Source organism: Pelodiscus sinensis, chromosome 9 (assembly GCF_052426305.1).
Source record: "Pelodiscus sinensis isolate ZL-2025 chromosome 9, ASM5242630v1, whole genome shotgun sequence".
NCBI lineage: Eukaryota > Metazoa > Chordata > Testudines > Trionychidae > Pelodiscus > Pelodiscus sinensis.
Window position 1 is genome coordinate 23,257,041 of NC_143060.1, and position 1,153,433 is coordinate 24,410,473.

At 41.3% G+C, this 1,153,433-nt stretch overlaps 3 protein-coding genes, 3 long non-coding RNA genes and 1 pseudogene across 8 annotated transcripts; all 7 read right to left on the reverse strand.

The window, feature by feature from the left end:
• Positions 1-24,174: 24,174 nt before the first annotated feature.
• On the reverse strand, positions 24,175-54,768 carry PTGER3 (prostaglandin E receptor 3). Its single transcript, XM_075936234.2, has 2 exons — positions 53,608-54,768; positions 24,175-31,328 (listed from the first exon to the last, which is right to left on the reverse strand). The coding sequence occupies exons 1-2, from the start codon at positions 54,457-54,459 to the stop codon at positions 31,041-31,043; spliced, it is 1,140 nt and encodes a 379-aa protein (XP_075792349.2). The 5' UTR covers positions 54,460-54,768; the 3' UTR covers positions 24,175-31,040.
• Positions 54,769-69,807: 15,039 nt separating this feature from the next.
• ZRANB2 (zinc finger RANBP2-type containing 2) lies at positions 69,808-87,608 on the reverse strand. Of its 2 annotated transcripts, none has more exons than XM_075936235.2 (10): positions 87,147-87,608; positions 85,564-85,616; positions 84,782-84,890; positions 83,251-83,333; positions 80,820-80,896; positions 78,894-79,031; positions 77,919-78,091; positions 75,174-75,260; positions 72,243-72,407; positions 69,808-71,725 (listed from the first exon to the last, which is right to left on the reverse strand). In XM_075936235.2, exons 1-10 carry the CDS (start codon positions 87,200-87,202, stop codon positions 71,662-71,664), a joined length of 1,005 nt encoding a protein of 334 aa, XP_075792350.1. In that variant the 5' UTR covers positions 87,203-87,608; the 3' UTR covers positions 69,808-71,661. The 2 variants fall into 2 exon arrangements, with proteins under 2 accessions (XP_075792350.1, XP_075792351.1); XM_075936236.2 differs by lacking the exon at positions 87,147-87,608 and adding an exon at positions 86,743-86,917.
• Positions 87,609-134,044: 46,436 nt separating this feature from the next.
• On the reverse strand, positions 134,045-137,131 carry LOC142830563 (uncharacterized). The gene is made up of 2 exons (XR_012905918.2): positions 135,281-137,131; positions 134,045-135,016 (listed from the first exon to the last, which is right to left on the reverse strand). It is a non-coding gene; the product is annotated as an uncharacterized LOC142830563 (long non-coding RNA).
• A 71,276-nt stretch (positions 137,132-208,407) lies between these two features.
• NEGR1 (neuronal growth regulator 1) lies at positions 208,408-900,929 on the reverse strand. Of its 2 annotated transcripts, XM_006121060.5 has the most exons (9): positions 900,741-900,929; positions 899,604-900,096; positions 586,293-586,525; positions 456,972-457,097; positions 419,514-419,645; positions 371,572-371,692; positions 343,026-343,177; positions 288,461-288,502; positions 208,408-209,465 (listed from the first exon to the last, which is right to left on the reverse strand). In XM_006121060.5, the coding sequence occupies exons 2-9, from the start codon at positions 899,777-899,779 to the stop codon at positions 209,341-209,343; spliced, it is 1,107 nt and encodes a 368-aa protein (XP_006121122.1). In that variant the 5' UTR covers positions 899,780-900,096; positions 900,741-900,929; the 3' UTR covers positions 208,408-209,340. The 2 variants fall into 2 exon arrangements, with proteins under 2 accessions (XP_006121122.1, XP_006121123.1); XM_006121061.5 differs by lacking the exon at positions 288,461-288,502 and having other exon boundaries at positions 900,741-900,928.
• LOC149523918 (uncharacterized) lies at positions 676,981-678,294 on the reverse strand (annotated as a pseudogene).
• Positions 900,930-993,093: 92,164 nt separating the features above from the next.
• On the reverse strand, positions 993,094-1,003,009 carry LOC149523919 (uncharacterized). Its single transcript, XR_016350255.1, has 2 exons — positions 998,729-1,003,009; positions 993,094-995,115 (listed from the first exon to the last, which is right to left on the reverse strand). It is a non-coding gene; the product is annotated as an uncharacterized LOC149523919 (long non-coding RNA).
• Positions 1,003,010-1,005,336: 2,327 nt separating this feature from the next.
• LOC106731868 (uncharacterized) lies at positions 1,005,337-1,026,965 on the reverse strand. Its single transcript, XR_012905920.2, has 3 exons — positions 1,026,867-1,026,965; positions 1,015,276-1,015,338; positions 1,005,337-1,010,457 (listed from the first exon to the last, which is right to left on the reverse strand). It is a non-coding gene; the product is annotated as an uncharacterized LOC106731868 (long non-coding RNA).
• Between the last annotated feature and the right edge of the window lie 126,468 nt (positions 1,026,966-1,153,433).

Genomic DNA, 1,153,433 nt, shown 5'->3' on the forward strand with positions numbered 1-1,153,433 from the left:
CTGGTTTTATGGATGTATAAATCCTGTAGTTTTGCCTAGTGCAGTGGTCTCCAAACTTTTTAACCATATGATCACTTTTTCAATTTAAAGTGCGATGGAAGATCTACCTCAAATCCAAAATACCTCTTGCCTTGCTTTCTTCCTGCCCCTTCATTGGGAGCCTGCCCCTGCTCCACCCCTTCTCTGAGGCCTCACCCTGCTCACTTCATTTCCCTTCCTCCCCCATCCTCACTCACTTTCACCAGGCTGGGTTAGAGGATTAAGGTGCAGGGTGGGAACTGGTGTCCAGGAGGGGTTTAAGGGTGCAAGCTCTGGGAAAGAGTTTGGGTGCAGGGGGACTCGTGCCTGGGGCAGGAGGATGGCTGCAGGAAGAGGTTCATGGCTGGGACAGGGGTTAAGGAAGCAGGCTTTGGCAGGACACTGTTTAACTCAGATGGCTTCCGAGTGGTGGAGCAGTGGGGTTAAAGGCAGGCTTACTCCTGCCCTGTCCCTGCACTACTCCTCAAAGCAGCTGGCATGTACAGCAATGGCTCCATGGTGCCATGTGCCACCCCTCATTTACAGGCACTGAACCCACAGCTTCTACTGTCCATGATTCCCCATTATTGATCAATGGGAGCTGCAGGAGTGGTGTCTGCAGGAAGGACAGCATGTGGAGACCCCCTGCTCTGCCTTTCTCAGGGGCTGCAGGGACATGCCAGCTATTTCCAGGAGCAGCAATTACCATAGGGATAATGACTCCAGCTATGACAGATTCGGCAAGTTAGAACTCACTACTCAAAGTATTAAATTTAAGCATAAGAGAAATGAAAAACATGAACTGCACATGTAACCCACACACCATGGCTACGTCTACATTGGCATGATCTTGCGCAAATACTCTTTAATGCAAGAGTTCTTGCGTTAAAGTATTTGTGCAAGAGAGCATCTACACTGGCATGTGCCTCTGCGCAAGAGATGTGCTTTTGCGCAAGAGCATCTGTGCCAGTGTAGACACTCTCTTGCGCAAGAAAGCTCCAATGGCCATTTTAGCCATTGGGCTTTCTTGCACAAGAAATTCATGTTGCCTGTCTACACTGGTCTCTTGCGCAAGAATAGTTGTGCAAGAGGGCTTATTCCTGAGCAGGAGGGAGCATCATAGTTCTTGTGCAAGAAGCACTGATTTCATACATTAGAATGTTGGTGTTCTTGCGCAAGACCTCTCCACCAGTGTAGACAGGCAGCATGTTTTTGCGCAAAAGCGGCCGCTTTGGCACAAGATCACGCCAATGTGGACACAGCCCATGTGTGGTTCACTGTCCCATACAGTGGCACCTAGGCCACAGCAACAGCTAAGATCAAGAGACCTCTACAGCATGGGCTAGGAGGCAGCTGGCTTTTAGCTTAGATGGTAGAGGCTCCTCTACTAAGCTCCAGAGGTCCTAGATTCAAATCTGCCAGGTGGCAGTTACACACAGACCAGTCACAAACCAAAAATAACCCACTTTGCAAGCAGTAAAAAGTAGTAACAATAACTTGACATCTATGTGTTGGGTTGGAAGATGAGAGTGAAGCACAGTGTGTGTTTGTGAGAATGACAGACACACATAGTGTGAGAGGGAGATAGGGTACAGATATGGGGGCAGGAGGGACACCATAACATTATGCCCTCCTCTTTTGCTTCCCACACCCTGTACAGGAAGGGTGTGGAAGGGTGTGCAGAGGGCAGGAGCAGCATCACAGCGGGTGGAAGGGCAACTGAAGAACCAGTGCTTGATAGCTTCCTGGCCAAACTAGTAAAAATCACCTGTCAGAGGCTCCAAGATCTACCAGTAGGTCCCGATCTACTGGTTAGTAACCACTGACCTAGTGTCTTCTGGCTCAGCAGCCAAGGGCTGGACCAGGAGTGGCCATTGAAAAGTCAAAAAGCATTTACGTAGGAAGATGGAAGCGTGAAGGTGGCAAACACTCCTAGTTTGCAAAAGGGACCCTCATGGAGGCTGTATTGGAGGGCAGAAGTTTTATTGTGGGTGGGATGAAAAGAAATGGGTGCCATCTCTCCTGCTGTGCATGATTCTTGCTCTCCCTCTCTGAACATCTAAGACTGGCACTGGCGGGTATGGGGATAATGTTGTCTGCATCTGTTATAGATAAACATCATGTAAAAATTTTATTGCACTAATGGCTAGGGATAGAACTAAGCTAAGTTACTTATTACTTGTCTCCGTAGCTGTGAACAAAATATTGTGCACACCTTTTCTCTGTTATGCAAACAAGACATGGACTTTCGTCCTGGGGATTTTGAGCGATGATATAAGCATTTGATGCTTAAAATGCAGTGGAAATGTAAAGTATTTATCCTCTGTTGTCATAACCAGAAATAGAGGCTTTCACCTCTCCTTCACTCACTTTCTCCCGTTCTAAGCAAATGAGTGACAACAAAAGATGCTGCAAGTGTAAATTATTTGGGCTGCCATAGGACCACTTTTATTGTTACGGAATTGTACCAAATTCCCCCGGAGCACCACTAACCATGCCAGCACTATGGGTACATCTAGACTACACGCCTTTTTCAAAAGAGGCTTTTTCGAAAATATCTTTTAAAAAAACCCTCTTTCGAAAAAGTGCATCTAGATTGCACTACGTGGATCGATTTTTCGATCTGCTTTTTCAAAAAAGAGCGTCCAGACTGCCTGGATGCTGTGTTGACAAAGGCCAACTGGAAGCACTTGTGCAGGGCATGGAGGCAGCCTTTACTTCCGAGTCCTGCTGCATGCTCTTTGCAGAGACGCGTGCTTTAAGGGATCCTCTTGAACAGCCACTGCTCTGCTCCTGCAGCTGGCTTGCATACCTCCTAGAGCAGTGGTTCCCAAACTTTTTGGCATCACGCTCCCTTTTTGATTTTTGAGAAATTCTCTCTCTCTCTCTCTCTCACTCTCACACTCACACTCACACTTACACACACACACACACACACACACACACACACACACACACACACACACACCAGCAACAAAACTTGTTGAACACCAAAAAAAAAAAGGAACTGACCGGGGCCAAAAAACAAAAATAGCAAGGGGATTGACGGGGGGAGGGAGGCCTCCCCCCACCCGGAATTCCTTCATGCCGGGCATGCCCCCCAGTTTAGGAACCCATGTCCTAGAGGGACAGCAAAGACTCTGCAGTACTTGCTCTTAGTGCCTTGCTTTGTGGGACACCACAGCATTTTTTTCCTGGTTGGTTTTTGTGCTTTGAATTGTTTTTTCGCCATGGAGCCGGAGCTGCCCCTGTGCGGGCAATGGCCCCATACCATAGTGCTTCAAGTGCTGCTGCAACTCCATGAGACCTTCATGCTGTTCATGCCTGGTATGGATTCTGAACCCAGCCTGGAGCCCCTTGTTCGAGATGCAGCAACACTGTTCTTGCCACTGAACTTCTTCCACGAGAGGTGATTTTGGAAGCTGGAGACAAGTTCAGACTGGTGGGACTGGCTGGTAATGGAGCAGTGGGACGACAAGACTTGGCTCTGAAACTTCACAATGCAGCAGTCCACCTTCCAGGAGCTATGTTCCTGGCTCATCCCTACCATGCAACGACAGGACACCCACCTGCGCCCTGCCATCCCGCTGGAGAAGAGAGTGGCGCTTGCCCTGTGGAAGCTGGCCACCCCTGACAGCTACCGGTCAGTGGGACACCAGTTTGGCATGGGGAGATCTACTATTGGTGCCATGTTGATGGAGGTAAGTCCCTTGGGGGGGAGGGCAGTCCATGAGGGGTAGGAGGACTGTAACAGGAAAGGGGAGGGAATGGAGGGGAGGTGGTGGAGGGCTCCTGGCCTCACTCCACCTTACTGCTGGGAGTGGCCGCCAGAGGGGAGGGGGGAATCCTGGGGTCTTGGGGGGAGGGAGAGGGGGAACCTCCCAAGGACTCAGGCAACCCCTCTAACTTCCAATTCTGTGTGTTTGTATATGTCTATTCTGCAGGTGGTGAGGGCCATCAGCTCGGAGCTGCTGAACAGGATTGTCCACCTTGGAGACCTAGACACCATCATGGCCAATTTTGCTGGGCTGGGATTCCCAAATTGTGGAGGAGTGCTCGATGGAACTCACATTCCCATCCATGCACAGCCCCATTGAGCAGCCCAGTATATCAACAGAAAAGAGTACTTCTCCATGGTGCTGCAGGTCCCAGTTGACCACCGTGGACTATTCGTGGACATTTGTGTGAGATGATCGGGCCGGGCACATGGTGCTTGGATCTTCCGCAATTTGTACCTTTACCAAAGGCTGCAGGCTGGAACCTTCTTCCTCCAGCGAAACTTTGCTGTTAGGGATGTGGAGATGCCAGTCTGCATTGTGGCCAATGAGGCATACCCCCTCATGCCCTGGCTTATGAAGCCATACACTGGGCATCTGAACCCGAGCAGGGAACTGTTTAACGCGCAAGTGACACGGGCGCGTTTGCAGGTGGAATGCACCTTTGGCTGGCTGAAGGGAAGGTTTAGGTGCCTGTTCACTTGCCTCGACATGAGGGAATTCAATATCCCAGAGGTGGTGGTTGCATGTTGCGTGCTCCACAACCTGGTGGAGAGCTAAGGGGAGGCCTTCCTCCCAGGCTGGGGGACAAGGGCTGAAGTGGAGGGGAGGCGGTTCGCACAGCCTCAGACAGCTGTCATTCGCCAACCCATCAGGTGTTATTAACTGTTGAAAAAGGCATAATTCCTCATAAAATGAGGTTTACCGCTGTCAACAAAACTGCTGCGTTCTTTCAATGTACTGTCAAAAGAACGCAGTAGTAGTGTAGATGCGAGTGAAGTTTTTTCGAAAAAAGCCAACTTTTTTCGAAAAAACAGTATAGTCTAGACACACCCTATGATTGTTGCAAGCATGTTTTAAAAGTGTTGAAAGTTCACTCTAAAGAGCAGAGCATACAATATTGTACACATTGCTTGCTGTCTTTTATATGCATCAAGTATAAAAATCATTGGGTTTGGAAGGAACCACTAGGCATTAATTTAGTCACTGATCCTGCAGCTTTTACTCATGTGAGTAGTCCTCTCTACTAAATGAGGATTTTTCATGTGAGTAAGAGTAGAAATAGAAAAACTGAGTCTCTAGTAAGTCACTTTACATCACTCCATGCAAATTAAATCGATTGCTACCCAATCTGACTTCTTCAAGTAATGAGGATAATTGCATTCTTCTGATAATGCAAATGGTCCTGGGTTTAACATACCACAGAATCCTAACAAGTGCAGTAACATAGATACTAACCAAACAAAAATAACCCATTAGGAGTGCAGTGCAAACTATTATAAATGTTTACCAGAAAAGGGCCATTCAAATTATGAAGTCTTATCTAGACTCAGTCAATAAAAACTAAATAAGCTTACAATGTATTCTGATGTTGTTCTCCTTTTCTTGAACTGCCATTAGTAAATGACCACCCACTGATAATGATAATGGTTAAATGGATACAAACATCAGGATATAAAATATAATATGTATGATAAATTACCACTTATAGAACTTTTTATTTTACACACACACACACACACACATATTGTATGTTAGTTATTCATATTAACTATGTGTTTTCATTTATCAATATCCTTTTAAAATGGAAAATACAGATCTATGATTGAATGTCTATAATACTATAGTATTGCAAAGTAATTTTCCCTTGTAAAATGAAGGGATTTAAGACCATTTTTGTAAATTACCATACATACACACAGGATAGGCAACATAAATTTATAAACATCTGTGCCACATGTGTAGCAATAGTTGTTATAGCCCTGACTGACTTTCCATTGCAGATCATCACCGGTCTGTTGTAACAGGCTCCAATCTTTGGAATCAACATGGTAGTAGTGACTGATCACTGTTCCAACTCTCTGGGTCTCTCCAGCACATTCCCAGATGAAGACTCCTTGTCTGCACCCTTCTTGGGCAGAGAGACATTAAAGTCCAGCCTTCTAGACCTTAGAACCAGTGTCTGATTGTGTTCGAAGCCCTCTGTGAATGTCCCCAAATGCGCACTCCACCCCATTTTGTCAACCTGGGGGTTTGATCCAAATTATTCAGGAATTCCAGACCCCCTCCTTCCTCCTGCTGTCTGTGACACCTTTTCTATATTCAACCTTCCCTTAGGAGCTTCCATGAGACAGCCTCCAAGTAGGATTGCTCACAGAGTTGTTAAATGTAATACCTCTGCCTTTAGCAATCCACTGGGTCTGGCAGGGTAGAATTGTTCAGAGTTGATGCCCCTTGATGGAACTGTTTCAGTTTCCCAGGGTAAGTGCCTAATCTAAAATTAAAAATTAGATCAACTCGGCTTCATCTGCACTGACAATCTTTTTTCATGATTTGATTTTGTCATTTTTTCATGATTTGATTTTCTCATCTTTAAAATTAGATCATGTTGGCTTTGTCTACACTGGCAACTGAGTGACAAAGCTTTTGCCATTCACAGGTGCTTAACCCTCCCCAGCAACAAAAGATTTGTAGCCACATATACTATTGTAAACACAAAGCAAACACTGCTCATAGGGGATGAATATTTGTGTTGGCATAATTGCCCTCAAACAGTATTTACACTGCCTGATTTTTAGCAATATGGTTGTGCTGACACAGCTGGGTAAAAGCTATATAGTATAGACATACTATTATCAATGTCAATTAGGGTGGTGAAAAATTTCTCATCTTGAGCACCATTAGATTGACATTTCCCTCAGTGTAGATACATTTTTCTGTGGACCTAGCATCTACCTCTTGTAGAGGTGGATTTAACTACATCATTGGAAAAACCTAAAATCATGACTGGAATGGAAAAAGTGAACAAAAAAGATTCTTTTATTCATTTTCATAACACAAAAACTAGGGATCACCAAATGAAATTAATAGGCAGCAGATTTAAAGCAAGCAAAAGGAAGTACTAAATTCATGGAGGATGAGCAGGAGTGGTGTTCCAAGCCCTTGTTTGTCAGAAGCTGGGAATGGGTGACAGGGGATAGATCACTGGATTACGTGTCCTGTTCATTCCCTCTGGGGCACGTGGCATTGGCCACTGTTGTAAGACAGGACACTGGGCTAGATGGACCTCTGGTCTCACCCAGTAGGGCATAAGTGTGCCACTGTAGTGGCTGTCATATAGATCATGCATGTAGTCCAATTGCTGTTACAAAATATAAGTTCTAATGTATATTAGTTACAGTAATAAATGCTAATAATAAAACAAAGGGGAACCCATAAATTATCACAGACATGCTACTTAAACTGTTACAGTGATATCTATCTATGCTTCTATATATGCTATGAATATGCAATGTATGGGTTAGTTTGCATCAAAATTGCTACTAATGTAGGGCCTAGATTCCTTGCTCTTCCAAAACTCGCAATTGCTTTAGTGTGAGGTTTGGGTTAGAAGAAGTACATAGTGGGTTCTACATAAGGATTTGGCATTAAACATGCAATTACATAAATATCACACACACAGCGAACGTTGGTACATGTATCACACATAAAGTTGGCTAGAAATTTTCGTCAGGACCCATGCAAGATGCAAGCCATCAAATATTGGTCAATTCCCCAGTCGGGGTGTGACCTGCAAGATTTCCTAGAGTTTTTGCTAATTTTTAAACAATTATTTATCCCAATTTTCTAAAACAAATGTGAGCCTCTTACCATCCCATTGGTGCCTGAGGCCCTGCATGCATTCAGTCAGCTGAAACTTGCCTGAATACTGCACTCCCATTGTCAAGTCTACATTGTGGAAGCTAGTTTCTCCAATTCAGTGATCAGGGGAGTCCTCTTCCAGTGACTTGAGCCCAAATAAGTATTATGCCTCTATACTTATTACTCAAGGAAGCAGACCCCTGCAGAGTTAAACTACGAAATACCAGACAAGGAACTCATGGCAATAAAGTCCACCTTTGTAACACGGCAGCCCCACCTGGAGGGGGCACTCTCTTAAACCCAAGGCAGCTGCAGTGAGCCTTTTATTTATTTTCATTATTTGATTTCCTCCTCGTATATTACCCATGAACCAAATGGGTAATATATGAGATATGGAGATATGTCTTATCTTGGGGTATGTCTACACTACCACCCTAGTTCGAACTAGGGTGGTTAATGTAGGCAACCGAAGTTGCAAATGAAGCCTGGGATTTGAATTTCCCGGGCTTCATTTACAGCTTGCTGGGAGCCGCCATTTTTAAATCCCGGCTAGTTCGGACTCCGTGCCCGCGGCTACACGCGGCACGGACTAGGTAGTTCGGATTAGGCTTCCTGTTCCACAAGGTGTACCAGTAGTTCGGAATAGGAAGCCTAATCCGAACAACCTAGTCCGTGTCGCGTGTAGCCGCGGGCACGGAGTCCGAACTAGCCGGGATTTAAAAATGGTGGCGCCCGGCAAGCTGCAAATGAAACCCGGGAAATTCAAATCCCGGGCTTCATTTGCAACTTCGGTTGCCTACATTAACCATCCTAGTTCGAACTAGGGTGGTAGTGTAGACATACCCTTGGAGATATGGTACCACCCACCAGATCCCAGCCAAGAAACTATCTTTCTTCTCTAGTTCATAACTTTATCAATGCAGCCCTACATCAGGATATACTCTCATTGATATGCTCTGCATATGCCTTGGGAATTCCACCTAATGAACAAGACATTAGCCACAAGAAACTGTATGACTCCCTGGAAGGAATCATATATATAAAGGACAGCCTCTGAGTTTTCCCAGCTTGCACAAGAGTTGTAGTCATTCAAGTATACAATGACTTTCTCCTAACAGGCATTTTAAAACTCAGTGATTAACTTCCTTTTATTTTATTTATGTATTTATTTATTATGAGGTACATCTAGGGGCAGCCTTAGATGCGCCTCATAATACAAAATGCAGGACAATGTAGCACTTTAAAGACTAACAAGATGGTTTATTAGATGATGAACTTTCGTGGGCCAGACCCACTTCCTCAGATCAAATAGTGGAAGAAAATAGTCACAACCATATATACCAAAGGATACAATTTAAAAAAATGAACACATATGAAAAGGACAAATCACATTTGATATGTGTTCATTTTTTTAAATTGTATCCTTTGGTATATATGGTTGTGACTATTTTCTTCCACTATTTGATCTGAGGAAGTGGGTCTGGCCCACGAAAGCTCATCATCTAATAAACCATCTTGTTAGTCTTTAAAGTGCTACATTGTCCTGCATTTTGCTTCAGCTACCCCAGACTAACACGGCTACATTTCTATCACTATTCCTCATAATACAGTTATTCATTGACTCCTGTGATGTTTGTACCTACACTAAGACGTCGCTCCTGAAGAATCTGGATGCTCCTGTATCAACTCTGGGGAGCTATCACAGTAGACTTTATTGTAGAATTTCCAGAGTCCAACACATTTTGATGGTAGTGGATGACTTTACCAAAATGGTTCACTTTGTCCCCTGCACAGGCCTCCTCTCTGAGAAAACATTGAAGCTGTGGATTAGTCACATAGTCTATCTCCATGACCTTCCAAAGAGGATTATCGCCAATTAGAGGGACCCAGTTCATAGCCTAGATCTAATACAAGGCCATGTGCTTGTTGAGGATTCTCACATATTTTTCCTCTCCTTATCAACTGCAACCCAGTGGCCAGATAGAAAGGGCCAACCAGACACTCAAGCTGTATCTTCAATGTTAAGTGAGTCATCACCAGGATGACTGGGGCTTGCTCCTCCTGCATGTGGAGTTAACATATAACGACATGGAACCGGTGGTGTTCATGCCCTCCCCCACCTCCTTTTAAAACTAGCTATGGTTTCCTGGTACGCAGCCCTGATCTGTCTCATGACTTCATTCTAAACGTTAGTCAGATCACCCACGTTCCAGTTGTGACACTGATGTATAAACAAGCCCTGAGGGCATGTTGACACCACATTTTAAATCTAGTTCTGTGGGATCTGTACTTGCAAACTCTATTTCCAAGCCTGTGCTTGAGAGCCTACACTGAATTATAAATGGGGGTTGGCTGGACCCAAGTTAACACATCCATATTGCACTACACAAATTGTCCAATGCAGATTTATAGCTGGGACTGAATATACACTGCAAAATGACAGGGCTTAGCTCCAATTAGAACAGGACTCTGGGTGAGATCCACCCCCTTCTCTGGGGGCATCCTAGGACTCTGATCCAAGTCACATACAGAAAACCCTCGCCATTCACAGTATATGCATTCCCATATCCACTGTGAATGGCAATATTTGTGAACACTAGGAGCCACAGCTCCTGGCTCCTACTATGAGCTCCCCACAACTCCTGAACTCACTGGCTGTGTCTAGACTGGCAAGTTTTTCCGCAAAATCAGGTGATTTTGCGGAAAAACTTGCCAGCTGTCTATGCTGACCACTTGAATTTCTGCAAGAACACTGACGATCTCATGTAAGATCATCAGTGTTTTTGTGGAAATACTGTGCTGCTCCCGTTCGGGCAAAAGTCCTCTTGCACAAATCATTTGCGCAAGAGGGCCAGTGTAAACAGCACAGTACTGTTTTCCACAAAAAAGCCCCGATCGCGAAAATGGCGATCGGGGCTTTTTTGCGGAAAACTGTGTCTAGATTGGCCACGGACGCTTTTCTGCAAAAAGTGCTTTTGCGGCAAAGCATCCTGCCAATCTACAGGCGATTTTCCGGTAATGCTTTTAACGGAAAACTTTTTCATTAAAAGCATTTCCGGAAAATCATGCCAGTGTAGACGTAGCCACTGTGTGAGGTGGTAGCCATAGAGAACTCACCACAGCTGCTAGGAGCCAAGGAGAACTCACCATAACTGCCAAGAACCACAGGGAACTCATCACAGCTTCCAGGAGATGTGGGGAATTCATTGGAGCTGCCAGGAGTTTCAGTAAATTCCCCAATGGCTCCCGGCACCTACCCCCTTAGGCCACAGAAGATCTGGGAATATGCAGAACTGCAAATAGTGATTCCATGAATCCTGAGGGTCTTCTGAACATCTGTATTTAGCAGAAGAGATGGATGAGGCTTTTTTCAAACAAATAACAAAATCATCTGAAGCACAGGATTTGGTGGTGATGGGGGAATTCACCACCAGATGAAGAAGGGAAAAGCTCCAGGAAAAGATGGAATAACATCAGAAATGCTTTCTGCAGGAGGCGAAAAAACTTTGGAAGGCCCTCGCTTTAAGATTCAGTCAATATCTCGAAGAAGGAAAAATACCATCAAGCTGGAAGGAGTCGAATACCATCTTGCTGTACAGGAAGGGTGATAGAGAAAAAAAAATCTTAAGAATTACTGCCCTATATGCCTACTCTCTCATATTTACAAGCTCTTTACAAAGGTGATAACAAACCAACTTTCGCAGAGCTTGGATGAACAACAGCCGAGAGAGCAGGCAGGGTTTCGAAGAAATTTCAGCACCATTGACCATATATTTATTCTTAGCCAGCTCCTAGAAAGAGCAAGGGAATACAAACTTCTGCTTTGCATTGCTTTTGTTGATTATGAAAAGGCCTTCCATAGCGTCGAGTTCATTGTAATCTTAAAAGTGCTCGTAGAGCAGGGCATTAACACACAATACATCAATTTGTTTAAGGAAGCAAATACTGGATATACAACAGATATTACTCTCCTTGAAACTCCCCTTTGTATCCCAATCGAGAAAGGCGTGAAGCAAGAAGATACGATTTCACCTAAACTGTTCACCGCATGCCTTGAAATGGTTATGAACTAGATCAACTGGAGGACTGGTCAACATAAACGGAGAATGATTATCTCATCTCAGATTCGTGGACGACATAGTATTAATTGCTGAAAGCACCAACCAATTGCAGAGCATGCTACGAAGACTTGACAAGAAAAGCAGCCAGGTCAGTCTGAAAATGAATCACTGCAAAACAAAATACATGCGATCAGATGTCTTACAAAAAGCCTGAATAACAATAACAGGAGAAGAAATTGAAGAAGTTGAACAGTATATATATTTGGGCCAAGAAGTTAATATGCGCCAAGACCTAAACAGAATGCTCGCGAAGGATTCAGGCAGGATGGTGTGCACTCAGTTCCATCAAGGACGTCCTCAAAGGAAAAATCAATAAGACCACACGTAAAACTATCTTTAATTCAACAGTGCTGCCAGCCATGTTGTATGGCAGTGAAACGTGGGCACTGACAAAGACAGAAGAGCAGCGACTATTGGTAGCTGAAAGGGCAATGGAGGGAGCTATGTTGGGAATTTCCCTTCTGTATCGTATTCCAAATGAAATGATCAGAGAACACAGCGGCGTGAAAGATATTATCGTGGAAAGCAGACATAACAAAATGCGATGGGTAAGCCACACAGCACGGCTCACAGACAACGGGTGGACCGCAATTATTGCTGAGTGGTACCCACGAGAACAGAAAAGACCACCCGGTCAGCCTCCAAGAAGATGGGAAGATGACATTGTTAAACATTTTGGACGAACGGGGAGAAGAAAGGCAAGAGTACGAGAAGAATGGTGGACATGTTGTGATTGGCGCAATCTTAACATTAGCTGAAGACTGATCGATCCAGGTGATCCAGGTGGGGGAATTCAACTATCCAGACATATATTGGGCAACTAACACAGCAGGGCACAGATTATCCAATACATTTTTGGATTGCACTGGAGACATTTTCTTTTTTAATTTAAGAAGGTTGAGGAAGCTACTGACGGGGAAGCTGTTCTAGATTTGATTATAACAAATAGGGAGGAACTGGTTGAAAATTTGAAAGTGGAAGGCAGCTTGGGTGAAAGTGATCATGAAATCATAGAGTTCATGATTCTAAGGAATGGCAAAAGAGAGAGCAGCAAAATAAAGACAATGGATTTCAGGAAGCCAGATTTTAGTAAACTCAGTGAGCTGTTAAGTAAGGTCCCATGAGAGGCAAGACTAAGAGGAAAAACAACTGAAGAAAGTTGGCAACTTTTCAGAGACATTATTAAGGGCCCCAAAGCAAACTATTCCACTGTGTAGGAAAGATAGAAAGTATGGCAAGAGACCACTTTGGCTTAACCGAAAGATCTTTCATGATCTAAAAATCTAAAAAGAGTCCTATAAAAAGTAGAAACTTGGTCAAATTGCAAAGGATGAATATAGCCAAATATCACAAGTATAAGAGGCAAGATTAGAAAGGCAAAGGCACAAAACGAGCTCAGTCTAGCTAGAGACATAAAGGGTAACGAGAAGGCATTCTACAAATATATTAGAAGCAAGAGGAAGACCAAGGACAGGGTAGGCCCATTTCTCAGTGAAGAGGGAGAAACAATAACAGGAAACCTGGAAATGGCAGAGGTGCTTAATGACTTCTTTGTTCGGTTTTTGTCAAGAAGATTGATGGTGACAGGATGCCTAACACAGTGAGGGGTAGTGGAAGTGGGGGAGGTTTAGAAGTTATAATAAAAAAAGAACAAGTCAAAAATTACTTGGGAAAGTTAGATATCTACAAGTCAGAAGGGCCTGATGAAATGCATCCTAGGACACTCAAGAAGGTGAGAGGAGGTATCTGAGCCTTTAGCTATCATCTTTGAAAAATCATGGAAGTTGGGAGGCATACCAGAGGACTGGAAAAGGGCAAATATAGTGCCTATCTATAGAAAGGGAAATAAGAACAACCCAAGGAACTACAGACTAGTCAATTTAACTTCTGTGCCAGGAAAGATAATGGAGCAAGTAATTAAGGAATTCATCTGCACACATCAGGAAGACAATAAGGTGACAGGTAACAGCCAGCATGGATTTGTGAAGAACAAATCATGGCAAACCAATCTAATAACTTTCTTTGATAAGATAACAAATCTTGTGAATAAGGGAGAAGCAGTGGATGTGTTATGCCTAGACTTCAGTAAAACATTTGATACGGTCTCACATGACCTTATCAATAAACTAGGGAAATACAACCTAGATGGGGCTATTGTAAGGTGGATGCATAACTGGCTATATAACCATTCTCAGAGAGTAGTTATTAATGGCTCAGAATCATGCTGAAAAGGCATAACAAGTGGGGTTCCACAGGCCTCTGTTTTGGGACCGGCTCTATTCAATATCTTCATCAACAATTTAGATACTGGCATAGAGAGTACGCTCATTAAGTTTGTAATTGATACCAAGCTGGGAGGGGTTGTAAGTGCTTTGGAGGATAGAATCAGAATTCAAAATGATCTGGACAAATCAGAGAAATTCTCTGAGGAAACTAGGATGAAATTTTATAAAGACTAATGCAAAGTACTCCGCTGAGGAAGGAACAATCAGTTTCACACATACAGAATGGGAAGCCACTATCTAGGAAGGAGTACTGCAGAGAGGAATCTAGGGGTCATAGAGGACCATAAGCTAAATATGAGACAACAGTGTGACACTGTTGAGAAAAAACCAACATGATTCTGGGATGACTTAATAGGAGTTTTGTGATCAAGATGAGAAGTAATTCTTCCCCTCTGCTTTGCACTGATTAGGTCTCAACTGTAGTATTGTGCCCAGTTCTGGGCACTGCATTTCAAGAAAGATGTGGAGAAATTGGAGATGATTTATACTGTAGGTACATGTGAGTGGTTCATGTAGAATCTGATCCACATGTTTTGTTTGCATATCCAAAATTTCTTCTGGTATGAGAGTTAGGATGTGAACAACAGCAAGATCAGGGCTCAACCTGGCAGCACATAAAGATGCAGTGAAATCTACAAATTAGGTTCCTGCAGCCATACAGCAACAGCACTATTCAGACACCGGTACTATAATGAATAGGTGGGTGGAACATCTCTTCATGTTTATAAAAATAGAATAAAGTTGTAAACATAAAACTTTGCATTCTACAATCCAGTAGGCATTCAAATGTTACTAATTTTATTGGCTGTTGAAAAGGTCATAATATAGTTTTAATGGCTAAGGTTTTAATTTAATAGGATCATGCTTCACTTTACATACTAGAAAAGTGCTGTAGAGACATCTTTTAAGTCACACAACATAGAGGGGCCTTGTAAGTATCCCACTAGAATTAATAATATTCTGGCAAGCTAATGTGTAAGTGAAAATTTCCACTTCTTTCTTTTGTCTCAATCTAAGTAATTACAATGCACTCTTCATGAGGATATTTTATCACCATTTCACTCTATTTTTAGGTACTCATAGCAATGTTTCTTTTAAAAAATCACCATTTTTTCTCCAATATATTTATTCTAACTGCTGTGTAATAGAATTTATTTACTTTTTGTAAGATTAAAAAAGCATCTAGTCAAAAATTAGATCTAGAATAATAACTGTTTAAAATCCCCCTTAATATATGAGGGTATGTCTACACTACAAAGTTAGTTCGAACTAACGGACGTTAGTTCGAACTAACTTTAATAGGTGCTACACTAGCGCTCCGCTAGTTCGAATTTGAATCGAACTAGGGGAGCGCTTAGTTCGAACTAGGTAAACCTCATTTTACGAGGACTAACGCCTAGTTCGAACTAGCTAGTTCGAACTAAGGGCTGTGTAGCCCTTTAGTTCGAACTAGTGGGAGGCTAGCCCTTCCCAGGTTCCCCCTGGTGGCCTCTCTGGGCACAACCAGGAAAACTCTTCTCCTCTCCCCCAGCCCCGGGCCCTTAAAGGGGTAGACTCTGGCCAGACGGCACTTGAGACAGCCAGCCCTGCCAGGAGTCTCTGCCCCGAAGCAGTGGCCCCACCATGAGCCAGGCAGCCAGTGGGAGTGACATGTCCCCTGCCCAGTCCCCCAGCACCCAGGGGCCAGCCAGGGGCCGTAGACGGCGCGCGGCCTCCTGGACTAGTGCGGAGGTCATGGACCTCATTGAGGTTTGGGGGCAGGCCCCCAACGTCCATGATCTCCGCACTAGGAGGAGGAATGCGGCCGTCTATGGCCGCATAGCAGCCGCCATGGCCACCAGGGGACACAGGCGCACCCAGGAGCAGGTGCGCATTAAAATTAAAAAGCTGCGCCAGGCGTACGCCAGGGCCACCAGGGGTGGCGCCACAGCAGGGGCTGCCACCTGCCCCTACTTCTCTGCCCTCAACCGACTCTTGGGGGGCAGGGCGGTCCGTGCCAGCCTGGGGGACAGCGAGCCGGGACTGGAGGGCCCTGACCCGGGCACACCGGAGGGGCCACCGCAGGATGTCCCAGCACCGGAGTCGGCAGGGTCGTCCAGGGAGACCGTACCGGGTAAGTAGTTTGAATTAAGTAGTTCGGGGGGGGAGGTGGGAGGGAGACCAGGGACCGCGCGCGTGGGCCATGCCTTCCACGGATCACGCAGACACCTGTACACGTGCGAGCACGTGCCATGCCACCCTTGGGCAGGTGGCTCCAGCTGCGTGACACCCAGGGGCCATTGCCCAATAGGCACATGCTTGTGCAAAGAGACGTGACATGCTCCCGACCCCGGGGCAGGACCCAGCAGGATGATTTCCCTTCACATGTCCCCTCTACACGGAGGCAGGGGACATCTCCCCTTTCCCCCCACCGCCCCGGCCACACTATACATGGCACAGGGACATGGGTGCGGTCTTGGGGCAGCTTCCAGTCCCGGGGAGAGCCAGACATCCTGACCATGGCCTCTGTACAAGCACAGCGGCTGTGACGGTGCAGGACATGGTCACCCTCACGTTGCGGAGTTGGGGAGGGGGCTGGGCATCATCCTCTGCGTCCCCAGGGAGAACTGACCCCTTCTCTTCTTTCTCTACAGCTGCACCAGCTGCTCGTGCAGGGCGCACCACCCCGCCTGGGACATGCTCCCGCACCCGCGGCCTGCTCCGGACTGCCAGCACGGAGCAGGAGTACCGGGACCAGCACCTTGGGGCCCTGCGAGCGGTGCACCGCACACTGCAGGCCTGGATGCGGGAAGACCTGCAGGTCCGCCACGAGCTGCTGTCTGAGGTCCGAGGGCTGAGCACCAACCTGCAGCTCCTGCTGCAGAGCATGGTGCCCCGTGCTGATCCTGCACCAGCTGTCCCCCCAACTGCTGTCCCTCCTCCCACTCCTGCTCCCCCTCCCACCTCTCCCTCCTCAACCCCCACAACCTCTTCCTCAATGTCCACACCCCCCACCTCAACCTCCGCACCCTCCACCCCATCGCCCCGGGGACGCCGAGGCCCCCTCCCTCGCTGTACTGGGAGGCGGTCGGCCCGGCGAGACCCCCACCCCTGATCCTTCAGTTTCCCCACCCCCTCCTTTCCCTTGCTTCCCCCTTTCAGCTCCCTCCTCCCAGTTTTCCCCCTCCCCTCTCCCAGCCTCTCTCTTCCCCTCTCCCACCTCCTTTTCCCAGTTTCCCCGAGTTTTGTTAAATAAACAGAGTTTCTATTTTTGAACACATGTGTCCTTTATTTTGTACATCAATAAGAAGGGGGGCTAGGGAAGGGTAAGTGGAAGGAGGTGAGGGAGGAATGGGGCACGAGCCCCCGATGGGGAGGACTGGGCTGGCTCTGCGGGTTCTGGGGGTGGAAGCTCTCCTGCAGCCCCCCGATTGTCCCCTCTCCCCAGATGGCAGCCTGCGGCAAGTGCAGCCGGGCTGATGGCCGAGTGGTGTGATGTGCCCAGTGTGGGTACTTCGGGCACTCCAAGCCAGGACTGGTTTGTAAGCGGGGCACCCCTGAGAACTGTCTGTCCGGGGTGGGGGTCGGGACCCTTTAAGCACAGCCCTCGGCTAGCCTGAGACAGCATCTCCACGCTCTAAGTCCTCCTCTGATGCCCTGCCAGCACTGCTTCCGGCCATCCTTAAGCCCTGTTCAGAGTCCACTCAATGTGGACTTGCTAGTTCGAATTAGCAAAACGCTAGTTCGAACTAGTTTTTAGTTCTAGATGCGTTAGTTCGAACTAGCTTAGTTCGAATTAACTAATTCGAACTAAGTTAGTTCGAACTAGCGCTGTAGTGTAGACGTACCCTGAGTGAAGTTATTTCCCAAAGCCCACTGAAGGCAAGGGAATTTTTCCCACTGACATTGGAACTGGATCCCATGAATGGTGCCAGAATGGCAACCCAGGAACATGAAGTCCTGAAGCCACAAGTAAGTGAGAGCACAGGCAATGTGCCTCAGACTTGCTGTGGGGATTGAAGCTTGTAGGTGGATGAAAAATTTGGCAAGATGAAATATTTAATATTTCAATAAATAAAGGCTTGCTTGTGCTTTTTGAGTAGAGTAAAATTCACCCAGATGACCAGACCAAGGTCAATCCACCTTCAAAGTAAGGCTTACAGGGGATTTAAATAGAGCTTGTCAGAAAAAGTTAATTGAAACAGTTTTTCACTGAAAAGTGCCAAACTGTTTTATTAAACTGTTTTGTTACAATACAAGCAGGAGATGCTTTAAGCTGGAAAGACGTTTCAATCAGGACTAAATAACAGCTGTCCTTAATGAATTTAAAAAAATAAAATTAAGAAATACAGTACTTCAACTCTTCTATTAAGTCGTATTACAGTAGATCAGTTGTAACAAGGCATAATCATGAAATAATTTTAAAATAATATGACATTCAAAATGCTGTCCAGGGACTGCAATTACTCTTGCACAAGAGCACAAGCAGAAAGGGGGAAGGGTACTGTGACCGCTCTCTGCAACTGAATAGGGTTGGGCCAAAGAGAGTGAGAATGACTCTGTAGCTCAGTGACTTAGGCATTTGTGTGGGAGCTGGAAGATCCAAGTTTCAGTTCTTGCACCAATACCAGTTTAGTTATTTATAGAAAGCAGAAGAACTTCAACAGGAAAGGCTGAGATCCGCATTCCCAAAAATCACAGACTTGGAAGGAACCTCGAGAGGTCATCAAGTTCATTTAATCAAGTACAGGTCATGAGTTGTACTCACGGCAGGACCATGCACTGTCTATCATCCCTGACAAGTGTTTGTCTAACCTGCTCTTGAAAATCTCCAATTATAAAGATCTCACAACCTCCCTAGGCAAGTTATTCCAGTCCTTAACTGCCCTGACAGGAAGTTTTTCCTAATATTCAATCTAAACCCCGCTTGCTGCAATTTGAGTCCATCACTACTTCTTCTATTAGAGGTTAAGGACAATAATTTTTTCCCTCGTCCTTGTAACAATCGTTTAGGTACTTGAAAGCTCTTACCATGAAGATTAGATTCGCCATATCTGGGGTTGGGAAGGAATTTTCCTCCAGGGTAGATTGGAAGAGGCCCTGGAGGTTTTTCGCCTTCCTTTGTACCATGGGGTACAGATCACAGCTGGAGGGTTCTCTGCATCTTGGGGTCTTCAAAGTATTTGAAGGCTTCAATATCTGAGATATAGGTGAAAGGATTATTCTAGGAGGGGGTGGGTGAGATTCTGTGGCCTGCACTGTGCAGGGGGTCAGACTAGATGATCATAATGGTCCCTTCTGACCTTAAAGTCTATAAGTCTATGAGTAAGATTAAACAAGCCCAATTCTTTCAATTGTCCCTCACTGATCATGATTTCTAGATCTTTAATAATTTTTGTTGCTCTTCTCTGGATATTTTTCAATTTGCCCACATCTTTCCTGAAATGTGACACCCCAGAAGAGGATATTTTCAAAAGTGTCACAGTGTTGACTCATATTTAGCTTGGGGTCCACTATGATGGACCAACTGGCTAGTTCTGGGGACTAACTGGCTAAGTAGCAGTTCTGCAGAAAAGGACCTGGGGATTATAGTGGATGAGAAGCTGGATATGAGTCAACAATGTGCCCTTGTACTCAAGAGGGCTAATGGCATATTAGGGGCATTAGCAGGAGCATTGCCAGCAGATCCAGAGAAGTGATTATTCGGCTCTGGTGAGGCCACATCTGGAGTATTGTGTTCAGTTCTGGACCCCAGCACTATAGAAAGGATGTGGAGGCATTAGAGGGTCCAGCAGAGGGCAACCAAAATTATTAGGGGGCTGGAGCACACGATCTATGAGGAGATTTTGTTGTGTTTAGTCTGCAGAAGAGAAGAGTGAGAGGGGATTTGATAGCAGCCTTCAGCTTCCTGAAGGGAGGTTCCAAAGAGGATGGAGAACGGCTATTCACAGTAGTGATGGATGGCAGAACAAGGAGCAATGGTCTCAAGTTGTGGTGAGAGAAGTCCAGGTTGGATATTAGGAAAATATCGTGGAATGAGGAGTACAGCTAGTTCGGATTAGGAAGCCTAATCCGAACTAGCTACTCTGTGCCGCGTGTAGCCGCGCGGCACGGGGTTCGAACTGCCGGCATTTAAAAATGGCGCTGGCCGGCTTCATGCAAATGAAGCCCGGGAAATTCAAATCCCGGGCTTCATTTGCAAGTGCGGTATGCCTACATTACCCTCCTAGTTCAAATTAGGAGGGTAGTGTAGACATACCCTAGGAGAGTGGTGAAGCACTGGAATGGGTTACCTAGGAAGTGAAGTCTCCATCCCTAGCGGTGTTTAAGTCTCGGCTTGACAAAGCCCTGGCCGGGTTGATTTAGTTGAGATTGGTCTTGCCTTGGGCAGAGGGGCTGGACTTGATGACCTCCTGAGGTCTCTTCCAGCTCTATGATCTCTAGATCCTTTTCTGCATTACTCCTTCCTAGGCAGTGATTTCCCATTTTGTGTGTGTATAACTGATTGTTCCCTCCTAAGTGGAGTATTTTCCATTTGTACTTATTACATTACATTCTATTTACCTCCAACCTTTCCTTGAGATTGTCCATATCATTTTGAATTGTAACCCTATCCTCCAAAACACTTGCAACCTTTCCCATCTTGGTGTCATCTGCTCTCTATGTCTTTATCTAAATCATTGATGAAGCTATTAAACAGATCAGATATTAAATTGATCTCTTGTAGAACCCTTGTTCCACTTGTTATGCCAGGGGTGGGCAAATTCCAGCCCATGGGCCAGATCCGGTCTGCAGGTTTAATTCCCAGGGGGCCCTCACCTATGTCTGATGCCTGCGGAAACGCATGAGAATATATCACAGCTCTTGATGGCTGCAGATCGTTGTTTGCGGCCAATGTGAGTGGCAGAAAGTGGTGTCCCTGTCTGCGCCACTTCCTGCTGCTTGTGTTGGCTACAAATGGCGACATGCAGCCAACAAGAGCTGTGATCATCCAATATCTGCAGAAGCGCAAGTAAACATAGTGGTGCCTAATCCAGGTAGGCTGCCTTTTTTTTTTTATTGCCCACCCCTGTGTTATGCCTTTCCAGCATGATTCTGAACTCATGATAATTGTTCTCTGGTAACAGTTATCCAACCAGGTATGTACCCACCTTATAGTAGCTCCATCTAGATTGTATTTCCATAGTTCGTTATAGAAAAAGTCATGTGAAACTATAGCAAATGTTTTACTAAGCCCAGATATACCACATCTATTGCTTCCCCCTTCTCCACAAGGCTTGCAGTCCTGTGAAAGAAAACTATTGGGTTGGTATGACCTGATTTGTTCTTTACAAATCCATGCTGGCAAAATATCTCAGGGTACGTCTACACTACAACGTTAATTCGAACTAAGCTAATTCGAACTAACGGATCCAGACTAAAAAACTAGTTCGAATTAGCGTTTTGCTAATTCAAACTAGCATGTCCACATTAAGTGGACCCTGAACCGGGGTTAAGGATGGCCGGAAGCAGTGCCGGCAGGGCATCAGAGGAGGACTTAGAGCGTGGAGCTGCTGTCTCAGGCTAGCCGAGGGCTGTGCTTAAAGAGTCCCGACCCCCACCCCGGACAGACAGTTCTCAGGGGTTCCCCGCTTGCAAAGCAGTCCTGGCTTGGAGTGCCCTGAGTACCCACACTGGGCACATCACAGCACTCGGCCATCAGACCAACTGCACTTGCCACAGGCTGCCATCTGGGGAGAGGGGGCAATTGGGGGGCTGCAGGAGAGCTTCCATCCCCAGAAGCCCGCAGAGTCAGCCCAGTCCTCCCCATCGGGGGCTCGTGCCCCATTCCTCCCTCACCTCCTTCCACTTACCCTTCCCTAGCCCCTCTTCTTGATGTACAAAATAAAGATAACGTGTCTTCCAAAATGGAATCTGTCTTTCATTGAACAAAATTGGGGGAGACTGGGAAAAGGAGGTGGGAGAGGGGAAGAGAGAGGCTGGGAGAGGAGAGGGCAACTAAAATGATCAGGAGTTGGGAACAGGTCCCATATGAAGAGAGGCTAAAGAGACTGGGACTTTTCAGCTTAGAAAAGAGGAGACGGAGGGGGGACAGGATAGAGGTCTCTAAAAGCAGGAGTGGGGTGGAGAGGGTGCATACAGAAAAGTTCTTCATTAGTTCCCATAAAGAAGGACTAGAGGACACCAAAGGAAAGGAATGGGTAGCAGGCTTCAAAGTAGTAACAGAAAGTTGTTCTTCACAAAGCAAAGAGTCAACCTGTGGAACTCCTTGCTGCAGGAGGCTGTGAAGGCTAGAACTGGAACAGAGTTTAAAGGGAAGTGAGATCAAGTCATGGAGGTTGGGTCCATGGAGTGGTATTAGCCAGGGGGTAGGAGTGGTGTCCCTGCCCAAGGTTTGTAGAAGGCTGGAGAGGGATGGCACGAGACAAATGGCTTGGTCACTGTCTTCGGTCCATCCCCTCCAGTGTCCCTAGGGTAGGCCGCTGTCGGCAGACAGGCTACTGGGCTAGATGGACCTTTGGTCTGACCCAGTACGGCCATTGTAAGCTCAGGGCTCAGGGTTGGGGGTCTCAGTGACCCCCTTGATTCTCTTGCACACCTGCTCCTGGGTGGCCAGGCTGGCAGCTCTCCTGCCCAAGCCGGCCGCTTTCCTGTGCCTAGTGCGGAGATCGTGGACAAGGTCCATGATGTCCGCACTAGCCCAGGTGGGTGCCCGCCTCTTGCGGTCCCGGGCAAGCTCCCGGGAGCCGCCAGCCTGGTCCCGGGAAGAGGGGGAGGGCTGGGGGGCATCGGGTGGGTGGCTCGATCCGTGCCAGGTGCAGGGTCTGCTGGCTGGGTGCTGGCAGGCTTGCACCTGGCATGGGCACCGTAGCCAGCCCGTGCCCCTTTAAGGGGTCCGGGGCCGGGAGGGGGGCAGTAGAGTTTCCCTGGTGTTGGCCAGAGTGGCCACCAGGGAAACCTGGGGAGGGCTAGCCTCCCACTAGTTCGAATTAAGGGGCTACACACCCCTTAATTCGAACTAGCTAGTTCGAACTAGGCTTAATCCTCGTGGAATGAGGATTACCTAGTTCGAACTAAGCGCTCCGTTAGTTCGAATTAAGTTCGAACTAACGGAGCGCTAGTGTAGCGCCTATGAAAGTTAGTTCGAACTAACTTTGTAGTGTAGACATACCCTCATAGTCTAGTGGTTATGCACGTCCCTTTCTTACTTGATAATAGATCAAGATCAGCAATGGCACATGTCAAATCATACCAGCAGTAATCAGGTAGGTAAGATATCTGAAGGCAGATAGTTGCACAGACATTTCCACTTGCAACTCTTACCCAAATGTCACGCTATGGAAAAAAACCCTGAAAAACAGAGGTAATGCTGTGTGTGTGTGTGTGTGTGTGTGTGTGTGTGTGTGTGTGTGTGTGTGAATTTTTTCTACCTGCCAGCTGCTTTAAGAGTTTGTCACAAAGTACAAAGATTGCTGTCTTATATAAGTGAAAGTCTTAGATACACCACTCATCTATTATTCACAAGCCATGCCTTTGTGGGCTACAGACTCTGATCTGCTGGTGCTCCTCTTACCTCTATCAAGGAAATGCAGGTGCAGAGTGAAACCAATATCATGGGATGTTGGCCCATAGTAGGATAACAGTTTCTTCAGCATTGTTAATAAAAATACATATGATGAGCCATTCTCCAGGCAATTACCAGTGTCACCATACCTATCTAAATATTATGCAGTGATCCCAAAAAGTGGTGAGGTGAACAACTGAGTTATTTTCAACATCAAACACGATATATAAATGATAATAATCAGGTATCTTGTTTTATGAAGATATACAAATGTGCTACTAACCTGTTGATAAAGTACTATTCTGCAAGTGATGGCACTGATTTCAGTGGGCGTGAAGTACTACTTGGGGTGCATAAGAATGACAGAACCTGGATCACAAAAAAGGGCCAGCTTCTGTGCTTAGACCCTCTGCAGTCAGTCCTAATGAAGTCAGCACAGACCTTGGCTCAAGATGTTTAAAAATTTAGCAGCAGATAGTGTTCATGTAGAAGCCAATTGTCGAAGGTTACTTGAAATTGTTATATCAAAATGTTGCAGGCAAAAATTGGCATCAAGAAATAAAGACCAGTTATTCTGCTGAACTTTAAACATTTATTTTGTGTTGACAAATACAATATATATCTATTCAGTATATCAATAATTGTGTTTTGAATGCCAACAAAACTACATCAAAAGAATTCTACCATACACCATACTTTTTACAATATCTCTGACAGAAATACATAATTTTATCAAAATGGATCTTTGAAATACTACTATAGTGGAATGTATGTACATTTAGAATAATACAGAGGACATTTGCAAAAAAGTTAGCAAAAATATCGTTTCCACAGAACCAGATAAAAGGGGCTACGTCTACACTGCAACGCTATTTCGGGATACCAGCGTATCCTGAAATTGCTATCCCATGTCTTAACAACAAGCCCGTTATTTCAGGCTCACTAGTCCAATGTCCCTGTAAACCTCATTCCATGAAAAATAAGGGACATTTCAGAATAGTGGGTTATTCTGAAATTTGGTGCTGTGTAGACAGTGCCAAATTATGAAATAAGCTATTTTGAAATAAGATCTGTAAATTGTGTAGCTCAAATTGCATATCTTACTTCGAACTATTTTACAGTGTAGACATAGCCAGGGAGAACAAAACAAATCTATACAGTTTTGATCAAGATCTTTGAAAGTGCGTTTGCTGCCAGTCATGTCATCTTGATTATGCCTACCAAAAAGTACATAAATTCTTTTGTGATTAACAAATAAGCTGCAAATCATCTCTCCCATTTTCTTGTTTTATAAAATGATCGTTTTCATATTACTGCACCCTAATACAGATATGATCCATTTTGTTCAAATTAAAAAATAAATAAGAAAACCGCTTTAATAACAAGAGTGCAAAACAGATGAGATTATTCTCAGTACTCTAAAGCCCATTTCTGGTTCCCTTCAACAATTAGTTTAAATTATTTTTACATTTCAGCTGTTCTTATATTGACATTTGCATATCTGATGGTTAGACCATATGGAAAACTAAAGTTTCCTCGGTGGCCTCTACAGTAGATGTGGTGATAATAGGACAGAAAGTGCTTACTCTGATTTTCTGCACCCTTGCTACACTAATGAGGGACCTAGAGAAAATAGGATCCTATTGTAACATGCTGTTGCTCAACTATTGATTGACAGAAAAGTCCAGAAGAGCACAATTCATTGAAATAATTGAGGTCACTTTGACACACTTTACCAGGGTCAGATTTCTGAAAAGCTGCTAATGTATATAAACTGAATAAGGCTAATCTCTTGAACAGAAAAACAGGCTTTTTACATTACATTCTTTTGGCATGAAGTGGTGCAAAGCACTTCTGCAAAGAAAGAAAGGGATCATTTGGTTTTTATACAGCATCTTTCTCGCTCTGCTTACCATAATGAACTAGACACAAGTAGGGCAGACACTGTGTAGGCACATGTGGTCTTTGTACTCAACTTTGTACTGAACTATACACTGTTCGACAGTGGAGCTTGTTTTATCCAGATTGTAAATGTTGGCCAGTCCGCCGTAGTTCTAGGTTATTGTATTCTGTTCTATTACCTTGAAGACACTAAATGATAAATTCTGATTTCAATTACACTGGTGTAAACCTTCTGTAGCTGAAGAGTGTGTTTCAGATTTTCAGAGGATCAGCCAAATTCCACTCTTTCTTGCACCAGTGCAAACCTACTGAGCTGTGCATATTCAACCATAATTAAGCTCTCCATCTTCTATAACAGATTAGACAGATGTGCACAATTGATGTTCCTAATATGCCTTGAAGAATGCTTTAAAAAGGTGTGTCTTTGGTTCTGTTTTAGATATGACACTAAATTATTAAGACAGAGCTCTTAGTAGATCACATTATTCTAAGTACTGTAGTGTCCTAAGAGCAGCTTTCATTTGTAAATGACCTATTTATATAACTATTCCTGCATCAGCCTTCTTTTCCATGCTTGGCACGGTAATATGAATATAACATAACTTTTGCAAGAAGGACATCACAGAAATGGATTAAAATGGAAACATCCCAGGCAAACCCCATGGATACCAAGAGAGAGACTTACTAACTGGAAAAATGCTTTAGATGTTACAACATGTGTCCTCTGCTCTGTTACGGGGGCACATTACAGATCTTGAGTTATTGAGTCTCATTTTGCAGGCTTTGCACATCTTTTCCATATTCAGTTTTTTTTCCTTAGTCCTTACCTTTAGAGATATGCGCACTGGTGAACAGCTGTTCCTAAGAGATTATGAATGAAAGCAGGAAAGTCACAGTGAGCTACAGAAGGCCACAGAACATTTGATGGAGTTGTACTTCCTACAACTGTATGTGATGAGGATTTAGGAACTATCCAATGTAGGGCGAGAATAAGGTGCCTAAAAATGGGCTTCATGGAAGCTAGTACACTTAGCAGGGAGTTGCATAAACTAGCTAATAGGAAATTGTGAAGACAAGGTTGTGGCCCTAAGTCCCAGATCTCAAACGGTATATCTATATTGCAAAGCTAATTCGAAATAACAGCTGTTATTTTGAATTAACTTTAATAGCGTCTATACATGCAAACTGCTATTTTGAATTTAATTCAAAATAGCAGAGCCCTTTATTCGAATTTGGTAAATCTCATTCTACGAGAAGTAATGCCAAATTTGAAATAGCTATTTCGAATTAAGTGCTGTGTAGACACTTAATTCGAAATAGAGGGCCTCTAGCCCTCCCCAGGGAGCCCTGGTAGCCACTCTGGGCACAAGCAAGAAAACTTGCTCTCCTCTCCTCCAGCCCCAGAGCCATTAAAGGGGTAGACCCTGGCCACAGTGCCTGTGCCAGCTCCAAGCCTGCCAGCCCAGAGCCAGCAGTGGCCACCGGGGCCCCTGACCCAGTGGCCCCAAAACATGAGCTAGCAAGCCACTGGCAGCCAGCCCTCCACCGCTCCCCAGGAGCAGTCTGCCAGCTCCCAGGAACCTGCCAGGAGCTGGAGAAGGTGGGCGTCTTCCTGGTCCAGGGTGGAGATCATGGACCTTATTCAGGTTTGGGGGGAATGCCCCCAACGTCCATGATCTCCGCGGCCGTCTATGGCAGGATAGCTGCCAGCCTGGCCACCAAAGGCCACATGTGAACCCAGGAGCAGGTTTGCATGAAAGTCAAGTTGGTCCAGCGAGACCCCCAACCCTGAGCTTCCCCTCTCCCTTCTTCCCCTTGCTTCCCCCTTCTAGCTACCTCCTCCCAGGTTTCCCCCTCCCCATTCCCACCATCTCTCTTCCTCTCTTCCACCTCCTTTTCACAGTCTCCCCAGAGGTTCATTCCCCCCCCCCCCCGTTTTGTTCAATAAATCCAGTTTTATTTCTGAACATACAAGTCTTTTATTTGACATCAGGAAGGGGGGTCTAGGGAGGGGTAAGTGGAAGGACATGAGGGAGGAATGGGGTACGAGCCCCCAGTGGGGAGGACCGGGGAGGCTCTGAGGGCTCCTCGGGGTGTACGCCCTCCCGCAGGGCCTCCTGGATCCTGATAGCCCTCCGATAGACACCCTGAATGGCAGCCTGCAGCAAGTGCAGCTGGGCTGATGGCAACGACCCCACGAGATGCACTGGTGTGCCATGGGGCAGCTCTGGCTCCATGTGGCCAAATGCTGTGGTGTCCCAAGTGCGGGCACTCAGGGCACTCCAAGACAGGACTGCTTTGCTGTCCCTCATCGAGTTAGACAAGCAAGTGGGGAACCCTGAGAACTGTCTGTCCGGGGTGGGGGTAGGGTCCCTTTAAGCAGGGAGCTCAGTTAGCCTCAGGCAGCAGCCCCACACACTAAGTCCTAACCTGATGCCCTGCTGGCACTGGTTCCGGCAAGCCTTAACTTCGGTTCAGGGTCCACTCAGTGTGGACGTGCTATTTCGAAATAGCAAAAAGCTATTTCGAAATAGTTTGTGTGTATAGATGCATTATTTCAAATTAGCTTAAGTCAAATTAACTATTTCAAATTACGTTGACTCAAATTAACGCTGTAGTGTAGACATACCCAAAGATATATGAGCACCTTACTGGCAAGAGAGAGATGTCTTCCTTCACATAGGGCTCAAGCTATGAACTCTCTCCTGGGGTTAGATTAGTCCTTTCTTGCAAAAATGCACATGAGAAAGAAGTAGTGGTGCCCACATTATACCGAGTGGGTAGAGTAGTCCCCCAGGCTCCCGTACAATAGTGATTTTCAAACTTTTTTTCTCATGACCCAGTTGAAGAAAAGTGTTGATGCCTGCGACCCAAGATAATTTGACTAAATGTGGGCTCTGGGTTGGGGCTAGAATGAGAGCTTTGATGTATAGGAGGGAGCTTCAGCTTTGAGGGGATCATGGCTGGGGCAGGAGGGACTTATCTTGAGAAGCTCCCAGCCAATGGTGCAGCTAGAGTGTTAAGGCGGGCTTCCTGCCTCTCCTGGTACTGCAGACCATGCTGCATCCCAGAAGCAGCTAGCAATAGACTCCCAGTGGGAGAATGGGAGTGCAGAGCTTATGCTAAGGACAGGAGCACTGCATGGAGCCCTGTCTGCTTCCCGCCCCCACCCCCCAAACCCCCAAGGAGCTGGGCCTGCTGCTGGCCACTTCTGGAGTGCAGCACTGTCTGCAGTGCCAGGACAGGCAGGAAGCCTGTCTTAGCACCCCTACTAATCTCACCCTGCAGCAACAAGACCCAGTGCCTGACATTCCACCACCCATAGTTTGAAAGCCACTGCCCTACAGCATTAACTTCAAACTGCCATCTTGAGTTAAAAGATGAGTTTCCTTATGTTCACTGCTAGTTTAAACCAAGTTAGTTAACCTGAGTTACATTTCTCTTTTCAGTGTAGACCTACTCTTAGTGGCTGATCCTAGGGCCATTTGCTTTAGTGGGCTTTGGGTGAGGCCTTGATTTCTTCTCTTATTCAGTCAGATGTGGGACAAATAAGAATGTTTATTTTTGTGCCACTGTGAAACTGAACAAGACGACAAATGGGTTTAAAGTAAAAACAGTGGATTACAAAAGGTCAAAGTGCACTGTTTCTTGAATTATCATTGAGATGTCAAGTCCCAATTCACATTAAAAGTGATCACCTCTGAGGCTTTGGCATACAATGGTATCTGCCAGGCTAACTCCAGTTACTTTTCTTTTTTGTCTGTCATGATGGCGAAGATTAAAGAGCTTAGACACAAGAGCATGAAAAGTGATTAGCCAAAAGCTTTCTGGCTGCCACCTAGGATTTTCATATTTCATGCAATTTCAATGTGTACATACAGTCACAGGAAGATTAGTTGTCATGAATACTATTCTTACCTACAGGAGTATTTACAATAGCACAAGTCTAATACTGCCCATTAACAGACCACAAACTAGTATGATATCAAAAATTAGGCTTGAACTTCAGCTATTTTTTTCCATTCTATTGTGGATTTAAATCTATTATGGATTTAATAAATGCATTGCTATTAAATATAATAATGCCATGGTAAAGATCTTATTAGCCAAATGGCTTTTCATACTGTAATATATGAACACAGTTATTTGCCAATCCAATATACAAACATCCTTTAACTACAGTAGAAATTCCATGGCTGAATTTAGATATAAGAAAATATATCCCTACTAACTTCAAAAGGCTTGCATTTTGTGTGACAGTTCTGTATTTGGTGTGTACATTCTTGCAATTTCATTGCAATTTAATCCAAAAAGGAGGCCATTAAATGGGACAAGTTAGAGAGTAAAGGGCAGTGAAAAACTGAAGGAAAAAAAAGCAAGTTAGTAAAATATGTCCAAACACTTCAGCAGAAATATGAGTCCTTACACGCCAACTTGAAAATTACCCAAGGAAAGATCTGACTAATGAGACCCTCCAATGAAATCTTTGCTGTCAGTGGAGCTTGGCTATAAATAAATAAATAAATAAAATATATCCCAAGACTGTCATGTTTCTGAAAGTTATCTTTTAGGACAAATCTATTATTTCTTGGCTGACATTTCATATTGGAAGTGACCCATCCCTTAGACTTCTTGAATAATGAAGTGTTGCTGTATATGAGGTATATGTGCCCCCTCCCAATGATATCTGAAAGGTCTTTCTGTTCCCAGAACCATGGCTTTCACACATAAAGCTTCTCTTTGAACATGTTGGGTGACTTTTTTTGCTATATAAATCTTAGTAGTTAATTAATAGGAAAGGGGTATCTATTGTGAATAGTGAAGAGACTACCTTCCCTCGTAATGTGAAACAATGCTTCCTGGGTGTTTCACAGGTATTACTTGTAAAAGGAAAAGTGCAAAGTTTATCTTACAAAAGACGATAGGGTGTCATTTGTTCTGTTCTCCAAAGCCCCTTCTCCTATGCAGCAGGGAGTTTATTTTGACATGCACTAAAATTCACCATTACCATGGTAAGCTAAAGAGACTCCTGCTGCTTTTCAATACTTGAAATTGAACCCCATTATTATACACAATGACACTGGCAATTCTTCCAACAAATTATTTAAATCTAAAGAAAGATATGGACTCCTATAATTTTCCCTCAAGCCTTCTGCATTTCCCTCCAAAAAGGAGATGGGAATGACATCTGGATGTAGCAGATCACAAAGATATCAGAATTTCAGGTAGCTCTTAATAATAGATTATACTCCATTGTTTATGTATTGTTGGCACACCAGATACATAATTATCCAGCATTCTAAGTTCATTCAAAAGTACTACTATGCTGCATTACTTATGGGGAAACACGAGTATGCCACAGATGACCAAGTTCACAGTAAGGCTTAGGACTACTTGTCACCTATTAAACCATCTTGTTAGTCTTTAAAGTGCTACATAGTCCTGTTTTTTGTTTCAGCTACACCAGACTAACATGGCTACATTTCTATCACTTGTCAAAAGTAGTTTGCATGCAAGGCGTATCAATATTCTTTCATGCTTCTGTCTGTCTGATTTCATCTGTTAGTGTGATAGAGCGCCCTTTCCATCCATTATTAGAACAACCTGAGACAGCATTTGCTACCTGACAAAACTTTCGGAGGAGGATTTTTCTTAACAGTAGATAAACCCAGGGGTCCAAAATCTGGTTTAGTGAGGCCAAGCGGACAGCCGTCAAGAAGAAATTGCATTCTTTCTGCAGTTCTGTACTTTGGACTGTCTTGTAAGATGTCTTGCAGTGTTCAACTGATGTGTGACTGAAGATCATTTTCAACATCATAATCTAAGAAAAGGTAAGAAAAATGTATATCATTAAAAGTAAAACACATCCATACTTCTACAGGCAGAAATGTCTGGAGGGGCCCATCAAATTAGAATCTTTTAATCCCCTCCTGCTACTTCTTTCAGATCAAATTATGATAATGGAACATTTTTTAAAAATGCCTCCCCCACCAGTAAACTTCATTCAAAGAGGCCTTACATATCATTTTGTGTGTGTGTAGAACATGGGGGGCAATAAGGTGGAGGCAGTTCACCAGGATTAGTGCCTGGTGGTCTGCTCGAACTTTATTTATCTGAATATCCATACGTATGGCTGTTTGCAGCTCCCGTTGGCTATGGATCACCATTCCTGGCCAATGGGAGCTGTGGGAAGCAGTGCAGATCAAGACACTACCTCCCACAGCTCTTGTGGGACGGGAACAGTGATCCACAGCCAACACAAACTGCAAGCTGCTATACCTGCAGATGTGCTGGTAAATAAAGTACCAGCTGGCTGCCAAGGGTTAACCCTGGCAAACCGTGTCTAGCCTGTGGACCACTTATTACCTACCTTTGGTGTAGAGGGCGTGCTTCAAGTTACAGCAGTAATGGGGGTGGGAAGGAAATCAAGATTTTACTCTCCATCACATCCACTGGTTTGATTTAATATATCTGGCACTGATATCAGCCAGAAACCTGTTACTGCTTATCTCTGGGACATGGCAGAAAGCTAGATAAGGTTGTACTGGTGACAGATGGACTGATCTAGACTAGGAAGTTGCAGAGCTTGGGAAATCAATTTAAAAGAGCTCATTACACCATCTTCAAAAAAGGGAAGAAGGATGCTCCAGGGAACTATAGGCCGGTCAGTCTTACCTCGGTTCCTGCAAAAATCATGAAAGGGATCCTTAAGGAATATATTTTGAGGCACTTGGAAGAGAGGAAAGTGATTAGAAATAGTCAGCATGGATTCACAAAGCAAAAGTCGTGTCTGACCAATCTGATTAGCTTCTATGATGAGGTAACTGGCTCTGTGGACATGGGAAAGTCAGTGGCTGTGATATACCTTGACTTTAGCAAGGCTTTTGATACAGTCTCCCACAATATTCTTGCCAGCAAGTTAAGGGAATATGGATTAGATAAATGGACGGTAAGATGGATTGAAAGATGTCTAGAAGGCCGGGCCAAGCAGGTAGTGATCAACAGCTCGATGTCAGGATGGCGGTCAGTTTCTAGCGGAGTGGCCCAAGGTTTGGTTCTAGGACCGGTTTTGTTCAATATCTTTATTAATGACCTGGATGAGGGGATGGATTGCACCCTCAACAAGTTTGCAGATGGCACTAAGCTAGGGGGAGAGGTAGATATGCTTGAGGGCAAAGATAGGGTCCAGAGTGACTTAGACAAATTAGAGGATTGGGCCACAAGAAATCTGATGATGTTGAACAAGGATAAATGCAGAGTCCTGCACTTGGGATGGAAGAATTCCAACCATTGTTACAGGCTGGGGACCAACCAGCTAAGTAGTAGTTCTGCAGAAAAGGACCTGGGGGTTACAGTGGATGAGAAGCTGGATATGAGTCAACAGTGTGCCCTGTAGCCAAGAAGGCTAATGGCATATTAAGTTGCATTAAGAAGAGCATTGCCAGCAGATCCAGAGATGTCATTATCCCCCTTTATTCAGCTCTGGTGAGGCCACATCTGGAGTATTGTGTTCAGTTCTGGACCCCTCACTACAAAAAGGATGTGGACACATTGGAGAGAGTCCAGAGGAGGGCAACCAAAATGATCAGGGGGCAGGAGCATACGACCTATGAGGAGATGCTGAGGGAGTTGGGTCTGTTTAGTCTGCAGAAGCGAAGAGTGAGGGGGGATTTGATATCAGTGTTCAACTTCCTGAAGGGAGGTTCCAAAGAGGATGGAGAAAGGCTGTTCTCAGTAGTGACAGATGGCAGAACAAGGAGCAATGGTCTCAAGTTGTGGTGGGAGAGGTCCAGGTTGGATATTAGGAAAAACTATTTCACTAGGAGAGTGATGAAGCACTGGATTGGGTTACCTAGGGAAGAAGTGGAGTCTCCATTCCTAGATGTGTTTAAGTCTCGGCTTGACAAAGCCCTGGCTGGGTTGATTTAGTTGAGATTGGTCCTGCCTAGGGCAGGGGGCTGGACTTGATGACCTTCTGGGGTCTTTTCCAGCTCTATTGTTCTATGATTCTATGATCTCCACCCTTACCTGTGTTGCTATATCTAACTAGATAATTCATATTGAGAGAAGAAACTTTAATTTAATATACAAACTATATAAACTAATTAATATAATAGAATGAATAAGGTACAAAGTATGGTAAGTGTGGCCATTTGACCTCCTAAGTATTATAGTTGGTATGGCTGATAAAAGATAGGCAAACTGTAAAATCATGGACATGTAAACATAATTCATGCAAGTGTTTCTATGGCCAATATATCCCATACATTACAGTAGCAACCCCCCCAAAATGGGGCCAGAGTGGCCATGCCTTTGGCTACTATAACACATCCTGAAAGTTTTTCTTGATTATTTACCACTATCTACCCCATGTAAAATAGTCACTAGTTTGTAGAAGGCAGACTAGCACAAAAAAAAAAAAAATCTGTACTCTAGGGCAGTCCTCATGCTGTCAAACTAGCAACATCATCATAGAGATGTGTCAGTAATTTCCTTAGTCCTTGGGGGCATGAGAAAAAAATCCATGCATTATTTAATATTGCTTATTGAGATGTTTGGCACAGAAAGATATTTGAACTCAGCAAATCAATTCTCCCTGTTGGTTTATGCATTGCCACAAAGCTTGTGGCTTTTAAAGACTTATCAACTGAACACTAATATAATAATTCAATCAATCAAAATAATACTTAGCACTTCACCAGCCCTTTGCATCTAAGAATCTCGAAGTGTTTTATAGACATTAATGAAATGTATATAGGAGCATCATTAACTCCATGTTACACAGAGGGAAATGAAGACAAATAAGTATTTACCTCCTTTGCCCAACTTTACACAGGAGAGGTATAGCTGGAAAGAGAATCCATCTTGCCAGTCCTTAGATAAATTGTGGTTTTGTGGATTAAGCAATGTCTATTGTTTTCCTGGGATATATTCACTAAATTACCAGAAAAAAGATGAGATGAGCACTGTGTTGTGATATGTTCATATCCTAATTAGTGCTGTCAAGCAATTAAAAAGTTTATTGTGCAATTAATCACACTGTTAAACTATAATAGAATACACTGAAATATTTTGGATGTTTTCTACTTTTTCAAATATATTAATCTCAATTAGAATACTGAATAAAAAGTCACTTTATTTTTGATTTACAAATATTTGCTCTGTAAAGTACAAAAGAAATAGTACTCAGTTCCCCCATTACAAGTACTTTAGTGCAATTTCTTTAGCATGAAAGTTGAACTTACAAATGTTGATTTTTAACTTCATTCAAAAATAAAACAATTTACAACTTTAGACCCAACAAGTCCGCTCAGTTCTACTTGCTCAGCCAATTGCTCAGACAAGTTTGTTTACATTCACAGGAAATAATGCTGCCCATTTCTTGTTTATAGTGTCACCTGAGAGTGAGATGAGGCATTCACATGGCACTGTTGTAGTGGGCATCTCATTCACATGCCAGATGTGCTTAGTATTTATATGTCCCTTCATGCATCAAACATCATTGCAGAGAACATACGTCCATGCTGATGACAGATTCTGTCTACAGTGTAGACCTATTCATATTTATTTTTATCATCTGAGTCAGATGCGACCAACAGAAGGTTGATTTTCTTTTTTTGGTGATTGGGTTCTCTGGTTTTCACCTCAGGATTGCTCTTATTCATAGACTCATAGACCATTATGATCATCTAGTCTGACCCCCTGCACAGGGCAGGCCACAGAATCTCACCCACCCCTCCTAGAATAATCCTTTCACCTATATCTCAGATATTGAAGCCTTCAAATACTTTGAAGACCCCAAGATGCAGAGAATCCTCCAGCTATGATCTGTACCCCATGCTACAGAGGAAGGCAAAAAACCTCCAGGGCCTCTGCCAATCTACCCTGGAGGAAAATTCCTTCCTGACCCTAAATATGGCAATCAGCTAAACCCTGAGCATGTGGGCAAGACTCACCAGCCAGACACCCAGAAAGTTCTCTATAGTAACTCCTAACTCCTATTAAAAAAGTATCAACTCTTTTAATACTTCTGAAACTATACTTCACAACTCCTCCCTCTAAGATTTTAGAAGAGAAGACATTGACAGATTTGTAAACCTTTAGTTGAGTGCTCGAGTTATAGAAGTCTCACATTGGTACCGTCTTTCTGTTTTGTCAAATCTGCTATGAAAATGCTCTGAAAATGAACATGTGCTGGGTTATCATCTGAGACTGCCAGAACATGAAATATATGGTAGAATGTGGGTAAAACAGAGCAAGAGGCATACAATTCTCTCCCAAGGAGTTCAGTCACAAATTTAATTGATGCATTATATTTTAAACAAACAAGCCTCAGCAATGAAATATGTTCTCTGGAATGGTGGCCAAAGCATGAAGGAGCATATGAATATTTAGCATAGGTGACACAAATACCCTGCAATGCCAGCTACAAAAGTGCCATGCAAACACCTGCTCTCACTTTCAGGTGGCATTGTAAATAATAAGCTGGTAGCAATATTGTCATGCCTCTCCCATGTTTTATGAAAATGTGCATGTTAATATGAATATGAATAACTTCAGGGGCAGATGACACCGCGGGGCCCCCCTTTGCCACAGCGCATGCGCTGTGACGCCATGCGCATGCGCGGTGGCGCCACGGTGCATGCGCGGGGCTTTTTTGAGTGCGGGGTCCGGGGCGGCCGCCCCGTTCGACCTGCCCTATATTCGCCCCTTCATAACTTGATACTTTAGATAAAATGCCTCATGTAACATATGAAGTTAAAATCTGCTTAAAGTATATATCCTATTTTTCATTCTTGTAACGGAAATTAGAAATATGAAGTACAGATTTGTTTATAATTACTGGTGCTCTGGAAAACTATTGGAGAAGTGATCAAGCCAATGATCCAGGAATTAGGGATGTTTGAGTGTAAACAATTGTTTAACCAATAAGCAGATACATAACTTGTTTCTCTAAGCCATTACCTGAAGAAGTAGGACTGATTGGCTGTAAGCTTTGCATTGTTTCTGAGTGCAGTTACAGAACAAAAAAGTACGTGTGTAAATTGCACCTTCAGAATAAAGAGACTGCACTGCAGTACCTGTATGAGATTAACTGAAAAATACTATTTCTTCATTTTTACAGTGCAAGGATTTGTAATAAGATAAAGTGAGGACTGTACACTTTGTACTCTGTATTGTAACTAAAATCAATATACTTGAAAATATAGAAAAATATTTAATACATTTCAATTGAAATTCTATTTTTAACAGTATGATTAAAACTGCAATTAATGGTCTGAGTAAATTGCATAGTTAACTGAGATTAATCAACAGACCTAGTCCTAATACACTTTATATAATTCTGAGAATTAGGAGGAACATTTTGAAGGATGTCAAGTACGTGTTTATTTTGCCATGGTTTAGTTGGTATCTGCTTTCTGATTTTTTCCTTGAGCTTTCTATATAAAGCATACCTGTTTTTATATTTAGTACTATTTCAGAAACAATTATAACTTCATTATAACTAAGGTCTAGTAGGGTCATAATTACAAACTGTTTTCTAGGGGCTAGAAATACAAAACATCTTTCTGGATATAAATTTGGCATATACATTTCTGGGTTGCAGTTGCTTAATGGAGCAATGCCTATGCCCCAATATTTATTTGTAATTAAAAACTAAGATACATGCTACTTTAACACAGACACACAGTGATAGACAATCTTTGCTATGAAAAACTGCACTCCAAATAGGTCAGACTGGCAGAGGGAGAAGAGGTGGCAGAGACAGGGTGATGATGTAAGTTTCTTAGGGCAGGGATTGTCTTTTTGTTACGTATTTTTATGGTACTTAGTTCAGAGAGTTTGTAGTCCCCTAGGAACTACTGCACATGAAAAATTAATCAAGTGTATGTAGCAACTTGCCAGAAATGTCTCAGGAGATTGGGGCAAAGGCAAGAATCGAATCCAGGTTTTCTGACTCGCAGGCTGTTGCCCAGTATGGGGAATATTGAAATATGTATTTGAGTTCCAAATGGAGCTCTGATCTTTATGCATGGCTATCCCTGTGCAAAACACAGCATCAACTTCTTCCATGGCATCATCCCTGTCCTGGAATTTACAGAGGATCAACTGTGTATCTAGTGAACAAAATGGAGGCAGGAGTAGAAACCAGAAAGGGGACATAATTCACCCCTCTGAAAAGCCCTGCAGGGAAACTGCCAAATATGTTGTATATTGGGTTGTAGATATAGATCTTGTTGTTATGGTAACTGAGTAGGTCACTGGGGTCAGCCCATCTAGTCTGGGCTTGTTCTGGTGAGTTCTGTGCTATGCAATAAAATGGACACTTGCACCTACTCCAGCTCTCTGCCTTTCCACTGATTTCTTCCTATGCTGTGAAACTCCCCACGACATAACAAAAACGTACTGCAACGTCAGGCTACATTCCAGTTTGTATACCTCTTTCCCTATCTTTGAACTATGGCGTTCCCCATTAGAAGAGTCCCAGCCTAGGGATAAGGAACTCAGAACAGCACTGTTCCATTGGAGCCATGCTGCCTGGGAGTTGGACCTAGTGCAGAGGTATGATGCCTATTCAGAGATGGATCCTGAACAAACACCAACATCTCAGAATTTCACAGTTGCTCCCCCGCCCATCTCTATAATGTGCCAAACACTTGCCCTGAACAGTCCTTATCTTTGGGGAAGTTTGAACCTTAATATTGCAACTCATGTTCAGGGGTGTCAGATAAGAAATATTTCACAAATTACTGCAGATATGAAATTTCCCCAGAGTCAATGCCCAGTGTCTCTCACAAGGGGAAGCAGACATAGCTTGACTTCAAGGGGAACAGGACCCAGTCCAACATAGCAAGGAAAAAAGTGTAAGCCAGTATCAGAGAGAATTCTATATTCCTTGAGTTTTTTCCACTCTCAAGATGATGAAATCAAATTAGATAAGATTTAACAGCCAATTTAATAACTGAAATCTAGGGTCCAGTTCTATAAACTGGGATGTCCTCATTTGTCCCCTTGATTTCTGTAAGATTTATGCATGTGTAGAATGAGGACTGCATTCCTGATACAAACATCAACTCTCCCTTCTATGTGCACACAAGATCCTAAATAGGCACAAACTTCAAGGAGGAAATATACCTCTTAAGCTAACTTTTTTCTGTGGTTATCATAAATACTGATTCCTGTTTTTGCTAATCTTGTATTTATTTTATTCTCGGGCTATTGAATAATAGTAATTGAGATAAATCAACAGCAGAATAAAGGCACTCTGAGTCAACTCAACAAAATATAGATGAGAGGAAGTCATTCTCTAGTTATACAGAAACAGAGGTGTAATTGGAATTAAAAATTTCCATAATAATTTTATCAAAACATGGCTCCAGACTACAGACTCCACTCTGTATTAACAAGGTGGTTTCAAGTCTGTCTGAATTAGTCAGAAATGATCTTATATTCTGTTGCTTGATCTATTAAAAATACAGCCACTTTTCCCAATCAGACTAAAATACAATCAAAATACGACCGTGTGTAAATTTTAGAATTGTGAAATGCCCTCGCTGTAACACTAGCACCAAAAGAAGCTGCAGAAATGAAGCTTCAGCTTAAAGAACATAATAATGTACTAAATGATTTCCAAGAAAAGCTGGTGAATTCTTTGCTGTGAACCAATGGAACATATCCTATTTAGACCTCACTTCCCTGCCAGTTTGAAGCAGCATCATTCATCCCCAAATTCCCAGAACTGCCCCAGCATATGCTTGATGTTATATGGTACAGCTACAGTGCTATCTAAATCTGGCCAAGCTTGGTACCCAATGCCACAGGGAAAGACTGCTAATTTTTGGAGCGAGAGTGGAGAGAGTGCTGCAGGGATGTATCAGTGGCCAGGTAAGGGAATAAACCAAAAGGGGGTATGGGACTCACACCTGCTACTATTAAAGAAATGACTGAGCAGGTAGAGGCCTTCCTTGCCTTCTTAGACTATCCTCTTACTCAAGGGCTGACATTTTAGGGAAATAGTGGACACAGAGGGACAACTGTTTGTATTTTGTTAACTCATTGCAGTTGTGTGCTTTTGGGGTTCATGTACAACTGGTTTAAGAAGCTGCTATTACCAGGACAACGTGTCCTTATTAGATCTTTAAACCACACACTTTTGCATTTCCAGGGGCCAGTGGATTGTCCTGCTGCAATGAGATGTTTAGCCACTTCAGAAAGCATTGCCATCTGCCCTAGAAACTACATTCCTATGGGCCTGATACAGGTTGGATTTCCCTGAATCTGGCACCCTTAGGAGTTTGCCGGACTGGAGTGGGGTGGTGGTGGTGGGGGGGGGGGGCGGAAGGGGGAAGGGTGTCTATTCTATCCTTTTGCTGATGGGATTCCAAGTTCTCCAGGGGTCTGTCAGCAGACCTAGCGGAGCTCCCCTGCCACAGCTCTAATGCCCTGGCACCACCAAGAGTCCACTGTTCCAGGACTGCTGTGGCTCTGCAGCCCCAGGGCCACTGGGGCTGCCATGGGTCTTGGGCACTAGGGCCGCCACAGCTCCAGGATGCTGGAGCTGCTGCGGCTCTGGGGCCGTTGGGGCTCCACTTGCCAAGGCTGCCAGGAGTGCTGGGCTCCGTTGTCCCAGAGCTGCCACATTTTCCCAGATCCAGGGCCCATTGCATCAGGGCTGCTGATGCTCCATTCCCTGGGGCTGCCATGGCTGCCGGGACTCTGCTGCCCTGAGATACCAGTGCTCCATTACCGCAGGGCTGACGCAACTCTGCTACTCTGAGGCTACCGGGGCTGCTGCAGCTCCGCTGTCCTAGGGTTGCTATGGCCAGCCTCGTGGCCACCCAGCTCTCTGGTCCCAGGGTTTTCTGGACCAGCAACATCCACGGTCCAGTCAGACCAGAGAGTCTCGGATAAGAGAGGCTCAACCTGTACTAGACTGAGACCACAGGGTTCAACCAGGCTAGAGGTAGGAGACAAGATGTTCATATTGGCCCTTGACAGCATGAGTGGCATGGCTGGCCATCCCCATGCCAATCAGCTTGGGGGGGGTCTTCCAAGTAGAGCTATTGCCCAAGAGCAGAGCAAACAAGGTACTGCCTTGGGGTCAGATAGTTGCAATGATAATTAACTTTATATAATTCACAGGCTTAATTCTGCCCAAGTAACACAGGTGTGGTTCCTGAGGTGTTTGATGGGAGCAGTACCTGTGTAACTGAATGCAGAAATGAGCTCAAAGGATTTACCGGTGAAGGGAGCTCACCAGCCAGGTGTGAGAGGAATGTACGGAATGAAGCACTTTTCCAGAGTGCATGGCTGCTTCCCCTCCTCCCACCCACTCCCAAAATGGCACTTTTGAGTGCCTGTAAGAAATTGTAAGTTACTTTTACCACTGGTGGGTGAGCAATTGATGGAGCGACTTCGTAGATCCTCTACTATCTCTATGAAGGCTCACTGAAGCCCCTGTGTCAGGGGGCAGGACAAAGAAGTGGGAAGGGCTGGAGGATATCCTACTACATACTGCGAAGCGGCCATGTAAGAGTTGGTGAAGGCTACTCCATGGACGCAGGTCTCCCCTCCTCCTGCTCTCTTCCCATCTTCCCCTGCCTAAAGACTGCACTGATGCCATCCTCTTTTCCCTATGCCCCAATGTTCCTCTGAAGAGCATGGACATGGTTTTGCTTAAAGAAGCCTTGCAAATGATTTAAAGTTACAGTTCTGGAGGATGGCTGGCTAAAAATAGTTAAGTGGCGCCTCCAGAAGCTAGGAATGCTCTCCGGTAGTTCTGTTTTCAGTGATCTGCAATCACATAAATCTTCAGAAGCTCCAGAAACATTAGAGTTAGCACAAATTTCAAGTTAAAAAAAATAGAATAAATGCTCTTTTAAATTGCCTTATTTTATAAACTTGCTAGGATCTTTGAGCTTTCATATATACAACGTGTGTGAGTGGCTATTTAAAATTAGACTGGCCTGATCATCAGTAAATGTATAATACAGAATACATAATCTTTCACTGCCAGGAAGATATATTTGACAACAGAAGTTTTTATTATCTCTAACATCCATGATTCTATGTGAATTACCCCATCATTTTATGTAGTTTACTATTTAATAAAACAGGGTGATTAATTTACATTATTATACAAATTATGGGCCAGATTCCCTATTTATACAAATCTCTCTGGTTCCAATTCACACAAGTTGAGGATCTAGCCCTGTAACTTTTACAGTCTCCAGTTAAATTAATATAATAGGCTGGCACAGAGGACTCATAGAATTATAATCTTATATGTTATTTAAAGTGAAATTTCAAAGAAAGCAATTTAACAGCCCATGTAACAGTGGAGCGTTAAGTAAAATAAACAAAACAGCAATTGGTACAAGAAAGTTGGCTGTTTATAACTACTGTATTTTATCTGCCTATTAATATTGCAATTTCATTAATTCTGACAACAGAACGAGATTAAAAGAATAGTAAGGGATATCGTATTCCAAAGTTCCTGAAATACAGCCTATTAACTGATCCTTAAGAAAATAATCTGAATGCTAGAAATGTTAAATACTTTTGGTTTCCATTTGCTGTAAAGTACACACAGAGATATATTTGCATCTAACAATTATTGTTTATACTAGAAGATTTACCCGGGGTTGCTTGGGTCCATAACTCAATTAATTTTTGTTTTTTGGAAAATAAAATGAAAATGTATATGTTTCATTTATATCATTGTTCTGGGGTGGGGCTGTGGATGAGGGGTTCAATATGCAGCCTTAGGGAGAGAGGACAACGTCAGCCTTCTTTCACTGCAGCAGCATGTGAGATGTGCCTCCCCATGGCTGCTGCGGCATCAGAGAGCATAACCAGGGGAAGCATGCATGTCTCCCAGCTGGAGCAGGTCCAGGTTTGTCTGCCCCCTGCACTCCCCAGCCAGAGTGACAATGCAGGAAACTGTGCACTTTCCCCTTGCTCCCTATGCTTCAGTCCCCCCCCCCCCTCCAAGCCCCGCTCCTCCCTAAAGGACACCTAGGGAGGTGGGAGGCTCTAGGGTGGGAAGTCCCAGTCCCACCTCTAGCTAGCCCCTTTCATCTGCCTGATGATTCTGTCTCTTCTGAATGGTTTTCTGAGAAGCAAACCCATTTCCAGGCATACCCCATTTCCCTGACACAACCAAACCCTTGCCTTGCTTTAAGTTTTGATAAGAGGAAGCTGTATACTGAATTTGGTGGTCTTTTGGTGGTCCTTGGTACTCTTATATTTAAGAGAAGTTCTTGAACAAATGGACAGACTCTCTCAAATATATAGTAGATTACTATAATGAGTCAGTTAAAAAGGGGACCCCATTGTGCTAGACTCTGATGATGTTCAGTCTAAACTATAGAGAAGTAATAAGTGGCTTTAAATAAAGAGTAGGAGAGCTGATGGGAAGGAATGGCAGGAAGAGGTTCACAGAGGTAAGGTTATGTGCAGGGCCCTACCAAATTCACAGCCAGGAAAAAACACATTATGGACTATGCAATGTTATCTCCCTCTGTAAAATCTAGTCTTTTAAAAGTGCTTTAACTGTATACTATACTGATCTCTTGAAGGAGACCAGTGTTTCTCAAACTGGGGACCCAAAAGGTCCTTGCTTTGCCTTGCTGCAGGAGGGTAGCAAGATTATTTTAGGGGAAATTGCAGCATTGCCAATAGGGATGTCAATGTGTAGTCGATATGCAATAAACCTGGGATTGTTTAATCTTATCAACTACATGCAGGAATGAGTTGTGTCTGATTTATTGTTGCTAGGAAAATGCACAATTAACACTCTACACTCAGAAATTTCTGAAATTGGGTGTGTTAGTTTTGTGTATAACCTGTTGCTGGAGTCAGACTGTGTGGAAAAGTAGTGAGTGCAGTGGCTTTGCAAAGTGCTATCTGCAGGTTGGGAGAAGTTGAGCCACAGGAGCAGAAAGCAGTCTCCTATCTATAACTGTGAAGCTTGTGCAACAGGTTAATGATAATGTTAATCTTCCAACAGGAAAGCTTTACTATTGTTAATTACAGAAAGGGAAAACTTTCTTAATTTAGTTGTATGCTTGGAATGTTTCATTTCAGCCAAACTGTTTTATAGTGTCTCAATTAGTATGATTTTCTCTTCTTTAAATGTAATGATGAGGAGTCACTTATATTTTGCTATTTTCAGTTTGTATTTTTCTTGTAACAAGATTTTTAAAATCTACATATACACTTAACAGAATGCTTGGTTAATTGTTTAGCAGACCAGTTAACTAAATGATTGCAGCAGAAGTGGGTTTCCAATGGGATATTTCTACAAACAATGAAGGGAAGATATTGCAATGCTTTTGATTCCTGAGACTGTATAGATTTTGCTGAGTAAAGACTGAAATTCAGGTAAACTCAATATTAGCTTTCAGGAACTCCAAGTTACATCTCACTGTTTTTCTGTGGGGACTGTCCTGTTTATATTTAATTTGTTTACTTTATGTATAACTGAAGATGTTTGTGGAATATAAAAAGTAGTGATGTTATGTTGTAGAAATAAGCTATGTTTATTGTTATAAAGTTGGTATTTAATAATTAAATTTCAATCCTTTTGGGGTTTTTTGGATTTTAATGTGAGAAGGTGGACCCTGTACAATCCTTAGTGAAAATCCTTAGTGTCTGAATTCTGGGTCACCAGGTGATTCTCCATGAAAGATGGGGGTTTTTAGGCAGTAGAGAAGAACAGTGAATTAACCTCTAGCCCATTCAATGTTACAATAGTGTGTCTGATGGACAACTTACTGATTGTAGTGTTCAGTAATTTAGTTTTATTTTGAAATACTTCTGCCTATGATTATATCCAGTTTTATTATAGCCGTCAGCCTCTACTGCTGCCTAATTTTAAGAAATAATAAAACAACACCACTTCCCCTATATCTTCCGCTTCGCACCTGTCCAAGCCTTCCCTAAGGTTTGAGCACAGTCATCTGCTTGACAATTCCTCTGCAATTCGTAGGGGCTCAGGGCAGGGCAAGGGTCTTCTGCAATCAGAAAGTTGCCATCCTTACCCAGTTACCAAGCACCCAAAAGGGGTTTTTACTGAGTTAATAATACAGGTTTTCAAAACTTATCAAGAGTAGCAGTTTACTGAAGAAGAAACACTAAGCTGCAGAATACAAATCTCATTTTACCAAAGTCTATACAGTGTAAACAAATGATTCTGGGAATAGTTGACTTAAGTTGGAAAATGTTTAGAAAATATTCTGAATAGTTGTTTTAAAGCAATAGATAAAAACTAAGAGCTTTCAATGCAAGCTCTTCCTTTTGGCCAATGTTTATGCAGGATGTCAGACTAGATAATGATAAGAAAATCCCTTCTGGCCTGAAAAAAAATCTTTGTATCTTTGAGTTAGCCGTAAAGGTTTAATGACTTTGTTTTCTGAAGAACTGTACTCTCTAATTATAAGTGTAATCATGGTACATTAATTCACTCCAGCAAATACATTTGGTTCATAAATAGTTTAGCATTATGAGTAATCATTAAAGAACAGTTCTTAACTTTTTTTTAATTAAGTCATCTATGCTAAGAGAAGAGAGAGAATTAAAAGGCTATTCTGCCTTTGGTGCACATAGAAGAAACTCCAGGGGAGTGAATCACAAATATCCAGGGGGAAAATATACTTTAGATATGGGGTTATTTGGGCTTGATTCTGATGCTTTTTGCTGGTTTTACATTGATACGCTACTGACTACAAAAGAGTTACTTATAATTTGTTCTGAGAGAAGTAAGATCAGAATCAGGCCCTTTATTTCTAGTGTACAGTATGCTAATCTTCTTAATTATTCATTTTAATGATTACAAAAAAATAAATTGTTCAATAATGTCTGCTCTGATCTTTGGGATTATGAAACCAAGATAGATAGATGTTGGCAAAGGGGCTATACACTGGAGGGAAGGTTTACAGGACTGGGCTCCTGGAAAATTCATGGAAAGTTTTGAAATGATGTCATTTCATAAAGAAACAAACACAACTCATTGATTCACTGAGTATTAGCCAAGTCACATACAGACAGGCAGAACAAATAAGATAAAACAAATTCAAAGGGCTGGTGCCCAGTACATTTCAGCAGGCCCTGTGCCTTTGATTTGTAAAGATTAGTTGGTTGCCAGGTCAGCATTCAGTGCTTATCTTTTTATATCAAAATGTTAGAGGACCTCTCCCTTCTTTCTACAGCTCCCTGAATATTTTCTCATAAAATCAGCATTTAAAAGCCTCAGATGATCTGACTTCTGTTACAGGCATGACCCAGGTGGTGGTGCAAAGGGTGCAAAAGCACCCTCCATAGTCCCCCAAATAAGCATGCTCCAGCCGGCCAGGGGAAGGTAGGAGCAGCACGCTGCACAAGCCTCCCTCCCCCATACTCTGACCAGGCAGGAGAAGGCGGGGGCTGATTTCCCTGCTTACTTGAGGAACCATAGGGGTGCATTCAGACCCTTGCGGTCTATATTTACAAAAAAAGCACCCTCCCACAGAAATTCCTAAGTACAGGCCTGTGCTATCCCATTAAATTCTTTCCTCATTGCTAGTTGCCTCTTTTTCTCTTGGCATAGATGAATTAAGTAAAGTGGAGGGCACCTTTGGGCTATGTCTAGACTGCAGGCTTCTTTTGGAAGAAGCTTCTCCGGAAAAGACCTTCTGAAAAAACTTCTTCTGAAAGAAAGCGTCCACATAGCAAAAGCGCATTGAAACAGTGATCTGCTTTTTCGAAAGAGCATCCACACTGAATGCTTGCTTTCTCGCATTTAAGCTGTGATTACTATGGACAGAGTGGCTGTCAGGGCATCTGTGCTTTTTCCTCTTTTTTCAAAAAAACTCCCTCTTCCCTGTCCACATATACCTTTTTCCAAAAGAGCTCTTTCGGAAAAAGCCTTCTTCCTCATAGAAAGAGGTTTACCAATGTCAGAAAAAACCCCTCTGTTCTTTCGATTTTTTGTCAAAAGAATGCAATTGCAGTGTGGACGTAAGTGAAGTTTTTTTGGAAAAACTGCCATTTTTTCTGAAAAAATCTGTAATGTAGACATAGCCTTGCAGTACAAGTCAAACAGTTTTGTCTTTCTGCTTTTAATCTACAAAAATGTTATTTCAAATTAATCCGCAGGATCCATTGTTATACTAGTAAAAGTCGGGTATGTGTGTGTCTAAAAAAAGAGAAAAATCCATTTTGCTTAAAAATGTATAGCTTGGTGAAACTGTTGCATATATTACAGAGTCATGCGATCCTCCTACCTTTTAAAGAGACGATTGTGTGTTCTACTGCATTTGGAAAACACCTAGCACATTTTAGAGATTATCTACATAATAAGAGTAAAAGCAAAATTTTACAAACAAAATGGAAGTAGTTTGAAATAGTGAACAATGAAGATTGCTAGTGAACAATGAAGATGTCATTAAATACAGTCTTTGGCTTAGATTCCCAGTCTTTAATGACAGATAATGCCCACATTTCATAAAACTGAGCTGTTTTGGTCTTTTATAGCTTTAATATTATACTAGCAAAAGTAATAAACCAGCAAGAAAAATAAGCAACTAAAGTATACACAATAGGAAGGAAAAATCTGGTATCTGGGTGACCAGTAGAGATTCTGGCTATATAAACACTCATTAGGAGCCAGATACTAGAAACACTTATGCACATGACTAAATTTGCAGTTTATGGCCCCACAACTGGTCAGGTTAAGAATCAACAAGTTTACTGACCCTCAAATAATTAAGACCAAGGACAAATATTTTCCATACTAGAAGTGAAATCCTGGACTATTGAAGTCAATGGCAAAAATTCCCCTTCTTGACTTCAAAGGGCCAGGAATTCAAGCTGGTTAATAAGCCTGCTGTATGTATCCTAGCCTGTTTCATGGCAGCAAAAATGACAGCCACCTTGAATGTCCTTAAGGGAGAAGTTTTTGTAGCTGTTTCTAAAGCATTTGTATCTTAAATTTTAACTAGAAAAAGCGTTTTCAAATAGGCTTTGAGAACAGCTGCAGGAACTCCTGCTATTGAAGGAGCAATAGTGAGTATGTCCCTGTAGGAAAATGAATGAAGCCAAAGCCAGGAGGCTCCTGCATATCTGTTCTGCCTTCAGGCCCCATACGCCTTGTGCAGTGGAACCACATCTGCAGTGGGAGGACATGGCTGAATGGGCTTCCTAATGGAAATACTCAACAAGGAAACAGTTACAGCAGGTGATAGTGCTCCTTTTTTTTATTCTAGCAATTGTGGTTCAGCTCTAATTCATTGTCATGTTCTAATGTGTAGGAGCGCTGGAACAGTTTTTATATTGGGGTTGCTGTGAGCCATTGAACCAAACTGTAAACCCTGAGTACCTGTATATATAAAATGGAAAACACTTCAAGTCAGAGGGTGCTGCAGTACCCTCAAATCCCTACTTCCAGCATCTCTGCTAATGTGCTGCATTAAATCTTGTGAATGTGAAGATCCCTTCGTGCAGACTACAGCATTGACTCTTCCATTGCTGCTGAGAGGTAAGGTAAGATAGTTGTGTTTGGCATGCATTAGAAAAAATGATTTGTGCAGAGCAGGATAATTGGCATGCATAGCAAATATTGGGGTAATTATGTATTTAATTTTAAATATAACATTTAGGGTTTTGTAAAGTACCTTGAGAACCTATTTTATTATGTAGTGCCCCCTCTCCACCTGGTTACCTTCTTTAATGTCAATCTACTTACAGGTTGAGATGGACAGGTCTGGGTTCTTCTGGATCCTGCCCCCTCACTCAGCAAGGTGTATCCTCTCTATTTTTCCCCTATGAATTTATTTGGCAGTGCCTCCACCCCCCTCACTCCTTCCTGGCAGGGTCACCAGGGCAGCTTGGGAGGAAAATTCTAAACACAGGGTAATCCCCACTTACTTGCCAGATAGCTGGAGACTTCCAAGAAATAACACAAACACATACAATATATTCAACACAATAATTATGTTAAACAGGAGACAAATATAACATAACAGGGTAAAACACTATTTGTAGGTTCACCGGTGCCCACGCTGCTAATACCTGTGACTTGCCCCAGTAACGTGACTTGATGTTGCAAATGTAAGATTAGTGTCCCATTGGTATGTGTACTTTGTTGGGGACCTTGATGACCTATGACCACGAAATTCTTCTCTGCAGTGGTTTAGCAGTGTGGCTCACTTGGTTCAGTACAGCCCAAAGGACTCACAAGCAGGATAAGGTGGTAAATCCCTCCACAGGTATAATATGCAGCAGGTTATAAAATCCCCAAACCCTTACTCCCTGGCTTGAGGACACAGTTCAGGAGTAGGGGGTCCCCAAAACAAATTCCCTGACTAACTAAAAGATGGTGCACTCATAAACTCCATGAATGATCCTCAGGTTCAGAGATGACTCTGGACTACTTAGTCACTACAGAGAGCTGATCTCTGCTAGCAAGGATCCTCTTCAGGCAGGAATCAGGCTGCTTTGGTCCCAGGACTTCCCCTCAACACAAAGGGGTGCAGGGCTCAAGGTGAAGATTACACAACTGTACTAAAATCCAAACTGTAGTCTCCTAGCCCAGCATCCAGTCACACACACAGCAGGCAGCAGCCCTGAACTAGCAGACAGAGCAGAGCTGACAATGTGGTGACTGGTCTCATCTAGGGAGCTGGAGGGCTAACTCAGCCTGGCTGGGGAAGTTTCCCAGCAAACTCTACAAACTGGGAATCAGGAGTGGAGACAGGAAAAGCCCAGCTGAAGGATCTTACTTTCGGGGCCCTAGAGGCCAGTTCTTAGGAGGAACCCTGCATGCAGGCCTGGGGCTTACTAGCTCCCCACACAACCAGCCCTGCCCTTGCCTTGGCTGGCTCCAGACCCACTCCAAATAAATGGCTTCTCCCCTCTCTTGAACTCCCTGGGAGGGGCATCTCACTCCCTATTGGTTGCCGAGCAGACTCTGAATTTGCCTTGGCTCCCCCTCCCTACAAGGGACAGTGTGTGTCTTCCTGAACTGCCAGCAGACAGAGCCCCAGGAATCCAGGTAATCTCCTTGGGGGTTACAATTATTATTCATATTAGGACAAAACCTGCATTCCTCAGTGAGGTCCTGTACCAGAAAAAAAAACCCCACTCAATGTTAATTCCCACTGACTTCAATGCGATTTAGGCAAATGCTTAATTTAAATATGTACTTTGGAGCATTCCTGAATAGGGATCCTTTAGGTCCTCAATACAAAGCTCCATGACATCAATGTGGATTATTCCATACGCTTTAATAAGCTTTGGATAATGCCATACATTTTTACTTAGTTTCCCAGGCAAACTCTCAAATGATGGAAGTGTTCTTATGCAAAGGACGAGTAAGGATATTAGGGTTTGTTCCATTGTGTATAGAAAAGCACAATGCGATGTCATCTCACACGAGACCTCTGGGAGATGATACTGCAAGAAAACCAGCTTAGTGCTGAATACTAAAGTATGAGTCTCTGAGACTATCATTTAGATAGAATCTTTCATCCCAGGATCCCAAAGCACTTTGCAGACATTAAATAACGATGTTCATGTGATTGTTTACCAATGTCATTCCCAAACATCTTTACAAAATTATGTAAAGAGGATGGCCAATTAAATAAGGAAGAGATAATGGGCTAGACTGGCCGCTATGTTCTTCCACGAGAAGGGGAAGCAGATAGTTGCACTGCCCCAGGACCAAAGCAGAAGTGAAACTATGAGAGTCCCACTCTGACCACTGGGTCCCCTTTGGAAGGCGTATTCCATTACCTAGGCACATTTTATTTGTCTCTTTGCTGTCAGCTGTGCTGGCCTGCAAAGTTGAGAGGTGCAGCCAAGTCTCTGTCCCCTCCCTGCCCACCTGCAGTGGGAGGAGTAGTAATTCATCATCACCCATGATGCAGGGAGTCTATGTCTACAAAGCAGAACAGTTTCCAAAAAAGTGGACGCTTTCTTTCCACTTCCCTATATTCTTCATTGTATGAGGAATAAGGGATGTTCCGAAAGAGCAGGATTTTCCAAAATGTGGCCCCATATAGATGGGCCAAATTTCGGAAAAGCCTCTGAAAAAAAGCAGTTTGCAATTCCCGTATCTTTTTCTGATATAACACTGCAGTCTAGACATAGCTAGAGAGAATATGTTTCCTTATTCCTTTGCATGGCCATATAGATGCTAACTTCTGAATAAGGATGTAAAATCCCCTTTAAAATGTAAATTAGTTAACCGGATCACTGCATCATTGCTACTTCTGAATGAGTCCACTGGGAACGATACATGGCACCACATATCTATCTTTACTGAAAATGCACCTCGTGGACATAAGTTGAGGCAGAGCTGGATAGAGCACTCTACCTTTCTGGGGTCAACTGACCCATCTGCTCCAACTGACCCATTCTGCTCCTATGTAGCTTTTATGGGAGCTAATTCATCATAGTAGATATGTTAATTGTCAACAGCTGGTATCAAAGGCTGAATACACGATGGGGAAGAAGGAATGTTCAAAAAAGCAATTTTTCCTTGGTTTGCAATATTGTTTCTGATCTCTGTATTGGTAATATTCAGAAGTTGGGAGGAGGTGGTTATAAAATGTTCCTGGAATGCTATTAATTTACAAAAATAAGATCATTGAGCAGAACTAGCTCTTTTCTAATGCTCTCTTACATTATACACTCCAGTAGCACCACTAGCCTTCTTCCCATGGTAGATGCACTAATCAATGCTATGGGCCAAATCCTCAACCCTAGGACATGAGCCATGTGTAGGGAAGATCTGCGGAGTCCCAGTTGGGGGGGAGCCATGGAAGAGCAGTGGAGTCACTTTGGGCCAGATGCTGGAACTAGGGATGCTGCTGCACCCAGGGCCTTCCTTAGGATTTATGGTGCCCTATGCAATACCTATTAAATAGGTGCCCTTATGCCTTATGGCAGCCTAGCAGGGATACACATTTTTAGAGATGTGATTTTATAATCTTCTGCAACACACTGATATATTTTTAAAGCAAATTTTAAAGTAAGGTCCTGTAAACTAAGGCTTTGTTGAAATTTCTAAGTTTAAAGTGCAGCTGTAACAGTGTTTTAATGTGGCAGTCTGGTCATGGCACCAGCACTGGGCTCTTCCAAGGATCTAGGTAAACCATCTCCATGATGGGAGTAACTAACAGCACTGGGAGTCTGTTTACACTGGCACTTTATAGCGCTGTAATTTGCTGAACTCAGGGTATGTGTGTTTTTTCACACCCCTAAGTGAAAAAGTTACAACATAGTAAATTTTAGTAGCAGTGTCAGACAAGCCCTAACACAGTATATTCAGAAACTGACTGTATATACCTGTGAAATGACTTCACTACCACTTGAATGGCTCTTTCATAGACTCATGTTCTGATAATAGGTCTGCCAAGGCTTTTTCACTTTTAAGTTAACTAGAGCCTTTCTAGGGAAAGATTCACCAAGCTTCATCAGTCACAGAACAGGGATAGGAAGAGGAAGGTGGGAAGACTTAGTGGTGCCCCAAATTTTGAGGTGCCCTACTCAGCTGCATAATCTGTATGAGTAAGGACAGCCTTGCCTGTACCACTTAGTTCAAAGTGGTTTCTATTAAATACCGGGTTTACAGTGTGGTCCAATGGCTCTCAGCACCCTCACTATAAAAAGAGTTTCTGCATCTCTGCTGTGGGTAGTCCAAGCTAGTAGTAGCTAGATATCCCCCTTCCTTTCAGAAACATATGAACATGTATACACATCAGAACATATGTAGTAGGTCCATGCTCTGGATGCTTTAGCATCATTAAAAATTCTTCATAGTGTACTGATCTACTACAGACACCCCACTTGCTCTCCTTGGGCCAGTCCTGATATGCTTGGACTCTTTGCTAACACCCGTCTTTTGGATGAGGGTTTGAATTTTCTAATCCCCCATCAATCTCTCTCACTTTTCCTTCCTTTCACTCACTCTTATCTGTCTACCAAATTCATTGCTGTCTTGTGTGTCTAATCTCATCTAAGACCCATATTCTCCATTCATTTTCCCAGTTTTACTTTCTTTCTTTGCAAATCTCTCATTTCCCTAAACATCCCTCCCTCTCTTGCCTCAAATATTATTCTACCATCCCCTCTTGAATGTTCCCCAAATGCCCATATCACAGAAATAAGACTGGAAAGTCCCTTGATGGGTCATTTAGCCCAGTCCCGTACACTGAAGTAGGACGATGTAGAGATCATTGGTGACATATATTTGTCTAAACTGTTCTTAAAAACCTCCCATGATTAACATTCCATAACCATTCTGGGCAATTTGGTTCAAAGCTTAACAGGATTTAGAAAGTTTTTGCTAATGTATAAGCTAAATCTTCCTATTGCAATTTAAAGCCTATAACTTCTTGTGCTGTACTCAGTGGGAGAGAACAATTTATCACTCCTCTTCATAACAGCCTTTTATGTACTTGAAGACTGTTATGTTACCAACTCCCCTTTGATCTTCTCTTCTTCAGACTAAACCAACCCAGAGTTTTCAATCTTTCTTTACAGGTTATGTTTTTTAAACCTCTAAACATATTTGCTGCTCTCCTCTGGACCTGCTCCAGTTTCTGCATATTTTTCCTGATGTGTGATGGACACAATACTCCACCTGAAGCCTTATCAGCTCCTCCTCAAGGTACATCTAATCCTCTTTACCCTCCTCTCAAAGGACACACTTGCCTCATATCTCCCCCATGGGCCTTGTTCTCCTCCCTATACAAATCATCCCCAGATCTACTAGCTTTTCCTCAATGAATATGTTCTTGTATATGTCCACTTCCCATTCTCAGGACCCTTCCCAAGGGTTCCTCCCATGCCACCTCTTCCTGTCCCCAGGATCCCTCACTGAGTCCCCTTGTACTTGTATCCTCCTACTCAATTCCCTTCAACAAGGTGTGTCTCTCACTTGCTATCTCCCCTCTATAGCAGGCTAAAAGTTTGAGGACAAAAAGATGATTTAGGGAGTTATATGTGATAGGTTTGCTCTGCTCCCCTCCTCTATTATAACCCTCAAGCCCATTTTTTGTGAAAGAATGCTTTGGAGTTAGCAACATCACACAGCAAATTAAAAGTTAACCTACCAAGAGTGGTGACCAACAAGCAACGAGAACACACATGATCCCCAACAGCTGGATGAGTGTTTCCATGGTGATTCTCCCCCACTGTTTGCTGGCCTGAGAAGCTGAAGGTTTGGTTCTGCACCGAGATATTAAGGCTTTGATGGTGGCCAAGTTACACGCCATGGTGACGATCAGAGAGAAAAGTCCCAAAAAGGCAAAGGCGGAGGCGAAGAAGGTGTTGCCCTTGACATGGTTGTCCCCGGTGCTGATGAAACACCAGGTGCCTGGCCACTGCAGAGTATACTGCCCTATGCCAGCGATGGGCAGGAGAGCAAAGGCAAACACAGCCAGCCAGACGCTGAGCAAGACGGTCTTGGTCACCCTGCTTTTCATGTGGCTGGCGTACCAGTGCGGCGCTCGGATGGCCAGGGTCCTTTCGATGGCCATGGCGCTGGCTATGAAGAGGGGGCAGAGGCCGAAGACAGTCATGCATAAGCCAAAGAAAGAGCACAGGTTGCCCGAGGAATCCACCGCCGGCCAGTGCCTGTTGGCCAGGTACACCGCGATGACCACGGGGCTGGTGAGGAGCTGGCCGGTGAGGTCAGTCAGCGCCAGGGAGCCGATGCACAGCAGGAAGGACTTTTTCCGCGCGTTCTCCTTCTTCTGGCAGGCTCTGTACACCAGCAGCATGGCCAGGGCATTGCCCACCAGCCCCGTCAGCATCATGCTCAAGGGGAACGCCACCGAGACCGAGCCGCAGCCGTCCGCTGGCCGCGCCGTGCTGTTGCTGGCCCCCTGCGGGGCGCTGGAGCCGTCCCACATGCCGGGCGCGCTGCTGTTGAAGCTGCCTCCACACAGCCGGGGGGGCGTCATGCCGCCGGCCGGGCGCAGCAGCGGAGCCGCAGCAACAGCCCAGCCGGTGCCCAGCCCATGGCTGGGAGCTCAGTGGGCAGCAGGGACCAGGCGCCGCGCTATAAGGCAGAGGAGGCGGAGTCCCGGGGCTTCATTCACCAGTTGAGGGTGGGTGCAGGGGGCTCCGCGGCCCCTGAGAGGCTGGCAAGCGGGGCGGCTCGCGCCCAGCAAACCGGAGCGGGGGAGCAAGGGGAGGGGGCGTGTTTCCACTGGCTGGGCCCTGCGCGCGAGCCGCCAGGTGCCGCTCTGCCAGAGACTCGCAGCCGAGCCCCGCCCGCGTCCGCTGTGCAGGTAACAGCGGGAACAGACCGCCGGGGGCGGGGGCGGCGGGAGCGAAAGAGGGACACGGAGCAAAGTTGCTACAGCCCGTTCTGCGCCTGGTCGCGCGCGTGTGTGTGAGAGAGACTGTAACGTGTGTGTGTGTGTGTGTGTGTGTGTGTGTGTGTGTGTGAGAGACTGTAACCTGTGTGTGTGTGTGTGAGAGAGAGACTGTAACCTGTGTGTGAGAGAGAGACTGTAACCTGTGTGTGTGTGTGTGTGTGAGAGAGAGAGAGACTGTAACCTGTGTGTGTGTGTGTGTGAGAGACTGTAACCTGTGTGTGTGTGTGTGTGTGTGAGAGAGAGAGACTGTAACCTGTGTGTGTGTGTGACTGTGACTGTAACCTGTGTGTGTGTGAGAGAGACTGTAACCTGTGTCTGTGTGTGTGTGTGTGTGTGTGTGAGAGACTGTAACCTGTGTGTGTGTGAGAGAGACTGTAACCTGTGTGTGTGTGTGTGTGTGTGAGAGAGAGACTGTAACCTGTGTGTGTGTGAGAGAGAGAGAGACTGTAACCTGTGTGTGTGTGTGTGTGAGAGACTGTAACCTGTGTGTGTGTGTGTGTGTGTGAGAGAGAGAGACTGTAACCTGTGTGTGTGTGTGACTGTGACTGTAACCTGTGTGTGTGTGAGAGAGACTGTAACCTGTGTCTGTGTGTGTGTGTGTGTGTGAGAGAGACTGTAACCTGTGTGTGTGTGAGAGAGACTGTAACCTGTGTGTGTGTGTGTGTGTGTGAGAGAGAGACTGTAACCTGTGTGTGTGTGAGAGAGAGAGAGACTGTAACCTGTGTGTGTGTGTGTGTGAGAGAGAGAGAGACTGTAACCTGTGTGTGTGTGTGAGAGAGACTGTAACCTGTGTGTGTGTGACTCTGTAACCTCATTGTGTGTGACTATAATCTGTGTGTGTGTGTGACTCTAACCTCATTGTGCGTGACTATAATCTGTGTGTGTGTGTGTGTGACTCTGTAACCTCACTGTGTGTGTGTGTGTGTGTGACTGTGACTCTGTAACCTCATTGTGCGTGACTATAATCTGTGTGTGTGTGTGTGTGTGTGAGAGAGAGAGACTATAACCTGTGTGTGTGTGACTCTATAACCTCATTGTGCGTGACTATAATCTGTGTGTATGTTTGTGTGTGTGTGACTCTATAACCTCATTGTGCGTGACTATAACCCAGTGGCATAGGCGTGTACAGCACATTTCATTAAGGTGTGCACCCAAATAATTTTTTAAAAATGCACTTCCCCCATTAGCCACACCCCTGACCCCTGTTAACCACGCCCCTAGCCCCCATTAGCCATGCCCCTGGAGGTAACCCTCTCTGGGCAAGATGGCCACATGACCAAAAGTAAAAAGTGTTATGTGACCCCCAACCCAAGGATTTATCCCACCATCCTCCTAATAATAGGGATTAGTATGGCCCCCACCAACCCCTCTACCCCATGCAACTATCCTGAAATTGCATTAATCCAATGTGTGTGACATTAATGAGGGGGTGGAGAGGCTGGGGGGGGGGGGGGAGGGAGTGTTCCCTCTAAGAGTTTCTTCCCATGAGCAGAATGAATTTTGTGTTCATAGACTCATAGACTTTAAGGTCAGAAGGGACCATTATGATCATCTAGTCTGACCCCCTGCACAGTGCAGGCCACAGAATCTCGCCCACCCCTCTTAGAATAATCCTCTCACCTATGTCTCAGATATTGAAGCCTTCAAATACTTTGAAGGCCCCAACATGCAGAGAGTCCTTCAGCTGTGATCTGTGCCCAATGCTACAGAGGAAGGCGAAAAACCTCCAGGGCCTCTGCCAATCTACCCTGGAGGAAAATTCCTTCCTGACCCCAAATATGGCGATCAGCTAAACCCTGAGCATGTGGGCAAGACTCACCAGCCAGACACCCAGAAAGTTCCCTATAGCAACTCCTATCATCCCTCCATTGACCTATTTCCAACTGATAATGAATGGTCAATTAGTTACCAAGATCATGTTATTTCATCCCACCATCCCCTTATCATAGAATCATAGAACTGGAAGAGACCTCAGAAGGTCGTCAAGTCCAGCCCCCCGCTCTAGGCAGGACCAATCCCATCTAAATCAACCCGGCCAGGGCTTTGTCAAACCGAGACTTAAACACCTCTAGGGATGGAGACTCCACTACTTCCCTAGGTAACCCATTCCAATGCTTCACTACCCTCCTAGTAAAATAGTTTTTCCAATATGACAGGAGTATGGCTCCCGGGCATGGCTTGCTCATGACTGCTTCAGTCCCGTTGATGGGCCTCAGCCTCTTTCCTTCCACTCCCCCACTTTGCAATGGGGCTGTAGACTCTGGGGGAATAGGAGTGGAGGCAGGCAGAGGTGCCTCCCTGCAGCAGATGTAGACATGTCTCTGTATTAATCATTCTCTCATTGAAGTTTTTAGCTTTGTAATGAGTCCTTTTACATGGAAACTTTGTATTACGTCTTGGTAGAATAGTCCCTAGGACAAGTGAGGCAGAGACTGTCCCTGTGGGGTGAATGAGGTAGGAATGGATAAGGTGGAAGGTGAATCATAGAATCATAGGACTGGAAGGGACCTCAAGAGGTCATCGAGTCCAGCCCTCCGCCCTCAAGGCAGGACCAAGCTCCGTCTACACCATCCCTGACAGATGTCTATCTAACCTGTTCTTAAATATCTCCAGAGAGGGAGATTCCACCACCTCCCTTGGCAATTTATTCCAATATTTGACCACCGTGACAGTTAGGAATTTTTTCCTAATGTCCAATCTAAACCTCCCCTGCTGCACTTTAAGCCCATTACTCCGTGTCCTGTCCTCAGAAACCAAGAGGAACAAATTTTCGCCTTCCTCCTTGTGACACCCTTTTAGATATTTGAAAATCACTATCATGTCCCCCCTTAATCTTCTTTTTTCCAAACTAAACAAGCCCAGTTCATGAAGCCTGGCTTCATAGGTCATGTTCTCTAAACCTTTAATCATTCTTGTCGCTCTTCTCTGTACCCTTTCCAATTTCTCCACATCTTTCTTGAAATGTGGCGCCCAGAACTGGACACAGTACTCCAGCTGAGGCCTAACTAGTGCAGAGTAGAGCGGCAGAATGACTTCACGAGTTTTGCTTACAACACACCTGTTGATACAACCTAGAATCATATTTGCTTTTTTTGCAACAGCATCACACTGTTGACTCATATTCAACTTGTGGTCCACTATGACCCCTAGATCCCTTTCTGCCATGCTCCTTCCTAGACAGTCGCTTCCCATCTTGTATGTATGGAACTGATTGTTCCTTCCTAAGTGGAGCACTTTGCATTTCTCTTTATTAAACCTCATCCTGTTTACCTCTGACCATTTCTCTAACTTGCTAAGGTCATTTTGAATTATGTCCCTATCGTCCAAAGAAGTTGCAACCCCACCCAGTTTGGTATCATCTGCAAACTTAATAAGCGTACTCTCTATCCCAATATCTACGTCATTGATGAAGATAGTGAACAGTACGGGTCCCAAAACAGACCCTTGAGGAACTCCACTTGTTATCCCTTTCCAGCAGGATTTAGAACCGTTAACAACAACTCTCTGACTAAGGTTATCCAGCCAATTATGCACCCACCTTATCGTGGCCCTATCTAAGTTATATTTGCCTAGTTTATCAATAAGAATATCATGTGAGACCGTATCAAATGCCTTACTAAAGTCTAGGAATATGACATCCACCGCTTCTCCCTTATCCACAAGGCTTGTTATCCTATCAAAGAAAGCTATCAGATTAGTTTGGCATGACTTGTTCTTCACAAACCCATGCTGGCTATTCCCTATCACTTTATTACCTTCCAAGTGTTTGCATATGATTTCCTTAATTACCTGCTCCATTATCTTCCTGGGACAGACGTTAAACTGACCGGTCTGTAGTTTCCTGGGTTGTTCTTATTCCCCTTTTTATAGATGGGCACAATATTTGCCCTTTTCCAGTCTTCTGGAATCTCCCGTCTGCCATGATTTTTCAAAGATCATAGCTAAAGGCTCAGATACCTCCTCTATCAGCTCCTTGAGTATCCTGGGATGCATTTCCTCAGGACCTGGTGACTTGCTGACATCTAACTTTCCTAAGTGATTTTTAACTTGTTCTTTGTGTATCCTATCTTCTAAACTTACCCTCTCTCTGCTTGTATTCACTACGTTAGGCACACCTCCAGACTTCTCGGTGAAGACCGAAACAAAGAAGTCATTGAACATCTCTGCCATTTCCAAGTTTCCTGTTACTGCTTCTCCCTCCTCACTAAGCAGTGGGCCTACCCTGTCCTTGGTCTTCCTCTTGCTTTTAATGTATTTATAAAAGGTCTTCTTGTTTCCCTTTATGCCTGTAGCTAGTTTGATCTCATTTTGTGCCTTTGCCTTTCTAATCTTGCCCCTGCATTCCCGTGTTGCTTGCCTATATTCACCCTTTGTTATTTGTCCTAGTTTCCATTTTTTATATGACTCCTTTTTTATTTTGAGATCATGCAAGATCTCCTTGTTAAGCCAAGCTGGTCTTTTGCCATATTTTCTATCTTTCCTACACAGCGGAATTGTTTGCTTTTGGGCCCTTAACAACGTCCCTTTGAAATACTTCCAACTCTCCTCAGTTGTTTTTCCCTTCAGTCTTGCTTCCCATGGGACCTTACCTACAAGTTCTCTGAGCTTATCAAAATCTGCCTTCCTGAAATCCATTACCTCAATTGTGTTGGTCTCCCTTCTACCTTTCCTTAAGATCATGAACTCTATTATTGCATGATCACTGTCCCCTATACTGTCTTCCACTTTCAAGTTCTCAACTAGTTCCTCCCTATTTGTTAAAACCAAATCCAGAACAGCTTCTCCTCTGGTAGCTTTTTCAACCTTCTGAAACAGAAAGTTGTCTCCAATGCAGTCCAGAAACTTATTGGATAGCCTGTGCCCCACTGTGTTAGTTTCCCAACATATGTCTGGATAGTTGAAGTCCCCCATCACCACCAAATCTTGGGCTTTGGATAGTTTTGTTAATTGTTTAAAAAAGGCCTCATCCACCTCTTCCACCTGGCTAGGTGGCCTATAGTAGACTCCTAGCATGATATCACCCTCGTTTTTTACCCCTTTTAGCTTAACCCAGAGACTCTCTACACAGCTATCTCCTACGTTCATCTCCACTTCAGTCCAAGTGTGTACATTTTTAATATACAAGGCAACCCCTCCTCCCTTTTTTCCCTGTCTGTCCTTCCTGAGCAAGCCGTACCCTTCCATACCAACATTCCAATCGTGCGTCCCTCTGGGCAGTTGCAAAAGTTGGAGAGGGGATGGAAGGCAGATCCAAGATCAATGAGCCCTGGGAAGTAGGCCCATTGAAAGGAGACTGGACCTGTGGATGCTTTGCGGGTCAGCAGCAAGGGCCTGCTTTGGGAAACCCCCTCTTTGGAGGTAAATGTGGCAGCATTGAGACACCGCCCAGAAGCAGGTGCCACAGACACTAACTGCAGATTCATGGAACGGCTCTCATAGATCTTGCACATGCATAAGATGATAGATCTGCAGGGGGAGGGAGGAGCAGTGGCGTAGTGAGGGGGCCAAAGGGGTCAGTTGCCTCAGGAGAAAAATAACATAAAATGTAGCTAAAAATAGATGTCACACGTTTTTAAAAGGAATACCATATCTCTTGCCTTTTGTCTATTTTTGTCTCTTTAGGCCCCCAGTTAAAATTTTCAAAAGCACTCGAGTGACTAAAGTCATTTTTGAAAATTGGACTTGGAAATCTAAGCTCAGATTTTCAAAGGTAATTAAGCTCCTAAAGAGACAGTTGCCAACTCAGATCTTCAAAGATACCTATCTGATCTTCACACACCTTTGAAAAACTGGTCGTAAGTGTCCTAGTCAGTTCTGAACGTGAGATGTAGGAGCCCAGTCCCAATTCCTTCAGGCTTTTTTTTTTATTTGAACATTTATCTACACTAATTCCCCTCCTCTTTCACTATCCAATAAATGCATGGATCAAAATTATAGGTGCTTTGTGAATATGCTGACTTGAGAGTGGAAAGATTTCATATTGTCATGTATGATTCCTGGTAACCCATCTCAAATATGAAAAACTAGGTTGATACCTGTTCATATCAGGAGCTGTTGAATTCAGTTCACCATTTGCAGTAGCTCATTAGGATGTTTAGTGGAAAAGATATTGCTTTTTTTATTATTATTTATACTGTGGGCAAAGCATGGGCTCACAAGAATTCCAACATTGTTTTAGCATGAGTTTCAAAACATTTGGGCTATGTCTACACTCACGGCTTCTTGCATGAGTAATATGCAAATGAGGCTAAGCATGGAATATTGCTGAGCCTCATTTGCATACCTAATGAGCCACCATTTTTTTCAGAAGAGGCTCTTGCACACTGCTCCTTCTTGCACATGAAAAACCCTCTTGTGCAATGCCATTACACCTATTACTTGACAGGAAGAATGGCATTGTGTGACCGTATAACCTCAGTGTGTGTGTCTGTGTGTGTGCGTGCGCATGCATGTGCATGTCACTGTACCCCCTCCGACTGTCACAGCAAATCACCAAGGTGCCTTTTATTTGTAGGGGAGGGAGGGAGAAGAGAGGGAAAGTACCTAGACAGAAATGTACAGGGCTATTGGTGCCAGCTGGCTGGAAAATGTCACGTTCAGCCACCATTCAACCAGCTACTGTTTTACGCTGAATCGAGGCTGACGAACCTTGCTTCTACAGGGCCACCGACCCACAGAAAAAGGCACTCACGGGTCACACACAAGTGAAAAGCAAGGTCTGATCCAAACCTATGCCGCTCTTTTGGGTTTCGGATTAGACGCTGTGATGTGTGGTTCTCCCCGTAAATCTGCCCTCCCATCCCCTGGTGCTGGCACGTGGCTACGATTGGATCCACCTCCCATTGTCAGTGTATTTCTGGGGGCCTCAGAGTTGAGCACAGACTTCCCAGGTCCAGAAAAATAGGCACTCCCCCATTCTTCCCTGCTCCGACCCCCTGGCTGATGCTCCTTCCTGGGTATGGGGCTTTCCCCACTCCACCCACCTAGCACACCTTCCAGGGACCTGGGTCGAGGTGCTGGGGTTTGTAGGCCCCGTTCTGCTGTCATGGAGCAAGCCCCACACACAGCTCCCAGGCTATGTCTAGACTGCAGGCTTCTTTCAGAAGAAGCTTTTCTGGAAGAGATCTTCTGGGAAAACTTGTTTCGAAAGAGAGCATCCACACAGCAAAAGCACATAGAAAACGTGATCTGCTTTTTCCAAAGATAGCATCCACATTGATTGGAAACTATCTCACATTTAAGTTGCGATTATTATGGATAGAGTGGCTGCCAGGGCACCTGTGCTTTTTCCAGGAGGCCTCTTCTTTTGAAAAAAACAAACCCTCTTCCCCATCCACACATGCCTTTTTCTGAAAGAGTTCTTTCAGAAAAAGGCTTCTTCCTCATAGAAAGAGGTTTACCACTGTCGGAAAAACCCCTGTGTTCTTTTGATTTTTTGTCAAAAAAACCCAAATTGCAATGTGGATGTAAGTGTAGACATACCTCCTGGTAGAGCGCCAGATCAGCAGAATGGGACAAGCCTCCAACCCCAGTCCTTGACCTGAGCGCTGATGGGCGAAGAAAACCTCCCACACTGTTCTGTGGGCCAGATGAAATTATATTCTAGCTCAGTGTTTCTCAACCTTTTTTTTTAATAAAGGACCCCTTCTTCAAAACAAAAAAAACCCTCAGTCTGCCCGCTCTAACATAATGTCCCTCTCCTCCCCTCCTGCAGAGCCAGGCACTCCTAGTCCCCCCGATCTAACCCAGTGCCCTTCCCCTCCCCAGAGCCAGGCACCAGATATATGGTAACCCTACCTTTGAAGTGCTTGCTCCCACCGCCTGGTCCTGCCTTGGTGGTTTGTTTACAGCCTCCCTAAGGGTGTACCTGGCGGCCATAGCGGCCTTCCATGTCGGGGGGGGGGGGGGAGTGGCCAAGGTCTATCTTTGTCAATCCCTTGGTTAAAAGGTTTCTAAAGGGAGTCGACAGGATGATGCCATATGAGAGGCCTCCGGTACCGGCTTGGGACCTTAACCTGGTCCTGACTGCCCTTATGAAGCCCCCGTTCGAGCCCCTGGCTTCATGCTCTTTGATACAGCTGTCCTATAAGGTAGCTTTCCTCGTGGCCATTACCTCGGCCAGGCGGGAGTCAGAGCTTAGGGCTCTCACCTCAGAACCACCTTACACGGTGTTTTTTAAAGATAAGGTGAGGTTGCATCCACACCCGGGGTTTCTTCCCAAGGTGGTCTCACACTTCCACATGTCCCAAGATATTTACCTGCCAGTGTTTTACCCCAAGCCACACGCGTCGCCCAGGGAACAGGCTCTGCACTGCCTGGACGTTAGGAGGGCGTTGGCTTTTTATATAGATAGGACATGAGAGTTTCGTAAGTCAACTCAATTGTTTATTTCAGTGGCGGAAAGGATGTGTGGTCAGCCAGTCTCGGCGCAGCGTATATCCTCGTGGATTACTTCCTGCATTCGACTGTGCTACGAGGGCACGGGTAGACCACCGCCGCGCATAACAGCACATTCCACTAGAGCCCAGGCAACGTCGGCGGTGTTCCTGGCCTGTGTGCCGATCTTGGAGATCTGCAGGGCAGCAACCTGGTCATTGGTGCACACCTTTGCAGAGCATTATGCAATCACGCAGCTGGCCAGGGAGGATGCTGCCGTCACCTTCCAACCCCGCCTCCGGAGGGGGGACACGGCTAGGGACTCACCTAATCAGAATGGACATGAGCAAGCACTCGAAGAAGAGGTTACTTACCTCATAACTGTAGTTCTTCGAGATGTGTTGCTCATGTCTATTCTGCATCCCACCCACCTCCCCGTGTCGGAAGGAGCCGGCAAGAAGGAACTGAGGGGTGGGAGGGCCAGCAGGGGTATATATGCACCGGTATACCAGCGCCACTCCAGGGGGCTCCCTGCTGGCCCTATGGATACTGCTAAGGGAAAAAAGCTCCGGAATCCGTGCACGTGGTGCACGTACACCTAATCAGAATGGACATGAGCAAGCACTCGAACTGCCCTGGGTCTCACCAGAGCCGCCACAGCCATATACTTTTCCCACCAATGTTAGGGCACGTGTGCAGAGCAGCTGTTAACGTCTGGGCGCACGGCTCCAAACATTCAGTTTGACAGGCACATGCCACCATCCCCTCCCTGATTCCTTTTGCAGGGCAAAATCTCAATTTTTTTTTGCCAAATTTCACTTGTGTTAACATACCCCCCAGAATTCTCTCATGTACCCCTAAGGGAATGCGTACTACCAGTTGAGAAACACTGCTTTAGCTAAATGATTTAAAAAGATATATTAAAGATATATGTAGTGGGGAGAGGGGAGAGGGTAGAGCTGCTCCCAGCTGGCAGTTAACTGTTAGTAAGGATCACCCAACTACCCATTAACATCCCTAATCCAAATCATTAGGCCAGGGGTAGGAACCATTTTTTGATGCACAGAAAAGGAGCGCACACAAGAAAGAAGCAAAAAACAAACTTCTCACTGATGTGGTCCCCCCAACTGAGGAGAAAGACCCCCCCCACACACACACATTCCCCTCATGCACCAGTGCCTAGGGGGGCCCAGGCTAGTAGCTTCTGTGCGCTCCAACCCTGGGGAGGTCTGCAGAGGGGGTTGCTGGAGTGCCATCTAAGGCTCTCTAATGCTAGGTGGAGAGCCCTGAGCCTCAGGGTCTGGATCCAGGCAAGCTGGGGGCCACATCCAGCTCCTGGGTCTTAGGCTTCACACCCCTACATTAGGCAGCTTTGAACATCTCAGCCAAATTGCACACACATCACTGCACACATGAGAGTATCTAACTTATATGGTCCTGATCACCACCACTCCCTCCATTTGTGTGAGATAAGAGCCTAACTACCTTTGAAGAACTGGGCATAATTTCTATTGACACCCATAGGAATTAGGAGCCTCAATGTATGTGATTTGGGTCTTGTCCTCAGGCAATCTTCTCTTGTACAGATAGGATATTGTGGATGAGAGAAACTAAATGACTAGCTCAAAGACACAGGGGCTACGTCTAGACTGGCATGATTTTCCGGAAATGCTTTTAACGGAAAAGTTTTCCGTTAAAAGCATTTTCGGAACAGAGCGTCTAGATTGGCACGGACCCTTTTCTGCAAAAGCACTTTTTGCGGAAAAGCGTCCATGGCCAATCTAGACGCGCTTTTCCGCAAAAAAGCCACGATCGCCATTTTCGCGATCAGGGCTTTTTGCAGAAAACAAATCTCAGCTGTCTACACTGGCCCTTTTGTGCAAAAGTATTGCACAAAAGGGACTTTTGCCCGAATGGGAGCAGCATAGTATTTCCGCAAAAAGCACTGATTTCTTACAGTAGGAAGTCAGTGCTTTTGCGGAAATTCAAGCAGCCAGTGTAGACAGCTGGCAAGTTTTTCCGGAAAAGCGGCTGATTTTCCCAGAAAAACTGGCCAGTCTAGACACAGCCAGGAAGTTTGTGGTATAGCAGGGTCTTGAACCTAGGTTCCCCACAGGATAGCTTGCGTTCTAATTACTGAACTACCTGTCCTGTTGTATTAATGTCATTTTACAAGTGAGAAAACAGTTCAGAGAAGTTTGGGAACTGGCCTAAGAGTGCAAACATGTCTGCTACAGCAATAAGATTACTGACAGAATTGAAATTCACTTGATTTTTTTCATTGTTGTCACTGAGGTATGTACAAAAGATAGAAAACAGCCTAAATGGAGAGCATTAAATTAGCTCAACCACCTACCAGTCAATCCCCAGGGTTCTTAGAATCATCCTCAGAATGAAAGTGGTAGGGGTTTGGTCATCAACACTTAGTTCTGCTACTTGGCCAAACTTTTAGGTATAGAGTATTCCATGATACCATTCTGTTGAATGTTTGTTTGCACAGTGATACTGCAAATCCTACTGCCCTGTGAAAATACAGCAGCAATTGTGCATGAGCTAATAGAAGCCTAAGGTGGGAAAATGCACATGACTGTACCATAATTCAGATTCTAAGATAGGAGTGACTGTTCTGATCCGCCTACTGCCAAGTCTGACCTGCTTCATGACCTAGGCCATAATGACCCCCCTTTTCCTTTCTGAAGTTCTCACTCCCTGCCAGCTTTGTTTCTACTGGGTTCAAATGTTGATTGCTTTTTTATTTTACCTTGTTGCCAAATAAATACAGGGAAATGCATTTATCTGAAACAATAGCACCATCCAGTGACATATTGTGTTAATTACTCAGTCTTACTCACTCATACAGTATTTCATATCTTCAGGTACCAGCTGATATTCAGCTGGAAGCAAAATTATTTCCATAAGAAATATACTAAATGTTAATTTTTCATACATGTTATTTGTGCTTAATAGATTTATATGCATATGGATATTGAGCTCTACCACAATTTTTAATGGAATGGCTATTTTATGCACATTAACCAATCTAACAAGTATAGTTAGAATATCAAGTTTCCTGGGGGTTTTATCTTTACACACAAATGTCTACTGTATCTGAAATAGAGGTGTTTTCAACTTTAGCTGTCCTGGCATTGGCCTGGATGGAAGAAAAAGGGCTGCTGTTTGAATTGGTAATACAATAGGGATTATTTTGCTAAACCAATCACTCTGTGCAGTTTGAGTACAAGGGCTTATTTACACTTGGAAATTTACTGAAATAAGGATGTCCATCTGGGAGCTTATACTGAAATATCACAAATTTTAATAGTGGTGGGGATTTGACTCAACGGTTCTAAATCAAAATGTGAGCCAGATTTCCATATTTATTAAACTCTGGTACATGTGGTTCATTATAAAATACTAGGTAGTAAATGTCCTGAGCTTTTCTTAGGTGACCTTAACGTTCACAAAAAAAAAGCACTGGAGACTGGAACCAAAGAGATTGCAGTGCTCTGTGTAAATGTCCTCAGCTATATTACTTTTGCCTCAACCTTCCTTTGGATGGATCACCTGTATTTTGCCTCCTTACCTATTTAGTTCTTTGCCATTGTACTGAGACTGTCAGTAAGCTTGGTTATCAACATGGCAGTTTTCAAATGAGGATGCTTGCTCCTTAGCAACTGGACTGCCTTTTCCCAAGAGCTCTTTCAGAAAAGACATTCTTCCTTGTAGAATGAGGTTTACTAATGTCAGGAAAACCTGTTTTGATTTTTTTCCTCAAAAGAACGCAATAGCAGTGTGGATGTAAGTGAAGTTTTTTCAGAAAAACAGCCATTTAAAAAAAAAACCCCACCAGTCCCCCCCCCCCCTGCAGTCTAGATGCACCCTCTTATAAGACAACAAATCAACCAGAAATGTCAGTTACTTCCACTTTCCCTGACTTGGGCTAGATTCATATGGTTATTGAAAGGCACAAAAACCTGTGCCCTAGTGCCAGTCCCTGAGATACTTTGCTTTCACCCTCTCTTGCAAGGGCTCTTTTCTCCCAGACTTCCAACAATTTTCCTCACGCCACACCAGCTATTTTGCTGTTCTCAGTTACTCTTGTGATGTCCGATTAAAAAAAAAGGGAACATTACAAAGAAATAGAAAATACTGGATGTGTGAATACATCCAAGTTGCAAGATGATACATCCCAGCCCATCCTCTTCAGCTGAGCAACAATGCAATAGGGATGCCTGAGTCAGACCTCACATTTAATTTTGTTGTGAATCACCTATTGTTAACATGTTAAAAATATACCTGAGAGAACACATTCTCCCCTCTCTCTCATTAGCACTCTACTAGAAAAGCAATAGAACGAGTCACTCTCTTGTTCTCAAGAATAAGGTCTTGCACCAATTCTGAAGACCCAAAATGAGAAAATGATTGCAAGTTTGCTTAGGACTGCTAGGCAATTCAGCTGATCTTTAAAAAAAAGTTACTTTTAATCTGTTACATTCATGGTCTGCATTTTCCATTTCCACTCAATTTGGATAATGAAACTAGGGTATGTCTACACTAGCTCGTTAATTCAAGTTAGGTAGGCAAATCAGGCAACCGGAGTTGCAAACGAAGCCCGGGATTTAAATATCCCGGGCTTTATTTGCATGTTCCCGTCTGGTCGCCATTTTGAAATTTCACTAGCCTGAAGTAACTGCCACACGGCTACATGCGGCAGTGAAATGGTAATTCAAACGAAGGGCTTAGTTCGAATTAACTGTTGCACCTCATGGCTACACTTCGGGCCACTAAACTTCAGGCTAGTGAAATTTCAAAATGGCGACCAGATGGGAACATGCAAATAAAGCCTGGGATATTTAAATCCCGGGCTTCATTTGCAACTCCAGTTGCCTGATTTGCCTACCTAGCTCGAATTAATGAGCTAGTGTAGACATACCGCTAGAGTGGTGTTTTTAATTCATTTTTATTTTATAGTGTTGAAGGACATGGAAACACATAATAAAGCTGAAAAACATTTCAATAGGCTTTGTAACTTATTCCTAAGCAAACCAGTTTCTCTTTAACTGGGCTCATAAGTTTACCGAGTTTAAACAAGCTCTGTAGAAACTCCATTTACTCTCTAGCTCAGTGATGGGCTACATGTGGCCCGAAAGCCACGTGGCCCATTGGGGTTCTGTATGTGGCCACAAGACACTTCGTTTACCGTTGCCCCTGCAGCAGGCTGCCAAATTCTGCAGCTTTTCATCTGCAGAGTTTTTATTTCTTACTGGTATTACAAAAGTGAGATGTACTTAAAGCAAGGGCATGTGACGTGAAGTATGTGCCAATCGCACACGATTGAGAGCTGCGTGTTCCCTTGCATTTCCTCTGCACCTGAAGTTCTACTACAGTTTAATCAGGACTGAAAATTCTAGGTACGTAAGATGAGTTAGCAAAATTACCTTATCTTTAGGAGACTATATTGGATACGATAATCTTGTGGCCCACTTAGATGAAGGAGGGCCACTCATGCAGCCCACTCACTAGCTTAGATAGCCTCTCACAGCTCTAGCTGGTATCAGTAATCTACTACATATTTGAGAGAATGTGACTGTGTTCAAGAACTCGTCCTAAACAGTAAGAACTAGGATCACCAAATTTGTATGCAGTTTCCTCTTATAGCTTAAAACAAGGTAAGAATTTGGTAAGGGTTTGGGTTATGCCAGGAATGTGAAATGTGCCTAGAATGGGATTGTTTCTCATACAATGGAAAGGGAGGGCTCTGCTATATAATGACCACAGAAGGGCAGCGAGGGATATGGGATGGAAAGCAGGAAAAATTTACACTGTATAATAACCACAGTGGGGAAAGAAGGGACCATGGATAGGACCAGGACAGACATAACTCCACTGGGGCCGTAGAGTTGGAGAAAGAGACCACTATCTACCTGAGAGAGTTTATCCGTGTGTCTGTCCCCCAATTAGGGGACATGCACCCCACTCCCGGCTGTGTCCACTGGAGCTGCAGCAGTCATGGAGAGATGATTCTCACCTGGCCCCAAGCTGTTGCAGTGAGAGTGTGCTGGGATCTCTCTGCCCACAGCAACCTGCATGTAGAATCCTTCATCCCCAGCCCCCCCCCCAAAGCAACGATTTAAATTAAGACAAAGAAAATGTATTTGAGTTAAGGACCAGAGCAACGCAGGGTACATCTTCTAGTCCATCATAAAAATCTTTATGTAAGAAGGGTACAATACTAAGCAGCAGGCCACGGGACAATATTTTATTAGAGTTAAATTACAACAGTAGGCTAAAGAGATTGATCTCTCCCTCTTCCCCCCACAAAACAAGCCAAGATTAATTTTGATCTTTGTATCTATGTTTTATACAAAGTGGGTCTGATTCTGACCTACTGCCCAATTTTAATTTTTGATGCAGTTAGTCAGTAAAAATGGATATTGCTTGTATTTTATGAAGCATGCTGTGATCAGAACAACTGCTTTTGCCTTTAAGTTGCTAGTTCTCTCCCTTCAAAGATATCTTAGACAGAATAAAAAAGCTTTGCATTTCAGAAAGTTTAAAAGTGAACCAGCAAATAGATTTATTCTACATGTCTCAACAGAAACACTCATTGTGTAATTGACTCACAGCCTTTATTTACACTTGTCTACAGAATCATTTATTCATGAAATGACTTAGTACATTTTATCCAAGCTAAATGAAACCATAATTTTCCTCAGAGTTGTCTGTAGCCTATCATTTGCTAAATTAAAAGTTTTATCTAAGTACAGCAACAATTTTAATACAAAGCACAAGAAAAAATGAAGATAACATATAGCTTCTAATAGATCTTATTTTTACAATTTAGTATGTAGACTTTCATGAAGTCAGATGCACAGTTAAAAGAAACTAACTGTTCTTGTGCCATCTAAGCTACATTTAGCAAGGAAATCAGATATAAAAGAAAGTGATAAAGAAGAAGTTGCAGGGCAATTTTTTTCTGCAAAAAGATTATCAAAATATTTCTACAACAAAAACATTTTGCTGTCAGATCAGTCCAAAAGAAACTTATAAAATCATTTTAAAAAAAAGCAGAATGTATTTTTGCTCCGTTTGTGTTCTTGAAGTTCATTTTACAAAAGCAACTATCAAAGATGTTGAAAGTTTCACTACTCAAATAATTAGATATATTGCTTCTTTGTTTTAAAAAACATATCATTTTTCCTTAACATACTTACCTTGTGATGCCACTGAAGATAACTGTTAACACAAATCTTTCTTAACCAAACGGAGCTCAAGGGTAACCAGGTTTTAGTGTGATATTGCTAGTAAATCAAATTTTATGTAGCATTTTAAGCCATAAATTTAAAGAAGTTGAAGGGGACAGCTATGATCTTTGATCACATTTATTTAGAAGCACAGATTTATCTGTATTTCAGGAGAACTTCCTATGCAGCTTATCTACCAAATGTAAAATTTAATGTGGGAAAAAAATAGCTTTCTACAGCCCAAATTAATCTTTCATTGCCAGCTTGAGGAGACTAACACTAACTCCCAAGAAACTATTTCATAAACTCTTTCATCACTTCAAAAGTAGCTACAAAATGTTCATTTCAGCATTATAAGTCCATAAAAAACTATCCCCTTTCTAAGAGAGATCACAGACTTACATATATATATATATGAAAATTAAATTGCACCCAGCAACCTACTAGAGAAAGCTGGCTTTTCCTTGGCTGACAGAGGATCAAATAGGCTACATCTCCATAGACACAGACATCTTTGAGACAGACATCAGCTACAGAGAGAAGAGATTAATGATCCAAAAAGTCTTCAGTATGGGAGAGGGGAAGTCTCACATCCCATACCCAATATTAGGTTCTGTAATGGGTGAGTAAGGGGCATCAGATTCAGATGTCTACACTAAATGTGAGTAAGGGAACTGTTTACAGTCAGGCCCCCAGTTTTTCTGCATTTAGTCATTACCATAGATCCTAGCAAAGGTGCATCAAAGAAGCTCAGGAGCTGTTATGTGCAGAGAGCCCTCTTTTGGAGGATGGGACTCCACACATCAGCCTGTCTCCATTCACAGCTCAGTGAGGGATAAATAATTTAATTGGTAGGTGCCCTTCGAACTAAAAAAACCTCCCAATCCCCCTCACAATAGTACTAAAACTAGTGGGCCTCATTAAACATTGTTTAACAATACAATAATGAAATGTACACACCTACTCTAGGGAATTTATGGCTTAAAATGCTACTGTACTTTTTGTTTAATGAATTAACAAAGCTGCAGTTTCCCAGAAAGCAAGGACAAACATGCACTTCTACTAGCAGATTTAGCACTTCTGACCAAATAAGACAACAAGTTCTTAAAAATATTCCTCATGCACTGGACTAGATTTTTTTTTTAATGTGAACTTTAATACATTATTTCTTTTTAGAACTTGTACGGGAACCAGAATGGGAAGATCCAGATGATGACCCGCGGTGTCTGTAAGATACAAACAGAGAAAGTATGCAAAAAAATAAGTTCCACTTAATGTTGTCCCTCACATCCACAATAGAAGACTAATTTATCTGACAGGGGTAGTAAGTAAACTGTATATATGCATAATCTAAAACCGGTTTATGCTCACTAATGTTACACTCTTTAGTATTAAATTTGCCACATTTCATATTAAATTTACAATTCCTTGATGTCACAGTATTCATTTATTTAAGTTAATCAAGTAGTAGAATACATTAGCCCTTTTAAACACTGAAACAATGGAAATCCGGGTATTTGTTTATGGAACAGGAGATTTTGCAAAGAAAGATTTGAGGGTTTTAAAACATCACTTTTTAAAAAGCAGCATTGTAATTAGGAGGAGGAAGGCTCAAAAAACTATTTTTAAACACCAAATGAGTAACTAATAAAATTAAATCCTTTCCCAGTTCATTTCATTTCTTTTGCAAGTATATTAGACACATTTTAAATACACCCATTCTTATTCTACATAAACCCAAACCTTTCTGGTGACCGTGATCTCGATCGTCTTTTTTTGCGATCACCGGATGAAGAAGATCTAGAGCGACTCCGCTTCTTGCCTCTCTCAGGGGAAGATGATGAACGAGAGCTTGAGTAAGATCTTTTTCTTGGGGATGAAGACCCCCTGACGGACCTGGAGCTGGATCTTTATTGATTAAGAAATAAATCTGATTTAATTTGTGTACGATATAAAGACGATAGCAAAAGTCTACTACAGAGTTCAGATCCAAGAACATTCAATAAAAGATTTGCCACAACATCTTACAAATTCATTTTAATACTTACTTCTTAGTTAATAGACAGTAAGAACTTCTACCTCAACAATGAAAATACTTATTTTGAAGATAATGCTTTGGAAATATGGTATTGTGTACCAGTGGTTTGGGAGCCATTTTTCATTGTTATCCAGAATTATGGTTTTGTTAAACGTACTGCAGGAGACTGGGATGAGAGATGGCCTACTAGAAGATCATATTCGTGCTAAGTAATAGAGTCCACAAAGTGAGAGATTTAATACAAGCTATTTCAAATTGTGTTTCACTTTACTGTTAGTGTATATATTCCATTATGTATCATAAAACCAATGTTATTTCAAAAATAAACCACCTAACATTTACTAAAATTGGAAGAAACCTCAAAAAATGGCCATTCTCCCACCCAAATTTGCAAGATTCTGCTGAACTGAAACTATTTTAATAAACTAAAAATGTTAGAAGACAAAATGCTACGCAAAATGTTTTACTGTGTTTTACAAAGAAACAGCTACTTTCTCATGAAATAAATCATTTGCTGAAGCCGACAGACAAGGTGATAGAAAAAGAATTTAGGCTCTCCTGGCTTCAAGCCCAATGTTAAATTTACCAGAACAAGAGGATTTAGTGACAGTACTTTCTTTTTTAATCAAACATGCATATTTTTCCACAGAAAAGTTTCACAATCTTCACTGTAAATAATAAAGTACAGTAGACTCCTGATAATCCGGAACCTATGGGACCTAGGTGGTACTGGATTATCAAATATGTCGGAGTATCAGGAGATACTATAAGATAGTTATGTATATACTGTATACAGTATATACTGTATATAAAATGTTTTTAACCCTTTTTATTGTACATACTGTATAAAGTGTACTGTAAGGTTTTAGTTTTTTAAACCCTTTTTTACCCTTTTTGCTCAGTTCAGCTGTTGCCGCTGTTACCTTGTGACTCATTTTTTGCAGAAACTCACTCGCTAGGCTACTGCCATTTTGATGCCGGACTATCAGGAGTGCCGGACTATTGGATGCTGGACTATTGGAGTTTTACTGTACTCCAAAATATTAAGCAATTTAACCGACAGGAAGGTCTGAAATGCAGTTTTAAACCAATGCTGTATACTAAAAATAACTTGTCCTGAACATGTTGTTTTAGTATCAATGGGGTGTCAAATAATAATTTGCTTTCTATTTTAACACTTAGTTATATTTGCCTTAGGAATTAGTCTAAATTTTTAGTCTAGTGAGAATTGCAACTGGCATAAAATTAATAGGCACACTGGGCAAATGTAGGGTAGAATGAGGGAGCAATCCTTCTCTCAGAGCAGCTAAAGAACTGTTTCATAAGATACATCCACACTGCACACCACTTGCCGCAGCATATAGGTTACATGTAGCTACATGCCACAATGAAAAGCAGGATGCAGCCACACTGCAGTATGTAGCTACATGTGGCAATGAAATGGGGGAGGCAGTGTGAGCCTTTCCAGCTCCTTGTTTTTGGGAGTCTTTCCCCTACCTCAGGGAACTACTAGTGTCCCTGCAGGGGAAAAAAGCTCTAGCAGCAGAGCCTGTCCCTTCTACCGAAGTTTTTCTTTGCAGCAGGTAAAGGCCCTAGTAGTGGGACACTACATTGCGAAAAACAACAATGGGTGCTTGGGTGTATAGAGAGCCATGTAGAGTACATACCACGAATGTCAAGTATATATTTATCCAAGCGCTCACTATTTACATTATTTATACTGTGATCAAAGAGGTGGGGAGGTGCCATAAGGAGTATGCAATGTAGATAAATTAGTAGAGGCTGCATGGACCACTTCCACAATTTTCTCTTCTGAAGATAATGGAATCCCTTTTTGTACACCACCCCTTAAAAGAGGACACTAAAGAAGTTTGGACCACTCAAGGGATGCAAGACTATTTTTACATGCCCAGTCCACACTTGTTTCACACCATAAGAATCCACTCCATGCACAGAAAAAAAAAAAAAAAAAAAAAAAGAGGCAGATTTGCATTCTACTGTAAAAACTTCTGTCAACAGGAAGCCTCAGTGAACTTATCACAGGGGTGACTTGCTAACTTTGGCTCCCATGCACAGTTCAATAATTGCTATACAATAACACCAGCTAAATCAGACTCTAATAATTATATCTAGAAGATCTGGACCAAGTCTTGCTTGCCTTGACCATATGTGAGCAGTGGGTTACTCACATGAGTAACTGATCAGTGATTTCCCATATTTACAATAATGTTTCAACAGTTGTGTCTAATAGGATTTCAAATACAGAACCCTAACCACACAAGAGTATAGCACATCTAATATTTCATATTTAATTGCCAGAAGAAACAGTAAATAAAGTTGCAAGAATCATTTAAAGCAAAAATATGCATTCGGATTCTCTTGCTCTGAAGTATTGCAGATGTGATATTATCCACTTGCCTAGCTTTAGACCAGACTTTTAAAAAATTCCTCAGAAGAAAGCAAACATGCATTTTCAAGAATAATTATTTCATTTAATAGTGGTAACTCCTTGGAACAACTGACTTAGTCTGAAAATGAGTTGTCAAAATTGGTTGTTTTCTCTTAAAAACAAGACACGCAAGCAATCAGTTCTGCTACCCTTTTAGAATTTCTCTCTGCAATGCTACCTAATTCACCTTGATTTCGACCCACGAGATCTAGAATGTTCTCTGGAAGTGGAACGAGATCTTGATCTGGAACTGGAAGAGCTTCTTGAACGGGACCTGAAACAACATGGAGGATTTTTTCCCGATACTTGCCCAGCCTCATGAGACATGATGATTGAAAATTACATCTAGAATTTTGCACAATCCATAAGACATATGAGCATCTGAAATACTCATTTGTAATATTTGTAACTCTTCAAAAATTAATATTCATTTTCTTTCATAATCTATTTTTAACAGTATACAGATGCAGCTATTTATCATACTTGGGCCTAGATTCATGAAAGACATAAATAATTCTGTTAATCTGGAAAAAAAACTTTATCTACTTTCAAATATTGATGGATAATTCTAGTCAAAGTTTCCAATGAGTAAAGTAGTGGCATAAAGAAGTTAAGGTTTTTATTAATGTCATCCACTTAAGAGACTGAACGTTTGCAGTAGAACTATTAGTTAAACTGTGGAAGCAGACAAAGTAAGTAGGATATCCGTTTATTTGGTAAAGTTAATAAAATGATTGCTCACCCATTAACTATTTCATGAATCCAACCCAAATCTTGTAATTTGAACCTTAATGGGACACCATCAGCTTGTATTTTTAAACTGTGTAAAATTAGGAATCCTAGTGTGTGACACAGTACTCCAAATACACCATCATGAACATTTCTTAATTTTTTTAAAAAGTATCATGATTGGTTATTCATCTGTTGATATTGATAAGGTTCTTTTCAGCAAGTATGAGATTGATTATAGGCAATGTCACAGTTTCCACTGTATAAAAAGGCAAAATGCACACACACAAGAAAATTATTTTTGGTAACTTACAGAACTCTTCGGCAATATTTGTAGCTTTATAATGTTTTAAAATTAATATAATTTTCAAACTGATGGTGTCTCCTTAAAATACAAGCTACAAGAGTGCAGTATTACAAATCTTGTGTAACTGCAATTATTTTGAAGAGAAGACATGGCAAACCAAATTTCAATAATCTTTTCAGGTTCCATTTGGTAAATTCATTCTGTAAATCCCAATCAATATTATTATTGTCTCTCTATTTCATCATATTATTCAGAACAAGAATAGTCTGTACTTTTACTTCTAGCCAAATAAGTTATGTTTAAAAAAAAAAAAAAAAAAAAAACTTTCAAGGAGAACTCAAAACTCTTTCAACACACATTTATGTTTAATGAAATGAAGACTCAGCTCATTGTTGCAAATACATTTTGAAGTTCCTGTGACTAGATTACACCCAAGTCTGAGAGATCTTAATTCTATTTTCATTCCAGTAGTTCCCATGCAGAAGGTGCAGTTCACACAGGAGGATAGAATTTCTGTCTAACACAACTCACACTCTAAAATGAAGGATGGGGGAAGAAAGATGTAACACACTATCAAAGTGAGTTTTTGATAAACAAATTGGCATGTGCCAATCAGTTCTGCCAATAGTATTTGGTTAGCTTCTTGTAGACACTATGGCCTAATGGATTTGAAGGAAAGGGCAGTGATCTATGGATCCTTTCATGGAGGGTATTCTGTAGAGAAGAAATTGTATGCAATTTAAAGAGGAATTTAGTAGAGGGTTCCCAGAAGTCAGGCCAGGATGATGCATTTAACATGTGAATTTTAAATGAAATGTGCAGGGGCAATGTGGTGTCATGCTGGCCAAGTAGAAACATATACAAATTTTAACAAAAATGAACAAGAAAAAGCCGATTTTCACATATTTGAAATCTTGGTCACTTCAGCAAAGTGTGATTCACTTACCGTAAGGTCTAGTAAAACAATAGCTTATATTTTAAAAAGAGAAGCAGTTTCAGTGTAAAAAAATATGTTTATCTCCAAGAACTTGAGATCATCCCAACATATGTTTCTGCAAGTACAAGTTCTCCTAAATGAAGATGTTATTCAGCAGGTTTCAGCTTGGGTAATGTATTATGGTCGTATTATAAACTTCTCCATACAATAGCTAAATCTTAGCTATACTATTACTAATTATATATCTATGTGTTAGTAATAAGGAACTTCATAAGTTGCTTGAGAGAGATGTCTTGTAAGCTGCTGGTTGGTTCACTACTGATCAGAGTCAGCTTTTTCTGTGCAAATTTTATCTGGCCTCACTAAGACCCATCTAATCCCTGCACACTCTTAAAATCAGTTCCATAAATCTTCCTTGCCTGATACTCTAATCATCTTAATCCCTCTGTTGACTTCCCCTTTTATACTACATAAAACAAGTTTCTTATCTTCACTTTCAAGGCATTTTCCAATTCTGGAATACTAGACTTCTATTTTATCTGCTCTTATTGCATTATTTCCTTCTTTACCACCCCGCCTCCCCTTTGCAAACAAGTTTGTCAGCTTTTCTTCCAACAGTTTGCATTATTTCAAAAAAATCATGCATGTAACATTAAATGTGACAACTCATTAGCAAGCTAAAAGGAGCACAATTCGTTTTGAAAGTATGTTATAAAAAAGAAAACTAAGCCCCACTGAAACATTATCTCGCTGAAATCGAAGTGACAAACTAAAAGAAGTTTTCACTTTCAAAACTGTGGCACTATAAAAAGCCATCATAAAAATGTAATCTATGTAAACTGTATATATAAAATTGTTACATTAACTGAAACTATAAGTCAATCAAGGAAAAAAAAGTAAATAAAGAAGTTAGATACTGACATTTTGCCTGGCGTTACCCTTGACCTGTACCCGTTTACCTTGACCTAGACCTTGAGCTTGAGTGGGAGGATGAGCGTGATGAAGATTGTGAGTGGGAAGATCGAGATTTAGAGCGACTGCGCCTGTTGGGTTTCTTTTTCTTATTAGCATCTTCTTCCTCACTGGCATCAAGATTATACTTTGAGAGATCAGCATCCTCTTCATCCTCATCCTGAAAAAAAGTAGACTATTAGCTAGGCTTAGAGACTTTAATATGAAGAAAATATGCAGAACGCAGGACTGCATTTTAGACAATTTTCATTTGGAATAGTAGTTTTACTAGCTCTTGTTTATTTGGAGCTTACTGCCAATCTTCTAAAAAAAATTTTTTTTTAAGTTCTCTTTTATTAAGATATCCAAAAAAACTCAAAACAAAACCCAACCCTTAAACATTGAGTGCAGCTTATTGAAAATCAAATAGCCACATAAAGATTTCAGAAAGAGCACATAATAGGACTGAAATAGTGATCTTCAAAATCAGGCATAATGACTAAATAATTAAAAAGTTAGGTAGCTAATTATAATGCCAGCATATGTATTATAGTTTAGGGAGTGTCTTAAAAATGAGACACTACTTTATTTGGGGCAAACGTCTAGCAGAAGTATCAAGCCCAGAGATAGTGTATTCCATTACTAAATTTAGATTCCAAGTCTGCGAATTCCTCACATACTTCACTTTATACGCTGTAAGAAGTCCCACTGATTTTGTTGGTCAGTGTATAAAAGTAAGCATGTGCACAAATCTTTGCAGGATCGTGGCTTAAAAGGAACAACTAATATTTAACAATGATTGTGTATTAAAAACAAAACTGCAGTTCAGGAGGATATTTATTTCTATTTTATACCTAAAAATAAAGCCAGCATTATTTAACAGAGGACATCAATTCTAATATAGTTCTGCTAAGAATTAAGGTCAATTTCACTTAGGAAGAGCATAGACTGTGAACAGTAACAAAGAACAAGAATTATTTTACCTCATCTAATTTATACTTGGAAAGATCTTCATCCTCATCCTCCTCTTCTTCCCCTTCAGATTCCTTATCTTCTACTTCCTTCAGGATAGATGCAGGCCCAACTGGCTTCCCTCGATATTTTTTCTTTTTGCGACCAAACTAATTGCATTCCATAAAAATGTGAGTTATATTCACATCGTTTTCATCCATTCCACCACAAGTAATACTAATCATAGTATATTAAATAAGCAGTCTCCTACAAGCTAATATGAAAAGACTATAATGAATTAAAACTTTTGAAAGACTTATGGGGAAAAAATGAAGCACAATAAAGACTATTTTAACTACAAATTTAAAAAATATTGCTGTGTGTGAAGACAGAGAAGGCAAATTTCTAATAAGAAATCTTAGTTGAATGACCTGGAAAAAAGTACTTGGCAATTATATTGTATGTCCAGATTCTGATAAAATTTATCAAATCTGGATGTACTCAAAGAGCATGTGCTTTATAAGACTGCTTTATAAAAGACTTCAGTATATTTTGGAAGCAATATGAGCACCATAAAGAAAACAGCATAAGAAATCTAAAGCAGATCTTGTAAGCAGATAAACAACTGAAACATGAAACTCTGTAAGTCCCACCAATTTAAATTTTAACTAATATTTGGAAGTTTACGTCCTTCCCTCCCCCCACAACTGCAGATTCAGCTCCAATTATACGTCACATACGAATTAACAAGAGATGTAATTACAAAGATTTACACAGCTTGCTTCTCTCACCCTGAGCCTAATAGCTGAGGCTTGGTCTGTGCTTAAAACATAGGCTGACATAGTTGCATCATCACATACAGTAATGATGTGAAAAATTTCATACATAGTGGGATGGGATGTAGTTAGGTCAGCCTATACTAGTTGCAACTAGGTCAACCCTTCAACCCCACTATAAATGCAGCTAGCTCAATGGAATAATTCTTCTGTTACCCTACCACCTAAAGAAGTGGATTTACTACAGCAACAGAAACCCCCCTTCCATTGCTGCAGGAAGTGTCTACAGGCAGTCCCCGAGTTACGCGGATCCGACTTAAGTCCGATCCGTACTTATGAATGGGGCTTTTCTCGCCCCAGAGGATGTGGGTGGCGGGACCGCCCAGACGTGCCGCGGTCCCGCCGCCCATGTCCTCCGGGGTGAGAAAAGCAGCTCCACGTCTCCCTGGTCTGCTGGGGGGGGGGGGGGGGGAGGGGGCGCATCTCCCTGGTCTGCTGGGGGGGGGGGGGCGCAACTAGTCCCCTCCTCCCCCCAGCAGACCAGGCTTTTCTCACGGACGCCTGTGGTAGAGCAGCTGGGGCGCTACTGGACCAACCCGGCAGCATCCCAGCTGCTCTGCTCCAGGCGTCCTGAGTCAGCTGCTGCTGGTCAGTTGCTCTGCCCCGGGCTTCTTGGAATCAGCCGCTGATCAGTTTCAGCAGCAGCTGACTTGGGGACACCTGGGGTAGAGCAGCTGGGGTGCTGCCGGGTTGGTCCCCGCAGCGCTGAGGTGCGGCGCTGCAGGGACCTAACCGGTAGCGCCCCAGCTTCTCTGTTCCAAGCGTCCAGATTCAGACGCTGTTGAAACTGATCAGCGGCTGATTCCAGGAAGCCCGGGGCAGAGAAACTCTGCCTCGGGCTTCCTATAGTCAGCCGCTGGTCAGTTTCAGCAGCAGCTGAATCTGGACGCCAGTTTCGACTTAAGTACAAATTCAACTTAAGAACAAACCTACAGTCCCTATCTTGTACGTAACCCGGGGACTGCCTGTACATGACTATAGTATAGCTGCAGCTGTGTCCATTGATGTGCTTGTAGGGTAGACATATCCTGTGTTAGTGTCTCAAGCCAGGCTTCCCTGCCAAATATGTGCTCTTAACACAAATCTATATTTCTCTGATGTGATAATTATACATAATCTTACCTCATCATATTCCCCATCTGATTCTTCACGTTCTATATACTCAACATTCTCTCGTTCATTAAAACCTCCTCCATATCCTGCAAATTGTAAAATAATAATGAACTATAATCTCTTATAATATGTACATGCAATTACATTAAGTACAAAGTCTTTAGTAAATACTTCTGTTATATTACATTTTATTAAAATGAACGGACGATGTATCTAGATCAGTGGTACTCAAAAAAGTGACCCCAGGTAGTCCATGACTCGAGCTCAGTCCCGTTCTCCCCGTAGCAGGGAGCCCATACTGATGCGCCAACCTCACCCGCCATCCCAGGTGGAGCTGGAGTGCCAGAGGAGTGAAGTGTCTCAGTTGGGGACCACATCAATGAGAGTTAGGGATTTTTTGAGTTTTTTTTAATTTTTTTTATTTTTTCGCTTCTCACGTGTGGTCCCCAAATGATTTTTCTATGGATCAGTGGACTGTGACCCAAACAAAAGATTCCCCATCCCTGTCATAAATAAAGAAAACATGGAGACTTTTTGTGTTAGACATAAATTACACTTAATTTAAAATGAAGTTTGATAAACTAACATGAAAAAGTTAAAGCAGTTAATCTTTTTAACAATTTAAATTAATATTTTCTTCCTTACTGGTTAAATTACACCACTCTCCCTGGCTGCAACACTAGAAAAATGGCTCGGGTGTAATTACGTAATTAATGGCGACTTTCCATTTGCAACTGGTGGTCCACGGAAAGGTTTGCATTGAGCCAGGTAAGCCATGGGCCAAAGTTTGAGAACCACTGTTCTAGATGTATAAAATATCATAAAATATATATCAAATATTATGCAATCTGAAAGCAAACCGATATTAAACCGTTCTCACATAAGCATATAAAAATAGTTTGTACGAATCTAATTGAGAAGCTGAGGTAACCTTTGCTAAATGAAAAAATACATCCCACTGCAACTGTTTTGTAATTACAGACCAGATTATGGCTCCTTTGAGACACTGTAGTGCTGAAAAGAAACCATAATCAGGCTGCAAATGCCCAGCAGAGAATCCCCCTTGTGTAGGAGAATATCCTGCAGAAATGGTCAGGGCAGAGAGGAACTCTGCTCCACCACTGCCATAAAGTGAGGACTTAAGGTTATTTGTGTGTTTATCACATTGCATTTGAAATGATAGTTTATAAACATATTAAAATTGTTTCTTCAATGTTATATACACAAATATCAAAACAAACTTAAATCTTCAGTTAAAAACAGTCTCTTCCTTCTTCATTGCTCGTGCTATTTCCAAAATAACTTTTCTTCCCACCTGCTACTCATTTGAAGTCATAGCAGGTATTTTGACACAACAAATGTCACTAACATAGCCCCACAAAAGAGAAAATGATGACTATAAAGCAGAAATAATTAGCACAAAAAGATGAATGTCTAAAACAGAGAGCCTTTCATTCAAGTATCCTCAGTTAATAAAAAAAAAGGACATTGGCAAGCCATCCTTCTCTTTCCAAACCAGGAAAGTAATCAAAATGATTTATATAGTGAATAATACAAGCACGTACTTTGTGCAACTGTTTAGAATGCCTAACATATTTCACCATTTCTGAATATCTGCAGGCAGCTCAGAACTTCTTGTTTTAATCTTCAACTTTAATTTCAGATATAATTTACAGTTGTTTGTAAGTAACAAAACTGTGTCTTGGTACATGTACTTTAGAATTATACGACTTGGCAACATGACAGCTAGTTTATTTTTTAAGAATAAATAGAAAAAATAGAAAACTGATAAATTGTACTTTTCTGCTATGATGAATCAATTGTTCTGTGTTTCTAATTTTACAAGTATCAGAATACTAAAACAGATTAATTCCCTGACAAGATAACACTCATTGGGCTCATCTACATCACAACCACTCAATCAGTTCCAGCATAGTTGCAACCATGACCTAGTTATAATATGGTTTCATTTTGTAATTTGGTGGAACTTTATTATATCCAAAACATGACCAAGCCTATTGTTTAATTTTGAAATAGTTATAGCCCATTCTACACTACAAACGGGAATTGTATTGTAACCTACTACTAACATATAAATTTAATGTAGATGGACGCTATGGCTACATACCAAAAATTCGAAATTAATATTTCCTGGATTTAAACATAATCTGTTGGGAATTTGTTTTAAAGTACTGTATCTTCATAAAAACTAAAAAGATGTTTAAACTGACCACTCCATGAAGATTTCCTGAAATGAACCACTCTCACACTTGCAATTTATATATTAATAAGTCTATATACTGTACATACAAAGATTTACAGGGTAGGACATGCAAGAGAAAGACTAGGTAGAATTGCTATGTTTATTAAAAATGACCACTTGATTTAAGTTAAGTTAGTTTCTTCTTAAAATTTATTTAAAAATGTAAATTCATCTTACCTGTTCTTTCCTCCAGTTTTGCATACTTTGGAGTATTACACATATTACACTCTGATCTCCTGGCCCAGTTCACATTGCCACAGCTTTGGAAGGAGGGGAAAGAAAGTAAGTGTAAAGATGCAACATTTTATTTCAAGTTAAAGAGCCCAGAAATTAGGAAATATTTCCAGAAAATAATTAGATCAATTTATATTGGTTAGCAGTAATTTGACTTTACTACTAATCTAACAGGTAATTGTAACATAAATAGGGTCCACTCTTGCAATATTTATTTGTAGGGCCCACAAATCTGCAGATATCTGTGCCTCATTTTTACGGATACAAATTTTGTACATAGAATGCTGCAAATTTGCGTTTATATGCTTTATATCTGCGGGTATCCACAGCTGCAAATTATTTTGCAGATGTGGATATGAATTTTGTATCTGTGCAGGGCTCTACTTATTTGCACACAACTCTCAGAGAAGTCTATAGGAATTTTGTCAGAATAAGGATCACAGGCATGAGTCAAGTAGTCAGTCCAAAGAGCCCCAAAAGAATTACTGCTATGATCAAGTTTAAAATGCACATATATGCACAGACCTAGACCAAATCATAATATGGTAGTAAGACAGTACATATTTGGGCATAAGAGGAGTTTTCACTACACTACAAAGAAGTCATGTTTTGTAACTTTTTTCCTAGGGTTTGACTGTATTGGAGAATGGTACCTAGCTTATTTAAAAAAGGCAGTAGAGGTTGAAGAAAAAAAGAGGATGATTGGAAAACAGTGGGAAAAAGTCAAGAATTAAATAGGAGAGCACTGGTGCAATCTGTAGGAACAGTGGTATAAGTGCCAGTTATAAAGTTGAAATCTGACAAATGTGAACTAGGATTCATTAGCATTTTCTAGAGATAGGAAACATTTCTAGTAAGTACAGGTTTTATAGACTGGAAATTGTATGCGGATTAACAAAGAGTGAATAGATAAATCAAAAGGGTATCAGGAAATACTAAGTTCTTCATAAAATCAAGGTATCAGGAAAAAAAAATCTGTTCCCATAATTGTTTCAAACAAGTATACTTTTACAAAGTTTGTGGAAAAATACAGTTTCTCTGTACTTTGACTTCATTGTTGTTTTGGGAAGTTTTGGAAGATGTGAAAGAAAGGCACTCTCATTCTTCTACCTATTTCTTTTTTTTAGAAAAATCCACACATATAGCAGCCTGTGAAATGAAATAACTGACAAGAAGTTTTTCAGTCAGATGAGGAACATCTAATCCTGTACTTTAATCAAAAGGCCATCTTGTCTGTCTAAAGTCATACTGAGTAAATATTTATTAAAAAAAACTGAAAATGAAAATTAACCTATTACGTGAAAACATACAAAACCCATTTTAAATACCACTAAAAAAAAAAAAGAGGTCCAAATTAATCTTGACTACCCAATAAAAGCCACACTGATTCTGAGTCAAACAACCAAAATCCATGAATTTTTAATCAATTAAAAATTTCTTCAGCAGAAATATTTAACTTTTAACACCAACATACGTTTTACATTGCCAGTCATTAGCACTGAACAGGCCACGGCTCTTTTCAGCAAGGGTCTTCCCTATTTCAGTCCCTCCAGCTTTCATCATTTTGGCTTCAGTTGTTTTTTCTGAAAATAGATTGAAGAAAATAACTGTCAAGAAGTTTCTTATAGGGATGTAATAGTATAGTCAATTAACCAATTAACCAATAAGCAAAAGCTTATAGGTTAATTCTACAGACTACACACATTTCCTCTCCCTTGGCCAGTAAATTTTTTAGCAGGCTGTCCAACAGCCTGGCTCAGTCCTGGCTTGTGCTGAGTCCAGGACCTACCCCAGCTGCGACTCTGCATTTAAAGTGTATAAGGAACCAGGTGGGCAGGCAGCCTGGCTCAGTTCTGGCTCACGCCAGATTCGGGAACTCAGGCAACCCACCCAAAGAGGTGCCACCCCGCACTGTTGCCTCTACAGAGCAGCAGCATGGGGCAGCAGGCAGCCAGTCTGCAAGGGGAGCTGTTTTTTAAACTGGCTCCTGCCTGGCACCCCACGCTGCTGCCTTTGATACAGAAGCAGCAGTATGGAGTGGCAGGGGGCTCCTCAAGAGTGGGGCCAAGGTGCACTGGCTGCTGGCCCATCGCTGGATAGAATTCATAAGGTTAAGAGATTATTCAAATAACCAATATTTAACATTCCTAGTTTCTTATAGACTGAACATTTTGGTTTTTGGGGAGGGAGGGGAGGGAAAGGGAGAGGGAGGCGAGGATTAGAAAGAAAGGGAAATCTAAACTGGAAAATAGGTACCTCGACCACATCTGTTACAGCTCGTTCTTCTAGCAAAGTTAACATTTCCACACCTAAAAAAAAAAGATATATATATATATATATTTTTTTTCTTATGAAGGGTAATTAGCACTTTTTTAAACATGAAAAGAATAACAACGGTAATTAATATTTGGAAAATGTTTTAAAGATAAAAAATCCCACGAAGTTGTCTTTGTTTTACAAAACAAATCATGAAATTTTCCCAGCTTGAATGATGTTAGTGTTGATAGCTCAGGGTATGTCTCCACTATGGGGGTAGAGTGACGCTATGTTGATTGATTCACTAGGGGTCGATTTAGTGGGTCAAGTGAAGATCCATTAAATCAACCTCTGATCACTCTCTTTTCTGATTCTGGAACTGTATTCCACCAGAACAAGATGAGTAAGGAGGGTTGACAGGAGTTTTTTTTTTTTGTCAACCAAACATGGTGTGGACTTGGCAGTAAGTAAATCTAAGTTAGCATAACTGAAATTAAGGTATTAACATAACTCAAATTGTGTAGCTTAGGTCTACTTGTCCCCATAGTATAAACCTGTACTTAATTTTTGTAAGCTAAAATAAAACTGGTGGGGTTTGATTAACAAGGTAACCATGTAATTGCCAAAAATCTTAATGGTTACACATGCAAGTTTTACACCACAGAATCTGCACTGAAGCCTTCCTGGGAGCGGGGCTAGGCAAAGTTTCACCAATAACATTAACAGATAAGCATCAGCTTATTGGTTAAACTCAAAAAGTCCTTTGAGTTTCTTAGGAATGTTAAAAACAGACTTTGTTTTCTAAACTCAGAAATAAATTTGTAACATGATGGTTTGTTTTTCTTTTGTTGTACAAATACACATTTTAGACCAAGAGAAAGCAAACAAAAAGGGCACTGGCCACCTGTTATTTTTGTCAGGATTCTCCTTTTTCACAATAAAAACAGCACAAACGCCATCAATAACTGTAAATATTTGCCAACTTTTGCCAGGTGTTGTTTAAACAAACTTCTCTGGCTAAATATTTAACTTCCCTTATTAAATGTTTCCCCAAACATATGAAAAGCTAACTGAACAATTCCAAATAAGGCTGAAGGACTGTTGGGTTTCACCGCACAGAAGTAACCCCATAGCCACGCCATTTTCCAGATTATGGTCCAGAGAGTGCAAACCCCGCACCGACAGATCCCTGGCTACAGCGACGGGACATCCTGGGTCCACCCACGCGAAACACGCTGCGGGATCACGACCCAGCCACCTTCTTGGCCGCCTGCAGCGCAGAGCTGCCAGCGTGTCACGGCCCCGAGCGGCCCCAGAGGGAGCGAAGCGAAGGGAGTGGAAAGGTGCTGACGGAAAGGGCGTTTCTCCTAGCTCCGGCTCCGGCCCGCGTGAGGGCTCCCGCGAGAGGAGAAGGGGCCACGGGGCAGGGACCGGCCGCACCAGCCTTCCGCCCCCGGGGGCCTAGGGCCTTGACGAAGCAACAGCCCCGCACGCAGCGCCTGTAGGAACCGAACTCGAGCGACGCCGAGCTCCCCTCAGCCCCCGAGCTCCGCCCGCCCGGGCCGCCCCCGGCGCCCGCTCACTTCTTGTCCGGGCAGATCCAGTCCCCGTCGCTGACTCGGAAATTCTTCGTCGACATCTTGCTCCGCCAACTCCGGCGCCCAGCGGCTCGGCAGGTGAGGGCCGGGGTCCTGTGTCTGACGGGGCTGCCCGGCGGCGCCTGTTTCCCGCCGCCAGCCACCCGAGTCTGCGAGCGCGCCGGGCCCGCCCTGCCTGAGGGAAGGCGGCGCCCGGGTTGCAATCAGGCATTGCAATAGACACCCTGGACGGGTGGGAAGGGGAGGCGGCACGGAGAGTTCCCCCTAGGGGTCGGAGGACCTCATGGGCGAGGGGTTGAGAGGAGAATGCGGGGAGGGGTGAAAAGGGAGAGCGAGAGGCAGGGTGACCGTTGAGAACCTGGGACACCCCAGCCACGCGCCGGAGGGCCCCCAGGGCTGTCGCCCATAGCAACAACCCTGTGGGGCGGGGGAGGAGGGACTCTGGAGGCAGCCCCCGCCCGCAGATACTGGAGCGCTGCTGCCCTCCCCGCCGGGAACTGGCCTCTCCGCTCCCGTGCCCCGCCCCGCACATTGCGCCGCCCCGCAGCCCTTTGGTGCCGGAAACGGGCATGTGGCCCCTTTGCCAGCTGATCCAGGCAGCAAAAGCGACGGGCGCAGATGCCTCCTTTTGGGGGCGAAGCTCGGGACAGGGCTCAACAAAGGGACCTACGGCCACCCTGGGGAGAGGCCGCGCGAGGGAAAGGGGCTGGGAGCGGGCTGGGGCTGGGTGCCCTGGGATCCCAGCACTGCCGACAGGGCGGGAACTAGACTGGCTCTGGCTGCACCAACAGAGACTTTCATACACGTGTGTGCTCTTGCCACCACCGCCAAAGTGTATGGGGACTGGGCAGGCCGTAGGGAAAATGGCGCCCTGGGCAAACTTGTATTTTGGCACCCTTGTGGGCATGGTGCTCCCCATTTCCCCCTCACCCAGTGCCGGACTTAGCCGTACTTGCGCCCTGGGCAGCGGGTGCGTGGTGCATGTGCGGCTCTGTCCCCAGGCGCGTGGTGCCACTTACCTCTTCAATCGGGTGCCCCCCATAGGTTGGTGCCCCGGGCAGCTGCCCGGCTAGCCCCCCGCCTTAGTCCGTCCCTGCCCTGACCTCCATTGGTTTCCCAACCATGGCACCTGAAAAGTAAGGAGGTGCTTGGGATGTGCAATTTAATGAGAAAAGGAACCAATTATTGACTTGCACACGTGCGCCTTAAAAAGACCAGTCCCTTCCCAGTCCCACTCACCTCCTGTTTCTGTCCCTTGCCCTTGCTCCCAGTTTCACCCTTTTCCCCACAAACACAAGCTTGAAGAGTTCCCCAATTTTACTACCCCCGTATTTGTCTTTTTTAAATTATTTCATCCTCTCCCACTTCTTTTCCCTCCCTATTGTTCACACAACTTTCTACCACATTTTAAAACTGCAGCTGCCTTGTCCACACTAGCCTATAGAGAATACGCATGCTAGCTGTAGTATAAGTTATAGACTAAAAATAGGGGTAATGAATGTGTACACCTAGAATAATAAAGATGAATGTCTGTAGTGTGTGTCCTTATTACTATGTATAAAATGTAGGGTTTATTAAGATTACTGCCAGTGTCCTGGATATGATTGATCACCACATGCAGAACATAATCACTTAAGCCATTCCAACTGTATAACATTACAGCATTGGGTACTTTCTCTTGTATAATTGTGCAGTAGGATTTATACTTATATTAATTGCATTAGAAAAGGTTGGTTACATTAAATAAAGGAAATAATTTGTTTTGGAAAAGAACTGCTTGGGTATCAATCCTTTAAGCAGAGGGTTGTACCCAGTGTTCCCTGTAAGCTGGGTGCTTGTGCGGCAGCTCAGGAGAAATTCAGATGCCAGCCAGCTGATTAGCAGAGTGCCCACACCTGGGTTTTGTATTTCTCTTGGTGGTGTATGATTTTCCATGCCTCAGTGCACATAAGAATTATTCTGCACCTGGATGAAATAAATCCGCACATATATGGAAAAGATTAGAGGACAGATGTATATAAATGCATTGAAAACCCGTGTTTGCCATACAGTGTGGTAACCTTTATTATTTGAAGTACACATGATATGATGTGATGCAGTGATAATGAACTTTCTTAATATGAAAACCTTTATTTATGAACATGCCTGCCTTGCAAAAACACAATTTTAAAGCATTGCCAGGCAGACCAGCGGCCTTTGGGAAACCTAAATACCAATAATAGACCAACAACAGCAAAACAGTATTAAAGAAGGTGCTTTTTTGTGTCCCCTGGCACCTCAGGCTCCTTTGCCTTTCTTATATATTGAACAGGCAGTTGGTGCTACTGCATGTTCCAGGGAAGGTCTGCAAGGGGTATATTTGCTCTGTCCAGTTAGTGTGTTAAATAGCACCTGGGACACCTAATCTGGAATTGTTCAATTGTTCCTGGTTTGGGGCACTTGGTACCATGGAGCAGACTCAGGATGTAAGAAACCTGCACTCTTATGGCCATTGCACAAGCAGCTTCTCAAATAGGTCTTTCTAATGTACGCTTACTCCCTCAATCAATGTTCTTGCCACAGAAGCTTTGTTGACAGTCTTTCCTGCAATTCCGCCCGCACACTCTGCAGCCTGTCTGTGTCTTTCCACTTGCAGTGAGTTCTCTACCCTTTGGTAGTGCACCTGTTTGTGGGCCCTGTGAAATGCTTCCACTTGGACTGGTCTATGTAATTCCAGGCTCCTGTGGGAGTGTGCCTGAGCTTCCAAGGTACTGAGGCCTACAGAAAAGGGAGGACCTGAAAATAGACCTGATGAAAATCTGGAGGCGCTGAAGCACTCTCTGCATCCCTTGTTCCTGCACCTGTGTGTCCAGATGAATTACTGTCCTGCTACAGCCTCCGATGCAGCCTCCTTTGATTCAATCTACCTATGGACTGCATGCAAACACACACAATAAGGCAGACTCTAAAAAAACTACATAGCCATCTTCCCAGCACATTTCTGGACTGCATACAAACCCTTAGCCGTATTTTGCTTTCATTGCCTGTGGACTACATTTCATCCACCTCTCCCCCCCACCAGTCCATTGTACCATTTACTGGTGGCTTGTTACACTGTGGCATGGCTAGTTTATACCAAGCTATGCACTAAAAGGGAAGGCAATATAAGGGTCTTACTTGTGACACCTGAGCACATCCATGTAGGAATGTGTGACTATCAATTGAACATTTAAATGCTTGTTTAATTTGTTTGTGCTTCCTGGGATCCATTTTGAATTCCACATGGTGGGGTGGAGCTGAGGATGCTGACATACATTCTGCCATTAGCAGATAAATACCCCTACCTGCAGCTTGTATTAAAATTGTGTGGGTTCAAAAAGCAGAAAAAATCCCTTCTCTTTGTATATTAGCAATAAGAAACATGGAGCCAAACACTAGAATCCAGGGCTACTTCTGCCTCTTCTGCTTTTGCTACTGTTTCTGCAGCAGGCTGCACCTCTTGGGGAGAGGTCATGAAACAGCTCTTTTGAGTAGACCCAGGACATCCTGGAGATGTTCCTGTAGTAAAATCTCCTTGAACATTTGTGTGAACACCAGAGTCACCTTGCTAACCTGATCTGGCATCTGCTGGCTCCCCTCTGGTCTGATACTAGATGCTGGGGTCATAAGGACACTATCACAGATGACCAATTCTGCTACATTCTTCTTCTGATAAGCATAGTCATTTCAAATACACTCATTGAAGTGGAGAGTTTTGTTTTTCTTGCGTCAGACATTTATCAAAATCTGACTGATCCCACAACCAGGTAGCCCTGCATTTGGCAAAGGACTTGTGGCTGGTGGCCATTGCAAACAAATGAGAAGGTTCACTGTGTTTGCAGCATAGTGCTCACAATAAAATGGAAGGGATAAACACTGATTAGCTGTACTTTCACAAGGAGGATGACTTCTGTTGTCTGGGAGCCAGTTGGCTAATCTTGTTAGACTCTCAGGACCTGATTCTGAGGAACACTGGCTTAAGTTGTGTCCACACTATGAAATAATAGAGTTTGGACACATGCCCCAGTATGATTTGCCTTGAACACACCCCTCTGATCAGCTCCTGGGATCTGGGCTTAGAGTTCTTGCTGGCTAGAGCTGGACAGAATTGTGTGTTGGTAGAAGTAGGGTTTGGGTCAAGCCTGACTCTGACCCAGGCTTACACTGCAGTGTAGACATACCCTGTGACTTCCCATCATGTACACTCTACTGATGGGAAACTTACCACGGAACCCAGCTGCATACAATGCCAAACTCATGGCAGTAGGAATGGAAACATGCATCATGAAAGGATTGCCCTTTACCTTCCAATGAAATAAAAGAAAACTATTTGACAAATACTCAACGATGTTTAGTACGGAACACCATCTGACAGTGTTTTATTATTGCAAATTATTATTGCAATGTTATACCACTTAAAATCACCCGAGCATTTCAAATGAAACATATTGAAGACTGGTCCCTCCCTGTGGAATATTACAGTAATGTAGGGCCTGATGCTGCAACCAATTCCTACCCAATTTAGTGCTTATTTCCATGAATAGGAGCACTGCAGCCATTATATGGCGCAGGTTTTAGTAGGATTGAGCCCTTGGTACTGGATTGACAGACAAATGAGGATAAAATGTGCAAAGGGACACTTTTTACAGAAATATGATTATGGGGTCCCTCAGCTCTGGCATATACATTTCTAAGCAGTTCCATTTCATTATTTTTAATTGAAGTGCAAATTCTCATTTTTGGTAGGCAATAATGCTTTATATTCCTTGTATGTCTACTGCTTCAAATCATACTTTTTCATTTGTTTAGCAACTTCTTGGTAGGCTGTATAGCACTAGTTTAGTAGACTGAATTCCTGCAATTTGCAATGTGCAGTCAGACATGTGCACCCATGTGGAGTCCAGTGAAGTCAGTGGGGCTACATGCAGGCACTGATGTCTGTTCACATATAAATTGCAGCGTTGGAGTTTGATGGAATACAGGCCTTGGGCAAGTAACCTCCAGCCAAAGGATTCCATCCTTTAAAGTAAAGTAGTCAATTCTGGCATTCTAAGGGTACGTCTACACTGCAACACTGTTTTGAAATAACTAGTGCTATTCCAAAATTACTTGTTCCAAATATATAAATATATTCCAAAAGTCCGCGTCTACGCAGCAGGCAGTTATTTCGAAATAGTATCTAAATACTGTCAAGCTGGGCGACTTTTACTCTAACTCCTGTAACCCTCCTTATATGAAGAATAAGGGAAGTCGGAGGAAAAATGCTGTATTTTGAAATAAGTGCTGTGTAGATGCTTCCTATTTCGAAATAAGATATGCAAGTGACGGAGCTAAATTTGTGTAGCTTATTTTGAGTTAAGCCCTGCAGTGTAGCTGCACCCTTGAATGAAAATGATTGAAATTGCAATGTAGAGTTTAAAAAGTCTATTTATTTAACTTTTCTCCTTCGAACAACAAGTAAACTTCAAGCTGCAGGGGCCTCTCTGATAGCTTTGACATAGTGCAAGATGGGGTACCACATTAGAATGGCGCTTGGTGATATGGCAGGTTGAGCAGCAAATTTCAAATTAGTTATGAGTTGAATATTATTATTCTCAGTTTTGTGACTTTGGGTAGACAACAAAAATATATTTAACATGTAAAAATAGTAATTCTCTTGTGCTATTTATTCAGATTAATGTAGAGAAACTGCTGTCAGTGAGAAAGTACAGGAGCTTTTTATATTATCATTGCACAAAATGTGGAAATCCATTCTTAGCTGGATTTATTTATGACAGTTTCTCTTCTCTCCAATCAATGAACTTCATTTGATATAATTCCTCATACAGCAGCTTCACTACAAATTGAAGTTACTGGAACAGAACTGTTCTTAATCTTTGTAAGTAAAATAAATTAAAAAAATCATTAATTTGTAATGTAGATTGAAAAACATTAAATATGGCCTTATTCAGCTACTGTAGTAAGAATGAACAGACATGGATCAGATGTTTTTCCTGTGTGATGGCACGAACTAGATTCCCCCTAAGAATATGTAGAATAATGTTTTGATTACAAATAAGGTTGTGCATTATTATAAATATTAATAGATTGTTGTAGAATAAATGCCAGAATGCATGTTTGGCGGATAGATATATTTCAGCAATGAAGAATGGCGCTTGGTTTGCAGTATTCAAGCCTGTTCATATTTGTACATGGTCAGATATATGTCTGTCTACTTTGTGCGCACCCTACTGGACATGCACATGTGAATTGAGTATTGACTAGCAATGTACACATGCACATTACTCAGTTTGTTTTTGTTCAGCTCATATAGTATGCATACTACAGCATGTGCCTAAAACATATGCTTGCATCGTGAAAAATATGATTCCTTGCAGTAAAGACTGGAACATAATTACATAGTCCTGAAAGGCTTGTATTTACAGTAGGACTTGCCTTAGAGACCAACTCTGAGAAGAGACCTATCACAATCTGCTCCTTGTAGAAGCCATGAAACACCATTGCTCTCAGGTGTGAAAACCTTTGAAGAGAAGTGGCCTTACAAGCGACCATTTTTGCTAACTCCTATGAGTGATTGCTCTTGGCAGGTTTTATCGTAAATAGTTCAGTGGGACACGGGAAGCATTCATCCTAGTGTCTTTCCTCAGTTTTGCATACAGTGGAAGAGAAAGCAATGGAAAGCAGAAAACAGATTTGCTCAAACCTCCCCTCCAATGAAAGAGACAAGGAAATATATTTTACTGGACAAACTTCTGTTGGGGTACATCTACACTAGCCCCTTTGATGGATCTAGGGAGGCTAATGAGGGCGACCGGAATTGCAAATCAAGCCCGGGATTTAAATATCCCGCGCTTGATTTGCATGTTCCCAACCAGTCGTCATTTTAAAATTGACTAGCCCGAAGTAACTGCCCGCGTCTACATGCGGCAGTGAAACGGGATTACGATTTAAAGTCCCTAATTCGAATTAGCTGGTAAACCTCATTGCAGGAGGAATACCAGTTAATTCAAGTTAGGGCTTTAAATCGGAATCCCGTTTCACTGCCACATGTAGACGTGGGCAGTTACTTCGGGCTAGTCAATTTCTAAAATGGCGACTAGCCAGGAACATGCAAATCAAGCGTGGGATATTTAAATCCCGGGCTTGATTTGCAATTCTGGTCGCCCTCATTGCCGTCGCTAGATCAATCTAGGGGGCTAGTGTAGACGTACCCTTGGAGAGAGAGAGAGACAAGCTTTCAAGACCAGACATTCCAACTCTTGCAAATTGTCTGTCAGAGTCATGATTTCTGAGTAAAATTAACCCTTTTGATTTTACTGATGGGGGGGGGGGGGGGGGGAAGGGAGAAGAGGGATACCAGCCATGTGAACTCATTCCTCCCCTAGTGCCTCAGGTCCTGTGCCTCAGGTCCTGCCTCTCCCCACTCCTACTCTGTTTCTTTCCCTCCCTGTCCCTGCTCTACCTCTCCTCTCCTCTTTCCTGCCTTTGCTCTGCCCCTGTCCCTCTTCTTCACTCAAAAAGCCTGGCTCGGGACATTTGCATGATTACATTTCAAACAAAGCATGTAGATGGTATCATGGGCACAATCCACTTCTTCAGATGAATGGAGTTTGTGCTATTTATCTGAAAACTGGAAACTGTAGAGAGGGGATGGGGCCAATCTCATGTTTTTTTTTTGGTGGGGGGAGAGGGAAAATCCATGACTTTTGTTTTCTTGAAGTTGGTAATACTGCGAGCCAGGGATGGGAGAGTGGCTAGCAGCATCTTCCCATCTATTGGATGGTTAAGGGCTACCACCCTGGGCTCTGCGCTTTGTGTGTGTGTGTGTGTGTGTTGGGGGGGGGCACAGAACCCACAGCAGCCCAGGCAACTAGCTGGAGTCCTGGTGCTGCCAGTAGGAGTTGGGCCCTCCCCTCCTCTCACCAGTGGCAGGAAGTGGAGTGACCCGGTCCCAGCCATATAGCTTGGGAGGAAGGGACTTGCAGGAAGGGGTGAAACCAACCCCTGTATTCACCGGCAGTGGGAAGCAGAATGATGCAGCTGGGAGCTGGCAGAGTGGAGCAGGCTGGGGCTGGGTCATTTCGCTTCCTGCTGCCAATGAATATGGGAGAAGCGGGGGGCCGTCCCCATGTTAGTCCCTTGGCCACATTGCTCAGGGGAGGAGTCTTGAAAGAAGAGGTAGAGGGGGATGTAGATGGAGCAGAGGCAGGAAGATACGGAGAGGGGGCAGAGCAGGGCAGAGTTGTGGGGGTGGAGGAAGGAGTGGAGAGGGGATATTTTGGGGGCAGGAAGAGGCAGAGTATGGGGTGGAGTGGGACATTCTTTTAGGCCTCACAGCCTGCTAGAGAAGGCTCTCCCCTGGGTAGGGGTGGTTCAGGGAAGAGTCATGTGGCCAGTACCCCCCCTTTATGTCCCTCCCCGGTAGTCACCCATGCTACCAGTCACACAGAGCTCTTCTTTAGGTCTGGCAAAGGAACTCCCAGCTTCATGGCAAAATGCAAGGTGGAAAAGATTGCTTAGCAAAAGTAGTTAGTACATATTCTAAGAGACTATTATAGGTACAGTGGCCCATTAACTCCTCTTCACTCATGGAACAAAAATACAGGGTTAGTGGATTACAGATTAAACAAAAAACAGGACTATGTAGTACTTTAAAGGCTAACAAGATGGTTTATTAGGTTACAGATTGTTATACTAAACTATAAATCCCGTGTCTTTGGTCAGTCCATGAGTTTTAGTATCTAGAAGAATAATGAATTGAAACTGCCAGGCTGATCTTTTGAAAGTGTTGTGCAGGTTCCCTTTGGGGATGAGGACTAATAGGTCAGATATAGAGTGATCACTTTGTGAATCATGTTCATTTGCAGGTGAGCTGGTATTTTTGTCTTTTTTCATTTTCCTGTGTGAGTTAATTTGGGAGTACAGGGATTGTCTGCTCCCTTGAATGGTTCCTTACAAAATGCATTAACTATTTATGCTAAACATTCTAGTCCGTCATTTTGCAGTGATGCTGGAAATAACTTTCTCAGATCTGAAGAAGAGCTTTGTATAGTTCAGTAGCTTGGGCCAATAAAAGATCTTACCTCACCCACCCTATCTCTCTAATATCCTGGGACTGACATGGATACAACTCTTCTACATATCCCTAATGAATCTCAAGGTAAAATGATTTTTAAAAACTAATATTCTTCTCTTCAATGCTTAGCCACTCTGCTGTAACAATCACTTGTCATTTAGTCAGTCCCTGCACAATTATGAAGTCTTGACAGCCTGTTAGTCCAACATCGGAATAGACTTGATGAACCCATGCAATAGGGGGACTTCCACTGGGCCATCTTCACAACACTTTCAACCTGCATAACACTTTCAAAAGATCAGCCTCTCAGTTGGTGGAATTTTATCCCAGATGTTACAAGACATGCAGATAGTAGTGTTTGCTGGAACATCTTGTGGCATCCTTGCAGCATGTCCAGGAAGCATTGTGCCTGCGGACAATGGCCTCAGTCAGGGGTGGATATAGGGCAGGGCGAGCGGGGCGACCGCCCCGGGCCCCGCGCTTCAAGAAGCCCTGCACATGCGCTGTGGCAAAAGGGGGCCCCGCGAAATTGTGCTGCCCTATGTCCTGTGAAATGGTCATCTGCCCCTGGCCTCAGTAGTCTGTAGACAGAATGACTATAAACATCTGCATTACAGAGGAAGTCATCTCACCTTGTGACCAATGTGCCACATTGAAATTCTGTGTGGAAACCTTCCAGCTTTGTCCAGTCTGCATGGTATAGTGTCATAAGAACATAAGAATGGCCATACAGGGTCAGACCAAAGGTCTATCTATCCCAGTATCCAGTCTTCTCACAGTGGCCAATGCCAGATGTCCCAGAGGGAGTAAACACAACAGGGAATCATCAAGTAATCCCTCTCCTGTCACCAGCCTCTGACAGAAGTGACAACATTCCTGTCCATCCTTGCTAATAGCCATTAATGGACCTAACCTCCATGAATTTATCTAATTCTTTTTGAACCCTGTTAAAGTCCTGGTCTTCACAATCTCCTCTGGCAAGGAGTTCCACAGGCTGACTGTGTACTATGTGAAGAAAAACTTCCTTTTGCTTGTTTTAAAGCTGCTACCTATTTATTTCATTTGGTGACTCCTCGTTCTTATGTTATGGGAACAAGTAAATACATTTTCCTTATTACCTTTTTCCACACCAGTCATGACATTATAGACCTCTATCATAGCCCCCCTTAATCTCCTTTTTCTAAACTGAAAAGTCCCAGCCTTTTTAATCTCTCTTCATATGAAATCTGTTTTAAAAACCTAATAATTTTTGTTGCCCTTTCTTGAACCTTTTCCACTGTCAATTTTTTTTTAAATGAGACTACCACATTTGTATGCAGTATTCAAGATCTGGATGTACTGTGGTTTTATATAGAGGCAATAATATGTTCTCTGTCTTATTCTCTATCCCTTTTTAAATTATTCCTAACATTCTGTTTGCTTTTTTGTCTGGAACTGCACGTTGAGTGGATATTGTCAGAGAACTATACACAATGAATCCAGGATCTCTCTCTTGAGTAGTTATAGCTAAATTAGTTCCCATCATTTTGTATGTAAAGTTGGGATTATTTTTTTCCGATGTGCATTACTTTACATTTATCAACATTAAATTTTATTTGTCATTTTGTTACCCAATCACTAAGTTTTGTGAGATCTTATTGAAGCTCTTCCATGAGTTTTGTAAGATCTTTTTGAAGCTTGTCCATGTTTTGCAGTCATACAAAAGTATGGGAAGATACAGCTTGAATAAATAGATACAGCCTGAACTTGGTTGTTATACTAAGGTGACGTTGATTCTGTATCTGTTGTAAATGGCCCATGGCAGATGCCGCAATGCCAATTCAATGGAGAACTTCCATGTGTGAATTGGAGGGACTGGTAAGTACTGTACAGAATCCAGATAGAAAAAGCTGGAAACTGGTTTGATGGCTTCATTGTTTAAAGAGATTGGTGTTGCAGGTGGACACAATTCTAGATTTTGCAGTTTTGTTTTGGACCATGGAACACGGAGACCAATCTGAGTTGAGTCCTACTCCATATCCTGAAGTGCAGCAGGAAACCTGTCAGGGCTCTGTACTAAAAGAACAATGCCATCAATGTAGCAAAGGTCGGTGAGCAAGAGATCACTGATCTCAGTGCAGAGGAACCTGACAAATTGCTGCATTATGAAATCTGACATAAAGAGTGCAGGGGCCAGAACGCAACCCTTCTTGACACCAGATACAACTATAAAAGGCCCTGACTGACATCCAGTTCTTCAGACAAACACGGGCAGTGGTTTCATTATACAGCTCTCTAATCAAGTCTAGCAGAGTGATAGATTCACTTATACCCTTTAAGGTCTTCCATAACACAACAATACATTTACTGAATCAAACGCAGCCTTAATATCAACATTCATTACATGCAAGGCTTTCCTGAACTTGCAATGAATCTTTGACAACTAGCGAAGGGCCAAAATTACATCTAGTGTGGATGTGTTCCTTATGAACACTGACTATTGGGTATGACACTTCCGGTGTAGCAAAGGCTCCAGGGATGCCATCAAAACATGTGCAAACACCTTCCCCAGAATGGAGAGCAGGGTGATTGGCCTGTAGCTCTTAACATTCATTGCAGGGTCTCTTGCCCTTTTGGAATGAAATCACAATACTGTCCTTCCTTCCAGGTGGCTGGCAGGGTTTCAGTTCCCCACACCACATGAAAGATGACCAGAAGTGCTACATCAATAGCACATTTTAGCAGCTCTGATGGGATGCCATTAGCACTGGCTCTGCATCCACTTTTCAGTTTAGAGATGACACACTTTGCTTCATCCAATGTTAGTGTATCAATACAATGTGGCTCAGTTCTATGCAATAACTGAGGAGTACATGACCCAGAAGTGTGGCTCTCCCCAAACCCTGAGGCTACCTAATCTCTGACATAAATTAGAGCAGCTTCAGGGCTGTTCTATTTTAAACTGACTGACAATGGTCCCCAAGAATTGCCTCAATGGCCTTGGGCATAGGGATTGCAGAGTCCTCTCTCCTGGCATGGACCTCTGATACAGGTACTGGAACTGGTGGCAACTGGTGGTATAAGAGGTGCAGCATCCAGCCAGAGTTTCTCTTAGGCAGGGGAGTAATACTCCTTCCCTCCCTTCCTGAATAGTGAACTGGAGAGACCCAGACTTCTCTCCTTAGTCAAAGACAATTTTCTTGTATATATTTCATGTCTTTATTTATAGCCTTTTGACTATCCCAATAATATTTTATTCACTTTCACTAGCATGCTGTAGCCACATTTTGTAATACAAAAAATCACACTACCTCACTGTTTTGCAGCTGGCGTCTGGCTACAGGGCTGTTATTTACTGCCTTCCACTTCCCAGTACACAAGGCAATGTGACAGCATTATTATTAATAAAAGAGATAAAATAGCAAAAGATTGCTGGAGAAGGTGTGTTATGAATGGACCGTCTGCCACAAGAAATTCTGTTCAGTTATTAAATGGCCCAAGTAAGCAGGAAAAGGGCCAATCCTGCTTTCAATCAGGGCAGTCCACTGTGCTGGGCACTGGAGCAGGATTTGTGCAGGTTTCCCTGCTTTCCTGTGCTGATAGTTTTAAGGGCAAAGGGGAGACATGGATTGATGCGCCCACAGTTACCTGAATCTACTGCCTATTTCCCCCTGTAAAACAGCTACTGGACTGCAGTAGTGGCTGTGGAGTAGCTGCCCTGCTATCCAGTGGTTGTTCTGAGGGAATTATGCAACTGTTGCATTTGGACTACTGTGGTTTGGGCAGAAGTATGGGATTATGGGGGAGCCATCCATAAAAAAACAATACAATCTAGGCTCGGTGCAGAGTGGAGGATTTATGACAAACTAAGCAGCCAGAAAACTATGATGTTATTTAGGGAATAGCCAGTTTTAATGAGCTGCACTTCAGAGAGAGGCAGCATAGGCTGGAGAGTTTAAAACCTCTATTAACAAACACTTGTCTCAAGATGACATGAACTGATGGCTCTGAATAATCAATCTAAATTTAAAAGAGATGTCAGAGACTTTGATAGCACTATAATGGATAGAAACAAATCGTCTTTGGTCACTTTGTCAGCATAGATCTTTAGAACAAGGTAAATAAAAATAAGACATGGGAATAAGCAAAAGATTATAGTTGCTCACCAAAATGTTTAGAAAGATTTGCTCCTGCAGTGATATTATGCACTACATTATTCAGTACAGTAGGTGGCACTTTAATAACACACTTTTAGTTTATTATTCTGGGAAATTAATCTTAGCTCTTATCTTTTATTAAATATGGGGAAAATATTTTTAAAATATGCGTTGTCAAATCTATTTCAAAAAAGAGAAAATTGACTGGTCCCATGTGTGACTCTGCTGTTTTTGAAAGGTATAAGTACTTAAAACAGACACCTGATATAACCATTAGATTGGCAAGATGTATCAAAAGCATGCTATGTGTCCCTCCGTTACACTGTTTACAACTAAATAACATGCATTTTGCTCCAGGTACCCTTGCTTTGATTTCAGTGAAGGTAACAAACTTCGGAACATCTCTCCAAAATAATATGAGCAAAGCAATGGCAAACAATCGATATCTCAGCTGAATATTCAAATATAAAATGCTTATTCATATTTGCTTTCTACAGCAGGTGGCTTATTTAAACATTGAAGTTTGAGAGAGGCTAAATCAGGCCTTTCACTGGCAGAGTATGCTGAGAAAACCAAACGTTAGCCTTGTTGCCACTGGTTAAATTTTAAGGGTATGTCTAGACTACATGGCTCCATCGATGGAGCCATGTAGATGAGTTTACTAGACATAGAAAAATGAAGCGGCGATTTAAATAATCGCCGCTTCATTTACATCAAAATGACCACCGCGCTGTGCCGAATAGCTGTTTGGCGGCACTGCCGGGCAATCTGGACGCACCGCGGTCGACAAGGGAAGCCTTTGTCGACCACTCCGGTATGCCTCATGAAATGAGATTTACCAGAGCGATCGACAAAGGCTTCCCTTGTCGACCGCGGCGCGTCCAGACTGCCCCGCTGTGCCACCAAGCAGCTGATCGGCACAGCGCGGCAGCCATTTTGATGTAAATAAAGCAGCGATTATTTAAATTGCTGCTTCATTTTCCTATGTCTAGTAAACTCATTTACATGGCTCCGTCAATGGAGCCATGTAGTCTAGACATACCCTAAGGGACCTATCCTGTGAGGTATCTCCTGAGAGACAATTTAAAGCCAATTAAAGCTACTCCAGAAGTGATTAGCACCTTAAAGGACTGGACCCCAAATCCATGCTGTCTTGCACTGTCACTTGCACTTCCCTCTGTGAAATGGGCACTTGTCCCATTATCATTCCATGATGTATGTGACACTAATTTACAAAGGGTGTTCGGTCTTACACTTTTGCAACCCCATTAGTATCAGTGGGGTTGCAGCATGTAACCAAAACCAAAATTTGGACCCTGAGGCCTAATTCATGCCTATGTACTCAAAGGGATATTTGTGTACAAATAATAGCAGTAGCATATAATGGAATATAAAAATGTACTTTCAGAGATTAATAAATAGGACAAAAATGCATTGTTATTGAAGCTTTCCTGTAAATCTGGTATTCTGTCACATATAGGGCATTGATTTTCTGTCTGGAAACCAGTCCAGATCACACTGAAGACACGGGTGCCCGTCCATGTACTTTAAGAAGAACTAGATTGGACTTCCAAGTCATCAGGAAAGGCAGTGCCATGGAATCTCCTTAATATTGGAAGGATTACTGATGTTATTGTAGCATCAAGAGGCCTCAGGATTTGGAGGTCCATTGTGCTAGTTGATGTATGAACATACAGTCACTTCTCTGAAGAGTTTATGGATTTTATCCCATATTTGGCTCCTGGCAGGTGCAATGGTTTGTTTACCCCACCAGCTTCAGAATTAGGGCAGAAGAGTCCTCTCTGTAACTTACAGAAAAAAATTTGATCCCATTAAAATCAATGGCAAAACTTTCATTGACTTCATATTAGTCTACAATGTAACACTGTTGCAAAAAAAAAGCAAACATCATTCTGGGATGTATTAGCAGGAGTGTTGTAAGAAAGATACAAGAAGTAATTCTTCCACTCTGCACTAATTAGGCCTCAGCTGAAGTATTGTGTCCAGTTCTGGCACCACATTTCAGGAAAGATGTGGGCAAATTGGAGAAAGTTCAGAGAAGAGCAACAAAAATAATTAAAGATTTAGGAAACACAACCTATGAGGGAAGATTGAAATATATAGGCTTCTTTAGTCCTGAAAAGAGAAGACAGAGAGGAAACATGATACATTTTTAAGTACATGAAAGGTTGTTACAAGGAGGAGGAAGAAAATTGTTCTTCTGAACCTCTAAGGATAGGACAAGTAGCAATGGACTTAAACTGCAGAAAGGGACATTTAGGCTGGACATTAGGAAAAACTTCCTGTCAAAGGCTATGTCTAGACTACACTGATCTATTGGAAAAAGGTACGCAAATTGCGCTCCACAATTTGCATACTTTTTTCCAATTTTTTTTCGGAAGAGGCTTTTCTGAAATTTGGCCTGTCTACCCTGCGCCAAATTTCAGAAAAGCCTCCTCTTTCAGAAGAGCCCTTCTTCCTTACAGGGCTTCCAAAAGAGCATGTCTGCTCTTCCACAAAAAAAAAAGCAGAAGAGCAGATGTGTTCCCTGGATGTGGTGGAGTTTTTCTGGGATACCTCTGGTATCCCAGAAAAACCCCATAATGTAGACATAGCCAAAGTGTTTAGGAATAAATAGCCAAGGGAGGTTGTAGAGTCTCCATCACTGAAGATTTTTAAGAGCTGGTTAGACTAACATCTGTCAGGGATGATCTAGATAATATTTAGTCCTGTGATGAGTGCAGGGGCCTGTATTCTTGAGGTCTTTTCCTGGCATATGATTCTGTGATTCACTGGGGCCAGAATTTGACCCATAATTTCTAAACAGCCCTTCCAGGAATTAACAAGCTTCCCCATCCCTCGCTAAAATTTTGGAACTAATAGGATGTGTACCATTTTTTATTTCATGCTTTTACTATTGTCTTCTTTACTTATCATAGTATTTATATGCCGTCCATTTATACTAAGGTCTTTGAGACAGGATCCATGTTTTTATCATGTCATTAAAGCACTTTGTTGGTGTTCTACAAATGCATTATACTAACAACTTCAAATTGATGAATTATCAGTTCAGAGTGTTATGTGCTTCCATCAGATGACATCAGACTATCACAACATTTGTACTGATATAACTGAGCATACCTTAATTTACACTGGAAAACAGTCTTCCACTGTGCTGCTTTAAAACAAACAAACAAACAAAAAAAGACAGCAGCAGGGCTTGACAGATTTCTTGCTGAATCAAGTAACAGTATAGTAGTACCAAAATGAAAACAGGCGTATTCTGTAACTATTAAAATAAGGGTTATTTGTTTATGATTTGTTAAAGAAATAAGTGCCTTCTGTGACTGTAATGGAAAGCAGTTTTAAAAATGTATCATAACAATTTAACTGCATTGGTCTTGCAATGTTTGTTCCAATTTTCAAGTGTGACAGACATTCTGTAATAGAATTTCTCTAACAGATGCTTTGTGAGGATCACCTACATATCACTCAGTCTGACATGGTTTTGAGGGAAAGATATTCTTTAGCATGTGATCATTATAAAAGATTAGCAATTGAATGAGAGCTTATAATTATTATAAAAGAGTAGTTCAAGCTTCCTGCGAGCACATAAAACACAATTAAAATAGATACTGTAGTTAGTAGTGTAAACATTTTATTTTATCAACAATTTAGGGTGCAAATAATTTCCATGCAGACCGAGTATTCTCACATAAAATATCTTCATTTTTGTGGGGCAGATATTTTCAATGTCAAAAATGTATTTGATTTTGTCCTATTGATAACATATGTTGCTATTTTTCCTAAAATGTTGACTGGTAATTTGTTTAAACAGTATGTGAAACTGTCTTATCCATAGATGGAAAACCTTTTTTGTCCATTTCACAGACACCTTGGCACACAAGATTTACATGTTACACCTGAACTATATAACACTTCAAGAGAAAATGTGCATGGCACATGAAAACAGTGTATTTTCTGTCATTATGTTTCTATAGGACAATAACATCACATTCTCTAATGGAGCTCTCTGCTGCTTTGACTGACAACAGCCTCTCATCCAGTCTGTATGGCGATTCACATGCATCATTTTCCCCAGCAAATTTCACTTGTCAAACTGCTGTCTTAGCTGTAGTGTTCCTGCTCAAAAATAAATAAGGACACATGATGCACTCGTGCCTACCATTCTGCAGCAAAATCCAGGCATTTATTTGCTCACAATTTAGCTGACATTTACAATACAGATTAGGATTTGCTTTTACACCCACTGGAGACCTAGCTTGGCTTTTAAAATTATTCTTCCAAAGAAGATATCAAGCAAAATAACATATCAGCATACAAGAGAACTATCACATCTAACAAGGAAATAGCCTCCAAATCTGCAGGAGAGCAGTTAAAAAGACAAGAACTATCAACAAGAATTTATATACCTTCAAAACATTAAGCCAAATCGCCTTAAAATGGATGTGTTAGTTAATTTAATAATATCTTGTAGTTACTTATGTCTGACAAGAGCTTATATCAGCCAACCATATTCAGGGATGCAGAGGCTTAAAGTTTTTTAAAAAATTGGGGGGTTACATTACAATGTTTTTTATTATTATTTTAAATAAAGAATAGTTAGTTTGGAAAATCACCTTCTCTACCATAGGTCCCATCCCTGCATAGCGTTCACCAGCTTATGAACTACAGCACATGTACCTAATTAATGTTAATAGGGTGTAGGGACTGTCTTCTAGAGCTCACTTTTAGTTGGGCTTGATCCAGAATGATACTGTGCACTATTTAATTCTTGATGAATTGGCCCCTTTGTTTATATCCAAAGAGTGGACAAGTTAAAAGAAAGAATGACTAACAAGTATCTCTTGCACAAGAAAGGAATTTTGCCTGGTTTAACAGGTCAGCTAGCATGCCAGTTTCTATCAAATTAGAAGCTCAAGTACAAATCCAATCTTGTGGTCCCATGCCCCTCTAAAAGACACGTTTATTGGACAAATGGAAACACAGAATGAAGGGATAGATTTAAAATGCTTTTCTATTGCAATGATCACAGATATATTTGCTTTTTTTGGGCAGCATAGTTATTTTACAAAATGTGATGTTTTCCATTCTATTTTTGTATAAAAAACATGCAAAAATTCAAGTTCTGAGTTTCAAAGTTGCCATTTCCTTACAATGGGCTCTTTCAAAAGTGGCCCATCTTCAGACATGTTCACAACCCTTGCACAATTTTTAGCAAAACGGGCTCATTTTTTGTGTGTAATCAAATGCAAAATCCTCTCCACTCCATTTTCAGTAACATAGCCTTTCCTCAAATATTATGCACATCTCTACTCTAAAGGAATAAAGAGATATGAGATCCAGGGATCCAAGGCTGTATCATAAAATTCACACTCACACGCTTCCTTTCTGGGTTATAAAACACATTTAGAGTACGTCTACACAGCAGGGTTATTTCAGAATAAGTGATGTTATTCCGGAATAACAAAGAGCACGTCTGTTCTGAAATAATGGCGAGCTGGACGACTTCTTACTCCAACTCCTGTAATCCTCATTTCATGAGGAGTAAGGGAAGTCAAAGGAAGAGTGTTCTTCGTTCAACTTCCTGCTGTGTAGACATGCCCTTTTTGTGTAAAGGTCCTGTTTTTTATTATGTGACTAGGTTCTACAGCTATTCATTGTTAATAATACTATTACTACTACTACTAATAATAACAACTAATAATTACTTATTTTCTGACCCCCCCCCCCATATCTTTCAAGGAATGGACTGAGTGATTTTTCAGAGATGCAGTGAATGCCTCAGAAAAAAAAAGACTTGTCATTACCTGTAGTACCTTTTTTTTTAGCAAGTTGCAGATGTGCCATGAACTCTGCAAATCATTATATGGGAATACTTAGTCCCCTTTCCTTTTGGTGAGTTGGTGTCTGTAGCAAACACAAAAGACTTTTCTAGTATTCAAATCTGACAGTTTAGGTGAGCAGGTGGCAGCAATTCTAATGATGACATGTCTGAGATTTCAGAGAAACATGAGACCCAAGAGGTTGTCTGGAAGTAGCTGTTCTGTGCTCTCCTGTCACTGAAAGAACAATACAACTCACAATATGGAAATGGAACACATATACTGTAACCTGAGAAAGGCACTGTGATGAAGAGTAGCTGGGTGTTTTTTAAAAGTGAAAATAATTTTGTTTTCAACTGATAATATTCAAACAGCTTTTAATTACAAAGATCTGTGCAATGAAAAAAAAGGTTTTTTGTCTAACTAACCCAATGGATATAATTACAGAGATTCATGAAACAGTTACTTCAGGAATAAACTTTTCTGATTAAAAGTATTTAAAGTGCAATTTCAGCTAATTTAGAAAAAGAAAAGGTGAGACTTATAGAGATCTCATAACTCATGTTATAAAGCTAGGACCCAAAAGGAATTAGCATTTCAATTGCCAAGTTAATCATGACACAATTAGCCCTTTCCATGTTAGCCTTCCACTGCGCTTGTTATGTTACATGGTACCTCATCAATTAACATTCTGTAGAAACCAATGGAATGCTAGGTCATGTTATACTCGCTCAGCTACACCAGACTAACATGGCTACATTTCTATCTCTAGATAAGTTTGTCACCAAGGTATCAGACCACCTAGATCCAGGAAAAACTTAGATATTCAGTAGCACAGCTAAAGCCTTTTACTTAGATACATCACGAAGATTTAAGAAGTATTTAAACATTTTTGGTTACATCTACTTTCTCACTCAAGATTTCTCATTTGTCAATTCATCAGAACAAATTCTGCCCTAAATGGGCACATCTACACTACAGAGTTTTGTTGGAAAAACGGCTATTTCTCCGGACCCACCTAACCCCAACTCCAACAAGGTCCCTGGACCCAAGGTGGCACATGTAGCTGCCCCCCGTGCCACTCTGAGCCGCCCTCCCTCTCTAGTTTATGAGCCCCCCTCCTCTGCCCACCTTTTTTAATGCAAGATAAATACAGACTTCATTTTGTTGGCAACCAAACAGGTGTTTTTATTGAGAGATCAGGGAAGGGGTAAAGGGAGGGACTGTGCTGGGAAAGGGATGGGACAGCAAGCTAGAGGATCGTGTTGGGAAGGCTCTGGGGAGACTTACTGGGGTCCTTGAGAAAACCTCTCCCTCAGGGCCTCCCGGGTGTGCCCCCCAGCCTGATGGGCCTGGCGGATGACAGCTGTCTGCAGCTGCTCGAAGGCTCGCCCTTTGCAGCTGGCGTCTGCCCCCCACCCTGGGAGGAAGGCCTCACCCTTCCTCTCCACAATGTTGTGGAGGACACAACATGCTGCGACCACTTTGGGGATGTTGTGCCCCTCCTTGTCCAGGTCGGTCAGCAGGCACCTGAACTGCGCCTTGAGGCAGCCAAAGGCATACTCAACATGGATTCTGGCCTGGTTCAGACGGGCATTAAATTGGTCCCTGCTGGGATCTAGGTGTCTGGCATAAGACTTCATAAGCCACAGCATCAAGGGGTAAGCTGTGCCCCCCATGATGCACAATGGCATCTGCATGTCCCCAACTGCTAGTTCACAGCGGGGGAAGAGTGTGCCCGCCTCCAGCTTTCTGTATAAGCTAGAGTTCCGAAACAAGCGGGAATTGTGTGTCCTGTCCAACACCCGACAAAAATGTCTGTGAAGTGTCCCCGGTGGTCGACCAGGGCCTGCAGCACCACTGAAAAGTAGCCCTTTTGATTGATGTAATGGGCTGCTCGATGCTTCGGTGCGCTGATCAGTATGTGGCTCCCATCTATGGCTCCTACACAGTTCGGGTACTCCAGGGCAGCAAATGCAGCCATAGTCTGGTCCAGGTCTCCCAGCTAAATGACCCTCACCATCTGCATAAGGAGACAAACAAAAACACACACAAAACAGAGAATGAGAGAGGGAGTGCCTGAGCCCTTGGGAAGTATCCGCTCCCCTCTCCCCTCCCCTACCCCAAACACCCCTGGAGCCACCTTCCCAGCAACAGGGCTGTGTGAGTGCAGGAGGGCACAACCCCACAGGGATGGGGCTTCTTCCAAAAGAAGCCTGAAGTCTAGATGTAGCCAATGAAAATAATGCGATTACCTGGGACATATAGCAGAAGAGAATTCAGTCTGTTAATTCTAGAACTGGGGAAGAGCCAGTTGCTACTAACTGTATCAAATTTGTAACCTTCTCATTGAACTGACTAATCATTCTCTAACCAATCTTTTGGAATGGGTGTTCTTTTCTTTTTTTCTATTATGCCTGCTTTTATGTAAATTAAATGTCTTTCAATAAATAATACGTATTTCTTACATTTCCTCTACTAGAAACATAAACGAGGACAATATATTTCATCTACATCACAGTAAGAAAAAACACAGATTTCAAAGAAATGAAAACAATTCCTAAAAGGTTTGAGCCTAAAACTTTCTATACTGACTTTATCTATAAGGCTACAAATTCAGGCCAAAGTTTTGTCACATGCAAAACTAAGGAGGCACATAGCATTCCTGATTCTGACCTCATTCATGCTTGCATAAAATTAGGAGTAATTCCCATTGAAAGAAATTGAGTTATTGTGAAACCGCTGTGAGGTCAGAATCAGACCTCCCTACATTTTCAGGACAGTTCTGGTACCGCACCCAGGAGGCATTTACCAAAAAGTTGGCAGAAAACAGGTGGACGGCCACTTCTTCCTAGTATATTGAAGTTGGGGTGTACAAGTAACAAAGAGAACCACATCAAGGAGCTCTAGGAAGAGTAGTTAGTTTTCAGCACTTAATAGAATCCCTTGCCATTCTAATACAAGACACCCGCCATTCCCTACTGCAGACAGCAGCATAGTTGGCTGCTTTCACAGTTAACTTACTCTGCTTTTAAGTGCAGGGCACAGCACTACAGCCTCAGTGGAAACTTCCAATGACAGGGCAGAGAGGGGGGAGTCCGCCTGTTCTTCACTGCCTGCTGGGATATTCAGGAGGGCTCTCTGTGCCACTTCACAGAGGCTCAAGTAGGTAGCGTTGAGCACAAGCGCGGTGGATGCAGAGTCACAGTTATTCTCTCGCTGCCTCAGATGGCTTTTTAAATTTCAGCCAGGATGCAGAGCCATGCTGTACCTCCTCTTTATTGCTGGTTTGGCTCTGATTTTTACACATGCCGCTGAAAATGTAGTTCTTATATTTTTTATGAGACTCAATTGCTCTCCCATCACATACACAAAAATTCATTTTGACAGGGGTCTTATTTATGAAGCAACGTATGGCCACAAAGGAGAGGAATTCTTGTTCTTCATTTCTTCTCACTGTATAGTTGAAAAAAAAACCTTCTGAGTAAACTTTTCTGCTTTTCATTAAATTGTAATGATGAAAATCCTACAGAGTTCAAAGAGTGCAACCCCCCTTCATCCTAAACATGGGACACACAGTCTGACAGAAAAGCTGATTATGGCCCATTCCTGAAAGGTACCATTTGTTCTCATCTCTTATGGATGTCACTGAGGCCTGGTCTACAGTAGGGTGCTATTTCAAAATAACCCCCCTTATTCTGAAATGATAAGCAGAGTGTTCACACTATTGAGCCCATTATTTCAAATAAGGGGCTGGTTATTTATAAAATTGTATTCCTGCTTTCCTCACAGACTAATGCTGATTTTTAAAAATAGTTATTTTGCAATAGCAGTAGTGTGGATGCTCTGCTGCTGCTATTTCGAAATAACTACTCCTCAGAGTAATTCAAAATAATTACTTCCAGTGCTTTCTGGGGCTCTAATAGAGGTAGTGGGTCCACATTAACGGAGCGTGCCTCTGACTAATTTTGAGGCTTCCCCATAGTGGGGGACATGCTATTTTGATTCTGTTATTTCAGGCATTATTATTTCAAAATAATTTCCTCGTGTACATTTGCCCTGAGAGACCATGGTGGTCAGCACCAGATAGGTGAGGACTCAGTACCTCCCAGCATCAAGTTCATAGTATCAGGCTCGCTACACTAAGGGCAAGTTTTTCCAAAAGCCCTCTGAAACTTTTAGTTTTTCAGATGAACCAGGAACATTTTGAATTAATCTGGACCCATTCCTGCAGCACAAATTTACATCATCAAAGAATGTGGTCCTAAATTGCTATCATTCTCCTTTGTTCCACATGAAGCCAGCTGATGGTCATCACTTTCCACGTGGGTCAAACTCAACTCAAAGCAAAATTCTGGAGGTTGAGTTTGCAGATCTGGCTACAGGGAGTGAAATTAAAGAAACCGTCAATAGAGCTCAGTGAAGTGAAGCCACCACTCTTCAAGGTTAGATTCAGGTAGACCATATTGGAGCTGTCCAGTCTTGAATTGACCAAAGTGTGATCAGGTGGGCATTTGACCTGGATGACCACAGCTGCCTGGGCTATTGGAGATGAAAGATAGCTTTCTTGGCCATTGCTGCCATCTGCCTGTCCATGAGCAGTGGGGACTTTGAGACAGAGCAAGGAGCAGACACCCTACAGTGGAAGATCAGACATGATCATTGACCACTCCTGGGTCAAATGGCATTGCTTCCTGTTAGCTGATGTCCCATCTCTGCCAGAAACTGGAAGAGAAGGGAAACATTTCTGCTGGGGATGGCGAAAAGCTGATTATAATAAATCTATTGATGACATGTAACCTGTGCCACTGCAGGGTTTTTTAGATTGAGCCCTGGAAAACTCTGTAGCTGAGAGACTGTATGAACTAGTGCAATTAATTAAATTAAGCACTTTTAGAACTCCATGGGTGGAAGTGTGTTGGCTGCCCTCTTGACTATAGTGGAGATTATATAGGGGCACCTCCAAACTTAAAAACATGAGCTGGTACAGATTGAGCTATAGCTGGGGGTTGTAGCAGAGGGGGACCTGTAACACACACACAGTAGAGGGTTATTAAAACACTCTATATGCTTCAAGTACTCACAACCAGAGCTTCCTCAGGTAGCTATAGAGAGGCAATGCATGAGGGAAGGCAGAGTCCTCCCATACAGGCCATGGAACTGTTTCATGCCCATTACGTCATCTCTAAGATTAAAATATCCCTCTAAGTCCTGAGATGTCTCCACTGTAAAGGGAATCCAGGAAGAGTGAGGTACCTGCACCATTTATGCCCTACATACTGGTGCACTTGAGCAGCTCCCAAATCCTTCACCCCCAAAAAAGCAAAACTGTACCAGTGTCACTGACAGGCTATGGAAGTGGAGGCTAAATTTGTCCTTATGTGTATCTTACATCTTATTTATTATGATTCTTATTAATGATGGAAGCTTTATATAGGGCTATCCTGCACCATAGCCTTTCCTGCATCTTCCTTCAGGGGCCCTGAGACTGAAAAAGATAGCGTATTGTTCAACCAGTTCATTGCAACATTTTACAGTGTTATCTGGGATTAAGACAAAGATAGTCTGGAATGAGACTGTTTTTCAATTTTCTACGATAGCAGGGAAGTGCAGAGACGTGCAGGTGGGAGTTTGTCTTGGATATGATTTTTTTTTAAAGCCCAATTTTCCTGGCAAACTCACTTAGTGTCAATCATAAGCTTAAATAATGTAGAATTCACTTATAGCTGGTATCCCTTCAACTTAAGTGGTACCCAAAAGCCATTCTAAGCCTAAAGATACTGGGCTAATTTATGCAAATATATTTGCATTTAGAAAGATTTCTTTTTAAACTTACAACTGCCTACTTCTCTCTGAACTCTCCTGTCCACTCCTGCCATTTCCTTCAATTTTTTAAAAATCTGTATGTACCTGGATTTATCTTGCACTTCCCCTACTATTTCTAGAAACAGCTATTTCTATAGACATCATTACTGACAACCTTTGAACAATCTTCCTGCATGGGGCTAAGTCTCTCCTTTGCTCCCTTAGGCTAAGTATACCACAACCACAGGGTTCCACCTACCTCTATATGTCCATAGAGCCTAGGAACCTGAGATGCTATTGGCCCAGCCCCGCAGGCCACCAGAACAGATAATTGCTTATGCAAGGAAATGGTGACTGACAATTTCATCTTTAAGCTATTTATCAGTTTGCTCTCTGCATGGCAGGTGTCACAAGAACATGACAACTCTTGTCAGTGAAACAAAAGAGTCTTGTGACAGCATTTCAATTGAATTTTTTCACCCAGCACTCACCACATTAACACTATGCTACAGCAACTTCATTCATTATTCAAAAAAAAAAAATCCCACTGAAATCCTGATGAAGTATACGACATTTTTGTTTTTAGACCCTAAAAATGCACCTGAGCCCCATCTTCAGAATCTTTGAAATAATCTGCCTTGGTTAGTTAAAAATCATTTTATTTGTTGCAGACAAATAAACTAACCATGGGTCATTCTGTTAACACAGGTGAGTTATTTTTATGCTACAAGTGAGTTATAGAGCAGAAGGTTTTTTAATACAATGGAAAGTTAAAATGACACGTGCTTAAAAGGAAGAAGTCACAGTTGCTCTCTATATTTTCATTAGTTTTAATCTGTGGCAACACACACATGCTCTTGCCAACACAGTCTGCACTCTCCATGTACTGTGGTTACCCATGGTCACTTCATTCTTCTGCCTTCCTACTTTAAAAGTGCTCTACAATATGGCTTCTGTATAAAGATCACCCACAGATGTCCAGTTACTTTTGACCTTTATTTTATATTAAGAACAAGGAAGTATAAGGACTCCAGAGGGAGGGGGAACATAGTGCATATATTTCCTAGCCTCTGTAGCATGGTGTGTGACATATTTCCACCTCAAGTTGCATAAGAAACAAGTTTCAGAGGGGTAGTCATGTAAGTTTGTAAATGAATAAACTTAAAAAACAATGAAGAGTCTTGCAGCACCTTAGAGACTAACAAAAATTGTAGATGGTATCATGAGCTTTCGTGGGTACAACTCACTTTTTCAGATGAATGGAGTTAAGAGCTCCAGGGAACAAATAAATAGCAGAGAAAGAGAGAGGATGTGGAGGGAAAGAGAAAAAATATATTGTCAATTAGGGTATGTCTACACAGCAGGGCTAACGTCAGAATAAGGTATACAACTTCAGCTATGTCAATTGCATAGCTGAAGTTGAAATAGCTTAATTCAGCTTTTGACGCTGTCTACACAGCAGGAAGTCGAAGGAAGAACGCTCTTCCTTTGACTTCCCTTACTCCTTGTGAAATCAGGGTTTCACCATGAGTTGGAGTAAAAAGTCCTCCAGCTTGACATTATTTGGCAAGAAAGGCTTGTAGTGTAGATGTGCACTTTGTTATTCTGAAATAACACTGCTGTGTAGATGTACCCTTTGGGCGCGTCTACACAGTAGGGCTTAACTCGAAATAAGTTACTCAAATTGAACTATGTCAATTACGTAGCTTATTTCAAAATAGCTTATTTCAAGTTTTGATGCTGTCTACACAGCACTTATTTCGAAATAAAGCATAACACTAGTTATTTTGAAATAATGTGGCTGTCTAGACATAGCCTTAGAGTATCCATGGTAAATGAGGCTGATAGAGTGGATTGTAAGTACTCTAAGTAGCCGGTGCTTGGCTTTTTATGTCATTTGGGTGTGGAATGTAGCAGAACATCCAGTTAAGGTCTTGTTTCAACCTCTATTGCAGGTGTCAAACTTATAAATGGAATCAAGTTCTGTAGCTTCTCTCTCCAGCTGGTTTTTGAAATTGCCTTGTAATAATATTGTCACTTTTAGATCCATTAGTGAGTGCCTAGGCAAGTTAAAATGTTCCCCAACAGGAACATTTAAAATAGGAATATTTTTTCCTTCTCTTTCCCGCCCCCATCCCCTCTCTTTCCTTGCTATTTATTTGTCCCCTGGGCCCCTTTACTCCATTCATCTGAAGAAGTGGGTTGTGCCCACAAAAGCTCATTATATCATCTACATTTTTTCTTAGTCTCTAAGGTGCTGCAAGACTGTTGTTTTTTAAGTTTATATAGGAAACAAGGGATAAAAGAGAAACTGCATACTTTGCATATTCGTAGCATATATTAATAGCCTCAGAACATGGTATGTCATGGTTCCAGTGGTTGAATTGGAAAAAAAAAAGCAGTTTTGTTTTTTTTGAGGCTATGTCTATACTTGCAAAGTTTTTGCACTGACAGTTTCACTGGTGATAGTGAACCGGTAAAAAGAAAAGAGCTGGTTTGTGTACTCACTTATGGTTACAGGTGAGTATCTCCATTTGCAACACTTCCATACCAGATACAAACAGCACCTTGAGGGCAGCCCCCTTTCCTCAAACATTGCATTGCTGCAAGCTGGGGATCATTTGCTCCAGGGAGGAGGTATTGTCACTGGCTGGATGGTTAGTGAGCATTTGCCAAAAAAACCAGGAAGGGGAATTTCAAAGTTCCCAAGGCTTTACAAGGGAAGGGGTGGATATTTGTTTACCTAGTGTTAGAGCAGCAGAGCTGCTGGCTAGATTGGTCACCTGGACACTGTTCTATAGATCACAGAGGCTAAAAGTTCTGTAAACAGCAAGAACATATCTTCACTTGCACATTCCTGTATTTTCTTTGCTCCGTTTACAGGCATCTCCACAGGAAGAGGTAGTTTGGTCCTCCATAACATAAATTAAAAACTTTTCAAGAAGAAGATATTTTGTCACAATTGCTAATTTAAGAGAACACTGGGGTGAGATAGATTTTGTAAAATTGGGTTATTAGAGGCCAGTAGCTGCATATGAAAGCTCTTTAAAAAGCAGGCATCTTTCTATTAGCATGGTTTTTTATTTTCTATTTTCCAGTAGGCATGTTTGTCATCCACTGAAGTCAAGCATATGTATCTGAGAGCAAAGTCTGGCCAATTTGTATTTGTTTTCTATCTCTAGACTAATGTGTCTGTTGCTTCTATTGATCCCTTTGTCTTCTGCCTCAGTGCTGTTCTCTCTTGAGTTTTACTCTTTCCCACATACTTCAATCATTTCCTTTCTCAAGCTGTGTCTTTTCTTTTTTGTTTGTTTGTTTCTCCCTTATTTTCCAAACTATTGGCATACCCAGCACATTGACTTCCATGTAGTCAGATTTGCCCTGCAGCACTTACTGAGGTGGTAGCTTGTGAGTATAGGTCATGTGCTTCTGTAAGATTGAAGGAATGCAATGAAAGCCACATTAGAAAAATTGGATGGAGATACACTCATTTTCTCTTTCAGAACCCACTATGGATCCTGAGGCACATTATTTCTCCATCCCACACTCTGGTCATTCTGTTTCCTGATAATAAACATGTATCTTCACAATGTGATAATACTAGACATTTTCACAGAAGTCTTTCTTCTGAAACAGCATAAGCGGAGATTTAGTAGTTTAGGGCTTTTACCTTTACTCCTTGAACACCTAAGCCGCTCATTGAAGCCGATATGATACCAATGCCCTTTCAGAATTCCACATATTTTTGCATATGAGGGTGAGAGCTGGCTCTTTTTTTAAGGTAGCAAAGCACCATTTAACATATTGTGCGTATTCAAGCACTATGTTTAGTTTCCATTTTATTATCATACATCATCACTTACACTTGCTCACCTACTCCTTCTGCCATACAGTTAGCAGCAGCAAAAAGGGTTGGATTCAATATATCCAGTGTCCCTCTTGACAAACAACTAAACTATCTCATGTCTCACCCAGCATCTTGGGAAAGCTGCACATACTTTCCTTGCATACTCTGCACAGGCAGAATTTCCACACTTACAAGCACTCAGCATATGTGTACAAATGAGGGAAGCCTTATCATGAGAAAGGGATCAGATCCAGTCATAAATCTGGAAAACAAATGAACACAGACAGTGTATATTCAAAAAAGAATCAAGTATGCCCTTTTCTAATAACTTTGACAGTAATCTTTCTAAGACTATGTCGACAGTGGCAGTTGAGTGGCAAAACATTTGGCGTTCATATGTGCTAATTTCTCCCCCCTTTCCCAAAAGACAAAAATTTTGCTGTGGCAGGTGCTATTGTAAAAGTACGTTGTTGGCAGGAGCGCTTTCTCATTGACAACACAAGCTCCATCTGTTGGGGTGAAAGGATTTTGTCAGCAAAAATCCCAACAAACAGCGGCTACACTGACTGGCATTTTAGCAACACAGCTTCTCTGGGAGCCTGCTAACTAGTGGCAGCAGTATTCCCTTGTCACCAATAGAGGAAGTAAAGAGCTCTTTCCCCTTTGTCAGCTAGAGTTTGGGTTGTCAGGTCTAATAGTTGAAGCAATGGTGGTGAGAGGCCTGTACAAACAGGGTTTACCAACAATTATTTCTCCCACTTCTTTCTTCCTTTCCACTTTTTTAATCTTTAAGAAAAATATTTTCCCGTGGTTAATATTTTGTTTGTGTAATAATATCTGCCCACCATTTTTGGCCACTTAATATGATTTGATATTATCAATGGTGGGTCATGAGCCAGTCCCCTGGATCTGAACACACACTGCTCCCCCCAAAAGTTTTGGGGAATAGCTCTGACAGATTAGATAGCCAGGAGAGACCAGTATGCTCATTCAGTCTGAGCTACTGTGTAACATATGTCATAGAATTTCCTGTGATCCCTACATCAGATCTAACAACTTGTAGTTGAGCTGGAACATATCTTTTAGAATGACTTTCAGCCTTGATGTAAGCATTCCTCAAGAGACAGAAAACTTACCACATTTCCTGGCAATCTGGTCCAATGTCTAATATAGTCATTGTTAGAAAAATGCACCTTTTTTCAAACTTGAATTTTATTGATTTAAACTTTTAGCTATTGGAGTCTGTTCTTCACTGGATTCAAATGTGCCATCAAACTTGCACTCTGGATTCAAAAGGAAAACTTTGAATCTGGTTCATACTTGGCAGCCATGTCTCTTCTGCTTTAAGTGGGTATTTCCATGGAGAAAAGGCAATGTACGATAGTTAAAGATTAAAAAATGTTCCTTTTGATTACTATATATTCTTAATACCAGACCAGACCCACTGACTTCAGTGAATTTTCAGCAGACTCTGACAAAACAGAAATGACAAGATGTTATGGATTGGTTGTCTAGCATGGACAGAGAGCAAAGAACAAAACAGAAAATAGAAGAGAACTAAACATGTTGGATCAGGAAACACAATCTGGTGAATTCAGATTTTTGTGGTGGGTGCTGCAGGAGAATTGATACTGCTTTAAGTTGCCTGGTAACACCCCCAAGCATGAAAAGAACCTCCACACATATGGAAAAACATTCATATTTATTCACCACATATGGAGTCCTAGAATTTTTCAGGCCAGAGGCAGCATGGGTGGTAGCCGTGCAGAAAGGATTAGTAGAGAAAACACTAATTCAGGGGAAATGGGGTAGAGAAAAAGCAAATTTTGAATTTAAAAAATCAAAATAAAACTCTTGTAGTGCTCTCACTCTTCCTTCCTATCTGTTCCTTTCTTAGCTATTCTGCATCAACTTGCTCACTTCCCTCCTGTCTCTGTCCGCCCTTGCTCATTTCCTTTTCTCAGCTATTCCTAAATTCTTGCCTTTGTTTCCTCCCTCCAATTGTTTTAAATTATGAAAATGAGGTCCTCAAATCATTCCTCATTGGAATGGAATCTCAGTGCATTGATCTTTCCCTATAAAACAGAACACTGATTGCAACCATGCCAATCAGTTATGGCACCGAGATATTTTTGTTACTGCATTTTGTTCTGCTCAGTCTTAGAAGAGGAGAGGCAAAATGAAAAGCACACCTCTCAGATGTGCCTGAAGCTTTGCTATAGCTGATAACAAGGGATCCTATTTTTCTGCGATAAAACCCCCCAAATTCTCTGATTAAAAATAATTAAAAAATGTATGTTTTTCTGCAATTAAAATGTGTCGAACTTTAATTTCTCAGTGTATAAAGGTATCAGCTGAACACAATGTTTTATTTATATATTTACAATTTAAGTAAGTTTGAAGCCTACCAGTGCCAACTATTGTAATAAAATAAAATTAATAGAATGATCCAGTCACAGCCCATTATTTCTTTACTGTTGTCAATCACCCTGCTGCTTCCGCCTCAGGTTTTCATTTCTTTTCATTCAGTTTATGTTTAGCACTTTCCATATATTCTACAATTGTCTGCCTTCGAATGTACTTCATGGCCTTACTACACACAGTGCAGAGCAGCACATTACCATCAATGTGAAATTTGTCCTTGCCAAACTCAGTGACACGGTCTTTAGGGGGTGATTTTTAAAGTTTTTGTCAGCTTTTAATCCTGAAAATTACTCACGTCTGGTGGCTGAAGTGAAATCTGAGCCGTGTTAAAACATGACTCTCTATGCTGCTGAATATCCTCTATACACCATAAGCAGTTATTGGAGTACATTTAATTATGTAACTTTAAAGCACATTCAGAAATCAACCACAGGAGGGGGAAGTGGTGCACACTGAATAAGTGACAATGGTGTGTTCAGTAAACATGTAGTCAATAACTAATATATATGGGTTTCCTCACAAAATATAGAAACTAAAGATTGTCTGTAAAAATGCAAATGCTGAGTTTTTCCATGGCAAGTGTATGTCTAGGCTTCTTCCTTGAAGCCTCTGGCATTATGTACTCCAGGCATGACCTCAGGCATTATCAACATTCTTTGTCACTGCACAAACTGACAGAATCCTGGGGGAAATTACCTCTGGCAACACTATCCTGTCCATGTCTAACATAATTCAGCCGGAGCCATTCATGGAGAAAAAAAGGCACTGGATCAAAGCAAGGAAGAGAAAAAGAAGTGGGGGATATAGGGTGGAGTCACTGGGACTAGGATTTAGCCCACTCTATTGGTGTGCCCATGTTTTGTGCATTGGTGCACACAAGCCCTTACTCCTCATGGATACAGTTGGCTAATTTTAAATCAAGACTGAATGTTTTTAGGAATTATTTGGGGGAAGTTCTATGGCTGGTGTTATACAGGAGTCCAGACCACATGATCACAGGTCTTGGCCTGTTTAATTCCATCTGGTGTCTATGGGGAATCAACAGTCTTACTAGATCCCAGTTCCAAATATCGACTGTTGAACTTTCCATGCCTAGAGGAACTGGCATTATCTAGTATTATCTGGTACCCAGTGCATTATGCAAGCCAGAGTTGTGAGATTTGTGGCAGCTTCTGGCCTCAGGTATGGCTGCAAAGCCACTTCTAAAAGTGACTTAGTTTGATACATGAGGCATGGAGGAATCTCTGGGTAGTGTCAGGCTGACCTCTTTGGGGACTGAGCTGTGGGGCAAGGACTGAAGGCAACTTGGTCTGCTGCAACTCCTATCAGGGCAGATTTTTCTACCACCAGCATTCCTTTTCAGGGACTTTGGTGACAGAAGCCAGCATAACCTAGGGCTAGACAGAGCCCCTTGGCTATCAGAGCACTTTTCCAAGTTCTGCAGGAGGACTTTGTGTACTCTTGGTAGCAAACAAAATGATCATTTAGGGAGTTAATAAAGAAGGACCTATTAAGATGGTTATAAATGACTGCAATAGGTCTTGTTTTATGTCTATTATCGCTTACACACGTTAAAGTTGGACTTTATTTTTTACAACTTGGCAGTGCAAAGCAATGAATGCTGAGAACTCTGACCAGTAGGTGTCACACTTGTGCTATGAAAAGCGATTTGCAGAGATTGTCTACATTTCATTTTGAATGGATCATAAATAGTCACTATGAAATATACTGAGATGTAAAATAGCAGGTGCAGCAAATCTGTGGTGAGGATACATTTAATGGGTGAAGGATTCAATATTCCATCTACTGAGAAAACAACTGTATATAAAAATCCCATCTGTAGTTTTTGTGTATTATGGGCTTTTTTATATTTAAAAACCGAATTTATTTAAAAATACCAATAGCCTTGTTGTGGAAGATGCTTTTATACAATTAAGTGGCAAAATGGATTAAAGCCATTGACAAAAAATGTAAATATTTGAGTAATTTTGGGTTCCATCTGCATAAAATCAGAATGAGGTAACAAGCTCTTCATAGTTTTCCTGTTTCCAGTCCCTATTATAAAATTCCAACCAGTATATACATGGATTTTTTACAATGCTCCTGTTTTCCCCATTTTTCTTCCACAGGTGCCCCCTACATTTCCTCTGCTCAAGATCTTCCCTGGAGCTCATCAGTCAAGTGATATTGTACTGACGCCCATCACCACAGAATCTGAGCACCTGTTCAGCATCCATCATTACAGCTCTCTGTGCTAGCACAAGAACAACACATTGCATTTCATTTCCTCCATAAGCAGTTTGGCTTTACAGTGATCTTGTCTTTTCTTAACTAGGAATGCTGGGATTGGGGTTCTGCTTCAGTTTTATACTGTAGATTCGCAAAATTAGATTCAAGGTCTGATCCATCTTCCACTGAAGTCATTGGGCATCCCAGCAGTGCTGCTCAGATTGCCCCATTTCCCAGAAGTGAAGATCTCCATACTGCATTCATGTTTCTGTTAGCAGAGCTCTATAAAGGAACGTGATTTGATCATAAATAGGTGCCTACAGCCAAATTCATATCCTACCATCTGAAACAAGTGGATCTCAAGGCCAATATTTTGAGCCAAATTCATAGCTATCATAAGGAGGCACAACTCTATTGAAATCAGTGGTGAAGTTATCCCATTTATCGTAAATTCGAGATAGGTATGATATGAAATAAATTGGGAATAGACAACTATTAGTTGCAAAGCCAACAGGGAGCTATTTGGCTATAATGGTTGATAAATCCTTAGGTAAGCGTCTGCATTAATTTACATGGTAATTACTATAAAATTTGTAGCTTGCTTTTGTCATCTCTTTGTGACTGCTGGAAAAGGCATCAGATATTAGCTCATTTCTGTTGCAGAAACCTGATGATGATTCTCAGTTGTTCAAACTCCTAAAAAAATACCATTTGCAATCACAGCTTGTCAAGTGTTCACTTCTCTGTACAGCATAAGAAAATGTAGCCTGGAGTTACCCCCATAAGGCATCCAAGGACTGGCTAATGGCCATTAGGGAGCATTACGATGAGGACACTGGAAAATCTAATTCTGCTGAATTACCCTTCTGTCCTACTCTGGTGGAACCTCCATGTCCTCCTTGGCTGGCCTGCGCCTCTGAGATCAATGGGGAATAGTGTTGGATCAAAGACCCACTGTGAGCTGCCTCCCTCTGCTGCCAGATTCTGCACTTTCCTTTGTCCACAAAACAAAAGGGGTGATCAATAGAGACTTTATATGTGGCACTCAAAGCAACTCCATGCCAAGAAAGCACGTCCTTCTGTCCACTCAGAAGAGCATGGTGTGGTACAGGGGGAATCTTTCAAAAGCCCCGGGGTAATATAGGGAGTTTCACGAGGCATAAGAGAGCAGTCGACAAAGGCTTCCCCTGTTGACTGATCCACGTCTTGACTCGCGCACTGTGCCAACAATCAGCTGAGCCGGCATAGCGCAGCGGCCATGTTTATTTTAATGAAGCTGGGGATATTTAAATCCCGGCTTCTTTGACTATGTTGGGTAGCTTAGTTTACATGCCTCTGTCGGCAGAGGCATGTAGTCTAGACATACCCAAAATGGGGAACATTGTAGGAAATTTTCACACAGAAGCATACACTCTTTCTTGGGGGTATTTATGATTTAAGCACTACAGCTAGGGCTGGCAGGAAGCATGGGCCTAATAACCCCTCAGTAACATGATGTGACTCACCATGGTGCCGCCTCCTGCTGGACACTTGGGAATTAGCTCTTTTCAGCCCTGGAACGACCCCTTCTGGATTGAGTCTCACCTGCTTTATCTGTTTTCTATTAATGGCTCCACTGCTTTACATTAGGACCCATGTCCCCTTCCAGACCGTGGTGTCCTCCCACCTGGGTACTGACCTACTACAGTGCCCCCACACTCTGGGGTCCTCCACTTCAGGGAACTCCCAACTCCCCTATGCCCACCTTGCCTCAGTGACTCTACTGCTAATTGTCATGAAGCCACTGCCTCAGGGACAAACTACAATCTGAAATGGCCACTCATCATTGGCGAGGGGTGTGGTCCAGCTGCCATTTTCTATCCTGACTGCCTCCCTAGTACTCTCAGGCCCTGCAGCCTGAGAGTGAGATCAGGTCAGAGCTCCCCAGCTCTGTCTACCTTTCTCCAGCACTGTTCTGTCTCAGGAAGCCTCTAGCTTCCCTGACAGCCAGGTCCCTCCTGCTCCACAACTGGAGCAAGAATGAGTGCTTCCCTCCCCTCTAGGAGCCATTATTTAAACAGTCCTAGCTGCCCCTTAATTGTCTGCAGCCTCGCTTGTGGTTGCCTGCCACTCAACCTTCCTAAACTGGTTTTAACCCTTGTAGGGCCAATACTGGGCAAATGCCTCATCATACCCTCACACAGCCAGACACGCATGAAACAATCTTTGAAATGAAGAGGCAAAATCTGATGAGCTTTGCTGTTCTGATAATAAAAAGGGATCTGCCAGTGTTTGGAGGTTACACATGTAGCTCTTCGGATGGCCAGTGTTACAACTTTGGGGAAATGTATGCATCTGAATTTGGACTCTTCTTTCCCTGCTTAGCAATCAGTTTTGGGTTCTGATTGCCATCATACAAAGGCTTACAAAGTTTAACTCCAGGTTATCTCAATTTGAATATTTGGGGGTTCACATGTTCCTGTCAGTCAAGCTCCTTTCTCCATTTGGACAATTTTTGAGGTCTACCATTTGGACAGGAAGCTGAGGTTTAGCAAATATCCTCTAAGGTTACAACAATACCAACTGGACAACATGGAGGGTTCCTGGAAGTATGACTCCTTCCATCCTGTCACTCTCTGATCTAGCTTGTTACTTTAGTAAAACACTTAATTGCAGCCAATATAAGAAGTGACATCCAACACTATTTTCATGCCTGGAATTTCAGCAAAGCTGATGGACTGCCTCAGAATAATTAAGATATATTCTGTTATTTACTGAGAAGGAGGAGGGTTAGTGTTGTTTTAGTTTTATTCCTCATTAAAATGAGAGTAATCTGCATACCTTTTAATCCAGGATTAGCCCTTTTTAGTTTATATTCCCTGTAAACTGACTGTCAGTGCTTCAAAAACATTGAATGCTGATGGATTTCTATACAGCTGCCTGGGCATCTGTGGTAATAAAACGTGAATGTGCCTTAACAGTATTTGAAGACTTTCGCTTGGGGCTTTAAGACACCTCCCCCTGTTTTTCAGAAAACATTTGCATATTCTTCAATTGTAGCTTCAAAATTATGAAACTTCAAATCATTAATCACTGGGAGTCTATTTTAGATCTGGTTAGGCTTTCAATGCTGATTATGACACAAAATCCTCCCATTAAAATCATTTTTGTAACAAGCTTCGTTATTCACTGATGTCGGAAGATTCAGTTCTCAAAAATGGCACAGTAATAAGCAACAAGTGATTATTCTCAAAGAAGGCGAGTTTGTACAGTGCACGGGTGTGAGCTCAGAGGAATACAAAGAAAAGATACTTTGGTGTGCGTTCTAAGCATAGAAGCATATGATCCATTCCTGATTTTGTTTGAGGGGATACATGGAGGTCAGAGAGACTACATGTGTATGGCTAGAGATTAATTTTCACATCAGGCTAATATGGGCATGAGAAGCCATTTCTTTTTACATAGACGAGATAGAAGCTGTATATAAATCTTGTGGGAACACAGCACATAATCTTTTTTTCTCAACAAAGTAATCTTTTTTTTCCTGCCTAGTAAGGAGGGAGAAAAAAGTCTTGTAATCCAAGGTGAGTGAAGTGACAAATAATGTCTAGAGGTACAAAATCAACATGCTGACCCTGTACCGTGGCAGCAGGCAGTTCCGTACCTGTAGAACTATCACAGCCTAGCCAAGAAACAAATCAGAGACCTAAATGTCATTTCTGTAAAAGCACAATATATTCTAAAGTCAGTCTTCAGGGTCCTGCAGCTGCCAAGAACTTTCCATGAGTGACTATCTGTTGGCTCTCACAACACTGAAGCATCAATGAGATGAAGGGAAGCACAGCTCAACACCACAGGCAGCATTAGTATCGATATTTTATACAGTCACTGTTACTGTGAAGCCTACTTACCCAGTCATTAATTAAAGAGATAAATCTGTGAAAGATGAATTTCCCCTCCCACAGGAACTATAGAGGGATCTTTTTAAGAGAACACCTCACAAAAGGAAAATAATAAACTCCCAGTCCCTTTAAAGGTAAAGTGCAACTGAAAATTGACTTGATAAATGAACAAGTCAAATGGATGGATACATTTCTTGTACACCAAACCAAGATGTAGATCATGCTGCTCCTCCAAGATCTGTGGGCAGAGGAAAACTGGAATCATGGTTAAGTTGGCTACATGATCATTCTACTGGTTAGGCATGTGGGGGTGGTGGAGCTAGTGGTGGTGCAATGCTAGAGAGGAGATACACCTGCCTGCCCAGCAGAGTTTGCAAGGAAAAGTGAATACAGCCCCGGGGTTGTATTTTATTTTCTGGGGAACTTTTCCCAGAGTGAAGGTCTTCTCTTAATGGAGTGGGGAAGTAGCTCCAAGAGCAGCTGTGGCCAAGGGAAGTGACTGGTAGCTGCAGTGAAACCATGCTGCCAGGAATCTGAGGTGAAGGTACACAGAACTAGCTTGGAGAATAGATTCATCCAAAGCAGTGGCTTGTGGCCATGGAAGCTCATGATACCATTTACATGTTTTGTTAGTCTCTAAGGTGCTGCAAGACTATTTGTTTTTTTTTTTAAGTTTTTCTAGAATGGAGACAGTTGGTCTCCATGTAGATGGTTCTGATCTATTGCTAATCTCCCAGTAACTGCACAGATCCCAATATTGGAGGGCAGATCTTGACCCTAGTCAACATGTAGGGCAAACTCTGACTCCAATGGATCAATGTAGGGAACCCACTTTTATGGTAATTTCGTTCCTTTGAACACAACTGGCGGTTTTTTTCATCGGACGGAAAATGTAGTTCCAAAGTAGGAAGAAGCACATGATAATGATTAGAGCAGAGGAATAGCAGTCAGGAGACCTGAAGTCTATTCCTGACTGAGTCATGTGACCACTCAGTGCCTCATTTTCCATATATGTAAAATGGGGATAAGGTGTCTGACACATCTTTGCAAAAGGTTTTTGATATTCTCATATGAGGACAGTATATGAATGCAAGACATTAGTTAGGAAATTGTTTCATTAAACAGGAGAGCCCTTTTAGATGAGGAGGTGTTAAAAGAATACAACTGTGGATCAATAAAGCTTGTGTTCCACATTGTCAGTTGCGGTTATAATCACTAGACTTTTATTCAAAATGTTGTGAACTAACCTATGTATTCAGGCAGTGTATGGCTGATGGGGAGTTTGGGCTTTTCTGCTGAAATTTCACCCTCAGACTTAATGTGCCTTTATCTTCAACTTGTTTTTCTCACCAGGTGCAATAATGATGAATTCTGTTGCCATGTAAGGTGACCAGACAAGATACAACACACAGACCTTATGCAGCATTTTCCCGGGGATAATAATACTTAGCACTCAGCATTTTCAGCAGGAGATCTCAAAGTGATTTGCAGCGAGGGTTAATTTGAGCAGCTCCATTTTAACAGCAGGGCTACGTCTACACTGGTGGCTTCTTGCGCAAGAACTCTTTTGCAGAAGAGCTCTTGTGCAAAAAAATCTTCTACAAGAGCGTGTCCACCCTGCCATGTGCTTTTGCGCAAGAGATGTGCTTTTGCACAAGAGCATCCATGGCAGTGTGGATGCTCTCTTGCACAAGAAGGTTCTGATGGCCATTTTAACCATAGAGGCTTCTTGTGCAAGAAATTCATGTTGCCTGACTACACTGCCCTCTTGTGGAAGAGCTCTTGAGCAAGAGGGCTTATTCCACATGGGGAGAGGAATAACTCTTCTGGAAGAAGCACTGTTTTACAATGCTATACTGTAAATTTACTTGCGCAAGAACGCTTGTGCAGTGTAGACATCAGGCAAGTTTTTGCGCAAGAACAACTGTCCTTGTGCAAGAAGCTGCCAGTGTAGGCATAGCCCAGGGGTAAACGGGGCTCACAAGGTATATCTGCATTACACACCAAGCCTGGACTCTGACTCAGGTTTGAAGTCCTCTTCACAACTCCTACATAAATCAGTCTGACTCAAGTCAGCAAAACACCCAGGACCCATGTTTCTATGACCCTGCTAGGGGACGTGGGCAAGAGTCCAGATCCCCCTATGAGTTGGATCTAAGCTCTGTCATTTTGCAGGGTGGCTGCAGGTGAAGTGGCAGACCCAAGTCAGACGAGCTGAATAATACAGTGTGGACACATTAGCAGAGCTGTGATTCCAGGGTCCAGCAGTGATGTGTCTGATGTGAATGCTCAGGCATGGATTTGGAAACATGGGGTCCACATGTTCGGGCTTAAATGTGTGTGCAGATACTCCCAGAACCATTTGTTCAAGGTTGCATGGGAAATTAGTGTAAAGTGAGAACAGACACTTGAGAAAAAATTCTTCCGCCCACTGCAGTCTCATATACTGAAATACCAGTAAAATCCCCAGCCTAAATACGGTGTAAAGTAGACCTAGACTGTCAAATGAGTCCTCTCTTCTTCCCTTCTCACCAGGCCCAGCATAGGGGTTGGGTAGAAGGGAATGGACCTATAGCACACAGTACTATTGGCATTTTCAGTGGCGTTACTGCCCAGAGGGCAGCCAGGGAGGTTGCCAGGACTTAGGATGGTCTCCTGAGCTGCCTAAATTATGCCAAGGCTGCACCTGCCCTTGAAGGAGCCCAGAATAGGTGGGCCAAGATGAATTAAAGCCACAAGGCAGTGAGTTTGGCACTGTGCCGTCCTTAGGCACAGCACAGGATCTCAGCCCTCATCGCTTGACTCCCAGTCACTTGCTGTGAGGAAGCTACTAAAATACCCTCCGAACTCTCCCCTCATGCATCCTGTGCATGTGCAGTGATTTCAGCAGGACTGTGTGGGTGTAAATTAGGAGAAAATGGGGACTTCAGTTTTTAAAACTACCCGTGAGTACAGGCACTGTGGTGCTATGCCGAACCCCTGGGCAAGATGGGGAAAGGGAGGTAGTGTTGTGCTTCCAGAAGGAGCAGGACCTTGGGCAGAAGGGGCAGGGCCAGGGAAGTGAGTGTGCCATTCCAGCATCCTGACAGCCCTCAGTGCTGCCTGGAGACCGTGCAGTGCTCCGGCAGTGATTTAAAGGGCCTGGGGCTCCTGCAGTAGCAGTAGCAGTGACTGGGAACCCTGAGCCCTTTAGACTCACTGGGCCCCGAGCAGTTGCACCCTTTTCCCCTTCCTCCTCTCCCGTTGATGGGCCTGCATGATGCAATCCCATTTGGAAGGGCCCCATCCATCCAGAGCTCTGAAATTCTGTTGGAAGAGGCCTGGAGTCATCCTGAGGGACTCTGTGTCGACCCTGTCAAGTGACACCTGGTTAGCTGCAAACCGCTTGTAAATTCATCATCCAACTCCTTTTACAAGAACGCTATCAGAGAGCAGCTGTTTTTAATGTTTAATGAAAGATATTTATAAATTGCTGTAATAACATTGTTTACTGTTTGAATTACCTCTCTCAGCCTGGTTCATTAGCTGTCATTAGAAGCTTCTCACAACATGTATTCTGCATATAGAAATAGTATAATAATTCAGAGTCAATCCCAAATGAACTCCTCCTGCCCCCAGAAGGGTCTACAACGTATGAGGGGAACTGAAGACCTGATTAAAGCATAGTTGCCATTCTAAGAGTCTTATAGATTTTACTAGAGACTATAGAAAGTTTTTAAAAAAGAGAGGAATTCAATCAGGTTCTAAAAAGGTATGGTATTTAATAGAGAAGGGTCTCCTTTAAATTATTAAAACCCATGAAAGGATGTGGGAAGGATATAATTCTCTACTGATTTCTAGAGCACAGTGGTTCTCAACCACATCCTTACTGGGACAAACCAAGGATACCCCTCCTGTCTAGCCAGGATCTAGTTGACACCCCTATCCTTTTAGCAATATGGGAATGGCAAGGGGAGCATGCTTTTCAGGATGAGAACCCATGCCAGAGGATGGCTCATATAAATCTATCAGAAGCTTACCATTGATATTTTTGGCATCGTATGGTTGAAGTGGAGGAGTTTTTCATGATGTTTGAGCAAATAACTGAACTTAGCTCCTTTAGAATATCCTGGAGAGAAAGGACTGGGCAACAGGTCACCCTGAAAGAGGGAAGAGGACCTTGATCAACATCTAGCCAACAGAGATGTGTTGCCTAGAACAACCAGAAAAAGAAAGGGTCATTAGAGGATCAGAAAGAAGGAGTGAGCATGTTGGCCAGAGCATGAGCAGCAGGCTACAGGTAGCAGCCTGGGTGCTGGCTGTGGAAGGAATGTTGTATAAAGAGTACTGATTGGAAAAAGCCCAGGGAAACGGGGGCAGGAAGCTTAACCTGTGTAGGGCTGCAAGAAGAAGTCAGCTTAGAGCTGGGCTGAAAGAGAACAGCTTAGTATCTGTGTAGTCATTTGATGGGCCTGGGTGAGGAAGGGCAGATGCTTAGATGTGAGAGCAGTGACCAGCTCAGCTAGTGTTGCGGGAAAGAACAGCCTGAGCAGAAGACTAGGAGTAGGAGAAGCCTCAAACAACAGTGAGGTGGGTTATGGTGTAGTCTGTGACGCTTGTGAAAAAATACCTGTTCAGTGAGAGAACAATGGACAAACAGTGCAGCAGGGAGACAACATAGAGCGATGCTCCCAACATGATCATTAGGTGTCTCTTAGAGCATTAGAGGATGCAAGAGCAAGCCAATGAGATCAAAGGTCTATGTCTCTCAGAATAAGTTAGATTTAAAGATGCAACTTGCGTAGAGGCCCATGGAACCCTGAAAGGCTAGACTTGTATACTCTGTGAACCTAAGCATCTTGGATTTAAACCTTATGCACTGCTATAATAATATTTATTCAAAATATCTTGTATAACACATGTGCATGATGTGCATTAAAACTATGAATATATGCTGGAATTGTGACTAAAGTGTGTATCAACTGGTCATGTTAGGGGGATTTCATCAATAGGACTATCCTAAACAAGGGAATGTGTGTTTACCTCCGTTTCCATATAAGATGTAAATAGGCCCTTCAAGACAGCAGGGGGAAGATGGAAGGAGACCAAACAATTTGCATTTGAGCAAACACCAGCAGGGGAAGAAAGAAAGAATACAGAGCGTCTTTCCTCATCAGACTCAATGTCATCTTCCTCACAGCTAACCTTTGAGAGGTAACCTTCAAAAGAGTCCATTTCACAGGTTCACTGGACTATAAAGGAAAGAGGTAGAAAATCCTAAGTTATCTCTTTCACCTAAGAAGACAAATCAACCATCACTTTTGGGAACCTGGAAGAGTTCCTGACAGAAGGAGTGGGAATAGTCGCCATCTTGCTAGACTAGTATCATGGGCTCTGTCTTGATCAAAGACTGTACCTTACTACTTTTGTTTGTTTGATTAGGCCTAAATTTTAGTCTTCCTCAACCACCTGCCCTAGTTCAGCTAATGGTGGCAGAACAGTGCTTTTTAATGCTATATTCCTCCCATAGAATGGGGGCAACCACAAATCTTTGTATTAGCTATGAGCATCCTAGAAGCTTCAGCAACAAAGCATTGTGAGCACTCAAGGTTTCAGGGCAAGTGACAATACAACCTCTTTCTGATCTGGATTGGCATCTGAATCCCATAAAAACCTCCATCCAGATGGTGCTGTTTAGAAAAGCTATTTTCATTTTGCAACTAATTTCTGAGATATGTGCCTCTGGCATTTGCATCAGTTCTTGAATGTCAACCCTAGTAAAGACTAACAAAAATATATATGTTTCAGAAGGGAAGCTGCATTAGTCTGTAACTGAAAAAACTTTAAAAAACAGAATAGACCTGCAGCGCCTTAGAGACCAACAAAAAATGTAGATGGTATCATGAGCTTTCATGGGCACAACCCATTTCTTCAGATGGATCCATGAACCTATATATTTTGGTTAGTGTCTAAGGGCACCTCCACACTGCACCCGTAGCTTGAAATAAGCTATGCATTTTGAGCTATGCAAATTGCGTAGCTTATTTTGAGTTAATTTTGAAATAGTTTATGTCAAAATTTGGCGCAGTCTACACAGCACTTATTTAAAAATAAATCGCTATTCCAAAAAGTTCTTTACTCCTTTTGAAATGAAGTTTACAAGGACGTTGAAATAGCAAGCCTGTTACATTTCAAAATAATGGGTGTGCTCAAAAGACGAGGAATAGCTATTTCGGAATAACTCTGGTATCCCAAAACAATGCTGCAGACTACTCATTTTTAAAATTACAGATTAACAGGGATACCTCTCTAAAACCCTAGTAAAGAATCATCTCACACTTAAGAAGTGTGAGCTTGTTTACTGAAAACCTATCAAGGCTCAGCCTGTAAAATATAGCATTCAGAGAACCTTCAATGCTTGCTTCTTAGAATCAAAGAATCATAGAGCTGGAAGAGACCTCAGGAGGTCATCAAGTCCAGGACCAATCCCAACTAAATCAGCCCAGCCAGGGCTTTGTCAAGCTGAGACTTAAAAACCTCTAGGGATGGAGATTCCACCATTTCCCTAGGTAACCCATTCCAGTGCTTCACCACCCTCCTAGTAAAATAGTTTCCCCTAATATCTAACCTAGACCTCTCCCACTGTTACTTGAGACCATTGCTCCTTGTTCTGCCATCCATCACTACTGTGAACAGCCTCTCTCCATCCTCTTTGGAATCGCCCTTCGGGAAGTTGAACAAGTTGAACAAATCCCCCCTCACTCTTCTGCAGACTAAACAAACCCAAAGCCAACACAGGATATTGGCAAATATCTAAAAGGGACCGGTTGTCACATTCCTCACAAGGCAGTGGAATGAGCAGTGATGTTTCATTTACAGAATATTCTACCTCTTACTCAAAGGGATCCTAAAGCACTTCAGTAACTCTATACATAAAGCATGACAAAACTTCAGCCACTTTGAGGGCAGGATCCTAAGAAGCAAACGCGTATGGATCACAGATAAGTGATGCAAGGTCTGAAGGGAACAGGGGTCAATACAATGACCATGAAACATCAGTCCTAGCCAAGAATACCCTTACATGATCTTTGCATCAAGTATTTGTTATCCAAGATTTTTTATCAGTATGGGAAAGGCAGCAACCAACTGGAGAACAACACACAGAGGCTGTGTCCAGACTGGCCACTTTTTCCGGAAAAGCAACTGCTTTTCTGGAAAAACTTGCCAGCTGTCTACACTGGCCGCTTGAATTTCCGCAAAAGCACTGACAATCTCATGTAAGCTTGTCAATGCTTTTGCAGAAATACTATGCTGCTCCCGTTCGGGCAAAAGGCTTTTTCCTAAAACTTTCCTAAAAACTTTTGCGCAAAAGGGCCAGTGTAGACAGCAGAGATTTGTTTTCCGCAAAAAAGCCCTGATCGCGAAAATGGTGATCGGGGCTTTTTTGCGGAAAAGCGCATCTACATTGGCCATGGATGCTTTTCTGCAAAAAGTGCTTTTGCGGAAAAGCGTCCTGCCAATCTAGACACTCTTTTCCGAAAACGCTTTTAACGGAAAGCTTTTCCGTTAAAAGCATTTCCGGAAAATCATGCCAGTCTAGACGTAGCCAGAATGTGTCTAGACTACAGGGGTTTTTTGAAAAAAGTAGCCTTTTTTCGAAAAAATTATACCTGCATCTATACTACCACCATGTTCTGTCAACAGAACGTGGCGGTTTTGTCGATGGCAGTAAACCTCATTTTATTAGGAAGAACACTTTTTGACAGAGTTCTATCGAAAAAAGGTATGTGTGGACGCGGGGAAGAATTTATTTTGAAAATAAAGGCCTACAGGAAGAAGCCTTGGTGGACACTCCTGCCAGAGCTTTCAACTCTATTGTTCCTGCCTGTAGCCACCTTTAAAAGGCACAGGCACCCAGGAGTAGCATTGTGGCAGCAAGCCAGCTCCAACCAGGACCCTGACTACTCAGCTGTTCCTGGTAGGGCCACTCAGAGCCATATCCCAGGGATAAGCCCCCCAAGACCTCCCTGGCCCCTCCAGGGACACATCCCCGCAGCAAGCCAGGGGCACCAAATGCCGGCCACCCTCCTGGTCTGGGCCCGAGATCAAAGCCCTCTTTGAGCTCTGGTCTGAGGAGGAGTCTCTTCAAGCCCCACAGTCCAGGAGGAGGAACGTGGACATTTATGCCAGAATGGCTGGTGGCCTTGCTAAGAAAGGCCACCACCCCCGCACATTAGACCAGGTCAGAGCCAAGGTGAAGGAGCTGTGGCAGGGGTATGGGGTATGTTAGGGCCTGTGAGCTCAGCTCCCGCTCTGGGGAAACAGCACACTATTGTGCCTATTATGAGGACCTGGACCGGATTTTGGGGGCAGGGGAACCCCTGCCTCCCAAGAGGCTTGTGGAGTCTGGGTTGGAGACCCCTGTGCAGCAGCGGCCGCAACTCCAGGGTGAGACCCCAGAGGACCAGAAGCTCCAAGAGGAAGAGGAGGAAGAGGAAGACACCAGCAGGAGCATAGTGACCCTGACTGACAAGCCAGACACCAAGACGCAGGAGGCCTCCCAGACAACTTTGGACACCGGGAAGGGAACTTCAGGTGAGTGCTGTGAGGGTCCAACACACACAGGGCAAGGGAGGCGGGAGCAAAGTGGATGGTGCAGTGCTGTGACATGTCATGCTGATCACAGCCTGGATGGGGGCACACACATGGCCGACCTCAGGGAGGGCCATCTTACCCCTGCACTCGTATGGCTGGTAGGCACCACCTACTCCTGCAGACAGTGATGCCAGGTGCAGGCATGGGTTGGGGACGCTGGGATTGCCACACAGCTTCAGACCTCTCAGCAACCGGTGGGAACCCCAACTGTGGCCTGACATTTGTCTGTGCTGCTTGGCCATGGAGAGTGTGTGAGGGGGGGCAGAATGGTGGCCTGCACACCTTCTGGGCTCCAGGGAGGCCGTGGCTGCTGGCCAGGTGACACCATGCCTTATTGAGACCCACATGAGCATCCCCTGGCCCTAGGACAGGCACTGACTGCTGAGAAGGAGGGCAGGCCCTCTTAGGAAAAGTGTGAGCATGCATGACTGACTACATTTCCCTCTAGTCCTCCACAGCCGGACTAGCTGACCAGGAGGGGAGCACCACACCTGCCCCACCACCCAGACGGCTGCATGGAACCTGTTGGCACTGGTGCTCATATTTGGACCTGGTGCACCAGCAAATCTCAGTCCTGCAAGGGATGCAGGACAGATTTAACCAAAGGATTCAGGCAGAGGCAGAGTGGTGCAGGCACTTGTTAGACAAGTTAGTCCAGCAGCGCACTGATATTTGCACTGCTATCCGGGAGGCCCCGGTCCTGTGCCTGGTCCTACACCTCCTGCTCAGCCTGCCCCCTCTCACCCTCTGCTTCCCCCTCGCCCTCCGCCCCTCTTCACCTGCTGCCATCCCAGACCCAGGTACAGTCCCACCTCCTGCCCAGCCCCCTACTGTCCCAGCCGGCATGTGCGGCCGTCTCCGAGAAGGCCTCTGCAGCCAAAGTGTCAGGGGCTCTTCATACAGGTGGAATCCTCAGACCTGAGCCTCCCTCCCCCATTCCAGGTTGACATTCCCCTTCCCACGTGAAAGAGTCAGTAAGGGAAGCACTTTACTTTGTTAACAAACAATTTATTTTTCTGAACAGAAGAGTTTTATAGTTTTTGAAACAATCAACTGTGAAATAAACTGTAAACATTTTTTCACCACCACCTGTCTCTGTTCTCAGTGTGTGAAGAAAAGTACAATGTATCAATGTGGGGCTTGGAAGAGATGGGGAGGAAGGCACTGGGGCCATGAGGCAATCCCACTTTGGAAGTCCCTGGGGAAACTCATCGGCCTCCTTGGGAGAATTATTCCCTCAGGGCTTCCCGAATGTGCAATCCCAGCTGGTGGGCTTGCCAGATGGCAGCTGTCCAGGGCTGCTCAAAGTGCCTTCCCTCCACGTCAGCCCGTGTCCCCCACACTGAGAGGAAGGCCTCCCCTTTCCTCTCCACTAGGTTGCATGCTGCACCACTTCGGGGATGTTGTGTTCCCCCATGTCCAGCTTAGTGAGAAGGCATCTAAATCTGCCCTTCAGATGGCCAAAGGTACATTCCACCTGGAAGCGAGCCCGATTCAGGCGGGAGTTAAACAGTTCCCTGCTCGCATCCAGGTGTCCCGTGAATGGCTTCATGAGCCACAGCATAAGGGGGTATGCTGCGTCAGCCACGATGCATGTAGGCATCTGCACATCCCTGACTGCATAGTTTTGCTTCAGGAAGAATGTCCCAGCCTACAGCCTGCGATATAGGTATGAGTTCCGGAATATGCGGGCATCGTGTGCCCGGCCTGACCACCCAACACAAGTGTCTGTGAATTGTCTCTGCTGGTCAACCAGGGCCTGCAGCACCATCGAAAAGTAGCCCTTTCTATTAATATACTGTGCTGCTCGATGGGTGGTGCGCGGATCAGGATGTGAGTCCCATCAAGTGCTCCACCACAGTTCAGAAAACCCAGCCCTGCAAATCCGGCCAAGATGGTATCCAGGTCTCCGAGGCAGACAGTCCTGTGAAGCAGTTCTGAGTTGATGGCTGTCACCACCTGCAGAAAGGGACAAATACAAACACACATAAGAGGACATTAGAGGAGTTGCATGAGCTGATGAGAGGTGATTTCCCACCCCTTCCCTCCCAGACTCCAAGAGCCCCGCCCCCCTGCAATGCTCACACTACCGCAGGATGAGGCTAGGCAGGCTTCTACCACTCCCACTCCATCCCCCAACCCCCATTCCCTGTGCCTGCTCCTGACCACCCCCCTTATCAGTTTGCCCTCACCCCCATGGACTGTCCCCTGAGAGTGACTTACCTCCATCAAGACGGCCCCAACAGTAGACTTTCCCACGCCAAACTGATGTTCCACGGAGAGGTAGATGTCGGGGGTGGCCAGCTTCCACAGAACAATAACGATGCACTTCTCCAGGGTGATGGCAGACTGCAGGTGGGTGTCCTGGTGTTGCAGGGCAGAGGCAAGCCAGGCACAAAGCTCCTGGAAGGTGGACTTCCACATCCAGAAGTTTTGGGGCCACTGGGTCGTCGTCCTACTGCTCCATAACAAGCCGGTCCCATCAGCCTGAACTGATGTCCAGCCTCCAAACTCGCCTCTCCAGGAATAAGTTCGGGGCCAAGGGCAGTGGGGCTGCAGCCCGAGTGAGGGGAATCCAGCTCTGCCACAGATATCATGCAGCAGAACTTCCAGCATCACATAACTCAGGCTCCATGGCCAAAAACACAATGAAAAGCACAAAAACAAACCTGAAAATAAACTGCTGTGGTGTCCAAGGAAGCCAGGCAATCAAAGCAAGAACTGCAGCAGCTTTGCTTTTCCTCTAGGAGGTAGGCAAGCCAGAAGCAGGAGCAGAGCAACGGCTGTCCAGGGGGATCCCTTTAAGCACGTGTCTCTGCAAAGAGCATGCAGCAGCACCTGGAAATAAAGGCTGCCCCCGTACCCTGCGAGAAGCACTTCCAGGTGCCTTCTTTTTTCGAAAGAGCGTCCAGTAGTCTGGACACTCTTTTTCGAGAAAGCGGAGTGATTTTTCGATCCGCATAATTCAATCTAGATGTTCTTTTTCGACAGAGGCTTTTTTGAAAGATGCGTTCGAAAAAGCCTCTGTCGAAAAAGGCATGTAGTCTAGATGTACCCACAGTTTTGGGGGCCTCTGTGTGGTAAAAAAATCCAGAAAATACCCGAAACATGCAATGTCTGGTATTTCCTGGGTTTCCGGCTGGGTGCCAGACTGAAGCCTGGCGGCAGAGGGGGAAATAACTGGAAGGTGGGGCGCGGTCAGCACTGGTAGCCTCTAGTTGAGTCTGACATCTTGGGGAGGAGGAGAAGCCCTGTCTCTGAGCATGCTGTGGAGCTGCAGCTGGTAGCATTACCAGGTAGACCACCTCCCAAAAAACCAGACACACTTGATCATGGACTGGGGGGAGGGACTGGACGGGGTGGGGGGGAGATGGCCAGGAGGAAGGGAGGGTGGGAAGCAGAGCTGGTGGGGGTCAGGGGCTGCAGGGCTGTCTGGGAGAAAGGGGGGCCCGGAGGAAGGAGGTGCAGGAAGCAGAGCTTGCGGGGGGGACGGGGGGGTTGAGGAACGCCGGATTGGCCAGGAGGAAGACAGGGGATGAGAAGCAGCTCTAGGGGGGTGGGGACCAGCTGCACTGCCCCCAACCCCAGACCAGCCGCACTGACTCCGGGACCCCAGGACCCCAACCCCGGGCTGACCAGCCGCGCTGCCCCCGGGTTCCCCTGACCCCTCCCTGGACCAGCCGCACTGCCCCTGGGCCCCCCCGACCCTGGGCGGGACCAGCCACGGTGCCCCCGGGCCCGGACCTGGGCCCAGCCGCGCTACTCCTGAACTGACCCTATCAGCTGCGCTGCTCCAGATCCCCTGCCCGGGGCACACCCCCCACCTTCCTGCCCAGGATTTAAACTTACCTTGCTAGCCTGGGAGGCGGGGTGACGATGCTGCTCCCTGCCGCCTGTTTCCGTGGGGTCCTAAGACCCGCTGGTTTTGGCCGCGCATGCATGGCAAACCTGGCACAGCGTCCGTTCTCTAGCGCACCAGGGTGGCCCTTTGAAACATTAGGGTGTGCCTGGGCACACCCGGCACACCCCGTGCGAACGCCTATGGGCCAGATTTAAATCAATAATCCCAAGAGCATGATTGAGATCAGAATCTGTCCTTGTTTCTTCAGAGGAGACATTGAACTGACTGAGATGTATTGAAAGGTGTGTTAAAATTACAAGTGAACGCTGTACTTTATAAGGTATTTCCAGGTTGTGCTTGCAGGACAAGGGGTTCTGTAGGGAAGCAAGTGATCTGAACCTAAAGCAGTCAGCCTGCAAAAAGCCAGCTTAGAGCAAGGTGGGTTGAGTTATGTCTCTCTGCCTGTTATTTCTTTCTGGGTATTTACATTGAAATTAAAAACTCACAGCTGTCCCATTCCAGCTGATTTGAGCTTGCGGGTTTGGGCTGTGGGATGGTTTAATAGAAATGTAGACATCTGGGCTCAAGCTGGAGCACAGTTCTAGGACCTTGTGAGATGGGAGGGTTCCCTGATCCCAGGCTACAACCCAATACCAGCAAATCCCAAGTCAGTTGGCATGAGCCAGCCCCTGGTGTCTAACTGCAAAGTTGACATCACCTTTCTGGTTTTGGTTTTTATGTATTAGGGTTCTGGATTCTAAGAAATAAAATTCTTATATTCCGGTGTTCCAGAAAAAGTATTTTTTTATCTAGCTATTCTGTGTAAGTACTGTGACTATATCGCTGATATTAGTTTTTCTAATAGCAGTCTTAGGCCAGATCTGCACTAGACCTGGAAAGTTGGCTTACGGTACATAACTCCAGCTACGTATTCTACATAGCTGGAGTCGGGTTGCTTAAGCCGAGTTTGACATCGGCCTCACTGCTGGAGGCCGACAGGAGCAAATGTTCCCATCAGCTTCTCTTACTCCTCGTGAGGAGTACAGACACCATGCAGAGCTGCCCTCAGCATTCGATTTATGGATCTATACGAGACCCGCTAAATTGAATGCCAACATGTCAATCTCCAGAATGGTTAGTGAAGACGTGCCCTTAGTGTTTGATTCTGGAATCCCTTGCTGACGTTGGTAAAAACAACTTGTGGTAGTTTATGTCCTCACCAGTATTCATTCTCTCTCTCTCACTCTTTTTAAAAAAGACTTCCAAGCCTATGCATGAGGTATAGCTGGGTACATAATGACTGTCATTGTGTTTGTGTGCATTACAGCATTACCAGTTTCTGACACAACTAAAGCACTGTATCTGGGAACAACTTGAATATAAAAGACACTATATAAATCCAAATTCTATTAGACATTTCATGCTGTACATGTACATTGTACAGTACTCTCTAGCTCTTTATCTTGAAAAAAGAACAGCACATGAGACTTATAAAAATGTTTAGCTTACAATCAGCAAAGAATTATTATTCCAGGGCAGCACTAATACATTGTCATATACATGTCAAGGCAGCCAGATAAGATTTCCACTGTTTAAACTGAAGAGCTCTGCTCTGTTTTTTTTATATTCAAGCTAAAGTAGTACTCTTCAAAATTTGTATTTATAAATCCAGAGTGTGAATTTGTACAGAAGATAATGCTGGGCTATCTTTATATTTTCCCCTATTCATTCCAAACTACTCAAAGCTATTCTCCAATTATTTATTTAATTTATTTATTCTGAATGCCGGGTATTTTCCAGTATCCAAATCCAACGTTGCAGTGGATTCCAGTAAATCATCCTAGAAAGCTCTGCCTTTCTTATAAACTGTTCTGTGCACAACATCAATCATTTGACTGTTTCACAGGAATAAAAAAAAACTTTTCTAAATCTGTCTTGCTTTATCGTCCACCATTACATAAACAAGATGATTTATGGAACACAAAAAGGAAACAAAGGAGGAGGAGGAGGAGGAGGAGGAGGAGGAGATGTCTGATCTTTTTAGATTTTTTTTCTTTATTAGGGGAATTACACTATCCGTCCCCCAGCCCTCCTGTCCTGGAATTGCTCTTACACTGAGTCAGCCTCTCTGCCTTTTTTCATGACCTCTGCTCCTCATCCTTCATGCTGTGCCCTTAAGATGGATAAAATACCTGAATACCGCTTTGTGCTGGACTATATAGCATAGGGATCTAAATGACCCTCCTCAGCCTCCCTGGCAGTGTGCTGATTCATCTGCCTTGGAACCCTGGAGTCCACTTACTGCAACGGAGCTGAGTGGATGAACAGCACCATAGTGTGGCACTTTCCATTGCTTCTAACGTGCTGTGACTTCGCCATGGAAACCAGGATACCGAACATACACACATGCACAAATCAAAATGATTTGGTTGCCATGGTGATGCAAGACAAGTGATCTTTTTCACAGGTTCATTGGTGGCACAAAGTTGGGTAATCAAGTGTCATGGGGCTATAAGAACTTCTTAATAGGCTCCACTTCCAGTAGTCTGTAGTTACAAGTGAGCCAAAGGAAGCAAGACAAAAATCACTTTGGGCTAAATTGTGGCTCTAAGCTACTGCCCATAGGAGCAGAGTGAGAGAGCACAGCCCCTGATGACAGCTCATGTAGATGTTGCTCTTCAGGTAGCCACGTTGCTTCTAAGTTAGCTGAAGGTAGCAGCTGCTGCAGCCTTTAATGGATTGCAAAACATGTTATTCCTGTGCTGCCCAGCTCTGCTGGCTGGGGTTGAAATTGGAGGGCAGGGGAAGGAGGAAGGGGGGAGATGAGGCCTTACCGTTACTGAATGTCTCCTTCCATAGGATTTCTGCTATCCCAGGGGGAAAACTGAAATAGAATCTGAATCCAGCCCTGTAGCACAAGGAGAGGGAAAGCATTCTGGTATCTTCTAATCTCCATGCTATGCACACATGCAGGGTTAGGTACAGTCTAGCCACTAAACCCTGAACCGGTTCACCCAGCCACACCAGGAACTATGAGCCACCTTCGGTTCTCAGTTACAGCTACCCAACCTCATTGATTCAAAGCACAAAATTCAGATAGGATTTTAACCTTTTCCCTGCATACATTGGTATTCAACTGGTTTGAGTTAAAAAATATGCACATAATTTTTTCCAGGATATACCCTCTTAGTTATGCTATTAAATAATACAATTTGAAGATATTTCCTAATGAATGTGGGCATCATTTGGTATTGCAACCTAGCACATATGAAATACCAATTCCACATGGCTACACAACTGCAGCTATTCAAAACTTGAGCCTTGTCTAGCACAGAAAGCTTCTCTCTCTTTTTTGTCATTATTTTTTGCTATTGACACATTTTGAATCAACATGCAGTTGAAAAGCCATCACACCAAAACCTGTGTCTTTGAAAAAAAAAAAAAGAATAGAGAGACATTCCAAGCCACAAGCAGCGTCTTCCAGCAAAATGCATTTAGAAAATAGCCTTGGCTAAACAAAAACCTTGGCACTAACGTAATCGGCCTTGGTACATCATTCTCCCGGAGCAAACAGGGCTAGGGAAGAACAATTTGTCAAAGATACACATTTGTAATGTTCAAAGAAACAATTTTCCAGTACTGTGTTATCTCTTGCCTCTCCTTTTATATACCTATTGTTTACTGTAAGTTTTTGTTCAAGAGAAAAATTAGGTATACTCCAGAGTGCTTGGCTGTCTCCGTAATTTAGATGTGCCAGACTCCAATAATTTATTATTCTCCTGCTTGTTAGGAAGTATCTTCAAACAATAGTGTCTTGTAGGCTTACGAGAATATAATGAACCTGCTATCATCAGGCATAAGTACATGCATGTTCTTTAACACAAGGCGGTGGAATTCAGCAAAACGTGGCTACGCTAGAAGACAGAACAACTGTATCTCAGAACAAAAAACAGAAGTCTGGAAGAGATGAGAGGAGCTGAATTTTTTTACCTTTATATCATAATGGCTTTGAAATAAAGCCCAATATTTAGCTGGAAATACACTTAAAGGTATTTTTTTGGTCAAGCTTTGGTATCATTTCATCTATATGAGTTCCTAGGGCTAGAAGATTCAATAATTCCTCCTTGGAGTGCAGGTACAGGTACATAAAGGCTGGAACCCAAATCTCTGTTTAATAGATAGGCAGCATGGCACAGTTAACATGTCTTCAGATTGGGACTCAGGAGGCCTGGGTTCTTATTCCCAGTTTAGCAACTGACCTGCTGTATGATACAGGGTAGTTCTAGACTAGGAGGTAATGTCAAATGGAGGTATTTAACTCTAGCTAAGTGAATAGCATAGCTGGAGTTGAAGTACCTTAGTTCAACTTACCACAGTGTCCCCACTGTGGGGGTGAGGTTGATTGGAGAAACTCTCCTGTTGACTCCCCTTACTTTTCTCACTCTGGTGGAGTACGGGAATTGACAGGAATGTGATCAGTGGTTGATTTAGTTGGTCTTTACTAGACCCCTAAATTGATCCCTGCAAGATCGATCCCTGCAGTAGTAAGTGTAGAAAAGGCATTAGGGAAATCACTTACCCCTCTATGCTTCTGTCTATTCTGTCTGTTTAGTCTGCAATCACTTTGTGGCAAGGACTGTGTCTTTGTGTTTACATCAAGCTTAACATAAGAAAACCCCACCCTCAATTGAGGATTGTGATAAAAGATCTGGAGTCTGTTGATAATTTATATGAATGGAAAATTGATGAGGGATTAAAAAGAGTCCTGATGACTAGATACATCCAGAAAAAAAGGTCTGTGATATCTCTGCTTGACCTAGTTAGTTAAGCATTTTAAAGGTGGTCATTAATAATTCTCACTAAAGGACCTTTTTTATCTCTGTAAGCATTCTCCTGGAGACTGAAGGAAGGGAAAGATTGACCAGTCCTATTTTATCTTCAGAAAACTGGGTTGGAAAATGTGAGGCTTGTATTCAAGCCTTCGATCAAGGGGCAGGTCTGAAGGAGAATGAAAGAAGCTTTTGGACGAAGCCATGTGAGGTTGTCGGCAGAAGGAATTTCCTTTCTTAGTAGTGCAAGCCAGGAACTTTTGGTCCAAATGCTTTTCCAACAGAAAATGAAGTTTTAACAAATTTTTCCACAGAAACATTTTGATTTTGTAGAAAATTTGATTCGCTGTTGGGAAAAATTGAAATTAATTATTTAATTTCAGGTGAGTTTGACCTAAATTAGATCATTTCATTTTTTTTCAAAGTTTAGTTCAATAAAACACAAAATCTACACATTCCTTTAATTCCTGATCCATTAAGTAGACTGAGGGCATATGACTCTCATACTATAGTGCCCAGGAGGCAATGCACCTCAATGGGAAAATGCAGTTAATATTGAACTAACTAGAAAGAAAGTGCTGTGGGTCAGTTCTATAAACCCAAATGAACTATTAACATTTGAGAATGCTACAATATTCCATTTCAATCAAAAATATTTAAATGAACCATTTTAAATTTTCCGAATTTAAATGTTTGAGTCAGTTTGTCTCTGAAAAATTATGAAATTTCTAAATTTTGGCTCAATTTGGAAAGTAAAAAAATGCAGAACTATTGGAATTTCCTAACGTCCAGAAATTTTAAATTTTGATCATCTCTGCTTTCTAGATAGTATTATGAGGCTAAAACCATTAAAGATTGTGAGGATCTCAGTTTAAAACCATGGACACATCTATCTGTTTTAGTTACTTATAAAGCTTCCATTACCAAAATATCTGACTTACCTGGGCCTTATTGTGTTTTCATTTAAAATAGGCTGAGTTAGGAACAAAGCTGGATGGAAATGTTTAATAAAAATAAATAAAAGGAAAACACTGTCTTTCATTCTTTTGTGTCACTTTCCTCCACCCAAAATCCCAAATCACTTTTCTACCAGATCTAGTGAGAAGGCAGCCAGTGGAGTTAAACAGGTATACAGAAGATAAGGTTGCTCACCATCAGTGTCCTTGTTTCTACAAAATGAGGATGGAAATATCACAAGGAGAGGATTTCTGATAAGATTCCTGGTATTTTCATCTTCTGGTCAGAACAACCTCCTTGATGGTATATCAGGAAAGATTTTCTAGATTTGGACTGACCTACAAAGCACAGAGGTGTGCACAAATGAAAAAGAAAATGAAGGAAAGTTACGCAAACCATTGCAAACCTCTACAAATGAATCATTCCATTTCAGTCTGACTTGTCTTTTTGTGAAAGTTCTTAGTTCATATGAACCACATGACCCAGTCTTAGTAACAGTACCTTGTAGATCATTATGTTGTATGCTTTCTCCCTACAGGGTTGTCTTATAGCTGGTTCATTTCTAGCAGCTGCTAGTGAACCATGCCCTCTTCACCCATCTTCTGTTTCATGAAACTCTTGAGGGGTTTCTTCAGTCCTAGAAAAGGTCATGGTAAGGTGGCTCTTTTTCACTTGTAGTAGGATTCATGTTAGCCCATCCTCTATTTAATGTTCAGACCTGAGCCAGGGGTTCCATAAGAAAAACTGTGCAGAAAAATAAAGGACGTAGTGGGAAACTGTAAAAAGCAAATGTTTTTGATGGAGTGTCTCTGGAATATTCCCTGTGTGGTCACAGTCAAGCCCTCTCTGTAGTGGTATTGTAAGTCAATGTACCTGAATATAGCCAAATACTTAATACTAACTTCTCCACTTCCTGTCTAGCTGTCTTCCTAAACCAATCTATAAGCCTCTTATCATCATGGCTCTAAGTATATAACATTTATTATATACAAAGAAAAAACATTTATTTAGGGCCCAGTTTTGCTACTCTGACTCCCATGGGCTAGTGGCTCAATTAGGAAGTAGCCCCATTGGGCTATATTGTGCCAAACCCTCATGCGAATGCACTGTGTGAAGCAGTAAGGTGAGTTTTACAATTGTGCACCCCACATCAGGACCAGACAAAATTTCAGTCTCAACTCATTGGCACTTGCAGGAAATAGGTGGCTGTTCCCAATGCGTCTCTTCAGGCTTTCTGGCTCAGGAATGCAAACCAAGTTAAAGTTTATTTTATTGACTCAATACTTACCAAGCAGCCATTCAACTACAGCAACAAGATCAAAAAATTGTCCCTGTCTCAGCTCTATTACCATTCTAGAAGTGCAGAGCTTACATTATAAATGTACTTGGAGGAAGAAAGGATTAGGGGACCTTTAGATCAACACAAAACATGCACGAAAGAAGACAAAGTAATCTTAAGTACATGGTCAGGATTGTTGATCTTAATCTGCTATATAGGAACACAACCTAATAACAAATACTTAGAGACCTAGGCAGGTCACCCACTGGTGCATTGGTTGTGTCATCAGTTGCCTGCAATGCAGACTGTGATAGGAAGAGAGCTTGAGACAGGAGTCCTTGTATCAGAGGCTTGATATAAGGCAGGACCTGCTTACAGAATCTGGCAGGGATAGGTCTGATATTGCGGAAATACATATTCCTAAGAAGTGCTAGTCACAGAGTATGCATGCAAACACATCCCACTAGCAAGGATGGTACCACAGCATCCCGATAGCAAGGATGATACAAAAACATACTCCAAGAACATCAGAAACACTGATCCATCCTAAAAGATAAGATCAGGCGCAAGGCTGTTCCTAGAGGGGTGTGGGGCCTTGGACAACCCTCCCCAGACTTTTCCCTGCCCCTCTTCTTCCTGCCCCTGCTCCATCCTCATCCTGCCCCCAATCAACTCTTACTCAAACTCCCTCTCCTCTCTGCCCTCACTTGCCTCTTCCTGCCCCAATCTGCTCCCATTCCACTTCTTCCCCCTAACTCCCTCCCCTGAGTAACACTGGGAGCTGGTGGTGCAGAGCAGGCTGGCACTGGGTTGTTCTGCTTCCTACCATCACCAGTGAGAGTAGGGGTGGGCTGACCCCTGCTGCCTGCTCCAGGCCTTCCACTAATCTCCTGGGCTGCCTCTGGCCCTGAAGCACAGGGTTCCCCAAAGCACAGGGCAGTTGCCTTGACCTGTCCTATGAACAGGACGGCTCTGGTCAGAGTAACAATACATAATAGAAAATATTTAATTAAATCAACATGTACCAGGTGATGTCAGGGGGCCACAACTAACTATGCCAGAGGGCAGTACTAACTTGTTTATAGCAGGTATAAAGCTCTATTTTAGAGGAGCTATCTTTGACCTGCTGAGTGGCTAAGATAAAGTCCTGCCATTCTCTGAGCTGAATCTGGGTTTACATGTTTTAGTATCCTCGTAGAGTCTGCCCTAGAGGTGAAAGTAAGTACCAAGATTTACCAGTCTGCCATCAGAAAGCTGCTGTAATGGCAGCAAGAGTGATCAGAGGATGAACTCCTCCAGCACAGGATGGTGGCACAGAGCCAATGTAGTAACTCCTATATAGTGATTCCCCCCTCCAGCCCTACCCCATCTAGAGCAGTGCTGTAGCATGACCAGATAAAATGGGGCATGGCTGGAGTACTCTTCAATAGCATCTAAGACAGGGAGGAACATGGGTCTGATTTAGTAGAGTATTGGATGGAGGAAACTAACAGGGTGTAAAGCCATTTTTGGGTCTCCCTACCCCTGCATTGCCCTACCCTACATACCAGTAGCTCAGTGAGACTGTAGGTTCTGCCCTCTTATTTTATTTCTATTTCAGCTCTCTCTGGGTGGACTTTCTGTAGTTAAGAACTTCCCTCTGATAGATGGTGCAGGTCCTGTGGAAAGTCTATCCCACTATGATCCCTGAGCACATGCAAGACAATTAGGCCAGGTCTACATTAAAAGTTAACTTAAGATATGCAACTCCAGCTACATTAATTACACAGCTGGAGTCGATGTATCTTAAATTGTATTTTTATGCTGCCCACACAGTGGGAGGATGACAGGAATAAATGCTCCCATCGTCTTTCCTTAGTCTCCATGAGGAGCAGGATGACCAGTGCCAACAGGGGATCCCCTCAGTTGGAATTAGTGGGTCTTCACTAGATCTGCCAAATCAAACCCCGGAAGATCGACTGTGGCAGTGTCAATCTTCCATGTAGTATAGACATGGCCTTAGGGTCTTGAAGTCTTAAAAAGTGAATGAGTGTGAGGAGATGTGGCAAGACTTCCATTTTTATTTCATGAGTTTGTCCTTTGTTAAAGGTTCTGAGGGTGAAATGCTTCAGAATTCAAAATACTGAAGTCACCCTCCAAAATTTTATTCCCCCATTTGCTGCATTGACAATTTCTCTGTCTTTTTGGAACATGCATTTTACCAGTTTTTTGCCGTCCCAGCTCTCCCTCATATTGTACCCAAATTAAATCGTACTCAGGTCTCGAAGGAGGATAAAGTAGTTTGAAACAGCTCTGATTTTGAAAGAGAATGACATCCTGACAATGGGAGCAACATGCCACGAAAGAGGTACAAGGTTGGTAAGGTACAATAATATCTTCAATTAGACCAGCATCTAGTTTGTGAGAGCGACAAGTTTTCAAGCCACAAAAAGCCTTTTTTTCAGGTCTGGTGAATTGTCATCACCACCTTTTTAGACACCTTCATTTCTACCTTGTTTCTTAAATATCCTGGGACTCATATGACTACAGCTACACTGTATTCAAAAAGAAAGAGGTAAACAGGTAGGAAGACTGGGACAACTAAAAGGGAATCTTTTCTGCCTCTTGTAAGCCAGCGAGTCTGTCTTTGAAAAAAAGTGATTTTTTTCACTTGAGCTTTAGTCCTTAGGGTTTTGGAATCTTTAGAGTAATTGCTGATGGAATTTTCCATAGACTGGTGGCTGAAAAACACTGCTGGGCATAAATATCAAAACAATTTAGAATTTATTAATGCTGCATATTAAAATAATTCATGGGAGAAAGTGCTGGCTAGAGGCTGGACTCTTTAGATAAATGTCACATACTGAACATTTGCATTAATTTGCTGCACAGATTGTTTTGACATGTCACATCCTGAATAAAACGTAAGAACAGTGTCTCCTGTGGCATGTCAGAGCTATAGATGCACAGGCTGAACCTGGAATCCTTACAGCCTTGCTTTGCTCTTATGAGATTTTTGACTGGAAACTGCATGAGTTTATCTTTTAACACTACATTGTGCACGTTTCCATAATTTACATTTTAAACTTGGCAGAGGGAGAAGGAACAAAAAATATTATTACATTTTTCTTTTTTTAATTGCCAAACCATAGAATTTAAGGTCTCCTAACTTAAAGCACAATGAGCTGCTACATAATAGAAAGGAATTGCAAATAAAAGTGTGCATTCACACATAATAGAGAAAGCAGCACTAGGTGGGCATAAAGGCTGCATTCCCAAATATGGAAACATTCTGTGCAACAAGAAATGACCACATTTCTCAGTGTCAGCCTAACAGACTATCTCTTGCTGTCCTCTCATTTTGGTAAATTCAAGTTAATCTTGGTCTAAACTGTACAAATCTTTACCCCTGCGAATAGTTCTTACTAATGGCTTTAAGCCAACTATTGTGTATAGGATTTGTATCTCGTATCTCAGTGTCTTTTCTTCACTACACTTTATAGCAGTGAGGGACAACCAAGGCTAGTGAATGGGCTGCATGAGTTGCCCTCCATCTCAGTGGGCTGCAAGATTGTTGTAACCAGGACATCTCTCAAGATAGGGTAGCTTTGGTAACTGCGCTGTGTACCTAGAATATGTGGAGTGTGCCAACTGAACCATAGCAGCACTTTGATTGGACGCAGAGGAAACACACAACTCTTACCATATTGAGTGCAACCAGCACACACCTCACTTCATGTGCCCTTGCCTTAAGTGCGTGTCACTTTAGTAATATTGGTAGGAAAAAACCTATGTGGACAAAAACCAGCAGAATCTGGCAACCCAGTGCATGGGCAATGGCAAACAAAATGTCTCTTGGGCTACACATAGAACCCCAATGGGCCACATGTGGCCCTCGGGCTGCAGGTTACCCACCACTGCTCTATAGTATCTGTGAACTGCTGACTAACATAAGGCCCAATCCTGCAAACTCTTAAGCATGTGATTAACTTCACTACTATGGGACTACTATTTTCATATTGCAAATGACACAAAGTTGGGATGCATTATTACTAATATAGAAGAGGCCTGGAATACATACAAGAAGACAGGGATAACTTTGTAAACTAGAGTAATAGAAAGATAAAGATTGTACTTAAATATTTGCCGGAGAAAGGCTAAAGGTAATCAGTCATACAAGAGGAGTGCTCCTCTCACAAACTGTTAGAATAGCTTTTGTCTCATTTCCTGCATCAAAGCTACAGTTTGCTGTCACTGATTCCAGTTTAAATTCAGAGTAGCTCCACTAAAGTCAGGTATAATTTCAGAGTAAGTGTAGAATGTAGCACTCTGTTTATAAGACTGCACATTTCATAAAAGTTTCTTTCTCAAATTCCATTGACTAAAAAGGATGAGATCTGTAAATTTAGATAGTTCCCATAAAGCATTCAAAACCCCTGGATTGTGCTTCACACTTTTTGGACACCTTCATCTGTAGACAATGAGAGATATACATCGTGTTCCCATGGAACCTAATTCTTATATCAATTTATAGAACACAAACTTAAATTCACATTAGACAGGGAAGGAACCAAATGTCAGTGTTATTTAGTCTCCTCCTTGCAACTCAAGACTTTTCCCAAGTTTTCTCTCCAGTCCACTTCTAAACGATTCAAGTGATGGGGCTGGGAAGAAGGATGGTGGCAGTTCATCCATTTTAGAGCTGATGTAGTTTCTCTGAACTGCTCCTGTAACAGGGACTGTACACTCCATACTAGGAATTAGCTATGGAGCTAAGGAAATACAGCATTCAACATGTCACTCTGTGGGTGCATTGAAAGGAATGAAATCATTCATGAGGAAGCTTAAAACCATCTAAGAGACAAGCAGCAGGGTAGATTGCAAGGGGTTAATTAAGTGCACAGTGGAGGGCTCGTTACCCTCTCTCTTTTTGTGGCTAATGGCAATGGCAATTTCACACTCTAATTGGACAAGTTGGAAGTTCCAGGGAATTACAAGTGGATAAGGTGAAAATGTAAGTGATGATAATTGAAAGTTAATTATGTTCATCCTAGAAGTAGCCATCAGTGTTCTGAAATACATAAAAGGAGAACCTGGACAGCAGCATGCATCTTGACAGAACTGTTGGCAAGAGTCTGATAATTTTGGCTACTCTTTACAATCTCGGCAACCACTCTCTGTTAGATGGGTTATGTTTTCTCTCTTCATCTAAGAAAAAAAAACAAATGCTCATGATTTGATTGCAAGAAATCTTTTGGTTTGGGTTTGCTGTGTGTTTTTCTCATGATGGCTAAATGGAAACTCTCTATGTGGAGTAGCTACTGATTCAGGCTCACAGAGTGAAAGCAAAATCACCATGATTTACTGTTCCAAACTGTACATTTGATGAAAGCCATCATTAGACGAGCTAATGTGAATCCTTATTGCTTAAATAGGAAATATGAACACCTCCAAATGGGAATGGAGCACTTTGTTCTCCCGCATTACAAATGTTAAGTGATTCAATAAAACAGAGCACCATAACTGCATACATCTGTGTAGAATAGGTAGCTTTGTTTATATATCCTGTTTAATATCTACATTGCATTTGCAATGAGGCATTAAATAGAAAGAATGTGAATAGTGCACCTGAAAGCATCAATCCCTCTCTTCATTTATTCACTTCTATAACAGCAACTTTAAGGCCAGGCTCCGAGAGTGAATTGGATGAAAAGGAGGCAATGAGGGAAAAAAAAGACCAGTTAGTTACTTTCCCCTCCATCTGCTCTCTGCTGCCATACCCCAACTTCTCCTCATGATTTCAAAGTGTGGCTTTCCCTTTTCCTCTCTTCTCAGTCTCATCCTTGAACACTTCAGTTTCCATATTCCCCTTCATAGAATCATAGATTCATAGAATACTAGGACTGGAAGGGATCTTGAGAAGTCATCGAGTCCAGCCACCTGCCTTCATAGCAGGACCAAATACTGTCTAGACCATCCCTGATAGACATTTATCTAACCTACACTTAAATATCTCCAGAGATGGAGATTCCACAACCTCCCGGGGCAATTTATTCCATTGTTTGACTACTCTGACAGGAACTTTTTCCCAATGTCTAACCTAAACCTTCCTTGCTGCAGTATAAGCCCATTGCTTCTTGTTCTATCCCCAGAGGCCAAGATGAACAAGTTTTCTCCCTCCTCCTTATGACACCCTTTTAAATACTTGAAAACTGCTTCAATCCACGAGGAGTTACGGTAGTTCGGAATAGGAAGCCTAATCCGAACTACCTAGTTCGTGCCACGTGTAGCCGCGGGCACGGAGTCCGAACTAGCGGACATTTAAAAATGGCGGCGCCCGGCAATATGCAAATGAAGCCCGGGAAATTCAAATCCCGGGCTTCATTTGCAACTCCGGTTGCCTACATTAACCACCCTAGTTCAAACTAGGGTGGTAGTGTAGATATACCCTTGGGCCTTTGTTCTGCAATATGTGGGGGGTTCCACCGCACCAGTCCAGTCAGAAGAAACTCAGCTTACCTGATGAACCCAGAATAGCCCCAAAATGTGATGGACTGTCAGTAAACACAAACACCAATGAAATGTCCCACAGGTGTGGTAAAGCTCTCTTCTTTCAGAAGGCTTCTGCTAAGCTGTGGCCCCAGCTAGGCTCACTGGCTAATGTAAAATAATTGTCCCCTCTAAAGTGGATCACATCAGACCCTCCCTTCCTTTGGGGAGGAGTCCTTAAATAACAGTTGTCTGAGGAGTTCTAGCCTTCAGCTTGCCCTTGGTTCCAGGAGTTGAGAACTCAAAATCTAGTTTTCTCTCGGATCTGCTACCAACTATGCTGGGATTATCCCATTTATGTTCCACTCATCAAGTTTGACATCTCACAGGTGAGTCAGGGTGGGTCACGTGAATCCACATTAGTTTATTAACTCTGTGTTGCAGAGTGGGGTTTGTGTACATCATCACATGTTCACTAATCCCCATTCCCGGCCTCTACACTGGGCTTTTCTCAACTTCCAGTCTATCAATGTCCATGACATCTCCACCATCCTTCTTGACCATCTATATTCACTGGGCTTTTGAGTTACTGTTCTCGCCTGCTTTTTCTCCTATTCCTGATCATTCTTTCAGTGTTTCTTTCAGTGGATACATCTCCCACTCTCTGTGAGGCTTCCCCACAGTCCTTGATCTTTTGCTCTTCTCACAGCACATCCTGTTTTTACATGGTTTCATCATCTCACTTTGACCAATCTCTTTCTTCACTACTAAATTGGCTCATTGTAGCCATTGCTGTGTGTCGTCATCTCTCTGACAATTTCCTTCTGTGTGACTTGTCATCATCTTCAACTTATGACATGGACTCGGTTCAGCTACTGAGTATTCTAGCCAAAACTTCTCTTTATCTCTCCATTTCTATCACTGTTGACATCACCACCATCTTCTCCATGATGGAGGCCAGAGGTCTCTGAATTATTTTGACTCCTCCTTTTCTGTTACTCCACACTTTTCCAAATTCCCGCACTTTTCTCTCCCTAGACTCTTCCTCTGTGCCTGTAGAAAGGGAGATATCCTTCAGCTGAAACTGGGACTTTCATGGCTCCCTTCATGCCACTCTAATCCTGGTATAAAGGAGCTGAAGTGACGATAAAGATCTCATCCCATGTCTTCAGTAAACTGTATATGAATAGTTAATTAAGAGTATTGCATGAATAAAGGTAGTACAGTATATGAAAAGTAGAGCATAATACACAACTGGCCTCAATGTACACAGGAAAGCTGTTGCCAGAATTTTATTTAATATTGACTGCACTGATACCTGAAACATCCACAAATATTTGGTGGGAGGTTTTATCGGACTTTGGCAGGTCTCGATGTCAAGCCTAAAATGGTGCTTGACTCTAGCCCAGAGGCCCTGAGTCAGAAGGGCAGAATGCAAGAAGCTTTCACTCCTTGGTGATCTAAATGTAGGAACTAGGCACAGTTGCATCCCTAAGGCACATGCTGCTCTGGCCTAATGCCTTACTGTGGCTGGGCCAGATCAAAAGGGGTAAGGACATGAGCCCACCATCCATGCCAAGAAGGGAAGGGAGAAGCATGCAGCATCTGGTATGAAGTGGTTTGTGGATATGCTTCACTTGCACACCAGGAAATTTCAAGAGGCTTTGAGCACGATGCAGTTCACAGAGCTCCCAAAGTGGATCTTGGAGTCTGGGGCATGAACTAGCCCTAAATAGTTGGTTACTAATCACCAGGAATTGTGTCTGGGTTCCATGGGAACATTTCATAGCTCTCATTTAGGGGAGGTTGTGATTATGCTGAAGGTCTGGAGATAATGTGAATAAATATGTGGTTAAGATTTGTTTCTTTTAAAGGACAAGAGTCATAGTTTCAGAGGAAATCTGTAAGAGCAATTAAATTTCTTTTATTGTACTAGTTGAGGTTTTGTTCCTTCCAATTTCTGCTTACTTTATGTAGAATAGTAACTGTCCCCCCAAAAAACCCAAAAACAAACCTTGCAGATTTTGTTTTCCAAGTAATGCTGTAAAAGTGGTTTAATAGAATTCAGACAGAGAGGGTGTGGCAGCTTGCCAATGTTAAGCCTAAGTAAACGGCAATAGAAATTGAAATGATTGTTACTGGCTGAACTTGTGCCCCTGGATTAAACTAAAATCTTGCTGGCATCATGCTGGGAATATTGAAAGGAATTGTAATTCTGCTGGCTTGAACTAGCAATAGAACTAGCAGTTCCATTCATGTAATAAAGAGCAGAAGGGGATCTCCTTAAAAAATTATTAACAAATGAGTAGAAACTGCCTAACACCTCAATAGTAAATAAGATGAACAGTGAAATTGCTTGATATTGCGAAGAGTGAAATTGTGAAGGCTGCCGCTATGAAATTACTGCACCAGAATAATAGCAGCATTGTTCCAATTCCCTTCACTGTTCCTGTGGATTAACTGACTTTACATTATTTCCCAGTGATACATTCTGTATTATTTATTGGCGTAATCAGTAAGATTCTAATGCTATAAATAACTTTTCTCACACTATATGTGACTTTGTTTTATGGAGCCACATTAATGTACTAAATTAGATTTTATAGGAGATAGCTATTGCTACAGTTCTTTCAGAAAGCACACTTATAAAAGGACAGCTGCTTGGCTGACCTTGTGTCTGAACTTTGGTTCTCCACCTAGGAAAATACTTTTCTTGTCCATTTCCAGCTTCCATATAAAAGTAGCTAAACTGAGGCTAGGCCACAGGTGGATCTTTAGCAAGGTATTTTCTTTCCAAATGCTGCTTCTGTCAAGGACCTGGTTGGTGATGCCTAATCAGGCAAGTGGTTCCATCCTTCAGCTGAACAGTTTGCATGAGTGCTCACATGCAGTTGGGTACAATATGTGCACCTTCAGAAAAGCAAAAATGTGTGGACAATGTAGAGAGGACCATGTTTTGAGGGACCCATGCAGATTTCTCAATATGCCACCAGTCTGACTCCTTATAAGTCCAATATACCTGGGACTCTGATTTACTGGAGATGACCATCGGGCAACATTTTCCAAAGTTGGGTTTGATTTTCAGAAATGCTGAATATAAACATGTCATGTTTATTTCAACTCACAATATATGAAATACAGGCCACTGATTTAGTTGACTAAATAAGGCAATTAGGGTGCATCTACACAGCACCCAAAACTCAAAATAAGATACGCAATTTGTGCTATGCAAATTGCGTAGCTTATTTCAAGTCTATTTTGAAATAGCTTATTTTGACATTTGGTGCTATCTACACAGCTCCAAATTTCAAAATACAGCACCATTTCGAGCCATCGCTTACTCCTTGTACAATGAGGTTTACAGGGATGGCAAAATAGCATGTCTGCTATATTTCAAAATAGCATATGCATCCTAAAGATGTGGGGTAGCTATTTTGGGATACCTCTGGTATCCCAAAATAATGTTGCTATGTAGACATACCCTTAGAAAATATCTGCCATAGTCATAGTGACAGTGAGTAACTAAAGATGGTTAAAAGCAGCGAGGGGCAAGCCAGCCTAGTGAGTGGGCCATATGGGTACTCCTTCTTTATCTCAGTGGGCCACAAGATTGTTGTAGCCAAGATGGTCTCCTAAGATAGGGTAGTTTTGCTAACTGCGCTTGTGTATTTAGAGTCTGTGGGGTGTGTGATGGGGGTGATCACAGAAAACCCCTCAAATCGTTGAGTTGATCATCAAGCCATTAGGCTTCTGGGGCACTAGTAATGGCTCTCATTAGCACATTTAAAACTATAAACAGACCCACCCTCCATATTTTTAACTTCACGTACCAAAATGATACATGCACAAAACCTGGATATACAGATGTAGCCTAGATACAGATACACTAAACTTGATATGTTACACGACCTGCTTTGCATAGAGCTTTTTCAAGTTATGCTTATTGATACTCACAAGCAAATTTTTATAAAGCATGAGGTTGGGGGACCATCACAGGGTGTGCGGGTTGAACTGTAGCAGCACTTTGACAGGCTGCAGAGGGAGCATGCGGCTCTTGCAATGTTGTGTGCAATCAGCACCCACCCTGCTTCATTTGCCCTTGCTGTAAGTGCATGTTGCATTAGTAATACCAGTAGGAAAAAACTATGCGGATGAAAACCATGGGAAACTGGCAACCCAGTGCCTGGGCAATGGCAAACAAAATGTCTTGTGGGACACACATAGCATAGAACCCCAAAGTGCTTCATGCAGCCCTCAAGCAGCAGGTTGCCCATCACTGGTTCCAATTAATATTTATAGTTTAAGGTTGCAAATAATGAGGCTTAGCCTGCAAATTCTTACTCTCCCCCATTGAAATAGTCCCCACTGAATTCAGACTAAGGATCAGGCAGGGATGAAATCAGTAGAACCACTTGTGGGGGGATATTTGCAGGATCTTTCCCCTTGTTAGGTTCACCAGAAGCTAGGGAAACAGATGTGAGAAGGAAGTCTTGATGATAACAGATGCTTCCAACCTGCAGCAGATTTGAACGCCCTTCCTGTAGAATCCCGAATTATAATTAGCTTCAGAGGGGGTAGCCAAGTTACTCTGTAACAGGAAAAACTTATGAAATGGGAAGAAAATATCATTGAAAATACCATATGTACAATATATCTGTAAAGAAAGAAATATTAAGAGATGAACAAGCACTTCAGTGATTTCAATATTTAGTTGTTTACCTTCTGGCTGTCAGAAAGATATAGCTATCCCTTTTTGCCTTCTCCAGTAGCTATCTTCAGCGATATGAACCTTCTACCTTTGTTGAATGAGGAGAAGAAGGATGATTTTGAAGTCAACGCAGAGGTCTGGGAGACTAGAGGGTTTCTGTTCTGTGCCACAGATTTACTTTATGGGCATGAACAGGTCACAAATTTGCTGCACCTCAGTTGCTCCAGTTTGAAAATGGAACTAATACTTAGTTATTGTGCCTGCCAGGGAGTTGGGAAATTTAATTTATTAATGCTTGGAAAGAATTTTGAGATCCTAGGGCAGACGCAACTACAACAATGAATAGTTGTTATTGTGGTTTATCAGCCAAAATAATTTAATTTTCAAATGTGTTTTGTATGATTGGCTTCCGTCTGAGCATACAAGCACCCTTCAGGAGGCTCCCTTGTTCTCCAGAAGTTCAGCTTTCACTTTTTAAAGAAATATAAATCTCCAATAGTTATGGCTTGGGCTTCATACAGGTATAATGGTGTGAAAGTCAATGCTTGTGTTGTACAGCATGTTAAACTAGATAAACTAATGGTCTTTTTTTTTTTAATCTTAAAATATATGTGTCAATGAATGGCTGTGAGGAAAACCTAAAAACATGCGAGTAAAATGTAAATGATGTAGATATGTCTATGGATTTGTCTTCTTTAAATTTGTTAATTGATTACCAGCCACATTTGCACGGGCAAGAGTGGACATTCCCTATATATATCTCATTCAGGCTGCAAACTTTTATTTTTCTCCCTTGTTTGATCCCTAGGGCAAAGAACAAACACATGGGCTGCGTCTAGACTGGCATGATTTAGTGCAAATACTTTTAATGAAAACGTTTTTCCGTTAAAAGTATTTGCGCAAGAGAGCGTCTATACTGGCATGTGCCTTTGCGCAAAAGATGTACCCTACGCAGCCATGTAGTCTAGGTGAAATGAGTGGAAAATGTCCACATTAGCCCTTGCAAACATATTAATTACCTCAAGTCAATTCTCAATCAATTAACTTTAGGAACAAAATAGACATACCCCTTTGTCATCACTACATAGGTTACATGGGCTGCTGCTGGGTTTCAGCCCAGTCCCCAACCCTGTGCCTCACCCTCTGTACATAAAAACCTCTGACCTGGGTTTGTAGGTACTTTAAGCAAGGGCTAGTTTTCCTAGTGGGGGTGCAGGTTTAGAACCTACCTCTCATTTAACTTAGGCTGGAGTCTGTCCATTTCAGATGGAGGTGGAATAAGTCACCTAAGTGCTAATAATCTTCAAGGCCTTCCTATTTTTCCTGCAATTGACACACTCTTTGGGAAAGAATCCTAGAGCATCTCTTAGCACACTGGGGCTCTGTCTATGTTACAGAGGTTTTCCAGGATACCAGAGCTATCCTGGAAAAACTCTGCCATGTCCAGGGAACGTCTCTGCTCTTCCGCTTTTTTTTGCACGCTCTTTTGGAAGCGCTGTCTTCCTCCTCCCTCGAGGTAGAAGGACTCTTCTGAAAGAGAAGGCTTTTCTGAAATTTGGCCCAGTGTAGACGGGCCACATTTCGGAAAATCCTCTTCTGAAGAGCTCAATTTGCGTACCTTTTCCTGATAGATCCCTGTAATGTAGACATAGCCAGAGTCAGGTGAAATGTCCCCAGACACATATGGTTGATTTCAGTAACTTTGCCATGGGAACACTCACACCCAGGGCAGGCTAGTCTGGTTGCCAGTCACAATACCTCTGAGAAGTATGAGCTGCCCCATTTATCTCACCGAGGTGAGGCTCCTCTAAAAATCAACAACATATATATATTAATTCCTAACGTAAGGGGACAAAGGGCAGCAACAGATTAAGAACGGGGCTTTAGGGGCTGCAGGACCATGGGCTAAGATGGACCCGACAAAAAGATTTACAGGCCACCAAAAGTGCAGATCTTTTTGTGGGGCCCCCTTAGCCTGAGACTCTGGATTGCTGCTGCTAAAGCCCCTGCAATCTGGCCCTGAATTTTCACACTGCTGTTTTTCCTCCTGCTGCTACTGGGCTAAAGCTGTAAGCATCAGAAGCTCCATCCGTGGGCTTCTCTCGTCTTCAGGCTCCATCTCTGCAGCTCCCATTGGCTAGGAATCGCAGCCAATGGGAGTTGTGGTGGGCAGTGCCTGCAGGTAAGTACAGGGCAGCTGCACAGTCACTTTCCCTTTTCCCTGCTTTGGCCTGTGACACCAAAGGGAGCTACCCCAGGTATGTGCCCAGCCCACAACTTTCTACCCCAGCCCTAAGCTTCTTCCTGTACCCAAACTCTCATTCAGACTCAGCACTCCCACACCTCTGGCCTTGAGACCCCTCCTGCATCCTAACTTCCACACAGCCCCTGCAGCCCTACTTCTTGTCTTGAGCCCCCTCTGGCACTCCAAACCCCATGGCCCAAGCCTGGAACCTTTTCCTGCACCCTGAATGCATAATTTCCCGCGCCAACCCAGAGCCTGCAGCCACGGTAAGAGCCCATACTCCCTCCCCCACTCAAACTTCTAATTTTGGCCCAACCTAGGGTTCCCCACAGAATCTACCCTGGGCCCACAGAAGAGTAAATCTGGCCTTGAAAGAGGGACAATTTACCAAGAGTAATGGCTCATTTTGGTGGGTATCATTTGGGAAATATCACTTCTCTTCCAATCAAGGAGCTACGTCAAGGGTCCAAGCAAAGTCACCACACCCACTATCCAACTACACCACAATTTACTCTTCTGTTTTGAGGGAGCATGAAACTGAATGACATGCATGATACATACTTATTAAACTATCACCCACACCACCTTTCTTTTTCCCCTGGGAAGCGCAGCTGTGTTAACATTTTAAAAGGCTGTTCTACAGTGTGAGGGGGGAAAAGGCATTTTTTCATTCCGTTGTGAAGCTGTATAATATTGTGGTAGGCATGCTTGCCCTCTAGTGCTCTCCCAGTGTGCGTCAATCTATGAAAATACAGAGCACTTCAGAAAAAGAACTTGTCTGGAAAAGACAATGTCAGGCATTAGATGGTAGATGGGAATCATCAGTATCTTCAACCCTGCAGCATCTAAAGAGATATAATGATCCACGGACACTTCAAGCCTACACTTTATGCCTATTGTGTTGATAGTAAGGTTCTGGGCTACACCAGAATTACAAAAAGTTACTGCCATTACAATGTCTTAGGAAACCCAGTTGTCTAATAAAGACAAAAGGTTTTTTTTTTAAGTGCAAGCAGTAATGTTTGCTTCAAGCTCAGATTCCAAGAAAAACGAGCCCTCCTGGATAGGCAAGGGAAGCATAAGATATCTACAGATATTTCTTTTCAGGGAATAAAGCAGAAGCTCTGTACCATTAAGATCTGTGCTGTCAGCACCGTGCTGATGACAACCTTCACCACAGATAGTCACGGAAGTTCAGTGTGGGATTTATCACAGAAGAAAATCATTAGCTAACAAAACCCACATTTGTTCAAACGTGTCAAAACACCATAACTGGCCTCCTCAGATAGAGACAGTGGGAAAACATAACTGTCCATATAGGCTGTTTCTTACAAAGCCCTGCAAGGGAAATCTCATGGTCAGGAATAGTGTGTTAATGCCTCAGCCTGCTCAGGTCTACCCCAGTTAGCAGCTGCCTGACTGATAGTTATGGGCCCAATCAGTAGGTGTGACCTAACCCAGAGTCATGGCTACACTCTGAAGACATTGACCCAACCACCCCCACTCCCATGCAATCCTCCCCAGTTAGCAAGTCATATTTTTTCTGCAGGTGTGACAAAAATAACATCAAATGGGCTTTGGTCAGGACGCAGAGCTAGAAAGCCAGATATAACACATCTGCACTGCAGCTGGGAACAAGGCTCCCAGCCCAGACAGACAGACATGCACTAGTAGCTTTGAGCTAGCAAACTACAAATAGCAGCGTGGTGGTTGTGACACTGGCAGAGGCGCCGGCTGGCCACTCAATCTCAGATGCAGTGGGTCCAAGCTCCTGTGGCTCTCCTGAGCCTCCGAAGGAGCCTCAGCATGCTCATGTGCTCACGAGAAGTGTGTCCCAGGCTGGGACTCTCACTCCCAGCTAAAGGATAGACATGTTATCTTACATTCTCACGTTCTTATGGAAACACTACCACCAGCTTTTGTTATTGTTGTTTTTTGTCTAGAATCAGCATCAGCATGCTCAGGATCACGTTCCATTGCTGAGGGGTTCTGCAAACTACCATTAGTTCTGGCCATGAAGAGCTGGCCCGGCAAAGCTTGGGCACCATCTGGGGGCATCAGGTCCCACTGACTTTCTTGGAAAAAGATCAAAGAATGGTAGGGCCTGGATTTTGTATTCATCTCACCTGAAGTCTGGCTCCTGCCCTGGCAAGTACCCTCTGGACACCAATTGCTGAGAGGATGCAGAGCACAAAACCAAACCAAGACTCTAAGTGGAAAAGGGGCACAAAAAGCTTCAGCTCAAATGCCTGTTTGGATCACTATCTTCCCAAAGCAAGAGGCACATGATGGTCTCTGGCAGCTAAACTCTCCATTTTATTTTTAGAGGCATATTATTATCACTTAACGTCTAACTCACGATGAAGCAAAATCTGACATATGAATGCAAACTATTATATTTTACTTAGTATCTCGTTAACCTCCCCAGACCATCTGAACATATTCTCACAGCATATTCCCCCTTCTACTGCCTTTGTAAATATCCCTGGAGAGAGAATGACAGAAATATTTTACATGCATTAGTGAAGACTGTTACCAGAGGAGTATTTATTTAGTAAAGGAAAATATGACTTTAAAGGAGTTTTTTACATATTATTATTGCTACAGGTATTAACTATAGACATTTCTTGTCTCTATTTTAACAAACACAATTCTCAAGCTCAAAGTTAAGGTTTCTTCTCTTCTAAATGTAGAGGAAAAAAAGGATGCAAGCTTGTAGGATATTCTTAAATCTGCTGGAAATTTCCATTTTGTAAAGCAGCAGTTTATGCTTCATGTGTATTAATTAAGCAAAAACTGACTCCTAAGCTTATCTTTACAAAACTGGGACTATAAAAGTTCTTCCTTTTAATGTTTCTTTTAATTGGTCATTCATTGAAAACACAGGAACAGCATCCGAATCAATTAGCTGCCTCAGATATAAAGCTTATTATTCACTCTGCAAACATAAATTTTTTCACATGCAGCAATGAGGTACCTTAATAATGCAAGAGAGTGGGCAGGTATAAACAACCGAAATCAGTTCAGCATTGACACATTGTTTAGCATTTTATTGATATCTACAAAGTGAAATTGGAGCCACAGTGATCAGAATAGAAACCCTGTGATTAAAATTCAATTTGTTTTTTCTCACCGTTGTGAGGATGACTCTATTCAGCAGATGAGGGTGAATACTCCCTGGGAATAAAAAGAAGGTTAAATAAAGACATCATCTGATTCAGATCCAGAACTATACTTCATGTGAAGAGAAAGCCCAACATCACAAATTAACATAGTTAAAAAAGTAAAATAACTCTAGCAATTGGAAAGATGGTCTGTTTCAGCCAAGTATTTTTGTCATTGTTGCCTGAGACCATATATTTTTGTTCTTGTCTCATTCATTTGAAGACAGACTTATCATAATTTTTGGGAATCCTTTGGTATTATTGCTTGAGCTATTTTAAGATTCAATCCTTGGATCAATGCACTTCCCCAGTATTTAAGAGTAATGCACAGTCACATTAATGCGCAAGTGAATATAACGATACTTTCCTAGTTTTAGGCATCCTTGTTATCCTTTCGGATTGCTGATCTTTACTAGAGGGCCCTGTGCTGTTCATGCAAGGTAATTTGAACCACAAGAGGCAGAGGTCAGTCAGTTTCTTAAACAAAAGAGCTGAGCAAGCATGTTTTCAAAAGTGATGTGTCCAGTTATAACTACATAATTTCCATTAAATGCAACAGAAACCAAAGGGTTAACTCTGCATGCACTGCTTTCAAAATGGATCCCTGCCATTTTTGCTGCCAACTTCTAAATGCAGATCTGGGACTTGGCTCAGGTGAGGTTCTGAGCGCAATAGGTGGTCTCAGCTTCCATTGTCTTCAGTTGGGGGTGCTTAGGCCCTGATTCAACAAGGCAGTTAAACATGTTCTACACTACTGTTTAAAGACAGCTTAAGGCTAAAGTAGGCATGTGCTTGAATGGCTGGCTGAACTGGGGCCTTTGTGTTTTCCAGAGTAGGGATGTTAGATGCTTGTTGTAGTAGTTCAGGACAACCATACAGTAAATTCAGGATTCACTGGTGTGTCCTGACAGGTCTCCTGCTCCATCAGTGATGATAAAAGTTGGTCTGCGTGCATTTTTGTATGCTTCCTCAGCATATCATGCCTGCTCTGCACAGGTAGCTAGCATAATAGACTTCATGAGAGCCCACAAAGACCACAGACTCAAATAAGATACGAAGGCACCCGAGTCGGGTTCATTGGCAAATGAAGTACATTAATAGTTGTTGGTAGCCAGATGTCCACTGAGCCCCTATGCATTTGTACCCATGACAATGGATGCAGCTCAGTCAATAGTATGGATTTCTCTATAGCCTCTTAGGCTGGCCAAAGAATTAAGCTGAGGTACCCCAATATTTATAAACAAAAATGAACAATCTATGATACCCACTGTATGTATCGTCTTATGCACTAATGACATGTTTGGTTCCTCCTCTTCTATTTTCTTGCAAAGCACTCCTATTCACTACCCATTGTTATGCTTTTACTCTTGTTGTTTCAAACTTTTTTATCATTTACTCAGTTGGGTGTCCCTGTACTGTCCCGACGGAATGTATTTATATACTTCGTGGCTGTGTCTTCATTGGCATCCCTTTCCAGAAAAGGGATGCTAATGAGACACTTCGGAATTGCAAATCCGTGGGGGATTTAAATATCCCCCATGGTATTTGCATTTACATGGCTGTTGCCTTTTTCTGGCTCGGGGTTTTTGCCGGAGAAAAGCACCAGTTAGACGCAATTTTCCGGAAAATAGGCCCTTTTCCGGGAGATCCCTTTCAAGTAGGAATAAGGGATCTCTCGGAAAAGGGCTTATTTTCCGGAAAATCACGTCTACACTGGTGCTTTTCTCTGGCAAAAACCCCGAGCCGGAAAAAAGCGGCAGCCATGTAAATGCAAATGCCGCGGGGGATATTTAAATCCCCCGCGGATTTGCAATTCTGAAGTGTCTCATTAGCATCTCTTTTCCAGAAAGGGATGCCAATGTAGACACAGCCCATGTGCTTTTAGCAGTGCTAGTGCCGAGAGACACTGACTTGCAGGCAAACAGCTGCTTTTGACACGGCCTGTCTATTAGTCATAGTATAACTCTTCCTTACTTTGGTTCAAGCACCAGGCCCATGCTTCAGGGTCTTTTTTTATCCTACACTTGGCATTAGGTAGCTAAGTCAGTGGCCTAATTTTTAAAGGTGCTGAGCACCAACAGTTTCCATTGGTTGTGGGGGTGCTCAGGACTGCTGAGCATAAGGCTACGTCACTTCCATCTAGCAGCTGAAATATGGATTTGGAAGGCTAACAGTAGGCACCCAGGGACCCACATAACACCATCTATTCAGTAGAGCACTGGGTCCCTGGGTCCCTGGAGCAGCCCTATGTTCACCTCCTCCAAACACTACTGCAATGATATTGGCAAAGAATGTGCCTTGTGCAGCACCCTTTAAGTACTCATTGGTCAGCAGGATCACTGTGAAACGTGGGTGACAATGCTGAGTGTGGAATTACCATGCTGTGTGTGGATTTTCTGCTTTACAGACTGTGCCCAAAATATATTTAAATCAAGCCAACTTTCAGATATAAGGACACATACACTACAGAGAAGATCCAAGCTATTGCTGTCAATCTTCCAGGGGCCGAGAGGGGCATGCTGGTCAATGCCGGTAGTAATACTTCCCCAAGAAGTAAGGGAAGTCAAAGGCACAGTGTTCTCACTTCAACTTCCTGCAGTGTGGACAGCGCCAAAAGTTGAGTAAAGGTACTTCAACTTCAGTTACACGATTTATGTAGCTGTAATTGCATATCTTAAGTTGACCTTATCCTGTAATGTAGCCATACCCATAGAAAGTTATCCTTCACCTGAGAAGACAAAGAAAGACAGTGAGTTGGACTCTGTGGAATTTTTTACTTTTGTAACTCTTTCTACCTTTATTCTGACTATATGGCATCATTAAACCTATGCCTTTTATTAATCACATTGTTTTTTTTTTAAATATCAACCAACTCAGTGCTGTGTTTACAGGGAAATGTGTGTTCACATCACTTAAGTTAGTAAACTGCAATGCACTGACTCTTTAAAAGAGCAGAAAACGTGTATTCTCTATGGCTGTGTCTACACTGGCACCCTTTTCCGTAAAAGGGATGCTAATGAGACACTTCGGAATTGCAAATTCCGTGGGGGATTTAAATACCCCCCACAGCATTTGCATGAACATGGCTGCCGCTTTTTTCCGGCTCGGGGTTTTGCCGGAGAAGAGCGCCAGTCTAGACGGAATCTTGTGGAAAATAAGCCCTTTTCCGGAAGATCCCGTATTCTCATTTGAAAGTAGGAATAAGGGATCTTCCAGAAAAGGGCTTATTGTCTGCAAGATCCCGTCTAGACTGGCGCTTTTCTCCGGCAGAACCCCGAGCCGGAAAAAAGCGGCAGGCATGTTCATGCAAATGCCGTGGGGGATATTTAAATCCCCCACGGAATTTGCAATTCCGACTGGTCTCATTAGCATCCCTTTTATGGAAAGGGGTGCCAATGTAGACACAGCCTATATGTGTGCTGTGACACATTCAGTACACTGCAGAGAGAGACATCTCTGAGAAGCTTGGTATTCACTGACTGTTGCCTGGTAGGCAAGATTAAAGACTGATAGTGTCTCAGGGAGTCTGTTGGTGGAATTATAAGGACCTTGAGAGGTCATCTAGTTCAGTCCCCTGCCCTCATGGCAGGGCTAAGTATTAGACCATTCCTGACAGGTGAAGGCAGACTTGTGTGACAGGGAGCTGACAGTGTAATCTCCAGCAGTGCTCACTCTTGCTGAGGCAGAAAGGTAACACAATGGTTCTGGAACAACTTTTTTGGGTGGGGGTACTGAGTTGCACCCCTCTCCCTGCCTTGCCCTGTTTGTGCCCCTCATGTCCCCAGGCTGCGGCCTCAGCTGGGGCAGCTGTGATGCCTCACATATGAGGCCAATGGTTGGGGTCCTGAGGTCTGCAGCAGAGCCCAGGGGCTTGGCAACCAGATCCCAGCAGAGCCCCCTTGGCTGTGACCCTGGGGCTGACAGAACAGAGTCTGTGGGGCCAGCGGCTGGGAATCCCAGCCGAAGCTGGGCCAGTGGCCAGACCCCTGGGTGGCAGCTGGGCCTCTCAAGTGGGACAGCTCTACTTCCCACACTGATGTACAGTGGCTTGGCACTCTAAGATTCCTCAGCAGTTACAAACTCCCAATCACTTCTACTCCATAGTATAAGTTCCGCTCTGTAGGCTTTAGACTGCGGATGTGTGCATGGAACAAACACTATGGCTGAAAAGACCCACGAATTAAAGACACATGACTGCAGCATGAAATGCTCATATTACAGAATGGCAGTTTTTGGCTAGTGTGGTCACCTAGAGTTTCAATCTGCCAAGAACTCTGTGTTATATACACCCAGACCTGCTGGCCACAGCTTGAGCTCTGGACTCTATTGTTCTCACAGATTCTGTCCAACTCCAGTGGTAGGTAGCAGAAACAGCTCCTCCTAGCTTGCAGTCTACAAAGGGGTAAGGGCACTAGATCCTATAGAGAATCACAAGCCCATGGTCTAAGGATCAGCACAGACAGAGGGGAATGACATGTAGGCAGGAACTGGGCTGTGTGTGTGAAGCTATAGAAGTGATGGAAGACACTGTGTTAGCTGTGCCAAGAGCTAGGTGAATCTACCCACAAATTTGTCCACATGGAGCCCTGCAAAACAAGCAACACACCTCTGTCAGTCACATGAGTTAGCTCTTTCATATGGCTTGCATCAAGGAATTGCTAGCAGCAATTGCTAGGAGCAGGAGAAAACTACCTGGTATTTATTGTTTGTACCAGTGTTCACAAAATGTCCACTTTATTTGTTGGCAGGGCAGACTGGTGGGGATTCAATTCTTCTCCCCTCAACTGCGGTTTAAAGGTAGATCTGGGAATGATGTCAATGGTTCTGCATATCCTTTCAGTGTGCTTTGATGTCACTGTCTGAACCACTATGCTTCTAAGGGTAATATAACCAGAAACTGCCAAAGACTTTTTAAAAAAGGGAGGAAGATATAAGTTCCCAGCTGTGACATCCCCTTGCCAATATATCCCACTATGGCAACATCACTGTTGCATGTTAGGATATCTGTATGCTATCTCTAACTCTGTGGTAGGAAGGCAGACGGGATGGGCATTGGGGGAGTTCTAGGCAGAAAGTCTCCAGTAAGCACACAGGAGAGGGAGAAGGAAAGAGAGCGTTAGGGCTAAGGTGGCTCTTATTATATTATATTTTCTTGTTAGGTATTAAAATACTTATGGATCTTTACTAGTCAACTATCAGGAGCATTACTGTCTGGAAAACATGCTACATCTGAGCAATGAGGTGCCCGTGTTGAGAACCAAGTCACACTGTATGATTCTGGTTGTTTTATCTTTGGCTATAGTGTTTGCTTTTTAGTATCTACATACTGCATGTCTGGGCTATCCTCATTGGTATTGGCTGAGTTTTCACTAATTTCATTTTTACATAATGCAAATGTCTGTCTGCCCTGAGTGTTGACATCTAAGAGCAGCTTACATTCCATTAGGGCATAGCACGGAGCCTGGCAGAGAGCAACTCGAAAGGTGTTAGTCTACCTCTTTTCCCTCTGAAGTCAGAGTTAGGCCAATGTTGAGTATCTTTGAAACTCCCAGCCTCAGCATTAGATGAAAGCATGGGAATGTCATAAAATTAAACCCTAATACACTCAAGGTCTAGGCCACTGAATAGTTCAGTTTTAATTATTTCAAGTTTTTAGTGTACAGTGGAAGTTTTATCACCTCTTGGAAGGCAACTTTGATCAATATCCAAGATAACAGATCAGCCATACCACTCAAAGCTGTAATCTTGTCATACTTTGTACACACATGGGTGTGCCAAGCTACAACTTACATGGGGCCCAGCATCAAAAGGAAAATCAAATATTTTGCAGGAAATAATACTGATTTGCTTGGGGCTTAATTAAAAAACCTAGAGAGTTTTTCCATGAATGCTAATGGGCATTGGATCAAGCCATAGGGCCATACTCTACAACTCCCCCAACAGAATGTTGGGACTAATGATTATAAGGGTTATCATATGGAAAGGATGTAAAACTGAGGTTCTCTTGGTATCCTGGGCAAATTCCTATCTAAGTTTTTACAGTCTATCTGCCTAAATTCACTCTGCAGTGTTAATTTATCAACTTGGAGTCATTAAGAATGCAGCTGCTCCAAGTCTCCTGGGGCCTGCATCTCAGCATGCTACCACATTGCTAAATCGCCACCATCAGCTCCTGCTGCAATAGCATGCAATTGGTATAATTTCCTTCATCTCATGCTCTAAAGCATTATGTAGTGTTGCTGTGTGCTGTTAAATGACTGTCCTGTTTCACCCCAGAGGTAGCTACAGTTCAGTATCAGGTGAGGTTTTTCCTGTTCATGCAGATTTTGCTAATGTGGTTTTGGTCCTTTGGGATGAAAAGCACTATATAAAAAAGAGTTCTGTGAAAGCTTGACCATCTCACCAGCAGAACTTGGGCCAATAAAACATGTTACCTCACCTACCTTATCTCTCTGTATAAATATAAGGCATGATTATTGCTATTATCATCATTCTGCTATCATAGGGATATTTAAAGGGCAAGTTCATTTCTTGGCAGGAAAGACTAGGAAATATTAGCTGATGCTTTTTTTTTATTTTTTTCATCTTTCCATTAGACAATTGTAATTCATTATCTGCTAGGTTACTGCAGGGTACACTTCATCAGCTCAGTTTCATTTCAAATGCAGCTGCTCCAAGTCTCATGGGGTCTAGTCTTTCTCAGCATGCTACCCCTTCATTCTTAAATCTCCCCACTGGCTCCCAGCATTGGCATGATATTATGATTTGACTGATAAACCAGCAACCTAAGTGTAGCTGATTTTTCTGAACTTCTATCAACCTACATTTGTCTGCTCACTCATAGCTGCCACTGATGGCAATCTGGTTTGCCTCCTAGTAAAACTCTAATGCAATTTAGTTCTCATGAAATTGAGGGATGAGTAGCACTGGATGGAGTCAAATAGAATACAGGCACAAACTACTGTGCACGTTTCCCCACACAGCTCTGTCCATGCATCTTGATCCTCTTCAGCAATAGCTCTGCTGTTCCAGTTCACAGCCTGTCTGTCAAGGATGCCAAAACTGTATAGCAGCATTAGGATGTGTCCAAAAATCCACCACTAGCTTTTAAATTATCTAGTTTATTTCATTTTTTTCTCCTATCAAGTTTGCAGGCAGATGAGCAGATAAGATACCACAGGGCTTAAATATTACCCTTCTAGGCTCTTTGGATAGACAATGCATCATACTTTTGTTTACTCACTAACATTTGGTCTATATGAAAAAATGACGTAGTTGTCATAGATCTCAATGAAATAATGCTAACATCAATCTCCTTTTGCTTGGCATGGGAGCTATACTGGCTCATGATTTAGAGAGCACAAGTTGAGCTCTCTTTTGATTCAAGGAACTCTTTTTCACATCAAAAAAACCTTCCCTAGAAGCAGAGAGTTATAAAGGGTAGGAGTCTGCCACCCTCATGTGTGCTGCATTTTGCCTTACATTATGATCCTGTGTGGGTCCTCCCACATAGCTCAGTGGAGGAACAGGGCCTCCAGAGCAGTTCTACTGAAATCAACAGAAGAAGATATTAGTCACAGTAGCAGAATCTAGCCCTAGATTTGGAAATTTAATTTGCATGCTGCAATGCATTCAACCAATGTAGAGATTTCACTCCCCTCCACTGTCCAGTACCTCTAGCTGCTCTCTCTTCTGAACATTTGCTTTCAGAGAAATATGAAAAAAAGATGTGGGGAACACAATTGCATGAATGGGTTATACATGTATTTTTCTCTCTGTTTTTCGAAAAAGCAAGAGTTAGGAACAATACAGCCAAAATGTTTTATTTGGGCAATACAAATACAATCAAATCAAAAATATCACAGATTTTCATACATTAGTAAGAAGTTACTGTACACTTGAACAGTTTGCCATTTTTACAGCTAACAAAGCTTTACCTTTATTAAAATGTATTTTCCTCTCACATAAAATATACACTTTTCACTGACGTATTTTACATCATACACCTCTCTGGGATAAGAAACATTTCACAAACAATGCACACGAGGCCATCTTCTCTAAACCCATACACAGTATTACATAGAAGCGAGAAACACTGTAATATCCTACTAGGCTGAAGCCCTCAAATGTCATAGTCTGTTGCTACTAAAAATACTACATGCATCATAAAATGCTGTACATTGTTTAGAGTTTGGACTTGTAAGATTTGTTCATAGTTCCACACGGTACTTTATAGTAAGTGTTAAACATCACTCTGTACTAATGGCACACTGACCCATCGTGTCCATATGCGCAATTAAAAATAATGGCCCAAATATTAGAATAAATACAGTACTTTTGGCAGTATAACACCAAGGCTGATCATTTGATACTTTGTGTGTCTTGCAGACATGCAGTTGGCTGTAACCGTATGGCACGTTAAAGCTCAGGGACGAAATTCTGGTTGCACCAAAGTCAATGGGAGGCTTCCCATTGATTTCATGGGGCCAGAATTTCACCCTTGAAATGGTGTTATACTTCCCTTACAATTAGTACAGTATAGTACAATATAAAAGGAAGAAAAAGTTCCATGAAAATTCCAACCATGCTGCAATACAAAGATCACTAGCAGCAAGCATGTCCGTAATGTAAGGTTTTCATAAGACTTTCCCTGGGTACTATCAAGACATCAAAGACACCATTTTTATAAACAGTTTCATATTTCATTTAGAGAGCAGATGAAGGAAGGAAGTACAGTGATCCCTATAGGGTGTTGCTAGGATTTGGAAAGAATTAGTGACTCAATCAACGTAAGGTCAAAATACTTAAATAAAGCATTTCACAATCTTCTAGCCTTGGGAGAGAGTCTTCTGTTAACCAAAGTAATTTATCTAGCAAGTTATATAAAAAAAGTGATTTTCTTCCTATCCATTGTACAGTAGCAAAGTTACATGGAACATTACCGAGTGGCTTTGAAAATATTCTTCTGAACTTATCGATACCATTAATTTTTGTAGAGGCTTTTAATTATTTTTATTTTTGCAAATAGCAATGTCAGTCCGATTCATGAGACAGATGCAATATGTACTGTAGCATTGTCTATACACTATCCTTTATGTGCACCTGAAAGGAACAAGCTGCTTCCAAGGGCAATCCTGTGTGGTGTTGAACACTCACAACTCCCACAGGGAGATGAAGGTGCCAAGTAATTCACAGGGCCAGAACAATTGTTTGTGTGCCTGATGTTTACCATGAGCCTAGGATCCCATAAAAGTTAACCCAAGCTTGAAATTTCAAGGCTCCTTTCAGACCTCAGCTTCTCATTTTGCACAGGTTGTTACTATCCTGCTGTCAGGCTGGCTTTATATAGAAACATCCTACGCACCTCTCACTCTTCTCCAGGGAGAATATCCCAAGCAAAGATTTCAGCAGTTACCTTTGGAATAGGGGATTGTCTCTATTCAGAAAAGCATTCAATCCTCATAAATAAGGCATCCATTTAATTTATTTACTGTAAACCACTTTTTGAAACTATAATTCCCAACCATTTTTCTACCATCTTGAGATAATTTATTTAGAATTGAATAAAAAAGAGAAACATATACATATATATTTATATATAAGCATTATTTTCTAATTGTGACACAATGTACAATGTATGATCTAATTCTCGAATAAAATGCAGGCTCTGCAGGAAGGAATGTGAACATAATGTATAGCAATTTAATCATCTTCCTTTATATAAGTGATGTGTTTACTGTGTAATAATGGCTTTATCATCTCTGTGACTAATGGCTGCTCAGACAGAGGAAATGCAGTCTGCAGTAGTTTCATCTCTCTTATAGCTTCACATTGTGATGCTGCTATGCTGCTTTGAAATGAAATCCCTATTTTATTCTAATATCAACATAGTGACTTTGACAAAGTCACTATGTTGATTTTCAGGTAAAATATACGTGCATTAGAAGTAAGTCAGTAGTGCAGGAATGTTGTCTGAAAATGAACTGACCTAGTCACCACTTTAGCCAGTATACATAATCTGGTTCCATTCACTCCTATCCCTGATTGATGATATTTAAGTAAGATTTGATGCAGTCGAGTTCATATTAGTTATGGGAATATTTTTTATAACCATGCTATAGGCACCAGTGTATTATGATGAATTATTTTCCTTGGATTCACTTGGCCCACACTGTTATCAGTTAAAGTGAGCTAGAAAACAAACAAATACAATAGCTGATCTTTTGACAGATACTGAACATTAGATTCAAAGCAGAAAATGCCATCAGCTGTAGAGAGAAGGGTGTGACAGGTCTCATTCATGACAGCAAATCTGCTTCTGAAACTAGGTGAGAAGCACATTATATTGGAACACTGTCAAGAATGGTGCTCCTTGAGTGCAAGTTAGATTTGCTGTCTATAACCATCTTTTTGCAGGAAAGATACATGTACACATACAAGGGCAGAATTTGGCCTAGAGTCTATGAACCATGTATTTATTTAGACAGGAATAAAAATAAGTAAATTACTTCACACATTAGCAGAAATTGGTTAATATCTCCAATGCATGTTCTGGAGTTTTGAAATCATTACAAAAAAGTTTAGCATCATGATTAATGTTTCTTCTCTCTCACAATGAATTCCATCAGTTCAAATGTTTCTTATTTTAATTAAATTAAATCAAATTAAACTGCATTTTGGGCACCTTCCAAGGAGAGCGTCTCTTTCTTACAACCGTAGTTAAGACTAATTTGCTATTATTTGTGCCCCATATATATCATATAATATTTGTATCATTTTTTACATTTGGGCCTAGCAAATATATTTTATTTTTAATATGTGATGCCTGTCCCTATACTGATAATGTAGAAATGAAGAGTGTGTCTTTCCTGTAGCATATTTAATTGGATTAATAAAAGTAATTCATTCAGTAAGGCCAATTCTAGAAAACCCAAACTACATAAATAATTTGATTATCTTGTTCTTTGATCATCCATTTCAAGCACATAATTGCATCAAACACCTTTTTCTTAACTTTATTTTCGTACTGTTTTGTGATATTTTAATGTAAATATTAATGAAATATTTTCTTAATATTTTCTTCCTTCTAGAAATGAAAAAATAATCAATATTTACCATGGCTGTATCATGGGGATACTTAAGTAAATATATTGGAATTGATTCTGCTTTCATTTACATCTTTGTCCACCAGATTTAATCCATTTAAATCAGTGGAGTTATACCAGTGGGGTGATAGTAGAATCAGGAATATAGTGTTAATCTGCAGCAAATATTTTCAGTACATGTAAATTGGTTTATACTGGAGCTCTGCAGGATAACCCATCTGGGCATCACGAAAGTACTACCAGCAAAAAACGTTCTGCACAGCAATACAAACCTAGTCTCCCAAATCAAAGATGAAGACATAGTCTTTCATGATGAAAGTCCATATTGATACAAAACTAAATAAACCTGCTTCTTCACTGAAAGTCCAGAGTCTATGTACACTATATACAGATCTATAGAACAAAAGCTCTACTCATTGACTGGAATGGCAACACTTTCTGGCATGCCTTTATTATTTTGTGTTCCCTAATATCATAAAGTAAATTAGCAACGGTCTGCTCTTCTGTTCTTTTCAGTCTCAGGAGAAAGGATATTAGACTTTCATTAAATCCTGCTCCGTTTTGTTATTCTATTTGCTGTAATGAAATAAAAGTTGTTTTTTTCATTATGAATCATTATTCCTTATATATGTCAAATCTGGCAAGTTTCAAGAAAAAAACAAAAAACAAATAAAACTCCTTATGGAAGGAATGGTGTTATATCTGTTGAATAGCACTGGGGATATATCCCCCCCAGTGCTATTCAACAGATATATATAGTAATAACAGAAATACTGGCCTTTTGCAAGAGGAAAGTGTTTGAAAATATACAGTGCTACAGTGGATGGAAAAGCATCACATGTTCACATTATTTAAAAAGAAAAAAAATAACCCCAATTTCAAAGGCAGTTTTATATAAGCCCTCTGTTTGCAAAGCAAAGGGGTCAATCATACTGACGCTTTCCTGGTATTTATTGATTTTTTTTAGTCTCATTTCATAAACTACCCAGAAACAGAAATTTACTCTGATTCTTTAACCTGGGAGTCTCAACTGCATATGTGGCACAACTACAAAATCTAAAGACTTTTTCTTTCAGTATGCCTATAAATATCACTAAAAATGTGATCCTGTTAAATCTGAGTCCTGGAAAACACTGGTACTGTGTTTTGGTAAAAGTTGTAATGCACAATCCACACATCTTTTAGGAAATGAAATAATAGTAACCACTTGTTTTTCTGCATCCCTCTCCCCGTCCCTCGCCACACGTGAAAGCAGTAGAGCCACCCACAACAGTAGAATTACATACCACCTCTTCTTACATCTTTCATTATTCATAGAGAAATCATCACACTTCAGTACAGAAATAATTCTCCAGCATTAATTCGATTTACGTAAGTGAACTGTTATGCAAATGTTTACTTAACAGTGAGCAGTTGGCACAGAAGCTTTATGCTCTGAACTGATGAATAATACCAGGCTTTTCCTTCATGTTCCTTTATGCTTTTTTGACCTTATTTGCTCTTAAGAAGCTTTGCCATCAAAAGCTGTAATTCTGCTGAATGTTTTCCTGAATGCAAGAGGAATCCTACTGTGCAATACTTGCCAAATCTAATGGTCTGTGTTGCATGCAGATGTTACTAACTTGTGATTCCATTTTGCAGTCCAGCTAGTACCATTTTATAATTAAATAGCAAACTCATGCAATGTAAAGGTCAAATGCTTTAAGTATGCCAACATAAATGCTGGAACTTAACAGACTAAAGGCCAGTATATAATGAACTCTTCTGTTAGGTTAAAATGAAGACTTGTACTAATTATTAAAAAAATTACTACATACATTGCATGAAATGTACCCAAATGATGGAATTGGCACACATGACTTAGAAATATACAAAAGGATTATGGCAGATTGATGTTTAATTTAGCTTTATAATTAGGCAAGAAGTAATGTTGATTTTTATATCAATTGTCTTCATTTTTGACAAAGGGCCCTTACCACCTTACTAACAATAGAAAATACGACAATACAGCAGAAATCTAGCTTGTCAGAGAAGCTAAGAATTGTACTTTAGCAACTAAGGTAAGCTGCTTCACAGGAGACGCAGATGATAATCAGCAATCGTCCATCAGAGTTCAAATATTAATGTTCTGAAAAGAAATCTAGCTTAGAAACAAATTAGATATCCTTAGACCACCCACACTCCACATTAACTCATCACATTTCAGTGACCAGCAAACTGTATGGGTCACGAGGGAGTCCATTTCCAGGTTCAATAGCATTCCCAAGCATTGTGCACGTCTGCACATTTTAGTAGTTGTTTTTCCTCCTCAATGAAGCATTAATTTTTCTGTCTAGATGATTTGCATTTGGTTCATTTTTCTGACAAAGGGACACTAGAAAGCTAAGAAATTAAGCTTGACATACTCTGTAAGTGAAGCAAAAATTCATAACTAAGGGTAAGTACCCTTGAAATAGTGAGACGTGTCACTATTTGGGCATTAGCCAGAAAATTAATAAATTTGAGGAATTACATCAAAATCACATTTTCATTGTTCTGTTCAAATTCTTTAAGGATCTGGCTCATTAACTTTAAAAATAAAGGATGTAAACCAGCACACTTCCATTGCCTTCTACTGAAATCAATGGAGTAATACCAATTTACTCCATTTGAGCATCTGGGATAATATTTAACAACAACAACAAAGACTCTCAAATGGATCTTACACTGCTAATGCATCTTTTAGTTCTCTTTCAATGTAACAGGCTAGGATCTACTCAAAATAAGGCTTAAGAACAATAGGATTGTAATTTGTTAACTGTTGTGTAAATATCACACATCATAATATTTGGTACTATTAATTTACAATTTTGTTTGCCAGTGAAATTCTAAGAGACCAGAGTATCTCTGTGGAATGGCTTTAAGATTCCACTCTAGTTGACCCAAGATGGAGCAGCCATGAAGCAGCCCCATGACTGGTGATGGACCTGCATCTCAGATGTATTCCCACCCCACCAGTTTTGTAACACAAGGTTTATAGCCTTATTGTGGCCTGTTGTACATTTGCAGGATTAGGCTCTTGTTTTTTGTAATATTTTCCCAAATAAATATTACAGATTCGTGACACAAAATCAGCATAAAGCTATCCTGCAATCCAACATTCATATAATACAACTAGATACAATATTACAACTGAATATTGTTACACCAAGACTGTTTTACTTATTGCCAAGTTTCCTCGTTCATGGCTCAAAATAGCAGTGCTGAAGTTCATTCATAGTTTCTAAACATATCCTCTTAAAGACTCACCTGCATTACTTGTTTAAAAATTGCCTTTCTTTCCTAGCCTATTATTAGCTCAGATATGTATTGTCTGATCCTGATCTTATTGTTACATTACCTTTTTAATGCTAAGCTTTGTGGCACAGGTATTATTTATTGTCTTAATATGTCTTATCATCTGATAATGTACTAAGCCTTCTGCTCAGGATCACTAATGAAAATATATTTTTGGAATAAGGAACAGAGGCTCAGACCCAAGATTTTTTTCAGGGTAATGCTGTTTACTGCTCTTTAAAATCTTCATCATATGACTAGTAATATATAGTAATTAAAATATAAGCTAGGAGGATTAACAGAGCAAGTACTTTAGGGTATGTCTACACTAGCTCGGTAGTTCGAGCTAGGTAGGCAAATGAGGGTAACCGGAGTTGCAAATGAAGCCCGGGATTTAAATATTCCGGGCTTCATTTGCATCTTCCCGGGCGCCGCCATTTTTAAATCCCCCTTAGTCTGAACTCCGTGCCCGTGGCTACACGCGGCACAGAGTAGGTAGTTCGAATTAGGATCTCTAATTCGAACTACCGGTACACCTCGTTTCACGAGGTTCCATGAAGAGTACCGATAGTTCGAATTAGAGATCCTAATTCGAACTACCTACTCCGTGCCGCGTGAAGCTGCGGGCACTGAGTTCAGACTAAGGGGGATTTAAAAATGGCGGTGCCCGGGAAGATGCAAATGAAACCCGGAATATTTAAATCCCGGGCTTCATTTGCAACTCCGGTTGCCCTCATTTGCCTACCTAACTCGAACTACCGAGCTATTGTAGACGTACCCTTACAGACACTCTTTTCAGGAGATTATATTTCTGTCTCATCCTCCCCAAATCTTCCCAATTACTGCAGAGTTAGAAAAGGGGAAAAGGTTTTTTAAAGTCAAGCTTATATTAGACAAGAGGAATAATCACTATTGATAAGATACTAACAATCAATGTTAATGCAATACAAGTTAGAATCAAGGGGCCAATTCAATATATAAACCTCCCTGTTCTACAGTGTAGTGGCCTGTACAAAGCTATTAGCGTTTGCATCCTTGCAAGGGATTTTACAATATAGAAATAATATAAACCAGTGGCTGAAAGAAGTGCAAAACCCTAAAGTTTTTGTTTCAAGCAGAAGAGAGTTTGACAGTATGAAATTGGTATATTCTCAAATTGTCATGTTAGTACAAGTTAAGTTTTGTGGGCAGGTGCTGGATGGCAGTGGTGGCCTGTGCTGCATTAGGTCAAACTAGATGATCTAGTGGTCCCTTCTGGCTTTAAACTCTCTGACTCTCTGAATTTAATTGAACTTCCTGAATATGTAATGAAAAGCAATCCATCTCATTCCTCTTCATCTAATACTACTGTATAAACATTCAAGACAATCAGGCTACACTGCGTAATATAAAAATCAGTCCTAAAAATCTACCTTTTTTTGGCTGGCTAGAAAATGACAGTGGGGAAAGAAACATTGTTAGCGCTGCTGATTTTTTTTTCTTTTTACCCTGGGAGACAAAATGAAACTTAACCCCCGCCTTAACAGAGGAAAGCAGACGTAGTGTAGCCCAACCTTGTTTATGGCCCAGTTAGCCATACATTGGCCTAAATTCCAGCAATGATGAGTGGTCTCAACTCCAAAAAAAGACAATGTGATTTGTGGATACTCAGTTTCTCTGAAATCAAACCCATAGGGTGGAAACATACAAGATGCCTACCACCCTAAGAGAGATGACCGTTTCTACCTCTCGCCCTCAATTTTCAAACCGTAAATCTTAAGCTGGGAAAAATATTTCAAAACAAAAGACATTTTTTTAAGGCAATGACTGTATGCTGTGACTGTATGTTGTTTGTAGAGACACAATACATACCTATCTCATTGTTTTGGGCAACCAGAATTGTATGTCTTCGTAAAAAATAAAGATGCACTTTAATCTAGTACATGGCAGGAGAGATTCAATGGAAGTCTGATTATCTGCTCTGAGTTTTTGCAATCTTCATTAAAGAGTCATTCTGCTAATGGCAACCAATGCAGAAATGGTGCTTCTCTTACTACACAGATTAAATGATTTGTGTGTTTTGTCTTCACAAATCATCCATTGAGAACTCAAGAGCCCACAGACTTAGGTGACTGGCATTTTTATTTTGAAATATGCTCTCATTTTAGATGCTATAATAGCGAACCAGCACAGCAACATTTTTTACATTTTGACTAGAATCACCTGCTATAATAACAACAGAATTCATGAAAAGCAACCTCTGTACCTTTAAAGAATCTGGTAAGTTTATGCACAGTGGTTAGAACCCAACTATCAGTGGATTGGAGCATTCCCTCCAGAGCATTTTATGGACACATCTTTCCCTATTTGATCAAAAGGAAGGAAAACCTCCCATTGTAGCATTCTCCTCTCCTTTCCTTGATCACCAATGAAGCATCTTTGCTGTGCATCCTAGAGCTTTTGGGATGGATAGGGGAGAATCAGAGCCTGGACACCCTTGTTTCGCATGCTGATATCCTAGTCGATACTCTAACTCAGCTGAAGAGAAAGCTGTCTGGAGAAGCCTTCAGTTCAGCAAAGCTTCTTTTGATGAAAATAGAATCATAATGAGGCACTCTGTTGCTGACATATGTTGTTTAAATTCTAAAGTATCTTCTGAGTAACTGTCTGGGGATTCAGTCATTGATGGTCAGGCACTGTTGCCAGAGTGAGGGAGGGCCAGCCAGTCATCTAAGACAGCTCCAGATGCTGCGGCACTTAGGGCAGGCCCACACGCATGAATTTCTGGGGGGAGGGGTGCTTTTTTGTAAATGTGGACTGCAAGGGTGTGAATGCACCTCCATGGCCCCCAAGTAAGTGGGGAAATCAGCCCCAGCCTTCTCCCAGCTGGCCAGAGCAAGGGGGAGGGAGGCTCAGCCAGTGCGCCACTCTTGCCTTCCCTTGACTGGCCAGAGCATGCTTACTTGGTGGACCATGGGCGGTGCTTGCACATCCTTCACACACCCCTTGCATATGGGCCTATAGGGGTATCGCTCCTTGTAGATTCCCAGGATCTGTAGGGTTGGGAACTCTCATTCTCTGCCAGCTCTCTGGATCCCCAACCCTCTCCCACTTTAGAGGATGTCTACTAGTAATTTCCATGAGATGACTCTTGTGGCATTCTTGTCTCTCTCTGATTTAATCCATGTTGGACTTTACACTATTGTGGCTGGAGGCTGGATGATACCCAGCACTCATCGGAAGTTAAGAGCAGCCTTGCTCAATAGAGGACTGCAGAATGCTACCTTTAGTTATTGTTGGCAAAACTAACAAATGTTCAAATCATGTGTGTACCATTTTATTGCAAACATTGCTCTTGTCATGTGGTCTAATGACAGAAGAAAGCCAACTGGTATAAAAATATGCTCTGGCAACTAACTGTGTTAATTCTTACACCCACAGATAGGGCTGTAGTTGAAAGCCTAAGCATCTGCTGGAACATTTATGTACACTTTTCTGTTCCTTGTGTAATTTTTCATAAAAAACCCTCAAAATGGAAAATGTATATAAGTTTTTGGTAACAGCAGGGCAGCCAGCTGTAGCAATGTTCATTTTAAAAAGAATAAACCATTTACAATTGAGATTTCATGAGCCTTGTTTCCTATCTGGTGCACCACATTTAAGGTGAAAGTGATACCACTATCATGAAGATATTTTCATGCAAATCATTTTTTTTGTGTCAATGAGCAAGAGACACTGCTTCTTAAAAACACTGGTTCTTAAATTTGCATATATAAGATTATAGTCATTATATTATTCAGATCACCTTTTCATTATGTTGTGTTTTAGAAATGTGTTTATGGAAAAGTACTCACAGAATATATTAGCATTTGACCAGAATAGGGTCTTTAATTCAGCATACGTGCATTGACAATGGCGCATATATTATCCCTCCCACACAACCTTTACTGTCATTATAATCGCCTACATATACTAAGTTATTTTGTTTATGATTATGGATGAACACTAGTGAGAGAACTATGTGAAAAATAAAGCAACAATGCTAACAATTTGAAAATGTTCAAAATATGAGACATAAAAATGGCTTGACTTGCACATGATAGCCTCTAGCCAATGAGTTTATCTTAGAAAAATTAAAAATCCCATTCATAGAGACTGGGGGGCCTGTGGCAAAGGACACACATTCATCTACAATCCTGATATAGGATAATTTATTGGCTGAACATGGGCCATGTTCAGGGAGAGTGTAAAGCTGTCACACAGTCTGATCTGTAATATCCAGATCCAAGGGGTAGGCAGAACTTCAAAGAAAGGTTCACTGACTTGCTAGTGTGCTAGAATCCACAGGCAGTATCTCCCTACGCAGGGTTTCATCCTAAGAGACCATTTTTAAAGTCATAACTGTTAGGGACTTCTGAAATATGTAATCGCACTAATTTCTTTATTACATGACTAGGAAAATAAGCCTGACAGTACTTCCATAGCTCCCAACAGTAAGATATAGAAATGTTCAATAGTTTGTATTCTAGCTCATTTGAATAAATGATTCAAACTGAGAAATAAAAGGAAAATGCTTTCTTTTGTTGACAAAATACAATCCTTAATTGGCTACTCCTTATGTTGGAGAAAAAACAGCATTTCAAACTTATTTTTTCCTTATTCAGTGAAAAAGTCGAAAATCATATCCCGTTAATAAAATTCAATTAAGCTTTATGGGTATACAGCTGTTTCCATTGGCTTGTCAATTGTGCTGAATCAACCTAACAGCTGAGGTTTACTGGTTTACAACAGTTTGTTTTCTAATTATCACAAGGGAGGATTTTCCTAAACTCTAATTTCAGCAGACATTGGCTTAATTCATCAGAATTTTCTATTACTGTATTTCAGGTAAAGCATTAAGTTATTACTCACACCACACGGTATTGTCTAAATCCTTATATATTAGAAACAAGTGAAACAAAATTATACTTCATTGCAATGAAAATGGCAGAAACACTTTTTTTTCTCTAAAACATCCTGTGGGAGGCAGATACTGATTTGCACTCTCATCTCTGTTTGTGTATTTAATCACCCTATTGGATGCATTTATTAACTTTAATTCCTTAAAACACCATATTTACTCAGTGCATTTAATATGGTTTGTGCATTGAAACATGAAAATTGCACATTGGAACTAGTCATGTAGCTATATAATGTATAATTATACACATACCATCTGTGATGGCAAGCTTCATATTATAAAATGGAGAACTATGTGAAAAACTGCATTTATTATGCATGTTTGACCAACTCATCTGCACTGTGCTCGCCACTGGAGCTACTTCTAACATTCCAAACGTCTGAGCCATCTCAAACAATGGAACTTTAAAAAAACCCATCCAAAAACATCCTAGTGAATATTTTTTGCCTGTCTCCCCAAATCCAGAGTTGTCTTGTATCCACAGTTACACCAGTCTAAAGCCCTGCACCTACACTATTCACTCCTGTGCCGTGGTTAAGCTCTGATACCTTGCAATGCTGTAGGGGTAGAAATGGGAGTATTATATCACTGGAGAAAAGAGACTTTCAGCTCTCCAGTGATGTGCACACAGAAATTGCTTCTAGTCCTGAAAGTTCCTGTAGGCTTTAAAATGGCAACATTACTAAGTGTAGAAAAGCTATCTTAGGTAATCTTTTCAGGTTTCTAAAATGTATTATTTACAATTTCCTTTTTCCATGTCCTGTATTGTTTGGCTCATGAAGACCAATTCTGATCTCATTTAAATCAACAGAAATAAAAAACCTATGGCTCAGTTGAAATCAGTAGAGTTTCACTAGTATTACATTTCCATTAAGCATTTCTTGATTTATAGTAATGTAAAATTGATTGTTATGGGTTCCCTGGTTACTAAAAGACACTGACTGGCTTTTTAGACTGTGCATCATAGAAGTAATATAATGCAAATAATATTTTAAGAAAGGTCTCTGAAATATTTCTGTGATAGGTTTTCTATAGCATTTGTGGCATATTCAGAATGCACAAAAATGTAATACATTTTTTTGTAATGACCTATATAACTCACTTATGGATTCACCCCTTCTGTGAATCACTTTTACTGATTTTGAACTTTCTGATATCTTAATTAAGAGTTTCCAACTCTTCCAGTACTGTACAACTTGGAAAGGCAAACTGGTATGACTTTTCTAGATCTTGAGCCCATTAAAGACAACACAACAACTCCCATAAACATCAATGGACATTGGATCAGACCCTTACAGAGGTGTCACTTTTAGATTTATGGCTCAAAGAGTACAGAATATGTGAACATACTGAACCATACATTTGATATATTCAGTATTTTCCAGAAAAGTAGAGTTTTTGTTTCTGAATTTTCAGTATACAGACATGTCCAATTATATGCTCTGGTCTCAATTATGGTCAGTTGTATTTTCTCATTATTATCTAAATGGCTCCTTAGCTGGCAAGTCAGGATTTCTAAGTGCTCAATTCACAAAGTTCTCTTTCTATAACTGGAGCTGTAAAGCTTATTTTGCAACTAATGAGGGAAACAAAGCTTGTCCATCTCAGCTGGCAATTTTTAAAAATCTATAAGTAAACAGACTTACTTAGACACTTTTAATGTTTCTTCCCTACTGGTGTGACAATTTTTTTTCATTATGGAATTCTGCTTGGCATTTGGAAAAGTAGAGCATTCTTTAAAATCAAATGATTTATAGCAGCACTGAGAATGCTAAAGATGATCTATTGTTAGAGAGAGCTTTTAGAAGGGCTTCCTCCAGAGTTCCTTTCAATTAAAAACCCATGTAAAGACTATGAAATCTAGACTCCGCTAAGACACACATTCCATGTACACATTAGCTTCCTGGGAGGTAGACACACATACTGCACGGAAGAAAGGAAACAATTCATTATGGGCCAAATTTTGCCTTACCTGGCACATGAATGTAAAGGTCATGAAGCAAAGGACACTCGCTCGAGGGCAGAATTGGGTGGCCCAATATGCATTTAAGTACTTTTCTAGTGCCTCAGAGCTTGCGGTACTCTAGAAATCCTCTAGCTAGAAGGATATTAATTAGTATTAGGAAAAGCAAAACCCCTTTGTTTAATTGAACAGTTTCTTACAATAGTTTGCAGCCACCCAAAAGTACATCATTTGTGAAAGCGAATGTTGTGTGAAATGCCTTGTTCAGATTCATTCCAGAGGAAGGAGTATGAGTTCACAGGGTTAAGGGTGATAACAAAGTTGAAAAGGATTTAATAGAAGAGAGGGTTATGTAGAAAGCATTAATGTCATAACAAAAATATACAGCTAGCGATTTACCAGATATTGTTGAAAACATCTATATTTCTAAGCTGTAAAACCTGATTCTTTGAAAACTGAATGTGAACAAAACCCCCTGGAAATCTAGATATTATGTGAAGATAATTACAGAACAGATTGTAAGTTTCTATAGACCTGACATTCTTCTTTTCACACTTCATGGACAACTTAATGTTAGCTACAATGCTCTTGGAAGAAACTTCAGAATATAGATCTGACTTTCTGTGTAACAAAAAGGTCTTTTGTAAGCACTGGGACAAATTTTTAAAAAGGATATCTTCCTTTTGTGGGGCAATTTTTCCTCACTTTAATCGTGGTTGCAAATTTAAATGTTTGTACATATGAACATCTGATTGTGGATGCAAATCACAAGTACAATAATCTAAAACTCAAAATGTCTCTTGGAAGCAAAATGACTTTTAGAAAACTTATTACATTATTATTATTATTATTAGATATGATGCTGTAGAGCCTGGAGTTGCCAGTTAAACTCAGGGCCCCATTGTGTTAATTCTGTCCACACTGATACACTTGCCTGGAAGAACATACCATCTAGCTTTAATTTAATGTCTCACTATGTTTTTTCATTCATTACAATACTTATTTTTTATACTAGTTTTAAAAAGTCCACAGAATTCTTTAGAAACTGTGCTGGGTCATTCCCTCCTGTGCCCAGATCTCAGGGGCATGAGTTGGCTTACTGTATCCTTAGGGGAATAAAGTCATTTACTTCAGAAATTGCATCAAGATTTACTGGGGTTAAATGAAAACAGAGGCAATGTCAGGCCCCAAGGGATTTTTGCAAACTTCTGAAAGCAAGGGCTGATGAATAAGTATTAAGGCTATTGACTACCCTTGATCTTTGTGTAAGATTCCATAATATCAATAGCAATTCAGGTTATAGAATGAAGGTAGAAAATGGTCCTTAATCTTGATCTTAAAGACATCTATTGCTTCATATGTATGTTATTAGCTTAAACTATGTTAGCTGAAATACTATTCTGGAAAAGATTGTAACATGATGTGGCATTATTGGATAACGATAATTATTAAGGTCTTAAAATTAAGACACTACTCAAAATGCACACGAAGAAAATTACTAACAAGCGACTTTTTGTAATGATTAGCAATCCTAAGCCCGGACTTTGAGTGAAAATGTCTCTGAAACCCATTTTTAAAGAAGACAAAGAAAATATTGATGTTTTGAGATTGTGGCCTCCTTTAACTTTTATAAGGGATATAATAATTTTCACATACTGAATTAGCATATTGAAATAGAAAAACAAAGAATTGTTAAATGGTAAGATCAGCAGCTTTTCTAGGTACACTTAAATAATTTATAATTATGGATAGTGAATGAGGTAGCCTCAGTGAGGTTAGATGAGGCAATTTCCAGGCCAAGACCTTGCTGGTATATGTGTTGTTTTTGCCAATTCTCTTTTTATATAGAATTTCTGATTTGGTTAACATGATATTATTGGTGACAGGACAAAGGTAACAGGCTATGCTGTAATGTTTTAGAAAAAAGTATACAAACCTATAATAACAAAAAGCCCCTTTACTGGGAAAACCCAGGCACAGGATGACACAGAAGTAGAATAATAAAGTACAAAAACCATATAGGTGGGAAAAAAAACAACAAATGGTCCATGGGCGGTGCCCACGAAAGCTACTGATACCATCTTCATGTTTTGTTAGTCTGTAAAGTGCTACCAGACCATTCGTTGTTTTTTTCTGTAACAGACTAACTTGGCTACCCCCTGAACCTGTATAAATGGAAGAATTCACATGCATAATGTACTGGTTACCTAGAACAAATGCTTCATGGGTTTAATGATGACTGGAGAAAGGTTAATACAAATGTTATGAGGCAATGTATTAAAAGACACAAGCGAACAAAACCCTTATTGCAGAAACACTGGATCAGAAACTGAATGAATGGAATTGAGGGACCAGAATAAACATCAAAGACAGCAATGACCATTATGAAGTGTGACAGAACTTTCCAGTTCTCTGGATGCAGTAAATTTGGCTCCTTATCAATTCCATCTTATCTATTTATCTTCTACAATAAATATATGTTCAGACACAATATGACAATAATTCTACCTGAAGTTATATAAATAAAGGCAAAAACTGATTAAGCCTAAAATGGTTAGATTTGTGATTAAGTTTCCTACTTTATGTTCCAAACAATATAGACAACTATTTATTGCTATTTCAATGCTGACATCAAATATTCTCAAAATACTCATAGAAATAATAATGCACCCAGGTAATACAATAATATCACGGTCAGTTTTAGCAAAACTATTGGATAAGTAGGAGTTCCACACAAATATCCCATTCTGACCCAGGAAAAAGATCTAAACTTATAGCTCAATATGTCATTACCACTGCTTTCTTAGAGTATCTGAGTTTTAATGACAGATGCCTGCTCCTTCAGCTATATTTGTGCAGGCTAACATTAACATCCATTTTTCAGTATGAAAAGATAAACCTCATGAAACTGTTGCTGTTGAAATTTTATCGGAGCCCTTTTTATCCAGCTAACAGTTTGAGTCTGGAAGTGAGATTACCTAACGCACAGACACCTACCTAAAGCCACACACCCACTGTGAGCTAGAGAAAACACATAAATGCCATAAATAAAGACATTTTACTATACATTGCATGACATAGTTTTATTTTACTGAGTCGTGGCTTTCTATTGATGGCTACATTGGGCTTTTTGTCTTCACCAAATGTCTACCACAAAAGATAGCAATGGAATCTCCAATGAGACAGAATAAACCGCACTGGAAATGAGCTAAGGTTCTGAGGTGAAATCTTGGTTGTGTCAATGGGAATTTGGGGCCAGGATTTTTGTAAGAAAAGGAATTGTCAGTATTACAGAGGCTGCATTTTCATAAATGAGCTTTGAATAATTATCAGACTCATTCTAGGCAGATGACCAAACAAACTGGTTAAAGGTAGACACAGAAGATACGAGTAGAATGGTTTTAACTGCGAATTCTCTGGCCAAATCCTAGTTGGAAACCCAGATCTGCAGCAGCACTAGCTGCTTGAAAGGGGAGCAAGCTGCTCTTGTTTGCAGGGTCTGTCTTTAATATCAGTTTCAAATGAGAAAGTGTTTGTTAAATCTGAAGCTCAGCTCTCCTCTAGCTCATGGAAGAAAGAGGAAACTTAATGGTTAAAATCCTGGCAAAGCTCCATTGACTTCAGTAAGATCAGCATTTCAACCAACCGAGTGGCTGTTGTGAGGGAGAAGGGAATTCACCCTGCAAAGCAGAATATCTCTTGTAGGGCAGGAGGGATTTTTAAAAGGGGGGGATTCCTCCATTAGTACAAAATGGAAATTTATACCAGCTGAGGCACTGGCCACAGAATTCCAGCTTGTGCGGATTAGAAGTCCCACAGCAATTTAGAGGGTTTAGGTTTGTTGTTTCAAAGAATAAATTAAAATATTGAAGCTATTAAACTCTAAGAGCAGTCTTTTAAAATTCCAGTTGGCTAATCATTTTGCTTGCATATAAGGCATGCTGTACAGCTGAGCAAAATTAATATGGACAATCGTTTGATTTCCAGAAGCTCATTTTTAGAGCAGATCAGCTCTTCATTTTTATTCTGACTGAAGGGCTTCATATCTAACGGCATAGAAGCAGAAGAATATAATGTATTGTGTCTTTCACTGGGGCTGTCCCTTATCTTGAACAATTTTCTGAGTGCATGTCTGTTCCAAGTGATCACATCAAAAAAGCATAAGGCTCAAGGAGTTCAGAAGCTCAGTGAAAAGAGACTTGCACCGATATAGATGCAGCACTAAGATGTGTGCACTTCAGCCATGCACTTCAACAGAATGAGCTGAAAGATTTGTTCAGAAATAGGGAAACAGATCATGCTAGTGTGATTGTGTTTCCATGTATAGAATAATGTTGCCTGGATACCATGCTCTACAACCCATGAATCTCTTTGTGTCTTTCTGATTACACTGTAAATCTCACTCTCTCATCTGTCATAAAGATTGATTTTTCTTTTATTGTTTTGTCAGTATATGGTTTTATCTCTTCAATACCCCCTCCCCCACAATAATATATTTTGTTGAAAGTAAAAGTTATTAGGTCTACTGCATGTTATTGAATGACGATCTAAAAACAACTCAGACAAATTAACAAACACAGTCAAAAAATAATAGCCCATAAAGGGAGTTGAATGCAATGTACATGTGGGAGGACTACTCAGTGTTTATTACTTTTAGCACTCCCAAGCCATACTGTGCCACAGTTCCAACTCTGGCTGAGTCTAATACATAGGAGTCACCACTGATTTTGTGAAACTCAGAGAGGAAGAAGGGGGAAGAGCTCAGGGACAGAAGCTACAATCTTGTCCTTATTGATATTAAAGCATTTTTACCAAAGTGGCACTAGACTAGGAACAGAGGAGACATGAGTTTATTACAGTCACCTCTGGAGATCTCACATGGTTCTCTGTAAGGTTTCCTGATAGGCTGAAGCAGCAAGACATTATTTCCTTTGGAAATTATTTGAAGCTGTACTAATTTGCAGTGTAAAAGTCATATTATCTTATCTTCCGCAGGATGGTAATTACTTTGTGTCACCCTTGACTATTGGTTGATGACTTTTTTTTCTTTTCCCACATTATTACAGTGAGTTTTTATGTGTACATAAAGGAAATGTTTACTTTTATTGAACAGAAATTTTGAATGGTTATATAAAAATCTGTACGTTTGGGTCGTAGCATTTTTTCCTGTCCATTATCAGGACCTGCTGCACTAATGCTTGGCACCTTGTGAGATAATTTACACCCATGCAAAATGAGTGTGAGCTGCTACCAAATGAGAATTTCAAATTTACATTCTGTTTACGCTGACCTTTCACTCATTTTAGCTGGCTGTAAATGACTTTATGAAGTGTAAGACTGCATTTCAATGCACCACTTCAAAAATGTGCCAAGCTATAGGTTTGTAATAGGAATAATTACAGAGCATTGTCTCCATTGAAGAGTAAAAATCAACTCAAAACAATAGTGCTCATAATATTGTGTCAGTTATACAGGAGAAAAATGCATGCATAGTAGTTTATCAGCAATGTTGTTACAACCATCTTATAAACTGGCTATTGGCTATGATACCTTGTGAAGCATTCTCGGTTATGTATTAGGTGCTGTGTAGTCACTGGCTTTATTTGCTCTCTCAAGCTTGATGCTAACTTTTTAACTATTAGAATCCCAAGTATAACTCCTCTCACTTGTTAACTGCATCCCGAAATACGTAATGGTAACAATGGTTCTTATAGTGCACTTTTCATCTCTATCTCTCATACATCTTTACCAAGGCTGTGAGTATCTTTTCCTCCATTTTACTGATCACAACTTGGAGTCTAAAGGATCTGAAGTGACTTGCCCAAGGTAACAAAGAAAGTCAGAAATTGGAGATGAAAATAAAATCTGGGTCTATTAGAAATCTTATCCAGAACCTCTAGTCCCTTATCTAACTATGGGATTAATCTAACCCATGATATCACTGTGCTGCACAAAACGAGGCAGGAATATACTGTAGGTGCCTGCAGAGTTTTAATATTGTTTAAGAAAAAAGCCACGGTGTTAAAATAACATATTTTGGCACCCAAGCACCCCCGGGTTTGGCACCTTCTGCAAATGAAGACAGATACAAATATTTTAATGGCTTGTGTATTGTTCAAATAAATCAAAAGATTTTGCTATCCAGGCAGCATGGAATTATGTGATACATCTCAGAAAAGCAAGATAAAAAATGAGGGAAGGAGAAGATGTAACCAACACATTTTCCTTTTCATCTATCCAAAAGTGAACAAATTCCTTAACATCTCACATGTAGGTGGGAGCTACTTCAGTGCAGCACAATGCAGGCAATTAATAACATTAAAACGTAAAAATGTGAGACTTTTATAACATTTTACTTTGTATTAATGAATGATAATTGTGCAATAAAACCCTTCAGTAGGCACTTCAGAGAGGGATGGTCATCCCTTGTGTTTGTACAGCAATCAGAGCAATGATCCTGATTAGTTTTGGGGTCCAACTAGAATACAAATAATAAATAAGTATTACTAACAATGCACTATCCAAAAATACATGCCAGATTATCAATTGGTGTAAACAGGAATAGATTCAGTGATTTCAATGGAAATTATTTTGCTTTACATAGGACTACATATAGTGGTGATTCTTCAAAATGTACTAATTTTACCTAGGATAAATAGAGCCAGATACTGCAGTATACACAGTGCTCCCTTGCACATCCCATTAGTCTATTTACTATAAGAAATACTTTGAAAACTACAAGGGCTGACTGCAAATGTATAGTTGGCTAACTAGGCAACTGGCAAGTGTTTTGGTGTCTGTAAACTAAGCTGTGACAGACTCTAATCTCAGTTACACTGGTTTTAATTGTAGAGTTACTATTCTGACTTCCTTGGAGTTTCTCTGGATTTACAATAGTCCCCTCTCAGGGACATAATTATACCAAAGTAAGTCTGTACTGTAAATCTGACCTCTGTAGCCAACCCATTTGTATGAACATTTATAATAAACTCCTGTTTTTGCAGAAATATATATACCTACTCCATAGGCACTGAAGCCTGGGTACTAGAGTATGGCATATGCTAAATTATATCTCTTTTAGAGCCAGGGGAGCTGACAGCCTTGTAGGACCCTGGGCAAGATTGGGTATGTGTGTGCACAGCTCCAAACTCCTGGAAGGGGTGAGGCCTTGGTTGAAAGGAGTAAGGACAGTCCTCGGTGATGTTTCGACTGAGCCGCACTGCACCTTTAAGTCCCATCAGGAGTGCGCCATGGCACTCTGGCAGTGATTTAAAGGGCCTGGTGCTCTGGGTGATGCTGCTGCTACTGCAGCAATGGTGACCAGAAGTCTGGGCCCCTTTGAATCACTGTGCTCTGGGGCCCTTTGCCTGCTTAGAGCCCATTCCTATACACAGATACAACCAAATGCAACTTTAATCCTGTACATAACCCTATTGATTTCAAATATAGAAGTGGTATTAGCACTGTATATAGCATTAGTGAGACCACAACTGGAATAGTGTGTCCACTTCTGCTCTTCACACTTGAAAAAAGCTGTAAGAAATTGGAAAGGGTTCAGAAGGTAGCAACAAAAATGGACTGAAGTCTGGAAAACGTCCTTACAATGAGAGACTAAAGAAACTCAATATACTTAATTTTTCCAGGAGAAGGTTAAGAGGTGACTTTCTTACAGTCTGTAAGTAATTACATGGTGAAAAAATTTCTCATGGCTGAGGGCTCTTTAATTGAACAGACAGTGGCATAAGAGGAGCCAATTGCTAGGTGCTGAAGATAGATGAAAACTAGAAATAAGGCAACATTTTTAACTGTAAGGGTAGTTAGCCATTGGAACAACTTACCTAGGGATGTGGAGGATTCTCCATCACTTGAAATCTTCAAATGAAAGCCCCACCAGAACCTTGGGCATCTGGGAGGTCTCGATGTAATTTGATGATGTCAGTTATGCAGGAAGTAGACCTGAAGATAATGCTCCCTTCTGATCTTTAAATCTAGTAATCAATTACTCTACAAAGATATTCATAATAGCAACTGTTTCTAGGATATCCGTAAGTTGACTCCCATGTTGGACAAAGAAAGAGAAGGATAACAAGCAGAGGATGTATACTTCTCAGAGGTATAGCACGCATGCAACATCAATCCAAAAGATCATGATTATGACCACTATTTTAAAAAATCCCTCCTTTTTGACTTGAGAGTTTTCTGCAGCTAATTATGACATCCTTATATTAAATATTCAGGAACACTTATTTTTGAATACTTTTGGTTAATTCAGATTCTTTGAAATTTTAATATCTTGCTTTAATATTTAATGTCAGCCTTGACATGCATATAGAAATGTAAAATCCATTCTTTGAACAAAACAAATCACAGAGGTAGGTTGCACTAAAGAAGCTCCTTCTTTCAGTAGACATGTGCAGGTCTTTTGATGCTTTTTTTTTTCCTAGGGATGTTTAAAGGTGTAGGTCATAGCAATAATTTCAAGTAACCCCATTCTGTCTGCTCTGTAATGTATCTATGCTGCAGTTACAGGAATATATTGTAGTTTCATATCCTCAGGTATGCCAAATGATTTTCTCTCTCTAAACTAATCTCTTTTTCCTTAATTAACAAAGACTATGATCTTTTAAAAATGGGCATATTCTATTTTGGAAGTTCTGAATCATTCTCATCTATCAAGTTGTACCTGAACTGCATTTTTCAATTAGGTCTGACACTTCAGGAGATACTTAGGGTATATTCTTTAGGGCTACACAGAATATAAAAGACATATAGATCCAGACAGTAAATTAAATGGAAAAGTAAATTATCCAGAGTCTTTGTGGAGAAAGAGCAAACAAATTACTCTGGTTCCTTTTGTTTACTGAGCTGATGCCAAATGGGTTACTATTGTGAAACATAACCTAGTTAGCAAGCTGCAGAGAAAGCACGTAGGGAACCTGCTGAGAATAAAGTCTGCATTAATATTCACATGGCACCTAAAATTTGCCATTTGTATATTTGTATCTTTTCATTTATAACATTAATTACACAAAATAATTCTAGGTTTCAGTTAAAACAATCATAATATTATACACACATTATATCTTTTACAACAGGCTACCTTCAAATGAAAAACACTATGTACTCTTTTTTTTCAGTTTCAGTTGCCTAATTAATAGGAACAATAATTTATGAGCAGCATTCCCACTGAAATGAGTAATACAGGTTTTTTGTAATTTTCTAAGGATCTACCTTAAATTCTAATTCCATAAGAAGAACTTAGAAAAAAAAATCACAAATTGACTTTGCCTTGTACTTATCAGACATAGGTGAGCCTGTACTTAAATGAAAACTGAATGTACCTTGGGAAAAAGGGTTCTCTTGTTAAGAATACAGTATGAAACTGACATCAATTCTATAGAGGCTTTTGCATGCTGCCTTATTCAGAAAGCTAAAGGTGAACGAACCATATCGCTAGATGCTAAGTGTGAAGGTGGAAAAAAAATGTGTAAAAATGAAAATTAGTAGTAATATTATTATTAAAAGACTCTTTTGGCAGGATATTGTACTATAGTGAAGCTAACTTGGAAAAACAAGTTTCAGTTTTGCAGCTGCAATTTTGCATGTTCTAATATTGGTGCACCTTTATGGACACATTTTATGCACTAGATGAATGGCTTATTAGCTTTCACTGCCAATTAAGTGTTCATATTTCAAAAGAACAGATACTGCTATCCTTATCACAACGAGTATTAACTTACACATATATTCACACTGAGTTCTGCTGGACTCCCTTTGTGAGTAAGTATAAGTTGGCAGCCTGCATAATTAGAATGCAAGAAGAATATAGTTTGTTTACAATTAGTTGTGCCAGCAATAGAGGATGAGGTGGGTGGTATAGTTTACCCCCCTCAGTTGCGCATATACATACATATCCTTATGGTGGGTTTTCCCAAAGTGTGGGATATCCCCCTGCACAGAAATACAAAGAACTATCTAGGGACCAGTCACACTCCTCAATAGGTCTACTATTAAATCTGAGCTTTGATTTAAAAAAGTCTCTAGGTGTTATATTCACAAAAAAAACCCACCTTCATAATGTAAAGCAAGTGCATTTGATGCGCAGAACTCTGTCTGAGCTTGAAACAAGTTTTGAGGATTGAACTGCCATATTCATTTCAATGAGTATTATCTAACACACCACTGATGTTACTTTCAAAGTCAACATGGTTTGCTGTTTCACTGCTGATCAAACCATTTAAGAAAGAAGAGGAAGCATTAGATTCTGACTAACTTCACCAGTATTTCTCAACTACAGAGCGTATTTGTGGTAATGGGACATAAATGACTAGACAAGTTGTGTATGTGTGTGTAAGTTAAGAAGTGTTGTCCTGTAATAAACACATGGCGAGGCTACAGTGGAGCAAAGGAAGAAGGGGATCTCTTTGGAAAGTTAATTATATAGTCTAGGACAAGCATGCAATATTACTGTCTTGGGCCAAATATCACCCTTACCTGTGCACGAGCAATTTACCCTGAGTCCAAACTGAGAGCAGAATTTGTCCCTGGGGGAAATAAAATCTAAATGAAACTGGGTTCAGGTGGGTGTAGAATAATCTAGGGCTTCAAATGATCTCAAAAATGCCAAGAGTGTCATGACCTGATTATGGAAATTCATTAGCTTTTAACTCAGAGGTGCATAGTCAGAATTCTCTTTCACTGTAAATCTTTGCCTGCAAAGGAAAAGGAGAAGAGGTAGGATTGACATTGTGAAAGTTACACCTTGCTTGTTTGCTTTCCTATTTTCTCTAATTTAAAACAATCCCTCTAAATTATACGTATTTTGGAAAACAAAACCATAGTGAAGAGTGGAGAAAGTTTATTTAAAGATATTTAGAGATGGAACAACTAATTTACCCTTATTAAGAAGGTACTGCAGTATTTTACAATCATGATTCAAAACCACTACAGTTTTGTGGCTATTTTTATTTTTAATAGTACAGTACTATTATTATTTAGGACAACAAATAAATGTAGACCCTGGGGCAGCTTGTTTAAGTATAGCTGCATGTATTATTTACATACATGCCATCCAATCCTGGGCAAGGAAGAACTTTCCTCAAAACCAGAGAGCAGACACAAAATGAATAACACATTTACAAGTAACTGCAGTGCATGACTATTTGGAGCCCCAGGAGAGGCTGCCTGTGATGGGCCCAGAGTAGCCATGTGGTAGTCTGGTGTGCAAAAAATATTGCAAGAGTTCAAAAATTAGGAGACAAATCAAAGAAACCTCCCTGAAACTTACTTCCAGCTTGCAATGCTACATAAAATGTGTCTCTCAGGGAACTGCCTCAGTGCTTCACACAGGCATGGTTACACCACTGCAAGAAACATAATGTCCTGAAAAGAGCAGGAAACAATAGGAAAAACCTGGGATGGGGATGAGTAATGCTGCACTAGAGCCGGCCTTCGCAGTCCCTCTCACTAGCAGGCAACAGCATCTTTCCCTCACAGCATTCTGATTTGAAGGAGAAGGGGGATGCTAAGTTTCAGTCACTGGCTGGCCACCATATTGTGAGTGTTGGGTATTTTTCAGTGTCATTGTTTGCTCCCTTGTCACAGACTAAAGACAGGTTAAATCCAAACAAGCACTTTAAAAAAATTTCTTTGTGCAAACAAATTCTGCATGCTACTCTTACTAATAATGTGTGGATCTGATTGGAGTAGCCTCTTGGAAAAGAACAGGGCTCTTTGTGGGGCACGGTGCAATTCAAATGCAAGGAGGCGATCAGAACTGAGCTCTAAGACCCACTATCTGCAATCTCAAGAAGACTTCTCTCAACATCGAAAAGCAAATATGCTCATTTTACTCATTACAAATAGAAAGTAAAACAGATGAAATAAACAGGCTTTATATTTGTCATCATATTAACTCAAGTGTGAATTCCAGACAGAAAGCTGAATCTGGAATTATTTTGATAATTTATAGAGCAGTAAATGATTACAACACACAAGCGCAATTTCTCACTGACACAATATCTGGTTTTTGCATTAGATCGTGCGACCTTCCTTTCCCTTCACCTCCCTTAAGAGAAGTAAGTCCCTCTTTTACCTTTTAGACATCCAGCCCTTAGAATCTGTATGCCTGTCTATACTACCACTTTATTGCACTGTAACTTTCTCGCTTGGGTGTGAAAAAATACATCCCTCCCTTTGCGCAGCAAGTTACAGTGTTGTAAATCACCAGTGTAAACAGGCTCTTAGCACTGGTAATAGTACTCTCATCACAGTTAAATACTCTCCTCTTGGAGGTAGTTAAAGCATTGTGTGGCTGCACATTAAATTTACAAGTGTAGACAAAGCCTATTGCAAAAACAGTGAACACCAGAGAGTGCTAATTCTGTACAACAGAAATGGTCTTGAGAACAGTGCAAGGGCCCAGTCCTGTGTCTTTGTTTAAATTGGCTTTAAGCAGGGGCATCTCTCCTTAAGTATCCTAAGATGGTTTTCTCCAATTCTAATGCCAGGAGCACTAGTGCAGCTATTAACAGAACCTCTGGGCTGCTGTGCCCCTCTTCAGTTAAAGGCTGCAACTAGTGCTCTGTATAGTGAGAAGGCTAAAACACTTCTCTCATCTGTTTGCTGCCTGCATGATGGGACTGTGGTCACGCATTTCAGTTTAGGGCTTTCTGCATCTGTGGAATGTGGGAAGGGTTTTGCATCCAAAACTTTTCATTAGTCATATGGGCTGTGTGAATATTAAATATAAACTTGTGTCTTGAACAATTCAATTGGATTAATGGAAACTACTGATTACATGACCTATACAAATAGCCTAGCTCAACTACCTTTTGCAATTCTATTTGGGAACTGGTCCAGTATTGCAATACCACCTCCTCATGGTGGTACAATGTGTATATGTGAGAATCATATGTAGTAGCCCAATGTCTGTGAATCTGTAATGCTGAAATGCTGGCTGTTGCCTCTGGGTGGCGCTGTTGCCTGAAATGCTGGCTGTTCCCTCTAGGCAGCGCTGTTGCTGAAATGCTGGCTGTTCCCTCTGAGTGGCCCGTGCTGCATGGGGAGTGCGAGGCCCCAACGGCCGCTTGCGCTGCTTACTCCCCCGCGGCAGCCCAGCTGAGCAGCGCAGAAGTCAGTCTCCCGCCACGGCGGGAGGCAAAGAGGGGTGGGGTGGTGACATCAGCTGGGCCGCCACAGAGGAGCAAGCGGCACAAGTGACCTTTTGGGCTCCGTGGTCCCCATGCAGCATGGGGAGTGCGGAGCCCAAATGGCCATTTGGGCTCCACGGTCCCACGAGTGAGAGGCAGGAGGGGGAGGAGAAGAGAAAGAGAGAGATGGAGAGAGAGGCAGGAGGCAGAGGAGAGCTGAGAGAGAGAGAGAGGGGGAGGCAGTAGGAGGCAGAAAGAGACAGAGAGAGAGAGAGACAGAGCAAGAGACCGGAGGCTTAGGAGAGAAGACCGACGTGGAGGAGAGACCTGAAAATCCCGTCTTATGACGGGCTAATTGACTAGTGAATGAAAGAAAGAAGAAAGGTTTTCTCTTTTCAAATACACTGACTTAGTTTCCTCTTCTCACTGGTTATAACAGAGGTTATACCATTGCAGTGGGTATTTTCACAGAGATGAGCAAGAGTACAGTTACATATTTCATAGCAGTGCTGAAGTACTTTTTTTACATCATTCCCAGTTAGATAAGGAAACAAAAGAATTTTTAATTGCAATCCACTGAAAAATAAATATAGGATCAAAGATTTGAAAGGAAACTTCTGTATAATTCTTTTCTTGGTGTTAGGGAGGAAAATAAAGAAGGCAGGGAAAGTTAGCACTAAGACTCAGACTCTTTCTAGTATATTATATTGCTAATAATGGCACAATGGCTGAACATACCTGCCATTCATCTCTGGTGTTCTGGGCACAACCAAACCCTTACCTTTCTTCAAGTTATAAAAGGGAGCTATATACCAAATTTGGTGGTTATAGCTCTTACCGTGTAGGAGTTCTTAGACAGACAGACAGACTTTCTCAAATGTATAATAGATAGCTGGTTCATATCATTCTGTTACCACATACACATCTGTAACCAGATCTCATTCCTGTTTTTCAAACGTAGCCATTTTACCTTATTAACGGAATATGGTTAGTGTAGTGCTTGCAATATTCCCCTAAGAATGCACTATTCTAATCCTAGGAAATGCAGCAGTAGTCTATCAGTTTGTCTATCAGTGACAAAATTGGAATGTTGTTATGGGCAGCTACTGTATCATGGCTTAGTAGACCTGAGGGGTTGTCCGCTCTGTCCATATACACTATCTGGAGCTTTGGTCTTACATTTCTATAGTAAATCTCAGCAATAAACAACTTGTAGCTGCACTCACTCTTGCATGTGCCGGGAGCTATAAATGTAGTCTTCATGTGCCAGTCTGGCCTGCTGAATAGTAGGGAGGACTCATCTAAGATAGGGTAGTTGGAAGTATTGCATCCCGTCCTTTCTCTAGGCAACTTTGATTTCAGGTAGGGACTTCACCAATGGAAGCTGCAAAGGGTGTGCAGGAGTCAGCACATCCCTTGGGTCTGCCCTCTTCTTCTCCGCCTTCATTCATTATTCAGGCACTACCAGCCACTTGTGTGACTATGGAGGGAGGGTGCTTTTATCCGCTAAATTCAGCCTTTTGCTTCCAAGACAAATCTGAAAAATTGATAGGACGAGAGGAATAGACTACTAAAGAGACAAGAAATTGATGTTGAACTTGATGGGCCTGAACATTGAATCTTTAACCAAACCTGACTGGGTTATCTCAGCACAGATGCTTTGTAATCCCTAGAGGAGAACTACCCTTATCTAGTCAGGAATAAATCAGTACCTTTTTACCAGGTCTAAATTTTAAAAGGTAGAAACACAGAATGATAATACAGCATTTTACATTCAACTTGTTACCTTTGCTGCTTCAAGACACACACTTTTTTGGAGAGGGAAAAACCATGTAGGCATTTCATATAAATGCATCATGGGGTTTGATTTTCACTTAAAAGAATTAGAAAGATTTGTATTGTTTATCTGACTCAACTAAATTTTCCTCCCCGAGCTGTAAATATGAATGCTGATTGAGCTTTCAGAAAGAGGTATGGAGTTAAAATATTATCTTTTATGTTATTTATATTCATACTGCATGATGGAGATGTTTTATTACAAATTTGCCTTCAGTGTAGATGATTTACTTAGTGGACCAGTTCCAAAACATTTACAATATAGTCATTTTTGACATTGCAGTTTTCAGGGGTGTATTCTGAGCGCTTTATTGCAATGTGTTAAACAGTGTCTTGCATGCAAATATAATGTAAAAGGGTACATATTAAAAATTAATTTTAAAAGTTAATTACCCTGAGAAACTCAGCTTCCTAGAACAGTTGTGAGCTACATCAGATTTAACATCCGCTCCTTTCAAATTGAGATTCTTAGTAATGTTAGTCAAGAGGCACTGATGAGCACTTCTCCCTTCAAGATTTTTTTCTCAATAAGTTTGCAGATAAGATATTCAGTCCTTCTGAAATAAAAAGTTCAGCTAAGGGCTTTGACCTTATATTTGAGTACAGAATTAAGCACTCTGGGAAAGGTTAATGCAGAGATTGAGAGAGTTGAGAATTATATCTCAAAATACTTTAAAAATAATTTTAAAATGTTAAGATCACTGATTATATAGTTTTGCAAAAGGTATCTGTTTCTATGCTGTCATCTAATCTTTAGGGACTAGATCCAATGGAAAGACTTACATTGACATCTATGAAAAGAAGATTAGGCCTTACAAGCATGTGATACAGGAAAGCAACGAGAAGATTTTGCATTGGACAAACACACATATTTTTCTTTTGTAGTTGAATATGGAACCCATGGAAGGGATTAGTAGCACCAACTATACTAACTAGAGATCAAACAAAGTATAGGCAGGCAGCATACAAACTTCCCTACATAGCACTGCTAATATTTTTCAGTCCTAGCTTGGGCCCCAAACCTCTGTTATTTATTTGGTAGACAGTCATACTAAACTTCAAGAACAGCACATGGAGGAACTAGTGTATGATCAAACCCACATGTGCCTGGAATGGAATTGCTTCTCCTAAAACCATCCAGAACAGAGAGAATCACCAGGCAGGTGAAAGAGGTTGGCTGGGATGTTCCCACCCGCTGAGATTGCTCCCGCCCTGAGTCTCCCATCCTGCAAGCATCCTTTAAGGAGGGGGGCTGAAGCTCCCTCCCACAATTTGTAAGGGGATGTTGCTGGCTGTTTCCCTTCATCAGGGAGTGAGGAGAAAGTGCAGTTTGCTGCATTCCTCACTCTGGCTGGGGAGCACAGGGGGCAGATAAATCCGGACCTGCCCCAGCTGGGGGACATGCACCCCTCCCCTGTCTGTGCCCATTGGAGCTTCAAAAGCCATTGAAAGGAGCTTCTTACCTGTCCCCAAGTTGGCGTGGTGAGAGAGGGCTGGGATTATCCTCTCTTCCCAGAGTAGCTTGCACACTGAACCCCTCATCTCCTGCCCCTGCTCCAGAATAGTGATTTAAATGAAGCATGTACATTTTCATTTCATTTACATAGTGATTTAAATGAAGCATGTACATTTTCATTTTATTTTCCTAAAACCAAAAATATACATTTCTATGAAAAATATGCAGGCTTTTAAATAAATGTATTTTTACTAAATCAGGAAAAATCCCTACTGTTTTTATAGTAAGGAAGGGTAAACTGATCAGGATGAAATTATAAATGACACATCAAATTTTGAAAAAATGTTTAGTTGACTCTAATGTCTATTTCCCTATTAATTTCCATCTAGATTTGCCCTTCCTACTTCCTACAAGACCTGAAATGCCAAAATACTATGAGAAAAGTTGCTTAGTCTGAATGCAAATGTGAAGTATCAAAAATTGTGCCTGGTAATGCACATATAATAGATAAGTGGATGATTATAATAGATATATTGGATGATTATGCAAATCAACCCTTCGAACCTTTTGATGTTAAGCTATCCCCAATTTATTTTAATTCTAATCATTTCATAGGACACAGACCACATAAGAGTAATATGCACTTCTATAGCATTTTTCATCCCAGGACCTCAAAGGACTTTCCAGAGATTAAGGATTTGAGACTAAATGGTACCAGATACATACAGCTCTCACTGAATTTCACTGGAAATTGTGGGTTCACAGCACATCTTAGGAGCAGCTCCTATTTAATATAGTCTCATATCTGGGAGGGAAGTATTATTATAGCTTAGAATGCAATCCAAGAGTGTCCAAGCTCCCAGCCTTTTGATCTAGGCAGGAAAAATAGTCTTGTACCCCATTGTACTATCTCTTAACAACAACAGTTCAAACCACAGAAACTTAGTTTAGCAGCTTTGTAATCCAGCCAATGTGTAAAGCCCCCTATATGCCTTGAATAAATAACTGCTGCAGAGCAGCTTGCTACTTGTTGATGTGTAACAAAAACTATCCTGGGCATCACTTGCAAAGTTGGGTGCTGAACGTTAAAAATCTAAGTCTGCATGTAGGCCTCCGAACACATTGCCTGATGATCACAGGTGCTGAGCACTCAAACTTAATAGCACTCAGAATCTCAGAAAAAAATCAGAATATTTGTATTCTGGTGCCTAATCTTTGGACTTTGGTGGCCTTTATTTTTCTCTTCTAATAGTGGCACCTGACAGATATTAAACACATAGGCCAAACCTTCCTCACATGCATGGAACTCAATTAATTGAGATCAATCAGGACCTAATCTTGCTTCCATTAATATTAATGCCAAACTTGCATTTACTTCAATGGGAGCAAGCGTAGGCTCTGAGTGAGTCAAGTGAACCTGATTTGTCTTTCTATGTACATTGCAATCACTAGAATTGGTCAGAAAATAAGAGGAGGGGAGACTGTGAAAAATTCTAGTTCTAATTTTTTGCCAAAATTGTGTTGTCATGAACATTTTCCAATCTGCTTTAATCGCCACAAAACCTGAATACTTATAACACTGGCAGAACACAGAGTTACAGTTAAACAACACTATACGGATTAAAAAGCATCTCCAGGATTCTCCTGTTTTCATGTCTATAGAATGGTTTCATAAAATCTTAAAAATAATAATCAAGCTTTTTGCTCACCTGTGGTTTAAGCATGTGTCTGCTTGATTAACTGTGGCACAAGATACTATTTATGCAAATGTCTTAGAATAAAACTTCAGAAGAATGTGTCAAGTGTGCGGTGTAATTTTTTTTTATTATTTTAAATTATCCTGAACTCCACATGGCTGGCTTGCAAGCTTATTTTCCAGATCACTGAAAGCAATGAGAGAATTTTTGACAGACACCAGCTAAAGCAGCTTAAAATCAAAGGCATCACTTTCTAAAGGAGCATCTATAGAAGAGCCATTGACCACATTTTTCTTAGGTCACTGCTCAAGTGTGTTTTAGGCAGGATGTCAGGTCATAGAACTAGCATAATCCAGTTTGTTTTTCTACTCCTCCTGAGTACACAGGTAAAAAGACCCAATGGATTTATACACAGAGGTTAAAGGCAATTTAAACACATTCAAATGCAATTTATAGTCTTTAATTTTTAGCAAATTATCTCGATTTATAGGCAGAATATATTGGAAAACAAGCCCCATTGCTTTACTGTACGAAACTCATATAATCTCTTCCGTTTTGAAGCCATTTCCAGTTGCTGTGGGGAAGGGAATTTACAGTGGCTTATCCTAAAGTTAACTTTTTTCTAAATGTAAAAAGGTCAAAATTAATGAAGGTAATAGTGAATTCAAAGATCCACAGTGGAACATCCCAATGCTTTTAGCAAATCACTTGAAATGAGGGAGGAAAACCAGTCCTTTTAACATTTTAAAGCTTTTGTAGCCTAATGAACCATGCTACCTCCTGTAGTGTCTATCAAGTTGGAATTTTTACAAGAAACTGCCTCATTAGCATTAAGTGGAAGCAGACTGGCCAACTTTTACTGTAGCTTCCCGGAATGTTTTACCTCTCTCATTTGTATTTAGTTGATGAAGTATCACTACCTCAAGTGATACCTCAAAAATGTTAAGCATATCTAAATGACTAGTATCGTAGAAGTTAAATTAATCTTCCAGAAGAGAAAAAAAGAGTATTTTTATACTGGGGGAAAGAGGGACAAGCTAAAACCCCAAAACTGGAAAAGAGATGCTTTAACCCTTTCCACAACTGGAAATATACAAAAAGGCAAAATCAGTGTCAACTGAAGTCCTCACTTGAGAGTCACATTTAAGTAGCTGCCTTTAAGGTTAATGGAAGTTGTGCACTTACGACTGTAATGGATTTGTTAAGTGGAAAGCTTGTTATTGCACATATTTCACATTTTGTAATGTATAAATTGTGCTTTGCTGTTGGTTGGAAATTAATAAAGGAGATAGATGTTCATTAGGGGAAAACAGACTTCTTAGCCCTCTGGACACTAAATCTAATGTATATATCATTACAGGCATTTATTTAGCTGGCAGTCTGTAAAAAGGCAGTGATGGGATAATGAATATTCACATATTTAAAACATTTCTGAGGAAATTCATGTGGCCTTATTGGCATTAACTTTACAATATCATCTTCTTTCCTGTCTTTAAATTCCATGTTTTGCTGCAGAAATGTAATCTATTTTACTTCTGGAGGTTTCACTTTTATCAGCTTTCATAGTTCTCAAAGAAGGTGAATAAAAGAAATATGAATAGATGAACATCGATTGCAAGTAGATCGATGGCTTCTACATTATTTTTCACTTTTTTTTACATTGTTATTGTTCATCAAGATTAAGGGCCAAATTCTCTGGTTGGGTGGAGCTATGCTCAGAGCAAGATCAAAGCACTAGGTAACTTTGTCATCTTTGCATTCACCCAATCATGGAGATGTCTCCTGTCATGAATTAGAATGTTCGCTAGAGGTCATTCCATTAGCCAAGGTGTCAGAATGTTACTGTAGCAGGGATGGGGTAGTAGATAGCTTAAAAGTGTTCTACAATCACTCAGCAATTCCCCTTCCAGTTGGAATCCTCAAAGGCCTGGATCCAACACCTTTATGGTTTCTTTGTTTCAATGGAGAGATATAAAACAGCCGTAGGAGGGATGAGAATCTGTCCCCAAATTTTGTTTAAAATATAGGTTTACACATGGTCCTACTGAAACATGGGGGAGGTGAGCTACTAAGATATTTTAAATTCTAATATAGGGCATCTGTATTTTAGTTGTGATTCATTTCTGGTTTATAGGAAATATCAAATGAATCTAAATTTTATAGCAGAAGAAGAACTTCGCAAAGTGGAAAAGCCTTCACACTAGAAATTAGGCGTATGGTTAACAGAAAGTAAAAGTATTAGAGTAAAAACAAATGTGCATCTAGTAATTAGTGCTCAGCAGTTATGGTGACATAGGGAAATCTCATATGCCTAAACATATTAATTTTCAGCGATAGAGATGCAGTGATTGAATTGTTTGCAGACTTAACCCATTTTAAGTGCATTTAAAGTTTCAATTAACGTGTAATGAATGTGAAGTCCAGTCAAACTGAAGTATTCACTTCACAACTTCTATTCTCTGTGGGTGAATAAAAATTGTGACAAATTCTGACACAGCCAGAAAAGTAAAGATTGTACAGTAAAACCTGGGCTATCCAGCACTTAACTATTTGGAAAACTTTAGAAACCGGCAAATTTCCTAGGGGCTTGATGTGCCCCAGAGCTTTGATCCGGCCGGTGAAAGGCTGGGCGCAGCCTCACGGCACGTTGCTATGATCTGGCCAGCTGGCAGCTGGGCCGGGCAGCTGGCGGCCCCTGCAGTGCAGCTCCAAAAAGGGACCCTCGGATAACCAGAATTTTTAGATAACTGGAATGCCCTAATCCCCGAGCGTGCCGGATAAGACAGGTTTTACTGTACTAGCTTCTGTTCAGGTGATAAGTTCTGCAGTGCAAAGGGAGAAAACTGCATAAACTAAAAAGCTTGAGGATAGTTATGTAGCTTAGAGGTGGGAACCATTCCACAACTCTCTACCAACAATAATCCATCTATCTACCTCCAGCTAGGTGTCACAGTCTGAGGAAATTACAACCATCCTAGAGAAGGGGTTTTCAAACCTGGATCTTGGACCCACCAGGGAAAGCCCCTGGTGGGCCTGCAATGCTTTGTTTACTCTAAAGCTCCACAGCCATTTCCAGCCAAGGGGAACTGCAGGAAGTAGCATGCAATCCCTGATGGGTCTGCGACCCAAGTTTGAAAACCTCTGTCCTAGTGCTGTGCAGCCTCACAGAAGACTGAGAGAAACCAAGTCTCTGGTCTAAGACCCAATTTGTCAAATAATTAAAAATATTTCTCTTTGCAACATGAGCCATATCTATCCCCATCTCAGATGCTGGTGAGGTGTGGTTTGGGACATCCTATCATCGCTTCCTCGCAGCACTATTTTATTATGGGGGGGGGGGGCTGGAGGAGCAATCTTTGGACAATGTGCTCACTCCTGTTGTCAGAATTCAATCACATCAGACCAAACTTCCTTTCTACACATCTTCCCTAGCAGGCTCAATATTCATCAACAAAAGGAATGTCCACCTAATATAAGGACACCTGAGGATGCACAAAGCATGCTCAGTACATTTTCAACACTGTTGGTGTGGCATTCAGAGAAGATAGAATGGCTAAGTCAGCTGATTACATATTACCTCAGTTAACATCATGAGGCAGTTACCTGGCAGCATTGATGCAAGTGGAAATAATTTCTGGCCAGTACATGGCACTCATGTGAATGACACAAGGGGGTGGGGAAGGCATATAACCTCCCCATGTATCCCCCCCAAGCAACTCTACCCTACCTCCCAAACCAGGACTCCTGCATTCTCCTTATGTCCTCTTCATGATCCATGTCCATTCCACATTACCTGGGAGGGGGCCTCTGTTCTACATCTGCTGTGGCAGAAACTTTTGCTGACAGACCCCAGGCAGGGGTCACAGTGGGAGGCCAATGGGAGCAAATGTCCCTGTTGGCTTCACTTACTCCTTGTAAATGTGAGGAGTACAGATACCAGCGGGAACTGCCCTAAATCATACACCAGAAGATCAACCCCCAAAGAGTCGACCCACTGGTAAGTATAGATGTGCCTTCAGTGGTTTCACCTACTGGACCAGACTGCCCTATTTGCACTACTGCCAATAGAAAGCAGCTTTTATGAGGCATGTAGAGCTTCTTTCTGTCAATAGCCAAGCCAGCGCTTTTTGCTGCAAAGGCTTTTAGGAAATGTGGTATTGTATTTAACCCCATGCCTGGTTTTGAGAGTGTGAAAGTGGAGACTGTTGGTGTGGTACTATGCAAAACAATGCAAGTTAACTACTCAGTTCCCTAAGGGTTTCCAGATAAATTGTTTTCTAAAATGTAAATTCTGCTCTCACACATTCATGCACTGAAACAGCGTAAGCTGCATGTGTCCCTAAGGATTTTGGAGAGCCACTGTCAATGGTGGTACAATGCTGTGAATAAGTGAAGGCTTCCGGAAGCTGAGAAGTAAGGCCAGCTGGGACTTCTCCATGCAGTAAATATAGCCCTGCCTCATTTCTCTACTGCCAGATACCTCCCTTATCAGGCTTCTCTCCTAATATGACTATCCTTGCAACTGCCAGAAACTTCTGGAATGATTTGTATCCCCAGCTATTTTTTCTTGACCCAGTTCTTAGGCCAGCAATCAGAAGGAAATGATCAGTGAGTGAAGCTGAGCAAAGAGCCAGGAAGTGAATAGGAGATACTCTATCCCGGAAGGCTTAGGAGGTGAAAGAAATGTTACTGTGTTGGGGGAAGGACAGGGAGATAGTGCTAGCTGGAGGGGACTCCAACGAGTGGGAGAGAGAAGAAAAATTCAAAATGAGCATAGTGATACCTATACAAATCTTAACATATGCCCTTGCATTAATGTACCTTATGGCCATATTCATGGCATTTCCTTTAGTAAGTTTAGGGAATTCTGTAATATTTACTTGCAAATGTAAAAGTTTCAGTGACAACCACTAAACCTTTTGTCATTTTCTCAGTATAAATTGCTGAGAACAAGTTGACTTGTCTGCAATTCAGAAGATCAGTGTCAGAATAGAATTTCATCCTACCTTTTCACTTCCTCACATGTTAGTTTGTGCATGAGCTTTAAAATTGTTTAATATATTTTTAAAGAAAATGAACTTGTTTGTTTTTTAAGAAACAAAATCTTCCATGTCAGGTTGTGAAGTATGGATTATTTACCTCCAAACTGGAAGAGCAAGATCCAGTCTCAGAAGTAAATGCATATTTAGGCTTTAAGGCATATTGTTTTTCCAGGTAAATACATGTTTTGGTATACACATTCTTTAATATACAGTTATGTGGGATATTTTGGTAGGCATAATGTTTACCATTATTTTTTTAGAGTGCTAACTCTGAAAATGTGCAAAAGAGCAGATTTCATGTAATGTCTTCAATACTCCTGTATCTAAGAAACCACATATTTTCTAAATATATATAGAAAAGTTAAAAAAAGCTGTCTAGTTATGAAGAGTACATTTTCCTGCCAAGTTATAAACTCTTGAGAAATGGTGTTTGTATTAGAAATTCTGAGACATCCTTGAATTCAATATTAATAAAGAATCATGATGAGTAACACTGTAATTACAGCACCATTGCCCATATTTGTCATTAATGCAATGATAGTTAATAGACCTGAGCTATTGCACATTCAGGAACCTATGGAGTTACAAACTTTAGTCATTTAAGTGTGGGATGATAGTTTTAGGATAAAAAATGTTGCACTGCTTGGAGCAAATTCATTTATTTTCTATATTTTTATTTAGATAAATGTTATTTGGATAAATTATTTTTATTGGGATAAATATAATGTTTAAAATTTTAAAGGCAAGTGGTATCAACTGGATGAGCATAAAATATATTAAGAAAGAATCAGGTAGAAAGCAAATATATGTCACAGATTAAATGATCAATTTTGTAAAATGCTATCAATTTAATTTGCAACAGTCCGCACAATCTATGTTGAAAGAATGTCCCAATAAGTCCCAAACTGTACAATTATCAGGTTTCCATATGAAACAGATTAACCTAAAAAAGCAAATAATGTTATTTGACCAATATTGAGTAGGCCCCAATCCTGAAAAAACTGAGGAATGTGTTTAACTCTACACAGTGTGAGTAGTTTCATTGGGATTACTCAGCACAGTAAGTATGTGCAGGATTCGTTTCTGAATTTGCACACACAAACTATCACTTTTGAATATGCAGCGCAGGTAGATGTTTTGGTAACTAGTTTGCAGAAACAAATGTTGCACCTGCAAATGTAGGTTTTTGCATGCTACAATCTGTGTAACAAAAATTGTAAGTGCAAATTCAGAGGCTGGGTGGAAAATTTGGCCCATATTTTCCATTGTTTTTATCGGCAAGAATATTCTCATGATGCAAAAAAGTAAATACTTCATTTTTTCATATTTAATAAAAATGTTTCCATTCTCTATTCTGTTGCCAGAATCCTCACATTTCATGTGTCAGTACTCATGAAAACAATTAGCCTAAAAATTGAATTTTGTCCAGCTACCGTACAGAACCAATTCCTAATTCACATGAGAAGAGGCATCTAGTTATACATCTCCTTGATCTGTTTCTTTCTTCATAAACCTGTACTGACATATAATACTTTCTGCAGCACCATATTTCTATTGAATGGATTCTACAGCTTAGCACTTTAAAACTGCAATACAAGAGTGATCAGGATGTCAGGATAGTGTACAGTATGGTTCATACTGTTTTATACACTGTTTCCTCAACTACAGGTTGAACCTCTCTAGTCCATCACCCTAGAGACTGATTGGTGTCGAACCAGAGAATTTGATGAACCACGGGAGATCAATGTTGTCTACCAGCATCACCAACACTTCTACTGCTTACTGGGCTCTGAGAAAACATTTAGGGCAAACTAGAATTAAACAACAGCACAGAACACTGAGAGCCAGGACTGGTTGTTGTAAACAAACTTTATAGGGCTGTGGGAAACCTGGCCACACCCATGCTAAGTGGACATCTGACTAAAATCATGCTGGTGTCTGTATATTGCCAGACCAGAGAGTGCTGGACTAGAAAGGTTCAACCTGTAATAAAGTTTCATCATGTTATTCAAGGTTTTTAAAAATGCCATATTTATGAAAATAGAAACTGCTTAGCACACAAGTGTAAGAGAATAGTTGAAGTATTCTAATTTTTATGGAACACAAACAGCATGATTCAATAAATATTATTGCCATTTTATGGAGTCAGTGTATTATTTTATGCTCCTTATCCAAGCTTCATTTAGCAATTAGAACACATTTGCTGTGTATTTTGTTTATATATTAGTAAAGGGGCAGTTGATCAAGTGACTAAAGAAATTAATAAATTGAGTTTTTTAAAAAAATAGGATATTTGTAAAATGAACTTGAAAGTGCTGAATATGGATAGTACCCAGCTAGCTAGTTACAGAACTTAACACGGTAGTAAAAAATGATTGACTAGGAGTGTGATTCAGTGATACTAAAGGAGTGTCCAGATTAGCAATATGGTGTTCAGTAGAAATCTTCTTTTGATGCAAATGACTCCAACTTTTGATGGCAACAGTTTTTGTATTATTACTGTGGTTTATATATTGAAAAAGTGGCTGGATAATTTTATACTATAATTAAATGTCTTAAATAGAAATTCTTATCACCAGTGGCTCTTACTGTATCGGGCCCAATCCAATTTCATTGAAGTCAGTGTGTATCTTTGTACCAACAGCAGTGGGTAATGTACTGAACTCTGTATGGTCAACTTTCATAATACATCAAATTTTTAAAGGGACTTCATCTTAGCCACCACTTTTGCAGGTGTAACTTAGTGCTCATAATTAATTTACAGCATTATTGCACAATAAATTGGGAGCACAAAATTGTGTCAGCAAAATTAGAGGCTATTTTAAAACAACAAAAACAACAACAATAACTACTACTACTACTACTCTTTCATAGCCATAGAAATAAAATTTGCTATTTTAGGATCCAATTGTTTACTAAGGCATAATTCCTCTTGGACTCAATGCTATATGTAGTGATCGCAAGAGCCATTTGTGAAAGGTGAAATTAAATGTTCTGATAAAATATTGATACAATATTAGCAACTTATTAATGAAATTCTGTCAGTTAAGATGCAATGTGCCAGCATTTGAAGATGCACCAAAATATAGTTATTGGCACCACTTGTTTTTAAATACATTTGTACTAAATGTATGTCCAGTGCTTCCTATGTTATCAGCTATCTGAGATTTAAAAACATTCTGCAATGAAAGTATCATTGCCAAGTTAGCTGAGACACTACAACCCAAGTGCAAGAATACCATTCCATGGAGTATTGACCAGTAATAAAAAGGGACTGTCAATCTCTCACACATACAGCCTTTTAAATGTTCTGATGTAGAGCAATGAAATAAAAAAGTGCTACATTCACAAGAAGTCTCTTAAGAAAGTTGTGCTGTATTTTGTACTGGAAAAACTTGCTTTTCAAACAAAATTTACACTAGCAGGAAACAAATAAGGGAACTATACCTAAGCAAATCTTGGTTCATTTGTTAAAAAATACCATGTTGTCTAGTTGTGGGCAGAGTTTGGAGCAGTTCCATTCCCCTACTGGAGGTGGAAGAGAAGATATTATTTTTAAACCAAGAGCATCTTTGTCCTCAAATGGAGATACTGTACGCTCAAATTTACATTTTGTCATTTACCAAAACACATTCCAGAATTGTTGAAGAGGAAGAGAGTAGTATTTTATGAAGGCACACCCATGCTGAATTTACAGGGAGTGGGGGAAGCCAAACTGCATAATGCAGTCATATTACAAGGCTCATTCTTGAAACCTGAATATCATGCTAGAAGAAAATCGAGATATGTGTTATATTTTGAAGAAATGTTTTGAAGGCAATATTACTTGATTTTTTTTTAAATAAAAATGCTTTTGAATAAATGTGGATAGAATCTTATCGAAAGAGGGAATGGAATGCTTGTATTGCAGCCTTAAAGAATCACATTTTCACTGCAATATTTTTTTTTGTAAACTACAGTCTGCAACTCAGCAGACCATGACTGAATGGTTTTGAAAACTTGTAGATTACAAACATGAAATCACAATTAATATCCTCTAAAAGTAATTTCAGAGCTTTCACGTCTTAAAAAAAGGACAATGTGTACTGCTTCACAAGGTAATGCAGCTAATCAAAAAAAAGGAGTAGAATTAAAGTATTTACATAATGAGCAATTCTACAGAAGGCGATCATCCCCATGTAAGCACTGCTGATTATATCCCACGCTGCTTTTAACAAACTCTACCAGATTGGCTCCAGTCATCAGCACTTTCAGAGAATCCTTAAAAGCCTTTGATGGCTCTTTATATTTATTGTAGAATGATGTTCTTCAGGTAGAATATGCTAGTGAAAGAGGATAGTGTCAACACAAGGTACCAGCAGGAGAACAGAACTTCAGCTCCACCGGTAATCCCATACTGGGCTGTACTTGGAGCTGGAAAGAAAAGAATAAACATTAAGTAAATATTTCTGTTGCTCATCCCCAATTCTTTTATTTTATATTAATCATGAAATCTTTGCATTTTTCTTTCTGTCTCAGGCATGCTCAATATGAAACTAGAAGATAACTGGAAAATGTAGCTGGAAGACAGAAAGATGCTACAAAATAAAACGGATCATGTCTATTCTTTCATTTTACCTAGAACAATAAATAATTATAACCACCCACACTTTCAAATGTGGATGCCTAAAATTAGGCATTTGCATCCTCGTGTAGACATCTGAATCAATGACCTAGTATTCAGATATGCTGAAGTTGTGGAAGTCAATGGAAGTTGTGTTGCTCAGCACTGCTGAAGATCAGATCATTGAATCAGGTGCCTAAATTTACATTTACATACATAATGTTAGACATCAAAGTCTGAAATTTATTTCTCGCTCAGAGGACCTATGTTTATTTTCACTCTCTTTAAAAATGATTTTGTTTCACCTTTTCTTAATACTAATATATATTGTCATCCTCCATTTTAACATCTCAGTGAATATTATAGTTATAATGACTACATTCCAAATAGAATAAAAAAATACAATAGTATATTAAAAGGAACAACAATGGAAGAAATAAAAAAAGGTTTTGATACAGTCATGTTTTCTGATTGCTTTCTGGCTACTTTGTTTGGGAATTTAATACATGATTAGCATGAAAGAGAAAACTGGAAAGTGCCCATCTTCTTTTCACAAAATCATAAATATTAGAAATGAAAAAGAACTACAGGCAGTCCCCGGGTTACGTACAAGATAGGGACTGTAGGTTTGTTCTTAAGTTGAATTTGTATGTAAGTCGGAACTGGTACATATTGTAGGGGAAACACTAGCCAAACATTTCTCCAGAGCTCAGTTTTATTCTCCCACACCTCACTTCCCTCAGTCCTTTATTCTCAAGCTGAGGTGTCTGCTGAAAAAAGCCGCTCCACATCTCCCTGGTCTGCTGGGGGGGAGGCGCTAGCTTCGCGTCTCCCTGGTCTGCTGGGGGGAAGCAGCTAGCGCGGGGTTGCCTCACCCCATTTGTAAGTAGGGATCCGATGTAAGTCGGATCCATGTAACCCGGGGACTGCCTGTATTAAATCGTCCTGGACATCCCTGAGTCTGCAAGCATTTTTCCACTGTATATCCATATTATTTGTACAGTTCTAACTGATACAAAGAGATGGATCTTTTACTTTTCAGATAACACAATATCAAAATTAGTCATTGTACATTATTATTTTAATCCTGGTATAGCATAAAGAAAAATGAGCTCGTCGGAACAAATAATATGAAAACTATGTGATAGCAACCACTACAAAATCTGATTTAATAATCAGTATGGGTTGAATTCTGCCCTCAGATTTGCACCCACCATTGCTGCTGAAATCAATGGAAAATGCATGTGTAACTCTCTATGCAAAATCTGAGCCTTTCCATAAGTGTACAAATACTGACAGGTCTGTGTCTCATAGCTTCATCAGTGCCAAAGTGCAGACCAGATTTTTGTGATATGGGCTTTTACTAGTTTCTAATATAATACAGAGTATGATCTGGATTCTGAATTCTGAATGAAACCAAAGCTCCCAGTCAAGTCAAAGACAGTTTGAATGCATAAGCAGTAAGAGATTGAGCCTTTGGACATATCTGCAATTTGCAAAGCTGAAAAGGAAATTACAGTTTACTAAAAGACTTGTGTTACCTTACATCACATCTTGATACAGTCTCTAACCCAGGAAAACTTCCCTATTTAGGACAACCTTCAAGCATGTGGATTTTAAGTCAATGGATCTTAAGCACTTGAATAAAGTTAAGCTTGCTTAAATGATGTCCTGAATAAGGATGGATTAAAACACGTTCTTAGGTGTTTTCCAAAACCAGGACCATAATTTTTCTCTTATTACCATACGGCCACGGTATCTTATTTTTAATCAAAGCAATGCTAAATTATCCCTTGTTTCAATCAGATGGCATTTCTTTTAAAAGAGAGAAGCAATCTAAGTACGATATCTTGCATTTTGATGTCTACTACTAATTATTCTTTTAGATATGATTATATCCCAGAAATTCAAAATTTGAAGAAGATGACAAAAATGATGATGATGATGATGATGAAGAAGAAGAAGCAGTATTCTAGGATTGTGCTTGTAGCACTGAAGTAAATTTTCCTCCAGATGTCCACATGTAAATACTCATGTTGGTTTTTTTGTTTTTATAAGTACAATTTATTTGTAACTGAATTCAATAAAATTAAATAAACAAAAATGAGAAGCGATAGTAAAACTGAGAAAATGTCATATTATTAGGTAATACAAGATAGTTTTTTTCTTCTGAAGAATATTTGAAGGTAAGGGCCTTATTCTATGTATTAGACACTATGTGGTATTACAATTTGCTTTTATACAGTTCAAGGCTCTTTGAGTCCCCTGAAACTGAATCTTTACGTTGTCATGATTATTTGTTTTTTCCCCAAGATGTGCCCATTTTCACTGACTCAATCTGTCTTTTAGCTTAATTACTCCTTAGTGATGAAAAAGAAAAAGCCATTTTCATATAGGGGAAAATTAATAATTATTAGTTTACTCAAACATTTCCAGTGCTGTATGTGGGACAGACAGAAAACCTACATTTTTGGCTTTATGATCTTATCTATTTGTGGATTCTGAATGCTTTTGTTGCCTCAAGTCTCATGATATTTAATTAATATATGTGCATAAACACTATTCCTTGGTCTAGCAAAAGGATCTTGGCATCCCAAACCTGGGATTACTGGATAGTTATGAAAAAATAAAGAAAAGTTAATATACTCATTCATTTTTATTTTCTTATGTATTGTTATTTTTCACATCATTAGGAGTGTATATTTAATACTTAGTTTTGGGGAAAGTAATGGAGAATTTACAGTAATAATGTTACAAATCATGAAGTTTCTAAATAGGTTAATGAAAAACATATTGTATTGAATATTTCATTTGTTTAGTTACTGCCTATTTCCCCTCCATTTCCCTTTAATAGTCCTCCTTACATCCTAATATCTTAGGATCTCCTTACTCACAATGGGTAACACCTTACCTAACAACAGCCTCATTGATTACAACAGGCCTATCTGTAGTGCATACAACATATAGTGTACTATTCAACACGAGACGGACTTGCTGCCTCCTCTTTATCTTTAACACAGTCATCCTATACTAACCATTCCAATGCTTGGCAAGCTACAGTAAGTTTATCTGTAGATTTCTTGTGCGTCTACAAATGTATTGTCAATCTGCTCTTTGCCAGCTTCCTGTACCATTCTATAGATTGTTCTCTTCATTCCATTCACCTTGCTACTCGCACTCAGCATCTTGAAGGTAAATACTCCAAAGTATAAAAGGTCCTGCAGCTTAGCAGGCCTGGGATGGAAATTTCTATCACTGCTGTACCCAGCTTAGCATAACCTGGGACCCTACAAGCCCAAACAGCAGCTGGGCTTTATCAGCTTTAATCCATGCTTTGAGCTGGGAAACTACTGAGCAGTAAACAAGTTTGACCTCCATCTCAGCTCATGAAAGTAATAAGAATGGTGTTGAGCCAAGTACGTGCACTCCCAATAAACAACTGTAGTATAACTAGTTTAAGAAGTCCCGTGCACATTGAGTCTCTAAAGGGACCTAGACCTTGAAGGGTGCCCCGAATCCCCCTAGCTGGAGCCTACTGGCTGGGAGCGAGGTGACCGGAATGGGACTCCCTGCAGGACTGAAGGGGCGTAAGCATTTCCAAGTGCCTGTTACTTACTCTTTTATACATTGCTCTACCTATGCTTATTGGTGCATTACTTTGCAGTAGCTGTGTAACCATCTGGCAGTATTAAGCCTGTAATGGTGTGGTAAGAGTCATAAAAGCAACTATCTGTCTCTAATCGACACTGTCTTGAAGCAAATCCACAACCCTGTTGGGCCCTGTCCCTGTGAGCTAACACATGGGTCCTCCTCCACCAGGGGATACATGGGTCATGCCACTCCAACCAAGAAATGCCAAGAATTATTGAGAAAAATGGAAAGTGAATAATTACAAAATCTATTATTTCTTGGTGTCTTCCACTTCTGTCACTGACCCTGACAATAGGAACAACCCACCAAATGTTTTTTCCAGATCTGGTGAGTGTTTTTGTCACAGAGCGATCTGGAAAGTTTAGCCTGCCTTAGCATCTATAAGTTTTCCTATATGTACACAAATATTTTTTCTATTTATCTACCAACTTACATTTTAGACCAGTTAGTTTCTGTTATATTTGTTTTAATAGACTGTCTTGCAAATGCAGACATAGCAGAAAACTGATTTGTGTCTCATTACTACTATTGTTTCAGGTATTTTTATTCAGTACTATATCTTGCTAATTTTACTGAATGGCATGTCCTTGGAGATCTTAGACCTGCTAGATCTGGAACATGCTGCAGAGAGTTTTATAATATTCCCAGTAAAATTACTCTTTCACCTTGGTACTATTCTGATGTTAATGTTAATACCAGCATACAGTACTTGGTAAATGGTAAGAAAGTATTTACTGGCAACTGGGAAAACAAATTGCTAATGGAAACATAAGTAACAAAACAGAATAATCTTTTCAACAGAAAGAGAATGCAGAAACCCCTATTATTGTCCTATGTCTAACCCGATTTTCTCCTTCACAAAACATACTTGTAGATCTACACGTCTTCTTAGTATCTAAGACCCATTCATTTTCTGTTTGGTTACAGCCCTTTTGAGATATTGTTGAATTGTCTATACTAGGACAAACCTCCTTTAATTCTAAATTCTGTATTTTTTTCTCTTTTAAGTCTGTGAATTGATGCTAATGAGGAGCAACAGAGGCGTGTACATCATTAAGACGGTATCAGAGATATTATGTGTGGTTATTATAAACATCTGCAACTTAGATAAATGGGTCCAGCAGCTGGAATTATCAAATTCAACTAATGCAATATAACAATTTGATAGCTATACATAAACACGCCACAGAAATAACAAGTCTTATAATGACAGTGATCAATTGGATGGCATTGCCAGGCTATTTCAAATGCAGGAAACAAACTTTTTCTTGAAGTTTCTGAAATATGTAGTAAGTATTAATTTCTCTTCCAGCCATTCAGGCCCTGGTCAACGTCTATTTTTGTCATAGTTAATTTTGTAGCCCTAGGAGCTTATCAATAAACATCAACTTTTGGATGCTTACCTGAACAATGCCTTAAACATTTAAACTTACATGTATATCTAGTCAAGGTTTTTACCTGCTTAAAGCACAGGATTACATAAAATAACCTATAATTCTAAGATCTCAACTATTCAAACATCAGGAAAATAATCTTTGAATAAAAAAGGAGATGACACAAGGCACTACTGTACTTCTCTGCACCTTAATTAGAAATAACTTTCCACAGTATTTTAACTTTCTGGCATGCAGTAATATTGATAAATAGCGGTACTAATGAACATCTACAGTTAGATTATGTAGCTTCATGCTGGTCTAACCCTTAGCATAGGGTTCTGGCCAAAGAAATTCTGCCAAGAATATAGGCGGCAACAGAGACATGGCTACCTCTCCTCCTCTGCTGGGGTGGGGTGTGCTTTATGTGACTGAACAGCCTAAAATCATAGGCAGCACTGGCTGGCAAGAGGCATAGCTGAGATAGTGAAGGATTGCCATTTTTTGTTAGTGCATCTTCTTAGCAGCTTCCATGGCCAAGGACGTTCTGGCAGATCATAGAATCATAGAATCATAGAATAATAGGACTGGAAGGGACCTCGAGAGGTCATCGAGTCCTGCCCCCCGTCCTCAAGGCAGGACCAAGCTCCGTCTACACCATCCCTGACAGATGTCTATCTAACCTGTTCTTAAATATCTCTAGAGAGGGAGATTCCACCACCTCCCTTGGCAATTTATTCCAATATTTGACCACCCTGACAGTTAGGAATTTTTTCCTAATGTCCAATCTAAACCTCCCCTGCTGCACTTTAAGCCCATTACTCCTTGTCCTGTCCTCAGTAACCAAGAGGAACAAATTTTCTCCTTCCTCCTTGTGACACCCTTTTAGATATTTGAAAACCGCTATCATGTCCCCCCTTAATCTTCTTTTTTTCAAACTAAACAAGCCCAGTTCACGAAGCCTGGCTTCATAGGTCATGTTCTCTAAACCTTTAATCATTCTTGTCGCTCTTCTCTGTACCCTTTCCAATTTCTCCACATCTTTCTTGAAATGTGGCGCCCAGAACTGGACACAGTACTCCAGCTGAGGCCTAACTAGTGCAGAGTAGAGCGGCAGAATGACTTCATGAGTTTTGCTTACAACACACCTGTTGATACAACCTAGAATCATATTTGCTTTTTTTGCAACAGCATCACACTGTTGATTCATATTCAACTTGTGATCCACTATGACCCCTAGATCCCTTTCCGCCATGCTCCTTCCTAGACAGTCGCTTCCCATCTTGTATGTATGGAACTGATTGTTCCTTCCTAAGTGGAGCACTTTGCATTTCTCTTTATTAAACCTCATCCTGTTTACCTCTGACCATTTCTCTAACTTGCTAAGGTCATTTTGAATTATGTCCCTATCCTCCAAAGAAGTTGCAACCCCACCCAGTTTGGTATAATCTGCAAACTTAATAAGCGTACTCTTTATCCCAATATCTACATCATTGATGAAGATATTGAACAGTACGGGTCCCAAAACAGACCCTTGCGGAACTCCACTTGCTATCCCTTTCCAGCAGGAGTTAGCACCGTTAACAACAACTCTCTGACTACGGTTATCCAGCCAATTATGCACCCACCTTATCGTGGCCCTATCTAAGTAATATTTGCCTAGTTTATCAATAAGAATATCATGCGAGACCGTATCAAATGCCTTACTAAAGTCTAGGTATATGACATCCACCGCTTCTCCCTTATCCACAAGGCTCGTTATCCTATCAAAGAAAGCTATCAGATTAGTTTGGCATGTCTTGTTCTTCACAAACCCATGCTGGCTATTCCCTATCACTTTATTACCTTCCAAGTATTTGCATATGATTTCCTTAATTACCTGCTCCATTATCTTCCCTGGGACAGACGTTAAACTGACCGGTCTGTAGTTTCCTGGGTTGTTCTTATTCCCCTTTTTATAGATGGGCACAATATTTGCCCTTTTCCAGTCTTCTGGAATCTCCCCTGTCTGCCATGATTTTTCAAAAATCATAGCTAAAGGCTCAGATACCTCCTCTATCAGCTCCTTGAGTATCCTGGGATGCATTTCCTCAGGACCTGGTGACTTGCTGACATCTAACTTTCCTAAGTGATTTTTAACTTGTTCTTTGTGTATCCTATCTTCTAAACTTACCCTCTCTCTGCTTGAATTCACTACGTTAGGCACACCTCCAGACTTCTCGGTGAAGACCGAAACAAAGACGTCATTGAGCATCTCCGCCATTTCCAAGTTTCCTGTTACTGCTTCTCCCTCCTCACTAAGCAGTGGGCCTACCCTGTCCTTGGTCTTCCTTTTGCTTCTAATGTATTTATAAAAGGTCTTCTTGTTTCCCTTTATGCCTGTAGCTAGTTTAATCTCATTTTGTGCCTTTGCCTTTCCAATCTTGCCCCTGCATTCCCGTGTTGCTTGCCTATATTCATCCTTTGTTAGTTGTCCTAGTTTCCATTTTTTATGAGACTCCTTTTTTATTTTGAGATCGTGCAAGATCTCCTTGTTAAGCCAAGCTGGTCTTTTGCCATATTTTCTATCTTTCCTACACAGCGGAATTGTTTGCTTTTGGGCCCTTAACAACGTCCCTTTGAAATACTTCCAACTCTCCTCAGTTGTTTTTCCCTTCAGTCTTGCTTCCCATGGGACCTTACCTACAAGTTCTCTGAGCTTATCAAAATCTGCCTTCCTGAAATCCATTACCTCAATTGTGCTGGTCTCCCTTCTACCTTTCCTTAAGATCATGAACTCTATTATTTCATGATCACTGTCCCCTATACTGTCTTCCACTTTCAAGTTCTCAACTAGTTCCTCCCTATTTGTTAAAACCAAATCCAGAACAGCTTCTCCTCTGGTAGCTTTTCAACCTTCTGAAACAGAAAGTTGTCTCCAATGAAGTCCAGAAACTTATTGGATAGCCTGTGCCCCGCTGTGTTAGTTTCCCAACATATGTCTGGATAGTTGAAGTCCCCCATCACCACCAAATCTTGGGCTTTGGATAGTTTTGTTAATTGTTTAAAAAATAAACAATTTTATTTTTTTTAAAGGTAGTATCATTGCTTATCTGTCCTGGGGAAGTAATTTAGACATTTCTGCACCACTTTTGGTGAATCTAGCCCATAATCCTAAATGACAATCCATCACATTTCAAGATTTTCTTTTCATAAATCTGACAGATTTCACAGCAGTTGAATGCCAAAAGCACACACTGAAAATAAACTACACCATACTTAACATTCAATGGTCTTCCGTGAATGAGTACGTTTAAAAAAATCACTCCACTACAACAAACAATACAATTCCAGTCATCCTATGATTGTACCTGGACCCTGTGCTCTTTGATTTACCACTCATCTCAAAGCTGTTTTGGCATTTAAATTTAAGACCTGATTGTGCGGCCCTTTTGCTGAGCAGCACTTACTCATCCAAGCAGTCCCTGCTCAGAATCCAGCCTTTAAATTGTAGATTCTAATTAGTACCAATTTCTGCAGAAACTTTCTGTCAAGCATATAGGTTATTATCCACAATAGCCCCACTGAGCTAACCAGGGGACTGCACGGAGGGATACACCCAAAGAGTCATGAGAAACTGCTCCTCCACCTCTAGGCGTAACATAAGGCATTCTCCATTCCTATTCAACACCTACATGCAACCACAATTACAACTAGCAAGAAGACATGATTCATGTGCCAAGAACACACAGATAACATACAGAAGAAGAACAACTAGTTGATGCTGCATCCATGCAAGATGGAGTTTACACTGGTTGGTAAAGGGAACTGCTTGGAGGAGTTCCCAGCCATGGTGCACTCTCCTTGTGTTGAAGATACATATTCACTTTTGATTAAATCAGTCCATAATTTAGGAGTACGCTGCTTTCTTCCTTGACACTGAGCTCTCACACAGAGTCTGGGAGTTACACTTTCTAGTATATCTGTTTGGTTTGGTGATTCTATTCAATTCTGACAAATGATGACCTGGCTTCAGTAATTTATGCCTTCATCATCTCCTTGATGGATTATAGTAGCACTGCAATATAAGTAGGCATGAAATCATCAGTCCTTAGGAAAACTCCAGCTAGTGCAGAATGTAACAGCACATCTCTGCAGCAATACAGGCCTACACAAACACATTAAAACTAATCCTCCTCCCTCTACACCAGACACCCACAAAAAAGAGTCAAATTCAAGGTTTCAATCCTCATGTTCAAAGCACTCAATGGACTGGACCCAGAATACCTAGATCTCCTGTAGCTCTGGGACTAGGACTGTGGTCAACAGCTCTGCCCTTGAGGTACCACAGAGCTGTATACAGCAAGGATAAACCTCATTTGTACAGGAGACAGAGATTTCTTGGGAGCCACTCCAAAGCTCTGGAGGAAACTCTGCAACATTCCGGGGTGAGGAACCTTTCTTGGGTCGAGGGCCACACACAAGTGAGAAACAAAGAAAACCCCCAAACCCGCACTGATGTGGCCCTCAACTGAGAAGGATAAAGATACTCCCCACATTCCCCTCGCACACCAGAGCGTGGTGGGGGGGCAACATAGTAGATGTTCTGTGCTCCAGCTCTGCAGTGGGATGGGGTGGGGTCTGGAATGCTAGCACAGACTCCACAGTGCTGGGGGAGAGGGAGCCCTGAGCCTTGAAGGCAGGATCCAGGCAAGCTGGGGGATGCACCTGGTCCCCAGGCCTCAGGTTCCCCATCCATGCTCTACATGTTGTAAAACTGCCTCAAACATCTGGATTCTGCCATTCAGACCTACCCAGAAGAGCTTCCTCTAGCCAGGCAGCATGGCCCCTGCCACAGTGGCCTGGCCCAGGGCAGCAGCTGCCACCTGGACAGTATGGCCCCAGCCTGCCCCATAGAGCAGCCAGTAGCCAGGTTTCTCCCACCTCCTGTCCTGAGCTTTCCCCACCTCCCAACTCCATGCCCTGACTTCTGCATCCCCAATCATTGCCCTGACTCCTGCACTCCCACATCCCCATCACCCTGCCCTGAGTCCCACACATCCCCAATCTCCTACCTTGACTCCTGCACCTCCCCCCCCCCCCCCCCAGCCCTCTTCCCTGAAGGGTCCAACAATGCTGGGTAAATGTTTTCATCTAGTCTATACTTCTGGAGTGAAAAATAGGAGAAAAAAAATTACATGATGAATGCTAGTCTCATTGCTTATTGGAGTTCTAGAAGACACTTTTTCTTAGTGTATGCACAACATACCTCGGATGGCATGTGACCAAGATTCATCAACAAATTTGGTCCACTGGCTGGATCACTAACTTCCCGGCCCAGGTCGGGTCCTGACAGGGAGCACAACTCAGATGCTATGGTAATGAGGATGCTATGAGACTCTGAACAGATGAGAACAGAAGGGTCCCTTCATGAAAGTAAGCTCTGCACTTGGTAGTAACTGCACTTGGATTCACAGATTGAAAGCTCATTTGGGGCATCAGTCTTTTATTTGCTTGTAAAGCACCATTATTACCATATTTATTACCACAGTGCCTAATAACCAATGAAGATGATGTTAGGCCTGTACAAAAATAGAGTCTCTAATAATTTTTTAATCTAAATGGATAAGACAAACACGGAGTAGGGGAAAGGTAGAACACACCAGCAGACTGAATAATATGCTGGCAGCACACGGCATGTTAGTGCCAAGATTTTGTTTTGGTTTTAATGTAGAGCCCGTTAGGGAAATGCAAAATAGAAAGAATGGTAAAGGGAGAGATGACATTGAAATGAAGAGGACTGAGGCGTATAGGGTAGGGAAGAAGGGAAGAGCATGAGCGAAGTTGTGAGAGTGGGAGAGGGAGATGATTAGAGCAAACAGCTAATCAATATAGGGCAGAAAAAGTCCAGACAAAACTTCAAAAACATTTTCTGAATGTCCTGAAGTTCTTGCTTTAGCTGCTTCTATCACCTGGAGTCTCTGATTGGCTCCTCCTGCAGTCAGTCCCTCCTCCCACAATGCCACATAATGGGAAGGATGGGGAATGGACATACAACCTATGTCCTAGTCTTCCAGCGCGTGACTGAGTGGGCTCTTTCCCTGAACATTTCTGTGTCCAGAGAAGATGCTGGGGGGAGAGGAAGAAGGGAGCAGTGACCCCAGCTGGGCCCTCTTTCACTCTCTCCCTTCAGTGCAACTGTCCTTGCTTTGGCTGCTTATACCATGTACACCGGTGGTTCTACATAAATACTATACTGTATAGTAACATTGGTTCTTTCACTAAAAATCACTAAAAACTATAAGGCCTGAAACTCTAATACCTGAAAAAAGAGAAGAAATAACATAAATGGAGAATAAAGGAAGACTGAAGGGTTCACTACATTTAGTAGTCTGCTTCGTACTCCTGTCCTGAGAATCTGGAATCTAAGTACATTTTGAACAGCAATAATGAAATATTTCCCTAGTTTCCTTGTAAAGAAATCTGAGACACAGCTGCCACACTCTTGCCTATTTTCAATTCACATCAATCTAATTACATGGAGCACGACAGACATGAACAAAACATCACTTTTACTTCCTAAGTTTCAGTTAATAAAATAAATATATAAAAAGACAAAATTAAGTCCCAGTCTAGAAATCTTTACTTGCTCAAGAAGCCCTGTAATGGCTAGTAGTTTATTTGCATGCATAAAAACTGCAGGATTGAGCCCTCCCTGTAGGAATAATCTGAAATATTTCTTGGGCAGAAGTGAAAGAGGGTTCTCTTTTACCTTTCTGCCCTTGGATTACAATAGCAGTTTATAGTAAAAGTCAGTATGACAAATCAACCTTTAATTTATTACACAAGTCAAGCTACCAGGATCAAGTGTACTGTAGGTGGTATTTCATCTTATCATATTATAACTGTCTCCCCAGTGCAAAAGACATCTGAACGCTGTGGCTCTATAGACAAGTGGAAAATTATGTAAATCTGATTTCCTTGGTATGAACCAGCACTATCTTTTTAAAGCTTATTAAATCATATCCAGATTGTATAAATACAAAGACACTAGAACACTTGGAATAAAAAAAGAAGATTATATTTTTAGGTAAGTAACTGATAAAATTAATAGTTTCCAAAGCTGACAAATCACATCAATTCAATACTGAAAAAAACAAAACAAATAAACAAACTAACCTCCTCCCTCAGTTGCTAATTAGCAGCTCACTACTTATTTAATTGCTCATTCGTAAGAGACTAAAACAAGATATGGTTTCTATAACTCCTTTTATATCCAGGATATTCCCAAAGTGCTTTAGTGCAGTGACTGTGTAGGCAAACATGCAAGTAATATGTCCAGAAATAACATCTTAAACAAAACTTTGAAAACTAAGATGGCTACGTCTAGACTGGCATGATTTTCCGCAAAAGTTTTTAATGGAAAAGTTTTCTGTTAAAAGCATTTGCGGAAAAAGCATCTAGATTGGCACGGACGCTTTTCTGCAAAAGCACTTTTTGCGGAAAAGCGTCCGAGCCAATCTAGACATGCTTTTCTGCAAAAAAGCCCCGATTGCCATTTTCGCGATCGGGGCTTTTTTGCGCAAAACAAATCTGAGCTGTCTACACTGGCCCTTTTGCGCATAGTATTTCCGCAAGAAGCACTGATTTCTTACATGAGATCATCAGTGTTCTTGCGGAAATTCAAGTGGCCAGTTTAGACACAGCCAGATGTGTTTTACTGCAGCAGAGAAAAGCTGCACAAGTTTAGGTTCTTGAATTAATTTAGGGTTGATTGTAGCTTTGAGTTCTCATCTGGTAAAATGAGACTGAAACAGAACTGAATGAAAGGAAATGAAGGCTCAAAAGTAACCTACAGGATACAATATCAACAAATGTGACTTTTTATAGATATAACATACCTACGGACTTAAGATATCATTTCAACTAACTAGTTATGGTGCAGTTAATATGGCAGTTAAAACAAAGCATCACCTGAATTTACCTTATGATAAATATCTTCATTTGCCTAAAACATCTTTGAACATCGACATCATCTGCTGAAGTAGACTCAACTCTGGGAATGGGCCCATTTCATATCTTGCGTAACTATGATTTCAGAGGCCTCTCCCAAGAGATAAATCTATCTCAACGTCAGTTATTTGTTACAACTTCTGAAAACCCAACAGGAGAAAAACCTGAATGAATCCAGTTCACACTCAGGATTTCTTTTGCTGGCTTGACCCATGCTGCTGAGTATGACACAGTAGCTCACACTCACTGGGAGCCTCTACTTTGTCATAGGCCCGCAGTCTCCTGTTATGGCCCCAAGTGAGTGGTTTCAAGACAGCCATGAAAAACAATGATTCAGTGCCTTAACAGGGCAGTTTCTGATGGCAAGGCTTCTTTGGAGCTGAATTTTGTTATGTGTGGATGTGCACTACCAATAGAAATACAAGGCATGTGTGGATGTGCACTACCAATAGAAATACATGCTGCCAGCTGTGGGCATTCTGTTAATCAGCTGGGCAACATTTGAATCTCTCCTGGGTGTCTGCCCAAGCACACAGCTTACAGGGAACACTGCTCCCCACCCCCAAACATGCCAAATACCTTCTCTAGCACCACAGCTTTCCTTGCAAATAGGGAGCTGGGACGAATCTTTTTTCTTTAGGGTCTACAGACCAATGTTCCTGCTAAGGTGTGCACCTACACAGCCGCACACAAACATTTTTTCCCCCACCCACCTCCTCTGGAGAGTCACACAGAAGCATTTGTGCAGCAGGCAGCTGCTCTGGTGGGTGGGGCCGGCTGAGATGGTGTGGTGAGGAGAGCCGCTGGGGCAGGGAGCCAGGAGCAGCCGCAGCCATGTGGCAGTGGGGGGGCGGGGGAGGAGGAGAGATTGCTCCAGTGGCCGAGGCTGCCACGTGGCCGGGAGGTGGGGGGGACGGCAGGGCCTGTTCTGGAGGCTGGGTCCAGAAACTGGACCTACCGCATAGGGGGATGTCTACTATGGCAGCCAGGAACAGGACTCGCCACATGCTGGGGATGGGGGGGCGGGGGGAATGTCTGTTCTGGCAGCCAGCAACATGTGTGTGTTAATAAATTGAGCACCATGGTGGCACACATTCAAACCAGCGCACATGACCTCAATATTGGTGCACAAGCCAAAACTCACTCCGCTCATGGTTGGAAAATCTTAGCAGGAACACTGCTACAGACTGTTAACTAGGCAGATGTTTGACTCCCACATTCAGGGAGCAACAGAAAGACAAGAGCTATTCAGAGTCAAATAACAAGTTGCAATCTGATTCTTCCTGAGCAAACAAGTTGCTTTTATTGAAGAAAAAAAGTTAACAATTTTCACTGCAATAGTTGGTAATTTTGCACAAAATTGCAATTTTTCTTCACAAATCACTCTGATTGGAATGAGAATTGGAAATACTATTGAAATATAATTTTTAAGAAGGATCAAAAGTTAGAGAAGACAAACTTATTAATATATTACTCTTCCAATAATCAGTGAATCTCTCAGCAAATGCTTCTATTTCACTAAAACACCATGGGGCTTGCTGAATAAATCTGCTTGTGTTTGCAGTCTGGGTATAACCGTCAGGATAACGTATCCTCAGTGAAAATTTAGCTAGTAGAAACAGGATTGGAAATAATCAGGTGCCCAGCTGCTGGAGCATCCTGGAACAAGCATGATCTCTTGAGGAATGATGTATACTGAGTTATCTACTTGAATGTGCTACCATCTGGTAAGTATATTCTGCACCGGTGCATCCTCTCCTTGCCTTGACTTGTAGAAATCACCTGCTGTTTCAAGATCAGCTGTTATCTTTGAAACACATTTACAAGCAGTGGCCCATCCCTCAGTCTTGGTACCAAATAAATAGCACCAATTATAGTGACGCAGCAGAGACCGTCTTCTGCAGTGATTATTGTGGAGACACTTTCATTCTAGGCACATCGTAAAACCCAACTTTTTGAAAACAGCTGGAAGTTTCTCAGACTTATTCTAACCCCCAAGACGAGTTTTTTGGTAAAATTCCATGATAAAATTCTGTCCGAGTTGAGTATGGGAAAAAATACTTTTTTCTATGAATTAATGAAATATGTTAAAGATTTTTTGGGGGGAATGGAGTTTTGCTTTGCATACTTAATCTTAAAAATTCAAATGTGCTATGGACTTAATAGCCACTATTAAGGCCACTCATCTGGTATGAGAAATTGTTTTGAAAGAATAAGTGAAATATTTCCCCTCCCCAACATTATTTTCTTGGTAAGGGTGGGCAAGCAGGTTTTTGTGCTCAGGTTGGTAAATTTTGCATTACCATTTGTACAGCTGCCTTTAATATGTGAGGTAATTTAGTTTATAAATAGCATTTTAATTTTTGAAAATATTGTGGAATCAACAGGACATAAGAGTGTCCACTAAATGTTAAACAATGAACTAAGTTGCTAGATACAGATACATATATCTAGACCTTTGCTCAGGGAAATATTCAAAGGTGCATATAGGATTGGGCATGCAAGTAACTCCATGAATTTATTTGAATTTTGGATTATCTATCTATCTATCTATCTATCTATCTATCTATCTATCTATCTATCTATCTATCTATCTATCTATCTATCTATCTATCTATCTATCATCACCTTAATAAAAGCACTGAGTCCAGAAGTTCTGTCATGTCTCTATAGACAGATGGTGAGCATGGTACAAGAGGCTAAGAGTAGATTAAGCCTCCCCAAGCAGACAGCCCATTGCCTTTGGAATGTGCCACTGCTGCAAGGGTGTCTGTGCTATGGCCCCATCTGTGCTCCACCCTGAGGCCCTGCTCCCATTTGTCTTCTTCCGTTGAGGTCCCACCTTCACTACGCCTCTTCCAAGCTCTACTCTGCCCACATGGGGCCTCTGGGTAGGGGTGAGGAGGTGCATGTGAGTGGTGAGTGAGCAACTAGGTACATGGGAGGGAGTCTTGGGGGAAGCGTGAAAGAGGTGCAAATGGCTGGTGGAGTTCTGTGTGTGTGTGGGGGGGGGGGGACGGGACTGAAGAGGCAAAAGCAGCAGGAGGGAGCCTCAAGGGAGGGAGTGAAGAATTGCAAGGCATGGGGCTAGGGTTCCCGGGGGAAGACATGTGAGAGGTGGGTAGAGGGACCTTGGGGAAAGAGGGAGGGGTACATGGGGGAGGAGGCACAGTGGGGCTGGAAGTGGATTGTGGACAGGGATTTGGGGATAGAGTCCAAGCGGGGTTCGCCTCAAGACAGGACCATGTTTCAGTTTAGGCACATCCAGATTTCCCAAATGGAGGAGTCACATGTTGCCCATGGTGGTTAGGTATAGCTTTTGGCCTTAAAAGCATTATTTCTGTCTTTCTGTAGCCTCAGCACTGAAATGTGTCACATTCAGAATGGAATGGAAATGCAGGGACAGATAATCTGGTCTACTCTGCTCTGTTCGGTGGTTTTCCTGTGCAGTCCATGGACTTCCCTGGATATAGAGAGTCTACATTGGCTAGACTTGCAGCTAGCTCTCCTGACTGCACTCACAGACTTCTCTGCTAACACACCCTCTATCTTCTTCTGCTCCACGGGACTATGTCTCTCAGGGCATGTCTACACTACAGCACTAACTCGAACTAACTTAATTCGAATTACAGGAAGTCCCCGGGTTACATCAATCCGACTTACGTCAGATCCCTAGTTATGAACGGGGGAGGGGTGGGCGCAGCTAGTGCGGGGTGCCCGGAGGCCGCAGCCCGGCGCAGGGCCGGGTGTTTAACGGCGGAGGCAGATTCCCCTTTAAATCTCCCCGCCTGTCCCCCCTTCCCCAGGTCTCCCTCATACCACAATGCACCGGGCACACCGGACTCCCTCAGCGCCGCCTGAATGGAAATGCCGCAGCCGGGGCGCAGCTAGTGCGGGGTGCCTCCCCCACTGTCACCATCTCCGGCGGCATGGGGGACGCTTCCCCCCAGCAGATCAGGGAGACACGGAGCGGCTTTTCTCACCATGGAGGACGCTACTGGACCAACCTGGCAGCACCCCAGCTGCTCTGCACCAGGCGTCTCCGATTCAGCTGCTGCTGGTCAGTTTCAACAGCAGCTGAATCTGGATGCCTGGGACAGAGCATCTGGGGCGCTGCCGGGTTGGTCCCGCCACACTAGCTGCGCCGCAGCGGCGGCATTTCCATTCAGGCGGCGCTGAGGGAGCCCGGCACGCCCGGTGCATTGTGGGATTGGGCTGGGAGTCACGTTTGCGGGTGGAGGCGGAGGGATGGCGAGAAGAGAGCTGGTAAGACGGAGACCTGTGGGGGGGGCAGGCGGGGAGATTTAAAGGGGAATCCGCCTCCGCCGTTAAACACCCGGCCCTGCGCCGGGCTGTGGCCTCCAGGCTCTGAAGCGGCTGGTCAGGGCACACGGGGCACGCTTGGCCCTAGCCCCAGAGACTGGCCGCGGAGGGGGCGGGGGAAGGGGATGCGAAGCTCCGCGGGGGCCGCTTTAAAAAACTCCCCGCGCCGAGGCCGACTTACATCCAAATTCAACTTAGCATACCAGTTCCGACTTACATATAAATTCAACTTAAGAAAAAACCTATAGTCCTAATTTTGTACATAACCCGGGGACTACCTGCAATTAATTCGAACTAAGCTAATTTGAACTAGTGCATCTAGACCTAAAAACTAGTTCGAATTACCATTTTGCGAATTCGAACTAGCATGTCCACATTGAGTGGACCCTGAACCAAGGTTAAGGATGGCCGGAAGCAGTGCTGGCAGGGCATCAGATTAGGACTTAGAGTGTGGAGCTGCTGTCTCGGGATAGCCAAGGGCTGTGCTTAAAGCGACCCGACCCCCACCCCAGACAGACAGTTCTCAGGGGTTCCCCGCTTGCAAAGCAGTCCTGGCTTGGAGTGCCCTGAGTGCCCACACTCGGCACATCACAGCACTCGGCCATCAGCCCGGCTACACTTGCCACTGGCTGCCATCCGGGGGGGTCAATCGGGGGGCTGCAGGAGAGTTTCCACCCCAAGGAGCCCGCAGAGCCACCCCAGTCCTCCTCATCGGGGGCTCATACCCCATTCCTCCCTCACATCCTTCCACTTACCTGTCCCTAGCCTCCCTTCCTGATGTATAAAATAAAGGACACGTGTGGTCAAAAATAGAAACTCTCTTTATTTAACAAAACTGGGGGAGACTGGGAAAAGGAGGTGGGAGAGGGGAAGACAGAGGGTGGGAGAGGGGAGGGCAACTAAAATGATCAGGGGTTTGGAACAGGTCCCATATGAAGAGAGGCTAAAGAGACTGGGACTTTTCAGCTTACAAAAAAGGAGACTGAGGGGGGACATGATAGAGGTCTATAAAAGCATGAGTGGTGTGGAGAGGGTGCATAAAGAAAAGTTCTTCATTACTTCCCATAATAGAAGGACTAGAGGACACCAAAGGAAAGGAATGGGTAGCAGGCTTCAAACTAATAACAGAAAGTTCTTCTTCACAAATAGTCAACCTATGGAACTCCTTGCTGCAGGAGGCTGTGAAGGCTAGAACTAGAACAGAGTTTAAAGAGAAGTTAGATAAAGTCATTGAGGTTGGGTCCATGGAGTAGCATTAGCCAGGGGGTAGAAATGGTGTCCCTGGCCTCTGTTTGTGGAAGGCTGGAGATGGATGGCATGAGACAAATGGCTTGGTCATTGTCTTCGGTCCATCAACTCCAGGGTACCTAGTGTTGGCCGCTGTCGGCAGACAGGCTACTGGGCTAAATGGACCTTTGGTCTGACCCAGTACGGCCATTCTTATGTTCTTATGTTCTAAGCTCAGGGCTCAGGGTCAGGGGTCTCACTGGACCACCTTGATTTTCATGCAAACCTGCTCCTAGGTGGCCAGGCTGGCAGCTATCCTGCCCTAGACGGCCGATTTCCTGTGCCTAGTGCGGAGATCGTGGACGTTGGAGGCCTCCCCCCAAACCTGGATGAGGTCCACGATCTCCGCACTAGACCAGGTGGCGCCCGCCTCTTGCGGCCCCGGGCAGGCTCCTGGGAGCCGCCAGCCTGGTCCCGGGAAGAGGCGGAGGGCTGGGTGGCAGTGGGTGGTTGGCTCGTGCCGTGCCAGGTGCAGGGTCTGCTGGCTGGGTGCTGGCAAGCTTGCACCTGGCATGGGCACCGTAGCCAGACCGTGACCCTTTAAGGGCTCCGGGACCAGGAGGGGGGCAGTCAAGTTTCCCTGGTGGTGCCCAGAGTGGCCACCAGGGCAAGCTGGGGAAGGCTAGCCTCCCACTAGTTCAAATTAAGTGGCTACACAGCCCTTAATTCGAACTACTTAATTTGAACTAGGCGTTAGTCCTCGTAGAATGAGGTTTACCTAGTTCGAATTAAGCGCTCTACTAGTTCGAATTAAGTTTGAACTAGTGGTTTGTATGTGTAGCGCCTATCAAAGTTAATTTGAACTAACATTAGTTCGAATTAACTTTGTAGTGTAGACATACCCTTAGTTCTTTAAAATAAAGTTTAGAGTCTTCAAAAATAAGTTACCCACCAAAAGTACTAGAAAACCCCAAGAAATTGGCTCTGTCAACCCCTGCGCAAAGGGACAATTTTAATTTCCTGACTTTAGGGCATATTATATTGAATGGAACGGGTTTTTTTCTTGTAATATATTGCTAATTTCTCTGTTTCTGTGGTCTTTGTTGCCCAGAATCAATTGTCATCCATGAAATGAAAGATTATTATCCTTTATACTACTAATAAAAATACAACAACACATTACTCTTATATGAATTCTGAGGTTTGGGTGTAACACAGTAACTGAGAAAGCCACCTATCAGTCATTACCTGCAACATTTACCATAATATTAATGAACTGAGAAAAATCAAACTGCTACAGAAGTACAGTAAAGCAAACCAACATCTCCTTTTCTGCTTTGGAGAAGAGTCAAAATAAATAACTGTCTTGTCCATCAATAAAACTGTGCCATTTATAGTACTCTATAGGACTCTATTTTTTAAGTAGAAGAGCTCTCTCTCTCTCTCTCTCTCTCTCTCTCTCTCTCAGAAAACTGGAGTTCTGTCACATAGAACTGTTTTACAATATAAGCTCTTTGGGACTTGTCTTTTATTATATCTCTCTGGCGTGTCCAGGATGCATGATGCCTTTGGGAGCTAATGTAAGACAAATAATAAATTATATTAATAAGGACTTAGCCCTGTGGTGCTGATAAAAATGGTCTTCAAAAAACATAAAGGTGACTCAGATAGCTGTAGAAGTGTGATGCCAACTGACAATGTTAAAGTGTAGTGCTCATGTGCCCAAAACAGTTGGGATCCCTTAGCAGAACTATAAAAAAAATGGCAGAAATGCCCCCACTGGACAAAATCTGTCAGGAGAATTACTGACTCCAGCAGTGCAACAATTAAAAGACTGAAAATATACTGATTTTCATAACTGCTTAGGCTGTAACATTTCCCTTCTTCCCCCCAGCACATTTCTGAACTGGCTCCATGTTTAGAATTCAGTTTTCAGATGTATGGAAGTAGATGCTGCTATCATAAAGGAAGATGAATCTTTAACTAGCAGAAGATAAGGACAGCTTTTAGACTGAAATTAAGGGGTTTGAATATATCTTATGTTGTTGGAGGAATGTGATAGTGTTTTTCCAGTCAATGGAATTACCTACCAAAGACCAATGGATATAATTAGGTCATATAAAGGAAATTGTATCAATTTTAGTCATCGGGGATACTGTCTTTTATTATAGGTTTAAGAGAACAAAATTAGCTTTCATGATTCCTAGCGAGTGTAGTTATTATTGCCCAGGGACTTAACTATTGCTGAGATGTTCTATTCAACCATATCTGGCATGTAAGTCTCCATTTTATTGGACAAGTAAATCAGAACATTTTGTATGCTGAGTGGAATGACCTGCCTTGAGCTCTATACTATGTCTGATGTTTGTGTAGCAAGGAGGGACACAATTAATTGTGAATACACTTTTGATTAAGAGAGATTTACTGTACCATAAATTTGCATATATTGTCAATTTCCTACTGCCTTGAAATGTCAATAAGACTTAATATCTACAAGGCTATGAATCCTTCATGTGATAAGCTGAGCACCTTCAACTGCTGTTCATTTTAATGGGGACTGAGAATGCTTGATACCTCACAGGCCCCAACTCAATTATTTATTCACAACATTTTTATTTTATAGATGCTAAAATGTCTACATTATAGACTCTATCAACTTTCACTCCTAAAGTATTATGGCTGGAATCCAGCCTTAAAATAGAAATAGTAAATGACACAATATCTGCAATATTCCAGCAGTTCTATTTCTGTGAGTCTTCACTGGATTAAAATATGTAGGCTGTTGTACACCCTCATATATAACTCTTATCAAAACATTCTGCAATTTGTAAGTGCTTTCTGGTGAAAACTAAGGTAAAAATGGGGGCTTTATTTATGTGTTTCATCAGAAAAACAGACCTTGACATTTTACTGATGAATATTACAAACTAGTCAGTAAAGACTTTTCTACTTGATTTTGTCAGTTCAGAGAGGTTCCTGAACTGTTCATAACAAGTCACTCATCAGAGGGATGCAACAAAGCACCAGCCCCACTTCTGTTAACAAATCAGGTCAGAGTGCCTTTTCCTGATTTCTTCTTGTATCCCTTTTCTGTACTTTAATTTGTTCCTAAAGCAGACAAAGTTAGGTTATATATACCATTTTCTTAAAAAGCAGCACTCTTACTACACATTTTAGAAATGTGTATCTGTCTGTCTGTCCTTCGCTCATGATACCATCTACATGTTCTATAGTGATAGAGATGCAGCTGTGTTAGTCTGGTCTAGCTGAAACAAAAGACAGGACTATATAGCACTTTAAAGACTAACAAGATGGTTTATTAGGTGATGAGCTTTCGTGGGCCAGACCCACTTCCTCAGATCAATATGTGGAAGAAAATTGGCACAACCATAAATACCAAAGTGATGTAATCAAAAAAATGAACGCATTTGAAATTGACAAATCAAAATTTAGAACAGAGTGGGAGTGAGGGGGGAAGGTAGTGTCTGTGAGGAAATGACATAGGGGAAGTTTCTGACAGCATTATTGGACCTAACCATGCCTATTACAAGATCAAGAACACATATTCCTGTTTATCCAGAAATATAATTTATGCCATCATGTGCCTAAAGCGTCCGTCTGCTATGTACATTGGACAAAGTTCTCAGACACTTTGCCAAAGAATCAATGCTCATAAAACAGACATAAGACTCTCTAAGAGAGAGAAAGCTGTTGCTTGCCATTTCAGCCAGACTGACCATTCCCTCAATCACCTTAAAACATGCATATTGCTTCAAAGAGACTTTAACTCCAGTCTTCAACGAGAAGCTTCTGAATTGTCATTCATGCTTAACTTTGACACTTTATGTATGGGTCTAAACAAAGACTCTAATTATCTCACGCATTACAAAGATAGCTTCCCCAATTATCACCCCTAATGTCATTACCTCACAGACACTCAGGGTATGTCTACACTACCACTCTAGTTCAAACTAGGGTGATTAATGTAAGCAACCGGAGTTGCAAATGAAGCCTGGGATTTGAATTTCCCGGGCTTCATTTGCATATTGCTGGGTGCCGCCATTTTTAAATGTCCGCTAGTTCGGACTCCGTGCCCGCGGCTACACGCGGCTCGAAATAAGTTCGGATTAGGCTTCCTATTCTGAACTACCGTTACTGCTCATGGAATGAGGTGTACTGGTAGTTCGGAATAGGAAGCCTAATCCGAACTACCTAGTTCGAGCCGCGTGTAGCCGCGGGCACGGAGTCCGAACTAGCGGACATTTAAAAATGGCGGCGCCCAGCAATATGCAAATGAAGCCCGGGAAATTCAAATCCCAGGCTTCATTTGCAACTTCGGTTGCCTACATTAACCACCCTAGTTCGAACTAGGGTGGTAGTGTAGACATACCCTTACCTCCCCCCATCATCCTCCCTCTGTTCTAAAATTTGATTTGTCAATTTCACATGCGTTCATTTTTTTGATTGTATCACTTTGGTATATATGGTTGTGCCAATTTTCTTCCACATATTGATCTGAGGAAGTGGGTCTGGCCCACGAAAGCTCATCACCTAATAAACCATCTTGTTAGTCTTATAGGCTATGTCTAGACTGCAGGCTTCTTTCGAAAGAGGCTCTTTCGAAAGCATCTTTTGAAAGAGCCTCTTTCGAAAGATCGCGTCTAGACTGCAGGCGGATCTTTCGATAGAGGAAATCCGCTTTTTTGAAAGAGAGCACCCAGCGAGTCTGGATGCTCTCTTTCGAAGACGGCCTCTTTACATTGTAGAACGCCTTCTTTCGAAAGAGGAACTTTCGAAAGAAGGCATTCTTCCTCGTGAAACGAGGTTTACCGTCATCGAAAGAAAAGCCGCGTTCTTTCGAAATAATTTCGAAAGAACGCGGCTTGAGTCTGGACGCAGGGGAAGTTTTTTCGGGAAAAGGCTACTTTTCCCGAAAAAACCCCTGAGTCTGGACACGGCCATAGTGCTGCATTGTCTTGTCTTTTGTTTCACCTACATGTTTCGTTAGTCTATAAAGTGCACCAGACCATTTGTTTGCTGTTTTTTTCCCCTAAGAAAGATTACAAAATTTGGACTGCAGCTTCTTCTTATCATAACTTAAAGCAAAGTCAGGGTTTGGTTGTACCAGAATAATGGGATGAAAATTTGAATGTTTCTCATAAAATGGAAAGGAAGGAGTCTGGGAAGAGAGGCAATTAAACTGTAGAATCATCACAGGGGGGCAGCAAGGAGCCCAAGTTGGGACCAGGACAGCTATAATGCCATTGAACCAGCAGGGGGCAGGAGTGGAGAAAGGGACAGCTATCTGATATATATTTCAGAGAGTTTGTATTTATGTCTGTTGGTCGGTCTGTCTCCCACCAGTGGACGTGCACCTCCCCCCTTACTGTGGCCACTAGAGCTGAAGCAGCCATGGACAAGGAGTAAGGGAAGCTGATGGGAGCATTTGCTCCTGTCAACATCCTGCAATGGGAACAGTACCAAGCATAGCTTAAGATAAGCCGACTCTAGCTATATATTATACGTAGCTGTAGTTGCATACCGTAAGCCAAATTTCCAGTTCTAGTGTAGACCTGGTATCAGTCACTTGGATGCCATTAGTTATGGATTCAGGAACCTCCTGAGTTTTCTCCAGAAGATTCACATAAGTTAGTGTTGCCAACCCTTCTGGGCTAGCCAGGAGTCTACTGGAATCAGCATTGATCTTCCAGTGGCTCTTGAAAGCTTCTAAAAGTCCAGTTTATGGTTCATAGGGGTGAAGGCAGGTTCCCTACTTACCCTAGCTCTGTGCAGCTCCCAGAAGTGGCTGGCATGGCTGGCTATTAGGGTATGTCTACACTACAGAATTTTGTAGGAAAACAGCTGTTTTTCTGACAAAACCTGAGTTACATTCAATTGCATTCTTCTGAAAGTAAATCAAAAGAACAGAAGGGTTTTTCCAGTGTTCGTAATCCTCCTTCTACGAGGAAGAAGCCTTTTTCCAAAAGAGCTCTTTCGGAAAAAGGTGTGAGTGGACAGAGAAGAGGGAGTTCTTTCAAAAGAAGAGGAAAAGAGGAAAAAACGCAGGTTCCCTGGTGACCACTCTGTCCATAGTAATCACAGGTTAAATGCGAGATAACGTCCATTCAGTGTGGACTCTATCTTTCGAAAAAGCAGATCGCTTTATCAATGCGTTTTTGTGTGTGGACGCTCTCTTTTGGAAGACATTTTTTTGGAAGATCTCTTCTGAAAAAAGGTTCTTCTGAAAGAAGCCTGCAGTCTAGACATAGCCCCCACTCCAACACGTGACTATGCAGCTCCCATTAGTTGGGAAACATGGCGGCCACATCTAGGAGATGGCTAAATGTTGCTGATTCTTTCAGCATAGCACTTTTAAAACAGTCTTTATTGTGCATCCCCACCCCCTCCCCTCACCCAGCTAAAACTCTTATTCAGGCTTTCATCATCTCACACATTGATTACTGCAACCAACTTTTCTCTAGGTTTGAGAAATGCAGTCTTTCCCTGCGTATATCCATTTGGAATGCTGCTGCTAACATGATTTTCCTAAGCCATCACTTTGACCATATGACACCTCACTTTGTTTTCCTAAGTTTGTTCTCTCTTCTCTCTTGGCTTAAACATAAAATGCTTGTCGTCTTCACTTTCAAGGCTCTTGACAGCTTATCCCCAGCCTACCGATCATCTCTCCTTTCATACTGAGATGTCAACTCCTGATCGGCTCACAGAATCACAGAATACTAGAACTGGAAGGGTCCTTGAGAGGTCATCAAGTCCAGTCTCCTGCCATAATGGCAGGACCAAGCACCTTCTAGATCATTCTTGACAGATGTCCGTCTAACCAGCTCTTAAATATCTCCTATGATGGCGATCCCACAACCTCCCCGGGCAGTTTATTTCAGTGTTTAACCATCCTGACAGTTAGGAGGTTTTCCTAATGTCCAACCTAAACCTCCCTTGCTGCAATTTAAGCCCATTGCCTCTTGTTCTATCCTCAGAGGTTAAGGAAAATATTTTTTCTCCCTCCTCCTTGTAACATCCTTTTAGGTACTTGAATGCTCCTATCATGTCCCCATCAGTCTTCTCTTTTCCAAACTAAATTATTTCAGTCCTCATGATGCCAGCCTCCATTGCCCTCATATTATATTTTCAAATAAGCAGCTTTCTGCTTTCTCTCATGTTTGGGAGGAGCTCACGATCAACATCTGCAAAGTTACCTCATTATCTTCTTTCAAATACCCCTCTGAAACTTTCCTTTTCTGTGCTACCTAAAACAAATTTGACAATGATTAGATTGATCCTGGGTTGAAACTACTGTCTGTCAGGCTGACCAAAACCAAGTCAGGCTCTTTGCCTTACAATGCTTCTAAACACTCTGGTAATACAAATAATAACAATATATGGCTGTGTCTACACTGGGCCACTTATTCCGGAAAAGCAGACGCTTTTCCGGAATAACTTGCCAGCTGTCTACACTGGCCGCTTGCTTTTCCGGAAAAGCAATGATGATCTACTGTAAAATTGTCAGTGTTTTTCCGGAAAAACAATGCTGCTCCCGTTCGGGCAAAAGTCCTTTTCCGGAAAAACTATTCCGGAAAAGGGCCAGTGTAGACAGCACAGTAGTTTTTTCCACAAAAAAGCCCCAATTGCGAAAATGACGATCGGGGCTTTTTTCCGGAAAAGTTCATCTACATTGGCCACGGATGCTTTTCCGGAAAAGCTTCCTGCCAATGTAGACATGCTTTTTCCGGAAATACTTATAACGGAAAACTGTTCTGTTTTAAGCATTTCCGGAAAAGGGTGCCAGTGTAGACGTAGCCTATGGGTATGACTCTGAGTATCTGTAGCTCATGCACAGATTATAAGAAAGCAAAAAGTTATGTAACTTTTGGATTTCTAAAAGATTAAAGGTTATTATCTGGAAAGCAACCAAACCAGGTGACTAACAGTTATAGCATAAAAAGTGACATTTTTATCAATATGAACCACCTAACAGTTTTATACATCTTTGTCACAGCTCGCTTATCCCAGAAGGCGTTTCTCTCTCCTTTGTATCACAAAACTTAGCTAATGCTCATTGATTCTTGAATCTAGTAGCCATACAATATGATAGAACTATTTAAATTTACACTCCACAATGGGCTGTAGAAATTGCTTTTGTGTGCATGCATATTACACTGTACCACTAGTATACATTATCAGGCTTGAGTAATCTCATATAGTACATTAAAACAATGCCACAGATGAGTGTGAGCAGTTCCTTTCAGTTACAGTAGATGCAGATATGAATAAACTGAAGAATGAAAAGAATTTCGTTGCACTTGGGCTACCAACTTAAAAAGGAATCTTTGAAATTCAGTGGGTATACCCAATATTACTGGATATCAAGTAAAAGTCTGTCCTTTTCTTACTTTTCAGCTCCAAGCATCTCTCCCAGGAGTCATTTATAAAATGTAATGATCCCCTTGAGGAAGAAATTCCTTCTTGTATCAGTACCAAAACTGTTCTGTGACACCTCATTTGATAATCATTTGACTATCCTTCTGCAATCTGAGTGCATCTTTCACAAAGCCCCAGTGTGAACTTTTAGGAACATGTACAAGCTATCCTTTCACTCTTCTTCGATGGTTTTTCTACATCATCTTTACATTTTACAAGTCTATTAATTATGAAAATATATAAGTGTGCACTCAGCACACAGACAGAATTACATTTAATCCTCTCTCCTGGTAGGAAATAAAAGGAAACAAAGTCATATTGTATCACTGTCCCTAGTTAATACAAGAGATTAGGAAAACTACAATGCTGTCTCTGTTAACCAACCTTTTAAAACTCCAATCACTGCATTATCCATGTGTTGAAAATAATTATAATCTGTAATACTGACCCTCTACAGATCAAAATGCAGACTTCTTCAGAGTGTGTGAAAAAAATTATTCTGTTATATGGATTATATATGGAAGATGATAATAGGCAACACATGTTATTGCATTTAGGTTAATGATTTATTAAGGGGAGATGCCTTAAGAAACAGTTTATATGCAGAAAGTAAATCAAATTCAGGAGAAACCAACTCAAGGTCAGGCTTAGTGTTAAGCGATAAACGATGAAAAATTCTAGTCCGTCAAATATATATTTTCAATAAACGATTGTAAGATAATGGGTCTCAGAAGTCTCAGTTGAGTCCTACAGATAAAAATCTCTAAATATTGTTATACTTGAAGTTAGTTGAGGATTTATGACTTTGGAGGAACAGTTCGACAGTCTATAAAAAGACTGCATTAGAAAGCAATGACTTGAGACAGGAGAAGTAATCAACTTGGAGGGCATCACAACAAACTTACTAGTGTTTTCAGCAGAGAAAAGTTTGTCAAAAAGAGAAACTACAATCCGTGCCTTGAAGGCCAGAATAAGATTGTTCAGATAACAACCTTGAAAAAATGACACAAATCGGAATCAGTGAAACCATCAATTTGTTTAGTCTTATGCAAATACAGTCATTCTCCAGGCTATGCACCAAAGATGTGAATCTCACAATGATGGAAAACTCGCTATTCAATTTAAATACAAGGAGACAAGGTAGGAAGCTGAATGGAGATTTTGATTAAACAGAGACAAACTTTTTGGATAATGACAATATTTGACCAGAGATATTTTGGATTTTTTAAGTATGCCAAGAACCATTTCAAACTGACCATTCTATGATTATGCCCATATTTTCCTACAGCTATAAAAATTAACTACAAAGAATGTGATACGCCAATAAGTTTCAACAGTGCCCCTCTGTGACAAACCAGACAGTCTCCTTGACAAAGGATAAATGGACACATATCAGACATTAGAGATGGTAACACACATAAACTCGTAGGGGAACATTTTAACCTACCTGGATATTCAACAATGGTTTTAAAAGTAGCCATTCTTTTATAAAAGAATTTTACCACCCAATTACAGAGACAGACTGCTGAACTGGAATTCATTTACAAATTTGACACTGTCAACCCGGGCTTGAATGAAGATATTAACTGGTGAACAGACTACAAAGGCAATTTCCTCTGTCTTTGACATTCACATCAAAAGCTATGAATGGGACACATCCAGCCTACATAATTAGCTTCATTAACACAGGTCCTACAATTAACAGGTAACTGCTTTGGCTATTATATACCTTGGATTCTGATATTTCCACTCCAACTCGTCTGATAAACTGGGTTTTACCCAGGAAAGCTCATGATCCTATCTATTTTTTAATCTCTAAGGGTACGTCTAAACTACATGGCTCCGTCGACAGAGCCATGTAGATTTGTTTGTTTGGCAAAGTCAAATGAAGCTGCGATTTAAATGATTGCGGCTTCATTTAAATTTACATGGCTGCCGCGCTGAGCCGACAAACAGCTGATCGGCTGTTTGTCCGCTCAGCGCGCTAGTCTGGATGCTCCCCTGCCGACATCAAAGCCCTTTGTCGGCAGCCCCGGTAAACCTCATCCCACAAGGAATAACGGGGCTGCCGACAAAGGGCTTTGATGTCGGTAGGGGAGTGTCCAGACTAGCGCGCTGAGCGGACAAACAGCCGATCAGCTGTTTGTCGGCTCAGCACGGCAGCCAAGTAAATTTAAATGAAGCCGCGATCATTTAAATCGCGGCTTCATTTGACTTTGCCTATGTGTCTAATCTACATGCCTCTGACGACAGAGGCATGTAGTCTAGACACAGCCTAAGACACCATAGAAATACTTGTTGTTTACAAAGAAAGATGCCAACATCACACATTTACAACTCCAAACACTATGATGGAAAGTAAACTTTAGATTTTAACAGCATACAAACAAAGGTATCATTTGACAACCTCAAACATTACAATGTGAAGTTAACTGTTTGGATTTCAACAAAGGTATACTTTTCTAATAGATTATTTATAAAAGTACAGTATGGCCTTGTTATTATGTTTAATCAGAGTGTTGAAAGAAGCCATCCATAAAGTGATACTTGGTCTCATTTTACAGGACAGACAAAACTCTTAAGTAAATATTGACTCAAATTATATGGACATTATTCTGTTGGCATGACACAATCTGGAAGGAACAGGACCATAGAAGTTCTGCTCTAATGGCTTATACTGGAAATACTGGGTCAATGAAAGACACAATAGTCCAGAGAGTACTGAGAAAAACTGACCAACATTTGCAATTTTAGTCATAGCAGCCCAGCTGAACTTGGTCAGGCCTTGTTTACCCACTGCGCTTTGTGTGCTAGTTTTGCTAGTCCTTGCCTGCTGGGAGTGTAAGAAGCAGGACTGCATCTGACAAGGCAGGGAGGAAAGATCATTTGTACTCTCCTCTCCACTTGTGCACCATGCAAGCCAGATAAAATTCATATGCAGATAGCTTATTCTAAAGCACTAATTTTAACCTGTACATTTTAGGGCACCCCTGACTATTATATAGTTGCTGGATTCTAAGTTACATCTCTGATGTCCTGTTTTCTACCATGGGACTAATTGTGTTCTCATTGTACACCTGCAACTTGGTTGTAGTGGTATAATTCTGCTTAAAACATGCTCTGTATGTTTTCCAACTAGGAAACACTTTGCTCTGTCGAGGCAAATGCATTGGAAATCATTTCAAGAGAAAAGATAAAAAGGTAAAGGAAATAAAAAATATTACGAAAGTTGTCCATCAATTAATTCTACTTTGGTAGAATGAGATAAATGTTACTTTCATCTGTTCAGAGGAAACAATAGCTAAAAAGCTTTGGTGGTTTTAAAAAATGGTTTTGGTCACTCTCCAAAAGTGAGTGGTTGCAGAGAAAGTCAGATTGGAAACCACTAAATGTACTGTAAAAGGTCAGAAAGGTGGATGCTGACACATCTACTCATCTCCATTTCACACTAAACCACTGTGACCTGAAGAGGTTCAAAACTAATGTAAACTGAAATTAAGGCTTGACCTGGCATGTCTGGGGTTTCAATTTATCATGAGTGTTTAGAATCATTGCCCTGTATCTTGAGCTAGGGGTTATTTTTCTGGCTGACCAAGAGAGGTGAATGAATCTTGATGGCATGTGGGGAGGAGGAGAGATGTAAAATTGCTTGGAAAAGGGTCAGTGTAGTGGCTGACTCACCACTCAGGAATGAGGAGTTTAAAAGGGTCTGTTCATGCTTGGACACTCCCCCTCACACAGAACAGGCTAGGCAGCAATTCAGGTGGTAAATATACCATGTTACTGGCTATATCATCTGTGGACATTACCCTAGTCATTCTGCTGAGGGAGGGTGGAAAGGAATTTTTCCGTTACCCCACCATATTGTCCAAGTGCAATTTTGCTTTCTTCACAGCAGATTCTGGTGGGCTTTGTTCATGGATTACATAAAGGGTGGCAGGCTAGGGACATGAGAGATTAGTTGACTATCTGATAAGCTTATGCTTATTGGATAATAGACTAGTGACTCAACTAGTCTCTTTCCCCTCACCCTTGCTGTCTCTAGCAGCAAGGGGGGAGCAGGAGCTGGGAGCAGCTGGCTTAAAAGCCGGTTCCCCCCCAGTACCGTCTCCATGGAGGGAGGACAAGGGTGCAGCGAGGAACTGGCAGCATTTCGAAATGTAGCAATAGCAGAAGTGCTGCAGGAGAAGGAGACAAGTGGGGGACTCAAGCAGTCCTCCGCTGGCCCTGTGCTCCCTGTAATTCAAAGGCAGAGGTGCCCATATTGACTACTTGATCAGTTGATTAATCTAAATTTAACATCTTTATGGTAGGCCATATGTTGCAATCCATTATGTTAAATGTACATCAGACGATCAGTGCAGGTGTTCCATAAAAGAAAGCATACAGTAATGGATAAATGTCTTGGGGAAAGGTGAGAGGTGCTCATTAACTGAGTTAGCTGCCAGTAGTTGGGGACTGTCCTTACAAATTAATGGGGACTTATACAACTGAGGACATCTCCCCATGCACTTTTACCAGGGTCCAGCTGCTTTCCTTCACTTGGCTCCTGCTGGGAGTCTGAGACTTCCCTCCCTCTCCCCACCCACATGCAGGCTTCCCTCATTCTCTCTCCCCCAATGCAGCTCCTGCCAGGAACCTGGGGCTTCCCTCACTCCCTCTACACTCTCTCATATGGCTTCTGCCTGGGGCTTCCCTCCTTCCCTCCCTCCCACATGCAACTTCTGCTGGGGTCCTCAGGCTTTTATCCTGTCATACTGCCTCCCCCCGTGCTGATTCTCTCAAACCTTCCCTCCTCCTGTGCAGCTTGCAGTCCAGGGCTTCCCTGGTGCCCAAGAGGAGCTTCTGAGGCTGGGAAATCCTCTCTGCCCACAGTCTGGCAACAGGGATCCCTCACTAGCTGGCTGAGAGGAGAACATGGGGGAGGAGGCAGGGAGAAGCATTGTAGCAGCTGTGGGGAGAGGGCAGAGAGGAACCAGCAGTGCTGGTCAGTGCCTTCCTCAGGCATACAAATACACTCGGCTGTGTAGGGGCACCTGGAAATTTGGTGCCCCAAATTTTTAGGTGCTCCAGCCAGCAATGTATTTTGCATATGCCTTGATTCTCCTCCTATGATGGGTACAGCCATCATTATAGTTCACCTTAGCCCTCTTATGAAGAGGGATGGTTGGTAAGATCCCAGCAGTGGATCTCCTGGCAGGAAAGGGATATAAAAGGGAAGGGAGGTAGATGGTAAAAACACCCCAGTTAATTATTAGAGAAAACAAGAGGAGTTACTTACACTGTACTTTTTATCTTCCAGGTAGTCCCAGACATCTAATAATAAACTTGAGGGAGGCCTGATTAAACCCATATCAAATATCTCCTGTCCTTCTTTTGGCATATCCAGACAATAGCATCAGAGTATGTCAGGATAGCAATTCTTTTACTTTGTGTTAGCACTATCATTAACATTAAATACTTTAGCATAATTTACAGTATAGCCATTGGTACAATCTGCTAGACTAACAAATTCCATACAAATCCTTCATTTGTGGGAGATTAGGTAACCTAAGCTAAATTCTTTTGAATTTGCCACTGAACACTACACACAAATAAAAACAAACCTGGCTTTAGAGCTTTTAGAAAGGTATCACTCCTGAGATGATTACGCTAATATTCGGAGTTTTGGAGGAGATTGACTAGAAACATAAGCACATAACAATATTTTGCATTCTTCAGAGCATGATACAATTAATATCTCAATGTAAATATTTTTTTTCATTTTTTAAACAAAAGCAAATAGATAGATAGATTCATAACATTACCACTACATACTGTAAAAGCTGAATCTGATATTGATTTTAAAGTATCCTAAAATATCTATGTAGAAAAGTTATCATTAAGTTAAGATTTAAAATATCATGAAATACCTGAGGGATTTGGGGAGGAGTAATAAAAACATTTGACACAATCAAAATATGATAGCTACTGATTGCTCCATTACAAAGTACAGATTTGGGTATGTTTTGTCCTTTAGCTGTATGTAGAAAAATCTGAGAGTTCAGAAATACAATAGATATTGTCCATACAAATTCAAAATATTAAGCACCTCTGAAGATTGAGTTTTCAAATAATATGTGGGTGGGATGGGCAACATTTTCCCCATTTATCACTATTTATTCCTCGTGCCTGCCTTTGTCTGTCTTCTAGTTTTAATCCTCCTCCCATTTCACTCCACACACACTCCAAATGTCCAATTAAGAGGTCTTGAATCCATTCCTATTGTTTGACTAGGGTCAAACCATTACCAAAAATAAATTCTGAATGTAGCCTAAACCTATGTTTTTCTCTTACATTCACAGTGCAAAAGCTTTGAGGTGATCAGCTCTGTGCCCCCACCCAAGTGAGACAGATGTCACTGAGAGTGAGTGGTGAGACTAACATTGAGTATATTTATTTGAGCCCAATGGGTTAGCTGGATTGCTAGTGTTGTGCTTTGTGCTGCAAGAGCACATATGCTGCCATTTCAAGCTGTCTAGAACAACTAACACTGTGATCAGGTAAACAGAGCTTAATATGTAAAGAAACAGGAAAAAATATAACCAGACCCATGCTATACATGTCAGAGACCTGCTGTTTTTACTTTGTTTTCTGGTATTCATCAAGTCACCAAGCTTGTCCCTGAAATAACAGCCAATGATTTAGTTATTAATCATTAACTAAAGATTTTCTTCCATTTTTGGTGCCTCTTAGCTAGGACCAAGTTCTACAGTTTTTATCCAGATAAACTTAAGTCAGTGAAGGTGATATTCACAAGTTATGGGCAAAGAAAAGTCAATTGCCCTTTCATCATTTACATCATCTCTAAAATAGAACATATGCTAAGATGGTATTAACATAAAAAAATCACAACCGCAAACGCTGGAATGCAGGAGAATACAAAATTAAGCTGCCTTTAAAAACCTTGAAACTGGTATTGTGTCCACATCCACCTATACGGTCTCCAAGCTACAAAGGTTAATTGTTTAAAAATACAATATTTAATTTCTATTGATATTCTACATTATCTCTTTTTATACATACAAGCAAATGTATTTAAGAGCAAACCTAGTACTCTGTCTTCCTTATGGCAGATGAATTCAGCGTGGAATGATTATACAATTACCATGTCTACATTCAACCCCACACAGGACTCTTGGAGTTCATATTAATCCAATCTAACAACTCCCAAAATCTAACTAATTTTCCAAAACAGACAAGAATACTAGTCCTTGCAAAGGTTAACAATGTAAAGCCAATCTCAGCTTGTACAGTAAAATATTGAAGATTATTTTGGATAAGTCAAAATCCTTCATTTTTTTCAAATTTACAGATGAACAATTTGTGTAATATACCATGCACTTCGGGAAAATCATAGAGTGTCAAATGACCATGTGAGAAATTTCAGGCAGCTTAATTACATTTTGGTAAATTAGTTGGGGAAACCTCAAAAAAGGAAGAGGATGGTGTGTATGTTGCTGAAGTGCAGATGTTGTCACTTGTCTAATATGAATGATCCTCATTAAACAGTGGATACATGGAAACTATTCTGAGAGCTAGTCACAACAGCTAGAGAATGAGAACCCTTAATTTTGGCTTTCTTTGCTTCTGACGAGTTAAAAAAGAACACATTCTTTAAATGTTATTTCTATGCTCAATTTACTGGATTTACCAAAAAAAACCCCAAGTGTGTAATTGAGACAGTATATGACACACAATGAAAGAAACCTCATCAAGTCTACATACAATAGAATCATTAGGGCTCTCTCATTGAAATTCCAATGAGTTCTTTAGAAATATTACAAACTGCATCTAAGTATATGAGACATAGAACATAAGGGTGGTTTGATGATACCCTGAAGTGCATCTAATTGAATTGAGCCTTTATATACCTGGATGCATTTTACATGTATTGAAGCATAACAGATTAAAAGTAACTGTTCAAAGATCTCCTAGTGACCCATTAGCCACAGATCTTGAAAAAGGAATTGTTATGGTCTTCAATATCAGTGTATATACTATTTAAGAAATCTGAATCTCATTGATACCAAATTTAGTAATGACTCCAAAGAAGTGTCAATACATACTCTTAAGGACCCTTATTCAGTGGATTATTAAGCCATTGAATTCGTAATATATATTGCAATAGTTTTAAAGGAATCATGTTAAACTGTACTTGAATAGAAACATATTGCTTTTTCACAGTGGAAAAAGTATTGTACAAGCTTTATTTAAGTTATTTGTTTATGGACTTTAGTTACATTTTAAATCTTAACATAGTCACTTCTATTAAAAGTCAACAATTTACCAAAAATTATCACATTGTTGTTTTTAAGATACTCCAGTTATTATTTAGTCCAAATATGAAGACATATTATAGTGTCTCAGATATAGCGCTTGGTTAATGTTGACTTTTTGATGGAGATCATGATGTGTGCACACATTTTTATTATTCTATAATTATTATTTTTACAACTGCCAGGAACGTCATGAAAAAAATGAACACTGATGATTTTGAGAGACTTTTATCAGCCCTAGCAGGAACTGCTATAATTTAGATAATCACTGTAAATAATGGATTCCTCACCTGTGACTGTCTCTAATGTACTTTTATCTCAAGCAAATGGCTTTGGATATCATAAAATCTTAGAACAGAAGTGTTAAAACAATGTAGTTTCTTTTAATCTTTCAGATGTTGCAGACACCTTTTGTTAAAACAAAACATTTAAAATATCTCTCATATTCTATCTGTCATGGGGCATACCTGTAAAACAACTTCAAAACGCAGAGCATCATTGAGACATAGATAAATTTGATCATATTGAACAGGAGTATTTCTATTGAACAATAAAAAATGAATCATGATTATGCATTTAATAGAATAAATGAAGCAGTACTAGAAGACAGATGCTCTTGATGTCTAACAGGATAAAACACTGCAGTCCTCATATCACTTGAATTTAATTTCTACTGCCAAACAGTATTTCATAATCACTAGAAGTATTTATGAGGCAAATTACTGAGAAAGAATAGAATAAAATTGGGTTTTATAAAGCATCTTTCATATTCAAGGGACCTTAGAACTCCTTGCACAGATAGATGCACAAATGAAACAGCCATCATGCACTTCAGAATAGCAGACATAAAACTGCCTTTGATATTAGAACCTGTTTTTATGGAGAGGGGAAATATTGGCCATAGCCCTCTGGATAACCCCTAATTATACTGATAAGCACCATGTGATTCTTAAATTTAATCATGATAGCTGTCAAGGGAGCTCGGTTAAGTAGCTTTCCAAAGGAAGGTCCCTTTAACAATGCAACAACCTTATAATATTCAAATGCAGTGTTAGTACAGAGTCAGAGCCTTAGCACAGGAATGAGAGTAGAACCCATGAACTCAGAGATATTAGTGCTACTACATGTGATATGTTGACATAATGGACAGAACATTTCATGTAAATGAAATATGCTGTTTCCTTGAAGATGAAAAATACCGATTTCCACAAAACTTTTATCAGGAGGCGTATGAAAAGATGATCGCTGGGTGGCTAGAGTATTGGCTGCAAAGTGGGAGTGACCTGGGCATCTGAATCAGGCAGAGAAACAGGGATTTGAACCTGAGTATCATACACAGCACTAGGCCATAGACTGTGATGTACATTTACATTCTTTCTACTTATCTGTGACATGTTGATGATAAACACTTATTTAGTGAAGAACATAATTGTCCAACACATTTTTAGGGAGTCAAAACAAGTTTTATTTCTACGGGGGCCAGGATTTCACACTGACAATTTACAGTCTAGGGACCATTTAGGTGCCATCTGCTCAGAGTTTGTATATCACATGGCTCCAGTGGCTCACCCCCTGCTGTGGAGGAACTATTTATATCTCCCAAGATTGAGGACAAAACCCTGGGAGGCAGGGTGGGACATCAATCTGGTGCTATTGTGGTGCAGGCATGGGAGGAACAGAGTTTGCATTATCAGAGATCATTAATTTTGACTAGAGAGGCCATGTTTCTAGGTAAGGGAAGTTTGGATCAGCAGTGGGAGTACAGGGGGGAACTGGGGTACCAGTTTATCAGGAAGAGGGAGCAGGGGAAGGGCAATATTTTGGGGAGAACTTGTGAACAAAAAATAATATCTACCATATTTTGTTTCTTCCATTACTTTTTCCTGTACTGTCTACTGAGAATATAAGTCATTCAGGGGAGTCTCTTAGGCCTGGTCTACACTAGGACTTTAGTCTGAAATAACCCCCTCTCAGGTCGAATTTGTGTCCACACTACCAAGTCCGTTATTGCGGAATAAGCGGCTTTTGAATTTGAACACTGTAGTCCTGCTTTTCATGAAGAATAATGCTATTCCTGAACTTGTAAGTATGAAATAACGTTAGTGTGGATGCTCTGATGCCGCTAATTCATGCTAATTGGCCTCTAGGAGGCCTCCCGCAGCGCCACAGAGTGCTTCCTGGGGTTCCGAGTCCAAGGTAGCGCATCCACATTTATGGAGCCTGCTTCAGACTACATTCGATTCTTCCCCACAGTGAGGACACGGACTTTTAAATTTTTAAAATCAGGTGCCTAGAAGTTAAATTTAGGAAATTTAAAATAATCTCCTAGTGTAGACATGGCCTTACTTTGTAGGTGTACAATGCCTCGCTATAAGTAACCAACTTCTGATTATTATCCCTAAAATTATAATAAAGCTTCCTGTGCAAATCAGGTGACTCAGGACATCTGCTTGCCGCTTGATATGGACCTTGAGATGTACTCCCCTCATCTTCACTCTCTCACAGGACTACTGAAACACTCTACCCACCCCTTAGCACTTTAAAACACTCTCTTTAGTCCAGATACACAGAGTGACTTACAGACCCAAACACTACTTCAGTGTCTCACTCTCCTTGAATCAGGAAACCTCAGCCCCCCTTCCTGGAGCTGAGTTCAGTTCAGTCCATTTATTCCTTGCTGGAACCAGTCTACTTCCCTGCAGCTTCCCAGGATTCTGTTCTGCCTGAAACTTCCAGCCCTACCTAGCTGGAGTGTTACTGGCTATATCCTTTTCCCTTCTGCCTGGCTGGGAGTTGCTATTCCCCTGAGCTTGCCTCAGGCCCTTCCCTTTCTCTAGGACCTCTTTCTCTTCTGGAACAGCTACAAAAGACACCTCCCATCTGGCAGCTTTCTGGAGAATTGAGCCCTCATGTCCAGTTCTTTTTTTGCTGAGCTCTCTTCAGACTTTTAAAGAAATACTCAGAGGATCAGGATGAGGTGTGGGTAAGCTTAACCACCCGTAATGAGCCGACTAACCTATTACACTCATCAAGATAATAATCAAGTGTGAGCACAATACTCAATGGTGAAGAAACTAAGACTAGAGAGGAAATTTTAAGGGTTTTACAAGGAAGTTTAAAATGATGGTATAAAATAAAGCAAAAATGTAGGAGTAACATGAGAACAATTATTCAAACTGAAGGCATTTGAACATGTAATAATCTTCCAAGAGAAATAATGGCTGCACCCTCCCCTAAGATATTTAAAACAAGACTAGAAAAAACACTAGAAAATACATTGTTGCAAACAACCCTGAATTTGGCATTATATCTTATAGTTTTTCCCTTTTATCTCTGATTTCTATGGCTCTATAATACAAGTCTACAGGAACTGAATTCTCATAATTTGCCTAAAACTTCACTCTAGTAAGTTCCTTCAATAAAGTCTAGTAACAGTACCATTGGTCTATTCAACGTTCTATAGCTAGAAAAAACCCCTCAATCAACACCCCCATTCACATATTTTCATAAGGAATAGTGTGATTTTGAACCATCTACTAGAATATCAGATTGCAAAAATAACTATTAGGTGTATTTCAAGTATCATATGGATTGCACATGCAATTAGATATTTATGCATATACTTGTGACAGAATACAATAGTGTTTCTACTGTGGTACTTTAATGACTATGATACCTTCATTTTTAGTGTCAGATTGGGGAAAAGTAAAAGAATTTTAATGTGAGACAAAATTTTAGCTTGAGAACTAATTATTTTAATTTGATAGCATTTTAGTTTCATGTGCATCCTTGACAATTATTTATGACTTACTATAGATAATTAGGGGTTGAGCATTGCTCTATAATACTATAAATAGCTTTGTAGACATTAGATGAACTGTTAATTTTTACAGGATATGAATTTATTAGTATTTAACGTGTAAAATGTTTGTGCTTTTGACCTTTAGAAAAACATTCTTTCTATATTTTAAAGGATTGGTTTGAATCAGGTCTCAAAATGCAGTGTGAGTGTAAAAAAGCTCTTGAATTAAACATCATATTAAATCTATGTATTCAGGGCAACCTTTGATACTTCACCCATATATCAAGAACATCTTATTGTTTCTACAGCATTCAAGCAGAGTCACACAAGTTGCAGAAGCTGTCAGAAGCCTGTATCCCTAGAAAAGGGAAAAAATTTATAGGGAGGTGTGTTAGACCAAGCTGGATGAGCAAGCATCTCAGAGAGGTGATTAAGAAAAAGCAGAAAGCATATAAGGAGTGGAAAATGGGAGGGATCAGTAACGAAAGCTACCTTATTGAGGTTAGAGCATGTAGGGATAAAGTGAGAAAGGCTAAAAGTCAGGTAGAGTTGGATCTTGCAAAGGGAATTAAAACCAATAGTAAAAGGTTTTATAGCCATATAAATAGGAAAAAAACAATAAAAGAAGAAGTAGGACCACTAATTACTAAGGATGGAGTGGAGGTTAAGGATAATCTAGGAATGGCCCAATATTTGAACAAATATTTTGCTTCAGTCTTTAATGAGGCTAATGAAGAGCTTAGGGATAATGGTAAGTTAACAAATGGCACTGAGGATAAGGAGGTAGATATTACCATATCCAAGGTGAAAGCCAAACTTGAACAGCTTAATGGGAGTAAATCAGGGGGCCCAGATGGTCTTCATCCAAGAATATTAAAGGAACTGGCACATGAACTTGCAAGTCCATTAGCAAACATTTTTAATAAATCTCTAAACTCAGGTGTTGTACCATTTGACTGGAGAATTGCTAATATAGTTCCGATTTTTAAGAAAGGGAAAAAAAGCGACCCGGGTAACTATAGGCCTGTTAGTTTGACATCTGTAGTATGTAAGATCCAGGAAAAAATTTTGAAGGAGAAAGTAGTTAGAGAGATTGAGGCTAATGGTAATTGGGACAAATTACAACATGGTTTTACAAAAGGTAGATCGTGCCAAACCAATCTGATCTCCTTTTTTGAGAAAGTAACAGATTTTTTAGATAAAGGAAATGCAGTGGATCTAATCTACCTCGACTTTAGTAAGGCATTTGATACAGTACCACATGGGGAATTATTGGTTAAATTGGAAAAGATAGGGATTAATATGAAAGTTGAGAGGTGGATAAGCAACTGGTTAAAGGGGAGACTACAGCGGGTCATATTGAAAGGTGAACTGTCAGGTTGGAAGAAAGTTACTAGCGGAGTTCCTCAGGGATCAGTTTTGAGGCCAATTTTATTTAATATTTTTATTGCTGATCTTGGCACCAAAAGTGGAAGTGTCCTAATAAAATTTGCAGATGACACAAAGTTGGGAGCTATTGCCAATTCAGAAAAGGATCAGGATATCATACAGGAAGATCTGGATGATCTTGTAAATTGGAGTGATAGCAATAGGATGAAATTTAATAGTGAGAAGTGTAAGGTTATGCATTTAGGGATTGATAACAAGCATTTTAGTTATAAGCTGGGGACACATCAGTTGGAAGTAACGGAGGAGGAGAAGGACCTCGGAGTCCTGGTTGATTATAGAATGACTATGAGCCGCCATTGTGACATGGCCGTGAAAAAGGCTAATACGATCTTGGGATGTATTAGGTGAGGTATTTCCAGTAGGGATAAGGAGGTGTTAGTGCCATTATACAAGGCATTGGTGAGATCCCATTTGGAATACCAAATGGGGTGCAGTTCTGGTCTCCCATGTTTAAGAAGGATGAATTCAAACTGGAACAGGTACAAAGAAGGTCCACTAGGATGATCCGAGGAATGGAAAACCTGTCTTATGAAAGGAGACTCAAGGAGCTTGGCTTGTTTACTTTAACCAAAAGAAGGCTGAGGGGGGACATGATTGCACTTTTTAAATATATTAGAGGGATAAATACCAGGGAGGGAGAGGAATTATTTAAGTTTAATACCAATGTGGACACAAGAACAAATGGATATAAGCTGGCTAGTAGGAAGTTTAGACTTGAGATTAGACGAAGGTTTCTAACCATTAGAGGAGTGAAGTTCTAGAACGGCCTTCCAAGGGAAGTAGTGGGGGCAAAAGATCTATCTGGTTTCAAGATTAAACTAGATGGGTTTATGAAGGGGATGGTTTGATGAGATAACAGGATCTTGGTATCTAATTGACCATTCATTATCAGTGGGAAATAGGTCAATGGAGGGATGATAGGAGTTACTATAGAGAACTTTCTGGGTGTCTGGCTGATGAGTCTTGCCCACATGCTCAGGGTTTAGCTGATCGCTATATTTGGGGTCGGGAAGGAATTTTCCTCCAGGGTAGATTGGCAGAGGCCCTGGAGGTTTTTCGCCTTCCTCTGTAGCATGGGGTACAGATCACAGCTAGAGGATCTCTGCATCTTGGGGTCTTCGAAGTATTTGAAGGCTTCAATATCTGAGATATAGGTGAGAGGATTATTCTAGGAGGGGTGGGTGAGATTTTGTGGCCTGCACTGTGCAGGGGGTCAGACTAGATGATCATAATGGTCCCTTCTGATCTTGGAGTCTATGAGTCTATGAGTCTATAATATACTGTGAATGATAATTTTTTACATTGAACTTTGCGATTTCTGGCCTGTTCAATCATTACGCTTCTGATTTCAACAAAGGATAATAAGTTAAATAGATTAATTTTTTTCCTTGTGATTCTGCATATGAAAAGAACTGTAGTACAGAATTTTGCTAACACAAATTACAATCATAAAACAGTTCTTCCAGTATGACAGTACGTAGGCACTTCCTATAGATCTAAATTTCATTCATCTTTTTCAAGGTTACATTTAGCTGATGTTCTTAAATATTTTGATTCCTCACTTTTTCTGTTACTTCTACATATGGCATACATTGCTAAAAATGTTTTTAGATGCAAACTATAAAATGTTTTAATTTGTAAAAGTACAAGGTGAACTGCTGGAGAAGCACTTTAAGATTAAATACATTACTCATTATTAGTGTTCTCATAAAAAAACATGAAATGAAATAAATAGCAAAATCAAAATGAGGGAGGGCATAGGATAGTCTTGAAATATGACTGACTAGACCTGCATTACTTCACCAGCTTGTCTTGTGCATTAATACTACTTAATCATGCATTTGTTGGGGGGGGGGGGGTAGGGGATGGGAGGGAGAACTAAAATAGAAGGGCATTTTATAAGTCACATACATAAAACAGATCTACAGCTTGCTGGCATGTGAAATTCCTCTCATATATATTTTTATGAAACTACCAGCACATCATGTGCTTGACAGCATAAATAATAAAACATGTTATCCTGGCAATATTACATTTACAGTATTAGTTAGTAAATGCAATAGCCACCCTTATTCTCCTATCATAAAAACTAGCCAGCCTTTTCATGAAAGATGATTGCAATTTCCACTGGCCTGCATATGCAATAAAAACATAACTCATCAGAATTTAAGCTATTTGCTCTTAAGATACAAGAACATTTTTCTTGAACACTCTATGTGACATTAAATATTCATGAAACTAGAGAGAGTTCAAAAACTGCCTCACTAAAATTGTTACTACTTTTCAATTTGATAGAAATCATTTTGGAACTAGACTACTCTACCAACAACTAAGAGGACTCTTAAAAATAGACTGAGCTATGCAGAGTATGTCCAGGTACTGTAGCTACCAGCGATCGATTTTTCTGAAAAAACATTGCTCCTCCTTTGAAATTGATTCATGATAACTGCTTCCTTTTGGGTCAAACAGTTATTAGCCACTTGTAAATTTTAATTAAATGATTTGTCACTTTGAACATATAGTTTGTCATTTTGCAACTAAGCAATGTCTCTTTATCAGAAAATGACTCAAGAGGAAGGCATTCATCTTGTCTGTCATTTAAACACCCATTAAGATAATTTGGTTGTTGCACAAAAGAAAATTTGAGGTTTTGTCAAATAGACTGTACCACTTTCCATGAGCAGGACCACAATGTAAACTGTAAATATATAATTTGGCTTTAATTACAACCTAATAAGTTTAGTCTGGTCATTTTTCATTTATGGACATTTAACGTGCTGAGTACAGCAAACCTTTTTCCAGCTGCAGTTAGAAGGCAAGAGTTTCTCCCTTTTTAGTTCCCCCTTTCTTATCTTATTGGAGGGTACAAACTGCACCTGTGATTATTGACTTTTGGATTGTTAAGTACCTACTTAATATCTACAATTATTGGTCCTCACAGTTTTACTAGTACAAAAAGGAAGTCCTAGGGTATTTATTTGACTGAATATGGGGGAAATAATTTATTTCAGTGATGTGATAGGGTTTTTGAAGGACTGGTTGGCCCTGCTTAGTAGGGATAGATCAGCTGCTAAAGTGGATGGCTGAACAGAACAAACAAAAACAGCAGCAACTCTTTCAACCAATAGCCAAACAGCAACAGCAACTGATTCATGATTTAGCAGCTCAAAACCAACAGCAGCAGCTGCTACAGCAGGTGGTCACAATACTATAGCCACCTACCACAGTAAAGCCAGGAAGCTAGCATTGGCCCCACCCCATCAGGCTTACCAAGCTGTGGTCTGACAACGATCCTGAGGCCTTTCTTGAAACCTTTGAATGAGTGGACAGAGTAGATCACTGGTTCCTAGGCCACGGGGCCATTTTGCTAGCCCCATGTAGCCAAAAATGTAGTATTTTAGTGTTTGCATAAGAATACAATAAGTACAATGAAGGTGAGAAGTCCTATATAATGTTTTGCTTATAAGTTTTGTCTGTTTCCATTTCACTCAGCTAGTCACCTTCATAATTATCAGAAACGAATGGGTTTTGCCGTTGGTAGTTACACATTGAGTAGGCTGATAAGTGCATATCCCTATATAAGGCAGGAAGAGACCATGACTTCTTATGGTCATTTCTTTTATCTTAGGAAATTGAGCTGTGCTTCTTGTCTGCCATGCAAACTAAGTTGTGTAAGGTTCTTTTGTAATTTCTTTAGTAACTGTATAATCCTTTTAAAAATGTAATCTTGTCTAAACTTTTCTGTAAAATTGGTATGAATGAAGGAAGTGTGCATAGTTAAGGATAAGCCACCACAAATGTCAATGGTCAAGAAGTGAGTGACTTGGAGATTCCAGAAGACAAACAGAAAAGATTCCCTATTATACCCAATGCTAAATGATTAAGTAGACTGATACGCCTAACACACAGGTACCCCACTCCTTATGGCAAGATAACAGATAAAGGTGAAAAAAGATATGTGAGACGTCCCAGTAACAACCATCATAATGACGATAAAAAATAATGATGGGAAATCCCTGCCCCACTGATAATGGGGTAACATGCCACTTAAGAATTAACAATGACAGCGTACCATTGCATAATCCAGAGACCCAAATGGAAACGTACGACTACAAAATAGGGTGCATTGCCATGGTTCAGTCCTGCCAAGCCATGGAGCACTATGTCACAACTGACAGAGTCCCGCTGCTCACTCATGTTCAATCTAACTGGCCATTAAATTGGTTCAAACCTTGACAGACTGGTAACTATAAGGTCATCTGCAAGACCTCTGTGCGCATGTGAATGAATGCATATGCTGATTTTCATGTTTTAGTTTCAATAAACATGGCATGTTGCCTTTTCCACTGAAAAGGATCCTGTGTGCTCCTTACAAGCAGAACACCCAGACCTGGCTAAGATGGTGCAGATCGCTTAGTACATGTTAGACCCCATTGTGGCCCAAAAGCATGTGGCAGGTCAAGGCAGCCATTCTTGATTCCTTATTCATCTCAAGAGACATTCTGGCCATGCTTCCCCGCTGCCCAGAAAACTCTGGGATTCATGCTGGAAATGGTTCAGACTAGAGACAAAAACAAGAGCTCAGGTGGTTGAGCAGATTTTGTTTGAACAGTTCCCTCATGCTGCCCCCTGGCGGGGAAGACTGAGCACCTTGAAACCAGGGAACACAGGGATGGGGCTGTGGACTAGGTGACCCCTTGAGGTCTCTTCCAGCCCTACATTTCTATGATTCCATACCCCAGGAATGAGGGCCAAGCACTTCTTATTAGAAAAGGTTTTAATGTGTTTGACAAGGGGTTAAACTCACAGGGTCAAATTCACACCTGGTGTAAGCAGCTGCAATATTCATGGTGCTCCTCGGGCCATTTTCAATAGAGACAGAAAGGTGCTCACTCCTATGGAATTGCAAGATCACTTTTCTGAGAGTTCTTTTCATTTTGGTGGTGATATTTTCTTCCTGTAAACTGCTCTGTATTTCTTTAGGGTAATGAACTAAGAGGGGGGAGGAGGTATATTTTGTTCAGCAGGTCGCTTGAAATGTATGTATGAAAAGCTTTTTTCACCCTTAACAACAAGCACTACAAAGATCAGGTCTGCTTTCTGCAGCAATGAACTAATTGTCTCCCTAGTGGCAGCTGCAGCTCTGCAAGTGTACGCCTTGGCTCTATCTTTTCACCTCCAGCCTGTGCTGCTGGAGTTCTAACAGTTCTGTTTCTGCCTCCAGCTGTGCTATGTGTGGCAGCTTCTGCTATTCAGCCACTTAATATCAACTCACCCTCCTCACCTTTTCCCAAGGAATGCCTATTGAGAATGATGGAAGGAGGTGCAAAGTAGTTTCTAGTGGCTGTTTAGCTTCAGGGTACACAGTGAGTTGAAATTTGGGATAAGTAGTGTTACTGGAGGAGGGTGGACCCCCTAGATTCGAGACCCTAGCTGTATCTCCCTTTGAGGCCGCTGGTATATTTATTTTGTTCATTTCATCAGTGATATATTGGTTTTTTGCTTTACCTTTGTTGGTTTATTTTTTGTTTGATAGTCAATACAGAATCAATGCTGTGATTTCCCAATAGTAAACTTTACCATAGCTGTGATCTCCAATAGTAAAGATTGCTTTTCCCCATCAAAGAAATTGCTGATGGAGGTACTCAAGGCAGGTGGTAATGCAGATGTTACTGAAACCAGAGTCCTGTACATTCAAATATTTGCAGGTTGTACATGTGCTCTTGTGATCTGGAGAAGGAAGGGGGAGCATCCGCACACACGTGCATGCTCAGTGATCTCCATCTCTGCTTCTCCCTTCTGATAAAGAGGTAACACATCTAAGTAATTCCCACTTCATCTCAATAACCCCTGCCTCCAGCCTCCAAAGAGCAGGAGCTGCGTTCACTTCCTCGAGCACACGGAGTTGTTATTTGCTATCCCAGCTTGTGCCTCAAAGGGAATTTATCAGTGAGGCAATACCTGTGCCCAGTCTGTGCTCATGCATGGGAACTTTAATCTCCCCCAAATCTCTGCAGGGTATGTATTAAGCCTGCTCCAAACACTACCACCAATGCTGTTCATGTTTGAGCTATGCTGGGTGACTATTTGCCTCTGGTGGAGGTAAGGTTGTATGTCCCAGAGTATGTGTCTGAAGAATTTAGCTCCAATATTAGTCCTACACACGTAACAATTTAGGCAAAGTTAAGTGTCGATGCATGCTTACATATAGGATCAGATCTTTCCCCATACTATGGCTATGTGGAGAAATGACCAGGAATCAGAGTTAGCACAGCTGACTTTATGCTATCCCTTTCTGGCCGCTGGCGTGTTGAAGGCAGGACAATAACACCTGGAACATGCTGTGTTCCTCCAGTGTCAGCTGATGCAATGGCTCTAAGAAGGCAATCACAAACCATGACAAGTTAGAGTAGCCATGAAGCTGCTTCTACAATGGAGATTAGAAAGGCAGGGTATAGACTCAATTTTGCATACTGTGTTTTGAGCACTGTTCGTGATCCTTGCAAATCTGGTCCTTGCAGTGGAAATATACTTTATTAAAGAGAAAGGAGATTTCCCTACTTTTGAAAAGTTATACTTGAAAAGGATTTTGTCATTCGTACTAGCTCTAGCTTAGGTGAATTATAGCTCAATTCTCTTTAGTGTGGTGATATATTTATATATTCCACTCAGATCAACTTTAAATCATTCATATTCCCTAATTCATGAGAAAACTGCAGACTTCAGCTGATAGACTATTTTCTTGGCCTTCCAATACTCAATTTTTTTTGCCATTGATTTTGCCATCTATTTGGCACTAACATAACAGTCAAGTGTCCTGGACTGTTCAGAGCATTTTTTCATGTAAATGAAGAGCAACTGTTGTGCTGATGCATCTATGGATCAAAGGAAATATGTAAGCATCCTCAAAAATGGATTTGTATTTTGTGCAGACTACAGATTTATCTTGCAGTCAATCTATTGCAACAGAAGAGATAAAATAAACTCTAATTCACCACAACTCAATTTAGGTTAATTCAGTTATGGCTGCTAAGCTTTGGGCTTCTCGGGTCACACTCACTCTGGCTATTTGCTCTACCTAATGTTTTAGTTCAGAACAACAGCTCTGAATTTGTCACTCCCTCCTGGACTCTCTTCTTAGAATCCCTGTCACTCTTTGCTTCAAGTACAAACTCAGCTTCTGCATCCTCAATTTTAAGGCACTGCATTAGCCTAATCTGCCAACATCTCACTCCTTGTTCCTCTCCATTCAACAACAGGAGCCACTTTCCTTATTTCTTTTTAGTCTTACCCAGGAAAGTGATCAGTGACCTTGAATCCTTCCTGGTTTATCTTATTAATTCAATGCTAAGGCTACAATAGGTCTATTATGCTCTATGGTGTTTATAAGGGGTACATCTCGTGTGCATATAGATCCTAACATTTAGCAACTGGAATCAAGTTAGGATATAGAAGATAAGGGAGGAGACTGCAAAAGTAGATTTGATTGAATGTTATAAATATATAGTATTTTCTCTTCTGTGATGGTTGTAGTTAATGTGTAACAACCCTGATTATTTCTAAAGTTTCTAATACTGTATATCTGTGCTTGTATATAATACAATATATAATACTGTATATTTATAATACTGTATACCTATGCTTAGGTATATAGAAAGGGTACAGTTCTGCAAGGTGTTGGGTGTCTTCAACTTTTCCATTAAACTCTAGTGGAGCTGAGGTTATTCAGTACCTTGTGGCTACATCTATACTGTGCTCTCTTGCACAAGAAAACATGCAAATGAGGCGAAGTGGTGAATATCGCCACACCTCATTTGCATACTTAATGAGCTGCCATTTTTGTGCAAGGGGCTCTCGTGCAAAAAGAAACCGTCTATATGGCTCCTTTTTGCGCAAAACTCCCCTCTTCCGCAAGAGCCATTCTGCCTGAAAAAAAGCAGAAGAACGGCTCCTGCGCAAGAGGGAGGTTTTGCCCAAAATGGTGGCTCATTAAGTATGCAAATGAGGTGTGGCGATATTCACCACTTTGCCTCATTTGTATATTTTCTTGCTCAATAGAGCGTAGTATAGATGTAGTCTTATAAAGGTTTGGGTTCTAAATCCTGCTCAATACCTATTTAAAGAGGGTGTGCTCATATTTTGCACACCCGGGAAAAGGCTTATTTTGCTTTATGAGCAAATTGTTTTTGCTAATTTCCATTGTATATAAACCTTGAACTGCAGAAACCTTCATTCATCCTTTTACAAAAGAATGCTTCTTTCTAATTCTACAGTATGTGAATAGTGACAATTTGCATTTAACTGGCTGTAGCTTTCTACCCCTTTGTAAAATGCTGCTGCTTCTTCATTTAAAATGAACTATTCTAAATGGGATTCTACAGAGGGGTAAAAAGGATTAGGCAATTCGAGATACAGACATCTTACAAATAGCATTGCAGGCATTAGTTATTACTGGAATGCTTGTATAACTTACCATTTGATAATTTACCATTAACTATTCAAATTACTTGCTGTTTTCCTATTATAAAATCCATACACCTTTCAATCAAATGAATTCTTTTTCTTTCAAAAATGAGTTGTTCTCTGAATCAGCTCACTGTTGCAGAGAACTCTTTCAATGTGGCTCAGTATACTGTGTTGGTTAAATAAGACCTTTATTCTCAATGGTAGGACGCAATTTTTTCACTACCAGAGATATTAAGAAAAGAGAGTCACATAATACATTTTAAAAGTTAGTTAATTAAAAGGATAAGTCCTTGCTATTGAGGGCATTACTGAGAAATAACTGACTGCAACTTGAGTTTTATATTCTGAAAGGAGAAAGCAAGGTCACAAAAAAGTAGTCAAGGTCAATTATTTCACTCTAGTGCCTACAACAAAAGGCACTGTTGCAATCCTAATATCATAGATATTATTCATTAAAAATAATAGATATTATTAATTAAAATAATACATAAATGAACTACTGGGATTTTGCCCTAGATACTGGCATGAGTCCAACACCGACTGCTTCTCTGTGCTAGATGGTTACTAAATCTGAAAGTGCTGAAAGGCAGTTTTACAAGCTATCGTCTGTGAATTGATAACTGGTTAATTAACAATCTATTTCACATACAATATCCCTATAATATTCTTAGTAATATATTCTCTTTCTTAGATTGTAAGATGTTAAGGTTCAGGACTTACATTAGCCTCCATGGCTGTGTAGACCCTACCACAATGGGTTCTTGCAATTACATTATAAACATCACATAATAAAATGAGAGATCACATTTATTTCAATAGGTTTTGGCTCAGACCCAAAGTGCTTAATTTTGAAAGCTTATTTTAAGTTGTTAGCTTTACACTGTTACATATGAATAATAGCAATATTTTAAAAATGTCTTACTTGTGGTAGTAGGAAAAATATTTTGCACATAAAATAGAAATCTCTGATTTGAATAAACACATTTTTTTTTAGTATACTTGCATAGTTTGTATGGATCTTAAATACACAGTGGGATAAATATGGATAGCAGAAAATGAACAGGAAACAGCAAAGAGTCAATGAGAAGTAACATTTTTCATGCACTCTTAGGAGACGTTTACACAGCAGCATAATTTTGGAATATCCGGTGTTATTTCGAAATAACAAAGTGAGCATCTACACAGAACGCATGTTATTTCGGAATAATATCGAAATAACAGGCTTCTTATTCCGACTTCTGTAACCCTCATTGTATGAGGAAGAATGTCTATTTCGAAATGGCTATTTTGAAATAGGGTATGTGTAGACAGCATTTGTAGTTATTTTTAAATAAGTGGTCTCCAGGGCTTCCCACAGGTGGCCGGCTGGCAATTCTGTCCACACTCAGCAGAACACTATAATCCCCTTTCCCTTGCGGCCCTTAAAGCTGCAACCACAGGAGAAAGGACTTGTGGCACACAGCAGGCTCTGCTATTCCTATACCTCACTGCAGCACACAGCTCTGCCCTACCTCTGCCATGGCAGACTCCAGCATGCCATCTGAGGCATCCAAGGCTGCAAGCCCAGCTGCAGCTAGCTCCCAAGCCCCTGCCTGGGGCTAAAAGAGGAGGCCCCCTTCATAGATTGATGGGAGAGCCTGGATCTCATTGAGAGCTGGAGGGAGCAGTCCAATATCCTGGATCTCCATGTCAGAAGGCGAAATTCCAATGTGTATGGCTGACAGCCTGGTCCAAAGGGGGCACAGCCACACTTTGCACCAGGTTAGAATGAAGGTGAAGGAGCTCCAGCAGGCCTATTCCAAGGCCAGGGAAAGAAGTTCCTGGTCGGGAGTAGCACTACAGACCTGCCATTTCTTCACCTAGCTGGATGGCATCGTGGGAGGGGAGGCAGGTCGCCTCCCCTTCCATCATCATTGACTCCTGTCTGGAGATGCCTGTCGTCAGCCTCCTGGAGGGCATGGCTGTGAGGGAAGATAACGAGGACAAGGTGGAGGTGGCCAGCATACACATCAAGCCTGCTAGCCCGGACCGCATCTTATCTCTAGAGCTGATCCCCTCCTCCCAGGATATCACCCAGGGCTCGGATGAGGCCAGGGAAGGATCGTCAGGGGAGCTGCATTACTTTCCCTGGACACACGTGGGGGGAGGCTATGGATGGCGATTGCTGCGCACTCCTCACCCAGCCTTCTCGGCCTGGGGATCACACAGCAGCCTATGCACATGGAGTGCCAGTTCAGAGCAGACAGCCACATTGAGGCAGCTGCTCAGGAACCTTGTGCTCCTGCTCACAGGGGTTCTGGAGAGGCCTGCCTTACTCCTGACCCCGCAGTGGGACACTTTCCCACCACAACCCACCACTAGGGAGGATGGGGTCACAGACACACACACAGCAGTCTTCACATGGCACATGGGCATGCCCTCTCCCCTATGCCCTCCCTCCTCTCCTCCAGCAGGCAGAGTACAAGTCGACTCCTTGTGGGACACTGCTACTGCCAGACCTGGCAAGTACCTGGCATGGACGGAAGCTGAGCTGACCTGTGATCCCTCTCCCACTTGCAGGCTCCCAGCCCGGCTGGCACCTTCCCATGCCTGCTTGTCCCTGGGACGTGGAGGTAACAAGGGTCCCCTCAGGATGACCATGCCCACAGGCTGTCCAGGGCCCACTGTCTAGGCTATAGATGGCCCTCGAAGCACATTGCCGTTGTCTCAACCAAGACCTTTTGGTGTTGTCTCACACATTAGGGCTAAACTTCAGGCACTCTGTCTCCTGGGATGACTGCCCTTCTCACTTTTCTTCACAGGTGGACCAGCTGTTAGTAAGGTGCAACCCACATCTCCTATGCCAGCCTCCAGACCCCGCGGGACCCGCAGGCGAAGGCAACCCCAAGAACACCTACAGCAGGAGCACATTGACTGCTTGCATGCCCGGCAGCAGTCTCTGAAAGTGGTTATAGAGCTGTGCTGTACCATCTGGCAGGAGCTCTTGCAGCAGGCCCGGACCACATACGTGGCTGACCCTGCCACCATGGATGGCCTGGTGGCCACTCCTGCTGCCACTCCCACCCTGGATCCTGCCCCTCTGGCTTCTCTCCTTAGCCCCCTCATGACCACCAAGGACCCTGCACATGAGCTGCTAGGACCACCCCATCCCTAAGCTTCTCCACCCCCTCACACCCGCTGCCTCCTTCCTTTATCGTCCTTCTCCCTTTCCCCAGTTAAAATTACCCCAGTTAAACACAAAACAGAGTTTCCTGTTTCAAAACAAAAGGTCTGTTTTATTGTATCAAGGAAGGAAAGGGTGTAAGGGGCGGGGGGAAGGGATAGGTGTGGGGGGAAAAGCACAGAAAGACAAGGCACAGGCCCCTTGTGTGAAGGCCCAGGGGAGAGTGTCACTGGAATCCATGTGTGAAACTCTCCCTCAGAGCCTCTCGGATGCACGCAGCCTCCCGATGGGCTTGCCAGATGGCAGCTGTACATGACTGTTCAAAGGCCTTGGCCAACTGCTCATCCTCTGCCCCTGACACTGGCAGGAAGGTCCCCCACCTTGTTGATGAGCCTGCAAAGCAGGATGGTGTTGGTGGCCCTCACCATCTATAGAAGGAGACAAACAGAGAAATACAGGGTTGCCAGAGCCCTCAGAAGGTCCCTAAGCCCAATCTCTCCCCCCACACCAGGACCAACCCCCTACTTACATCATGCCCCGTTAGGGCTTTGTGAAAGTGGGACTGAAAAACCTTCTAGGGAGGGAGATTCCACCACTGCCCACCCCACCCTTCCCTAGAGAGCAGTTCACCACTTGCTGGTGAGAGGGCCATACCTGCATAACCATGGCCCTGACGGTCGATCTCCCCATGCTGTACTGGTTCCTGATGGAGTGGTAGCTGTCCGGTGTGGTGAGCTTCCAAATAGTGATGGTGACCCGTTTCTGGAGGGGGATGGTGGGTTGCATGTGGGTGTTCTGTCGCCCCAGGGCTAGGGTGAGCCACTTGCAGAGCTCCAGGAAGGTGTCCTTCCACATGCGAAAGTTGTGGAGCCACTGGTGGTCATCCCACTGCTCCATGACGATCTGGTCCCATCAGTTGGAACTGGTGTCCAGTCACCAGAAGCAGCAGTGGGAGGGTGGGAGGGATCATGCTGAATGAGCAGCATGTGGATAGAGGAGAGGAGGTGCCTTGCAATGAGCTGAGGGCAGCCTGCAATAACTGCAGAAGGAGGTGCGGCATGGGGTCTAAGAGCCATCAGCTGCTTGGAAGCAGGTCTGCCATCATGGCTGAAGTGCTGTGGTGTCTGCAAGGACAACCAGAGCAGGCAGATAAATGGGTGTGCTGTCCCTCAAAGAGGTAGGCAAAGGAGAGGAGCCTCAGACATAAGTGCACAGGGGTTCTCCTTAAGTACAGATAGCCTCAGGAAGCAGCACCAGGTAGTGAGTGCTGTCCCGATACCCTGCCCAAAGTGCTTCCAGGTAGCTTTAAATGCAATTAAGGCTCCAGTCAGTATGGACACTCTATTTGGAAACAGCTCATCGCTATTTCAATTGGAATTTGCTGTGTAGACGCTCTATTTGGAAATAAACTATTTCTGAGTTTCTATTCTGAAATAGCACATTTCGAAATAGGTGTGTAGACGTACCCTTACTGGACTATTAGAGTAGTTTTTGGCAAACTGGGGCCAGGCACTTAAAATTTTTCTTTATGATTACATGTCCTGAATTATAGTTGACTGCTTTTCATAGCATGTCTACAGGTGTTAAAAGTCCTCACACTCTAGAGTATAATGATCTAACACTGGCATGAACACACATAAAAAGCTGCCCTGGACCCCAAAAAGGATTTGCCTTTTTTAAAAAATCAATGAAATCCTACAGTTTTCAGCTATGTGCACACGAGTGGCTGGGTCTAGAAGGATGGAATTTTTTTAGGAGTTTCAAACCACTGTGCCTAGGGTTTTAGAGTGTAACATATAAGAAGTTCCAGTGGATATCTGTCCCACATATTGCTTTATCTAAGTCATCACATTGATTTATACAAGTAAGTTACCTCTATCTGCTCATCAGTTAAGTCTCTTCAAGCCATTATGAGTATCTATAACTTATTCTACTTTATTTGCCAGCATACTTTAAACATTAGCAAAATTTACTGCTCTGAGAAAATTATTTTGCATACATGGCATAGTATTGTGAAAAATGAGGAGAAATATAATAAACCAGCATTCTCATGAGCAGGAAAGAGTTCTGATAAATGAATAAACATTTTTGAACTGAGACTATTTAAAGGTCTCTTGTGTAACTTATATGACCAGCAGCGCTGAAGCTCATATAGTAGATAACCTTTATGCACATTGACCTTGACAACATAGTAAGGGAAATAAGGCCTGGGCTTCTTCTCACTCAAAGGATTTCACTTCCATTGGTTATGTTGCCATTGACTTCAATTGAATTACTTCTGATTTACACAAGTATGGAGGGGAATTAAGCCCACTAACAGTATTTTGTTTTAATGTATGAATATATGTGTTCCTGTAAAATAAGGTATACATATAGTATATTTATATTAAACAGACTTTATTACAAGGAGAAGAAATTACATTCTTAAATTCCCTTGTGGCATATCATTTTTACATTATTTTTAATGAAATACTGAATCTTATAATCATATGCATCTTTTATGTCTGAAACTCTCCTTAAGACATGGGAAGTGTAGAAGGGTACAGAACTTTTTACAAAACAGTTCAGCCATTTGGACATTGTAATAGCCATTTAACAGGAACAAAAAAGGATATGAAGGCAACAGGGTTTTAAATATTAGGCACAACATAAGTAAATAGTTGACCCCATATTATTTCCTCTGCTCCATTCGTATAATAGGTAGAGAGACTGTTGCCAATTATATCAAATGTTCATACTAGAAGGAGGTTAAACATAAAGCTGGCTGGAAACTGGAGTCTCCATTTTGCATGACATTCAGAAATTTAAAACAATTATTCTGAGAAACTGGATGGAATGAAAGCAGGTGGGTTTCTATTAGAAACTTGCCTGGATTCCAACTTAATTTTGTCAAAACCCACAGCTTCACATGGAAGTTTTATTTTCAACAAATCATTTTCCAAAGAAAATTTCTAACCAGTTCTAGTTCTAAGCTCTTTTGTATAGTAAAAAGAAGAGGGAACCTTCCATTTTCAGTCCATATAGTTGAGCTGGCACTTATATTTGCATATCAGCATTAGGATGATATACAAAATCTATGTCTGTAGATATTATTTTTATCATATACAACTCAGTTAAAATACCTATTGGCCATGTGAAGAACTCAAATAATAGATGCCTACAATACAACACATATTAAATACTTCTTTCTTTTCTTGCTTACAATCCCATTTGGAATCTACCTTTGGTTTTCTGTCAACCAGAGCCTATTCTCGGATGCAGGCTCCTATAAGGTAGCTTTTCCATCTTTTGTATGGTCAAAGTTGCAAATTAGAAAGTTTATTCTAAGTATTTTTATTACTATTTTGATAACAATGTAGGACTGCACATTAGCAGCACTGAAAACATAAAAGAGTACATTCTCTGGCTAAATGTAAGGCTTATCCGCAACGTGGAACCAAGTCACTTTGGTCTAAGAGCGTATCCATTTGATTCACTAGCACAACCCTCAACCACTTAGATTATATCCATAAATAGAAACCTTTAAAAATGAGGGTTATTACCCCCAGAACAATTAGTCTTGGTCTACACTAGGAGCTTATTCTCAACCCTTTCCCCTCAAGTTTGAATTTACAAGCGGTACATCCACACTACCAAGCCTGTTATTCCAAAATAAATGTACTCCTGGTTTAAGGTGGAGAAACGCTAACCCCGAAATAGTAATTTCAAAATAATATTAATAACATTAATGTGGATGCTCTGGTTCTGCTAATAAGAAACTATTGGGCTCCGGGAGACGTCCTGCAACTCCCCAGGGTGCTTCCTGTGTTTGAAAGTGTTTTACTGCTTTACATCATCTTCCAGCATGACTGTGAGCAGTTAATAACTATTCTCTGAGAATGGTTATCCAGGCAGTTATTCACCCACATTACCAAGCCTGTTATTCTGAAATAAATGCAATCTTGCTTTTTACAAGGAGTAACGCTACTTTGGAAAAAACATTAATGTGGACACTGCAGTGCTACTAATTTGAACTTATTGGACTTGGGGGGGGGGGACGGGGACTTCCTGCAGCTCCTCAGAGTGCTTCCTGGGGCTCTAAATTTGAGGTAGCATGTCCACATTAACAGAGCCTACATCAGACTAATTTTGATGCTTTCCCATAGTGAGGACACCCTAGTTCAAATTTGTTGAATTGGGAGTTCTTAAGTCAAAGTTAGTAATTTCAAAATAGTTTCCTAGATGTGGCCACAGAGAACAGTCTTTGTGCCTTAGCATTCATCTGGATGAATCATCTATAGGGATGGGAGGTTCTGTAGTCAAGTCTCCATATCTATTCAACTCTTAATTCTAAATTGAGACTGCCAAGAGATACTAATAGAAGTGGAGATACCTGTCACTAGGAAATGGACTGAGACCATCACACATTTTATCTGCATTAATACTTAATAAATACTGTTGAAACTATAAAGAAAAAATCTACTTATAAAACTTTTCAAAAATAATTTACATGTGGAATGTTAGTTTTTTGTTTTACTGCTTTACATCTGCTGTCCTAATATGTCCAATCTTGTTTGCCAACAATGGCAAACAATGGTACCAAACATAAAACCATAATTACCATGTTACATTTTATATTGACTCCAGAGCTACCATATTTGCCAGTATTATAATATTTTCCATGGATAATTCTCAAAATAAGATGATTTTTTAAAGGCTTTTAGACCCAAAATAAATAGAGAATTGTGTGCATATTCCATCGATTTTGAGTGTTTTTAATTATAATTATAGGACAGCAAAACTTTTACATCTATCAAGGTTTTTTTAAAATCTGTTCACATAACACAACAAAAAAAATCATTCTCAACCCTATACAATTTCATTGACTTATAACAATGCTGATGTTTTGTTTGTTATTACAACAAAATATGCAAGAGAGTCCAAAGGAGAGCAATATAATCCCTGCACAGTCACCAGTACAATATACATGAACAGAGAGTGGTTGGAGAATCTCTTAGGGTATGTCTACACTAAAATGTTAGTTCGAATTAGCAGATCCAGACTAAAAAACTAGTTTGAATTAGAGTTTTGCTAATTCGAACTAGCATGTCCACATTAAGTGGACCCTGAACCGGGGTTAAGGATGGCCGGAAGCAGTGCCGGCAGGGCATCAGAGGAGGACTTAGAGCGTCGAGATGCTGTCTCAGGCTAGCCCAGGGCTGTGCTTAAAGGGACCTGACCCCCACCCCAGACAGACAGTTCTCAGGGGTGCCCCGCTTGCAAAGCAGTCCTGGCTTGGAGTGCCCGGAGTACCCACACTCGGCACATCACAGCACTCGGCCATCAGACCGGCTGCACTTGCCGCAGGCTGCCATCTGGGAGAGGCGGCAATTGGGGGCCTACAGGAGAGCTTCCACCCCCAGAAGCCCACAGAGCCACCCCAGTCCTCCCCATCGGGGGCTCGTACCCCATTCCTCCCTCACCTCCTTCCACTTACCCTTCCCTAGCCCCTCTTCTTGATGTACAAAATAAAGAAAACGTGTCTTCCAAAATGGAATCTTTGTTGAACAAAACTGGGGGAAACTGGGAAAAGGAGGTGGGAGGGGGAAGAGAGAGGGTGGGAGAGGGGAGGGCAACTAAAATGATCAGGGGTTTGGAACAGGTCCCATATGAAGAGAGGCTACAGAGACTGGGACTTTTCAACTTAGAAAAGAGGAGACGGAGGGGGGGTAGGATAGAGGTCTATAAAAGCATGAGTGGGGTAGAGAGGGTGCATAAAGAAAAGTTCCTCATTAGTTCCCATAATAGAAGGACTAGAGGACACCAAAGGAAAGGAATGGGTAGCAGGCTTCAATCTAGTAAGAGAAAGTTCTTCTTCCCAAAGCAAAGAGTCAACCTGTGGAACTCCTTGCTGCATGAGGCTGTGAAGGCTACAACTAGAACACAGTTTAAAGAGAAGTGAGATCAAGTCATGGAGGCTGGGTCCATGGAGTGGTATTAGCCAGGGGGTAGGAGTGGTGTCCCTGCCCAAAGTTTGTGGAAGGCTGGAGAGGGATGGCATGAGACAAATGGCTTGGTCACTGTCTTTGGTCCATCCCCTCCAGGGTCCCTAGTGTTGGCTGCTGTCAGCAGACAGGCTACTGGGCTAGAAGGACCTTTGGTCTGACCCAGTACGGCCACTGTAAGCTCAGGGCTCAGGGTTGGGGGTCTCAGTGGACCCCCTTGATTCTCTTGCACACCTGCTCCTGGGTGGCCAGGATGGCAGCTCTCCTGCCCTAGACAGCCACTTTCCTGTGCCTAGTGTGGAGGTCGTGGACGAGGTCCACGATGTCCGCACTAGACCAGGCGGGTGCCCGCCTCTTGCGGTCCTGGACAAGCTCCCAGGAGCTGCCAGCCTGGTCCCGGGAAGAGGGGGAGGGCTGGGGGGCATCAGGTGGGTGGCTTGAGCCGTGCCAGGTGCAGGGTCTGCTGGCTGGGTGCTGGCAGGCTTGCACCTGGCATGGGCACCGTAGCCAGCCCGTGCCCCTTTAAGGGGTCCGGGGCTGGGAGGGGGGCAATAGAGTTTCCCTGGTGTTGGCCAGAGTGGCCACCAGGGAAACCTGGGGAGGGCTAGCTTCCCACTAGTTCGAATTAAGGGGCTACACACCCCTTAATTCGAACTAGCTAGTTCGAACTAGGCTTAGTCCTCGTGCAATGAGGTTTACCTAGTTCGAACTAAGCGCTCCGTTAGTTCCAATTAAGTTTGAACTATCGGAGCGCTAATGTAGCGCCTATGAAAGTTAATTCGAACTAACATCTGTTAGTTCGAATTAACTTTGTAGTGTAGACATACCCTTACACTGCAAGTATGGGATTGGCCTTGAATCCTCACCTGAACTAATACTGCCTCCCCTTCTGAATCTTATGTCCTCCTGATGAGAAATTCTAGCACCTCTTACCACTTGGTGGTGTTTGGGCAGAATTCTGCTGGCCCATTACCTCTGTCTGCTATGATTTGGGTGGCTCATAGCTCCCCCTCCTCCACTGTTATGTCTTCAAGAAAGTGGAAAAAAGAATTTGTTAGGAACACCACTTAATCTTGGAGGATTTGGTATTTTCCTTATCAAGGTACAAAGAGTTTTATTTTATACTTACAAATATTATTATTAAATTATTACACAATTCAAGCACAGCACCCTTTCAGCAGCTCCCTTCAGTCCAGATCCAGTCCTCCTAAAATGGAAGATGACTTTTGTTTTTCTGCAGCATTCTTACACAACAGCTGTTCTAAACAGAGGTGCTGGGGTGTGTAACAATAGGCATCAAGATACTGATGTGGAAATGACTGACTGCAATGAGATGTACTGTTGCTATGGGAGTGACTACATTAATCCTTGTGATAAGCTTTTGATCCTTCCCAGTGGGTACTAAAGTCTCCAAAAGATTAAGACTTGGCTTTGTTCAGGCATTCCAAATCTGGTGCCTTCTCTCCAAATAATTTGCTTCTTTCTTGCTTAAAGATTAGCAGGTGCTCTCCCCCTATTGTCTGCTCCTCTCTCTGTGAGCAGTGTCTACCCCCACCTCTGTTTCTCTCTCACTCCATCCTAGTACAGCCGGTCCCGGCTTATGAACGAGTTATGTTCCAAACACTAGGTCGTAAGTCAGATTACATTCACTTACATTACGACCACGCTGTTTGTAAGTGCGGATTTCATTTGTAACTCAGGTTCCGGCTGTATAGGAGGTTGGTCGTAAATACGAACGGTTGCAAGTTGATGCGTTTGTAACTCGGGGACGAGCTGTAAAGGTCTATGTACAGTCCTGTTTTGTGCCCAGCTCCTGACTTGCCTAGTGCTTCCTCTCTCTTCCACCTTTTCCATGGGTTTTGAAATGGCTCTTACTGGTTAGGGCAGGGGTGGGCAATGAAATGGCAGTGGTTCTCCAGGATTAGCCCCTTGCAGGCCACCACTGCTATATATATATGTGGCTCCACAGTTCACCATTCACAGCCAATGGGAGTGGCAGGAAGTGGCATGGATCATGACACTGCTTCCTGAAGCTTCTATTAGACAGGATTGGTGATCCATGGCCAGTGGGAGCTGCGATTGCTAGTCCCCATGGAGGCACAGATAAATATAGTGGTGGCAGCTGGCCAGAGGCCAACCCTGCCTTATCAGATCTGGCCTGTGGGCCAGTATTTGCCCTCCCCTGGGTTAGGGCCAGGGGATGGCTACGTGTTGACAAAGGCCTTATTTCTCCCTCTCTGCTCATCTTCCTTTTGCAGAAGCAGACCCAAGGCATCCTCATGAAGGCAGCAGGAACAGAAACAACATTTGCAACCACATAAGTGGCCAATAGATCATATCAGCTACTGCAAAAAAATATGCTTTGTGTCAAATGCTCCAGACATAAATGCCATCTATATGTTACAGGTTTGAGAACTCACACTGATTTAATATTCCACAGTTTTTATAAATAGCAAATGTTACACTAAATAATCTGAAGATGAATAGCCATGTTATTTGAATTTACAACTAACCCTCGCAACCCCAGATTATGGTATTGAAATCCACATTCTTATTCTAAAAGGCAAAGACAACAAGTCTACCCTCTTAAACATACAAAGATGAAAAATATAAGGAATCCAACAAAAGGAAAGGGGTAAGGTTTTAAATAATCATAGGACCAAGTGCAGCCAAAAGACTTTGAAAAAAAAAAGACTTTAGCTTTTGTTTTAGAAGGACTCCATATACCTAAAATCGTATTTTTCTGAAAATGTAACTACATGTAATTACAATGGTACTTATGACTAGTATCACTGAAAAAAGTTACAGAGAAAAAGTATTTTTTTGGGGTGTAGTTTATTTACTGTATTAGATAGCTGTTTCTGTAGAGGCATCCTCTATTGCCCTCATACAGACTATTATACCTATCAACAGGGGCACAGAATAAACTTCTATAGTGTCCAGAAAATTATATTTTTAAATGAGGGTCTATTGTACAAAGGATACTTCAACCAGAAAATCATTGTCTTTTAAATTAGACATTTAAAAAAATTAAGTTGTCATTATCCCTGAGATAGATTGTAAAGAAGAGACTGGAAGTGCAGATCCACCAAAATTTCAAAACAACCCAAATTGAAAATGTTTATTATTTCCAATGTGCCTACTTACTTTAACACAGACAATGACAGTTGGATGATTTATTTTACTACAAACTAGCATTGCACAAAAGTCTCTATAATGTTGAAAAGTCTAAGGATTATAGGGCCCAATCCTACAGTTCTTAACAAGCAAAATGGCCACTGATACTGAGTTTGTAGGATCTGAAAGATAGGGTTTAATGGATTTCCCCCGCTTGAAAACTTAGATTGTTTTAGTATCCATGTATATTACAATATGCTAGATAAGTTACAATAACTGGACAGAGAGAAATAATTGGGGACTCAGTGAATTCTTCAAATTTCCCAGAGCATTAAAACAGAAACAGTACACACTTTTCCACTGAATTATATTGAACAAGTACCTTCATCTTTGCATGCATTTTTAATTTTCATAAGTCCTATAATAATGTGTGAGATCATTAGTGAAGAAGGGTCTCCAATTATTTTTCTCTCTCCTGTCATTGTTATTCATTTAGTCATCTTCAGAAATTCAGTGAATCTTAAAAGACTCTTCAATGTACTGTCTTCAGAATAATTATTACAATGGTAAGAGACTAAAGAATTGCAGGCTACCTTAGATCTAGAAAGTGATGGACCAACTAAATGTTAACAATGCATCTCATTTTTAAATGTGGGCAACTAACTCCACATCCATGCACTTGGATCAGCATAGAGAAGTTTAAAGTTGTTTTCAGTGCTTGACTGCTAATTTAAAATTTTCAAATGTGAATATTGGGCCTCAAACCTAAGAACAAAAATTTGTAATTGGGCTCCCTGTTTGTAATATTTTTTCCTTTAATTAACCGAGCATTTTTGAAAGTGATCTCCAAATCAGAACTTCAGAAGACACAAAAAGTAATTTAGTATTGGTTTAATACATTCAAACAAGACATTCTATGTTAAAGACTATGACCACTTGAGTAAAATTCATTTGGATTTAGTAAAAATGCTAAAAATATTTGAAATCTCTGTCTACTATTACGGATGATAACCTTTTTGAGTGAATGCAGAGTTTTGGGATTACTTCATTAATTAAATGTTTCACATATTCATTCTTTTTTAACTAAAATCATTTGGTTTTGGCATTGAAAAGAAAATAGAAAGTAGAATTTTACAACTAGGATTCTGTTACAATTAGTCTTTGTAGATTTATACCACATTTTCTGCTTGGAATAACAAATGAAAACACATCTCATCTAAGCTTTTTGGAATAAAACTTTACAAAGCATACCAACAGGGTAACCACATATGTTTTATAGGCAATTTTTAACAATGAAAACTCAAAGTAGCAGCTTAGCATAGCTTGACTGAACTTGATCATGCAAAATTGGTGAGATGAATGTTCTTTTGTGTTATGGTATTTGTCTAGCAGTTTCAATGTTATGGTGTTTTGATAGTGTTTACACAGTATGGGAGCCTTAAAGTCAATGGAGCCTCATCAGTTCAGTATTTCACCTGTTGAGATTGGGACTATTAATGATATTCCCCACCTAAATAGTTCTTAAGGAAAAGCATGAAAAGCACTGATAAGAAAACCAAACTATAGTAATGAGATGCAGCAGAGTTTGAGCATGTATTTTAGCATCTTAGCATATAATTGACTTTTTTCTTTGCCAGCATGTAGACCAAGTAATGAAAATGAAAATATTTTAAAAATATGCTTGGATAAATATAGAGGGGAATGCACTAGACTTTAAATTACATGATGGACTCTGGGACTTACAAATCCTGTGATTGCATCCTTCTACCCACATCATATATACATTGTTTGGCACACCTGAAAAAGGTATAGTAGAACCTCAGCTTTTTTAATTATTTTTTTTCATTAAAAAAGTATTAATTGCCAACTATGGTCTAGACGGTACTGGGTCCTGCTGTGAGGCAGGGGACTGGACTTGATGATCTCTCGAAGTCCCTTCCAGTTGTAGTGTTCTATGATTCTATGATTCTAACTCCCTATTGACACATTATGCTTAACTGTTTACCTGTAATACTCTTACTATCCTTCCCAGATCTGTTGAGCTAAAAAATTTGTCTCTTTCACCAATAGAAATTGGTCAAAAAAGCTATTTCCTCACCATCCTAGATATCTCTTTTAAAAAGTAACTTTTTGGCCTCTTTTAATAAGACATAGCTTAAAAATCTAAACCAATGATAATGATTGACAGGATTGAAATTGCACACTACTGTGATTTTTTGTAAAAGGTCCTAGTTTCCCAACTCCCTATAGTTGCCAATAGCTAACTTCTGACACCTGTAAAATACTTAAGGCACTGGGTTTTTTGGGGGGAGGAGGATGGTTGTGATGGCAGCACTACCCTCGGTGCTGCTGAGTGCTACCAAAACCTTACTCTCCATTCTTGCTATAAGTTGCCGAACTGAGTTCTCTTTAGAGCTCTAATGTGATTGTGCCCACAAGAATGAGTAGCCTACTACCATGATGCTAGTGGACTAACTACAGGAAAGGGGGCAAAAGACACATTAATTGGAATCCTGTCTCTTATATGCAGTCCTCTATAGCCTTATGGAAGTTACAGAGAGAGGTTAACTACCTTACAATAACTGGAGTCCTTCAAGATGCTTTTGTTGACATGCATGTCCCATGTGCACAAACCTAGAATATTTTAGCAAGCAGTGACAATTGGGGCTGCACATGAATCCTTCCCACCTTTTCATTGTCTACAAAAAGGGTATAAATAGCAGAGCAGCTCCAACCACATTCAGTTCCTTTGCTAATAGAGAAATCCAGACTCTATTAATGGGGCAGGAGGGCAGATATGGAGATCTGTGTGGACAATTAGGCTACGTCTACATTGGCCCCAATTTCCGGAAAAGGGATGCAAATCAGGTAAGTCAGAATAGGGAAATCCGCGGGGGAGCAATCTTTGTGCCTTAGCATTCATCTGAATGAATCATCTATAGGGATGGGAGGTTCTGTAGTTAAGTCTCCATATCTATTCAACTCTTAATACTAAATTGAGACTGCCAAGAGATACTAATAGAGGTGGAGATACCTGTCACTAGGAAATGGACTGAGAGCATCACACATTTTATCTGCATTAATACTTAATGAATACTGTTGAAACTATAAAGAAAAAATCTACTTATAAAACTTTTCAAAAATAATTTATATGTGGAAGGTAATTTTTTGGTTTTACTGTTTCACATCTGCAGTTCTAATATATCCAGTCTTGTGTGCTATGTACTCACATTTGGCAAACTATGGCACCAAACATAAAAATATAACTACCTTTATATATCATGTTATGTTTTATATTTACTCCAGAGCTACCATATTTGCCAATGTTAAAATATTTTCCCATGAATAATTCTCAAAATAAAATGATGTTTTAAAGGCGTTTAGCCCAAAGTAAATAGAGAATTGTGTGCGTATTCCATTGAATTCAAGTGTTTTAAATATATATTATAATTATAGACAGCAAAACTTTTATGTCTATCAAACTTTTCTTGAAAATCTACTCACAAAACACAAGAAATAAAAAAAATGACCAGATCCTACATCAGTGGGTCAGCAACCTTTCAGGAGTGGTGTGCCAAGATTTAACTTATTCACTTCTATTTACAGATCTGTGTGCTGCGTGATGGAGGGGGCATGCTGTGTATGATGATGATATTTCCTGAACTAGTTACAGCTAGGGAGAATGGTTTAATTTAAATTATTAAATAGATAAAGCGTTTTAACTTTCTCATATTAATTTATCAAACTTTATTCTAAACAAAAGTAAAATATTAATTTATGTCCAACAAAAGGTTCCCATGTTTTCTTGATTTATGGCAGGGGTGGAGAAACTTTTTTGGGCTGGGGGCCCCTGACCCACAGAAAAATCAGTTGGGGACCACACAAGTAAGAAGCAAAAAATACTCCTCCAAAAAACCCCAACCCTCACTGATGTGGCCCCAAACTTAGAGATTTCACTCTTCTGGCCCTCCAGCCCTATGGGACGAGGGGAAGGGACAGGGAGGACTAAGGTTCAGGGTTTCCCATAGGCCAGATTTACTTTTCTGGGGTTCCAGAGTCAGTGGATTTTGTCGCACTCCTCAAGCTCTGGGATGGGGACAAAAACGAGGGGTTCAATGTGCAGGACAGGGCGTCCAGTGAGATAGAGATACAGGCTCTGGGTAGGAGGTGGAGACGGGTTGAGGAGGGCAGGATCTAAAAGGGAGTTTGGTGGCAGGAGAAGGTGTGGGGTGAGGGTATGTGAGGGAGTTTGGAGGTTGGAGTAATGCAGAAAAGGTGAAAGGGTAAGAATGAAGCCAAATAGCTAGTTGGGGAGAGAGGCAAATAAGTGGGGAGTAAAGTAAAGTGCAGTTTCTGCAAAGTAAAATTGTATCCCCCTCACATCTTCCCTCTGATCCAGCCTCACTCCTCTTGGCCCCATGATCCCCCGCAAGCTTGATCCCCTGCATTGCCCCATGTCCCTCAGTACAACTTCTGCCCTCTCCAATTCTGCACCCACATCCTCCTTCACCCCCCCAACCTCCACATCCCTTTGCCCCCAGCATGCACACCAGCAGGGCAGCAGCACTGGGACTCCCAGGCCGGGGCTGCTTGGGGCTGGTCCCAGTCTGTGTGGGCACAACGGGGCACTGGGAAAGAGGCTTCCCACCTCCGCACACACCCCATAGGGAGCAGCGTGGGGTAGCCCAGGTCCCAGCACCCCACAGAGGCAGCAGCAGCTTGGGAACAGTTGCCCAGCCCCGGATCCGTAGAGCAGCTTCAGCCCCACCCCCTTCCGGAGCAGGGAGCAGAGCCTGTAGCAAGGGGTGGGGGCATTAACTTCTTAGATTCTGGGAGCTGCACGCCTAGGCTGGGCAGGGCAGCCCCAAAGACACGAGCTCAGTGCGCGGTCATGCCACCCGCTTCACTTGCTGGCTGCCAGGCCCTATGTGGTCACGCCTCCCACCCCCACTTTCGGCTTGTCTATCCAGCAGGAAGCCAAAGCTGGTTCTTCAGCCTGAAGCTGCATGGCTACCGCAAGACTCCAGTCACTGCACGGAGTGTTTGTGTGTGTGTGTGGAGGTGAGGGGGTGGGGGATTGGAAGCAGAGCTTCCAACATCACTCAAAATTGGCTCACATGCCACTTATGGCATATGTACCATAGGTTGCCAACCCCTGGCCTAGGTATACCACATCCACCGCTTCTGCCTTATCCACAAGCTATCAGATTGGTTTGACATGCTTTGTTCTTTACAAATCCATGCTGGATGTTACCTATCACCTTATTATCTTCCAGATGTTTGCAGATGAATTCCTTAATTACTTGCTCCATTAATGTCCCAGGCACAGAACTTAAACTGACTGGTCTGTAGTTTCCTGGGTTCTGTTTTCCCTTTTTATAGATGGGAACCTTATTTACCCTTTTCCAGTCTTCAGGAATCTCTCCTGGCTTCCATGACTTTTCAAAAATGATAGTTAAAGGCTCAGATACCTCCTCTATCAGCTCCTTGAGTATTCTAGGACGCAATTCATCAGGCCCTGGTGTCTTAAAGACATCTAACTGTTCTAAGTAATGTTTAACTTGTTCTTTATTTATTTTACCTTCTAAACCTACCCCTTTCTCACTAGCATTCACTATGTTAGGCATCCCATCACCATCAATCTTCTCGGTGAAAACCAAAACAAAGGAGTCGTTAAGCACCTCTGCCATTCCCAAGTTTCCTGTTAGTGTTTCTCCTTCTTCACTGAGTGGTGGGCCTACCCTGTCTTAGTCTTCCTCTTGCTTCTAATATATTTGTAGAATGTCTTCTTGTTACCCTTTGGCTGTGTTTAGACTGGCAAGTTTTTCCACAAAATCAGACTTGGCAGCTGTCTACACTGGCCGCTTGAATTTCCGGAAAAGCACTGACAATCTCATGTAAGATCGTCAGTGCTTTTCCGGAAATACTATGCTGCTCCCGTTCGGGCAAAATTTTTTTTCCGAAAGGCTTTTGCACAAAAGGGCCAGTGTAAACAGCATAGTAGTGTTTTCCGCAAAAAAGCCCCGATCGCAAAAATGGCGATCGGGGCTTTTTTGCGGAAAACCGTGTCTAGATCGGCCATGGACGCTTTTCCGCAAAAAGTGCTTTTGCGGAAAGGCATCCTGCCAATCTAGACGTGCTTTTCCGAAAATGCTTTTAACGGAAAACTTTTCCGTTAAAAGCATTTTCGGAAAATCATGCCAGTGTAGACGTAACCTTGATGTCTCTAGCTAGAATGAGCTCATTTTGTGCCTTTGTCTTTCTAATCTTGTCCCCGCATTCGTGTGTTGTTTGCTTATATTTATCCTTTTAATTTGACCTACTTTCCACTTTTTATGTGACTCCTTTTTGATTTTTAGATTATGTAAGATCTCCTGGTTAAGCCAAAGTGGTCTCTTGCCATACATTCTATCTTTCCTACGCAGTGGAATAGTTAGCTTTTGGGCCCTTAATAATGTCCCTTTGAAAAAATGTCATCTGTCTTCAGTTGTTTTTCCCTCTTAGTTTTGGTTCCTATGGGACCCTACCTACCAGCTCTCTGAGTTTACCAAAATCTGCCTTCCTGAAATCCATTGTCCCTATTTTGCTGTTCTCCCTTCTACCATCCTTTAGAATGATCTACTCTATGATTCCATGATCACTTTCACTCAAGCTGCCTTCTACTTTCAAATTTTCAACCAGTTCCTCCATAGTTGTTAAAATCAAATCTAGAACAGCTTCCCTCCAGTAGCTTTCTCAACCTTCTGAAATAAAAAAAATGTCTCCAATGAAGTCCAAGAACTTATTAGGTAACCTGTGCCCTGCTGTGTTAGTTTTCCATAGTTTCAGCTATGTCCGGATAGCTGAAGTCCCCCATCACCACCAAATCTTGTGCTTTGGATGATTTTGTTAGTTGTTTAAAAAAAGCCTCAGTCATCTCTTCTGCCTAGATAGGTGGTCTGAAGTAGACCTTGAGCATGACATCACCCTTGGTTTTTTTATCCCTTTTAACCTAGCCCAGAGACTCTCAACAAGTCTTTCTCTTATGTCTATCTCGGCCTCAATCCAAGTGTATACAAGACAACACCTCCTTCCCTTTTTCCCTATCATTCCTGAGCAAGCTGTACTCTTTTATACCAATATTCCTATCGTGTACTTTCCCACCAAGTCTCTGTGGGTATGTCTACACTAGCTCGTTAATTCGAGCTAGGTAGGCAAATCAGGGAACCGGGGTTGCAAATGAAGCCCGGGATTTAAATATCCCAGGCTTTATTTGCATGTTCCCGTCTGGCTGCCATTTTTAAATCCCCCTTAGTCCGAACGAACTGCCTGCGGCTACACGCGGCAGTTTAAAGTTAATCCGAACTAAATCCTTAGTTCGGATTAACTGTTACTCCTCGTGGAATGAGGCGTACCAGTTAATCCGAACTAAAGATTTAGTTCGGATTAACTTTAAACTGCCGCGTGTAGCCGCGGGCAGTTCATTTGGACTAAGGGGATTTAAAAATAGCGGCCAGACGGGAACATGCATATAAAGCCTGGGATATTTAAATTCCAGGCTTCATTTGCAACCCCGGTTCCCTGATTTGCCTACCTAGCTTGAATTAACGAGCTAGTGTAGACATACCCTATGATACTATGTCATAGCTGTGTTTATTTATTAGCACTTAAAGTTCTTCTTGCTTATTTCCCATACTCCTTGCATTTGTATACAGGCATCTAAGATACTGATTTGATTTTGCCCCCAAATTCTGCCTAGTCCCTCTTTTATCTCTACTATTATAGCCCATGCTCATCTCCCAGGTTTCCATGTTTTTCACTTACCTGTGGGCTTTGGTCACTTGATCCTATTGGACATTTGTATAGGCATTTGAGCCTCTGTTTTCCATGTACACATTTTTTAAAACAATATGTAATCTTCTGGTTTGAACTAAATTTTAGAAAGTTTCCATTAAAGCAGAAGCTACTTAAAATAGAGCTTGACTGATGTCAGCTCTGAAAAACTAGCAAGTTCAACATCATGTAACTCTACTCATTGTATGTAAGTGGAAAATAATCTCAACATTATGAAAGAACCACTTCAGATCATGCACATGTTAATATAATGACCTGATAGTAAAATATCTGTTATTGACATGTTGGATTATAATTATTTGAAGACATAGTTGGATTCTTCATTCCTTAATCTAGACAAATTTCACCCAATAGACCTTTGGTTACTTTATGACTTATCTTTTATATCAAGATTTACTTGAACTCTTCTAATGTGCAGTCATTGCATGGTAAACTCTTATGTGTGAGTTAGAACAGCAATATTTCAAGAGCTCCCTTTTACTTCATTGAGACCACAGATTTCAAAAGAATGATCATACCAATGATACTCTTGTGTTTGTTCACTCAGGCTATGTCTACACTACAGGGCTTTATTGGAAAAAAGGTATGAAAATTGCGCTCCACAGTTTGTGAAGCTTTTTCTGATAGTTTTTTTGAAAGAGGCTTTTCTGAAATTTGGCCAATCTACACAAGGCCAAATTTTGGAAAAAAAACCCTTTTTTGGAAGAGCCCTTCTTACTTGTGGGAGGAGGAAGACAGGGCTTCTGAAAGAGCATGTTTGCTCTTCTGCAAAAAAAGCAGAAGAGCAGATGCGTTCCCTGGACAAGACAGAGTTTTTAAAACCCCATAGTCTAGATATAGTCTCAGTTATAAGGGCAAAGAGAATTGTTAAGCATAAAAAAAGAACTTGGCTTTGCACACATTTCCCATTCTAAGTTACCTTCAAATATTCCTTTTTACTTGGAAGTAAATTCTTAGTACAACTTGAAAAAAAATTAGTTGCATTATTCTCTACTAACTTGAATGAGAGTCACCTGTTTAAATCCCCATGCACTACAGCAAAAACTTAATATGCCTAATTTAGATCATACTCCATTGTTCAAAACTAGTGTTTCACTATTGTAGCTAAATATCAAACCCTGTCATCATTCAGGATATGTCTTATCTGAACACTTTAATTTAAATTTAAAATAAAAACCAACACAATAAAACATGTAATTGAATATCAGCGAGATCAAAGAAACAGAAAATAGCTGTCAATTGATCTGTTCTTGTAATAATGACACAACTAATATAATACATAACATCTATTCAAAATTATTGATTATATATAAAATATTAATGGACTCATGATAAATTACTACACCTGGTTGGAAGCTCGGTGGACAGTTGTCCATTGGGGCTGGACAGAAGGGAAGAGTAATTTTTAAGGGATGTACTAATCTGGCAAGTATTGGTGGCCTAATTCTGCCAGGTGCAGAGAATGTGCTAAAAGGTGTTGGTGATCCTGGCTGCTTAGCATTTCATCAACTAAAAGCCTGAAGTTGCTATGCAAAGAAAATGAAGTAAAAGTTTTGTTATCCAGCATGGTGGAAGAGTAGGAAGTACCAGTTAATCAAATATTCCAGTTAACTCAGAGTTATACTTACAATGGAATACCAATTTTCAAAAATTTAGACTACAATAAAATGAGTAAAGTATAAAATAATGTACAGGAACTTACCAATCCAGGAGTAGTATTGCACTGCAGAGCGGTTGGTTTCTTGAAGCACTTAGGTGTATACAGATAAAGGTTTTGATATAATAACATCGTATATAACATCTTATGATGCTACAGATCACTATTGGCAGCACATGGCATACACACAGATCACTAAAATACACTTAACACTAAAAACTATATTGCACAAAATTTAATCTTCCTTTTGCGATTCAGAAGGTGCTTCAGGATCTTGCAGTGCCTCAGAGTTATCATTAACAATATCAAGAAAGTGTAAGAGATTGGGTTGCATCTGTTATGACCCCATGCTACACTCTGGAAACTGTGTTTTTTTTTAAGTAAAGCCCTGATATCAGCTTACTTGCTTTTTGCCTTTTACTTAAAAGTAGAGTGCAGAATATGCAACTGAATAACATCCTGGTTAGTTTACTAGTTCTGTTTACTAAATTGAATAGTTGCATTGGGAGATATAAGAAATGTCAGTGAATAGAGCTTTCCAGTTCATACAGTGCCAGATAACAGAGCTTTTACAGTACATCACATGGATTTTACACTCTTTTTCTGAAAAAAAAAGTTATAAAAGTGAAACAGCAAATAAAAGTTCCCACATTTGGGCTTCCCAAGTCTCTTTTTGCAGGTTTATCAAAACACACAACAAACCAATAGACAAAAACAAGTACTATGAAGCTATTCTAAGATTTAAGAGTCTCCAAGTCTTTCATTGAGCATGGTCTTGCCTCACCCACTTTTCACTATAAAAAGTTTGCAGAAATCACTCTCAGAACATGCCTCTTCTCATCATAAGTAGCATTAAGCTTTGATAGTAGACTTCACACCCACCTTCTGAATAAACATCCATTTATCTGCAACACTTCTTGTTGTCTAATATGTCCTAGTGGGACTGGTGTAGAGAAGAACATGAACTGATGCCTCTTACATTCTGTTTCAATTATTATGCTGCCCAAATAATTCTCACTGTCCCAGTGATAACCTCACTGTTCTTTTTAAGTTAACTCATGGGGATTCTATTTGCAAACAACGTAGGCTGTTTTCTATGTTCATTTTCAGGACTTCCAGTAATTAAATCATTTTCTGTACTCTCTGGCTGGCAGCTCCCAAATCTTCACGTTCAGAACTTTCATATATTTTAGGAGCTCACTGTCACAATCAATAGTTGTCTATTCATTCACAAGATGATAAAATAGGAGATTTTGTGCTGCATCAAATTATTTGAAGTCTAACTTGCAGTTCCTTCATTTGCTACCCTCTTCTCCACTTTTCAAGTGTTTTTTTTTCCCTAATGCAATACCATGGTACTTTGCAATGTACTATCAATTTCCTTTGGTAAAGTACTTCCTGTCTCAAAGTACCTGAAGTGTAGGAGACCGAAGAGAGTTCAGTCGTCAGCCTGTACATGTCTTAAAAAAAATCCAGATGATAACATTTGTTTCTGTAGGGGGGATGGATAGCTCAGTTGTTTAAGCATTGGCCTGCTTAACCCCAGGGTTATGAGTTCAATCCTTGAAGGGACCATTTAGGAATGTGGGGCAAATCTGTTAGGGATGGCATTTGGTCCTGTCATGGGGACAGGAGACAGGACTCAATGATCTCTCAAGGTCCCTTCCAGCTCTATGAGATAGATATTTCTCCATATATTACATGTCTTCATTTTAATACCCTTTACTCCAGATATAAAAAAATGGGTGGTGGCAAAATTATATTATGCTTTCCTTTTGAACTAGTATAAGTTACTCAAAGGGAATAGAAGAAATTTCAACAGATATGTCTTAGAAACCTAAAAACATGTAGCTGTTTCAAAGATATCGACTGAGTCATGTCAAAGTCTTTCCTTCTTCTTTGATAAGAAGTAGCTTTAATTTCCTCCTTCTGCACAAAGGTCAACTAAATCTTATCCTATAAGTTAGTAATATGCCAGGCTAGAAATACTATTACAAAACTTTGATACGATCAGAAAGCTTTTCTTTAATTGTGAAAGTAGCTTTTTCAAAAACAGATTTTGAGCTCTGAATAAATGTTTTTCACCTATCAATGATGGCAATGTCTATTTATGGCCTCACTTGTAAACATTTGCAAGTTTGAATCTGCTAAAGTTTATCATGCATAAATGCAGCCATATTGAATGTTTATGACTTGAATCCAATAGAATGAATCTGACGTTATGGATTTCACATTGTAATAAACTGCATTTAGAGAATCACAAATATTTTAAGAGACCAGTAAAAACTAGGAAAGAAATGGACAAAAATCAGGAAGACTATGAAAGAAGCTTACTTTTCCTTTTAATAAAGTATTTAAAATATACCTTTCTTCTGTTAAAGCAATTCAATAATTACAGAGAACTATCATATGAATTTGGGCCACTTGAGGGAACTGTTCTACACCTAGTGCAAAATTATTTCATTATCTGCACATCTCTGTATAATCAGACAGGTGAAAATGCTCTTTTTGCCACATTTGTAAGAACATAGGAACATAATATAAGAATGGTCATACTGGGTCAGACCAAAGGTCCATGCAGTCCAGTACCCTGTCTGCCAACAGTGGCCAATGCCAGGTGCCCCAGAGGGAGTGAATCAAACAAGTAATGATCAAGTGATCTCTCTCCTGCCTTCCATAGCCACCCTCTGACAAACAGAGGCTAGGGACACCATTCCTTACCCATACTGGCTAATAGTCATTTATGGACCTAGCCTCCATGAATCTACCTAGTTCTCTTTTAAACCCTGTTATAGTCCTAGCCTTCACAACCTCCTAAGGCAAGGAGTTCCACAGATTGACTATGCGCTGTGCGAAGAAGAACTTCCTTTTATTTGTTTTAAACCTGCTGCCCATTAGTTTCATTTGGTGGCCCTTAGTTCTTATATTATGGGAACAAGTAAATAACTTTTCTTTATTCACTTTCTCCATATCACTCATGATTTTATATACCTCTATCTTATCCCCCCATAGTCTCCTCTTTTCCAAGCTGAAAAGTCCCAGTCTCTTTAATCTCTCCTCATATGGGATCCGTTCCAAACTCCTAATCATTTTAGTTGCCCTTCTCTGAACTTTTTCTAATGAACCTTTTCTGGAGTACACAGTATTCCAGATGTGGGCATACCATGGATTTATATAAGGGCAATATTCTGTCTTATTCTCTATCCCTTTTTCAATGATTCCTAACATCCTGTTTGCTTTTTTGCCTGCCGCTGCACACTGCGTGGACGTCTTCAGAGAACTATCCACGATGATACCAAGATCTCTTTCCTGATTAGTTGTAGCTAAATAAGCCCCCATCATATTATATGTATAGTTGGGGTTATTTTTTCCCAATGTGCATTATTTCCCAATCCACATTAAATAAATTACAAACATATTTTAACGTATTTCAGTGAAACTAATTATAATTAGTAATAATTTAATAAGAGATCATGAACAAGTTTACAGAGCTGGTTTTGGCTGAAGTACAGGTTGAACCTCTCTAGATCGGCACTCTCGGGATCAGACCAGTGCCAAACCAGAGAATTTGCTGAACCATGGGACATCAATATTGTCTAGCACCATTACTAACATTAGCAGCATTATTAACACTTCCAGTACTTACTGGGCTCTTAGAGGATATTTAGGGGTAAATTAGAGCTAAATAACAGCACCAAACACTGAGATCCAGGAATGGTGGCTGTAAACAATCTTTATTGGACCACGGAAAACATGGTCACTCCCATGATAATTGGACATCTGGCTAACTAAAATCATGCCAAACCAGGGATGTTACTGGAACCAGAGTGAGCCAGATTAGAGAGGTTCAACTTGTAGTGATTTTATGAAAAGATGGCAATACTGAAGAATGTATTTGCAGTGAATCCTGACCTGATTCCTTGAAAAGAAAGACTTATTTTGAGTTTTACCTTCTCTCTTGATGCTTCCTAGCATCATTATCCTTTTTAAATACAGCTGTGGACAAGGATAATGATTTCCAACATATTTCTGCAGTACTGTTGAATTCCTTCTTGGTCTGTACACTAACAACTATTAGTTTTTTGTATATTCCTGCTACTATTTCTATGATTTTTTTGCTTCTACAGCTATCAGTCTACTTTGTATACTCAAATCCAAAAAACTTCCAGCTGCAGAGATTGTCAATTACTCATTTTTATATTGTGCCTAAGCCAATTTTCTACAAAACAGCATTTTCATCATCACATCATGAATTCTGCTGGCTAGTCAATAGTTTTTGACACTGAATTCCTAATGAATGCTTTGACTTAATTTCAGGATACAATCACCACTGCATTTATTTTCTCTATAATGATGGCAACATCTCTGAAAACCAGTGACAGCCAGTTAGCTAAACAATTCTTGCCTTTGAAAAATTAGTTGTTTTTCAAATTATGTTTATTAAATCCTCCCCAAAATTGTTTCTGACAATGCCTGAAATTATACCAGCACTCTATATTTTGATAAGCATTTTGATCTATGAATAAAAAATCTCATATAGCTGCAAATTTACAGCATGGAAAAAGTTTTGTCATTGTCTTCAATAAGAAAAAGATTGGACCTAAATTTTTTAAACTTCATTTGTCATGTCTAAAGCCTGGTAATCTCAGTGTAGCATTTTACTAAAAAAAGTTATGCATAAAGCTTTGAGAAGACTGTAAACCTGCCACAATGCTAATAAGATCAAAACAGAAAAGGAATTCCTATGTTTAATATTTATGTTAAGTTTAATATTTAAATTTTTTTGGTTGTTCAACCAGTGATAAAACAGATCGAAATACGCATACAATCTTTTGTATTGTGGTTTAACATTAATGGGATAACATGATTTTTTAAAACCAAAATGGCTAGCAATAAGCTCAGAAATGCCACTTACACTACACAAATATATTAGTTTTTAAAATGCATTGTACAATTCATCATAGTGAAAAACACCCCTTATCTTTTATACATTCTCACTGCAGGCAGATCACAGCACAGTTTTCTTTTAATCTTATCACTTGCTACATTTCATAGACCTTACTTTTGTGAATAATGGGATTAATAATTCAATTTTCCAGTCCTGTTGAATCAGAAACTGATGTAGCAAAGACTTTATAAAATATGAAGTTAACTTCACTACCCTCATTTGAAAAAACATGGACATCTCTTATAGTAATCTAACAATCTTTAATTTCTACTAAAACATTTATTCTGGTCCTAAGCACCTCCACTTTGCTCCACAAACACAGTCCACAGCAACAGTACCATCTTAGTTCACTGTTGTCCTGCTCTGTTGAGACTGAGGCACATTAGGGGCTCAGATCTTGAGTATCCTGGAAAGTTTTAATTGCCTTTGACATTACATGAAATTATACAATAATAATAACATGCCCTATATCGGTGTTTCTCAAAGTGGTCCGAGAAAGCTGCTACTGGGCCACTCAGGTTTGTTTACTTACCAGCTCTGCAGCCACAGAACTCCACGACTCCCCTTAGATGCAAACATTGAACCACAGCCAATGAGAGCTGTTAGGCTCCGTTGCTGTGGAGCTGGCAAGTAAACAAACTGAAGCGGCCCAGTAGCAGTTTTCTCAGCGTGGTTCCATGGACCACTTTGAGAAACATTGCCCTAGATATTTAATATACACAGAATAGAACAGTGTAGGAAATAGCAAAGGAACAGTTTCTAGTTATGCAAGATCTGCTTCTGGACTGTCAACAGATCAACTCTGTCTCTGATATTTTTCATTTTGCAAATGCATTTTAAATTCATCTTTTAAATTATATAAAGTTAGATTATATCATATAGTTCATTATTACAATATAGTTCATTCATGAAGTACTTTTGCTTCTCTTACATTTCTTCTCTTTGACTCTAAAGGTGTGCAATTCCTATTTTGTAGACTGCACCTTGAATAAAAGCCTTTTGTTTATTTTATTACTTTTCTACATCCCCACTTAACCATGACAGTCTCATGAGCCCACTAATCCATGTCTACACTGCAAGATAAGGTTAAATTTATTAAGAATGACTTTTTAGCACTCAGTTTTGTAAAGTTGAAGATGCATGTGCCCACTGTGTGCAAGAATTTGATGTAGTTCGAAGTAGCACATCCCCAGTAGAAAGGCTACCATTGACTTTGAGAATGATGCACTGTGGATAGCAATTCTACAATTCCTGTGCCTCCTTGCATTCTGGGTTATGTTCCCAGTGCATGCTGGGACCAAAAATGTGCCACAGGTGGCTTTAGGTACATGTTGTCAGCACCCCATAATGCACTTGTTTCCCCCTCCCCATTCCTTTCTCCCCTGCTTAAGTCCAATGGCAGTCTTTTTGCACTTTTTTTTCACTTGGTTATCCATGCAGATGCCATTGTAGCATAAGCATGGAACTCAGCATGGATCCCATTGAGCATCAAAGCATGATGATGATGAAGTTAACCTTTGTGGACCTAAAGCTGTTCTGTAATTCTCTCGCCTTTATTGAATCTCCTTGACTTCTATGTCATTGGCCAGTGAACACTTTACTCTGGGTTATATTTTACTCCCCTTCAGTAAGTCCAGTGGGGCAGGAGAACATTAGTCACCTTGTTGAGACTCTAGTGATTATTACCCTGATGGAAAAGGGAGATAGGGCTGATAGTGCCACAGAAGACACAATGGATTGGTCCTCTGTCCCTTCCCCATTTCTACTCCTGTAGAGGATTAAAGGATTAATTTTACTTTGTTTTTTGCCTTTCCATGTTTCATAGCAGAGAAAAGCACAGAAACCATAATCCTGCATCTCTCAAGAAAAAGTTTTGTGCCATCTTCCAACTCCCTGGAGAACTCTTTGGATTCATTAGGGGAAGAAAGTTCAGTCAGGAAGGTCATTTCCCCCTGCCCTTCCCTTGTGGATATTAGTAAGAAAAAATAATACAGACTGGGACTGTTCCTCCTCCCACTTCATTATGGGGACAGTCATGGCTGAGGCAGTTCTGTTAGGGCGTGTCTAGACTACATGGCTGTCAACGGAGCCCTGTAAAGTAGTTTACTCGACATAGTCAATGAAGCGGGGATTTAAATAATCCCTGCTTCATTAAAATAATAATGGCTGCTGCGCTGTGCTGACAATCAGCTGATCTGGCACCGCGCTGCAGTCTAGACGCGGCACGGTCGACAAGGGAAGCCTTTGTCGACCGCTCCTGTAAGCTTCATGAAACCGCTCCTGTAAGCCTTGTGTAAGCCACCATCACTTAAATCCCCACTTCATTGACTATGTCGAGTAAACTACTTTACATGGCTCAGTCGACAGAGCCATGTAGTCTAGACACACCTTTAGAGTGATTCTAATGGAGACACACTGCTAAGGGAACGAATAAAAAGAAATAAAGGGGTCAAGGCCTTTATATGGATGTTCCTCAGGTCTCATAGAACCTTTTGGGGGCAAGTGTAGGGGAAGGCTCTTCAACATTTTTTTGCATGACTTCTATGAGGAGAATCGCACAGCAGTGACTTCCTTGAAATCCTTTCTATGAGTTTCTCATAAGTTTTGATGTTTTGGAATGTTTCTTTCAGAAAAGCTAAATACATTCTTTCATTTTATTAGATATTACAGAAAAAGGTTTACAAAAGGCACAAGAAGTGCTTTGTTTATCATAAGCCAAACCAGCAGTTTTCTAGAGCTAACACCACACATAGTACTCAAAAGTAAAGGCAATGCACAACTAAACCCGCTTGTATGCATTTGTACACTTTGTTGAGAGAAAAAGAGATACACACAAACCAGAGCACAGTTTCAAAGAAAGAAACTAAGAAGAGAGTACAGTATACAGCTCAAGGAAGGACAGACTAATGAATGAACAAAAGACAGGGAAGAGACAAACTCAGCAGTACCAAAAGCAATACTGCCCAATATCAATTCAACTTATTGATATGACAATGTAAAAGTCATGATTCCTGAAGAGTGAGAGTACCCAAACATACTTTGTGAATGTATGTGGATACTGACCTGGGCTTGAGACAGGACTAGAGGTAGTAGGCTCAATAATTTCTACAAAAAGGGAAAAGGAAAAAAAGAGAACATTTGGATATTAATTACACATGGAACACAGATACAAAATGAGACAATAAACAGTCATGCAAGAGACACGCATAGGACCTTTTATTGAAAGAGTCAACAACCACCAGGGATTCGGTGAAAAACATGCAATAAACCAAACCTGTGTCATGAGGTACACAGCACTGTCTTTTAAAACTATTTTATTCATGCAACACCAGTGCACAGGTTACCACATTCCAGTATGCAAATTCCCATTCTGCCAGCTTCATAAAGCTATCATTACAGTTCTCAAGTCAACATTTGCAAGGAATTCTTTTTGTGAAATACTGAAATCTGCATAAAAAGGCTGTCTTTCACCCTAAGTTTTTTGCAAACATAAGTAGTGACAACGACTGTGAACTTAAAGAATATGATTAAGAGAATTCTGGCATTTTCTTAGTGAACTTGTGGAAATAACTTTTTATTATCCCATATATATACTGTTTCTAGAAAACATACATTGAAAACACCAATATCAAACCACATTTTGAAGAACTTTAATTTACTTGGTGTAATACAAAGAATAGTAAAAAGGAGCTATAGACAATTCCAAAATTCTCCACATTTAATGCAACAAGTAATTAACTTTATGACTTCCCACTATCTTGCTATGGTAGTATTTTATACTCCACTTTTTCAATTTCTTTTTATTGGCTTTTAATAGTGCTACACAAACCAAACATACCAATCTTAATAAATATTCCACAGGTACAAAAAACTAGTAACATTTCAAGCGACAACTTAATGCTCTTAATTAAAAAAGATTTAACAGTAGCATTACCTAAATCCAAAGGATCCTGAGCTATATAATGAAAATACCATGAAAATATAATTCAATAGCTTAAAAAAGATATGAAATAACTAGTAAGACAACAGTAGACATGCAAATCATAGGAAAAAAGCTTCACTTTGTCTTCCCATTTTCAATTTTCCATATTAGCTACAATACTCAATTTAATTCCATGAAGGTAAGATTTATTCAAAATGAAACAATACCCAACATTTTCTGAAAGAGAGACATTTAATTATAAAGATGGTTTCTTTAACAATAAAATGCATTTTTAAAATGTGCACTATTTTTAATACATGTTAGTAGTGTTACAAATTAAAAATCACATAAATTCATTAAATAAACCAGAATGTGATATTTAAAATAGATATATTCTGAATTGACACTTCTATGATATTGTACATTGCATTTTATTAATATATACTGATTTGGGAATTTACATCTGCAATGCAGTAATTTTACAATTCCTTTTGAAACCTAAAACCCATGCAGTATGAAAGACTGACATTTTGTGCCATACACTATGGTTCATATAAATGGATTTGAAGCTACCACTTCCTACATATTGCTTAGAGGCAGTTCACTAAGCCTGCTGATAGGGGCTGGGGTGGGAGAGGGACAAAAGGGGAAGTTGATTGAGTCCCAGTGACTCAAAAGGGCCTGGGTCTTCTCGTTGCCATGGTCGCTGCTGCTGCAGTAGTGGTAGTACTAGTCAGGAACTCTGGGCCCTTTAAATCACCACTGGAGCCCTAGAGCTGCCCATGTGTGACGTTTTATATGTGACAGGTTTCAGACATAGCTATGTTACTCTGTTTCAGCAAAAACAATAAGGAGACCAATGGCACATTATAGACTAACAATTTTATTATGGCATATGCTTTTTTGAGTTGTAGCTCACTTCATCAGATGCCTGAAGTGATAAAAAGTAACAGATACAGGTTGAATCTCTCTGCTCTGGGACCCTCGGGACATGACCTGACCCAAATGAAGGTGATTTGCCGGACCAGGAGAAGTCCCTCTCTTCTTGGCCTGTGTTAAAACTGCTGCCTGTCCCACACACCGCCACTAGGGCTCCAGGCCCCCCTGCTGCTGCCTGGTCAGCCTGAGCTCTACAGCTCCCTCTAGCTCAGCAACTGTCTGGGCTGCATGGCTGAGGCTGGAGCTTCTTGGCTGCCACTGTGGCTTGAACTCCACAGCTGCGGCTGGAACTGCCAGCTGGAGCTGGAGTAGTGCGGCTGGAGCCAGAGCTACACAGCCACTGCTAGCCCACTACTACTGCCCAGCTGCTGGAGACAGATTTTTCTGCTCCCCCCCTTCTTCCCCAGGCTCCCTATACATGTATTCTGTGGTCTATATATGCAGCAGGCCAGAGAGAATTGGTTAAAGGAGGTAGTAGGGATACAGAGGTTGGAGTGATGAACTGGCTCTTATGTAACACTCCCAGCTCTATATTCCAACTATCTGGTTTTTTGCTTTCACTTCGTGCATCTGATAAAGTGAGTTGCAATTCATAGAATTCGAGAGGTCATCGAGTCCAGTCTTCTGCCCTCACGGCAGGATGAAGCACTAGCTACAGTAGACCATCCCTGATAGGTATCTATTTAACCCCCTCTTAAATATCTCCAGAGATGGAAATTCCACAACCTACCTAGGCAACTTATTCCAGTGTTTAATCACCCTGACAGTTAGGAAGTTTTTCCTAATGTCCAACCTAAGTTTAATTTTCACCAGACCGTTGTGTATAGGTGTAAACAGGTCCCTCGCCGACCGCAGGGAGAGGGGGGTCCGGGCCCGCCCCCTCTCACGGCCCCCAGCCCAGGGCCCTAAGGACACGGACGCATCTGCTGTCCGGTCCGGCTGGCGGGGCGATCCGCCGTAACTCGCCAGCCCACGGGCTCCCTTTGCCTGCCCAGGGCTACTTCCTCTCTCCGTGGTCAGATCCCCTTGCCTCCAGGCTCACCTCTTCGCCTTGGGTTCCATCCGCTGCTGGGCCTGGACGAGAGGCCACTTCCTCGTCCCTCCCCTCTCTGCAGCATCTCTGGGAGTTTAAATCCCTGCGCAGACTCCCGGACCGTGGGATTCCGCCCCTTCCGGCGTGTCCCTGCTTCCGGTCTGGCATTGCTCCTCCCCGCGTCAGCGCCCAGCCGGTCGGTGGTGCATGGGCGTTCGGCCGGGGCAGCCGCCCGGGAACAGCTGCCGCATAGCCGGTAGGCCAGCCCCTGCGTCACTCAGCCTGCGTCACGCGGTACGTCTGATGCTGCTACCCCGCCCCCTCGCCCGTGGGCTGCTAGATAAGCGGCCGCCGGCGGGACTGGAGTGCGGGGCGCCTCCGCCACGTCACACACCTCCCCCCCTACATGCCCTTTTACCCCTTGTTCCGAGTCCTCCTCCTATCTGTCCCTTCGTGAGAAGAAGTCCGCATTCCCGTGCGCGGCTCTGGCCCGGTGGACTACATCAAAGGCGTAAGGCTGTAAAGAGAGATACCAGTGCATAATTCGAGCATTTGAGTCTTTCATGCTTTGCAGCCACCGCAACAGGGCGTGGTCTGTCATGACTGTAAACCGGTTTCCCCATAAATAGTACTGGAGCATCTCTATAGCCCATTTCACTGCCAACGCTTCTTTCTCTATGGTCGAATACCTGCGTTCCCGGGAGAACAGTTTCCGACTTATATATACTACGGGGTGTTCCGTGCCTTCCTGTTCTTGTGAGAGGACAGCCCCTAATCCGTCCTCCGAAGCGTCAGTTTGTACTATAAAGGGTTTCTCAAAATTCGGCTGAGCTAATACTGGTGCCCCTGTCAGCTGGCCTTTGAGTGCCCGGAAGGCCTGTTCACACGTTCTTGTCCACACTACCTTGTTAGGTCGCGCTTTTTGTGTCAAATCTGTCAGCTGGGCTGCCAGAGACGCGAAGTGGGGGACAAACCGGTGGTAATAACTGGCTAGTCCTAAAAATTGGCGGACTTGTTTTTTGGTCATGGGCAGGGGATAGTCTCGTAACGCTCCTACCTTGTCGATTAGTGGTCTCACACAACCCCGTCCAATGGTATAGCCCAGGTACGTAACCTCCCGGTCTCCAAAGTGGCATTTGTTGAGGTTCACTGTTAGTCCCGCCTCCTGTAACATTCTTAGTATGGCCTGGAGTCTTTTCAGATGCTCCTCCCATGACCAGCTATAGATTATGATGTCATCGATGTACGCGGCTGCGTACTGTTGGTGGTCCTTTAATACTTTATCCATCAGCTGCTGGAATGTAGCCGCTGCCCCATGTAAGCCGAACGGCATGCGTACAAATTGATATAACCCAAAGGGGGTAGAGAAGGCTGTCTTTTCCCTCGAGGTGGTGGTGAGGGGGATCTGCCAGTATCCTTTACTTAGATCGATCGTCGACAGCTATTGGGCTTGTCCGAGGAGGTCCAGCAGTTCGTCTACCCTAGGCATGGGGTACGCGTCGAAGCGGGATATACTGTTGACCTTGTGGAAGTCAATACAGAACCATGTCGAGCCGTCTGATTTCGGGACCAGCACAATGGGACTTCTCCAATCGCTATGTGACTCTTCAATCACTCCCCACCGGAGCATTTTTTGTACCTCTACCTTCACCGTTTCCCACATCTTCCTTGGCAGAGGGCGAACTGGTTCTCTCACCTTTTTGCCAACTTCGGTATCAATGTGGTAGTAGGCTCGGGTCATCCACCCTGGCTGGTCGGTCAGGACTCCGGCGAACTCCCGGAGTAGGTGTTCTAGTTCCCTTTTCTGTTCTGGTGCCAGTCCTGTGCTTATCCCCGGTTCTGGTGGAGTGAGATTGCGCACCCCTTCGGGGCCTAGGTCTATCTCTGCTTCTGCGACATTCGATATCAGTCCCTCCTGGTTCTTCTAGGCCTTCAAGAGGTTAACGTGGTAGATTTTTGTTTCTCGGCGGGCTCCCGTCAGCTGTACTTGGTAGTCCACTTCCCCCACCTTTCTTACCACTTCAAAGGGGCCTTGCCACTTGGCTAACAACTTGGAGTCCTGTGTGGGTAACAAGAGCAAGACACGGTCTCCCGGTTCAAAGGTTCTGAGGCGGGCCCCGACGTTGTAATGGGCTGCCTGCCGGGCTTGAGCATCTAGTTGGTGCAGCTTGGCGGACTCCCCTAAGGTTTTCAACTTCTGCCTCAGCTCTAGAATATAGGGGACCGACCCCCTTACCCGTGTCTCTTGTTCCTCCCATTTTTCCCTCACTATATCCAGTATCCCCTGAGGCTGTCTCCCATATAGGAGTTCGAAGGGGGAGAACCCCGTTGAGGTTCTGTTGAACCGCTCTACGAGGCCGTCGGTTTGGGGGTGATATACCGATGTTCGCAACGTCCGTATGCGCAGCAACCGGCACAGTTCTTGCATCAGTCGCGACATAAAGTTTGTTCCTTGATCGGTGAGGATTTCCTTTGGTACCCTGACCCGGGCGAAGATCTTTACTAACTCGGCTGCCAGCACCTGTGCCATAGACGCCCTTAAGGGAATGGCCTCGGGATACCGGGTGGCGTAGTCTATAATCACGAGGATGTATTGACACCCGGTGGTTGTTTTTTCCAACGGGCCCACCAGGTCCATGGCTATCCTCTCAAAGGGGACGCCGATAATCGGCTGGAGTCCTCGGGGCGCTTTTGGGACTCCCTTGGGGCTCACCTTCTGGCACTCCGGGCACAACAAGCAAAAGTCTTTCACCTCCCGGTAAACCCCTGGCCAGTAGAACCGCTGTATGAGCCTGCGCACCGTTTTCTCATACCCCAGATGCCCGGACCAGGGGTTGGCGTGAGCCAGACCCATCAGTGGGCGGCGATATCAGGCGGGAATCAGTAACTGCCTAAGTGTCCCGTACTCTTCTACCCCCTCCGTAGTCCGGTACAGCCAGTCGCGACATACCTCGAAGTAGGGCCCACTCCGCTGTTCCTCGTTTCCGGCCCTCGCCTCGCCCTCCTCTCCGGCCGCGGCCCATGCGTGCTGCAACGTCGGGTCGGCTCTCTGCTCCTGGATAAAGTCGCCGTCCCAGGGCTCCAGCGAGGACACCTCCAATGGCGGTTCTGTTTCCCCCTGTGGCCTGGGTTGTCCGCCCGGGGAGCTAGCCGGGGGCTTGCCGGGCTCGCTGTTCTCACCTAGCATCCCTTCCGCACTTCCCTGTCTCCCCCACTCGCCCATCACGCGCCGGAACCCTGCCCAGTCGCGTCCGAGAAGGGCGGGTTAGACCAGCTTTGGGGCCACCACCACGTAGGCCCAACTTTCATGGGGGCCATCTATTATCTGCGCCCATGCTGTCCCATATTGGTGCACATCCCCGTGCACACACTGTACCTATACGGGCGGGCCTCGGGGCCCTTGCCCTCCAATCAGGTCTTCCCTTATGATCGTCTGGCTGCACCCTGAGTCTACCAGTGCTTCTACCTTCTGCCCTCCAATCAATATCTGCCTTGTGATCCGGGTGTTTTCCCCCTTGTCTTGGGGTTGTCTCCCGGTCAGGGCTTGGGCATAAGTACACTCCACATAGGGGCCTTCCCATTGGGAGTGTCCCCCTTCGCAGCACCGGAAACATGCCCCTTTCATTGCACCCCCCTCACCGGGGGTCGATTCTCCACTGGCTGGTGGCTGGGGAGGCTGGTGGCAGGAGTTGTTTCCCTGGGGTCGTCCACGTTGGGGCTAACCTCCATTCTCCTGTTTTCTTCCTCCTGCAGGCTTGTGAGTCTTCTGCAACTCCCCTGGGTTTAGCCGATCGGGCCAGGCTGGCCCTTTGCAGGGGGCAAGGGGCGATCCCGTTCCCCTAAGCCTTCCGTTTCTTCGGCTTTCTGTGTTGCCGGTGTCCCTAAGGCCGTCCCCGTCGGGGCCCCATACTGCTGCCTCCACCACTCTCATTGGGCTTCGAGCTGCTCCATCAATTCGCGCACCAACTGCTCCTGTCGTTCCTCGTGCTGGGTGGTGAGGACTGTCTGTTGTTGGCGGTGTTGCCGTTGACTTTCCCTCAATCGTTCTAGCACCTTCGCAGGCTCCATCTCTGTGCCTCTGTGTCTCTTACGGGGGGGACAGAGGAAAATCAAGAGGAACCATACAGATATATTCTACCCCTCGGTACGTCCTGCCCCCTATGTCTGGGGTGAGAAAAAGTTTGTTTTTGTTTTTTTTTTGGGTACACTGAGGCACACGCTCAGCCCCTTACGTCAGGGGTGGGGTCGATTGTGCCCACATTCTCCACCACGTGTAAACAGGTCCCTCGCAGACCACGGAGAGAGGGGGGTCCGGGCCCGCCCTCTCTCATGGACCCCAGCCCAGGGCCCTAAGGACACGGACGCATCTGCTGTCCGGTCCGGCTGGCGGGGCGATCCGCTGTAACTCACCAGCCCACGGGCTCCCTTTGCCTGCCCTGGGCTACTTCCACTCTCCGCGGTCAGATCCCCTTGCCTCCAGGCTCACCTCTTTGCCTTGGGTTCCATCCACTGCTGGGCCTCGATGAGAGGCCACTTCCTCGTCCCTCCCCTCTCTGCGGCATCTCTGGGAGTTTAAATCCCCGCGCAGACTCCCGGACCGTGGGATTCCGCCCCTTCCGGCGTGTCCCTGCTTCCGGTCTGGCATTGCTCTTCCCCGCGTCGGCGCCCAGCCGGCCGGCGGTGCATGGGCATTCGGCCAGGGCAGCCGCCCGGGAACAGCTGCCACATAGCCGGTAGGCCAGCCCCTGCGTCACTCGGCCTGCGTCACGCGGTGCGTCCGACGCCGCTACCCCGCCCCTCGCCCGGGGGCTTCCAGATAAGCAGCCACCGGCGGGACTGGAGTGCGGGGCGCCTTCGCCCCATCACAATAGGCAATGCCATCCTGGAGGGGGCTTTTATACCTAACACATTGAACAGGGAGTCTCAGGGCTCCACCAAGTCCTCTCTTTCTAACCCCAGATTTGATGCCACCCTTTTCAAAAGCTCCTGGTAAACCCTTAAATCATCCCATGGAAATGCATGTGTAGTTTCCACTATCCCCTCATCAGGCAAAGATGATGATGAGGAGATAGGTACAGGTGGGTCCTCCATCTCCATTGTTTTATGGAAGCTTGTGCCATAATAAATTTGTTAGTCTTAAGGTGCCATAGGACTCTTTGTCATATACACGAGTATTATAGGTTAGTGGAACTATCACATGCATAAAGTCACACACATACTTAAGTACATTGATGAACCAGAGACCAAGTGAACTCATAAGAGGGGATCTTCCAGGGCTGAGCATTCTGGAGAGATGAATAGGCCCTTGAATGTTTGCAGTGCAATGTTCTGCTATGATATGTTGTGTAGTTCTGGGGTGAAAACAAGTTCTGTTATTTTGGAATAGTGATAGAAATGTAGCCGTGTTAGTCTGGTGTAGCTGAAACGAAATACAGGACTATGTAGCACTTTAAAGACTAACAAGATGGTTTATTAGATGATGAGCTTTCGTGGCCTACGAAAGCTCATCATCTAATAAACCATCTTGTTAGTCTTTAAAGTGCTACATAGTCCTGTCTTTTGTTTCTGTTATTTTGGGACATTCATAGCACAGATATATGCATCCCGAGGAACTAGTCCCAAATCCTTTCTAGTAAAATGGATAGGTCTGTCAGGAATTAAAATCATGCTTTGTCTATAGAACAGTCGTCTCCAACTGGTTTGGCCAGGAAGCTACCAAGCAATGGCACTTCAGTAGCCCCTCACTCACTGTCATGCAGCTTCCCCCCTGGGAAGCTCCTGCTTGCTGTGCAGAGTGTGGGAGGGAGAAGGGGGGCTTCTGCCCCCTCCCACTCCTGTACTTTGTCTCCACATAGAGAGAAGGTGATGGAGGAAGCTTGGCAATGCAAATCTCTGTTAGTCTCACACATTGTGTGTGTCTTTGTCATTCTCACAAACACACACTGTCCTTCCCTCTCATCTCCCGACCCAAAACATACGTGTGTGGGGGGGGGGGTTGTTACTTCTTTTACTGCTTGCAGAGTGTGTTATTTTTGGCTTCTGACTGGTCTGTGCATTTCATAATTTTCATTTCTCTCTTATGCTTAAATTTAATTCTTTAAGTAGTGAGTTCTAAAATGCCTAACCTGTCGTAGCTGGAGTCATTATCCCTATGCTAATTGCTGCTCATGGACATGGCTGGCATTTCCCTGCAGCCCCAGAGAAAGGCAGAGCAGGGGGTCTCCACAAGCTGTCCTTGGCTGCAGATACCGCTCCTTCAGCTCCCATCAATAACGGGGAACTGTGGCCAGTAGAAGCTGTGGGCTTAGTACTTGTAGATGAGGGGCAGCACATGGTGCCATTGCTGTACATGCCAGCTGCTTTGAGGAGTGTTTTAGGGCCAGGGCATAAGCCTGTCTTCATTCCAGTGCTCCACCACCCAGAAGCTCAGTCAAACAGTGCCCAGCCAGAGCCTGCTTCCTGAACCCCTGTCCAGGCCCTGAACCTCCTCCTACACCCAACCTCCTGCCCCAGAGATGAGTACCCCTGCATCCAAACTCCTTTCCAGAGCTGGAACCCTGAAACCCTTTCTGGACTCCAATCCCCTGCCCTGGGCTAAGACCGGAGACCCTCCCATACTCCAAACCTCATGGCCCAAGATCAGATCCTGTGGCCTGCACCCCAATACCCTCCCACAGCAGTGAGTGAGGATGGGAGAGGAAAGAGGATGGAGTGAGCAGGGTGAGGCCTCGGAGAAGGGGTGGAGGAGGAGCAGGGCCTCAGAGAAGGGGCAGGAAGGAAGCGGGACAAGAGTATTTGGGTTTGAGGTTGATCTTACATTGCATTTAAATTGAAAAAGTGATCTTGTGTTTAAAAAGGTCGAAGACCACTGCTATAGAACATGGATTCAGAATCTGCTTAATTATTATGGCTATGTCTAGACTGCAAGCCTCCACACAGCAAAAACTCAACGAAAAATCAATGTGCTTTTTCAGAAGATAGTGTCCACATTGATTGGACGCTATCTCACATTTAAGTTGTGATTAGTATGGATGGAGTGGCCATCAGGGCACCTGTGTTATCTCCCGGAGGCCTCTTCTTTCAAAAGAAGTCCCTCTTCTACGTCCACACATGCCTTTTTCCAAAAAAGCTTGTAGACAAAGGTTTACCACTGTTGGAAAAACCCCTCCGTTCTTTCAACTTTCTGTTGAAAGAACGCAATAGCAGAGTGGACATAAGTATAGTTTTTCCAGAAAAATGGCCATTTTTCCAGAAAAATGCTGCAGTGTAGGCATACCCTTAGACACTAGTAAGCTGAGGCCCCATGCTTTAACATCTATGATACCGGAGACTTAAATTGTCTTGCAGAAAGGGAATCTCCTTACTGTCTCAAAGTCACTGTCTCAAACTCCTTACTGTCTCAAACTCAATGGAAATTCCCTGGCAGGATAGAAACCTCTTACAGGAGAGGAGGCATTCTAAGACTATAGCTCTGAACACTGTTGATGCTTGTCTGTTTCAGTAAATCTGGTGCATATTCAATACAGGAAAAAATAATTTCACATGATTCTTCTGGGAACAGAATTGGCATCTTTCATATAAAGGTTTCTGCTTAAAAGACTGCTATACATATATACTTTCCCCCAATATATTCTATAGCTACCTCACTCATTGAAACCTAATTACATGAACCTCTCTAGGTACCTGTTCTGTTAACTAAACTCACTGATCAGCAATGTCCAACCTGTAAAAACCATGGGCTTTATTACATTGATATGAATTAAGAAGTTATTCAATAGTCTTGGTAATCTATGTGCAGACTCTACAACAACCTACTTACTACAACGACTCTGCTTTCTTATTTTCTCATTTTCTGGAGAATCAATAAGAGTCTGCCAAGGTTAGTGGCTGAGTATATCACAGACAAGCACTGCACTGGTAGAGGATGGCCTAAGTGGAAAGAACATTTTAATAGAACATAAAACAGGGGTAAAGAAAAGTTCATTTTCTGCTGTCTGGAAAAATGAGGTGTCTTGTAAAACAAGCTTGTATTCTTATAGAGCTAATGTTATTTTAGCAGAGAAAAAAGGAAATTTGATTAAAACAAGATATCCTGAAAACCAAGTATACTGCAGATGGGAACTATTGATGATTAAACTTCAAATGCCATCAATTTTGGTTTGATTTGGTGGATATCAGCCCTTCTCTTGTCTGGTTTCCCAGGTGTTATTGTTATCTTCCCTTCCAAACAGCACTATACAGCAGTAACAGGAGTTTTTTTCCTCGCCTTCCTGAGATAACATGAGCTTGTTCTTACGACATTATAGAAGTTAATCCTCCTTTTGCCGTGGCTTCCTACAGAAGCCATGGGTTCCATTTACTGCAGACTACAGGTTGACTCTCTGTGGTCCGGCAGCATCCATGGTCCAGCAGCACCATGGATGTTGCAGGACCAGAAAGCCCCAGATAGAGGACCTTGGATCCCGGTGCTATGGGAGGCTCCAGGGCAGGGAGCTGGCAATACAGAGCCTGGTGGCTGGGACTGGACCTGGCAGTGAAGTCCAGTCAGGGGTGCAGAGCCTGCCAGGTGGCTGGGGCTGGGACAGACCAGTGGCGCAGCATGGGGAGGCGAGGGCAGGGAGCCTAGTAGCCAGGCCAGTGGCCATGGTAAGAGCCAGAGCACCTGGCAGGGGATCTAGGTGAGGGTGTAGAGCCCAGAGGGGAGTCTGTCATCTGCTGATGGACCCCCGGAGAGCCCAGAATCCATCAGCAGAGGGGCTGAAATTGACCACCCCTGGTCCTCCAAAATCCCTCATTCAGGACGTCGGATCCAGAAAGTGTCGAATCAGGGAGGTCCAACCTATAGTAGCAATGTTATCTTTGTCATAGTCAGAAAGCTAACTCTTGTTTACTGTAATTTGCCACTAAAAAGAAAACCATCATCAATATTAACAAGGGTATTTTTTTACTATTAGGCCAAGTCCTGTAGTCATGACTCAAGGCCAGATTCTGCTATCTTTATTGAACTTTAGTTGTACCTCACTCTGAACCAAGTCCTATTCAGTACAATTACTTACTGAACAAAGTACTACTCCACATCAGGAAGGAGGCAAACAAAACTCCCATTGGCTTTACACATTACTAGACTCATAGATCAAGCTGTTTGGAGCTTTCAAGTACCAAAACTGTTTTTGGACATGTTTATTCATGAAGCAGTTCAGGTCTTTAGAGAGAAAATAAAAACAGCTGGTTTCCTCATGAACACACTGGGCTATTTGATTAAAAATAAAAACACATTAAAGAGTCATTAATAACATTTTGCTTTTTTAATATTTATTTTCCATTTTCTTTGGGCCCAAGTTTAGAAGTCTTACAATATCATGGCCTCATATAGATCACAGACATTCAGGGATGGTTGTGCTAGTCCTATTTCACAATGGCATAAGATATGCAAATGGAAAATATATAAAAACATGACATTTTGTACTTGTGTGACTTCAATGGCAATTTTTGCCTGTGAGCCTTTGGTCATAAACAGTAGAAGAGTCGAGCTGTTCATACTTCCTTCCTTTTAGGATTCTGACATTTATAAACTTGATCTAACGTGAACTCTTGCATCCATGGAACCTGTACCTCATCCCAAAAAGTGAACACAACTGTGGTTGTGTACCTCTCAGGCCAAAGTTAAAGAAAAATGAGTTTTCCATGGATCATATTTCCTAGTGATAGCATTCTGAGTCAGACCTTGCTTCTAGGGAGATCACTAAACCTCTAATTGATTTGTATAGTTTTAACAATAATATGTCAAGAAAGAAGATAGAATCACACAGTTTAAGGCTAGAAGGGATCATTATGCCATCCAGTGGGACCTCCTATAAATCACAGGTCACCAATGCCACTTCCACACTAAACCCAATAACTGCCATGCCCATTCAAAAGTTACTAATGATGCACTAATGTGTTTTCATTTTTATTAAAATAGCCCAGGGCATTCTTGAGGAAACCAGCTGTTGCTTTTTGGCTTTTCAGAGGAAAATGAATCACAAATAAACAGGAAGGCTGACAGACTGGCTGCTAGGCAAGGTGGGGGTGGAGGTGGCTGCTCTGTGTTCCTGGAAGGGGCGTGGCCCTGGGCAGAAGGCACCAGCTCTCTGCAAGCCCTCAGAACTGCCTGGCACATGCTGTGCAAAGCTTCAGCAGCAATTTAAAGGGCTCCAGCTGCTGCCACCGCTGTCCCAGGCCCTTGTGAATGACCAGGCCCTGGGGCAGTTGCCCACTATGTCCCCCCTGTTGATGGGCCTGCAAATAAACATATCCAAAATGTTTTGGAGCAGGATACATTTTAAGACACGGTGAAATTTTCTAACCTAACCATCCCTAATCTAGACACTTTATTCTGTGGGAAAATAACATAAAATCAAGCCCTAAAGCACAACAAGTGAATTCCTGAGCGATTAATGAAAGCCTCTTTGAAATATGAGGCCAACTGAGTGACTTTAACAGTTGGGCATCTACAGAAGCACTGACTGCAGTGCAGTATTTTGAAATAAAATTTTAATTAACGCTAGCGTATAAAAGGAAAACATTTAAATTTACTGGGCATATTAATATTGGCATGACATCACTGGCATTCAATATGGTACAGAAAGCAATTCATTTTTATCTAGAATGTGACCTCTTTTTCATTGGAGTAATAGTCACATATGTTTTAGATAATTATAGCCCTGTATAAATCTTTCCCCACACTGAAAAAGTGTTTACAGGACAACAAGGAGTTTGGACAATTTTTATCCATCCAAACAGTTTACCAGTTATCTTCATGCAGATCTGCTGCTGGTACTGGCTTCCCTTTACGCATTTCCAAGATTTATTCTTCAGCAAGGCTTCAGTTCTTTCCTTCTCTCATGCCTACTGTATTTACAGGGGCAGCTTCCTCCCTCCCCCACCTCTGCTTTTTTTGGATAGTTTACACAAGCACATGCAGGAATTCTTATAGGACTTGAGCCTGCAGTGCACTGCCCAGCATGCAGAGATGTTTGGAGATGCTGAATGTTGTTGCACAGCACACAGCAGAGTTCAGCAGCTCCCCACAGTCTACTTCTTTAGCAGAATCACACAGAGCTAGGTTTGCTGTATATTATTTTTTGACAAAAATCCACATGCCTTAAGTATCAGGCTTCTTATTGTGCCCTATGTGCGATTCTACAAATTTATTTCAGGTTGCAGCAGTTGCCATGCGACTCCACAACAGCTACTATAAGTCTCATGTTGCAGTAATTGATTACGGGAAGATGTGCAGAAGCAAATCTTAAGTATTCTAGAACTGGAACCACAAAACCCAGCACCGGTTTTTCAGGAGAGCATGGGCCAAAGCAGTGTCAGTCATAGTCAAACACATTAATAAAAAGCTGATAGATCAAGACAGAGCTATTTCTTCGAAAGTGTGCATATATGCCTTTTAAAGGTGCAACTTTCTTTAAATATACCTTAACAACAACAGCATGAATGGGTAATGATCAGGAGTCATGTCACTGAGAAAATGGGACCCATGAAGATCAGCATTTCTGAATGAGCAAATCTTGAATGAGAGTTTGTGTCCCCTCACTTTAAAAAGGATGCCATAAAATGCAGATCTACAGAGCTGCTGATCAAGCTGAAATATCCTTACTCCAGTTTGTGGCAATGCTATATAGTACCAAGATCAATGTATTTGATAGCTATTTAATTTGTGCTGATCTATAGTCATTTCTGCACTTCTGCAGGACTGAGTCCACAGCAAAGACATTTTTCATTATAAGCAGAGGTTTGCTATCTCTGGAGCTGAAATCTGCACAATGTAACACACTGGCAGTCTGAGACTTTCAATTCAGTTCACTAGAAGTGGGCTTCTACTGCACACATCTTTAGTTAGGCTACTTCTGGCTGTTCACTATGGACAACTGTTGACTGTTAGTCGGGCTGTCAGAGATAGGATATGATTATTATCTGCCTAATGTTCCAAAGAAAGCACATGGAGGAGGACTCTATTCCAAACTATGCATTTTATTAAAACACAAAGGGAGAATTTTGGGTTGTCTCACCCTTTCAGGTTGGCAACATTACGTTCATATGAGTTGAATTTGACAACATTTCTACACTGCAGAAATCTCCTCTCTGCTGTTGCTCCTTTTTACTTACTATTGTTAAAATTCTTGACAGCCATTGATTAACAGCTCATTTATCTTGCATACACCAGAATTTGCTACCACAACTGTGTTTCCTCTGCACTAATGTATATAATACTAAAATGTATCAATGTAAAGACATAAATGGAAAAAAACCAAAAACAAACAAATAGGAATAAAAGAACTGAGCTGACCACTACCTAATATATAAGACAGTCACTCCAATTAGGAATCCAGACACATTATGGTGTATCTATGCTGAGAACACATTATCTTCGCCCCCCACCCCTTTTCGGTGATCTTCACTAATCAACCATTCAGGATATAAAGAGAATCAACATAATTTGGAAACAAGTATTATTTTGGCTATCAGTAAATTATATACAACACATAAATCATACAGTATAGACATATCCAGTATCATGTAAGTATGAATATGCCCTAAATGAGGTTACAAGAAAAACATGAGGGTTTTTTTTTAACTAGTGTTATATCTGTTGAAGGAGATACAGGCCAACAGGTCAGAAAAGTGAGAGTAATCTATCAACAACACAGAGAACAAACTTACTTGTTTTCTCAAATATATCATTGACTGTACTAGATTAATCACATCACACGATTACAGGTAAGTTTACCAAAGAACAGCATTAAAAAAAAGTTAATCATTAGGGAAATCCACTGAACCATCTGTGACACTCTGTAGCTCAAAGCAGCTCTCTGGAACCCCATATTCACTGCTATTCTGTAATTATGACGTTTTGTACAAAGTATGCCTATAAAATATCATATTAAAGTATTGATCTGTTGAACATTAATATGCTGTTGGACTGCATGTGTGATTGGGAACAACCTGAACCAGTCTTTCAGATACAACAGTAGAGTAACCAGATGTACTGATGGGCCATTAGAGGGGAACCACTCTCCCTACAGTCCTAGAAGACTTCCCAGAGAGAGAACATGGAAAATGGAGATAGCTTCATGGGGCTTACCCCCATGTCACAGCAGAGATCTTTCTAGAAAGCTGGAAGAAACAATAAAAGATGGAAGTGACATCATCACCTATTTGTACCATCCATTAGGATGACACCCTGCTTGATTCAAATCCTGTTTAGTTTGTAGAACTCCCGAGTGTGGACTTATTTTTATTTCTTAAGTAACCAAATTTGATCTCTATTGCTTGCTGCTTATAACCACTTAACATCTATCTTTTCTGTAGTTAATTAATCTTCTATATTTTACCTATGTTGAAGTATGTTTTGGTTGAAGAGCTTAGAAAATCTTAGCTCAGTTTACTAAGGTTAATGTGTGTCCTCTCCACATCAAGGGAGGGACAGACTGGGTAATGTTTCTCTGGCTTCTGACCAGTGCAAGACAGTACAGTTTTGGGGCGCAAGGCTGAGAAGCTAAGTGAATTGACTGGAGCCTCCCTCTGGATGGTTCATGCGTGACTGGGAGATCATTCATGTAACTCAGCTGGGTACGTCCCTGTCCATGGATGTCTAAGTGCAATATCTGCTAAAGGCCTGTAGCTTAACACAGCAATGCAGTGTGAGAGGGATACCTTGAGTTGGCAGGACAAAGAGCTCAGCAGTCACACAACTAGGGTTGCACCCCAAGTTCCCCATCAGACCAGTCCAAACCATAACTCTAACCCTTTGAATTCTAGCTTAGGGCACAAACATTTAGCTTCAAGAAAAATTAAATAGTTTTTAAAAGATTTCATCTTACAAAAAATACAAAACCTACTCTCTGGCTTCCAGAATGATAAGGCAACTTCTTTCCCAAATGAAAGAAATAGAAAAGATAGCAGAAATACACCCTGCATTTTTCAACCTGTCACTTACTGAAAAGACAAATGCAGCAAAGCCCAGTATATAAGTGTCAGACATTTTTTCCACAATCATTTTATTAATGAAAAATGTCTTGAGCATAGGGGTGCTCAGATATTATGGTGATTGATGCAAGCATAAATATTTTGACAGATGTTGTGGTAGGCATTGAAATACTTGTATCTTCATAATCCACTCAATATTTCACCTTTAATCAGTTAAGACTCTTTCTCTCTTCTGCACTGAGGATAAAACAAATGATGTTTATTGCCTACCACACAGAATTTATATATTAACTAAAGAGCTTTAGCTGGGAGAAACTTACTAGTAATTCAGATTTGTAAACTAACACCTGCAATGTAGTTTGGAAGGAAGTGAAAACAAACCAACTCTGGCAAAGTTGCATTTTAGTTTTAGTGAGGTACATGGCCTCTCTCTCCACCCAGACCCCTTTCTCCTTCCATCACAGCATAAACAAACAAGCAAACAAATACATAAATAAATCACAGGATTCATCAAATGTAGACCTTGTCTTTAGCAAAGGCAACTACAGTGTATGTATTAAGATGCAAGAGCAATAAAGATGGACTAAGAATAGGGATTCCCATGTGTACAAACAACTTCAGCCACTTTATTCTGACTTTCATGTACATACATGAGCTGAGATTGGCCAACTCACATCATTCACTATACATATATTTTGCACAGCACACCAATTATAGTACTGTGGTACAAAGAGTGACACCAGTGTTCTTCAGGACAAATTTCTGTAGGATAGAACTATTCCAAAACCGCATGTTTTCCTGATGGTAAACAATTTGTAGAAATACGACTTTTTATAATACAGGTTGAACCTCTCTAGTCCAGAACTCTCTCATCCAGCAACATCCATGGTCTGGCATGATTTTAGTTCCCTGGATGCCCACTTATTGTTGGTGTGGCCAAGTTTTCCACTTTCCCATGAAGTTTGTTTATAGCCACCAATCCTGGCACTACCTCTAATTTAACTTAAGACCAACCTTTTTACTCATGCTTTCATTGTAGTTTGAGTCTGTGTGTGTGTGTGTGTGTGTTCCTCCTACCTAGATGTTTTAAGCAGGTTTTATGCCCCTCTGGGATCTCATATTTTAATTTTTTATATATATTTGTATAGTGTTTTAAAAAAATTTTAAGCCACCTCAAATATTTTAAATAGAGTGTCAGGGTAAAAATATTTTAAATAAATAATAAATATCTTCTAAGAGCCCAGTAAACTGTGGAAATGTTGATAATGCTGCTACATAATATTGACATCCCATGGTTTAGTAAATTCTCTGATTCAGCACCGGTCTGGTCTAAAGGGTGCCGAACTAGAGAGATTCAACCTATAAAATCAAATATTTCTCAAATACAGCAAATGTCAGTTCCAGTTACAAAAAATGTTGTATTCTATTTCTATAGTAAATTTGTATATATAGAAGAGAAAAATCCTATAATCTAATTCTGAACTTTTAAAATTCTTGCAAATATTTTTGCACAATTTGTCAATAGCAGCAGCATTATCTTAACACGATGTGTTAAAAAGCATGGAACTTACAGAAAAAGAAGACTGCTGAAAATCAAAATAGAGTTGTTCATATTATTTAATGAGCTTCTCTACTGCGGTAAGACCCCTTATTTATTCAGCACCAGAGATATGCATATTCATGTCTGAAACTATGGAACAGTACTGGTATGTTCTAAATATTTTTATTGTCATTTCTTTAGAATGATTACCTACCACACATTTAGCTGCCACGTATTATCATGTATTCCCGAAATTGGTTTTCCAGTTTCTTTACATGTTCAAATATTATTGATGAAAGAAGAGAAAGAACAATGCAGACCCAATAAATTTAAGATTTGATTCATGATCCACCAGGAGAAACTGAAGGAGGATCATACACAGGAGAATCAGCTCTATCTTCCTGCACTACTCAGGCTGCTTTCTTCTTTCTCCTTGTTCTTGAAGAGATGTTGGCTCTATTTCAGTGTTTATTCTGGCATAAAAATAAAGCAAAACAGAAGCATAAGAAGAAAGCGATCATTATGTTTTTCTGCTTTAATGTCTTGCATGTTGTGTAACAATGAACCTAGAGAACTTCTAATCACATAAGCCCCCATGCATATAACTTACGCTTCCCTCCCCTTCATGTGGTAACCTCTATTTTAGGAACAGTACTCAACAGTTTTTCTTACAGCAACCTGGAAACAACATAATACTTACTTTCAGGGACTGGCCTTGTAGGCTCCTGGCACTCATGGTCCACTTGCCTTCTTTTTCTTCACTGGAAAAATCATCCGTCTCTCAAGACCGGGGAAGAGACGACAAAATATCTGTGCTGAACACTTTCCTAAATGCAGTCTCTAAATGTGCTGGTCATTTACAACTACTTAACTATCACATGGATAACATATGGAAAAATATATATATATTCCTCCATGCATTTAAAAAAAAATTTATATTGAAAAATGCTACCAAACAATAAAATGCACTGTTCCATATGAAGAACAAAGAACACACAATGAAGTTTACCATAGGTATCTTCCTACTTACCAATTTTCTTAGGATCAGATCAGGACCAGAAAAAACGGCACATCCAAAACACACAGATATGAAGATTTTCCTTTACTGGGATCCATGAATGCAAAGATGGGTTTCAGTGTCTGCTGCAGCTAAGTAATAACTGTTGTATGTTGCTCATGGGCTGACAATGGTGCTGATAGGGCAATTTCAACACATTTGTGCAAGTACAATAGTTAAACAATACCCAAATCATGTTGTTCTCTTCTATTGTGTGGATTTCACATTCAATACTGCTTCAGAAATAAACTAGACTATTAAAAAGGGGACTTTTTAAAAGAAGAGCCTTCAATAATACAAATAACTTTGAGCCACGTGAAGCTTGTACAGGCTGCCACAGGTTTCAACTCCATATTAATGACAAGGTTCATAGAACTGACTTTTGTGATTAACCGAAACCTCTGAGATAGATCAGACATGTTCTACATATGGAACTGAAACTAACTGACAGAAGTGCTGGTGTCAGAAGTATCTATTTAAAAGCGCAAACTTATTTGAAATCCATTTTCATGCAGCAGCAGCTGAAAAAGAATCACCATAGGGAGGTCCAACATTTCTTTAAAAGGAAACAGAGCTTTTATAGCCTTGGAGTGGGTACAAAAGTAAGTAGTCATGTGCTCATAGCATTGCTTAGATACCAGCCATACACAGATAATGTAAAGCACAGCATATAAGCATTTTTCATAATATGTTCAAATCAGATTTCCTGGCAAACAAAATGATCCTATAGTAGATTGATATGGAACTATATATGGTTATATTATACTGTTTTCTTTATTTTGATGTTTAATTATACAAGTTGCACCCTTTTCCAAATAAATGTGATGCAGAGAATCTGAAATACATCTTATAATTTGCTTTTTATAGCCTTTAATTTTCAAATAACTTAAACCCCCCATTGTTGAAACTTTTCATTTTGATCCATGTAAGAAATGATTAAAAACAACAACAACTGCAACTGCTCTGTATATTAAAGCTTGTATTTCTTGAAATTATGTGGAAGAGCATAAAACTTAACAGCACTTTCTTAGGAGAGCCCAAGAGGGAGAAATGTACAGTGAATTAGCATCATCAGGGAAAGATGTTAAACTGCATTTGACTTATGTATAGTTCCAGCATATGCCTGTTCTATTCTTAACATTTTGCATTACAGATACTAAACATCACTGTTCCTCCTCCTACAATCTCCTCAGTTATATTAATTTTAGGTTAATATTACACAAAGTTTTCATCATGATAAAAGTATAAGATTTGCACAGTTATATTTATATACAGCATACAGTGACATTTACATCTACTATATATTGGTAAGTCATATTATGGAGAAATGCGTTCTTCTTTATAGGCCAGGTTCTTATATCCCTTACTCAAATTAAAAAGCACCTTGTCCCATAAGCACTATACTGTTAATTGGAAGAAGGGTATTCCTTATACATATCCTGTGCTAAAAGACTAATAATTTTTCATCTGTTTAAGCAAGACAGTGATAGCAACACATCTGTTTTAGCTCAATCTGCAATGGCATCTGTTCCTGATCTATAAACAATGGTTAGATTTCCCATATTATTCAGTAATAAATTCACAGTCCAGAATAAAAGTGGCATTAGAGTATTGATATACAATTTATTTTCAACTCATAATTATTTTCAATTAAGATCACTGATACTTAACTTCATTTAATTTAATCTCCTGCAATCTGCACCTTATATGTTAATGAATAATGATTTTTTTAATGAAAAAGCTCATTAAGCAAAATAAGCCAGTGACTATTTGAATGTGATGGTAAGTGGAAAAACTTACTCAAATAAATAAAAAACCTTCCAGATGAAAAGGTTTAAGTGGATTGATACACTGGAAATGCCCTTAATTAATTTTGTACCCTATACTCATCATTAATATATTGCAATAACAAGTCAAGCTCTTTTCCAGTTATGAGTCATCATACCTTAGCTACCAAACAATAGCTGATTTTACTGAAGTGTTTTTCTCTTTTCTTACAGCAGGACAAATATTCTCATTTCAGTTTATACAAGATTCTTAACAACTAATTTAGTAGTTATGAGCCTAATACAGGCAGTCCCCGGGTTACGTACAAGATAGGGACTGTAGGTTTGTTCTTAAGTTGAATTTGTATGTAAGTCGGAACTGGTACATATTATAGGGGAAACTCTAGCCAAACATTTCTCCAGAGCTCAGTTTTATTCTCCCACACCTCACTTTGCTCAGTCCTTTATTCTCAAGCTGAGGTGTCTGCTGAGAAAAGCTGCTTCACATCTCCCTGGTCTGCTGGGGCGGGGGGGGCGGGAGGGCACTAGCTTCGCGTCTCCCTGGTCTGCAGGGGGAAGCAGCTAGTGCGGGGTTGCCTCACCCCGTTTGTAAGTAGGGATCCGATGTAAGTCGGATCCATGTAACCCGGGGACTGCCTGTACTGCAAAGGGACAAATAGATCATTCATTCCATCTTTCTGACAATCAAGAACTATTCATTGCTATACATTTACTACTGTCTGTCTGTCTTTAAATCACAGACTATTTTTTCCAAATGGTGTTATATAGTATTTTAATGTATTCCTAAAAATGATAGCTCATGCTTCAGAGGGGTAGCCGAGTTAGTCTGTACAGAGTAAACTTAAAAAGCAACAAATAGTACCGTAGCACTTTAAAGACTAACAAAACATGTAGGTGTGGTATCATGAGCTTTCGTGGGCACAGGTCTTTAATTTTTAGGTCTTTAAGACAATTCATTACGAGTTAAATTTACCTCTCTGTGGAAGTCTAGGACAAAGTCTACATATCATTTAAAACCAAAATGATGGATACAACTCTGTGGCCTTAAGGTTAATATGCCCCTATGTCTTGTCAGGCCCTGTGTCTGAAGGATTAGGACCTGTGTCTGTTAATGCTGCAAATTTTACTAATCCTTCAATCTACTTTTTTAAATACTGGATTTCTTGATAGGTTGCAGTCTGGAAGTCATCCCATTTAACACATAATTAATTTTTCACAGCTTTGAAAGGAAAAAATGGAGTTTAAGTGTCTGTCAAGTGTCAGAATAGTTTTAAATAAGTACATTTCTGGTCAATTCATTATATTGTTATTATGGAATAGGGACGCTGCAACAATTGTTTAGCGGGGGTGCTGAGCACCACTGAATCAAACTGTAAACTCTGGCTATCCTGGAAACCTTTTCAAGCCTGTGGTTGCTGCAGCACCTCTTACACCTCCAGTTTTAATATCTACCCTGTGGGTGTTTTTAATGGAAAGTTATTTTTCCACTGGAACCTTCAAAAGAACACATCAAAAAGGATCAACCAGTAGTATTATTCCATATTCCTTATGGCTGTGTCTACACTGGCATGAATTTCCGGAAATGCTTAAAATGGAATACTATTCAGTTTTCAGTTTTTCCAGAAAAGGAGCATCTACATTGGCATGCTGCTTTTCCGGAAAAGCCCTTTTTCCGGAAAAGCGTCTGTGGCCAATGTAGACGCGCTTTTCCGGAAAAGAGCCCCAATCGCCATTTTCACGATCAGGGCTTTTTTCCAGAAAAGACTACTGGGCTGTCTACACTGGCCCTTTTCCGGAACAGTGTTCCGGAATAAGGACTTATGCCCGAGCGGGAGCAGAATAGTTTTTCCGGAATAGCGGTTGATTTTGTACAGTAGAGCATCGTTGCTTTTCCGGAAATTCAAGGGCCAGTGTAGACAGCTCGCAGCTTATTCCGGAAAAGCGGCTGATTTTCTGGAATAAGTGGCCCAGTGTAGACACAGCCTATAAGTTTCTTCATATATTTCTGAGAAGTGACCAAATGAGAAGATTTTAGGATTATGCATAGTGAACTTTTCACAAGTTTCTCTTTGTATTACAACCTACTGTTTGAATGTCCTGTAAAATATATACCAGTAGTTTCTGACCCAATGGCCATACTGGTATTTCCTTGCAGTACAGATGGTATAAATCGAACAACATAGAAGAATGAGAAAGTGAAACATATGCTAGTTTCAAGAAATATAAATAAATGTGAAGAGTGAAATCTTCGCTCTGCTTATGTATATGGAAAATTTTAAACTTGACACATTCCAATTATACATAATCATAGATTAAAAATGAAGATAAATATTGTACCATAAATACAGGCAATATGCCTCTGCACCGTCTCTTCTCCAGTGTTTATAATGCAGGATTTTCAGATATCCTTTTCTTGACTTGTGTATGTGTAGAACATGTAGTTTAGGGATTTCATGCAATATAATAAAGTGGTTTTATTCAAGATAACTCATCTCCGTGTCCCTTTTATAGCCTTTATGGAATTCCCCATTACAAAGTTAGCATTTACCAACAGTTACCACATACTGACATCTGAGGTCTGTGCTCTATTCAGCCACTTCTTTTTCTCCAGCATTTTCCCTCTGACTAGTACCTCAGTTCTGTTTCTCTGTTCAACTCTTTCTTCTGCCTTGCCCCAGGGCTACTTAGCTCTCTTTGCTCCAGTCCTATTCAGGCCACCCTGACAACCACTACTGCTCTGTTTTCTTGGTCAAACAGACAAGAAACTGAAATACTTATTTGCTCAGGTAAAACTCCTATGTATTCCAGGTTCCTGGATAACAGAATTTACCCTGCCTATGAACACTGCATTCTGCATACACAGAATCTCATTTCACTTTTTGAGGGACTGAACATTCCCCTCCTGAGGATGCAAAACAGCTCTTCCATCAGCAACTAGAATTTAGAGAGACCAGTACAGGCTCTCTGCACACCCAGTCTGCTAAGCAGAATGTATACACAAGACAGTCATGGGGAACTAGAGACCTGTGTTTCCTCTTCAGCTTGTTTTCTGGTATGTGAACTACCAGCTGATAAACATTCCAATTCAGTTCCACTGATACACAACAAAAGTTGCAGCCTATCCCAGTCACCTTTTGCTGAAAGAGGCAGCAGGACTGAGGGGAGTCAGCAAGATCTCTCTGCAGTGCCTCCTCCCACTTCCAAGAGTTTATTTATTTTTGCAATTGCTGAGCAGGCAGCCAAGATTATATTTCCTCTTCACTTCTCAGCTCCCTCCATCAATTCCCTCAGTCCCATTGCTCAGTACAGCAATGGTGAGATTATGGCAGAAGCCAGAACCAATTGCCTTATACACGTTCACCTGTTCACAAGCCTGCAGACATGAATTCCAAGGCCCAGGACAATACATCAATTGGTCCGCTACCCACAAGCCATCCTCCACCCTGCCCAGAGAAACCCCAAGCACCATGCCTCAGAGGACCCTCTGATCGATTGTTGCATATCCCCCACCTACCTGGAGGTACCCCTCCCACCCTCCTTCTCCCTCTACCCCCCCAGTGATACTGTTGCCCCCTTGGCTGCTTTCTCCCAGCTGTCCCTGCCTAGTCCTGTTTGCACTCCTTCATTCTTTTGCCTTCCCAGTCTGGTTCCTCCACCCCCCTCGGCCCTCACTCCCTGTGGTCCCATGCTTTGCCCTGTCCTCTACCCTAAGAGCTCAGCTCCTTCCTCTTCCCAGCTTACCCCCGGCCCCGCTCACGCTGCCCTGCAGCTCCATGGACCCACTTGGGGGTTCACAGTGGCAGAGAGCCCATCCCCCCGCTGTACTGACACTCACTCCGCTCTGCTGACTTGAATGGGGCTTAAGGCCACTGCTGCCCCTGTTCTGATCTGAGTGTGGGGCTTAAAGCGGCAGAGAGCTCTGGGCCCCCTTCCCACCCTGCTGCTCTAAGGATCTAAATTACAGGACTCTTTGCAGTTTCTGCCACCCTGCTATAGCAGCACTATTAAAAAGGATAGGGTCAGGGCTGCTACTGCCATGTGGCAGACCTGCACACCCTTCATTCCCCCAGGTCACTGTGCAATTGACCCCTTTGCCCCCACACCCTCCATTGGCAGGCCTCCTGGCCCCCAGGAGCAGACACAATTCTAACAGTGAGAAATAAATATAAGGAGACGGAGACAAAGTTAGCTGGTTAAATCATAGGTAGGGAGAGAGGAGCAGAAATGGAAGGGAAGGAAAGAGTTAACAGAAGACGGCTACACTGCAGAGCTATTTCGGGATACTTCCATGAATTCCATGAATTTGGACCAAGCCCGCTATTTACAAATATAATGAGCTTGCTATTCTGACGTCCTTGTAAGCCTTGTTCCACTAGGATTAAGGGACATTTCAGAATAGCGGTTTATTTCAAAATTTGGTGCTGTGTAGACTAGTCCCAGATTATGAAATAAACTATTTCAAAATTAACTTGAAAAAAGATACGTAATTTACGTAGCTCAAATTGTGTAGCTTATTTCGAGCTAAGGGTGCAGTGTAGATGCACCCAAAGGGACAGAGATAATGGGGGAAAAAGGACTAGGTAGTGGGCAAAGAGAAAGCGTGAACACACACACAGAAGGATTGTCACTAACCAGGAAATAAGGACATATCATTGGAATTTATGAATGGAAAGTTGCTCTTGACCTAAAACTGTTATTACAACTTGTCTCCCATCCCCAGCATCACAATCTCACAAACTGTTTTAGACACTCATCAGAAGTTTTCCTTACATTCAACACCCTATTGACATCAACAGCTAAGCATGGGACACTTCCAGGCTACTCAATTAGCCTCATTAGCACTACCATTGATTAGTATTGTTTTTTCTCCTTCTCCCTTCTTATTTTGAGAGCCCCCCTTTTTTTCTCCATCAAAATCAGCCTACCTTGATCATCACACTAATATTTCAGCTCCAAAAGATGGACTTCTCCTCTGAACCACAGGGATTTTACATGCACACTGTGCTCATAGAGCTCCAAGGGATTATACATTGTGTAACAGGGACCGGGAAGAGAGGAAGTACTCAAAGTAAAGAATAATTCAAGGGATCGTGAATCCCAGATGGTTCGTTCCCTACCAAATTCATAGTCATGAAAAACACATCATGGACTGTGAACTATGATGTCCTCCCACAAAATCTGGCTTTTTGTGTGTGTTTACCCTAAACTATATGGTTTTCACAGGAGAAACAAGCATTTTTCAAATGGGAGGTCCTGACCCAAAAGGGAGCTGCAGTGGCATCACAAGGTTATTTTAGCAGAGGTTGTACAGCTGGCGGGGTGCCCAGCTCTGAAGGCAGCGCACTGTCAGTAGCAGCCCAGAAGCAAGGATTGTAACACCATATCCCATCTTGCCCTTACTACTGTACTGCTGCTTTTAGAGCTGGTTGTCCAGAAAGTGGTGGCTGCTGATGAAGGACCCAGCTCGGCAGGCAGGAGCACAGAAGTAAAGGTGTACCCTATCATGCCATTCTTACTGCACCACTGCTGCTGCTGGTACCTCTATCTTCAGAGCTTGATTCCTCATCAACAGCTGCCACTATCCAGCTGTCCAGCTCTGAAACAATGCTGCTACCAGCAGCTGTGCAGAAGTAAGGGTAGCAGTACCGCAACCCCCACACAATAGCCTTGTGATCCCCACACAACTCCTTTTTGGGTCAGGACCTCTGCAATTACAACACCATGACAATTCAAATTTAAATAGCTGAAATTATGACGTTTACCATTTTAAAAATTCTATGGGTGGGAAATTTACCAAAATGGTCTGTAAATTTGGTAGGGCCCTACAGATGGGCCACCAACATTCTATATGACCTTGTACAAGTCAAATCTCAGTTTCCCCATCTGCAAAATGGAGAAAATTATACTTTCCTACAATTCAGGTAAAGTGAAAGAACTTTAAAATGCTAGGAGAAAAGGTCAAATATATGTGCCAAATACTATCATTAACATGTAATCAGTAGAGGAGCTGAATTAGAGAAAGTTTGCTCATTTCTCTCAAATCTGCAAAAATTTCACTTAAATAGCGACACAGTGTTTGACCGCTAAGGAGCTCATTATGTGCAATTCATGTTTGTACAGTGTCTATTGTAATGGTGGTTGGGTCCCTGTTGTGGTCCCTAGGTGTTACCATAATGCAAATAATTTACTAAAACTAAATATGGCATTGTATGTACTAGTATCACAAGGCACTGGATGAAAAAGTGATTTTAATAATCTACCTTAATTATGGGAGGACAGCATTTTTTTTACTCTCTTCTGCATTACACAAAATCATAAAAAATTATTACTGATCTGCAGGTATTTTCCTGTATTTATTTGAGCCTGTCTATCTATTACTCGTGTTCAAAAGTTAACAACGGGGACTGGGACATAGCATTGAATGTATGTTACTTAACTACACATGTTCCCAAAACCTCCCAGAATATGAAGTGACATACATAAGCTAAAGGAAAGAAAGTTCCCAATACAGAAGGGGAAGAAATGTGACAAAACCATTTCTGGGTAATGCAAGTATAATAAACAGTAAGTATGGCAGCTGTAAACAGTCAAAGAAAGAGATCAGCTTAGGAATGATACAGCTACCAATGACAGGACTATGTAGCACTTTAAAGATTAACAAGATGGTTTATTAGGTGATGAGCTTTCATGAGCCAGACGCACTTCCTCAGATCTAATTGTGGAAGAAAATTGGCATGACCATATATACCAAAGGGATACAATCAAAAAAAGCGAACACATATAAAATTGACAAATCAGATTTTAGAACAGAAGAGGGTGAGGGGGGAGGTTAATGTCTACGATATAATGATATTAGGGGTGATAATTGGGGAAGCTATCTTTGTAATGGGTAAGATAATTAGCATCTTTGTTAATGCCCATTCGTAAAGTGTCAAATTTAAGCATGAATGACAGTTCAGAGGCTTCCCTTTGTAGTTTGGTGTTAAAGTCTCTTTGAAGCAGGATGCATGTAGTAAGGTTGTTGAGATAATGCCCAGTCTGGTTGAAATGGTAAGAAACTGTTTTTTCTTTGTGAAACTGTCTGATGTCTGTTTTGTGTGCATTGATTCTTTGGTGAAGTGTCTGAGAAGTTTGTCCAATGTACATAGCAGACGGACACTGTTGGCACATGATGGCATAAATTATATTTCTGGATGAGCAGGAATATGTGTTCTTGATCTTGTAACTGAAATGGTTAGGTCCGATGATCATGTCAGCAGAAATTTCTTCCAGTCCCTACTAGCAAACTGATCTCATGCTTGCAATACTACTCAATAATATGACATACCTGGCTCCTGCAGCCTCTCTTATTAGCTGCATCTCCTGCAGCCATTCTAGCCTGCTTGGAGGCACTATCTAGTGCTTTTTTTTGGGGGGGGGACAGGTGTGGTGGGACCCTGAGGCCTCCAATAAAGCACATATAGGGCTTGTTCACCCTGTCACAGAGAAACATTAAAATGCTAGCAGAAGGGAATGGCTGTTGGTAAATAGGAATTGGTACCAAGGAAGAAAAGAAAACCAGCTAGTCCAAATGCTGTTATTCCAAGATCACCACGGAAGGAGAAATTACCATGCACACACGTCCTCCCAATACCAAGGTGTCACATGGATTCTAGAGCATCCTTTTATTGGAAGTGCAGACACATTGGATACAAGAAGTTAATAAACAGCACTATTCCTTTTTAGGTCTCACAACATACTCTTATTCCCCTGCAAAACCAGAGACAGTGATTATGCTTTGGTCTGTGGCTAAATTGTCGCTCTTGCCAGAGAAGAAGACTAGCCACAATCCATCCCAGTCATAGCTTGAAAGGGTTTAGGTGAATGGGCCAAACACTCATAGGGTATGTCTAGACTACAGGGTTTTGTCAACAGAAGTTTTGTCGACAGATACTGTCGACAAAGCTTCTGTCAACAAAGAGCGTCTAGGCTATATCCAGTTCTGTCAACAAAGCAAGCCGCTTTGTTGACATAACAGTGTGGATGCAAAGGACAGTGTAGATTTAATAATGCCTTCTATCGACAGAACTCTGTCGATAAAAGGCATTATTCCTCGTAGAATGAGGTTTACATATGTCGACAAAACTGCTGAGTTTTGTCGACGTTATGTCGACATAACTCAAAGGCAGTGTGGATGCAGGTATAGTTTTGTTGACAAAAGTCCACTTTTGTCGACAAAACCCTGTAGTCTAGACACACCCATATTGTGGCAAAAAGCAAAAGAATTCTACCACTTATGGTGCAGAAATAGGGTTTATTTTATAGGAAAAGTGGATAGTATCAAAGATACCCTCTTAAAGTTAACTTATGATTTGAACTTAGAGACCCACACAAATAAAAGAACACAACAACTGGAGGGCAACACCCAAAGTCTTATGTTTCTACTGAAAAATACAGGGAAAAACAGTGCTTCCATCCTATAATGCTAAGGTAGATTTAAGATGGACTGTTTAAGTAGTAAGTAACTTTATAAAAATTTGTTTTGAACTATGCCAAAATACAAAAAGAATATAATACATTTGATATGTAAATCAAGAAGAGAGATAGATGATGGGTCTGAAGTCACAAAACATTGCCTAGCATTCTAAAAAAAGAAAGGAAATAAAAAGAACAGTCAATTTTCAAGTGATAACACACATTCATTAAGGTTTTGTATGCTGTTCAAATCACTCATCATCAATTTTCACCTGGAAAAAACACAAAACTTTGAGTTGATATGTCGTTCTTTGCATGCCTGAAACAACTCAATTCTTCCATGAAAAAATGTGCTAGACATAAAGTTCACTGTTAGCCAAAGAGAAAAGGGAGGAATAAATAGGGATTATAATCTCAATCAGTTAACGCAAAAGGGTAATTTTCTTAAAAGGCTGGAGTATTAATCTAACCTGCCCTTGAGAAGCCTGACCATTTCTGTCAATTTTTATGTTATGGTTTACTTACTGTAGAAGTAAGCATTTATCATGATAACCTCTACATCATAATATACAAATTACTTCTAAAATACAAGGTATTCTAACCACTAAGAGAAAGTTATCAATGTGTAGCAATCAGCAATGGAGACTGTACTAAAGACTTTGCTTTAAAGCTCACTGAGTATACTTTATAATTAAAATTAAAAAAAGAAAGGGCAAAATGAGTGATTGTATTCCCTGGAAGAGAGAAAAGGGAGTTTTCTTTGACCTCTTTTTAAAGTAATCCATAAATGCTTGATTAATCTGTCCCTGGTCTTTTGCTATTATGAAGCCAAATTGTGGAGATATTTCCTATAGAACAGGGTGGCACAACTATCTCAGTATAAAAGGATTAAGGGAAGGTCATATAGGCTGTGTCTAGACTACAAAGTTCTATCGGAAAAAGATACGCAAATTGCGAACCGCTTTTTCTGCTTTTCTTCCGAAAGAGGCTTTCCAGACAATTGGCCCATCTACACTGTGCCAAATGTCAGAAAAAAAGCCTCTTTCAGAACATCCCTTCTTTCTCGTAGAACGAGGTTTACAGGGATGCCAAAAAAATGCGTCTGCTTTTCCAATTTTTTTTTTCAGTCTGCAGTCTAGACATACCCATAATAAATGTAGTCAGTGAGAAGTCTGGGTGCTGGTGCTTATAATCACTTTTAAAAATCAGACCGCTAATGTATAACTTTATATATTTTATGTAACAACACCAACAAAAAGCAAATAGAGAAAGCCTACTTAGTTATCACAATTAGGTGAACATCCAATAACTCTTCTCCCTCACAAAACTCCAATAAAATAAAAATAGTTTATTCAGTTTTACAAAGCAAAAATATTTTTCTATCAAAGATGAGCAATATTTTCATATAAATTTGTATTTCTAATCTTAGATTTTTCCAGAGGAAACAGCTGGTTTAGTGTAATTTACAGCTGTTCAGCCTACAACAAAAAATAAGAAAAAGTGACAAAATATTCTTAGAGTTCTTTTCAGTTTGTGCTTTCATTAATATGTTTAAATAGGAATATCATGAATAATGTAGATGCAGAAAACTGTTAGAATTTTGTTGCTGTTAAAAAGCCATATGATTAGAACTACTCCGTCTCCCACTAATTATATATCCTCATAGGTCATTCTTTGAATCTGCACAACTGTTAACTTAAGCTGGAAGTGAGAGTTAAGTTTTATAAAGTAAACTGTGCAATACGATGCAATAGAACTTAAATGTTTAGTACTGTGCTAACTCTTTCTGGTTACAAAGTTCTGTTCAGACTGGACTTTATTCATTTACATATTTTCTGGTTTCTGCAAATACCACATATCTAATCAAAAGCCTATTATTTCCCCCCTTCTTACTGACATTTTTCCTTCTTTCTGTACTTGAGTTAGAAGTTTTTGTCTCCTGCAGTATTTGCTATCATGTTCTGTATTTCTCAGTCCTATGTGTTAAGTAAAACTGGATGATCTTATGATGCAATAATACAACTAGAGTTGACTACTTTCTGTTTGCAGAAAATTGAACACCAATGTCCGGCCCCTTCTCCATTGCAATGGCCCTATTAACTCTATCCCCTCTTCCTCTGTCACTTACTCTCCCCAACCCTTGCTCATTTTCACTGGTCTGTGGCAGAGGGTTGGGCTCTGACTGGGAGATGAGGGGTTTGGGTTGCAGGAGGGATCTCAAGGCTGGGGCCAAGGGGTTCAGAGTGTGGGGGGAGGCGGGATAGGATGGGGGCTGTGGGAGGGAGTTTGGGTGCAAAGAGGGGCAGGGGTTGGCAGTGCAGGAGAGCATGAGGACTGTGGGAGGGTGGTTCAGGGCAGAGGTTTGGGGTGCAGAAGGAGGTTTGGAGTGTTGGATCAGACAGCGCTCACCTCATGAGGCTCCCGGAAGTGCTCAGCATGTCTAGTTCCTAGGCACTGGGACAGCTCAGGAGACACTGCATGCTGTTCCTGCTGGCAGGCACCACCCCACAGTTCCCAGTAGGAGCTACGGAGCCAGTGCTGGGGGGTGTGGGCAGTGCATGCAGCCTCCCTATTGCCCGAGTGCCTAAAGATAGCAGGGGCATGCTGACCATTTCCAGGAGCCAAGCAGAGCTAAGGCAGGCATTCTGGTTTAAAACTGGACACCTGGCAACCCTAGATACAATTACCTTGAAAAGACCTTTTAAAATAGCATCTTCCTCGCTCTTTTTGATTGACTGGTCTGTTTCTATTTTTACACCCAAAAGATATTCCTTTTTTTTTCTGGTATGCTAGTGAAGAATATGCACCTCTCATCAAATATCAGGAAAAGACTTAGCTTGATATGAGACAGCTTACCCTAATATTGAAGACCTTAGAGCAATATGCCCAGTAGAGTTCTCTCTCTGTGTCATCATAAATGCTATTCACCCATTATATATCCAAAGACAGCAGCAGATTTTCTGCAGGGGTTGAATGCTTTAAATCTTAATGCTATTGCTTGCAGCCAATGTAGGTGATTAGATTTTACCCATATTTTTTCAGTGCACTATACTCAGAGTCTCTTGCCAGCATAAAGGAATTCTGAGAGCATTTGTGAAAAAGAAAGATCTTAAAATGTTCACTAAATTAAACAAGCAGCAACTAGGTTTAGCAAAAAGGACAATTTAAAATCTATTCCAAAGGATTATCTGAGAGAAGAGTAGTACATTATCCTTTTATTATCCTAAGAAGAGGGTGGATATATAATAGTATCCACAAACCTTTTGCTAACTTAAACAGAAGTAGACAAACAACAAAACAATATGGAAACAGCTGAAAGGGACATAACCAACTTTCATCAGAGGCATTTCTGATGTAATTTAGAGTTGTCATTAAAAACAAGTGACGCAGCATCACAATACTAGAGGCAGCAGTTTACTTATTAGCATAGGTAGAGAGTTCTGTTTGTTTCAGAAGTGATGGTGGAGAATCATGTGTGCCATAGCTGTACCAGAAATAATTATAATGCACAAAGCTCAATGAATATAACATGTGCTGTTCTTTGGTTCACAGGTAGCAGGTTCATATGCCTGAACTGGGCAAAAGGAAGGTCAATAGCAATTAGAAGTTCAGAGGAATCTTTGACTGGCTTCTCTTATTTAGAAGATAATAATCGGTTTCCTTTATTTTAGCTTTTCTTTGCTTCTTATCTATTATTGCCACCATTTGGCACACGAGAAAAGTGAAATGAGGCACTGAGAAGATTAGGGTGAAACTTACAGTGCCTGCTTGGATGATAAACTGTTTATCAATATATCCTGCTATGGTAAAACTACATAGGCAGTCATGGTCAGAATCAGGAATAGAATGCATGTCTTCTGAGTTAAATCCAGAGCTTGTTTACAGGACTATCCTGTCCTCTTCTTTTTATAAGGCTGAAGATACAGAATTGTAATGCGAGAACCCCCGTAAATGTTGATTGGGCTCAAATTTGCAACCTTCGAAAGCCTCTTACAGTTTGGATTTGTGTAGCTTACAGTTTATATGGGGAGGCAATAGTTTATATTCATCTTAACACTGAAATTACCTACCTACCTTCCTAAGGGATTTATATGCCACTCATCAACATACCTGACTACCTTCCAAGTGAAAACAATAGCAACAGTGAAGTCCCTACTGCACTTCACAGAGTCTCTGGCTCACCTCCTTCATCAGCTGGGTATAGTCATATGTTACTGGCATGACACTCTGTTTCCATTCCCACCTAAATAACTCTACTTAGCATTTAACATTGCCTCAAAAAGTGCCTTTTATAGGAATTACTGTGAAAGATAGATGGTTGAACTTAAATAAATGACTTGGAAGAGGCTGGTCTGAACAAGAAGATACTAAATTAAATGGCACAAATGATAAAGGAATGATAAATATTTGGCATACACTGTTATACACACTAGTCTAATAAAATGACAGGTAACCAATTCAAATATATATTAAGTAAAGACTGGATTTTTATTAAACCACTTTTGCTGCTTTATACATAGTTAAGTTATATGACAATTGCTACCTACGCCTAAAATGTCTGCATCACTTCCTTTGTTTGTATATAATACACCAGGAGATTTACCTGGTGTTGCTCAGATGCTTAACTGAATTAATTTTTGCTTTTGGAAAATAAAGTGAAAATGTACAGGCTTCATTTAAATCATTGCTGTGGGGTGGGACTAGGGATGAGGGGTTCAGTATGCAGGCTGTTCTGGGAAGTGGGGATTACCCCAGCCCTCTCTCACTGTAGAAGCTGGAGGTCAGGTGAGAAGCACCTCTCCATGGCTGCTGTAGCTCCAATAGGCACTGCAGGAGAATTGTGCATGTCCCCGGTCTGGGGAAGGTCCAGCTCCAGGTTCATCTTCCCCCTGCACTCCTCAGGTAGAGTGAGGAATATAGCAAATTGTGCAGTTTTCCCTTGCCCCCGATGAATGGGGACAGCCAGCAATGTTCCCCTATGATTCGGGGAGTGGGGCAGGACTTCATTCCCTCACATCCTCCCTAAGCAGAGCCTGGTGGGTGATAAACTTGGGGTGCCTTTTATCTTTTCTGTATGGTTTCTGAGAAGCAATCCATTCAAGACACATCCTATTTTCCTGGCACAACTAAACCCTTGCCTTGCTTTAAGTTATGATAAGAGAAAGCTTACTGTTTAGAAGGATAGTAATAGAGATGTAGCCGTGTTAGTCTGGTCTTGCTGAAACAAAAGACAAGACTATGCAGCACTTTAAAGATTAACAAGATGGTTTATTAGGTGATGAGCTTTCATGGGCCAGACCCACTTCCTCAGATCAAATTGTGGAAGAAAATTGACATGACCATATATACCAAAGGGATACAATCAAAAAAAGTGAACACATATAAAATAGACAAATCAGATTTTAGAACAGACGGAGGATGGGGGGGGGGGGAGTTAATATCTATGAGGTAATGACTTCAAAGAGAAGCCTCTGAACTGTCATTCATGCTTAAATTTGACACTTTACGAATGGGCCTTAACAAAGATGCTAATTATCTCACCCATTACAAAGATAGCTTCCCCAGTTATCACCTCTGATATCTTTACCTCATAGATGTTAACCTCGCCTCCATCCCCCCTCTGTTCTAAAATCTGATTTGTCAATTTTATATGTGTTTACTTTTTTTTTGATTGTATCCCTTTGGTATATATGGTCATACCAATTTTCTTCCACAACTTGATCTGAGGTAGTGGGTCTGGCCCACGAAAGCTCATCACCTAATAAACCATCTTGTTAGTCTTTAAAGTGCTGCATAGTCCTGTCTTTTGTTTAGAAGGAGTTCTTGATGAAATGCACAAATAGACAGACAAACTCTCTACAATATATATATATATATATACTTAAGGATTAATGTGGAGATTTTCAGCTATACGTGGAGATTTTCAGCACTTAGGTGCCCAATTCCCACTGTACATCAATTTTGATATAGCTGTGAAATGAGACATTACTTGTGAGCATACACACTCCCATGGATCAAATGATGTTTAAAGTTACCAATAATGGTATGAAAATTAATAGTTTAGCATTTAACCTTCCTTATTAATTTAATGCTGTTCTGGATTTAATACTGTCACTGATGTCTTTAAAAGTCAATTCATCAATAAAAATGAGTGTGGTTATAAGTAATATCTCATTTCTCAACCATATCAAAATTACATTTTTCATGATGCTTTAGCTAATCCATAGACAGTATACTGTACTATTGTCTCCATCGATATAGCCAAAAAGCCACCTGTTCTGGGTGTAACAAATGACAAAGATTTAGTTACTGTACAGTAGTTGCCTACCTTGATTCAGTACGAGCTCCTACTGAATAAGTTCTTTAATCATTACTGTGTAATTTCAGTACCAGTGATCCACAATGAATTGAAACTCACATTCTATGTCTATCAAATGAATTGTTACAAATTTGTATAAATTACATATGGAAATTCACTGGCTTCATGGTGAAATTCATAAACCATATAAAATTCCTAAAAAACAAACCTCATTAAGCTGGAGTTCTGGTTATAAATTTCTATGAATAGTTTAAGGAATTATTATGATGGAAAAGACATGTCTGAACACAAAAAAAGAAGTTTGCATGTGCTACTGATCCAACATCACAGGATGTGGGCTGGCATTTAAATTATTCCCCCTTCATAGCACTCTGAAACACTAGAAAGAGAGATTACTTTTGCTCATTAACATGGGAAAAACAAAAATTCAGTGAAGATGTGCTCTATTACAATATATCCTTGCAGTGAAACTTCCACAGCGCTGGCTCTAAAAAGCTTTGAAGTCTTGAGTCACATAAGATATGAAGATAGGAGAGAGCAATGTATGTAACAATTATGTGAATACAGATATTTGGTTTTAGACATGAGCTATAGATAAGCAAAGGAAAAATAGTGGTGTAAGACTAACCAAGAAAGTGTCTCATTCTTCTATATAAGAATTGGTAATGCAAACAGTGGACACGTATCTAGAGAAAGGAAATATTATCCATTGGTTGGGGAACGATGGAATGTTGAAAGACAGGGAAAATGTATTTGTGTAGAATACCTGTTTGAATTTTTCCCTTATCATTAAGACCACATGACCAACTAAATCATAAAATGCATTTCTCATGTGGCTGGCTCCATCCCTACCACACAAAGAATCAGATACACCATTCAAAAATATGAATTGTGATTCCACAAGGATTTTCTAGCAGTTAGAGTGATTCACTGAGAAAAGTTTTGCTGCTTGTCCCTCATCTCAAAATTAAGATCTGGACTTGGGTTCAATGGTTATGAATCACTAGCTATTCCACCCAAAGCAGGGACTAGTATGATGAGGGACAGAGAGAAAGAGTACTTTTGGTTTCTTTTCTTTTTACAGGGCAGAGATTGAACATAGGTTCACATACTGTACTATCTACCAGGATCATAAGTGCAAATAAATGTAGTGAATATATAAATATATATAAACTGTGCACACTACAGTAAACTTCTGATAATCCGGCACCTTTAGGACCCAGGGGGTGCCGGATTATCAGATATGACGGACTATCAGAAGGGGGGGCTATGAAGGGTCTGGGGTGGGGTGGGGGGATGCCCCCCCTTCCAATACTCCGGCTCTGCCCCAGGAGCCCCTGGTTCAGCCACAGCTGGTCAGTTTCAGCAGCTGCTGAATCGGGGATGTCTGCAGCAGAGCAGCTGGGGATGGGGTGCTGCCAGGTTGGTCCTGCAGCGCCGCTCCTTGGCGCTACTGGACCAACCCGGCAGCACCCCAGGTTCTCTGCCCCAGGTGTCCCCAAGTCAGCTGCTGCTGAAACTGATCAGTGGCTGACTCCAGAAAGCCAGAGGCAGAGCTGCTCTGCCCCGGGCTTCCTGGAGTCAGCCCTGGTCAGTTTCAGCAGCGGCTGAATCAGGACGCCTGGAGCAGAGCAGCTGGAAGGCTGCTGGGTTGGTCCCACAGCGCTGAGGAGCGGCCCTACTGGACCAACCCGGCAGCACCCCAGCTGCTCTGCCCCAGGTGTCCCCAAGTCAGCCGCTGATGAAACTGACCAGGGGCTGACTCCAGGAAGCCCGAGACAGAGCAGCTCTGCCCCGGACTTCCTGGAGTCAGCCGCTGGTCAGTTTCAACAGCAGCTGAATCGAGACGCCTGGGACAGAGCAGCTGGGGGGCTGCTGGGTTGGTCTGGTAGCGCCAAACCTCGGCACTGCGGGGACCAACCCGGCAGCACCCCAGCTGCTCTGTCCCAGGTGTACCCAAGTCAGCTGCTGCTGAAACTGATCAGCGGCTGATTCCAGGAATCTGGGGCAGAGCAGCTCTGCCTCGGGCTTCCTAGAGTCAGCTGCTGGTCAATTTCAGCACCGGCTGAAGCAGGGACAGCTGGGGTGCTGCCGGGTTGGTCCCGCAGCCCCAAGGGGCAGCGCTATGGGACCTACCTGGCAGCACTCCAGCTGTTCTGCCCTCGGCTTCCCCGATTCAGCTGCTGGTCAGTTTTAGCAGTGGCTGAATGGGGAAGCTGGGGGCAGAGAAGCTCCAATGGTCTGGCTGCCCAAAGCACTTCCGGGTTCCTGATGGTGCCGGACCATCAGGAGTGCCAGACCATCAGATGCTGGACCATTGGAGTTTTACTGTATTTGGTATAAAGTAAGTGAAATACAACTTACAATATGAGATCAGCCTAAGCCACAGATTCTCTCTTTTTTCCGTATTGGGATAACACTAAGACTTTACTTTCATCTCACCAGGATCTAGCTGGGACCTTATTCTCATTTAGCAATATGTGAAGGGCAGTGTGGTGAGGCACAGATACAGTATTTGTACCCACATCTGTATCCACAAAAATGAGCTGCAGGCATCTTCATTCACATTCATGGATGCAGATACCCATGGATATAAATTGGATATCTGCAAATTTGCAGGATTCTAGAAACAAAATTTATATTCGCATGTGCATCCATACATACAAAATTGAGCAGATGGGGATATCCACAGATTTGCAGGCCTCTAATGATCAAGAGGGTGAGAACCCCTGCCCTGTGTTAGCTCTGTCTTCCTTTCATTTTATTCTGTGATGTGAGACAGACTACTCTTATATGTACACAAAAGCATATAGCCCTTAGCCTACACAAGACCAAATGTAGACAATTTTTGAAAGTATACAATGGTCAGTATAAAACCAAATATAACAATAATTAAAAATCCAGGAAATTAAATGGAAAGAATCTCTTAGGTACAGTGAGAATGCCCTTAACTATGTTTATCAATGTAAAGAAAAAACACTCTTGCTGACCCCAATCCCCACTCAGTAAACAGTATATTAAAACGGAAGCATCAGTAAACCCCTGGGTTAACCTGGGTTTTAGTCAGCTTGCAAGCAAGTAGTTCATTCGAGTTTTGAACTATCACACAATACCTTGAGGTTCTTGTGACCTTAGTGCCTTTCATCACTTACTTTTAATAACACCTACTGAAAGTTCCCGTTAGGCTTCCTCTGGACCATATGTTTAAACAAAGGCATAAAACAGCACTGCCATGATGCTGGGTAATCCTAATTACTCCCAGTGAAGAAGACAAGGGAGCTGCTGCAACTTAATGTTGCAGTCAAAGCAAAAGAATAATCTCTTTGAAAACGATTCTGCATGTAAAATGAACATGGAGCGTAATTGGTTAAAACATTCAAGAGGGAAAAAACACAAATGCAGCACCAGTCGCATCACATACAGAGCTAGATCTTCTTCCGTGATTTTGAGTGTTGTCTGTTTCATTTTATATTATATTGTGTGATCTTGGGATACACAGGAAAAAATTGGGGGGAATGTTGAAGAGTAGTTAAACAGATTATGGGGGCCTGCGTGGACCACTTCCACTATTTTTAATCATATGCTGTTCTCAGGACTCATGAATAGGTCATCTCATTTAATTTTTGTAATGTTCAGGTTTGAAAACAGGCTAAGAAGTGTGTGGGGGGGAGAGCGGGGAAGCATTTTCTAATTGGTAGAAGAAATGAAAGGTGATTTTTACTCGTATTGTTACAATTTTCAGGGTTATTTGGTTTATAGGAAAGTCAATAATTGTATGTAGAAGTTGATAATTTCTCTAAGGACCTAAAGAATTTAAAATAAATTTCTCACTCAGATGAATGATCATGCACCAACAGTTGCATCTTCAGTTCACATTCCATCATGTCAGCTCATTCAGGTTCTACACTAATTTTTAAATAATATTTACAGAGGGCAGCAGCACTTTTAGCATCTAATAGTTAGTGATGAATGCTCAATGAGCAGATTAAATATTTTATTTGCAAACTGCCTGCGATATAAGTTAGAGACACTAGCCTTCTGACTGACTAATGGCACTTTATCATTACCAAACAAGCTGGGTAGGATGATGACTGAAACTGTGAAGCAGATGCAGTATTTCCCCCCTTTTAATCCTATTTTTAAAGTTCAGGTTGATAAAAAGCAGGTTTTGGTGCATCTGAATTTAAAAACTTTTGAGAAATTATATTTTGAAATGAAATGTGCTTGTTGAGACTACTTGCTGAGTTTACCAAGTCTAATTTTCAACTCACTCTAGGAAAAAAAGGATAACATTCCTCACTTGCAAACATAAAGAACAAAATAAAATTCAAAATGAATAGATTTAGCAAGTATTGCCTTAGAGCAAATGCAGGAGCTCTTGGTGATGTAAGTGTCCAGCTCCTCCATCGGCTGTACAGTATATTTAAAAGCCACAAAAGAGCCCTCATGGCCCAAACCTAAGCTTACCATTTTGTTTTCTTTCTGACGTGTGTTACCTTAGAATATTTAGCCTTTATCCTCAAAATGCAGTTAATTTCAATGTCACAGCCCAAAGAGTTCAAAATAATTCATGATTATTTAATCATATATTATGTTTTAGCTTACTGTAATGGCAGTAAGATTTGTTGCCTCCTCTTTCCCTCTCCAGAACAATTTGGAAAATGAAATGCTTAAAACATTTTTGTCCTAAGAAATTACTTTAATTACAAACATTAATATAAGTTCAGTCAAGAGTTCCCATCTCTGTTTTTCATCTTAGAAGTAAATTTAATCTAATAAAAATATTACAAAGATTAAAAACTTGAAAATACCTTTGCAGAGTTAATACATTTAGCAAATCTATGGCAACTAAAGTTCTTCAGTAGGAGGAAGATCACTGTTGTAAGCTTTCATGGTAAAGTATTTCAAACTAAATATGGATGTTCATATTGGGTGCTTGTAATAGTAAATTTGAGAAGGAAGTGAATGTATGAAAAACAAATTATACGTCTTTACCTCTGTCTCAAGTGTTATAAGCAGTACCTAGACATCAACTGCTAGCATTCTCCATCTGCTCTGTTGTGTTTTTTTAAACCATGAAACAGTAAGCTTTTATAAATCCTGAGTTTATTACAGAGTACTGTCAAAAGCTTGTGAGATTCCTCTGGGTCTTAAATTTGTTGATTTGACATAATGCTGTAGTAGATTTAAGAAAAAAAATCTGCTTGAATATCCTCCTTTAAAGGCTTGGTTAAAACCCTCAACATCTTGTTTCCTAGATTATCTAATGCAAAGGTTAATCAATGTTTATATGGGGAGGGGGAGGGGAGGAGGAGAGGGGAGGAGGAGGGAGGTATGAAAAAAAACAAACAAACCTCTCTTCCAGATTTAAATCTGTGAATAGATATTTGGTATTGCTGTATTAAAATACAGACGATTTCCCCCTCCCTAATTTTCTGTGATTTCCAATTTATTGCTGAAATGTCTCTGAATTACACAGCAAATTTTAACAAGATAAAGGATACTTTTGGGGGGTAATATGCCAGCCACCACCATTTCTTCTGAATCATTCTCACCTCTCAACTCATTATACTAGATGATTGCTCACAGGGTAGAAACAATCAAGTGCCTTTCAGGAAATTAGGGATTGGACAGATGCTGTTATTTGCTAAATATCAAGAGAAAACAATGGGTATTCTTTGGGATGTGACAATTCTGAATATGGGCCAAATCCTGTTTGGTTTTCCAGTTGTTTTGATGGGATTTATTACTATGGAAAATTTGGACATCATATACATAGTCATATATAAACTTCCTCTACAGTTCCATTTTTAAATAGAAGGGTAGCTGGCATATCTGAAATTAGCAGTAAGAAAATTCCATAGATGTCCCTGTATTACATCATTTCACTGGGATTCATTCACCATACCTATTGAGAATGAACTGTCAGATCTGGTTATAAATATGCAATTGAAGAAAAGGTAAATACTCCAGGATCTTACAGCCTCGACAAAATTTAACTACAGTATTTTCATCCCCTACCACACAGTCCTCGGCCCCAGCCTGGAGCCTCATCCCACACTTCTGCCCCCCTCCTCCCCCCCCGAGCCCACACCCTCAGATGCAGCCTACACCTCCTGCCCCAGTCCAGTGAAACTGAGAGAGGGTGTGGAAAAGAATGAGTGGCAGGTGGGTCCTTGAGGAAGGGACAGGGCAAGGATGTTCAGTTTTCGACAATTAGAACATTAGCAACCTTATGTGTCACAAGTAGTTAGCAATCAAAAGCAGAATCATTTAGGGAATTCACAAAATGTGCCCACATACATCCCATGCTTCGAAAGAAATTCCACCACCTCAGCACCACCTACTTCCCACAAGGAGAAAAGAAGTTCACTGGCCTCACTTCTCACAGGAACCAGAACAACAGGATTCAGCAGGAAAATCTCTACCTGGGGACTGTGTGCCAATGGGATTTGCTTTGCATAGAAGATGATGGCTGCAGGAAGGGTACATCATCTGAAATTAAAGATTTAGCTACAGTCTACTGGTCTGCAATTCAGTGCTCTGTCTCTGCAGACACCTAGTTACCTTGCAGCTTTCTGGGCCTAACCCAAAGCCTACTAAAATAGGAGTTTTTACACTGACCTCAGTGTGCTTTGTTTCAAGCTCCAAATGCCTGTAGGAATTTGATTTTTTAAATTTTTTTTTTGCTGACCCGCCAACTCAGACCAAGCATAACATAGAAGAGAAATCACATTTCAGTTTGATTTGTTTTAGGGTTAGAGCTTTGTGAAATGAAATGTTAAAACAACACGGTCTAATGCCTCTTTGTAAGTTATTGGCCAACAGAACTGAAACTCTGAACATAAAGAAGATTTCCCTGCAGAGCACATTTCTTTGCAGAGATGACAAAATGCTTAGGCTAGTGGTCCTATTCAACTAAAATTTAGTGGAAACCTGCAACAGAGCCAAACACATTAAATACAATTTATCAGTCAATAAAGAAAATAACTAAGAATGTAATGATAAAAAAGCCTGTAAAAATACTCACAAAATTTCTATGCAGCCTGTGAAACACTGCATGATTTCAAATAACAATATTTTAAACTACTGAAACCTATTAATAGCATCTATCTGTGGGATTGCTATATTCCTGGATGGTATAGCAGTTGCTCACATATGCAGTGATTTTAATAGAGAAAAATTCTAATAGGGACTCATATTTAACTGCCAGATTATACAGGCGCATACTTAGCAAGTGACTTGATATAGCTTTCATTATATCAATGCAATATTATAGCATCAAACTAATATCCTGGGCAGAAAAAGAGGAGCAAAAAGCTGTAATGGATCAAAACCAAATCCCCACATAACTAGACTAACAAAGCTTTATTCAGTGGTTGAAAGCCATGATGTGACTGTCAAGTGTGTCCCTTTACTTATCACTTATGCATGTGGAATTTTAGCCATAGGTGAGGGGCTGTTGGCAACAGCTTTTAGGTCCATCAGACGTGGCAGCATGGAGAGAACACCAGCATGAGCACACATCATGATGTGAACCTAACTTGTTCCTATTTCTTATGTGCTGGTGGGGACCGTCTAATGTATATGGATGAATAATGTAGAAGATGCTAAATGTTCAATCTGTATGTTTCTGTGCTGCCCAATTACATGTTCAAATGAAGGAATTTCTCTCAGACTATACTCAAAACGCAATTTGCAGTCAATCATTCCATGGATGTTATACAGGTAAGGGAAGTGTTAACTGGGAAGAGAAGTGGGAAGGGAAGTGCTCATTATTTTGATGAATGCTATGCTATCTGCTGCAGAGATTAATTATATGGAAATACAACAATTATGACTGCATTCCTGTAGCATAGGTGTCATACTGTAAGTTTATAGATAGCTAATAGACATAGGCAGAACTGGCTATAGATTTACCAATATACACTCTCAAATATGATACATAATTAAACAAATTCAAGGCTACTAATGACTAACTGAAAACAAAAGTGCATATATGGCATTAGGTTAGGACTTTTGGACTTAAAGAGTTATCTCCCTTATCTGTGGTAGTTTTAGGTCTTTAAAAATGGCTAGTGGCAAGGCACAGTATTAAGTCACTCTCACACAATGTAATGGAAATATGCAGATACATCTGTTTCTACTACATAACTGACAATGATGATACAAAGAAAGGTATTACCTCAACATCATATTACTCTCTTTGGAAAATACAATTTTTCCAATGTTGCAGAAAAGTTAAAGAATACCATGGTCCAGTGTTTTCTGTTTAGAGGATATAGCATAATAAAAGCTATGTATTAAATAAATATCTACTGTTTAATGATGTTCACTATATACACCTATGCATATTTGAGATTCCAGTAGTCGTCAGTGGTACACAAATCATGCATAGTAAGTGTGACTAAGCAATACACGTGACTACATGTTATGCTGAAATAATTCTTTATTTACATTCTTTATTTAAATTATTGTCATTTTTATTACGTTAATTTTTATTTCATATGTCTTAAACATTGATTGTTAAAATGTGTCTTTAATTTTTTAGATTTTTTTAAAATGAGAATGCCATCAAGGTTTTTTCTACCTTCCTGTAAACTATTATTTGATATATTTTCACCAAAAAAAAGGGCTATAGTCAATTTGGTTTCTAATAACATTGTCTTCTAGTTTTCAAGCCTTAAGCACTGATTTAGCTATACTAAAACAGAGCACTACTCCAAATTTCTCTGTTTTATCTCTTTTCTGCAAGATGTATTGAGAAGCAATCTTATTCTAAGTTCACCCTATTTTTCTTGCTCATCTTGGTTCAGTCTCTTTCATCATTCATTCAGTTATGTCAATTTTGAGGACTATACTTGCTTTGGTGTGTCTGTCTCTTTTCTGTTTGGTTTTGTGAGAAGCAATCCCATTCCAGGCACATCCCATTAAGTTATGATGATGGGAAGCTGTATACTGTATTTGATGGCCCTAGCTCTTACCTTTTAGGAAGAGTTTTTGATCAAAGAGACAAACTCATTGTTTGGGTGTGAATCTTTATGTGGAACTGGGGCACACTCTTATCAAATGTAAATTAAGGGCATGGGTTGGTGCTTAATGGCACGTTGGAATTTTTGAAACAAGATTATAAGCATTTCGCAGTAACTGTAAGTTCACAGTTGGATGCTTAGTTTTGTTTTCCTGCAGCAATTAAATTAGCACAGAGTATACTGCCATACCTAACACACACTTGGCTATCTTTTACCACTTCTACCAAATGTAACCACTAGCCTTTTTCCTGCAGCTGCTCATGATGATTTACATTTTTATAATTGTTATTACTATTATGTCAAAGATTTCTATAGAACTTCTTATGCCAAAAGACTTGAAAGCAAGTAACGAGTATCAATGGATCATTTAATCCACCACTAACAGGCAGCTGTTTAATAGGGCATAGCAACAGACAGTGTCTCACTGCAGTGATGCTGTTAAAGAGATACTATTTCAATTTTTGCATTTGACTAAAGCACTGGCAGTCTTCTCCAGTCTATGCATAGATGATACAAATACTTTATACAATAGTGAGCAGACACAATAATGGTTTCTTAGCATTCTTAGCAACTATGCTTCAAACTGATTGTCTGAATGGATCCAGAATGTAGGTGTGTGCACCTTCTCTGCATAAACTTAGAATTTTTTAAATAGCTATGTCTTTTAGAGCTATGTCTGGCCTCTTCACCTGCTGCTCTCATTAAAAATCAGAATAGGGGAGAGCACTTCCAATGGCCACTTAATTCCTCCCATTAATTCAAGAATCTGTTATAAAACTCAAAGAGTGGGCAAAGGTGGCAGGACAGCCATACAGGAAAACATCTAAAAAAATCATAAGTATTTGTTTAATTATCCATTCTTGGACACAGTTTACATGGATCCATGCTGCAGGTAATTGACAAATAAAGAGATGGATCCAAGGAATTTCTTAAGGCAATGTTGCAGAACTATTCTCACAAAGTGAATGTCTGCTCCAGAGGCCTAGTTCAGGGAGTACAGCTTCAAAAAGGTATGAACAAGAAATCCAGGCTTGCATATCTTTATCACAAAGACATTTCTAAGATGTACTTAGAAGCTTCCTTAGAGCTGATGGAATAAACCTTATGATAATGGAATCCCTACTATCTCATAACAAGTGTCTGATCCACTTTGATACCTTGAATAGAATTGGATTGACCTGTACTATACAAATCTGGCTGATCTGTGGAATAGCAGAGTTCTATTCAGACAGGAAGGATTTGACTTGCTATCAGTGTAACCTAATCTCCCTGGATAGTGAATGAGGCATGAGAAAAACAACAACAACAACAACAGGTGGATTGACAGGAAAGGCGAGAATGAAGTAACCAGAGACATCCCTGGGGATTGGATGTTCTGCTTCTCACTGCCATGGGGAAGCTGAGTGTAGCTGGCTGGGAGAGGGTGGTGAGGTAGGGCAGAGTAGAACAGGTTGCTCTGGCTTCCACCACTGTGGTGAGTAAGGGAGTGACTGAACACTGCTACTGCCCCAAACCAGGCTCTCTGGTAATCCATTGGGACACCTTGGGACCATTCATAGAATAGCTGAGGTGGCTGCCATGAGGCCTTCCAAAGTGCGGAGCCTGGAGCATCCAAATAATCCTAAGGATAGGACAGCTCTGGAAGTAATACACAGGAACAGCACATAACATAGATGACCTTTTAGTGCTGCTGTCTCACAGAATCTCTGAGCCAGGGTGATCTACATCAGTGGTTCCCAACCTTTTTTATACCATGGACCAGCAACCCATTCACAAACTTTTGTTGGACCAGTAGCATTTTATTTGCATATCTGCATATTCATTATGAAATTGATGAATATTCAAGTATGCAAAAATATTGCCTAGCTCCAACCCTGTCCCTTGCTCCCCAGTGCCTAACACTCTTTGATCCCCACCCCTATTCCCTATTCCCTTTTACCTTTTAACCTCTGACCCCTATAGCCCATGTCAGCGCCTTCTTGCTCCATGACCCTATTATGCCCTCGCCCAACAGAACACCCCTTTGCCCTTTGACCCCACCCTACCCCTCACTGCCCAGAGAGAAGCTGCCCCCATTATTGCCATTTAGGCAGGAGGAGTGGCCATTGGCAGTGCATGAGCTCTCTCCTCCTTGGCACTCCTTTCCCAAGCACATCTCATGCCCCCATGGGTAGAAGCGGGAGGGAGCACAGAGCCCCAGCTGGGCCACCATCTTGCCTAGGTGGGAGGAGGGGGGGGGACATCTCCTGCTCCACCTCCTTCTGCTGCCTCAGCCCCAGCAGCACCTCTGGGCAAAATCAGCCACCATGGCTGCCAGAGTTGAGCCACTGCAAACAACCTGCTTCTGCTCTGGCAGCCACCGCAGTCCAGCAGCCAGCGGTTCATGGACCAGCACCAGTCCACGGATCAGCAGTTGGGAACCACTGATCTACATCAGGAATGCAGTTTCTCAGGAGAGAGGGGAGGGTCTTTGGCTAGAGCCTGACTTAAAAGAGCCACTGGAACAAAAAGACTATGGAGGCTCCTTTTCCAATTCTGTAGAGTGGGCAATCATTTGATCAAAAGATTATTTGTGGTCTTTTAGAGTATGCAAATGTAATGCTGACAGACCCTGGTCATCAATTGGTGGGATCAAACCTGGGGCCTGTAGAGACATGAGCCTCTACTATATAAGCTAAAAAGCTTTAAGTCCAGCCTGAAGCAGATTCTTTAATCTCTAGGTGGTCTGGGTGGCACTAGAGAAGGACTGAGCATCACACCTGGCAGATGTGGGTTGCACAAAGAATTCTCTGTGCTGCCTGGAAATAGAATAGGGTTCCCAAAGGACAAGTAGTCTCTTGCAGTCTAATTTCCCATGACACTCCAGAAGAGTGTAGCCATAAGGATCGGCAGGTAGTGATGACTGTTGAGATGGACCAGATTGAAATGGCACTTGAAGTCACACAATCATGGAATCATAGAGCTGGAAGAGACCTCAGGAGGTGGCTCAACCGGGTCCAACCCTCTGCCCAAAGCAGGACCAACCCTAACTAAATCATCCCAGCCAGGGCTTTGTCAAGCCGGGTCTTAAAAACCTCTAGGAATGGAGATCTCACCACCTCCCCAGGTAACCCAATCCAGTGCTTCACCACCCTCCTAGTAAAATATTTTTTCCTAATATCCAACCTAGACCTCCCCCACTGCAACTTAAGTCCATTGCTCCTCATTCTGTCACCTGTCACTACTGAGAACAGCCTCTCTCCATCTTCTTTGGAACCTTCCTTCAGGTAGCTAAAGACTGCTATCAAATCCTCCCTCACTCTTCTCTTCTACAGACTAAGCAAGCCCAAATCCTCATAAGTCATGTGCTCTCAAGCATCGTAAACATTTTTGTTGCCCTCTGTTGGACTTTCTCCAATGCATCTACAAACTTTCTGTAGTAGAGGCCCCAGAACTGGATGCAATACAGATCATCTTCACTATGGGTATGTCTACACTGTACACTTATTTCAAAATAAGCTATTCTAGAATAGTTATTCCAAAATAGCTTATTTTGAAATAGCATGTCTACACTACAGGAAAGCCTCAAAATTAGTCTGAGGCAGGCTTTCCTAATGTAGACATGCTATCTCAAGTTGTCCTAGGAGGCACTGGGGAGGAATAACTTAGAATGGCCCTAATGAGGGGCTATTTCGAAATAGCAGCAGTGGAGCGTCTACCCATGCCTTATTTCAAAATAGCTACCGTATTTTCCGGCGTATAAGATGACTTTTTATATTAAAAAACATCCCCCAAAAATCGGGGGTCGTCTTATACGCTGGTTATACACATACGAATGGGGCTTTTCTCGCCCCGGAGGACACGGACTGTGTCCCGCCGCCCTTGTACTCCGGGGCGAAAAAAGATGCTCCACGTCTCCCTGGTCTGCAGAACAGAAAGCCGCAGAGCAAAGCCGCGGAGCCCCTCCGTGGCTTTGCAAAGCCTCGGGGGAAGCCGGCGCTGCGGCTGTCCCGCTGCAGCGTCCTCAGAGGCTTTGCTCCCAGTGTCCCTGGTCTGCTGGAGATGGTCCCCAGCAGACCAGGGGCACCGGGAGCAAAGCCAAAGCGGCAGTGGGGTGCCACACTTCTGAGGCTTTGCTCTGGCAAAGCCTCAGAGGCGCGGCACTCCGCCGCTGCTGCGGCTTTTCTCCCGGTGCCCCTGGTCTGCTGGGGACCGTCTCCAGCAGACCAGGGACACCGGGAGCAAAGCCACAGCCACGGCGGGGTCCCGCGCCTCTGAGGCTTAGCCAGAGCAAAGCCTCAGAGGCGCGGGACCCCTCCGCCTCCCCGGCTTTGCTCCCGGTGTCCCTGGTCTGCCGGGGGGGGGGGGGGCGCAGCTAGTGCGCCCCCCCCCCCCCACACACACAGCAGACCAGGCTTTTGTTGTGGACCCTGGGGCAGAGCCGCTGGGGCGCTGCCGGTTGGCCTCTTAAGGGGGGGCTAGTCTTATACGGCGAGTATAGGCGAAAACCTATGTTTTAACTAGAAAATTAGGGGGTCGTCTTATACGCCCAGTTGCCTTATACGCCGGAAAATACGGTATTTTGGAATAGACATTATTCCTCGTAGAATGAGGTTTACAGATTTTGAAATAAGCTGCCCATTATTTCTAAATTATTTTGAAATAACAGACTGGCTGTTTAGATGCTCGCATTGTTATTTTGAAATAACGCTAGTTATCTCAAAATAATGGTGCAGTGTAGATGCACCCTATATCCAAGATATGTTCCAAAAAACTTGGACTTATAGCGAAACAATTTAAAGTGGGGAATTTTTTTCCCACAGCTGACTTTCATTTGTGCAAATTGGTTTTTTTTTGAGGGGGGGGGGTGGTTGTATGACTTATGAGCGAGCAATGAGAAGGGACTTATAATTCATCAGTTCCATATATATAAAATGCATCAACTCTGTATATAACTTTAATGCAGAACAGATGTATACCGGGACGACTTATAGTGGGGATTTATACTTCAGATAAATCACAAGTCATGCTCTGCTTCCTGATATTCTTCAGCAATGTGAACCTTAGCTTTCTTTCTAGTTTTCCTCAGGAAACTGGCCCAGAAGAGGGGACAAACTGATAAGGGAATACATCTCATTAGTGCATTTGTTAATTAGTCCTCCGTGTTTGCAGCATAGTTGATGCATATGGATTCTACCCTGGAAGGTCTAATCTCTTCTATACTCTTTTCCTGGCTGTCAAAGTAGACAATCTAGAGTGTCATGTCCTCTCTGAGGCAGGTAAACTGGTCTCAAATCTCTTCCATAAGACTTGATGCAGCTGACATGGAGGCTAGATTTAACCACAGATCCCTTCTAGCACCTAAATCCACTTATTTTCTGAGGAGGCATTATCATAGGTTGCCTCATCTGAACAGTGTAGAATAACAATAAAACTTTTATTGAAGCAAAAAAAACATGAAGTCCAATATCTCCAAGAGTTCTTGATAACTTTTAAGGTCATCCATATGGTGGGACTATCAGGGATGCCACAGAATCGTTTGCGAAAAAATAAGACAGAGGTCAAGCATCAGTGGGCCCTTCATCCTCTCATTCCTCTAAAGAGGAGGATGGTTGAGAAGTCAGCAACTGGTATAAAGAATGCAAGGGTTTTCTTTTGGTGAATGAGAGCTCACAAGAAGCAGCTTTTTCTTCTTAAGTGCCACCAAAACAGTGCCAATGGTAGGTGGAATACTGGCATAAGTAGTAAAACTAATATCCTTCATTACAGGCTCACTGAACATTCTTCAATTTGAAGTACCCAAAGTTTTCCACACACTTTCTCCAATTACTAATTAAAAACAAGAAAAAATATACTGACTATACATTAGCCATAAAATACATGAGTATCTTACTTGTCAAATCAACCAACAACCCCCCTTATAAAGTGTATATACTATGTCACACATGAAGGTATCTCATCTGACATTTCCAATCAGTTAACAGCATGGCAGAATGCTGTAGGAGATGAACATTTTAGCAGTAAATATTCTGACTATTTGTTTTTTTCTGGAGCAGCAGAGAAAGTATTTATGCAAAACCTGTGTTGGTGGCTAGAGTTAACCAGACCAGAAGGGAAGATTCACAAATTTGTTTTCAGGAAAATGCTTTCTATTTTTATTTAAAACCAAGTTAATTTAGAAGACAACTGCATATTTATACAAGGACTATTCCATTCTCCACCAACTCCCTGCCTTGCTCTTTTGTAAATGGAACCTTTTATCTTGGGTACGTAACATAATAATACTTGTTCTCTTGAGAAAATGAGTTTAATGAATCATAAAATCCATGCTTCTCTCATAGAACAGCCTGCATTCTTCCTCTTTTTAAGTACAGGAAACTCTGTGGAAAATCTGCTTAAATTGGTGCAAACCATTTAATGAATAGGGCCCACAGATGGCAGGATGGGACCATAAAATAAGTGAATACTCTAAAGTGGTGCCTAAGGAAGACCATCCAGTTCACATATGCGTATGAAGAAAACACAGGAAGTAATCTGTAAAAGAACAGATCTGGAATATATCAAAGATTTGGCCATGAATAATTAGCAAACTGCTGTTCATTATTCATGTATAGGAATCACTGGGTCTCTGTGTTTTTCTCTGCATAGTTCACTTTATTGCTAATGGATTTTTAATAGCTAGATCGCACATGTACAGAACCCTTCATGTTCTTCAATTAGGGATGTGGCAAACCTCACAATAGTTATAGAATCTGAAAGGCTTGGATGAGCCCCCAAAAAGTCAGTTTCATATACAAATCTGTTCCAATTTATTTCCTACCTTCTCTCTTTTTGTAAACAGAAATTATCCTGACCAGCTTCTTTTGCCCACATCAGTATCATCCTACCTTTCCCATGTTTAGAAAACAACTGCCTTCAGCAGGTTCCCCGCTACTCCTCCTACCCAGCTGGCATTATTATCCCATAGTTGTGTAACTCACTTAATTCATACAAATACTTGTGATGTGTCACATCAAAAAATCTGTAACTTAATTCATCTGTCCCCATGCCTACATCCAGCCTCTCTGCTGGCTTAAACAGCATTTTACACATCAGTGATACCCATGTTCCCGTTCCTAGTAATCCTATCTTAAGTAGTCTCTTATTTTTTCATTTGAACTCTTTTAATGAATACTTTGCTGTAGAGATACTACAACAAGAGAATACAGCAAAGATCTGACCTCCCCTAAGAAACAAGTACTGTCTCTTGAGAACTGAGATGTCATTTACCTGCCATATAAGAACCTGTAGATGAAGAAAATGCTGGCTTTCTGCTGCCACATTTAAAGAAGTTCCTTTTAGAAATGCATATATAGAAGCATCCAATTATCAGATGCTCAGACACTGGGAAATTTGCCAATGCCTAATAGCAGAGGTGTGTAGTCTTTTGCACTCAATATTTTCTGCTTTTATACTACAGAAGGGCTGTGTGACAGAATCCTGATAAAAAAATTTATCTTCCTACACTGATTGTGCTTGTGTAGAAGAACTTAGGAGGACATCCAACAGGGGCTCTGCAATCTCAGTAATTATTGGCAGCTTTTCTAATGATACTATTCTAACTACTAAATGGCTCATTTTATATCATACTAATGCACTCACTCTTCATTTTTATTAATATTCATTTAAATAAGATGTCAAAGACTAATTTGTAAAATATTTTAGGGCATGTTGCCATCAGATTATGTTTTATCCACATAACTGATATGTCTCATCATCAAATAACTCTTTACTGTTAACTGAAAAAAAATCCTCTAAAACAATGGTTTGCAGATTATGATGTTACATGCTGCTACATCTCCCACTTTAACAAAAATAAGCTATCTTTCCAAAAGAAAATTCTGTTACATAACTATAGAATCAAATACTTCACTGAATCACTACTACGGGAGTTTTGCATGAGAATCTCCCTTCCTGGTTCCTGGGAATATGCAAATCATGACACAGGAAAAATCTCAAATTCCTTATTTGTGTGCAGTTCATTAACAAGCCACAACATAACTGGTGAAACACTATTATAATAGAACAAAATTTTGTAAAGCACCCCCTTCCTCTTTCCTTGCACACTCAAAATCTCAACAGTCACAGTGCTACTATTGCTGTCCGATTCTACAACATGGAATGCAGGAAGAACCCCTAGTTCCATCATTTTCTGTCATTCTGTTCCACTGCTCATCTCCCACTATTTTTATTATGCACATTTTTATTATTAATAACAATAATATGTTACGTTTTATAGATCCCCTTATAGTTGTCATGATTATCAGATTAACTACATTAATATTACAAAACAGACAACCATCTTAATTCTAAATGTGGAGGATAACTGAAATAGAGTATTTGAGACCCATTCTATTTAAAAAAAATTGAGTGTTAACCACCAAGCTATACTGCTTTGTCCATCACAACCTCTCTTGGCTTTTCAGAAAGATTCAGACAGGTTTTCTGAGGGATTTATGAGAACTGGGACAAATGTAACAAAATCTGTAGGGTAGAGTTTTCAAAGTGTTAATCCCCATGGCTACGTCTACACTGGCCCCGTTTTCAGAAGGAGCATGCTAATTTTGAAAGTGGGAATAGGGAAATCCGCGGGGGATTTAAATATCCCCCCGCGGATTTAAATAAACATGTCCGCCGCTTTTTTTCCGGCTTGGGGAAAAGCCGGAAAAAAGGCGTCTAGATTGGCCCGATCCTCCGGAATAAAGCCCTATTCCGGAGGATCTCTTATTCCTACTTCAAAGTACTTTGAAGTAGGAATAAGAGATCCTCCAGAATAGGGCTTTATTAAGGAGGATCGGGCCAGTCTAGACGCTTTTTTTCCGGCTTTTCCCCAAGCCGGAAAAAAAGCGGCGGACATGTTTATTTAAATCCGCGGGGGGATATTTAAATCCCCCGCGGATTTCCCTATTCCCACTTTCAAAATTAGCATGCCCCTTCCGAAAAAGGGACTAGTGTAGATGTAGCCTATAAGTGTACTTCCCTGGTTTGTCCATGTTCAAGTATTATTTCCTTGAACAGACTGGAAGGGTTTCTTGTTTTGTTTACAGTAAAATCTTAGGCATTCATGATGGGTATTCCATGAAGATGGATTTTGCCATTTTAATTTCATGCTTTTACTATGACCATGGATTTTTGTACCTCCAGTATGTAAAATTTTGAATGTTTCTTGGGCATACCAAGGAGAGATAATCTGACAACAATAGATTCTAGTTACAACTTCATCAGAATAGAGAAAGAAACCAAACTTAGTATCATGTGTAGTAGCAATCCCTTTGCCACTAAATATGTGATGCTTTTGGATTCACTTTAAGCTTCTCTTTGCTCCCCCCCCCCAATAAAGATCTTTCTAAAGCTCAGTGTTACAATTTTCAGAAAGCAAATGGTAGCTCTGTGTGATATTAGCAGTTATTAAGGAATTTGTGCTATTATTTTCACACTGCCAGTGAAGACAAACAAAATCATGCTGAAGAATTCTTATCCTTTTCCATCCACAGCTGTAGAAAAATTAAACACAATTAGGAACTTTTTGTAATACATTCATGTTACTTACGGTTGAGAGGCAGGCTGGCATTGGTCACCCCCAGCTTGTTGGCAGCGACACATGTGTAGTTGCCAAAATGCTCCTCTGTTACATTGGTGACAGTGAGAAGTGATCTTGTACTATAGTTTTTAATAGTAATTCCATGTTTACCATTGATCAATCTAGAAGGCAAAAAGAAAATCTTCTCTAAATCACATGCCTCAAGCAATCATATTTGAACTTTCTTTATTTGCTTATAGTGCAGGATTGCAAACACAGTAGCTAGCAGTCAGGAACTAGCCACCGGTATAAAGATAACTGAATGGCAGAGCTGGGGAGCAATGGCAAAGCAGTTGCTGGATAATATTGCACAAATACAATTTCCTGCCCATTTATTCTATAGTGTAAGGATAATAATATGATGTAATGCTCACTTTTATTTAACTAAATTAATAATGAGTTGGTATGAGACTCAGGATATTTGGTACAAAATAAGGGTCAAAATTAGGATTACTTTCCCACATTTTTTTTGTTTTTGTTTTGCTGGAGAGTACCACCCATTTCCATTCATTTCCTGTCATGTGAAAATGGTAAAGACGCACAGAAAGGAGTACTTCTGTACCCAAGGACTGGAAGACAGCTAACAGAATGCCAATATTTAAAAAGGACTCTAGAGGAGACCCTGGCAATTACCGACTGGTAAGTTTAACGTCAACATTGGGAAAATTAGTTGAAACAACAGTAAAAAATAAAATTCTCAGACACATAGAAGAACATAATTTGTTGGGCAAAAGTCAACATGGTTTCTGTAAAGGGAAATCATGTCTTACTCATCTATTAGAGTTCTTTCAAGGGGTTAACAAACATGAGGACAAGGGGCATCCGGTGAATATAGTATACTTAGATTTCCAGAAAGCCTTTGACAAGGTCCCTCACCAAAGGCTCTTGTGTAAATTACGTTGTCATGGGATAAGAGGGAAGATCCTTTCATGGATTAAGAACTGGTTAAAAGACAGGAAGCAAAAGGTAGGAATAAATGGTAATTTTTCAGAATGGAGAGGAGTAACTAGTGGCGTTCCCCAAGGGTCAGTCTTGTGACCAATCCTGTTCAACTTATTCTTAAATAATCTAGAGAAAGGGGTAAGCAGTGACGTGGAAAAGTTTACGGACGATACTAAACTGTTCAAGATAGTCAAGACGAAAGCAGACTGTGAAGAATTTCAAAAAGATCTCACCAAAATGAGTGACTGGGCAACAAAATGGCAAATGAAATTTAATGTGGATAAATGTAAAGTAATGCACATTGGAAAAAATAACCCCAACTATACATACAATATGGTAGAGGCTAATTTAGCTACAACTAATCAGGAAAGAGATCTTGGAGTTATCATGGATAGTTCTCTGAAAACATCCACGCACTGTGCAGCGGCAGTCAAAAAAGCAAATAGGATGTTAGGAATTATTTAAAAAGGCGTAGAAAATAAGACGAAGAATATCTTACTTCCCCTATATAAAACTATGGAATGCTCACATCTTGAATACTGCATACAGATGTGGTCTCCTCACCTCAAAAAAGATATTTTGGCATTAGAAAAGTTTCAGAAAAGGGCAACTAAAATGATTGGAGGTTTGGAACGGATCCCATATGAGGAGAAGCTAAAGAGACTGGGACTTTTCAGTTTAGAAAAGAAGAGACTAAGGGGGGATATGACAGAGGTATATAAAATCTTGAGTGATGTGCATAGGGTGAATAAAGAAAAGTTATTTACTTGTTTCCATAATTTGAGAACTAGAGAACACCAAATGAAATTAATGGGTATCATGTTTAAAACTAATAAAAGAAAGTTCTTCTTCACACAGTTCACAGTCAACCTGTGGAACTTGCCAGAAGAGGCTGTGAAGGCAAGGACTATAACAGAATAGTAAGGAATAGTGTCCCTGGTCTCTGTTTGTCAAGGCTGGAGATGGATGTCAGGAGACAAATTGCTTGATCATTGTCTTCAATCTACCCCCTCTGGAGAACCTGGCACTGGCCACTATTGGCAAACAGGATACTGGGCTAGAGAGACCTTTGGTCTGACCCAGTATGGCCATTCTTATGTTCTTATGTATTTACTTGCTCCCAATGCCAAACAAGCGACTTTATTAGGGAAAAGGAAACAGTAATATTCCTAACACTATTGTGTATCTCTCTTTGGCTTTAATGGAAAGTTTTTGCATTAAACATTTTCAGGATCTTTCTTACTGGGGGTATGTCTACACTGCAGAGTTTTGTCGGGAAAACAGAGGCATTAGTAATCCTCATTCTACGAAGAAGAAGCCTTTTTGCAAAAGAGCTCTTTCACAAAAGGCATGTGTGGACGGGGAAGAGGGAGTTCATTTGGAAGGAGAGGAAACAGGAAAAAGCATAGGTGTCCTTGTGGCCAGTCTGTCCATAGCAATCACAGCTTACATGCAAGAGAGCATCCATTCAGTCTGGACACTCTCTTTCAAAAAAGAAGATCACTTTTTCAATGCACTTTTGCAGTATGGACACTCTCTTTCGAAAGAAGGTTTTTTACAACATCTTTTCTGAAAAAAACTTCTTCCAAAAGAAGTCAGTAGTCTAGATGTAGCCTGGTTGTGCAGTTGTTTCTCTAAATACAAACCAGGTATCTTGAGTTGCAACTGTTTGGAATTGTGCCCACAATATCTTTTCTTGGTGCAAAAATATAGATGCAAATTTTATGCCTGAATTCAGGGAAGCTAAGCCCGAATCCAACTAATTTATATCCCTAAACTAGAGAATCATATAACCGTGAATCCATTGTATTAAGTGGGGTCCTTACTTTCCTAACCTCAGGCTTTTCACCCAAAGTGCATGTTTTTAAGGGATTTCTTTCAAAATCTAAAGCCATGCCGCAACAATGACTCCCATGTTGGCGAAGGGGATATTGACTAAGTCAGAACAGTGTGCTCAGGCTCATGAAAATCAATTTTTGAGTCATTTCATTGTCTAGATTCACCAAAAAGAAGAGATACATTATAATCATCCTGTGAAAAAAGCAGACGTTGCGATAAGCATGTTATAAATATCCAAGAGAGATAACAAACATGATTTAATATCAAGATTTTTTGAAGTAGTCCAGAAAAATCCTGGGGTAGTGGGGCACTGAAGGGGCATTACTTGAGCTGAGAAAAAAACCTCAGCCTTTATAATTTGTCATGGTTGAGACGAATGTACAAGCTGCATCTAACCAAGTCAGACACAAGAGAAATATATTTAGATATATGACGAAAATAACCAGCTATGCTTGATTACTCAGAGAATTGCTTATACTTCATATTAAGAGAAGAATTTTGGCTTATATAAACATGTTACTCTTTAATTTTGATATACGGAAGCAGAGAATTATAAATCCAGGAGAGGAATGTAATCTTTTAATATTCTGCTGCAAAATGCAAATCTATCATTATTAATGGTAGATCTGCATATTGATTATTGAATATTTTATTACATTTCATTAACATTTCTAGTTTTCATTTAATCACTATACTTTTCTGCATATAAATTAGCTTTTCATTGCAGAGTGTACTTTATATTCTCAGTGTAAGTAACACACTAGGAGTTCTGTACTGTTTTTTATACCTGTTGGTTGAGTGTATTGGCTAAACCATAAAAAGAAAAAATATATCAAATTACAGTGGCTACATACAGCTGTGTTGGCACCACAATTTCAGGAACAAACAGATAATTTACTTGATGGAAAAAAACAGAGGATTGAAAATTTGATTTTGTGAGTAAGAAGGATAGTTAGAAATGTTATTCCTCCAGACTTATGAAAGGCAAAAAGTGGCCCAGAAAAACCGGGAAACTTCTGCTTTGCTCTTCTGGGCTACTCAAAAGCTTACCACATAGCAGCTGAACAGAACATCATGTACGAAATGCCAGATGTATTTGGTGCCTTGTATCATTCACCTAAGAATGTCTTTCAAAATATCAGTGCTAAGAGCACTTTGGTGCTGCAAAGGCCATTTTCACTGCTGTAACAGCAAGGAAGCTAATAGAAAGGGCTTTGCATTATTCTGGGTCCTATATTGCCCAATCCAGGTCAGACCTGCCAAATGTAAAGTTTTTTATGCTTTCATATGAACTCAACAGATGTCAATGATTATGGCAGCTACACCTTATGCAGTAGCTGAGGTTCTTTGAGATGTGTTCCTACTAGGTGATCCACTACTTTAGCTGCACATTCACCCTGGTGCCACTGACCAGACTGCTACCTGGTGTTGGTACCAGTGTCTGGTTGAGATGTGCAATAGGCACCTTGTGTGCTATTAGCAGGTTTTTGTTTAACTTGTTCTTAAATATCTCCAGTGTTGGAGATTCCACAACCTCCCTAGGAAATTTATTCCAGTGCTTAACCACTCTGACAGATAGGAAGTTTTTCCTAATGTCCAAACTAATGTCCAACCTAAAGCAATTTAACCTTATTGTTTCTTGTTCTTTCATCAGAGGTGAAGGAAAATATTTTTTCCCTCCTCCTTGTAACACCCATTTAGGTACTTGAAAGCTGTTATGTCCCATCTTGGTCTTCTCTTTTCCAGACTAAACAAACCCAATTCTTCTCAGTCTGTAGGTCATATTTTCTAGACATTTTTTGCTGCTTTCTCTGGACCTTTTTCAATTTGTCCACATCTTTTATGAACTGTGGTACCCAGAATTGAACAAAATAATCCAATTGAGGCCTAATCAGCAGAGAGTAAAACAGAAGAATCACTTCTTTTCTCTTGCTTACAACATTCCTGTTAATACTATACATCCAATGTCTCTGTAATCAGGGATGTATCTGTGGTAATCTGAACAGATGCTATTTCTCATTTTAAGGAGACCCGCATGCACAGATTTCCAGGTCTTTTCCACCACTGCATGAATTTTATGATTGTCATTGGTAATGTTAGTGTTTTGTTTATGTAGTATGCATGCTGTGTGTAGCCATCCCTGGAGGCAGAGAATGTGTAGTCTTGCGTGTTTGGTCATGAACATGGAAGCTGACATATGTCCTAACATTTGTAAACATGTTCATGCTGAGACTGTAGGGCTATTTTTTAACCACCAATATTCATTGTGTGGAATTGGAATCTTGGTTTTGAAGCTTTTGCTTCTACTGAGTTTATGTGAGCTCCAGTGAATTCTAGCTGTTGTGTCAGAATTCACATAGATTTCTTCTCATTTAGCTGTAGGCCAAGGGTATGGAACAGTGATATGATTCTCCATATAAACTTTATTGCTTCTGTTTGAGTGCAACCCTTTACTAGGCAGTCATTCAAGTATGAGAATAGTATGAATCCTTATCTTCCCAGGTATGCTGCCACTACTGCCAATGTTTTGGAGAAAACTCTCGGGGCTTTGGAAAGCACAAACAGGACCATTATGTATTGGAAGATTTCCTTGCCAATTTAGAAGGATAGGAATCATCTGTGTTTCGGGTGTATTGTTATACAGTAGTACATGTTTTGTAGGTCGATGGCTGAAAACCAGTGCCCTTCCACCAGGATTTCAATTATTGACATCGGTGTGACCATTTTGAATTTGTGTTTGCGAATGGACTAGTTGACTTTCCTGAGACCGATGATTGTTCTCCATTACATTTTTCTTTTAAGTATGAAAGGAGTGGGAGTAAAATCCTGTTCTACTGGGACCTGTTCTATGGCACTTATTTGTTTCAAGAAGTGTCCATGAGAATGATCCCTAAAGATAGAGGGCAGGACATATCCGGAGCTGATTATTTTAGTACCTAACTATCTGTTGCTGTAAGGGATGCCCACGCTAGGTAAAATGGATGAAGCCAAGAATTTGGGTATGCAATTTATTTTGTACTAAAAGTTGTGGGAGGTCAAAATTGTGGCTTATTTGCTGGTGTTTGTGATATTGAAGTCTGGTTCTGTGGTAGTCGATGTCTTTATGGACTATGGCAAGGTCTGGGGGTGTTGAACTGCTGATGTCTTCATAGGTTTGGGTTGTCTCCGTTTCTGTTATATGGCTGTAATCTTCTGTGTATATTTGTTGTGTGTGTGTGTGTGGGGGGGGGGATTTCCCCAGTGTGTGTAACATTACCCATGTGTCCTTAAGTGAGTATAATATGTCATTGTTTTTTGCTGAAAATAATTTTTTCCTGTTGAAGGGGAGGAGCACTTTTGTTTGTACTTCTTGTGTTATGCTAAATGCTTGAAGCCAGGAGGCTGTCCTCAGTACCAGGGCTGTGTATATTGTTATATGTTGCCAGCAGACTATATAATTTACCATCTGGAATTGAAGTGTCACCTATGAATACACCTTACATCAAAAGAAATCTAATATGTTTGCTTCTTTGGAGACATAATACTTTCTGTCAGCCCTCTTACTTATCAGTGGTATGATGTAAGGGTACGTCTAGACTACAGGCTTCTGTCGACAGACGTTTTGTCGACAGATACTGTCAACAAAACGTCTGTCGACAAAGAGCGTCTAGACTACATTGAGTTCTGTCGACAAAGCAAGCTGCTTTGTCGACATGGTAGTGTAGACGCAAAGGACAGTTTACATGCAATAACACCTTCTGTCGACAGAAACTCTGTCAACAGAAGGCGTTATGCCTCGTAAAATGAGGTTTACCAGCGTCGACAAAACTGCTGAGTTCTGTCGACGTTATGTTGACAGAACTCAGCGGTAGTGTGGACGCAGGTATAGTTTTGTCGACAAAAGTGGACTTTTGTCGACAAAACTCTGTAGTCTAGACACACCCTAAGAATTCGCTAGAGTGTGATTGCTGATTTCAGCAAACTTCATTCACTGAGATATCTTGGTTGGTGGAGTAGTTTTAATAATGTGTGTTGGTTCTCAGTTACCTCTTCCAAGTGATATTTTGGCTCCAAGTAACTCTCTTAAACAACTCTTAGAATTGTTTAGGGTCATCAGTCATTTAAGCTGAAGAGGTTATGACTGCCTCACCTGGTGAGAGCAAGGAATTATGTTCAGGTGACATCTCTTGTGTTTCATCCAGTTCTTCTATAATTTCTTCAGATGTCTCTGTGGCGGTATCTGTAGATTATCTCATTTGTCTCTTTTCTGGGACTGGTGGGCTTTGCATTTATGCCCTGGAAGCTGACCATAGGTCCCATTATGTGCATTTCATTGGGAATGGGAAGGAGAGGAACATCCATGGTTTGGTCAGCCATGGTGGCATGTCTCTATGTGGACATGTTTTGTTGCTTGTGGGTACTGGTTGTGATTTGGCACTGGAGGGTAAGGAGTGACCTGAATAGAATCTTCCCTTTCGCTATGTTGTCTTTTTCATCACTGGAAAATTGTGGTGCTGATGCCAGTTCCTGATTTCCCAGTGCTGTTGGTACTGGGGAGTTGTTGATGCTGAGTATTGGAGATTCTGGTGCCCATATTATTTGTCCTCTCGGGGTCACAGTCATCGGTAGGCCTGCTCAAGCACTTTCTTTGGTAACAACCTTCTGGGTGTTGCTTTGGTCTGTGTCAGTGGGATTGGTTTTGCTTCTGTTGGTACTTCCTCCAGTGGAGTCTGTACAAGACGAGTGAGATATCCAGCTTAGGAATTTCTGTGGGGTTGATGGTGCTGTGAAGGAGGAGTCAGACCTATGCCTTCCAGTCAACTATTGTATTTCTTGCACACATTCGTGGTGCTATTGGTGTCTGTGAGGGGGGTGCACTCACCACCGTAACCCCCCTGCCGTCTGTCCTCAGGAATTGGCTCCCTCGGCAGGTAGGGTGCCTTCTCTGGGGTGATGTCTCCCCTCTTTACTCCCGGCTGCGGCGTCCTCTTCGCCACACTGCCCTCCGGCAGTGCCCAAGTCTGTCTCTGAGCCCCCCTTCCGGGGGTCGATGTTCCTTCATCGGGCCTTCTTTCAAGCCCTGCAGTCTGAGGATTTGCTGGCCAGAGCTCCCCTAGCCCTGCCTGGCCTCCCCCAGCCCTGCCCTAGCTCCAGGGAGCCTCCTCCTCCCTCCGCAGCCAGGTTCTCACTGCTCCCTTCTTCACAGCAGCAGCCTATCCTCTATTATAGCTCCCAGCTGGGCCCTAATGGACTAGTACAGCCTCAGCAGGGCTAAACTCCCCGGCCCTGGTTCAGGCCGGTGTCTGCCCTTAAAGGGCCAGTGCAGGGCGAGCGCCCTGTCACACACCCTCCCCCTTAAGTATCTCTCCCGGGGGGGGGGGGAGGAAAGGGGAGGAAAGTACCCTAACGCCCCAAGGTATACCTTAGCTGGGCCCGTAGGGTGTCTCTCTCTCCCCGCATACTCTCCACCCCAAGGAGCAGCCTACCCCCCTCTTCCAGGGTCTGGACTCCCACTGTGGTCTTCTCCACCCCAGCAGGAGTCTGGGTTCCCACTGAAGCCCTGCCTATTCCGAGGCGGGTTCCCCATTTTGTGCTAGGCCTCCGGGCCTCAGCCTTCCCCTTCCTAAAAGCTCTTGTCTCCCCCACTCCCTCCTGGGGAGTCGCCTTACGCTGGCTCCCTTTCTGGGCCATCCGCCCCCCTCCCTGGGGGCAGTGCCTTTTAATATGGCCTGCTGCGTGGCAATAGAAGCACTGTTTGTGCCTCCCCTGGTTCCCGGCCCTCCGCCAGGCCCTTTCTGGCTTAGCCCTTCCTCTCAGGCTAGCCGGTGCCCTGTAGGTCTCACTGGCGCACTCCCTCTTCAGGTGCCCAGGTTCCCCACAGGCCCAACACCTTCGTTGCCCCCCTGTTGCCTTCGCGGGGGGGGGGGTTCCCCCAATTTCCAACTTATCTGAGTGGGGCCTTCCTGCCCTGACCCAGTAGCAGCACTCCCTCCTCCTGTGGCCCCAATGTCCGCAGGAGAAACAAGTTTGAAGTCCAAGCCCTGGCTCCCAGCCCTTGGTGCCTGTCTGCCCCGGAGTCTGGGTGCCCACCCTTGCAGCGGCCTGACCAGCCTCTTCTGCTGCTCAGCAGGCTGGGCCACCCACGGCCTCCAATAAACGTCCATCTTGTTTTGTAATGTCCTGGGTCCAAACCAGCCCCCTTGGTCGCAGGGCAGCAGGCTCAATGGCCCGAGTTCCCCAAAGTAACCCCCTTGTATCAGAGGGGGACCGCACGTGCCCACATTCTCCACCATCTGTGAGGGGGGTGCACTCACCACCGTAACCCCCCTGCCGTCTGTCCTCAGGAATTGGCTCCCTCGGCGGGTAGGGTGCCTTCTCTGGGGTGATGTCTCCCCTCTTTACTCCCGGCTGCGGCGTCCTCTTCGCCACACTGCCCTCCGGCAGTGCCCAAGTCTGTCTCTGAGCCCCCCTTCCGGGGGTCGATGTTCCTTCATCGGGCCTTCTTTCAAGCCCTGCAGTCTGAGGATTTGCTGGCCAGAGCTCCCCTAGCCCTGCCTGGCCTCCCCCAGCCCTGCCCTAGCTCCAGGGAGCCTCCTCCTCCCTCCGCAGCCAGGTTCTCACTGCTCCCTTCTTCACAGCAGCAGCCTATCCTCTATTATAGCTCCCAGCTGGGCCCTAATGGACTAGTACAGCCTCAGCTGGGCTAAACTCCCCGGCCCTGGTTTAGGCCAGTGTCTGCCCTTAAAGGGCCAGTGCAGGGCGAGCGCCCTGTCACAGTGTCGTATATGCCTTTAGGACCATGTGTGCCAACATGTGGGCCAGCACTAATGGTAATGATCTTGACAGAGACTGTTCTGTCTTCAACAGCTCCTTCTAATTAAAGTTTGAATTTTAGAAGCCTCTGCTGATTGGCTGAGCCTTAGCAGGGGGAGGGACTTTCAGGCAGTCCAGGGCTTTATAAAGCAGTGAGCAAGCAACCAAGGAGCTTGGGAACAGGTGAGTGCTAACAGGGAGTTTAGAGAGCAAGTTCTCCAGGTAAAGGAGAAGCAGATACAGGACTCTTGAGGGAAGTGTGTGTTGTGTTTGGGGCTTTCTGGCTGTGTGCTGAGCTTGTGTTTGGGTATGTCTACACTACAAAGTTAATTCGAACTAACAGATGTTAGTTCGAATTAACTTTGATAGGCACTACAGATGCAAACTGCTAGTTCAAACTTAATTCGAACTAGCAGTGCACTTAATTCGAACTAGGTAAACCTCATTCTACGAGGACTAACACCTAGTTCGAATTAACTAGTTTGAATTAAGGGCTGTGTAGCCACTTAATTCGAACTAGTGGGAGGCTAGCCCTCCCCAGCTTTCCCTGGTGGCCACTCTGGGCACCACCAGGGAAACTCTTCTGCCCCCCCTCCCGGCCCCGGAGCCCTTAAAGGGGCAAGGGCTGGCTACGGTGCCCGTGCCAGGTGCAAGCATGCCAGCACCCAGCCAGCAGACCCTGCAACTGGCAAGGCTCGAGCCGGCCACCCGCTGCCACCCAGCCCTCCGCCTCTTCCCGGGACCAGGCTGGCGGCTCCCGGGAGCCTGCCCAGGTCCGCAAGAGGCGGGCGCCCGCCTGGTCTAGTGCAGACATCGTGGACCTCATCCACGACCTCCGGACTAGGCACAGGAAAGTGGCCATCTAGGGCAGGATAGCTGCCAGCCTGGTCACCCAGGAGCAGGTTGGCATGAAAATCAAGGTGGTCCACTGAGACCCCCAACCCTGAGCCCTGAGCTTAGAATGGCCGTACTGGGTCAGACCAAAGGTCCATCTAGCCCAGTAGCCTGTCTGCCGACAACAGCCAACACCAGGTACCCTGGAGGGGATGGACCGAAGACAACGACCAAGCCATTTGTCTCTTGCCATTCATCTCCAGCCTTCCAGAAACAGAGGCCAGGGATGCCATTCCTACTCCCTAGCTAATACCACTCCATGGACCCAACCTCCATGACTTTATCTCACTTCTCTTTAAACTCTGTTCTAGTTCTAGCCTTCACAGCCTCCTGCAGCAAGGAGTTCCACAGGTTGACTATTTGCTTTGTGAAGAAGAACTTTCTGTTGTTAGTTTGAAGCCTGCTACCCATTCATTTCATTTGGCGTCCTTTAGTCCTTCTATTATGGGAACTAATGAAGAACTTTTCTTTATGCACCCTCTCCACACCATAAGAACATAAGAACATAAGAACGGCCGTACTGGGTCAGACCAAAGGTCCATCTAGCCCAGTATCCTGTCTACCGACAGTGGCCACCACCAGGTGCCCCAGAGAGGGTGGACCGAAGACAATGATCAAGCAATTTGTCTCCTGCCATCCCTCTCCAGCCTCTGACAAACAGAGGCCAAGGACACCATTTTATCCCCTGGCTAATAGCCTTTTATGGATCTAACCTCCATGAAATTATCTAGCTTCTCTTTTAACTCTATTATAGTCCTAGACTTCACGGCCTCCTCTGGCAATGAGTTCCACAGGTTGACTACACGCTGTGTGAAAAAGAACTTTCTTTTATTAGTTTTAAACCTGCTACCCATTAATTTCATTTGGTGTCCTGTAGTTCTTCTATTTAGGGAACTAATAAATAACTTTCCTTTATCGGCCCACACCACACCACTCATGATTTTATATAACTCTATCATATCCCCCATGAGTCTCCTCTTTTCTAAACTGAAAAGTCCCAGTCGCTTTAACCTCTCCTCATATGGGACCTGTTCCAAACCCCTAATCATTTTAGTTGCCCTTTTCTGAACCCTTTCCAAGGCCAAAATATCTTTTTTGAGGGGAGGAGACCACATCTGTACACAGTATTCAAGATGTGGGTGTACCATAGTTTTATACAGGGGCAGTAAGATATTTTGGGTCTTTATTTTCTATCCCTTTCCTAATAATTCCTAGCATTCTATTTGCCTTTTTGACCACCGCTGCACACTGCGTGGAAGTTTTCAGAGAACTGTCCACGATAACGCCAAGATCTCTTTCCTGATTTGTCGTAGTCAAATTAGCCCCCATCATACTGTACATATAGTTGGGGTTATTTTTCCCGATGTGCATTACTTTACACTTATCCACATTAAGTTTCATTTGCCATTTTGTTGCCCAATCACTCAGTTTGGTGAGATCTTCTTGGAGTCCCTCACAGTCTGCTTCTGTCTTGACTATCCTAAACAGTTTGGTATCATCTGCAAACTTTACTACCTCACTGCTTACCCCTTTCTCCAGATCATTTCTGAATAAGCTGAAAAGGATTGGTCCCAGGACTGACCCTTGGGGGACACCACTCATGCTTTTATAGACCTCTATTATATCCCCCCTCAGTCTCCTCTTTTCTAAGCTGAAAAGTCCCAGTCTCTTTAGCCTCTCTTCATATGGGACCTGTTCCAAACACCTGATCATTTTAGTTGCCCTCCCCTCTCCCACCCTCTCTCTTCCCCTCTCCCACCTTCTTTTCCCAGTCTCCCCGAGTTTTGTTCAATAAAGAGAGTTTCTATTTTTGAACACACGTGTCCTTTATTTTGTACATCAGGAAGGTGGGCTAGGGAGGGGTAAGTGGAAGGAGGTGAGGGAGGAATGGGGTACAAGCCCCTGATGGGGAGGACTGGGCTAGCTCTGCGGGCTCCTCAGGGTGGAAACTCTCCTGAAGCCCCTTGTTTGACCCCTGCTCCGGATGGCAGCCTGTGGCAAGTGCAGCCGGGCTGATGGCCGAGTGCTGTGATGTGCCATGTGTGGGCACTCAGGGCACTCCAAGCCAGAACTGCTTTGCAAGCGGGGCACCCCTGAGAACTGTCTGTCTGGGGTGGGGGTTGGGTCCCTTTAAGCACATCCTCGGCTAGCATGAGGCAGCAGCTCCACACTCTAAGTCCTAATCTGATGCCCTGCCAGCACTGCTTCCGGCCATCCTTAACCTCAGTTCAGGGTCCACTCAGTGTGGACATGCTAGTTCAAATTAGCAAAACACTAATTCGAACTAGTTTTTAAGTCTAGATGCGCTAATTCAAATTAGCTTAGTTCGAATTAACTAATTCGAACTAAGTTAGTTCAAATTAGTGCTGTAGTGTAGACATACCCTTTGTGAGTGAGGGTTGGTGTGTGGTGGTGGGTTTTTTTCCCACTTCCCTTCATTGAGTGTGTGCTGTGACTAGCAGATGGAAACTGTTGGCTTCTATTTAAAGTTTGAATTCTAGAAGCCTCTGCTGATTGGCTGAGCCTTGGTAGGGGGAGGGATTTTCAGGCAGTCCAGGGCTTTATAAAGCAGTGAGCAAGCGACCAAGGAGCTTCTGAACAGGTGAATGCTAACAGGGAGTTTAGAGAGGGAGTTTGGAAGGGAAGAGGGAAGAGGGCGAGGTTCTCTTGCCTTTCTTTTTAAATCCTTTCTCCAGGACAGCAGGGATGGATTGTAATAGGTCTGCTGTTGTAACCAGCACACAAAATTAGAGGACTGGAGGCCCAAGTGTCGACCCTACACTCGATCAGAGAGGATAAAAACTTCCTCAATAGAATGCAGCATTTAATCTTGCAAGCACGGCAGGCAGAAGAGCTGGAGAGGGCATTACGGGACCAGGAATAGAACTGGCAGAATGTAACTTCTAGAAGGGGAAAAAGGCCAGCACAGGAATCCCGCAATGCTATTGAGGTACGTAATCACTTTCAGGCTCTCTCCACAGGTTCTGCAGTGGTGAATGCTTTGGAAGGGACCTCATAAGCAAGAAACTGCAAGGGAACACCACCTCCCGGAAGGCATGGGATGCGTAGTCCTAGGGATGAGTGTTCCATGATCACCACCCCAAAAAGAAGACAACGGGTGGTGGTGGTCGGGGACTCCCTCCCAAGAGGGACTGAGCCATCCATCTGCCATCTGGAACTGGAATCTCAAGAGGTGTGCTGCTTACTGGGAGCTTGAATTCAGGATGTGACTGAGAGGCTTACCAAACTGATCAAACCTTCGGATCGCTACCCCTTCCTGCTTCTCCACGTGGAAACTAACGATACAGCCAAGAATGACCTTGAGCGGGTTACTACAGATTATGTAGCGCTGGGAAGAAGGATCCAAGAATTCAGAGTACAAGTGGTATTCTTGTCCATCCTCCTTGTTGAAGGGAAAGGACTGGGCAGGGTTCGTCAAATTGAGGAAGTAAATGCGTGGTTGCGCAGGTGGTGTCACAGAGAGACCTTTGATTTCTTCGACCATGGGACTCTGTTCTGGGCACAAGGATTGTTAGGAAGAGATGGGATCTACCTGAACAAGAGAGGAAGGAGCATCTTTGCAGGAAGGCTTGCAAACCTAGTGAGGAGGGTTTTAAACTAGGTTTGTTGGGGGATGGTGACCAAAACCCTGAGGGGAGCAGGAAAGTTGGACACCGGGAAGAAATGTAAAGAGGAGCGAGCAAGAAAAGAGGTCCCCTGATTCGAATGGAGAAGATAGGGTGATCAACTGATTATCTGATGTGTTTGTACACTAATGCGAGAAGCCTGGGCAACAAACAGGAAGAACTGGAGACCCTGGCCCAGTCCAAGAAATATGATTTAATTGGGATAACAGAGACTTGGTGGGATGACTCGCATGACTGGAGCACTGGCATAGAGGGTATGGACTGTTGAGGAAGAACAGGCAGGGGAGAAAAGGAGGAGGAGTTGCACTATACATAAGAGAGCACTATGATTGCTCTGAATTCCAGTATATAGAGGGAGAAAAACCTGTTGAGAGTCTATGGGTTAAGTTTAGAGGTGCAAACAACAGCAGTGATGTTGTGGTTAGTGTCTACTACAGGCCACCGAATCAGGTGGATGAAGTAGATGAGGCTTTCTTTGGACAACTGAGAGAAGCTTCCAGATTGCAGGTCCTGGTTCTCGTGGGGGATTTTAATCACCCTAGCTATGTCTACACTACCCCCTAGTTCAAACTAGGGGGGGTAATGTAGTCATACGGAGTTGCAAATGAAGCCCGGGATTTCAATTTCCCGGGCTTTATTTGCATGAAGCCGGCCGGCGCCATTTTTAAATGCCGGCTAGTTCGGACTGCGTGCCGCGCGGCTGTGCACGGCACGAACTAGCTAGTTCGGATTAGGCTTCCTATCCGAACTAGCTGTACGCCTCGTGGAACGAGGCGTACAGCTAGTTCAGATTAGGAAGCCTAATCCAAACTAGCTAGTTCGTGCCGTGCACAGCCGCGCAGCACGCAGTCCGAACTAGCCGGCATTTAAAAATGGCGCCGGCTGGCTTCATGCAAATGAAGCCCAGGAAATTGAAATCCCGGGCTTCATTTGCAACTCCGTATGACTACATTACCCCCCCTAGTTTGAACTAGGGGGGTAGTGTAGACATACCCCCTGACATCTGTTGGGAAACAAAAACAGCAATACACAGACAATCCAGGAAGTTTTTGGAGAATGTTGGGGATAACTTCTTGGTACAAGTGCTGAAGGATCTGACCAGAGGACGTGCGCAGCTTGACCTTCTGCTCACAAACATGGAGGAACTAATAGGGGAAGTAGAGGTGGGTGACAACCTGGAAAGCATGAGATGGTTGATTTCAGGATCCTAACCAAAGGAAGAAAAGAGAGTAGTAAAATACACACCTTGGACTTCAGAAAAGCAGATTTTGAATCCCTCAGGGTATGTCTACACTACCCTTCTAGTTCGAACTAGTGGGGGTAATGTAGTCATCCGCAATTGCATATGAAGCCCGGGATTTGAATTTCCCGGGCTTCATTTGCATAAAGCCGGCCGGCGCCATTTTTAAATGCCGGCTAGTTCGAACCCCGTGCCGCGAGGCTACACGCGGCATGGAGTAGCTAGTTCGGATTAGGCTTCTAATCCGAACTAGCTGTGCTCCTCATTCCACGAGGAGTACAGCTAGTTCGGATTAGAAGCCTAATCCAAACTAGCTACTCCATGCCGCGTGTAGCCTCGCGGCACGGGGTTCGAACTAGCCGGCATTTAAAAATGGCGCCGGCCGGCTTTATGCAAATGAAGCCCGGGAAATTCAAATCCCGGGCTTCATTTGCAATTGCGGATGACTACATTACCCCCGCTAGTTCGAACTAGCGGGGTAGTGTAGACATACCCTGAGAGACCTGATGGGTAGAATCCTTTGGGATGCTAACATGAAGGGAAAAGGAGTCCAGGACAGCTGGCAGTATTTTAAGGAAGCCTTACTGAAGGCACAGAAACAAACCATCCCGACGCGTAGCAAGAGAGGCAAACATGGTAGGAGACCGGATTGGCTTACAGAGGAAATCCTTGGTGAACTTAAGCACAAATAGGAAGCTTACAAAAAGTGAAAACTTGGACAAGTGATCAGGGAGGAGTTTAAATGTATAGTTCGAGAATGCTGGGGGGTTATCAGGAAGGCGAAAGTGCAAGTGGAACTGCGACTGGCAAAGGATGTGAAGGATAATAAGAAAGGTTTCTACAGGTATGTTAACAAGAAGGTGATCAGAGAGAGTGTTCTCTGATGGAAGGAATCCTTAAGGAATCTATTCTGAGGCACTTGGAAGAGAGGAAAGTGATCAGGAATAGTCAGCATGGATTCACAAAGGGAAAGTCGCGCCTGACCAATATGATTGGCTTCTATGATGAGGTAACTCGCTCTGTGGACATGGGAAAATCAGTGGATGTGATATACCTTGACTTTAGCAAGACTTTTGATACAGTCTCCCACAACATTCTTGCCAGCAAGTTAAGGGAATATGGATTGGATAAATGGATGGTAAGATGGATAGAAAGCTGGCTAGAAGGCTGGGCCCAATGGGTAGAGATCAATGGCTCGATGTCAGGATGGCGGTCGGTTTCTAGCAGAGTGCCCCAAGGTTCGGTTCTAGGACAGGTTTTGTTCAATAACTTTATTAATGACCTGGATGAGGGATGGATTGTACCCTCAGCAAGTTTGCAGATGACACTAAACTAGGGGGAGAGGTAGATATGCTTGAGGGCCGAGATGGGGTCCAGAGTGACTTGGAAAATTGGAGGATTGGGCCACAAGAAATCCGATGAGGTTCAACAAAGACAAGTGCAGAGTCCTGCACTTGGGATGGAAGAATCCCAAGCATTGTTACAGGCTGGGGACCAACCAGCTAATTAGTAGTTCTGCAGAAAAGGACCTGGGGGTTACAGTGGATGAGAAGCTGGATATGAGTCAACAGTGTGCCCTTGTAGCCAAAAAGGCTAATGGCATATTAGGTTGCATTAAGAGGAGTATTGCCAGCAGATCCAGAGATATCATTATTCCCCTTTATTCGGCTCTGGTGAGGCCATATCTGGAGTATTGTGTCCCATTTAGGGCCCCTCACTACAAAAAGGATGTGGATGCATTGGACAGGGTCCAGTGGAGGGCAACCAAAATGATTAGGGGGCTGGAGCGTATGACCTATGAGGAGAGACTGAGGGAGTTGGGTCTGTTTAGTCTGCAGAAACAAAGAGTGAGGGGGGATTTGATAGAAGCCTTCAACTTCCTGAAGGGAGCTACCAAAGAGGATGGAGAAAGGCTGTTCTCAGTGGTGACAGATGGCAGAACAAGGAGCAATGGTCTCAAGTTGCGGTGGGAGAGGTCCAGGTTGGATATTGGGAAAAACTTTGTTTCCTAGGAGAGTGGTAAAGCACTGGAATGGGTTACCTATGGAAGTAGTAGAGTCTCCATCCCTAGAGGTGTTTAAGTCTCGGCTTGACAAAACCCTGGATGGATTGATTTAGTTGGGATTGGTCCTGCCTAGAGCAAGGGGCTGGACTTAATAACTTTCTGAGGTCTTTTCCAGCTCTATGATTTTATGATTCTGTGAGGATAAGGCATCCGTTTTCCTTGATTTTTTGGCGGTTAGTATGCTTTCTCTATCCAGAGAAACAGTTCCTGGAGAATCCTCCCTCTTGCTCCTATTGTCTGAAGGTGGAATAAGAGATTTCTCAATTATAATTATTTTCAATCTGAAATCCATGACCTTTCTTGCGCATGCTTCCAGATTGCTACAGTGAGCACATTTCTGAAGGATGTTCATATCTCTTAAGCAATAGGCACATTATGAGTGCCCGTTCTTGCATGAAGTGCATCTTTTGAATCCAGCTGACCCTGGTATTATTGTCTGAATTTTTCATTCTAAATCTAAACAACAATTTGAAGATGAGCTCCCTGTGGGATTTTTGTTTTGTTTTGTTTTTTGTTTGAGACTGAACTGAGGACTAAACTTAATACTCATACTATTCCATGTACTACTGAAATCTATCTAATAACTAACTCTGCTGTCTCAATTAATTTGTTTTTCTCTATTTCAGTCACCACTTGTGAAGCTTCATCTGCAGCTGAGGACCATTGACAAGAACAAGGGAAGGGGAGAGTGGTGAGACATGCAAGCCCTAATAGCAGACAAGGTGCCTATTGTGCATGCATGTCCTAACCAGGCACTTATCAATACCACCAGGATTCACTAATGCCTGAAGTAGAGCACCCACAGTGACCCCACTTGATGAAGAACAAAGGATGTGAAAATAGTATTAAACACTCATGTCCCCATGTGTGCAAAAACCAAACAAGTCAAACAGGAGAAAGTCTTTCATCCACAAATTTAGGGTCAGAGGAAAGAAAGTTCCTTCAACACAGAGCCATGAGTCTCTACTTCCATGAAATTCCAAGCAGTACAAGTCTTTTCTCACACCAAAGCTCATATGCATCACAAATACTGATTTTGGTTCTGATAGCTGCTTTGACTTCTCTCAAGCTCTCCAGATGTCTGGGGACGTTGCCTTTTGTACTCCCCAAACTTTGCCAGTGGCATATTTTGGTTAGAGCTTTAAGTCTTCAATGCTTAATCTATTTATTAAAACAGGCCCTCTTCCCCTTTATTCTGTCCTCTTTCCCCACAAAGTCCCTCCTATTTGTGCTCTCCCATTCTTCAGTCCATCTCTGAATATCTCCTCCCTTTCTTATCTTCTCCTCCTATCGATTTCCACCATGTTTTCTCCCACATGAAACTAGCTCCAGTAGTTGCTGGTCTTTGCCTGCTCCCACCTTCAAGCTTCCTAACTTCACTCCCCATGCCCATGGCCCCTGCAATGCTCCATCTTTCTCTTTGTCCTCCCTAGTTTCTATCACCCCTGGTTTCACTCATCCTCCTTACTCTTCCTCCCATAACTGACTCCTCATCCTTGCTCTTGTTTCTGCTTCCCCCATCCTTCCACTCTCTATTGCTCCACCATCTTTTCAGGTGTCTTGCCTCCCGTTGTTCCCCTCACCTTCCTTTCTGTGTTTCCTCCAGTTTGGTCCACTAGGTTCCATTTCTGTGTATTCACCCTTTTCTGCCTACTGTCTACTAGACTCATCTGTGTCCCAGAATCCCTCTCTCCCTGTTCATTTCCCCACTTACCCGAACTTCAGTGACCTCCAACCCATCCCCATAGCTGTTCCCCTCTCCAAATCTCCATCTATCACACCCATTCAGCTTTCACAGCTACTCTCAGTTCCTGTCTCTCCTAAGGGTGGTTTTCCCAAACCTATACTTCTTAACTCTTTTTGCCACTTCCTGCTCCTCTGTTCTCTGAATTTCCTCTTGTACCTTACTCTTCACTTTACCACTCTTTTGGATGTGAAATTATGATTGGGGAATGGAGCCTACTGGGGAAATTAGATGCTGGGCACCATTTACAGTGGGGCATGGAATTTCACCAATAATTTCTGTATCAAATCTAAAATTCTGTGGGAGCTATAGAACTTATTTTAGGATGATATTCAGCTGACTATAAGCCCAGCTCTCCCAGGAAAGGGGGGTACTCCAGAATACTGCCTTTAGATCTTTTTAGGGTCTACATAATTTGTACGAAGCAAGCAAATGTGTCTGAGAAATCTGAAGTTTCATTTCTCTAAAGCTGATGGAAAGGAAAATGAGCTTTCCATCTTTACCTTAAATGCCCTTCTACTCAAACATTTCTTCCTACTCTACTCTCATCCTCTTTTTCAACAAATATCTTCAGTGCTTGTATCTGATGGAGGTTCATAACTTTCATAATCAGCAGCACATGCATAGTTTCATTACTTTTATCCAGGTTTCTTAAGAGAAACACTAAAATTGATCAAATTCTCATTAATTATACTCTACCATGGTCTGACAAAGCTCTGAGGAGGAGTAAACGTATAGACATTATCTCTCTGCAGACCAGGATACAGCACTGCACTGGTTAACATGGTGCAAATTTAGAAAAGTATTTTCTGCAACAATAGGACTAGAAAGATTTCCTTTTAAATAAATAATAATAAAACTACTTAGCTTTGGTATAAATGCTTGTTATCAGTGTAATTTAAAGAACTTTACAAAGAAGGGTCATTATCATTATTTCCACTTTAAAAATGGGGAAATTGATGCATGGAGGGGTCAAAGTTGCACTTGTACAAGGTCATCCAAGAGGCCAGAGACAGAGCCAGGAAGAGAGCCCAGGTCTCCTGGATCCAGTCCAAGACTCTAAGGGTATGTCTACACTACCACCCTAGTTCGAACTAGGGTAGTTAATATAGGCAACCAAAGTTGCAAATGAAGCCCGGGATTTGAATTTCCCAGGCTTCATTTGCATATTGCCGGGTGCCGCTATTTTTAAATGTCCGCTAGTTCGCTTCCTGGAATGAGGAACGAGGAGTACCGGTAGTTCGGAATAGGAAGCCTAATCTGAACTACCTAGTCCATGCCGCGTGTAGCCGCGGGCACGGAGTCCGAACTAGTGGACATTTAAAAATGGCGGCTCCCGGCAATATGCAAATGAAGCCTAGGAAATTCAAATCCCAGGCTTCATTTGCAACTTCGGTTGCCTACATTAACCACCCTAGTTTGAACTAGGGTGGTAGTGTAGACATACCCTAATATATCACAATGCCTCCCATGGAAATTAAGGTTCATATTGCCTTCAGTTTTAGGACCCTCATTCCACAGCATTGTGTGGTGTTTGCAAAACCTATTCATTGTAATTTTTGTTTACAACAATATATCTTAGCCAATAAAATAACTACAGCCATTTTTACCAAGTCATTTTTCAGGGAGCAACTGCGCTTTTGAGAAAATGCAGTTTCATCATCTTTTTGTTAACCTTGCTGTATTGCACTTAAAGCTTTCCAGTATAATAAGCTCCAACTGTTATTCCAGATATTATACCTAGAAACAGATTTCTGAAGATCATGCATCAGTACTAGCCCCAAGAAGTATTTATCTTTGGTCTTATATTTCAATAAATTAATGTTATTATAATATATTAGACTATTATAATGATTTTAATTTTGATTAGGTTATTTGAAATGTATGTTTTGTTTACTTTATCAGTTTTAATGGAATTAATATTTGTAGATTAAAGACCTTAGGGCTCTCTCTCTCATAACAGTTCAGCCCTATACTGTAAACAAAATTAAAAATGTGCCAATATGAATCACTAGGGTAAAACAAAAAAAATCACACCTGACCTCCACCAACAAAAAATCTTTTTAATGTTCCAGGGCCCAGCTCAAAACAAACCTTATTTTGAGATTTTGAAATGCATTGATAAATCCTATGCAAATCCATCCAGTCCCTATTTTTATGCAATTTTGTCATGCGGTGTTTATATGAGATTTAAAGTACAACTAAAGGAAATCTCATGAAAAACTTGTTATCAAACAGAGCTGTGTATAGCTGATTTTTCAGTTCAGTGGCCAAAAATGAAGATTCAGAAAATATTTTGCTTTTTATTTTGGGTCAACCAGAAATGACCCAAAAAATAAAATAAATATTTTTTTCTGGTAATGAAAATGAAATATTTTGTTCAATCTAAAACATTATGGGTATGTCTACACTACAGAGTTAGTTCGAACTAACTTAGTTCGAATTAGTTAATTCGAACTAAGCTAATTCGAACTAACGCGTCTAGAACTAAAAACTAGTTCGAATTAGCGTTTTGCTAATTCGAACTAGCATGTCCACATTGAGTGGACCCTGACCAGGGCTTAAGGATGGCTGGAAGCAGTGCCGGCTGGGCATCAGAGGAGGACTTAGAGCGTGGAGATGCTGTCTCAGGCTAGCCGAGGGCTGCGCTTAAAGGGACCCGACCCCCACCCCGGACAGACAGTTCTCAGGGGTGCTCCGCTTGCAAAGCAGTCCTGGCTTGGAGTGCCTGGAGTGCCCACACTGGGCACATCACAGCACTCGGCCATCAGACCGGCTGCACTTGCCGCAGGCTGCCATCTGGAGAGAGGGGGCAATTGGGGGGCTGCAGGAGAGCTTCCACCCCCAGAAGCCCGCAGAGCCAGCCCAGTCCTCCCCATCGGGGGCTCGTACCCCATTCCTCCCTCACCTCCTTCCACTTACCCTTCCCTAGCCCCCCTTCCTGATGTACAAAATAAAGATAACGTTTGTTCCAACATTTACTCTGCCTTCATTGAACAAAACTGGGGGAGACTGGGAAAAGGAGGTGGGAGAGGGGAAGAGAAAGGTTGGGAGAGGAGAGGGCAACTAACATGATCAGGGGTTGGGAACAGGTCCCATATGAAGAGAGGCTACAGAGACTGGGACTGTTCAGCTTAGAAAAGAGGAGATGGAGCGGGGACAGGATAGAGGTCTCTAAAAGCAGGGGTTGGGTAGAGAGGGTGCATTCATAAAAGTTCTTCATGAGTTCCCATAAAGAAGGACTAGAGGACACCAAAGGAAAGGAATGGGTAGCAGGCTTCAAATTAGTAAGAGAAAGTTGTTCTAGACAAAGCAAATAGTTACCCTGTGGAACTCCTTGCTGCAGGAGGCTGTGAAGGCTACAACTAGAACAGAGCTTAAAGGGAAGTGAGATCAAGTCATGGAGGTTGGGTCCATGGAGTAGTCTTAGCCAGGGGGTAGGAGTGGTGTCCCTGCCCAAAGTTTGTGGAAGGCTGGAGAGGGATGGCATGAGACAAATAGCTTGGTCACTGTCTTCGGTCTATCCCCTCCAGGGTTCCTAGTGTTGGCCGCTGTCGGCAGACAGGCTACTGGGCTAGATGGACCTTTGGTCTGACCCATTGTAAGCTCAGGGCTCAGGGTCGGGGGGTCTCAGTGGACCCCCTTGATTTTCATGCATACCTGCTCCTGGGTGGCCAGGCTGGCAGCTCTCCTGCCCTAGCCGGCCACTTTCCTGTGCCTAGTGCGGAGATCGTGGACAAGGTCCACGATGTCTGCACTAGCCCAGGAATGTGCCCGCCTCTTGCGGTCCCGGGCAAGCTCCCGGGAGCCGCCAGCCTGGAAGAGGGGGTGGGCTGGGGGACATCGGGTGGGTGGCTCTGTGCCGTGCCAGGTGCAGGGTCTGCTGGCTGGGTGCTGGCAGGCTTGCACCTGGCACGGGCATCGTAGCCAGCCCGTGCCTCTTTAAGGAGTCCGGGGCCGGGAGGGGGGCAATAGAGTTTCCCTGGTGTTGGCCAGAGTGGCCACCAGGGAAACCTGGGGAGGGCTAGCCTCCCACTAGTTCGAATTAAGGGGCTACACACCCCTTAATTCGAACTAGTAAGTTCGAACTAGGCTTAGTCCTTGTAAAATGAGGTTTTCCTAGTTCGAACTAAGCGCTCCGTTAGTTCGAATTAAATTCGAACTAACGGAGCGCTAGTGTAGCGCCTATGAATGTTAGTTCGAACTAACGTCCGTTAGTTCAAACTAACATTGTAGTGTAGACATACCTTATGTTACCAATATATTTTAATTTACAAAAATGCAATAACTTTGAAGTAAAATTTAAAATGAAAATGATTTGAATCAGTAAGTCTAAACATTTCATTTAGAAAATATTTAGACAAAATATTTTCAGCATTTTTTCTTGTTTTTCCTCAACTGAACCAATTAGCAAATTCACAACAAATTTCCAAAATATTTTGACAGGCCACAATCTACATTTTTCTCCAAGACAAAGTTTTGTCTGAAAAATTTCATGTAGCTGAACTCTGCAGGAGTTTCCCAGACCAATTCAATTAATTCAGGAGTTGAATGTTCCTGCAGAATGTGTGGTCCTATATGTTAATTGGCACATCTCATGTTTGGCACATTCATCAGTGCTCTGGGATCTACAGTATGTGAGTACTGGCTTCCTGGTGGAATTTAAGGTATTGGTATTGTCAGATGAAGCTCTAAATGGTTTAAGACAGGAATAGACAATAAGCCAGAGACAGTTCGCTAGGGTTAGCCCCTAGCAGGCCGCCTCCACTTTATTTACTTGTGCCTCTGCAGGTACAGATGCTTGCTGCTCTTGCTGGCCACAGATTGCCATTCCCAGCCAATGGGGAAGTGGCCCAGATCATGATATTGCTCCCCACAGCTCCCATTGGCTGGCAACAGTGATCTGCGGCCAATGATATCTTCAAGTGGCTGTAACTTCGGAGGCTCAAGTAAACAAAGCAGTGGTAGCTCATTAGGAGAAAATTCTGGCGAATTGGTGCAGTCTGTGGGCCAGTAATTTCCCACCACTGGTCTCAGACCTGACTGAATGAGAGACTGTGTGTCTCCCTGTCCCATCTGCTCCAGCTGAGATTAGTATGGTGCTTGAACAGGAGATCCCTTGGCCTATAAAAAAGGGAAATTTCCTTGAGATGTTTTGTGTAAAGGCTTTTTTACACTCTGGTATGATAAATGCAGAAGTAGGGGCCAGCAAAAGTACCCCAAAACCTTACCTACCAGGCTTTGGTATAAAACTTTCCCCTAAAATCTTAACAACCTAGATTTTGGGGATAGAATGTCCACTGCCACCACCCAAATATTAATAAAGCAACCAAGGAGAGACTACTTGGGAAATCTCACCCCTGAAGTACAAACCAGGACACAAAAATTAACCAATACCAGGTTAATAAAAGAAAAGAGAAAGAAATTTTATTATCATCACAATATTCCTGTTGCAAGCATAATGACTAGATGGAAGAGTAACAAAGTAATATACTCATGGAAGAGAAATTTACCGTGGGCCAGGAACTTAGTTACAAAGGAGAGCAAAACCCATTTTTAAATGCACAGACCAGATCCCATTTCCCAAATGATAAAACCTAATGGATTTATCTAAACTTTATCCTACTTCCAGACTGTGAAGTGTATTTTCTTAGAGGACCACATCCTGTCCCCTTCAATAGCTGGAGAGAAACCTCCCTAGAGACAAAGGAGGTGAAAACCCAAAAATTCCTTTGTCCCAGTTTGAATTTCCTACCTACATTTCTATTGGCTGCCTGCCATCTGGTTTAGGTAAGGGACATATTTAACCCCTTAGGGTATGTCTACACTAGCCCCCTAGATCAATCTAGGGAGGCTACTGAGGGCAACCGAAATTGCAAATGAAGTGCGGGATTTAAATATCCTGCGCTTGATTTGCATGTTCCCATCTGGTCGCCATTTTAGAAATTGACTAGCCCGAAGTAACTGCCCGCATCTACATACGGCAGTGAAACGGGATTCTGAAATAAAGCCCTAACTCGAATTAGCTGGTAAACCTCATTGCAGGAGGAATCCCAGCTAATTCAAGTTAGGGCTTTATTTCGGAATCCTGTTTCACTGCAGCGTGTAGATGCGGGCAGTTACTTCAGGCTAGTCAATTTCTAAAAGGGCGACTGGATGGGAACAGGCAAATCAAGCGTGGGATATTTAAATCCCGTGCTTTATTTGCAATTTCAGTCACCCTCATTAGCCTCCCTAGTTCGATCTAGGGGGCTAGTGTAGACATATCCTCAGACCCCAGGATGCTGGCTAACTCTCATGATCATGACACACTTGGACTTACTCCTTACCTGGATACAAACTAGGTTGAACTTGTTGATCTTTAGAGCATGAAGTGTCCTTCTGAAAAGATACTTGTGAAGGGTAGATGGGTTGGGGTTTGAGTGGTACTTATTGATGGGATACAATGTGTTTTGCAACTTTTAATCTTTGTTAACTAGTGTGTTTTATGTTGTGATGGTTGTTTTGTTTTTGTTTTTAAATGGACTGTAATTTGGATGCCAGTGTGCCTAGAGCACTGAAAAGGGAAGTCTGTAGATTCTACAGTCATAGTTATATCAGACACAGATATTCTTAGGTCTTTTTCAAAATACCCCAACACTCAGCACTTATTTAGGATTCAATGCAGTTCTCATGGTGGGGAATTGAAGAGTTTCCATTGACTTCACAAAGAAGAGAATTGGACCTTAACATTTCCTGCAAGTGACTTCAGCCATGCCTATAAATAATCCGCTCACCACTTTGCAGTCTTTTCCTGAACTGCCTTTGAAACTGACATTTCTCAGTTGTGGTACAGCAGGGAATTGGCTTTACCAGCATAGTGCTGAATAGATTTTTCATCTTCCAAAGATGATACTTGCAGGGGCAATATTGGAAAACACAGTGATGTAGGAGTAAAAACAATGTGACTTTCTTGCAATCGGGAAGGTTTTGCAATGTTAAGAGATACTATCATTGCAAATGCTCAGGATCTGCAGTGTGCCTATATAAAACACTGTAACAAAAATACTATATACTATGAGATTTAACATAAGCATGTATTAACAAATACTAAGCAATACATTTCTGGGTGATTAAAATAAGCCTCAGGTGATCTTATAACTGAAACAAGAGACAGAAGACAATGACTTTATTGTCCTGAAATGCACTGCCTGTTGTGTCTTAGGGTGTGTCTAGACTACAGGGTTTTGTCGACAAAAGTGGACTTTTGTTGACAAAGCTATACCTGTGTCCACACTGCCTTTGAGTTATGTCGACATAACGTCGACAAAACTCAGCAGTTTTGTCGACGTATGTAAACCTCATTCTACGAGGAATAATGTCTTTTGTCGACAGAGTTCTGTCGATAGAAGGCATTATTGCATCAACACTGTCTTTTGCGTCCACACTGTTATGTCGACAAAGCAGCTTGCTTTGTCGACAGAACTGGATGTAGTCTAGACGCTCTTTGTCGACAGAAGCTTTGTCGACAGATTCTGCAGACAAAACTTATGTCGATGTAAGCCTGTAGTCTAGACATACCCTTACTGATCTCATGAAACTGAGTTCATACATAAAAATAAGGGAATCAGTCAAATCCATGCATTAAATGGATACTACTAACATCAAATTAGGAGTCTCCAGTTGAGTCCAGACTCTCTAATGTATATTACAAACAGTACTGAAGCGGTGCTTGTAAAACAAAACAAAACAAAAATCTTTTACAAAATAGTAGTGTTTTTGTATATAAAGAGGAAGAAATAAAATGTGGACCTTTGAGAGAAGAATTTAGGTGGCTCTCTCAAGATAAGATAATTTTTTTGCTACCGTTTCAGATGCACCATATTAAAAAAACAACAACTTTGCAGACCTTCTAAGTATGGAATTCATGACCATTCTGTAAAGTTGTTGAAGAAAGGGAGCAGCTAACTCTCCCATAGGGGAACAAATCTAAAGAAGAACAGTTGGCTAGTCAGAAATGTTCTGACAAATTGTTTACAAGAAGAATGCTCATTCATATTCTGTGATAAATCCCAGCATTAATGCTAAGTTAAAGTTGAGAAAGTAAGCCCTTACAAATCATGAAATTCCAAAAGCTAAGGTGAACATTCATGTTGTTCCCTTGTGCACATGCTTTAAACAGACACTGACAACATAAATTTGCCCCAATAGTTACCTTTGTAAAAATAACCTTTTATATAAACCTAAAAGTGGTAAAAACAGATTATTTCAATGAAAGCAGATGTTTTTAAACAAATAAAGGTTCCCCAGAAGGGCAGGATACTCAACTGAGATAACATTAAGAATCTAAAAATGCAACTGACTAAAAAGAAATATGAAAAATACTTTATTGATTTTCAGTGTGTGAGATGAGGAAAAATAAACCTTTGGCCAGATTCTCAGTTAGGTAAAGCAGTGGTAGGCAATAACCAGACTGCACGCTGGATGTGATTTGCCAGGATTAGCCCCTGGCAGGTTGCTGCCACTTTATTTACCTGTGCCTCCACAGATACAGCTGCTTGAAGCTCCTATGGGCTGTAGAGTGCCGTTCCTGGCCAATGGGAGAGCGGGAAACAATGTCCCTATTCATGCCATTTCTCACATCTCCCATTGACCAGGAATGGCGATCCACAACCAATGGGAGCTGCAAGAACCCGTACCTTTGGAGGCACAGGTAAATAAAGTGGTGGCTGTCCTCCAGGAGCTAACTCTGGCAAACTACTTCCATCTTATTGCCCACCCATGTCCATAGAGATTGTGATGATGCCTTGTCCCAGTAGCTCCTTCATTCTCAGGACTCCCATGCTGCTGGGATTGTTTCATTCAGTGACTCTGGTTGACATACACAACTTGGTTCCCTCACTATGTCTGATAAGCAGACATTGGGTTTAGTAGGGAGCACTCCAATGTTCAATGCACCGTTATAAAGATTCACCATGTATTCCTCAGCTGTGCTGAAACATCTGATCTGTTTGCATGTGAGTATGGGTTCAAGTGACATACTGACAAGACTTTGAAGACTGGATTAGGAATGAAATAATAGGTCCCCTATCTAAAACCAGGCATATGATATCCATAGCTATCCACAAGATACACTTACCCGCATCTTCTAAATGCTTCTTTACACATTAATGGATCCAATCTTAGAAGCTATGCTCTGACTGTATTTTATTGTTGCATCATAATTTTTCTACTGTAAACCAATTGAACATTATTACTATACCAAATTCCATTGATGCCTCTCCTTTTAACATGTGACTTTTTATAATATGCAGAACAGTATTAGGTAGGTATCAGTGTATAAAATATATAATAAATACATGTAGTGTACTTACTTTCTCTCTCCTTTGTACCACTCAAAGATTGGAGGAGGAACTCCTGCACTTTCACATCGTATCAATCCGTTACCTCCTAGCATCACTCCACTGGATTTAAGTTCCTGAATTGTGGGGGCAACTGGAAAAAATTGAAGCGCAAATCTTAAAGAAATATCACTACAGATTTATATTTTCATTTCTTCTACAGATGCCTGAAGTTATTTTCATGTCTGATGGATCAACATTACATTTTCCTGTTTGATTTTTGTGTCAGGATTAGTCACATTCAACCACATTTCTCAAACAGGATACACAAGAAGTTATCTAAGAAAGCAAAATATAATATACAGACTTTATTTATATATACAACTGTGTATCTCAGTCAACAAGCATATAACCCCGTGATATGAAAAAATGAGTTATTAAAAATGTTAAATGCTTCCCTAAACCAACAGGTATCCTACAGATATACATAATACTTAAGTACCTTATACAACGTCAGCTAAAAACAGGGGAGACCATGCCAGGCACTAAATGTGTATGAAGGCCCATAGACTCTGATTTTCACCTCTCTAAGGAATTCAGGATTAAATCAAAAGAATGTAAAATGTGGACTGTACAGGCTAAAGGTAGAATTCACTTTCACAACTATAGCAGCAGCTTTTATACACAATATGCCTGATTTTTCTCATAATTCACTATACATGCAAACATTGTAGCTGAATCTACTTTTTTTACAGCTCTTTTTGCACAAAAGAGATATTTTAAAAATTAATATTTTAGTTTGCAACAACAGATAAAAGATACGTAATTGGCTATTTCTCAATTTTCAGGAAAATCCAATGTTATAAAGCATAAAAGTGCACAAAAAATAGTTTTACAAAGGGAAATCATGAATAGATAAGTAATTGCCTTTACCTTAGAATTTTTTTATATTTTCAAAGCATTTTGTGATGATATAAATTATATTTAAAAATAGAGAACAAAATGTAAAACTTATAAATAAAATTCCATGATTTTTTTCCAAGCAATTTTCCAGATGTTGCTTTATACTAGTTATCTATAAATGTGAACCAACTACCCCCTCATTCTTTTTCATAATCACACTCAGCTCTAAGCTTGTCATTTTAAGAGACCATAATCTTTTACGATAGCCAACTACTCCAAAGAAAGAGCAGCTATTTTAAACAAAAGGTTCACCAGGAAGTTCTTTACATAGGCTGATCAATTTCATAATGCTATTTTGCATGTCAGTAGGGTCATTTCTCAGTACAAACATAAATCTGTGAAACCTGTAACTTGCTTTTTTGCGCTCTGCTTCCCTACAGCTCCTGCTGCCATGAGGAATGGTTTTTTTTGGGGGGTGAGGCACAACTGCTGCTTCACTGAACCAGCTCCCCCCTCAATGATTCCTGAAACCATATCCTCAGAAAATGGGGTGCCTTGGAGAGGAGAGGGTGGGGTGATGGCAGAAGAAGATAGGGACTGGGAATTGATAACTGAAAGGTTCCCCCAACCCATCTCCAGCCCGCTGGGAATTCCGGACCGGATTGTGCTGCCTGGGACTCTGAGACCGAGCTGAAATAGCTTTTCCTATGCAGGTTTTTCATCTATACTCCCTTCTCAGAGACTTCAACCTCTCCCCCACATTGGTTGAAGAAGGACCAATGTTTCTCAGCTTGCAGGAGCTCTGTTCCCTTGTGCCTGTCTAGTAATGGATGCAAAAATGAATTTTGTATTTGCCAAAATTCAATCACCTTATTTCAGGAGGCAGAATATTCACATGCTGGTTTTCCCTTTCTGTCAGGTTCCCATTCCCTAGTACAGGGTTGTCCAACCTGCAGCTCGTGAGCCGCATGCGGCTCATGAAGAAAAAAATTGTGGTTCCTGATGGAAACTGGGATGGAACTCAGAACAGCTCAGGTCAGGCCGGGTCGCACACAGTGTCCCAGCCTGCACGTGCTAGCAGCTCGCTGCTGAGCGCAGGCAGCGGTGGCGGTGCCAGCGGCGGCTTCGGGACCTGGGCATAAGTTTAGTGGGGGAGGGGGATTGGGTTAGAGCAGGGAGGGGAGGTGTCTGGCTCTAGGGAATGGGAGAGGAGAGGAGGAGAAGGGGTGCGCATGGCATGCCGGCTGCTCAGCGCACGCGCCTGAGGGCCTGGAGGGAGATGTGTAGCTGTAGCTGCAGCGGCAGCTCCGGGACCCAAGAATTAGGTTAGAGCTGGGGAAGGGGCCGTGCCTAGCTCAAGTCTGGGGAAGGGGAGGGGAGAGGAAGGGAATGGAGGGATTGGGTTTGGGCGGGGGGTGCGCACGGCATTCCAGCCAGCACAGCTCAAGGCCGGACGCTCAGTGCCTGGAGGGAGATGCATATGGCTGTATTGGCGGCTCCGCCTCTGGGACCCAAGAATTAGGTTAGAGTGTGGGAGAGAGGGGGATTGGGAGAGAGGGGGGCCGGTGCCTGGCTCTGGGGGGAGGATTGGGTTAGGGGTGTGTGTGCCTGGCTCTGGGGAAGGAGAGGGAAGTGGAGGGGAGGGAAAGAGCAGCTAGCATGCTTCCTGAGACCTGGGATCCCCAGGTACTGGCCCCAGCTGTCTCTGTCACCTCCTCCTAGCCAGACCCCCCGACGAGTACCCTGTCCCAGCCCGCACCAGTACCCTGCCCCAGCACCCTGTCCATGGCCCTCACAAGCAAAGTTAGGGCCACATTAGAGGCTTGGGGGTTTTGGAGCTGCTGTTTTTTTTGTTGTTGTTTTTTTTTTTTTACATCTCACTGGTGTGGCCCCAACTGCCTTTTCTGTGGGTCAGGTCAGTGACTCCGACTCAAAACAGGCTCCCCGCCCCTCTCATAAATAAAGACAACACTGAAACATTTTGTGTTTGACATAATATTGTATTTAAAAATGAAGCCTGGCCAACAAGCCCACATCTGGCCGCAGCATTATAACACTGGAACCCCCTGTCCTGAGCCTCTCACATCCCCAAACTCCTGCACCCACACATCTCCAATCTTCTGCCACAACACTCCTGCACCATCCACACACTGCAAATCTGTGTCCTGAGCCCATCATACTCCCAGCCTCCCTGCCCTGAGCCCCTCATGCATCCCAGCCCAAACTCCTGCACCCTCACAGCCACAAGCCTGCGGCTTGCTCAGCCACAATAGCAGTGGAGATCTGGGGAAAAGTTAACAAAAAAACAAACAAAAAAAAAAGCCATGTTTTTGCTCAACAACTTTGTCCTGGCTCTTCACACTGTCTCCACTCCTATTGTGGCTCTTCGTCTGGAATGGGTTGGCCACCCCTGCCCTAGTATGTAAATGGAGATTATATTGTTTTGATTTCATATTTATTTTACATAGGAGACAGATATATACCTATGATATTCCTGCCTCCTTGGGACATGGTTGTTTACCCTTTGTTTGGGCACAGACTCGGAAAGCCTAATATTAATGCATAGCCATAATTTCTCATATATCATTAATACATACATTTTTGCATTTACTAGTGTGCGATAGTCTTTCATAAAACATCTCACTAGATAAAACTGGTAATACAACAAATTAAGTCAATTACTTGTCAATTGAGGTTCAAACTCTCTCCCTGTCTGCATAGCCCAGATAAAGTTTCTCTTCACTTCTGGAAACAGTCTCCCCTACTTCTTTTTTAGCTTGATAGTTTTATTTACCTACAATGTAAATAGGTCTGCAATGAAGACCAGACTATTCAGAGAAGCAAATACATATTCCTTTGTCTAGGACAGACTTATTTACTCATTCCCTCAACATACCTGGTTTAAATACACTTTTAATAATCATTTTAGCATATATCAATTTTTCTCAATACACCCTGCATATATACATCATGCAAGAATATTAATGATCAGTGAGTTATTAGATTTCAATCCATATATTACTTATCACCTTTTATACAGCTTTTATTCACCTTTGAACCTCTCTAGTCTGTCACCTTCAAGACCTGACGGGTGCCAAACCAGAGAATTTGCTGAACCATGGGAGGTCAATATTGTCTAGCCACATTACCAACACTTACACTGCTCTTAGAAAACATTTACAGGTAAATCAGAGTTAAATAACTGTACAGAACACTGAGACCAGGATTGGTGGCTGTAAACACAACTATGGGACTACAGGAAACAGGGCTACGCCCCTGATAAGTGGACATCTGGCTGACTAAAATCCTGCTGGGCTACGGATATTGCCAGACCAGAGAATGCCAGGCTAGAGAGGTTCAACCTGTATAAATATCATGACACGGTGAATGAAGTATAATGAGCATATACGGTATAATAAGAGCTGCTGACACAGACTAGTAACCAGAAATGGGCCTCTGTATTGCAATCCCATACATTGTCCCAGATCTTTGAACCTTAAAGACAGTTAGATACTGTAGTTTGACAGCATGGGACTTGGATAAGCAAACTGGTTTCTGTTAATGATTCTGTCACTGATTTCCTGTGTAATTTTGGACAAAATTTCTCTGGGTTTCCATTTACCAAAAATGTTATTCCAGAGATATATGAGCACTCATCCAATTTTATATTTAGTTTGGAGTACGGAAAGAGAAAACTTGAATGCTAGGAATATGAGGAGGTAGCCGTGCACCTAATATAAAAACACAGCACAGTACATTTTTAGATGGGATGTTTTCCATACCAACACATAGAACACTATGAACTATCTTCAAGAGGCCACCAAAAGATCTTTTTTCTCTTATATTTTCACCATTATCTCCAACTGTCTCTTCTCTGTGATAACAGGGACTGAATAAATCTGTCCATTCACTTTAATTGGCAGTAACAAGATTTTCAACTCTGCAATAAAAAGGCATTCTCAATGTACATGCACTATTACTATGATTCAAAATCAGTGTCATGTTTTTACTGAAATGCATACTAATTTGTGCAGTGAAAACTAGTGAACTTTTATTCAAAACGTATCTAGTAAACCCTCATGGGACTAGAGCCTGTACAGTGTCTGCTGAGAGATGCAGCACAGAAGGTGCAAATGCCACCTTTGTGCTTCCCAGATTCTGGGCTACCAGGGAAATTGAAATCACTTCTGGCATAAGTTAAAGCAGCTTTCAGGGTGACTACTTTTTGCTGTTGTACCTTTAATATTGCCTCTTTGAGAAACTGCCAGTTCTCCTGAATGAATTTTTCAATTAAATTTTCTTCCTACATGACCTTACATACTAGTTCTCTGAGTTTAGGTATGAGGGTTTTTAAGTCCATAGTCCTGGACAATGTCCATTGTCCTGAACATTCTGCTGCTCTTACTCCTTCTATGACAAGAAAAAACATCAAGGACACGTCTATACAGCAGGGAAGAAGTCGAATCAAGATACATAACTTCAGCTACGTCTATTGCATAGCTGAATTTGAAATAGCTTAATTCGGCTTTTTAGCGCTATCTACACAGCAGGAAGTTGAGGGAAGAACATTCTTCTTTCTACTTCCCTTACTCTTCATGAAATGAGGGTTACAGGAGTTGGAGTAAGAAGTCTTCCAGCTCAATACTATTTCAAAATAATGGCTTGCTGTGTAGACGTACACTATGTTATTTCGAAATAACGTCAATTATTCTGAAATAACGTGTCTGTGTAGACGTACCCTAACTGAATAGCTAATACTTTCATTACAGTAAATGAAAATAATAAAAATCATGTATTCCACAAGGATTATTTAATCATGAATGTGATTACATAGACAGACCGAATGATCAACATTGAAATGAAGTAACAACAAGAAGAAAAAAGGGTTTCTATACACTGATATATGCATCATATAGCTTATAGACCTATTCTCCCTCCCTGAGCTCATGATTCCAGTATATTCTTACTCAGCTAAGCATGTGAATACATGCTCAACTTTTACCTTGTACATCAGTGACTAGGATTTCAGTGGAAATTATGTCCTTGATTAATTTCTAGCATCTGTGTAAATGCTTTGCTGAAAAAGGATGGACATGCTTAAATAATGTTCTGAACTGGGGTCTTATTGATGAACTTTTGAGTTTATCACGGAAGAAGAGTGACTAAGCACAGTAAAACTGATCAGCACAGACTGACTCATAAGGAATGCAACACTTAGCTGTGAACTCATTAGAAGGAGGTAGCTGGAGACAGCCAGCATTGGACGGTACAAGCATCATCAAGCATTCAAACAGTAAAGAATGCTTACTTTTGCAGGCCTTTTGATAGGCTGATTTGTAAAGGGAGTTAGTAAGGACGCGGTACAGTTTTTATTGCCGTGAGTTTTGCAACTACATGATGAGCTGTGCAGGTCTTAAATAAGAGACAAAACTTTGCAGTAACCAACACCATTATATATTCTGGTGATGTCAGTTATTTTTGGAAGGGTAGGAGGGATGTGAAGGTTTTTTTTAGTCTGCGTTGCCTATTCAATTATATTCTCTAGGAATAATGATATTACTGGTACAAACAGAATTTAATAACTTCCACTAATTGAGAATGAAGTCAGTTTTAAAACAGTTTGAACTGCATATAGTATTTTGGGGAAAGCGTCCATTTTTATGATCACATGGAGTGGAGTCAAATTCTGTACAGATCCTCTGCTGTGTAACCATGAAAATTAATCACAAACTCTGATAGTGCATTGAAGGCAGGCAGAATTCAACTACATGCTTTCTTGCTCAGTACACATAATGCATGATGCTGCACAAGTCAGATGTGGTAGTGCACATATAGGCATAAAAGTGTCAAACAGGACAAGACCCTGATTCTGTATCAATGGCACTGCTGATGTGTGGCTGTGAAGGTACTCCTGCCTTGCTGCCAAGTTAAGACTTATGATGAGAAATATTAGTTTAGTACTTTTATAGGTCCATATTGCTTCCCATTCAGCACTGACTTCCCATCTATTTCTTGCCATTCACAACTGAAACAAAGTAGAAGGCCCAAGATTTACTTCTGGACAGCATGGAGAACTAAACCTAGCACTAAATACTATTTTGGATGAAGTGTGAGCCTGGGCTGAGGCATAATAAGATTGCACTTTATGCTACACAAAGACTCCCAGGATCACAACTGAGCAAGAACATCACATGTGCTTAGTAGTAAAGGCTCATGACTCTATTGTCTGCTCAATGTGTATGTATAACTCCAGTAACAATAATTAAAGCTAGATATGTGCACCATGGGCAGAGTGTATCCATTAATAAAACAGAAAAATAGAAAAATTCTGTATAAAAACCACTTGTCACAGACCTATCTGGTTTAATTTTTAGTAAAATATATAAATAGAACATGAGATTTCATTAGAAATGAAATTCTGAGTCTCATGTTCCAAATAGAAATGTGGTAAGGGAATACCAAATCTTGGGGATGCACCAAACATTTTCAATATGTTTTTAAATAGATAATTGATAAAAGAACAAGTAGAACAATGCACAAGGTATGCAGGCATTTAGACAGTTACAGAAAATATGCAAAAATTCTAGCTAGAACAGGTTTTGTCTTAACATTTTAATGAGCTTTGGGACTTTTATGCATATTAGTTATGTTGCCCTAATTACTCATTATAATTCTAATGTGCATTTTATATTTAATTACAATGCTTATAAAGATTTGGTATGGACGGTAAATTATTATAACTAGCATGAGCATAATGATTATGAGCTGAATTTATTAACTTTTATACTAGCATTCAATGCTAGTAACTTCCAATTTCACCTGTGTGATTAACTACACTGTCTGATTAAACAAACATTTTTATGGAATTAATTGTAAATATCAAAAAAGTATCTGTTGTATCTTGGCAATACTCATGAAATTTGAGTTTCTTTCATTTTTTCTTTTGTTAAACAAATTGTTCTCTTATGTTTCAAAAGAACATATTTTTCTTACAAGGCACCAGGTTTTCTCAACTTCATTGAAACAGGAAGTCAGACATCAGCAGTTTTCAAATCTTAGCGGTGTCTAAATATGAAAATCATAGAGATTTTTACAGATAATCAAAGGTGTCATTCATATGCTATACTCAGCGAGACACAGTAAAAATTGATCTCTTTATGGAGATTTCAATACTTACAAGGAAATGGTATTCATTTAAAGACATATTTAGAAGTTATGTAAGGAGGAAGAGGGGTCATTCTAAAGAAGCTGTATTATAAAGGTGTATTCTTATCCCCAGACAGCAATGTAACTGTAGTCTCCTAATTCTTTCTCTTTAATACAGGGAATTATTTATTTGTATACAAAATATAATTGTGTGTGTCTATGTATGTGTAACCCTTCTGCCAGGTAGGCCTGGCAGTAACCAGGGCTGGTTCAATATCTTGGCATCCATCTCACACAGAACCGGCTCGAGCCCACACCCAGTTATCTGGGAAATTCACACACCCCTGGGTGCCTCTGAGAGACAGTGCTTCCCCACTCGCAAGCACTGAGTCTGAGTGTAGGAAAGAAACATTTAATGAAACAGAGAGAGAAGTCATACGGCATTAACTTGGGAGAAATACCACAGAGTTCATAACCCAAACATGAGCTAAGCCCTCCCCCCCCCCCCAGCTAAGAATCACCTGAAGTCCAATGAGTCCGACACCCCAAAAATCTCTGTCCCTGGTCCGTGCCACCCAGAATCCCAAAGTTCCCCCGCAGGGTTTCACCTCCCAACCTGGATAGAAATGGGGGTGGCGGGATAGATAAGGGGCACCTTACGACACTCCGCCACGCTCCACCAGCTGTCTTGTCCTGCGTTACCACACGCTCTGCTCCTCGCCTGCTGCCGCTGCTGATCACCGCTCCTCGTCTGCTGCTGTTCCGCACCACACCGCTGGTCGTCGCTCCTCACCTGCCGCCACTCCGTGCCATGTTACACCACCAGCCAGTGATTCCCACCAGCCACTCTGTTGGTCGCCGCCACTCCACTGGCTGCAGTGGGTCTGGCTCTCAGCCAAACCAGTGATTTCAGCTCTCCATGATTTCAACTCTTTAGCCACCAGCTGGACTGGCAAAGGAATCCAGCTTCCACTGGACTAGCAAAAGAAGACTCCTTAGGGAGTCTGCTTTAGGTCTGTCCTTAAAACAAAGGGGCTACGTCTACACTGGCATGATTTTCTGGAAATGCTTTTAATGGAAAAGTTTTCTGTTAAAAGCATTTTCAGAAAAGCGCGTCTAGATTGCCAGGATGCTTTTCTGCAAAAGCACTTTTTGCGGAAAAGCGTCCGTGGCCAATCTAGACGCGCTTTTCCGCAAAAAAGCCCCGATCGCCATTTTTGCGATCGGGGCTTTTTTGCAGAAAACAAATATCTGCTGTCTACACTGGCCCTTTTGCGCAAAAGTTTTTCGGAAAAAGACTTTTGCCCGAACGGGAGCAGCATAGCATTTTCTGCAAAAGCACTGACAATCTTACATGAGATCATCAGTGCTTTTGCGGAAATTCAAGCGGCTAGTGTAGACAGCTGGCAAGTTTTTCCGCAAAAGCAGATGATTTTGCAGAAAAACTTGCCAGTCTAGTCACAGCCAGGGGGAAAGGGGCAGGTTGGGCCAGTCTTATAGCTCACACCTGGCAGGTGTGAAACAGGCTGACTCAAGCCCTTTAACCCTTCCCCCCCAGCTTAGTTCACTCAACTGTGGAAGAGGAAAGGCTTGTTCCTCCGAGACCTCTCACCACGATGGCGTGTCTCTCCTGCAAGCACTGGTGGCATGTTTTACAGTTCCCACATTTAGGGGTAGCATGATTAGTGACCCTCACAACAGTCCCAAATTATTTACAATTCTCCACCTTCCATTCCAACAATGACCCTCCATCAGCCTTGGCTGAATGGGATTTACATAGCCACACCTCGTATTCTCTCCTGAGCTGTATTTACATATCAAAAGTTAACAATTAATTACCTTGCAGAGCTAAACAATTGTAATGGGTACACCCATCCCTCCTTTTAGCTGGCTGATAGCAAGCAGCAGTTCAGTCCCTGCTTACATGTGGAAGGGACACTCCACCACATACATTCATCATGTTTTGTGTTTCTGTTAGTTTCTATCAAATGCCTCTGTTATCTAACTGTATTTCCCTTTATGATAATTGTAGTACACTGTCAATGAGGTACCCTAATATAGAAATAAAATACAGGGTTCTATCCTTTTCCACTACACACCTAACTTACATTACATCAGTGGTTCTCAAACTATGGATTGGGACCACTTTGCAAGGGGTCACCAGAGATGACTTAAACTTGTTGGAGTTTGGGGCTGAAGCCTGAAGGCAAAGCCCAAGGCACTTCAGACCCAGGTAGTAGGACTCATATTGCAGGCTTCCCTGGGGCTGAAATCCTTGAGCTTAAGTTTTGGCCCCTCTGCCCAGAGCAATGGGGTTCAGGCTTTGCTCCCCACCCAAGCAGTGGGACTACAGCTGGCTTAAGTTTTGGTTCCCCTCCTGAGGTCCTGAAGTAACTTTTGTTGTCAGCAGCGGGTCACAGTGCAATGAATTTTGGGGAACCCCTGCATTACATTAATCTTAATGAGATTACACATGTGCATTCATGGGAGACTATGTCCCACACCGTATGATTTCCTGTAGCTTTTTTGCATTCTGAGTATGCATGAATACATATTGAACGCATTGGCTGTGTCTATACTGGCATGAATTTCCGGAACTGCTTAAAACGGAATACTATTCCGTTTTCAGTTTTTCCAGAAAAGGAGCGTCTACATTGGCAAGCTGCTTTTCCAGAAAAAGTCCTTTTTCTGGAAAAGCATCTGTGGCCAATGTAGACGTGCTTTTCTGGAAAAGAGCCCCGATCGCCATTTTCGCGGAAAAGACTACTGGGCTGTCTACACTGGCCCTTTTCCGGAACAGTGTTCCGGAATAAGGACTTATGCCCAAGCGGGAGCAGAATAGTTTTTCCGGAATAGCGGCTGATTTTGTACAGTAGAGCATCGTTGCTTTTCCGGAAATTCAAGGGCCAGTGTAGACAGCTCGCAGCTTATTCCGGAAAAGCAGCTGATTTTCCGGAATAAGTGGCCCAGTGTAGACACAGCCATTGTATTTATGGACTAGAGCTAAAATAATTCTTTTAGGGAGGATTATCATAGATAAAAAATATATACAATAGCATCTTTTTTCAGCACATCACTATGTGGGAGGAAATGTCAACATCTGACTACATGTTCAACTTGTCCTGTATCTGATGTGTTTGATTATTAGATTCAAAATACTTGCTATGTCACTGGGTATACTTACATATTCCCATAGACTGCTGAGACTTATCAAAGCATAGCAAAGGTAGTCACAATGGATAACTTGTCATATCTACCCAAAACTCTGTTTTTTTTTTGTTTGTTTGTTTTGTTTTGCAGAAATAAATATCAGTGTTCCAAAGAACATCAGCAGGCAGATTATGTCTCAGAGCTCCCAGTTTAGGGTGACCAGGCTCCTGATTTTATAGGGACAAACCTTATGTACAAACTTTTGTCTTATGTGGAAGGCTACTATTCCCACCCTGTCCCAATTTTTTAACACTTACTATCTGTCCACTCTATAGCAGTTGTACAAGGGGCATTTGTCCCATATATACACACACACACACACACTGAAGGGCAGCATACACATTCCTTCGGTCACACACTTAGAATGCATGGTGAATAAATAGTTTTGTATTTGCATAGATGCTGTTTGTAATTTAGAATGAACAGATGTGCAGAAGATAAAAATAGACATAAAACTGCCTATATTTGGCTCTGTTATATATGGTGTTTATGTTTCATGTTATTCGGCCATTATTTTGGTCTGATCCAAATTTAATTGAAGTCAAGTGAGAGTTTTTCCACTGACTTCAGTGGGTTTTTAATCAGGCCCATAAAGAGCTGCAATAAAAGAATCACATAATATTCAAATACATAACTATAAAGAAATAGCATAACAATAAAAATTGTCTATGCCTGGTCCATCCTCTTTGTTGCTATTATTTCTATTAATGTGGGAGAGAAAAGTAGTCCTCATTATTTCTTCCGTCTTCTTGCAAACTAATAAAGTGGTTGAGACTCTTCATTAAAACTATAGACCTAATCAATTTACACAAAAGATGGCAGTGCTGGACAGAAACCAGAAAAATCACCAATTTCTAGTCATTCTTTGTTTGGGCCTAGGATGTTCGAATGGAACTTGCCAAGAACTTTATTATGGTACCTAAACATTTTAGGCCAGAAGAATGGAAAGTATAATTTTATTCAAAGAGAATTTATGGAATAATTTAGAAAGAAAAAGTTAGAATATCAAGCTGTTGCTAAGGTAACTGGAATAGCTTATTTTAAAGGACTGAGTCAGACCCTTGCAACAAATTTGGATGAAATTTAGAAACTGATGAGACGTCACAATTTTGGTGAAAAACCCTCTCATTATTTAATTATCTTGCAACTTGTATCCATTCAAGCCATACTGCTCAGATTCCTGCCAAATTTGGGCAGGTGCAATTCATATAGCTGGAAAACAGATGAAACAAATCATTATACAATTTCACAATATATAATCTAAACTCAAGTTTGCTCACCTCAAATTATTCACAAATGCACCTTCCTTCCCTATCATGGAATGCATACTCCACTTTGCTCTGAAATTCACCATAACTGCTCAAGCAGGACAATCTGCTTCTCAAGAATGCCTGGTTTTAGCTCTGTTCATAAGGTATATATACCGGTCCCATCCCCATGCTATTTTCACATTCATTCTACTAAGTAGGGGGATACTTAGGAATATAAATCTGACACTTTTGGAGGGACACCTTAAACACAAGCGTATTATACACATTAAACCACATCAACACATGCATGTACACTGTATGCATAAACAGCAGTATTCACTGGTCCAACAAAAATCCACCTGTCATGGAGCCATCTGAATAAATGAATGCATCTACAAGTTCCTGGCTGTGGTGGGATCACAGAGCTACTCTAGTCCCAGGGTCATGGAAGGGAGAAAGAGATCTCCTCCATCCACAGGGCCAAGTCAGGGACAGCAAGCTTCTCTGACCCCAGAGCCATGTAAGAGAAAGCGAACTTCTTTGGCCCCAGGGCAGCAGAGGAATCCCAGGGCCAGAGGAGCTCTGTGCCCCAGTTGTGGTTCCTGGAGCAGAGGAGCTCTGTGACCCTGCTAATTATTGGCAGTGGGGAGAGGGAGGATGTGCCCCCACTTGCTTTCTCTTGTGCACATCCCTGTTACTAAGCTATATTTCTTCCACATGTTGAAATTCACTTCCCCACATAAAAGATGAAGGATAGGACAGATTGCATCTATCCCACCAATCCTGCATCTTGGGCTGAAGGCTGCCTTCAACACAAGGCTGCTACTCCAGTTCATGGGCTGTTCCAATAGCTGGAACTGCAGATCCTCAATACTGCTACTCCAGCCCTCAGAGTAGCAGTCAATGGTTGTTCCAGTAGCTGGACAGTGGGCCGCTGCTTTACACAGCTTGCATTGGCCGGGGTTGGAAAACAGCAGCCAACGGGAGCTGTGATTGGCCATACCAGTGGACGCTTAGGTAAATACAGCCCCTGGGGTCCCACCAGGGCCTAACTCTGGTGAACCGCAACTGGCCTGAGGAGCTGCATATTCTCTACCCTGTTTCTAAGGCCTTACAGTTCAGTGTAGACTTGGAAGAAGAAACCAGGCTGGAGAAGGGATTTTCCAATTTGTGGGAAATTCTGGGTTGTTCATGTTTTGTTTTCTTCCGTGAAACAGTGACATGGTGAAACTTGCAGTGAAGCAGAATAATCTGTATCAGTGCTGGCCCATCTACTGAGCAGCTGAGGAGCTTCTCAGCAGGCTGGGTAGTGAGGGAGCATTCCTAGAGCAGTTGGATGATCAGTTGAGCAGCTGGCAAGCCTTCCTTTCCGATTTCGAATGAACATGTTTAGGAAATTGACTTGTTCCCTCAGAATGTTTTGATTCTATTTTCTGACAGAAAATTATTCCCTCTGAAATATTTTGACTAGCTCTATGGTGTAGAAATCAATAAACACTACAGCCCTCTGCCTCCCAGCCCCACCATTTAGTCTAGGCACTTATGGAAGCCTCTTAGAGCAGCCTGTGGCTGTCTTACACAATGCCTGATAGTGATAGAAATGTAGCCATGTTAGTCTGGTGTAGCTGAAACAAAATACAGGACTATGTAGGTGATAATTGGGAAAGCTATCCTGGTAATGGATAAGATAGTTGGGGTCTTTATTCAATCCGCCCAACCCGAAAATTGAACAAAGACCCCAACTATCTTACCCATTACCAGGATAGCTTCCCCAATTATCACCTCTAATACCATTAGCTCACAGACATCTAACTTTCCCCACCTCTAATATCATTAATTCACAGACACTTACCTTCCTTCCTCCCCCCTCCTTCATCTCCCTTCTGTTCTGAAATGTGATTTGTCCTTTTCATATGTGTTCATTTTTTTAATTGTATCCTTCGGTATATATGGTTGTGACTATTTTCTTCCACTATTTGATCTGAGGAAGTGGGTCTGGCCCACGAAAGCTCATCATCTAATAAACCATCTTGTTAGTCTTTAAAGTGCTACATAGTCCTGAATTTTAGCATGAATGCCAGTTCAGAGGATTCTCTTTCAAGTGCAGATTTGAATGTCTTCTGAAGTAGGATGCAGGTGAGTAGGTCATTGAGACAGTGTCCTTTCTGGTTGAAATGGCAAGCAACTGTTTTTTCTTTGTGATCCTGTCTAATGTCTGTTTTGTGGGCATTGATTCTTTGGCGAAGTGTCTGAGACGTTTGTCCAATGTACATAGCAGAAGGACACTTACGGCACATGATAGCATAGATTATATTTCTGGAGGCGCAGGAATATGTATTCTTGATCTTATAACTCACTTGGTTAGGCCCAATAATGGTGTCAGCAAAGTGAATATGTGGACAAAGCTGGAAACGGGGTTTGTTGCAAGGGAAAGTACCAGGGTTGGTATTAGTGTGGTATGTCCTGTGGTTGTTGGTAAGAATCATCTTGAGGTTAGGTGGTTGTCTATAGGAGACTATGGGTCTGTCTCCCAGAGCTTCTTGGAGTTTAGTGTCCTGTTCAGAGTATAGGCTGTAATTTATTGATAATGTGTTGGACAGGTTTAAATTGGGAGCTGTAGGTGATGACAAGTGGTATTCTATTGTTGGTTTTCTTGGGTCTGTCTTGTAGTAGATGGTTTCTAGGTATTCGTTTGGCTCTTTCAATTTGCTTTTTTATTTCTCTGGGTGGGTAGTTGAGGTTTATAAATGCTTGGTAGAGAGCCTGAAGTTTCTGGTCTCAGTCAGTGGGATTAGAGCAGATGCGGTTGTATCGAAGGGCTTGGCTATAGATGATGGATCGTATAGTGTGTGCTGGATGGGAGTTGGAAGCATGTAGGTAACTGTATGAGTCAGTGGGTTTTCTGTAGAGGGTGGTGTCTAATTTTCCACTGTTGATTTGTACTGTGGTGTCCAGGAAATGGATCTCTCGTGTGGAATGGTCCAGGCTGAGATTAATGGTGGGGTGTAGGTTGTTGAAATCTCTGTGGAATGTCTCCAGTGTTTCTTGGCCATGCGTCCAGATCATAAAGATGTCATTGATGTAACGTAAGTAGAGAAGGGGTAAAAGGGGATGGAAGTTGAGGAAACATTGTTCTAGGTCAGCCATAAAGATAATAAATTGTTCTCAAACTGCACTTGAAAGAGAATCCTCTGAACTGGCATTCATGCTAAAATTCGACACTCTCCGCGGGGGGCTGAACAAAGACTCCAGCTATCTTACCCATTACAAAGATAGCTTCCCCAATTATCACCTCTAATACTATAAACTCACAGACATCTACCCTTCCCCACTTCTAATATCATTAACTCACAGGCATTCATCTTCCTTCTCCTCCCCCCCCTGCATCCCCTTCTGTTCTGAAATGTGATTTGTCCTTTTCATATGTGTTCATTTTTTAATTGTATCCTTTGGTATATATGGCTGTGACTATTTTCTTCCACTATTTGATCTGAGGAAGTGGGTCTGGCCCACGAAAGCTCATCATCTAATAAACCATCTTGTTAGACTTTAAAGTGCTACATAGTCCTGTATTTTGTTACACAATGCCTGTGAGGGTTGGGGTGGGCAGGGAAGAGGATTGTTCCCCAACTGTCTGCAGAGCTTTTATCGTACCTCTATACTGCTGCACTGAGGCCCAACATCGCACCCTTATCATTTAATTGAGCATGCTGAGATCCTTGAGTACTAGACATTAGTAAGTGCTATTGTTACAGAAATTACCCTGCCAATTTCTTTAATTGGTTCTGTAAATAGTAACCTTAAGTAAGTATGGCCTGGGGAATGGCAATATACTATTTAGAAAATAAATCTTTAAAAATACACATTTTTTCGCTCTCTTCAACTGCTGGTAATAAAAACAAACAAACCTCCCAGCTAAATATATGTAAGAGCTGTAAAAGGTGAGCGAGCTTGGTCACCTGAAATAAAAAGTAGGTTCCAAGTGACAATATTAACAAAAGGGTATTGCAGAAATTCAATATTTTGCACCTTGACTTCTGATTCTGTACAGTCCGTATACACAACAAAGAAGCTAAATATACTCACCAAGTTGATATTTCTAAGGACATTGCTCATTATTACTGTATAATAAGTGGGAGCACAAGTCAGCATTAGCATAAAACAGATTGTTTGGGGTTGCAAAGATGGCAACTGTCACAGCTTGACAGTTTTCTTGTTAGTGAATCACTATTACTGACAGTCTTTTTGACTGAAAACCACTATTCACTGACAATGCATTATAGTTGATAAACATATATACCATGAAGAATGAGGCAAAACTATAAAAGGCTTTGATGTTATGGTTCTACTTTAAAAAAAATTTTTAAATTCCACAAGGTTTTTGGGTAAGGTGCAACAAATGTAACTGTGTATAGAAATTGATCAGTGTATGTTATTCCGATATTTGGTACATACAGGAAAAAAAAAACCTAGTGGCAGCACTCCGTACCTTTCCCTTAAACAGTATATTTACAAAAATATTATTCCATCACAAATAGCTTCAGTAGAAATTTACAGAGAATTTTAGGAAAATAATAATCAAACATCCTTGCAACTCTGAGTTGAGGGTCTGGCATATGAGACTCAAATTTCTTATGAAAACAGTTTGGGGCAAATGTATTTGATTATGCTATTTATAAAAGAGCAAGGCAAATAGTATGTATAAAAAGAATTAGGTTCACTCTGCTTGTATCTTCTACCCCTTCTATCTACATGGTGTCTATCCTGTGTATGTAGACTGTAACTCTTTGGACCTGGGACTGTCTGCGATTCTCATTTTGCACTAGTCCTCGCTCAACAGACCCTCATTCTTGATTGGCTCCTAGGCACTACAGCAATGAACTGGATTAGTAATAATAATGAGAAGGATGCAGCCAGGTGCTGTGCAAATGTCCTCAAACAACTTGGACAATGTACAAAACATTATGATTTGGAACATTGCCACTACTACAGTCTGGAATCTCTTCAAACACATGGATAGCACAAATGAGGGGTTACATTTAGGACTTTCACAATTTATCTGGATCGTGATAATGATTCCATCTAACTGAAGCATGCAAGGCACAGCAGTCTTTCTTTGGCTCTTGTTACAAGATTTTCTGGCTAAACGGTCTCTATTTTCTCTCAGTGCTGCAGGACTTAACTGATATAAATCCAATTGTCCGGATGCTAGATGTCTCAGTGGGTTAAATGTATTGTCTTGCATCTTTTTAGGCCAATGTCCAAAACAAGTATTAGGTCACAACTTAACATTTTCTGAAAAAAATTAATTCCTTATGAAATGGAAACAACTGTGAATTTCTAGTCAGACATCTGGCATGAATATTTTGTACAACTTTAGCCAGAAATTCTGAGCAATATTATGATGAGTATTCGTTAGTAGGGGAATGTCAGAGGTTGTCATGGCAGCAACAATCAGGATGTTGCACATCAGGACTCAGGTGAAATAGTAGAACTTCTTTGGAAAGCTGAAATACTTGCCCATATTTTAATTTGTCTAAGCCATTTTACATATAAATCCAGTTTCTAGTGTAGGTGTCAATATAATACAAAGCTAAACTATGTACATATTGAAACTATGCTACTTAGGGCTTGTCCACACAGGGAGTTAGTGTGGTGTAAATAAACAGTATACACTAACTTGCTATTTAGACAAGTTATTAGACATTAGTGATACTGTCAAATATTCAGAAACATAGTGAGCAAATAGGCATTTCATGCCAACTATGAACAGATCATTGTGAACAAACATATATGCTATGTAGCATGTGGTGAATTACATTTTAAAAATCATTTACAATCCAGAAATGGATGTTATCTTCTTACTCATACAGATACAATATGGCTGTGTTTAGACTGGCAAGTTTTTCCGCAAAAGTGCTTTTCCGCTGCTTTTGTGGAAAAACTTGCCAGCTGTCTACACTGACCGCTTTGAATTTGCGCAAGAACACTGACGATCTAATGTAAGATTGTCAGTGTTCTTCTGCAAATACAATGACTCTCCCATTCGGGAAAAAGCCCTCTTGTGCAAATGCTTTTGTGCAAGAGGGCCAGTGTAGATAACTGAGAACCGTTTTGCGCAAAAAAGCCCCGATGGCGAAAATGGCGATCGGGGCTTTCTTGCACAAAACCGTGTCTAGATTGTCCATGGATGCTTTTCTGCAAAAAGTGCTTTTGTACAAAAGCGTCCGTGCCAATATAGATGCTCTTTTCCACAAATGCTTTTAACGGAAAAACTTTTCCGTTAAAAGCATTTGTGGAACATCATGCCAGTCTAGACGTAACCTATGTGTTTAATATAAAGGTAAAGAAGCATTGGCAAAACAGTGTTTATAAACTTTGAGGCATAAAGGGATCATAATGACCATCTAGTCTAATATCCTGGATGTTGCAACCCACAAAACTTCATCCAATCACTCCTATAGTAATGATTAACTCTTCTGAGGGTCAGGAGCTAATAAATGCTATAGTGGCCAGGGAGTGGGTGGGGGATCTGGGCAGGAGGTAGAGTGTAGGAGCAAACTGGGGCTGAGGGTGTGTGGAGTCCAGGCAGAATGTAGAGTGCAGGAGAGTCCTGAAGGCATGTCTGGAGGGGAGGAAGGAACGTGTGGGAGAAGACAGGATTGGGGCTCTGGTGCAGCTCTCCTGTTTGCTTCAGGGGGTTCCACGTTTCCCTGCAGGCACCACCCCTGCTGCTCCCATTGGCCATGATTCCTGGGTAATGGGAGCAACTGGGGAGTGCAGAGACAGAGAGCTTCCCTGTGCTCATGGAGACACGGCTCTAGCCTTGTGGTGAGGGAGAACAGCAGAGAGCAGAGCTGCCTCTCCCTCACCTTCCAGGCAGATCTGGCCAGGGATAAAGCCTGCAAGAGCTTTAGGGGTTGCAGCCCAGGACCACAGATTGCTAGGGCTCTCCTTAGCCCAGGACCCTGGACAGCAGCCCCTAAAGCGCCTTTCATAATCTAGCCCATAACATCTGCCTGAAGGCCTCAAATAATGTTTTAAAGGCTTCTTGCTCTCATTGGAAAGAAGTATAATTGTTCTGCTTTCTCATAGGTAGTGTTAGCTGCTCCATAGTAAGGCTCCAACTTCGTTTCTATTATAAGCCTAATTTTTACTCCACTTTACCAAAAAAAAAATCACATTGGCCTCAAAATTAATAGGTTGGGTTTGAGGCAGACGAAAAAAAAACATGAAGAGAATCACATAAGTGATTCAGGAGCAGAACCATTAATATTGATTTTCCAGAAGCCTTGGAACACTGGCGAAGTTCCAAAAGACTGTAGGAAAGTTGATGTGCCAATATACAGAAAGTTTAAAGACGACAAACCTGGGCAATTATAGGCTTGTCACCCTGACATTGATCCCTGGCAAAATAATGGAACTGCTGAGAGAAGACTTGATTAATAAATAATTAAGGGGAATAATATAACTAATGCCAGTCAACGTGGTTTATGGAAAACAGATCCCATCAAAGTATCTCAAATATAGACAGCTAGATAGATTTGGTAGACAAAGACAATAGAGATGATATAAAATATATAGACTTCTTCAATGCATTTGAAATGGTACCATACAACATTGTGAAAAAAACCAACAGAACAATATAAAATTAACAGCACATGTTAAATAGATTAAAAACTGGCTAGCTGACAGGTCTCAATGTGTAACTGTAAATTGGAGCATTGAATAGGAGTGTTTTTAGTGGGATTTTGCATTGATTAATTCTTTCTGATGCTCTTAAATATTTTATGTTTTCTTTCAGTTCATTAATAGGAATAATTGCTGAGAAAGTTTGCAGATGACTCAAAGATGGGGAGCTTGGACAAGAATGAAGAGAGTATCACCTGGATCGATTGGAAAAGTGAGCACAAGCAAACAATATGATTTTTAATACAGCAAAATAAAAAGGTATGCACCTAAGGACTAAGAATCTAGACCAGACTTAGAGGATAGGGGCTTTATCCTCAGAAGCAGTGACTCTAAAAAAAATACTTGGGGGAGATGTTGGATAATCAGCTGAACATGAGCTCACAGTTTGTTACAGCCAAAGAACACATGCAATCCTTGCATGTATAATCAGGGCAATTTTAAGTAGGAGCAGGAGAGCCAGCAGCCACACACACCAGACCTCAGGGCAAGATGGGGGGCTGGCTCTGTGCTGCAGGAAGGGGTGGAACCTCTGGCATAATGGGGAGGGCTGGAGCAGTAAGCCCTGAGCACCACCTGGAACGTGCCACACCAGCCCAGCCCAGCCCTTAGTGCTGTTTGCTTTTTTCATGGATGCATCAGTTGATCACTCTGTGATCAATTTGTACACCAAGTCTTTCATTTACTCTGTCGGTACCAAGTGATGAGATCCCAGCTTCTAAAAGAAATTCTTGATCTTAGTCCTTAAGGGCATGAACCCTTCCTACAGATTCAGGAGAAACAGCCCAAGCCTGTGGACATTAGAGCCTAAATCCTGCCTGAAATCAATGTTAAAACTCCCTGGGTATGTCTACACTACAGCACTAATTTGAACTAACTTAATTCGAATTAGTTAATTCGAACTAGTGCATCTAGACCTAAAAACTAGTTTGAATTAGTGTTTTGCTAATTCGAACTAGCATGTCCACACTGAGTGGACCCTGAACTGAGGTTAAGGATGGCTGGAAGCAGTGCCGGCAGGGCATCAGATTAGGACTTAGAGCGTGGAGATGCTGTCTCAGGCTAGCTGAGGGCTGTGCTTAAAGGGTCCCGACCTCCACCTCGGACAGACAGTTCTCAGGGGTTCCCCGCTCGCTTGTAAACTCGATGAGGGACAGCAAAGCAGTCCTGTCTTGGAGTGCCCTGAATGCCCACACTCGGCACATCACTGCACTCGGCCATCAGCCCGGCTGCACATGCCGCAGGCTGCCATCTGGGGGGTCAATCGGGGGGCTTAAGGAGAGCTTCCACCCCGAGGAGCCCACAGAGCCACCCCAGTCCTCCCCATCGGGGGCTCATACCCCATTCCTCCCTCACCTCCTTCCACTTACCCCTCCCTAGACCTACTTCCTGATGTACAAAATAAAGGACACATGTGTTCAAAAATAGAAACTCTCTTTATTTAACAAAACTCGGGGAGACTGCAAAAAGGAGGTGGGAGAGGGGAAGAGAGAGGGTGGGAGAGGGGAGGGCACCTAAAATGATCAGGGGTTTGGAACAGGTCCCATATGAAGAGAGGCTAAAGAGACTGGGACTTTTCATCTTAGAAAAGAGGAGACGGAGGGGGCATATGATGGAGGTCTATAAAAGCATAAGTGGTGTGGAGAGGGTGCATAAAGAAAAGTTCTTCATTAGTTCCCATAATAGAAGGACTACAGGACACCAAATAAAATGAATGGGTAGCAGGCTTCAAACTAATAGCAGAAAGTTCTTCTTCACAAAGCAAATAGTCAACCTGTGAAACTCCTTGCTGCAGGAGGATGTGAAGGCTAGAACTAGAACAGAGTTTAAAGAGAAGTTAGATAAATTCATGGAGGCTGGGTCCATGGAGTACTATTAGCCAGGGGATAAAAATGGTGTCCCTGGCCTCTGTTTTGGAAGGCTGGAGATGGAAGGCACGAGACAAATGGCTTGGTCATTGTCTTCAGTCCATCCCCTCCGGGGTAGCTGTGTTGGCCGCTGTTGGCAGACAGGCTACTGGGCTAGATGGACCTTTGGTCTGACCCAGTATGGCCGTTCTAAGCTCAGGACTCAGGGTCGGGGGGGTCTCACTGGACTACCTTGATTTTCATGCACACCTGCTCCTAGGTGGCCAGGCTGGCAGCTATCCTTCCCTAGACGGCCACTTTCCTGTGCCTAGTATGGAGGTCGTGGATGAGGTCCACAATGTCCGCACTAGACCAGGCGGGCGCCCGCCTCCTGCGGCCCTGGGCAGGCTCCTGGGAGCCACCAGCCTGGTCCCGGGAAGAGGCAGAGGGCTGGGTGGTAGCGGGTGGCTGGCTCGTGCCGTGCCAGGTGCAGGGTCTGCTGGCTGGGTGCTGGCAGGCTTTCACCTGGCACGGGCACTGTAGCCAGACCATGCCCCTTTAAGGGCTCCGGGGCCGGGAGGGGGGGCAGAAGAGTTTCCCTGGTGGTGCCCAGAGTGGCCACCAAGGAAAGCTGGGGAGGGCTAGCCTCCCACTAGTTCGAATTAAGTGGCTCCACAGCCCTTAATTCGAAATACTTAATTCGAACTAGGCGTTAGTCCTCGTAGAATGAGGTTCACCTAGTTCGAATTAAGCGTTCCGCTAATTCGAATTAAATTCGAACTAGCGGTTTGCCTGTGTAGCGCCTATCAAAGTTAATTTGAACTAACGTCTGAAGATTCCACCTTAAGAAGTAGACAGACAGGAACCACATGGCTGTGCTTCTCACAGGACTTAAGTGAAATCTTTATCCTGAGGACCTGCAGGGTGTGCCTACACTGCACCCAAAGCTCAAAATAAGCTCCACAATTTGAGCATGGCAAATTGTGGAACTTATTCTGAGTCAATTTTGAAATAGCTTATTTCAAAATTTGGGATAGTCTACACAGCATTTATTTTGAAATAAATCGCTATTGCGAAACTTCCCTTACTCCTCGTGGAATGAGGTTTACAGGGACATCAGAATAGTGCACCCATTATATTTCAAAGTAACAGGTGTGCTCAAAAGACGTGGATAGCTATTTTGGAATACCTCTAGTATCCCGAAATAGCACTGCAGTGTAGAGACAGCCACAGAGATTCAGCAGACACACAGCCACACTAAACATGTGCTTGGACTCTTATTTTCACCTTTTCACTTTTGTGGGAGCAATACTAGCATGAGCTGAAAAGTGGAAATATCCCTTCATAACTATAGGAAAACCTCTTCTAAATCCTATTTAAAAACTCTCACACCCTCAAAATGCACCATAGCAACTTAACTGAATTCAGTGTATTCTATTTATGCATTAAGATTCAACTTTATGATTATATATACAAAGCATGAAATATATTTTCATATTGATTTGACAAAGTGAATGTCAGTATGATATTCTGCTACTTCTATGAAAAATAATAGACTGTTGCTGACACAAAACATCGCTTGCCAAAAATATAGGTTAAAGAGCTTCCATAGTGTATTTCACGTTTTCCAAACTGTTATGGCACATCTACACAGCAGTGTTATTCTGAAATAACTTTGCAAAAATCTACACAGCAGGCCCTTTATTTTGAAATAATTTCAACATAACAATAATCTTATTTGGATTCCGTAACCCTCATTGTACCAGGAGCAATGCTAATTCAAAATAGCTATTTTGGAATAGGTCATATGCTGACAGGGCAGATAGAGTTATTTCAAAATAAGAGGCTGTCAGGAAACCCCACAGGTGACCTGCTGGCCACTCTGTCCACATTCATCAGAACTCGATAGCTTCCCTTCCCCTGCAGCCCTTAAAGCTGAAGCCTCAGGTGAAACCGTGTGAGGCCCTGACAGCCCTGAGCCACACAGCAACTGCTAGACCAGCACTTTCTGCCATCATGAGCAACCTTGTTGCTCCCTCTGAGCCCTCCATGGCTGCAATGAAGCTGCCAGCCAGCTCTCAGTACCTTGCTTGGGGATGGAAGAGACGTGTACCTTCCTGGTCTGGTGCGGAGATCCTGGACTTCATTGAGGTGTGGGGAGAGGAGGAAAACTTTCAGAATCTTTGCACCAGACTCAGGAATGTGGATGTCTATGGCTGGATGGCCGATAACCTGACCACCAAGGGCCACGTGCATCCAGGAGCAAGCGCCCATGAAAGTGAAAAAACTTAGGCAGGCCTATGCGAAGGCCAGGGAGCACAGTTCCCACTCTGGGAGGGTACCGCAGGTCTGTCCATATTACACACAGCTCCACTACATCCTGGGGGGAGGGGCAGATCAGTCCATTCCCACCCCACCCTCATTATGGAGATGCCTGCTATCACCCTCCCAATGGAGCCGAGCCAGGGAGGAAGAGGAGACCAGCACCAGCTTAATGCCTGCCAACAAGGAGGCCAGGCTCACCCTGGAGCCAGTACCCCATCCCCCCGCCCCTCCCAGGATGTCTCCTGGGCATCATCCAAAGCCCGGGAAGGCCTCTTAGGTTAGTGCCATTTCTTTCCCTAGACACATACGGGTGGAGGCAGCAGGCGGCAAAAGGGCTGCTATGTGCTCCTCGCTCAGCCTAGGGATCACGCAGCAGCCTGTGCACGTGGAGCACCAGACTGGGCACACAGCTCCAGGAAGCAGCAACAGAGGACGCTTGTGCTGTGGCCCACAGGGTGTCTGGAGAGGCCTGCCTTACTCCTGACACCGGAGTGGGACACACACACACACACACACACACACACACACACACACACACACACACACAGAGAGCAGTGCCACACATGGGCATGCCCGCACTATCAGGCAGCATCCACTTCCGGGGACAGTGAGGTGAGGCACAGGAGTGTCTGCTGCTCACACCTCCCTTCCAACACCCAGTCCCCCCTCCTCCAGAGAGCAGGGCTACAAGTCCTTCCTGTGGGATAACCACTGCTGGAAATCAGCGTGTGCGCAGCACGGAGGGAAGCCCAGCTGACCCACGGCCTCCCTCCCACCCAAAAGCTCCCTGTCTGGCTAGCACCTTTCCATGCCTACTTGTCCCTGGGACGTCTCCCGGGACAGCTGTGTCCCAGTAGGAAAGGGGCTGCTGTGTTGGCCACAGATGGACTTGCTCAAAGCATATCATCTGTGTGTGACCTGTCGCCTTTTAGTCTGGGCTCAGAGATGAGAACTAGGCTTCATACATAGTATCTCCAGGTATGACTGTCCTTCTCTTCGTTCTTCATGGCTGGACAAGCTGTGAGAGGTGAGTGGTTGACACCTCCCATGCGATCCTCCTGACCCCGCATGACCCATCAGTGCTGGAGAGCCTACAAGGCCCTCCAGAGGGAGCATGCCATTGCCCTGTGAGCCCTGCAGCACTTCATGGACTGGGCATGGAAATAGCTTATTCTGAAATAAGTGTGCAGTGTAGACATGCCATTAGTGATTTATTAGAGCCAGGTTTAGAACAAAGCTGAGTTAGTCTGAGAAAGTTTGTGCATGTGTTTAAAACCCTGCAGGTAGATCTATTAGGGTACGTCTACACTACAGCGCTAGTTCGAACTAACTTAGTTCGAATTAGTTAATTCGAACTAAGCTAGTTCGAACTAACGCATCTAGAACTAAAAACTAGTTCGAACTAGCGTTTTGCTAGTTCGAACTAGTAAGTCCACATTGAGTGGACTCTGAACAGGGCTTAAGAATGGCCGGAAGCAGTGCCGGCAGGGCATAAAAGGAGGACTTAGAGCATGGAGATGCTGTCTCAGGCTAGCCGAGGGCTGCGCTTAAAGGGTCCCGACCCCCACCCCGGACACACAGTTCTAAGGGGTGCCCCGCTTGCAAAGAAGTTCTGGCTTGGAGTGCCCTGAGTGCCCACACTGGGCACATCACACCACTCGGCCATCAGCCCGGCTGCACTTGCCGCAGGCTGCCATCTGGGGAGAGGGAGTAATTGGGGGGCTGCAGGAGAGCTTCCAGCCCCAGAAGCCCGCAGAGCCAGCCCAGTCCTCCCCATCGGGGGCTCGTACCCCATTCCTCCCTCACCTCCTTCCACTTACCCTTCCCTAGCCCCCCTTCTTATTGATGTACAAAATAAAGATAACGTTTCTTCCAACATTGACTCTGTCTTTATTGAACAAAACTGGGGGAGACTGGGAAAAGGAGGTGGGAGAGGGGAAGAGAAAGGCTGGGAGAGGGGAGGGCAACTAACATGATCAGGGGTTGGGAACCGGTCCCAGATGAAGAAAGGCTACAGAGACTGGGACTGTTCAGCTTAGAAAAGAGGAGATGGAGGGGGGACAGGATAGAGGTCTCTAAAAGCAGGGGTTGGGTGGAGAGGGTGCAGTCAGAAAAGTTCTTCATGAGTTCCCATAAAGAAGGACTAGAGGACACCAAAGGAAAGGAATGGGTATCAGGCTTCAAACTAGTAAGAGAAAGTTGTTCTTCTTCCCAAAAAAAAAAAAAAAAAAAAAAGAGAGCAAATAGTTAACCTGTGGAACTCCTTGCTGCAGGAGGCTGTGAAGGCTACAACTAGAACAGAGTTTAAAGGGAAGTGAGATCAAGTGATGGAGGTTGGGTCCATGGAGTCCTATTAGCCAGAGGGTAGGAGTGGTGTCCCTGCCCAAAGTTTGTGGAAGGCTGGAGAGGGATGGCACGAGACAAATGGCTTGGTCACTGTCTTCGGTCCATCCCCTCCAGGGTCCCTCATGTTGGCCGCTGTCGGCAGACAGGCTACTGGGCTAGATGGACCTTTGGACTGACCCAGGACGGCCATTGTAAGCTCACGGCTCAGAGTCGGGGGTCTCAGTGGACCCCCTTGATTTTCATGCACACCTGCTCCTGGGTGGCCAGGCTGGCAGCTCTCCTGCCCTAGACGGCCACTTTCCTGTGCCTAGTGCGGAGATCGTGGACGAGGTCCACGATGTCCGCACTAGCCCAGGAAGGTGCCCGCCTCTTGCGGTCCAGGGCAAGCTCCCGGGAGCCGCCAGCCTGGTCCCGGCAAGAGGGGGTGGGCTGGGGGGCATCGGGTGGGTGGCTCTGTGCCGTGCCAGGTGCAGGGTCTGCTAGCTGGGTGCTGGCAGGCTTCCACCTGGCACGGGCACCGTAGCCAGACCGTGCCCCTTTAAGGGGTCCGGGGCCGGGAGGGGGGCATAGAGTTTCCCTGGTGTTGGCCAGAGTGGCCACCAGGGAAACCTGGGGAGGGCTAGCCTCCCACTAGTTCGAACTAAAGGGCTACACAGCCCTTAGTTCGAACTAGCTAGTTCGAACTAGGCGTTAGTCCTCGTAAAATGAGGTTTACCTAGTTCGAACTAAGCGCTCCGCTAGTTCGATTCAAATTCGAACTAGCGGAGCGCTAGTGTAGCACCTATTAAAGTTAGTTCGAACTAACGTCCGTTAGTTCGAACTAACTTTGTAGTGTAGACATACCCTCACTTAGGTGCCTACAACTGATGAATCATAGATAACAGGGAAGAAAATTCCAGGAAGATAGTCCATGCCTTTGCAATAAGTGTCTGCATATTATTTTTCATCATTATCAGAAGGGCTGCCTTGGGTGTTACAACTATTCATTATCTGAATTTCTAAAATAAGATCAATTTAATCCTTAAGCAATGTGCATTTCCTAGTGAGTTAGATGAAGAGAGGTGGAGAAGGAAAAAAGAGTGGCAAAAACTGCCCCGCCTCCCTCCTATAGCCACCAGGACCTGCCCCTTCTGCGATAAGGCCTGCGGCTACAGAACTGGGCTGGTCAGCCATCTGCAGATCCACAAATAGGAGGGTGACAGGAAGATGTCCTACTCATTATCAAGTGACCGCTGAGAGAGATATTAATTTTCTGACATTCATATAAGTGATTTTATCTGAAGTGTTTCCTTTTGGGGAGGAGGGAGCAGATTTTCTTGTTTAAAGAAAATGTTATATGGTGTCAATATTTTTGGTTTTAAACTTATTATGGTATTGAATGCTCTGAAATGAAACAACCAACTGTCTTTGGACATTTCAAATGACTGCCAAATGCTAATAGCAAAAGTTTACTTGCTTCAGCCACAACCTGCAGTTCTTTTACAAATAATCCAAAGAAGAAAAAGGAAACCCACTGCAATCTTCAGAGTCAGCCATCCAGGAACTGACCTGAAGTGAAGAAGCCTAGAGGTACTTAATACTCATATCTCACTTTTATAACCATTTGAGGAAGTCTTTGCCTGTGTCAAGATCACATTAATGTTGTCTGCCTGAATCATAATTTTGGGGAAGGTAATTACATAATTTATTTAATATATTGTAATTCCGATTATTATTCATCTGATTACTCAGACCTTCTGCTGAAAACTGTCTTGTCTTCATCTGGGGGACAAAGCACCAAGTGTATTTTGACACTTTGATCAACTTATGTTACTTGACCTATGAACTGAAAACTATGTCATCTCCATAACAATGGTAGTGTTAGGACAAGCAGCTTCGCAGCTTCTAGTGAAGAAGCAAAACTGTGCCCTTGTCCTACTTGTTTTATGCAACTGATCAATTCAAGATCCCCGAGGAGGCAAAAGATGGCTCCTTTGATAGGCTGCTGTCATACAATTATAGTTATACTGTACCATTGGCATACGATTCATAAGTGTAAACAAGATAGAGATTTTAAAAGAGAACATAACTTTATTATTTTCCCTGTTCATGTATTATCTTGAATACTACTATACAATAACATTTTTATATACAGTACCCAGCTCTCTGCAGCTGGTATAAACTGATGCTGTGTTATGGAGGCTGAATAACATCTACATAAAGGAAACAATTTCTAATTGACTTTGTTGTACCTTAACATGAGCAACATTCTTTAGAAAGAAGCTGAAAATATCCAATCCAGAAGTTTGTGGAATTCAGAACAACAGAAAATCAATGTAAAGTTAGGGCCAAGATTGATCTTCAGTCAGAGCCTTGTACCACATTGTTTCAGTTGTCCTCTCAAATTGTAAATACATATCTGAAGAGCATGACTGATGAGCACTGTACCTGTAAATGAAGCCTCTCTCTCTCATCTCTGGGAATAAATAAGTTTTCTCATATCAACACACTACAACCCCTGCTGAGTTCTCAGATTATAGTATACAATTCTTAAGTCATAGATAAGGGAAATCTTCTAATCTAAACTTATTCTATGATGGAAAACATATTACACAACTATATAACTACATGACATGAAAACACCATGGTACAAATCCTCTTCACCCAGCTCCCACAAGAAGTGCTGTCAATGACACTACCCTTGCAAGTGAAATTATCAGGACTTGGTTCCATATCTAACTCAAAGGAAACCTTTTCCTCTGATTACTGGGTGCATAACTGAAGTACTCCATCTTTAAGAACTCAGGAAATTTTTGGATTAAAGCAGAGCAGGAAGCCTTACAAATCACATCCCCTATTTTGAGGTCATGGTTCTGTCCCACATATTTTTGCTGACAAATATTTAACTAATTTTATAAAATATGTGCTTTGGCTAGTAACAATTCTTGTAAGTGTCATATCTGTATTTGTTAGTTTTAATGTGAAGTCAAAATTCTGTCTCAGTTGCTTTAGTGTTCTAGTCCATGTTAGCCTAAATGTATGTTGTCCTTGTATATGTGACATTACAAGTTAACTAACCAAGGGCATATGTGGATGACATCACAGAATTTGGTAACACTTGAGCTGATCACAAAAACACTTAAAATTGTGCTGTCACAATTTACAAGTGTAAAATTGGAGAAGCAAAGGATCTTTATTTGGGACAATGGGTATGGGATATTTAAATATTCCTTGATCCCTTAATAGTGGAAACCCTTGTAAACTGTCCCTAAACAAAAAATCAAGTCTACATCTTTCATAGGTCTGGTGAACTTACAGGTTTGTGTGTAGGTCCAGTAACATTGTATCTCCAATCACAGATCTATGTAAGAAGTATGAGTCTGATCTGTGATCCAAAAGCCAGCCCATGGCTAATCTCATTGCAGCTGTGTAAGGAGGGAAGTGTGACAGAATACATTCCTCTGTTCATATCCTATGTTACTGTAACAATTCTTGTACTAGAGAGACCTTCTAAAGCAGTGGTGGGCAACCTATGGCCCAAGAGCTGCAAGCAACCCATCAGGATTCTGTGTGTGTCCCATGAGATATTTTGTTGTTGTTGCCCACGCATCCACTGGTTTCCATCTGAATAGTTTTTGTCCTGTTAGTATTACAAAAGCGACACAAAGGCATGTGAAGCTGACTGCACACAACATTGGCTGTGAGAGCCATGTGCTTCCTCTGCATTCAAACACTGCTATGGTTTAGTTGGCACATTCTGCAAATTGTAGTTGTGCAAGCACAATTAGCAAAACCATCCTATCCTAGGACACTGTCTTGGTTACTGCAATCTTGCAGGCCACTGAGATGAAGAAGGGCCACTCACACAGCCTGCTCAGCTTAGGTTGCTCATCGTTGTAGGGTATTATTTGAAAACTAATTATTTGCTGGTCATTATTTTTTAGGTAAAATATGCATGGCAACATTGTATGTGAATTTATAAGATTTTCCTGAATGATGCTATTAACACCTGTTCCAAACCCCATAACCTTGTGGTTGACAGATAGATTAGTAGGTTAAGAGATAGTGGACCTATATCTTTTACAGGTAGTCATCCAATGGAGGCATCTACCCTGATGTGCGAGTTACTTTCAAGATGCTACACTGGCTGCTAGGCAAGTTTTTAAAACTGTTATTGAGACAAAGCCTATGACAGATATGAAGTTAAAAAATGAAATGTTTTTGTGGCAGTACACCCAGGGTCCAGTGGAGAAGTTGATTATCCCTCTTGTTGAACTCATACAAAATAATTTATGGAAAACAGTTAAGTCTCTGACAAGGTCAAGAGAAGAAAGCTCATTGAGATTGTAAACAAACATACCCCTGTATTCACATCCTATTCACCACTGTACAAAATATGTCTTGTAAGGTATATTAAAACTAACAACTTACTAGTCAACAATATCATGGTGAAATGTATACACAAAATGCTTATGAAAAGTTACAAACATAAGCTGAAATTATGACAATGTCTTCATTACACAGATTTGGGAACAGGGTAAACTGGTTTATCAAAGACAAGCTGATGTGTCTAGCAACGTGTCCAAATTGATGGGCACTCACCTATAGAGTGGCTAGCCTTTGGCAACAACGGAGACGTGAGGGGAAAGAGGGAGCAGAGCGGATTAATCAGCATTTTAGTCAACAGCTACATAGAACCTCTTTCATTGTGAGACTCTATGTCTACTTCTCATCAGGAAATAAACTTTATCTAAGGATAACTGTCAGGAGCATAAAAGTGAAGAGGCAAAAATAACACAGGACTTTTTTTTCTTCACTTAAGAGAACCCAAAGGAACCAGTCATGTGAAGTTATGAGAGATCCTAACCTGAAAATTTGGTCATCAGTGTTTCTGGGAAACTGTGACAAGAATTTTACCTTGAACCACAGCGAGTTTTTGTAATTTGCAGTTACTAAAAATGGTTGTATCTTATTTCTCTTATAACCACCTCTGAATTTAATACCCTATACCTGTATGCACAATCTCTCTCTTTGTAGTGAAATAAACTGGTTTTATTTTATTTTTTTTACCCTAAACTAATTCTGTGTTTCAGGCCTGGCCTTAGCGCAAGGCATGCAAGGCGGTTGTCTTGGGACCCACACCTTCAGGGGCCTGCGCTGCCCGGCACCTGCCCACCCAGCCACTCGCTCATTGTCCTGGCTGGGAACCACCTGGTTGCCCTGTAAACTCTTTGGCCAGGCCTACTGTGTTGTCTTTAAACTGAACTGTTTGGGTAACCCCAGTTGAAGTTGCATATTGATCTCTTACTGGGACAACAGACCTCTAATACTTGAACTGCCAGGCTTGACAGTGCAAAACACAAATTTTGGGGGGAAATTCAGTTCTGGAAACATGTTGGGGTCACACTGCAGGAGGTAACCAAGACTGTTGGAAGCCAGCATGAGGCTGGTGTGTTGCTGACAGGCTGTTGGGATCAGAATTTCTAGACCAGGGCTGTAGCAATACACAGGCACACAGGCTGTGACCTGTATGCTACTTGACTGTTTGTGAATGATTCAGATTGGGAGCTACAACAGCAAATCATTCTCAGGCACCCACTATTGCCAGCCAGTGATGATACAACCCCACACTGACCTGGACTGCATCCCAGGATCTGAAAGAAGGTTTACTGTTCCTAGCACTACAGATGCCTTGGTAGTAGGAGTTGGTACTCCTAAGGGTAAGTGCTAGAGACTATTTTAGGGTTCTAGAAAATGTCTATGGGAGTATACTGAGTGTATCATAGTTTAAAACTCATTTTTCTGAAACTCATCAACATACTAGTGAGCAACCTTCTGCGTACCTGAGCAGATTATGTGCATTTGCCCACCGTATTCTTGAGTCCAACGAAGTAACAAAAATACAGAATTAGACTGATATATAAGATCAATTTTTATAAAGTTGTTGGCAGGTGTCATTGTTAATCATGCTCAGGATCCAGGGTATTAATTCAGATCACCAATAGAAAAACATTTTCTATACAGAATTCTTTTTGAAGTTATCCCTATCAAGAATTCTAAATCAGAAAATAAAAGAGATAGAAGAGGAGACCCAGTAGTAAAGCTAGCCTTCAGCTGGTGTTGAGACTTGAAAAAACATCTCAGTCTGGTGAGAATAATTGGTGATAGACTGGAAAGAGAAATATCGCTAAGTTGAATAATGATTGTCTCAATGGCAGAATAGATTTGCAAAGACTGGATTTTTATTGGTAAGTATTAATAAGTATTGACTTCACTGTTCACATTCACACAAACAAAAAATATTTCCATCCATGACAACAGAAATTTACAAATAGGCAAAGTAAGAAAAATGCTTTAAGGTTTTTGAACCTTAGCATTTGTGTATATTAAAGAGTGTATTCCCCCTATTACCTGCCCCTTCATCCCATAATTTTGCACAACTATGAACATTTAAATTGATAAAATAGTTTTGAAATAAACATTGATTTTAAGAGGAAAAATTTTAAAAGGATAAAAATTGAATTTTGCTAAGCCTAAATATGAACAATAGTTCTAAAGCAAGATACTTTTAATAGAGTAAGGAAGGTCCGACAATGAGAAATGTCTAGACAGTAAGAGGCACAACCAACACTACAGTATAATTTCTTCCTCAGTGGTTTTAAGGTTACAGATATAATTAGGTTACAGTGACTTGTACAGTATGTTTGATTTCAAAGTAAATTCAGTGCATTATGGATAATATTATGCAAACTGCCATAGCAACAGTGAGGCAGACTTCTGAGACATGCTAATGAGTTAAGCTGTTCTGCAAAAACCTAAACTATTTAAGAAAAACAAATATTTAAAATAAAATTCACACAAAAGATTAAGGATCCCAGCTTGTTCTTACAAAAACAATGCAAACCTCTCATTTACATAAAAAAGTGGCATTAAAATCAAGTCCTTAGTGAACCAAAAAATTAAATGACATTGTCTAAATAGCTTTGTTTTCATTACTTAACTTCTTAGCATTAGGGAAGAAAAATATTGCACTGTATTTTACTGTGGTAAGAATCACAGTAGTGATGGAATATCCAATAAGTTGATGAAGTCTACCCCCTGGCTACAATATTGTCTATTCCTTGCAATTTGACTTAAAAATAGTACAAAATGTTCATAAACAATACATCAAATTGGAAATTTTACATGTAGAAATCAACTAAAGCAGTCACTACTAGAGCTGATTGAATATTATTATTTACGTAATTTTGTTGATCAAATCTTTAAATGAATTTTGTTCAAATCTCTGTGTTTGTTTTCTAGGAATGCTTAGCAAATCTCCTACTTGTCATAAAGAGTTTATCATAAGTTTAAATATTCTAATATTTGCCAAGAGTAAATTCTGAATGACTTAAATGAAAATTCCAGCTGCTCATCATCATCATCGTCATCAACCATGGGCTCAATGTCCATTGGTGTCTGATGCCTCCCTTACTATTTCCTTTCATCTTTCCCTGTCCAGTGTGGGGTAGCTTAGTTTCTGTAGACTAGCTCCACACCAATCTACTATATCATCTACCCATTCTCTGTGGGGTCTGCTTCTCCTATTCGGATCATCCATTATGCTGAATACCAAGGTCTTAACTTTTCGCTCATAGTTCACACTGCAGATATGCCCAAATAGCTGTAACTTCCGTTGTGTACCCTTCTGCATTAGGTTCTCTTTCGGTTGTATCTTCCTATATAATTCCTCACTGATGATCTTCTGCATCCACCCTATGCTCAGGACCTTTCTATAATAACTCCTCTCGAATGCCAATATCCTTCTCTTCGAATCTTTCATTATCACCCATGTCTCACATCTGTACAACATGCTGCTAAATACACACATTTTCAAGATGCTCAGCTTTGTTCCTAAGCTAATCGCTTTACTTTTCTAGATCTTATCTATCGCCTTCAAACTCGCTCTTGCTTTTGCTGTTCTATTCACTATTTCCTTCTAACAGTATAGATCATATGTCATGTTGCTCCCCAAACATGTGAACTTCTCTATGTTCTCTAGTTTGATCCCATCTATACTGATCTTCCTTCCTATTGCCTGATCTCCAAATACTACTGTCTTCATTTTATTGACATTTATAATCAGTCCATACCGGTTCTCTTCATCATTTAGCACCTGCACTATTTTCTCTAGCTTCTCTTAATCTTCCTTAATGATAACTATATCATCCGCAAACCTCAAGTTGTTAATTCTCATCTCATGCACCGATATCCCTTCAACCTCTTCCTTGATCTTGCCCAACACTCTCTCTAGGTGTGTAATAAAGATACTGAGCGACATCGGATCTCCTTGTCTCATACTGCTACTCATTCTAAACCAATTTTCCAATTCTCCATACGTCCTCACCGCTGCCTCCTCATTATAGTTAATATCCTTCAACAACAGTATCAGTCTACTATACACTCCATATGACTCCAACACCACCCAAGTAACTTTCTGATCTATACTGTCAAATGCCTTCTGAAAATCAATGAAGCAATTGTAGATGTTCTTGTTCTTTCACCGAGCTTTCTCCGCTATCAATCTTAGTGCCAATATCTGCTGTATGATACTTCTATCTTTCCTGAATTCCATTTGTTCATCTGCTAGATGTTCTTCTATCTGCGATCTCAATCCCTCCGTCAGTATCATCATCAGCACCTTGCCTAGATGACTTGTTAAGGAAATCGTTCTGTAGTTCTTGCACTCCAACACACGTCCCTTCTTGTGTATTGTCACTAGCACGGATCTTGTCCATTCCTCAGGTGCCTTCCCTTCTTTCCACCTATGTTACATAGTTGATGTATTTCTTATGAATCTACTTTCTCCGCTGTATTTGATCATCTCTCCAGTGATGTTATCATTTCCAGGGCTCTTGTTGTCCTTTAGTCATTTTACTGCTCTTTCTACTTCCTCCTTCAAAATATCAATCTCGCTCTCAATGCTCAGCAGTGATAGCTCTTTCAATTCTTCAATCAGTCTCTCTGAGATACTCGGGTCCAACTGTGCTTTGTACAGATTGGACAATATCTCGTCCATCGCTGCACAACCTTCTCCTTGTTCATGAGCACCTTATCATTCTCATCTTGATCACCATCTGCTTCAGCTGTCACTTCCTATTAATATTCCTAAAAATCTTATACACCTCCCTGATCTTACACTCACCGTAATACCTCTCTATATCATCACACTGCTCCTCTAATCATTTTGCCTTATCCATTCTGGTCGCTTTCCTTACCTCATTGCATTTAATTCTGTATTGCTGTTCTCTCCTCTCAGAGTCATCCCTTCTGATCTGGTTAGTTATCTATATCATGCAATCAGAGAAGAGAAGCAATACCACATAACTTATGCAACTAACAAACAGCACCAATTTACCTAGCTTATGCTGTCTTTCCTGACTTTGGAAAGCCCATCAGAAATGAGGTTGCTGTACTGAAAAGTAATTGCAAGATCCTTTTTCTTAGGAATGGGTAAGTATAAAGTCAGTGGAGCCATAAAGTTGGAAGACAGTTGATGGCTGGAAAGAGGACATTTGTCTGAAGATGTGTTAATTCAGTGTTCCCTTTGGCAACCAGTTCCAGCAGAACTTCTTTGGAGCACTGGCTAGAAGCTAAAGGAATCTATCCCCCTGCACCCTGTGGGTGAAAACCAGGGGGGAGAGACAGGTAACAGTTCCATCAGTTACCCTCCCTTGCGTTAAATACCTTCTGGAATCAGGAGGGTAAATTAGTGCAGGGAAGTGAAATTTACAATTCTTGTCCCAGCACCAATGAATCTGGCCCTTAGTCTATAGCTCAAGACTAATAAGAACTAAACTTAAATTAACAATATTATACTTTATTATACTTTATTATACTTTATTTTCAGTTCAGTGTGGACTCTTACATGGTGAAATCCACATCGTCTAGCTTAAAGCAAACTGTTGATTTTATAGCTACAGCAGAGCAGACCTGTAGTATAATTTATAGAAGGCAGCTAAAAACAGAAATTCTGCAATGCAAGTCCATTTAAAAGTTCATATTTGCTATTCATTAATTTAGGGAATTGACAATTTTACATAAATTAAAATAAAGCTTACTTCATGGTGCATGTGTCTAATTCTTTATCTTCTCAGCATGACCTCAGTGCTTCTTGGGATTCCAGCATTTAGAAACTGCCTCTACTTTTTTTCAAGTATTTTATTTATAAAACAGACAAAGCATTAGTGAAGCTGCAGTAATGTATGCATAACTACACACCAGCTTTTAAAATACACATTAAAATCTTTTTAATCCAAGATTCTAGTTGCTCCAAAGGAAGCTTAAAATTATCATCTGTAAATCAGTATTTGACTTATAAAATGTAATGGAAAATGCTAATAAGATTTACTGGTAAAGTAAAATTGGATTATATCTTATCTATTTAGCTCAATTTGGATATGCATCCCTTGCTTGGAAACTACCATTACTATACTACTTAATGCTAAGATCTCTTTCAAATTTTTTTGTCTTTGAGCACAAACAAAAAAGTCATGAAGTCTGTGACAATCATTTCTAAAAAGCACATAAGAGTCACACAAATTAAGAAGAAAAATAATTTATTCAAAGAAAAAAATGTTAAACTTATAATATTTATGGTACAATGGAAGACAGCAAACAGCTTTTTATGTCTGGTTGGATGAAACCCTGCCAGGAAACTTCAAATTCAAAAACTAATTTAAACCTCATAATTTTCTTCTACATATTTGAAAACTGAGCAGCTACTATATGCACTGAATCTCCATATTCAAAAATGTGCCAGTTTCCTATGCAGCATAGCTACGTGTTCACCGTGGGTTCCATATTTTACAGGGCATAGCAAAAAGCCTGATTTATTCAGCAACTACCAGATTTGCAGTAAACGGTGTAAACTTTTAATCAATAGGAAAATATTAAACTATTTCTTTTGCCTATGTTTTTACATTAAATTGATCATGAGATTCATGATAAAATATATGGGCAATGGTCTATATATGTTATGTTTTGGAGAAAACATTAATGCTGTGATGCTAGAGGGATGTAAGGACACTACAGAGATGAAATAAAAACCACTTGAATCCTAAATAAATCCAATGTACTTCAGCAGATCAGAAGAGTTTAGAAGGGAAAATGCAAAATCAAACAGAGACAGAAAAGATCTGCTGAGGAGCTGAATCAGATGGTAAATTAATGCAGCCAAATTAAAAATCCACTAAAATTAAGTAGAAAATTGGAAGGATATAGTACGAACAGGAACATAGCCACTGCAGTTATTAGGGAGAGCAGATGAGTAGAATAAATGTGGAAGTACTAGCGAGCAAAGGAGGAATTGTATTAATAGGGTTAATAGAACCAGACAACCTTCAATAGCAAAAGTAGATTAGGAAAACTGTGGATTTTTCCCAAACACAACCCCTTCCTTTGCTGATAACTGCAGTATGCAAGCTCCTACCCCCAAATATTTCCATCTAGTCCATCCCGCCTTTGCCCCTCTGCCATGCTGCTTAATGCTCATCTGGTTTTTAAAGTGACACTAAGCCACCCTGAGTTACTCTTTAATCAGATAATCATTGATTTGCATGATAAGGAGTTCATCACATGCCTTGCTAGAGGTGCTGTTGGTTGCATTTTCCTTACCGCAAAATCAAAGTTTGTACACATAACCTTACTCACCTATCTGCATTTATATCTACCTTAATCACAACTGTAGAATTAAGACTGCTGGGACAGATTGTATACTGTTATGCTTCTGCAAATCTGGAGTAATTCCACTAAAGCCAATGGAGTTACTCCCAAATTACAACAGTGTAAATGACATCAGAATATAATTTAGTATGTCCAAAGGCACCAGAGTGGTAAATGATAATATAATTTCAACATCAAAGACCCAAGTGACTATGATCTTTTTGCCAGTTGGTGTCTCTCCTCTTGTTAATTCAGTAGTTTACTGAAAAAATTCTTTTCATCTAGTGGAAGAGGCAATAAAGTTTATTCTCTACTATCAGACAGAACTTGGGGGCACAAGTGGCACCACATGGGGAGGTAAGAGTCAGTACTGTATGAGGATCCTGTGCCATACTGTATATGAGAATTTATCAATAATAGAAAGGACACACAGAAAAGGAAGTCAGGCTTTTATCTTCATTTGTTCACTTTTCTAATTAAAGTGAATATTTTATTCAATATATATTTGAATAAAAAGGAGACTGAAGAACATTCTATTAAGAACAATCCTAAATTGGCCAGGGGTGGGCAAGGTGATCAGAAGCCTTTTCCAGCTTTAATTTCCATGATTCTTATTAAAGACCTTATAGATTTCATTTACAAGCTAAGTTAAGATAATTATTTTTATATCAAAATAAGAAATTGTTCTTAATCATATTAGTGCTCAATTTCTAAGAGCTGAAGAAACATTATGTCATTAAACAGAAGTGCAGAAAGCCATAAACTGATTATGGAAACGAAGAGCTGATATTTCACTATGTTGACTATGCAACTGAAACTCCATTCAGGGCTAATGTATAAAATAGGCTATGCAGCTAGATACTAGTGCCTAGAGAAGTAATCCATGCAGCCAGGTGTAGCAAACTTCCCTGGGCAAGCACTGCACACTTAAAGAAATTGTGATATTCTGCTTCCAGCTGTAGGCGTCTCTAAGATGCCAGTATGCAAATATAGGCAAATAAGTGTCCTGCACAATTGTGATGCCTCTGTAATCACACATGGTTCAGTTCACTATCTGAAACTGCAGGCAGAATGGATACTGTCAGCTAGCATGAGGTGCAGTGGTGACAGTATGACCAGGCTGGAACAGCACCAGTGGAATTACATTACAAATCATGTCAGGATGCGGTTGTGAGTGGCTATTCAGCAATGCTCTGAGAACATAAAAACACAGCTCAAAACGCTGCACTACTTCCTAGCTAATCACACATTTCTTGTTGAGAAATGGGCTATGAAAGGTCACATGCAGACTACTCTGCCCTCTGGCTGGAACCACACATCCACTGACCTACACGGTACAATTACAGACATGTAATGTAATCTAGCACTCAGTGGTTAAATGGCTCTTCAGTTGCTTCCTCCCATGACTGCTAGCAGGTAGGGTGCACAAACCCCTCGTGGCTACTGAGATAGTTGGTGAGAAGGCCTCTCTTCAGGAGAGGGGAAAGGGTGGTTCTCCTAGCTGCTGGTGTTTTAAGCATGCTTTTGTAACATGTTTGTTTAGTGTTCCTGGGCCACAGAGGGTTATTACTATTAGCTAGTGGAGTTACTCTTCTACATTCAGTGCTAAAGGCTTATGCTTTCAGATTGTAAATTATGTAAGGTGAAATCCATAAGGGGGTATTGTAATATGCTGTCCAAGCAGGGGGCTTTAAGTCCTATAGACCCCAAGACAAGTTTCCCCACCTAAGTGGAGTATGTAACACTTTCACAGTGTTGTGTTCCTAATTAGCAGAGAGTTAGTTCACAATCTGTTATTGCTTTGCTGAAGTAGCTCAAAGATCTGTGCTTTGCAGATGTACATGCTGGGTTCAAATCCCACTGACAACCCATGCAATGATTGTCACAGTATCTCCCTTTATCTAGTAGTTCAGGGGAAAGTATTAAAGTGTGTGCTTTCCTCACTACATGGGACTCATAGACTTCAAGGTCAGAAGGGACCATTATGATCATCTAGTCTGGCCCCCTGCACAGTGCAGGCCACAGAATCTCACCCACCCCTCCTAGAATAATCCTCTCACCTATATCTCAGATATTGAAGCCTTCAAATCCTTTGAAGATCCCAAGATGCAGAGAATCCTCCAGCTGTGATCTGTACCCCATGCTACAGAGGAAGGCGAAAAACCTCCAGGGCCTCTGCCAATCTACCCTGGAGGAAAATTCTTTCCCGACCCCAAATATGGTGATTAGCTAAACCCTGAGCATGTGGGGAAGACTGACCAGCCAGACACCCAGAAAGTTCTCTATAGTAATTCCTATCATCCCTCCATTGACCTATTTCCCACTGATAATGAATGGTCAATTAGTTACCAAGATCATGTAATGAACAGTAGTTGGATTAGGCCTATATAGTCAATGAGAGCCTGATGGAAGGCACCTCACAACTGCAAACTCATTTTTACTCTGGTTAAGTCTCGGCACAAAGGCAACATAAAGCTCTCCTAAAGGAGCAGCTGGAGTTTGCTTTCTGTAGTGGAATCCCCTAGGGTGTGTCTAGACTACATGCCTCCTTCGACGGAGGCATGTAGATTAGCCAGATCGGAAGAGGGAAATGAAGCCGCGATTAAAATAATCGCGGCTTCATTTAAATTTAAATGGCTGCCCCGATCTGCCGATCAGCTGTTTGTCGGCAGATCGGGGGAGTCTGGACGCGATGCGCCAACAAAGAAGCCTTTCTTCATCGGCACAGGTAAGCCTCGTGAAACCAGGTTTACCTGTGCCGATGAAGAAAGGCTTCTTTGTCGGCGCATCGCGTCCAGACTCCCCCGATCTGCCGACAAACAGCTGATCGGCAGATCGGGGCAGCCATTTAAATTTAAATGAAGCCGCGATTATTTTAATCGCGGCTTCATTTCCCTCTTCCGATCTGGCTAATCTACATGCCTCCGTCGAAGGAGGCATGTAGTCTAGACACACCCCTAGTGGTATAAAGCTTACATAGATCTCCTCCTTCTGTATATGGGAATTCAAGAGCAGACATAAGAGCTGAGAGAAGACAAAATGGAAACGTAAAAGAATGGACTTAGAGGATTTTGTACTGATGACTTTTGGCTGCTGGAACAATCCCTTGTGCTATAGCTAGCATGGTCCCCAGGCAGCCACAGGACTAGCACAATTGAGAATTAAGAGCTTAGTATTTCAGTACTCTCTACCCAACTGTAAGTTTACATTTAAAATTCAATGTCAATGAAATATACACAGTAGTTTGATCACTACAGGGTGCTTATGCTTTTCTAATGTAAGTGAGTTTTATCTTGAATTGCCCCTGAATGTAATAAGTCATTCTTCTACACAGTCAGACTGAATAAGTGTCCGTGGTGTGGGACAGATGTTGGGAGTATTTCTGTGATTAGTTCAACGGGCTCATGAACAAGTTACATACTGAGACAGACAATACTGTAGAACAATTAGCTGACATTTACAAATTGTTCATATGCACAAGCTGTTTCATCTTGTACCTGAATCTTAGGTTTTTTGCTTGAAAAAAAATTGTTATTGAAGGCATAAAATACTCAGCATGGACCCTATGCAGACCCAAAGAAGCCTATAGAAAATTGAAGTGTAAGCAGGGTCTGAAGGTTCCCTTTCATTCACGTTTTCTTTTGTTATACATAGACTCAGTTCTTGTGAGTGGGGAAGTGTGCCTCTTATGTGTGCCTAAGGCTGGTGATTAGTTATCTCAGATCACTGTGGGGGGCTAAAGAAATCCCTAGATATTAAACCCAGCACTTGTTACTGTTTCCATTAGGTTAAAGGGTTACATTTTGGGGCACTCCAGGGACCTGGGTGAGTGCCCCTCACAAGCATAACTTGAACAAACCACTGATGTTGGAAAGCTATTGCCATTCAAAAGCATGTAACTCTCAGCAAACACTCCAGAATATACTGAGCAGTGTCCTTTGCCTCAGTTTCTGACTAACAAATGTTCTTTTAAAATTAGACTATTCTTTTCCTCTGCGGCACCCCACTCACAATTGGTTGTCCTTGGTCAGCAAAGACCCAGAGTTCACTGGTGTGTTCACATGGGTTCATTTGGTGCCAAAATGGGGGCAGGGAACATAATGAGCAATGCCTCTGCTGCTGTTCTCTCTGCTGCCATTTGCTGCTGTAAGTTGGACACACTTGCCATTGCTGCTGCCACGGGCTGTTCATTGACACCACTCAGCTCTGCCTCTGTCCTTACTGCTGCTGCCACCTCTGCAGCCGGGCATTCTGAGGTTCCAACATTTAGCGCAGCTCTTAGTGATTAGACTCTCTCTGCTGAGGCCCTTCATTTTCTTTCACTGAAACACTGACCCCCCCAATATCAGGTCTAAGGATTTACCCCTACACCTGTTCCTCCTTAATTTCAGCTCTACTAACACCGAACAGAAACAAGAAAGCTGTGTCTACATCGGCACCCCTTTCCGGAAAAGGGATGCAGATTAGACACTTTGGAATAGCAAAATCCGCGGGGGATTTAAATATCCCCCGCGGCATTTGCATTAACATGGCTGCCGCTTTTTTCCGGCTTGGGGATAAGCCGGAGAAAAGCGCCAGTCTAGACGTGATTCTCCGGAAAATAAGCCCTTTTCCGGAGGATCTTTTATTCCTACTTGAAAGTAGGAAGGGCTTATTTTCCGGAGAATCACGTCTAGACTGGCGCTTTTCTCCGGCTTATCCCCAAGCCGGAAAAAAGCGGCAGCCATGTAAATGCAAATGCCGCGGGGGATATTTAAATCCCCCGCGGATTTTGCTATTCCAAAGTGTCTAATCTGCATCCCTTTTCCGGAAAAGGGGTGCAGTGTAGACACAGCCGATGTTTCTATTGAGTTCAATCTGCTGTCACTGAACACTGGAAAGGGGAGGATCAAATACTATCTAGGATTCTTTAGGCAGAGTCCAAAACATCGCCATGCCCTATCATTGCACTCTGATTTGGCCTCCTCTCTCCCTGCTTGACAAATGAGGTTCAGTTTAGGTCACCTCCTCAATCAGGGCAAGCTAAGCACATTTCTGTTGTACTTTACACACACAATAAGGATAACAACATTTAATTATTCCCCACATTCAACACTAAAGTGAATTGTAAGACAAAATCAGGCAAAATTGATCCTCCTGGCAATGCAATTCTGTCTGCTGAACACTTAGGCACACTAGGTGGTCCCATCTGAATTCAGTCTGTTCCTCAAGTCTTTCCCCCCAGTTCATTATTAGCTGTCAGGGAAGAGCCCAGTAAGACCACACTTACATAAGGAAATACTCTCAAAGGAAGAGGGACAAGAATTGACAGGTCAGCTGCTGAAGCTGAAATTCTGTAATAGCATCATGTCTTTGTACTGCAGGATCTTCAGCAAGATAAATCAACACATACACAAACGTCCTTGAAAACATGTAAAGAACTGAGAAAGCCTCATTAGCAAAATTAAACATCCCTTCTCAAACTAGCATCATGCCCTCAAAACAAAAACTCTAGACGAGGGAGGGGGCTACAAGTGAATTTACTATCTCTTTTTCAAGTCCTATGTTCTGTGTTCACGATTTACCTTCACTATATGTACCTTTGGTGATGTGATATGCACTTTGTTGAAGTAAAAGGCTGTTTGGAGGCATGGCAGGGGTATATCTAGTAGACACACAAGTCAAAGTCCTCTGTAGAAAGGCACACAGGAGCTGTGCATAAAACTGCTGTGCAGTGTGAAGGTTGCAACAGTTGAGGAATGATGCTAGCAGTTCTCCACAGCTGGGCTTAATCAAACTAACAGATTTCTACAGAAACCACTTGTATAAAGCTGAGCACACAGGTCAGGATATAGCCCTAAAATCTTTGCTCCTGGTTATGTAAATATTCCCACTGGTTTGGCACATACTGCAGTTTCTCCGCACTAAAGCTAATTTTCTTCTAAATTACTTGAAACAGGAAGGAAATCAATTTGGCTGCTTTCCGAGGAAAATAAAGACAGATACTTGATTGTTCCAGATGTTTTATTTCATTTTTCTCTACCAAAAAACGTTCACACAGAAATAAAAATGGCCAGCACTTAATCCTAGACATAATTAGTTTGCAGCTCTAGATAAAATTACATGTATATATACTTTAGCAATATAGAGATGGGGTAAAGTTGCTAAGGTCTGAAGTAATATTCATTATTAACTGAAGTATATATATGACTAAGAATTAGACTGGAGAAGCTATTAGGGGTCTCAGATGTACTTAACAAGGCTATAACCCCCACTAAGGGGAAAAGGCAAACTGGAGGCATTTGTATCACTTAACTCGGTGACAGAAGAACAGTTTACAGTGATTAACATATTTATTGTAGAACACCTAGTTAAAAACAACTCTTTCAGATTCACCAATCCCCTCTTTCACATCTCAGCTGCCTCCTTCCTTCTAGTGCAAAATTCTGCCTTTATCTGAGAAACTCTTGAAAAGGAGGTAGAAGGAAGAGGAGAGTTGAGAGGCACCAAAGTTTATCTGGCAAAATGCCATCCTGAAGCTGCAGGCTGGGATGGTTGTGAGGGCACATCTACAATGTGCTGCTAGGTACTGTTAACCAGTGTGAATGTGACTGTGACTACTAGTAACTGCTGCTTAGACACAAGAGGACTTGGGGCTGGAAATGCCTCTTATCAAGCAGAATAACTCCCTTTGGGTACATAGGAAGTGGAGCAGTGAACCTCTGAGTACACACCTTGGAGCTAATTTCCCCTGTGAAATAACATCCTGAATTGCTATGTGCACATAGGGGAACACAGCCTGCTATTCCTTCCTATCCCTTTGTTTTCTGGACCATATCTTATATCTCACATATACTTGATGCTCTTTTTCCCCGCCATGCCAGTTTGAGGCATAGGGTTATATGTATTCTAAAGGTACACACACACACACACACACACACACACACATATATATATTCTCTGACAGCACTTTTCTCCTTTGTCCATCACTTCAGTGACTCGCCATTCATTCCAGCATCTGATTGCAAAATTTCCTCTTTGATTTGAGAAAATATTCTTGTGACTCGTCCCAACCTTCTTTATGAAGACTGTTATTCTTTTTTCTGGGTCTTCCTCAGTATCGGGGTGTGTATGTGTATGCACAAATGATTCCTTTGCTCAACTTATACAAGTGTCTTCGCTTTCCCTTTACCCAATTACTCTACTACTAGTTTATCTACTACTACTTCTCTGCAGCTATCACTGTCTGGAGCAGCCTCTTCTGTATCTCTTATTCATCAGATCTCCATCGTCTCCCAAATACTATATGAAAAAATGTATACCTTTTTCTTTGTCTATCTACAACATTTACAGAGGACTTATCACTGTAATATTTAAATGCTACATAGATCCATCAATTTTCCTCTCTTTTAGAACCAACCACTCAAAGAGACTAATCCTGAAAATACTCATGCACACAGACAATTGTATTTTTGAGAGGAATGCCATTATTTCAAGTTACTCAAATACATAAATGTTTGTATAATGTTGACAGGAAGAACCAAACCGGGACCGCTAGATCTTAGAGCATGAGCCTCCACAGCTTGAGCTAAAAGCCAACTGGCTCTCAGCAAAGGCAATAGAGCGAACTCATTCTTCCTTTCCATAAGTAGTCTAAGTGCTACTACATGGAACAGTAGACAACACCCAGTAGGTGTGTGGGTTACATTTGGCCATTTGGGCCCTAGCTATATTATTTGACTTTGTAAAACATTTTGAGACACAGGCTGCATGAAAGTCACTCCAGAAAAGTCATTCTACAAATCTCTATTCATATGAAGCCAATTAAATGATTGTCATGATGTAGGACCAATTTTGTAAAGATTTGCAGTTGTATTGCAAGACACTATATTAAAACAAAACATTGAAGATAATAATGCTGTAGACTTGCTTGTTGTATAAAACTATTATGGTTATCATTAAAAAATAACACTAATATTAGATTTCTAAAACAATTTTTATTATCCCAATGTTGGGGTGTATTCAGCAAAAAGTTCATAGAAACAAGGGACACAGGAAACTCTAACTATTGTGTGACAGAATCAGTGTTAGTTTCCTGAAAAAGTCCTGCATATTATAGTTTTTCTAATGTAGTTTAAACCTGATCTGCAATGTTTCTATGTATTTCAACCTCAGATCTCTCTGAAGCAGAGAGATTGCCAATTATGGTGAATTGTGTCAAACCCTCTGGTGATTTAGGGACATGTAAAAAACCCTGCTAATACACTGATTCTGCCTTCCTTCCTCTCTGAACTCATTGCAAGTACTGCTCTCTGTGATTAAGCTAGGAAGAATCCTACCTCTAATGATAAGAATAAAACAATCAAGTAAGCCTCTATGGGTAAAAGGCAACTGCATTGATCTACTATATCCCAGTACATAATGGCCTACAGTCATACCATTTCATAAAGTAAACAAGGTCAGGCCTGGTCAGTGTTCAAATAGGATATCTCCAAGGAAAACCCTAGTAATACATTTAGTAGTGTAAGCAATTCTGCTAGCCATATTTCTCTCCCTGAATCATTATAGAACTAATTTCATAGCATGGTGCTAAGGGCACTGTGCTGTTAGAGACACTAACTTTTGAAGGAGACACAAAACCAAAGTCCTTGCAAGTTGCAATTATTTAAAGTCCCAAAGCAATTTTCAGAAGAAGAGCAGTGTTAATCCTGGTGATCTGGCCAAATTACAATCTGAGTAATTGTATTTAGCCTACCTAATATTTCCCTTGTAGTTTCATCTGAAGGAGTTCTCATTTCCACCCCCTAAAGTTATGTAGTTTTACTAGCACATAATTATTGCAATATTTCAAATCAAAAGAGTAGGGTAACTGCTTTAAGCCTTAGGGAGAGAGCTCTCCTGTGGCTTTAATTACTTCAGCCCCCACAAGGAGCAGTGGCTGTGTCAGCAGGAAAAGCTCCTTCTCCGAAATTATGCTGTCCACACTGGCATTTAAACCAGCACAATTTATGTTGCTTAAGGGGGTGGCTAAATCACATCCCTGAGCAATGTTGATTTAAACTCTAGATCAAGCAAGTTGGTTTATGGTATGCCATCCAGCTATGCAAAATGCATAGCTGGATTCATTTTACAGCTTACCTTAAGCCGAGCTGCTACAGCATCTACACTGTGGGAGGCCGAAGGGAGCACACACTCCTCTTGGCTTCCGTTACTTGTCACAAAACACTGTGGCAAAGGAACTCTGAGAAAAGAACACGGCCTTCAAATACAGCAACTCTAGTCCCATAAGTAATAATGAGAATTGCATAGTTCAATCTCCAGTTTGAAAAAGTATTCCCACCCAAGAGTCTGACCTATATCCACAAAAGCAAGAAAGGTGAAATGTCAACCATTATCATCCTCCATTTTGCAGAAGGGTTGGAGGAGATATTGAACATTTTGACCTTGAATGTCCAAGATGTTTCGCTACTCAAATAGAAAAGGACTACTATTTCATCATTAGCAGCAGCTTGATGCCATGTTACGACATTAGACTGTTTTCTTCTCCACTGTTTTCCCTCTCTACTGGATTTAGTGATTAAAAAGTAACATGACTTACAGTTTACTGTGACTTTTACTTTTTTCACATCTGGGACCGAGACATCATTTTCTGCACTGCATTCATATTCCCCAGCCTGGTCTCTTGTAATTCCATAGATGTCCAGGTATTGTCCATTTTCAAATGGTTTTGCTGAAATGAAAAGAGAGCGAAAGAAAATAAATTAACAACAGTTTAACTGGAGTTGCCTGAATGATCATTCAGGTATAATAACAAACTCATGACTTTCTTCTGGATATTACTGGAAAATTTATTCCAAATGAAACTGGGTAATTATTACAGCCTTTGTTCTCCTAGTAGCAGAATACATTTCTAAGTAGGGTGACCATATTTCCCTGTGGCAAATATGGGACAACTAATAAATTGCTCTGATTTAAGTGAGTTCAACAGCAATCAATCAGAACTATGCAGCACAAATGTTCAAAACACCATTAAGTTGATTGAGTCTCATTAAAAGACACACTGCATTATTATCTGTCTCTATATTTTAGATATGTGCATCTGTCTGTCCATCTGTCCGTGACTCCATTTGTTCAAGAACTCCTCCTAGATGGTAAGAGCTAGGACCACCAAATTTGGTAGGCAGCTTCCTCTTACCCTAATTTAAAGCAAGGTCAGGGTTTGATGTGCCAGGAAAAGGGGATGTGCCTATCGTATTCCATGACATAGAAAGGGAGGGAGCTGATAAGAGAAGAGCTATACTGCAGAGTGACCACTTGGGGCAACAGCATCAGCAAGACAGTGGCCAGATGGGGCCAGGGTTCACCATCTGGCTGGGACCCACTCTAGAGCTAGACAGCACACTCTCTTCCCCAGGAGAGTAGAGGCCAAAGGGTGGGCACTCAGTCCCAGGTCTGCCCCCAAAGGGATTGCTGGCCTGCTGAGGGAGATGGAGACCCCCCCAGCTGATGGCTCCTTGTAGGGGTGCTGGGTAGGCTGCCATCTATAGGGGCCAGACAGCCACCCTCCAGTAATCGCTGGCTGCGGGGAGAGGCTGGATAGTGCAGCCCCAGCCTCCTGGGATGAACCTCTGCCTCCCCCTCCCACTGAAGTCCCAGAGAAGCTACAGTTGGAGCAGCAACACTCTCTTCACAGTGGGATCTGTGGCAACTCCCTAACCTCCCAAACCTCTGCCTGGAATCCAGAAGCAGCCCTAGACGAGCTGCTGGCAACTGGTGCCCTAGGCAAAATGCGCGATCAGCACACAATCGGTGCCCCCGCCTCCAAAGCCCTCAACGGGAGTTTATTTTGGTGCCCTAGGTGACCGCCTAGGTCGCCTGTATTGATGGGCCACCACTGCCTGAATCATATGCCCTTAGCCCCTTGCCCTGATCTCCTCTCACTCCCACCCCATGCCCTAAGCTCTTCCTCCCCTGCCTTGTCTTTATTTATACATGTTCACAGCAAAGGACACCAAAACAACTGGAAGGCAGTCAGCTGCTGTTTGCAGCAATTTTATGAATGGAGTGAACATCACAGCCAAATCCAAAGATCTTTCCCCCTAGTCTGATTTGCGGTTTTCCCCATAAGTTGTTTTTCCCTGCATGTTTAGCACCATCAGAATTTGTATTAGTATTGTCTTCACAAAGCCCAACATGCTTTTCACTAGGGCTGTGTCTACACTGGCACAATCTTGCGCAAAAGTGGCCACTCTTGAGCAAAAACTTGCTGCCTGTCTACACTGGCCGCGTGATCTTGCGCAAGTAAATTGATGTTCTAATGTATGAAATCAGGGCTTCTTGCGCCAGAACTCTGATGCTTCCGCTCAGGAATAAGCCTTTCTGCGCAACTGTTCTTGCACAAGAGGCCAATGTCGACAGGAAACATAAATTTCTTGTGCAAGAGAACGTCTACAATGGCATGGATGCTCTTGCGCAAAAGTACATCTCTTGCACAAAAGCACATACCAGTGTAGATGCTCTCTTCTGGAAGAGTTTTTGAACATGAACTCTTCTGCAAAAGAGTTTTTGCGCAAAAAGCTGCCAGTATAGAGGTAGCCTAAGAGAAGGCTTCTCAATCAACTGGTATAGGAATCCACACTGCGTATCAGAAGTTTCACAGCATAGAGAAGAAAACTCAACAGTGTTTTATTTACCCCATCAGAGGGAGCGGCTAGGGACTGTGGGGCCAAGAGGTAGCTCAGGGGACCGGGATGGGGTATCTAGGAACTGTGTGTGGCTGGGGGAACCAGGGGCTGTGTGCAGACAGGGGGATATACTTCCGGATTTATAGATGGCGTATCTAAAGGCTGTGTGCCAAGAGGGATTTGTAGTCCCCCCCATTCCCTTAGCACTCTGCCAGCTATGCATCTGAGTCCCCCACCCTGCAGGTCTTACCACCTGTGTGAGCAAAGGAAGCTGGGAGCAGAGGGGCGGCTTCAAACCCCTGTACAAGAGCAGTGATAGGAGATGAGGGACCACCACCACAGCCTGTACCATTGCACCAGCCCCATGTTGCCTGGCTGTGGCTTCTTGCCTCCAAACTGTGCCCTGCACGTCCACTGAAGTTTGGGGGGACAACATTCCCAGTGCCCTCCAGTTCTGCCCCTAGGCTTGGGAGCGTCTTCTTCATGGGGAATGCTAGGGATCCAGGAATCAGCCCCGTCACTCCTGGCTTCAGTTTTGGGGGTGGGGTTGGTTGAGACTTCAGCTGCTGCTTTCAGCCCTGCAGGGGTTGCCAGGGCTTGCGGCTTCAGCTCTTGGGGGAAGGGCGTGTGAGGGCTCAGGGCTTCATCTTGGGAGGAGGGGAAGAGGGACATGCTGAGGATTGGGGCTACTTCACAGGGGGGAGGGGAAGGCTGAGGACTGAGGCTTCAGCCTGGGTCATACTGGGAATTCAGGGGTGCATCATGCATCAGAGTTTTAGTGAAGGGGTGCTGGGAATTCAATATGGGGGGTGCTATTGGGGATCAGGATTTCTAGCCCTGCAACAGGTGCCAAAGATCACAGCTTCAGCCAGAAAGGGCTGACAGACCCCTATCCCTTGGGAAATCCCGTTTTAGGGTACACATGGGGAGGGGTGACACAAACCTCTGACTTACCCTGTAGTAGACAGGAGGAGTGCTGACCAGCAACCGGTAACTAAGGGGTTAAACTCAGATAGCTAGCAAAGATGTTGGCCAGGGAGCCAGGAGAACCAGTGGAGATAGAGGGTTGAAATTTAAATTGGATGGAGGAGAGAGAAGCCTGCTTTCTTTGTGGAGGAGAAAGAAGCCAGGAGTTGAGAGAGACAGAATGACTTAAACCCAGGCAGGACTAACATGTATCTAAGGAACTTGGAGCATGGGAGTGGACTGAACAAAGAGGAGATTGGAAGTAAGTAAAAGGGAAAGAAAAGTGAATCTAGTCACATTCAAGGTAATCTTTCTTCATTTTGTAGGTGGGTTTGAACTGCTCTGTATGAATAAATACACCTCCCCTCCCCTTTTACTACCTTGGATTGTGCCAAGAGACTTTTTCTCTAGTTTTAATAAGTTTTCTTTAGTTGTTCTGCAACATCTAGCAACCCAGCATGTTTTATCAAGTTTATCTTTTGTTTTGTAATAAAAATCACTCTTTTAAAGTAATTATTTGATTCTTGTGTCCTAGAAGGTCTGTTTGTGTGTATCCGCATGCCTACGACTGAGAGGTCAGATAACAGAGACTCCAGCTTGTTTTTCTATGTTCTTTTTTCAAGCTCTGTTGGGGCAAGAGTGGTTTCAAGTGTTCACTCCTGGTTTTTAGGGATAAAAAGCGCTTGATGGTGGCAGCCTTTCTCTAGAATCGGTGCATTATGATTCTGGGGGGGAATTTTTTGTAACCAGTGCCAGTGTAAAGACAAGGTTTTGAAGCACTCTTGCAGGCCCTCACCTTCTGCACTTGGCATGCCAGAGTGCAGAGTGAGGAACAGTCAGAGTGGGGAACAGCCCTGACACACCCGCACACCCTTACTCTTTTATCACACACAGACTGCCTCACTCTACTGGCTTCCTGTCTTAATGCCTCTGTTCCCTGTCTGAGATCGTCACCTGCTGGCCACCGCCTGCTGCATTCACCTGCCAGACACAAACAGGAGAATGCTGTGGCTGCGTTGAAGACAATCGACCAGCAGGGGGAGAACCAGAACTGAAAACATAAGACAATTAGCATGTTATTTAAAAAAAAGTTGAGACAGCTTCAAGAGGGCTTAAATATGGGACTGACATGTTAAAAATGGGATGGATGGTCACCCTAATTCTAAGGAAAAGAAAGAAAGTTTAACAAGGAATATTTTAACAACTACTTCCCAGGAAGGGATATACCCAAGGATATGCCTTAGTCCCCACTCTTTGCAGACATCTACACTGGCATGATTTTCCGGAAATGCTTTTAACGGAAAAGTTTTCCGTTAAAAGCATTTTCGGAAAAGCACGTCTAGATTGGCAGGATGCTTTTCCGCAAAAGCACTTTTTGCAGAAAAGCGTCCATGGCCAATCTAGACGCGGTTTTCTGCAAAAAAGCCCCGATCGCCATTTTCGCGATCGGGGTTTTTTTGCGGAAAACAGTACTGTGCTGTTTACATTGGCCCTTCTGCGCAAAAGTCTTTCGGAAAAAGACTTTTGCCCAAATGGGAGTTGCATAGTATTTCCAGAAAAGCTCTGATGGTCTTACATGAGATCGTCAGTGCTTTTCCGGAAATTCAAGCAGCCAGTGTAGACAGCAGGCAAGTTTTTCCGCAAAAGCAGATGATTTTGCGGAAAAACTTGCCAGTCTAGACACAGCCCTAGGGTCATGTAGTAAGTTTCATTGTCAGAAGGGGGTTACAATGAAATCTGAGAACCCCAGGTTTACACTTATGAAAATGTCACTAACAGGTCCCACATATGCCAGCTCTTTCACAGGAAAGAAACCACCAAAAACACCAGTTCCCAAAAGCAGTAATAATAAAACTGCAGTGGAAAAATATGAATTGAACAGAACAGTGATAAAATCTAGTGAAATAATTTACAGGACACAGTAAATTGCACCAGGATTTTTTTCCCATGTTGATCATAAGAGATAAATTATGAAAAGTAATCTTCCACAAAAGAGCCAGCTGTTACTCTTCAGATAGTTGACTGCTGCACTGTTGCCAGGGTGAATCAATTTCTTGGAAACTTTTATTTAATCTCATTCTGAACAGAAACGTATGTTGTTGTTCTGTACTGCATAAAACATATTTGCTTGTATGTACTGTAAACTACCTGTATGTGCTAATACACCTTATGCTGTTGCGGCACTAGACAAGAATATGGTACTGCAGACACTAAATTTGGCATAAGAAATCTATTTCACTGCATTAATCAAGGAACCCTTTGCAGATTAATTTTTCAAAGTGTACATATTTGGCATACATAACAGCAGTTCAGGACACTGATTGTGAAATTTCATTGTGGCTTCTCTATGAAGGAATAGACCCCACAACTCAAATCCAAGGAAATCAAGCTTTGCTTGGCTATAACCTCTGTGGTTGGGTTGGAAACCCACTCTTATATAACAGACAGGTGATGAGGCTGCATCACAGACTCTCTCTGACAGGGGTTTTCAAAATCTGGGTTGTGGCTTGTAAGGGCAAGCTGCTAGCTTGACACAAAATGCTTTGTTTACCCATGCCTCTGCAGGAACAGGCGATCATAGTTCCCATTAGCCACAGATCACCATTCCCAGCCAATGGGAACTGCAGGAAGGGCTCTATTTGTAGCTACTTATAGCATCTTGCCACACACTCAATAAAAGAACAGGATACACAATCTACAATCTACCCGTCTTCTCTCCTGTGAGAAATTACACCATAGAAGAATAAAAATGTGATTGTGCCTCTCCTACAGAGGATAGTTGACAAAAGTTATAAAAGAATATCCTCATCCTTTCCTCTGGGAGAAGTTAAAGCAAGAACTGAATTACAGGGAAGAAAAAAAGTTTCAATGGGATCAGAGGTGAACTTTACAAAATATTATGGGAAGCACAGGTCACAAAGTCCATAAAGGATCCAATGAAATGCTGCCAGATCTCCATGAACTTATGAAACTTATTCAGCTGCAGAGAGAGGACCCTATCAAATTTCCCATCTCAGAAGGCAATATTCCAGTGAATCACATATGACATGTTAGTATTTTTCTATTTATCCAAAAAGATTTACTCTAGTCAGTAAGAGTATGTCTACACTACCACCCTAGTTCGACTCTTTAGAGTCCCAAGTTTGTATAATCCTACTGATGTAGAGGCTACTTACTTTTTGTTTAAAGTTCACATTGCAACATAAAGGAAATCAAAAGCTGGGTGCATATTATTCCAATTTTACAAAGAAAACTGAGATACAGAGAGGTTAAGTGACTTGCTTACAGCTGAACAGCAAACAAGTTGAAGCTGAAATCCTTGTCTCGCAGAGATTAGTGGATGTTTTTCTAATGATGTCAATGGGATCAGGATTTCACAATATCCTGATTGTCAATTCTAACCCCTAGACCACATTGCTTCCCCCGAAAAAATGTTCCATATGCTCTATCCATACTAAAAACATCGCAGTACTCATTTTGGGTAAGCCATTCCACTTTGTAATTTTCTACACAAAATCAGGCCAAGTCTATGATTGCTAAATTTATGAAATAACAGTAATATGGGAGGGTGTCAACACAAAAGCATGCAGTTTGTTTCTAACAGAGAAAAAAGTGCATAAAACACTATGAAAGTATATACTTCAGTATGTTAGAAATCTTTTTAAAATCAAGAGATTAAAAACTCTCCAACCAAAATTTCTCCTGGGATTGGATCTATCATGAAATCTTGCGCTAGGGTGGCTCTACCCTGTGGGTAATTAATGTTTTTTTTTTTGAAATTCTGTTTATCAACATCAATTTGGAAAGCAGGCAATGAGCAAAGTGTAGTGTCTTGGAAATCCATAAAATAGACATTCACAATCAGGCCCACTGAGAGAGAGAAGGGGGGCGACAAAGGGAGCAACTGCACTGGGGTTCAGCAACTTAAAAGGGCCTGTTGCTCCCTTCTCAGCTACCACCGTCGCTATGGCAATATCAGCAGTGGGCAGAGCCCCAGACCCTTTAAATCACTGCTGAAGCCCTGGACAGTGTGATTTGGGTAGCGCTGAGGCTAAGTCCCAGCTCCCGCCCCCCTCTGCTTGAGGCCCTGCCCCTTCCTTGGGCCCAGCGCTGTTCCCTCTGCACCGCTCCCACACACACGCCTTGCCCAGAGCCTGGAAAAGTCTGTCAGCCACCCTGTTCAGGATTAAATTCACTAGCCACTAACTAGCACACCTGACTAGAAATCCAGGGTTGTTGTTTTTAAATGCCTAAAAATATAAGAAATTCCCCAACTTCCTCTATTCCATCTCTAGATTTCTTAGCCGTTCCTTGATTGTAACTGTGCTTGTGACATTTACTTTGCAGTCTAAATGAGATAAAACTCAGACTCAGTAGAGGTCAATATTGCTGCCACTCCATATTGACAGAAGTGACAGCTTATGTATATTGCATAACTTTGCTAGCACACCAACAGAATTAGTTCCCAATTCTGGTAAGCCCTCATCAGTCCAGTTGAAAAAATATGAACAGAAACAATATCTGCAGGGAAAGTGAATGTGTAAATAAGCATTGACAAAAGTTGGCTTCTTGCTATTGTTGGGGAGAGAGGGTACTAAATAACAAATTTCCACTGCTCTTACTCCTCACAACTACTATGTAGAAAGCTTGGGTTGGGGGGTCATATGGTACCCATGAGGTTGCCTACTCCCAGACCTTTCCACTCTCCACATATTAATTCACCTCTAATAATTATTTTCCTAACAAACTGGCAATAAGTTTTTGACATAAAATTTTAAATTAAAGCTCTTGATAAACTTTAATCTTTTGAATATAGATTCCAATGAAACAATGAGTGGCACTTTAAAGACTAACTAATAAAACTTAGTCTGTAAGGTGCTACAGGACTCCTCATTGTTTTAATTTAACATTAAATTGGGGGTTATAGCAACATCTACTGACTGAAGTATTGTTTGCACTGATCTTCACAATTTACACTGGTAAACAGAATATCTTGAAGAACTCTGCCTCTGATGGGTCATGTTATAGTAAGCACAAGTCCCTTGGAAAAGTAAATATTCCTGATATGTAACATAAACTATAACCTAAATCTTAAATAGCAGTAGTTATTCAATTTTCTGAATAACAAATTGTCACTGCTTCAACTCATCACAATTACTATGAACATGAATTTTTTATATTGTTGATTTTTTATATTTAGATTTGGTGCTAATTTATATTGATTTACCAAACCAACTGTAAATTTACAAGTGACTAATTTATATATACATAAAACTTCTATAGGTAGTAATATATTATAAAGGCTTTTGAATATCCAGTAGTATTTATAGGGTAATATTTGACTTAAAATATATTTTCATGTAGACATGTTCATACTATTACCAGATAATATAAGGAGGGGAAGGACAGATGGAACTAAAGCCATCAGGGATCTGAACATGCCCACATTGACTTTTTTAAAGTCTGTTAATCTTTTGTTTTCTGTTACAAGTATACTTTGGAAGACACATGATATTTATCTCTAGGCCTTTTTGTATATATGACACATTTGATGGCTCAACTGACGTCATAAATTCACTCAAAAACAACCAGTCTCTAATATGTATCATAGAGATGTGACTTTACAGTATCAGTGGGGAAATATGTATTTTAAAAATAAGGTTATGTGTATTAATATACAATTTGAAACTTTGCGTGAATTTTCTTGGAGTATGCTCCTGGAATGCAAGGGGACTTAATCAGCTGTCCAAAAGGATTAAAATCCTGACATACCACAGATTAAAAAAGTTGCAAGTAGATTTATTGCAGGAATCTCATCTAGCAGAAATATATGCTAAAGGAATCAGGAAGATGTGGATAGGTCATGGCTGGGCAATAAAATGGTGGCAGTTCACCTGGGTTAGCCCATGTTTGGCCATTGCCACTATATTTACCTGCACCTCCATAGATACAGTGATTGCAGCTCCCACTGGCTGGGAATGGTAACTCATGACCAATAGGAGCTGTGATTTCCCCATACTTGCAGAGGGGCAGGTGAATATGACAGGGTGGGGGTCTGCCAGGGTTTAGCCCTGGTAGACAGAATCCAGCTTGTCGGCTGGTATTTCTCCACCCCAGGATAGTCCATGACTGTCATCCATCACTAAATTCTAAGAGCAGAGGCATATGCAACTTCATTTTAAAAAGAATTAACTTCTCAATATTTACAGTCTTGGTCTGATCCCAATGGAAGATTCTTTTTGAAGGCTGCTTCAACTAAAAAAAAGATAATTCTAAGAAGCATTTACAAACCAAGTCAAAATAATTCTAAATTTCTCAGACACTGCAGACATTCTTTCTAATAAAAAAAAAGACATTTCTGCATCACTGAGAGGCAATTGGAGTATTATGGTAGACAGATATCTGGACAAATCCAATTACTTGAGACTCATCTTTCAAAGCACAATAGGCCAACCCTCATTACATTACAATCTCAGAGCTATGAGCGCATTGAGAATGGAGGTTGTTTGTAACTCTGAAATGTTCATAACATGGAACCAAATGTTTGGGTTGTTCTTTCAAAAGTTTACAAGCTGACTCACTACAGCTTCAAAACTTTACAGAAGAAAATGCTGCTTTTAACTATCTTAATTTAAATTAAATAATCAAAGAAACTGGTTCCTCACGTTTTCAAATTTTTTAAACTTTCCCTTTTTATTAACTAGTTTACTTTTAACACAGTATTATAATGTATTTGCCTTTTTTGGTTGTTTCTACTGTTGCCTGACTGTATACTTCCAATTCCAAATTAGGTGTGTGATTGACTATTCAGTTTGTAACTCCGAGGTTCTAATATATTAATGAACGAGTTTGATTTAAAATGTATATGGAGATGGAGATACACCAAGATACATGAGTAGACATATTTATCTACAGTACAATTATCTTACCCCAGAACTGATTTTTTTCTTGTATCTTCAGAACTAATTCTGGCATGCCAAGAAGCAACTACTGATAATCAATTTCAGGTCATGCAACCATTATATTTACCTTAGATACTGGTTACATATCATTAAAACCGTAAAGGTGGAAACTGAACACAATGCTACTAAGAGTTGCAAAGTTTTGTTCCATAGACAATTCAATCTTGCCTTCCGCACAAAGAAAAAAGAAATCACACAGTTACCTGAAATATGATCTTCTCAGAAGCTCTGAGAGCTACTGTAAGGATAAATTCATAGAGCATGCTTCCCAAAAGAAGGCAGACAGACTCAATTCTAGAGTCTTGGGACAAGGAAATAGATGAGTTGCAGAGAATGCACATGGCTGACTAAAATAATGGAAACATCCCATGTTCTCTATTCAGTCACAAATGTAAATACAATGAATACTTACCCAGCCAAGTTGAATTTGCACTTAACATGATCTAAAGAAATTATTATGAATGGGGAGATAAAGCAGGCAAACTTCTTGCCAGAGACTTCAGATGGAACAGGCCTATGACAGTATTTCTTGTTCCTACAAGATGAATGGGGGCAGGAGTGTGTAGAAGCCACCCTTGAAACAGTAGAATCAATTACAGCAATTCTATAACATTTGACTGAAATCAGACAACTAACTTGACTCTTACAAATTTGACCATTTCATTGATGTTTGCCTTTTAATTCCCTAACTTCAGAACAAGCGGGGTGCGTTTAGATTGCCAGCTGTCTACTCTGGCCGCTTGAATTTGCGCAAGAGCACTGACTTTGTAATGTACAAAATCAGTGCTTCTTGCGCAAATATTTTCACGCTCCCACTCGGGAAAAAGCACTTTTGCGCAAGAATACTTGCACAAGAGGGCCAGTGTAGAGAGGAAATAACTGTTTTGCGCAAAAAAGCCCCGATGGCTAAAATGGCGATTGGGGCTTTCTTGCGCAAAATCGCATCTAGACTGGCCACAGATGCTTTTGCACAAAAGCATCCGTGCCAACCCAGACATGCTTTTGCAGAAATATTTTTAACAGAAAATCTTTTCCGTTAAAAGTATTTCTGCAAAATCATGCCAGTCTAGACGCAGCCGTGTTGTTTATGGAAGTTATCAGAATACAAGAGATTTCAGAGACTATCAAAATATGAATCCTGGCAAGACCCCTAACATGTGATGGCTTTTGAACAATTTCTACCAAACATTTTGTAATCAGCTATCTAATGTTCTTATAAAGGTCTTCATTGAAACATTCCAAAAAGGAACCTTATCTTATAACATTTAATTACTTTAGTATTAAGGAAAAATAAAGGTTGCTGCAATTGTGGCAACTTCCACTCAATATAGATAGTGAATGCAGATTGTAAAATAATTGCAAACATTTTAATGATGCAACTGAAAACCTTCATTACATCGATTATACACAGAGATAAGGCTGGTTTCAATAAAGGAAAATTGGGTCCTGAAAACTGTTCACTTGGCTCAGATGCCAGATGTTCCCTCCATAACTTCCTCTCTAGCTGCAGAGAAAGCCTTTGATAGGGTTGAATGTCCTTTTGTAATGGGTTTAGAGACATATTCCTGAATTGGGTCTCTCATTGCTTTTTATCAGCTAAAACAATTATTTCACCATTTCAGCTAGAAACAAGGATACAATGGGGCTTTTTCCTCTCCTTGACCCTCCTCTCTAATATCTCTTTTGAGCTACCAACAACATATATTCCTCAGCACTTAGCCATTCAAGGTGGACCTTTAAACAGGAAAGAATACAAAATCAGTTTACATGTTGATGACATTTTTGTACTATTGAAGAATCCATCCTGATGAATAGTATCTTTATTGAATGTAGTTGATATTTTCAAAAGATCTCAAGTTTTCATATTAACTGGAATAAGTTGCAAGCAGTGAATATATCCAGAAGACCAGATCCTTCATAGTTTTAGCATTTTCCTCTTAAAAAATTCAGTGCAATAACTTATGAAATGCAATGAAATGTGTCTTAATCTTCCCACTATTGTTTCTATAGATATTGGATATATATTAAAAGAAATGTCCATGGATGTAGATAGGTGGCATTTCCTCATTCTAATGGGGAGAATAGAAATAGCCAAAAGGAGTATCAGCACAAGATTAATTTATATCATTAGTCTATCACCTTTCCAGGTCTCTATTGCTCTTTGCTCGAACGTATAAGTTTATCATGTAATTCATATGGGATAAAGAATAGTCTCAGTTGTTACACACTCAGCAAACTAACCAGTTATAGGGTTGTATCTATATTATCTAGCATTCCAAATGTGTCCTGTTATATGGTATTTCTTCTCCAGTAACTGTGTATAGACACCAGCCTGGTCTGAGATTGAAAAAAGCTTAGCTATGCCATTTGATTTCCTTTATTCTTTTATATATCTCATACCCATACCATTAAGGGAAAATCTAGTTTTGCATCTGCATGGGGCATTACAGTATCTGATCTTACCAATTGTCTTTTTGTATGAACATGGGATATCCTGTGCTTCACAATCAAGAACAACTTAATACTTACAAGAATTTGGATAGAAAAAAGATTAACAAAAATTAAAGATATATTGCAAAATGAGAGACTGGTCTTCTTTGATTACATGCAGAACAAGCATAAGCTACTGCTGTCTCACAGTTCCTTTTTTCAGAAGCTATACTCAAGAATTCATCCAAAAATAGGGGACAACTGCTCTATTTCGATATTCTCTGCTCTAGAAGAGCATGTTAAGAAATATTAAGAAATATGGAAACATAAAAGTCACTTTGTTGGAATTACTTATTGGTGGCTTAAATGCTTTGTATTGTCTCCTTAATTTCAACAAACAAACAAATAAACAAACCACCACCACCCCAATTTAGTCTGTCTCAACAGAAACCTGGGAAGATATCTGACAAACAACTTGAAGTATCTTTGATATTATCTTATGATTCTACCAGAACAAGGTATTAAACAGGTACTACTAGACTACAGAATGTTTAAGGCATGATGGGCAACTGGATATGCAAACAGCCACATTAAAACCTTTCCAACACCCTTTCTACTTGCCAAAAATACATGCATTCTGGAATGCTATATTTAGTGCTCTCTCAAACACTTAATATGTTACTTTATTTCCTTCTTCCATCTTGTGTATTTTAGAGGAAGAAATGAGTTGGTATTGCCAGTTATTATCAGAAATGGATTGCAATAACTAATTTTAGTGGCCAAAATAGTTATTTTGAGAAAACAGAAATCTGCAATTTCTCCCTCATACAGAGACTGGTTTAGTGAATTCTCTACTAGTGCATTAATAGGAAAAATTGCTCTGTGTAATAGAAATGCTTAGAAAAATATGAGGATGCCTGGTCACACATGAAAGTATTGCATACTTTTGCAGCTTAGTTTATATTAACCCCAATGCTCAAAGGTTATAGTCTCACCTATCTATTTAATAATTGATGCCTTGCATGACCTCTACGGGTTCAGGGGTTTTTTGTTTATGTTTTCATGTTTTATAAATAATTAATGTTCAATTTTTGTTATGTATATGCCATCTGAATTTTAGGCATGCATTTTTAGGCTTTGTTTTGTTATTTGTTTACACAGTAAAACTCCATTAGTCCGGCATCCAGTGCTCCGGGACTCCTGATGGTCCGGCACCATCAGGAACCCGGAAGTGCTGGGGCAGCCGGACAGGCTTCCCCCATTCAGCTGCTGCTGAAACTGACCAGCAGCTGAATCGGGGAAGCCAGGAGCAGAGCAGCTGGGGTGTTGCCGGGTTGGTTTGGCAGTGTTGCCCCTCGGGGCTGTGGGACCAACCCGGCAGCACCCCAGCTGCTTTGCCCCAGACGTCTGGATTCAGCCGCTGCTGAAACTGACCAGCAGCGTCAGTTTCACCAGCAGGCTGAATCCGGACGCCTGGGGCAGAGCAGCTGGGGTGCTGTCGGGTTGGTCTTGTAGCGGGACCAACCCGGCAGGACCCCAGCTGCTCTGCCCCAGGTGTCCCCAAGTCAGCTGCTGCTGAAACTGATCAGCGGCTGATTCCAGGAAGCCCCGGGCAGAGCAGCTCTGCCCCGGGCTTCCTGGAATCAGCCGCTGTTCTGTTTCAGCAGCGGCTGAATAGGGGACCCGTGGGGCAGAGCAGCTGGGGTCCTGCCGGGTTCATCCCGCATCACTGTCCTTTGGCGCTGCGGGACGAACCCGGCAGCACTCCAGCAGCTCTACCCCAGGTGTCCCCAAGAGCAGCTGGGTTGCTGCCGGGTTTGGTCTACGGGACCAACCGGGGGCAGAGCCTGACTATCGTAAGGGGGGGCTATGAGGGGTGTGGGGTGGCATCCCCTCCCACCCCACTCCAGACCCCTCATAGCCCCTCCTTCTGATAGTCCGGCATATTTGATAATCCGGCACCCCCTGGGTCCTAAAGGTGCCGGATTATCGGAAGTTTACTGTATTTTATATGAAAACAGAAAAGGTTTGTTTTTTATAAAGAAAACTTGGGAGTGCTTACATGATTCTTATTCGAGGGGTGTATAACCAGTGTTGCCTTTGTAAATCTATTCTATTAGTTTGAGGATGATATATAGCCCTATTAAAATTCCCTGGTATAGTACAACTATCTTCGCTGAATATTAGCAATCATGTAACAGTAGATTTTTTTGTAAATGAAGATAACTGGAGAAAAAGATCAGAACTAGACAGACTATGCCACTAATTCTTAAAAAATAGATTATAGATCCTAAACTATAGATTCTTAGTATGCTTTTATACAGTATAAAAGGGTTGTCTGAATGAGGATTCACTGAAAGACACTGTCTTCCTTTGGTGGACACTCAGTAAAGGAAGATTGATTCAGCGTTTAAAACAGAGGATTAAGGATGAGGAAATCTGGGCTGTAGTCCTGGTTTGGCCACAAAATTCCTGTGTGACAGACTAAATCACTTAACTTTAAATTTGTAAAATTTTGTGCCTTCAATTTTGCACATGGATAGCCTGATTCTCAATTGTGATGGGCATTTAGTGTTTGCCAAAGTTGGAGAGCACTTTTGAAAATGACTCTTAGCCTATCTGTGCCCCAGTTTAATCACCTGTAAAATGGAAATGTAATCTGGAGAACTGCAAAGTACAATTAAAGGATACAAACTCCTCTGAACTTCTTGGATGTTAGCTGCTTTGGAAGTACAAAATATGATCACACATATTTGCAGAAAATATTAGGGGAAGTATATATGCTTAGCAAGAGGAAAATGACCATTTTTAGCCATAATTTAATTATTTCCCATCATTTTCTTCCAAGAGTACCAGAGTCAGTTGCTAGAAGGTCAGCAGACAAACTGAGATCTACTTTTGCTTCACTAAGGCTCAAAGAAAGGCCCTGGGATATGATTCAAGGTCACTGAAGAGGAATCTTGCAGCATACTCAAAATTCCCAGTTAAATATAGTCTATTTAACTGATTCAGAACACAAATACTAGCAAAATGGTCAGATTCATATAAGAAGTAGATATGAGTCAATTTTCTCAAAACCATTATGCATACACTTCAGAATTATAGGTGTTTGGCATCTCTGAAAATAAAGCCTAAATAAACCCATACAGAGGATTTTTTTTGAAAATAAGTTACTAAATTGATTAATCTCATATATAAAAATTGTGTTATTATATGCACATTACATCATTTTAACTCATTTGCTTACACATTTTGAAAATAGGAAATTAATTTCCTAAGTATGTGTAAAGATATATATCTTGGCTAAGAGCCATTTATCTAGCTCTTTTTTTTTTAAACTCTCTTAAAGTCCTGGTATTCACAAAGTCCTCTGGCAAGCAGTTCAAAAGGTTGACTGTCATTATGTGAAGAAATATTTCCTTTTATTTGTTTTAAATACACTACCTATTGATTTCATTTGGTGACCCATAATTCTTGTGTTACAGGAGCAAATATATTATTTTTCATATCTGTTTTCTCCACCTGTCATGATTTTATATACCTCTATCATATTCCCGTTTAGTCTCCTCTTTTCTAAGCTGAAAAGTCTCAATTTTATTAATTTCTCTTTATATGATAGCCGCTCCAAACCCCTAATAATTTCTTTGCCCTTTTCTGAACTTTTTCCAGTGCTAAGATATGTTTTTTGAGATGAGGCAAACATATATATATAATTTTCTATTGACTTCAGCAATTATTATTATTGTCACTAATGTCTATTAAATGTTTCTCTTTAGTACAAAAACATATCGCTTTGCATCAGGAGAATTCCAACAACCAGCCAGTAGAAGAAAAGATTTTGCGTACACACACTCACATGAGCAGAGACAATGAGTTAAGACATACTGCTATTACTGCATACCCAGTTAAATAAAGGCATAGCCATAGGAAAGAGAAAAGAAATTGAATTACTAGTCGCTGAAGAAGAGTTTCAGAAGACAATTTAATTTTCTCACTATTAGGCTCTGCAGTGTCTCATAGATGAACTGGAGAGAGAAAGTGGGAATTAAAGTTCTGAGATGAAATCCTGGCCCTACAGAGTCAATAGAAAAACTCCAACTGATTTCAAATGGGCACAGAAATTCACACTCTTTCAAGGAACTATTTATTTATTTTTCAACTAGTTTGTGAATAGAAAAATCCAGTTAATATAATGATTGGTTTTGTTAACAAAAACAAGGATGGTTGTACACATTGTTTAGACTCGCTGTAGCTTTTCTAGCCTTTTAGGGTTTATTAATTTCCTTCAATATATTCCCTTTTTAGATATATTTTACATAGTTCTTGGTATAAAACATCCAGAACCCATCTGAGTGTTCATACTAAAGGTTTGTGTTTCAGAGTAGCATTATATCATATCATGACAATGCATCATTACACAAATGAATCATTAGAGTGACAAATCTTTAGAAGATATTAAATTGTTGTATTACTGCCAATCATCAAAGCAATGTGGTGAGATGCCATGAAAGCACTAAGTAACATTAATGCCAGCATAAACCTGTCAATTACCATATAGCATTTTTAGACTAAACAACATTGTGGTGTTCCTTTAACATGAATATGTAATCCTCAAATATCATCTTATTGGGAAGAAAGCCCTTTTTTCTTTGGCTTTGTGTTCAATAAATATATAGAGAAAATTACTCTTAGGAACCATTTATATTTTTCCACATGCACAACCTTTCTATTTGCTTCAGCTTATTAATGGTTAGTTTTGAGTCACCAGGGTACAGATTGGTTTTAAAGATGTCAAGTGAGAAACTTCCCCCACACTTTCTGAAATTACAATATCTTTTAATCACTGAGCACAGCTATCTGTAATTCTAATCTATATATCTGAACCCCATAAAGTTACCATATGTTGAAGTACCTTTGCATTTTCCTTTTACACTCATTGCAATAAAAAACACATGAATGTCTCATATGCTAAAATGCATTAGTGTACTGCCTTTGCTGCTTTAGAAGTAGAATCTGGATGTAAAGGACAACTAATACTTAGAGGCTATGTCTACACTACAGCTGTTTTTGCGCAAAAACCCACAGAGCGTCCACACCTCAAGCACATAAAATGGCAGAACAGAGGGCTTTTTGCGGTGTAGGTATACCTCTTTCTATGAGACATAACTCCTTTCTGCACAAGAGTTCTTGTGCAAAAAGGTGCATGTGGATGCTCCTTTCTGCACAAGAGTTCTTGCGCAAAAATAGCCTATCAGAAAAAAACACAGGTGCTCTTATGGCCATTCCGTGAGGCTATGTCTACACTGCATGCTTCTTACGCAAGAAGCTTTTTGCAGAAGAGATCTTCCATAAAAACTTCTTGAGCAAGAGCACATCCACACTACAAAAGTGCATTGCAAAAGCGATGAGCTTTTGCACAAGAGAGTGTCCAGACTGCATGGACTCTCTCTTTAAAGAAAGCTCTGGTTGCTATTCACCAGAGCAACTGTGCTTTTTTTGATTGGCTCTTTTTGCACAAAAACCCTGTTGCCTGTCCACACACACCTTTTTGTACCAGAACTCTGCAGACGTAGCCTGAATGGCAATCAGAACTTTCTTGTGCAAGAGTGACCATGCCATGTATACTCTCGTGCACAAAAGCATATCGCTTTTGCCATGCCGTTTTTGAGGTGTGCATGCACTTTTGTGGAAGAAGTTTTTGTGGAAGATCTCTTCTGCAAAAAGCTTCTTGCACAAAAACTCTACAGTGTAGACAAAGCCAAAGTGATCAGTTGTTACCTTTTGGAAGGAAAAAAACCTTTTAAGCCTAAAGATTTGATGGATATCATGTGTGCCAGATGAAGTCATTTGATTCTGGGGTATCTGATTCTGGAAATCTTTGTACTGAATAGGAGAGATTGGTATATCAGCAGTACAGAGACAAATACCAGTGTTCAATCAACAGATTACATGGGAGAGTTGCATGTTTTTGACTAATTGTAAACTGTAAACTTCAGGGTCAAATATTAACATTTATACTTTTCAGTTTGAAGAAGTAAAGACTTTATACAACAACTGCAGTATAATTAGAGCTAACTTGAACATAGTTCAGAGTTCTTATGTGAGGATTTACAGATGCTTAGCAGGGGGCTAATTATCTGTGACTGATGCTAATACATTTTTTTTTCATTTCAGTTGGTTAACCCTTTGTTAACATGTGTATTTGTATCTCATTTTGGGCCTGTATGATTTTATATCTTGCATTCCTTTATGTTCGAACATTTAAATCATGCAACTCTGATTTTGGCTACAGAATCTAGTTACCTTTTCTTCTTTTGGGTAGCTTTTGGTATATAAAAGGGATATTCTCCTTCATCCTGGCTATTGTCTTCATAGACTACATACAAAAATCTTGAAAGAGAAAACTGGAAGAATCAATGGGTTTATTGAAGTCAGATATTAATATTGTGGATTAAGTAAAGCAAGAGGGCTGTGTCGAGACTGGCCAGTTTTTCCGGAAAATCAGCCGCTTTTCCAGAAAAACTTGCCAGCTGTCTACACTGGCTGCTGAATTTCTTCAAAAGCACTGACTTCCTACTGTAAGAAATCAGTGCTTCTTGCAGAAATACTATTCTGCTCCCGTTCAGGCAAAATTCCGTTTTGCGCAAAAGGGCCAGTGTAGACAGCTCAGATTTGTTTTCCACAAAAAAGCTTTTTTGCGGAAAAGCACGTCTAGATTGGCACGGACGCTTTTCCGCAAAAAGTGCTTTTGCAGAAAAGTGTCTGGGCCAATCTAGACGCTCTGTTCCGAAAATGCTTTTAATGGAAAACTTTTCCGTTAAAAGCATTTCCGGAAAATCATGCCAATCTAGACACAGCCGAGATGTTACTGCATTCTAAAGTTGAGGTTATGTTTACCAACAGAGAATACACAAGCACTTAACTATAATTTCAATAACCCTTTGTGCACAAAACTAGCCTTGTCCCTTTTATGAGAATTAAAGTCCCTCCATGGTGTATTAGTACACTCTCCTTCTCTATTCAGATATTCAACACTCAAAATGAAAGGGGTTGGAGTGTTTAGTTGGCTATATTATAATTTCTAGTTCCTGTTACTAGGGTGGCAAAGGTAAAAAAAAAATAGTAAAACAGAGCATCTAATTGTATTTTGAAGATTATGTACCTCTTTATCTCTACTCTCCAGTACAGGCACTGCTTTCTAGAAAACCACATTGCTCAGAACTGGACATATCAAGAAGACACACAAATAAATGGAAAACTATTTGTAGCTTGTATTTGGTTTGTGTTTGGTTATAAACTAGAAATTTCACACTATTTCACAAAACACACTACTACTCGGGTGATAATTAATCCATCTTTGAGGAAGCAAAAGTTTTAAAATTCTAATTTTCATGTGATTTTTATGCAAAGGTAATGATTTCATCCACTTTTGCTGAAAAGGAACACTACCATTGGAAATAATACATTAAATATTCTTATACGTGCTTTTCTAAAAAAAAGATCACCAGTTTCGTATAGATTACCTCAGATTACCCACATGTTACTAAGACTATCTTTGTGTTCTTACTACATAGCAGACCAAAGTATTTGAATATCTTAGCCTAAATCTCCATCACTAGTCACATAACTTAACAAGTAAAATTGGGTTTCAAAATTTACAGATAATGGATATATTTCCAGAATTACTGCTAATTGTACCTAAAAGGATACTAAAAATTTTGCACAGTTCTCATAATGATGACATTTTATGAGATCTTTTAATTGGCAGCCCATTAACCACAGAGAGTTTAATATCAGTTGACTCCAAGGCTACGTCTACACTAACATGATTTTGCACAAATACTTTTAACGCAAGAGTTTTTGCGTTAAAGTATTTGCGCAAGAGAGCATCTACACTGGCATGTGCCTTTGCACAAGAGATGTGCTTTTGCGCAAAAGCATCCATGCCAGTGTAGACGCTCTCTTGCGCGAGAATGCTCTGATGGACATTTTAGCCATCGGGCTTTCTTGAGCAAGAAATTAATGTTGCTCATCTACACTGGCCTCTTCTGCAAGAATAGTTGCACAAAAGGGCTTATCCCTGACTGGGAGCATCAGAGTATTTGCACAAGAAGCACTGATTTCCTACATTAGAACATCAGTGTTCTTGCGCAAGTACTCGCGGCCAGTGTAGACAAGTGGCAAGATTTTGCGCAAAAGCAAGTGCTTTTGCGCAAAATCTTGCCAATGTAGACACAGCCCAAATGTAAAGGATTATCTGATACTGAAAGTGATTTCCTGTACCAAATTCTTGCTTTCCTTTATTCTGCAGTGGACTTCATCTTTAGCCTAATAAAGTCCGTCAAATAATATTTTTTAAAAGCTGAAATCAAAGGACATTTCCTCTTTCTAATATAGATGACATTTTGAAGGTTCAGTAGTATACATTTTCTTTCCTTAATCTAAAAATAAAGAAAAGGTTGAAAGTAACCACTAGAAGCTAACAACTGCATTGCTACCTTTAAATTGATAAATAAAACTATGTATAAGAAGAAGTTTACTTTCTTTACTAGCTTCATATCTCCTCTTGCCTCTTGAGTGGGTGGAAAACTGCTACAGATGTGTTTCATGTTAATGAGCCATTGATGTAGTGATTTGTGCTCAATTTACAGATTATTACATTTGACTTCAGAAGAGCAATTTTACAATAAGACAGACTACAGCAGAAAACCTTTGGAATGTAGGAAACTCCAGTTACTACAGTTGCCTCAGTATATCTCCTCATCACACAAGGTATTGTAACCAGATCTAATGTGTCCTTTGTTCTCTATACTAGCTTCCTATAGGGTATGTCTACACTAGCCCCCTAGTTCGATCTAGGGAGGCTAATAAGGGTGACCGAAATTGCAAATGAAGCACGGGATTTAAATGTCCCGCGCTTCATTAGCATGTTCCTGGCCCGTCACCATTTTAGAAATTGACTAGCCCGAAGTAACTTTTCCGCATCTACATGCATCAGTAAAACGGGATTCCGAATTAAAGCCCTAAATTGAATTAGCTGTTATTCCTCCTGGAATGAGGTTTAACACATTCTACCAGACGGTAGGAAAGAGTCTTCCAGCACTTCTGCAGAGGTTGGGACAACCTAAAGTCCTGTCTTGCTGAATCAAAATGAAGGATCTGAATCTATTTAAACTCAGTTTTTTTATACCAGAAGTCTTGCTTTGTCTCCCAGGCTCTTAAAGACATCTGCCCAAGGATCCAGGATTCCTAGTCCATTTGTTGTTCTGCCCTCTCTGAGAGCCTGGGCTCCCTAAATCATTTGTTCTGCCCTGCCTGAGAGTCAGAGCTACTTGGATTGCTTTGCTGCTCTGCCCTACCCAGTTGTAGGGACCCCAGGCTAATTCACTAATTCCCAGATTCACTAAATCCCTGATAGTTGGTGGTGTCCCCATGACATAATGAGGCAAAAGTGACCTCCCACTGAACCAGAGGAAGAGGGATGACCATTATGCCATCTACAGGGGATTTGCATTCACCATTAACCCCAGGATTCACCCGGAAACTCACATAGCAAGCAAGAAACACACAAATACACATCATCATTTGTATGGATGCAAATGTGAGCTATAAATGTTCATGTTATCTGAATATAAGGGCTTTTTGAGATGTTCATGTTTTAAATATAAAGAACAATGTAGTACTCAAAGGTGCTGCATGTGGTCATATCATTTCAAAATAATTGATGTCTTATTGCGACTTCTGTAAACCTCATTCTACAAAGAATAACACCTATTTCGAAATAGCTATTTAGAAATAAGGCGCGTGTAGATGCTCCGCTTCTGCTATTTTGAAATAGCCCCTCACCAGAACCATTGTAAGTTATTCCTCCTCAGGCTTAGGTAATGTACATCTACATTAGGGAAGCCTGCTTCGGACTAATTTTGAGGCTTCCCTGCAGTGTAGACATGCTATTTTGAAATAACTATTCCAGAATAGTTTATTCCGAAATAACCGTGCAGTGTAGATGTAGTCTTAGAAAGGAACACAGTCCCTATAAAACACGAATAGGATAAATATTTAAAGTACAGATCAGGCTTTTCTTTTCTATTCATTTCTAATGTGTGCACCACAGTATCATGTAGGTTTCATGCACCTACATTTGTTGTGTCTAACTGTCTACATGAAGGTCTAAACTCTTAGTTTCCCCATTCTAATAACTTTCACAAAAGGGTCATATAAGTTGTCATTTTCCAAGAAGCCATCACTTGACTATGCAGGTCCAGCATCTTGAAGCAGATTTTAAAATGAACATGGAGGCATTTACATGCTTAGGATGCTAGCATGATGTGCTCCCTTCAAGCTTGCCTATTTATGAAGCAGGCTGTTGTATGATGAATCAGATGGCCTATTTGTTCATGACCCAAGGAAAATATACTGTACTAGTTCAGCCTGCACGTAATGAAAAGCATGGATCATTGTAGCTAAAAGGTGATAGAACAATATCTTGATGATGGTGAGAGCTCAAGAGATGAGAAATATCCAAAAAAGGCCACAACTCTACTGAACTGAATTTAGCAAAAAGACTTGTAAGGGCAATAGGCCCTAGAGTAACGCCAGTATGACAGTGGATGGTAGTGGCCTCTTCCCTCCACCTTCATAAAAACAAATTAATGCATTTGAGATTTCCCGGGGTTTCAACAATAGCCCCTGAGTACAGCACTAATGCCATAGACAATTGCCCACAGATGAAAAATGATGGTATAAGAGAGGCGTGTCGTTGCCAGTGCTTATCACTAAACTGTTTTCCATTTTTTTTCTAAGCAAATGAAATAAACTAGTTTGTGCGATGGAATAATACAGTAAAAGAAATCCATATCCATCTGGGATGATTGCAGTTGGCATAAGGTCTCACATCCTAGCTACTCAGAACTTAACAGCTATAGTAATCTGGAACTCGGATCCTCCTATTTCTCTAATGCTTGAGCTAAAGGAGTATCTTAGTTAGCACTATATGGGCTATGGTGTTGGCAAAGAATTCTGATTCCATCCAGAAAAAGGCAGTCCACATGCTACTAGCCAGATGATTTATAGGTGAGTCATGGGGAAATTTCATAGGTGGCAGATGCATATCATTCTAAATAATGCTGCTGTGCTATTGGCTGTGTTATTCTTGCCTAACAGTAATGCTTTAAAAAAAAAAAAGCAAGAGAAGTGCCTTGTGATCACTTGGAGCATTAGACAAATGACTGGCAGCTCCAGCCTGATAGTAGTCACAGGCCTCAAGAATTCAGACCCATGAACCGGGAAACAAATAATTGTAAGATTTAAGGTACCTGGGACAAAGCAACTCAAGTAAAAAATACTTGGCAACCGCGATGGGACCATTTCCAAAGTACTTGGAATATCTGTAGTTTGAATTATAAAGGTAGAAAAAGGTTGGTCTACGTCTAGATATTTTACACAGTTGAGATTAGTGTTCACGCTGTAGTGTTATTGACAGCAGCTATCAAATAGTTTAGAAAGTATCAGCTTATTATACAGGAAGACATTTCTTTTTTGAAGATATTGTTTGGGATTGTCATTATATTAATTGATGTTTAGGTACACTAACACCTATTGGTCTGCACGTACACTTGCTCTACCGACTCTTGGGTATATATATTAGGTCTGAGTGTTACAATTGCAAAGTATAGTTAAAAAAATCATTTTTGAGTTAAAGGAAAAGAGGGGAGCACCTTGTGAGTTCATACATCATATAATATAAGTCCTTGGAAATCCAATACTAATTGATTTAGAGTTAAAGTTTAAAAAATCCATTTTCATTTAAAACAATCCAGTGCACATAGTTTTTACTTTTTAAGCAGAATGTTTACTGTTTCAGTATTGTGAAGAAATTGTCATTAAATTTTTGTAAAAAATTATAAACCTTTATTAACTAAATGCCTATGAGACAAAGTATTTTAATATTAGTTAGTGCTAATTGTAAGCCTTCTTGTTATTTTCCCAACAATTATTTTTTAGCTGAAACTAAAAGAAAAAAGCTGACTTTTTTTCCATGAAATTTCAAGATTTTTGTAGTAATATGCTTCAGTGAGATTTTTTTCAGGAAACATTCTCCTTCTGCGTTCAGTGGCTAGCAATGTCTTTTATCCTGTAATTGAATTGAATCTAGTCCTAGCCTCCTTCATCCTAGACAGTGCCATCATTTGAGTGCTCTGAAGATGTATTACACTAATATATCGTCAGAACGACCAGTGTTATGATGATACATTAGTGTAATACATCTTCAGAGATTTAATGCTGTCCAGAAACAATAGGACTAGTATTGGATTCAGTTCAATCATGGTGTGCACACCCACACACATATAAAACAAGGGGGGATGAAGAGAGATTGGAGTTTTTTAATAGGGGAATGGAAGTCACAGCATGAAAGTAGAAAAAAACCTACCTTCAAAGCATCAGACTGACAATATTACTGAACTGCAAATACTTAGTGTATTACAGGCAATAGAGAGTCACCTGGCTTTGAATATTTTGCACCACAAGTGCTTATTACTCTGCTGTTATCACAAACTATATGTAGATGGTTCAAATAGTGGTCCTTGATTGGCTGTTAATGTTGCCCAACACTTTCCATTGTCACACCTTGTTTTCTGTTGCTTATACATTTGACAGACTTTAAGCCTTTGGCCTAAATTTTCTCATAGTCTGTCAATAGCTGATTCATTTTTATTTTAATTTAATTTACTTTTATTTTACTTTAAAATCTTCAGCAGAATTGGTTCATCTGTTTCTCAGAATATCTTTTTCCCCTAATGTTAAAATTTTTTCAACCATTTCTTTCTCTTCACTGCCTCCATATTTTGGGATAGGGACTTGACATTTGGCAAGGGGATCATCCTTGGTGATCAGGGATGTGCCTTTGGTTCTTTCTATGAAAATCTGTCACACTTTGAGCAAATTATGAGTATCTGGAAAATCTGTTTGTACATGCTCAGCATGCTTGTTTGGCAGCTAAAGTCTCTGAAGATTTCATCTGCACCGAGAATGTGCCATTAACACTGTGTGTGATTGGATTTCCCTCATAGAAACTGAGCAAGATCACTTTATAAGAGAAGACTCAAAAGAGATTGGCTTTTTTAGCATAACCAAAAGAAAGCTGCGGCTATATGACTGCTCTCTGTAAATACATCAGGGCTGTGTCTAAACTGGCAAGTTTTTCCGCAAAATCATGTGATTTTGTGGAAAAACTTGCCAGCTGTCTACACTGGCCGCTTGAATTTCTGCAAAAGCACTGACGATATCATGTAAGATTGTCAGTGATTTTGCGGAAATACTATGCTGCTCCCGTTCGGGCAAAAATCTTTTTCTGAAAAACTTTTGCGCAAAAGGGCCAGTGTAGACAGCAGAGATTTGTTTTCTGCAAAAAAGCCCCGATCATGAAAATGGTGATCGGAGCTTTTTTGCGGAAAAGCACGTCTAGATTGGCCACGGATGCTTTTCCACAAAAAGTGCTTTTGCGGAAAAGCGTCCTGCCAATCTAGACGCGCTTTTCTGAACATGCTTTTAATGGAAAACTTTTCCGTTAAAAGCATTTCTGGAAAATCATGCCAGTGTAGACGTAGCCCAGAGGTATAAATACCAGGAAGTGAGTGGAGTTATTCAAGTTAAGCCTCAGTGTGGACACAAAACAGATGGCTATAAACTAATTTCAGTTTTGAAATTAGATGACAGTTTCTAACCATCAGCAGAGTGACTTTCTGGAATAGCCTTTCAAGGAGAGCAGTGGGGGCAAAAACCCTAAGTGGCTTCAAGACTGAGCTTGATAAGTTTATGGATGGGATGGTATGATGGGACTGTGGCTCATTGGCAATTGCCAGTCAGAAAAATCCTCAACTTCTGAAGATAGGACACTAGATGAGGAGCGCTTTAAGCTACTACAGAGAATCTGCCTCTCTCAGGTATCTGCCTAGTGGGCCTTACCCACATGCTCAAGGTCTAACTGATCACCATATTGGTGTCAAGAAGGAATTTTCCTCTTGGTTAGATTGGCTGAGGCTCTTGAATTTTTTTTTATCTTCCTCCAAAGCATGGGCATGGTACACTTGCAGGTTTAAGCTAGTAAAAATAGGAGATTTTGTGTAACTTAAAGTCTCTAAACCATGATTTGAGGAGTTCTGTAAATCCGCTGCAGGTTAAGAAAGAGTCTATTTCAAGTGTGGGTGAGGTTGTGAGGCTTGCAAAGTTCAGAAGACTAGATCAGTAACTCTCAGTTTTTCTAGACTACTGTACTTCTTTTCAGGAGTCTCATTTGTTTTATTGTACCTCCAAGTTTCACCTCACTTAAAAATACTTGCTTACTAGTACACTGATATATGCAGATTATACTTACATGGCAGTGTGTGGTATACAAAGCAGTATCAATAAGGCACTATGAAATTTCAGTTTGTACTGACTTCACTGGTGCTTTTTATGTAGCTTGTATAGCTTTTTGTAAAATTAGGAAGATATCTAGATGAGCTGATGTGCCCCCTGGAAGAGATCTGTGTACACCAGATGGTACACATACCTCTGTTTGAGAGCCACTGGATTATATGATCGTGATGGTCCCGTCCAACCTTAGAGTCTATGAAGATAGACAGGAACTGCTATGTTGCCAGGCTTTGGGGTGGGAGCAGGGATACTGTCTTTCTCTCAATGATCATTCCTGCTAGCCTCCAGGCAGCAAGGAGAGAGATGAAGCAGCCTGACTTGAGTGCAGAAAGGCAAGGAACATAAGAATGGCCATACTGAGTCAGACCAAAGGTTCATCCAGCCCAGTACCCCATCTGCCGACAGTGGCCAGTACCAAGTGTCCCAAAGGGAGTGAATCGAACAGGTAATGACCAAGTGATCTCTCTCCTGCCATCCATCTCCACCCTCTGACAAATAGAGGCTAGGGACACCATTCCTTACCCATACAGGTAAGCAGAGCTGAACTGGAATTGGGGAAGAAAGACTGTAACAAGGGGCCAGGTGGTGCTATTGAAACTGTGAGAAAGAACTGGGGAACAGGACAATGTCACAGGGAGATTGGGTGACTGGGATGAGGATCCTGAGATTAGGAGCAGAAAGAAGGGGGACTGGGACTGAGACAATCCTCTTGTTACCTTCTCTGTCCCTGCACCCCAAAAGAGTGAGAAAGAGAAGTATATCTGAAAGTCTCATGCATCTGTAAAAGAAACAGCTGCCAGAGCAATTTGTTAGAAGAAGAGGCAGAACTATTGGTAATTTCCTCATTTTGCTCACTTGAGGGATGAACCAAATTGAGGGGATGGGTCATGGCAGGCCCTTTGCAAAATTACTGCCTCGTGGTATTTGGCTGGGAGTCCCCTTTCCAAGTATCTGTAAGCGTACAAATGCTGTTAGTAAGATTTGCAGTGCTTGCTTTGCAAATATGGTAATATAACAAGTATGGAGTGTGCACACGTGTTTAAAATTAGCATTATGTTTCAGATAGATTTTAATTCTTTAGGAGTCTGATTTCATTCTTAACCTATGGATGCTGCACTTTGCTCTTAAATGTCAGAACAAAATAAATAATACCTGCAATTTATTCAAATGACATTTCAACAACAGGAGAATTTCAGATTACAAATTACAGTTCCACATTTCTTTTGGTGTTACATTTGGCGTGTAGATTTTGTGGATTTCCATAATGGGTTTGTATAATGAATATTGATATAATGAATGCATTTACATAATGACTAAGTTTAACATTCACTATACAGATTACAGGCCAATAATTTATGTTCTAAGTTAAAATCATCTTTAAATATATTTGATTTTCATTCATATTAAAGTTTCAGTTTATCTCTTGCTCAAAAAATTGTATCAGACCTCATCCAAGGAGAGGATGCATTGAAGCAAACCATGATAACTGTTTTGAATTAGACTATATTGAATCACTAGTATACAGAGATTTCAGTATCTTATCTTTTAATAGCAACTTTGACTAACAATTTCAGAATCTTCAGCATATTATTCCTTACTGTTTAGTGCTATATTCTGGCTCTGATGCAGGGCTCACTATTGTCATTGGGAGTTATACAAGAGAACTGATGAAAAATATGAAGGGCAAATGAACCTTAGCTCTAGATAAACTCAATTTGCAGAAATCAGGATGCAAACACTATACAGAAATTTAGTGTTTTGCAGGTACCCTGTACTTTTTTCCATAATAAACAGGCACATCTCTTTCACCATAACAGAAATTTAATTGCTTTTTTGTTCTGTCTGTAACTGTTTCCATCCTAAAACATGTGCTTCAATTCAGTGCAAAAGAAAAGTATTCCCACTGTTTACAAAACACTATCAAACAGAATATAATCTGTGGGGTTTATGGGACTGCTTGTTTCCATATTCAAAAGCTTCAAAGGGTAGTTGAGTTAGTCCGTAAAAGGAAAAACTTAAAAAACAACAAACAGTCTAGTAGCACCTTAAAGACTAACAAAACATGTAGATGGTACTATGAGCTTTTGTGGGTGCAACCCACTTTCATCTGAAGAAATGGGTTTTGCCCATGAAAGCTCATGATACATGTTTTGTTAATCTTTAAGGTGCTACTAGACTATTTGTTGTTGTTGAATTTTTTCCTGTTTCCATATTGTCATTTAGTTATTTCACAGAGATTCTGGGCCTTCCTCTTATCCCAAAGAAAAGAGTCATGACAACACTAAATCAGCTGCAATGCATTCAAGCTCCATTTCAGTTCTCTGCCAAGAGACATTTATCAGTGTTTGATCCCTGTAAGAAGAGCAGTTAAATGTAGATAGAAGCCAAAGTAAATAAGCCATACTATGATTGAGTTTCTTTCATTATTAACCTGGACAATATTCACATAAATGCAAGTTAATGAAGATCAGTTGCTTACTCTACAGTAAGTGGTTTTTGTTGTTTTTTGTGAGATATACTGTCCATACAAATTCCACTCATAGCATGCATATGCCCCAGGTGCCTGGAATTAGATTATTTTGACTAGCAGGGTCTTGACCATCCTCTTGCTTCCCATGCCTAGGATTATAATGGGGACCTGCAGTCAGTTCCATCATTAATTAGAATCCCATAAAAATGGGACTTTGGTAAATGGGGATGAAAGGTGGGTCATGGACTCTGCACAGCACATCTCAAAGAATCATATTTACTGTTGGGTAAGTAACCTTTCTTTCTATGAGTTACCGTCCACACAGATTCTACTGTTGGTGTCCAACAATGAGGTGCCAATCATTTGGACATGGGGATGGGGAGGCCTATTTGAAACTAGCATCTCAGCTGGCTGCTGGAACTGGGAAATAGTGAGTGGTAACTGTATGTCTAGAACTCAATATTTGCTGCCTTACACATTCCTGATGTGAGGATGCCACCCAGACAGGCTGCAGAAACTGCTGGAGTCTTAGTGGAAGGAGCCCTAGTTTGTCAAGGAGCATCTTTTTTAGTTAAATCTTAAGAAGACTTAATACAGTCTGAGACCCACTTGGACAGTCTCTGGGATGATTGCCCCCCTCAGAAAAAGCCAGAAGTTTTAGGTGTGCATCTGAGCACCGTGGTCCTTTGTAAATAAAAATACCAGGCTCTCATGACTTCAGTGGGTGGAGTTTCATGTCAGCTGGGGCAGAATCAGCTTGGGGGGGGGGGGACAAGAGTGAGCAGACTAACTGATGTGATTACCTTGGGAAGAAACCTCAGATGAAGTCTGAAGATTATTCTGTCTTTAGCAAAGAACGTATAAGTGGGGCCACCATGAAGGCCTGGATCTTCCCTATTCTCCTAGTTAATGTAATGGCCACTAGAAAGGCATTTTTTATAGACAGGTGCTAAGCAGAGCAAGTAGTCATAGGGTTACCAGAGAAACCCATCAGTCCAGTCAAAACCAAGCAAGAGGGAAGGAGTTCCCTGATCAGTGAGAAAACATGGGTTAGCCCTTTTAGAAACTTCATCAAAGTTAGATAAGAGAATATCATGTGGCCTTGATGGGGAGAGTGACTAGCAGAGGTCACTGCCATCTGCACCCTTATAGAACTGAGAGATAAACTCAGTTGTTTCAGGGAAAGCAGTTATTCCAGAACTGCAGAAACTAGAGCTATCAATTGTAAGAATTGTTACTAAACTAGCCAGACAGAAAAATGTCTTTAATTTGGCCTTGTATGTCAGTCTGATTAAAGATTCCCTGTGAGCAAATGGACCAGATTCTCCATGATTCTTTGTATTCTCATACATTCTTTGTATATAAACCCTCGTCATTCTTTGTGCATGAACAAAATCTGTTGCATCTATAATAATTCCAGTTTTGGTGCTTCTAGAGACTTTGCACGTAGTTTAAATATAGCGTGTGCCTAACAGGCAGAATGTGTATAATATCTTTACCCTGGCCCTATTAACCCTCAGAGAATTGTTCAGATGTCTAGAAAAAGACTGCTTGTGATTGATAATGTATATTTTATTACAAATGTTTATATTGATCGATGATAATGACCAACTGAGAGAGGTTTTGGCTCTGTTGCCATATTTGTTTTTTACAATAAGACCTATGGACCTGTTGCCATATTTGTTTTTTACAATAAGGTTATAAAGAAGCTTAGTGTTTTTTGAAGGAAGCTGTAGATTTGCCAAGTGGATTTTTCTCATACTCAGCCAGTCATCAAGTTAGGGTACACCTGTATTCCTTGTATCCTTAGCTACTCAGGTGTGACTGCCAGAACTTTGGCAAAGATTTATGGGGCTAATATGTAGGACTCTATACTGACAGTGACATTTGCCAGCTAAGAATCTCAGGTACTATTAATTTGGAATAATAAAATGTGTAAGTGTGTGTTTTGTAAGCTGAAAGCATGAATCAATAAAGGAAAGAATTATGGAGATTAGGGTAACCATCTGGAATTTGAAACAATGGATGAAGGCCTTGAGATATCTACAGTTAAAGATAGGTATCCAACCCATTTATTTTTGGGAATAGGAAATAGTGAAACAAAATCCTTTTGCTCCTGAAACCTGGGGACACTTTTTCCAGTGAGTCCAGCTGTGCTAGGGAGCCTACCAGATGCTTCAACAATGTCTCATGAAAAGGCTGCCTGAAAAGGGATAGAGAAGGTTGGATGGGCTGCCATATCTTGAAACTGGATGGGAGGATCTTATACTGACTATTGTGAGGACCCACTAGTCTGAGGTTATATTAGTTTGTGTCTCCTAGAACTAGCAAAGCAGTTGCTAGTGGATGGGCTGAAAGGAAAAGGATCCAAAGGTGGTCCAGTCAGTTTTCAAACATACACCTAGAAAAAAGTTCCTCCTAGAAGCTCCAGAATGTGGGGCAGCAAAGATGACAGAAAGGGCTGCCTCTGATGAAATTGCTGCCTCCTGCTTTGACATTTGGAAGACCACTATTATTGATGATAGGGATGTTATGTCTGTCTGTAGAAAGACGCTAGTTTCTGGTGTTTTTTCCTTGGAACTTAGGCATACAGGCTCAAGGATCTCAGAGTTGTCTTAAAGTCTTTGAGCATATGGAGGTGTTAAAGAGCTTGTTACCTTCAATTGGTAGTTGGATCTCTTTAGGGACTCCCATTGTCTGCAATTAAGAAGATCTCTTCACAGCCACTGCAACAGCCATTGTCCTAGCTACAATATCAGCAGCAAGTGCAGCTTGAGATTCCACTTGAGCAGACAGCTGGACTTCAGCTATAAGAGATCTGACTTTCTTATACTGGTGCTTCTGCTTCAGAAACCTTGCTAAGAAAATCTGTCTCACGGAGGAAGTTATATTTAGAGAATAACACCGAATAGCTCATTTCTGTCATCAGGAGGATCACTGAAGAATATATTTTCCTCCTACAGAGATCTGCTTTCTTTGGCTCTTTCAGCTAAAGAGCAGATTTATGCTTACCTTGTTGCCGTGATTTTTTTACTGAGCTGCTTGAATAATCAGGGTACCAGGTATTAATAACAAATATTCAAAACCCTTAGTTGTACTTGGCATCTTCTCTATATCTTCTATCAGGTCTTTTAGAAACTGCTAGAATTGAGCCAGAAGTATTCTAGATCACTTTGGCAGGTTCAAACAGTCCATAACTGACGGGCATAGCTAGACACTAAAAGAAGAAGGTTGCAGAATATCCAGTACTTCTCTTCCATGGTCTCTAGTATGATATCCAGTATGTACACCATTCTTTTTAGCAAGTCCTGAAAGACTTTTGTTTTATCCACAGAAGCTTTGAGGGGGAATGATGGCTACCCTGGTGAGGAAGCTGATATGGTGACAGATATCTGATGCAGTGGATCAGAAGAGCAGTAATTGCCACAGTATTTCTCCTCATCCTGGGGCTCATCTAGTCTATAGGGAATGGTTGAAAGAAGATATGCAAATTCTGCAGAAATGTGCATATCTTCTTCCAATCGGAGCTTTTGAAAGTGAAAGTAATTAAGACGCGGCTTTTTCGGCAACCCCCCCCCCCTGTCGAAAAGCTGCTTAAACCTCCTTTTTTGAGGAAAAGCGTCTTTTCAATGAAGAGGGCGGTTTGCCGAAAAAGCCGTAACTTAATTACTTTCACTTTTGAAAGCTCTGCTTTTGAAAGTGCGATCAGAAGAAGATATGCAAATTCCCACCAAATTTGCATATCTTCTTTAGACCGTTCCACGTAATCTAGATACGCCTTCTGTTAAATGAGAATGAGATGAGGAGGAACTTAAGAAAGTAAGATCTCTGTAATTATTGTGGGGGAAGGAGGGGAGGAATCTGGCTTTGGATGCAGACAAAAATGGCAGATTTCATAGCACATGGTCATCCAGGAAAATCAGTATGACCATGATAAATTAGGGTAGTGAAGACAGGGACATATGGTTTAGTATCAGGTAGGGGTTACCCTATGGGTCTAGTATCTTTAATGGACTCCTCTCTAAAGTCTCAAGACTCACACAGAGCTACCCAAGACAATGAAAAGGCTCATTTTTGAGAGGAACTTCTGTGTTGTGTCTCCTCTTCTGAGGAGATAAAGAAATACACCTCTTCTAGCAGAGAGGCAGTTCTATCCATTTTCCTTTGTTCTGGCATCAGTGCTAGGAATCATTTAGAGATCACTTCTTGCAGGATTTTGATGAGAGGTGAGTCCTGAACTAGTTAGAATGAAAGGCCTCAGGCTGCTGTGGAGTGCTTTGGTGCCACTGAAGACACTTCTCAGACTGGTTTGGGTAAGAATTTGGTCAGAACCAAAGTAGCGGTGGGAGCTGATGCAGTTGTTCTCGGTATGGAGAAACTGCTGGAGCTTCCTCTGCTTAAGGCTTTGACCTCCGCACCTATTATTGCTACTGGATGCAGTGCAGTCCTTATGTGTGTAGAGACCATTGTGCCTGTTTGGTGCAGATTTACAAGAGTGAGAATTCTTACCACCCCTGTCCAATGTCATTTCTGAAATGCCTAATGAAGGGGGCTCATGAGAGATCTTCTGGGAACCTGGGCAGTGTCTTGATTCACCATGGAACTTGATGTTTGGGATGGACCCATTAGCTTGGTTTGATATTACTTGCATTGATTTTTCTAGCAGGAAAAGTCTCCATTTTTCCTTCCTCAATTTCTGGGTCTTTTCAGAGAAGGACTTGCACATCCAGCCATGCTCTGGAGCATATCCTTCTCCCAGGCACAATAGGCATTAAGCATAGCCATTTTCACAGGTATTGCTTTATCATAAGAGGGGCATATTTTAAACCCCAATTTGGTTTAAAATTAATTTGATTGTGACCATTTTGAATTCTTGTGCAGGAAAGATCCTTCCACAAGGTGTTACATGTGGTAGAGGAAGGAGGGGTGAAGCCCCATGTACAGGAAAACCTATCAATATTCTAATTCACAGAGGTTTTCTTTTAATATATGTGAATGGACAAAAAAATCCTATAGAACTGCCAAGTTACTCAGAGGAAGGGACGCAGACACTATAGGGTTCTGTCTCATCTATGAGTTGAATAGAACTGAATGGAAGTTATAGCTGTTTCACCCCTTACGTTCTTGACTACAAGAGTAGTGAGTGGCCAGGCACAGGCACTGTCACAGGGACTCTACTATTCAAAATCATCCCATTTTGCATACATAAGGCACATGCACTTCAACAGTGGAAAATCATTTGAAGAATGTTCTAGCTTTCACTTAGTCCTAAGGGAGATTAAGAGATTTATATGTGGAAATTTGGCCTAACTGTTACAGTGCCCCTATTCTTTTGTGGCTGCAGACGTTGTTCGATGTAGTCTGGAGAACCTGTGCAAAATGGCAAAAAAGGCCATCGTTGACATCAAAAAGACTACTTTAACTATCACAGCATTACTCTTCAATCCATCCTAGGGCAAGTTTTGCTTCCATCTATTTGGCCTGAGCCTTTGATATCTGAAGAAGAAAGAGAAGATCAGTTCATATTGGCTCCTGGTCACTCCATGATGAAGCAAATATTCACAGTGCACCAGCTTATCAAGAAGGCATGAGAATTCAAGTGCTCCGTGCACACTCCATTGGTGGATATAATGGCCATGTTTGGATTTATTGACAGCAAATCACTTTAAGTGATCTTGAAACTCACATTGTCCCTGACAAACTCTGTAGAATGTTCTCTTATATATGATGACTTATCCTGATGACTGTTGCCTTCCCAGTCTCTGACTTCACGCAAGCTCATGGCCCAAATTTTGATCATGAACACAAATGTGTTATAACCAGAGGGAGGTAGCTCTAACTATTATTTACTGATACATATTTTATTATTATTATACTGTACAGACTACATAGTTACAGTTATTATTTTTCAGAACTTTTGTCTCTATTTGACTATTGATAGGTTAGAAAATACATTTCATGAATTATATTCATGAATTACAGAATGCATTCAAGATACACTGCAGTAAGGAGTAATTAGTCGCCTTTTTTATTGACATTTGAGGTTTAGTTAACCTTGCCTGTTTGGATGAATTCTTTTTTTATAAACATCCTTCACTTCTGATTCCTCTTATGTAGGCAAGGTTAACAAAAACTCAAATGGTAATAAAGAAGTTGACCTAGAATGTAAAAATAAAATCTATGTGACAACTTTTAATTAAAACACAACCAAAGCTCTGCTCCTCTTCTGAAAAGATAAACAACTGAGACAATGGGGCTGCACAGGGATTGTATCTACAATAAAAATACCAATTAGAAGCACTTATAAGACATTAGCAAGATGGCAGCAGAGTTCAGCTAATATAATTCATTTTTTTTGAGAACCCTAAAGAGTGTCCCTCTAATCAACTTCATATATAAAGCTACCATTATAAAGTCTGCACAAGGTTTCTGATACTATTTTGACTGACATTTAGCTATCAACCAGCTTTATGATGCAAATGATTTTTTCTGACTTATTAGTGGTTACTTGAAACAGATTTCATTGTCTCTGGTTTGAAGGTCAATAGTAAATTTTTCAGATCTTGTTTTGTAAAGCAAACTATTGCTCAGCCTTACTTTTAGGCAAAGCACACCATGTTCTACCACATATAGTAAATAATTATTTTTAATCTGGTCAATGTAAAAACACATTAATTCATCCATTCTAACCGAAAAGTATCCAAACATCTGACTAAGCAACTAGAAAGAAATGACAAATCATAAAACCTCTCCAGCAACCTTTCAAACCAAATAATTAAGACCAAAGTAAATAAAGGAGAAAATAATATTTTAGTTATTGAACTATCATCAAATCAGTCTTATATTACAGTAATGCAGTATTCAATGATAGCATAGTCACAAACTACCCAGTAGATTTCAGAAAAGTTATCTGAAATCAGTGAAAGAGTACAACAGACTCTTTACGTTTAGAATAAACAAAAGTATCCACATAAAAACATTCCTGATCCAGTACCAATGCTGTGTACCATGTCCATTTGGCAGCAGAGGACAATCCTGCTGGAAATAAAACACAGAGGATTGTCAAAGCCAAAGCTCTGACACGTGGAAGTGAAATTTTCTAAGCTGTCAACAACAGAGAAAGACTGGAACTGAAACCACTGAAGGGTGGAACTCTCTTATACAGCCTCAGGCAATGGAGTACATCATAACTCCTTCAAGCTATGAGAATTCCTCAATGAACACAACTTGAAATAAGGTATTCTTGCAGTGGGAATATACAGAGGCTCCCACAAAATATTTTTGTAATCATACTTAAAACTGTTTGTCAGCCACATAAAATTACTTAATATAAAAAGAATTCTGTGTGTGGAATGAGAATCAGAAAACATATTCAAGAATAGAAAAAATGAATAGAAAAATTTCTTTAGATGTCACGTTTGTTTGCAATTTTTCATGTATTATTTAATTTTAAACCATTTTGATTCTGCTATTATACTGAAAAAGTTATCACAAGGCTCATAGGTGGTGGAATAAAAATTATTAAATCAGCACATAGTCAATTTAATGTTTCTTTTTAGGTATAGGGAACTGCATCTGAAAGATTCCTTTGCTGTTTGATAGATTATTATGGTCACTTGAAATGAGCATAAACCTGCGACCCAGGTATTCTCATCCTGTCTCTAACACTGACTCTCTCTCTTGTGTCCTTAGGCAAGTCACTTAGTCCCAAAATTCCAAAACTGTAATTGAATGTTTGATATTTCAATTTGTGTGTATAACCTTATGCCTAGAGGTCTGAGTTTATCAAGTGCTGAGCACCCACAGTCCTCACTGACTTTAATTGGAGTTTGCAGGTGCTCACCTTCTCTGTACATCTGGTTCAAATGTTCTAAACTGGGCACATAAAATGTGTGTTGTCACTTTTGAAATTTTCACTTTAATCTCTCAATTTCAATTTCCTCATCTAAAAATGAAAATACTGCTACTAATGCAAGTTTGTTTTGAGTATTAATTAGCTGGTATTTATAAATGATTAAAAATTGTATTGGCTCTTATAGAATATATCTCTAATCTATAAAGGCATGAATGGCAATGAGCTTTATGCAGGAAACAGAAAAACTCTGGATTAAAAAAGGTTTTGTGCTTACCTGATGGAGAGATATGTCTCCAAGAAATGGAAGGCTCTGGTTTCCCAGTGGCCAAGCAAGCAAGTGTAACATTGCTTCCTTCATTCACAATAATGTCAGTTGAAATACGAGATATCTTCGGAGAAACTGAAATGGAACATGGAGAAACTTTTTTTAAAAAAATTGCATTACACTGAAAAAAAATACTAATTTCCTTTAGTTCTCAGATGATAGACATCTATCAGGAAATCCAAAGTGTGTGTGTGTGTTCAAATTTTTAGCTACGAAGGTTTCCATGACCTTTTGTAAACAATGTCCTGGTTCAGAATTGCTTAGATGTGCCCACAACTATTCCATCATTTAAACAAAGGTACAACCCATGGATCAGGATGCTCCATACTAAACACTAGTTCAACTGTAATCTGCTCTACTTTATGAAAATTTGGAATAACTCTGCGGTTCTTAATACACTGCCTATGTAGCAAAATTTGGATATGCTCATGTTAATCTATAATAGATATTAAATTAAAATACTGTTGTTCTCTGATTATGCAAAAATAGTACTTCCCTATTGATTCAATTTTCCACATGTGCGTTTTTAAAGTTATATCTCCTTACACTAGTGAGTAAAGTAAGTTTTTATGGCCTTTTTCCCCATTGGTCCTTCAGTACCAATACATTCAAGAGAGACATTGATCGCAGCAACTGGGACTGTGTTTACTCACTGAGAAGTTGCCCGAATGATTCAGCATCTACTATATACTGTGTGCCATTCTTTGCAAAAATTCAACTCTGCATGAGCTAGAGACTGTAAATGTTGAGAATCAGACAGAATGTGTGTCTGGCTATCAAAGACCATAATTTACCATGAAAGAGTTAATCAAATAATAATAAATTATTAGTATTATGATTATATATCTACAGATATAGGGTTTACCATTTCAAATTACAGTACAATTATGGACCATTTAATACTTAAAAAACCTTATGGGGAAAATAAGTAGAATTCCTGATGTAAGCAAGGCCTGAATGAATGCTTCCAGTACAGCCAGCTGGAATGAGAGAGAAACCCTGGGTGTATCTATGTAAATACAGTTTACTCCTACTTTGCTTAGATGTGTAAAATATTCAGCTGAGAGAGTGCTGTTTTGCCCATGGTAATCAATTTGATTGTTGTGGGGTCACAAATTGTTCTAACACTAAATGCAAAAATTGTGAAATATGATCACCAATGCTTGCAATTATTGTGGAAATGCAGAAAAGTCAGACTCTGTTTAACTTAGTTCAAAAGGAGAGAAAAAACATCAGAGTAAAGAAACTTGGATGGACATAGGCTCCACTGCCAGAGCCCTGGGAAGTTAAGTGGAGGGAGGGTAGGATTCTATATCAGCAGTCTAGATGCCCTCCAGGCATGAGGGCACTGGCTCAATCTGTTTCTCCCCACTGTTTCAAGGGTAGATCTAAAAAAGCTCCCTAAGGAATCTCTTTTATCATTTTAAATTTACTCCAGTGTATGCTAACTTTTCTTGTGGCTGAACTGTGTGTTGGCCAAGAGCTGAAACCACTGAGAGCTGCGGTCATTGGGTTTTGCCCAGAATCAAATCCACCACAAGTGGATGGAAGCATTGAGTGGTTGTCTGGTGAGCCAGTGGGAGTAGCAGTAAGCAAGCAGTCAGTGCGGCAGCCAGTAGGAACAGCAGAGTGGTGGTGGCAGAGTTGTAAGTAACCAGCAGGTGGATGGTGAGTGACCAGCAGAGTGAATAAGATGCTTCTTTACTTCCTGCACTCAGGATGCAAGGAGAACTTTGAAATCTGGGTCTGCTCTAACCAAGGGCAGCATCAGTGAGTAGAGTGCAGAAAAGGGTTGGGCATGTGAAGGGGTCTTTTACTACTGGTTTTATTTATGGAGTCCGCTTGTGGTGTTTCCCCAAATTTATGCCAACTTATTTCCCTCTCTTTTATTAAAAGTTTTTTTCTATACTCAGCCTCTGTGCTTGCAAGTGGGGAAGCATTGCTTCTCAAAGGTGCTGAGGGGTGCAGCATGTATTTCCCAGGTTTTTGAGATGGGAGCTCGAGCCAGTTCTGTGTTGGATGGATGAAGAGGAATCTCTAGATTTTGATCTTGGCTGCTGCTAGATCTACCTGGCAGAAAGGTTACACTACAAAAGGTAATGTCTGAGTCCCCAGGTATCTGCCCTCTCTGCAGAGTTTAAAGTAAGGTAGTTCCATGCTAAAACAATAAAGGCAGCCATGAGAGTACCTATTCTGGGATCTTTAAGGATGGAAAGAGAGAAACAAAGGTCAGGGAAGCCATGTGACATAACTAGCGGAAGCTATGCTGTAAAACAGAGCCTGATCATTTTTCATAGTTGCTGCTAAGCATAGTGTGAACTGAACATGAAAGCCTGAACTACTCCACAAACAAGTGAGAAAGGAAATATGCAATAAATGCTGGTGTATATGCAATATTTGTTTGGATCCCAAGATCTGAAATCCAAATAACCTTGATTTATAGAAGCATGTTTATAAAGTAGTTGGGATACATCTATTGTATAAGCCTCAGTTAATACAAATGTAGGGTATGATTATCAAAAGTCAAATACTAACCAGCATTTTATTTTGATGTTTACAATTGCATCATTCAAAATTATCTTCACAATAGATACCAGGTAAGTTTGGTCAAAAAGATCTATACAATTACACAGAAGCAGAATCAATAAAAACAACACAGTCAAGCTTCTTTGCCACAAGAACCTGCGTATGGCTGCAAAAATGAACACAAATCAATTTTGCAGCATTGTACAGACTTTGAGAATGGAGTGAGTGGATGGAACATTTATTGAATCTGGCCTACAGACACCTTATACAGAATAACATCCTGGAAAAAAAATATGTTTCAGCACTTTTCAAAACTGCACTGCATAGGAAAAGCACTACTTCTGAGACTATACAACTTTAGAAATAAGATGGAAATTTAATAGACAATATTAGTTAAGAAAGACAAGAGGGTGAGGCAATATATTTGACTGGACATACTTCTGCTGTGAAAAAGGCAAGCTTCATAGAGCTCTTCTTCAGATCTGGGAAATGTTCTCGGACACCAGACATGTAGTGATGACGCTCAGGACACGAACCTGAAGAAGAGCTCTATGTATGCTCCCATACTTGTCTAAGTCACCAACAGCAGTTGGTGCAATAGAAAATATTACCTCACCCACCTTGTGACTCAAATATCTTGGGAGCAACATGGCTACAATAACTCTGCATCCATTTCTAATTAGTTATTTATTTCAGTACCTGGTTTTTTTCTGTGGGACTCAGCAAGTGAATCCAAGGTTCCAATTGTGCAATTCTTACTCTTGCTGCTTACCTCTGACAAGAAGCATGTTTAAGGATCATTGCTATGGTCATAAGGTTACACACATGTATACAAAGGTGGACTAAACCCTTCTCACCGGTGGCCTGCTTTGTTTATACTCTTCCACAAGGCGAGGGCTGTAGAGTGGGTCTCTGAGCCTAGGCTCTAGGTGTCCAACTTCTACAAAGTATTCTCAACGCTAGCCCCAGGTTTTGCCATGTGCTGCCCCCATATGTGTGTACAACATAGCACAGATTGAATCTCTCTGATCTGGGATTCTCTGGCCCGGCAACATCATGGCAGAGGGTGTAGAGCTGCCAGGGCAGGGAGTTTGGCGGCAGAGAGCTTGGTTAAATCTAATTTAAGTAGATTGAATGTATATTATTTGTGGTTGGTATTTTTTAGTTAGGGCCATGACACACATTATTTGTGGTATTAGAATGGGTTTATTCCTGGAGCCTCCCAAGGCATGCCACTGAGGGTATGTCTACACTACCGTGTTAATTCGAATTAACTTAATTCGAAATAGTTCATTCAAATTAAGCTAATTCGAATTAACACATTTACACACAAAACCTATTTCGAAATAGTGTTTTGCTATTTCGAAATAGTATGTCCATACTGAGTGGACCCTGAACCGAAGTTAAGGCTGGCCAGAACCAGTGCCGGCAGGGCATCAGGTTAGGACTTAGTTGTGGGCTGCTGCCTGAGGCTAACTGAGTTCTGTGCTTAATGGGACTCTACCCCCACCCCGGACAGACAGTTCTTAGGGTTCCCCACTTGCTGGTTTACCTCGATGAGGGACAGCAAAGCAGTCCTGTCTTGGAGTGCCCTGAGTGCCCGAACTCAGGACACCACAGCACTCGGTCACATGGAGCCAGAGCTGCCCCTGGGCACACCGGTGCATCTCGTGGGGTTGTTGTCATCAGCTCGGCTGCACTTGCTGCAGGCTGCCATCCGGTCCATCAGGGTGTTGTCAGGATTCAGGAGGCCCTAAGGGAGAGTGTCTACCCTGAGGAGCCCTCAGAGCCTCCCCGGTCCTCCCCACCGGGGGCTTGTGCCCCATTCCTCCCTCACATCCTTCCACTTACCCTTCCCTAGCCCCCCTTCCTGATGTCAAACAAAAGACACATATGTTACAAAATAGAAACTGGGTTTATTGAACAAAATAGGGGAAGGGGAAGATGAATCTCTGGGGAGACTGGGAAAAGGAGGTGAGAGAGGGGAAGAGAGAGGGTGGGAGAGGGGAGGGGGAAACCTGGGAGGAGGGAACTGGAAGGGGGAAGCAAGGGGAAGAAGGGGGAGGGGAAGCTTAGGGCCCAGGGTTGCCAGACCAACTTGATTTTCATGCAAACCTGCTCCTGGGTTCGCATGTGGCCTTTGGTGGCCAGGCTGGCAGCTATCCTGCCATAGACAGCTGCATTTCTCCATCTAGTACGGAGATCATGGACGTTGGGGGCATCCCCCCCAAACCTGAATAAAAGCCATGATCTCCACCCTGGTCCAGAAAGGCGCCCACCTTCTCCAGCACCTGTCAGGCTCGTGGGAGCTGGCAGACTGCTCCTGGGGAGTGGTGGAGGGCTGGCTGCCAGTGGCTTGCTGGCTTATGTGTTGGGGCCACTGAGTCAGGGGCCCCGGTGGCCACTGCTGGCTCTGGGCTTGCAGGCTTGGAGCTGGCACAGGCACTGTGGCCAGGGTCTACCCCTTTCATGGCTCCGGGGCTGGGGAGAGGAGAGTAAGTTTTCCTGGTTGTGCCCAGAGTGGCCATCAGGGCTCCCTGGGAAGGGCTAGAGGCCCCCTATTTTGAATTAAGTGTCTACACAGCACTTAATTCAAAATAGCTATTTCGAATTTGGCATTACTCTTCGTAGAATGAGGTTTACCAAATTCGAATTAAGCGCTCCGCTATTTTGAATTAATTTTGAAATAGCAGTTTGCATGTATAGTCCATTATTTCAAATTAACTTTGCAGTGTAGACCTACCCTGAGTGTGTTCAGAGTCCAGCCAGGTGGAGGCACTGCCAATTTTAAACTCCTTTAGGAGCAAAGGGACTGCAGCCAGGCAGGGGGAGGGAGGCAAATGGGGCAACCAGGCGTGGTGATTCTAAGGGGCCCAGAACTCTTGGCCACAGCTGCTGCTATTTATTGCTGAGGACCTTTTAAATCACCACTGGAGCACTGGGTGGCACAGTCTGGGCAGCTCTGAGGGCTGGTTTTCCCAGCTCTGCCCTTCCACTCAGGCTTCACCCATTCCAGGAGCACAGCGCCAATTCATCCCCCTTGCTCCACCCCTTCTCCTGCCCAGCTTGCCCAGGGGCCTAATGTGGCTGTTTGAATGGTGGGCCTAGAGGATTCCCACCTATCTGATATCACCACTGGGATGCTCAGGATCTCCCTAGGGTGTGCTGACAGAGGGATATAAATGAAGCACTTTGAAAGTGCAAATGAAGCCAGGATTTAAATATCCGTGCTTCCTTTGCATAATCATATAATGGCTCTTTTTTGAAAAAGCGCTATTTTGAAATTGAAACTGCAGTCTAGACGTGGTTCTTTTGAAAATGGGGCACTTTTTCGAAAGAACCTGTAAACCTCAAAAATGAGGTCTAGACTGCAGTTTCAATTTCAAAATAGCCCTTTTTCGAAAGAGCATCATTATGTGATTATGCAAATGAAGTGCAGGATATTTAAATCCTGGCTTCATTTGCACTTTCAAAGTCCTTCATTTACATCCCTCTGCCGACAGAGCGATGTAGTCTAGACACACCCTTCATGTTAACAACATCAGAATACAGATGAGTGTTACCTGCTCCCAGGTAACCCAAAGAAAAAAAGGGGAGTTACATAAGGAAAGCTAAGAAATATGTCCAAGCCAGAGAGACTGCAAAAAAGAAAGAGTTTTTGAAGTCTTGGACTTCCACATCCTCTAAATTCACTTAAATTGAGGAATATACATTTTATGAACAAAGCAAATTAACTATATTTGCAGTGCATTATTTGGAATTAAATTCTGCCAATGTCTGGGATGGCAAGGTGGAGGGGACACAGTTGAAAGAAAAATCTAAGGCTCTTAAATCTCCCTTAAGAGAAGAGTACAATACTCTGCTTTGCTGTTTGAAATAGATTTGTACATTTATATAACAATAAAAACATATTTCAGAATGTGCCACAGTTTTCAAAATTTTCAAAAATAATCCACTATTTTCCCAGTTCATTTAATAACCCAAAACACACACATTCATTACTATTTTCAAGAATTATTTCCACATAAAAAGGATAATTTTATTCATCAGATTCCCCACGTAGATTCCTTAAATTAATCCATTACTCTAATTCACTCTGCAAAAGACAGCACTATACAAAAGAAGAAAGTGGACAGCTGTGACCTACATTGCCTAAAAATGAGATAAAATATGCCCATTTGTCATGAAAGAAGCCCAAAGGATCATTATTAAATTAAAATCTCCTAGAGTTAAATATCATTCACATTATAAAATGATTTGGCAAAAGACAAAAATTTCAAATGCATGCTCTTAATTCCTGCCATGATGCATGTACTTTCATGTACACGGAATACATAATAAGCCTGTTTCTGAGGCCCCAAAGAAGGGGTCCATAATACCTTAGGTATCTAGGTTAAATTGACCGAAAAATACTATGTATGATTTGCAAAAGTTCTGGCTTTAGTCACCCTAAAGTTAATCATGACTAGCTTTCTAAATGTCTCAGAAGAGTAGCCAGTTAGGGTACGTCTACACTACAGCGCTAGTTCGAACTAACTTAGTTCGAATTAGTTAATTCGAACTAAGCTAGTTCGAACTAACGCATCTAGAACTAAAAACTAGTTCGAACTAGCGTTTTGCTAGTTCGAACTAGTAAGTCCACATTGAGTGGACTCTGAACAGGGCTTAAGGATGGCCGGAAGCAGTGCCGGCAGGGCATAAAAGGAGGACTTAGAGCATGGAGATGCTGTCTCAGGCTAGCCGAGGGCTGCGCTTAAAGGGTCCCGACCCCCACCCCGGACACACAGTTCTAAGGGGTGCCCCGCTTGCAAAGAAGTTCTGGCTTGGAGTGCCCTGAGTGCCCACACTGGGCACATCACACCACTCGGCCATCAGCCCGGCTGCACTTGCCGCAGGCTGCCATCTGGGGAGAGGGAGTAATTGGGGGGCTGCAGGAGAGCTTCCACCCCCAGAAGCCCGCAGAGCCAGCCCAGTCCTCCCCATCGGGGGCTCGTACCCCATTCCTCCCTCACCTCCTTCCACTTGCCCTTCCCTAGCCCCCCTTCTTATTGATGTACAAAATAAAGATAACGTTTCTTCCAACATTGACTCTGTCTTTATTGAAAAAAACTGGGGGAGACTGGGAAAAGGAGGTGGGAGAGGGGAAGAGAAAGGCTGGGAGAGGGGAGGGCAACTAACATGATCAGGGGTTGGGAACAGGTCCCAGATGAAGAGAGGCTACAGAGACTGGGACTGTTCAGCTTAGAAAAGAGGAGACGGAGGGGGGACAGGATAGAGGTCTCTAAAAGCAGGGGTTGGGTGGAGAGGGTGCATTCACAAAAGTTCTTCATGAGTTCCCATAAAGAAGGACTAGAGGACACCAAAGGAAAGGAATGGGTAGCAGGCTTCAAACTAGTAAGAGAAAGTTGTTCTTGACAAAGCAAATAGTTAACCTGTGGAACTCCTTGCTGCAGGAGGCTGTGAAGGCTAGAACTAGAACAGAGTTTAAAGGGAAGTGAGATCAAGTGATGGAGGTTGGGTCCATGGAGTCCTATTAGCCAGAGGGTAGGAGTGGTGTCCCTGCCCAAAGTTTGTGGAAGGCTGGAGAGGGATGGCACGAGACAAATGGCTTGGTCATTGTCTTCGGTCCATCCCCTCCAGGGTCCCTAGGGTTGGCCGCTGTTGGCAGACAGGCTACTGGGCTAGATGGACCTTTGGTCTGACCCAGGACGGCCATTGTAAGCTCAGGGCTCAGTGTCGGGGGTCTCAGTGGACCCCCTTGATTTTCATGCACACCTGGTCCTGGGTGGCCAGGCTGGCAGCTCTCCTGCCCTAGACGGCCACTTTCCTGTGCCTAGTGCGGAGATCGTGGACGAGGTCCACGATGTCCGCACTAGCCCAGGAAGGTGCCCGCCTCTTGCGGTCCAGGGCAAGCTCCCGGGAGCCGCCAGCCTGGTCCCGGCAAGAGGGGGTGGGCTGGGGGGCATCGGGTGGGTGGCTCTGTGCCGTGCCAGGTGCAGGGTCTGCTAGCTGGGTGCTGGCAGGCTTGCACCTGGCACGGGCACCGTAGCCAGCCCGTGCCCCTTTAAGGGGTCCGGGGCCGGGAGGGGGGCATAGAGTTTCCCTGGTGTTGGCCAGAGTGGCCACCAGGGAAACCTGGGGAGGGCTAGCCTCCCACTAGTTCGAACTAAAGGGCTACACAGCCCTTAGTTCGAACTAGCTAGTTCGAACTAGGCGTTAGTCCTCGTAAAATGAGGTTACCTAGTTCGAACTAAGCGCTCCGCTAGTTCGATTCAAATTCGAACTAGCGGAGCGCTAGTGTAGCGCATAGGAAAGTTAGTTCGAACTAAGTCCGTTAGTTCGAACTAACTTTCTAGTGTAGACATACCCTTAGTTAGTCTGTAACTTTAATCACAACAAGTAGTCCTGTGGCACGTTAGAGACTGACAGAAACATATATAGTATCATGAGTTTTTGTGGACAGAACCCACTTCTTCAGATAAGCTAGAGTCTCTAGCTCATCTAAAGAAGTGGGTTTTGCCCACGAAAGCTGATGATACTATATATATTTTTGTTATTCTCTAAGGGTATGTCTACACTATAGTGTTAATTCGAAGTATCTTATTTCAAAATAGTTAATTCAAAATAGGTTATTTTGAAATAATGCATCTACACACAAAATGCATTTCAAAATAGCCTTTTTCTATTTTGAAATACCACGTCCACACTGAGTAGACACTGATTCGGATTTAAGGCTGGCCGGAACCAGGTCAGGCAGGGCATCAGGTCAGGAGTGTCTGTGTGTGGCTGTTGCCTGAGGCTATTTGAGGCCTGTGCTTAAAGGGACAAGGTGTCCCTGATTGCTTGCCTGCCTCGATGAGGGACAGCAAAGCATTTGTGTCTTGGAGTGCTCTGGTTGCCCTTACTCAGGACACCATAGCACTCTACAACATGGAGCCAGAGCTGCCCCTGGGCACTCCAGCGCATCTTGTGGACACATTACTATCAGCCTAGCTGCACTTCCTGCAGGCTGCCATCCGGGAGGTCCATTGGGGAGCAGTGAGTATCCAGGAAGCCCTGCGGGACAGTGTCTATCCTGAGGAGCACTCAGAGCCTCCCTGGTCTGCACCACCAGAGGCTCTTGTCTCATTACTCCCTCACGTCCTTCCACGTATCCCCTCCCTAGCCCCCTTTCCTGATGTCAAATAAAATACACGTATTTTCAAAAATATAAACTCTCTTTATTTAACAAAACTGGGGGGGGGGGAGGAGAATGAAACTATGGGGAGACTGGGGAAAGGAGGCGGGAGAGGGGAGAAGAGAGGGAGAAAACTGGGAGGAAGGAGCTGGAAGGGGGAAGCAAGGGGAAGAAGGGGGAGGGGAAGCTCAGGGTTCAGGGGTGAGGGTCTCGCCGGACCCACTGTCTTCCAGCACAGCAGGTGCGGGGGCCTTAGCATCCCTGAGGGGATAGGGAGGAGGGTGTGGAGGTTGAGGAGGGACAGGCGGGAGGGGGAGAAGGAGTATGAGGAGGAGCGGTAGCTGGGGAGGCAGCAGGCACTGGAGCACCACAAGACAGCACACTCTGCACCAGGGTCTGCAGGTGTTCACAGATGGCACGAACTTGGGCAAGCAGCTCCCGCCGGAACTCCCAGTCGTCCTGCACTCAGTGTTCCAAAGTGCGGTGCAGGGCTCACAGGACCCCCAGGTGTTGCTGTTGGTACTCCTGCAGTGTTTGGGTGGACCTGCTGAGCCCTCAGGTAGATGAGGATGTCCTGGGTGGGGTGGTGCACCCTGCACGTGCAGCTGGTGCGACTGTGGAGAAAGAAGAGAAGTGGTCAGTTCTCCCTGGGGACACAGTGGGTGAAGCCCAGCCCCCCTCTGTGAGATGAAGATGACTGTGCCCTGCACCGTCAGAGCCGATGATCTTGCACAGAGGCCATGGTCAGAATGTCTGGCTATCCCCGGGAGTGGGAGCTGTCCTGAGACTGCACCCATGCCCCTGTACTATGTACAGTGTGGCCGAGGTGGGGGGGGGGGAAGATGTCCCCTGCCTCTGTGTAGAGGGGGCTTGTGAAGGGAGGGCATTCTGCTGTTTCGCGCTCCGGGGTCAAGAGCATGTCATGTCTCTTCACACACGTGTGTGGCAGGCAGCTGGAGTCACCTATCCAGGGGTGGCACCGCACATGCTCGCACATGCATAGGTTGCTGCGTGATCCGCGGTAAGCAAGGCCCATGCACGCGGTCCCTGGTCTCCCTCCCCATCCCCCCGGGAAAGGGACAGTGATGGCACTCACCTGGTGTGGCCTCCCCAGATGACCCTGGTGACTCCGCTGCTGGGACAGCTCAGGAGTCCTGTCGGCGTAGCACCCTCTGTGACAGTTCCTGCAGCTCCTCCTCCATGTCTGGTCATGGCCTTCCACTCCCGGATCGGTGCCCCCCAGGGTGGCATGGACCGTTCCGCCCCCCATGATGCAGTCTAGGGCGTCAAAATAGGGGCAGGTGTCTGCCCCTGTTGAGGAGCTGCCCTGAGTGGCTCTGGCATACGCCTGCCGCAGCTCCTTAATCTTCATGCGCACTTGCTCTTGGGTGCATGTGTGGTCTTTGGTGGCCATGGTGGCAGCTATGCGGCCATACTCGGTGGTTTTCCTCTGTCTAGTGCGGCGATCATGGACATTGGAGGCCTCCCCCCAAACCTCAATGAGGTCCATGATCTCCGCACTAGTCCAGGAGGGTGCCTGCCATCTCTGGCCCCTGTCTGGCTCTTGGGAGCTGGGGGACTGGGCGGGGGACGGCTGGCTGGCACTGGCTGCCTGGCTCATACTGGAGCCACTGGGTGAGGGTCAGTGACTGCTGGCTCTGTGCTGGCATGCCTGTAGCTGACACATGCACTATGGCCAGAGTCTACCCCTTTAAGGGCTCCGGGGCTGGGGGAGAGTAGAGAAGTTTTCCTGGTTTGGCCCAGAGTGGCCACCAGGGGAAACTGGGAAGGACTGGAGGCCTCCTATTTTGAAATAAGGCTACGTCTAGATTACATGGCTCTGTTGACAGAGCCATGTAAAATAGTTTATTCGGCATAGTCAAAGAAGTGGGGATTTAAATAATCCCCGCTTCATTAAAATAAAAATGGCCACTGCCGATCCAGCACAGAGTGGCAGTCTAGATGCGGTGCAGTCGACAAAGGAAGCTTTTGTTGTCTGCTCCGGTAAACCTCGTCTAGACTGCTGCGCTGTGCCGGATCAGCTGATCGTTGGCATAGCGCAGCAGCCATTTTTATTTTAATGAAGCGGGGATTATTTAAATCCCCGCTTCTTTGACTATGCCAAATAAACTATTTTACATGACTCCATCAACGGAGCCATGTAGTCTAGACGTAGCCTAAGCGTCTACACAGCACTTATTTCAAATTAGCTATTTCGAATTTGGCGGTATTCCTCGTAGAATGAGGTTTACCAAATTCAAAATGAGAACCCCACTATATCAATTTTATTTTGAAATAGCGGTTTGCCTGTGTAGATGCTAGGAAAGTTAATTCGAAATAACGGCTGTTATTTTGAATTAACTTTGATGTGTAGACATACCCTAAAGTGCCACAGAACTACTCATTTTTAGCTTTCTAAATGTAAGTTCCAAGTTTCTATCTTTAAAATAAAACAGAATAAAACTATGTTAATAAAAAGTAACTTGGAAGAGTAGGGTAAACTCAAATGTAACTGGTCTTCTCTCAAGTAAATTTATATAGTAGACTGATGCAAATACATGCTTTGCATGGTTGAATATTTTCCAGGTTAAGTAACTATTATAATATACATATTTCCAGTAGCCTTAACTCATGTGACTTCCTTGAAAAATGTTCTCATTTTTCTGCTACATGCACAAACAAGCATGGGTGAGTTGACTAATGGTTATTTGCTTGGCATGTTTCATTGCCACAGAATACTCTGTTTCTCTAGGGGTACTTGCATGGCATAAAGGTTTCACCAACCCACTTCTCTTTTATCATAGGGTATCATATGTGTGCTCTAGCTTTTCTGTGTTGGCATGGTAACCAACAGAGGGGTGTTGTGAACTAGTGCAATGTATATCATCTCTGCTGCTGTTCTAAATGATACTGGGGATCAGGGCCAGAATTGGGGACAAACAAATAGGTTTAAGGATAACCTGCCTTACCTGGCCCACTAAAGAAAAGGAAGAATGGAAAATCAAGCCCATTCACAAAATCGACTGTTAACTATAGTGATTTATTTTACTTAAAGATACAAACACCAGTATGGAAGATGCAAATCTGCTAACATTGATCTCAATGGGAATTGAGGATGCTGAGCATCTTGCGGTACCAGTCCCAAAAAACATCTTTCTAAAGATTTATCTGCAAGTCTCCAACTTGTGAAAGCTGGCGTAGCTACCATTATTTTAATGAAGTGGTGCTCATTTACACCAGCAAAATAACCGGCTATGAAATATTTAGGACCCAATTTTCAAAAATGGCTTTCAAAACCAGGGCAACAATCACACCCACCCCCGACATACAAACAAGGAAACTTTATATGCATCAAAAAAAAAATCAGGTAACTACCCAATCAAATAACTATTCAATTTTCAAGCAAAAGAAGGAAATCATGACTGAAAACAAAATTGCGCACAAAATCGCACCTGCAATTTGAGATGCTGAGTTGAAAATTTGACCTCTTCAGGCTTAAATTACTTCATAATGTCCCTTCAATATTCCAACAAAACTACTGAAAATAATTTCTATTTGGAGCCATTATATATGAATAGGAAAGACTATAAGGTAGAATTCAGTTTCTTTTTGTACGATATAAATCACTGCATAGGAGCTATTGCAATTCAAACTTTTAACTTTATTTATCCAAGGATATAAGAGCTCTCTTCGTCTCCTTCAACTGTATTGGGTAGGTAGAATTTTCTTCATCAAGAAAATTCTGTGATTTCCCACTTCCTATCCCTTTCCAATACCATCTCCTCCTTTATCTCCTGTCTACCCTGCTATGGTTTTCATTTGCTCTTCCCTTGTATCATAGCCACATGCTCCCTTGACTCCTTTTCTTCACTGCTACTGAGTTACTTGACCTGTAATTTTCAATCCCTCCATTTTACTGCCCTTACGTTTAATCTCTTCTGGCCAGTTCCTCTCAAAATAAAACCATGTCACATTTTCCGCTCAAACAGACCACTCTTGATTCCACCTGCTTTTACAGCTATTTCCCATCTGTCTTCTTTTATTTAAACGTACACACATCATTTACAACTATTGCCACTAATTCTTCTCCTCTAACTTCAGCTTACCTTTACATGCTCTACTCCATTAAAGCTCTAAGCAAGTTTTCTGATGGCATTTCCCTGGCTAAATTCCATCCTCATCTCCCTTAACCTCTCTGGCTATGTCTAGACTGCAGGCTTCTTTTGGAAGAAGCTTTTCCCGAAGAAATCTTCTGGAAAAAAACTTCTTCTGAAAGCGAGCATCCGCACAGCAAAAACGCATCGAAAAAGCGATCTGCTTTTTCAAAACATAGCGTTCACACTGAATGGATGTGCTCTTACATTTCAGCTGTGATTACAATGGATGGATTGACCACCAGGGCACCTGTGCTTTTTCCTCTTTCCTCTTCTTTCAAAATAACTCCCTCTTCCCTGTCCACACACTCCTTTTTCCAAAAGAGCTCTTTTGGAAAAAGGCATATTCCTCATAGAATGAGGATTACCAGTATCGGGAAAACCCCTCTGTTCTTTCGATTTTCTTTCCAAAAATATGCGATTGCAGTGTGAACGTAACTGAAGGGTTTTTTTTAAAAAGGCTGTTTTTCTGAAAAAAACTCTGTAGTGTAGACATACTCTCTGTACTCCCACTTTTTCTTGAAATCTTGCCATTCCTTGTCTTTTGTCATTCAGTCCTCTCCTGATTTCTCTCTTCCACCATCACCATCTGTTCATTACTTCAGTTATGCTATCCTTCCTGCTGTTGGCAGATGTCCTAGAAAATTCCATTTTTGCTACCTCCCATCTTCCTTCATATCCTTTTTATAGATGATCACAACTGCTCATAATTTCCACTTCCATATATACACTGTTGACTCATACATCTCTTTCCATGTCTGACCTGCATTCTTCCACCCATACCTATATCTCGTAACATGCACAGTGACAGAATGGGGAATACCATCACCAATACAGTTACCAACTATCTATCTAATCACACAAACCTAAACAACCTTGATATGCCTCCTGCTCCACGCCTTCTCCAAGGCCCTGCTTCTGTTCACTCCATCCTTCCTTTACCATCACTCACTCTCCTCCATCCTCACTCACTTTTACCAGGCTTAGGCAGGGGGTTGGCCGTCCCCCACATAGGAGCCATATAGTACACCTGCTTTCGGGAGCCCAGTAGAGCCAGGGCAGGTAGGGAGCCTGCCTTAGCCCCATTGTGCTGCTGACTAGAATTTGGCTTATTTAAAGTTCCCAGATTTCCTTTAATAGTCACTAGGAGATTGAGGTCAATTCCAGGAGGCTCTGAGCCAATCTACCAACCTTCACTACTTCCTTGTCAAATAGATCCATAACCATGAACAATCTTTGACTTTCTCTTTCATGCCCCATGGATCCAGGCAATGAGGAAATATTACCACTTTTTTCTTCATAGCATTTCTAACATCCATCCTTTTGTTTCCCCTCATTATTGATTAATTATGAAACTGTATTCACAAAACAAATCTTGGTAATGACAATTTAACATTTTGATGAAAATAGACACACTTTCCTATATTAAAAAACCCCCTACAATAGTCTGCTTGAATTTCATAGAAATTCATAGACGAGTGCAGCATGTGCCCGGGATGGGGGATTGACAGTCACACAGACAAGCAGACATACAAACAGTCAAACTCTCTGAAATATATAGTAGATAGCTGACCCTTTCTCCATCTCTGCCCCTTGCTGCCCCAGTAGGTGTCTTGGTTCCCATATTGGGCCCCTTGCTGCCCCTTGTGGTCATTATACAGTATAACTGTCCCTCCTACGAGACCCTTCCCTTCCAATTGAATTCCAGGCACTTCCCAATGTTCTTGCAGAATCAAACCCTTATCTTGCTTTAAGATACCAGAGAGAGCTGCATAACAAATATGGTGGTCCTAGCTCTTACCATTTGGGAGGTGATTTTGAACAAACGGACTCACAGATAGACAGCTGTACATTTCTAAAATATATAGTAAGATGTGAAGAGTTAGGAGCACAAAACAAGGAGTCACAAAAGCCAGCATCCTGGGTAGGGAGCTACCTAAAAGAAGCTGGTAGGAAATGTCAAGGAAACAGATATGGCATAATACCTCCCCTCAAAAGGAAGTTAGTTCTAGAACCCCAATTTCCCTTTCCCATCTCCCTGGGGAAAGCTCTTACTACCAGGCTGTAGAGTAATTCTTGATCTGGCCAAATGAATACTTTATAAAAAGTGGAACACTTTCTGTGGGAGAGATGTAGAGAGATTTACCTCTGAATACCCTATTAGGGCACTGTGCTACAAGGTTGGAGACACTCTGCTCCACATCACACCAGAGAGGGGGTTTATATCCATCTCTTCTACATCCTGCCTGAGCACTCTGGCTATTGGGTGTGGGGGGCTAGGTGTGGTCAGAGAACACCTATTAGATCAGATACTTTGGGTAAAATAAACAGGGGAACAGCACCTTGTGGTTCTCCATCAAGTTAAGGACTGAGGCAGCTTAGCACATGACAATTGGCAAAAATTTAATCCATCTAATAATGAGGGGATTCAGTATAACTGGTTTCAATAGCTCAAATGATTCCTCCCTTTACTTTGCAGAACATTTTTCTGGCAGCTTAGGTGCACAAATGTTTATGCACTCGTTTCTGCAAACAGGCAAACAGAAGTGACCGTGAGAGTCCGCAAACATTTGTTCTCCAAAATTCAAAGCTCTGCAGCACAGCTTGATGCAACTCTACTTAATTTTTCCATTCAAAAGATATAAAATATTGTTTAAAATCAGAGCTGTAACAGCTGAGTTCCCTTTAGGCAGCAACAGCAGGAAGTACATTACACACTAATCGTAAAGCAACACATCACAGAAGGACCAGGTCTCTGGTGTGATTCAGCCTTCACTTTGGTAGAAACAAGTGTAGGAATGCATGTATTTCTAAAAACCCACTCTGAGAGGGCACAACACCGCACCTCAAGCAAGAGAATACCCAAGTACTCTTAGGATTGGTGGTGTCAGTAGACAACTCTCTTCAGTGGGGTACAGAAACTTGCTTCCCTTCAGATACATGCTTCTTACCAACATTAGAGAGAAAGCACCACTATGATGCAGTGAAACATGAAGGGGCAATGTGCTATCACTGCAACAATCCTGGCACAGTCCTTGATTTATTTTTTGAGAGCTATTCTAAGTCTGCACATAATGTATAACGAACAGTACAGCAACCTTACAGATTTCCAGGGGCAGCTGTCACAGAAAGAGGGACTATCCAGGGAAAACCTCAACAGAAGGCAAACCTTACACATATTGTAGTTTAATTTGATAAAACTAGAAAAAAGCATGAACATAGCTTTTAGTTTCTATAGTAAGTTGTTGTGTATACTGCAGCCAGTAAATTGTCCCAAATGATCTGACAATAGAACTAATGTATCTTTAAAATGTCATAAAAATTCATAAAGCACTTTTCATCTTAGACTACTCTTCAGGGGTCATCATTAGCTAATACATTAAATTTCATTACATTACTATAGGTTACATTTCTACTTTCTATTCAGCTCATGAATCCATTTACTGTACCTCATATAATACATTAATTCTTGATCACCTTTTTTAACCTTTTTTTTTTAGACTTTCAGTATTTCAACAGCTGTTTGGCAGAATGGGGAAATTCTGGCCCTAAATGAAGTCAATGGAAGTTTTACAACTGGCTTCAGTGGAACCAGGACTTCACCCAATTAAATGTGTTATAAAAGTGTTAAACCTGCTTGCAGATCAGACGGGTACAATATACCAAAGGAAACATTATGCAGAAAAAAAACAACAAGCCTTAAAAATCCCTTGATAGGTTAATTGCCCATTGTGATTAGACACCAAGAATTAAGGTCTTTAGTTATAATTAATATATTTGACAGACTTCAGCAATATGACTAGAATGATTCTCAGACTGGATAAAAAAAGCATCAGAAGTATAAATATCTAAAATTTCCAAAAAATGTTTCTGTAATTCACATTTAAATTAAGGTCCAAAGAAATATTCAGAATAGAAGACAATTTCTCCTGAGAGCGAGTAATGGTACCAATAAATAATTAAGAAATCCACCCTTTGTCATGCGGACTGTGTTATTCCATGACAAGAACATTTTATGCCATTTATCTAACCTTAGAATTACAATATATAACCTACCTATTATTTTTTTAATTATGACACCTATTTGTGCCATTTTAGTTAATGTATTTACATTTTGAGTCACTTTTGCAGAAATATAGAATACCAAGCTATTTTAGAAAACCACTACAACATTGCACATTCTTTCAAAATTAAGAAGATAATAAACAGAATAATTAAAAATCAAACAAATTCCTGACTTGATAACTGAGTAATGCAAATTAGGACTGATAGGATTAGCTTCCCTATTTGAAAACACATTGAAAATGGTTTTAGATTAAAATTCTGTGTGTTTTGTATTCAAAAGTTGATTTAAAATAGTTATTTCCCTCTTCACCTCTAATTATAGAATTCTTGAAAACTACTCTGAAATAGATCCTGTTAGACCTTTAGCATGATCAGATGGTTATCCTTAAATTATCAATAATATTTTTCTATGACTGAAACACAATTTGTGACAAAATCTACAAAAATGTCCAAATTGGAAACACAACTTTTTAAGACACAAAGAGGTTTTTTTTTCCTTCATGAATTAGATTAATATAATTAATGGCTAACAACTCTTTTTTAAATGTATGGTAGAATTCTTCCATTGCATTGGTATAAGTCAGGAGTGACTCAACTGAAATCAATAGAACAATACTGTGTGGAAATTCTATTAAATTAAAGGAAAATTAGAATCTTAGCTCCTAGTCTTCCTTCTACTTGTTTATATATTGTTAAAAATCTATTTTAAATACCACATCAGGACAAGGAGTAATGGGCTTAAAGTGCAGCAGGGGAGGTTTAGATTGGACATTAGGAAAAAAATTCCTAACTGTCAGGGTGGTCAAATATTGGAATAAATTGCCAAGGGAGGTGGTGGAATCTCCCTCTCTGGAGATATTTAAGAACAGGTAGATAGACATCTGTCAGGGATGGTGTAGACGGAGCTTGATCCTGCCTTGAGGGCGGGGGCTGGACTCGATGACCTCTCGAGGTCCCTTCCAGTCCTATTATTCTATGATTCTATGATTCTATAAATAATGTTAAATTTATACAAGCAAAATGAGAATATACACAGTGCAGTGATGTATTTTAGCTCTGACTTGCTATAATTAACATCTGCACTGGCTTCCTTCACCTTCTATATGAAATCCTTGCCTTTTGAGTTTGTCTTAAATAATCTGTACAACTGCACCTAACTGTATGCCTTTGCTCTCATTTCTTACTAATCCCATTTCTCACACATGGGCCCTACTTAAAACTCCGGTCATTTGCTTCCTTTGTTGCTTTCTCCCTCTCTCATCCTTTATACCTTCCTCCATAAACTACACATTTTCTCTCTCCATTTAAATTCCTCCTGAAAAAAACATACATATAAATCCTATCCATGATAACCGATGACCCACAAAACACAAATAAATTAAATTTTTAATTTGTGCTGGTGAACAAGAGCATTTCATAATAATGCTTCCTCACATTCTTCAACTCTGCAGAGTTCTGGGACTAAGTCAGGATTGTTTCCTCTAGAGAACAGGTTGCCTAAAGTGGGGTGGGGTGTTCGGATCATGACCAGACGTGGTTTGCACTGGCCAATGAATCAATGTATCAGAGAACAGTCTGAGCCATTCTAATGGATGGGGGTCGGTTGCACACTCTGTGCATTACTGGAATTCTATATCAAGTTCCGATGTTCACGTTTTACAGAGGATATTGACAAATTTCAGATGGTCAAGAAGGAGACCAATTATTCCAAATATTGAAAACTTGTCTTGCAGTTAGAAGCAGAAGAATTTCAATCTATTTAGTTTATCTAAAAGAAGACTAAAAGGGGGTGATGTCTTCTCTGTAAATCTCTGTAGAGTCTAGTGGAATCTATGTTAGCGTGTTCTCCTTTACAGGAAAAAAGAGCTATGGATTTGCTTAGCCCAAGTAGGGCTGCTAATTTTCTACTCACTGAAAACCTGACATTCTTGCCCCGTGCCCTGCTCTGGCCCTCCTCCAAAGCCCTGCTCCACTTTATTTTATGCTCTCCCCACTCTCACTCACTATTTGGTAGGCCCATTGTTCAGTGAAGAGGGAGAAACAACTACAGGAAACTTAGCAGAGGTGCTTAATGTGTTGGTTTTCATCAAGAAGATGGATGGTGATGGGATGCCTAACACAGTGAATGCTAGAGGAAATGGGGTAGGTTTAAAAGTTAAAATAAAAGAAGAAGTTAAAAAATTACTTAGAAAAGTTAGATGTCTGCAAGTCACCATCACCTGATGAAAGGCATCCTAGAATACTCAAGGAGCTGATAGAGGAGGTATCTGAACTTTTAGCTACCATATTTGAAAAATCAAGGAAGTCAGGAGAGATTCCAGAAGACTGGAAAAGGGCAATATAGTGGCCATCTCTAGAAAAGAAATAAGAACAATCCAGCAAACTACAGACTACTCAATTTAACTTCTGTGCCAGGGAAAATAATGGAGCAAATAATTAAGGAATTAATCTGGAAGAAAATAAGGTAATAGGAAACAGCCAGCATGGATTTGTAAGAACAAATCATGTCAAACCAATCTGATAGCTTTCTTTGATGGGATAACAAGTCTTGTGGATAAGGGAGAAGCAGTGGACGTGGTATACTTAGACTTTACTAAGGCCTTTGACATGGTCTCAAATGATCTTCTTATCAATAATCTGGGAAAATACAACCTAGATGGGGCTACTATAGGCTGGGTGCATATCTGGCTGGACAACCATTCTCAGAGAGTAGTTATTAATGGTTCACAATCATGCTGGAAGGGCATAACAAGTGGAGTTCTGCAGGAGTCTGTTTTGAGGCCAGTTCTATTCAATATCTTCATCAATGATGTAGATGATGGCATAGACAGTACGATTATTAAGTTTGCAGATGATACCAAGCTGGAAAGGGCTGCAAGTGCTTTGGTGGATAGGGTCAAAATTTAAAATGATCTGGACAAACTAGAGATATGGTCTGAGGTAAACAGGATGAAGTTTAATACAGACAAATGCAAAGTTCTCCACTTAGGAAGGAACAATCAGTTTCACACATACAGAATAGAAAGCGACTGTCTAGGAAGGAGTACTGCTGAAAGGGATTTAAGGATCATAGCGGACGACAGGTTAAACTTGAGTTAACAATGTGACACTGTTGCATCCCAGGCTGGGATCAAGGCTGGAGTAGGGATTTGGGGCACAGGAAGGGATCAGAGGTGTAGGCTTCTTCAGAGGGTGCTTATCTAAAGCAACTTCCAGAAGCAGCAACAAGTCTTTCCTCCAGCTCTTAAGTGAAGGCAATGTGCTCTGTCTGGTCTGCAGGCATTACCCCCATGGCTCCCTTTGGCTGTGGTTCTCAGCCAATAGGAGCTGCAGAGTCAGCACTTGGGGTGGGGAGGAGAGCGTATGGAGCCCCATGGATGGCTCTAAATGTATGACCTGGAAGGGATATGTACCAGTGCATCCAGGAGTCATGCACAGCCAAGGGGGATCCTGCCTTAGTCCAGTGTGGCACTAACTGGACTTTTAATGGTCTGGGCAGCAGAGCTGACTGGAGCTGCCAGGATCCCTTTTTTACCAGGCATGCCAGGTGAAAACTGGACACCTGGCAATCCTAAGTCCAAGTTCCATAGACCTAGTTTGCATTTCGCATCCTGACCTGAATCTGCCCTGCTTCCTAGATCTCGTATGCACCTGGGACAAAAAAACAAAAGAAAAAGCTCAACTCTCTCCATGGCTTCCTTTTCATAACTATCTCCAAATTTACTGACACTCATTATTTTTCCTCAAGTTTTCACACTCTCCTGTTGTTCATTTAGTTGTCCTTTTAGTGGTTCCTTCTCTCCGTTTTTGCTTTTTGTTTGCATTGCACAGTGTTCTGTGTGTACTTCCCTCCTATTTTTCCTCCACATTTTATCCTGAAAGTTCATCTTCTGCAAAACCGTCCAATGATAATCTTCCAAAAGAAACATTTAAAAAGTAAATAGACCACTCTGAGATCAGATTGTCAATCCTTATTTATATGGTGTATTTTCTGTCTGAACTGCATTCTTTGTCCAGTTTATATTTCGTGTCCCTTGGAGCAAAGACAATGTCTTCAATGCTTTGAATAATGGTGTATGCACAAATGGTTTTCAGTAAATAATAAAGGGCTGTAGCCACAGAGCTCCCCTTTTGTGATTTTTCCTTTTTCATTATCTTTAAGGATCAGATGTAGCTTTGTAATAGATCATCATGGAGGGCTGGGGGGAGAAAGAGTTCACTGAGATATAAAAACAAATAACAAAATCAGACAGAAAAGTGCTATGGGACTGTATGTGACAGTCACATTAATAATCTTTATAACGTTGTAATGAAATGAAATGCCCTTCTATTGGGTTTCCCATGCCAATGTCACAAAGGCAAAGTAGTAGTGGAATGTTACATTAGATGTCATGCTTTGTTGAACCAAAGGAGAAACCTGACTCTTTATTAAAAATAAAAATATACTTTAGCAAATTACCATAAATGCTCCCTAGTACTGAAGAAATACTATTACAAAATCTATTACTTTGGAACATCACTATAGCAAGTGCTTCACCAACTGGAAAATCCCTTCTGTGCCTTGGGAATACCAAAAGCGCAGTGCACATTGCCAAGTGTCCAGCTTTTGGGCTAAGGATCATCTCCCATAGTTTTGTACATAAGAGGTGGCAGGCAACCCTAGTGTGTGTGAGAACTGGGGACTGGCAAACTTTTAAAAAATACCCCCAAACCTTATGTTTGCATTGATTTGAACTACAGTTAAATTCATCCCTATGCAAAACAGTACAAATAAAGTTAGAGTTAAGTGGTGCATAGATTTTGTCTGGCCCTCTGACATATATATAACCCATAGAAAATATCCTTTAAACATTTTTGAAACGCTATAGATTACATGCTTTAATAGTGATGCTTTAATAAAGCATTTAGATAGATTATGGGCTTGATTACAGAGTGGTATTTGGGTGCTGTAATGTCAAGTGCCTAACTTTCAGGCTCCCTGCCACCTAGTGGAATTCACAACCCCAAATTAGGCACCCAAGCTCCCTATATAATGTACCAGTACCCTTTACCTGGTATTGCTCAGGTCCTTAACTCAATCAAGTTTTGTTTTACTTCATTTAATCATGTTCTAAGGTGGGACTGGGGTTGAGGGGTACAGTATGCAGGCTGCCCCAGGGAGAGAGGACATCCCAAACCTCTCACCACAGCAACCTGAGGCCAGATGAGATGCGCCTGTCCATGGCTACAGCAGCTGTATAGCAGGCCCAGCAGGGAGACGGAGGAGTATTTCATGAGGAGTAACGGTAGTTCAAACTAGGAAGCCTAGTTCGAACTATCTAGTTCGTGCCCTGTGTAGCCGCGCTGCACGGGGTTCAGACCAGCGGGGTTTTAAAAATGGTGGCTCCCCGCTTATGCAAATGAAGCCCGGGAAATTCAAATCCCAGGCTTCATTTGCAAGTGCAGTATGCCTACATTACCCTCCTAGTTTGAACTAGCGGGGTAGTGTAGGCATACCCCTAGAGGTCTTTAGCAGCAGAACTTAGGCACTTGGGACTTACCTATACTACTGCTTAAGTTGTTATAGCTTACATCACTCAGGAATATGAAATCACACACCCCGAGCAATGTAAGTTAAATCAACTTTAAAGAGGCATTCACAACACCCATGTTGGCAGGAGATACTCATTGAGACAGAGAAAGCACTCTCCTTCTTCACTAGATGCATTGCATCAACACTGATGTTGCATGGTAGTAAAGACAAGCCCTTGGAAACTTTATGGATGAATAGGGTGTGGATGTGGTTTTGTGAATGCCAGTGGTGCCTAAATGTTGGATTTATGAGTTTTGCCTTCTGGAATCCAATACATGTGTTTATATATGTTTATAATACTGATGCTCCATCTAAACATTTTAATAAAGAAATCTTGAGTGCAATTTGCTGTCCTGGTGAAGGCAAACAAAGCAGCACATGCCTAGTATAAAAAAGAATATTTAACAGAATATATTATTTTTCACCTCACGTAACTTGTATAAGTATGAATGGGAATTAATCACACTCCTCAAAGAAATAGTTACGTGTTTTTTTAGACGATGTGGTTTCCAAGTCACTACAGCTTCCTTACTGAAACAAGATAAGCCTTAAAACAAAGCCTGACTATATCTTTGGGGGCTTTCAAAGATGGCTGACCATGTTGCAGATACTGAATCAGGAACTAAATACATCCAACATCTTCATTGAACTGAAGATCAGAAACTTGAAAGAGAATTCTTCTCAAAATCTTGCCATGATTTTTTTCTGAGATTTGGAATTATGGACTCAACACATATACTTTCCAATGTAGATTAGCATTTTCTTGACCATGATTTGGAGAGCACAACACTGAGGTGACTCTCAAATGAAATCTTTATGTAGAAGTTTTGGAAGGTCACTAGGCTAACACATATAAAATATGTGCATCACACAATTTGCAACTTAAAAAATGTAAATGTGCAATACAATACTAATTCAGTATGTTCACAGTTTTTTCATATTTGCTATATAGAGAGTTCTCTAGTGTGCAGTATTTTCATTATACATGATTTTACATTTCTAATTAAAATTAATTTGCTATTAAATATGTTTAGATTACAATATTGGAAAAACTGTTCTATGTATTTATATAGTACATATTTAATGACATGCCAAGTGTGCATATTTAACTAAATCTTCATTCCCTTTACTGCAAATTGATACTCTAATAATTACTTAGAAATTAATACAAGTAATTTATATAGGAGTATATCTAGCCAAGTTTTGAGTTAAGTTTATTTTCATTTAATCGTGATTTTGTACTAATAATATAGACTTAGTATATTGCTCTGTACTGCTTTTATGCAATTATTATTATTTATTATTATAAATCTGAGTAGGGTAAACATCATATACTATGAAGCAAGGGGAGAGGTTGCCCACCATCCAGATTTTCACAGATATATCTGTTCCATTATCTTTTCCACGTTTTTGCTACTCTGGCCCACATCTCTGCAGCATACAAAGAGGTCACTCCCAAAGGGACTGGTTACAGGCTAGAGCATACACCACACATCCTTTTACTCAGTGAGAAAGCGTATTTGGAAATCTGACATTTCAGTTTATATAATTTTTAAAAAGGAAGTTCTACTGGAAGGGCATTTACATGGCATTTTCAGCATGCCCAAGTGTTTTGAATTTCCTGGAGTTAACACCAGTAGCTTAGGAAATTTACCAGAATAAACACTGAAAAAATAAAATTATTCAGATAGTTCTTGTTAATATTGCTGTCATCCAGCAGGGGAACCAATGACATAATAGCTTTTCAGGACAACTATGCTGACAATGAGAAGCTGGCTCTATGATGTGGATACACCAGGATCAAAAAGGTTGGAATTTGATGTTTCACCATGGAATCAGAAGCTCTGTAAGTCTCTGTCTTCTCCTTCTCCACATACGTGAGAATTCCTTTCTCCCAGGGGGACCATTGGTGGTAAATCAGAGTAAATTTTCTGACAACTATTTCTCCTTACTCCATCCACACTTTTTTTTTTCAATAAGAGGGACTGATTTGACTCTCATTAAACAGAGAGGTTACTGTGAACTGTTATTTAGTACTCCTAACTAATGTATTAAAATTGCACAATAAGGCTATGTCTACACTTGTGGCTTCTTCCGCAAGTACGGCCGTTCTTGCGCAAGAATCCGCAGAGCGTCCATACTGCCCTCCCGCTCTTGCGCAAGTAAATTTACAGTACGGCATAGTAAGAGAGGGCTTCTTGCGCAAGAGCTACGCTCTTTTTTAACAGGTGTAAGCCCTCTTGTGCAGGAGCTCTTGCGCAAGAGGGCAGTGTGGACGCTCGGCAGGGATTTCTTGCGCAAGAAAGCCCTATGGCTAAAATGGCCATCAGAGCTTTCTTGCGCAAGAAAGCGTCCACACTGCTATGGGTGCTCTTGCGGAAAAGCACAGTTCACACATGGCAGTGTGGACGTTTTCTTATGAAAGACTTCTTGCAGAAGAACTCTTGCGCAAGATGTTCTTGTACAAGAAGATGCCAGTGTAGACATAGCCTAACTGTGTTTCAATAACTAGAAACACACTGAAAAGAAAAATATCAAGTTAGGGTACTTCTATACTGCAACACTATTTAAAAATAACTAGCACTATTCGAAAATAACTTAGTCCGTTTCTACACAACTTGAGGACTTCTTACTCCGACTCCTGTAACCCTCATTGTACAAGATATAAGGGAAGTTGGAGGAAGAGTGCTCTGTTCAAAATAAGTGTTGTGTAGATATTCCCAATTTCTAAATAAGTTATTTCTAAATAAAATATGCAATTGATGTAGCTCACTTCGCATAACTTATTTTGAGTTAAGCCCTGCAGTGTAGATGCACTCTTTAGTCTAAGCTTCTCTGTTTAGTTTGTTTGCACTATGGTTTGTTTTAATATTTGATAAAGCTTACAGGCACTATATATACACAACATTAAATAAATTAATACATCATTTTCCAGAACTACACATCAATATCCTGTGATATGATGGATGGACATTATTTTCCCCAAGGCTGTTTAAGTAAGGAGCGGAATTTCCTTTTGTCTCCAAAAGCAATTTAAATAAAAAGTGAGAAAGATGACCTATAGATGAAAGATGAAAGATGACCTAACGTCCTTATAGTAAGTTATTTCAAATGTTAGTAAACACATAATATTAATTATAGTTTTAAATTTTGATTTCATATTGATACTAGTAAGGAACAATTAACAAAGGCATTGCAATGAAGAGAGTTCAAGTATTTTTGATAACTACATAATTCAAATAGCAGAGTTTGGAAGAATCATAGAATCATAGAGCTGGAAGGGACCTCGAGAGGTCATCGAGTCCAGCCCCCCGCCCTCAAGGCAGAGACAAAGCTGTCATTAAAATGATTTATTATTTTATTGAAAATTCTATGTCATTATCACAGAAACAGTTGCATAAACTTAAGAGTCTTGGCCAAATTCCAAGTTAAGTATTTACATTCTGCCTTCTGTACCTAAATTCTTTCTTAAACAATTCCTTAATTTCTATTGGATAAAATATTCTTTGTTTTTTATATGCTTTACTTCTTGCCCTGGTATATAGTACTACTGAGAGCTGATGAACTTTTGCCACATTGCAGGATTTGATGAAGTAATTGTAAAGTACTTGGGGCTCCTTTGTGACAAAAGATGCTAAATGTACCCTGCCTTGTGAATCTGTAACCAGAATGACACCCCTTCAAAAAGGGTGCGCCTATTTTATATTGACACTATTTACTATCTATCTATCTATCTATATATTGTTTTTTATGCCATTTACAGGCCTGGCATTTGAGAACCACTTCTTCAAGTAGAGGATGGTAAAGATCCACCCTCCATTGATACAAATACACACATCCTTTTAAGTAAAGCAAAATGGATTAGTCTTATTAACCGATCTATTTTATAGTTTTCTATAGTGCCCAGCACTGTAGCTTCTACAGCCCTTTCCAGGCATACTATATGGCTGTGTCTACATTGGCACCCTTTTCCAGAAAAGGGATGCTAATGAGACACTTCGGAATTGCAAATGCCGTGGGGGATTTAAATATCCCCCGCGGCATTTGCATGAACATGGCTGCCGCTTTTTTCCCGCTCAGGGTTTTGCCGGAGAAAAGCGCCAGTCTAGATGGGATCTTGCAGAAAATAAACCCTTTTCCGGAAGAACCCTTATTCCTACTTGAAAGTAGGAATCTTCCGGAAAAGGGTTTATTTTCTGCAAGATCCTGTCTAGTCTGGCGCTTTTCTCCGGCAAAACCCCGAGCCGGAAAAAAGCGGCAGCCATGTTCATGTAAATGCCGTGGGGGATATTTAAATCCCCTGCGGCATTTGCAATTCCAAAGTGTCTCATTAGCATCCCTTTTCCGGAAAAGGGTGCCAATGTAGACACAGCCTATCAGTATAGAGGTATCCTACCTCACTTCCTGGAGTCTTCTACAATTCCTCTTGCAGAGGTTTTTCCATTCTTCGTTTCATGTGTGTAAATCCTTTTGGTTATACTGAGAAAGTTTATCAAAAAGAATTGTTTTCAAGCATACCTTAAAATTGGTCAGATCCCGAATGAGACTAATCATCTGTTTTTGGCTCTCACTTGCTTTATTCTAGGATTTGTAAGATGCACTGTGAATAAGAGCACAGTGGTCTTAGCAATTCCTGGAAATAGACCTTGAATTGTCAACAGCACTTTAGAAGACATGGAGAAATTGTAATATAGGGGGATGCACTCACAGTAGCCGGTCATATTGAAGAGGTTAGTAGCCATATTCTACAAAGTTGGGGGCTCTAGTATTGTTTCAATTTTCTGTTCCTAATAGAGTGACTTATGATGAGTCTGCATGTGATTAATGTGTCACTGTGGGCAGATTACTGTCTAGAGGGAAAAGGAAAAGTTTCCCAGCCAGTTGAAAGTAGAAAAAGTGGATTATTTACTCCTGATGCTTCCATTTCATTATAAACTAAACAGGACCGTAGCGCTTTTCACCACAAAGACATATGGTGGAGGATACTTCCATTGGGAGGAAAGGGGGCACAGTGTTTCAAATAGTTCTTTGCTATTGTCTCCCTTCTGACTAGCATCAATTCAGTCTTCTTCAGTCTGAACCTTGAACTCTTGCATGTCAGAGATCTATTATAGGAATTATGACATCTTTGTGATGGCACTGTTTGAAGACTGAGATGTACAGCTATGTACCAGCAATCTATTGTTGGCAGTGAATCTCATAACATCTCCAAGAGGTCTCATGTAGTTACTGAAGAGAGTATGTGCAAAGATACTTCTTTCTTTGATTTTTCTCTGTGAAGCTTATTGCTTTGTTTTCCTAACATGACCACTGATGGTACTAAACATGGATAATTCCTAACAGTCACCAAAACGACATAAGAAATTGCTGATTGTTTTCTTTTATGACTTGAACCAGATAATTAGAGCAGGGTAACAAACACAAATAGTGATTTGTAAATATTTTATATGGAAGGAAAAAAGTGCACTAGATTCAGTTGGTTATTATTTGTCCTCTCACAGTTTGCTATTGTTCAGAGAGCCTCCAGGGAGTCATGAAAATGTTCATGATCCTAAACATTTCACAAAATTTAGCACAATAGGAATTTGTATGAACATTTGTACCAGAAATGTACAATGTGATTATTTTCTTGTTTTCATAGGCTCCGAGGCTGGAAGGGATCACTCTGTCACATGTCATAGAATCTTCCTCAAATAATTCTTAGAATAGATCTTTTAGAAAACCATCCACTCTTGATTAAAAAATTGTCAGTGATAGAGAATCCACCACAATACTTGGTAAATAATTCCAATTATCATGTTACATGCTGCCACTGACTGGTATTATATCTTTCTCTGCTAGACTGAAGAGCCCACAACCATCCCTCAACCTTCTCTTTGTTAAGCAAAATAAATTCTAATAAGATCCTTATAAGGGATGTTTTCTAAGACCATAAGAAGGTCTAGTCTGGGTGACCTATGGTAGATCTAACCCAGCATCCTGCCATTAGACAATGCCAGGTGCTTTAGAGGGAATGAACAGAACAGATAATCATCAAATGACCAATCCCATGTTGCCCATTCGCAGCTTCTGGCAAAACAAAGGTCAGGGAAATTTCAGAGCATGGTTTTGCATCCCCATCCATCCTGGCTAATAGCCATTGATGGACTTATTGTCCATGAGCTTATCTAGGTCTTTCTTGAACCCTGTTAATCTTTAATAATTCTCATGGCTCCTCCTTGAACTCTCTCCAATTATCAACATCCTTTTTGAATATTCCAACAGCAGTCACAGTAGGGCAGGGGAGGGCAATATTTTTTTATGGGGGCTACTCCAAGATTTTGGTAAGTGGTCAAGGGCTCTGCTCCAGCATGGGGTGGTGGAAGTGAGGGAGGGAGGAGGCTTCACTGGCTGCCCGACTCCAGCAAAATTTCTCAGCTCCTATTGACTGGAAACTGGCCAATGAGAACTGATGGATTATGCTAGAGGGTGAGGGCAGCGTGCGAAGCTTCCTCTCTCTCACCAGTGTTCAGAGCAATTAGCAGCCAGATGTTTAAAGTGGCATGAGCTGCTCTGTAGTAAGGGTCCTGGCCAGGAGGCCTCAGGCCAGATCCAATGGCTTGGCAGCCTGGATCCATCCTGCTGGCCTCATCTTGCCCAGCCTAGCAGTAGGGCTATATATAGACTGTAAACTAAAATCTCTATCCCTACTCAAGAATTCTGTTTATGCCTGTAAGGATTATTTTAGGACTTTTAATCACAGTGTTTCACTATCAGAGGGGTAGCCATGTTAGTCTGAATCTGCAAAAGCAATGAGGAGTCCTGTGGCACCTTATAGACTAACTGAAGTGTAGGAGCATAAGCCTTCGTAGGCAAAGACCCACTTCGTCAGATGCATGTTTCACTAGAAGCTCAAGTTCAGCTTCGTACCCACCATGACCCCCAAATTCCTTTCAGACTTGCTGCTTCTAAGGATACAGTTTTCCATCTTGTAAGTATGGCCTAAATTATTTGTTCCTTGCCAACCCTTTTAAACAACATGCAGTTCTGTCACAATATACTATGGTTGGCATGGAAGAGGCACTATCCACAAATCTAATTTAAACTGGCACCTAACAAACAATACCAACTGACCCCAAGATCTATCCATAATATTCTATATAGCCCAAGGAGCCCAACGAGGTCAGATGAACGAGATTAGATAAATAGCAGTGACTAATGAGACTGCTATGGACTTTGTGTAACTGACAATTTAAAACAACTCCCCCTGAAAAAAAATGTAAGGGGAGTGAAATTCACCTAAACTTCCATCTTTTCAGAGAAGCCCATTAATGAATTACTTTGAAACCCATGGACAAGGATTTCTTCTTTGAATTCATGCAAATAAGATTATGCATTTGTGACTCCCTAGAGAAAGAGGTTTCTTAATACCAAACACAGAAATCTAGGGCAAGCATGAATTAAAGATTCAAATCTACAACTCTGAATAATCTTTTTATGATTATAAATCAAAATTCTGTACAATATGGATGAATTACAGCAACTGAAATCTCCAAAATGGAAGGCAACATAAACTTGATAGAAGAGAGATGTGCTCTCCCACTTTGAAATTAAACAAATCACAAAGGCTGTGTCTACATTGGCATCCTTTTCTGGAAAAGGGATGCTAATGAGGCACTTCGGAATTGCAAATGCCGCGGGGGATTTAAATATCCCCCGCGGTATTTGCATGAACATGGCTGCCGCTTTTTTCCGGCTTGGGGTTTTGCCGGTGAAAAGTGCCAGTCTAGACGGGATCTTGCGGAAAATAAGCCCTTTTCCGGAAGATCCCTTATTCCTACTTGAAATTAGGAATAAGGGAATAAGTAGGAATAAGGGATCTTCCGGAAAAGGGCTTATTTTCCGCAAGATCCCTTCTAGACTGGCGCTTTTCACCGGCAAAACCCCGAGCCAGAAAAAAGCGTCAGCCATGTTCATGCAAATGCCACGGGGGATATTTAAATCCCCCGCGGCATTTGCAATTCCGAAGTGTCTCATTAGCATCCCTTTTACGGAAAAGGGTGCCAGTGTAGACACAGCCCATATGTTTGTTCAGAACATATCTGACAATTAAAAATGATTTCCTCTGACGGAGTGAAATATGAAGGGCAATTTCTGTCCTTTATATTGAACTTACTTGAAACCTCAGAATTTCTAGTCCATCAATAGGTGGAATCAGCATCATGTGCATGCAACAGTGGTATTTTGCTAACCTAAACCATACATTGACAAGCATATTCCTCATACTCCCAGTATTTTCTCATCCTAACATGGCTGCCAAAAGGTCATTACCATGAAATGAAAGAATCCTAATATTCCCAAGTGAGGTGTGGAAGAAGAACACTTGTAAGTTTCTTCCAAAAGTTCTCAGAATTGGCTAAATTTCTCATGCAAAACCTTGAGATTCTGAAGAGGTCTCATAAGGTTGTACATACTACAGTCAAGGCACAGAAACACATACCCTATTGCTGTACATAAGAGCGTAGGGGCTCCATGAAATGGAACATAAAAGTCTTCATGAAATGTAGGGTGGAGAGTATACAACAGTGGTGGGGAACCTTTTTCAGGTCAGGGGCTGCTGACCCACAGACTAATCATTCCAAGAGGGGCATACCAAGTGAGAAGCCAAACAAACAAACAAACAAAGCCCTTACTGATGCAGCCCCTGACTGAGAAGAAGAAGGAAAACACTCCCCATATTTTACATCCTCACTATACCTTTTTATCCAGGTTGAGAGCCATTTCTGGGTTCCTACATGTCTTGGTAAAACATCTCAAACCTGTACCTCTCAAAGCATCCAAGTGAATTTTAAATCAGTCTCAAGGACTTAGTTTGAGTTAACGTTTGACTGCTGCGTATAGCCGTGGGCAGTTAGTTCAGACTAAGGGGATTTAAAAACGGCGCCCGGACGGGAAGATGCAAATAAAGCCCAGGATATTTAAATCCCGGGCTTCATTTGCAACTTTGAATGCCTACATTAGCCTCCCTAGTTCGAACTAGGGGGCTAGTGTAGACATACCCTAATAGATTGCAGCTCACAAAGTGGTTTTTTGTTTGGTTTTCTTTTGCTTGACAAAACCTTCTGGCAACCCTAGTACTGGAATTTTTTTTAAACAAAAAAAGCACTGGCGAAATCTATTGTCATCCCTGAACACACTGCCTCTATGCTGTAGGCTATTAGCTAGCTCTCGCAACCCTTAAATGGACAACATACCTCCTGTTCTCTTCCCACCCATGAAGGCATAACAGCTTCTCTTCCAAGCATCATAAAGGTGCCCACTGCTTAATATGCAGTGAGGTCAATCTCATAACGTGCCTTGGACTGCAAAAGTTGTGGGTGAACTCCACCAGTTTTAAGTAAAACGTATGGGACCATAAGAGTTGCCACCTTCTTGGATTCGTTTTTCTCAGTAACATATACACAAGAGTGGCTGAATTTGCCCCATAATGTTTTATTTTTTATAAAAGTGTAAAAAAAAAAAGAAAAAGAAAGGGCTACCTACTTGCCATTCAATCATTTTCTCTCTTATCCTGTATTCTGTATTCTTTTTTATGCAGTTTTAGGACTCTATTTTACTGAGTATAAATAAAAAATACTGAATAAAAAAGAGGCAACAATGTCAATAACTTTCCTTTTATAAATATTTCTACTTATAGAAATAAGTAGAAATCTATCACTTTCCTTTTATAAATATTTCTACTTATAGAAATAAGGGGGGGGAAACATTACAACAGAAACAGTGAGTAAATTTTACATGTTGCATCCCCTACTTCCCCTCATAACACTGACACACAAACAGTGTAAGTGAAATTGAAATACGTAACATAGTGGACAAAACACTCAAAAAGTATACATGAATTTTCCTAGTAAATTTTATAAAGGTTTCAAATGAGTGTGGACTACATTTACCTAGAAAATACTAAAACTACAATCAACTACACTCTGTACTAATATAGAACTGATCTTTCACTTATGTGGCAATCAATCACGACTGGGAAAATGTGGTTTGGGGAACGGAGCTAGGGGGATTTTTTTCATTTACATTATTAGATCCCTAATAACATTTTGATTGAAGAGCTTTGCTTTAAAGGTGCCTACCTATATCTTATTAAACATACTTTGCCTTGTATGCAAAGGAAGCATCCACACTGGTTCTGACAAAGTAAGTGATGGGTATATTGGAAAGAAAAATGGCTGTCTTGACACATCATTTGTTTCCAATTTATTGTTGAAGCAAAAAATATGAAAACCTAGTAAGAAGCAGCATTTTTCTGAGCTTTTGATTAACCTGTATCTCATAGTTCTCTCATACCATCAGAATTACATAAAGTATTTAACCAGCTCCCATATTTTCACTGGAAATATAGTGTCATGTAAATTCAGTTATCCATCACTGATGGATTTCTTTTTGACTTATTTAAACATCAGCCTTATAGTACAGCAACAATGAACTATGTTGCCATAAAAATAGATCATAATGAAAACCCAGAGAAAGAAATCTTGAAAAAAATAGCATGATTGACAAGGGCATTGTGAACTATATGGTTCTATCAGCCACTATTAGACTCAAACTGAGGTAAAGATTTACCACAAGACAAAAACTGATAATGAATAGACTATCATCTATTAAAGCATTGCCATAAATTGAGATAAATGTAAAAGACCTCTTCTGAGCTAATTGTTTCATGGTGGAGTTCTTGTCAGCCACCATCAAGCACACCCTTTGAATCTACTCAAAATAGAGGATGAATTATTCCTCCTATGCAGTGCATCTTTATTATCCCAGCAAACTACGCTATTACTTATTCTACATTTTGGCCTTAACTCATAATGGTCGATAGCTGATTTATATACAGGCAGTCCCCGGGTTACATGGATCCGACTTACATCGGATCCCTACTTACAAACGGGGTGAGGCAACCCCACACTAGCTGCTTCCCCCCAGCAGACCAGGGAGACGCGAAGCTAGTGCCCCCTTCCCCAGCAGACCAGGGAGACGCGGAGTGGCTTTTCTCAGCAGACACCTCAGCTTGAGAATAAAGGACTAAGGGAAGTGAGGTGTGAGAGAATAAAACTGAGCTCTGGAGAAATGTTTGGCTAGAGTTTCCCCTACAATATGTACCAGTTCCGACTTACATACAAATTCAACTTAAGAGCAAACCTACAGTCCCTATCTTGTATGTAACCCGGGGACTGCCTGTTTATGATTGATCCAAAAAAGTACTTCAGGTAGGTTTTTAGATGAGCTCATCTCTCTCTTAGGGCAATGTTGCTTTCAGCTCATCATCCTTTGTATACAGGAAATTGGTCAGCAACAGGGCTTTCTCAACCTATGTCCACACATGAAAACTGTATTATAAGAACGGCCATAGGGGGTGAGACATTATCTACTAATATGACCATAAAAACTACTGTTGCTACCATTGTTATATAATTGCAACAAATCTTATATCCAGTGTGACACAATGGTTTTGCATCCTCCAGGCTGATTGACCCAGCATTAACCCATAGAGATATGTTAGAAATAGAATTAAAACTAATTGTGTGTCTACTTATATATGCAAACCATGTAAGCAGACAATTCCTGTCTGTCACAAAAGCTGTTAATTCAGAGATCAAAAGGGAATATTAACATTTAGATGGCTCTTGAGTGAAATAACTTCATTGTCTATATTAATTAACACTATTAATACTACAAAAAACAATGCAGCATCTTATTCTAAAATATTTAATAAATGTATACAATATGCATGATGATGCAAGATTTATATCTTATTGTTTTTGATGGGCATATCATATTTTTTTAAAAAATATATCCATATGTACACATTGTATATAATAATAAGCCTAAATCTGAATTTATATTAGGGACATACAAAATACACAGGTACTTTTTTTGCCACTCCAAAACACCTAGAAACATGAAGAGTAAGCTGCATAGAGTTTCCAACCCAAACTTAATTTTCCCATGTCACTGCATCCATAACATTGTTTTTAACTTCGCTTTAAGGCTGAGGTGGTGCAATCAGCTGAGAAAAAAAAAACCATAATGGCAGATTTACCAACTCTAAAAATACCTCCCCATTTCACTGTTTTACATTCACATTTTCACTAAAATACATTAGTACAGTGGGTTAGAATCTGCAAGTCTTTTATGTATTCATGATTACTGAGGTTTTACTCATTACTCCTAATTGTTAGACTTGACGACAACGCATACAATAATTTAACATCCACTCGATGTGCAGCAGCAATGAAAAAAGTAAACAGTATGTTATGAATCCTTAAAAAATGAGAGAGAATAAGACAGAGAATATCTTATTGACTCTTTATAAATCCACAGTACGTCCACATCTTGAATGCTGCGTGCAGATGTGATCACCTCATCTCAAAAAAAGATATCTTGGCACTGGAAAAAGTTCAGAAAAGGGCAACAAAATTATTAGGGGATTGGAATGGCTGCTATACATGGAGAGATTAATAAAACAGACTTTTCAGCTTAAAAAAGAGAAGACTAAGGGGGGATATGAGAGAAGTCTATAAAATTATGATTGGTGTGGAGAAAGTAAATAAGGAAACTTTATTTATTTGTTCCGATAACACAAGAACTAGGAGTCACAAATGAAATTAATAGGTAGCACATTTAAAACAAATAAATGGAAGTATTTCTTCACACAATACACAATCAACCAATGGATCTCCATGCCAGGGGACATTGTGAAGACCAGGACTTTAACAGGGATCAAAAAGGAGCTTGATAAATTCATGCAGGATAGGTCTGTCAATGGCTATTAGATAAGATAAGTAGGAATAGTGTCCCTAGCCTTTCTTTGTCAGAAGCTGAGACTAGATGACAAGGAAGGGATGTTCTGTTCATTCCCTCTGGGGCACCAGGCATTGGCTATTGTTGGGAGACAGGATACGGTGATAAATGGAGCTTTGTTCTGATCCAGTATGGCTGTTCTTATGTTCATATGTGCTTATTCTATCCAGCTACTCCCCAATTTGTTGAAAACTACTGAAAAATTAATAAAGTTTGGAAAGTTTGAATGGAACTAGTAAGTGAAGTTTATAGAGGAGCAATGGGTAAAATCCTAGCCTGCTGAAGTCAATGGGAATTTTGCCATTGCCTTTACAGCCAAGATTTAATTTCTACCGCTAAAACAAGCTACTTCTTTTAAAATGGACTAAATCAAAATTAAAAATTAGTATTCCACAGAAAACTATAACTTATTGCAGTTACAAATAAACCCTACCATTGCTATAACTGAGATAACAGTAGTATTAAGGATACATGTATGCTTTACCCAATTTAACAGTTATTTACTTTACGCATTTGACAGCTTTTTATGTTACAAGAAAACTGAAATTGCAACTTGAAAGATGGCAGGTAGCAGTATATAAAAGTAGTGGGAGAAGAGAGGTATGACGTGCTTGATCAAAACTCTTCTAAACATCTACAAAGAACCATTAAACACTTATAAAATAATTTTACAAGACATTTAAATAAACAAATAAATTCAAAGCACATTGTTTAAAGAGTGTTGTATTTGACGTTTTCATAAAAATTAGTTAATTTTGAAATATTGAAGTTGAGAGGTTTCAAGAGGACCAACAAAAGCTATAGAACTGTGTAGAGATTGAACACAAAGCCTAAAGGTAATACTGACAAGAGACAAAAGTCTAAATTTGCTCCTGGAGTAAACAGAACATTCTATGGAAATTTATAAGATTGCAGGAGCTTTCACTAAATTTGAATGTGGCCTGAAATACTCCAATTTGACTAAGAGCTATTTAAAGTATTTTAGTAAGAACAGCATTTTAGTAACAGCAATAAAAGTTAAAGAATAAATGGAAGACTTAAATTTTAGAATGAGCAGCCTGCACCTTTAAGCAGGGATAGAAAGCAATTGGCTTTCTGGCTGAATGAGGGAAACAGGGCTTTATAGTGTGTGTGTGTGTGTGTGTGTGTGTGTGTGTGTGTGTGTGTGTGTGTGTGTGTGTGTGTGTGTGTGTGTGTGTGTGTGTGTGTGTGTGTGTGTGTGTGTGTGTAAACTGCTATAAAAGGGGTCATTATGGAAGCTAACCCTCCTGTAAGAATGCATAGTTTAAAAGAGACAGTCCTGCACCTGAAGCCTCCTTTTGACATGCAGCAGGCTGAAGCAACACCCACCATCCCTCCTTTTAAAATGGAAACTGCCAGTTTTGGTCAAGACATGCTGCAGTAATTATGCTACTTGCTCCTTTTTTAAGATGCCTGGGAAGGAATTTTTCTCTTACCATCATACTGGCATGGATGTAGTGGATTGTTTTTCATTTTCCCCACTGCAGGTTCAGGAGGGTGCTCTTCATGAACAGCATGAATGTATGTCACAACTCATTATTTAAGAGCAGTGTGGCTGTACAGTGCAGGTCCTCCATAGGAAAGGTATACACAGTGTCTGGATAAATGGTTTGGAAAAGGACTTAAAAAGTGGTGCTTGTTAAAGGAACCCAAGGAACAAATGGTGGAGGGCAGTTGTGGACTCCTATGATTGGTATGGTGGAAGCCCCTGGTTAATGAGGGAATAAACACGGGGTTACCTGCACTGCATACTTTTATCTGCTCGGTAGCTCCTGACATATAATAATAAAGTTGTGGTTTGATTAAGCCCATGTCAAATGTCTCTTGCCCTTCTTTTGGTATGGACAGATAATTACACAAAAGGCTCCAGCCCCCCCCCCCCCACTCTTATTCATAAAAAAGGATTTTTTTAAATGCTCTCTTAAAATTGATCATTTTGTTAAATTTGTGAAAGGTGTTTTGTTACAAAGGCTGTTGTCCATTTTTAAATTGGCCAGATATATATGTCTATGCAATGACTGAAAATAATGGTGTGCAACAGGACAACCAGATAGAAATGTTCTAAATACCACAGATCGGTCACAGGAGGAGTATGTTAACATTCCTTTTGGAGGAGACATATAATGTCAACATTTAAAAAAAATTAAGCACTGTGCCCTCTATCAAAAGCACCCCCACCCCAGTCTAAAAGCTGTGAGAGTAATATTACCCATTCTATGCAGAATTAACAAAATACAGGACTATGTAGCACTTTAAAGACTAACAAGATGGTTTATTAGATGATGAGCTTTCGTGGGCCAGACCCACTTCCTCAAATAGTGGAAGAAAATAGTCACAACCATATATACCAAAGGATACAATTTTAAAAAATGAACACATATGAAAAGGACAAATCACATTTCAGAACAGAAGAGGGATGCAGGGGAGGGGAAGGAAGGAAGGTAAGTGTCTGTGAATTAATGATATTAAAGGTGGGGAAGTTAGATGTCTGTGAACTAATGGTATTAGATGTGATAATTGGGGGTATGTATACACTATCCTCCTATTTCGAAATAGGAGGGTAATGTAGGCATACCACAATTGCAAATGAAGCCCGGGATTTGAATTTCCCGGGCTTCATTTGCATAAGCGGGGCACCGCCATTTTTAAATCCCCGCTGGTTCAAGCCCCATGCCGCGGGGTGGGGGAGGGAAGGAAGGTAAATGCCTGTGAGTTAATGATATTAGAGGTGGGGAAGGGTAGATGTCTGTGAGTTAATGATATTAGAGATGATAATTGGGGAAGCTATCTTTGTAATGGGTAAGGTAGTTGGGATCTTTTTTCAGCCCCCCGCAGAGAGTGTCGAATTTTAGCATGAATGCCAGGTATTATCACCTCTAATACCATTAACTCACAGACATCTACCCTTCCCCACCTCTAATATCATTAACTCACAGGCATTTACCTTCCTTCCCCCTCTCGTCCCCCCCCCCCCTCGCATCTCCCTTCTGTTTTGAAATGTGATTTGTCCTTTTCATATGTGTTCATTTTTTTTAATTGTATCCTATGGTATATATGGTTGTGACTATTTTGATGAGCCCACGAAAGCTCATCATCTAATAAACCATCTTGTTAGTCTTTAAAGTGCTACATAGTCCTGTATTTTGTTTCAGCTACAGCAGACTTAGGGAATGTCTAGACTACATGCCTCTGTCACCAGAGGCATGTAGATTAGGTTACCAGACATAGGAAAATGAAGCGGCGATTTAAATAATCGCCGCTTCATTTAAATTTACATGGCTGCCGCGCTGAGCCGACAAACAGCTGATCAGCTGTTTGTCAGCTCAGCGTGATAGTCTGGACGCGCGGGTGTCGACATCAAAGGTAATTGTCGACCACCCAGGTATGCCTCCTGGGATGAGGTATACCTGGGTGGTCGACAAATACCTTTGATGTCGACACCCGTGCGTCCAGACTATGGCGCTGAGCCGACAAACAGCTGATTAGCTGTTTGTCGGCTCAGCGCGGCAGCCATGTAAATTTAAATGAAGCAGTGATTATTTAAATCGCCGCTTCATTTTACTATGTCTGGTAGCCTAATCTACGTGCCTCTGGCGACAGAGGCATGTAGTCTAGACGTATCCTAACATGGCTACATTTCTATCACTATGCAGAATTAAGTGTGTGTTCAAAATGAACAGTTGAGGGGTAAACATTTGCTATGATGCAGAAAGTTCTGTGAATGGTGACCATGGCAGCTATCTCTTCTCCAAGAAAATCAAAGGGATCTTGAAAAGTTACTAAGTCCAGTCCCTTGTCCTCACAGCAGGACCAAACACCATCTAGATTATTCCTGACAGGTGTTTGTCTAACCTGTTCTTAAAAATCTCCAATGATGGAGATTCCACTCCTTCCTATGCAATTTATTTCAGTGCTTAACCACCAAGAGAGGATATTTTCCCTAATGTCCAACCTAAACCTCCCATGTTGCAATTTAAGCTTTTTCTCCTATCAGAGATTAAGGAGAATAATTTTCCTCCCTCCTCCTTGTAACACCCGTTTAGGGTACTTGAAAGCTGTTATCATGTCCCCCCCTTTTCTTTTCAAACCAAACAAACCCAATTCTTTCTTTCCTCATAGGCCATATTTTCTCGACCTTTAATCATTTTTGTTGCTCTTATCTGGACTCTCTCAAATTTCTCCACATCTTTCCTGAAATGTGGGTCCCAGAACCCACAGAATATGTTGGACCTCCCGGGGCTGGCACCCTCAGGATCAGACTTGTCCTAGATGAGGGATTTTTCTGGACCAGCCTTCCTGCTGCCAGCCTCCTTCTGTCCTCCCCCCCACCCCCGCATGGGCTTCCTGGCTTCCCCTGAAGCCCAATTAAGCTGTGTGCTGGCTCCCGCCAACCCCACAGCCCAGCTGTGTCATGCATTGTCCCTTCCCCCTCCCCTCTCTGCACATAGTGCCAGGCTCACAGTCTCCCTACCCCCCATAGTGCATTGGGACTCTGATTCTGGAACATCCGTGATCCTTCTGGACCACAGATGTTGCTAGACCAGAGAGTTCTGGTTTATAGAGGTAGCCTAATCAGCACAGAGTAGAGTGGGATAATTACTTCTTATGTCTTGCTCACAATATTCCTGTTAATGCATCCCAGAGTGATACTTGCTCTTTTTGCAACAGTGCCACGTTGTCAACTCATATTTAGCTTGCGGTTTGCTATGTCTCTTAGATCCCTTTCAGTACTCCCTCCTAGAGAGTCATTTCCCATTTTGTGTGTGGAATCTGATTGTTCCTTCCTATGTGGAGTACTTTGCATTTGTCCTTATTGAATTTTATCCTCCTTACCTCAGACAATTTGCTACATTTGGGTTCAGGGATTTGGCTGGAATAGGTGAGCAGAGAGAAGAGGGAAACAGTGGGAGAGTGGGGGCTTCAGCAGAGCAGGGGTGGAATGCTTGTCATCCCAACCAGCAGCATCACCCACTGTGCATGTGCTGCTCCCACTTCAAATGTCCCTGCTTGGCGTGTCCTTAGTGTACCACCAAGGACAGGTAGATGAGGTGCAGTTCATGCTCATTTTTCTTCAGAAGAGAAATTATGCTCCACTGCACTCTCTGTTAATCTAACCCTGGAGTCCGTTGATCTCAGTCTTGCACCTACAATCTCTTTATAGTGTGTGAATGTGATACATGAGCAAATTACTTTCACAGAAGAGCTAAATATTAGAGCCTTTTTTGAGGGATTATCCCTCCAAGATAATGAACTCTGTGACTGTACCTGCAATGTATATACTCTTAAGTACTAGTGGCAGCCCAATATCTGTGGTTAATAAGAATAAATTAGCATAATCAAACCAAGAATTCCTATCACACTGATTCACCACTGGTATTAACACCCATGTTGGTACCAGAAGTATTTGTAACTAGTGCCTTACTTTAATGCAGGATGGGATGCTGCATCTCATTCATGTCTGTTCACACTAATCCCATAATGGAATGAGTGTTGATTGACTTGGAATGCATTCATTGAATGGGCAGCATGCACCAGACACTGGCTTGGTCAGTGTAGCCAATTGATAAAATTGACATAAGCTGGAAAAAGCATTCCTCTCTAGTAGAAAATGCTTGCAAGAACAGAGACTGTGGGGAAAGAACAAGATTCCAAAATACCGGCCTAATGTAACATAAATGCAGTGAAAAAGCACACAGCTTTTACTGCACTTGTCATCAGCTTGTTCACGGTTCATGCCAAAGGAGTCAGGGAAGCAATAATAAATACTTTTTATTTACAAAGGCTCAGCTTGAAATAAACTGGCACCTTCTTTACTGTGCCAGCATGTTTTAATTTAACATATTGTCCCACTATCTTGAAAAAAAAGAGAGACAAAAAGATTTAACAAAGAATAAATCTGCATTACTTTTGCCTGTCTCTTTCTAATAACAAACCTGTCAGAAAATATTTATCTTCAAAACACCAATGTATTATTATGGACTTTAATACAACTATTTTTGAGAATTGTTGCTTAGCAAAGAAAAAAAAGAAAGAAGTGGGACGATATCAGCTATAAGTGTCTCAGCTCACTGATAAGTCAGACTGAACCCTATATTTTAGGATGTTTTGATTCATAATGCAGTTTTAACTTGCTGTCACAAAAAGGGAAGGTTTCCCTCTTCATTCTATTAAAAGACTTTAACAAAAACAATAATAGAAATTTGCTTTCTCAATTTTGCTTTTGATATAAGTCTATTTGATTGTTTTACCCATTTCTCTTTTTGCCAGTACATGATACACATTTAGAAATGTCGACTTCTATTATTAGATCCTACAGGAAATTCAGAGGCAAATTCTGCTCTCAGTGCATGCAACAAAACTCCAATTACTGTGTTAAGTGTAGAACTCCCAGACAAACAAGAACAGATTAATAAAACAAGTTTTTTTAAAACATAAATGTATCGGGTATCAAATGAATACTAGAGCAAAATGCATGCTGATGCTAAATGGGATAGTTAAATTAATAAGGATAAGCAGAATTGTTTTAAAAGTCCCTCTTTCTTTGATCTTACAATCCTAGTCTCTAATCCTTGAAAGCTGATCAGCAGAGTCCACATGGAGCCCCACTGACCTTAATAAGGCTCCATGTAGAGGCATGTAGGACACAGAAAAAGCTATAAGATCTGGGCCTTATAACAAAAAACAGACAAAGCTAAAACATGATGCACTGGGAAACTTGAGAAGGAAGTTTAGCAGGATAAAAAAATGAAATTAAAATGCTGTTTAAATATATATGTTTTAAAATGTATTTTCCTTGATTTTTTAGGGCTCACTGAAGAAGTAAGCCTCAAGGAGAAGTGCTGATACATATATGCTTCTTCATAAATGATTTAGAAAATGTAGAGGAAAAATGGAATTACATTCAGAGATAGAAAGCTAAGAGATCTAGTAGAGTGGAGAGAGCAAAATACATGCAGCTACAAACATTATAAAACTAAAATTAAGTAAAGCAGACTTAATAAGTTTATGAATAATGTAACACAGTTCTTTTCAAATTATCAGGACCCCAAAATGGATCACAACTCCATTTTAATGGGGTTGCCAAGGACAAAATATGAGACACCTCTAAGGGCTGAAACTTGAGGGTCATAGTGAAATGAAGTTTCAGAACCCCTGCTGTAACAAATCCATAGCCATCTAGATCTTCACAGATGTCACTAGGAAATTCATGGCAAGGCAGCAACAGGGGCAAAACTTAGTCATCCTACTACAGAAGATTGGCTATCCTAGTAGAATTTAAGTAGAATCTGACTTCATTATCAGAACAGAGCAACAAAACTAGGGTTGTGGAAAATCTCAGCCTGATATTCAAGGAGAAAGGACTTAGGCAAGCAGCCAGTCTATACACAGAACTGAAATTCCATTACATCAGGCCCTCAGAAATGAACTGCAGTATGATATGGAGGCTAAAAGGATAATGCTATATGGAGCTATATTCAATACATAAAAGGTATATTGTCACGGTCAGAGGTAACAAGTTTTCTTTATACAGCACCAGAAGATTTACTTGGCATTGCTCAGGTCTTTAACTCAATTAATTTGGAAAATACAATGAAAATGTACATGATTCATTTAAGCATTGCTGTGGGGTGGGGCTGGAGATGAGGGGTTCATTACACAGGAGGCCCAGGGAGAGAACTACCACCCTCTCTTGCTGCAGCAGCTTGGGGACAGGTGAGAAGTGCCTCTCCTTGGCTGCTGCAGCTCCAGCAAGCACAGGTGGTGAGGACCCCTCTGGTCCATGTCCCCTAGCTGGGGAAGGTCTAGGCTCGTCTTCCCCCTTGTGTTCCCCAGCCAGAGTGAGGAATGAGCAAACTATGCCCTTGCCCTTTGCTCTGTGAAGAAGGGGAACTGTCAGTAACATCGCTGCATGAATTGGGATGGCTGTGAGCTTTAGATCTCTCTGCCCTCCTTAAAGGGCACCTGCAGGATGGGAGGCTGTGGGCTGGGGCGGTTCTGGATGGGGGGGGGGGGAGAAAGGGGCATGCTCACAGCCAGTCCCTTTCACCTGCCTGAAACGTATTTTTCTTACTGCCTATGAGCTGCATCTATCAATAGAAACAAAATTAAAAGCCAGATATTAGAGATTCATATTATCAATTATCCCTGTTAGCAAGAAGAAAATATTAACAGGCTTTACCAGAAACAATATAAACAGGACTAAAGTCCCATTGAATATCAGCTTTCAAATAATACGACCTGGTTGCCAGTACTACAGCTAAGACCCAAATTATATTCAGCCTTCTGATAAGTATATATTTCCTTTTTTAGACTGTGTGGCTTTGATTTTGCCTTGTATTCAAAAATATAGCTATTAAAATAATCTTCCTTGCCAGTGAATGGGTATTTATTCAATATTTCTTTTCATCCTCATTATTCGGTGTGTGGTCCCAGGACTTCTTAAATTGTAAACTCTTTATGGCAGAGTCTTTGTATGCATTTGCACAAAGCCTAGAATAATGGGATCCATTTTGGCACCTAAGGGTGCTTCTGCAATATAAATATTAAAGAATGACAAAATATTTTACAACTTTCAGCAATAATATTAGCAGCAGGGCTGACAGCCACTGTGGGCCCTATGGCAAGGTGTGTGTGGAGAACCAATTCTGCATCCCTCATTAGGAGTGGGCAGAAGGGATGGGCCAGGGGGAGCAAACTGCTGCCCCTGCTCCCCAGTGAGATTGTGCCTCTTTGAATCTTCAGGCCCAGGCAATTGTCCCCTTTGCCAGACCCTGTCAGTGGCCTGAATATTAGTAAGTATCTAGCTACATGGGTTATTCCCCTGTCAATATAAGTGCATAAATTTCAGTGTAGGGAACAGCCCTAACCCTAGTCATTTTTTTCCCCATGACAAAGTTATTATGTAAGGGAGATGAACTTAGATACTAGACTGATAAATGCTAGAAAACAGAGAATGATCAGATAAGCGTTTATAGTTATCTTTTAACTGTAAAGATTCTACCTAAGTAATAACTGAAAAGAATTGTGATTTATAATACCAATTTGCTGATATTAATTACATGAAGTATTTTAACATTAAGAGGTCATAAAGGCTTTAGATAAAAATCCTGTTTTTGCTAAGGTAGAATAGGATAGGTCCTATATTTTTCTTTGTGACTTGCAGCACACTAGAAACTTGTAATGGAATTTCAAGTGAGTTAATTTTTATTTGCAAAGAACTAGAAATATTATGAAAATATATGCAGCAGATTACTTCCACTGAAAATGTTCATGCAGCTGATTTGCAATTGGAGGTAACAGCATCCTCCAATTTGTGATCAGCTACCATGGCACGTGATATAGGAGACCATCTTACATTAAGTGAATCCAAAAATTGCAGGCTCCAAATAATCCATAGACAAAAATTCATTTGTTCAATTAATTGAGCAACAGAAAAAACAACACAGCAAAATTTAAAAAATACTGTCTATTGAAGGATATGTTTAAAACACAAGGAAGTTGAATTTGCTATCTAAACTTTTGCTTGCTTTGAAATAATTATTCAGTCCTAGTATCTGCTCATCACGCCCACTCTGTTTGATCTCTTGGGCTATGTCTACACTACAAGGGTATGTCTACACTTGCACCCTAGTTCGAATTAGGGATTCAATTGCAGGCATTTGAATTTGCTAATGAAAAGGGGATTTAAATATCCTGCTCTTCATTAGCATGATCTCGCCCACACGTTACTCCGAATTCCAGTTGTTCTGAAAGTGAAAGTGCGCACCGGGAAGCGTTAGTTTGAAGCAAACCCCTTGGTTCGAACCAATGTTACTCTTCATTTTTTGAGAGAGTAACATTAGTTTGAACCAAAGGGTTTGGTTCGAATTAAAGCGTCCTGGCGCGCACTTTCACTTTCGGAACAGCTGGCATTCGGAGTAACGCGCCGGCAAGATCATGCTAATGAAGCGCGGGATATTTAAATCCCCATTTCATTAGCAATTTCGAATGCCCGCAGTTGCATCCCTAGTTTGAAGTAGGGTGGAAGTGTAGACATACCCCAAGGGTTTTTCGCAAAAATGGCCGTCCACACCTGAGATGTGTTTTTACGCAAAAAAAAAAACCCCACCCAGTAAATCGACAGGCCAAAGGGCTTTTGCCGGTGGAGTTATTCCTCTCCCCATGAAGAGTAACTCCTTTTTTCGCTACAGCTCTTGCACAAAAAGGCATGTGTGGATGCTCCGCAAAGGTTTCTTGTGCAAAAGCACATCACTTTTACGACGTGCTTTTGAGGTATGGATGCCCTTTTGCACAAGAAGTTTTTGCAGAAGATCTCTTCCGCAAAAAGCTTCTTGAGAAAAAACCCTGCAATGTAGACAAAGCTTTGGTGTACTTGCAAGGAACAAGTATTGGAAAGAAAGGTTCCCTCTAAACTGTGTGGTAGCACAGCCCTGCAGCTTAGAGGGAACCTCGTTGGAGAGAACAAAAGGTGTGGAATTGTGTTTGTTTTTAAAAATAATTTCTGTATCCCTATTAATAAACTTCATAATCTGTGACTAGTAAATCCAGAATCTTAAGTCTTGTATTATTTAGTCTGTTGGCTTTCACTGTACTAGCCAGTCAGTCAGCCAGGCAGTGCATTGATAACATTTCTTCTGAGTAAAATGAAATGCACTTTTGGCTTTATCGATATGTTCACACAAGGTTATGCCCTCTTTTACCTATTCATTAACAAAAATCACCTTTTTAAGGGAATTCTGTCATTATAATAATATTTATATAGTTTTAAGGCAAATGCAATCACTATGTTCCACAGTATTGCCTCAGGTATCATCTCAGGGCCCGTGAATATTTGAATTCTGAATGAATGCTATTACATTTCCTATTAGAGGATTCAATTTGATTAAAGAAGGTACCCATGTCAGGCAGAGGCAAATTTATCCTCTAGTCACCTCTCTGGGAGACCATTCCCTGAGGGCTAAAGCGTAACAATAGTGGATCCTCTACGAGGGGGGGGATAGACTAGAAGTAGACATTGCACTAGAACACAAACAAACAAACAAATTAGTCTTGCTATATGACCAGTGGAGGGAGAAGACATGAAATCTCTCTTCCGAGAGTATGTTTTCTACTAGGTAGTTATCACATATACCAGAAGAGAAGCAATATGGGAGTGTGACTAAATCAATCTACCTAAGAGATTCAGTACCATATTCAAGCTGCCAATTAAAATTGGGAGGAATTCTAAGAGCTTTTATATCTCATCACCAAGGCTAAATATTCCTATTAGTTAATTTGTTTTACCACAGAAATAGGTAACATTTCAACTCCCTCTCTAATGCTTTTAAATGCATTTTATAATATTTTCACTTGACCAGAGTAGCATGGTTCAACATGCTGCCACTGTGGATGAGACCTCCTTAAGGAGTAATACTATGGCAGAGACCTGATAGCAAACACGATTGTATGAAAGTGAGCACAGTAGAACCCCACAGGGGAATAATGGGAAGGAGTTGCAGGGTCAGTGGAGCGCCACTCAGAGGTGAAATGGGCCTGTACAGCCCAGTATGGTGTATAAGAAGCATCCACTGGTACTAGTCCATATACAGCTGATGCTAAAATGCTGCTGTGGCAGCTCTTTAAGGACACCGCTCCTTTTGTTTCCCCACCTGTCAGTGAGCCTACCAGTTGGGTCCAGCAGTGCAGGCCTTCTGACTGGAGGGGAGCAAAAGGGACTGCTGCCCTCAAGCCCAGTGTCTGAAAACGCCCCAGGGCTCCCATCTATCACGACCATGGCAGCAGCGACCAGGGCCCTGCACGCCTTCCAATTTGCCGCTAGGGCCCTGGGGTTCCCAGCTGCCACCATCATAGCCCCAGGGCTCCTGGCTGCAGCAGCAGCTATGAAGGGCTATCTTAGGAGTCTGATTCCCTAGCCTCACTCCTTCTGCCTGAGGCCCTGCCCATTCCATGGTCCCATAACTCCCCCACCTTGCGCAGTGCCACAGCATACCAGTAAGTCCAGGCATTTACTTTCACTCCTGATTCTACTGTATCAAACATCCTCTACTTTGCCAGCACACAGTCCTTGTGTTGTGAGTGGATGCAGCAGACTGCAGCTCCACACAGACATACAGGAAAGTTAATCACAATGAAGCTTTTTCTACAGATTGCTTCACAATCTCCAAAATCATTGTACTGTAATGTGAGAGGATGGAAGTAAAAAGGAGCTCTGGGTTATGGGAGGTAAGGCCAGGGGAGAAGGATTCGTGTAGCATTATCAATCAAGTGCATAGGGATTTCCGGGGAGAAGGGGAATGGAACAAGGAACCCATCACATCCTTTCTTTCATTTGATTTCTGACACATAATTAATGGACTACTGCTATATTCTGTTGGATTCTATTGATTTACTGTGTGTTTAATCACCTAGAGCGGTGGTGCCCAACATGCTAGCTGCTAGCCTCACGTGGTTAGTTAACTTGAACAATTTGACTACTGCCTCAGAACTGACTGGACACCACAGACCTAGCATTTGAGATACTTGTTTTTATACTCAACTATAGACTGAGTTCAATGCCTTTTGTTTCCACTTTTTAAAAATACAAATAAATATATGTATGCTCTCTTGGTCAAAAGTCTCCTTAGGTCCCAGTCCTCTCTGGTAAGGGTTCCAGTCCAACTGGCCTGTTCTGGTTCTTTACACTTGAAGTCACTTTGGCTGAACCTCAGATGGCTCACCAAAGGGAAATCTGCTTCCAGAGAGCTCGTAGCTCTGAACTTGAATCATCAATGGCTCTAAGGACTTGCTTCATATCCCATTCTCCATAGTAATGAATCCCTTAATGGAGTTCTAGTCTAACAAACCTGTAAATTTGACCAAGGTTTTTCAATCTTCACTGCTTCCACTCTCAATGGCCCACAGAAAGTTTGTCCAAGATAGTAAGTCTTCGTCATCTTCTGGGCATTTTTATGGTCTCTTGTTCAAAATAGAGATCAAGACAACGATGTGTTCCTTTTTCCTGCCCCCTACTTAGTGACCAAAAGCCTGAAAATCCAGAGGAAGAGCTGTCTCTGTCCTATCAGAAATGAAAGATGTAAATGGATCTCAGCAGTTCAGCTATTTTTCCTTAGTGAAGATCAATTCAGTTATGGTGAAAAATAACTTTTTGTACTTGATTTTTGAATTCTAAAAAGTCCTGGTGTCACTCTGGGGGTACATCTAGACTACATGCCTCTGACAACAGAGGCATGTAGATTAGAGTACCCGGCATAGGAAAATGAAGCGGCAATTTAAATAATCACTGCTTCATTTAAATTTACATGGCTGCTGCGCTGAGCTGATGAGGCATACCTGGGAGGTCAACAAATGCCTTTGATGTCGACCGTGGAGTGTCCAGACTACCACGCTGAGCCGACAAACAGCTGATCAGCTCAGCGCAGCAGCCATGTAAATTTAAATGAAGCGGCGATTATTTAAATCTAGACGTACCCCCATGGGTGTGTGCATGTGGCTGTGTGAGAAAGGGAGAATGAATGAATGAATGAATGAAGTGGTACAGGAACACCCAACAATGAGCCTGTCAGGGCAGAATTTGAAAAAGGGGAAATTTAAAATGTTTCCCATACAAAAAATAGTATTTTTTTTTATTTTGAAATGGCAGGGAAACTTGTATAATGCTTGAGAAAGTTATTGTAATGAATTTAGGGATTAAATAAAATTAAATTGTGAAAAAGATTTCATTCTTATTTTAAATGCAATTTTCCATACAACTTCAACTTTGTTGTCACTAGCAATGGCCCCAGAACGAATGCCAAATTTTACAAAATCATATACGCTTATGCTATTATATGCATGCATAATTTTCATTATTATTTTGGATGTGTGTTTTTAGACAATTCAATAAAAATTAATTTTAAAAAGAAACTATGAAATTACCCATGAAATACAATGATTATTAAAGTCTCTAATAATGACTATATCAAATCATGGTACTATTCAGAAGTATTACAAAAGATTAAAAACATTCAAAATAGCCAGCTTACCTCAATTAATATTGACTTCCAAAGCTGAATATTCAAAGTCCTTTTTAATTAGGATTTCAACATCTATCTAATGACTTTGCTGAGATAATGTTGAGGACCACTTTGCATCTTTCGTTTAAAAATTATACAGCACTGTAAGACTGCTGCTGTAAGTGTATAGTATCTTAGCTGTGTAAATAAATGAGCATTTCTAGTCTTGAAGAAGCATCTAGATTAATTTATCATCTTTAAAATTAAAAGCTGCTAAAGCTATTCAGTTTGGTTTGTTCATTGACAAAAATTATTGCTGGCCTCCATTTAGGGAAAGGAAAGTATTACAGAAACATCAGTAATAACTAACAAGCTGAAGAGATGTTCTTTTGCTATTCTAACTGGCAAGAACTTCTCCCATAAGGAACTTAGATTGGATCTATAAAAATAGAACCCACGTGCTATTGGAATCAGTTACAAATAGCAAATAACATTTTCAGAAAGTTGCATCTCCTTATAATCATGCATAGAAAACAGTTTAATAAGAAAAGATTCATCTAAATTTGAAAATAGAGGTGTCTAAAGAGAAGAAGCTCGTAGGATGCCAAAAAGCTTACTGTGGAAAGTTCAGGGTTAGATGGAAGCTACTCAGTCTGGCACTAAAGCACTCAAGTGAAATTTACAACACCTGCAAATTGTGATTAAGCATTCAAGGGCAGCTGAGCTATCTAGAGAATTTGACACAGATCCAGTTGCAACTGCTATTAAATCAGTCTCATCTGAATGCTACACTTCACCATTTCTTAGAAAATAACCTCCTGAGGCCTAGAATTATTGTAGTTTTGTAGTTCTGAAAAACAGAAAAAGGGTTTGATACTCTGTTGGAAAATTTATTAGACATGCAAGAAAAATCACATAGCCTAATAAGGTACACGGCTAGAGTCTTCTACCATGAAATACCTGCCTCACATATCTCAGAAGCACTTGGCACAGCTCAGGAGCAGGGGGATGAAAGGCATCTTTAAGCCATTTTTACACATCCCCCTGTTTTGGCTGATCTGCTTTGATCCAGTCCCTCTCTCTGGCCTTCTCTAAGTGGCATTGGCTGCTAACAGCTCTAAAAGGCGATTATATCAGTCAGGAATCTCAGAGGCCTAAGGTGCCCTGCTGATTCTAGCTTTACATTATAGGGAGGGGGCTGATAAGGGAGTCCGGATGATAGCTCTGTGCTGGCAAAGAACCCACAACACTAGGGCTACGTCTAAACTACATCCCTTTTTCGTAAAAGGGATGTAAATTAGACGTATCGCAATTGCTAATGAAGCGGGGATTTAAATCTCCCCCGCTTCATTAGCATAAAAATGGTTGCTGCTTTTTTTCGGCACAGAGCTTTACCAGAAAAAAGCACCAGTCTAGACGCTGATCTTGCGGAAAATAAAGCCTTTTCCGAAAGATCCTTTATTCCTCGTTTCATAGAGGGATAAGGGATCTTTCAGAAAAGGCTTTATTTTCTGCAAGATCCGCGTCTAGACTGGCACTTTTTTCCGGCAAAGTTCCATGCTGAAAAAAAGCGGCAGCCATTTTTATGCTAATGAAGCGGGGGAGATTTAAATCCCCGCTTCATTACCAATTGCAATACGTCTCATTTACATCCCTTTTATGAAAAAGGGATGTAGTCTAGACGTAGCCTAGGAGAGCCCCAATGTCTAATTACTGAAAATGGATTAGGTTGGAGATGTTAACCTAAACTGATGCTGTTCTGGAAGCTAAAGAGCTAAATATAGTAATGCTGGCACTTTCCAACACATTCTCCCATCGGCTCCTTATGCTGCTGTACAAAGAAAAGCTTGGAGTACATTTGTATATTCCTGGAGGCCTGCCCAAGGTTGTACTGGCAGCTTTGAAAACTAGACTTGGCATGTAAACACAATGAGATATTAAAAGGAAAGCTTTCCTGCCATACTGTATGTTGACTTAGTTAATGGTAATTTTGTGATAGTGTTCATAAATAACTTTATATCTTACCTGGAAATATGATTTTTGATTGTTAGTATTAATCATTTAAATTTGCAATAATATTCCAAACCGCTCAACTGTGGAAATACTATTCTCTTCATAAGTCCCAAGGAGTTATAAAGAAAGATGTTTATGTGTTTACGCGGCTTCTACCCATGAGTAACTTATCAGTTAAATAGTGATAGAAATGTAGCCATGTTAGTCTGGTGTAGCTGAAACAAAAAACAGGACTATGTAGCACTTTAAAGACTAACAAGATGGTTTATTAGGTGATGAGCCTTTGTGGGCCAGACCCACTTCCTCAGATCAAATTATGGAAGAAAATTGTCACAACCATATATACCTAAGGATACAATTAAAAAAAATGAACTCATGTGGAAGGGCAAGGGGTGGGGCTGGGAATGGGGCACAGTCACATGGAGGTCAGATAGGCCTCCCATATCAGGAAGAAATTAATTTTACTTTCACCCCTGCCTTTTTGATAGGTGAGGCCCAAATCACAAAATGGTTATTTCTACCTTTGCCCAGTGTGTAGTTGATTAGCTAGTGAAAGTTTACATGATTTACAGTGAAGAATAGGGTTGTTAGCTTTCTAATTGTAAAAAACTAAAGACCCTTGCCCCATCCCCTTCAAGTTTTCAGCCAATGGAAATTGTGGAACCAGCACTCAGAGCAGGGGCAGTGCATGGAAGCCTCCTGACCACGCTTCTACCTAAGAGCCACGTGGGGTTGCCAGGTGTCTGGTATTAACCCAGAAACTTCGGTATTTTTACCTCCTGTCCAGTAAAAAAAAAATCAGAAAATACCAGACACCTAAAATGTCTGGGATTTTCTGATTTTTTTTCCTTGCCAAGAGGTGAAAATACCAGACACCTGGCAACCCTATACACACTCGGCAACTGGGCCCAGCTCCCGGAACCCCCCTGACTCAGTATTTTTGTTTTTTGTTTTTGTTTCTTTTTCTTTTGCTCAATAACTGTTGGGGTCCTTTTCTTTGGTCTCCCCCTTTTTTTCTCAACAGTGTTTTTATTTGGGGGGGGGGGTGTTCAGTATTTTTGGTTAAACCATCTGGCAACCCTAGAGCCACGGGATATGTCACCACTTCCAGGGAGATACGTGGAGCCAACCATACTTTCAAAAGTCTGGTCAGTGGTGCTGACTGAAGCTGCCAGGACCCCTTTTCAACTGGGTGTTCTGATAAAAAACCAGACTGCCAGCAATCCTAGTGGAGAAGCAATAGTTGGCCCCAGGAGCTAGATCAACCCTCCCCCCCCCCCCCCCCCCCCACTGCTGCTCCCAAGAATGGGGAGAGGTTGGGGGCAGATTATGAAGCAGACCTCATGGCTCCTCATGCCCATGCATAGGGCCTCCCATGGGGGAGAGGACCATGGGAGGTTCAAGCCACAGGCCCCATTCCAACCCCCTATAGCCTGGGCTTCACTGCTACAATCTTACTTTGGCCTCACTAAGCAGTGGTTACCAAAGTGACTCCTTGGTGTAAATTACCATGGTAACAATATAGCTTTTTGATGCATTACTAGTTATATCAAGTTTATAGCCTCACACAGAAGTAGCTTCTTAGAACATTCTGGCAAGCATTTAACTACTGAAGACAGTGAGCTGTGACATTTAAATCAAATCACAGTTTGCCCTTAAACCTGTATATATTTATGAATTAAATAAAAATGTATTTTGTATCTTTTGATAATTCTCTGGTCAGCTATGACTCACTAGCCTGCTAACAAGCTGCTCTTGGAAAGTGGGGGAGAGGGAGAATTTTTTCCCCTTAGAAAGCTATGGGCTAACTGCTTGCTTACATAAAATGGTGGAGATTTGAAACATGAGATTCATTTTTTTCAGAACAGTCTCTGTGTGTCCATTCTAAATAGAGTTAGGAAAGAAATAATTTACTGTAGGTCACGTAACATAGCTAGAATAGGATATTAAGGAGTTCAGAAAATTAAGCAATAAAATACAACAGGCTGTGTATTTCTGGGGGGATTGTTCCAAGAGCTTTCAACTGCTAGTGAAGTGCAGTAGTCTTCCGGACACACACTTTCTGGAGTGTCTTACTGCAATTATGAAATGGAAATTATAAAAGGAAGTCACAGGGGAAATCAAACAGGTGCATTTTAGAGAGATTGTTGAAGATAGTGTGATATCAATGACAATCAAAACCTCCATTTTATGTCCAAAGTTTTAGGAACATTTGAAATATGAAATCAAGCAGCTTGGAAGCTATAATACACTCACCCCCTATTAAGATTTCACCAAATATTAGAGTTGAAACTGTTGTTCCTCTTTTTGTTGTTGTTGTTTTTTGTTTTTGTTTTATTGCAATATAGCACTAATTACTGGTTTGGAGATTCCTACAAAAGAGTTTACCATAGAGTTTCTTTCAATGTTAAATGCTTTTACATTTGTGTGTTTGTGTCAGACTTCCATGGCCAAATTTGCAGAGGGCCCACCTGCATAAATACAACCCACAAAATTATTTACGTGGGCAAATGAAAAGTTGCAAGAATTAATGTTTATCTGTCTAATTATCCATTTGGCACTTGAAAATGAGGTGTGCTTGAAAACTGCAGGTACAAAACTAAGGAATCCAGAGGAAATTTTAAATCAAATGTTATCTTAAATGTACGTCGGTGCTTTAATTTACTATTTTAAAATAATTTATAAATTGAAGACACATAAAATAGAAGTGTTTCGAGAATTTACATTAATTTCCACTATACAGATCCATTTTGCCTCATTTGAAACCCATTTGAACATTACATTGCAAGTTTGAAAAATCTTTAGGCATAAACTGTCAGAAAACTCTTGATTTATCTTCTCAAGCCTTCTTTTCACAACTCACTGACACTTTAAATACACACACACAAGACTGAATCCTCAGATGCGTCAAACTCATTGCTGAACTTAGGACTCTACTATCTTTCTGCTCCCCAATCTGAAGTAGGCTCCCCTTGTCTGCAAATGGTGAAACAGAAGACAACAGGAGCTGTGAGGCTCTGTGGCCACAGTGCTGATAAATAAACAAACCAGCATGGTCAGTTTCTCTAAGCAGTTTTATGGACCACTTTGAGAAATCCTGGCCTATAACAAGGGAAATCTTCATTTGACCCTGTAGGGCAACTTTCTAGATATACTAAGGAGCTTCAACAATGCCAGGACCCACAATTGAACCTACAGACAGATATCAGGTTGGGACTAAAGAGAGAATCTTTGATGATTACACATGTCCCCATATAGGGCACATATTTGTATAAGTGGATTTCTGCTCTCCTTTATGGAGATTTATCCAAAGGGGCACCATGCTAAAGAGCCGGTATAAGATCCTGGCCTTACTGAGATCAATAGCAGTTTTGCCAGTGACTTCAACTTACATTTTATTTTTAACTTAAAACATACGCTAGGGGAAAAAGCACCATGGATTTCAATTAGAAAAGCCAACAATTCCCATCCAAAATACTGTAGATGACATCAATTTAATTAATTGATTGTATGAACTAAAACCTTAATACCCTCATCATCTCAGGCACTGGCACCCTTACAGCATGATTATCCGGCTCTATGAACTCTTTCCTCAAACCCTGTGCTACCTATCTTAGGTTGTCTAGCTATCTTAGGGTACGTCTAAACTACATGCCTCCGTCGACGGAGGCATGTAGATTTGTGTATATGAAAAAGGGAAATGAAGCCGTGATTAAAATAATCACAGCTTCATTTAAATTTACATGGCTGCCGCGCTGAGCCGACAAACAGCTGATCAGCTGTTTGTCCGCTCAGCGTGCTAGTCTGGACGCTCCCCTGCTGACATCAAAGCCCTTTGTCGGCAGTCCCGGTAAACCTCATCCCACGAGGAATAATGGGGCTGCCGACAAAGGGCTTTGATGTCGGCAGGGGAGCGTCCAGACTTGCGCGCTGAGCGGACAAACAGCTGATCAGCTGTTTGTCGGCTCAGCGCGGCAACTATGTAAATTTAAATGAAGTGGCGATTATTTAAATCGCCACTTCATTTCCCTTTGACTATAACCCTAATCTATATGGCTCCGTCGATGGAGCCATGTAGTCTAGACACAGCCTTAGAGACACCACTGACTTCCTGAGGAAATGACAGTCTGTCAGTAACCTTCTGAAAACACCATTCTAGCCACCTTGAATGTGGAAGCTATCTACACCAATATTCCACGCAAGAGTGACTACAAGCTGTCAGGAACAGTATCCCCAATGATGCCATGACATACCTGGTGGCTAAGATATGTGAATTTGTCCCTACCCCCGACCATTTTTTATTTGAGAACAGTTTATACCTTCAAGTCAGAGGCACTGCTATGAGTAACCACATGGCCCCACAATATGCCAACATTTTTATGTCTGACCTAGAAAAATGTTTCCTCAGATCCTGTCTCTAGTACTCCTTCTCTACTCACGCTATTTCTTGACACCTTCATCATACTGACTCATGCGAAGGAGATCCTTGAAGAATTCCACTGGGATTTCAACAATTTCAACCCAACTATCAACCTCAGCCTGAATCAATCCACAGAAGAGATCCGCTTCCTGGATACTACAGTACAAATAAACGGTAGTCACATATATATCACCTTATACCAGAAACTTACTGACTGTTATTCCTACCTACATGCTTCTAGCTACTATCCAGGACACATCACACAATCCATTATCTACAGCAGTGGTCCCCAACGCGGTGCCCGCGGGCGCCATGGTACCCGCCGGGGCATTTGTGTGCGCCCGCCGACAACCTGGGCTGGCCCCGCCCCACCCCGGTGCGCGGTGCACTGGAGGCGCCGGTCCCAGGCGCGCACACGCACCAGCACCTGGTGCGCGGCGCTGGTGCCGACCCCAGGCGCACGGCTCGGGCGGCGGCGCCGGCCCCGGGTCCACGGCACAAGGCGCTCGGGCAGCCCCAGCCCCGGCCCTGGGGCACATGCTGGCACCGGGTGCAAGGGCATCCCCACCCCTGGCATGCCCCACGATGCGCGGCCCCACCCCTGGGTGCCCGGCGCGTGAGTGGCCCCACCCCCGGGCGCCCAGGAGCCTCTAAAGGTTGGGGACCACTGATCTACAGCCAATCCCTAAAATACAACCATATCTGCTCCAATCCCTCAGTAGAGGCAAACACCTACAAGATCTTTATCAAGTATTCTTAAAACTCAATTAGTGAAGGGAAATGAAGAAACAAATTGACAGAGCCAGATGAATACCCAGAAGTCACCTTCTTCAGGACAGATCCAATAAGGAAAACAACAGAACACCTTCAGCCCCCAACTAAAACCCCTTCAGTGCACAACTGACAATCTCCAACCTCTCCTGGAAAATGATCCTTCACTGTCTCAGACCTTGGGAGATGGGCCGATCCTTGCTTACAGACAGCCCCGTAACCTGTAGCAAATACTCATCAGCAGCCACACAACACACTACTGAAACACTTATTCAAGTATCCTATCTTTGTAACAAACCCCGTTGCCAACTCTGTCCACATAGCTATACAAGCAACGCCATAACAGGGCCTAACCACATAAGCCATATCATTAAGGTTTCATCCACCTGCATATTCACTAACATGACATATGCTATCAAGTGCCAGCAATGCCCCTCCGCTATATATATTGTCTAAACCACAGAGTGTGCGCCAAAGGATAAATGATCAGAAATTAGACATCAGGAAAGGTAACATATTTAAACCTGTAGGGGAACACTTTATGATCCCTGGATATTCAGTAATAGATTTGAAAGTAGCCATCCTTCTACAAAAAAATTTTTAAATTGGATTACAAAGGAAGAAAGCTCAACTGGAATTCATTTGCAAATTCAATACAATCAATGTAGGATTGAATAAGGATCTTAATGAACTACAAAGGCAATTTCCCCTTTCTTAATACTCATATCTCCACATCAACTGCTGTGAACAAGCTACGGCCAGCCCCAACTTGATTAGTATCTTTAACATAAGTAATTTCTTTCTTTGGTTGTTCTTATATATACTTCTGCCTATGTAACTATTCTAATTCATCTGATGAAGTGGATTTTCCCCACAAAAGCTTATGTCCGTATAAATCTGTTTATCTCAATGGGCACATCTACACAACAGGGCAAAAATCGAATTAAGATACACAACTTCAGTTATGTCAATTGCGTAGCTGAAGTTGAAATAGCTTAATTTGGCTTTTGGCTCTGCCTACTCAGCAGGAAGTTGAAGGAAGAACACTCTTCCTTTGACTTCCCTTACTCTTTGTGAAATGAGGGTTACAGAAGTCAGAATACAGAGTCCTCCAGCTCACCATTATTTTGAAATAACGGCTTGCTGTGTAGACGTGCTCTTTGTTATTTCAGAATAACCTGAGTTATTCTGAGTTATTCTGAAATAACGCTGCTGTATAGACATAGCCTAAGATGCCACAGGATTACTAATTTTTGCAGGGACAGACTAACAAGGCTATCCGTCTGAGACTTAATTCTGAAGTTTACATTCCTCACACTTCACATGGCTCATCATCCTTAATTTAGAGTACATCAAGTGTGCATTTAATATATTGAAATATTTTCTGATGTCTCACGCACATACCATGTCATTCATGCAATCTTTAAAAGTGTTTCTTTGGAGTTGTTTTGATGTGATCATTTGTTACATATTAGGCCAATCTATTTAAATGTCAGTAGGAATATGCACTTCCAAACTAACAAAAAATAATGCAATTTTCAAATTTTCAAAGTACAGTGTAATCTTTTATTATAATTGTTATTGCTAAAAAAAGGAACATTCATCCCTCTGCTTCAAGTTTTAAAACAATCTCTGTTACAGATCAGGATTAGAATCAATGTAGGGAGAATTATGCCACATTTGCCTACTGCTGCTTATACTTACTTCTGAAGCATCTGGTGCTCGCCATTGCTGGAGACAGGATAGTAGAATAGATCTTGGGTTTGATCTAGTCTGTTAATTCTTCTATTCGTTTGCTTTTCTGAATTAAGGACATTAGAGATGATTGCTCTGCAAAATTTTATTTGAAGAAATGCATCGTACATGTTAGAGCTCAGAAAGACCTATTAGGTCATGCATTTCATTCTACTGCTTGTGTAAGATTGTTCCCTATAGTATGTAGACTAATATTTTTTTAAGTCTCATTTTACTATCTTTAATGAAATGTATTACACCACTTGCCTTGACAGATTATTTCACAGTCTACTAGATCCCACAATCAAGATGTGATTTCTGATATTTAGCCTAAATTTGTCTGCATTTCATCCCATTACTCATATTTACACTCCTTTATGTGGCTTTAAATAACTCTTTCCTCTATGTGCCTTTGAAATACATCAATTTATGTCCCCCCATTGCTTAGTCATGTTGTATAGATTTTTTCCATCTTCAAAAGGAAAATCTTCCAGTCGTCAGTGTGAAGGGCAACAAAATGATTAATCTAAATTATTCTGTTAAGATGTCCCGAATTGAATACAGTATTGTCATTAAATAAATGCTGTTGATTTATAGTGACATGCAAGTACACATGAAACTATTACATTTCTAACTGTTTTGAACTTAACCACAGCTAGTCCTGTGTATTAAACAATTATGGGTGGCGTGCTGGTCCCACTGAGGTCAATGATAGTTATGTCACTGATTTCCAAGGAGCTAAGATTTGCCCTTTCAACCCAAAGTTAGTCAGATGATGGTACCTTGAGAATTATTTCCCACTTCATGTGTACTAGCTGTAACTATTTAATTGTCACTTTCTACTGTGGCAGAGCTCTGGCTGTGCCTGTGGGTCATGTGCTTCTGGTGGATAGTGTTCAGCCTCAGAGGCTCATTGTGACCCACCACACATCCTCTTTCTATACTAGAGGCTGGGTTCACAGCCTACTGAGCCATACACATCACAGGCTAGTCTGTACAATGGGGCGAAATCCCTCTATAGTCCTGGTCTTCCTATCCAGGGATAGACCCTGTAGTGGTGTAGGAGGGTTGGGGGGAACCTGGGCCCGAACACTACTCTAGGATCCAGCCCAAGGACCCTAAGGTATGTCTAGACTGCATCCCTCTGTCGGCAGAGGGATGCAGATTAGGCAGGTCAACATTGCAGATGAAGCAGGGATTTAAATTTCCCGTGCCTAATTTGCATAAAAATAGCTGCCGCATTTTGTCGACTCAGCACTTTGTCGGAAAAAAGTGGCAGTCTAGAGGTGGATCTGTTGAGAAAGAAAGCCTTTTTTGACAGATCCCTTATGCCTCCTGCAAGGAGGTTTACAGGATTTGTCGAAAAAGGCTTTCTTTCTCAACAGATCCCCCTCTAGAACTATCACTTTTTGCTGACAAAATGCTGAGCCAGCAAAATGCGGTGGCCATTTTAATGCAAATTAGGCATGGGATATTTAAATCTCTGCCTCATTTGCAATGCCAACCTGCCTAATCTGCATCCCTCTGCCGACAGAGGGATGCAGTCTAGACATACCCTAAGGTAGCAGCAACAAATAGCGATTGTTCTACTCCCTGTCTGGCAACTACTTCCCTGGGCCACTTCGCCAAACGATCCCTCCCAGTACCTCCTCGGGTACCTGAGCAGCTTATCCTGGTCCTCCACTACTCTCTGCCAGACTTGCAGCTCCCAGCTCTCACCAAGAGTCCTCTCATTCTCAGTACTTAGGCTCCTTTCTTCCTCTTTGCATGCCCCTAACTGATTCTTGATTGGCCCCAGGTTGTTTGATTAGCCTGACTCCCTTGGCTTTGGAAGGCTCCTAAGTGGCTCCAGGTGTTCTAACCAGCCTGGTTGTCCAGACTGCTTCTGGAAAGTTCCTGCTGGTTCTAGGCCAGCTCCTGCCAGTTTACCCAGGGAACAGAGACCTACTTAATCTAAGGCTAAAATACTATCCTTCAAGCTCTCTTTTGTATCCCTCTGACCTGACCTTGTCACTCTACATTATCACACACACTGATATTGTATATGTAGAAAAAATCTGTGTGGATTTTTAATGGCCAACAATAGTTTTACTGTGAAATTGTAACCATGTTGATCCCAGGGTGTGAGAGAAACAAGGTACACGAGGTGGTATCTTTTATTCAACCCAATTAAACTTTTAGGGTACAGCTACACTTCAATTAGACAATTGTAGCAAGCCTGTGCAAGGTGATTTGGCTGTTTAGGGCTCAAGCTGCTAGCTGTTTAATTGAAATGTAGATATTCAGACCTGGGCTAAAGCCTTGGTCTAGGGCCCAGTGGTGGGAAAGCCTCAGAGCTCATCTATACTGCAATTAAAAAGCCCTGCAATCTGAGGCCTGTGCATCCAAGTCAAGTGGCACAAACCAGCAGCAGGTGTCTAATTTCAGTGTAGACATAATGTTACTGAAATTGACCCACTCACATTGAAAGAAGATTTTACATCTTCCACATAGGCTGACAGGAACCCCCCCGTAACATCCATTTTTGCTTGCCTGGAGCATACAGGGCACACAGAGCAGTAAAATAAGCATAGTCTTTGAAAGCCTTGAACAGGAGGACCAGATATGCCAGCTCAGTGACCCTGGACAACTGTAAGCAGAGATATGCCAATAAGTTGACCAAGAGGCTGCCTAGGAGTGCCCTTGACTGAAACCCATATTGATACGAACATACAATGTCCGGGGGGAGGAATCTCCTGCCCAGTAAAAAAATGTCCAGTACTCACAATTTAGATATCTCTCTTGCAAGTGTAAATTAAGTTGAAACTCCCTTGTAAGAACTGGCATCACAAAGACAGACCAACACAATTTGGCATCTTAGATAAGAAAGAGGATACGGGCCCCTATGGGTATAAAGATGGGTCCAGCAGCACATTTACTCTGAGTGTCAATCTACCATCTATCTTCTGGTCGGATTAGGTGATTGGCCTCCCAAGGTTCCACGGGGACGCCCACCTGGCTTGACCTGCTGGAGTCAAGAGGCACAGAAGGGGGTAAAAATTGTACCTGTATGTGTCCTTTGTCTTAAATGTACACATAGACTTAGAGCTCTTTAAAGATTAAGCTGTCACTTGGTACCATTATTTCTATTTTCTATCTTTATTTTCTTTGTAACCATTTTTAAGATCTATATTTGCTAGCTGTTAAGAAATAGAGCAATAGCCATTGTAACCATATGATTTGTAAGCTTCTTTAATAAACCTGTAACTGTTTAAGCTTTAACCTGACTCCTTCAGTTCCTGTAACAGAACCAAGCACAATTTAAAAGAACTTCAGCTTTCCAGGCTGCCCGCTGCGACGGGACCTTGCGTCCCAGCAGTTGAAGACTTGGGTGTAACACACACACACACACACACATACACACACACACACCGCCCTGACCATCGGCTGACAGCTGCACAGCCAGCAGCAAATTTTATGCACAAGTTTTAAAGACTTAAAAATGGGCACAAGAAAAACTGTAGTGGCACTTTCAGAAGTTGCTATACATATAAATGTTTAAAATCTCGTGATATGAAAGAAAGGGATTATTATAAAAATAGGAATTATAGAAACCCTTTTATTGTTTGACTAAAATATATTTTACTTTATTGGAAAATGAGGATTCAAACAGGGAATGTCAAATCAAAATTCTGGAAGACATGGGAGGAGTCCTTAAGGGAAATACAGTTAACGCCACTCAGTTTAATGTCATGATTTAATGGTTTACCAGATTATATTGACAGAAATGTATAAATCCCCCTATTTGCAGAAAATGGGATATTTTGAAAGGGGAGTAATAATCTAAGTAGTGAGACGGGACAGGTTGAGCATGTAGGAGTGAATAAGTGGTCAGTTATTGAGGGTAATTAGAAGTCAACTATAGAGTAATTATTTTTAAACAAATTCTTTTAACTAAAGTGTAATAAAGCAGTGCTAGGAGCACACAACAAGCTATATGTATGAACAGCTTATGTTAAATGTTTCCTTTCAAATTATTGGCATTGATTTTGGAACTTAAGTAGTAATTTTACTTCTAATAAACACTAACATTATCTACAAACTTCTTTGAAGTACTTCAGAACAGTAGGCGAAGGTACTGATAAAGACATTACCTTCCACATCCTAATGATTTAAAAAAACAAACAATGGGTACTTAAGAACAATTTGTACCTTCTCTTTCAGCTACATCTAATGTGAACACTCTAATTGACTTTTTCCCCCTTTTTCCCTTCCTTCTTTCCACCCCCTCACTCCCATTCCCTATTTATTTTGGAACTGGACTTTAATAACCCCATTCATCTGAAGAACTGGGTTGTGCCCACGAAAGCTCATGATACCATCTACGTATTTTTTTAGTCTTTAAGGTGCTACTAGACTATTAGTTGTTTTTTAAGTTTTTTCTATGAAATAGTTATGGTTAATAATTTCTAATGAATAAGGATAATAAACCAATGAACAATGCCAAATAAATTGTTTTGAAATATTGCAAATTCAAAAGGGTTACTAATACAAAAGAGCTGTTGCTATATAATGCCTTACTACACTAATAATTGATTTTTTATGTGGCCCATGACTCACTTGAGTCACCGAGGCATAAACTGCATACTATACTGTCAACAATTTAAGAAATGTATCTTTTGTATCTCCTCCAGCTGGTGATTTTAATGGTAGTAATAGAGGAAATAATGTTAAAATTAAAATGCAAACTGCAGGTTATTAAAATTCACAGCTAAATAAAATTAGTACACCATTTGTATAGCTGCCTCTTTTTGTATTTAGCATTTAGTATCACAAGGTCTCAAAGAAGAGATAATAATATAACTATTCAATCTGTTGCACTGTGCTGTATGCAATAACATTGGCCTTGCGGTAGGGTGAAAATCACAGGCCTATGACTGTGACTATATTATATTATTCGTTAAGTGCCTTTTTATCTATTTAAATCTGAGTACTTAATTCAAATTCACATTTCTCCCAAGAGATTTTTTTTAAATGAATATGCTTACCTGGGGAGATAAATGTTCAAAACAGTGTAAGGAAGAGGAACACCAAAAACGGAGTAAATGAACTGATTTTGTATGTGCATTTCCTTAGGCATTATTTTGAAAAAATTACCTTTAGGGCTAGAATATGTTGTTTGTAGGATTCCCAAGCTTTTATGCAAACATCTAGGGACAAAAGATCTGTGAAAAGCATGTACAATAGAAGTTAGAATCATACTGTGGCACTAAGCAGTGTCTTGTCAGAATTTTCCTTTATTACAGAGCTTTTACCACCAGGCGTGTCAAGAATATCAAGTACTGTACCATTTATTATCCCTATTATTGCCTCAGGAATTACAACATACATCTAGTCATACATCCTTCATGGTTTTACTGATAACAATTTTTGTCATTATATAGCTCTTTCAATAGATATGGCAATGAAGTTCCTTTGAGGGATGGGTCCCTATATGCCTATGCAAAAGAACAACACATATTATGGTCAGACAGAATTAAAAGGAAGTGGAACTTAAGAAATGTTTCATGGAAGTCTGTGAGAACCACCAGATTTCTAAAGGAGGTCACTGCTTTAATTATTTTTCTTACATAACTGTGGTAATAAGAGATGTATGTCCTACATTTTTTTAATGACAGTTAGTAGATGGAAGAGGAGAAACAAGGGTTATCAATACTATTTACCATCATGCTTCTGCAGGTAGTCACATTTATATTTTAATACAGCTATGTCTTCCCTAGTTTACCAAATTTTTGTTTGATCGCATAACCTTTTTTCCTTTCTTTTTCCCCACAGTGACTTTCACCTCTCAGTGGTGAGATATAAATACAAAATGTTTTCTGGCTGCAGCTAGACATCAGCCAGCAGTGGAAATTATTTTAATAATTCTTATTCATCATTTCTGCTATTGAAAATATGCATTTAGATTTGGATGAATCGTTCATATAAACACAGAAACTCATCTGTGTGTTTGATATATAGTTCTACCGGGCTTTGAACAAACCATATGACATTCAGGACTGTTGCAAAATTAAGCAATTGGAAAATCAGTGCAAGAATGGCATTTTTCATGCCTATTTGCTTCAAAAGATGCTCTGATTTTGTTAATTGCCTCAAAGAGGGCTTCGATTTGCTATTTGCTACAAACAGTATTCTAATCTAGTATATCCTCTGAGTTTGCAGCTGTGTTCAAGTATCGTAATGGGTTTGTTGCTTGCTGAACTATTCTTCTGAATTTAATTCACTCAGTTCTTTATGAGAAGTGATTTTTATGTCTGTTTAGATACAAATTGAATTCCTTGCACTACATGAGCATTTAAGCGCACTGTTCTCTGACACAGCGATAACACTTTACAGAACCAACATCTGAAAGTCCGAAGTTGCACTCCCAATTAATGAATAAGGGAATACTGTCTGACCACTGGAGTGACTGAAAAGACAAATAAAAAATAAACCAGATTACCAATTTTAATAAAAAGTTTGTCATGACAACAGATTTCAATCAGTGATGTGATTCCAGGGGACTCCTAAGAGTGCCCTGTTAAAATTCTATCACCAACTTGAATGGAGAGATGGCTGATTTTGTTGCCTTTGATGAAGTTTACCTAGTCAAGTTCCAGCTCAGATATAGCTTGTGACTCATAAATACTTCTGAAGAACATATCTGGTCTCTGAAATCTCCCAGAGAGAGCAGTAAATATGACAAATTTTTTAAAAAAATATTGCCCAGAAGATACCACTGGCCTCCATTATGAAGTCTTTACCCCATTCTACCTTCAAATCATAAACTTGTGTCAGTACACAACATTTTTTCAGGAACAAAGAATAATATTTCCCCAGAAAGTGCAGGTTATAATAAGGAGTTGTTGTGTGGGTTTTTTTTATTTTTTTTTTATTTTTCTTTGTTTTTGCCAAGAGGCAGAGCAGATTTTCAGGGGATTGTCTGTATATGCACATCTAGATCTAAATGCAGATGAAGAGTAATGATTCTGGAGAAAGGCAGAAAGTGGATGCTTTTTTAGCACTCTACTATCATAGGATATGTCTACACAGCAAAGTTATTTCAAAATAACAGCCGTTATTTCAAAATAACTTTACCAGCGTCTACACAGGCAAACCACTATTTCGAAATTAAATTGAAATAGCAGAGGGCTTATTTTGAAATTGGTAAAACTCATTCCACGAGGAATAGCACCAATTTTGAAATTGCTATTTCGAAATAAGTATTCGGTAGATGATTATTTCGAAATAGGGGGCCTCCAGCCCTTCCCAGGGTGCTCTGGTGGCCACTCTAGGCACAACCAAGAAAACTCCTCTCCCTCCCACTCTACCCAGAGGCTTTGGATACAGCTTTTATAGAGATCCCAACTGTTACAATGTCTTGACTATGGTGTGATCAAATCTAATTCTTATCTGAACCAACAGGTTCATGTTTAAAGCCAGGATTTTTTTAATACACAGTTTTTGGTGATATTTGAGCCCCTTTCTTCCCTCTATTTGTTCAGGAAGTAGAGAAGCAATACCAAATGTTATTCCAAAGCAATCTGGGTTTAGTGCTTTCTTTTTTGTGATAATGGTACTGTACCTGCATCTTACTCATTATCCAGACAATTTCCAGATCAAATTTAACACCTATTACATTTTCAATAATTCAGTGATTTTGGTGTGCCATTTTGACTACCACTGTAATTAATCTTCAAGTTTCTTAGTCATCTCTGAATATATTGGCATTCTCAAATATTCATCCAGAAATAAGAGCGTTCCTTGAAATAAAATTGTTGCTCTCACAGTTAAAATGGGACAAATGGTAGCCAAACTGTGGGTCATGGATGGAGCTAACACAGCCCCCATAGTTCTACAAAGACACCCCTCGCCACCTTCATTTTTAATATTGAAGTCTGACTTCTGGAGACTTGAAATCCCAGCTTGCATTTTTCCATTTTGATGTGAAGGCTGCTTCAGAAAGCCTTAACTACAGAATGCTACTCAGCACTGAATGATTGGACACCCTAGTATCCTGATTATCCTAGTATCAAAGTATCCTGCCTAGATTTACAGCACTTACTCTTGGAGTACAGAATTAATTTTCTACAAATTACAAGAAAACTGTTAATTAATTCATCAGTTATAATTAATTAATTAAACATCTGGCCTTGGTTTTTTCTTTGTCTTCAATGATCTTAATAATGGACGAGAACAGATTCTTCAAAGTTTTCCATGTAATTAAAATGAATTAAAATCTTACCCATATGGTATGCTTTTAGAAATTAGGTTGCAATTAAGGTAAATTATTAACAATTGTGGAATTTAATTGTTATGATTGTTTAGGCTACAAAGTGAAGTCAACAGTTCAAATAACTTTGGTGGAGTTGCTGTGACAAAGCTAACTTAGCCAATCATTAACCTTTGTCTAAAGCTAAGCTGCACACTACAGTTGTTGTGGATTGGGTGACTATATAGCAAGGGTAAAACATCAGGATGGTTGGGAGGGTAATAGGTAACTGTATACAAGAAAACCCCAAATATGGAGACTTTTCCTATAAAATTGGCATATCTAGTCACCCCATTGGTATGAGGAGACTGAACAGGAATCAAAAAATAGATTACTTGGCCCAATTCTCACTGTTCTTTAAAGATTGTGTCCATCTGCTTGCATAGGTCATCAGTACTTAAAAGGCATGGTACTGCTGGTTTCATCTTCACTGTTCACCATGATAGACAAACCTGGAGAACCAACATTAAAATATAAGTGTAGTTCTTGAAATGCAGTGATGGTCTCTGTAACATAGTCCAGCCAACTAAACCAATGAGTCTGTTAAGGGCCATATTCACTAGTGCTATCAAGTTGCTCTGTGTTACTCTGGGGTATCAGACAATTACCCTTTAAAGATAAATTATTTTAAATATGATTAAGGGTTCAATCATACCACATGCTAAGGGCTCTCTCATACCACATGCTAACCTTCTATATGGATTTCTTGTTTATTATGGACATACAACATTTTTAATTAAGGAAATTCCAAGAAAAAAAATCTACCTTACAATAAAGTTCAAGTTTGAGAGTAATTGAAGGGTGAAATAACCTTATAGCATTACTGTAATTATTGTAACCTAACCATTATAAGCTCAATTTAAAGTTTAAACTGAACACAAAGGATTCTTAATTTTGGCAAAATCTATACAAAGGTGGTAAGACAAACAATAACAGCTACTGCCTGTTGTTACTCATGTTTACTACCTACCATGGCTACTGGAAACATCTGAAACTGAATGGGGAAGGATCAGGTCCAGATTGGATGGGTGTCCAATTTGTGAAAGAAGCTTTTTAGAATAATGGAGGGTGACATATTAAATGTAACCTGTTCTTAGGGTAGTAAGTGCTCTGTTTTATTTTGTTTAGTAACCTGGATTGTTCTGTCTGTTTCTTATGACCACTTAAATGCTACCTTTTATACTTAATAAAATCACTTTTCTTTATTAATAAATCCACCAACAATTAATACATTGTTAAGGGGGAGGGGAAGTCTGTGCATGTCTCTCTTTACCCTGAGAAAGAAAGCAAACATGATCTTTTCTTGCATAAGACTTTATACAGAATAAGACAGATTTATCTGGGATTCAGTCCCATTGATGCTGTGCAGTTGGGTGCTGAGGCAAGTGCCTTAGGCTGAGCCTTCTTAGAGCTGATCTGATGTCAGTGTCTGGATTATATTGCAAAGGGCTGTAACCCAACCTCTGTATCAGACCTGGAGGAGGCCGGAGGAGCCGGCTCAGCAGGTCAGAATGAGGAGCACTCAGAAGGGCAGAGTCGAGAGGGACCCAGGAGGCAGGTTCCTTGGTATTTCAGCATATCAAGTAACAGTCACAAAGGAATCTCTGTTACTGAACCCATCACAATTAAATCAAGTCTTCTAGTGAAATAAAAGTCTTGTGAACTTCATATTGTACAAGTAAATTTTTTAAATGTGGAAAGTGAAAGTTATTTTAACGGAATAATTTTCCAAAGGTGGCAAGTGCTAGCATTATGTTTCTGGTATTTTAAGCTCTTTGCAATAAAGTGAAATAATTGAATAATTTTCCAACAAAACCTAATAATCCTTTAATATTAGTTAAAATATGTATTACTAACTTGCTGGTAATGCAGTATTTAATGAATACATTTACATCTCCTTTATGTTTGATGGAATGCTACCCTTTTTAAATAGAGACATAGCATGCCAAAATTTAGATCTTTAACTAGTATAAATCATAGCAGTTTGTTTTCAGTGGTTTACACTAGCTGAAAATCTGGCCCATTATGTAGCAGCACTACATTTTGGTCAGCAGCATCAAAAGTAGGAGTTACTTGTTTATTATTCAGTATTTTTATTTCTATAAAGTCAGTGTATGATTGGAAAATGTTACTGCAAATCTGTACATTTGTTTCTCACTGAACCAGCTATGCATACCGCAAAACAAAAACAAACAAACAAAAAAAACCACATGAAATTTCCATTCTTATTTTGAGTAAACTAAGATAAGTTTCAATGGAAAACAAAATGTTAGTAATTAGCCTATCAGATGTCAGCATGTGCTAAGCAAAGGGTTAAAACTTTCAGCTAAAACTATTGTTTAATCTTTCTGAAACCCCCTCCCCCCACACACCTCATTTGAGTTTTTCTGCTAAAAAAGTTGGAAAATCTAGTGAAAATTTTTTAACAAAACGAAGTATTTAATTTTAGATAATTTTTTTTTTACGGAGAATTCCTATTTTTCACCATTTTCATAGACCCAGTGTTCAGGAAATGTAGACTAGTTTAAAATAATCACTAAAAAGATATAAAGTTTGAAAACATTGTCTAAGCACTTGAAGATATCATGAAAATGAATAAATGTATACTGTGTAGTTCAAAATAAAAGAAAGAATTAAATGATTGTTTTACTATGTTGTGCTGTTTTAAAATACTTGTGAAAATATTTTTAGCAACTTTATACTAATTTAATTTACGAGAAACAACAAAGCAAGCTTTTATCCTGAAACGGCTGCTCTTGGGTTCAAGGAAGTTAAAACGCTATTAAGAGGCCCTTCCTGAATTCTATACTACAGAAGAAGATCAAAGCTGCCGTTGTCAATCTTCCAGGAATCAAATTAGTGGTCTAGTTAAGACAGCTAATTTGAAGAAAGAGGGGCATTCCAGTTGATGCCGGTACCCCTATTTTCACCAGGAGTAAGGGGACTTGAAAGAAGACTGTTCTTCTTTTGACTTCTAGCAGTGTAGACAGAGCCAAAAGCCTAGTTAAGCTACTTTGACTTCAGCTACGCAATTAATTTAGCTGAAGTTGCATATGTAAATTCCAATTGTCCTATAGTGTAGATGTACCATTAGATTTTAGTGCAAGTCTTCTGTATATAAGGCATCCCCAATCTTGCTCTGAATCTACTGAATGTACAAGAGCCTTACCGATTATTCCAGATAGGTAGATATTCCTATTAATTGTCCCCCAAATGAGGCACAGTCTGTAATGCTTAGTAATTGAAATGTTGTTGTAGCCACATTGGTCCCAGGATAGAGAGAAAAGAGGGGGCTAACGTACTACCTTTTATTGGACCAATTTGTATCAGTGGAAGAGAAAAGTTTTGAGCTTTGTAGAACTCTTCTTCAGGTATGGAAAGAGCACTCAGATTGTAAGAGCTGACAACAAGGGTGGAAAGATAAGGAGTTAATGGTATAATTAGTCAGGCCAAAAAGAATTAGAAGAATAACTAGCAAAAGAATAAAAAACTAACAGCAGAAAATTGTTTTAAGTTCTTCAAAAGCAGAAAGACTGTCCAACAGTTAGTGGGACCAATGGTCAATCAAGGTGCTAAAGTAGCCTCAAGGAAGATAAGGTCTCTGAAGAAAAACGTAATGAATACTTTGCATCATTTTCACTACAGAGATTCCCACGCATGAGCCATTCTTTTTTTGGTGATAAATGTGAGGAACTGTCCTAGATAAAGGTATCAGTAGAAGTGGTTTTGGATGAAATTGATACATTGAGTAATAAGTCAGCAAGGCAAGATGGTATTCACCCAGGAATTCTCAAGAACTCAAACATGAAACTGAAGAAATCTGAACAGTAAATAACAAACATGAACATGAACAAAGCGTGTCAAACAACTATGTCACCCAGGCATCTGTATTGGGACCAGTGCTGTTCAATATAATCATAAATGCACAGGGAAAAGGGATAAGCAGTGAGGTGGCAAACTTTGCAGACAATACAACGTTATTCAAGATCGTTAAATCCAATCTTGACTAAGCCAAGATACAAAAGGATCTCACAAAACTGGGTGAGCGGGCAACAACATAAAAATATTAAATTCAAAACTGATAAATGAAAAGTAACACACACTGGAAAATATCCCATATATACATACAAAATGATGGGATCTAAATTAGCAGTTACCATTCAAGAAAGAGATCTTAGAGTCATTGCAGATAATTCTCTAAAAATATCCGCTCAATGTGCAATGGCAGCCATAAAAGCTAACAGAATGTTAGGATCCGCTAAGAAAGTGATAGATAATAAGACAGTAAGTATCATAATGCCATTATGGAAGTCGATAGTATACCTACACATTAAATATCGCATACAATAGTGATTGCTACTATCTTTAAAAAAAAAAGAGAATTGAAAAAAGTAGAGAGAAAAGCAACAAAAATAATTAAGTTTATGGAACAGTTTCCATATGTAGAGAGATTAAAAAGACTGATATTTTTTATTTAGGAAAAGAGATAGAAGAAGGAGACTATAATACAATGTTTACAAAATTATTAATGGTCTGGAGAAAATGTTATTTACTCCTTCTCATAACACTAGAACCAGGGATCAGTCAATAAAATTAATAGGCAGAAGGTTTAAAATAAACAAAAAAAGTATTTCTTCACACAACAGCAATCAATCTGTGAAACTTGCTACCAGGGGATATTTTGAAGGTTAAAATTATAATGGGCTGAAAAATAGATGAGCTCATGGGAAATAGGTCCATCGATGGCTATTAGCCAAGATGATCAAAGATTCAACCCCATGTTCCTAGTCTTTGACTGCCAAAAGCTGCAAGTGAACAAGAGGAGATGGATCACTTGACCATTGTCTGTTTTGTTCATTCCCTCAGAAGCACTTGGCATTGGACAGTCATAAGATAGGACACTGGGCTGGACAGACTATTGGTCTCAGGAAGTAGGGCCTATCTCATGTTCTCACATGTTGCAAGTGACCATTTAAGGTAAGGAGGACAATTAACTCCATGTAATGACAGGCTAACTATAGAAATGTTTTGAATACTTTTTATGTCAATAAAAAAACAAAAGCAAACATTCAACAAATGGGACCAGGAGCATGTTCTTGCACTTTCTCTGCACAATTCTTCATTCAGGGAGAGGGTTGGGGAATGGACGAGGGAAAGACAGACTGGGGGATGATCCTGTATAGCTGACTTTGCCCTCACAATCTCCTTGGTAAGATTTGGACTGTTCTGCTTCCCTCCGCTTCTCTATGTGCCGAGATGAGTGATTATTTCCACATCTGAGACTAGAATTTTAATCTCCTTTTTCAAAGTGGATTCTATCATTGCCCCCTGGAAAACAGAGCCTGTCTACTACTCCTAAGTAACAGACTTTATCATCAGAATTTAGGATATAAAATATTACTGGTTCCAGTTGCTGTTCATTTTTTTTAAAATTAACAATGAAAGTTTTTCCAACAGTTCTGTCATTAATTTGTTGTTATATGGGATAAACTGCCCACTTCACTTTGAATGGTCTTCCAGAATATGTGTTAGCTCCTTATCCATTCCCTCTTGTATTTAGCTCTGATAGCTGGTCTCATACACCAAAAGAATTTGGTCCAATAAAAGATATTACCACACCCATTTTGTTTCTCTAATATTTGATCATGTCTTTTTCACGGGCACAGAATAAAATACTAATAGTATTCAGCATTAACAATATTAACATTTACTGTAAATATTACCTAGTTTTCAATTCTGTAAGAATCTCCGCTTGAGCTGTTCATTTTAGATGACTTTCATATGAATGTGTGCCAGTCATGCAGATGATCAGATCATGTCTGAGTGAATTAGTAAATCATAAACCACAATAGAACATGACTTTTACTAAACCAGGAGCTTTTCTTAAGAAGCAGGTAAGGCCTCTGCTCACTCTCTCTCACAGTTCAAGAGCGTTTAATAAAAATAAATTAATTAAATATATTTGTAAACATTTTTACCTAAGTACATCTTATTCAGCCCTCCTTAAGGTACCATCCAAATAAATGGAACTTGTGCATCCTGAAGATCAACACATTTAGTCTATTTCAGATCAAGTAGGGATGGGGGCAGTTGGCTTCTCTGCACAGTTCTGCATTCAGGGAGAGGGCTGGCAAGTGGATGATGGAGAAAGACTTGACCAATGCTCCTGTACAGCTGACTTTGCCCTCCAGTCTCTTTGGAGAGATTTGGACTGTTCTGCTTCCCTCCGCTTCTATATATGTTGAGATGAATGATTATTCCTATATCTGAGACTGGAATTTGAACTTCCTTTTTCAAGTTGGATGCTATTATTGCCCCCTGGTCTACTCAAAAGTAGGGTATGTCTACACTACAGCACTAATTCGAACTAACTTAATTCGAATTAGTTAATTCGAACTAAGCTAATTTGAACTAGTGCATCTAGACCTAAAAACTAGTTCAAATTAGTGTTTTGTCTCAGGCTAGTCGAGGGCAGTGCTTAAAGGGACCCGACCCCCACCCCGGACAGACAGTTCTCAGGGGTTCCCCGCTTGCTTGTCTAACTCAATGAGGGACAGCAAAGCAATCCTGGCTTGGAGTGCCCTGAATGCCCACACTCGGCACATCACAGCACTTGGCCATCAGCCCGGCTGCACTTGCCGCAGGCTGCCACCCGGGGGGGGGGGAGGGGGGTTAATTGGAGGGCTGCAGGAGAGCTTCCACCCCGAGGATCCCGCAGAGCCACCCCAGTCCTCCCTATCAGGGGCTCGTACCCCATTCCTCCCTCATCTCCTTCCACTTACCCCTCCCTAGCCCCGCTTCCTGATGTACAAAATAAAGGACATATGTGGTCAAAAATAGAAACTCTCTTTATTGAACAAAACTTGGGGAGACTGGGAAAAGGAGGTGGGAGAGGGGAAGAGAGAGGGTGGGAGAGGGGAGGGCAACTAAAATGATCAGGGGTTTGGAACAGGTCCCATATGAAGAGAGGCTAAAGAGACTGACTTTTCAGCTTAGAAAAGAGGAGACTGAGGGGGGATATGATAGAGGTCTATAAAAGCACTAGTCGTGTGGAAAGGGTGCATAAAGAAAAGCTCTTCATTAGTTCCCATCATAGAAGGCCTAGAGGACAGCAAATGAAATGAATGGGTAGCAGGCTTCAAACTAATAACAGAAAGTTCTTCTTCACAAAGCAAATAGTCAACCTGTGGAACTACTTGCCGCAGGAGGCTGTGAAGGCTAGAACTAGAACAGAGTTTACAGAGAAGTTAGATAAATTCATGGAGGCTGGGTCCATGGAGTAGTATTAGCCAGGGGATAGAAATGGTGTCCCTGGCCTCTGTTTTGGAAGGCTGGAGACGGATGGCATGAGACAAATGGCTTGGTCATTGTCTTCGGTCCATCCCCTCCGGGGTAGCTGGTGTTGGCCGCTGTCGGCAGGCAGGCTACTGTGCTAGATGGACCTTTGGTCTGAAATAGTACGGCCGTTGTAAGCTCAGGGTCGGGGGTCTCACTGGACAACCATGATTTTCATGCAAACCTGCTCCTGGGTGGCCAGGCTGGCAGCTATCTTGTCCTAGACAGACACTTTCCCGTTCCTAGTGCGGAGGTCATGGATGAGGTCCACGATGTCCGCACTAGACCAGGCAGGCGCCCGCCCCTTGTGGCCCCGGGCAGGCTCCTGGGAGCCGCTAGCCTGGTCCCGGGAAGAGGCGGAGGGCTGGGTGTCAGCGGGTGGCTGGTTCGTGCCATGCCAGGTGCAGGGTCTGCTGGCTGGGTGCTGGCAGGCTTGCACCTGGCACGGGCACCGTAGCCAGACTGTGCCCCTTTAAGGGCTCCGGGGCTGGGAGGGGGGCAGAAGAGTTTCCCTGGTGGTGCCCAGAGTGGCCACCAGGGAAAGCTGGGGAGGGCTAGCCTCCCACTAGTTCGAATTAAGTGGCTACACAGCCCTTAATTCGAACTACTTAATTCAAACTAGGCGTTAGTTCTCGTAGAATGAAATTTACCTACTTCGAATTAAGCGCTCCGCTAGTTCGAATTAAGTTTGAACTAGCGGTTTGTATGTGTAGCGCCTATCAACGTCTGTTAGTTCGAATTAACTTTGTAGTGTAGACATACCCGTAGTGACTGTCCACTACTCTTCATCACTGGAAAAATAATGTGGGGGAAATAACCTTCCAGAGTCCTTTCTGCATCTCATGTGTTGATTTTTTCCCCTGCCTTTTGAAAGATCAGCTAGAACCAATCTTTACAAAACTTGTAAGTTCCAAGCTTTCCTCTTGAAATTGTCCCAGTAACATTTCTGGAAGATATTTTATCATTTCTTCTGCTAGATCTTTTCCTTTACTAGTGTGCAGGTTAACTTTATTGTGTAAATCTTCGGGGAAGGGGGAGGAAGAGTTGAAAATCCTCCCCTAGCTTCAATCAATTAGAGATTGAAAATGCAGAAACAGTTTTTTGAAGATCCAATTTTGAAACCCTAAATCTCCTGAATTAAATTTCACTATGAAGCTATTTCAAACATTAGGATCAGAAATAGCAGTTGCTTTAATTTTCTCTGTAGAGAATGTACCCTTCCTAGACTGATCACATTAGTTAAGCTCATTATGTGCTGTCCTGAAATCTTTTGAAGATTATAAAGTCACAGTAAATCTGAAATCTGTAAATGTTTTCCTTAGAAGGAAATCTTTTTAAAAATGGACATTTCAAGACTAACTTTTTCAAAGGGGGATTTTATGACCAGGAAGATTTAAGCCAAGAGTTTTACATTTTTTCCCACAAATTCCTTACATTAAAATATCACAACAAAACTTGGAGTTTTTAAACTATTCCAAAAAACAATTCATCAGGTTACTAAAAGGAGCATATGGCTTTGTGTTTTTATCTTTGGTAATAAAACAAGTTTTCTTTATATGGTTGGTGAATGTGCTACTTACTGTTTGCTATTTAGATTTGTTTCTTTTTCTTTAAAGATGCATTGTATGTGTCTTTCCCCCCATTAAATTAATAAAATAAATATTATGCTAGCCATTTAAAAAGGTTCTCAGCATGAAATTCACCAGAGTGAAGAGGACAAGGAGCAATGGTCTCAAGTTGTGGTGTGGGAAGTCCAGGTTGGATATTAGGAAAAACTATTTCACTAGGGGTATGTCTACACTACAAAGTTAATTCGAACTAACAGACGTTAGTTCGAATTAACTTCAATAGGCGCTACATATACAAACCGCTAGTTCGAACTTAATTTGAACTAGCGGAGAGCTTAATTCGAAGTAGGTAAACCTAATTCTACGAGGACTAACGCCTAGTTCGAAATAAGTAGTTCGAATTAAAGGCTGTGTAGCCACTTAATTCGAACTAGTGGGAGGCTAGCCCTTCCCACCTTGCCCTGGTGGCCACTCTGGGCACCATCAGGGAAACTTGTCTGCCCCCCTCCCGGCCCTGGAGCCCTTAAAGGGGCACGGTCTGGCTACGATGTCCATGCCAGGTGCAAGCCTGCCAGCACCCAGGCAGCAGACCCTGCACCTGGCACGGCACGAGCCAGCCACCTCCTGCCACCCAGCCCTCTGCCTCTTCCTGGGACCAGGCTGGCGGCTCCCAAGAGCCTGCCCGAGGCCGCAAGAGGCGGGCTCCCACCTGGTCTAGTGTGGACATCGTGGACCTCATACACGACCTCTGCACTAGGCACAGGAAAGTGTCTGTCTAGGGCAAGATAGCTGCCAGCCTGGCCACCCAGGAGCAGGTTTGCAAGAAAATCAAGGTGCTCCAGTGAGACCCCCGATCCTGAGCCCTGAGCTTAGAACATAAAAACATAAGAACGGCCGTACTGGGTCAGACCAAAGGTCCATCTAGCCCAGTAGCCTGTCTACCAATAGCGGCCCACACTAGGTACCCTGGAGGGGATGAACCGAAGACAATGACCAAGCCATTTGTCTCGTGCCAACTAATTCGAATTAAGTTAGTTCAAATTATTGCTGTAATGTAGACCTAGGAGGGTAGTGAAGCACTGGAATGGGTTACTTAGGGAAGTAGTGGAGTCTCCATCCCTAGAGGTGCCAACAAAGCCCTGGCTGGGTTGATTTAGTTGGGATTGGTCCTGCCTAGAGCAGGGGCTGGACTTGATGACATTCTGAGGTCTCTTCCAGCTCCATGGTTCTATGATTCTATGACTCACACAAGGTCTTTTTTATTAAAGGTTGAGCTGTCTTGGTCCAGAACACTCGGGACATGACTGGTCCTGATAAGGGAGTTTGCCAGACTAGAAGTCAATGCTGGATTGGTTGCCTGTACCGTTGCTGGATTGTTTGCAGGTCCCCCTGCTACCAGCCCCTCTGTCACTGCCCTGGCAAAGCTCTTGGCTTCATTACCTTCGATTCTGGCTGCCAGCCCTTCTGCTGCTGGACTCCTGGCTGTTGGGGCTCCCTGGTCCAGAACTGCAAATGTTGCTGGACCAGATATTCACAGTTTAGAGAGGTTCAACCTGCAGTTAAACCCTGCATAATGAACCAATCTTTCTGCCTATGCACAATGCAAAGTACACTGGAAAGTTTTCTCTACATTAAGGGAAGGAATGCTCCTCCAAGAAACAGAGCAGTAGCAGACTGGTTCCTTGGAACTGATTTAGTCTCTGCACTGTTTGTACCTCTCCCCAGGAAAAGGGAAAACAACTGGTGGTTGTCATAATGGCATATTCACCAACTTCATCCCTGCCCCACTACACACACAGCCCTCCACTGAAGCTAGACTCAGAGACACAGAAGTTTCTCTTGGAATCTCTGACAAAATGAAACTACCCTGGATCAGTTGCAAAAAGAAAAAAAAAGAAAAAAAATCCACACACAACAACAACAACAACACTTCATACCTGTTCAGAAAAGGAGGTGATTTTTTTCTTCCTGAGAATTAAGATAGTTACCTAGAGTTTTATCTAGTGTGAATTTTGCCCCAGAAGAACAAATTTTGTGGGGTTCATAAAATCTGGGTGCTGATTTTTACAGAGATTAAGGCCTTGTCTCTACTTAGGGGAATATTGATGCTCTGAAGATCAATCTTCCAGGGTCCCTGTCAACCCTGGTACTCGACACGGTTGCAAGGAGTAAGGGAAGTTGATGGAATAGATTCTCTCACCTACTTTCTACAGTGGGGATGCTGGAGAACTTCAATTTAAGGTACATTGACTCCAGGAACACAATTCTCATAGCTGCAGTTGTGTATCTTAAATCAAATCTATTGTATAGTTTACATCTGACATAAGGGAACTAGATGTGTAAATGTTATCAAATGTCAGTGAGATTTTGATGCCTAATTCTCTTTTAGTATCAAATCTGATTAGCTTTCAAAAATTTCACAGATCTTCATTGCCAGATTCTTATACGGTAAGAACAAATGGGGGACTGGCACTATGTTTTGGTAATCATTTGTATTTATTGATACTTCTTCTGGATATCCAGTTGGCTTTTTTTAAAATACAGATCTGATTATTGTTCCAAGCTTTGTGATCACCTTCAAATTCAAGAAATCAGTTTTCCACTATTTAGTTTATAATGTTTACCTAGACACAGCACAGTAATTCTGTGCATACTTAATCTAGTTATGGAAATTTTGAGTCAAACAAACTCAATTTGACATGTGACCAACAATTCTCCCTGGGACTCAAGGTAGGAACTGTAGCTCAAATGATTTCCCGTGAACTCTTGTTCACTCCAAGCCACTCCAACCCCACTTCAATCCCACTACCCCCCACCATCTGTTCGAGGTCCCTCCCTTTCTCCGGACATCTACCCCTCTTATCCCCAACAACAAGGTTTGCTGATACTACCACGGGTTCCATCAGAGACTCCTTGGTTAAGCTCCTTGGGTAGGGAGCCCACTGATAGCTGAGACAGAAAGATGGTGTACTTCACTCAATGCACCACAGTATCGTGGAGCAGGTCCTTTTGACCACAGCCTCACACGTATTGCCCATACTGCCACACTAAGGCCCCTCACAACAAAACGCAGGCTGCTGAGGCAGACCCAGAGACAGAATTTAGAGGCCTTCGAGTGCTCAGCACAGTTCTCAGCTAACCGAACTTAACTTGGCAAGCACCCGGGCCAGGAAGAGAAGAGTAGGAAAACGAGCTGTCATACACCAGTTGACAAGACCAGGAACAGGGAAAGGAAAACATAGCTAGCTCCCATGTGCACCAGTCATGTCTACATCAGGCAAAGCCCTTAGGCAGATGTCATGTCAAAAAAAATAAAAATAAAAGAGACCCTAATATGGTACCGGATATCAAATTATAGTATAAAACACCCTGGTCCTAAGCTCGGGGAGGTTCCGCATCAAGGTAGAAGGCACGTATCATCCAGCCTGGCTGAGGGGCTGATCACCTAAGGCCACCTCCCACCCACTGAATCAAGAAAAGGAGTGTACAAATCTTGAGCATGCTACACGTTGTTTTTTGTCTGTGCATCGTAATCGTTACTGGGCTTGTAAGTATTGCTTACTATATTGTATTAACCATTTCATATTTAGAAGTTGTCAGGTATAAGTAGACTAATAACTAACTCCACCAGCTGTTCAAAGATAACCATAGAAGGACTGGCAATTATTGGGGGGAGGAGGAACAGATCCACTACTATGGGAATGCATTGTAATATTCACTTCTACAATCACAGAGATTTATTGAAACCCTGCAAATACCAACTTCACCACACACAGACAGGATTGAACTACTTGCAGAGCTCCTCTTCCCCAAATCCCTGATCAAAACTGTATACTGTAGTAATATACAAGACAACAACCCCAATAAGATAAAGAAACAGACCGTTAGTTGGTAGAGGTCTGTAGGTGGAAAGCTGGATATGTTTGTTTTGAACTGCCCAAAGATGCCTAAGTATCAGAGAAAAATCACAGCTGCACCCAACTAAGCTACTTTTCCAGCAGCTTTAAATCCTTACCTGGAATACAGAAACATGCATCTCTCTATACCACAGTAAACATTATAGATTATTCTTTTGCCTAAAATCTTTTTATAAAGATTTATTAAACTGTTTTTGACATGTAGCCAAAAATAAAGCAGATATTTGGTAAAAGCTAATTAACCTTTACAACTTTAAAATTTCAGATTTACACCAATGAAACAGTAGCTCCTTATTGTGGCATACTTTCTCCACACTTTTTGGAAGATGTACACTTTTAGAATTTGTGTAATACTTGTGATTTGAAAAAAATCACCTGGAGTTCTTAATTGTTTCACTAATTTAATCTCAACTAAATAACATCAAAAATGTCATCAATTATATTTATTCTCATAAAATTTCATAAATTTGTTTCAGAATAACATCACATTTCTGTTTTACATTTTTTTAATTTGGTGCAATTACAAGTAAATCTTAAGGCCTCATCTCCCAAAGATTTACACACCTGTTGAACATTAGCACTGCAAAAAAATCTCAAATCAATCTGGCATAATATCTGTGCTAAAATATTAAAATGTTAACTATTCCATTGTTCTATTAGCTGTCATTTAACTTCTAGTTAGGTTTTAGTATATTTTTCTTTGAAATCTGTTTTTTGGGATCAGGGTAGAGGAGATGTATTGTGCATACTGAGGGGGTTATTTGTTTGTTTGGCATGTCTTTTTTTTTAGCCCAAGCATTTCCTGCTTTCTTATTTCTAGTGTTTCTAGATGAGGTGGGATATAGAGGGCATAATTAAAAATGTGTACCATATCACAATACATACCTTTTTAATGAATGAATGAATGTGAATACTCTAGTAAATGTAAGTTCAGCGGGGAGGCAATAGTTCAGTTTTGCTACTACTTGCTTGTACTTTCTATGTCAGTAAAATTTGAATTATTTTAGAATTATGCCCCTTTGTCATAGATGTTTACTCTCTCACTCTCTGTTTTCCCCTTTGGATTATTTTTAAAGATGTGCATTTGATTTTGTTCCATTTGGTTTGACATATTTTGTGGAAATAACCATTTAATTTCCCAAAATATGAAATATCCAGGTCATGTCTCTAATCTACACCCTAAAAGAAGATAATTCAGATGCAGGTGATCCCAAGAGAAGAAAATACACAGGGGAAAAAAACAACCCAGAACAAATTATTTTCACACTTGGTATTGGAATATTCTTTTCATAAACATGTAGCCTTCCCTTAGAATTCAATAGTACAAAATTTTTCCCTTCAGTAGGCTCCCAGATCACAAAAAATGATACAGTGGTGCATTTTCATCTAAATTAAAAGGGTAAAATCAGGCACTGTGCTTTGGAGATGGAATTTGAATTAACTGATTTACATGCTTCCTTTACATGCTTCCTCTTTTGCAGTTAATCCAATCACCTCTGCAACTGTTGATAACTTTTGCTTTAGCCCTGTGTGAGGTACATAAAGTAACTTACAGCAGAACTCTGAGACAGTAGAATCATTGGCAACAGACTGTATCTTCTTTGTGTTTTAGAATATCTTGAGGAATTTCTTTTTTCCAAGGGCATTAGTAATGGGAATTACCCATTTGCATTGAGGATAGAATAGACTTCCTCAATTAGATCTTACAAAAGAAGCATGCACTGTGTTTTCTTAAATAAAAGGAAATTTTCTATAAGAATAATGAAAATTCAAGACTGATCCTCTTGCAATGGATATAACATTTGTTCCTTTAAAATTAGAGAGGCACTACTTTGTTAAATAGGACTTTTCCCCAGTTTCTGTTTTGATTTTTTTAAGATTATGAAAGGAGCTAGACTGAGTGTCCAGCAAACATTGGCAGCAAATCATTGAATGCTTCCCAAAATTGCCCTATGTTTCCATACCCAATCCTTTCGTAAGGCCCCTGGGTTTAAGGGATTATTGTTGTAAATCCAACTAAACTGCATATATTTCACTTTTTTCATCTGGTTCCCATATTGAGATGTTTCTGTCCCTACCTGTTTATATATTTGTATTCCTGGAAGGTCATTGGAGACAAAATATTTTGGCTATGTATCATATATCTCATTTTTATGAAATAATCTATTGTACAAACAGAACGTGTATCAAGTTTTGCTCAAGCAGAGTCAGCTACAAAAGAAAAATTCTATTTGACTATCTCAGCCAATAATATCATCTCTCGAGGATTTATTAAATTTCATGGAAAGTTCATAAGCTTACCTCACACTGTTGACCCTTTCAGATTAGACTCTATCAACAGAAACAGGGAAGTGTCACACAAATACTTAACTGTGTGGCATGTAACTCCACAAAAGACAAAAAAAAAAAAAAAAATCTGTGCAATAGGTTTCTCCACACTTAAAAATAAAACTATGGCAAGAAGTCTAGAGATCATTTTACTGAAAGTGTTCCAAGTTTACTAACTTGGAATTATCAAAGAATTCCAAGTTTACTAACTGTGAAAACATTAACTACATTCCAAGAATGTTTGACCTAGTTCTAATTATGCAGCTGATACTGTTTAAAAAAATTAATATTATATGAAGTAGAAATCAAAACTTTGAAATATGGATAGTTGTATAAAAGTTTGTAAGTTTAAGAATAAACATTCAGTTATTTTACTGCTTTGGCCATTTCTTCCTGGAGAAAAAACTATCAGGACAAGTTTCTTTGCATTTCCCTGCCATTTAGCTTTCTCATTTCTTTGCTTGCTCATATTTTGCCCCATTTGTCTGTATCACCAATGACAAGGTGAGACAACATCAGTGAAGTTGTGCCCACTGATGCTAGCAGTGAATTGTCCCATCTTTTCTAGCTTATGTATTTAGAATGTGATATTGGTACACATTACTAACTACCAGATTGATTACATGTATTTAAAAACTTATCCATACATCAAGCAGAACAGCAGTTAAGATCCATCATGCAGATCTGAATTTTCTGATCAGTTTTCAAAGGTCCAATATATAACATATCAGTTCTGTAAAATATTCTCTCTCCTTAGCACTGAATAGAGACTCTCCTCTTCCTCCTAAGTTCTTTGATTCAGGAACGAAGTACAGTGAGCTTCAGTTTTGTCAGTAAGGTAGTAGTAAAGACATTAGAATCTTGCTGGGCTTCATCTAATTCCCACAAATAAAATCTTTCCATTTATGGAAATTGGCCCATCCTTCCAGAAACTCCTGTACAGCCTCTCACCCACCAGACTCACTCATATTTCCTAGCTCATGCTGGAATGACCCCATCCTAGATTCTAAAAACTTAACATTTTCTACTCAAAACTTCTCAGTTGCAGGTCTGGCTTATCGCCAAGGGTCAGTCTCCCCTCATCCTAATCCTAAACACCATCTTCTTGGTTCTCCACGTGTGGGAACTATCACAAGCTAATAGCAAAGGGGACGAAGTCACTTAAGTAGCACACAGCTAGCATAAACCAGAAACTGCCAAACAGGACAGAAATATTGAAGGGCTGCAACTTGCTCCACAAAACTTATCTCCTCAAAATAAGATCCTCCCTTTTCTTTTAACTCACCCCAATCCTCCCCCCACAACAACATCTTCCCAAACCCCTGAAAATAATCCCAGTGATAGCAAGCATTAGCTACTTTCCAGCGTGCTAGCTCACCAATGAAAAGAAGGAAGGTTGGGGCATATATTGCTACTGCTATACTAATGAAACACACAGGAGCATTGCCTGAGCTGATCAAGGTTATTATAGGGAACCTGCAAACAATTAGCCACCCTACAGCAGGGGAACCTACTTGGAAGTATTATCCTCTGATGCATTCCAAGCTTGAGAGTTAATAAAAGCAGCTAAGGAACATCACAGTCCTTCCCCCCTGAACCGCATAGAAGGTAAAAAACTGTAGGTGCAGAAAACTGGAAAGTGCAGACTCTGTACATTTTTACTTCATTCATAGGCGCTTAGGAAGAGCCTGTGACTAACTAAGACTAACAATCTCCACTCTCATGCTACCCCCAGTATCTATCTGTGGCCTGGTAGCAGCACATTTTCCCTTAGTTAGGGATGTGCTTATTAGGCATGATTTAGCCCAAAAAAAGAAGTGGGAAGGAATATTTTAGGTGTGTTCTTTGTATAACAAACTGAAGCTTCTTGCATTTGGAGTATATGATCCATCTATTGATATGATAAGCATTTAGTTTTATTTTACAGTAAACTTGATCAAATAAAATCTGGCACAAGTGGTCAAAGTGGCGGTGAGGATCATTCCAAATAGATCTTACTTACACAGCAACATTTTGAAGAATTTTCTAATTATTCTTAATTTCTAATTTGGGTTTTTTTCCCCTTGCATATGCAAAGTTTGCTCATTAGCTCATTTTCATCTTGTACTGTAAAACAACAAATTAGCAATGTAAGCACTGGTAAGAGGATTTGAATGAATATAAAACACATGAAGTTTGCTATTTTTATGACAGCCTTCTGTTTTTGTGTGTGAAGTTCCTTGTAAATGATGCATAACTGACTAACAAATCAAGCATAAAAATACACCCCTATATACATAATATACATTGCAATAATTTGAGTTAGAAGAAAAGGGATATATATTTCCTTGAAGCTTGCAAGAAATGCCCAATAGAATTAGTACAGTTTGCATATGCACATCCACAAGATAATGTACCTACATAGAGCTCATTGCACAGTCAGGGGCTTAGTTTAGTTTATGCTTGTGTTTCAGCCTTTTTAGATTGAGGTTCTACTCTGAAATTGACTTACAAAAACAATACTGACCTGTGTTCAGAGTCATAATGATCAAGCAATGGCTCAGAATTCACAGACAAAGTGAGATTTTACTATTTTTAATCTTTTAAGCCCTGTAGGGTCAACCTAGCTATGAGTATGAGAGAGATATTCAATTCTGTCTCATGTATCATAATCAAAATTGATAACAAGTTCCAATAGCAGAGCTTAATTCTATCCCTAATTACACCTGTGCAGCCACATTGAAGACAATGAGGTTGCACAGGTGTAACTGACAGAATTTGGTGTGCAGTATCTTTAATATATATATTATGCTGTAAAATTAATAAATAGCTCAGCCCAATTTCCCCATTTAGAGATTGTAGGTCTGCTAGTCAGAAGAAAAAGTACTTTTAAATTGAGCAAAACTGAGCTTGAGTTATTCAAACACATTGAGAAGAGAACCACATGGTGGCTTTAAAAAAATAGAGTACAACAACCCTTTAAAATGCTCCATTGGGGATGAAAATAGAGCTTACAAAACACTGATGCATTGATAATGTTTCCAAAGCTGTATTATAGTTTTCATGAAGACCTGATGTGCTGGTGACCAAAACTTTCAACCAAGTTCAAGAGGTGGATTGTGTGGTCCAAATTATTCTATGTACTGCTATAACTTCCTATCCAAAGCCCTTTACCCAGGCTTCATGCAAGGACCCAAGAGTCTCTGTCAGCTAATACTGCTTAATGCCAAGAAGAGTGATATGTGTTATGCAAACTTGTACAAATCTCACTGCCCAAAAATAATAATATAAGCTCCTGACAATCTATGGTGTAATGTGATTTATGAAAGTTTATTTTAAACTGATTACTGGGGAATGCTTACAATCTGATTATGCTCTGACATGAATGAGTGAATTTAACCCATGTTTTGTCCTTCCCAAAAGCAAATAGATACAGATTCCTACAGAACTATAATTGTAGATATTAGCATTTTAGATGGCCTTAAAAAAAGGTATGTAAGTAAAATATGTAAGAGAAAACTATGGACACAAGAATGAAATTATACTGTGCTGGAGGTTTTGAAGGCTAATTAGCTAAAATAATATTACCAAAAGAAGACCGCTTTATAATTTAAGTGTTACAAAAGGGAATTTTCAAAGCAGTGCCATCAACAGAATTTCTAAAGAGACCAAATCACAACCGACTTCAAGCTTTTATAGAAATTACTATCTAAGGGTATGTCTACACTACCCCGCTAGTTCAAACTAGCGGGGGTAATGTAGTCATCCGCAGTTACAAATGAAGCCCGGGATTTGAATTTCCCGGGCTTCATTTGCATAAACCGGCCGCCATTTTTAAATGCCGGCTAGTTCGGACCCCGTGCCGCGCGGCTACACGCGGCACGGACTAGCTAGTTCGGATTAGGCTTCTAGGTGTACAGCTAGTTCGGATTAGAAGCCTAATCCGAACTAGCTAGTCTGTGCCGCGTGTAGTCGCGCGGCACAGGGTCCGAACTAGCCGGCATTTAAAAATGGCGCCGGCCGGCTTCATGCAAATGAAGCCCGGGAAATTCAAATCCCGGGCTTCATTTGCAACTGCGGATGACTACATTACCCCCGCTAGTTCGAACTAGCGGGGTAGTGTAGACATACCCTAATAGACGATGCTTAAATTAGGGCTACATCTACATTCTTCCACAAAAATGTGCCGGCTGTCTACAATGCACGAGCATTCTTCCAGAAGTAAATTTACGGTGTTGTAAACAGGGCTTCTTCTGGAAGAATTATTCCTCCCCCCATGAGGAATGAGCCCTCTTGCACAAGAGCTCTTCCAGAAGAGGCCAGTGTAGACAGGCAACATGAATTTCTTACGCAAGAAGCCCCTATGGTTAAAATGGCCATCAGAGCTTTCTGTGCAAGAGAGCATCTACACTGCCATGGATGCTCTTGCACAAAAGCACATCTCTTGTGCAAAAGCACATGGCAGTGCAGACACTCTCTTGTGGAAGAGTTTTTGCACAAGAACTCTTCCACAAAAGAGGTCTTGCACAAGAAGCTGCCCATATAGACATAGCCTTGGAGTTTAAAATTCCAGCCACTGATCTGAAATTTTTTGGTATTATAAGAAATTAAAATCCATTTTTAAAGTATCCTAGGATTATGACAGAAAAGATTTCTAAGTAAATCAGGTTGGGTAAAGCACCACAGTGTCCTGGGCAGTGGTGGAAGATCTGCAGGAGCCTGGCAGCATAATTGGGGCTGCCTGCCACCCAACAGCAGGGTGGGGGCTGTGGCCACAGCAGCCCAGGAGGTGAAGCCAGGCCATGGCTGTGGCATCCTGGCAGAAGGAGCCAACAGCAGGGAGGGTCAGCAGACTGAGGGTCTGGTATCAGGGGACCTCCCATTGTCTGGCAAATTCCCTCATCTAGGACCGGTCCTGGGCCAGGGAGGTCCAACCTGTACTATGACACAAATCTACCATATAAGAATTTGTTTCTCGGTTTGGTTGTGTTTGTCTAAATGGTAAGAGCTAGGACCACCACATTTAATATACAGCTTCCTCTTATGATAATGTCAAACAACGTAAGGATTTGGCTGTGCCATGAAAATGGGACGTGCCTGGAATGGGACTGCTTCTCATAAAACCATATACAAAAGAGACAGAATCACCAGTCAGGTGAAATAGGCTGGCTGGAGGCACACCCCACCCTTGGCCAAGACTTGTCCAGCCTTGAGACTCCCACCCGCTTTTAAGGAGAGTGGGGTGGCCAAAGCTCCCTCTTCCAATTCATAGAGAACATTGCTGGCTGTTTTCCTTCATCAGGGAGTGAGGGGAAACTGCATAGTTTGTTGCATTGTTAACTGTGGAAGGGGAAGAACAAGCATCTCTGGTATGCCCAGAGCCCCTCTTCTTCCCCCAGACTCTGACTCCTGCATCCCCAGACCCCAAGTCCCCTGTCTTGAGAGCCTCCTCAAGGACCTGAGCAATGCCGGGTAAATATGCTAGTACTTTATTTTTATTAAATGCTTTGAAATCTTTGAGAAAGGAAGCTATAATACGGCAAAATATTACAATTATATAGTTAATGGACATATTGATGCAAAGTCTACTATTGATATACCAATGCACGGTCCTTAAAATACGTATAATGAAACATTCCATAGAGCAACTTCTAAGGAACTTCTAAGTTTGATACCTGCCATAAAATAGATATGATTGAGACAGCTACAGGAAAACTCAAAAATATGTCCATGTCCAGAAGGCACAATTATCTGAAGGCAATGGGCCAATCTGTGGTTGCTCCAGGGACGGATACTTGGAGAAAGGAGTGAAATAGAGGTGGGATGAGGGTGAAGCTGGGATGGGGCAGAGTTACAATGAGGGAAGGGACTGAGGCAGAGAGGGGGGGTCAAGCACCCCATAGCTGGAGGGGAAGTCAGCACCTATGTTTGAAGGCATCAGCAGAGAAGTGTAATTAAAAGCAGGACTTGAAGGAAAAGACAATATTTGTATCTATTTCACTACTAAAATTTAAATTTTAAGCTGTAAGAATTCACACAGTTAAGATGTTACAATTAGAGTGCCAAATACTGTTCAGTATGTTATTTATAAAATAGTCCAGTTGTGTATAGTCATATCTATTTTATGGCAAATATTCACATTGGAGCAAGACAAAGTATATACCAACACAATAATTTAGTGCAGTTGCTTCCTCTTTTGTACCAGAACAGCAGACACTCTGGATATGTCTATACTACGATGCTCTTCCAAAAAGGAAATGCAAGTGGAGCTCTCATTTGCATATGTTGCACTCTCATCTGCATTTCCTCCTTGGATCCCTTTTGCGCAAGAGGTTTTTGTGCAAAAAAGCACTGTGTAGATGGCTCCTTTTTGCGCAAGGGGGGGCCCTTTTGAGCAAGAGCCATTCTTCCTCATTTTTTGACAAATGTCATGCTTCGTCATATGTGAAATGTTTTATCTGTCAGGGCACCAATGAGTGCACTTCACAGAAAGAATATGACAGAGAGAACTCATTCAGTCTCAACCCCTTTTCTTTTTTCTTGCTCAATCAGTCAGAATCTTAGATTTAATCAAATAAGACCTATTTTATCTGTCTCAGCCCCACAAAGCACAGAAAAAAGCCCTCTGAGTGGTTGAAGAGTCTTTCATTATCCTATCATGACGTGCTATACCTTGAGAGAGCACCTTGTGACTCCCATATTCTTTAGCTGCATATAATTGTGATACTGTAAACAAAGCATGCCATGAAAGGTATCAGGGAAAAGATTGTAACTGTCTGAAAGTCAGTATGCTAACTAAATACGTATGTATATCTGTAGTGCAGATGAAATTATGAAATTGTGTTATATGTTTGTCACTAAAACATGCTGTAATTTGAGAATCAGCCAGATTTTACTTCTTCAGAGACAACAGCAAGAAAGTAACCTGCACCTGAACAGCTGAGAAATAATCATGAGTAGACATTGTCCGGCAAGGGAGCTACAGTTCAATGAAGTCACACCAGGGGGATTGCTCAATACCACATGGTGACTCAGCAATGCCTGCCAGATATGCCTGGAGTTGTGTTCCGCAAGTATATAGACTAAGGGTACTGTCAAAATACTGTCAAACTGGAGGACTTCTTACTCCGACTTCTGTAACCCTCATTGTATAGGAGTAAGGGGAGTCGGAGGAAGAGTGCTCCATTTCGAAATAAGTTCTATATAGATGCTCCCAATTTCAATTTCAAAATAAGCTACACAACTGATGCAGCTAAATTTGCGTAGCTTATTTTGAGTTAAGCCCTGCTGTGTAGATGCACCTTAAGAAGACCAAGACTCCAGGAGAGGACACTAGCCCAGGTTTAAAGAATAAACATGTATATTATGGACTGCAATTTCCATCACAATAATGAAACTTGCTTAATCTAGTTGATGCCCAGACTAATAGGGTTGAGAGTTTAGACTTCATTCCTCTATTTTATTTTATTTAAAACTGACTGACTTTTTGCCTATTACTTAAGACACTTGAAATCAATATATATAGTCAATAACCTTGTTTTACTGTTTATCTTTACCGGTGAGTTTGTCTGAAGTGTTTGGCAATTTTGCTTAGGTTTTACAAAGGTTGGTATATAGCCATCTTCCATTGATGAAGTTGTGAACCAATTAATATCTTTGCCCTGCTTTTCTTGAACAGTGAAAGATAGTATATTCCTGAGGTAGAAGGCTAGTAGCAAGGATTTGGCTGGTGCCTTTCTCTGTGTAATTCAGGAATGGCTCTGGCAGCATTCCTGTGAAATAGCTACGTGTGGGACTCCACCTGCCGTTGTGTTAAGTGATAACAGCACCTGGGGTGTGGGAAGATTTGCGACTTGTCACTAGCAAAGCATTGTGAGAGACAGCCCAGGCTGGAGAGTTTAGGGGGCACCGTGGTCCCACAGTCCCAGGCTGTCCTCTGAGGATATCACACCCGCTCACTTCCTTTCAGCTGCTAGCTCCATCCCCCTGCAAAGAGTTGCTGCTCACTTCCTGGCAATTTCTCTCCACCTATACACTAATCTCCTGTTTCAAACATGGCCACTTTTGCTGTTCTCCAACCTGAAATAATAATCAGGAAAGGTCAGATCACTTTGCAAATGCAAGCCAGGGTCGGGGTGATTCTCCTGGTAGAAGGTTGCAGGGATGGCAGACAAGAATGCAAAATAACTCTACTCTAAGTCTCAATGGAGCCATGATTTCCAGGATCCAGGAGCCCAGAACCTACTAGTAGCTGTCTCAAAAATGTACAGGCAGTCCCCGGGTTACATGGATCCGACTTACATCGGATCCCTACTTACAAACGGGGAGGCAACCCCGCACTAGCTGCTTCCCCCCAGCAGACCAGGGAGATGCGAAGCTAGCGCCTCCCCCCCAGCAGACCAGAGAGATGCGGAGCAGCTTTTCTCAGCAGATACCTCAGCTTTAGAATAAAGGACTGAGGGAAGTGAGGTGTGTGAGAATAAAACTGAGCTCTGGAGAAATGCTTGGCTAGAGTTTCCCCTACAATATGTACCAGTTCCGACTTACATACAAATTCAACTTAAGAACAAACCTACAGTCCCTATCTTGTATGTAACCCGGGGACTGCCTGTAGTTGATAACCACTTCTCAAATGATCTACACTTAACACAGCCCATTTGAAGCTTCTAAAAATTTTTACATCATTAGAATTTGTAAACAGCTATTTCCCTTCATCATTGGTGTGCTTCACTTTATAAGTGAGAATTTCAAAAGCACTTTACAGACATTAATGAATTAAAACTTACAATACCCCTGAAAGGATGATGCAGGTTGGACCTCCATGGATGGCACCCTCGGGACCTGATCAGTCCCTGATGAGGGAATCTGCCGGACAATAGGAGATCCCCTGACACCAGCCCCTCAGCCTGCTGCTCCTCCCCACTGCTGGCTCCTTCAGCCAGGCCAGACTGCCTGCTGGCCAGCACCAAGCCTGGATCCATTCCTGGTCAGGTGGCACACTGCCCAATCAGACTGCCGCAGCTCCAGCCCCACTGCCAGGTGGCACATAGCCCTGGCTGCACTGCTTCTACTGGGCTGCCACAGCCATGGCCTGGCTTCCCCTTCTGGCCTGGTGCAACTACATCCCTGGCTTTGCTGCCTGGCAGCAGGCAAGCCCCCGTCACACTGCCATCAGCACTGCCTAGGCTGCTGTAGCCTCACCACCGCCCACACCGAGGCAGCCCTGGCAGGCTTCTCCTCCTGGGCTGTCATGGTACTGGTCCCGATGCCACGCAGCCCCAATTGCACTCTGCCACCACCTAGGCTGCCCCACAACGGCCAACAGTCACTACACTTAGGTTCATTCCTGGCTTTGTCTCTGTGTAGAAAGTAATTTATCTTGATCATAAAAATACCAAAAACACACTGAAAGTAACTTTCTGTAGTAAAAATGTGTAATATGATTACATTTCATCCCATCTCAGAGTGAGCCTTGACCCTCTCCATCTCCTTCCATGATCATCTTGAAAAGGTAGTTGCAAAGATAAAAATGAGAGCCAACATAATCCAGAAACTTGCAAGTAGACCTAGTGCTACATCTGTATCAGTGTTGAGAATATCTGCATTAGCACTTGTATATTCAGTAGCAGAATATTTTGCACTTGTCTGGAGCAGAAGGAGCCACATATGACTTCTGGATGCCCATAGGAATACACTGATGTGGTGCATCGAGAGAACCCTTACGTTGACTCCAACACCATGCCTACCTATTTTGTCTAACATTGCTTTCCACTAAGACGCTATACTGCTGCAGTATTTCATGAAGTTCAGTGAATCAAGGAAAACAGATATCTTATTTCCCAAAAACTTGTCAATGCCCCCACTCGTCCCATAATGTCTTGAGTCTTTCTGGGAATAATTCATTTAGCTTCATGCAATCAGGACTTGAGCATATAGAGGCTTGAAAGCAGATTGGGCAAAACAAGTCTTAAAAAATAAGCATCTTGTGCTAGATCCTACACAGAAGGTTCCTGGATCTGATCTTTCATGGGAATCTTAGCCAACTTTGAACCAAATTTGAACCAGCCATGGTAGATTCAGCTATGTATGCACAAATGGAAAATCAAGGACATTGCGGTATGCAAGTGTGGTTCCCCACAACATACCACTGAATATAGCACTTCCTGCTCCCCAATTTATAAATATGCTACTCTGTATGTAGCCATTTGTGTCAATCAACTACAGATGACATTGTAATTGCTGCTGCCATATGAAAGAAGAAAACTGGTATATAATCCTCCTTCTCATTTCTGTTTTGAATTAATATAGTTTATTGGATTCTTAGGATCATCCAATTATTTTTGTAATAATTTCAAAAAGTAAATCCTTCTAAGAATATTTATTTAGTTTTAAAAATAATAATAACTGTTTTCCTTTTAATTATATTCAAGTCATGTTAATTGCCTTTACTGATACATGCAATGTTCTGAATTTTTGTAATTAGAGTTGTTTAGCTTGTGAGGTAGCCAGCTAAGAACTGTCAAATAGGGGCCAGGCTCTAATTATTGTAGAAAGTAACATTCAACAATGAATTAATCAAATCTGAAGGAAGCTGGCCAAAAGCTTTTCAGCAAGATTGCTTCCACATTCTGATCTATAATACTATGCCCAACCTAATTTTAAGAATCAAAAGGAAATCCCTTTCATAGAAAGGTTATCATACCATCTAATACTACATATATAATCTTAAAAAGTTGCTTTTAGTATCACTTTCCTTTCATACTGACCATATATATTCACTTTTGCCTTTAAAGTAGTGCTCTTTTTTCCCCTGTGAATAACCACAATCAGTAACTATTCACATATGAGCAGCTGGCTTCACTGTCACCAATTTGTCCGAGTCAGATATCACTGTCAACTTATCACACTCCAGAGACTGAATGCATCTCAGCATATGTAGCATTTGTTAGTTCCAAGCTTTGAGATTCATCAGTTATCTTGTTATTCAATTACTTCTCTTTTTTTACACTTTGTAGATATCAATATTTCAAAACATTTTTTCAGAACTTTCTATTCTACTGTAAAAATCACATTTTTGTCATGGCAGAGCTAAAAGAGTGATCATAGTTTGGAGAAACCCGATAATCAGAATTATCACGTCTAGAGCAACAAGAACTGAACTACTTCATACTACTTGTCCCAAAGTATAGGACATATTGTAAGTGAACATGAATTAATGCTCAGTCACTTACAAGATTTTAGAACTTGCTCCACCCTCCATGGCCTAAACATCATGATTTTCTGAGCACTCTGCAGAAGACTTCTGTTTGGTAGAGTTGCTGGAGAAGGCTCTGTGTGCTTTCAAAGTGATGGAGAGGAGACCTAGTTCTCCTGTTGAACAGATTTTAGTGTTGCTCGGGATGAATAATTTACATTATAATTAATTATGGTGTGGCACCTGGATAGGTCTCTATTATTTTATATTTAAATAAATAAATTCTAATAAAGACACATATTTGATACTGGGCCATATTCTCTTAATTATTACCAGGCCGATGCATAACTTAAAAGAAGATGCACATGTATAACTGAGAATGGAATTTGTCACATTCGCTATATCCTTCAATTATAAATTTCAGATATATAATTATCAATCATGTTAATGGTGAAAAAAATGTGAGACAAGAAATGGGAGACAAGCTTACTTCTCTTAGGGCATTCAATTAAAATGTCCACTGGAAATTGGTGCGGATGTTAGGTATTGGTTTTAGTCCATGTTGAACAATGTTTTTCTTTTGGATCAATGACTCAGTCTCGGTCTTCCCAATATTAATATGTTATGTATATCTTTTTGCCACTGGTACGTATGGGGCTGCACAGCAGTAATGAGAGGAATGCCCAGTGAGTTTAAAAGTTTAATCAGACATTTTTGTCAAAAATTAATATAAATAAAAATAGAATTAGAAAACTGTTTTTAAAGGCAAATCAATCCCTTTCATGCAGAACAACATATGAACTAGTAGGAGTATGTATATTATGAGAATATTATCCAGGTATGCTTGCATGTTCCCTTGTAAAGTATCTATTCTTACGTACACATTCATCATGTTGAAGAAAATGTGACTTCTCATGTATGGGGAGCAGAACTGAGCCCACAGCAACTGAGGGTACATCTAGACTACATGCCGCTGGCAACAGAGGCATGTAGATTAAGGTACCGGACATAGTAAAATGAAGCGGCGATTTAAGTAATCGCTGCTTCATTTAAATTTACATGGCTGCCGCGCTGAGCCGACAAACAGCTGATCAGCTGTTTGTCGGCTCAGCGCGGCAGCCATGAAAATTTAAATGAAGCGGCGATTATTTAAATCGCCGCTTCATTTTACTATGTCCGGATCCCTAATCTACATGCCTCTGTCGCCAGCGGCATGTAGTCTAGACGTACCCTGAGGGAATACCCTAACATGCATGCAAGTGGCGCAAACTTTAACATTTGACAATAGACTCCAGGATTAGGTTTTTGTGCGTGGTAAAATAGGTTCTAATAATACTCTTGTCTGATCATATCTTTTGTGCTGTTACAGGATAGCTAAGATTTCCCTGAAACTCTCACCGTTTTTAGGAGAAACAATGCTAGAAATTATACTTTCAATGCAATTCAGACTTCACTTTTTAAACCATTAACCAAACTTGACAAAAGGTTTTTATCCGATGATAACATTTCAACTAAGGTATTTAACGTGTCAGACATTATTAGTTTTAAATCAGTTTAAAAGCAAAATTCTGACCTCAATCTCTCATCTGGAAAAAATCTCACAGGAGTCATATGCCTAACAATGCCTTTGGTTGCAGGACAAAGGTGATACACCCATGTCACTATGCTTTATCCATCAGTTCGGTATATACTATATTATGCTAATAGCTGTGGGTACATTTTTTACCCATGATATGCTTTCTTCATTTCAAAATGGCTAATATCTTATTTGCCTATTTTTTAAGATTATTGTAAGCATTTTGACAATAGATATATACACAGTATTTTAGTACAAATGTTAATGTTTGCTATTGTTGATATTTATACAGCTTAATTTAATAAATATGTTAGCCTTTTGATTTACACACACACACTGCTGTGTGTTGCTGCATGTTGCTGTTAGCACAGTTTGCAAATGTACAGCATATTCAGTGAAATCAATAGAGATCAATATCTTCTGACTAAAACAGGACTTGAACAGGCTTTATATAGTATATATTTTTCACATACTACTCACAGTGCTAAGTAGGAAAAACAAAACCTCAGAAAACATGTGAAAGAACAAGAGGTGAGTATAGCTGAACTGCTCAGTAATAGTGACCATTTTGTGATTAAATGTAACATCTTTGTAGGGGGGGAAACCAAAGCATCATTTAACTTCATTAAGGGAACTGCACAACAATGAGGAAGTTAAATGAAAATTAAAAGGAAGATTTTCACAAGAGTGAAATACTTATCTCCATAGAAACTCTTAAAAAACACCATAACAGAGATTCAAACTAAATATATACCTCCCCTCCCCCCCAAAAAAAGAAACAGTAAGAGGACTAAAAAATACCAGCACAGCCAAACAATTCAATAAAAGAGGCAACTATAGACAAAAAGGCATGCCCTTAAAAATGGAGCAGAAATCTTAGGGTACGTCTAGACTACAGGCTTTTGTCGACAGAAGTTTTGTCGACAGATACTGTCGACAAAGCTTCTGTCAACAAAGAGTGTCTAGACTGCATTCAGTTCTGTCGACAAAGCAAGCTGCTTTGTCAACATGGTAGTGTAGACGCAAAGGACAGTTTACATGCAATAACACCTTCTGTCGACAGAACTCTGTCGACAGAAGGCGTTATTCCTCGTAAAATGAGGTTTACCAGCGTCGACAAAACTGCTGAGTTCTGTCGACGTTATGTCGACAGAACTCAGCGGTAGTGTAGACGTAGGTATAGTTTTGTCGACAAAAGTCCACTTTTGTCGACAAAACTCTGTAGTCTAGACACACCCTTACTGAGAAAACAGAAAGGAAGCGGACAGGGGACTGCAGACAGGGGAGTTGAAGAGGGAGAGCAAAGCGACCCCACCGCCGAAGAGGCTACCCGGTGAGAGTACAAGCTGTGGTGTGAGTGTGTGTGTGTGCCTGACTGTTTGAATTTTACAGTTTGAAGTGTGAATTGAGTCTGATTCCAGGGAGTGCTAGCAGTTTCAGTTTCAGCTTCTGTGGCAGTTGGGACTGAGAGCCTGCCATTGTTCCCTTGATTGCCTCTGATTAGCCTCAGGCTCAGCCTTCCCCTGTGTGACTCAGAAGGGGGCAGGCCTGACCTAGGCAAGCAGGCTTTAAAAAGCCAGAGCAGTGCGACCAGGGGAGCGAAGCGGACAGGGGACTGCAGACAGGGGAGTTGAAGAGGGAGAGCAAAGCGACCCCACCGCCGAAGAGGCTACCCGGTGAGAGTACAAGCTGTGGTGTGAGTGTGTGTGTGTGCCTGACTGTTTGAATTTTACAGTTTGAAGTGTGAATTGAGTCTGATTCCAGGGAGTGCTAGCAGTTTCAGTTTCAGCTTCTGTGGCAGTTGGGACTGAGAGCCTGCCATTGTTCCCTTGATTGCCTCTGATTAGCCTCAGGCTCAGCCTTCCCCTGTGTGACTCAGAAGGGGGCAGGCCTGACCTAGGCAAGCAGGCTTTAAAAAGCCAGAGCAGTGCGACCAGGGGAGCGAAGCGGACAGGGGACTGCAGACAGGGGAGTTGAAGAGGGAGAGCAAAGCGACCCCACCGCCGAAGAGGCTACCCGGTGAGAGTACAAGCTGTGGTGTGAGTGTGTGTGTGTGCCTGACTGTTTGAATTTTACAGTTTGAAGTGTGAATTGAGTCTGATTCCAGGGAGTGCTAGCAGTTTCAGTTTCAGCTTCTGTGGCAGTTGGGACTGAGAGCCTGCCATTGTTCCCTTGATTGCCTCTGATTAGCCTCAGGCTCAGCCTTCCCCTGTGTGACTCAGAAGGGGGCAGGCCTGACCTAGGCAAGCAGGCTTTAAAAAGCCAGAGCAGTGCGACCAGGGGAGCGAAGCGGACAGGGGACTGCAGACAGGGGAGTTGAAGAGGGAGTTGAGCAGAGGGAGTGACTGATGGTGATGAAGACCCGTAGCGCTTGTGCCAGTACTTCTCCTGTCTCCTCCACCTGTGCCTGTATCCAGACAGAGAACCTGAGCATGGATGCCTCTACCCAGGTCCTGGTGTGGTCTTGCTGTATTTGTGGCTTGCAATTCCCACTGAGTGATCTCCAGGCTGGGGGAGACAACCATTGTGAAAGGTGCCTGCTGGTGGAATCTCTCAGGCAGCAGGTGGGAGAGCTACAGGAGGAGGTGGCCAGGCTGAGGAGCATTCGAAGCCATGAGGAATTCCTGGACAGTATTCCTGTGGAGTCCACGGAGGTCACTGTCGTAGGATGTGGGACTGTTGACCAGCCACTTATGGAGGAGGCAGTGGTGCAGGGTGAGCACTGGCAGCTGGTTACTTCCGGCAGCGGGCAGTGTTCCACCCCTGCTCCTAACCCTCCCACTGTGTTGTTACATAACCGTTACACTTTACTTTCAGCAGAAGAAAAGGAGTCATCCCCCACAGTGGAGGAGACCAGGCCTTGCACCACCAAGGTTGAGCAGTCTCCTGCCACCACTGCGAGGAGGAAACGTAGGGTAGTGGTGGTTGGAGACTCTCTTCTGAGGGGAACGGAGGCACCCATCTGTCGCCCTGACAGCTCATCTCGAGAGGTATGCTGTCTGCCAGGGGCCCGTATCCGAGATGTTACGGAGGCATTGTCGAGGATTATCCGGCCCTCTGACTACTACCCCATGCTACTCATCCACGTGGGCACAAATGATACTGCCAGGTGTGACACTGAGCGGATCAAGTGTGACTACAGGGCTTTGGGAGTACGGGTGAAGGAGTTTGGAGCGCAGGTGGTATTCTCTTCTATCCTTCCTGTCAAAGGTAGGGGCCCGGGCAGAGAGAGGTGCATCCTGGAGGTGAATGCCTGGCTGCGACGATGGTGTCGCCAGGAGGGATTCGGCTTCCTTGATCACGGGGTGCTCTTCCAGGAAGGACTGCTTGGCGGAGATGGAGTTCACCTTTCCAGGAGCGGGAAGGCCTTGTTTGGACACAGACTGGCTAACCTTGTGAGGAGGGCTTTAAACTAGGTTTGTCGGGGGCAGGTGAGCAAAGCCCACAGGTAAGTGCTGAATGTGCGGGACTGGGAGATGGGTTGGAAATGGGGGGGACTACGGCCTATAATGGCAAGGAGAAAGGAGGGTCAGGGCACAACAGGGAGGCAAGATCAAATCAGTATCTTAGATGCCTATATACAAATGCGAGAAGTATGGGTAATAAGCAGGAAGAACTGGAATTGCTAACCAATAAATACAACTATGATATCATTGGTATTACAGAAACCTGGTGGGATGGGACGCATGATTGGAATGTTGGTATGGAAGGGTACGGCTTGCTCAGGAAGGACAGACAGGGAAAAAAGGGAGGAGGGGTTGCCTTGTATATTAAAAATGTACACACTTGGACTGAAGTGGAGATGAACGTAGGAGATAGCTGTGTAGAGAGTCTCTGGGTTAAGCTAAAAGGGGTAAAAAACGAGGGTGATATCATGCTAGGAGTCTACTACAGGCCACCTAGCCAGGTGGAAGAGATGGATGAGGCCTTTTTTAAACAATTAACAAAACTATCCAAAGCCCAAGATTTGGTGGTGATGGGGGACTTCAACTATCCAGACATATGTTGGGAAACTAACACAGCGAGGCACAGGCTATCCAATAAGTTTCTGGACTGCATTGGAGACAACTTTCTGTTTCAGAAGGTTGAAAAAGCTACCAGAGGAGAAGCTGTTCTGGATTTGGTTTTAACAAATAGGGAGGAACTAGTTGAGAACTTGAAAGTGGAAGACAGTATAGGGGACAGTGATCACGAAATAATAGAGTTCATGATCTTAAGGAAAGGTAGAAGGGAGACCAGCATAATTGAGGTTATGGATTTCAGGAAGGCAGATTTTGATAAGCTCAGAGAACTTGTAGGTAAGGTCCCATGGGAAGCAAGTCTGAAGGGAAAAACAACTGAGGAGAGTTGGAAGTATTTCAAAGGGACGTTGTTAAGGGCCCAAAAGCAAACAATTCCGCTGTGTAGGAAAGATAGAAAATATGGCAAAAGACCAGCTTGGCTTAACAAGGAGATCTTGCATGATCTCAAAATAAAAAAGGAGTCATATAAAAAATGGAAACTAGGACAACTAACAAAGGATGAATATAGGCAAGCAACACGGGAATGCAGGGGCAAGATTAGAAAGGCAAAGGCACAAAATGAGATCAAACTAGCTACAGGCATAAAGGGAAACAAGAAGACCTTTTATAAATACATTAAAAGCAAGAGGAAGACCAAGGACAGGGTAGGCCCACTGCTTAGCGAGGAGGGAGAAGCAGTAACAGGGAACTTGGAAATGGCGGAGATGCTCAATGACTTCTTTGTTTCGGTCTTCACCGAGAAGTCTGGAGGTGTGCCTAACGTAGTGAATACAAGCAGAGAGAGGGTAAGTTTAGAAGATAGGATACACAAAGAACAAGTTAAAAATCACTTAGGAAAGTTAGATGTCAGCAAGTCACCAGGTCCTGATGAAATGCATCCCAGGATACTCAAGGAGCTGATAGAGGAGGTATCTGAGCCTTTAGCTATGATCTTTGAAAAATCATGGCAGACAGGGGAGATTCCAGAAGACTGGAAAAGGGCAAATATTGTGCCCATCTATAAAAAGGGGAATAAGAACAACCCAGGAAATTATAGACCGGTCAGTTTAACGTCTGTCCCAGGGAAGATAATGGAGCAGGTAATTAAGGAAATCGTATGCAAACACTTGGAAAGTAATAAAGTGATAGGGAATAGCCAGCATGGGTTTGTGAAGAACAAGTCATGCCAAACTAATCTGATAGCTTTCTTTGATAAGATAACGAGCCTTGTGGATAAGGGAGAAGCGGTGGATGTCATATACCTAGACTTTAGTAAGGCATTTGATACGGTCTCGCATGATATTCTTATTGATAAACTAGGCAAATATAACTTAGATAGGGCCACGATAAGGTGGGTGCATAATTGGCTGGATAACCGTAGTCAGAGAGTTGTTGTTAACGGTTCTAAATCCTGCTGGAAAGGGATAACAAGTGGAGTTCCTCAAGGGTCTGTTTTGGGACCCGTACTGTTCAATATCTTCATCAATGATGTAGATATTGGGATAGAGAGTACTCTTATTAAGTTTGCAGATGATACCAAACTGGGGGGGGTTGCGACTTCTTTGGAGGATAGGGACATAATTCAAAATGACCTTAGCAAGTTAGAGAAATGGTCAGAGGTAAACAGGATGAGGTTTAATAAAGAGAAATGCAAAGTGCTCCACTTAGGAAGGAACAATCAGTTCCATACATACAAGATGGGAAGCGACTGTCTAGGAAGGAGCATGGCGGAAAGGGATCTAGGGGTCATAGTGGACCACAAGTTGAATATGAGTCAACAGTGTGATGCAGTTGCAAAAAAAGCAAATATGATTCTAGGTTGTATCAACAGGTGTGTTGTAAGCAAAACTCGTGAAGTCATTCTGCCGCTCTATTCTGCACTAGTTAGGCCTCAGCTGGAGTACTGTGTCCAGTTCTGGGCGCCACATTTCAAGAAAGATGTGGAGAAATTGGAAAGGGTACAGAGAAGAGCGACAAGAATGATTAAAGGTCTAGAGAACATGACCTATGAAGCCAGGCTTCATGAACTGGGCTTGTTTAGTTTGGAAAAAAGAAGATTAAGGGGGGACATGATAGCGGTTTTCAAATATCTAAAAGGGTGTCACAAGGAGGAAGGCGAAAATTTGTTCCTCTTGGTTTCTGAGGACAGGACAAGGAGTAATGGGCTTAAAGTGCAGCAGGGGAGGTTTAGATTGGACATTAGGAAAAAATTCCTAACTGTCAGGGTGGTCAAATATTGGAATAAATTGCCAAGGGAGGTGGTGGAATCTCCCTCTCTGGAGATATTTAAGAACAGGTTAGATAGACATCTGTCAGGGATGGTGTAGACAGAGCTTGATCCTGCCTTGAGGGCGGGGGGCTGGACTCGATGACCTCTCGAGGTCCCTTCCAGTCCTATTATTCTATGATTCTATGATTCTATGATTCTAGGAGCATAAACTCAGGCAAGACAAGTATAATTCATTATCATCATCATCATGTTCCCATTATGCCTTTGGCATGTAGGGCAGTGACAAAGCTCCTCTGATCCTGTCTGTTTCTGGTAAGTCTTTCAATAGTTCTCAGCTGTGCCCCAGGATTTTCAGCTCAGCTTCCACACCTCTTCACCATGATTTTTTTTGGTTGGCCTCGTTTTCGCTTGCCTTCAGGTGTCCATATTATTGTTGTTCATGTTATGGTATCAGTTTCCGCCTAAAGCACACGACCAATATATCTCCAACACCTCTTGGCAATGATGGTGCTCATATCATCTTGGCTGCTATGTGCCAATGGATCTTGGTTTGAGATTGTTCTGGATCAAAACATATAGAGGATTTTTCTGGGGCAGGTTGTATGGAATAAAGACATTTGTACATATCATACTTTCTCATACCCAGCATTCTGCTCTATGTTGAAAGTACGCAACATTGATAAACCTTGAGTTTGGTGTTGTATTTTGATGACTTCCAGGCTGTATTTAAGCTGCTGAGGATGTTCCTTGCTTTATTGATTTTATTCTAGATGTCCTGGCTTGTCTCATCATCCTGGTTGACGGTATTGCCCAAGTACAGGAATGTTTCTACAACATATATGAGAACACAATTCTCTATCCATAGTAATGGTGAAGCAATAATAAAAGCAATGACATCTGTCTTATTGTAGTTGATTTTTAGTCCAATTTGCTGGATTGATGTGTTGAATCAAGTGATTTTTTCAGCATATGGTGTTGGGTATGTAATAGGAGAGAAAAATCATTTGCAAAGTCCAGTTCTTCAAGGGACGAGAAAGGTGTCCATTTAATGACTCTTAGCATATCTTCTGTTGGACACTGCATTACCCAGTTGCCAGCTATGAGGAAGAGGATTGAAGACATAGCAGGCTGTGTCCAGACTGGCATGATTTTGCGGAAATACTTTTAACGGATCTTGTAAGTAGATGCAAAGAATTTTTTTTACTTACACCAAATTTGGTGTGTTACTCAAGAGCTAGTGAATGAAATGAAGCTCTTGTAATAAAGATGCAAGGAAATTTTTTCTACTTGCAACAAATTTGGTGTGTTACTCAAGAGCTAGAGACTCAGGTGAGTATTTTTATTCTTAGAAATTTTACTGCTTATCCTAAATTATCATGTTTTCTAACACATTTCCTAATACACTCCTTCTTAACAGCAAAAAGACAATTCATGTAGTCTGTGGTTAGGCGACGTCCTCTTAAACATAGCTGTCTGTGCTTTTGCTATAGAATTAATTTTAAAGAGCTGCTAAGCATTCATGACAATTCTAATGAAGCAGGGGATATTTAAATCCCAGCTTCAATGACTATGTTGGTATGTCTAATTTACATGCCTCTGGCAACAGAGGCATGTAGTCTAGACATACCCCAAGTCAATGCTTGGACAATAACTGTGTTGAAAAAGTAAAATCACAAATTCAACCTTTACAGACAGAATTAGAGAAAATACCATGCCATGACCTAACTACCCTCGTGGAAGCTCTGAATGACAAGGTCAATAAGGACAACACCGACGACATTATTCAACATAGAATCCTGTGGAATCCTACTTCAACATGATGAAATTCACAAGCTGACATGGCGTTCTCCAAAGAGCAGAGAAATGGACCAGATTAACCATATGATGATCAATGGCAAATGGTGACTCTCATTGTTCTGTGCTTCTGAACCATCTGGAATTAGTCAGTGTCAGAATACAGTATGCTATGCTAGATGGACCATTGTTCTGACCGGTATGACCGCACTTACATTCTTGACATTTCAGGAGATTCATCTTTATATTTCCCTCTTGGATTTTTCAAAAACAAAATACATTGTTCTATCAAAGTGCACTTTATAGCAAATACAGGAAAATTCATTAGAGTGATTTCCTACTATATATTTGGAATGAAAATCCTTTTGTGGGATGGAAGCAGAAATATATAAATTCACACAAGACCAAAAGGGTTAGTTTCCATCACTTTTTCCTTAAAGTCAACTCAGTTGGCAAGGTGTATTCAGCCTAAATAAGAGTAACAGAACCCCACTCCATGAGAAATCTATCACCATTCAATTGCTGACTTTTTCCTGAGTAATATTATGCTACTTAAATTGTGGGAACACTTTTTTCCTTCTGGGTTGACATGCTAAAGATACAGCAGCAGAAATAACTGGAAATCTGGTGGAGATATCAAAAGAATATGGAATAATCACAGAAATAAGTAGCAGTCATCTCACTACACTATTATACTTGGCACTTAGGCCACACACATCACTAAAAATACTGATAATAATCTTGGAATACCCTAAGTTCTAGACATAATGAGGCAGATATTGCTGTCAGTTATAGTAGTTCAGTTCCACTGCCTTCATTTAAGTCAGTGTGAGTGAGCAAACATAAATGAGGTATAATTTGACCCAATATGCTTACACACAGGCTGTGTCTACACTGGGCCACTTATTCTGGAAAATCAGCCGCTTTTCCGGAATAAGCTGCGAGCTGTCTACACTGGCCCTTGAATTTCCGGAAAAGCAACAATGCTCTAATGTACAAAATCAGCTGCTATTCCGGAAAAACTATTCTGCTCCCGCTCAGGCATAAGTCCTTATTCCGGAATACTGTTCCGGAAAAGGGCCAGTGTAGACAGCCGAGTAGTCTTTTCCGGAAAAAAGCCCCGATCGCGAAAATGGCGATCGGGGCTCTTTTCCGGAAAAGCGCATCTACATTGGCCACAGATGCTTTTCCGGAAAAAGGGCTTTTCCAGAAAAGCAGCCTGCCAATGTAGATGCTCCTTTTCTGGAAAAACTGAAAACGGAATAGTATTCCGTTTTAAGCATTTCCAGAAATTCATGCCAGTGTAGACACAGCCATAATATATTAATGTATGAAAATGAAAAAAATCAAGGGCAGGTAGTATATCCTGTATAGGTAATCGATCTATATGTATTTTCAAATACCAAAGGAATTATAGTACAATTTACAAACATTTTGTATTTGAATATTATATTTGGAAGGTATATAGTCACTGCAGCTCAAAGCATATGCACCAGCCTAGGGTAGACTTGTGCAGCAGGACTTGAGCCAGCACACTAAAAATAGCAGCACCAACATTGCAGCTTAGGCTAGCAGTCCAAATTCAAACCCTCTTGGCCCCCTGGAACCATGCTCTGGTCACTAGCTCAAGATGTTACTCATGCTTCAGCATCTATGCTGATATTTTTAGCACTTGCAGCTCATAAATCTGCCTCCCCATGGCGGGATGTTTGCTCCCAGCTGCACAGCAGGCATGCCCAAAGAATCCTTTAAAATGAAATGCTTGCTCTAATAAACACTAATAAAGTTCTGCAGGACTGGACAGTAACATTATATTTAACTAGAAGAAGAGTAAATTAAACATTGTTAAACTTTATTTTCTTATTACTGAACAGCTTTAGGAGTTGGCACAGTAGGTTGAATTAATAGCCTTTTACTTCCAGAAGCTTCAGAACAAGCCTTATCATGGACTTTGAGTCAGTTTGGGGTTCTGCCATTGACTTCGGCAGGATCAGCATCAAGCTCAATGGCTATGTCTAGACTGGCCCCTAATTCCGGAAAAGTCATGCAAAGCAGGTAAGTCAGAATAGGGAAATCTGCGGGGGATTTAAATATCCCCCGCGGGATTTAAATAAACATGTCCGCCGCTTATTCGAGTATACTTGAAAGTATAAGAATAAGAGAATAAGAGATCCTCTGGAAAAGGGCTTTATTCCGGAGGATCGCGCCAGTCTAGACGCTTTTTTCCGGCTTTTCCCCAAGCCGGAAAAAAAGCGGCAGACATGTTTATTTAAATCCCGCGGGGGATTTCCCTATTCTGACTTACCTGCTTTGCATGACTTTTCCGGAATTAGGGGCCAGTCTAGACGCAGCCAATAAGTCTCAAATACAACTCTAAAAGAGAAGAATAGATATGGTGGCATGTCTTTTCTCCACAATTCAGTCACTTGGGGAAATACTCCTCTATTTATGGAGCACACTGACTCCAATAGCTATGTCAACATGACAGCAGAATGTGGCCCATAAATAGCAAGGGCTGTCATGTTATTTACTGGAATAATTTTAGGGTTGAAAAACAGGTCTGGTGCACTGCAGAGCTCTGTAATACCTTCTACAGTGCAATCCATTTTGGATTACTCTCAGTTAATAGGGTACCAAGTAATGAATTCTATCCACTTAAGTCAAAGCATTTTGACTGTAAGTGCATTTAATGTTTAATGTTTTCCACCCGTAAGTCCCAGAATTTAAAGAAGGGTTGAATGGCAATTATTGAATTCATTTTTAAAGGAGAAATTCTGCACTTATTAGGGTTTAAATAAAAGCAATTTGTCCTGACATTTACTAAAATATTTAAATTTAGATTATTTTTATGCCATGCAGCATTCTGGTTATCAGACCAGGATGATGAACACTTGCTGTATTGCCACTCACAAGTTAATAAAATGTTACCATGCTTTTGGATATGCCTGATTTTTAAATATAAAGCAAGAATTTGAATTCTATTCAGCCAAAAATTTGCCGTTCTCTTTGATACTTAAGAAAATATTCTCAGTGCTTTAAATTGTTTGAGTTTCATATGTCTCAAACTGTTTATTAACTTATCTGAGGGGTTCCTAAGGTATGCAGGAGAGGAACTTACTCCATCCAACCAGTGCCAGACCGAGACATAGTTGCTCCCTGGGCAGTGGGCGCACAAAGCATGCGCAGCCCAGCCCCGGGTACGTGGCGCATGCTTGGCCCTGCCCCCGGAAACGAAGCGCCTCTTACCACTTCAATCAGCTGCACCCCATAGGTTGGCATCCTGGGCAGCTGCCCAGCTAGGCCTCTTCCCCCTCCCCCTCCCCGCTACCCTTAATCGGGTCCTGCATCCAACCTTGGGAAGTTTGCAAGAGGAACGGGAACAGTGACACTGTAGTTAATAAGAAGCCTCAGACCACTTAGAAGCCTCTTAGGTTTCAGGAGAGGGAGCTAAGATGACTTCTAAGAATTACTGGGAGTTGTTCACGTCTAACAGACCATAGCATATGCTCAGGAAGGGAGTTAGGAGAGAATACCTCAAATCTCCTTTTCCACAAGCTTTCTGGAGTCTCTCAACTCCTCTTTTCCATGTATGCTTATTATTAAGCTATTTTATAGACTTTTTCCAGCAGTAGATCTCAAAGCATGTCTACACTAGGAAATTATTTTGAAATAGCATGTTGACACTAGAGAGAAGCCTCAAAATTAGTCTGAGACAGGCTCCCTTAATGTGAAGGTGCTACCTTGATTTAGAGCCCTAGGAAGCACTGGGGAGTAATTACTTTGAATGATTCTGGGGAGTAGTTTTTTTCAAAATAGCATCAGTGGAGCATCCATACAAACACTATTTTGAAATAAGCGTTATTCCTCGTGGAAAACAGGAGTTATTCTTTTGAAATAACCAGCCCCTTATTTCAAAATAATGGGCTTGAGAGTGTGGACACGCCACTTGTTATTTCAAAATAATTCCCTAGTGTAGACCACAGCATAGTGTTTTAACACAGAGGAATGCAAGACAGCAGAGGGCTTATGGTAAATGCATAAGTAGCAGAATAAAAAATTGCTCCTGCCACCTTTGTCTCAGTCTCCGTCAAGAAGACTCACTGAGGAAATCCACTCTCCCTTCCCTGCCTGCTCATATTATTCATACCCAGCTCTCACCATTTAGATATTGCTCATCAAACTGCTATCTAATTTTAAAATGTGCATTAGATCTTATGTACCGCATTAGATCTTATATATCCACTCCTCTTTTTGTTTGTTTGTTTTTTGTTCAAACCAGTAAAAAACCATCAAGAGACATTTTGGATTCTAACACACACAACCATTGTAGAAGTTTTATAGGCCAGAAACAACTTGTTCAATTAAAATAAGATCAGGTAAACAAAAACACCTACTTTTCAAAAAGTCCAAACAATCCTTTTTAGGGATATTCATTCCTTTATGAATTGAGATGAGGCAAAATACTGATTTACAATAAGAATTTAGTTGCAATGTTAGCTGTGGAGTGTTGTCCATCACTCCAGAATTACTCTGGATTCATAGTAGGATAGCTCTGTTTACTTCAGAGACTTACACCAGTGCAAATGACAACGCCATTAGGCCAGGTAAGATAAGAATTTCTATGATTTATTAGAAGAGAAATAATGAAAAAGGTATAGGACTTGTCTACAGAGTAGTGTAGTAATTACAGTGGTGTGATTTCTAAACCACACTCTTGGATTTTACATTTGATCCATGTGGACTTTGTTGGTGTGGACTAAATGTTCCTTAATGTACTCTGATAAAGAAATGTAACCATGTTAAAGTGCAGCGGGGAACATTTAGTGAGCACTAGTGGGAACTACATGGACCAAAAAACTTGCTAGTATACTTTGGACATCGCACCCCATAGTGTACATTGCCCTGCCTGGAATTGCAAGAGCTTGAAGCATTTCATGAATCCATGAAAACAATAATATTGGAAGCTTAACCCATAATAATAAAGATTCTAAATAAAATTACTGAATTGGACTGCTAATCTATAGTTTAGCACAGTGTTTCTCAAACTGTGCTCCGCAGAATCCTAGGGCTCCACGAAACATCTCCAGGGGCTCCATGAGGTTGACAAGCTGGAAACATCGGTAGGTTCAACACATACAGTCAGTGGACTGCTGGGGCTCCACATAAATTTTTACGCATGTATAGGGCTCCAGAGCCCAAAAAGTTTGAGAACTGCTGGTTTCGTAAATCTAAAGCAACTGCTTTTAAATCTGGAACATTTGCTAAATCTTTCTCTTTTTGTTCTCAGAAGGCACAAGATGATAACAGTGGCTGGCACTAGCAAGTTAATTTTATAACTAAAACTGACATCCCACTCAAGTACCAGCAATTTAAAAGAATAATGTGTTGTCAGTTTTAACTGGAAAGTGGTGGTGATATGATTTTAGAAGTATTTTGCATATTTATTTTGTCCCAGTTTAAATACATTTGTGCAAGATTTATCTTGTTAGTTCCAAATGCAAGTCCCTCTTGGCCAGATTTAGGAGATAAATTAGACTTCACAAACATTCCAAAGACTGAATCAATACATTAATATTTAGATGGCATTAAGGAGGTTTATTAAACAAAGAAAAGGCCTGGAATATTATACTGGAAATATGAAAACATATTTTATTAAACAAAAAACATTGATTGTCATTATGGAATGAATCTATAAATTATATTTACATACACAATTAAATTATTTCCAACTCATTATATGCAAAGTATATCAAATATTTTAAGAAACCAAAATATAAGCTAATCCACAGAAATAAAATACAGAAAAGTGAGAACTGGCATTTATATAAGTCTCTCACACAAAAGAGCCCAATTATACATATCTTATTTATAGTAGTCCCAAAGGCAAGCTGGAGTGTGGCCCGGTATGAAGTAAATCAGTAGTTCCTCAGTGGCTTAGTTTGCCACACTGGGGCTGTGTCCAGACTCAGGGTTTTTTTCGGGAAAAGTAGCCTTTTCCCGAAAAAACTTCCCCTGCGTCCAGACTCAAACCGCGTTCTTTCAAAATTATTTTGAAAGAACGCGGCTTTTCTTCGATGGCGGTAAACCTCGTTTCACGAGGAAGAATGCCTTCTTTCGAAAGTTCCTCTTTCGAAAGAGGCGTTCTTCAATGTAAATAGGGCTTCCTCGAAAGAGAGCATCCAGACTCGCTGGGTGCTCTCTTTCGAAAAAGCGGATTGCTCTTTCGAAAGATCCGCCTGCAGTCTAGACGCGATCTTTCGAAAGAGGCTCTTTCGAAAGATGCTTTCGAAAGAGCCTCTTTCGAAAGAAGCCTGCAGTCTAGACATAGCCTGGGTGTATGGGATTAGGGCTGTTAAATATCAGTTAACCGAATAGTTGATTAACCTCACAAATTCCTATCAGTCAACTATTCTATAGTCCCCAGTCAGCCCCTATCTGGGTGAGAAGGGGCTTGAGCTCTTGGACCCAGCAGGAGCCAGAACTGACCAGGCCTGGCTGCCTGCCTGCCTGGCTCCTAATACAGTGGGCGTAGGTCCAGGACTCAGTGCAAGTCAGGACTAAACTGGGCTGCTGGCCAGTCTGCTAAAAAATTTACTGGCAAAGGGTGGGGAGAAAATGCGTGTAGTCTATAGCATTAACCTATAAGCTTTTGCTTTGGGTTAATCGGTTAATCGACTACACTATTACATCCCTCTATGGGATAGGGAAGGAACATACTAATCAAATAATTCCACATTCTTTTCCTCCATTAAAAAGAGTGAGAAACTCCACCAAGAACATGGATAGTCACATGGCTAAGCACCTAATAAAATGCACATGGCTATCTTAACTCTGTCCTATTGTATATATGTATACAATTTTCAAACTGTGTTCCACAAATAGCAGTAAGACCTTTGACATACTGGGCTCTTTCTTAAATATTGGCCTTAGTTTTGTCCAGTAAAAGGATAAGACATTAAGAAACTATATGGCGGGTCCTAAATATTACAAGGCCTCATTCCTTTCCCTATCTTCTTAATTTTTAAGAACAACTTCCAAAATGAATATTATTCAAAGATATAACTCCACAAGAACTAGAGCATTAGCATATAGGCTAGGCTAGTTCAATGACATCTGTGACCAGTGCTCCCTGTAAGCAGAGTGCTTGAGTAGCAGCCTAGGAGAGATTCAAATGCCACTCCGCAGATTAGTAGAGTGCTAACAGTTTCCCACGGCCAGCAGTATGTGTTTCTATTGAGGTGGCACATCTCCATGTGCCTTGGTGCACAACAAAATTTATTCTTCACATGGATGGAAAAAATTAGAAGGAACATTGTCTGTGACTTGGAGTGTGTGGGTAGCCTTCACTGGTCAGGACAGACTGCAAAAGGGAGAGGAGACGCTTCCCAAAATGATGCTAAACAAAAGTTAAACACACCATTGGACACACTGGTGATCAAGAAGTTTAAAAAAATAACATACACTTTCAGCATTCCACTTCCACCTAGGTCCAATAAAGAAACAATTTAAAGAACTCTGCTCACTATACAAAACATTCTTCTGAACCCCAAAGGGCCAGCGACATTGCCAGGTCAGTATTAGGTTGGATCTTATCTCAAATACCATGCTGCTAATCTTTTAGGGTGTGTCTAGACTACATGGCTCTGTCGACAGAGCCATGTAGATGAGTTTACTCAGCAAAGGGAAATGAAGCGGCTTTATTTACATCAAAATGGCCACTGCACTGTGACGATCAACTGTTTGTCGGCACAACGTGGCAGTCGAGACGGGGATCTGCTGACCCCAGAATCCTTCATCGGCAGATCCTGTAAGCTTACGAAGGATTTTGGGGTCGGCAGATCCCCGTCTAGACTGCTGCGTTGTGCCGACAAACAGCTGATCGGCATAGTGCAGCGGCCATTGTGATGTAAATGAAGAGGCGATTATTTAAATCGCCACTTCATTTCCCTTTGCCAAGTAAACTCATCTACATGGCTCCGTCGACAGAGCCATGTAGTCTAGACACACCCTTAGTGTCTAAAACTAAACATTTATTGGAAGGAAAGACAGACAGACACACAAACATGAAAGACAGAAAGAGAAGTGAACACAAAAGATGACATGACAGAAAGAAAAAGAAAGAAAGATGAACATGAAAAAAGAAAAACGAACACAAAAGAACAACAGAAAGAACTAGAAAATGGTTGTTAGATGGCAAAACAGTCAGATACATACAGAAACTTCCAAGTCCATATCTCAGGTTCTTAGCATCATTGGTGAGTTTGATGGCTGAAGGTCCCTCAGGAACACAACTACAGCTTGGATAGGTTAGTCTGTCCTTTGTCTAGAGCAGTGGTTCTTAAACCATACTGCAGCCTGCAACCCTTTGGTTCTCAAAATATGTTCTTGAACCCCTTATTAAAAATCGTTGAAGTAGGTCAGTTTTAAACCTAAGATATATCATAAAAATCTGGCATGTCTCGCACTCCCAGAAAAGGCCGCACCCCAGGTTAAGAACCACTGGTCTAGAGCTTCACTTGTAGAAAAATTACTTGAGAGAGAAGAAGCAGGAATGAAGATAAAATGGGGATAATGCAGATGCCTGTTATATTAGTTTGCTATGTGGCTTGTACTTCCTTTGTCAGACACAAGCTTTACACCACATAGCATCAAAAAGCCTTTGAGTTCTCTATCCACTGACATGCTCCTACATGCCATGCTGATCCTAGCCTTTAATAAAAAAGACTTTGGGTATGTCTACACTGCCACTGCCACCCTAGTTCAAACTGGTGGCTAATGTAGGCATTTGAACTTGCAAATGTAGCTCGGGAATTAAATATCCCAGGCTTTATTTGCATGTTCCCGGGCACTGCCGTTTTTAAATGCCCTGTAGTTTGAACTACCTGCCTGCGGATACACGCTATACGGACAAGGTAGTTTGAATTAGAGTTCCTAATTCGAACTACAGTTATTCCTACTGCAAGGAGAAAGTTAAAGAAGATGGGAAGGGGCTCCAGGAGACAGAAAAACTAGCTGGCATGCAACAGCCTATATGAAGACAAGATATCATGCCTGCCTGCCTTCCCAGACCCAGAGGGCTTCCAAGGGTTCACATGGGATGAGTGAGATACAAAGTGAGGGATATTGCAGTTTCAGATGTTTATTGTTTTGTATGAGCTCTACTCCCCTGTGCTTTACATGAAGAAGTACAAAAGAACATAAAGCTGTAAGGCTCTGGGCAAAGAGTCTCTGTATGCTGGCTGCTTCATAACTCCTGCATGCCCTTGAGTGAGCTAGAAAGTCAAGCAGAAGCTTCTGAGCTTCGGGGTGGAGTTCTAGGACAAGGTATGTATCTTAGGTGTAAGTGAGGTAGGCTGAGGAGCTCCATTTCTGAGAAAGAGTACCAGGCAGAGTCAGTGCCTGAGAAATGTGCCAGTGCCAGTGCCAGTGCCAGTGCCAATGCCAGTGCCAGAGGAGCCAAAGTAGGAACCAGAGCTTTAGCATAAGAACATAACATAACATAAGAACATAAGAATGGACATACTGGGTCAGACCAAAGGTCCATCTAGCTCAATGTCCTGTCTTCCCACAGTGGCCAGTACCAGGTGACCCAGAAGAGGTGGACCGAAGATAATGATCAAGCCATTTGTCTCCTGCCATCCTTCTCCAGCTTTTGACAAACAGAGGCCGGAGCACCATTCCTTACCCCCTGGCTAATATCCTTTTATGGACCTAACCTCCCTGAATTTATTTAACTCTTTTTAAAACTCTGTTAGGGTATGTCTACACTACCACCCTAGTTCGAACTAGGGTGGTTAATGTAGTCAATCAAAGTTGCAAATGAAGCCCGGGATTTAAATATCCCGGGCTTCATTTGCATCTTGCCGGGCACCGCGGGCACGGAGTCTGAACTACTGGGGATTTAAAAATGGCGGCGCCCGGCAAGATGCAAATGAAGCCCGGGATATTTAAATCCTGGGCTTCATTTGCAACTTTGATTGACTACATTAACCACCCTAGCTCGAACTAGGGTGGTAGTGTAGACATACTCTTATAGTCCTATCCTTCACAGCCTTCTTTGGCAAGCAGTTCCACAGGTTGACTATGCGCTGTGTGAAGATGAACTTTCTTTTATTAGTTTTAAACCTGCTACCCATTAATTTATTTTGATGTCCTCTAGTTCTTATATTATGAGAACAAGTAAATAACTTTTCTTTATTCACCCTCTTCACACCACTCATGATTTTATATACCTCTATTATAGCCTCCTCAGTCTCCTCTTTTCTAAATTGAAAAGTCCCAGTCTCTTTAGCCTCTCCTCATATGGGACCCCTTATCATTTTAGTTGCTGTTTTCTGAACCTTTTCTAATGCCAAAATATCTTTTTTGAGGTGAGGAGACCACAACTGTATACAATATTCAAGATGTGGGTGTACTATAGTTTTATATAGGGGCAGTAAGATACTCTTTGTCTTATTTTCTATCCCTTTTAAAATAATTCCTAGTATCCTATTGGCTTTTTGACTGCTGCCTCACACTGTGTGGACATTTTCAGAGAACTATCCATGATGACTCCAAGATCTCGTTCCTGATTAGTTGTAGCTAAATTACCCCCCATCATATTGTATGTATAGTTGGAGGTCCAGATGCTTAACAAATTCTAGGAGATTCAGAGAATAGAGGCTCATATTCCCCTGACAGTAGTACTACAAAGTGGCCAGAAAGAGGCATTCATGAGGATCTGTGACAATTTCATTTTCTGATTTTCATAATACAAACATCTAAAATGTAAATAATCAGTTCATGAATTAGCTGATCAAGCTGACCAAGAACTTCTTCTAAACTTGTAGTTAATTTACTTGATAACTCTCACTTTCCTTTAATAAGGTCACTGAAATAATGTTAACTGAATATTGCCTCTTTATACATCCAAGGATAATAACAGTCCCTTTTGGCCAAAACATCACACTGGGAGCTCATGTTCAACTGATTATCTACCCACCATGACACCCAAATGTTTTTCAAAGTCACTACTTCCCGGGACAGTCCCTCATTGTGTAAGTGTGACCCACTCTCCTTGTTACTATATGCATATTATGTGCAGGTAACTAACTTACAAAACAATATGGATTGCTTGTTATCAGTGACCCGTACTTTTTACTACATTCTCATCCTGCATGTCTTCTGCAAACTTTATCTGTAATTACTTTATGCTTTCTTCTAGGTCATTGGACACTTTGCATAGTTATCAATGAACCAACCCCACAAGAATCACATTCACTCAATGATGTTTCTGATTTAGAAATACATTTTGAGAACTATTGGTTAGTCAGTTTTGAATCCATTTAATTTACATCATCTGCATTTTGTATCATTACAATTGCTTCATCAACATTTTGTGCAGTACCAACTCAAATGGCATGAGGACAGCTTTATCCTATTAAATATATTTTTTCCCCTACTTTTTTTGAGCCAGTTCAAGAACATTGGGCCAAAATGGCACACAAAAGAAGATTCAAAATGAGTTTGGATTGTTTAGATAGAGAGTTCTCAATTCAACAGAGATTCACTCAGAGATCTTTTGGAACACAGGGTTTCATCATGTATGGTTTTGCAACCTTGGGAACTGCTCCTGCTCCTAGTGAAGTCATTGAGAGCTTGGAACAAGGCTTGTGTCTTTTTTTCTTTAATTTGTAATAAATAGCACACAATTTCTGGCCTTTAAATTGTTCTGCCATGAAAGAAGGGAAAGTTCCTTTTTTCCTGAAAAAGAACTCATTGCTATTCAATGAATTCAACATATAGCAAAATAGGCATTTTGAAGGACTGCAACTTACCAAACGTATCAAATTCCATCTTTCCTTTCATCCAAATCAGTGAAGTCAAGAGGGGAATGCTGACACCTGGGCAAAGCAGAGTCTCCATATCAACTGCTCAGTCTACTGCAGCCACATCACATGGAGCCAACACTCCATCCTTGATGGCAATATGGACACAACACAGAAGGTGACAGATATGGGTTATAAACTCTCTTTCAACTGGTATAGAGGAGGGCACCTTGGTGGGAAGAAGATGATGGGATCACTGTTTTCCATTGGTCAGCCTCCACCTGCCACAAAGCAGGGCAGCTCTCACCGTTAGCTGCTGACCCACCACAGTCTATCCTCTTCATGAGGTGCGTGGAGCTAGACCAAATGTTAAAAGGCAGATGGAAAGACTGTACCTGGCAAAAATATGAAACCCAGAACTTTATGGCTTGGAAGCTGGACATGGCTGACAAACATGATTGACAGACAGTGAGGACCTACAATAGACAAGTATCATTTGGAAGTCAACTTTGGTAGCTATACTAACTCAAAGCTGATATTGCAGGATTTCAGGAAAGAAGACTTGCAGATGCTGGTTTAGTTGAAGAGGCCAATTACACCTTCTTCTGGCAAGGTAAAAAGGAACAAAGAAAATAGCCTGCACAGTGTCAGTTTTGCTGTGAGAAACTAGTGGGTTAAGCTCCTGGAAACACCCACTGGGAAGTCAGAGTACAATCTCACTTAACCTTCAGATGACCAATGGCTCTGAGAAATCATTAGTGTGAATGCACCAAGATTCAAATGTAGCTTTGAGGAAAGGGATATATTTTATTGTAGGAGTCTTTGCATTAAGTCATCAGAAGAAGATCATCAACTAAGCCAAATTACCTATGGTATTTTGGCACTAGAAACATGAATGAGAATGGCCAACAACTTGAATTCTGCACCCAAACTCAAATGTGCATCTAACAAGTTGCATGTTCTTCTCCATCAGGGCATCGAAGTCCATCACAGTTAGACAACTCCCAGTCAAGATATCTACATTTCCAATAGCTGGCCAAGGTCATAGAAACCTCAGATTAGATTATTTAGTCACATGAGACATTGCAAACGATCTACATCCATGGTCTCTCACAGACAAAAGGATGCCAATAGCTTCCTCAAATCCAGTCCAAGACAATGACAACTACCATGTGATGACTATGCAGAGACCTGTATGTAATGAGTGTTGGGTCTCAGTTCACATCTGATAGTCACCCTCAGCATAAAACCACCTTTGTACACTTGATAATTACTGTTGTGTGGAAGCCTCAGAAGAGAACAAGAACTGGATCAAAATGGAGATAAAACCAACCATCAGACTCTGGCTTTAGGGAAGTTTCAAGTCCTACTGTTCCTGTTCATTGGATAAGTACTGATTTCTATATGGCACTGTCAATGTGGCAGCCTTTGTTGGGGGAACACACAGGATAATACTGGTCTTTCAGTGGCATCTTTAAAGTGGCTTTATGTCCTTTACAATATGGTTCACAGGTTTGGCTCAGATGTAGTGGATCAAATCAAAAACATGAAAATAGGCCCAGATTTTATACTAAGTATAGTACCCTGTAACTACTATCTGGCTGCTGTCCTCCTTGTATTGTACAAGTACAAGTACACAGCAGTTGAAAACCTGCATCCAGGCCCACCAATTGGGTGGAGAAAGAGGGAAAAGGGGGCAGTCACCCCAGGACCTGGCAGTTCAAAAGCCCCCCGGGGCTCCTGGCCACTGCAACTGTTACTGTAGGAGCAGTGGCAGCCAGGGCTCCAGGCCCTTTAAATTGCCATGGGAGTGCCCTATAGCATACTCCAGGCAGCACTGAGGGCTGGTTACCCCAGCTCCATCCCCCACCTACACCATGCCCAGGGACCTGACAAGTCTATTGGTGCCCCTACTGCAGCTGGCCTGTGCCAGCTGTCTCAGATTAATGGGCTATTTAATTATGGTGGAGATATTTGAGTTCTGGCTGGAGCTCAGACTCTAGGGGTATGTCTAGACTACATGGCTCTGTCGACAGAGCCATGTAGATGAGTTTACTAGACATAAGAAAATGAAGCAGCGATTTAAATAATCGACACTTCATTTACATCAAAATGGCCGTTGCGCTGTGCTGATCAGCTGTTTGGCGGTAGAGCGGGGCAGTCTGGACGCGCCACGGTCAACAAGGGAAGCCTTTATAGACCACTAATGGAGCGGTCGACAAAGGCTTCCCTTGTCGTCCGCAGCGCATCCAGACTGCCCCGCTGTGCCACCAAACAGCTGGTCAGCATGGTGCGGCAGCTATTTTGATGTAAATGAAGCGGCGATTATTTAAATCGCTGCTTCATTTTCCTATGTCTAGTAAACTCATCTACATGGCTCTGTTGATGGAGCCATGTAGTCTAGGCATATCCAAGGAGCCTGAGAGGTAGAACTTTTGCCCCTCATTATCTATACTGGAAGCAAAAAAAACAAAACAAAAAACCCACTAAGCTGTAAAGAAAGAGGAAGGAGTACAAAAAGAACTCCAAATACAAAAGCGATTAAAATGATTACAGTAATAAGGTGCTGAAAAGTGTCAATAGAATGAGCTGACAGTAATAAAACACAAACTTGTGTTGGATGGATCAATGGTTTGAATACTTACCCAGGTAAAATACACACATATATCAGAAGAATATGTTGGATCCTGTGTGTGCATTTTGCAAAGATGTCATGCACCATTATGAGTTCTGTATGATTAGTGTTGTGAAATTTAGAAAGTCTGAATAGCAAGTGCTAAGTTTTAACTTGTTGAAGGCCAAAACCTTGAAAAAACATAAAACTAAATAGAGCTTCTTGCAGCCACACTTAATCAAGGTAGATCAGGACCTACTTGCTTATACTTGTTATGTTATTAATTGCCACTATAAAGACTGTTTCCTATCAAACAAAACCTTGTACTCGTGTTGATCCCAAAATATTAGAGGTGGGTGACATATCTTTTATTAGACCAATGTCTGTTGGTGAAAGGGAATATTTCAAGCTTACACAGATCTCTTCTTCAGGTCTAGGTAAGGTACATTACTGTGAACTCTGACGAAAAGCTGTTTTTAGGATAAAAAATGTTTCAATTGCTGTTGAATTTTTGTTGGGGCTATTTTAATTGACAAGTGAAAGTTTCCCCAACATTTCTGCAATTAGTCTGATTACATGGGAAAAACCCATGCAATAAAAAAGTATAAAGAAAATAATTGCTGCTGTTAATATATGCCAGTTTTGCTGAGAATTTGTTTAAAGTTAAAAGATTTTGAAATCTAATTTGTTCTAATGAACAGAGAGACTGAGTGGCATATTAATGCAGTCAGATTTGACAGGAGGTTTTTTTGGTTTCACAAAATTTAAAAGCGGCTTGACATGCATTTCTTTTCGTCTGGGTTGTCATAACTGAAAAGAGAACAATTAGAACAACTGAAGGAAAAAAAGAAAAAGCAGGGAAATAATATCTATAATTAATGCCAGATATATTACCTTTAATATATAGACTTTCGGATATGGATGGACAGGCCTGACTCCAGAAAAAGTGCAGATGCCATAACCCTTATGCTATCTGAAAAATAATTAGGTGCTTCAACTGTAACTCTCAGCTTCCCTTCAAATAGTACTGTAGAGCTTCCCCATTGTGTTTACCCTGCTTCTCAGAAAGTTTAACAGGATTTCATTATCTGATATGTCATAGACTTCACTGTGTTGAGCACATCATTCAAAACTGTCACAAGGCGATCGCTAGTAATGATCTGCTGGGATCTGGGTGCCTAACAACCTTTCAGATAGAATAAGGTATAGACTCTGTACTGAAAAGATCCTGGGTACATGCTCTGCATTTAGACCAGTCCATCCATATGTTAAAGTATTTATTGGAGGTAACATAGTCAGCATTAATTATAGATATTATTTTCTTGCTTTTCCTTCTTCGAAAACTCCAGCCAATGTGACCATACCTATTGTGTAGACAATTCACCATATATATCCTTTCTATCCAGATGTTGCTGCATGTATATTGTCTCATTTTCCTCAGGAGCTGACCACCCATAGCAAGTCAGATACACAGGATAACAAGCAAACACATTCACATAAAGCAAGGACTTCTTTTACCAAGATTGCACTATTCTTTTCTTTAAAGCCATAACAAAGTCTCAGTTTTAGATGATTGTCCAACAGTTCACCAGTGCTGAATAAGAAAAGCAACACAAGTTCCCAACATACAAAAAAGTTATTTTGCTGGTCACAGATCCAAGCTTCTGACAGTTGGATGAAGGCCAGAAAATATACTAGACAACTCTGAACTGGAAGGGGATAAAAATAAATATGAAAACGGACAATTGTGGAAATGAGAGACGAAAGAGCCACAGGGCTTTTCTCCTTCAAAATGACTGTTTTACTCTGTAAGCCTTTTAATTAAAAGAAATAAATTTAAGACAGCAAGTAGTGAGTAGTAAAAGTTCTTATAAAAGTCAACAGCTGTGAGAACAAGAGCAAGATTTAGAAATAACTATCTTTTCATAGAAAACTCTTTACAAATCAACTATGCTTGTTTAATAGATTTACAGCAACACACAAATGGTTTACTCTAATAAAAATTACACTGAATATTTAAATAGGCCTTTTAAAGCAAATCATTATTAAATCCATTCTTTGTGCACTCTTCCATTGGTTTCTAGATGTAGAGGCAGAGTTCTCTCTACACCTTGCTCTGGGCCCCTGCAGGTTGTAGGCTCCCCTGTGTAGTACACAAATGTCTCCCAAGGTATTTCCTAGTAGCATGGCCTGACTCTGCAGGTGCATTGCCCTCATCTCCTTGTTTGGCTTTTGTAGGAAGTCACTCCCAACCCAGAATACTTTAAACTGTAATGCTCCATGTGAGGAGTTTTATTTATTAATTGTCTTACAGCATATCAATTAATATTTAACAATTAGTCAGGTAGAATCTGTGTCCGTTCCTTAAGCAAGGAGTCCCACTACTGTCTTTCTGGGTCCTCTGTTAAAACCTCAGGCCACCTGTAGACTTCAGTCTGCTTCTCTGAGCTGGCCTCTATTAATTCTGACCTTTCCATGTAGGCAGAATTCTTTCAAACTACTCATTCACATCTCCTCTTCTGACTCATTAGAGACTTCTCTCGCTATGCTTGGGTCTAATTTATCACTGGGGGACACACGCTTGTGAAGTGAAATGGATATGTGCAGTTACTTGAAGAAGAATTGATGCTTTTGGCCAAAGAGAACATTTGTCCTCTACTTAATTTCAATGCAGAAGATAACCCATTAGCTAACTCATTGTAAATCCAATTGTGTGCAAACAATATGGTGTGATTCCATTTACATAAATCCCATAGAAGTCTTACTTGAACTCAGATGACTGCAGAGTATATTCATTACCATTGCATACAATAAATATTATAAAAAATTACCTTAGCCACAAATTCAGAGGATTAAAAAGTTTTTGTCCATACTAAGAAGACAATGCTTTTAAGTGTAAAAACATACATTTAGTTCTTTCAAAGCCACACCATGACATTGTTGTGTTCAAAGGTGTACTGATTAAAAGTCATTAGCATGACAAAGATTTCATATATGGTATTTGTAAAGGATGTGAGTACATTATCTGTAATATTAAAGATTGCCATTTTAAATTCTATTTTATATTAGTGGCTTTATTGCTCATTAAAGATTCAACAGAAAATGTTAATGATGATTACACCAAACACTAATAAATTGAAGCCTTAGGTTACACTTTGCATTTTTGAAGATATAAATGCCATTACTTAATAATTAGGCATATTTTTCTGATTATTGATGCATTATTTCTGATTGTTAGCTTAATTAATTTTAAGCTTTAATTTATATTTTTATGTGCAATTAGTTTTCAACTCTGTTTTCAGTTCCTTGTTTGAGGGCATTAACTATTATAAAAATAATCAAAGCAAGGGATTCTTTACTTTGGAACAGTACAATAAATTTTACCTCTACAGACTAAATGGCTCACATTTTAGCCCTATAGTGGTGATATAAGAAAAGCCTCTAACTTCAGGAGTAGGCCACTTTGGTACTATTTTTTGTTAGAATGCAAGTAAAAGAAAATGGTGTGAACTGTTACTGAAATAAAAGACTTCGGTTTTGCCTTCACTCTTCAGGAGTCCTTTGAACAATGGTTCATTTCTGTATGTGACAAATGTTTCTTCAGTCTAGTTTAGTTACTTTAAACTGGGGAGGGATGTTACCTAGGGTCACACAACTTTGTTGCTGTCTTCTGCCTCCTTTCCTCATAAGGCTCATTTGAAAATATTGACACAGAGGTTCACTTGAGTCCAGTCGTTTATATAGTAATGTTTATAAAAAAAATTAAAAAAAAACACCAGCCAACCAAAAGTCTTGCTATTGTACCATAGGAGATTGAAATAAAATTATTTTTACTTATGAATTTCAAGTGAAGTATTTGTGACCGCACTCTGTCACAGTATTTATTTTCATAAGCAGTTTATGATAAAAACTATATGGCTACTTCTTATTGCCATACCATTTGTGGAGACTGCATGTAACACTTATGTCTTCTTGTATTTTGGAAAGCACCTTATTAGCATAAGGAAAATGAGAATGTTTCCCTTCAACAACATTTGGCATCAGTGTTAAAATGCAAAGGCAATAAACTCTCCCTGAATATTTGGGGTATGTCTACACTACCACCCTAGTTCGAACTAGGGTGGTAATGTAGGCAACCGGAGTTGCAAATGAAGCCCGGGATTTGAATTTCCCAGGCTTCATTTGCATAAAGCCGGGCGCCGCCGTTTTTAAAAGTCCGCTAGCGCGGACTCCGTGCCGCGCGGCTACACTAGTCCGAACTACCGGCTGATACACTCCTGGCCACCCCCACCCTCCTGGCCAGCCAGTTGATTCTCCCCTACTTCTCCTCCCAATCTTCCCCAGCCAGTCCCGCTGCACCCGCCACCAGCCCTGCTTCCAGCGGCCAGTTCTCCCCTCCTCTCCTGATCTCCCCCGGCCAACCCCACTGTACCTAACCCCTCCCCCGCCACCAGCTCTACCTCCTGCCAGCCGGTTCCTCCTCCTGATCTTCCCTGGCCAGCCCCACTGCACCCTCCGCCAGCGCGGCTTCTGGCGGCCAGTTCTCCCCTCCTCCTTCTGAACTCCCCAGGCCAGCCTCACTCCTGCTGGCTGCCCCTCCTGTCCCCTGATCTCCCCCGGCCAGCCCCGCTCTGACCGACCCACATCCCCCTCCGCCAGCTCTGCTTCCCGCCCCCTCCTTCCCCCCGGCCAGCCCCGCTCTCCTCCCGGCTGGTCTTTCCCCTCTCCCCCCCATGAAGTGTGTCCAGTATTTCTTTTAAGACTACGTGGTAACCCTATAATGTCTCAAAAAAAGTGGCTTTGCATTTTAATTTAATCACATGATAAGCTCTTTGGCTACGACTACACTGGCATGATTTTCCAGAAATGCTTTTAACGGAAAAGTTTTCCGTTAAAAGCATTTTCGGAAAAGCACGTCTAGATTGGAAGGACGCTTTTCCGCAGAAGCACTTTTTGCGGAAAAGCATCCATTGCCAATCTAGACGCACTTTTCCGCAAAAAAGCCCCGATTGCCATTTTTGCAATCGGGGCTTTTTTGCAGAAAAGAAATCTCTGCTGTCTACACTGGCCCTTTTGCGCAAAAGTCTTTTGGAAAAAGACTTTTGCCCGAACGGGAGCAGCATAGTATTTCCGCAAAATCACTGACAATCTTACATGAGATCGTCAGTGCTTTTGCGGAAATTCAAGCGGCCAGTGTAGACAGCTGGCAAGTTTTTCCACAAAAGCAGATGATTTTGCGGAAAAACTTGCCAGTCTAGACACAGCCTTTTAGTTTTAAAGTATGAATTGCACATGTAAAAAACAAACTAAGAAGTACAATGTCCCATACTTGAGTCTGTGTTTTTTAAGTAAAATTTAGTTAAGTTAAAAAAAAAGTTAGTTAAGTTTTAGTTTCTTTAGTTTGATGAATAAAATAATGTCCTTTATGATTGAGTATTCAATAAATGTTCGCCTTTAAAAAAAATAAAAAATAAATTTCCCTGGGTGCATACCCTAACGAAATGTGCTGTGCATGCCTATGATTACTTATGCTGGAGATGGTACACATGGGGTATGTCTACACTACAATGTTAGTTCGAACTAACGGACGTTAGTTCGAACTAACATTCATAGCCGCTACACTAGCGCTCTGCTAGTTCGAATTTGAATTGAACTAGCGGAGCGCTTAGTTCGAACTAGGAAAACCTCATTTTACGAGGATTAAGCCTAGTTCAAACTAGCTAGTTCAAATTAAGGGGTGTGTAGCTCCTTAATTCGAACTAGTGGGAGGCTAGCCCTCCCCAGGTTTCCCGGGTGGCCACTCTGGCCAACACCAGGGAAACTCTATGCCCCCCTCCCGGCCCCGGACCCCTTAAAGGGGCACGGGCTGGCCACGGTGCCCGTGCCAGGTGCAAGCCTGCCAGCACCCAGCCAGCAGACCCTGCACCTGGCACGGCACAGAGCCACCCATCCGATGTCCCCCAGCCCACCCCCTCTTCCCGGGACCAGGCTGGCGGCTCCCGGGAGCTTGCCCTGGACCGCAAGAGGCGGGCACCCGCCTGGGCTAGTGCGGACATCGTGGACCTCGTCCATGATCTCCGCACTAGGCACAGGAAAGTGGCTGTCTAGGGCAGGAGAGCTGCCAGCCTGGCCACCCAGGAGCAGGTGTGCATGAAAATCAAGGGGGTCCACTGAGACCCCCGACCCTGAGCCATGAGCTTACAATGGCCGTCCTGGGTCAGACCAAAGGTCCATCTAGCCCAGTAGCCTGTCTGCCGACAGCGGCCAACCCTAGGGACCCTGGAGGGGATGGACCGAAGACAGTGACCAAGCCATTTGTCTCGTGCCATCCCTCTCCAGCCTTCCACAAACTTTGGGCAGGGACACCACTCCTACCCCCTGGCTAAGACTACTCCATGGACCCAACCTCCATGACTTGATCTCACTTCCCTTTAAACTCTGTTCTAGTTGTAGCCTTCACAGCCTCCTGCAGCAAGGAGTTCCACAGGTTGACTCTTTGCTTTGTGAAGAACAACTTTCTGTTACTAGTTTGAAGCCTGGTACCCATTCCTTTCCTTTGGTGTCCTCTAGTCCTTCTTTATGGGAACTCATGAAGAACTTTTCTGAATGCACCCTCTCCACCCAACCCCTGCTTTTAGAGACCTCTATCCTGTCCCCGCTCCATCTCCTCTTTTCTAAGCTGAACAGTCCCAGTCTCTGTAGCCTTTCTTCATCTGGGACCTGTTCCCAACCCCTGATCATGTTAGTTGCCCTCCCCTCTCCCAGCCTTCTCTTCCCCTCTCCCACCTCCTTTTCCCAGTCTCCCCCAGTTTTGTTCAATAAAGACAAAGTCAATGTTGGAAGAAACGTTATCTTTATTTTGTACATCAATAATAAGGGGGGTTAGGGAAGGGTAAGTGGAAGGAGGTGAGGGAGGAATGGGGTACGAGCCCCCGATGGGGAGGACTGGGCTGGCTCTGTGGGCTTCTGGGGGTGGAAGCTCTCCTGCAGCCCCCCGATTACCCCCTCTCCCCAGATGGCAGCCTGCGGCAAGTGCAGCCGGGCTGATGGCCGAGTGGTGTGATGTGCCCAGTGTGGGTACTCCGGGCAATCCAAGCCAGGACTGCTTTGCAAGCGGGGCACCCCTTAGAACTGTCTGTCCGGGGTGTGGGTCGGGACCCTTTAAGCGCAGCCCTCGGCTAGCCTGAGACAGCATCTCCACGCTCTAAGTCCTCCTCTGATGCCCTGCCGGCACTGCTTCCGGCCATCCTTAAGCCCTGTTTAGGGTCCACTCAATGTGGACTTGCTAGTTCGAATTAGCAAAACGCTAATTTGAACTAGTTTTAATTCTAGACGCGTTAGTTCGAATTAGCTTAGTTCGAATTAACTAATTTGAACTAAGTTAGTTCGAATTAACGTTGTAGTGTAGACGTACCCATGGGCACTAGAAATATACTCAGTTTTGGTATTTCTATTTGTGGGTACACGTACAATATTGATGTTTCTGTATGTTCTATTTTCAACTGTCAACACAACAATGAAATGTGACATTTAAAAGAAATTGCACTAACTTTGTCTGAAGTTTTACCAGCTACATACCTTACTAGTTTCATACTTTCTTCCCTTGCTTTTGCATTATCAGAGCAAACAATACAAGGATGTTAGAAGTAATTTTCACTCAGGTTTATTTCTGTTAATCATACATAATCCCTGTGCTCTTATCCATTTGCAGCTGAATTGTATGCTGTGTCAGATGGAGTGGCATATAATAGAGTTGATTATTATTAGCATTCTCTGCCTTATTCCACCACAAAATAGGTTAACACAGCCTGGAAATTCCTAAAGCCTATGTCTAGCTTGCAATTCGTCTCCAAGAGACTGTCAACCACCTTGAGATGGCTGGAGTAAACTCCTGCTATGCACTCTCCCTGTTCTAACATACCCCTCTACCAGAGATGGAAGAAAGGTGACACAAGAGGCTGGCATGCCAATTTTATACTTATGGGGGCAGTAGAACTTGCTCACTCATGAGAGATACCTAGCACAGTAGATTATTTTGTCTTTATGCTGCCTGGCCAGTGCAATGAGCGGAGAGCAGGGTTGAGAATCTATGTACAGGTTCTTAAAGAAGCAGAAAACCTAACTGGTATCACATATGAGGTGAAATGACCATGCAGCAATATCTGACTTATTTAAGTTTATTATTGTCAGAAATAAGTATTTAACTAAACCTGAAAAAGAGTTATTACTGTGCCAAATTCTGCTCTCATGTAATATTTCCCATTCCAATGAGTATTGCTCTAATGTAGCAAAGCAGCATTTGACTTGTGGTAAACAATTTCTTTCTTCTTATCCCCTCAACTACCATCCTCTATTCCCATTGTTGTTTTTTACTCCAGAACAGTAGCAAACTCTGGATACTTAGCTTTCTAGTACAGAAGTATTTTTTTCCTTATTAAAGGCATTTCACTGTTATGAAATTTGTGGAAGTGAACTTAGCTGACATTGGTGGAGACTGAGGTTCTTTATCCATGGAACCAGTGCAGGACAGATAACAGCATTGCAGACTTATCCAATGTGCTAATAAGCAAGGAGGCCACCTCTATGGCCCTTTAATCCTAAACCTCTCTTATAAGTCTCCTGCCAAAAATGTCAATGTTGTGATTGGGTTCAGTTTGCGTAATGAAGATGCAGTCACAGAGCAAGGTACTGACATCACTACATTTATAACAGTTATCGTCACATCAGCTGAGCAATCAACATGCAGAGCAATCTTTGAAAGCTACCTTCTACAACGGATTTTCTGAAATGTCTTGGAATGATTCTGGATTGCAGCATCCTATACTGCCATCAGGTGATGACGACAACTGGCACAGATACAAAATAATCCACAAACTAGTTGTGACTAGTTCAGAAGCAGACAGTCTCATCTTATGTAAAGTTTCCTTGGTTCTCATTTGCTCAGCAGCTAAAGATTACACACCAATATGGGCAGGAAACAAATAAAATAAATTTATCAATGTGCAATTTAGCACTTCTATGCAAACTGTCTTAAGAGCTGAAGTCATCAGCAAAAGTCTGGTTTCCTCCCTTATTCACATACATCTTATCACCATCACTTTGAAGAGAAACAGCAAGAACACAAACCTAGATTTTTCCATCTATTATGGTCTTAAAATTCCCCTCACACCCAACATGGTGCCTTAAGTTTAGGAGCTCTAGAGTAGTGGCACAGCTTCGACCCTTTGTCTTTTGGTGAGAATCTCTGTACTCTTCCAATAAATTTACTTTATCTTGGTTTGAATATAAATCATGCAAACAATAGTAAAATATGTATAGCAGCCTGCATTGATGGAAATTACGGAAATCTGATGAATAAAAATGTGTGTGACAGCTTGTTTTAGCATACAGATAATCATCTCTACTTAAGGACAATTGTTTCTTTGACATTTACTTATGCTTGAATTGACCCTGTCTGGCTTACCAGTGTTTGTCCTTCTTGAACTTTATTAATATAACTGAAAAGCAGTTTAAATGCCAATGAATTTCAAATGAATAATTACATTTAAAAACAGCATCATATTGTTAAGGCTTTTTCCCTTATCTACTATATGAATTTCTGAGCTCTGGAAAATAAAGTAACTTTGCAAAGCTGCAGTAATCCCACATCAAATACTAGAGTACAAAATTTCTAAGTATGAACATTAGCTATTTGGCTTGTTGATGCAGCAATTATTAAAAATATAAAAAAGATGTTTTTCACGTTTTTAAAATAAGTTACATGACACTGCAAATACTGCAGTGAAACCCTGCAAGTGATCAAGAGTAACAATATTTTGAGAAGACAAATCCGTCATGTAAAGGCCACAAAAGTCATACAATTGTAGTGGGCTAAGGTTCCTATCTTAAAATAACTAATATTAATTTTTAATATACCTGTAGCATGTGACAGGTTTTGCACAAGTCTAAATGGGCAAAGGAGAAGGAAGAACTAAATGGTGAAGTCATGTATAACTATGGACCTTACTTTTGTATAAAACATCTCTTGAACAATGGCTTGATATAACTGCCATTTATGCAGGCATGAAACAAAGCTGATTTTGGCATCAATCTGGTGATAATCTGGCCGTAAGAACTCCAACGTATACTGAATAAATCTCTATCTCATAAAGTAGCTTCCTGAGGTGCTTTACTTTCCAAATGCAAATGTACTGAGAGAAAAGCAAGATTGTTCAGTCAGCATTAAAACTAATATATCGTTCACAAGAAGATGAGCACAATAATTAAGGAATGTAACATTTAAAAAATTAACAATTCTTCTACTTGGCTGAAAAGATCACAATATATGAGGTCTATGCAGTGGCAATATAAGTGATTGACTAAAATATGCTCAAATGCCCATCTTTTAGGGCACATACATTCTCATGATCGTGGCTTGCATTTAAAAGGGAACTAAATAGAAGTAGATAGTTAACTATCTGCCTATACAAGGCAACAGAACTGAGGACTTTGCCTGAGCTGTGCTGAAAAATTCATAGAGTATAAGGCCAGAAAGGACCACTGTAATCACTGAGTCTGATTAATTGTACAGGTTGAATCTCTTTAGTTCAGCACTCTCTGGTCTGGCAACATGCATGGTCCAACATGATTTTAGTTAGCAGGATGCCCATTTATCATTCATGTGGCAAAGTTTCCCACAGACCTGTAAAGTTTGTTTCCAGCCCCCAGTCCTGCCTTTCAAAGTTCTGTGCTGTTATTAACTTCTAAATTACCTCTAGATATCTTCTAAGAGACCAGCAAGTAGAGTAAGTGCTAATAATGCTGCTAAGCATAAGCATGCTTTTTATGTTTTATCTACTTATTTTCTTGTGCCAATATAGTAAACTTGTGTAAGAACAGTAACACTTTGTTATGAAGAGAGCTGATAAGCCTTGGCTAGGCATAGCCTTATATAGTGTATCAGTTCAGTCGTACATTATTAAGCACTATTGCAAGCGTTGTTCCATTTATTCACTCAGTGAAATAAAAATGAAGAGACACACTCACTCCAATATTGAACTCCTGTGGTTCAGCAAGTTCTGTGGTTTGGTCCTAGAGGTGCCAGACTAAAGAAGTTCAACACAAGCTATCAAACTTCCCAGAATTAATTCCTGTTTTAACTGGAGCAGACATCTTGATTTTATAAAGTTTGTTAATCATTCCATGGAGACTAAAATCCATGGGAGAGATGGTGAAACATAAGTATAACAAAATTAGACTACAATTCTAGAAGATACATTCTGATCACAAGGCTACTGTACATTAAGAGGAGAATATATGGAATGTTTCAGTACTTTTCTAAAAATGCTGTGCAATGAGTTAAAATACATACCTTGTACAGTTAAGTGCACCTGCATTGTTCTCGGAGTGTGTTGGGTCTGCACTGAACAAGTGTATGGGCCATCATCTGTCACATCTACATCCTGTATCTGGAGGCTGTATTCCCTTTTATTTGCTGTTGCAATTGAAACTCGAGGATCTACTGACCATTTATCACCACCTGCAAAAATAATACTTGACCGGTTCAGCCAGGCACCTTTTGAAGCTCCATCTTCCAAATAACACCTGTGAATTACAAGAGGGAGAAAAAGATTAATAATCAGAATGAAAATACAGAGAGCTCTGTAAGTTTGTTAGTTATTTGTTGTCACACAGATTCAGTATTTCACATCACTACAACTTATTAGACATGGGTCTAAGTCATCTAGAAATCCAGAGAATATTTCCAAGTTTACTTTGGTTCCAAATACAGGGGAATTTTCCTCATAGCTTGCAATTAATATGTTTTCACCTTCATTATCATCTCCCACTCAAATTGTAGCTGATCTGTGGCTACTGAGGCTGTCAATCTCTGAATTAAACCCCATTATCACTTCCGAACACAACAGGCCTACAATTAAGTTACTCCTGCTCCAAAAATCAGAGTGCCCTATTGCTTGGGCTAAAGGGGAAATCTTCCTCAACTGTCAGATTATTTAAAAAATCAAGCAATTCCAATTGAATCAAGTAAGGATCAGGGTGGAAGTACATGCTATTTAGTATGAAAAATATTCTTTTTCTTTTAAAATAAGTTTCTTCTCATAAGATAAAATATTTGATACATTCTTTTCTCTTAATTATTTTAGTGCCATTCATGAACTGAAAAAGTTCAATATATAATTTTACTCTTTCTTCTTATGCTCATCCTATTTATCATTTCTAAGTTTTATGTTGTAGTCTTTTCCATTTATGTAAGCATAGCTCCTATTAGATTGCTATTTCTAGACAACAAGCAAATATAAAATATATTTCAACTACCTCACAATAAATGGAAGTGGATCAGTGGTATGTTAATTATTCAAACTAGTGTAATTGGTTTATAGTACAGTACTGTAGTTTTGTACAATTATTGTTTATTAAAAAAGCAATTACAGAAAAATAATGTGCAATAGGGTACACTATGTGATTTAATTGGAACTCCATGAGTAACTCCCTACCCATTAAGGTGTAGATATATCCCAATGAATATGACAGACTCCTGAGATTCTAAACTTCATTTTAAAAGCCTTCCTCTACAAGTTAAAGAGTAATTCCTTTAAATGAGTACAAAGCACGGCTAAAGAATGAAAATATACATTGAAAGAGTTTGATGGCATCCTTACACATTACATTGGGGATCTGAACACAGTACTTGATATTGCTACCAAATTGGAAGCGAAATATAACGGGATGGGCTACTGCCAAATGTATTAACAAATCAGTTGAAAAATATTATGAACGAGGTATAACACATAACTAATTTGCAGTCAGTTTTACCTTCTGTAGTATGAAAACTAGTAGATGTCAAAGTCCAATGTTAACTGAAAGTCTTTTCTGTATGTACACGGTTCCATAAAATATATAGCCTTTTTAGATAATTAAGCCACTGAATTGAATTACTACTATTAAGGTATGACATAACATATTTGAAAAACTTTTGTAACATTTCTCTAATATAGTTTTTCATCTAAAGAACACTGATCACTTGGAATGATACTGTTAAATGTTAACCAACAAGTAAAGAAAAAAATATAGAGAGAGAGATTCTTGTTTTGTTAGCACAGAAATCAAGAGAAGATGATAAGATTGTTGGGCCAGACTATGATATGAGACTATAAATGAATGTGGTATATCTGCCTTGGACGCTTGATCAAGTGAGTAAAAAGTGCTATTTCTAATACTGTTTTAAAATAAGAAAAGAGAGAATATGAATGAGAAAAGAGATGCACACACACACACACACACACACACAGGGGCGGCCCATGGATGTAGGCAACCTCGGCAGTTGCCTAGGGTGCTGCGTTTAATGCGGCACCCAATGATGACATCACACCATTGAGAGCTATGGAGGTGGGGGCACCGATCGCTCATTCCGCTTAGGGCGCCAGTTGCTGGCAGCTCTCTTCGAGCCTCTCCAGCACATACATACTAAAAACATTAGCAAAACTGCTTCTTCCTCCCCACAAAAATATAGGTTTCATTTAGATTGTAAGAAAATATTCAACTTCTTGAGCAAAAATAGTTTAATGAAAATAGCAATTTAATCTTTAATTGGTACCCTTTAAAGAGGAATTTTCCTCAGATTCAAAGTTAAATCACATGAAAAACGTTCAAAAGGATAGGTTAGCCAGTTACTTTCAGAGCTGTCTCAGCAGCCTAACGGGCAGTTCTGATGCTGTCAAAAGCCTGCAAAGAAGCCAGATGCTGTGACGTGTTCTGAAAGTTGCAGTTTCCTCACTGCTCCTCATTTAAACATAGCTCTTTCAACATCCAGGTTTTCATGCTGAGAAAAGGCGAGATAAAACTGCTTAAAAGGGATATTCTAACCATTGGATTGTGTCTAGCTGTTTTATTTGATCTGGTGATAATATTTCATCTTTTTCAGCAATGTGCCAAAGACCAACTAATTCTTACTTAGACAATTCCCTTTACCATCCATAGTGAACATCACAAATAGATAGCAGGAATCTGCCAAAAAGCAACTTAAAGGTTGATTAACAAAGAGAATATTATGCTTTAACTACAATTTACTCGCAACAAGGAAACCAATTTTTCCAGGGTAAGCAAGTAAGATCTTAGATGGGACTTTTCCTGATGTACAACAAAAAATTGTATTTTTCCAGGTTAGGTTCAGTGGCTCTCCTTGAAAACAAGAACTTTTCTGGAACGCAGTGACATGACTGAAAAAAAAAGACTTTCCTGTTCTGCATGTACCTTTAAAAAGTGGGCTTTTAGGAATGATAAAATATTAAGCAATCTGATCCAAAAGACCAAAAAAAAAGTCATATTTTGTGTTGGCTCACAATTTATGCAAAAATCCACTGAAGTTAGAAGATCAAACTACATGTAAACTAGACCAAAATCTGGCCCAAAGATAGCCTTAAAATCAGTAAGCACATAACGCTTTGCTGCATTTTCCCAATACAGCAACAAAATGGTAGCCCAAAAAAGCTCCAAAGAAAGTACATATTTAGTGTGTACTAAATGACCAGTCACATTTATTTGTTGCAGATATACTGTCCTGGGGATTTCTCTTTTTTCTGTTTGTAAATTGCTTCTGATTTGTGAATTTATTAGTTACACATATGTTTACAAATAAATATGCGTATATTCAAAAACAAGAATTAATGTTATTCTTCCTTGTAATTTATCCCTAAAAAACACATGTACTAATCTTTATTCACTACTCTACTTTTTCAGTGAGCAAAAATAAATTAACTTCTGATTTTTTGTATGCATTTCACAGTGTGTGATAATTCTGTGCTGTGAAGTCAACTACCAAAGATTGTAAAGGCTTTCCCTTTTTATCCCTTTAGTTTTAAAGCCCATTAACATTATTTAAATTATTATGAGGGTCAGAGGGACAACTTAGCTTGTAGCCCACATACTGCCATACAAGAAAATTAGAATTAGATTTGGCTTTAAAACTGTCACTTCTCAGGCTGATAGGAACATCAGTGAACTGGTACCTTCAGTGCCTTTGGGAAGTCTATAGACTACACAACTCTTACACCATTATTGCAACACAAAGAGGTAATTTGCCCTCTCAGCTAAGGTGAGTGAAATATTCTTTCAACATGTGCATCTTGATCTCTGAGGGAGCAGGAACAGCTTAGATGAAGGGGGAAAGTGTTACTAGAATGAAAGTAAACGAATGCCACATGATATCCATCTGAATAGAACCAAGTTCCTTGATTTCTACTCATGGGGATGAGAGCTCCCTTGATGAGGTCAAGTGGGATTATTGACCCCTAGACTTAGGTGCCAGAGGCTGTTCTACTGTCAAAATAAAAGGACAGACACTAGTGAGAGCACTAGAAAAATGTCTATTTCCTTATAAGAAACTATCAAAGCAGCTGTTCAATAACAGGATACTAACACCATGAAAAAAAATCTTGTTGCAAGATTGAAACTTGGCCTAACAAGCTGACAGATTTCTTACAGTTTGCAACTATCTCATGCAAATTTGGGCACCATTTTGAGTGCACCTGAAAATATATTCAAGGGGCCTTGATTGTAGTTATTGTTTTCATGCAGAATCACCCAGCGATTACCACTGAATTTCATTTGGGGGTTAGTTTGAGCACCAAACTCAGAAACTGATGCTAATTCAATTAACACCAGTTTTATAGTGTGATTCTATTAAGTTACTCCTGGTTGACACCACTGGAAGTAAGATCAGGCCCAAATCAGTGCATAAAAACATGTGAACTGAAACTATTGACTTTTGCATAGTCTTTGTCACAGGGTTCGATATATGAATCATCTTATTAGGTGATTATGCAGTACACTGGGTAGTAAACACTGTCAGAGGCACATTTGCAGAAATAACCCCATACTCAAATGATCTGAAACATTTATTGATCATTTATGAATGATAAGACAAAACAAAACTGAATTTGGCACCAAAAAGTCCAATAACATAATTTGCCATGTTAAAGGTACAAATTATTTTTTTAAAGAATTAATAGATAATGGTTGATAATGAATGTATTACGAAACCCATCTTTTTTTCCCCTCAATCTTCAGCTTCTGCTTATCATTAAATTTCATGCTAGTCATTATAGGATTTCACTTAATACAATTAACTTTAAAATAATCTCAAGGGAGCACCAATTATGTTTTATGAACAAAGAATAAACATATTGCAAAATTAATTGAAACAAGCATTATAATAATTAAATAAATGAGATATTAATCCTTATTTATCTTATGTCTCTTGAGAAAATTTTGACTAAACCAATAGTGCAGTCAGGAGATTGTCCCAGACTTAAAATGTGACTGTAATCATGCAATGGAAAAAGATTTTTTGTTTTTTCTTTTTCGTTTTTGTTTTTTTACTGAAGCCTGGAATCAAAAAATATTTCACGCAAGATTTAAAACATCATTTCCCATGTTAACTGATGTAGCTGCATGGGGATATTTCAGTATTTCTTTCAAAATTTATCAGAGAATGACTTGCTGCAATTTGCAAGTATCGGCTATCATCCAGTTCAATTTCCTTAAAAATTGCTAACCACATCTTCCCTATTACTAATAGATATGTAACCGCGTTAGCCTGGTCTAGCTGAAACAAAAAAACAGGACTATGTAGCACTTTAAAGACTAACAAGATGGTTTATTAGGTGATGAGCTTTCGTGGGCCAGACCCACTTCCTCAGATCAAATTGTGGAAGAAAATTGGCATGACCATATATACCAAAGGATACAATCAAAAAAATGAACACATATAAAAAGGACAAATCAAATTTCAGAACAGAAGGTCCAGGCTGAGATTGATGGTGGAGAGTAGGTTGTTAAAATCTCTGTGGAATGACCAGTGTTTCTTGGCCACTAGAAACACAGAGATTTTAACAACCTACACCCCACCATCAATCTCAGCCTGGACCATTCTACACGAGAGATCCATTTCCTGGACACCACAGTACAAATCACCAATGGTAAATTAGACACCACCCTCTACAGAAAACCCACTGACTCATACAGTTACCTTTATGCCTCCAGCTCCCATCCAGAACACACCATACGATCCATCGTCTATAGCCAAGCCCTTCGATACAATCGCATCTGCTCTAATCCTACTGACAGAGACCAGAAACGTCAGGATCTCTACCAAGCATTTATAAACCTCAACTACCCACCCAGAAAAATAAAAAAACAAATTGAAAGAGCCAGATGAATACCCAGAAACCATCTACTTCAAGACAGACCCAAGAAAACCAACAATAGAACACCACTTGTCATCACCTACAGCCCCCAACTTAAACCCGTCCAATACATTATCAATAAACTACAGCCTATATTGGAACAGGATACTAAACTCCAAGAGGCTCTGAGAGACAGACCCATAGTCTCCTATAGACAATCAACTAACCTCAAGATGATTCTTACCAACAACCCCAGAACATACCCCACTAACACCAATCCTGGAACTTTCCCTTGCAACAAACCCCGTTGCCAGCTTTGTCCACATATTTACTCTGCTGATACCATTATTGGACCTAACCAATTGAGTATAAGATCAAAAACACATATTCCTGCTCATCCAGAAATATAATTTATGCTATCATGCGCCGACAATGTCCATCTGCTATGTACATTGGACAAACATCTCAGACACTTCGACAAAGAATCAATGCACACAAAACAGATATTAGACAGGATCACAAAGAAAAAGCAGTTTCTTGCCATTTCAACCAGAAAAGGCATTGTCTCAATGACCTGATTACCTGCATCCTGCTTCAAAGACCTTTTAACACCAGACTTGAAAGAGAATCCTCTGAACTGTCATTCATGCTTAAATTTGACACTTTACACCTAGGTCTTAACAAGGACGCTAATTACCTTGCCCATTACAAAGATAGCTTCCCCAATTATCACCTCTAATAACATTAGCTCACAGACATTTGCTTCCCCGCCTCATCCCCCCTTCTGTTCTGAAATTTGATTTGTCCTTTTCATATGTGTTCATTTTTTTGATTGTATCCCTTTGGTATATATGGTCATACCAATTTTCTTTCACAATTTGATCTGAGGAAGTGGGTCTGGCCCACGAAAGCTCATCACCTAATAAACCATCTTGTTAGTCTTTAAAGTGCTACATAGTCCTGTTTTTTGTTCCCTATTACTCTTTCCTAGCCTCTGTACTATTCTTTCTCCATGAGTAAATCTAGTGGCTTCTTGAACTCATCTTTTTCCTATAGTCTCCTTCCCCACAATTAAAACACAGATTCATTACTAATTACAGAAAATATTTCTTCTTGAATTTTTAATTGTGATTTTTTTTTAAATTATAGGCTTCAGATCTCACAAAACTAAGTGATTGGTCAACAAAATGGCAAATGAAATTTAATGTGGATAAATGTAAAGTAATGCACATTGGAAAAAATAACCCTAACTATACATATAATATGATGGGGGCTAATTTAGCTACAACTAATCAGGAAATAGATCTTGGAGTCATCATGGATAGTTCTCTGAAGACTTCCACACAGTGTGCAGCAGCACTCAAAAAAGCCAACAGGATGTTAGGAATCATAAAAAAGAGGTAGAGAATAAGACAGAGAATATCTTATTGCCCTTATATAAATCCATGGTACGCCCACATCTTGAATACTGCATACAGATGTGGTCTCCTCATCTCAAAAAAGATATGCTGGCATTACAAAAAGTTCATAGAAGGACATCTAAAATGATTAGAGGTTTGGAACGGAGAGGAGAGATTAAAGAGACTAGGACTTTTCAACTTGGAAAAGAGACAACTAAGGGGGGATATGATAGAGGTATATAAAATCATGAGTGGTGTGGAGAAAGTGAATAAGGAAAAGTAATTAACTTGTTCCCATAATATAAGAACTAGGGGCCACCAAATTAAATTAATGGGCAGCAGGTTTAAAACAAATAAAAGGAAGTTCTTCACACAATGCACAGTCAACCTTTGGAACTCCTTGCCTAAAGAGGTTGTGAAGGCTAAGACTATAACAGGGTTTAAAAGAGAACTAGATAAATTCATGGAGATTAAGTCCATTAATGGCTATTAGCCAGGATGGGTAAGGAATGGTGTCTCTAGACTCTGTTTGTCAGAGGGTGGAGATGGATGGCAGGAGAGAGATGGCTTGATCATTAACTGTTCAGTTCACTCCCTGTGGCATTGGCCACTGTTGACAGACAGGATACTGGGCTGGATGGATCTTTGGTCTGACCCAGTATGGCCATTCTTATGTTCTTAGTGGAATCACATTCATATCAAAGAGGAAGCCAGGTATACAGAAATGAATTTTAAAAAAGCCTGAACATCATTTGAATTCAGAACCTTAGATAGACTATTTTCTTCAAGAGGCAAGAGAGTTGATTTACAGTTGAGAGAATTTATAGATGTCAAATTAGCCATCAGAGGGAGACGATATTTTTCAAAGAATGGAACTGAAATTTGCCAGTCAATTCCTAGGAAGGCAAATAACCAGAAGCTTAAAATGTATTAACAGTATTTTAAAAATAACTTTAAGGTTGCAGACGCAAAAAAAAAAAAAAAAAAAAAGGCCCCTCTCTCTCTCTCTGGCGTTCAGTCAATAGGAATGGTTTTGCACAATGCATTTGCCTTTTACAACAATACATAGTTTACACTGTCCACAGATTAGGGAGAGATAGATAAAACATACACACAAGGGAAGCCCTATTTTTCTTTACTTTGCATTTGGACAACTGAGTTTTTGAGAGGTTCATTTTGGTTCAAAATGTCTGGAACAGGAGCTGAATAGGTTTAATTAGTGTAAGATACCCTATCTTGGTTGGCATCTTTATCATAACATATGCTTTACCCTGAAAACTTAATTTTAATTCCTGTAGATTTTTCAGTTCATATCATTGCATCTCTCTGACATTTGACTTCCCAAGAACATATTATTAGTTGTTAAGAAAAGCCTTCCTGGATAAAAAATCCCCAGCAGCACTCAACTGATACATGATGTTAAAAAAATCTCAGAGAAATAGCCATGTAAACCCTGGTCTACACAAGGGCTTTATTTCAAAATAACCTTCCTTAGGTAAAATTTATAAGTAGCGCATCCGTAACCCACATACCTAGTGTGGTTCTCTGTCCCATGTAGTGGCACTTAGACCACTTACAGCAAGAGATAAGAACAAGGGAGCTCTACAGCCTAAGCTGAGAGACAGTTGGATTTATAGCTCAAGCTGTAGCAGCTCCTATATTAAGCTTTCTAGGTTCAAATCCAGTTTGAATGGCAGTTACATGTCCACACTACCAACCCTGTTATTTTGAAATAAGGGGCCGCTTATTTCAAAATCTGTACTCCTGCTTTTCTCAGGGACTAATGATAATTTCCAAATAGTTATTTTGAAACATCAGTAGCATGGACACTCCAGTGCCACTATTTCAAAATAACTATTCCCCAGAATAATTTAAACTAATTACTCCCTGGTGTTTCCTGAGGCTCTAAGTGGAGGTAGTTCATTCACATTAATGGAGACCCAGACTAATTTTAAGGCTTCCCCATAGTGCGGATATACTATTTCTATTTTTTTTTAAAATGGGAGTTAAGTCAAATGTAGTTATTTCAAAATACAGAATGCGCCTCTGAAATCCGGGATTCTCTGATGAGGCAACATCCATGGTCCACCATGGCCATAGATGTTCCAGGACCAGAAACTCCCAGGACGCTACAGGGGGGTTCGGGCCTAGGAAGTGGTGTGTGGCTCAGCTGGGCTGCAAGGGAGCATGTGGCTCAACTGGGCTGCAGGGGTGGGCAGGAAACCAGCACGCAGCTCAGCTGGGCTGTGGAATGGAAGGGTATCAGGAGCCAGTGCACAGCTCAGCTGGACTGGGGAGGGAGCCAGGAAGCCCAGTGGGGGACATAGCAGCGGGAGCCTGAAATGACCTCCCCTGGTCCAAAAAAATCAATCATCCAGGACCGGTTAGGTCCCGAGAGTGCGGGACCAGAGAGGTCGAACCTGTTGTTTCCTAGTGTAAATATGGACTAAGTCTGTAACTTTAAAAACAATAAGTGGTCCTGTGGCATTTTAGGGTATGTCTACACTACAAAGTTATTTCGAACTAAGAGCCATTAGTTCGAACTAACTTTCATAGGCACTACACAGGCAAACCGCTAGTTTGAACTTAATTCAAACTAGCGGAGCACTTAATTCGAAATAGGTAAACCTCATTCTACGAGGACTAACGCCTAGTTCGAATTAAGTAGTTCAAATTAAGGGCTGTGTAGCCACTTAATTCGAACTAGTGGGAGGCTAGCCCTCCCCAGCTTTCCCTGGTGGCCACTCTGGGCACAACCAGGGAAACTCGTCTGCCCCCCTCCTGGCCCCGGAGCCCTTAAAGGCCAGCACCCAGCCAACAGACCCTGCACCTGGCACGGCACAAGCCAGCCACCCGCAGCCACCCAGCCCTCCACCTCTTCCTGGGACTAGGCTGGTGGCTCCCAGAAGCCTGCCTAGGGCCGCAGGAGGTGGACGCCCGTCTGGTCTAGTGTGCAGATCGTGGACCTCATCCAGGTTTGAGGGAAGGCCTCCAATGTCCACAACCTCCACTCTAGGCACAGGAAAGCGGCCGTCCAGAGCAAGAGAGCTGCCAGCCTGGCCACCAAAGGCCACATGCAAACCCAGGAGCAGGTTTCATGAAAATCAAGGTGATCCAGTGAGACCCCCGACCCTGAGCCCTGAGCTTAGAACATAAGAACATAAGAACGGCCGTACTGGGTCAGACCAAAGGTCCATCTAGCCCAGTAGCCTGTCTGCCGACAGCGGCCAACACCAGCTACCCCTGAGGGGATGGACCAAAGACAATGACCAAGCTATTTGTCTTGTGCCATCCATCTCCAGCCTTCCACAAACAGAGACTAGGGACACCGTTCCTACCCCCTGGCTAATAGCACTCCATAGACCCAACCTCCATGACTTTATCTAACTGCTCTTTAAACTCTGTTCTAGTTCTAGCCTTCACAGCCTCCTGCGGCAAGGAGTTCCACAGGTTGACTATTTGCTTTTTGAAGAAGAACTTTCTGTTATTAGTTTGAAGCCTGCTACCCATTCATTTCATTTGCTGTTCTCTAGTCTTTATATTATGGGAACTAATGAAGAACTTTTCTTTATGCACCCTCTCCACAACACTCATGATTTTATAGACCTCTATCATATCCCCCCTCAGTCTCCTCTTTTCTAAGCTGAAGAGTCCCAGTCTCTTTAGCCTCTCTTCATATGGGACCTGTTCCAAACTCCTGATCATTTTAATTGCCCTTTTCGGAACCCTTTCCAAAGCCAAAATATCTTTTCTGGGGTGAGGAGATCACATCTGTACACAGTACTGAGGATATGGTATACCATAGTTGAAACTTCCCCTCCTCTTTCTTCCCCTGGCTTCCCCCTTCCAGCTCCCTTCTCCCAGGTTTTCCCCTCCCCTCTCTCACCCTCTCTCTTCCCCTCTCCCACCTCTTTTTTCCAGTCTCCCCAGAGGTTAATCCCCCCTCCCCCAGTTTTGTTAAATAAAGAGAGTTTCTATTTTTGAACACACGTGTCCTTTTTTTTTTACATCAGGAAGGGGGGCTAGTGAGAGGTAAGTGGAAGGAGGTGAGGGAGGAATGGGGTACGAGCCCCCAATGGGGAGGACTAGGATGGCTCTGCAGGCTCCTCGGGGTGGAAGCTCTCCTGCAGCCCCCTGATTAACCCCCCCGGATGGCAGCCTGCGGCAAGTGCAGCCAGGCTAGTGGCCGAGTGCTGTGATGTGCCGAGTGTGGGCACTCAGGGCACTACAAGACAGGAATGCTTTGCTGTGCCTCATCGAGATAGACAAGCAAGCGGGGAACCCTGAGAACTGTCTGTCCAGGGTGGGGGTCGGGTCCCTTTAAGCACAGCCCTCGGCTAGCCTGAGACAACAGCTCCACGCTCTAAGTCCTAACCTGATGCCCTGCCGGCACTGCTTCCGGCCAGCCTTAACTTTGGTTAAGGGTCCTCTCAATGTGGAAATGCTAGTTCGAATTAGCCAAATGCTAATTCAAACTAGTTTTTATGTCTAGATGCACTAGTTCAAATTAGCTTAGTTTGAATTAACTATTTCGAATTAAGTTAGTTCGAATTAGTGCTGTAGTGTAGACATACCCTTAGAGACTAACCAAAATATATAGAATCATGAGCTTTCGCAGGTAAAACCCACTTCATCAATGAAGTAGGTTTTACCTATGGAAGTTCGTGATTCTACATATTTTGCTTAGTGTCTAAGGTGCCATAGGCTTACTCGTTGATATATGATGTATTTTCCTCACATGCAGTGCTATTTTTCCAGAGTAGAAAGGTTTACCAACATGTCTGCCATTCCCAGCAGGCAGAAACTATATTGTACATTTTAAATGGTGTGCATTCCATTTTAGGAGCAACTCTACATGGGGCAAAGTTAATGAAGGAAAGTGCTTATTATCATGATTATGAATAGATTGTAATCTCTGCCAGTGTACAACAAATTTGGTGGATTCTGCTGGGTTTGTCTTCCAAGCAGTAGGAAACAAACTAACCTTAGTACTTCACTTCATTGTTAGAATTCAGGTTAGGAAATTTATAGCAAGACTGCCTATCATTCCCAGCATTTTCTTCTTGTTCACAATAAGCCATTTGCCAATTTTACAACTTCACATACAGTGCAGTTTCTTTTCCTATCCTTCATCTCCATGCCAAATCCTGACCCCCACCTTTGCTGGCTCAGCAATCTCTCACTATCCTCCTTCTGATTGTGCGTAAGGAGTCCAATCTCTCTTTTTCTGTTCCACCCTCACCTGAATGGAGGTGGGTCTTTCTGATGAACCGCAACTTTGTGGAAAGGCATCCATGGGATAAAGACCCTCAGAGCTCCATACTCCAGAGCTTTCATACTCTGTGTTACAGCTATTTTGTTCATGGATGAGATAGAAGTACATTTTTGCAGCAGTGGCTGTGACTAAATAGGCCTTTTTAGGACACCCTTTGTTAAGTCCAAATGGGTAGGGTATTAAAAACTGTTCTCCAAACATAGCCAGTCTCATGCTCTTCTGACTGGATGGCTACATCCAGTAGAATCGCTCAACTCTGTGGCCAAAACAGGAAATAAAAGACAATGCATATCACCACCTAGAATGTCCACACCTCTATGGATGCTCAACACAGCTAGTGCCAAGAAAGAAGAATTGTCATAATGCCAAAGAACTTGCAAGACTCATCACTGACATTGCAGCTCCAATGAGACCAGCCAGGCTGATGAGGGCCAATTAAAAGAGGATGGAGATGGCTATACATTCTTTTGGAAAGGAAAAGCACCCGAAGAGAAACATTCATGGGATTGGCTTTGACATAAAAAATAAGATTGCCAGTCAGACTTTAGAGCTTCCTGTGGGGCTTAACAAGTATCTTGTGGACTTTAACAGGTTTCAAAAATGAACCACATAAATTCATGGAGGTTAGATTTATCAATGGCTATTAGGCAGGATAGGTAAGAATGGTGTACATAGCCTGTGTTAGAGCTTGGATGGAAATGGATGACAGCAGAAGGATCACTTGATGATCACTGTTTCTGTTCACTGCCCCTGGGGCATCTGGCATTGACCACTATCAGAAGATGGGATACTTGGCAAGATGGACCTTCGGTCTGACCCAGTATGGCTGTTCTTATGTTCAGCTCAAGCTCAGCAACAACCAATATGCAACAGTCATCAGCCCATATGCCCCAACATTTGATGAGGAAGACAACAAGGACAGCTTTATAGTTCTCTTGATGCAGTCCTGACTAGGGATGTGAACGCCTAGTCAACTAGTTGCTTCCCTCCCCCTTGCTGCCTCTATCAGAAAGAGGCAGGAGTGGGGAGGAGAGGAAGAGATGTTTCAAAGCAGCAACTGCAGCTTTGAAATGTCACATGCAACCTGGGGCCACCTGGAGAGTCCTCATGGCATTTCAAAGTGGCAGTGCTGCAGGGGCTCAAAGTCCTCATCTGACTCTGGACTCCATGTAGTGCTGCCGCCTTGAAAAGCCACAGGGAGCACAGCGCCATTAGGGGACTGCTTGGTCCCATGCTCCTCACAGCATTTTCACCTTTGAGGTATAGCTATTGCTACACTTCAAAGGTGGAGGTGCCTTTATTGACTAATCGAATAGTCGATGCAAATTGCATCAACTAACTATTCAATTACCCAATTAATCTAAATTTAACTTCCCTAAAAGCTTTTTACACCAACATTCCACATGAAGATGGACTACAGGCTGTCAGGAACACTATCCCTGATGACGCCACTGCACATGTGGCTACAGAGCTCTGCGACTTTGTCCTCACCCACAACTATTTCCAATTTGTAGACAATTTATATCTTCAATTCAGCAGCACAGCTATGGGCACCCATATGGCCCTACATTATGCCAACATCTTTATGGCTGACAATGAACAACGTTTCCTTAGATCTCACTCCCTAGCACCCTTACTCTACTTACGCTGTACTGACGACATTTTCATCATATAGACTCATGGAAAGGAGACCCTTGAAGAATTTCACAGGGATTTCAACAACTTCCACCCCATCATCAACCTTAGCCTGGATCACAAGAGATCCACTTCCTTGACACTGCAGTACAATTACACGACAACCACATTTCTACCATCTTATACCAGAAACCTACTGTAAAGACTGATTCCCCACTCTGGCACAATGAATGCAGAAGTAGGGGCCTGCAAAAGTACCCCAAACCTTATCTTTCCTGGCTTTGGTATAAAGCTTTCACCCAAAATCTTAAAAACCTAGATTTTGGGGATAAAATTCCGCAGCCATCACCCAAGTAATGGTAAGAAAATCACTTGGGAAATCTCAGCCCTAAAGTAAAACAAAAATTAACCAATAGCAGGTTAATTATCACCACAATACTCCTGTTACAAGCATAATTGGATGGGCTAGATGATAAGAGCCACCAATTAATAAACTCATAGGGAATTTTCCTATGGGGAACAAAACTTATTTACAAAAGAGAGGAAACCCCATTTCTAAATGCACAGACATCAGATCCACAGTCCCAAACCATAAAACAATAAAACCCTAATGGATTTATCTAAACTTTACCCTACTGACAGATAGTAAAGAGTCTTTTCTTGGAGAGAGACATTTTGTCTGTCCCCCTCAGTATCTGGAGAGCAACTGCTCAGGGACAAGGGAGGGAAAAAACAAAAATTCCTTTGTCTCAGTTTGAAAATCCCTATCTGCATTTCTATTGGCTAACTGTTACCTGGCTAGGTATAGTTTACCCCTGAGTCCCCAGGCTGCTGGTCATCCCTCATGACTATGACACCAACCGACCATTACATTTTTACCTATATGCCTCCAACTTCCATCCAAGACACATTTCCCAATCTATTGTTTACAGCCAGGCCCTAAGATACATCCAGATTTGCTGCAATCCCACAGACAGAAACAAACACTGACATGGTCCATTTAAAGACTTCCTAAAATTGAAATACCCACCTGGAGTAGTGAAAAAAACTGATTTAGAAAGCCAGACGAGTATCCAGACATCAGCTACTTCAAGACAGGACCAACAAAGAAAATAACAGGACACCACTTGTCATCACTTACAGCTCCCAACTTAAACCCCTCCAATGCATTATCAACAATGTACAACCTATCCTGGAAAATAACCTCTCACTCTCACAGGCCTTGGGGGACAAACCAATCCTCACCTACAGACAACCCCCTAATCTCAAACCAATTTTTCCAATAAACACACATCACATCTCCATCATACTTATCCAGGAACCCACCCCTGCAATTAACTCTGATGCCAACTCTGTCCATGCATCTATCCAGGTGATATAATCACACGACCTAACCAGGTAAACCACCACATCAGAGGTGCATATAACTGCATATCCACTAATGTCATCTATGCCACCAAATGCCAGCAATGCCCCTCTGCCATGTATATTGGCCACACTGGACAGTCTCAAAAAGAAAGAATTAATGGACACAAATCAGATATCTGAAAAGGCAACACACAGAAATCTGTTAGAGAACACCTTAACTTGCCTGGGCACTCATTAATGGCTCCCTCGACAGGGAAACTACAGTACTTAATTTCATTTACAAGTTTGATACCTGCAACAGAAGTCTAAACAAAGACAGCGGATGGATGGCCCATTACATTCCACATCCTAATGACATAAAGAACCAATCAAAGGTACTTAGAATGGGTACTAAGTGCTCTTATTGGCTTCATTTAGCATGGACATTCTATCTGACAATTTCTTTCCCCCCTTTTTTCCTTTGTTTTCCTTCTCTCCCCCCATACCCTCTCTGTGCTATTTATTTGAAAAGTGGACCCTTTAAACTCCATTAATCTGAAGAAGTGGGTTGTGCCCATGAAAGCTCATGATACCATCTACATTTTTGTTAGTCTCTAAGCTGCTACAAGACTATTAGTTGTTGTTTTAATTTTTTTCAGTTACAGACAAACACAGCTACCACTCTGAAACTTTTTAGCAATACCTAAAGCAAACAAGCTCACCCTCCAGGGAGATTTCAATGACAGAATTAGATGGGACTCCCAACTCAGGAGTGGTTCATAGGCAAAGAAAGGATGGGAAATGTAAACTTGAATGGTATTCTCCTCCTTAGCAAATGTGTGGCGTATCACCTGCTCATCACACATACCATTTATAGGCAGAGTAACACAATTAAAACCACTTGGAAATATTCTTGGTCTAAATACTGGCACCTCCTTGACTATTTTATAGCCAGAGCTCTAGATTACACCAATATCCATATCACATGAGCTATGAGAGGTACTATTGGACAAACCATCATTTAGCATGATCAGTTGTGCACCTGCAGCTTATCCCACCACACTGCAAACACCCAAAGACTAAGCAAAAGTTTAACATCAAAGCACTTCAGGACCAAGCCAGATGCGAGATGTTGCAGCAACACCTGTCTGAGAAACTCTCTAACTTGTCTGATAGCAATGACACTCAACTAAAAATACCATTCACACTGCATGTGCTGAAACTACAGGATATGCCATTCACTGACACTGAGAATGGCTTGAGGAAAACAAAAACCGTGATCATTGCAAATAAATCCTCTCTTTAGGCACAATGTAGCGAAAAGTAGCCTACTTTTTCTCCTTGTCATTCCTCCCAAAATGTCTTTTCTATTGTCCTGAAGGAAATGGCTGCATTTATTCAGCTTACAAGATCATCACGTAAGTTAATAATGTTGTATTTTTTCCTCCTTTTAAATTGAGCACATTTGAGAGGACTGAGTTTTTTACCATTTTAATTCAAATACCGTAAAATCTGGAGTGTAATGCACACCTATATATAATGCGCATCTGCCTTTTAAAGGTCAAAATTCTTGAATAAACTAAACTCTTATCTATAAAGCGCACCCCCATTATACTTGAGATTTTAAGGTATGCATAGGAAGGAAGGGGCTCGCGCCTGCCACCGGGCCCCCTGCCCAGCTGAGCTCATGCATGCTGAGCTCACGCCTGCTGGGGGGGGAGGGGGTGTCTCCCCTACCCAGTTGCCGGCGCGCCAAGCTCGCACCAGCTGGGGGAGCCTCCCCTGCCCAGCTGCCGGGGCACCAAGTTTGTGCCTGCCGGTAGAGCGTCCCCTGCTTAGCAGCCGGCACGCTGAGCTCGCGCCTGCCGGCCCCCTCCACCCCAGCCCAGTCCAGCCCAGCCCATGCCTGCCAAGGGTGAGTTCAAAACTTAAAAAAAAAAACTCTTATGGATAATGTGACTTTGACTTTAAAAAAACGGGGGGAAAAAGTGAGCACTATACTCGCAACTTTACGGTAGCTCATTTAATGTAGCACAATATACTTATCCATAATTACTCCTTTAAAAAGTCTGCTTCCAAAGTTACCAGTTTCTACTTTTTGGGGTGCTCTCCAGAAATATTTTATGGAAATGTTTTCAGAGAAATCGAGAGAACTGTCCAGAGATGCCTAATGATCCATGAATTTTTCAGAAGAAATAGCTAATACCATGTGTTTTAAATTGCCTGAAATAAATGGATCAAGTGGCTACTTTCTACTTGAATTTTCAGGAATAATTAGTATAATTACTATCCACATATGTCTCATAGGTCACCTCAGTGCTTTTGAGATTTTGTGTGTGGTTTATTATAGATCAGAGCTGCATAAACCACATCATTACACTCTATGACTGGGCTTGACGAATTTGCCAGATTCTTACCAGTGAGCTGTTGATATGAAAGATGGAAAGGCAGAGGGACACAAAAGTCAAATGCAAAAGTTCTAGAGCTTTCTCTGCTGCTTTTTCAAGATTTCTCAAGCACCTGCAAAGGAAAAGATTCTTGACACTGACACTGATGATTCAAGTGTTCCAAATAATGCTTGATGGATCCCTGAAAGGATTCCCTCAGGTTCATGGGGACCAAATAGGTAAGGGTTCTGATAGCAGCAGTGAACTGGAAAGTGTTGTATTATTTTCCCTTTCTGTTATAAGAGACATACTGCAACTGTTTTTCTCTAGACTTAGAAAAGAACACTACATCATATTACCTTATGGTCATGTTTGGAGTGTAACCTTCTGATACCAAGGACTGGGCATTTTTTTATATATTAAAAGCTTAAATTCTACAGAAACTGATACTTCAGCCTCCTTCATTTACCAGGGAATGCCTCTTTCTAGTAGCAAGTGGAATTTTCCGAGTCATTCTTTGTAGTATATAGAAGTACCATAATTTCATGGAATTCACAGTATCCACAACAATAGCCACTATCCTCTACTTCCATTCACATGTCTTCACTGCAGACTGCTACTATATTACAGATCTTTGCTGTGTGTTACAATATTAACTTAAATGCCTTCTCTTATCAAGCGATACAATACACAGGAAAAACTAAACACATTTATTCTTTCTAGTATAACCTAACTGCGATTAACTGAATCATGCTTAAGACCATGTAGTATATATCATGATTTGTATCACATCCACACACATACATACATACATATGTGAATAAAATGATTTCCATGGGTCATTCAGGTCATGGTCTTTTCATAAAATAATAAAATCATAGGGCTGGAAGAGACCTCCGGAAGTCATCAAGTCCAACTCCCTGCGTGGACAAAGCAGGACCAATCCCAACTAAATCATTCCAGCCAGGGCTTTGTCAAACTGAGACTTAAAAATCTCTAGGGATGGAGATTCCACCAACTTCCTAGGTAACCCATTCCAGTACTTCACCGCCCTCTAGTGAAATAGTTTTTCCTAATAGCCAACCTAGACCTCCCCCACTGCAACTTGAGACCATTGATCCTTGTTCTGCCATCCCTCACTACTGAGAACAGCCTCTCTCCATCCTCTTTGGAAGCTTCCTTCAAGAAGTTGAAGGCTGCTATCAAATCCCCCCTCACTCTTCTCTTCTGCAGACTAAATTAGATAAAATCCCTCAGTCTCTCCTCGTAGGTCATGTGCTCCAGCCCCTGAATCATTTTGGTTGCCCTCCGCTGGACCCTCTCCAATGCATCCACATTCTTTCTGTAGTGAGAGGCCCCAAATTGGATGCAGTACTCCAAGAATGGACACAATACTTTTCATTCTAGTCTTTTTCATACTTCCAGAAACGTTTACACATGTGCTCTTTTAAATATTGCTATTTTATATGAATTAAGCTATTAATGAAACCTTTCTAATGGCAAATAAATAAATAAAATTACGTGACAAGACTTGTCCTTTTTATTAAACTTATGGCTTTTTATTTTTTCCATAAAAATAATCAACTTTTATATTATAGGACAAATACTTTCAAGATTGAAATGCAAAGTTTTTAAATGAAGCTTAAAAACGGTTTAAGGTACCAAATTTGTGTTGACTTAAACATAACAGGTTTAATTCTGTGCTCAGTTTTACTCATTGAAACCTGCTAAGTCAATGAGGTTACGTAGGTACAAGTGTTGGCACAATATGACCCAGAGCACATTTACACTTTAATAACCAAATACTTGATAGAGTCCTTTATATAGACATCTCCATTTTAAAGAATGGATGGAAACAGCTGGCCTGGGAAAGTGAGATGAAGAAGAAATGCAGCTATAGCATAGTACATCCCACAGTACAGCTTGGGCACCAGTATTCTCTCTTCAAAATATATGAGAAAAATGGGGATGGGGCATAGGTTAGTGAGATTGGTTAAGAGTTCTTCACACCATTTTGCATGCATTTGGGAGATGGATCCATTCCCTTCACAACCACTGATGCCTGTTTATACTGACTTTAAATATTTTCAAGAAAAAAACCTGAAGCCAGTTTGAGTTTTGTTTTTAGATTTGTAAATGGCACCCACATACAAATTTCATGGTGCACACTTCTCAGACTCAAATGATGTATTTCATAAGGGCCAGATATTTTAAAGTTATTTAGGCATCTAAGTATGGAATTTTTATTTCAGATCGATGGAAGTTGAATACCTAAGCAGTTTCAACATCCTCTTTGAATCTTTATCAAGTAAATAAATTTAGAAATCTGGCCCTAAGTGCATGAAAATCTCCAGTAAAATTACATTTTTTCAACATTTACTATGAGAGTGCCATAGCAAACCAAGGGTACATCTAGACTACAGGCTTTTGTCAACAGGCTTTGTCGACAGATACGGCAACAAAGAGCGCCTAGACTACATCCAGTTCTGTCGACAAAACAGAACTCTTTTGAGAAAAGGCGTTATTCCTCATAGAATGAGGTTTACCACCATCGACAAAACTGCCGAGTTCTGTTGACGGTATGTCAACAGAACTCGGCGGTAGTGTAGACGCAGGTATAGTTTTGTCAACAAAAGGCCCAGTCTAGACACACCCTTAAGATTTCAATAAGAAATTGGTTAAAAAAAAGGTTGCTTTACCATCTTCCTTGTCTGATTTCACTATGGATTGCTGCTTGCAAAGGACAACCCTCCACCTTTAAGCAGGTGTGGGGGGTATTTGGCTGGAAGGGAAAAATGAAGGGAACACTGCTTTATGGCTGGGGGGAGGGGTAGGTGTGAAAATTTCTGGAAAAGAGGTCAGCCTAGTTGACAATTCATCCTTTAGGAATGCAACCCCATGGCTGAAGCCACCCTTTGAAACTCAGGCATCTGCTTTTCCGACATTTTTTGCAGAGGAGCAGACACACTCTTTCGGAAGCCCGGTCTTCCTTGTAAAACGAGGAAGAAGGGCTCTTCTGAAAAAGGAGGCTTTTCCAAAATTTGGCCCAGCCTCTTCCACAAAAACAATCAGAGTGCAATTTCCATATCTTTTTCTGATAAAATGCCATAGTCTAGAAATACCCATCCAGTAATAGGATGGAGTAATCGGAGGATAGGGTAAAAATTCAAAATGATCTGGACAAACTACAGACATGATCTGAGGTAAATAAGGACAAATGCAAAGTATTCCACTTGGAAAGGAACTACCAGTTTCATGCATGGAGAATGGAAAGTGACTGTCTAAGAAGGAGTACTGCAGAAAGGGATCTAGGGTCATAGTGGCCCACAAGCTAAATATGAGTCAACAGAGTGACACTGTTGCAAAAAAAGCAAACATGATTCAGGGATACATTAATAGGAGTGTTGTGAGCAAGATATGAGAAGTCATTCTACCACTCTACTCTGCACTGATTAGACCCCAGTTGGACTATTGTGTCCACTTCTGGGCACGACATTTCAAGAAACATGAGGAGACATTCGAGAAGGTCCAGAGAAGAGCAACAAAAAGGATTAAAGGTCTAGAAAACATGAGCTTTAAGGGAAGACTAAAAGAATTGGGCTTGTTTAGTTTAGAAAAGAGAAGATTGAGAGGGGGACATGACAGAGGTTTCCAAGTGTCTAAAAGGGTGTTATATGGAGGAAGGAGGAAACGTGTTCTCCTTGGCCTCTGATGATAGGACAAGAAGCAATGGGCTTAAATTGCATCAAGGAAGGTTTAGGTTGGACATTAGGAAAAACTTCCTAATTTTCAGGGTAGTTAAACACGAGAATAAATAGACTAGGAAGGTTGTGGAATCTCCATCACTGAAGATATTTAAGAGTAAGTTAGAGAGCCATCAAACAGGGATGATCTAGACAGGGCTTGTTCCTGCTGTGAGGGCAGGGGACTGGACTCAGTGACCTCTCGAGTTCTAGTATTCTATGATTCTATGAATAAAATTGTGTCCTGATTAAACTCATGTTAAATGTCTCCTGCCCTTCTTTTCGTATTGCTAGAAAAGCAATTTCAAAAAAGTGGAGTAAATACTGTATACAGTAGTTTGCATCAACTGTAATTTAAAAAATAGCAATACATAAAGGTCTTATCCAATTTTCTTGCAGTCATAACAAGAACAATTTAGTCAGAAGAATTTAAACACATCAGGTGCCTGGCAAAAAAAAATGTAAATGGCAAGAGATTTTATTTTTATATCTCTGCAATCTTACTAATATAATTTGTCCTACAGTCAAGTTATCTGAATTTAAATACATGTGGGTTTCAACCTTAATGTCTAAATCACCCAAGACATACAGAAGTTTATTTTCATTAACTAAGTTTTCAACCTCCACCATTCTGAATTGATAGCTATGTACTGGGATAACAATGACAGTAAAACTCCAATAGTCTGGCATCCAATAGGCCGGCACTCCTGATAGTCCGGCATCAAAATGGCAAGAGCCTAGTGAGTGAGTTTCGGCAAAAAATGAGTCACAAGGTAACAGCAGCAGCAGCTGAACTGGAGCAAAAAGGGTAAAAAAGGCTTAAAAAAACTAAAACATTACAGTATACTGAATAAAGCATGTACAATAAAAAGGGTTAAAAACACTTTATATACAGTATATAATGTATACAGTATATATATAACCATCTTATAGTATCTCCTGATAGTCCAGCATATCTGATAATCTGGCACCACCTAGGTCCCAAAGGTTCCGGATTATCGGAAGTCTACTGTACATGTATTTTTCAAATATCAATCATAGAATCATAGAATACTAGGACTGGAAGGGACCTGGAGAGGTCATCGAGTCCAGTCCCCTGCCCTCATGGCAGGACCAAATACTGTCTAGACCATCCCTGATGGACATTTATCTAACCTACTCTTAAATATCTCCACAGATGGAGATTCCACAACCTCCCTGGGCAATTTATTCCAGTGTTTGACTACCCTGACAGGAACTTTTTCCTAATGTCCAACCCAAACATCCCTTGCTGCAGTTTAAGCCAATTACTTCTTGTTCTATCCTCAGAGGCTAAGATGAACAAGTTTTCTCCCTCCTCCTTATGACACCCTTTTAGATATCTGAAAACTGCTATCATGTCCCCCCTCAATCTTCTCTTTTCTAAACTAAACAAACTCAGTTCCTTCAGCCTTCCCTCATAGGTCATGTTCTCTAGACCTTTAATCATTCTCGTTGCTCTTCTCTGAACCCTCTCCAATTTTTCCACATCTTTCTTGAAATGCGGTGCTCAGAACTGGACATAATACTCCAGTTGAGGCCTAACCAGCGCACAGTAGAGCGGAAGAATGACTTCTTGTGTCTTGCTCACAACACACCTGTTAATACATCCCAGAATCATGTTTGCTTTCTTTGCAACAGCATCACACTGCTGACTCATATTTAACTTGTGGTCCACTATAACCCCTAGATCCCTTTCTGCCGTACTCCTTCCCAGACCGTCGCTTCCCATTCTGTATGTGTGAAACTGATTGTTCCTTTCTAAGTGGAGCACTTTGCATTTGTCTTTATTAAACTTCATCCTATTTATCTCAGACCATTTCTCCAATTTGTCCAGGTCATTTTGAATTATGACCCTATCCTCCAGATTAGTCGCAACCCGTCCCAGCTTGGTATCATCTGCAAACATAATAAGCTTACTTTCTATACCAATATCTAAATCATTGATGAAGATATTGAACAGAGCCGGTCCCAAAACAGACCTCTGCGGAACCCCACTTTTTATACCTTTCCAGCAGGATTGTGAACCATTAATAACTACTCTCTGAGTATGGTTATCCAGCCAGTTATGCACCCACCTTATAGTAGCCCCATCTAAGTTGTATTTACCTAGTTTATTGATAAGAATATCATGCGAGACCGTATCAAACGCCTTACTAAAGTCTAGATATACTACATCCACCACTTCTCCCTTATCCACAAGACTCATTATCCTATTAAAGAAAGCTATCAGATTGGTTTGACATGATTTGTTCTTTACAAATCCATGCTGGCTGTTCCCTATCACCTTGCCACTTTCCAAGTGTTTACAGACTATTTCCTTAATTACTTGCTCCATTATCTTCCCTGGCACAGAAGTTAAACTAACTGGTCTGTAGTTTCCTGGATTGTTCTTATTTCCCTTTTTATAGATGGGCACTATATTTGCCCTTTTCCAGTCCTCTGGAATCTCTCCTGTCTCCCATACTCTCAAATATAGGTTTTTCACTTCCTAGGCCAAATCCATCTGCTGGAATAAGCAGGTACAACTATAATCAATTAAATTTATCTACAGAATTTTAAATGAAAACTTTTTTTCTTTGCTCCCTCCACTCATTGTCATATGCATTGAGGGATTGATTTTACAGACATAAAGTGAAAAAATAAGCATAATGAAAAAGCAACAATCATACAGCAGAAACACTTTACCGCTGTCTGCTATTTGGCATTGTTGGTTTTACTAATATACTCCACTCTATAGCTGGGCATTATGTCTCATATGAGTAGAATCATTCTAAACAAGCGGAATTTTAATTTGCAAATCATATACTGGCTGCTACCTGTTGTGTCTATTTAATTCCCAAAGCTTTTATGATCATATGTTCTTGTTAGCCTATACTAGCTTCTAACATTTATGAAAAAATGACCACTGTACTAAAATAATGTAGAAATATAAAAGCAAGGACTACATGTTCCTGTTTAACTGTTCAGTGGGATAAATGTCTTCATGACCAACTTAAAGTCACATATATTGGCATTATATAAAAAGATGAGTCAATCATTTATCTAGATGACAGCGAAACCAGATGGTACATGTTTTCCCCTAGTTTTCTGCCATGTGTCAGTGAAATGCAAATTAAATGAATAAAAAGCAACGTAAGCTCTGAGACCACAGCAAAGCAGTTAATCATGCCTACAGGATGAGGAAATACCAAACCTCTGGTATTTGGTTATATTTGAAATGGTTATATTTGTTGATTATATTTGAAATATTCAATAACATGGGCATTGGCTGTGTGTGTGTGCGTGCGCGCGCACGCATGTGTGTGTGTGTGTGAGGGGGGGGGCATGAGTGTGCTAGGTATATATATTTATACAGAGAGAGAGAGAGAGAGAGCATGTGAGCATGCTAGGTTACTGATAGACATCAAAGAATAATTAACTGCTGCATTTGTTTCAATTTAAAACAACCTTATTAGTTTTAAGGCTAAAAATGAGAAAAAAAAGATTTAATCACTGATGTAATAAGGTCTGACAAAAACATGAGGATTGAGGACAGAAGATTATTATAGTAAGATGCACTCATGAAAAAATAATGAAAGTGGGTTTTCCATTATACTTGTAAAATTCAAATAAATGCCACAACTTGGTAATGAATGCATTCTGAGGGCCATGGAACACCTATACTGGACATTTAACTCTTACAATGCAAAAATGAAATTAGGAATTAAAGAGGGTAGGCATGCAGATCATTTTAGTCCAGGCATATTCTATTGGTCAGACTAACTTGTATTTTAGGGTTTAATTAAAAAAAATCACATGAACATTTGATATTATCTTGGATCTCAGACAGTAGGGATGACGTAAAAGAGTTTGATCAAAAAGAGAAATGAAAAGCTACTGAACTGTCTGCAGATATAAATACATCTGTTAGCTGTAATATGTGAGCAAATATGAGTTGCACAATAAAATCATTTATGAGCAAGGAGGACACATTTTTGGACATGGAAGAAATAATTAAATATTCACAGCTGTGATGTGTGTTTAACTCCCATAAAAAGATCACAGTTCTGACCTCAGAGGGAACTATGGTATTCAAAGAATACCCTTGTAATTTGTCTGATGCATACTGGCTCTCATGCTCTGTTTCAACATGTATGTCTCTTTAATAAGAGTAAAAATCAGATAACAGACTACAACAGAGGTCATCAACTTTAGGCATGCTGCCCATCTGGATAATCGAATGGTGGGCTGCGAGACATTTTGTTTACATTGATTGTCTGCAGGCATGGCCCACCAGAGCTCTTATTGGCTAAGAACAGCAAACCACAGCCACTGGGAGCTGGGGGAGGGCTGTGCCCACAGGTGGTCAACATAAACAAATGTCTCACGGCACACCAGCAGATTACCCTGATGTGCCACGTACCAAAGGTTGTCAACCTCTGAACTACAAACAAACCCAAGTGTTCCTTTCAGTCACAGTGTTTATGGGGTATGAACACAACATCAATTTCCTAAACTAAATCAGCCTTTTCCCCCAATGAAGAGCCACTCTTTTTGACTTGTCACATGGACATTATAGTGTAACAAGTTGCATGTATTCTGTTATTTAACTCCGCAGAGTTGGATTCCCTCCTCCTGCAAAACTAGGTTAGGTTCCACCTATCTGGCTTTGGACAAAATACCTGAGATTCCCTGGGTGCATAAGGTTTAGTGTTACTTTTTTTTCCAAAAAAAGTATTATGTTATGCAAAATAATAGAAAAAAAGCAATACTGATTTCACCTTCTGATTCAAAGGTTCATTTTATTGTCACACTTCATATGTTACTGAAAAACAAGGCATTCTGCTCTCTCCATGATAAATTGTATTGATAACATTTCTATAATACACACTGCATCTCTCTGTATCCAGCTATGTTTCTAGAGACAGGTGCACATAGCCCTGATACTGCATTAACCATGAAATTTAAATTTGAACTACAAAGCTTGACTTACATTAAACAGAACAAATTATGATCAAATATGCACGACAAAGAGAGAGAAAATCTCCTTAAGTCCATGTAAAGTTGGGACAAACATACGCACTCACTCGGAGCCTGATTCTCTGTGGTACTAAGTGTCCCCATCTCTCAGATGCTCTCAGTGGGAGGTGAGAATGTTCATCACCTCCCAAAAGCCTCACAGTAGCAGTCTGATTAGGTATTTAAATACTGAGATGATAATCCCATAAATAGCAGAGTCCAGAACTCGCTAACTAGCATAGAGTTCCAGTCCTTGGAGCAGCCCAGGAGTGGAAGGGCACTAAAGAGGCCTCATGCTGCCTCCCTTAGCAGTCCTATAGGTGGCAGCATTGCACAGAATCTCTATTCCTGCCCACTTCGTACATATCTCTGCCATCCTCAGTCTGGTTCTCAGTTGGCCCCAAGACAAGGGCTTGGAAGAGAGTCCTCAGAAAGGACCTTCCGCCTTCTGTTTCTGTACCGGGAAAATTATTCCTCCACTAGAATTAGAGTTAGAGGTTCCCACTGCTATCACTAACAGAATTATCTTAAGTGCATACACTGTAGAATGAGGCTTAGCCTATGGAGTATGAGGAGAAATCTGAAAAAGGCAGTCTAATAAAATTAGCACTTCCATTTACTCTACCATCTGTGCTCTGACATGGTTGGTTTAGACTCTAATCCCGTCTGTTCCAGCTCAACATGACTAAGACAAAGCTCCTACTCTCCAGCCTCCTCCTCCTCCCCCCACCTCCTCTCTCTTCCTCCTTTTTCAATCACTACTGTCAACTCCATCATCCAGCCTGGCACTTAGTCTTATAACCAGAGAATATTCTTCCACTCTACCTCTCTCTAGTGTCCTCACAATTAGGCTGTATCCAAATCATGCCAATTCTTGTCATAACGTCTTTAAGATACAGTCTTCCTTGTCTAGCCACACAACTAAAGCCCTTGTCCAGTCTCACATCATACAATGTATCAATTGCAGAAACCTTATTCTTGACAAAGACTATTTTACCCTGTTCATATCGATTCAGAATGCTGCTTCAGAGATGTTTCTCCTAGGCCATCATTTTCACTGTATCTTCCCTTTCTTTCCGTCCTTCAAATCAGCTCCTCCTTCTCTATCTCATCAAACAAAAGTGACTTGGCTTCAATTTGAAATCCCTGCACACCTAACTTACCTCTCATTCACTGCTGAAATACCAACTCCTGCTTTCAGCTTGCCCACCATGCTGATACCATATCCATTGCCCCCATGCTGTCTCTAAACCTTGGGAGGTGCACAAATCTGCCTTATTTGCCTTCCACTATCTCCTAAAAACTCTCATTTTTGGCATGCCTACAAATAACTTGGCAATGGTTAGACTGCTGGGGTGGGTCTAGACTATATGGCTCCGTCGACGGAGCCATGTAGATGAGTTTACTCGGGAAAGGGAAATGAAATGGCGATTTAAATAATCGCTGCTTCATTTACATCAAAATGGCCGCCACGCTGTGCCAATCAGCTGTTTGTTGGCACAGTGCAGCAGTCTAGATGAGGATCTGCCGACCCCAGAATCCTTTGTTGGCAGATCCCAATGGTAAGAATGAGGCTTACAGGATCTGCTGATGAAGAGTTCTAGAGTCAACAGATCCCTGTTTAGACTGCCGCGCTGTGCTGTAAAACGGCTGATCGGCACAGTGCGGTGGCCATTTTGATGTAAATGAAGCAGCGATTATTTAAATCGCCGCTTCATTTCCCTTTGCTGAGTAAACTCATCTACATGGATCCATCGACAGAACCATGTAGTCTAGACACACCCCTGCTGTGCTGGGACCAGTGCCCATCATACTGACTCCCTGTCATCTCCTTATGCCTCTAGTCATCTTCTGAGTCTTGTCTTATACTCAGTTTGTGAGCTCCTTAGTGCAGGAACCACTTTTTTTTCTATTTGTACAGAACACCCCGGAACTATGGATCCAATGCACTGTTGAAACACATACAAATATTTTTTTAACTTACTCACAAACCCATCTTGTAAAGTCTGCAGTCTCTCTTCAGAAAAAAGAGAAATGGTAGGGCGTCTTACTGATTAGACGCAGAGCACTCACAGAACTATGCAAGGAAGCCTGAACAATTGCTGCTTAAACTAGGCCTGCCTTGAGCCAATGTTATTTGTCCTTCTGTTATATAAGTACTGAAACCACACAATTTTTTTTTAAAGTGAAACAAATAGTAGGCGTGATTCATCACTGTAATACTGCAGCTTAATCAGGCTTGGTAAAAAATGTCATTTTATTTATGATTTCGGAAAACCTAGCAAATATCTTTCTGTCTCATTAATACACACATATATACACATTATGGATATATGTAATATGCATAATATTAAATAATGGTGTGCCTTGTCCTTTTCTTTATTGGATCAACATGACCTGGAGTTCTTACTTGAAGCCAATATTTCTAACCTTCTAACATAATTCTCTCTAGGTTGTTTTTTAGGAAAATAATAGAGTTAATGGAAGAATTGAAGCTACCCATAGAGGCATAATTCATCATGGAGTGTTGCATGCCATTATCTCAAAAACATACAGTGTAGTAATCACTTGAAGTACTGATAACACATAATTGTATGCTTCTCATAAATTATAGGTGAATGGGAGTTTCAGCTAATGAGTGCCAAATAGCAGCTCAGGAACTGCGGTGATTACAGAAGATGTGGTTCTGAATGCATTTATTATTGAGGTATTACAAAACCTTTTTATAGTAGAGATGGTAGGCATATAACCATCCAACCCATGGAGGTACCTGTGTATACTACTAAACTAACTAAAGGTAACCAAATAACTTGTCCAATTGCTCCAGTCTTTTCACATAAAAGCAGAATTTCAATACAGGCTGTGTGTGTGTGTGTATACATACATACATACATACATATATATATATATATATATATATATATATCTCCCAACATTTACCAAACAAAAGTTTAAAAATATTCTGAAACTAAAACCATTTTTGACTTCTATAGGTTGTACCATAGATGATCCTGGATCACAGACAGTGTCCAGATATAAGGAGGTCAAGCAATGGGGGAAGAGGGGCGTGACTCAGTCAGGAGTTCCGTGTTGAGGGAGAGGGGCACAGCAGGGAGTTCTGGCCTCTGCTGCCGACTCTAGCAGGGGCTGGCAGTGGCCACAGAGCCCCAGGAGCCATGGAGCCTTGGTCCCAGCAACCACAGCAGCGCAGACCCCGGCACCCCAGAAGCTGCAGCATCCACAGAGCTGCCTGAGGAGTAGCAGGATTCAGCTGGAGTCCTAGCTGGGGGCAGAATGGGCCATGTTGGAAAGGATCGGTCAGGTCCCAAGGGTGCCGTACAAGGGAGGTACAACCTTTATTTCAATTTGCAGAAAAGAGAGAGAGAGAAAAAAACACCAACTCTCCTCGCCAATGCATACATTCATGTTGTTGAAAGGAAAGACATATTTTGGAATCACTGGATAATAATAAGGATAATGTAGCAGTGAAAGCTTGTAGCATGAAACTGGATATGCAAAACGGACAGACATGTACGTACTAGAAGATCCCACTATGATCCTGGCACCTAAACCTAGGGGTTATATATATAGTATTGGATACAAAGTACAGCAGGTAATGCTCATTCTGAATCAACTCCCTTCCATTACATCCTCTCAAAACTCAAAGATTCCAATACAGAACAAAAACAAATTTTACAAATCTCAAAAGGTGACATGAAATGGAACAGTCATCCTCCAGAAAAGAGATCTCCTTATTAATTTATTTAAAATATTTTTACCCTGCCTCAATATTTGAAATCTTTGAGGTGGCTTACAAAATTATATAAGAATAAAATACAAACTCCCAAAGGGTGGACATAAAACCTAAGACACCTCTTGAAGAGGGACACACAAACCCATACACAAACTCAAACACCAATAAAAGCATGGGTAAAAGGGATGGTTTTAGCCTGGCCCTGAAATAATGCCAACATTGGTGCCAGGTGAATCTCCCTGGGGAGAGAATTCCATAGCTTGAGGGCAAAGGCTGAGAAGGTCCTTCTCCATGTGGATGTTAATCTTATTTCTGTGAATGGCGGAACATATCCATGGTATTTACTGCTTTGTGGTGGGGTTCCAGAGTCATAGCCAGCTAACAATTTCTCTAGTTGCTCAGACTACTTCCTGTTTTATATAATACTCCTTAGCGAATCAGGGGTCTGGATATTCTCCCTTATCAGGAGTTTCATAGGTAGGCAACTTAGTCCTTTTCTTGACCTTTCTCCTAGTTACTCGGGGGAGCTGCTGGATAGCAGTCATATCTTGAGCATCGTCAGGTGATCTGTAAGTAAGATTTGAGGCCTCTGAGCCCTGACAAATACACACCAAAATGCTGGAAGTGTTCACTCCAGCTGAATAACTGTAAAGCTATATTCAAAAATGCCAAACATCACTTATGACTAGAGAACTTGTCTCATATACTCTCTGATTTGCTTCAAAATAATTGAGAACACAGTTTTACCTTTTAAATGATCTTCCAAGCATCTCAGATAGTACAAAAACTGATACTGACCATTGGAAAAGGAGCACTCAGATTTTACTTGCAAAAGCATGATAATTGCTACCATCAATGGAAGCTCACAAATGACAATCAAATGAATCTATAGCTCTTCTGTTAGTTTTGGATGATAATCTATTACTCTAGGAATTGCTAGCTGAGTAGCTCACAATGGTAATATTAATTCAAATGTTATGCAAATTTTCAATAATTTCATTTATAAAGACTATAAGCTGAAATATATATCTGAGATTCTAGATGGCAGAACTCACTTTTATACTTGTCTGATTCTGAACAGCTCTAGAAGGTGATGAAGCCCTCAATGCAAAGTGGAGCAGTCAGCTGGGAGCTGCTCTTACTTACGGATCATCTTTCTTTCAGAGCTATTTGTGAGCTGTCCCATAACAGCTCATAAGAATTCCTATAATTGTATATACTGTGGAGATTTGCCTCCTACTCAACATACAAGTCAATCCTGCCCCATCTCCATCCCAACCATGTTCTGTTGCACTGGGGTTTATGAAAGAGCCTACAGAGAACAGCCAATGTATCTTTTATGCAGTGCCTTCTCTGGGGGAATTCTTCTCCAGCCAGTTAAAGCACTTCTGCAGCCACTGAATGCTGGAGAAGAAACAGGGACTGTGGAGGGAAGAAGAATTTCTCCCTTGATCTTTCACGTAAATGTAAAGTGATCATTCTATTTCCTATTTAAGCTTTGATTCAGAGAAAATCTATGTATCTTGTATATCATATTTATGTGTCAGTTCTTTTGTAATAATATGAAGTGGGACTCTGCTGTGATTAAATTTAGAGGATCATAGCTATGCCAGAACTCCCTCTTCTATAGTGAAGTTGGTGGGAAGAGAAGGGAGGGAGAGAAATGAAGTAGTGAAAGAGAGCACTTAACTATAAGAGGGTTCCACTATACTGCATATATTCTTTAGTCTCAGGTCTAATCTGGATCTTCAGTCTATGGAAAGACATACGTTCCTTCAATATTACTCATTCAAAAAGGGACACAAAGAAACGGGAAAATGTTTTTGTTTTAAAAATGACAAACTACAATAAAAGTGTTTGAAATCACTGGGAAATAAATAAGCACACTGTGATTTGAGTGTTCTATTTTATCTAAAGGTTAGTTTTGTACCTTTGATAGAGGAAAAATGCCTAAAACCATATACAACTCATTCCTTCAGCCCCATGGTACACAGACCAAGTAGGAGAATAGGCATTTTAATTAGCATAGGTAAAGCAATATTTGCTGTACTCTTGTGTTGAGATTGGAAAAGTGCTGTAATGTACACAGACTTATGGAACACCAGCATTGTTCCAGGTCAAAAAGAACAAGGGGTACGTCTACACTACAGCGCTAGTTCGAACTAACTTAGTTCGAATTAGTTAATTCGAACTAAGCTAATTCGAACTAACGCGTCTAGAACTAAAAACTAGTTCGAATTAGCATTTTGCTAATTCGAACTAGCAAGTCCACATTGAGTGGACTCTGAACAGGGCTTAAGGATGGCCGGAAGCAGTGCCGGCAGGGCATAAAAGGAGGACTTAGAGCATGGAGATGCTGTCTCAGGCTAGCCGAGGGCTGCGCTTAAAGGGTCCCGACCCCCACCCCGGACACACAGTTCTAAGGGGTGCCCCGCTTGCAAAGAAGTTCTGGCTTGGAGTGCCCGGAGTACCCACACTGGGCACATCACACCACTCGGCCATCAGCCCGGCTGCACTTGCTGCAGGCTGCCATCTGGGGAGAGGGAGTAATCAGGGGGCTGCAGGAGAGCTTCCACCCCCAGAAGCCCGCAGAGCCAGCCCAGTCCTCCCCATCGGGGGCTCGTACCCCATTCCTCCCTCACCTCCTTCCACTTACCCTTCCCTAGCCCCCCTTCTTATTGATGTACAAAATAAAGATAACGTTTCTTCCAACATTGACTCTCTCTTTATTGAAAAAAACTGGGGGAGACAGGGAAAAGAAGGTTGGAGAGGGGAAGAGAAAGGGTGGGAGAAGGGAGGGCAACTAACATGATCAGGGGTTGGGAACAGGTCCCAGATGAAGAAAGGCTACAGAGACTGGGACTGTTCAGCTTAGAAAAGAGGAGACGGAGGGGGGACAGGATAGAGGTCTCTAAAAGCAGGGGTTGGGTGGAGAGGGTGCATTCAGAAAAGTTCTTCCTGAGTTCCCATAACAGAAGGACTAGAGGACACCAAAGGAAAGGAATGGGTAGCAGGCTTGAAACTAGTAAGAGAAAGTTGTTGTTGTTGACAAAGCAAATAGTTAACCTGCGGAACTCCTTGCTGCAGGAGGCTGTGACGGCTACAACTAGAACAGAGTTTAAAGGGAAGTGAGATCAAGTCATGGAGGTTGGATCCATGGAGTGGTATTAGCCAGGTGGTAGGAGTGGTGTCCCTGCCCAAAGTTTGTGGAAGGCTGGAGAGGGATGGTCACTGTCTTCGGTCCATCCCCTCCAGGGTCCCTAGGGTTGGCCGCTGTCGGCAGACAGGCTACTGGGCTAGATGGACCTTTGGTTTGACCCAGGACGGCCATTGTAAGCTCAGGGCTCAGGGTTGGGGGTCTCAGTGGACCCCCTTGATTTACATGCACACCTGCTCCTGGGTGGCCAGGCTGGCAGCTCTCCTGCCCTAGCCGGCCACTTTCCTGTGCCTAGTGCGGAGATCGTGGACGAGGTCCACGATGTCCGCACTAGCCCAGGAAGGTGCCCGCCTCTTGCGGTCCAGGGCAAGCTCCCGGGAGCCGCCAGCCTGGTCCCGGCAAGAGGGGGTGGGCTGGGGGGCATCGGGTGGGTGGCTCTGTGTCGTGCCAGGTGCAGGGTCTGCTAGCTGGGTGCTGGCAGGCTTGCACCTGCCACGGGCACCGTAGCCAGCCCGTGCCCCTTTAAGGGGTCCGGGGCCGGGAGGGGGGCATAGAGTTTCCCTGGTGTTGGCCAGAGTGGCCACCAGGGAAACCTGGGGAGGGCTAGCCTCCCACTAGGTCGAACTAAAGGGCTACACAGCCCTTAGTTCGAACTAGCTAGTTAGAACTAGGCGTTAGTCCTCGTAAAATGAGGTTTACCTAGTTCGAACTAAGCGCTCCGCTAGTTCGATTCAAATTCGAACTAGCGGAGCGCTAGTGTAGCACCTATTAAAGTTAGTTCGAACTAACGTCCGTTAGTTCGAACTAACTTTGTAGTGTAGACATACCCAAGGATAGCAAAGGAAGTCTAAAGTTATGTTTTATTATGTTCTGTTGTCATAACCATAATAAAACAACAAAAATAGCCTATCTGCCTTTATTTTGAATGGAAAAGAGGGTTTAAGATATGAATAGGGTATTATAAATTAAAGAGGATACACATTAAAGATCTGTACAGCTTCAGATGTTGGTACCTAACCTTGTGATTTCGTGTGTCTGTACTGCTAATAGGACAAACATTTTTTGTGCACCCCTGGAGCCTATTCTCAATTTTCATGCTGTATTTCCATTTGATTCATTCACTGTGAAAAGAAATTTTACCAGAGGAACTTAGCTTTTTACAGGACGCAGTCAAGGAAGTAGATTACTTAGCAAAACCGTCATCTCCACTCAACTGGTGCCCTTTATCTTCTCGCAGCAGATACTCACTCGGTTGCCTCAGTAATCCAGTCTAAAGAACGAGGCCCATGAACATTTAACATAGTTACTACAGGATAATCACAGCTATTGATTCTGACATGCTGATTTTCCCTGAAAAATCTCATACTGTCTTCTGCTACATTAAGGAATCAGTCTTAGAATACATTCCCTCAGTATGTGTTTAGCCATGCTGTTTTTCCATCCTAATTATTATTGTAGATTTTTATTTTTATTCTTGAAAGAAACAAACAGAAATAACCTTCAGTGTAACACTTAAAGAAAATGGTGCAGAAACAGGCATATATTAGTATGAATATAGTTTGTAACTCTAGTTTTCTATTAAATGTGCTTATACTATAACAGTTCTGCTTGATAGAAAATTACACCACACTGGGTTAATGACCATCTGATTATATTCAAATACTGTCCATGAAATAACGATGTAATTTATAGGAAACAATTTCACTCTATATGACTCTCAATTAATTTTAAACATTTCACTGCTCTACTGATCAGCTGTAAATCAAAAAAGGGAAAAATATTAGGGCAATCCTGACCTTAAGTTATCTAATTTAATAAGAAGTCATTTTTACACTTCATGAAATTGAGTGAGCTTCTCTAATTTATAAGAACATACTTCATAAACTTTGACAATTGAATCCACTTTGAGAAATGTCTCTCCCACTTCAGAATATCTGTTCCAGTGGATTACACATTGTAATGTAGACCACCTGTTGCATTGCACACTTCAAGCATTTCTGTACTTAGGGATACACTTTTTCCTCATGCTGTGTGAGCTACAGATGGAAGCAGGTGAGATTCTAGAAAGTTGCCTAGAAACATGTTGAGCTAGGCTTACATTCCTTCAGCCCGGTGGTACACAGACTAGGGAGGATAACAGGCATTTTAATTAGTATAGGTAAGGCAATGTTTGCTGCATCTTTGTGTTGAGATTGAAACCTGCTGCAATGAACACAGAATGATAGAACATTAGCACTATCCCAGCATAGGTAATACCACTCAAGTTAGTGGAAAAACTCCAATTAACTTTAATCATGTAGTATCAAGTTCTCAGGGAGCAGGAGGTGATGTTGCACACAGAAAACTGTGGACAACTCAGGACCCTTGAGGAAAGGAGCTACACTGTGGATCCAGGATATCTAATTAATATCAGGGGGAATTCAAGGAGAAGGGAAAACACTCCGAACACTTGCTAAGAGGGACATAAGGAAAATGGCATTTTTTTTCTTTTTTGCTATGCTAGTGAAATGCTTCTTTTAACAGATTCTAGAGTTAGCTTCAGTACTTCCAGAAAATGAGGGCCTGATTCTTTGCCCTGGTCTGATGGTTTAAGGGACTGAAACAGACAAATCTCTTTAGTCCAATTTGTACTGGAATGCACTGTTGGGAATCCTATACACAATATTGTGGATTTTTAGTACATTTCATAAAGTACTCTGCAACTATTTACAAAAAATACCACTGAAGACCATCCATGGTAATAAAGCACTATGCGCTGTAGTAAGTGTTTGCAGAATTGGTCCCTAAGTTTGTTGTCTGTTTTACAACACACTTCTGAAAATGGGCCCTGTTCAATGTAATTATAAAAAATTGTGTAAGTTAGGGAAACACAGTTATGCTGTAATGTTAGATAAAATATTTTAAGAAATGGCTTAATTTTCAGAAACTGAGTGCTTTGAAGGATTCTGAAAGGACATTTGCACTGAGAATCAATAATTTATCTATGCTAAAAGAAAAAAGTCCAATATATGGTTATGCCTCATGACATATATGAAATTGACATGACTAGTGCTAGTAATTGGAAAGTCAGATGTGCAAGTTGAATCTGCTCAGTCTGCTTTAAGTTACATTACCATCTCTATGCAATAGTTAACCTAAGGTTTGAAAGTGCCTGGAAATAATACATCTCTAATTTTTTCATTAGGATTAATTGTTCTTGAATAATTTCCTCGGTGCATTAGCTACAATTAGTATTTCTATTAACATCTAACATGGATGCCTTTTTTCATATATTGTCGTACTTGAAAGTATATCCCCTTTCTCTATTCTCATTCTAAATTCTCGACATTCTCATCTTACATTATGGCTTGATAATTAAACAGGGCCACATCCTTTTGGTAATTTACACTTTCATATCACCAGTGTCACAGAAAAACCAAGGTTTTTTTTTTTTTGTTCATTTATGTCACCTAGGCACACAAAAATTAAGGGGTACAACTAATCACTCTTCATATAAGTTCCTGTGAGCATGCCTATTACTCTGCTGCAAACATTGTACGAACTTGGAATTTTTTAAAAAATCATTGACACAATGAAGCATACACATGACGAGGGAGAGGCAAAGGGAGCAATGAAGCAAATTGTCCTTTGACAATTCTCTGAAAGTTTGCAGTTGTATTATTTATGAGATTTAGTGAAAGAACTCTTCCTTTCTGTACTATTAGATCTGGCTGGAAGCACTTCTTTGATTTTCAGTGGGGGATAAGTGAATCTGATCAAGAGATTAGCGGTAGTTGCGGTTAGCAACTACTGCAACCTAGGGGATCGATAAGCAATGACTGACATCGTCCTTTCAGTGTCTCACAATATGAAGAAAATTAACACCAGGATCTTGTGAGAAATGTATAGGGGTTTTGGGTACGTCTACACTACAACATTATTTTGAAATAACTAGTGCTATTCCAAAATAACTTAGTCTTCATCTACACAGTAGGCAGTTATTTCAAAATGCAGGCAGTCCCCGGGATATGTACAAGATAGGGACTGTAGGTTTGTTCTTAAGTTGAATTTGTATGTAAGTTGGAACTGGCATCCAGATTCAGCCGCTGTTGAAACTGACCAGCGGCTGACTAAGGAAGCCCAGGGCAGAGCTGCTTTGCCCCGGGCTTCCTGGAATCAGCCGCTGATCAGTTTCAACAGCGGCTGAATCCAGATGCCTGGGACATAGCAGCTGGGGCACTGCCGGGTAGGTCCCCGCAGCACCCAGCGGCACTGCGGGGACCAACCCGGCAGCACCCCAGCTGCTCTACCCCAGGTGTTCCCAAGTCAGCCGCTGCTGAAACTGACCAGTGGCTGACTACAGGAAGCCCAAGGCAGAGCAGCTCTGCCTCGGGCTTCCTGTAGTCAGCCGCTGGTCAGTTTCAGCAGCGGCTGACTTGGGGATGCCTGGGGCAGAGCAGCTGGGGTGCTGCCGGGTTGGTCCAGTAGCGCCGAGGAGCAGCGCAGCGGGACCAACCCGGCAGTGCCCCAGCTGCTCTACCCCAGGCATCGGCGAGTAAAGCCTGGTCTGCTGGGGGTTGGCGCACTAGCTGCACCCCTCTCCCCCCAGCAGACCAGGGAGACGCGGAGCAAAGCCGCGGAGGACGCAGGCAGCGGGATCGCGGAGCGTCTCGGCGGTCCCGCCGACCACATCCTCCGCGGCTTTGCTCCACGTCTCCCTGGTCTGCTGGGCCCCCCCCCCCAGCAGACCAGGGAGACGCGGAGCGGCTTTTTTCGCCGCGGAGGACGCGGGCGGCAGGACCACCCATGTCCTCCACGGCGATAAAAGCCTGGTCTGCTGGGGGGGGGGGGCGCACTAGCTGCGCACCCCCCAGCAGACCAGGGAGACGTGGAGCAGCTTTTCTCGCCGCAGAGGACGCGGGCGGCGGGACCGCAGCGCGTCTGGGCGATCCCGCCGCCCGCGTCCTCCGCGGCGAGAAAAGCCCCGTTCATATGTAGGGATTTGACGTAAGTCGGATCCACATAACCCGGGGACTGCCTGTAGTGCCAAAATACTTTCACACTGGATGACTTCTTACTTCTACTCCTGTAACCATCTTAGTATGGAGAATAAGGGAAGCTGGAGGAAGAGTGCCCTATTTTGAAGTGTAGATGCTCCCTTTTTCAAAAAAAGCTATTTTGAAATAAGATACACAATTGACGTAGCTCACATTAAGCCCTGCAGTGTAGACACACCCTTAGGCTTAGAAGAAGAAGAGCTGGGCAGAAAATGGGTTTCCTGTCCCATGGGACATTTTGATATTTCAAACTTTGCTTCAGGACAAAACCAAGACATTTCAAAATATTTCTTGAAAATTTGGAGTGTGCGCCAAGGCCAACTGGGACATAGGAAAGGGCCACACTCAACTCCTTCCTCTCTCTCTGTCAATTTACCAGACCACAGCTAAGTAGCTATTCTGGTTCTGAGTCTCATTTTCTCTACTTAGAGCTGTTCTACTTTGTATAAATAAATATTCATTAAAGGAAGCACTTAAATCTGGCTCTCTTGCATTGAAGGTGCATGCCCTAACCATTGGACTATAAGCAGCCCATCACTAATTCCTAAACCTTCCAGATCTTCATACTGGTTTTGAGCAGAATTTCCTGTAATTTTCCAAGGAATGATTTGTTGAAACAGCGTGTTCTTGGTCTGACAAATTGGCACTTTCTCATGAAAAACTGTTTTGTGGAAATTTCTAGTCAGTTCTAATAAGGAGTATAGAGGGTTTCAATGTATACTGCATTCTTATTGTTAGCATAAAAACAGGTTTTTTTCTTCGTATATTAATTCCAAATGACTCAACAATTTTGTCTCTCATTGTCTACGCTGGGCTTTGGATCAGAATCATAAATTTTCGTCCCAGATCCTTTTTACATTTGGCTTCCGACACCAGCCAAAGATTTTTTTCCAGCAACATTCAAATGGAAAGGAAAGGTACACAATATATACCACAAAACCTAAAGTGACTGAACTTGTGGCTGAGGAAGACTGAGACAAAGTTTTTGTTTCAATTAAGTTGGTGCTTCATTTTCTACAGCCCTCCACCACTGAGATTGCACTTGAAAAAATGTTATTTAATGTAAAGATGGGCAGTAATCCTTAACTAGGTAGGCAAAATGCTTGCATGGGCAATCTGAAGGTTAATTAAGCATCTAGCTGTCTGCTCTCATTAAATAGATCTCTTGAAGAGTCTAGGAATAAGCTTATGATGTTCAAGGATCCAATTTGAACTCTCTTCAGAATGTTGCTGGAGTAATAAATCTGTGGTATATTAAAAATCTTAAACTCTCCTTTGTACAAAAATGTACCATATTTTTTAAAATGTTGTAAACACACCGAAATATATAGAGAGTTACCTTTTTCATAACTGGTGTTCTTCGTGATGTGTTGCTCATCTAGTTTCCATTCTAGGTGCATATGCTCACATAATCACCAGTGCTAGAATTTCTTCCATCAGTATTATCTGTAGAGGCCTGGCTCTGGTGTCCACTGGAGTTGCCCACATATACCACAGTTTAAGGGGTACTGCGGGCTCTCCAAACCTTCAGTTCCTTCTTGCTGGAAACTGACAGAGGGTAGGGAGGGTGGGTCATGGAACAGGCATGAGCAACACATGGAGCAACTCATTCCACGAGGAGTACAGCTAGTTCGATTAGGAAGCCTAATCCGAACTAGCTACTCCGTGCCGCGTGTAGGCGCGCGGCACGGGGTTCGAACTGCCGGCATTTAAAAATGGCGCTGGCCGGCTCCATGCAAATGAAGCCCAGGAAATTCAAATCCCGGGCTTCATTTGCAAGTGCGGTATGCCTACATTACCCTCCTAGTTCGAATTAGGAGGGTAGTGTAGACATACCCATAGTAAGCCTGCAAGCCTAGAGAGTAACAGGTTGTGGCCCCATTGTGAAGGTACTCCTGGACCAGCAGGAAGAACCTCTCAAGGGCCTTTAGGAAACAGACAAGTCATATGAGAACTAGGGATGGTAAAATGGAGTTAATTGACTAGTCAATAGGAACTTCTGCATTCCTCCTTTGAAATGTACAATAGCCCCCGTTTCAAAGAAGGAATGCGGAACACCACGTACAGCCAGGGGCCAAAGGAAAGTCCCATTGACTCCGGGCTGCACGCTGGCGTGCCTGCTTTGAAATGCACAACAGTCTCCAGTGGGGGCTCTTGTGCATTTCAAAGCCATTGAGCCCAGGGTCAGCAAAGGACTCTGTCCCCCGCTGACCCCGGGCTCCATGCTACTCTGCATGCTGCTAGGAGCCTGGGGTAAGCTGGGGAGTACCCAGCTGACCCCGTGTTCCATGCAGCACTTCCCTATGTTATCGAGGCAGCAAAGGGGGGGATGTTGACTGGTCAAAATACTATCTGATAAGCAAATGCTTGTTGGATAGTCGATTAGTCTTTTACATCCTTAGTGAGAATACCGATTTATCCCAAGCACATAGATAGAAGAAAGTATGAACTTTGATGCTGAAGGGGGATCAAGTAATCCAGGATGGACTGCAGAGATGACTGGGTCAGGCAGATGCTATGTTTGAATGCCCAGTTGGACAACCACTTCTACTTTGCCAGGTAATTCACTCTGGTGGAGGATTTTCTTCTTTCCAGAAGAACCTACTGTACCTGGCCTATTCCTCTGGATTCAGACACCCAGCAGCAAAGCCATTCAGTAAAAAGAAGGGGAGTTTGTGTGCAGGAGCCAATATTGTTCCTGAAAGAACTGGTCAAGAAAGCTGGAGAGTGGTCATGGATCCACCATGGTCAGATCCATGAGCGTGCCAAACCAGGGCTAGTGAGACCATGCTGGGGTAATCAAAATGACTTGTGCCTTGTCTCTTGATTTTCAATCAAAATCAAATGGAATCAGCTGATCAACGGAATCAGTGGGAATACATATATCAGATCCCTTGCCCAAGATAGGAGAAAGGCATCAAAGAGGGCACCCCTTCTGAGGCCTTGGATGATGCTTCCTTTTCTGTCTGGTGATGAAAAGGTCTACTCAGAGAGCTGCTCACTTCTGGAAGAGCACTGCCAAGCGGAGCAACCACTTGCAATGAGAGGAAAAAGGACCTTCTAAGGTCATCTCACCATCAGGTAGAGTCAAGTACCACTCCCATAAGGACTTTACTGGGCCTATTATGACACTGTTAATAGAAGGCCCTGCCAAACCCAAGCCCAGAAGCTATCTTGGACAGGTGAGGTGTCCCAGGGAACTGGTCTCATCAGATGAGGAGGAGGAAGAATGCAAGGGTGGCTGAAATGATCCTCCTCCAGTGCGGTGAGCAGATATTCTAAACCCTGTAGGCCTCAAAGAGCTTGCTTTATAGCAATATCAGGACTTCTAATGTGAGCTAGCACATTGTATGTGATAGGCGGTCTGAAATACTGAGAGACTGGGGACAATCAGGAAGTGGGAGGCATGACGATCAGGAAGTAGGGCACTGACATGGGATTTTAGGCATAATTACACCAATGGTCCCTGTTTCTGAACATCCAGAGAGGTCCAGTACTGGAACTTCATTGATGAAAGAGAAGATGAGTGCTGTCTTTTATCCCAGGACCAAAAGACTGAAGAGCTTACCTCAGATTACAAGGAGGATTCTGAGTTATCCAACCTTGGTGGTGTGGTGCCAGATTGTGCTAAGGTCCACAGTTGTTGCTCTGGAGATATCAGTATAGAGGACATCAGACTAGATTTTTTCCTGAACTGCACAGGCCAACAAAGAAGGATGCTCTGACAATCAAGCCCTCTCCTGGTACTAAGGGTTTATCATGGCCATGAGCAAAGCAGCATCCAGGACCAGAATTTCCACCAATAACTGGCTGGTTTGTCTCTGGTACTACTGGGGAGGTTTGGTACCAAGAGGCACAGTAGAGCACAAGCTGCTGCATAGGCCTCTAATGTCATCAGTACCTAGAGATTTTCCTGATGCTGCCATTGTTCTCCAGAAGCAGTCAGTGCCATCGCTCAATGACCCAAGCACCATAGCTAGCATTGATAGGCCTCGTAAAAAGAGGTCGGTACCAAGGAGTGTCTTTTCATGGACTATGCCCTTCCAATCCTCCCAAGCTTGTGGATGGTACCAGGACGTCTGTTGCCCAGTGAACCTCTGCTATGCTGATGCATCTACCCTCTTGTGCATGTTTCTCAGCAACGGAGAAGGGAATTGAGGCTAACGTTCAAAATCAATATCCAGAGAGGCACTCCTCACCAATGCTTAAGTACTTGATGCATATCCTGAGCAGGAAGGTTACAAAGGTGGACACAGGGTAGTCTCCAATACATTGTGGCACAGATTCACCTCTGTAGTTTTTGGTCCTTGGGCTTGAAGTCCCCAGAAAATCTGGCAGAGATCTCTAATAAGATCCCTGTGAGGGCAGGTAGAATGCAGGGCAACTCACCAGCATGACCTTCCTACAGCCAGCACAAAGCTTAAATCCTGCAGACCAAAGCATATGTCGGTTCCAAGTGTTGAAACACCATAATAAAAGAGAACCTAAACTCCAAAAACAAAGAAGAAAAACAGCAAAGAAAACAACACTCATCTAACTAATGAATACCACTAACTGTTTAGAGTAAGGAAGAGAATTTATCTATTTATCTGTAATGAGAGAGAGAGAGACAGAGAGAGAATGAATGAACTTGCAGTAGCAAGTCAGTGTACTCCAACTACCTACCAGTTAGAAAGAAATGAGTGTGATCTTCCTTTTATACAATCATGCAGCAGAGCACCTGTGCTGTCCTGATGGGTACCAATAAAGGAAGTGTCTCTGACTCTGCTGCACTGGGCCTGCACACACCTGAAGTGGAGTGTGTGAGTGTAATGGCTGGAAGAGGAAGCAGAAGAATTTCACGTATGATATGTAGTAAAAAAGGAACAGCTATCCTTAGATACAAATAAATATTAGACCAAATACTAACATAGGTACATAGCCATTACACAATTCTTACCCCTAGCAGGACTCTTATTGACTTCATTATTTTGCCTAAGTGCTGAGTAAGAACTGAAGTCTTCAAAATGTATCCTAATACATTAAGCAATATTTCCTAATTAATTAATGCAGAAATTACATCCATAAAGACAATTCTTCTAGACACAGAGCAATGATAAGGGAGACAAAAAGTTATCTCTGTAAGCATGACACTGAAAAAATTAATATTCTTTTTGCTTAAAGGTGCTGCTGTACTCTTTGGGATGTTTGTTATGCAGCAAACTATTTATGGTTTACTAATGTGCAATCCAGACTATAAGTAACTGGACTGGGCTAATGTACTTTAAAAAATTTACCTTATATCTTTCTAAGAAAAGTATTTTAATATTTTAACCATACTATAAACAGCATGAATCACAAAGAGAAAATTAATCTTTAAGAACTTTGTGCAATTGAGACTAATCAGCTTGTCTCCAGCAGGCAATAACTTTAACTGCAGAACAAAAAAGAAAAACTAATTCATGAAAGTACACCTACTAATTAGGCTTTTTCCTATATTTTAAAACTGAATGTCTATTAACAATGAGCTAAATTACAGATATTTCATTAAGATATCTTGACAAATGTATCAATATTCAGTCTGTTTTATAATGTAAAAAAATTAACTGAAGTTTATGGCCATTCAGAAAAAATATATAAAAAGGAAAGGAATATAAAATTATCTCTTAGGTTTTTTTCACTTCTTCAAGGGGGACAATACAATTTAATGAAAAATTAATTGAAAAAAATTAATTATCTATTTTGGAGGATGGGCTTTTGAACAGAATAACATGAATAGGAATAGACAATTCAGATTAATTAGTGATAGAAGTATAGTAGCATAAAGAGAGCTGTTGGAATGTACAAGCCATTTTTTTTAAACTAGAATGTAAAAAATGTTTAACTTATGGAACTCCATGTAACAAAATAATCCTGAAGGAATTCCTTACAATACAGTTTTTATGCCATTTTATATATATAAAATGATATTTTTGTCTCTGATATACATATTCATCTCCCATTGAAATCAATAGCTGCCATGTGTTCATCTCTAAAGGAAACATTTGACTCAATATCCTAACATTTATTTTTGTTTTTTCAGTCCAGGTGTACGTCTGTCTACAGAGGAGCCGACAGCCTGCACAGGCCCCTGGGTAAGATGGGTGGGGCCCCGCTCTGTGCTCCCAAAAGACAGAAGGGGCGGGGCCAAAGGCAGCCAGCCCTCTGCACCACAGGAACTGTGGCATGCTCCCCCATCAGCTCTCAGAGCCAGAGGGAACACATCATGTGACAATAGCAGTGGCAGCAGTCAGGAGCCTGGGGCCCCTTTGAATCGCCAGGACCCAGAATAACTGCCCCCTCCCCCACCAGTTGGCTGGCCTGTCTGTATGAACTAACACTAGATTGAAAAACTAGATTCAGGAGTATAGCAAGCAGGGAAGGGGATAGCTGAGAGTTTTATTCATGCTCCAATCCTAGCTGCATGTTTGACCAAATAGAAAAGGAGGACAAGCAGTAGTGAGAAACACTGGTAATTTTGATGAAGAACTTCTCTAAGCTGCAGTGGTATATTGAAGAGTAGAGCACTGGGCTAATAATACAAAGTAATTGTAAATTAGTGCACTACTGAGAGAATGAAAACAGGGGAAAAGACAGAAATAATTTTTGCTGAAGCATATTTCCATCTAGCAGTTATCAATGACACTGTTTACTTGACTGAAAAACCAGCAATTTATCAGGAACAATGCAATAGACTGCAGGGATATGTTTCCACATGAATGTGATCTTTCACTGCTGTGATGAGGTTAAATACCACTATTGTGGAGCAGGAGGAGAGGCAGTTGTAAAGGGAGTGTGGTGAGTGGGGGAGGGGAGGATGGCCATTGTTTTCTTCTTTCCCTTTATCTAAAGAGCAGATTACCTTAGTGTGGAGGAGTCTACACAGCCCTGCCTTGACTAAAGTATGGTTATAGGAGCCTTGGCCCAGCTAAAGCCTGGTGCAGGGAAATATGTGGAAATATAAGGCCTAAGGCAGCTGAATAAGACATGACCTCAGTGTATAAATTCTGAGGAAAGCTGAAACTTTTCGGAACCTTCCTGAAACTTGCGGGAATAGGGAGCAAAACAATAGACTCAACTTGCATTTATCAGAAATGCCTGCCACAAATGGGTAAACAATGGGAAAAATATTAGGGTCTAAAAAGATAAGATAGGATAAAAAATTGACGTAATTAAGATTTTAAAAATAGGGAACTAACTTTAGCCAGTAAAGAATGTGGCAATTATGGATACAGGCAACCAAGTCTAGCTTTGTTATAAAAACAGGCTTTGCAAAAATTGAGATGGGAGGGAGGGAGTAGGGTAAGCCCACATGCCCTGCTTGTTATAACTAGAAGTAGGGACCATTCATCCCAGCAGGAACACTGCGGGTACCTCAACTCATGGGAACCAAAGAGGCCACAACCTCCTGTCTAGCATTGTAAGACTGCATTACAGGTGAACTTGTAAGCGAATTAAGTCTAAAAATTGTAGCGATTGGCTTGCAATAAGAAATATGCTTGAATATTGTATTAAATTAAACTTTGCATTCATTGCTTTTATACTGTTTTGTATTATACTAATTGCTTTTAAGATTTATAGGAATTAAGCAAAAAACTTTATTAACTGCTTGTAAGGCTTGATAACTATATAAACTACTTTAAAGCTTTCCATAAATAAGCAAGTTGTTAACTCTCTCTGGAACATCTTGGTTCCTCTCGGATCCAATTATAGTGAACACACGACAACTGGAGTCATGAACAGAATCCAAGGGGACTCAGACAGGCCAAGGAGATCTGTGAACCATGCCACTAACAGGCGAAGTGGGGGAAGAAAAGATAAGAACCAGGGGATGATACCAAGATGGCCACCTGATAACCCCTGAACTGTCCTTGTGCATTATATAAGCCAAACTCAGTTGTCAGTCCACTGGGATCTAGGTGAAATTCAAGCAATTTGGCAAAAAACAGGGTAATTGATAGAATTATTAAAAGGTGCAAGTAAGTTAAAGAGTAAGAAGTTAACTCTTCAGAGTCAGAAAGTAATTGAGAAGACAAAATGTTGTAAAAAAGCTAAAAGAAAAAGTTTCAGAGGGGCCGCCGAGTTAGTCTGTAACAGGAAAAACTTAAAAAAACAGAAATAGTCTAGTAGCACCTTAAAGACTAACAAAACATGCAGATGGTATCATGAGCTTTCATGAGTGCAACCCACTTTTTCAGATGACTGGAGTATTAGAAGTCCGGATCCAATAATAAATAAGGGAAAGGTGTGGGGGAAGAAAAAAAAGAGAGAAAAAAGGAGGGGAGGGGAAAGAGAGAGACAGTGAGCAGATGGTTCAAGTAGTTACAAGAGTCTGATAAGAACAATTAGCACCTCCATTGTTTGGTTGGTTAAGTCATTAGGATGTGGAAGGTAGTGTGCAAGCCAGCTGATGTCCCTGTTCATACCAATTGCATAAGAATTAAATCTGTAAATGAAGTTAAGTTCCAATCCTTCTCCATGTATTTGGCTTGTGGAATTGGCCTGAAACAACATAATGACTTGGAGAGCCATTAATGAGTGTCCAGGCAGATTAAAGTGTTCTCCAACATGTTTTCATTTCTTGCCTTTTTGGATATCTGATTTGTGTCAATTAATTATTTCCTGTAGAGATTGTCCAGTTTGGCAGCGGGGCGTAGTTGGCATTTGATGGCATAGATCACATTAGTGGATGTACAGTTAAATGAGCCTCTGATTTGGTGGCTGATGTGGTAGGATCACTAGTGAAATCACTAGTGTAGATGGACAGAGTTGGCACCATGGCTGATTGCAGGGGTGGGTTCCTGGATGATTATGATGGAGGTGTATTGCGTGGTATGGGGAAAGAATTAGTTTGAGGTTAGGGGGTTGTCTGTGGGTGAGGATTGACCTTTCCCCAAGGCCTCTGAAAAAAACGTGTTATAGGAAAAGAATTCTTGATTTCTTTGCAGCCTTTCTGGAGGAAAAATGGGCCCTTTTCCTGAGGAATGTCTGTAAATAATCCAGGCAAAAGACAATTTGATTTAAATAATTTAGCTATGACACTTTAGTGAACTTTGCTAAAAGAGCATAAGGAGTTATTCTTAAAACTTAACTACCCCAAATGAATAAAAGGGAATGCATTTTTGTACATCTACGTAGAAATGGTGTAAAAAATGTATGTTCCTGCAAGCACCAAAGTAGTCCCAGTCTACCAGTATGTCTCTGTCCCTATTATTATACTCGGCCATAAGTGGCTCTTACCATAAAGTGAATAAATGGGCCATCATGGTTGTCAATAGCGGGGAAAACATGAATGGTATTGTAAAACAAACACTTATTTGCACACCCATGCAGTCTGGACAACACTGAAATCAGTGCATGTGTATTAGATCTGTCCTATAAGGAAAATACTATAGTGATGTATAACTCTCAAGGGTACTTGAGTGTGGTCTCCACCACATTGATTGTCTGGAATTCCTCTTCCTCTGTGTCAATTTCACATGCGTTCATTTTTTTTTTGATTGTATCACTTTGGTATATATGGTTGTGCCAATTTTCTTCCACATATTGATCTGAGTAAGTGGGTCTGGCCCACGAAAGCTCATCATCTAATGAACCATCTTGTTAGTCTTTAAAGTGCTACATTGTTCTGTTTTTTTCTTCCTCTGTGTGTAAGTGTTGTTGCATTGCTACGACACTTAGGCTGTGTCTACACTGGCAGCGTGTTCTTGCTCAAGTAAACTGATGTTCTAATGTATGAAATCAGGGCTTCTTGCGCCAGAACTCTGACGCTCCCACTCAGGAAGAAGCCCTTTTGCACGAAAGCTCTTCCAAAAGAGGCCAGTGTAGACAGGCAACATGAATTTCTTGAGCAAGAAAACCCTATGGTTAAAATGGCCATCTGAGCTTTCTTGTGCAAGAGAGAGTTTACACTGGCATGGATGCTCTTGCACAAAAGCACATCTCTTGCACAAAAGCACATGCTAGTGTAGACGCTCTCTTCTGGAAGAGTTTTTGCAGAAGAACTCTTCCACAAAAGGGTTTTTGTGTGAGAATGTGCCAGTGTAGATGCAGCCTTACTGCCCAGGGAATAGTAGCAGAACTGATGTATGAGCTAAGTCTTAATTAAGGAGTGTTCCCTCCTGAAGTTATGAGAACATAAAAAATATATAATTTACAGAGCCAGTTCAAAGCATTGGTTACATCTAGTCTGCTAGGCTTCCTATGGTGGTGGCTGATACCTGATGCTTCAGAAGAAGGGGAAACTTCCCATATACAGCTAGCAGATCTTTTTAAGGTGTAAATAAATGACTCCTGGCCTCTACTAGTAACCAGTTTATATCTGGAAAAGGACATTTGAGTTTATTTACCTAATTTCCATAAATACAGGAGTTGTTTGGAGTCCAAAAATTATCCAGCCATTATCAAATACACCCAAAATATTTGACTCTATGGCCTCCTGTAACAATGAATCCTATATGTTCATCATTATCAATGCTGTTATACGTATCGTGGAAGCACCTAAAGTCTCCCGGCTCCACTGTGCTAGGCACTGTACATATAACAAAAAGAAAGCTCCTAGATGGAAGAGCTTACAATCTATGTTCTGTACTACTATAGGCCGATTTACTACATTTTATTAAGTAATATTTCCTTTATTATGTCTACCTTCACTGGTCACTGATTTAATTTAGTGTGACACTGTTATCCTTCTATAGGACTCGTCAGAAAGGTGGAATTCACTGGTTTTCACTCTGCTCTTCAAAATTTTCCCGCATAAATCAAATCTCATTTAACTCTTCGTTTTCCCCCAAGATAAGCTGCCCCCGTTCTTGCAATCTGTCATACATAAGCCCTACTATAAGTCTAACAATGTTTATCCCCTTCTTGTGAATGACCTTCAGAGAATCACCTGGGACTTCTTGCCACTGAGGAGCGGGGTCCAGCTACTCTGGCTTCTTATCCCCGTCCTATTCCCTGCGGCAGCCGGGCAGCCTTGTCAATTTCACAGATCACCAAGCCATGAAATTGACAAGGCTGCCTAGCTCCCAGCAGGGAACAGGCGTGGGGATGCTCAGTGCTTCCCACCCTAGCTCTCAGCTCAGAGCAGGGTCCCAAGCCATCCCAGCTTGTCCCCCAGGCTCCCAACTGTGAGTGGGGTCCCTAGACACCCTAGGTATTGCCTCCCAGCTTGAGAAGGGGAAGCTTCCCTGGGCTTCTAACCTTAGCTGGCAGCCAGAGCAGGATCCAGCCCATGGAAAGCAGGAGCAGAGGCTTTCTTGCCAATGTCATGGCTCTGGCTAAGGGACACAGATGATGTAAGGGATGCAGGTTAAAAACAGGCACTGCATTGCCCTAACAACACTAATATAAGCATTACACCTATCATGAAGGTAGACTAATTATGCCATTGTAGTAGGACATTTACAGAGGTGGGAGGAAGGCTGTAGTGTAGACATTGACATAATTAGGTGGATATAAGCTGCCTTGGGGTGACCTAACTGTATAGTCTACTTCAGCTCTTTGTCAATTTCAATTACATCTGAGATAGGCAAGCAAAACTAGATGCAGCACTCTAGATGAGAGCATACCATTGCCCAGTATGTTCTTGTAATATATTCTGTACCTTTAATGCACCAAAACATTATAGATGCTGCATAAGCTATTTTTGCATATTGTAAAAATAATTATTTGGGTTCTCAACTATACTTAGTTATATTTCAGCCTATAAAACATAAAAGAAAATCCTAGACTCTAGATACCCTTGACAAACAAAACTATAGTCCAATAGACATAAATAACAGATGCAAACCAACAACTTTTATCTACACAAACTTAGTCCACAAATGTAAATAAGACACAGATCCATTTGCTCATCCACATTCTGACTAGAGCAGCTTGGTTCTGCAGTATTGTGTAAAGGTCAACAAATATAAGCCTATTTTGAATCAAAGAGGAAAAGTGAATTTTAAGTTCTGAAAACTGAGCCTCTTACTGGATCCTTAAAATTCAAAGAACAGACCACTTTTGCTAGTGAATCCCACATAAATTAGAGCTGGTCAATATTTTTTGACAGAACATGACAGAAACTCTCCTACTATCCCCCAAAATCCAGAGTAGCCAATAGTGAATTCACCAGGGAGGTAGGAAACCACAGTTCTCTACCCTTCTGTGTCCAATGCAGATCAGGAACTTGAGTGTGAACCTTCCACGTCCCAGGTGAATTCCTTATTCGCCAGGCTCTTCTGGGGGGTGAGTCATTTTTTGACAAAAAATATCAGAAAGTTCCACATCAGAACCAAAACATGAAACCTCAATTTATTTTATTTTTTTTTTTGTTACAAAATGGAACTGATGTTTTTTAGCCAGCCCTAACCAAGATCTTCCCAAGCATAGCTATTCTATTGGACTTTTAAGCAGCATGGCCTAAGGTTCAATGTACAACATTCTCTCACCATCTATCCCTGATTGAAAGGATTCAGTTCCTTGACAATGAGATATGGCAATAGACAGAATGGGAAAGTGTTATGGCGAGAACTGTGGAAATGTGAATGCAGTTTTCAATGTTAAGTCAGGAGGTGGGAAACTTAAGATATGGAAAGATAATAACAGATGGGGGAGAAATCCTTATTTTTTCATGAGGCTTGAATTATCACTGTAGAGCTAATGAAGCACGGAGAAGTTTGTGTACTGCACTGCACAACAACAAAGCACGAGCAGTAAACATCTGACAGGGGGTGGGGGAAGTGGAGACATGGAATCCCTGTCACCTGTGGCAGCAGGGTTTCCAGGACCCTGAGCTGGCCCAGCATAAAGCATGGTGAATATCCAAGAGAATGAAATCCACCAGGTCAACTATATCTACTATTTCAGTAGACATTTCCAATATAATAGTAGTTTTGCCATGTAATATGTCCAATCATCTAACAAGCGACAGATTTAGTGATATACACATAAACACCGTTCATTTGAAGGTATTGATCAGCATTCTAATAGGATTACTGCTATTAAATTATTAATCATCAGTCCTTTTCACTCAAGCACACACATTTTTTTCTGAAATAATACGGGTAATCTAAATTTAAATTGCCTTTCCAACTCACTTTTTTCATTACAAGTTTCCTACATGACTTATAATAAGCCTGACATCATTGTTAAATGATCAACACTGTATTATAATAATTCATAAATTATAGTCCAGACCAGACTGTTGTGATCATCAAGACTGACTTTTCAAGTAACACCAGCTATAGGACTTTCCTGAATTAATTTCTGTTTGAGCTAAAGCATATGTTTTAGAAAAGCATCCAATCTTAATTTTAAAATTGCCAATGACAAAGAATCCATCATACTTGACAACTTGTTCCACTGATTAGTTACCATCACCATTAAAAATCTATGCTTTATTTCCAGTCTGAATTTACCTACCTTCAGCCTCCAGGCATTGGTTTATAGTATATCTTTTTCTGCTACATTATTTTTTTCTGCTACATTGAAGAACCATTATCAAATATTTCTTTCTCTTGTAGGTATTTCTAGGCTGTGATCAAGACACCCATTAACCTTCTCTTTGTTAAGTCAAATAACCTGAGCTCCTTCAGTCTATCTGTATTAGGCATGTTTTCCAATTGCTTAATCATTCTCATAGCTCTTCTCTGAACCCTCTCCAACATCCTTCTTGAACTGTGGGCACCAGAACTGGACACACTATTCCAGCACTGGCTACACCATGCCAAATAAGGTAAAATACGCTTAATGAGGATTAGCCTGTCTATAGACCCAAGGATTACGTTTGTGTGTTTTAGCCACAGCATTGCACGGGGAGCCAGGCCCCACTGACGATGGAGGAGGGGAGGAGTGGGGAAAGAGGGCAGTTGCCCTAGGGCCCACTCACGGATTCAAGAGGGCCCAGGTTTCCTGGCTGCCGCAACAGCTCCAGAGCCCTAGCCATTTACACCAATGTTGCATGGCCACTCTGGGCATCTGTGACAGCTGGTGGGGTTCCACCTGAGATCCCACTCCTTTTTGGAATACTGATCCAGCCCCCTACACCTTGCCCAGAGTTCAGAAATTCTGTCATCCTCCTGCTGGGAGCTCATCTTCAGCTGATTATTTACTATGATGTCCTAATCTTTTTATGTCTCCCTGTTTCCCAGTTCCTCAGCCTGTAAGTATGGCCTACATTCTTTGTTCTTAAAGGGATAATTTTATATTTGGCCATATTAAAATTGTTTCCTTGCAACCAACTTACCAAGCAATTCAGATTACACTGTTGTCTGTTGTCTTCATTATTTACCATTCCTCCAATTTGTGTGTCATCTGTAAACTTTATGAATTATCCTTGTTCCAGATCATTGGTAAAAATGTTAAATGTCACAGCACCAAGAACAGATCCCTGTGGGACCCCACTCAAAACTTGCTTATTTGATTATAATGATCAGGGCTCGACAAATAATGCAATCTACTCGTCCTTGGCAAGTAGATTGCAACCCGGAAGAGCAGGGTTCCAGCAATCTGCGCATGGGCAGAACGATCTGCGCATGTGCAGATCACCACACAGCGCGGCTCGCGAGTGGGGCTCGCTGCGGTTCGGCGAGCCCTGATAATGATGATGGAATCATAGGACTGGAAAGAACCTCAGGGTCATTACCCTTAGGGATTGGCAGGACCAATCACCATCTAGGCCATCTCTCACAGTTGTTTGTCTATCCTGCTCTTAAAATTCCCCAATGATGAAGATTTCACAGCTTCCATGGGCAATTTATTCCAGTGTTTAACCACCCTGAAAGGTAGAAAGTTTTTCCTAATGTTCAACCTAAACCTCCTTTACTGCTATTTAAGCCCATTGCTTTTTGAATTATCCTCAGAGGTTAACGAGAATAATATTTTTCCCCTTCTCTTTGTAGCAATCTTTTAGGTACTTGAAAGCCATGATGATAATGAAGTAGCAGCACCATTTGTGTAAGATCAGACACTTGTCCTTCTCACCAACAAAAGTCGGTGCAATAAAAGATATTACTACATCTACTTTGTCTTTTTTATATCCTCGGACCAACACAGTCTTAACAACTCTGCATATTTTGATATACGTTAGCTAATCAGTTTTTAATCCACTTAATGAGTGCCATTCTAGTTTCTAGAATTTTGTGTCATTCTAGCTTTTGGGTTTTTTTAAATCAAGCCAAATTTTGTCCAGAAGCCTACTTCAGTAGCACATACTGGTGAATATTTGAAGGAGAGTCTCAAATGCTGAACAAAGTCCAAATAGCAGAGGAAGGAGTCTGTGTCAGGAAAAGTAAAATGCTAATATCATACTAAAATTTCTACTACTTTAAAGGCCTCATTCCTAAGGGAAGTCTGCCACATAAGTAAGATTTTCACATAATGTAGACTGAAAAGTGTAAAAGCACCTCATTCCTCTCATCCCTTATTGTGAGCAGATGAAAATATAACTTCTTTCAGTTCTTCTTCATGATATCTTTATATATTATCTCTTACTTATCTGCACTGTATTCATCACAGAAATATGAGCTCTAACATAAACCATAATATGATGATTTCATGGTAATCCTATTTTCTAATGTGCTAAATAATACCAGTCTAACAATATTATAGATATCACAAGATGAGTGCCCTAAAGTTGAAGCTCTGTTAAGGCAATTCCATACATCAGATAGTATTTTTGTACATTAACTTTTTTAAAAATATTTTAATTGTAGTCAAAGTGAATTCTGTGCTTTTAAAAGATACCAGACTTGCAATTATCTGGGTCCAGAATATATATGCGGATACACCAGTGAACCTCAACCCTGATCTAAATAGACTGATCTTGCACAGGGGAGAAGGTAGAACAGTTTCCACAGTCATTCAGTTCTTTGCTTATCTGGTTAGCCTGCCAAAATGGTGGTAGTTGTAATGGTATGTTTTTTAATCATGTGAACGCCTGTCCACTAATAAATAGAATCATACCACAAACCTCATTTAACATAGAAAAGCCATTAAGGTATAAGTGAGAAAAAAACCTCTAATTTCTGATTACCTTTGAAATATAGCCAAAATTCAGACCATTAAATATTCAATAAATATCCAATTAAAGTAAAAATATTTGTACTATTCTGTTATACATCTCAGTTATTGTTACATCACCCTGTAATTGCACAAGCCGAATGGCATACGCGTCCATTCAAACAGCCCAAACGGAGTTGTCACTGCTGACTTTTCCTGGTCCTGTTCTTCCATTGCAACCTGGAAATAGCTAGAAGTCAAATCAAGAGTTGAAAACACTCTGGCACTTCCTAATGCATCCAGGGACTCTTCCACCCGGGGTAGCGGGTAAGCATCCTTGTGTGTTACTTCATTCAATTTCCTGTAATCACAGCAGAATCGCACCCCACCATCCTTTTTTATTACAATCACTGCAGGCGATGCCCAGGGGCTGTGGCTTTCTTTAAGGACACCTTGAGCCACTAGGTCCAGGATGTGCCTTTTTACCTCCTGGAACACTTGTGGTGAAATCCGCCGGTGTCTCTGTTTTATTGGGACAGCATCTCCAGTGGGTATTCGGTGTGTCACTGTGGTGGTGTAACCAAAGTCTCGGTCATCCCTGGAAAAGACCTCTTGATGTTTCTCCAGTAGTGCCCGTAAATGGCCAGCCTGCATAGGGGTTAGCTGTTGGAGATCCACTTGGACTGGAATGAGTAACTCTCCATCAGGTGCCTCTTGAGGTGTGGTAACCTGTGCTCCCTTCTCCAACCTTGTCACTAGCAGCTCATCCCCCTTTTCTTCCAGGACCACTCCTCCTGGGGGTACTACTACTTCAGGTCTGTGTACCTCTGCCATTCTAGTGCGGGGGTACAACTTTATGGCCTTCTTACTTGAGCTGAGCAGCCTGACTGGCACTTTTCCCTTGCTGGCATTAGCAAGTACGTTCGCGACCAGTAGTCCATGAGGTAGACTGGCCCCTCGTGTTGGCTCAACAAGCACCCGGTATCCATCGAATCCGCTTAGCACCTGGCAGCGTCCATCAACAATCTTCTCACTCCAGGGAGGTATAACTACCTTCTGTCTCCCTGACACCTTAACATAGCCAATCTGTCCTGTGGGACCTGGAAAACATCCTTGTCTCTCCACTCGGGCCAGTACCCGCTTCAATGCAGCCTTCATCCTAGGCTCCCCATGCCGGTTCATTTCTTGGGTTCCTTCCCCCACTAATAGTAATTCTTTCAGCTCTCTTATTATATTCATCCCGAGAATTCCTGGTACTCTGTTCCCCATCAAAGTCTTTTCCGAAGCTGGATCCTTTAGGATAAAGATGCATTTTCCCGGGATTATCCGACCCATATACCCTACATCAGCTTCAAGGCACTCCACAACAGGGATAGCTAGTCCATTAGCTGCTGTTAGCTGTACAAACCGGGTATTATGCATGGTCAGATCTCTCTCTTTTAAGTAGTTTTGGAAATATGATTCAGAAATAGTGGTGACTTCTGAGCCAGTGTCTATCAAACAGCGGGTCCTCACCCCTGCTATGGTTATTTCCACTGTCAAGCAGTCCCCAAAAGCTCGACCACAGAAGTCATCAAATGCACTAGCATCATCAGGGTCCTTTTCCTTACTGCTGGCATGCTGCCCTTTTCCGAGGGACAGCCGTAGGAACCCTTCTGTCCCCGCTTGGCCTTCCCCTGATGTGCTACTCGATCTTGGTGTCTCTTGGATTCCAGACGCTCGGGATTCCAGTCCCCTCTTCAGTGGACAATCTCGACTAGTATGCCCTGGCCTTTCACAAGTGTAACAAATGTACCTTCCCAGCTCATCCTTTAGTGGGGGTCTTCGGGACCCTGGGGTCCTGGGGTATTTTGGCCTAGTAGTGGAGGAGGTGGATTTTTCTTTCACCACCTCAGTCATTACTTTCAGCATCTCCCCCTGCTGGACTGCCAGTTTTTGGATAGCTTCACTTAAACTTTCCAACATTAACTGTGTTTGGGGCAGGGCCTTTTCCCCAGTAGTTGCACTGACTAGGCCCCCACTCCATGTTCGGGAGTTAGGCTTGGCGGTCTCTTCCAAAGGAGCCTCCTCTTCTTCTGACCACATAATGGCAGCCTGCATGAGTTCAGGGAACTTCTTCCCAGGCTCTTCCTTCAACCTTATCTTCATTTCACGGCGGAGGGAGTCATCCCGGAGCCCAAACACCATCTGTTCTTTCAGCGCCATATCTGCATCTGAAACTCGTTGAGGGTCTCGCCACTCCACTTTGCTCATTCTCTCCTGGAGTTCATAGGCATATGCCCGGATAGTTTCACCAGGCTCCTGCTTTCGCTCAAAGAACTCCTTTAGCCGGGTTCCAATAGGTACCTTGTCTCCATACACTTCTAGGAGGAGTTCAAATACCTTTTTCACATCTTTCTTGTCTGCCATTGCCATAAACTTTACTGTGGCCTTGGCCTGGCACTTGAGGTACTCTTCTATGAAATCCACATGATATTCTTCAGGTATTCTTAGCACATGCAGAGCTGCCTTCACAGACTTCACCCACTCCTCTACCGTAATGTCTCTTGGCCTAGTTGGGAAGCCACCAAACTCTGCAACCTTCCGCTCCCGTGGGACATAAATAGTAGGGGGTTTCTTAGCTTCTGCTGCCTGTTGGTCTATAACTGCCTTGGCCAGTGATAAGGCTTCTCTATGCTCAGCTCTAGCTTGCTGTAATGCCTCAATCTCTAAGTGGCCAGACCCCTCTCCCAGTCCAGAGCCTTTCCCCACACTTTGCAGGTCCCAGTAGCTCACCACATCCAGCTGCAGGCTGTGCTGCTTGGCCAGTTCCAGCTCCTTGTGTTGCTTCTCTGTTCCTTTTGGCTCTCTGAGCACTGCCAGTCTGCTGCTCAACACAGGGTCTGCACTGCTTGGCCTGTCTGTGTCTGGTTCTGTCGCTGCAGGACTTCTTCTTGTACTCCTCTTTCAGCTCTGTCTTTGCAGGACCTCTTCTGCACACAGCTGGCTCTGCTCTTTCAGCTCCCTGTTTGCTCAGAGAGAGCCAGAACAATCCCCACTTACAACCTGTCAGTCAGGCTGAGCTGGAGTGTTGACTGCTTTCCATTGTCTCTCGGGTCTGTCAGTCTCATGAACCCTTCCCCTTCTGAAGCTGGTAAACCAAAAAACTCCCACAGAGTTTTAGTAAAGGGTAACAGTCCCCTTACAATAGACCCAGAGAATGAAGTGGCACACACTGGTAAATATTTCAGGTTCTTAAAGTGCCCACACTGTACAATAAATGTCTGATCTTCAAAACAAGCATTTATCAGTTGCATTATATGACAAAGAGCCTCAAATGCTGAACAAAATCAAAAATGCAAAGAGCAGTCTGTCAGGAAAAGTAAAATGTAAGATCACACTGAAGTTTCTATTACTTTAAAGGTCTCATTCCAAAAGGTGCTTCCACCTAAGCCAGGATTTCACATAATGTAGAGCAGTGTTGGGCAGTCTGCCAATGTGTGGCCCTCAAGAAATTTTGTTTACCAGTGTCCATATACAGGGTTGCCAGATTTCACTGGTTTCTGTCTGTAAAGTTATTTCCTTCTTATTACTAAAGTGAAATGCATGTAAAGCAAGGGCATGTGAAACTGACTGCATGCAAGATTGACTGTATGATTGACTGATTCCTCTGAATCCAGACAAAGCATTATTATGATTCAGCTGGCACACCCCACAAATTCTAGGCATGCAAGTGCAGTTAGCAAAACTACCCTGTCCCAGAAGACCATCTTGATTACAAAAATCTTGCGGACCACTGAGATAAAGGAGGGCCACTCAAAGTGATCCCATTGATTCAAAAGCAGTGTATTGGGTGAAGAAACAAGCCAAGTGTTGGGTTTGGATGAAAATCTATAAGTGAATCCACTTTACTAAAGTCCTAGTAATTAATTTCATAGCATAGAAATATATCTATAGCCAGAGCTGCAGGATTGTTATGGTTGTGAAAAGGTCACAGATATCATGACTTCTCTGTTTGTCCATGACTTCCATGTGGAAGGCACTCAGTTGTCCCACTAGGCCAGTGTGAAAAGAAGGCCACTGCAGGAGATAAGTGACAGCTCTTGTGTCCCATGGGGTTGGGACTCAGATTTGGCCTGACTACCCTTTTGTTGTGACATAAGGTAGCAGGGTCAAATCTGTGTAGTGTTGCAATCCCATCTTGTACTTTGCAATGCCGAGAGCCAACTCAGTGGCACACTGGCATTGCCAGTGTCCACACCCAGAATATGTGCAAAGTAGGCTTTCAAAACCCAAGCCTAACCCCACAGGACAAGAATTTCTAAAGCCCCCATTTCCTCTTCATTGGAAGATGCTCTGAGTGGAAGATGCTCTGCAGGTAGTCTGTGCCCCCTCGGTGGGTCCAGGTGGGGGTGGTTGAGGCAAAGGAAGAGGAGTAGGATCCTGGCCTGTTAGGACTTTGAAGATATGTTGCTGAATTTCAATTGTCAAAACTTAAAAAAAAGACAAACATCAACAGTGCATTCACCAAAAATTACCATCACTGCTTCATGATTTTGCTGTGGTGTGACATACATACAGCACTATTTATAGCTACTGTAACTCACTATAGAATAAAAAACCCTAAACACACTACTACGGGTAATTTTTAGAAATAATTCACAAAACTATCATTTATTTTTGTGTCACATATATGAAAGAATTTCTGATCATGTGATATAATTATTTTAAATCACATTGTTTAACAAACTATGAAGAGGTATTCAAAATACGAAGAGGTGTTTTGCTATGTTCATGTACTAAAGATGCATTATTGTTGTTTTTAATACAGGGTTGTTTCCATATCATGGAATTCTGCACACACAAGTTTTCTTTATACATTTAAATGTTACCAAGTGTTCATATTGCTAAAAATGCCCATAAATTATTAATAACTATGACTAGAATTGATAGTCACTTAATCTAAAACTCCACATTTTGAGTTTGTTTCTTACATGCCTCCTGTTGAGTGGATCTAGAGGGTGAAAAATTTAAATCACCATCTTTGATTCAGAAGGTTAGAGAGAGTGTCCTTTACAAAGAGAGAACACAATTTTTTGAGGCAAAACTTAGTACAACAAAAAAAGATGGATTAGTTGCTTTTGGGCTCATAGCTAGTTGCCTTTCTGGTCGGTAAAGCTCCTTCATCCTCTCCATCTCAGCCCAAAATAACATCAGATTTTTTTTTTTACAATTTAATTCGCTGTTTTCAATTAGAAGGACCTTCCCTACACTTGAACACATGTAGCTTGCCCTCAGTCCAACTTTATTAAAAATTGGCTGCTATATTTTCCTTTTATAATATTCTTCAATGCATACTTGCTAGAGAATTGAACCCAGATCTTTCAGTGTAGAATGACTATTTCATTAACATACTGTCCCATTCAATCCCCATGAAAGAAGCTGTATCCTGGATAAATCCATCTCTTTAGTATAATAATAAACTCATGGTGCTGATCCTAGAAAATGTTATATAGGTATGCCGACATTGTGCTCAGTAGTGTTTGGAAATATGCCCATATGCTTGAGAAAAGATACACCTGTACATAAAGAGGAAATGAAAACTTTGCACTTAAATAATGCCCAATATTATAAAAGGCTTTACAAACCTACGTTAGTGAAATAATATGTAGTATTTAAAAGAACAGATGTATATATACCTCAAGAAAATATGAGAAGTCCACAGTTAGCTCCTAGATCACTCAACAGTGGATAGTTAATCTATGTGGGAACTTGGAACTGATCTGTAGTTATCAAACACTGAAAAGAGCAATTCAGCAACTAGATAACTGTGCAATTGTTGAGATATTTGCCAGTGGGGCTGTGTCTACATTGGCACCCCTTTTCGGAAAAGGGATGCTAATGAGACCAGTCGGAATTGCAAATGCCGCGGGGGATTTAAATATCCCCCGAAGTATTTGCATGAACATGGCTGCCGCTTTTTTCCAGCTCGGGGTTTTGCCAGAAAAAAGCACCAGTCTAGACAGGATCTTGCGGAAAATAAGCCCTTTTCCGGAAGATCCCTTATTCCTACTTTCAAGGGATCTTGCGGAAAAGGGCTTATTTTCCGCAAGATCCCGTCTAGACTGGCGCTTTTCTCCGGCAAATCCCCGAGCCGGATAAAAGCAGCAGCCATGTTCATGCAAATGCCGCTGGGGCTATTTAAATCCCCCACGGCATTTGCAATTCCGACTGGTCTCATTAGCATCCCTTTTCCGGAAAGGGGTGCCAATGTAGACACAGCCTCAGTGTCTATTGAACTTTTCAATGTTTACAGAGAAAGGTGTCACCAGTTTGTTCAGTGAAGAGGAGGGATGTCAGAGTCAGCCAGAGTCTGTAGAATCAGTTGCTCTGATGGGAATATCATTTCAGAACCTCTTCACTTGTCAGTCTCGTGCTATCCCTCCATTTGAAAAGGGGCAGGAAGTTCAGGTAAGGTACCTTCTTTCAACTAAAACCACCATCCATTTGCTGAAGTCTGGGAAAACACCAGGATTTAATACCACTATCCAAGTTGCTGAAAACAAGTAAACATGGGCACTGTGGAAGGCTGAAGAACACCGGTCAGGGTTTTTTTTTAAATTCTTGTCATTTCTATCTGGTGCTCCTTATCAAGTGGAAGGACAAGCTCAGAAACAAGGCTATGCAAAGCCAAATCCAGGGATCCATCCCCTGTTGCCCATTCCCACCTTCTGACCAACAGAGGCTAGCAACACTATTCCTGACCATCCTGGCCAATAGCCATTGATAGACCTGTCCTCTAGAATTTATCTAGCTCTTTTTTAAACCCTGTTATATTCCTGGACTTCACAACATCCTCTGGTGAGGAGTTTTATGGATTGACTTTATTTTTTGAGTAAGTACATTCTTTTGTTTGTTTTCAACCTGCTACCTGTTCATTTCATTTGGACATATTATAAAAATGGAAATTCAACAAGGTGTACTCCAAGGAATCCTGCTACATGGTTAATGATCATGGGGCCACCTAAAGCAATCATGGCATAATAAGATTGCCAGTGATGGACATAAATTGAATATACAGTTAGACCACCTTAAGCAATGGGTATTGAACAGGTAGAGCTTGAAAGGAGGTCATGTCCCTTTGGAATCTACCATGATGGTGATGATTTGTGACTATTTACAAAGGGAACATTTCCTTGACTACAGTACAATGGCAGAGATATTTCCTGCCTGCCAAGAAAAGAATGTCCAACAGTAAAAGTATTCCAAATGAGAAATGGTTGTGTATTCCAGATTTAGTATTCTCTTTAGGTGCAAATGTTTCTCTTTCAAATAGTAAAAATGATAAAGCTGAATCTCTGAAACTGCCAAGTTTCCACTGCCTGATATTATTATTGTATAAAATGCTTAAAGTTATCCTAAAAAAAAAAAAAAAAAAAAAGCTATTTCCAAGGCAACATCCACAGTTTCCAAGGAAGTATCTGAAGGAATTCTGAGAAGCTGAAGGTGGCACATGAGTGCTGCAGTTTTGGCCAAAAGAGTTGTTTTGAAAATGCTTTATTCATAGCACAATGCTTTCTTTGCCATTGTGGACATTTATACTGACTCCTTAACACTGACCTATATATTATAAATATAGGTTCTCTCTTGGAGGATAGGTACCCTCTTGTCATTATTTTGGACCACTAATTTTTGGACCAGCTGGGTTGTCTTTACTGCACAGCTGTTGTTCTTGTCCTCCTACTACAATATTGATTTTTACAATATCAATATTTTTGTGCTAGGAGAAGATTAGAAGCAACATAGTAAAATCTAGCCTTCTCATCAAACATGTAGGGTCAGAATAGAGAGATCCAAGACAAGCTATGAGAAAATAAAACAGACAGGAGAGGGAAACAATTGTGGATCAAGAACGAATAGAAGAGGAGATGAGAGATCAAGTACAAGGGGAGAAAAGGTATAAGGGGAAATGGAAAAATATAAGTATGTGGGATTCCGAATTTGAACCTGCTAAAGAAATAATTAAAAAATTAAAAATAATTTAAAAGGTAGATATCAGGGATACAGATTTAGACAAAATACATTGAAAATTCTAGCCTTTTATCTGACATTTTAAAAAGTAACTTTTTATCTTATTGTGATTGTTTATATTTATGCTGTGCTCATTAACAAATTGCTTTAGTAGAAAAAAATCATTATAGAATTTACAATGTGTTTTGTTTCATGATGGTTTGCTGCCAGATACAGATTTGCCAACTACAGATTTGAATGAAAGAAAAATAGCTGAGAATTAATGGTTTAAGGTGAAGAAAATAGTAGTGATGCTAGGTATTTAAGAAATTGGGTCTTTTGCTCATTACAATACACAAACACAGTGTCTAAAAAACATTATGCTTACAAAGTCAAGCACACAAAAGATAGTAAATACCAAACTTAAGACTGCCTGTGCCTACATTTTAGTGTCTGTATTTTATATTATGTATCTTTTAAATAAAAGTTCTTTTTCAAGACAAGTATATTTTCAACCAGTAAAGGAACAAACTGTCTACATTTTTCTTTTACTAGAAAGAAGACGACAAAATGAAGACCTTGAGAAGTACCAAATGAAAGGCTCCAAAAAATGGCTGAAGATCACAGACCTTCAAAAATGCAAACAGGAATTGATGCTGTACAGGCTGACAATAATGGCACTGAAGAACAAGGATGGAAATACAGTAACTGCAGGACTGAGTCGAAAGTGATCTGAAGATTTCTACACTGAACAGTTCAAGTTTCAAATAAATGTCCTACTGCCAACACTTGAAAAGATCAATGAGTGTGTATTTCTGTCCTTGTCAGCAAAGTTTGAGATGCAGTCTACCAAATGAAAGAAGCACTCTAGAAAAAGATGGACTGACAACCAAAATGATGAGAGCCAATGGCCAGAACTTCTGGAAAAACCTTGCTCAGATGTTAAGCTGAAGAGGGAAATGCAGAAGATATCAGCCACCTGGAAGGAGTCCAGCACCATTTTTCTGTACAAGTGTGGTGATCATGAAGATCTAAGACACTATTGTCCAATATCCCTGTTCTCACATACTATTCAACAAAATAATAAACTGACTCTCAGAGGGTTTGGATGAGCAGCAGTAAAGAGAGCAGGCAGCTTTTTGAAGGAATTCCAGCACATTGGACCATATTTCCATTACAAACCAGCTATTGGATCAATCAAGGGAATACAAATTCCATTTATGCATTGCATTCATCGACTATGAAAAGCATTTGACAGAATAAAGATCAATGAAGAGCTGAAAGCTCTTGCAAAGCAGAGCATCAACACAAACTAAATCAAACAACTAAAAGAAGGAAATTCTGACTGCACAATAGCTAAAACTCATGATACTCCCCTCCACATCCCAGTCAAAAATGCAAGAAGCTTGGAGACTTGGTCTCATCAAAATGCTTCACATACTTCCTCAAATCGTAATGATGCAAATTAACTGGAAGGTTGGAATCCATGTCAACAGAGAACAGTTAAACCTCCTCAGATATGCAAATGATATCACGTTGCCTGTCGAAAACACTATAATAGAATCACAGAATACTAGGACTGGAAGGGTCCTGGAGAGGTCATCGAGTCCAGTCTCCTGCCCTCATGGCAGGACCAAATACTGTCTAGACCATTCCTGATAGACATTTATCTAACCTACCCTCAAATATCTCCAGAGATGGAGATTCCACAACCTCCCTGGGCAATTTATTCCAGTGTTTGACTACCCTGACCGTTAGGAACTTTTTCCTAATGTCCAACCTAAACCTCCCTTGCTGCAGTTTAAGCTTCTTGTTGTATCCTCAGAAGCCAAGATGAACAAGTTTTCTCCCTCCTCCTTATGACACCCTTTTAGATCTCTGAAAACTGCTATAATGTTGCCCCTCAATCTTCTCTTTTCTAAACTAAACAAATGCAGTTCCTTCAGCCTTCCTTCATAGGTCATGTTCTCTAGACCTTTAATCATTCTCGTTGCTCTTCTCTGGACCCTCTCCAATTTCTCCACGTCTTTCCTGAAATGCGGTGCCCAGAACTGAACACAATACTTCAACTGGTGATTTGCAGGCATCTAACTTTTCTAGTTGATTTTTAACTTGCTTTTTTTTATTTTACCTTCTAAAACTATCTCCTTCCCACTAGCATTCACTATGTTAGGCGTTCCTACAGACTTCTCGGTGAAGACTGAAACAAAGAAGTCATTGAGCATCTCTGCCATTTCCAAGTTTCCTGTTACTGTTTCTCCCTCCTCACTGACCAGTGGGCCTACCCTCTCCTTGGTCTTCCTCTTGCTTCTAATGTATTTATAAAAAGTCTTCTTGTTTCCCTTTATTCCCATACTACAGAAAATGCTGTTAACTCAAAATCAGCTAAGTTGGACTTAAAATGAACCACTCAAACTAATGCCAAAAGCCCAAACAATATTTAAAGGAAAACAAATAGTAGAAGTTCAAGAATACATTAGTTGGTCCAAGAAATTAATGTGTGCTGTGATCAGGACGGTGACATCCCACAAAGAAAGCAAGCTGGCTGTTGCACATTCAATTCAATCAAGGATGTCTTCCAAGGAAAAAACAACAAGGCAACATGTACCTTTTCAACTCAACACTACTGTCAGTAAAGTGGTACGGCAGAAAATATGAGCACTGATGAAGACAGAGGAGCAACAACTGTCTGTCACAGAGAAGGCAACAGAAATAATTCTGGAGATTTCAATCCATGAACAAGTCCCCAGTGAAGTGATCAGACAGCAAAGAGAAGTGCAGGATGGCATTTTTGAAAAGCAGGTACAGCAAAATTCAATGAACATTTAGCTTGGCTCACTCATAATCGATGTACTACAGTTGTTGCCAAGTGGTACGCACAGAAACTGAAATGACCACTGGGATGATCACTGAAAACATGGGAAGATTTATCTGGAAAAGACACAGCCACACATGGAATAGGAAGGCCAGGGAAAGAAACGAATGGAAGATGTGTTATGATTGGCACAACCTATATGAAGGATGAGGGACAGATTGATCAGGGTGATCAATGTGATTAGAAAGCATGTGCAAGATAGGAATGGCTTACTTTGTTGTCTATGTGTGCCATTTAATCATGATGTTTATATAAATTTAACCTTCTGCATAACTCAGAAATGTGAAATAAAATATGCAAATAAATTCTGTTTCTGGAAAAGGGTAAATTCATGCATGAAGTAGAATGGATTTCTATTCTCTAATGCACTTTGGCACTTCTCTGTGTCCAGTTACATTAGCCTATAAAAGTATTTTTATCTTTGTCAGCCCCTAAAATGTGTTAAAATTACATGGCAAATTTAGAATCTGAGTAAATAAACCCTCTATAGAAAGGCCCTCAGCATCCAATATGTATAATAAGAGCTGTTCATGCATTATAAATGCCTGTTACTGTATACCAGAAAGATGTAATATATGTTCTATTGGAATTTTATCTGGCATGATACATACTGAATGGTTCTCATATTGTTTGAGCTGATATATAATGCCATATATGATTCTGTGAAGGAAAAATAGTTCAAGACACTTCAGACACATTATGTATTTTGACATTAAGCAACCAGCAATTAGCCAAAGTACATAATTGAATCTTAATGCACTGAAGGAGAAAATGACAAAAAATGTTACAAAAGAAAAAGAAGAAAAACAAGGCTTTGACAATAGAAAAAACACATTAAATACTACAGATTATCAACAGAAAATAATGGAAGATGAATGCTATTACAAATTACCTACTGAAATTGCACGTAGAGTAGATTGCTAAAATCTGCACACCTTATTCAGGCAAAATGGCTGTTAACTTTCAAGCTGAGTTCTCCCAGGTGGCTCACTGTGCATGCATGGAGATCCAGTGCTAGCAATATGCAACTACCACGCATTAGAACCATGGGAGTATCACTGGCTGCTTTTCTTTTGCTATTTTGCTGTGTCTTTCTCTGGCATGCTGTGTGGCACAGAAGATCAGAGAAAGGAGAAAATACTTGTTTTGGGAAATTATTTATTGACCCAAGCCTCAGTTTTAGCTTGCTTAGTCCACCTGGAGCCTCAGGTTCAAATTTAGCAAGACTGAGTTGTTTGATCTACTTTGTAATAATGGTTATGGTTTGAGGTCACGTATATCTACCCTACTTGGCAATGTAATGACAGAATTCTGCATTCTGTCATTGTGTACTTTGTTGCTTGTCAGTTATCCTCTTCGCCAGAGAGGGTAATAAAATGAAATATTCATATATGTATATAAAATATATATATTAAAATAACATAATTTGTGACTATGGGCTCCTTCGATATTAATCTCAGTTAGTCTCAGAGAGGTAGCCATGTTAGTCTGTAGCTTTAAAAATATTTTTTTTAAAATAAGTAGTCCTGTGGCATCTCACTAACAAAACTAACAAAAATATAAATATATAGTATCATCAGCTTTCGTGGGTAAAACCCACTCTGCCATGTCTATTGGCCAAACTGGACAATCTCTACGACAAAGAATTAAAGGACACAAATCAGATATTCGAAATGGTAACACACAGAAATCTGTTGGGGAACATTTTCACTTGCTTGGACACTCATTAATGGATCTAAAAGTGACTATACTATTACAAAACAATTTCAAAACCAACTGGAGAGAGAAGCTGCAGAACTTGCCTTCATTTATAAACTTGACACCTTTAATCAAGATTTCAACAAAGACCTGAACTGGATGGGGCACTACATTCAATACCCTAATGACGTCAAAAGCTAAGTACCAGGCACTTACAGCTCACTCCATTAGCCTTATTTAGCAGTGACACTCTAATTGACAAAAAAATTGTCCTTCTCTTTCCCTCCCTATCCCCTCTAGACCCGTTAATTCATTCATCTGAAGAAGTGGGTTGGGTCCATGAAAGCTCATACCACCATATACATTTTTTGTTAGTCTCTAGGGTGCTGTTGGACCATTTTTTTGGTTTCTTAAGATTTTCAAATGAGATGATCTTATGTAGCAATCAAGTCACCTGAAGAAGTGGGTTTTGCCCATGGAAGTTCAACCACTGCCACTTTACTTGTTGCTGAAGACCATTTCTACATCACTAAAGTCCTTCTGTAAATGGACTAAGATCCTGTTATTTTAGAGTTTACCCTTAATCCGTACAGTATATGCCATCATGGTGGTTTTACTTGTCTGGAAACTTCCATTATTAGTCTCCAGAATGGAATGCATCGGTGTTGGTTCTGGGTTTTTTTCAGCAATAGTTCTTCACCCTGGGACTCTACAGGCAATGGCTTTCTATCACAGTGCAATTTGTGTCTTTTTGACCAAGCTTTTCTCTGACAATGCTCCTTGGATCCCTTAGGGGAATATTTTCGACAGTAGGTTATGAGAGATAGTAGAAGTGTTTTCAGCAAAATAAGTTTGCTTCCTAGTTTAAGAAAACAACATTATATTCTTTGTTTTAACTATATAAATGGCTTCTCAATAGAACAAGTATGTCTTACACATTTGATAAGTAATAATACAAACTGAAAATCAAGCTACAAGAAGAAAATAAAAATGGTAAAGAGATTCCATTTCCTACCATTTTTTTATTATTTCATAAATTCCCTTCCAGGTGATTATGGGCATCTCCATGAATATCAATCTTTGCACAGCAGGTGCTGATGAGCACTTCAACTCCACACAGAAGAAGAGGGCAAGAAATTATATAAGCGCTCAGGAAATATTAGTGTGCACAGCATGTCTGAGAAGTTCATTTCTAGTGAACCCTGAATATAATGCAAGATAAAAAGAGAGAAAAGTCAGTGGGTGTGCTGATATTCACTGTGAAAGAGATGGCACAAAAGTGCTGAGATTACAGAAAAGATCTGTGTGTGTATTTTGTGTACTTCGAACAGGAAACAGGGCTCTCTACGCAAGAGTGACTGGAACTATAGTTGCAGCATTTCTTTGGAAGATTACCAGAGAGCTAAGGAAGATAACACATAAAAAATGTCAAAGATTTGAACTGAAAGGACTGCACCTTGTATTCCCCTTTTAATCATTAAATGGTGATGCGATACATGCTGCATCTATGAAAAGACAAATGTTAATAAGAGCTTATATTTAAAGAGTGCTGCAATTTCTCTTCTTGTATCTTCTTGTTTATGCTCTAACCTGGGATACTGCATTCAGTCCTGGTTACCATTTCTCAATTTTCCTGTAACAAAAATAGAGAGAGAAGAGCAAAGATTGGCAATGAAAATGATCAGAGACACTGAAAGAGGAAAGACTGAAATACTGAGACTATTTAGCTTGCAGGAGTCAGAAAAGGGGAGATGTGATCAAGTATGCAAAATAAGGAGGTCTAGAAAAGGTACATTTTTTCCTAGATATCTTTTCTTATAATAAAATAATATTAACAAAATACCTAGCTCTTATTTAGTGCTTTTCATCTGCAAGTCTCAAAGAGTTTATAGTGGAAGTCAATATCATTATTCCCATTTTACAGATGTAAAAACTACAACACGGAGAGAATATGTCACTTGCCCAAAGTCACCCACAAGGCCAACAACAGAATTAGTCATGGAACCTAGGTTATGTGAATCACAGCACTGAGCTCTGATCGCTAGGCAACGCTGCATCCCAACACAAGGACAAGAAACCTGTAAACTATAAAAATGTAATGGCAAATACATTTTATACAGTCTTTTCCATAGTTCACCTGTGGTACTTATGTACACTAGACAGCACATAGGCCAATAGCACAATAGCATTAAAAGAGAGATTATATGGATTATATGGATAAACAAGCTATCCAAAATTGCATTAAAATAAGAGAACTATAAACTCTCAAGTTTCAGAGTATAATCCCACCTCTAAAGGCATGTCTACACTAGGAAATTATTTCTAAATAATAACTCCCGAAATAACTATTTTAAAATAAGATTATTCCTCAAGGAAAGCAGGAGTTATTTCAAATAAACCAGCCCTTTATTTCAAAATAATGTGCTTGGTAGTGAGGATACTCTGCTTATTATTTCCAAATAAGGGACCAAGGCTGACTGACAGGGGTTTAAAAGAAACTTCCCTTTCATTTGAGAGAAACACAGAGTAAAACAGTCCACTATGGAATTTCTAGTGACTTCCTTTGAAGCACACAGTAGAATTCAGAACCAGAAACATGATTCCGTATTAGAGGAATTTCTGATAATATAGCAGCTGCTATATTCCTGTATATGACTTACACTAGTTCACACAGGCCAAAGGACTGGGGATTTGATTCCTGGTCTTTTGTTGTATCCCTGCCCAAACCATACAGCAATGCTGACATACAATAAACTAAACCATGAGATATCAGCTTAAATGGCTGTCACATCTAAACTCGCTCCAACATGAGCACTGTAAGTTTGTACAACTACATCTTGTATCTATGGATAACAGAAGATGAAAATGATTTCTTTTTGATACTTTTGTTACAATATAGTCCTAAATTTCCCAGGAGAAGGAATACTATTGTATTGTACTATGCTGAGCTCCATGAATCATCAGCCAGTATGAACAGCCACTCAAACTGCTCTTAAAATATATATTTACGACATAAACAAAATGGTCTTGGGTGCCTTCTGTAGTAAAAAGTAACATTTAAACTTGTCTATTGTTCTTCAGAGGACAAGAAAGTTAAGGAAACTATTTGCAATCCCATCATCACATATGTGCTAGATGCTTTTCCAGCTTCAATAGGATAGGTGTTTGTCCCAAGTGTACAATTGAACTTCAATGGGACTTGAGCTCATGCTTAAATTTAAGGATGTGCTTAAGTGCTTTCCTATAGTGATGGTTTCATGAATCCTGACTCATCAATGTAGTAGGATGGCTTTCAGTATAACTGGTTGCATTAGGGACAATACAAAAAATAAGGAGTAGTCCTGTGGCACCTTAGAGACTAACCAAAATATATAGAAGCATGAGTTTTTGTGGGTAAAAACCAATTTACCACTACAATTCATCTGAGGAAGTGGGTTCTATATATTTTGGTTAGTCTCTGAAGTGCCTCAAAATTACTCATTGTTTTTAGACTTACAAACCAAAATGGTTACCCCTCTGAGATATTTTAATACAGAGAATATGCAGCTATCATTTCATACACAAAACTGAAACAGTAGGAGCTAAGGTGGTGGTACATCTTACCTTTGAACAGGCATACTCCTGTACAAGTATGTGCAGTAATATCAGCCTAATATCATTCCTAAAAATATGTTCTTAAAGATACATGTTCATATCTAACTAGCCAATTAGCCCATCATAAAACGGGATTTTCAGGTCTCTCCTTCACGTCCTATTTCCTTTCTATCTCGGTCTTCTCTCCTGAACCTTTGGCCTCTCGCTCCATCGCTCTCTCTCTTCCCTCCTCTTACCGCCTCCCCACACTCTCTCTCAGCTCTCCTCCATCTCCTGCCTCTCTCTCCATCTCTCTTTCTCTTCTCCCCCTTGTGCCCCTCACTCTCTGTCTTTTCTCCTCCCCCTCCTGCATGGGGAGCCCAGATGAGCAGCTGCCTATAAGCTCTAGCTGCCCCCCTGCACCAGTTCCCTTCACCCCACCACTGATCCTGCAGCCTCCCAGTTGTCCTCTCCCCTCCCTCATTCCCCTGCCCTCCCCCTGGCCAGGATCTGTTCACGGCTAGGGGGCGGGGCCTGGCCATGTACATCATCACCCCTCCCCCCTTCACCTCCCGCCATGGAGCTCAGCTGAGTTCTGCGCCACTCAGCCAGGCCGCCGTGGGAAAGCCCAAGCAACCACTTGCTCTGCTTGCTCCCCCATGGTGGCCCGGCTGAGCAGTGCAGAAGTCAGCTGAGTGCCACGGTGTGAGGCAACAGCACCCCCCAGAGGCAAGACATAACGCTACAGTATTACAGAGTCACAGACATTGGGCTACTACATTATCTAACATATAAGGGTATGTCTACACTACAGCACTATTTCAAGTTAACTGAATTAGAAATACTTAATTCGAATTAAGCTAATTCAAATTAACGTATCTACCCACAAAACCTATTTCAAAATAGTGTTTTGCTATTTCGAAATAGCACGTCCACACTGAGTGGACCCTGAACCGAAGTTAAGGATGGCCAGAACCAGTGCCAGCAGGGCATCAGGTTAGGACTTAGTGGGTGGGGCTGCTGACTGAGGCTCCTGGGAACTGTCAGACTGTCAGGCTCCTGGGAACTGGCAGACTGCTCCTGGGGAGTGGTGGAGGGCTTGCTGCCAGTGGCTTGCTGGCTCATGCTTTGGGGCCACTGGGTCAGGGGCCCTGGTGGCCATTGCTGGCTCTGGGCTGGCAGATTTGGAGCTGGCACAGACACTGTGGCCAGAGTCTACCCCTTTCATGGCTCCCGGGCTGGAGGGGAGGAGAGTAAGTTTTCCTGGTTGTGCCCAGAGTGGCCACCAGGGCTCCCTGGGAAGGGCTAGAGGCCCCATATTTCGAATTAAGTGTCTACACAGCACTTAATTCGAAAAGGCTATTGGCTATTGGTAAATAGAATGAGGTTTACCAAATTCGAATGAAGCGCTCTGCTATTTCAAATTAATTGAATTGCATGTATAGACGCTATTAAAGTTAATTCGAAATAACATCTGTTATTTTGAATTAACTTTGCAGTGTAGACATACCATAAAGGAGAATGTTTGTCTGTTTGAGCTCTAAAATCTTGGACACTATAAGACCTACCGCAATCAAACTTTCCCTGGAATAACCTTTCCTCCAGGAGAAGGTTTTAAGGTACTGTGGGAGGAAAGAGATGAGAGACCAACGCCTCTCCCTGAGGCTGCATGGAGCTTGGCAGCGTGGGGAGGAATGGCTTCCCTGTCATTGCTGAAAGCATATGGAGATCCCTCTTCAATACTGAGATTGGCTCGGGGCCTGGTGACTGACCAACCGGTGGGCGGGTTGCTGCCGGGGCTTGCTCCAGGTGGAGGGGGAAGGGCTGGTATTACTGCTCAGCTGCCACTTTGAAAAAATGTCTGGAAGGAGGCACATCGGGGACCCAGAGGTGAGAGTGGGGGAAGGAATGAATGGGGCTGGACCATTGGTGATGAGTGGGGGTAGGGCAGGATTGGGGGGGCTGGATCATTGGGGGGTGGGCTGGTCCGGGGGGGGGGCTAGACCATTGGGAGCAAGTGGGAGCGGCTGGACCATTGGGAGGCACATGGGGAGGAGGGCGAGTGGGAGGATGAAGGAAGTGGGGCTGGACAATCGTACTGGGAGTGAGTCAGAAATGAAGCCCATGGCGGGGGGGGATCTCCTTTGAGGGGCACTGGCCCAGAGGCAGCACTGGATGATGCTGGGTGGGTGAGAAATTAATCCAAGGCCGGGGGGGATCCCTCAAATCTGGGCATTGGTCCTGGATTTGATACTGGATGTTCTTGGAGGCGTGAGAGATGCAGTCCATGGGAGAGGCAGCTGGTCAAGGGGGTGGTGCTGGAGGAGGGACTATAGAGGTACCAGCAGGCTCAGGTAGTTGACTCATAGTTTCATCAAAAAAGATGGGAGAAGAGTTTGAGGTGTCACATTGAAATCCCTCAGATTCAGTAGGGCCAGCCCCATTGATTGAGGCATCTCTACACTCAGCTCTTGGATGAGAATTTGCAGACCCAGCATGCCTATCCCATACTTCCCTACCAAAAAAAATTAGCTTGTACAAGGATAATTAGCAAAAATACCATCTGATAGGAAGCAACACATTGCACTACTGAAGAGGGGCCTCCATATGCTTCCAGCAATGGTGGGGAAACAAGCCATGGTGATTTGGGGGCTCTCCCTTCCATTGTGCTTTTAATGGCTCCAAGACTCATGACATGGGAAGAAAAGAGAGACATAGTTTCCATTTGCGACAGGACTCCTCGCCACTTTTATAGTTTCTATTGTGACTTTTGTATCTAAGTTTGCCAAGTCAAATAGCTTTGATTCTCAAAATTGCAATGCCTCTTTTTTTGAGTCAGAGATTCTGCTTTATGCAGCAGTAGAAAAGTATGGGGGTCTGCCATAATGGCCAGATGTCAGGCATTGGCAGCTGCGGTGTGGCTGGAGGCTGTCAGGACCAACTTTTGTTTTTCTAAATTTTGTTCCTCCAATTTCGCGGGCAACGCTGGATAAGTCCGGCTAGTAGACTATAAAACTAACAGAGAGACAAGTAACTTCTTAAACACACACAACTATGCTATGTACTGAACAGAATCTGCAACTGAGCCTACACACAATCAGAAATGTGACTGCTCCTCTGGAAGACATACCTGTGCTAGGCTGGCTAAAAATATCAGTGTAAACACAGCAGCGTGGGTTACAGCACAGGTTAGACAAGCAGGTTGGGGTCATGGGGACTTACTTGCATTACTAATTCATGCTGAATCCTGCATCTACATTGTTTTTATGCTCTACCATCAGAAAAGTTAATATGGGTATGTCATTACAAACGACAATAATACCTCAGATTGTTGTAGGCTTACAGTTTGATGAGGCTATGGGAAGAAGATAGCTCTAACCCAGCTATCTGTTTCCTCTATTATGGGGCAACTAGAGGCTATTATAGACCGTGACACCATTTAGTTCAGTCTAAGGGCTGTTGTACATAATACAAGCTGGGGCAGTCTCATAGGGTATGTCTACTCTCCAAAGTTCATTCATAGTGTCTATACAAACCGCTAGTTCAAACTTAATTCGAACTAGCAGAGCGCTTAATTCGAACTAGGTAAACCTCATTCTACGAAGAATAACGCCTAGTTCGAATTAAGGGCTGTGTAGCCACTTAATTTGAACTAACTGGAGGCTAGTCCTTCCCAGGTTCCCCCTGGTGGCCACTCTGGGAAAACTCCTCTTTTCTCCCCCAGCTCCGGGGCCCTTAAAGGGATAGACTCTGGCCAGATGGCACTTTCCACAGCCAGCCCTGCCAGAAGTCTTTGCCCTGACCCAGTGGCTGCAGGATGAACCAGGCAGCCAGTGCGAGTGAGCCGTCCCCTGCCCAGTCCCCCAGCACCCAGGGGCCAGCCAGGGGCCGTAGACGGCGCACACCCTCCTGGTCTAGTGTGGAGGTCATGGACCTCATTGAGGTTTGGGGGCAGGCTCCCAACCTCCATGATCTCCGCACGAGGTGGAGGAATGCGGCCGCCATGGCCCGAAAGAGACACAGGCTCATAGAAGAGCAGGTGTGCCTGAAAATTAAACAGCTGCTGCAGGCATACGCCAAGGCCACCAGGGGTGGCGCCACAGTCGGGGCTGTCATCTGCCCCTACTTCCCCGCCCTCGACCGACTCTTGGGGGGTGGGGTGGTCCGCGCCAGCCTGGGAGGCAGCAAGCCGGGACTGGAGGGCCCTGACCTGGGCACACAGGAGGGGCCACCGCAAGGAGTTCCACCACTGGAGTCGGCAGGGACATCCAGGGAGGCCATACTGGGTAAGTGCCAGCACTGTCCCCTGCCTGGGGGTGGGAGGCGGGGAGGGAGACCAGAGACCACGTGCGTGGGCCATGCCTCCCATGGATCATGCAGACACCTGTGCATGTGCGAGAACGTGCCATGCCACCCAATAGGCACATGCATGTGTGAAGAGACCTGACATGCTCCCGACCCCGGGGCAGGACCTAGCAGGATACTTTCCCTTTACACGTCCCCTCTACACAGAGGCAGGGGACATCTCCCGCCCCCCGCCCCAGCCACACTATTCACGGCACAGGGACACGGATGTGGTCTTGGGACAGCTCCCAGTCTCGGGGAGAGCCAGACAGCCTGACCATGGCCTCTGTACAAACACAACGGCTCTGATGGTGCAGGGCACGGTAGCCCTCACGTTGCAGGGGGGGAGGTGGGGGGGCCGGGCATCATCCACTGTGTCGCCTTCTATTGTGGAAGATTTTGAAATTATAAACTTTCCAGATCTCACACAGCATTTTGATTGTGATTTTCACATTATGATTCTTATATAAAATCAGAAAAAAATATAATCTTTTATAGAATTTTTATTGTCGGTATGACTTAAAAAGAGAAAACATGATATTCCTAATGTGTGTCAGGTTGCCTTGCACTGTAGTCACAGAACTTTGTTCTGCAATGTTTGTAAAATTATACAAAATTAGGCAGTTAAATAGCAAACTGAACAGCACCATAACCCCTCATGTTAAAGACTTGTGCTCAAGAGTGAAATTGCAATATTCTTTCCGCTGGCTGGATAACATGGAATCATAGAACACTAGTACTTGAAGGGACCTCGAGAGGTCATTGATTCCAGGCCCCTGCCCTCAAGGCAGGACCCAGGACTGTCTAGACCGTCCCTGATAGATGTCTATCTAATCTGCTCTTAAATATCTCCAGAGATGGAGATTCCACAACCTTCCTTGGCAACTTATTCCAGTGTTTCACCACCCTAACAGTTAGGAACTTTTTCCTAATGTCCAACCTAAACTTCCGCAGCTGCAGTTTAAGCCCATTGCTCCTTGTCCTATCCTCAGAGGCCAAGGAGAAAAATTTTTCTCCTTCCTGCTTGTGACACTCTTTTAAATACCTGAAAACCATTATCATGTCCCCTCTCAGTCTTCTCCTTTCAAACTAAACAATCCCAGTTCTTTCAGTCTTCCTTCATAGATCATATTCTCTAGACCTTTAATCATTCTTCTTGCTCTTCTCTGGATCGTCTCCAATTTCTCCACATCTTTCTAGAAATGTGGTGCTCAGAAGGTGGACACAATACTCCAACTGAGGCCTACTCAGCGCAGAGTAGAGCAGAAGAATGACCTCTCGTGTCTCACTCACAACACACCTGTTAATGCATCCCAGAATCAATTTTGCTTTTTTTGCATGTGTCACACTGTTGACTCATGTTTAGCTTTTGGTCTACTATAACACTTAGATCCCTTTCAACAGTACTCCTTCCTAGACAGTCACTTCCCATTCTGTATGTATGAAACTGATTGTTCCTTCTTAAGTGGAGTACTTTGCATTTATCCTTATTAAACTTTATCCTATTTACCTCAGACTATTCCTCCAGTTTGTCCAGATCATTTTGAATTATGACCCTATTCTCCAGAGCAGTTGTGACCCCTCTCAGCTTCATATCATCTGCAAACTTAATAAACGTATTCTTTATGCCAGTGGTCCCCAACGTGGTGCCCGCAGGCGCTATGGCTCCCGCCGGGGCATTTATGTGCATCCGCTGAAACATTTGGGGCTGGCCCCACTCCTGGCACGTGGCACAGGTGTTGCTGGCCCCGGGTGTGTGGTGCGGTGCCAGGCCCTGCCCCGGGCGAGCAGCACATGCGTGATGCCGGCCCTGGTGTGTGGCATGTGGGCAGCCCCTGGCCTGGGCGTGTGGCATATGTGTGATGCCGGCCCTGGGTGCGTGGCGCATGCGTGGCCCCGACCCCGGGCTCACGGCTCATGCATGGTCCCACCCTCAGAAGCACAGCGCGTGAGCGGCTCCGCCCCCGGGGGCCCGGCAGCCGTGAAAGGTTGGGGACCACTGCTCTATGCTAATATCTAAATCGTTGATGTATATTGAACAGAACCAGTTCCAAAACAGACCCCTGTGGAACCCCACTTGTTATGCCTTTCCAGCAAGATTGTGAACCATTAATAACTACTCTCTGCGAATGATTATCCAGCCAGTTATGCATCCACCTTATAGTAGCCCCACCTAAGCTGTATTTGCCTAGTTTATTGATAAGAATATCATGCGAGACCATATCAAATGACTTACTAAAGTTTAGGTATACCACGTCCAACATTTCTCTCTTATTCACAAGACTCGTTATCCTATCAAAGAAAGCTATCAGATTGGCTTGACATGATTTGTTCTTTACAAATCCAAGCTTGCTGCTACCTATCACCTTATTTTCTTCCAGATGTTTGCAGATGAATTCCTTAATTACTTGCTCCATTATCTTTCCTGGCACAAAAGTTAAACTGACTGGTCTATAGTTTCCTGGGTTGTTCTTATTTTCCTTTTTATATATATATGGCATATTGTGCAGATAATGACTCTCCCAGAGTCTGGTTGCAAAATTATGCTATGGGCCTTAGTGAGACTGTCTTCTTTCCCATTAGTAACCCAAGTTCAGCATGTAGACAGGCTTTTATATATGGTATTATTGCTCTCCAGTTGTGGAAATGGCAAACTTGTTCAGGTATTTATTGTTTTGTAAGGGTGTCATCCTCTAATTGTTGGAGTGTTTAAAATATAATTTCTCAAATTATCTACTGGGCTATAACTTTTTGTGAAGTCCCATGGAAGACCTGTACATGCAGAAGACCTTTCCAGATAAGAATTCTGCCAGGCATCGATCCAGCTGCTCTACATCATCCCTTCCATACAAAAGAAATATGGCTGGAATATTCCTGTGTTCTGGCAATCCCTTGCTGAAATGAATCCTAGGGACACTGATTGATGAGGTTGTCAAGCTCTACTTTGAAGTTTGTTTAAAGCACATAGAGAGACATAAGCCCATGCAGAATCAACTGCATGATTGAGGAGCCACAAATAGTTTCTTCACAGCCTATCCTTTTCTCTGGAGTGCCTGGCACTTGTTGGATAGTGATAGAAATGTAGCCGTGTTAGTCTGGTATAGCTGAAACAAAAACAGGACTATGTAGCACTTTAAAGACTCACAAGATGGTTTATTAGGTGATGAGCTTTCGTGGGCCAGACCCACTTCCTCAGATCAAATAGTGGAAGAAAATTGTCACAACCATATATACCAAAGGATACAATTTAAAAAATGAACACATATGAAAAGGCAATTGTTGGGTGCAGCTAAGAATCTGACCCGTAATGTATAGAAAGAAAAGAGAGAAATGTGTGTGCAAACATGGCCATACAGCATTAAAGCTACTGAGATGAGAAAAGGAGATATGTGTTATACAGGAGAAATGTTGGTACGGAATGAAAATTTATCAAAAAGCATGCTGAGGTCATAGTGGAAAAATATTTTCTGGCTTAACCCTGAGAACAAAAAGGACTTCTTTTTATGCATTTGTGCATTCCCTGGCAATTGTCCCAGGGCTTTGGTCTGAAGAAGATGACTGTTGAAGGGGTACAGCAGGACATGCTTAGTTTCTAGCAGGAACAGGCTCATAATCTGCAATCGCTTAAGTTATGCATAGGAGTTATTGTGTGACGGAATGGGACATACTATTTCTGTAATCACGTTTTACTGAATTGCCCCTAGTCTATTTTAATATTCAAATCAATTGAACATTTAGTACAGTAATAACATAAGATTAATATTTGCACTGCTTGAAAGAGTCGAACCTTTAGCATAGTAAAGCTAACAGGCTTTGGGTAGAAAACAGACTTGTTAAATGCCAAGTTAATTGAAATCTGAAAGGAAGCTGAATGATTTACTGGAAAGTGATAGAGTCTTTGTGTAGAAGGAGCTGATGCAGGGAGGAAGCCTTCGCCTATCATAATAGTTCACATGAGGGTCTGCACTTGGGGAGTACAACAACTGCTTCCTTAGCATGCTCTTGGAAGTGCTCCAGAGGATGGGAGAGGAATGACAGAGACCTGTTCCACTGGGGCCTGTAGCTTATTGTATTTAAAGGGCGGTGCAGTCTGTGATTCCTCCAGCATGCAGTAGTCTTCTTTCTTTCCATGAGTCACAATCCCTCCCCATGAGTGAGTTTGGCTGTTCACCAACCCTAGTATGATCAGTGGCTAACTGCCACAATTTTACCCTTAATTTCACTCAAAACCAGTTGAAACTACTCACTTCTCTAGCTCAACCCAAACTTATGCTATGGATGCAAGAATCATGGGTATTACTGAGGTGCCTTCATGCCCTAGCATATAAAACTTCAGCCTGAAAACCTAGGCATGTGTGAATAAGCGTCTAGTTTCCTACATCACAGCATAAGCAATTTGAAGGAATCTTCCTGTTAGTTATTAAATGAACCATATATTTTTTGTACTGTAGCATTACATTAAGTGTATGGCTGATTATTCAATTGTAACAAAGGCAGAGCCCAGTCTTACCAGTATCTATAAGTACCATAAGTTCTTATTGAAGACCACAAGTATTGGGGGTGCCCCTCACCTGATGATCAATGGCATGCAGGATCAAGACCTCTATCTACCACAGAACATAACACCATAAGAACGGCCATATTGGGTCAGACCAATGGCCATTCTACCCCAATATCCTGTCTTCCAACAGTGGCCAAGGCCAGGTGCTTCAGACAGAATGAATAGAACTCACCCATTCCCAGATTCTAGAAAACAGCCCTTTTGATAATTAACTAAAAGTGCATTAGGTTACAGTTTGGGGCTTGTGTTCCGCTTTCCTTATGATCATTAACTGAAATGTCTCCAGAACTGTAGAGGCAACTAGAGTTTTCTGTGACAGGTGCATGTTGTCATGCTCAAGTCTATAATGAAAAGTCTACTTCTATTTCCACACCCCCATCTTACTCCTACTACAAAGGGGGGGAAGGGAGATGTTATACTCCCAGCAATGGATTTGCTGATGGGGCATGGATAGAAAAAATGGACAGATAAAAGTCTCTCAGATATAGTAAAGTTCTGGCAATAAATATGTTGGAGAGACTTGGATGGAAAAAAGACAGAGAATCAGTGGAAGCCCCCTAGTAATTACAGAATAAACATGGGGTTACCTGCACTGCATATTGTTATCTGGCCAGGTAGTCCCAGACAACTAATAATAAAGTGTGGCATGATAAAATCCATGTCGAGTGTCTCCTTTCCTTCTTTCAGTTTAGCTGGACAAATCCAAAACATATGCCTGCCATAAACTATTTCTTTGTTTTACTTTGAGCATGAGCCACACAACATCACTCTTTTGTTTAAAAGACGTCAAACCACTATTCTTTCAAGGGGGTGGGAGGTATCTCAAGCAGAACATTATTTATGGAGCAGTGAGGTATGGGTCCCAAATATATAAGTATGAGAAAGTAGGAAGGAAGTGGATTCAAATGTACAATCTGTTTTGTACTCTCTACTGCCAGAATACAAATACCTCTCTCTCTCTCTCTCTCAAAACAAAACAAAAATAAAACAAAACACACACACCCCAAACAAACAAACAAAAAAAACACACGATTCCTATATAGACACACACACAGGAAAGAGAATGTCACTTTTCCTAACCATTATCTTTTGGTGTGGTTATATGCCAGACAAGCAAGGACAGCAAAGGAGTCCTTTTTTTTTGCTCAATGTGCAGCAAAGCACAGGATGCTTTAAATCTAGAGATACTATGCTACATACTATATTATCCACCAATCTGTATTCTGTTGTGTTCACAGATAAATGCACACAACCAGAACAGCTACTGACCATTTGAAATCAGCTCACAAAATTCAACGTAGGGTAATAAAGAAGTTTTCATTTCTTAGATTTATAAGCTTTTTTTTATCATGTGATGTTTGATAAATCTTTGAAATTTGGACAATTTGTATGACATTACAAAAATCAAGACTTATTTTTGTACACACATAAAACCAGATTAAGCAAATGTTATGGTTGCTTTAACTGATCAGAGCAGGAAATATTAAGAACTATAAATGCATCTGTGCTCCTTATCACTGTATGTAGAAAAATGAGTGGCATCTGATGTCCCTAACATAATAAGTAAACGTGTAAGCAAAATGGACCATGATTTATACTCCTCCTACATAATTTCACTGGTTGAAAGAGCAAAATAGTTGGCACAAACAACCATGAAAGCTACACAGCACATTCAAGATGTAGTGAGATATCCACAAATATGTTAAAAATTGAAAATAGCTTGATTATGGTGGTCACAGCTAAATTTTACATTAATAATTTTTATACCTAATTCCACAGGATAAAGTTTAGCAAAACATTTGAAATATTTTCCCCTCAGTCAAACCTCAGTTGAAATTATGGAAACTGTGAAATCCTAGGATGTAAATCAATAAGGGGGAAAATTATAAATAAACCATAATTAAAAACACACAGCATGTACAGCATGTCCAGAGCAGGCCACCTGTTGCAAATCTAAATGAATTTCTCTGTTTGGAAATTGCCATTCCGGAGTAGCACAAACACAGAAAGGCTGCTATCATGAATGCATTCTAAGAATTTGGCTTAAAATTCTGCATTTTTTTAAATTATTTTTTCCAATACATGTTGGATCTCCCTTGGCATCCTTGGAACCTGACTAGTCCCAGATGAGGAACTTTGTTGGCTCAGGAGAGGTCATTATACATCATTACATACATGCAACGTATTTTAAACAAATTACAGTTTAATTGATTAATTTTATATATTTATTTGATGTTTTACTATTCTTCCACTACAAGGTGCCCATCTATTTAAAATATATTAATAAAACAATTGACCCCCCTAGTTCGAACTAGGGGGGTAGTGTAGACATACCCTATGTTTAGCAACAAAGATCTAATTCTTCCAAGACTAGATATGAACGATCACATATTATATGGATAATCCATCACCAGGTAATTCTTCCTTGTTCAGTATCAGTGGCTGGGCAGGGGCACCAATATGTTGAAACCATAATACTAAACTATGAAAATCCTTAGGAGTTTTCATATTTACTTCAATGGGCACAGTGCTGAGACCTAAATAAGATCAGTGATGGGGGACTGTGTTATGTTTGCAAGGGGTACATAGTAAAGTTAATTTCAAAGGCAAAAAGGGAAATGACATTACCAAGTACAGCATTGAAAATGTTTCATATATATATATATATGAGAAATAGCTTATAAAGCAGTTATAATTCATATAAGTAAAGTGAACAATGTAAATGCAAGATCAAAGGGCTCAGACGCTAAGCTGTTCTAAATTGGGGTAGGTTCATTGATGTCAATGAAACTACACCAATTTACAGAGGTGTAGGATCCGGCCCAGAATTAATTGCAATATGTACGGAAATTCAGAATTTCTAAGAAATAAAACCAATTTATCTGAGGGGGAAAAAAAATCTCAGTATTGATAAAAATCATAATAGCAAAGCTAGAGTTTTGAGGCTGAAAATATTATACAAAATGCTTATTTAGTGTACATCTCTAATTTCTGGTGCAATCATTTTGTGGTCAGAAAGATGATAATTTGAATGCCCAATTAAAATACTGATCAAATTAACGCCAATGTTGGAATTGAACAACTACTTTAGGCTTTTAACACTGCAGTCTATCATATGGCTTCAATATTTGTTTATAAGCAGCAATGAGAAAGAGTAACACAGAAGATCTTTTTAAGACGTGCTACCTTAAGATGGGTATTCTGACTATATGTTCTTAAGTGACATTTCTGAGATACACATTCCTCTACTCCAGTTTTCTGTCTCAAAGATTTATATCTTCCTCCTTCAGGAGGACAGACAAGGAGCCCTTGGATCTCAGCTCTGCAGTTAAATAAAATTTCATGTGTACCATGGAACTCACAAAAATATCCAGCCTGAAAAGTTCAAAGCAGAGCATGAAGTGGGGGCTGCGGAATTTTAAATTTAATGAAAGATGTAAAGATTAATCCCCACATGCCAATTTCAGAATTTAACCCAGAGGATCAGCTATGAACCAAGTGCAGAAATAAAGTGCTAAAGTGCAAATCTTTCAATGAACATGAAGAACTCTGGATGCAGCAAAACTAATGAGGTTCTTTTCAAAGAGTAAGAGAGCATGATTCCTAATATGCACACAAAGATGAGCAGATGGTCATTTTGCCAAGTGGCAACAGGCAAACCACATGTAGGAACTAAAACCAAATTAGTTGTAGTGCAGCTGCCTGGCTGTTGCTCTACAGGTTGGGTGAGAAAGAGAGGATATGGCAAATAATTCTTTTTGTACCCAATCCTGGGTGAGAATCTCTACTGAGCCTAGATATGCAGATATGGTGCTTGGTACAGAAAAAAAGAGGGCTCAGACTTATGTTTCTTTTGCTTTTTAATTTAGGAAGAGAACAGGAGAAATATTTAAATGAAATCTACATGGTCCATTACAAGGGTGAAGCCTTTTCACCTTGTGGGACACCTAGAAACAAGTGAATTCCAGACATGGGCTCTCCAAATTTCTTTTTGAAAACAGTCCTCACATGTTCTTTTGTAGGTTCACCGGTGTAATTTATTCATAGTCTTTTATTCAGCCTCATGTCCCTTGATCATAAGGCTTTTCCCAAGCTTCAGCATTCCCCTGTAGGAACAGAGTGGGGAAAAGAGGTCTCATCTCATTGAGATCCTGAGCTTCTTTGCCTTTACGTTCAGCTCTCTTCTGTCCCTTCCTGTCTCCCATTGAACAGCCTCCAGCTGATTAGCTCATCCCCCTTGTTAACTGGTTTATCACCCAGTCCTAATCGATCGTCTCCTGGTTTGTCCCTTCAGGGATATTACAAAGCGTACAGAGTGGGGAGCCATCCCTACACTGGTCCCACTCTATCAGAGGCATATATTTACAAGTTCTGATTCTCTTGTATTTCAAAACAAAACCAAAGGCAAAACCTCAGTTTCATGTTTTGGATATGTATCTGTATAAAATGCCAAAAACAAATTGTAATTACTATGTCCTGACCCTGGCTAAAAATCAGTTAAGTTCAAATTGTACAGTGCCTCAGCATTTTCTTGGATTTTAAAGACATAAAGGGACAATTTGGGATGAGGTTTAGAGCCATGATCTATGTGTTACAGCTTAAACTTCCCTGATCTCTCCAAGACCCTAATCAGCCCGGTCTCTCCTGCTTTAATCATGTTCCTGGCTTGAGTAATCTGTGTGGACATATGGGCTATGATTTTATGTGCTTTCAATGCAAACCAGAATAAGTTTTTACTGTGATGCTTTCAGCCTAATATTGGAATAACCGTGGAGGGAGACAGGGTCTGGTCCACAGAGTCTACTATATTAAAGTCTACTTATAATCTTTTTTTTCTTTATAAAGGCAGAGTCATGTTTGTGCATCTTCTATCTCTCACATAATTTTCAACCTTTCATACATAGTCAGGATTCTTGTTTTGTGCACACGTTCAGCTTATCAGGGGGTCTTTAGATGACAATTGACAACACTTACCAGATGCTGAAACTTCATGTAGCTATAATGTGAATGGTAACTGTGCTAAACAGTCTCAGTATTACCTCATAAAACAATTGTTACAAATATGGGATACTTAATAAATTTGATATCGTATTAATTGTGGATCTAACAAAACACATATCCATACCAGATACAATACTATTTCACATCACTATTAGAAAGATATCTGATCAGAAATTATTGCTTTCAGAACAAGCAGACATCTGAACTTATCCACTAAATAAATTCCTTGCTCTGGAAAACATGAGCCTCCCACTGCAGCATGATTGCTGATGGTTTAAACCAATCTACTTCATATACTAATAATGAGAAGAATTAGTGAGGTCAGGGATACACAGAGAGACTTTTGTCAAGTCACTGACAATTCCAGGAGTGCACCATGTTATGAAGGAAGGAAAATGTTGAGACAAGGTGAATGTAACCCGTCGCCCTTGTGGCCACCCTGAGTCCGGGTGGCCCGCGTCCTGAACAGATGACTGGCCTCCTGGCCTTCCGACTAACCGCGGTTTCCGGCCGACAGTGTAGGATGCCCGAGCCTGTGTTGGCTCGCGGGCGCCGGGAAGGGGGCTCGGGCCCTCCCTCACTCCGAGCCCCAACCCAGGGCCCTAAGACGGGGACGCTAGTCCCTAATCAGTGGAGGGGGCTAAGTTCCCCCAAACCCTCCACTCGCGGGGTTACACGGCCCCGCCCTGGGTCACTTCTTCCCGGCCAGATCTCCGTCACGTTCCCCAGCAAGGAGACAGACTCAGCCGGAGTCCCTTCCCCCGGTGGGGCGTCCGCAGCCGCGACTCACGTACCTCCCGTAGGCCTCCCGGTGGGCCAGGGTCTTTCCTCCCGTCCCCAGGGCTTCCCCCCTGCTGCCCGCGGCTGGTCCCCTTTTGAATGTCCCGCTCCCCTGACGCCGGGGCTGGTGTGGTCCCGTGACTCTGGGCCCCGCCCCTCCCGACATCCTCCCCGTCGCCTCCCGTGACGTCATCGGCAGGCGCCGGGTGAACCCGCTGGCTGACGGCTGTCCTGGCCGTGGATGCTGCTCCCGGGTTCCCCGTTTCAGTGCGGGGCGGCGCGGACAATGCACCTGCCCCGTCACAGTGAAAAAGGGACTTTTCAGTATCTTTATTTCTGCATAGAGATTCTTGCTGATCCTGGTGTGGAATTGCAGAGATTGTGGCCTGCATTTCCCCATTACAGAAAGCCAGACTGGTGAGACAATTCAGTGTTGTAGGTGTCTACCAGGAAGCACGCAGGAGAGTTATTACCTAACCAAGAAGAGATAGTGAGGCTTTCTTTAAATAACTAATTAAGTCATCCAACGCAAAGGGATCAGTGGTGATAGGGGACTTCAGCTATCCACACATCTCATGGGAAAATAATACAGAAAAGCACAGATTAGCCAAGAATTTCTTGGAATGCAATGGGGACAACTTTTTATTACAGAAGGTGGAGAAAGTGACTAGGTGGGGGAAAAGCTGTTCTAGGTTTGATCCTGAAAAATAGGGAAGAACTATTTAAGAATCTGAAGTTGGAAGGTAATTAGGGCCAAAGTAATTATGAAATGACAGCGTTCATTATTGTAAAGAATGGAAGAAGAAAAGACAGCAGAATAAAGACAATGGACTTCAAGAGGGAAAACGTTAGGAAACACAAAGAACTGGAATGCAAGATCCAGGAAAGATAGGAAGTACGATAACCAAAAAGGTTAGCTGTGAATGACTAACAGAATGAACACCAATGTAAATGGGGTTGGAACGGAGGCTAAAATTGGGAAACAACAAGTTAAGAATTACATACAGACAATGTAGATGTCTTTAAGTGGATAGGTCCTCATTAAAATATCATAAAACACTTAAGGAATTGGCTGAAGAAAAATCTGAGCCATTAATTATTATCTCTGGGAACTCATGGGGGAAGGAAGAGATACATGAGGAATGGAAAAGAACAAATATAGTACCTCTTAGCGAAAAAACCAAACCAAACAAAAAAACCAACCAAACAACAAAAATGGGGAGGTGGGAATAAGGACAATTTTAGATCAATGAACTTAATTATGTTACCCAGAAAGATAATGAAGAAAATAAGGGCCTACAAATCCATGGATATCCACTTTGCAACCACAGGCATATCCACACTGTATGTGGATATCCGCCACACATACTTGCGGATATGGATGAAGATATGGATATAAATTTTGTAACTACCTAGAGATAAAAAAGTGATATGTAACAATCAACATGGATTATCAAGAATAAATCATGTCAAATCAAACTAATATCCTTCTTTGACGGGGTAACATACTTTGCAGATATAAGGAAGCTTTAAATGTGACGTTTCTTGATTTTAGTAAGGCTTTTGATACCATCTCACTTTCAAACTGGGGAAATATAGCCTATATGAAACTATTATAAAGGAGGTGAACAACTGGCTTAAAAACCACATTCACAGAGAAGTTATCGAAGGTTCACAATCAAGGGGGGGGGGGGAGCATATTGAGCAGAGTCCTAGAAGAATCTGTCCTGGGTCTGGTTCTATTCAATAGCTTCATAGATTATTTGGCTAATGGCACAGAGAGCATATGCATTTTCCTTCCTTCATAACATTGTGCACTTCTGGAATTATCAGTGACTTGACAAAAGTCTATGCATTATGTTTGCAGATGACACTAAACTGGGTGGGGTTGCAAACACTTTGGAGGACAGTATTAGAATTCAAAATGATCCTGACAAACTGGAGAAACTATCTGAAATAAATAGGATGAAATTAAATAAGCATACACTCAAAGTACTATAATTAGAAAGGAAAAATCCGTTGCACAAATACAATGTGAATGACTGCCAATATGAAAACAATCAGGAATTTTAGTGGACTACAAACTAAATAGAGTCAGCAATATAACTGTGATGCAAAAAAGAGAACATGCTTAGACACATTAGCAGGGGTATTGTGAGCTATATGTGAAGTATTTCTACTCTATTCAGCACTAATAAGGCCTCAACTGGAATATTGTTTCCAATTATTGGCACCACACTCCAGGGAAGACATGGATGCATTGGAGAATACATAGGAGAGCAACAAAAATGATTAAAAAGCTAAAAAACATGACCTACAAGGAAAGATTTAAAACACTGGAGAAGACTGAGGGAGGAAAAAACAATAGTTTTCAAATATGTAAACAGCTGTTATGAGGAAGATGATAAATTGTCCACCTTCTTCACTGAGGATAGAAGTAATGCATCAGTAAAACGTAACAAAGGAGATTTAGGATAAAACTAGTAAAAACTTCCTAAATCTAATGGTGGATAAATCCTAAATCTAATGGTAGATAACAAATTACATAGGGAGTTGTGGATTCACAGTCAGTAGAGTTAGACAAACATCGTTCAGGAACGATCCAGATAATATTTAGTGCTGCCCCTTTTTTTGATGAAATACTAATCTGAGGTGGTATCTAAGAAGTTACATGATCAAAATGTACTCAAAATAATTAATGCAAAAGAAAAAATAGATTCCTCTTTTGCTGTGGTTAGAGTGATCAGATATTGCACTTTACAAGCACTGTCCAATTTTACTGACTCTTGTCAGGGCTGATTGCAATGTCTCTTATGCTACATCGACACTGCAGTGCTATTTTGGGATACCTCTGGTATTCTGAAATAGCTTTTCTGCATCTTTTGAGGTCGTCGTTATTTTGAAATATAATGGGCTCACTCTTCCAATGACGCTGAAAACCTCATTCCAGGAGTACGGGACATTTCGCAATAGCGATTTATTTCTAAAGTACTGTGTAGACAGAGACAAAATAAGGCATTTTGAAATCGACTCAAAATAAGCTTAACTATTTGTTCAAATTGTAGCTCAAATTGCATAGCTTATTTTGAGCTACAGGTGCAGTGTAGACTCACCCTTATGGTATGTCTACACAGCAGCATTATTTCGGAATAACTGATGGTATTCCAAAATAACTAAAAGCATGTCTACACAGTAAGCCCACTTTTTGAAATAACTTTGAAATAACAGGCTTCTTACTCTGACTCATGTAACCCTCATTTCATAAGAGGCGAAATCGAAAGAAGAATGTTCTTCCTTTGACTTCCTGCTCTATAGACAGCGCCAAAAGCCAAAATAAACCATTTCAACTTAAGCTATGCAATTAACATAGCTCAAGTTGCCTCTATGTGCTTTAAATTGAACAGATATGAATTCAGTCAGTTTAATTTATCCAAAAGAAAACGATTTAACTTGATCATGATCTGCAAGTAGAGTTAGTTATAAAGCTTTCCAGCAAAACCATTTCATTGCAAAATGCCATTTTGTTCAACTGAAATTTCTTATGAAAGCAAGCTGAATTTGACAGACTTTTGACGAGTCACATACAGGGTTCCAAAGGAACCTTAATAGAAACTATGAAACTGACAAAAATAGCACTTTCACACACCAGTTGCCAGATGGTGGTGCAAATACAGTCTTCTTCCAAAAGGACTTTTTTTCAGGATTTCTAGTTTGGAAGACATTTTTTAAAAATGTGGTTTTGTTACAATCTGAAACAAATTATAATAAAAAGATTTGAAAAAAAGCCAAACATTGCTATAAGCTATAATTTTATTTCAGTGACATCTTTCATGTAACGGCAAATAGAATACTATGTGGATTTTTGAGAAAACATTCACAGGTTTTGGAAAAGGCATACAGTAAATATTCCTTAAAGTATTTTTTGTGAAGTTAGAAATATTTTTAAAATTATACTCCAAAGCCAGCTATTCAGTTTTAATGCCAAATGTTTTTCTTAGATTATGCTCTGTCTATGAAGAAACAAACACTTCATTTAAAGATTCACCCCAATGGGAGTTGTATGCACTGAGAGCTTTTGACATCAGGTCATTAGCCTCCAAGCACAAAGAGTTGTGAACTAAGCAATGACACCTGACTTCAAAAACTTTATGACAGGGAGAAATAACCCTTAGCAAAAGGTGGTATCTAATTACAGAAGTTCAACATACTTAAGGTCTGAAAAGTGGAACCTTTAATAAACACATTCAGCTTTATATAATGTAGTAGCAAAGAATGTAGCTAACAGAATGTTGTCTTTTAGAATGAAAATGGAGAGTATTGTAATGCAGAGGCTCAAAGTAAGGACATAAAAAGCCTTATGGAAAGAAAGTGCCAAGAGGAATTATGCAGCCATATGACAGAATTAATCGTATGTAAAATGAGTGTATGAAAACAAACATTAAGCCCCTCCACTTGAATCTGGAAAATGGAAATCTCTGACAAAGGCATTGTATCATAAATGTCCTTGCCCAAATCCCTGAGTTAAAAAAAGTCTTAGTATGACCCTGAAAGGAATACTATGGATTGGCTCAATTTCAAATCAAAGAGTCAAATGCAACAAAGTCAAGCCCTGAGCAAGATCACTGATTTGAAATCTCTCATTTTAAAGCGATTGCACAGGGTGCACAACCTTGAGGAAACTTTTTTATTTTCCCGACTACAAGTTATTGGTCACCTCTTTCCAGCAGAATGAACCTACTGGTGAGGAGAGCAATGCTTCAATCTGCCTCTCTCAAAAGCCAACCCACATGAGGGAACAGATGATGCCGAGGCAAGGGGAATGCTCTAACAGAACAGATGAAAGAAAAAGGAATGACACCCTTACTCTCATCTTCAGAGTTTGACTTCTGTGCTTCCAACCGTACAGCAGAAAAGGTTGCTATGGTTTCATATGGAGCTGACTAGAAAGGAGGAGGAATGATGTGTCAAAAAGAACTTGGCAAAGGTTCTTGCTGAAACAAAATACCCCACCCTGACAGGAGGAGGAGGAGTTAGTCTTTTAAAAATTGCAAGGGTTTATACTTCACTTTCCACAAAATAAATTGGTTCTGATTGGTATTAACATGGGGACCCAGATATATTGGTCTCTATGTGGAAACTAAGAGAAACTTCTTTATAGTGATGGCAGAAAAAGAAGAGGTTACTTACCTCATAACTGTAGTTCTTCGAGATGTGTTGCTCATGTCCATTCTGATTAGGTGTACGTGCACCACATGCATGGATTCCGGAGCTTTTTTCCCTTAGCAGTATCCATAGGGCCAGCAGGGAGCCCCCTGGAGTGGCGCCGGTATACCGGTGCATATATACCCCTGCTGGCCCCTCCACCCCCTCAGTTCCTTCTTGCCGGCTCCTTCCGACACGGGGAGGTGGGTGGGATGCAGAATGGACATGAGCAACACATCTCGAAGAACTACAGTTACGAGGTAAGTAAACACTTCTTCTTCTTCTTCGAGTGCTTGCCCATGTCCATTCTGGTTAGGTGAATCCCTAGCCGTGTCCCCGCTCTGGAGGTGGGGTTGGAAGGTGACTAACTACCCAATTATCCTTCTGCAGACCTCAGAACTGCCCTCCTGACGGCAGCATCCTCCCAGGCCAGTTGCGTAATCGCATAATGCTCCGCAAAAGTATGCACCGATGACCAGGTCGCTGCCCTGCAGATTTCCAATATCGACACATGGGCTAGGAACGCCGCCGACGTTGCCTGGGCTCTCATGGAATGTGCCGTTATGCGTGGCAGTGACCTACCCGCACCCTCGTAGCATAGCCGAATGCAGGAAGTAATCTACGAGGATATACGCTGCGCCGAGACTGGCAACCCTTTAATTCTTTGTCACTGAAATAAACAATTGAGTTGACTTACGAAACCCTCACGTCCTGTCTATGTAAAAAGCCAACGCCCTCTTAACATCCAGGCAGTGCAAAGCCTGTTCCCTGGGTGACGCGTGAGGTTTGGGGTAAAAGACTGGTAGGTAAATATCCTGGGAGAGATGGAAACACGAAACAACCTTGGGAAGAAACCCCGGGTGTGGACGCAACCTCACCTTGTCTTTAAAGAACACCGTGTAGGGTGGTTCGGAAGTCAGCACCCTAAGCTCTGACACCCTCCTGGCCGAGGTAATGGCCACGAGGAAAGCTACCTTGTAAGACAAATGCTTCAGAGAGCATGATGCCAGAGGCTCAAATGGCGGCTTCATAAGGGCAGTCAGGACCAGATTAAGGTCCCAAGGCGAGACCGGTGGTCTCTCATATTGCATCATCCTGTCAATTCCCTTCAGAAACCTTTTAACCATGGGATTAGCAAAGATGGACCTCTGACCCTCCCCAGTGTGAAAAGCCACTATAGCCGCCAGGTGTACCCTCAAGGAGGCTGTGGCCAGGCCTTGTTCCCGCAGGTGGAGGAGGTATTCCAGGACAGTCAGGACCGCCCCTTCACCCGGAATGAGCGTTCTGCCCCCTAGCCACAAGGTAAACCTCTTCCATTTAGCCTCGTAAAGAGCTCTAGTGGATGGCTTCCTGCTCTCTAACAGGACCTCCTGGACTGCTCTGGAGCAGGCTCACTCCATAAACGAGAGCCACTGAGGAGCCACACCGCTAGGTGCAGAGATGACAGGCTCGGGTAGAGTGCTACTCTGGCCTCGCAGCTCTGTGTGATTAAGTCTGGCATGAGAGGTAGTCTGAGTGGTCACTCCGCAGTCAGATCCAACAGGGTGATGAACCAGTGTTGGCGAGGCCACACTGGCGCTATCAGGATGGCCTGGACCCTGAACCTCTGTACTCTAATGAGTGTCTCGTGGATCGGGGAAATGGGGGGAAGGCATAGAGTAAGCCTCTGGGCCACCTGATCTGCAGCCCATCGCCCCGAGAACCCAGACCGTGACCCATGTACGAACAGTACTCCCTGCACTTGGCATTACTCAGTGTCGCAAACAGGTCCAGACGGGGAGACCTCCACCTCTGGAAGACCTCGTGAAGTATGTCTCGCCTTAGCACCCACTCGGCACCTCAGTCTGTTGCTGTGTCAGTGTTCCCAGGGCATGAGCTGGGATTGGTGCAGGGAGAGGCAGCAGCACCAGTGCCGTGCGGGGCACTGGCTGTGGTGCCGTAACCGGCACCTAATATGGTGCGGGGCCCTGCACAGCCCACGAGCCCGGCTGCAGTGCTGGCCCCTGCACCAGTGGCGTAAAGGCCGTCGGATGCCCAGGTACCGGGGCCGTCGGTGCCGCAAGCACACTCGCTCCCGGTGCTGCTGCTGCTGTGTAGGTGCCGGGTTTGAGGCCAGTGTCCGTCCTGGCTCCAGTGCCGGTGTTCTTGCCGGCACCGGGAATTGCTGTTGGTGCTGGGCCGAGACCTGCATCTCGCCCAGAGAGTCCCATGGCCCAGCTGCCAGAGCCTGCTGGGGGGCGCTTGAGCCTGGCGTCGGCGCGGTCTGCTCCTGCGGCACCGGGCCCTCTCTTTCCTCTGTGTCCATCTCAATGAGGTCCCGGGCCGCCTTGAAAGTTTCTGGGGTGGAGGGACGACGGACCTCTCCTATCTCCGCGGGCTGCTCCGGGCTCTTGCCCTTGTCTGGGCTGCACCTCTTCTTCGAGGTCTTAGAAGACAGGTGCCCCTCCTTAGGGCACACCTTCTGGGCACTCCTCTCTGCTGAGCGTCCCCTTGAGCCCTTGGAGCCCATCGGCACTGGGGACTGCGACCTATGCCACGGTGCCCTATCGGCCTCAGACCGGTGCTTGGCCGACTGAATGCCGCTGACGGCGTGCTGCGGACGGAGTAGGGGCGCTCCTCACCCTGGGGCTGCAGTGCTGACTCCATTAATAGGAGTTTCAACTGGGAGTCCCTCTCCTTCTTGGTCCGGGGCTTAAAGCTCTTACAAACAGAGCAGCTTTCGGCTCGATGGGCCTCTCCCAGGCACTTCAGACAGTCGGAGTGGGGATCTCCACAGGGCATAGGTTTAGAGCAGGAAGCACAGGGTTTGAAGCCCTGGGGCCCTGGCATGCCCTCCCCTCATGGGGAGAGTCCGGCTGTACTCCCCTATCTAACTAATTACACTATTTACAGTACTTAACAACTACGTAACTAGATATAACTTCAAATATAACTATAGTACAACAGATAAAGGAAATACAACTGCTAAGAGATAGGCTAACAGCCTGAAAGCATGCTCCAGCTATCATCAAGGGCGGTAAGAAGGAACTGAGGGGGTGGAGGGGCCAGCAGGGGTATATATGCACTGGTATACCGGCGCCACTCCAGGGGGCTCCCTGCTGGCCCTATGGATACTGCTAACGGAAAAAAGCTCTGGAATCCATGCATGCGGCGCGCGTACACCTAAACAGAATGGACATGAGCAAGCACTCGAAGAAGAACTGCGATTCTAGTATTGCATACATTTTGCACCCCTTCTCTTGGTTTACAGCTCTGTATCTCCACAATGTCAAACCACTTAGTTGGATGCTGCTGTCCTGAAGATATCTGGCTTACTGAAGAGGCAAACCAACCAATTTCAATGCAATGCTTAGCAAGAGTATAACCACTGGGCTATAGTTCTACAATTTATAATTATTGGCAATTTATAATTATTTATCATGGCAATTTATAATTATTGTTTAGTCCACTAGAAGGAACACAATGTTTTGCAAAGATTATAGAAATTTATAAAACACAAGGGTTTATTTTTAAACAAAGCCCTGATGCAACAAAGATATTAAGGGATGTTGAAAATGTGTGTAAAATCAGGGGTTTATAAGAATGAATAGAAAACTACAGAAAGAGGAAATAAGAATTTTGGATAGTGCCAAGATTAGATAATCATTGTTTGAAGCACAGGCTTTATAGGCTGTTCAGTTTGTAGCATATATTTTCTGCCAAGAGCTATATGAATATAAACCTGGAACGAGACATATTATTGTGCAAAAATTAAGACAAACTAGAACTAGAGATCAGTTAAAATTACTTTTCAGCATATTAGGTTAAATAGGCCTATTACAAAAATACTCCTGAATTCCAGTGCTAAGATTAAACTCCTCCTTGAATCTGAATAAACAAAAACTGCCATTAGTGGGGTGTTTTGTAATTTGACTTCCATTTACAACTATGCCTCACAAATTTATATGTACTACTTTTGAGTCAGAGTTATGTGCCCGAACAAAAACCACTAAGTGAAACTACAGAGGAAATTTACAATAAAAGAATGTCATTAGAACTAAGTGTTGGAATTTAGACCAATCAATTAATCTAATATCCCTTATTAGTGAAAAGTACCATAGGATTTTAATGAACATAGGTTACTTACCTAGTTTAGACACAATGGTGATAAGCATGCTTGAGAGATGACAGATGGATTGGGCTCTTAGGTTTATATCTTATTTCTAGCAGCACAGTGCACAAATGCTGGGACAACAGCTTAGGGCGTAGAAAGTTACATACACAAGAAACTTTGGTAGCCTTAGGAGATCTCTCATTCCAGTTCCATCTCCTTACATCTGTTGAGATCTCAGCTCTTGGTGCCACATCTAAGAATTCTGTTCAGTAATCAGTTTAAATTTGCATTACTCTTTACAAATTACAAAATGTGATTATTTTATTGAATTTTGGTTTAGCACATTAGTTAATTTAGGGGGTGGACTCTAATGACCCAATCCAATTCCTATTGAAATCATTTGAAAGATTTACCTGCATTTCAGTGGAATTTGTTCTAAGGTTGGATCAGGGCCAGGCCCTATCTAAGGTCTGCGGTTTTGAAAAGGAAGTATCCAGGCACATTGAGGCAGACATCCAGATTTGTTAGAGCTCTGGGCAGCCACTGCCAAAGATGACTTCAATAGGCCATGATGGTGTTTTTCTTGTGCTTAAAATCATTTCTTCATCTTTCTGGCTTGAAATCTGAAAGCTAAATGCGTCTCAACCTTCCTTTTTACTTTCCAGCCAAGATAGAAATAGGTTATTACATTATGTTATAAAGTTGACACATAAACATAATACTTAAACAGCAATAAAAAGTATATTTTCAGTATGCCTTAGTATTAAATTTGGAATGGACAGCAGTCACAGCAGGTATTTTCCTCATATGTAATAGTGTCATAAACTAAAGTTGTTCTAAAATGACTGCAAGCACTTTTCTACTTCTAAAAATAGGGTTTAAATTATATGAAAATCAAAAATTCTATATCCACAGGACAATGGGCTAAATTCTGAAGTCCTCTCAAAATCAGTAGCTACAAGAATTTAAGTTGTGCTGTTGTTTTAGCAAATTGGATGGTTCTATGCCTAATATAGTCTAGGCCTAGGTTTAAATTACAGCACTGGACTGGGAGTCAGTGGATTTGGGTTGTACTGCCGGAGATGATACTGATGTGATATGTGATTGTGCAAGTCACTCTGGATAAAAATTGCAAGAACTCTTAACAGATATAGGAGTCTAAGTCCCATTGATTTTAACAGTCAGTGGGATTTAGGCACATAAATCACATAGGTGCTTTGAATGTTTTCCTTTGCCTATGTGTGCATCTGTTGACCCTACTATACCTAGCTGGCCTCTCTAATTACAATGTAAATTGTTTTAATCTCTGAACGGCACACTTTGATACACTTACATGGAGTAGAGCATGCTCCACATATAGACCCTTCATTGGGATTACTTCTGGAGAAAGGCCCCAATAAAAAATTTACTATATTTTCAGGCTTAAGGCTCAGGACACTACCCACTGTAACAATGCATCATTAAAAACACCATTAGATCCTCACCGCACCCTTTTATGGGTTTAAGTAGAGCCCTGGACCTTTTGTGGCTCACTACACTAAGGGGACTGTCGACTTCCATTCTAAATGCAGAATTGTGCTTTAAACTACTTTTGTTTTAATTGTGTTGAAAAATGAGGAATGCCTATATAAACCTGAAAATTTAACACAGTGAATATGTTAGTTCTGAACTCTCTTGTTCACACTTCTCAACCATTCCCCCTCCCCCCCCCCCCACTCCCATGTCCACGAATCACACTTTACTTTCAGGTACTCTGGATTTATTCCAGGATAATTCCAATGATTTTAATGGAGCTCTTACTCTTGATTTATATCAGTATAAAGAAAATAAGATTCTGGCCCTATGAGAGCTGGATCACAAATGTATTTACCTTCATTGCAAACAAAACTTGTATTTTCCTACAATCTCAACTGCAAATTATGTACATTCCACATACAGACAAGTGAAACCATGGTTACAGAAGATGTTAAGTATGAACTACTAAATCATTTTAAGCCTCCTCCTTTATTAGGGTTAGATAGTGGTGCTGAGTCACCACTCTAGAAAGGAGAGGTGCACATTATTTTATCCTACATTTAGCTAGGTTGTTAAGTATATTTGTAGTGATTTGAAGGATTTTACCTTACTAATTACTTTCCACTGCATCTGTTCCTTCATAACCTCCTCTTTTAAGATTTCACCTTGAAAAGTAATTATTTTTTCCCATAGAATAACTGGTAAAAAGCTCTTTTGCTGTGTTACTATTTACTTTATAAATGCTAGGGTCAGGAGTCAATTTTAAGACAAACATTCTGATATAGCGCATCTGTATTATAGTTTTCAGATCATTAACCCATTAACTGCATGTCTGAGGGACTGATTCTGATCTCACTTCCAGCATATGTATAGCAGTGCACTACACTAGCTTCTTTTGAGGTAGCATTAATGTGCATCAATGCAAGTGAGATCAGAAGCAGGCCCTGCATCTGAAAAACTGATTATGTAACTGCTTTGTAAACAAAATACTGTAGCGGAGCTTAATTTATTTAGGAAAAGAAAGGAATTAATAGTTGGGGACTTTTATTTTGAACTTTAGAGGCAACACAATGATCTCTCTGGAACCACAGTTTACTGGTGCCTGCGGGAGGATGAGATTCAATGAAGACCATTCAGAAGAACAGGTAGGGGGAATGAGAGGCCATCCTATGTAGCAATGAAAATTTTGGCCGGGGCACAGGAGGGTTGTGCATTCCACTCCCTGCCCCCTGGGTCCTACCACAGCTCACCAATGCCTGGAACATAATCATAATCCAAGTACAAATATGTGATTTATGTAAAAAACAAAAATTCACATTTATATTTTCTGAATGTGGATGTGTCTGTTCTGTTCTTTTTACACAAGTAAGCATATTGGTCTGATTTCATGTATCCTAGGTTTAATTTATAAACTTAGATTATGTCTTCTCCCATTGATGTGAATAATTTACTCAGGAAACTTCAACGGTTTAATGGTTATCATCCATTGTGTGGGAGGGAGACATATATATTTACATATTTGTAGAGGGATTAGGATGCTTGACTCTCCAAACACACAAGTTTGGTCAATATCAGTGTAAGTCAGGGGCATCTCAATGAAGGTTTAATTCCTCCACGCTATTTTTCAGATCTCCCTTCTCTCTATACCATGGGCTCTGCATCCTGATCCCATGTTCGTGGGAGATAGTGAGTAGAATGACAAAAGCTGGGAGATGTTGACATTAATGCTGCAAGGATTTCCACCGGGTAATCCAATTTCAGAATGGATAATGCTGCACGGAATGGTTATCCCCAGTTTTATATCAAAGGATACCCTAGAGATGCTTGTCTTCCTGTGTGTATATCACAGTGGGGAAGAAAGGGGATGATTCTGATTTCATTTACCATTCCCATCTTGTATTAAATCTTTAAAATTTAACTACAAAGGGTTTAATTTAAATTGAAATAATTAACAAATTAAAACAGACAACCAGATTCCTAACCATCTGCACTTGATTTTAAAATGACTAAGTAAAATGGGCTTTTTAATGGTGTTGGATGAAACAGCTCAATATTTAGTTATTTATAAAAATTAGTATTCACAGTGAAATACTGTTCAGCCATTTGTTATTTTCTGTGGTATGTGTTTAGTAGCAAGATAAAAATGCAGAGAGCTATTTGTGCTGCTGTGGGTATTTGGTGACTCAATATGATCTATACATAAGCACAGGAGCATCTCAGCCAGGGCAGAAGGAAGATAAGGATGCAGTCAAATGAATATTAAGTACAACATGGACAGATTTCAAATTATTTTTTGGTTCTTAATCAGAAGCATTGAGCGTATTAAGTATCATTTAATGATGAATACCATGTGGAAGTGTCTTTTAAAAACTGTTTAAAGTCAATTCACTGCCAGGCTTGATATGGATCTTCATCACACCAGAAGCCACAATGGACAGGAGAGATGGGTGTCACCTCAGCATCTTTTCCTGTGTACATTCATTAGGAAAAGAAATGGAATTTGCTTTGGCTCAGATTCTGTTGGCTTTCTCACAACTTATTTTCTGGCAGTCCTAAGGAATCCCTCCAGGGTAGGAGAAAGAGGGCAGAAGGATCCACATTGCAGAACATCCTATTGCCCTATCCTGCCCTCTGCTTGGCCCTATTCTGACCCTTCCCTTGTGTGCAAAGGCAGCAGCAGCAGAGCTGAGCTGAGCTAAGCTCTACTCTGCACAAGAAACATACACAACTTTCCATTTAATGAGTCACAGCTGGAAGCCTTCAGCTTTTGGCCTATTACACACTTTTTCTGCAGTAGGATAACATAACTTCACTGAAGGTTTTAATCCATACTCTGCCATTCAGGTGTGAGGTCCTTATTTCCTGTCAGACTGTGTTTAGCTGGCAGGAGCATCGCAAGACTAAATGCAATGTATGTCAGCTGCATTGCAGCTAGGATCACACACTGGTCAGTGAATGGAGGAGCCATCAGCTCCATCCAGAAGGGCTTTGTGTCACATGAAGGCTGGTACAAACACAACTTTGTCCTTCAGACGGCCATTCACACAGCCAGAGAGGCAAAGTGCCATAGGATGGCTTAACCTGCTAATGCTTTCAGATCCTTGCCTTACCGCCATATTTTTGCCAATCTGTGAGAGTTTGGGATGAATGAAAACTTTTTCCAATTGATCTAGGAATTTTAGGATCACTGCACCACCACCACCTGCTCCATGGAAAGAGGCACACCTGAAATTCCTATCCATAGAGGCATGAAGTAAGGCAGTTCCATCAGCCTCATTGTTTTCAACTTAGCCATAGAGTCACTCGTTTGAGCTATCTCCAGCAGTCTAGGTGGTTTTGACCTGAATAGCAATAGAGGGAATATCCTAGCTAATGCAGGCAATCTGGTCCTGATTACAGACAACCATGAGAGTCTCCAACAAATGCTCAGTGTCACTAGCCAGGCTGCCAACTGGACAGGACTCAATGCCAGAAAGTGTACAATCCTGCATATCAATGGCAATAGAAGGGACTCCATTCCAGGTGACACCACTGCAGATCTAGGGTGAATCCCTTATCTTCCTTAAAGATAGACAAGCATACCAACATTTTGGAACTCCCATGGGTTTCCACGTCCATCAGATATCCAAAGACACCATCTCAGACACCCCATGAGACATGGCTAAGATCAACCGTTTCCTCTAAGCACCGTAGCAGAAGATCAAAACTTTGAACACCTTCACCTTCCTGAGCCATCACATTTAATTCATCCTGAGGGGATCTGTTGTAGGAAAGGAATCCCTTAACAACGAAGATAGCACCATCAGATATCTAATGAAAAAGTGGATGTTTCTTTCCCACTGGTGCTGCCCTGCTAGCTGTGGTACATCTCGCACAGGTAGGGCAGTGTCAGTGTCCCTCAAATGGAGGATCTATGCAATGTTGAGGTAATCACTTATGCCTTCTGGCAAGCTTGTATGTTATGGTGAGGAGCACTGCGGAGAATGCTATGTACAATGTCATCAGGAAGTGAATCGTCAGGACCCCCTCTAACCAAGTTGTTGCCACCTACCTGAGTGGCTCTATGGAAGATGAATTTGGCAAAAATGGGGGGGACTTCACTCTGAACTCATGTCCACAACACTATGTGATGGTGTGAGGGTTTCGGGGTGCGATCACCCCCTCCCAGTCCGAGAGGGGGGGTCTGCGGACCCCTTTTGGTCCTCCTTTTGTCCTGTGTTTTCCCTGGGCCGCCGATGTGGAGTCCGGGCCCCTGGGGGTGCGATCACCCCCTCCCAGCCAGAAGGGGGGGGGGTCAGCGAACCCCGGGCCATGAGTACCCGCCGAGCGGGATGGGGCCGGAGCCCCTAGCCTTAGGTCCTCCTCCCCCAGTCTGGGGTTAGTGTGGCTGTCGGGTGCTGGACACTCCCCGTGTGGAGGGAGGGGGACCCGGTCCCGCCCTCTCTCCGGGTCCCAGCCCGGGGCCCTGAGCGCCGGGGCCGCTAGCGCCCCGGCACGGTGGACGAGGGGGGTGAGGGTTCTCCCCCCTGTGGCCTGTCCACCCACGGCCGCCAGAAGCGCCCTGCCCCGGGCTCCTTCCTCCCTCCCGTTGGGTCCGCCTGCCGATCCCCGTCGCCCTGGCGCCTACCTCGACTCCGCGGTCTGTGGCGTCTCACGTTCCGGTGGAGTCTCGGGGGTGAGCTCTCCGGCCCTGGCGCGCTCCTGGCCGTCCCGGTCCCTCCTGACTCGGCGTGGTGGGGTCCTCCTGCCGTCTGGCGAGGGGCTGAGTGCTCGCCAGGGGCAGTGGCTGTCCCGGAGGCCCCGGGACCAGCGCCGGGCCGGCAGCCGGGCTGTGTGGCGCTCACGCTCCGTCCTGCGGTGGGGGCTGCTCCTCTGCCGCCGCGAGGAGCCTGCGCCACGCTTCTCCGGCGGCAGGCCCTTTTGAACTGGCCCGCCGCGCCGGCCGCTGCCCGGGGCCCCGCCCCTTCCGGGCACGTCCCCGCTGGTGGCCCTCGCCAGTGGCCGTGCGCCCCGGCCCCGCCTTCTCTGCGTGGGCCGGCAGGGGGGGAGCCGCCCGTCAGCTGCCGGCGCAAGCGCGGGGGAAGCGCCCCCGCCTGCCGCCCCCGGCGGCTGGAGTTGCGGGGTTGCTGGGGGGTCTGGGGCTGGCCGGCAGAACCCCGCCGGTGGGGACTCCACTCGCCCCGCCCCCGGGAGAGTGACGGCCGGTGGGGGCTCCGCTCCCCTCGCCCCTGGTCAGGGGCCGGCCCGTCACAGATGGCTATTGCAGCATTGGGGTCTCGATCCAGAACCACTACACAACATAGCAGCTACTAGATGTGGCATGAGGAATGCCAGAAGCTGGAGTCCTGGTACCACAAGTGAAGAATACAGAACACACAGTCATCACTATGACACCTAGAAAAATGCTGGACAGGACCCTGAAGAATGCTATCCAATTCCAATATATGCAGAACCTGAAATGAAAGCTGAAGCAGGGCAGGGCCTTCAAAGTGACTTGAAAGTGAGATGCCAGCAACCACTTCCTTCTTGGGGCAGCTTCACCAATTGTCAACATCTGAGCTCAAAAGATGGAGAAATATTCTCCTTTGGCCAATGTTTTGAGAGCTAGTAGTTATCAGGTTCAAACACAGGTGCTGATCATCTGCACATAGGACCTAACTTAAGAGGAAGTGCTACAGGAATGGGGAATCGGTCAGTATTATGCTCGACTGATGCAGCATCTCATAGTATTGCATGTCATCAGGTAGTCAAGAGACAGCTGTTTAGAACATGACTGGATATCAGCAAACCAGGAGCGATTAGCAGGAATGATGTTGAGAAGCAAAGTCAGGAAAGTAACTGGAATACTCCTCTGATAGACTGTATAACTAAGTGTCAACTTATCCTACATGATTATTTACTGAGAAAATAAATATATATGGAGATATACCTATCTCATAGAACTGGAAGGGACCTTGAGAGGTCACTGAGTCAAGTCCCCTGCCCTGACAGCAGGTTTAGCAAGCCAATGCTCAATTCACTGAGCTATCCCTCCCCACTAGAACTGGAGAATCTCCACTCATTCCTAGACTTGCCTTCTACGATCAACTCTAATATAACTTCATGACAGATGTCCATGAATATTTGGACGCTAACACCTAAGCTGTATGGTTAAAATTATTAATCTAGATTTGTGTTGTTGCTGTTTAATTACTATATGTATTTTATGATTTTTAAACCAAACTTTTGAATAATTTAAGCATTTTTCTCAGATATACTGACACTATTCATTTAACCTGTGTCTCATATCATTTTAGCATTAGCTTTAATATAATTTTAAGGTAGATATGAATGGAATATGGGTGCACATGCTAACTAGCATATTTAGTAAGAATAATCATCTCTCTTCTTTCACTTTATTGGTTATACATGGTCCTCACAGCATTTTGTAGCTTTCTAAGCATCCTTGACGATACTGATGTATCCTGTAAAGCTGCAGGCACCCAAATCTACTCAAAATCAGCTGCCTATGTCTCGTGTAAGCAAGATTTTGTCTACTTCCACCAGTACTAGTTCAAATCTTCTGTCATCCTAAAATTTCCCTGCCAAGATGAAAGGTATATATGATTTGCTCCTACTTACCTGCTTTGTATATAGAGTAAAAATTAGGTCTCTAATCACTTTTTATGAGGGGGTTGTTTTAGGATCGACAATAATTTGCTAAGCGCTTTACTCAACACTTAATAGACATATCCCCATTCAGAAGAGCTTAAGTAGTAAATACAATAACTACAAACAAGTAAAAAAACCCACATGAGGCAAAGGGCTTGAAGTTGAAAGGCAGATGTGGGATACAGCATGATTTCTTGGAAACTTAAAAATAAATGTATGCTTTTTGATTAGTAAGTTATGATAGTTTTGTTTTCTTTCTTTGTAGTCATAGATTGTTTTTAGCATATTAAATCATAGCTATTATATCCATTACCAGTAAGTTATATACCCTAAATTTTTTCTGTGCTTAATGAAAGACTCTTCATACCAACTTTTATCCAAGCAGTGTCAGCAAAGAAGTGAACTACCTTTTCTTTGGTTATGAATCTCATTATCATTATTTCAATATTTATTGATGGTTAAAAGATAATATTTTTATACTTCCCTACTTAGCACTTCATTTCTACAGAGCTATATATACTGCCCCTGCATACAGATTTAAGGCAGGAATTCCATTTAAATGTGTTCTGTCTGTAAAAAAAAAAATCTTTGATACATTTTAGCGGAATGTTTTTATTTTTTTCTAATCCCCATGAGTTTTCTTTTTGTTTAAACATTTGGGCTACTCACATTTGCTACAAATATTTATGAATAATTAAAATGTATTTTGTTGGAAAATCATCATTAAGAGTTCATGTTTAAGAACATCACAATTTAATGAAGAATTAGATTAATATTAAACAAAGATGTCTGTTAGAATAGTTCCCTTCATTTCATAAGGGGAAAATCCAACAGTAGACAGTGTCTCTCCTAAATGCTATGTTTATACTACGTGTGTTGTCAGAAGAGGCAATGCAAATGAAGCGCTCATTAGCATTTTCTCATGCTTCATTTGCATAATCTATTCCGATCCATTTTTGCGCAAGATCCTTATGCCCCTCCTAACTAGTCACCTAAGAAGTGTGTGTTGAGTAGCAGTTTCTTATGGCTGATAAATATTTCAAACAAATGGTATATAAAATGTATATAATACTTGTATATATTTTTATTGTATTTCTCTTTCCTAAACCATATATGTTAATTGTCTAAGATTTTAAGCTGAGACAGACTATGTCCTTGTGCATGTGCCCAGCAGCAAGCAAACTGTGGGTGCTAAAAATAGTATATCTTCAGCTGGATAGATCTTGAAAGATTCTTAAATCCATACTATCCTTGGCTATGTCTAAACAACATTCCTCTTTTGAAAGAGGGATATAAATTAGACAGATCAAAATTGCAAATTAAGCTGGGATTTGAATTTCCCGTACTTCATTTGCATAATGGCGGCTGTGTGTTTTCAAAAACGGGTATTTCAAAAGTGAAACCATTTTCTAGACGCAGTTCTTTTGAAACCCCCCCACCTTTTTCAAAAGATCCTGTACTCCTGAGTACAAGTGAAAAATTAAACAAAGGCAACTTTAAAAAAATCATAAAATAATAATTGTTTCCCCCTCAAATTTATATGCTGAAAGCCACAAGTAGACATTGAAATCAAAACAAATTAGTTTGCTACAAGCTTACAACTGGGGGCATCGTCTCACTAATTCACCATCACACAGTTATTTGGAAATGTCTCTCTTCTTTTTCAGTTATTCACAATAAACCGTTAACAGTAAAAACAGTTACCTTTTGTGGTACTACTTCTACACTTGACAATAAAAACAAAAATAACTTCAAATGATGAGAACTTTACATTGAGCAAATATATATATCCAAATATATGCTAAGTCAGTCAAACAGATAGTCAGCTGCTAGGTTTTCTTTCACTGTGTGCTCAGTGCTATCCATGATGTAAACTATAGTTTTAGAAGAGAAGTTCTCAAATTCAAAATCCTGAGTTAGATGGGATGGGAAGGAGTCAGATCGGATGGGAGGCTCCAAAAATTAACCCAATTTACAAAAGAAAGACTCACTTTCCTAACTTTCCTACTTTTGTTAATATTTTCATATGAGCTTCCAGATTCTTTTACATACAAGTGCAACAACCTTTCAAAACAAGATCTGTGTCATTGTGGACACACTGCATGTGTGCACACAAATGGCTCAAAACTGCGAGGTGCTAAATACCTTTAACTACCAGTTAAATCACATTGGATGAAGTGGGCCTGTACTTCCTGTGTGGTTTGTCATTCCTCTAGGCTAGCAAATAATCAAATATTCCAATATTCTTTAAATTCCTTGCAAAAAAAGAAAGTTAAAATCATAAGATTGCAAAGTCCAGTACTTAAAGAAACACCAGTATGGTTTGTCTCTATAACTTTAATGTAGTCTACTTTTGTGTACATATTATAACAGTCTTGTCCAATATTGCATCAGAAGTCTCTAGCAGAGCCAGGAATTATGTTTGAATATATAATCAAGGATGCAGAGAAATGTTATTCATTTCAAGAAATACCCACACATTAAGAACTTAACATTTCATCTCACAGACAGTTTCATAACAATTATTTAGTACTTTCCATTTCAAAGCATTGTGTAAACCATTAGCTCGTCATTGTATCACTTATATATGTATTATCAACATTTTATAGATGGGAAACCTGGCCCATTTAGATCCAGGTGGTCTTCCTAAGAGACTTGCATGCACAATTTTTCTTATCCTTCAAAGTTTAACTCATACCATATTATGTGTGCCTTGGAAATGTCATTTTCAGGCTTCTCTGATATAAAGGCAATATAGCAATTATAATAGTAGGAATTTTAAGATACTATAGATGTAGCATATTACAACATCATATGTGCAGTGCTATAAAACAACAAGGTCTGGTAATTAAAATACCATAAATGTGAGATTTAAAGAAGTCACCATTTATTTTTTTCCTTTATCATTTGCTTATGAACCACAGCCAAAAAACGTTGGAAAGCATGTTTCTGTTTTGAGATGGTCTTCTTGCAACTGGAAAATCTAATACAGAGAAGATCGTGTCAGGAAACTGGGGCTTTGTACAGTAGACTTCCAATAATCCGGAACCTATGGGACCTAGGTGGTGCCGGATTATCAAATATGCCAGACTATCAGGAGGTACTATAAGATGGATATATATATATATATATATATATATATATATACACACTGTATACATTATATACTGTATATTAGGTGTTCTTAACCCTTTTTATTGTACATACTGTATACAGTATACTGTAATGTTTTAGTTTTTTAAAGCCTTTTTTACCCTTTTTGCTCAGTTCAGCTGCTGCCGCTGTTACCTTGTGACTTATTTTTTGCTGAAGCTCACTCACTAGGCTCTTGCCATTTTGATGCCGGACTATCAGGAGTGCCGGACTATTGGATGCCGGACTATTGGAGTTTTACTGTACATTATTTTGATCTCCATCAGTAGTATTTTGAGAAACGTAGCATGGTGGTTGTGTTTATTGCTAGTTTTGATTCAGTGATGATACATATTAAGTGTGATCATTTATTAACCAAAGAATGGTATTTCTCACTGTTGTGTCATGACTGCAATACAAACATGAGAGTTGTCTGGTTAGTCTATGGCACTCTCTGGGGCTTAAGTTGAATTTACTTCAGTAATACTCATAACGCTGCTTCTTCACGATGAACTAATTCCTGGGTAATTCTTGAGAAAAGAAAGGGAAGATTGTTTTGGTTCCTCTTCATTAGAGTGCTGATTGTGCAACAGGTAAGATTGCAGTGCTAAGGAGACTGCCTGGGCAGTGAGCTCACGGGAAACATTCATGCTTTGTTTGTTGTACTAGATAAGCAGAGGACACCTTATGATTATTTTAACCCAGAAATTGATATAATTATTTTTCATCCTTTCCTGAGTATACTGAGTTTATACCAACATCTCACACACAGAGGTACCTCAAAATTTTGTATCATTCTGTTTGTAATCTTTTCATGGAAAATAATACATGGCAGTTATTTTGAATGTCAACATGTCTCATTTTCCTGGTTACAGTTTCATTTTACAAGATTTTTTTCTAAACCACCTTGATGCTAACTCTGTTGTGGTTTTTTTTAGCTAAAAACTACATTGATATAAGACTCTTCAGTAATGACACAGTATTAACAGTCCCAAGTTAATTTCATCTTGTTTAGTATACAAGTTCATAGTTTTAAAACATTTCTTGAAAATACACTATTCTAAAAGTGAGACTTAAAATCCTGTAGAAAGATCCTAGGCTCAATGCCTATAGTTAAAAGTTATTTCTATGTGTATATGTGTGGAAGAATATATTCCATCCAAACATTTGTAAACACTGAATCTCTGTTATCTTGAATTTACATGTTTCAGCTCTAAGCTGTGAATGTGAGATGTGATAACCTCAATATGACAGATTTTATAATGTATGAAGTCAAAAACATGTACTTTATGTACAAATGTATCACCAGCACATGAATCAGCTTTACCTTATTTCAATCATAACTACTTCCATGGCCTGAAAATAACTAGATGGAAGAAATGTAAGGCTAGGCCCATGTCCTCTACTTTTAAAAAACAACATCATTTCAACACACATAGAAGAAAAAATAACTGTAGAAGGCTTTTCTTTGTATTAATTAAACACCTTTCAGTGTTTCTCAGTTTTCTTGTCATCAATATGATATAGGACTTTTCAATACAAACCTCATGCAACTTTGTATTGAATGTAATAACTCCAGTGAATCTGTTAATAGATTTGACATGCAGGAATTCCACACAGTTGTCTCTGGCCGAGATCTAATACCCATTAAAAGTCAATGAAATGCCACATTTATTAGTATGGTCAAATGTACCGTCACGCTAAGCACAAGAGTATATCCATTTAGTTAATTTCCTGGTCATGAGTGAAACTGTAATGTGCTTAAACTATTGATCCAAAATCTGACTTTAAACACATTGTATCCCACTGCACATCTTTCTATTGAATAATTAAAATAATTAAATAGTTAAATAATTTAAATGTATTCAGTGTTAAAAGTAACAGTCAAATATTTCAGGACCCAGTGACGGTGACTTTAAAACTGCTATAATCTTAAGTCAAATTCTTTGCCAAATATATATGTATATATTTGGCAAAGAATTTGATATATATATATTAGCTGTTAAACACAATCACCCCTTCTGGCCTTCTTATAGTAGATAACAAGCTATTGTTATGCCAATATCATAACATTCAGAAAGTCCTATTTACAGTCCTATTCATTTCATCTGCTCCATTGGAAAGATCGTGAGAATAGGAGTCAGTGAAAAAGAGAAAAATAGTAAAGAATTATTTCTATTTCAGAGCTTCTGAGACGCTCTCAAACGATGCAGTTTAGCTCTCTTCAGATATACTTTTCTATGTCTTCTCAATATTATTCTAATTAGTGGTATGCACATATTTGGTGATTCAGGGCCAAAGAGTGGTTCCTATGCAAAGCTTAAGGAAAAGGACCTTATGCTTGAGTTTAGGGGACATCTAATTCTCACTCCTCAATACAAAGGCAGCGCAAAGAGTTCTGGTACACCCAGCCTGTGACTATAAAGGCATTTAGTTTATAGGAGTACACTCCTTTCCTGACCCCTACCAGAGTTCTATGGAAAACGCTGTCATAGACCATATGTGGACTCTGTGGTCTTGCCACCCATATGCAGTGGGGGCATGGCACATTTACTGAAAAAATAGACATAAAACTACAGTGGGCAACATTACAGAAGTACCACTGCCATCTCCAGAAACGTTATCAGCCATATTGTAATGTTGCCAGGAATTAAAGCAAATATACTCAAACCAGAAAAGAACAAACAAGTCTTTTACCATGCTTTAAATATTACTAAATCTGAGTTTTGGCAGTCTGCCAAAGGGAGTGAATTCAAAAGGTGGGAGCACTTGGATGAGAGAATCTTGCCACCAATACTGAGGAACCCAGTTCCAGAACAGAGAGCAAGAGCATTGTAGACGACCTTAATGCTGAGGTGGGGGAAGCTGTCTCGCACTATTCCAAGCTTGAGGGAGTCATCAGCATCCTCTTGACTTATGTCTGGAGATGAAAGGAAACTAGAGTGAAGACTCAAAAAGAAATTCTTACAGGGCTTGCCCCCATGCAAGAGATATACAGCTATGTTCTGACCAGCTTCAGCTTTTAAATGGACTTCAAACCCTAGATAGAGCACATTAGAGTGGCCTAGAGTTTTCTAAGATGTTAGTGGCCATTATGAGAGGGAAATAAACCCTTTGGCTTGTACTAGAAAATAATAATAATAATAAAATTCTGCCTTCCCTTCCAATTCACCAAAATAGAGGTTTACGAGTCAAACTTTGGAATGATTATCCTCCTGACACACCACAGCCATAACAATGCTCCATCATCTATTTAATCAAAACAATCAAGCTACTGAAGATGAAGGCTTAAGAAGCAGACCACAGAGCATGATAAAGAGGGTAATAACAAAAATTCTCCATAACCTTTCCCTGCGTGGAGTGAAACATACTCCATGTGCACAGTAATACGTTGAACTTACTATACCCAAGTTTAAAAGTCAAACATCTAAAAAAACAAATAAATATTTATAAAATAAGTCTTGTGCCATTCCTGTGAGAGAGGACTAAGGACTATTATGTCCCTTTATCATGCCTTTAAAAAAAGGAAAATAAGGACAATCCAGGGAAACAGACACCACTCAGCTTAACTTCTGTAGCAGGAAAGATAATGGAAGAAATAATTAAGGAATCAATTTGCAAAGATTTGGACAAAATGGAAAAAATCCAAAGAAGAGCAACAAACATGATGAACTCTCTAGGATAGTGGTGAGCAACCTGCAGCCTATCACGATTCTATGAGTGGCCCGTGAGACATTTTGTTTATCACTACCCAAACAAAGGGTTGTCAAATTCTCCTCAGTTCCATTCACAATGGTTTTTTCTCCTACCAATATTACTAAAGTGACACACACGTAAAGCAAATTCATGTGAAGTGAGATGCATGCTGATTGCACACAACATTGACTGGGAGAGTTCTGTGATCCCTCTGTATCCATTCATAGTGCAGCTATGGTTCAATCAGCACACTCCACAAATTCTAGTTATGCAAGTGTAGTTAGCAAAACTACCTTATCACAGGACGCTGTCTTGGTTACTGTGGGGGTGCCACGCCCCAAAGTCCTATTGTTGGGGCGCAACCCCTCCTATAATCCAGTCTGCAGCGGCGAAGGTTCACTCCCTCGCCCCCTATGCCAGGGTCTTGGGTGGCCGATACTGCCGTTTGGGAGCGTAACGTGCTCGCTTGCTCAGCAGCCACACTCTCGGTGCTCGGTGGTCGGCCCTCAGCCGAGGGAGGGAGTAGGGGGGCCCGGGCCTGCCCTCACTCATGGGCCCCATCCCAGGGCCCTAAGAGCAGGTCCCACCAGACCCACTCAGCCGGCGGGGGACTCTAACCCCGAAACCCTCCGGCTCGCCAGGCCCAATCCAGTCCCTGCCCTGGGCTGCTTCCTACTCCCTACCTGCCTTGCTCCTCTGCTGCGGACTCTCCACTATGTCTCTCTCTCCCTCCCTCCCTCCCCTCGGGCTTTCCTCCTTCTGTTTTTAAACTCCCTGCCACTGGTGCACCCCTGATGTCATCCCCCGACGTCACTACGCCGGACGCCGGGACTGCCTCTGCGCTGGGCGGCGTGCTGCCTGGCCGCGGCCGTGCAAGCCGCACAGACCGGCCGCAGCTTCCCGGCGGCGCTGAGAAGCGCAAGCGCCACAGCTGGCTCAGTGCGAGGCGGGTTCGCCTCGGCTGAGCAGAGGCGTCCCGCCTCGTCACAGTTACAAAAATCTTGCAGCTCACTTAGGCAAAGGAGGGCCATTCATGTGGCCCATTAACTAGCCTAGGTTGCCTATCACTGGTCTACAAAGTATGACCTATGAGGAAAGGCTGAAAAAATGTGTTTGTTTAATCTAGAAAAGAGAAGACTAAGAGGGGACAGGGTAACGGTTTGCAAGTCTCTAAAAGGCATTACAAGGAAGGGAGGGGGGAACTGTTGTCTTTAAACTCTGATGATAGGAACTTTTTCCTAAAGTCCAACCTAAACCTCCCTTGCTGTAATTTAAGCCCATTGCTTCTTGTCCTAATGGTCAGGGTGGTATAAATTGCCTAGGGAGGTTGCAGAATCTCCATCTTTGGAGATCTTTTAAGATCAGGTTCAACAAACACTATCAGAGGTGGTTTAGATGGTGCTTGGTCCTGCCATAAGTGCAGGGGAATGAACTTGATGACCTTTCAAGGTCCCTTCCGGTCCTAGGATTTTATGATTTCATACAAGTGAAAACTGAAGTATAAAAGTGGTAAGAGGTCATATAGTGTGATAATGCCTGAATGAAAACCAGATACCAATGGTAAAACACTGGCCTAACTGAAGTACGTTAATTGAAAGTTTCATCTCAGGAGTCTAGACACTAGGTGCATTACTATAAGCACCACACAAACTTCCTTTCTGTAATCTCACCAATGATCTCAAAGATATTATGTTTCCTTCTTTTTATAATCACAAAGCTCAGTTTTATATTTAGAAGATGAAGGTATTTTAAAATGTGCTCATATATTTAACAGAACTGCAGTTTTATTTCTGCATCAGAAGTTATTACTTACAAGAAGTTTTATCACCATTAGGAATGTTACTGTATTGTTATTGTGTTCATTTCAAGGTGCTTAAAAAGAATCAGCTTTTCAATAGCAAGTATTTTGGAATTACTTAGGAAAAATCCCACCAGAAAGAGCTTGAATTCTTAGTTACTGATTCTACAAATTTACACAAAAGTATGAAGCTAATGACATTGATAAATCAATATAGAATTAAGAGTTCAGTCTTCATTGTGTAAGTCTTATTTTTGTCTTTTGTTCGGAAGAGGTAAGAGCTCCCTCAAGGAATATAGGGATGCAGGTAACCCAGATTTTTTTTATAACACATACACTGTTTGTCAATGATACTGCTTGTTATATTTCTGTATAATGCTATAGCACTCCATATTATTTACAAAATATACTAGTTTAACATACTATGCCATGTAATACAAGACTCAAAATACCTCTCTTTATACCCCATTTTAATGTACCTGTCAAATTCTGTCTCATTTTTATTTACCAAATTATCGCACATCCATCTGAAAATCCCACAGTAAGGACAGAAAGAAATACCACACTAAATGGTAATGATAGAGACAATCAAGGGTATTTTCTCCTTCCTAACTTCAGCAGGCTGTTTTCCACTTTTTTCTTATATCCAGACTAATAAAACTTTTACAGATTCCTTTTTCTCACACACGAGATATTCCTCCAAACTGATTTTTTCACTGACATCAGGAATGCACAATAGATTCCATGGTAAAGTTTCCTTTGGCAGGATTTTTACCCCCAAGAAGTTAAAAAAAAAGAGTAGGATATGAGTGAATTTATAATTATATTTAGCATTCACTATAGGTAAAATTCAGACTTCTGTAACCTTTGAAATACCATGGAACTGATGCTGCTTTTCTGTTAGAGGGAGGGAAGAAAGAGGTTTGACTGCATTAATTAAATTGGCTTGGAGCTTTCTGGAGGTCTTCAATAACTTTTTAATTATAACTTAATGCTTCAATCTAGCTCTTACAAAATTGAACTTTCTCTCCTAATGCCTACATTTCATACTTATTATTTTCCTTTCCCCAAAATACTTACAGAGGCTCATCTAGGTTCTGAGGTGACTATATATGAGCATTGCCTCAGTCAGGAAGAGGGTTTAATATAGAACACCAACATTTTTTTGTAGTAAATTTCCATAATGCAGACTTGTGGGTTACAACAATTATTAGATCAAGAGTCAAAATTTCAGCAGTCAGCAGCTGAAGACACTGTACCGAAAAGGCAGGCACATACACGTGTCCACATTTATGAGAGAATTTGGCTTACAGAATCAAAACTTCAATAGAAGTTTTGCTGTTTACTTCAATGAAGACAGGGTTCACTGAAGTGAAAGGTATCTTGAGTATCTAGGATCAGTATAAGCTTTTCTGTACCATTTAAAGCCATGCAGTGGGATGAATGAATAAAGAAGACACAAAGTAGCAGCATGAAGGCTATACCAAGGTGGCCTTACCTAGACCATCACATAGGTCAACAGGAGTGACAGTCAAATGATTTGTGATTATGTGGACCTACTGGTCCCAATGCCCTAATGCAGTGGTTTTCAAAATGTTCCATGGGCCTGCTTTGGGAAAGCCACCAGCAAGCCCACACCTCTTTGTTTACTGAGAGGGTCCATAGCCACGCAGCCTTGAGACTTTCATTGGCTCCGTTTATCAGTTTCCAGAAAAAGAGAGCCACGGGAAGCGGCATGGCCCAGGTCACCACTTCCCTCAACTCCCCTTGGCTGGAAATGGCAAACTGGAGACAAGAAGAGCCACGAGGCTCCATGGCTATGGACCCTTTAGGTAAACAAAGCAGCATGAGCTGGCTAGCAGCTTTCCCAAAGTGTTCCCACAGAACACCAAGAAACACCTAATGTAAAAATAATAAAGTGTGACTGCAGCCACTATTTCATCTTATAAACTAGTATAGCAGAATAATGGACCTGCACCTTCTCTCAACTCATAAAAAGGCTTCTTAAACTAAAGGAATGCTTATCCTTGAATCAGCAAAACAGTCATCTAGACCAAGCTGGTAACAAGAAAACTGGGTTTGGAATAACACGACCTCCTACTTTCTGTAAACCTGTCACAGGATATAGTGAAATTAATAGTAATCATGACAACAAAATTAACATTTCTTTTGGAATGATGATTATATGTAGCTTTGAGATCTCTACTTCATGTCTCCATACGACATAGTAATTAGTTTTGCATCTAAAATGGAATCTTTTGCAATGCTATGACTGACTATTTTCATTTTCATCATTTTATTATAATATAATAGTACATTCATACATAAATATTTTTAGTGAATTCCTATATTACTGCATAGTATTCACTCTACTGCTCAGTTAATGTATCCTGATTATGATTCCTCTGAACACAAAATATTGATTAGCAGACATCTTTATGTATGTTAACAATTTCACTTTCACTCCATTGTTTCCAGGAAGAATGAAATAAAGAATGACATTTACAAAAGACAATATACAATATTCTGTGATAAAACTTGAATTTCAGAATCTCTCAGTCTAAAGATTTTACTGACTAGTATATTGTCAGAATACAAGGCTTTAAGAGATACAAAAAGAGGGCATTTCATTTTTCTTCCTTGCAAATGTTTCTGTTTTAAAGGCATTCTTTTTGGAAGCAATATCAAAAAGAAGGAATTATACACTTGTTACTAACGTACAAATTACATTTTAAATGCACAAATTCCTATATGTGAACTTTAAAGCATCACAACTTTAATTGATGGTTTCAACAGTAGATCTAATTTTCACACTAAGGAGGAGAGGAAGTGAATCATTCCTTTCTGTACAAATAACCTTTGTATAATTACATCTTTTTCTTTCAACAGGTCATATAGGGTATGTCTACACTACCCCGCTAGTTCGAACTAGTGGGGTAATGTAGGCATACCGCAATTGCAAATGAAGCCCGGGATTTGAATTTCCCGGGCTTCATTTACATAAGCGGGGCGCCGCCATTTTTAAATCCCCGCTCGTTCGAACCCCGTGCCGCGCAGCTACACGCGGCACGAACTAGGTCATTCAAACTAGGCTTCCTAGTTCGAACTACTGTTACTCCTCATTCCACGAGGAGTAACGGTAGTTCGAACTAGGAAGCCTAGTTTGAACTACCTAGTTCGTGCCGCGTGTAGCCGCGCGGCACGGGGTTCGAACAAGCGGGGATTTAAAAATGGCGGCGCCCCGCTTATGCATATGAAGCCTGGAAAATTCAAATCCCGGGCTTCATTTGCAATTGCGGTATGCCTACATTACCCCGCTAGTTCGAACTAGCGGGGTAGTGTAGACATACCCATAGAGAGCTAACAATTTGCTATGGAGGCAATTAGTAAACAAAATTATTTCAAAAAAATTGACAAATATCTTGAAAATTGACAAGTATCTTGAAACCTGAAAAAAGAAATTTGAAATACTACAGTACTGAAAATCTCATAACATACTTTGGCCTAAATCCTTATATAAACTAAATATTAGGAAAGCCCTTATAAAATACTTTTAATTTTATTATGGAATCTCAATAGTGGAAATGGACAATGACTTCATAAAGTAGAATGATTAACTCTATACTTAAGATCTGTATTGAATTTTACACCATTTTGACTTGGAATTAACAATGCAATGGTCCTTGGGAGGATTATTCTGACAATTCTGTCTATTAATCAGCCTTTCCTCACTTCTGAGATCAAATGTTAAGACTAAATTATAATTCCTTGATTTAACTGAAGGAATTATCCAAAATCAGATGCTAAACAGATGTCAAGTTAAGAGGTTTTTGGCAGATAGATACTAGAATAAAGGTTTTTTTTTTTTCCTACCCTGAGATTGATGCTCCAGAGATCAATCTCCTGTAGTTCAATTTAGAGAGTCTAGTAAGGACTAGGGATGTGAATGGTTAACTGGTGATGCTTACCAGTCTAGGAATGGAGCAGCTTCTACCCCTCATGGGCAGGGAGCTTCTCTATCCCTGCTCTAATGCAGCCCAATGGAGCAGCCCACACCCCTTTCTGGCCACCATTTAATTGATTAACTAATTAAATGGTATTTTACATCTATGGTAAGGACCCACTAAATCAACTGCTGATGAAGCCCACCAGGTTGTGAGGACTAAGGGAAGTCAATGGGAGAGTTTCTCCCAGCGATCTCCTAAAGTGGGGATGTTACAGAAATTCGACTTAAGGTAAGTCGACTGCAGCTACACTATTTTCACACCTGCAGTTGCATAACTTTAGGTCAACTTTTTCTAGTAGTGCAGACCAGGCCTAAGAGAAAACAGCAAGAGAATGTCACCATATCAACAACCCCAACTGAATATAAAACCACAGAAATAGTTTAGAGTTTTCTGAACACTCTGATAACATAGGTCATTAAATTTCATGTCAGAGCATGATCTTATGCCTTATACACACTTTTGACATTGTACATTAAAGCAAGAGAACCAAATTAATCCTAATATTTACATCAGGTCCTAGCTTGCCCGATAGTGTTGTCACAAAGTAGTAACATCACTAAATTAGAAAATGAAATTATTTCACACCATAGGGAAATTCATTGCAGGCATACAATTCTTTGCAGTGGAATGACAGCTGTATAATAATATAACAAGGACTACTGTTACATGAAACAAGAAGATGCTGATTAGAAAAACAGAAGCATTCAAATGTTGTGCATTTAAACAGTCTTATCTGTATCAGTAAATTTTAACAAACATATTCTAACCAATTTTAATTTGTAGACAATATTATACTTTTTTAATCATACATAGAATGCCACAGTACTTGTTCAATTACTTTTAGTCTAGTCCAAATTGTATTATTGCCCTCCCAAGCAGGATAATTGGAGATTTTGTAATTTCACTCTCTCAAAATATGGGGCCTATTTTAGAAGCAGCTATAGGAAATTATGAAAAAAACAGAAACAGCCAGAAATTTCTACCACTTCTGGATAACAAAGTGCAGTATTTGGGTATGACAAAATTTACTGTAAATTACAGTTAGGCTACAAGTTCTTCTGGAAAGCACCTAGCATATACTATTATTCTCATAATAGAAAAATAAAATAAACTTCCAACCTCAGAATAAAAAACTGTAAACATCAAGCTTTTAACTTAACCCAAAAACTTCAAAACAGCAAAATTCTAAGGCTGTGAGATAACCACATTTCTACCTGCTAGAGACAAACAAGTCTGGTGAATGTAGGAGGACACTGATGCCTGGTCTGTACTAGACCAGGCAGGCTAGCTTAAGGTACACCATCCAGCTACATAAAATGCATAACAGGAAGCCGATGGGAGCACATGCTCTGGTCGGCTTCACATACTCCTCGCAGAATGAGAAGTACTAGATGCTGGCAGGGGCTACCCTCAGCATTCGACTTAGGGGGTCTAGTATAGACCCCCTAAATCGAATGTTAGAAGATTGTCCTCCGGAGGGTCAATCTTCTCTGTAGTGTAAACATGCCCTGACATTCCTGCAATTGATTGTGCTCTCAAGATTGGAAAGAAGGGAGACACTGTAGGTTAAAGAAAAAGTAAAATAGAGAAGTCACTTTTTTAAAGAACTAATGCAAAGAAGGAACTTTGTATTTTGGAGGTTCTTTTGCCCTGATGTCAGAACTTATACTGATTTCCAGAGTGTGCTACAGTTACACTTCTCATCTGAATTATTAAATACTGCATATAAAAAGAATAAATGTGTACATGCATATGAAAATAATAAATGTGTACATTACACAAATAATTTTCATACTGTAAAGAAGATTTACATAATTTGCATTTCTGAAATTATACAGTAAATATTAAAAGTGTGATAACATATACATCTGTGTACTATACTTTATGAAATTCGCTGACAGAATAATATGCTTATTATACCATATAAAGAAAGACGTTAAAAGAAAATGATGTACATTGCAAAATCAAGTACCCAAACATTAGGAAATTCCAGATTTAAGAGTTCCAATGCAGCCTTAATTTTGCCTGGTTTTATTCTATGCCTGATTAAGGCAGGGATCCTTTGCAAACACAAAAACAAAAACAAAAAAACAAAAGTATGTGATCTTATAATTACAGAAAAAACTTAAACAGTCTAGGAGCACCTTAAAGACTAACAAAAGATGTAGATGGTAGCATGAGCTTTTGTGGGCACCACCCACTTCTTCAGATGACTGGAGTGTTGGAAGTCCAGATCCAAGAATAAATAAGGGAGGAAACAAGAGAGGGAGAAGGGAAAAAATGGAGGGGAGGAAGAAAAAAGAGATAGTAGATAAGCTTCAGAGGGATAGCTGAGTTAGTCTGTAACAGGAAAAACTTAAAAAACAACAGATAGTCTAGTAGCACTGTAAAGACTAAATAGTTACAAGAGGCTGATAAGAACCATTAGTTTGCACTTGAAAAGGAAGATGACCAAGGAAGAAGACGACTGAAGATCTGATATTTAAATGTAGAATCAATGCTGGATTTGTGTCTTGGGTATAACAATCGAAACATTCCAAAACTTCAAGGAAGCACACACAAATGTTCTTAATTTTATTTAAAGATTTGGTCCACAGGACAAAAATGTCTCATGACACAAACACTGATAGCTATGAACCCAATTCTTTTTGGTGCTGACTACCCACAGTCCCCATTAAGGAAAATTATTGCAATTTGATGCATTTAAGATTCAGAATGTTATTTACATATACAAATCCTAATTCTGGAAATCTAAGATACATCACACTGACTGAAAAGTCTTTTGAATGTAAGAAAATTAGCCCAGCTAGAAAATAAAATTTTCTATAGAATTAATCTAAAAACCTGTAGGATATTTTCAGGATGGCATGTAATGGCTTAAGAGTGTAAGTGCTGACCTTTGGATAGACTGTTAAGAAGCAGAGAACATATCAAAAATTGGATTTGAGTGCTATATTTAGATTTCTTCAATCACTCCAATTATGAGGTGGTTAACTCCTCCAGCACTATAACAGCGATAACATCAACTCACAAACAGTACCTTTGGATACTCCAAACTATCTTGCCATCCAGGTAAGCCTGCCTTTTTGATAGGTGGTCCCTTTCTCTCTCACTCACACACACATACGCACACTTCCTACTAGTCAGGTTACTCTTAGTCACAAAGGACCAGTCAATATACCTTGCATCTTGACACCAAAAGCAATGATTACAGCCAATACTATAATAGAAGCTTTTATAACAAGCAATGTCCCTTGGAGCTAACCCAGGCAAAACACTGGAGATCTCTTGCTTATGCCTATAAAACCTTGCTCTTGAGCATTAGAGCAGCATAGAGATCCATTTTCTCCACTTTAGGGTGTTTTCTCCCTTAAAGCCTTCGCTGAGCTGCAAATCAGGATGGGAGGAATCCCCTTGTATGCCTCCGCTTTGTGGATGGGGAGAGCAATGAACAAGGCTTTTGTCCTTTGTTGTTTTTGGGTCAGAAGAATCCCATGCACTGTTACAGACTGGGAACTGATCGGCTAAGCAGCAGTTCTGCAGAAAAGAATCTGGGGATTACAGTGGACGAGAAGCTGGATATGAGTCAACAGTGTGCCCTTGTAGCCAAGAAGACTACAGGCAGTCCCCGACTTACGTGGATCCGACTTACGTCGGATCCCTAGATACGAACGGGGTGAGGCAACTCCCGCACATGCGCAGCAGCATTCCCGGGGCTCGCTCACCTGGGTCCTAGGATCCTCCTCCTCCTCCTCGGGCCGGCTCCGACTGGGGTCCCGCAGAGCTGCCGGGCAGAGGAAAAGTGCCTCCCCACGCCCGCTGTCCCCCCCACCCGCCTGCCAGCAACTGGCTGCCCCCTCCCCTGAGCAACAGGCTGCAGAACAGCAGACAAAAGCAGCCTCTCTGCCCCTCCTCCCCTCTATACATGCCAGGCTCCGGGAGCGCAGCAGCGTCCCTGGGGCTCGCTCACCTGGGTCCTAGAATCCACCTCCTCCTCCTCTTCGGCCGGCTCCAACTGACCTCTGCCTGCAGCAGCTGGCCACAGGGACAGGGATCCCACAGAGCTGCTGGGCAGAGGAAAAGTGCCCCCCCACGCCCGCTCCCCCCCCCCCCGCGGCCTCGCAGCCTCCCCCCTCCCCCCTGCCAGCAACAGGCTGCCCCCTCCCCTGAGCAACAGGCTGCCGAACAGCAGACAAAAGCAGCCTCTCCGCCCCTCCTCCCCCTATACATGCTGGGCTCCCTGAGCAAACAAAGACTCCACCAAAAGAAACAAAGTGCTGGCCTCATTGTGTTAGCAAAAAAAGGACCCTCCTCCTAGAACCCTGGGTGGTGTGTGGAAATAAAGCTATTAGCTCAAAGCATGGTGCAGAGCTGTTTGGTATTTGATGAGTTACTCCTTTAGTCCTGAGTTTGTCACAGGGACAGAAATAGATGTGAAATCTTCTGAACAGGGGAACAGACAGCAAAACAAACATTAGAGGGGAGTTAACCTTTCCCTATGCTATCCAAAACTAAAAAAAATGTTTGGCTAGAGTTTCCCCTACAATATGTACCAGTTCCGACTTACATACAAATTCAACTTAAGAACAAACCTACAGTCCCTATCTTGTACGTAACCCGGGGACTGCCTGTAATGGCATATTGGGGTGCATTAGTAGGAGCACTGCCAGTGGATCTAGGGAAGTGATCATTCCCCTTTATCTGGAGTATTACATCCAATTCTGGGGGCCCCAATATGGAAAGGATGTGGACACATTGGAAAAAGTCCAGCAAAGGGCATAAAAAATGGTTGTGCGTGGGAGCACATGATTTATGAGAGGTGAGGCTTAAGGATATGGGCTTAGTCAGTCTACAGAAGAGAAGAGGGGGAGGGGGCGAGAGGAGAGGGGTTGATAGCAGCCTTTAACCATCTGAAGGGGGGTTCCAAAGAGGATAGAGAGAGGCTGTTCTCAGTGGTGACAGTTGACAAGCTACAATAGGGGAGGTCTAGATTGGTATTAGAAAAAACTATTTCACTAAGAGGATGGTGAAACACTGAAATGGGTTACCTAAGAAGGTGGAAGAGTCTCCATCCCTAGAGCTTTACAATTTCCCCTTGACAAAGCCCTAACTGGGATGATTTAGTTAGGATTGGTTCTGCTGTTAGCAGGAGGTTGGACTCAATGACCTTCCGAGTCTCTTTCAACTCTATGATTCTATAATTCTAATAGTTCTTCTGGTGTTAGGCTGAACTGTTATGGGTAATTAAGTATAATTAATAGCAGGTATGATGATGTTGTGTAATCTTACTATATAAATCATTATGGAGTCTGAGGTAGGTCAAAATGGAGTCTGTCATCATCCACAGAACCGGGGGAACACTATAAACTGGTACAAGCTGGTTTTTCCCGCCCAAAGTGCCTCTGCACATATCACCAATGGATTATACACATCATTAAAAGGGTGCATTCAGTTCTAAAGTGTGCACATGGACAGCTAGAATTTTGCACCCAGTATTGTAGACGGAGCTTGATCCTGCCTTGAGGGTGGGGGGCTGGACTCGATGACCTCTCGAGGTCCCTTCCAGTCCTATTATTCTATGATTCTATGATTGCACTTTTGCACCCAAAACTCCTATCCAAGTTTCCTGCCTTATGACAAATAAAAGTGTCTTTGTCGGTCAGCTGGGTTCGTCGGCTGTTGGATGTCAGTGCATTCCGGACCTGAGGGTGAGACCTCCTAGCTTGTTCCTGCCGTGGTGAAGACTCGGATCTTGGACTAAAGCCATAGGTTTACAGTTGTCATCCACCTGTCATCGTCCTGGGTTCATTTCCTTCTGGACTGGACATTTATGTTGAAGGACTAATTGATTCCAAACCAGAAGAGGCCACCATCCATCTGGGGATTTTGTATTTCTCACCACTTGGTGGCAGAAGGACCAGAGTGTCATACCAAGGGATCACTCGCTATTTCTCCTCAGAGGCTAACATTTAGCCAGAGTGGCAGGTCGCAAGCAACATCATCACTAATCTACAATCCACTTACCTGGAATTTTAAAATATGATACCTACCTTGTTCTTAGGAACTTTTCTATCTTCTTCCTTTCTATTTTGGGGTGAGGATTTGGGGACTATTGGTTGTTATACATGTTTCATGTTTGTTCTTTTAAATTCACAATATATGGTTTGGCCCTAAATTTGGATCCTGAGTGTTTATTTGAAACTCGCTGGTGATAGATACAGCATTGTCGGGTGACCTCGCTTCTGGTTTCAGGGGTGCATACCATCATTTTAGTATCAGAGCCTCAACTTCTTTAGGAAATTATTCAATGTATTCCGTTGCGGAGTCCCCTGCGTAACAGAACTAACTAGTTCTCCAGTTAGACTAGATCTAACTTCCTGTGTTGGAAGCCAGAATTTCACACCAGTTCAAGTCTATTTCCTATATAGTGATTTACACAGTTACAGAACATTATAATGTAAAGTTAAAAAACTTTTAGTATGGGATATTGATCTTATGTGAGATTAATACATGAAGCAACTTACAACCATTCAATAGTTTAAAAACTATGCCCGTTTGTATAACTCTACTACTTATTTGAACAATACTATCACACTGGTGAGTCACATTAATGTCACCATGTATTTGTCAGTATCCAAGTGAGGCATGGGGATCTTGACAAACTGACACCTGGTTTGCCAGCATCACAGATATAATAGAAAATGAGATCATTTATAGAGAATTAATAGCTCACATGATATAATCGAAGAGACTATACTTCTGTACTATATAACGTTATACGTGAGTTTAGATATTGTATAGGTTATAATATCTATTCAAATCTAAATAATTTGTAGAAGTACCACACAGAAAATATAGGTGGATTCCGTTCCATTCAGGAGTGTTCATCACATTGACAGCAAGGATCCATTCTGCGTTGGAACGCCACATGGTTCTCCATACGGTATATAATGGGGACAGTACTTTAAATACCAGGAACCTGATTCATTTCTGCTGGTACAACCCAGGGACCCCAGAGATGGAAAAACTGCTCAGGTTGGGGACACAATGCAGTGCAGCTGGCAACCATATCCCCTCTTGACTGGGAGATAGTTGGTCAGAACTGCTCAAAATGGGAAAAAGAACATTTCTTAGAAAGAATCTAGTGTCAGAGCTTTTACGGTGTCTCATATGTAGTTTACAGCCTCCTTCTCTCCACAGTGAAATACAACTGGCCTCATCCAGGACTGAATGGCTCTGCTGGCACAGTTGTAGGACAAGGGATTACAATAAATATTTGGGGTGAAGCAAATAAAGATCCAAGAGAAGCAGGGACCTAGTGAAGAAGAGCTTCAGAGATAGGCATGTGTAAGGGTATATACACTTTGCCATTTGCAATAATCAGAACAAACAGTAGACTAATAACCACCATTTATTTGCTCTCCAGTGTTTCTCTTTGTTACTATGCAAGCTGGAAAAGCTTTCACTTTTATGGTAGCTCTCCATAACTAAGCTTGGCAAAAATGTCAAATTTCAGAGTTCGTTAAGATTAGTAGTGTTTTTTAAAATCAATTTCCAGTGTCATTTATGTGGTTAAAATAATTCATTGCACATAGTTTTTAGTGAATATAAATCTTAGATTACACTGTGAACAGAATAAAATCACTGAGAGTACTAATGGTTATGCAAGCCCTGAATTGAAATTGGAAAGCATATCTACATGGAATGTGTATAAAACCAAAATAATATTTCATTACTTCTTTTAATCAGATTTATTGAATCTGTCACTGCCAGTATATTGCATTGAAAAGCAAACAGGCATTTCTTCATAACAGTAACTGGGCATTTTTTATTCTTTGTACACTTCTTTGAAAGTTTCTAATGTTTTGCAAATGTTCCTCTTTGTGATATGTTGCATGTACATGTTCCATTCTTGGTGTACCTGCGTTCTGTGCACAGTACTTGGACATTTTCCCCTCACTGATACCAAGTGGTGCTGTGTGCCATGGTATGCCATTATTAAGTTCCCAGCTACTCCTGCACCCTCTCAGTTCATTCTTGTTGGACCCGTCTGGACAGAGGAATAGCATGGCTGGTTATAGAACAGATACATGTAACACATCTTAATCAACAAATTACAAGACATTAGTAACCATTTTTTCTTTGAGTAAGTACCCATTCAGTTAACCATGAGTGATTCACAAGTAGTAAAATAGTAGCAGGGATTAAAGCTCATATGCAAACCAACTAAAACACGCCTGGGAAAATACAGCCTCCAGGCTGGATCTGGCCCACCAAGCCATCAGATCCGGCCCGCAAAGACAGTGGGGAGCCCCAGGCAGGCTCCTGTGCTTGCCCCACAGCCCCACCTGCCATGCAGAAACACAGCAGCAGGGCTCCATTTCTGTTTTAAAACTGAAAAGCTACGTCTACACTGGCCCCTTTTCCGGAAGGGGCATGTAAATTTCACTAGTCGTCGTAGGGAAATCCGCGGGGGATTTAAATATCCCCCGCGGCATTTAAATAAAAATGTCCGCCGCTTTTTTCCGGCTTTTAAAAAAGCCGGAAAAGAGCGTCTAGACTGGCCCCGATCCTCCGGAAAAAGTGCCCTTTTCCGGAGGCTCTTATTCTTACTTTGAAGTAGGAATAAGAGCCTCCGGAAAAGGGCACTTTTTCCGGAGGATCGGGGCCAGTCTAGACGCTCTTTTCCGGCTTTTTTAAAAGCCGGAAAAAAGCGGCGGACATTTTTATTTAAATGCCGCGGGGGATATTTAAATCCCCCGCGGATTTCCCTACGACGACTAGTGAAATTTACATGCCCCTTCCGGAAAAGGGGCCAGTGTAGACGTAGCCACTGGGTAGGGGGAGTCTCAGGAGCTGCCCCTCCCCCAGCACAATCCCATTGGCTGTTTTCTGGCCAGAAACCAGCCAATGGAAGCTGCTTTTTGGAATAACAGACAGCCAAGAAGAACCCATGCCCTTCTCCTTGGCTCAGTTATTCAATGAAGCACACAGCCAGGCAAGCAGGCAGATTGTCTTGCAGCAAACTGTTTTAAGCTCTGCAAGCCTTAGCTCTACAGCAGGCAGGCTGATTTGGCAGCTGGTAGGTAAGTCTCTTGGCCACAACCTGCTTCTGGCACCCAGCCTTTTCCTGGTCCAACCATCTGCCTCCCCCCCTCCCACTCAACATACCCAAAGCCTCTGTCTCCCTCTTATACCCATACCCCCTCCCAGATCTGGCCCCCCAATTTCCTGCCCCAGATCACAGTATCCTCCTACCCTAGGTCACATCCCAAACCCCTGCACTCCAGTCCCCTGTCCTAGGTCAGAACCGCCTCCTTCACCCAAACTCCCTCCCAGACTCCCTCCTACACCCCAATCCCTTGCCCCAAGCTCCCTTCCGCACCCAACTCCATCTCAGACCCCGCATCTCCTCCACTAATATCATGGAAGAGTGTGGCCCTTGACCACTTTCCAAAATCTTGGAGTGCCCCCCCCATTAAAATTATTGCCCACCCCTGATCTAGAATATAACTCATCCACATTTAGCAGAGTTTCTAGAGTACTGATTAATGGAATGAGAAGGCATGAACAGAAGACAAGGTTGCTGCTCTACAAATATCCTGGATAAGACTTGCACAAGGAATGCTGCTGAGGCCACTTGTGGAATATGGTGTCACTTTACTTAACAAGGAATGTCTGCTAGTGCAGCAAATGCAGGAAGTTACCGAAACTGAAATTCTTTGTGAAGAGAGACTGGATAATTCTTTCTGTTTGCTAAGGCCGTAAATAGTAGGGCTGAGAAATAAAACTCTTTAGTCCTGTTAAGTGTTAAAAGGAGACTAGCATTGTACATAAAGATGTGCAGATGTTTACTCTCTCTCTTCGCATGTGGTGTTGGGTAAAATATAGGTAAATACATTGAGTAACTAGAAAATTGGATAGTAATAGAGAGGTAGCTATGTTAGTCTGATCTTGCTAAAACAAAAGGAAAAACTATGCAGCACTTTAAAGACTAACAAGATGGTTTAATAGGTGATGAGCTTTCGTGGGCCAGACCTACTTCCTCAAGGAATGTTTATACATATTCCATGTAGATATGCTTCCTCAAGTGGGTCTGGCCCATGAAAGCTCATCACCTCTTAAACCATCTTGTTAGTCTTTAAAGTGCTACATAGTTTTTCCTTTTGTTTTAGAAAATTGGATACATCTTTAGAGAGATATATCAGATGAGGAGGCGAACACATTTAATTCTTCAATAAGATTGTATAAAAGAGGTTTGGATGTCAAAGCACACAGTTGAGCCACCCTCCTGCCTGAAGTGATAGCTACAAAAAAGCCACCTTCAGACGTAAGTGCAGTAAGGAGCATGTTTCTAGAGGCTCGAATGGTAGCCCCATGAACTTCAACACAACTAGTTCTAATCTCAGGAGAGACACATGCAACACATCTTAACCAACAAGTTATAAGTTATTAGTATCTGTTTTTAATCTTCTAGAGTAGGACATGTCAATTAAAACCAGCACCAGATCCTGTCAGAACAACAGCTGCAAAACTTTCACTGATACATTGGTCAACTCCTCCTCCCACACAATATAGCTTTCAAGATCACTAGGTGATATATATACTATCACAACATGTGATGTACCTCATCCAGTGAATTAAATGCCTGAATATGTAGGTGAAACTAGACAATGACTACACTCTTGAATGAACTCACAGGAAAATGATTTAAAAAACACATTGGTGAATACTTTTCACAGAGCGATCACTATCTGACCAATTGGAATCTGTACAACACTTTCAAAAGACGGGCTTCTGAGATTACATTCATAATTTTTCTGGACCCAAGAAATCATGGTTTTAATGAAGATGTTGGATAGCTTATTGCAACACTCCAAAAATCATTAATCCTCCCACTTCCTTTTATCCTATGACTACAAGAGTGTTAATGAGCTATTTTGTCTTGAATAGCCCCTTAGAATATGTGCTAACTTTTTACCCTCATCTATCTGTACATCTTGCATTTATCTATGGCATTCCAAATACCTTTCCCAGACCTGAAGAACAGCTCTGAGCAGTTTAAAAGCTTGTTTCTCTCACCAAGAAAAGTTGATCCAATAAAAGATTTTACTTCCTCTACCTTGTCTCTATAATATCATGGAACTACATGGCTTCAACAACACTTTATACAGTCCCGCAGACTGGCATATCTCCAAATGTTCCATCAAAATGCCTGGTACCAGAGGTGAAAGTACGTGGGTGCGCCCTGGCGCACATCTCTGGCAAGAGCTTTCTGAGCTGAGGCAAAAGCCAGCAGGCAGCTATTTAAAGAGCTAGCAGGGACCCGAGCTGCAATAGGACAATGCCCGTAAGAAATGTTAAGTTACTTTCACTCCTGCTGGTAACACTGCAGGGATGGAGGAGCTGTACATCTATAAGCCCTACTCTAGAACAACAACAGGTAGAAATGGGACAGGACAAGAACATACAACCCCAAAGACTTTAGAGCTGTCCTAAAGTCTCTCAAGCAATGGATCTTAGTCAATTTGCTCCAGAATCAACGAAGACCTTTAAAACGGCAAGACCTGTGTTGTCTGTGGCATCTCTTGTGAAATCCCTAAGGCTTGCAACCAAGAGCTCATGTGCATTGCCACTGCAGATGCCATGGACTCCAGTCACTGAGTCCCCTGTAGCCAGCGTAGACCTCAGTAGGTCTATGCTGGATACATTGATTTTTGGACTGGGTTAAACAAATGATTCTCAAAGAAAACACTGACAGAATCACATATGTGAAGATAAGTTCTGGGGCAGTTATTTGATTCCGCCCTTAACTTTCATGTTACACATTAATTTTATATTGTTATAATTTTTAATTAAAATGTCATGTGGTAACCAAGTCAAATGCTTTACAGAAGTTTAAGTATCTTTCATCAACAATATTATGTATATCAACCAAACTTGTAATCTCAGCTAAAAAGCTATCAACTGTTACACTTATCACACATGACTCTCTCATTGGCTTTTTCCCAAATACAGAACAGAAATATTTATTAATCTCTTCTGTCGTTTCTGAATTGTTATTAATAATAGTATGTGTATTTTAAGTATGCGATTGATTTAATAGATCTCAGACATACACATACATGTTTGCAAAATTGGAGGTATAATTTCTAAATAGTGATAGAAATGTAGCTGTGTTAGTCTGGTGTAGCTGAAACAAAATGCAGGACTATGTAGCACTTTAAAGACTAACAAGATGGTTTATTAGATGATGAGCTTTCGTGGGCCAGATTTTGATGTGAGGAAGTGGGTCCGGCCCATGAAAGCTCATCATCTAATAAACCATCTTGTTAGTCTTTAAAGTGCTACATAGTCCTGTATTTAATTTCTAAACATCATGGCCAAAATTTTTAAAAATAGAAACTGAATTCAGGTTCCTGAAGCAATACTTTCGCAACCAAACAAGCGGCCAGATTTTCAAATATCATTAGTATGCAACAGCTCCTTCTGAGGTGCTTTTAAAAAAGCTGACCACTTGCTTAGAAGCATAAATATGGATTGAGGAGCCTTACATTAGGGTCCAAATTTTGAAAATATTAGCATAGATATGTGTGCATGTCTGTTATACATGTATGTATGTATGACATATAAACATGTGCATTTAAACACACACCTTTATTTTTTGCTCTGGACTTCCAAAGTGTCCTGATTTTTCAGTCTGTAGATGGCATTCTCTTTGGGAAATGCAATTTTTCACATTTTATATTTTAAACAGAACTACGCACATTGCCAATGCTTAATAAATATTAAACATATTATCCCTGCTTTGCAGAGTGAGTCATTTTTGTTACAAAAGGTCCCTTTTATCTAGCACTAAAGAGTCTAATCCCAAAAAAGGTAAATTTATTTCCATTTTAATATATTTTTTTAAATCAGCAACACTACATATTCCTGGTATAATGATTCATTTTTACAAGAATCTGTAGAGTACAATATTATTTGCTTACATTTTTAGTACTACAGTTTGTATAGTCTCTTGATTCTCTATACTTCATTTACAGACAACAGTAGGCTACTGATTCGTACATTTCAGACTGTTCGATTTACTATATATCTTAAATAAAATGAAAAACAACAAAACCCTGTGCTAGTGGGGAAAATCACATTTCTATAAGAGTCATGTATGAGCACAATTAACCTGAAATTCCTAATGCCCTAAAAAAATCTGTAAAACATTTAATTTCAGTCATATTTGAGGCTTCAGATCTATTTAAAGAACAGAAAAGCAATAATGTATAAAATCAGGAAAAAATGGACAATCAGCTTCATTAGACATTCCTAGTGAACTTGATATTAGTCGATTTATTCAATGCTTTAAACTAACGGTGCTCAAGTTTTTTGGCCTGTGGCTCATCCCACTCAATGCAGATCTTTCCACAGACCACCAGCCAACCACCCATGATGAAAAGATAGGTGTAGGAGTGGGCTGAGAGGAGGGGGGTGGTCTGGGTCATAGAGTGCGGGAAATAAGGGGTGGGAGGTAGGGTGCGGGAGTCTGGGTGGAAGGGAGGATGCAGGAGTGGGGGGGTCAGGGAGAGTGCAGGGACAGGGTGGAAGTATGAGATCTGGGCATGAAAACGGAGGGGCACCACTGCTTGCTGCTCCCACTGGCTGTGATTCTGGCCAATGGAGCAGTGGGAAAAGCCTCCAAGAAAGCAGTTTTCTGCACTGCATTTGGGGTGAGGGAGGGAGCAGCAGTGCACGGAACCTCTTCCTTCCCCTACAAGCTGAAGCCAACCTTGCAGGGGGGAGGGGGAAGGGATGGATGGGGTTGTGGAACTAGAGTGCCAGCGCAGACTCCCTGCTGCAGGGGTGGGAATGGCAAACCCTATGTCCATGGCCTACCTGCAGACCACACTTTGAGAACAAATGCTTTAAGCCTGGCTGCTCAGTGGACTTCAATGAAGTTGTGCTAATTTACACCAGCTGAAGATCTTACATGACTGCAGTGGCTCACATATCAGGCAGGGAGTGCAGATAGTGTGAAAAATCAGGACGGGGTAGGGAGTAAGACACCTATATCAGGTGCTGCCCCTATACATTTGGGACATCTGGTCACAAAATACAAAATGATATCAGACAAGAGTCTTTATGCTGAAAGTCCTCAGAGTCTCTGTTTCTCCTTTATGTTTTATCATCAATATTATTTAAATCAAATCTGTCCAGCATTTTTCCTCTTTATATAAAAATGCACAAATTATTTTCCCATGTAGAAAATTCTGACAGAAGCATAATCTTTATATTTTCCAATGTATACACCCTCTCTTTTCATTGCTTTTATGTCTTAATTTTTCATCCAACAACACTTCAATGGGAACTGAAATAGTAACTTGCTACATTGGTTCTCTTAATATTATCATACAACTTAAGTACTGTGTTTCATGAACCTTTGAGTAACATTAGTATATTGTCATATGACAAGATCATGTATACATTACTAAGCCTAATATGCACAGATAAAATCACACAACTCCCAAAAGAGGCAGTACGTTTTGCATATATCCATCAGCAATATATCCACACAAATAGCGAAATATTGTTGACAATATTCAAGCAAAGTAAAGATTACTGTAAAAAGACAACGTGATATCAGAGCTGATGAGCAAATCATACAGGACCTTGATAAGAACAGCTTTTGTGTTCTGATGAAAATGAAACCACACAGATTTATTTCTTTGCAAAATTTCAAAATGCTATAGGTATAGGCTTTTTCTACGTAAGGCATCAGTACAAGATAAGGTACAGTAGTAACATAATGAATAGTGAAAGAGACACGGTTTCAAGCTCTGTAAAAGCTCGAAAGTTTGTCTCTCACTAACAGAAGTTGATCCAATAAAAGATATTACCTCATCCACCTTGTGTAATATCCTGCAGCCAACACAGAAACAACACTTCATACAACATATACTAACGAATAGGCCTATATGTCATTGAGGTGCAAGGGGAGTCACCTAGCCCTGCACCTCCCATCCGCAGTCAGATATGACTTTCAGCCAGCAGACAGAACAGAAGGTTTACTAGTCAAAAGGGACACAAAATAGAACTGACTTGTTAGCATAGCAACCAGAAGCAGTTAGTACAATCCATCTTAGGGACTGGGTGCACTCAGGGCCAGGATCCTGATCCTCCCACTGTATCCCAAGCCAGCCCAGACTGATTTACACCTCTCTTCCAATAATGGAAGCAAATCATCTTTGGCAACACTTCATACTCTAATGCTGCTGTCATGACTTTGCTTGTGCATCCCAAGTAGTCTAACCTACCAAACCATTAGTTAGAAGCCCATGTTTAAGATTCAGCTGAAGTAACTCTAATTAGTGTTAAGATCTGAAGACTGTCAGATAGGGGTTAGTCTACTGTCACAGTCATTGTCAAAGAAATAATAGTAGTAGGACAAGAGGCTTTGGTATCACATTGTGATGACTTATGTATTACTGATGATAGAGATGCTTGAAGACCAGCACTGTGAATTTAATATAACCGAGAAAATAATTCCCAATCATATCCAGAGCGTTATCAGAATCCATCTAAGATGACTGATTATAGTCTCATAGACTCATAGACTCATAGACTTTAAGTCAGAAGGGACCATTATGATCATCTAGTCTGACCCCCTGCACAGTGCAGGCCACAGAATCTCACCCACCCCTCTTAGAATAATCCTCTCACCTATGTCTCAGATATTGAAGCCTTCAAATACTTTGAAGGCCCCAAGATGCAGAGAATCCTCCAGCTGTGATCTGTGCCCCATGCTACAGAGGAAGGCGAAAAACCTCCAGGGTCTCTGCCAATCTACCCTGGAGGAAAATTCCTTCCCGACCCCAAATATGGCGATCAGCTAAACCCTGAGCATGTGGGCAAGACTCACCAGCCAGAAACCCAGAAAGTTCTCTATAGTAACTCCTATCATCCCTCCATTGACCTATTTCCCACTGATAATAAATGGTCAATTAGTTACCAAGATCATGTTCTCAAACCATCCCCTTATCATAGAACTGGAAGAGACATAAGAAGGTCATCAAGCTCAGCCCCCTGCTCTAGGCAGGACCAATCCCATCTAAATCAACCTGGCCAGGGCTTTGTCAAGTCTCTAGGGAAGCATACATGTTGGCCAGATATTTCTGGGTTATGTATGGTAGTGAGGTGGAGTGGCCGCCCACTGGTGCAGAGAAGGAGGAGCCCCTCACTGAGCACTGGTAGGAGGAGACCAGCCCCACCTCACAATCTTGTCAGGAGGGAGGCCAAAAGTATAAAAGGCAGACCTAGTAGCCCAGTGAGGCCCCAGCTGCCAAAGGAGCAAGATGCCTGACCCACGCTCCTAAGCTGGGAGGCTGATGTAGACCTAAAGGAAGCAGGACCACAGACAGACTTTGACCCCAACAAACTACCTATCCTGACAGAAGTTCCAACCACCAACAGTACAGAAGACCTGCCATTGAGCCAGGTATGCCCAGAGGGGGAAGTTGGAAGTAGCCCAGGGATAGTCAACCCTAATCTGTCTGAACCAGAACCTGTGAGGGAGACAGTGTGTTGCAGTCAGGTTCCCTGCTGACTCAGTGGCAGGTTGATCTGCCACTGTTAGGGCCCTGATATGGGATGCAGTGGAGCAGGTGGGCCTGCATCCCCCCCGTTATGCCAATTTGCGGGTGGCAGTCTCCCACCCATCACCGCTTCTGTAGGCAAACCACCTGCGATTGTCGGCTCTCCGGCGTGTGCCTCTCCGACGTGTGACGTGTGCCCTGCACAAGAGTCTGGGCTCATGAGGACTGTTTCTTGGCCTGAACATAGGCCTGAGCATTAGAACTGCGTGCTACTGTTCGTTGCCCATCCTAAGCTAGGGCCCAGGCTTGGTGATTGTTTATTCATAAGGCCCAGCCTGGTCACTGGCTTGAGGTTCCATGGACTATTGTTGACCACCATGAGTGTGAGCCAGAGCTTACTGACTGTATGCTTGGTCTGACCACAAGCCTGAGGCCCTGGACGACTGTTGCCTGCCCTGAGTGAAAGCCAGGGTTTATTGAATCTGTGCTCAGCCTGACTACAGGTCTGAGTCACAGGACCAGTATTGTAGCTGATTTCCCGTATGTGACTGAGCAGCTGTGTAGTGAGGCAGAGTGTCTGACCTAGAAGGGAGGGAGCCCCTCAGTGAGCCGTGGTGCATGGAGGTCCACCCCCTGAATGGGCTACACATATATTTACTAGAACTGGATGAATCATTCCTCAGGAGCAATTTGATGAATGACACCTATTTTTATGTTTAGGGGTATACTGTGAACAGATTAATTTTCTCAAATGTATTTAATATGGATAAAATTCACCCAGGGTAGAAGCACAGAATAAATACTATGCATCACTTAAATCTTACTGAAGCCCTATCTGGGAGCTTAAGTGGGACTTAAGTGACATGAACAGGGTTTGATCTGGTTTTGATCTGGCCCTCCTCAAGATGGATTTCATGCTATAGGGTATATCTACACAGGAGTGTTATTTCAGAATGAGTGACATTATTCCGAAATAACATAGTCCACATCTATACTACAAGCAGTTATTTAGACATAATGTCGAGCTGGAGGACTTCTTACTCCTACTCCTGTAAAACTTGAGGCTTAAGGGAAGTAGGAGGAAGAGTGCTCTTTCTTGGACTTCCTGCGTATGTAGACAGTGCCAAAAGCTGAAATAAGCTATTTCGACTTAAACTACACGATTGACGTAGCTCAAGTTGAGTAGCTTATTTAGAATTTAGCCCTGCTGCATAGACATCAATCCCTTATTCAACATCAATTCCAGACATGTTGGGCACAGTTTTGGCAACTAATTCTGTAATTCATCTGCAAGCAGTTTGCTCAAATCATGCTACATCCAACTTTTTTTCATTGGCACTCTGGTCATGTGGATGTTTTTATTCCCTGGTTAGAAAACCATAGCATTACAAGTTACAATAGGTATACCAATGATGAATCCCAGAAATGTTTGCAGTGAACTATCTTTGCTTACTAGCTTGCTGTTTCAGTGAACATACCTGCCAGTAAAATCCTCTGCTAAAATGTCCATCAAAAGCTAACACTCCCACTCAGCACAACCTTGTTTTAAAGTGTGAATGAATCTTTGGAAAATTCAATACAGTATTTGTGCTACTGCAATACTTTTATATTAGGTTGTTTAACTTTATATATTCCAAATTAATCTAGCCCCCTAAAGGTGCCCTCTTATCTTGCTTTGGCACCTGAATATCATTTATTCTGAATTCTAGATTCAATTTATGCATATTGTGGGGCAAACAATTTGCTTCAAATAATTGTATTCAACATTTATTTTCTCATCCTGAATGATCTATGAAGACGTTAGGATGTTTAAAAAGTTACTTTCTGTTCATATTTGCTCAAAACTTTAAGAAATAATTTTCAGCCTTTGGATTGCTTATGAATTGTTCAAGACAAGTATTTGTTGGACCTTAGTAGAGCTGGTTGGAAATTTTCCACTGGAAGGACAATGCCCTTTTCACAAAATCCAAATTTTCCATGGGAAAATTTGAATTTTAAACAGTTAAAAATTGATTTTCCATGAGGAAGATCAAAATGATAGCTCTGTGGCAGCCTTCCTGGAAGTGCTTGTCAAGTTCACTTTCTGCCTGCAGGAAGAAAGCAGAATAAATAAGAGCATTAAAGGCAGGCAGACAGGTAGCAACAGCCAACTGGGGAGTACACAAAAAGAATTAGCATCCTGACTCTCTGCCTCCCTTCACTGACCTCTACCTCTATAACAGCAGAGTTGGGGGTAAGATTGAGAGCCAAGGTAATGATGAAAATCTGTTCTTTCCCTTTTGCAGCCTGCCTGGAAAGCTCTTAAAAATTTCACTTTATCTGCGGGGCGAAAGTGAATTTAGCGAGAGCCTCCAGGAGGGTAACCAGCAAGTCCCTCCCACAAAAAAAAATTGGTAATTTTTCTGACAATTTCGTCCTACAATTATTTTTGCAGTTTTGAGTCTTCATTCTGATTTGGGTTGAAAACAATTGAAAAAAATGCTTTTTTTCGGAGGGGGAGAGGGGACACAGAAGGGAGAGAGATCAATTTTTTGGCCAGCCTAGGCATTATTCACTATTCATGCTGTGTATTTGTTCACCTAAGCCATATGATTTTATATCCTTCTCCAACTGGATCAACTAATCCATAAATATCTTTCAAAATACCCAGGTGAATACATTTGTGGCTTATGAATATGCATTTGCATTAGTATTCAGAATGCTTTTACTTTCTGTGAAAGATAAACTCACACCCTTAAACATTAATGAATAAGTGGATAAAAGGGGAGGCACAATTACCAACAAAGTAAATCAGAAGATTATATCCACAATTGGCAATTTTATTATTGCTGTTTTCACATAGCTAACCATGTATCATCACTAACTGCACATTATTCTGCAGCAATTCAAACCTTTCTGATATTATATCCTGGCCCTCTTTAGATTATTCCAGGTCCCACGTGAAAACATTTTTTGTTTTGTTTTCTCCTTTCTGCATGGGCAGAAAAATAATATTATAGAAACATGACCCTAGGGCTTGGCTTCTTCAGAAAACATGATGTACAGAGAGGCCGGGAGCTAAGGGATACAAGGCTCTTATGTGGCCTTCAAGGTGGTGTCCACCTCTTAATCTTGGAAAGGAACAGAGGGAGGAAGAGTGCAGGGTGAGAAGTAGACTGATTAGCCTCGTAGAGCATGTCTACACTAGGAAATTATTTCAAAATAGCCTATTTCAAAATAAGAACTCCCCAAATAACTATTTCGAAATAGCATGTCCACACTATAGGGAAGCCTCAAAATTATTCTGAGGCACAATCCCTTAATGTGGACATGCTACCTCAACTTAGAGCCCCAGGAAGCATGGGGAAGAAATTACTTTGAATGACTCTGGGGAGTAGTTATTTCAAAACAGCAGCAATGGAGCATCCACTCTACCACTATTTCCAAATAACTATTTTGAAATGAGCGTTAGTCCTCGTGGAAAGCAGGAATGATTATTTCCAAATAACCAGCCCCTTATTTCAAAATAATGGGTTTGGCAGTGTGGCTGCTCCACCTGTTATTCTGAAATAAGGGGAGTTATTTTGAAATAACTCCCTAGTATAGACAACGCCTTATAGTGTCTCTCATTGTTCCCTGAATCTTGCAATTGCATAGAGAAAAATAAATTTATGCCTATATTTCCATGATCCCAAGGGACTATTTCAACTACTCTGCAAGGCTTTTCTAGCCATTCCTCCTACCCAGAAACTCTAGGAAGCCCACTGTGAAATCAACAATTGTAGCTCACCATCAATTTGGAGAGTCACCCAATGAATGGTAATCTTTGGAGGACCAAATTATTTGGATTTGTAGCTGTTTTGCTACCCCATGCATCCCATATTATAGACCTTTAATTTTCCTCCAATCCATAACCATATTTTTATGTCTGTCTGTCTGTGGAAAAATAAAATAAAATATACAAAACCCCCAAACAAACAAAAACATGGGGAAAATACAGGCAATCAGAAAAGTGCCATTTTTATACTCAAAGTGGGGGTGTATCTTCCAATGGACAAGGCCTCTCAAGGATAGACCTATGCCTAGCATCTGTGCTACTGCTTCTTGTAAGGATTGCATAACCATTCCCTGTATAATAGATCATGGACATTCATTAATATCAATGGGAATTTAGTCATTGATTTCAGGAAGAGCACAAGCAGCTCCATGATTCTTGCTTAAGACTATTAGAGTTGCCTTCTTGTCTGAGCACAGTGCTTTTCCCGTATCAACATGAATAAACACTTAGTTTTCTCTGTGGGTTCAGATAATCTGTCAGAGTCAATGCTATCAGTACTTACACTACAAAAATGTTATTGCCAGCAGGTAGTGATATATCCTTTTCAACCTGCTTGGTTTCTTTTATAGTTGTGGTTGTTCAAGTGGATCTGATATTTTCTTGATTATTGTAGATGCCCATTGTCTATTTCCAAAACTTATAAAATTTTTACCAGAGACTTTCTATGTTAAACTGCTTTTTTATTACAAAAACTGTCAAATATTTAAATTGTTGTTCTGCATCTTATTTTTCATTTCCTCTGATCTGTAGCAATCACTCATCTTGCAATACTACTGTCATGTTCATTTTTATTCACACAGAACAACTTTATTCCAAAAGAACTCCTTTTTTGTAACAGAGGAATTTAAAAGCCAGGTAAAGCAATTCAAATTTCTTATTACCCATAAAGAAGGGACTTGCTAAATAAATCAAGAGCAGTCACAGAACAGCAATTTTAACTCACTGGCTACATATCGTTGGTAACACCACAACTTTTTCAAAAGAGTAGGCATTCCTTTAAAATTCATAACAGAAACAAAAGAAAAATTCTAATAATTGAACTCCAGTTTTTGGTCAATAGTAATGATGGTTAATAATTTACTCAGTTTAGAAGAGCATCTCAGGGTGTTTTGACAGCCTCCTAACGGGTTAAGGCTCACCACACCTTTGTAAGTTAGAGAAGTATTGCTGTAGTATTTCAAAGTAGTCTCTCATTTTGCTTGCCTCATTATCTAGGTGACCAATGTGAACTCCAACAGAAGTGGAACCTAAATGGCTTGGCCAGGATAGCACAGGATTTGTGTGCCACAATGTGTGCCAGATCTGGTATGAGACCTAAGTGTTAACCATATTCACACAAGCCAATTAAGGCCTTGCTCCTGCAAGCAGCTGAAGGCTGTAACAGGAGTTGAGGTCATTCAGAACTGGACAAAATGAAGTCATTAGTGACTGTCCTGATTAGCACAAGAATACATTGTGATTTTTACTTAATGATTTGCCTTTAAATTAAGCACAGCAGAAAGCAACATACTCTATAAAGGAGCAAAAAAAGACTAGAAGAATTCCAAAGACCATTCATTGCCAACAAACCAGATTTCACAGATGTTCATTACAGGGTTAAATCCTCCATGCCTGGGTGTAACTGACAGCAGTATTTGGTGCACTGAATGTATAAATATAAACTGTTCAACATAATCTTGTAGTTTGTATAACAGAAAATGTTCTGTCTTTGGCAGAAGGAGGATAAATCGTGCCTAATCTTGAAAGCAAATTTTCCACAAAAATCTGTAAACTAAATGTAATTTATTTGTGCCAGCAACTATCTATCATTACTAATGCAAGATGAGACACCTTGCTTTCTGTATTATTTGTTAAAGATTTAGCAGGAAATTGACTATAGCAGTGTTTCCCAATTGGGGCTCGACGAAAGGCATGGCAGGGCTTTTTTTTTTTTTTAAGGCAACCCTTGGTTCCATGAACAAATACAATTGGGAAACACTGGACTATAGCATAAAACAGAAATACCTTAAAAATTATAGTACAAAAGTTGGAATTAAAACAAAAAACAAACAGACTTGACAGTGACATTGCATGTTCATAGACAAGATGCCACAAACTACTCATATTTCTGTCCTGATGAAAGAATCCTGATTGTTATCCTTTTTCAATGAAAGTGTAATACTTGCTAAAACAAAAATTCAATTAAATGGATGCAGCATCATTTAGCTTAAAGGAAAAGCAGATTAGTAGGCCTGGTGTTAACACAGAAAAGAAGCCAAAATATCCTCAAATAAAATCTAAAAATTCCTTGCATGTAATCCACAATTTAGATGGAAAAAACATTAACAAATCACTACAAAAATATAAACATTTTCTGGTATGAACTGAATATGAAAAGCCATGCTAAGAATCAGTATAAGAAGATATATGTATTAATGCAAAGACAGTGGTCAATAGGACAGTATGAAATTATTGTTACAATCCTCAAAGTTACAGAATCACAGGAATCAAAAATTTGGCACAGAAAGGACACCAGTTTTGACACTTTCTTTCACATAGATATCTCCATGATGATGTCTAAGCCAAGAAGAAATACTTGCTCTAAACATATTGTCTATCCTATCATTCTCACTCATATTCCTTCTAGAAACCCATTACTAATGTAAAACCTACAAGTCACGAATCAAAACTTCAAATAATAAAATAAAATAATTTAAGGCAAAGTACAAGAAATAATCTAACATAATTTCCACCTATAATACTTTCTTTGTTTTCTCCCTCTGGGTTCAGTGTAAAAGTGCCGGAAACATACAATATCTTTTCTTGAAGAGGTGCTGCCTATTTCAAAGATGTATGACATTCTTCTTCCAACCCTGTACATTACAGCCTATCATAAATAAAACATATTTTTAATCATTTAAATATATAAATCATGGAATCGGTTTGGGTAGTAAGGGCTGGAACTAAAGCCAAATGAACTTAGTGAAAGTCTCTATGAACTTTGGATCAAACTCTGAGACTTCTCATGAAAATGCAAGCATTGATGATCAGTCAGGGAAGTATCAGATATACAATATGCTCCAAGTTCCCAATGAGATATGTAAAGAACAGACTGAGCAGTAATAGATCATCATACAGTAGCATGATGATATAAATGTACTGCTGCTCTCATGGCTTCTAACTGCAGGTTAGTAGGGCAGACAGGAGGGAATGGTCCTAGCGGCAGCTGGGAACCTAGAGTGATGAAGGCATCTGTTCCTGAAGACTCCTTAGAGATGCTGAGTAGGGATTTTGTGGCTAGCTGTTTGCAATTGGAGCTATCATGATTTGAAAATAACATGACTCCATGTCTAACGACACCATACCTGACTCCATGACAGCAATTTTTCTTCAACAATGGACAGAGATCTGCCACCAGCCCCTGAAATCAGCCTCTGATTAGCTGAGGGGTAACAGTATTGCACTATACACCAAAATGTAGCTTCAGACCATGGAAAAATTAGGTTAAATGCACCCCAAAATTGTAGAGAATAAAGAAATTCTGTGGGTCTCTCTCCCAGTTGTGCTAATGGGAATTACCTATGTAAATCTCTTCTCTTTAATAAAAGTCATCTTTTTTAAGCTCTAGAACTTCAACTTTTTTCACTAAGGGTATGTCTACACTACCCTCCTAATTTGAAATAGGAGGGTAATGTAGGCATACCGCAATTGCAAATGAAGCCCGGGATTTGAATTTCCCGGGCTTCATTTGCATAAGCGGGGCTCCGCCATTTTTAAATCCCCGCTCGTTCGAACCCCGTGCCGCGTGGCTACACGGGGCACGAACTAGGTAGTTTGAACTAGGAAGCCCGAGTGTCTCACACTCTTTTAAAATAAATATAGTTTAAAATAAATTAATCTTTACAGAAATCTTGTGAAGTAGGGAAATACTACTGACCCCAGTATACAAATGAAGAAGTAGGGCATAGACACCAAGGAACAGATTTTAAAAGTGCCCAAAGATGCAGATAGGTATGTAGCAGTATTTTCAAAAGCAGTAGGTATTTAACTTACATAATTTCCAGGGGAGTTGGTCACTTAGGGCATGTCTACACAGCAGGGCTTAAGCTGAAATAAGCTTAAATAATTTAAGCTTCATCAATTGCGTAGCTTAAGTCAAATTAGCTTATTTCAGCTTTTGGCACTGTCTACACAGCAAGAAATCCGAGAAAGAGAACTCTTCCTCTGACTTTCCTTACTCTTAATAAAATGAGGGTTATAGGAATTGGAGTAAGAAGTCCTCCAGCTCAATATTATTTTGACATTATGTCAAAATAACTGCTTGTAGTGTAGACGCAGACTATATTATTTCGTAAAAAAAGTCAGTTATTCTGAAATAACACTGCTGTGTAGATGAATCCTTAGGTGCTTTTGAAAAATCCCTGTATATACCTTTCAGCACCTGGCCCCCAGGCACTGTCCCAGGCTATGGCAGAGCTGCCATATCTCCAGAGTCTGACTTTCGTGCCTCCTAATCACTGGTGCACCTTGGGTGAAAGTATTTGAGGATGTGTAAAGGAAAGAGGAACTTGAGACAGATCCTGGAACTTTTTCTAGGAGTATAAATTGTGTTGTCAGTTAAACTGCAATACAGGATCTGGCAGGGAGCTGAGAGGCCTAGCTCATGTGCATAAAGCAAGTAGATAGGAGAACATGGAGGTGGTCAAATTGAGATGCCAGAGTTATTTTGGGAGCATAAGATTCACCTGGCAGACTTGCATAATGATATATTTTTTGATAATATAAAAGGTGCCATTGGGAAATGTCTGGGAACCTGATTAGGTGTGGGAAAAATGCAGACAAGCTAATTGCTGGTACTTCCTTGTGACAGGTGTCCAGTGCAGGATTTGTTGGGAGCAGAATGGGTAGGGAGGGTGTTCAGGGTTTCTATGTCTGTTACAGTGGGTAGCCAAACCCCCTTTCCATAACCCTCAGTCATTCGGGGAAGGATGATGCTAAGAAGCCAGCAATGGATTGGCTGGAAGACCTGAATGGAAAAAAGGGGGATGGGTAGATGCCCCCCAGGTAGATATTGAATCAACACAGAGTTACCTACACAGTACACTTTTCTCTGCTGGACATTTAATAAAAGCTACACCCTAACTAAAACTGTATCAGATGTCTCCTGTCCTCCTTTCAGTATAGTCAGACAATGACTGCCCTACATCTTTAAGAGAGAGGAGCCATTCTTGTTCCAGCTATGGAAAGGCCCTAACACACTGCTCTGACATTTACCTCTTCATACTCAATCCAAAATCACTTTGGTCATCAGCATAGGTAGCCCTACACCCCTGTGCCGAGGAGTCTATCTGGACTATCCTCATTGTAGGACACAACACAATGAACTATTTGGGTACGTCTAGACTACATGCCTCTGTCGCCAGAGGCATGTAGATTAGGCTACCAGGCATAGGAAAATGAAGCGGCGATTTAAATAATCGCCGCTTCATTTAAATTTACATGGCTGCCGCGCTGAGCCGACAAAGAGCTGATCGGCTGTTTGACGGCTCAGCGTGGTAGTCTGGATGTGTGGGTGTCGACATCAAAGGCATTTGTCGACCACCCAGGTATGCCTCCTGGGATGAGGTATACCTGGGTGGCCGACAAATGCCTTTGATGTCGACATCCGCGCGTCCAGACTACCGCGCTGAACCGACAAACAGCTGATCAGCTCAGCACAGCAGCCATGTAAATTTAAATGAAGCAGCGATTATTTAAATCGCCGCTTCATTTTCCTATGCCTAGTAGCCTCATCTACATGCCTCTGGCGACAGAGGCATGTAGTCTAGACGTAGCCTTTGTGACAATTTTCTTCCACTATTTGATCTGAGGAAGTGGGTCTGGCCCACGAAAGCTCATCACCTAATAAACCATCTTGTTTGTCTTTAAAGTGCTACATAGTCCTGTATTTTGTTTCAGCACTTTCTTTGTTATTGTATGAGAACCTCTCTCATTTTAGGCCTTTTAACTGTTTTTTTGCTCCAACAGAGATAGATTTAATTTTCATTAATGTCAGTGAGAAGATTTCCTTTGACTAAATGCTGTTCACTAATATTCAGAAGTTTGTTTTAGTAAATAGATTTCAAGGCCAGAATAAAACATTTGGTCATCTAGTCTGACCTCTTGCATAACACAGGCAAAACAATCCGCCAGTAATACCAACATCACAAGTCCATAACTTCTGACTGAAATTTTTTAAACACAGATCCATTCATGATTGAAAAAAAAAATTAACAGCAAACATACCCATCACTAAGAAATAATGTGCAGAAAACCACAGGCATAGAGAAGAAAAGAAAAATTCTCAAGGTTAAAGGCAGAGCTCCTTCTCCCACACAAAAAAAATCCATGTCTCGTGACTCCCAGTCTAGACCCTTAACTGCTGCATGACACGTCTTCTTACTCAACTGTTTCCAAATTTTCCTTTCACATTGATAATTTTATTTCATATTTTTTCTCCTGGTACATTCATACATTTTGCAAAGTGAAACTTTTAAAATATATCATTACCACCAAGACCCATTTCTAACCTTACTTTACATGATATCCCTGTACCCAAAGGTGTTAAAATATCTTCAAATTTTGTTTCAGCTATATATTTAATTTACTTTTTATTCCCTCTTCCATAATATTAATAAAGATTCTAAAGAAACTTGCCCTAATACTCACTGTTGCTTCATTCCACTGTTCACTTCCTCCCACTCAGAACATTGTCACTTGCAGCAATATCACTTGATATAAATGCTGAAAAGTTTGTAATACACTCCTTTCTTGGGATGCTTATGAAAACAGATGAAATTCAGCTGATCCTAATTTTATGAAACACTTTTCGCCAGACTGTCAGTGTCCCCAGCCTAATAGTAGGGATGGTGACAGAATTGCAAGGCCCCTGGGCAAGGTGTACATATTGGGGGAGAACATCTTTGCACTCCTGGAATGGGTGGGGTCTTTGTCAGAAGGTGCAGGGCTTGAGGCAGCCAGCCCCTAGTGACTCTGGAACCGTGCCCGTGCCCATGCCCACCCCAGCCAATCCTTTGCACCACCCTCTGTGCCAACCAGAGCTCCAGCAGTGATTTAAAGGGCCCGGGCTCCTGGCCACCACTATTGCAGTAGCAGTGGATGGGAACCTGAAGCCCTTTTGAATCGCCAGGCCGCAGGAAAGTTTCCCCATTCCCCCCACTTCCCATGAGCAGGCCTGCATAGTAGATAGTCTATACTATATTTCTCCCACATGAAATTTTAGTCTAACAAATAATTCTTGTACATTTAATTCACTTATTTGAAAAGATATTCCAAAATGTAAGAATTGTTTTTTGTTACATTTCATAAGTATTATACAGTCTTAAATTTAGGCTTAGCTGGATTTTCTATACAAATACATACAATATTTTTATTCACGTACGTACTGTACAGAACCTTTTACTGCTCCTGGAATTTTGCACCACTGCACAATGAAAAATTTGCCCAGAGTTAATGTTCCCCATAGAATTTTAGCTTTTCATGAAAAAAGTGTGATTACCACCAAAACACTTTCTTTTTCCTGTTGTATGTGTTTCAGATGTATTAGTTACATATACACACAATAACTTTGCCTGCACATGAGCACTCTTGCTGTGTGGGCAGCAAAACTCAACTCAAGGTAAAAACCTCATGCTGTACTATTAAATTAAGTTGCTCACAACATGTTTATAAAACAGCTGATAAAATGTCAGGACAATCAGGACCCAGCTGGGTCCAGATGAAGTTACCGAAGGGATATGCATTCTTTGGAACAGGCTGAAACTATAAACCCTCTCAATGGGTGCAACAGTGTCACCCACTTCCCTTTGAACTCCACTTTGCACGTGTCTGATCCTAAAGGCGCCATCCCTCCCTTGTCTATTCCCTGCCAGTCTGAACCTACCCCCCTCTACTCCCCCCTGTCCCAGCATCTCCTCCCCAGCACTCCCACCCGTTTCTGGTTACATGCACACATGATCACATACCAAACAAGAGCTGGCTGGCGAACCATGTACATAACTTGACCCACACACACACTCTCCATTCCCCATGCTAACCATTCACTTTCCTAAAACTAAACTAATGCTAACTCATCAAACTCCTCCTCCCTCACTATAGCAGTGTGACAAACCTGGACAATACATGACAGAGTCCTTAAGAACACCAGCATTCTCTTAGGCAAGGTATTATAATATTTGTGTATAATAAGTTTGTTTAAATGAAATATTTTATTTCACTGAAACAAAGTTATTGACAAAGAAACATCAAGTTCTATATTAATATGCCTAGTAAGGAATCTATTTGTCAAAAATATTTCCTGAATATTTTTTCATCTGTATTGTTAGACATACTTGCAGATAGGTATTTTGAAATAAATTACCAAAATGCTCAAAACTGTCTTGATTATATTGTATTATTTTAAATAAATAAAATATGTAGAATTTTAAAATATTGTATGCAACATTTTTAGTTTTTGGCTCCAGCTGCCCTCCCACCAGCCCAGACAGACTCCTGTGGCAGGGCTCCCAGCCACCAGCCCCCCTGCAGCCAACCCGGCTGGGCTCCTGCCTCCAGCCCTCTAGCAGGACGCTCTGGTCAAGGAACATCGGTGATCCTGCTGGACCAAGGATATTGCTGGACTATAGAGTCCTGGTTTAGAAAGGTTCCACCTGTAGCACATATTTCTCTGTGGCTATGTCTAGCCTACATGGCTCTGTCGATGGAGCCATGTAAAATAGTTTATTTGGCATAGTCAAAGAAGCGGGGATTTAAATAATTCCCACTTCATTAAAATAAAAATGGCCACCGTGCTGTGCTGATGATCAGCTGATCCAGCACAGCACAGCAGTCTAGACGCGGTGCGGTTGACAAAGGAAGCCTTTGTCGAATGCTCCGGTAAATCTCGTTTCACTTCCTTTGTCGACCGTGCCGTGTCTAGACTGCCGTGCTGTGCTGGATCAGCTGATCATCAGCACAGTGCAGCGGCCATTTTTATTTTGACTATTCTGAATAAACTATTTTACATGGCTCTGTCGACGGATCTATGTAGTCTAGAGATAGCTTGTGTGTATAGTCAGCAACTTCCCAGTTAATATAGCATTTTAATTAATAGATTTCAAATTATTATTAAATGATAGAGAATGACAGGAACAATTATTTCAGTTACATTTCCATATCCATGAATTACAACTCATATTCACTAGATCTGTACCCAAAATTCAGATTTACAACTTTATACGATTGTATAGGAAACCACACCAGGAGCTCGACTCTGCCTTGTATTCCAGAACGTCATGGATGGACTGTAATTGGGTTTTGCATCTTCACAACCTATTAATATTTAGCAGTAAAAGGCCCTATAAAAATAGTAGTTGATAAACAAATGGCAAAAAACACAGTAAGGCCTGATCCAATACCAGTCAACTCAATGGGAGTTTTCTACTATTTGCTGTCAGAGCAGAATCAAGCCCTTAGAATCTTTTAGATCTCCTGCCTGTCAAATGGGGAAATAGAGACCATTTTCCCACAATATATTTTCCATGTGGGTTGCCAATTTGTCATTCCGAAAATATCCTGCAAGAACTCAACATTTTGAATCCGAATAAATAATAAAATTATCATTTGATTGCCTGTCTGATATAGAAGGGAAAAAACAATATTTAATAAAATTACACCTCACACAAATGCTTTATTGTTCATACAACTCATCATAGCAACCAGTCTTCTCCAGCTAATGGTAGTGTTGTTAGCATTCACACTGTGAGCAGAGATAGACAACACCTTGATGCTCCCTTAAAAAGGATGGGTGACCTGCCCTGGCATCCAATCTAGACCTTCTTCGAAGCCAGAAAATTACTGATCAAGTGGCCTGACAGACAGATCAGAAAGGAGGATAGTGTGAGCAGCATTCATTTATAAATTAATTATGAAGTGAATGATTTTTAGCTAAAATAATGCATCAGTCAGAAGAGACAAACGCAAAAGAAGATTGCTTGTGGGTTTTAAGATGAGCATGGACAAGACAACGTAGCTGCAAAACACGGACATATTTTGTAACAAGAATGTTAGCTGCCATTGAGTCTCTGATGATAATTTTACCTTACTGCAAATAGGAGATATTTTTGCTCCTACACTTCTCAACTGGAAACAGTACAAGATGCAACCCAGTTGTTCTCAGTTAGGATGAAGAGAAGATATTAATGATCCCCTTCTGTCACCGGTGGTTTCTTGTGTACCAGGACCACCAATGGTGGGCAAAGAGTGCCGCTGCCCTGGAATCCAAAAGGGCAACAGCAGCAGTGAGTGCCCCAAGCCCTTTAAACCACTGTGGGAGACCTAGAAGGTGCTGAAGGGCTGGCTGAGGGAGGCAAGCCTCCTGCCCCACCTCTTTTGCTCAAGGCCCTGCCCCTTCCAGAGACCAGACACTGCTACCTCACCTTGCCCAGAGCCAGTCTGTCAGCTGCCCTGGTGTGCACATATCTAAGGAAAGACACACACACACCCCACTGATTTCTTTCTATTACTATATCTGTAGTACATGTATCTAATCATACACAAGCCTGGAAATGGGAGTGGGGGGAAGAGGGTAGTTTGCTCAGGGCTCCCTGATGCCACTGCCACTACTGCAGGAGTGAGGGTGGCCTGTCCCTGGAGTGAAGAGCAGTGAGGGCTGATGAGGGCTCATGGGGGCGGTGGGTCGTGACATGCTCCAGGCAATGCTGAGGGCTGGCTGTCCCACAGCACTGCCCCTTCTGCCTGAAGCCCCACCCCTTATGGGAGCACAGAGTCACTGCTCCTCCCCCCACCTTGCCTAGGGGTCCAGCAAGTCTGTTGGCCCCAATCATACACAAGAAAAAATTATAAAACAGAAAATAAATAAAACTCATATCAGAAAACTATACTTTTGATTTTTTCCCATCGTTATGTACCTGTGGCTGGACATGTAAAGCACACTCTCAGATAATAAATAGTGGTTTGGGCACTAATTAGAGTAATCAACTTCCATGCTCAGGACGGACACATGCAACCATCATAGCTACATTTCAGTAAGATTCTTGTTTCATTAATGAACAAAAGAAAGAAATGGTTTAATGTAACTTGCTAGAAAGTCTTCTGAAAGATGTGAGGACTTGACCTCATATTACTGAGTAGGTGGCTATCTTCAGCTACTATGAAAACATAAATAGCTGAAAGACAAGAGCAGTCACAAGAGCCATTGCCATTGTGGAAAGGTGACATTTAAATAAATCCCCCAAGGAAGTTTAGGACAAAGTTCTTGGAAAAACTGTCAAATCAATTAGAGATTTTAAAGAAACTGAAGTAACAGATAATGTATGGAGGATCATAAACTGACGTTTATATATGCCATCAGCAAACAGAGAAAAAATATGATACTCGAGTCCAAATATCTCAGAAAGAAATAAGTTTAGAGTAAATGCTTTGGAATGAATTAAATAAGCAATTTGGAGTGACAGACAAATCCTTACATAAATACTGTGTTAGGCATCTTATTAGCTCAGTCTTTACTCATTGATTTTTATTTCTGTTTAATTTAATTTAATTTACTGGAAGAACAATTTTAGAAAAATAATTGCTATAAAACAAGTTAACTAATAAACAACTTTAAAGTGAAAACAGGACATACTACCTAATGAACTGTGCACATAACTAGGAAAACAGTTGTTCCCTATAACTGATGCCAAAGATGGAAAGAATTCAGAACAGCCAAAGTTATAGCATAGAGAATAATTCTTTAGAACGGCAACTAACTAGTCATGCAAATTACTTTCACAAAGTAAGAAGTATGCAAATCAAACTTGGAAGATTTTATAAACAACCTGTCAGTTCTTGGAAATCCATGTGTTTAGTGGTGCTGAGTGATATACAGGAATTCATACTCTATTTACAATAGACTCAATAAGCTAGCTCTTAAATCTGCATTTGGATACTGAACAAATTATTGTGCCATGAAAAAAATGTAGGAGAAATAGCTAGCTTTTTTTTAATTTAAGAGATTTGCTGTGAAATATCCTACAGGGCTTTTAAGAAAAAGAAACTTCAAAATTTACATAGGAAACAGAAAAATGTACTAATTTGCATAAATACTTCAGTTTTGATATTAAATTAGCTGCACATCAATGGCTATCATCTGTAGTTGCAACTCAGATTCTGAGTGTTGTGAAAGAGTGAAAGAGGGAAAGCTAGAAAACAAACAGGGTTAGATACAATGGTGAACCAGAGAAAAACAAACAAGACCTGTAGCCAAGCAGAAAATGGTGCTCTCCCTGCTTCCTTCAAGTCAGTGGAAGAGCCTTACTTGGGACTGATCCAGCAAACCCACCACCGCCTGTTGGCTTTTATGGACTTGCATGCTCGGAGGCCTTGCTGCTTACATAGAGTAATTAATTTAGGAATATGCAAATTTGAGGAGTCCAACAATTTGTGGAGCCATATATGTAACTAAATATAGAGAATATGTTTCGTATAATATAAATAATATTATATAAAATGTTTGGCTCTAACCTTTAGCTGCGTACAGGCAATTTTGCACTTCTCCATCTGCAAAGCAGCCATACCGCCAGTTGTGGAAGGCTCATCCCAATATAGAGGAATACTCCAGCAACACAGAGCTGATAAGGGTACAATTGACCTTCCAAATGTTTCTGTATGGAACATTATTGGGGAAAAGAAGCTTGATCCTTCCCTGAATCCCGATCCTTGATCCTCTGCTGCCATACTGTTTCTTTGGATCATCTGCAGAGAACTTACCAGTAAATGACAGAAACCACCAGGCTGGCCTAAATTAAACCAGAGAGCTGGATAGGCACACAGGATAGTCTAAGAGTAAAGGAGCAAAACGTGATTTAAAGTCAGCTTTGCATACACATATCTGAAGATGCAATGTGTGCTCCACAGCTGCACCTGAACATCAACATCTTTCTTTTGTACACAGTTATTTTAAGTATGTTCTCTTTACCATTAAAAAGCATTCAAAGCTTTCAAGATGCCATTTTAATTATAGAATGGAAGAAAAACCTGGCTAACTTTGGATAGTTTGACATGTCATAGTTACAATCAGAAGCAATACGAAGGGTTGTTTTTTTGGAGGAAGTTGGGGGGGGAGGGAGATTGTTGGTTTTTGTGTTCTTTTTTTTTTTGCACTACATATTTGTTTGAATTGGAATGGCAGCTATCTGAGGTAATTGCAAATTAAAGGGAAACTACATGCAAATAGATCATGACATATAAACTGATTTTTCCCCATAGCCATTCCTTTTCACAAGTATAAAGTTTCCAGTAAACATTCAGCCATTTTTAATGAGTCAGTTGGAGACGAGTTCTGGAGTTTCAGACACAGTAAATTATACTTAAATGGATTGTGATTTTGCTAATAATACTCAAAAAAAGGCACTACAAGGACAAACTTCAGCTGAAACAATGAGTCCAAATAGCAAAATACATGTTATAAATTAATATTCAATTAAAAAGTGATTATAATTGCAGAGACGATAAGTAGAACCTTGCAAATCTGCAGATATCTACTTTATTTGTGTGGACAATGTTTGTGGATCATGGATCAAAAGTGGATACAAGTTTTCTTTCTATGCAGGGCTCTAGCAATGAAGAATAAAAGGTGTTTTGGCACCTGAGAAAAGTGAAACTTTTCATCTACTATGGCCACTAAAGGCAAAGTGAGAGAGAAGTATCTTTAGTGTGAAGATTTTCATAGTGCTCTTTTTCTGCAAATACTGTTGCATGTTATTACAAAAAGCAAAAATGTACTCAAGCACGCAAGTCCAATTTCCACAAGCAATGATGCAGACATACACAATATGAAAATTTCATTGTCCACTTCTTCATAACATTTTGTTTATATGTATGACTGATAACAAAGAAGAAAATTCAGGAGATACAGACAGATATACTGGTTTAATATACTCATACTGACTTTTAGATCTATTTTCTCTTGAGCAACTACGAAACAAGGAGCTAAGAACAAAAAGATTATTCTGTTACAGTTGAGAGCTTTCAGAACTTTGTAAGAAAAAAGATGATCATTTTCTCAATGGCTTAAATGGAAAATGGAAAAAGGGACTTTGGAAGATAGTGAGGCATCTAGAACACAAAGCTCTTCAAGACCTTCTGTGTGATGAAATAAAATTGTTAATGCCACTGGACTCACCGTTTTTGCTGAAAGACTAACCTGGCTACCTTTGAAACCTGTTTAGGGTTGCCAGGTGTCCGGTTTTGTACCAGACAATCCTAATTTTTGGGGCTCTGTCCAGTAAAAATAAAAATATCCAGAAAATACCAGACATGTGCAATGTCTAGTATTTTCTGGTTTTCCGACTAGCCTGGCGAGGGGGAAGTGGCTAGGAGGTGGGCGCGATCGGCGCTGGGAGCCCTGGTTGCATGTGAAGATGAGGGGCAGCCCGGTCCGCGCTCCTGCGCGGTGGTCAAGCACGTGGTGGAGCCGCAGCCAGACTGACCCGCGCTTCGCCTGGACTGTGCGGGGAGCGGGAGCACCCGGGATCTGCACTGCCCGGGTCAGTCCCGCTCCCCACCGGCTGTTACGCTTCTCCCCCCCCCCCACTCCTGGCGGGATGGTTGAATCTCCCCCACTTCTCCCAATCTTCCCCAGCCAGCCCTGATTCCGGCAGCCAGTTCTCCCCTCCTCTCCCAATCTCCCCGGCCAGCCCTGCTGTACCCAACCCGCCCCCCGCTCTACCTCCCGCTGGCCAGTGCCTTCTCCCGATCTCCCCCGGGCAGCCCCGCTGCCCCCGCACCGCACTGCTTCCAGCGGCCAGTTCTCCCCTCCTCCTCCTGAGCTCCCCAGACCAGCCCCGCTCCTGCTGGCCACCCCACCTCTTCCTCCAATCTCCCCTGGCCAGCCCCTTCCCCCACCGCCCAGCTCTGCTTCCCGTCGGCCGCCCCGGCTGCCCTCTCCCACGGCCAGCCCCCGACTCTCCCGCCCCCTCCGCCAGATCTGCTTCTTGGCCTCCCCCCACCTCCCGGCCAGCCCCACTCCCATCCCGGCCGGTCCCCCCCCCCCCCCCCGCCCCGCATGAAGTGTGTCCGGTATTTTTTTTAAGACTACCTGGTAACCCTATGTGTGATGAAATACTGGAATACCCCGGAGCTCAATACTGAATAAGGAAGATGAATTTATCTGTTAAGCTTATGTATATGGAAAATTTGTATATGCCCATGTGAGTGAAGAATACTTGTGATTTTTTAGAATTCTTCAGAATATGGAAATCCAAACCTATAGCCTGCCAATGTGTGCCAGGTTACAAAAGTATAAGAAATTTTCAACAACACAGTGACAAACAGCCTAAGGGAATAAGAATGTATGTGTTTCAAAATGTGATTTATACAGAGTGTTTTAGAAAACAGTGTTTTTATTTTATTTTAAGAAGTTATCCTTACTCATTAAGCCTACATATGCTTAGAGAACTCATCATCATTAGGAAAGAGCTGAGCAGTCAAGGTGGGTCACTATGAATCATCAACTTGAAAAAAAATACTGCTAGAGGAAACAATCTGAAGCAGAGATATTTCACCCCATAGGGCTGATGAACATATGGACAGAACTCCAGCTCTCAGTTGTGTAAACTCTAGAGATTCATGAGAGACAGAGCGAGACCTCTAGCAGAATGACCCTTATTGTTTCTATACCCCAAACTATTTCCTGGATGTATTTATATGCAGCATAACATTAAATCCAGTGATAAAACAAGATTTACAAGCTACAAGGCCACTCTATTGAGTGAAAACATTTTTTTAAAACAACTAAGGCTAAAATTCTCTGACCTAGCTAAATTAAAACATAACTTTTTCTTTTCTCTCAATGCAAACGTTTTATTCGTTTTTTAAGAGGGAGAAACAGAGAAGTCAACGTTATTAAATACAAATATTAATTCAAAGAAATAATGCTACGTTTCAGATATTTTGTATCTTTTTCAGTCTTCACATCAATGTAAGTTTATACACCTTAAAATACAGAAGAAACAATGTTCATTGAAACAAAGCCACTAACAGAAAATAACAAAAAATAATACTGATGATGGCTATGAAGTCTTCACTTGCCATGCCAGAGATCGATCTAGTTAAGACTTGCTAAATCAAACTCTGAGGATGGCCCTGGTTGGTTGCTTGTACTCCTCGCAGTCACGAGGAGCAAGAGAAGCTGATGGGAGCCTCCCTTTGTAAAGATGGCACCAAGATAGGCTTAAAGTGAGCCAACTTCAGCTATATTTTACGTAACTGGAGTTGCTTGCCTTAACCTGCCCTCCCAGGTCTAGAGCAGACCTGGCCCAAGTCATTTGGATGATTAATATCCTAATTTACAAAAGCAAAGAATAAAGGGCTTGTCAACATGTCACAGCAAAGCACACTGAAGGAACATGATCTGTAAAGCATCCTAACATATTGTGCTGTACAGGCAGTCCCTGGGTTACGTACAAGATAGGGACTGTAGGTTTGTTCTTAAGTTGAATCTGTATGTAAGTCGGAACTGGCGTCAGCCGCTGCTGAAACTGATCAGTTTCAACTACGGCTGACTTGGGGACGCCTGGGGCAGAGCAGCTGGGGTGCTGCTGGGTTGCTCCAGTAGCGTGGCTCCTCGGCGCTACTGGAGCAACCCAGCAGCACCCCAGCTGCTCTGCCCCAGGTGTCCTGATTCAGCCACTGCTGAAACTGACCAGCAGCGGCTGAATCAGGACGCCTGGGGCAGAGCAGCTGGGGTGCTGCCGGGTTGGTCCGGAGCGGCGCTGCGGGACCAACCCGGCAGCCCCCAGCTACTCTACCCCAGGGGTAGGCAAGAAAAGCCTGGTCTGCTGGTGGGGGAGCACTAGCTGCACCCCCCCCGAGCAGACCAGGGAGACGGGGGTGGTGGGACCGCCCAAGTCCTCCACGGCTTTGCTCCGTCTCCCTGGTCTGCTGACCTGGGGGACGCGGAGCAAAGCCGCAGAGCACGCGGGCAGCGGGACAGTCCAGGCGCGCCGTGGCTGTCCCACTGCGGGTGTGCTCCGAGGCTTTGCTCCCCATCTCCCTGGTCTGCTGGTCGGGAGACGGGGAGCAAAGCCGCGGAGCACGCCCGCAGGGGGACAGCTCAAGCGCGCCCGGGCTGTCCCGCTGCGGGCATACTCCAAGGCTTTGCTCCCCCTCTCCCTGCAGACCAGGGAGACGGGGAGCAGCTTTTCTCGCCCCGGAGGACGGGGGTGGCGGACCGCGGCGCATCTGGGTGTCCCGCCGCTCCCGTCCTCCGGGGCGAGAAAAGCCGCGTTCGTAACTGCGAATCCGACATAAGTCGGATCCGCGTAACTCGGGGACTGCCTGTAATTGTCCATTCTAAACACTACTGGTACACTTTAAAAGGAATTTAGTTTGCCTTGATGTTGTCCCATTTCAAATAGAACTATATGCATATAAAATAGGTATCTTTTAGAAGTAGGATCTACACAGGACCATTACAGCATAACATGTTAGATTTAACAAATTTCACCCTTCTGGTGTGCTTTGCTGATCATTGTACAGAAACCCCAGGGAGGCTGACAGTTTCTAAAGGCTCCCAGACAAGGTCTGTGGGGGACCCTGTCTATGGGCCTACCCTTAGCCATCATAGCAATCTAAAATTTGTATACAACTGTAAGACCTAAACAGAACCTTGCACCCACATTTGAATAACTACAAAACCCAAGTCCCAGATAAGGCCAGGTTAAAATACAATTAATAAAAACTATATTTGATTATTAACTATTATGTTAAAATAGACAGTGGTGGAATTGTGATACCTGACGTAAACCAATTAATCTTTTTTTCATTTCATAGCATGAATCCTGGGTTGATCCGTTTGTTTTTTATTTTTTGAGTAGGGATTGGGTGAAGTTGTGTACACAAATCTGAACTTTTGTATTAGCAGAAATACAGTTGAGAAAAAACAGAGCATTCAGGCATTTTACGGGCTGGATAAAAGCATGTCTGAAAATATGGCCTTGATTTATAGGACAAAAAGTGACATTAGACAGTACTATTTTATGCAGTTTATTACTGAATTATACCTAAGAAAAATCACTAGCCCTTTTGAAAAAAGGTAAGAGGTGCCTCAGAAGAATTTTAGAATGGCAGAAGTGGTGCACTACTGACATATCCTGGCTTCTGAGTGCCTTTGTCCACAGACAAGAATATTTTTCACCAATCCAACAATAAAATATAAAATAATTTAATAATCACATGTCTATACAGATTCTTAATATCACAGTGGAGGGTCTAGAATAACAAGCATATATAAAAGCACTAGCAATATTAAATATTAAAATAGTGTTAAATATTAAAACACAACCTCTAAAAGATGAAGGGAAGTAAAAGTCACAATCTATTCTATTATTTCACTCAGTTTTGTCTCCAAACTCTTTGTAAAAGAAAAGATGTGGGCAGCTCATAGGAAAGGAGAAGATAATAGCTAGCAGACTATTACAATGTTAACCCTCAACTTTCTTTTGATAAAAAAAAATCATTTTCAAAAATTTTGACCAGCATGAAGTCATTATCCATCCTCAATCCCCCCTACCATGAATAATACGTTCAAGACAAACATTTCTTTGGTGAGCAATATCAGTTTGGCAACCAGCAGAGCCGACAGCTTCCATGGTCCCCTGGGCAACATTATATCAATAATGTCAAAGTGGCTGTACGCTTGCTGGAGCCTTTCAGGGTAATTCTACAAAGCAATTAGAAACTTGTGTGGCTGGCCCATGCCAGCTGACTTGGGCTCCAGCTAAGGGGCTGCTTAATTGCATTTTAGGCTTTTGGGATTGAGCTGGAGCTCAGGCTCTGGGACCCTCCCACCTCAAAAGTCCTAGATCCTGAATTCCAGCCTGAGCCTGAATATCTACACCTCAGTTAAACAGCTCCTTAGCCTGAGCCCTATGAGCCAAGTCAGCTGGCCTATGCCAGCCATAGGTGTCTAATCATACCCTCAAAAATCAGACTGGTACACAGTATCTGAAGTCAGTCTGGTCATATTCTTCACAAGACTGAGGGTACCTGTATCTGAAACTTGTGGACCCCAGGAGGCCCACACGTTACAGCAGATCCTATGGCCAGTATTTTAAAAGAGAGCTAAGGCCTAAGAAGGCCTCAGACAACAGGGACATATAAATATTACCAAGGATACAAGAGCCAGCTGGTAGTCAATGTCTGGAAAGTGCTCAAAGCAAAATAAAGCTTTATTCCCCTATAATCTGCTTTCTCCCAACAGATCTCAGTATCTTATGGTTTATTCTACCTTTATCAAAAGTAACAATTGAATCTCAGCAGACTTGGTTCTGGCTACTTCTGGGAGAGAGAGAGAGACAGAGAGAGAGAGAGAGAGAGAGGCAGGCAGCTAGCAGGGGAGGAGAACGCATTAAGATATTGCAAAAGGATCCTGGAAGGAATGAAAGGTCAGTTTTTCAGAAGGGAGAGAAGTTAAGGAAGCTGTCAGGAAAGAAGACTTGCAAATGTACCTGCCCAGTCTCCATCAGCCTTTTGAGAACAGCCTATGCCCAACAGCAACAACACATCTCTGACTGCTCTACTAGGTTTGTCCACTTTGGTTGGACGAATTCTTGAAGGTTTCATCATATGACATAACCTTTAATTAAAGATTTATCTTTCATTCCTGGAAACTCCAGGACGGTCCTGGAGAGCTGACATCCCTATGCTATACACACATACCTGTGTCTCTGATCTTTCCTGTGTTGTCCTGCTCCTACCTTGTTTCCTGCCTTGCTCCTCTTCTGTCCAGGTCACTCCAGCCCTGTTCCTCTTCAGTTCGGACTCAGGACTGTTCCTGGCCTGACCCTCCTCTAATCACTAGGTCTGATTACTGACACACAAGTTCATGACAGAAGCTGCCATGTGGGAGAGAAAAAGAGGGGAGGAAGCATTGATGAGGGAGGAGAGAAAGGTAGTAGAAGAAAAGATGGAGGCCCCCAGACCTAAGACACTTTTGGAAAATTGTCCCTGCTAAAAATATGTTCAAAAGGTACTAAATATTGAAGTCGGTGGCTGTGGATTTAATTATGTATTTGTTGAGTTTAATGTTATGACCTACATCCTTCTAAACAAGATTAATATAGCTTGCTGAAATGTTTCATGTTATTGGGTGGAATAACCTACACAAACCTTAATAAGAATAAACACAGTTAAATATTGACAGAATAGGACAACACTTATCTCTTCCTCAATTCAATGCAGAGTTCAGAAAGAAAATGCTATTGTAAACACCAGAAGGCTAATTTTCAGCACAGTGTGTGGGGATTTCCACATATAATTTCTGTTAGGAACAACAGGAGTTGTGAGTACAACAAGCCGTAAAATGTGCAGGAAATTTACCTCCTGATGGCTAAAAGATTTAACATAAGTTTCTTATGATACTCTGTGGTCTGGTGTAATCCTTTCAATTTTAGAACCATATTTCTCAAAATTGGTTAAACATGTTCAATTTTTTGTTTGTTTGAGGAAAAATGTAAGAAAAAAATACATTAGAAAAATGAGAATAAAAAGCAAACAGGAGAATAAAAAAGCAAGCACCTCCCAAGTAATTGTACCTTTCTTAATTTACCAGTGTAACCATGGTAAATAACTATCGCATACTCAGAAAAGCAATTCACTAGCATTAGTCATTCTTGCTGTTAAATTACCTTTTCACAACCAATTCGTGAACAATTAAACCATCATAAAAAATAGTAAACATTTTTTTTCTTATAAAGCTTTGAAATATGGTCTGTGGCTTATATCATCCAAATTTCCAATGGAGTCTTCCCTTTATTTGTGCAGCATATATTAATGGTCCAAATTACTGATACAAAGTCTTCTTAACATAATTCAATCCAAAAACAGAAGGAAATAAAGTCCTAGAATTATGCACACTTAGCTACTCAAATACTCTGATCTGTGATTCATAAATTATTGCAATATTCACATGTTCCTAAGACATTGAATTTTAAGCCTCATTGCTAATGTTTCCTTAGCATGTTAATAATGCTTTTCAAAGAAAAAAAAAAAGACTGGCTATATTCATGCTATTTACAGTTTTAGGGGACAATTCAGTTTCATTTCAATTAAGAAAAAATGACTGCAGGAACTATATACATGGGAAAAAATCTGCATTTTCCAGTGAGATGGAGATAACACGTGTCTGGAAGCCAAATTTGTGGCCCCTAGATCAGTAAGCCAACACAGATCACAACTCTGTCTCAGTTTTTAGGAGAGTTTTTATTAGTGAGTTATCTCAAAACTGCCTCCCTACTTTCTAGATGCAACCCCCTCCCCTCCCACAGTTATAAAGGCATCCTTCCAATGTCAGATATCTTTCAGCTTCTGAACATACATTAAATTCAGTTGGGTTTTGTAACAAAAATACTCTCTCTTTAACCAAAAGCGACGAGGAGTCCTGTGGCACCTTATAGACTAACTGAAGTGTAGGAGCATAAGCTTTCGTGGGCAAAGACCCACTTCGTCAGATGCATGACTCAGACTAACACGGCTACCCCTCTGATCTTTAACCAAAAGGCACACATGTCTGTTGATAACAGCCAGCAGGGGCATTTCCTGTGAAAGTAAAATAGACACCTGAAATGTAGCCAACTTCAATGTATTTTTAAGCACTTTTACTAGAAAGAAAAGTTATATATATGCTATCATGAATGTTTTCCTTCTTTATACAAATTTCTAGCATCAGATGCCTAAGGAGTGACATGGCCCAGAGCTTTAAAGTCCAGATATAAAGTGTCACATATTCAGAGGTGTTCAATTTTGCAATTCTCATATTTAGACCCAGCTCCTATTAACATTTGCATTTATTTTGCAAACCATTAATTGAAATGCTTACTTGATATAGGTACAGATCCCTTTCCTCTGCACAAGTATGCTTTGGGATAAAACTATTTTCTAACAGAATTTTAAATATAACTTCGAAAACAGCTTGCTGATCATTCCTGCATGAATGTAGGAGATATTTTATTGATCCAGAGCAACAAATTTTATGAGAAGTAAACATATTATATAATTCCCCACCACAAACTCCAAAATCAGAAGACAGTATGTATTTATGTATGCATCTGATCAAGAAACCAAGTGAATGAAAATCATTCTGACAATTATAACATTGTTTAGAAAGCATAACATTCAGGTTTACCTTTTATGGCTTCAATTCAGTTAAAGTGTTTTGTTCTATGGAAGCCACCATAGTTAAAGTACAACTTTCCCAACATTTTGTATTGTTTAGGGTTTGTTCATGTAGCTCAATTCTAATTGCTTCAACATTCACACAAAATCAGATATACTGTGGCTGTGTCTACACTGGCATGAATTTCCGGAAATGCTTAAAACGGAATACTATTCCATTTTCAGTTTTTCCGGAAAAGGAGCGTCTACATTGGCAGGCTGCTTTTCCAGAAAAGCCCTTTTTCCGGAAAAGCGTCTTTGGCCAATGTAGACGCGCTTTTCCGGAAAAGAGCCCCGATCGCCATTTTCGCGATCGGGGCTTTTTTCCGGAAAAGACTACTGGGCTGTCTACACTGGCCCTTTTCCGGAACAGTGTTCCGGAATAAGGACTTATGCCCGAGTGGGAGCAGAATAGTTTTTCCGGAATAGCGGTTGATTTTGTACAGTAGAGCATCATTGCTTTTCCGGAAATTCAAGGGCCAGTGTAGACAGCTTGCAGCTTATTCCGGAAAAGCGGCTGATTTTCCGGAATAAGTGGCCCAGGGTAGACACAGCCAGCCTGTATGTCACTGCTCCCAACATAAGGTATACTTCAAAGTCTCCTGTGTATTCTTCACTGTTGTCTAAATGCAGCTTCCTTTTTCTGTCCACTCAAATCACTGAGATGCAAAGATGGTAAAGATTTATTGAAGGCCCTTCTGCAAGGCTGTGGAAGAGTGATGAGTAGATCCTCTTCTTAGTTCTAGATCCCTTGCTCTAAACATACTGTGACTCTGCCATTGTCATGGAATCTGCCTGTCATGTATTAAATACATTCAGAAGTTAATTAAAGTGACAGGTCCTGATGACATTGTACAGGAATTTATTAGCATGCGGTGTACAAACACATAGACTATGGCTGATTAACAGTAGATTATGATAATCAGAATGCCCAAATGGGACACAAAGTTCCATGATAAAATCTGTTTCCATGTACACAGTCAGATTTCTGCATAAAGCTAAATTATTTTATGCTAAAAAGGATGCATTCTGAAATAGAGGATGAACATTTAGAATTATAATAGCAATTATTTGTTGCTTTATTTTTCCTGTTTGCCATTGTTATTTATCACTATTAGTTTTCAGTTTCAACTTGGTGTCCTTAGAACTTATATGCACTGTTTGTTTCCAGTAGCTAATACTCTCTCTTTCTGCAATTGATTCCATAGGTTAGATTCAGAAGTTTGTCAGAAGCTGTAATTTCCATTCTGCAGGAAACTCAGTTATTAAAGTATGTTCCATATTAAAGGTTGAAATTTTCCCTCGAAGAAAAATTCCTTCCCAAAAATTAAGATTTAGGATCATGCTCTATTCAGATCAGGTAGAAACATTTTATTTTGGTAGAGTAAAACCTTTCCATTTTGACTTTTTCATTTTGATTAATTACATTTTGTCATTTATAATACTTGAAAAGTTTCAACTTTGATGAAATAGCATTTTCTAATGAAAAAAAATATATTCCAACTGAAATGTTTTGACCATCTCTAAATATTTAGTCCTTTAAGGCCGAGATCCTAGCTTCAATGGAGCTGAACAAATTTATAGCATCTGGGAAACTTGCCATTTCTTTTACAGAACACCGAACATTAGAGAAGAGTCTGTCTTTTCATTACATTATTTAAATATGTTAAAGAGTGCAACCAGGAATAGCAAACAGGAGAGTTTGGAGAGGGAGTTCTCCAGGTAAAGGAGGAGTAAAAATGGGACCCTTGTGGTAAGTGGCTGTCTGGAGTGTGTGTTTGTGTGGGGGGGAGTTATTTGCAGTGTGCTGAGCTTGTGTTTGTCTGTTTGGTTTGTTTGTTTGTTTGTTTGCTTTGTTTGTTTGAAGGAGCTTCTAAAAGGTTTGAAATCTAGAAGCCTCTGTTAATTGGGTGAGCCTCAGTCAGCGGGAGGAGCTACCAGAGCTATATAAGCCTGTGACTCAGCGACCAGGAACAGCAAACAGGAGAGTTTGGAGAGGGAGTTTAGACAGGGAGGTTAGAGGGCACTAGTGACTTCTGAACTTCTTTAAAACATAACTCATAGAATAATCTATATTCCAGAGGTTTAAAAAGAATCCCAGTTTATACTTAAACTTATTCATTAGAAAAATGGAGACAGAAGCCCAGCAGCAGAGTGGGGGCTATCCTGTTTATTGTGTCGCGTGTAACATGTATGATTACCTGCCCTGCGGGCGGGTGGCATATGTGTGCACCCGTTGCAAGGAGCTCCTGACCCTCAGAGACCGAGTTCAGGCTTTGGAGGCCAGGGTGGCTGAACTGGAGGAGCTAAGGCTGAACTGGAGGAGCTATGTTGATGAGACTTTCCGGGACACTGTAGTACTGTCCCACCTCCAGTCTGAGAGCCCCAGTGCTCTTAAGGAGGATGAAAGTCTCAAGGGAACAGAGCATTCAATGGGAGCAGAGGGAAACCATCCCGTAGTTGGGACCCTCCTCCCAGAGGATGTTGCGGTATCCTCTCGCACTGAGGATACCTCTGAGGGGGAGGGAATGCCAGTTAGGAAGAGGCAGGTGTTAGTAGTGGGTGATTCGAACGTTAGAAACATAGATAGTTGGGTTTGTGATGACAGGGAGAACCGTATGGTCACTTGCCTGCCTGGTGTGAAGGTTGCGGATCTCTCGAGGCATCTAGACAGACTTATGTGTAGTGCTGGGGAGGAGCCGGTGGTCGTGGTACATGTAGGTACCAATGACATAGGGAAGGGTAGGAGAGATGTCCTGGAGGCCAAATTTAGGCTGCTAGGAAAGAGACTGAAATCCAGGACCTCTATGGTGGCATTCTCGGAAATGCTTCCAGTTCCACGCACAGGGCCAGGTAGGCAGGCGGAGTTTCAGAGTCTCAATGCGTGGATGAGACGATGGTGTAGGGAAGAGGGGTTTAGAATTATTAGGAACTGGGGATACTTTTGGGAGAGGGGTAGCCTATACAGGAAGGATGAGCTCCACCTAAACCAGGGTGGAACCAGACTGCTGGCACTAAACATTAAAAAGGCCATAGAGCAGTTTTTAAACTAAGAGATGGGGGAAAGCCGATTGGTGCGGAGATGCACGTAATTGGAGGGAGACTTCTCTTAGAGGAGAATCCATTGATAGAGATTCTCTAAGCTGTAGTCAGAAAGAGAGGAGGGGAGAGGACAAAGCATGGGCCAGAGCAGACAAACAACTGCATACAAAGGAATCCAATGCATCAGGGAAGGGCAGACAAATAAGCAGTGGCAAATTTTTAAAGTGCTTGTATGCAAATGCTAGGAGTCTGACTAATAAGATGGGTGAACTAGAGTACCTTGTATTAAATGAGGAGATTGACATAATAGGCATCACTGAAACCTGGTGGAATAAGGAAAATCTGTGGGACACAATCATACTGGGATATAAAATATATAGAAAGGATAGAGCAGGCTGGCTGGGTGGCGGAGTGGCACTGTATGTGAAAGATAATGTAGAATCAAACGAAATAAAAATATTAAGTGAATCAACATGTTCAATAGAATCGCTATGGATAGTAATTCCATGCTCCAATAATAAGAAATTAGCAGTAGGGATATATTACCGACCACCTGACCAGGACAGCAATACTGACATTGAAATGCTAAGGGAGATTAGAGAGGCTACCAATATAAAAAACTCTGTAATAATGGGGGATTTTAATTACATGTCACCTCAGGAAGAGAAGCAGAGATAAAATTTCTCAATGGCCTAAATGACTGCTTCTTGGAGCAGCTGGTACAGGAACCCACAAGGGGAGAGGCGATTCTTGATTTAGTCCTGAGTGGAGTGTGGGATCAGGTCCAGGATATAACCGTTACAGAACCATTTGGGAATAGTGACCATAATATAATAACATTCAACATTCCTGTGGTGGGAAGAACACCTCAGCGGTCCAGCTCTCTGGCATTTAATTTCAAAAAGGGGAATTACACAAAAATGAGGAGGTTAGTTAAACAGAAATTAAAGGGCACAGTGACTAGAGCCAAATCCCTGAAAGCTGCATGGAAACTTTTTAAAGACACCATAATAGAGGCCCAACTTAAATGTATACCCCAAATTAAAAAGCATAGCAAGAGACCTAAAAAAGAGTCACCGTGGCTTAACCACCATGTAAAAGAAGCACTGAGGGACAAAAAGGTATCTTTTCAGAAGTAGAAGTCCAATCCTAGTGAGATAAATAGAAAAGAACATAAACACTGTCAAATCAAGTGTAAAAATGTAATAAGAAAAGCAAAAAAAGATTTTGAGGAACAGCTAGCCAAAAACTCAAAAAGAAATAACAAAATGTTTTTTAAGTACATTAGAAGCAGGAAGCCTGCTAAAAAACCCGTGGGTCCCCTAGATGATCGAGCTATAAAAGGAGCAATCAAGGACGATAAAGTCATTGCAGAGAAACTAAATGATTTCTTTGCTTCAGTCTTTATGGCTGAGGACGTTGGGGAGATTCCTGAATCTGCACCGTCCTTTTTTGGTTATGAATCTGAGGAACTGTCCCGGATTGAAGTGCCATTAGAGGAGGTTTTGGAACAAACAGAAAAACTTAATGTTAACAAATCTCCGGGACCGAATGGCATTCATCCAAGGGTTCTAAAAGAACTCAAATGAGAAATTGCTGAGCTATTATCTGTGGTTTGTAACCTATCCTTTAAATCGGCTTCCATACCTAATGACTGGAAAGTAGCCAACGTGACACCAGTATTTAAAAAGGGCTGTATAGGCGATCCTGGCAATTACAGACCGGTAAGTCTAACTTCAGTACCAGGCAAATTAGTCGAAACAATAGTAAAGAATAAAATTGTGAAGCATGTAGAACAACATAATTTGTTGGACAAAAGTCAACATGGTTTCTGTAAAGGGAAATCCTGTTTTACTAATCTGTTAGAGTTCTTTGAAGGGGTTAACAAACATGCGGACAAGGGGGATCCAGTAGATATAGTATACTTAGATTTTCAGAAAGCCTTTGACAAGGTCCCTCACCAAAGGCTCTTGTGTAAATTACATGGCCATGGGATAAGAGAGAAGGTCCTTTCTTGTATTGAGAACTGGTTAAAAGACAGGAAACAAAGGGTAGGAATAAATGGTAAATTTTCAGATTGGAGAGGGGTAACTAGTGGTGTACCCCAAGGGTCAGTCCTGGGACCAGTCCTTTTCAACTTATTCATAAATGATCTGGAGAAAGGGGTAAGCAGTGAGGTAGTAAAGTTTGCAGATGATACCAAACTGTTTAAGATAGTCAAGACAGAAGCAGACCGTGAGGAACTCCAAAAAGAGATGTGGTCTCCTCACCTCAAAAAAGATATTTTGGCCTTGGAAAGGGTTCAGAAAAGGGCAACTAAAATGATTAGGGGTTTGGAACGGGTCCCATATGAGGAGAGGTTAAAGAGACTGGGACTTTTCAGTTTAGAAAAGAGGAGACTGAGGGGGGATATGATAGAGGTCTATAAAATCATGCGTGGTGTGGAGAGGGCCGATAAAGAAAAGTTATTTATTAGTTCCCTAAATAGAAGAACTAGAGGACACCAAATGAAATTAATGGGGAGCAGGTTTAAAACTAATAAAAGAAAGTTCTTTACACAGCGTGTAGTCAACCTGTGGAACTCCTTGCCAGAGGAGGCTGTGAAGGCTAGGACTATAATAGAGTTTAAGGAGAAGTTAGATAATTTCATGGAGGTTAGGTCCATAAAAGGCTTTTAGCCAGGGGATAAAATGGTGTCCTTGGCCTCTGTATGTCAGAGGCTGGAGAGGGATGGCAGTAGACAAATCGCTTGATCGTTGTCTTCGGTCCACCCTCTCTGGGGCACCTGGTGCTGGCCACTGTTGGCAGACAGGATACTGGGCTAGATGGACTTTTGGTCTGACCCAGTACAGCCATTCTTGTGTAAAGATGAGAATACACATAGCAAAGGATTTATTTTTTTTGCATTGTGCTACAACTACCTACAACTGGAGTCAAACAGTTGGCATAGTTGCAGTACATACAACAGGTAAGTAAGTATGGTCTTACAGTAATCAGTTGGCCATGTTAAGATTAAATAAGTAAATAAAGCTGTACTTCAATATCATCCCATAAAACTTTTTAAGAGCTTAATTAACACTATTTATTTTATATAACTTTGGTATTATGCTAATAAAACTGCCAATTTTCATAACAGTTCATAGAACTGCCATTCAGTTCAATAAATAAAATAATGATTTGAAATTAATTTTAAAATATGGTGCATTAATAGTCTGGTTGTAGGACTTGTAATATATTTTTACCATTTTATCATTTGTGTATGTGTTTGATGGTATGGCAGTGTAAATTGTTCCATGTGACCTTTCAATTCCACAACATTTATACCACTCTCTGTGGGGGAAAAAAAGTGCCAACGTAAAATAATTTTTTCCATGGTTTTATATTTTGTTTCTTACTTTTATCAGAAACTCAGATCCAACAGCACAAGGAATCACTACAGAACCATTTTAGAAGTTCAGAAAATAACTCAACTGTCCTTAAGAGGAGTTTTCTAGAATATATAATTTATAGTGCACTACTTAATTTTGTATTATTATTAGTTCAGCAAAAGCTACTTAGAATAAATTTCCTTATAACTTGTCGTAAGACAAGAGAATTAATGACTATTTTGCTCTGAGAGTACTATCATGGCTCCTATATTCAGGAGAAGGTTGATATGTTAGGCAATCCTCATAGGACAGGACTGAGCAGATGGACAAAGGAGAGTTCCTGACAAGCATTTTTGAAGTGGCTGGTCAAAAAAAGTATTGCAAATACAGACGTCTTTTTATTACTTCATATGCTGAAATAAGACCTAATACAAACTTTATACTGACATTGCTGATGTGTATTCACCAGAGATTCTAGTGGGGTACAAAAATTTGCAGAAGAGCAATCTCAGGGTGCAGAGATTCTATCAGCCATGGCTCGTCACTATACGAGTGAGTTTTATCAGCTCAATGAAGATTTATTTAGTCTTTACTGCATGATGGCTAAGAAGCCATCTATTGCCATGGTAATACTGAATGCCAGAGATAAGAAATAGCATTGGATCTAGTATGGACATGTATTCCTTGTTGACAATGTAATGGGTTGTCACCCACCAGATGCAGTCTGGGAACCATGGAAACCATTTTGTCCCCCAACCCATACAGCTAGGTTAGTATCTCTTAGAGCGGTTCCATGGCTCCTGGACTGCATTCCAGGGTGACAATCTGTTCCCCTCTCCCCCTCAAAAAAGGGGAAAGGAAAGGCCACTCCTGCCACAGGGAGAATGCCACCCAAAAGTAGGCCCATTCACCAATCTCACATAGCAAGAGAAAAGGTCTAAACTGGAATGGGAGAATGCATAATAATATTTCACCCAGAGTTTGTTGAAAGATAAAACACCACACCTTTTAAAATCTTTGGAAGACTGGCTTCCCCAGTTATATGTCAATATTTCATGTTAATGAGCATTTTCTTACCAGCTCTGTTTCTATTTCTGGACACAGAAGCCTAATTCAGCAGGACTACAGAACAAGACAACTACTTAAATTAGGTTAGATGTTCTTGTTGCGGTAATGGACAACATACTGCTGATGGATTTTACAGAACAGGGTTTTGTTTTGTTCTATCAAGTTTTATCAAGCTAGTTCGGACTCTGTGCCGCACAGCTACACGTGGCACGAACTAGGTAGTTCGGACTAGGCTTCCTATTCCGAACTACCGTTACTCCTCATGGAACGAGGTGTACCGGTAGTTCGGAATAGGAAGCCTAATCCGAACTACCTAGTTCGTGCCGCGTGTAGCTGCGCGGCCCGGAGTCCAAACTAACGGACATTTAAAAATGGCGGCGCCCAGCAATATGCAAATGAAGCCTGGGAAATTCAAATCCCGGGCTTCATTTGCAACTCCGGTTGCCTACATTAACCACCCTACTTCGAACTAGGGTGGTAGTGTAGACATACCCATAGTGATTATTTCAGAGTTGCTATTACTTTAACAGTTTAACAGATTTTTTTATTAAGACAGGAAAGGTGCTATTTTAGCATTGACTTTAGAGGTAGTAAACTTTTTTTATATTGTAGTACATGATTTAATGGAACAAGTGTCTTATAGACAGCTCCTTTTATTCATTATCACAGAGATCCTCTCTCTTTTCTCATATATTATCCCTGAGGTAACTACAGGCATTACCTATGAAAATCAGAAAAGTATTCAATGCATTTTAGCTGCTGGAAATTAAGAGGAGAAACCAGCAGCCACAACTGAAAACCTTTGACCTAATGATACAACATACTGTTGTATATGCCTATGGGGACAAATCCTAAGGTCTTTTCTCAGACAAATTCTTGCTGAAATCTCTGAGAATTTCCTGAACAGTAAGTTAGGACAAGGGTCTACCTTAATATTCTGAAGGAGCACTGGAGGTGGGTAGTGTGGTTGCACTGCCACAGAAGCCACCAGAGAAAACCCTGCAGTAACTCAGAATTCCTAGGGGAGACTCATAACAGTTTACACCAGTATGCCTGCACACAGTGTCCTGCTGTTGATGGGCAGCCTATACTACCAGGACAAGTCAATCTAAGCTACGCAATTTGTGTTTCGTTAGTAGCATAACTGCAATCAACATAGCTCAGATCTATCTACTGTGGGTCATCAACAGAAGAAACTCTCCCGTACACTCTATTTACTCATCTCATTCTGGAGAAGTACTGGAGTTGACAGAGTGACCGCTGGTCGATTTAGCAGATTGTCTCTAGATCTGCTAAATTGACCCCCTGGTGGTTGATCACCACAGCATCAATCCATCCTGTAGTGAGACATACCCAGTGAGGGTGCAACATAGTTCCCATCTGCTGACCTAGTGCGGTATGGTCCCAACCTTGCCTCATTTCTTCTTTCCCTTTTTAAGTAACTAGCATTTCTAGGACATTAGGGCAGTGCCTGTGCAGAGGCACAAGAGGTGAAAAACTTCTTGTGCCCCCTCCCCATTCCCTTCTGCACCCACACAGAAGCTGGCCAGAGTCTTGCGCTGTGTAAAGGCTTGAAGATTTAGCTAATAAATCTTCCATGAAATAGTGTGCCAGAGATGGATTCAAGTTTCATTGTGGCAGTATAGAGTAAAAATTAAATGAATCTTGTAAGGTCAGTTTTACACCTCTTCACTATCTAAGCCTAGCAATTCAGTCTTTTTTCCATGTCGTCCAATAATATATATGCTGCCCCTAGTTGCAAGAAAATGGACATTTCTTTCATTGCAGACTTGCTGAGCTATAGGAGTTACGCAGACACATTCAACTAAGAAAAGCTTTCTTGACAATGCTCAATTTCCACCTATTCTCCAGAGGACTAAACAGTTTGAAAGAAATATAAGTCACATACCGCTTGATAGCTTTTATTGTGGTTAGACAGCCTGCAGGATGGCCTGATCATTTTGATTTTTATAAAAATATCTTGGGCAGTCATCTTTGAAAATACCATCTTTTGTGCAAAACATGCATTTTTAAGCCAGTCTTTTGTTTAGGAGGACACCTACACTTTACAATAATTTTAATTAATACATTGGAAGATAAAGAAATACAGTAAACCTGTTAAACATCTTTTTAATAGAGGACCACTGTATATTATTTTACCTTGAAATTATGGGAGTTTTTTTCTTATCACAACTTTATTCCATTATCATTGACAGTAGAATCCTCTTAACTTGCACAACCACTTTAAAAGGATGGCTGATGTAGTTTTTGGGACAATGACCTACCCAAACAGCATGCCTATCTCTGTCTACAGGTTCCCTGGTGTTGTCTTTTAATGACATGCCTGGTGTTGTCTGAAAGCCTTTTGAGAGCAGTGAATTACAGATTCCAACTTCCCTGATTTATTACAGCTGAAAAATTACTCTTATCCTAAGGCTCCACCTGCCAAAATTACTCTGCTGGGGAGTGCAATGAAGGTGCATGACATTGATGTCAGCTCCCTTTGTCAGAGAACAGAAACAAAGCAGAAGGCCCCTGTAAGTGTTGGGTGAGAGCAAACACTTAGCAGCACCTCCTACTACATGTCTTTTTTGTGAATACAGCACAAACTTTCCCTTGACAATGGACTGTCAGTCAGTGCCCTACAGCAGCATTTCTTTTGTGGTGCTCACACCACTGGCAGTGCTATAACTTCCCACTGTCTTCACTCATGGAGTGAAAACAATGCAGTTTCATTTAATCCATTCAAGAGGGGTTTTTTAAAATTTTTTTATAAACATACAGAAATTGGTGTTGCTGTGTCAATTTCCATTCCTTTAAGTGTTTGCCACCCAAAACATACACAAATATGTTTTGAAATTGTCTAGATAGTTTATTCTTATTGCAAAGCCTTTCAGAAGAATATATCTACAAATCCTTTACTTCCATAATAAAACAATTATTTTTTGTTTTTCTTATGTATGGAGGAAGCATACTGTATAATCACCAACTCTTGGATTTTGCTACAAACATATCAGAACATGCTGTCTTCATCTATTTCCAGACAACATTAAACCACAGCTCTCAGCAAGCTGTTCTCATTTATAATACAATGCTCTTGTAGTGTTGGCAAATAGGAAATCCCAGAGCTAGTGAATAAACAGAAAGCTTCATCTACTGTTAACAATCCCTCAGGACCCTATTTGTAAAGAAATGGCCTTAGAATGCACATGCAAAAATATGCAGTTTCAGTACTTGGCAGAGAGGTTATACAGTTTAGTGCCAATCTTTTTAGAAAACACTCTCTCTCTTTCTGTCTCATTTTAATGCAATGGACATACATTTTCAATGTTTGGACAATACAGTTATCGGGAAACATATTGCTTTTTTTCATCATTAAAGCATAAGAAAGATTTCTGATTTATGTCTGCTTTTCACTCCTCTCAAATTTCATCACTAAACACGTCTTGTACGTCCCAGCCTGTCTAAACAACATTTTTTCCACATAATTCTAGATAAAACAGAAAATTGGATTTTGAAATACAGGGCCAGATCCTCAGGTGAGGTAATATATCATAGCTCCATTAACTTCAATGGAGCTGTGCCAGTGTACATCAGCTAATCATTTGGACCATTTTGCCCCAACATTTTAAAGAGCCCAGTAATTTTAAAACTCTTTCCAATACTGCTTTGTATTCTTCCATTTAATTTATATTTTCATCTAAAATTACAGTTGTTTTTATTTACTTACTCTCCATGGGAAGTTGTGCATTTCACTGTAATTTTTTCTGCAGATTTATTGTTACCTGAATAGATATTCATAACCTTTATCATGTACATACAGAACTCTCTATTTTAAATGCTTACTCATTTTATTGCTATTATTTTATATGCACATTTTTATTTTTATTCAGAACACTGTACTATTCAGCACTCTGGATGTGCATATATTCATGTGAAAAATATATTAAATGTATAATTGGAAACCAAAACCAGCTCTACAAATACAGGTTGGACCTTGCTGACCTGGCACCTTTGGGACCTGACTGGTTCTAAACGAAGAGATTTGCCATACCAAGGAATGCCCCTCCCATCGTGGCTGTGCTGCCATCGGATGAGGGCTCTAGCCTGCCCCCACTAATGCCTCAGACCCTTCAGGGCTCTCCCCAGCCCTGATTCTGTCAGGGCTGGTGCGTCGCGGCCAGAGATACTCAGCTGGGGCAGAGCTCTGCAGCCAGCTGGGTCTGCTGGGTGGAGGGATAGGGCTGGAACTCCATGGCTCGGGCCAGACTCCCTGACCACTGGGAACAGGGTGCTCTGCTGGTGCTAGAACTCCCCGCCATGCTCCCCCCCCCCCCACACTATTCTGGGCTCCCAGTTAAGTTGCTGGTGCCCCTTACAGCGCTCTTGCCATGCCACCACACTGCCCTCTTCCTGGGCTCTGTGGTCCAGGAATATCCATGGTGATGTTGCCAGACCAGAGAGTCCCGATGAAGGAACGTACAACCTGTACATGTAATTGTGTAGGAGAATAAATGGCCATATACAGAAACACACCCAAAATAAATATAAGCAGTCAATTATATAAAATAAAAATATAAATGTCCTTCAAGCAGAGGGAGTTCTAACCCTTCTCTGAACAGGATTTATAGACACTGGATCAGGTCTTCATTAGAAGCAAATGAGCATAACACTATTGATTAGACTGTATTTCATCCAGTTCCTTTTGATTTGGCCTTACTGGTAATTTGAAAAACAAAATTGCAATGATAACTGTTTGTGGTAAGACCGAATTGTAAATTATTATTAGGCAGCAGGAAATTCACTGTATACTTTAATTACTCATTCCCATACCTTCTAATAACGAGGGGATTTTTTCCTCTACATGAATGACTGGAAGGTCTATAAACATTTGATTGGATGCGACTTATAGAAAATCTTAAATCCAATCAACCGTAACAATATTGTAATTTCATAATTATTTTGGGCAGCTGATATAGAAGAGGGCCATTGACATAGAATGCCTTTATTTAAATATAAAGTATATTGTATGGCATGGAGACATGAACATGAGTGTCACTTAATGCCTAGCAGAAAATGCAACCAATTTACATCTGACCTTATTTCCAAAAATATAAATGCAGCAATTATGTACAGCTCAAAGACAAATGTCACTTAGAAGGGCACAGCAGTCCAGTAGCAGGCTGACACAGCACTAGCCTCACATTCTAGTTTCACTACCAACTCAATAATCAGCAGTGGTCTTGTCCTAGGGTGACAGGCAGTGACTACACTCGGGCATGCACTGTACAAGAGAATGTCAATGCTCCACAAATGACAAGAATCAGACTACCTACTGCATTCTTTATGCGGTATTTAAGGTGGCATGAACTAAAGTATAATTTGCACCATTATTGTTTCCTATAAATATATGAAAATAGGCAGAAAGTTCATTATTTTAGAGAAGTTCATTCTTTACTACAAGCAATTAAATATATAAAAATCAACAGCATTAAGGAGACATTTCAGAAGATGCATACCCTGAATATGTATTTCTTAAATTTTAAGACAGAACAATAAGCATAAGACATAAGACTTGCTATATTGCCAGGTCTGAAAACTCAAATTCTCTCAGACCATTGGGGGAAGGCAATGCCAAAGCTGAGGATTGTCAATGAAAATACCTTGCCTCCAAGTCTTCCAGCCATGCAAGCCAAAGGGTGAATACTTCTAAACACTTCACGGGAGCCAGAATTATGAGAACATATGATTTGAAGTCTTTGGCAACAGAATGAGGAGAGATGCAGATTCTACTGAAGTCAGGATCATCTAGAGCTTTCCAGATTGAAAACCAAGCATCTAGACTTGGAATGCTGATGTGGTTTTTTAGTATGTGACTCAACAGATTATTCATCACATATGTGAAAGTGCATGGCATTCATAACTGCAAACTAATCAGTACAGCTATTCACAAGCTAAAATCTGAAGTCACATGGCATTGTTTCTGCTCTCTAATTGGATGACTAAGCATTTGTAACAGAAAATTAATAAGCAACAAATGATGCACTTCTAGTTTGAACTGTGAAACTGCAAGGATTCATAAATATGTTCATAACTACAGGAAGCTGGAAGTTATCCCTATGTAGAACTTTCTTAAAATATGTGACAAATTTACACCAGAAATGTTTTCACAGTAATACAGAAGACCTAATTTCTTTTGATTTTGTCAAATCTGAATGATTTGATATACAAATTCTCAATTCTTAAAAAGACAGATTGGGTGATTGTAACTAATTTATTTGTGCAATCATACAATAATGTTAAAAAAATAAAACTGATGCTTTTCCTGAAACCACCATAACATTAAGATAAAGGGAAAGAGCCAGTACATTTTTATTATTCATATCTGAAATTTACTCAAATATACTGCATATATTTTTGGAATTTTTATTAAAAAATAAATGTTGACAATCTGTTTACATCTTTAAATGTTTGTGAATACCACTTGAGCGCATGCCTCTGGCTTCCTGCTTAACTTGTGTTGTCAATAGAACTATAACTGTAACTATAAACTTATGGATACAAAATGTTATTAATCTGATCGCACAATTCTAATACTTAGAAATTCAAATAAACAAATGCTTATATGTTTTCATGTAAAAACTATCTTACTGAAGAAAGAGAAATCTGTGTAAAAGGTTGATAAGTGAAACAATGTTTCTGAGGAAAGTACATTTTTTTCCAGTGGAAATAAGGGCCATTTATGAGCAAAAGATACAAAAACTGGATAAGAATCAAATTAGCTTTTGCATGATATTAACATGGTTTGAGGCAATTATAAATTACTTCATCAAAAGCATAAATTATGAAAAATGTAAAGAGGTATAAAATAATGTAAAAAGCTGGGTCAAAAATCTCCTTGTAGTAGGAGTTGGCAGGGTGCAGGAGGGATACAACCTTCTAAGGGGTGGGGAACCTTCTTTGCGTCAAAGATCAGTCAGGGACCAGAGGCTATGTGTAGGCTGTGGGGGAGAGAGGGCCAGAGTGCAGCATGGGCTCCCGAATGCTGGGGGAGGCCCTATGCTTTGGGGGCCAGATCCTCAGCAACCCAGAGGCCGCATCCGGCCCCCTGTCCTAGTGTTCCATAAGAACATCTGTGACTATTTCAGAGGTTCAATATATATATATATGTCCCATTGAGGATATTACCCATACAGGCAGTCCCTGAGTTACGCGGATCCGACTTATGTTACGAACGGGGCCCTCTCCCTGGTCTCCAGCAGACCAGGGAGAGGAAGCAAAGCCATTTTCGCGATCGGGGCTTTTTTCCGGAAAAGACTACTGGGCTGTCTACACTGGCCCTTTTCCGGAACAGTGTTCCGGAATAAGGACTTATGCCCAAGCGGGAGCAGAATAGTTTTTCTGGAATAGCGGCTGATTTTGTACAGTAGAGCATCATTGCTTTTCCGGAAATTCAAGGGCCAGTGTAGACAGCTCGCAGCTTATTCCGGAAAAGCGGCTGATTTTCCGGAATAAGTGGCCCAGTGTAGACACAGCCCTGGAGAACAGACACTAGTAGTATTCAAGTAGTATTCAAGTAGTGATGAATCATGGAACCTATATGTCTGACACAGGGAGTTGATCAGGAAAATGAATTTCTGTGTCCTGAGTGCAAAGTACAATAAGTAAAGGTGCCAAGAAATAGTTATATCTGCCAGTAATAATTTCGAGTTGAAATATAATCACACACCATATACCTGATAAATAACATGAAACTAGATCACCAAAGATACAGGTGAAGTATACACTTATGTGGAAGTGAACATTAGTGCTGAAGCTTTAAAGATATTAAAGAGTTACTATGAATATTCTATGTTCAGATGCTAATTCACAATACACAGAACTTCTAAAAATCTACTTCTGCATATTCAAGATCCTAAAGCTACAATTTTTCTATACATCATTCCCTCAGTGTCAAAGATATAAACAGTTTCAGGCAACAGCTTTTCTCCAAAATCCTCCCACATAGATTTTAAATGGAGCAACAGAGTTAATACTGAAAAAATGAGGCTACGTCTAGACTGGCATGATTTTCCGCAAATGCTTTTAACGGAAAAGTTTTTCCGTTAAAAGCATTTGCGGAAAAGAGCGTCTAGATTGGCACAGACGCTTTTGCGCAAAAGCACTTTTTCCGGAAAAGCATCCATGCCAATCTAGACACAGTTTTATGCAAGAAAGCCCCGATCTCCATTTTCACCATCGGGGCTTTTTTGTGCAAAACACTTTTTAGCAGCCTACACTGGCCCTCTTGCACCAATACATTTGCGCAAGAGGGCTTTTTCCCGAACGGGAGCATCATAGTATTTGCGCAAGAACACTGACAATCTTACGTTAGATCATCAGTGTTCTTGCACAAATTCAAGCAGCCAGTGTAGACAGCTGGCAAGTTTTTCTGCAAAAGCACATGCTTTTGCGGAAAAACTTGCCAGTCTAGACGCAGCCTGAATGTATATCAGCTACTAAGTATCTCAAATATCCCTTAAGAGTGGATTGCTTCCTCCCATGTTAAACTCCTACAAGAAAGCTAGAAAGAAAAAGTTTGCATGGGAAATTCTTCCCTGACCATGGTGTAAATCTTTCCCCTGCCATCACAGAACAGGCTGTGGGGCCACTCAAATCCCTGGCAGGCAGCTCTAGGGAGCATTGGAAGGCTACATCCCACTGCACAAATTCTTGTACCTCTAGGATGTCAATAGTGTGCCTCTATCATCTCTCCCCTCTTATTCCACTGCTCTACTGAAGATGTCCCAGGCCTTGCTTAAGTTGAGGTGGTTGCTATGGAAGAGACTTTGTGGAAAAAACTATTAAATCACAGGCTATATTAATTTTTTCTGTCTAATATCCATAGAACAAATGGGGGAATGTGACACACTATCTCACGTGGGATCAGCCATCCTCTACCATCATCCTTTTCCCTTTCCTACATGACCTCAACATCCTAGGCTGTGTCCAGACTCAGGGGTTTTTTCGGAAAAAGTAGCCTTTTTTCGAAAAAACTTCCCCTGCGTCCAGACTCAAGCCGCGTTCTTTCGAAATTAATTTGAAAGAACGCGGCTTTTCTTTCGATGGCGGTAAACCTCATTTCACGAGGAAGAACGCCTTCTTTCGAAAGTTCCTCTTTCGAAAGAAGGCGTTCTTCAATGTAAATAGGGCTTCTTCAAAAGAGAGCATCCAGACTCACTGGATGCTTTCTTTCGAAAAAGCAAGCCGCTTTTTCGAAATTTCTCCGTGCAGTCTAGACGCTCTCTTTCGAAAGAGGCTCTTTCGAAAGATGCTTTCGAAAGAGCCTCTTTCGAAAGAAGCCTGCAGTCTAGACATAGCCCTAGAGAGCCCATTGTGAGGTCTTGGGAATAAAGGAGATGCTCTCATTGTAGTTGATTCTCTTCATAGACAGGATATCGTCTTACAGAGAAACCACTATGTGCACAGCGGGAGGGTATTTGAGGGAGCTCTTCAAAATTAGTTATGTCTCCTCTGAAACAAAGAATAGGAAATAAATAATTTCTCTATTTCCTAATGTCTTGCAAATATGATATTGCTGTCATGCAGAACAGAACAAATTTAACGTCACATCTTTTAAGAAGCGTGACCCTCTATCTGAAGTCAAGGATGTCTTAAAATGAAGTCAGTGGCAATTTTTCATTGACTTTAATGCGAACAGACTCAAAATTAAGATACAACTAACTAAAATCATGAATAAAATTTTGTCTGATACTCCAGTTACTGCAAAAATATTGTCGTAAAGAAACAAAATATCATTTTGATATGTCCCGCTTTGTAATCTCATTTATACATTGCTATATGATGATTTCCTTAGTACTCATGTCCCATTAATTTATTTTCTAATTATTTTTATTTATTCTTTTGTGTCACTACTTCTTTTATAAATATCCAAATATTGCTCTGTGACAAAACATAATATGATTGTCTCTTCACAAAACAGAAAGATAGACACCATAAACATATTGCACATCTTGAATGTGCATATATGTGACCTTTCATTTTAATAGTCTGTTACTTAGTTTGATAATCAAGATGTTTGTTATTGGCCTTAAAGGTCAGGATAAAATTAAACATCATATGCATAAATAAATTAAAATTACATTCAGCAAGGAAGCAGTAAAGTAAATGGCATCAACCTCTTGGACCAGGGCCTGGTCCAACTCCCTCTCAAGTCAACAGAAGTCTTTCTAATGACTTCAGTGAGAGGCAGATCACGCCAAAGATGGGCCAGGGATTGCTATAGTGATTTTGTCATATTTTCAACCAAGTACAATTGAAGGTGCAACATAAATGGGAGAGTAAACGTTTTGGATAAGACTGATTGATGCATAACTGAAAGGAACATGAACCACAATTCATGTGATAACAAAATTATATTTATATGTGGCAGTTTTGCAAGTTAGAGCCTTAATTGGCACTGATGTGAAATATAAGAGAACTTCACACGAGAAACTCCTGTCAGTCCTAATCAACAGCTACTCCATTTTCAATATTATAAAGTTAGTCAGTCGGTCTTATTTCACCTCATGAAGGCTGCAATTTTGTGCAGAAAGTGTCCTTCATCTTTGTCTTTTCTGTCTATAATGAACAGGGAAATTTTCTGCATTACTAGGATCTTCAACTTCAGACGAGTTTAGCTTAAGAATACTTTACAATTTTACACGGCTGAAATAATCTTGATGAGAAAATAAAAGTTTTCACTTTTTTTGCTCTAGCCATTACATTATCTTGTAATCTTATTGGAATATTAAATTGAAGGTTTTCTAAGGATATAAAATTGTGAATGAAATATTCCATGTTTCTTTCATTTCAGCTGTAACCATTTTTCCATGTTTTCTGTAAATTCTTGCAGTAAGAGAAAGTTTATTTTTATGAATTAAAGGATATAATATCATTCACAAATCTATATCTTTAGGTTCAATTTTCATAATCTTGGATGAGTTCAAAGCCACAGATGAACACTTATTTTAGGGTACAGTCAGTGATGTTTAGAGGTGGTGGCCAAGTCCAGGTTACAGAAGGAGCCACTGAGATAGGAATACATAGTTCATAGTATAGAAGACAGACAGACTGACTATAGGTACAACACAAGGTAGTCATGGGTCAGGTACACTCAAACGTCCACTAATTCCTATGCTGTTCATGGCAAAAGGAGACTCAGCTGAAGAGTAACTTTACTTGACACAATAACATAGCCTATCAGTCTGTGGAGAGTCTTGTTGGGTTTCTTTCTAAATATTGCTCAGATAACTATTCACAGAATCTAAAATGAGTGACTCTAGTCCAAGTTTTAAGACAGATTAATCATTTTTCTCCAAAACTATAATTCAGTTCCTAGAACTGTTAATTAGAAATGAAGAATTATAAGCAGACTTCAAGTTCTAGGAAAACTAGGCACAATTAATTTGCTTAACTGCAAAAACAGAGCTCCTTCCAAAGCGTAGCCAAATAAACCAGATAGTTTCAGTAACTGATTCTTTCAATACATGTTATATATGTTGATATTATATTAAACATAATGAGGAGTAATGATCGTACTTATTTTTCTTTGGTTTCATTATGTTCTGTTTCGAAGACACTAAGTTAAGTATGCTTTTGAGCATAATTTTGTCTATGGCAAGATGGAAAGTTACTAATCCTGCTTTTTTGGAGAAACTGATTCCAATTATCAGGAACTCTCCTTGCTCTCAGATCTTTGGCACCCTATTGAAACATCTTTGGGCTTTTGCTTCATGTTGAATTCTAACTGCCTCTGCTTCCGCTTCTTCTAGAACATCTTAAGATGTGTTCAAAGAAGCAGAAACAGAGCTAAGTAAATTTATCTTCTTTAGCTATATTGTACACATAGGAGGATTTCCATTGCTGGAGATGCAAAGCTCAAGAAATACACAGTATACTGGCATAAAATACTGACAGCATCAGTAAAAAGAGTGGTGTGATATATGGAGGCCCAGTCAGGAAACAGACATCACAAACAGAGACTTTAGGGGGATAATTTGCATATTTGTCATTCAATAGTAGGCCCTGAAGCACTGAAGTCTAGCAACTGGTTTGCTTTAGCTCTCTAAGGTGCTAAAGTTGACCCCCTAATTTGCTCAGGACACCTTGTGTGAGATCAAGATGGAGAGATCAAGGTGCCAGAACTCCATTTAACCTCCAGGTAACAGACCAGCCCCTCCCTATCCTGACTGCTGGGATTCCCAAGCTAGATTTTACAATCACTCCGGCCAGGCCTGGCCTGCAGGCTGGGAGTTTGGGACCCTTGCTTGTATGGCAACCCTCCTCCTCAGGTGTCCACACATGCCAAGACAATACCCTGTCCTGACAATCACATGAAGAATCTAACCTCTTGAGCCCTACCCTGTTCCTCACTTTATGAAGTGCTTGAACAAATCTGGCTAAAAGGCCAAAGTTGTCTTTCCAGGAATTTGTGTCATGGATGTGTGGGCATCTAGAAGTCTACTTCCAGATGCCAGCTGGAAAGCCGTACAGGGAATGAACACTTTGACTACTATGTGAGAAGGAGAAGAGAGGAGTTTTTACACAGTCAAATCCCTAAAAAGGGACAAACAAAATCAAAGGAAACATTAAAAACTGGCCCAAATCTAACCCAAGAATAAGAATCCAACTAGTCTCAACTTTGATCATCAGAAAGTTGCAGTGGAAAAAAATTCTCTTAGTCATTACAGACAAAATAACAATAATAAAAACAACAACAACAAATCCTTATAATAGGCAACTGTTCTGTATTTTCACAGCCAGACTAGAGGGACTTGCTTCCTCAGTCTTCATAGTAAGTCCTTAAAATGCAACCCTAGCTTCAAAGACCACCAACTGCTAAAACCCGAGACCAAAGGCTCTGCAGCATGAAAACTGATTAATTGGAGGTACAATTTAAAGAAAGGAGAGACCTATCAAAGATGTGGCAGAATTATCTAAAGTAAGAGAATATCTCATTTGGAGTGAGGATAACAAACGGAAAAATGTTAGATGCCCCATTCTAGTGAGATTCTGTGCTGACTATAGTGAGAAAGAAACGGAAGAGGTTCTAGAGGACTCATGCTAGAAAGCTTCTGAGACACAAGAGTGGAAAACGTGTGTGTCTGGAATCTCAGAAATGTTGATTGTTAAATGCACCCTTATATATTATGACAGAGAGGTTCAGCCTATATTTAGTTCTCCACTCACTGTTTACTGTGTTATTCCCATACTTTAGCTACTGGGTGATATTTGAACCCTGCTCTGAAGACACAATTATTAATTTCCTTATGGGTTGTCACTATAGTATCTGTAGTGCAACATAATTTATTTTTTTTAACACCGCTGTGAGATAAAGGGGGGAGGTATTATCACCTTTTTACAAATGGACAACTGAGGTACAGTAAGTTTAATATGAGTTTTAATCTCCCTCTCCCCTCCGCTCCCCAGTAATTCTTTCCCTAGAGATGAGGCTTTTGTTAGAACCTTCTATTTATTACCATTTGTATTTTTTAAAGACTATTTATTTAAATGTATGATGCAATATCAAACATGTATCATATTCATCATATTATCTGGTGAAATGCTAGTGCAAAGGAACATGTGTTCTGTTGATTAAATTGTTTTTCTTCATTTCATCTTTATTTAAGTAATAATAATAGACTCCTCTCTGCTGTAAAACTATAGACCCTTCTGAGAGTTGGATTATGCCTGTTCCTATTTAATTTAGATCCAGTGAAGTGCTGAATGCCTGTGTTTTGAGATCTATAGATAAAATATTTTAAGGTGTTTTCCAGTGGTTCTAAGAGGCTATTTGGATGCAAGCAGATGCACATGAAAACAGTGTCCATGAGATAAGAAGTGAAAGCACGATATGAGCGAATTACATCTGACAGAATCCATAATTATCTTTCAATATCTGCTTTTCCTACAAAGAAGTCAAATTTAAACATGTTCTGAAGAAGAGCTACTTGCACATAAAAATGAATAATTTATGCTAGTTGGAACTGTATAAACCTGGAAAATTGGTTACCTCCAATATTTTACTACCTCATCAGAGCTTGAAAAGATGACTGTTACATCACTATGCTAGTATTTATATTGCATTTTAATAAGTTTAAGGGATTTATTATGTTGAAGGGATTATCTCTACTGCTTTGCACTATCCAAAGCAATAAATGGCTGCCAAGTTTGATTAATGGCCGAAGCAAAGCTAAGGCATTTAATCAATCTCAAAGCTTTTTATTGCTATTATTCTACAAAGCAAGAGATTATTCCTATTATGCAACAAACCACAGCATGTAAAGGAAATGAAATAGGAAAGTACTATTTTTCCCTTTATGGGGTTTGAAATTGTTGTCTAACATGTTCTTCAACTTTCAGTTGGCATTATTTCTAATTATGGCACAGCATATATATACATGCAAGCAGGATTTTAAAATGAATAGCTGAGTGAGAAGTATGTGCAAAAAGAGTAACTGACATCTGAGGCCCAATTTTCATAATTACCCATGCAAAAATGTTCATGCAATTGAATGCCATCAGGTAATGATCTGATTTGCATGTGTAATAAAAAATAAGGTCATTTCAGTAAGAGTTTCAGTGTCCTTTTGTTAGGAAAAACTGTCCATTATAGGGTGGCAGTGACTGGTTGGTTCTCATGGAGTTAAATTGTAATATGAGTTTAGTACTCATGGGAGGTTCTAGAATTAAAGCCTTAGACACCAAACTCCTCTACTTGTCTAAAAGCACAAGCACCACCAATTCAAGCTTCTCAATGATTTTTACACCTTTGTGCCTTAGCTATGTGAAATTAGGACCAACTACAGGGATGAGCAGATAAATTTTGATTCTGTGCCAAGAAAGTCTACTAAGGTTTCAAATATGCCTTTCTAAAGCTTCTTTGAACAGTTTTATGTATTGCAATGTGCACAGACCTCCCTCCCAAAAAAACAAACAAACAAACCACAACTTTTTGCAAGCAACCTTTGCTACACCAACACACAACAGCAAGGCAATTAAATGTTAAATCACCCACCAGTACATACATTCTGCGTCAAAGGCACACATTTTACCATTACCATAACCTACCTTCATCATGGACCATGCACTACAATCTTAATGCCCTTTTTGTTCTTTAGTATATACACCTTGGCTACGTCTAAACTACGTCGGAAAAGGGATGTAAACTAGATGTATCGCAATTGCTAATGAAGCGGGGATTTAAATCTCCCGTGCTTCATTAGCATAAAAATGGCTGCAGCTTTTTTTCAGCACAGAGCTTTGTCAGAGAAAAGCGCCAGTCTAGACGCTGATCTTTTGAAAAATAAAGCCTTTTCTGAAAGATCCCTTATCCCTCTTGAAATAAGGAAATATATAGAATCATAAGTTATCATGGGCAAAACCCACTTCATCAGATGAATTGGAGTGGAAAGAACAGAAACCAAGAGAGATATGTAACACAGAAGTACCATGTGTCAATTGTAGGACCCGTGTTAATGAGGCTAATTAAGTGGGTTGGATGTATCCCATAAATATCTTTTGATGTGGAAATGCAGATGTTAATGGCGGGAGAAATTGGCTTTGTAATGCACCAGCCAGTTAATGTCTGTTTAGGCTTAGGTTAATGGTGTCAAATCTGGAGATAAATTCCAGTACTACAGACTCTTTCTAATTGGTTAGTGAAATTCAAGGATTTTTTAAAAATTATCCATTGCATCTAATAATCTGCTTTTATATTAATTTTGTACAGACGCACTATGTTTATAAATATGTCAACAATAAAAACTGTGATAAATATGTAGGAACAGAAAACAAAATCTAAAGAAAAGAAACAAAATATAGACCGTGTGAAATTTTATACCAGTTAGTCATTTATTTTTAGGCAAAACCAGGAATCCATGGCCTTTTTCACACTGATTTTATAATACAATGTAATTATGGTCATATCAAGCACCTTCATAACCCAATCAGAGGAGGATGTCTAATGGCCATAAGCAGAAACTAAAGGAACAAAAAATCTACAATCTTTGACTGTCAAATGCTGCCTTAGTACCTCCAACCTTATACTCTTGACATTAAGGGCCTGTGGAATGTCAGCTTTCCATGTTTTGGGGAATCAGAACCAAGATGCAAGAGTCGATCCTTTGTCATTTTCTTTCTGACCACTCCTTTTCCTTTACATGTGTAAGAACCAGGCAAAATTTTATCCCAGATTTTGTATCCTTTTATCTCTTCGGTCCTAAAAGTTGAGATTTCAATTCATATCACAAGATAATATCTTTCATTCCAACAAGCTCTAAGTATTTAATTTAATTTTTTCAATAGTAACTAGATATTAGGAGTATCTGAATTTTGATGAACCCTATTTGACACACTTATACTAGACTGATTTTCAGAGAGTGGCGTTCAGCATGCTCGGAAAATGGGCAAAACTCAACAATCCTCCCCCTGCCCAAGTCACTACTCACTTTTGGATATCTAGACCCAAACTTCTGTGATGCATATTAAATCGATGCTTATAGATACAGTATAATATGCCTAATGCTAAAAAAAAATTACACTGAGCTTCATCGCATAGCTCTCATTAAAAACAATCTCTGCAGGATCTGGCAAATTGATATAGCATCTCTCTATTCATAGTGATTTCTTCTTAAAATAGTATAGTAATATTTGCACTCAAGAGAATTGTACATTAATCAATAAAAAGCTGGGATGTCAATACACTTATTTTTCTAAACAATAACAATATAGCACCAGTAATGAGAACTGAGATAATAGAGTTCTGTGGATATTGGTTAATGGAAATCTCTACTTAAATGATGAATATGATACTTAAGAGTCCAATTCCACAAAACCATAAACAAACAACTTATTTGTAGCTGTTGTCATGTATGTATTCCATAATTTTGAAAAACAACTAGACAAACGCTGAGCTATCCTATTTTTTAACGTGTAATAGACTGCATTTAATAACAATAGAGTACTGTAGGACTCTGACAAAGTTAAATCTCTATAACTAGTACTCAGACTACGACAGTAAATAGAAGTTTGTCCTAATGCCTTTGAGGTAATAATTAACAATTTATAACATAGTGGGAGAATAGGATTATAAAAAAGCCAGTAGCACATAAAAATGGATGAACTCACTCCAAGATGACTATAGAAAAACAATCTTCATAAATAAGCATGCAATATAGCCACCCTTTCAAGAAAGTAACATTTTATCAAAGAGCATAACTGATTAGTTTAGACAGGGACTATAGTGGACAATTAAATGCCAACCCATACTTCCCCACTCCCCCAAGACTGTTTTGCTGCTTTTGAGTGTTTTTCTCTCATCAGTATGAAGAAAGCAGTGAATCTCAGAGGGGACTGGTGAGATGAGGGAAATATCCCTTGGATGAGTTTGAAGGAAACAAGAATATTGTTGAAAGAGCTGGTTTTTTGGTGGGTTCCTGATATGGAAAAGTTCCTATCAAGAATGCTAATCGGAGCTCGCTTTGCCCTTTAGAGTCTTATGCCCTTTTGAGGAGGGAGGCAGAAGATGTTACCGATATCCATCCGATGTTAAAGGGAATTTTTTATTTAAAATTATTTCTAGTGCACCTCTATCTGGTTAAATTCTAAACAAAATCTTTCTTTTCTTACTATGTCAAAATCATATAAATATATTAGCAGATAATTATTTATCTTTCATGACATCAACTGGAATTTTTCCATTGACATTAATGAGACCTAGATCAGACTCTTAGAGTGCATTTACAAGCAGGGCATATCAATTGAATAGCTTATTTCAGGTCTGAATAACATACGTCCCACGGGCCGTATGCAGTCCACAGGGACCTACTGTGCCGCCCGTGACCAGGGTCGGATTAAGAAGCAGGCTAGCTGGGCAGCTGCCCGGGGCACCAACCTATGAGAGGCACTAAAACACCCCAGCACCCAGAATCACTCTGCCACGTGGCACGTGCCTGCTGTGCTTTTGCGTGGACGGGACTCCCCGACCCCGGGTCTCCCCTGCCCACTACAGGGGGCAGAGAGGCTGAGAGCACACTGAGGCCAGGCTCACACTACGCCGCATGCCTGCCCAGCCAGGTTTGCCTCTGCTCGGCGTTGGATTGCTCCGGTCTGCCCGGACCCCACGCCCAAGGTGCGCTCAGCTGAGCGCCAAGGCACCGCTTCCATGCGCCTGCTGCTGCACAAGGCCCAGATCCTGGCGCTGGCAGGTGAGGCCGGGTGGGAGGAGGGGCTCGCTGCACTCCATGAAGGTGTGTGTGGGGGGGGAGGTTGAAGGCCAGACCAGTTAAAAAGAAAATGTTCCTGCGGGGGGGAAGAGGGAGGAGGGAGGGAGAAGAAGCAGCGCCTCCCTTCCCACCTCTGCTCCTCAATGTGGAGGGGAGCCCAGGGTGGAGAGAGAGGGGTGGGCTGGCCACTCCCCACCACCAGGACTTGAGTTGGAGGGAGTGGGGAAGAGGTGTCCCCTTTTCCCAACATTGTCCCTTGATCCTCTTACGCTTCCCCTGGCAGTGAGGCTTCCAGCAAAGGGAGGGGACTGGCACTCTGTATTCATAAATAAAAATTAAAATGATTAAATAATTAAAATAAATAAAAATTAAAATAATTTAAAAATTATTTGTGTGATTTAATTGGAAATTCTTAATCACATTAAAATAATTAAATAAAATAATTACAAAAATTATTTGTTTGATTTAATTGAAAAATTCTTAATAACGTATCACCCTCTCCCCCCCAACCAACCCTTGCAGCCTGCAGCTGTTTTCTTTGGAGTACTATGGCCCTTGCCACTTTCCAAGTTGTGCAGGCCTGGCTTATTTCAAAATAGCTTATACAGCACTTATTTTGAAATAGAGCACTCTCTCAGACTTTCCTTACTCCTCGTACAATGAGGGTTACAGGATTCGGAGTAAGAAGTCCTCCAGCTTGACACTATTTCAACATTATTTCAAACTGACTGCTGTGTAGACGCAAACTAATGCTATTTATTTGCTAGCTTAGTTGCTGTGTAGATGTACCTTTAGTCTCTTATGTCTACAGTAAACCTCGGAGTTTATGGGTAGACAGACCTGCTCAAACTAGCATGTTAAAAATAGTAGTATGGTTGTGGCACGGGTCTCAGCTTGGACTCAAAGTCAGAGTCACTCTTTTTCTACATACCTATAGAAAAAAGTATAATTTGGTATATTCCTCTTTACTTTTTCTTTTATTCTTTCTGTTTTACTTGCCTTCCCTGGACCTTATAGTCCTTGGTCTAGTGGTGTAATCCATGGAGAATTAATTGTACAGACATTTTAACAGTAATGATGGAGTCATGGATGATTTCTTCCATGGAACAAGGGTGAAAATAGGGAGGTAGCACATCTAGTGGACAGGCCACTGGATTGGGAATCAAGAGACATATGATTTGTTCCTGGCTATGACTGCTGCTCAAGAACACAAGTCATTTTGCCTCTGTATGTCTCAGTTTCCTTTCACATTGTTTGTTTGTTTCTACTTTGATTGTAAAATCATCAGTGTAGCAATTGTCTCTGACGATATTTTGATTGGTACAATGCTTAGCACAATGCACACCTAATTGTAGCTAAGGCCTCCAGGCCTCAGAATGTTAGAATCTTAATAGCAAGTGTAATTGCTTGTAAACTTGATCTATCATATGACTAAGAGAGGAAATGAAATTTGACACTTCCTACAATAGTGTTATATGTAATTACAGTTAAAAAGGTTAATGATGTCTTCCTAGGAAAGAAGAAAACAGGAAAACTTTCTTAAACACATATGTTTTTGTGTACACATACACATTTCTACACTCTCAAGTATTGTTACTAATGATCAAACAAGCACCCACCTACCAGATGCAAATTACACAGAAACTTTCTCAAAATGTTTTCTGCAGAGGAAATTGACATTTTCCTAAGTGACAAGACAGAGGAACAGATCCTGTAATATTAAAGCAGATTTTGTTTAATCAAAGAGATCAAAAAGAAAAGAACAATTGGACAGTAAGTTAAGTAGAGAAACAAGTAGCTGGTGATGACAATGTTTACTGTATGTTGAAATCGGTATTTAAGCTTCTCAGTATCATTCCAACTGTGGAGTTTTGGAAGATTCTTTATCTTTGACAATACAAAATATTAGATAGTGGTCGTATCTAGATTAATACATTTTATGTCTACAAGAGACTATTACATCATGTAGGCTGATCTCTTGTGTAACATAGACCAGAGAATTTTAATAAACTACTCTTGCACTGAGCTAGTAATTTTTTTTTATCAAAGCATTCCTTCCAGAAAAGCATCCAGTCTTGATCTGAAGACCTCAAAAGAGAATCCACCATGTTTATTGGTAGTTGGTTCCAGTGGCTAGTTACCCTGTAAAACACGTTCCTTAATTCTACTTTGAATTTGCTTGGTTTTAACTTGCAAACGTTGTTTCTTCTTATCCCTTCCTCTAGAAAAGTACCTGGTATTATATCCCTCTGAAGCGATTTATATATTCTATTCAAGACACCTTTCAGTCTTTTAGATAAATACCTCAATCTGGTTACTTTAAGTCTCTCACTGTAAGGTATTTTCTCCACCCCTCAAATAGTTTGTTTCTCTTTTGTCCAGCCTCTTAATTTTTCAGCAGTCTTAAAAATGGTGACCACCATAACTCTATATGGTATTCCAGTATTGGTTTCATTTAATGCTGTAAACTGAGTTAAAAATCACACCCTGGTTTCTACTCACTAGTCCCTTTTTATACATCCAAGTATTGTGTTAACCCTAAGGCAGGAGTTGGTAACTCATGGCTGATGAGCCAAATATGGCTCACTAAAGAGCCAGATATGGATCTTCTGGAGCCCCAACTCAGCCCCACCTAACTCCCGTTGCAGCAGCACCAGCGTTTGGCTCCCTATAGCCTTACAGTTCTGTGTCATTTTTGGCTCCATGCTCTACCCTTTTCCTTCTCCCAGCATGTGGGGAACAAGCAGCCAAAAATGTCTCTGTGTGCACTGCCATTTTCTTTCCACCAGAACACACCTCTGGAGGATTCCTTTCAGTGAATGGGAGCAGCAGGAGACTGTGTTACATGGTGCCTGCGATGCAGCATGAAAACAAATGCTCCTCAGCCCTTCACGCCCAGAGCCCGCACCCCACCCTTCACTCACTCCTCTGGCTAGACACCTTGCCCCCAGCCCTTTACTGCCCTCTGGGCAGACAGCTTTCCCCCAGCCCGCTCCTGCCCCTTCCCTCCTCCCCCCTGACCACACAGCCTGCCCCCAGCCCACTCCTGCCCCCTCCCCTAGCCAGACATCCTACTCCCAATCTGTTCCTGCACCCTACCTCCCACCCAGACCTTGCACCCTTACCCCCTCCTATGCCCTACCTCCCACTCAGACTCTGCACCCCCCAACCCTATCCCATTCACTGGTAGCCCTGTCCCACACATTTAACTCTTCATTATTAGCTGCACCACAGAGCCTTGAGGGGCCCCCAAAATCTACTAACCCTGGAACCCCAGAAGAGTAAATCTGGTCTGAGGCATTGAACCTTAATTCTCCCTGGAGGGGCTGAAGGGTTGGGGGTTCTTGCAGGTTGTTTTGTTTTTGTTGTTGTTGTTTGTTTTTTGCTTCTTACTTGTGTGGTCCCTGACTGATATTTCTGTGGTTCGGTGGCGTCTGACCCAAAAAAGGTTCCAAGCTCCTGCCATAAATAAAGGCAACATTGAAACCTTTTGTGTTGGACATAGTATTTTACTTTATTTAAAAATGAAACCTGGCCAACAAGCCCCCATTTGGGACCCAGCTTCCATCTGGCTGCAGCATCATAACACTCCTGACACACCAACCCTGAGTCCATCATATACCCCAATTCAAACTCCTGAATACCTACATCCCCAGCCCGCTGCCATAAGATTGACAGAAGACAGCCTGAATGCATGCATGAAACTGGATTTCACCAGTTATGATGTAAACGTCAAAGAAATGTGCGAAAAGATACAGCAGCAGAAGTCCCATTAAATAAAGTCTCTGGCTACATCTAGACTGGCATGATTTTCCGCAAATGCTTTTAATGGAAAAGCTTTTCTGTTAAAAGCATTTGTGGAAAAGAGCGTCTAGATTGGCACGGATGCTTTGCACAAAAGCACTTTTTGTGGAAAAGCGTCCGTGCCAATCTACACGCAGTTTTGCGCAAGAAAGCCCCGATCGCCATTTTTGCTATCGGGGCTTTTTTGTGCAAAACAGTTTTTAGCTGTCTACACTGGCCCTCTTGCGCAAAAGCATTTGCGCAAGAGGGCTTTTTCCCAAGCGGGAGCAGCATAGTATTTGCATAAGAACACTGACAATCTTACATTAGATCATCAGTGTTCTTGCGCAAATTCAAGCGGCCAGTGTAGACAGCTGGCAAGTTTTTCCGCAAAAGCAGCTGCTTTTGTGGAAAAACTTGCCAGTCTAGACGCAGCCTCTGAGTACAATGTTTAATTTATGCTATTATTAATCATTATGTCAATTGTCAATAATATTAAGTTGTATATTTTCCGTCACGCAAATAAGCCTGCTTATATGGCTTTATTGACAACTTGTTCTGAATGTTGATGTAGTTTGGCTCTTTGGTTTGAAAAGGTTGCCGACCCCTGCGCTAAGGTGGTTGCCAACCCTCAAGGTTTAACATGATGCACCAACATTGTATACGGGAATCCTACTTGTCTTTATGTACTACACACTGAAAATTCCATCAATTGTTATTAGTTTAGACACATCCCCCATGCCGTTAACATATTTGAAAATGTATTTTCTTACTAAAATTCACATGGTTGAATTTCAAATGGTCTTAGAGTCTTAAAATCCTTCCTGTTTTGCATAGAGACGCCTTTCCAGGCAGGATGAATTCCACTGAATACTGCCGAATTTCTGTGAAAAAAATGCTTTCTTTTTCCAAGACAGCTGGAATATTTCTGCTTCAAGTCAACAATAAATATAAAGGTTGAGTCAGGTTGTATGTAATATGCAGATTTTGAGTGTGACACGTCCTCCACAGTAATGGAGAGATAATACTGGGTTAAAAAAAGTGTTCATTATAGCCCGATATTGCCCACTTGGACTTATCAAGCTTTTATTAATATTCCTCTGAAATGTTTTCAGAAAGCACATTTCCAAAGGCAGAAATACATACTAGAAAGCATTAACTATTTGTATTGACCTTTTTTATAGACAATACAGGTTTCCTATATAGAGCTTGATCCTGCTAAGGGATCCAAACAGGCAGACCTCGATATTGGCCATAGTTTGAGAAGATTGTAAAACTGACTGCAGGGTGTTGTTATTTATGGTAATGTCCATAATAACTATTGGATAATTGAACTTGTGTGGCAGCTGAGACAGCAGTGGCAAATTATCTTGTAAGATACTGTTGGTTGTAATATTTTTAATTTTGCATAAATGCCTACGGTCAAGATAGGCATCTTAAAAATTTACATAAATAAATTATAAAACTTTTGCCATATCATGCTCTTCCTAACAGCAATAATCTCATTAGGGGTTTTTTTTTTGTATCCTTAGGCACTAAACTATATAACAAAATATTTCAAATGGCAAAAACAATCCATATAAAAACATATGAGGCTATAAAGAACATTTTTAAATACTTGATTATAGTGCTTCATGAATAAGGTAGTCATTAGAATACAGGATTTTAAATGAACTGATGTCATAGTAATGGTTATTATCTGATGTGAAATAGGCAATCTGAGCATTAACCTAAGCATCCCGGGTACTCATACTGGCAAGGACACAGCAAGAAGAGACCAGTCTTTTCTTTGTCTGATACAATTCCTAGTGCAATGAGACACTCATCTTAGTTGGCCCTTAGCAGTATCATTATAAATATGATTAATAATAATAAGAGGTCTCCTTTTTTCTGTCTTTTATGCATTCCACAATTCCCCAGCAACCCCAAATGTACTGAAGATGTGCCAGGATTGATCAATAATAGATCTAAGATGACAGGGCTGCCATTGGTTGGCAGATGCTGGAGCACTCCCTGAGGGTTGTGGTGTGCCCTCACAATCCGCATCAGCTCAGATAGTGGGCATCCCTTACATGTTTCTGCCCTCCAGTCTGGGAAAAAACCTTGGGGTAAAACTGTCACAGGAAGCCTGAATTAGAAGCAGCCTTTGACTTTTAGAATATATTCCTTAAAATATCTTAACTCCACCCTGTTCTTACAATGATTCATCATCTGATCAGTGGGCTGCTCATTCAGTTGATAAGATTTTAATGGGAACTGAGTGTCCCAGAAAGCCAAAAACAGTGCCATAGCAACCAACCCTGAGAACCTTGCAGGCACCAGAGGCCTCAGATCCAATGTTGAGCAGATTCAGTGTATTGCATTTATGGGATACATGGCATTTATATGGCTCTTTTCACACTCAAACTGCTAGTGCAGATATAAACAGAGTAAGGGAACAAATCAAGGTTGAACTCCTTAGAGTTCAACACTACCACTTAAACCATGCAACTTATGTTGCTTAGCAATGTAAAACAACACCCCCTGAGCAACTTAAGTTACAATGACTTAAAGAGCTGTCCACCCTGTACTGTGTTGATGGTAGATGCTCTCATGGTGGCATAGATTGGGCCTCTGAGAGGTGGAGTAATTATGCTGATGGGAGATTGTTCTCCCCTTGGCATAATGCACCTTCACCAAACATGCAGATGTGCCAATGTAGCATGGTAGTATAGAGCAGGAGTTTAGACGCACACATTGTATGTGTGTGTATAGATGGTGCATTCCCTAGCCCTGACTTCTTGAGAGTGGCTTCTCCCATAACTCTGTTTTTTACAGATCATGGATTACTTGCTGCGGTAAACTTTCTGTTTTATAGTTCCCTGTTACTTGTTGTATTGCTGTTTCAAATTAAGCACGCAGTACGTATGAATGCTCAATTATTGTAAAGATTCACAAACTCAATAAGGATTTTCATTATTTAAAGGATGTACTTCAGTACCCTGAGTCCTCAGACAAATTACTGGATCAAAGAAGGCAAGCACCTCTGAGCCATTGCTCCATGCGGGGAGCATAAAAAGATTTACATCAAGTACAGCAAAAATTAAGGGAAAAAGTGAAAGCAAGAAGTAGATTACATAAGCATGTAACAGCAGCCAAACTGGTCAGATCAATGCACCATCTAGCCCAGTATCCTTTCTGCCAACAGTGGTCAATGCCAGGTGCTTCAGAAAGAATGAAGAGAACAGAAAATCATTAAAGTAGACCATTTCCTGTCATCAATTCCCAGCTTTTGGTTGACAAAGGCTAGGGGCAGCCAGAGCATTATGTTGCAACCCTGCCCATCTTGTATAATACTCACTGATGGACTTATCCTCCATGAATTTATCTAGTTCTTTTCTCAATCCTTTTATAGTTTTGGCCTTCAAACATTCCCTGGCACTGAGTTCCACAGGTTGATTGTACATTGTTTGAAGATTAATAGACAAAGGTACATCTGAGAGGATTTTGACTTCCAGTACCTCTTTGAACAAGAGAAAATTGAACAAGAAAAAAGTTGAGGAGCATAAAGAAAACAGGTATCAAGACACATAGTCTATTATGTTATTATACTGCAACAAGTGGATAATAGTAGCTACGATTGAAGACGACATCCCATTAATTCTGGAATCCATTTTTAAAATCAGTGATACTTTAAAGTCAGATTCCTCAATGACATCAAAAGAAGAATACCCATTGTAAAACTTTTGAAAGTTAAAGGTAAACGTTTTCCAGTCACAGTTAAAGAAAATTAATGAAGAAAATTAAGAAAACCGATATATGCAAAAACATGTACAATTAATTTGGCTCTCGTAATTCAGTAATGTGGATGTAGTGTTCTGTTTTTGTTTCAAATTATCTGGTATTCGTAAGTAAAGTCTTAATGATCATGGGGTTTGGGAATGGTGATATATCCACAAAATTCTCAGAACTTATGGGAAAAGTCATGTTTGCATGGGAAATTCAACGAAGTGGAGAGAATTAGAAAACGAAGCTGCAACTGACTACACTTCACAATAATTGCTCAAAGCTGAGGCACAACACTTGCAAAGTGTATTAGAAGGAATTGCGGCCATTAGTCTTCACTTAGCTGAACGGAACCTAGCATTTTGTAGATCTGTGGAGAAACTTAATGAAAGTGTAAATGGAAACTTAGATCAAGTTGAGTTAATAGATACTTTTAAAATGGTGATGAAGAAAATGTAAGATAGTTCTTCACAAAAGGAGATTACTTAAGACCTTCAAAACAAAATTATATCGTTTTGAAGTCCTCAAAAGACAACAGAAAGAATTATTAACATGAACATGAAATATTATTCCAATATTTCATATTGAACATCTGGTATCAGTCACATGTAAGAATATGTCATGTTGAGGCACATTAAGATGTCAGAGAGTATTCAATATTGAAGAGCACTTACTATAATTTCTGAATGTGCAGGAAACTACCAGAAAGGCTGTCAGATGAGATATTTCAGGAGTTATCCATACATGACACGATATTTGATAATTATAGGGGACGGAGATATGATAATGGAGCTAACATGAGAGGACAGCATAAATGTGTGCTAGCTCATTTAATTCAACAGAACAAAAATGTATTTTTTTGTTCTTTGCAGATGCCATTCCTTAATCTCATGCTGAGTGTTGCAGCACATTTCTCAAACTCATTGAAATTTTATTCTTGAGTTCTTCCCTATATTTGTAGCTTCAAGTAATAGGTGGACAGCTTTGAAATCCTGTGCAAAAACATTAAAGTCTCTGTCCATCATGAGATGGACAAACAAAATTGAAAGTGTCATAGCTATGTATAATTGGCACTGTTGAAATTGAGAGAAATGATAAAGATACTGTGGTATATGCAAAAACTGGATCATTGGCAGATGAACGCTCCTAATTTGGGTTCATCATCTCACTTGTGATTTGGTACAATTTACTATTTAAAATTAATATTCTAAGACAACAACTGCATAACTCAGTGGCTGATCTTGATAATGTCATCAAATTAATTGGAACTACTCAGACAGAAATACAAAATTATCATGAAAATAGAATTGAAGAAGTATTGTTAATTACTATAAAAATAGCAGAAGACACATCAGTGCCAGCAGAACTACCTGAAACTTGAGTCTGCAGAAAGAAGTTGTTCAGCTACAAAGTCATCAGTGATAGGTGCTTCCCTGATGAAGCTGGGGGAACATTTTGAATTATTGTAAGAGCATATAAGTGTTTTTTGAATTCCTGTGTGATGTGAAAAACATTGCAAACTTTTCCCCTCCCCAAAAAAGTGCATTAGAAAAATGTTGCAGTAAACTGGAATCAGTGCTGATGGCAGTGTGGCTATAGAGGGAGACCTGGTATGAAAACTCCAGAGTTTTTCCTCGTGCTTTGCTGAAGATTGTGGATGCATTTGACATACTTGATCTCATTTTCAGGAGTGATTTGTCCCTGATGTATCCAAATACATCTATTGCTCTGAGTGTTTCTCACCACTCTAGTTTCTGTAATATCTGCTGAAATAAGTTTCCCAAAGCTTAATTTAATATAAAAATGTATCTGATGTCTACCATGTCAAGAATTTTTGGTAAGAATAGTTATGTTGTCCGTGTAAAGCAACATTTGCAAGACACTGGACTTAGAAGATATGAGAAGAACTTGTCAACAGAACACTCCCTTACTCAGCTTAAATTAGGTAAGAAAAAACATTCATTATACTTTTCTTCAGTAGCTATAAACTGACAGACAGTTTTTTTAAATTTATTTGTTTCGGTTCAAAGCTATTAACAGCCCATTACTAGTTGTGGATTTCTATATGTCATTATTTGCATATTTTAATTAAGTTGATAATGGAATATTATTAATGGAAAGACGTCCACATGGTTTTCTCTCAGAGAGCTGCCAAATGTTTTGCTATGGCACTAGTCAAATATCTTTTTCTGTGTGGATGTAGTACACACATTTTCCAAACATTTTAAAGCTTGTTTTCTTTCCAAAATATTTTTAATTTCCAACCACTGGACCTCTCTGGTCTCAAATCTTATCTAGTAACTTCAAGCTATGTTTATAATGATTGCAGCAATTGGTCCTAAAAGTATTTAAGAAAAATAGGGGCAGATTATCAACTGGTGTGTAGTGGTCAATTGCGGAAGAACTTTGTACGTGATAGTTTAGGGGTGAGGCCTGCATTCCTTCCCCCCTTTCCTTTTCCCCTATATCTGATGAGCCAGAAGCAAGTCTTTGGGAACATACGCCTCTTAAGGTAAGCATTATGGCCAGCATAGCAAGAACAAGTATAAGATAAGGTTAAAGGACAAGAACGCATAAACAACTCTGCTTATCCTAAAGTACTGATCACGTAAACAGGGCCAAAGGGCAAGAAGAACCAGATCAGAACCAGATCGATAACTAACAGCTAAGCTTTACATCAGCACTAATGAGTAAGCCCTGGAAATTTCCAAACTGCCATCAAGGCAGGAAAACTGTATTTAAGGCTGCCTCAGAGGCTAGCAAATCAGACTTTGTCAATGGGCTTTGGATACCAGCGCCTCGGAAACTGAGACAACCTCCCACTTCGTCCGCAGCCTACCCAGGGTCCCAGGCTTGCAGGAAGGGACGTAAGATATGCCGCTTCTTTGTTATGTTGTTCTTCCATTTATGGGGCACAGCTGATAGCTGTCAAGAAATAAATTGTTTGTGTTTGACAGATACCTGTGTGGCGTCCTTTGTGCTTTGGGAACCCAGTGTTGGACCTGAGACTTACTCTTGCCGTCTACATGGTGTAGACTCTCTTAACTCAGATGAGGAATGATTTATCAGTTGTGTCTATCTCACATTACAATGAAACACCAGAAGGGTATGTCTGTGGTTTATCATACTGTGAACGCATAATACTGGTCTCTCCATAGTTAAGAAGATTACACAGAAAGAGTAAGATGTAAAATGAAAATGCTCAAATTTAAAAATACTGAAGGACATATCTAGACAACGGAAAGACTCTTGAAAGGCCAGATTTTCATCATCAGTGAAATTTTGAGGTCTTTGTTTCAGTCTTTACTATGCTGACAGGTTTTTCCTGCTAAAAATTTATAAACCATATAGGAACATTGTTGCAAAAAGTCAGGTTTTCAAATTCTGCTAGCACTTATTTAGGAAAACATATTTGTAAAATGGTACATCTGTGTATTAACAGTGGAAAACGAAATGAAATTTGGAACAGATACCAATAAAGCTACACATATTTCACAGTAGATTTCCTAAGTACTGCTCTTGTATGGAAGCTATTTTTATGTCCAGATGGTATCTGAAACATTTGGGTCTGCATTCTAAGAGTCTGTCAGCTGTATCTTGTAGTGCTCTTCACATATCAGTGCTCTGAATCCTTCAATAATTTGCCCAGAAGCAATTCATATTTTATAGGCATTAAAGGTCCAAAACTGAGTGTCTTAGACTGAGAAGATTTGCAGATTTTCTCTGACATGCATTTATTGTCCTTTAATATTAATTTGAATCACCAGCGATCCTGACACCTGTCATGAAGAACAAGCCTTTCAATCTAGAAATATACCATGAATTTGTAACTGACACACTTTGACTTGGGAAGAAAAAGCAATTTATCATTTTTTTAAAAAGAATGTATAATGAAGAAAAGAACCCTGGCTGTGTTCTCCCCATTAAAAGTGTGAGGTTTATGTGATAATGCAAAGATTTTCTATCACAAACCATGGTTAAAAATAACTGGGGGAAAGGGAAATGGATTCAAAGACAGAATTTTCTGAGAATACATTTAAGAGAAATTTTAGTTCTCATTGGACTCAAATGCTTGATCACTTGCAAAGCCCCAAAATCAGAGAATCCCTTTTCTGTTCTTTTTCTCTCTAAAAAAGTTAATTTTTAAAGTCTTGTGTGAGAAATTCAGTGGTCCTTTGCTGACATCCCTATTAAATAATGAATTATTCCGAACTCATTTTGATTAGAGTATGTTACAAATAGGGCATTTCTGAAATGGAACAGCACACAGCCATGGCCATGAAGCTGCTGTAGACTAAAAGTTGGCACTAATACAATGCTGTAGTTGTTACATTCAGACCATGTTTGCAATGTGCCCAAAGAGCAAAAGTGGCACTAAGGCTTTTAGCACAGGAGTAGTATTTGAATTTGAATTTCACTGTCACCTCTAAAACCCAGCTAATATATCCTAACATATACCCAGGAAGTATCTTTTAGCATAGTATAGTTATGTTTGGTACATATACTTTGGATTATGATGATTCCTCTCTACTATAATCAGACATATTAAGTGCAAGATCCTGCGCTGGCATAGATGAGCACAGTTCTGAAGTCAGGGAAACTGTGCCAGTTTTCAGCAGCTGAGGAATCAGTCTCCTGAGTGTAAAGCAGTCCTGTAACATTTCATGTGGCATTATATTGCCCAGCTTTTTTTTAGAGCTATTATATTAAAAAAAAGCTATGTGCACATAGCCTAAGTCTTTTTCACAAAATAAAGAAAAATATAGATATATCATTAATATTTTACATGTTCCAGGACTCTATACAGAGGCTTAAGCAAACAGCTGCTAACTTCCTTTCACAAGCAAAAAGTAAATTTAAGATAGCTATTTGGTCAGTGAACATGGTACAAAATCAAGACAGGACCCAATACAAGTGTGAATTGGTCTCAGGACATTATATCACCTACTAAGATAGTTTTATTGCCAGGTCATGCTATTTTTCAGAAAGGCACTGTTAACTCCATTCATGGCTGTATTCACTATTACAACCTTTGATGTCCTGTTTCACAATTAAATACTCTCTACGTACCAAAATATTGATCCCTATCTCCTTGAAGGAGTGGCTCTTAATTTCAGGTTGGGTCCTCCTTTTTGATCCTCCTCTTTAACTTTTAGATAATGTCATGGTAGCCTTGTGAGTTTCAAGACATTTTCCCTTTTTTTTCTTGATTCACTATAAAGGTTTCTTTGTTTAAAACATTGTATTTTATTATATCTTTACATTTAAGCATAAAATGCACAGACACAGAGAACTATGCCTAGTATCTGGCATATGTACAGTCATAGGTACTCATTGTTTTGTGGTCAGTGGTAAACAAAAATCTTACAAGTCAATAAAATAAGTGCCTAGAATATAAAACCCACTTTTAAGGTTTAGCCAAATGAATGCAATCTTAAATTTGGAATGAATAATTTTTGCTATTAAATATTTAATCATCTATGAGAAATTAATCACAGTTTCCAATGAACAACCATATTTTATTGAATGTTTTCAAATAACAGTTTAAATTAAAGGACATTCTTTCAAGAGCAGCCAAATCACTCATTTCAGTAGATTGTCAATTATCCAAAAAGAGTCAGATTTCCATTTCTGACTAATTAACATTTGGCAAGCAATGTAGCGCTTAAGAGCCATTTGCCTTTGTTAGAATCCAAATTCCTCAAAAGTAGAATGTATCAGGTTTCTTTAAATAATGTTTCATCTTTACATCTCTTTATTATCTCAAAATTTCATGTTTCAAGTTAAGGAAATTAAGCAAATTGCTAGCAAAAATATATTTCCAGAGTGTATTGGTTTCACTGTAGATCATAACAATAGTATATCTACTGCAAAGCAATGATGTGTCTTGTCATTTTTGGTCATTTGGGAAGATTACAGTGTCCCTGTCTTGTGGGCTGGCTGAAGAAATCACTTCTGCAAGCCTAGATACCCATTAAGCTTGGACTCGGTCCTGCAGTCAGACTAAAATGGGGCTACTCACAGACGCAGCAGTCTGTTTAGGTAGATCTGGTTGTACCACGACAACTAGTATGAGAAGAAACTACAGAGTATAAAATTGCATAACATGTTGTCCCAGCTATTATAAGACTAAAATAATAGTTGATATTTTTCTACACTTGTAAACGTCTCCTTTTATAAATTCTTAACAACCCTACAAAGTCTTATTCATGTGCCTAACTTTATGGACTCTAAGTGGCTCCATTCATTTTATTTGGCCTTTGCACAGTACATAAAGTTATTCATATGCATGCATTTTTGCAGAATCTATTTTAAAAGGCATCCATTCATTTCAACTTGAATTGCCATCTCTCACATATTTTGTATTTTTGTCATAAAAAAGTTATTTGAAAATAACCATTTTCCAATTCTTTTCAGTAATGAGATGATGCTGTGACATCCTCCCTATCAAGTGTGCGGTATAGTAGATGATATTAAAATGAGTCAGAATTGTTAAATGTGGTAGATTTTTCATTTTTTTAAACTCAGCTGTTTTTAGAGTTTTATTTACTCAGTCTAGTACTAGATAAACAAAATAATAAATACACAAGTGAAGGAAAATCTATAAACATTATACGTGGCTCAAAGATGTTGTCTTTGGTGGGAGGCTAATATGTCACTTCTTGAGAGGAAAACCTAGCTTCTCCATATAATACAGTAGTAGAATCAAGATTCTGGGGTTTCTCAGACTGTATACACTTCTTCCCCGTTTTCGTCATTAGTATCCATAGTCGACTATTTGCTAAACTTTTCAACTGTCCTTTACAAAAACACATTTATAAAACAAAACCAAATGGTTTCACAGCACTAAGCAGTTCATTGGCCAATAAAGCTTCCAAGGAACACTAAATACATTTTCAGAGAAAATAGTTGAGAGAAACACAAGATTAAGTACAGAAGCTATATTTTTTCTGGCAATGCTCCTTCTTATTTCTTTTCACATATAACATTTCTGCTTTGCAACATTTTTACTATTAGGAAAATAGTCTTCCTCTTTTACACAGGCAAATAGACTTGGTTCTGATAGGATTGTTCTGCTCTCTAAAGCAGATGCTATCCATACATTTTATTTCACCAATAAAACACAAAACTAACATTTTTATTGCTTCTGCAGTCACTGCTGCTACTTTCTGAGCCTTTATCTTTCAAACCAATATTGTGGTAAGAAATTGATCAGATGCCATTTCTTAAAAACAAAACCAACCTCCCCAAAACCCACTGTTCTCAATGAAAACTATCAAAATTAACGTTCAAGGTCAACTGAGGGAATGAGGGGAATGTGCTAGCAATTTGCTTAAGTTACTTAATTAAAGGTGAAACATTATTTAAAGAAATCTGGTACATTCTAGATAATTTTCTACTTTTGAGGAATTTGGATTCAATTTAATTTATCTTAAATCTCCAAGAGATACAGGTGCCAGTTGATTTCCATCTGCATCAAACCAAGCTATGTGGCACACATTTCTGAAACTAATTTTACATTGAATCCTGCAGGACCTAAAATATTCTAATTGTGTTTTGTTTGTTTGTTTGTTGTGTTTTTGTTTTTGCACTATGATTCTTATTTAACTCTATTGCAAACTCAGATGTAAAACAATGGAATTCATTTATACACTCATCTCACCCAAAAAGTTCTTTGTAGTGCAAAGTGCAATTGAAGTCTATTTTGAACAATTTTGCAACTTCATTATTCCCCCTAATGTCTGTGTGCATAACATCATTTATAGAAATATTCATTATGTACAGTCCAGTACATGCTGAGAATATACGATTTTTTTAGAATAATATTCAGATCCTTTAGAAGCAAAAATGAGGCAAGAAAGCTGTTCAAAGTGAAATATAATTGTACTTTGATAATATGAAATAGAACTTATTAGGCAAGATGCAAGGGTATAATCATTTCTGAACTGCACTGCTGCTAAGGGATTTATGTGTATAACTCATCTTGCACAGCAATGAAATAACACCACTGTATGCTTTCTGCACTGTGCTCCACATTTGTGATTGGCAGAACACCTGGAGTTCATCTGTGTCTCATATTATCTCATTATATCTAACCTCTGGGCCAGATATTCAACTGGGGCAAACCATTATAGTTCCACTGCAGTCAATGTTGCTATTCTGATGTACACCAGCTGAGGACTTGGCCTTAAATGTCTGTTATAAATTGCATTCTAAATCATATATACACTAGAAAAGTTAAACTCGAAACTAGAGTTGTCAGGAGTCCGGTTTTCACTCTGACAGTCCATTATTTGTTGCCCCATCCAAATTTTCTCAACCAAATTTTTTCCCCACCATGTTCGGGATTTTTTGTGACAGTATCTGGCTACCCTACTCCAAATTTGTTCCAAATGGAGTTTAATTGCATTTCAGAAGCACTAAATAGAACTTTTTGATTCAGACCCCAGAGCATAATAAATGTTGACCTACACTACTGCAAACACTAACACAAAGAGAGAACCAGTCACATGCAGCCATGCTAGTGCATGCCAAAGTGAAACCATAAATGCATGCACGGATTGATATTACATAGGCAACTGACTGATTTGCTTGCACAAACATAGGCATGCTTGTGATTTTTTTGAGCAGTCACTACACTTCCATTCCATTGACACTGATTCAATGTATACAACGTTCCCTTTTTGTAAAATCATAAAAGGGTTGATCTTAAAAGGTCCTTTTTTTAGCTCCTGAAATAACTTTGTGATCTCCTTGATATTATTTTACCAAGATCTGCTACCATTTTTGGGTCATAATCATGTTATCCACTTTCTCTGGATTGGGGAGTTTAGGCTGAAGAATCCTGTAATTTACTATGTTCCCTTTAACAGTTCTGACCTTAGTTCAGTACCTGCAGTCCTTTGCTCTCCAGGGCAATGACAAGCCTAACCAGTGACTAGCCAGCCAGCCATCATAAAGCAAATTATTTACTCTATTATACAGAAAAACAAAAAATGAGGAGTAACGTTAGTGTGAACCAAGGGGTTTCGTTCGAACTAATGCATCCTGGCGCACACTTTCACTTTCGAAACAGCTGTTGAGTGGAGTAATGTGCCGGCAAGATCATGCTAATGAAGCACGGGATATTTAAATCCCCACTTCATTAGCAATTTTGGTCGCCTACATTTGTATCCCTCGTTTGAACTAGGGTGTAAGTGTAGACGTACCTGAAGGGAGCTTTCTGCTTCCTGTGGGCCTTTCACTGTAGTGGCAGACATTCTCAGCTTTCAAAACCTGCTGGCTCCCTTCCAGTTTTGCTCCCCCTGTGCTAAGGGGAAGCAGACAGTGCCATATTGAGGTCCAGTGTTACAAGGGGGTTCTGTCCAACAGGGAAAGCAGATGGGAGCTATCATTACCTTCTTGTCCAGCTTGCCCTCTCTCCATTCATGAATAGACAGAGAACAAGATGGGCACAGAGCCAGGTTACAGGAGAGAAAGATGGGCATAGAACCCCTCTTGCCTGCCAGTATCAGCTCCCTGCATCTCACTCCAACATGGTTCAGCAACAGCCATCAGGCAGGAGTCACTTTACTCAGATCAAGCATACTGTGCCTTCCAGCAAGGACTCTGAGAGGGGGGAGCCAGATTAGGGAAGCTCAAGCAGTTGCAAAATTTGGGTTAACAAAGTTAGTAAAATTTGAACAGATGCTTTTTCAAAAGGCAGGGATTTGGGGTAAGGAGGGGGGAATATTCAGTACAAAACGAAGGCTATTATAAACAACACACAACTCTCCTGATAGTCAGGGATACAAATCATTAGCTCATGAAGATACACAAAACATTTATAAAGTTTATATAATACTCTTGTACTGATTTAAGAAATTTACAATTCTCAGACACCAGATTCATAGTGTTGCATTGCTTTTTGTTGATTTTGACATAAAACAACATTTCAAAGCTACTTTACATACCATAGTTCTGAATTAGAAACTGGATTTATTGCACAGTGTTTCTGGCTAATATATATCAATAACTGGAGCAAGCAGATTATTGACAATTCTCTGTATTTACTGTGGTACAGCTGTGCGCTCACCATACACATTGAATTTTGGTATACAGCACTCTTTTGATTATACTGTAGATAAAGCTTGACCTTTGCACAAAATTAGTGTACACTGGAGTTTCCAAGAGAAATGTGTTGTAACCAGATGGATAAAATGCGCTCCACCTAAGCTAGTACACCAGTACAGTGCTTCTCAACCAGTGGTAGGAGTACCTTTAGGGGTACTTGAAAGAAGTCTGCGGGGTATGTCAACACAACTGAAATTTGTAGAAAACTGAATTTTTGTTTTACGGTGTTTTATTATTTTTGTACTTTTTACACCAAACATTTTCATCGCCCGTCCAGCTACGATTAAGTTGTTTAAACAAATGTGTTGCAATTGTAGAAAAAAAATCTGTGTGTCTGAAAACTGTAGGTACCGGGGGTACTTAACTTTTTTTTTTTTAAAGGGGTACTTTATAAAAAAAAAAAAGTTGAGAAACGCTGCACCAGCTCAGCAATGCTCCAGTTTTTGTTACAGCCCACTGGCTACTCTCCCCTGACTTGTGGATTTGGTTATCCATCTTGTAATCACAGGTCCAGAGGCCACACGTCCCTGTCTAGCTCCCAAACTCTTCATACACCTTATTGTTAAGTACACCAGAATGGATCTCTTCTTTGCAGTGTACAGTCAAAATGGAGTACACTAGTATGTCCCCTCCATGACCACATCCCTTACAAGGTGGAATGATGAAATCAAGTCCAAAACTTGACCACAGTTTACTAGATTTTCTTTTATAAAAATTGAGAAAGCGAAGTTACTCACCTCAGTACAGGAAAATGTTGTTCTTCGAGATGGTATCACCACCGGTGCTCCACTGTGGGTGCTAGGCTTGCCCCGGTGCTGCAGAACGGAGACTTTTCTAGAAGCAGTAGTTGGCCAGACTGCGCATGCGCCGCAGAGGCTCATGGCATTCGTGCTCTTTTCTCTGATACGCAGTCCAGCCTCCCACCAGTTCCTCAAGGCCACCATGGAGTCTGTAAGACATAAAGAGAAAGCGGACTGCGAAGCGGGGAGGAGGGCGGGTAGTGGAGCACCCGCAGAGACACTATCTTGAAGAACGACAGTTACTGCACCAAGGTGAGTAACTTTGCTTTCTTCTTCAAAGATGTCCCTGCAGATGCTCCACTGGGAGTGACTGCATAGCAGTAGTTGCCAGAATGGAAGGAGGGAAGAAGAAGTCCCTATTTATCCACCGTGGAGAGCACTGCAGTTGCCACTGCCCCATCCGAGAAAGTCTCCAGGGATAAGGAATAATGTTTAGCAAAGGTATCATGCGAGGACCAAGCAGCCACTCTACAAATGTCACCCTAGTGGAGTGAGCCCGTGGCTGGGTCGGGAGGAATATACGCTTCGCTGCATATGACTCCTTTATACAGGAGGTTATTAGTTTTGAAATTAGAGATGCTAACGAGAGGCCTGTCTCTTTTAAGTGCAGTGTGTAGTCCAGGATAAGAGGAAGAGGAGCCATTTCAGGGAGCTGGCATTCGTGGCGCACCAGGAGGCGAATCGATGCCTCTCGTAGAGGTAAGTATTCCTAGTTGTTTGTCGTCTGCTGTGTATGAGGACGTGTTTATCTGATGCCGAACACAGTGATTCAGATGGGTTCAACCAATTAGGAACCATGCTGTGAGCTTCAGAATGTGAATCTGAGAGTGTCATAGGCGGCCCCGGTTCTGAGTGAGGAGGTCTGGATGGGCTGGGAGGTGAAAGGGTGTGTGTGAGGATAGGCAATGAAGGAATGGGAACCAATGTTGACATGCCCAGTCTGGCGTTATCAAAATGATTCTGGCTCCGTCTGTCCTCACCTTCTGTAGAACCTTCGGGATGAGGTGTATGGGGGGAAAGGCATACAGAAGGGGTCTGCTCTATCTACAGAGAAAGGCGTCTCCTAGGGAAACTGGGCCGAGGCCTGTCCTGGAACAATACTTGCGACATTTTGCATTGCAGGAGGTAGCAAAGAGGTCCACCAGGGGAGTTCCCCAGCATTGAAAAAGTGTGTGGAGGACTCCATTGTCCAGTTCCCATTCATGCTTCATGTCAAAGTGTCTGCTGAGAAAATCTGCGGTCACGTTTGTAGTTCCAGGTAAGCAGGATGCCATAGGTGTTATTTCGTGGCAAATGCACCAATTCCAGAATCGGATAGCTTCCGTGCATAGGGAACGGGAGCGAGCTCCGCCCTGACGGTTTATGTAGTATATGGCCGTGACGTTGTCAGTGAGGATTCTCACTGTGGTGTTCTGGATGTGCTCGCAGAAGCATTTGCAAGCATTGAATATTGTGCGTAGCTCTAAAAGGTTTATATGCAGGCGTGTCTCCATTGTCGACCATTGTCCTTGTGCTGAAAAGGACCCCATATGGGCTCTCCATCCTAGCATGGAAGCATTGCTTGTGATGTGGTATTGGAGTTGTTGATGGTAGAAGGGGACTCCTTACAGAAGATTTTTGGAACTTGTCCACCAAAGAAGTGATTGGGTGACGGAGCGTGGATGCGACACTAGTCTGTGGAGGTCGTGTCTGGTGTGATTGTAAACCAGTGTCAGCCAATACTGAAGGGCACGGAAATGTAGTCTGAGACGGTGGGAGTGTTGATAAAGATCCGAATGGGATCCTGGATAGACTGGAATCTCTGCAGAGGTAAATAGGCTCTGCCTGCAATTGAGTCCAAGTGAGCCCCTATGAATTCGAGATCTTGAGTCGGGTTCAAAACGGACTTTTGCTCATTTAGAAGGAGTCCGAGAGCTTGGAAAGTTTACCTGGTGGCTTGGATCATATTGAGAACCTTAGAAGCGGAACGACCCTTGAGTAAAGAATTGTCCAGGTATGGAAAGATGATTACTCCTTGTCTTTGGAGATAGGCCATGACCGCTGCCAGGATTTTTGAGAATATCCTGGGAGCGGATGAGAGGCCGAAAGGGAGGACTTTGTATTGGTAATAGTCTTTGTCGAGAACAAAACGTAGAAACCTCCTGTGGGCCGGATGGATTGACACATGAAAATAAGCGTCCTGGAGATTGAGGGCAACAAACCAGTTGTTGCGATCTAGCGTGGGAATTATGGCAGCTAAGGTGATCATCTTGAATCTTTGCTTCCATAGAAATCTGTTCAAATACTGGAGGTCTAATATGGGTCGCCAACCTCCCGACCTTTTCTGAGTGAGGAAATAGTGGGAGTAAAAACCCCTGCCCTTGAATTCGTTTGGGACTGGCTCTATTGCCCCGAGAGAAAGTAGGTGGTTGACTTCTGATCGTAGAAGGGCCCCGTGAGAGGGGTCCTTGCAGAGGCACGGAGAGGGAGGAGTGGTAGGAGGAACAGAGTTAAAAGAGATGGTGTACCCTGTTTGAACAATTTCCAGTACCCGTCTGTATGTCATGATTTCGGTCCAGTGGTGGAAAAAGGGCCTCAGCCGATGATGGAAAATTTGGGTATGTTGATCTGTGGTTCTTCCTAGAACTGTCTGCGTGACCTCGACCAAGGCCTCAAACTTGCTACTTGTTGTTGGGGGCGGTCTGGTTACGGATGTTTACGTTGTGTCGCTGTTGAGGTCTCTGGTGTGAGCATTGATTTTCGAAGGTAGTATGAGTGAGAGCGCTGCCAATGTTGGATGCGCAGAGAGTGAGGAGAGTAAGAGCAGTTATAAGAACCCCTGGAGGAAGCAGAAGAGATGGACAGATGCCTGTGATGATGTCGCCGATGGTAAGAATAAGAAGCCAGGAATGGAGATGGTAATCTACCTGGTGACTCTGATCTGCGATGGCCGCCATGGTAGGGTGGAGAACATGGTGTCGGAGGAGAGGGGAACAGTGCCAGTGAGAAGAGCAGTGAGTGGGATCAGCTCGGGCATGGGAGAGTCATGGGGGTTGGGCTCACACCCCTGGCTGAGGGTGGGTGCGGTGCCGAACTCCCTGCTGACGTTTCAGGTGCCAATGGCTCTGGCACCCTCATTGTCGGTGCCATGGTTTGAGATGGCACTTGCCTCTGTGCCCTAAGTGCTGGTGTCGCGTGGTGGTCCGGCACCGCAGCGGCTATCGGTGCCGACGTTGACAGTGCTGAGGATGCCCTCGGCTCCAGTTGGATTGTTGGTGTTGGTGGCTTGGGTGCGGGTGGAGCCGACGCGACCCTCGGTGCCGTGGATGGTGCTGGCTTTGCACTTTTCTTTGGTCTTGGCACCGCTGATGATTTAGAGAGTGGTTTGTCTATGCCGGACGTGCCGGGCTTGTCTCCCTGGCTGACCCTGCCATGCGAAGTGGTAGGTAAAGATCTCGTAGGAGAGGGTCTCCACTTTTTGGATGAGGCAGTGGTGGGGGATGAAGCCCTACCCTTCGGGGGTTGTTCACCCACGGTAGAGACGGGGTGCTGCGGCTTCAAAGCCTTATCAAAGAGGAGCAAGTGCAGATGCATCTCTCTGTCTCTCCTAGCTCTTGCTGTGAGATTGTTGCAATGAAAGCACCTTTGGGGAAAATGAGACTCCCCTATGCATCTTATGCAGGCTGAGTGGCCATCTGAGGCAGGCATTGCCTTGCTGCAGTTGCTGCACTTTTTAAAGTCAGGTGACGATGGCATACCGAGTGCCTTTCACGGGCAGATTCGCTGTACTCCACTGGGGTGTTCTTTCAGCTTGTAGTTTAATAATAATAATAATTTTTTTTGTAAGAAAAAAACTGTTCAACTGTGTAACTCAATAACTGGGGATAGAAGAGTGAGGGGATACAACAGGAACGTAATATAGAAGTTAGATTAAGGGAATTTTTTTTAAAGATAAACAGGGAAGAATGAACACCATGAAGAAAATCAGGTAAGGAATATATACAGGGTAACAGTAGATAGTCTCACAACAAGGTCATTATGTGAAGAGCGCAGTTCCGTCCGTCTGCAGCCTAAGGCGGTCAAGAGGAACAGGTGGAAGGCCGGACTGCGCATCAGAGAAGAGTGCGCGAACGTCGCGAGCCACTGCAGCGCATGTGCAGTCTGGCTAACTACTGCTTCTATAAAAGTCTCCGTTTTGCAGCACTGGGGCAAGCCCAGCACCCACACTAGAGCACCCGCGGAGACATCCTCGAAGAAGAACTGGACTTCCATCTAGAGTAAATTGGTTTAACTTCAACTAAAAGCAATGGAGCTTCACTGATTTACATCAACTATAGCTCTGGTCCAGAATATGTAATATAAATACTTATAACATTATGTTAAGTATCTTCATTTATTTATAGCTTTTGAATCAACACAATTGGAATAAATAGTACAGAATATTCATGTACTTTTTAAAATTTTATGCTCTGAACACCTAACATATTTTACATGTACTGTCGTAAGATGATCGCTAGCTATGCCAAGATTTAAATGATTAACCTTGCTGTAGAATGATCTAGAAGGAAGAATTATTCTGTCTGCCAAAAACAGTTCCTGTACTTTCCAACACTAATAGACTCTGGCATTACAGTGCAAGATATAATGAGTCCTGAATTGAATTGTTCATGCATTTTAGTGAAATTCTATGCTGAAACCATAAGATAAAGTAGTTTTTGTTGGTTTGTTTTCTAAGAGAAAGGTGCCCAAAGTTCTCACAAATACATACTAACTTGATATTTAGAAAGGGATGCAGAAGCTTCTTCCAAGCCAGATATACAGTAGGTGCTTTAAGTTAATATACAATAGTGTAGAGTATGAAACTATCAAGGTCTCATTCCTTTTTCCAACTCAAGCAGCTGCTACCATTGATGAAGAAGCAGGTGCTGAAGCATGAATGATATTATTGCTAAAAAGAATAGACTATTCGGTTATAACTTTCCTCACAAGAATATTATGTCAAAATACTTCAAAAAATCCCTAAAGTGTTCAGATGGGATAGGAAATTAAAGCTCAAAAAGGTTTTTTAAAAAGATTTGTTTTATTATTCACCTTCAATTCCACTATTCTCCCCCACCACCACCACCCCAAAAATATTGCGAGTCACCTTATACAAAAAGATAACATGGAGCTATGTCAGATATTTTTTGGCTCCACAGCCACAAAGTCTGCTCCCAACTACTTGAACCAAAACTGAAAGGAGCTATAGCCTCTTAGGGTGCATCTAGACTACATGGCTCTGTCGATGGAGCCATGTAGTCTAGACACACCCTTAATGACAGATTGAGCCTTCTCAGCACCATTATGCACAAGATCTATTTGCTGCAATTCTCATATATTGCAATTCTACACCGGACAATGATGCCACCAATAGTGTTTAGGGACCTAGGCCATTGCTCAGTGGAGATGTTTTTGAATAGCTATTACATCTGCTGTTTGCAATACCCTGTAGAGATCTTTTATACCCTGTGTATAAAAGTTACCCCTAATGTGAAAGACATTTTAATATCGTTCCAGCATCATACTGCACTAATAGAATATTTTGGGAATAAAGTTTCCAGGAAGTTACTGATTTCATTTTGAAAGCCAAAAGGGAATAAGAATTGAAAAGCTTATTGTACTTCATTGTTATTTGACTCACTAATAGATCTGGAAGTGTTTTTACAGATGAGGCAGACCAATACTATGACCCTGGGGGGGGGGGGGGGCAGGAGGTTAGTTTAACTGCAAACACAAAAGCAATTGTGTGTAATAAAAGATTCAGAAATGACTAAGTAGAAAGAAAGTGTTGTAATGCTTTGTCATTTAATGGGCCTCTTGCATATACATGCAGACTCCAATGTGTGTGTGAAAAGATAGATTTAACCCTATTCCTGGGACTTGACAGAAAAAAAATAAATGTTTTCAGCACATAAAGAACGCTTGGCCAAGTTTTTATATTAATTATGGGGAGGAGACAGAATTATGAATCTGCTTCGGTCCCATCATTTTTTATCTTTTTACTGTAACCTGCAGGGAGCAGGGAACTGTTAGAGCTAACACTCAGTAACCTTTTGAATAATCACTTTGAGGAGCAAATGGTTAGGTTAATTATGAAACTATAGAAATTCAGACAGGAGTGCAAGGGAACTCTTATAGGAACATATCAAAAACATAATGCTAATTATGTAAGTGTGTTTGTGTGTGTGAGTGTGAGTGTGTTTGTGTGACAAAGTTAAAGAAATAAGACTCAGAGAAAATAACTTCTTAGAAAAGCTTACAAGTTTCATTTCTTAGGTAATTATGTGCTAGTTCCTGCTTGCATTGACTTCATTAAGCAAACCTCTGTGGAACTGCATGTACAACTAATGGTAGATCTAAGAATCTGTCTCCATAAGTGCCTTCAGCTTTTATTGATTTCAATGGGAAGAATGAGTGCCTAGCATTTTTCAGGATAAAAGGCCCCAAGAATCTCTTTGATTTTCTGCTTTTTCTTAAGATCAGCCATGCTGTATCAGACCAATATCCTGCTAACCCAGTATCCTGCCTTCAGACAATGGGCCAATGCCAAGTGCCTCAGAGGGAATGAACCGAAGAGTTAATCATCAAGTAATCCCATCCCTGTTGCCCATTTTCAGCTTCTGAGAACAGAGGCTAGGAATACCAATCCTATCCATCCTGGCTAATAGTCATTAATGATCCTCAGTGAATTTATCTTGCTCCTTTTTAAACCCTGTTATAGTCTTGGTCTTCAGAATATCCTCTGGCAAGGAGCTCCTCTGGTTGCCTGTGTATCTTTCTGATTGTTTTAAACTTAGTGTCTATTAATTTCATTTGGTGGCCACTTGGTTTTTGTGTTATGAAGAACAAACAACACTTCCTTATTTACTTTTGCACCACACTCATGACTTTATAGACTTTTGCCATATCACCCCTTAGTCATCTTTCTTCCAAGTTGAAAAATCCCGTTATTTAAACTCTCCTCGTGTAAAAGCTAATTATTTTTATTACCATTACCAACATTTTTTCTTCTAGTATCTCTTTTTTGAGATGGGTCATCCACTTCTGCACGCAGTATTCAAGATGTGGGCATGTCATGGATGTATTTAGCTTCAATACAATATTTTCTGTTGTATTACCTATCACTTTACTAATGATTCCTAACATTTTTTCACTGTTTTGTCTGCACACAAAGGGTGTGTCCAGACTACACTACTCTGTCGACAGAGAGATGTAGTTTAGTCACATCGAAATTGCTAATGAAGCCGGGATTTAAATATCCCGTGCCCCATTAGCATAAACATGGCCACCACTTTTTTCAAAATGAAGTTTTTTTCCGAAAAAATGGCAGTCTAGATGCAGGTCTGTTGAAAATAAAGCCTTTTTCGACAGATCCTATAAACCGCATTTTTTGAGAAATACAGGATCTGTTGAAAAAGGTTTATTTTAGACAGATCTGTGTCTAGACTGCCACCTTTTTTTTAAAAAACTCTGTTTAAAAAAAAAGCAGCGGCCATGTTTATGCTAATGAGGCATGGGATATTTAAATCCTGGCTTCATTAGCAATTTCAATGTGCTTGATTTGCATCCCTCTGACAGAGGGATGCAGTCTAGACGTAGCCTTAGAGAACTATCTACAATGTCTCCAAAATCTCTTTTGTTAGTGGTAAAAGCTAATTTAGACCTCGCCATTTGATGTGTCTATTTGGAGTATGTTTTCCAATGTGCATTACTTTGTATTTATCAACACTGAATATTATCTGCCAAATTGTTGTCCATTTATCGAGGTTTGTGAGATCCTTTTGAAGTTTTTTGCAGTCTGCATTGAACTATCTGGAGTACTTTTGTATCATCTGCAAATGTTGCCACCTTCCCGTTTACCCTTTTTTCTTGATCATTTCTTCAGAGGATTTGCATGGACATTTCCACTGGTTTCTATATGCATGGTTCAAATCCTTCACAATTTTTAAACAGTCAAACCCTAAAATACAACATGAAATAATAGAATCATAGAATATTAGAACTGGAAGGGACCTCAAGAGGTCATTGAGTTCAGTCCCCGGCCCTCACGGCAGGACCCAGTACTATCTAGACCATCCCTGAGAGGTCTCTATCTATCCTGCTCTTAAATATCTCCAGAAATAGAGTCCACAACCTCTCTAGACAATCTCTCTAGTGGTTTCCAGTGTTTAATCACGCTGACAATTAGGAAGGTTTTCCTAATGTCCAACCTAATCTTCCCTTGCTGCAGTTTAAGCCCATTGCTTGTTGTTCTATTGACATTACATCATCCTTTAATGGGAGAGGAATGTAATTTTAGTCATTGTAGACTAGATCTAAGAGGAGTTCAAAACTTTTGATGTCTTAGGAATGAATGTGTAACTACACCAAATTAGCAAAGCATAAGAATCTCAGGGTTTACTTAAAACATTTTTTTTCTAAAAAATGATAGCAACATATAACAGAAAACAATACCACCATGGAGAATATGACCACTGATAAAGAAAAAAAAATTAGCAGCTGATCAGAAAAACAGAAAAACTTCAAGAGACTGAACTTCTGAGGTTTCCTTCCAACCATTTTTTAAGTGGGAGAGATCTTGGTATCTAGGGAGGGCAGAGGGGATGTGGGTGGGAGCAACTCTCATCGGTCATAAAGGCAACAGGAGAAAGCAGGAACTCAATCTGCTAACTAGAATAATTGAAAACATATTTGCCATAACAACATAGAACAAAGACTGCAATATTTTTCATTTCATCAGTCCTGTTTCCTTTTTAAATTATTGAAAAATAATTTGACAAATATTACAAAGGAACAATAGGAAGCCAATGAATTATTCATGAACTGTTGAGGGATAGTGTCTCATTAATTGAGTTACCATTCTTAGGCTCTCACCAGGCAGCCCCATTTTTCTGATACCTCAGGAACCACCTGATACCACACAACTTTGGTACACAGAGGATGGCTAGCCCTGATACTCAGTATTGAGGATGCTAACCTTGTACTCAGATCATCCAGGTTTAAATCCTTACTTCACCTCAAACACTGGACAAATTACCTAGCCTGTGTGTGTGTCTCATTTTCCTCTTTATAAAATAGAGATAAATAGCACTTCCCCAGCTCATAGAGGTTTTGTGAGGATAAATGTGTTAAAGATTGCAAAGCATTAAAAAATTATGGCAATAGAGTAAAGCTGGTCAGAAATTCTCTGACTAAGCATTTTTCTGTACCAAAATACTGGTTGATCAATTGCAATAGTTATTGCAGATGTGTGCCATTTTTCATGAAAATTCATTTTGAAACAATAACTTCAAGAAAACATGTCAGCTTTCAAAGTCAGTTATTTAAAATTTTATATTACATAAAATAACTTCTAAGCAAAGTATTTTGTCAACATTAAATGTTTGACTGCAATTCCCCACCCCCTCCCCGAATTTTGGATTGTGAGAAATGTTTTTTTTTTATCTTCTTCCATTCTGCAACAGAGGAAATTTCAAAATCACAACACACTGCCTAAAACAAAAGATCAAGTTTGTGCACTTCACTATAATGGGTGCTATATAAATAGCATACAATGATGGACTTTCACATGCTCCAGGTTTTCCATTTACAAATTATATTTCATCCAAGCCAGGCAACAGAGAAGCTGTGTAGGCTTCCATTGCTCCTTGAAAAAAAATTTTTTTTTGAGCAGTCTTAAATTTCTAACGTTTTTGTAATATTTATACCCACAGTGTTTTATAAATTAAGTATATTATTTTCTTGAAACTTCATATTAGAAGTAAACCTAAATAGGAATATGCAGATCAAATCATTTTCCCAAAATATGCTTTATAACTATTGAAATCAATATACAAAAAGGGAAAACCAGAACATGTTTTTAAAATGCATTGTCACACCAGTTATTTTCTAGAGATGCTGGTATCTCCTCATTATGTACATTTTTTCATATCATACTGGAGACTAGAAAAAGTATCTTTAGCTGCAGCTGTATAAATGGTTAAAGATGAGGAAATGGCTACATTTTCATTAGCCACAACAATAAATTCTGTATATTCATTTAAAGAAATGCAATAGGACACTCTGGTGTAGAAATTCTCCCTCCCAGATCCATTTTACAACTTGCTATGCCAGCCACACCACCTGCGTAGATTCTGCCTAAATAGGATAAGGAAAAATCAAGCTTAATCTCCATTGCTATATTATGTGTTTAGCATACATTGACTGCTAAAATCAACACTTAAATGTTGGTATAAAATTGGGAAAGTCAGACTAGTTCTCAAACTGTAGGTTCTTTTAAGATGTTATGATGTACTCTAGTTTGTTTTCTCACCACCTTTAAAAACAGTAAAATAATTCAAATTAGACCACATGCTTAAGTATCTTGCTGAATCAGAGCCCTAGTTAATCATGCACATTTACTCCATACTTCATTTTGCATCTCAAACAGTCTTTAGCATCATGTATCCTTTATGAAAACTAATTTTATTGTACTACTGAAACAAGGGGTAGTTACATTTTGTATAAAATCTTCTGCTTTACCTTCAGGAAAAAAGAATAAAGACAATATGGAGGAAAGAATGTTCAATCTGTTTTTTACAAAAAGAATATCAAAATGCTTGTTGCTTTAAAAAAATCACAGAAAGCTGAGCTCTCTACAAGCTCCCTTTAATCAGACTTTCTGAATCTAGTACATTCAAACACGACAAAGTCAACACACCTTTACAGCCAGGTGGGCTGGAGACCTTTCTTGGACCACTAATTTAAAAGAAAAGCCTTTTTTAAAAAAGAGATGAAAACAAAATGAAACTAACTAATATAGGGAAGCTTGGGATGATTTGGAGCTATCACCAAAAAAACAGATTAAGCAAATGTAACTATGGAAGAGATTCCATAATTTAAGACTATTTGTGCTTCTTTATTATGGAAATAAGGAACATTTCTTCAATAAGCACTACAACATAGCAATCATATTATGCACTGTCCATACCTTATTCTACCACCAAGTTCATAATATATCTATGAAATACATAAAGGACTCTGAAGGAATTTTGAGAGTACTGCTTCAAATCTTCTCAACCAAGCAAACAAACTCTAAGTGCAGTCACCTTTTTCTGTGTTAGAACAGCAGTGACACGTTAATGGAACTGTTATCACAAAATAACCACACTCCATTAATATGTCTAAGTCCAAGTTCTGAGGAGCAAAAGTCACCATTCCCCATGGAAACAATGGCTCACAGTAATGAGACTCGTCACAGTGTTTCACAGGCAATTTCAAGCAGTCTAACACCAATATGCACAATTTAAGTATATACTTGTGCGCAGCAATTTACACCCAACCTATTCACTATCAGGGAAGCTGAACTGTAAAGTTATTTATCCCTCTGTAGAGTATGTGGTATTTGTGATGCTGCTATCCCCACAGATGCCATAGGGAAGGATATCTTTATGTGGCTACATAGGGTTCCCAGCTGCTGAATCAGCATATCCCTGATTGCTCAATTCAGGGACCCTTCATGCCCTGTTCTACTTATTTTAGCTAAGTCTAGACTGCAGAGTTTTTCCAGGATACCAGAGGTATCCTGGAAAAGCTCTGCTGCGTCCAGGGAATGTGTCCACTTTTTTGGAACAGTTTCTGAAAAAGCAGGCACATTCTGTCGGCATCCCTGTATTCCTCTCAGTGAGAGGAATAAGGGATGTTCTGAAAGAGGAGGTTTTTCTGAAATTTGACCCCATGTAGATGGGCCATATTTCGGAAAAGCCTCTTCCAAAAAAAGCAGAAAAAGATATGCAAATTGCAGTTCATAATTTGCGTATCTTTTTCCAATAAAACTCTGCAGTCTAGATGCAGCCTTTGTGAGCTGCACTGGACCCAGAGAGGTGAATTATAATAGGTAGAGATACTACTACTGCTTCCCTCCAGAAAGACTTTCCGCTAACAAGAATCTGGTGCCCTGGTTGATGTCATCATAATTCAAGAATAAACACACTTATTGAATTACAAACTCAGATACTCTGGTTGAACTAAAGAACATGATAGTAAAAAGAGGAACCACCGTGAGGATAGCTAGTATATCTAAGTATGACATCATACCACAAAATATTAATCCACAAGGAGGAATCCCCAGCTGTCAGTTACTAGAATAAAACATTCAATTCAACATTTTGTAATCAAACTAATTGCTCAAAAATGATTCATCATCTTTGACCCATATGCATTCAGCGCCATCTTCTAACATCACTAAGGAAGTAACCGCATGACAAGTGCTCCATAGGTTGTGTCATTGATTTGTTAGAAGTTGAAAGGATTTAACTGTCCACCTGGATTCTAGTCCTAACTCTGATCTGCTATCGCCATGGGCAAGTCAAGTCCCCTGTTTTTCTAGTCCGTCTTCCACCCTGTCTGTCTCTTCTCTATTTAGATGCAAACTCTTTGAGGAAGGATATTCTTGGGATGTGTTCATACAGTGGGGAGCAAAAAGGGTTCCCAATTTTGGTTGGAGCTTTTTGGTGCTATTATAAAAAAGGTAATGACAACATTGACATCAGGCCCACCTATAGGACAGTGGGTGAGGGGGAGGACAAAGAGGACAACTGCCCTGGGCCCACAATTCTAAAGAGCCTGGAGCCAAGGCCCTTTAAATCACCACCAGAGCACCATGCAGCTGGGGTGGGGGCTGATGTGGTGCAGGCCAGATGGTACACAGGCTTGGCTGCCCCTAACCACACCCCTTATGCATGAGAGCACAGATGTGGGTCCCTGGCCCACCTTTCCCAGCAATCTGGCGTGACTATTGGCTCCCCTGATTGCCAACATCTATCTTACTTCTATAGTGTCTATCCCAGTGGTAGCTAAACCCTGATTATTTAGTACTGTCAGGACTTTGGGGAGAAAAGGGACATCAGACATGGCAAGTGCTAATATCCATAGGCTCTAAGCAAGTGAAATTAAATCCCTGCCCTCTGTCTCAGATCATACTGGTAGTGCAATGAGCTAAATAAAGCAGCCACATTTTGTTACCACAGAAATCGCCATCAGCTCAGCTGGAGAAATTCTAGAATCAGTCAACTTGGAGCAAGTCTTGTGCAGAAAATAAATCATCCAGTGTCCTCAGCCACATGTCAATGTATAGGTACATCTAGGTTCTGATCACAAACAACGTAACACAGTATTAGCGATCAATACTTCCTGTGAAGCAAACAGATCCAAATACAGGTTTATCTTATCCTCATGTTTGGATGGAATAGTTCAGTGCTAAGCAGCTTGAGTTGCTGGAGGAAGTACTGATGTTTTGTTAGTCTGTAACTGGAAAAACTTTAAAAAACAACGAATAGCCTAGTAGCACCTTAAAGACTAACTTGGCAATTGAAAAAGCTCTTGAAAAGCTATTTTAACACAAGGTTTTTTATTTTTCTTCCTAATAATAGTGCAATACCCTAGGTAATATGAAAACCTGGACCAAAATGAGAGGTATGAAACAGCAACTGAATCAGAAAAGAAAGCAGATTCTAATAATTTTAATATTCGGACAGGTTTTGCAAAATGCAGTGCTGTTGTAGCCATATTGGTACAGGATATTAAAGAGACAAGGTTGGTAAAATAATATATGTTTTATTGGACCACTTTCTCAAGAGCTTCTCTGTCTCACCAAAAGATATTGCTTCACCTACCTTGTCTTTCCAAGACTCTGAAAAATAAATTCATTTTGCATTTGTGACTGTGACCAAAGAGAAAATATGAAACAATATGAAACAAGTTCAAAAATATTGTGCCAAACTACAAAATATATCTGAAGGCCTCTGTCAACTTTATACCCCAAAGTTCCTAAACCCCATATAAGCAACAGTAGTCTAGGCAGCGTCAATAAAGTGGAGGCATAAGAGTTCTAACACAACTCCCTGTTGCCTCTGAACAAAGTTACATTTCTTACTTCTTCAGCTTCACTATTCAACATAAATTCTCAACCCTTCAGGGCCCTGTAGCTTACAGCAGGGGTTTCTATCATCCATCCACTCCCCACAGCAAATTTGCTGCACCCAATATATCACACCAACTCTTTGTTTCTCAGACCCTCTAATTAACTCTTCTCTCTATGGCATCTTCTCACAGCAGTGGCCCTGTGCACTCATTCTCTCACCCGATATTGCTTGGCAGCTCACAATGAACAAGGCAGCTATACCAGGATGCAAGTGACTCAGACTATTTAGGCCTCTTGCTGACTTTCCTCACTACGTTGCATCTAACAACTGTTCTCTCAGTCTCACTCTATCCCTTGCGAGAGGAGGCTCCCTCCCTCACACTAAAATGCTCTCTGTTTATTAGATTTGCTGGCTGCATTCTGTTTTTTAGCTGGCAACTTTCCTTGTCTCTTCTTTCAAAAGTTTCCTGATTGGCACGCTCTTCATCTCCACACACTGTTATTCTGCCAACAGCATGCAGTGTTTCCCAGCCAGCATCCCTCTGCAACAGTGCTAACAGGCTTCACTGGATCTCACTCAGCTACTCAAAACAGGCCCAGACACAAATTCAAAAGCATCAGATGGATGCAGAATCTTCAGGAAAAAGAATGAAGAATTCAATAAGACTCCTTGCACAAATCCAGCTCCATATTCCAACTAGCTGAAAAAGACAGAGGGTATATCACTGTCTAATATATTTTGCCATCTAAATGCCTCCTTACTGAAAACAGCATGTGGAAAGAAAAAATTCCAAAGGATGAAGAGGAGACTAAAGTGAGGGAAGCAAAACAGTATTTTCTTTAAGTGCTGGTATACCACATTACAAAGGGAGATGTTCCTATCTTTTAAATGGGTGTTGGCAACATATTGGACCGCCAGGAGAGACAGACATGCTGAAAAAATTGCATATTAATGCCCAGGCATGGGATTGCTGTGCTCTAGTTATGGAATATGCCGGTTACTGTTTTGCCTCAGAGTTGAAGTACATGGCATTAATATTGCCTTTACGCTCATGCAGTTGAGTGTAGAATTTGTCTCATCTATTTTACTTTTAGAGACTTCCTCACTTGCAACTTGGTAATGGTTGAAAAAAGAGAGAGAGCAACTATAAAATACCTGGACTGAAATTTAGTCCTGTCCAGGCTTCTTTTGTCCTCCCTGTCAGGAGTCATGCAAACAAATTTCTTTACTCTCACAGTTTTGCCATCAGTTAGCTCCCCCTCCCTTTTGCATTTATGAACCAATATGAGGCTCTGATTGAAAAAGAAAAGTTGAAAGATCATACAAGGTACCAAAAGTATGCACCACTACCGTTATTGTTACCAGTCAGCAAATCCTTTCTCAGCTATGTCATTTATTGAGGACATCATTTGCAGAAGCATCCACGCTGTTAGACACCCAAAGTAACAAACAGAAGGAATATTTTGATCAAACCCTTTTACTGTTGATGTTCATTGCAACCTTTGTGCTCCAACAAAATCTGATGGCCTATTTTTTCAAGTAACATTCCATAGGAACTTCAGAACAGCTGGGAACATTGGAAAGAGTGTTACACCCAACATTCCAGTCATATTTGCTGGCAATGAAATATGGTTATCTGCCTATCAGTGGTCAACTTAGAGGAACTTGCAGTTATATAGTATTGCAAGCACTTTTCAGAAAGGGTTGGTCGCAGGCAGACATCCAACATTTTTAAATCATAATGTATTAAATGATTTTTGCAGAAACATAAAATGCTAGTAATGACAATATAGCCAAAAAAATCATCTCACTGAGGAGATGCAAAATAATTTCAAAAATAAGAAATAATATCAACAATCCACAGTTTATTACCGCTACAAGGTTATTCTATACTTTTGGCAATATATCTCTCACAGACCAAGAATATTGATTTTTACTTCAAGGTACTGGTCATTTACATTAACAAAACAGATCAAATTGGTAGTGTTTGTAAAAGTATAGCAAAACTTGTAACTTTCATAAAGTGGCAAACGAATCATTCATCTTAATGCAACAAAATAAGTAAGATGCAGTGCAAGAAATGTAGGATATTGTAAGCTAATACACACTAAAAAAATTTTACTTTTTTAAATTGTGAAGGATTCTGATAATAGAAGGATTATATTTATGTTTTTAACAAGATTTTACAACATTAGAGCTAATTTGAAAATATGATTAAAATACTTATTTAAGTAAAACTGTCTATTCATAATGAACTCAGGGATTCTGCTATTATGAAAAGGACACACTCAAATGACAGCGTTAAATCCTGAAGAACCCATTCCTTCCCCTATTGCTCCCATGTCATTCCCTAACTGATATCATTTTGCATCGTCTGGAAATACTTTTTCATGCACATAGTTCCAGTGGTTTTAACGCAACAATTTTATAAATGTGGTGTTGCATAAGTGACCGGTTAGAATTTAAGCTTCTGGGGTGCAAGAGCAGAGGCTAAATTTTGTATAACTTTAATGTTTTCCCATACAGGCCTACACACAACTATGGAACTATATAAGCATTACTAAGAACATCAAATAGAACACATCAGTAATAAGTCCAATTGTATCCCTCCATACACCAAATTTCCCCTCTTCCGCAGAAACATCTTCCTCCCCTTCTCTGCAGCTCACAAAGGTCTCAGTTTAATGCAGAAAATACATATAAGGGAGATGGTCACACAGAGCCAATATAGTGACACAGGGCCTCTATATAGACGCATGTCCCTGACCTCCCACATATCCATTATGGAACATGAGGCAGTTGTGAATAAGCCATACAAATTGTTCCATGGGAGAGGAAAAATCTCTGATTTGTCTTTGAACTTCACTGTCTTTAGCTTCTTCCTTTTTGGCTTTCTGTGGAAAGAAGTGACTTAGAGACACCATAATCCACAATTATCAACATGCTGTTTTTGAAAACAAAAAATAAGAGTTAGCTACAAAGAGACTATCTATACTTCTTGGTTTTCTTTAAGTTTTAGAGAGGGACAGTAAAAAGAAGCAGCTCTGCTGAATTCAATTTGAAATAAAGAGTAAGTCTGAAGAGATAAAGTGATAATTTATGCCTAGCTATAAAAGAGGGCATTTTTAACATAGTAAAATTATGTACTGGTATAATGTACCCTAGTCAACACAGCAAAGTATACATTTCTCCAATTTTAAGAGTTGGTTAATAAATACAGTTGACTTAGTAACAAAAGCTGCCATTAATTGCAAGCCATACATATTAAGTGGATGAGTAATATTTTACAGATATGATTAGAGAAATTGAATGCAGGTGGCACCCAGTGCTGTCGAAAAGAGCTGTGCACCTATACCTGACTGCAAAATCTGTCTCAAATGAGTAATACTATCGAATCAAGTGTAATTGACCAAATACATAATACCTGTTTCTTATCCATATCTAAAATATCTTTTTGGGGGGGATGGTCAAATTTTGCATCATCTTATCGAGCCCACAAAAATGTATACATTATCATTTTAGGTTCAAAATCCCTCATTTCATCATGCAGATTGGACTCTTGCACTCATTGGACTTGATCCTCCTCTACACTTTCACAGCTTTCACTTGCACAAGTATTTACACTTGGGCAAAATGCTACCTACTCAAAATGGCAGCATTTTGCACCACTTTGCAGAAATCCAAGTGACCAGCACAAAAAACCAGATTGGTCAGTGAAGGTGTCCAATTACCCAAGCAGCATATACAGATGCAAGGGGGGACGGGGGTTGTGTGCCTTGTTTATTTTTGTGGGCACTCACACAGTGGAGTGTGGCGCTTCAGCAGAGGGATTGTAACAGAATGCCGCACTGAGAAACATCTTGGTACCAACTATCTCCCGACAAATAACATACATACCAACCTAGATTCAGGACTGGGTCAAAGTTAACAGCATGATGGATAGTAAGTTGACAGGGTGATGAATAGTAAGTAACCCCCCGTTTCTGCGAGGTAAAGAGAGATAACTAGGCAATAGAGGGTGGCAATCTGGTACGTCAAGAGTGATGTGTAACTTGTTTGTACCAGTGTATAAAAGTGCACCCCAAAGGGTGATCAATGGCTAACTAAGAGGGCCACTGGAAATCCAGGGTGCTTAGTGGGTGTTAGTTCATTGCCACAGATTACAGAAGGTGTACTGGTGCAGCGGTGAGTCTGAGAACTATTATGGTATGTCATTTGGTAATAAATCTGCTCAGGTGATTTCGATCCTTATCTGATTTGTGATCTCTGGGGGCTCTCTCTGGAGTCTGTCATGTTGACTAATTGCACATGGTTAATGTGCTAGACAGGAAAGCAAACGCATGCATGCACACAGCTGAAAGTTTATCACTAATGGAGTAGAGGACCTGTCAGGAACCAATTGAGACAACCCTAAATCCTGACTTATGACAAAAGCTACCAACCTCAGTAGTTCAAAAACAGGCTCAATTTCCTTTAAATATTCTTTATTTAAGACTATTTAAATATTAGTCCAGAGAGTATACATCAAAGTCTATGATTCCTGATTAAATACAGCTACAACATAATAACAAAGTTTGCCTTTGAATTTGGATATGGTAACCAGCTGAAGCTATTTTTCCAAATTCTATCAAAAGTCAAAGCTATCATTGTAATCTCCACAATACACCATAATTACAAGAGACACAAAAATCAGAAGCAAAAAATAATTTTGGCTTTTAATACTAACAAAAGGCAGACTGGGAATTTGGATAAACTACAGGGCAAATTTATAGAAAAATTTATTTTTTCTATAAATTTTTCAAGAGATTATTCATAGCCTCTCAAATTAAAGCTGTGCCCCAGATACAGTTATATTTTTTAAATATGCCTAAGTATTAATTGGGAGGAAGAGTTAAACAGAGTATTCTCTATTAGAGTAAAATTTTTAACTGTCCTAAGACACAGATAGGCAGCAAATGATATTTTCAAAGTGTCTAGGCACCTAACTCCCATTAATTTCAATAGGAAGTAAGTACTTAGGTATTTTGGAAATTCCAGTATGTGCCTTTTTGTTTCTTTAGGAATTTTAAATTAGGCAAGATAGGGAACATTCTAGCTGAAGAATAAGCCACATTTAGACAAAAAAGAAATCAGTGGAGCATTCTATCTGCAGGTACTATATTAGAAGGCACTGAAGGAAATTGGCCATGTTTAAGTGGATTTTGCTAAGACATTTGACAACACTGAACACAAACCTCTCTTGGGAATCTTACATCTGGCTGACTTTGGTAAGATGTAATAAGGTTGGTACAAAATCTCCATAGAAGCATGATAGTTGTGGTATTTGTGGGGCATAATCGAGTAGTTGGTTTGATGTGAGGACAGGTGTCAAAGCTACCCACTATTACCCACTCTCTACAACAGTTGGCATGAAGAAGTCTAAAAAGAGCCACTGGTAGAAACCTACAGGAGAGTGTACCTATTGGCAGGTGACAAAACAGTGATCTCTGATTCACTGATACTATTGGCCTAATTGGATCATCACTAGAACAAGTGTGGGTAGGATAAGTGGAGGATGTTTGCCTAAGCAAAGTTTATGGGGTCTGATGCCACATGCCAAGGAACAGGGGCACCCATTTCAAGGGTGTTTCAGTGATGTGGCTGACTGGACAAAATGCTGTATGGTACACTTCTTAAACTATGTAAAGATAGCAAAATGTAGAAGATGATGTGACTCTCATATGTTGAGTTTACTATTCACAGTGTCATAACTTTATGGTGCTTTGCACTATGAAAATAATGCATAATAATAATACCTTTAAAATCGGTGGCTAAATTATTTATGCAAAACCACTGAAAGGAACATCAGTTAAGAGCTAATGATTTATCAACTTAGCTGAAAAACCTGTCAAGAACAAATCTGAATGAAAGAAATAAGTGACACAAAGATGTACGTGCTTAATATATGCCATTTCTAAATTAAATAAATGAGTGACAATAAGGCCATTTAGTTGTGATGCATAAAGCACATACAGCATAATGCCAATTTTAAAAAAAATACCCAAGTCACATGCTTTCTAGATGAGATTGCACACTTTGGCTTCAAGGAATCTAAAACAGTGCTATAGCTCACATGCACAAGTAGCAAACTAAGTGTTGCAGCAGAAGCCATTTCAATACTGCTCTTTAAGCTGTCATTGCAAAGTGAATCATTGATTATAGGAGCACTGAGGTTTGCTCCAGATCAAAATACATATAGACATATTAAACATACAGCTCACAGTAGCTCAAGGAGAGTTAGGTCATATATAACTGGTAATGTAGCTGCTTTAGCACAGGCAGCGGCAGCATGGCTTAGCCAGGTCAAGCACAAATCCATCCGAAACTGATGGTTATGTACTCAGCAAGGCTAAGCCATGCTGCTGTTGCTGCTTATGCTACTACAGCTGTACTACTATTTCTATCTGAGCTACCATGAGTCTGTGTATGTACAATAGGGGATCACATCCCTCACTCTTAAAGTAGCCACAGCCTTAGGAGCAGATTCAGCATTCATTACTGGTAATGATAGCACATTTCTCAACAACTGATATCTTTGAAGTCAGCAGGCCTGCTCTGTAGAGTGAAGCACTCCTCAATGTCAGTAAGACAAAATCAGGCCCTTAGTCTCTCTCAGCTGCATAGAACCACATGAGAGAATGCTGGAAAAAACCCACTCCTAAAAAGTGATTTTAAAATTAAACCAATATTTAATTGACATTTCTGACATTTTTCTCCATGTTTATTTTAAATTACCTTATGTAATTCCTGGCTTACTGTGGCATTCATCTGAATACAAGACTAATACCTACACTGATCATCTCATTTATGGTTTTAGAACTACAGGTAGAACCTCTGTGGTCTGACAACATCCGGGGTCCCGCATGATTATAGTTAGTTGGATGTCCACTTATTATGGGTATAGCCACATTTCCCGCAGTCCCATAAAGTATATTTGCTGCCACCAGTCCTGGTTCACAGTGTTTTGTGCTGTTATTTTGTTCTAATTTACCCCTAAATATTTTCAGTAAGCAGTGGAAATGTTGTAATGCTAGACAATACTGACCTCAGGGATTTGATAAATTTTTTGGTTTGGCACTGGTCAGCTCTCAAGGTTGCTGGACTAGAAAGGTTCAACCTGTACCATATTTCAAGCTGCTGGGGCATGGAAGTGAGCTATCTAGTCTCCAGTCTCTTTGGGCTTCTCTTCACTACAACTTTTAGCTTGAGCTAGTATACTCGGGTTACTCCACTCAAGCTATCCTACCTTAGTGACAGTGGCCACACTGTAAAGTAACATTCCAGCTATGCCCAGGGATGTAATTAACAGAATGAGTGGGTTAGCAATGGAATTGTGATAACTCAAACTATAGCCAGGGCTGGCCTTACCATGAGGCGAACTGAGATGGTCGCCTCAGGTGCCAGACTGTGGGGAGACTCCACTAGGACCTAGAGAATTGAAGAGAATTGAGACCTTTCAAAGTTTTGGCCCAAACGAGGGGACATGAGGACATCATTTGAGCTCCTCACCTCAGGTGCCAAAACGTGGTGGTCCAGCCCTGACTATAGCCTGTAGGTAAATCTCACTGCATTACACGCTTGAACATCAGCAGCACTTGAACTTCAACCCAAACCTTCTGAAGGGACAGCTACTTGAATATGAAGTACCACTTCACTTAGGGTATGTCTACACTACCCCGCTAGTTCGAACTAGCGGGGTAATGTATGCATACCGCACTTGCTAATGAAGCCCGGGATTTGAATTTCCCGGGCTTCATTAGCATAAGCGGGGAGCCGCCATTTTTAAATCCCCGCTGCTTCGAACCCCGTGTAGCGCGGCTACACGGGGCTCGAACTAGGTAGTTCGGACTAGGGTCCTATTCCGAACTACCGGTACTCCTCGTGAAACGAGGTGTACCGGTAGTTCGGAATAGGCACCCTATTCCGAACTACCTAGTTCGAGCCCCGTGTAGCCGCGCTACACGGGGTTCGAAGCAGCGGGGATTTAAAAATGGCGGCTCCCCGCTTATGCTAATGAAGCCCGGGAAATTCAAATCCCGGGCTTCATTAGCAAGTGCGGTATGCATACATTACCCCGCTAGTTCGAACTAGCGGGGTAGTGTAGACATACCCCCACAGTGTTATCTTGAGGTATAATTCTAATGTTGTCCCTAACCCAACACAACAATCGCTAGTATAAGTTAAGACAATCCCTTTGGTTCCTCAAAAATGTATAAAATCTATGTACAGTTAAATATCAGATGGGGATAAAAATGGAAAAAGCTTATTAAAATTGGATCAAACTGTTATGTAATTTTTGAGCTTCATTTCTTATTTCAATTATAGAAAAACACTGCTGCAAAAGTTGTAGTTTTAAATATCTTTGTTCAGGTTCTGCTGTCAGTGAAAGGAATTTGTAGGATCTCAGTCTCTTTTTTTTTCATGGCTTGAAGACCTAAGGAAATATTTTATTAACAGTGTTTTCTGAAAATGTGCCGTGCTTATTTCTAACTTCATTGGAGAGAGGGGTAATTTAAAATAATATAAAATGGCCACCAATGAAGGTAAATGAATATATTATTGATTTATTGTGTATTTCCTATATTTAGTATGTAAACTACAGTCTAGAATTTATATTGTACCTCATTTAATTTTCAGCAGTAACCACTATATGCTCTTCAAGCAGAAAACAGCATGAAGTGGGCAAGAAAGTCACACAAATTTATGAATGTTGAACTCCCGTATTTTTAATGGCAATAGTAACTTACGTCTGGGATGAAATCTTGGCTCTACTGACATCAAAGGAAGCTTTGCTACTTATTTAAATGAAAGATTTCCCAATAATATGCCACCATTTAAAAAGAATATGAATAGTGATTCCTTGTACAATTACTGAATATAGTAGATTAGATCACAGCTAAAAGTCTCAGAGGGGTAGCTATATTAGTCTCTAACTTAAAAACAAACAAACACAAATGAGTGGTCCTGTAGCACCTTAGGGTATGTCTACACTACAGAGTTAGTTCGAACTAACTTAGTTCGAATTAGTTAATTCGAACTAAGCTAATTCGAACTAACGCGTCTAGAACTAAAAACTAGTTTGAATTAGAATTTTGCCAATTCGAACTAGCATGTCCACATTAAGTGGACCCTGAACAGGGCTTAAGGATGGCCAGAAGCAGTGCCGGCAGGGCATCAGAGGAGGACTTAGAGCGTGGAGATGCTGTCTCAGGCTAGCCCAGGGCTGTGCTTAAAGGGACCCGACCCCCACCCCGGACAGACAGTTCTCAGGGGTGCAACGCTTGAAAACCAGTCCTGGCTTGGAGTGCCCGGAGTGCCCACACTGGGCACATCACACCACTCGGCCATCAGCCCGGCTGCACTTGCCGCAGGCTGCCATCTGAGGATAGGGGGTAATTGGGGGGCTGCAGGAGAGCTTCCACCCCCAGAAGCCCGCAGAGCCAGCCCAGTCCTCCCCATCGGGGGCTCGTACCCCATTCCTCCCTCACCTCCTTCCACTTACCCTTCCCTAGCCCCTTTTCTTGATGTACAAAATAAAGGACAATTGTGTTCAAAAATGGAATCTGTCTTTATTGAACAAAACTGGGGGAGACTGGGAAAAGGAGGTGGGAGAGGGGAAGAGAGAGGCTGGGAGAGGGGAGGGCAACTACAATGATCAGGGGTTGGGAACAGGTCCCATATGAAGAGAGGCTAAAGAGACTGGGATTTCTCAGCTTAGAAAAGAGGAGACGGAGGGGGGACAGGATAGAGGTCTCTAAAAGCAGGAGTTGGGTGGAGAGGGTGCATACAGAAAAGTTCTTCATTAGTTCCCATAAAGAAGGACTAGAGGACACCAAAGGAAAGGAATGGGTAGCAGGCTTCAAACTAGTAACAGATAGTTGTTCTTCACAAAGCAAAGAGTAAACCTGTGGAACTCCTTGCTGCAGGTGGCTGTGAAGGCTAGAACTAGAACAGAGTTTAAAGGGAAGTGAGATTAAGTCATGGAGGTTGGGTCCATGGAGTGGTATTAGCCAGGGGGTAGGAGTGGTGTCCCTGCCCAAAGTTTGTGGAAGGCTGGAGAGGGATGGCACGAGACAAATGGCTTCGTCACTGTCTCCGGTCCATCCCCTCCAGTTTCCCTAGGGTTGGCAGCTGTCGGCAGACAGGCTACTGGGCTAGATGGACCTTTGGTCTGACCCAGTACGGCCATTCTAAGCTCAGGGCTCAGGGTCGGGGGTCTCAGTGGACCCCCTTGATTTTCATGCACACCTGCTCCTGGGTGGCCAGGCTGGCAGCTCTCCTGCTCTAGACGGCCACCTTCTTGTGCCTAGAGCGGAGATCGTGGACGAGGTCCACGATGTCCGCACTAGCCCAGGCGGGTGCCCGCCTCTTGCGGTCCCGGGCAAGCTCCCAGGAGCCGCCAGCCTAGTCCCGGGAAGAGGGGGAGGGCTGGGGGGCATCGGGTGGCTGGCTCGATCCGTGCCAGGTGCTGGGTCTGCTGGCTGGGTGCTGGCAGGCTTGCACCTGGCATGGGCACCGTAGCCAGCCCGTGCCCCTTTAAGGGGTCCGGGGCCAGGAGGGGGGCAATAGAGTTTCCCTGGTGTTGGCCAGAGTGGCCACCAGGGAAACCTGGGAAGCCTTAGCCTCCCACTAGTTCGAATTAAGGGTCTACACAGCTTAATCCTCGTAAAATGAGGTTTACCTAGTTCGAACTAAGCGCTCCGTTAGTTCGAATTAAGTTCGAACTAACGGAGCTCTAGTGTAGCGCCTAGGAAAGTTAGTTCGAACTAACGTCCGTTAGTTCGAACTAACTCTGTAGTGTAGACATACCCTTAGGGTATGTCTACACTAGAAAGTTAGTTCGAACTAACGGACGTTAGTTCGAACTAACTTTCCTATGCGCTACACTAGCGCTCCGCTAGTTCGAATTTGAATCGAACTAGCGGAGCGCTTAGTTCGAACTAGGAAAACCTCATTTTACGAGGACTAACGCCTAGTTCGAACTAGCTAGTTCGAACTAAGGGCTGTGTAGCCCTTTAGTTCGAACTAGTGGGAGGCTAGCCCTCCCCAGGTTTCCCTGGTGGCCACTCTGGCCAACACCAGGGAAACTCTATGCCCCCCTCCCGGCCCCGGACCCCTTAAAGGGGCACGGGCTGGCTACGGTGCCCGTGCCAGGTGCAAGCCTGCCAGCACCCAGCTAGCAGACCCTGCACCTGGCACGGCACAGAGCCACCCACCCGATGCCTCCCAGCCCACCCCCTCTTGCCGGGACCAGGCTGGCGGCTCCCGGGAGCTTGCCCTGGACCGCAAGAGGCGGGCACCTTCCTGGGCTAGTGCGGACATCGTGGACCTCGTCCACGATCTCCGCACTAGGCACAGGAAAGTGGCCGTCTAGGGCAGGAGAGCTGCCAGCCTGGCCACCCAGGAGCAGGTGTGCATGAAAATCAAGGGGGTCCACTGAGACCCCCGACCCTGAGCCCTGAGCTTACAATGGCCGTCCTGGGTCAGACCAAAGGTCCATCTAGCCCAGTAGCCTGTCTGCCAACAGCGGCCAACCCTAGGGACCCTGGAGGGGATGGACCGAAGACAATGACCAAGCCATTTGTCTCGTGCCATCCCTCTCCAGCCTTCCACAAACTTTGGGCAGGGACACCACTCCTACCCTCTGGCTAATAGCACTCCATGGACCCAACCTCCATCACTTGATCTCACTTCCCTTTAAACTCTGTTCTAGTTCTAGCCTTCACAGCCTCCTGCAGCAAGGAGTTCCACAGGTTAACTATTTGCTTTGTGAAGAACAACTTTCTCTTACTAGTTTGAAGCCTGCTACCCATTCCTTTCCTTTGGTGTCCTCTAGTCCTTCTTTATGGGAACTCCTGAAGAACTTTTCTGAATGCACCCTCTCCACCCAACCCCTGCTTTTAGAGCCCTCTATCCTGTCCCCCCTCCGTCTCCTCTTTTCTAAGCTGAACAGTCCCAGTCTCTGTAGCCTCTCTTCATCTGGGACCTGTTCCCAACCCCTGATCATGTTAGTTGCCCTCCCCTCTCCCAGCCTTTCTCTTCCCCTCTCCCACCTCCTTTTCCCAGTCTCCCCCAGTTTTTTTCAATAAAGACAGAGTCAATGTTGGAAGAAACGTTATCTTTATTTTGTACATCAATAAGAAGGGGGGCTAGGGAAGGGCAAGTGGAAGAAGGTGAGGGAGGAATGGGGTACGAGCCCCCGATGGGGAGGACTGGGCTGGCTCTGCGGGCTTCTGGGGGTGGAAGCTCTCCTGCAGCCCCCCAATTACTCCCTCTCCGCAGATGGCAGCCTGCGGCAAGTGCAGCCGGGCTGATGGCCGAGTGGTGTGATGTGCCCAGTGTGGGCACTCAGGGCACTCCAAGCCAGAACTTCTTTGCAAGCGGGGCACCCCTTAGAACTGTGTGTCCGGGGTGGGGGTCGGGACCCTTTAAGCGCAGCCCTCGGCTAGCCTGAGACAGTATCTCCATGCTCTAAGTCCTCCTTTTATGCCCTGCCGGCACTGCTTCCGGCCATCATTAAGCCCTGTTCAGAGTCCACTCAATGTGGACTTACTAGTTCGAACTAGCAAAACGCTAGTTCGAACTAGTTTTTAGTTCTAGATGCGTTAGTTCGAACTAGCTTAGTTCGAATTAACTAATTCGAACTAAGTTAGTTCGAACTAGCGCTGTAGTGTAGACGTACCCTTAGAGACTAATATATCATGAGCTTTAGTGGGCACAACCCACTTTTTCATATTACTGAAGCAAAAGGCACAAAGGTGCACAAAACCCCCTACATTTAAAGCAGAAAAAGAGGGAAAAGGAAGAAGAGGGGAAGAAACCCTGTCAGTTATAGTGTCCGTGCTAAATGAGGCTAATAGAGTGGGCTGGAAGTGTCTGATACTTAGCTTTTGATGTCATTTAAATGTTGAATATAATGGCCCATCCAGTTAATGTCTTTGTTCACTCCCTGGGTAAACATATCAAATTTATATATGAAAGCCAGTTCTGAAGTCTCTCTAGGGGCATGTCTACACCAAGAAATTATTTTGAAATAAGTAAAATTGACATAACTCCCGATTTAAAAAAACCGAAATTACAGGGAAGTGTCAAAATTAGAATTAGTTAGGATTATTCTGAATAGCATGTCCACACTGATCGGAGCCTGCCTTGGACTTAGAGCCCCCTGAAGCATTCTGGGAGAGCACCAGGAAGGCAGATAACACTTCTTGTGGCTGGTTGGTCAGGCAAGCTGGAACATGTGCTTTCATGGGCTCCTCTCTACAGCTGTGTCTCACAAGCCACTCCTCCACTGCCTCTCTCCTTGTGGGGCACAAAAGGGAAGCAGTGTATTCTAGTTGCCCTTGTGAACACCACAGCACCTCACACTATGGAGCCAGAGCTTCTGCAAAGCAGTGCTAGGCTCACAGGCCTTGGGCTGTGCCTCATTGCGCCGTGCGCACAGTCTGCCCGCATGTTGCTTCAGGAGGACAAGGACCAGGACCTGCAGAATGAACTCCAGCATGGACCAGATACCCTGATCACCCAGATTCTGGTGCTCTTGTTGCTGGGCATGCCCCTCAATCCCTCAGACACTGCAGAACACAGCTTCTGGTGGCGAGAAATGATCTTGGACTGATGGGACTGCATCACCCTTCAACTATGGGACAACCAGCAGTGTCTGCAGAAGTTCTGCATGCAGAATGCCACCTTTTTCAAGCTCTGTGAGTTGCTCACCCCTGCCCTCAGGAGACAAGGAAACCTGCATGTGACCTGCCATCCCCAGTCTGGGCTGACTGCAGAAGAAGGAGGAAGCATGGAGAGAGTTCTGGAACCAGGGGAGCAGATGCAGCTGGACCTCCCAGCAGCAGCAGGGGCAAGAGAGGCAGCCTGAGAAGCCACGACACCCAAACAAGACAACAAGGGAGAACAGCGGCCAAGGGACGGTAGAAAGTAGCCCAGGGTGGGGAATTGATCTCCAGGAGCTCAGCGTGTTGTGGCAGGATTCCCCGCTGAGCAGGCACTGGATTGCACCACCGCCAACAGGGCCCTGGGCTAAGACCTGGTACAGTGGGAGGGCCCAGCTCCCCCTACCTTCTCCATATTTAGCCTGTGTGGGGAAGTCTTCTGGCTCACCTATGGACTAGGCCTCTGGGCTGTACTATCCCTAGTAGAGGGGACTTGCCTATGGACTAAGCCTCTGGGCTGTATTACGCATAGCGAAGGGGACAGGCATCTGGACTACAGCTGCTAGGCCATATTATCCCTGATAGAGGGGACGTGTATATGGACTCAGGCTGATAGGCCATGTTAACCCTAGTTGTGGGGGCTCGTGAACGGCCTTGGGGAAAGGCCGAGGCCTACCCTTAAAGGAAACTACACTTGAGGGACCTCCAAGGACAGGACACCCCTTAACAGGGTCCCTGCATTCCTTCTGTGTGCCTTTCCTTCCCCACACTTCTCTTTCCCTGCCCTCCCTTTCCACTTTCCCCCCTCATTCGCAGAGCAAATAATAAAGCCTTCTTTGTTGAAACAAGAGTACTGTTTATTAGGGAGACATAAAACAGGGGAGGGAATCTGGATTGGGGGAAAGGGAAGGAGGGGAGGCTCAGGGATGGGGCTGGGAGTGGCATCTGCCTCTGGGTGGTCAGAAGGCTTCTGCTACCCAAGAGGTCCCACTGCCCCATATTCTGGGGCCCTGGTGGTCCCTGGGTAGGTTAGGAGGGAAAGCCATGGAATGGGAGGGGAGGAGAGTTGGCTGGTGGCCCACTCCATGAATGAGGACATGTGCTCCATGACCAAGGTGAGAAGAACACATGGTGTCATGTTGGCTTGCCAGCTGATCCCAGGCAGCCCTCCATTGGGCCTGGTCAGCCTTGCACTCGTCCTGATCAGCAGCCCACTCCCTGGCGATCTTCTGTGAGCAGCCCCCCAGTGAGGGACTGCAGGCAGGGCATCTGCTCCTGCATCAGGTCCTTGCTTTTTCTTTTCCTCCTGCAGATCCTGAAGAGTTGTACAGATGTCATGAGAGGTGTGGGACGCACCAAGCTTGCAGCTAGCCCAGCTGTGAAGAAAAGTTACAAGGGCAGTCATCCAGGAGACACTATGTATGAAGCCTAGTTCTAATCTCTGAGCCAACACCCAAGGTCTCGTTCAGACAATGTCAATGTGCTTCAAGCGAGGCAATATGAGGGAAGGTACTGGCCAGGCCATGAGCCTGTGGGTGGGAAGGGAAGGATGGTTCAACTTGCTTCTGTGACCCACACATGCCACGTATGGCATTGGCGGTGTCCTACCAAAAGAGAATTTCTATCTCTGCCCAATGGAGGATGGGAGGCAGGGTGTTGGGAGAGGTGTGTGAGAGCAGCAGATGCTGCTTGCCAAGGTGAGTGCTACTGGGTTTCTGCCCTCTTCCTACTCCTGTTTCCTCTGCATCATTGCGCTTGACTGAGAGCAGATGTTGTGTGAGTGTGGACATGATCCTGTGCCATGTGCAGCACTGTTGTGTGGTTCCCAGACACCTTAGTGGTGACTTGTCATGGGAAGGTGTCCTATCACAGAAGTCCGAGTAAGGCAGGCCTCTACAGGAACCTTGTGAGAAGGACCAAGGGGTTCCTGTGTGAAAGCATCATGGAGCTGAGTGCTCCGGACTGGCACTCCACATGCAGAGGCTGTTGTGCAGCCCTGATGCTGAATAGGCCGAGAGAGGAGTGTGCAGCCCCTCACAACCCACCACCTGCCCCCAACTGTAGATAAAGTTATAGAACTCACCTGAAGTGTTCTCTCCAGTTTGTACAAAGCCTGGGAGACAACCTGGGAGGGGGTGGGACTGGCTCCAGGATGAAGAGCAGGTCCTGGCTGGTGGGCATGGTTGCCTGGATGGCCTCCTCCTCATTCTCTGTCACCCCACCCTCGTAGAGACTTACGCTCGATGTGTCCTGACGAGACTCCATGACGACGGGTTGGGAGGAGAAGGTGATCATCCCCCCCCTAGATGACATCTAACTGCTCATAGCAGCAGCAGCAGCTGTATTATGCTGCCCCAGAGCATGTTCTCTACTCCCTGGCCTTGTGGTAGGCCTGCCAGAGATCTTTGACTTTCATGCAGACCTGGTCCAGTGTCCAGGTGTGCTCTTTGTCAGCCAGGCTAGAGGCAATCTGTCCATAGAATTCTGCATTCCTCTTTCTGGTGTGGAGATCTTGGAGGTTGATGAGGTCCAGGATCTCCGCACCAGTCCAAGCCAGAGCTCTCCTGTATCTTTGGTTAGTGACAGCCAAGGGAGCAGCAGGAGTGCTGGCATCCATAGGAGGCTTTGAGAAAGCATTGGGCTCACTCATGGCTCCCCTGCCGGCTGCTGTCTTGCACGTGGCTTGCAAAGCAGGCCATGTGCAAGAAGCCCTTCTCCTGCTACCTAGAGTTTCAGGCTTGCAGTAGAAGGGAGCAGTGGAGATGCAAGCTGTGGCAAGAGCAGTCAGAGATATAGCTGTGAGAGGCCTCCAAAGGCCAATTATTTCAAATTAGCGCCACCAGATCATCCACACTAACACTATTTCAAAATAACTATTTTGAAATTAGCAATATTCCCCAAGGAAAGCAGGAGTACAGATTTTGAAATAACTGGCCCGTTATTTTGAAACAACAGGCTTGGTAGTGTGGGCACTCTGCTTATAAATTCAGCTTAAGGGGGGTATTTTAAAATAACTCCCTTGTGTAGACCAGGGTTGGTTCTGAAATTACTCTACAAAAAATGGCTACTTCTAAATCCATTAATGAATGCCCAGGCAGGTTAAAATGTTCCCCAATAGGCTTCTCTGTGTTACCATTTTGAATATCTGATTTGTGCCCAGTAATCCTTTGTCATAGAGACTATTCAACTACCTTCTGGAATACACATTGAATTTATATAGGGCTGGGAGTCACTTGAGAGCCTACTCTGTCAGATATCCTTGAGGCCATAAGGATAACAACCTAAGCAGTAATACAGCCTACTCATCTGTGCTCATAGCGAGTGGTGGAAAGAAATCTATCATTAGACACTGCTAGGTGGCAGCAAATGGTGTTGGCAGCTTAAGAGCTTTATAGGCCTGAGTTCTAGATACATAAGGTATTGCCTGTCTTTTCATGAGGGAGACTTTTAACAGGGGTTGAAGACCAGATAGGAGGTGGTTTTTTTTTCTTAAAAAAGTAAGAGCCACAGGGCAGCTACATGGTCTGCTACATGGGGGATCATAAGTTAGATCCTGAACTCATTGCAAAACTCACGTCAATGTGAAACTCACGTCAGTGTGAAATTCAGTCCCAATGAAAATGGACAAATTCCCATTAACTTCAATGGGTCAGGATTTCACTTTCAAACCAGTAAGAGGCAGGAAAGCTTAATTATAGGAAAGGTGGCTTTGTAATAATTACTCACTAAATAATTGGCTTAATTTCTGCATATAACTTTAAATGTGCTTGGCACACAATACAGGCAGTCCCCGGGTTACATGGATCCGACTTACATCAGATCCCTACTTACAAACGGGGTGAGGCAACCCCGCACTAGCTGCTTCCCCCCAGCAGACCAGGGAGACATGAAGCTAGCACCGCCTCCGCCTCCCCCCAGCAGACCAGAGAGACGCAGAGTGGCTTTTCTCAGCAGACACCTCAGCTTGAAAATAAAGGACTGAGGGAAGTGAGGTGTGAGAGAATAAAACTGAGCTCTGGAGAAATGTTTGGCTAGAGTTTCCCCTACAATATGTACCAGTTCCGACTTACATACAAATTCAACTTAAGAACAAACCTACAGTCCCTATCTTGTACGTAACCCGGGGACTGCCTGTACTAAGGAACAGATAGGAAATGAACAGTTATTTAACAGCTTTAAAAATTTTATATCCAAAAAAGCACAGTACAAAGTTGAAACTCTTTTCCCTTTAATAGTTACTTTAAGTGAGAATGTTATTTTAAGCCTTAAGATACTGTAATGTTAAAAAAATACAATTTTGTGTTCTATCTCTAAAAAATGTATATAATCTGGATTTTCATATAGCTGAACTTTAACATCACTTTACGTTTTCATTGCCATTATAATAACGAAACAGTCATTGAAAATGCATTATTAATTCTATAGCTAATCCTCCTTTACTACATTAACTTTAATAACTGTTTTTGTATACCTGATTGGAATTAGGATTATTATAGCTTCACTTAAGTGATGTTCACTTTACATATGCTCATAACATGTCGCACTATTGCCAAGCTGTGTGTCCTTGGAGAGAAGATATAGCATGTTACACCTAGGAAACTGAAAATACATTTTTTTCTGATAAGAGCCCTGTGTATCAGGACTTGGATTTCCAAAATACAATCTGCGATAAGGATTGTTTATGAAGATAATATGGTGAGATATTTTGAAATGAAAAAGGGCTGTAATAAAGTGAAAATATCGGTTGATAAAAAAATCTCTAAGAGCTTTTATGATTAAGTCTAGAATGTCATTTTCAATTCATGAAGGAGAAAAATATTTTAATGCCTCACTCGTTAAAAGAGCAACCCTGAAGAAAGCAAGAAACATGTCCAAATGTGGAAAGAAAAGACAGATTATACAGGGGTGCTTTGAAGATGTATTACATTCCATGTGGCTTATTATAATTACTAACACCAATCACTCTTTTTAATAAAAGGTCATTTGCTTTATTTGTCAAGTATACTGACATGGATCATTTTAAATGTAAGCTGCAATAATCACATTTTCTGCTAATGATTTCTTGTGACCATTATTTATCATTAGTTTTTAATGGGTAGGCTTTAAATCATACATTTGTTAAGGCGTTGCAAAAATACACAATTTTTACAGTAGGAGGGAGATTTTTGCTCAGAATTAGTAGTTTACATGCAGTGCTAATAATCAAACAGCCGATATTTGCAAGTCAATATCACCTTATTTGTCAAAAGAGTGGGGGCCCAAAACCAGACTCTTTTACATTGTGCACTCCACAGGGTTTCATGTTTGCATAAAAGGCCAAGACTTAGTTTCAATCAGTTAATTACAAAATCTGGTACATTTTTTTACTGATGCAAATTTCCTACTGATGTCAACAGGAGTTATCTGAGAATGGAGTACAGGTTTGGGGCCTCCTTTGGTTACCCAGGATTAGTTATTCTTTAATTAACTAGTAACAGTCAACTCTTTCAAGCATGTAAGTCCTATCAATTTCTGTGGGAATGTGGCTCAAAGAAGGCTTTGCAAGAAATACACACAATTTTGGGGCATGTTAGTGGGTCCACTGAATTAATTTCTATCTGTTTTTACAAGCTAGAACTGTGGGAGTCTTTTACTAATTTCAGCTTTCATACCTTTATTCAGTGTGAATGGCAACTACTATAAAACAGCATGAGGTTTTTTTTTAATATATGCACCAATATTGAAGCTTCCCCCCTTGACATCTACGCATATTGTGAAAGAGCTAATGAATCTTGCTTCAATTCATTTTTCTAAAACTATTACAGTGCACTATAATCTTCCTTCCACACTCTACAGTATGTTACCATGAGGAACACTGCGTAATGTTTATGTGTGTAATTTAAAACTTGATTACTGAATCAATAGGAAATCTTGACATACTGTATACATTTAAAACATTGTTCAAAAGGAAGGAAAACATCTAAATTTTACCATTTGAATAATACTTTATTGGTAACATGCACTGTAAATTAACAAAATGTCATGGATATCATTAATTCTTGCAAACCAATTTGAAACTCTACAACAAAATAATTGATTTAAGTTTTTTAAAAGAACCTGAAGAGTTAGACTTTAAGGATTAAGTAAAAAGACTGCAAAATGTAGATTTAAGTTCCAGACATATGTTAATTCATTTAGCAAAGTAGTAAACAAAAATATTTATATTCCTTTTATGGAACTAGTAAATTTGACTGATGTGAATATCTTCATATTTAGAAAATATGAATTAACCATATACAATTACAATTAGGAAGAATAGAACAAAAGGAGATTGGTTTTGATTTTATGAACGGTTTAAAGCATTAGTGTGACAGGGTGATAGCACTGCACTGGTGAGCGGAGGACACAAGGCTATGGCAGCAGACAATGAGGGAGAGATTTGAGGTAGACAATCAGAGTCCAGCTGGGCAGTATCTCAACATGGTGGAAATTGTGAAAGGGATATGTAATAGCAGGTGAGACACTGATCAGGAGAGGGCACTTCTGGCAGCGAGAGCTAATTCCCAGGATTGGCCAGTAGGGAGGCGCCACTATGCGGATTTGAACCGACTACACTACTGTGGAGATTATGGGCATAGAAATGGTCACCCTGCGAGGGGAAGGAAAGAGAGATTGAAACTATTGCCTGGAGGGCATGAGACACCTAGAAAGAGGGATGATGGATCCTGGGAAAGCAGAGATATTCTTTGTCAAAGGTTCCTGAACTGCTCCAGGGTGGACTCCAAGGCCAGTTCCCCTGAGGAAAGGAGCAGGCTGATGGCACAAGAGGCTTCAAAGTCTGTTGCAGGAGATATGGGGACCTAGCTGAGGCACTGCAAGGTTCAGTAAGCTTTGCAGGAACAGCTGGGACAGCGGGGGTACGTCTAGACTACAGACTTTTGTCGACAGAAGTTTTGTCGACAGATACTGTCAACAAAGAGGGTGTGTCTAGACTACTGAGTTTTGTCGACAAAAGTGGACTTTTGTCGACAAAACTATACCAGCGTCTACACTACCGCTGAGTTCTGTCAACATAACGTCGACAGAACTCAGCAGTTTTGTTGACGCTGGTATACCTCATTTTACGAGGCATAACACCTTCTGTCGACAGAAGGTGTTATTGCCTGTAGGGTTGCATTTAGACTACAGGGTTCTGTCGACAAAGCAGCTTGCTTTGTCGACAGAACTCAATGTGTCTGGACGCTCTTTGTCGACAGAAGTTTTGTCGACAGATACTGTCGACAAAACTTCTGTCGACAAAACCCGGTAGTCTAGATGTACCCAGAGCGTCTAGGCTACATCCAGTTCTGTCAACAAAGCAAGCGCCTTTGTCAACATGACAGTGTAGAAGCAAAGGACAGTGTAGATGCAATAACAACTTCTGTCGACAGAACTCTGTCGACAAAAGGCATTATTCCTCGTAGAATGAGGTTTACAGCTGTCGACAAAACTGCCGAGTTCTGTCGATGTTATGTTGACAGAACTTAGTAACAGTGTAGACGCAGGTATACTTTTGTCAACAAAAGTCCACTTTTGTCAACAAAACCCTGTAGTCTAGGCACACCCTCGGTGTAGGAATAATGGGCCTGGTTGAACTCCTCAGGAGGGAGTTTTGGAGAAGCAATGGAGCAGGGGGTGAAAAGCCACATGTCTGAGCCAGGAGGCCAGTGGCAGAGTGAAGAGCTTGTTATGCATGCAGAAGGTATGTCCCAAGTCTGATTGGGGCAGTGTCCCTCACCCAGCAGAGGAAAAGGGGCAAGATCCTTGGGGAATCTGCCTGGTGAGGGCAATAGGGGCCATAGACATGTTGGGCCTCTGGACAATGAGGACATCTGTAATGGGAGGGCCCTGGCCCAAAGTAGAGGGTCTAGCTTAGCCCAGGTGAAAAGACTGAACCTAGGAAGGACCATTCGATACCCAAGGCAGAAAAAAAGGCAGGGACCTGCTTCAGCTGACATGAGTTGGACTGTATCAGAAGGCACTGCCCCCTCAGAGAAGGATGGCTTAAGAAAAAAGATGCCCAGAGACCAGACAGGATCAATGGCAGGCACGAGGATTTCACTGTGATGGCAGACAAACTGATAGTGGACCATCTATTTGAAGTAGCAGAAAAAGCCTCCCCACTCTTTAAACATGTGCATTCATGTTCCAGTAGACTGAAATACAAGCACTGTGATAGAAGCTAGTCCCTGTGCAGGGGCGCAAGTTTGGGAGAGATGAGCAGATGGGGCTCCCCCATGCTGTCTCCTTGTTTGCTTACTTACACATGAACAGCCGCTGTCTATTTAGTTTCTTATTCTCCCATATATTTCTGTGATGCTGAAAGAGGATGATTAGAACCGGTGGAGGTTAAAAGGGGTTACAGAGTTTAATTGACTAATATTTGTAAAGAACCATGAGATCTTCAGATGGAAAGTGCTACAGAGGCACTAAGTATTATCATCATAGCCATCTTCATCATCAGGCCAGCAGCAGAAAATTTCTCATTCCCAAGTGTTGGAAGTGGGGCGAGAGGGAAGCGTGAGAAAGAGAATGCATGGATTTTGTTTTATATTTCTTTGTGTAGGAGACTTTCAAACAAGATGTATATATTTAGTACAACTGTGAATATTATGTTCCAATCACGAGTTTACCAGACTAGCACAAATATAATTGTGTATGCAATCAACCTGAGATTGGCAGAAAATCAGAATGTTATCATTACTCCTATGAATATTTTTCTCTAGGAATTGTTTATTATTTGTATTTAGATTTTTATATCTAGCACTGAGTTGCAAAAATTGTTTAAATTGTAAATATGCATTTTTTATTTATAATTCAGATATTTTTCCTGCATTATAATGCAACATTGATCCAATTTCCTTGCTTCAGCAGAAAAAAATTAGCACTAGACCTTTTCAAGGTTTGTTAGCTATGGATTTAGCATTTTACAGGAAGGCATGTATTCAACTGGAAAAATTATAATGGACGTTTTAAACACTATGAAGCTGGACAAAGTAGATTTACAGCAAATTAAGATTAATCTTAGATTATAACAGCAAACCACACAGAAAAGTATCACTGCGCTGAAAACTGGTTTAAGAGATTTCTGTGTTTAAGTAATATAAATTGGGCAACCAAAGGGCATGGTTTAAAAGGGATAGATCCAGCAACCAAAAAGCTGTATGTTTTCATCTAAAAATAGATTGAAGACTTCCAACCTTTGTATAAGCAAACTGCCTTCATTTTCCACTTTACACCCATCTCTATTTTACTAGGAGTAAAAAATATGTTGAAGCAGCATTTACACCAAGGCATAAAATAAATAATAAAAAAGCAAAGCATTTGGAGGTAGGCCTTTCACAGCATCCTTAGTCAATTCAGTTTGGTTTAGACATTGTGAAGTCTGGCAAAACAGAATAATTTTACACATCCTGGGGGATTAGGAGCCTATGTAATGGGTCTAATTAAAAAATACCAATTATAAACAATATATATTTAGATTAAAGTTAACACACCTTTACTTAACAATTTAAGAAAACATGATATAGCAGAGCAAGATTAAACATCACCACTAAGTTAAATCCATAGTGAGCAGCTCAATAAATCTGTTGGATTTCAGAGTTTTAAACACTTGGTTGCATTGGGATACCTGAAGAGATGAAAGTGGAGACAGCACTCTGTGGTCCATCAGCCTAGCCAAGGCAATTAACTGCACAACCTCTCTGAACTCTGCAGTTGGGCCTACCAAGTGTCAACAACCCTGGGTTCAGGTTTGATGAGAAGACCACTCTGCTTCTTCCCAGACTCAGGCAACTGCTTAAAGTATCTGTTATGCCCCTTCCCTTGCAAATACTTTCCCAAACAAGGGTGGTGGTTATTTCACTGCCTTCACTGCATTCCCACCTCAGTCAGCTCTGGACGCAACAACAGGCTCTGCCCTGGCTCAACTGAAGCCATAAGCTACCTCTGACGCTCTCAGTAGAGGCTTCTGGTATGAACAGAGTTCCACACAAGGAAGCTTAAACCCTTTCCCAAAATAAATCACCCCATGCTTCCAGTCTAGAAGAGGAAGTCTCTCTCTCTCTTTTTCTCCCCACCCTAAGGCATCATGGGAATTGTCATCTCCAAGGCTGAACTGTAGCATACTGGATCTTCCCAACTACAAGTCTCCCAATTAAATTCAGAGGCTTCTCTAGTAAAGGATGACTATATAATGTATTGCTGGAAAGTGCTGTTTAGTACCACACTGGAAGAGTCAAACAAGTCTTTCCAAAACAACATTTTTTTCCTGAAGTTCAATTTACCATTTCAAGAGATGTGGATTTTTCTGTGAAAACATCTCCTCCTCCACCCCCAAGTAGTCAAAAATGAAAACAAAATGTTGGGAATCACAATAAAAGGGATAGATAATCAATCTATGGCATGCTCTCACATCTTGAATACTGTTGCAGATGAGATCGACCCATCTCAGAAAAGATGTATTGGAATCGGAAAAGGTACAGAGAAGGTCTCCCCATATGAGGACAGATTAATAAGAAAAAAGAAGAGAGATGACTAAGGAGTGATAGAATAGAGGTCAATAAAATCGACACTGGTGTGCAAAAGTAAATAAGGAAATGTTATTTACTCATAAGAACATAGAACATAAGTACGGCCATACTGGGTCAGACCAAAGGTCCATCTAGCCCAGTATCCTGTCTGCCGACAGTGGCCAATGCCAGATGCCCCAGAGGGAGGGATCACAACAGGTAATTCTCAAGTGATCCTGCCCCTGTTGCCCACCTCCACAGAAACAGAGGCTAGGGTCACCATTCCTGCCCGTCCTGGCTAATAGCCATTGATGGACCTAACCTCCATGAATCTATATAGCTCTTTTTTTAACCCTGTTAAAGTTCTATCCTCATAAAACACAAGGACTAGGTGTCACCCAATGAAATGAATAGGCAGCAGGTTTAAAATAAACACAAAAGTATTTTTTCATTCAACTCACAGTCAACCTGTAGAACTCTTTGTCAGAGGATGTTGTGCAGGTTGAGACACTAATAGGGTTCAAAAAGTAACTAGATAAATTCATTGTGTTAGGATTGAAAGTTTTATTCTTTTTTATATTTGTATTTTAGGTTTAGTAATGTAGTAATGTAAGGTAATATATATAATCATATTTAATATTGAAGTAAGTATATATCTCCTATATTTCCTTGTTCTGATGTTTAGTAAGTAAAGAGACAGCATCTCATATTGTTTCTGTATTAATGAGATTAGAAATATTGAAGGCCCATGCCTTTGATGTGAATTGTTTTGCTTTTGCTTTTGCTTAATATAAAACAGTACTGTTTACTTTTGAAGGATTTTTTGAAAGACGGTTTGTATGAATGAGATACAGTGTGAAGGTCATCATTAGAGCCAGATGGTCAAGAGAAAAGGGGGAGAATGCAGAGTGAAGAATGCATAAAAGATAGACTGCGAAAAGAAACATATCGGCATCAGAAAAACCATCAGTGCGTAGCCACGGTCGAGAATTGATCAGATTGGCAGAACTGATGGTTCTAAAGGTGAAGGGCTGGCACCTCTGAAAACAACTGATTAAATCTAGGACAGGATGTGCCTTCAAGAGATGTTTGGGAACGACTAACATCAACAAGATTACATTCCGGTCACAGGCTGACAGACCAGAATCCATTGATTTCAACAGAGAAAAGGATTATAAAAGCAGGGTGCTTTGCTATGGAACTTTGGGTTCATCTTGCCACCAACTCCAGGAAAGCATCGGATTGATCGACCAACTAAGGCCCTGCTCTCCCTCTGTGTTCAATCTAGCTAGCCACTAGACTGATACAGAATCTGAACTGGTAACTATAACATCGTCTGGCGGGACTGTGTGTGTGTATGGTGTTTGTGTGTGTGATTGAAAAGCATATGCAACTGTTGTATTCTCAATAAATGTGGTGTACTGCCTTTTCCCCTATAAAAGATCTTGTGTGCTTCGTTTAAGCAGATAACAATAGTACCCCAGATTTTCCAGTGCACCCCAAGCACTCTGCACTCCCACTTCTGCCAGTGCATCCCTATCACACTACACCCCAGTCTTTACACACTTTGCAGCTCTGCCTGTGCAACCCACTCAGCACCCTATTGCTCTGTCAGTACTTTCCAATCACAGTGCAGCCCATGACCCTGCAAGTGCACACCAACCACTCCAAACCTCAATGCTCCTGCAGCACCAACTCTGCCAGCAGACTCTACTTCCATAAACCTCAACACCCCTACACTCTCCAGCTCTGCCAGTGCACCCCAACCCAGGATGAAATCCACTAATTCAGTAAGACTGTAAGCTTTGTGTCAGGGACTCTCTTATTATAGCTGTGCAGCAGCACCACTACAGTCGAGGTTGTGTGTAAAGGTCGACCTTTCTAAATGCTCTGAAATTGATAGGTGTAGTTGAATTTCTTTGAAGCTTGACTTGCCTCACAAAGGTGTAGTGACCCAAATTTGGAAGGGTTTCTTTTAGCTTAGTGTTGCAGAAATATAAACCCTGAAAAAACAGAGCTTTTCAAAAAGTTTCTGGCTTTTAGTTTGGTCTATTTGTTTTTTTAAAATACATCTGGAGATCAAACGATTTCTGTGATTGTAATAGAATGGCCACACCCCCACACACACCTGAATACATTATATTGGGTTAATTAAACTGACAGGCCATGCCTTGGGAAAAGCCAGGGACTGACAAGCTGATGGATGATGGAGCACAACTTAGATTACTTACCCTGCAGCTCCTTTCTGCTGCCAACTCCCTGGCTCTATACCAGCCCCACCTGTTCCTTCTAAGTAAATTTCTTCAGAGAAGGGCAATGTGTTTGGGGCTATAGCATTAAATTGCCCCCAGTTACTCCTTGGGAGGAGGAAGTTTGTGCTGATATATCTAAATAGGGAGGTAGGAAGGAGTCCAGGGAATAGTGAGGGGGTCTGGCAGCAAGCAGAACATAGTTGCTATTCAGAGGACTGGAATCAGGAAAAGAGGATGGACCTTGGTTCCCTATCAGCTACCAGAGAAGTGGCATCATCTGGGCAGTGAAGGGAAGATTGCCATTTTAGATGCAGAGACTTTGAAGGGGAGGTCTATAGGGACCTGGCTGGACGACTATATAATGAAGAGAGAGTGCCCTAAGATGCAGAGTGAGAGATGGCAGTACATTCTAATGGGCAACAGAAGGGGACGTTAGACCTTAAAAGAGCAGCTAGAGGAAGCACCCTAACCATCTAACAATGAGTACTCCATGATTATATAGTGGAGGATGAGAGCACTCAGACAATGGAAGCCATTATGTGTGGAAGTGTTCTGGGAGTTCGTTTTTGAAGATGGCAAGGAAACATTTCTGAGTTGGATCTCATAATTGCCACTCCTATTTAAAGTGGCTTAAAAATGACTGAAAAGGGATCCACCTAGTGACGCACAGATCCTTGAGAGCCACCAGAGGCAATGGGAAATGAACTTATCTTCATAGTTGTTTGCCAATGATGACCAAACACTACCAATGTTTGCTTAGGCTCTTCTGAGTACAAATGAGCAGAAGCTATGGAGGCCATTAAAGGAAAAAAGGTTCTGTGGCTAGGAAGTCAGAGGCCCAACACAGAAAGCGTTATGCCTATGGGAGGAAGAGAATGCCCCTGCCTGATCTGCAATAAGAAAGCTGGTCCTGAAGAAAGGAAAGCAGGACAGCTCCGAAGAGTCCCACCTCCGGGGAAAGTAAGAAAGAGTGATACCTGCTGCATAAAGTATAATGATTTATCTTTGGGAGTCCAAATTGAGAGTAGTATTTCAAGAAATGTACATTGTTTACACATGCATGTGCCAACATGGATAAACCGCTCAAAGGTTTCCTTCCACCTTTTTATATGCTTTAAAGCTCAACGTCTCTAAAATCCAAATAGTTACTTCAGTTGTTTTGAAATTTGTTATGCCTCATGGTAGCATAAATTATCCAGATTTGACCAATGGATTCTTCCACCACCAATAGTTCACTCTGCTACTCTATACTGTTAATTTCAGAGATACTGATAATTGGATGAATCACTAACTCCATCCTCGTATTACTGTGAAATACAACTAGGAACACCATTTCACGGTTACATAGCTGTTCTTTTCTCTAGGCACAGCATGTGAATCAAGTTATTGGAGAAGTAATGGCAATAGAAGTATTTGTATACTAAAAAGTGGGAACTTCAGAGAAATGTGTGCTTGCATTTGACATCCTGAGTACAGTACATGGAGATGGGGCCAGGTTGGAATAGGTCAGGGGCATGGCTAAGCATGTGTGCCAAAGAAAGGCCATTGGGGCACAGCTAATGTCAAGTGGTGTTTGACTAGTTTACAATGCAAATATTGTTGCATATGGATAATTGCCTAAATGACTACTAATTCCCACTAGCAACATATCTTTTTCTATTAAAGAAAACATTGGAAAACAAAAGAACACATTAATGATGGAACAACACACTAATGCAGAGTTAAGGGCCCTTAGTGGTATGTTGTCTCCATGCAGTTGAGCAAAACTCAAATTTCCAACAAGAGTAAATGTGCCATGAAGAGAGTCCATGCTACTGTTACTGTTCTGTGTTTCAGCAGTGCTTCCTTACACCCCACTAATATCTATACCTTTATTCTGTCAACCCCAAGATAATAAGCTGTTTACCTCCTTTTACAATCCATTCACACGATGTCATCAAACTTTATTTAATGACAAAAGTAAACTGAAGAAAAGGCTGCCTAATTCCCTCAGCTGTAAAACAGAGAACATTCCACCTCTCTCATAGGATTGCTGCAAGGATTCATTAGTTGTTGTCTGTAGCATTTATCTGCTTTGAACACATAAAGCAGTATATAACAAATGCTAACTACCACTATGTCATTCATTTGAGCCTGTGGGACTTGCATGGATATAGCTCTCAAAACCACAGACTATTCAAGTGGGAAAACACTTTAGAATGGAGAAAACATGGTAATATACTTGGAGATATACATAGTGATCAATTGTTCTTGAAAACTAAAGAAATAGAACTGTACATAGATTTCCCTAGGCTTTGGATGAATTGGCCTCACCATTTCTTGCTTTGTCCCATTTATTGTACTTTTCACTGAGACTGGATGATGAGATGGGGAATCCTTCTGGAAGTCCTTTCCATTATCTAGCCTGAACTGCATGCTTAGCTCAGCATAATTACCATTCTATACAGCTTCTTCTGCAAAGAAATACAGCTGCATCGACTACTCCCCAAAGGTAGAGGAAGCTGAAAGTGTGGGAGAGAGAACACGTGCCAGGACCTGTCTGGTTGCCCAAGAAAGTATAATCCTCCTAAACAAAGTCAAATAAATCTCAATAACAGTAGGAAGTTGAGAATCTAAAAGTTGAGGATTAATTCTGAAATGATTAGGGAGTTATTTTATTTTTAGTAATTTGGCAAGTCTGAACCTCTCTCCAGATTTATTTTGAAACTATGAACCATAACACTCTTCCAACTATCCCATCATTTCATTATTCTTTCCGTGGAATAATTTTTTTATCCGCGTCCTAATTCTTTACTGCCTAACACTTTGTGTACTTATTAAAGCCTATGCAAAGTGGATGTAGAAGGATTCCACATCATAATTCTGCACCGTTTCTCCTGGCAGCACTTTGCACAGGTATAAATGCTTATCCAAAGTACCAAGTAGTGACCATTCTGGCTTCCTATCTGCCCTCACATGTGCTCTCATAAAAATAAGAGGTTTGACTTTTGCAACACGGAAATATTGTGTTCCATGTTAACTTTTTCTAAAAGCTTCTTATGTAAAGATATAAAAAAGTATTGACGATTTTTCATTAGGCATATTTTGAACTCTGAAGATGGCCAAATCATCTGAATATAAGGAAAAAAATCTATAACGTCTTAAAATCTGACTGTTTTGTAGAAAGTGCCAACAATAGAGACTGTGTGCCAGCAGACTCTGAATCCCACTGTGTGTCATTCAGAAAGCTTTATGGTAGTTTCAAATGATCTCCATGGATGGTTAGAGGATTAAGGTGATTAATATGATGGCCAGTACATCCATATACAATGTGATGACCTTCTCCAACCGTTGAATCAATGGCTGCTTAGGCAGTCTGGAAAGTTGGGTTATTAACATACTGTCCTTAACCTCTCATTTTTCCCAGGTGCAGTACAGCTCAGCTAAACATGCTTACCTCTATTCCCAAGAATAGGCCACTATCTTCCACAACATAAGAATAAATTTTGCTCTAAATTATAGTTTTTGCCCACTGACTGCTTAGCTACGCTCACTAAGCCTCTGTTTACACATTGTGCAATTAACATTAAAGCATAATCTACACAAGTGAGACCATTCCAGTCATGGTTAACTATGTCATTACAAATCCGAGATGTACTGTCTCAACACATTGAAGCACCTTCCATGTACTTTGCTGTGTTCTGCATATTCTAATTATTTATCAAAAGCAGAATTTCTAGCCTCCCTCTTTATTCAGAAAACTATCCAAGGTAAAGCATATTTTAACATACTGGAATATCACATATGTTTCTGTTTCTAGCCAGTTAGAAGCAATACCAGATTTCCTTTAACAGAGCATACATTTTCAATTCTCAACATTCAAAATCATGGCATACTCAGAAAAATTAAATTCTATTACCTAAAATGTTTCCTTGTGTTTAAATTCTTGAAGCCTACTAATGAAAATTAGAATTATTTGACATGAGGCATACATTACAGACTATGCCAATAATGAGTTTGTATTTAGTAGACATGGATCATAATGTTTAGATGCATCTTTCTGCACAATGTGTCTGATACAATTTAGACAGATTTGTTCATTCTTTTCACTAAAGAACAGAATGTGAAATATTCAACAGCATTTCATTACAATAGGATGGATAATCCCTAAAGTTATTGAGAATTATCCAAATATTATTTTGGACCTGGGGACACTATACTGTAAGTAGAAACTCTTTTTTTCACATCCCAGGTCCACATTAATAGACACTCAAATTTCCAATTTAGTCATTGGTTCTAATATTATTACTACAGATGCTACAGAATTTCTCTATCCATCTGTAAAAACAAATGAACAATATCATTTTATGTATTTAAGATTACTCTTCCATTGTTCCAGGATTTATCTAGTATTTCATTAGAAGCTCTCTTTCATATCACAACTTTAATTAGCAATTGTAGTTTGGGATTACCTGTGGCTGTCATGAGGTGAAAAGTGCTAGCTAATGAATTATTCAAAGTAAATTAAGAGACTCGGGGAGTTTTTTACCTGTCTAGGACGGATACACACCTAATTAGTGAATACTTTCACCTGTGACAGTCACAGGTATATCACAGATTGAATGTTTATGCTCCCCTGAAATTGATTCTGTGGTGCTAGAGTCAAACTCAGAGTTTTACTGATATCGTGATTACATTAACACTGACAGTTAGTAAATTAGATTCTGACATTATAGCATATTTTATTAAATCTGGATACTTCTAGCCACAGTTAAGAAGCCCAGTTTGTATCACTCATAAACTTCCAGAATGTTAACTGTCACTATTCTGTATTTACAATGTAATTCCTCTCTAATACCCACAAGTTTCTTACTATATTAGTTGAAACTTTGAATAAAACTTCAGTTATAATCTTAAACATAAAAAAGGAAATCTTCAGTTGATTTAATATGTTGGGACATCTACATTTATCCTGAATGCTGATCGTCATGGCTCTGGAAAAATGTGTTCACCATCAGATCAAGCTGGTTCACCTTCATGGTACAAATCAGCAAGGACATGAAAGTAATTTCCTAATCAACACTTGACATGAAGATCTGATTATGAAGACAAACTTTGTACAAATCAGTTTCTTTGCATGCCCTAAGCCCAAAAGAGACTCTTCAACAATATGCTGTTTGCTTGCCAGAAAGTTTTTAATCATAGTGAATTTCACATGATTGAAATTTGAAATTTTCTGCAATGTGGTGCTCAGATCACTAGGTATAAGCTTCTGTACAAAGTATTATTTTTACCCTTCGCATACCATGGCCAGTTAGACCAGGTGTGTAATAATAGACTATAGAAGGTAGTATAAGATAAGTCTACAGAAAGCCAGTGAAAACAAGTGCCAATTGAACTAACTACTCATAATGCAGGGGGAAAAAAGGTAAACTTACAACTCAAAAGGGCAGAAAGTTCCATCTTCAAAAGGTAAAAATAATGGTAAAGCTATAGCTCTTACATCTGGTTCTATATGAACACTACTGGATGGAACTTTGATTTCTCTGGTTTAATCTCTGAAGCTCTATTCATTGTTCATCCTTAACTGAACGTAATTGGTGGACTACTCTTGTATCACAAAAAACTGTCATACACCTTGTATGGGTAGCTCAAAGAATTCCTTCCTGGATATAGAGAGAGAATAGTCAAGCTGCATGCATTCTGAGTTTCCTGACTCAGAACTTTACCAACTTAAATAGGGGAAATGGGAGGTCATGTCTGAGGGAAATGATCTGAGGCATTTCTCTGCTCTGATATGTCCAGCCAAATCTTCCCAATCTTCATGGTATCACAACACAGCAGAATTGAACAGCTTTGAGACCTGGTACTTCTAACATTCAGTTTGTAAAACAGCAAGATATTTTCTTCACATTACAACTCTGCTTATCCTTAAAACTAAAAAAGCAGACATATAATCACCTTTCTAGTAATTATAACACTAAATAGCAAGTGAAGCATATAATTGCTGAACATTTACAGCAGGAGAATATTATAATGCATAACAATAGAATTTTGAAACTGTTAGCAGCTTATCTATCAAAATTAATACTTGAAGCTTTAATGCAATTTATTAAATTAAATATCTTTTGATACTTGATGTATTGGGTATAGAAGCTAAAGGCACCAAGTAAATAAATTACCAACACTAATCAGGGATACTCTAATCTCCTTGCGACATGACAGCTTTGTTATGGTGCAGACTCCCAAAGGACAAAGAGTCTCTTCTCAAAGATATTGATTTACTCCACTGCTATTTCTTCTACTTACTAATTATTATCAGTACAGTCCCTCCAATTAATCAGCTCAACTAAACAGTAACAGTAGTCCAAGGTCTTCACATTCATTATGCTGATAAGTGCCAAATAAAGGCTTCCTGCACAATTGCTCTAATTACAAACCATTTTGGTCATAGATTGCAAGAGTGTAAATAATAAATAAAATGTATTTGTTATGAACATTCACTCTTGCAATAGGTTTACTGAAAAGAAAAAAAAATCTAATAGTCAAGATTCTTCTTCTAAAAATGAATGGCCCTGAAAAACAATGCAAGCCTACAATAATAACTGGTAAAGGTGATAAGGTACACCAAAAATAAAATAGGAATCAAGTAGGAAAATCTCTTTGCTAAACAGTCCTCAACAACAGTTCTCTATGTAGAACAGAGAAATGTATGTAGATGGATTTTATTTTTTTAAAAGGCACAAACTATTCAAATTAGATTATAAAGATTCTGTTTGGCTGGAAAAAAGTAATTGGTTCTAATGAGCATTGCCTGCAAGAATCCAAGGACAACACTGACTCCAGAATGAAAAAAGAAAAGGAAAATTTGGTAGATAAGGACACAAGAAAATATACTGTATGCTAAACAATTGTGAATAACAATTCACAAAAGAGCTTAGGGCCTGATATGCTACTGAGTTTCATCTTACATGTTCCTACAACACAAAGGTCTCATTATATAATCCATAAATATGTGCTTGGAAATAAACACAGAATTAACTTCATCAGTGTTCAGACTCCCCATTAATATTCTACTAAAATGGTGTCAACCACAAGTTTGTTTCCTGAAGAGCACATTTTAAACAATATGTTGAGAATTTTCATGGATAGATGTTTGCATTTTGAGTACAGTAATTTAAAAAGTTTGATGGAAAATATGGTTATATCAAATACAAAAAGTTTCATGGGAACATTGTTTTCAACAAAAATTGTAGGGGAATTTAAAAAAAATCAAAATATAGTATTTTACTTTCAACTCTCTCATTCCATTTTAACTATCTTGTTTTATTCCAACTTACTCATCTTAGTTTTTTATTATATTTTATATTTACTATTGAACATTTCAATGTTGACATTTCCATCCCAAAGGAATACTCTACTATTGAGCGTATTCTTTTTCAATTCGAAAGAGTAGGAAACATTTATGCAGAAACTCAAACATGATCTGATCACTATCAGAAAAAAATCTCATTTTTAAATGGAAACAAATTTACAATTGGAGATGGCTGAAGGTAACTGATTAATAATTGGTAAAACAAAAGGAAAACCTATGTAGCACTTTAAAGACTAACAAGATGGTTTAATAGGTGATGAGCTTTCGTGGGCCAGACCCACTTCCTCAGATCATATTCTGGAAGAGAATTGGCATGACCATATATACCAAAGGAATACAATGAAAAAAGTGAACACATTATTAAACTGACAAATCAGATTTAGTACAGAAGATGGGGTGAGGGAAAGGGAGGGAGAGAATAGCTATTTATGAGTCAATGAATGGCTAATCGGGGTGATAAGCGGGGAAGCTATTTTTGTAATGGTTAAGGTAATTAGCATCTTTGTTAAGGCCCATTCATAAAGTGTCAAATTTAAGCATGAAAGAAAGTTCTAAAGTTTCCCTCTGTAATCTGGTGTTAAAGTCTCTTTGAAGTAAGATACATGTAGTAAGGTCGTTAAGACTATGTCCAGGTAGGCTGAAATGAAAAGCAACTGGTTCTTCCTTGTGAAGATGTCTGATGTCTAATTTGTGGGCATTAATTCTTTGGCGAAGTGTCTGAGAAGTCTGTCCAATATACATAGCAGAAGGACACTGTTGGCACATGATGGCATAAATTATATTTCTGGATGAAAAGGAATGTGTATTCTTGACCATATAACTGAAATGGTTAGGTCAAGTGATGGTGTCACCAGAGTAAATATGTGGACAAAGTTAGCAGTGGGGTTTGTTGCAAGGGAAAGTTCCACGGTTGGTATTAATGTGGTATGTCTTGTGGTTGTTGGTAAGAATCTTCCTGAGGTTACATGGTTGTCTATAGGAGGTCTGTCTCCCAAGGTATGTCTAGGGTTAGTCCAGGCTAAGATCCTAATTCGAACTACCGTTACTCCTTGTGGAATGAGGAGTAATGGTAGTTCGAATTAGGATTTTTAATTCGACTACCTAGTCGGTGCTGCGTGTAGCCATGAGCACGGAGTTTGGACTAAGGGGAATTTAAAAATGGTGGCGCCCGGGAACATGCAAATGAAGCCTGGGATATTTAAATCCCGGGCTTCATTTGCAACTCCGCTTGCCCTCATTACCCTACCTAGCTCGAACTAACGAGCTAGTGTAGACATACCCCCAGAGCCTCCTGGAGTGTAGTATCCTGTTCCAGTATAGGTTGTAGGTTATTGATAATGAGTTGGAGGGGTTTAAGTTGGGGGCTATAGGTTATGACAAGTGGTGTTCTATTGTTGGTTTTCTTGAGCCTATCTTGAAGTAGATGGTTTCTGGGTATTCGTCTGGCTCTTTCAATTTGTTTTTTTTTTATTTCCCCCAGTGGGTAATTGAGATTTACAAATGCTTGGTAGAGATCTTGAAGTTTCTGGTCTCTGTCAGTGGGATTAGAGCAAATGAGGTTGTACCTAAGGGCATGACTATAGACAATGGATAGTATGGTGTGTCCTGGATGGAAACTGGAGGCATGTAGGTAAGTGTAGCAGTCAGTGGGTTTTCTGTAGAGAGTGGTATTTAATTTTTCATTAGTGATTTGTACTGTGGTGTCCAGGAAATGGATCTCTCATGTTGAATGGTCCAGGCTGAGATTGATGGTGGGTATAGGTTGGTAAAGTCTCTGTGGAATGTGTCCAGTTTTTCTTGGCCATGGGTCCAGATCATAAAGATGTCATTGATGTAGCGCCGTGGTCACCAACAGGTCGATTGCCATCTACTGGTTGATCGCGAGGCCTCGACCAGTCTCTCGCGAGGCGTCCTGTCTGCCCCGCCCCCATTTCCCTCCCACCCCCGAGAAGCCCCACTACTGACCTCAAGTGAAAATGGAGGTAGTGTCGGCTTCCCGAGGATGGACAGAAGTCCCGCAGCATAGCGCCACTTCCGGTGATTCCAGAAGTGCGCTAGCTGCTCTGCCAGGTGTACTGCGGGAGGGAGTATTGGCTCCCTGCACCGCACAAGAGGGGTGAGTCAGCCCCGCGGGAGGCGCGCAGGGGGTTTCCTGGCATGCGCGGGGGGGGAGGTTGGCCCAGGGGCAGGTGTGCGTGCAGGGCTTCCCTGCGTGGGGGGGGGTTGGTGCCGGGACAAGCGCGCGTGGGGCTTCCCTGCGCAGTCGGACCCGGGGCAGGTGTGCGCGCGGGGCTTCCCTGCGTGGGGGGGGGGGGGTGTTGGCGCTGGGACAAGTGCGCGCGGGGCTTCCCTGCACCGGGGGGGGTTGGCCCCTGGGCAGGCACACGCGTGCGTGGGGCTTCCCTGCGCGGTCGGCCCCAGGGCAGGCGTGCACGCAGGGCTTCCCTGCGTGGGGGGGGGGTTTGGCACCGGGACAAGCGCGCATGGGGCTTCCCTGCACCGGGGGGGTCGGCCTCCTGGGCAGGCGCATGTGCAGAGGGGTTCCCTGCACGGGGGAGGGGGTCAGCCCCAGGGCAGGCGCATGTGGGGCTTCCCTGTGCCACGTGGGGTTGGCCCCGGGGCAGGCACGCGCTGGTTTCCCTGGGCGGGGGGGAGAATCCTGGGAGGAGGGAGATGCAGGGGACTCTGCCTCCACTGGCACCCCATTCCCCAGCCCCCACTTCCCAGCCACAGAATGCTGTCCCCACTTCCCTGTCCCCAGCCACAGAACTCTGTCCCCACTCTCCTGTCCCCAGCTACCGAACTCTGTCCCCATTCCCAGCCCCACTCCCTGAACTCTGTCCCCATTTCCGTCCCCACTCCCCGAACTCTGTCTCCACTGGCAACCTGTCCCCACTGGCACTCTGTCTCCTGCTGCAGAACCCTCTTCCCTGCCCCCCCCCCAGCACCCTGTTCCCTCTCCTCTGCCCCCAGCCGCAAAACTCTGCCCCCACAAGATGTATAATTATAAATGCTGCATTTTAGATTTAAATAGCATGAATAAAAAACAGACCATTTATTTTATAACTATAAACACGTGATTTTAATTTTATGTATCACATAATTTAAAAATAAACTGTTTATCAGAGTGTGTAAGTAAGGGCTGGGGATAGCAAATGATGGTCAGGAGGAGAATAGAGAGGGTGGGGCTTCAAGGAAGGGGCGGGGCGGTAGATCTTCGCCTGTTCTGAGATTTAAAAAGCGATCTTGGGTGTAAAAAGGTTAGAGACCACTGATGTAGCATGAGTAAAGGAGAGCTAAAAGGGGACGGAATCTGAGGAAACATTGTTCTAAGTCAGCCATAAAGATGTAAGCATACTGTGGGGCCATGCGGGTACCCATGGCTGTGTAACTGATACACATAAGATATACATCAGATAAGGTGATATAAAAATTCAAATATTCTTTGCTATTTCTTACCAGAAAAAGGAACCATAGCTATCATATTTCATAATTCACAAAATTAAACCAGCAGGGATCATTCCATCACCTAATTTGATCTCCTGTATGTCAAGGACCATTAAAGTTCATCCTGCAAGCCTAGTATTGACCCCACTTGGTTTGAAGAAGAAGCTGTGTTTGGCTAAAACATATCTTCCTGAAAATCAGCCGGTTTTAATTTGAGCATATCAAGAGTTAGGGTCTCTATACCTTCTCTTGGCAATGTGTTCCAGTGGTTAAATACCCTCACTTTTAAAAATGTGTGCTTTATAGCTAATTTGAACTGTTTGGCTTTAACTTCCAGCCATTGGTTCATGTTATGCCTTTCTTCAGTTGATTAAAAAACATTTTAGTACCATTTATTTCTCTTTGTGAAGGTGCTTATACACTAATCAAGTTCTCTCTCAATCGTTTTGATGGTCTTGATATGTTTTGCTTAGGTCTCTTGCTGTAAGCATTTTGTCCAGCCCTTGAATAATTTGTGTGGCTTTTTCCTACACCCTCTCTAATTTTTCAAAATCCATTTTAAAATGTTGACAGAAGAACTATGTCACGATCAGTCTCACCAATGCTGATTACAGGGCTAAAACTCCCTCTCTACTACTCATTTTAAAGGATTTCATTAGTCCTTTTAGCCACAGTATCACATTGGGGGCTCATAGGGTATGTCTACACTACAGCATTATTTCGAAATAAGCTATTTCAAAATGGTTAATTCGAAATAGCTTATTTCGAAATAACATATCTACACACAAAATGCATTTTGAAATAGCACTTTGCTATTTCAAAATAGCACGTCCACACTGAGTGGACGCAGAATTGCATTTAAGGGCAGCCGGAACCAGGTCCAGCAGGACATCAGGTCAGGATTTACTTTGTGTGGCTGCTGCCTGAGGCTATCTGATGCCTGTGCTTAAAGGGACCCTCACCCCCAGACAGCCGGTTCTCAGGTTTCCTTGCTTGCTTGCCTACCTCAATTTTGTCTCTGCATGCACTTGTTGCCCTCACTCTGCACTCTGCAACATGGAACCAGAGCTGCCCCTGGGCACTCTGGTGCTTCTCTTAGATGCGTTGCTGCAAGCCTGGCTGCACTTTCTGCAGGCTGCCATCCGGGAGGTCCATCGGGGGGCTGTCAGTATCCAGAAAGCCCTGTGGGAGAGCTTACACACTAAGGAGCACTAACAGTTTCCTCGGTCTGTCCCACTGGGGGCTTGTGGCTCATTCCTCCCTCACATACTTCCAATTACCCCTCCTTAACCCCCCTTCCTGATGTAAAATAAAACACATTTTTTCATAAACACAAACTGTCTTTATTTAACAAAACTTGGGGGGGGGGAATGAAACTCTGGTGAGACTGGGGAAAGGATGTGGGAGAGGGAAGGAGACACCTGGGAGAAGGGAGCTGGAATGGGGAAGCAAGGGGAAGAAGGCGGAGGGGAAGCTCAGGGTTGGGGGTCTCGCCGGACCAACTTGATTTTCATGCGAACCTGCTCCTGGGATCACATGTGGCCTTTGGTGGTCAGGCTGGAAGATATCCTGCCATAGACGGCCACGTTCCTCCATCTAGTGCGGAGATCATGGACGTTGGGGGCATCCCCCCCAAACCTGAACAAGGTCCATGATCTCCGCCCTGGACCAGGAAGGTGCCTGAGAGCTGGTAGACTGCTCCTGGGGAGCGGTGGAGGGCTGGCTGCCAGTGGCTTGCTGGCTCATGTTTTGGGGCCATTGGGTCAGGGGCAGTGACTGCTGGCTCTGAGCTGGCAGGCTTGGAGCTGGCACAGACACTGTGCCAGAGTCTATCCCTTTAAGGGCTCCGGGGTTGGGGAAGGGAGAGGAGTGTTCTGGTTGAGGCTGGAGTGGCTGGAGGCCTCCTATTTCGAAAGAAGTGTCTACCCAGCACTTATTTCAAAATAGCTATTTCAAATTTGGGGTTATTCCTTGTGGAATGAGGTTGATCAAATTTGAAATAAGTGCTCTGCTATTTCGAATTTATTTTGAAATAGCAGTTTGGCTGTGTAGACACTAGGAAAGTTATTTCAAAATAAGGGCTGTTATTTCGAAATAACTTTGCTGTGTAGACATACAGAGTTGCTTCTCCATTATGATATCTAGATTCTTTTCAGTCACCTCTTTCCAGAATACTGTTCCACATTCTGTAGGAAAGGCCTTTATTCATTGTTCATGAATTTATACCTTTACTTATAGTTGCATTTAAATGTATTTTATTTGAACTGCCCAGTTTACTATACTGCCCTGTCTTCATGGTTTTTCCCATTCTGCCTCTGTGTGTGTGCGCGCATGTGCATGCCATCCTCAAATTTTATCAGCAGTGATTTTATACTTATTTCCAGATCACTGCTGCAACACTGAATAGTGCTGAGGGCCATGCTTATGGAACCCCACTACAAACATGTTTATTCTAAGAGAATTCCCATTTATAACTTTATAAAGGTTTATAATTTTAACTGTCATAATTATAACTTTTTTTGAGAATTATCAGGTAGCCATTTCTTAATCCACTAAATGAATTCTGTATGGCTATTGTAATAATGCTTTGTTTTTTAAAGAAGAGAATATGATTTGCAATACTATTTCTTACCAAAGGTTATGCAAAATATTCCTACATAACTACTTGTATTCTTGTCCCAGCATATAATTAGGCTTGTTTGACAAAAATCTGTTTTCCATCTAACGAGGCTGACTTAGTGTTAATAATATTTAGGCTTGGTGGAATTCATTTTTTATAATCGGGACAGCTATCAATGTATATTTTTAGCTGTTTCTTATTTCAATTTTCACTTTTGCACATAATTATGTATTTTAAGTACTTTTGATTTGAATTTTCGCAGTTGAGGAAATGGGGGAGGGGTCAAACAATCATTTAATGACAGAAATTGTTGTTAACTTGTTGAATTTCAAACACCTATTGTTAGCATCATATCACGATATACAAACCAAACTCAGATTCTCAAGTACTATTTCTTACCCGGCCTACTGATACATTTTGATTAGTAAAAAGTTGTTTTGGTTTGTGTATATTTGAGAAAATCAACATTTACTGATAAAAACATGATCCTTTCAAGCCTAGTTGTAATCTTATCCTTAAATTCTTTGGCAATTGAATCCCATTTTAGTTTTTCCATTATTTTGCGTACAGTTGATATCAAATTAACTGGTCTACACTTGCTTGAATCATTCCATTTGCCCCTTTCGGAATATTGGCACAACATTAGCACTCCTCTAGTGTTCTAAAATTGTGCATTCTAAGAATTACTAAAACTGATCAGCAGGCCAGAGTTGTCCTCAGCGAACTCTTTTACAGCTGTTAGGTACAAATTGTCTGGACTTGCTGATTTAAAAATATTTATCCCTAGTAGATATTTTAGTATCCTCGGGTATGTCTACACTACCCTCCTAGTTCGAACTAGGAGGGTAATGTAGGCATACCGCACTTGCAAATGAAGCCCGGGATTTGAATTTCCCGGGCTTCATTTGCATAAGCAGGGAGCCGCCATTTTTAAAACCCTGCTGGTTCGAACCCCGTGCAGCGCGGCTACACGGGGCACGAACTAGGTAGTTCGAACTAGGCTTCCTAGTCCGAACTACCGTTACTCCTCGTGAAATGAGGAGTAACGGTAGTTCGAACTAGGAAGCCTAGTTCGAACTACCTAGTTTGTGCCCCGTGTAGCCGCGCTGCACAGGGTTCGAACCAGCGGGGTTTTAAAAATGGCGGCTCCCCGCTTATGCAAATGAAGCCCGGGAAATTCAAATCCTGGGCTTCATTTGCACGTGCGGTATGCCTACATTACCCCGCTAGTTCGAACTAGGAGGGTAGTGTAGACATACCCCTCCTTAGTTATTAAATGACTGGAAAGTACTTCATTGTACTGCTTCTTTTAAAATACATAATATTGATGAAAACTTCTACCTTTTCTGCATCATTAACAATTTCACCATTTACATCTAATAATTAGCCTATACCATTGCTAGGACTTCTCAGAATAGGACAGGTCAGCAATCAGTTACATTTTCTGCATTTAGAGGTATAGAGAATAATGTATTTGCTTCCTCAAATATTAGAAAAAAAGGAGTTAATTCAAATTATCATGATATTAAGAATAAACTGAAACCTCATTGCACAAATTTGGAGAATTGCCTTCCCAATGACATACAACATGACCTTCAACTCCTAAAAGCTGAGGACGCATCTGCACACAAGCATTCATACATATATTCATATATTTAGAATACTTATATTACATTATAAGAATGATATGGCTTTTGTGGGTGCTGAACACTATCCACTATCACTTATGCACATCTATCACAAATAAATATTTACTAGTTCAACCACAGTATTTTCTTCAATAGTTTGTACACCTCCTAATGAAATATGGATGTAACTACCTTTGAAATTCAAGGAATGAAAGTGATTTAAAAATTAAATTATATTTTAGACATGTATTGAGTTTCACATTTCTAAATCCATTTAATTAATAAATGCACTTCTGATTGATCAGTTTTGTATTCTATAATTATAGAATGCAGTTTAAGAACCTAAATCGAAAACAAGAATCATACTACATATCAGTGGACCATCCATTTCACCATCTTGTAAGAGAAAAGTATAATATGCATATTGCACTTAACTGGAAGTATTTACAATTTCAGGAAAGCTTCTTTTTCCTGCCAATTGGTGACTAATATCAGAGGGGTAGCCGTGTTAGCCTGAATCTGCAAAAGCGACGAGGAGTCCTGTGGCATCTTATTCTTACTCTTGATTGGTACTCTTTTCTTATGCCTGTATATTTATACTTGCCTCTGGAATTTCCACTACATGCATCTAACGAAGTGGGTCTTTGCCCACGAAAGCTTATGCTCCAATAAGCTTTTAGTTTATAAGGTGTCACAGTACTCCTCGTCGCTTTTGGTGATTAACATATGTCTTAAAGCAAGAAGCTAGATGGATAAAGTAGGATCAACATTTCAAGGATTAAGTGAAAGTTATTTATCAAACTTGTTATTTATATTAGCATAGTATCTATGTATCTGTGAATAGTCATGGACCACATCTCTACAGTGCTAGGTACTGTACAAACAGAAAATAAAATAACCAGTTCCTGGCTCAGTGATCTTACAATTTAAGTATAAAATAAGAGACACAACTGATGGAGACACAGACCAATGAGAGAGCATAGGGAAACAAATGAGACAATGCTGTCAACATGATAGGCAATGGTCTTACATCATGTTTATCAAAGAAAAAGAGAGATTTAAAGAGGATTTTGGAGGAGAGTAATGCATTAGCTTTGCAGATATTATGAGGCATTCCTTCCAAATCATATGAGTAGTGTAAGAGAAAGCAAGAAGGTGCTTCTCTGAAAATTAAACAAGTAGGAAATGGAGGTTGATATTCTTGACTGATGAGAAATGAGAATCAAAGGCCTAGAAAGCATGACCTATGAGGGAAGACAGAAAGAATCGGGCCTGTTCAGTTTAGAAAAGAGAAGACTGAGAGGGTACATGATAGTGATTTTCAAATATCTAAAAGGGTGTCACAAGGAGAAGGGAGAAAAATTACTCTCCTTGGCCTCTGACGATAGGACAAGAGGCAATGGACTTAAATTGCAGCAAGAGAGGTTTAAGTTGGACATTAGGAAAAACTTCTTAACTGTCAGGGCAGTTAAACACGAATAAATTGCCTAGGGAGGTTGTGGAATCTCCATTAATGGAGATATTTAAGAGCAGTTTGGATAGACAACTATCAGGGATGGTCTAGAAAGTGGTTGGTCCTGCCGTGAGGGCAGGAGACTGGACGTAATGATCTCATAATGTCCTTTCCAGTTCTAGTACTCTATGATTTTATGATCAACATCTCAATAATGAATGAACGAAGACAGATCAGGTGAGGGATGATTTCTGGGTCACCAGCACTTGCTTGCTTGTCTGCACGTTTGATCACTTGCAGCTCCCATTGGCTATGGACTGGCCAATGGCAGCCGAGGAAAGCAGTATCCTGGTTTACACTGCTTCACACACATTCCAATTGGCTGGGAATGGCAATCCATGACCAACAGAAGCTGCAAGTGGCTGTACCTGTGGATTTGCAAGTAAATAAAATGCTGGTGGCTTGCTAAGGGTTAAACTTGGCAACCCGTGTATGGCTTATTGCCCACCCTTATTTTAATATCTGTGTGATTCTTACTAATCTTTTCCTCAGTAATATCCTGTGGCAGCAAGTACCTCAGGTTCATCATAAAATGTTCAAGTAGTATTAATATTCCTTCCTAATGTATTTTCATGAGCTCCGGTTTTCTGTTTTAGGCTTCTAGCCCACAGTCCAGAAATCAGCAAAAAACCCTGCTGATGTCATTTTTCCATAAAGGCTACATGATCGGGTCCTTTGTATAACACATTAGCCTAAATGTAAACCATATTTCACAAAGCAGTCTGCAAATTATTCTGTGATGCAGAGCACTGGGTCTTTTTTAAATTTATTGTAGAGCAAAATACTGCCTTTGATTATACTGTGCAACATAGTGACCCATACTTGAGTAGTATGTGTATATTTGAAAACAGAGTTTGCTCATAGATCTGTACTTGCGGTATATACTGTAAGGGGTAAACAGTCTACATTTATAATTTACTTGCTAAAAGCCTAAATTATTGGAAAAAATACAGTACCGATTGTTACTAAACATCTGCTTTGTGCTAAGTGACAAAGCTTTTGAATATTACACTTCATTCAAAATGATAGCTCCTTAAAACAGTGCATGCAGTATTTGAGATAATGATGGGATTATATGTAGCATCTGAGCCAGGGTGGGCAATAAGCCACGAGACACAGTTCACCAAGGTTATCCCCGGCAGACTACCAGACTTTTGTTTACTTGTGTCTCCACTTTTTCCCAAAGAATGTGCAATAAAACTCCCCTATAATCTTAGTTCTGATGCTTCTATCACAGGTAGAAGCAGTCTCTGTCGCTATGTCTCCCTCTTGTACAGGTTGGCAGGAGAGGATGGAACAAGGTGAGGTCTTATGGATTCCATCTCTCAGCACTGGAGTTAGTGTGGCTGTGGCTGCAAACAAGGAAATATGCCAAGCTGAATACAGAACTATTGCCATTTACCCATTTTCAGAGCAGCAAGACGAAGCTGGTTATGATGATAGGAGAAAGAGAATCCCAATCTCCTTCTCATTCTACAGTGCTTCCCAAACTCCTGACAACAGTGTGTTTCCCTTACTCTGGGTTTGAACCTAGCATGATTGCAGGATTCAGTCCTGACCTCCTTACTCAGGTTAAATTCTCATTGACTTTGTTGGGAGCTTCTGTCTTGCATCAGTAAGGCTAGGTCTACTCTAGACCTTGAGGGTCGGATTAAGGTATGCAACTCCAGCTACGTAAAATACTTAGCGGGAGTCAGCTTATCTTAAACTCAGTGTGGCGTTGTTCCCACTGTGGGAAGCCAACAGGAGCAAATGCTTTCGTCAACTTCCCTTACTCCTCACAATTGTGAGGAGTACAGACACTGGCCAGAGCTGTCCTAAGCATTCAAGTTATGGGTTGATCTCTGGGGGTATGTCTACACTACCCCGCTAGTTCGAACTAGCGGGGTAATGTATGCATACCGCACTTGCTAATGAAGCCCGGGATTTGAATTTCCCGGGCTTCATTAGCATAAGCGGGGAGCCGCCATTTTTAAATCCCCGCTGCTTCGAACCCCGTGTAGCGCGGCTACACGGGGCTCGAACTAGGTAGTTCGGACTAGGGTCCTATTCCGAACTACCGGTACTCCTCGTTTCACGAGGAGTAACGGTAGTTCGGAATAGGACCCTAGTCCGAACTACCTAGTTCGAGCCCCGTGTAGCCGCGCTACACGGGGTTCGAAGCAGCGGGGATTTAAAAATGGCGGCTCCCCGCTTATGCTAATGAAGCCCGGGAAATTCAAATCCCGGGCTTCATTAGCAAGTGCGGTATGCATACATTACCCTCCTAGTTCGAACTAGGAGGGTAGTGTAGACATACCCTGGCACAGCAAGGGAAGACATGCCCTAATTCAGGGTTAAACTCACTGGACCTAATGCATCTGTGAGAAGCGAATTTAACCCCAGATTGATTCTGCCTGCCAAATGCATCACACCTTAGAAAAAAGGTCCTAAAACAAAACCTATTCCTTTTGAAAATCTATGCACTACGTTTTCCAAAGGAGTTTAAAAATAGCAAGGTATAAATTTCTCCAACAACAAAATTTTTCTCTACTACTTATGCCCTTTTTGTAGTTCTCAGCATTCTTCTGTACGTCTATCACTCTCCTCAATCTTCTTAATATCCTTTCACCTTCCAGTGGTATTCTCCTCCAAAATCCTGAGCATTATATTTAACTTTGCTGGGTATTATATTCCAGTTTCTTCTACTTATACAGAGATTTTCAGATATAGCTGTCTACCGGATGTTCTTCTTTCTATTGCACAGTAATTTAACAGTAGTTTGATATGTCAGTGTACTTTAACAATTCAAAAAAATTCTTTGTTGCTTTGGACAACTGCAAAAGCCTTTCAGCTGCTTTATACAACTAAAAATCTCCAAGAACCATTTTGAGAAGAAATGCCATATGCACAAATGAATAACTGTTCCATGGATCATTTTGAGGAAATATGAAGTGCAAATCAGAAAGCAAATCTGTGCTTGTTATGGACAGGAAGTAAGTGAGAACAGAATGAAAGCAAAGCTGTGGATTTACTACTAAAATATAAAAGGGTTTAACAGTAACATTTCACCCAAAGCTATGAAGTGAAAAAAACTGCACAACAGGAAAACAAATAAGAAACTAAAAATTCCAATTCAAGAAAGCCAACAGAAAAAAAATGTTATTTTGCTAGTAACAAAAAAAGTTAAAAATAAATAATCTTGCATCACCTGAATATCTGGGATGAAATCCTGGTCCCACTGAAGTCAATAGCAAAGTTTCCATTATAGATTGGCATTTATACAGAAAAAAGGTATTACTTTTGTTTAAGTCAACTAACTGAACCAATCTTCTAATTTAAAATGAATGGAATGAAATTAGACAGATTCAAAACAAAGTATGGACTAGTTTATATTTAATCAATCTGACATCCAAGTTAGTAGCTTCAGAGATTGAATACTATTTAAGGAACTTCTTGACTAATGAAAATAGTGCCAGCAAAAGCTACAAAGCAATCTTTCATTAAAGACACGGGAATACTGAGATACATAGCCCCATCCACTCACACCTAAATCTATAGGTTAGCAACATATTCAAATCAGTTCAATAGTTTGGAAAAGAGAGCCATGCACCAAGTTATTCCAATATGCAGATACATTTTCTAAAAATAACCTCATTTGTGAAAATTTAAGCCCCTCTTTCACAGCAAAAATTAGAAATAAGAACTAGAAGCAAATAGATTGCAAACATAGGAAGCAAAAACTCTATGTATGTTCTGTGACAGTGCAGGCAGACAAAACAATCTAAGAACCTTCATCAAGCCACTGTTACTCTGGTCTTGATTTGAAGCTGTCTGAAGTCAACGAGAATGTTTCTATTGACTTCAGTGGGTTTCACATCAGGCCATTTACAGATGGTTCTCCAGTCAAACACATGCAGCTATGCATTTCTGATACATCCTTCCTAATACCTTTACACCTTCAAAAAGAGAAACCAAGGATTTTATTCTACCAGGTCACCAATCATTAAAAAGGTCTAAACAATACTTTTATATTGCCAAATAAGATGGGTTTTTGAGAGGCTCTCACTGTTCTCAAACAATGGTTTTAGTTAATATAAAAGATGGTCCCATTTTATAATTTATTTGCCAGCAGCAGTAACCAATGCAACAATCTCCCATTCTTATTTTGACAAAAGATTTACTTATGTGGTAGATTCCGAACTAGACAAGTAAGTCCTAAGTCTGCAGTTTTTGACATTGCCACCTTACGTACACATCGTGTAAAACAGCATTCATAAATCATCTGACAAATGTCTGTACCTGGATATCATTAAAAAGCTGCATACTTTATTTTTGATACAGAAACATTTGTAAAATTGGAAGGAGATATATGAATTTATCTTCTGCATCCCAGACAAGCTATTTATTAGAATACATAGAATGGCAATGGAATTATTTTGCTTGTAATTCATAGATGCTTGCCATAAAGAGCCAGATATCTCCAAGAGTTTGTGTGGAAGCTTTACACTCCCCAGAACCAAAGTGAAGCTCTCTATAGAACAAAATCTGATGTTTCAATGGCTTCCTAAATGGATCAGAGGGATTTTCCTTTTCTCAGGGTACATCTACACTGCATTTTGGAGAATGTTTTCCATTATGGGTAGCTGAGGGAGGCCCAAGCAATATCTTAGGATAGTTGCCTGAATATACACTCCTGTAGTCTGGGTAAATTTGTACTCTGGCAACTATCTTGAGTTGCTCCTTTTGCTAACCCCTGGTACATTGCTATTTTAATGTGCTAACTCACACAGAGCTAGTGTGACTGTCTAGTCGTACTGCGAAGTCGACACACCCTCTCTAACCAAACAAATATGCCAGCAATAAACATTTGCTAGCATCTGAGGCTTAATAATCTTATATTTGCTTTGATAGACATGATATCTGTAGTATTTTCTGCTGAGTTCTGATAGTTCTTCCCCTTCTGTAAACATTACTGATTTTCCTGATCTCGTACAGTTGAATACATAGTATGAGCTAACATTGATGGCCAATAGAAGTTGTTCGTAAAAGATATTACCTCACCCATCTTGTCTCCATCATCAACATATGACAGCTCTGCAACAGAGGGCATACAGAACATGTTTCACACTAAAGAGAAATTCATGCACAGGTATATATGCACATGAGCATATGAGAGAGAAAAAAGATCAAAATTACAATAGACAAAGCAGGCACTGATCCACTGGTAAAGAAGTGCACCATTTGTTACTATATGCAAAATGGCATGAACACATAAAATAGTATTTGCACTAGCACACTGCCTTTTATCTGAGATGCTTTACAAAACCCAAAACTGATAAAAAAAAAACCCCTACAAGCTCTTAAGAGACACTAATGCAATATATCTTACATACTCTAGTAAACTAGTCACAGGGATCTCTATAAGTGTCTTTTACCTTACCAGCAATATTCAGTGTCTGAAAATAATTAATGTCTTGTTTGGTGGCTATTTTTATTTTATATAGTTATGATTACTGCATAGTGTGTCCCAAACTTCAACGTGCATCCAAACCTTAGTGAGACAATAGAATTTTCTTTACAATTTGTCATTTAAGTAACTATAACAGTCAGGTTAAATATCTATACGTTTAATGGACACTGAAATAGCATTTAGAGTTTGAGTGAGTACCTGTATCTGACTATTATTGCTTAGTCAATAATTGTTTCTTAGCTCTTACACTTCTATATGAGTTATGATTTCCTAAACCCATTTAAATAAATATATTGTATGATCTTTAACCATCAAACAGATATTTTTTTAAAGCAGTATTTTGGTTAAAAAAATGTAAGAAGTGTTGAGAACATTGTTCTGATTTGATTACTTACTCAGAAAGGTGTCTCAGATGTAGTGCTTTAAAATGTGCAGTGCTATACAACAATGTTGATTATAATTAAATATAATCTAAGAAATAAACCTCACAATAGAATACCTTTCTTTACAGTACTCACTTTGCCTAACTGCTATTAAAAACAGGCCTCAGCTTCCTGGGTTGCAGATGTTGTATTTTTTGCAGGGTTTACTATATATGTAACACTAAGTATTGTTTTCATACCTGATGAATGTTTCCTAGGGTATGAATAGTTTGTTTATGGTAACTATGCCAAATTAAGAATCAGCAAAGGACGACAGAATAAAATATATTAAAATAAAATAAAATCTTACATTGTGATGATATGGAAAATAAGCAGTTATGCCATTACCTACAATTTGAAAAATCAGGCATCCATAATATTAATTATTTACAGACTACTAAAAAATCTTATTAGCAGTTAAAATGCTTGTTCACTTGAAATATTTAAATAAACTATTGCACTCAGGTGAATCACAAGCAGTTTATCACAGAAAGTGCTTTTTACACCTCTACAACCAAGATTCATTTTAAATCCACCATCCATTCTTTATTCATATTTATTCACTTTTAGCCCATGCAGGATATGCTGGATATGCTGAGGCAGCAACTAATCTTGATTCAGTATTTGAATTTAACGCAAAAAACAACAGCCCCAATCCTACCATTTGAATGTGCCTTAGTAGACCCACTAACCCACAAAGTGTATGTTTATACTGCATCCCTCTGTTGGCAGAGGGATGAAGATTAGGCAGGTCAACATTGCAAATGAAGAGGGGATTTAAATATCCTGTGCCTAATTTGCATAAAAATGGCCACCGTTTTTGCCAACACAGCACTTTGTTGGCAAAAAGCGGCAGTCTAGAGGGGGATCTGTTAAGAAAGAAAGCCTTGTTCGACAGATCCTGTAAACCTCCTTGCAGGAGGCATAAGAGATCTGTCAAAAAAGGCTTTCTTTCTCTACAGATCCCCCTCTAGACTACCACTTTTTGCCTACAAAGTGCTGAGTTAGCAAAAATGGTGGCCATTTTTATGCAAATTAGGCATGGGATATTTAAATCCCTACTTCATTTGCAGTGTCGACCTGCCTATTCTGCATCCCTCTGCCGACAGAGGGATACAGTCTAGACATACCCAAAGTGTCCAGCTCAAGCCAGTGGGCTCTACATATGTACAAGTATGTATCCATTCTGAATACTGTGGTAAAGATAATTTTCCAAGTCTGTTGATTCAACCATGTCACCTCTTTCTTTGCATTTCTCCACTGGCTCCCCTTTATCACATCAAACATCCGCTGCTTGTCTTCTCTTTTAAGGCCCGTCACAGCCTATCCCCACCCAATCCCATTCACTATTGAGCTGTCAGCTCCCATCTTCCAACTGTCAGTGATATCAGCCTCCAACACCAATTTGTTACATTTTCCAACAAGCACCTTTTTACTTTCTCTCATGCTGTCCCTCATTCTCTGTAATAGACTATGTTCTGTTAATTTAATTGCTGAGGTTTTTTAAAAACATCAACACCTTTGTATGACTAGGAATGCAACATATACAGGCAGTCCCCGGGTTACGTACAAGATAGGGACTATAGGTTTGTTCTTAAGTTGAATCTGTATGTAAGTCAGAACTGGCGTCAGCCACTGCTGAAACTGATCAGTTTCAACAGCGGCTGAATCTGGACGCCAGTTCTGACGTACATATGGATTCAACTTAAGAAACCCAGGCGTCCCCAAGTCAGCTGCTGCTGAAACTGATCAGCGGCTGATTCCAGGAAGCCCGGAGCAGAGCAACTCTGCCTCGGGCTTCCTGCAGTCAGCCCCTGGTCAGTTTCAGCAGCAGCTGACTTGGGGATGCCTGGGGCAGAGCAGCTGGGGTGCTGCTGGGTTGCTCCAGTAGCGCCGAGGAGCGGCGCTACTGGAGCAACCCAGCAGCACCCCAGCTGCTCTGCCCCAGGCGTCCTGATTCAGCCACTGCTGAAACTGACCAGCAGCGGCTGAATCAGGACGCCTGGGGCAGAGCAGCTGGGGTGCTGCCGGGCTGGTACAGTAGCGCCGAGGAGCGGCGCTGCAGGACCAACCCAGCAGCGCCCCAGCTGCTCTACCCCAGGCGTAGGCAAGAAAAGCCTGGTCTGCTGAGGGGGAGAGGAGGGGCACTAGCTGCACCCTCCCCCAGCAGATCAGGGAGACGCGCGTGGCGGGATCGCCCACGTCCTCCACGGCTTTGCTCCGTCTCCCTGGTCTGCTGACCAGGGAGACGGGGAACAAAGCCTTGGAGCATGCCCACAGCCGGATAGCCCAGGCGCGCCCGGGCTGTCCCGCTGCGGGCGTGCTCCAAGGCTTTGCTCCGCGTCTCCCTGGTCTGCTCCCCCCCCCCCCAGCAGACCAGGGAGACGCGGAGCAGCTTTTCTCACCCCGGAGGACGGGGGCGGCGGGACTGCAGTGCAACTGGGCGTCCCGCCGCTCCAGTCCTCCGGGGCGAGAAAAGTCCCGTTCGTAACTGCGGATCCGACATAAATCGGATCCGCGTAACTCGGTAACTGCCTGTATAGGATTTATACAACTGCAAAAGAATCACAGAATTAAATGTAAATAGGTTAATTTACAAATAAAATTGTGGCAGTGTTTAAGGCTATATTACAAAATTATGATATATTTCTTTCTTCCATCTTCTGCCAATTAATGGTCTTCAGAATAAAGAGTCAAGGATGATTTTCTTGCTCAATTCTTCCACTCTTGGGAAAAATAGCTAATCATAATTGGTCTGTTTTCAGAATCTATTTACTCATCATCCAATCTATTCTGATGTGACTAGAGCTATGCACCTATAAATTGATTAAGTGTAACTTAATGTTCACTATGATTGACTATCTTTCCATAATCGCTTGACTAGCTTTCCATAATCTCTTCTCTATGTAGGCTGACCTGACCTAGTAATGTACTTACTTATGGCTCGTGGCCCAGAGCAAAACAAAGAGAAATATTCATCAGTAATACACAGGATATTTTTAGAATAAAATCTTGCCATGTTTGTATTGATTTCCCTAAGGTAGATATTTTATTCAAGTCTACCAGTTGTGTCTCTGATTTGCTGAACCCCAATATAAAAAGTGGGAACAAGTTTTGCTACCCTTTACTTCCTGTTCTGAGAGTTCAAACCTATGATCAACGTTTTTAGTTTGAGTTCAGGGCAACAAAGGCTTAATCTGTCATTAACATAACTACAGGCAGTCCCCGGGTTACATGGATCCGACTTACATCGGATCCCTACTTACAAACAGGGTGAGGCAACCCCGCACTAGCTGCTTCTCCCCAGCAGACCAGGGAGATGCGGAGCGGCTTTTCTCAGCAGACACCTCAGCTTGAGAATAAAGGACTGAGGGAAGTGAGGTGTGGGAGAATAAAACTGAGCTCTGGAGAAATGTTTGGCTAGAGTTTCCCCTACAATATGTACCAGTTCCAACTTACATACAGATTCAACTTAAGAACAAACGTACAGTCCCTATCTTGTACGTAACCCAGGGACTGCCTGTACTTTATAGTGTTCACATCTAGAAAAGTAATGAAAATTTGGAGTTCAGAAGAGGTTAAACCCTCTTTTCCCCTTCCCTGATGTTGTCTGTGGGTTATTTTGTTTTGTTCTGAATCTCCATCCTCTGAAGCACCAGGAATAGTCACAGCTGGAAATAGCACATGGAAAAAGGAGGGGCAGGGTTCTGAGTTGGCAATGATCATTTGCTGAAAAGAAAAAAAAATCTCTGCCACTGAGGGAGATGGAGGGGGCATGAGCCCTGACGCACCTTCGTCCTCCTTGTGGCACATAAAAGGGATGCATCTCCATTGGCAATAATACTCTGATCTAATTTCAGGTGCTGGGTTTCTTGTGTTGGTGTGGAGAGGAACTGGTGGCCTGTGATATACAGAAGGTCAGACTAAATTGCCTTATGCTCTGTGACTATGACATAATTGCTTAGTAGAATTAATACTTTCAATGTTTATTGTTATTTGAGATACAATAGAGACTAAAAGCCCTAATCCAGATCTGGGACCTACCATTCTGTTATGCACTGTGTATATATACTGGTGCATGTGTGTATAAAAATACACACGATTATATAGACAATATATATAGATAACTGTCTGTATTTTTATACATGCAAGTATATCTCATGGGCTATATATAGGGAGACAGTTCTTGCCCTGAAGAGCTTGCAGTTTAAAGACACACAGCAGATAAATGGCATGCTGTGAAAGATAAGCCTGTGTAAAAAATCAATCTCAAAATTGTGTGTGTGTGGTGGGGAGAGTTTGTAGGAGAAATAGCTTTTTTCCGTTGGAGTGAGTTAAACCAAACTCTCTCACAAATGTTGTGCATCAAAAAAAATGCTGTTGAAAATTGCTGAAAAACTGGAAAAAGGGAAGTTATTCACCTGTTCATTGACCAGGAAGAGTTTAAGTCCTCCACATGGGGACTTTTGTAGGATAATCAGTCTATCATCTGACTTGTCTCTGTAGCAAGTGAGCATGGCCTCCCTCTAAGATTGTCAGGGAGGAACTGCTGGGGACTGCTGCTGGCTTTCTACCCCAAGGAAGTGGAGGACATCCCTGGAATCCATGGAAGAGCTCATAGGAAGAAGCCCACAGACACTAACGGGATTGTTGCCTGAATCTAAGTCAACGTGTTTCAGCTGGATCCCTGTTGACAGAACTATCTACCACTGCTAGGGCACTGAGCTCTGGAACCCAGTGAAATAGGATAGTCCTAGGTTCTCCTAACCCCATGCTAGTGACCCTACCCTTGGATGGCAGCCTCCTTACCTTAGGCCAAGAGGCCTGTGTTTGCGGTCTTCCAGAATTATGACATCAAATCCTAGGCTGTCCATATATGTGTTCCTCCATCCTGCCTGAGGACACAGTCATGAACTTCTTGCTACTGGGCCCTGCTTGCAGGCCAAGGGTCTTAGACATCACTAATTCCCCAAAAATCTGTGCCTCAAAAGGACCTCAGAGTGCAGAGGCATGGCCTCCCTCCAAGACTGATTAGCAGAGACAGCCATACATTTCTACAGTCACTCAGCAGGTGTATCGGTATTTTGAGGATATACTTTTGGATCTTTGGGGGCTTTCCAACCTCAGAATTACTGAAATAAAGATTCAGAGGGGTAGGCGAGTTAGTTTGTAACTAGAAAAACAATGAATAGTCTTTACACACAAAGTATTCTTCTCAAACACTACTCAATGCTGATGCCAGTGATTTCAGAAGGACTGTGCTTCCTTCTGATTCACCAAATCGGTCCTCAGGAAGAAGGACCAGATTGGCCTCCATCTTCAAAAAGAAAAGGAAATGAAAAAGCCATTGTTTGTGGTTTATCTGCCTGCTTGCAGTCAGAATAGCAGCTGATCTCTGATCACTAAAGCATACCATGCCTGACTTGGGGTCTTGTGCTTCCTCCATGTTTCTGACTGGCCACTGTTGCGGGGTGTCCCATCCCGAACTGCTCGGCCTGGGGGTCGGGCTGTACACTCCCAGGCCCGGAGGCCTAGTTCAGCACAAATGCAGGCCCTGAGGCCTAGTCCATCACAAACGCAGGCCCAGAGGCTTAGTCCATGCTCTGGGTGGATGGGGTAGGGGGGTCCGGGCCATCCCTCTCCACCGGACCCCAACCCAGGGCCCTATTAGTGGTGGGTGGTTGGGTGGTTCCCACCACTGGCTTGGTGGGGAGTTCTCCCTGAAATGCACCGAGCCCACCAGGGGATTCCCTGCCCCTTGCCCTGGGTTGCTTCCTACCCCAGCCCCGTGGCTGATGGAGACCCCATCTGCAAGCACTGGGCTGGCGGCGACTGTGCCGTCAGCAGGTCCATCGTTTGGGGCAGCAGCGACGGGATTGTTCACCGCGGCGGGACAGGCTGCTCTCCGGGGTTGGCGTTGCAGTCGTGCTCGGCCCAGGGACAGTAGCGGCAACGGCAGCAGGCCCAGCAGCTCTTGCTCCGGCGGCAGGTCCGGCTGTGGCTCTGGAGGTTGGGCAGGAGTTCCTCCCTCCCCGGAGGCCAGCCCTAACTGAGCTGTTTCCCTGCCTTTAAACCTGGACTGCAGTTGGAGCATGTCCAGCACTGCTGCAGGGGCGGGGCCTGCACAGCCCAGCAGGCCAGCTGGCTCCCCCCTTGGCCAGTGCGGGGCTGGACCGCCCGGTTACAGCCACCAAGATGAGAGGGAGTCCAGAAACATGTAATGCCAAAGTAAATAACCTGCAGCAAAGTCAGTCCTTTTAAAGCAACATATCAGTAAGACCAACAGCAAATACTATATATAGAAACAAGCACCAGCTTTCTGAAATGCAATGAAACCACAAATAATTGCAACAACCAACCTGGACAAGTATAAGTTTTATTTTTCCAAGTTTTATTGGTAAAGAGACTTTTCTATCTTGGCATTCTTGGAGGGGCTTTTTTAAAGTTCTGAAAGATAGGTGGTATTGAGCACACGTGCATGTGCATTTAGAACCCACAGAATCTGAGAACAGCATCTACACAATAGTTTCTGAAATATTTAACAGCCTTATTTTAAATAATCTCAAAATCTGCAAGATCACGTATGCAGATATTTCACGAGTTTGGAGTTATTAGTTTAATCCTGATACATTATACTCATGTCACCTAAATTGTTCATCTGAATTGTAAGTAGCAAGACATGACATCTTGAATTTTATTGGACTATTTTATGTAACTCTTCACTATGTGAAAAAAAATCACTCAGCTACTCATAATTTGAATAGGCTACTTTCACTGCATTAGGGCTGCAGTCTCAACAATAGCTTCATCATGGGAGAGACTTGACCTGCCATGCATCAGTTATTTAACTGGGACATAAATATATCAATTGACCAGACCCACTGACGGTGGGAGGAAGGGGGACAAAGAGGGCAACTGCCCCAGAGCCACTATTGTGGCAGTGGATGGAGCCCTGGGATCTTTGAATCAACGCTGGAGCCCCAGGGCTCACCCTTTCTGCCTGAGGGTCCTCCCTTCCAGGTGCATGGACACTCTCTCTCTCTCTCTCTGTCCAGGGGCTTGGTGAGTCTGTTGGCTTCCCTGCTATTGACACTGAAACTGATAAAGCCCATTACTTTGAAAGCTCACAGCTAAACTAGATTGCTATCTTCCCAAATAACAGAGCTTAAGTAAATTAATATTCAGTGTTTTAATCAGCCTGCTAATTAATTTTATATTTACCCATTTCCTTTTAATCAGTTTATAGCTTTTATTTCACCTTTTGGTTGATTATTTAGTTTACTTCATAAAATATAGAAAGTTGGAAACATGTGCAGTTCAGATGTTTCTTTCCCAGATGTCAGAGTTCTGAACATGAGGATGCTTGGGATATGTCTACACTGCTGTGCTATTTCAAGATACAGGCAGTCCCCGGGTTATGTACAAAATATGGACTGTAGGTTTGTTTTTAAGTTGAATTTGTATGTAAGTCGGAACTGGTACATAATGTAGGAGAAACTCTAGCCAAACATTTCTCCAGAGCTCAGTTTTATTCTCCCACACCTCACTTCCCTCAGGGTACGTCTACACTACAACGTTAATTCGAACTAACTTAGTTCGAATTAGTTAATTTGAACTAAGCTAATTCGAACTAACGGATCTAGACTAAAAAACTAGTTTGAATTAGCGTTTTGATAATTCGAACTAGCATGTCCACATTAAGTGGACCCTGAACCAGGCTTAAGGATGGCTGGAAGCAGTGCCAGCAGGGCATCAGAGGAGGACTTAGAGCGTGGAGATGCTGTCTCAGGCTAGCCGAGGGCTGCGCTTAAAGGGTCCCGACTCCCCCCGGACAGACAGTTCTCAGGGGTGCCCCGCTTGCAAAGCAGTCCTGGCTTGGAGTGCCCGGACTACCCACACTGGGCACATCACAGCACTCGGCCATCAGACCGGCTGCACTTGCCGCAGGCTGCCATCTGGGAAGAGAGGGCAATCGGGGGGCTGCAGGAGAGGTTCCACCCCAAAAGCCCGCATAGCTTGCCCAGTCCTTCCCATCGGGGGCTCGTGCCCCATTCCTCCCTCACCTCCTTCCACTTACCCTTCCCTAGCCCCTCTTCTTGATGTACAAAATAAAGATAACATGTCTTCCAAAATGGAATCTGTCTTTATTGAACAAAACTGGGGGAGACTGGGAAAAGGAGGTGGGAGAGGGGAAGAGAGAGGCTGGGAGAGGGGAGGGCAACTAAAATGATCAGGGGTTGGGAACAGGTCCCATATGAAGAGAGGCTAAAGAGACTGGGACTTTTCAGCTTAGAAAAGAGGAGACGGAGGGGGGACAGGATAGAGGTCTCTAAAAGCAGGAGTTGGGTGGAGAGGGTGCATACAGAAAAGTTCTTCATTAGTTACCATAAATAAGGACTAGAGGACACCAAAGGAAAGGAATGGGTAGCAGGCTTCAAACTAGTAACAGAAAGTTGTTCTTCACAAAGCAAAGAGTCAACCTGTGGAACTCCTTGCTGCAGGAGGCTGTGAAGGCTAGAACTAGAACAGAGTTTAAAGGGAAGTGAGATCAAGTCATGGAGGTTGGGTCCATGGAGTGGTATTAGCCAGGGGGTAGGAGTGGTGTCCCTGCCCAAGGTTTGTGGAAGGCTGGAGAGGGATGGCACGAGACAAATGGCTTGGTCACTGTCTTCGGTCCATCCCCTCCAGGGTCCCTAGGGTTGGCCGCTGTCGGCAGACAGGCTACTGGGCTAGATGGACCTTTGGTCTGACCCAGGACGGCCATTGTAAGCTCATGGCTCAGGGTCGGGGGTCTCAGTGGACCCCCTTGATTTTCATGCACACCTGCTCCTGGATGGCCAGGCTGGCAGCTCTCCTGCCCTAGCCGGCCACTTTCCTGTGCCTAGTGCGGAGATCGTGGACGAGGTCCATGAGGTCTGCACTAGCCCAGGCGGGTGCCCTCCTCTTGCGGTCCCAGGCAAGCTCCCGGGAGCCGCCAGCCTGGTCCCGGGAAGAAGGGGAGGGCTGGGGGGCATCGGGTGGGTGGCTCGAGCCATGCCAGGTGCAGGGTCTGCTGGCTGGGTGCTGGCAGGCTTGCACCTGGCACGGGCACCGTAGCCAGCCCGTGCCCCTTTAAGGGGTCTGGGGCCGGGAGGGGGGGCATAGAGTTTCCCTGGTGTTGGCCAGAGTGGCCACCAGGGAAACCTGGGGAGGGCTAGCCTCCCACTAGTTCGAATTAAGGGTCTACACAGCCCTTAATTCGAACTAGTAAATTCGAACTAGGCTTAATCTTCGTGGAATGAGGATTACCTAGTTCGAACTAAGTGCTCCGTTAGTTCGAATTAATTCGAACTAACGGAGCGCTAGTGTAGCGCCTATGAAAGTTAGTTCGAACTAACGTCCGTTAGTTCGAACTAACTTTGTAGTGTAGACATACCCTCAGTCCTTTATTCTCAAGGTGAGGTGTCTGCTGAGAAAAGCCGCTTTGCATCTCCCTGGTCTGCTAGGGGGAAGCAGCTAGTGCGGGATTGCCTCACCCCGTTTGTAAGTAGGGATCCGACGTAAGTCGGATCCATGTAACCCGGGGACTGCCCGTACTACCGGTATTCTGAAATAGCTTTTGAAATAACAGGCTTGTTTAAAATCACAGAATAGCTATTTCAAAATAATGGGCTCATTATTCTGACATCCCTGTAAACCTCATTCCACAAGGATTAAGGGACATTTCAGAATAGTGTTCTACTTTGAAATTTGGCATTGTGTAGACAGCACCAAATTTCAAATTACACTCAAAATAAACTATGCAATTTGTACCCTTGGAGAAAATAAGAGGCACTCCATAATTCTGAGTGGTGATCTATAGAACCGCCCTACAGTCCACTCATAACTGGTGCCCAGATAGGAATGCTATTACCTTTTGGAAGTTAACTTATGTATTGATCATTTCTCTCAATAAGCAACATGGAGTCTAGAACATTTGAGGGCCTGATGTGTTGGATAAGAACCTTTCAATCAAAATGCTGACCAGTATGTCCTGCAGTAAATCCATTCCATACATATCTGGTACCACAACACAATCCATGCGAAGCGGACAGGGGACTGCAGACAGGGGAGTTGAAGAGGGAGAGCAAAGCGACCCCACCGCCGAAGAGGCTACCTGGTGAGAGTACTAGCTGTGGTGTGAGTGTGTGTGCCTGACTGTTTGAATTTTAAAGTTTGAAGTGTGATTTGTGAGTGTGATTCCAGGTGAGTGCTAGCAGTTTCAGTTTCAGCTTCTGTGGCAGTTGGGACAGAGAGCCTGCCATTGTTCCCTTGATTGCCTCTGATTAGCCTCAGGCTCAGCCTTCCCCTGTATGACTCAGAAGGGGGCAGGCCTGACCTAGGCAAGCAGGCTTTAAAAAGCCAGAGCAGAGCGACCAGGGAGTGAAGTGGACAGGGGAGTTGAAGTGGGAGTGACTGATGGTGATGAAGACCTGAAGCGCTTGTGCCAGTACTTCTCCTGTCTCCTCCACCTGTGCCTGTATCCAGACAGAGAACCTGAGCATGGATGCCTCTACCCAGGTCCTGGTGTGGTGTTGCAGTATTTGTGGCCTGCAATTCCCACTGACTGATATCCAGGCTGGGGGAGACAACCATTGTGAAAGGTGCCTGCTGGTGGAATCTCTCAGGCAGCAGGTGGGAAAGCTACAGGAGGAGGTGGCCAGGCTGAGGAGCATTAGAGGTCATAAGGAATTCCTGGACAGTATTCCTGTGGAGTCCACTGAGGTCACTGTCCTAGGATGTGGGACTGCTGACCCGCCATTTATGGAGGAGGCGGTGGAGCAGGGTGAGCACTGGCAGCTGGTTACTTCTGGCAGCAGTGTTCCACCCCTGCTCCTAACCCTCCCACTGTGTTGTTACATAACCGTTACACTTTACTTTCTGCAGGAGACAAGGAGTCACCCCCCACAGTGGAGGAGACCAGGCCTTGCACCACCAAGGTTGAGCAGTCTCCTGCCACCACTGCGAGGAAGAAACGTAGGGTAATGGTGGTTGGAGACTCTTCTGAGGGGAACGGAGGCGCCCATCTGTTGCCCTGATAGTTCATCTTGAGAGGTATGCTGTCTGCCAGGAGCCCGTATCCGAGATGTTACAGAGGCATTGTCGAGGATTATCCGGCCCTCTGACTACTACCCCATGCTACTTATCCATGTGGGCACAAATGATACTGCCAGGTGTGACACAGAGCAGATCAAGCATGACTACAGGGCTTTGGGAGTACAGGTGAGGGAGTTTGGGGCACATGTGGTATTCTCTTCGATCCTTCCTGTCAAAGGTAGTGGCCCAGGCAGAGAGAGGTGCATCCTGGAGGTGAATGCTTGGCTGCGAAGATGGTGTCGCCAGGAGGGCTTTGGCTTCCTTGACCACGGGGTGCTTGGCAGAGATGGTGTTCACCTTTCCAGGAGAGGGAAGGCCTTGTTTTGACACAGACTGGCTAACCTTGTGAGGAGGGATTTAAACTAGGTTTGACGGGGACAAGTGAGCAAAGCCCACAGGTAAGTGCTGAATGTGCGGGACTTGGAGATGGGTTGGAAATGGGGGGGACTGCGGCCTATAATGGCAAGGAGAAAGGAGGGTCAGGGCACAACAGGGAGGCAAGATCAAATCAGTATCTTAGATGCCTATATACAAATGCGAGAAGTATGGGTAATAAGCAGGAAGAACTGGAATTGCTAACAAATAAATACAACTATGATATCATTGGTATTACAGAAACCTGGTGGGATGGGACGCATGATTGGAATGTTGGTATGGAAGGGTATGGCTTGCTCAGGAAGGACAGACAGGGAAAAAAGGAGGGAGGGGTTGCCTTGTATATTAAAAATGTACACACTTGGACTGACGTGGAGATGAACGTAGGAGATAGCTGTGTAGAGAGTCTCTGGGTTAAGCTAAAAGGGGTAAAAAATGAGGGTGATGTCATGCTAAAAGTCTACTACAGGCCACCTAGCCAGGTGGAAGAGGTGGATGAGGCCTTTTTTAAACAATTAACAAAACTATCCAAAGCCCAAGATTTGGTGGTGATGGGGGACTTCAACTATCCAGACATATGTTGGGAAACTAACACAGCGGGGCACAGGCTATCCAATAAGTTTCCGGACTGCATTGGAGACAACTTTCTGTTTCAGAAGGTTGAAAAAGCTACCAGAGGAGAAGCTGTTCTGGATTTGATTTTAACAAATAGGGAGGAACTAGTTGAGAGCTTGAAAGTGGAAGACAGTATGGGGGACAGTGATCATGAAATAATAGAGTTCATGATCTTAAGGAAAGGTAGAAGGGAGACCAGCACAATTGAGGTAATGGATTTCAGGAAGGCAGATTTTGATAAGCTCAGAGAACTTGTAGGTAAGGTCCCATGGGAAGCAAGACTGAAGGGAAAAACAACTGAGGAGAGTTGGAAGTATTTCAAAGGGATGTTGTTAAGGGCCCAAAAGCAAACAATTCCGCTGTGTAGGAAAGATAGAAAATATGGCAAAAGACCAGCTTGGCTTAACAAGGAGATCTTGCATGATCTCAAAATAAAAAAGGAGTCATATAAAAAATGGAAACTAGGACAAATAACAAAGGATGAATATAGGCAAGCAACACGGGAATGCAGGGGCAAGATTAGAAAGGCAAAGGCACAAAATGAGATCAAACTAGCTACAGGCATAAAGGGAAACAAGAAGACCTTTTATAAATACATTAAAAGCAAGAGGAAGACCAAGGACAGGGTAGGCCCACTACTTAGTGAGGAGGGAGAAGCAGTAACAGGAAACTTGGAAATGGCGGAGATGCTCAATGACTTCTTTGTTTCGGTCTTCACCGAGAAGTCTAGAGGTGTGCCTAACGTAGTGAATACAAGCAGAGAGAGGGTAAGTTTAGAAGATAGGATACACAAAGAACAAGTTAAAAATCACTTAGGAAAGTTAGATGTCAGCAAGTCACCAGGTCCTGAGGAAATGCATCCCAGGATACTCAAGGAGCTGATAGAGGAGGTATCTGAACCTTTAGCTATGATCTTTGAAAAATCATGGAAGACAGGGGAGATTCCAGAAGACTGGAAAAGGGCAAATATTGTGCCCATCTATAAAAAGGGGAATAAGAACAACCCAGGAAACTACAGACCGGTCAGTTTAACGTCTGTCCCAGGGAAGATAATGGAGCAGGTAATTAAGGAAATCATATGCAAACACTTGGAAGGTAATAAAGTGATAGGGAATAGCCAGCATGGGTTTGTGAAGAACAAGTCATGCCAAACTAATCTGATAGCTTTCTTTGATAGGATAACGAGCCTTGTGGATAAGGGAGAAGCGGTGGATGTCATATACCTAGACTTTAGTAAGGCATTTGATACGGTCTCGCATGATATTCTTATTGATAAACTAGGCAAATATAACTTAGATAGGGCCACGATAAGGTGGGTGCATAATTGGCTGGATAACCATAGTCAGAGAGTTGTTGTTAACGGTGCTAAATCCTGCTGGAAAGGGATAACAAGTGGAGTTCCGCAAGGGTCTGTTTTGGGACCCGTACTGTTCAATAACTTCATCAATGACGTAGATATTAGGATAGAGAGTACACTTATTAAGTTTGCAGATGATACCAAACTGGGTGGGGTTGCAACTTCTTTGGAGGATAGGGACATAATTCAAAATGACCTTAGCAAGTTAGAGAAATGGTCAGATGTAAACAGGATGAAGTTTAATAAAGAGAAATGCAAAGTGCTCCACTTAGGAAGGAACAATCAGTTCCATACATACAAGATGGGAAGCGACTATCTAGGAAGGAGCATGGCGGAAAGGGATCTAGGGGTCATAGTGGACCACAAGTTGAATATGAGTCAACAGTGTGATGCTGTTGCAAAAAAAGCAAATATGATTCTAGGTTGTATCAACAGGACAAGGAGTAATGGGCTTAAAGTGCAGCAAGGGAGGTTTAGATTGGACATTAGGAAAACATTCCTAACTGTCAGGATGGTCAAATATTGGAATAAATTGCCAAGGGAGGTGGTGGAATCTCCCTCTCTGGAGATATTTAAGAACAGGTTAGATAGACATCTGTCAGGGATGGTATAGATGGAGCTTGGTCCTGCCTTGAGGGCGGGGGGGCTGGACTCGATGACCTCTCGAGGTCCCTTCCAGTCCTATGATTCTATGATTCATTTCTGGGGGGAAATATTTAATTAGTCATTGGTAACGATTCCTTTCAATTATTAGTTTTGCAAAGTCCTGTCTGTGTGCTAGAGATCTGGCAAACAGATAGCCAGAGTTTTGGGTAAAAATAGACAAGACAGACAGGCATTGTAACAGGATGGCTTGCCCATGGGCTGGAGAGCCTGGGGCTGCACCAAACCTGATTGCAAGATGAACATCACGTGTAGTAAATTTGGTGTCTAATATAAAGGACCGTAGGCAGCTGCAGGGGTGTCTGATCTAAAACATGCACAATCCAGTCAGCATGCATGGCGGAGAGGGATGGTTTCAGGTGAACAGACTTACAGAGAGTTCTGGCACTGCCTTTAAGAACTGGAGCTAAAATTTGAACTGGTAAGTTATGATTTTGGACTTATATTGGGAATTCATCAAGGACTATTTGGATTATCTGATGTTTTTGTGGACTTTATTTAACGTTACTAAATCTGGGAGCATATGAACCATAAAACAGACTATCAGGTATGATTAAGGGACCCTATCGTAGAGCATACTTTAACATAGAGAAAAAAACTGGAAGCTGGTGGTCAGCAGACAGACTCATGGAGCTCTGGATTCAAACTGAAAAAATTTTGTGGAGAAGCTCAGACTTATACTAAAGCCCAAGCTCTAAGACCCTAGTGGGGAAGAGGGTACCAGACCTCAGGCTCCAGTCAGAATCTGAACGTCTGTCTACTCAGCAGCTTTGCATCTTGGAGCCAGAGTCTTGCAAGCCCGAGTCAGCTGACTGGGGCCAAAAGTGGGCTTTTTATCCAAGTATAGATGTTCACTTAAAGCTGGCTAATAGGGCCAGGGAACTTGTCGTATGACCCCTAGACACATAGGACACTCTAAGCAGCCATGTAGCTTCAGGAACAGAGTAGCTTTGTACCAGAAAAAGGGAACTGCCTTTATCTTGTATTTAACTGAGAATTTATGAAAGTTAGGCACAGTGGGTATGTCTACACTACAAAGTTAGTTCGAACTAACAGAGCGCTTAGTTCGAACTAGGAAAACCTCATTCCACGAGGATTAAGCCTAGTTCGAACTAGCTAGTTCGAATTAAGGGGTGTGTAGCCCCTTAATTTGAACTAGTGGGAGGCTAGCCCTCCCTAGGTTTCCCTGGTTGCCACTCTGGCCAACACCAGGGAAACTCATCTGCCCCCCTCCCGGCCCCGGACCCCTTAAAGGGGCACGGGCTGGCTGCGGTGCCCGTGCCAGGTGCAAGCCTGCCAGCACCCAGCCAGCAGACCCTGCACCTGACACGGTTCGAGCCACCCACCCGATGCCCCCCAGTCCTCCCCCTCTTCCTGGGACCAGGCTGGCGGTCCACAGTCTCCGCACTAGGCACAGGAAAGTGGCCGGCTAGGGCAGGAGAGCTGCCGGCCTGGCCACCCAGGAGCAGGTGTGCAAGAGAATCAAGGGAGTCCACTGAGACCCCCCCGACCCTGAGCCCTGAGCTTACAATGGCCGTCCTGGGTCAGACCAAAGGTCCATCTAGCCCTGTAGCCTGTCTGCCGACAGTGGCCAACCCTAGGAACCCTGGAGGGGATGGACCGAAGACAGTAACCAAGCCATTTGTCTCGTGCCATCCCTCTCCAGCCTTCCACAAACCTTGGGCAGGGACACCACTCCTACCTCCTGGCTAATATCACTCCATGGACCCAACCTCCATGACTTGATCTCACTTCCCTTTAAACTCTGTTCTAGTTCTAGCCTTCACAGCCTCCTGCAGCAAGGAGTTCCACAAGTTGACTCTTTGCTTTGTGAAGAACAACTTTCTGTTATTACTTTGAAGCGTGCTACCCATTCCTTTCCTTTGGTGTCCTCTAGTCCTTCTTTATGGTAACTAATGAAGAACTTTTCTGTATGCACCCTCTCCACCCAACTCCTGCTTTTAGAGACCTCTATCCTGTCCCCCCTCCATCTCCTCTTTTCTAAGCTGAAAAGTCCCAGTCTCTTTAGCCTCTCTTCATATGGGACCTGTTCCCAACCCCTGATCATTTTAGTTGCCCTCCCCTCTCCCAGCCTCTCTCTTCCCCTCTCCCACCTCCTTTTCCCAGTCTCCCCCAGTTTTGTTCAATAAAGACAGATTCCATTTTGGAAGAAACGTTATCTTTATTTTATACATCAAGAAGAGGGGCTAGGGAAGGGTAAGTGGAAGGAGGTGAGGGAGGAATGGGGCACGAGCCCCCGATGGGGAGGACTGGGCTGGCTCTGCGGGCTTCTGGGGGTGGAAACTCTCCTGCAGCACCCCAATTGCCCCCTCTCCGCAGATGGCATTCTGCGGCATGTGCAGCTGGGCTGATGGCCGAGTGCTGTGATGTGCCCAGTGTGGGTAGTCCGGGCAATCCAAGCCAGGACTGCTTTGCAAGCGGGGCACCCCTGAGAACTGTCTGTCCGGGGTGGGGATCGGGACCCTTTAAGCACAGCCCTCGGCTAGCCTGAGACAGCATCTCCAAGCTCTAAGTCCTCCTCTGATGCCCTGCCGGCACTGCTTCCGGCCATCCTTAAGTCTGGTTCAGGGTCCACTTAATGTGGACATACTAATTCGAATTAGCAAAACACGAATTCGAAGTAGTTTTTTAGTCTAGATCCGTTAGTTCGAATTCGCTTAGTTCAAATTAACTAATTCGAACTAAGTTAGTTCGAATTAACGTTGTAGTGTAGACATACCCAGTGTTATTTTTTATTTAATTGCTTCAGAATAACTCTAAATTGGTTGAAGGGAGCAACTGTGATAGATTATTCACATTCTTTCATAAGCTATTTTTTAATTACATGGAGGACTTGCCGAAGGAGCCCCTAGCCTAATGGTAGATGAAAAATTTGGTATTTTAAGGGCCTATAATTTGATTTATTTTAGAATCATTTCCCTGAATTTAACGGGTCTAAAAACTGCTTTAATTTAAAGAGATGCATGGTGTCACAGATATATTTTCTCCTTGGAGAAACAATAGCATGGAATTACTTAATATTCATTATAAGAAGTTGCTGGCTATAAGACAGTGCTTTCAACCTCGTCTCCAAAATAAGTAGTACAGCACACACATAAAAAAAGAGAAACAAATACATTACATGAATTGCCTAAATTTGGACCTACTGTTTGAATTTTATTTTTAGTAGCTCAACATTTACTTATGAGTAGAAGTGAAAGTAAGCAGATGTGCCCTGGTGTGCAGCTCCAGCAAGAGCTGGCTGAGTTGTGGCAAAACGGAGCAGGGAGCTATTTAAAGAGTTGGCAAGGACCTGGGTTGCAATTGGACAGTACCTGTAAGACATTTAAGTTACTTTCACTGCTGCTTGTGAGTCAGTATTCTGTATAAGGTTTGAGGATGCAGTCATATTTTTCATAGCATGAAGTTCCATTTCATTTGACAGACTTGACTATCTAGAGTTTAGATTACATTCAGCAAGCTATTGTTCAATGAGCGAAAGTATGACAACAGTGGCTAAGCAGTTAAGGCAAAGATTTATGAATTATAGGAAACCAGCACACATTTAATTGGCATCCAGAACAGAGAATTCAGTTCTCTGATTAAACAAGAACTTTGAGATAAGGATTAGGGACATTGTTTACACTAAAGAATATAGAGCATCAGTTTTAAAAATGGAGGTTAAAAGGTTGGATAAATTATTTCCCCTGAAATGAGAAAAAACTTTGAGAGATCTTGTTATCTATGTTTAAATACACAGTATTATGTCTGCACTGCTGTTAAGTGAGGTGCTGTCTTCAGAATTTGGCACCAGACCAATAGCTGCCACTCAGCTCTGAAGGCAGTGCCTAAGTAAAAGTGGCAATACTGCAACCCCCCACAATAACTTTGTGACCCTCCTGCAACTCTTTTGAACTCAGACTCCTAATCTGAAAAATATTAGTTTCCGCTGTGAATTCTCTACAGTATATGGTAAAAGCACACAAGAGAGCAGATTTCATGGTTGGTGATGCATTTTATTTTCATTACTGTAAATTTGCTAGGGCACTAACAATACTTTTCTAGAAGCCTATACGATAGAGTCAGATTATCGTACTGCTGTGACTAGACTAGGGGTGGGTAAACCATAGCCTGTAGGCTGCATCCAGCCCATTAGGGCTTTTCATCTGGCCTTTAGGATTACAAATCCAGCAACACAACAGGGCTAAGTCAGGCGTCCAATTGGATGGGAACAGAAACCACAGCCAATGGAAGCTATGGGGACAGTGCCTGCACATGAGGGCAGCATGTGGAGATGCCTACTATCCTCTACCCCCAGGAGCTGCTGTCAGATTTGCTGGCTACTTCCAGGAGTATTTTGGAGCTGTGGAAAGCAGGGAGCCTGCCTTTACCCGCACTGCACTGCAGACCTGGAGCTGACAGAAGTCCAGCTTCCGGCTGGAGCCTGCACTCCAACCCCTTCCACACCTCAGTCCTGAACCCCCTCCCGTACCCCAATTCCCAGTCCCAGAACTACATCATGGTCCCCCATACAATTTTCCTCCCCAGATGTGGCCCTCTGGCCAAAAATTTTGTCCACTCTGGTATAGACGAAGTGAGAATAACTTGAGAGAGTATCTGACTTATTGAAAATGATGAGTTTAATCCTCACTGAATCAGGTCATATCCATGAGAGAACTATAGCCTATAGGTATAAGCATGTGTTAGGTAAAACATGAGTATAAAGTTAAGAGCTTACAAAGCCTGCAAGACTAAACAAGACAGAAGGCCCCAAAGCCTTAATATAAGCAACTCACTAAGGGTATGTCTACACTACCCTCCTCGTTCGAACTAGGAGGGTAATGTAGGCATACCGCACTTGCAAATGAAGCCCGGGATTTGAATTTCCCGGGCTTCATTTGCATAAGCGGGTAGCCGCCATTTTTAAAACCCCGTTGGTTCGAACCCCGTGCAGCGCGGCTACACGGGGCACGAACTAGGTAGTTCGAACTAGGCTTCCTAGTTCGAACTACCATTACTCCTCATTTCACGAGGAGTACCGGTAGTTTGAACTAGGAAGCCTAGTTTGAACTACCTAGTTCGTGCCCCGTGTAGCCGCGCTGCACGGGGTTTGAACCAGCGGGGTTTTAAAAATGGCGGCTCCCCGCTTATGCAAATGAAGCCCGGGGAATTCAAATCCCGGGCTTCATTTGCAAGTGTGGTATGCCTACATTACCCCGCTAGTTCGAACTAGCGGGGTAGTGTAGACATACCCTATGAGTAACCTTAGATCATAAAGTATCCCAAGACAGATTGCTATAATAACTAAACCGCTAACAGGAAACCACTAGATGATTGTTTATCCCAACTTCAGATATTTTAAGTTAGGAATATCAACAGATATAGGACCACAAGAGTGCCATGGTAATTAGCTTACATATATGCTCATTAGCTTGAGGTTAATTGAATAATAAACTGGGCACTCCAAGATTAGAAAATACAAATAAGGGGGCAAATCACCTACTGAATCTGCATAAGGCATAGTGGCCTCAGCATAATACATTGTACAAGTTGTCTCCTAGCCTGACTTCTTGGGGAAATGTATCCCTTTGGCGATGAATGGAGGACAACCACTGCTGAGAAGGATAACTAATAGTTTCAGGGTTTTTTTTGCAAGAGATTGTGAGAGTATATGGATAACCAGATGCACATTCTGTATTATCTCTAACTACCCGGTAGGGTTGGCATGTTTGTAACTTTGCTAACTGTACTAATAAAACTATTTTAAATACAGAAGATTTTTCCTATGTGTGTTGCAACTGTGCACATCAGGGCTCCCAACTGAACACTAATTTTAATAGTGAGCTTGATCATGGGAAAAGAATGCACCAAACTTCAGAGTTATCTGGGAATTAAGTTATCACTATAACATGCAGTAAAGCAGAGGACAAACCTTGTGTTAAAGTGTGAGTCAAAAATCAGTACCCCAACACCCAAAGTAGCAACTGGAAGGTGGAGTCTTTTAGGTCTGGAAAGGAATGAGGAAAGGCGATACAAGGCCTGAGATGGAAATAGTGTTTTAAAAGCTGGATTAGGGCTGGTCCCAGTTTCATTAAGCCACAATTAGTGTGATCACTTAGTTTTATGATACAGGTTGCACCTCTATAAACTGAGACTCTCTGGTCCAGCAACATCCATGGTCCAGAAGAACCATGGATTTTCCAGGATTAGAGTGTCCTGGCACACAGCAGGGGTAGGGTTGGCCAGGAGCCGGTCAGTATGCGAGGTGGGGGAGAATGTACAGCTCAGCTGGGCTGTGGGGATTGGGGACCTGGTGTGTAGCTTAGCTCGACTGCAGGGGAGCCAGGAATCCCCATGAAGGGGGAAAGATGGGAAGAGCACTAGCAGGGAGGCTGGAAATGATATCCCCTTTTCTAGAAAAATCCCTTGTCCAAGACCAGTCAGGTCCCAAAGGTGCCAGACTAGGGAGGTCTAACCTGCATTTTACTCTGCTCTGAAAGGATGCATCTACACTGCACCTGAAACTTGAATTAAGCTACACAATTTGAGCTATGCAAACTGCATAGCTTATTTCAAAATTTGGTGCTGTCTACACAGCACTTACTTCAAAATAAATCACCATTCTGAAACATGCCTTACTCCTTGTGGAATGAGGTTTACAGGGACATTGGAATAGCAAGCCAGTTATGTTTCAAAATAATAGGCGGGCTCAAAAGACAAGGAATGTAGATATAGCTCAACTGCCCCAAATAGTTGAAGAAACTGTTCATCCACATATTGAACTGAATACAATTACATGTAATTAATGTTTTCCTATAGCTTCAGTTTCTCACTGTGCCTGTCAATTTTTCTGGGGAATTCAAAACAAACCTTGTGGAATCGGTATTATTCAATATAATGTAAGTTAAATCTTCTTGAATTAGTATTAGCACTTTTGGGGAACATGGTATTGAAAAATGCAACTGTACTTGTGTTATTTGGCATTGCATGCATCTTCTCAGTTGGAGAAGGATGATAATGTACTTCATCCATTATCAGCTCTTTAAAGCCAAGCCCCTAGAGGGGTCTGCATATATCTAGTTCAGACTGGATTTTCCGGGGACCAACAGAAAAGATTTTTGAATAAATAGCCTGGTTTTAATCAAACTCAGGGCCTTTCTTCTGTTTCAGCAAATGGATAGGATGCTCAGTTCCCAGAGAGCCCCAGTCCTTAGGCAGGTTGGAAATACTGGGCTTACTGAGGTCCCATATAACTGTGCATCTGTTCCAAGATGAAGCTATAATGAATTTATAAGCACAAGAAACCCTATGCAGTGGCAACTGCTTGGAGGGATACAAAAGGGGCACTGGCCACATGACCGCCCTCCCTGTACAACCCTTAGCCGAGGGAAGGGCCCCGCTTCTTCTTTCCTCTGCCTCATTCTCACACTGCACCTTACCTGAAGTCAGTAAGTGCAGGACCCAGTTGTTAATGAAAAGAGAGAAGACCAACATGCCATAGTCAAAGAATCCAAAACCATCTCCCCAAAACCACCTGGGTAACCATGCATTTACTTCCACAGTTTGATGGTCCCTAGATGGGCTTTTTCCTTCAATAACAAGGATGGACAAGAATACGACTTGTGCCTTAAATTCTTTTATCCTTCTTCCCAGAGCCATAAAGTCTGCCATTACTCACTCAAGGTCATTCTTGGCAGTGTCTTTGTTGCCTACATGGAGAAGCAGGAAAGGGTTGCAGTTCAAGGGCTTAAGTCTTGGCAGACAATCAAATCCTGAATTCTAGCTCTAGGTAAGCAGCGCACTCCTCAAGTTTCCTGGTCGGGATGACAGATGAATAGCTCCATCTCCCTTAGGAGGAAGTCCCTGGCCATCACTACCCATATCTTCCTCTTGGTGGTAGTGGAACTACCATCCCTAGGGCAAGGCACCCCTTGCCTTCTAGTTGATGGGCTGTCCTCCTAATCCCTTCTCTCAGATGACTCTTTTAAACCATTATGCACCATAGTACCCATGCAGAGAGGCTTAAAATTACCTCTATCTACATCGGGAGTACATTGGTTCTCTTTCATCTTCTGGAGGTCACATGTTAACAATTTTCTTTTCCATTCTGCACTGCTCTCTGATTATTCAGCATATTGTGTCTGCATTAAAACTGAGTTCTATCAAGAAAATCTTCATTTTTCTCTGATTCAACTCACATCTAATACTTGGGTATCTAGTGCTTTAGCCTTCTCTTCCAATATGGAGAGCAGCTTGCATATCACACAGATGGAACTGTTTCTATGTTCTGGGTGAAAGACAAATATTGCACATCCTGTGCCAGTCACAACAGCTGGTCGCAAACTGTCCATACTGTCTTCCTTTTAATCTAATTTAGTCTATACCCTTTTAATAACTGACTTAAGCTAAACTGAAAGAAAATTGGTTTAAATTCAAATAAGTGTCCAATAGAATGATTTGACTATATCTGTTTAAAATTACACCTTAAATCAAGCTGCTGGAGTGTTTTGTTTTGTTTTTGGTAGAAAAGGCTTTAGCCACTGCTGCTACCGTGATGTGGACTGGAGAAAGTCTTTATTTTTATTTACTTACAGAAGGAGGTAACTTGAGGGGCCTTATTTTTCAATATTTGAAGAATTTAGAATCATCTACTAATCCACATAGGTTAACATAAAGGGTAATAATTTTCCTCCAGCTCAGTGGGAGGAGCGATTTTACTGAAGGTGACATTATCAATTTATGTAGTTTAACAAAGGTTATTTTCTACATTTGTTCTTTTTGCCTGAACTGAAAACTTGTTCCCCACTAATTCAGTCTGAGAAACTGAACTATTTGGGGGGTTTTAGTTGGCTACCATCCTGCTGTTCCTGAGGCTCCCACAGGCCAGTAGGGAAGACAGAAATTGCTCACACAGAGCTACTCTCTCTCCTCTCTTCCCTGCTGTATTTGATAGACATCAGGGGGCATGCTGAACAGCTGTAGAACGATTCAGCCTCTCTAAGGGTATGTCTACAGTACAGCACTAATTCGAACTAACTTAATTCGAATTAGTTAATTCGAACTACGCTAATTCAAATGAGTGCATCTAGAACTAAAACTAATTCGAATTAGCGTTTTGCTAATTCGAAATAGCATGTCCACATTGAGTGGACCCTGAACCGAAGTTAAGGCTGGCCAGAAGCAGTGCTAGCAGGGGATCAGGTTAGGACATAGAGCGTGGAGCTGCTGCCTCAGGCTAGCCGAGGGCTGTGCTTAAAGGGACCCGACCCCCACTCCGGACAGACAGTTCTCAGGGTTCCCCGCTTGCTTGTCTACCTCGATGAGGGGCAGCAAAGCAGTCCTGTCTTGGAGTGTCCTGAGTGCCTACACTCGGCACATCACAGCACTCGGCCATCAGCCAGGCTGCACTTGCCGCAGGCTGCCATCTGGAGGGGTGTGAATCGGGGGGGGTGTTAGGATCCAGGAGGCCCTGCAAGAGAGCTTCCACCCCAAGGAGCCCGCAGAGCCACCCCAGTCCTCCCCATTGGGGGATCGTGCCTCATTCCTCCCTCACCTCCTTCCACTTACCCCTCCCCAGCCCCCCTTCCGGATGTAAAAAATAAAGGACACGTGTGTTCAAAAATAGAAACTCTCTTTATTTAACAAAATTTTGGGGGGGATTAACCTTTGGAGAGACTGGGAAAAGGAGGTGGAAGAGGGGAAGAGAGAGGGTGGGAGAGGGGAGGGGGAAACCTGAGAGGAGGGAACTGGAAGGGGGAAGCCAGGGGAAGAAGGAGGAGGGAAAGTATCAAACCATGGTACGCCATATCTTCAGTACTGTGTACAGATGTGGTCTCCTCCCTTAAAAGAGATGTTTTGGCCTTGGAATGGGTTCAGAAAGGAAAGGGGTTTGGAACAGGTCCCATATGAAGAGAGGCTAAAGAGACTGGAACTTTTCAGCTTAGAAAGGAGGAGATGGAGGGGGGATATGATAGAGGTATATAAAATCATGAGTGGTGTGGAGAGGGTGCATAAAGAAAAGTTCTTCATTAGTTCCCATAATAGAAGGACTAGAGGACATCAAATGAAATGAATGGGTAACAGGCTTCAAACTAATAACAGAAAGTTCTTCTTCACAAAGGAAATAGTCAACCTGTGGAACTCCTTGCCACAGGAGGCTGTGAAGGCTAGAACTATAACAGAGTTTAAAGAGAAGTTAGATAAAGTCATTGAGTTTGGGTCCATGGAGTGCTATTAGCCTGGAAGGCATTAGTTCTTCTAGAATGAGGTTTGCCTAGTTCGAATTAAGCGCTCCGCTTGGCTTGGCTTCATACATGGGCTGTGGAAGAAATGGTAGGAAGAGAAACCTTGGGAAGAGAGAGCATCTCCTACCACCACCCCATAGAGATGTTGCTGATTCAAACGCTTTAGTCTAAACTTGCAGGGCACAGCTCAGACAGCACATAATCAATTCATAATCACATGCACATTATTTCTTAACTAGTCTTAACAGCTTCTTTTTAAAGCTTCAAAATACACAAATGGCCTTCAAGCCACTAGATGAACATGACATCACTGTATTAAAGTGCATTTGCAGTCTCGCACAGGATGTGTTATTTGATAGAGAGGTGATTTGCAATATTAAATTTTATTTCAGTTGTACAGGGACTGACTCCATATGTGAAATATCCGATTTGATAGATGATGTAATTTATGAATGGTAATAGCCTATATTTTAGTTTGAACCATGTCACATTCAACATAAGATGTGTTTATTTCAAGAATGTAAAGTACAACTCATCAGGAATATAGACTTCAGTGGTTAACATTTTCATTTAAATATGACAGACATTCACAGCTATGCTTTTTTAAAACCAAATGACACTGTAATTATCCAAAGCTAAGGTTATGTTGGGAGTTCCTGTGTCAAGCTGAACATTTTAATGGGTAGCATCAGAGCCACAGAGGAACAAACAAACATTGAGTGTTAAGCTCCCTGTCAAACTCCTTTTAGATAATTAAAAAATAGTAAATTGACATTTTGCAGTTTGAATACCAAATTGCTGAAGCCATATTTTCTCAGTTATAGCTATTTGCTCACACCTAGACTCCCAATAGTACATCTCAGTAGCTGGTAATTGCATTTAATAATTACGCTAAGCATACTCTACACATTTTAAAAAGATTTTCACCTTTCAGGCAGAGGAGTGCCCACCAGTTGATAATTAATAAGTGCTAAGAGCTCTTCAGACTAGCATGATATCATCAAGAAATACCACAAAGTGTTGACACAACAGTCATCCAGCTGAATTTCTCAAACAAGACTGATTTTTCCTCCACCCTTCATTTTAAGCCTACATGCTCCAGTTCCAGCTGGCCAGCATGTCTCCTCTTTTGGAAGCAAAAGTTGGCTTGTTTTATTATTACTTTGATATAAAGTGGGAGGCAGGGAAGAGCAGTGGAGGAAGATGTACAGTAAAAGCCTTATGAATTACTGTAATATATACAACTTCATTAGTAAAAACATGAATGATTAATCCAAATGTTCATCACTCTTACCATTCTGGACATTAAACTGTTAGAAGTAAAGGCTTTCCTACTCTCCAAACTAAACATCAACTTTCCTTCTACACCACAATTTTCATGTACCCTACATCCAATCCAAACTTCAACACTAAGACTAAATCAATGGTGAACAGAATCCACACATGATCACAACTACTTTACGTGGGCACTTTAATGATGTTCCCTCACTGACTAGCTCATATTTTTCGTGCAGTTTCCCAGCCTTCTGACACACTGAAGACCTTTAAAACAGACATTATCAAAGGTTTCTCTATGGCTTTGTCTCTGAGGGTGTGTTTACACTGCGGTGTTTTTCTCAGAAAAATGGCCATTTTTCCAGAAAAACATTACTTGTGTCAACATTGCCATTAAGTTCTTTCGCCAGAAAGTCAGAAAGAGGTTCACCGCTGTCAGAAAAAGTCCTCCATTCTTTTAATAGGATGAAGCCTTTTTCCGAAAAAGCTCTTTTGGAAAAAGGCATGTGTGGACGTGGAAGAGGGAGTTCTTTTGAAATAAGAGACCTCCAGGAAATAACACAGATGCCCTTGTGGCCACTCTGTCCATACTGATCACTACTTAAACGTGAGATAGTGTTCAATCAATGTGGACACTATCTTTTGAAAAAGCACACTGCTTTTTTGTTATGCTTTTACTGTGTGGATGCGCTCTTTCGAAATAAGCTTTTCTGGAAGATCGCTTCTGGAAAAGATTATCCCAAAAGAAGCTTGAGAAACATTGCTCCGGTTTCCCTTAACTATTTTTAAATATATCTAGTTAAATTGATTCCAACCCACTCTACAGATAAGAGCATATGACTACCATCGGATCATAGATCAGTCCAATGGTCCATCTAGCTCAGTATCCTCTCTTACAATAGTGGCCTGCACCAGATATTTCAGAGGGAATGAACAGAACAGGATAGTTATCAAGTGATTCATTCTATGTCAACCAGCCTCAGCTTACAGCAATCAGAATTTTAGGGACACCCAGAGCCAGGGATTGCATCCTTGACCATCTTAGCCATTGATGGACTATCCTCTGTGAATTTATCTAATTCTTTAACTTTGTAATTTTGGCTTTCATACCATCTGCTGGAAATGAGCTCCACAGATTGACTTCCATTACATTGGACATTAGGAAAAGTTCCTAACTGTCAGGGTAGTCAAATACTGGAATAAATTGCCCAGAGAGGTTGTGCAATCTCCATCTCCGGAGATATTTAAGAGTAGGTTAGATAAATGTCTATCAGGGATGGTCTAGACAGTATTTGGTCCTGCCATGAGGGTAGGGGACTGGACTCGATGACCTCTCATGGTCCCTTCCAGTCCTAGTATTCTATGATTCTATGATTTGTGTGTTTTAAAACTGCAGCCTATTAATTTCATTGAGTGACCCCTGGTTCTAATGTTAAGTGAAGGGAGAATTATTTCCTTATTCACTTTCTCCACGCAAGGCAGGATTTTATAGACTTCGATCATATCCCCCCTTAGTTTGTCTCTTTTCTAAAATGAATAGTGTCAGTCTTTTTAATCTCTCCTTATATAGGAGAAGTTCTTTACCTTAATCATTTTGTTGCTTCTCTATTTTTTCCAGTTTTTATACATAATTTTTGAGATGTGGTGACTCAAACTTCAAATAGTATTTAGGGTGTTGGTGTGCCATGGATTTATATTGTGGCATTATGATAATTTCAGTCTTATCTACTCCTTTACTAATGGTTTCTAATATTGTTAGTTTTTTTTTATTTCTACTGCACACTCAGCAAATATTTTAAGAGGACTATCCACAATGATTCCAATATCTCTTCAGTTGTAATGGATAATTTAAACTTCATCCTCTTGAATATGTAGTTGGGATTGTTTTCTAATATTCATTACTCTGCTTTTATCAATAATTAATCTACCTTTTTGTGGCCTAGCCACCTACTGGAAGTGGCCCAGGGAATTATAAAAGCACCACAGTTATTTAAAGGAGCATTGCTGCTCTCTCTACAGGGTCCCCATCTCTACCGCCACTCTCTACAGTGGGGTTGGGGTGGGGGCGGCGGGATGTGGGGAAGAGAAGGAGGGGAGGGTGTGCAATAATTTTTGATAGAGGGTCATGCCAAGATTTTGGAAAATGGTTGAGGGCCGCATTCTTCCATTATATTAATGGAGATGCAGGGAAGGGAGCTTGGAGTAATGGACTGGGGTGCAGGAAGGAGACTGGATTCTCGGAAGGAGTTGGAATGAAGCAGGCAATTGTGACCTAAGGCAGGGGACTGGAGCGCAGGGGTTTGAGATGTGACCTAGGGTAGGAGGGGATTGTGATCTGGAGCAGGAGACTGGGGTGCCAGATCTGAGAAGAGGTATGGGTGTAAGAGGGGGACAAAGGATTTGGGTATGTTGAGTGGGGAGGGGGGGGTCAGAGAGTTAGGGCAGGAAAGGGGGAGTGCCAGGCTGTTGCCAAGAGACTTACTTATCAGCTGCCAAACCAGCCTGCCAGCCTGCTGAGTTTAAACGTTTCCCAGCCAGTCAGCCAGCCTGCTAACCTGACCATGTGCTTCATGAATATCTGAGCCCAGGAGAGAGGGCACAATTCTTCTTAGCTGCCTGTTATTCTAACAAGCAGCTCCCATTGGCCGGTTTCTGTGAGAAACCGGCCAATGGGAATGTGTTGGGGCGGGGCGGCTCCTACCCTCTCTCGTCCAGTTTCAAAACAGAAATGAAGCCCTGCAGCCGCTTTTCTGCATGGCATGCGAGGCTGTGGAGCAAGCTGGTAAGCTTGCCTGGGGCTTCCCACTGCCTCCGCCGGCCAGATCCAGTGGCTTGGCAGGCCAGATAGAGCCCATGGGCCATATTTTTCCCAGGCCTGCTCTACAGGGTCCCTGGGTTGGGACTTTGACTATAGGGCAGGCCTAAGTCCCGCTCCTCCCCAAAAAAACCTCCTTTAACCACTGGGGGAAGCAGCCTGGACACAGAGACAACCGAAGGAGGGGGGACTGAACTATAGTGATCCAGCTGAAGAGCTAGGTCCAGAAAGGCCTTAAGAAGGTGAAGACATTGCCTCCATGGAAGGAACCATGGGAGTAATGCTCTATTCCAGATCAGGGATGATCAGAAAGACATTACAGAGGACACACAGAACCCCCTAGAAGGGGTTTGTTTGGATTATTTGCATACAAACTATGTGCGCCTTAGCTGGAGAGTTGAGTCACCAAAGAGCCACCACAAACAGACTGCAAGCACACAAACTTAGCCAAGAAGCACTTGCAAGAGGTGAGTGAACACTATTACATTGAGTTTCTTCAGAATGAGTGAATATAATCTGGTCCTGGTGACTTATTACTGGTAACGTAATCAGTTTGTTCCAAAAAACATTTTTACTGGCTCCTCAGTAGGGGATGGTTTAGTCCCTAGGGGTATGTCTACATAGAAAAGTTATTTCGAAATAACAGCTGTTATTTCTAAATAACTTTACTAGCATCTACACAGCCAAATTGCTATTTCAAAATTAAATCGAAATAGCGGAGGGCTTATTTCGAAATTGGTAAACCTCATTCCACGAGGAATTGCGCCAATTTTGAAATTGCTATTTCAAAATAAGCACTGTGTAGATGCTTATTTCGAAATAGGGGGCCTCCAGCCCTTCTCAGGGTGCCCTGGTGGCCACTCTGGGCACAACCAAGAAAACACCTCCCCTCCCATCTTCCTCAGAGCCCTTAAAGGGGTAGACTCTGGCCACAGTGCCTGTGCCAGCTCCAAGCCTGCCAGCCCAGAGCCAGCAGTCACTGCATCTGACCCTGTGGCCCCAGCATGAGCCAGGCAGCCAGTGCCTGCCAGCCCTCCACTGCTCCCCAGGACCAGTGTGCCAGCTCCCAGGAGTCTGCCAGGGGCTGGAAAAGGCAGGTGCCTGCCTGGTCCAGTGCAGAGATCGGGGACATAATTCAGGTTTGGGGGGATGCCTCCAACGTCCATGATCTCCGCAGTAAAAATGGAGGAACACAACCATCTACAGGCAGATGGCTGTCAGCCTGGCCACCAAAGGCCACATGCGAAGCCTGGAGCAGGTTCGCATGAAAATAAAGGAGCTGCAGCAAGTATATGCCACGGCCACAGGGAGCAGCTCCCAACCAGGGGCAGACCCAGACCCCCACCTCTATTTTGATACCATGGACTGCATCCTGGGGGGCAGGATGGTTTGTGCCCCCCAGGCAGTCATCAACCCTAGGGCAGAGTTTGCTGCCTCCTGCTACTCTAGCCCCTGCTGCTGCTCCTCTTCCCACTCCTTCTCCCTATGCTGCTTCTTCCTCCCCACACCCCCAGGGACACTGAGGCTCCCGCATCCATGGTTCTGGGAGACAGTTAGGCCAGCGAGACCCCCAACCCCTTCCTCTCCATACCTCCCTGTCAGCTCCCTCCTGCCACGTTTCCCCTCTCCTCTCCCACCTTCTTTCCCAGTCTCACCTCAGTTTCATTCTCCCCTCACCCCAGTTTTGTTCAATAAAGAGGCTTTGTTGTAATGAACACGTGTCTTTTATTGTACAGCAGGAAGGGGGGTTAGGGAGGGGTAAGTGGAAGGATGTGAGGGAGGAATGAGGCACAAGCCCCCAGTGGGGCACACCAGGGAGACTGTTACTACCTGCAGAATGTGCTGCCAGGCTCGCAGCAACACGTCCAGGAGAAGCACCAGAGTGCCTAGGGGCAGCTCCGGCTCCATGCTGCAGAGTGCTATGGTGTCCTGAGTGAGGCCAACCAGAGCACGCAGAGAAAAAAATGCTTTGCCTTCCCTCAGCGAGGTAGGCAAGCAAGCAGGGAAACCTTACAACTGGCTGTCCAGGGGGATCCCTTTAAGCACAAGTCTCAGATAGCCTCAGGCAGCAGCCACACAAGGTAACTCCTGACCTGATGCCCTGCCAGAACTAGTTCCGGCCAGCCTTAAATGCGATTCAGCATCCAGTCTGGATGCACTATTTCGAAATAGAAAAATGCTATTTTGAAATGCATTTTGTGTCTAGACGTGTTATTTTGAAATAAGCTATTTCAAAATAATGCTGTAGTGTAGCCATACCCTCGTTGACCAATTTACTGACAGAAACTAATTAAGCAAGCATTAGTCCAATGTAAGTGTGGTTTGCACTTGTTCAACTGGATTGATTTTAAAACCAATGTAACTTTTCTTATACAGACAAGGCCGTCGGGTATGTGTATCCCCTCTTTAAAACAGGATAGGAAGCCAGGCAAGTGGAGGGAAGATTCTAGGGAAATCCCTATAGTAAACGGAAAGAGAAGAAGGGAGTAGGAATAGGGAGATTACTGCTTCGTTTATCCTAATGATGTTCCTTGTTCAGTATTAATAGAAAGTGACATCTTCTGTGATTCTTTCACATTGCCACAAGCAAGCCATCACCATCACAAAGAAGCTACTGCTACCAGAATTACCTTCCCCGACAAAGTGCAGATGCTGTTCAAAAATGACAAGTGACTTTCCAGAATATGCATTGAAGATGCAACTGATGATGCATGTCAGTTCATTCAAGTCAGAAAAGTATTTTAACGTAGCTCTTTGCAGAAGTTATCAACTTCTACATAAAATTACCGTAACAGTGTTAGCATAAAACCACCATTTTAATTCTAAAAATAATTATTTTGTACTTCCAAACCCTGAAGTGACATTGGTATTTCACCAAATTTAACAAAGAAATATGAAAACATGAAAAGAGTTCTGAGTTATAAAAGCACTTCGTTGATCTCTCTAGTATTTCCTAAATGTCTCCAAATTATTCCTATTAGAGCTCATGTATAGTCATTTTATAACATTGACCATTATCCAGAGGGATATTGTAAAATTAACTAAAGTCATGTCAGATGACTAGATGAAGAACCATCAACTTAACAGTGATTGTCTAAAGCTGTTTATATTATTTGAATTTTCTCTGCTGTGGCATGGCTTTCATGCTTCATTATTCAAGGAAGTAAAAGCCAAAGTACAGTAGGAGACCAAATATTTTGTGTAGCCAGTTATTTCATTTAACTGAGGATTTATGTTTGTGGTTAAATATAATCAATGCATGATGGATAGGTTTAAGTAGAATCGGATCATAGTAGTATAAAGGTTGATAAACATTTATAAGTGATGAGTGTGAATTAGGTCTATACACTTTAGCAAAGTAAATCTGTAATTCAAGGCCCACAGCCTGAAGCCTGTAAGATTTCAGCTTAGCTATACTAGACCTCAAGAGGGTTGACATAAGTATGTGACCTAGGAAAAACCCTGAACCAGTTAAGTTACAAGATTACAGGAAAGAAAGTGCAAATGGCTGATGTCCAAGAAAATATGCCACAATATGCTCATGTCGACCACAAGACTCCTAATTGTAACATCACAAGAAACTCTATAGTAACTGCAGCTTACCATGGGAATTTGTTTACGTAGCTGTCAGTGCAATGAGAATACAGGCAGTCCCCGGGTTACGTACAAGATAGGGACTGTAGGTTTGTTCTTAAGTTGAATCTGTATGTAAGTCGGAACTGGCGTCCAGATTCAGCCGCTGCTGAAACTGATCAGTTTCAACAGCGGCTGAATCTGGAGGCCAGTTCCGACTTACATACAGATTCAACTTAAGAACCCCAGGCATCCCCTAGTCAGCTGCTGCTGAAACTGATCAGCAGCTGATTCCAGGAAGCCCTGGGCAGGGGCTTCCTGTAGTCAGCCACTGGTCAGTTTCAGCAGCGGCTGACTTGGGGACACCTGGGGCAGAGCAGCTGGGGTGCTGCTGGGTTGGTCCAGTGGCACCCAGAGCGGTGCTACGGGACCAACCGGCAGCGCCCCAGCTGCTGTACCACAGGCGTCCGGAGCAAAGCCGCGGAGCACGGGGACAGCGGGACAGCCCAGACGCGCCGTGGCTATCCTGCTGCCCTCAGGCTCCGTGTCTCTGCTCTGCTTTGCTCCGCATCCCCCTGGTCTGCAGACCAGAGGGACGGGGAGCAAAGCGGCGGAACACGCGGGCAGCGGACAGCCCAGACGTGTCTGGGCTGTCTGCTGGCCGCGTGCTCCGCGGCTTTGCTCTGCTCTGCTCCCCGTCCCCTAGACAAATTGGAGGCATACCTGGGTGGTCGATAAATGCCTTTGATGTCGACACCTGCACGTCCAGACTACCGCGCTGAGCCGACAAACAGCTGATCGGCTCAGCGTGGCAGCCATGTAAATTTAAATGAAGCAGCGATTATTTAAATCGCTGCTTCATTTTCCTATGCCTGGTAGCCTAATCTACATGCCTCTGGCGACAGAGGCATGTAGTCTAGACATACTCTTAGTGGGTATAATCATGACCCAAAATAACATGTGTTGGCATCACATTTTGGATGGAGGGAAAAAACCCAAAGGGAGATGAAAGAATGATATTGATAAGGATTACCAGTATGATTGACACCTTAGAGTCCCTCAGCAGGAGATGTGAGTGATACTGGTCCTAGAAAAATGTTCATTTAGTCCTATCTAGCAGTTTTTATTTGAAAGGCTGTTTATCTGTTTAGAGAATTTGTTGTTAAAGGAATTTTCTATGTTTTCCTAGTGCCTTTTAATATTACTAATATTTCTAATGCTATACCCCTCAGGAGACTGAATAATTAAGTAGTGCAGTCTTCAAATTAATCATTAACTAGTGCAGTCTAAGAGAGTTTGAACCTCTCTAGTCTGGCACTTTCTGTTCCAGCAATATCCATGGTCTGGCATGATTTTTGTTAGTCAAATGTCTACTTATTATGAGCATGGCCAAGTTTCCATAAAGTTTGTTTACTGCTACAAGTCCTAGCGCTCAGTGTTCTGTGCTGTTATTTAGCTCTAAATTACCCTTAAATATCTTTTAAGAGCCCAGTAAGTAGTGTAAGTATTGGTAATACTGCTAGACAATATTGACCTCTAATGGTTCAGCAAATTCTCTGGTTTGGCACCAATCAAGTCCCAAGAGTGCTGTACTAGAGGTTCAACCTACAGTCAATGCCCTCATCCATAAATACAGCTACATTTGCAATATTTCAATAGTTCAAATGACAAACTGCAGAATAGCACAACTGATATTTCTTTAAAAGTTTAAGGTTATTGCAGAAATTAATACTTCAAATGTTAGACATTATAGTGAACATTAAACAAGGAGGAATTTTCCTGTCAATCAAGTATCAAGCAGACAGATTGAGAGCCCAGAGGGAAGTCAGGGAGGGCATGGGAGTCCAAAGAGTGAGGGGCCCTTAAGTGGACGAGGCAGCTTTTGATACAGTCTCCCACAGTATTCTTGCCAGCAAATTAAGGAAGTATGGATTGGATAAATGGACTTTAAGATGGCTGGAAGGCTGGCTAGATTGTCAGACTCAACAAGTAGCAATCAACGGCTCGCTGTTTTACTGGCAGTCGGTTTCAAGCGGAATACCCCAGGAATCGATTCTTGGGACGGTTTTGTTCAACATCTTTATTAATGACTTGGATGAGGGAATGGATTGCACCTTCAGCAAGTTTGCGGATGACACTAAGCTAGAGGAAGAGGTAGATACGTTGGAGGGTAGGGTCCATAGTGACCTAGACAAATTGGAGGATTGGGCCAAAAGAAATCTGATGAGGTGCAACAAGGACAAGTGCAGAGTCCTGCACTTGAGATGGAAGAATTCCAAGCACTGTCACACGGCACGGAGTAGGTAGTTCGAATTAGAAAGCCTACCAATTAGAAAGCCTACCATTACACCTCGAATTAGAAAGCCTAATTCGAACTACCTACTCCATGCCGCGTGTAGCCGCAGGCACGGAGTCCGCACTAACGGGGATTTAAAAATGGTGGCGCCCGGCAAGATGCAAATGAAGCCCGGGATATTTAAATCCCGGGCTTCATTTGCAACTTCGAATGACTACATTAACCACCCTAGTTCGAACTAGGGTGGTAGTGTAGACATACCCTTAGGTCCTGTCCCTGCCACAAAACATGTATGTTTCTTATTTGTAGGGATGGGATATCTGCAGTCCTGCAATATTATGGTCAAGGAATCTACCTGACATCTTTTCTGCCAGGTCCATAGTATTGCAGGCCTGCAGACATCCCAACCCTTACAAAAATAAGAAACTAGTTTTCCACAGCTATCCTGAAAGAATGACTCCCTCAGTTGGCCAGTTTCTCTCTCAGCCCTTTCCTGTGCCTCCTATTCACTTTCTCCAGCGCTCTATAACAAAGACTCCTTCCATTTCTGCACACTCTGCTGCATCATGCTCACAAAGATGATGCAGTCAGAAACTAGCTTTTTCAAGGTAGTAGGACTGTTTTCTAAAGAAGTAAACATCATGAGAATCAAGGCTCATGTCCAGACTGTACTTTAGAACATGACATGACAAAATGAAAGATTATTCCCAAGAAGTTAAAAAAGAACAAGGCTCTGGGGATTTTAAATTGTTTCGCAGGTACCCCATGGCATGCTCCGAGTGGCTCTGAGGGCTGGGGGAGACGCGGCATGCTCCAGACAGGGTTGACTGCCCTAACTCCACCATTTTTACCTGAGGCCCCACTCCTTCCAGGAGCACGGAGCTGGACTCCTCCGCCCCACCACCTTATCCAGGGGCCCGACAAATCTGTTGGCCCTCTGTATAAAGTACTTCTACTTTGACAATAGTTTAAACAATAAAATATGTGCGTGCAGATAGTAAAAGATCAGTGAAGACAATAGTAAAGCAGATTATGTATGACATGGATATGCTCTCAAGGGACTAAGTTATTCTGCATATTGTTGACTATAACAAGATTACTTTATGTAAATTTTACTACTGCATCAGATGTTATACTAAATCTGACAGTTCTCATTCCTGTAAATTTAGTTAATCAAATATTGAAAAATCTCAAAATACCATGAATACACAAATTATTTATTTTGTATCTGCATAACAAAACTATTGGCAATTTCTGCAAGAGATGTTGTTAGATTTTTCCTAGACAAAACTGTTACTACTAACAGTTGGATACTCTGTTTTAATTATGCATGACTAATGAGAGCTAGTTGCCTGTTTGACCATCAGATCATGTACTGTTGCCAAGGGAAAATCTTCTTAAAAGAGATTTGACTGTTTTTCTTTCAAAGCAGAACATGAACATATTATCCTTTTATTTCTAAATCAGTTTTGCAGCTTCAGAAAACCAAACTTCACCCAATCATGATGCCATATCTACATATCTCCAAAATTTGCCTCTCCAAGCTAAATATATAGGAGTTTAAAATGGAACAGCTTCATTAACAATTAAACCCAAACTATCTTATTTGCTGTGGTGTGCACACAGAACTTATTAATGGGCAATGTTCACTATCATAACAATTTCTCTCTCTCTCTACCAGTTTAACAACTGAAAATGACCACTACTCCTGTTTGGATTTGTAGGCTCTCTCAAATTAAACTGCCTCACATGTATTTTTACCTCCATGTGCCATAAATGAGTGACATGTGTTAAGGCAAGACCATATTACGAATGATATTTTACATATACCTCCTCGTGTAAATCCAGTTACCTCAATTAACCTGGTCTGTACTGAGGACTCTATTGTAAATTTTGGGAGGAAATTAAACTTTTGGCAGGAGGATGAGGAAATATTATTCTGCTGGACTGATTCTTAAAGTGACAGCTACCCAGGGTTCTGCACTGATTAGCAGGCAGAGAACTGGTGTGTGATTGTATCAGGAGCTTATAAGATCAGCTCACTCAGCTGGCCACTTTCTTGAGTTGGTGTTTTGGTTGAGGGGAATGAAAATTTTGCTCTGTGGTGAGTTCTTTCCTGTGGTTTGAAGGTGGGTTTCTCTTGCCAGTTATTTTCAAAGGCTGATAAAATCAAGAGAGTTTTTAATAGAACTATGAAGAACTGCTAAACCCTTTTAACAGGTCACCATTAACAGTTTAGTACAAGCCTGCATTACAGCAATTTTTCTAGTCTTGCCAAGAACATTCTGTTTGCCAACCTCATCTTTTCATGCCATCTTTTGGTTTACAGATTAGGCAAGAGGAATGTCAAGACTGCCATTGGCAGAGGTCTCTACATGAATCTGGCAAATTACACCATAGCTTTTTTTCTAATCTTATGTGATGGCTATGCAGGAGAGAATCTCCAATTGTGAACATCCTGATTAATTCAGGCAGTCTCCACATGACTGCTGATTTGAATCCCTCCAGCTGTGCATATATTTTAAAGTATTTTTCTGAAAAAAAAAATCTTTCAGATCTAGGACAAACTCTCTCCACTTCAGTGGTTGCAGACAAATCACTCAAGGGACAAGTGCAAGGTCTTCACTGTTTGAGTTATGGCATTTATTTTTCACTGGGGTATTGGAGGATGGAAGGACAACACTGAACCACAACATGTCCCCTCTTGGCTGCTAACAATCAGTGGCTTTAATTATTGATGAAGGTGGTCAGTGCAGCTATTAAGGTGGACAATGCTGTTTTTGAAAGGGAATGGCTAACTTAACATTAAAATACTGTAATTGACTACATAGTTGCATCCACTAAATGTGCAGTTAAAAAAGCAAACAATGTTAGGAATCATTTTAAAAAAGGGATAGAGAATAAGAGGGAGATATCTTATTACCTCCATATAAAACCATTGCAGGCCCACATCTTGAATATTGCATACAGATGTAGTTGCCTTATCTCAAAAAAGATATATTGGCATTGGAAAAGGTTCAGAAAAGGGCAACAAAAATTATTAGAGGCTTGGAACGGGTCCCCTATGAAGAGAGATTAAAAAGACTGGGACTTTTCAGCTTAGAAAAGGAAGATATGATAGAGGTCTATAAAATCATGACGTGTGTGGAAAAAGTGAATAAGGAAAATATATTTACTTGTTCCCATAAATGAGAACCAAATCAAATTAATAGGTAGCAGGTTTAAAACAAATGAAAATAAGTTTTTCTTCACACAGTGCAGATGGCCTGTGGCACTCCTTTCCAGAGGAGGCTGTGAAGACCAGGGCTCAAGAAAGAACTACATAAACTCATAGGCTACGTCTACACTGGCCCCTTCTTCGGAAGGGGCATGCTAATTTTCAAAGTGGGAATAGGGAAATCCGCGGGGGATTTAAATATCCCCCGCGGGATTTAAATAAACATGTCCGCCGCTTTTTTTCCGGCTTGGGGAAAAGCCGGAAAAAAGCGTCTAGACTGGCCCGATCCTCCGGAATAAAGCCCTATTCCGGAGGATCTCTTATTCCTACTTCGGGCCAGTCTAGATGCTTTTTTCCGGCTTTTCCCCAAGCCGGAAAAAAAGCGGCGGACATGTTTATTTAAATCCCGCGGGGGATATTTAAATTCCCCGCGGATTTCCCTATTCCCACTTTGAAAATTAGCATGCCCCTTCCGAAGAAGGGGCCTGTGTAGACGTAGCCTATGAGTTTAGGTCCATCAATGGCTACTATCCAGGATGCCTCTAGCCTCTATCAGAGGCTGGGAACGGGTGACATGAGAGGGATTACTCGATTCCCTGATCTGTTCATTTCCTCTGTGGCATCTGGCATTGGCCACTGTGGGAAGACAGGATACTGGGCTAGATGGACCTTTGGTCTGATCCAGTATAGCCATTCCAATGTATCTTAAATCTAGCCCTAGGTCAGATATACTGTAAATTATCTGGTTATATAGAATCTAACCCTGGGCTGCCCCTTGCACTCCTTCAATGCTCAGAATCATGGAGTGGAGGGGATCCCTGTAGAGGGAAATTTTGACCTCTGCCAAATACATAATAAGCTGTGAAAATCTCTGCATCTGAACTGTTGGCATGCTAAAAAGGGGCCAAAGTATCCATGCATTGTATGAATCCACTGAATGACATCCCTCTGGGGAGCAAAAGCATCATCAGGACAATACAATACTTTTTTCTGTAGCCTATAATGGAAACCCTTTCCAGGATGGACAGTTTGAATCTCTAGAATTGAATCTTCCATCTCCTGTTCTCTAAGGTTTAGTTTACAGTCAACTCTTGTGCACATTGGCATGAGTATTTAATGTTTAAAAGTCGTCTTTTCCTTCAGATATAAAGCATCATGTCTGAAATGGATCGAATTCCACCACCCAAGTCTAACTGATTAAGCAGTGACAGAGTTTAGAAACGTTTATGATAGATCAAATAAAGAACTACTGAGCAAATTAAGAATAGTTAAACTACTTGTACAATTTTCAGATGCCATAAAGTTGTCATCTGATAATTGGCAGAGATTTGGAATGGGAAAACTTGCCTAAGTGAACTTAGTTTTACAGATCTGCATATGACAAAATGCATTTATGCTTTCTGAAAGATCTGAGTAAAGATTCAAACAGCAGATTAATGCATGAGCCTAAAATGTAGAAGGATACCAAATAGGGGCACAGAAGTCAAGCAAATATCCTATAAATAAATGTGAATACAAAATGAAGTAGGAAAGATAAAATTAGAATATTTAAATATATACACCTCAGTTGTGTGAACATGCAAAGGGACTCTACTGATCATACTTGTATTGCCTGTATTCTCATCTAAAATATGCTGGGCCAGTTACTTCGGAGGCATATTACACTATCAAAACTCTCATTCACTTTACTAGGAATTCAGTATTTGGAATGATGGTGGATGTGTCAGTGGCTTTCCTCCTATGTGTGTATTGGTGCTCCTTTGCTGAACAGTATTAGATTTACAGGCCACTTTTCTTACCATCCTTTTAGCAAAAATGGTAATAACAGCAGCTAGACTACATATAATACTGTGCGCTCCCTCCCCCACTATCTGGAGCCATTAAAACAGTTCCCTGTTCAATAATCCTTGGTCTCTGGAGGTGCATCTAAACAATGTGTGCTATTTCAGGATATGTCCAGTATCCTGAAATAGCGTCCACCTCTTCACAGCATGCCCGTTTTTCCAAAATGCAGTTGAAATGACAGGCTTGCTATTCCAATGTCCAGTAAACCTCGCTCCATGAGGACTAAGAGATTTGTCAGAATACTGGTCTATTTCAAAATTTGGCACTGTGTAGACAGACTATCTTGAAATAAGCTCGAAATAAGCTACACAATTTGCATAGTTCAAATGGTGTCACTTATTTCAAGCTAGTGCTACAGTGTAGATGCACCCTGGGAGTCCTGTGACATAACTTTTCTCTGCAGTATTAGCTTGGCCCAAAGCCACAAGGCACTATTATTGCAAACATTGAAATGAGGCAATACAGATTTGGGCTAGGTGTTAAGCCTGGACTCCGCATCCAGGTTAGATCACAACTGACATCCTCTTGAGTTAGCTTCTCTACAAATCTCCATCTAAACAGAAGAATGCTTAACCCATGCAATACCCGTAAGGACTGCCCATGTATAGTGGCCACAGCCAACTGTTGTGCAGTCCAGTGAGCAAAGCTTACCAACTACATCCATACCTGAATTTTTCCGACCCATAATTCCAAGGGTTGCAGCTTCTCCAGCCTTAGCACTGATAGAGTGTGCCTTATAAATAATTTGACATTTTTAACCATTTTCCTATGTACATATGGAACATATAGAACAAACACCTAAGTCAACTTAAACATCATATATGTGATAGCTTCCACTTGTGCTCCTACCAATGAAGCTAGAGGCATGCAACTAAAAATTCTTTGTTTAGGAAACAACTGTATATTTAATTCCTTGGATGGAAAGTATATCAAGTTTTAGAGTATTCCAACAATTTAAGAACATGAATTTCATTATACATTTGTGGGAAAACTGACAAAGGAAAGCAAACACTTCTACCTACTTTGTAGAATAGGGTGACTTGTAAATTTCATTGTCCCATTACTTACAAAAATCCAGTGAATCATTGAAAAGGATACACTTAGAAACTTGAATTAAAGAAAATGAAGAACAAATTATGTTTACTTTTTCTAATCCCTGACATGAGGGTCTAATAAAGAGCTCTAATATGTTTGGCTATTACAAGGTTAGATTTCAGATAATTTAAAAAAAAAAGGATAAACTGAATTGCAATTTAAAACTTGTTTGAAAATTAGTTATTTGGAGCTAAATTATCCTAACTCACATTGGTGTAAATCCAGAATAGTTGTCTTGGAGTAAAAATCTGGGTTTGAGGGAAGTCTACACGAGTGAAACAGCGTTTGGGGCCTTTTTGTTCTTTCTATTCATGAGCTAATAAGATCAGGTCTGATTAAATATATTGTCATCTAGATAAGGATAAACACAACTAGACTTTGATTAATATGCAACTCAAACTCAAACATGTAGATATTTTAATGGAACTATGTTTTCAACATCCAGTGATAGGCAATTTAAGGAATCTTCCTTTCCAAAATGTATGAGATTTTCTGTGACACGTAAAATTGAGGGCCACATACATAACCCAGCTGCATACTAGACTACAGAATGACCAGACAGCAACTGTGAAAAATTGCAGTGGTGGTAGAAGCAATAAGCACCTATATAAAACAAAGCCCCAAATATCAAGACTGTCTCTATAAAATCAGGACAGTCTTAAGCTATTGTTGTCAGGTGCACATAAGAGTAAAATCCTCTCCAACTCTTCCAGAAGTGATATCACAGAGCAGTAAGTCAGCCAGCAAAACTATCAACACTACACAACACCCTCCGGCAGTTCCTATAGTTTCACTCAGCAATATTATTGGCAAGAAGTAGGTATAACAACAAGGAGACTGGTAAAGGGAGGCTTTGATAGTAACAAATGTATAAGCAAGAGCTATTTGATAGTTTGAGGAACAGAGGTCCATCATTACTGTAATCTCAAATTAGCCTTAATTTGTTCCTAACCCAAGTATAAGTGTACTGAAGTTGCTGCATCTGTTCTTCAGATCTTGCAGACATATTCTATCTAAACTATACCGCTCTTTGTACAGGACTATGTAGCACTTTAAAGATTAACAAGATGGTTTATTAGATGATGAGCTTTCGTGGGCCAGACCCACTTCCTCAGAGTGACTAGTCTTTAAAGTGCTACATAGTCCTGTATTTTGTTTCAGCTACACCAGACTAACACGGCTACATTTCTATTTCTTTGTACAGTGGCTTTAAATGAGTCATCAGATAACTGCAGTTTGCATACATTTCTAAAAGAATCCTGATTGTTTGCAGTACTTTAAGCTATTTACATTTTATAATACTTCTCTCTCATGCAATGCTCAGTCCTGTGGAGAACACTTCTACCCTTTCGGTGATTATTTCAAAATCTAGTTGACTTCATCAATGGGAGCATTGTACACAAATTGCAGGATAGAATTCAGCCCTCTGGCTTTTCTTTGTAAATGACATCATACTAAGAAATTTGAATAGTAATACTATTATATTATTTTTAAAAATTATCTTCCTTTTCAATTAGACTGGATAATAGTGATCCAGTGCGCCTTTTCTTAGGTTCAAGGGCCTGCCTGTTTGGGACAGACTGCAGGATCACAGCCAATTTCTTGGGGGAAAAAAAGAGAGCCAAAATTTATGTATGTAGATATTAGGCTTCTGATGTGATACCCACTGAAGTTAAAGGGAACTTGCTCTGAGTAAGCAATTCTTAAGATTTTTTAATCAAAAAAGTCATATTACCCAAATGAACAAAAGCTCTTGGCAAGCTGAAGAATTGGTCTGAAATTGACAAGAAGAAATTCAATAAAGACAAGTGCAAAGTATTACACTTAGGAAGAAAAACAATCAAATGCACAATTACAAAATAGGAAAAACCGACTAGAAGTAGTACTGCTGAAAAAGAGGCAAGAGTTATAGCAGATAACAGACTGAATGAATCAACAATGTGATGCAGTTGCAAATAGAGAATATTCTGAATTTATTAGCATCCAGAAGGTAATTGGCTTGCTCTATTCTGACTGGTTAGGCTTCATTTGGAGTACTACATTTCCGGGTCCCACACTTCCAGAGATGGGAACAAATTGGAGAGAGTAAAGAAGAGAACAGAAATGATAAAAGGTTCAGAAAATCTGACCTATGAGATGTTAAAAAAATGGATATGTTTAGTCCTGAGAAAAGAAAACTGTAGGGGGCGGGGCTGGGAACCCAATAAGTCTTCAGACATATTAATGACTGTTCAAAAGAGGACATCCCTCAATTGTTATCCATGCTCGTTGATAAGAAGCAATCAGCTTAATCTGCAGCAAAGGCCATTGAGATCAGTTATTAGGAAAAGCTTTCCAGCAAATTTCCAGAACATTTACACACTAGAACAGGCTTCCAGGGCAGGTTGAAGAATACCCATCACTGGAGCCTTTCAAGAACAGGTTTGACAAACACTGTCAGATTGTCTAGGTATTCTTGGTTCTATCTTGGGGGGGGGGGGGGGGGGGGGGGAAGAGAGTTGGACAAAGTAACCTCTCGAGGCCCTTTCTAGCCTTACATTATGATGATTCGGGTTGTTTGACCTGAAATACTTTGTTTCTAGGTGTTTTTAAAGGTCTAGTTTCTCCAAGGAGAAAGCAGTCTCTTCCTTACAACTTTCAGCCCATTGTAAAAGACCCAGGTTCTAGCTAGACATTGGGCCAGAGAAGAGAAAAAAACCTCCATAAGCGGATGGTAGGTGCACTTGCTTGTGATGCCAGAATCCCAAATTCAAGTCCCCAATTCTTTTAATCTATAATTATTTATACAAAGTAGAACAACTTCAGCGAGACAGAGAAACTCTGCCCAGAATTCCTTTAAGGTTAATGGATAGGGCATTGACCAGGCAGAAGGTGGAAAGAAAGCTCAAGTTCAAAGCCCTTCTCCCATCACCCCCCAAAAAATGCAATCAGGACTGAGCATTGCCATATTGTGCTCGGTGCTGCAGAAACAGAAGAATACATAATCCATACCTCAGACATCTTAAAATCAGTGGAATCACAAAATAGAAGAGGCCTGACTGTGAGAGCATGTAATGAACTGGTAGTGGGTTATGATTGCTCCCTGTGGTAGGTTTATTTAATGCTGTGTTTCATGGCATTCCATCAGCATTAGAAACATATTACCAATCTGTATTTTAATATGCTTCAGCACTTGTAAACTAACAAGTTCATCCTTTTATTTTACTTTTGATAACTTAGTGGTAACTCTTCATCTATTGAAATGCTTACTTTGAATTTTTTAGGTTGGAAACTTACAAGCAGGGAGGTCCAGGACAAGTTCAGAGTAGTTCATAGAGACTAGTATCCTATCTCATGAAATATGCCACCTGCTAACTTCAGTAGGACACTGTAAATAGTATTTTTGACTCGTAAGCATAGCTTTGTAAAAACAGGTAGGGGGAATACTTTGCCCTTGGCTACACAGGTGCAACTCCATTTGTTTCAATGGAAATGCACATACATAAATTGTATGCATGATCTGTTCCTAGCTGTCTTGTTCAAGTACGTTAAATGGCACAGACAGACGCATTAAAGTGTTATAATCTTGAAAACCTGAACAGGATTGTATTCAGAGCAAGCATATTGAAAAATGCTCCAACTCAAATAATCAAGACACCTGTAAATTAAGTGAATTAGCATAATCTTTTTCATCACATAGTGAAATGCTGACTCAAAGAAAGGAGAGTGACATGTAGAGCCTAGGTCCTTTAAAAGGCTTTTTGTGCTTGACACCTGCACTCATACTGTGTGTTTTAAACACATTCATTATCAGCTTTCTGATTTTAACATGCACAGTATGGAGGTAACTCCCTGGAGAGCCCACTTTTGCAAAGTAGAGAATAACTAATGCAGACACAATCAGAGAGCAGTCTAACACTAAGGGTGTGTCAAGACTACAGGGTTTTTTCGAAAAAGGTGGCCTTTTTTGAAAAAACTTCCTCTGCGTCTAGACTGCCACTGCGTTCTTTCAAAATTAAATTGAAAGAACGCGGCTTTTTTCAACCATGGTAAACCTCATTTTATGAGGAAGAACGCCTTTTTTTGAAAGTGCTCTTTCGAAAAAAGGCGTTCTTGAATGCAAACAGGGCTTTTTTGAAAGAGAGCATTCAGACTGCCTGGGAAGCTTGAAAGAAGTGGTTGCAGTCTAGACGCTCTCTTTTGAAAGAGGCTTGTAGTCTAGACGTAGCCAATGGGCACATCTACACAGCAACATTATTTCGAACTATTTTGCAATAGTGCTAGTTATTTTGAAATAATGTTGAAATACTGTCAATCTGGAGAACTTCTTACTCTGACTCCTGTAAACTTTACTCTATGAGGAGTAAGGGAAGTCAGAGGAAGAGTGCTCTATTTCGAAATAAGTGTTGTGTAGATGCTCCCAATTTCAATTTCAAAATAAGCTATGCAACTGACATAGTTCAATTTGAGTAGCTTATTTTGAGATAGGGTGAGTCTATATAGCGGGGCGTAAGTGAGGAGCCAACACACAAACATACCATACAGCAATGGCCATACCAACAAAGCTCCACTACAGAAAGAAAAGATGTGTAGTACCAATTTGGAATTACTTATATGGCTACCTTTGAGCACGGCAGTATACATTTTCATGAAAAATCTAAATACAGTGGTCTGGGGGAGCTGGAAGGAAAAGATTCTTTTTTATTCCCAAATTAATCACTTCATTGATCTCATTGGACTATAGAAAGCAATACTCTGTTGCCAGTGCTAAGACCTAATAAAAAACAAATCCTTATTTTCGTTAATTTAAAAGTTTCAAGCATATTTAAGATACGAGTATTCTCTGGGGAATATTTAAGGAGCAAAAAAAAGTTCTGTATCAAAAGTCTTATGAAATAGCTCTATGTACCCCCTTTGGAAAATGAACTCCCTTAGGGACTGTGTATTGTCCCCTGAAATAACTTGAAATACAGTAAACTTCAATTCAGCACAAAAAAAATCTATGAAAGATGTGAAAACTGAAAATATGGATTCATAAATAAGTCATGTATGTCGAAAGGGAAGAAAGAATGTTATATATTTAGATAGAAAGAATATGAATACCCTATTTTATTTCAGACCAAATTTTCTTTTGGCTTCTTAGTTCTCCTGGTAAGTAGTGATGTGTAGTCCATTTTTAATAGTATTCTCTAACAAAACAGATATTCTTTCACTTATGAGATAAAAATGATTGTTTGACCTTAAAACTCCAATTTCATTTATGTAATCCACCCAGATGCATAGGTACTGAGTTGTGAACTCATAATTTTAGGCCTCACAGAGTTTAATATACTGTAGTGCTACACTCTAACTGTAAGCCACCAACAGATAACCCTTAGAGTCACAAGAATATTTGTATTACTTTTTATTTTGAATGTAAGATTTTTTTTTCCAGGATAACCCATGGCACTCAATATTTGAGTTCTATCCAGAGCTAAGAACTGCAACTTCTCAACTCTCTCTCTCTCTCTCCCCCTCCCCTTCCCTCCCCCCCCCCCCCCGCCCTCTTTTCCTATCTTTATTTTCAGAGTTTTACTTAAAAGGTTGCAAAGTCTAAAATATGTCTACAAAAACAGAGAAACCAAAGCAAGTGAATTCATGGTTTCAGAATTCATGATCTGTCAATGGCACTGCATAGACTCTGATTTTTTTCTGAACAGAAACATCATTAGAACACTCAAGGAAAGTAAACTGGCCTGGCTTAAAAAATGCCAAACAATCAGGAAAAATATCATATGCAATATTTTTCAAAAGAAAAATTGTGAAATCCATGAAAATTGTATCTGGCTAAATCACTTTTTAATCTGGAAGCCTAAATCAGCTACTTGCAAATGAAAAGAAAGTGGCCTATAGCCAAATAGTTTGTAGTTTAAAATTATTGCAGATTAAAGTCTAGATTTACAAAGCACAATATTCACTCTATTCTTATAAAATCTAAAGTACCAAGAAAATGATTAATTACCACAAAGTATCACAGCAAAGTAAAATGTATGGAAGTTATATTCGAATTTTTGCAGTTTTAAACTGAAGATTAATTAACTTGATTCAAATAGGATTCAGATATATTAGGTACAGTGCTCTACCACTGGTAAACAAATTTTGCACCAGCCAGCTGGACTGGAAACAAATATTGTTACCATATGGAATGCAAGCTTCATTAAGGGATGCAATAACTGAGTTACCATAAGCATGTGATCTCTTTACAGCATAGAACTAGAACTAGCAGGATGTTTTTTTCATTTTAACCATTAGGAAATAAAAAAAGCTAAAGTCAGGGTATACACACTTATAATCCTGTGCAAGCTTTAATGCCTCTTTACAACTGAGCAATATACTGGCAAGAGATATTTGAATTACTGATTCTATAGCAGACATCAAAACCATCATATAGAATTTTTATCTAACACTAGGAATTTGCAAACTTACTATTCAAGAGGCAGATATGTATTATTTGCATCCATCTAATACTTAGTGAAAGAAGTCTTAGAAATTCTGTGTAATAAAGTGTTTGCTGTCTATAGTTGTCTCAAACCATGAATTAACTAGGCTTGGATTTTTGAATTCAAGAGCACAGACTGGCTCTTGAGTCAGGTTAGGTTTGGTTAAAATCTAACTATTTAAAATAGGAAATTATTTCCATCACAGATTATCAGGATTTATTAAGAGTTTCCTCATAGGACTGCATACCACACCCATAGAATTAAACTACAGATGCACTGGTTCATTGGTCATTAGACAAAGACGCCCGATTTTAATATTTAAAGAAACATCTGAAAATGTATTTTACACCACACAACTCTCAGACAGACTTGCACAGTGAATGAGAATACAGCAATTCTCTGAATAACGTGTTTCGAACATTTGAGGGGGGAAGTGATGAAGAATTGCTGAGATCTGTACGCTGCTGAGTATCAATTTACACTTAAAAAAAACCAGAACGAGCTGCCAACATCTCCTTCGGCAGTTGCTTCGTTTTAGGGAAGTAACTGGGCTATAGCAGTCTCCGATGAGCCATTTACAGCTTTCGGAGTCTCAGGAAAGAGTGAGAGAAACGAGCCTTACGAAGCAGCAGCAAAACTTATTCCAGAGGAATTAAAAAAAAAAAACTTCCCAAACTTGGCAGAGTAGAAGAATACACGAGTAGCAGAGGGAGACCACTTAAGAACTGCTCTTATATCTAGAAACTGGGATTCTGGGCGAGCATAGGGACACGCCTTTTAATTCCACTTAACTACCTTGGTCTGGGATGACTCTGGAAAGGGATAAACGGGACCATGAGAAATGCACTTTCCTAGCAGCAGAGGGACTGGCCCTCCTCAATGGGAAGAGTTGGCATGAATGACTGAGCACTAGTTTCCAACTGGTACCACCTCTCCCGGACCTCACATTGGCCTCTGACCAGGGCTGCTTGGACTTGGAGATGGTTTAATAAAAAAACAACAACAACAACAACCCGGAGCGTGTTACAAAACGTCCCTCTTTCTAATGCCCCGCGTGAGACGCAAACCTCTTTGAGGCAGCTGCCGAACACGCATCCACAAATGCCTGCGGTAGCTCGGAAATGGCTTTGCCAAACGCGCTCTCACTCACTTGCCCAGAGAAGTAAATAGGAGGCTGGTTTTTCCTACCTAAGCACAGCCGTGTCCCCTTTTCTGACCACCAGGTTGTCCACAGCCGCCCCAGGGAAGTCCATACTCTGTCCGGCTGGGAGGCAGGAGGGCAACAAGCAGCACAGGCTGAGGAGCACAGCAGCCAGCCACTGGTTTGAGCAACAAGCACCCTGCACCAACAGCATCATGTCCATCCCTGCTCAGGGCTGCTCGCTCAGCTCCCAGTTCCTCTCAGTCCCCAGCGCCGGGTGCGCGCGTGTCCTCTTCCCTCCAGCCAGGCAGCGAAGGCACTGGCAGAGCGCTGCCTCGCCTGGTTCCTTTTGGCCGAGTCCGGAGTGCGTCTAGTCTCGGGTGGCTCGCACACCATCTAGCGAGGAGGGAAGCGCGCGGGAGACTGAGAGCAGAGGAATCAGCAGTTGCGGCAGCAGCGTCAGGCTCAGCAGCAGCAGACGGCCCCCAGGCTCCGAGCCGGTTGCCATGCAGCCGTTTCCTTAGCAACTTGTCCTGATGACTGGTGGTGGAGCAGAGACAAAAAAAGGGGGGGGGGAGGAAGAAGTAGGGGAGAACTAGCTAAAAGCAAAGCAGCAGCGGGAGGAGGTGCGCTACAGCCACCGCCATGGCAAGACGGAAATAAATGGCATGCAATTAAAGGCACTGATTGCAGCGTGACACCCCCCCCCCCCCACCCTGTTGGCTGAGGGCGACGGCTGAGTTTGCTTGTCAGCTGCTTTTTGAAATAAAAAGTCGTGCGAGCGATCAAGCTCCTCTCCCGCTCGACGGCTCGTAGCCACGCCCGGCTCCTGCTGCCCAGAACGGTTCCGGCCCAGCGCGGCTCTGAGCCGGCACCGGGCGAGCAGCCGGACGCAGGGAGCAGGCTGCGGAGCGAGGCACAAGCGGAGGAGGATTCTGCGCCGGAGCCCTGGGCTGTGCGTGAAGCGCCCCAAAGCCTCCACACCGGGGAGTTCCTCCCAGCCCAGCCCCTCGTGAACCCGGCTTGTGGGCGAGGAAAGTGCCCCAGGTGCACGAGGAGGGCTAGGAATCCAGCCTTCAGCCTTCTTCCCCTCGGCAGAGAAGAGCAGGGAGTTCCCTGCAACGCCTAGCTAAAATGAGATAAGGGGCGTGCATGCCCTAGGCTGGGAGAGCGCAGCCCCTCACCTCTCTCGAGAAAAGAAATCAAAGCCCAGGCAACAGGTCACATCCTCGAGGGACCAGCGACTCCTTTCCCCCAGAGGGACAGGTAGAAAGGGAAAGAGGCGCTTTCATACTGGTCAATGTCCCCTTAGTGCAGGGCGGGGCAATCATTTTTACAAGGGGGCCACTTCATACATTTCTGAAGTAGCCCTGGGCCACCCCAGAATGGGCAGGGCCAGGGACTTATCATGACTCCCTGGCAGGCCCTGATTGGTCTTGGTGGTGGGAGGAGCATGTGAAGTCTTCCCCCCCCCAACCCTGTGCCTGGACAGAATCACCAGCTGATTTAAAACATCTGGCAGCTTCTCTTTAGGTGCCACAGCGGGAGACCTCACATACTCCTCCCACCCCCAGGCTAAACGGGGGTAGGGGAACATGCAAAATCTCTCATGCTCCTACCTCTCTACCCTGCCAAGGGCACACAGGAGCTAGAAAGAATCGCCAGCTGTTTTAAAATCCTCCTTGCACCCTTGGTGGGGAGATGAAACTTCATGTGCTACCCTGTCCCCAAGTCTCGATTGGCTTGGTGGTGGGAGAGTGTCAATTGCTCCTTCTTGTGCAAAAGTCCATTGGGCAAAAATAGCAGCTCGTTAGGTATGCAAATGAGGTGCAGCAGTGAATATTGCGGCACCTCATTTGCATATCTTGTGCAAGAATGAGAAATGTAGACGTAGCCTTAGGACAGTGTTTCCCAACTGGGTTCTGCGGACCATCATCAGGGGGTTCTAAGATAAATCGTGGAATAAATAACGCTGGGTGGGGCCTGGAGCATCTGTCACGCCCTTCACCTCCCGCCCTAGCACTTCTGCACTGCTCAGCTGGGCTGCCACGCGGTAGTAAGCTGTGCAAACCACGTTCCAAATGGCCACTTGTGCCACTTGCTCCCACGCGGCAGCCTGGCTAAGCAGCGCAGAAGTCAGCCGAGCACCAAGGCATTAATAAACTTTTATGAAATTCCTCTCAAAATCTGCTCAACTTTTTAAAATCTGCTGGTTGTGGATGACTGGTTGGTTTTGTCCTGCTGACATGTATTTTCCAATATAGTTGTTGCATAATTTAAGATATAAAACCAAACCTTTGATCAATTATAATGCCTTTAAAACTTAATCAGATATATTTTCACCTATTTGAAAAGAATGTACCTCAGTTACTTTTAACAGCATAAGAGATAAATGGTGCCTTTTCATACCAGAGATTACTTTCTGGCATCAGGCCAGATTTTGAAACAAATTGTAAAATAAATTTGTGTAGTAGTCAAGCTTTAAATTTTCCTTAGCACTAACCCAGGATGAACACTGGGGATCTCTTGAAAACCTTCCCCTTCAATGTCCAAGCAGCACAGAACTAGCTGCTTCTTGTTAGGAATTTTTATTCCTTTTCCCTTCATTCTGCTTTGAGTTGCAAGTTTAGCTGATGGAAGGGATTCACTTATGTGTCTGCTCTTCATGAGGAGAAGAGAAAAGCAATAAAAAGTCTCTGATGACCCGCTGTAGTTTGTCTAGTATTGATGGGCCTTTTATGTTAGGCAGGTCCTAACACTTTCATTGAAAGCCAGCATTTCACACTAATTCAGGTCTCTTTCTATCTGATTTACACAGTTATGAAAGTTTACAATGTGAATGTTCAAATATCTTACAATACAGGGCAAAGATGTTATAAGTGAGATTAATATCTGCAGCAATTGATAACTATGCAATAGAAGCTAAACACTAAGTATATTTTTTATAAACTGTAATACCTATTTTTCAATACCAACAGGTGAGCCAGACTAATTCCAACTATGTATTTCTCAACATTCAGTAGAAACATTGGGGCTTGGCAGGAGCTTGCATCTGGTTTGCCAGAGCCATACAGTCCATAAACCTGCCATTCCAGCTACCCTTCCATTTGCGGTCTAAATTTCTTTTTCCTTTATGCTTTGCTGCCTTCTATTGCATCCCACTTTTACAGGTCTTTTCCAATTTCCACAAAATATTCTGGTTTAATTCAATAAGGGCACCCTTCCTTTCTTGTCACACAAGTCTCATGCTAAGTCATATGGGAGGCTTGGCACCAGGATATAAATGCTACATAATATATAATGCTCACGTTTGTATATATACTAAGTAGCACCTTATAGTAGGGAATATTCTCCAGTCCCCATATACACAATTTATTTATTTTTATTCGTGGACTGTTTACATCAGCGTTTCTTAAACTTTTTAAGACCGAGGAACACCAAACAATATTTTTTTTAATGAGGAACACCAAGAGTTTTTGGTTGAGCGAGAAAAAAAAACCCACCAACAAAACAACACCCCCCCTTGCTCCTTGAACACCAGACAAGACGTTTATTGACAATGACAATATTCGCTCAATGCCCAATAATTTAAGTATTTTTTTAATTATCTTTTGAAAAGTGGAACATCTTTTTTAATCTAACTATCCGAAACATAATCTGTCAATCTCCATCCATTAAATAAAAAAAAAAGTTGTCCAACAAAGAAGGAACATTGTATCTGGCCCCCCTCAGCTGTCCAGGGTAACAAGAGAGGGCTAAAGGCAGCGGTGCAAAGACCTGGCTGGGGTGGCGGCTATCGGGCATCTATTATCTCCCCTAGCAGGCAGAATCCCCAGACCAGCAGCGGAGACAGCCAATCAGAGCTGGCCCTGCTGCTGGCCCTGCAATGCTCCTCCCCTCTGGCAAGGGGCGCAACTGAGGCGCAGAGCTTTCCCAGGCACAGAAGCATGTGAGGAGGAACACGGGTAGCTCTGCCTCATTTCCTGCCACATCATCACTCGCTGGCCTCTTCTGCCCTTCATGTGGAAGCACTGGAGGAGGAACACAGGTAGCCCCGCCTCATTTCCAGCCGTGTCACCTCTTTGTCACCACTCACTCACCTTTTCCACCCTTCACACCACCCTCTGCATCTCAGCGGCTCTAGTGGCCGTTATTTTTCCTCAAATGGTCGCAGCGTACCAGTGAGTTCTCCGTGGAACACCAGTGTTCCGCGGAACACAGTTTAAGAAACAAGGCTTTAGACAATTCCAGTCCCATATTCTCATCACTCTTGGTGCCTCAAGTTTCAGATGGACTCTAAGCAGGTGACAACAAAATGTGGTACTCTAAATACATTTCCAGCAGACTTGCCACTTTAGCACTATTTTTAATAGTCATCCTCACATTCACATCCCAACATATTTCCCCAGTACAGTTAGGAAATGTTCTCTAGTCACCATGTTGGGAATTCTGATTTTGTTCCACAATTGGGCCCAAATCCTTGCTAAGACTGCAGGATACACCAGGGAGTCAGTGGGTGTTTTGCCTGTTGGCATGCTCAGATTGCCCAAAACTATTTGTACTGTTTCTTCACTAATGTATCATCTTCACAAGACATCTATTTTCTCCTCTGTGTGATTATTCATTAAATACATGCTCATGGCCTTCTAAGGTCTTTGCTGCCATTTGGGATACTAGCTAAACACCGCCTTGAATCCGTTCACATGATAGCGCCCTGCACTCAAACCTGGTGAAAATATCTGCACATTTTTTTTTTCTGAGATAGTTTTTATCTTTCTTCCTACCACCCTCTCAGTGCATTCCCTTTGCCTTTCAAACTGTTCTTCTATTTGGAGGCTTTATCTGGAGCCTGATGCTGCTGTATCCCTAGACCTGGAGGAGTGGGGGATGTCTAGTATAGTTCTTTTCTTTAAGGGTGTGTCTACATAGCAGGGCTTACCTTGAAATAAGCTACGCAAATTGAGCTACATCAATTGTGTAGCTTATTTCAAAATTGCTTATTTTGAAATTGGGAGCATCTACACAGCACTTATTTCAAAACAGAGCACTCTTCCTCTGACTTCCCTTACTCCTTGTACAATGAGGGTTACAGGAGTCGAAGTAAGAAGTCCTCCAGCGTGACAGTATTTTGACATTATTTCGTAATAACAGCCTGCTGTGTAGACGTGGACTAAGTTATTTTGAAATAATTTTGCTGTATAGACGTACTGCCCAGGACTCTAGTAGATCTAGCCAAACCTAGGAATATTTTCACTGCTGTCCCCAAATCTCAATCCTTTCTTCTACCAATTCAAGATATGCTGGATGAGGATACTTAGAACAGCAGTGGATACCTGTTGTATTAGGGAAATATATTTTCTGAGCAATCCCCATTCCATTTCTGGTCCAAGAGTGGGGGTGAATTTGGGCATTCACCTCTAGACCAGTGTTGAGAATCTTCCTTTTCTCCTCTAGAACTAGTTCTTCTGGGAAGAATCCAGTATCTCCCTAATTTCTTGTACCCTCTGTCATTTCTGTTGTCTTGTCTCCAATCACCCAGAGCTATCCCTCGTTGACAATCATTTGTGACATAACCCCAGTGGAACATCAAGAGGACCTTCTCAACCTCAGAAATGTAGGGCAAAAGATATTTAGTAAAGAGGGATTTATTAAAGCCAATGTGTTTACCAGACTACGATAGACAAAAAGGACAAACTAAGACAGTCCCCTAAAATACCAGATTTCATGAGTATCTACATTTTAGCAGTTGCTTGAGATCAAACAGTTATCAAAGAAGGTGATCCTTTCTGTGTCCACCCACAAGTCCCCCCCACCCAGCCTCCAGATTGTATTCAAACGACTGTCTTCCTCATGTGTCTTTCATTTAACTGCTGTCAGAGGGAGAAGATTCTACATCTCAAGGGCCTCTGGCTCTTCTCTTCCCTGTATGCTTTGCCATTTGTCACAAAAGTGACAAAAAGCTTTCTCCAGCACAGCTCAGCCAGCTTCAGAAGTAGTTCATACCTCTCTCTTTACTGCACAAATAGCCAACTGTCCACTTTTCCCTGAATTTACCCTTCATGGAAGTTGGTCCTCTAGCTCCATCCGTTCCCCAAACTGAATACTTTCCTTCATTCTCTCACAGGAGAAAAGAGATGCTCTGACCTCTTCTTATCTTAAAGAGCTAATCTTGGGACCAGAGTAACATAATTGGAGAAAACAAGCTTTGCTTGTTCTTAAGCCATTATTTGTTCCTCCCTAATGCCTTTCTCTATTTCCCACCGATTGCATGCCCCATCATATCATAGTGAACCAAGGATGTATTTTCAGTTACTTATTTTGATCAGGTCCAGTGTAAATAAGTGGAATTTAGCTGTTGTCTTGGGTTTATACAATATTGTTATTTGAGCTGGTCAGGTAATATCTCTTGAATCCAAAAAAATTAGGGAATTTGTCTAAATGAATGAACAAAATATTGTTACCATATGGAATGCAAGCTTCATTAAGGGAAGCAATAACTGAGCTACCATAAGCATGTAATCTCTTCATGGCATAAACTGAGTCATCCAGCACTAATTGTTAGACAAGCTACCATTCATAGTGGTAAATAAAGGCATTTCTTATCCTCCTCTTGGCATCAAGAGAAAGACTAGTAAACAGCTGGGAATCAACTATTTTAATTGGGAGGGAATTGTGTTATGTAAGAAGCCATTTAAATGTTTTGAGCTCTCTAGCAAAGTAGTCGATATTATACATTCATATTGTAATGATAGGCATGATATAACACCACCAGTGTATCTAATTTTAGGAAGAGCCATTTAGCAAGTCACAGAATACTGTTTTTACTTGACCTCAAGTATTTGCTCTTTGAATGAAGAGACATTTCCACAATAACATCTTGTTAATTTAATGTAAAGATCATTAAGATCTCAGTTAATGATAGTATTAAGGTCAATATGAAAGTTTTTTATTGTATTTTTTATTTTCAGATCTAAAACCCCTGGTTTCAAGCCATTTGCAGATCAATGAATACACAGATCAGGAGTCAATAAAGTTTTGCCAATTAACATTGTTCTGGACACTAAATTCTTTCATCTGGATTGGTTTTCTGAGACTGTGCAACTTCTGCAGAAGCACCTGCCACCAGATGTGTGCACATACACAGTGTGCTTCCATGGGAGAAAAATGGAAACCTCTCAAATTAGCTGGTTTTCCATTAAAACAATTCATTTGGAATGTCGTTAGTGCTATGCATTTTCTATGGAGAAAAAGTTTAGTAAAGAGATCTGTAAGTAGGTTCCTCTGAAAAAATAAGAATTTATAAATAGAAATGGTCAAGCGAATGATAGAATATTTGTGCCTAATTTAACTCATTTTTTGGTTAGCAAATCAGCATCTATAATTTTGGAATGCATTTATTATTTGTAAGTATTAATGTAAAAGTCTTGGCAAACTGTTCATAATGATAAACTCTTTACACATCTTTTGTGCTGTGTTTGTGTCATCTGGAAGCACATTTCTCAGTTCTAATAAAAGAATGTGGGAATGAAGGGTAAGCAGGAAACTGTGGCTTTTAATCTACCATACATTAATGTACCACACAGGAAAGACTGAAAGTGATTCAAATAGAATGTCTTTGAAATAGTCACTGGAGATCCCACATGTAGCGTACGGTGGCATGGCATACTTGATATGGACACTATAGCAATAAAGTTGGGTCCAACAATCCTTCCTAATGTGTCTCTTTTAAATATACATGTGGAATGTATGGTGCTTTGGCAGCAGGCTCTTTGAATCTACTTAAAATTCTTTTGAAATTCTTTTGTTGATTTTTTTTGTTATTTTTCCTCTTCCTATGCACTTGGAACGGTGATTATCAGCGGTATCAGCCCTGATTGTCCCTCAACAGGAGCTGTTCTATGCCCTGTTTTTGTTCACTTTAAACATGGCTTAGGTATTCTTGGGAAATGAATATTAGACTTCATTTTCCAAGCACTTCTAGTATCTCTTGCAAATTCAATCAGCTGTTCGGGTTTACAGCCTATAATGTTGGCTTTATGCTTTCCAGAGAAGGAAGCCAATTATTGTAATTCAGATATTTGTTCAACTAATTTTTCAGTTCCTTTTCAATGACTTCTTGTCACAGCACAACTTGAGGTGTCCATATCACAGTCTAAGGAAGAAATCCCATATACTTGTTTGCCTCAGATGTATTCTCAGGACTATCCAGATGTCTCTTTGTTGAGTCTAATTCAGCTGTATGCTTCTCTTCTTCCAGTCTGAACTATATAGCTCATTGGAGAATGCTCATGTGTTCGTTTTCTTTTGTTCCAGTTGGAGGGCAAGAATCAAACCTTGATCCCAATGTCCTCAACAGGACTGTTTTAAAGTACCAGCTCATCTCATTTTGAAGGAGAGAAATACTCCCTCCAGCAGTAACTTTATTAAGACTTGCAAGTCTCTGTACCTGTGAGCCCAGGATTCTAATGGCGATTATCTAGCTTAGCACAGGGAGACCCTCAACTCAGGTTAGCAAGCTTATCTTCCTGTGTAGAGCTCTGGCACCAAGCACTGCATCAGTGTTCTAATCCATGTCCTATGTAAGGATTGGTCCCAAATATATGCCCGTTTTATTTTTTCCATCAAATTTCTTCAATTATCATAGGAATACTAGATGTTCTAGCAGGTTGGAAAAACATCTTTGGAGCCATTTTTTATCACGGAACATACTGTCAAACTCTCAGTATGCTGTGAAATCATGTCCATTTTATGAAATGTCATTTTGGAGAAAAAAGGTCCAACCATTTTGACAATTTTCTGAACAAACGTTTGATTTTTCTTTTTGGAAAAAAATTGTTCATTTCCATTTAAACTGTGTATTTTCTATTATAATAAAATGAAGTTGTTTTTGTTAACTGCACCAGCAGCTTCTTGAGAAACTTCCTCAGCTTTACGTTTTGTTGCACTGACCCTGAAAGGCATATCATTGAAAGACCGATTGTAAATTAGAACATGAGCCCAGGTTCCTCATATTGTCTACTTCAGTGGTCACCAGTCTTTTTCAGCGAGAGATCACTTTTTTTCTCACTTTAAGTGCAATCTTTCTCAAACCCAATACCCTTGCCCTATCTCCTTCGTGCCCCTGCTCACTTCATCCACCCTCTCTCCCCCCTTTCACCAGGGTGGTGCAGAGGATTGGGAGAGCAGGTTCTGGTCTTGGGCTAAGGCATTTGGTTTTGGGCATAGGAGGGGGTGCAGGACTGGAATAGCATTTCGGGATACAGGCTCTAGTTGGGCACCTTTTACCTCAGGTGGCTCCTGGGTGGTGGTGCAATGGGTCTAAGGCAGGCTCACCTCTGCCTGGCACTGCACAACTCCCGAAAGCAGCCAGAAAACTCTCTCCATCTCAGGCCCCACTCAGTGGGGATAAGATACAAGGTGTGAAAGGGGGCACCCTGACATCAGTGCACCCTCCTTTCCCTCTCCTGCCCGGCACAGCAAGCAGGAGGCTCCTCGAGGGGCAGCCCCACGGCAAAGGGCAGGAAATGTGCAGCAGAAGAGAAGGGGCAGCTGAAGTGCCTGTGCTTGATAGTGTCTTGGCCAAACAAGTCAGGATCATCTATCAGAGGCTCCAGGATTCCAATCTACTGGTTGGTAACCACTGGTTTACTTGAATTTTTTTTAAAGTGACATACCCAACACTAAAAAAGTATGGGAAATAAAGTTTCTGTTCTCCTCTCAAGTCTCCTAAGTGAATATGAACTAGCAATTAAGTGCTCCGTGAGATAGACTATTATGCTGCTTCCTCATTACAAAATATTAGGAGAAATCTTGATATAACTTACAGGGACCAGCTCTGGTAACAAACATGCAAAAAGTCACAGACTGGTGATGGAAAGAAAGCCATGACACACTTATAGTAAAGCATGCTGGAAATTAAAATAATGGGATTGATAATGAAAATGTTTTACTATTGACTGGTAAAACTGGTGTCTTACATCTACCAGTTAAAAGCGGAGTGTAGAGAGCTGTTGCTGCCTCTTTTTTCAGCCTCTGCAAAGGCAATTGGAGCAGCAGTGCTGCAGAGTAGCTTCTTAAATCAGTTATCTTAAACCAGGAGACTTGCAGAGCTGCTATGCAGCATCTCATCCAAGATTTTTTTTTAAACCTGGCCTCTGCTTTTCATCAGTTAGAAGAGCACAAATGCATTTAGGTTCTGATTTTCAAGCTTACTATCTATAACAATTATGGGGTAGGATTGCATTGTGTGCTGTTATCAATAAAATATTAGTCATGTGTGGGTGCATGAAAACATTTTCTTTACCATATGGTATACTAAGGAAATAATTGTCAAATGACAGAAGCTCACTAATATTGAAGCCAAATACATATATAATACCATCAACTTGTTAGCAGCCTACATTTTCCTATTTTTAAAATACACAAATGAATATCGTTTGAAAACATTTAGAACAAGCATCATATTGGAGGCTTTTAAGAAGAAATACATTCCAAATGCAAGGACAATTTTTTTCATCAAAACCAGTAATTATTTGGACCACACTGAAAACAGGCAAAGGGCATAGGCTCATTCTTGATTGTACCCATCATTTATCCATTGGAAGTTAAATGAAAATATACAAGAGTTTTCCATTACCAATTTGAAAGGTCTCTTCTTGGTGCTGGTATTCTTTGGGAATTGGCATTGTCAGTGTCAGGAGCAGAAATGGATTTTTGGCTTTATGGAGAAGCAATTCTGATGAGTAGTACAACTCTTCAAGCTTGAAACCAGGATAAAATATCTTTTAGAAACAGAGAATACTTAAAAACAAAAACAAAAAACAAAAAAAACCCCCACACAACCTAAGCGAAAAGACATTTTGTCTAGCAAATTTTCCTGCTGGTTGGTAGAAAGTGACTTTAACAAAAATTATATCTGATGAGAAGCTCGTTTAAGAATGAATACTGGAAATGATTATGGTGCTTTTAAATGCCATTAACTAAGATTTTATACTTGTAACTGCCAGGTTCTTTGAGAAGTTATGTATTGTGCTCAAGCACTATGTTAAGTATAACAATTAGCAGTTGTTTCCTTGATATTTTCAGTCAGTAGATGCACAATGATTATTAGTAACCAGATGAGAATTCAAAACTCACATTTGGTGTTTGATACATCCCTAACTTGCCAATGATCTGAATCTGAAGCCAATATATTATTTTAATGCAGGTGGTTTTAATGATTGTAACTTGCACAAAATAGGACATAGCTGAAACAAAAAGACAGGACTATGCAGCACTTTAAAGACTAACAAGAAGGTTTTTTAGGTGATGAGCTTTCGTGGGCCAGATCCACTTCCTCAGATCAATTTGTGGAAGAAAATAGGCATGACCATATATACCAAAGTGATATAATAATAAAAAGTGAACACATATAAAATTGACAAATAAGATTTTAGAATGGGCGGGGGGAGGGGGGGTGGTGAGGATGGAAGGTTAGTATCTGTGAGGTAATGACATTAGGGGTGATAATTAGGGTGAAGCTATCTTTGTAATGGGTGAGATAATTAGCATCTTTGTTAAGACCCATACGTAAAGTGTCAAATAGGACATGTCATCTCCCAAACACCTCATGAGCTCATCCCTTTTAGATCCCTGAATGGAAGATGTCTCTACAGAACCTTCCCAATTTCATCCAGACCCTGTGGAGAGGCCTCACAGAGTGATGAAATGAAGACTAGGTGAACTAAGCAGGAGGAAACAGAGTCAGGGAGGAGAGGGCACACGTTGGCCCAGTTCCAGGCTTGATAATGAAAAGCCTATGTTAAGGAGATGGCATCAAGTCAAGAGGCCTCTGCTGGGATTGGCCTTGGTCTCCCACTAACCTCTGGAGGCATGTTAGGTTTGGGGATGGTCACTGCAGCTTCATTTATAGGAGAGGAAGAGACCTTGCCCCACATAAGAGAACTCAGTGGTGTGGCACTATTTTCTTTACAAAGGGTAATAAAGGAGTTCTATTAATTAAATTTTAAAAAGAAATATGAATTGGGTCCCAAATCTCCCAAATTTAAATGTGAGAGAATAAATGGATAATTACACATTCTGTATACTTGGGGGCTTAGAAATATAGTATGAGAGATGGAACCTGAAGATTGGATTTGAACTGTTCAAGTTCCAGATAGGTCAAATCTGGGCTTCTGATTCAGGTCCATCCCTAAATGAGCAAGGGCCTAAATTAGAAGACATGTGCCACCCAGTGTACCAATTAGTAGCATGAGTAGTTTTATTGATTTGTAGAATGTTGATTGTTTACTTTCAGAGAAGTACATAAAACCAGTAGCATCATTGTCCTTTTGTGACCTTGGAATGATCAGTTAACTTAAAACATTTTGTTCACCCCAGAAAAGATACAGATTTATTTGTTTCTAAATACATTTACATATACAAAGGGATCCTGCCCATTTATGAATATTGACTTAGAGATGCTTTAACTTTGTTCATACTTGCTATTTTTTCCAGTTGATTAACACTGTTTCAGGTTCTACTCCAAAATATATGACTTCCTGATGAGTATCCTTTAAAAATCTTATTAAAAATTATGGCAGTTTAAAGAAACACTCATGTTCCTGTTTTTAAAAACAAACCACCATAAAAATTTAATATGTTATTTTTCTTACCTCACACCTCATTCCCATACAAAGTAGTTGTAATCGTAACATCAACATTTGCCAGTGCATGGGTCCTCAACCTGGGGATGCAGGTTGTCCTCATAGGGTTGCAAACAGGTTTCAGGGTGTCAGAACCTCCCTCTCCAACCCCATTTCTTTATGACTAGCTGGGAGGGATTATTTTCTGTTGTATTAAGGAGTTATAACATTGAAAGATTGAAATGCACTAACAGTTACCACCATTATGTACTATGTGAACAGTTGCCACCATTATTTACCATTTTAAGCATAGCGAGGAAATTAGTATTTCACATTATTTACCTACAGCAATCACAGTGTGTACTGTTTTAAATTGTTGTCAATACAGTGTCAGCAATACGTGACCTATATATCACAAAATATTATTGTGGGAGTCACCAGATGGTGCTGTCATACTTAATCTTACAACCATTATTTTTCACATGTGCGCAGTGTAAAGTCTTGGAAAAAATATTTCTATTGTTGTTACTTTAGAAATGTTTGTTCCTTTACTGTTAGCACTGAAAAAGGAGAAGTTTGTTGTGAGATTTTATGATAATTAGAGAGTAAGGCAAATAACAGATTTCTCCCTCGGGCCAGGCATTGGTATTTTGGCTGAGATTCCTAAACAAGGGGTCTGTCAGAGCACTTCTTGCAAGAAATGTTCTATGTTATGTAAATAAAGTAAGTGGCTAAAATGATATTAAGGCTCCATGTCACCGATTTCCAGAACTAAGTTGGAATTTTCTGATAAACTTGTCAGAAAAAAACAGATTCTTCCCAGTAGATTCGGTTGATGAAATAACAAAATAGACCCCCTCCCATTGAAATTGAAATTATTTCAGAAAAAACATCAACATTTGTCCAAACTCATATTTTGATATTTTTTTTATTTTTAAATTCAAAACAGGTTTTTATTTAGATATGTTTTTGTTACAATAAGAAAGTCTAAATCAAATCAAAACATTAGGAAATTATTGACGTGAAACATTTTGACTGACCTGACCCAAAATAAAGTGTTCTGATTATTGGTTTGCAAATTAAGATTTTGGTTTTTAATTTTCATTTTGGTTCCCAGTTCCAAATGGGAAAATTAATCTGAAATCTCAAAAAACCCTTCCAGGACGGAAAATCCATTTTCCGCCAAGTTCTACTGTTATTTTTGCTAATGAGAAATCAACCTGCAAGGCCATGAAATAGCTACTACCACTCAACACTAAGTCAATAGTATGATTCTATTAAGGTAATAGAAGCTGCATAATAATTTAAGGTTTCTATCCTAGGGATTTACAGTTTAATTCATAGAAATTAAAATTGCCATACACAACTGTACAATTTCATTCTCTGTAACAAACAATTAACTTACAGAAATAAGTATGTTGTTTAAACCTAGGAGAAAAAAAGGAAATTTGGGCGTAATTTGATCCTCAGGAGGCTGGACAGCGTTTGAAGTGTTGCTCCATTTTTGTTGAATGGTGGAGGTTTGAGTCTCACTTTCCTTCCTTTGAAATGTTCAGGTGAGTAATATTTTAAATATAAATTTTAATGCAGGTGGTTTAATCCAACAGATCAGGAGTTAAAACTGCAGTCACCCTTTAAAAATATATTCTGTTTGTTACATGACCACGCAGTAGTGAAAGTCAAAAAACTAAAATACAAAAAATCCAGGGGTGAAATAAAAATTGCTTAAGCAACAGACGTGGCGTTCTTATTGCAAATATCACGTGCTACGTCAGAAATTAAATACATTTTTAAAACACAAAAAATGAATTCAGTAAGTGACAAGAAATCTGAAAAGCTTCCATACAAAGACCTACTGAATTCTGAAAGAATACAAGTACAGGATATTTACAACAGGCAGACATATGGCGACAGAGAAGAGGACAATATTGATGTTGTGATCAAAATGTTTGAGCAGTCTCGTATGCTGCAGAAAAATATCACGTTTGAGTGCCACATATTCAACATTTACAAAGGTCACGTCTACTCCTTGATCTGCACCCATAACTCCCATTGACATTAATGGGAGTTGTGTCATATATTCAAGGTACTATAGGACCACAAAAGCAAATAAAACATTTGACAAATTTATAAGAGACCAAATACCTCCCCAAAAAGTGATTAATATGAAAACCTCATGTAGAGTATAATTGTAGTGATTAAGAATGAGAATGGATTATAAATGCTGAGACAAAATGCTGATTATTTTAAGGACTGCAGTCTAACTCAAAGGAGATTCAATGGAAAGAAAGATAATCAAGTACATGGTCTAGAACAACAGGGACAATATAAATACCACAGTGCAGGGAAGCTCTAGTCAAATATTAAACAGTGTGCTGTGTAACAGAGAATTCAATTTCTGACCATATAAATAAGCATTACAATAGATGTTCTGAGGCAGATAAGTTTCCTTATAAAAACTGAACCCTGTAACAGGGAAGTTTGTCTTTAAGGGTGCAATGGCCAAACGCTAGTCACTCGCCAGTACAAAGGGGACACACCTGGACTGGATCAGGTTGTTCACTATAGGAGAAGAAAGAAGAGTTGAGAGGGTTGCTGAGACTTCCAGAGACATGAAGGGCTGGCAGTGAGGTTGTGGAAGAGATATCCCTGAGGACAGTGTCCTAAGATCAGCAGGATAATTATGTTATTTTCTGTTTTGCTTTGCCGCATTGGGAACATGAAAAAGCAAAGACTCATTAGGAAGATCTTTGAGATTTTGTGGTGGGAATTTAATAGGAGAGCCCTGAAGAGTGGGAAAGTTGTTAGTAAGGCACTGAAAAGAAATCACTGGCTTCAAGCAGGTGCACAGGAGGTGCCTGATTCTACTATAAGTCCCCAGGTTGTGCGTGCTTTTAAAAAATGCATATCAAAGTTTAACAGATGAATAACAAAATATAAAGGGAAAGATAAAAGGCATGTGTCCCTAAATTAGGTATTGCTCCTCTCTAAACATGGTTCAGGGGTAGTATACAGTAGCATGGCAGCCTCTAAAGGTTCAACATCAGCAAGTCCATCATTGTTAAAGATCAGCATGAATAAGGCCACTGGCAGTTCTTTATAGCCACATGCCAGCTTCCTGAAACCAAATGAAAACAAGAGTCATGACAAACATCCTGCATAGGTATAGGTTTTGTTTTTCAATTTTTTTTTATTAATGGGATGCCTCTACTTGACCATTCTTGCACTTGTTTGTAACCTGAGAAGAGGACGGGTACAAATGCCTCTCTGCCGCGTACATTGGCCAGACTGGATAGTCTCTACGACAAAGGATTAATGGATACAAATCAGATATTCAAAATGGTAACACAGAAACTTTGTGGGGAATGTTTTAACCTGCCTTGGCACTCATTAATGGATTTAAAAGTGGCCATTCTCTTGCAGAGTAAATTCAGGAACTAACTAGAGAGAGAGAAACTGCAGAAGTGGCCTTCATATGGAAATTTGACATGTTTACCCAGGGACTAAACAAAGACATCACCTGGATGAGCTGTTGTATTTAACACCCAAATGACATCTAAATCACCAAAGTAAGTGAGACACAGCCCTGTGATCCAGGGAGCGATCTATAGATCTTCCATGTAATCTTCCTGTAATAGTGTCTGAACTAGAAAACAGAGAGACTTTGAGGAGACATTAACTTGCATAACAATTCTTTTGAAAAGCAAAATGTGTTCCAGAATCATTGATGGGCTAGTGTGGTAAATATGAGTTGGTTAATCTAAAGGCTAAGCACTTCCCCATAATAAGTTTATGTGCCTGAAATAAAATGTATGTGTTCTGTTTGGACTTAAAAGCAAATATTATGAGAACAATTACATGAATAAGTTGTTGTGGAAACGAACATGCTCAATTCCATATTTGTGATAGTGTACCACAAGCAATTGAGCAATCAAGTTTATAAGATGAAAATTCCTGAAAAGAAAATGAATTACAAAAAAAAAAAACCCCAGATATTCTACGTGCAGAAACCATAGCTTAATCTAGTTATTCAGGTATTTGCATCAGAAATGCTTGAATATTATAGTTCACTAGGAAAAATAAATACATATATTGTATCGAATCAACTAACCAACATAGATCATTTTAAATATTCATACTCCTTCCATAGTGGAACAATTTTAAAAATACACTATTTGTCAAATTCAAATAATGAATAAATAGGAAGAAGCTGCAAATTTGTGTGTGGATATTAGACCAGTAAAGTAAGTTTACTTCATTATATACATTTGCCATGTTGCCATGTCACTCAACTATAACTTTCAGTACATAAATTTGATATACACATCCATAATGGTTCAAGCAGTTATGGTCAAACACTCTGTTCTATGTAAAGGGGAGTAATAGCATGAAGTTAATGTAGTTGCACCAATTTAGCACAACGGTTGAATTTTATAGAGAAACACTTCCACATAAATTTGCAGATAATCATTTCTAAATAATTCAATAAAATCCACAGATCACTATGATAAAGCCAACTAATAAAATTTCTTCATATGCAAGAGAAAGAAGCACCAAATTTATAAAACTGGCAATTGGGCCAAAGATTAAATAGTTTTGAGCAAAATCCTGTAATCCTGCCTAGTGCAAATCTCTATCAGTTCAATGGGAATTTATAGATCCTGAGATTAATGTCAGAAGGCCATTTTGATAATTCAGTCTGGCCATAGAATCTCACCCAAAAATTCTATATCAAGCATATTATTTGTATGGCTTATGTTTTATAGGCGGTCATACAAGCTAATTTCAATGTTCACTTCTGGCTTTGAAATGTATGAAACCTCTGTTTAAGTTATAGGATCTTTTAAAAAATATGTTTAGTCTTGGTTTTAAGTGATGGAGAATTCACCACTCCCGATGCAAGTTGTTGAAATGGGAATTTATTCACTGTCTAAAATTGGTAATTTTTTTAATCTGAATTTGTCTTGCTTCAGTTTTCAAACACTAGATTGTGTTATGCTTCTGTCTGATAGATTAAAGAACTCTTAACTATCAGAATCTCCTTCCCCAAGTAGGTGCATGTGGACCTTGATTAAGTCACCTATTATCCTACTCCTCTGTAAATTGCTAACTATAAATCATGTTTAAGATCTCAAATCATTCTTGTAGTTCTATTCTGGGCCATTGTTGCAGCATTTTTATTTTTTTTGTTAATTGGAGAGACAAAGATTAAACAGTATTTCAAAAATAGTCTCACTAATGCCATATATGGGAGTAATACAACCTCCCTTTGCTAACTTCTTCACCTGCTTATACATTCAAGGATTTAATTAACTCTTTTAGAGCTGCAGCATCAGCAACTGAGGACACATTTTCAGCTGATTACCTTCCATGACCCCCAAATCCTTTCCAGCATCTTTTTCCTTCCAATTGTGTGATCAGTGTTTTTTGTTCCTAGATTTATTAACTTTGTATTAAAATGCATCTTGTATTGATGAACCCATCTTACCAAGTATAACATCAACAGGTGGAATCAAATCTGGGCCCCCTAAGAGCTTAGTATATGAGCATCTAAAGCATGAGCTAAAAGCCTGCTGGTTCTCAGCTAAGCTGTAGAGCATACTCATTCTCTCTATAAATGGTCTTAGTGCCAATAGATGGGACATTACGTTACACCCCAATGGTATGTGGGTTACACAAGCAATCCACATCAATCTGTAGAACTGAACTCTTTCCATCATTTACCATTCCACCAATTTGTGCCATCTCCAGAATTTACCAGCAGCTGCATTAGGGCCAAATTTTTTAGTCTCAGGCCTAGGACAAGTGAAACTAAAATGATCATTTTAGAAAACTGTCCCAATGCACAGTGAATTTGAATACATAAGTAATATACATTTTTGTTAATCTAGGAATGAGTGAACAAAAGCTGTCTAAAATCAAATCAGATACAAACATGAAAAATTACAATTATGTTTAGCCTGCAGGGAAAAAAGGGATTCTGCTTACTACAGGAATCAGCATAAGCGGATAGACTGAATGTTTGAAATGGAAAATGATAAAGCATGAAAAACTTTGTGTTATTTAACCATCATCAATGTTAGAATAAAGGATAAATTAAAACACTCTGAATGAGAAACAATGTTGTGGTCAAATGCACAGAATCTGGAGAGGTAGAAATAATTATATTTAAATTTGACAAGTATCAGCTGCATTGAACTAGACACTCATAACTTATGAAATTCCACATTGCCCATGGCAAAATCTGGGGACAGACTTGCTCATTTGTGAGCATTTACTCATGGCAGCTTGAAAAAACACTTCTACACCAAAATTAATACTGTGGTCATTCACACATACAAGATACATTCCCAATAGCCACAGTATCAGGAATAATGAAATCAGTCAATGTATCATAATGTGTTGGTGAGGAACTCTAAGATGGTTATAACTGAGAATTCAGATATGAAAGTAATGCATTACTAAGAAATCCACAAGCAAATGGACTGACTGAAAGACAGATCAAATAAATCAAAGTCTACTGAAAAAAAGGCAAGAGCCAAAAGGAGAGGATGATTCGCACCTAGTTTCTTAGACTACCAAATTATTCCTATAAGCATCTACACTTAACCATATTATGTACAAACAAGCAATTTAAATCTAAACCAACTCTAAGCAGATTCCATTCACTTAAAATCAGATCAAATGAAAGCAAGAGAACAAAACTAAAACACAGCATTGGAATAAAATCTGCAGAAGTTTATTTATAGCTGATAGCTGATTGATAGCTGAGCTGATCGTGAACCAAATCAGTCCTATGGTAAAAGAAGACCCATTACTCTTACTTAAAACATTCTGCTTTAATGTGTAACTAAAACACTCAAAGGTAAAACTCAGTTGTAATAATCAACTGATACAGGAGTAGAAGTAAAACTGCATATGAGATTTTTGTGACACAAGATGTTAGATGCAACAATACCTATAAGCAGCAACATGTAACTACATCCTAGCTACTGAATAATGCTAAAATAAAGAGTACTTAACTGATCATCAAACCAAAGAATCAGCTACAGGTTTTGACAATGTACACAGCAGCCAATGGAAATGTTAAGTATAAATCTGTGGTACAAAGTCTAAGGAAAAGAATAAATACAATAACCTCAGAGTAGGTGAAACAGAAAGCCACAATAATCTTCTCCCCTGCTTAGAGAATTTAGTAACGTAACTTGAACTCCTGAGGGAAAGAAAAAGTCTGTTTGTTATAATGTCTGACAGATCTATTGGTGGTATATTTATAAAGCAAAGGACTTATGACTTGGATTCTTTTCATACTGCAGTTTTAATTAAAGCATGCTTCCATTTTGTATTTTCAGTATTTATAGTAAGAAGAAAAAAAATGCTATACATATATTATTGAATTTTTGTCTGGGGTATTTTTAAAGTCTTGAGACATGGCATTTTAATAAAAAAATCAATGTAGTATTACAAAACATGTAGATTGAGAGCTGAGGAATGGACTCATCAATTTCTGCGCAAAAAAGGTGTAATACACAATCCCATCACTATGCTTCTGCATCACTGGGAATGGACTATTACTCCTGGGAGACTTATTTGGTAACTTCAGACTACATATTACATAAAACCTTTTCTTTTCCAATTATATATTCAATAATGTCACAAATGGTAAAGTATTTCCTTAGGGAAAATATTAGAAAACGTGATTTTCTATAATTGTATTTGGTCTAGATAATACTTCTTGCCCTGAGAGTAATGGACTGGACTAGATGACTTCAAGGTCCCTTCCAGTCCTATGATTCTATTGTGAACAGCTGTCTTTATTAGAACAATGTTGCAGAATACTAATCATATGGTACTATAAGGTCTAATCCTAAAATGGTAAAAATTGGTATTGCTCATACTTCAGTGAAGGTCCATTAATTTCAATGGAGCTATGCCAATTTACACTAGATAAGGATCAAACCCATAATCTTTTACAGTTTTCCTATGGCGTGTGTGTGTGTGTGTATACACACACAGCTTTTATTATTTATGTTGTTAATTATATATCCTATACTATTAATTCTTTTCTGCCGTGTAAAGGAGATAAAATGATAATATTTTACTTTTAAGCCAGTAACTGAATACTTATCCTAGCAGCATTCTTCAGTAGCAGTGATCTTCTTTAAGAGACAACACATGGAATTGAGGACAGGGTCTGTTTGAATCCAGAAACTGGTCTTTTACTTTTTCCTTATTGTCTTGGGGTTGAACTTTCCCTGCCATCTAATTTCTTAACCTCTTTAATGTAGCTTTGGCCAAGAAAGTCAGAGCTGAACAATCTGAAGAGAAAAAATGTAGTAGTGCGGAGATAATTTTGTAAGTCTTGCCAATCTGAGTTATCTGATCTGCTCAGGCAAATGGTCATTCAGCAAAAGGTTTGACATTCTTGCACACTTTGCCCAAGGTTTCCCCCCTGCACAGACATCCAAAAAGACTAGCATGTTCATTCATTTGTTTTTCTTTCCAATTGCTTTGTAATTGACCTGCCTACAGCTCGCTACCTTCCCCTGGACTACAAGAAGCACACAGTCCTGTTCCTCACATTCTTGAAGTTTCCTGTCTTTCTGTTAGATATTGTTTTTCTGGATATTAGAAAGTGAACAAGTTCCTTTTCCAAATTAGGTGTACCTCCATGATTGTGTTTTGCTGGCCATAATGCTCCTCAGTCACTTGTCAAAGTAGGCATCAAGCTGAAAGACTTCATTCAGTGGTTCCTCTCATGCTGTAGTGGTGCCTACAAATTGGCCTCCAAGTACTAGTGATCCAGCTATACATTGTACCTCTCTGAGCTGAAGGGCATGGTCTTGTACACTCAGGTTTCTGTCAGTAGTAGGGACTGGAACCATCTCAGGATTGATGTGAGAAATCCTAGGAGAGAAAGCAGGAGCAGACTCTTCTTTAAGCCTGACAGCTTAGGAAGATATGGAAAGAATCAATCTGCCTGATACACTGCCAAAGGATTTCATTCTAGTTCAGAGAATTTTCCCACAGAGAGAAGAAACCATTTAGGGAGACAGCTAATACAGCATTGCTGACCCATCTGATGCAATCTCCTCCATGGCCTGGAACTGGATAATGACACGTGGGGAAGACCGATGGAATGAATTCTGTTTGGTGCTGAGATGGTTTCTGCCTCAATAAAGTACTTCCTACCTAAACTGTTGATTTCCTCAAAGCCATACTGTGAAAGGATCAGGTGGATATAGCCTCCATAAATGAAAAATAAAGTGAGTACAGAATGTCATGTCAGACATCACCTGATGTCATAATAAAGGGAAACTGATGACCATATCTGGAAAACAACATGAATCGCTTCCCTATATATAAAAGGCCAAAAGAGCAATTCAGTCATCTAGGATTTAAAGGAAAGAAAGTTCTTATCTTCTGTATTTTCTGAATAGTAGAATAGGTATATTTTGTTTAATCATGGTAACACTAGTATGCCATTTTGAACAGCATAATCTAATTTTAATAAAGTGAGAAAACTTGTAAGTAGCTGAACTATTGATTTAATCAGTTCTTGGATATATTATATTTAAAAATGAAGAATTCTTTTGGAATAATAGCTTAATCCATGGATTATCTCTTACCTATAAAGAAAGAGTAGACCTTTTGTGTTTTAATTTCACTCTTCTTCCCCTATCTTTTCTCTTCCTTTTTTGTCCAGTAACACAAAGGATCAGCACATTTTTGAAAATGCTAGAATACCGCTTTTTAGTGAAATGGCCAATATTAAGTATAACACAATTAGTAGGGAAATAGTTGAATATTTCCTTTTGGAAAATAGTAATAAAATAAGTTAATTGTGAATTTATCTTTAAGAAGTCCTTTTCTATTAAACACTGAAATGTTACTTTTTCAGAGCAATTTTATGAAACGAGCACTGAATTGAAAACCTGAATGCTTTGCTTTCATTCACTTTGGTTAAACAGAATTTTTGTGGCTTAAAATCTTAGCCAGCTTTTCCCCTATGTAACTTAGTTCCATCCTATTCTCGAATTTTAATGCATTCAGTCTGACTGCAAAAGTACATTTGGAGTTGCACAAACATAATGGCTGATTCACAATATCAGCAAGCACTCAGATTCAACTTGAGCACTACATCTTAGAACTTCATGTTAGAGACTTAAAGAATGCATTTCATTATTATTTATGTAGCTCCAAAATTAATGTCAGATGCTTGACAAACAACGTGATGGCAAGATCTCCATCAATGAAAGTTTACATTGGGAATTGCTGCAAACAAATGAGAAATGACAGAGCAGCGATTCCCACTTAGGGTGATCAGATGTACCGATATTAGGGACTTTGTCTCATATAAGACCCCATTACCTCCCCCCATCCTGATTTTTCACACTTGCTATCTAGTTACCCTATCCCTACTCTATCACATGTTCCAAAGATAAGTGTGTCTGATCCATGATGGATATTTGTTGTGAAGTCTTCCACTTGGCTGAATCTTAAATCTAAATTAGCATATGACATTGTCATGCTCTTGAAACCAAATCAGATAATTAATACTGTCCAAAACAATATCCCCAATATTCAGAATGGTAATGTCCATTATGGAAATTCCTCACAGATTGAGGAACAATCTAAAATTCCTTCTCTTTTGCATGTGAGTTTATGCTTGCAATGTTTTTCTCTTTCTCAGTATAAATGAATACATAAGCCTCATTCTCCCTTCACAAAGGCCGTAGCAAAACATTATTCAAGTTCAATGACAATATAGAATTAGAGTAAGGAACCCAGTCACCAGCAGATAAAGATGGTTAGACTAAAGGAATGATGAAGGAGTTGACTAGTAATTCTGGAGAGAGGAAAGAAGAAATAGAAGAAAAATGGGAGTTGGAAAAAAATACAGAAGATGAGGAAGGCCTATGATAGTCAAGAAGAGCAGTATGCGTGAGCCAATAGTGTCTTAAAATCTTTATACCCCCACTATGTTTCCCCCTTATTTCACATAGTGTTTGCACACATGCCTGTTTTACTGCACTTCCCTCACCACATTACCTGTCTCTTAAGCTGTAACAGCACATACACACAGCACTACACTGCCTGCCGATTTGTGGAAATATGCCTTTTTTCCATGACTTTTCCATGGACCAACCCAAAGATCCTGGTGACTGACAAGTTGGGCACTTCTATAGTGTTCAGTATCTACCACTTCCATTAAACAGCAAGAAGAAAATCTACCTGCTGTGACAGAGCTAGTGAGGATTGAGTGACTAGCAGGAGGCAATTGATGCTGATACCACCTTACTGCTATAGAAGATATTCTAAGCAATAACAACTTGAGAAGCTAACAGGTTTTACTGCCTGAACCCACCAACTGCTACAGTATAGCAGTAGCATATGACAGCAGCTGCCTAGCATATGACAGCTGACAAATCCTAGAGGCAACATGTGCAACTGCACAGTTTACATGTTCTCTTGGCCAGCTCTGGTAAAATTAAGACCTTGAACTACACTGTTCAGGAAGTAGAATAGGGTAAGTGTAATCTGACTCTTGTTTATATCGAGTCATCCACCAGAAAGGGACATTTGGTAGATAGAATTAATTTATGGAAGGTAGGATCTGACTGTGTTTAACAGGACTGAATATGTTGAATTTGGGAGCATTTCTCAGGGGGGTTTTCAGTTTTATATACCTATCAGATTCACTCCTTTTAGGGAGCTTGTTAAAATACTAAACCCATTCATGATGGCTAAGTCTGAAGCAGCAGGAAATGTCTGCCTGTGTGTGGAGAAGAAGCACCCAGCACCTGCAAGGAGAATTGTGCCGTCTCTTTCCACCCCACCCCCCAATTCAATCCTGTGAGGAAAAGGGCAATGAATTGCACCTCCCCATCTCCTCCACACCTGTCGGTGCATGTGTGGATAACAGTGATTTGCTGTCTTTCTGACAGAAGTGTTCAAAAAAGGACTTGTATAAGCTTCGGGGCTCTGGATTGAGTGGTATAGCTTCTAAGTAGGCCACTTTATAAATGACTTTTCTGACTCATTTACAAAGAGGTTCAGACTAGAACTGAATGAATAATTGATTTTTCATTTTAGAAGCCACATTAAAACAAACCTAAACTAAAAAAAATTGTTGTTCATTTTGAACCATAATGATTATTTTTATTCTTGCTGAAGGCAAACAACAATTTTGGTCAGGTCAAATGAATTGCCATTTCTAAATGAAATGTCAATTTAAAAAATAATATTAAAATGGTTCATTTTGAAAGTGTCAAAACAAGTTTCACTTCTTAAAGAGAGATTTGCTAGCTTTTCTCTTGCCAAAGCTATTAGTTAATTTTAATCCAAATTTGCAAATGCATTTTTTGATTAATTTACCGTTCACTAAAACAAAACAAAAAAGCACAAATACTAGTTCTGCTTTTGGTATTGGCTTCTGGAATCTCACTGCCATGTTGTCTGAAGTTTAAGATTCTTGTAAAACTAGGTAAATACCAATAACAATAATGTTTGTATTTTACAGTCTGGTAGTGGCTCACACAAAATAACTATATCAATCACATATAATTAAGCTGTCAACTCTTAATTTAGGAAGAATATTGAACTACAAAAAAGCAAATATAAATATCAAAAGCAGTGTGAAAGAAAAAGTAGTTCAGCTGTCATCCATTCTCATATTCAGAGAAAAACCTGAGTTTCTTACATTTCTTCTCATTCTAGGTTGTTTTAAAACTAAGGGGTTTTTTTTGTTGTAATTAATTCATTAAAAAGCTAGTTTGTCTCGCATTTCATCTGGAATAATCACAGGAGAATTTAAGAATGGGTATGTGATATTTAAACCTCCCTGAAAACTGATTTATACAATGCCTATGCATTTAAAAATGAAGCTGACCTTTAACACCATTAATTTATGCTATATTTTATGCTGTCTTCTATTATTATGACAATGATTAGTATTCAGTTCCAACAATGTAATCAGCACTAGACAGATAAAATAGTGAGTCCCTGCTCTGAAAAACTTAGAAGTTAAATCAACAAATGTGAACCAAGCAAAAGACAGACATATAGATACATTATATATCAAATATACAGATACTTTTTTCTGTCAAAACTCCCCCTCCTCAAAGATAAAATGGTTTTTTTAATTAAATAGAAAGTTTTGTGGAAGAAATATCTGGTTGTGTCAGATATATGAGAGTTTTCATTAAAAATCCTAAAAGAATGCTAGAAAAAAAACCTGTTTGAACTAGTTCATAAGATCAAGACTGATGCTCTACCAGCTGTGTAGTACAGTTTATATGCATTGCATTTCACATAAAACCCCTTGCTTTTGGGAGCAAAAGGTCATATCTCCAGTTACTGACACAGAGTTTCAAAGCCTATTTTATGCAATATCATCTGGGTTGTCCCGATTCACCTTCTGTATATGAATGGATTGGGCGATGAGTAATACTTGCTCTATTTTCAGTTTTTAAATTCAGATGCTGAATGATATACCATAGCTGGATCTAATTGCCTAAGACACATTAATAGTCTGAACAGGCCTCCCATTTCCATATTGTATATATTTTGTTGGCCTTGATCATCTGACCAACCTGCTTTCTCACCTTCCCAGAGATCCTTGCCATAATTGTCTACACTGGACAATGTGCAAGTAAGGAACCACTATAATAATTATGTGCTTGTTTCCGTTAATTGGGGGTTGCCCCTGGGAAAAAAGTTTGTCACAGCAGATTCAAGAAAGTTTCCAAGGAGCATTTGATCATCCTTCCTCATTCGTGGTGATTATAGTAGTTTACAGATCCCCCTCTCCCATTAATACATACAGGCTACGTCTACACTGGCCCCTTTTCCGGAAGGGGCATGTTAATTTCAACTATCGTAGTAGGGAAATGCGCGGGGGATTTAAATATCCCCCGCGGCATTTAAATAAAAATGTCCGCCGCTTCAAAGTAGGAATAAGACGTTCCGGAAAAGGGCGCTTTTTCTGGAGGATCGGGGCCAGTGTAGACGCTCTTTTCCGGCTTTTCTAAAAGCCGGAAAAAAGCGGCGGACATTTTTATTTAAATGCCGCGGGGGATATTTAAATCCCCCGCGCATTTCCCTACTACGATAGTTGAAATTAACATGCCCCTTCCGGAAAAGGGGCCAGTGTAGACGTAGCCACACAGATACAAAAACCATGCAATTCCCACTAAATATTATAAATAGCAAGCCATCCATTCAAGCAGAGCCAATTTTCATCTTTCATTTCAGATTTGCAAAAATATCTATCCTTTCTGAAAAATAAAAACCCCATCACATCATACCATGCATACATTTTAGCAGTACTTACTGGGTCATCTCTAACATGAATGGATATTAAGAAAAAATGATGCAATTTCTTTACAGTACCTCCAAAGTCTTACCTATCAATCTATGGACCAGGTTATTTACTCACTTACACCACTATATATGAGAAGTAAATATTCTAATTCCATTCCATTTATGGCATAAACCGAGTATGTAACTCAGAATCAAATCGTATAAAATATTTCATATTGTAAAATGCTAAGAAAGGGGGCCTTAACGACCCTTAGTAATGGTGCTTGTTACCTTATTCTGAGTACACTCAATGGAGGTGTTCAACTTTGGCCTAATATATTTAATACAGCACTTCTGGTTGACAATATTTTCACTGCAGTGACAGCCAATAAATAAGGTGAAAGCAATAAGGTAACACTGCAATTAGATGGAGTTTTAATTTTTGGCGGGGGGGGGGCAATACTTCTGAATATGGAGCTACTTTTTACTTTATTGTTGCAGCTAGATGGATTTTTGGATGCATGCAACATTACTTGCTTGTCTGACAATACCACACTGGATGTTCTTAAAAACTTTCTTCTTTGGACAACTGTGGATAGGTAAACATGGATAATCTCACATTAGAATGGATTAGGTCTTACATCATTTAATTGCAATGCATTACCCTGGTTTGGCTGTCAAGAAAAGAAAAAAAATCATCCAGTACTTTAAAGATATAGCACAATGCCCAATACAGGGCACTTAAACATGCAAATATCTCCAGGCTATACTTCTTCAGGATTCTGGTTATTCACAATAACTGCAATAATATACAATTATTCTTTGAGGGGAAGAAAAGGTGTTCTAGTGCCCTGGATTTTTTATACTGAGTGGAGCTGTCTCACCAGTCACACTGCACAGTTAATTTTAGTTTTTTTTGAACATCCTAGCTTGCTGCATTTTGAATTTATTGATACGATTCATTACAGTGGCAGGGAAGCCCCTCGAAGGAACAATGCAATAACAAAGCAAATTTGTACCAAAACTATGAAGAAAAGTCCTTGCATAAGTTATAGAAAAGAAAGATCTTCTGGATAAATCCTACTGATGGAAGGGGGAATGGGTTGAGGGAACCCGCTCAACAAAACTGAAGTAATTTCTGTGCAGTTAGGCCAAGCAATTTGAAGTCTAAACAGACCATATACTTAATATTAGCACTTTCAATTCCACCATAAGGCAAATTAAAGACATCTAATTTATTGCCTTTTAGTTGATCAACAATTCAGTGTTAGGTAAAGTGTAGCCAAACTGCCTCTTTGCTATAAACATTCTCTTTCAGGCAGGTAACTGGCGAACAGATTGCCTTATCAATACTAAATGCACAGAAAATGCTTTTAGTGTTGCTCTCCACATAATAAAAAGGGCTCACATTAATATTGCCCAATAGTTTCTCTAAATACTAATGACTGATAATTTAATGATCTACCTTACACTAAATAGATCTGATGTAAGAGAGGCAAGGACAAATGATTAGTGAAATCTATTTGACAATGTCACATGTTTCCAACATTACTTAAACGTCTAGAGACATCCTGATTTGAAGTATTTTTTGGCAGAAAGACAAACTAATTTCACCTCTCAATTAAGTGAATGTGCATTTAATCTGTAAATCATATTGTATTCAATTAGTAGTGCACATCAGGATGGCTGGGTATGTAATACTAACTAAATATATTTCACTGTGATAGGAACATCCACCCCAAAAATCTGTAGGCTGATTATGGTCTCCCCCAACTCTGGCATCACAAAACATATGGAAAGCTGTTTTTAAAAGCTACTCTGTCATGGTGCACAGCTATGCCACCTTTCCTTCTAATTCGTGGCACAGGAGGGCATTCCAAGGGTTAGTAAGGGAACCATATTGCATTCTGGTCTTACCTGGATGCCAGGACACCCTATTAGAAGCTGTGGTCTATGACAACCAGCTGAAGAATCTAACAAAAGCATAAAACTCTTTGTCACTCTTCCCACCATATATGGCACTGAACACAGTTTGGTGAGATCAGCATATCTGGCCCTGCATACGACCATTTGTCATTTAGAAGAAACACGTAGCCCTTTGAACCTTTCAGATTTATGAGACAGAGCCATTGTACTAACTTCTAGAACCCAGGTGTTTTCAATTAAGGTATAAGCCAATGATATTCATAAAATGGGTCATAAAATGCAATTTGAAACAGACTGTGTATGACTCCACATTTCTACTTTGCTCCATTTATGTGTTTTATGAAAGAGTCATGAGCCTGCTCTTCCATTCACCCAAACCATTTTTCCGTTTGGGTGCCAGATATAAATTCCGAAAAGAATTCTGCAAGATGTCTTCAATGTTGTGCAGCAATACAAAGACCATTAATAAATCTATGCCTTTTATCAATAAGATGAACACCACTCTCTAATAAGTGGAACTCACTGCTAGCTGTGACACAGCCAGTACTTAACAGAGTGCTAATAAATGAAGCAGACAGAACATTATGAAATAGGCTATTTATAAGGCCATCAATTGACCTGCATTATCGCCTGCGATTAATGCAGCACAGGATTAACACGTACATTTTTAACATGTTAATCTTAGGCATTAATGCTGCACTGCTCCTTTGAAGGGCTGCTCTGGCACTTCAGAGGGGCAGTGCAAGCGGAGCCAGAGATCACCTGGAGTCCCCAGCTGATCCCTGGCTCCGCTGTTGCAAAGCCCCCTTGAAGCACTGGAGCGGCACTTCAAAGGGGCTTTGGAACGTGGAGCCGGGGATCAACTGGAGTCCCTAGCTAATCCCAGGCTCCATGCAGCGATGCCCAGTTGAAACGCTGTTGCGGCGTTTCAAAGAGAAGGTGCACATGATTAATCACACAATTAATCGCAATTACATTTTTAATTGCTTAACAGCCCTAGTTATTTATGTATAAGGTGTTTGTGAGGACAAAAGAAAAAAAGGACTAATAAGAAATAATAAAGGTGTCTTTAATATCTGCCACCTAAAACTGAGGCCACATCAATGAAAAATGGAAGTAGTTTAGGTATGGCTTCAATATACAATACAGTAAGTTACAATTTAACATGCAGGGTTTGTTCTGAGCATTTTAATGTATATTAAAATGGACTGACACAGACATTTTTCATTTGCATAAATGCAATTGGATCACAGACACTCAACAAAGATTTCCTTTCTTCCCCCTATCAAAATCGAAGATGAAGCCAGGGCTGTTACGTATGAGTGTCTTTTAAAATACATTCATTACTATGTATGATATAGTGACCTTTATTGTGCTTATTATCTTTATTATTTTTATGCACTAGCCTATGCAAAAGAAATACAGCAGTCTAAAAGATGACAGATACAGGAAGTATAAAACCTTTGGCATAACTTTGAAGTGATCTGTCTACACTTGCTTACTATGCATGGAGCAAAGCAGAATGTTCAACTATTGTCTTGTTCAAAGAGAATCAGAATCACAAAGATAGACTTGTTTTTGAAATCTTGAGGTGAAACCCCCTGCAGACTGAAAGTAGGTAGAGAAGACAGCTAAAGAAAGGCATAGGACAACAAGAAAAGAAAAGAGGAAAAAGGAGGGGAGGAAATTTAAGGAATAAAATTAGTGAAATAAACTGATAAAAGGATGGAAATGACAGAGTCCCCATTCTTATGCTACTTAGGGTATGTCTATGCTGGGTTAAGGGATGTCTTGAAATAGCACGTTATTTTGAAATTTGGAGCTGTGTAGACACGCCAAATTTCAAAATACGTTATCTAGAAATAGATTTGAAATAAGATACACAATTTGTGTAGAGCAAATTGCACATCGTATTTTGAGTTTAGGGTTCTGTGTAGATGCACCCTTAGAGAGATTTGGCCAGGTATTCCCAATAAATGACCTGTACAGAGAGACAGACACATGGCTTCTCTAACTTAGGGTATTAGAGTAGATGTATCACAAACATATGGATGCACACCTGGTCAGCAGCAATATGAAAATAATCTAGTCAAGTTTATATCCCATCCAGTGTAATATCCCATACTCGCTTCCCACAGGGAGAGGTTATAAGGATAAATCATCTAGTATCAAGCCACTGTAAAGGTCTTACTACATACTCTGAAGAGGATGAAAAGCAGACTGACAAATCAAGTGACAGATTATCTCAAAGCTCATCATAAAGGTGAATATCACTAAACCCATTTCATGGATGGGTAAATTGAATCAATGTATAACTTGCCAAAGTTTGTAGCTCAAATTGGATTAGAAACCTAGTGTCATACATTTCAGTTTAATGGCCTAAATCATACACAGCCTTCAGCCAAATTTAAATCTTACCTAATAGATAGCTCTCAATACAAAAGGGACATGATACAGAGTTTCTTAATAAATTCATTTGATTTGTTGCAAGCAGTCATGTGATCAATATCTCACTTTTGTAACAAAAGGAAATGTTACATATAGCTTCTGACTGACAGGTGCTTCCTTTTTAGCTTCTTGTTATAGAAATATGTTATGAATACTTTATTAGTTGTAGACAGATTGGCTTGTAGACTTGTTCCTGTGTTTCCTGTTTAAAACATTATGTATCCAAGAAATATATTTGCTAGCCAGAGGCAATTTGACATGTGCAGATCCCATGCTGCCTTCAGTAATAAGAAGCACCAAAAGTAGACAGCTAAAAATGTGTCATCTTTAGGAACAAGTAAAAAAATAAAATCAACTGAAGTATTTGTACCTTCTAGATTCAGCTAATAAATCATGCCTAAAGCAAGCTTGATGATTCTGTTCATATCAGCAAATTTCAGTGTCACTACTTATTTTCTGGAGCAAGATTGATAGGGAGAAAAATGTTGTGAATTAGTGGGCATAGTAGACAACCTTTTCTCCCAATATGTTGATTAGATCATTTTTTAAAATAGTGAAGTTACTCACCTTGGAGCAGTAAATGTTGTTCTTCGAGATGGTCCCAGTTGGTGCTCCACTGTAGGTGCTGGGCTTGCCCCAGTACCGCAGGATGGAAATTTTTGCAGCGGTAGTCCTGTCAGACCGCACATGCGTGGGGAGCATCTCGTGGCTTTCATGGCCTTTTGCACAGCTCAGTCTGGTCTGAGCCAGTTCCTCGTACCCGCCTCAGTACCTGTAACACAAAACGGACACAGACTCCGAAGCAGGGAGGTGGGCAGATAGTGGAGCACCCACGGGGACCATCTCGAAGAACGATAGTTACTGCTTTCTTTTTCAAGGAGTCCCCGGGGGTGCTCCATAGTAGGTGTCTGCACAGCAGTGTCCCACTCCCCATATATGACAAGGCAGGTGGGATTCAGAGCTTATTGATTGGCCGATGAAAGAACTGCAGCTGTAATGGATTTGTCCGGCAGCCATCTGTGCTGCACAGCATAATACTCTACGAAAGTGTGGTAGGAGGCCCACGTGGCTGACCTACAGATGTCTGCAAGGGGAACGCCTCTAGGAAAGGCGGTGGAAGTTGAAATGGCCCTAGTGAAGTGTGTTCTAGGGCATTCAGGGAGACGTATTCCTGAATAGAGTAACATTGAGATATGCATGACACAATTAAGATAGCAACTCTTTGGGCAGAAATGGGCTCTCCTTTGGAGCATTCAGTTAGGGACAGGAAAAGTCTGTCTGTATTTCTAAAGGGCTTAGTACAGTCAATGTAAAAGGCTAGTGCTTTACACACATCTAACATGTGGAGAGTGGCTTCCTTAGCTGAAGCATGCAGCTTATGGGAGAACACAGGTAATACTATAGGTTTGTTGTCAAGATACTCCGAACAGACCTTAGGTATAAAGACTGAGTGGTGTCTGAGGATGACACAGTCCCTCTGGAAGATGGTGTATGGGGGTACAGCCATCAATGCCGAGAGCTCACTGACCCTACGTGCTGAGGTAATCTCAAGCAGGAATACCAGTTTCTGGATCAGGAGCTGTAAGCGTATCGTAGCCAGTGGTTCGAATAGTGGGGCTGTAAGAGTTTGCAGTACCAAGTCTAAGTCCCAAAGTGGAGGCGGCGTGCATAAGGACAGGTGAAAATTTGTTACGCCCTTGATGAATCTCTTAGTGAGAGGATGTGCAAATACAGAAAACCCTTCTATTGGTTGACGGAAAGCTGCTATTGCCATGAGATGTACTTTTAAAGATGGTATTGCAAGTCCCGCTTGGTGGAGGCCCACTATGTAATCAAGGATGGTATGGATAGGAATCCTTATTGGGTCAATGTGGTGGCCTGAACACCAGATTGTAAATCTTGACCATTTTGCTAAGTACATGGTTCTCGTGCTACTTCGTCTGCTGTGTATAAGGATGTTTCTGATATTGTCGGAACATAAGGTTTCACTAGCACTCAGCCAACTAGGTACCACGCTGCGATGTGCATCTTGTGAAGCTGTGGGTGGAGCATGCAGCCGTGGTTCTGGGTGAGTTCTGCTGGAAATAGTGGCAGGTGGCAGTGTGGATAATGGGATAGTTGCAACAGTAGAAGAAACCAGTGTTGCCTGGCCCATGAAGGAGCTATCTATATTACTGTGGCTCGGTCAGCCTTGATCTTTTGCAATACTCCTGGAATTAGAGGTTGGGGGGAGAGGGAGTGAGAAGGCATACATCAAGGGGCTGCTCCAATTGATGAGGAACGCATCGCCCAGGGAGACCTCACCTGACCGAGACTTGACCTGGAGCAATACTGAGGGCACTTCCTGTTGTGTATGTTGAGAATAGGTCTGTAAGTGGCATGCCCCATTTGTGAAAGAGGAAGTGGAGGGGTCTGTGGTGAAGCTCCCATTTGTGGTCTGGCACAAAGTTCCTGCTGAGTGAATTTGCTGCTGCGTTGTTTATGCCGGGTAAGTATGATGCCAAGAGTGATGCCGTTGATGATGCACAAATTCCACAGTCGGACCACCTGTCCACATAGGGATTGTGAGTGTGCTCCACCTTGATGAATGATGTAGAACATTGTGGCCACATTGTCTGTCAGGATTTTTACCATGGGGTTGCGAATGTGATTGCGAAAGTGCTTGCAGGCATTGAAGACGGCCGTGAGCTCCAGCAGATTTATATGGAGCAGCGTCTCTTGGGGTGTCCAGCAGCCCTGCACTGACATGTCATTCATGTGTGCGCTCCAGTCCTGGAGGGAAGCATCTCTTGTAATCTGATGACTTGGTAGTTGCTGTTGGAAAAGCATTCCAGATAGCAAATGCCTTTCCACAGTCCACCAACGAAGGGACGTGATGATGCTGGGGGGGATTGTTACCATTCTGTGTACATGTAGGGTGGTGTGATTGTGTATGGTGGCCAGCCAATGCTAAAGGGCGCGACAGTGTAGTCTTGCGTTCGTGACCACAAAGGTAGCTGCAGACATATGCCCCATAAGTTTGAGAGCCAAAAGAACTTAAATCCTGTGGCTGGATCGACAAGTATCTACTAGAGACTGTATGGCTTGGAATCTGGCTGGGGGAAGAATGCCCTCGCTACTGTTCAGTCCAATCTTGCCCCAATGAACTCTAGGTTTTGAGTGGGGGATAATGTTGATTTGTCTTTGTTTACTAGTAGTCCTAGAGAGTGGAAAGTCCACTCAATAATGGTCGACATCCTGGCAGCCTGTGTAGACGATCGTCGAGTTAGGGGAATATGCTTACTCCGTTGCACCAAAGATGAGCTGCGATCACAGAGAGGACTTTTGTGAACACTCTGGGAGCTGCTGAGAGTCTGAATGGAAGGACCCTGTATTGATAGTGACTGTCGCCCACCACAAATCTGAGGAATCGTCTGTGTGAAGAGTGAATTGTGATATGAAAGAAAGCGTCCTGTAGGTCAAAAGCAACAAACCAGTCATTCAGATCTAAAACTGGAATAATTGACGCGAGGGTTACCATCTTGAAATGCTGTTTCCACAGGAATGTGTTTAGTTGCCTGAGGTCCAAGACTGGCCTCCAACCACCTATTTTCTTTTGAACTAGGAAATAGTGGGAATAGAACCCTTTCCCCTTGAATTCGCGCATACTGTTTCGACCACACCGATCTGCACCAGATGTTCAATTTCTGATCTGAGCAGCTGTTCGTGAAAGGGGTCCCTGAAAATGGATGGGTTTGGGGGAGTTGTAGATGGAATGGACCTGAAGGGGATAGAGTAGCTGGTTCTTATTATCTCTAGCACCCATCTGTCGTTGGTGATGTCTGTCCAGTGGTTGTAAAACAAGCATAGGCGATGGTGGAACAGTGGGATGGTGCGGGATGGGAGTGGTTGAATGCTCCCAACCAAGGAGTCAAACTTGCTGCCTGGTGTTGGGATAGATTTATGGATGGCTGAATTGGTTGCAATGTCTCGGAGGTCGCTGACGTTGGCGAGGGTTATCTAATGGCCTTTGTTGTTGCTGCTGCCATGGTTGCCTCTGGTGATAGTAATCATAACGCCTCTGGAGTGGTGTGTACTGGCATCTTTTATATGGTGGCATATACATCCCAAGAGTCGGTAGTGTGGACCTGGTGTCTTTACTGGAATGCAACAAGTTGTCATTTTTTTCTGAGAACAAGTTATCTTTTTCAAAGGGCAAGTCCTCTACCTTTGATTGCAGGTCTCTAGGAACCACTGCTGTCTGGACGAATGAGGCTCTTCTCATAACAAGTGCTGTAGCAGTGGCCCTAGCTGCGGTATCCGCCACATCTGCCGCTATTTGTAGGCTGGTTCTAGTGGAGGTGTATCCATCAGCACCTTCAGGATGGGCCTCAGACTCAGGCAGAGACTCCATAAGAGCTGTGAATTTCTAATAGTTGTCGAAATTGTGGTTGGATATGTGAGCTAAATAGTTAGCTATTCAAAGGAGGAGAGTTGATGATCTCTTTCCTTCCAAAGAGATCTAGTCTCTTAGAGTCCTTATCCGAGACCCAGCTCCTGTATTGTGGAGCACATGCTCATTGTCTCGCTGCATCAACCACCACCGAGTTGGGGAGTAGATGCGTAAACAGGAATTCTGACCCCTTGGGTGGCACAAAGTATTTCTTGTTGGCCTTTTTGTTTATAGGTGGGACCGATGCTGGGGTTGCCCACAATTCGTTGGCAACCTCCAAAATGTCCTCATCGAGGGGAATAGCCAGTTTAGGAGGCTGGCATGTCTCTTGGTTTTTGAAGAGACGGTGGTGTTTACTCTGAATCTCAGTGAGCTGGATCTTCTGAGAGAGAGCGACCCTTTTAAAAAGCTCCTGGAATTGTCTGATATTGTCCGGGAGTGAGATGTCGCCTGGTATCACCGCCTCATCTGGTGAGGATGATGAAGGGTCTGCAGGAGTCTTCTGAGGTTGATGGGGTTGTTCGAAGCATTGCTCCTCCTCAGCGTGGGAGGGGGAAGGTGGTGGCGAACTTGGACTATGCGCTGATGGGGGTGGGTCGATAGCCAGTGAGTAATGTAAAGATGAGTCGCGTGACCTGGGCCTGATCGGTGATGGGCATGGTGATATGGTGAATGGGTTTTATAGTAGGTCCATCTGTCATATCGGTCCCTATAATAGTATGAGGAGCGGAATGGTGAGCGGTCATAATGATGAGACTTGCTGTAGGATCTTCTGTAAGAGTAGCTAGGAGATCAAGGAGACAATGGAGGTGAGTAGGACCTTCGGCTCAAGGGAGATGGAAAGGCGGAAAAGCGATGGTGCTGGGGGTACTGAATCGATCGGTACTGGTGCTCCCTCGGCGGTGTTAAGGAAGGTGATGGCAGGTGCTCTGTGGAGGGGTGATCTCCTCGGCAACTGTGGTGGAGGAAGTGAGGAGGGTTCTAGAGAAAACGCTTGGGATGGGGAGCGCGGGGACGGGCTCCGTTGCCGCTCCGTTTTGGCCATAGCTTTTCTGGGCTCTGCCCATGTCAGTGCCGATATCGGTACCAGTTCGTCCGGTCTATTGGGAGGAGGTGTGCAGACCGGTGCTGTGTGCGGTGCCGTCGATATTGGTGCCGCAGTCGGTGTGGGGTCTTCCGAATGCCTTGGTGCAGCTTGGGGGGGTCAGAGGTGGTTGGTGCTGGTCTTGGGGTCAGTGCCGGTGGTGTCAGCATGGGTCGAGCTGAACTTGCCAGTGTGGATGGTGCTGGGTGTGATGTGCCAAGATATTGCCAGTGCCGTGGGCCTTGGTGCTGGTGGATGACTCACTATTAGCACCGAGGGTCCGGATTTCACCACTTTAAACAGCTCCGGCCGCAGTTTGGACAGGCCAGAAGTGCCAGGTTTGGAGCCAATGCTAAATCTGCTGTGTGAAGTGGCAGGCAGAGAGTGGGTCAGAGATGGATTAGTCTTCCTGGGAGGCACGGTGGTGGGAGAGGAGACTCTGCACTTCTGTGGCTCTGGGGAGGGCCGTGCAGTGGAGGCAGATCCCTGAGGCTGTAGGGACCTATCAAAGAGAATCATCCTGAGCCTCATTTCCCTATCACGTCTCACTCTGGATATAAGCTTGGAGCAATGAGGGCATTTTTGTAGGAGATGGCCCTCCCCTAAACAGCGAATATAGGAGGATTGGCCATCTGAGGCAGGAGTGGCCTCTCAGCATACGTCTCATTTTTTGAATTCCAGGGAGCCGGGCATTGCTGCAGTCAGTCACTTAGCTGTCCGTGTAAGAACAAAATCTCTCTCTCTTTTTTTTTTTTAAACAGAGAAGGAATGAACTGGGAGAAGAAACATCAACTTATAGTGAAGGTAAACAACTTTAATATAGTAAGAAGAACCAACTGAGAACTTTAAACTTGTGAGGAAAACTGTTTTTTGTTGTTGTTTGTTTGTTTTTTAAACAGTAACAGGTGAAACTCCAAAGAGAAGAAAAGGTAAGTAGAAACTAATTTTAACAATGAATGAGTCTGAATTTCTCGTGACTGAAGAGGTCCAGGGAGAAGAACGTTGCTCCATCTGCAGCCTGAGGCGGTTAAGAGGAACTGGCTCAGACTGGACCGAGTAGCGCGAAAGGGCGCGAAAGCCGCGAGAGGCTCCCCACACATGCGCAGTCCAGCAGGACTACTGCTGCAAAAATTTCTGCCCTGCGGTGCCGGGGCAAACCCAGCACCTACAGTGGAGCACCCACAGGGACTCCTCAAAGAACTGAATTTTTATACTTTAGGTCATGTCATTAACTCTAATAGCTTTTCTGTTTTTACAAACTGTGATCAAGCTAGAGATCATTACAAAACAATCAGAACATCCAGACATTCTGCCAGTATTCATTTGGTAATGATAGACCAAGGATTGTCCAGCTAGACTGAAAGAAGTAAAAGAGACACTTGATATGGATTCAGTCAGACTGCAACTTTATTATTAGATGTCTGGGGCTACCTAGCAGATAACAATGTAGTGCTGGTAACCTTCTCTTTATTCTGTAATTACCTGGGGAGGTAAAGAGGTAAGGGGCAGGAGAGAATTTCACTAGCTCTCTTTTTTTGATCCAGGTCCCTCCAGCAAATCTATTGCCAAGACCTTGCCATGCACCCCCTCTCATAAGAAAGGTAACCTGGGCTATAAGAAAGGGGGAGGGGGGGCTTCTGTTACAACCATTGGAGCCTCCAAACCTACACCATTTCATTCCTTTAACCTGTGCCTCCTTTTTAAGTCCTTTATGGAGCCATTTATCTTGTCACTGGATGCCTTCTTCATGGAATATCTACACAGGTCATCTGCTCCACACTTACCAAATAAGTTGCAACATATACCCTACCACACCATTTGTGCTCATCGTAATAAGTCTTTACTGAAAGTTTTTGAAGCAGTTTATGACCTTGTTCTCCTGTCCTCCCATCATCCCTGCAGTCCTAAAACACTACTGCCCTACTGCCTTCCTCCAGAAACCCTGGACAACGTTCCCCTCTCACTCTGTTTTTAGTAGAAGGCAATTATTTTTAAACATTGCCAACTATTCCATCTTCACACCTAAGAATGTAAAATCCCTATTAGAGATTTTAGGGTACTATTCCTAAGAGAAGATTATACTACTAACATACCTTTTAAAACAGATAATCAGTGACAGCCAACTGTTTTTTTTTTCTTCTGTGCTACATCATTAATTCAGGGTACAGGAGAAACTAACTATAGAGTATGTAGTATAGGAGAAGATTTCTCCTCTGCTGATACATAAGTGAAATGCATACAATTTCACAGATTAGAGACAGTCTGAAGATTTTAGGAACACAAAAATCAATGTTATGATAAATAGTGATAACTATTAACCAAATAAAATAGTAGTCCACTGTATGGATTACAAATTTTTTGTTTTGTTGAAAACAGAAACCAAAACCAACACATACAATGTGTACGACAACAAATAGGCATTGTATTTTGTAATATTCTATGAACAAAATATAATGTTTCTCTGTTTCTAAACAGAAATGAGTAAACAGGTCTGTATTTCCACACTAATTCCCAAGTCACATCATCTCCACAAAAGAGGAGCATTTGTGGATTTGGGCAGTCTTTAATATTTGTATAGTGAACACTGATGTCTTTGACTTTCCCAGTGTTATAATGAAGCTCAGAGTAAAAGACACCCTGGGCCTCTGAGTGGAACAGTTGCACAATATATTTTTCCAATCAATGTGCTTCCAACATGGGAGTAAGACAAAAATATCCTCTCACTGTACTGTTTGAGAGAGACACTTATGCTTAATTAATCTCATTTAAAAAGGGCATTTCTTTTTAGTTTTAACTTGAGTTGGACAATGCTTGAAGTATCCTAATCACAAGTGTCCTCCAATGAGATACAGCTTTGTTCTTGATGTGTTTCATTTACCAAAATGAGAATGATATCAGTAGAGGAACCGGATAGATCTGACTTACACCCGTTGTATGGAACAATGACTTGGTTTCAGTCTTCCTCAACTCTTGGGTTTCTATTTAGACTCATGATACCATCTACATGTTTTGTTAGTCTATAAAGTGCTACCAGACCATTTTTTTTCTGTAAGGGTATGTCTACACTACAGCGCTAATTCGAACTAACATAGTTCGAATTAGTTATTTCGAACTAAGCTAATTCGAACTAACGCATCCAGACTAAAAAACTAGTTCGAATTAACGTTTTGCTGATTCGAACTAGCATGTCCACATTAAGTGGACCCTGAACTGGGGTTAAGGATGGCCGGAAGCAGTGCCGGCAGGGCATCAGAGGAGGACTTAGAGCGTGGAGCTGCTGTCTCAGGCTAGCTGAGGGCTGTGCTTAAAGGGACCCGACCCCCACCCCGGACAGACAGTTCTCAGGGGTGCCCCACTTGCAAAGCAGTCCTGGCTTGGAGTGCCCTGAGTGCCCACACTGGGCACATCACAGCACTCGGCCATCAGACTGGCTGCACTTGCTGCAGGCTGCCATCTGGGGAGAGAGGGCAATTGGGGGGCTGCAAGAGAGCTTTCACCCCCAGAAGCCCGCAGAGCCAGCCCAGTCCTCCCCATCGGGGGCTCGTACCCCATTCCTCCCTCATCTCCTTCCACTTACCCTTCCCTAACCCCCCTTCCTGAGGTACAAAAAAATAAAACGTGTGGTCAAAAATAGCATCTTTCTTTATTGAACAAAACTGGGGGAGACTGGGAAAAGGAGGTGGGAGAGGGGAAGAGAGAGGGTGGGAGAGGGGAGGGTAACTAAAATGATCAGAGGTTTGGAAGAGGTCCCATATGAAGAGAGGCTAAAGAGACTGGGACTTTTCAGTTCAGAAAAGAGGAGACTGAGGGGGGATAGGATAGAGGTCTATAAAAGCATGAGTGGGGTGGAGAGGGTGCATAAACAAAAGTTCTTCATTAGTTCCCATAATAGAAGGACAAGAGGACACCAAAGGAAAGGAATGGGTAGCAGGCTTCAAAGTAGTAACAGAAAGTTGTTCTTCACAAAGCAAAGAGTCAACCTGTGGAACTCCTTGCTGCAGGAGGCTGTGAAGGCTAGAACTAGAACAGAGTTTAAAGAGAAGTGAGATAAAGTAATGGAGGTTGGGTCCATGGAGTGGTATTAGCCAGGGGGTAGGAGTGGTGTCCCTGCCCAAAGTTTGTGGAAGGCTGGAGAGGGATGGCACGAGATAAATGGCTTGATCACTGTCTTCGGTCCATCCCCTCCAAGGTCCCTAGGGTTGGCCGCTGTCGGCAGACAGGCTACTGGGCTAGATAGACCTTTGGTCTGACCCAGTACGGCCATTGTAAGCTCAGGGCTCAGGGTCGGGGGTCTCAGTGGACCACCTTGATTTTCATGCACACCTACTCCTGGGTGGCCAGGCTGGCAGCTCTCCTGCCCTAGATGGCCACTTTCCTGTGCCTAGTGCGGAGGTCGTGGACAAGGTCCACGAGGTCCGCACTAGACCAGGCGGGTGTCCGCCTCTTGCGGTCCTGGGAAAGCTCCCGGGAGCCGCCAGCCTGGTCCCGGGAAGAGGGGGAGGGCTGGGGGGCATCGGGTGGCTGGCTCGAGCCGTGCCAGGTGCAGGGTCTGCTGGCTGGGTGCTGGCAGGCTTGCACCTGGCATGGGCACCGTAGCCAGCTCGTGCCCCTTTAAGGGGTCCAGGGCCGGGAGGGGGGCATACGAGTTTCCCTGGTGTTGGCCAGAGTGGCCACCAGGGAAAGCTGGGGAGGGCTAGCCTCCCACTAGTTACACACCCCTTAATTCGAACTAGTAAGTTCGAACTAGGCTTAGTCCTCGTAGAATGAGGTTTACCTTGTTCGAACTAAGTGCTCCGCTAGTTCGAATTAAGTTCGAACTAGCGGAGCGCTAGTGTAGTGCCTATCAAAGTGAATTCGAACTAACGTCCGTTAGTTCGAATTAACTTTGTAGTGTAGACATACCCTAACAGACTAACTCAGCTACCCCCTGAAGCTTTTGCATAGTCAGTCTAAGTCAGGGATAACGTTTATTTAAAAGGCTATGATTCAGCCCAAATAAGGGTTTGTGGAGGCAAAATGCCCTGTCTGAAAAGGACTCTCTTTTTCTGGATCAGGTGACATTCATTTTCAAAGAGTAAATACTGTGTAAAGCAAAGGTAGTGTTCTTCTAATCGCTATAGAAAGGTCAGACATTAATGAGTTATTTTCAGTCGGGCACATGGTGGATAATATGTTCTCATGCATCCTTCCCCCTCATATTTAGGTTCATAACATATGACAGACATTTTGGCTCCCATATGGCTCATACAAAAGTAAAAGAAAAATGTACATCATGCTCCTTATTAAAGTAAAACGTCTATAGATTCATCACTCATCATGAAGACATTCAGACTCTAAAGGGATCATCACTTCAAAAGGCACACCTCTCCGAAGAGTCAAATAGGGAGAGTGATGTGTTAATCATTATTGATCACTGTAGATAAAGAGAGTCAGATTTAAAGGCACATCCCTCCACAGTCTGCTCAATTTAACTGCATGGTTAACTCCGTTAAAGTTGGAGGAACTATGATTGGTCCTGATTTCAATGACAGCCCATCATCAGACCATTATTGTGGATCTGTGACAGCTGCTCCATGGTTTCCACTGCAACAGAGATGCTATTGTAAGCTTGATTTTGCACTGCCTGACCATAAAATTCACACAGAAATATCAATCTTACAATTAGTAACAGCCTGTGGTAGAGGGAGAATTTTTCTTACTATATTTTATGCCTGCTGGATGAAGGGTTCATTAAATAGGACATCCCTTCCTTCCCTTTCAAAAATCCAGTGTTTTTATTGGCTTTACTGTAAAAATGGACCCTAAGCAGTAGAGATAAGAGATAGAGATGTAGTGCACACAGCTAAAGATTAGATTATTAGATTCTTATTTTAAAAGTTATGAATATTTTAAGTAGTCAGCATGAGTCATGGGAAACTGACAAGCTACAAGAAATTTCAGCTCATTGGCAGCTTTAAGTGACAGTGCTAGGAAGCAGGAATAGCCAGCCAGGCAGCAGGGACACTGGTGTTGTTCACTCATCAAGTGAGCAGCTACACAGAGGCTTAGGGGAGAAAAGAGTAAAACCTTCTGTTTCTATACTCAACTCTCCCAAGGCCCCGATCTCCCCAGTGGATCTTAGGAGAATGTTTTTCCTCCCTTCATATGCCCTGAGCCTTAGGAGGCTTTTCTAAAGATCCATAATTCCTCATGACCCAGAACCAAGCACAAAATGCACTTCCTTTGTCCTGCCTTCTTTAACCATGGACCAGTCTCTATTAAAAATCCCAAACCCCACCAAATCAAAACATTACATTGCACAAACAATTCTCTTCCCGGGGAAAATTTCAGAGAAAACTGCCTATGGGAGGTCTTAGTGACAGTACAGCATAATTTTGTGATAAGAACACTGTATTGGCCTGTACAGGACAGAATAGGAGCTCCTGAACTTTTACAGTTTAAATTATTAGAGCAGACTGGAAAATGAAGTCTTATACTCTCTTCCCCCCCAAAAAATAAATTTCAACTGAGTAACTCAAAATTCTAAACTTTTGGATAAAAATCAATAATTTTGTATTTTTTCCAGCCAAAAATTTATCAATTTTCAGCTAAAAAGATTTCAACAAAAAACTGATTTCTTTAGGAAGCAGAAATATTTTTTCTTAAAAAAATTGCTGTCTCAAAACTACCATTTTCTGTCAAAAGAGTTTTTTGACCTGCTTATAATCTTATTAGTCCCAGGATGTCCATGAGGTATGGACCAATCTGGGATCCTCATAAAGCTTATGTTCCCCAGAGTTCAAGTGTAGAAAATTGACCAATACTAATCAAATAAACTGATTTTTAAGTCTGGATTTGAGTAAAAAAAAAAAAGATGGAGGATGGATAGGAGACAAAAGGCAAGACACCATCCAGTTTAGCAGGCAGCATGAAACAAATGACAAAAAAAAAGGGGGGGGGGATACTGTGATTGTTATTCAAAACCTCTATAAAATTTAAGGAACATTACATACAAATTGCTTTATAAACCTGAAAAATGTGTTCAAGAATGATGTAATTTTTGCAAGTGTTTTCTGGCATTTTGTACAAATTAGAGAGATGGGCATTTTTCATTTAAGATAAATGCGTATTTTGATCCAAGCTTTTCAATATCTTTTATCTCAGTTTTCATAGGATTATTCTACAAGAATAGAGTTAGAAAGTACTTCATAGGGTCAGTTCTGATTCAGGCAAAACTACTGTTGATTTCAAATGAAGTTTTATATGATTGAAGGACAAGCCCAACGATAAAGGATGATAAAGTATACATAGGGACATAAAAGTAAGGCAAAGGAGTATGATTATGTATGACATTGTAGGTGAAGGCTGAACCAAATTTTTGAAGGGGGAGAGAGTTCAAAAATATTTTGAAAATATAAAATCACATTTCCAGTTTGAAGGTTTTGGGGAAAAAAAGTTAAATCAAAGATGGGTTGGTTATTGAACTAAACTGGAAGAGGGCTTATTTTGTCAACCCGTTATGTCTGCACTCCTCATAGAAAGTATGGAGGTCCAGGAGAGGAAGAGATGAAAGAATAATACCTATGGGGAGAAGATGAAGGGGAACGGGGAAGTTTTCTTAGTCAAAATAAAGGAGCATTGGACAGCAGATTCTGTCCCTGACACAGAGGTATCAGGGAAGGCTCCATAGGCAACAAGCTTTCTCCAGGAGAAATGGCAATAACAGGCCAGTGCCCTCTAGAGACACTTCTCGTATAGATCTTTCAGTCCATAGGACGACAATTACAGTCACTTCTATCTTTTAGCAGGAGTTCTCAGACAGCAAGATGCAGATAATGAGCAAGGTGAGGAATGTTTGCTGCTTGTTGCTGAAAATGACCGAAAGCTGGAGCAATGCCCTCCTAACAATGCACACAAAGCCCCTTGGCACTGCTTGAGGCAGCAGTCACATTTCTCCCCAACTGAGAGCTAAGAAAAAATATCTGTGCCAGGACTGAAAAAGGCCATCAGCATTTATCGTAGAGGGATAGTTTCCTAGCCACTAGTATGCCCTGGTGTTGTTTCTGGCACAGTGTCACACTCATGCTGGTCTAAGTATAGGAAGGATAGACTAACTAGAGCTGCGCTCTAAAGGAAATCCTCCTCAGCATCATTCATGCCATTACAAATTACCACAACCTTCAGCATAAATGTTTATCAGGATTACTGCCAAGTCACTACTGAGTTGTCCTCCCCTCATTTCTTAGGACTTTTGTTGAAGGAATTTGGCAATGCCCTTCCCAGTGAGTAATCTTATGCTGGAGGTAAAAGATGTCTCTCTAATTGTATCTGAAAGGAGTATTGCTTCTTTGCAGCCTCTGTGGACTGCCATGCTCAGAGGAACTCATAGGATGTGACAAAAGGCTGTCACCAATCTTCTTTCAAAATCATAAGCATCCATAGAATTTTTTTAGATGACTTTCTCACACTGCCAATCCCTTTCGAACCTCAGAAGTAGGGAAATATGTCCCCACCAACCAACGGGTGGGACAGCAGTGCTGAGAAGCAAAACTCTAATGAAAAGTACACATCAAGAAGGTAAGAGTACTATTACTTATGAAATCAAAGCAGCTGGCCAGATTTAGCGACCCCAGTGTTCCCATGAACTATCAACCTGCTTCACCAAATACAAGGGGATGCCAGAGAGATGCTGCTGGCGTCACAGTACCACATATTCTACAAGAATTTATCCACACTATCCTTCAACAAAGATGCCACATAAAATGAAAGCCTGTATTCAGAGGTTTTCCACTGAGAAAATGGAAATAAATTAAAGCAGACCACAAAAGAAATTCATTTTAAAATGTGAATTTTTCCATTTTGAAAATTTGCCTTTTTTTCTTTGGGGAGTAAAAGGATTTGATTGAAAGATTTTGACCAGTTCTAGTTCAGTTTGAAAATGATGCAGCAAAAAAAAAAAAAAAAAAAAAAAAAAAAAAAAGATGCCTGTGAGAAGGGTTGGAAGGAGAAGAAAACTGTCAGAATAATGAGAAAGGTGACACTAATAAACAATGGTGGAATTGCCAATAAATAAAGTTCTTTTAAACATCACTGTGGACTTGTTGGCACTTGCCAAGTGTAAGGCTCACAGCAGTGAGCACTGAACATTTCATCAGCCTTAAAACCGGCAAGCATGTTAATTCACCATATTATCTGGGATGAAACTCTGATAGCTCTTGCAACACTGAAGAACACGGGAAAAGTCCAATCACATTACGTAAATAAATACAAATGTGTAAAGGTAAATATTAAATTGGGAATCAAGTTTAAAAGTTAACATATAGGGAGGCTTGTAGAATATATTAAAGCTATTCATAGTTACAGCAAAATAGAAGATACAAAGATTAACTGGCACATATATGTGGCAAAGTGCAGAATAAGTCCAGCAGATCTCAATTTATTCACCAACTAGCTAATGTTTGCTGATCAGCTGCTTGGTGTGTGGTGAACAGCTGTGTAGAGCACATTAAGATTCACCAACCCAGCCTACTCCCACTATACATGCTAAACAGAAACAATATCTGATAACCAAAATGAGCCAGTTAACATGATTCAGCAAAGATCCTCTTAGGAGAAGTGTTTTAATTAAATGCCACTTAATTATTATAATTAGGTACTAAACTTCATCGGAAGGAAAAAAACACCGAATTGTCTTATTTTTGTTCAATGTCTGAAACAGTGTTACAAAGTTACAGTAGAAAAAAGCTTGAGCTAGACATGCAATGCTAATATTATCGTTCTGTGATTACCACTAGCTTTCAGAATTCCCAGGTAGCTCTGCACAGCTTTGCTTAGCACAGTTTTGTTCAATTTATAGTAGTACTTCACAACACATAATCACAAAGGCTATTGTGGACTTATGGCAGATATGGAAGTGAAATAAAGGGCCTATCTTACAAGAGTTTTTAAAAATAAAATCAAACCAACTGAGTCCACGTACACGGTAAGCTGAAGTGTTTCACATGAATCAAGGTGGCTCAGAAATGGCTTGCACAGAGGTTCACTTGGAAGAAGAGTGTCTGTTGCAATTGTGAAAATAGAAGTGCTATTAAAAATCCAAACATCTAAATATTAAAAATCTGAACTGTCTTCTGCTGCAGAAAATCTGCTTTTCTTTAAGGGTATGTCTACACTACAGAGTTAGTTCGAACTAACTTAGTTCGAATTAGTTAATTCGAACTAAGCTAATTCGAACTAACGCGTCTAGAACTAAAAACTAGTTTGAATTAGCGTTTTGCTAATTCGAACTAGCATGTCCACATTGAGTGGACCCTGAACAGGGCTTAAGGATGGCCGGAAGCAGTGCCGGCAGGGCATCAGAGGAGGACTTAGAGCGTGGAGATGCTGTCTCAAGCTAGCCGAGGGCTGCGCTTAAAGGGACCCGACCCCCACCCCGGACAGACAGTTCTCAGGGGTGCCCCGCTTGCAAAGCAGTCCTGGCTTGGAGTGCCCTGAGTGCCCACACTGGGCACATCACAGCACTCGGCCATCAGACCGGCTGCACTTGCCGCAGGCTGCCATCTGAGGAGAGGGGACAATTGGGGGGCTGCAGGAGAGCTTCCACCCCCAGAAGCCCGCAGAGCCAGCCCAGTCCTCCCCATCGGGGGCTCGTACCCCATTCCTCCCTCACCTCCTTCCACTTACCCTTCCCTAGCCCCCTTCCTGATATACAAAATAAAGATAACGTTTCTTCCAACATTGACTCTGTCTTTATTGAACAAAACTGGCGGAGACTGGGAAAAGGAGGTGGGAGAGGGGAAGAGAAAGGCTGGAAGAGGGGAGGGAAACTAACATGATCAGGGGTTGGGAACAGGTCCCAGATGAAGAGAGGCTATAGAGACTGGGACTGTTCAGCTTAGAAAAGAGGAGATGGAGCGGGGACAGGATAGAGGTCTCTAAAAGCAGGGGTTGGGTGGAGAGGGTGCATTCAGAAAAGTTCTTCATGAGTTCCCATAAAGAAGGACTAGAGGACACCAAAGGAAAGGAATGGGTAGCAAGCTTCAAACTAGTAAGAGAAAGTTGTTCTTCACAAAGCAAAGAGTCAACCTGTGGAACTCCTTGCTGCAGGAGGCTGTGGAGGCTAGAACTAGAACAGAGTTTAAAGGGAAGTGAGATCAAGTCATGGAGGTTGGGTCCATGGAGTGGTATTAGCCAGGGGGTAGGAGTGGTGTCCCTACCCAAAGTTTGTGGAAGGCTGGAGAGGGATGGCACGAGACAAATGGTTTGGTCACTGTCTTCGGTCCATCCCCTCCAGGGTCCCCAGGGTTGGCTGCTGTCGGCAGACAGGCTACTGGGCTAGATGGACCTTTGGTCTGACCCAGTACGGCCATTGTAAGCTCAGGGCTCAGGGTCGGGGGTCTCAGTGGACCCCCTTGATTTTCATGCACACCTGCTCCTCTCCTGCCCTAGACGGCCACTTTCCTGTGCCTAGTGCAGAGATCGTGGACGAGGTCCACGATGTCTGCACTAGCCCAGGAAGGTGCCCGCCTCTTGCGGTCCCAGGCAAGCTCCCGGGAGCCGCCAGCCTGGTCCCGGGAAGAAGGGGTGGGCTGGGGGACATCGGGTGGCTGGCTCGAGCCGTGCCAGGTGCAGGGTCTGCTGGCTGGGTGCTGGCAGGCTTGCACCTGGCACGGGCACCGTAGCCAGCCCATGCCCCTTTAAGAGGTCCGGGCCGGGAGGGGGGCATAGAGTTTCCCTGGTGTCGGCCAGCGTGGCTACCAGGGAAACCTGGGGAGGACTAGCCTCCCACTAGTTCGAATTAAGGGGCTACACACCCCTTAATTCGAACTAGTAAGTTCGAACTAGGCTTAATCCTCGTAAAATGAGGTTTTCCTAGTTCGAACTAAGCGCTCCGCTAGTTTGATTTAAATTCGAACTAGCGGAGCGCTAGTGTAGCGCCTATGAATGTTAGTTCGAACTAACATCCGTTAGTTCGAACTAACATTGTAGTGTAGACATACCCACAGTTATATAAAATAACCCTGCTGGAACATGATTCTGTCATCTAACTTGCATGAACCTGGTATTCATCTGCAAGGATTACTTGTTGCCCCAAGAAACAGTCTCTAGGTATGTATGGAACAGGTGGAGAAACAGGCGAGGAAAATGTGAGGAATGGAAGACACATTTCTGCAAAACGGGTGAGGAAGAAAAAAAGTCAGAGCAATCTATAGAAGGTGAATGTTGCACAGATCCAGGAGAGCAAAGCAGGAGTGTTATTGTTATTAAAGCAGAGCCTGCAGAAAGCATGTAGAAGAAAGGAAGACAACTTCCCAACTACACTATTTCTGCATTCTAAAAAGGGAAATAGAAGATCATTAATGGTTTCCACAGTTTCTAGTCTTTCTCCTTTACAGGGCTTTACAGCAAGGAGTCCTGTGATACCTTAGAGACAAACAGATTTATTAGGACAAGTTTTCATGGGTAAAATCTACTTCATCAGATGAAGTTACAGAGGAGATATAAGAAAGAAGTTGCTTGTATTAATGAAGCTAATCAAGTCAGGGTGAAAGTGGCTCACTCACAGCATTTGGCGTGGAGATCCAAATATCCAGAGAGGGGAAATTGCCTTTGTAATGTGTTAATCAGTTGAGATCCTTCTTCAGTCCTAAGTTGACAGTGTTTAATTTGCAAATAAATTCTAGTTCAGCTGTCTTCATTTGTAATCAGGTTTTAGATTTTTGTAAAAGTTTGGCTACTATCAAATGCATTACTGAATGTTAAAAGTGTTCCCCTACAGGTTTGCATGTGTTACCATTCCTGATGTCTTTTTTTGTGTCCATTTATTGTTTGGTGCAGAGACTGTCTGGTCTGGCCAATATATATGGCAGAGGGACATTGCTGTCACTTGATGGCATATATCACACAAGTCGATGTGCCGGTGGATGAGCCCCTGATGATGTGGCTTATGTTGTTAGGCTTATGTTGTTAGTGATGGTGTCACTTGTAAAGATGTATGGACAGAATTGGCAACAGGTAATGTGATGTATTGCTGAAACACTTACCTGGGAACCTATCCCTGTAACAAACCTCATTGCCAACTCTATCCATATTTCTATACAACTGAAATCATCACAGATGTATCTCAGGAACACTCAAAGAGCAAGTGAGATTGGGTAACACTACCCATCAATTCTGGAGTCTTTCAGGCTCACATCTGAAGGCAGTTCTCATCTACTCTGGTTACTAGTGACTCCCTAAAGTCATTCAGCTGCCAGGGATTCCTGGAGCATAGGAACACTCCAGTTATTACAACAGGGAGAGAAGTGCAGTCTCTTGACTTATTGCAATAACCGTACAACAGGCTCTATGTACATAAGCGTATCTTTTTAGGGGATTCTTCTCAGGATTCTGACCCTCTACTTTTTCCCCTTAAAACTGAATGGATCTGCAGTTAGAATTTAGATGCTGGGGTAGTTCCCTGGATGTGATTGTTTCATGATAAAAAAATCAACTCTCCCCTAGTTTTACTTACTGAAGTTAACAATGAAACATTGGTAAGGAGATCTAGATACGGGAAAATTGTGTGCACTGTTTAACAGATCCCGTTAGGTGGCAAGAGCTCTAAGGAAAAACATGTGACTGTGCTCTGATGGCAGGTTTAACTTATTTTAACCAGATCAGAATGCTCATTAAACTTGGCCTGATTCGATTGCACTGACTTTGCATACCTGGATTCCAGGATTTGATTTTGTGAACAAGGTCATCTGAGAGAGGCTTGCCCAGATGAACCTCTACATCCTGGAAGGATTATGGGATTACAAGATATGGGAGTGGGGGGCTAAGACTCCTCAAAAGGTGCATGGGACAAGGTTGGTATCTTTTCCACCAAGAAATACATCACTCCTTTGTCAGCTAAGCCATTTAGGGCTGTTGATCATTTCTGAAGCTATGGATGAGGCGGAGTTACAGGCAGGTCCAGTGACATGTCGGAGTTAATGCTTGAAACTTCAAATGTTGATTTGCCTCCTGCAAATATTCTTTTTAATTCTGAGTCTAAAATCTGCCACAACTCAATACACGGAGACTAAGAATACTACTGGCACTATGGAAGTTCCTTCGACACCTGTCTCCCCAGGAAGCACATTTTATACAAGATTCCTGGTGTCAGTTGTAACCTTTGGCTTTTGATGGTGACAGGATGAATGAAATTATTCTGACCCGCTACTGAGGCCTGAGCTAGATGCTGCAACAGAAGGGGTCATGGTACTGTGGAAATTAGCAACTATTTGACTAGTACTAAAGTGATGCAGATGGTTGAGCCATACTTCCCAGATTTGTAGCATATAAAAAATGCTACTGTTTTCATTTTGAAATGAAGGCTCATTTGACAGTGTTCATCACCAAAAGCATTGTCTTTTCAGTAAAACGGTGTGTAATATTAAACAATATCAAAGCAAACAGGCACTTTAGTAGCTGACCTCCCTTTGAATTCTATTGCTTTCCCTCACCCCTTCATTTTTTGCTGTGATGGATCGGAGGAGTGCTGGCCAGCACTCGATAAAGGTATCTAAGGGTGTTGGCAAGGACCCAGAAGAACCAATGGGATACAGTGCTGAAATTTAAATTGTAAATATGTACCTTGCTATTTTCCTGGTGTGAGTTCTAAGTTAACAGCTGGAGGAACAAGATGGAATAATCAAACAGCTACCATGCCTACAAGAAATATTGTCATAGGAAAGGACTGGGCTTTGAAATACAGATCCATATGGATCGTGAGTAGAGGAAAAATGTATATTTAGTCATGATCTGGTTATTTTTCTTTATTTTGCTGTGTGAAATACATGTGCCTCCCCCCATTCACTATACTTGAGCTGTGCCCAGAAATATCACTTTTTCCCTCTCTGCGGGATACTGCTCTTTCCTCAGTTGCTCTATAACATCTAGCAACCACGTATGCTATATCAAGTATTACCTTTTTGTTTTAATAATAAAAATCACCTTTTTTAAGGCAATGATTTGATTCTTGCATCCTGGAAGGCAACAGGAGGTCTCTGTGTGTGTTTGCCTAGCCTGAGAGGTCAGCTATCCGAGACAGTTTGTTTTCTGTGGGGTTGTTTGTTTCTTTCTTTTTCAAGCTCTCTTGTGAAGAAATTCAAGTGTTTCTTCCAGGTTTTCAGGGTTTTACTTAATTCACTTGATGGTGGCAGCCTCTCTCCCAGAGCCAGGAATCTGTGACTCTGGGGAATTTTTAGAAGCAGAGCCTAGAGAGGCAAGGTATTTTAAGGTCTTTTGTGGGCCCCCCCATTTTTTGCACTCAAAGTTGCTTCTACCTTGACTTCCTTTGATCTCTCTTATGTTGGCTACTTAATCAATGCATGCAGAAATGGACATTAAAATTCAAATTGCTGTGCTCTTTTACAAACAAAAAGTGGACAGGTAATGCTTTCTTGCAGGAAGTGCAGAATCTGAAATCTATGAAATTTGCTAAGCAGTAGCAATTTTGATGCACAGATTCAATGTAGGAGTAGCTTTTATATTTTGCCTTTAGCGCTCTTTCCTTACAGGAGATGGCACAGGTACAGGTGTTGTATGTGGAAGGACACATTAGTAACATCCATGATAAAAACTCTTATTATTGTTCAAGTGACTGAGCAGTGATATACTAATTAGACTTGGCAGAATTAGATACTGTATATCATTTCAATAAATATCAATATTTAAGTATTTTTTTCCATTTTTATCCATGTAAATTTTCACAGTTGCAAGAAATTAGGGAGGGCTGAGAGTAATTAATAAACTTAAAACACTATTATCAACAAACTATCAGTATCATATGTCAAAATATATGAAGTAAATATTGATAAATCAATCTGTGGTAAGCATTCAAGCAACATCTTACTTTGCCTGTACATTGTGATTAGTAATCAATAGAAATATTTTGCTGCTTGCCTGGTATGGTGATATCAACATTTACTGATAAAAATCTAATCCTTCCAAGCCTCCTTGTAATGTACCATGTATTTTAAGGATAGCCTCAGTGAGAATTTCTTGTTAAGAGAGATTCACCAGGGATTCCCTCCTCATCTTGTACTTTGCGTTTTTAAAGCACTGGACCTTTTCTGCATCTCTTGAGAAATCTTGGCTTGCCTGCTTGTGCCAATACTTAGTTCTTGTTCAGTGTTTGTACAGTGCCTCAGCTTCCACAATACTATTATTACTACCACTAATAACAGCAGCTCTTTCAGTTATTAGCAGATGATGTTGTCATGGCTTTATTACAACAGGGAGAGAAGTGCAGTCTCTTGACTTATTGCAATAACCGTACAACAGGCTCTATGTACATAAGCGTATCTTTTTAGGGGATTCTTCTCAGGATTCTGACCCTCTACTTTTTCCCCTTAAAACTGAATGGATCTGCAGTTAGAATTTAGATGCTGGGGTAGTTCCCTGGATGTGATTGTTTCATGATAAAAAAAATCAACTCTTCCTTCTCGGTACGTTAAGAAAATCAAGTGACAATGAAGATGTTTGTTCTTTATATCCTGGAATAAGCCTGAGCATTGTGTTTTCGAAACAGTTCAGCCTTGACCTATTCTGCTCACATTAAAAAGTCAATGGTGAAACTCCCTCTGAATGATATGGGAAGAGAGTTCTACCAGAACATTTAGAATAACCCATTGTTACCTGATTTTTCTTGAGTTACATCTCCTTTGTCATTCCCACACCATCATCTCCATCTCTGCCACTTGCATCACTGCTGCTTATGCTTGTCTACCTCTGCAACCCCTCACACCATCCATAACAGCAGCCCCATACCTCTCACCTCCTCCTCTACTCAGGCTCAAATCATCCTTGGCTCATCTGCCTGTATCACCTGCTATGCCCTGAAATCTTCCATGCTGTTCCCTGCTCAGCTTTCTCTCCTCTTGCCTAACATGCATGATCTTATGCAGCTGTCATACTAACAACAGTGACAGCACTCCATCTACTCTTCATTGTCCCCTCCATTCTGCTAATTTTATGTTGTGTTGATCTCTGCTGGATGAAGAAGCTTGCTGCCACGTGAAAATACACAAAGCAAATAAATATACATCCAGCCTTTCCCAAAGAATAAACCTGATGAAGTTAGTTGTTTCTGCAGAAAACATGATGATACTGGGAGTAAGTGGTAACCACTTAAGCAATGTACTGAGTTACACAAGCACTGTACAATACAGTGATGGCAAGCAGAAGTACTTGCTGGCAAATATAAGGCTTACAAATAAACATCCTCATAAATTCTTTGAACAAAACTACATCATTACAAGTTGTGGTTCAGTAATGCTTCTTACTATACATACATTCTATTTAACTCAGCAAAACACTGGAAAAACAATACACTTTCATGCTTTGTACTCTGGCTGGGGGAAGCTGCTCCAGATATAAGGGCAGCATGAAAACAGAGCACAGAACTGCAAGTGCGAAAAGGTGGTGAAGGGCATGTTAAGACAGGAAATGGCAGAGCAAATGGTACAAGAGAAGGTGCTAGGGGAGACAAGTGCTTAGCTGTAGAGTGAACAATGCTGTATGGAACCTTGAAAGTGAGGATGAGTAGTTTCATCTATTTTTATCAGCTGCAGACAAAATACAGCGCTGTAGTAGTCCTACTGGATTCATTGCCCTCCTCTCCTACTCCAAGAAACAGGTTTGCTCTCCATAGCTGAACAGATAAGTGATAAAGGCTTTGACTAATCAAACCATGAACACAGAATGGGTTGAATTTGGGTCCTGGTTTAAGTGTCTGTAATAGTTTCAGCACTCTCTCTACCTCAACCAGAGTGAAAGAAAAATAAATGAAGCATATTTTGCCTCTTATCTGCAAACTTGTTTGTATACATTTAAATAAGCCTTAGTGAGGAAAACATGTTTTCCAGCTGCAGAACTTCAGACAGAAAAGTTAAGTGATTTGTCAAGGTCAAACAGCATATTGGTTGCATAGAACCCAGGGATTCTGAATCCCAATACCCTATTCTAACTACTAGAATGCAATCATAAGAAGTGGGACAAAAGCAGAGGTGTAGCGAGGGGGTTATGCAGCCAGGGGCGAAGGCAAAATTTGCGCTTCCCCTCCCCAATCACTTCCACTGTGTGGCGGGGTCCCGAACCTGGTGCACAGCTGAGCCTGACTCTGCGGAGGGGGCGAGGGGGGGGGGGGAATTGTACCGCATCTTACTCCAACCCCTCCAGTTTGGGGCGGGGCCCACACACATGAACCCTCCAGCAGAGATGGAGGAGGGTCAGGCTGGGGCGGAGAGGCAGGGAGCAGGCAGCTCCAGCCGGCAGCGGTGGGCAGAAGAGGAGCAGGCGAGCAGAGGGATGACGGGAAGTGGAGGGCTGACTAAATTGGTGCCCCACTAGCATGGCACCTGGGGGCAACTCCACCCCACCCCCTGCGACCTCCTCACTACATCACTGTAAATAATCCACCTCTTAGGATATTTATTGTTTAATGAATTACTTATTTTATGAACTACAGACAAATATAAATTATAAAGTTTTTGTGGTTTACATTCTGTTAAATAATTTTTTCTTTAATTTGTTAATACAGTAAAACTCCAATTGTCCAGCATCCAATGGTCCAGCACTCCTGATAGTCTGGCACAAACTGGAACCCGGAAGTGCTCCAGCCAGTCGGACAATTGGAGCTGCTCTGTCCCTGGCTTCCCCAAGTCCGCTGCTGCTGAAACTGACCAGCAGTTGACTTGGGGAAGCAGAGGGCAGAGCAGCTAGGGTGCTGCCAGGTTGGTCCCACAGCGCTGCTCAGGTGAGGGACGGCGCTGTGGGACCAACCTGGCAGCACCCCAGCTGCTCTACCCCCGGCTTCCCCAAGTCAGCCGCTGCTGACCGGCGGCAGACTTGGGAAACCCATGGGCAGAACAGCTGGGGTGCTGCTGGGTTGGTCCCGCAGCTCTGCCCTCTCCCACGCTGCGCAGTTCCCCGCTGACTCCCACCCCCACCCCAGACGTCTCATAGCCCCCCTTCCAGTACTCTGGCATATCTGATAATCCCACACACCCTGGGTCGTAAAGGTGCCAGATTATCAGAAGTTTACTGTATCCCGTTCTCATTAGGTTCATGTCTTTTTCATAAAAAAATGTCAAATTCTTAAAATATGTAAGTTTTATAAAACACAACAGAAATAAATATTATACAACCTAAATATTAATTTAATCACTATATTTCAATCAAGCATTTAAAACCACTGTTATAGTAAATGAGTAACTCGTTGCTTTAGTGAAAAAAAGGTAAAAAAGATTTTGAGGATATCAAATTTATTGTAAGCAATCTGTAATGCATCCTAACTGCCTAGTTACTTACCTAGCAAACCAAATTGTTTTTCATACCATCTCACAGTGATAAACTACATCAGAGTTATGAATGTAAGGGTGTGTCTACACTACCACTCTAGTTCAAATTAGGGTGGTTAACGTAGTCAATCGAAGTTGCAAATGAAGCCTGGGATTTAAATATCCCGGGCTTCATTTGCATTTTGCCGGGCACAGCCATTTTTAAATCCCCGGTAGTTTGGACTCCGTGCCCGCGGCTACACGCGGCATGGATAGGTAGTTCGAATTAGGCTAATTTGAACTACCATTACTCCTCGTCCACCCCATCCCAATGCACCCACTGCTCCCCCAGAGCTAGGCACTCTTAACCCCCCTCAACCCAATGCAACCAACCCTCCCTCAGAGCCATGCTCCCCCAGCGTCCCATCACATGGGCCTGTGCAACATGCGCTCCAGACCCACCTAAGTTCGGTGCCCCCCTAGCATGGTGCCCAGGGGCAACTGCCCCCCATGGCCCCTCACTACGCCTCTGGATAAAAGAGAGTAGGAGAAGAAACAGGCTGGGATTTTCAAAGAAGCCTAAAAACGGAGGATGCCCAATTGATTTGGGTGTCTAGGTTTTTTTACATTCTTTTCAAGAAGGTCACCAATACTTTTGATATTCCAGTTTCAGAGGCCATACATATTTAGCTATAAAATAAATTCCAAAAGAAAAAAAGTTCCTGTCTTACATTTCCTGGTTAGCAAGATTAACTTTTTTTCACTTGCATAAGGCATATTCAGCAGATGCATTAGAGCAAAGCAAAACCCAGAAAGTTTGGCTTATAAACTCCCTCAGTAAAATCTTATGCCATCTAGAATTTCCAATCAGAGAAAATACTTTAAAAACAGCATGCAGTCACAACATTCCTCTTTAAGAAATGCTGATTCACAGCAAAGGGCAAAATGGCCAAGCCATTTTCCCAGATGTACTTATTTTATCTCTAGCAATAGAGATGTAAAACTTTTCATTAGTTTACTGTACACATGCTAACATGCGCTGACGTGCTAACTAATGTCTGTAATACTTAATGATCTTTTCCTTCTAAAATTGATCTTATCTGCCCACTTCCAGAAACAGATCTGAAGATTTTGAGCAACATGTAAAAAGGGAATGCCAATTATTATATAAGAGATCAAACAAAAATACTCCAAAAGAACTAGCTAAAACTTGTGGTGGATCTGTAGTTAAGAATTTGAGTGTCTTCTTACATGTACGCCGTGATGGGGGAAATGCAGTTAAATGACTACAACAAATGAGGCAGTCTGCACACTGAATTATAATTATTTTAGAAGCATTTTAATTGTTTGCTCCTCTCCTTCTTTTAATGAGCCACAAAAAATGTTTGTATCTAAACGATGTAATGAATTGATGGGGCCAAATTAAGCTCCAGGGACATATACCTGCCTACTTCATGACAGAATTTGGAATACAAAATCCAAATTGAGGTCCCTATTTGGATTTCTTGTTTCTATGAATAAATCATTACAAGGCATGCCAGACTCCATCTTGAATATTGTGTGGTGTAGTGATTCTGGATTGTCCACTTGAAGGACACCTTTGCCAGGGCATAATTTAAGGCATGAAATATGCTACAAGGTCTGAAAGATCCAATTTAAATAGCAGGTTGATGAGTTAAGTACAAATGCCTATACAGATTAGACTAGACAGCAAAGGAGAGAGAAGTTAGATATATTTCAACAACGAAGGAGAAAGCTTGACTGAGAATGTAAAAGCATCAGGGAAGCTTGATGCTAGTGCCCATGGGCTATTTGAATTTCATATACAGTTTCTTGGCCTTCTGACACCAGTGTTTTCATTTTGGGCATCTGCATGGCCAATCTGAATACAGTAAACTTCCGATAATACGGAACCTTTAGGACCCGGGGGTGCCGGATTATCAGATATGCCGAGTACCAGAAGGGGGGCTATAAGGGGTCTAGGGTGGGGGGTCGGCAGGGAACTGCACAGCGTGGTAGAGGGTGGCACTGAGGTACCAATCTGGCAGCACCCCAGCTGCTCTGCCCTCAGCTTCCCCAAGTCAGCCGCTGCTGAAACTGACCAGCGGCAGACTTGGGGAAGCCAGGGGCAGAGTTGCTCCAATTGTTCGGCCAGCCGGAGCACTTCCGGGTTCCAACTGGTGTCAGACTATCAGGAGTGCCAGACCACTGGATGCCAGACAATTGGAGTTTTACTGTATTAGCCAAAGATGGGGCCTTGCAGTGGAGAAGAAATCAGTGATTTAAGCTCAGGGTATGTTCTACAAAAGCAACTTGGTTTATTTACATATAAGTAGCAGTTCTGGAACAGAGGCACTCAAACAGCAATCCTGCCTTTGAGAAATTACAGTCTAAATACCAATAACCATGTTTTAGGAAGCAAAAATTTTTTTAAAAAGCAATCTTGTAACAGCATTATTTGAGCAGAGAGTTTAAAACAGAGCAAATTATTGTACTGTTCATCATGGCTCCTCCCAAAGACTGTTTGGTTTACCAAATGAGCAATTTGGTATTTTTTCTAAGACTAAAAGCTTGGACTCACAATCTAAAAAAAACTATGGAAGAATATGGCTATGTCTAGACTGTAAAGAAAAGTTGGAAAAAGATATGCAAATTGTGAACTGAAATTTGAGCATCTTTTTCCACTTTTTTTGGAAGAGGCTTTTCTGAAATTTGGCCCATCTATGTGGGACCAACTTTTGGAAAAACCTCCTCTTTCAGAACATCCCTTCTTCCTCATGCAATGAGGAATACAGGGTTAACAAAAGAACATGCCTGGTTTTTCGGAAACTGTTCAGAAAAAGTGGATACATTTCTTGGATGTAGCATTTCTTTTCCAGGATATCTCCAGTATCCCAGAAAAGCTCTGCAGTGTAGACATAGCCTATGTGTAACAATGCCACTTAATGAGATTTGGCATAGGAATAGTAGGGAAAGGCATAGAAGACATAGTGCACATGTACTGTCAGGGGAAGTATAAACTCCACGAGCAAAATGCACTCCCTGAATTGGATGCTGACAGAACTTCTCTCCTGAAAATGATGGGCCCCTTACATCAGCCTCAATTATGTAAGTTGCCTGCAACCACACTCAATAAACATGTTAAGAATAAGTTGGCACAGTCTCAGAAGTAGGTAAGGCTGTCCAGGAATGGGTTCAATAGATTCAATATATCTCTCTGCCAACTTCCTTAAGAGGGACTTCTATCGAAGTCTGAACAAATTATAAAACTGTCTCTCAAACTAGATTTCTGGGGAAAAGCAGTTGTAGCATCTCCATATCACTTCCCCAAGACTAACTTCTGATGATGTCTCCCCAAGTTCTAGGGGATGAACACAGCAGTCGCTGGGATGAGTCTATTAGCAACGATATGAAAAGAGCTTGATATATTTTCAATAAAATCTTAAGGTGCAATAAATAACTCCTATAAAGCATAAAAATACAAGGAAGAAGCAGACGTTGTGGCTTTGTGAGGCACTGCTCAACTATCTAATGGTAGAAGAGGAACCTGTACTGCAAAAAGGGATAGAATCACAGAACTGGAAAGAACCATGAGATGTTATCAAGTCCTCGAAAGCACATTACCATTATACTCATTATTTGAAATGACTCTTTAAAACACTAATTGTTTTCCTCTGGGGGTTGATCGTAAGTAGCGTAGTCAGTTCATTTGCTTGTATTTGAAATTCTACCTGTGTTCTCAGTTTATCTTAGCATGGCTTCCGTTCCTTGCTTGGATGAGTGTAACTAAATCCGCACATGGAGGCCTTTGAGATGGGTTGCATAGATCTCTGGTACCCCTTTAGAGATGCACATGCATGCTCAACCAGAATGTGTAGTCAGGTTTTTTTCAGGGTTACTCTGTAGAGGGTTCCTTGCTGAGTTGAAAAAAAGAAAGGAAAAGCTGAGCCTAGTAAGAGTCAGATCAGAATCTTGTCTTAGGCACATAGTGATGAACACCAGGGAAACCAAGTTTTTCTGAGGGAGCTTGATACATAAAAACTGCTCTCTGAATATGGTTGGATGTTCCTACATGGTTTATTTTTTAGTTTAATGATGTAGACTGTATGAAGGGAATGTGAGCAGACTGATGGCCTGTGTATTTTACACAGACGCATTCATGCATGCATACACAAAAATAAACCTGAAATCCCAGAGAGGCAGGACTTCTTTCAAGACCCTCTTGAGTGATTGAGCTCTACACAAAGATAATGCATGGCAATTAGTGCAGTGACATGCATTAACTTGAGCCTGAATGATAAAAACTTTCAAGGAACTGCACATGGAAAAGCAGAGAATCCTGTCAGGGTTATAGGGCCTTTTGGGTATCTCTGAACTAATCCCCTTAGGTCTGAAGTCGAATGCCAACATCTGACTTGGCGTGGAATTTCACAGTTCTCCCACTCGTGGACTGGGACCTGGACTACAATACTCAGTGTATCAACTATTCTTATTTAGCAGGCCTGACTGAGTTCAAACACTTGCTGCTCTTTCATTCAGGATCACAGGCATACAGTGATCAGACAGGCTTCTAAAATAAAATAGTTGGCACAAAGCTCTTAGGCTCTTTAATATCCTGTTTCTAAGTCCAAACGTCTATCTTTCTGACTTAATCTCCATTCCTATGATGGCAACATAGTCAACCCTAACTTTTTAAGACTCTTGATTCCTCTGTCTAAGATTGATTCTATCAATCTACCCTCCTCTTAAAGGGATACCCCCAGAGCTTACCTAATGAATAGTTTAGCAAAGGAGTTCTCCTTGTAAAGGAGTAGCTATTATGTGAACGTTGTGGTAAGTGGTTATCTGTACTGTGTGTATTTGGGGTGTCCTTGCTGCTTGCCTGAAAGATACTATGTGCTGAGCTTGTTTGCTTGGAGGTCCATGTTCTGAGATATTCTTTTGTAAAGCCTACCATAATCTTTTTGTTCTTCAGTATTCCTGGGCTTTGTCCAGGAGCCATTTTTTTCCTGGCATTATCCCATAACTCAAGTGTTTGCAGAGAGAAGGGCTATCCTGAATCTTTTTCTTTCTTACTTGCTTTTCCAAACCTGCACCATTATATTCACATGATAAAGATCCTATCAGATAGTTTGTTACCCCAGAGACTCAGGTAAGCAATTATTCTGTGGTCTGACTAAAGTTAAATTGTTTCTGTAAAGAAGCCAGATCCGGCCTGGTGCTCCCATATCTAATCACCGGTGGGTTAATGACCCAAAGAAAAATCAGGCTACTCAGGTTTAGGGCAAAACCATGTACTTTGAAATATAATAGCACAAACATGAAAGTTAAAGACAGTAAACAACCCACCCTATCCAAAGAAGAAAAGTTAGATAGAAAGAATCCCAATACAAAAGGGTATACTTCACAGAGGCATGCAGCAATTGGTGCCTGCGACCTGCAACCTCATGGCTAGTGTAAAGCTGTAAGGGAGGACAAGCAGGGAGATCCCTCGAGGCAGTGCCATGTCCTCTCCAACTGGAACAGGAATGCTGAAAGGATCCTCGGTCACCACGTGGAATGGCTCCTATGGATCCATTCCTGGTGGGTCCTTCAATCACACCAGCGGGTCCAAAACTGGGTTGGAATAGATAACTCAGTCCAAGTCCAAGGCTCTTGCCAAAATATCCAGAATGTGGAACATTCCCACACGTATGGTGGCCAAACAGATCCAAGGCTTTAGACTACCAAAATCCCAAAATCATTAACCACAGATGGCAAAAGGAGGAACGTCACAAGGGACAATGGAACAGGCACACGGCCAAACAGAGGATAGACGAACCTGAGTTCTTCTCTGATCCAAGCTATTATGCCCTCTAAGGAGGGAAAAATATGGTGATGAGCTGGGTGCAGGATTGGGGTCATGTGCAGCTCAAGGTGCAGACTGAGTGCACCATTTTAGGGATGTGTGCAGAAGTGGTAGGGCGGAGTACAGCAATTTGAGCTGAGTTCATACAGATTAGAGAGGGGTGCAAAAGCAGGGTGGTGTGTACCATGTGGTAGATTTAGGCGGGAAAGCTCTCTCAGGAAAAATGCATTCCTAAATAAGATGGAAGTCTAGTGGAATCCATTTTGTATGTGCTGACAGCCTGTTTCAGGGCAACAAGTTCAACATTCAGAGCTCATAAATCAAAATGCAGACTCCAAATCCATCAAATTATTTGATGAATAAATGTCAGAGTGCAGCTATATTTAAAAAATCAAAAGCTTGTTTTGGACAACTTGTAAAAAAAGGGGTCTAAATTTATTGAACAAATTATCTACCGTGAATGTTTTTATTCATCTTTAATAAGAAATCCAATTTGAACCTTCTGGACAAGTAGGATAAAAGAATTCCTTGTTGCCAAGTGTATTTTTTCTTCCTCTCTAAAGAGAAAAGAAATTAAACCTCTGATGAGTTGGCCTTAAGCAAGAAGTTTTTCCACGGGTCTTGAAGACTGTTCTCGATTTTATAATTCGTTCATTGAATTGCCTGCATAGCCCCATCAGAAAAAAAAAAATCAGAGAAGATTTCAGTGCAATGGCTGCATTCCTGTAAGTATTAGAAATGATTAGCTGTATTCATGAATATATAATTGCACCTGCATACAATGAAGAAATCTATAGAAATATGAAGCATTTTCAAAAACATGAATATGCATGTGGAATGGAATGCCAAAAATATCACAATGAAAATTATTTGGAATTCTTCAGGACCTTGTATTGCTATATTTTGCAGATCTCAGAACTCAGCCAGCTCTATAAAACATAGTCACTATATTGTGAGAGTTTAATGTGCAGATAGCTTTGAGCAGAATTTTACATAGCATCTTGGTCTTAGGGTAGTCCTTGCCTGGAGTGCCCTCCTGCAGCAGGTCACAGCTTGACAGGCAAACTTGCCTCAGGTTTCCTCTTGAACTCCCCAGTGACTCTGTACAAGCTTTCCTGACAACAATACCCTGAAAGGCTCGGAAGGTTGAGGGGGAAACTAGCTTTGGAGCTAGTTTGGAGACTTGTGAAAATGGTCCAAAATATTAGTTCTGATCCGAGTGTAAAAAGTCATCATTGGATACACCATCCCACAATGCCTTACATAAATTACACAACAGCGCCTTTGACAAGACCAAGATTCTCTGGCAGTCCTCCCCCTGATCTTGTATCAATATAGCAACCAACCTACCAGGGGAACAACCCTCACACCCTTAGGCCCTCATGTTTCTTCTGGGTCCAAATCTCTGCACCTGCTCCCCTGTCCTCAAACTTCTTTGGCTTTTAGTCTTGTCTTATGGCTAGTGAGTATCTCCTTTGCAGTTCTTCTGACCTTCAGCTTTCTTCAGCCCTGGCTTTTTTTTAAAGGGATACCAGCTAACAAACTCCTCTTACTGTTCCCCCAACTCCCAGGTCCCAATATACAGTCACTGGCACATTTCACCTGCCCTGACTTCCACTCGGGCAGTTCTGATGCACAATGGCTCTCCAGCTCTCACTGGACCTTTCTTGGTCTCAATCTCCATGGTCCTTGAGAGCACTTAGGTGCTGTTCTGACCTCTTTTTTGGCCAACTGGGAGCACCAGATCTACTTTATTCCTGGGGTCCAGCCTGCTTCTGACCTATTAACTAAATTCTCCCTGTGAAAAAATTGACTGACTTAATATTGTGCTGTATCCAATTTCCAGAAAGAATCCCAGAGTCAAAATTTATTCTAAAGAGATTCAAACATCAAATCAGGATTTAAAAAAATTAATCAGTGCTTCAGCAGTTCAAACTAAAGTGCAGGCTCTCATCCACTATGGTAACATCCACCTGCCTTTGCTCTATGAGAGACATCAAGCACTACAAGTCATCTGAAATTTTCATTTCCTTCCAACATGGAGACTCCTACATACCCACTTTATTTCTTCTGATTCCTCAGAGGCCCTGATGGAAGGACTGCTGGTATACCAGAGCTGCTGCATATGCTGATCATTACTGATCTGTCCTTAGGTAATTCTTCTGCAGCTGCGCATAGTTGACACCTCATTATCTCACCAAGCCTTCTCCCAAAGATGTCACATCTCTGTGTGCCTCTCCTTCAAACCAGAGTGGCCAGAATTTCTAGCATGAAGATTCACTTTCCCAACCTTTCTGGTCATGATTGCTCATCAGTAGCATCCATAAATGCAGTCAAAACTTGCGTGTGGAAGCTTGAAATGGAAAAGCTACATGAATTCCTTTTCAAGACCCTTGAGCATTGTTTGCTTCTCTTCTGCACAGAGGACCTGAGTACTTCAGTTCTTGGACATGTTAATTATTTGAGAAAGCTGGAGTGCATTCTCTATCTTCAGGAGGCAGAACATTTCATTCTGATTTAAAAGCAAAGGGAGTGTTCCTAAATTGTTGGCTCCAGAAACAAAACCAGTGACTGGCAGAGGAAGATCTTTGAAATTTGTGTTCTAACCTAGCAGAAACCCCTACTTTGTTGTTCATTGTGGCATTCTTATCTAAAATGTACACATTAATAAAATTATTGAACTAGCTTGGATCAGTATGGGGTCTGTCAGCAAAGCATTTTGTTTGATACAATTTGCTTGATTCTTTGTAATTTAGGCAAAGTTAAACAAAACAGTAATCTTTGCCACAAAGTTCCTACACGACCTTCCGAGCCTTTCAGGATTTGCTTTTTGTCACTTCTAACCTTCTATCATGTGAATCAAGCCACAGAGTGATTCTTTTTCAGGTGCACATATCCACTGATAGACAAGGGACTGAAGCAGATGACTGTCAGTGGAAATTGCCAGAACCTTTCATTGTTTGGTTACTGGTTTCAGTCTGACCCAGAGTAACATCTGGATGTAACAGAAAAGCTTTACCATGCAATAGTTCTTTAGTAGCTTATTACTGGAAATAAATCACTAGGGACATTCTAATTCTTATGAAGGTATCCACCAACATCATAGAACTACAGGAGAAATACTAATTCTGAGATCCCACAGAAGCTCAGTGAAAATACCAATGATTGGTAAGTTACTCTCTCACCTATTGGTTGCTCAAACTTCATTCTAGTTCTCTGCTAAGATTCAAAAAAACCACCAGGCCTCCTACTTTTAATAGACCATCTTGTTAGTCTTTAAAGTGCTGTATAGTCCTATCTTTTGTTTCAGCTAGACCAGACTAACACGGCTGCATCTCTATCACTATTCTACTTTTAATAGAGAATTAAATCTTTTTTCCCCACAGGAACATAGCACATTTTAGTAAGTTATTTTCAACAAATACATGGTAGAGTCAATTTCTTTGTTTTCAGGTTGTTCCCAATCAAGCAAAAAATAAAAAACTCACACCCCACATACCCAAAGTATCTGAAAGACATAAAAAACATTCAGTACACAATAAATGGTCCTCTTAATACTTTTAATCTAGGACATAGTAAAGAGTTTCTCATTTATTATTGTCCTGGTCTTGCTGGAGCCTTTGCTTAGAGTTTGGCATCTGGCCAAGGAGGAAAATTTGAGAACTACTGCTCCAAAACACAGCACAGTCACAACGGCAACACCGTGTCAAGCAGCTTGCACCCCTTGTAGCACATTCTCTGTTTGTTTGTGGACAAGCAGAAAAATCTTCAGTCTTTAGAATTGCCAGTACAGCAAGGTTCCCAAAAATTAATTCTACTCTGCCTTCTGCCCCTCCCTCAAAATGAAATCACAGATAATCCCTCTCCCCTCCCAGGAAAATACCCATGTGATGGGCATGGGGGTAGGAAGAAGACCTCTTCGTGATGATCCCATCATACATTGTCCTATTTAATAGGGCATGAGAAGATCTTAGGGCACATTCCTACTCCTAGTAGCTCCTTCATTATGGCCACATATGTAAAAGCTCTGTACCTCCAATTCTGGCTGCCCTGGGAGTAAGAGGGCACTGGACAGTGGAGAAAATCATGTAGCACTTTTTCTTCACTGATTTCAGTGGAGCTGGAAGGGGAACCTGTTTCTTTTTCCATCCCTCCCACATCCACCCTCCACCATGTGCAGGCCCCTGGCAACAAGGAAAGGTCTCTGCCAGGTTTGAAGGTTGGCAGGACATTGCTACAGAAGCAGATGAATCTCTTCCAACTATGGAAATAAGAAGATGCACACTTAGCATCTCTTCTGGGCACTGTTTATCGTGGCTGGATCATACCCTGGAGTTTCAAAGTCTCAATGAAGGATGATTTGTCACTGTTAACTAGGATATTGTTGACATTTGTTAAATTAACTCTCGATCTTATTTAAATATAATGTTCACTTTGAATTTACTTTTTTAAATGACACTTTTCAAAGGAACTGAAATTAATGGGTTTTAACTGAAATAATGGAACAATTTCCATCTCTCGGGTAAACATTCATTTAGCCTTAAGTAAATGGCTGAATACAACAATTATTTTATAGATAGCCACTTCTCATACTTAATCAGTTGAATAGCACAGTGAATCTTCTATATATTTTATGTGCCTATTTTTGTTTCATTAAGCATATTATTTGTTATTAGACACTGAACTGCATTTGGCTAATCATGAATGAGTAGTACATGCACTCAGTGAAGTGACTTCCAAACTTCTAGTCACACAGCTGCTGATTTCATGAAACCAAAATTGAGTCATGCCTATGCACTACTTGAAATAGCCAGAAAAGATATGACAATCTGAAACAGCCTTCAATTTTGGAATTGCTAAAGTCCTCACGTGGGAGCTTCAAAATTCCAATTATCTTTATTTTATGGCTTTCTCTGCAGAGTCTGGGGACACTTACAATAGATGAGTGAGGCTACTCTACATTAAGTCACTAAGATCCAGGAGGGAGTAGGAAGAATGGGGGAAAGTAGGGGACCACCAGACTCCAGAACAAAGGAGGTGAGCAGCTGGGAGGTAGCACGTAGTTTGTCAGAGACCGATGTAAAGTGGTTTCCTTTAGAATGGCATCTGTGAAAAACCTGCAGTAATGATTCAGTACCAATCTGCTATGAAGAAAAATAGCAGCATGTTAAGGTTTGTCTCCCCACTTTTGTGCAGTCTCAAAGAATTGATTCCTTCCCCTTCTCCGTTTGCTAGGAATCAGTCTTGACTGGCATAGGGGAATGTTGAAGAATTACTATGCAAATCTAACAAGTGAAGGTTACTAGTTTCCTCTTTTTATTGTGTCCCTTGATTGAAATATTCTCTTGCCATAATTATGTAAGAGTGAATTTAAATCAAGCCTTTTATTATATGCTGAAGATTGAATTTCCCTTGATTTAGAAAATGTGCGACACCAAACATTAAAACGGATAGCAGGTGAGATCTTCAGATGATAGAGCTATGCAGCTATAAACTAGCTTTGATAGTGCTCCACAGTTTACAACAGCTCAGAATTGAGACTGTTTTATTTGCTCTGAAGAATTTTGATACATATACCACTTCAGTCATAAGTGTGAATCAGGAGTAAGTCCATTTAAGTCAATAGTCATATTTCAGGGTCAGTAAGTTAGGAGAGTCACACCAGTATTGATTAGTATCCAAACTATCTTTCCAAATGATTAGCACACTCTGCCAAAGTATTGTTCAGAGTAGGATTTCTCAGTCCCTTTATACCAACCATTTCATAATATGATTGTGAAAAATTGCTTGCATTTCTGAATATGTAAAGTATGTTTACATTGTTTTACATTTTATAGCATAAAGGCTTGATTGTGACTTAACTTAGTGATTTTACACTTGTGTAATTCTCCTAATGTCAATGGTGTTACTGATTTGTGTGTCTGTCAACTCTGAAAGAAGCCAACTGAGTTTAAAAACAACAATTAATTATTGTAAATGAGGCAATCAGTTCATATCACAAGAGCATCTCTGATGGACAATCATAGATTAATAAAAAGTTCCTATTTATTGTGGTAAACTGCCAGTGTACTATACATCATGCACAGTACAGAATATCTAGCTGTAAAATTAAGATGAATGATTTGTTAAGAATTTTAGATTACAAACATTTTTGCAGCTACTAGACAAACTAAGTAATAATTTAGAGTTACTATGGTAGAATTCTTTAAATGCAGTATTCTCTTTGGTTAACACTTTCATTTAGAGTCTGATATGCTTTTGTTGAACACTTAGCCATCCTCCACTTTAGCTGGATGAAAGAATTCTGTCAAATATGAACCAAGGAATCTCTTGATACGTATTTAAAAGGTCAGACTTATGCTGCACAGAGCCAAAAAAGTGTTTCCATTTTCCTAAGATAGTGATTTTTCAGCTTCTGCATAATTTACAACATAATAAATACATTTAGCCTTCATTATAGACACTGTAGTATGCATATATTTCCATTGTTTTTTCAAGGTACCGGAAAAACAAAAAAAGTTGTAATAAGGGCTACTTTGGTGGTGTGTGGTAATATACTCATGATTTGCTTGTATCCTCTACACTAGCACACTTACGGTATGTCTACACTAGCTCGTTAATTTGAGCTAGGTAGGCAAATGAGGCGACTGGATTGCAAATGAAGCCTGGGATTTAAATATCCCAGGCTTTATTTGCAAGTTCCAGTCAGGTTGCCATTTTGAAATTTCACTAGCCTGAACTCACTGCCGCGCGGCTACACACGGCAGTGAAACGTTAATTCAAACTAAGTCCTTATAAGGAGAGATTAATTGGAATTGGGATCTTTTAGTCTGGAAAAGAGACAGCTGAAGGGGGAGGGGACATGAAAGAGGTCAATAGAGTCATCACTGGTGTGGAGAAAGTAAATAAAGAGTTGTTTACTACTTCTCATAACTAGGGATTACTAAATGAAATTAATAGGTAGCAGATTTAAAACAAACAAAAAGTACTAAGTATATCATACAACTCAGAGTCTCTATGTATGGAACTCTTTTTCTAGAGGATGCTGTGAAGACCAAGACTATCACTGGGTCTCTCCCCCCTCTTACTCCCTAAAAAAAGCAGATAAATTCTTGAAGGATAAGTCCCTCACCGAATATTGGGCAGGAATGTTGTCCCTAGCCTCTATTTTCCAGAAATTGGAAATGGGCAAGATGGAGATGGATCAGTTAATGATTACTGATTCTATTCATTCTCTCTGGGGCACTTGGCTATTGTCAGAAGAAAGGAGACTGGGTTGGTTGGAACTTTGGTTTGATCCAGTGTGACCATTCTTATGTTGTTGTCCCACAAGTGACAGAAGACAGAAGATTTTGGAAGTGCATCACGGGCCAAGTAAGTATTGTTTGAGAGGGCTCCATCTGTATAGTTTGAATGGCCTATATACCTCTGTACAAAAGGAACCAATTTCTTTGAAGACAGACTTGCTACAGCAGTTAGGAAGGTGTTATGAATGTACACAAAAGAGGATGGTTAAGTAGGGAAGATATGAATACTCATTTAGCATCAAATAAAGATGAGCAGAAAATTTAAAAAAACCCACAAAGGTTAAGAGGAGAAGAATTTCTTCACTTGCCTACATACCAATACTAGGAGGCTAGATAAATAAGCAACTCCAATTCCTCCTGTTTGGTATGAGCCTAAATTCAATACAGTTGGTATTACTGAAACCTGAAGGGAAGATTCACATAACTGCAAGGTTAAAAAGAAATCAAATTGTTATAACATATTTAGGAATGATCAAGTGGGCAAAAGGAGAGGGAGAGCTGCACTATATGTCAAAAATGGCATTGTATGTTTAAGTCACTGGCAACTTAGAAGAAAATTATCTTTAATGCTTATGGATCAATGTGGTAAGAAATAAAGCACAAGACAGGAAACAAAGCACAAGATGTGTTTGCTACTGTCCATCAAATCAAATTAGGGAAGTATGACCTTCTCTGTAAGCACCTACCTAAAACAGGAAGGTAAAACTGTGAAATCACAATCATTTAAGCAACATATGCTGGAGGGCTCATGATGCCAGTATTCCATCTTCTGAAATTTTAAATTCTATAGATGAGAATTTCACAACTCAGGAAGTGTTGCTACCAATATAAGGAAATTATTTTGTAGACCTTGTCTTGACACAGAAATTAATCTCAACTAAAAATGAATTGTAAGTTTGGTACAAGCAATCATGAATAGATCATATTTACATATGTAAAATCCAAACCACTAATATATTTGGTGATTTTTGGTGATATATATATATATATATTTGGTGAAATTTTAAAAAAGTGAATTTCATAAAGCAGAAAACTATTATGAGGCAATCAACAAGTAGAAGGAATTTAGTCAGAAAAATGGGAATGATAACGAAGGATTACTTAAAGACACCAAACAATCACAATCAAAGGAGTAGGTGATCACAATTTAAAAAGCGAATGCAGCTATAAAATTATATACAAATAAATGGAAAAGATTGACACTGGTAATCATGAATATAAATCAGAACCTAGGATTTGCAGAAATTGATAAGCAATCCCTTTACTTTCAAGGAAAAAATATGACCACTGCTCTTAAGGACAATAAATAAGCCTCCTTAAAATATATTAGGGAAGTGGGTCTCAAACTTTTTTTCCTTGGACCAGTTGAAAATTGCTGAGGGGCTCAGTGGACCACTTAATGATCTTTCTAAATGTTGTGTGTACCATTAGCTAACTATTATTAAGTGCTTTTTCCCCTAAAAATAAGAAGCACACAACTCATTTTAATATTAGTATGGGTCTCTTCCACACCACAACAGCCACAGAGCTGAAGTTGGGAAGGAAGGCTGTTCTTCCTGGATAGCTGCAGCACTAGAGACGGGGAAAGATGCTTCTTTCTCTGGTTGCTGCAGCCCTGCATGTCCCTAATCCCACCACTCCTACTATTTCTTTCACTTCACTCAACTGCTCTCTCCCACTTAAACTCCTATTCCATAAGCTTCCCGGGCAATGTTGCTGCTAAAAGAGCTGATATGATCCTTGAGTGAATAAACAAAGGGAATCTCCAGTAGAACTGGGCATTAGTGCCAACACTGCTAGAATACTATGGCCAATAAACAACTCATGAATGATGTCGATAAACTGGCGAGGGCTCATTGGAGAACCACGAGAATGAACAAAAAATTAGAAAATGTAACCTTGTAATGATTAAGCTAAATTATCATCTCTTGGAGCTTCTTGATTTTAAGGGGTGATTTGATCACAATTTGTTATTACCTACCCTGTGAGGAGAGATTTTTGCCTCAATTGACTGAAATGCCTTACTAAATTGCGAATTAGAAGTCTGCAGAAAAAACCCATAGAAATGGATTAAAATTTGCCAACACTGTAAAATACTTAATTGCACCTAAAATGGGTGGTGTATGTCAGGACCCCTTCGCATGCTTAGAACAGTAATTAGTTTGAAGAATAAGGCTTTAACTAAATAAAAATAGCTTAAATTAGGACATATGGTAATGACGACTATAGGATTATGTAATGCTGTGGGAAATCCCATAGGAATCCATGGGAGTTCATAAAATGAATAGGGATTGAATCACTTCCCATGGGGAATGTCTAAGCAAAATCCCTTTGAAATACACTGAAGCATCTAGAAACCAATTGGTCTTCTAAACAGGAAGTCTAAGGTCAGCTGAAAAATTCCATAGGAATACATTGAGCCCATAGAAGTGAATGGTGCTACAATCACATACACATGACTAGGTGATTACATAATTTATTATAGCCAGTGAGGTCATAGCATGTAATATGGGTAGGTTTAAGTTCTGTAGGGATAGGGACCAGCAGAATGTTGTACAGGTGGCTGCTAGTAGATGTGCAGCAAGAGAAGCCACCTGAGAAGCAGCATTAGAATCCTGCAAATGAAGAGCTGCTTCAAAACCAGCTATTGTAACAGCAGCAGTGTTGCCTGATCTAAGATTGCTTTTAAATTTCCATTTACCACCTTTAAGGTTGACAGGTTCTTTGTCCCAGAATCCGGATTAGTATTCAGTTATTCCATGGTGGGTGTAACACTCACACTACAGGAACTCTTGTATATTTGCAAATTATTAAGCACAGTTACAAACATCCCAGTTTCATAAGATAAATAGGGTATGTACATCTATATTTCCATACCATATTCTCACACCATTTCTTCTAGAACAATCTGAGGTGTTAGCCACCGTCTTCCTCATCACCTTCCCAAGTGTGACGAGTGCAAAAAAGGTTGTGCACCTCTAATCTATCACATTTATTATTTCTGTCCTACCTGATTATTCAGTCTGGTCTCAACCTGTTATTTCATGTTTTTCTAAGTAATGATGTACCTGCTAAGTTTGAGGGTACTCTTGGAAGTGGCAAATTAGTCGAAACAATAGTAAAGAATAAAATTGTGAGGCACCTAGAAGAACATAATTTGTTGGACAAAAGTCAACATGGTTTCTGTAAAGGGAAACCAGGTCTTATTAATCTATTAGAGTTCTTTGAAGGGGTTAACAAACATGCAGACAAGGGGGATCCAGTAGATATAGTATATTTAGATTTTCAGAAAGCCTTTGACAAGGTCCCTCACCAAAGGCTCTTGTGTAAATTACATTGCCATGAGATAAGAGGGAAGGCCCTTTCTTGGATTGAGAACTGGTTAAAAGATAGGAAACAAAGGGTAGGAAAAAATGGTAAATTTTCAGAATGGAGAGGGGTAACTAGTGGTGTCCCTCAAGGGTCAGTCCTGGGACCAATCCTTTTCAACTTATTCATAAATGATCTGGAGAAAGGGGTAAGCAGTGAGGTGGTAAAGTTTGCGGATGGTACCAAACTGTTTAGGATAGTCAAGACAGAAGCAGACTGTGAGGGACTCTGAAAAGATCTCACCAAACTGAGTGACTGGGCAACAAAATGGCAAATGAAATTTAATGTGGATAAGTGTAAAGTAATGCACATCGGGAAAAATAACCCCAACTATACGTACAGTATGATGGGGGCTAATTTGGCTATGACAAATCAGGAAAGAGATCTTGGAGTTATTGTGGATAGTTCTCTGAAAACTTCCACACAGTGTGCAGTGGCTGTCAAAAAAGCAAATAGGATGCTAGGAATTATTAAGAAAGGGATAGAAAATAAGACACAGAATATCTTACTGCCCCTGTATAAAACTATGGTACGCCCACATCTTGAATACTGTGTACAGATGTGGTCTCCTCACCTCAAAAAAGATATTTTAGCCTTGGAAAGGGTTCAGAAAAGGGCAACTAAAATGATTAGGGGTTTGGAACGGGTCCCATATGAAGAGAGGATAAAGCGACTGGGACTTTTCAGTTTAGGAAAGAGGAGACTGAGGGGGTATAAGATAGAGGTATATAAAATCATGAGTGCTGTGGAGAGGCGAATAAATACAAGTTATTTATTAGTTCCCATAATAGAAGAACTAGAGGACACCAAATGAAATTAATGGGTAGCAGGTTTAAAACTAATAAAAGAAAGTTCTTCTTCACACAGCGTGTAGTCAACCTGTGGCACTCCCTTGCCAGAGGAGGCTGTGAAGGCTAGGACTATAATAGAGTTTAAAGAGAAGCTAGATAATTTCATGGAGGTTAGGCCATAAAAGGCTATTAGCCAGGGGATAAAAATGGAGTCCTTGGCCTCTGTTTGTCAGAGGCTGGAGAATGATGGCAGGAGACAAATCGCTTGATCATTGTCTTCGGTCCACCGTCTCTTGGGCACCTGATGCTGGCCACTGTCGGTAGACAGGCTACTGGGCTAGATGGACCTTTGGTCTGACCCAGTACAGCCATTCTTATGTTAAGTGCCTAGTCCCCCTATTTTACCACTATCTATGTAGTTGAAAAGTCCTGAATATATGAGAGCTAACTCTGCTATCTGCGTGAAAGGTCAAACTGCCAATATAAACCAACCATTAAAACCATAAGGAAATAATAAATTTATATATCTATAGGCAAACAAGCAGGTATCCCTAGAGGCCACACACCCCCCTTTGATGGGTGATTTGTAAAATGATCCCTGTCATACAGGTATTGATGCAAATGTAGGGATTGTTTCAGCAGTATGTTCCCCTACTGAGGAGCATCATACTCTAGACGATACTCTAGATAACTACAACCCTAGGGAAATAAGGAAGATTACTTTGGTATCCTATATTGCTTGGTTACCATGCAGAATTGGCCATAGGTTACCATAGATACCAAGTCTTCCACTTAGTCAAACTCACTAAGCATGATACTGATGATTTATTCCATAACTCCTCTTCCTGTAGTCCACACAGAACAGTGTCTTTATCAATCACATTACATCTACAGATGTACTTAGCCTGTATTTTCTACACCCCAATAACTTGAAGTTTTTCATTGGGCTGTTAGTATGTAAAAAGTTTATTTGTTTAGATATTACAGGCCTCAAGACTTATACTAATTTGCTGATGCTAATGTCTTAAAGGATACAAGCCTGTAGGTTACTTGCATTACTTCTACATCTAATGCAAAGTAGAATAAAATGAAGCAAGAATAGAGTTGCAGTAAATTTTAAAAGGCAAAACTAGTCCACCAGCTACAGCAACCACCACCCCTAATGCTCCATGGTTGTCCTGACAGTGGCCACTCCTGGCCAGCAAGAGGCCTTCATGGCAACCCAGCCACAGTGTCCAGCAGGTTTCGATATCTCTCAGCAGAAAAGTAGCTTTACCTCAGCAACAGACAGCTGGCCAGTGCAGCATCACCACATGTCCAATGAAGCAGCCAGGAACACCTGTAACCATCCCTCTCAACCAAAAGACGTAGAATAAGGACCTGTTTGTTGGTTCAGAGGGAATTTTAAAGAAGCCTAATTTCATAATATTTTTCTGTTTAACATACTATATGGGCTTCAACTGTAAATAAAGATGGATGCCTGAACTTTGAATGATATCTCCCTACCCACTTAGTAGGTGTTAGGCCAGCATGTACTAAGTGTTTAGTTTATTTGTACTTCATATTGTATGTTTAATTGGTATATGTAAAAATATTGTAAGTGTGACTGTCACATTGTTATATGTTAGAGTTAACTGAATGATTATATTGCTAGAACGTTATATGGCTATAGCGTATAATGGAATTGTAAATGAAAAATTATGTCTTTATTTGGTGCGCTGCTTTCTCTAAACTATAATATTTACTGGTTTACTTTATTATTTTTACTTCTGTCTCCTCTTTTGTTGAAACCTCACTTCTTTATAATATTCTGGTTTTTAAAGAATCCATTGCTTGCTGCCTATTCTTGATCAGAGTGCTGTATCCATGTCCTTCCCAGAAAGTGCATAGGGTGGACCATGCCCTTGAATACCAGACTAGATAAAAAGAGTTTTAATAAAAAGAACGCAGTAGTTTAGGATAATTAAGTTTGAATCTTCTGGTAACAATCCAGAGAACAAATATTCAAATCAGGTACACAAAAAGATGTAACAATATTCAATCATAGGAAGCTGAAGCTAGACAAATTTAGACTGGAAATAATACATGCATTTTTATAGTGAGGATAAATAGCTATTGAAACAATTTACACAAAGGTCATGGTGGATTCTCCATCACTGACAATTTGTAAATTAAGATGTTTTTCTAAAGAGATGTTCTAGGAATTATTTTTCAAGAGTTACATGACAGGTCATTCTAGATAATCTCAATCCTTTCTGGTCTTAAAATCTTTGAAGTAATGAATCTGTACCCTAAGTGTAAGCTCTAATGTCCTAGTCCTAGATCTCAAACATCATATCAACCATGGTCTCTTTCCTAAGTCAGTTCTGCATATAGTTAAGCACAATCTTGACCTGATCATTGATTTGGCAGTCAGTTTGGTCTTATAGACTGTTGAATCCCATAGGTTTCCAGAATTAACTGTTGAAGGTCATCAACCAACCATGCTGCCAATTAACACTGAATTGCTGGTTTCTAATTGGTCGTCACAAGCACTGAAGGAAGCTGGTAATCTAAACAACATGGAGATATGGTCACCTAATGATTATTGACAGCCAAGGATATAATAGAATCATAGAATACTAGGACTGGAAGGGACCTCGAGAGGTCATCGAGTTCAGTCCTCGAGTTCAGTCATCGAGTTCTTGACCAAATACTGTCTAGACCATCCTTGATAGACATCTATCTAACCTACTCTTAAATATCTCCAGCGATGGAGATTCCACAACCTCCCTGGACAATTTATTCCAGTGTTTGATTACCCTGACAGTTAGGAACTTTTTCCTAATGTCCAACCTAAACCTCCCTTGTTGCAGTTTAAGCCCATTGCTTCTTGTTCTATCCTCAGAGGCCAAGATGAATAAGTTTCTCTCCCTCCTCCTTATGGTACCCTTTTAGATACCTGAAAACTGGTATCATGTCTCCCCTCAATCGTCTCTTTTTTAAACTAAACAAACTTAGTTCTTTCAGCCTTCCTTCATAGGTCATGTTCTCTAGATCTTTAATCATTCTTGTTGCTTTTCTCTGGACCCTCTCCAATTTCTCCACATTGTTCTTGAAATGCAGTGCCCAGAACTTGACACAATACTCCAACTGAGGCTTAACTAGCACAGAGTAGAGCGGAAGAATGACTTCTCGCGTCTTGCTCACAACACACCTGTTAATGCATCCCAGAATCATGTTTGATTTCTTTGCAACAGCATCACACTGCTGACTCATATTCAGCTTGTGGTCCACTATAACCCCTAGATCCCTTTCTGCCGTACTCCTTCCTAGACAGTCGCTTCCCATTCTGTATGTATGAAACTGATTGTTCCTTCCTACGTGGAGCACTTTGCATTTTTCTTTATTAAACTTGTGCACTACTGAAAGAAACATTTCTGCTTGCTTCAGAGAACCATAATTACAGAAACTCTTAAACAGGAAGTCACCAGTCAATGTGAACAGCTCCTCCAGTTACCACAACATCATTACAGATCAAGAGCAACAGAAAGGTGGTAGCTAACCACCTTCAAACACTCCAGCCTCTACAAAGTGCCCTGCGTCTTGGTCTTCAGACTCAGTTTAGGGTTAAAATAAATGATTAATCTTCTTGGGGTATGAGACCAAATATACATTTTACTACAGTTATGTTTGCAGCCATAAATCTCTGCAACCACAAACTGCTTCTGTTTTGCCTGTAGGACCCAGCACACATAGATGAGGTTGTGGTATGTTGACGTTGCATCTTCCCAGACTCAAAACTCAGTTAAGGAGCCTCAGTCATCACTATGACTATTATAAAAAGATCAAGTAGAATTAGGATCTTACATTTTTTGCAACATGGTGCAAGACTCCTTTTATGGCAGACATCCCATGATGAATGAAAGTGTGGTCCACTCCCAGCAGCGTGCTCCTGGAATCTAATGAATAAGTACTTCATGAATAAGTACTTTCAAAATTATGGAGGAGAGAAGCTGAAATTGTTCCTTCTCCTGGAGGATCGGTGATGTCATTTTTCAATGTATTTAGTGACCCTTGCATACCTTGGAGATCCGACCCTTAGATGCTATATAATTTTCTTTGTTTATGATGCTTTCATTCCTGGTTTACAAATATTAATTAAGGTCAATCCAAACTCCTGTGAGATGGGCGTAGGCAGTTTCCCGCATGACTATGTTATACATATTTTATTCATATTATAAAAAGTTAGAGAAAAGTTAAATCACATGCTCATAGTTACCCAGAGTGAGAGTGTTGGCAGGGGCGGGGGAGCTATTTTATAACACATGAGGCTTGGCTTTCTGCTCTTCTGCTTCCATCGCTAGACAGCACTCTTTCTACTCATATTTCTGATACAGAGTATACTTTGTACAACTTCTGATAACTTGGACTGTGACAACAACAATATTGGGTATAATTAACTAAAGACATTAATAATGTTATGCTACTAATTATTATTCATCTTATTTTCAAAACAGATACAAATGTTCTTTGCAATGCAATTAGAATGATTATATATTTTCAACACAACTATGATATATGCGTCACCTTTTCTGTAAAGGTTTCTTTACAGGAGAGATAGGCTTCTTCATAATGACAGGTAAAAGCTCCACTACATAGGCATTTCACCTTCCCCTCCTGCCCACCCTGTCTGGAAGTTGTGGCAGGCTGTTAAACAGCTTTAATAGAAACTGTACATGGCCTCCTGCTCTAGGGGCATGGAAACTTTATTTTTATTGCCCTTACAATCTTCATGGTTCATCGATTGCAATGTACAACCATTTTTCAGCAGATACTGCCCCGGTTAAATGGAAGTTGTCCATCTTCCTTGTGCTCTGGCTAGATTTGGTAATAAAACAGGAGAACCTAGAACAAAGGCCCACAATTTAGATCTCTGGTCCAAACAAAAAAAAAAGTTAACTGAGTTCTCCAGAGATGCAACAGGAAAGAATAGGTTTTTCCTTCCAAAAATTTTAGACTAATGGTGGCCAGTTATACATTTATAAAGAAAGGCTATTAAATTACCATTGTGCATTAAACAGAGGGCTAAATGGGAAACTTGTACTCTAATATTTACAGAAAGGGACCTAACAGGCAACAACAGAAACATTTGAATGCTTTGAAATGTTGTTACAATTACAGTTGATTTAATGCAAGATAGATGAAGCTTTGGAGACACATTCACATCTATTTATTTGTATAAAAGGGAGAGTACAAAACAGAACTACTTAACTGCCTTTGCATTTTAAAAGGTGTAGGTTACAGCTATTAATCACTCTAGTGAACATAGACATAGAAATGGCCTGGTATTTCCAAGTGCTTTAGCTTGCTACTCAATATTCTAAGGAAGCCACAAGTTCTCATTAGAATTAAATTATTGTGGAACCTCAAATTTATGTTTAAACAGCCAGAAAGGAGGGGCAGAGTTTACTTTGTTCAAGTATGGTACCCTGAATCCAGGAGGCATTAAGAAACTATGGGGACGGACGGATGGACAAAAAGGACAAAGAAGCATTCATCTATAGATAGTGATCCTAATCAGTACTTTATGCTAACCCACACGCTTTCCAATCCCCACAGAAAACTTCCAGTCCTTCTCCATGTAAAAAGATTTAACAGCAGGGGGTTGCAAAAGAGCGTACACTTTAAGCTTCATTATTTTCACAAATTGTAGGACGGTTGACAACTGTATTTTTGTTTTTATTTCCAATACTGCCTTCAGTACATTTACTAGTAATTTATGAATACGATCATAACAAAACTACATTGCATTGCCATGGACATTTGATATTGCGATCTCTCAGGTGATCTTTTCTTGCTTTTTAAGTATTTCCCACCCAAATTTAGAGAGGTAGTCCTGGTATTTGGGGCTTTCTTACCTTCCAACCTGATTTTTCACATTTGCTGTCTGGTGACCCTAATCCGCCTTTGCACACACGGCTACTCACTTGCAAAATGCAGTAGTTCATGGCTAGTTGTTAGCATAAATTAATGAGAGTCTACATTATTTGTGTAATTAAGACATATCTACAGCTAGCCACAAATCATAATCGACAAAGGGAGAAGAGGATTTCCCCTCATGTGGACACCACAAGACAGCTGGGCGACAAGAGATTTTTCCATTGGTTAATTTCTATATTTGCGTCCCACCACAGAACAAGCAAAGAACTCAGCTTGGAGAACTCAGTCTTAGCTTGCTTGTGGATTTGCTGCTGACTCCTGGAGCAGAATGGGGACCATACAATAGTTTTTATCCTCTAGCTCCACCATGTGGGTCTGGATGGGTGCTTTTAGGCAGACATCTTCATCCTCATGGGAAAAGGTAGCAATCACATCCCGGAGGCAGTACACACTGTTCCTGGGGATCACTAAGTCATTAAACAGCAGCTTCATATGCACACTGGGGCTTACAGGCATGTGGTAAAAACTCCTATAAAGAAAGAATAACATTCTTCACGATATTCTGCAATACTGCTTGTATGGAGTTTTGGCCATTATTGCAGCATTCTCTCATAAGGACATGTTCTATCTATCACTCAAAAATGAACATCTCTTGAAAGATGTATAAGTTTTTGGGGAAAACTGCTGATGGGAAAATTCACTCCTGAATACTAAGTTCACTGAATCTGCAATACCATTTCCCATTTTGTTTTACTGTACCTCTAAACTATTGCTTATTATTTAGGGATCTAGAATGACTTGCATACCCAATCTGTGTCTGCCCCACAGAAGCCTATTCTGTCCTAGGTATCATTCTGTTCTATCCTGAAGACCTATATGCCATCACAGTCTCACTTCAGCATAGGGTGAATTTCACTCATCTCACTTTGATTTTTTAAGTTATTTGCATCAGAAACTCAGGCATGAAGCCTAATACATTGATACGGATCCTACATGGTTTAATGTGTTCTGTAATGTGTTATTCTCTCTCACCCTGGTTTCCCTAAAAGGTGTCTCTCAAGTTTGGCAATGAGAAAAGCAAAGCTTGTCCTCTTCACTGATATTTAAACCCCATCGCTCCCAATCTGCTGGTATCAGTCACGCTAGAAAGATAGCCTTTCAAATCACTGAGCTGGATGAGAAAGGATGCAGCACACCCATGCTGTATTTTAAAGTGAGAAATAATTCCCACTGTTCAGTATATCAGAAGATTCTTTTTAAAATATAGTCCATCTTCTATGACCTCTCTTATCCTTTTAGATGCCAAAACTTAAAAAGCAACAAATAGTCTAGCAGCAACTTAAAGACTAATCAAACATTTAAATAGTATCAAGAGCTTTCGTGGGCACAACCCACTTCTTCAGATGAATGGAGTTTTAGATGCCAGTAAGTTGCAAAGAGTAAGGAAGATACTGAAATCTGTCTTCCCTTATTTCTTAATACTTTCTCCCTTTCTCATTCCACCATCACTCTTCAAAAGAAGATAGTGAACCCATCTTAGCCTGCCCACAGAGCATCTCAGTTTTGGATGAACACATTCTTGAAGACCCACCACTCTTCTGCTGTTTCCATTTGTGTATCTCTTGGCTCAAAACATGCAACTGTCTCTCTAAATTTGTCTGCAGTCACACAGCACACTTTTCATATTGTGATACAGTCTCATTAGCACAAAGGTCACACTGGGTATATTTGCCCATTATGATTATTGTCACTAATGGCTTGCTTTGTGGAGCAACAGCGATAGTCTTTTCCATCTTCCTCTGATTCATTCAGGTTAGCAATCTGAATTTGCATCTTTATTCTGCTGCTTTGTAAGTGTTAGCATTCACCTACTGCTTGCTAAGACATGTCAAGGACTATAGCACCATCTGTATTTGGCTATCTCAGGATCAGCTCATAGGCTAAGTGACAAGCTCATGGGGTATGTCTACACTACCCCGCTAGTTTGAACTAGCGGGGTAATGTATGCATACCGCACTTGCTAATGAAGCCCGGGATTTGAATTTCCCGGGCTTCATTAGCATAAGCAGGGAGCCGCCATTTTTAAATCCCCGCTGCTTCGAACCCCGTGCAGCGCGGCTACACGGGGCTCGAACTAGGTAGTTCGGACTAGGGTGCCTATTCCGAACTACCGGTATACCTCGTTTCACGAGGAGTAACGGTAGTTCGGAATAGGAACCTAGTCCGAACTACCTAGTTCGAGCCCCGTGTAGCCGCGCTGCACGGGGTTCGAAGCAGCGGGGATTTAAAAATGGCGGCTCCCCGCTTATGCTAATGAAGCCCGGGAAATTCAAATCCCGGGCTTCATTAGCAAGTGCGGTATGCATACATTACCCTGCTAGTTCGAACTAGCGGGGTAGTGTAGACATACCCATAGAGTGTTGCCTGGGCCTGGATGTGTAGTAATTCCCCTGGTTTAGCCATATGTGCTATGATCTACCTAATCTCTTCCTTCACTTCCTCAAAAAACAGCCTGGTTGTGGAGATGTGTATGGATACCAAAATCAACCCACACTCCTTTACTTGTGCTCAGATAGTGATTAATCTGTCCCACTTTCCCCCAAGGATTTCCCAAACAGTTTTACAAAGTTCATCATGATTCAACTCGCTTACATTCTTTCTGCTTCTATAGCTACCTATTTAGTACAACGTATAGCCCAGACCCATATCTCAGCCTGGATTTCGTAGGCTGGATTTTGTCTGGTCTGCACAGAAAGTAGGAATGTTTCTTCAGACCACTATCTTAGTCAACTCCATGCCTTTGCCTGTCAAGAACAAAACACTGAGTAGCAACAACTTGCAAAGATCTGTTAGACATTTATTTCAGAAGTCCAAACTTTTCATCTGGAATTGATCTTTAGAACTGTTCTTGCTGACAAGATAACCAACCAGATCCCAGGCAAACTCTCCCTCTGGGGATAAATAGCTCTCTAGCTACTTGCAAGACTTCCTGGTGGAATGATAAATAGGCTAGACTAGACTTAAAATAACTACCCATGTCTTTCAAGTGCAAGATGAAAAAAACCAAAGATGCAGTGTATCATCTTGCACCATGATCAGTGTCTCTAGGTCTGGCAACAGACTTTGCTGGGTATTGGGCAATGGAAGGGGTTCAGCTCTGGGCCCCATGAAAGGGGCATGGCCTTGGGCAAATGGGGCATGGCGTCGGATGGAAGGGCCAAGCCTACAAGCCAACAGCCTTCAGTCCTGCCTCGACCATGCTGAGTCTTCCCCCAGCCAGCCCTCAGCACCATCCAGACCATGCCTCACAAAGCTCCAGCAGTGATTTAAAGGACATGGAGCCCCAGGGCTCTGGGGCAACTATCTCCTTTTACTCCTCCCCACTCTGGTTGGCAGCTCGGAAGGTCTCCAGCTGGCAGAACCTGACAATCTCTATGACTTGGATGCTGTTTCTCCCTTTGTGGGTGTGCTGCCATCCAGCAGGGTCTCAGGACAGGAGTACAGATTCAGTCTCTAAAGTTCAATAAGAGTACCGTCACTGTTTAGTACTCTAGACATTTTTAATCCCATCTCAAGGACGGCTTTGTTAGGAGTTCTCTTTCTCCTAGGTGAGTTGCTTGCAACAGCTAGAAGGACCCACCCAAGCAGACTAATTTTGTAGTACCAGAAACAGTTTTCACACTCCTAACAAATAGATGTCATGCCCTTGGGTAGATCTAAAGAGGAACTCAGTCTCTAGAAAAATGCTCGAACTTGCCACCAATACAGCAATTCCTGACAACCAAATTCCTACCACTTCCCATAGTGAAAGTGATTTATACTTTTCTTTATGTTAGTATATATTTCCCCTGTGCATTTTGTTGTTCTTAAACTTAGTAGCAGAAGATGGAACTATAAAATATGTAGAGGAATAACAGAATAGGTATTAAGCAAAACATAGGACATTAGCATGTTAGACACTCCTGAACAATGGAATATGTGTTATCATGGGAACAAAAACCTAACAACATTTTTAGGCATCAGGAGTGTTTTAAAATGCAAATTTTATGTGAAACTTTCCATTTTACCAATGGATAAACATGTGACCTTCTAGGATAGATAATTTCATATGTTGTAATACTTCATTAATATTAACCTAGTTCATAAACATTACACACACACATTTAAAATGTAGCCAGGATGACAAGATTATTTATATTAAATTATTAGGCCAGAGGCTCAAGCAGCTGTTACTGATGGCAAATTAATTTACAGAGCTAGAGCCAGTACAAGTTAAAGTTCAAGAGAGCCATAGAACGCTTGGCAGTTGACTGTCAGTTACTGCAGCAGTAAAGGAGATTAGTGCATGGCAGGAGTCAAAACACTCTGAAGCAGTGCTTGCTAAAGATCCCTAGTTTTCAGACAATGACTGTAAATCTTCCCCAGGGAATGAGGGTCACTTAGTAAATATGACCTCAGCTAAAAGTAAACAACATCTGGTTCCCATTTTACCACAGCCTAAATAAGCACTGGAAAAGGGAAGTCAGTCGATACTTTGCTCAAGGAAGATATGCCACAGGCAGTTCAAATATTGTAATTTAGAGTATCCTACATTTAAAAAGTGGAACCCAGTTTTAAAAATAATCCCTGGGAATATAAACTGAGGTAAACCATGGTCATCACTTAATTTTTTAAAAGTGAAGTATGTAAAATGCTGATTTGTCAATTTATAATGAAGAGAATGAAGACATTGAAGAGATTTTCAAGGTTTATTAACCTAAGATATATGTATTTACTTTATGGGACAATATTAGTTTTAGTTAAATGGAGTGTAAATTCACATATATAGTCAATGTCAGATTTTTGGAATTCTGCAAACATAAATATGCATATGTCTGTATACCTAATTTTCTATGGACGTATTGCGTGCGTCTAAAATGGTGAAAATGGCGATCAGGGCTTTCTTGCACAAAACCGCGTCTAGATTGGCATGGACGCTTTTCTGCAAAAAGTGCTTTTGCGGAAAAGCATCTGTGCCAATCTAGACGCTCTTTTCTGCAAATGCTTTTAATGGAAAAACTTTTCCGTTAAAAGCATTTGCAGAAAATCATGCCCGTCTAGACATAGCCATTATGATTATACAAGAACTAATGGTAACTACATGCTCAGAAGACTAGCTTATAAGCAGTGCATTAAAAATTGTGATAATTGTGACTGCAGCAAGCCTCACATTTTTATACACACAGTTCTAAAGCCCTCCCTCTTTTCACATCTATTAAAAAGTGGATAGAAATTGATTTAACTACATAATCTCCCAGAAGGGAGATTCAATTAATATTCTAAGTAAGTCCTTTCAATTAATATTCTAAGTAAATTTAGGATCCCCAAGCTAAATAGCTTAGATGGAACTCATGGCAACCAATTAGAATAAACCAATTGTGAGTTATTTGTGAATATCGTTTGTATTATTGTTAATAATATATTCACATTGAGTAAATATGTTCAGTCAAACTTGAACCAGGAATAAAACACACTGTGTAGCATATATACAATTAATTAGGCTTTAGTTCTAAAGTGTCTGTCATTTATAAAAGAATTTCCTATTTTGGCACTTTTGAAAACTACTATCCTTCGTTAAAATTTGAACTGGACAGATTTGAATGCTGCCTCCTTAGCTGATCTCTATTTACAATGGGCCGGATATCAATCTGACAACAATGTAAATTGGAAGTCATTTCACTCAAGCCAATAGATCCATGAAGTCAGTATAAATGAGATAAGACTCCAGCCTAACAAGTGAGTACGTTTTCAAGATGCCTCCCATTGAATAAACCATTTTATAAAGTAAAGCTCCATGAAAAATTACATTCAAAGTTATTTGCTAGGCAAAAGGCAGTGTAGTTTCTGGCTTGCTATTATTTTGCTTTCCAATAAAAAAAATGCAGGTCAACTCCTCTAACGTGTACATTTCTTATCTGTCATGGACCACAAGTTTGTGCAAAATTTGTCCATTTACAAGGTTTAAAGTGACACAAAACTAATTTTCCCCTTTATTTAATCCTCCTTTTGTGGTGTTTCCCTCCAATTTTCCTTACATCTTTCATTATAAAAGCATAAGCTGGAAAAAGCAAGGAGAAAAGGTTATACACCTGGATATGACAATTTCAAACTCAAGTTCTGATTAAGATAACACTCGGCCAGAGTAAAAACTTTAAGCACAAGAAAAAACAAGAGAAACTACTCAAAATTACTTTTTGCATATGGTCAGGTATTATGCAAAGCTTTTATTTTGTGCTACAGAAATAATTTAAAATAATATATCTGCCTAGTAGAATATGAATGGTTTTATCACAGAGGCCTTCTAATCACATACACTCTTTGTATCCTTTTTCATTTCATTTCTGCCTATGTGAAAATGAACAAAATACAGAATCTAGTGTAATTTTGCCGTTGACATTAGCAAGAGAACAATGACTAGCAGCTTTGAACTGCTTTTCCATCTGGCACTTCAACTACTGTTTAGATTAATACTGGTAGGTATAATAGGAGCTGAAATTTTTCTAGGCCAGAGTTTAATGGTGTTCTGTGCTGCTTCTCACTAAAAGGCTCCATCCACCTGTGGACAAAGCCTCTTGTCTGTTACCATGGCCCTGAATAAAGTGACTGATGAGCACATGAATCTGTTTCAAGTAGCAGGAAGGGAGCACTTACATTCCAGTTAACTATACTGTCTTGATACAAATTATACAAGCTGAGATAATCAATAACATATCAGACTGCTGCGAACCCTATTAGCATGTGGTTAACATGCTAGTGCTCACAGCAGCATTTTGCTGTGTAGAAAGTGGTCTTTGGTATATCACACTTCAATGGTTTAAGTTCAATAATAATAACTCTTGTTTAACAAGATACAAGATTGACTCTTATGAATTAGAAGATTGTTTTCATGATCCGTCTAAACTGCTCTATTAATAAAAATAGACCAGAGCCTTTTGGCACAATTCATTTCTCATTTCCACTTTCAAGTGAGCTCTAAATATAAGAAATCATGCCTGCCCAATTAATCACAGTACTGGAGATCTTGGAATACCTGTGGAGAATGAAAAACCATTGCTATTAGAAAGTTTAAATTAAAACACTTGAGCTAAATTAAGGAGCATTTTAAATACAGTGACTCTTGTCCAGTAGCAGCTAAGAACTAATCTTGGCTCATTTCCTTTCCCTCCTCCCCCCTTTGAAATCATCTTAAATAATTTGCCAGTTCCTGTAGGGCTTTTGAGTCTGCCTGATGCCAGTCTTGTAAAAGAAGAAAATAGCAGGAGAACAGAGTTCAACAGCAAACATTTAAATTCCAAATTATTTCAGTTTACATAACAGTGACAAAAAGAAGGTTTCATGTACAATGTTGATGTGTTAACCAACTTATTCTACTTTCTGTTATTTGAGTACAATATAGACATTACAATATTAAGAAGAAAGAGGTGAGTGCAACATACCATGTATATTCTACACTTTGGGATTGTCACTTTGTGTCTGTGGGATTAAATGTTTTAAGGAACTGTCAGGTTTAATTGGAGAGTTTGAAGAGTTCTGGCTTATGAGATAAAAAATACATTTTGGTGGTGAGATGCATCACTGTGCTAACTTGTAGATCTAAATAAAACCATCTCTGAACAAAGATTGCGAAATTAAACATAACTATAGTAAATGGACTTCACTAATGCTTAATTTGTACATTTCATCTTTTTTTGCTGGGTGTTTTATTGCAATTATTTTTATTTTTAAAACTGTATACATTTAAGTATTTAATTGACACTGATGCTGGGGGCTCAAGCTAGGCATAACAGGGACAGATCTGTACAAGCCTTGTCACGCAAACAATTGTACATAAAACATCTCACTCTGATCTGCAGCAGTCCTGCTCTCCAGGGCCCCCCAATGGTTTTCTGTCACAGCTCTGTGCTCCTTTGAGATTCCTGACAAGTGTTTCAAAAAGCCCCTCCCATCCACTTCATAGCCTGACTGTTTGGGGGAGTAGCTTTCAAGGAAGCTCAGTATCCCTAACCAGCCACAAAGAGAAGAAGTGTAAACTTATACCCCCATCTCAGCAATAGTCAAGTTTGACAAATGGCAATTTGAAATGGGTGAATAGCCTGTTAGTCTGAGTAAACTCACAAATCAGTATAAAATTCATTTTGGAAAGAACCTTAGGTATCTCAGACTTTTGTGTCAAGCAAAATGGGCACCAGTTTTAATCATATTTGAATATCATATGAGAAAACACTAGAATGTATCTATTCAGCACAGGAGAAGGAGCACATAGCATTGCATCATAATAAAGTGAAACAATATCATATTCATTTTTCAATGTCCAATACAAACTACAGCAGCCCTAAGAAAATTAATGAAAAACAATAAACTTTCACCAAGCTAAAAGGAGCATGGAAAACTTAGGTGACATATCAGATCTGAAAAGCAGGTGTTATGAGTTGACTGAGTACAGTAACAGTCATGTAATGCAGCCTCTTCCTTTTTGATTCTGGAGTCTAACCTTGATGTCCATAAACATAACTTGGCAAAGGGCTCAGCACAGGTGATTTATGATCTGATTCTCTTTTTTGATATGTGACTATTTAAAAAAAAAAGACAACACACCATACTGCCAGGGATAATCATTCATGTAACATTCTTTTGACCTGACCTTGGCCTTTGGGAGCAAACAAATATGCCTCAGATAATGTCAGCCCCATTTAGGATGCTACTCTGTGTAAATTCAGGATGGCCAAACGAAAAAGATTCCTGAACTAATACTGCACATATAAATTTAATCTCACATAAAAGTGTCTAGTCATTGGTTGAACACTGGCCGCATGTCTGTACCTAGGATATTGGGAAACTCCTCTCACAGTAACATCTGAATTTGGAGGAGAAAAGGGCCATGTTAATTTCAACAGATCTTCTATATACATAGATACACATTAACAACAGGTATGTCATTGGGTCACTGTAATAGGATAATTTTACCACGTGTTGTCAAGCTTTTGCTGAAGGAAATTCTTTAATTTCTACAGAGTTGGGTAAATACATGATTTTTCTGTTCGATAACAGTTGTTCAAAAATAAAAATATTCATTTTGGTTTTACCCAGAGGTTTTATCCTCCCTCCCCACCAAAAGAAAAGCCCCAAATGAATTTGTTTCAAGCTGAGTAAATCCTTTTGTTTGACTCTGAATAGAACATTTTGTTGTTGTGTGCTTACTTTTTATTTTAGACAGTGAAATATATCTAATGTCTACACATAATTTCACTTCAAAATGAATTGCTGAATTGTTTTATGCCAAAAAGGATGTTGAAGTATAACACTGATTTTTTGGGGAAATCCTTCCTCCCCTCCATTTTTGTTTGGCTGCAGCTATTTCCAAATTCATCAGTTTCAGTCAACCTTAAACTGCATTTTTAATTGAATAAACTCCTCAAATGGGGTTCTTTGGCAGAAACTCTTTCAGTGGATAGAGGAGATGGTATTTTTTTTTCAGTAGGGCTTTCATACTTAAAAGCATAAGGACAATACACTCCAAATTTATCAGTGATTAGTTTTAGAAAGATTGCTTGATATCCAGCCATAATGAAGTGAACATTGCCTGTCTCCATAAATACAGCAAGTAATCCTAGTATGTTCTTAGCTGAAAAAATAGGACCTTAAAATATGGCATTTAACATGATGGTCTTAAAATAGTGCCTGCAGATTACTTCAGCAGATTTCTGTATTACTGGACACAATAGAATCAGTGACTATCTTCTAACTTAAGTAGTGAAAAGGAAACATTTTGATCAGAAATGAAGATTAGCTCTAAAACACATGGGCTTCCACATTCTTCTTTCTACCATATAGGTTTTGTCCTGTTTAATGCTAGTTTTGGTGCTCTTAAGATTTTAATAGTGATAGAAATATAGCCGTGTTAGTCTGGTGTAGCTGAAGCAAAATACAGGACTATGTAGCACTTTAAAGACTAATAAGATGGTTTATTAGATGATGAGCTTTCATGGGCCAGACCCACTTCCTCAGATCAAATAGTGGAAGAAAATAGTCACAACCATATATACCAAAGGATACAATTTAAATTAAGAAATTAAGGAATCACCTGATAAGTATTTTATACAAGAAACAGAAAAACATCAAGAATGACATTTCTAACTTAGAGCGTCTCATCTCAAGACAAACATCCACACCGACTGACACCTTGCAAGACTTTTGTTCCACCAGACAAGAAATCTACTATACACACTTCTATTCCCTACAACAAAGAAAAGACAATAAACTTTCTAACCTGCTCCATACCACAGGCTACAACAGCAACTACCTCAACCCACCGGATAATATTGTTAACCTCTTCAGCTACAAACTCAATCCAGCAGAATAGTCTGTCTTGTCCCGGGATCTCTCTTTCTGCCCCATGTCCCCCACAAACTGGATACAATTTTGTGGTGACCTTGAGGCTTTTTTCACCGCCTCTGCCTCCGAGAATGTTTCCAAACCACCAATGAACATCAATCTGACCTACCAGATCCCCCCTATCAACACCAAAGGAAAAATAATTCTATATGGACTCCCCCTGATGGTTGGAATTACAATCTGGATTTCTATATACAAAGCTTCCGCAACAACGCACAGACTGACATTATTCGCAAACGACAACAAGCGACACACAATCTCAGCCGTGCTGAACACCATGCCATCCAGAGTCTCAAAAACAACCTGGACATTATAATCAAACCAGCTGACAAAAGGGGTGCTGTAGTCATTATGAATAAGGCCAACTATAACCAGGAGGCAACCAGACAACTCTCTAACGCCACATTTTACAAATTTCTCTCCTCTGATCCCACCTCGGAATACCAAAAGAAACTACACTGTCTCCTTAAAAGCTTCCCTACAGCTACTCGGGAACAAATCTACACAGAAACACCTTCTGACCCCCAACCAGGATTGTTCTATCTGCTCCCCAAGATCCATAAACCTGGACACCCCGGACGTCCCATCATCTCTGGTATTGGCACGCTCACTACTGGTCTATCCAGCTATGTAGACTCTCTTCTCAAACCCTTCGCAACCAACACCCCCAGCTATCTCCGAGACACTACTGACTTCTTAAGGAAACTACAAAAAATCGATAACCTCCCCAATAACACCATTATTGCCACCATGGATGTAGAACCTCTATACACCAACATCCCACATGAAGACGGATTACAAGCAATTAGAAACACTATCCCAGAGGACACCACTGCCAACCTGATAGCAGACCTATGTAACTTTGTTCTCACCCACAATTATTTCCAGTTTGGGTATGTCTAGACTACAGGCTTACGTCGACATAAGTTTTGTTGACAGAATCTGTCGACAAAACTTATGTCGACATAGAGCGTCTAGACTACATCCAGTTCTGTTGACAAAGCAAGCCGCTTTGTTGACATAACTGTGGATGCAAAGGACAGTGTAGATGCAATAATGCCTTCTATCGACAGAACTCTGTCGACAAAAGGCATTATTCCTCATAGAATGAGGTTTACATACGTCGACAAAACTGCTGAGTTTTGTCGATGTTATGTCGACATAACTCAAAGACAGTGTGGACGCAGGTATAGATTTGTCGACAAAAGTCCACTTTTGTTGACAAAACCCTGTAGTCTAGACACACCCCATGAGAATGACGTATACCTCCAGATCAGTGGCACAGCCATGGGTACACGCATGGCCCCACAGTATGCTAACATCTTTATGGCTGACCTAGAACAATGTTTCCTCAACTCCTGTCCCCTTTTACCTCTTCTCTACTTACGCTACATCGATGACATCTTTATGATCTGGATGCATGGCCAAGAAACACTGGAGACATTCCACAGAGATTTCAACAACCTACACCCCACCATCAACGTCAGCCTGGACCATTCTACATGAGAGATCTATTTCCTGGACACCACAGTACAAATCAATAATGGAAAATTAGACACCACTCTCTACAGAAAACCCACTGTCTCATACAGTTACCTACATGCTTCCAGCTCCCATCCAGAACACACCATACGATCCATCATCTATAGCCAAGCCCTTCGATACAACCGCATCTGCTCTAATCCCACTGACAGAGACCAGAATCTTCAGGATCTCTACCAAGCATTTATAAACCTCAACTACCCACCTGGAGAAATAAAAAAGCAAATTGAAAGATCCACACAAATACCTAGAAATCACCTACTTCAAGACAGACCCAAGAAAACCAACAATAGAACACCACTTGTCATCACCTACAACCCCCAACTTAAACCTGTCCAACACATTATCAATAAACTACAGCCTATACTGGAACAGGATACCAAACTCCAAGAGGCTCTGGGAGACAGACCCATAGTATCCTATAGACAACCACCTAACCTCAAGATGATTCTTACCAACAACCACAGGCCATACTATATTAATACTAACCCTGGTACCTTCCCTTGCAAAAAACCCTGTTGCCAGCTTTGTCCACATATTCACTCTGCTGATACCATTATTGGACCTAACCAAGTGAGTTATAAGATCAAGAACACATATTCCTGCGCATCCAGAAATATAATCTATGCTGGCATGTGCCGAAAGTGTCCGTCTGCTATGTACATTGGACAAACGTCTCAGACACTCTGCCAAAGAATCAATGCCCACAAAACAGATATCAGACAGGATCACAAAGAAAAAATAGTTTCTTGCCATTTCAATCAGAAAGGACATTGTCTTAATGCCTTAATCACCTGCATCCTGCTTCAAAGACCTATTAAATCTGCACTTGAAAGGGAATCCTCTGAACTGTCATTCATGCTAAAATTCGACACTTTACCCGTTGGTATCAACAAACACTTTAGTTATCTTACCCATTACAAAGATAGCTTCCTCAATTATCACCTCTAATATCATTAGCTCACAGACATATAATTCCCCTCCCCCCCCCCCCCGCATCCCCTTTCTGTTCTGATATTTGATTTGTCCTTTTCATATGTGTTCATTTTTTAAAATTGTATCCTTTGGTATATATGGTTGTGACTATTTTCTTCCACTGTTTGATCTGAGGAAGTGGGTCTGGCCCACGAAAGCTCATCATCTAATAAACCATCTTGTTAGTCTTTAAAGTGCTACATAGTCCTGTATTTTGCTTAAGATTTTAAAATATTGTTTGCCTGATGGCTGGCCAGCAGATGTTCTAAGCCTCCCACCACAAGTTTTTCATGCAAACCCTATTTGCTTTTCCTTTGGTATTTATTCCTTAAATATTAGTTTATAAGCTATGTTTTAAGTGCATGTTGAGATTGCTGATTTAGAGATGAAGTCCGACAGCCATTTGAACCACTTACAGCAGACAAATCACAGAACACTTAGGAAATACACATTTTTAAGTTGCATTATTCAAATAGCTTTCTAGTGTATTAACATCTTTTCACTATGTACAAATGGAGAGCTCCCTATTTTGCAGTCAGGCAAAAGAGATGTGAGTGAACAAGGAGGATATTCATATTTAAAAAAAAATCAATTTTCTAAGAAAAGCCTGGGTTCAGGGACAGTCATACAGTTATTTATTTTAGAAAACTCATTTATGCCTATTTAAAATAAGGACAATTGTGCAGAAAGTGAGAGTTTTTATGCCCTTGTTACCAGGAAGGGAGTACATGTGAATAGGCACACTGGGCTTATTACAATGGCCAGGATAATTGCTACATAAGAAACAGATGGCATGAAAGAATTCAGAAGCTAGACATGCCATTATTTGTGCCATTCACCAGTACTGGTATGTATGTTATTTCTTGGTTATAAAAATAAGGTATTTTCAGAATTGCATCATAAATAGCAAGTGTACACAGTTGAAAAAGTTACCATTCGAGCCAAATTTAGAGATACAGTACCCTACACTGTATTTACACCAGAGTAAAAACAGATGAAGAGGTTGTTCCTTTGGATGAAATGAAATTATGATGGTATAAAACTAGTTTGAGAAGTGTTACCTGTCTGTCGAACAGAATCAGGAAGGTCAAAGATGTCTAAAGACACTTCCCAGAGAGTTATTAGATAACCCGACTCATCCGCTTAGGGATGGTGTTTCAGGTTGGGACCCCTATTCCGTATCTGATCACCGGCAGAGTGTCAGCGCTTAGATTGAGATGGCGCGTGAAATAAAAACTTAAGACTTGGGTTTTCAGTGATAACCACAAGACTATATTAAGTGAATTAAATTTAACAAACAGTAAAATTTGTAAAAGATGGTATACCTCTAATTAACGTATAAGGGGGTAGTCCCCTGTTAGATTACATGGACAAGAAGGGGAAGTCCCTTCAGGTCCCTATCCCTACTTACAGAGTCTACGGCGATGGGAGGACGATTGAGGTGGTGCTGGCGACCTTCAATCCCTTGGCTATTTGAAAGCCTCAGGAGAGGAATGACCAGGCGTCCCTTGCCGGCTGTCTCTGGGTCGAAGCTGGCGACCTCAATCCGTCGGTCCTTCCGGACCTCAAGAGAGGAACAGCCAGGAGTCCCACGAAGAGCTGGGTAGAATTGCGGACTTCACCTTCCATGAAGAGTGATTCTTCAGGCCCTTCGGTGCCTCTGGAACCGGCGATGGAAGCTAGACTCTGTCTCTACCTACCTAACCTTAACCTAAAATAAAACCCTAAGCTAACACGCGACGCGCCCGACGTACAGACTCGATGACGGCCGAAATGCTTTGACCCAACGCAGCCTGACGAACAAACACGACGACGTGAACTAACCTACCTAATTACTAAACTAACTAGTCCTAACCTAAGTGAGAAGGTCTGGCCTTCCGTCAGCCTAACTCACAGAAAAATACTAGATTATATAGACTGGAGGGAACATAGCCTTCCGCTAGCCTCTCCAGATAAAGCTTTACAAGACCTTTTGCATACGCTCACTCACTCTCTAAACCTAAAGCCTAAGCCCGACGCAAACGACGCCCTGATCTCAGGATAAGCCCGAGGACCAGAACGAACCATCGTTCGGTCAGACCTTTTATAACCTGGCCTCATGAATATGCATAGGCCGCGATGGTTTAAAATGATTGGCTGTCAAATGATGCACCTGGAGCGTGGTACAAACTGATAGGTTGGTTTTGGAATGCTCATGCATATACATAACCTATGCAAATCATACCCAACAGGTAAGTGAGTGTTTAAAATCTAACAGTCACCTGTGGACGTGTCAGAATGTAGATCTTAAATGGATGACATTAGAGAGAATGTTCAGATACAAAATGGAGTTTTAGGCTCCATTTTGTAGACTTGCAGAATTTCCTCATCTTTAAGTTTACAGGTTCAAACAAAACAAATTAAATGTCATTTAAAAGATTATCAGCCCCAAACACTACATAGAGATTCCCATGGTCCCATTCACATTATCCAGATATTATACATTTGTATTCCTGCCTTACAGAAGTGTCTCGAATAGTCCTTTTCTCCCACTGGTGGAGTTGGGAGGACAATGTCCATGTTTGTTCAACTTCCTAATCACAAAAGATATCATACCACACTTCTTCTAAAATAAAATCCAATGAAGCCAATTGGATCTAACATCTATAAATGCACCTCTTAGTAGGTTCTTCTCCAGATTCTGCTTGCTTTATGGGCACAGGATCCATGTTCTTCTGCAGATTCTGCTTGCTTTATGGGCCCAGATTTTCAGTTACCATACAAACTAGAATAACTTCACTGAAGTCAACCAAGCTACACTCTTTTACACCAGTGATGACGTAGTGAAAAACATAGCTCAATTTCAATAGTCTAATCTTGAAGTGACATAGGCAAGGATGAATGTGGAAAGTTATGCCTCTTAAAGAAATGGACACAATCTCCTGACCCTCCTAGTAACTAGCATTATATGAAAGCAGTTGGAGATCCAGTAATAAATGCAATGCCTTCCAGAATACAAACTGTACCAAGAAAAAGCTGTCTGATGCCCTAAATAGGAAAGGTAAATATCAACTTCATCATATCTTCCACTCGCTTCCTCTAGTCTTCCACAGATTGGGCGACGAGCTTCAACTAGCTCAACTTTCTGCAAACACAAATAGTACCAACACATGGTTCCAGGAAGCAAGAAAACCAAGTGCCATCTTCTTCAGTCTTTTAGCTGCCTCCGTCCTTTAAGGATGGAGGGCAAGATTATGTCTTAATTTCTGAACTTTTTCCCAGACTCTTTCAGCTGAAAATAAGTGTAGTTGAGACAATAGTAAGGAAAAGAAAGTAATCTGTCAACTGCTTTTTAAAACAGTTTCTCAGCTGTCCAAAAGAGAATATTAACCCACATAGAGTTTCATTAACCATGAAAGAAAATAAAAGTGCTAATCTCCATGTGGATTATTAGATGTATGGGAATATAAAAATGCCCATTCTGTGTGAATATTTTAGTCTGAGAACATGAACTGATCCACCTTCTGTCAATCAGATAAAGCTTGCTGTTCCCCTTACTTAAATGCTTATATAAGGGCTGGAGCTTCTTTTGCTATCTGAAACAGAATGTGTCCCTTAGAATATTTTTGGTCAGCCAGTTCTGAGTTTATCAGTGAATTTAGAAGTCTTCACATTTCTATCTATAATGTGTGCACATAGACTTCCCTCCCTGCACAATTCTCCCATAATTCAAAACCAGTTGAACGGATTTTTCAAATCAAGTTTTACACACACACAAAAACCAACAGATTGTTTCAGCATTAAAGCTGAATTACTGAAGAGCTCATGAGCATGTGTAGCAACATTCAAAATGGATGCTTAGTTACGGCTTTAAATTACCTCATTGGAAAAAGCAAATATATTACATTTTGAACCTCTATTGTCCACTGAAATGGGAATATATAGTGGAGGTCAAGTTTGTTTGGGATGTTTTAGAATTTTGCGTATGTCTCGTGCATGATTGTTCTGTCATTACATGCAGAATAGCAAACAATGTTTAAAGCTATTATATAAATATCTCATATTCAAGGATCAAAGTAAAAAGTACATGAAAATTTACATGAGTAAAGGCTATTTTCATCAGCATGCTAATGTTTTGAAAGAGGCTTATTTTAAAGGATGTGGTCATTCTGGATGTTTGATCTTCATTATCAATCAATACTTTTTTTGTCCAAAAAAGTTCTTCATATCAGCCTCTTGTACAAATAGTTCTCATGAATGAATTTCACTTACTTTTTGCCTTATTGTTTGATTTCTCTTTATGGATGCCATTTTAAGTCCTTACATTTTGGCTCATTCCATTTCAATGCAGTTTTTCCCTCCTCAGGCAGAAACTAATAGTCATCTCTTAACCAAAATTATGAAATATCGGAAAGATACCTCTTCTTTGTACAAATTAATGTAAATTTCTTTCTTTCTTTCTTGTCTGAATAGACTTACATATAGTCTTAGACCTGTTTTTTAAAACACTCTGAAGAGGAAATGCTAAGGTTGTAATTAGTTCAACATTGTTCTTACTAGATTTCTAGCTCCAAAATGGTGAGAAAGCAAAACAGCTGGGCTGCTAAAAGAAAGTTGCAGATAATTTTTAAATCTCACAAGGCTACTGGCTACAAAGTAAATCTCTCTCAAATCTTCACAGGTCAGGAATTCAATTTGAATTAACCTGCTAACATTGACATATTATATTTGTTTCTTCCTTTGAATGCTCAGTTTTAAATTTGTCATGCTAGCACAACATCAGAATTCTAAAGTGCAGAACCTTGTATAAATCAGATGATCCAGTAGCTCTAAGAAACAGAATATTACAGCTAACATAGGTATCTTCAAACATAACAAATGAAGGGGAGCCACTATTCAAAGTATTTAAACTCATTCTGACTTCCATCTCTTCAGAAAAAGTACTTAAACACGTTCTTAACTGAATCCTGTGGTAAACCATGGGTCTTGGTCATAAAGCTAACATATACAGGATCAATATATTCTTAATCACCATTAATACACTTTAAAATAAAAATAAAAATGTTTCTCTCCCACTAGCAAATTCAATTTTTCTAGCCAAGGTAGTTTTGAAATAACAAAGGAGAGCATTTGCTTTTTCACATAGAAATTCCTGCAACAGTAATCATGTGACCATACTCACTTGATTGACCTATTCAGACAGAGACAAGGTTCACCAGGTAATATATTATTGGACCAATTTCTTTCAGTAAGAGAGCTTGTGCTTCTGAGGCAACAGAAATTGGTCCAGTAAGAGATACTGATTCACCCACTCTGTTGTTCCATTACCCTGGAACCAACACACCTAAAATAACACTGAATACAGCCTTTCAAATATAAACATACACAGCTTCACCTTCTTCTTATAAGTTTGGCGGCTACTATGATGGGAGTTTTACAGATTTAGTGAAATACCTGTCATAGCCGGGAGACCATCTTTGAAGAGTTTGGGAAAGCATGTGGCAAAGTTGCCATTGGCTTATTTCTGCTGAACACCCACCATCATTTATCGATTGTGGAGACTATTTCTATACCTTTAGTCAACTCAGACATTTGGTTTTCAAATTATTCAGTACACTGTATGATAGACTATTCAAATCCTCAGGCTTTTGATTCAAACTAGTTTATATCTAAATTGCTTTCTTCATTAAGCTCAAACTTCAATTTCAATATATTGAATGTATGTGTTGTTCAAAGCAACAAAAGGTCCTTTAATGATTTTAGGAACAAAGCCTATAAATTAAGACTGTCATTAAAATGTTGTTTATCAAGTTTTCCTGTATATGGTTTGACTTTTGTACCATGAAATCAATTAAGGTAAATCTGACACAGTTTGAAAAGGGAAAAAAATACACTCCACAAGAAGTTAGAATGCTTCAATTGCTCTTGGCTACACTCAATTAGAAATTATTCATTATGATGAAATTTACCCCTTGTGCAGAGCCCAGACAAGACTTATATTCTTGTTATGTCCCACTTAAGCCTTTAAAAAGTAGGCTAAGTGGCACTCAAGTAGTGGACAAGCCTTTATCAGGCCTTCTGCAAAGTAGTGGATCTGACATAATAAATTAATGTTTTTCATCCATCACAAATAAGCCTGATTCTCTATGTTAATGGAAATCAGCCCCAGATAAAGGCAAAAGTTAAGCAGGCTACAAATTCAAAAGCCTAACAAAATGAAGGGACTCAAAAAAAAAAAACCCACCTTTAAATGGTGTCAGGATTTTCTTAATCAAAATCACTTGATAAATATGGGAGATATGGGGAAAATATTCTAAAGACAGCCATTCCAAAAATACACATCAGCTACACAAATATCTCTGTCCTACCACTCGTTTCCCTGTGAGAACATCAAGTTTGTATGTTTATGTATTTCATGTCCTTTCTGTGAAAATTATAAACTTTTTTAAGGTATAGAGCTTAGGCTTAAAGCTTGGTGCTCAATGTCATATTCTGGCCCTGCTGTAAATTTACATAAAATGGTCAGTCTCCAAAGTAGATTATAAAAACTTCCATTTAAGCTTCTTGCTGATTCTTTAGTGAAGGGGGAAGAGGGAGGGGAAGGAAACAGAGAAGTCTGTCAAATATTTAAGAGTCCAGTTAAAAAGGATAGTTGTTCCTTTAAACTGTTTTGGACAGTGCATGCAAAGATATTGAAGCAAGAGTTAATCTTGACTCTACAAATACTGTGCATTTCTAAACCAATAACTAATGGCTGATTCATTTCCCAAAATTAAGAATTGTGATGGAGCATAGTTTAGTATGAATTTTTTTGGAATGTTAAATTTGTATCCTGTGTCGGGAGATAAGAATCAGAACCACAACCAACATCTGCTTCCTATGGGTACCAAAGAAATGATACTTACTTCCTGAATGTTCAACAAAAAGTCTGTAGATCTTCGAAGTGCCACTTTCCTGGGGTATGTCTAGACTGCAGAGTTTTTCTGGGATATCTCTGGATTCCAAGGAACGTGTCTGCTCTTCCAAATTTTTTTTCTGAAGCGCAGCGGTGTTTTTCTGGCTTCCCACTAAACCTCATTTTACAAGGAAGAAGGTTTGTTCTGAAAAAGGTGTTTTTTTTCTGACATTTTTCCCTGTGTAGATGGGCCAAATGTCAGAAAAGTCTTTTCTGAAAAAAAGAAATGGAAAAAGCTGCGTATCTTTTTCCGGAACAACTGTGTAGTCTAGACACTGCCCTAATGTAATACTTTAATGGTGAGAATCTTATAGTATGTCTGATACCACAGTATTCTTTCCACATCTGTAGTGAGCAATCACAAATCTACCAATCCTCATAATTAGAGCTGGGGGACATTTAGCCAATGCTTTTAGCTGAAAAAAGAAAGACTCGGAAACAAAAAAATATTATGAATTATCATCAGTTTCACTAAATTGTTAATGAAAAAAATTCCAAAGTTCAGAGCATTTGTTTTCACATTTTCAAAACCAAACATTTCAATGTTATGGTTTAAAGTCACTTTTCATTTGCAAATTTCCTTCAATTATTTTTTTTAAAAAGGTCAGAAACTGTTAAAAATAGTTGAAATTGAAATGAAAGGTTTCAGGTTAAACAAAATCTTTTGTTTAATCTAAAAATAAAATTTTGATTGGTTTTTAAAATGTACAATTTGCCAAAAAAATCTTTTTTTTTTTTTTTTGGTTTAGCTTAAAACTGTTTTGTGTTTTTTTCAGAATTGCCGGAGAACTGAAAAAAATCCAGTATTTGGACCACAACTCAGAACATTTGTGTGGCGACCTGATAAAATTAAATTCGTCTCAGCATTATCAGCCTTAAGTTAGATACATAGTCAAGCCGACAAGCAATTGATCTTTATGTAAGATTGTATGGGGCGACAAATGGGATGGATATTGAGCCATGACTTTTGTAGTCCCAACTCCTGTGGCTAGTGTTACACTACTATCATTTGATCTCCAACTTCCATGCAATATGTCTAAAGTAAGCTCTTAAGCATTGACCTCTTTTACTAGTCTTATGTCAATGTAAAATTATTTCCATAAATAATAAACCATATAGGAGAGTTTTCTGAAGAGGTAAGTTCAGCTAGCCTGTGCATTGAAGAGAAGCTTCATTTTCCTCTCAAATCATCTATCTAAAAATTGGACTGTAATGTAAAGGATGAATAGTTTGACATGCAGCTATGAATAAATGTAATGGATTTGAGAGAGATTATCTTTACAAAACCTGAAACATTTGTGTCTACTGTAGCTGAATTTAAAAAAAAATCTTTTTTTTACATGAGGCACTAGTGTGTGGAGCCATAAATATGGTGAGGGAGAACAGACCACCAAGTGTACTTTTACTACTCTTTGGGGGGAAAAAAAGAAAGGGTTGAACATGTCAGCCTTTAAGGCATGCTGCAGGTAACAGGTACAGACTAAGCAGCTGGGGATCCATCCACAACCCTTTGATGGTACACCATTTCTGCTTATTAGCCCTCAGACTGTGGCCATGTCAAAGGCTGAGACACAAACAGGGAGGGAAATTCTCACCATATTAGTCAAGGGGAGACACTTGGCCTCCAGCTGGAACCTAGGCTCTGGGATCTTCTGAAGACAGAGGGTCCCTGAGCCCAAATGTCTATACTACAGTTTTGCAGCTAGAGCCCATGTTAATGGACACAAGTGAGCTATGAGTGTTTGATTTCAGGGTAGGCATATCCTAAGACAAAGGAGCCAACAGCTATGCAGGTCTGGCAGACAAGATGCAGGGAGCAGCTCCATGTTCCTGGAAAGAGATGCTTTCCAGGACTTGGTGAAAAGGGTGCGAGTGTGCGTGTGCGTGTGTGTGTAAAGGGTGGTGGCAGCAAGCATTCCACACCAGTACCTTTACAGCCCTCAGCAGCTAACGGGACCAGGAATCTGATCACTTCCTCTCCTACAGCCCTTTAGAATTGCTGGTCTCCAGGGTAGTTATCCCCTTTGCACCCTGTCAGTGGGCCTGCCCTAAGAGGAGGGGAGATATCCCTTTGCCTTTAGCTGTGCAGGGAGAGTAGCCTTCTGGCTGCCAAGTAATCTGCCATTTTTCTGAAGGCAAGGAAGAAATCCTGCTCACTTTTCTTTATGGAATTAAGGAGTCAGGCAATCCATCTCCTCTGCATATCCCATTAAGTGTGTTGCAAGATGTGGCTTTCATTTAATAAAGAAATTTTGTGTTATTTGTGCAGTGTCTCATTCAAAATGATCCAGGTCCTTGAGTAGGGTTCATAGATGCTATGGTAATACAAATAAAATAAGCAGCAGTTATATCTATCTATTGGCTTTTCATTAGTACTCATCACCACTGCACCTAAGTATGTTCCAAGAAAACAAATTGCAAAGTCCTTTAGGAATTGTGTGAAGTCTCTGACTTATCTTCCCATTATCAGTTATAGAAAGTTTGCTTGGTGTTGGGATTTTGGTCATTTTGCACTGGCAGACATTTCTCTACACAAACACTTTGGAATGAAATATTTAGATCCAATACTTGCATCTCATGTATCTAAAGCATTAGCAAATACTCCATCACTAATATCTAGAAGCGTGATCTAAAGCTCTCTGAAGTCAACAGAAAAGAATCCCAGGAATCTAGGCACGTCACTATATCTTTGCCTTTGCAGGTTGCAACCACAGCCTATGAAGTGTCCTTTCTGCTCAGCAAACAGCCATAAAGGAAATTGGTTAAAATAATATCTTATAGTATATATAAGAATAATTTTCCATTGCTGTTTAGAGAAAAGGACATTTGCAAGTGCTGAAAATTAAGAGTACACTGCACTTGAACCTTCACCAGGGCAAACGGCTTTCTTTTAAGTTAAGAATCACACATTATCATCCTTACTCTCATTACATTACAATTTCTGATTAAGAAAGGCTATCAGCAGTGAGTTATGTGTAAATCTAATGTCATATTGTACTGGCTTTTAGATTGACCTGAGATTACTAATCATCTATGTTTTTACACTAGATTAAATTCCAAGTGTCTGGAGATGAAAGGGCAGCAATACATACATGCTTTTACACTCTCACATTCTTGGACAGCTCAATAAGGACAATACATTATTCAAAAAGGAAAAGCTAATATTTAAAAGCTGAACTTTGTTTTACATATTTCTATACTTAAAAAAAGGTAGTTTTCTGCCGAAGTGTCACCGTGAGTTGAAATACCGCCACTCATTCAATGGTAGATAACATTTAAAAGGCTTTTAAAAAGAGAGATTTGTTAATGCATATTTTAAAACCAATCATTAACTTGTGATCTTTCATGACAATATATATAGAAGTCATAGGACAAACACTAATTAGAAATAGAGCGGTCACTAGCACATTCAAAATCCAGTTTGAACAATAACTCATTCAGTTATTTTTAAGGATATTAAGAACTCACCTGAAAGGATGTTTTATTAGCAAAAAGCTGATGTTTTCATTGAAATTCTAGGGGGGTTTATTTTTTTTGTTTTTTTTTTACAGTCATACATTAGCAGCAATTGCTTCCATGTTCGTTCTACCATAAGTTTGCAAAATACTGTGCCAATGATTTCCCTTCTGTATGCTTCTAAAGCTATCAATAGTCCTCAAAATGTAGAAGGCAGTGTTGTATAAGACTGAGCACAGATGAAGCCAAGAATTCCCAAATTCTAATCCTGAATCATGTTGGGGTTTTTTTTAAGGCCAGAGGAGACCATTGCAATCACTGAGTCTGACCTCTTCCATGTCACAGGCCATAGGTGTTCATGCCAAAATCTCCTGCATCAATCCTAGTATCAAGCTCTTAAAAAAAACAGTCTGTTAATCACATATAAAAAGCCAACATTGGTCTTCTTCACAGGTTTGTTTTAAGTACTGATGTACTGTGTTTTGTAAATGCTGAAAAAATGGTCTTTTCAAAAAAATGTACAGGAGGCCCCCGACATGCAACCACCTGAATTCAGAACCTCTACACTTACAACAATTTTTGTAAGTGCGGAAGGGGCCAGAAACCCCTGGACTTATGTCCTTGACCTGCAATTACGATGGCGCATGGCACCTATCGTAAATGAGGACTTGAGTTACGATGCCCCTGACTTGTGACGCTTCCCCAGGAATGGATCATGTCACAAGTCAGGGGCCTCCTGTATCTACAGAAATAGAATTTTCTACTCCACATCCAATAAATTAGAAGATGTAGTTACATAGAGTTTATCATCTATGGGTATGTCTACGCTTGCAGCCTAATTTGAAATAGGGCTGCAAATGTAGGCATTCAAAATTGCAAATCAAGCCAGGGATTTAAATATCCTGCACTTGATTTGCATCTTCTTGGTCGGGCGCCATTTTTTGAAATTGATAAGACCGGACTAACTTCCTGCATCTACACACGGCAGTGAAACAGCCATTCGAAATAAAGCCCTATTTCAAACTATCTGTTAAACATCATTGCAGGAGGAATAACAGGTAGTTCAAAATAGGGCTTTATTTTGAACGGCCGTTTCACTGCCATGTGTAGATGCGGACAGTTAGTCCGGTCTTGTCAATTTCAAAAAATGGCGCCCGACCAAGAAGATGCAAATCAAGTGCAGGATATTTAAATCCCTGGCTTGATTTGCAATTTTGAATGCCTACATTTGCAGCCCTATTTCGAATTAGGCTGCAAGTGTAGACATACCCTCAGAGTTTGTCTGTAACTGCAGGAGGCAAAAGCTTTCATGAGTAAAACCCACTTCATCAGATGAATTGGAGTGAGAGTTACAGAAGCATGGATATATAAGGAAGACATTGCTTATGTTACTGAGGCTAATCAAGTTCAGGTGGGAGTGGCTCCTTCACAGCCTTTGATGAAGAGATGTGGATATCTAGAAAGGGAAAACAACTGCCTTTGCAGTGCATTAACCAACTGAGATCCTTATTCACTCCTAAATAGATGAAGATGACACTTTGATTTCAATACAGATACAAAGGCAGGCTGTTTAACAAGCCTAGCTGCTCAAGAAGTTCAGATTCCCAAATATTAATAGTATTTTGGTGGATTCTTTTGTCCCTCAGTCTGGTTTATGGATATATCTACAAGCCCTCATGTTAGATAAGTGGGAAAAGTAGCGTAGCTCTTTCGAATTAATTCCAATTCTGAAGTGCGTGCAGATATAATGGAGACACTCTGGAGCACTTATAAAGAGCCAGGATAATATGTTAGCATTGCCATACACTGTTGAAGAGCACACAATACATTTCTGACCATGCTCATGTACAACAGTCTCATTAGCTGATAAAGCACAGTTGTTGAGACATAGGCTGCACCTTTACTTTCTTTGTCTTCAATCACTAAGATGTGTGGCATTTCAAAAAGTCAAGTGGGAAGGATTAGACTCTGCTGGAAAAAAAAATCTCTGAAGAGCAGATAAATACCAATCTGAATGGAAAGCACATTTACAAAGGAAGGTAATGGAGAAAGCACTGTCCTTTAGTAGTTTTACTCATCCGGAGTACAGGGACAGGTTATCCATACCGTAAACCACAATGCAAGACTCTACCAAATCACGTAGTCAAGCCTACAAGTGGCATGTAAGGGTACGTCTAGACTACTGGGTTTTGTCGACAGAAGTTTTGTCGACAGTATCTGTTGACAAAACTTCTGTCGACAAAGAGCGTCCAGACACATTGAGTTCTGTCGACAAAGCAAGCTGCTTTGTCGACAGAACCCTGTAGTCTAGACGCAATCCTACAGGCAATAACACCTTCTGTCAACAGAACTCTGTCGACAGAAGGTGTTATGCCTCATAAAATGAGGTATACCAGTGTCGACAAAACTGCTGAGTTCTGTCGACGTTATGTCGACAGAACTCAGTGGTAGTGTAGACGCTGGTATAGTTTTATCGACAAAAGTCCACTTTTGTCGACAAAACTCAGTAGTCTAGACACACCCTTAGAGTGGAAATCATATTTTTAAGTGATAGCATACCATTAAGTATCAGAGAGGTTACCATTTTAGTCTGTACCTGTAAAAAACAAGGAGTAGTCCTATGGCACCTTAAAGACTAACAGATTTATTTGGGCATAAATGTTGTGGGTCAAAAGCATTAAGTAATATGCAGATTTTAATATCCCCACCTGATAGCAAGTTATAATCTGAACAGCAGAGAGGAGTGCAGAGCATTTTTCTACCTCACAAAGGCATTGAATTGGAGGAGGTGAAGTCACAGCTTTCAAACTCGCACAGCACATAGGGAGAAAACAGAAGCAGAGCAGCTAAATTTATCATAAGTAAAGCACATGCATGGTAACCCTCCTAGAACCCAGTCTACAATTATCTAGGGTTACCATATTTGAACTTTCATAAAAGAGGAGACTCCTGAGAGGGAGTGTGTCAGTATCTACCAATTCACGTTGTATTAATGAGTTATAGTATATAAACACATTATATAGTATAATTATATAGTATATAACACATTAATACAACGTGAATTGGTAGATACTGATACACTCCCTCTCAGGATCTCCTCTTTTTTGAAGTTCAAATATGGTAACCCTACAATTATCCCAAGTCATGTCTATACCTCAGCTGTGGTCATGCTGAACTCTGTCCTTTTGGTCTATGCAAGTCCCCGATACTGGACATCCATGTGAACAAAGATATATCTGTGAAAGGCACTTGCAAGTCCTTTTCCACAAGGCACAACATATAGCAGCACAAACCAGGGCAGAAATTGTCCTTAGCCTGGGCTGGTAAGGAATATCATATCTCCTGCACCTCCCCTAGCATCCTCCATTAGTTAGGCCCAATATCTACCCTCCCATGGTACAACTTGCAAGAAAGAATAGCAGCACACACAGCTTTGCATCACTGGTGGTCAGGCTGGTTCAACAAGGTGAAAGAGCACCTCTGTCTTAGTGAAGGGGAGATAAAAACAGGCCACCAAGGAAAAATTAGCCAACAGACTAAAAAGAGAGATTTGTCATTGGGCTACTTGCAGCTACAGTAAAAATCAAAGAATTACTCTGACAAGCCAGTTTGTTCTCCTTGCCATAGAGACACCAAAGGAATAAAGTACCAGTTCTTTACTTATTAGCAGATACTAGATTACTCAAGCCATAACCTATTCCCAGCAGGAACTTTTCACCCAAATGCCTCTTACACAACTAAGGGAAACAGAATGAAAATATTATTCAATTTAAATAATTGCCTGCTTCCTCAAAAGCTATTGCTCCAGCTGTAGGTAGAAGGTATCTTTTATGCCCACTCTCCTAGCAAAAGACTATAGGCCTGTTAGCTTCTCACATGGGAGAATCAGTTTCCAGCTCTCCAGCTCCAATCATTGATCCCTACAGGAAAGAGAAATTCTGGGAAGGCTAATCCCTGATTACATTTTTACTCCCCTTCCAGAAGAGGAAGTAATTAAATTCAAAACTCCTACATCCCAGGTGGATGCTCCAAGCACTGGGATAAAAGTGAGGCTCCTCCTCCTTTGGCTGGATCTTGTCTGGGGCCCAATCCAGTAGGTATGCTCAGAGTAAGCCTACAGAACCATGCACCACATCTCCTGGTTTGATGATCCAGATGCATAAATCAAGGCTTTCTGCATGTGCTCAGAAGCAGAAACTTAGGAGACTTATGGCAAAAATTTAGGCAGAGGGATTTTAAGTGCCTCTATGGTTAAACGGGAGCCTAGCAGGGCTTCTGCGACTCTCCAAAGTTCCTACATTTTGGGCTTGAGTGCCTAAATAGGGAAGTTAGGAGCCTAAATTCTTTTGGGCAATCTTGGCCCCAAACCATATTGTTCATTCATGTCATGTGTTTCATTCATAGGGATTGAGGAAGTTTCCTTTGTGTGAATTTCTAATAAAGATTTTAGAACATGACTAGTTAGAGCTAGATTGAGCTTTAAGCCCATTCCTTACATGAAGCTTCAACTCCACTGACCAAAGGAAAACTCTGATAAGGTTTCATTTCTCCTCTAGAGAAACAGTTCCCTACAGACCTTCACAAGTACTGCTTGTTTCCCCTTGTGCCTGCTCACCATTGTCTGCTGGTGGATTTGGGCACTGGAGCCAAGGAGCTACTCACCTGCTTAGGAGGGTGGCTCTACCCTACTTAGTGAGGTGCAGAGGCTGGTGTACAGATTAAAGCAATCTCCTGGTCTGATTTGCCCAGGCTCCCTCCAGCCTCATGAGCTGTTGCAGCAGCCAGGAGTAGTCACAGTACAGGAATTTACCCCAGCATAAAAAGGAGCCTTAGGACACCAGTGAATCAGGCCCGAGGGAAGAGGGATAAAAGATTTTCAAACTCTGGGAGATGATAGTATAGATTAGCAACCAGTTGCTCCAAGCATAAAAACATAGCTCAATTAGCCAGTAATTATTCCCTTGGCCCTGGAAAATGATTTCAAGTCACTGATTTTCCTCTAGCCAGTAGGTGGAAGGTACAATTAGTGTACTTTGTGACTAATATTTTGTATGTCTTGTCAAACAATCTTTCATACCTTTGTTTTCTGAACCTGTTTTAAGCAACTCACTCAGCAAGAATTTTACATCTCAGAAATGGCTGTGTTTTACTATAACCCTCACTCCCCCTTTCTAGGAATGACTTCATCTCCCATGAAAGCAAACATCAGAGGGGTGTTTAATATGCTGAAAAATGATGCAACACTGGTGAATTATTGTCAGTTCAATCTGTGGCAGTGTGTACTCTGTAAACCTCACGTTAGTGGGGTTAGTTCTAGGTACAAAACGATGTGTTATATAAATAAAATTAGAGGTATTCTATTGTGAATTAACCAACATATCAATAGTTGTTTAGTTGAGAGTGGGTGAGAAAAATACTTTCCTTTTATACTAGAAAGGCAATGAGAGCAGGGATCACAAGGAAATGGATTCACAAGAGATTGCTAGGAATATACAGTTCATATGTGCATGTATTCAACTTGAGGTGTAATGATGATTACGTATTTTTGAGTACCCAGAACTGTGTTAAAGACCGTACCTGGGGCTGTCAGCCGACCGTCAGGGCAGTGTGTGTGTGTGTGTGTGTGTGTGTGTGTTTCCGAGAAAAGGTTTAATGTCCGTGTCATTACTGCTAGGACCAGGGTCCCGTTGCAGAGGGTAGCCAGCAGGCCAACAAACACCCCTTTTAGGAAGAGCTTATTACACCTCAGATTTTAACTGCTAGAATGCAAGATTCTTTCGCAGCGGGCAGCCTGGGAAAGACTGAGAGGTGCCCCAACTGACCTGTCAGCCCAAGCTCTTCCTATACCTGTCCCTTATGACTGACTGAAGTTCTTTTAAATTGTGCTTGGTTCTGTTACAGCAACTGAAGGAGTCAGGTTAAAAGCTTAAACAGTTACAGGTTTATTAAAAAGACTTATAAATCATATGGTTACAATGGCTATTGCTCTCTTTCTTAACTGTTAGCAAATACAGATTTTAAAAATGGTTACAAAGAAAATAAAGATAGAAAATAGAAATAATGGTACCAAGTGACAGCTTAATCTTTAAAGAGCTCTAAGTCTATGTGTATGCTTAAGACAAAGGACCACATCCAGGTACAATTTTTACCCCCTTCTGTGCCTCTCGGCTCCAGCGTGTTAGGCCAGGGCCAGTCTATCAATTCCTAGGAAAGACGAATACGAGGTGGGCGTCCCCTCGGAACCTTGGGAGATCAAACACCTAACCCGACCAGCAGATAGATGGTAGATTGACGCTCAAAGTAAATGTGCTGCTGGACCCATCTTTATACCCCTGGGGGCCCGTATCTTCTTTCTTATCTTAAGATGCCAAATTGTACTGGTCCGTTTTGTGGCGCCAGTTCTTACAAGTAAGTTTCAAGTTAATTTACACTTGCAAGAGAGATAATTAAATTGTATTAGACATTTTTTTACTGGGCGAGAGATTCCTCCCCCCACGGACGGCTGTGTGTTCGTATCAATATGGGTTAAGTCAAGGGCACTCCTTGGCAGCCTCTTGGTCAGCAATTGGAATATCTCTGTTCATAGCCATTCACGGTCACACAGCCTGGGCCTTCTGCTCTGTGTGCCTTGTATGCTCCAGGCAAGCAAAAATGGATGTTACAGGGGGTTCCTGTCTGGCTACAGGGGTCTGAATTTGCCATGCAGGCAGGACACAAAAAATAAGTTCTGTATAAACAAAGAGAAAGGACAAGAGTAACAATAAAAAGATCAGGCAGCTTCTTAATGAGACATGTACACTTCTCAATGTTGCCAATGAATTACGTAATGCAACTTCAGCTACGTCAATAGCATAGCTGAATCCAAAATAGCTTAATTTGGCTTTTGGCACAGTCTACACAGCAGGAAGTCAAAGGAAGAATATTCTTCCTTTGACTTCCTTACTCCTCATGAAACAAGGGTTACAGGAGTCAGAGTAAGAAGTACTCCAGCTTGACATTATTTTGAAATAATGGCTTACTGTATAGATGCGCTCTTTGTTATTTTGGAATAACGTCCACTATTCAAAAATAACGCTGCAGTGTAGACATGCCCTGCGAGACCTATGAAAGGGTTAACCAGCAGCTCATGGTTGATGCCGTTGTATGTAAGAAACATTTTCAGAGGATATGTACAGACATGAGGATGCATTTGAAGAGTGAAGTCCTTCAATCTTATCTCTCATTAGTCGAGGTGAGGATACAGGGATACATTTCTGAAATTGACCAGAATGACACTGTTCTTCCAATTTCCTTGAGATTGAATTAATATTCCTAATAATTTCATTGTTTATTTCTAGATTTTAAAATGCTGTCACTCCTAACAGCAACTCTGAGAAGCTGTGCTCCCTAAACACATTACTACATCATTAGTGTAATTTACATCCTTATGTGTAGCGCACCTACACTCAATATTTTATGTTGCTAGTGAGTTGCAATTTGAAAGGCTGTTACTGAAAATCAAGATTGAGCTGCTGTCTAGAAGAAAATCTTTACTGGTTGTGAGTGTTCATATATGCTTTTACATCAAGTGAGTGATGTTTGCTTGTATTCTAGCCAAATACAAAATTTGTCTCAGTAGGAACTTCAGCTAACAGTTATACCTGCTTTTGGTCACCGCTTTCTGGGTCTGGATTGGAAGAGGCAGCCTGTGACAGGCCCTGTATCACATTTCCAGTCTCCAGGGTTATTAGCTCAAAGAATAATAATGTTTCCAATCCTCTGTCTGAGATTTGAACCTATGCTCTATGTTCGGTTAATTTGAACTGATCTAACAAAATTTCCTCCTGTAGTTACATTTGACTAATAGCATTCTTCACTCCCTATCCCAGTCTGCTGCATAGATTGCAGTGAACAGTTAACAAGCTGTCAGGTTGTACTCTATTATATTAATTTAATTGGGACAGTATGTTTTCAAGGGGTATTCCTTATTTATCAAATTTGACTACTAAAAAGCTTAGTTTCAGATTTGGGCTCCCTCAGAGACACAAATATGCTACACAAGCTCACCCTTTAAGCTGCAAAGCCCATGCACTTTGTCAGTTACAAATTGCAGTATGATGCATTGCAGTTTTCTTACCTATAGAGTTTCCCAGCCAAATCAAGTGATTGTTCTCCAAAGATAGTCAGCTGGGTAAATGTCAGGAGCTCAAAAAGTAAATTATAGTGCAAATAGCTTTGATATTTCTATGAAATGAAAGTAAAGAATATTTATTTTTAAAATACAGAATTTTATTTAAAACAAGTGAAAACCTTCTATTGTGACCTTTACGAGATTCCAAACAGTGACGAATTTGGTCATTACAAATAACCTTTTCTGGCAGGAGCTTTAGCAACTGGGACTTCCTTGCAGTAATATATGTGAATTAATTTTCTTCCTACAAAAGTGTGCAATATAAAATCCTTTGCAAAACATAAAGTCCTTTAAGATATCTAATCTGCAGAGATACATGTTTTAAATAGGAAAATTTTAAATGATGCACTAGTGGTAATGTCACTTGTATTCAAGGGATACATACAGATCTTTCACAATGAATTGAAAATATTTATTTCCAAAATTAGACTCTGATTCAGTATGGTGTTTAAAGACTCAAATACTGCCACTGACCTGGGATTACTGATGTGCTTAAAATTAGGCACACTCTTAAGTATATTACAGTGTTAAGGCCTTAATGCAAAAATCAGAATGTATTGCAGTCTTCTCAATTTTATTTTAACATTGCATCCCTATTTTGCATTTGTTATACAGGTCTAAAATTAAAAATCAAATTAACAAATGAAGTACGGACACTAAGGAATTAAATAAGGTATCAGTTCATACATAAAATTATAATGCTCTATGCTGGTACTGTACGTTATGGAATAAACATTATTCCATTGAAACTTGCCACAGACAATTTCCTTCTTCTATTAAGAATATTGGATAGTAAACACATGACTGGCACTTAATAAACAAGTCAGTGGAAATACAAGAATGGAAAAACCCCAAAATCTTGAGCAAGGGGTTGAAAAGTGTCAGCAAATAGGAATGAAGCATTCTGTAAAAGTAAATTGTTTATTTCTATTTTAAAAGGTCCAACTCAATGAAAAGCCTGGAACTATTAACAGGAACTCAAGTACCACAGTAATGCACTATCATGCAGCTAGACCCAGTTTAATGTAGATTTAATATTGGTTACATCACCAGCGAGCATGTGAAGTAGTAGCACCTTAGTCACTTTAAGTCCCTAGGTTTTAAGATGTCAGTCAAGGGTTGTCAGGACTTTGGATGAATGCCCTTTATGGTGAGTTTGTGTAAGACTCTACACTAAATACATACATGTTCAAATAAAGTTGAGATTTGCCAATGTGCTTTAGGGGATTTAGCCACACATACTGCATTACTTTGAATGGAATCACATGGCTCAGTCCCTAGTTCACATATGAGATTTTTTTTAACTACCTAGAAAGACTGAGTTAACTTGTATGAGATGACAAAAATTGTCATTGGCAAGCTCTACATTTTCCTAAAGCAAATTCTGCCTTAAAAACAAGCCCTTAGAGGCCTTTGATGGAAGAGTAGGTCAATTTGTCATCTTATAAACTTAGGCTTGATTTAAATTAAAAAGGGGCCTGAGCTTTATAGATTGTCTTTTTTGGGGGGGAAGGGGTGCAGAAATGTCACCTTTCCACAGTATGGTTATAAAAAAAGTGTGTCAAATTCAAGCAAACTAAGATCCATCATTTTCACCCATTCTTAGTTGTCAAGTACAATTTCAGTATTTTTCCTTACATTCAAAATGACTTAGAACTTCACACTGTCATTAATTTAAATGTCATTTATCCACTAAAAATTGAAGATAATAAATAGGAAATGAGATAACAGATTTGGGGGTGTAAACTTTGTCCTTTTGTGCCACCTTTCTAGCATTAAAACAATCATACTAGATAAAAATTTAATGTTGCATTTATGTGCAATCACTCATTAGAAAACTACAGGTAGTTTAGAAGAGCACAAATCTATCTGATGAACACCATTAGTGGTTGCTCAGCATTTCTTCCTTCTTGTGCAAGCTGTTTTTTCCACTTATTTCTTTCTACACAATTTTTTTCCCTCTGACCTCCCACAATCTTGTTCACTCTACATCCCTATGCCTCCCATAAAACATCATCCCTCCCTCATATCTTAACCCCACAACCCTGCTGCTTTTTCTCCATGGCTACATCTACACTGCAGGCTTTTTGCGCAAGAAAGCCTGTTCTTGCGCAAAAACTTGTGGAGCATCTACACTGCAAGTGTGTTCTTGCTCAAGTAAGTTTATAGTAAAGCGTTGGAACAGAGGGCAACACTTGCACAAGAAGGCAGTGTTGAGAGGCAATAGGGGTTTCTTAAACAAGAGAGCACCCACACTGCCCTGGATGCTCTTGCACAAAAGCTCATGGCAGTGTGGATGTGCTCTTGCACAAGACTTTTTGTGCAAGAACTCTTGAGCAAAACAGTTCTTGCACAAGAAGCCTGTAGTATAGACGTATGCTTCCCCATATCCTCTGTCACCCTCACACTCCTTTTCTATACAGCCCTTCAACTACTTCTTTGCTCTGAAGGACATTTCTAAATGGTGTATTGTGGGGATACTGGAATAGAGCTGTAGGAGACTTGAAATGTGGAAAAAGAGTTTGAGGGAATAGGGTTTGGTTAAGGGTGCCACCTGTATGAACACCATGGAATAGGAGGATGCCTACTGCCTCTGCTTTGAGGCATCAATCTCTGAAACACTTCCCTGATGTTATTCCTGGCTACATTGTTTAGTTGTTTTATTGTTCAATAAATTACTTCAACACACCCAGTTACAAGACCTGGATCTGAATCTCTCAGTTCATTTCATTACTTCCCACAGAATCAGGCACATAGAAGTGCTCACTCACCACAGAAGCACCTTCTTGTAGCTGCTATGCCTGGCTATTTCCCTACCAGCAGTCACAGTATGGCTGGAGTGGTGTCTCTTTGACCTAGTTGGCCTTCTGGACAGGTTATACATTAGTCCATCCCTTCCAGTTGGGCACAAAAAGTTTAACCAGTTATAATCCAATGACAAGTTTTCCTTCTGTCTCTGAGTTCTGTGGGGGTTGGGGAACCCAAGCCCTCACTCCACTCTGTGTTTACTCTAAGGATCCTAGAGCTAGGTCAATGCCTACTAGCATCCAGAATTATTTCTGCCCCAGAAAGCAAATACAAGCCCTGTTTCTCTCCCCCAAGGGCAGGGGGTGGGCAAGGGCTTGCTCCTGACTTTATAATCACCACCCAGGACCCTCCCCAGCTGGGCTCCATTATTAATCAAGCCTAGTTTGCTAGCTCTCTCTCCCAGGTGCTCCCAAATATGTTAATTGGCCTCTCCTTCAGGATTTGTGTCTGGGTATACCCCCTGTGCAAGACACCTCGTCAACCTCCTCCTGGCCTTGGCGAAAGTTGCCATCTACAACAGCAGGAGGAGGATGCTAGACGAGGGGGTTCTCTGCGACTGTGGGGCCTATTTCCGCTCCTCCCTCGTGTCACGAATCCGGGCAGAGTTCCTCTGGGCGGCGTCCACTGGCTCCATCGACAGCTTTGAGGAGCAGTGGGCGCTGTCCGGGGTTCTCTGCTCGGTGTCCCCATCCGGCTCCCTTATTTTGAACCTCTAGCCCGCACTTCTTGATCCTTTAGTCATTATTTGTCCCAAGAAATCAATTGAACATGGGTCCAGTGTCCCTCCCATAAGGCTGGGGAGGGGCTTTTAGAAGGTGGGCGGGCTTCGCCCGCCCACCATCCCATGATTTCAAATAGGCCCTGTGCAAGACAGATTTTAGATACTAGATGCAAATCTTGAAATGTACATTAGGCATACAAAATGGCTACTGTTTTTCTTCCCTGTTGCCCAGTAACTGTCACAAAGTCTGTCTAAGCCTTCCCCTTTTCCTTCAAATTTTCCAGCTGCCTTCAGTAGCAGCAGGTTTTATATCCTCAATATAGAGGTCTTTCTACTGAAGTTAATGGGAATAGGATCAAGTCCAAAGACAAGAAATGGGTAAAATTAAAGCAGCATTCACAACCAGCCCCCCAAGATGGATTCAGCAGTCATGTGAAAGGTTAGAGAGGGAGAGAGACCCAGAGTAAAGAGCAGGAATTATATGAAAGAGGAGCTGAGGAAGATAGTGACTTAACCTCAGATGTCAGACCTTCTACTTAAACTTCATCTGCAATACAAAAAGACTTTTTCTGCCTTCCTAAAAAGGCTTGTGTCAACCTTAGCAGCAGTATGAAGCTCTGCAATGTATTTAATTGGTTCTCTTTTTCTCCTGTGTTGAATACATTTTGTTTTATTTAACCCAATAGAAGTAATTGGCTGTTCTTAAGGTAGTTTTTGCAAGTCATACTGAAGAGAGGCAACTGACCCTTTTATCACCAAGATGAGGGGTGTGAGGCTCAGAACAGCCTGAGGTGTCATTCAAAAGACAAACCATAAGATCTCATATTGCAATAAACTTTCTGATTGCAGCATAAGAAAGCCCAAAATGCTAAGGAAGGGAGTTGTGTTTAAAGGTGAAAGTATATTTAATCTTTTCTTTTCTGTATACTCAGCTTTCACCTCTCAAGCACATTTCTTATTATCCCATTGCATTTTTCCACTCAGTATTTCTTAAACTTTGTAAGAAATGTAGTAAGTTCGTTAAAGTATAATTTTATTAGCTTGGCTCCAAATTAAAATAAAATTAATATTAATGACCCAGTTTCACTAGAAGCGCTGAGAAATGTTACCATATAAACACAATAGAACTTTTACACATTAATAGGGTTCTCAGTGGGCTTGATTTCTGGCAAGGTTTCTAAGCAGTGGTAAACATTGCTTTTACAAAACTTTTATTCATAAAATAGAAATTAATAGAAGTGATTTTGTAAAGGAAGCCAAAGAATCATTAGCATGTAATTGGAAATGTACTAATGATTACTATTATGATTATTAATAATGATAATTTGCATTTGTACAGTACCTTACATCTTCAGTTCTCACCAGCTTGTGAGAATTTTGCTGTCTTCCATTATCTTTGCCTCTTCTGCAAGTAAAATAGATGGAACCCAAAGATCAAAGAACCAGCTGTACATTAACCCAGCAGGGATGGTAGGGATTGGGATTTCCCCCCAAAATGTATTAGAACACATTATTTAGGTTTCAGAGCAACTCTGAGTGCATATAAATTATACAAAATACTAAGCCACATAGTCATCAGAAATTTGTTTTAAAGAAAGTGGGAAATGGCTCTGAGAAAACTTTTCATGGAAATATCTCTCTATGTTCCAGTGTGCTCCAAGTCAGAGTCCATTTTGCAGAAAGTGATGAGTGGGTAATTCTTCCTCAGATGCCCTGAGGCTATTTCAGAGATGTTGGCCTCAGACTGATCTCATCCATATTTGTGCACTTAATTGACTGATCCCATAGAAATGGACCCTTCGTCTGGTATTACATATGTACATTGAATAACTGGACCTTAAGTGACTGGATTACATGCACAAATCTACTTATCTATTGGTGTGGTGTAAACACTAAGGCTACGTCTACACTGGCCCCTTTTCCGGAAGGGGCATGTAAATTTCATGAGTCGTCGTAGGGAAATCCGCGGGGGACTTAAATATCCCCCGCGGCATTTAAATAAAAATGTCCGCCGCTTTTTTCCGGCTTTTAAAAAAGCCGGAAAAGAGCGTCTACACTGGCCCCGATCCTCCGGAAAAAGCGCCCTTTTCCGGAGGCTCTTATTCCTACTTCAAAGATATTTCCACTTCAAAGTAGGAATAAGAGCCTCCGGAAAAGGGCGCTTTTTCCGGAGGATCGGGGCCAGTGTAGACGCTCTTTTCCGGCTTTTTTAAAAGCCGGAAAAAAGCGGCGGCCATTTTTATTTAAATGCCGCGGGGGATATTTAAGTCCCCCGCGGATTTCCCTACGACGACTCATGAAATTTACATGCCCCTTCCGGAAAAGGGGCCAGTGTAGACGAGCCCTAAGGGTATGTCTATACTTGTACCCTCTTTTGAGAGAGGGATGCAAATGAGACATTCAAAATTGCAAATGAAGCCGGGATTTAAATATCCCATGCTTCATTTGTATATTCGCATTATGGTGCTATTTCGCAATAACAGACACTGTTAAGACGTGGTTATTTCGAGAGAAAACCCTTCTCTCAAAATAACCCTTATTCCTCATACAATGAGATTTACCAGTTATTTGCCCTTCTCTCAAAATAACTGGTAAACCTCATTTTATAAGGAATAAGGGTTATTTCGAGAGAAGGGGTTTCTCTTGAAATAACTGCGTCTTAACAGCGTCTGTTATTTCGAAATAGCACTATTTCAAAATAGCACCAGAATGCAAATATGCAAATGAAGCGTGGGATATTTAAATCCCGGCTTCATATGCAATTTTGAATGTCTTCATTTGCATCCTTCTCTTGAAAGATAGACAGAGACAGAGAAGACAAGGTCATACAGGAAGTTCTAAGGTAGTATCTTAACCACAATAGAATCCTGCCTCTAAATTACAGGCATGCAATATCAGAGGTCATGATTGAAAATTTGACCCTGATATAATATTGAGTCCTCTCTATGCCTGTGACTTCTTTGGATCATACATGTTTGGACTGGAATTGTGATAGATGTAGCAATATCTTGCAATATTCTCAAATAAATCTTACTGAATTACATTTAAGTATCTTATGAGCCCTTTGAATTAAATGCAAATGTTATGTATTATTGTCAGTCTGGATGATCAAAGGACTACATTTAACAGGAATTTGGGGGAGGAGAAGCAATGTGTGAAATGGAATGTAAATTCTCCTCCTCTTGTCCTTGCTTACACAAAAACCTTTTGAAGGTTTTGAAGCTGTGCCTTGAGGAGAAGCACATTGTCTTCTGATTACATATTCCCAGAATCTCAAGATGAAAGAGCAAAACTGTATAAAGGACAGGCTGACTTATTCATGTTTGTTCTTGTTCTAACAAACAAAAACGAAACAAAACAAAAAAACACCCCTCATAACATAAGTAAACCTCTGTGGGGGGTATGAAGACTGAACACCTATTACCCTTGCTGGAGATGGAGATGATCACTAGTTTGGAATTACCAAGGAGATGGGATCTTGGGAAAGGAAGGCATTTTTCAGAATAAAATGACCACGAAGAAGTCAATGTTCGCAGAAGCAACATTCTGATATTATTCACGTATATTGGATAACCTCAGTATCTCAGATACAGCGGCGTGTTCATTGTTGATCAATGCTGACTTTTTATTGGTGATCTCTATGTGCACAAAACAACATTACAGACATGGGGCACCAATTTCTGCTCTATGTTTTTCAGATTAAGGACTTATTCCAACTGTCCACTGGGGTGAGTTGAAGGTCTCCCATTGACTACAATGTGAGTTGGATCAGTCTATAATTATCCTATGTCAGTAGAACTGTTTTTACATAGTATATGCCATGTAGGCAAAAGCCACATGATCCAGACCCAAAATAGCAATTTAAATACAATTCAAATATCACCAGTGTGATAACTTCAGAACGAGGGCAGTATATATAGCCTATGCCTGGCAATGAAAAAAGACTCTAGAGCATTCATCACAGCTTGTAATCTGGGCAACTCTGTTGGGAGGTCTGTAAAGTAAAATGTTGTCATAGTAAAACAAAGGATGCAAACAATATATAAATCTCTTCACACTAAGACATTGGAGGCCAAATATTTATTAAATAGTAATGTGGTTTTCTAACTGCATGCAGATGATGCATGCGATACAAAAGACAGAATGAAGATAAATACTGCAGCAACATCTGTAAAAACACTGTGATCACCATCAATCTGTATTTCAGAAGAATGAGCAATGCCTCTGTAACCAGGTGCTCCAGTTCATAAAAATTCCTGTGATGAGACATTACATTTAAAAATAAATGTTGGGACACTTATGTCTGAGCCTCTGTCAGGCAGGATAAGCAAAATCAGAAAATAAAGCCAGGTAGAGTTGAGGATTATCAGCAAAGCAGTGAAAATTGAGTCCATACTGTAGGAAAACTGAAGCCATTGGGGTCATATAAATACTAAAAAGCACCAAGCAAAGAACAAAGCCCTGAGGAACTACATTAACTTGACCTTAATACTTCAATGCATAAATACAAATTGTGACCATTTAAGTAAATAAGAAGAAAACTAGGTAAATACTGAACTAGGCACTCCTACAAGGTGTTTCAATTGATCTGAGAGGACCTCATGATCTATAGTCAGCAGTATTTAATACAAGTCTAGGAGCTTGATTTTGATGACAAAAATGCAAGCACACATCGCTGCACATACACTGAATGGTTTTTGCGAGACATCAGATTTGATCTGTAAATGTACATAAATATAAAGAAATTCCTGAAATCAGCCTGTAACAAAAGAATACACCACAGGCTTTAATAATGACTACCTTGGTTCAGTGACCTGACTAAAATCCAGCAGAAACTTGCTGTAGTGTATAAAGTGCACCAGTGAAGAGGAAACCACAGCTGCATCAACCCCCTTCCCAGAACTTCTGTCTTTAAAGTGAACTAAGTGCACATTAAAGGTGCTAGATTGACTGAAGCCCTCTATCTACAAAACTTGTACACAATGGGTAGTATTCATTTGAATATAACATAAAACACATACCTGGCCTATTATTATTTTTTAGTACTGTACATTTGTGTGACACAGAACAAGCAAGCAAGCAAGCAAGCAAGCAAGAAAGAAAGAAAGAAAGAAAAACTCACCTGGCCTTGGAGCATTTATAATTGTAGGGTAATTCTACACTGCAATCCAAGGTATGATGTGGCTCAAGTAACTATACCCATGGTAGCATGGCTAAAAATAGCAATGTTGTCCACAGCAGCACAGGCTTCAGTACAGACAGTACAAGCCCACCGAGTCCTCTTCTAGGATGTACACATATTGCTGGCCTTGCACTGAAACCTGTGCTATTGTTTCTTCACGGCTCTTTTTAGCACCGCTAGCTAGTTTAAAGTAAATGAAGGAGGCCTACATGAGCTGCAGTCACATCTCCACTTGCTATGTAGACACCCTTGAGACTATACAAATACAGGGCATGAAGGGATGTGGATAGAGAACGGGGAGGCTTAAAACAAATACCAATTAACCGGGCCCATATAAAGAAAGCAAATCCTAGAAGTTCTGAGATTCATCAGAAGAGACAGAATTAGGGACTGCAGGAAGGTATAAACTTGGGGTATGTCTACACTGCAGGCTTTTTCCACAAGAAGGCAGTGTGGATGAGCAGCAGGGGTTTCTTGTGCAAGAAACCCCTATGGCTAAAACGGACATCAGAGCTTTCTTACACAAGAGAGCGTCCATGCTGCCATGGACACTCTTGCACAAAAGCACATGGTAGTGTGGAATTTCAGAGACTACCAGCTCTTGCGCAAGACCTTTTGCACAAAACAGTTCTTGCGCAAGAAGCCTGCAGTATAGACACAGCCTAGATGATTGTTGGAGAATAACAGAAACTTAGAACATTAACTTTATGTGAAGTTCAAAACTACCTTTTCCCTCTTACTGCAGAATTTCAGAGACTACTAGCTTCTCTAGCCCAGACACGTCTTCGTTTAAGCAACCATTATTTGATACAGTTATATTTTCAGGAGACAGGGAAGCTCTGTTATTGGAGTGCCTTGTGCACAGACAAATGAGAGCCTATAATCAAAATAAAGTCAACTGATCTTCATTCCAATTCCATGCACCATTCTTCCAAAAGAAGAACATAATTGGGACTCCACAGACTGGATAGTGCTCACTCATGCTAGAATGGGCAGCGAAAGTTATCTGGTTTCATTAAGTGCCTGGCAGCCACAACATAGCCTGAGGGAAACCCTGAGAAGTGTTATTTAGTAACAAGCTCATGGAGAGCTAAAAGATTGGGCCACTGCAGTCAAAACTCCTATACCAGATGCCGGTGACACTCCAAATCAGGCAGGGGAATCAGTACTTGGGCTGAAGAAAAATGGATAAGGCCTCTCCACATTGCTCCACCTAAACTGTTGACCAAAAATCCAGCCACCTCGTCTCAGTATAAATAGACAAAGATGACACACAGACAAAACTAGGAAACCCAAAGAATTCAAATGTGATTAACTGACATTTCATTTATTTTAGTTTTGGCAAAGGCAAAGTGGAAAGCAGATTTTGATAAACAAGCCACATTGTATAAGACAGCTGAATGAAGAGAAAAAAGTTCCCAGAATGTTAGGACCAGTCATTATAGCCCAATCAGAATTATTTTCACCTCAGAAGTCAATAGGTTGCAGTTTGTCACAGCCATTTTATACCTTTCAGAAATACAGCAGATGTTTTTCCACTCAGAATCTACTCTCGTTCCTCCTCCTCATTTTTTCCTCCCTCCTCATTTCTTCCTCCCTCCTTTGGTGTCTTGCTTGTTACCTTAGTTCTTATTCTGCATATAAATAAGGGGGCAGGGAATTAAGGTTGTACTAGTAACTGTAATAGAGTGCTTGACTTTGAAATGTCAAAATCTCGGAGTGCTTGACCATCTTAATATAGCAGAAAACAGAGTTTACCTTTCATACTCAGCATATGTCCATGTACTTCACAAGGTATTTAGTTAAATATTGCTGATACTATGCTTATGTAAGGAAACAAAGCATCTATTATGGACTTAACTGCAGCCTTAGATGTCAAAGTGTATTTTATTATGAGAGGGAATAGCAAGCAAGTTATTTTCAAGAACTATTCTGGGATATGTGTGTATAATGCACCCATAAATTCAGGGGATGAGAGAAAAGCTTACATCGCCATATAGATATTTATTGTAAACAAACACAGAAAATATGCTTTTCGTGGAACGAGATGTACAGCTAGTTCGGATTAGGAAGCCTAATCCGAACTAGCTAGTTCGTGCCACGTGTAGCCACACGGCACGCAGTCCGAACTAGCCGGCATTTAAAAATGGCGCCGGCCGGGATCATGCAAATGAAGCCCGGGAAATTCAAATCCCGGACTTCATTTGCAACTCCGTATGACTACATTAACCCCCCTAGTTCAAACTAGGGGGGTAGTGTAGACATACCCTTAGAGTTCTTTGAAGGGGTTAACAAATATGCGGACAAGGGGGATCCAGTAGATATAGTATACATGGATTTTCAAAAAGCCTTTGACAAGGTCCCTCGCCAAAGGCTCTTGTGTAAATTACATGGCCATGGGATAAGAGGGAAGGTCCTTTCTTGGACTGAGAACTGGTTAAAACACAGGAAACAAAGGGTAGGAATAAATGGTAAATTTTCAGATTGGAGAGGGGTAACTAGTGATGTCCCCCAAGGGTCAGTCCTGGGACCAATCCTTTTCAGCTTATTCATAAATGATCTGGAGAAAGGGGTAAGCAGTGAGGTAGAAAAGTTTGCAGATGATACAAAACTGTTTAGGATAGTCAAGACAGAAGCAGACTGTGAGGGACTCCAAGAAGATCTCACCAAACTGAGTGATTGGGCAACAAATGGCAAATTAAATTTAATGTGGATAAGTGTAAAGTAATGCACATCGGGAAAAATAAACCCAACTATACGTACAGTATGATGGGGGCTAATTTGGCTAAAACAAATCAGGAAAGATCTTGGAGTTATCGTGGACAGTTCTCTGAAAACTTCCACGCAGTGTGCAGCGGCGGTCAAAAAGGCCAATAGGATGCTAGGAATTATTAGGAAAGGGATAGAAAATAGGACCCAGAATATCTTACTGCCCCTGTATAAAACTATGGTACGCCCACATCTTGAATACTGTGTACAGATGTGGTCTCCTTACCTCAAAAAAGATATTTTGGCCTTGGAAAGGGTTCAGAAAAGGGCAACTAAAATGATTAGGGGTTTGGAACGGGTCCCAGGTGAGGAGAGGTTAAAGAGACTGGGACTTTTCAGTCTAGAAAAGAAGAGACTGAGGGGGGATATGATAAAGGTCTATAAAATCATGCGTGGTGTGGAGAGGGCCGATAAAGAAAAGTTATTTATTAGTTCCCTAAATAGAAGAACAAGAGGACACCAAATGAAATTAATGGGGAGCAGGTTTAAAACTAATAAAAGGAAGTTCTTCTTCACACAGCGTGTAGTCAACCTGTGGAACTCCTTGCCAGAGGAGGCTGTGAAGGCTAGGACTATAATAGAGTTTAAAGAGAAACTAGATAATTTCATGAAGGTTAGGTCCATAAAAGGCTATTAGTCAGGGGATAAAATGGTATCCTTGGCCTCTGTCTGTCAGAGGCTGGAGAGGGATGGCAGGAGACAAATCACTTGGTCATTGTCTTCGGTCCACCCTCTCTGGGGCACCTGGTGCTGGCCACTGTCGGTAGACAGGATACTGGGCTAGATGGACCTTTGGTCTGACCCAGTATGGCCGTTCTTATAAGCCAATGGCACTGATGGCCAGTGAGAAAGTTGGAGTAAGTTTGGATATCACCACAGAACCATCCTCCACAGGAGAGGCCACGGTGCAAAAGGCTTTTTGGAACAGAGGCAGTGAATGCATTGAAGCATGGCTACACCAGCTATTCTCTCCCAGAGATGCTGGGCATTCAGGTCATGGAAGTTACTGCCTCTGTTATCTGTGGGGAATATTTCTTCAGGCTGAAATTTCCAAAGGTCCCCACAAGGAGTTATATTCTTGACTTCATTGAATTTCAATGGGTTTTGAACTTCCTTAGGCTCCTAGTCTGGTCAGGGGAGCATAGTCTGGTCAGGGGAGCTGTGGGTGGAGCTGAGGATTTGGCCTTATATATTGAATATTCTCTCTGAGGACCCAGATTCTATCACCGAATTTCTGCATCCATACATCATAAAGCAAATCTAGCTTTACACAGGAAACAAAACCTGTTACAGAAATGGTTGGTGTTTATACATCTTTATTGTTCATAAAGATTGATATCTATGTCTCAAAGTGATGGAAGATAAAATAGTATCACTGACCTTGTTAGAAATACTTTAACGTAACATACCAGGAAAGCAGGTATTTATATAGTGGGGAAACTGTCATTAAAGTTGATAGCATGCTTCTATTGTTTGACCAAATAAGTTCCTGAGGGCTTATGTGTCAGCAACAAAAATCATGTTCTGAATATAGAGTTAGGTAAGGTATAGAAAAGTAGTGAATTATAAACAATTCAGTAAAAAAGATGTAATGGTAGAAAATGAATTAGAATTACACCCTGCAGTTTTCTAGAAATGATGTAGAATATTATATATACAGTATATCTCTGCTCTTGAAGGTGGAAATGCATTTTCTATCATTATCCTACTATGCTAAGTAGCATAAAACAAGATACACTAATGGCAAAGATTTTGACAGTAGCTAAAATAGCCTATAGCAGCTATCAATACCCTACCTGTTAATGTTACGTAAAATTAAAAGACCAGCCTGAGGAAATCATCTGCCACATGGCTTGAAAATAGTTACTAGCCCATAGGAGAGAGACAGAAGACTCTTGCTCTCCATTTTAATTTGTTCCAAAAGAAAAGAGCACAATGTCATATGTAAAGCAAAGGATGTTAACATGCCATTGCTAAGGTATGCATTATCTTGGTTCTCTGAAAAAAAATCTTATAGTCATATAAATATTTATTATCTTGCACTGTTATGTAGGTTAGAAGGGTGCATTAGTAGCAAAAAATGTAATGGCTTTTAATAATCTGATTTCAGTCAATAGAAAGATATCCTTCGGCTAAGAAAAGGAAGATTGTGTAAAGAATGCCAGATCCACAGTTCTGTGGTAGTCTTAGCTTAATATGACTTAGAAAAGCAGATTGTGTTCTTCTAATTCTAGCAATGTCCACAAGTGCCAAAATCTTTTTTTCCCAAGAATAATATGTATGTGTATACCTGACCCAGTGCAGGGAGAGGTAATCTAAGCTATGTTTATTTCAGTGATAACATATTCACTTGCATTAAACCAGGGTGAAATTCACTTGCTCCACCGTGCACTCTGGAACACATAGACTACGTCTACACTGCAGGCTTTTTTTTTTTGCGCCTGTTCTTGCGCAAAAACTTGCAGAACATCTACACTGCATGCACATTCTTAAGTAAATTTACAGTAAAGTGTCAGAAAACAGGGCTCCTTACACAAGAGTTATTCCTCTCCCCACCAGGAATAAGCCATCTTGCACAAGAGCTCTTCCACAAGAAAGCGTGTAGACAGGCAGCAGGGGTTTCTTGCACAAGAAAGCCCTATGGCTAAAATGGCTATCAGAGGTTTCTTGCACAAGAGAGCATCCACAGTGCCATGGACGCTCTTGCACAAAAGCACATCTCTTTCACAAAAGCACGTCAGTGTGGACACTCTTGTGCAAGACCTTTTTCACAAGAACTCTTGTGCAAAACAGTTCTTGCACAAGAAGCCTGCAGTGTAGAAGTAGCTATAGAGTGTATGTGTGGCCTGAGTGTCACAGAGGGAGTCTTCTGATGGGCTTTGCATGCAACACCACCCCTCTGAGTGGGACAGAGACACTGTGGCAGCTTTTCCAGGCCATAGGCTCCAGTGGTAGCTCTGTGAAAGCTGTGCTGATGAAGGCTGCACTCAGCCTTCCAAATTTTTCCTCCTTCCCATGGTGTGACTCAGACACAAGAGCCTACCAGAGGAGGAGGGGAGCAAAGGGGGCAATTGCCCAAGGGCCTGGGTTATTTAAAAGGGCCTGAGAGGTTATGACCACCACTGCTGGCAGCATAGTAAGGCTAAGGCAGGCTTCCTGGCCACCCTCACTGTGCACCACTCCTGTTACCATGTCCCTGCGGCCTGAAGGAAAGGGAGGGAATCTGTCTGTGCTGCCCTGTCCTGAGCACTGACTCTACAGCTCCCATTGTCCAGGAAATAAAGTCAATGGGAGCTGTAGTGGTGGTGCCTGCAGGGACAGTGTACGAAGCCTCCTGATCCTTACCCCTTGCCTAGCAGACATTGCCAGAGGGGAATGCCAGACAATTTCAGGAGTTATCTGAGGGGACGCAGTAACTGCTGGTATGGGAACTATCACTTTGTATTTCCTGATATGTTTAAAACTGAAACATAACACTGTATAGCTTGTTTATTAGTAATAAACCAAACCGGTACAAAACATTGTCTTAACAACTGCTTATTTGAATATGAACTTGACAACTTTAAGGTACCCATGAATTCTGAAGCGAAAGCCTAAGTTTTGCTCCTATTGCATTGAGGGGAGAGTAGGCCTATTTTGCAAAGGTAAAATTTAAAGGAACTAACTGACCAAACTTTCAGCATCAATTTCATTCTCCCCTTCAGTATAAAAGTTTAAATAGTATGAGGCTTTCCTTGCCATCAGAGAAATTGTGAAATGTATTTAAAGATATAATGGCCAACATTTCCCAAGAAACATGAATGCAACTCCTATTGAATTAAGTGAATGTGGCAATCTTGCCTCTGACAGCAAAGGGCTTCATCTGGCAAACGTATCAATAAGTAGCCCTTAATCACATGAGTCTCTCCACTGTTATCAACAAGAATACCCCACTGAATAATACAGGACTGCTAACCTAAGTAATAACCTGTAAGTCTATGTTCAGAATCTAGCCAAAATGTTTGGATTTTATTGGTTTTCTGACATTTCTATAAGTTGAAATTATCTTCCTAGGAATGATATTCTGTGACACAGTGGTGTATGGGATTGAAAACTCACATGCAACCTGCTCAAACATAGAAATAATCTTTCTCATCAAAAAGTAAAGATTTTGTATAGACATTAGGGCCGGATCCTCTTGAACAAATTCTGTTGATATGAGGGTGCATCACATATGCAGATCAGCAATAACATATGGCACCTCTTTTGCATTTGACCATGTTTTCAATTTATTTCAATTTGCATTTAATATTTTAATATCAATGGAATTTATACAGTGAAAGAATTAAATGTCTATTTTATTCAGCTTGTGTTACGCCACAGGTCAGACTAGATGACCATAATGATCCTAGCTAGCTTTAAAAAAATCTATGAATTTATGGGAAGTCATCAGGGCACAGCCTCAGCTAATGTACATAAGTGCAAATCAGTTAGGTTCAGCAGAGAGCTATCCTAATTTATGACACCGGGGATGTATTCCAGCACTGGGAGCTAAAATTCAGAAGTGGTACATGAGTTGGTTTTGGAAACTGATTTGGAATGGGTTTGAATTCAAATCAAACCTATTTTTGCCCTTTCTTGTTGCAAAAACCAGCTGTGGTCAGATCTGCCAGCGATCTTGTTTTCTATGTGAGATTCTTTTATACTAGATATCAAGTATAAAAAAAATCATAGTGATTACATAAAAGTAGAAAGGACTGACTAGAGCACCAAGATAAAGCCTGATTCTCATTTACACTAAACCACTTTACACTGCTCTGGAAATGGAACAAGGTTTCAAGTGGCTATGATTACATTTACACTCGCTTGAAGGCTCCTTTTCACCACTAGAGCTGTGTAAAGAAGCCTTGGTTTATAAGAATCAGGCATGACAATTCTACCCCCAAAATTCAATATTATTCTCCATGGTATACTTTACAGTGTCTTGTATAAAATAAACTTACCAGAAGCTTTTCAAGCTGCACAAGCTGTCTGGCCTGTTTTGAGTCAATTACAGTTTAATCTTTATCAGCTGCTGCAAAGATCAAACCTTCAGGTTTTACCAACTTCTGCTGAATAAGCAGCCCTAGTGGCAGGATTGTGACACACCAGGGAATCCTGCTTATTGCAAGCAATGTGAGGGCCTTGCACTTCCTCTGACATTTTAACCATTACTCCTAATATATTCTATCTGTTCTACTGACCTCTATTGTAACTGTTTTGTTTTTCCTCTTCTTTTTCCTCTGTATAGAAGCACTAATCAAACCACTGGAGGCATTTCAATCTCTTCCCAGGACTCCTTTAAATTCATTTTTCATTGTAATTTGTAATAAAAATTGCATCAGGAATAGTTTCAATGTTTTCTATATTGTCTCTTGGTTTACATTTAAAGAACAGCCCAATAAGAAAAGATCACATTAAGTTAGTTCTGCTTGACTAATGGCATTTTATCCTTCCCCCTCCCTGCCCTGGAATTAAATACCTGTAGTGTACTCACTTTGGTTAATAACTTACTCAATGAGTAACCCCACCAGTGTCAACAGATTTTCTTCCAGAGTAAGGTACTGCCCAACATGTATGGGATATTACAATAGGGATATTTTCTGTAAACCACATTCTATCTAATTTCAAATGTCCTGCTTGCCATTAAAATACACTATATTAGTAATACTACAGACAACTGTGACCCACTTATGAATCACTAAAAATATCAGTTAGCTGAAAACCCACCAACTGTTTATTTTTCATTTTCTTCTGTCCCTACTGTTTATGATTTAATAATGTGCATTGTCAAATTGCTTCTTTAAATTTTAATTGCTAAATTTAATCTTTGAAGAATATTTTTCAGTATCAAAAATGGAAGTAGAAATAAGGCTGAACGGAAAGCATATGAATAATTCAGTCTTACGGTGTACAGTTTTACACTTAGAAATGAATGATTCACTGTAACCATATAGTTAGCCATCACAGAGAAAGTACAGACATTGAAATATGGAAAAAATGTGAATAAGCCATAATTATTTAATAGCATTCCAACATCATAATTTTTTTAGATTGTACTTTAATTATAATGTACCTTACAGGATGAATTTTGCATATCCAATTTATGTAAGAAGTTTCTTTAAAAAATGAAAGCACGTCTGGTGTCAGCTAGCTATGACTGATTCATTTTGTCAATCATTCTTAAGTGGGTCACTGTTTCCTCAGAGGAATATGTATAGATTTTTTTGTTGGCAAGGATGAAATTTGACATTGCTTCTAATACAGGTGTCTTCTTTTGGGAGTTACAAAGATGATCTGTTCATGATATATAGGAAGCATATGAATATGATCTGTAAGCCCCTTTGAAATCCTTTCACTTTTTAGCAACTATTACATGGCCTGTGTGGGACTATATAGTATATAATGAGCATTACCAGACTAATCTACTAGAGCTCTTTGGCTGTGTCTAGACTGCAGGGTTTTTTCGAAAAAAGTAGGCTTTTTTCGAAAATACTTCACCTGAGTCTAGACTACAGCCATGTTCTTTCGAAATTAAATTGAAAGAATGCAGCTTTTCTTTCGAAGGTGGTACTCCTCATTTCACGAGGAATAACGCCTTTTTTCTAAAGTGCTTTCGAAAAAAAGGCGCTATGTAATGCAAACTGTGCTTTTTCGGAAAGAGAGCATCCAGACTGCCTGGGTGCTCTCTTTCGAAAAAGCGGCTTGCTTTTTCAAAAGTACTGGTTGCAGTCTAGACGCTCTTTTTCGAGCGTCTAGACGTAGCCAATCCCGGGCTTCATTTGCAACTTTGATTGCCTACATTAGCCACCCTAGTTTGAACTAGGGTGGCAGTGTAGACATACCCTGAATTATTATACCTTTGGGAGACAATTGTATATAGCAGTATAAACAATTTCATTTACTTCAGTGGGACCAGGATTCCACCCATGAAAACTAATTCTCATTATGTTGCCAAAAACATATCCACTTTAATTCCTACTCAACAGAATTTTCATTCATGGACAAAAACCTTCTCACTTCTGCAAAGCTTGAACCTGAACTGCTGTTCCATACTGACAGAAAAAAATACTGACATTAGTTGTAGGAAGGGCTCTCAGAAGCTGACCAAAAGACACTGACACATTTAATTTTAAACGAAAGGTTCTCTCCTGTGTATAAGGCTCTCTCCATCATTTAAACCCCAATTATTTCCTTAACAAGTATTGAGGAGTACTCTTGCATTAATTCTAGCACAGAACCAAAAATACCTTATGTCTGCATCATTTAGAGTTTCCATACTTTACTTTTTCTTCCACCCCTCAATGCTAAGAATCTGTCATGGCAGTGGTCGCAGCCTGGAGAGCAAGAAAATAGAATATGGGCTGTTATTAAATGTATGTTGAACTATAATAAAGCAGGGTGTTCAGTAGCTATGAAAATTGTCAATGTATAGGTATCAAATTCTTAACAATGGACTCTGCCAAGAAACACCATCTGAGAAACTGGCAGTTTCCTTGAATATGATCCACACAACTCACAACACATCCAGTAGGACATTCAGTAGGATGTAAAGAAGCAGCTGTCCTTCAACCGGATTTCCCTAATTATCACAGTTTCCTGGGGACCAAGCCATGACATCTTTGTCATACCCTTAAAAGATTTGTAGGCCCCAAACTAGCACTGGTAGAAAGAAAAAGAAAAAAAAGCATCAGTGCAGATCGAGGTAGGCCCAAAGAATGTGTCTTTTCTGACTAGAGAAATAATACATTGTGCTTGACACAACACCTACAATTTTACACCTCAGTGATTTTAATATTATGAATAACAGATATATAATATCAACTTTCAACTTTCTGAGATGGAGGGCTTACAGTGCAGTAGTTTTGCCTGCAATTTAGATTCTTGTACAGCAATTCATTCTCTGCAGTATTTGGATTACAGCCATGTTACTGTCTGAATATTTGAATTTTTATCCTATCATATAGTGTAACACTTTTATATATAGTATCAGTTCACATCACAGTAAATAAGTCAATGTAGTTCACCTCTATTTGAGGTAAAAACTGTTCGTATTTGAAGGAAAAACTTCTAGATGGTATTAATTTTTACAGTCTTGTTCATCACTTTGGAAGTAGCTAATTTCCTTAATGTATTTTATGAGTATTAACTCATTAAGCCTCAGAACATATCTGTGAAGGAAGTAAATTATTATCCCAGCCAGAGCAGTATGGGTCTGCTGCCACCTCCAAGTCTAGACTGGCTGTCCAGCGATGTAGACTTCATGGAAGAAGAAGAACAAAAAAAGTCTCAACCCTGAGTAGGGTTTATGAGCAGATTTTCCAGGGAGTCAGTAAAGAACTAGACCCCACCCCAGCTATTGACAAAATATCCCCTAATCTACCTAGACTTCTCAAAGTCATTTATCTCAAAGAGATTTGTCCGATTTGACACTGCAATCTCAAGAATTTGAAGAAGAACATCCTGTTCCTTATGTCAGCAAGAAATTGTTCCAGTGAGAGCTACCATACAAGGTCATCGAAAAGGAGATCCTGGCAGTGAAATAGGCCATCGATGCCCTACGCTATTTCTTGTGGGAGTAGATATTCTGTCTCATTGCTGACCATGCACAATTCAATGAAAGACCACAACCCACAAATTGTGGTAGTATCTTTCACAGCTACCATATAATTTTCAGATGACCCATTGTGCATGCACAGAAAATAAAAATGTAAACTTCTTTTTACAGGATGGAAGGGACACAAATCACACCCGTATCACCATGATCCATGATCCGAGAAAGAAGGGGTGTCATGGAGTGTACAAATCCCCACACTTGGCCCAAAAGACTATCTATTTTGCTCAGTTATACAGCTCATCCCTATAAAATTAATTTTTTCTGATTTGTGAAAACTAGGGGGCTATGGCCCCTGCTCCCTATGTTCACCAACACCACTCTCTCTGAGGATAGAGAACCCCTGCTCTCCTCCCGGCCACTAGGGCGGACCAGCCCAAGGCTGTGCCAGCCTGGCTCTTCTCCCTCTCCAGCTACTGCCATGCCAGCTCCAGCTCTCCCCCGCACCCTCCAGCCTGGGTCTTGCTAGCTTCAGCTCTTCTCCCTTCCTGAGGCCTAACCCTAACTCCCCTCAGTGCCTGGGGAAGGCTAAGCCCCAGGCTTGCTTTGTTGGCCTGCGGACAGCCCTGGGCCTGTTGTTGGGGAAGGGAGCCCAGCCGTGGCTAATGCTGCTGCCCACATGGGGCCGGTGGGGCTCTGAGCATCTGAGCTCCAGAAGGGGGGTTGAGATCATGGCCTAGTGCTGGGGGTGTGGTGATGTGGGTGAAATGCTGATGTCACTTTGTTGTCCCTCAGGAATTTTTTTGTATATATATATAAAATAGAGAGAGAGAGAGATAATTATGAAATATGATTTTCCCTAGTTCCACTGGCAGTGGTGGATTTTCTACACTTGTAGTACTGAAAGCAAATCGTTTATGTGGACAGCCTTTACGTATGACTTGAATGAAGCAGCATTGATTCGTACCTTCCTCAGTCAAGTCTAGATCAGGTTTCATAGTTTGGAAGGTCTCTGTGCAAATAATATTGTCTCTGTTACATTTAGAAACAGACTCCAGAAAGTCATCATGGTGACTAATTAGCTCTGTGAAATGGTGGCCAATTAGAGCAATTCCTAAATGCCTGTGGAACATAGACATTAACAATTTTAAAAGGACTCTAGTGTAGAATAAATATGCTGCACAGATAATGAGTAAGGAGGCACTTATTTCTTAGCTACATTTACCATCAATCAATAGGAGAAAATTAAACTTATCTTTAAGAAACAAACTGATATCTTAAACATTTGGGTTTTGAGACCACCTGAAAGAAAAGCATGTTTAGAACCTGTGATGCAGTAGAAAAGGGTCTTATCTGTGGCAGAGGCATAGTATATTATACAACTCATATTTTTTATGGAACATTTATGTTTTTCTATCTGAAAGTGAGGCTAAACATGCCTATATTTTACAAGCATTCAGGGAGCTGTATAGAGTCCAGAGAAGAAAGACTAATTTGCAGATATATTCAGCCACAGCATGGGGTTCCTACACAAGCAAATAAACTGTGGCATGTGTGGGTCCTAATATTCAGACATGTGCATCTTACATTCAGAGCTGTTTACATTTACAAATAGCATGACTTTAAAATTAAATTTAAAAACATGAAAATAATAAAGGTAGCAGAGCAGTTTAATACTTGAAATATTATTAAACATTGTGGAAGTGTCAGTTTCCTTTGGCTATTTCCAGTGGGAGCCTCGGTTTTTGTTCATGGATGAGTGTAGTCACTGTGTGGACAAATTACATATTGGCACAGATCAACTTGAAGAGCATCCTTCCACTTTCCCATTTCTTCCAGAAAACTTAGCAGCACCCTTAAAGAGCTTCCAATAGCTTTCCAAGAGCAATGTCTCAGCTGGCATCATTGCTGGCCAACTTCTGGAGTCCTGTCTCATTTGGTCTTTAAATGAGCAACTGTAAAGCTGGCACCTTCCTTTTACATGCGGCCCCTTCTGGTTGGACATGAATCTACTATTTCTTAGTTTTTGGAATGGAGTGGCACCTATATCTCATGAGTACCCTGCACCTGGCCAATCGTTTCTTTGGTGAGTCTTTAGTGACTCAGCTCAACTGTGGCTGGAACAGAACAAACACCTTCTGGGGTATACAGTCTTTATCTTTCACCAAGATTTCCTTCCTGGAAATGCTGCCCTCTATACTTGCCCAACAGAGCCCACTGCAGAACCCTATATTTGGCAGCTCACCCCCAGTTTTAGTCTTCAACCAGAGCAACAGAGACCATCACTTGGGGTGCATCTAGACTGCAGGTTTTTTTTAGGAAAAACAGCCATTTTTCAAAGAAAAACCCTTCACTTACGTCCACACTGCTATTGTGTTCTTTCGAAAGAAAATCGAAAGAACGCAGGGGTTTTTCCGACATTAGTAAACCTCATTCTCTGAGGAAGAACGCCTTTTCCAAAAGAGCTCTTTCAGAAAAAGGCATATGTGGACAGGGAAGAGGGAGTTCTTTCAAAAGAAGAGGAAAGAAGAAAAAGCACAGGTTCCCTGGTGGCCATTCCGTTCATAGTAATCGCAGCTTAAATGCGGGATAGCGTCCATTCAGTGTGGACTCTATCTTTCAAAAAAGCAGATAACTTTTTCAGTGCGCTTTAGCAGTGTGGACGCTCTCTTTCGGAAGAAGTTTTTTTGGAAGAGCTCTTCCAGAAAAGCTTCTTCCAAAAGAAGCCTGCAGTCGAGACGTACCCTGGTGTGGCTAGGTTCTGAGATCAGTCCTTGCTTAGTCCCTGCAGCCAGCCAGGAGCTCCTTCTTAACTCTTTGTCAGCCATTTGTTAACTCAGACCTTCTCACACCGAGCCCTTCCCACATATGGTCTTATTGTGGAATCAAGAAGTCTAGAGCAAAGTAGTCTTAGTGCTATAGCCCCATCGTGGCATTCTTTCAGAGACCACAGAATGGGTGGTGGTGGGAAAAACCAGACAATTTGAAATGTGCCTTTCTTTTCAGTGAGCACACCTCAGTCTTCCCCAGGTTAGCTTCAGCTAGATGTTCTTAGCTCTGACCCCATTTATGGACAGGAACATATGGGTGCTAATGTTATTAGCTTGTGAATTTAAGAAAGTTTTATAGTTGGGTATTGTTCACATACTGTTGGGAGTTTTACATGAAAATGACAGGGAAAGGAGGGAAATCTAAAGAGAGATCTGTGGGGGGCAGAAGTGTAATCATCCATTGTCAGCATTTGGGACAGATTTGAGAAAAAGGGTCGGAGACAGTTTAGCATTTTCACAATGCCAGGTCTATAAGAAGGATCAGCAAGACTTTATGATTGACTGGGCTGAATGTTGCTGAGAGCACTGATGTTATGAACATGGACTTGGCTAAGAGGAAATATTCCACTAGGGCTACAAGCCTTATTTCTGAGTTACTCTGGAAAAGTGATTAGGAGACATTCTGGACATTGGTTGAGTCCAACTGTAAATGGAGTTGGCTCATCACTAGCTTCTCATTTATCTTGCTCAGAAACTCAGGGTTAGGTAAGTGATATTAAATGGTGAGGTTAGTTGTAACATTATCATTATTTTGTGGCCACTAGAAGCCCTTTGCCCTTAAGACAGGGTAGCAGATTGTTTTCCCCCAGATAAACTCTAACAATTTCTAATAAGTATAGGTTTGATGTTCATGGGTACCTTTCACCAGCCAGGTGTGGCATGGGCCATAGCCACATATGGTGGTTTGGATTTCTGTTGGTTCTTCAAGCTCTTCCTTTTGACTTACTCCTTTGTTCGAGAGATTCTCAGTGCTGGAATAGAGGGGTGTGCTGACAGAAATATAGGTGGGGCCATAGTTCACACAGTGTGTGATGATACTGTTCCTAGCATTGGCCAAAACTTTCATTGTCTGTTTCACAGTACTTAAAATCCCCTCCAATTACCATCAAGTTGAAAAATAAGAGGCTATGTACAATCCAGCTGTTGATTATATGACTAACCTTTCTGTGGGGCAGAAGTGTTACCCTCCATCAAATGCCTCTAGCTAGCTGCCTTGTCTGTGCAAACATATACTCAGCTAAAATCCACCCACTCACCAGTTCTGGCTCCTGTAAAATTGACATTTACTTGTTGAATCACTGAAATAAGCTCATTAACAAAGATACAAACAGACCTAAACCAGGTGAGTAATTTTTCTGCAAGTCTAACTCTTAAGCAGAACCAAAAATGTAGAAGGCTGAAAAGGAAGTGCATTTGTTTTCTTCTCTAACATTCTTTCCCCCACCTAAATACACTTTTTATTATACGTAAAGCAAAATTGTATCATTCTGTGACTTCCTTGTATAATAATTTTTATTAGGTATGCTTGATACCACTAGATTCACTCAGTGTAAAAACTATGCCAAAATCTAATAAAAAATATACAAAATAAATTATCATCCTCTTTTCTGTATAACAAAAATAATTGCTACTGTGACTCTCGCAGTGATTTATTGTGTATATATAAGTGAAAAGGCACCTGATAAGCAGATGTGTGATGGCAAGTTATGATAAATATTCATACATATAGTTAATACTAAAACATTTTTCTCTAATACTTATTCCACTTTACTTATTTCTAGTTGCTGGAGTGGTAGACATATTAAAATATTAATTTTCCGCTTTACTGGAATGAGTTCAGAGTCAAGTGCCATTAAAAGTCTGTATGTAAATATGAAAAAAGAGGATATGACTTGCACTAATCCTCTTCATTTTAAAAAACAAATTGTTTATTTGCACACTTGTTTTGCCTTCCCCCCCTCAACCATTTCAAAAACTTTTTTTTTTTTAAGTTAAGCCAGACATCCATCAAAGATACATCGGCACTGCAGTTCCCTGGCACATGACTTTTCTATCTCTCAGGAGCTGCTGAAAAGGCTGCACTTGTGGATCAGTAGGAAAATATTCTTTAGGATAGAAATTGCCAGCTCAGTCATATGAGCTTCCCACTCATGCCTGTTTTGAAGAACAATATATAACTATATACCTTGGAATTGAGGTAACAGGCTGTGACTGTGTTGTCCTTCAAGATTTTTCCTGTTATGTCTTTGATCTGAGAGAGGTAAACTCTCTATGCTCAAAGTGAAAAAGAGGCAAAAAGTTAATTTTCACATTTTCCAATGAAATTTTATGTCTCTTGTGGCAAACACTAAATTTCACCTTTTTTGTGAAATCTATCCAAACAGTTCATCTTTGTTACCCATCACTATGTTATGTGAGTGAAATCCATGACAACTTGATGACTGTAAAACAAATACATCTTCAGGATAGGTCCTGGGCCTATATCTTTTCTCACATCAATTTTGCACTGGTATCATTCCATTCGCTTCAGTGCAGTTACTAATTTACAATAGTGGAGGTGAGACATGGACTCTCTTGGTTACAACACTATTAATAAACAGTAACTTAAATAATTGAAATACAACCTTCATTCTGTAGTACTGCAGGGGCTGAGGAAGCTCAGTGAGGGATAGTGGCAAGGGGCTGGGAGAGAATAAGGTGTGGCATCTGCTAGTGACACTGTTTGCTATTCTGTGTGTGCATGTGCCAAGATATGGAAGATATGAGACCCATTCCCTACCCTTCCATATTTGGTAGGATCTGGGAAACTGTCCATCCACCACCAGTGGTGTCTGAGTCTGCCTCCTTACTCCCATGCACATGTGACAAGATCTGGGGAAGCTGCCCATCTTTGAGGATTCTGCCATCCTCACTGTTGCCCCTGATGGGACCCTGATCATGGGGAAAGTTTGCCTTACAGAGGTGTCGAAACTCCCTCTCTTTGCTCCCCTTCTCTGTGTGGTCTAAGTTCTGAGAATGCCCTGCCCCTCTGAGTGGATATCTCAGAATAGTGGCGAGGAGTTGTAGCCAGACAGACTAACCCCCATATCATCCATCTTATTTGCCTTCCTGAAGCATACAGGACAGAGAAGGAGCAATAAAATCAGCATAGTCTATGCTGGCTCATCTGATCCTGAGAAGCTGAAAACATAGAGAGCGATTAAGGCAATAAGCTGGCCTCGAGGCTGCAAGAAGTGGCCGGCTGGCACCTATGTTGATTCAAACACACACAGTCCCTGGGGGTATGTCTACACTACCCCGCTAGTTCGAACTAGCGGGGTAATGTATGCATACCGCACTTGCTAATGAAGCCCGGGATTTGAATTTCCCGGGCTTCATTAGCATAAGCGGGGAGCCGCCATTTTTAAATCCCCGCTGCTTCGAACCCCGTGCAGCGCGGCTACACGGGGCTCGAACTAGGTAGTTCGGACTAGATTCCTATTCCGAACTACCGTTACTCCTCGTGGATGCTCTCTTTCGAGGAAGCCTTATTTACATTGAAGAACGCCTTCTTTCGAAAGAGGAACTTTCAAAAGAAGGCGTTCTTCCTCGTGAAACGAGGTTTACCGCCATCGAAAGAAAAGCCGTGTTCTTTCGAAATTATTTCGAAAGAACGCGGCTTGAGTCTGGACGCAGGGGAAGTTTTTTCGGGAAAAGGCTACTTTTCCCAAAAAAAACCTTGAGTCTGGACACAGCCTATGAGAAAGATGAACTGCAGACAGAGCCATCTTTACCCATATGCAGAATATGCAGCTGCATGGGGCACCCAAGCATTTGGGGCACCACTAGGTCTTAATGTTCACCCACCCATTTCTTCCTATCCCTGTTTTGTGGTTCAGCTTCATCTGGAAAGGATCTAGTTAACTTAAAGGGGAAAAAGCCTGCCAGACCTATTAGCAGAACATTGAACCTGTGAAAGAGCCATTCCAGTAGTAATGAAGCCATTTCACAGGCATTTGATAACCCTAGGTATATGCTGTCAGTTTCTGTTAGTCTACAGGCCCTTTGTTTAAAATATTTCATTAGTGTGTTCCTGAGGATTATAAAAATCACAGCTCTAAAAAATCATCGTGCCTTCCATTCTGGGTTGCTATTTTGCATAGGGACACAAGTTTAATAGTACAGAGTTGGGCCCCATAAATCTGAAGGACAGCCCTGACTACAGAACCAATATGAGGATCCAGATCTAATTTAGGCTAGAGTTCTAGTTCAGGTAGGACAGCGTCAAAATCAAGGTTTGGTCAGGATGTGGCTGAAATGTCATGCTAAGTAATTTTTCTGAGATTTCAGCCCAATTGATGGATATATCACAAGATTCCCTGCCTGATGTAGACACAAACTAGAAGGGTAAGAAAATTGTTGTTGGAAGATGGAATTTGACTCTAACCTCTACCTCAGAATACAAATGCTAGGCTTTTGCTCATCTTTACACTATGAAAATCTCATAACAAAATTAAAACTGCATTGTTTTGTTTTAAAAAACCTATGAATTCAAAAAGAAGATGGAAGGGCTCACCTACAGGACCCAGTATTTTGAACTAGAAACAGACCCCCCCCCCCCAAAAAAGATGGACTTATTCTAAAGAAATTAGAGTATGGAAAGGGGGTTGGGTCTATATTTTACTCAATTCATGCTTAAAGAACCAGATCATTTGCTCATTTTGGATAGCTGATTGTGAACGAAATAGGTCTAGGGGATATGAGGGAAAGAGGAAAAGTTTCAAGGATTTAGCCATTATTTTACAACTTTGATAAATCCTGTCCAATCTTTATTAAATCTTTTTGTAAATATCTAGCAGAAGTCAGGTCTGCTAGTATTTGTGCTCATCTGTCAGGGAAAGATTGATGTAAACAAATAAGTGCAGGTTAAGGAACATAAACAGAAGCTAAAACATGTAGTTGCTATTTATAGGTACAACAGTGAGAGTATGTCTTTTTTTGATGTACTGCTATCTACATGGAAATTTAGGTTGGCTTAGCAATGCTAACCAACAGATGTAACTAAACACACCTAATTTTCTAGTTGAGGCCTCAGTCAGAAACTCTTCACACAGCCCTCAAGTTCATGAGCTAGCAGAAATACCTGATGCACCATAAAAAAACCACTGATTATAATTGGAGGCAGACACTCTGGAGAAGATCCCTCTGATGTAGTTCAGGAGGGTTTACTGCTGGTGTGGAGAGGAATGCAGTGGTGACTTTTAGCCAACTCTGTGCACCTCTAGTCCTGGAGATGCTCTTCACAAATTTGATTTGTTTAAGGGTTGTTTCTATTTGACCAGCTGGCAGTGATCTTTCAGGATCATTGTAACAGCCACGGTCATTGGAATCCAAGGATACCCAAATCATGGCTGTTCTCTTGCTGCCACACCCTTTTCACTAGGCAGAGGGCTGGTGCAAGATCTTCTAAGGTGGCTTCTATGGTGTATGGGAGATCACCTGGGGGCTGTGAAACTAGCCTTTAGGACACTTTTGCACTGGCGTCATGAGGTGTAGCTACACTGCCATACTGAAGGATTTGACCCTCTGTATTTGAGTGACAGCTCTTCACCTTCACTCCTGTAAAAGGATTGGCTCCCCTGAAACTTGCCAGTTTGAGTTTGGCTCAGTGTTTGTATTGGCCTGCATCTAAGTCAGTGGTGGGCAGCCTGCTGCCTGATGGGTTCTGTGTATGGCCCAGCAGACAATTGGTTTACCCGTTGCCAATGCACAGGGTTGCCAGATTCTGCTGGGTTTTGTCTGCATAATTTTTTCCCTAATGGTATCACAAAAGTGAGATGCACGTAAAGCAAAGGCAAGTGAAGTGAGGTATGTGCTGAGTGCACATGGCATTGTGAGAGCCATGCACAATGCACCCAAAGTGCTGCTATGGTTCCATGAGCACACCCTGCAGATTCTAGATACACAAGTGCAGCTAGCTACACTACCGTATCCTTGGAGACTGTCTTAGTTACAACCATCTTGCAGCCCACATAGATGGAGAGCCACTGTTGCGGCCCCCTCACTAGCCTCGGTTGACCATTGCTGATCTGAGAAGTCTGAAATGGAGGCATGGTAGCTGGATTTCTGAGGGGATGAAGCAGCAGTTGCTGCTCAGCACAAAGTCTGGTCCTCAGATGCAACAATTGTGAATGAAATCCAAAAGACACCTTCCTCTAAGTGCCCTTGTGCTCTAACTATTACGGTCAGTTATTCCCCATGGGGACAGTGAAAACTAACAGGGCCAGTGTAACAGGGTGACTTGCCCCTAAAGGGCTGGATTACTAGAGGCGCACCAGCGAGATTAACTGTTTCCCCAAAAAGGGAAGAAGGAAAGAGAAAAGCTCAGGAAACTACAGTGACTGAGAAATGGTCCTGACATGAGGGGAGATCATGGGCCAGGCCCTTTGGAGGAGATGCAGATTGTGTTTATCTTCCCATCTAAAGTGTGAAGACTGAACTCCTGCTGGGACGAGTTGGAAAGACTGGCTGTGAGAACAGTCTGGGATAGAAAAAAGGGCTGTATCATAGAATCAGAGAACTATAGGGTTGGAAGAGGTCATCAATTCCAAGCCTCTTGTCAAAGCAGGACCAATGCCAACTAAATCCTCTAGAGATGGAGATTCCATCACCTCTCTAGATAATCCATTCCAGTGCTTCACCACCCTCTTAGTAAAACAGATCTCCCCACACTGCAACATGAGACCATTGCTCCTTGTTTTGTCATCTGTCACCACTGTGAACAGCCTGTCTGTCTTCTTTGGAATCCCATTGCAGATAGTTGAAAGCTGCTATCAAATCCCCCCTCACCCTACCTTTCTGAAGACTAAATAAGGCCTAATCCCTCAGCCTCTCTTCATAAATCTTTTTTCCCCAGCCTCCTAATTGTTTGTTGCCCTCCACTGGACTTTTTCCAAGACATCCACATCCTTTCTGTAACAGGGAGGAGGTGAGGGGGAATTGGAGGCAATACTCCAGATGTAGCCTCACCAGTGCCAAAGTGGAATAATCACTTCCCTATATCTTCTGGCAGTGCTCCTACTAATGCACCCCAATATACGGTTAGTTTTCTTGGCTATAGAGGGACACTATTGCCCCATATCCAGTTTCTAATCAATGTGATGCCCAGGTCCTTTTCTGCAGAGCTGCTGCTTAGTTAGGGTATGTCTAGACTACATGGCTCTGTTACCAGAGCATTTTAGATTAATTTAGTAGACATACCCAAATGAAGCGGCGATTTAAATAATCACCACTTCATTTAAATTAAAATGGCTGCTGCACTGAGCCCATCAGCTGTTTGTCGGCTCAGCGCGCTAGTCTGGACGCTCTGCGGTCGACATCAAAGGCATTTGTCGACTGCCCTGGTAAACCTCATCCCACGAGGAATAACAGGGCGGTCGACAAATGCCTTTGATGTCGACCGCGGAGCGTCCAGACTAGCGCGCTGAGCCGACAAACAGCTGATGGGCTCAGTGCAGCAGCCATTTTAATTTAAATGAAGTGGTGATTATTTAAATCACCGCTTCATCTGGGTATGTCTACTAAACTAATCTACATGGCTGTCACCAGACCCATGTAGTCTAGACATATCCTTAGTCCCTAGCCTGTAGCAATGCTTGGGATTCTGCCCAAGTGCAGGATTTTGCACTTCTCCTTGTTAAACCTCAGATTTCTTTTGTCCCAATCCTCCAATCTGTCTAGGTCACTCTGGACCCTAACCCTACCCTCCATCCTATCTACCTCTCACCTAGCTTAGTGTCATCTGTGAACATGCTGAGGTGTTACCCGATGGTGTGACTGTGTATATTACCTACCAATTAGCCTAATTAAATTAAGAAGATTAAGGTGCGACTCCAAACTCCATATCTATCACTGGTTTTTTGTTCTTTACCCTTAGATATGGCACGTAAATAAAAACTGAACAATTTGGATAAGGTTTATAACAACTAGACTATATTATGTAGTATCTCAAACAAGCAAGGGGGCAGTCCACTCAAACACTTAATAACTTTACCACTATAACTCCCAAGTCCTTTCCCGCTGTAGATCTTCCTAGCCAGTTATCCCCCTTTTTGTTGTAGTGCAATGGGTTTTTCCTTCTTTCATGAAGTACTTTGCACTTGTCTTTATTGATTTTCATCATGTTGATTTCACAGCTATTCTCCAATTTATCAAGATCATTTAATTTAAATCCTGTCCTCCAAAGTTTTTGTAATCCCTGCCAGTCTGCTGTCATATGCAAATTTTATAAGCATACTCTTCTCTCTATTATTCAAGTAATCGGTTAAAATAATGACTAGGATTGGACCCCAGGCATACCCCTGCAAGATCATACTAGATACATCCTCCCAGTCTCACACTGAAGCACTGAGAACTATTAATTAAGTTGGGTCTTTCAACCAGTTTTGTATCTACCTTATAATAATTTAATCTAGGTCATATTTCCCTTATGCAAATGTCTTGTGGGCCTTTGTCAAACATCTAATTAAACTCAAGATAAATCAAATCTACTGTTTTCCCCTATTCACAAGGCCACCAACTTTCTAAGAGGGAAGTTAGGCTAGTTAGATATAATTTGCCCTTGACAAATTCAATAAGCTTTCGTGGGTAAAACCCACTGCATCAGAATGCATATTTTTCTACAAAAGCTAATGCCAAAATACACTTTAGTCTTTAAGGTGCCACAGGACTCTTTGTTGTTTCTGCAGATGCAGATTAACAAGGCTACCCCTCTGAGACTTTTAAAAGATAGATACGATGTATGTCCTTCTCCAGTCCCCTGGGACCTCATCCATCTTAAGTTTTCATAGGTAATTGCTAATGGTTCTGAGATTGCTTCAGATAGTTCCTTAAATATCCCAGGGAGAATTCTGCAAGGCTTTCCAGACTTGAATACATCTAATTTATCTAATTTTTCTTTAACCGCTTCATGTCCTATTTTGGCTTGTGTTCCTTTACCCTTGTTAATATTAATTGTAGTAAGCGTATTGTCTCAATTTATCTTTTTAGTGAAGATTGAAGCAAAATAGGCATTAATCATATCAGGCAAGGTCCAGACAGCAGCACAGCTTCACAGGTGATTAACCCCACCCAGTTGAGGCTCAGGGCTCCATGCACGGAGCTAACTAACTGGAGTGGGGGCTGACTAATCACCTGTGAAGCTGTGCAGCTTAGAGGAAACACTGGCCCAGACCACCTCCTCTGGCAGAAATTGTCATGAGGTAGAACCAGGGAGATGAAAATGTTACAAGATTCCTGTCATGGAGGTATACCATCAATACTCCTCTGATAAAGGTGGTTGTGGATTGTGTGGCATTTGGAGGCGATACCATTCCAAGCTGACAAATATTGGGGCTCTGTGGGAAAGGGATCATGTCTGGAGCAATGTTTTCCTTAGCTACAGCCACCCTCTAGCAAAAATAGAGTAAAAAACCATTAGAGAATGATGTTTTCCACACTGGGCACCAAAGTTAGATCCACCATTTCTAATATTGTAATACTAATTAACTCTTCATTAATCATCCTGGTTCAAAGAAAACTAAAATAATGTACGTGGTTCTAGTGGAAATTTGTCATCATTATAATTATAAATGTTGAGATTTACTATACAAGGGTAAACCTTGCTGGTTTATCACCAGTGAGGAACATTTTGTATTCCATTCCACTCTTCCCCATTTTTCATGCTTTAGAAAGGTGAAGCTTTCTAATCAAGGGATAGTGGCATGGTACAAGTGTAGATAATATATTTCGATGGAGGTTTGTAATGAATATAGTATTTATTAAGACACAAGTCATTAAAAGAAGACTTGCATGGTTGCCTGATTATTTTATTGATTTTTTTAATGCATGAATCTAGGCAAGGATAATAGTTTACAAGAAACATTTTCATTTCTAATCTTTAATTTGATAATATGTCACCATATTTGTTTTGTGCTGTTCAGAATTTTTTGGCATACACATGCTGTGCATCCTAAATTGAGCACAAGCTTGGAAAGAGTAGCACTGAAGTTAGAAAGGATAATGACAAAAGTCTGGGAGATGGATTCAAGCCATTGATTTTATTAATCTTTTATTGTCCCTATTAGTGAGGGGGTTTTGTATGTTTGAACATAACATCTGCCCCTGCCTTCATTGTGGTTAATAATTAGACTTCCACTGATTTTAATGGTACAAGAAGTTTGTAGTGCACTTGAACGATATCAGATTTGGCAAGTTCAGAGGATGAAGTGCTCTCTATCAACAGAACAAATACGGGATTTATACTGGCAATATACATTTCTCTTCCTCCCCTGCCCTGCCCACATACCTCAACCATAATTTAGAGTCAATATCACTAAGGTTAAGGGGATATTCATTCTCTGCCAATTTACTCTGTGCCCTCTCTGCTCAAAACGCCACTTAGCTGACCACTTAGCTGTTTAAAACCACTGTCTTTTGGAAATGTTGACACTTGGGAAGTGGCCAAAAAGCCGTAGAAGGGTAATAAAAATCATTTTCAGTCACAGCAAATTTAAGATCAACTTGAACTGCTGACCTAAAAAAAGGGGGCCCTGTTTCTCATTAACATCTCTAATGTGGTCCCTTAGTGTTTGTCCCTTTTTATGTGCCAAAAAATATTTAATAAGTCAAAATGTACATTTTAAATCTATGCATTGATTAAATATTTATTTTGATCTCAGAAGCATATGAAATAGAAAGCAAATTTCAGGCATAGTGGTTAACCAAAAACTCCAGCAGAGTTCACTGGGCACCTGTAGCCAGGACAGACTTGGGGGAAGGATCCAAGTGAAGGAAATGGGACAAAAGAACATTGAGCTGTAAAAAAAGACAGCAGCTGAAGGACAGGGCACAGAATAAGGCTGAACCCCAGTCCCATGAGGTTAGGGTATCTGGGATAAGCTAGGCCTAGCTAAGCCTGTAGATAAGATAAATAGTGTCAAGCCCTTTTCTCGTATCTTAAACCCTTTTCTCTTCTTATGCTTTTTTCCTTACTGTTGAGATTAAACTATAATTCATTTTGGAAAGCTTTACAGGGGTAGCCGAGTTAGTCATTATCTTTTTTTCTTCCTCCCCTTCCTTTTTACCCTCCCCCCTTCCCTTATTTATTCTTGGATCTGGACTTATTATACTACGGTCATCTGAAGTGGGTTTTGCTCACTGTCGGGAGGGCCCCCCCTTGACGGGGGTTGCCACCCACCTCCGAGGCATCATCCAACCAAACGGGGCCTCGGTCCCAAAGCGTGATACCCCCCCTTTGGGGGAAATACAGCCTCCCGGCCTAGTCCACAGTTTACAGGCCCAGAGGCCTAGTCCACAGTTCAGTGTCTGTTACCCAAGACCCTGGCAAGTGGGGACCGGGGTAGCAGGGGTAGTGGGGCCCGGGCCCTACCTCTCCACCAGGCCCCGACCCAGGGCCCTAGTAGTGGCGGGTGGTTCCCACCACTGGCTTGGCAGGGGCTCCTCCCGGCAACACCCCAAGCCCTCAGGGGCTTCTACAGCTCCCTGCCCTGGGTCGCTTCCTACCCCCTGCTCTCGGCCTGCCGCGGTCCCACCTGTAGGTGTCGGTCAACTGGCTGTACTGGTACTTCCCCTGGCAGCCTCAGAGTTGGCAGCATCCGGTCCAGTGCTCGGGTCACAGGGGGTCGGTCGGTGGCTCCGGCGTTGGGGCCGAGCCCGGCTGAGGCCCGGCAGCAGCATGCTCAGCTCTCTTAGCAACTTCCTCTCTGACCAGTGGTTGCTAGCTCCAGCTCGGGTCACAGTCTACCCCTTCTGAGCAGGCCAGCAGCCTTTTGTACCTGTGCTCCCTTTGGCGCATGCCCAGTAGGGCTGTGTGGGTGGGGCCTTCTCCGCCCCCGGCCCCAGGTGGTTTCCCTGGGCTTGAGTGCGGGGCGGGGCTGCCCTGTCAAACTCACGAAAGCTCATGCTTCCATCTATATGTTTTGTAAGTCTTTAAGGTGCTACTGGACTATTTGTTGTTTTTTAAGGGTTTTCATTTTGGAAAGTTTGTTTTGAGTCACTGCTGGTCATAGCTCCCCAGGGAAAGAACTGTAAGCACCATACTGGTTGTGCTTCTGAGGAATCTTTTGGCACACGGGGAACAGTAGTCCTGATCAGGGCCAGCTTTAGGCCGATTTGCCTGATTCCCCCGAACCGGGCCCTGTGCATAAAGGGGCCCCATGCCCTGAACCCGGAAGTGTGCTGGGCGCATAGGCGGTGAGTTATATGGGCTCGTGATGCCCTTGCTCCACCAATATTCAGAGCTGGGGGCCCTGCTCCAGGAATATTTAGAGCTGGGTCTCTCCCCCGGCTCTGCCTGGAGCAGTCCCTGGACCTCACCTGCAGGCCCCCCTGCACGTCCTCCCACCCCAGCCCCAGAGTGTCCCCTTAGACCCCGTTCCATCCCTGTCATGTGCAGCTTTCAGTGTGGTTCCCCCTCGCCGGTGCATGCTGCTGGCTGCTGCTGCTACCATGCGCGGTGTTCCCAGGTGAGTGGGGAGACACCCGGACGTGACATGATGTCATGGTCTTGGACTTTAAACTGCTTGGCGCTGCATTTCACCGCTTAGCCTAGCTCCAGGTTCGGAGTTCGGGGACTTCTGGGGCCCAAGCGTGGACTCCGGCAACACAAAGTGGAAGGCAGAAGGTAGGGGAAGGGGAAAACTAGGGGGAAGAGGTGGGAGAGAAAGGGGCTTGTGCGGAGGGGGAGGGGGAAAATAAGGGAACGGGTGGGAGAGGAAGGGGCTTTTGTGGAGGGGGAGGGGAAAGAAAGGGGAAGGCACCAAGGGACAGCGTGGATGAGAGACAAATGCCGGGGGCCAAGTGCAGACAATGAGGAAAAGGGCAGGAGGGGAGGTGTCAGTGGGAGGGGGGACAGGGTGATTCTGGGAGAGGAGAGGGGAAGGGCTTTGGGGCTTAGAGGGGGGATGGGGAGGTGCTGGGAGAAGGCTTGAAAGAAGGGGTGGGCATGAGAAAGGTGGGGATGGAGCAAGTCTTGTGTGAGGGCACAGAGGGGCAGGAGGAGGATGGGGGTAGAGGGTGGTGAGGGGGTGGGCATCAGGGAAAAAGAGGGCAAAGGGGGTAGGGCGAGTAAGGGAAGGGGGAGGCACCAGGAGGTTGCAGGTCTAAGGGAAGGTGCAGGTGCCAGGAGATTCTGGGGGTGAAGCAGAAGGGCAGACACCTGCAGGGGAGGGACCAGCACCAGAGGAGAGAGGCAGGGCAGGTGTGTAGAGGGAGGTGTTAGAAGAGGAGATGAGGAGGGGTAGCTCACATGATCAGAGTGGGGCTACTGGAGGAGTGGGCACTGGGGGAGAGAAGGGCTGGTGGAGGGGGGCAGGTTGCAGGAGGGCTGAGGGCAGTGAGAAGGACAGGAGTCAGGACAGCAGAGGAGGGTGAGGAGTTGGGGGCAGCAGGCACCAGGGGAGCTGATGGAGCAAGGGGAGGAGACATGGCAGCAGAGAGAAAAGGTAAAGGTTTATAAAATATTTATTAATAACTTGGGTGCCACAGTGGCACATTCAAACAAGTCACATGAACTCAGTACAGGTGCACAACACAAAATCCATTCTGCTCATCGGAGGAAACTCTTAGACTATGACTACACTGGCGGTTTCTTGCACAAGAACATCTTGCACAAGAGTTCTTGTGCAAGAAGTCTTGCGCAAGAATATGTCCACACTGCCATGTGTGAGCTGTGCTTTTGCGCAAGAGCATCCATGGCAGTGTGGACGCTCTCTTGCACAAGAAAGCTCCAATGGCCATTTTAGCCATAGGGGTTTCTTGCACAAGAAATCTCTGCTGAGCATCTACACTACCTTCTTGTGCAAGAGAGCTTACACCTGTTAGAAAAGAGCGTAGCTCTTGCACAAGACACTCTCTCTTACCACGCATACTATAAATTTCCTTGTGCAAGAGCAGGTGGGCAGTGTGGCTGCTCTGTGGGTTCTTGCACAAGAACAGCTGTACCTGTGCAAGAAGCTGCGAGTGTAGACAGTCTTAGAGGGAACACTTCCCCCAGCCTCTCTGCCTCCGAGTTAATGTCACACATATTGGGTTAATGCAATTTCAGGATAGTTGCATGAGGTGGGTTTGGTGGGGGCCAAACTAATCCCTGTTGGTAGGAAGATGGTGGAAAAAGTCCTTCGAGAGGGGTGACATGACACCTTTTACTTCTGGTCATGTGTCCATCTTTCCCCGAGTGTGTTACCTCCAGCAGCCTGGTTAACGGGGGTCAAGGGGTGTGGCTAATGGGAGTCGGGGCGTGGTTAACGGGGGTCAGGTGGTGTGGCTAATAGGGGTCGGGGTGGCATGGTTAACAGGACTCAGGGGGTGTGGCTAATGGGGAACCACCAAAAATTATACAAACACTGCGGGAGGGGGCCTCAGCTGCCTGTGCTGCAGGAGGTGTGAGTTTGGTACAGAGTTTTCCTGTGCTGCGGGAGGGTGTGTGTGTTGGCGGGGTATTTTTTTTTGTACCTTTTTTTTTTCCCTCAATCAAAAACATTCCTGGGGCCCCCCATTGAAACTTTTGTGTGGCTTTTTTTTTTTTTGGCTCAACTAAAATTGCTGTGGGGCCCCGTTGAAAATGTTCAAATTGGGCCCCGAACTTCCTAAAGCCAGCCCTGGTCCTGATCTTGTTGTAAAGGTGGTATCCATTCTAGGATAGATTATACAGTATACCAAAAGTGATCTACTTGGGGTATTCTCACTCTCCCTGCACAGCTGCTACAGAATCCTGCACAGTGCAACTCTCAGCTGATAAGGCCAGGTACTGGTGTAATGATTTGTTTTCATGTACACAGAAATGTTGACACTCCATAGAAATACATTGTAAAAAGACACCATTTGCAAAAGGGAGGAAGCAAGGGAATCTGATTTACCAACAGCAAAGCAATCTGTTGGCAGGTACAAGTGAGAACAACTAAGCAATGGATTGTGACTTTCCCAACCAACAATGGAAATGAAAAGGAAAGGAGTGAGTGAAAAACCATCCTAGCTTCATGCTAATCACTGAGAATAAGAGACAGGTATTTGAAAGGCCTTCTCTCACTTAACTATGCTTATTCATATTTCTTTTGATGAAGGAACAAAATTAATCATTAAGAGGGATAGTATTGTTGCAAATGCAAGGTTCAATGAAGCTATATAAATAGATTGTTGTTTTTTTATGTCTGATCTACAAAATATGATATATAAAACATAAAAGCAAAAAATGTTATCTTGGATTCTTTATTTTCAAATAAATTCTATCATGATTGATTAGGTCTGGTAGTTTAGTGCATGTCTGTGGTTTATGTCTGTGGCTTGTTTTTGGAATGAATAGGAAACCTCTCGCTTTCTCAGGACCAGCAGGGCTCACAAAGGGTTGAGATAAAGGAAGATAATAAGTGGTTTTTGAATGACTTTGACCTTTACTAGACTTACACCTAGTGTGCAAGAAGTGATGATTTCTTTTCTTTCTTTTGAGCGATAGAAGCGTAGAGAGAGGGACTGTACTGCCCTGTGCTGTGGAATGCCATGGGGGTAAGAATGGCGCTGAAATGAGTGAGTGAAGTCTAGCTTTGTAAGTGACAGTTTGGCTATGGAATAATTGCAGAGGTGTATGTCATGGCATATGCATGGGGAAAGCAGGAGAGTAAAGTGTGTTCATAATTATTCTCTTTTAAACTAACACAGAGAAGGTGGAAACAATGCTATGTTCTCTAGACTCTGCAGCTGATAAATGAACCCCCATCATTCCTGCTGTTCTCATAACTGTCATTTAAATTTTAAAAGTCTTATCATTTATATAATTTAAATAAAATGTATAACTATACTCAGATCTTGTCAGGTACAAGCTGCTTTACAAATAATAACTTAATGCTTAGAAAATAGTAACTGACCATAATTAATTACTCCCCTATCATAATACCTTCTATTAACACTATTAATAATTTTATGTTAAATGTACAGCCCCCACACTATAGGTAAATATTACCAGCTCTGGGATTGCATATGCTGAAGTTATATAGCATAGCCATTTTTGCCAGATATTTTTATAGAACATTGGCTCCTGTCAACAGGCTGGCCACTTCTTGAGAGTCCCTTGTGGCCAGAGGTATTGCTGAATACCTCAGTTTCCCCTCTCTCTGAGCTCCTCAGTGAATCACAAAAAGTTTTCATCCAATAATAATGCCACCTCTGGGGGTCTGATTTAGTAACATATCATAAATTTAAAATAAAGTATTTTCCACCCCTGTTTCGTTCTCCCTCTGTCTTTTTATGTTCTTTTACGCAAGCCACTTGCTCATAATTTCACTCTTAACTCGTAAGTCTCCCTAAGTAATCCCTATCTCTGCATCTGCACATTGCTCTTACAGGGGAATCATAGAATCAGAGGGCTGGAAGAGACCTCAGGAGGTCATCGAGTCCAGCCACCTGCCCAAAGCAGGACCAATCCCAACTAAATCAACCCAGCCAGGCCTTTGTCAAGCCAGGACTTAAAAACCTCTAGGAGGGAGATTCCACACCTCCCTAGGTAACCCATTCCAGTACTTCACCACCCTCCTAGTGAAATAGGTTTCCCTAATATCCAACCTAGACCTCCCCCACCATATCTTGAGACCATTGCTCCATGTTCTGCCATCCGTCACTAGTGAGAACAGCCTCTCTCCATCCTCTTTGGGACCTCTCTTCAGGAAGTTGGAGGCTGCTATCAAATCCCCCCTCACTCTTCTCTTCTGCTCACGAAATAAGACCAAATCCCTCAGCCTTTCCTCATAGGTCATGTGCTCCCTATTCATTTTGGTTGCCCTCCCCCAGACTTTCTCCAGTGTGTCCACATCCTTTCTATAGTGGGGGGCCCAGAACTGGATGCAATACTCCAGAATCACTTGACCACATGCTCAGGTGTGCCTACCAAATAACTAGGTATGGCTGGCTCCCATATTCTGGGAGCACCCTCTCTATTCTGCCCTTACTCCTGAATGTTGACCACTACAAGGAAATTTCTACCCAAGGGAATGTTGTCTTTCTTGTGTTGCCCTTTGTAGTTTTGTATCTCATTCTGTAGCCTGCCCAGCTCTCCTTTTATCTGACCGTGCTTAAAGAGAAACCATTCTTTTCCAAAACTGCCTCCATCTTTGCTACCTGGAGACAGAGCCTGTCCTTCTCATTCACTAGCATGCCACTCTGCTGCTCCATGACCCATTTATCTGAAACTAGCTCTTCCCTTTCCTTCAGGGCCAGCTGCCTGGCTTCTTCGAAAGCAGATAGTTCCTTCTGGTAGCTCTCCTTCAAGGAGAGCAAACCAGTAATGCCATCTCCGACCAGTTTTGTATTTGTTCTTTCCACATCCATCAAACCTGTCTTCCTGTCACTCTTTAGGCATTTCTATGAAGTGGTCCTGCTTCTCCAGCACTAGTCCTGTATTCCACTTAATGTCCTTTATGTGAGCCTTCAGTGGTTCCATTTTCTCCTCCAGATATCCTGCATTAAATACCCTTCTGGGTAGGGTAGGCACAGCTGTGGCCCCCACAGCTACTTCCATTCCCCCATCATCTCTGGAGTGGTAACTGGTCTGAGTCTCCCTTTTCCTTCCTGCACTGGGAACGGATCTTTTCTAGCACAGGTACCTAGAACTGGCCAAGTTTCTTTAACAGCCTACATTGTACTCCCTGTGGTAATTTGCTGGTCTGGGATCTATTTTCTCTGAGTTTGCCTGGTTTTCCCTGTCTCAGACACCATCTTTCTTTGCCCCAAGGTCCTGAACCTTATCAGGACAAGTCTTTACCACATGTACTTCTTTTTCTCAGCAAGTGACCTTTTAAAGGGAATCTTTTTCTACCCTTGCCCTGTCTGGATGCATTTTGCATGCCACAGAAGATACTGTTGAGTTGGCCTGTTGCTCATCTCGTCTTTTGCTTTCATATTGTTTCACTGCTTAAAGAGGCAGACATTTCCTCTCAACACTTAAAATACTGGAGTGAGCCTTTCCACTTCCAAACTCCCCTGGAGGATCTCTTCCTTGAACTCATGAGAGCACTGATTTTCAAGATGGGTAGGTTCCTAAAGAAGAGTTAGGGAAGGATGCAGAGGTCAGGTGGGTTCTTAAAGGATGTGACTTGGAATGTTAGTGTTTTTAAGACATGAGTACAATTAGATAGTGATGGGGCCAGAACATTGAGTAAGGCGGTGGATGTTCCTGGGATACAAGATGGAAAAAGGCAGGAATGAGGCCAGTTCCTGAATAATCTCAGTTCACCTTGGGTGAAATTTAGCCTAGTGGGGTGGGAGCAGGAGCAGAATTCATAAGATGGGGAGACTGACATACATCTTGCCCAAGAAGAAAGCATCCATGAGGAGTAGTTACATGAAGGATTTCCAATGACATATATCATGAAAACTGCCAGAAGCTGCACCCCACTGTGCCTGTCACTGTCTTTTGATTACACAAGACAGCACCACAGGGAATGTGCTAACACATGTGAGTTCTGCAGAAAGCAAAGAACAATATCTGGAAACTGCTCCAGTTAGGGCAAACTACACATCACTGTGAACCCACAATGAATTGTCTGAAATCTGTGGTCAACTAATGAGAAATTATATTGTTGAGGATGTAAATATATCACTATGGTTTTCAATTTTAGCTGATGAGACAGCATACATTGCAGAGAATGAACAAATATCTCTAGGAATGAGGTTTGTTGAAATGAAGCATGAAGTCCCTGTATTCAAGAGGAATTCTTGAGTTTTGTTCCAGTATTTGCACTGAGTGCAGAAACTGTAGCCAATAACAATCCTAACAAGTGCTTCTGAATTTGGACTTGACCTTTTCAGATTAGATGGTCAAACATATGGCTGTGATGGCAGTAATGAAGGGCAGGAAAAGTACTAGGTGTTCATAAAAGAAATACCCAAAAGCAGTGATTGAGAATTGCTCATTGCATAGGTTAAGTCAGGTTATTAATAGCTCAAGCAGCATAAATCAAGTCAGCACCATCATGGGAACTGTCAAGGCAATTATCTAGGTATTATTTTTTTTATGTGAGAGGATTGTAAAAAGATGGCTAATTCCCACCATGCCATTTCTATGAGAGACATACTGGTGTGAGAACTAAAAGAGCATTTCTATTTTTCTTGCAAATATAGCCATTCTTATACAACTGGGATGCCTTAACTAGAAAGAAATGTAAAACAACACAGCTTACATGCTGGTTCAGTGGTCTCCAATGCAGTGCCCGCGGGCACCATGGTGCCCACCGGGGCATTTATGTGCGCCCACCGAAACATCTGGGCTGGCCCCACCCCCGGCGCGCAGTGCTGGCCCTGGGCTCAGGGCACGTGGGTGGCCCCCACCCACGGGTGCGCGACGCATGCGTGGCCCCACTCCCAGAAGCACGGCACGTGAGCGGACCCACCCCCGGATGCCTGGCACGTGAGCGGCCCCGCTTCTGGGCGCCCAGCAGCCACGAAAGGTTGGGGACCACTGTGCTGGTTCTTTTTGTATATTGAGTACTTTGTACTTTATCATTAGCTCAGGGGTGGGCAAAAGGGACTCCGCAGGCCAGATATGGCCCACCAAGCAGGTTGATCTGGCATGTGGAGGCCCTGCCGCCTCTCGCCCCCAGGCCAATCATGGCCTAGGGATGGAGCAGCGCACAGCGCATGGGGTATGTCTACACTACATGGCTCCATCTACGGAGCCATGCAGATGAGCTTTGTAGACATAGGAAAATGAAGCAGCGATTTAAATAATCGCTGCTTCATTTACATCAAAATGGCTGCCACACTGTGCCAATCAGCTGTTTGTCGGCACAGCACGGTAGTCTGGATGCTTTGTGGTCAACATCAAAAGCCTTTGTCGACTGCCCCGGTAAACCTTATCCCACGAGGCATAACGGGGCGGTCAACAAAGGCTTTTGAAGTTGACCACGGAACGTCCAGACTACCGCGCTGTGCCAACAAACAGCTGATCAGCACAGCATGGCAGCCATTTTGATGAAAATTATTTAAGTAGCTGCTTTATTTGCCTGTGTCTACAAAGATAATCTACATGGCTCCGTAGATGGAGCCATTTAGTGTAGATATACCCTTAGAGTCAACCCTGGTGGTTGACTCTAAGAACCATGTACCAGAGGGCAGGGAGTGAGAGACTTTGTGCACTTCCCTTTGTGCACAAGCCAATCGGGGTTTGATGGTGGGGGCATGGCACTTAAAAATCAACCATCAGCTGCTGCTCAGCTGGTGGTTTACTCTAAGCGAGACATGGGCAGGGAGACTTTAAGTGCTCCCCCACCTCCTCCCCAGGCCCTGATTGATCTGGGGGCAGAGAGAAGCATGCAAAGTCTCCTCCCACCACCAGAGGCATGGGCACCTGGTGGGAACCACCAACTGCTGGTATAACTTATGTCACTCAGGGTATGTCTACACTACAGCGCTAATTCGAACTAACTTAGTTCGAATTAGTTAATTCGAACTAACGCGTCTAGAACTAAAAACTAGTTCAAATTAGCATTTTGCTAATTCGAACTAGCATGTCCACATTAAGTGGACCCTGAACAGGGCTTAAGGATGGCCGGAAGCAGTGCCGGCAGGCATCAGAGGAGGACTTAGAGCGTGGAGATGCTGTCTCAGGCTAGCCGAGGGCTGTGCTTAAAGGGTCCCGACCCCCACCCCGGACAGACAGTTCTCAGGGGTGCCCCGCTTGAAAACCAGTCCTGGCTTGGAGTGCCCGGAATGCCCACACTGGGCACATCACAGCACTCGGCCATCAGCCCGGCTGCACTTGCCGCAGGCTGCCATCTGAGGAGAGGGGTAATTGGGGGGCTGCAGGAGAGCTTCCACCCCCAAAAGCCCACAGAGCCAGCCCAGTCCTCCCCATCGGGGGCTCGTGCCCCATTCCTCCCTCACCTCCTTCCACTTACCCTTCCGTAGCCCCTTTTCTTGATGTACAAAATAAAGGAAAATTGTGTTCAAAAATGGAATCTGTCTTTATTGAACAAAACTGGGGGAGACTGGGAAAAGGAGGTGGGAGAGGGGAAGAGAGAGTCTGGGAGAGGGGAGAGCAACTAAAATGATCAAGGGTTGGGAACAGGTCCCATATGAAGAGAGGCTAAAGAGACTGGGACTTCTCAGCTTAGAAAAGAGGAGACTGAGGGGGGACAGGATAGAGGTCTCTAAAAGCAGGAGTTGGGTGGAGAGGGTGCATACAGAAAAGTTCTTCATTAGTTCCCATAAAGAAGGACTAGAGGACACCAAAGGAAAGGAATGGGTAGCAGGCTTCAAACTAGTAACAGAAAGTTGTTCTTCACAAAGCAGAGTCAACCTGTGGAACTCCTTGCTGCAGGAGGCTATGAAGGCTAGAACTAGAACAGAGTTTAAAGGGAAGTGAGATCAAGTGATGGAGGTTGGGTCCATGGAGTGGTATTAGCCAGGGGGTAGGAGTGGTGTCCCTGCCCAAAGTTTGTGGAAGGCTGGAGAGGGATGGCACGAGACAAATGGCTTGGTCACTGTCTCCGGTCCATCCCCTTCAGGGTACTTAGTGTTGGCCACTGTTGGCAGACAGGCTACTGGGCTAGATGGACCTTTGGTCTGACCCAGTACGGCCATTGTAAGCTCAGGGCTCAGGGTCGGAGGTCTCAGTGGACCCCCTTGATTTTCATGCACACCTGCTCCTGGGTAGCCAGGCTGGCAGCTCTCCTGCCCAAGCCGGCCACTTTCCTGTGCCTAGTGCGGAGATCGTGGACAAGGTCCACGATGTCCTCACTAACCCAGGCGGGTGCCCGCCTCTTGCGGTCCCGGGCAAACTCCCGGGAGCCGCTAGCCTGGTCCCGGGAAGAGGGGGAGGGCTGGGGGGCATCGGGTGGCTGGCTCGATCCGTGCCAGGTGCAGGGTCTGCTGGCTGGGTGCTGGCAGGCTTGCACCTGGCACGGGCACCGTAGCCAGCCCGTGCCCCTTTAAGGGGTCCAGGGCCGGGAGGGGGGCATAGAGTTTCCCTGGTGTTGGCCAGAGTGGCCACCAGGGAAACCTGGGAAGCCTTAGCCTCCCACTAGTTTGAATTAAGGGTCTACACAGCCCTTAATTTGAGCTAGCTAGTTCGAACTAGGCTTAATCCTCGTAAAATGAGGTTTACCTAGTTCGAACTAAGCGCTCTGCTAGTTCGAATTAAATTCAAACTAGCGCAGCGCTAGTGTAGCGCCTATTAAAGTTATTTCGAACTAACGTCCGTTAGTTCAAACTAACTTTGTAGTGTACACATACCCTATGTGGGGTATTTTTTAACACCACCGAGCAATATATGTTTTGCTGACATAAGTGGTAATGTAGACATGTCCAAAGAAACATTCATATTGTTAAAGCTCCATCATTCCCCAATACTGTGGGTGAGTGATCTTTCCAAACTGTGTGAAACATTCAGGCCATGTTTGCACTCAGAAACACTGTAAACATTTGAAAATAAGAAATATAGTCTGAAGGGTGAACCAAAGCACAAGGAACTTAGGCTATGTATGTTTTGGAACACATCATTATTAGGCACAGCCATTAGTATGTCCATCTGGACTGTTCTTTCCCTTTCACTCATACCTTGCACCATCAGATATTCCTTCAGCAAGCTGTGCAGGCATGGTTGATGCTAAAAGATGAGCTGTTGAATGGATTATGTCTGATCAGTGTCTGTCAGAAGACGGTTACGTAGAAAAAATTCAACTTTACAATGAAAGATTAAAACTCTATTTCAATATTTCAATTTGGAAATGCTGTCAAAATGTCTCATGCTCTCATTGACTTCTAGAGGCTGCACTAGTAGGACCACTATCTTCCCTCTTATTATGGTAAAATAGTGATCATGGAAATTCCCTGGTTGGGAGAAAGTCTAACTTGTGAGCCCGACTCATGAAAAAGTATGGGGACATGAGATAACCTGATTGCAATTCCCTTGAGTCAGTGTGGTTAGTAGTTTTGGGATGTTGAGTTTTTCAGTGAAATAATTAATTTTCTTAAATAAAGCAGATTTTTCTTTTCTTTTCTTTTCTTTTCTTTTCTTTTCTTTTCTTTTCTTTTCTTTTCTTTTCTTTTCTTTTCTTGAAAATGTTTTATTTAGTCAAAAAACCCTCATTTTCTGTCAAAACAATTTTTTGAGCAGCCCTACTAAGCTGTAGCACACATTTGTAGAGAGAGTGCCTAATGACTTTGGATTCAAAGTAAATACCTTCAAGTCCTCAATAAAGAATAAATGTATAAATAAGTTAACCCTGCTGCAGCTTGGTACATCATTAGCCTAATGTTCTGTTTAAATACAGCTATCAATCATTTCTTGATTAAAACCTTTTGTGCCTGGCAACAAGTAAATGTATGTAAAGCAGCAGCAGTACTTCAGACCTCTGGAAAAAAAACAAGAAGGATCTGCTTGTGTCAATTATTATCCAAATCATTTACCTAAAACAGTTTTCCTATTAATTGGAAATTATGAAATTAGTATATCAAATAAACTCGCATAAGGGATGAGATCCAGAACTCATGTAAATCAGTGTATCTCCAGTGACTTCAATGAAAGAACATAGTTTACATGAGTGTGGATCTAACCTTACATTTCTGCCATATTTATTCATAAAGGGCCTGCTCTTTATTTTGTTATTCCAGTATTATGATGAGATATCCACTGAAAATAGCACAAATCTGGTAAATGGAATGAATAATCATTCCAAATAGTGTAAGTTTAACAATTTGCTCCCTCTCTGGTATATTTTTCGGCAGATACACTTGAAACTAGCCTCACCTTAGCAACAGTGATCATTAAAGCACATTGTAAATCAGCTTTTCATAGCAAAACTGTGGGTATGGGATGTAGAATAATATATATAATCTGATGCACTCAGCCTCAGATCCTTATACCCAAAATAATCTAACTCAAGTCACTAAGGCTGTAAAGAAACACAAGAGGCTTCCTGCATGGTTCCAATTATAAGTAAACCGTAATGGACGGAATCCAGAAGATTCTGCATTTGGATGCTTATTCAAATTATACTACCATATGGAGAACTCCCTCAAGCTATGTGGCCCTATGTCTCCACCCAACAAATCTTGCAATTGACCCATGTACAATAAACTCCCATTTCCCTAAATGGTGTTGCCTTCCAGCCAGGAAATTTCAGAGGTCAGTTAATGTGCTAGAGAAACATTCTGGACAACAGAGAAAGAAACCAGATACATCAAAATGACATTCAGAAGCCTGAGCAGACCAGCACAAGATCAAAATAAATAGTGGAAACTGGTCAGCCCTCTGTATGCCTGCGGGAGTAGAGGAAAAAGATGAAGAAACAAACAATGAAGATAGATCTGTGCCTATAGAATTTGAGTTCTGGTGAGAGCACTATTAGAAATCATCTTTGCAACTCTAATTCTTGTTCACTTTTGTTAGTGTAATCACTTACAGCAAAGTCCTGTATAGCTGCCATACAGAAACAATATACTTAGCTGCATTTAAATTTGACACTTTCACTCTTTTTGTGTAAAAATGTTAAGAAAGCACCCTTAGTCAGATGGAGGAAAGAAAAGGTTCTGTAAAAAAAGAGGAACTCATATATTATAATGAAAAGAGTTTTCTTTTTCTGAGAGGCATAAGAATCACACAGAAGATGAGAGAAAGATGTCAAATGATAAGCATTTGCAGAGTCAAGACATCTGGTCAAAGAAACAGAACAATGAAAATGCTAGCACATTTTTGATAAAAGAATATAGTTTCTGTATAAGGATCCTATCCTGCAATGATTGAAGTCCATGGAAATATTCCCACAGAAGTCAGAAAGCAAAATCAGGATCTAAACCATTTCAGTTCAAATTTCAGAGGCAGCCTTAATCTGTGATGGTTTGCAAAGAACTTAAATGTATTTTGGAAGCCAGTCTACACAATTATTTTTTTATGTCTATGTAACAGTGTAAACCTCAGCGTAAGGAGTGTGACAAGGGAAATCAGATCAAGGATAAGAGCAGGGTAAAACCTGACCCAAGAGTAGCAGAAAAGTTTTCAGTCAAGTTTCAGCCAAGAAGCAGTGTTCGATCAGGAACCCTACACCATGGGCCTGGACACTTCCTGTAATGTCTTTTTGATCTATATAGGGTGCAGAGCCAATCAGGAGTCTGAGGCAGCTGCCTACCACACCCCTTAAGATGTCATCTTCTGTGTGTGAAGTGGATTTAGGCAGTGTCATGTAAGCTGGTTATAGCTGTGTGGAGAGGTTGCTTACCAGGTAACCCTGCATCTAAGTTTGGGGCTTGCTTGGTCTTTCACTTAGCTCATTAAGAAATAAGTTACTTGATTCTGCTTGTAATTTTAGTTTAAGATGTTCTTCTGGTAATTAACAAATTATTTGATAGACATTTTTAGCATCCATTTTATTGTAGGATTTTGTCCACCTTTTATCTTTCTTTGACCATGGGGAACAAATTCAAAACACATTTAGATTTAATACATATGGATCTAATCTATTATCCAAAACAAAAAGCAAGACACATATCTTGCTGGACATTTCTTTGCCCATTTGCTCCTATCATAGCTTATAATGCAACATGTAACAGAATGCCACAAACTATTAAATGCAAATAGTTAAGCAGACCTTCATAATTAGGTGGCATAAACTCATAGATGAGACAACGGATCTGTTTTATTTGCCTAAACACTACCAATAATGATTTTACCAATCACACCTCAGAATTATTCATGAGACTTGATTTTCAGAATAAGGAATATATACCTTGATTACTGCTAATTTTCTGGAAGTGTACTGACAAACTTGTAGGATAAATATGCAAGGGAAGTGTTATTATTTCCTAAATAATAAAAAGGGAGCCCAGGTTTGTGCTCAGATACAGAGGTATAAGTCATATAACGGATGACCTAATTCAGTCTTTAGTTACCTGGACTAAATTGATATTTAAATATTTCCCGTTCTTGTTGTTATCATTCCAACTGACATCTTTCCATTTCTTCATTTGGCTTCATATGCTTAGATTTGCTTCATTTCTAGAAGAGGTAGTCTCCTTTAATTCACATTCAGTTGTGCTGATTCCATTGTGCCACATGACCTTACATGATGCCATATGATATTTGCTGATTCCATTTTAATCTCGGGACTGCTTCCACACACTTGCATTTAAATCTTGAAACTTCAAAGATGGAGGGTGCAGCATTTTCCACCCTTTAAACTGGTAGGATATTACAGATTAATTAAGGTGGAACTGCAATTTGAAAATAATTCCATCTGGGTATTAAAAAACTTCAACATCACACCATCTGAGAAGAAATGCTCAATTCTGAATTCTGAAGAGCACCAATTTATCACCTCACCAGAACTGTTTGTGGCCATATAACTTGTATCCTGTGATTATCTAGTCTACATCTGGTCTTTTTGTACCAAACCACGTTATCTGGCTTTGCTTTGGTTGCAGTGGCATTTGGCCTTACCTGTAAACAGTGCTTTTGTCTACTATATATCTCAGGAAACTCTTGTTGTCTGCATCCATGTGGTGACAGGAATTATTCTTCAATGTATTGGCAGAGACTTTTGACAACCTATGCTGAAGCTAAACTATACGCAACTAGACCTTCCCACCTGTAAGTCCTAGCATTTTCTTCCTCATAAAGCTTTCCACAAACTTATTTTCCAGAGATGAACTTCTAACAACTCATTTGAAACATTGGGACAGAAGAGTATGTCTACTCTGTAATAAAAACTGTCATTGTACCTCAGGTGGGCAAATCCTGTACAAGCTTAAATCTACTTAACACAGCTAAAAATATCAGTGAAGATGCAGCAGCATGGATTTCAGTGTGGGTTGTACAAACCCTCCTCAGTATGTACAAATGTTGTTATCCTGCACTGAAGCCCATGACACCATATTTCCATTGTTGTTTTTAGTAATGAGAGTTAGATGAAAGATAGCATAGGTCTGCCTATCTGAGCTGGAACCACATATTCATTTTCAGCATAGATGTGCTGTAGACATATTCCTAGTGTTTATGGTACCACTTGTTGGTGGAACATACTGAAGGATTTCCCCTGGAGAAGGTCAGAAATTGGGAGGGCTTTTCCATGAAAAACTTTGAACAACAAATACTTTTTTTTGTTCTAAATTTTCTGCCAAAGAAAGATCCAAACCCATAAAACTGATTAACAGATTCCAAAAACAGAATGGACCATTGTGACCATCTCATTTGCATGCCTGTATAGTAAAGGCCATAGAACGCCCCAAAAATAATTCCTAGAGGAGATCATGTACAAAACATCCCATCTGCATTTATAAAGTACCAGTGATGGAGAATCCACCATAAACATTGGTAAATTGTTCCAATGATTCATTATTATCAATGTTAAATATTATATCTTATTTCCCATCTGAATGTGTTTATCTTCAACTTCCAGCCATGGGATTGTGCTGTAGCTTTACTATAGTTATTATAGTTCATAATTACATATTTGTTCCTCATGCAGGTATTTATATACTGATAATCTAGTCACCCTTAACCTTCTTTTTTTAGCCTCAGGGAACTTCTTCTATTTAGTTTATCACCATAAACATAATTTCTAATCTTTTAATTATTCTTGTGGCTCTTCTCTCAACCATCTCCACTTTGTCAACATTCTTCTTGAATTCTGAACATCAGACTTGGAAGCAATATTCCAGCAGCAGTTGCCCCATTGCAAAACACAGAGGTAAAAGAACTTGTCTACTTCCCAACGAGAGTCTCCTGGTTCATGCATCCAATGACTGCATTAGTCCTTTTGACTACCACATAGCACTGGAAGCTGGTGTTCAACTGATCACCCACCAAACCTTTTTCAGAGTCATTACTTCTCAGAAAACCATTCCCCATACTTTCAGAATGACCTACATATTTGGTTCCTAGATGCATAGGAGTTTGCTTATGCTCTGCATACTATGGGGCTACGTCTACACTGGCCCCTCTTCTGGAAGGGGCATGTAAATTTCACGAGTCGTCGTAGGGAAATCCGCGGGGGATTTAAATATCCCCCGCGGCATTTAAATAAAAATGTCCGCCGCTTTTTTCCGGCTTTTAAAAAAGCCGGAAAAGAGCGTCTAGACTGGCCCCGATCCTCCGGAAAAAGTGCCCTTTTCCGGAGGGTCTTATTCCTACTTCAAACTTCCTACTACAGGTGGCACTGGCTCCCTGCCTGACCCCCTGCTGCCTCTGTAGAAGGCAATAAGGGAGAACAGGTGGGTCTGCTGAGTCGGTACGCATGTGTGTATTGGCTCCTACTTGCCCCCCTTATAGGCCATGCTGCTACCTCTCTATCAGAGGCAGCACATTGACATGCCTAATGCATATCAAGCAATCCAGATTGCTCTGTATCAGTGATCTGTTCTCTTCACTATTTACCACCTCCCCAATTTTTTTAATGTGCAAATCCTATCAATGATGATCTTTTAAAAATGTTCATTAAGAAAAATGTTAAATACCATAGGACCAAAAACTGATCTTTGTGGAACCCCATTAGAAACACACTTGTTTAATTATGATTATGATTACAATTGCATTTTGACACCTACCAGTTACCCATATTTCATCAATTTAATTTGTGCCATGATAATTTTATATCTTTTCAGTCATAAAATAAAAATATCATGTGGTACCAAGTTAAGTACCTTACAGAAGTATATTCCATCAATAATATTACTTTTATCAGCCAAACTTGCAATTACATCAGTATTAGAAAGTTTGACGGGATCTATTTTCCATCAACCCATCTTGATTGGTATTAATTATATTACCCTTTTAATTCTTTATAAATCAAGTTTTTTATCAGCTATTTAGGGTTGCCAATCATCAGTAAATTCTCAGATAGTATATAACAAAGAGCTAAAATTGGACCCTGGACCCTGGGTACAAGAGTAGAATTTCACATGCCAAGTGCAAGAGGCATGCCCAGAATGCAAGTACTTTCTCCTCATTCCCTTAGCATCCCGGGAATGGGATGAAAAGTTAGTTGCATCCTGGAGCACACAGCTGCTGCCAAGGTGGGAGGAGAGACTGGAGGGAGTATGGTTTGGGCTGTGCAGGTGGTGTAATAGGAATAGAATTGTGTCTGCATGTATGTGGAATATTGTTCACTTTTATCCTTTTGAGCCATCTTTACATTATGTAAGAATGTTTCCATAAAAATGTTTGGTTGTCTATAATTTTTTTCTGTACTGTCCATACAAATATTTTCAGTTGACAACCCTGCTGCTTTTCTGTCATCTTGTCTCTGGTCAATGACACAGTGAGAGGCTTACGATTACCAGATCATTCCATTTGTTCTTATAAAATATTAGCACCACATCAGTTTCCAGTCTCCTGGAACTTTCCTGGTGTTCCAAGTTTTACTGAAAAGTGTACTGCCAAAAGCTGTTTGCGTTTCATGGTTTCAGTGAGGAAAGCAGGCACTTTCAGTAAGAAAAAAAATTGTTGAAAAATCGAATTTTCCATAGAAAAGCAGTTTAAATAGAAAATGTTCAGCTACCTCTAATTGGCACACTTCTCAGCCAGAATTCTAGCTTCATGTTACCATCAGACATTTCATGTAAGCCAGGAATTTTAGAGATTCTGGATTGATTGTTACAATATTTTAGATATTACAGAGCATTGTGTTTTTCACTTTAGTAAGTCCCAAGTACAAAGATTTAGTTTTCTTTTAATCTAATTATCCTTGATATTTTTTACACATTACAGAAGGTCAGTTCCTTTTAATATAATGTATCTTACTTCTTTGCTTTTCAAAAAACAATCCAAAAATTAGCTAAATTTAAAAATCATTCCGTTGTCATGGGAACTAAAGCTCTAAACGGGGATATCCTGAAAACAGCTGTATTGAATTATGTTAATAGAATTTTTAAAGTAATTAGATTGCAAAGATGTTTTGTGTTTTCTAGTTCAGGGCTTTGTGAAACACTGCTAAACAAATTATTGTGAAAATAATAACTTGTTTATATTAATAAGATATTGTCATCTGAATCCTCTATCAGTGATTTTATAATATTCAAACGTATACACTGCAGAGTTGTGTGACTTGATTCTTAAAAACTCTGATCAATCTAATTTTCTGGAGATTCACTTGATACTTTTAAAAAAACTTCTGGTTGGCTGAAATTGTTGCTTCACTTTCATAATGTGGCACAATGAGAAATTCTAGCTATGGAGGGTAATTGGAGTCACCTCAGATGGATTATAAACACAAAATTCTCAGAAAGTTCCATTTGAGCTTGCTAAAAAGAAAAACAATTTCTTTCCTTTTTTAGAGTTGCCTTTTCTACCTTTCTCTTTCTTTTGCATCCAAAAACCTTTCTGTTGCTGTGAAGATTTCTGGTATTTGTGCTGGTAAAGCAGTCATGAAACTTTCTTGTTTGAGTTGTGCCTATATTTACATGGTTAGGAGGTCACCAGCAAATTCTTTGAGCTGAGTTGCTGAGGTATGTTTTGGCTGGGAAAACATGTCAGATGTTAAATATATGACTATAACCTGCAAAAAGAAAAGAAGTCACATATTTGCAAACCAAAGTAAATATGTCTCAGAAAAATAAGTCTTCCTGTCCATGTTCCTTTAGGATTTTCAGGTTGCCTGGGTGACATACAGTGTTCTAACAGGCCAGAGCTATGCAGAGGTGAGACAAGGAAAGTGACTGGAAGAAGAGGAAAGGAAAATGCTCCCATGATGAGACAAAGAAGATGGTCCAAAATTAAATGACAGAATCTAGGTGGAGCCTGAGGGCTTTACAGACCTCATGTGTCTCCCTCCATTTCTATATATTACCCTACACCTAGCTAAATGGCAACAGGATTTTAGCAAGGGACATGTTGCTGCATCTGCCCCAGAATCCCTCCATAATGTTCCAACAGATGTCAATTTAATGCTGACTGGGTATTTCAGTAATGGAAGCAAATATGTTTATGGTCTCCATACTCCCTTCCATGCAGAAGCATCATCATAATAAAATGCTGCATGAGCTTCTATTAAACATACATCTTTTGCTTCAAGTACTGTTCTTTGCTTTTTTACTTTTTACCTTTCTTGCCAGCCATTAACAATCAACTACTTCAAAGTAGGAATAAGAGATCCTCCACAATAGGGCTTTATTCCGGAGGATCGGGCCAGTCTAGACGCTTTTTTCCGGCTTTTCCCCAAGCCGGAAAAAAGCGGCGGACATCTTTATTTAAATCCCCCGGGGGATATTTAAATCCCCCGCGGATTTCCCTATTCTGAAGTTGAAAATTAGCATGCCCCTTTCGGAAAAGGGGCCAGTGTAGACATAGCCTGTATGTATTTGGGGCTGGGATTTGATTTTTTTCTACAACTTTTGGGGTCAGTACAAAGTGAAATATAGTAAAACAGGTCTTTAGAGGTGTTTTCTCAAAGAGATCTTTCATTCCCATAGTATTTAAATAAATTTAAATAAATTCCTACTACACTTGCATATGGTAACTTTGGTATGTATGTAGCATGAATATGGTTTACAGTAGCTAAAAGGAATTGGAATGTAATTGTTTTTCTTATTAATATGAATGCTAATAGTTCACAATGGGCTTGACTCATCATCTCTCCATGGCTCCTTCGTGTTAGGTAGACTGCTGTAACTGGATCGCAGGAGATGTAAGCCATCCACCCTGCCCCACCCAGAAAACCCCCTCTGTGATGCCTCTGTAAGAGCCTCCATGCCAGGGAATGTTCCAAGTTGCACAATGGGTAGAGTAAGGGGCATGGGGTAGAACATGGAGGAGATTTGTCAGAGGCAGATCATTGCAGGATGCAGTATGCCGAGGGCAGAGCTATACCCTATGATTCTCCATCCTCAGAGGAGCAGACAGCCTCCATGAGCCCCTAGGCAGGGAGGGGAGTGGCTCCCCGCTCCCAGAAAGGGTGGGGCCTCAGGTGGAAGGGACAAGGAGCAGCCCTCAGCACTGCCAGCACACCCTGGGCCTCAGCACTGCCTGGTGCAGCACTTTGGTGGCGATTTAATGGGCTGAAGCTCCAGCTACTACCACTGTCATAGTATCAGTAGTGGTAGCTAGGAGCCCAGTGTCCAATTGAATCTCTGGCTCTGGGGAAATTACCCCCTTTGCTCCCTCCCATCAGTGGGCCTATCCATCCTTGAAAAGCCCGATAGTGCTCATTAAAGCATCACTGTACCCATTTCCAGCAGATCCAGAAAAGGGAAGTGCTGCAAACACGACCTTTATCCCTGGACAGGTTTCCTCCATCCTGTCTGCCTTTCAGTAGAGCTCCCTTCCAGCATGCCTGTTCTACAAAGATTTGGGGGTTGATTTTGTTATCTTTGCAACTATGTTGCAGTCTTCAGAATGGAAATTCAACCTTTCTTATGGCATGAAAATGTTCTTACTGTAGCCTGGTCAGTTTCATATGAACATCTGTAGCAGTGGTATTGCTAGTTTCTATAACTGGAGCATAAACTGCTGATGGACAAAAAACAGCAGGTTCCCTGCTGGATACTTGTATTTTTATTTAAAATCATACATGTAGTAATTGGAAATACTGTTCAAGATCTCAAAGATTTCCTCCAGTCAGCTAGCTGCCTGGCTGGGTTGCACAAGTCCTTCCCTTTGAAATTCAGATCTAGCTGAAATTAGCATGACTTTACTGTACATGGAGTGGGATGGACTGATTGTAAACATCCTTTGGTCTTGTACCATTTCAACTCTGTTAGTGAATTAAGTCTATATATTTTTATATTAAATGTACTCCATTAAAGATCAAAACCCAAATCCCTTCATTAGGAGGCTTTCAAAAAGTGTGGAATAAAGGTACAATTTCAGGATAGGAAAAAGAAAAATAAAGATTGAAGAAAGAGGAAGGATATAGGGAAAAAATGAAGGCACAAATAAAAGCAGGAGCCTTTGAACACAAGAATCCCAATTTGTCTGGGACAAAAGATACTGAATTATAATTCTAGGTCTGTCCATGAGGCCTTCCAGGAGATATAAATAGATTCTCCTTGTCCTAAGGTCTCTTTACACAACTCTGGGGCTATGTTTACACTGGCGGCTTCTTGCACAAGAACATCTTGCGCAAGGGTTCTTGTGCAAGAAGTCTTGCGCAAGAAAATGTCCACACTGCCATGTGCAAGCTGTGCTTTTCCCCAAGAGCATCCCTGGCAGTGTGGACACTCTCTTGAACAAGAAATCTCTGATGGCCATTTTAGCCATAGGGCTTTCTTGCACAAGAAATCCCTGCTGAGTGTCTATGCTGCCCTCTTGCACAAGAGCTCCTGCGCAAGAGGGCTTGCACCTGTTAAAAAAGAGCATAGCTCTTTAACAAGAAGCCCTCTCTTATCTTGCCATACTGTAAATTTCCTTGCGCAAGAGCGGGCGGGCAGTATGGTCACTCTGTGGATTCTTGCGCAAGAACGGCCATACTTGCGCAAGAAGCCACGAGTGTAGACATAGCCTGGTAGTTTACCAGTAGGAGTATATGTCTAGGGGTACGTCTAGACTACATGCCTCTGTCGCCAGAGGCATGTAGATTAGGCTACCAGACATAGTAAAATGAAGCGGCGATTTAAATAATCGCCGCTTCATTTAAATATACATGGCTGCCACGCTGAGCCGACAAACAACTGATCAGCTGTTTGTCGGCTCAGCGCGATACTCTGGACGCGCGGGTGTCGACATCAAAGGTATTTGTTGACCACCCAGGTAAACCTCATTCCAGGAGGCATACCTGGGTGGTCGACAAATACTTTTGATGTCAACACCCGCGCGTCCAGACTATCGCGCTGAGCCAACAAACAGCTGATCAGCTGTTTGTCGGCTCAGCACGGCAGCCATGTAAATTTAAATGAAGCGGCGATTATTTAAATTGCTGCTTCATTTTACTATGTCTGGTAGCCTAATCTACATGCCTCTGGCGTCAGAGGCATGTAGTCTAGACGTACCCTAAGGCACTTATGTAGATTCAATTACGAGTGTAGTACCTGAGCATATCACAGTTTTAAAATGTATTTGCCTTCACAACACCTCTGTGTTATAGGGAAATATTTAATCCAGCTATCTGTCTGGAAACTGAAGCATAGAATCCTAGAACTGGAAGAGACCTCAAGAGGTCATTGAGTCCAGTCCCCTGACCTCATGGGAGGACACAGCACTGTCTAGATCATCCCTGACAGGTATCTCTCTAACCTGCTCTTAAATATCTCCAGTGATGGAGATTCTACAACCTCTGTAGGCAATTTATTCCAATGTTTAACCACCCTGACAGTTAGGAAGTTTTTCCTAACTAAATGATTTGCCCTAGGTCACACAGAAAGTATGTGGCATAGCAAGAAACTCAACCACACCTTTTAAGTTCTAGCCTAATGCCCTAACCACAGAACCATCTCTATTTGGCTCAAGGGTTTTATCATACTAACCTGATATTGATTCACTAGTTGTATGGTCAGGATGTAATAGTGAAGTTGATTAACCGATTAACCAATAAGCAAAAGCTTATCAGTTAATGCTATAGACTACACACATTTCTCCCCCTCTCCCCCACCAGTAAATCTGGCTTTGCAAGGGCAGCACCGCAATTCAGAGAGAGGAACTTCCTGATCTAACTCCCTGGTGTACAGTGGACGAACACGCCTTGCACCACAATTTAGTAGGATGTCTCCTCGGATTGTCTAATGTGTCAGGAGATTCAAGCAAAGATCAATTCTTGTGCCAGGTCCCTGTGCAAGGATGCATAATTCTGAACATCCTCCCCACAGTTGATACTTCTTTGCAAAGGCCAGGCAGAATCAGGTTCCTTCACTGGACTATAGTTCTCCTTATGCACTATGGGAGCTCAGCTAAAGGAAAGACTGTGGTGCATCATGGGAGATGTAATCCAGTGAAGAATCCCAGCCTGAAGGAGAGAATGGGGATAAGAGAGTCAAACAATGACTCTCATGAGGCACTGTGTCAGTTCAAGTGGACGAAGCTTAATGTCAACCAGACCCAAAATGAAATGCTTTGGTTTTCCACCAAAAATTGAAAATGTATTTAAAAATTAACATTTTTTTCTGGAAAATTTCAGTTTTGCAGAAGAATTTATAAAATCCAATAGAAAATCCCCAGCAAGCTCTAGTGTTGGCAGCTACCACAATGGAAATACTGCATAGATTGTGAAAGAAATAGTTGGTTCCATTTAATCAAATATTATAGCATTTGCAACTTTGTGTTTCTTTATAAACATATGGAGGAAGTTGATTTTATTATTACATTATTTATTATTTTTATTACAGAGGTGCCCAAAGAGACAAATCAGGATCATGGCTTCCTTTTTCTGCGTTATGTACCATCATAACAAAAAAGACTGTTAATTGTAGGTTGCTAGTATAGAGAACAAGTAGTTACCTGTCTTTGCTGAATGTAGGATTCAGAGGCTTATTAAAACTTGTGTTTATAAATAAAAAAGCTGAACAGTACATATACATGAATCACCAAGAGACCATCTGTTTAGAATGATAACTAATATGGAGCTATTTATTTTCTTGCTATATCTAAGCTAGGTTAGTAAGCTGTTTTAGAGTCCACTTATAAATATACTGCCCATGACTTGAAGTGAGTTTCACAGAGCCATATGATGTTAGAACAGACTAAAATTCTAATGTGTTTCACAATGTTTCACTCACAAGAGCCCATTCATCTATTGCTTCATGGAAAATTTATACTGTTAACTCCTATTACTGCTAATGGGAATTATGGATGTAAATGTGACACATCACTGGGAGAATGGACTGCATGCATAAACGAAGCTATTTTTTTGAAATATTTGGAATGAGTGATGATAATAATTTTGCTATTTACATTCTAGTCACTGAACTAGTCCTGAGAGGTAACGACCAACTCTAACTCCAGTTGAAATTCATGGGACTTGCAGGTATGTGTAGTTCTCAGGATTTGACTTCGATGGGAAACCTCAGCTGAATAGGGATTCCAGAGTCCTGAGATATACATGGCATATTATACATAATTATGGGTTTTGATGTCTAGGATGGCAGATGGCAAATTGTATGACAATGTGTACTTTGAGAGTATGGAGGGAACAGTGGCCATAGACAAAATGTCAAACTCCCAAACTGCTGAAAGGCCCATTATATATTTAATAATATGTAAGAGGAATAGGAACTGACCATGATCACCTACTATATGGAGGGCCCTCTCCAGGTGTGGCTATCTTCCTACCCAGCTATGGGGGCAATGTTTCTTTTCTTCCTTAGACCCACAAAAATAGTCAACATTCACTGTCTTCTGCACCTCCAGCTGTGAAGACTGCTATTTGCAGGGACATTTTTGTTAGTTCCAATAATATAGGCAATAAATGGGGCTTCTTCTATGCAATGTGGGTATGAATGTGGTGTGGGAGGTGCACCAGTATACTGGTAGTGTAGCTATACTGGCATAAGACTTGAAGGAAACCTGTGCAACTTACTCTGGTAATATACTAAGATGGGTGCAAGTCTTCTCTTGCACTAGCAAAGAGTAACTACAGTTAGAATTTGAGATGGGGGAGTGACCTTGATGTTACACAAATGCAAATTTCCAGCATCTAAACATGCCCTTATTGTTGACTGTCCCAAGGATTAGGAAATTAACAGTAGAAAGAGTTTTTCCAACAGGAGCATGAAGCTTTTCATATGACAGGAAAACTGATCATAACTTGATCTCAAGACACTTACACAAGTCAGAATGAAAGAGTCAAGATTTATTGGTCTTTCAGGGCTCCTGACATCTTGTGCAATAGTGCAGTCAATATTTGGGTGATTTGCTAGAACAAGGTATTTATTTGGAGTTAAATGTATAAAAGCTGTAGGCTAGTGTGACATGAACTGAGGGTAAGAGAAAGATGACAATTCACCCATGCTCCCCCATTTTCTGACAGGAAGTCTCAGTAGAGTCTCTTGATGTTCTGTGCACACAATGACTCTGAGGCTGTATCTAGACTGGCCAGTTTTTCCAGAAAATCAGACGCTTTCCCGGAAAAACTTGCCAGCTGTCTATACTGGTGGCTTGAATTTCTGCAAAAGCACTGACTTCCTACTGTAAGAAATCAGTGCTTTTTGCGGAAATGCTATGCTGCTCCCGTTCGGGCAAAAGTCCCTTTTGCACAAAACTTTTGCGCAAAAGGGCCAGTGTAGACAGATGAAATTTTTTTTTTGCAAAAAAGCCCGGATCGCAAAAATGGCGATCAGGGCTTTTTTGCGCAAAAGCGCGCCTAGATTGGCCCCGGATGCTTTTCCGCAAAAAGTGCTTTTGCGGACAGGCGTCTGTGTCAATCTAGATGCTCTATTCCGAAAATGCTTTTAACGGAAAATTTTTCCGTTTAAAGTATTTCCGGAAAATCATGCCAGTCTAGACGTAGCCAGTGAGATTAACAAAAACCAAAAATTACACATCCGCTTCAAAAAAAGAAAAACCAGTCTGGAGGCAAATTTGGAACTGTAAGCAGTAAATTTTAAATCTTATATTATAAACTACCCAAGATTTATAGGGAGACTTAAGCACGGTTATTGTTTATAATACTCCTATGGCAGGATTAAGACGATATTGTAAATCAACAATACATTATAAGTTGTAGATTGTTATCATACTCAACATAAATCTGGGCTTGTTGCAATATAGTTGAAGTAGCTGATACTTATTTCAGTAAAAGAAAACATTCTCTGATACTCTTTGTGGCAAGTTTAGCTTGTGGCTCATATTCAGCATCTCTTAATTGTAAACAGCTTTATGTACACACTTTTTTAACCCCATGGGGACACAAAGGTTCCTGGAATAAAGCAGCAATCATGGTGGCTTAACCAGCCAAAAGCCAGGTTTTTATTTGTGCATTTTAGAAACCACTATCTTATTCTTGGGGGCAGGGGGGAGGTAATCTGGTCTTGAACTTCAGCCAAACTAATTAGCACAGTACATGTTTTAGGAACTCAGTGCATAAAGAAAAATGGCTAATCCATTCAGAAGTTTTCTTGAGAGTGGAAAGAAAAATAATATGGACAGAGATGGAATGACTGTAAACCTTTAGTCAAAGCACATTGTTGATTCAATTGCTACAGCATGCCATGTTCTGATTTGCTCAAAACTAACAGTATCATCACCATATCTTTTCTAACTGTTGTGATAGACTGCTGGCTAGAGCTCTGTCAATACAGTCTGATTGAAAAGGACAATTGAGGCCAGCTGAGCAGGCCCATGCCTGCGGGGCTAATGGAAAATAGCTGTGGGCCTCATTAGCCAGAGGGCTAGGTAAATCAACCAGAGGGGAAGTGGAAGGGGGAGGAGTCAGAGATTAGCTGAGTGTGCTTCCCCAGCCAGAAGGAGAGACTAGCTGAGTTTGCTGTGAACAAAGCTCTGTAAATAGAAGCTGGTGGGAAGTTGTCATGGTTAATAAAAGGCACAAGTGATTGCACCGGAAAGGGTCTCTGGTTGATTTGTGGACAAAGAAGGGGCATGTGGTGTCAGGGGTGGGAGCCAGCACCAAAGAGCATGGCTGGCAGCCCAAAGATAGAGAAGACCGGGCAGTGGCTCATCAAGCAGCAAGAATAGGTGCAGAAGCCCTACAAAGTTTCAAGCAGTCCCACTAGTCAGTGACAGGTTTTACTGACCTAGCAGGCAGAGCAACAGCAAAGCCTGCAAGACTTTATTAAGGAGCAGAGCAAGGTGAAGCAGCAACTCCTGCATCAAGTGGTGAGCCCTGGGGGAGGGGATGGCACCTGATCACAAGGACTGGGGCTCTGTAAATGGGGCCAGCAGATGACCTGTGGCTTTTTTGGAGACATTTGAGAAGGTAGCCATGGATGCCAGATGGGAGAGAGCTACCTGGGTCCTACATCTAGCTCCTTACCTGGCAGGAGAGGCTCAAGTAGCCTACATTCCCTTGGGAGAGGAGCAAGCCTGCAACTATGAGGCAGTGGGAGCAGCCATTCTGGACTGGGTGGGGCAATCCATGGAAAAGTATTACCAGACGTTTTGGTCTGCTTGATGGACGGAAGCAGTGAGGTCCCTGGTGTTTGCCCAGAAGTTAGCAGACTGAGCAACCTGCTGGCTGAGGCTAGAGACACAGAGGCTACGTCTACACTGGCCCCTTTTCCGGAAGGGGCATGTAAATTTCACTAGTCGTCGTAGGGAAATCCGCGGGGGATTTAAATGTCCCCCGCGGCATTTAAATAAAAATGTCCGCCGCTTTTTTCCGGCTTTTAAAAAAGCCGGAAAAGAGCGTCTAGACTGGCCCCGATCCTCCGGAAAAAGTGCCCTTTTCCGGAGGCTCTTATTCTTACTTCGAAGTAAGAATAAGAGCCTCCGGAAAAGGGCACTTTTTCAGGAGGATCGGGGCCAGTCTAGACGCTCTTTTCCGGCTTTTTTAAAAGCCGGAAAAAAGCGGCGGACATTTTTATTTAAATGCCGCGGGGGACATTTAAATCCCCCGCGGATTTCCCTACGACGACTAGTGAAATTTACATGCCCCTTCCGGAAAAGGGGCCAGTGTAGACGTAGCCAGACAGTGCAGGAAATAATGGACTCACTCATACACAAGGGCTGTGTCTAGACTGGCCAGTTTTTCTGGAAAATCAGCCGCTTTTCTGGAAAAACTTGCCAGCTGTCTACACTGGCCGCTTGAATTTCTGCAAAAGCACTGACTTCCTACTGTAAGAAATCAGTGCTTTTTGTGGAAATACTATGCTGCTCCCGTTCGGGCAAATGTCCCTTTTGCGCAAAATGGCCAGTCTAGGCAGCTGAGATTTGTTTTGCGCAAAAAAGCCCCAATCGCGAAAATGGCGATTGCGGCTTTTTTGTGCAAAAGCGCGTCTAGATTGGCCACGGACGCTTTTCCGCAAAAAGTGCTTTTGCAGAAAAGCGCCCATGCCAATCTAGATGCTTTTTTCGGAAAATGCTTTTAACGGAAAACTTTTCCATTAAAAGCATTTCCAGAAAATCATGCCAGTCTAGACATAGCCAAGGAGTTGCTACAAGCCTTGCCAGAAAACATCCACATGTGGGTCAGGCGCCACCAGCCTGAAATAACGGCTGCAGTGATCAGGCTGGCAGAAGAGTATACCGAGGCGGAGGTTCCGTGGAGGGAAGGCCGACTCTACAGGAACAAGAACCCAGGAAGGAAGCTGGAGAAGCCCCTTTCTAAGGGAGCCCCTGAGGAGCACCTGCGTGTGGTAGTGGCACAATGATCCACTGGCAGTGCAGGAGGGCAGGGCATAGGAAGTGGGACTACCCAGACAATATGAACTGTGGGTATGTGAGGTTCTGTGGGTGGACTCAGATGGGAGGACCAGAGTCTGCCCACTGTCCCAATGTAGGTGGGGAGAAAGGCCATGCTTGGGCTAATAATCTCTGTGTCAGCCCACCCATTAGTGCAGAAAGGGCTTGCAAGGCCTCACTGCATGGTCCCCAGAGCACAGGGGGCACAAAAGGTCCATGGAGCAAAAGGTCCTATCCAGTTGCCCAAGTGCCGCTGAAAGTGAGGAGCAGATTCCAGGGGAAGCGGGTAGGAGTAGTGGAACAGTTACCATACCCAGTGGTGACAGGTTGAGACTGGGACTGGTCCACTACAGAGAGAAGAGCTTCAGGGAAAGGCAAGAGGTTCTGCTTAGGGAGACAGAAGTGTAGCCATCTGTGCTATGGATGTGAAGAATGAGGGCATGTAGTGGGCAGTGCCCTAACCCTGTGGGAACAGATAGATGGAAAGGATGTTTGGGGCAGATGGATAGCCCTATCCCTTCCCACAGAGGGGGGGGAGGGACAATTGATTTTCTCACCAGAGCAGCGTCCAGAGGAGCAAATGCCAACCCCAGTTGGGGAGATGAGGGGAAACTGAGGCACAGATTACACCCGATGAAGGGGGCAGAACCCAGGCCCCCTAGTGCAGGAGGAAGCAGTATTAGAGGAAGGGCCATGATGGGGATGTATTTGGTGTGAGGACTTGTGAGCAGTACCTGAATTTTATGGGTGGGGCCCTTTCCCCTGTAATTTTTGTGAGGAGGGAATGAAGGAGCCTCCTGAAGAAGCCCTGAGGCAGTGCTTCAGCACAAGTGGGGATTTGCCCTGAAGGGACCCCCTTAGCAAGGGCCAGACTGGCCGAGGGAGGGTGGAACCCCCAAACAGAGTCCCCAGGGATTGCCTAGCTTGGAGTGAGGGTCCTCACCATAAGAAAAAGGGGGTCAAGCCACCCCTAGGGACAGAAAGCTTTAAGGACTGGCAGGCTGCCCTACACAGTCAGCTGTGGGAGGCACTCAGGCATCAGGGTACGGGGCCCAGAGAGTGCCAATGCAGGCCCCAACCTAAAAGTTCATAAGGGGGGAAATATGTGACAGACTGCAGGCTAAGCCAGAGCTCTGCCACTACAGCCTGGCTGAAAAGGATAATTGAAGCCAGCTGAGTAGGCCCATGCCTGAGGGGCTAATGGAAAATAGCTGTGGGCCTCATTAGCCAGAGGGCTAGATAAGGAGCCAGAGAGTGGCTGAGTATATGCTCCAGCCAGAAGGAGAGGCTTGCAGAGCTGGCTGTGAACAAAGCTCTGTAAATAGAAGGTGGTGGGAAATTCACAGAGACAATAAAAGGCACAGGCTATTGCACCAGAAGGGTCTCTGGCTGATATGTGCATGAAGAAGAAATCCCAGCAGGAGGGTCCTGGGTGAGGACCAGTGTTCCCTGTAAGCTGTGTGGTAGCACAGCTTCACTGGTGATTAATCAGCCCTTCCCAGTCAGTCAGCTCCAGGCACAGATTAATCCACTGTGAAGCCGTGCTGCCGCATAAAGCCATGCAGCTTAGAAAAAACACTGGTGAAGACCTTGCCACAGTACACATGCATAACTTGTTACTAGCACCAGTGCAAAGGAACAACTGAGAGAGAAAAAGGCCACAGATAAAGCCAATATCTGGACATCCCTAGAGACTTGGTCTCAATAGAGGAAACTTAAAGGCTTTACTAATAGGGACACAGCTGGGAATCTGCAGAAAAGAACCCTCAAAACACTGAACTGTTGGGCTATCTTTAGATAAGATTAGAGATGAGGCAAAGCTAACACTATAGACTTTTTGACTCTCTAGTTTTTAAAAAGCATCAAGGTTCCTATGTCTTGATTTTGTACCGGTATATTGCAAACTCTCTAAACTGTGATAGAGGCATTTTGAATTCTTCAGGGAACCATGAGTGCTTTGATCAACTTTCCAAGACGTAAGCTTCATGTTAGAGCAGGGGGCAAAGCTCTGGAGAGCTGAATCAAACACTTCTCCAATTGCTTTCTTCAAAAGTGAATTGTGATGCTGCTAAATCAAAGTCTGATATGTCACACTTTCTGAAAGTAATCACCTTTTAGCAGCATGTTGCAAAATAAGAGTTTAAATTAATACCAACAAGAGCTAGGAAATGACTACTTTTTAAATGACAAGACCCATGCTTCATGTCATTTTCATTTGGCTACAGAAAAAAGACAGATGGTCATATTGTCTGCCTTATCAATAGCAAGATGCCCGTTTATGCAAACCTTTTAAGATTTAGCAATCTGTAAATCCCATGGCTGCGGCAGCCTGAATCCGCATTTGTGCAAAAGGCTCTCTAAAATGAAAATATCCAACAAAATAGTACACCCTGAGTGCATTAACTGTCAACTTTTAAACAAAACCTCCAACATTGGCACATATGTTGTGTTTTTTGGAGGACAGGGAGATTATATGCAGGAGACTCCAAAACCAGTTTGCTTCAAGAAGAGAAAGCTAGCTCAAAGCTGTCACTGCTTTTTAATTAATATTATTTTGCATTAAAATTGCCATTAACCTAGCTGTTAAGTTGTGAAGTTTGTTTTGGTATTTTCATCAATACTCCATCCCTGTACTGACAGTACATCAGATGAGGAAAAAAATAAATGCTAATTTCCAGTGGAAGTGATAGTAGGCCAGTATTATTTTATTCTGTTATAACTGCCACCTCCATATGTTTTTTTCCCCCTGTTTAGCTCTTTGTGAAGAGAGGTGAAGACCCAGGGAAAGCAGAAAGGCATGTTTAATTATTTGCAGAGAAAACTACTTTAACTTTATGAATATTAAATGGAAATGAAAAGCTTTTTTCTGAGCCCATGCAAAGATCTGGTGGAAGAATAAAAGATAAACTCAGACCAGGATCATTTTTATTATAATAAAATGTTTTATTCACCAAATACTGCATGAATCATCAACACAGTAAAAAAAAATGTAGGCTGTAGAATAGGTAGAGAGAAATACACTGCTAAGAAGGGTTATAAACATACATATGTAGCTGCCTGTAAGAAGGTAGATGTTTAGGGTGTGGCTGGAGCACAGGTTCTGGGACCCTTCTCCCTGCAGAGTGGCTCCAGTCCTAGGCGAATCCTCCACACAGTCTGAGTCCCAGACAGCTGACTTAAGCCTGTTGCTATGATTATTGTTGTGTAAACAAACCCAGTGCATCTATTCATTTACCCAAGCTAAGAGAGTCCACGCACTGGCCAAAGCCATATCTATATTCAAAATATTCCATAGAGTCAGGTGGATCTCTCAACAGGAAGGCATTGAGAAAAGGATAATTCTTACTTGGGTCATCTTAGTGAGGTCTTCCATGGGTCCACCTCCCTCCTGAGCTTAACCAGAGAACTATGCCTACATATTACACACGTGTAGTAGTTTCAACCCGCTTTCCTTATTTGTATTTCCAAATCCCATGAATGTTCAGTTCCCCATTATTCATAGGGGCTACGTCTACTCTGGAATGATTTTCCAGAAATGCTTTTAACAGAAAAGTTTTCCGTTAAAAGCATTTTTGGAAAAGCGCATCTAGATTGGCAGGACGCGTTTCCGGAAAAGCACTTTTTGCGGAAAAGCGTCCGGGGCCAATCTAGAAGCGCTTTTCCGCAAAAAAGCCCCGATCGCCATTTTTGTGATCGGGGCTTTTTTGCGGAAAACAGTACTGTGCTGTCTACACTGGCCCTTTTGCGCAAAAGTCTTTTGGAAAAAGACTTTTGCCCGAACGGGAGCAGCATAGTATTTCCGGAAAATCACTGATGATCTTACATAAGATCGTCAGTGCTTTTGCGGAAATTCAAATGGCCAATGTAGACAGCTAGCAAGTTTTTCCAGAAAAGCAGCTGATTTTCAGGAAAAACTTGCCAGTCTAGATACAGGCAGGTTGTTTTCATAGTTCCCATTACTCTCACTAGCTTTTATGGATAATGTGTGTCCATGGTAGAACAATAATAAATGGATGATAAAATGAACTACAGGCAGTCCCCGAGTTACGCGGATCCGACTTACGTCGAATCCGCAGTTACGAACGGGGATTTTCTCGCCCCGGAGGACTGGAGCGGCGGGACACCTGGTCCTGCTGACCGCCTCCTCCGGGGCAAGAAAAGCTGCTCCCCATCTCCCTGGTCTGCTGGGGGAGCCAGTAGACCAGGGAGACGCGGAGCAAAGCCGCGGAGGACCCGGGCCGGACCCGCGACACTGATCTGGAAGTGCCGCGGGTCCGGCCCCGGGTCCTCCGCCACTTTGCTCAGCGTCTCCCTGGTCTGCAGACCAGAGAGATGCTGAGCAAAGCCACGGAGGACCCAGGCCGGACCGCAGCGCTGATCTGGAAGCGCCGCAGTCCGGCCCGGGTCCTCCGCTGCTTTGCTCCACGTCTCCCTGGTCTGCTGGGGGGGGGGGGGGATGCAGCTAGTGCCCCCCCCAGCAGACCAGGGAGATGTGGAGCAAAGCCCGGGTTCTGTGGTAGAGCAGGTGGGGCGCTGCCGGTTGGTCCTGAAGCACCGCTCCTTGGCGCTACTGGACCAACCCGGCAGCACCCCAGCTGCTCTGCCCCAGGCGTCCTGATTCAGCCGCTGCTGATCAGTTTCAGCAGCGGCTGAATCAGGATGCCTGGGGCAGAGCAGCTGGGGTGCTGCTGGGTTGGTCCAGTAGCGCTGAGGAGTGGCCGCGCTACTGGACCAACCCAGCAGCACCCAAGCTGCTCTGCCCCAGGCGTCCCCAAGTCAGCCGCTGCTGAAACTGACCAGTGGCTGACTACAGGAAGCCCAAGGCAGAGTTGCTCTGCCCCGGGCTTCCTGGAATCAGCTGCTGATCAGTTTCAGCAGCAGCTGACTTGGGGACACCTGGGGTTCTTAAGTTGAATCTGTATGTAAGTCGGAACTGGTGTCCAGATTCAGCCGCTGTTGAAACTGATCAGTTTCAGCGGCAGCTGAATCTTGATGCCAGTTCCGACTTACATACAGATTCAACTTAAGAGCAAACCTACAGTACCTATCTTGTACGTAACCCGGGGACTGCCTGTAGTTGGCTACAGGTGAGAGAAAGTGGGTGAGGGAGCATCTTTTACTGAACAACTTCTGTTGATATACGGTACAAGCTTTTGAGCTACACAGAACTTTTTTGCTTCCTTCCCCAATTCTGAAGAAGAGATTTGTGTAGCTCAAAAGCATGTACCCTTAACCAGTAGAAGTTGGGTCTGATAAAACATTCTCATATTTCCCGGAACCAACACAACTGCATCACCACAGATTTACTAGGAACAGATGGATAGCAGCAAAGGAAGGGCTTTGATGCATGTAGCATAATAGAAAGAGACTACATCTTGTGCAAAAAAATATGAAAATGAGGCAGAGCGTGGAATAGTGCCGTGCATCATTTGCATAATTAATGAGGCTCCATTTTAGCGCAAGAGGCTTTTGTGCAAAAAGACTCCTTTTTGCACAAAACCCTCCTCTTGCGCAAGAGCCATTCTTCCTTTAAAAAAAAAAGAGGAAGAACGGCTCTTGTGCAGGAGGGGGTTTTTGTTCAAAAAAATGGGGCCTCTTTAGTTATGCAAATGAGGCACAGCAATATTTCACGCTTTGCCTCATTTGCACATATTTTTGCAAAAGAGGGGGCAGCGTAGACATAGCCAGGGAGTTTTAAATTAAACAAAAAATGATGACTTTGCAAGGCTCTATATTGCAAATGCGATAAGTTAAATCTTACCAGCATTAAAATGGGTTCCCCAACAACTCACTCAGCTGGCCAGCCAGTGTTTGGTCTTCCCAATCTCTACTTTTCATCACCTAGAAAGCACAATCTTAATCTTCCTCATAGGGTCTCTGGAGAAGTCTATCTTTTGCATCATGTCTGGAAAATCATCGTATTTGGGTTATTCTGGACCTAGGAGGACAGACAAGTACCAGAGTCCTGGAGCCTTCACAGAGAAAACCCTGCCAGAAACTCTCCTCTAACAGATAGCAAAGGGAATTCAGCTCAGGTGCTTCTGCTGACCACAATTGTGACACTATGGCCTGGGGAGAATAGCAATCCTTCAGGCAGTCTGCTCCCCAGGCCACTTAGGATTTCACTGGTTGTAACCAAAATTTCAATCTCCCTCCTGAATTTAATGGGCAGCCACTGCAGATCATGTAGAGTGATGTCATGTATCCCCAGCCTACTGTCCTTCTCAGTAGGTAATAATAATTAGTAGTGAAAGCCAGATCTCAAGAGCTGATAGGTGCTTACCCTCCTCTCTGGATCAGCCAGAAATGGGAAAAAAATGTTCTAATGAGGTAATAGATTGTAACATAACATCCTTGTGGGGCTGCACACATCTCTTCTATTGAAGAACATCTTAGCTTTTTAGCCTGCTCAACCAGTTGAATCAATATCTGCTAATAAGATTGTTTACGTGTGAGAGTGCATCTGTGTGAGTGTTGGCTAGAGAAATTCTAACCTTAAGGCTGCGTCTAGACTGGCATGATTTTGCGCAAATACTTTTAACGGAAAAGTTTTTCCGTTAAAAGTATTTGTGCAAGAGAGCGTCTATACTGGCACGTGCCTTTGTGCAAAAGATTGTAGACGCTCCCTTGCGCAATCAAGCTCCGATGGCCATTTTAGCCATCGGGCTTTCTTGCGCAAGAAATTAACTTGTCTGTCTACACTTACGCAAGAGGGCTTATCCCTGAGCAGGAGCGTCGGAGTATTTGCACAAGAACCACTGATTTTGTACAGCACAAAGTCAGTGTTCTTGCGCAAATACTCGCAGCCAGTCTAGACAGGCGGCAAGATTTTGCACAAAATCTTGCCAGTCTAGATGCAGCCTAAGAGTGGGATTTTCAAAACTGACTAAAGACCAAATCTAAAATCTGCTGAAGTCACTGGTAAGCTTTATTAATTAGATAAAGCTAATAGAAGTTGGACATCCATAGTCCATAGGCAATTTTCTATGTGATACATTTGGAATTCTCTGTAGGCTGAAGACTGGGAAGCTAATTGCATTTTTGTTCTGGTTCTTTTCATAGGGTCTGTCTTCTCTGTAGCAACTTTTTTAGGCTGAGTATGGTGCTGCAGAGACTCCCTGGCTCAGTTTCCCCTCACCAGCATGTTCTGTCTGTCTTAGGGATTTGGACTCCTCTTCAGCTCAGCATCTGCTCAGTTTCCAGTCTCTTTTAGGCCACTTTAATCTTTCTGCTCCAGGATAGAACCCAGTTTCCCAGATTCTTTCCCTGCAGTCCAGCACTGTGATGGAGGTGGGCTGAGCTGGGAGATCCCTTTCTGCCTGATGCCCTGGTGCTCTCCCACATTGCAGGAGCCCAGCAAAGTCTGTCACCTGCTCTGCTGGGCTACGTCTACACCGCACCATTATTTCAGAATAAGCTATTCTGGAACATGTTATTCCGAAATAGCTTATTTAGAAATAGCACACCTACATTTCAGGGAAGCCTCAAAATTAGTCCGAGGCAGGTTTCCCTAATGTAGACATGCTACCTCCATTATGCGCCCCAGGAGAAATAACTTAGAATAGCCCTGGTGAGGGGTTAATTCAAAATAGCAGAAGTGGAGCGTCTACACTTATTTCAAAATAGTAGCCTCATTTCAAAATGGTTATTTCAGAATAGGCATTATTCTTTGTAGAATGAGGTTTACAGGAGTCAGAATAAACCATCTGCTATTTTGAAATTATTTTGAAATAACAGAATTACTGTGTAGATGCTCACATAGTTATTTTGCAATAACAGCCGTTATTCTGAAAAAAAACCTTCTGCCATGTAGACATACCCTGGAGTCCTTCCAATCGTAGTTCAGTGCTTCCCCAGAAGCCTCCCTTCTCCCTCTGATTCCCCTGCCTTGCCCCTAAACTGAGTTTTCTTAGGCTTTTTATGAGGCCCAGGTATTTCAGGCTATCACCTAACACCAACAAGTTCCTTTGACTTGGGCGGTAGCTAATTATGGCAGACAGAGTTGATTAATCAAGGCTAACTAATTGCAGGCCTCCTAAACAAGCCACCCTCTTACATTCTCCCATTTACAAATTTACAGGCCATTAGAAATTAGTATCTTTCTATACTAGATGTTCTATTTCTTTCAATAGCACAACTTTTTAAAGCAGTGCTCTAGTTCATTGCAACCTGAGCACACATGGGGTTGTACATGACTCAAGGGGCAATGGCTATGAAGAGAAAGCACAAGCACATCCATCCCCTACCCAGCAAATTAAAATATTTTAATTAGATATCTACTTTAACTAGTTTTCTGTCCTCAGCCATTATGCCAGCTATGACAAGGCATAAATGGTGATTGCAAGGTACTTATTTAGCATAAAGATAAATGGAGATCTTCCTGAGTCATGAGATAAGTTCTGCTCCAAGCAAATGAATCCATAAACAATATTTTTTAGAAAGAAAGAAAAAGTTCCATAAGAATTGTCATTATCATTCGAGTCATTTAAATAATGTGCATCTTACTAGGATCAAGAAGATGATCAGGAATTTCATGGTGGATGTACATTATTACTAAAAAAATCTACCCGGGGGGGACTCCCAAGAGGTGAACAAGGGAAGGCAGAAATGAAAATCTCACCTTTCATTGGTGTAAGATTGGTGAGTGAATGTGCTCAGCTCCCTCTTGCCGATGGATAGACCCTATCTTTGTGGCAGGATGAATGTGGTGCCTCTATTGCAGAGTAGGTGTAAGAGAGGTTATATCTGATCCTTACATTACTCTAGGATCCACACCTGCCTGACTCTATCCTACTGAACCTATCCCTATCTCTCTCCTAAATATCCACACCTGTCTAATATGTAAATAATTGGAAGGAGGAATTGTCCAGCATTAAGCCATATGTTATACACAAGGTTTTTGTGAAAAGTGAAAGCATTCCTATTAAGCTGGCTTTCTTTTTATTTAGTTTGGTTTAGTTTCAGTTAGCCAGATGTCTACTTTTCATTGATGTGTCCAAGTTTCCAGGGGTTCCGTAAACTTTGTTTACAGCCACCAGTCCTAGGTCTCAGTGTTCTGCGCTGTTATTTAGTTCTAATTTGCCCTAAATGTCCACTTCCATTGCTTACTGGGCTGTTAGAGTTGGTAATGCTACTAGACAATACTGATCTTCCGTGGTCTTGAAAATTCTCTCATTCGGAACTGGTCAAGTCCCGAGGGGGACGGGCTAGAGAGGTTCAACTTGTAGTACAAGTTTGAATAGCTAGTCTATTGCTGTAACTAGGTTTATAAGATTTAACAATTTGAATCTTATGAATACAAACTGCAAAATCCATTTTAATAGAGAAGAGATACTTATGTAACCCCCTTTTTTCCTCCCTGGGTTACTCGGGAGCAGGTCACATTCACAGATGTGCCTGGCGCCTGTTGGTTTTAACATATAAGGAGAACCTGAGTACCCCAATGGCGATGTTGTTTAGTTGAGGATTCCCTATCCACCCCATTGCTGAAGCCCTTGACTCATAAAGAATATACAATGGTGGTGCCTCCACCTAGCTGGCACTGTACACACTTAATGGTGTGACTTCAGAGCGTCCAGGAATAAAATTATTCCAGCAATAATCTGGATCTAACTCCAGAACAACAATTACAAATTATAAATAATATATATCTAATTGGTTACATTAGACTGAACAACCTTTACTTAACAACTTAAAGAAACAGGATTTAACAGATTAACTGTGAATTACATTAACAAATTACACAGAAATAATAGGAATTTATCTATCTGGCATTTCCACTCCCACCCCAGAGTTCCAGATGCTTGCATGGGTGTGCTTGAAGCTCTGCAGCTGGAGTGGAAGTTCTCTGTAGGTTATGTGTGTGTTAGTCCAAGCTGTGCAGCCAGCTGCAAACTCCCTCTGCCACTGGAGCAGGCTCCACCAAATGCAAGCAGCTTTGGTTCACTGGGCTGGACACTCTGCCTGTCTTTGGATCCAGAGTTAGTCTATATCCCAGGCAGCACTTTCCCAAAGAGCTTGTTTACTTACAGCCTCCTTCTATGTGCTGGTTTTTGTGTAGTCCTCCTCTGTCACAGGCGCAGCCAGAGTCTCTCTCCTCTAGGGCAAGTAGCAGCCTGCTAGTCCAAGCACCGCAGCCTTTCAGTCTCAGGCTGTAGCCACAACACAACTCCTCATAGGCTGGATATAAGGCTCTTCCACAGCAGTCTGGCTCCCCTCTCCCAAAATGGAGCGTCCCAGACTCCTGAGACCCTCTGTCAACATGCCTGCACAAGCTCTCTCTTCCTGGTTTCCTCAGGGTTCATTGGAGTTGTAGTCTCTAGGGCTAACTTGCAGTACACCGGATCTCCCAGAAAAAGTCAGAGGCACCTTTAATAAGGGGACTACACTTATATTTTGCAGGGAGTGGCGGGAGGGCTTTTGTAGATGGGGAGAGGCAGAAAATAGACATGATGAGGAAGGGAAGGGGGCAGTAGGTGATAAACCAGCTGGGACTTGCTCAGCCTATGGCCTGATTTTCTGAATGGGCTCATTGGGCTGGGAATGAACATTCTCCCTTTTCACAAAACACTATGGTATTAAAATTAAAATGAATTAAAGCTCGGGTGTTATGTGTATGCAAAGAAAACCAATATACTATGGCAAAAAGGATCAGTTTATTCTTTGACAAGGGAAAATTCTTTGTATGGGAGAAATTATGCAAATTCATCAACCTTTAAATGTCTTTGAATGTATTCAGTGTTATAAGGATCCAAAGAGCACAAGTGAAATGTAATTACAGCAGGTAGTGTTCTCCAAGAAAAGTTGCCCTAATCATTGCAATAAAAATCTATATGTACATGGCCACTTGCATTATAGCCTACAGTTATAAAGGATATAAATTCTCAAACTTTGCAGTTAATTACTTGCAAGGGTGAGGAAAGAGTCCTCTTCCACCTCCTCTGCCTTCTTCAAATCCTTCTTGGGATTGTAATTAGGTAGGTGCAGTCTTCTTATTAAGTATTTCCCCATTGTCTATTGCTGAATTCAGGAACCAGGACTTTCTCCTATGTTTTGCCTGTGTTCTTTACTAAGGGTATGTCTAGACTACAGGGTTTTGTCGATGAAAGTTTTGTCGACAGATACTGTCGACAAAACTTCTGTCGACATAGAGCGTCTAGACACATTTAGTTCTGTAGACAAAGCAAGCTGCTTTGTCGACAAAACCCTGTAGTCTAGACGCAACCCTACAGGCAATAACACCTTCTGTCGACAGAACTCTGTCGACAGAAGGTGTTATGCCTCGTAAAATGAGGTTTACGAGCGTCGACAAAACTGCTGAGTTGTGTTGACGTTATGTATAGTTTTGTCGACAAAAGTCCACTTTTGTCTACAAAACTCAGTAGTCTAGACACACCCTTAGACTGCAAGCTCTTTGGGGCATGTACTATCTCCTAGTATGAATTTGTACTGTACTGAAGCACGGTGCATGTGGAGGGTCTTGATGTTAGTTGGGGCCTCTAGGATCAATAATAATTATATTAATAATTAATAATTTGCTTGAACCAATAGTTTGCCTCAGTATGAGAACCCTTGTTATGTAAAGAATAGCTATTTCTACATAAAGCTCCTACTTTTATTTTTCGATAATCATCTTACTAAATCAACCATCAACACAGATTTCTACAATGTCGTGATAAAAACAACTAATTTTAAATACGTTAATATTCCTCTCAGGTATCTTCACTGGAGGATATGATTTAAGTAATTTTACTTTTTTGCCATTCCTTGACCTCCATGCAGGGGAGGAAAAAAACCATTTTCCTATAAGTGTATTTGGATTTAGCGGTGTGGCAACAGTATATTCTGACCTTAGACAGACATCACATCTTGGTACAGGATTTAGTAAAGATTGTAGGAAGAGCTAACTAAATATGATTTGCCCTCCTAGATAAGCACTGACTCACCTGAGCTCCTAAACATCGGAGGCGAAGTGAGGGTGTTATGTGCCTGGGGGCGAAGACAAAATTGGCATCCCCCCCACCAAATGGTGGGGCCCTGAACCTGGCGCACAGCTGAGCACAACTCTGGGAGGAGTAGGGGGAGCTTGTACCACATCTTACCCAACCCCCTCCATTTTGGGACTGGGTCCTGCATGCACTAACCCTCTGAAAGAGGTGGAGGGAGTCGGGTTGGGTGCAGGGAAGTGGGGAGGAGCTCCAGCCAGTGGCGGTGGGCAGAGGAGGAGCAGGTGAGCAGAGGGATGACAGGGGGAGTGTAGTGTAGGGGGACTATACTGGCACCTCACTAGTGTGGCACCCGGGGGCCACTTCCGCCGCCTCACTACACCACTGTAAATAATCCACTTCTTAGGATATTTATTGTTTAATGAATTGCTTATTTTACTAACTACAGACTTATCAATTATAAATTTTGTGGTTTACATTCTGTAAATTGTTCGTATCCCATTCTCATTAGGTTCATGTCTTTTACATGAAAAATGTCAAATTCTTAAATATGTAAGTTTTATAAAACAAGAGAGAAATTAATGTTTTAGAACCTAAATATGAATTTCATCACTATATTTCTTTCAAGCATTTAAAACCACTGTTATAGCAAATGAGTAAAACATTGCTTTAATGAATAAAAAGTAAAAAAGATTCTGAGCATATCAAATTTATTGTAATAGAGAAGTAGCCATGTTAGTCTGATCTTGGTAAAACAAAAAGAAAAAAAGTTATGTCGCACTTTAAAGACTAACAAGATACCTAATAAATTTATTGTAAGCAATCTGTAATGCTTCCTAACTGCCCATTTACTTACCTAATTAACCTAATTGTTTTTCACATTATTGCACAGCAAAAAAATACATTCGTAAGGGTATGTCTACACTACAGCATTAATAGTTAATTAATAAGTTATTTCGAAATAATGCGTCTACACACAAAATGCATTTCAAAATAGCCTTTTTCTATTTTGAAATACTGCATCCACACTGAGTGGACACTGATTCGGATTTAAGGCTGGCTGGAACCAGGTCAGGCAGGGCATTAGGTCAGGAGTGTCTGTGTGTGGCTGTCGCCTGAAGCTATCCGAGGCTTGTGCTTAAAGGGACACCCACCCACCCCCATGCAGCTGGTTCTCAGGTGTCCCTGCTTGTTTGCCTGCCTCGATGAGAGTCAGCAAAGCATTTGTGTCTTGGAGTGCTCTAGTTGCCCTCACTCAGGACAACATAGCATTCATGGAGCCAGAGCTGCCCCTGAGCACTCCAGTGTGTCCTGTGGATGCATTGCTATCAGCCTGGCTGCACTTGCTGCAGGCTGCCATCCGGGAGGTCCATCGAGGGGCTGTCAGTATCCAAGAGGTCCTGCAGGAGAGTATCCACCCTGAGGAGCACTCAGAGCCTCCCTGGTCTGCCCCACTGGAGGCTTGTGCCTCATTCCTCCCTCATGTCCTTCCACATACCCCTCCTTCCTAATGTCAAATAAAATACACATATTTTCAAAACTATAAACTCTCTTTATTTAACAAAACTGGCAGGGAGGAATAAAACTATGGGGAGACTGGGGAAAGGAGGCAGAAGAGGGGAAGAAAAAGGGTGGGAGAGGGGAAGGGGAAAACTGGGAGGAGGGAGCTGAAAGAGGGAAGCAAAGGGACGAAGGGGGAGGGGAAGCTCAGGGTTCAGGGGTGGGGGTCTTGCCAGGCCAACTGTCTCCCAGCATGGCAAGTGTGGGGGCCTCGGTGTCAAATATATGTCAGTTTTTTGCAATTGCATGAATTATATGTTTATGCAAATTATATGTTTATGCAATTATATGTTTATGCAAAATCTCAAACTTACAAAGTATCTGAAATTTTCACAGAAGCTTGTTCTATTTGATTGACCATGGTCTATACTTGTTTTTATTTCAATAAAATAAGTTATGTATCATCAGGGCTTGCCGAGAGGCGGTGAGCACCGCTTGCCAGCCGTGTGGTTTTGCGCTCTGCGCGTGCGCAGATCGCTCTGCGCCGGCTCTTCCGGGGTGTAATCTACTTACCATGGGTGAGCAGATTACATTGTTTGTCGAGCCCTGTGTATCATATACAAAATTTAAAAGTACCTTATAAAATAATTTTTAATTTAAATATAAATTTGAGTAAATAACAATTTTACACATCAAATTATTGTATTATATTAAAAGAAGACCTGAAAAAATATTATAAAATATTCTTAAAACATAATCTATAATAATAAATATTGACAACTTTCCACTAGAAGTACATTTTCTTTGGTGTCACTGAACACTATCAGTTTTCATTTGTGTGGCCCTCAGTGGGCTTCAAGTTTGACATGCCTGATCTATATGTTTGTTAGTCTTTAAAATGTAACCAGACTATTATTTTTTTAAGTTTTTCCTTTTGTTATAAAGTACCTTTTCTTTTAAAAAAATATAAGTAACCCCAATGCACCCACCTCTCACCCAGAGCCAGCCTCTCCCCAGCGTCCCCCCATCCCAATGCACTCACCCCTTCTCCAAAGCCAGCCCCCATCCCCCAGGGTCCCTCATCTCAATGCACTCACCATTCCCCCAGAGTCATTCCCCCCTCCCCCGTGCCGGGAGCACCTCCCTCCCCCTCCCCCAGAGCTAGGCAGCAGAGGAACAGAATGGCCAGGTAAGGAAATCTAACCTTTAAAGTGGATGCTGCTGCTGCCCATCCCTGCTGCCTCAGCTCGCAGCGTGTAGAGAACTGGAAGAACTTAACCAACTTCTGGATCTCTGTTCAAAAGCGTCATGTGGGCCAGAGCACTGTGCACTTCACTCCCACCCCAGCCCGGCGCTTTCCTAGTGTGGCACCCGGGGGCAACTGTCCCCCCCCCCTTTTCGCTACTCCTCTGCTAAACATATAGGCTGTATCCGACCTGTGACGTAGTGGGGGTACCTGGCTGGTTTCTATGCTGCTGGCTCTGGGGTAACCCCCACTGGCTGCCGTGGGTACCACGACCCAGCAAAACAGGATGAGTCACTATGCAAACCAGTATGGCCAAACACCCCCCATGGAGAGGAACAAAGGAAGGTGGAATGCTGCCCTGGCTGGGGGGCAGGGCTGGAAGAGGGTTGGTTAGTTGCGGGCTGGGAGCATGGAGGAGACAGCCTAGGGAAAGGGGCTGGAGTTTAGGGGCCTAGTCTCCCCCATCTCAAGGGGGCCTGAGGCATCCTAGCCCAGCTCTGTGACCAGATTCCATCTGTGCTGTGCTGTATCCTGGAGAGGCAATAAACTTCCTCTATTCCACCGGCTGGTGCAGTCTGTTTGTGCCATTTTGGGGTGCAGGAGACGGGGGACCCCCAACGCGCTGTCACACTGGTGTCAGGAGCGGGATGCACTGCACCCCGTGGATGGAGCTTCCAGCGGCGAGCGACCAGGGGCTGTAGAAGCAAGAGTCCTGGAGCCAGGCGTGCTGGAGACAGAGCGAAGCGGTTCCTGGGAATCGTGGGGCGCTGCAGCACTAGACTGGTGAGCCTGCACCAAGGGGACCAGCGGGCAGATGGCCTACGCCCGACTCTTGAAGGCAGAGCTGGGGAAGCTGTGCAGAGAGAGGGGCTTGCCTGTGCAGAAAGCAACCAAGGCCCAGCTGATTGCCCAGCTGGAAGAGAATGACCAGCCACAGGGCCAGGATCTTGTCCCCAGGGGAAGCAGCCAGACCTCCCCCCCCCGAGAGTGTGTCAGGCTCAGAGAGGGGGAGGAGCACTGGAACCCACCGGAGAGATGAGACAGCATCTCCCGGGAGGCCTGCAAGCCGTAGCCCATCTAGGGCAGGGGCCAGCCCAGCGGAGCTACAGCGGCTGGAGATCCAGCTGCGGATAAAGGAATTGGAAGTAGAGGACCGAGAGAGGGACTGCCAGGACCGAGAGAGGCAGCGACAGCATGAGCTGGTCATGGCAGAGCGGAGAACCGGCGGGGCACCAGCTGCGCCAAGTGCGGATGGGCCCCAGGGTCCCAGGACTGCCAGACGCTTGGAGAGGCTCGTGGTGGCCCAATTGAAGGACATGGGTGACATAGACGGGTTCCTCAGTGCCTTTGAGAGGGCCTGTGGACTGCAACAGGTCCCCCCAGCTGACTGGCTGCAGGAGCTCGTCCCCGCACTGAGCCAGGAGGCGGCCGGAGTGCTCAGTCAGCTGGAGGACCTACAGCCAGGGGATTACAACCGAGTCAAGGAGGCCCTGCTGCACAAGTTCGGGCTGACCTCCGAGATGTACAGGAAGAAGTTCCGGGGGGTGCAGAAAGGGCCACGGGAGACCTATGTGGATCTGGCCTCCCGCCTGTCGCAATACTGCCGCAAGTGGGTGTCTGGAGTCAGAGCCCAGACCGCAGAGGAGCTGCTCAAGCTGGTCATGATGGAGCAGTTCTATGAAGCGTGCCCACCCAAACTGAGGCTGTGGCTCAAGGACCGGGGACCAGAGAACCCCCAGGAGGCCGGGAGGCTGGCGGATGAGTTCACGGAGAGCCGGTCCGGGTGTGAACGGGAGTCCCGGAGAGAAAGGGAACCGCGCAGAGACCGGATCTCGGCTGAGCGACGGAGGGAGTCAACTACGGGGCGAGACCAAGGAACAGGTCGTCTGTGCCCCAGAGAACCAGCCAGGGCCTGGACAGAGACAGCCCAAAGCCTAACTTGCCATCACTGTGGGCAAAAAGGCCACAAGAGGGCTCAGTGCACCAGGTCCCAGGACCGGGGACTTTCCAGGGTTAACTGGCTGGGGTGGGAGGAAGGGCAGGCTGCCCCAGAGGCAGGGGCTGGCAGGCAAACCTCAGCTCAGAGAGAGGGGAAGGATGCTCAGTGCACCTCCCCTGGGAGGTCTGATTCTCAGGAGGCGGATTTCTCCGTGTACGGATTTCTCCGTGTACCGGGTGGGGGCAGGACGGCCCCTGCGGAGCGAGTGCCTCATACCCCTGGAGGTGGATGGTAGGAAGGTGACGGGCTTCTGGGACACGGGGGCGGAGGTGACTCTGGCCCGATCCGACATAGTGGCCCCAGAGCGGATACTACCCCACACCCAGCTGACCCTGAAGGGCATAGACGGGTCCCCGTTTAAGGTGCCTGTAGCCAGGGTGCATCTGAAATGGGGGGCCAAGGAAGGTCTCAAGGAAGTGGGGGTGCACCCGCACTTGCCCACCGAGGTGCTGATGGGGAATGACCTAGAGGAGTGGCCCCATGAATCCCAGCGGGCTCTAGTCATTACCCGGAGCCAGAGCCAGCGGGGGGCTGACAACGTGGGTCCAGGGAAGGACTCCTGGCAGCGTCCTCAGGGTCCCATCCCAGCGGATACAGGGTCCAGCCAGGCTGGGACTCCGGACCTAGGCAAAGGTGGGGAACAGGTCCCGATACCTGCCTCAGCAGCTGAATTCCAGGCTGAGGTGCATGCAGACCCCTCCTTGCAGAGGCTGAGGGACCAGGCTGGCCTCCGTGCAGCTCCGCCCCGGGGGAGAGGTGGCCAGGAGAGGTTCCTGTGGGAGCATGGATTCCTGTTCCGGGAATGGCTTCCCCCCAGGAAGGTGAGGGCATGGGGGGTCCAGCGGCAGCTGGTTGTCCCCCGAAAGTATTGCCTCAAGCTGCTGTATTTGGCCCACGACGTCCCCGTTGGGGGCCACCGGGGGATCCGGAGCACCCGGCTGAGGCTGCTCCAACACTTCTATTGGCCGGGAATCTTTACAGCCGTGCAGCGGTACTGCTGGTCCTGTGACTCCTGCCAGAGGGGCGGGAAGGCCCAAGACAGTAGGAAAGTGGTTTGGGGGTCTCTACCCCAGATAGAGGACCCTCTGGGCTCGCTGAGAGAGCTATGGGAGGGAAAGACCCCCCTGGATGGAGCGTCGGGTGTGGGAGCCGCTCTGGCTGTCCAGAGAAGGCTCGCTGGGCTCATGGCCCCGGCCCGAGAGACCCTGGCCAGAGATCAAGGCCAGCGGAAGGGTGGGTGTGACCCCCGAGGACAGGCCTGTGCCAGTCACCCTGGAGCGGGGCGGCAAGTGGACAGAGGGAAGCCAATTCATGTGGGGCCTCACCACGGCCGGCCCGAGTCAAGGGGAGCACCCGTGTCCCCAGGGCGGGTTACCACGCAGAGGACCCGAACTTCCCTAGGTCACGAGCGGAGTGACCCTGCTCAGTTCGCTCTCGGAGGGGGGAGAACTGTGACATAGTGGGGGTACCTGGCTGGTTTCTATGCTGCTGGCTCTGGGGTAACCCCCACTGGCTGCTGTGGGTACCACGACCCAGCAAAACAGGATGAGTCACTATGCAAACCAGTATGGCCAGACACCCCCCATGGAGAGGAACAAAGGAAGGTGGAATGCTGCCCTGGCTGGGAGGCAGGGCTGGAAGAGGGTTGGTTAGTTGCGGGCTGGAAGCATGGAGGAGACAGCCTAGGGAAAAGGGCTGGAGTTTAGGGGCCCAGTCTCCCCCATCTCAAGGGGGCCTGAGGCATCCTAGCCCAGCTCTGTGACCAGATTCCATCTGTGCTGTGCTGTATCCTGGAGAGGCAATAAACTTCCTCTATTCCACCGGCTGGTGCAGTCTGTTTGTGCCATTTTGGGGTGCAGGAGACGGGGGACCCCCAACGCGCCGTCACACTACTCCTCTGCTAAACATATAGGCTGTATCCGACATTTAGGACGATACCGCTTCCCCTACTCACTGCATCTGGAGGGGTGGGACCATTTCTGCACTGCCTTATTCCTTTGTGTACAAGTAGTGAACGCAGAGGAGCAGATCCTGTTCTCCTTTGAACACAAGAACTGAGACCATCCTTGGCTCTTGTGAAAGGCAGCAAAATGTATTAATCCCAATAATCCTCTGCAATCTGCCCAAAGGCCAATCACAGTCTTGCCCTGAGTATTTAAACAATACAAAATTTTGCAAACCAGCAGATATACTGTCAAGACAGGTGTGTTTGGAACTGCACATTCAGTGATGTGCTTTGTATTGTTATAAACATAAGGCTTTATTAAAAAGAAAAAAGATGCATAAGAAACACAGTATCTTGGTGTATATGAAACAGAATTTTATAGATTTCCTTTACTTTCTGCTCAGAAAGGCAGTGAACTATGACAGACTTCAAGGAACCTCAGACTTTGAAAGTTACATGCCCTTCATTAATTCTTTGTCAAATCTATAGGGTTGATCTCAGTAATAGCAAGCCAACCATTCAAAAATCATGCCTCAAACTCTAAAAATGGGTTATATAATTTAAAAAAATATTAAGCTTTGGATTATTTTTATTTGCCTTCTGTTTTGGAGCTTTTAGGGTGCATGATTTCAAGGTTTTCTAGAAACTTTCTTTTTAAATGAAGGCTGAGATTCTCATGTTATTACCTGACTCCAGAAGCTGAGGCTTTAAGAAAAGCACCAAATATTGATTATTTTTTGTAAAATTGTAAGAGCTGACAACACTGAGATCTACCTTCACTTATATGTGTTCCCATCATCTTCAATTTTACAACCTGTGCTTGGTGTGTGAACTGATGTCCCCACTGTAATTATAATTTACAAATCCAGCCTTTGAAACTCTTGCTTTCACCACCACCTCCCTCTTGCTTTAATTTCACGCACAGTATGCTCTGTACAAAAGCACATCCTACCTGAGCCGGGGAGTTTTGCTCTATTGGATAGTGATGGTACTCATTAAAATGCAATGAGATTGTGCTGAATACAATGAGAACACCTTGTATGTTAATGAGCCTTAAAGAGTTCTGTGATTGCCCTACCAAATACAGCTCATACCTTACTAGGAGGATTTACTCAAGATGAGCAGACACAACATTCAATGTGTAAGCTAACTTCATACTTAATTGGTGTCTTTCTTTCCATATCTCAGACACATTAACAACTATGGTTTAAAAATGCAGACACCATGACATGACGTTAGGACAACAATTACTATGTCCATGAGTGCCATTAGTCTGGCAATTTGAACAACTGTCCAAGAATGTGTGAGTTACATTATAGGTTTACCTCAACAAAACATCCCTACTTATTAGAAATTTAAAAATTAAATTTAAAATGTGTGTTTGCTCCAAGTGTGAGAACATTCATTTTGTATTTAAGGGGCATACTTTCATTTTTCAAATTTAGCTTAGTTATTATAATAGGACAGTGGTCTCCAACCTTTTTACACCCAAGATCACTTTTTAAATCTCAGAACAGGCGAAGATCTACAGCCCCGCCCCTTCCTTGAAGCCCCACCCCTTCCTTGAGGCCCCACCCTCCCACAGCGCAGCCAACCCCCATGGGCGCCTGCACTGGGGCCAAATCCCCCTCCCGTGGCACGGCCCAGCCCGGCCCAGCTAACCCCATCCCCTCCCACAGTGCAGCCAAACCCCGGGGCCAACCCCCGCTGCCGCGGCTCAGGGAAACCCCTGTGCTCGACTCACCCCTCCTGCACTGGTGGCGCAGGGAAGCCGCTGCACTCCTCCTCCAGGGCCGACATCCCCTCCCCCAGCACACAACAGAGTTGTGGGAGGGGAGCAGCCCGCACACATCCGGAACCCCCGGAAGTGATGTGGGCTTCAGACAGGACTTCCGTCCACCCCACAGGAAGCCGGCACTACACGTCGAGGCCTCGCGTTTGATGGGTTGGTGACCACGGTAATAGGACGTGACTGATGGTCCAAAACAATATTTCTCAACGGGTAGGTTGTGAACCCCCTGGTGAGGTCACAAAAGGCAATCTAGGGGTTGTGAGGCATTAAAAGGTTTTTTTATTTTCCAAAGTACAGTACACTCTCCCTCCCATTCCCTGCACAGGCTTAATCATCCAGGTTAAATGTTCTTTGTCAATGTTTGGAAACATACACACAGTTGAATTATGTAGGTTCATCATTACCATTATCATAGACTCATAGAATACTAGGACTGGAAGACACCTCGAGAGTCATCAAGTCCTGTCCCCTACCGTCATGGCAGGACCAAATACTGTCTAGAGCAGTGGTGCCCAACGCGTTGCCCGTGGGCACCATGGCACCCGCTGGGGCATTTATGTGCACCCGCCAAAACATCTGGGCTGGCCCCGCCCCCGGCGCGCAGCACATGCATAGTGCCGGCTCCAGGCACATGGCACGTGGGCGGCCCTGTCCCTGTGTGCCTGGCAAGCATGAAAGATTGAGGACCACTGGTCTAGACCATCCCTGATAGACATTTATCTAACCTACTCTTAAATATCTCCAGAGATGGGGATTCCACAACCTCTCTGGGCAATTTATTCCAGTGTTTGACTACCCTGACAGTTAGGAACTTTTTCCTAATGTCCAACCTAAACCTCCCTTGCTGCAGTTTAAGCCCATTGCTTCTTCTTCTGTCCTCAGAGGCCAAGATGAACAAGTTTTCTCACTCCTCCTTATAACACCCTTTTAGATATCTAAAAACGGCTATCATGTCCCCCCTCAGTCTTCTCTTTTCTAAACTAAACAAACCCAATTCTGTCAGCCTTCCTTCATAGGTCATGTTCTCTAGATCTTTAATCATTCTTCTTGCTCTTCGCTGGACCTTCTCCAATTTCTTTACATCTTTCTTGAAATGCGGTGCCCAGATCTAGACACAATACTCCAACTGAGGCCTAACCAGTGCAGAGTAGAGTGGAAGAATTACTTTTCATGTCTTGCTCACAACACATTGATACAGTCATACTGTTTTAATAAATGTCAGGGGTTTGTAGGAAATTTTGACTTTGAATAAGGGGTCACCAACCTGAAAAGGTTGAGAAACATAGCATGTGGAGTGATGTCTTCAACATAGGCACAACGTAAGTAATTTGTTGCAAATGTGTCTAGTTTGTCCAGCCTAGTATGTCTTGGGATATATCTAGACTATGGGTGTGTCTAGACTACAGGGTTTTGTCGACAAAAGTGGACTTTTGTCAACAAAACTAAACCTGCATCTACACTACCGCTGAGTTCTGTCGACATAACGTCGACAGAACTCAGCAGTTTTGTCGACACAGGTAAACCTCATTTTACGAGGAATAACGCCTTCTGCCGGCAGAATTCTGTCGACAGAAAGCGTTATTGCATCTAAACTGTCCTTTGCGTCTACACTGCCATGTCGACAAAGCAGCTTGCTTAGTTGACAGAACTGAATGTAGTCTAGATGCTCTTTGTCGACAGAAGCTTTGTCGATAGTATCTGTTGACAAAACTTCTGTCGACAAAAGCCTGTAGTCTAGACATACCCTTTCTTCCCCTAAAGAGGGAAGAAAGGAAGATCCAATCTCAACTTTAAAACATTGAGTCCAAACCTACTGAAGTGAATCATATTCTTTCAATTGATTTTAATGACACTAGATCTAGTCCTCAGCCTACAGGGTTCCATCTTCAAAACAGGAGAACTAGGAATTCAGGAAACCTAGAAAAAATATAAGGATGTCTATTAATAGCATATGGTGTATGAATTTTATTTTGCTAGTTGTTGAGAAAGATCTGCTTCTTAGGTTGTTCAAAAGAAGAGTGCAATATAGTATGAGACATTTGCACAGTGCTGAAAAAACCTCATATTCCCTGGTGAGCAGAGCTCTGTTTGATATCAGTGGATACCTAATAAGGAAGGGAAAAGAGATCTCTAAGCAAAATACATTTGATTTTAAAGTATTATGCTTGATTTATTAAATGACTATTAAGTTAGGTCATGTCAAAGTGACCTGAGAACAGTGTATTTTCTTAATTTTAAAAAAAATTAAAAACCAACAACCTCCTACAGGTTTCTCCGTGATTAAATACCACTCTTTCTCCTTCCAAACTGCCCAGTTTTTCTTCCTTCAAGATAATGATAATCTACTTGTAGAGCAAAGCCTTGAAACAGTTACTTACATAAAAAAAGTTTCATATTCTTTCCCAACACTAATTGTAGGGTTTATTCCTTCAGCAGGCTGTGAGTACTATTAGACTTCGAGGTTACTACACTAATTATTCTTGTTCTTAAATAGTAGGATAATTACTGGAGCAATATTCTATTCAAAGTGGAAATTAGATCCACCCCCTGGCAGATTTAAATTAGGAACCATTTTTTTAAACCATGTTCTACTTTCCTCCTCCTTCAAATATGCAAAGTTGATCTTCAAAAGGAACTGGGCTCTCCATTCAACTTAATGCTCAAAATTGGATAGGCCAGAAAACTTAAATTCTCCATCACAAAATAAGTACAATACAGAAAATTGGGCTAGTTAACTTTGCTGAGTTAGAATTTGCCAATGTCTGGATTAATCTTAAAGAATCCCAGTTACATTTCAAAATCCCAGTTACATTTCAAAATAACAGTGCAGTGATGCCAAATGCATGTGTGGCTGACAGCCAATTATACTGATGGGAGTCTATTTTTCTCACTATGCACAGGCATGGGTCCCTTTAACATAAATGCCAACTGTGCATATGTAGTTAAGAAAAAAAATAGATTATTTCAGATGGGTTTATTCCATACTTGAAACTGTAATTTACTGTTGTGACAGCTCTCACCATTAGCAATATAATATATACACATGTCTATGTATGGGTATGGTGATAGATAAAGAGATAATCTTCATGAGAGCCAGCAGGAGTGTTTTCATTCTCATGAGAAAGGAGCAGGATGAGTACATAACTCATGATTGCTAGTGTGAAGTGAGAGACACTGTGTTGTGCATGCTTATTCCTCACTTGATAAAATAGTCTAGGTTTTTTTCCCCAGGAACACAGAGTATGGTAATCATCAGAAAAGTGACTCAGTGAAACTGACACCTTGGGGTGCTACATTCAGTCTTCCTCAAAGATGCATATAAAATTGGCTCCATTTACAAGTCAGAAGACAATGATTCTGACTCTTGGCCCTGGAAATTCAACTGCAGATGTTGGACTGCAAGTTGTGATTTTAATGCTTTTATAATCAGTGGAAATAACATATCTGTAACTGGAGCTTAGCTTGTAACTTATACTGATGGTGCACCAGCCTGAATAGAATCAAATGTCCTCCTCTGTATTCTCATGAGACCAGGCTGGAAACCAAGAATTCTATTTTGCAAAACTCAGAATGTTTAATGGAGAGAGGATAACACTACAGAATAGCTAATAAGATGAGCTAGGACACTCATAGGGGAAGTAGGAGAGACAGATTCAAACTTCTGCTCTGCATAAGTTTGAGCAGAGCCTTGAATGTGGGTCCCTCACATAGTAGATGAGGGCCTATGGAGTCAGTCTCAACCACCCTTTGTAGAACTGTTCCATTGGTGTAAATAATTAAACCTTCATTACACTAGAAAGAGCATCTGGCTGTGTAAGCCACTGCTTAACGTTTGTGTTGGGTTGTGAGGAACTTGGTTCAAATCTCTGTTCTGAATTAAACACAGCAGGCATTTGAACCTGGGTCTCCACACATCACTGCCTATCTCCGTGGCTAATCTGAGGTCTATTTCTCTCTCTTGCTGGTGTTTTGGAGAAGGAATTTCCATCCTCGGTCTGAGAAAACCTTTCAAGAAATCAGTGCTTTCCAGTAAAAACATTTTCATTGACAAATTCTTGACCAGCTCTAATTTCCATGTTGAATCAGAGCAGAGACCCATTTGGACCAGTATCCTGCCTTTTACACTGTCCGGTGCCTGCTGCCTCAGTTGAAGAGTTAAGAAACCATGTAGTGAACCATTATGGAAAATCTTACTCACAAAGATAGATTTTTCCCAACCGACACTAGTTAACAGTATTGTCTTCAAGTTGTCATTGTCAAGTCCAAGTCAAGTCTCAAGTCACTACAGTTCAAGTCTCAAGTCGAGTCTCGAGTCCCCAAAAGTCACTTTTGAGTCAAGTCCCAAGTCAAGTCTCAAGTCTTAATTTAAAAAATGTCAAGTCACTTTTGTACAAGCCATCAATATTGGCATTTTCGGACAATTTTTTCACCAAGTTGATTTAACAAAATTAGCAAGTCTCAAGTCGAGTCTCAAGTCACAAACAATGAACCCAAGTCAAGTCACCTAGGCGACTTAAGTCAGACTCGAGTTCAAGTCGTGGGACTCGAGTCAACAACTCTGCTAATTAATGGTGTATTTATGCCCTGAAGCATCAAAGTTTCTATCCTTCTGTGATGGGGCAGACCAGCCCCATACTCATGGCCCCTCCCCCCAGGCAGGGAAGTGCGGCCAAGTGGTGGGAGAAAGGCACTACCAAGTTCCGTGGCGGGATCAGAGCCACAGAACTCTCCAAACCCAGCCCAGTCAGAGGGGGCTGCAGAATGCCAGGAGACGGAGCCCAGCACTAGCGGAGGCAAGCAGCCCAACACTTCCCCAGCTGCTAGGGGGCGGAGCGACCTGGAAGGAGACTCAGGGGATTGGGCCAGGGCAGGTGCCCCAGATATAAATACCAAGATGCTGAGCAGAAATGGGGGAAGGACAGAGAAGACAGAGGGTAGAGACAGGGAGCCAGAAGGAGCCAAAAGGGACCCGGAGGAAGGAGGAGATGGAGGCAAAGGGTCTGTGGAGGAAAAGGGTGCAGTGTGCTGAGAACACTGTGTGGGCAACCAGAGAAGGACAGGGAATCCGGGGAGAGTGAAGAGAGAGGAAGTGACCCACGGCGGGGCTAGGGAGGTAAGCCAGCGGACTGGTGCGTTAAGGGCAATGCTCCATCAGTCAGGTCCAAGAGTGAAAGTCTACCCCTTGACCTTAGGGCCCCAGGTCGGGACTCAGAGAGAGGGTGGGCCTGAGTCCCCCTGCCCCTTCCTGCCTGCTTACCATCCTGACCAACTGGTCTTTGATACCCTCAGTGGTCAGGAGTTTGGGCAGTTGGGGTCCGACAGGTCTGGCGTTTCTAGAACTGGACCAACGAGTCCTTTACACCTTCCTAAAGCTACCCTTTAATATAATATAATTGTAAATGTTTTCATTATCCATGTAACTAATCCCTTTTTTTATCCTACTGAGATATTAGTCTCAAATTTATCTTGTAGCATTGAGTTCCATACATGCTCTTTCATCAATTTTAAATGTGTTGAGTTTCAACCTCATTGACTCTATCCTGACTCATGTATCACAAGAAAGCAGCATCTTTTATGTGTTTTCTGTATCATTCATTAGCTTTTATACCTTGAGCATGATCCCTTTCTAATGGTCTGATGGAAAGCTCACTGGTCCTCACGGGAATCAGAGCATAAATTAAACAATCCCAGTCTTTTCAATCTTTCCTAACGGAAGCAGTTGATACCACTGATGATTTTCATTACCCTGAGCTGAAACTCCCATCTATTTCTACTGTTTGTGTTGTGAGATGAATGGAATAATTTGTTCAGTTCTAAGTCAGAGATATGAGTCAGACATAGAAGGAGAAGAGCTGCTGAGTAAGAAGGGGATTATTTTACAGTGTCATTTTTTCTGACTATCCCTGATCTTTCAACTGTTAAAAAAGAAACAAAATAATAATGGGAATGCAACTCCCTGGAAAAAAGTATCTGTTCAGAGCCCCATGGACCTACAGTATACAGGCAATATCTTGTCTATGTCAAATACTGTAATGTTCTGTTGTAGTTTGCCACGTTGTATGCCCTTGTCACCCAAACCAACAGAGGACTTCACTGGAATTTAAAGGCCCTTTAAACATTATTTTGAAAAAGAATGACATTGCCTTTCATCAAAATCCGCACACTCCCCAGACAACAGCTGTCTGGTTTCTTTCTGCTCCTTATATTTCATAACATGGCCCTTCTGAAAAGAAATATTTAGGAGTCAGGCAGCAGAGGAAATTCAGGGGTTAGAACTTTTAACCTATTGGCTTCATAACAAGCAGTCCTTTCACTCTTCAAGTCCCTTCTTTCTCCCTAGAGTATTTATGTCCAAGAGAACACTATTCTCTCTTTGAGCTCTAGCCTGAACGTTTTAGTAATATCTGCTATTGGATCTTTCTGAAGTCAGGCACTAAAACCATTCCAGAAACTCAGCACTTCCCAGATATGATGTTTAATATAGGGAATAACAATAGCAGAATGGCAATGTCCACATTTGGAGCTAGGTGTGTGATTCCCTGCTCAACTAAATATAATCATCTTGCAGCCATAGAGCCTGTACACTAAAAATAATAGTGTAGTCAAGGTAACAATAAGTAGTGGCATAGGGTAGCCACATACAAACCTATCCAGACCTTATGCGTGTGTACCTGAGGCACCTAACCCCTACCATTACTCTCTGCTGCCCAGGCTATCAAAGCTATGGTACTACATTTAAAATGAGAGCCAATACGATTTCTTCTACTTGAGCTGGGAATTACAAACCCCAGATCCACATGTAGGTGTAGACTTAGGCACTGTTCCACTATCTTTAAGGGGATCACTTCTGAGATGCTCCATCTCTTACCTCATGCCAGGTGAGGAAGTTAAAGAATGGACTCAAGAATTGCACTCTAAGTATTTACCAGCAAGATACATTACATGGGAGCCACAACTTTGGCCATCCCTATGGTTCTTTTATATTTTGAGTTCTCTGTATCTCTGGAAATAATTCAAGTCCTCATATCCTTAGGTTAGTAGTGTTGTCCTTTACATTAAAGCAAGAGAGCTTGTATTTTAACAATTGCATTATGTTATGTAAATATTACATGACTCAAACACAATAGAAACCTGAGCCTGCTGCTCAGTGCATCTTTTTTGAAGTTGGGTGTCACCATTCCAAAATGGAGAATGGCCTTTGGCCTCAAAAGCCACACTCTTCACCCTTCTATGATAAGACTAGCTGCTTCATCCAGTGGCAACATTCATTTGGACACTACCCAATCATAGGAGTTTAAAGAGACTTTAACACAAGACTTCAAAGAGAAGCCTCTGAACTGTCATTCATGCTTAAATTTGACACTTTATGAATGGGCCTTAACAAAGATGCTAATTATCTTACCCATTACAAAGATAGTTTCCCCAATTATTACCTCTAATATCATTATCTCATAGACGCTAACTCCCCCCCCCCCGTTCTAAAATCTGATTTGTCTATTTTATATGTGTTCACTTTTTTTTTTTTATTGTATCCCTTTGGTATATATGGTTGTGCCAATTTTCTTCCACAATTTGATTTAAGGAAGTGGGTCTGGCCCACGAAAGCTCATCACCTAATAAACCATCTTATTAGTCTTTAAAGTGCTGCATAGTCCTGTCGTTTGTTTCAGAAAGACCAGACGAACACGGCTACATCTCTATTACTATAGGAGTTGTGGTCAGTGGAATGAATTGCACTAGAAGTCTCTGCGGACAGCAGAGGAATCTTACTGCTCCAGGAAATCCCAGAGAAAACTATGTCTGTGTTTGTGAATTCTCACTTACCTTCCCTTTGGGGAAAGTGGGTTTCTTAAAAGTCCGTGCTGATAAAGATGTATCTGAGATGGAGCCAGAGTCTTCAGTCTACCCACATCATAGCTGATCTTGCTAATTCCTTGGAATGGCAATTCCAAAATGAGACATTTCTTTTTCTCTGGTGTTGGCTTCTTCATAGAGCAAATAAGAGCTAAGGTAACTGGCCTAGTTGCAGTGCATGCAGAGTAGATGGAGACTGAATAACCTTAAGAAATTGACAGCATACCAAGACTGGAAACAGCGCTTAAATATTTTGCTGCTCAATTTCTGTGGTTCCCTTCCTCCCAACTCAAAGTAGTGTATGGCTTGGTTTTTAAGCCTCAGCTACAAAGCAGTGTGGCTCTGTGTATAATGAACGCCCACAACAGGTGGCCCCCAACAGAGTCTTTAAAAAACATTTTTAGGAAGTGAAAAACAAATACTCTTTAAAATAATTGCTCAGCTGTGGCTTTTCAGCAAACACAGCACACAGCAGTTTAAACACAGCTTCTTAGTACTCGTGCTTTTAAATTACTCACATTACTTACTCCGGGGCTTCGCTTTGCATGGCACTAAAAATGACTGGTAGGTCAATGCATGGCCCCACAACAACACAATTAGTTAAATACTCTTCTCTCACCAGGAGCCAAGCCAAGCTAATCAATGATTAGCTTCAACTTTTCATGCTGTTGCATCAAAAATGATAAATTTCTAGTAGCCAAAAGAAAGAAAAAAATCTGAGTCTTCGGTAGAAGAGCCAATTTTACTTCGTTTCAGGCTTTTTTAACTCTCAGTAAGATCATCCTGACTTTTTTGCATGGTGGCATTGAAAACAAGGAGACAGTAAAAATCTGTACAAGATACAACCCTATTAGACCACTGCTGCATTTGTAAATTCTCTTGGTCCTAGCAGCTTGTATTTTAGTAACATTTGTTCATCTCTATGAAAAAGCAATGGAAATAGGTTCTCTTTATTAAAGCTCCAAGATCTTCTAGAAATATGCAGGAAATGGCAACTCCTTCAGGATATAATGAATAATTCAATCGATAAACAGAGATAGAACGCATCTCCTAGATCTGGGAACAGAGGACATCTGCTCTATGTCCATCTGCCTCTGGCTGCACTGTAAGGGGGTGTCAGATTTCCAATCTTCCTCTCCATCCTTCAGAGTGAACCAAATGGGTTGGGGTTCTGCTCATGAGAGGTTAGTGGTGGGGTTATACATATTGTCCCCTCCACCAGCCAGATGGTTAACTCAGCCTAAAGCTGCTTTATCTTTTGCATGGAGTCTCCACCGCATCATGGAACCCTCCCCTTAAAAACAAATGTCTGCAGACAGTTGTGGGCATGAATGTCAACAGGGCTCTAAGGGTGCATCTACACAGCATGGCTCAACTCAAAATAAGCTACGCAAACTGAGCTACGTCAGTTGCGTAGCTTATTAGAAATAGCTTATTTTGAGTTTTGGTGCTGTCTACACAGCACTTATTTCAAGGTAGAGCACTCTTCCTCTGACTTCCCTTATGCCTCATAAAATGAGGGTTACAGGAGTCAGAGTAAGAAGTTCTCCAGCTTGACAGTATTTTGCAATTACGTTGAAATAACTGCCGGCTATGTAGACGTGGACTAAGTTATTTTGAAATAATGTTGCTGTGTAGACATTGCCTAATGGAGCCACATTGCCAAGCTAAAGAGGAAGATTACTTGATACTCAGCAGCTGGGTCGAGGCGGAGTGCCACTGTACACATAGCTCTGTGCCTCCTGAGATCTGGGATCCTAGGGCTAAACACACGTTTCACTTACAAGCGGGGAAGGATTTGATTGTGGGAAATATCTTTGTGGGAACTATCAGTGGGCTTTACATCCTCTCCCAGGCTTTTTTTCACAGGCAAGTGTGATCTGACCTAGAGGTGTTCTCTCCCTCCCTCTTGATCTTCCAGAAAAGCAAATAGCAGGAGCTACAAACTCCTCTATCTCCTGTGCTTGTGTCTGGTAGGCCACACGTTACACTACACAGGCTATAATCTCGGTCCTTGAACTCTTAATACCCACAGCGAAGGTGCCATTTCATTTTAATTGAAGTGAAGCAAATATACTTGTCACACTAATTCCAAAGTACTTCGGTCCATCCCCTGTTATAAAATACACGTAACTAACTTATAACTTTCATGCTATGCTGACACAAGTCACATTCACTGTGTGCCGCTGTCCCATATTTAATCAGCCATGGTAATCTTTCAATTGAAACTCAGAAATGGAGAAACTGAATAATTTAGAGGGGGATCAATTTTCATCCACTACATTTATTAAGATGAGGAATTACACTGTTTAAATAAAATAATCTCTAGAGACAGAGAAAGGATCCTTATAATATTTCATCTAAATGATACCATTTCAAAATGATCTGTTAAAGTTTATATTTTAAACCCATGGCAGTTGCTGAAAATGAGCAAATGTGTTTTACTTTTTAGAAATTCCTGTGTCCTAATATTTGGTTTCCATGATTAAAAGATATAAGGCTTCGAGCAATCACCCACTTTAGATAAGCAAAAAGCTTCATGATTGTGCATATAATACCAATGAAATAAAACCATATTCTCCCATGATTTTCTGTATTATTAATAGTGCTGCTTAGCTCATTATATCAAATTTAAAGACAACTAGCAATGAGACATATGAAGGATGATCTGAGTTGAGGGCCTACAGCAAATTGCTTGAATCTTGATCTAATTACTCCTGAACATTCAGAGTTACAAGCTTTTCACGTTTGGCAGGGAATTTATGAAAATTAGCTAGATCAGTGTCAGAAAATTTCATAAAAGAAGATTTTTAGGTGTTTTTGTTACATGTGCTCATCAAATTATGTATGTAATGATGAATGAGTTGGCTAATTATTCAATTCCCATTTCAAAAACTATGTAGCTTATCTGTGATTTAACTTTTTGATTCCCAGTATCTCAGTTTTGCATCAACAAAAGTGGAGTGGTAAATTATCATTGTGGTTCTGTGTTCCACAGAATAGTTCAGCATGATTTACTGTTCATGTCAAAGGTGGGCTGTAATGGCCCCAATATAAGATACTGATATCACAGACAGAACAATGGATGCTCAGTAAATCACAGCAGTGACAGTAATGTGGAACACCTTTGTGAGAGGCAGCATTATGTACAGTGTTATGTCACTGCCTGTGGAAGAGAGCAAATAGATTGTGTTGCTAGAAAGTAATTAGAGCACTGTGGGGGACAGGGGAGACCCAGCAACAACAACAACCTACACTACACTGAATTTGAGAATTGGTTAGCTGAAGAACAGATCAATGATTATTCATGCCTAAAGTTCAAGTACATTTTAAAGCAGAGCAATTGAACTTTTTAACCTCCAACAAATGCTTTTTGGGCTGCAAATTGTAAGCCTGAAGATACATTCACACATTTTAGTAGGCATTTGACTCATAATCCCTCTCGGACACAATGTATAACAGAATATAGATCTTAATTAATGAGACAATTCTACTTTGATTATGACATTACAGTGTGCATCATCATTTTTCTCTCTCCTGACCCTCTCCTACAAAGCATATGTGTTGCCTTATGTGGTGCTGTATTTTTGCCTGAGCTAATTTTTGAAAATAATTTATAAAACAGCATACACTGGAGAAGCATTAAGATTGCCTGTTTTATAATCTGGTAGGCTGGAATAATAAGTAGCTGACATATTCAAGAACTGAATTACAGGCTTCAGTGATCACAAGGGAGTGCTATTCAGTCCAAAAGTAGAGTTTCTTTTTAGCATTTATAATGCATTGTATCACACTGGGAAGTTCACAAATGACACTTCTGTCCATCTTCCCTGGAAACTCCCTTTCCCTCTGGATGTTCTTGCATGCTCACAATCTAATATTCACTCTTGCTAGCCTAGAAAACCTATGTGCTGCCAGTGTGCCGCAGACCATGCTTCTATTCCCACCTCCATGTCACACCATTGATTTAATCAGCCATCTCTGTCTCATTTCATCTTGCCGTTTGGCATAATTCAGCCCCTCTGTAAGGTTCAATAATTAATAGTTACATGTGCTTATCCCACTCTTTTTCTGGCTTTTTTCATTAGTAATTACTTTCCGCATTCTGATCTCGGCCTATTCTGAAGGCAGCTTTGGGCCTCACGTTAGTACTTCTTTCCCCCCAAGCCTCTTGGTGGTCCCCTTACATCTAACATGTATTCTGTGATAGCCCTCATGTTAGTTTTTATTCAAACCTGTTCCTGTAAAATGTCTAGGAGATACAGTGATTCAACAAAGGACTTCAGTATCTGCTTAAGTTCTACTGAAATCAGGGGGTAATCCATACTTACAGGTAAGCACCTACCTAAGTACTTTGCTGAACATAAACTAAAGCATATGCTTAAATTCTTGGCTGCACTGAGGCCATATTGCAGAGCTTACTGTCCCAAAACCATGTGGAATACTGAACTCACTCCATCGCTCAAGTGTATCATTGCTCAGATTGCTGGTTTAACCTGAATGATGTGTATTGGTTTCTTTTTGTGAGAAAAAACAAAATAAAGAGTTCCAGTTTAAAACAAGCCAATTTTGTTTCAGTTTGGCCAGCAAACTGAAAAATCAATTATTCCCTCACCTGTACTTTTAATATGGATCTTGGCCTTTGCACAGTGCTTTTCACTGAGATTTACTGTTTTAATGACTTTTTTGTTTCTTCTGTTCAGAGATTCTCTCTCTCTCTCTCGCTCTCTTTCTCTCTCTTGTTCTCTTTTTTCTCACTGTATTTAATCATCTCCATTTTTCTATCATTCTCTTGTTTTGCATTTTTTAATGCCATTTATTGTAGTTTATTATTTACAACTCCCTCCTTCCCTCTGAGGCAGAGACCAAATTCATCCTTGATGTAACTTCATTAAATCGGGTCAGATCTCAGTTACATTGGCGTAAATCCAGAGCAATGCTATTCATCAGAATATATTCCCTTTAACATGCCCTTTCTATCTAACGTATGATTAACACTTTATGGAAAGCCTTTTATGATATTTAATGTGAAATAAATTACGTAAAAGTAAATTGCATTGCACTGCATTGCAATCTGAGTAGTGAAAAATCATGCCACGTTGCTTCAATGTCTGTTGTGTAAAGCAGCGTTATATAAAATGTAGAGTATATAATTTCTCAGAAGAAAGGGAGATACAGGCAGTCCCCGGGTTACATACAAGATAGGGACTGTAGGTTTGTTCTTAAGTTGCATCTGTATGTAAGTCGGAACTGGCGTCCAGATTCAGCCGCTGCTGAAACTGACCGCCAGTTCCAACTTACATACAGATTCAACTTAAGAACCCCAGGCGTCCCCAAGTCAGCTGCTGCTGAAACTGATCAGCGGCTGATTCCAGGAAGCCCGGGGCAGAGCAACTCTGCCTCGGGCTTCCTGTAGTCAGCGCTGGTCAGTTTCAGCAGCGGCTGATTTGGGGACGCCTGGGGCAGAGCAGCTGGGGTGCTGCCGGGTTGGTCCAGTAGCGCCCAGAGCAGCGCTGCGGGACCAACCAGCAGCGCCCCAGCTGCTCTACCACAGGCGTCTGGAGAAAAGCCTGGTCTGCTGGGGGGGCATATTAGCTGCGCCCCCCCCCAGCAGACCAGGGAGACGCGGGCGACGGACTGAGACCCACCGCGGTCCCGCTGCCCAGGTCCTCCGTGGCTTTGCTCCCCATCTCCCTGGTCTGCTGGTCTCCAGCAGACCAGGGAGACGGGGAGCAAAGCCTCTGAGGACACCGGCAGCAGGACAGCCGCGGCGCGTCTGGGCTGTCCCGCTGACCGTATGCTCTGCGGCTTTGCTCCGCGTCTCCCTGGTCTGCTGGTCTGTTGGAGACCAGCAGACCAGGGAGACACGGAGCAAAGCCGCAGAGCACGCTGGCAGCGGGACAGCCCAGACGCACCGCGGCTGTCCTGCTGCCGGTGTCCTCAGGCGTCCTCAGAGGCTTTGCTCCCCGTCTCCCTGGTCTGCTGGTCTCCAGCAGACCAGGGAGACATGGAGCAAACCCCGTTCGTAACTGTGGATCCGACATAAGTCGGATCCGCGTAACATGGGGACTGCCTGTATGTACCAGCAAATGCAGAGATTTCCCATGACAGTGTGGACTGATTGCTGTGGTGAATTCACACTCTTTGGTATTTCTCACAAGCTATATTTGTATTTTAAATAAACTGATCTTCAGGGACAGGCTCAAGGCTATAGAAGAAATCAGTGGTAAATCTGGGACTAGAAAGCAGGGTTTCTTCACATCTGCCCTGAATGCATGCTTCTAGAGCAGGTGTGGGCAATAGGGCCTACACGGGCCAGATCCAGCCCTCCAAGTGGGTTGCTCCAGCCCACAGAGGCCCTGCCACGCCCCACCCTTAGGTCAATCAGGACCTAGGGACTGAGAAGTGGCAGTTGACTCTAAGCTCGGAGCACACAAGGGCAGGGAGTGAGAGACTTAGCATGCTCTCCCTGTCTCAAGTCCTGATTGGCTTGGGGGTTGGGAAGCGAGCAAAGTCTCCTTCCACCCTGCAAGGGGCTCAGCACTTCTAAGAACCACGTGCTCCTTACAGGACAGGGGCAGGGCAGGAGGAGACTTTGCATGCTCCCCCCGCTCCCCTCCCCAGCCCTGATTGGCCAGAGGGTGGAGGGGAGAGTGTGAAGTCTCCTCACACCACCAGGGGCACGGGCACCCAGAGGGAAATGCCAGCTGTTCAGAACAGGTGGTGGTTCTCTCTGTGGGAAGCGGTGGGGACAAAGACTTCATGTGCTCCCCTACCTCCAGACCTATCAGGGTCTGTGGGAAGGGAAGCACAGAAGTGTTCTGGCCCCGCCCCTTCCACTTGAGGCCCTGCCCCTTCCACTTCAAACATTTCTGAAGTGGCCCCCAGTCAAAAATTATTGCCCATCTCTGCACTACAGCCTGCCCATTAAACTTGTGGTATTTAGTTAATAGCAGCTAAAACCTTAGATGTGCTGTAAAAGAGGTACACATCATGTTACAAATGCTTTTGCACTTTTTCAAAATACTGGAAAACAACCAGGTGCTTTGTTTCAATGGGGAACACTTTGGAAAACTGTGTGGAAGCAAAAGAAAAGCTTAATAGTGCTACCAATCACACTGTCATGTGGTTTCTGAAATGTACCAATTGGCACAAAACAGTATTGTATGCAGTATAATTACAAATGATGGCCATCATAAAAAAACAACCCAATCCAACCTCAATCTTATACAGTCATGGTCCAAAGCACTGACCTTTACAGTAGTGTTACACTAGTGTTTGAGATATTAGTAATAATTCTTTTAACAAATATAAGTTAGGGGTTGATTTCTCTTTTGACTTTTCATGATTTCACAGAGGCTTTTACAAAGACACATAAATGAATAATGTCTAAGAGGATTCTAATTTTAATAGGCTACATCTCAGAGCTCTGGAAAATACAGTCTTGCCTTTTATGTTGACTGTAAAGGATAATTGATGGGCTTCATATCTGATGGACAGCTATCAGTCTGTCTTTTCACTCTCTTCTGAAAAATGCACAGATTGATTTGTACTGTAAGAAAAGCTCCATTTGCCAAGCAAGTCGTTGGACTTAGGCTGCAAACAAAGAATGCAGATAATCTACAATAATTAAGTAAAAAGTAATTGACAGACTGCTGTACAGCAAATGTAATTACGGCACTATTGAGGCTAGATAGCACTATAGGTCACTACAATAGCTTTTGTATCTCCAGAGATTTAGGTTCAAATTCTTATTTAGGTTACAAATAAAAATGAATTTGGCAGCCTTGCTCTACTCTTCATTTGTCTACATTGAAAAAAAAATCCAACAACAGAGTTGGGCACAATTCAATACAATTGGCAGCATCTACTCAAGAGACACCCAGGACATGGATAGCAGGAATGTTATTGCTCTGTCACACAGAGATACATGGGAAGCATTCCTAGCTTTTGTCCACATCATGCCTGGCTAAAATTAGAGTTCTGTTTTTGAGCAATAAAGTCACCTGTGTTTTAAATCTTAAAACACAAGAAAAGGTTGCCTGGAAAATGGAGTTTAGAAGAAATGAAAGACAAAGCAAAGATTGTAAGAGTCACACTTCAGCATATGTGTCAAACACCCTGCATGCAGACCTCAGCCCATAGACAGTGTATTGTTTTGTGTGAGTGCCTACAATCTTTTGAAGAGACTAATATGCAATGATTAAAGAAGCATCACAGCTTAAGGAGACCTTGTATCATTTGAAGGGCTTGTTAACTGGATGCAGAAACTCTATATTCACATAAGCATATGGAACAGGGGAGTTTAGGGGGATGTATCAGAGTAGGTTACCAAACAAAAAGGATGGGAGGAAGTTTATTATATACAGACACCAACTTCCAGGAAAAGCAATAGCTTAGAATGTGAACTATTGTTACTCTGAGCTGGGTAATGAAGAAAGGTAATTAACAAGCTGCATATATGTTATCAATACAGATGTACAAGTACTATGACATGAGCTAGGTAGCCAGGAATGCTCATCAGAAAAATAGCATCTGGTGCCTCTTTTAGACTTTCTATTGGACTTTTGTGGTAGTTCATTGGATAGCAGGTTAGGGGGCTCTCCATGGAGTAAGAGATTATGAGAATAAACTGTATTTCAGCTGAGAGTGACAAAAGATTTCTTTGCTCTCTCTCCTCTCTATACTCAGAGAGAACTAGTGAGAGCTAATTCTGAAAACATCTCTTTTAAACAAAATTTAATATGACATGTTTAAAACTACTTCTCCAGTTTTCTTTATTTTTCCAGTATATGAACATTTGCCCAGGTAAATATCTCTTAAATATTGACTAGTGTCATTTAAAACCTTGGCCAGTCGATTAAAGCTTAAATAGTCTACATCCTAGCAAAACTGAATGTATTTGTGCTTTCGTGTATAAATATAAATACCGGTCCATGGGCCTGAAAGGACCAATGAGTTTGCTGTGAGATATAGGGTACTCTATATGGGCTAGCTTAGATTAAAAAAATATATTAAAAAGCTAGATGATAAATTTGTCAGAAATGTGTTGTCTGCTATGCAGTGGTAAATGTTTCATAAAATAAGCACAAAAAATGTTATGGTTTGAATCTTTAGCTGTCACCTGGCAGCCTGAGCTACCCTGGAGTTTGGAAAGTAGCTAGTAGCTGCACCTTATAGCATTTTTTCAGTGTACTATCCCATCAGTGGATTCTGTAACTATTTTTACTAGAGCTGTATCAGAAAATCTTTGAGTTAATCTGTTCCTTACAGTAGTTTGGGACCCCAGGCCTCCAGACAGGATAGGGCTCCACTGTTCTAGACATAATCACTAAGAAGCAATACATGCATTTGCACACACACAAATCCTGTCCCAGTTTAACTAACAAAACCATGATAAACAATTTATGCGATATGCCAAGAGAGGGCAACGTGTGCTTCCCAAGAGGAGTATTCCATTCCAACTATATTCAGTCATTCTGCTCATTTAACTTGGAACATAAAATCCTTGGGTAAGAAAATGTGGCTGGGATTTCCAAAGCACCCTAAGGGGGTTAAGGCACCCAGAAACCATGAAAATTCTCCTTGATGTGTCCTTTGAAAAGGCCACCCTGTATCTTTTTAATTACCTTACAGCAGCATGACAAATATCGTTCTACATAAATTATATCACATTCCATTATGTGACATGTTTGAATTAATTGGTTGCTGGGAAGGGTTTTTTCTGGAATAAACCACCAGCTATGACTGCTAAGGTTCAATGATTACAGAATATGGATTTCATGAGTAATATGATCATATATAATATGGGGCCGGCTTCTACTGGAGTCCTATGCTCAGGACTCCCACATATTCGAAAAGGAGCAGTGCTTCTTGAATCAAGTGAAGATAAAGTTTAGCTCATTGGCTTTGACATCATGACAAGAACCAGTGTTGGAAAAGCAGTAACCCACTTCTTTGGTTGTGCCCATGAAAACTCATGATTCCATCTACATTTTTTGTTAGTCTCTAAGGTGCTGCAGGACTATTTGTTATTTTTTAAGTTTTTCCAGTTACAGACTAACACGATTATCCTTCTGAAACTCATTAACAAGTAGTTATTCCTTCAGACATGATATCGGATCCCTGTTATTAGGCTCTAATTTTTAATGATGATTTATAGATGATGCATACTGGATTTTGGTATAGACAATGGACTAGATTTTCAAAGTCTCATGTAATGGTCTTAGAGCAAAATGCCTGTACACCCATTGTGTGTGCATGTACACACACACTGATCATGCACACTCCGATTCACATGCACATGACCATCCACCCCTTTAACTCTTTAGAAACCTTTTTCCTATGTAGTCAGACTGATGAAATCTCCTATCCATTTCCCTATAGACAATAGGAAGGGGAGCTGGGAGCACCCTTGTCCATTTCAAGGATGGTCATTGGAGTAACCTGGGTTTTTTTTTCCTCCATGAAACACCAGCTCTGTTTTCCTATCTCCTGTTCTTGAACATGAAGAAAAGACACCCTGTCCTCATTACTGAGCCATTTCCCTTTTTGTTTGAAACTGGGGCAGCCCCCAATGGGAGGCAGGAAAACACAGATATTCAGAAAGGCTGGCACTAAAAAGAGTCAGTCTAATGTCCTTTATTTACGTTTGAATTGAATGGCAACCAGCAGCCTTACAAACCATCATTTAGTCAGTTTAGCAGATGTCTCAGACACCATGCTAATGCTAGGCCTCTGTGATTGTGACCCTGCTTGTAGTGGTAATATTGAGCTTTGTACTTTTGCCTTTGGATATTTGGCCATCACTAGACTTACATGACTAAGCTTTGATCTGTGACGAAAGCATCAAATGTCCCTCTTCGTTGCTTTGTTCTACTTCTGAAGACATAGCTTTGCATATGCTTCATTCTTCTACAGTGAGCAGCATACATCAAATATTTGCAAAAATAATCTGCATTTTAGAATGTTTTCTCCTCACTTCTCCTTACAGTGAAGCTGAAAAATGTATGTAAATGTATTCAAGCTATCAATTGCTGGTGACCTTGCAGTTGTGAGAAGCAATGCTATTTTTCATTTGTCAGACATTTCAGCTGCACTAACTGCTGTGGTGAGATAGAGCTGAAATCTCTGCTTAAAAGTTCCCCAATTACAGTCCATATGTCCAAGCATTTGCAATGGAAATGGAAGCTTAATTTCATCCATCATAACATAAATGTCTTTCTTCTTGTGCTGTGCTTTTGTGGCTGCTTTTGCAAATTTCCTTTGAATTGCAGCAAGCACTCAGTAGCATGTAAAGATTAGCAATCACTTAGAGCAGTCGTGTTAGCAAAGGAAATTGGAAGAACCTTTGTTCGACCTTTATTCATCATAGAAAGACCCATTCTTGCTCCCACTGATGTCAATGGCAAATCTTCCATTGACCTCAACGGGAGCAGAGCCCAGGTTTGTAACCAAAATGGGATCGTACTACAACAGCACTTTACTGAAATAACATTAAGAGAATGTTAATATTACTTTTCTGGGCCTTCACAGTATAGGTTGGAGTTGCTAAATTGAGAAGTAATTTTAACTTTGCAAATTCCATGGGTATTACCTATACATTTCATGTGCCATTTGGATAACACATACTCACAGGATTTGAATTAGTTCAGGCTTTTTTTCTATTATTCAAACTATTTGCCCAGTGTTGATTTTCATTATGTAAAAGCCCATTGATATTCCCAGTAAATTTTAAGCTCTCAGGGCCAGGACTATAAATACTTGTCTCTGTTGAAGTCAATGGGAGTTTTACCTTTGACTGCAGTTGGTCAAGGATTGTTTCTAATTTGCTTGTATCAAATAATAATTAGTAGGAATTGTGGCTGGCATGTTAGAAAGTAGCATGACAATAGACTGGTTCTGATATATTGCTATGGGCTCCCTGGCAGAGTTACTAGAATTAATGTTGCTGGGGGTATGGCACCAGCTCCTGGTTTGACATCATAACAACAGGAATACATGAGTTCCATCATATACAGATTTGTTCAATGGTTTTCAGTACCCATCTCTATACAAAATTGTTCTGGTGCCCATGCTCCTTTTGATCAGATATTCAATTGGATTTGGATTGGCAACTCCAGTTGTGCTCTTTAAAATTCCCTTCCTTGAAAACAGCTGAATAGTAAGGGAATTTATAACTCACTTCCAATTAGAGTTGTATTCTGCATAGATTCAATACAACATTAATAGAAACAGCAAATGCTAATCCTAAGGGGCCTACTTTAGCACAGCATTTGGCCAGAGTAATGCAGGTGTAACTCCTTTGAAATGAAGCTCCAGGCATTTGATGCCTAGTTATTGAGGGTGGGATTTTTCCTAAGCATCATCTTTACCTTAATTGTGCTCCCTCTTAAGTCAACGGGAGTTTTTCCACTGACCTGGATGAAGGCAGAGTTCAGCCAGTGCTGAGTGCTTTGGATAATCCTACCCTTTTACTAAAATTATCCCCTGATTTCAGTGGACATTAGAAAAGAATAAAAGATTCCAGTTTATATAAAACCTGATCCGAAGGAGCCACATATTCAATAATATACCAGTGGCAGTTTATGTTAGTTTCTGACTTTGGTGTTAAATATCAGTTTAAATACAGAAATAAAAAGATACTGCTATAATAGTCAAGGGGTTTGAACAAACCAAAGCCAGACAATTAAAATGATTATTCCAGCCCTAATTCAGAGATTGAAGTGCTATGTTAAATACCCTGAGGACTTAATGCAATTCTTTAGTGAAGGAGAAGATAGCACTCCTGAATATGGAATTTCCTTGTTCCTCTCAGTTTCAGTCAAATTCTTTGCAATACTTTCCTCACCCATTTTTGTGTATGATATGCATCAGGTGTAGTTTATAGCCACAGTATAATAAGATACTGAGCTTTATTTCCTTGGAATGGGCTGACCTCAGCATTATAAGGAACATAGCCATAACTCAGTGATGTGGGTCACTCCCCATTGACTGACAAGACATTTTAAGTATAGTTATTACGTACAGGATTTATATAACTCCTCAACTCTATAACTGTCTTTTGATTTTCAGTCTACTTATCCCACAGGCACCTTACTGTGCAAAATTAGCTCTACTGGAATATGAATGGGATACAAGAGGAGAGAAGAGGAGAGGAGAAGAGATAGGACAAACTAAGGAAAGGTGAGGGAATGGGAAGGTGGAAACATAGTAAAGCATAACAAAACAGAGTACAGGCAGTCCCCGGGTTATGTACAAGATAGGGACTGTAGGTTTGTTCTTAAGTTGAATTTGTATGTAAGTCGGAACTGGTACATATTATAGGGGAAACTCTAGCCAAACATTTCTCCAGAGCTCAGTTTTATTCTCCCACACCTCACTTCCCTCAGTCCTTTATTCTCAAGCTGAGGTGTCTGCTGAGAAAAGCCGCTCCGTGTCTCCCTGGTCTGCCGGGTGGGTGTGGGGGGGGGGGAGGCGCTAGCTTCGCGTCTCGCTGGTCTGCTGGGGGGAAGCAGCTATTGCAGGGTTGCCTCACCTCGTTTGTAAGTAGGGATCCGATGTAAGTCGGATCCATGTAACCTGGGGACTGCCTGTACTTTATAAACTTTATAAACTGTATGGATTGATTACTTACATGTATATACAGCATATATTTTAAATTAGTTTACTGAAATTTGGAGTAGTAAATATCTGAAAATGACATACTCTGTGAAATACTGTTGCAATTCACATCTTTCCTTCATGCAAGACTTTTCCCTCTGTTTTGACACCAATGGAAATGCAATGATGTTAAGTGGGATTTTCAAAACTGCTGATTCCAAATTCCTATTGATTTCCATTGAAAACTTGATGTCCAAATCCATTAGGCAACTTTAAAAATTTCAGCCTTAACTGAAATTTGTCCATGTTGTGTTATCTTAAAACACTTTGAATCAAGTGGGAAAAAATTCCATTCACTTCAATATGGCCATGATTTTACTGAAGGAGACATGAAAAACAGTTCATATACTGACTCCAAACATATCTGATTTAAGTGGCGGAAAACCTTAAATGTAATAGGTTTGGTATTGTAGCTATGTAATAGAACTGTATTGTGCCAGTTGTATGTGTGCAATAAATTGGAGGTTATGTTTACATCACAATCTGCTGTCATATTTTTTTCATCTGGTCCAATTCTAATGTTATCCAATCTAACACCACACTATTTTACGTGTGTATACAGGGATCTATAGATATTTAGATATAGTTATCTAGAGAGAGAGAGAGAGAGAGAGAGAGAGAGAGAGAGAGAGAGAGAGAAATTATTTATATGGTAAATACCAGTAAGTATGTGTGTAGAGACTATTTAGTACACATTGTACAAAATGCATTTTATTACTGGTAAATATGAATGAACTATATTTGCTGGATATTCCACACACAGAATTGATTCTAAAGATTAATTTGTAATCTTATATAATGTAGTTTAAAAAAATCCCACATTTGCATGAAAGGAAATAAAATAATTCTATTAATCTGTATTGTAAACTCTGGTTCTCATTCTTCCAACGCTTTCTATTTGGATGTCACTGAAGTGAAGTGAAAACCATTCACCCTGTTAAACAACAGTTTGCTTCCTGACAGGACATGATGGCTAATTTGTTACCCTCTAATCAGTCACTAATGCTAACATCATATGTGGTCTGTCCATGTTTTTTGTGTTAAACTGCTATCAATTAAGGGATTTAATTGCTTTCTATGGTATCAGAGACACAAGATGGGTGAGATAATATCTTTTGTTGGAACAAAGTCTGTTGGTGAAACTGAAAAGCTTTCAAACTCCATATAGCTCTTCAAGTCTGGGAAAGGTATCCAGAGTGTCACAACAAAATGCAAAGTGGAACAGATTGTTTATGTTAAATAGTTTATATACCGAGTGTCCAGACTACTAAGCTCATTATTTCAAAATAAGGGTATGTCTACACTACCCTCCTAATTCGAACTAGGAGGGTAATGTAGGCATACCGCACTTGCAAATGAAGCCCGGGATTTGAATTTCCCCGGGCTTCATTTGCATAAGCCGGGCGCTGCCATTTTTAAATCCTGGCTCGTTCAAACCCCGTGCCGCGCGGCTACACGCAGCACGGACTAGGTAGTTCGGACTCAGCTTCCTACTCCAAGCTACCGTTACTCCTCGTGGAAATTCAAATCCCGGGCTTCATTTGCAAGTGCGGTATGCCCACATTACCCTCCTAGTTCGAACTAGGAGGGTAGTGTAGACATACCCTAAGAGGCTTGTTATTTCAAAATAATAACTCCTACTTTCCATGAGGAATAACACTTATTTCAAAATAGATGCTCCATTGCTGCTATTTCAAAATAACTACTCCCTAGAGTCATTCAAAGTAATTATTCCCCAGTGCTTCCTGGGCTCTAAATTGAGGCAGTGTGTTCACATTAAGGGAGCCTGCCTTGGACTAATTTTGAGGTTTCCTCATAGTGTGGACACACTATTTCAAAATTATTATTTCAGGAGTTGTTATATTGAAATAAGTTATTTTGAAATAATTTCCTAGTGTAGACATGCCCATATATTGCAAGACCATAAAAGGTGACACGATTATAAGAGGCTATACAAGGTAACTGTAAAACATCAGCAGTCAAAAGGGGGGAGGGAATTAGTGGATTACCATTTGTTGTAATAAGCTACAAATGTCAAGTGCCAAGTGTCTTTAGTAAGACTCTGACTTTTAGGGCCTAGAATGTTAAGAATTTAAGCTCCCCAGTTCATCTTTCTGCAGTACTCCTTCACTGACAGCCATTTCTCATTTTTTATATGTTTGTTCCTTTCCAAAAGGAGTACATTGCATTTGTTCTTATTGAATTCCTGGTTAATCTAGGGTGGTCTCTTTCCATATTATAGATGCATGGTATCAACATTTCAGTGATGAGTTGGTCCTGAATGCTGAGTTCTTTTAGCCCTGGTTTACACTATGGAGTTATTTCCAAATAATTCTCCGCCCCTTATTTCAAAATAATAAATGGAGCATCCGTACTACCAAGTCCATTATTTCAAAATAACAGGCTGGTTATTTCAAAATCTGTACTCCTGCTTTCCTCGGGGATTAACACTTATTTTAAAATAGTTATTTTGAAAGAGCGTTAGTGTGGACTCTCCACTGCTGCTATTTCTGCTCCCTGGGACTCTAAGTCGAGGTACTGAATCCACAATAACAGAGCCTGCCTCGGACTAATTTCAAGGCTCCCCGGTAGGGGGTGGTGCCCTATTTTGATTTTGTTATTTCCACAGTTATTATTTTGAATTTAGTTATTTCAAAATAATTTTCTAGGGTAGACATGCCTTTAGATTGTTAGCTAAGAACTTAAGAATGTACCTAAAATTAAGCATGTGAATTACAGTCACATTATGTTCAAAACTAAAATTCTAGATAATTTTGTGGGGGCAGTATTTGCAGAGCAACTGAACAACACTTTTAGAAAATGGGCACATTTTGTATTTTTTCTAGAAGAAGTTTGTTCATTCTGCTTATGTGAATTGCTGATTCAACAGCCACGTGTTTATACATTTCTCAATAAGGGATTTTTCCCACTAATTTACTATTCTCGATTAATTTATTTTGAAGCACTGAACAATTGTCATTAGTATTTGCTTTCAGCAAACAAACAACTTTAATAATGCAGTTAATTTTTCTGTTTGCTCCAAACACAGTTAATCATATTAAAACACGTTTTTTCATGGACTGTCCTACTAAATTCTACTATGGATAGCAAAACATCTCAAACCATTTGTGCTTATAAAACAACCAAATGTTTTGATTGATTAAAAGAAAAACAAGGATGTTCCAGGTGCAAAAAATTAAATTCAGATCCTCAAGGAAGTTGTCCTATGAAAAATTTGAACCAATCCCAATAAACTGGATTATAAAGTCAGTTTTACATAAAGAGATCCATTGACATCAGTGGGACTACCTGCATATTTAAAGATGAACAAATGTTAATGTGTTTCGCTGATTTAATATCATGCATACAATCCAATCTTTGAAACTATAGAAGGCAAGAAGTTTCTGTGAATCTAGTAGGTTATTCAACTTATAACAGTTTCCCATCAACACCCAAGAAAGGTCATGTGAAATGAGATTAAATGGATTAAAACAGCTAATAATAATATTTATATTTGTATGTATTTAGATAAAGAGCATTATTTTTATACAGTTCTAAAACTTTGACTTACAGCATAAAGCAATTTTTGCAAATGAAACTTATTTTTACATTGTTAAACTCAAAGTAGAGCATCAGTACCAAAAGGAGAGCGGGTCAAACTTATATTTAGCTTGTTGCATCATTTCATCATGGTCTAAGTCTAACCTATATTATCAGCAATGACCTGTCCTTTCGATGAAATGTAAAACATAGGTCCAGACCAGCTGTTGTCATAAAAGATCCTTTGTCACTTTTCACAAAAGCAAGGGTGTTAAGTTAATCTTGGTGTCCTGGCCAGATTCCAACTTATATAATTACTTTCTGACTACCTACATTCCCACTATAATGTTACTTGGAGGAGATATTCTTCTCTAAATCTCCTGAAAAAACTTGCTGTGGATAATGTTGTCAGGGCAGAATGACAGCCATATTCCATGCTCTATTTCAATGGCCAGATAACCAATCACTTTTACTGAATAAATCAGTTTGGGATCATTTATGATAAAAAAAGCATTAATAAATTCAGAATTACTATAGCAGTAACATCAATGCTTGCTACCAGAGGGTATGTCTGCACTTGCTCCCTAGTCCAAACTAGTGTTGCAAATGTAGCATGCCGAAGTTGCTAATGAAGCAAGGGATTTAAATATCCCACACTTGATTAGCATATTCGCGTCCAGTCACCATTTTAAAAATCCACTAGTCTGAATTAACTTGCCACGTGTAGACGCGGTATTTCGATAGAAACCCCTTCCCTCGGATTAACTGTTACTCCTCATCGCATGAGTAGTAATCAACATTACAAAAATATGTCAGCCTAGTTCTTCAGTTTTACTCATTTGAGTAGCCCCATTCATGCATATAGTCCCATTATATACAGTTATATGTTTAGACAATGAATACCCCATTTCTAATGTTAGCTTATTTTGTCTAGTTTAATTCAAGTTTATAGTTCAATTCATGAATTTGCTGTGACTAACAGGAAGAAGAAAGGGGGGACTGTCTGTCAAACTTTAACTCATGCCTCAGAAAGCCCAGTGTACTAGTTCTTATTGTACTTATTTTGGTTTATATTGGCATATTCTTGTTTATATACCCCAACCCCAAAATAGTCCAAAAAACCAATTCCATTAGAATCTGGAGATCACGGGTCCCTGACCTTGGCGTAACATAACAAACTAATTTTCATTACACAAAACATTTATAGCTAAAAGCCATACAAATAAATATTGATTTATTAGCTTCTAGGGCTTCTTGTCTTCAGCAATATATTATCCAGAGGGTATTTTTCCAGAAAATAAATGTAAAGCTGAAGAGATCTACTACTTTTAGGACACATGTAGGCATTTTCCCAGGCCATCTCATCAGCCCCAGTTCTACAACAGGATTTACATAGGTCTTTCTTCCAGCATGAAGCTCCACTGAAATCAGCCGAATTCCATGCAGAGCTTAGGAATCACCCATTGCCAGATCGAAGTACTGTAATGTTAAAATTGACTACTGGTATTGCAAAGGTAATAGTTAAAGGTATGCAATTTTTGGATCTGTATGAAAAATATGGTTGCCTCCAATATAAAGTATTATTTTCCTAAACATCCATTTTTTTCTGACTGTGCTCAAAATGAATTCCATGCATAAATCTAAAAGGCTTCATAATGCTTTCATGCCAGGAAAGTATCTATTTTGGTCAGACTCTTTTAATTAAATCTGATAATAATTGAAAGTACACACACAAAAGAATGCTGGCTCAATTTGCAAAAAGAAAATTCTCATTCATAAATCAGAGTTATTAATTTTGAAATACATGATATCAATTTTTTTATAAAAAAAATGCACCCAAAATGTGCAGAAAACTTGGTATCTTTCATTCCATGTCTGAAAATTGTTATATATTAATATCAGAGGGCCTAAACAACCCAGACAAAGGAATTAATGGTTTATGAGCAGTTTTATAAAAAGATCAGGTATGTATAAAATACATTGGGACGTATTCCTCTTTGACTTTCCTGTTATATATAGCCATTTACACCAATACAAAGTGATAATTAATGCTTGTGGCAATGTGAATGAGTGGAGATGTCTGATTTAGCAGTTTTTTGCATCCAAATTGCAATGGTGTAAATGAATTGATGAAGCACATGGCTGAAGAGAATCAGACCCTTCATACTTCATTTCTAAAACGGAAGTGATTAAAGACTGCCCTATATGAGCATGCACACATACATGAGGTGGGAAAGAGAACTGATTTCATTTTCAGAAGTGATAATGGGGACCTGTGTTAGGTCTTTTGTTAAATAACATCCACTGTGCCCTGAATCTCTTAATAAATTGAGACAGGCACAGGCACCTCAGCTTTCCTTTTACATTTTGGAGTTAAATTTTGCCAAGAAAGTCCAAAGCAGCCCTGGAGCTAATAAATCAATATCTATTTGTATGGCTCTGGGCTCTAAATGTTCTGAGTATTGAAGATGGGTTTGCTGTGCCAAAGTCAGAGAGCATTATCTCCAGGCTCTAATGGAAAAGTTTTGGGAGTATGTTATGGTTATTCTGTATAAACCAAGAATATCTGATTATAAACCAAAACAATAATACAAAGAACTAGTACATGAGGCTTTCCCTGGTGCCAGTATTGTTTTTTGAATACTTTTATGTTTGTTTCTCCTTTTTTATGACACAGGAAATTTTGTATAGGGCATGAGATATGGAAACTGTCATAAGAACAGAAGATATATTATTTAGACACCTTAAAAATGTCCTGAGGCATTCAAAGATCAGTAAAACTTATAACAAATACACATAGACTAAAGATAGTTGCAGCTTTGAATACATAGGTCTGAATAGAATAGTAATTTTAGAAGTCATTCTTGGAAATTTGAACTAAAAAGTGCCAGAAGAGCAGTAAGGCTATTTTAGTTGCTATAAAGGCCATCAGATCTTCCAGTGATAGAAGACTGGGAAGAATACTGTCACTATTAATGATTATTATTATAGTATATGCAAAGGCCTCAAACTGGTCAAGGCACCATTGAGTTAGGCTCTGTACAATTACTTTCCAGAAGAGACAAAGGACAATCAAGACAAGACACAACATGTTGGTGTACCAGATGGGAGTGAGTGGAAGTGGGAAGATGAGAGAAGTAAGATAAAAATACTCAGTTACCAAAAGTAGTTATTTGCAGGTTTGTGTCATGTTATAAGATAAAAAAGAAATATATGAATCTATCAGTGATCTCTGCTGACAAACATCAATAGGTGCCATAAGACTGATTTAACATTTTAATTACAGCTGATAGAAACTACCTTAAGGCATGTGTTATCCCTTGTATAGTAAAGTCATTTGCCATTTCAACCATGTCTTCATGAGTAAGGTTAAGATTTTGTCATAATTACTTTTAGCAAAAGTAAAAGGACCTAGGCAAGAAACAAAAATTCACAGGAAACCATAACCTGTATAACTGGGAAGGGGCAGAGCTGGAGGGGGAGGAATGAGAGCTGGAGCCACATAGGAGAGAGGGGCATGCTGAAACCCACCACCACCACCATGCAGAGTTCATAGTCCTGTCCTCGGCCTCAGCCTTGTAACAGCAAATAATATTCTTGAACTTGCCCATGCCAGCACTCAGGTCCACTAATAGTATATCATAACTTACACAGCTTCCCCAAGGACATCCACACTTCAAAAAATGATAAATGGCTCTGTAAGGTTAGAAGAAGCTCTTCATTATTGTCTCCAAAGTGCCTGTGCAAGCATATTTCCTTGTTAGACTATTGCTTCAGCAGTGCCAAGATATAATAGAAATATCTTTAATTTCAAATATTCCACCAAGTGAAAATCTCATATTCTCCCGCAGTCCCTCGTGTTTGGATACAGCACAGGACCTTAAAACAAAGTAATGCTGGAATTTACCCAACATTTAGGGTAGATTGTGTAGATTTTTTCATGTGGTGTCAAGACAGAATCTCTCCAAAGAGTCATTCTCTTTTTACAGAGTTTTTTATACACCCAGCATTTGGAAAGAAAGAAAGAAAAGGTGTATTTCATCCTCTGCTCTAACTTTTATAGTTGACGTAAACTAGTTCAAAACCCCAGTTGGTCAGTCCAATAATCAAGTTTTAAATGCTGTTCAATTAAATAAAATTATAACATATGCAGTAGTGATACACTTGAAGTTGCCCGGCTCCAGGAATTTTCCAGTGCTCCTAGGGGGTTTCTATGTGATCACTACAACAATAATGGCCACCGAAGTTCTCTGAGCCCCTTTTGCATCATGCTTGGAATGAGTGGCAAAAATAGAAGAGACTGGAAGCTACATCTAAGGCCAATGGGGTAGCTTCTGCTGGGGGTGATATGGATAAACAGTCTAGATAGGGGTCGGTCCACAAAGAATGCCTTTTCCGACCAGTCCTGTAAACCTCGTTGCATGAGGCATAAGGGATCAGTCAGAAAAGGCTTTCTTTGTCGACCGATCTCTGTCTAGACTGTTGCTTTTGGCTGGCAAAGTGCTACGTCGGCAAAAAGCAGTGGCCATTTTTATTCAAATGAAGCGTGGAATATTTAAATCCCCACTTCATTTGCAATAGCTATGTGCTTAATCTACATCCCTCTGTCAGCAGAGGGGTGTAGTTTAGACACACCCTTGCAGAGAAATGCAGAATACTTCTGAGAGTCTCTTATTAATTTCCCTTCATACAAAGGGTTTCTTTGAACTGCAACAGTCTTCTCCAGTCATCTTAAGTGTACCATCTGCCTGGGAAGATGCCAGGGAGAGACTTTTTGGTTGGGATGAATTGTGAAAATTTGGAGGCATAGAATGTGTGGATGCATTAATGACAGATTTCAGAGATAGCAGTGTTAAGTCTGTTTCAGCAAAACCAGTATTTTTGGTTAAGCATAGCTCTTCTCTATATCCTATTTTCCTGCTTCCAGTATAGTTCCCACTTGTTGTATTTTTGGTATGACAGTTCTTTGCTGCGGTTTGTGTGAATGTACTTTATTGTTCCTTGCATACTAGGGTTTGTATACTGTTTGCCTGCAGTGGTAGCATTATTATGTTTTCCAAGAGACAGTACCCCTCGGCTGTGTCTACATTGGCACCCCTTTCCAGAAAAGGGATGCTAATGTAGCACGTTGGAATAGGCAAATCCGCGGGGGATTTAAATATCTCCCGTGGCATTTGCATTAACATGGCTGCCGCTTTTTTCCTGCTTGGGGAAAAGCCAGAGAAAAGCGCCAGTCTAGATGTTATTCTCTGGAAAATAAAGCCTTTTCAAGAGGATTTCTTATTCCTGCTTGAAAGTAGGAATAAGAAATCCTCTGGAAAAGGCTTTATTTTCCGGAGAATAACGTCTAGACTGGCGCTTTTGTGAAAAAACTTGCCAGTCTAGACACAGCCACTGTGTTTCTCATAGAGCAAATAGCAAGTCATTTGCATTTGCTCTGATCTCTTCACATCTCATTTTTAGAGGAATTTTCTAAACAGTGTTCCTGTAAGATCTAAAATATGATACATTTCTTGCAACGCAAGAGAAACATACCTTAGATGAGACCCTCCTTATGTTAGCAATTTTACCTAAAATACATACACAAAAGGATGATAGTGATAAAAAGTAGAACTAGTTGTAAAATACTATTTCCCTATACAATATTTCTATGAAAATAAAAGTTTTTATCGACTTTTAGAGACTTTTCAAAAAAGTAAATACCAAATATTTTTGGTTTTTAGTAATTGAAAATTGAACTGAAAAACTTTTTCAGTTGCCAAAAACTAAAAGATGGGGTTTAGTTTGATTTTGTATAACCTTCCCCCCAAATTTTGACAAATGTAAGTTATTTCTGAAAATTTTCCTTTTTTTAAAAAAAAGTATTTTCTGTTTAAAAACATATTGGTGGGAACTTTCTCAACAGTTCTAATACAAATGAATTCTGCAAACATTTCCATGGTGTGGAAGATACAAAGCAGGCTTCCTCCAATTGAAATGTTATCCATCTCACCTCTTCAGTACTTATAGGTGACAAAAGGGAATATTTTTCCAAAGTAATGTAGGTCCATGTAGGCAAAGCAATTTCTGTGTAGCACAGTTAAAATACTCATTAAATGAAGTAGAAGTCAGCAGGAGAATGAACCCATGTTGAAGGTAGTTAAAAAGAACTTATATGCTTTTTCTCATGACTTCATGTTCTTGGTTTGTTGTTATTCTGACTCAATTAAAGTCATTATAGTTAATTTAAAAGGCATGTTAAAAGTAATTGCATTTTGGGGGATCCAATGAGAAAATCATTTAAGCAATTTAATGTCAAAATTTTAAAAAGAAAATAAATTAAGAAAAGTTTTGTAGAATGTACATTATCTATGTGGTCCCACTGTTAGATTTTAACCACTTATTTTGGAGAGGTTGAAACCATTCTGCTACCCTGTGTATGCAGTCAGACTAAGGAGTTGTCCAAAAAGCTGAAGTAGTGTGTTACCCCAGAAAGTTTGTAAAAATTCACCTGGGTGCTATGGTACCCATTTGAAAAGCAAAGTATATGTTTATCCAATGCGTAAGGAATTTCTGTGACAGACTGAACACATGAGATTTGGCAGATTCTTACTACGATGATGAATGTTTAGACTTCATACCCAGATTGCATTTGAGCATGGAGGAATCACTTCCCTAATTTAAAAATCAAAGCAACACAGCCTCTATAGCCTAGAAAACTTAAACAACTCTTGACTATAGAAAAAAAGGTTTTTTAGACTCCTACATCTGTCATTTTTAATTTATCAGAACACACTGAAGTATTCTTTATATCAGCTTTCAAAGGAAAACAAAGAATGGAATGTAGAAGTGAAATGTAACTGGAAAACTTAAGTGTCATTTACACATATAGGACCTAAAAAAGTTGTAAGTTAAAGTAAGTGGCCTTCATTAACTTACACTGTCCTTGTAGTTTCTTTTCATATTACTTCCTTATTGTAGGGAAAGTAACTTAAAATTTCTTACTGGTACTGTCCTATTGAAACGCGGGTCCCTGCCAGCTCTTTCAATAGCTCCTTGCTGGCTTTTCCTGCCGCTCAACCAGCTCTTGCCGAAGCTGCACACTGGGCGCACCCACGTACTTTCGCCTCTGCCTTCCTTTTCTTCAGATCCTTAGGATGTAAATCACATCTACTTAGACTATTTCAGAAACAGTGGGATACATTCAGATATGTCATAGCTAAGAGTCATTTACACTTTGGAAAACTGGATTCTGACCTAACTCAGTATAGTTTAAAAGCTTCAAAGGGACAGCCGAATTAGTCTGTAAGGGTACGTGTAGATTACATCCCTCTTTTGACAGAGGGATGTAAATTAGGCACTTTGAAATTGCAAATGAAGCTGGGATTTGAATTTTCCGTGCTTCATTTGCATAATCACATAATGGGGCTCTTTTGAAAAAGTGCCATTTCGAAAGTAAAACCTCAGTTTAGATGCAGTTCTTTAAAAAAGAGAAGGCTTTTTGAAAGATCCTGTAAACCTCATGTTTATATTTAAACATATAAATGTTTACTTTTAAACATGAGGTTTACAGGATCTTTCAAAAAAGACTTTTACTTTAAAAAAAACTGTTTTACTTTAAAAATGGCGCTTTTTCAAAAGAGCCCCATTACGTGATTATGCAAATGAAGCATGAGAAATTCAAATCCCGGCTTCATTTGCAATTTCGAAGTGCCTAATTTACATTCCTCTGTCGAAAGAGGTATGTAATCTAGACATACCCTAACAGGAAAAACTTAAAAAACAACAAATAATCTGGTAGCACTTTAAAGACTATAAAATATGTAGATAGTATCATGCGCTTTCATGGGCACAGCCCACTTCTTCTCCAACACTCAGGTTATCTGAAGAAGTGGGCTGTGCCCGCAAAAGCTCATGATACCATCTACATGTTTTGTTAGTCTTTAAAGTGCTACCAGACGATTTGTTGTTTTTGAAGTTTTTCAGTATAGCTTAGACCAGTGTTTCTTAAACTTTTTAAGACCAAGGAACACCAAATAATATTTTTTTCATGAGGAACACCAAAGATTTTTGTAGAACCAAAAAAAAGGTTGTGTGGGGTGGGGTGGGGGGGAGGGAGGGTAATTGAGCAAAAAAAAAGTTGCTTGCTCCTTTAAGCATAGCCATTTTGAACTCTGTTGTTCTCCTCAGCACACCGGTGTTCCCCGGAACACGTTTAAGAAACACTGGCTTAGACACTGAGGATGCCACAAGCAGTATTATTCATGCCAGCTTAGATTCCCTTAGACTCACCTCTGAATCTGGCTCACAGTTTTTTATTGTCATGGTAAAAGAATCTTTTAATTTATTAGCATCCCAGTTCAGAATGGCACTTAAGTACAATTTTAAATATGTGTTTAAGATTCCTGGAAGTCAACAAGAATAAAACACATACTTAAGTGCCCTGCTGAATTGGAGCTTAAACACAGTCACTTTGGGTACTACCCAGCTCCACCAGTAGCCCTAGTCAATGGTACTTCTCAACAATGCACTATCAAGTCCCACATCAATTGGCTGATAATAGAAAATAAGCACAGAAAACACTAAAAAAAACCCAAAACAGTTAAACTTTTGAAATGTACTAAAATCATCATATCTATAGTAATGCACGTTTTTGTAAAATGACCAAAGATTTTGATGACCTGATGAAAAAAAAAAATTCTTTTTCTGAAGGAGTCCAGTCTCTCAGATACAGACTGGCATGAGGCCATTTTCTAGTGCCTGGTAAAACTGTCAGGCTGCCCTGTGTAATTTGTGGAATACAATGTTTAATTTATAACTCCCCACAATCATATCTTCCAGACCTTTAGCCCTTTCAAAACCCCAACTTCCTTCCTTTTTACTCTTTTTGCAATTCAATAATAAATAGCCACACTTCATAAAGCCTAGGATGTGTCTAGACTACATGCCTCCTTCGACGGAGGCATGTAGATTAGCCAGATCGGCAGAGGGAAATGAAGCCGTGATTAAAATAATCGCGGCTTCATTTAAATTTAAATGGCTGCCCCGCTCTGCCGATCAGCTGTTTGTCGGCAGATCGGGGCAGTCTGGACGCGCCGCGCCGACAAAGAAGCCTTTCTTGATCGGCACAGGTAAACCTGGTTTCACGAGGCTTACCTGTGCTGATCAAGAAAGGCTTCTTTGTCGGCGCGTCGCGTCCAGACTGCCCCGATCTGCCGACAAACAGCTGATCGGCAGAGCGGGGCAGCCATTTAAATTTAAATGAAGCCGCGATTATTTTAATCGCGGCTTCATTTCCCTCTGCCGATCTGGCTAATCTACATGCCTCCGTCGAAGGAGGCATGTAGTCTAGACACACCCTTAGTGATTAGTCCCCTCACTCCTAACTTGTCAAACAAAGTATTACAGGGTTCTTACACAAACCTCTGAAGCTGTAGCTGACGTGATATGGTGTGATATAAAATATTTGTCATCCTGATGCCAAGAATTTTTGCAATGAAAATTCTTCTCTTCAAATCATAATCACCTCCAAGCCTGACACAGGTCTTGTGGGAGGTCTCAAGATAGCAGAGCAGTTTCTGTTAAAGAATTTAAATAAGAGAAATGGAGACCAGTGGTCTAGTCTAAATAACAGCAAAGGGGAAGCTTCTCTGGGTAAAATATAATGTTGTAACAGAAGACTATTAGGAAATGAAGTGCTCCACTGAGATGTCAAAAAAGACATGAATAGGGTATTGTTTGGAAATTCTTTCTGCTTCCTCCAACACAACAGGAAAGAAAGAGCCAGTTAAATATTCTAGTAGAATTAGAAATGTATCTATTGTGAACCATCAGGTTTACAGCAGACATTTTACTGGTCACATCTGGAAATCCTGCTTGCTTTTATTCTTTCAGTTTAGATATATTGCAAATGTTGGGGCACCCAATATTCATCACTCATCTCCAAATCTAGTTTTATCAGGATATGGCAGTTTCCAGAAGGTAGGGTATGTCTAACATCAAAGTTAATTCGAAATAACAGCTGTTATTTATAATTAACTTTAATAGTGTCTACACAGGCAAACCACTTTCAAATTAAATTTGAAATAGCGGGGCACTTAATTCGAATTTGGTAAACCTCATTCTATGAGGAGTAACACCAAATTCGAATTAGCTAATTCAAAATATGTGCTGTGTAAACACTTATTTTGAAATAGGAGGCTTCCAGCCTTTCCAGAGTGCCCTGGTGGCCACTCCATCCTCAACCAAGAACACTCCTCTCCCTTCCCCGCCCTCCCCGGAGCTCTTAAAGGGGTAGACTATGGCCACAGTACCTGTGCCAGCTCCAAGCCTGCTGGCCCAGAGCCAGCAGTTACTGTCCCTGACCCAGTGGCCCCAAAACATGAGCCAGCAAGCCACTGGCAGCCAGCCCTCCACTACTCCCCAGGAGCAATCTGCCAGCTCCCAGAAGCTTGCCAGGGCCTGGAGAAGGCAGACACCTTCCAGGTCCTGGGCGGAGATCACAGTGGACCTTACTCAGGTTGGGGGGGGAATGCCCCCAACATCTATGATCTCCGTACTAGATGGAAGAACATGGCCATCTATGGCAGGATAGCTGCCAGCCTGACCACCAAAGGCCACATGCGATCCCAGGATCAAGGTAGTCCAGCGATACTCCCAACCCTGAGCCCTGAGCTTCCCCTCCCCCTTCTTCCTCTTTCTTCCCCCTTCCAGCTCCCTCCTCCCAGGTTTCCCCCTCCCCTCTCCCACCTCCTTTCCCCAGTCTCACCAGAGTTTCATCCCACTCCCACCAGTTTTGTTAAATAAAGAGAGTTTATATTCATGAAAATACGTGTATTTTATTTGACATCAGGAAGGTGAGTTAGGGAGGAGTAAGTGGAAGGATGTGAGGGAGGAATGAGGCACAAGCCTCTAGTGGGGCAGACCAGGGAGGCTCTGAGTGCTCCTCAGGGTGGAAACTCTCCCTCAGGGCCTCCTGGATACTGACAGCGTTTTGGGGTAGGACCCCACAAAAATTTCTCCAAATAACCAGAGAAGTCCTCTTCTTCCCAGGTAAACCATGAAAAGGAAAAATGGAGGCAGGTGGGACAATCTGGCTCTCTTACAATCTTGGTCCCAAACATTCTGTTACTTGAGAAGGTAATTGGCTGTCTCAATTGACAGCTCATCAGCATCAAAGGGTTACATCCTCCAGTGGGAATATACAGATATCATCTTGAAGAACAGTTCCTCCTTTTTCTTCCTATACAACAGGGCTGGCCTTACCATGAGGTGAACTGAGGCAGCTGCCTCAGGTGCCAGACTGTGGAGGGGTGCCCCTAGGACTCAGAGAATTGAGACCTTTCAAAGTTTTGGCCCAAGCGAGTGGGCATGGGGGCGTCATTTGAGCTCCCTGCCTCAGGTGCCAAAATGTTATAGGCTGGCCCTGCTATACAAACAGTAGGAGAATCATAGAATCATAGAATCATAGGACTGGAAGGGACCTCGAGAGGTCATCGAGTCCAATCCCCTGCCCTCATGGCAGGACCAAATACTGTCTAGACCATCCCCGATAGACATTTGTCTAACCTACTCTTAAATATCTCCACAGATGGAGATTCCACAACCTCCCTGGGCAATTTATTCCAGTGTTTGACTACCCTGACAGTTAGGAACTTTTTGCTCACAGCAACATGTTCACGAAAAGCACCAGAGTGCCCAGGAGCAGCTCTGGCTCCATGTTGCAGAGTGCTATGGTGTCCTGAGTGAGGGCAACCAGAGCACTCCGAGACACAAATGCTTTGCTGTCCCTCAGTGAAGTAGGCAAGCAAGCAGGGATACCTGGGAACCGGCTGCCCGTGTGTGTGTGTGTGTGTGTGTGTGTGTGTGTGTGTGTGTGTGTGTGTCCCTTTAAGCACAATCCTAAAATAGCCTCAGGCAACAGCCATACAAAGACACTCCTGACCTGATACCCTACCCGTGACCTGTTTCCGGCCAGCCTTAAATCCAAATCAGTGTCCACTTAGTGTGGATGAGGAATTTTGAATTTGCAAAACACTAATTCGAACTTCATTTTGTGTGTACATGTGTTAATTCAAATTAGCTTAATTTGGATTAACTATTTCGAATTAAGATAACTCGAATTAACGCTGTAGTGTAGACATACCTGTAGAGATTATACTTCATCCAGGCCTAATACATTCTATTAAGCTAGATACCATGGCTAGCCATGAAATTACCCCTTTTTCTAAATTCAGTTAGGGCTACTCATCTGCTCACTTTTGATACAGCAAATATCCATGTTTTCTCTGTCTCTACCCACACAGTTTGTAGGTGAGACCAGGACAAATGTATGATTGTTGAAGTTAAATGGGCTACAATAGATGAATACTGTAGAGCTAGAGAATCAGGACTAAGCAACATGGTTTTAGGTGCTACGGGGCCAGATGCTAGTGCTCCAGTTGTGAACAACTGAAGCCAGAAGTAAAATTGCCTTGTGTGCCTTTAGTTCTAGTCAAAGAATTCTGCTGATCCTTTGTGCTCCTGTGTTCTCTTTCACTGTCAACAATTAAAAATCATTATGGCGCATTCTCATTGATAAAGGTGCTTGGGGGGGTTGTTTTAATTTTACAACTTCTAGTGATTATTTTATCAAATATGATTTCCCTCCACTTTAGCAGATCACATCATTGACACTTTCAAGGATTTTTTTTTTTGAGGGGCCTTTATTTCCTTTATTACTTTAATTCTTTCCAATCAAAGCACTTTCCCTCTTTTCAGATCAAAGACATTTGTTTCATCTCATTGCTGGCCCTTTATTTACCTAACAAGTTTCTCCAGTCTCCATTCATCTGCAAATGTCCAGGATTGGAAATATCTTCACACTTTACAAATCGAAGTCGATTGTCTCACTCAGACTCTCAGTCCAGTCAGAGTCACTGGAGTCTCTTGTCCTGCCATACAGCAGCTGTTCCAGGGTACCATGTAGTTCTACCATCATTCAGAAAGTCAGGAATCTCTAAGCCCATAACGCTATACTTCATGTTCACTCCAGGCTTAGAGATATGCTTTTTGAATGCAAGTAATAATTTTGGATACTTCAGTTTTTTGTTGCCCAGTTCGAACTGTCCCCAGGGGCCTGCTTCCAGAAAGAGATGAGGTGAAAAAAAATTATAACTCGCTATTGAAAATCATGGTGGTGCACTGGAATGGGTTACCTAGGGAAGTGGTGGAATCTCCATCCCTAGAGGTTTTTAAGTCTTGGCCTGATAAAGCCCTGGCTAGGTTGATTTACTTGGGATTGGTCCTGCCTTGGGCAGGGGGCTGGACTTGATGATCTTCTGAGGTCTCTTCCAGCTTTATGATTCTATGATTCTATGATTTTTATTATAACAAAAAGTAGCTCAGAGATGTAAATACTACATTGATAAACATTGTTATGGAATGCATTGTACTTGCAAAAACTTCCTAGCTCCGTGGTACAGCACAGAACTTTCCTTAAGCAATCTTGTTGCTGAGTTCCATAGGAAGAGTTTGACAAAAAGATGAAGAATTACTGAGCTATACTAAATATTCTTTACTTTTTCTCAGGATGGCCTTAGTTGGAGATACTATCAGCACCATGTCCCAGTTGTGCAAACACATGTCCCAGTTGTGCAATCACATGTGTGTTTAACTGTACTGTAATGAAAAATCCCTTTTATAGTCTTTTTGGGCTACTCACAATGGTAAAGTAAAGCATGTTTCATGAGTGTTTGCAGGATCAGGGATCAATATATAAGCCCACAGAATAGCTGAGGTAGAAACACAGATGAGATGGATATCATTTAATCAATTGCCACTCTAATTTAACCAGTTTCATATGCAAAAAACAGAAATGTTTGACCTATGAGGGAAATAAATTAATATTAGCTCATTCTAAATGCAACGCAGTGCATCACTGTAGATGTTTTACTGATACATTGTATGCATTATCAATTATAACAGTCATCTAAATGCAGTCCACATCCACTATATTGTCTATGCTTTTCATACTGTAGAGGCTGTCTGCTTTGGGTCATTGTGTAAAAGAATAACTACTGCATTGTAAGTTTCTCATGTCCAAAATTCTACTTTTGTATTCTGCATTTCTTCCCTTAGGAGAAAAAGTCCCTTTCATGTGCATATTTCAATATAAGGACCAACCTATTGTTTGCTCAATACCTGTTTTTATATCAGATCTCTAATGGAAGCTGTGTAGTGCAACTATTGCAATAACCAATGTAATATGTGATTTTTCCTGTTAGTAACAGATTTTGATGGGAGTCAGTACATCTACAGTGTGAATGTGCAGAGCTATTTGGCCTAGACCATAACATTTACACCTACCCTAATAGTCTCTGTTACTCCATCACCGTTCCTGATACTCACCCATGTATATATGTATATGTAATAAAGGAGACCCACAACCCACCAAGAGAAAATAGACTTCTATATTCTTGAGTCAAGGAGCAAATCAAAAGTATCAGAAACCTGTTGAAAATGTTGGCCACCAAAGTGGACCCAAGAGTGTCAGGTATTCTAAGACTAGTGAGTCCAGATATTAATCTAGTTGGTAAGCTGACCAGAATGGAGAAAGCATGGAAGGACAGAGCTTGTGCCTCTGCAAGAGCAGGAAAATAACCACAAAAAAGGACCTTTGTGATCCTACATCATGGATTCAGAACCAGCTTTCCGGATCCTCATTGCCACATCTATGATTCCAACATGATGTTTTCAGCTATAACACAGACTGAAGCACTGATCCTGCACCACAGACTGCATTAACTCTAGGATCAGGTCTTTCAGCATTGGAGATAGGAGAAATAGAAAAGCTGTGTCTAGACTACAAAGTTCTATCGGAAAAAGAACTGCAATTTGTGTACCTTTTTCTGCTTTTCTTCCAAAAGAGGCTTTTCCAAAAATTGGCCTGTCTTCACTGGGCCAAATGTCGAGGGGAAAAAAGCCTCTTTCGGAACATCCCTTCTTCCTCATAGAACGAGTTTTACAGGGATGCCAAAAAAACGCATCTGCTTTTCCAAATTTTTTTTTTCAGAAAAGCAAACGCATTCCTTGGAAGCATCAGATCTTTTCCAGGATACTGGAGGTATCCCAGAAAAAGTCTGCTGTCTAGACGTACCCAAAGAATGAATTAATCTAAGTGCAAGCAATGATGTCTGTGTAAGGGCAAGACTAGAGTTCATTTTGAATCACTTTCACTCATATAAATCTGGGCAATGAGTCCCATATACTAAGGTGATTGGCCTTTTTAACTACCAGGGGCCCAATTCTCCACTGCTTTCAATGTTGTACTGTCATTTAGACCTGTACAAAATGAATCCCAAACCAGAATGCTGGCTGTTGACTTCCACCTTGCACTCATTTTGCATAGATATAAGTGAATTTGCAAGATCTGAGTTGGTGAAGAATCAGGATCCACAGCTAGATTATTACACTGACTTTTTAATATGTATGTTGATATTAAATATTTTTCATAGGTTAATATTGCACCATGAATACAGTTCCCTATTATGAATATGGAGAAAGTCTTACTATGACCAAATTCTAATTAAAAAGAACAATTGATAAAATACAATAATAATGATGAAAATAGTAAACATGTTACAACAGATACTATCCTTTAAATAACATCAGGAATAATAAAAAGTATGAAAGAAACCTTGAAAATAATCACCCAAAATAGTCTCTCAAATTTTGCCTCAAATACTTGACCTTGTACATGTTTCTTAATTTTGAAAAGTGACACTTAATTAAAATTGTTCTTGCTGGAATAATTATTATTGCAGATAAAAAGATCTGCAAAACCCTGAGCTAGTGGTTTGGTAAAAGCAACACAAATTCCTTAATGTGATTATGTATCACATTTAAAGAGTGATATACTATCTAGTATTGTATCATTTAAAAGCACATTGGGATTTTTTGCTGTTGAATTAGCACACAAGATGGTATAAGAAGCATTTCAATTAAATCCATAGTCAAACAGACATCAAGAAAATTCTACCTTTATTTGCAGTGCTGTGCATAAAATTATTCAAGCATCACATTAAAGAATTAGAATTCACAGAGTATGAAATCAGACGAAAGTTTCTTCGTTGAATAGATATCTCTTCCTCTTAGTAGTAAGCAATTGTTTAACAAATGACATTTAGTAATGTACGTGAGTAATTGCCATGTTTACTGCTCATTACCTCTTTAAAACCCCCAGAAAATAGTAATAACTCTTTGATATTTTTAATAAGAAAATAATTTTCATTATAAAGGTTAAAACAAAGTAAGTAATCTTTCTTTATAATTTAATAATTTAGATACTGTTTCTTTGTGGTATTTAAATTCTTAAGATTACCATTTCAATTGCAATTTTTTAGACTATAAAAAAGGTGACTTTAAAAGGTGAACTATTAATTTTACTCACCAAAGAGTTTTTTTAATTCCTTACCATTTATATTTTAATAGCTACAAATCTCCTGAGAGAAATAGCATCAGATGTATTTCCCCTCTATCCTGAAGTGAAAGATTTTGTTTCCCATCCATCCTCCACCCACTCCGGTTACACAGGATTTGGACCTAATATTTCAGCTATTACTCTGATGTGTAAAGACAAAAAATGTTTTATAGGATCAGATCATGAAGGTTCCACCCCACAATGCACTGAACTCCATTGAAATCAGAGAGTACGTCTACACCAGCCCCCTAGTTCGAACTAGGGAGGCTAATGAAGGTGACTGAAGTTGGTAATGAAGTGTGGGATTTAAATATCCCGTGCTTGATTAGCATAATCCTGTGGAATGAGGTTTAACAGTTAATTCAAACTAAGGGTTTATCTTGGAATCCCGCTTCTCTGCCATGTATAGACGTGGGCAGTTACTTCGGGCTAGTCAGTTTCCAACATGGCAACTGGCCAGGACTATGCTAATCAAGCACGGGATATTTAACTTCAATCGCCCTCATTAGCCTCCCTAGATCGAACTAGGGGGCTAGTGTAGACATACCCAGAGAGTGCTCAATATCTCACATGCATGATGAACATCTTCTGGCATTGAACTCTAAGGGCACATCTACACTGCAGGGAAAAACTTGAATTAAGCTATGCAACTTCAGCTACATCAGTTGCCTAGCTGAAATCGAAATAGCTTAATCTGGCTTTTGGTGCTGTCTACACAGCAGGAAGTCGAAGGAAGAACACACTTTCTTTGACTTCCCTTACTCCCCGTGAAATTAGGGTTACAGGACTTGGAGTAAGAAGTCCTACATCTCGACATTATTTTGAACTAATGGCTTGTGTAAGGGGACTGTTAGCCCCTTACTAAAACTCAGTGGGAGTTTTTGGTTGGCCAGCTCCCAGTACCAAAAGGGGAAGGGTCCATGAGAAATCAGGGCCCTGAGACTGACAGACCCCAGGGACAGTGGGAAGAAGTCAACACTCCAGGTCAGCATGATTGATAGGTTGGACAGGCCAATGGGGGGAATTAGGAAGCCAGGTCCCATCCTCCGTATGTGCTGGGATTTTCTGGGTCTGAGTCAAAGTGGGAGAGAGCTAAGAAGAGTAGCAAGGGGTCCAGGCTGTATTGAGGAGCAGACCTGCAGTGACAGAGCCAGAGGCCCATGCAGGCCACAGAGTGGCCCATACAGCCCTCTGCTAAGAAGCAGACTAGCAATGACCAGTCAGATACACATAGCCCAAGGAGTGCAAGCTGTGCTAAGAGGCAGACCTACAGTGACCAGAGCCAAAGGGGTCAGAAGAGCAAAGCTAGGAGCTGGAGGCTGACAAAGCAACATAATCTGCAGCTGGGTGCATAAGAGCATCTGGGACCAGCAAAGCAGGGGAAAGAGGCTCTGGGCAGGGAGACGCCACCAGCCAAGAGGCCCTGCAGGCCAGACTTGGAGAGGGATTGTAACATCAGGGTCATAGCTACTTTCCCCCTCCTTGTATGCTGCTGATTAAGACATTAGGTAATGCTGACTCAACTAAAAACCAGTAAACAATAAACAGGGACGGGTATAACTGTATTCATCACCTGCTTATTAATATTAATTGTATGGGAGTTAACCTTACTAAATAAGGGTTTATGGAAAGTAGTGATAGATATGTATATTTACATACGAAATAGATAAAGTAGTGTAACTGCTGCCAAATCTTAGTCACTCAGAACGTGTGTTGGGAGTTTTGGGAGTCCGAGGAAAATGCTCATGGGCACTAAGCAGTCCAGTTACTCTGTCCTCTCTTGAGTTTCCTGAGTTTCTATAAAATAATATAAGTAGAAACATTGCAACAAATATCCAGCTCTTTAAAGGTAATCCTGCAGGATCTTGTAGGGTGACCAGATAGCAAATTGGAAAAATTGGGTTGGGGATGGAGATGGGGGGCATAATAGGTGCCTGCATAAGACAAAACCTCAAATATCAGGACTTCCTTGGTAAAATCGGGATATCTGGTCACTGTGTATTAAGGTAGAATTGTACAACTACTCTAAATGTGCCTGATGAGGCATATATAGCTTCTGTTCACTTTGATTGGCCAAAAGTATTGGTAGTTTGGATTTATGATTGTAAAGAAATCTGCCATATGATATTCTGCAGTGATAATTTTAATTAGTTGGAGAAACATTTCTTACAGAATCTAACATCAATATCCAAGTGAAGACAACTAGATTTTTTTTATTTCAAACATACTCTCTCTGTTAGTAGGATTTCAAAAGAGAGTGCCAAAGATGGGTATTAATGTTAAAAGTTGTGCTAGGCTTGTATGCCCCCGTTGTGGGGAAGTAAAAGGGTAGGGGGAAACAACTTATTTTGTGTTTACTTTGAGATAAAAATACTATTCATTTTGGGGCAGAGTTAAGGTTGTTTGTGTTGAAATACAATGTAATTAAAAATGTATACAAGTTTTTTATTTATTATATGGGAAGTGTTTGTTTTGTAGTGCCATTAATTTTTTATTTACTTGCTTTTAACTGTTTGGATTAGGTAAATGAATATCATAGGCAAGTTTATTGAAGATTTTTGAAGAGGCTATATTTTAGATCAGCAAACAAACTGTTCTATTCTATCAAATTATTTCTCCCAGGAAACTACAGACCAGTTAGCTTAACTTCTGTGCCAGAGAAGATAATGGAGCAAGTAATTAAGGAAATCATCTGTAAATACTTGGAAAGTGGCAAGGTGATAGGGAACAGCAAGCATGGATTTCTAAAGAACAAATCATGTCAAACCAATCTGATTCGTTATCCTATTAAAGAAAACTGTCTTGTGGATAAGGGAGAAGCAGTGGACGTGGTATACCTAGACTTTAGTAAGGCGTTTGATACAGTCTCGCATGATTTTCTTATCAATAAACTAGGTAAATACAACTCAAATGGGGCTACTATAAGATGGGTGCATAACTGGCTGGAAAACCATACTCAGAGAGTAGTTATTAATGGTTCACAATCCTGCTGGAAAGGCATAACAAGTGGGGTTCCGCAGGGGTCTGTTTTGGGATCGGCTCTGTTCAATATCTTCATCAACGATTTAGATATTGGTATAGAAAGTACGCTTATTGAGTTTGCAGATGATACGAAGATGGAACTGGTTGCAAGTGCTTTGGAAGATAGGGTCATAATTCAAAATGACCTGGACAAATTGGAGAAATGGTCTGAGGTAAATAGGATGAAGTTTAATAAAGACAAATGCAAAGTGCTCCACTTAGGAAGGAGCAATCAGTTTCATACATACAGAATGGGAAGCGACTGTTTAGGAAGGAGTACAGCAGAAAGGGATCTAGGGGTTATAGTGGACCACACGCTAAATATGAGTTAACAGTGTGACGCTGTTGCAAAAAAAGCAAACATGATTGTGGGATGCATTAACAGGTGTGTTGTGATCAAGACACAAGAAGTCATTCTTCCACTCTACTCTGCACTGGTTAGACCTCAATTGGAGTACTGTATTCAGTTCTGGGCACCGCATTTCAAGAAAGATGTGGAAAAATTGGAGAGGGTCCAGAGAAGAGCAATGAGAATGATTAAAGGTCTAGAGAGCATGACCTATGAGGGAAGGCTGAAGGAATTAGGTTTGTTTAGTTTAGAAAAGAGAAGATTGAGGGGGACATGATAGCAGTTTTCAGTTATTTAAAAGGGTTTTATAAGGAGGAGGCAGAAAACTTGTTCATCTAGGCCTCTGGAGATAGAGCAAGAAGCAATGGGCTTAAACTGCAGCAAGGGAGGTTTAGGTTGGACATTAGGAAAAAGTTCCTAATGGTCAGGATAGTCAAACACTGGAATAAATTGCCCAGGGAGGTTGTGGAATCTCCATCTGTGGAGATATTTAAGAGTAGGTTAGACAAATGTCTATCGGGGATGGTCTAGACAGTATTTGGTCCTGCCATGAGGGCAGGGGACTGGACTCAATGACCTCTCGAGGTCCCTTCCAGTCCTAGGATTCTATGATTCTCCTACTGTTTGTATAGCAGGACCAGCCTATAACATTTTGGCACCTGAGGCAGGGAGCTCAAATGACGCCCCCATGCCCACTCGCTTGGGCCAAAACTTTGAAAGGTCTCAATTCTCTGAGTCCTAGGGGCACCCCTCCACAGTCTGGCACCTGAGGCAGCTGCCTCAGTTCACCTCATGGTAAGGCCAGCCCTGTTGTATAGGAAGAAAAAGGAGGAACTGTTCTTCAAGATGATATCTGTACATTCCCACTGGAGGATGTAACCCTTTGATGCTGATGAGCTGTCATTTGAGACAGGCAATTACCTTCTCAAGTAACAGAATGTTTGGGACCAAGGTTGTAAGAGAGCCAGATTGTCCCACCTGCCTCCATTTTTCCTTTTCATGGTTCACCTGGGAAGAAGAGGACTTCTCTGGTTATTTGGAGAAATTTTTGTGGGGTCCTACCCCAAAAGCCCCTATTTTCATTGGTAAAGTTTAACATAGTTAGAAAGTGTTACATTGCTTGGATCTATTTGGCCATGGTTGATAAGACTGACAGATATGGATACAAAGGGGAGATTTAAAGCAGTGAACATCCTGCTTCCATGTTGTGGGTAGGGAGGTGAAAATTTCTGTTTATTCTGATGGAGATGGCCATTCTCCAGATCCCTGCTCAGTGTGGTACCTGCACAAATCAGAGAATCATAGGACTGGGAGGAACATGGAATGGTCCCCTGTGGTCATGGCAGCACTAAGTATTATCTAGAGTAAGACTATCCCTAACAGATGCTTGTCTAACCTGCTCTTAGAAATTTCCAGTGAGGGACATCCCACAAGCTCGCTAGGCAATTTATTCCAGTGCATAATCACCCTAATGGTAATTTTTTCCTAACGTCCAACCTTAACCACGTTTGCTGAAATTTAATCCCATTGCTTTTTTGTCCTGTCCTCAGAGCTTAGAGGACCATTTTCTCCTTCCTCCTTGTAACAATCTTTTATGAATTTGAAAACTGCTATCACGTCCCCTCTCAGTCTTCTCTTCTCCAGATTAAACAAACCTAGGGTTTTTTTCAATGTTTTTTTAACATTCTTCTCATCATTGACCTTCAATAATTTTTGTTGCTCTTCTCTGGACTTTCTCCAATTTGCCCACATCTTTCCTGAACTGGATAGTTAATGCCTTATTAGTGCAGAGTAGAGAAGAATGTTGTGTCTTGCTTACAACATCCTTGCTAATACACCACAAAATGAAGGGCTGTTTTTCTTTCAACAGTGTTAATTATTCATCCATGTTTAACTGTGCTGTCCTATAACCCCCAGACCTCTTTCTGCAGTACTCATTCCTAGGCAGTCATTTTCCATTTTGTGGGTGCACAACTGATTGTTCCATCCTAAGTGGAGTGTTTCGCATTTGTCCATATTAAAATTTCAAACTATTTATTCCAGACCATTTCTCCAGTTTGTCCAGACCATTTTGAACTTTAATCCTATCCTCCAAACCATTTGCAACCCCTCTCAGTTTGGTAGCATCAGCACACTTTTTAAGTTTACCCTCTATGGTATAATCTAAATCATTGATGAAGATACTGAGCAGAATCACACCCAAAATTGCTCCCAATGGGGCCCCACTTTATATACTCTTCCGGATCAACAGTGAATCACTGATAACTACTCTCTGGGAATGCTTTTCCAAGCAGTTATGCACCCATCTTTTAGTAGCTCCATCTAGGTTGTATTTCCATAATTTGTCATCCACAACAGTACCAGAAGCTTTATTAAAGCCAAGACGTAGCTCATCACTGCTTTCCCATATCCACAAAGGTGGTTATCATGTCAAAGAAAGCTATTTGGTTGATCTGAAAGGATTTGTACTTGACAAATCCATGCTGGCTGTTACTTATCCACTTACTATCTTCTAGGTGTCTGCAAATTGATTACTTAATTACTTACTCCATTATCTTTCTGTGTACTGAAGTTAAACTGACTGGAATGTCATTCCCCAGGTTGTTCTCATTCCCTTTTTATATCTTGACCCTATATTTGCCCTTTTCCAGTCCTTTTTCCAATTCTTCCATCCCCCAAGACTTTTTAAATATAATTGCAATGGGCTACAAAAGCTCTATGTGTTCCTTTCTGAGAAGGCCTTTCCTGCCCAGTACCTGGAAATGTTAGATCAAATTCTATTATAAACTTGATTACTGATGTTTGGTGTCATGAAAGGACACTTGTGCAGCACTGGTTTCCAGAACATTTGCAAAGCTCTGTGTAATCAAGGGAAATGGGTCTTTCCATAATCAAGAATAGGCGGCAGACGCTTTCCAGAGGAATCATATTGATGCCATGGTATGTAACCATTTTCTAATTATTTCTGTTTTGGATGTGTGTGGGAGATACTCAAATGCTACCAAGATGGGAGTCATCTAGGTACCTAGGTAAAGAGATACACATTAGGTTTAAGTTTCCAAAATGAAGTTTATATTGTGTAGAATTCTATCCTGCCAAAGTTTAAATGCATGCTCATAAAGTGGTTTAGCTCTAGATCATGAAATATAAATCCATAGGATTACAAATACGTTTTCACCTAATTAAGGGCAAAGCACAAACATGTATTTAATTAAAATCAGATTTTAATCTACACCATGTAAATATCCATCAGCTACTAAGGGAATAATGGAACACTCTTGGGATGAATGAGGTAAATCCACCACTGAAAGTTTGAACATTACTGATGTGACTCTGTTTTGTAATTCTCTTTGCACTTATCCTTCATCTAATCAGGGAAATGGATGGTGTTGGGATATGTAAAAATTAATAGGGATCTGGGATAGCTATACATTAGTGGTTAAGGGGTCCAGCCACAGCTGGCATTGCCCATTAAACATGTTTTTCCCCTTTGTCCTTGCAGCCTAGAAAGATAATTGCACTGAACAGTCTCTTTGTTTTGTCGTCTTACTTGTTCTGTAAAAACACTTTCAGGGTCAGAGCTCTTTCCCCCGCACCCTATAAGCTGCTGATTAAGATAGTCTGTAATGCTGATTTAACTAAACACCAATAAACAACAAACAGGGGTGGGTATAATTGTATTGATCACCTACTTATTAATATTCATTGTATGGGAGGTAACTTTGCTAAATAAGGATTTAGGGAAAGTAGTGATAGGCGTGTGAAAGTAGTGAAAGTAGTGAATGTAGTGTGAATTAACATAATACATAGGTAAGGGAGTGCAACTGGTGCCAAATGATTTCACTTGGAACATTGTGTTGGGGGTCTAAGGTAAACATTCATCAGCAATAAAGTAATCTCTTTACCCCATCTGCTCCTGGGTCTCCTGTTTCTTCTCTAACAGATGTACTTCTGATGCTCTCCATGGCCCACCTGAGCTCAGTCACAATCTAGGGAAAGTCCGAATCAAAAAGAGCAGAGTTAATTCTATGTCAAGAGGAATAAAAATCCATTTTTAACCCAAAGAATAAGAAATATGAGTGCAGGGAAAGCTCACTAAATATTAAAGCCTGCTCCAGCCAGGGCATAGCACTAGCTCGGGATCTGTCAGGAAGAAAAACAAATATTATGAAACTATAATTCTCTAGGTTGTGACAGATCTGAGTCAAAATACAAATAGAGAGGAGTAGGAGCCAGTTTTATCACAACTGTATATTTAATCAACTATTTAAATAGACATATTCACTGTACATAGGTTACCAACACATCAATATGCATGAGTGATCAAACCCATCTAAATGCAATGGACAAGGTCCTCGGCTGACGTACACTGGTGCAGTTGCACTGAGTGGAGTGCAGCTATGCTGGCTTACACAAGGTGGTTCTCTGGATGCTTGTAGTTATCTGTCTTTAATCAATTTTGAATTATTAAATACCTGCTCCGCCTAAACACCTGTTACCAAATATGAGGCTAGAAGGTGAGCCCACTGAACCATCAAAGTCCACTTTGCAAATGATCTTGAGATAATTTCTCCCCTTATGCTCTCTGTAGGGGCCAGGAAAAGTGTAGAATCGTGTTCCAAAAATCACTCTACCACTTATTTACATTTTCCAAGTGAATTCACCACTCACATGATGCGTACATATTATTCAATTAATCTACACCTGGGGAAGAAAACACAAAATTGCAACTGGCCATGATTTACGGGATTGCCATATGGTGTCAATAAATACGCCTTCAGTTGATCTCTCATATTCCCTACAACATACATCAACACGTAAAATTAACACTCATTAAACTACTGTTAAGAGCAAGCATTCTAGAAACACATTTCTCCACTAGACAGCTGGAGATGCCTGGCTACATTTTCAGCATTTGACTGATTGGTGACAACTTGAAAATATATTCAACACAAGGAGGGCTGAGATACTTAGTAAAAACATTAGCAAACCCTATTTTAGTAGCACACACAACCTGCCTGCTAATCTCTTCCAGTTGTAGGGAAATGGCTTATGCTACAGTATTAAAATGAATATGCTCCTGAAAAGCATCCAAGATTTAAGATACTAATAAAAGTACAGCCAACTTGTTTGCTGGACATGTGCTTTGGAGATGTCTTTTTTTTTCTTGTCATCAAAAGGGCACCAGATACTTTACATTTCAGAAATAGAAATAAACAATAATTAGCCCTTCTCCCTATTCTACAAATATATTAGAAGGAAGAGGAAGACGAAGGACAGGGTAGGCCCACTGCTCAGTAAGGAGGGAGAAACAGTAACAGGAAACCTGGAAGTGGCAGAGGTGCTTAATAACTTCTTTGTTTTGGTCTTCACCAAGAAGTCTGATGATGAAGGAATGCCTAACATAGTGAATTCTAGTGAGAAAAGGGTAGGTTTAGAAGATAAAATAAAAAAGAACAAGTTAAAAATCACTTAGAAAAGTTAGATTTCTGAAAGTCACCAGGGCCTGATTAAATGCATCCTAGAACACTCAAGGAGCTGATAGAGAAGATATCTGAGCCATTAGCTATCATCCTTAGAAAATCATGGAAGACGAGAGATTCCAGAAGACTGCAAAAGGGCAACTATAGTGCCCATCTATAAAAAGGGAAATAAGAACAATCCAGGAAACTATAGACCAGTCAGTTTAACTTCTGTGCCAGGGAAGTTAATGGAACAAATAATTCAGGAATTCATCTGCAAAAACCTGGAAGATAATAAGGTGATAAGTAACAGCCAGCATAGATATGTAAAGAACAAATCATGTCAAACCAATCTGATAGCTTTCATTGATAGGATGACAGTTTTGTGGATAAGGGAGAAACAGTGGACATGGTATACCTAGACTTTAATAAGGCATTTGATACGGTCTCACATGATATTCTTATCAATAAACTAGGCAAATACAATTTAGATGGGGCTACTATAAGGTGGGTGCATAACTGGTTGGATAACAGTTCTCAGAGAGTAGTTATTAACGGTTCACAATCTGCTGGAAGGGCCTAACACGTGGGGTTCCACAGGGGTCTGTTTTGGGACCAGTTCTGTTCAATATCTTCATCAACGATTTAGATATTGGCATAGAGCATACGCTTATTAAGTTTTCTGATGATACGAAGATGGAACTGGTTGCAAGTGCTTTGGAAGATAGGGTCATAATTCAAAATGACCTGGACAAATTGGAGAAATGGTCTGAGGTAAATAGGATGAAGTTTAATAAAGACAAATGAAAAGTGCTCCACTTAGGAAGGAGCAACCAGTTTCATACATACAGAATGGGAAGCGACTGTCTGGGAAGGAGTACAGCAGAAAGGGATCTAGGGGTTATAGTGGACCACAAGCTAAATATGAGTTAACTGTGTGACGCTGTTGCAAAAAAAGCAAACATTATTGTGGGATGCATTAACAGGTGTGTTGTGAGCAAGACACGAGAAGTCATTCTTCCACTCTACTCTGCACTGATTAAGCCTCTATTGGATTATTGTCTCTAGTTCTGGGCACCACATTTTAAGAAAGATGTGGAGAAATTGGAGAAGGTCCAGAGAAGAGCAACAAGAATGATTAAAGGTCTAGAGACCATGACCTATGAAGGAAGACTGAAAGAATTGGGTTTGTTTATGTTTGGAAAGGAGAAGACTAAGAGGGGTCATGATAGCAGTTTTCAGGTATCTAAAAGGGTGTCACAATGAGAAGGGAGAAAAAATTTTCTCCTTAGCCTCTGAGGATAGGACAAGAAGCATTGGGCATAAGCTGCAGTAAGGAAGGTTTATGTTGGACATTAGGAAAAACTTCCTAACTGTCAGGGTGGTTAAACACTGGAATAAGTTGCCTGGGGAGATTTTGGAATCTCCATTTCTGGAGATATTTAAGACCAGGTTAGGTAGATATCTCTCAGGGATGGTTTAGATCAGTGGTCCCCAACGCGGTGCCCGCGGGCGTCATGGCGCCCGCTGGGGCATTTGTGTGCACCCGCCGACAACCTGGGCTGGCCCCGCCCCCAGCTCACGGGAGGTGCCAGCCCCAGGCACGCGACATGCACTGGCACCTGGTGCACAGCGCTCGGGCAGCCCCAATCCCCAGGCCCACGGAACAAGGCGCTCCCTGGCGTGCCCCAGGACGCGCGGCCCCACCCCCGGGCACCTGGTGCATGAGTGGTCCCACCCCCGGGCACCCGGGAGCCTCTATAGGTTGGGGACCACTGATCTAGATGGTACTGGGTCCTGCCATGAGGGCAGGGGTCTGGACTTGATGACCTCTCGAGGTCTCTTCCAGTTCTAGTGTGCTATGATTCAATGATTCTAGGTGTCCCATGAGAAGGTAATAAGCCCTAATTTGCCTCTCCAAGACAGAACATGGAATGTTCAAATACTTCAGCTCTTATATTTCTCTGTAACCCCTTTCAAGGAAACTAAGATATAGTATTAATCAAAATCTTATACCTGCAATGTATGTGCAGTAGGGAAGTAAGACTGTTGCTGGCATAATTGGGAGATATGTGTGTGCACGTAGGTATAACTAAGCATTAAGCAGAGTTTCCCATCTTGATCAGAAGAAAGTCTCACTAGTTATATGAACAAAGGGTGGAACAGTAGTCAGAGGAATGGGTGTCTCAGCTGTCATCCTCTTCATGCAACTGCTCTCTGTCCTTACTCTGATAGGAAAAGCTTGATAGCCATTCAATAGTGCCCTCATTGTGGAGGGTCAGATCCTAGTACAGTTCCTGTTCTATTACTCACGTTTAAACTAGCATTTTTCTGCACAACACTCCACATCTGCACTGAGCAAACAGCCCTAAAAGATCCATTTTTCTATACATTCTGTCCTTCAGGCTACTTAGCAATGTCAACAGACCTCTCTAGCCACTGGATTTGCTCCTGGGAAAGGAAATCAAGTGAAACATGGAGTGGTATGAAAGATTTATGAGTGTGTATAATGATGTGTAAATAGTCATATACCTGTGTAGAAGCGTATTTATATATATACCCCCCGTGTGCTTTTTTTGGTGCAGTCAATGTGTAAAGCCTATCTTCTAAGCCCAAAATCAAATTCTGGTTTGTGCATTTTTAAAACCATTCCCAATCAAGCCCGTTCATAAACAAACAAACAAACAAACAAATAAATAAATAAATAAATAAATAAATAAATAAATAAATAAATAAATAAGAGTTTAGAATGGGCCTGATTGTGACAGGTATTCTCATTGGGAGTTGTGGTTGCTAGAAGCTTGTCGGGATCTGGCCCCCATCTGCTAGTGGAATATTTTGATGTTGCCACATTCTTTTAAAAAAGGGCCTAAATAATTAATTTCTGACTGATGTAATCTGAAGTGGGAAAATATTGTCTGATGGCTTCACAAAATATAAAGGTTTAATCACTAGCCTGATGAAAAACATCGTGCTTGGTCCTTAACAAATAGATTTTTGCTTCCATTTGTTGAAAGGCAATCAGAGAACAGAGTATGTGTCCCAGCTGTGCGTAAGAGCTGGGATTTGCTCTGGGTGCATCTACTCACCACTGTGGAGATAAGAGTCACTCCACAACAAAGTTATTTACTAATTGCAGTAATCATTTTCAGTGTAAAGTTATTTAGTAAAGAAAAAGGGGAATGGGGTGAAATGAGTGAGTGCTCTAATCAAACAGGTACTCTCCACAGTGTAAGGGAGCACTGTTTCAAAATGGATGTGCCCGAGTTATTTTGAAATAAACTATTTCAGGGTCTTTCTTCTGGAATAGCTTATTCCAAAATAAGTGTGCAGTGTAGACGTATGCTTATTTTGAAATAAAGTATTCTGGAATAGTTATTCCAAAATTGCTTATTTCGAATAGCACATCTGCACTGCAGGAAAGCCTCGAAATTAGTCTTCCCTAATGTGGATGTGGTATCTCAATTTAGAGCCCCATGAGGCACTGGGGAGGACTAACTTAGAATGGTGCTGGTGAGGGTCTATTTTGAAATAGCAGCAGTGGAGATGTACACATGCCTTATTTCAAATTGGCTATTTTGGAATAGGTGTTATTCCCTGCAGAATGAGATTTAGGAATAAACTGTTAGTTATTTTGAAATTATTTCAAAATAACATAATGGCTGTATAGATATTCGCATTGTTATTTCGAAATAACACTAGTTATCTCAAAATAACAATGTATTATAGATGCACCCTTAATAGTGTCAGAGTAGGTCGTATTCCAAATGAACCTGAGTTTGGCAAGAAAAGAATTCTAGATCCACTCACAATCAAATTTCAGTGCTTTCTCAAGGATTAAGTAATTTCATTGAATTGTTCAAGACCCATATGAAGAGTTGTGACCCATTATGCAGGCATTGTAGAGCCCCAAAGTATATAGTATCCCTGACCCAGCAAGCTTGCTATACAATTTGAGACCAGACTCCAGGGGGAATGGATGTCATGTCATCATGTTTTTTTGGTTTTGTTTTAATAGATTAGCTTCTATTCAGTTTGATTGCTCCTAATGGTTGCTTAAAAGAAAATAAATAAAATCAGCTGTATCTCTCACACTTGTGGGCCAGGCTTGGTGGGTTGATCTGTGTAACTGGATCTAGGAAAGGGAATTGAAGGCTGAGTGCATAGTGAGTTTGTGCCATCATGTCTCAGTACATTAATTGTTTACAGGCCTGGACTCTTTGTGAGTATGTGGGTAAAAATGAGTCCCACCATGATGCCAGAGGAGCTTCAATTTCTGCTTGACCTGCTGCCCTAAGCTGCAATTCAGGAAGCCTCATTTCTGAACATCTGCTTTGCTTGCAGTCCCAGTGAAAAACTGACAATTGCTAAAAATGGCTGTAGCTTGTGCTGCTGTTTTCTAGGTACCTGGAGTCTAAATCAGCTTGGGGTGACAACTGCTTAGCAGACTCCATTTGTAATACTTTTTAAAAATGTATTTTATGAATAATATGCTTATTGACCAGCTGCTTAATGTATACAAATATTCACGCATATTAGCAAAGAAAACCGAAGCCAAACCAGGCTTGTGGGTATAAATTTGCTCAGCTTTACACTGGTGTAAGAAGGAGCAGAATTTGACCAGATGATTTTAACTAATGTTATGTACAAAATAATTATGCAAGAGTAATTGAAAGGTGTTTTAGATTGCTCCTGAGAGAGTAATTTGATAGTGGAAGGACAGCAGTTACCACAATAGTAACTTTTTCACATGGGAACAAGAAAGAGAGAGCATTGAAAGCTATTAAAATATTAAGATTAACACAGCCAACAAGCACTGTACAAGGCACCTTCAATATTATTATTTCTTAGCATCTGCCCAGAAATGCAGCTTAAAAGAGTGAGGAAACAATTTGCCTTTGAAAGAGCAGCAGCCATGATTGTGTGCCAAACTCAGTGTCCCGTGATGATAAAGCATTCATGTGTCAGATCATTCATTCTGCTAATGCCTTCTTGGAAGAGATGAAAATGAGTGGAGAGTAAACAGAGAAAACCATGAAGCACTGAAAGACTGGGATAGACTTTGGAAAGAAAATACAGGCATAACACAACTGTTCTCTCCTGTACAATTCCCTGGCTACATTGCGGTGAAGAGAGCTGCTATTAGCCTTCTATAATGATCATGAATGCAAATCAGATCATAGCTCCACATTCTCCTCTTTGCTCTATTATTTTATTTTGAGTCATAGTCATGCTGCATATGCAGTGCTAAGACACCTGAAGCTCCTAATGTTTGGGTGCATCCAATATGCAGTTGTTTGTTTAAAAGCTATGAATACTTATTTGAAAGCGGAGCTGTATAATGGGCTACATTCTGAGTGAGAGTATACTCTTCTGCTAACCAGTAAGAGTAAGTCAAGCTCTCTGAACACCCCTACATGGACTTCCCAGACTTGGCATATGAGATTATATATGCATCTGCTTACCCCCTCCTCAAAGCAACCTCCAACCCCCCATCTATTCATTGGTAAGCACAGCTGAAGCCACATGGAGGGTATTTCACTCACTAGACCAGTGGGGGTCACTCCAAGTTTTTGTTAAGTGGTCAAGGGCTGCACTTTTCTGTGGAAAGGGTGTCTGGGAAGAGGGGAGTTCAGAGTAGGGATTCTGAGGTGCAGCAGAGGGCATGGGGTCTGTTTGGGTGAAGGAAGGGGTTGGGATATGGGACAACAGCTTTGTGTGCAGAGTCTGAGAAATGGTATGGGTGCAGCAGAGGATTCTGGCCTGGGAGAAGGATGTAGGAGGGGGTGCAGAGTTTGGGAGGTGGGGTGCAGAGGGTTTGGTTAGTGGCCTGGGATAGTGGACTGGGGCAGGGGATAGTGAAATGGGGCAGGGAGTTGGGGTTCAGGAAGGAAATGGAGGGGGAGTGCCAGAGGCAGTCTTACCTAAGTGACTCCTAGCCAGTAGCCCTACAGGAACCTGAGGCACATTTCCTGTCTGCCATAGCCCCAGCCAGCTAAAACGGCTGTCTGCTCCATTTGGCTGTCTGTTCCAGGTACCAGGGTGGTGAGGGAGGCTTTGAGAGCTGCCCCCCAGCAAATGGCCAATGGGAGCTGAGAGATTTTGTTGGGGCCAGGGGCAATGCACAAAGCCTCTCCTTCCCCCAGTGCCTGGCGCAGAACCATATGGAGCAGCCATCCTATTAAAGTGATGTGGGACTTCTTTGTACCTGAGCGTCGTAATGGGGTGGCCTACTTCAGGCTGGTTGGCAGGCTAGATGTGGCCCATGGGCCCTGTCTTGCCCGCTGCTGCACTATACCCTCAGAGTAAGAAGGAATTATAATTCAGGCCTATGTCTCGAGGGCTTGTCTACACCAGAATATTCAGAAAATTTAATTAGAGTGAACTAAAGGTGTGAATTTAAAGTGTATTGGTGCACTAAATCTCTTGGTACACGCTCTTATTCAGAATCAAAGTAGCCTTAAAACTGGTTTAGTTTAATTTGTGGAGGAGAATTAAGATGAACTGAACTTAATTCAGTGACTTTAAGTCACTTTAATTTTGAATAAGAGCACCTCTCAGGGGATTAATGTAGTTTAACCAATCCAATTTAAATGAACATATTTCATTTATTTAGAATAACTTTTCTGAGGCCCCGTATGAAGACAAGAGCAAGTCAGAAAGCCTTACAGTACTAACATTAGATTGTGCCGTTCATTCACCAGTCTTCACTTAGGCCTGTGCCTAAGACCTGGTCTACATGGAGACACTCAAGAAAGTTATTCAGTTTATTTTAATTCACTAAGGGTATGTCTACACAACAAAGTTATTTTGAAATAACAGCCGTTATTCTGAAATAACTTTACCAGTGTCTACATAGCCAAACCGCTATTTCAAAATTAAATCGAAATAGAGAAGGGTTTATTTTGAAATTGGTAAACTTCATTCCAAGAGAAATAGCACCAATTTCAAAATCGCTATTTTGAAATAAGCGCTGTGTAGACTCTTATTTCGAAATACGGGTCTTCAGTCCTTCCCAGGGTGCTCTGGTGGCCACTCTGGGTACAGCTAAGAAAACTCCTCTCCTTTCCCCCATCCCTGGAGCCCTTAAAGGGGTAGACTCTGGTCACAGTGCCTGTGCCAGCTCCAAGCCTGCCAGCCCAGAGCCAGCAGTCACTGCACCTGACCCAGTGGCCCCAGCTTGAGCCAGGCAGCCAGTGCCAGCCAGCCCTCCACCACTCCCCAGGACCAGTCTGCCAGCTCCCAGGAGCCTGCCTGGTCCAGTGCAGAGATCAGGGACCTAATTCAGGTTTGGGGGATGCCTCCAACGTCCATGATGTCCACACTAAATGGAGGAATGCAACCGTCTACAGGCGGATGGCTGCCAGCCTGGCCACCAAAGGCCACATGCGAAGACAGAAGCAGGTTCACATGAAAATAAAGGAGCTGTGGCAGGCCTATGCCAGGGCCACAGGAGGCAGCTCCCAAAGAGGGGCAGACCCAGACCCCTGCCCCTATTTTGATGCTGTGGACCGCATCCTGGCAGGCAGGACGGTCTGTGCCCCCCACGTGGTCATTGACCCTAGGGCAGAGTTTGCTGCCTCCTGCAGCTCCAGCCCCTGCTGCCTCCCCAGCTACCGCTCCCCCTCCCGCTTCTTTTTCCCCACCCTCCCCACACTCCCAGGGATGCCGAGGCCCCCACACCCGCAATGCTGGGAGACAGTTGGGCCGGCGAGACCCCCAACCCTGAGCTCTGAGCTTCTCCTCCCCCTTCCTCCCCTTGCCTCCCCCTGCCAGCTCCCTCCTCCCAGATTTCCCCCTTCCCTTTCCCAACCTCCCCCTTCTTCCCTCCTTCCTCCCCTCTCCCACCTTCTTTCCCCAGTCTCACCTCAGTTTCATTCTCCCTCCACCCCAGTTTTGTTCAATAAAGAGGCTTTGTTGTAATGAACACGTGTCTTTTATTGTACAGCAGGAATGGAGGTTAGGGAGGGTAAGTGGAAGGATGTGAAGGAGGAATGAGGCACAGGACTCCAGTGGGACACACCAGGGAGACTGTTACTGCCTGCAGAATGTGCTTCCAGGCTCACAGCAACACATTCAGGAGAAGCACCAGAGTGCTCAGGGGCGGCTCCGGCTCCATGCTGCAGAGTGCTGTGGTGTCCTGAGTGAGGGCAACCAGAGCACACAGAGAAAAAAAATGCTTTGCTGTCCCTCAGCGAGGTAGGCAAGCAAGCAGGGAAACCTTAGAACCAGCTTTCAGGGTGGGAGAGTCCCTTTAAGCAAAGGTCTCAGATACCTTGTGTGGCTGCTGCCTGAGGCTAACTCCTGACCTGATGTCCTGCCAGAACCAGTTCCGGACGGTCTTAAATGAGATTCAGCGTCCTATCAGTGTGGACGCACTATTTCAAATGCATTTTGTATCTAGACACGTTATTTCAAAATAAGCTATTTTGAAATAACTATTTCGAAATAAAATATTTCAAAATAGCGCTGTAGTGTAGACATACCCTAAGAGTTGCGTATACAGAGAAGGTAGCTGGCACTAAGCTAGAATGTGAATTTAGAGCAGAATTTAGAGCGTACTAGCTATTCCATGCTGTATCTCCTCAGGTGGACACTCTTACCATGCATTAAGAGTGCCCTGAGGAGATTTAGCTTAGTATACTTCCAAATTACATTAAAATAATGAGTTCAAAGGCACTCTTAGCGTGTCCATATGGGGTGTTAGTGCATAGTAGCTAGTATGCATCAGCTATTGCAGGTTTTTATCAGTGTAGATAGGCCCTAAGAACAAAATGAATTTTAAAAATATATTCCTGTTCTGGATCTGAAATAGCACAGCTCTCACATCCTGCCCCAACAATTACATTCAATTCCAGCTATCTGCCAAGGACAATTAGGATTTTGTTTTGTGAATGTACCTGCTCAGCTCAATGTTTTTCTTGTCTCCTCTTAGTGCTTCTTATAACAATTTTTGTACTAGATTTATTACTGTAATGACTATATATGTAGCTTGTTAGTACTTTAAGGTAAATGTTCAATTCTACATTCTACAAGTAGCGTTCATTATTTTTGTTTGTTTGTTTCTTTCTTTTCTTAGCTTTATATTTAATTTCTAGGCCAAATCCTGGGATATTTCCTCCATTTTTACTTGGATTGAAATCAATTGGAGTTTGTTTG

What these genes read in the sequence shown, in the direction of transcription:
- ZRANB2 (XM_075936235.2), bottom strand. Translation starts at nt 87,202, where the DNA reads ATGTCGACGAAGAATTTCCGAGTCAGCGACGGGGACTGGATCTGCCCG. An exon ending in TGGATCTGCCCGGACAAGAA is followed by an intron (nt 85,617 to 87,146) that starts GTGAGCGGGCGC and finishes TTTTTTTTTTAG; the next exon opens with GTGTGGAAATGTTAACTTTG. An exon ending in CAGATGGGGAATATGATGAG is followed by an intron (nt 79,032 to 80,819) that starts GTAAGATTATGT and finishes GAATGCAATTAG; the next exon opens with TTTGGTCGCAAAAAGAAAAA.
- PTGER3 (XM_075936234.2), bottom strand. Translation starts at nt 54,459, where the DNA reads ATGACGCCCCCCCGGCTGTGTGGAGGCAGCTTCAACAGCAGCGCGCCC. An exon ending in CTTGTTGGTCACCACTCTTG is followed by an intron (nt 31,329 to 53,607) that starts GTAGGTTAACTT and finishes ACCTTTTCTTAG; the next exon opens with ATTATGATGTTGAAAATGAT.
- NEGR1 (XM_006121060.5), bottom strand. Translation starts at nt 899,779, where the DNA reads ATGGACATGATGCTGTTGGTGCAGGGTGCTTGTTGCTCAAACCAGTGG. An exon ending in GGTGCACTTAACTGTACAAG is followed by an intron (nt 457,098 to 586,292) that starts GTATGTATTTTA and finishes GTTCCATTTCAG; the next exon opens with TTTCTCCGAAGATATCTCGT. An exon ending in TGGTACAAAGGAGAGAGAAA is followed by an intron (nt 343,178 to 371,571) that starts GTAAGTACACTA and finishes TTTGCCTTCTAG; the next exon opens with ATTGATCAATGGTAAACATG.